General features: G+C 41.9%; 13 protein-coding genes and 2 long non-coding RNA genes across 40 annotated transcripts; 7 read left to right on the top strand and 8 right to left on the bottom strand.

The window, feature by feature from the left end:
* Positions 1–23,143: 23,143 nt before the first annotated feature.
* Positions 23,144–203,047, bottom strand: SAMD12 (sterile alpha motif domain containing 12). Of its 4 annotated transcripts, XR_015702228.1 has the most exons (7): positions 202,918–203,047; positions 183,097–183,275; positions 154,592–154,721; positions 115,672–115,812; positions 104,187–104,258; positions 52,384–52,581; positions 23,144–32,443 (listed from the first exon to the last, which is right to left on the bottom strand). XR_015702228.1 is itself a non-coding variant. In XM_087747194.1 (6 exons), exons 1-6 carry the CDS (start codon positions 202,928–202,930, stop codon positions 32,421–32,423), a joined length of 558 nt encoding a protein of 185 aa, XP_087603320.1. In that variant the 5' UTR covers positions 202,931–203,047; the 3' UTR covers positions 23,144–32,420. The 4 variants fall into 4 exon arrangements, 3 of the variants coding, with proteins under 3 accessions (XP_087603320.1, XP_087603335.1, XP_087603309.1); XM_087747194.1 differs by lacking the exon at positions 52,384–52,581; XM_087747183.1 differs by lacking the exons at positions 23,144–32,443; positions 52,384–52,581 and adding an exon at positions 76,948–77,033.
* Positions 203,048–230,932: 27,885 nt separating this feature from the next.
* Positions 230,933–233,659, top strand: LOC148057249 (uncharacterized). Its single transcript, XR_015707105.1, has 3 exons — positions 230,933–231,183; positions 231,385–231,559; positions 233,483–233,659. It is a non-coding gene; the product is annotated as an uncharacterized LOC148057249 (long non-coding RNA).
* A 68,127-nt stretch (positions 233,660–301,786) lies between these two features.
* On the bottom strand, positions 301,787–318,514 carry TNFRSF11B (TNF receptor superfamily member 11b). Its single transcript, XM_009471085.2, has 5 exons — positions 318,204–318,514; positions 308,460–308,829; positions 304,625–304,819; positions 304,073–304,297; positions 301,787–302,925 (listed from the first exon to the last, which is right to left on the bottom strand). Exons 1-5 carry the CDS (start codon positions 318,231–318,233, stop codon positions 302,537–302,539), a joined length of 1,209 nt encoding a protein of 402 aa, XP_009469360.2. The 5' UTR covers positions 318,234–318,514; the 3' UTR covers positions 301,787–302,536.
* Positions 318,515–329,928: 11,414 nt separating this feature from the next.
* LOC148057248 (uncharacterized) lies at positions 329,929–401,232 on the bottom strand. Its single transcript, XR_015702226.1, has 4 exons — positions 401,088–401,232; positions 358,881–359,127; positions 333,557–333,697; positions 329,929–331,782 (listed from the first exon to the last, which is right to left on the bottom strand). It is a non-coding gene; the product is annotated as an uncharacterized LOC148057248 (long non-coding RNA).
* Positions 364,334–389,702, top strand: COLEC10 (collectin subfamily member 10). Its single transcript, XM_009471083.2, has 6 exons — positions 364,334–364,908; positions 377,593–377,664; positions 378,808–378,879; positions 380,880–380,933; positions 382,213–382,308; positions 383,776–389,702. The coding sequence occupies exons 1-6, from the start codon at positions 364,761–364,763 to the stop codon at positions 384,165–384,167; spliced, it is 834 nt and encodes a 277-aa protein (XP_009469358.1). The 5' UTR covers positions 364,334–364,760; the 3' UTR covers positions 384,168–389,702.
* Positions 400,629–412,934, top strand: MAL2 (mal, T cell differentiation protein 2). The gene is made up of 4 exons (XM_087747162.1): positions 400,629–400,883; positions 403,232–403,402; positions 408,457–408,615; positions 411,039–412,934. Exons 1-4 carry the CDS (start codon positions 400,749–400,751, stop codon positions 411,108–411,110), a joined length of 537 nt encoding a protein of 178 aa, XP_087603288.1. The 5' UTR covers positions 400,629–400,748; the 3' UTR covers positions 411,111–412,934.
* Positions 412,935–462,318: 49,384 nt separating this feature from the next.
* On the top strand, positions 462,319–468,579 carry CCN3 (cellular communication network factor 3). 2 transcript variants are annotated; one of them, XM_087734781.1, is made up of 5 exons: positions 462,319–462,429; positions 462,514–462,748; positions 463,065–463,316; positions 465,168–465,376; positions 467,397–468,579. In XM_087734781.1, the coding sequence occupies exons 1-5, from the start codon at positions 462,364–462,366 to the stop codon at positions 467,691–467,693; spliced, it is 1,059 nt and encodes a 352-aa protein (XP_087590907.1). In that variant the 5' UTR covers positions 462,319–462,363; the 3' UTR covers positions 467,694–468,579. The 2 variants fall into 2 exon arrangements, with proteins under 2 accessions (XP_087590907.1, XP_087590897.1); XM_087734771.1 differs by having other exon boundaries at positions 462,364–462,748.
* A 41,452-nt stretch (positions 468,580–510,031) lies between these two features.
* ENPP2 (ectonucleotide pyrophosphatase/phosphodiesterase 2) lies at positions 510,032–580,230 on the bottom strand. 6 transcript variants are annotated; one of them, XM_087747139.1, is made up of 25 exons: positions 580,071–580,230; positions 564,211–564,313; positions 558,113–558,268; positions 555,847–555,972; positions 553,737–553,797; positions 552,390–552,487; positions 551,205–551,284; positions 549,882–550,001; positions 543,676–543,731; positions 541,380–541,445; positions 540,611–540,683; positions 531,989–532,100; positions 530,493–530,618; positions 528,076–528,107; positions 527,134–527,261; positions 524,824–524,911; positions 524,584–524,671; positions 523,485–523,657; positions 523,148–523,199; positions 520,495–520,631; positions 519,869–520,004; positions 518,601–518,678; positions 515,898–516,030; positions 515,121–515,277; positions 510,032–510,643 (listed from the first exon to the last, which is right to left on the bottom strand). In XM_087747139.1, the coding sequence occupies exons 1-25, from the start codon at positions 580,089–580,091 to the stop codon at positions 510,473–510,475; spliced, it is 2,571 nt and encodes an 856-aa protein (XP_087603265.1). In that variant the 5' UTR covers positions 580,092–580,230; the 3' UTR covers positions 510,032–510,472. The 6 variants fall into 6 exon arrangements, with proteins under 6 accessions (XP_087603265.1, XP_087603225.1, XP_087603229.1 ...); XM_087747099.1 differs by lacking the exon at positions 580,071–580,230 and adding an exon at positions 564,754–564,908; XM_087747103.1 differs by lacking the exon at positions 580,071–580,230 and adding an exon at positions 564,754–564,908 and having other exon boundaries at positions 523,148–523,196.
* A 24,894-nt stretch (positions 580,231–605,124) lies between these two features.
* On the bottom strand, positions 605,125–669,236 carry TAF2 (TATA-box binding protein associated factor 2). Of its 2 annotated transcripts, XM_009471079.2 has the most exons (26): positions 668,247–669,236; positions 666,678–666,732; positions 665,698–665,858; positions 656,760–656,878; positions 655,267–655,408; positions 654,689–654,920; positions 653,663–653,847; positions 652,979–653,092; positions 651,558–651,657; positions 649,799–649,884; positions 644,982–645,117; positions 643,363–643,517; positions 641,009–641,123; positions 640,799–640,908; positions 639,953–640,018; positions 637,698–637,950; positions 634,523–634,663; positions 633,144–633,254; positions 631,296–631,489; positions 630,550–630,689; positions 624,742–624,811; positions 623,082–623,191; positions 620,421–620,650; positions 617,557–617,709; positions 617,041–617,146; positions 605,125–606,769 (listed from the first exon to the last, which is right to left on the bottom strand). In XM_009471079.2, exons 1-26 carry the CDS (start codon positions 668,297–668,299, stop codon positions 606,504–606,506), a joined length of 3,603 nt encoding a protein of 1,200 aa, XP_009469354.1. In that variant the 5' UTR covers positions 668,300–669,236; the 3' UTR covers positions 605,125–606,503. The 2 variants fall into 2 exon arrangements, with proteins under 2 accessions (XP_009469354.1, XP_087603223.1); XM_087747097.1 differs by lacking the exon at positions 617,557–617,709.
* A 1,585-nt stretch (positions 669,237–670,821) lies between these two features.
* DSCC1 (DNA replication and sister chromatid cohesion 1) lies at positions 670,822–699,460 on the bottom strand. 6 transcript variants are annotated; one of them, XR_015702178.1, is made up of 10 exons: positions 684,862–685,134; positions 682,959–683,127; positions 680,387–680,521; positions 677,315–677,405; positions 675,860–675,998; positions 674,822–674,874; positions 673,452–673,609; positions 672,677–672,825; positions 672,253–672,429; positions 670,822–671,866 (listed from the first exon to the last, which is right to left on the bottom strand). XR_015702178.1 is itself a non-coding variant. In XM_087747077.1 (9 exons), the coding sequence occupies exons 2-9, from the start codon at positions 683,061–683,063 to the stop codon at positions 671,758–671,760; spliced, it is 939 nt and encodes a 312-aa protein (XP_087603203.1). In that variant the 5' UTR covers positions 683,064–683,127; positions 699,242–699,460; the 3' UTR covers positions 670,822–671,757. The 6 variants fall into 6 exon arrangements, 5 of the variants coding, with proteins under 5 accessions (XP_087603203.1, XP_087603199.1, XP_087603209.1 ...); XM_087747077.1 differs by lacking the exons at positions 672,253–672,429; positions 684,862–685,134 and adding an exon at positions 699,242–699,460; XM_087747073.1 differs by lacking the exons at positions 672,253–672,429; positions 684,862–685,134 and adding an exon at positions 686,686–687,570.
* DEPTOR (DEP domain containing MTOR interacting protein) lies at positions 698,539–773,961 on the top strand. Of its 4 annotated transcripts, none has more exons than XM_087747034.1 (10): positions 698,539–698,583; positions 698,740–698,835; positions 726,139–726,317; positions 728,243–728,366; positions 733,945–734,123; positions 747,950–748,135; positions 748,790–748,924; positions 751,783–751,853; positions 752,513–752,617; positions 772,797–773,961. In XM_087747034.1, the coding sequence occupies exons 1-10, from the start codon at positions 698,543–698,545 to the stop codon at positions 772,923–772,925; spliced, it is 1,245 nt and encodes a 414-aa protein (XP_087603160.1). In that variant the 5' UTR covers positions 698,539–698,542; the 3' UTR covers positions 772,926–773,961. The 4 variants fall into 4 exon arrangements, with proteins under 4 accessions (XP_087603160.1, XP_087603167.1, XP_087603175.1 ...); XM_087747041.1 differs by lacking the exon at positions 772,797–773,961 and adding an exon at positions 760,704–760,766; XM_087747049.1 differs by lacking the exon at positions 772,797–773,961 and adding an exon at positions 759,945–760,585.
* A 19,300-nt stretch (positions 773,962–793,261) lies between these two features.
* COL14A1 (collagen type XIV alpha 1 chain) lies at positions 793,262–923,129 on the top strand. Of its 7 annotated transcripts, none has more exons than XM_087747008.1 (50): positions 793,262–793,355; positions 793,581–793,697; positions 797,481–797,602; positions 803,298–803,414; positions 804,539–804,682; positions 807,915–808,001; positions 831,716–831,871; positions 832,574–832,693; positions 834,116–834,280; positions 834,679–834,840; positions 836,322–836,473; positions 837,484–837,613; positions 844,022–844,167; positions 845,487–845,616; positions 848,805–848,944; positions 850,460–850,586; positions 851,670–851,809; positions 854,846–854,978; positions 856,136–856,207; positions 857,033–857,175; positions 860,750–860,879; positions 861,923–862,045; positions 863,443–863,592; positions 864,253–864,369; positions 866,217–866,363; positions 868,648–868,722; positions 870,080–870,219; positions 872,724–872,847; positions 873,883–874,026; positions 876,032–876,196; positions 877,689–877,727; positions 877,943–878,081; positions 880,339–880,481; positions 881,426–881,535; positions 883,199–883,357; positions 887,376–887,453; positions 887,729–887,815; positions 894,211–894,264; positions 894,666–894,761; positions 896,021–896,074; positions 897,279–897,332; positions 905,748–905,801; positions 906,758–906,829; positions 908,797–908,832; positions 909,258–909,324; positions 909,831–910,019; positions 919,691–919,768; positions 920,663–920,818; positions 922,192–922,284; positions 922,378–923,129. In XM_087747008.1, the coding sequence occupies exons 3-50, from the start codon at positions 797,512–797,514 to the stop codon at positions 922,515–922,517; spliced, it is 5,568 nt and encodes a 1,855-aa protein (XP_087603134.1). In that variant the 5' UTR covers positions 793,262–793,355; positions 793,581–793,697; positions 797,481–797,511; the 3' UTR covers positions 922,518–923,129. The 7 variants fall into 7 exon arrangements, with proteins under 7 accessions (XP_087603134.1, XP_087603126.1, XP_087603148.1 ...); XM_087747000.1 differs by having other exon boundaries at positions 857,033–857,184; XM_087747022.1 differs by lacking the exon at positions 922,378–923,129 and adding an exon at positions 921,620–921,693 and having other exon boundaries at positions 857,033–857,184; positions 922,192–922,257.
* Positions 923,130–928,014: 4,885 nt separating this feature from the next.
* Positions 928,015–969,038, bottom strand: MRPL13 (mitochondrial ribosomal protein L13). The gene is made up of 7 exons (XM_087746972.1): positions 968,876–969,038; positions 968,072–968,195; positions 963,153–963,246; positions 961,456–961,516; positions 950,512–950,598; positions 950,059–950,180; positions 928,015–928,336 (listed from the first exon to the last, which is right to left on the bottom strand). Exons 1-7 carry the CDS (start codon positions 968,900–968,902, stop codon positions 928,312–928,314), a joined length of 540 nt encoding a protein of 179 aa, XP_087603098.1. The 5' UTR covers positions 968,903–969,038; the 3' UTR covers positions 928,015–928,311.
* On the top strand, positions 969,018–998,849 carry MTBP (MDM2 binding protein). 2 transcript variants are annotated; one of them, XM_087746965.1, is made up of 22 exons: positions 969,018–969,151; positions 969,611–969,691; positions 970,741–970,814; positions 970,934–971,079; positions 971,570–971,628; positions 972,536–972,680; positions 974,211–974,325; positions 974,914–975,048; positions 975,723–975,817; positions 976,608–976,680; positions 978,290–978,407; positions 981,064–981,237; positions 982,384–982,497; positions 983,855–984,019; positions 984,412–984,505; positions 985,862–986,017; positions 988,671–988,766; positions 992,158–992,424; positions 993,677–993,923; positions 994,709–994,822; positions 996,553–996,618; positions 998,175–998,849. In XM_087746965.1, the coding sequence occupies exons 1-22, from the start codon at positions 969,064–969,066 to the stop codon at positions 998,208–998,210; spliced, it is 2,658 nt and encodes an 885-aa protein (XP_087603091.1). In that variant the 5' UTR covers positions 969,018–969,063; the 3' UTR covers positions 998,211–998,849. The 2 variants fall into 2 exon arrangements, with proteins under 2 accessions (XP_087603091.1, XP_087603087.1); XM_087746961.1 differs by having other exon boundaries at positions 974,208–974,325.
* Positions 998,850–1,002,021: 3,172 nt separating this feature from the next.
* On the bottom strand, positions 1,002,022–1,119,497 carry SNTB1 (syntrophin beta 1). Its single transcript, XM_009471101.2, has 7 exons — positions 1,118,864–1,119,497; positions 1,059,835–1,060,051; positions 1,044,205–1,044,412; positions 1,016,646–1,016,785; positions 1,009,025–1,009,221; positions 1,007,058–1,007,248; positions 1,002,022–1,005,670 (listed from the first exon to the last, which is right to left on the bottom strand). The coding sequence occupies exons 1-7, from the start codon at positions 1,119,387–1,119,389 to the stop codon at positions 1,005,578–1,005,580; spliced, it is 1,572 nt and encodes a 523-aa protein (XP_009469376.2). The 5' UTR covers positions 1,119,390–1,119,497; the 3' UTR covers positions 1,002,022–1,005,577.
* Between the last annotated feature and the right edge of the window lie 33,771 nt (positions 1,119,498–1,153,268).

Raw genomic sequence — 1,153,268 nt, 5'->3', positions numbered from 1 at the left:
GGGGGCAGCCTGCTTCGGCCCGGCCCGGTTTCCCCCGGCTGTGCCGCCGCTGCTGCCCCCTGCCGAGCGCGGGGCCGCCGTGCTGCAGCCGCCCCGGGGCACGGCTGGGCTGGGGGCGTAGCGGGGGGAACAGACCCAGCCGCCCAGAAACGGGGTGACAGCCAGAAAGCCCCGTTACGAGGCGCCGGGGCAGAAGCGTCCTTCCTGGCGTGGGCAGGGCCGGGAGCCGTGGCCGCGGCCGCCCTCGCTGCCCTCCCGTCCCGCCGGTGGGGAAGGCAGGAGAGAGGAAAGGACGGGGCCCCGCTGCCTGCGCTGGGGCTGCTGTTCAGTCCTGGGGTGCCCAGTGCTCCCCGCCATCGACGGCTCCGGCCGGGGTGCGATGTGGTTGGCATCCCTCGGGAGCAGGCCCTGCGTGCCGCGGAGGTGGATACTCAGGGCTGGCAGACACCAAGAAAATGCTGATCAAATGAGTAGTCTGTAGGGAGCTGCCCAAGCACCTAACCATCCCTGCAGCTACACGTTTCTGCTTCATCTCATCCGCTCCTTGGCGTTTCATTCCATCACCGGCAGCCCGGGTTACTGGGGAGAGCCCTCGTCTCCCGCACAGGCTGGTCTGTATGGCAAACCCAGGCCTGGGCCTGGCTGGAGGGGGTGGTGGCAGCGCGGCTGGGAGCCCTGGCTTGCTCCGGCCCACGTGGCACTGGAAGGGGTGATTGCACCACGGATGGGTGTAGGTGTTTCAGTCCTGCTAGCTCAGCAAATAATAGCGGGGAAATTGAATGGGACAGGCTTCGAGCTGGTTGCACAAGACCCTGGATGTCAAGAAACTATCCCATGCTAAAGCCTGTGCCAGTGTGCTTTCCCTGACACTCGTATCCAGTGTTAAAGATCTAACGGATTCACCTTCCGCAGGCTGCGATCTCACCTCCCACCCTCCTGCTGCCAGGTCCAGAGGTGTCTGACACCAGCTGAGGGACAGAAACCCTGTCTTGGCAAAAAGCTTCCCCATCCCATTGCTCTTCCATGGCCATCCCACAGGTGAGCTGGGGTTCCTGTCATGTCCTCTCCTCTCCTCCCTCCGCTTCTGCAGAGTTGAGAAGGAGACATGTAAGGATAACACGTGTGAAGACAGCGTGCCTCCTGAACAGAAGACGTGACAGTCTACCGTGGAAAGGTGTGTTACTGATAGTAAATGAGGTTCAATCTTGTAGCTGGAGCCAAGAGAAGACAATTCCTTTCCAAAATAATTTGATTGTAGGGAGGACTGTTGGAGAAAGGAGGCCAGGGCTTGAGGCAGAAGAAAGGAGTTCGGCATAATAATAGGAAAAAGTCAGATTCTGAGAATAAAGTCATATTTATGGCCGGCATAGATTCGGGTCCAGGGGGCAGAAATTTTGGCCAACGACCTGATAGCGGAGAAGCAGGATTAAATATTAATGTGTTAATTAACCCTGTAATCCTTTCCTGAAACATTTGTCACAGCCCACATACCAAAACTGGGATGCTGTTCAAGAAAAAGAGGTCAGCTTCTTGAAAGGTGAACCAAGGCTGCTCGCAGAGGCACCTTCTGTCAGGCGCAGGAAGGTGGAATCCCATTACCGTCTGCAAATTAAGCCTCTGGGGACTGGTTTCAAGCAAAAAAGGAAGCCTGTGAGCTTTGCTGCCTGTGCCAAGGACGGTAGCTGTTGGAGCAGATTTTTGAGGATGGGGTGCTGGTGAGCCCCTGGCACGAAAGTGCTGCCCACCGCAATGGAGAAGTGTGGGAGGGAAGTGAAAGCTGTTGGGTTTCCAGCTGAACTGCCCTGCTTTGAGGTGCCCACGCTGCTGCCCGCTTCACATCAGCGGTGAATACTTCAGCTTTAAAATATTTGGATCTGGACAAAGGCAGTTAGGGTGTCATTTTAGAGCACAGAGAAATAAACCTCTGCAGATCACTGCTACCAGGCTTTATCCATAGGACTCCTGAGTTGCGGTACAATTGCTGCGGACTGATCTGGATCGTGTTGTGTCGGGCAAGACTCACCTAGGGAGATGTGTGCATGCCCCTAACTGGGGGAGAGGGGCTATGGTGATCGGTTGCCTTTTTGAAGACCGCCTTTGTAAACCAGCCATCACCTGCTGTTTATCATTTTCCTATGTAACAGAATGAAATCAGCCCGTCTCCAGCCCATTTCCTCGCTGCTGCTTGGGCCCTGTGGGCAGCACGGCAGCCGACAGGAATCACGCAGCCTGCCTTCAGCTGCCACCGGGGAGTTATCCGCAGCCCGGGCCGGCGCTGGAGGCAGAGCGCTCCAGAAATGGAAGCCTACCTTTCTCTGCGGTAATAAATCTGCCTGCATCTGCTACCAGGCAGGTGGACAGTGGAGCACAAACCAGCGCATAACAGAAATCCTGCCTGGAGGAAAGGAAGAATCAGTGGTGAAAGGGTATTTCAATGTATCTGCCCAGCAGATACGTGAGTCACAGCCCCCAGGTTTGCTCTGGCCACTGGTTCCTGCTAAGGGTCTGCAAGCTTGCAGGTGGCTTTTGACCCTGGTTCATTACCCTTTGCACTCTTCCAAATAATTTGTATCTTCATATGGCTGGCAGTTGTCTGGGAATCTGTCCAAGCCCTCAAATGAAAGGCCAGGAGATGGAATCGGTTTTCTATTTCTGGCTTTGCAACTTAACACCTGTCCAATCTGTGGCAAGTCACTTGGGGCCAGATTCTTAAAGAGGTGGATTAGTCTGGACTCCTCTTTTTGGGTATTTCTCTTGGTGTCCAGCTGCAGCTTTAGGTGCCTCTGAAACGTGCCTCAGAGCTCCCTGCTCAGCTGCCACCTAACTCTGGAGGAGCATGAAGTCCATGGTACCTTCCACCTTTTATATGGCAAAAATTCCTTATTGCTTTGCACATTCGGATGCACCTTAGTTTTGATGCTGTTGAGTAATGTCCTTGACTGACCCACTGGGCATTAGGTGTTCCTCTATCAATCAACTTTGCCTACAGGGTTCAATCCTGAACTTCAGAACATGCTCCCTGGATTGAAATCCACACAAAACATAAGAGAAAATGCTGTCACATGCTCACCAGTCCCTAACACCCCCCCTTTTTTTTTTAATCCAGTAACTCTGTCCTTACAGTGTTTGCCCACGTAGGAGACCTGGAAACATCCTTGTGCCTTCCAGGAGAGCATCCTCCCAGGGTGGGTGGGGTGGGACTCCCCTCCTGAGCCTGGCTTGTTACAGGTAACTACCTGGGGCAATCGCTCTATCAGATTACCTGTGGGCCTCACATTTCCAGCTAAATGGGGCTGATAATGCTTTCCTGGCTAATAGGACAGCACAAAAGCTGATTTATCACCATTGTCAAGTGTGTCGTGATCCTAGGGAGAAAAGCAGCATAAAAACGCAGTGCAGCTAAGATGTTTGGAAGGGCTCGGCGACAGGCACGTGTGCAGTTAAAAAATGTTACCTTGTTGTTTAATTAGCTCAAACCACTGTTCATGCCAGGGATGCACTTTTCCATGGCTAAATGCAGCAAGGATTTCCAAAGAATTAAGCAAAACCTTGCAGAGCCGGTGGCCTGGAGCTCCAGGCTTGGCTCTATATTTAGAAGCCTAAATGAAGGCAGCCCCGTTTCTGCAGATGCTGAGTACCTGCAGATCCCACTTTGATTTGGGTGATTATACGCAGTTGGAAGACTGGAGCCTTTAGCAGAAGTCCTCACTTGAGGGCTACGGGAGAGGAACTGACTCCTGTGTGATGTTTGCCCACCTTCTGGTGGGAGCCGAGAAGGTCCCCGGGCGGCAAAGTCAGTGCTCCCCTTTTATTCAGTAGTTGACAGTGCTGGGTTAAACTTTGGAAAGCATTTTTTGAAGTCCACTTCCCAATCTGGAAAGATATAAGGCTGGCTTACAGACTGTCTCTGCCTTCAAATAGTCCTTGCCCAGGGTTGTGTTGCTTTATCAAAAACGAAAGGAAGAGGGAAAAAAGGAGGGAAAGACAGAATAGACTTTCAAATAGTTGTTTGTGGAATGGTAATACTCTGTTAAAATTATTCCTCAGCTTGGAGCAAATTAAAGTGATCTTTGCTCCACAAATTAATGCTAATGCTATTGTTGTTTATCACGTCTTGGTAATATCACATGGGAATAAAAATATCAACTCTTATCCATTCGAATAGCAGAGGTGTAACTGTTGGAGCTTTGGCGTTGCAACAGCTGTTTCTCATGTCCTCGGAAATAATTGGTTGTTACAGAGGCTGTTTAAATGTGAGAAAATCACTGCGGTTTTATAATTAGTTTATTTTTAAGGAAAAACATAACTGCCCTTTGCTAAGAAGGTGAAGGTTCCAGGTGGGATGGAGGGATAGCAGTGTAGGCACCTGATTTACTATGACATTAAACAGATAGTAAAACCAGAGGCTTATAAATATTAAGATCTTAATCTCACAGTAGAGCTCCGCTGGGGGAAAGCCAGAGACGAATAAGGTTTTGCCTGAAACTTGCTGTAGGGTCGGGGCCCCGGCGTGCTGCGTTACGGAGCAGGATGACTGTGCTGAGAGGGTATAAATATGAGCAGCTGGCTCTGACAGTAGCATTGTATGAGATTCATGAGAGGACTTAGGCACTCTGCGGCTATTTTTAGTGCATAAATTCATAAAAGTCTCTCTTTGGGCACAGCCTAATTTGGAAACACCTAAAATCCACAAACATCTAATGGGGTGTGATCGGGAAAGCTCCCTGGCTATCTGAACCTCTGCTCTCAGGTGTGACCAGCGTTGCAGACAGCTTGGGAGCGACCAGCAGCGAGGTCCCTGGCTCCCCGTGCACAGAGCTGGTAGCCTGGTTCCCTGTCTGGGTTTAACTTTTCCCTCCCAACACCCCGGGAAGAGGCTTGGCCAGCGGCTGCTCTGGGGAAGGGCCTCCGCTGGTTTGCACCAGCCCGCGGAGCAGGAGGGTTAGCAAGGAGGGAGCGTGACATGGGGCATGGGCGGCCGAGAGAGCGGCCAGGCGGCGGGCAGCATCCCACTGCAGAGGTGCTGTGCCATGGGTTAAATCTCCACCACCGGTTTTGGGAAAGAGCTGGCGAACGCTGCTCACTTTGCGAATGAGTTCGTGGCAGGGAATCCGCAAGGAGGGGAAAGGGAGGCATTTAACGACTGCGCGCGGCACGACCCTATGCCCGGTATTTCGTAAGGGCTTTTTTAATTAGCGCTCTGCCGATTGCTTCGCCTTGCGTGTCCTTGGGTTTTGCCGGCCGTTCCCTCCCCTCCTGTGCTGGATGGGGAGTGCGTGGTGGCTTGTGCAGTCTGCAAGGCATCTGCACGTAGCCAGCTGGGCTTTGGCCCCTAGCTTCACTGGGACAAAGAGTCGGCTCGAAGGACTCCTCAGACACGAGCCGGAGGGCTCTTTCCCACAGCGTGTGCTTTCTCTGCGGGCTGCCTAATAAAAACTCGTTCACGGCAAAGGCAGGCTGGCGGAGGGAGCCGTAGCTCTTAGGCAGGTGCTATCCCCGAGAGCGCCGGCAGTCTTAGCAAAGCCTATTTATTGGTGCTTCTTCCTTCGAGGAGTAATAACTTCCAGATTTACTCCCTTTCTAACTGAGCATCTTTCAAAGTGGGTGTAGAACTATTTAAATAGCTTCTGTGGAGGTGGGATGAGAAATTGCTCTTATTCCGTAGTCTGCAATCAGCACCAAACAAGCACTTTTCTCCACTGCACACACAAACAGGCAAGCATCTGCCAACAGCCTCAGCACTTTAGATCTGATTTTCTGCTCTCTGGTGTAAGACGCGAGGAATTCCACTAACATCAACAGTTTCAACAGTGTAGTTTTTATTTTATTTTATTTTTAATCTGGTTAAATCTCCATATTTTTTTTACCCCAGGGACTCCTCAGTGACTGCGCTCCAGGAGGAGGCGAATCCCCACCATGGTGCACGGGCAGTGCAGACTCGCTGCAGCCTTTGCTGCCCAGCATAGCTGGGCCATGGCGTGGTTCTGCACAGCCCTTCACCTGGCTTTTGGAAGGGTCAAGGAGCAGCTCTGTGACCCGGTCCTTCGCGAACAGCCGAATGCATCCACCTGCACCAGAGAGCGGAGCTTGCAGCATCCCTGGAGGAGGTGGAGGCTGCGGGTGTCCTGGCGTGCCCGCCTGGGGCATCCGAAGTTGGGCTCTTTGCTTTGCCAGCTCACCTGTGGGAAGAGCCTCAAATCCGAGGGCTGATCACTTTGGCAGAACAAACACAGTGAAGGGTAAATGTAAAGAGTGCAAGGCCCCAGACTCATCCCTGCTTGGCTGGAGCAGAAAGGGGGGGGGGGCAAAGAGTACAAAGAAGCCCCAGGCCTTCAGAGGTGGTGGAGTCAGAGGAGAGCCAGCCTCTCCAGTGGCTTCCAGAGAGAGCCCCTGCCCGTACCAAATGCAAGTGTAGCCACTCACCCTGGCAAACCCCAACAAAAGTTTGGGTCCTTGCTGAGTCAGTTCTGTAGCTGGCAATGTGAGATATTTTTGTGCACTGTTTTTTTTTCCTTTTGGTGCAAACATGGGTGGCAATCTGATTAGCTTATGAGTCAGGATTTGGCTAATGTCCCTACTTCCCCCGGTCCCCACCTGTTCAAATAACTACTACTGTAATGCAGGCTGTTAACTTGAAATAACTTTTCCAGCCCCTTTTGTAAATGAGCTCTGGAAGCTGCCTTAAGTCTCATCCATGGGCAGAAGTTGTAATAATTTAACTTAAATGCTTCTAAAACCAACTCAACCTGGTGCGAAACTCTGTGTGGGCATTTAGGGAGAAACAAGTTCACTTCGAGCTGTTCCTAATCAACTCACGCCACGATCAGACATGCTGTTCTGGGAGAGCTTGGTTTCCAGCCCCTGCTGCTCGGTGCTACTTCTTGCCAAAGGCCACCCCCTCCCCAGCTCTGCCATGCAGAAATACTGCTCCTCACCCAGTCCCGACAGCAGGAGCCAGGTGAGCGAGCCCTCCCACTCCAGGAGTTGCAGCTGACCTGGAATATTGTGCCGGAGCGGGGTGAGGAGAGGCTGCTCCATGCAGTTTGACTGCCAGACATCAGCAGAGCCGAGGGAAAGCCTGCACGAGCCGCTGCGGTGGGTTCAGGCTGGTGACTTGGGCCAGCTCAGCTGCCATCACATCACCAAGCCTGACACTGCACCTTCGGTCACCAGGTCCCATGCCCCCACTCATCACTGCAGTTAAACCAAGCGGCGTGAGTTACACCCGTGGCTCCATATGCCCTTTGCGCCAATTTAAACAGATCAATCAGGCTCGGGGCAATTTCCCAAAAGACCTAAATTATGTAAGCGATATAGTGCAATCGAGAAAAAAAAAAAAAGGAAAAAAAGGAAATACTGGTACTGAACTCACCAGAGGACTGATTTATTCTATTCCCCAACTGGCTAAGATATTGCAACAGAAAGGTTAGATAATTTTGAAGCACACGTGTTTCAGCCTCTGTGCTTACACCCTCATGAAGACCATTAGGCAAATCCTGATTTTGCCCAGTCCTCTTCTGGCCACGCGTTCCTCCGCCCTCACCTGCCTGGTTCCCTGCACAGCCCTCCACTGCTGGCTCCGTGCGCTGTAGTGTGTTTAGCTCTCGCTTCCTCCATTCCTCCTCCTGCAAATTCACCCTTCCCCAGCAGCAGGTCAGCAGGCTGGGGTTTGCACGCAGTGCCCGGCGCCAGGGGCAGGATGCAGAGCCTCTGGACCTCCCAAAACCAGCACAAAGACAGCGGGGAGAGGAGCTGTTGTGTGACCGCGCTGCTGCAGCCAGGATCCAGGTTCTGCACCAGGGGAGGTAGATGCTTTGCCTCTGGGTAAAAGCAGTAGGTTCACCAAGGAAGTGCCTCTCCATAGGTGGTGTGCTAATTTCACCCCTGGCAAACAGCATTAATATAATACATCAAAGCTGGCTGCATTAACAGCAAACCAAGGGAAAGGATTTGCTATACATGCTAACTACTTTTCAAATGCAAATGTCTGTTTTAAATCAGATTAAGAGAGAAGGAAGCCTAGAGAATGCCAATAATTAATACATGATAAAGGAATAAACATCCAGGGCATCAAAAGGTAAAACGCAATCACAAAGATGAAAGTAATCCATCTTCTCCATGCAGCCTGCTCTGCTGGACAGAGTAAGTGGGTGTGAGCCCCCATTCCCATTTCCATAGGTGGGTGATGAGTGTAAACCCAAAGCAGCTGCTGAGGAAATAAGAATCCTTAAGCTCAGCTGGGGAAGTGGAGAACCCCCTGGGCTGGGCTCTGCTCTCCAGCCTCCCCAGATTTTGTGAGCCATGCTACTGCAGAGAGGAAGCTTTTAGCAGACACTTCTGTTCATTGGCAGGACCTCGGTCCCTTCAGGGTGTGCACGTCTAGCTTCTGTGGCTTCAAACCAGTGAGAAAGGGGGTGTTTGGGATCCCCGCTGAGCCATGAGTAGACCTCAGAAATATTTTGCCCTGGCTTCCTTGCCTCCTTTTCCACACGTGAAAAGCAGACCAGCCTCTCCCGCTCTCCCCTCGCTCCCCCAGACCTGCATGTTGAGCTACGGTTGAGGTTACAGCAGAACGTATCTCATCTACCTTGAATCTTAAAAGAAGAGAAATAGGAAACTTAAGGGAAAATGTTAACAGACTCTATCTGCCTTTCCTATTTCTTACAATTCACACAGTGCTGGCATCGGAGCCCTGGCAGCGCCCTCTGATTTTACTTCCTTCTTCAGCTGATACTGAAATAGCACTACTTACTCTGGCTTTATTAAGCTTGCCTAAGGTACCAATCTGTAGCAGGCCTTGCATATCAATTGTATCAAGAGATAAGCAGGCCTGACTTGCACACGGTCCATGCATGCGGGAAGCGAGCTTCTCTGAGGGCAGATAAACATCGCTGTTAATGTTTGAAGGCTGCTGCTCAGCTGTGAGCTCCATCAGAGAAGCCCTGTGGCTGCTGGTTTCGCTGACTGGTCTGTGTACCGGTCCCTAATTTGGAGGGTACTTATCTCACCAAGCGGTTCTTTATTTTCAGCCCTAGACACCAGAAAAGAAGCAGAATTTTCTTCCCAGACCTCTTAGGAGTTGTGTTGCTGACTTACAGATTCACAAAGTGCCTCCAAATCAGAATGCAGGGCTTAAAAGTCAAATCATAGAACCAGAGCGGTTTGGGTTGGAAAGGACCTTCAAAGATATCTAGTCCAACCCCCCACCCTGGGCAGGGACATCTTGCACTACATCAGGTTGCTCAAAAGCTCAAAGCCCCATCCAATCTGAACTTGAACATTTCCAGGGATGGGGCATCCACAGCTTCTCTGAGCAGCATCTTCCAGTGTCTCACCACCCTCATTGCAAAAAATTTCTTCCTTCTATCTAATCTAAATCTCCCCTCTTTTAGTTTAAAACCGTTACCCCTTGTCCTATCACAACAGGCCCTGCTAAAAAGTTTGTCCCCATCTTTCTTATAGGCCCCCTTTAAGTACTGAAAGGCCGCAACAAGGTCTCCCCGCAGCCTTCTCTTCTCCAGGCTGAACAACCCCAGCTCTCTCAGCCTTTCCTCATAGCAGAGGTGCTCCATCCCTCTGATCATCTTTGTGGCCCTCCTCTGGACCCGCTCCAACAGGTCCACGTCCTTCCCGTGCTGAGGGCCCCAGAGCTGGACGCAGCACTCCAGGGGGGGTCTTATGAGAGCAGAGTAGAGGAGGAGCATCACCTCCTGCATCACCTGCTGGCCACGCTTCTTATGAAGCCCAGGATACAACTGACTTTGGTGCACTTTGCCAGCTTCTAGTCATTGCAAATTATGATACAAACTGTAAGGATACTCTGGGCTCCTCTCTCCTGATTTATGATCATCTTGATATGGACAAAACCCTCTCACTGGCCCTTGGAAGCCCAGGAACACACTCTTTTAAAAATAAACTGAAAAAATCATACGATTCCCACAAGCCTCTTCTACATTTCTCTTTCTTTCAGATCTTCATTCAAACCCCATGTTGGGCTGAAGAGAGCCCCAGGCTCAGCCATGGTATGGACAGATGGACAGCGTGGGCAGCCGGCCCTTCCCACCTGACGTGGCAGGGATGGAGGTTGCTGCTTCTGTTGCCCGCTGATAAATCTGTGCTCGCTGCCGGCAGAAGCCAAGGCAGTTCCAGGCATTCTGGGAGAAAAGCCCGCTGCATCCCAAAGTGGCCATGCCATCATAGAATCACAGAATCATTTAGGTTGGAAAAGACCTTTAAGATCATCAAGTCCAACCGTTAACCTAGCACTGCCAAGTCCACCACTAAACCATGTCCCTAAGCACCACATCTACACGGCTTTTAAATACCTCCAGGGATGGGGACTCCACCACTTCCCTGGGCAGCCTGTTCCAGAGCCTGACTACCCTTTCCGTGAAGTTTTTCGTAATATCCAACCTAAACCTCCCCTGGCGCAGCTTGAGGCCGTTTCCTCTCGTCCTAGCACTTGTTACTTGGGAGAAGAGACCGACCCCCACCTCGCTACAACCTCCTGTCAGGTAGTTGTAGAGAGCGATAAGGTCTCCCCTCAGCCTCCTCTTCTGCAGACTAAACAACCCCAGCTCCCTCAGCTGCTCCCCATAAGACTTGTGCTCTAGGCCCTTCTCCAGCTTCGTTGCCCTTCTTTGGACACTCTCCAGCACCTCCATGTCCTTCTTGTAGTGAGGGGCCCAAAACTGAACACAGTACTCGAGGTGCGGCCTCACCAGTGCTGAGGACAGGGGCACTATCACCTCCCTGGTCCTGCTGGCCACAGTATTCCTGATACAAGCCAGGATGCCATTGGCCCTCTTGGCCACCTGGGCACACTGCTGGCTCATACTCAGCCAGCTGTTGAAGAGCATCCCCAGGTCCTTTTCCGTGAAGCAGCTCTCCAGCCACTCCTCCCCAAGCCTGTAGTGTTGCATGGGGTTGTTGTGACCCAAGTGCATCACCATGCTGCTGCAAGGGCCCATGCTTTCCTGCACTAGGTGTACGTCACCGTTACCATCCTCCTTCGGAGCATCCTCCGGGTCCTTCCTGGAGGATGCCCGTGCAACTGGAAAGCCTTACAGCACAGGCTGAGCCTGTCACAGGGGTGGAAGGAGCAGGTTCCCGAAGGTGAGGTCTCTCATTGACTGGGCTTTACATTCAGCTCTGTAAATTCAGGAATCATTGCTGGCATAAAAATCGAAGAATCACAGAATGGTTGAGGTTGGAAGGGACCTCCGGAAGGCATCTTGTCCCACCGTCCTGCTCAAGCAGGGTCACCTAGAGATGATAAAATAAGAGAGATGCAGTCAGTGCCTGTGGTGGTTGGGCTCTTAACCACACGTAATGACAAAAATCCAGCCAACCCTTGCTGGCTGATACTCTCCCAGCCAGCCCGAGGGATCAATCAGAGGGACTGAACGACAACCAACCAGTTCTTCTCCAGCCCTTCCTCACTGTGGAGGACCCTGGCAAGTGTGCAGATCCAGATGTGATGGTACCACCTGTGCTGTCCAGATTGCATGGAGAAGCGATGCCCGTGCCACCAGCAGCATTAATGTAACAGCATGTTACTGCCTTCCTGCCAGCACCTGTAGGTCTGCAGGGACCATTGCAGCAGCCAGTAATTCCTGCAATCAGCGGTTATCCTTCAGATGACAAGCTGGGCCAGCAGAGAGGACAGTCCTCTGGATCTTCTGAGGAAGGAGTACGTATCCTCTCAACCAGTGGTTATTTAGGCTTGACCGTACCCCTGTTGACAATATCAAAGCCTTCTGGCAGATTGCAGGCGTCAGCATGGACTCTGATCTTTGGCTGCTGCCCAGAGAAAATTATTAATCACTCCGACAAGCACTATCCTAAGCAAGTCTAAACAATTAGTGCTCCAGCATTCAGGATTTCAGGTAATATCAGTTATGAAAGGTCTGAATTTCCATCTTGTCCTTGGGACCCCTCCAGTTTGATCCTACTAATTAATGTAATCACCATGACCCAATACTGTAGAAGTGCTTACAAGCCTTGGTCAAGGGGATGTCTGATGTCTGAGACTGAAATGACCCAGGGGTGGTGTTGAAGCAAACACTGCTTCTAAGACCTGCATATAGTTACTTTACATATGAACCAGAAGAGGGTTGTGTCCACAAAAGATGTAGGTGATTACCATGTGCTGGACTAGATTAAACGCAAACCTTTATCTGTGGAGGGGGGGAGGGGAGAAAATGACCTTTTGAGATATATTGCAATTTTGCCCTTGATTTCAACAGGACTAAAATCCCACTTGGGCAAATCCCAAGGGCTGGGCCGCTGTAAGGAGCAGCCAAGCCCACTCCCTGCTGGCCTTACCATTGAAGCCTGTTTGGTTTCACAAGACGTTCTAGTCTTAAAAAGCAGCATTTATCAATTTTAATTCTATTAAGAAATTAGGGCTTTCAGTGGCGAAAGAAACCAGCAGATTCTGGTGGACTTGACTTCACAAGCAATTTGCTTTTTCTGTGTTTTTCTGTAATTTTCACGACTGGAGGGAGCAAGTGGAGTTTCACAATGTTTTAGGTTCTGGTTGGGCTTCCAGCACAGTCAAAGGTGATATTTGCAGGTTGAAGTACAGCCCTTATTTACCTTTGTGGCACATCTCCCAGCAACTTCAACCAGGAAAGAGTTTTGTCCGTGGTGTCTTTCACTGGCGGGGGTTTTGTTCCTACGGTCAAGTCGATAACCTTCCCGTTCAGCCCCGTCCCTGTGGCGTGACATCGGGCGGTATCCTTGCTCTTCTGCGGCCATCGCAGCTTTGCTCCCTCTCATAAACAACTGCTTGCTTTGTGTTGATTCCTGCCCTAAACAATATTTCTTCTTTTAACTTCATTTTTATTTATTGCCTAAAATTCTAGATTAAATGCCATCTCCTAGCAACTGGTATATTTTTGTCCCTAGTCTGCTAACTTTCAGTGCTTGGATATTGCTCTCCATTCATTTTGCTGTCTCAGACAGAAAAGAAAACACTACTTTCCAGATACCTAGTGGTATTTACATTTGTTAAATTTCTAAACAGTTGAGTCCGTTAAACAGCTAACTTCTTTGTATCCACCTGTTTGTTGCCTCTATAGATGGGCCTCAGAGAAACAAAAACACACAGTGTAGTCCTCCTGTTTGGTGCATCTTTAGAAGAGAGGAACATGGGCCAGGAGCTGCTGCGGTGGGGGCACCCTGCCTGAGATGTTTTGGGATGGGGCTCTTCTTCCCACTGTGCAAACCCTTGACATTTCTTGAAATGTCAAAGAAACATCAAGAAATGTGCTTACTACCTCTGAAGACTAAACCACGCATGTCCTCCCAGCAAGCCATGGCAGATGCACGTGATGAATCTCAAGAGGACGGGACTGAGTTATGCCCACAGTGAACCTTACGTGGTCGCGGGTGCCTGCCCTGTGAAATGGGCGCAGGAAAGACCTCACATGAAAAAAGAGCCATTTCTTTTTGGCTGTTCAGCTCAGATTCTGCAACGTGACTTTTAAACGTGTGTGTGGAGAGGTCTTTGCAGGTTTTATCTTCGTAGGTAGCACCGCAGGAGCTCAGCATACGGCAAAGAAGGGCTCGTGCATCAAACCAGGTATCTCATCTGAAATTCTCAAAATTATTAGGGACTTGTCTATGAATTTAGCTTCAAGGAGCATTAGCAAGTAGGGTTCATCTTACCTAACTTTAGTAAACCACAGTCTTTATCTGAGCTTCCTCTGATGGTCAACAGAGGGAAACGGCAGCTTTTAGGGTGCACTTCATCATTGTAGCTGCCTATTTTAGACTGGGATGGAGAATCCCCAAGCAGAGCCCATAACCAGACATTGCAGATCTTTACCAATGGTCAGGTGGATCCCACTAAAACAACGGGGCAGAATCCATCCTTAGACTCACAATTTCTTGTTCTCAAAGCCGTGTCAGTTTTCTATCCATGCAAACTTGACTTTAGCTATTTTTTCTATTTGTGACGGTTATAAATTGAATTTACGTGTAATAAAAGATGCTGTCCATGAGCATAAAAGAAAAACTGGTGATTCATGACTTTTCTTTCAGTAACTTCTCACTTCCAGAATATCTATTTGACAAACTGTGAATCATATACCTTAGGTTGGATGGATATAGCTTAGCTCTGATTTGCACAGTGAGATGTAAATAATCAGTTAATTAAATGAAAATTTTCTCTGTGAGTTGCTGCCTGCCCTCTGCCCTCCCTTCCCTCTGCTTTAACTCACCACTGTTCAAAGGCACGATCCCGCCACCTGACAGCCTGAAATCACGCCACACACCTCTTCCAGCAGCAGCATTTCATTCAGGACCGATGGCAGGTATGAAGGTTGAACCTGCCCATGACTTCCTGCAAAAACAACACGGTACCAGGACTAGTTGCAAGCAATGGGGCATTTAATTTTACATCTCTGCTTAAAAAAGTACCTCCCACCCCGTGCCTCAGCTGTGCTGGCTCAGAGAGAAGGACACTTGCGACATTCTTTAATACCACTTTGTTTTCCTGCACAAGCCCCTGCAAGGTACCGGCCAAAGCTCTGCTTTGACAGACGAGCTTGAAAGGGCAGATTTGCATCTTGCTAACTCTAAAATTCATAAAATATCTGTGTAAGGAAGGATGTCTGCGAGTGAGGCCTTGACAGCTGAGTGCAACTGTAGATAGCTGCGATCACCCGATGAGAACACGAATTTTGTCTGATCTTGCTGCGCTGGTTGGGTCTCGCCTGCTACATGCTATGGTCTCATTAACACCTACTGACAGATGTTTTCCTCTCGGTTTGGCCAGGGGTGCCTGCTTGTCAATAGGCAACGCTGAGGGGAGACGTGTGTCAGCTTTTGGCAATTTTATGCAGTTTGGCTCCAGAAGGATTAAACTCTGCTCATCACACAAAGTAAGCTAACTGTTGTGAATTCAGATGGAGACCTGTTGTGCGGTTCTCTACGGCAGTATTAAGTTAAAAAATTCTGAGCACTGAGGCTTTGTAAAAGAGGATATTTGTCATTTTTCACACAGCAGAAGCAGTGAAGGCAGTAGATTGCTTCTGTGCATCCTTTCTGCTCACCTCCTCTTACCGCAGACAGAGCGCTGCTGGCACGCAGAAGGCACGGCGCTCTCCTCTAGGAAGCAAAGTCTGGGATGGGCTTTTCCATGGCCTGACTTCTCCTCCTGCGCAGCCCACTCCCCTGGTGCGGGACCTCCTGCTCCTTGCCTCAGTTTACCCTTATTTACAAAGAGAGTCCTGCAGTACCAGTCTCCTGCACTCAAGCTTATCAAGCTGTGTTCTTTTAGAAAGATGAAGAGTCTTAAAATAAAGGCTTTGTCTAGATGCAAACTGTACCATGCTGTTGTATGTCTTGGAATGATACACAGGCATTTAATAATTCACATGAATGATTTCCCCCTGCACCAGAATCCAGGTCTGTCACTGGTGCATTGTATCGGGTTTGTGTGGCAAGGTTTGGTGGGGGGGGCTACAGGGGTGGCTTCTGTGAGAAGTCGCTAGAAGCTTCCCCTGTGTCCGATAGAGCCAATGCCAGCCGGCTCCAAGACAGACCCGCCGCTGGCCTAGGCCGAGCCCGTCAGCGACGGTGGTAGCGCCTCTGGGATAACATAGTTAAGAAGGGGGAAAAAAAACCTGTTCAACTGCAGCTGGAGAGAGGAGTGAGAATATGTGAGAGGCACAGCCCCGCAGACATCAAGGTCAGTGGAGAAGGACGGGGAGGAGGTGCTCCAGGCGCTGAAGCAGAGATTCCCTGCAGCCTGTGGTGAAGCCCGTGGTGAGGCAGGCTGTCCCCCTGCAGCCCATGGAGGTCCACGGTGGAGCAGATATCCACCTGCAGCCCATGGAGGACCCCACGCTGGAGCAGGTGGGTGCCCGAAGGAGGCTCTGACCCCGTGGGAAGCCCGCGCTGGAGCAAGCTCTGGGCAGGACCTGCGGCCCCGTGGAGAGAGGAGCCCAGGCTGGAGCAGGTTTGCTGGCAGGACTTGTGACCCCGTGGAAGGGACCCACGCTGGAGCAGTTCACGAAGAACTTCAGCCCGTGGGAAGGACTCACGTTGGAGAAGTTAGTGGAGGACTGTCTGCTGTGGGAGGGACCCCAGGCTGGAGCAGGGGACAAGTGTGAGGAGTCCTCCCCCGAGGAGGAAGGAGCGGCAGAGACAGTGTGGGATGAACTGACCCCAACCCCATTCCCCGTCCCCCTGTGCCGCTGGTGGGGAGGAGGCAGAGAAAATAGGGAGTAAAGTTGAGCCTGGGAAGAAGGGAGGGGTGGGGGGAAGGTGTTTTAAGATTTAGTTTTTATTTCTCATTATCCTACTCTGATTTGATTGGTAACAAACTAAACTAATTTCCCAAAGTTGAGTCTGTTTTGCCTGTGATGATAATTGCCGAGTGATCTCTCCCTGCCCTTATCTCAACCCATGAGCCTTTCATTCTGTTTTCTCTCCCCTGTCCAGCTGAGGAGGGGAGTGACAGAGCGGCTTTGGTGGGCACCTGGCATCCAGGCAGGGTCAGCCCACCACATACACCTTGGCAGCGTTCCCTTGATCTTGATGCACCAATCAAGGATTTGGTCTCAAACAGCTGAAGGCTGGAGGTGATGTCCCAGCAGTAAACTGGACAAGCATGAGTAAATGTCTCACACGTCTATGGCTCTATCACTTTTTAATGCTCCATCTCCCTAGGATTTACCTTTGTACTCATAAATTCTGTGACAGTCTTGAAGGCCAAACCAAGCTGCCAGGAAGATATGGTGTGCCACGATCTCCCCTCCCAATTCCTCTCTCTCCTCCCAGAAGGTGGATTTTCTGGCCACATTTTTCCTGCCATCAACCTTAAGCCACAGAGCCAGTGGCATGAAATGGCCACAGCTTAGAAGCATATGTGGCTGACCCTGGTCTGGTGGGTGCAGATGCTCCCAGCATCTTTTAATTTACCAGCTCGGATGTGTCTTAGGGGCCCTCCCCATGGACTGTTGGGGGCTCACATGAGGCTTGTTCAGAAAAAAAGAGGGGGATAAAAGGAAAAAGTGAGCAAAGTGGACCATGAGAGGCAGGAGTGAGCTGGTACCAAATGCGACGAAGAGGCAGAGGTAGGGCCCAGGCTGTGAGGGGCAGGAGATATGTTGATGGAAAGGCAGAAGGGAGACCCAGTGAGGCAGGCAAGGAGACTCAGGAATGGCAAATGATCTTGGCAGCAGCAATTTGAATGGACATGTGCCAGGGAAGATTTCATTTGTCAGGGGCGGAAGGAAGGATGTTGCGGTGAGATGTGAGACGATGTGACGTTTAGCTGTGTGGATGGAGGGGAAAGGCTGTATCTCGGCTATGGTATGAAGGAAGAGTCTGGAAAGCTTCAGCATAGCCTGGAAGTAATTGAGGGAAGCCCTGTGGCCTCCGTTATGCACAAGGCCAGATTAGATAATCACAGTGGTCCCTTCTGAGTTTAGCATCTATAAATCAGTGAAATAGGAGCTTTAAACCATGATGAAGGGCTGAGTCCTTGGAGCATCACATTGAAAGCTCTGAGTATCCTGAGATATTGGTCTTTAATACTGGGATTTGGGCATATAGGAAATCTATTTCAGGAGATCTTTTTTTTTTTTTAAGGTTTATTTCATCTACCTGGTTTTACAGGCAGAGTCTATCAAAAAAACTCTAATAAAATATTTAAAGCCCTCTAAATATCCCTAAAAGAGTCTTTTCATAACATGTGTTGCATAAACAGGCTAGATGCTGCTGGGATGTGGTATACAGATGTCATCGCTTTGATGGTTTCATAGATTTCACAGCCAGAAGGCACCACCATGGTGGTTTCCCCTGCCCTCCTGCATAATGCAGACCGTGGAGCTTTGCCCAGCAATTCCCACACCGATACATGAGCTACATCATGTAGAAAGACATCCACGCTTAATTTAAAGATCTTTTTGGGTGATGGAGAACCTACCATATCCCATGTCAGCTCCTCCAGTGGTTAATTACAAGGCTATTAAGGAGAAAAATGTGCCTCGTTTTCAACTTGATTTTTTTTTTTTTAGCTCCAGTCTTCCTGGCTTATAGGCCTTTGATAGATTAACTAATCCTCTGATACTGCATTCCTCCTCCATGTATAGATACTTATAGATCTTGATCAATTAATCTCTTTTATTCCTCTTTGATAATATAAATGGATTGTGCTCCTTTGGGTCATTGTAAGATAGGCTTTCAGTGAGTCTTATAGCTCCTCTCCCAACCTTTCTCGGTTTTTCAACATGACTTTTAGGTGTTGACAGCTGAACGGGACTATTTTCGCCTCATTAATGTCAGGTATAGAGCTAATACGTTTCCCCTACCACTCAATATTCCCATTTATACATCCTAGGGTCATATTAGCCCCTTTAGCAAGAGCATCACATGGGGAGCTTGTATTCCATGGTTTATCCATCGTGACCTCTAAAGTAAACAGCCAAGAACAGCTTCCTGAATATTCCCTCTATAAAAACTCCCATGGGATCACTCTTCATTTGCAACTCCTCTTTGGAGACCTGCCATTTTACTGCCTCATAATCCATTTAAAATGCACCATATTGATTTTTTACAGTGCTACCATTCAAAATGAAACAAATGGCAGAACGTAACCCCCAGAATCGCTCAGATGCTTCCCAAGTACCCATTTCCATGGAGATGCACGCCCCCATTTTGCGTTTCACCAAGGTGTAACCCAGGCAGCTCTGTGCCTTGGCTGGGAGCACCTGAACGTGCAGCCACCCCGGCTCCTGTTTCTGATGAAGGTCTGCTGTTTCTCCAAGTCTATAATGAGAAGTAAAGGAAATTGGAGCAAAAATATCAGCCATGAGCTTCAAAACAACCAGAGAGGGTAAAACTGGTTTAAAGCTAACACTTTCAGAGACGGTAGAGCTGTTATTTTTGTGCTTGGATACCAATGCCTCTTGATGGCTTTCAGGGAATATTTTGAGACAATATCCTACACTCCGGGGGTCCCAACTGGCCTGTGGAGAAGTATCAGTCTGAAAATCCCATATAAATGCCCTGCTGCTAGTGCTTGAAACCACACTGCTTTTAGAGTGGTTTTAATTTAAGTTTAACGGGGAGGGGGTGTGACTGGTGACCCAAGGGAAGCACTGAAGGCTGAGGGTGGTCCTTGGTCCAATGCGTTTGGATAATATTCCAGACAGTCTTGGTTTTCCTGTTGGTTGCCACGTCCCTGATGGGATTAGCAGAACGCTGTCCAAAAGGTCCATATTTTGGGATTAAGAGGCAGCCTACTATGGGACTAATAACACCGAGAAAGAGTGGAATCATGAAGAAAGCCTCATTTTCACAAGCTAATATTATACAATCATTTACATAAAATGAGCAGCTGTTGTCTCCACATGGAATTAGGCACTGGGAGCCCCAGGCGCCCGCAATTCCTCACGTTTCTGACAAACTTTTACCTCCCAAGAACTGGCAAATCTGGGCTGAGTCTGGGACACGAGGGACATGTACAAAACCAGTTAGCATAACAGTATCCTTCATGCTCTGAGTTAAAGCTTAAACAAAGGCAGAAATAACCATGCGTTTTCCCCAAAGTACTAAAATTTCTTGCTGTACCGATGACAGGCAGGGGCTTACCTGGCCGTCCGGCATGTGGGAGCATTTCTGCTGTGCAAACGCTTGCAGCTGCACTTTTCATGTGGGGGCAACTTTTGCAGCTAAATAAAATTGTTAAAATGAGTTAATCGGCTTAGTACAATGGTTCCCAATATTTTCCATAAAACAATTTGCCTCCCACATAGTCTGCATCTCCATCCCATTTCGCGGCACGGAGGAGAGCCGAAGCACCCCTCGGGCTGAGCATCCGGCGCTCAGCACCAACCACGCTCTCCCTTCTCGCCCTGGAAGGTGCCAGAGCAGAGTGTTCAAGCTGAGACTTGTGATGTGCCCTGGAGTGCTTCATTTCTCTGCAGCAAAACTCCCCAGTGAAGGGAAAGCATTTTTCCTAACCAGCCTACAGCTTTTGGGGAGGCCGGGGATGACCACGGACACCCTTTCAGCCTGCCCTCTGCAATGGATGGCTGAAGCTCTCAAGGCTTTGGTCCTCTGGCTATAAAATGTTGCCTCTCTTCAGCTTATGAGTGGGCTCAAAATATTTTTTTTCTTTTTTTTTTTTTTTTAACCCCCTTATCCCAAGCCTCTTCCCCACCTGTGCCTAATCCCCTGATCGTGCCCAGTAAAGCCTGGATGTCGGAGGTGGGCTGAAGTGTGATCCTCACAGTGACCCTGAAGGGTGCCACCCTTTTTGTGTTCCTAGTCTCACTAATTGCTGCTATTTGTCACCGTATAGCACAGGAATTGGACTCTCGGTAAGCGTGGTGATCTTCGGTGAGAAGGTGAGCCCGGTCCCTGCTGTCACCCCTGGACCGGCCGCGGCAGTGGATGTGTCTCAGTTCCTCAGCCGACAACCTGACATACTGACTTAAATGAGTCTGGAATTACTCATAGCTACACAGAAGTAGGTTTTTACCTCAAGAGGTAGAAAAAAAAAGAGCTAAATTCAGTTCCAGATGAAATGTAAAGTAATGATAATTAACAAAGTTAACTCTTTGCTTCCTGTTCAAGTCTTACCTGAAGAAAAACTGGACTAAAAAGAGATTTTGGTAGACAACCTGGTCCATCCTCCTGCCCTGCCACAGGGTCAGGATTGCTGATGGATCCATGTCGAAGCTGTTCTCCATCTCTTTAAGCAGTCACTACTGCTTCAACATCCCTGTTCCTAGAAAGCTTTTCCTAGTGTCCAGTGTTCATCCTTCTTTCTGCCATTTCAGCTTGTTGCTCCAACACGGACATGAAGAGGAGGTTAATCCCCATGTTGCCCTAGAACAAATCTGTAGCGATTTGTCCTCCACTTTATCTCCTCCTAAGGCCAGTGTCTTGGTGCCATTTAATTAAAGAAAAGCTGCTTCTCTTGAAAGTGTGTTTCTCATGTGCAGTAACTCAGTGTATTTCCCACTTGATGTTAAAACCAGTAGAAGGCAAGAAATCAGGTCAGGTGCAGAAAAGCAAGGAGAAGGCAATGACAAGGCAGTGACATGAATGAGATGAAGAGGAATAAACCTCAGACAAGCCGTGTCCGGGCTGATCCGACACCTCACGCCACGCGCCAAGCCTCTGACAGATCAGTGCCTGGCTGCAGCGAGAGCGGGACGTCGGATAAGCACGAGCTGCAGATGGCAACTTCTTGGCTCCCAAATAGTGTGTTTCTTTTGTGCCAAGATGCCTGCTCTGCTCAAATCAATCCCACTTGCAACACAATCTTCTTGGAAGACTCTCAGTTTCTCTGCTGAGTTTCAAGGTTTAACAGTGACAGGTAAATGTAGTTCCCGTTTTACAGATAAGTAGGTGGGACATGAAGAGACAATGTGAGGGAGCTTGTTCTTTCACATATAGCAGGTCAGTGGTGGGACTGGGAACATCACTTGGGTTTTCTAGGGTTGTACTTCATTCACTGGACTTCATTATGGAGTAAGGACACTTGCTCACATTACAAGGCTTTGCTCAAAGGAGCACAGATCTGCTCAGCTAGTAAGGTCCCAGTTCAGGAATCCAATTTTGGGCCATGGCATTGGAGCCCAAGGGTTCAAGCAGCACAACCTGGGCCTGTAACCCGTGATAGCTGCTCAGGGTAAGGCAAGCTCTGATGGAGATGCAGGACGCACACGGATTAACATACGATCCTGCGAGCTGCATCAAGGACTAATTGTCACTGGAAGGAAAAGAACCAAAAAACCAAATTGCACAACTGGTTGCTCCACTGGTGACTTCTGAGTAACAAACTGCAACCCCATTGGGGAGATTTATAACGCGAAACCCGTACGCATGAACATGGAAACTCCGTCTTCCACAGCATCGTAGCTATTTTCTGTCTCCAGGGAGTCGTATTTCATTATCATGGTAGCTGCTGTTTCATCATAAGACAGATCTGATTTAGGTGGCATAGTGCTTATAATGGAAATAATCTTAGTGTGCAGCACCCAGAGCAGTAATAATATGGTGCCACTGTAACCCCTATGGAGACCCCGATGGTGGACAGGAGACGTGACACAGGAACGGTTGTCTTTCCTTGTATGACTGGTCTAATTTCCCTCAGCCCAAGATGCAATGTGCACAGATTTGTACTAAGCCGGAGTTTCCCCTGTTAACATATTCTTCTCACTGGTAAAGTTTATGGAGTAGAAAGCTTTTAAAGGTATAAACAGAATTTAGTAAATTGCAGCCCAATCACGAGATGCTACAATAAAAAACATGATTTATGATTTTTTTAGATGACAATTTATCTTGACTTTGTCAGTTATACTGCACACTATATAATTTCATTCTATTATTTTGTATTAAGCCCAGTATTTTGTGTTCGACCAAAACATGTCATCAGTCTCTACCTTACAAATGCGAGAACATTCAGTATTATGGCTGAAAAGAAAAAAACACATATACGGGAGAGCATAGCATCATGCTGTATTTTCAGCATTAGTTTTTCTGAAAACTACCTTATCTACTGACTTTTAAATTACTTTCAGGCCATAAATGCAGAGAATAAATGGGGGGGTGGGATGGGAGTGAAATGCCATGCACCATAAACAGTCTAGGACCTGCTCCTTTTGCGGTTTGGTCCCCTCAGAGGATGCTTCACTGCTTGCAAGGGCATCCCCCAAGTCTTGAGAAATAAAGGCAATGAAAGCAGAAGGCTTCCTCACAGCGTGCAGCGTCTGCTTGCACTTGCATCGCACTAAATCTGGGGTAAATCACGCCAAGTCAGCGCAGTCGGTCTGGATTTACACCCAAACCCTGCCGAGCAAAAAGAGCCCTCTGCTCGGTTAACACCTTCTCTTACTTCTATGACTACGGTGTGTTTACGTAGCACCTGTACTGCCGTACAGCAAACCCACAACAAACTGCGCAGCCCCGAAGGGCCGCAGCTGGGGAAGGAGAGGTGCGGGCGGGTGCAAAGCTTTGCCACCTTCAGGTGCTGGAACCTCCCTGAATGAGACCGGTCAGAGTGTCAAGTGAGAGTGGTTCCTGGCAAAAATCTCTTTTTTTTTTTTTTTCCTCTTCATGCAATGGATCAAGCCCTGACCTTGTTTAAATCAAACAAAATGCTTTTACTGTATAATAAAAATTCCATGTTTTAATACATCGCCATGCACAAATGAAGTCAAACAATGCAGAGTACAAAATTGTCAAATATACAAAATGATAAAGCAGATATCCAAAGCTTCCAGAGATCATGCCCAAAGATACCAAAAATTTGATATTGATTTTAATTTCATTGTTTAAAAGAATTCCTCCCTCCCACCCGGGTTTTATTTTTTTGTTCATTTTTGAAAACAGAAGGAATTAAAGAGTAAATATAAAAACTGTAGGGTGGAATTAACAGTGATGGCCACTTTGTATACTAAAAATTAGATTGCATGATAATTTCTGTCTTGGGAAAAAAAGCACTGCTGTACAGATGAACACCTTGGATGCCTGGGGAAATGCAGTGTACATCAAACAAAAAGGCACACTTTTGTCTTATGCCACCTCATTTGGGCTCCATCTTTAAAAAGTTCAGCCACAGGAATAACAGTGCGTCGCTTTTTAACCATGAGAGTGCTGGCATTTTCCTAGAGTTTCAACCAAGTTAACATTAAAAGGGGATCTCTGACTTAAGAGTATTTCCTCAGTGAACGCAAACCAGGACTGACTCCAAAGGCAGCTGGGCCAGACACAACTTGCTGGCTACAAGAGACCATTTTGACCACACAGCGTGGCCATGAGCTTGCAAGCAGCCTTTCTGCATCCAGCTCTGCTGCAACAGGCCACCAGATCCCTGGGACCTTGATCCCAGCCTCCCTCTCGCTCCCTGCGGCTCATGCCCATCATCAGCTGCCGGCGCCGAGGCGCAAGCGCAGCCTGGCATCCGATTCTGTACATGGGCCACTGATTTGGGGGCAACCTTTGGAGACAACTCAGGTGCGGCTATCATTCCAGCTGTCAGTTAGCTGCTCTTCCCAAAGTCAAGTTCAATCAACCTTAAATTTAGCTCCTCAAAATAGAGGACCCCAAACTTAGAGCCCCCTTTGCTGGTTTACATTGCGCAGTCAGGCAGGCATTACTCCCATCTCACCCTCACTGGTGAAAAAGAAATAATTTTGTGAGGCAGGTCCACACAGCTCCAGTCCCTACAAGAAACTGAAAACAAAGCCCAGCACGTCCCAAAGCATGTCTCTGCCACTTTCAGATTCTGCAATAACTGTGAGAAAGTTAAAAATATACCTCTTACGCTCGCCAAGTATCCCAGCAGCTTAGTGCAAAGCAAAGGATTCTTCTCAGAGCTGGCAGCCTCTTTGGGGAAATGCTGGTCATTCCCATTGCCAGAGCGTTGCCCGTGCAGTTCAGCTCTGTTTTAGGGGAAGCCCAGCAGACAGCAGCAACCCCAGCTGGTGCCCTGAAATGCAGGGTCCAATTCTGCAAGGTCATGTGTCTCCTGCAACAGCTTTAAGAGAGCGCTCAGCCCAGCACAGGACACCAGGCTCCACTTGAGGGTTGGCCCAGCACGGCCCCGTGCCTCCCCTCGGTCGGTGGCATTGGGCTCGGGGGGAGAAGGCTGAGATCTGGGTCTCACACTGAGATGCTCTGCATAGGCTGGAAGCACAAGTCCCTCTGTGCTTGTCTCAAAGAAAAGCAGAGAAGGAGCCTCTTGCATACAAGGGGTGCCAATGAAGTGGTAAGAGGACTCCAACCATTTCTTTATCTGGAGTAGTCTTGAGACCAAAGCCTGGCTCAGTAGGGAAAACCTCTGTCTAGATGTAAAACCGTGCTCTCAATAAACAAAACCAACAAACTAACCAAGTCCCCTACGCATCTGATAGGGCAGATTGTGGTTTGTGTTTTTTTTTTCTCTGCACAGCTTCTTATTGCTTACATGCAGTTTTGCTGCAATATCGATCTCCCCGCTTTAAAAAACACCCTGTGTATCGCTATTTAATTTGGTGACTTATGATATTAAATAGATGAATTCAAGGCAAGTGCTTAATAGAAGTAACGTGATTAGAGATGTAACAACAGCGACAGAGGATTTTTTTTTTTTTCTGAAAAAGTACTTAGATATATTTGGAATTAAAATCAGAAAGGAGCTTTTCATCTCATTCTCAGACTAAGCCTGGCTGTGTTACAATGATGCTGGCAATCCTACATTTATGGCAGAAGCTGACGTTATACAGTCATCTGCAAGTTCAGCTTCTGCTCCGTCCGGCCGGACCCCGGGCACGCCTGTTCAGGACCGCTCTCCTCCAGAGCTCCGAGGCATCCCGGCAGTGCCCGGACACTCGCAAGCCATCACGCACCGAAGCCAGTGACTCCGCAGAATTTATTTGACAGGCGGCTGGCATGTACCAATGTTCTTTAAACGATAAATCTAGACCAAACTCATTTTCTTAGGATTTCACACTGGATTAGAGCAAGAATCCCCAAAGATCTTTATCTTCTTAGCTATGGCCACAGCTAGCTCCCTTCTTGTTTCAGCTTCTTGATGTCGATTCAATACCAATTTGCAGTAAGTATTGCTTTTATAGTTTCTCTTGTCTGCGTGAACTGTTTACTCTTTCAGACGTCCATCCTAGTTTGTGCTGTACCCACCGCCCGATGGAGCGTGGTAGAAGGCGGCTCTGCCAGCTGGTACTTGGCTCGCACCTACCGACGGCAGTTTTGTGAAACCTGAATCGGACACCGAGCGCTCCTTTGCTTATTTCTAGGGTACAACATTCAAACCAGCCAATGGTAACAGGGCCCAATCTTGCAAAACCCCACTGCTGGGAGCAGCTCTCATTACTCTGGGTAGTCCCACTGCAGTCATTTCACTTCTAGGGCTTTATTAACCGGCTCCGATGGGGCTCGTCATGACAGCAGGAACAGTTTGCTGTCTTTGAAGCAAGAAACTCGTGTACCGTGTTCAGCTGCACAGCGATACAATATAATTCTCAGTCACCACTGCAGCTTCTCTGCTGGTTGTTGGAGGCAGGAAAATCTGCTGCTTGCCAGCAAGATGCTACCTCCTTAATTACGAGGCAAGCCCAGAGTTGTTAGTCCTTGCTCAAGCTACACTTCCACTTGGCCCCATCATCTGAGTGCATCATTTTGTCTCAGGCTGTTATCAATGAAAGACAACAGACTTTCTCTATATGTCCAAGGGTTTGTGTTTTCCTTTCTTGTCTGGCTTTCTCCCTTTATGCGCAGAAGGACCTTGCAACTGCAAGCAGAACTACTGATGCTCAGACCAAATGCTGGCAAGCACAGCTCTGTTCATATAAGCTGTTTAAATTGAGACCATTTTGTGTGAAAAAATGGATATAGGTTGCCCCGCCTTCCTGTAATATTGGAAACTTTACGATATTTTTAATTTAGAAGTTTACATCTGATGATCTAGTCTAATCCTTGCATAACACGCGCCTAATAACCTCATCCAGTAATTGCCACGCTGAGCCTGGATTTCAGTTTGAGGTAGAGCTTATTGACTTAGAAAAATACTCTGCATACATTTAAAGACTTTATGCGATGGAGAACATGCCAGGTAACTAAGTAAGTTGTCTCCACGGGTAATTATCCTCCCTGTCGAGAATTTGCACTTAATTTCCAGCCTGAAATCAGTTTCCAACCAGTAGAGCACATCATTCCCTTTTGGTCTAAATAAAAGAGCTACCTGCCTTCAGACAGCACTTCCCTGCCCAGGTAGAAGACTGTGATTGCAGACAGAGATCAAGTTACCTCTTCAAATTGCCTCTGATAAATTAATAGCTTGAGCTTCATTAATCTGACACGGTAATAAGACCTGTTTTCCTGCTCTTGAGTGACACTGGGAGCTATTGAAAACAATCTTTCCAAGTTGTCGATACCCTTTTTGAAAGTCGGGCAGTAACCGAACAAACTGGAACAGCGTTGCTATGGCCAAGGCCCACATCCCAGCTGGCAAGAGCACCTCAGGCTGACGCTGAAGGGGTTATTTCATACGCCTTCACAGACGCTCTGTTATTCCAGACGTGCTCCCCGAGTCGGACTTGCGGCCATCCCTCCCGGGTTTCCGACGCTGCCGTCCTCCGGGTTACTCTCTACCACTGACCTGCTCCATATCATTATTTACCGCACCCCTGGTTTTGTCATCTCTGGCTGTTGCCAGCAGTAATTTTCTCTTTCCCTGGGAGGAATATTGAAAATAGAGCATACCTTGAGAGGAGCTCATGTCCTTGCTGATAATTTCATATTTACAGCTATTTTTTGTGATCTAACCTGTAATCAGTTTTAATCCACTTAATATGGGTGATACTGATTTTACGTTGTGCTGTTTTGTTCTTTATCAGAATCAAATGATCTACAGGAGGCTAAGTATAGTATGCCAGCAGAGTTTCTTTTATCAACAAGCCTTTGATATCACAAAAAATGATAGTGAATTTATTTGGCATGATACATTTCTATAAAAATCATTTGGAGGGTTTTATCAATTTTTAATTGCTTTAACTATTGTGCCATATCAACCTTTCCATGATTTTGCCTAAGACTGATAGGAAGATAATGAGCCTATAGTTTTCAGGGTCAAATCACTCATTCTTTTGAATTATTAGAGTTTTGGTGTCATTTGAAGCTTCTTTTATGCTTTCCAGTTCTGAGGAGTCCTAGGCAACTTTTTCTTCACTTTCGGATTCAGTTAATGGTTCTACAAATTTAAAAATACGTTTGGATAGTTGCTGCTTAATATTACCCGTAATTACTGATGGAGTAGGAGGAATTACATTTTAATGTGCAATCTGACTCCCTCCTTCTACTGCTTTCAAATACAAAACAAGAATATTTGTTGGTTTTTGCACGTACGGTGAGTAATCAGTGTGCCGTGCCTGTCTAACATCAGACTTAGCTTTGCTACAACGGTATTTATTAGGATATACGTAAAGCCTTTGGTGTAACCAGCCCTAGCCTATTGGCCACTGACTTCCCATAGATTTTTTGGCTTCCCTCATCAAACGTCTACTTTTCTTACTTGCTGATTTATCCTCATGAGGCTGCCTAATCACCCATACGTTATCTTGGTGGGGTTTTCTGCATTCCAGGTAACTCTCCTGAATTTTACTATAGGAGGCTGCAGGTAATGCTGGTAGTCCTTTCCCCCTCACTCATCAATTTTAATTATACCAGAGGACCTTTTCTTTTTAAATTAAAATCTTATTGACCACAGTCTATATATACCAGGGTCAACTGCAGCACAGTCCTGCAGCGGGGCCGTTCAAGGAGACTCTGATGGCAGAGATGTGAGTTGTTAAAAGGGGACCAGTGGGAGAGATGCAGGATTTTACTTTGCTTGCCTGAGACAGTTTTGAATAACTGAGATCTTGTGGCTTTGTGGCAGGTGGAGGGAGGTTAGTTTTAGTGATGACAAAAAACCCACCCCAGGCCTGGCTCCATGGCTGGCATTAATCAATGCATCTCCGCAGACTTTGACGGAGTAGCGCCAATGTAAGGCTGACAGGGTCTGGCCTGGGGTCTTCTAAAAATTCAGGACAAAACAAAACCAGAATTTTGTCATTTTTGATAGTTTGATTTCCTCAGCGACGCTGCAGCTGCTGTTGAGTGACTGCACTTACCCCAAGGAACAGACAGGGAGCGATGAACCCACCGGTAGAGCATCGCCATGCAGCTGGGCGGGCAAAACCAAAGAGTTTGGGAGCTTTTTCAAACTCCCCTCCTGGAGGCTGCATTTCCCTTAACAGAATAAATGGTGGGTGTTCAGGCACGGAAAGCCACGCAGATGAAAAAAACAACGAACAAAACAGCGCAAAGAATGTTTTCAGTTGCAGTGTGTTTTCTGGGGTGAGCAATTCCTTCAGGTTTCTAGTGTAGGTCTTCTCAGGGTTTGAAGCACTTGGGATGGCTGAGTCTCTGTCGGCATTTCTTAGCAGGGTCTGATGCTTCAGCCTTTCTCAACACAAAGAAACCAGACGAGCGCGGCGGCAGGGAGAGGCGCTGGGCATGGGAGGGAGGCTGCAGGGCTGCACAGGGAGAACGGTGTCCTGATCGCAATACTGGTTTGTTTCAGAGATAATAACTAGTGATCGGTATAACGGCAGTACTGGCCTTTGCGAATTTATCTATCTCCACAGGGCTGATAATTGCTTTTTTATGAAAATAGCGTTTGTCTCCTACTCTTTTGCACCAAACTAATGGCTCTGAGCGTATTTAAATTCACTTCCTTTGCCGGAATAACTTATTCGCTCCCTTTCATGTTGACTTGGTCTTTGGCACTCTCGACATAAATGATTTATTGACTAGAGATAAAGCATTCTTTCCCCTGAACTGTTCCTGCGACCCAGGCAAAAGCGGATGTGTCTGCTATTAATAAGGTGTTCGGCATAAAAAATGCAATAGACTTGATTGTCTGCACTCAATAGCCTTTCCGAGAACACAGTACCTGCCCCCATTCATAATAACAAAAATCTCTCCCACATGTTTATTTATATTAAAAAGTTTTCAGAAGAATATGCTGGGATCCAGATAGTTGTTCGGTAGATGTAGAACAATTTCATAAATATCCCTGAGGAAGCATGGCCTACTTTGGGAGAATAACAGTGATTAAAAAATCCAAACACGATGAATAGTTAAATACAAGCCAAAAAGTACAGTTATATCCTTATGGCTCTTGCAGACAGTTACACACGTGAGAAGTGTCACGGGGCTCGGGGGAACTATGCTTGGAGTTATCCACATGCACGGGCTGGCTGTAGGATGGAGACCTACACCAGCTTCAAAGGAGATTTGTCCGATAGGCACCTACAGCAGACTTCTCACCGAGTCTGGCTACACAAGGGTTGGGACTTGATTTTCACATTTCTCAGGGCCTCTAACACTGCTTTTCTAGGTCACCATAGCTAAAATCCAGGGAAGCTTTTAAAACAAACTGTTTTACCAGGAGAAGTGCACACATCTAAATTCATGCCCATATACCGGAAGATGTTCAAAACTAACATTGATACAAAAAATGCTTCTAGTGGCTCTCTGCCTAACTCAACTTCTTCTCGTACGCCCTTTTAAGATAACGCTCTCTGATAAACTCTTCTTTTATCATTCAGATTATTCCGGATTTTTTCACTGGGTAGTAAAATAAGAGAATTCCTACTGCAGAAGTATAGCATTCTTCTTTTTAAAATAACTTATATCAAAGTGGGTTTTTTTAATTGCCGTACCAACATGAAATTCATGTCAGTTGCCAGAGCGCATTTTTAAAACCTGTAGCAGAAGGAGCTGTAAAATTTGCTGAAGCTTACAGTGGACCTGTGCCATGCGCACGGCCGGGTCTCTTGGTATCAGATTCCAACCTGCAACCCTATGAAAAGCTCTAAAAAGTGCAAATGTTGCCATTGGCAAAGATTCTAATGTCTTAAGGAGAATTTTTACACCAATTAATTTCAAATTAGGGACCAGGATTTTCAGAAAGAGAATGTAGATGCTTACTGCTTTGTAATTCTTGGGAGCTCTATTTGAAAACCATGGAAAGCCCCAAACCATTAGAAATCACTAGCGACTTCTGAAAATCTTGGTCATCAATAAAAATAATTTGCTTTTGGACTAAATACTACAGAAATATCCAACATGCTGAATCTGAGATGGGTGGAGTCTGAAACCTAAGCCCATACCCACCTGAAAAAAATTAAGTCCTAACGATATTTATCTGTTGGTTGTCCGGGCACCCTCAGTGGTTGACCTTCCATTCTCTAGCAATGAACTGTACAATAGTTTTTAAGAATTATAACACAGGAGCTTCGTCTAAAAAGGTCCCTTTGACTTGATGTAGCTGCACGTTCTCTCCATCGCTGCATCTTCACCCCAGTATGGCGTCTCACCCACAGTTTGGCATATATGCTAACGACGACTCTATAGTACCTGTCTATCAGACTGGAGAGAGTGATGGTCTTTAAATACACAAAAAGTTACCTTTGATATTAAAGAAAGAAGGAACAAATAGGTAAGTCCCCTCAGTATGTTGGTTGATGGCACCAGTTCATTATAAAGAGTGTGTCAAGAAGGTCCTGATGTGAGGGACAGACACTAATTCCACTGAGTCCCCATGGAAGAAACAGTACCACAGCCAGCTGTGATACAGCCAGAGATGAGGCCAGCCATTCAGAGACTGAACAAAAAACAACGCTCAGATTGAATGCAACAGTCTTGAGCCTGCTACAGTATATTGAAAGGCTTATTGGAACCATTGGCTTATTCCCAGTTCCTACCAAAATACTGTTTTGGGTAGAAAGTGGAAAAAGTTAATGAAGTCTGCCCTCTCTAAAGGGAGTGTCTTGCTCCTTAGAAGTGTAGTCTTACACTTTACCTTGTTCAGAGAGTTTGGTTTGGACTATGATTCCCCAGCCCTGCCCAAAACATAAATGGTGGCCAGCATAAAGAACCTGAATTCTTCCAGTTTACTCTGGTTTTATCATAGACCAAAACCAGGGTCACACACATCTCTGAGAAAGGCTCTCTCCCTTGCCTCTCCCTCGCTGAGTAAGAAAACACATTAGCACACTAGAAACGAGAACCTTTGATATTTGTCAGATGGGAGGGAGAGCAGACAGACACAGCGTCCTACAGCTCATTCAACCTACCCTGTTCTTGGCTACCTCTGTGACAGCTGTTCTCTAAGTCTCGATAAAAGAAGTCACACCTCTGCCACGTGCAAATCTATCTACACAATCTACTGTGAATCGGTGAAGGTATGCTAGTAGTGGACTTCAGTTTGGATGCAGTCTCAGCACAAATACTGAAACCTGTCCTCAGTATTTTAAAAAAAGACCATTATATATATATGGACTGTGCTAGTTCTGTGCAGGAAGCACGTATGAAGTGCTGATATTATTTAACAGAATACCATTAGACTGCAAAACTAACATATACAAGACGTTTACATTCCTATCAGAGTGTAATATTGTGAACATATCCACTGAGATTGGAGAATTGCTGTAAGTTTTTCCTAAAACATCATGCCATCTGCATACATAGTAAAAGAATCCAGTAGTTGCCATGCTAAAACAGGACTTCTAGTGAAGGGCATAGACAGTCCCCTAAAGGGAACTCAAAAGTTATGCACAGTGATGAAAACTGGAAGCAATTTTCCAGCTAAAGGTCTGTCAATGACCATTTTCAACAAATTAGCACTGGGTATTATGCACCACATTTTTACTCCACAGCAAACCAGGTCTTCCCAGAGTGCATCGTCTTCAGTGGGCTGATTTTACTTCAAGTTTGTCTTCAATCTTCCATGGTCACCTTTTGGCAGTGCCATTTATTATGGTTTGTTTTTTTTTTTTTCACAAAGGAAAGTTCACTTTCATATCAATTGGCAGGACAGCAGCTTTAGAGGCTGGAAATGTTTATGGAGAGCTCTCTGCTGGGGCTGTAAGAAGCAAAACAGAAAACCAAAACCAGACAGTGAGTATAGAACAGAGCAAAGGAATTACCATATATTTCAACTAAAATAAAAAAAGTCAGGTTTGAGCTGAATAAATATACTTCTGCTGTAAAGACAAACTACTGCTAGAATATATATTGTGATCCTGGTACTTTTTAAATCAGCTTTACTCATCAACCAAAAAACTCAGCGCTTAATCAATTCCTTAGATAAATATAAAGTGCAGACCAGCAATGGTTTGTATGATTTAATTAATCCTACTTGAATTTTATTGCCTCATGTGAAAGCACTGCTTACTCCTCCTCTAGTCTGAGTCCCAGAGAGCAGGCTCTTCGGTTTGGTTGGGCTTGCATTAACTACTGAAGGCTTGATAGTCAAATGCTGGAAAGGCTCTGCCAAATGCAGAAGTAGGGGCAGATGTTCCCTCACCATTTCTGCTGGCCAAGATGGCAAGAGTTGGCCATTGCTGCATAGGAGATGTGACAACAGCTCACCCACTTCTTTCCTCACTTCAGACCCCATAAGGTAGTTAGAGGGTTGCAAAGAGTTTATCTTCCCCTGCTAAAAGCAGTAAAGCGCACTCAATTTTGGTGGCTGCTATTCCTTGCCTGAAAGGCCTTGCAAAGCTGTAAGGTGATCACACCATAAAGGAGGAATATGTGGAGGTTTCTTGTAGTTTCTCCTCTCCTCCACCCTAACTCTTCTTTGAGATGCACAGCAAAAGGACAAGAGGTAATGGACACAAGATGCAACAAAAGAGATTCCAGTTAGATACAAGGAAAAAAAAATCTTCCTAGTGAGGCTGCTCAAATTTTGGAAAAAGTTACCTGATCAGCCTGTGTGATCTCCACCTACAGAGATATCCGCAACTCAGCCAGACAGGGCCTGAACAACTTAACTTGGCCCTGCTTTGAGTGGAATGGTCTCCAGAGGTCCCTCCCAACCTAAATTATGTTATGATTATACATTTTCTGATGGGGATTTGTGCTCCCTGTTCTGCCTTTCTGAACAGAAGACAAGTGCCCAGGCAGGACTGCTCACACTGAAGCACATTCAGTCATTTATTCAGTATGTAGCCATGAAAATACATGTAAACCCATCACAGGCTTACGCTAGCCTCTGGAGCCAAGTAGCCATGCAGAGGCAAGTTCACCGTGTTATTTCAATGTGTTTGGACACAGCTTTGTTTCTCACAGAGCCCTCGTCCATTACCAGTTTTACCGACCAGATCTCTGACCAGGGCAGGGCTGGGATGGGACTCACTGGGGTGGGCTCTGCACCCTTTCCAGCTGATGTCCTGCTTCTCGCATGAATGTACACGTCTGTATGTGTGGGAAGAGCTGGATCGTTGTTTTTTTTGGGCCAGATTCCAAATTGTGAAGCTAATGGGATACTGATGCTGCCAAGGCAGCATTCACATCAGCTGAAACTCAGGCTGGCAGTGGATTTCTGCTTCTCACTCCTTCAAAATCATGCCCAACAGGCTCTTCTCTGCGGGGTGCAAGCTGACTGGCTCTGCCAAGCTGTCAGTTTGTCCATATTTGCCTCTTCCAACCCCAAACTGTTGCAGAAATGGACATGAAGGTCTGATCAAGCAGGGAAAGGATGGGATGTTAAACCAGCAGGTGCTGGAAGAATGCTGAATAAGATTTAAAAAAAACCCACGCCCTGCTATGAGCACTTTATCCCTCAGTCTAAATACAGCCTATGAAATAGAGGAACAGTAACAACCAGTCTCCTTAGCTATTTCTTTCCTTACGTGGGCATATTCACCTGATTACGGTGCTACTTTTTGATTTTTGTTTTTACAACTGCCTTGCCTTTATTCTCAAGGTTCTTTAGTGCCATGATCCCACCACCACCTACCATCATCTACTACCTGAGATACCCACGTCAGTAGTGGCCCAAGAAAGATGCACATTTGGGACCCAGCAACTGTTTTATTCCTTGGAAGAATGGATGGGAAGGTTCTGAGCCTTCAGATGGTCTGGACAGATAACTGACCGCATCCCACAGGACAGAAGATAAAGCAATGGCGACGTTAAGCAGGTATGAAGATAAAGGGGAAATTTGGGGGAGGTTTTAAACTTGGAGAGAGGCAAACTGGTACCTCACTTCAAAAGTGTTTGATTCCAGGTGAACTGGAAGATACCTTCCATCTGTGTAGCATCAACAGAGACAGGCTTGCCTCACAAAGGAGAGGCAGGACTTTTTCTGAGGTTAAATAGCTCGTCCACCACAAAGAAGGGAAAACTGGAAGAGGTCTCTCAAGCAATGGAAAATACCTTGCCTAGCCACAGAGTTGCAGGACTAAAATAAAATGGGTAAACTGGCTAATTATATCAGGTCAGGCCTCAGGACTGCACATGTGCTGAAATTCCCCGGTCATCCACATTGTCTCAGCTATTGGCTTGTACTCATGCTGAAGTTTGAAATGAGCCAGCCGGCCCTTCAGAAAGAAACCCGTGAACAAGGAGAAATGGGGACTGGTCCCAACGTGAGCTCCATCCACATCACAGAGGGAGCGCAACCTCTTCGAGCCATGCAGGAGACTTAGCAGAGCCAGTCTGGACATAACTGGTGACATGAACCAAGGGAGAAATTGTAATTCTCTTAAGCTCTGCATTTAGAGCAAGTAAACTGAGGGTCTAGTGGTGATCTAGCCTGTTTCTTCTCTTCTCACTATTTCTTTTGACGCCAGGGTTTTAGAAGCACTTATTCTTCCTTGTTACGTGTATAATTTTTGGTGCTCAGCTGGAGACTTCTCTATGGACCCTGGTTTTCTAACAGTACCTACCCAGCACTTTCTGAAAGTAAGATCTTTTTAAAAGGTATCACAAATGAACCGTTGTCTTTGAAAACTTTGCCTGAGACTGTAAGCTCTTGGAACGAAGACCGCCCTTTGCAGGGGGTTCATATGCTTACCAACACAACGGTGTACAGATCTAATCTCACATGACATTTTCAAGAAGCTCTGTAGAAAGACAACAATCATTTCAAAGCCAGAGATGTATTTCATTTTTTGAGTACCTGTACTGTGTGGTTTTTTTCTAACTGGGAAAGGGACATATTTTTCATTCATTTTAAACATATGTTAATTCAGCTCAACCTAGCAGTATTATCTATTTATTTGTCACGTTTTCATAACTGAGGGATTCTGATAAAGGAAACAAGCATCTGTTACCTTTGCTAGGTTTCTTCTCCTGGAACTAATTTTATACTATATTTCTAAGGTCAGGACATTTCAAACATGGGATTATTATGAAAAATGCCTATTTCCAACATCCATCTACCAAGTGTTCCTTGGAATGTGGTGAAAAACTGCATTCAGCTACCTTAACTAGTATTTTTCCTGTGTCAGAAAGGCCACAGTATCTCACTTCATGCTTCTCATGTCACTTGAGACATTATAATATGCTGTACATTATTGCAGACTTGTTGCATCTTGCTACTTAGTAATTAGATATCACTACCTTTGAAGAATTTTGTACACTGACAAAAGGAAATGGCTGGCAGCCCTTTCGTAGATTTACCTTTTTCTTTATTGTGCATTGAATTACTGCCACTGAGGCATGACAGCATGAGGTGTCTCTGTGAGGTTCATGGAAGTTAATGTAAAAACAAAATATCTGCTTGGGGAGCTGCTGATCCCGGTCAGTCACCATGGTGGAAGGAGGGTTAGCAGGGGCTGGGAAATGCTGCCGCGGGGCAGCCTTGGCAGGGACAGGAATCGTTTGCCCCAGGTCAGATGAGACCGAAGTTGTACCAGAGTTTGGTTTCACTCTGTCACAAAACCATCCTATTACTGTTTTGGGTGGAGAACAGCACCAGTTCTTTTAACCTCTAGGTAAACGCAGCTATTGCTGCACATCCTTATTGCCCAACAGGTTGCTGATAAGCAGAGGCAACAGTGCCAGAGATCCAAGGTTACCTCAAATGTTTGCACACTTGTAGCTAGCTGGAGCCAGCACGGAGGAGGTGGCAAAGCAACGCTCGCCAGCCTGCTCCATCCACCTCCTTCATCCGCCTTCTCCCGTTGGAGCAGCCCCGGCTCGTACAGGCAGCCGGTCAAGCCTCAGGGCTGTGCAAAGACAGCAAGCTGCCTCCCTGCAAGCGTCACAGCCTAGCAGCCTGCGCTAAGCAGGGACACATTAATCAATGGACTGAACGCAACACCCAGCAGCCGAGAGAGAAAACGGAGATGAGGATGGTTTTTGATAAGACTGCCAATTTTGTTTTGATTCCCAACCAGTCATATCTTGGTCTGGCTTGCCTGATTTTCCCCTCATTACTAAGACCGGGTAGCTGATACAGTCTTGAGGGTTATTTAATGTTATTTGTCAAATGCAGTGTCAATACAGTAGAAAAATACTGAGGGGGAAAGGAAGGAAATCTCTTCTTGCTTTTCAGCTTTGAATTTGCTTGCCACGCAGGAAACCAAGATTTTTTAGTTTTGGAGTAGCTTGACAGAGAATGAGGATCTATAAGCACAACATCTAGAGCGTCAAACAGTAATCCCAATCCCAAGCATTCAATATTTCTGAATGAGGCCATGCAAAACAATTATAAAAGCTGAAAATACGTGGAATTAAAAATAAATGTTGCTTTCCCTTCAACCCTACTTTTTTTAGGATACAGTTAGGTCATATTTGTCATGAACTATGGAACCCAACCATGAAACAAGACATTTTTTGTTCAAATGATCAGGGACATTGAGGTTACATCACAAGACTTCAGAAGCAGAGTCTTTACAACAAACAGCAGCCGACACATGAATTGCTATTTGTGCAAAGATGAATTCAGGGTTTCTTGTTTTAAAGACACTTCTTCTGGACAACTTGCTCCCATAACCAGGTACTCTTAATCCTCCTGGATAGTTTTACTATCTGTTGATGCCACCACCGTAAATATGCTACTGAACACACACTCCCGTATGAGATCTATGGAAGAGAATGACTTTACATGCAATAAATGCCTTGCCGTTATTTATGTACTGCTACACTGCTCACGCCGAGTGGTCCCAGGTCCACCCAAGGGCTTTGAGGCAGCAGCTGGCGTACAGCTTGCGCACAGCCTGCTCGGGCACGGCACTGTGCGTGACGCTGCCTGACGCAGTGTGAAAGCCCTAATAAGCCATCGCGAGTACGTGGGTATGCGGGATCCTGGCTCGCTCGCAGATCCGCTGTCTGGATCAATGGCAAATCTCGTCTCAAGGAAGGCTTCAGGGTGGCCTTCAAAAGGCAGTTTAAACAGGATGCTCAGTGCTTCAAAACAGATGATGAACATTCAACAAGGTCGGGCAAATCTTTTCCCCTATATTCTGACTCACGAGAAAACTCACTTCTTGCCTGTGATGCTGGGCTCTACAGCCTGCATCAGGCAATTCTGAGATGAAACATTTCTGGGAGAATGGATATCATGGCAGATGCTCTCAGCAGGTAACCTTCTGAAAAGCCAATTAGTCAGAGGTTATCGCAGCTGCTCTGTGGAACACAGTTGGTTCACACAGAATGGGTTGAAAATGTAGTTGTCCAAAATGTGTTTCACTAAGCTATTCAATGCCCTCAAATAGTCAGATTAGCCAAGAGTCTCTTCATGAGTCACGCACAACTCCAGCTTCCCTACCAAAGGAAATCTCTTCGTAACTTTACTAGGTTAGACAAAATGAGGACACACGTCAATTCTGTGTTCAGATGATTTATGCAGGAATTTCGGTTCCTTGCTCCTTCCTTCAAAAATCAGAGTTCACGGTGGACAGCTCTCAAAAGGGCTTGAGCTCACACATCAGCCTTGTACTGAAAAATATCTTAAGAGCCTTTTAGCATCTTCTGAACTTGATTTTAGTGTTAATCTGGAAACCTCAGAATAAAAATCTGTCCCAAGAAATTATGTCCTTTTATATGCCTGAGCCTAACCAGCATGTGAAAATTTCCTGAGCTTAACAGTTTGGTTCAAAAACCAGGCAAAATCCTGGGAGAGACTCTTTCTTCTTTCAAAGTGGTTCACTCATCCCTACTCAAGTTGCTTCATACATCCCACCAGCTACCTGCTGCTGCAAACATACAAAGAAAAAAAGAAACATGCTTTTGCATTCAGCAGATCATAACGATTTCCTTGAACTAACAAGCAGTTAAAATATTGTGAACAAGTGCATGCAACCACTTCCTTAGTGTTTATAGCTTCTCTCAAAGAATTCTCTTGATCTGCTGCACACTTACCCATCACTGTGAACAGTGAACTGGCTGTCCACCAGCATCCTTCAATGAAAGAAGAGACTCAAATTATAGCAAACAGAAAGATCGAAAGGAATGTGATGCTAAGGAGTCCGACAGTCTCAGATGGTGCTGTCTGAAACTGAAAATGTGTATGAGATTGCTGACGATGCCTTATCATGCATATCTCTCACTGCCTGCCTGTAATCAGCCCTCCATCTCACAAGTCCTTGTGGGGTGCTGTGCAGGAAGTGAAAAAGGTTGTCACAGATGAATCGTTTTCCACACTCTGTGGCTCTGAATAGCCATTTGCACTACATTGCCAGCCTTTGCATATCTATTGCTTTCGTCTCGAGAGACTGGGTTTTAATATGAAGCACCAGGAACTGTGCACACTGAGTGAACTTAAAAAAGACATGGCCTTAAATGGTATCTTCAGCATGCACATAAGGTGCTTAACCACACAGTCCCCAGCGGCCTGCAGTGGTTTGGTGGCTGCTCTGATCACCACCTGGAACTTGTCCTTGCATTTCTTCTGCAGCTTCTGCAGGACACTTTCAAGCCTATCCTGTTCAGAAGCGTGCAGCAGCATTTGGGAAATAGTTCTGTCCATTATATCATCCTGTTACTTGCCTTGGGATCTTCAGCAAAATATGCATTAAGAAACATAATCAGATGAAACCAAAGACTTCACTAGAAAAATCAAAGTATTGTAGCGAAAGGGTTTGGAAACTCTCTGGAGCTACAACTCCCTCGCTGCTTATGCAGAGCTTATGCAGGATTAATAGGTGGAACAAACTACCCACCTTTAGGGAGATACTCACTGTGGCATTCCCTGAAATGAAAGTTTCCATTCTGTGAAGTGATTAACCAAGCGAAAAGGGAAATTATACCTACTAAAACCACCTAAACGACTGCACATGTGCACACACACATTTACCACAAAACAAAACAAAACAAAAGTACATCATGAAGCCTACAAAATCAGCCCCTTCCTCCCTCCTTAAGTAGTTGAAAAGGCAACCTTATTTAGCCCTTAGCCCTTTAGGAAGAATGAGTTATGATATACCCTTTACCTGTATTATCACATCGCGTTATCACTATGTTTTTCCCAGGATCCTTGCAAACACCAAACAACGCAGAGAAAGTACATTTCAGTACCATTTGGTACTTTGCTTTATCCTGGCAGTTCAGCATGTGGCCCAATACCTCATTTAATGCACAACATCCAACCCCGAACTGGAAAAGACATGGACACAGTGTCCAACCATTTCACAAACAAAATGCCTCAATTTCAAAATACGTCAAGTGAGAAGACATCACCTTGTTTTACAGTTCCTAGCTGAGCACAAAGAGAGTTACAAGGCTGCCCTGGTGCTGTCTGTCTAGCTCCTGGCTCCAGCACCAAGAGCTTCAGGCCCTCAGAGCTCTGCAGAGCTCCTGAGTTAGGTGAAAACCCTACAGAGGAGAGGGGGTTTGGGGAGGCTCCTGGAATATGTAGGCTGGGTCTGGAAGCTGCAGCTTCAAGGAGGGGTGCAAGTAGGACCCTAAAGATGGCAAAGTCTTGGTTTGACCATCTATGCAGACTTCTCAATATGCTTTTAGATGATGCCTTATCCTAATCTGCCCCAAAGTCTGATTTTATCTGGAAACTGACCCTTACTGATTGCCACCTGAAGGGAAAGTCGCTGGACTGTCAATGTAACAATCCAGCATGGCCCTCCACGGCCACTGGGATGTCTAGGAAAAAAGCAGTCACCATTTTATCCTCATCAATCTGGTTGTGACCAGATCGAGGAACTCTCCCTAGGCATCCTCAAAAAGGTCTACAGAAAAAATAGCACAGTGCATATCCCACTAGTGTTTTAAAAATCGGATCAAATCAAAGGCTCCTGGTCTAATTCTCCCAGCTGCAGGACCAAGGCAGAGGTCCCCTTCCACCCTAGGACTGATGCTGTGATGGAGCGGGCAGCTGAGAGTGCTCGCTGCTCTGCAAGTCAAGCTTCATGTCTCTGTCTGGGCAGCTGGAAAATGAACTACAGAGATCAAAATGAGTTACCACCTTTGAAGAGTTCCCTAGGTGATTATTAAGACTATATCTTGATGTATACACACCAGAGACCATAGATACCAGTAATGCTGCCTCTGCAAAAGGGCTTGATAAATGAAGGATGGGCTGATTGTATCAAAGAGGTTCTTAAGTCAGGCATGAAGCCCAAGGCCTGAAATTATGTGGGCTGTATTTACCACAGAGCCAAGCAAAGAAGTCATTCATGAAAACACAATAGGTATGAAACAAAGAATATCTAGCCAGTGTTCAGAAGGCATGAGATGTTCAGTCATTCAAGTTTTTAGGGAGTAATAACTAGTTCCGCACAGGAACTCTCAGATCAGTTGCAAAATCTGCTTTATTCTGATTTGCCCCTTTCCTATTATTTTAGTTTGGAGGCTATCCAAAGCACCTGCATATTTTTCTGTCTCCTTTTGCATCACACACGTGTTCCTGAAAATACAATTGCACAGAAATGTATAGAAACAGTTTCAGACCACAGTGGCTGTTCAGTATGCTTTGGAGATGATGCTATATTTGGGTTCTGCCATCCCAAGCAAAATGTTGTGTAATGATGTCCCCCTTTGCCCAGACTAAGTGATATGAACCATATCTGCAATGTGTTGCAGGTGGGCCCTGTGGGGCAGATTACAGGACCTGCTGGAGTACTCTGCATCGCCATGGCTGCCTGCAGACCCAGCTTTCCTTCCAAGGGAAGCCCATGCCTGGGAAGACGGCACGCTGCCCGTCCCCACACCCACACACAGTCATCGCCGGCCAGGCTGGGCAGCCGGCGCTCAGGGCTGGGACACGCTCTCAGGTGCTGCAGTGAAGGCATACTCAGTGTAAATCAAGGACAGGACCAATGTACTTAGTGGCAGAAAATAATTCAATACCAGGTAGAAATTGACCTTTAAAAGTCAGACAGAAGGGCATCGCCACACTTAAACAGAGGGGTTTTGGGCTAAATGTCATATCAGGAGAAAGACTTTCATTCATCATTCATATTCTTTGCTTGCAGAACATACCAGTATGGACTGACGGATGCAAGATAGTGAAATATGCAGCAGAGCAGCAACTCAGGGGTTAAGGTGAAGGCCTTATCTGTCATGTCATGGACCATGAGACTTCCCTTTGCTGTCTAGCTAAATAAATACATAATTGTTCTGCACAAAGTGGAACAGCATCAAAAAAAGATATATAGCCTATCTCCTTCCCACCTGGAAGCTTGTCTTTAAGGTTAGAGATGTAAATAAATAAGCTTGCATGGATTTCTGAGATGTTTCAGTTGAACTTCTACAGGTAGCTCGATTAAAGCTAGCTGACTATTTCCACGCATAACTGCAGACTGTAACCCCCGATAAATGCAAATCACAGATAGAAGTGGGATAGGAGAATGCATCCCTGTGTGTGCTGAGCTGTGAGCAGTAACTCCCTCTGCAGAGCACCAGCTCACTTGGCTCTGAAGTTTGCGTGGTGGTTGCACAGACAAACTCATTTCACCCATCCTAGACAGGCATCCTGTCTACGCTGGTTATCTTGGCTTCTTCGACAAGCAATGGAGAAAGACAGGGCCCTTGGAAGAGTGACCCACCCTACTTACTTGTCATATTGGATAAACGATTCTTTGGCAGTTCCTCTCTTTACTGATTATCAAGAAAGCTGAATGATGAGCTCAGAGTAGGTATCCAGCAATTAAATGGCAAACGAGAGGTGACAGGAATTGCAACTTAACACTTAATTTGATTGTTACAAATTCCAATTAGCATGTGAAATGTAGGTACCACAATGTTCAGGATTAGCGTGTTTAATGCTTACATTTCTACTGAAATCAAGAATGATATAGATTCCAGTAAGGGATAAAAGCCCTAAATTCCTTTGAGGCCTTGGATATTGGAATTTGACAAAGAAATTACACACTAAATAATCTTCTTAGAAATTTATACACACAACTGAGATAATGAGATGCTTCCTGCAAACAATCCAGAAAGTACTAAAGTTTTTTAGAGGAATTATTTACTCAGCACTATTGGTATCATTTTGCAGCTGGATAATTTACTGTGTCCATGCTGCCAAATTGTTTCGATTTGCCACTGATTTGCTTTTCATTTCCACTTGCAATATATGAACAAATCGACATCACACTCAAGAAATTCACATGGGTAAGTAAAGTTAGAGTAAACAAAAATAATGCTTTGTTTATTATTAAACACCTTTTATATTTTAGCTATGGCAGGCAACTAGGTTGGTAGGAATTTGCAACTGGAGAAGTTCTACCATTTTATCTCAGGCCAAATAGTTTCTTGCAATTCATGAGCAGACAAACTTCTGTGCTTCAAAAATCAGGGGGAAATATCTAATGGGATGTGGTATTTCTCTTCCAGTGCCAGAAAAGTACGGATCCCAATTAAATTTTTGCTTCAAGGAAGGAGGTAAGGAAAGAAGAATTTCTACCACTGGAGCATGAAACAGATTTTGGCTAGAAAGAAGATGGACAAGATTTTCAAAAAACCCCAAGTGATTTGCACACCAAAGTCTCATTAGAAGTCAACAAGACTTTGATTTCCAAGTTAGTTGTGAAAATTTTCTCTGATGATTCCTACAAGTCTTTTATTATTTATCCTAAACAAGTGCTGACATATCATTCAAAAGCAGATCCGGGGCTGCAACAAGTTCTGGTAACCCCTCAAGATATTTCTAAAGCCTCACCCACAAGAGATTCGAAACTTCTGGTATGTCCATATGTCTGAAATCTTCAGTCTGCATCATGCATTTGTCTATTTAGGATAATTAAGGGTATGGCTCCGTGAACACATTACTGCGAGGTAACCGGCGTCTGGATTTACCGCAGAACAGATGCTCTGCTGTAACTGTCCACGTGTATGCCCTTACCCTGTGGTAAACGCAAGGCAGCTCGGTGCACGGTCACTGAAGAAGAGCATGCAACACATACCATTCACACTCGATCTCCCAGTTGCCTCACTGTAACTTGCTCAGGTAGCCACACTGTCAGATTTGTTTTACAAACCCAGCCACTACCACAGATTGCCCAGGAATAAACACAGGCAGAATGTCTTTTGCTAAGCCATTTTTTAGCCTCTTCACTGCTACTTCCAACCTACCCTTCAAGGACTTTGCATTTGGTGCTCATCGCCACTTGGGCTGCACCAGGCTGGGTGCCTCATGAAGAAATGGATGCTGGCACAGGTCAGCTAGGAGGATCCGTGCCCTGGAATTTTATCAAGATGAACCTCTAGGTTCCTGGAGAGGCTGTATTGAAACACTGTACTGATAAAATGCCTAAATGGAAAAAAACAAAGCTATGACATTGCAGAGACTGCAAAACTAAACAGCATCCTTGTCAGAAAGGCAGTGTGAGACGTCTGAGGAACTGCCACTTAGTTCACCCCACTAACGAAGGGTTTTTCTCTGGAGGAGTCCCAGATTTCAGGATTCTGGAGTTTCAGTTCTGAGATTACAAAGAGAAATGATCTCACCTCACTAGGGCGTAACTACAACATGCTGCTACAGCTCAGGCCTCCCCGTTTTTTCCAACTTTCTCTTGTTAGAGGCTCCTGTGAGATCACTGTATCTGTGGCCCTAATGCAGCATCCTGGAGACATCTCTGTGATCACCGGAGTACAGCCCGCCAACAAGAACTTGTTTTCAACCTCTTGGCCCAGATTCCAGATCAGAAATTCATTCTAATGTCTCAGGAAATTATGTCTTCTGATACGGTTGAAAGGTATTTCTTCATTGCACATGCATATTGTTCATAGCTATTACACAGACCAGGCCACTCCAGTGAGCACTTCTAAATCCGCTGCTATAAATCCACCCTGACCGTCAGTTGGAAGTAATGGAAATCCATCCATTCCGGATTTTCATCTTGCAGATACTACTGGCTTTATGTAGAAAACAAACCAAAAAAAACCCCAGCTTTTTAAAAAAAAAAAAAACCTTTTTGTTTCTGATTCAGTGTCTCAAGAATTTAACCAGTAAATAACCTGTGATATCTCTGGTAAAAAACCTAAGACTTCTGAATCTGGTATATAAAAAAAGTGATTCCATAGTTCTGCACTTCTCTCCTGGAAAGCAAGCTTTTCTTTCTGTTCTAGCTTCTTATGCAAAAGTATATGGTTTATGCAACTCTGGGATTGGGAACATCCTTATCTATGCAAACTCCACATGGCATTTTGGGAATATCTACCTGCTTTTGGAGTATACACATTCTGTGTCCCTTCAGGATGCCTAACAGGAGTCATTCTGTTCACTGCCAAGCCAGCTTTTTCTTTGCACCTTTGTGCAATGCTAAGAGATTCCCCTTCTGCCCGTGAGCTGAAGACCATGGCTCTGCTCCCAGCATGCACACAATACCGGGAGCACGATTCCATGTGATGAATCACGCAACGGTGGAGACAGCGGTGGTCCTACAATCTTTCCTTCCCTTCCTCCACTGCCCTGCTGCCAGGCCAACCCTGCTGCACAGTACAATGGACATGAAATAAGCCCATGAGAAAAGCTAGACCAAAGCTTTACACCAATTCATTTCCCAGATCTGCTTTAGAGTTCCACCACAGCTAGAGCGGTCCTGGCAGGGAGCGGGGAGAAATGGCCACAGGCAGCAGCAGGAGCCCCTTCAGCCAGCTCTGCAATTGAAGTATTCATAAGGTGGAGTTGTGTCTTGTGTCTCCCCAAATGCTGACTATGGCCTCCCAAAGAACATTGATGTTTAACTCGATTTAGAAAGGTAATAAAGAATAAAGCCAGCAGCCTGCGAATGGATAGACTGCGCTGTAGATAACAGGCACAGCTAATTCTGGTTTTAAATAACAATAGGGACAGCAGACCCACTGGCAACAGCCAGAGCATTTCTTCAAATTATGCATTCTCCGACTTTTCTTTTGCTACTGGAGGGCCCAACTCCGCAAACTATTTTTAGTAGCATTACTTTGTCAGTGCCCAGCCATGAATCAGGGTCCCACTGTGCTATTCAAACACTTAACTAAAGGCTGGTTTCTGCCCAAAGACTTTGAAATCCAACTTACAGAAATCCCATAGGTTTAAATAGCAGAAAGAACTACATTAGCAGTACTTTCTTATTCTTGTCTTTTATTACTTATTTTACTAAATATTATTTACTTCATTTGCAGCAATCAGAGTAAAATAATGAAAAAAATGTTTCCAAGCAAAAGACTGGAACAACTCTGCAGTACTGCTGGTGAAATAACAAACCATTTCAATGAAAGAAACTATAAGCATTGAACAGCCCAAAATGGCTTCTGCAGAGCCACAGCAGTATTGTATGCAAATATGTAATTTAGTTGTTTTTATGTAACCTGGCTATTTTGTAATCACAGAAGTAGGGATTAGACAAATGGGGCATATGCCATTTGTAAAGAAACTACATGGGAAAAATATGCACTGCAGTTATAGTCCTGATATTTAAATTCAGATGCTCAATAAACACGTTGTCAGCTAACAGCAAATTACTCAGTTTCATTAATGATACTGATTTGGAGTGAAAGTAGAAGATACAGAAATGAAAGGCTATATATGTACATGATCTTTTAAAACAAATTTTAATGAATGGTGATTATCTTGCTTTTATCGAGTGCTGTTCATCCAAGCGTGCTTTACAAACCAACTGCACAATTGCATGCTCATTTGCCCATGAACAAAGGAGTTCACTGTGTCTATCACTAGACAGCCATCATCTCTGGTGTGACAACATGAGGTGCTCGTAAGCATGCACAACACTTTTTAAAACACTTTTTGCACAATAAATGCAAAAGGTAGACAGGATCTGCGTCTAGAATCTAGACAGGATATGTGTCTATGAGAACTCTGGCTAAAATGTCATGAGAAACCCATATATATATATATATATATCTCACAAAATCTATTGTGACTATATATAAAATAATCACAAGTGATTATGACCAAATACCTACATTCTGCAGATCCAGCAATTCATCCATACCCCCATGCTGAGATATCATTTGCAATGACCTTTAAAGAAAATGACCCCTATTCCCAGAGAGCAGACTGCCTGCAGGACAAGTGTCTAGGATACGAGCTCATGATTGAGTGGCTAATATCTTTACACAACTCCAGTTCACCTGATCTTACATGAAAAACAGTTCTGAGACCATGTTTTTGCCCTGTGTTGGAGATTCTGCTTCCAAAATCTTTGTAGCAGCCTCTAAGAGGTTTTTGGAAAGCTTGATAACCTTTTCCGTTAAAGCCAAGGCTAAAACACAGCCTTCTGTGCTCCTGACAGCCACAACTTAACTGGATTTCTCTCAATGGTCTTTAAAATCCATGGTAAGGATCTGGGTCCGTTCTGAAACCACACTGAGTCGTCTACCAAAGACTAGGACAAAAGTACCACTGAAGGTGACAGCAGGTAATTGTTTAAAATATCTGTCCCCCATCACACAGCATTAGCTACTTAGGTTATATAAAACATTCAACCCAAAGTCTACCTACCACGCTTGGTATTTTTGGGCTGCTGTACCAGCAAAGGTCTTGCAAGTGAAAATGTGGCCCAGATTCATCCAACTATTTTTAGACACCTACTGCTGTTACCTATATTACGTCTGCAGACTGTCTACACAGTCAGTGCAGAGACAGTCACCTGCCTCCTGTCCCCAGCCCCAAACTCAATCACCCTTGGGACATCCTTACTGCTGGCTACAGTGGGAACACAGAGAAACCTGGGAGGTACCTGCAGGTAGACGGGACCTCAAAATTTGATTTAGTAATGCGGAAGAGCAAGGTTTTCATTGACAGAATAGTTCAGTTGGATGGGACCTACAACAATCACCCAGTCCAACTGCCTGACCTGTCCAACCATTAACCTCAGTTAACAAGTGAGAAAACGAACTGCGAGCTGTACTGCATCTACAGAGCTAAGGGGAAAAAAAAGCAACAAAACTATTTTAGTTAACCAAGGCTGCACGCATGGATCTGAATATACACAGGGAACAGATTTTTTGAGTAAGGCGGTGCCATTTTTACATACTGATGAGTAATAACACACTCCAAAAATGTTTTATAGGATTTGATTGTGAGAGACAGAATTAGTTTGGGAACTTTGCCTTTTGAAGACCATGGCAACCACTAGCAAGGTGAAAAACAGTCTCCCTGGGTCATTTCTATGGAGGTTTCTGATAGTAGCTTGGCTGGTGCTCACTTCTCTGCATGGCAGCAGAATTACTGACTTTGTTGGGAACAGCCAAGACTCCTTGCTTAATACCAAGTTATGACAAATCACTGTTAATTCTAGTGCTGGCTATACATTGTGTTAAAATCTTTATTTGAGCTTTTAAGGACCAAACAAAGGATTTGGAGGACTGGAGTGGAAGTTGTGCCCTGTTGACCAGTTTCCCTGTTAATTCCATACAGGTGCCTTGATTCTTGGACTTCTCCTTTCTCTAAATAAAAATCTGTGAAGGTCTGATACCAGCTATCTGCCAGCTGCTAAATGTCCTTCTGTGACTGCACAGCAAATCAAATCACCTCAGTCTATTCTGACTGGCACTAATGGAGCTCTCATCACCCAGAAGCAACATCCATCCTAAATGGATAGTAGCTCCCAATCCTTTTAGTCTTTGGGACTCATAAAGTGGTGCCTCCACAGCCCATAGCAGTTGCCTGGTGTAAGAAAGGGCCAAAACGTATGCACAGAAATGTGTGTGTGCATATACATACACTATGAATGAGGAATTGGCAAATTCTGGTCCAGCACCTCTTGGGGACCTAAAAGCATCACCTGTAACCCTGCTGCATCAGGGGTTAGCCAGCAGCTGGTTTCTAGTGTCATCAGACACCCTTTCCCCACGTTACATTTTTGGAACAGTCTGCAAACTTTCAGCCTTTTAATATCGAATGTGAAATCCAATTATATAAACAATCAGTCTCTCGATCCATTAGAAACATTAAGTTCAATTTCAAGGTAGGATATTTAGATTGAGAAAGATCCCATTTGTACCTTTACATGAAAGGCTTGCTTTTGATGTTTATTCTCCAAAACAGAGGCCTTTTTAATGTTGATGAATTGCCCCAATTTGAGTCACTGATGGCCAAGACGAAAGGGCCAGAACCAGGACAAAAACATCTTTGCCGTTCTGAAGATGTCGTCTGGACCTATGGAATGAAGATTATCACTCGTATAGATAGTCAAATCTGCCCCGTGGGGATGGATCAGGAAAACACCCCTTATCAACATTATTTATCTATCTATCCATCTATCTGGATATCAGATTTTTGTCTTGTCTCTCTGTGTTGGCACTGATTACTGCATACACCCACATTGTCAGCAGCTCCAAACAAAAATAATTTTCACTATTCCAGTTAATCCTTTGTGTGTCACGATGCATGCCAGACTTACCCCTAAAAGTCTGCATTTAAGTGTTCCTGTTTTGTCTCTCCTTATTCTGAGTAACACTTATGGGAAAGTTGCTCTTTGATTTCAAGGCAAGACCAAAATGGACGCACAGTGCTACTTAACCAGGGATGATTTATTTGAAACCATACTGTCATCTCTATAACTAGCCCATGCAAGCCAAATGCTTTAAAAAAATACTTTGGTTATTACTAGTGCACCTGAAGCCTGCTGCCAATTTTTGTGGGTTTTCTGCCATGTTTTTTCTCTTTAAATAATCCCCGCTGAAACAAAACAAAAAACCATCAGAGGCACCCACAGAGTGGTAGGGAAAAATGACTTCACTTCTGATTTGCAGAGATGCTCAACGGTGGCAGCCTCCTTTAGCTACAAGAGAAAGGAAGTGAAAAAAGCAATCCTGGGTAACTATAAAGGAGACCAAGCACAGATGTATTTATATTAAAAAAAAGACCAACGGCAACGAAGTTCCATCACGTAATTTATAACCTAAACACAAGCAAGGAGACAAATTAAGCAGATGTATGCTCTGCGTATACATTAATGTTGGTACTAGACCTCTAAAAAAATAGCTTCCCATTATGCACTCCTTAAGCAGCTATAAATTTGGTTGGCACCTGCATGCCAATGGAAGGACTGAAGCAGCCAGTGATATGAATTGTTGTTAAACTCTATTTAAAACAATTATATGTTTATGCTAACTGAAATTCTTTACTGTTCATAATCAGCTTTCAGCTCTAAAATCCAAGTCACCAGGACACATACATAACTTACATTACACTGTAAGACCATGGCTGTAAAAGAATATTAAGGAGGAACCCTTGCCAAAATAATACTAAATAATTCCTTTCTAGTTAAGATTAAAATTATGGCTAAGAGAGTAGAGGCTTGCTAATTCACTTTAATGATTGGGAGATCCACTGCAAATTACTGCATTTTGCAACTAAGTGAGAAACACATTAAAAAAGCAAGTGTAATTTATCACAAAATGCACTTTGCTCATTTATTTTGACAACTGTTGTTTAAATTATTTATGCCCCTTCATCACGTACTAGTAAATGTACTGTAGTCTGTTTTGTAAAAATAGTCATCAGTAATATTAGAGTAACATAACATCCGTTATTACCCTTTGCTTGGAGGTGAGTAGAAATCAGCATTTTTTGCCTTGCCAATGCAAAACAGAGTTTTAGAAAAGGGCTGTGTTGGTGGTTCTTGGGTTTGGGGTTTTTTTTAAACAGTGCTGCACCTACAACAGCTTTCAACTATTTCAAACCTCTGTATTGAAACTTGACTGGAAGGAGCTGAGTGTTACCTTGAAAGTGGGGCCACTTATCTAAGTGCCTATTAAGGGCTTAAACATGTGGGTATTAGGATTCCCCCATGGAAATCTCCATCAGTGCTCATGAACGAGGTTCTGAACCTGAACTCAAAGTCAGTAGGAGCTTTGCTTTAATAGGCTGATGAACATTATTGAGCATCCGCTGCTTTGAATTCATGCCTCTTCTTCAAAGGTAGAGAAATTGTGCCTTCTCTCTGTTCCTATTTCAGGTCTACCTGGAGGAACAAAGGAGGAAGCCACACCTTCCTCTCCTGAGCTGTGGTTTGACTTTACAAACTTGGATTGCGGGCACAAAATTGAGGTGAATAAATGAGGAAGGAGACAAATTAAAGCAGATTTGGCTCTAGTCATTCCTGGAATCAAGTTATGTCAAGACTATGGGTGTTGGCTGGAGTTGCATCACAGTCAGCCTACGCTGATGAACACCATGTACTCAGGAAACAAAGCAGTTGGGCATCCCATGAGGATTAGCGCAGCAGGCTTGCCAGTGCATGTGCTTCCATCCGTTCTGTCAAGTATATTGCAACTCTGAAGAAGGAAAAAAAACCCCCAAAACCCAGCTCCCCCCACCTCCCCAGTAAGAGACGATCTTGTGAAAGATGCCGGACTGACAGCCTGAATTAGGGATGCGAGGGGTTTTGGCAGTGGTAGCTAAGCAAGGAGCATTACAGGAGATCTTTGGAAGGGAGCTGGAGGACTTCTTGAGACCTCCTTCCTCTGTTACATACAGAAATCGCATCAACCAGAGTCTGACCTTACAAATGCATTCACCCCCCCTAATTATACCTTAATTAATGATGATTATTAATTACCCTTAATTACTTTAGATCCTTAAATTAATGATGGTGCTTCTCAATTAGAAGTGCGGTTATCCTTGGTATTCAGTGCCTCAGCAGATGCTATGAATCCAGGCCCTACAGTACTACCTCCTCACTTAAACACTCACGACCGAAGGTACTGAATATCCTTTCTGTGCATAGCTAAAAAAATGCCCTTGAAAATGCTTATTGTGAAATCAAAGTTATTCTCTCCTGAACCTAACAATTAGCAAGTGAGCTTTAAAATATATTTGGGGCTTCAAAATCCCCCTCCCCAGCCCACGGGTGTGTGGCTCTGTGCCTTGGCGGCTGCAGGGGCAGAGAGCCGACCTCTCCGCAGGACAGACGGAAATTTCAGGCTCCAGGAAAGCAACAAGCTTTATCCTTAATTCACAGGGTGTTTTTTAAAAAGCAGAGTCATTAAACTGTAATTTAGGGGAAGAGGGGGAGAGGAAAAGTGGGAAAAAAGATTTACTGATAATCTCACCAGTCATGTGCATTGGCTTCCTGTATGCTGACTCACCTTTAGCTGTTTAAATGTGTTTCCTTCGATTTTTAACTCGTTCTTTTTTTTTTTTCAAATGGCATAAACTTTTCTTTACTTAATATGGTGAGATGCAGGCAAAGACACTGAGGCCTTCATCCTGCTCATTTTTTCCTCCTCTTTTCGTCTGCCTCCCTAGTCTATGGAAACTTAACCAGAGAGTTTCCTCTCGGATGTAGCCTGTCTGAAGGGCACCCGCAGGCAGACGAAGCAAGTCTGTACCAGGCCCTGCAAGTGTTACAGCTCGTCCAGCACGATCTTTTTGTCTGGAAAGACACTTTCAGGTAAACAGGTTTCCAAGCAGGAGAGTTAAATTTAACGGCGCGGCATCCCCACAGCCGGAGGATGGCTGCGGGAAAGCCCGTGATACAAACCAGTCGGATTTCCACGTCAAACCGAGAGCAGCCTCATGAATGTGCTGCTTAGGCGTGACTCACATTTCTGTGCCATTTACAGCAAAAAAACCCAACAGCTAATCCTTCCCCTGCCTCTTCCTCCGCTCTCTTCAGATGTGCAAATGAATGCAACTCAGTGACTACTTTTTAGATAACTTACATGTCTTTTGGACAGGGTGAGACAGCTGTGGATGTCTCGGAGCTGTCTGCTTCCCCAGATGGGACTCCTCCTGTAGCAGAGACCGAGTCTTCTCCGCAGGGCTGAAGGCAGGGCTGTTACTAGTGGGAGCGTTTGGATCACACTATCAGATTAGTCTCGGGCCGTGGACTGATGTTTCCCTCCAGATTCAGCTGGAAACTCCAAAACACATGCAGTTTTTCAGCCTGTGTCAGTTTGCAGCCCTCTAAGAACATCCATCCTCTGGAGGTGTGGGTCCTGCACGATGCCTGGAAGCCTGCTGACCACACTTGATCTTGTCTTAGTTACCTCTCACCAGCCCCTCGCAACAACCCCCGGCTCCCAGAGGCTGCAGCCACTTTCCAAATCCCCACTTTCAACAATAAAATGACCACATCGACATTTCTGGATCACGTGTGTGTGCATGGAGGGGGTATTGTTCTTTTAACTCCCGGCTGGATCTCATTAAGATTAGGGTAAGATCACAGTACAGCGTCTCTAAAACACCCCAGGAGAAAAAAGCAAAAATGCCATCAACTACCATTAGCTAAACCGGGATTGTAGTGGTAGTTTTGTGAACGTAACACAGCAAATCATAACACACTTCAACTATACATAATAATAAACTCAAAGAAGCAAATCTTCTTAAGGTCTGCAAAACCCAATCTTAAAATTTTAGGTGCCGTTCGCTAGTTAAATTACAAAGCATTAAACCTAAAATTAACTTGCTCTGGGCAATCTTAAAATAGTAGATTGCTGGATCTAAGCTTATGGGTATTCTCAGTTAACTGCTTCTGAAGAAATATAAAAGTGGTTTATTACATCTGTAATTACAGCAAAACTTTGCCCTGTACTTTTCTCCCCTGGCTGGAAGAGACGAGTTTGGGTGTATCATGTGAAACCGAGCACTGAATATCAAAAGGACAGGAATCCTAACTGCTTCTGAGCTATCACAGCTCTTGAGATAAACCTGATACAGCCTTATGCAGGATCGTGCAGATTTGTCTCTTCTTCTGCAAGACCACTTACAGGTGTGTACAAACACGCACCTATATGCATACATATATGTGCTTATATGTACACACACAGTTACATATATGCAGATAAATAATCCTGCAGAAAAGGAACTTTCAGGGCACATTTAAAAATAGATGCTCTTGCACACACACACAATTACTTTTCAAAGTATTCTCCTCTTTCCATATTTCTACCCTCATTTTGTCTATCAATAGCTTTATTTTTGTATAAAATTTGAGACCCTGATCTTGACAATAAAATATACTGCCAGAGATCACAGAATATTGACAATATTGTCAGTCTTGGCAGAAGATGAGAGTCAGACTCCCCTCCACAAAACCATAAGGCTGGGTGAAAAATCAATATGAGAGATTGATCTGCTTTCTGATTTTTCAGTTGTTAGAGTCACATTTCCAAGCTGTTGTCTCCAGACCATGAAGGGCCAGAAACTTCTTTTTTATTGCTTAATGAAAGCTGAAAACTCATAATTTCACATGACTTTAGAAGCAGTAGCTCATAGAGAAATACCAGATATTGTCACAGTCATGATAAACCATATGATTGGCCACAGTTTTAAGATTTTGAGAGCTGAAATGCTACCTTTGCCAGCAAGTCATGCAGACAGACTTTTAAGCAAGGTATGAGTTGCAATAAAATCTGGAAAATCATTTTTTTATGAGAGAAAAGACAGAATATTCTACAAATAACTCCAATACAGCGTGAATATTTTGCAAACTTTTCTGCAGGGATTGCAGAAATCACAATTTATCTTTAAATTCAGCTGCTTTAACCCAGTACATGTAGAAATATTTTCAGGTAGAAGATTTCTCTTGGAGGAAGTAATGCATCTGATATCGTGCGCTCTTCCGTGGAATCAGATGTAGTTCCTGGTTCTTGATTGCATTTGCTACTGTACTGCAACATTTTATGATTAAGTCAGTAAACTTAACAATATTTAAACTGCTGTTCTGATCAGAGAGCTTAAAATATGTGGAGAGTAGTGGGGTTACTTTCAAAAGCTCTTAGCTTAATTTTTCTTCCACTGTATTAAATGAAAATGACTGACTCAGAAAAGTATCACAGCAATATTGGGTATTTAGATCTAAAAAATTCCAAACCCTCCTATAATTCTATTTGCCCTCTGCAGCTTTTTCCACTCTATTCCAGCCTACTGCTTTTCTTGAACCTTTTCAAATTTCCTCTCATAAATTGACAACTTGTACAAAACATTGGCACTATGAGAAGAGAAAAAGCCATTCCCACAATTATGCAACCTCAAATTTACTAAAAATGTCAATACTTTTCAAAGATCAGCAGACACTTCCCTTAACAGAAGTGACTTTTATAGTCAATACTGACGACTGACCAGTTCTGGAAAAGTACCATGTTTCTCTTACAGGCTATTTTCATATAGAAGGCGAATCTTGAAATATTAACAAGGAAGTAAAACAATAACAAGCGAGACGTGTAAAGACTCCCCTTTCAAACTCTCATCTAGAGAATGAGTCATACGTTCATTTACAGCTAAACTTGGATTAAATTGCTAGCAGTGAATCTGCAAGCAGCAACATAAAAACAGAACTACTGTTCAAAGATGAACTTCCCATGTCAGAGAAAAAACCAAAAGGATTTCAATATATATTTCCTAGTGTTTGTTCTGGTAAGCAAACTGAATTAAGGAAAGAAAATGATGAAATTTTAGAAAACATGAAAAATCTAATTATTAAAAATTCTCTGCTAAAACGTGTTTTATGATGACACAAAGGCCCTCTGTTCCCTGTAACACACCAGCTGCTTTTCGTTATTTTACGTGCAAAAAAATGCATTCAATCACCTGTTCTACAAACTGCAATTTCAGGGAAAGTAAAAGACTGAAAAGCATTCAATACAGAAGTTCAGACCCATTCAGTACTCCGCAGCCTGTGCCAGGTCTGGCCAAAAAGGTCCAGCAATGTCTGAGTCATATTTAACTCAACCTAAGATAAATCTAAATTATCCCCTGCTTTTCAGCAAATGGAAATCAAGTTAAACAAAATGTTAAAAACCATGCAATTTCAAAACTTAAAGAAAATACATGGTTGCTTTTGCCTAGGGATTGTATAACTCATTTATTAAAAAATTCATGGGATAAAAAGAACTTGATCCAAATATGAGGTTGCACATTTGCACAAGAATATACTTTTTATAGTATCAAGATATTTTCCCTTTCTTCATTATCCTTTGACAAAATGACACTGGGCAGCATTTTACAGGCACTGCAGGTGAGATTATAACCCGTTTGCCGAACCCACTTGCACAAACTGCTCCCAGGGTTTCTTGTTTTCACCAGATGGTGTTAGGGTGGGATCGCTGGTGAGCATCAAACCTGCCTATTTCTGTGCTGATTCTTTCTGAAAGATTTGCTGACAGCAACATGTGAGAATCAGAGTTGTGAAGTCGTGCCTCCTGTGCGTGAACTTGGTTTTTCACAGCGTCAGTCAACTGTCTGGGAAAGATAGCCATCCCCCGTATGCTCCCCGTCTCCTTCCCCGAACCCCTTCCAAACAGTTAAAAACAAGTTCTGACTCCAGCCAACATTTTTTTTTTGAATATACATTATCATGCCAAGAAATCTTGATTCTTTGGGCTTTGTGTTACTCTTCAAAACAATATACAGAAACAGTGGTCCTAGGACAGTCAACAGCGGATATATTTTTTTCATTTACAGTAGCCTCGATACAGAAAGATTTATCATGGATTTTGTTTAAAGGAGACCCAACAGAAAACACAACTGGCTTGTCAACACTGCGATGGACTTGGTGTGTAATTTTGGGGGGTTTGTAAACAGAAGGTGACATAAGAAAGAAATCTGATTTTAACTGAAATTACTTGGGACAGGCAAAAGTAAATGCTTTGATGCATCATGTTCCTCCATCATCCGAGGCTAACTTTGAACTAAGATGAAGGCATACTCGGACTGTGAGACATTTTCAGCCATTTTATCATGAGAGCTTCCTTAAGTAACAAGCATTCCTTCATTACACTTTCAGATGACAAACTACTGAGTGCATTTGGACAGTCTGCAAAAGGGACCTCTTTTAGCGAATAGTTTTCTTGGAGAGCAGATATTCTCAGAAAAATGCGTGGCCCTACTATCATCTAACATCAATATTAAGCTCTTTAACAGCATACAATTTCTTGGTATCTTAATACCTTTAACAATAGTGATCTTAAATCTTGAACAGATGCTTGTTCATAACCTTTTTGACTCCTTTTCTCTTTCTTTTTTAGTCTTCTCCTCTACGTTGCAATTCAGTTCACCCGTTTTCAAACTTCAGTTAAGCTGAAAACACACAAAGGAAAACTTGCCCGCACTTGCTCAGTACTATTTCGCAGCTGACGTTAAGAACAACGAGAGGTCTTTCACTGTATGCACACCACCCTCGCTTGGACCGAACATGTCAGACTGCCTTCGAGCACTGGCTGTGAAAGCCAGGAAAGGTGGATCGTTCAGATTGCAGTTTTTGGAAAAGCCGCACTACGTTTGGGCCTATCTGGGTATGAACGTGTATCAGCCAGAAACTGCTCTTTAAGCTTTTTGAAAGAAAAAGCTTGCAGAAAAAGGAGGCTACAATCAGGACCCCAACCACATTATTTTTGCATCTAGAAATGACCCAACATTAACAAGTATGGGTGACCCCCAAATTCCACTTCATGGAATGGGACCCACAGACTTCAGTACTTCCAGGCTTTGGCTTCTTAATCAGAAACTCTCATCTGACAGTGGAAGCCTAACGTTAGCAGCTCAGCAAACTAGCTCCTGGTCTGCCAGTCTAGAGAATCACAAGGTTTAACCATACCATGGGAAACAAATGGATCCCTTAATTTTACTTAACATTCAAGATACTCTGTCCACTTCTCCTTAGGAAACAAGCTTGAGGTCCAGTGAGTCTCACAACCTGTTGTTTCAGTGTTGTTGTTCTCACGAGCCTCAGCAAAGGGAAGCACAAATTCCTGGCCCTCCGGAGGAATAACCCCAGGCACCAGTACACTCCTCGGCCAAACATCTGGAAAGCAGCTTTGCAGAAAAGACCTTGGGGGTCCTGGTGGACACCAAGCTGACCATGAGCTAGCAATGAGCCCTTGCAGCAAAGAAGGCCAACAGCCTGCTGGGCTGCATTTGGCAGAGTGTTGCCAGCAGGTCGACGGAGGTGATCCTTCCCTTCTGCTCAGCCCTGGTGAGACACATCAGGGGTGCTGCATCCAGTGCTGGGCCTCCCAGTACAAGAGAGACACGGACTTACTGGAGCAAGTCCAGCAAAGGGCCACGATGATGATTAAGGGACTGGAGCTTCTGTCATATGAGGGGCAGCTGAGAGCTGGGGCCGTTCAGCTCTGGAGAAGAGAAGGCTCAGGGGGATCTCGTGCATATGTGTAAACACATGATGGGGGAAGTAGAGAAGATGGAGCCAGGCTCTTTTAAGCAGTACCCAGTGACAGGTCAAGAGGTAATGGGCATGGATTTGACATACAGGAAATTCCATTTAAATACAAGAAGGCACTTTTTTACTGTGATGGTGGTCAAACACTGGAACAGTTTGCCTGAAGTGGTTATGGAGTCTGTATGCTTGGAGACATTCAAAACCTCACTATGCATGGCCCTGAGCACCCTGCTCTAGAGGACCTCACTTCAAGCAGAGGGCTTGAACTAGACAATCTCAAGAGGTCCCTTCGCACCTCATCTATTCTCTTCTGTGATTGCTTCTTCCAGCAATGGCAATTAATTTCAGATTTGTAGCTGTACTTTACTCAAAAGCCTCTTATTTTCTAAGTAAAACACTGTACTACTTCAGGAATAAAGCAGAAATGCGTTTAATGCTAACTCAACTCACACTGTGTCCTATTCCATGCTTATGATCAGAGAGTTTCCTCCTCAAATCCTTATTCTTTACAAATCATCCTTCAACTTCATCATCTAGGGTGTGTAGGCATCCAATTCAGCATCTTGTCCTCAATCTACAGATTTGAAACTGTTCAGCAATGTTCTCAGAAACAGAACTTACAGACCCTATGAGACCCATAGGAGCCTTAGGATGAGATCTGATGGTTTGAGAGAAAAGATGGCCAAGAGTCAGCACGCAAACATGGACTACAGTGACCAGAACTACAGCCTAGCCCCAGCCCCTGCAAAAGCTATGTTTACAAATTTGTCTTAGCCATTATCACACAGAGATACTGGCAAATATTACAGTTAAATGCTTTTTTTGTGTGTGTGAATGTGGCTCCTCAACCTTCTGCAGCATTATTCCTTTGTGCTCCAGGACCATCAAGTTTTGAAACAGTCTGCAATTGCAAAAATCAATGAAATCCCACCTTGACCAGTGCATTTAAACATCTTTTCATCTACAGTAGAACTGTGCTTTGGCTTAAATTCTGAGTGAACGTTCAATAAATGAACTATTTTTTTGAGCCTTGCCCTATTAATATTCAGGAAAAAGCATTTTTCATTTATAAATGCTTTTTTCTAATTTATTTGCTTTAATCAGCAAGTAAGCCATTTTGTATTTTTAATGTAAACTCTCAAAAACACAGATCTTTGCCACAGCACTGAAAGCAACTTTATAATTAAGTCCATCCCAAACTTTATCTCATATTTAGAAATTTGTCTTTATGAGAAATCATATTTAAACAGCAAATGGATTAAATTCCTACTGATTCCAATATTCAAATATCAGATGAGAAACTAACTTTAAAAAAGTAACCTTAGTCCTAGTATTTGTGGTTAAAATAAAAACTTTTACTCTACAAGTTAATGAATGTGGCTGAACAGCTGCTACAGCCACTGCTGGAGGAAAAGCAGCAATTTAATAAAGAGTAAAGTGATAATTATCCAGCATCCTGATTCATTTTAAGATATGGCATCTTCAAGCACCAGAACACACGTACTCCCTTTAATTGATAACTGAAAACATTTCCTTGGGCTAACTAAATATCTAGTTGACTGAATTTTCATTAAGAAAAATAGTGATATGATCCCCTGGGGAGAATGTTCTTCAATTATAAACACCCATGTTTCATTTTATAGTCTCCTTTTGTACCTTCTTGAGAAGCCCACATTAAGCTTGTGCCATAAATCTCTTTGGAAGCAGACAATATTTACTATCATTCTACTTTTTTCCAGATCAAGAATAAATAAAAGGGCCTTCTCCACATCTGGACAGCATCCCATGCTATGTATTTTCAGCACTACTACAGCACAACTCTTCCCTCAACCATTTTCCTCCACAAATGGTATCATCAGCCCCATTTCACACTCCTCCACAGTGAACACAGTTGTTCCTCACCTTCTGAAAAGCTGGTAGAGGGAATGCTCTCAGGAGATGACCTCCTGTTATGCCACTGGCATGGGGAAGAGAAAATTGGGCCAAGAGGACAGGATTTATGGTAAATTAGGGTCCTTGTTCTTGTTCTGGCCTCATCCCTCAGGATTTCTTTCTGCGTGTAGAGTGAATGTAGCAAAGGCAGAGGAACTAAGCTGAATGATCTCTCCTAGCCTCATTTTACCTGTGTGTGCTGCTCTGTCAGTCCTTTCCACTGCTGCAGCACTTCTTAAATTGCTGTTCAGTCATGCAGCTCTCTTAGTGACAGTATTTGGTCTCAGCTCTATCAATGCAGATCTATAGATTTGCATCTATATTACTAGATCCTGCTGATCTATTAATCCATATGGTGTCAACACTTTGACATTTATCCTCCAGTCTCTGACCACATCACACATTTTCTGCCTGCCAGCTGCTCCTCTTACACTCTTGCTGCCCACCGATTCCGTACTGCACTCAACATGTTGCTGTGGAGGCCATCATGTTCATATGCCTCTGACAGGTCTGCCCTTGTACTGTGGGCACCTCATCCCATCTCTGACTTTCTCGTGTGGAGAAGCCCTTCTGAGCTGTGAAATTTGCCCAGAAGAGATCTTTCAACTTAGACATCCTCCCTTTACCCTGGCTTCCTTGTTCCTTAGCAAGAGACTCCTGGTCTGAATGGAGAGAGCTCCAACAGTTACTCAGCTTCAGGTCTTTTTTGTAGCGTTAGCCGTAACACCTATTGATTGTTACCATTTGATAATGGATAGGTAGACAGTAACTGCAGTTTCTCTGGCTGCTGCTTCTGAGTAGGTCCCTGCGTGTGGCAACCCCATGCCCAGGGCACCACTCTCCCTTCTCCAGCCCTCATCCACGTGATTCCTTTCAGGCTGCAGACTCTCTTCAGCTGCCATTTACTACTGATTTGTCAGTCGTTGAAGCCAGGAGCCCCTGGTCTGGTGCTGCAAACACCTGTGTGGCAGCCAGCCCTACCGAAGAAGGGACAGGACAGCTGATGGGTACGTGGCACTTGTGCACGGTGGGCAGAATTGGACGTAGAGGACAAAGATGCAATATGGACCAGTTCAGAAGACGGACAAGAAATGGGAAGGTGAAGAAAATAAAGCAGGAAGAAAATCTATCATTGTCCTATATGATAACAAAATTTTTGCTGATTTGTTTTATAAACCTTTGAACAATGGACTTTGGGAACAAAGCCAAGCATTAAACTTGTAATACCCTCTGTGTTGATCTATGTCTGAGGTGAACTATATCACCATGGCTCAGTTTATAATGTAGGGCAGGAACGTGCTATAAAATGCACCTGACCCACAATTATCCTGTGTTCAGTTTTGGGCCCCTCACTACAAGAAGGACATGGAGGTGCTGGAGTGTGTCCAAAGAAGGGCAACGAAGCTGGTGAAGGGTCTAGAGCACAAGTCTTATGAGGAGCGGCGGAGGGAGCTGGGGTTGTTTAGTCTGCAGAAGAGGAGGCTGAGGGGAGACCTTATCACTCTCTACAACTACCTGAAAGGAGGTTGTAGCGAGGTGGGGGTCGGTCTCTTCTCCCAAGTAACAAGCGATAGGACGAGAGGAAACGGCCTCAAGTTGCGCCAGGGAAGGTTTAGATTGGATATAGGAAAAATTTCTTCACAGAAAGGGTTGTCAAGCATTGGAACAGGCTGTCCAGGGAAGTGGTGGAGTCCCCATTCCTGGAGGTATTTAAAAGCCATGTAGATGTGGTGCTTAGGGACATGGTTTAGTGGTGGACTTGGCAGTGTTAGGTTAACAGTTGGACTCGATGATCACAAGGGTCTTTTCCAACCTAAATGGTTCTATGATTCTATGATTATTCCCCTCCGATGGCCTGCGCCAGGGGCCCACTGGAGCATCCTGTGATGCTCTGCTACTTGGGCTTTCTCTGTATGTAAGCTGAGGTGTTAGGGTCTACTGAGAGGAGGCAACATGTGTGTCTTGCACCACTGTGGAGCTGAGAAGTAGCCAGACCCAGATGCTGGGAAGCAGCACTGGATTCCACAGTATGGATGCAGTATGGACACAACCATTATTAGTGGGCAGAGAGGTTCATATCAATGGATCAAATAGCAGTAGAGTAAGCAAAACAGTAATTAACAGACAACCCCTGTCTATTCCAAGCTGCTTGTGGAGTTTTCAGATGTGCTTTTGAGGATGGACTTGATTAAAAAAAAATCAGCCAAAATAAACCCACTAATATTTGCAAATCATATATTCAAACCATAAAACCATTTAAAATCTAACAGTAGTCTTTGTTCTTCCCATACACTTTGATATTCAGACGCTTTAATCTCTGTTATGAAGCCTCCTAGGACATCCCCTTACAGTTTTAATTTCAATACCATGAGCATAGTTATTTACTAAATGTTTTCAGGCCATCATTCAATCCCCTTAGGATAGGTTTCATCTAACCAACAGCAGATGTCTACAGAGCAGAACAGCCAAGAGGTCGATGGCTACACTCCTTTCTTCCACAATGGAGAGCAATAGACATTTCTGGTGTGCAGCGCATCTCATCTCATCTCATCTGGAGGTAGACATTTAAATTAGGCAAAAGGTAGGTCACATCATTAGGTCTACAGTTAGGAGAGAAGAGCCCAAACTTACTCTTCATCAGATCCAAGCTCAAACATCCCTCCCTCTCCCTGGGCCAAATATTCCCTATTGGGTAGGAGCTTCAAACCATCTACTAGGAAATACAGTGCATACAGGAAGAATTTAGGGTATCTCAGTCTGGGCTTTGGAAGTGTACCACATCACTAACCATGTAACACAAAAACTATAATAAAACACATCTCTTCAGCAAGTTTTTGTCAGAAATGTAGTGGCATTGTTGCAAACATTACAGTCACTGATGCTTGTAATAGGAAAAAAAAAAGTTATTTTTAACAAGATCCTGGACCTACCCAAATACCCTACTGTCATCCATTTTGCGTCAACCGATTGCAGAGATGTGATTGAGAAAAAAAGCAATAAACTTATGTCTCTGAAACACAAGAGAAGATCCTTTAACACACTTAAGGTGTCCTTCATCCGACCGAGGTATGGCTGCCACTCAGACCTGCTTGCTCAGCCACCCTGCCCCACAGCAGCTCGTACTCGGAGCCCCACAGGGCGTTGCAGCAAGTCCGCTGCTGGCACGGGGGAGCACGGGCTGCCTGTCCTCACCCTCCCTGCTCCAAGAGAATCCATCACCGTCAGGTCATGCTGCGTATCCCTTCTCCAAAGGCTTTTCTGAGTGTGGAGAAGGAAGCTCTTAGTTCTGGACATTGCCATTGATTTATATGCTGTAGGTGACTATTTTTATTATTAATCTTCTGCACCTGTGCCCAGCATGTTGGATGGGTGAATTTTAAATAAATTAAATTTTGCATACTCACTCCCTTTGTGATTTTATTATGCAAATAATGCTCATCTTTTCACCTCTGAAACCATACACATACCACAATTTCAAAGTCAGACTAATTTAGAAAAATGCTGAGAAAGGCAGATCTTTTTTAAGGACTCAATACAATGAGAACTGATTTCTGTTCCTTTGTAATCTGGAGGGTAAATGGGATAGCCCATTGTTTTCACATTTTTTTTCTTTTTTAGAAAGTAGAAGTTTAACTGCAATTTTTGTCTATGGTTATATTCTGTTGTCTCCAGATTTCTGCAGGTCATCTTAAATCCTGCCTGTTCAACTTGCTGTGGGTATTTTGTAACTTTCTGTGACACAGACTGCAACTCTGAAAGCAAAAACCACAATCATTTCTTGAGGTGGTTGGGGATGAATGAATTCCCAAGGTAAGGGGGGACAGGCAGGGGAGCAGGAGAGGCAGGACAATGCAGAGGACAACGAGAAGGAGAGCTTGCAGCTTTCAGAGCATGATTCAGATTGCTCTCTGGAGGCTTCCCTGGAAATCGGCAGAGTTCGCAGCAGGATGTATTGAAAAGATATTGAGCACATAATCGTCAGCTCCTTCATGAATGTTGATCCACAGCTGGGTCACATCAGCTGCTGCAGAGCAGGAGCAGTAGTAACAGATGCTACCGATACAGAAATATGTTGGCTTTGTTAAGCCTCAAGTTTTGCAGAGGCAGACAGAGGCTGGTCCCACACATCACGCTCATTTTTGACTCTGTGTGAGCTTTGAGTGCAGAGGGACTCCCCTGACCACCCATTTTATCCACCGGTTCAAACAGCAGAACCAGTTTCATCAGCATTTGGGGCCATATTGCTTAACTGAGGGCATTTATTAAAGGCTTTCAATGTATGCGTACTGATTATTTATCACTCAGAGCACGGGTCGGTCATTCTTGGCTAGAAAATGATGAATATTGCTCAGTGCTTTCTTGACCTTAGTCTCAAAGATTAAGTTAGTCAGCTGTCCTGGTGGACTGAATACAGTCCTGCTCTACTGGAGTTGGTCCAGTTCCAATTCTAGAAACTCTTGGAGGACATTTTTCTATTTTATTGGTTCCATGTACTTTTCCCTTTGAGCCTCTCTTTTCAGTCAACATTTCTGGTTAGGAGTCCTTTCTTCTTTATTGTCTTCAGTTAATACTCTATCTTATTTTCTTTAATGAGTGCCCTGTCACCTCTGTATTATGCAGGACTTGTTTGGCACATCCAAACCAACCAGTAACTACCAACCCCAAAGACACCCACTCTAATGATGAATCCAACAGATCAGATAGAGAAATAATTCAAAGGAATCATTAGCAATCTTAGCTTGCACAAGAAAAAGAATCAAACACAATAAAAAGTGTGCTTATTTGATCTGTTCACATTTATCATCAATTATAGAGATAGTGTGAAGTAGACAGATCTCAAATTTTAATTACCTTGAAATCTGCATAGTGGTTTACTAAATGCCTTTTTGTTTAAGTCTGTTTAATACAGTATTTAATTAAACCCCATTCTAGGTCAAAGTAATTTAATTAAAAAAACTTATTGCCTGTAGGTCCTACATAAACAGCGTTGAGCACACCCTGCGCTTGGAGATTGTATGATCACTGACCAAGTTGCTTCCTTGCTCAGGGACAAGCAGATTACTGAAAAACCTCTATTACTGGAAATGGGGAATCAGGGAAATGCTTTGTGACTAGTAAATCCCAACACAAAATATAGTCGTCCCACAGGAAAGTGCTTCTGTACAAGTGGCTGTCATGGTGTAAGTGGGATCCTGCACAGCAAGCCCAGCACACATCCTTCTCTGAGTTGGAACAGAAGGAGTGAGGGCATACAGTATTTTAAGTTACACTCCGAAGGATTTTTACTATAAAACACTGAAAAAGTCTCAAAGACAGACACATTCCTCTCCTGCCAGGACGCACCTAACACAAAACTGGCAGCTTTAGGATATCTTTAGGTACTTGTACCTTGTCCAAAGCATGTCAAATTTGATGCACAACAATCCAGTCACCATTTTAAAATGTGACAGTACAAACAGTGCTCCGCCAAGGACCTGGGCAATCTTGCACAGATTAAAAACATATTTAAGTCTTGGCAGTATTTCCCTCTTACCCTTATAGGATTTTTCATTTCCAAATGAACATTTGTCCAAGCTCGTGACTATCTTGAGAGCCAGGGTCCATCAGCTGTGGGCTGTAACACTTCACAAGCTCTCCTGGCCCTGCTTCCCCTCCATTCAAAATGCTGCCACGAAGACTATTTTCTAGTTTCCTTGCTTTGATGATAATGGATTCATATTTGCAACAGCAGACTCAGAAATGCCTGAAGACTTTCAAGGTCCCTCTGAGCAGAGCCTATCTTTACCCATCATTTCTTATTTGTTACTGAGCTATTGATCCTAACTCTGCCAGGGACACCAGCCTCTGCTACCCAGTCAAAAAAAATCTCCGAAGACAATTAGATTTTCTCCCAAGAGGCTCCCACTTCTGGGCAGAGTTTGTTCAAAACTCCTGCAAGACCAGACTTTACTACCTTCTTGAAAAATCCTAGAAGAAATTTAGAAAGATTTTCCTTTACCAGGATGTCTACAAAAATGTGACAGATTTGTTGGGATTGTGGCTTAAGTGAGCTACCGTCTTATTTTTCTCCCATACTTATTTGTTGCATTTACCTGCTGCTTTCGGATATATTTAGCATTCAATCTTTTGCAGTCTTTGCAGTCCATATCCATAAAGCACTGAGTGCAGTGAGGTGCTGGCCCACAAGGAGGGCTTCTGAAGTGCTGTCATAATACAAATAAGCACAAAGACATAACAACAGCATGTGGAAAGGATTAATTTTACCCTCTGCTTTTGACGAGTAAGAAAGAGGACTCGTAATATCCAGACAGAAAATAACTTGAGCATATTGCAGACAGACTACACATACCAGTTAATGTGCAAGGAAGAGATTTCACAGGATGCCTCGTGATTACCTTCACAGGGAATCAATCTGCATATCTGCAGATTACTTTTGTTCTTCATGATGACACTGTAAATGAGGGTCCAGGCTGAAGCACACTTAGGTACCTTCACGTCTGACTTGCCTCGTTCTTGGCTCCTTCACCGCTGTTCCCTGTGCTGGGGGAGGGCACACAGGTCGCCCAAAAAGCCACTCAGCTCCACATCTGGATTCACGCTCTTTGGTTCAAGACCGTTTAGCAGCATACACTAAGGATATTTTCATGAAGTAGCATGCACTATCACACAAACCATCTCTCTCCTCTGTTGATCCAAGTCTAAAACTACTTAAAATGCTTTAAAGAAGGGAACATATGCACTCCATAAGGCAGAATAGGAAGTTTTGAAGAAGCATGATTGCTGCTTGACTTTCAGAGGTGTGAAGCCCCCAGAAGCTCTATGCAGGCCCTGGCTCTCTCAAAATAAACCTTGAAGTATTCAATACAGATCATTTGACACCTGTGGGTACCTTGCAAAAATCAAGCTATCCCAGGGAACACGTGTACAAAAGCAGTCGATGTTTTTTGTCGGCTATGCGGCCACGTGCAGCTGCTTATTTAAGGCAAGCTTTGAACTCTGAATGAGATGCACTGATAGAAAATGTTGCAATGCTGTGGCAAATTATGTAAATATCACACACAAGGAAGCACCCTCAAACAGTGATCTTGTTTGTGTTCTCTCTAAATTTCCGTCAGTGTGGATTTTAACTAAACAAACACCGTTCATCTTGTGCTGTTGTTTGGAGAGAGAACCCAGTGGGAACTCTACTTCTTCTCTGAACCATGTCCTAGATCTTTCTAGCTTAAAACCTCCACCACCCACATCCCTGGACATTTCTACTTTCACCTGCAAAAATTAACCCTTAACTCTGCCGTATCTTTCCAGATCTCAAGGCAATTGGTTACTAGGCAACCATCCCCTATTTTCCTTGGCTTGCTTGTTTAATTGAAGCCTGTGCTAAATAACATTGCCAAAGAGGAAAGGCACTCTCAAACAGTGAATAGTTATTACTAAAGTCATGGTATGAGGAGGATGGGTACAGGAAAGCAGTCCCCTCCCTAAAATGTCCTCTCATCACCAGCAAACAACTGCTGACTATACAAGGAAAGACCTTTTGCCTCTTTGTCTTCTAACACCACAACAGGAGACCTGCATGGAGGCTACGTCTATACTATCTGGTGACCTGCCCCAGGGAGCATTCATGCTTCCATCTGCTCATCTCTCACCCACACCTCCGGATGGAGCCCTCCATGGGTGGAGGGAACCACCAAACTGCCCCGACCTTCCTCTGGGAAGAGACCTAGACCTGTTTCTCCATGGACAGGACCTGCAGCTGATCTACCCTGCCTGCCTCAGGAACGACTGGGGATACAGAGCACCCTTGGGGAGCAAATCGAATTGACAGCGCTCCCCGTGTCTATGGGAAAGCAACTCTACCAGTGGAATTTCTGTCCACCAGACCCAAAATGAGGTCAGTCCCACAGCAAATATTTTGGCACAGATTTTCAAGGAGGCCCAATCCAGCATGCACCATTCCCACACTGATACCCTCCAAGTGCAGCAGGTAGGTCTGGAAACAGAGCTGGAATTTTTGCACCAATTCCTGAAAGCCCAGATGCAAAAGATGTTACCTTTCAGATAGTACAGGCCCTTCTGCTTTCTGCAGTAATGCTGCTCAGAGGAGGGTGGAAACAGGGACCAGAAAGCCAGATCTTAGTAATACGCTACAGTTCCCTACTCCAAAATGGAAGATGAATGAGAATGTGTCCTTGTGTGCATGGAGAAGGTGAGAATGTATTTGCATGATGCAAAGTGTGCTAATGTGAACGACAAATGTCTCAGTGCACAAAAATCCTAGTGCTTTGGTAGTCGTTAGTCATTAAAAAGTGACTGGTTTCTGGCTAGACCGACTCAGTACATCAGTTCTCCACACTGCTGTATGAGTCCCAAGAGAGTAGTGAGGAACCTGCAAGAGGCTGGGGAGGAGAAGCTGCAGCAGCCTCCACCCAGATGGCCTTAAACTGCTACAGAAACAACTCAAAACTGGAGCCTATCTACTAAACATTCCCATTCCTGTGTTAGGTGGAAAGTTGTGACAGGGATCTCACTGCCTCCATAGACACATCTATGGTGCCAGGTGCAGAGCACTTGAAAGCAGTTGCTGACTAGACCTGCTCCAAGCCCGGCCTCCCAGATGAATTTACGTAACATTCATAGCAAAGGGAACAAAAAACAAATCTATGAGTTTCCTTATTTAATGCATGGAGAATGAAAGATGTACTTGATTTTTAAGAAGAGTGTTTAACCAGAGGAACAACTGACATAAGTCTTACGCAAAGGAGCAGCGGTATCAAACGTTTTCATAAAGTGAGAGCTGTGGAGCAAGGACTTCTTCTAAAGAGAGCTCTGCCTGGCTTCTCCACGTAACTCCTCACTCCCTGGAAGCCACATGCTTGTCCAAGCAAACTCTGCCAGGCTGCAGAGCCAGACCTTATAGGCTGGCTCCATCCCACCGAATTGAAAGCATTTAAATAATTCTAAGCCTTCATAAGCTTAGAACCTGATTGCTTTAGATTCAGAGGAGGAAGAATACTGCCTCAAATTTGAACTGCCCTCTGGAAGCCCATCTGAATCGGTGGCTTGAAAGGGGTTTCTCATCTCCCAACTCCAGGTGCATAATGCACGTTTGGTGGGAAAAACCCGGGCTGTACTATGCCACGGCTGCACACTTCCATCCCTGAGGAAAGAAACATCTCTCCATCGTGCCTCATTTTCTCCTCTGTGGCAAGAGAGATTTTTCCTAAGGGGTAAGAACGAAACATTTCACTCAAGGTCTTCAAGAACTCAGAAGTAGTTTGTGATACCTGAAATAGCACTACTGATACACTTGCTTTATATCTCATTCTGACTCATGACACTTATCTTCAAGATATCCCCTGCCAGCCAGCTGATAAGACTTGGTCTAGAAGATCCAAGTGACTAATTCGTAAGAATATATCTTAAAGAGAACACTTTTAATTATGTGTGTTTGACATCTTTATACATGTTTTGCGAGATGATAAATACATTTTCACCAGGTTTCCATTGATGCCATATGGCAGCTCACAAAAAGCTGAACAAATTAGGTGTAATGAGGCTCATTAAAAAAAAGGAAGATCTGCTATTAAAAGGACTTTTAGAATTCGCAAGATGATGTTCAGGTGGAGGAGATAACCTGTACCTCGCTCCACTGGTATTGCTGGTAGGTGGCCAGAAATGCCTCTGCCCCGTCAGAGGTATCAGCGGACTTGCAAAGAGAAGCAGCCTTGGGAACAGTTGAAATACGTACAGAAAGCAGAGCAGAAACACCTTTCACAAAATCAGATGCAAGCCAAATGTCCTTAAAAGTGGGGAAATTGAGAGCGATGCCAGCTGATGGACATGGTAATACTGACTTAGAATTAGGTAACAGCTTCAGATGGTCAGATGACTAGTACGTCAAAGGTACCAGGCCAAAAGTCCAGCTGCAGTAGGAGGGTGAAAGAGCTATGGGCAAGAAATGGGAAGAAGGTTCTAATAAAGATACAGATGGGATGGTCTCTGCCTGTCCTCTCTTCCCTTAAGAGCAAAGGCGGGGTCAGAACATGTCTTGATCCAACAGAAAAAAAACCAAAATACTGTGGTCCAGTATGAAATACTCACAAAGGGATCACCAGGCTGAGGGCAACAGTGAAAGCAGCACCAATGGTTGCTTGAAGAGGTTCTTCAGGGTTGGTTCGCACTCCACCAAACATGCAGCCACCTCGCTGCCAGACTGCGCACATCTTGGAGGGCAGGGGAAAGGGGGAATCTCTGAATAGGAGGTGAACCTCTGCCACAAAGCTGTTTCACAGTTCACTCTGGCAGTGTGACTGGGTATCCTCTGGAATCAGAAAGAGCAGCCGCTGGAGCCTACCAGAACTGCAGCAGTCCCTAAAAATGTAAAGCAATTCCTGCTGTGACCTTTGATACATGCAGACAACTAGACAGCGTTGTCCCCCTTCCATCAGCGATGCCTGGGTATTTACAGCAGCACCAAGGATGCTTTTGTGTGACCCCAGAAGTTATACGATGGGCACAAGCACCTCAGGTTTCATTTGCACTGTGGCCACTCTCACTTGAGCTATGCTAGTTAGAGAAGAGCATCTCGAGCTAATTCTGCAGTGAAAATCTGTCTAGAGCCTTAGAGAAAACCCCAGCTGGTATTACTGTGGGACACATCCATTGCTTAATTATTGTTAGAGCTGCAGCTCAGAAAGATTAGGTGGTTTATTACAGTTGCTGTCAGAACCAGCCTTCCTCCCCTCTGTTTTTCACATGTGAGTGCATGCTTCTTCCCTGACCTGGCTGGAGGACAAGCCCAACAGCAGTGACTCACCTGCTCCTGGGATCACTGGACTGAGAGCCTATGGGTTTTTTTTTAATTTTTTTTTTTTTTATGGTGAGATTATTCAAGTAAAGGGACCAAAATGGATCAGCAGATCAAAGGGAAAGACTCTATTGACAATTATTCCAAGGTAGCCTATAACATTGAATGGAACCCTACTCTTATCAGTATGACAGTAAAATTTGGTACCGGCATGGCACTTTTAGACTTTCTTCATGGCTTTCTATTTCCATTTCCCTCTAGTTTTAACAGATTTGCCAGTACCAACAACTATTGTATCTCTAACCTCTGGCCATTTCCTAAAGCTTACTCCCTTTACCTAAACCCATCACACCGCAAGAGTCCTCTGTAGGATCCCTGCTTTAGACATTAACATCTAAAATAATGAAGCAGCAGATGCACAAGGTAGAAATAAAGACATACAGAGCAGGAAAGAGGGAGGACAGCACTGATTAAGTTTTGCTGTGTTACAGCTTGTTCTTCCAGAAGGGCTTGCCATCAGCTGTTCCCTAGCACTGTGCATATGTCTCTTCTGACTGGAAAGCACTGCACTGTGTGTCAGATGCAGCACGATTTCTCCTGGCTATCGCTCGCTAATTGCAGACCCACTTCAGGGTCATTCAGCCTCTCCGCTCAACAGGATGCTGCATTTCGCCTTTATAAAATATCCTTCCTGGGGCATATTTTGCAGAAGACCCTACAATGAGAGGCACAATATACTAATCAAGTTACATCAGCTGTATATTTTCTCCCATCCCATGTAAAAGAGAGATGCACTTCTCTAAAACCTCTGAGAATGCAGACCAAAATGATACATAACCAGTGGGGGAAAAAAAAGGGCCCCACCTCTTCTGGCCATATGTCCTTAACAGGTCCTTTCACAAGGAAAGTGCTGTTAGCCTGGGAAATTGAAATAATGCATATTGGCTCAATCCGGTCCCGAACAGTCCAAAGGATTCACAATTGGGCAGATAGTAAGCAATAGTGTATCAGAAATTATCAAAATAAGGAAAAAGAGACAATTTCTGTACTTGTGTACACCCTGTTCAAGTATCCAGAGGGAGCCTTTGTAGCTCTTTTTTTAAATTCCCCAGGCTGCGGATACGTTTATAAGATTTCACTGCCTCGATTGTATTTACCCTATTTTATGTTACCACAAAGAGGACTTAAAGCTGATAAAATATACTTCCAAAGAGCACATTAGTCTCCTTTTGGAATGATGAGTTTCCATTAAGACTGACAGGTATTTTCCATAATTTCCCATGGGAGACTATCCCCAGACTCCTCTAAAAGGTTTTCAAACCCCACTGCTGCTGCCATTCACAAGGCACAAGCAAAACACCCTGCTCCTGCTGTCCAACTCAAAGCACTCTTCAAAAACAAATGACAAATTCTCCAACAAATTGCTACTAAATACAATTTGCCTGCCCTCCTTGATTTTGCTTACAAGGATGAGTGTTTTGTTCGCATTATTCTTCCTGCCAAAAGCATATTATCAGAAGCTAAAGGGGGAAATTACTTCGTGGGAGCCTTTAATTAAAAGAGGGTCGCATTTCATTGCCTTTTTTCCCTGTGATAGATATTGCTATCCCTCCCCTCTCCTTTCTCCATCTCCCCAAATCCAATCTGGAACAGGTTGGCATGATGGTCTTTTACAAATCTACATCATCACTGAATTTGCTCCTTTTATATGCTGGCAGAATGCAGCACTGCATAATGCTATAAATAACTGTTTTATTCGTCGAGGGCTTACCTGGCACTGGCCAGCACACTGCTCTTTCTAGCACTGTGCAATAATTACAAATTACAATTTTCTCACCAGTTTGTTTATTTAGCATTAAGAAATAATCGCAAGGAGCACAGTATCACAGTCTGGCTTTTTTTTTTTTTTATATATTTTCTTGTCCCATTAATTGCATCTAAATTGTTCAACTTTTAAATGTGTTGTTGAGAGCAAAAATTAATTAAGAGCATAATTTTCTATATTGTTAATTTTTCTCTGGACTAGGAAACTAGTTTTTTGCGCCTGCCATGACTCTAAGTGAACTGCTATGTTCTTTTTTTTCTCGGATGAGAGATACTGTATGTGTGAGTGTTTTTTGGATTATTAGACTCTTTACCTCTGCTTCACTTCTATCTTCACTTCTATCTCGCTGACTGAAATATCAGTCAGAAGCCTGTACCAGACATACCAGTGCTATTTGGGATCAGATATTTTTCTGGGATTTGCCGCCTGGCAGACCACTGCAAGATTTTAAGACCTTCTGCAGTAATTTCATTTTTTCCTGGAAACAGAATTTTCTCCTCTAAATGGATTCCCTCTTCCTTTTGGGGCTGATACACATCTATGAAGCATATCTTGCTTTCCTTGCTTAAAAACTCCTGGCTCAGCAGAAGTGTGTGCAACAGTAGGTACTGAGGGTTTCTCTGACAGCATAAGGCATTTGGATGGTATGCTCCTAAGCTCATTTCAAAAGAAACTACGGGGGTTTTATTTTCACTGTTATACAGCAGAAATTTATCACAATTGGAATAAAAGACTTAGCAAAAAACCGTAAGCACCTCCTTGTCAAGAAACCATTATCTAAATAGCCTCTGAGATGTATCACAAGCACAAAACCACATTCTTTCCTCAGGAGATGCCTTTCAAAGCCAAGAGGTAAAAAAGGCAGGATAAAATACAGGGTTCAGAAAAAGATGACCCAAGGTCTATACACTATAATTCAGCATATATGAGCTCCAATCCAAAACACGGAAACACTGAGGAAAATTAAGGTAAATCACCCTAAAGAATGAAGTCACTGTGTAGGAGGTTGTGTCCCTCAAACCTACAAGTGGATGCTTTCATTCAAGCATAAAGTAGTCATAACTCACAACATCGTAATTCTCCTTAAAGGATTTTATGTGCTCTATCACAGATGCATTGACTTAAAGCATTAGCAGATTTGGCTTATCTTTCCCTTATGTATTTGTGTATATATGGCCCTGCTTGGTGATGACTGATTCGAAAGTTGAGCTCAGATTTAACATGGCAATTTGCTCTATTGCTATAAATCTCTCTCACCCAAAAACAACTGCAGGAGAGGTGAGGAAAGGAGGGAAGTCCTGAGCACAGCCAATGCTATAAAAATATCTCCTGAACTCCACTTTGAACTGCATTTTAGAAATACTTGAATCATGTGACGCTTTAGTATCTCCACATCATCTCTCTCAGGTATTTCTGCGAACGGGCCAGGTTACAGACAGAGCACTGTGACATCTGGGTCCTCTTGGTAGGCGAGAATTGCCATTACAGGACAACAGAAGCTAAGGCTGTTTAAGAAACGACATTATAAAAGGCATTTTAAGAATCTGAGTTATAAAAGCGGCGGTTCTAGTCTAAAGAATGAGTCCATTAAAGAAAGTGTCACTAGATGTTTCCATGTTTATTATGTGCTAGTAACTCTGGGCTGAATGTGCTCAATTTGCGAGTACAAAGACATTTTTCTTGTAACAGCCAATCTTAAAAACTCAAGCTGGGATCTGAGAGGTGGGGTGGGTTTTTCATTCTCATACCTCATTACCAGTAAATGTCAATCAATATATACTTGCTTATGTAGCTGTAACTGATCCTTATTATTCTATTTTTTAATCTTGAAACTGGTTCGAATACAAGAGCCAAAAAATGCAAACCAGATGACACCAGAGTTTATACAACAATGACCCAGCGCCCATACACCGTAACTCAGCATACATGAGCACAAATCCAAAGCATCTGACTGAAGCCACAAATGTTGCAAAGCTATTAACCAAGATAAACGGTGAAGATACCACAGTTTAGAGCCAAACCCTCCCCAGACAACTGCATGGGTTGTTATTGTCCTCTGAACTCCTGCCAGTATCTTTTCAGGAACGAGCTGCTCGGGGCTCAATGCATTATCCTAGACACAGTCGCAAAAAGCCAGATGGGAAGGCTATTACCTCCCTATATGATCATATAGTATCTCTGTCATCACTTCCCTGGTGGCAAGCACACAGTACTGTGAATTTATATTTAACCTATAGCTTAAATGATAGAAGGGCAGGAATTTATTAAAATGGCTTTGAGCAACAACTTGTACTCCACCCACATGTGCTACAAGCCACCAGACCGGCTTAGATGAACCCAACTTGGAGCTGCTGCCTCTCCCTTGAATCAAGGCGGGAAGCAGTTTAAGTCAGTAGCCATTCTGTAATGAAATGAGGTTTTTAGAAGACTATCCTAAATTACAATTAGTTCATAATAATTAGAAAGGAACAACAACAACAACAAAAATAGCATTCATTCACTTAAAATGATTTTTAATGTTATAATGACTGGTACGTAATTATACCAGAGAAGGGCTATTTGAAAGAGGGGAAAAAAAGATAACTTCAAAAGAAGAGAATTCATTTGGTGTTTATTTGCTTCAGGGTTCTAATTACTCTGGAAACCAGCAACCCTCCTGATAGGATTACTGACACGAACGCAACTGCAGCTGCAAGGAATGCTGAGCACATCAGTTTTTTAGCACCATTAAAACAGTCCTCTATAAATACCAGATGCATCTATCTATCTATTACTCTCCCTTCTCAGCACTTATTAGCCGAGCAGCCGCAGAGCATATCACAAAAATGAAATGTGTAGCTGTGGCAGAACTGGCGCAGTAGAGCAAGTAATTTGTATCAGGCTGTATAAGAGTTTAAGTTTTATTATTAAGTATATGTCACAGATATACTAGCATCAGTTCATCTTTTTTCCCCTTATAGTTCAGATTTATACACTTATTAATAAACTGCAGACCATCATTTCAACATCCTCATTTAGCAGAATAAGCCGGTCAAATCTGGTCAGAGTCGTGTGGACTCCACGTGGCAAAGCAGAGAGCCTTGGCAACTTTAATTGTTGCCGTCCAGAGAAGATTTATGATGCTATCCATCCCAGTCCTAGCTAATAAATCACATCTTCCTCCACTCTTCAGCGGATAGGTCGGACGAAAAAGGCTGGTAAGTCTCATTAGCACTCCCAAAAGTGGTGCAGAGGTAGGAAGGGAGCCACGAGGCTCGGCATTGCTTTTGCTCACATGAATTCTCAGAGAACTGCTTTATCTGATGGGGTTTTGAAAACCAGTAAGAGGAGGATTTTTCCTCAGGACTAGAGGCTGGAGGGACTTGGAGCTGGTATTCAGTTCTGGTCCCAGCACAGATTTCCCACGCAACCTGAAGCGTGTGGTTTGGTGCCTGTGTGCATCATCCTCCAAGGAGCAACGCTCAGACGATGCTTCCTACCATTTGTCTTGGTTAGTAGGTGAGCTCTTCAGGACTATGCATATGCAGCCATTCTCACCAGGGGCTGGCAGGTACAACAGCAATACAAAACAACAGCTAAAAGAGCTGGAAAACATCTTCAAATGTCAAGTTTTTGCATTCTGTCCCTCCCCTTCGCTTTTCTAGAAAGCTAATAAGAAAAAGCAACGTCGCAGAGCAGTTAGGCATTTCTTAGGTCCAATCTGAACAGCATCAAGGAGAGAAAAGTAGAATTTTTCTGTAAAATAATACATCTATCAAAACACTCAGGAGACAGGGAAACGCCAAACTGGCAGTTTCATTAAGAGATCATCCTCTAACAGTGGAGAAATTAGAATTCTTACATTATACTCTTAATAACTGTATTATTTTAAGACCTGCAAGAGAGGGAGAGAGCCTACACTTACAACTACACTGCATGTGTCCTGAAGCCTGGCAAGGCAAACCAGATGGGGCACAAGCAGCACACCGGTGAAGAAAAGGTGAGTTCTAATGATTTTTTCTGTCATTATAAGGCAGCTCTGTAATGTATACAAATATATTGCTTGTCTAATTCATGTGAAAACATATTTACCTATTAGTAATGAAAACATTCCCCTACTCCTCATGCCAAGTGCATTCCCAACACAAAACAAAAAGAATGTCTGTGCGCTAGAGCGTAAGGTATGGTACAGTGATCCAAGTTTAAATGAGCTGGCTAAAGAAAAGGAGCCGCGGTAGCAGAGCACAAAGCTTTTCCTCCTACAGGCAGGCTTCTCTGAGCTCCCTGGCTGGATTACGTTGGCCACATCATGCTGCAGAAGGCAGTGCAGACGTACCCGAAGAGGGGACGAACACAGCAGATGCAGAGACACAAGGAAACATTGAGACATTGGTCGGCAAGATGGCAAGCAGTAGCACACTTCAGTAGCTCAAATGCTGGCCAGCTTTCAACCAGCAAGATACAGTCACCAGGTGGGATCTGAAGGAGACGGTGGGGTGACTTTGCGGTAGCTCTCAGGGAGCTCTTCCCAAGGAATAGCACAGGTGATACCATCATTTAGACACGGGTGATGGGAGGTGGAACTGCAGCAATGGGGAACAACCTCACCAGTCCATAAGAGCTGCCAGGGAAGGAGGGAACCTAAGAAGGTCTGGAACAAAAGAGAAGCAGCTTAGGTTTCATATGTACACCAGAGTCAGGCCTGAAAAGGATTCCCAGTCACTTTGTGGGGGACAGTTTCCTGAAGACTGCAGAAGTTCACTTTGTTTGTGCTTACAGGCATCACAGAGGCAGGTTCATAAAGACAGTAATACTGGCCTGGAAATACCTGAAGTCTTCACTTACCTGAGTTGCCTGTGTAACAGGAGGAAAAGACTGTTATCATATCTTTGTTAATGACTTCATTAATGAAAACGGAATGAGACTCAGTGCTGCAAACCCTAAGTGCTGGCTAATGCTTAAAACAGCAAATAGTACCTATTTCTTGAGCAGTCAGTCACATTAAGCACCAGGCTTATTCCTTCTTCACATTTCCGAGATGATGTTCAGCTTTCGAAGGGGAAGAGAGGGAATGAGAATTCTGCCTGCAGTCTCATAATAGCTTCAGTTGTGAAAAAGACACAGCTTCATGATTTCCAAAGTTGCTATTTTTGCACATGCTTGGAGAAAGCGCAGTTTAACAAAACTTCACAATCAGCGATCCTCACAAAACATTCAGCATGTATTTGCCAGTTCTTTACTAAGCTAATTCATTTTTTAAAAGCAGCTTAGCAGAGATAACCACTCAGATTTAGATTTGCATTCTTTTGTATGATATTCTTCAATAGAAATGAAATACTTTGGAGATAAAAACAATCATATTGTTCCATTAGCCTGAAATATCTCAGATGGGGACAGCAATAAAAATAGATAGCTTTTAGATATGAGCACAGCAGAAAAACTGTGTTTCATATTGAGAGTTCAGAATGACTCTGGTAAATAACCTACTCTTCTAACAGAAGTGTGAGTAAGGTCAGGTCAGCACGTGGACCGACTCGTTCAGCTGATGAAGGTCTTGCAGCTCTTTGAGCTCTGTGTGTTGTGCATCCTAATACACTGAGTTTCAGTGCTTCCCAGTGGTTGCTTTATCTCATAGGGAAAAGCAAACACAGAGGCAAATGTTCCATAAACTCTAAAGACGGAGCCAACCTTATGATCTACACACATTATTTTCCCTGAAGGCAAGTCAAGCAGGATGCCATTCACGTGTAGATGTCTCAGAGTGTTCTTCCTCCTTCAAACTTCTGATGAGCCATCAATCCCGATGGGAAACATGTATGAATGCCCCTTTCTCCAAGGCATCATAAGATTTAAGGAAGGTTGTGCAAATCAGTGAGAGCCCCAAACCAGATTTTAATCAATGCTTGCTTGACCTCCTAATGCATTCATTTCTTTGTAGAAAAGCTAAAAATTACTTTCATTAGAAAAAAAGGCATTCTAGAACCAAAGCACTATCGTATAAAGCAAGCAAGCAAGAAAACTCCAGACAAAATACTTCTTAATTCCTTTTCATCCTGGAAAGTTACTAAGACTTCACTAGAATATAACACCGCAACCTGGTAAAGCTTTTCAGCACGACCAGCAGAGTACCCTGTGGCAGCCTATAAAGTCAACTTGTTGGTATTAACACACGGGAGACAACTTAGAACTGAAAAAAGAACTAAAACAAAATAAATGACATACTGAACTCCAACAGCCTTTCAGATGTTATTGGTGTATGTTGCTGAGATTTAATTTTTAAATTTCTGAGGTACATCAGAAGTTATTTTGGGAAGAACTTAACTTAAGCTATGAGGCACAAGCTGACATTTTGAGGTATCATCAGAAAGATTACAATGAAATGTTAAAGAGAAGAGCTATTCCCTCTAGACCGACTGAAGCAGGAACGGCACATCCTCATCTCTCCAAGTCCACCACAAGCCCTAAATTGTACAACAGCACACTTCAATTATTCCCCTGCTTTCAGTGTGCTAAAAATAAGACTGACATCATAAACCAATTTTAACTAATATTATAAAGCTAAGTGCATGCCAGTGTCAGTAAATGAAACGTAAAATTAATTGTGCTGCAAAGGAGCAAAGCCTTGTGAAAGAATTCACTGTAGTAGTAAATGGTGAGCAGTTTATATGCCCTCAAGCTTTACAGAAGTCATTACTACTTAGATGTCATGAAGGCTAGTATTCACAAAGTCTTTTTCAACATGATGTTCATCATTTATTATCAGACAGACACAAAAACCAGCTAGCCAAACCCCAAGACTCACTGAAGTTAACTTCTCATGATTTCAAGGGGCATAACTGAAGTTTTGACAGAACACAAGATTGTCTCCTCTAGAAGAACAAAAGGTATCATTTTCTGAAATGAATACCAATGTCATGTTCTCAAAACGGGCGATCATTAACCCAGAGAGCTGAAACTTGAACATGAAAGTAAACAGATCAGGGGAACGTCTGAAAACTGGCACTCAACATATCAGCTTTCTATACCTCCTCAAATCACTACTGCTTACTTTCCTGGCCAAACAAAATTTGACTGCTGTTAGTAATGTACTCCCAGTGCAACTGTGGATGGGCGAACTGATTTCAATATGCTACCTTCATGCCTTAATTACAATACTGTCAGGTACAGTAAGTCTCTTTTGGTGGTGATTGCATTAAGAAACAGGAGGCAGGCAGGGAAGGCTGGCAGGACAGCACAGGGAAGGAGGAAGAAGGCACCTGGTGAATTGTGAAAACAAAAGAAAACAAAGAAGATGTTGAAATCCATAGGAGAGAACACATCCTTTTAGACTTCTTCCTCTTTAAAAGTCACTTTGTTCTCACAACTGCAGTTTTAAGTGGTTAATGAAGAAATAAGGAAGGACTGGAGTACTGCATCCAGCTCTGCAGCCCTCAGCACAGGAAGGACATGGACCTGTTGGAGTGGGTCCAGAGGAGGCCACAAAACTGATCAGAGGGATGGAGCACTTCCCCGTGAAGAAAGGCTGAGAGAGTTGAGGTTGTTCAGCCTGGAGAAGGGAAGGCTCTGCAGAGACCTTATTGCAGCCTTTCAGTACTTAAAGGGAGCCTATAAGAAAGATGGGGTCAAACCTTTTAGCAGGGCCTGTTGCGATAGGAAAAGGGGTAATGGTTTTAAACTAAAAGAGGGGAGATTTAGACTAGATAGAAGTAAGACATTTTTTACAATGAGAGCAGTGAAACACTGGAACGGGTTGCCCACAGAGGTGGTAGATGCCCCATCCCTGGAAACATTCAAGGTGAGGCTGGATGGGGCTCTGAGCAACCCGATGGAGTTGAAGATGTCCCTGCTCATTGCAGGGGGGTTGGTCTAGACGACCTGTAAAGTTCCTTTCCAACCCAAACTATTCTATTATGCTATGATTCTATGAATTTGACGTACAACAGTTTTAGGACCAGAAGCTGAAAGTACAGAGATAACTGCTTCCATGGTCCCCGAGGGCGTGCAAAATGCAGGTCTGAGTGAGTCACCGGACAGGCAGGGGAGTTCTGGGACACAAATGGCCAATTTAACAAGCATGCTAATGTCTGCTGAAGGGAATGACAATTAGAAGTGCAAACTGTGTCTTAGGGATGAGATGAAGAGACAATGAGGAGATGCAGCTGTTTGGAAGGAAATGTGTTGAGCCGGGACCACTTTGTATCTCTTATCTGTGCTCTCTACCACAGAGATCCCGACTCTTCTACAAAAATATTGACCATACTTTCAAAATATTGACCATTGGTTTCAAACCAATCTAAATATCACATTAATACATTTTTATATATAAAACGTGGTCTTTGAACTCACTATGTCTTGGTCCTATTCTGCGGAGGGGAATACTGCCCAATACACAGGGATGAACACTAATGAGCATTAGTAAGATGCTGTGACTAGCTGGTGCTGGAGAACAAAGAAGCGTTAACAGCTTTGTTCCAAACACTGCTTGATCAAAGGAGGTTACACTAAATATGTGTAACTATAGCAGAGTTATAATGGGTAAGTAAGTAAGTGTAAGAAAAATAATTTTCACAACATGTGCGGCCACGCTAAGACCATCAGCTCCTCAAACACTTAGACAGTAACTTTGCTCTTATAAGGTCACACTTACTTTGTGGTGTTTATGTGTCAAGGCTTTTGCATATGCAATCACGTTTGAAGAACTGGTTCCTAACACCATACCACAGAACTCCATCATCATACATAATTTAACATGGCCATGTGAAATTTAGTTTAATATGCAAAGCAAAGATCACATGAAGTGATAAACATTTAATGTTAGTGGAGTTGAAGGTGACACGCTACCATAAAACGAAAACATATAAAGCAGTATTTGTTCTTCTTGTCATCCTCTGCTAGACAACTTGATAACAAAATGACACACATGTATTTCCAGACTTAATCTGGATGCACAACAAAGCCTAAAATTTAAACTAACAGGCCCCAAGGATTTGGATCCAAGAATAGACTATGCCAAGAGAAAACAGTGAAATCTGATGATTACACTTTTCAGAAGAATGATCCCTCAAATGTGTCATGCCAAGATTATAAATGTAACCGAATATCCACAGAACCTACAGGCAAAATTTAAAATAGAAACCAGCCTTTAAATACAAGAATTTCAACCTGAATCAAAGCTGAGTATATTTTTCTTTAAAAACAATTTTTGGTAGTTTTTTATTTTCAGTGTATTAGTCATTAATGTGACACTGTCCAGTAGCTTCTTCTTTCTTACACCCAATTTAAAAGAAATAATAATAATAATAATAATAATAATAATAATAATAATAATAGTCATACCTACTGGAAAACCAACTTTCTTTCCCTACCAATTTTGACCTTTTCTGTTTGGGAGACATTGATTTTTTTTTACCGCCTGTGTTTCTAATGGAGCTTGAAATTAACACGGCTTTTTGTTTACCTCCTAATTTGTGCACCGCCATCATCAGTGCTGTCAGCACAGCTCTGGGAATAGGGCTTGTTTACTGCTTCTGCATAACCAGCAGAAGGAGCATAGGAGCAGAAAATAGGTTTGGTTTAGAGTTTTTCCTTTATTTATTCTTTTTGCCCAGGTCCTTTTATAGGTTATATATTAATGACTTGAGTGATAATGTGGCCCATTTTGTCAATATTTCTTAAATGGAACATAGAAAGACTTGAGCTAGCTCAGGGATACGTTGAATTCCTCTGGCACGTGTATCATAAGAAGTTGGTATTATTGTTGTGTCAGTCCAAAGCATCTGTCAGCCTTTTGCACAATGGGAGCTCCAGCGAGACCTAGCACCGCCTGTCGAACGTGGAATACCAGCTAGAGAAGTCCCACAGCAACTCATTCTCCGAGTAGCTACTTTGGCATAATGTCCCACTCTCTGCAATAAGACAGCCTCCAGTATCAGAGCCCCCGAAGTGGTACAGGAACAACACCATCTCCTCTTCTCGGAGATGAATCAAATACTTGGGATCGGTACACAGGCTTGTATTCTTGCAGATCTGCAGCCTTACCATCCCTGTAAGAATAAGCTTATTTCTCTTGGTCACCACCAATGTGCATGGGCCAGGGGCTGGTGACATACTAATTAATTTGAGTAAGTTACCATCCCATTATCATGTCCTTCAGCAACTGTATGGTTGCTACATGATATGTCCAATTAATATTATAATAGGTCACTGTATAATTGACATTTCTGATATGCTATCAGACCATTAATATTGCCAACTAAAAATAACTCTATCCATTTTCCAGATATGACTACAAAGTCTATGCACTGATTTTGTTTCAGTGCAAAGGGATGGACTACATGATCTGTGAAACCCCGTAATCTGTTTTTCATTAGTATTCAACCTAGACTTTTTTTCCCAAGAAACTTTGTGGGCCAAGGTGAGAGAGAACAATTCTGTTCCCAAACGTCCCCATGCCATGCTGTCATTCACTCTTGTATGAATGCTGGCATAATCTGTACATGTAAGAAAACTACTCATTCATAAAAATATTCTAAACAGTTGCTTTGTTTTGTTTTTTAAACCAGATCCACCTCTTCAAATATTATACCTACAAAACCATACAAGTCTGACGATTTTCCTCAGCATAATCTCAATAACGTGAGTTTCTTGTTGATCTTGTCAGAAACATACACCTCTTCCCCAAATTCAGTATAACCTCCTGCTACGCTCCCCAGTTTCCTCCTGCTTATAATATACCATTTGATGATTCTCAGAATTTAATGCTGCATTGATTCAGTGGCTTTGATGATGTGCAACATATCTAACCATTAGGTATTCCTTAATAAAAATCCTGCTTCATTCCTTGTGAAGGATCAAGAGCTGTGTTTTAAATACAGTGATGCGGTATGTTGAAAATCATACTTTACCTGCTCTGTCAACTGTGCTTCTATGTCGAAAAAATACCTTTTAGTTAACTCAAACATACAGTGTATTCCAGTTGTTTCTTTGTCTGTATTCTCTGCACTCCCCAGATGACAATCTTGTTGATTTCTCCTTGTATCTTCATGCCTAAAGCCTTTTTCCCCTACAGAAGGTCATTAAGTTTCAGAGGGGTTTTTTTCTGCATGAAGCTACCAAAATCAGTTTGTCTCTCAGCACCGCCCTGTTAGCATCCCAGAGACTAAACAATTCTGCTTCCTCCGGAGACAGGAACTCAGAAAGGTCATCTCTTGACCCAACCAGACAGTGCATATGCACTCTGTGGGCTCAGTAGAAATCATTATCAAGTAGTAGAAAGACGAAAGCTAATCTGATTTTTAATACACATCTTCCGGGGAAAAAAAAACCCAAAACAACAAAACACCACAACAAAACAAAGCCTGGGGACTTATTTATTTTTCAGCTGAAAAAACCTGTAAGGTATGAGCAAGAAAGAAACCCCAAGCGATGCAATTCCCAGCCTCCTAAACTGACCCTAAGAGGAAGCATCATATCCAAGGAGGAGGAGAGGCTGCCTAGCCTTGCAAAGTGAGTTACTTGGCCTTTGGAGGAGAGCGGATGCCCTGGTGGCGGGTTTGTGATGGGGAGACTTGTCCATTAGTGGGCATGTTAGAAAAGCATATTCATTTCCTAAGCCACCCAATCTGATTCCAATCATCTGTTTACTTCTGGCCTCAGCTACATGGAAGCAAATGATAACAGAGACCACTACGAGCAATACAGACTCGGTGGATTTTCTCAAAAACAGTTTAAATAAAAGATACTTGGACTGCACCACAAGCACAGTAGGTCAATTTGGGACCTAACAGTGTCTCAGAGGAGAAATTTGCCGGCAGAAGATTAGGAAGGGATTCTCACCTCTTCCTCTGTAATCATATAGTGGGAATCATTAATAGTAAACATTTGTCATCTCTTTGCAAATGAAATAAAAGGGCATCTATTCTAACAACTCTGTGGTTAACACAGATGCCTGGAGTGATGGGATGTGGTGCTTTTCATTGTAATTGCTGTAGCATTGTACATCTGGTTAACCAGCTCATTCGGGCCACTGCCAAAGGCTGAATGTTGGTCGAAACGGACCATGGTCTGACTGGGAAAACCAATCTCGCACATAGTTTATCCCTGAAGTTCAAAAGCAGATCTCTAAGCAGATCCCTGATCTTATGCTCATAAGATTCAGATAAAGTTAGAAGTATGCGGGAAGGACTTCCACAAGTGTTTAGTAAAGGTTTATTAAACTAAGTTGGTTTGCAATAGCATGTGAGTATTTACCGGGGCACAAAATCAAAGGCTCTTAAAGGCATAACCTTAAAATAAGTAAAATTATTTAAGTTTGTATTCTTATCCACCACTATTACAATAATTGTCTTATAAATAGATTCATGCATTTGTCTGTTTTCATTTCAATTTTTGTCAAAGACTGATGTACCAGAATGTTAATGCTATATAATTATGTATTCTGTAAATTAAAGCAGCATGGCATACTGGTTGGGAACAGCACATTTCACACTTCATTACTTTTGCTGCAACTCAACCAATGCTAAGCTCTGAATTTTCTGTTTCCAGTAGTCAAGGTTTCTTTGGTTGTTACTTTTTTAAAAAAACATGTTTGTTCCATAGTTCTTTGTTGCTTATCCACAAGCTGTACAGACAACAGACATGTGGATGCGATGGTGGAAACCTGATGGTTTCTTCAGTAATGACCAGAGATAACAGAGGAGGTGAACCGTAGGTTTGGGAAGCGTACATGGGTACCACAGTGAGCACCGGAGAAGGGACAGAACCGTCACCAGTGGCCCAACGTTCAGACTACCATGGAAATTTTACAGCCAATGGACCCAAAAGCCCGACTACTCTATTTTAAACCACAGCATGTGTCCCAAATTCACCAGATTAGTATAAATATCATGTTGCCAGGTTGCTGTCAGGTTGTGAAATTGTTAGGTGAATTTTTAAATACAGAAGATCGTTCAAACTGATCTGCAGAAACATAGGCAAAGAACATGCTTGGTGAATTAAGAGTCCTGAAATACTATTAAAAACTATCCCCTACTTTGACACTTCTGAAAACGTAATTTGTACTGGCCCTTCAAAAACACAATAACTACGAAGGAATGTGCCTTTTTGCTAATATAGCTATAAAAGGATTAAACTAAGATGCCACCAAAATCCGCATCTTACTTTACCTCTTAGCACATTTCCATGCTGATTTGGAGACAGTTTTGATACCAGTAGTGAGAACAAGAGAGAATAACTTTGATTTATTTTGATTTGTACTGCAGAAGGAAGTCACAGTGCATTATAGACTTTTCATTTTTCTCACAAAATCCAGATTTGCTGAGTGCAAATCGGTAATGTTGTCAGAGTGGCTGAGGTATTCAACTGTAAACATAAAAGGGAGTTTAAATAGTTGTGGGTCACCTTTAAAAGATAAAAATCTTTGAATTTATTCATATGGGTTTAAGAATTTATGAATGATGGAACTAGCCATCTGTAAAGCACCAGCTCTAACTATATCATAAATGGGAGTGTCGGTAGGTTGCAATGCTTATTTAGTAGCTTAAAGCTAATGTGGATTTTCCAGGCAGCAGCAGGAGTGCCCTACTCTCCCACAGATCACATCGTGCAGCCTGTGAGCTGCTGCTTATAGGTCACAGCAGAAGCAACCTCAGAGATGTGAACCTTCCCCCCATCCAGATCACAGACAGCTCAACTCAGAGCCTTCGGTTTCAGTTCGGCTTCCAACTAGCAAGCAGATCGCATGTAACAGAACCTACTGCTTTTCAGGTCACGCGCAACCCGCACGGACGGCATCAGCAGGCAGACCACAAGGTCCTTCTCGATGAAGCTCTCCATGAAGCACTCTTCTTTTATTTTACCTTCTAACTCATTCTGAAGCAGGCTCCCTTACTGAAGCTGCAGGTTACACTGTGCTAACAACAAACAGATTCCCCAGGGATACAGTTATACACAGTTTCACAATGCTTCTAATATTTTAAAAGATATGAACTCTTTTCAATATAATAAGCAAAAAGCTGCCATCAATGCAATGCCACAGCAGCTTCTATTTAAATAACTTCTATCATCTCCTTGTGCTTACAAGCACCATGAAATACTGAGACTCACAATACCACCAAATTTTACAGATGGACCATCAAGGCAAATAAGGGTTAAGTTTCTGGTCTGGTATCACCCAGGAAGCCCAGAGCAGAAATAGAGCCAAGATGTCCTGAATGGCCGTCCTACACTGTAACCCCAAGCACATCCTTCCATAAAGGTACTTTATTTCAAGATGCACATTTTTCTTTCCAATTTGGCAGTCTGGCTTCTTTTTAAGACCTTTAATTATAGCTCAAATTATGTTCAATTTATTTTTCCATGGCTGTTTTTTCCTGTCTAGGGCTCCACTGTTTTTTCCTCTCTCCAGAAACACCAAAAGCTTTAAAATCTCTTTTGTTCTTAGCAAGCAGGAAAAAGGAGAACTTCTTGATAATGTCTCTCTCTTTCTCCATTGAGGAAACAAAACAGATGTTGCGCTCTTCTCAGGGAGAAGGATCCCATCACACAGCAAGTGTGAGCAAAGGCTGCTTTGCATGTGGAGAGGAAAGGAGCAGCATTAAAGGACCTTGCTGGAAAAGCAGCACCAATGGCAAAGGCACTTGTTTTTTGAGCAAGAAAGAGAAGTTCATCCACCTAAAGAAAAGAAGGGGTATGGGGAAAGCAGTAGGGAAAATAACACCCTGCTTTGCATTGGCAGGAGGAGTAAGGGCTACTGCCAACTTTCCCAATATTGATCTAGCGTTTCCCTTAAAGCAACAGCTCCACAAACAAGGGAATGGCATGAAAATGTCTACTTTGTTTTTTTAAAAAGGTTTAATGCTTCAGCCTGAAAACAAGAATAGCCTAAAGACTCAAATTCCCAAAACATCCAGAGCAAAATGTGGGTTCCTTTTAAACCTCATTATTTCTGAAGGGAGTCAACGCTAGATTTTTTAATACTTTAGGTTGACGTTACTGGGTAACTTTTGCAACCTGAAAGATTTCCTAAACCCTTCATTGCAACCTCAAAAAGATAATTCAAAAAAATTTCCAGCATAATAAGAAGCAATTACTTAAATATAATTTCACCTTTTGAAACACTCCCTTTGTGTATATGTGAATATGCAGTTAAGAAATAATCCTGTTTGTGTTAACAGCAGTAAATCTTAGACAACTCAGAGTCACTATAGAAGTATTTGCAGAAAACACAGCCCACTGCATATGGCAATAATTACGCCGAAACCGGCATAGTTAGTTCCAACCATTGATTTGATACTGGCCTCACTCATGATGAAAGAGTCACGCTCAGTCTGTATCACACAGGGAAAGAAAGGTCAGAGCAGCTTCCTCCATCTCCATGAAGACTGGTCTACTAATGTAAAGAAAAGAAAAATGGATTCCTTTGGAGTTTCATGGAGTTTTATTTTTTGTCCTCTCACAGATCAAAGAGTATCTTTTCCTGCATGAACTAAGTTCTGTTTGCAGAAATGTCAGCTCACTTTTAAGGACAGCCTTGCACTACAGGCAGCCAGTTTTATCTGCAGAGCTCATTTAAAAAACGAGACATCAAATGAGCTTGTCCCAATGCTGCTTCCAAGATCAAATTTAAGAAGGGACAGGTGTTCATAGGCATTATTTATACTCAAACGCAGACCCAGATGCATCCCTAGATCCTCCAAACTTCTTCTGTCACCCTCCCCTGGCATCTTTTTTCTTTTATGTGGGAATAATGCCACAGCAAACAAAACCCTGTTCGCTTGGGAATGAAAGAGCTATGGTATTCAGGTACAATTTCACTTGTTCAGGTCATCTGTTTAATTTTGATGGATGCATTTTTGACAAGTCCTCAGTGAGCAAAACCGGCTGTTTACACGGGGGGCTAAGGGCGCTGGAGGACAGGCAAGACTGCTGTATACCTGCATTTATAAATAGGCAACAGGTACATTCTGCTCAACATTGCCGAGAAGCATTACCATATTGTATTGTGAAACATCATAGCTGTATAAATGTGTGATATCACCACTGAGTGCAGCAGGAAAGCAGTGGAGTGCAGCACCAGAGGTGCAGAAGGAGAAAACAAAGCCAAAGCTACAGCAGTAGGCCTCTTCAGAAACACCCAAACCCGTGCTCCCGGGAACTGTATGCCTTGGTGCCGACACCACAGGATGATAATCCATCAGATCATATGCTGATGCACAACAGAGCACAGACTTCTGTTCTTTGGGTTAATTATGGCAGAGCTGCACAAGAATACCTCAGGCCAGGGCACTGTCACATCTGCACAAACGTTTTACCACAGGTAACAGTGTCAGAGTACGGCAAACAAACCCCTCTTCCCCCAAGGACTGGAAAAAGTAAAAAGATAGATCTCTTTGGTTTGCATTGCTTTTGACTGAGAAGTGAGGCCAGCCAGAGTTTGGAAGCGGAAACGTTGCCTGGAATAACTACCAGCAATATTGTAAGAATGCAGTTCAGTTTTTCACAGGAACACTATTCTAAAGCAACGGAAAGTTAAAAACTTGATTGTTTTCTTTTTCTGGCATCATGTTCTAACTGCAAATAGCAATCGTGGCCCCAGTGCCACCTTTCTGACCCAGCAGCAAAGGGACAAGGGCACAGTCTGTGCACAGTGCCAGTATTGCTGCTCCGCAGTGGCCAGGAGGGCAGTGGTTCGCTTTCCGCGTGTCAGTGGCAGGCCGTGAAATCTCAGGAAAGCAGGTGACTTTGTCAGATCCCATAGAGCTGTGCTTGGTAAGAACAGAAAAAGGATCCCACATCCACCACTGTCTTTACCTTTTTACTTTCTTCGCAGTGGAATGAAACCTGTTCTGCTGCATGCATGAACCTCTGCAAACACTGAGGACCCAGGCTGAGTTTGTCTCCATTACCCAAATGCACTCTGTATTTTCTACTCTTGAGAAATAAACAGAGTAATAAGTTTGGTCCATCAAACAATAAATAATTTGTGTGCACAAACAGATTTGATTCACAACAGCCCAATGGTGCATGCTACCAATGCGGCAAGCTGCCTGCTGTAAATGCAATGCGTTATCCAACTATAGGAAAGCAAAGGGATACAGCTGCTGAAGGGTGATGTGAAATTAAAGAGGGAATGAAACGTGTGATCTTATTTAATCACACCTGGTGCTTCAATTTTTCAATAACAGCACCCTGCTAGACTGTGGCAAATCGCTTCTACAAAGCAAAAAATTATGGATGGAAAATGAATTAACTCTTTCATCCCTGCTGTTAATACATTATACCAGTCAGAAACATCTTTAGCAGTGGCTGTTAAGAATTCTTTTTTCTCAGATGAAAGGTGCTCAGCACCTGGCTAAACGGAACTCAGTGGATGATAGTGCTGCTGTGCCAGCGGGTGAGCATGTGCCCTCCACACCGACAGAAGCGCAAGTCTTGAGTGTGTGCATAACCTATTATTATACACAAGAAATCTTCCTGGCCAGAACCAGCTCGAAGGATTGAAGTGCCACGCTGGGGCCAGGCGTTTCTGTTTGTTTCCTTAGGTGGGTGGCACATATATGCAGAGAGACAGACAGAGTAAGCAGGACAGCTGGGGACGGCAGAATGCGAAAGGGCAGAAAGCGGCTCTTCCCTTGCCTTGGACACTCTGCTCAGCACAGATTTCCTGTACGAAGAAAATTTATCCCAGCAGTTACCTGGTTTCGGTTTTCTTTTGGGCTTTCCTCTTTTGAGAATTTTTTTTTTTTTTATGTTTTAAGTCTTACTTTGCAGTTTGGGTTTATATTAAACATCAAACATAATATGATTCTGCAGGCATTGCGTTGTGTGATTACTATGTCCCATTGGCTAGTCAGCCACTGTTTCTCAGTGTGCCCTATATACTAATAAATCACTTGTGGTAATAGACAGCAAGGTGCTCTATCTAATGTAAAAAATGGTAATTGTGGTCAAACGTTCCATTCTTCAGGGAAAAGGGAAAAAATAATCCTTCTACATGATTTCACTCAGCAGCAGAAAATAAAAAGCCAAGGTATAATTAGCTTAACATAACCATCTTTATATTAAATTCATAGAGAAGAAAATCAAACATGAAAAATAACTAGCGGGCTCCCATTCTGGTCTCCTCATTGAATTAATGTCACCAGTACAGCACTGGTGTAAGTAAGATATACAAGGCTACTGTCTGGATGAGTTGTGTGTTTGGAGAGTAGTTCATTTTTAGAGGGGAGAAATTTCTTTATGCAAGTGCTACCTATCTAAGAAATTGGTATTTATTAGGACAATATTGTCTCAAGAGATGTTTAGTTTTTACAGTATGGATTCAGCCAATTTACTGAAAAACTAAGGCATTAATGCAAATATCTCAGAACAGTTTTAAGAACATGTTAGTCTCTCCATCATTACTTGTATAACTCATACTCAAAGAGATTATCACACCAAGGAACATTTTTTTTTAATAAATAAAAAGGCATTGTAAAAGACCTCCAGAAATAGAAGATGCTAACACTGCAACATAAGGGATTAATTTAAACCAGGGTTATTTTAAATGCCGAATATAATCACAGTTCAAATTAACAAAAAGGAACGCTTGGTTTAAATCAGTTTTATTCTTGTTTTGCATTTTTAATTTGTGTTTTCTTTGGTAGACAGAACCATAGATAGAACTGGACTTCAAAAAGATTATGTAGTCTACCCCTTCACTTGAAGCATAGACAAATATCCTCACAGGTGACTTTTGCCTATTCCTCACACCTGCAACCCTCCTCTACTCTCATTCCCCCAAATACTCCACTCTAATATGCTTACACTAAGTTTCTAATACCCAAAGTAAACCTCCTTAGGTGCAAACCGAACCAATTACTTTCCCTCTTACCTTTGGGTAGGTAGGGAGGGCATGGGTAAACACCACTATGATTTTATATTACAAATCCTTTAATATACCTGAAAGATTGTGTCTCTTTCCAACTTTGCCCTTGCATCCTGGACGTAACTCTTTCAATATTTCCTCACTGGTCTTTTCTAAATCTCTGCTCACTCCTACAGCTCTCTTCCCGGCTTTCTCCAGTTTGTCTATACTGTTTCATGGTGTGAAGCTGGCTCTGGACACTATCCCAGCGGAGTGACAGAGAGCCAACAGAAAAGAGTTAAGGATATCCCATGGCTCACATGCAAGACTCCCACTTATACTAGAGTCTGGTCTCTTCCCCATTTTCTCCCCCAGCCATATCACAGTGCTGACTAATGTTCAGCTTGTGATATCCCAACACCACATGCTCTCTCACAGTACTGTTACTTACTCAGACATCCCTTGTCTGCATACATACACTTGTTTTCCCTTCCTCACTGCAGACCTTCTTATTTACATTTGCTGAATTCCCATCTTACTCATTTAAACCATTTCTGCATTTTATCAAGATCACTTTGGACTCTAAACCTGTCCTCCACAACATCCAAAGCCTACTGGAGCTTACAGTCCCTCGCACACCGCACTCCCCAGTCCATCGTCCAAGACACTAACGAAACCCACGAGCAGCACACGACCCGGGGCAGAACCTAACAGCACTGCACTCCAGGCTCCCTCCCCATCTGCCAAGCGAACCGTAACTATTCCTAGAACACAGTACTTCAACCAGTCCTTCACCTGCTTCACAGTAATCCCACCTAGATGATTTTTCCCGTTTACTCGTAAGAAGGCTATGTGGCTTTCCTCAACACTGCCAAAAGCTTTACCAAAGACATACCTACTACTACTACTACCTGCTACACCTCTTATTGCACTAGGAAAGGAAATTAGAGAGGTTTGACACATTTTTTTTCTCAACAAATCCACACTGGCTGTTTTTCTATCAGCTTATTATCCTCTAGGCATTTACAAATCGATTAATAATTTTCTGGAGCATTTCACCATGTATCAAAGTTAAGCTGACAGGCTTCCTCATTTTGGTGTTTAAGTTTGCCCTTCCTCATCCTTCACAAGTTATTAAAGATAAAAGCTAAAGTTCAGGGATGGTCTCATCTGACTCCCAGGTATTCGGGTGACAATCTCAAGAGACCCCGATGACTTGACTGCGTCCAGCTTCCCTCCATATATTTCACCTCTGTCCCCCATTCCAGCTTGTGTTCTTTTCCCTCTATTTAAGTTAACTGTTCCAAGCACCCTGTCACAATTAACCTGTTTGGGAAAACTGAATTCAAGAAAGGCTGGTATTCATCCTCCTCTTTGTGACCAGCTTTCCCCTCCTTGTCCACAAAGTCACAGAACTCTAATTTCCTTCATCTTTCCCTTATTTCTATAGTCTTGAAAAACCTGAATTTTAATACCCCTTGTAGTTGCAACTCATTAAACTAGGTGTTTGTGCTACTTTTTAAACTTTTCCCTTAGCAATGCATTCTCCTGTTCCCATTAGTTGTAGTATTCCTGATTTTCAAGTAACTGCAGAGGGCCTGAAGTACTTGGGATATTTTGTGTCTTCCTCCTTCAGTGGGACAGTCTGCTGCCATGTCTGTAGTACCCTGTCTTCCAAAAAACTGCCAGTTCCCTTGAATTTTCTTTTCCCTCCCTTCCCAACCCTTACCTATCTATTCCAAAGTTCAAAGAAACCAGCTCTTTTAAAAGTCCTTCAACGTTATTCAGCTGCTTTTACTCATCCCTTCCTCTCCTTCAGATCAGAAACTCTTTTGTGATCATTTTCACCCACATTGCCTTCTGTCTTAAATTCTCAACCAATTCCTTCTGATGACTCAGAATAAAGCACGAAGTAAATTCCTTGACTAATTTCCTTTGCCCTCAGAAACAAAAGTAACTCTCTTTAGTTTTTAATTCTTATTAGACAGCCTAGACAAGATTCACTTGACCAAGGGCAGGCATCTATTCAGCTTGTCACTCCAGAGAAGAGATCAGGATCTCCCAGAGTGAGATTCAACTTACACCTAAAGCAAATCACATAAAACACCTCTAATGGTTCCTGTTTTTCCTAGAGTGACCCACAAAGAGAAGCTCTGACAATTAGCTCACAAACTGGCATCTATCAGTCACAGAACTGTGCAGGATGGAAGGTACCTCTGGAGGTCTCTAGTCCAACCTCCTGCTCAGAGCAGGATGAGTGTTAGAGCAGGTTGCCCTGGGCCGCTTCCAGTCGAGTTTGGAACATCTACAGGGATGGAGATCCACACCTTCTCTGAGCCTGTTCCACTGTTCGACCACCCTTTTCCCCCCCTGCTTATATTTAGGTAGAATTTTCTATACTACAACTTGTGCCCGTTGCCTCTTGTTCTGGCCCCGTGCACATCTGAGAAGAATCTGGTTCTGTCTTTTCTGCGCCCTCCCAACAGGCAGTTGCAGACAGCAGTAAGACCCCCTGAACCTTGTCTTCAGGCTGAACAAACCCAGCCCTCACCCTCTTTTCCTACATGATGTGCTCCAGCCCCTGACCGTCTTGGTGACCTATCCATTGACTTGCTCCAGTCTGTCAATGTCTTTCTTGTACTGAGTGCAAAACTGCACAGACTGTTCAAGATGTCTTCTCATTGGTGCCAAACGCAAGGGAACGATTAGTTCCCCTGACCTGCTGGCTACACTGCTGCTTGTACAGCCCAGGATGTTGTTGTCCTCCTTCACAGCAAGGGCACACTGCTTGTTCGTATTCAAATTGTTGTTCACCAAGACTCCGAGGTATTTTTCAGCAAAGTGCTCACTGGCCAGTCAGCCCCCAGCCAAGGGGTTATTCCATCCCAGATGCAGGACCCTGTCTTTGCTGAACTTCCTACGGTCTCTGTCAGCCCACTTCTCCAGTCTGTCCAGATCCCTCTGACTGATAGTGCTGCCCTCCAGCACATCAAGTACCCTCCCCAAATTGGCAGCAACCCACAAACTTGCTGAGGGTGCACCCTGTCACATCATCATGGTCACTAACAAAGGTATTTGGACAGTGTTGCCTCCTGTATCAATCCATTAGGGATGCCACTAGATCCTCCATTCACTTGTTGTCTACTTATCCAGTGCATAAGTCAGCAATTTGGCTACAAGGACACTGGGAGACCATGTCAAAGGCCTTTGTAAAGTCGAGGTATAAAACATGCATTGCTCCTCCCTTGCCCACACAGCCCATTGTCTCAATGTAGAAGGCAACCAGGCTGTTTTGCCCTTAGTAAATCCAGGTTGGCTCCTCCTAGCTACCTCCTCGTCCTTCGTGTGCCTGGACCTCTAAACCAGAAAGGTTTGCTTGCTTTACTGTGTCCTCCATACAACTGCTTCCTGTCAATATTTCTTGACACTACTTGTCCTAAGCTTGTGGGCAGTAGACTCCAGATGTAATACTGATCTTGTCAGCATGTTGACCTAAATCTAAATATAGCATGTATCAATCATAGAATCATAGAATGGTTTGGGTTGGAAGGGTTGCTCTTCCCTTATCCACCAACGCTGTAACCCCATCGTAGAAGGCCACCAGATTTGTCAGGCACAATTTGCCCTTAGTGAAGCCATGCTGGCTGTCACCAATCACCTCCTTATTTTCCACGTGCCTTAGTATAGTTTCCAGGAGAATCTGCTCCATGAACTTGCCGGGCACAGAGGTACAACTGACTGGCCTGTAGTTCCCTGGGTCTTCCTTTTTTCCCTTTTTAAAAATGGGGGTTATGTTTCCCCTTTTCCAGTCAGTGGAAACTTCACTGGACTGCCATGACTTCTCAAATATGATGGATAGTGGTTCAGCAACTTCATTCACCAGTTCCCTCAGGACCCGCAGATGCATCTCATCAGGTCCCATGGACTTGTGCACCTTCAGGTTCCTTAGATGGTCTTGAACCAGATCTTCTCTTACAGTGGGCGGTTCTTCATTCTCCCAGTCCCTGCCTTTGCCTTCTGTTACTTGGATGATGTGGCTTGAGCACTTGCCAGCAAAGACTGCAGCAAAAAAGTCACTGAGTACCTCAGCCTTCTCCATATCCCAGGTAACCAGGTCTCTCATTTCCTTCTGGAGAGGGCCCTCATTTTCCCTAGTCTTCCTTTTATTACCGATGTACCTATAGAAGCTTTTCTTGTTGCCCTTGATGTCCATGGCCAGATTTAATTCTATCAGGGCTTTAGCTTTCCTAACCTGATCCCTGGCTGCTCGGACAATTTCTCTGTATTCCTCCCAGGTGACCTGTCCTTGCTTCCACCCTCTGTAGGCTTCCTTTTTGTGTTTGAGTTTCTCCAGGAGCTCATTGTTTATCCATGCAGGCCTCCTGGCGTTTTTGCCTGAATTCCTATTTGTTGGGATGCATCGCTCCTGAGCTTGGAGGAGGTGATCCTTGAATATTAACCAGCTTTCTTGGGCCCCTCTTCCCTCCAGGGCTTTATCCCATGGTACTTTACCAAGCAGATCCCTGAAGAGGCCCTGAAGATCCCTTTCTGTGGGGCTGCTCTCCAGCCACTCCTCTCCCCATTTATACTTGTGCCTGGCATTACTCTGTCCTAGGTGAAGAATCCAGCATTTCAACTTGTTAAATTTCATCCCATTAATCATAGCCCAATGCCTCCATCTATCTAGATCCCTCTGCAAGACCTCTTGTCCCTCAAGAGAGTCAACAGCACCTCCCAGTCTGGTACCATTAGCAAACTTGCTAATGGTGCATTCAGCTCCTGCATCCAGATCGCTGATAAATGTAGTGAACAGAACTGGCCCTAGAATTGAGCCCTGAGGAACACTGCTGGTGACCGGTCGTCAGCCAGATGTAGCGCCATTCACTACAACCCTTTGAGCCCTGCCCTTCAGCCAGTTCTTCACCCAGTGCACCATGAACCTGCTCAGCCCACAGTTGGACAACTTGTCCAGAAGGACGCTGTGAGGGATTTTCATTCTTTACATTCTCATTATACCTGGGCGTGAGTAATGATAAGTTTTTTTGACTAGGGTCGACTAGTTTTTTTTTCTTTGGAATTCATGTGAAGTTCTAGTTGTAAAATAGATCTTACTGTGTAAAAGTGAAATGCAATAAAAATCTTGAAGAACAGCACTTTCTAAATAAGCTACATAATCAAGGCAAAAATAAGCTTATCATTATACTTTTTAAGTAATCAGTCTCATTAAGCAAAGAAGCATTACCTTCACATGATGAACTGAATGTCTAAGTTCTGGTTACTAAATTTCTCAAGATCTCAGAACTCGTAGACCTTATTCTCTAATGCACAGATTTTGTTTATAGATTAAAAGAGGAAAACAAGCTTTTCAGCTTTTTTTTCTCCCAACTGGTTTCTTACTTTTGAATGAACTAGTCACTGAATTGAAATAGCTGAACAAACATGAAAAAGATATTATCTCTGCACCTGCAGAAGTCAAAAAAGAGTTTAGCTCTTCAACAACAGGTGTTTAACCAGTGACTTTCACCAATTCTGTTGTCTGACTTTCTTTGCATTTCTGCAGCAAATACTCACTGCTATACATTGAAAAATATGAATTTAAGTAATTACAAGAACCTGCAAGATCTAACTTTACTATGCTGTACGAAGTTCAAATAAATCCAATGTATCCAATGTTTTCTTTTAAAAAGTAAATAGGTAGCACAGTTTTAATTTAAAATCACATTAAATATTTCATACCCACTTGGCACTGCACAGTTTGCAACTGTTGGAAATACTGCAGTACATTAACACAATTTTTATTTCTTTGATTTTTTTAAAGAGAAAAAAAAAAAACATGACAGAGACCTTGCTGTGAAAAAAGACGCAGAAGCACTTGCTGCCTCACCCCCCATAGAATCCAAGCGTGTGCTGGGGGGAAGAAACAGGAATGGGGTAGATGTGAATAAAATCAGCTTTTGATATTCAGAACTGTGTTGCAATAACTTTTGAGCAAACATGTTGCTGGCTTCAAAAAGCTTTTATTTCATGCTTTTGCAATTGTAACACAGGTTTTAAAATTTCAAGCTGTTCAAGTTGTAACATGTATAAAATCTTGCTTCACTACTGCCAGTATGGTTCAACCCGGCCTCTTTGCATTGTGTTTGACATTTTTCCTATCTATCTCAGACACAGGTCTGAACCAAAAACCTGAAGATGCCAAACAATGCTTTTAAAGGTCACAAGATTGGTTTGCACTTGTAAAAGTTTATTTGTCTCTATCTTCCCTTAACTTTACATGAAAATACCTCCTCATTTATACACAGGCTAAGTTGGACAATAAAGAGAATAGTTCTAAATAGGAACTAGAGATGCTAAAACCCATACAACTGGGCATGGATGAATTTTATTTTCTGTTTGGCACATCTGTCAAGCACCTAGATCTGATGTGCTGATAAAACAAGACAGCTTAAGGCAATAAACATGTCAGATCCATCTGTTCTTCAGGACATCAAGAAGAAAAGGAATTGCTCCCTGTGGTATTCTGTACACTTGAGACCATTTTGGAGAGGTTTCCCTCTGCTGCTGACAGCAATTCAGCTCTACCAGCCTAAGCCAGTGGGTTTCCAACCTGGTTCCCTGTGTTCCGCCTGGGCACGCTGTGAACCCTTGGCTTCTTCCCTTCTCTCCACGGTCTGAGAATTGGTGGCTGGGATAGGGATGCAACTATATTGGAAAGGCTTTGGCAAAGCCAGGAAACAAAGCACAGAAAGCAAGAGTGAAGCCCATACGGAGTCCACCAGGATCCTGGCTCCAGCAGTGGCTCTCAGCAGCCGCAGGCTCCCTGCTCTGCATCTCACACCAGGTTCACACCCATTATGTCCTCCACTGCTTTCTTAGCACTATGGTATCCTTTCTCATACTATTCCCCTGCTACATCCAGAAACTCCCACCGTGAATATCCCTATCAGGACAGCCTTCATACTCCTCACAACACAAATCAGTGGTCTGAGTGACTGAAGGGAACCCCGAACGGACAACAGCTGCTCCGGTATTTGCCACTCGTTTGTCCAGCTCCCCAAAGCGTGGCTGCAGCCAATGGTGAACTACAACGCTAGCAGCTACCAAAGAGCCATCCACTGTATGGCTCCAAATACGGACCGCACCAACTGGAGCAGAACAAGCACAGAAACAGTTGACAGGGCTGAGGTGTTCACGACAGAAATCATCTTCCAGCTGTGTTTTAACAAAAACCACGTTTGAGCCACCTGCAGCCACATTCAAGGAGTCTGGCAGCCATTCAGGGGACGTGCTACTTTCTCACAGGAAGGTAGAAATAAAGTTTTTTTTTTTACAGGGTATATACAACTCACTGATATTGGGCTGGCTATAGATCTTTAACTCAAGTAACACCCACTCATTTCTCGCTTTTGACTGGCAGGAGAAAAGAGGGAAGGAGGTCCCAGCCTAAATGAACATGGGAGACCCAGATAACAAGCGCAAAGCTCAGCTGCTTTCTGCAGTGAGCGGCACTCAGTTTTGGCCACACGAAGGCGGGAAACAAGTTTGCAAAAGCTCCTTTGTACCATATACTGGTCACGTATCCATATTATCCGACCCACCTGAAAAGCAAACATCGAAGAAGACAGAGCTCACTGGAAAAGATCATGCTTTGCTTAGCCCTGCCAGATTCGCCCCAATTTTGAGAGGCTTTTAACCTTGTTTCAACTTCCCCCTAAACATTTACAGCTAACATTGAGCTGCCGGTGTTGAATCCAGGCCGTAGCAGTTCTGCTGAGAACGACTGGCTGTAGCTCAAAACCACACTGACTCTGACTCTGAAGCAAGATGGCCAAACATCTTGTCCTCTGATACGCAGGCCTCCGCATGCAGGTCACGCAAGAGAGCAGGGCACGAATGTTATGAGAGGGGATGGGAAGGGACCACGGAGCTGGGGGGTGCCCTTTCCAGAACCTGCAGCCCCTGCCAAGCAGTGCCAGATGGAGCTGGTCTGCAGATCACAGGTGTGCGTGTGTGGATGTGGCACTTGGATGGGCAGGTGAATATGTATAAATCAGCTTTGCCCTTCAGCTTATCCTGCAGCACGTACATAAACAAACAGCCAGCAAGGTGGGTCACAGAATGGATAGGGGCTCTGGTGAAGCCCTGCAGAAAAAGGGGATGGAGATGAGGGGCACATTGTAGAAGTCTCACACTGCATGAGATAGGACAAAGCCGGGTCAGACCCCTACTGTCTCATTCTTGCTAAGCACCAGAGGTGAAGGATTAAGCATATCCCCCACTATAGTTCAAGAAAGTCATGCATATTATCAGTTACTTAAAAAGGCTGGCAAAAATTGTGAAGGAACAAAACAAGCAATCAGAGCTGAGGGTCTGATTACTGAAACCCAGAAATATCCTTTCGGAAAGCTGGCCTTATTTGCTGCAAATCAGCCAATTTGAAGCTATCATACCAGCATGCCGTTATATGTAAGTTAATAAGCACTTACTATCGATGGTTTCTGCAGTCACTGTTTAATTTTTAATCATATCCTTACTTTACTGTTTACGTTTTTATCCAGTTACAGTGTGTGCATGTGTGCGCATCTGTGTGACACAGAGAACATGGAAAACTGTTTATTCGGAAGTACAATGCCTTGCTTTCTAAATGAGGAGATACATGTGTCTCCTGCTTGAATTTTTTTGACACAGCCCTCTTATTTTTCAGGAGAATGCCATCTCAGGCTGCTGTGTTATGTTGCACCATTCTGCTGTTAGAAATGGGCACCACTGACCTCTCTCTGCAATGCTGTACTTGGGAGTTTGGAATTGAATGTCATTAAAATATCCAGTGCTAAGAAATGGGCAGTTTTACCGGCACTTTCCTGAACAGAAATCCCGGCATCCCTTTTCATCTGTAGATCCGATATTTAGGTAACACCCTGGGACACCCTCATCCTCCTCATCCCCATTTCAACCCTTCATTAGATTCCTATAATCATAAAAACTAGATGCACTGAAGGGATGGAAGATGGATCATTTATTTTTAAGCACTGCCAATTTTTCATGGCGATCAACAATAAAGTTCTCAATTACAGAGGGAGAGTAAATAAACCAAAGAGGGATAGAGCTTCAAAGAGAGCTGGGTGATGATGGAGGAATAGAGATTAGAACATCTCAGAGTCCAAGAGATGAGCTAATCACAAATAAAATAATATTACATTCCTATTACTACCTGACATGCTGGTTGGTGTAATGCCAGTTGATTTAAAAAAAAATCAAACAAGGAAAGCCAGAAATGCACTCAGCAGAGGCATAATGTGGTTGATATGGATCCTGGCAGAGCTCTCAGGAGGTGATCTGATGCCCAACACAGCTCCCTGTGCCTGTGCCCTCCACATTCGGACTGCCTCCGGTCACAGGCTCAGCTGTACAGCAAATTAGGACAGGCAGTAACAGGACTGCACGCCCCTCAGACAGAGACCGCTCTCTCTCTCAGCAAGCAGAGGCTGAAGGGAAAAGGCAGGACCGTTTGTTTCCCCCACGTAGCATCTACTCTGAGGAGAGATGATGGCAGGTACCTGAAGAGCTCCACAGCAAAGATTTAAATGGAGGTGCCTGACCGAGACTCTCAGCCTCCTCCTGCCATGTTCATGGCTTGGCACCTGGATACTCACATCCCACTGCAGCTGTATTCCCTGCATCCTTGAGAACTATGCTGAAAAACCCAGACTGGCACCCACTTTATTTTGCTCTCTGGAAAAAAAAAAAAAAATTGCAATTCTATCCCTCTGCAAATATAACACCTCCAATTTCACTTCTTTTTCTCTACAGCACAAGAAAGGTAAAGATAGGAAATCAATATCTTCATAGAAAAAATAAACATCTAAAATTTCCCATAAAAGGAAGAAACTAAAGAGCTATAGCTACAGATGTCTTAACAGTGGCAGAACAGATTGGATTAATGTACTGAGGTAGAAAACTAACAAATAGAGAGGAGTAAACTGCTTTTACACTAAACACTACAGGTTACAGCACCCGTTTTCAGAAGCCCATTGCACTCTGTAGCCAAAGCACTGCGCAGTTACGTGCACCTCGACGCAGGAACCGTTCCTAAAAACACCCACTCCGGGGAATGTTTCTGCTGAGTGCGCGCAGCCCTGCACTCCAGGAACTGGGCTCCTGTGTTGAAAACAAAAGCCGTCTGCATCAGCCAGGCAGCTCAAAAAGGCAGCTTCAGTTCTTGTTTTCTTCTTTGCCCCCGGGAGCAGGAACTTGCAGCAAGGAAGGAGGAGACTGTGTAATACAAGGGAGACAGGAAGGTCTCCAGTAGGCTCTGAGTCCTAAAGATAGCAATGAAACTAGCACGAAGGGAAGGAGGAAACCACCCTCCCACATAAGAGGAAACCCCAAAATAAAATCTTTTGGCAGATGGTAAAAGGCTTTAGCATTCAATAAAATGAACAAGCTGCATGAGAATGCAAGGGAACTTTAAGGGAGACGCAGAAACCAAACAAAAGACATATGAAGAAGCTTGCCTTTTCAGTCACTCTTCTGCGTTATTATTTCAAGTCATTTTTGGATAGGTGTTGCCAGCTTTTCTATTTAATTGAAACTATGCAGTTCATGGTTTTCAAGAGACTTACACCTTCATTGCCTGTACTAATTAATTATATGAAAGGGAAGAAGTTTTCAGTAAGTTTTCTGAATTATAAAGCAAAAGTTTAGTTCCCAATGAGCATTTCGTCTGGGGCTCTCAGCCTGGTCCCGGCCTTCCTGTGTAAGAGTGGACCCAGCTCCACAGAGGCAATAAAAGCCACAATCATAACATAATAAAAATGGTTTAATATTTGTATCAGGCTCAACCACATCCAGATGAAAGGCAGAACTCAGAGGACTAGGATCTGTCTAACTGCAGTTATTAAAGCACTCATGTCTGACAAAAATTGCCAAAGCACAGGTAAGTTATAACCCTATCCCAAGACAATATATAAAATGAGTCCTTGTCTGCTTCAGACTAAAGGACCATCTAAATTACAAGTAAGAAAACAACCCCAAAACCTCTTAATCCAGAACCTATAACTCATTAATTTTAGTCTTTTTGGTTGGTGCTTTAATTCTACTACCAGTGAGCAGCAGTTAGCTCAGTTAAAAAAATGTTCATAGAAAGTAGTAGATTATGAAAGACGATGTTATCAATTGTAGCAAAAAAAGGCATAGCGTAACCAAATTTTGCTACAGGTACAGATAAAGACAATAAAATTAATATACTAAGGCAGTGGAAGATTGGTGGCACATTGAAAGTGGGTAATGTCACTTGTTATATGCGTCATGCTGAGAAGAAAAAATGGGAAAAGCTACTGCCTACTTTTCCTCTATTTAATTTTAGCTATCCCAAATTAGATGTCAAGTCCTCCAGCTGAGAGAGGCAGGAACCTCCAGAGGGCAATGCGTTGCACCTATCATGGGCATCTGTTTTAGAAGGGCACAGATTATCTCTGGAGGTGGCTGTCGTTCTTCATTGATTATTTGAGGAATGTGAGCAATGAGTTCAACCAGACACCTAACTTTTAGCTGGCTCATGTAAGATGCGACAAAGACATTTCAAACTGCTCTAGCTAAAAGACAGTAAGTATACTTGGTTTTATCTTTGATTATGCCATTTTAGTAAAGAGCATGAATCAAAAGACTAAGATAAAAGCCAGTTTTGTGAGTTTCATTTTCAACAGTGATCATGAAATTAGGATTGCAAATAACATAGGCAGTGCACATCATCAAAAGAGATTTTGAGACCAAGTGAAAAATAGGCTTTATACAGTTAAGAAAAAAGTTCTAAAGAGAATATAATATCAAAATTGTATTTTTGATACAATAAAATTGGCAAAGGGTCATATTTTTCAGTTTTAGAAAGACCTATGTTGGGTTAGAGAACAGAACACTTATGTTTCTGTATTTGTGGTTTTAATTAAGTTACTAAAAAGGTTTATGGATTTGATCCAAAGGTCAGCAAAGTCATTGGTACCCTTCATTGATTTGAATGGGCTTTATAGTCTCATGCTGTAGAGGAAAAATGGGGTTGATCCTGTTCTCATTTTAACTAGTTTCACATTTCGCTGAAATCAATGGAGCATTACTCCTTCATTTGCCCTCATGGAACCAAGAGCAAAGTTGAGGTCTCAGATTTTCAAAGGGAAATAATTGGGATAAAACCAGCCCATAGCTGGTGGTAGACATAAATTCACATTCTTCTTAGCAGAGTAGCTACTCTTGCTATTTGCTCACTGTGCTAGAATTGATACAGAATGTGTGCGTGAAGAGTACGGATCAAGTTTTAAGTCAGCTAAAGATTTTCCCAAAGACTCTAGCCAAATTAATTATAATCAGCAGAAACTTAAAGAAGAAAGTAGCTTTAGGTGCTCTTAATTCCTAGATATGTACTTGATAAAAGGTTTCCTCTCTTCTGGTCCCAGCATCTGTTTATATTCCTCCCCGAAATACCCTGGGTTCTGATCAACCGGATCAAGAGAAAACACTAAAGAAATCAGTAAAACATGTATTCTTATACCAGAATTATCCTGTGATCAGCTAAGCCATGTAGAAGTACAGTAAAATTCCCACAGTGACATTCCAATTACTAGAGGGAACCAGAGAGATCTCGAGAATAGCAGTAATGGTATAATAAAGGAAAACATGAGTTGCTGACAAAGCGATGGTCACACATTTTAGTGCTTATCACAGCAGCTGATATTTAAGAAGTGAGAAAGAAAACTTATCAACAAACAATTCTAACAAGCAAGTATCAGTAAACAATAATAATTCACTCAGAAAGAGCTTATTAGGATTTGAAGAAAATAAACCACTATTTTCACGACAATGGCTGAAAAAACCTCTACACCTAAAGGAAACATTTCTAGAAAAAGACAAACAATGCTCATAGATGTCTCATTTTATGAAGACACACCCCAGCAAAAAGACATTCATTACCTTGATGAGCTGTAAGGACTGGCTGCTTTTCTATGACCCTCAAAAAACCATGCTCCAGGTTTAAGCAGAGATCTACAAAAGTCAACAATATCAGTGGTTAGTGTCACAGTCAACAGCTGTAACAGAATGGATGGCAGCCGCACTGCTGGACACATTAACGCAACTCCTGAGTCTAGAGAAAGACGCATTCAGAAATGACACAGGTGACAACTGATTTGTCAGTGGAGCTTTAGAGGTAGGGCTATCCCTCCCTTCCTCTTTCCTGTCCCTTTCATCTGAAATATGGTTTGTTTGCTTCAAAGTCTTTAAAGTTTGGACTGAGAATTATAACTGCTGTGACACCATGGGAGTGATCGGCGTAGGGAATTTTCAAAGGTCTATCTGCATCCTTAATTGCCTGACACTTTTAAAAGCCGGTCCGTTGTCTAAGATGATGCTGATTGCTCCTTCCGGCATCCAAGATTCTTTAAATATGGCTGGACCGTCTTGGCACCTTATGACATAAAATCACAAGGAACGGCTGAGAAGTGTTTCACATAGCTACACTCTCTGGAAGAAGCTAAAGAAATCCCTCCCCAGACAACTGTAGTCTAATCAGCCCTTTAAACACTCAGGCTAAAGGAGAACCAACAAAAGAAAACTAGAGCAGGAGATATTCATCTCTTGGCCCAACTTTAACCACAGTCCTTAGTTACTCAGGAGTTCTTAAAGGAATGAAAGAAAAAAAGAAATAGAGTAAGAAAGAAGGCTTTCCTCTCTATTTCTCCAGAAGACTGGAATGACCTAACACTTTAAAGAAAGAAGGAAATGTGATTACCATTCCCTCTCCATGTCTACCTCCAACAAACACAGACCAGAAAAGAAAACCAAACCCATACAGCTTAGAGGACTTCGGAGAATAAATTTTAACAACAGAAGCTTTGCTTGTTACTGCTCCCTGAACAAAGGCATAATCAGTTAGTAAGAACTCCCGCTTTTTCACATGCAGGACCTTTTTTTTCTTTCAGGTCTTTCTCTAAAAACCCAGCTCCTTAAAGTCCTACACAACAATGCTCTTTCAACACAACAAACAAGAACTTAACTTCAGAGTCTGCTGCCTGACATTAATGACAGTAAGCCTCCAACTGGTCTCAGTAAAGAATGAAAGAATATGGCAAAACCACTAGTTTCAAGGCCCAGGTGCTGGAATTGCTTCAACTCCTTCTCACATCATCAAATGCCAGCTGATGGCAGCTGGGTGTCCCAGATGAACTGACTGGGAAGTTCTGAATCCTGTTTCTCATGGAGAGGACTCAAAACTCTAAGACCATGTCAATGTATATGCCTCAGACTGCTCTCAGGGTTGAAGGGGAACCTCGACATGCCTTTTTGTTCACATGCAAAAGTCTCTAACTTGCTTATCCCTACAGTTCCTGAGGATAAGCTCCGGCCCTCTTGTATAGTTGAATGAGTATGCCAGATTAGAGTCCTGACATTTTATACCAGGCTGTCTGGATACAAAACGATGTGCACGTTCCTGAGTCCGGCTATTTTCTAATCAGGTTGTCTTCAGGTTGAAGTCATTGTACAAGCCCAATGTATGTAAAACAACTACTTTTCCAACTATGTGGATAAGCATACCTGAGAATAAGCTCTAGGATGTGGATGAAACCTTAGTGTGGTTGAGGAGCTTCGGAACAGTGTGGTATTGCCATGTACACACTGCCTAAAACTCAACCCGTCACTCTTGCGCTGAGAAAAACAGACAAAGACTGACTCCATGCCCTTACAGGTGATACCTTTGGCAATACACTGAGGTTCTTACGGAGCTACTCATTGCGGATTTTCTCAATGCATCCTTTCTTTGTACAGGTAACTTTTAATGTCAGGTGACTGGGAGGTATTTTTACTGATAAAAACGTTGACGGTAACACTATGCATAACAGTATATATTTAAATGTTAGGATCACACAATACTGCTGTAGCTGAACTGCAAACAAAAAAATTTTAAAGACAATAATTCCCTGCCACATTTCCATTCACATTCATGTTGCAAATCAAGGCTGCTGTATTTATGCTGTCATTTGTTGGAATTAGCACTTAAATAAAAAAACCTGCAGGTGCTTTATGAGTACTTAGGCTGCACAGAGGAAAATCGGGTATTTTTTGAAAACTGTTCAGAATTTTGTTAGAATTCAGAACTCCTTAACATCAAGGACCACAAGATCATTGTTAATACACTTCAATTTATTATTTTATAGGGAATCAATTTCAATTAAAATCCATTCAAATAGTGACTGGAAAAATTCTATAATATTGATCTAAAGGGGGAACCAGCATAGTTAAATTATTAATCATACTTGAGCATGTCATAAAACACTGGGCTAGTACCCGTGCTTTATGGCCATGTCAAATAAAGAGTTTAAAAAACCCACCCTTTCCTTTGTGGAAGATGCCAGAGATCTGCACACTGCTTAGTAATAAAGAAACAGTTCATAACACTGCTGACTGCCTATGTATAACTAAGTAAATGAAGGTGCTCTATCATATGAAGCATAAAAGCCATTAAGAGTAAACTTTTATTTGAATAGAACCACATTCATTTTTAAAATTACATTACAGAAAGCCTTTTAAAGAATGTGAATGAAAAAAGAGCAGCTTTTAAATAGAACACGTTCTTTTTACACAACTTAGAAAAGCAACTTTACAAAGGCATAAAAGGAGAGGGTTTTTCTCCCGCCTCCCTTGAATCTTTCCAATAATTATAAATCTTTATTGCACAGGCCATAAATGCTAGTAACAACAGGAAGAAAATGCTTTTGAACTGTTTGGCAACATTCACCTTCAGGGATTCAAAACAACAAAACTTTATTTTATATTTTCAAAAAGGCTTTTAAGTGACTTCCGTGTTTGTTAAAAGTGCCAATATGGTGAAACACTTTGCAAACAGAACGCATTCATGCAGGCGTCAGCAACACCAGTTTCATGAAATCAGAAAGATGGCGTTACCAAAACTCATCTGAGTGAAGAGGGCAATTCATTCAGCTTTCAGACCAACTTTTTTCAGCATGGGAGTTTACACCTAGGCATAGCCAGTGGGAATCGATCTCACCTAAGTTTAGTTGTCTATCATGTAGACAAATACGTCTGGCAGTCATCCTGAGCTTCTGTAATAATCAATGGAGAGCAACAGGCACAATTCATCTGATGTGTCTGAGGTGTGACTGGTGTATCTGAAACACAGAGGATGTGTAGCTACAACTGCACACACATGACAGTAGGATGGCTTAGAGTCTCTGCGGAAGGCCGAAGATACAAACGCGACTGAAGGCACGCCAAGTCAGGCGCTGGCGCTTTCGGCACCACTGAGGCTGCCAGTGACTATATTCTAGTTTGCAAAAAAACTTGTCGGGAACAACTTGTTTCATGACACTCAATGGATACTACATGAATTAGGCAGGGAAGTACTCTTCCTAATGCAGCAATTCTGGATGCTGGGGAGCCCAAGCGGATGGGACCACAGAGAGGGGCCAGGGTTCTAGGCTCTGCCTAAACAGCATCTGCCACCTTCAGAGGCAGAGTACTGGGACAGAGGGATACCGGATCCGACGGAGAACGGCTTTTCTTATCCTCCTATCTCCAACGCCATCCACTCAGTTTGACCACAAAGTCGACGAAGACAGTCAGGTTTTGAACCAGAAGCCCAGCAGTGAAAATTTCTATGTATGTACTTTCTAAGGGTCAGAAGTATAGTTAGGGCTCCGATTTCCTCAATTCTTTTATAAAAACAATTATCAACCCTAATTATATTCTATGTCTGATTTCTGGAAAATAACTCAATAGAAATGACAAATACGTTACATTGTAAATGGCACCATCTTAAAATATGTAGACTTGATTTATTTAAACTCTGTGTGAAAGACTGTACCTATTCCTGGAATCCCTTTTACCATCCTGTTCTTTTCGGCTGGGTGAAAACAAGTGATTTCTACTGGCACTGATCACAAACAGCTGTTGTTAAATCACAGCCTCTGACTGCTCAAAACTTTCCTATTTAGTTGAAAGTCTTTCATGACTGGCTGCAGCACAAACAGCAATATTTTAATTTTTTTTCTTAAACCTTGAGCAAAATTGTTTTTTCTCTTTCCAATTTACACATGAGTGGGGAAATACGTATATATATGTGTGTGTGTGTATATGTATATATATGTAATATCTATTCATCAAACATGTAAGACAGTTTTGGGTATGCATTAGCTCAGAAGGACTAAACTTTCCAGACCAAATTTTCCAGTAGACTGACTTCTGAGAAATTTGGAAAGCAGGAATGAAAAAAAATCAACATTAATAAAATAATAAGAAAACCAGACAACTGCAATTATGTCCTTGCAATCATACAAAACAGCTAATACTACATTCCCAGTAGACTGAGTTGCAATATTATTTATAGAAACACATAAAAATGCAAGCACATCATAATATTATACAGCTAAAATCTTGCCATATAAGTTCATCAATACAAATTTCATAGTTGCATACATGTTTTCTTATTCATACTCCAAACTAATATGCTACGCATATTGAAGGACAGTTCTGTGCTAAACCTACCCAGAGTGCATTATAATGTATTGTCCAGTGTATTGGAACTTATTTTACCTGTCAGCTGAATCACTTGGTTGTTTGATATGAATATGTATTAGCATCACAGCAATAGCTAAAAGGTAACTAACAGAACCATAGTAATTCAATGGTCTACCAGGGACCATTGATTGCACTGCAAACTATATTCTTCAGGTTAGAAACCAGCCACATGAAATTCAAATAACGGATGCCAAAGATGGAATTTGATATTTATCGTCACTGATGCATGTATTTTAAACATTTTATCTGCGCTCAGATACACACTCCACATACAATGTTCTGCTTCAGCTAAAACAAATGAAAACCATAGAGAACCCCTCAGTGCATACTTGTAACCTGAAAAAATTGATTTTCAGAAGTCTTAACAGTGTCTAAAGTCTGAAAAACCTCTGAGGAACAACCACGGCTTCTGACTCCAGAGCCTACGTCCTCTGTAAGTGCTGCAAATGTCCTTGACTGGGATGGGAAAAATACAACAAAGACTGCTCTTTTGTATGCTAATGGATGGTGGCAAAGTTGTTTTACAGTCTTGGAAGAGCAGTGTTAAGTAAAAGTGCTATGATTACTACAGCCGTACAGGAAAAAAGGACATACAATGGAAAGGAGTAAAAGATCATAGAATCATAGATCATAGAATAGTTTGGGTTGGAAAGGACCTTTAAAGGTCATCTAGTCCAACCCCCCTGCAGGGGGGGGCATCTTCATGATGCCTGCATGAGCAGGGACATCTTCAACTCAATCACGTTGCTCATCCCATCCAACCTGACCTTGAATGTTTCCAAGGATGGGGCAGCTGCCACCCCTCTGGGCAACCCGTTCCAGTGCTTCACCACCCTCATCGTAAAAAAATTCTTCCTTATATCTATTCTAAATCTACCCTCTTTTAGCTTAAAACCATCACCCCTTGTCCTATCACAACAGGCCCTGCTAAAAAAGTTTGACCCCATCTTTCTTATAGGCCCCCTTTAAGTACTGAAAGGCTGCAATAAGGTCTCCCCACAGCCTTCTCTTCTCCAGGCTGAACAACCCCAGCTCTCTCAGCCTTTCCTCATAGCAGAGGTGTGCCATCCCTCCGATCAGTTTTGTGGCCTCCTCTGGACCCACTCCAACAGGTCCGTGTCTTTCCTGTGCTGAGGACCCCAGAGCTGTACACAGCACTCCAGGGGGTGTCTCACCAGAGCAGAGGGGCAGAATCACCTCACTCGACCTGCCGGCCACACTGCTTTTGATGCAGCCCAGGAGATGGTTGGCCTTCTGGGCTGCTAGCACACATTGCCAGCTCATGTTCACCAGTACCCCCAAGTCCTTCTCCACAGGGCTGCTCTCAATCCCTTCATCCCCCAGCCTGTACTGATACTGGGGATTGCCCTGACCCAGGTGCAGGACCTTGCACTTGGCCTTGTTTGAACCTCATGAGGTTCACATGGGCCCACTACTCGAGCTTCTCAAGGGATATGGACATATTGTGAAAATAAACCTGTATCGAGAAGGTTAAGATTTCTTTATCCATAATCAGGCAATTTAGCATATTCAGTCCTGGAACATAGTTTTGATGCTATGATAAGGGATAAACTACTACTTTTGGGTAATTTCTGACAGTGTTTCCATGCTATACTCCATCTTCAACTCACAAGGTCTCTCAAGAGATTTTGGAGCATAAAAGGAGCACAGAGCAAAGGAAATCAGCTGGGAATTAAGTTTGCTAGAGCTCTTCTGAAATATCAAGTGTTTTCTTCTGTGCCTTGGATAGATGCCATGTATGCAGCATATGCAAGAAACATTTGCATAGCAATTTGTGCTATAAGAAGAAAGGCCCTTCCTGACTAGCTGGAAGTTTCAGGGTTAGGGAAAAGAAAAAGGTGAGGTCAAGATAATGAAAACAAAAGAAACGGGTGCCTGGTAAGAGGACAGTCAACATTGCAAATGCCGCACGCCTCTGAACACCACCACAGGGACATGAAACCGAGATTCCTCAAGTGTTACACACTTCCCCCGCCAGCTGCCTGAGAAGGCGAACACACTGCCTACCTGGAGCGCTCACAGAGGCAACATCTGCTGTTTTTTACAGAGAAGAAAAAGAGTATTTCTGGCGGAAGGAACTCATGATTCCTCGGGTGCCAAATCCTTGAGCCCAGAACATACCCAGGAAAGAAAACAGTACATCCTGGAAGTGTAACAGGATGACTCTCTATCACAAACCTCAGTTGTTCTGACTTCTTTACAGGGATGACACAGAAATGTGCTGATCTGAAGCAACGCTTCTTCAAGGGACACGAAAGACAGTAGGCAACGGCAGTTCAGATACTACTGTATCCACAAAGCCTACACAGCAGGGGGAGAGCAAGCTGCAATCGTCGTCTCTTAACTCCAAACGACCTTCCAGTTCTGCGCTTGGCAAGGTCCCATGTTCTCAAATTTTCTGACTACTCACAGCCCTGTTTAGGCAGGTGTGTAACTCCCAATCATTCATGCTGTATACTGGAGCCACCACAACAGGGAAGGTCTTCATATGTGGGAATTCAGAAGGTGCGAGTGAGCCTAGTACTTCAAGTCTTTGATTATGGAAAATGACAACAAATCTCATCAGACGTGGTGATGCAACCTGGAACGGCAGTGCTCAGGTTCCTCCCGCATTCAGTGTTCACAAGGAAGAAGCAGATAAGGTGAACATGAACTAGCATCATGCTTCTGACAGCCTGGGAGGGTTCAGCGCCAAACAGCTCAAATTTTGATCGAGCCTGCCTTTACTCTAGTATTAACAGGCTGATAATAGTGTAAAAATCCTTGTAACACGTTTCAGCTGGGAGGGTTTCACAGTCCTGGTTTACTCACTGCATGGACCATGAATACAATGTTTCTGTTAGAAGGCTCCTCTAAAACCCAATGAATTATCCATCACTAGGAAGAATACATGGCTCCTACTTCATCTTTCCTCAGAAGATGAGATGCATCTTTGAAGGCTCTCTGGTTCCTTTCCTGGAAGAATACAGTGCTAGGGTACTATAACAGTGTTTGAATGGCACTATTTTGGAAACTGAAGGAAGGAAAAAAATCAATCTTATTGTGGTTATCATTGACACATATGTTTTTCAGTAGCTGAGCACCAGTGCAGGATGAGCAGAAAGCTTATTGAAGAAATCAGTTCAACAGGTATCAACAGCTGTGATGATTTTCAATGAAGCATAAAGTCTTATTCTAATACATTTTGCTAGCAGGAGAAATTTTTTTTTGAAGAAAATTTGGCACATTCTGTGGCCTGGCAGAATGTTCAAGTAGCACTTTGTCCTATATGAAACTCACAGAGGAGCTTAGGAGGGGGCCCAACGTCATCTTAAATGCAGGTATCATTTAATCCAGATCCAAAAATGCTTCTTAAGCTCAGCCCTGTTTAGCAGATTGCTGTCTATGGATACTTTGCTCAGAATCACACATAGCACTGTTGTACCACTTTGAGGACAGTCTCTTCTATGCTAGCCAAAAGCAGGACTCACATTGAAAAATCTCAGAATAACTTATTCTTTGTGTAGTTATGTAAGGCTTTTTTTAAAAAACTGATCTTTCAACTCAGACTTACAGTGGTAACAGTACAATAATGGTGTTTCCAACAGTGTGCAGCTCTCCCCAGGAGACATTGGAAGATATTTTGTCAAATTAGTTCCTCAACATCACTAAGTCTGGGAAAAAAGCACAGATCAGTAGTTGGGCCTGTGCCCTTCTATCCTAGTGGAGGCTGGAATAGTGTTTCTGCTGATAATAGCTTCAATCAGGCAGTTCTTAGTCCAAAGAAAAGTCTTCCTAAAACTCAAGACAAGCCTTCAATTACACAATCATGTACTATTCTGGCTTTAAGATCCCCAGAACAGACTGGATGGTGTATCCTGAATGAAGAAGAACGAAACAGTTTTAAGTCATTTTCTGAAACAGTAGAAAAGAATGCTAGTTCTCTCCTGAGTTTTTAAAATTGAGGTTAACTTTCTCTGCAGACAACAGAACGCAAAAACATTTAAAATATCTGATCAGTATTACATAACGCTTTTTTATAACTTTCCCCGTTTGCTCCAGCTTCAACCGGGGTGTGAACTAAAGTCAGTGGAAGACTTTTCGCTGACATCAGTGCGCTCTGAATTAGGACCTCATTGCTCGCAACCCAGCTCGTGTGCTAAATGAATTGGGAAAGGGGGTTTAATGGCTTCTTTCACCTAACGATCTCCTGAGCTGTGCACTGAGAGACAGAGGGCTTTTTTCCCTCTCTTTTTGGAGGACATTTTGGAGGACAGCAAAGGACAGTGTAGCAATAGCTACCCTGTGACCTGCATTTTGCAAGTGGAATTTCCAAAAGGCAGAAACTGCTGGCATGCGAATGTGTTACTTCTCAGAGAAGAAATGTTCTCCAAATGTTCTCCAAACCCGGAAAGCACTTACAGAAAGCTATTCCAGTAACAACCTGGATTAGGAACATATAAACCATAATAAGAATACGTGTGGACACAGTTTGAAGAAACTGGGCAAGGGGACAGAACCAGTTTCGGAGAACAACTGACATACACAGCTTTACAGACTGCACTGTAGTTGAGAAAATATATCTTAACTGTAGTACTTGCAAACAAGCACTTTCAACAGACACACACTCCAATTTGCTGTCAAAGAGGTGATAAGGGATAGGAACACTGCTGTCATCCTATCACCCACCATCACCCCACTATGGGATCATAGGATTAACACAGCTCTGCTGCACAGGGGAATGTTTTATGGACTGTTGTGCTGCCCCATAACTTCAGCTCTATTCAAGAAGGCTGGAGTGGAGCTGAAGTGCAGTGCAATGGCCAGCGCCATTATGGGGGAAGACCCAGGAGCTGCAGACTGCCAGTTTTTCGTAAGCTTGTGCTAGCTTTCATAAAGCACATGATGGCATGCCTTTATATGATCAGACTAAGTAACAATGTTCTCTCTACATGGCAGAGAGAGACTACATTAAACACACATCAGTACATTTACCACTAAACTGTCCTTCATAGTGCAGCATGTGTTTATTCATGCTCTTACCAAAGTCCAAAATTGTATCCTCAGCTGTATGGGCAAGGAATAAATCTCAGAGGATGCTGCCTTGAATTCCTTGAAATGGCAGTCGCCACTGTCTGCCTGATCATGACTCATACACCAGTTGATGTGTCCAGAGGGGAACCAGAGAGAAACAATGGAGGAGAAGCCTGGAAGCACAGTCCTCAATGCCAAATACAGGTTTATGGAGAAATCTATCTGGACTGCAGTGATCAACTGACCTAAATTTATAGCTAGTGGGTCTTCATTGTCCCATATCAATAAAGTCCCAACTTCCATAAGCAGACCTAACACAGTGATGGTTGGTGACCAGAACTTCACAGTCCAGCAAACTCTCAAGTAACACTTGGGGAAGAGAGTAAGGGAAGAGAGAACCCAGCCGACACTGGAGAAAAGGATGTAGGAATAATGGATGAAAGGATGAATGGATCATAGAATCATAGAATCGTTAAGGTTGGAAAAGACCCTTAAGATCATCGAGTCCAACTGTTAACCTATCACTGCCAAGTCCACCGCTAAACCATGTCCTCAAGCACCATGTTTACACGTCTTTTAAATACCTCCAGGGATGGAGACTCAACCACTTCCCTGGGCAGCCTGTTCCAGTACCTGACCACCCTTTCGGTGAATGAAGGGAAAAGGAAGAGCTCTAAACACCTGGGGAAGGCACTGATGCTTCAGCATGTGCACTGCTTTTGACATGACACAAGACAAGGTGAGGTCATATTCACAGGTTATGGTGACATGAAGGAGCCCTAACACTCCTCATCACAATCCACATGACACCAAGCCTGAAGGGACAATTCAGTTGAGACATCAGCTCTTTCAGATAAAATGCAGCTTACTCAACTAATCAGAGAGTTTTTCCCCAAACACAGTGAGCAAGGCTTAATCAGGAACATAATGTCATGTGTGAAGGACATTTTGTTAAAAATACACTGCATGTACTGAGGAACTCTATTTTTTCATATGATGTGACACAGACCAGGCACTGAACCAAAACACCACAGAAGTATGTGGTTTATGCTATCTCACTGGACTACCAAACAACATTTAACATCGAGAAAGTATTGCAGATATACAGTAGAGGATGTCTAAATGTTCCTTTACACTGTTACCACAATGATTGCTTTTCTTCCATGTTACCACAGCTGTTAAAAACCCTTAATAGAGAGGGAATAACACAGGTCATTATAAAACATCTTAACCTCATTTGGAAAATATGTATGAGCTTTTTTGTTACTCCTCCTTCCCTGTCTTCTAATCAAGACCTCCATATTGAGCCCAGTTTTGTGTTTTCTTAGCAGCATAAACTAGAAGCAACTCTATTCAAGTCAATGAAATTACTCCAACATGGAAAAGGAATCAGCCATCTGCAAAAAACAGAGTCTAACAGGTAATTTTCCACTGACAGCTCTTACCGTTAAACAGGTTACAGAGATTACTCTTTTATCTAACACTGAAAGTAGACAATTAATGCAAAATGTACAATGTCTGTAAAGACAGCATGTTCACTGCTTGTGCCCTTTGTATTTAATTATTTTCTTCTTAGTAAGCAGACAGTTAAGTAAAACTACCATCAAGCTGTAGATGGAGGTTATTCATCATGCAAAGCAGGCAGCTGAACATCTCTATTTATTTATGCATTATTTTACCTTTTGTTCCCAACTTGGAAAGCATGTGGAATCTATGAGACATTTTCACGCATCATTTCTTGAGGGAGCACATCAAGTCACCTTTTATGCCCTCAGGCAAACTTCTCCTACCTGATCTCAATAACTGTCCATATCAAAATTATTTTTCGTACCTTGTGTAAGCAGCTGGAGGTTTCGGACTTCTTCTCTCACCTTCAGCTGAAGGACTTGCTGCAGAATGTGCTGTCGCAGGCTTTCCTGGGCAATGCCCATTCGTTCAAGCTTTTTGTCAGTAAGTCGCAGCAAAGCACGGCCTGGATACAAAAGGCAAAAAGAAAAATCACCCAAGGATTTCCATTAATGCAATATTCTCACTCTGAGAGGATAATTTGCTGCAGAAAAAATTCTCAGCCCTGAAATACCTCAGTCTGAGAGGTTATTGTTTTCATCAGTTAGCTACTTCCTTACTCTCAGAGATCTATGTTCCACTCCTCCCTTTTCTTTTGATTTTCTGTATTTTTTTGGTGCTTTGTGAGACATTTAAGCATGTAAGATAGGTATCTTGTGCCATTTTAGACAACCAGTTGCCATTAAGTGCCAGCTGGTCTGCCACAGGTCGGATATCCCCTATAAGACTTCAATTGGTCCAGGTGCCTAAATAGACCCTCACCTATTTTCAAGCATCTACATTACTGTCAAGAAATCACCAGTGAAAGTGAATTTTGCCGATTTAATTCATTTAAGATATACTGAGGATGAATACTGTGGCAATTCAGATATGTTTACAGTGTAATAGCACCGTTTCTCAGGAGGGGCCTGTACTTTGTGGTCCAGCCTTCCAAATCCCTCTCAACAGTAACATATCATAGCAAAATATAAAAAAGAGCCAGAGATTTCCCTTCACACTATCAGTTATATCTAAATCATTCCTGAAAAAGATGTTTGCCCAACTATAAAAAGACATTTGCCCAACTATAAGGAGCCTATGGTCTTTGCAGGCAATCACTCCCAGTTCGTGATTTATCTTCACTATTATGGTAATGTTGAACCACGGTCCCATGCAGATTGCAGACGTTAAAAAAATCAAACAATCCACGCTTCCCAGATTCTGCTAGTGGAACTCTGACTCCATCTTTTGGACATCACTATGCTATAAGTAAACAGGAGGAATGCAGCACACTGGCTGAGCCAACACTAAGGAAGTATTTGGGCCAAGCAGAGAACCAAAGCATCAAGCAATGCTTTACCGTAGGAAGAAAACCAAAACTTACTTTCTTTGGTCTTCACCACTGCTGTGAGCTAGTACAGGGAGGAGTGCCCTGCAGCCCTCTATTGACCCTTGATTCCCAGTATATACATTTGCTATCCAAAGATGCCCTGGCCAATCAATACCGGCAAATCACACTGGAGCTACACTGATACTGCCTTAGAAAATGGCATGTTGTTTGGTTCACTTTTTTAAACAGACTCAACATTTTACCTCCTCTAGTTTGGAGTGTAAGCACTTTTTAATTATTAAAAATCCCTTCTTTGATTTCTCAGGCTTTATTCTGAAACCAGAAGAAGACAGCGAAGAGCAAGTTACTCCCTCTGCAACACAGCAGCCTCTGTGCTACCATTACTGTGGCTTTCGGATGAATGGTACAATTTAGCTCATCATAAAGTGTTACTCAAAACAGCAAGATAAGGCCCTTATTCAATCTCTTTCCTTACAAAACAGCAATGAGTTCAGAATTTTTGTGATTATTTTAATTAAAAAATTTAAGATAAATGCCAAGAATTTAAAGGGGCGCAAAATATTTGCCCCAAACCAAGCAGTTAGCAGTATATCCTTCACCAACTGCTAGATTTCACTCACAAGTGGTTCTGTGAAGCCGTTAGTGGGATCTTGATACGATGCAACGTAAAATACTGGGATATTACTATTAACAAAGCAAGATGTTATTGATCAGATAAAAAATGACAGGGTTCATACATTTTCTGCCCTTCCATGTCTCTCAAGCACTACCTGCTACAGAAGATGACCTTTTCATTAGGAAAACTTTCTTTGAAATCATAAACAAGAAGAATTCTATGGGTTAATGTAATAACATAATATGGAAATTAGTCTCTTACAGATCAATGCCAGCTGTCCAATTCCCCTGGTGATACAGACAGTAATAGTGACTTCAATTTTTATACCATCTTATCACACTAAAACATCTTAAAGCAATTTATAAAGGATGTACAGCAGTCCAAGAGTATGGTCTGTAATGCCAATCTAGCAACTGAAAGCATACAAAAAATAAACAAGTCATCAGTTTAAAGAGTGCCAACACGCATGTCATCTTAGGGCTGGGAGTCAGCAACAGTAATATGAAAGGACAGACAGAGGCCATGCATCTCATCCAGTGCCCTCCGCCTCTTTTTGGCCATGGATATAGTCATTACTCTTCACTTCCTCTGGGCAACTCTTTATTTCATATTCAAATCGGTTTTCTACCCCAGTCACCGCCTTTGGAAGTTGTGTGCACAGAACAGAGACGTCTCTTTTCAACTCCCGGGATGCGAGTTCCTCTGAGGCTTAGGGTCAAAGCACAATGCCATTGGAAAAAATTGTCTTTGGCTCATATTATCTGCAGCAGCTTGCACAAGTTACCTTAAATTAACTCTTTCTTGCACCAAATCCAGTGTGACATGTGGAGGCAGTGATGAGGCAAGAAGGCAAACATCCAAGTGTGGCATTTCAAGAATGCAGTAAGTGACCTGAACTAAGAAAATTCAATCCTCCCCATACTTTCTTTCCCCTCAACACTCAGAACAACAACATCCAAGTCAGAACTGGAATAATTTTTTTATTCTGGTACTAAATCATGCCTTCAAAAAGATATTGCTAATGCCTGGATCAGTCACCAAAGCCAATCAGTTACTAAGGTCAAGGTCCCGACAATCAGCTAATGATTTTGGATGCTTCACTGCCTGGCTTCCTGTACTGTACATATCTGAAAGAGTTATCATTTGGTGCTAAGAACTCTGTAAGGGTTATTGAACATTGAAACCAGTTGTCCAGAGAGGTTGTGGAGTCTCCGTCTTTGGAAGGACTCAAAACCTGACTAACAAGGTCCTGAGCAACCTGCTGTAGTTGTCCCTGCTTTGAGTAGGGGGTCAGACTAGATGATCGCCAGAGGTGTCTTCCAACATCAGCTGTTCTGTGATTCTGTGAAATAACCTGCATGAAGGATCCCAAGATAAAGATCTATTTTCTTTGAAAAAGAGAAGATTGATGAAGGAAGTGAATAAGCATACACAAAAGATGGTCATTTTGGCAAGCATCACAGTTAAAACAGAGAGACAGCTATACAGTAAAAATTGGGGATAGATTTTTAATTTTCAGAGAGTGCTGGATAGAATATATTATCAAGATCAGAACATGGAACAAACGTAACATTTTCTAAGAGTGTACACTGATCTTTGCTAGGACACAAGTAAAGGAAATTTACCCACATCTCAGAAAAATTTCCCAACACTACAGAACTGATGCTACCTCTTAGATGTAGCAGCTACATGCATAAAAGAGACCAGGAGATTTTTTTCAAAAGCACCTTGACCAACAGAACCATAAAGATTGCAGTCACAAACACCTAGGCCTTGGCTCTAGCTAATCGCAAGGCTGGAAATCAAGCGCTTTAAAAAAAAACATAACTCCCTCAGTATCTGTATGCATCTTTTAGCACCTAAACCCCAGCCCTCTCATACCCAGGACAGATCAGCTGTGGAACGTTCTGAGACACCCCGAGGGCAGACACAGAATATAAAATACTTTCCAGCTTAATAATGGATTGATGGCCTAATTTTTTCTAATATGACTTAGCTGCTGCATATCTCATATGATCAAGCTGGGATTAGATGAAAATTTGAACGGAGGGAGAAACATTGCATGCCACAGAACATTAATATGAGTATAAGCATTGGTCCAGTGAGGCTGGCATTAGCCCTAGAGCAAGGAATGTGGCACAGTCTGCTGGGCCGAATCAGAAATGCCCATACCCCCCTGCACTGGTATAGCCTACCGCTTTTCTCCCCGAGCCTGTGGAGCTGCACCAACTGCCAGTTCACAGACATGTGAGGGACGCCACACGAGAAGCCTTGAAAGTACACTTGTAATGAAGGTGAATTAATAGGTAAGAAAGGACTTATTAAATGTGTAGAAAGAGCTGAAGAAATACAGGGAAATGAGAGCAGATTGTTAGTAAGAGGTTGGTCCCACGCATAATCCTGAAGAAAACTATGACTAATTTAAAGTTGATGAAAATGATAAACCACTAGTGGGAACAAATGATGTGTGCAAAATATGGCCAAGAAAGGTGATCTTGTCTCCTGAGCACAATATGATAGGTATACCTGAATATCAAGACAAGATATTCAGTTTACTTACCCTGGGGCACAGAATCTAGGAAAGAACGAACAGGGCAGAGAACACAAGGACATTAAAAAATGCCCTAATGCCAGACCAACAGCTCACCCAGCCCTGTATTCAGAGTGGCAGTAGGAGATATATTTCAGGAGAGCTACTGGGAGGGCTGCTTCCTGCAGTCATTCCCTTTGTACGGTGCCAGCACCCAGAACTGTTATACTAGCATTATTAGAGTACGGCATTTTTAGCACCTGCTTATTGTCCTGATGCCCATAAATTTGTCTTTTTGTTCTTCCTGATACCGTCTGCCTCTGCAGCCTCCTGGGGTAGCAAATTCCAGAAGCTCACTGCCCATTTTTTTCTGTTTTATATTGATTTCTTACTTTTATATTGATTTCTTACTAATTGCTTCAAGTGTTCTCTAGTTCTTGCATTGCAGTATTTGGTTAACAGTTCAACATTCAGCTTATCTGTTGCTTCTATGATTTGTAAACTTCAGTCATATGCCTTTTGATCGTATTTCTGGATGGAGCCAGCTGACAAACCTAGAAAAACAGGAACATGGGATTCACTAAGCCCCTAAATTATGCAAGATGAAAACTTTCTCAAGTTCATACTTAAATGCTGCAAACAGCATTTTAAATTGTTGACACAACAGGATATTCTTACTTAATTGATAATAATGTGCTTCTCCAGTTTTGGGCTAGAACAATTTCAAACACATTGCTTTTGTATTTACCTCTTTAGTTCCACAAACATATTCATAAATCTAGTTCACTGGTTTTTTTCTACTTGAAATAGTCTGATCACAGCTTTCCTCTTGCTTAGATAGGCTGATCGTTGGCTTCTCTTCACTTCAGTGCTTAAAAACAAGCCTCCTAGGACTTATCAAGTAAGAATTTCCATGACAGAGACACAGACATTAATATCATTGTTCAGGTGCTGGTGAGACACAGGTATAAAATTCTCATCATATAGTCAGGGAAAAAGAATTCAAACAAGAATAGGCAGAGAGAGAGGCTATGACTTCATAGTGAGGAATGGTGAAATTGTGAGAGGAGGCAAGAAAAAAATAGTCACCGACAGAATGAAAACTGCCTCATGATGGCAGTGGAGGGAGATGAACATCGGCCAAAGAGAATAATTACTAAACTAAGGAACTAAGTTGAAAAGAGAACAAATGGATATGAATACAATTGAGGACACTGGGTTCAGAAACATCTTGTAAAAGAAGAAGCACAAACCAGAAATTAATCGAATTTTCAGAGCAAACTTGACATGACTCCATGGCGCTCTTCTTGATAACCCATCAGATCTTCTACAGTCCTAGATTTTCTGTTTTCCACATGAGAATTTAAGAGCACATCTCTCCTTCTCATTCCAGTCTCATCACTAGCCAACCAGACACATCAGCCACTTTGTCATCAATCCCTTGTGGCAAATCTATAGCTTTTCTTGCAAAAGCAGTTAGATCTGGCTTGTCTTACTAATCGTTTTAGCCCTAAGACTGCTGCAGACTCTTGGTAAACTGCAGCTTGCATTATCACCCTCTTTGCCCCACTTCAGCTATCTAATATCTCACTAATCAGGGAAGACTCACTTGCTTCAAAAGTTACAATGGATTCATTTTTCATCAGACTTACCATAGCAGCAAACACTTTCTTGATCTACCTACTAGCATAATGGCAGCTGCCAGCCTAGGCGAAGGAGAAGTAGCTCCCAAAATTGCTATTGGTAGCTGCCTGGTACTCCTGACACGATGAACAACTCTCAACTGGGGACCAGCTTAGACAGATGGGAGACACAAGGGATACTGGTACAGAAATAAAGCAGAGGAACAATAGTTTCTAATGATATGGACCAGAAGGAGCAAAGAAGACTATTTAACCTTGATGAATATCAGAGATCTCCAGCTGAGGAAGTTCTCCAACATTAGAGCCAGCATTCTTGTGCTTTCTCATCCTGTTAACAAATGCAGCAAACCTCTATGGAGCTGTAGAAATTACTTTCTGGTATGCCACAGGAATGGGAGAGGCCCATGACTCCAGTACGGCTCCAGTGGAAGCGCCGGAAAGCACAGGAAGGCATTTGCTCATGTATCAAATCAGCTTTGGACACGCCTTTATTTGTTAACATCATCAAAGATGATTTTAATAAAAAAATCATCATAAGATGATTTTCTGGCACTTTCTCATTCATTATTAGCTGGATCTGGATGAGGCCAGCCCTACAGTAAAGTTTCTCAAAGAATACACTGTCATACTGGTCAATTAATGTCTGATCAAACTCAAAAAAGCAGCTATGTAAACAAAGGCACTTTCTGAATATAATCTGCATCCTTTGTTTTCACATCATGTCTGTTTATAGTTCTGACAAGAGGAAGTGATGACTATTGTTACTGCTGCCAATAAATCTACAATAAAACAGTTTATTTCCATAAAACCCCTCTCAGGTCGCAGTTCTCTTGCACCTTTCTGCCCTTCCTCCACACTTCTGAACCGCAAGCGTGAACAGGATATGAAAGAAAAGTAACTCAACACAATCTTTAACTTAGCTGCATTTTCAAATACAAAATTAGCAACAACCAAGACATGACTTTGTTTCTAAATTTGTCTGCTTCTGACAAACTTATTAAGTGGTCAGTAATATATCTGTGAAGCTATTTAACTCAGATTATTTAGTTTGGCATAACTTCCTCCCACCTTAGCACTGCCTTTCCCAACTCCCTCCATATTCCATCAAATAATGCTGCCATTTTCTATTCTCTTAATTCTGGCACAGTCCTTTGAGCTATATACCTCCTGCTCGACAATGGTCTCCGAAAATGCAGTAAGTTAGAAGATGTCTTTCTGGCACTCAGTTTTTCCCTGGCTCTTCCCAAGGACCTCTCCCAGCTAGCTACCCCCAGCTGCTTCCCCCCAGCCACCACTACCTTGGGGCTCCTATGCCCTGCTACAGAGGCTCAAGCATGTCCATCTGCTCAGTCACAACGATGTTGGATTTATGCCATTGAAAGAAAACAACAAACCTGCAGTAATGGTGAAGTCATGTAAAAATACTAAAGGATGCTGAGTTAACAGAACATGGATCTTGAACATTCATTTTAGGGACTGCATTTTAAAAGTACTCTTATTGTCTCCCTGGTAGATACCTTCTTCGAGCCAAGCAGCTCAACGCAGTCCAGGTATTTTGAAAAGTCATGCTAAAGACAAAAATCCCCCTCCAGAAGTGAGAGTCTCCTGACTCCCAACTCCTCCAATAAATAAAGCAAGCAATTCCTGCTCCTTGACTCATCCACACATTTTCAAGAAAGTATTTAATTGTATACTTTAACTGTGTGGGAGCACAACACATCCTTATATCATAGAATCATAGAATCATAGAATCGTTTAGGTTGGAAAAGACCTTTACGATCATCAAATCCAACCCTTAAGCTAGCACTGCCAAGTCCACCACTAAACCATGTCCCTAAGCACCACATCTACATGGCTTTTAAACACCTCCAGGAATGGGGACTCAACCACTTCCCTGGGCAGCCTCTTCCAATGCCTGACTACCCCTTCCGTGACAAGTTTTTCCTAATATCCAATCTAAACCTCCCCTGGCACAACTTGAGGCCGTTTCCTCTCATCCTATCGCTTGTTACTTGGGAGAAGAGACCGACCCCCACCTCGCTACAACCTCCTTGCAGGTAGTTGTAGAGAGTGGTAAGGTCTCCCCTCAGCCTCCTCTTCTCCAGGCTAAACAACCCCAGCTCCCTCAGCCGCTCCCCATAAGACTTGTGCTCTAGGCCCTTCGTTGCCCTTCTCTGGACACGCTCCAGCACCTCGATGTCCTTCTTGTAGTGAGGGGCCCAAAACTGAACACAGGATTCGAGATGTGGCCTCATCAGTGCCAAGTACAGGGGCACAATCACTCCCCTAGTCCTGCTGGCCACACTATTCCTGATACAAGCCAGGATGCTGTTGGCCTTCTTGGCCACCTGGGCACACTGCTGGCTCATATTCAGCCGGCTGTTGACCAACACCCGCAGGTCCTTTTCCGCCAGGCAGTTCTAAACAGAGAAGGGAAGGGGTTAATGAGAAATTGTGCATCGTGATTACTGGAAGTGGTTCAGTAAGTAATTTACTGTACTGATGGGAACTATATTGATTCCTTACAAGTCTTGAGTAAAAGACTGTTAGACAGTCCTGTTTTTCAGCTGAACATATTCAGAACCTGATGATTTTAATAGGAGGAAATATTCCCCTCTGAAATATAAATTCAGGCACAAATCATATTACACCACTTTTCAAATGTACTGTTAAAATGTGAGACAACCATTTTTAGTGCTCTCAGGAAGGACCCAATAGGACCCACAAAATAAATTAAGGATAAATGTAAACCTTTAGCAGGCAGTCTATAAATCCACATTGTTTGTTATATATACATTTGCCAACTTACTTCCTGGCCATACAAAATTATATATTATCTACAGCTATATATAAAGATACAAAGACATATAATAATGGACTTCTATTATATTGCACATCGTATTTTTTAAGAAACAAAATCCAGGACTATTGTTTGCTGGTATTTTGGTATTTGTGTGCTAGATCTATGGTGCCCCTATTCAAATAAGCAACCTCAAAGTCTTTTTTGTTTGTGATGGAGCGAGTGAATCTGTCCACACCTTTAATTTTGTCCACCATCAGCAGGACTCACAGTTCTTCAATTCCTAGTTAAGCTAATGTTGCTCAGTGTGCAAACCATTATGCATTACATATCCCATTTCTTTATTAATTAAAAAAAAATCACATTAGATCATGCCTGCTGGCAAAACTCCTGTTAATTTATTCAGGAGTAAACACACATTCATACATTATAATGCACAGCTTCTACACAGAACAGATTAGAAAAGGGAAAACCAATTTTGAAAGCATTAGAATTGACTGAACTCTTTACAGCAAACTCAAACAAGAGCCTTTCCTGTGACTCCTAACGGTGGACCTTACAAAAATCAGTCTTCTTCCAGAAAAGAGGGATCATTTATTACCACAAGAAAAATAACCACACACACACATGCACACAAAAAAAAACAACACTCATTCCTGAAGTCCCCAACCGAACTGGAACTTGGAAATCCTTGAAATCACACAGAAGGCTGTCTTATGTTCTGACATTTCTAAAGCAAAAGTGGTTCTGCAGTTCTGCCTAGACATAGGACTGGTGTGTGCATGCGGCAAAGGGGGCAAGCCCTGTGAAGAACACGTGAATTCAAAAAAAGCTGCCATTTAATTAAGTGAGGAAGAACACCTTCTCCTATCCCAGCGAAACGTACCCACTGAGCTCTTTGAACTGCACTAGTATCAAATGCTCATGTGGCTGAAGACCAGGCTCCGGGAGCCTGCCTCCCCCATCCAAGGGACAGAAATTGTCAGTAAATATTGCTGCTTGCTCTAATTTGCTACTAATCAATCCAATCAATAACCCAAAGGTGCTATGCCACAAAATACACACCAAGGACACAGTTCTTCAGTATGCAATATATGGAAGGATGAGGAAAGACAATCCATTTATATGCAATAACTTTCATGCTTTGGTAATGCCTTGGAAGGCAGTCTTGGGGGTCATCTCACTCATTCTGCAATGCTGGGGAAAGCCACCCCCTTCTTCTGCCTGATTAGTCTAACCACTATTCAGCATTCAGGCAAAAACCTACACAAAGTAGTAGTATTTGGAACATGTTTAATTCATTTTTTGAGTTTCTTTTAATACCAAACTTGTGGGAAGCAAGGAGGACCTACATAATGTGACCAGACAGCTTACTGTACCACATTACAAAAGCTCTGTGGGCCATCACAGGTTCCAGTGGACCAGAATTTGAGAACTTACATTTTCTAGTAAGATTTTCCAATCACTGCTTTGTTTTAAAAAAAAAAAAAAGAGCAAAATTACAATTTCATTAAATATTAAAATAAGCTTTCATATCCCAATGCTGAGGTACACGCAGTATTACAACATTTCCCAATTTGTACTCCTAGCTCCCTCCTGCTCCACGTTGTTATCTCCAAGCAGCTTCCAGTGGTGCTTTCTTCCATGCCTGTACCAGCTTTACCCTTCATTTTTTAATAAAAAATGAAATTGAGAAAGGTTTTGTGTTAATATTCATGATGTTAATAATTAATGTTAATAAAAATGGAAAATTAAAAGCAGCATGCTCATAGGTTAAGCACTGCAGACTGCTTCAACTCTCCTAACCTGAAGGAAGAATCAGCCACATCTCTCCCGATGCACTTTTTGCTCTACCATTTCTCTTTGCAGGCTTTAACTAGAAGCCTGGCACCTGTCAAGCTGCACACACCAACTCTGATGGGCCCTTAACTTACAGTTTATGCTGCCCGTTTTATAACCTAGGGGAAGACAATTCTATTCTGAGTCACCTCTACTCAAGTATATGCACGGTCTTACAAACAGACACTAAACTGTTGCTACGTTGCTGGTTCAGTAGCACAACAAACTTTGCAGGGCTCCTTTGCATTTCTTCCAGCCCTTATTGCTGTAGCTGTGAGGAGCATCAGGACATAAGGATTTTATTCTGCTGGCCTATTCCTCCTATTTAATACTTACACTTGACCTGTAGAAGACTGTGAGACCACAGTCATTTTGGATCAGAAATAAAACAGACAGAATCATAGAATCCTAGAATAGTTGGGGTTGGAAAGGACCTTTAAAGGTTGCCTAGTCCAACCCCCCTGCAATGAGCAGGGACATCTTCAACTCAATCGGTTGCTCAGAGCCCCGTCCAACCTGACCTGGAATGTTTCCAGGGATGGGGCATCCCCACCAGGGTCCAGTGTTTCACCATCCTCATTGTAAAAAATTTCTTCCTTATATCTATTCTAAGTCTACCTTCTTTTGGCTTAAAACCGTTACCCTTTGTCCTATCACAACAGGCCCTGCTAAAAACTCTGTCCCCATCTTTCTTATAAGTCGCCTTAAGTATTGAAAGGCTGCAATAAGGTCTCTGTGGAGCCTTCTCTTCTCCAGGCTGAACAATCCCAGCTCTCTCAGCCTTTCCTCATAGCAGAGGTGCTCCATCCCTCTGATCATCTTTGTGGCCTCCTCTGGACCCGCTCCAACAGGCCCATGTCCTTCCCATGCTGAGGACCCCAGAGCTGGATGCAGTGCTCCAGGTGGGGTCTCACCAGACCAGACCAGAGGGGCAGAATCACCTCACTCGACCTGCCGGCCACACTGCTTTTGATGCAGCCCAGGAGGCGGTTGGCCTTCTGCGCTGCAAGTGTACATTGCCAGCTCATGTCCAGCTTTTCATCCACCAGTACCCCCAAGTCCTTCTCCACAGGGCTGCTCTCAATCCCTTCATCCTAAGCAATGACTTATTGTACCTAATTTGTACGCAACTGGTCCCTGTAACAGAATTCAGAACCTATTTTTGGAAATTCTGCCTCCTGTACCCCATGCATTTGACTCAGCACGAGATTCCACCGTCTATATAGAAGCTGGACCAATAATAATAAAATAATAATAATAATAATAATAATAATAATAATAATAATAATAATAATAATAGTAATAGTAATAATAGTAATAATAATACAACATTAATGTCCAGGAGCCTTACCAGAGGCTGCAGCCTGGCACTGCAGTCCAAATGGAACATGCAGCCCAGACCCCTGCTCTGGCTTTGGGTCTCACTCTCCCAAGAAAAAATAAAAGCTCATTTTTCCTCTACAAGGTGCAGGAAGGCAGGAAGACGTTGTGTGAACTTTTTAATAAAAATAACTACTATAGCTAGGAGCAAGGGAGCTCCCCCAAAAAGAGGGAGACGCCTCATCTCTGAACTGCCAGGGGAACGTGCCAAAGCCCAGCTCCTCCTCCAAGCCAGGGGCCCCAAGACTCCTGAGGAAAGGCTGCACTGACCTTGCTGCAGTGCACTTGGGAACCTGTACGCGAGATGCAAGGGCACAAACCTCTGCCAACTCCCAGCCTTTTTCCAAGACCAGAACCCACTCCAGCCCTTGGGGGAGCGTCCTGGCAGCAGCGTTATGCAGCCCTCCCTGCGTAACTGCCCAGGCAGGTTGTTAGCTTGGAGGCAGGATCTGAAAGCCCTTAGACTGAGGGAGAAGACAGACTTATTTTCCCTTCTGCTCAGATTGGTACAATTTTGGGCATACATAAAGAAGCAACCCCAGGCACCAAGGTAAATTCACGGCTGAAATAAAAAGGGAAACAGGATGTTCAGGCACCTGCAGGCTCTTTCAGCAACCACACAAGGGACTGTTCTGGATGATAGTCCAGGCATTCGGATGCAATCCAGAGCATCCCACCTAGGTCCTGCGTTAGGCGTAATGGGATCTGCCCATGTCGCTCGCTCTCTGGCTGCTCAGCAGCAGATGCCTAGAAAGGAGCTTGGGAGCAAAGCAAGAATAGAACAACACTTTCCCAAAATACTCTCTCAGCCTCCAAAAGCTTGTAGTTTAGGGACTAATTAACAAAAATAGAGTTGGCTAATTTGAGCTACAGCTGAGCCTAAGGTCAGTTGATGGCTTCCAGTGACTATAGCAATACTTAGAGCTGCTTGTGAGAGGAACCTCACCAACGTCTTAAAATGGCAGAACAATTTTCCCATTCCCAATGTGATTTGATCTAGGAGGAAGGGACAAAACAAGAAACAAGTGCTGCAAGGTAAACCTAAACTAATTACAATGGGAAATGAGTTCAATAATGAGGCTAATTCACAATCAGAGCCATCTAGCAGTGAAACGGGTGATTCCCAGGTTCTTGCCGTCTTCAAATGAAGTTTTTTGGAAGAGACAGTTCAGAAAAGCTCAGGTTATCAGGGTCTGCACAAGAGGGAGGCAGCAGTACTGGGGGGCTGTTTACCTCTGCATGAGATCCAGCATTCCAAAAGGCATTGGAAAAAAGTGTGGGAAAGAGGAAGAGGAAGAAAAAGAAATGTATATAAACCAAACAAGTACTAGTAAACTCCCAAACCTCAGGAAATAGGGTTTTTTTTGCTTTATATTATATTGTCTTTCTGATAGCTTCAGTGGGTTTTCTTTCTACTATAAATTAAATTTTTTCTCTTTCAGAGAGTCTGCATCACTTCAGAACAGCAAACATTAAAGCACTGTATTATGTATGAATCTTCAGTTACACCTTGTTTTTAAAAAAGAATATACTGAGAGGACACATTTGAACACATGACATGATCCACCTTGAAGTCTTTTTGTTGAAGAGGCACTGAGTTGAACAAACACTAATCAACCAATAAAATCAGATTAGAGAAAAAGCAACAACTGTGGTTAGTGAATGTATTATAACCCTTATCGACAATTTGCATATAATAATTTATACAGAGGAAGAAGACTGGAAACTATCATCACAGACATTTGCTATGGTAATAGCGAACACTAGCTCTCTAAGTGGACCAAAAGAGCAGATGACACACTGTTCAAGCACAGTGCTCTTACTGGCAGAATATGCATTAGGTATCAGTGACACACTGGTTAAGTCTAGGGCCAGATACTTCCCCAGTGCAAAGAGTGACTATTCTGACAGGTTCAATGAAGATGCATCCACTCATATCACAGCTCATACACAAATATGCAAAAACATTTTTCCACTGTTTTACACACACACAGAACAAAGAAAAGAAATACATCGTTTTCAGCCTGGCGAAACTTTCCTGAACCACAAGAGTCTAGCGAATGTTTTCTGAGTACTAACACTGAGCCACAAATTTAATCCTTAGTCACGTACTAAATGGTTTATCATCATCTCCATTCATTAGCTTGCACTCAGCCTTCAATACAAAAGCCAAATCATTTTAGGGTTAGTTTCAAACGTAGTTTTGGTTATGCATGAAATATAACTTCTTGTTGCTACATAACAAATAAACATTTAGGCTTAACACCCTTTCCTGGGTTGTAGACGCATGTCTTGTGAAACTCCAGCAAGTAACAATATTCACGTAGCAAGATCTGAATAGCAGCAATACAAACCCAACAAGCAACAACAGATACTAAGAAATTATTTACTTCATCTTCCAGTGTATAATAAAAATTCTAACCCAAATATCCTGATCTATAAATACCCTTTGCTCAATTCACTTATATTTCTTCTGTAATGTTCTACTTTGAGTCCTCTTTGCGATAACATTGTGCTTGGTTCTCCTCACCAGTGCTTTTCTGTTTTCTTCCCGCTGGAACAAGTTATTTTCTGCAGTTTTCTCAGACTGCAAAGCTTCCCTGGTTAAGGAATATGCTGTGCACCACGTGAGCACTGACAGTGTGAAATCCTGTCAATACCGCAGAAGTAAATCAGCTGGATGGTAAGTAGGATCACAGCTGTCTATAGATTGAAGTATCAACTACAAATCCTTCGGCACAGTTGCATAAGAAGCTGATCTAAATCAAGTTATTTCTAGCCTGCTCCCAAGCAATTTGCTGATGACCTTTGAAGACGGGCAGGCCAAGATTCTGTCTGCAACACACAGCAAGCCATGGGCATTCCCAGTCATGTCCTCAAGACCTTATATCTGCTCTCAGCAGCCCGTTGCTACTTAAACGATACGGAGGAGATCGCATAAGGTCCATTCATACTGGTGTCGGAAACATTTTTGTTATTCAGCTAGCAAGAAAAGGACCTGAGGTGCTGGTGGATACCGAGTTGAACATAAGCCAGTAATGTGCCCTTGCAGCAAAGAAGGCCAACAGCCTCCTGGGCTGCAGCAGGGCAGAGCATTTCCAGCAGGTCGAGGGAGGTGATCCTTCCCCTCCACTTGACCCTGGTGAGGCCACATCTGGAGTACTGTGCCCAGTTCTGGGATCCTCAGTACAAGAGAGACGTGGACATACTGGAGCAAGTTCAGCAAAGGGCCGTGCAGGTGATTTAAGGAAGGGCTGAGAGAGCCGAGACTGCTCAGCCGGGAGAAGAGAGGGCTTAGGGGGGAACTTTTCAATGTGTGTAAATACCTGATGGGAGGAGTAAGGAGACAATGGCCGCAAACTGAAACACAGGAACTTCCATGTAAATTTAAAGAACCTTTTTTATTATGAGTGTGCTTGAACACTAGAACACATGTTCAGAAAAGTTGTGGACTTTTCATTCTTGAAGATACTGAAAACTGATGGGACACAGCCCTGGACAACCGGCTCTAGCTGACCCTGCTTTGAGCAGGGGGCTGGACAAGATGACCTGCCTTCCAACCTCAAGGACTCTCTGATTCTATTCCATGAAGGTACGGATCTGCAAATCTGGCTGCCTGAACTTCAATAGAGTTAGCAAGGTCACAATTAGCAGCTACTGAATAGAAGAGTCTTACATAATTTGTATATCAATATATTCAATTGAAATGTGCAAACCACAGAGACAGGTGAAAAAATACCTAGCTGCGTGGAACCTCCCTCAAAATTGTTCCTATACTAGTGTACAGCACCTGCAGTATCCCTCAGTAGGAGCATCCAGACATTGGATTTCTCTAAAGGAAATGCTGTAACTAGCACGGTTAGAAAGGCAGAAGGATGAGGGCTATTAAGCATGTAAAACATGGGTTTTTTCAGCCCTTTAAAGCTCACCTGATGTCGCACGCTCTGAAAACAGGGCTGTGGCTTGTTCCAAGGATGTGCATTCTCCACCGCTGTCCATTCCAGTAAATTAACCAGTGCCACCGTTGTCCAGGCACTGGAACTCAGTCGTTTCTGCTATCAAACCACCCCAACAGTTCCCGGGATGATTCCGGCCTGGGCCTCTTAACACTTCCCCAGAAACTCCCAGGTATGGTTCAGGAACGAGCAGAGACTGGGGGCTGTTCCCCATAGCTGGTGTGAACACAGCCATCCAGTCCTGAAGAGTAAAAGCCCTTAGCAGCATGGGCACAAGCCATTCCTTAGTAATCAGCCTCAGTGCCAAAAGATGTTTGATGAAACATCACTGACATCAACATGGCAACATTACAGAGCCACAGGTTCTGTTGGCAAAACCCAACCAGCTCTACTAACATAGTACACCTGCTACATAAGGGTCTGTTCAATCTCAAAAAACAATCTCAAAAAACTTCCAGGATTAATGAATCTCTTCCTGAAAAGTAAAAGCATAAATTGGTTTCTCAGAAATCAGAGATTCAGAGGTGAGACAAAATTATTTCCTCCCTTGTGAATTCCATGTGTCCATTGGCACAAGTCAGAGCAGTTGGAAAGGATTTCCTCTGCTCTTTCTTACCTGTTCTAAACTATTAAATAACTTCATTCTGTCAACAGAGGAAATGAGGAAAAGCAATGGGAAAGAGATGTTTGGTTAAGTTTTTAATGACTATGGCAATTTTACTTAGATTTAATTTTCACTTCTAGGCATTTGGAGGATTCTGCTGTTTTCAGATCAGTCTCAGCTCTTACTTATGCCACATGAGAAAGGTGGTCCAACATTTCCAAACGCTGGCAATGAAAAGGAGAAAGAGAAGAGGTGTAAATGACTGGGATACTGTGTTTGAGGAAAGCAACAACACGTTTCTTCAAGGAATGGTGTTTCCATGAAGTCCTGTAAGAGACAATGTGTGAAAAAGAGCCCCAAAAGCAGTAATCTCAAGTCCAATTTTGGATTACTCCTGAAGGGCAACATGCTGCATATCACAGTGCACAAGTCAGAAGAGCTGTCAGGGATTTTTACACATATATTCTGCCTGATTCACAGGGACCATTAATTATAGTCGTAGGGTACGTCTGCATCAGTTCACTTGCATTTCTTGGGCACATCCTTAATGTCTTCTGCAATCCTGACCTCTAAGCCAGTACTGCTTCTGAAGCACTGTCAGGTCACACAGACAAAATGCTAACGAATATTGGTCTCCTCCCACCTGCAAGTACAATTAGACTGCTGGCCCAGACTCCACAGATACAGCTTTAAAGCAAGGGCAATAAGAGCATCTGAGAAAGAAAGGAAGACTGACAAAAATCTGATACTTCTAAAGATAGTTACCAGGTTTTGGTCTTTACCTAAGCACAATAATTAACGGGATAAAATATCATTCCAGACTTGAGATAAACACCACGTGATAAAAGCAAATCACACCTCCCTACAACTCTGCAGACTGAACACCTTCTGCAAAGTAGCTTCCCCAGTATGGGAAAGCACCTGCTTGTTGCTAGCCAGGAGCCTCCTCCTGCTGCAGAGTGGCTGGGTAGCAGCAGAGCTGCTACAGGACTGCTGCAACAGAAGCATGCACAGATAACCAGAAAACTACTCTGCTGCCACAAAGGTGGTCGATATGAAGACAGTTACTAATGGTGTGTACTGGTAGGGTTCCTGAATGGTACAAAGCTGTTAATAAGAAACATTCTTATTGCCACTTCCCACTCCAAGTTTTGAGATTCACCATAGATATCTTCATCGGGCTTTAAAGCACTGTACTGACCACTGGAGAGGTGATGGAAGAGGTTAGAAAGAACCACAATGCCAGGATTTTAGAAAGGTCCTGACTTACACCCACACACGTGCTTATAACAGGAACATTTGCATCTACAGACAGAGGAGCATCTCCTGAGATGAGTCCTGACTTGCAGCATTTTGGAATTGACAGCCATTCAATGCACTCCCCAAGCCTGCAAAACCTTTCACTAAACATTTGCCTAGAAAACAGAATCAATTCGAGTCTGCCTTAAGAAGTCTCAGAATGATTGGGCAAAATGGCTTTTAGAGAGCTGAAGGATAGATCAGCACCCAGCTAACCAGGCTCTTAACATGTAAATGTTTCTTGCTACGACTGACTTCTGCAATGCAATCACGGGTTTTCGGAAAGCAGGAGAGACCTGCACTTCAATATGGAGTATCAAATAACCTCAGTTACATGAAACAGCCTCTCTGAAATGAAGTGATTTAAGAGAGAGAGAGAGACTCTTATTTCAAATCCAGGAGCAGTTTGTGGGAAATCCATGTTCTTAGATAAGAAATTTTACTTGTGTGATAAAGTAAAATATTGTCCCATATACACTTACCTACTTGAGTGTGAACTCATGCAAAGTGTTACTCATAACCGAGACATTCACACACTCATTCATATTTTATACCTTCAATTTTAATAAGCTGTTTATTACAACATTATTTTCACATAGTCCTTGTTCTGAATTTGTTATAAGGCCTGTCTGAATGTTATGGCAGTAGTGCTTCAAAACAGAAAGCGAGGAGTATAAAGCCATCAAATGACAAATGCAAAGAAATTTCAGGATATTATTTATTATTTTTAATAATAAAAATGCAGTACTATACCAAGATGAAAGTTGTTCACATTAAAGCATTTTTATTGTAGGGTCATAAGGCTGTGCAAAGCTAGAACAGCATTTGCTTAAGGAGGCTAAATTGCTTCTCTACCAGCTAAGTTTCTCTCTATCTTCTCAAACTGATACTACAATGAAAATAAAGCACACAAGTTATCTCCGGTGCCTTTCTTAAAACTCTTTTAGTCAGGTGATATTGTTATTTTTTATTGTTTATTATTATTTTTGGATTGTGGTAAAAACCCACACAAGTGGAAAGACAAATAAGTATATTTTTTCCTGAGCTTTCTTATCACCCAAAAAGAGGAATAAAGAATTTGCATCATCTCTAACTGCTACATTCAGTCTAGCGGTGGTGTGGCAGGAAAGCAGTAAGTACATTATTTCTCCTTCCATTAAGTTCTATTTCTATATAGTGTTAAATACTTCCAGGAATTAGAAACATGATAGGTTGAGGTGGAGATCTATGGTCCAGATTTCTGCTCTTGTTCTAACTTGGACTCACTGAAGATTTCTATGGCTCCACCTGGGTTAGCAGCACCTGGGTTTGGGTATGAGTTATATTATTCATACCACCACAAGCTTTGAAAGCAATGCAGCCCATCTAAGATATGCAAAGATTTTTAAGTTATAGCATCAAACCTCTTTTCATATTGTTGAGAGGCAATAGTCAATACAATATAGTTTGACCACAGCAATTCCATTTTACAAAGGCACTGGAGAGCACTCTGGTTGTCCCCTTACTTGGAACCTGCCCTGACTCCTGCTTTTATACCTCTGTTAAGCTACTGCCTGACAGCTGGCAAAGATAAAGCTCCCCTCTCCAGGGGTCAATTACACTGAGCACTGTACATGACCACAATACAGTTGCCTGAGGCATGACCGGGGAGTAATCGGGACAAAGATATGTGATCTCCCCACAAACTAAAATTTCACAGGATGGCAACAGCTGCACACCAATATTTAAAACTGGAGATGAAATCCTGCCCGGGTGTCCCTGGAGCAGGAGAGGACACATCGCTCCACACAGAGATACTGCTTTACTGGCTGTATGAGTTATAAGGAACTACTTCGAAAACCTAGTACACTTGCAAGAATTGCAAGAGGACACAAAGGCATCCACGCCGACTTTGTTGAGGGCAAATCCAACCCACTTCTAAGTTAACCCACTTCCAATGTGCTTTCACAACCAGATGACATACAAAGTTTATGGACACCAGGCATGTTAGTGCAAAACAATTTGAAGCTGAGTCAAACTAATTTGTAGTCCATGTTGGGCCACTGCAGTTGCAATCCGTTTCAGTGCTTTTCAATAACCTCCTGCAGAGGACAATGACATGACTGGTCACTGTGGTTTACATAAAACAAAAGAAGTTCAATATTCCAGCTATGATTCTGGTCCAAGGTCAAATTTGGCAACATCGCTTTTCTTCACTCAGAGAAAGCCATTAATTATTGAAAAACAGCAAGCTGCATATTTTTTTTTTTTTAAAACTCACCTATCAGTCTAGAATTAGCAAGTCCTCAAATTCTTTGGGAAAGCTGTTTAATCATTTTGATATATTTTTGAGAGATACTATCAAAAGATACTGCTTCCCACAGTCTCTCCCTACCAATTATAATTGCAGGTTTGTACGAGTGTTTCAGACTACGGTTGTTTATACTGTTCTTTTACTGTGGGTAATTCATTGAGGTACAGAATGGATCCAGCACATCAGAGCTTCTGCCATACAAAAGTGCTAATGGCACTGCAGTTTACAGTGTTTTTTTCTGCCAGATGGATGATCATATTGGTGTAACAGTTCCCAGCAATTTTTGCAAGTCAGCAATAGACTATACAAGATTTAGTGGCTGCTCTTTAGCTAGAGCTTGCTTACATAAAGAGTATGCAAATACTTGCTTACTACTGAAGGATTCACTCAGATGGGATGTAAAAAAACATATTCTGCTTTGCCTTAAATTTTCAAGACTACTGTGACTAAGAAGAGATGAAGTTTCCATCTTTCCCTGGAGGTTGTATTCTGACATCTGGCATTCTGGAACAAGCAATAAATGCTCAGATACTGTAATTGTTATTTTACTGACAACTAACTACCTCTCTAATAAAGGGGAAAAACAAACAAAGAGTCAGTACTGAAGCACACCTGGTGAAAATAAACAGTCTGTCAGGGAAATGAAAGCCAGGCATCATTTATCAAATTCAACAAAATAAAAAGGCTCTGTGAGTTCTTCAGAAGTGGTGTCTCTGAAGGTCAGAACTGTATTGCAACAGTAGGGATCTGTAAGTAAACACTGCAAGTTTTTCAAAGCAGACTTCCACCAATGTTGACAGAAATATCTCAAACTGGGGTTGTTCAGCCTGGAGAAGAGAAGGCTCCAGGGAGATCTTATTGCAGTCTTTCAGTACTTAAAGGGAGCCTATAAGAAAGATGGGGACAGACTTTTTAGCAGGACCTGTTGCGATAGGACAAGGGGCAATGGTTTTAAACTAAAAGAGGGGAGATTTAGACCAGATATAAGGAAGAAATTTATTACAATGAGGGTGGTGAAACACTGTCACAGGTTGCCCAGAGAGGATGCCCCATCCTGGAAACATTCCAGGTCAGGCTGGACGGGGTTCTGAGCAACGTGATGGAGTTGAAGATGTCCCTGCCGACTGCAGGGGCGTTGCACTGGATGACCTTTAAAGGTCCCTTCCAACCCGAAGCGTTCTATAATCCTGTGACTCAAACACCACAAATCTGGATCATGTATGAAAACTGAAACAGACTCACATGGCCATACATTGTGCTCATTTAGGTTGCATTTTCTGGACATAAAAGTATTTGTGCCACCAAATAACCCAGAGACTCTTATTTTTTAACTAAACTATTAACTAAGTATCAGTAAAAACTACAAGCACACACAGTTCAAAACTACAAGCACTTCATCAGCCCGGTGGTTTTTGTATGTGTGTTTTGTGGGGTTTTTTTAAATACCCTTATTTCTCCCTCTCACCTTAAAATGTTCATCTCTTCTAGTACAAAACGCAACACCATCGCTGAGCGCATGAAAAGTCAATATTAAAGCTGCACTGCTCAGATCTCAGAAATCAGGAAATGTGAGCTTTCAGATTGCATGAGCACTCTTATCTCTGTCCTTTACTCATACATATTACCGCAGCGACTTCGGCTATGTGTTGATATAGTGGCTGCTCAAACACATGAGTTATCCTACCTTGCGGAAGACTGCGAACAACAAACTGTTGGAAGGCAGGAGGGTATTAGGAGGAAATATGCTCGTCCTGTACTCACACTCTTCCTTAAGCACTACTTTTGGACAAAGGGAGGATTCCAGGCTAGATGCATCACACTCATAACCACAGCTACTGCACTGCTTTAAAGATGCATATAGAATATATTTGAAAAACATGTGCACTGAGGTTTGAGAGAAAATCTATGAAAATTGTCACAACACATGGAAACTGCACATACAACATATTATTTGTAAGAAATGAAGCTTACTGATAATTATGTTCTATATAAGGAATGAGAGTGTACTTCTAGTTTGAAAAATTCATTTTTAAATAAAGCAATAACAGAAGAAAATGAAAGCTTCCATAAAAGTATACTCTTGATTCACAGAATAGCAGCAGCCCTTCTAAACCACCATTCCCTTTACACAAAGAAATGTGCAATGCAGCCAATAGAGAGACTCGTAACAGTTAGGCATTGCATATATTCCTAACAAAGGAGACCAAATACATGTTTCTGTACACACATACAGCACAGGTGTTGATGACTATGATTATAGCCGCTGGACACCTTTCATAATCAAGTGTTGCTGAACCACAACCACTGAGGCTGAAAATTTCCATGTCAGTTATTTTGCATCAGACTAATTTTTGGTAGACTTAATTGTTGTTGCCAAAATTTCAATGGTTTTCAATTCAAGGTCAGGGAAAATACTTGCAGTTCAGTTAAAAGAATTAAATAACTGTTGGGAGGAAGAAAATAACCCCGCAGTTTCTAGTTGGAAAGCACAACTTCAGAGTAAGCTGTCGTGCCAACATGCTGCCTTCATGAAGATCAACCTGAGTTTCTTCGTGTTAGAACCTTTAAAGAATTTCAGTCTGCAACCACGCAACAGACCCACTCAGAAAGTAATTTCAAGAGACTGTGTGTGCTCCAACCCCAGGCTAAGGGACAGAGTCATCCGAGCCAGGTAGTGCCTTTGTGGAGCCAGATACAATAAGAGAAGAAAACTGTCCCTCCTGTACTTCTAAAGGTTTCCACTACCAGAAAAGAAGACTGTTCAACAGAAGGACCAAAAATCTGAAAACAGAAGAAAAAAATTCTAAAAAAGACTAAGACTAGGACAAGAAAATGATGGAAGGCCCCAGTTAGATATGACCAAAACAGAGACTGAATTTGCAGTCTTTTGAATGGACATTCACCACTACCTGAAACAGAAGACTCTCAAGACTTCCTCTGTGGTCAGCCAGCTGCTGTGAAATTCACTGGCAAAATGAAGCCCCCGTTGTCTTCCGGTGACTGGTCCCTGTAGAAGATTAGAAACGATCACATACATCTGTAATCGCCATAAGCAGTCAGGGACAGCTCTATTGAATTCCGCTCTGGTGATGAGCAATGCGGGAATCAATGCAGTTCAACACTGTGAGTTAAAGCTGCAGTCTGCGGGTGCATATGCATTGAAATATGCATTCCTCCATTGCAGTACCACAGACCCTTCCCTCATAAGGCTCCACCTCGCCCATGGCCTGGAGAGAAGACTGCTCATGAATACTCCGTGTGATCCTTCATATAGCCTGACGGCTGTGCTCAAGCAAAGCTGTGTCATGCTGCAACAGTGCAGATCTACAAATAACGACAGCAATATTAAAAGTGCAGGAAATTAGACTCGGACGACCCAGTGTCGGTGTTTCTCCTTGAACCATTCACACAGTAGTTTAAGATTTATCCTTGTCAAAAAAAAAAAGTCTTGTACAGTTCTATAGCCAATGTATTCTTTCGCCCTGAGTAGGTAACTGTTTCTGCTTTTGTTAAAGAAAATTCATGCACCAAGATAAAATCTCCTGGAAGCCTACTGTCCTTGAATTACTTTTCTTAATGGACACCAGAGAACACCTGAACTTCACAATCCAAACCCCTCAAGAGCTTCTGCAAAATCTCAAACCCTGAGAGTAGGTAATCTATTTAAACCCAAAGAAGCCATAAGCCCAGGAAAAAAAGAAGCAATGGCATTTGCACAAGTAGAATATACTCTTGCCTAAAAATGGGACAAATGCAGCCAGTGTGAACCCTGCTTTCCTTTAGATTGATTTGACGTCCGCACTTTGCAGCTTTAAGTCCCATCCCAGCAACACAGCATTAGATCAGGAAACCTTATGGCACTACTTTATGTAGAGTATAGAGGACAAAGATAGCTCCATGATTAAAATCCTTCTATTGATCTGATCCAGGCTACATCAGTTGATGGCCACACATTTCTGAATGGGAAAAAATACTTGAAGTGTTATGCCTTCGGAATAAATGGTCTTCAAATAGTTATTTTCATTACCATTTTTATGACAGTGCAAGAGCCACTTCTGATGTTGCAAATGTAAGAAAATGCATAGCATGACAGAAGAACTAGATATCTGCCCTACAGTGCTTTTTACAGCAATTTCCAGGCAACTGCTCTAGAAGTCAGAGGCTCCTACCAGGCAGCAGGTTCTGGTACCTGTCCCGGCAACAGAGCATCACATGCAGCTTCAGCAACAAACGTTCATCTGATCTAGAAAGAATGTGTAAATAGCCATGGAAAACAGAGGGTATTAATAGGCTATGTGGGGAATCTTGTACAGAAACGATGCCTAAGAAGAGAATTAAAGGAATGGCAGGTATGTGAGCATGCATCAGCATCCCACTGGACTCATGAGAAACGTGTACTAGATTGTTCACAGACGTCATCTTTGCATATGTGAGATTCGGTACATTTGCAAAATTCAAGTCACACGGGAATTCTAAAAGAAGACAGAGCAGGTATTTAAGTCTCAGAGTTAGACTTTCTATATTACTTGAATCTAGCCTAACATGCTCTCTGGTCAAACATGGGAAAATATAATAGATTCAAACCCTAGGAGGGCTGTCGGGAAAATACACATTACACATATAAATTACTAACTGGTTTTATCATGTAGTTTCTTAAGTGCAAGTACTTACCCCAAATGTGATGTTTACAACAGGGCTACATCTAGTAGCATGCAGGACTGCTCGCATACAGCTTGAAGTGGAAAGACAAAGACAAGTTGCCCTTATATCAAAACTTTTACCCTAGAGCTAGTCTGACATACTGACTGAACAAGTAGGAAAAACCACGTGCAGAGCACAGGAAGAACAGCTGGGTAACTGGCAGATTATTTTATCTGTAGTTTTGCTAATTAGTTTCTCTTGCTATGTAGGGTGCCTAGTTCAAGGCTCATTTGAGCTTCCCAGGGGCCTTTGCTTCTGAAAGCCTACACTCTCAAGAAGCAGAAAACCAAAACTGCAAATACAAATCACCCCCTACCCAAATTGACACAACGAGGTTGTAGAGTATATTGGAATCCAGAGACTGCGGATATTTCTGCTAAAGGACTGCTGTGACCATGCAGCCTGGGTGCTGCACGTACACATGCTTACCATATATTTTTCCACCGACCTTTCTCACCTTTTAAAAACTTGATTCTGTCAGCGTCTACCCTTTTTCCAAGTAAGCACTTCCACTGTTGAATGACCTGCAAAGCCAGGATTCATTTTCTGATTACTGAACCACTCAAGCTTCCAATTTCAGCTTTTGAACGCACGCTGTTGTCCTGCTAAGTCCCTATACCCAGTTATCAAGTCACCTATCAACCTTCCTTTCAGCAGCTTCATCTCCTGTAACATGACAACACAAGGCTCATCTTCCAGGCCTGGGAAAAGGCTGGGCTCTGCCTTCCATCTACTTCCATGCCATTCTTAGAACTAAAACCTCAGAACTGGACGCAGTATCCTAGTAGGAGACTTAAGCGACCTGACCTGTGTATGTTACAACAGTCCCTGCTATTCAATACAACCTTTGTAACAAGAGATTACATTAGGCCCATTAGCTTTGCGTTTAGAGTACACGTAGCGTGGCTACCTACAGTAACTCCCAGATCATTTTCTTCTTTGACAGCCTGCTTACCAAAGGAGAAGAGCCCATACCTGCGGGATGAAGGGATTTCTCATATATTGCACAACATTTGGCTACAATAAAACAAATTTTGTCAGAACTATTTAGCTAGATTATTTATACCACACTTGTACCATTAACCTGTCCTGCTAATTGTTTGCTAGCACATCAGCCACAACACCGAGGCAACCAACACAGAAAGTCTGAGCGATGCTGCGCAACCAGCTAAACCAGGGACACCAATAAAGGCCCTTTTCATTAGCGTCTCCCTACTGCGTACGGGCATCTGTCGGCGAACCAGCCTGACTCCAGCATGCAGCATACGGAATTAAAAGGCACATGTTTAATTAAGATGTCATGTGACCCTAAGCTGTATGCTTTGCGGGCAAAAAACGATACTGTATTCCGTGTGGTAGCTGTTAACCACTAAACTTGTACCCTTGCCAACGGAAAAGAAAAAAGAAAAAAGTACCAGGTTAGTTTGACAGGCTGGGCATCAAGATGACAGGTATTAACTATACAATGCCATTCTTTGTGGACAGAAACCCATATTAACCGTTCCATTATTTTGGCAGAATTGGCAAGAAGCTAACAGGTCTGTAGCAACTTGTGTTGAGTTTAATACAAAGAAAAAAATCCCAGAACATCATTTTTTAACAGAAAGAAGCTTTCTCCATGAGACAGACTTGGAATGAGTCAATATGACATGGGTCTGAATATGGCTTAATGGGACATAAAAAAGGACGGTACACATCTGAGAATGGCAAATTCAGAAGTAGATTAGCTTAGGATAATGGTCACAGGTGACATTCATCACGATCAAGCTGTCTTTTGTTTGTTTTTGATAAGCCAATATATGACAAGCTTTATCTACATGTATATAACATCCCTAAACCAATGGACGCAACCACTTTAGCATTGCAATTTAACTAGCGCTTGACAGCGGATTGGATTGCGGTACTTCATAGATTTGATATGCTCGTAACAGATTGTCACATTCCTGGCATTTCTCCAGACAGTGTTTATACTTAACCACAGCAACAAAAAATTAGAACACGTAACAAACATTTCCTTATAGGCCATTTGAGATTATTTCACATTTAGCACTGCTTTTTTTGAACAACCTTATTAATCCATCTTCAGGTTCTGAGCTGTTATATTTAGATCAAGAACACATACTGCAAGATAAAATCTACATAACCTATGCAAAACAAACATTAAAAAGTGTACATTCAAAATCATACGCAAGGAAAACCTTGGCTAAATAGAACATCTGTGCCAATATTCAAAATCCAACTGGACACAGTCCTGGACAGTCTGTTCTAGCTGACCCTGCTTGAGCAGGGCGGTTGGACTACATGATCTCAAAAGGACCCTTCCAACCTAAATAACTCCAGGATCTGGTGATTTTGACCTGTGAACAGGTAAGTAATCTCAATTTTGCAATCCACTGCACCCAACAGAACCTGCAGAGAAAGTGACTGGGGTTTGCGCACATAACGTTTGGGGGACCAAACGCCTCTGTAAGAGACCTCCCTCTAAGCACAGCACAACGTCCCTGTGCCCCGTGCAGTGCAGGTGCCCTGTCAGTACAGCTGACAGGACTGGGATTACATTGACGGCTTGTCTCAAATACACGGCACACTGACAAAAGATACATATTTCCTCGAGGGTATCATTGTTCAGCATTTCACAAAACAGAGCAAAACCTCAAATGCCCCTTGGGGGAGCATTTGGGTTTTTTAGTCAGTGACTAAGAAGCAACATTTTTGTCTGTGGAACTTGGAGGCCTCTCTTACCAACCTGGTGGGCAGGAATTCTGCTGTGCTTCAAGCAGAGCTATCGGGGAACGGGGTGAGGTCTGCACGGCCTGATGGCTTGCAGGCTCTTGAGGTTCTGAAGACTTCTGTGGGATAGCTCACGCTCTGACACGGGTTTTGGGCTTCTTTTGGGTTTTTTTTATTTCAGTTTGTTTGGGTTTTTTTCATCCTTTAACCCTGCTTCTGCTGTAAATATGCAGCAATGTAGTCCTGAAAGACTAAAATCCACAGCGGACTGTCATAGCAGCCACTGAAGTTCAGTAAGAACAGAGCGCCTGATTTTCAGCAGCAACACAGCCCTCAAATGTATGCGTTCACATATTGGATTATGTTAGATTGTAGCTGTAGTTAATAATAAGCCCTTAGAACAGGAGTCCCCCAAGTTTTATCTGAGGTTAACCACTTAATGTTGATTGCTGTATAACAGAGTTTGCCTCTGATAAGTACTCTGGGGCTCAGTAAGGTTAATGAAACCTCAGGGGAGGGAAGACTATATTTTGCTGCGTTTTTTTAAGGAGTCATGCCTTTAGTGCACCTTGTTAAGAAGGTTCATGGATTAATCTACATGTCCATGTTTCAGATCAAAATGGCTTATTAAGATCCTACTTTTTTTGTGTGTCTAGGCTCACACTTATAAGCGTGGGGTTTCTGTTCACAGATAACAAAATCCATTAAAAGACGCAAGTTTCTCACAGTGGATTCCTCTTTCTGAGTAGCAAGCAGTTCTTCTGACTGCACACAGAAGGACAGAAAGCCTTCTCTTGCCTCAGTTACGTGTTGATCACCACTCGGGTCTGAGGAATCAGACAAACACTTCACAGGGTGTGCAGATCCTCGTCGGGTGAAGGGCTGAAGATCAATTCCTGAATGCAATAAAGCCTTGGACAGAATCCAGCCTTTTTTTTTTTTTTTTTTTTTTTTTTTTTTTTTGTACCAAGAGCTCCTTCCACTGAATTCAGAGGAAAATGCTGGAGCTGGGTCCATATAACTTTACTAAAAGAGCCAGGTATTTGTGACCTCCCTCCGCTGTGCATTCTACAATAACAAGGATAAAGCTCAGTGTCAAGTGCACTGTACCGGACCCTGTCAGACTTTCAACCCGTTCAATTAACTATATCACATCAAACGATAATTTTCACTGGAGCACTGGGAGGCACTTCTTTTTTACTGAAAGCTATTCCCTTGGCAAATCTTGACTTTCAGAGGCCAGCTGTTTCAGCACTTGAGCGGTTCAAAAAAAAAGCAGCTTTGGATTTTATTTTTATTATTATACAGGGGAGGTAGGGAAGAGAGGAGTGCTTTTTCCTCCAGTCTCTTTGCTCTCTGTAAAAGGCTCAGCTGGCTGGGCTGGTATTTCCCAAAACAGAATCATTTTCAAAGAGGGACGTAAAAAAGCTAGGAACTGACAAGCTAATCAGAAGAGGCTGAAAGCTAGGGGTAAGGCCTGGCTTGTTTACACCCTCCTGAGCGCGGTCGCCACCGATTGCACAAGATGAGAGAAACGCCGATACTCTGTTGGGATGACACCTCCCGCAGCAGCTCACCGCGGCGGCTGCAAGCCCGCCTCACCCCGGCCGCGGGGCGGGCAGCGGCGGCGGCGGCGGCGGCGGCGGGGGCGGGGGCGGGTGCGGGTGCGGGGCGGCAGCTCCCCCCCGAGGAGCCGAGCGGCGCTGCACCCCGCACCCGCCCCCAGCCGCGCCCGCCGGCTGCCAAAGCGAGAGGGAGAAACCCGCTGTTCTCCCACTTCTTCCCAAACGCCAACGCGGAGGCAGCGGGGAAGCAGCGGGGGCTGCAGGCGGCTCTCCGCCCTCGCTCCGCCACAGCGGGGGAACGGCGGGCGCGGGCAGCGCACAGGGCCGGCCCGGTGCCGGGCGGCGGAGTCCTGGCGAAGGGTCCGGGGGGCAGCGGAAAGCAGCTGGGAACACGGAGCCACGACAGAGGGCAAAATTTAGGATATGAGTTAATCCATTTGTCAGAGATTTGGTGCAAGAGTGGATTTGCTGGCTACATATATATATATATATATATAAATACACAGAGACAGCGGAGAAGCTGGAAATCACAGCATGATCTGCATGATTCTGGCTTGAGAAGAGTCGCAGGGGATTAGACAACGGTGAGGGCTGGAGGTGAGAGAAGGAACATGATGAATTGCAGACCGATCGGATGAGAGAGATTAAATATGCACTCGCTCGCGTGTGTCACGAAACAGCAGTCAAACTCTCGGCCGTGGCTTCCCCCAGGTTCGGATTTCAGGAGAGCTTCCTTCTGCGTTTCATCATTAGGTTAGCTGTGTTGTTAGACCGGGGAACACTGCCAAATAATTATAAGATTACACTAAGACTAAATCCCCATATCATGAATAGCACATGCTGGCAAGCAACAAGCTGAAATAAAAAGAATCAGCTCTAGCTGCTCACTGATATCACAAACACACACCCACTAAGCAGAAAATTAATTCACTTCTTCAACATGAAGAATTGTAAGGTCCTATAACAACTCCTCCACTTAATCACTGAACTTTTCCCCATCTAAGTTTTCCTTACCTACAACTGAGCCATAGAATTGACTTTGTGTCTGCACGACAAATACTCCTTCCCCGACAATCGCACAAGTAGGAGGCCCTCCAGTACCTCCCGTTTTCGCCCTGGCTCCCAGCAGAACAGGAGCCAGAACTTCGGAAGCGCTGCAGGAAAGCCTGACTTGGTGGGAAACGAGAGCCCAGCAGCACTAACCAGCAGTTTAACCCAGCTGAAAAAGTAAGTTCCAGACTCAACAGACACAGCAGAAGTTTTAAAAAAGCAACACAGAATCACAGCTTAATGAGACTTTGGTCAGGGCACAACACTTGGAATCAGCACAATTCATAGGAAGGGCTAAATATTCAACGGCCAGTTCTAAACTAAGAAGGACCCCGTCCTTTGAGTGGAAAGACTCCAGGCTGTTAGGCACCATATTGAAGTAGTTCATCAGTATTAATCAAGTGGGGAAATAAAGAAGTGCCATCAGGGTCCACTAAATTAATTTGTTTCGAGGCATCCCTAGCCTCTCCATTGACTACTTCAGCAATTTACTCTTTTACCCTTAGTCTTATGAATCCCACTTAGGTTGGATGCCTGAGTCACCTCAGACAGATAGGGTAAGCACCCAAAGGCTAAATCAGTAGCTCCTAAGCTTTTTGGCTCTGACAGTGGATCACAATCAGTGTTCAGTTCTTCTTGCAGACACATTGCACAGCCTTATCAGCAAACTAGGAAATATCACAAAGCTTTACAATATGGTTTGAGAATTCCTGAAATAGGCTTTGCTAAGACATTTCGTACAGTTTTCCATATCTTACCCTAATTCACATTTTTAGCTCCCCTCTGAGTAAGAAACAGAAATTGATTTTGAAACTGGCTGCCACGGTGAGAGGTTCTGGGGGCGAGTTTTACACGATACTGATGTGAATCAGTGCTTGTAGAGAATCCAGTGGATCAGGTTTACGAAGACTGTACAACAAAGATCTTTTCAAGGAGAAGGGTAAAAGATGATACGATCTCTGGTTAGCAAAAGTTGACTAAAATAAATAGAACAAGATGAAATTAAAAATGCAAAAACCCCTTGTGTTAGAAGGAAGGAATAATCCAATTATCATTGCATATAATTATGAAACATTAATTCCTCAACATCTGACAGCACTTGAGGAATAAGTACTGAGGAGCAAGTAAACACTGCTTCAAATGAAGAGCAATATACCTTTTTCTCCTGTCACCTACATACTCACACTCTAAGGGTACAGACGAACTTATCTAAGCTAAGTTGACAAGGAATTTCAAATCTGAAGCTAAAGGACAGGAATTATACTTTTCAGTTCAAAGACGATTTGGATTCTGTGTTATACATCAGGTAGGAGTAAAAGCTACAGCAAATCTGGCTACCACGGCTCTTACTGAATTCTTCTATAGCGCCAGAGTAAAGAAAAAGAGGCAGCTAGAGTGCAATTCACTTCTGAGTATGCTGTAGAGCAACCGTTTATTGAAACCATGAGAGATCTTCCCAGGTTGTTACAAGGAGAGAGCATACCAAGGAAAAGCAACCGGACCCAAGAAACATCCAGTAAGATAGGAAACGGTGTAAAACGTTCATCAGGTACTTGCACAGCAGATCTCACAGCTGATAACGGAGCAGGAGCGTGGAAACTATTCATTCTGAATTTAGTAGATATAGAAGCAATAACATCAGTATGTTGTTGGCAAGCAAGGCCAAAAATGCCTCCATTGCCCTTCAGCAAGTTCCCTTTCCTATTAAACAGAACAGATGATAATATCACTTCTTCCACACAGGATTTTATGTAACAAATAATGGCATTAAACACTCCCCACTGGTTTGCACACGAAGAGAAGATAGCTTCACTTCATGACTAATTGACTCCATTTCTTCTTATGCATATAGGGCCTAGTTCTGCTATGCGCAAGCAGCAAGTTGGTTTAGCAATGAAGACTTTGTCATGGCAGCTGGTTAGAAAATGTTCTCCTGTTCCAGATTAAAAAAAAACCACCTCATGAAAATGATAACTTTCTGCCATAATACTGGACAGATTATTTTCACAAAAAAGCCAATTTATCAGAAAATAGTCAACCATGTTAATACTTAAGTTACAGCTTCCATGAAGTGTTTGAGTGCCTCATTGTCCCCTTCTCAACTGCAGATGAGCCTTCCTGGTCACACCAGATCTCTCATGAGCCACTAACAGTTTTGCCTCCTGTTGTGGGAGTTTGCTATATATTGCATGAGCTGTGATCTGACTGGAAAGCCAGACCCAGGAACCATTGCTGAGACATGAGAGAAGATTACCTTCATGCAAAATTTTCTTTATCGGTAAGAGGTTGAATAATGAAAAAAAGATTTCCACTTTCCAACTACTTGGCTCATGCAACTTCTTTCAATTCTACGCTATATAAACACGGGGTTACATTAATATATTTCTGATATTATTTTCCGTGCGAAAAGAACAGTTGCCACATATTATGCAAACAGGAGCCTTATCCCAACGCCCGTCACTCTCTGATGTGTTCCACATGTTAAAAATTTGAGAGCAGCCAAGTATAAAACAGGGAAAACTCTTTAGTCCCTCACATTTTCCAACATGAGCATCATAGCTCCACAAAGAATGCTGCAAATAAGTCTGACCTTATCCAGGCAGCAGAATAAAAGCTCTCTCCAGGGTGAAGCAGTGATTTTATTTTATTTTTTAAACTGCAGATGGATGTAGTCAGGATTGATCTGACAGCCCACCAAACCAACATTGCTGTTAAGACCTCACAGAAAGAGCAGGGAAAAGTAGCATAAATGAGGACCGTGGGTGAGGCTGGCTTAAGCTTTGCACCATGGAGAAGGGAAGGGCTTCACAGAGATGGCTGGAGATGGAAGTTGCTTCTACAGCACCACTGTCAGATGAGCACTGCTTGGGAGGAGAGATCTATTGTGCTGAAGAGCACTGTCACATGCAAAACAAGGAAGATATAACCAATATTTTATTGGAAATACCCTCCATTTGGACATAATGAAGGTTCTTTTTGTTTCTACTAAAAAGCTCTTTTCATCTTCTGTGAATAAAGGAGGTGCTTTCTGAGATACATGACAGCGCTGCAGAATGCTCTAAACTTGCTACAGGTTTGGGACCAAACAGAGAAAAATGTGGTAAGCAAAACTTTAATAACACTTTAAAGGAGGCTAAAGTACTTCCTACAACACCCTGCCCTGGCCCAGGACCTTCTTCACCTGGTACCAGTCCTACATTTGATCATAAAAACAGTCCTCTACCAATAACAACCTAGAGGGTAGGCTGTGACCAGTTTATAAAGGGACAATAAAACAATGTCCAATAAAATAAGCTAAGAAAAGGTGCCGGTTTGTGTAGTCTTCTGCACTGTAACTCCAGTAGGGTTTGTGAGAAGACTCTGGAGGGCCAGGTATCAGGTAACGCAGATGGGGAAGCATCGGGGTGAACACCTATTGAGGTCACCTTCCAGAAGACCTCATTTTGCCTCTTGCATCAGGCCTCACGTTAGGTGTGCTGTGTCACTGGCACGAGAGATATTCTGGGTCAATGTGATACTCATCAATAATGAAAGGATGAAGGATAACAAAGTTGGAATCACTTGCCAAGGGAGGGATCGGGAAGTTCTTCCAAATGAAACAGACCTGTTAACAGGAACACTCACCTGGCTCAATGTCTTTTATACACATATCACAACACATTTAAGAACACTGGTATCTTTATCTCTGTTGTACAAAACATATACGGGGAGGATGAACACGATCAGGAGGTCACAACATGGTGAATAAACCCACCTGGTTTTGGTCACCCTTCCTGCCCCAGAGTTAGGAATGAAACCCAGGCCCCTTGCACCCCACTGCACACCCTTCATCCCCAAGTCACTGCACCGGTTGCAGCACAGAACTCAGCCGATTTCCGTGAAACAAAGGGCATAGTTAAACTATATATGTTCCGGGAATCGGAAAGATATCTGGCAACACTTTGATAAGAAAAAGAAGTTTTTTCTCTTTATGGAGAGAGTAACTTAGACCCTGAGGATTCAGTGTGCTTCCTAAGAATATCAGAGTCACCTGAAACGGAGCCAAGATTTCTCCAAATTCCAGTGCAGTATATTAAACCACAAGACCATCCCTTCACCAACATGCTAAATAAATTGAGCATTTCAGCTGATATGATAAACCGCTAACATTTGCAAAGATATTATTGAAGTGACAAAGACAAATCAATTCAGATTCTAAAAGCAAGATTTTATATGAATTTCATAAAAATATATGTCAACATAGCTGATTTAATGCAAGCATCTTTAGAGGTTATAGAATTAGCCAGATTTTAAGGCTATTTGCAGCATGTTTTCAGTAGCAGTTCATATTTCATTTTCCGAGGTGCCATTTGATATTAAATGAATATTCATAAGTTATGGTCCCTTCTAAAACTAAAAAGAGGTTTTCTTGAGTCCTGTTCCTTTCCTCCTTAAAAGTTTAATTTAAAAAGGCTTGAGTCCTTTCAAGTACCTCCTATCAAATTCCTTCACTTGGACCAAGGTACCTCTTGGGTATTACTTTGACAGAATGAGGTTTGTTTAATGATCATAGCATTAAAACCTCATGCTCTGAAGACATGCATTAGCACACTGGGGAACATGGCGTAAAAACAAGAGGTGAAGCAGGGTTTCTTTCCTTCCTTCCTTTCAACAAATCACACATCAATAAGCAGTTACTTAGACATCTTCTTTATTACTTTGTCAATGGACTATTTTCCCCAAAATGGTTATTCCTTAGCCATTCTGTGCCCAGTCTTGCTCCTGTTAATGCTGAGACATTGCAAAAATCTTAATTTGTTTCAATGGTACAGGATAAGACTGTCAAAGAACAACTCATCTCTCAAGAACTCCCTAGTCATTTAAAAGTATTGCTGCCTGGCAAATTCAAAGCCACAAATTCACACTGAAAGCAAGGCCCATTTCTAAGGTTTGCCACCTGGATTATACTGGTATAAAATGAGTGCAAAAAGCTGGCCGGTCAGAACAACTTTTTATGTCCCCTCACACTGGTGTAAATGCCAACACCAGTTGTAGAGCCTCCAGTGACATGGCCCTACCATTACATTGCTTTCCTGGTTGTACAGGCCACTGTCGTCTTTGTTCTCCCCTTTTCATTGTCTTATTTTTCCTACCATTGCTAATTCCTATCAGGTGCCCTTAGATCTCGCTCAGTATTAGTCCTTCAGATTCTTTTGGTTCTGGCTCTGGGTCCAACACCATGAAAATGACCACTGACCTGTTGCTGAATAAGTCAACTGAACCAAATGCTCCACTCCCTGAACTCAAGGATATTGCGTATAAAAAAAAAAGTCTCCCAATTTCTTATTAGACCTTTCCAAATTTAATTCTCCCTAACTGGCTGCAAAATGCATTTCACTGGTTCTGAGGTACTCAGTAAGTACTCAGCGAAATACAGGACCACAGAAGAATTCAGGTTGGAAGGGACCCCAGCAGATTTCTAGCCCAACCTCCTGCTCAAAGCAGCATCAGCTATGAGATCAGGTCAGGTTTCTCAAGGTTTTATCTAGCTGGGGCTTGAAACCTTCCCAGGACAGAGACTGCACAACCTCTGTGAGCAACCTGTTCCAATGCCCAACTGTCCTCATGGGGAAAAAGTTTCTCCTTATGTTCAGCCTCAGCCTCTTGTTTCAGCTCAAGTCTGGTGTCTCTCATACATCACTGTGAAGAGTCTGGTTCCATCTTTTTGATAACATCCTTCTGCACACTGGGGGCTGCTGCTAGTCCCCCCATCCCACCCTGGCAAGCTGCCTCTTCCCCAGGCTGAACAAGCCCAGCTCCCTCAATCCCCTGCTCACAGGGCAACTGCTCCAGCCCGGAGCATCCTGGTGGCCCTCACCTGAACCTGCACTGGAGTGCAGGTTCCAGCACTGGAGATCCAAGAACTGGAGTCTAAAAAGTGCAGAGTAAAGGGGAATAATGACTATCCTTGATCAGCTCACAATGTTCCTGTTAATACTGCCCCGATTCTGTTAGCATTCTTTGCTGCCAAGGCACAACACTGGTTCATTTCATCTTCCTGACTATCAGGACCGCAGGTACTTTTCACCAAAGCCGCTCCCCAGCCAGGGAGCCCCAGGCTGAATGGGGTGCAAGGGGCTCGGCCTTCCCAGCTGCAGAACTCTGCATTCGTCGTTTGTCCTTGTTGGATTTCATAAGGTTCCAGCTGATACATTCCTCCAGCTTATGTCTGGTCCCTACAAATGGCAGCCCTACTCTTGAGTCTCTTGACTGTTACCACCAGTTTGGTGTCATCTGCAAATCTGATGAGAGTACACTCTGTCCCACGGCATCCTCAACATCACTGTTAACGTGAAGATCTTTTTTCTTACTAGGTAAACCACCAGATCAAGCATTTTTTTCTTATACATCTGCAGCTACTCTTTGTCAGGAGTAGTAAAAAGGTATAAAATCTCCACAAAGGAAGGGACATTTTGGGTTGTGTTTTTGCCCCCAACTCAATAAACTGTAATCAGCAGCTAACAGTCTCAAGTAAAATGCCACACTTTTCAACACCTATGGTTAACAACTGCTAGATATGTTTGACCAAGACTATTTTCCTGGCTCACAACCATGCCTTAGATTTTATCTTCAAATAAAGTTTAAATACCCTTTTCATGTCACTTTCTTCAAGTTCTTTTCCATCATATTTTTCCATATCAAAGCAGCCTGTAAAGTCACTTTAATTCCTGAGAAATTTTCAACAATCACATCACTTTTCCATAGCCATATCTGGAAACAGTTACACTACCTTGGCTTAATCTTCACATTAGTTTCCATGCTCCTTTCATGCTCTACTTTTTTTGAGCCACAAATCCACTGTTCTGTCCCCTTATTAGATTTCAAATAATCGGAGTCACGGGGACCAACAGCACTGGAAATATCCTCCTGAGTTATTGATTTCACTCATAATATTATCACAATATACTTTTATAAAGTCCGTACAAACATTGATCGTGTTTCTTCTTTTCTTTGGTAGTTACTGAATTGAAGTTATTTTCTTTCCTGCAGACTTACTTTCTAACACTCGTACTAATATTTTCCTTATACCTCTTTTCTGTAAAGTAAGAAAAATTGATCTTGATTCTTCTTTTCATAGAGGTCTATAAAGTTTGAAGTTTTGCACATCTGCAATGAAACGACAAAGTTTCCATCTATGTTTATGTTGAAATGAAAACAACTTTTTCTTCTTTTCAACTTCATCTCACAGTGCCTTAATTCTAAAAAGAGATAATATGATAGTAAAACAGTACTAGAAGAAATTATAAAATAGCTTCAGTTTTTTCTGGTAGCGCTCTGGATGCAGTCAGCTCTGTACACATGGGTGGAGACACAGACTACATTCCTATGGACTGCATTCAACAGATGATGACTTAGAGGAAATGAGCACAATGGTTATGTACTAACACTCCACACTTACCAAACCAATACAAACCACCTCTCACATGCAAGTGTGTATGCGTATTCATGACTACACAGTAAACAAATACTGGTAGTTTAGTCTGCCATGTTTGCAGTCATTCATATAGTATCAGAAAGGAGAGAATAGCAGCAGGAATCGATGGAAAATTTGAAACACCACAAGTATACATATACAAACAGACGATGATTGAACCATGCATTAGTTAACAATACATCATTGTTAAGACTGAGATTTGTATGTGAAACTCAAATCTCTGCTTGATATGAAATGGCTGCATGCCAATTCCCAGTTTTGTATACCACCACTTCAGAGAACAAAATAGTGTTCCACATTAAACTTTTTACAGATTAATTACTGACTGGGATATGAGTAAAAGTGCTATTTAACTCTCAAGTTACATCTGTATTTATATTAATCCAGTTACTCTGCTAAACTAATGTCAGTTTAAAGTGGTCAGCTAAAATACCACTACAGCAAACTGAGAAGGAGTTAACAAGTCAAGCAGATCAACAAAATCAATATCAACTTCTAAAGTAAATAGGAAAATAAAATACAATGATGCTTTTCAATATATTCTTCTAAGACAAGACACCAAGTGTTGAAGGTTTGGATGTCCTGCGGGTATTTGGGGGACAAACCATGACAGAACAAACAAATAATTTTCAGACTAGACAAGGAAAGTATGAGCAAGTGGGAAGCCCCTATCGAATAAAGGAAAGACTGCAAGAAAGAACGATTGTTTGTATACAAGCTACGCTTGGGACGGAAATCAGTTTCATTGGCTGGAAATAATAGGTTAGATTGATGCTAGGAAAATACCAACTTTAGGACCAGAAAATACTGGAATAGAGAGATGTAAAAATCTTCTCAATTGCACATTTTCCAGAACAAAGTTAGACAAACATCTGTCAGAAATGAACTTGCTCTATTGATCCTGCTACAGCCCTAGGGAGGGGCTCCGTCAGGCTTGCTTCCCATCCAACATGTTAAGGATTCTAAGTTTAATTTAAAACAAAAAAAAAGGGCAAAAAAGAACATGAACTCAAGGTAGAAACACCTCAATGACAAAAACATTTACATTTTTCCTCATAGGTCATTCCTTAATGTTTGGGGTTTTTATAAATTTATTTGGCACGAACAGGGTGTGGCGCTTACGCACATACAGACTGACTTCTTTCCTCATTATATTAACATTGAATAATCTGACATTTATCTTTTAGAGAGATGGGGAAATCAATTAGCACATCCTATGAAAGCTGCTGTATTCCCCCTGCTCTAAACCTTCCAACTCCCTAGTCATACAATCAACAAAAAGCCCTCAGTGCACAGTCACAATCTATTAACAACAAAGTAAAACAATTTGCCACATGTTAAGTAAGTAAAATATTTCTAATAGTGCATACTTTACCAGTTATGTCATGCTGTTTGAATGACTCACTGTAGATTTGATACTGATTAGGACAATGTTTCTTCAGCCATTTGCAGACATCCTGCTGGGTCCATAACGCCACAGGCTTGGTCAGCTTCACAGTCCCGGACTAGAAATAGAGAAAGAAGAACAGGAATAATGTTTAGTCCGCATACAAGTTTCAGAAATATTAATCTGTGACATCCATATATGATATTAAAATAATAAATGCAAGAAAGGACCTGCTCTGACTGGCAGATATCCAGTAATCACCAGCACGGTACACAAGACCCAGCTATTCAAATACATCATGCAGGAATCACACACAGTGAAAGGTTCTTTAACATTATTTTGCATTGCATACGTGTTCCTTGCATCACAGAAACATACTGCACCATGTCTTACTTGAATAACAGTTTAAAGAGTGACCGACTCTGCACCCAAAGGGCAACAGTTGCAGCCTCTGAAGCCTTCAAATTCACAAGAGGGATGTATGTTTGTGTCCCAGTTTGGATATGACCATGGAAGACCAGGAGTATCCTCAGCCAGGCACGGAACTTATTCTGGCTACTACCATAAAAGACAACAAAAAATGTTTCTACAAATACATTAGCAACAAAAGAAGGGCTAAGGAGAATCTCCATCCTTTATTGGATATGGGGGGGAAACACAGTGACAAAGGACAAGGAAAAGGCTGAGGTACTTAATGTCTTCTTTGCCTCAGTCTTTAATAGTCAGACCAGTTGTCCTCGGGGTACCCAGCCCCCTGTGCTGGAAAACAGGGACGGGGAGCAGAATGAAGCCCCCATAATCCAAGGGGAAATGGTCAGCGACCTGCTACGCCACTTAGACACACACAAGTCTATGGGGCCAGAAGATCCGCTCAAGGGTACTGAGGGAGCTGGCGGAGGTGCTCACCAAGCCACTTTCCATCATCCATCAACAGTCCTGGCTATCCGGGGAGGTCCCAGTGGACTGGAGGTTAGCAAATGTGACGCCCATCTACAAGAAGGGCTGGAAGGAGGATCCGGGGAACTACAGGCCTGTCAGCCTGACCTCCATGCTGGGGAAGGTTATGGAGCAGATCATCCTGAGTGCCATCACACAGCACGTACAGAACAACCAGGGCATCAGGCCCAGCCTGCATGGGTTTATGAAAGGCCAGTCCTGCTTGACTAACCTGATCTCCTTCTGTGACAAGGTGACCCGCTTACTGCATGAGGGGAAGGCTGTGGATGTTGTCTACCTGGACTTTAGTAAAGCCTTTGACACTGTTTCTCACAGCATTCTCCTGGAGAAACTGGCTGCTCATGGCTTGGACGGGCATACACTTCACTGGGTAAAAAACTGGCTGGATGGTTGGGCCCAAAGAGTGGTGGTAAATGGAGTTCAATGCAGCTGGCAGCCAGTCACAAGTGGTGTTCCCCAGGGCTCAGTATTGGGGCCAGTCCTGTTTAATATCTTTATCAACGATCTGGACGAGGGGATCGTTTGCACCCTCAGTAAGTGTGCAGACGACACCAAGTTGAGCGGGAGCGTTGATCTGCTGGAGGGTAGGAAGGCTCTAGAGAGGGATCTGGACAGGCTGGATTGATGGGTCGAGGCCAACTGTATGAGGTTGAACAAGGCTCAGTGCCGGGTCCTGCACTTGGGTCACAACAACCCCATGCAACGCTACAGGCTTGGGGAAGAGTGGCTGGAGAGCTGCTTCACGGAAAAGGACCTGGGTGTGTTGGTTGACAGCCATCTGAACATGAGCCAGTGGTGTGCCCAGGTGGCCAAGAAGGCCAACAGCATCCTGGCTTGTATCAGAAATAGCGTGGCCAGCAGGACTAGGGAAGTAAGTCCCCATCCCTGGAGGTATTTAAAAGACGTGTAGACATGGCGCGCAGGGACATGGTTTAGAGGTGGACTTGATGATCTGAAAGGTCTTTTCCAACCTAAATGATTCTATGATTCTATGTTCCTCAACTACAGTTAGATAAGATCTTGCAACAAAGCCCTTTAGTGCAAACAAGCTTAAAGACTGGTTCTGCCTGGGAAAAGGAGACTACACACCCCTGGAGGTAGAGCTGGTGATAGTGGATCATACTGAGCATTTCAGCTGACATCATTTCTAGTTTGAGTGATGTTTACAAGCACTTTTAGTATTTCTGCTTCCTTTTTACCTTTAACCCTTCTACAATCACCATTATGTGAAGTATGACTTCTGCTTAAAACAGTCACTTCCTTATAAATAAATAACCACTGTGCAATACTTTCCTGAAAATTCATTGTTATAATAGATTATCTGAACAAATTGATGAACAGTTTATACAAAAAGCACTCATAAATTAAGTCAATTGCATTATCATATGTATAAAGTCACATTTCATTTAATCAAACAATTCACATTTGCATATATGATGTTTTCAACCATATAAAAATGCTGAGTTCTAGACGACCTGAACTGCAGGGATTTAAAGCTTCTTGTCAAAGTAGGCAAAACAACAACAGAAAAAAAGAAAATCTATTCAAAGTGATTTCATCTTTTTTTTTTTTTTTTTGCAACACAGTCTGCCCAGGAGACTAAGAAAATCTTAAATAGATGGGTGGTTATTACCAACAATAAACGTTTAACATTGCACATCGCTGATGTAAGTGGGTGTGAACACCAAGGTATCCATTTACTTCATGATTTTGTCAAAGAACTGAGCCTACGGAATAAAATCAAAGTATCTTTGTTCCCATGCTGTCCATGCAGAACACCTGTCCTCTAGCTCCTTGGTGGTGTAGAAGGTTCAAGAGAAGTTTTTCTGCACAAATTTGAGGTGAAGGGGAATGTCATCTCAACCATTCTTCTCCATTAAGACTCATGGCGGATTTCCCTCTATATTGCCAGCCAGGGTTTATCCCAGCATTTACGCAGATGTACTTTGTCAAACAGACCTTTTCAGAGTTGCTTTGAAATTTTTCATTACTAGAAGCCCAAAGGACCATGGCAGTTTTAAGCTAGTGCTTTGCATGTCCTGTTAAGTCCATAAAGTACATCATGCAAAGACATTAAGTTAGAGCCAGGGAATATGGCAGAGCTAAAATTCCAGTGGGCAAACACGTCTTTGAATTTCTCATGTCCAGTTTTCCCTATCTCTTTTTCATTGCCTGGGTAGAAGTTAAATAAACAGCAAGAAAATTATAGTTGACTATATAATACAATGCACATCCCTTAGCTCAGCCTTTTGTGTTTTGAACAAAAATACACTCATGAGAAACATGAATCCTGTTTCGAACACACAAACAGGCACCATCCACATTTAGAGGTATCACAACAATGCACAAAACCACCCCAAATAATTTATTCTCATCTTTTGCTGCCACCCACCAATGTGCAGCAGGCAGAAGCCTGACTGACAGACTTGGCATCCACAAAAAAAGAAACTTCCAGAGGTGTTGATGGTGCACGATAAGCAGGACAGCACTTGCTCTACCACTGTCTTTTCTGAGAAGCTCATCAGTCTTCTGCACATACAGGTTTCTACCTGCTCTGGACACTCCACAGGTCTGGAGAAGGGGCAACCTCTGTAGGAAGAGCAAGTGCCCAGTAACTGTTCTCGTGCAACTAAGAAAACCAAAGGCTCCTCTTTGAACTTCTCTAGCCTACGCGGTACTGTTATTTGAGTCAAAGAAGAAACTGCATTTCAATGAAGAGCCCAGCATTATGGTATCAGTTAGCTGATTTTTGTTGCATGCATATATATAAACGCGTGTCCTTCACAAATACATCAAAGAAAAAAAACAAGTAAAAATAGCCAGATAACACAAGCAGCCTCTGATTCCATAGAAATCTCCAAACAACAGGGTCAAGACTTCAATGTGTATCTTTATCGGAGCTACGGCTTAAATTTAAAGATATTTCTTGAGCATTGGAATTTTTGAAGACTAGAGGAAAGTCTGTGAACCCTTGAAAAATAAATTGTTAATGCCTTTTCTTGTACATCATAAAAATACATAAAATTACAAATATTTGTATACAAATATATATAGCTAGCTATAGATTTACAAGCTATTTATTCTTACCTGAAAGTACACAAGTAGTGCCAATGTTTGTTTTAACTAAGAGGTTGCTCTTTTCAGTTCAGCAACTATTCTCCTCTTAAAAGGTTTAAGCACCATCATGTTAAATATCTGAAGAACAAGTTTATCAGCAATTACAGTACAAATTTAACATTTTCCTCGGTGCTTGCAGAACTCAAAGATGGTTTTAAATTTAGCTATTAAGCCATACAATATACAGACCACTGCACAACAAACATACATGCTGATTTTTTACTGTCCAGCGTTCAGAATTATGATTGAAACGTTTGACTTAAACTTACAACTGCAGTCCAAAGAGGACATTTTTACACTGACACCATCAAGCATTGCGTTTAATTTTCTAATTTATAAGGACTTGATGAGTTAGAGGAATACAGGGTTTTTAAAGCAACGGTTATAAAAAGTATATTGTTGTTGCTTTCGTTTTTGGAACATCATACCCAAAATATTTTCCAACCAGATGCTCTAAATGAAAGGCTATTTAAAAATGTGCTTCCCTCGCACAAAATTCATTTGTTAGTTTCTTCCCTGCTCTAAATCTATATCTTTTACTAAAAAAATTGCCAGTAAACCAAGGAAAATTACCCTTACCATAAACATCCCTAACAAATGAGCCCCCTGCAACTAACTATAGGTAAACTATCTAGACGGGTACAAAACATATTATGTTTTACTTTATTTCTGTTCATTAGCTCAGTCAAACAATAGGTCATACTGATTAAACTAAAGTAATATACATTAAAAAAAAGAAAATTGTTGGTCTGGCCTTCCCTTACATTTTCCTGACACAAACTCATCCTAAGATCACCCTTTGCTGGCAACACTTTAATAGTTTTAATCCTGCCAAACTCTATGGCAACTCATGTGCCAGATATAGATCTAATGAGAATAAAAGTCTTCAGTATTCTGCTCTTTTCTTGTATACTTGAAGGAAAACCTGTTTCTTCAGGATTTTATGTCAAACTCTTTCTTCTAAATTGCCTAACCCCCATTTTTGCTATGTGTAACTCAAACTATAAAAAAATTACTCCCAAGAAGAAAAAAAAATTAGCATATTTAATATGTGACACAATTTCATGCTCTCTTTGTTCCATGGAGCAGAGAAGGCAGTGCTTAAAATCATCAACTCAAGAATAAATAAATAAACGAATCAAACTTACAGCCTGCACACTACTACAGAGTGTATTTCAGTATTCAGAATAGCACCAGCAACCAAGCCCTGCTCTTCCTAAGCAACAACACACAACTTATCTCTTCAGCCTTCCAGGTGTGGTTTACCAAGCCTGCCAATTTTGAAGGTCAATTTATTCACCAGAATTTCTTTGTCTGTATTTATTGTGTTTTACTCCAGAAAAGAAAGAAAGGCTTCTGTGTTTTTGAGTGACGGAGGATTCAATCCCATTATTAAAACTTTACATACTATGAGCCAAGTTATTTAAAAGAGCTCCTTCAACCCAAACATTTTGTGCATTTACAGATCTACTCAGATTAAAAAATCCAGGGATTGGAGATCAGGGTCCTCAGTCAAACAGGGCTGTAGGTCTGCTGGAAGAAGGCTGCCTGATACCATTTGTACATCTAATTTGCCAACATACTGATCCTGACATACAAGCAAAGTCAATGCATATTTACATTCAAATTCATCCAAAGTCAGATCCTACAGTTTCTGCCTGAAAAACTGCTTGTATGAAACAGAGATGGATAAAAGAGGCGCTGCTCAAAGCATTAAGGCAGATTCTGCTCCAACACACATCACGAGAGACTCCGCTCTGGAGTTCACAGTTTAACTACAAAAAGACAAAGCAGGACCCATTTTGTTATAGCTGTGTTGGTCAAAGCACATAAGCAAGGCAAGGCTGCAAGGAGAAGCACCATCATGTGTTAGACCACCAGTGTGGAGCTCTGCCAGCTGTGTTTCAGACAAGAAGAAATCTTCGCATGGAGTAGATGTGGAGTATAACTGCTCAATGTTGAACCATTATGTTAACCCAGGTAGGCAGTTCAAGAGAAAAGGGGGCTGATAGCTGTGAGGGGAGGTATGGGAAGAGCAAAGGGAAGAAGTAATAATGTCATTGCCACCTACTAGGGACAGAGAGAGAGATGGGTGGCTGTCACCCCTAGAATAATGCAGAGTCAGCTGGGGCAGGAAACATTAAAATGTGTCAGAAAACCATTGATGTGTGTGATCAGAGAGAGAGACTGGGAGGAAATAAATGGGATCACTTCATGCGTGAAGTTGAGAAGGAAATATTTGTTACATCAAAACATAATGTCTTCTACAAGCAAACTATAAAGGGCCAATGATATATCTAAAAATTAGAAAAATAAAATTTTATGTGTATCTGATATAAATACATATAGCAGAGAACTTAAACTACACAGCTCCAAAAGCTATCTAAGTTATTGTCAAATCTTCCAGGCTGCTCCGGCAGCAAGACTAGCAGCATCATCTTCATCGTTTATGACAAGAAGCAGCAGGAGCAGCAATGCCCAGGAAGAATTTCAAAAGCATGATTTTTTTTAAGCATGCTCGGGTTATATTTCTAAAACTGAGAAAATAAGAATCTTTTTCATATATTCCAAATTACTTCTCCAACATCAAACTGCCTATATAGAATTCAGAATCAATGACTAACATAAAAGCTGGTTTCAGTTCTCGAAAGAACAGAAGAAATGAGGCAGGCTTGTGAATGTGTTTTTATATGATATCTTAAAATACCAAAGAATCTGGAAAGGACACATTTTGGTTTAGAAATACAGTTTCTCAGATAGTCAGATAGTCATACTTACAGATTTTCCCAGCAAAGACTGAAGAAAATTACAGTAATAAGCAGACACCCCATAAAACCACTGAAACCTCCATTGTGTTGTGTTCCCATCTGTGTTATTGAGAATTTTAATACTAAGAAGAGATGAAAGCAACCAGAGGAAATCTGTTTATTTAAAAAAAAAAAAAAAAAAAAAAAAAACACAAGGAAAATATTGCAAGACACCTTCCATTTTATGTTGATAAAAGATTTAATGTTTAAAACTTTAATTGGATCAGAAATTCAGTCACATTCTGATTTACTACTTATGCCATTGTGAAAAATAAAAAATCAGTATGGTAAATAAAATATATTTTTAAAAAATCATAGTGGTTTAGTTTAAAGCACACTTTAAAGGCCAACTTTGGTTTAGCCAAGACATAAACCCTAATGCCCCCCAGGAAGGATTAAGACAGAGATACTACAGCAGCTATCATGCAAGTCATACACCTATGACTGATCAACACACAACGTCCACTTTGAATGAAAACTGCAGAGACACAGGAGACCTACCAAGACTCCCAAATTGTGCTGGAAGCGTGGTCAGCTAGCCCTTTGCATTCCCTGAGTTGCAAGCTTGTGTCTCACGTTTGCAGCCCCAAACTTACTTGCTCCACATGGCAAGATGCAAAATGCAACTAATCTGTGACCCCCTGAGCATGGCAGAGTGTCATATAATGATGCCATGAGCAAGACCTGGAGGCTGTGCAGCTCCCAGGGTGCTCGCATCTATTAACGAAGCCTGATGCTCAAAGCATGCTGCCAAAAGTGGCGCCCAGCCTGCACCTCAGCCCTTCCCTTACCACTCCCATGCTTGTTGTCCTACACGTACATCCCCTTCCCTGGTCCAGTCCGCTGGGACGTGGCCCCACCATGCTGCCTGACATCAGAGTCCACATACGGGATCCCACAAAAGACAAGATCAGTTACAAGTACATGCAAGAGGGAGTTATTTCCCACCACTGGTCAGCAGAAGGATCAGAGTAGAGCTATAATACCTTCTGGTTCACCTAAATCCACATTCTCAGAATATATTGGCTTTTTAAGAGAAGCAACTCAATGCAGCCAGCTCACTGTGTCTCGCAAGACCACAAATGAAGTCCAGACAAGGTACCCAAGGCCCTAGAAGAACCACGTCCTCACTGACTCTGAGCTAGTTCAAACACACATGAAGTCTAAGGAGAAGACACAAACCGGACCCGCAGAGAGATCACTGCCACCTCGATCCAGCCACTGCACAGATGGGGACGGTCCTCTGACATCGTGGGGGAGAGAGACCAGCGTTAAGGAGGGAGATGAGGACACCTGAGGAGCACCAGCACAAGGTGAACAGAGCTGAGCCAGCCCTCTCCAGGAAGGACCAGGTAGGGGAAAGACTGGAGACTGGCAGGGAAGCCATGGAAGGTGCGGGAGAAGTGGAAAAGGTCCTGTAAAGTAGATTTGCTATTCCTATCCTCCCACTTTCTGGAGGAAAGGAGAGCAACAAATGCCACTTCTATGAGGGCCTCCCTCCTGTATTAGCAGCAGTGGTGCACAGCCTCCCGCCTCTCTCACTTACAGAGTCTCTTCACCTTTTCGCAACCCCAAGGGCCAAGTCAGCCCCTGGCTTCTTTTTGCTGCCTCCAGCGGACTGCTGTTAATTGCTGTTCCTACCAAGAGACTGCTCTGGCAGTGCTTAAAGCCAGCTCTGCACGAGCAGAAGCTTCTACCCCAGGGTCCCAAATCAGTGTAGCACCACCACTTCTTCAAAGACCGACGAACGAAGAGGGAGGTTCTACCCAGCTTTCAAGCAACACCGGGACTGACCCAATCCGATACCTTCTGTACCAGTGCCACAAGCTTAGGTGTACTACAACCAGACTGCAAAGGGGAAAAAAGGAAACAAATTATGAAAAAGAATGAGATTGATCTGGAAAGTAAAAAGTTGTTAGAGGGAGTTAACTCCCTCTTAAGGCTGTCACAAGTATAACCATCAGCAGGAAAGGATAGAGTTGTCCAGAAAATATCACGGAGCATTATCCTGATCGGGATAAAGACAGTATCGAAATAACAAGCAAGGATAAATAAGGCGACATATTTCCCATGAGACTACTCTCTTTCAATGAGATATCGCACTCTGAAAGCAAGAATCATGACTGGCAGATGCCAGCGCTGAGATAAATGGCAGTGGCACTATCAGCAAACTGTGAAGAACTGAGGTGTCAGGACGAGAAAGGAGAAGACAGAGCACTCCTCAGCACTGTCAAGGAGCTTGCCTGACATCATTCTAATTGCTATCAAAAATCCTGAAAGCCACAACAGGGACAGACAGGCCAACAATGCTTAAAAGAAAATCACAAGTAGGACCAGGAGCACAATCAGTTTTAGGTTTTGACAGCCAAATCCAAATCAAAGAGTGTACTGTTTTAAAATTCACTTCATCTAAAAAGACTGGATTTTTAGTCTTGCCAAACTAAAGATCCATTTCACTCAGTGCAGAAGATTCCTTCCGGTCCAAAAATTAAATATTTGCTTTTGGATATTTGCAGAGAAAACGCAGAGAGGAAGAGTTGCTCTGTCAGTGTGAGGGTTCCTACTTCACAAGATACGTCAATTGTTTGATATTTCTTCATTGATGTGGCTTTGATTTCCCTTCTCTGCCTGAGACAATTCAAACCTGTCCAAGTCTAGGCTCTAACCGTCACTACCTTATATCACAGATTACAGTCGTCACAAGTAAAGACAAATCCTCCCGCTTTTACAAACAGACACTTACTCTGTTCTCCTGTAGATCTGGAGAACGGACAATTTCTGTTCACACAGCAGGTGCCCTACTAGCATGCCTTGTGCAGCTATGAAGATAAAAGGTTCCTCCTTGAACTTCTCTAGCCTGCTTGTTACCACTATTGAGTCAAAGAAGAAACGGAATTAATTTCAATTAACAGCCCTGTATTAACAGCAACTTACAAGTAATTAACTAAACTTTTTTACAAGTACATGTTCTTTATTGCACTTAACCATCCACTACAGCAAGAATAAAAATTCAAGACATTCACCCTCGACACGGCACACGGAGTTTGCAGCTTAGCTCATCTTTTATTCTGTCTTCAGGACTAAGTACTACACCCACTGCAAAAAAGATTCATGGCATGAGTCTTCATTACAGAATACTCTATTCAGTCTGGTAGTAGGCACAGGAGAGTGTCCCATCTTGGTGAAAGCTTTAAGTTCAAATCTGTTCAGGTACATGTAGGAAAGCAAACAGGAATATCTAGTAACTATGACAGTGACGGAATGTAGCTCCTCCTTTTCCAACAGGTTGTCCTTGAACTCAGAAATACCGTCAGAGCAACTGAAATTCCACTTTTGAGCAAGTTCAGTATTTGTCACAAATATTTTCTCCAGGTCTACATTAAAATAAAAAAAAAAAAAAACCACCACCACCCCAAACCTACCTATACTACAAAACTGACAGTTACAAAGGAGTCTCCATTCCCACTTTTTCTTTTTTTTTAAACTGATCCTGGCACCTCTGTGAGTTGCATCTTAGGCAGTTATATCTACAGCTGAACTAAACCGGGACTGCTTATCAGGAATTCCATTAAAATAAATACAAACCAGGCTTAAGTAGGTCCACTGATTTTTCTTGGAATTTCTCACACACTTAAAGATGGTCGCATAGAAGAATTTAGCTAAAATACAGCCTGTAGCAGCAACAAAATCCACTGGCCAAACTAGACTGGAAAAATGTTTAATTTGCACAAAAATACCAATAATACACTGAAATCTTGTTGCTCTTTCATTACAGAACAATAAACAGCAAAAAATGGGAGCTAAAAATGTAAAGATCTGAAGGACAGCACAAAGTTTCAATTTTATACCTTTGAATTCAATAGTAGGAGTTAAAGGAAGTTGGTCAGCCTGTATTTGTTTTATGGATCATGAGAATGCTTCTGACTCATAAGCACATATATTTGGTGATGCCTTATCTGCAATTCTTCAGTCACTTAATTGGATTCTTTCAAAAAACAGCTCAATTATCAATATTTAGCAATAAGAATCACACAACAGGCTGCCTTGAAATGAGAAGAAGTAGACAGGACCATGACTGTTTGAAATGTATCTGTTTCATATTCACATTATCCATACTAACATGGATATGAACTGAAATGTGGCAAATTAAAAATTATGATGTGTAGCTTAACAGTAGAATTTTCTAAGGCTTATAAAAATTAATTTTCTTTACTAGGAATACTGCTATAATACAAATAGGCCTTTATTTAATGGGAAAAATAAAAGAGGTTGTAGAGAGCAGTAATCTGGTCTTTCCAGAGATTTTAGGTAACACTTGTAACAAAACATAGATGTATATGTAAAATCTCAAGTCCTTCTCCTTACAAATTCAACGTTAAAAAAAAAAAAAAATCTTTCCTATGTTTCTAAATGTTCAGGATATTCTAATAAAAAGGTTATTCAAATACAGGCTAAGCCTCATCTCAGAAACATGTACCTACCAGTGTCAGTGGGGGTTATGTGCTTTTTGGTGACATGCTTTTTAAAGAAAAACACATCTATAGCATAATACTGCGTTTGCCAAGGCAGTGTACCTTCCTCTGGGGTCATTAAGGATACTGGCAGAATTTTTTTATTCTTGGGATTTACTAGTGGAGTTACCCTCACAAAATAAATCTGTCCAGCACAGACCACGCCTCAATCCTTCCATTTCTAATTACAGTATTCTGTCGATAAGATACTCAACATGTCACAACCTAGGGTTTGAGAAGTAGCTGTGTATTTTTTTTAATAGCTGCTATATGTCAGAGGTGAAGAGTACAGTCCGTTTTTTGATCTTAAAGACACAGACAGTGAAGCACGTCTAGATGAGAAGAGTTATAAAAGAAATTGTTACTTCAGCATTAGCAGGTAGGAAGGTTAATTCCGCCATTAGCTCAACAACAGTACATTTGTACAAGGAGAACATTAACATCCTGAGAGGATCTTAATCCCTGTTAAATAATGACAGGTTGCTTTCTTACCAGGTTTACTCCTTCCGAGTGAATCACATTTTTGGCACCTTTGTTTCCAGCAGATGTGCCAATTAAGAGGCTTGTACTGTAAGAAGTAGTATAACCTTTCCATGCCAACTTTCAGTCTTTATGGATAGGCTCATTCATATGCAGAAGGCAAGTGCAGCAGCCAAGGCATTTTATACCCCAACAGCAATCAAAGTTTTCTAGATATCTTTGCCAGTTGACTCTTAACTATGTTCTCTTGAGCCAAATACATTTTGAGGAGAACAAATTTATAGGCCAGACGTGTACATGAGTATGAATAAGAAAAGGTCTCTGAGCCTCAGCTGATGGATCAACCTCTTGCTTCCCAACAAGACATCGCTTCCACTTCCAGCAAAGGCAGGAGAAAAAAGGCAAATGTTGACAGAAGAGGTAGATTAGCCCAGCCATCCGATTCATGCAATAGCATTGCAATGCCTGTGTAGGTGGTCATAATGGATTTCTCAAATAAATATCCAGAAGGCAGATACACTACTTATTTTTCAAAACAAGCAGGGCACTTCTGATGTCAGTGTAATTTCTTGCTAATTACTTTTGAGAAACTAGTCTTCTCTCCCTAATAAGGGAACTCCTGTATTCTCTTATCATCCCTATGAAGTCCTATATTCATAAAAAGAGCTTAAGCGCTACAATGCCCTTTTATCCCCTTTATTAGAGAAAGCAAAAAGCCTCAGACTAAGATTCATGAAGGCCAGCCCCTCCTGGCTAGGAAGCAGCCTAAGTTAGCCAACAAGAAGATACAGAAAAAGCCACAGAGCACAGGTCCCATATTCACATCAAGGCCAGCCCAGGCCAAAGGGAGACATGCCTCCTCACTCGCAGGAAGCATCTCTTCTTGTAGTGCAGCAAATAAACTCAAAAGCAAAAGAAAGGTCAGAAGCTTGTGCTTATTTTAAAGGGAAACAGAAGGATGTGGCAGCAGCGCTGCCTCTGCTTGAAAACCTGAAGATTTGGAGCTATAAAGCCCACATAGATAGGATTTGGCAGACCAGATTTGGCCGGGGGGGGGGGCGGGGGGGGGGCAGAGGTTAATATTGTTGCCATTCTCTGAACATATCTCCTAGATCAGGCCATTCATGGGAAAATCAGACTTTCCCAGGAACATCCCGGCAGGCACCACGGGCAGGCTAAGCAGGGCAGGAATGCCAGCCAAGTGAAGATTTCCATCTTTGGTTCCAGGCACCATTTGTAAATCCAGCCCAAAATGTCCCAGCAACATCTTCTCAGGGAAGGCAGCTGTCAGATGTCCCTAGAAACGTGCAGTTGAGATTTTTCAACAAAAATATTATGCCCACCTGACCTCAACATAAGGAACTTGGGTCATAAGGAGATGAATGTGAAAGAAGGGCTGAGAGAAGGTAAATTAAGCATTGTGAAGGAGTGATATTCATCTGCTGTAATGATATATACAATATATATCCTTTCTGGAGAGAGATCTGTGAAGGGATATCTAAATCAGTGTGCTGGGAAGACAAACTGGCCCTGAATAATAACTAGAAATATTTTAATTACAGTTCTGAAAGGAACTCAGTTCCCTTCTCATTCTTGGATCATTTGCTTGCAGTTTAAGATTACATGAAAAATTCACGCTAATCCTTCAGTTTCTGTTTGCAGAAAGACCAGTAGCGTCAGGCAGAGAACAGCAGGCAGTTCTCAAGATTCACTCCAGGCACAAATTCATCTCACAAGCCAAAATTTAACTCTTGGTGAAGTAGCTGATGTTCTACACACAGACCACTGCAAAAAGATACACGTAACTTTGAGCGTCTCAAATTCTCCATTAGGTCTGCCATGCTATTCTGCTGCCCAGATCAGGCCTTTCGTCTCAACAGCAGCCTTTGGCAACTGGTATTTTTACACAATTAACACATTTAACTTTTTTCCTCCAGAGCTGGCATATTTTCTGAATAATAAAAAATGCAGGCAGGTCCAGTAATACTTCAATCACATTAATAAGGAAATCTTCATTTTTATGCAGCTTTTTATATCCATCCAACTACCGATGAATAAATGACTCCAGGTAAAACTCACAATTGCATTGATTCATTTAAGTCCTTTCTAAGAAGCATTACATTTAAAAATAAACTCATTCCTATCTATCCAGAAACAGCAGGTAAAACTACAAAGTTAATACGCAAAAGAAAACTTTAGAACCACAAATGACTTGCCAAATCTGCTTTGCAGTTTTATTTTAGACCACGTTATTGCAGTGTCTTACAGGTCAGTTGCCAAACTGAATTAGTCTGCTATATATTCTCCAGTCCACAATGTTTGTTCAAGGTTTTTATGCTGGAAGCTTCTGAATTTGTCCAAAGTTCAAAACAATACACGTTCACAAGCACAAGAAGTTGTTGAAAAAATTCAAGGATGGAGGATGTTTCAAAGGAACCTAGTCAACGCTTTTTTTTTTTTTGGCAGTCCCTCAAAAGCCTCCGTTTTCTAATCTCCCAGACATCAGAATTCAGAGAAATGAACTGTTAAGGAATGTTACCAGACCTTTTACATGAAAACACAGCCAAACACAGGCAGCATGACTAAATAGCTGATATAAAGAGCACCATCTACTGACAGACTGCATTTTGACAGACCCAGACAGTTTTGCAAGGCACTGCATGGGGCTTCCAGGTAATCCAGCTTTTAAGGAATTCAGCTTTCTCTTGGAGACGCATAGTACTTTTCACATTTTCTTTCTCACCTGCGCTGTCTCTTCCATGCCATTTAAGCTGTTCTCCTGCTCGCGGCTCACGAGGCAGCCCACTCGCTCCAAGAGACAGCAGCGCAGTGCTAGCGGTCAGGCCCCCCATCTTCCCATTTCTCTCCCATTTCACTTTGTCATTGAAGCTTCCCACATGGAGCTGCTCACCATACATAGCTGCTATACCACCATTTTACAATTATAAGTTAACATTTTATTACCAGCTGTTTATGAGGACATGTTTCCAAAACCTTCTTAGTCAACAAGGATTTTCCACTGAAGTCTAATGCTTTTGCACTGTCGTTAGATGAGATGCAATGACCTCATCATTACTGAAAGATTCAAGGTTTATTTCATGAGATGAAATATCTTCCTATGTTCTCATGGAAGAGATTACAAGGAAGTGGAGGTTTCTTCCTCACTTTTATCCTACTGCTGTTTTATTTCTTTGAACACAATACTATACCCTTTTATTATTTTACTACACAAAATTATTAGCAGATGCACATAAGAAAAGGCCGTTTCCTGATAGACAAGAAAATATTATCAATATCCACTAATGGTTCCAATGCTATTCTCTTGGCTAGTATAATCAGAAATAACTTTCAGGAACACTATTTAACATCTTGATTACTTCTAAACCCGGGCATAATACACAGTAGAAATGCACTGAACTATTATGACACATTGTTTGAAAGTACTTGCTACCACTATCGTAATTATTTACCGTGTAAGATTTGTGTTGCAACACAGTGAGAGCTAGATTCTTTTTTTACATATGTTTGAAGAGAATAAAAATAGTAAATTAGAATAACTTTTCTAACAAATTGGTCAAAATTCACTGGTCCTAAAGGTCTTCACTAACAAACATAAGAACCACTTGTGATAATCTCGAAAGTGAAAGTAGAAAAGAAACATTCACATATAGTTTTTGCTTTGTGTTTCTTCACTGATTAAAACATCAATAACATATCTAAAGCTCATCACTTATATTTTTATATTTCATGCAGATTCCAAAGATCAATGAAACTCAATTTACTGTTTTTATACAATAATCCTTGTCAATCTATTTCAAACAGGATTAAAAGAGAAACAACCAACACAAGCTTTGCTAAGGGAGAGGTTGTAGTCAATCTGTTTATACATGTGGCAGATTAATACCCATTAAGAAAATTATGAGAAGAACTTTCTAATAGGTAGGAAAGTTTCAAGTTCTACTGTGTTTTATAGTCCTACTTGCTTGTGTCAGCACAGAAGTTTTATTCTTCTAGTCTATTTGCATGCAGCAGCAACAATTTTCTGTTTTTACTCCTTCCTCAATTCTAAGATTTATAAATACAGTGGGATATTCAGATTCATCCTAGAAATTATTCTTCCTTTGTACTATATTTCATCCTCTGCAGTCACATTCCCTTTTGCTGCACATGTTCTACTACTTTGCCTGATCTCCATCATCCAGCTACTATCCCTGCAGCCTATGCCATCCTCTGCTTTTTCTTTTGATCCTTTGAGCTCAATCAGACATCCCAGGCTACGAGATGGATACTTTCACTGCTCCCTGTCCTATTGTTCCTGTAATTATAGCACTGGACACAGAGGGCTGCTACATTTCTCTGAACAAAAAAATGTTTGCAATCTCCTGTTTCACTGTAAGATCACTCAATTCTCGCCTCTTACACATTAGGACAAACTCAAGCGTTTGGTAAAGCTGGTGAAATGGTGTAAAATCAAAACATATTTGGTTATTAAGGTTACTCTCTTTTAGATTGATATCTCCTGTTCCTCCTCCTAATCTGATTCAGTCTCCCCCTAGCTCTACTTAGACTGCACTGCCACAGATTTTTCTCTCAGCAGCACAAGCAGCAAAGCAATACTCCGCCTAACTACTGCCCGCATGGCAAAGTGATTAAAATAAGCCAAATTAACAAGGAAATACTGCCAAAGGGGACAGTTCTCACTGGTTGCTCTGACCAACTAGTACAGAGCATGCTATAACTAATAAAAACCAGAGTGAGATAATTCAGGTGGGTGATAAATTGATCATCAACTCACTGAAGTCAAAGAACTGAGCAGTCAACTCAATAAAATGAGAGAAAGTAGGGGCTGGGGACTGACACGCGCTGCAGGAAATACACCGCTAAATGGGGTGCTCCATCCTCAGCTCAGTTCAGCTAGGGCACCCTTGCACTTCCACTCCACCCTGGTAGAAGCCTTTCTAAGATCCTGAAGAGAACCAGGTTTGTCAAAAAAACAAACAAACAAATGAACAAAAGGGGGGGGGGGGGGCTTTTATCAGCATTTTTGTGTCCTTTGGAACCTGGAAACCAGGGTAGGGGAGAAAAAGTCAACAGCAGGGGTACAAAAAAAAAAAAGAAAAGAAAGGTAATATACTGTTTTCATCCCAGCAAAAGACAGAAGGGGCAATGTGTACTAATGGACACATACAACTAATTGAATTTCATCTGAATTTGAGAGTTTAATCAACATGCTGAACACTTACCTGATCTGAGCATTTCCTTTGGCACTCTATTTTTTTCTCCCCTTCAAAAACACGGTTTAAAAATGTAACCCTTCCAATACTAAATTATTTCAACAGAGAATAAAGGAACGTGAAACAACAGCTATGGAAAACAAAGCTGATAATTATTCAGGCAAAAAAACTTTTCCAAAATAATCTGCTCCTAGTTACTATGGACAATTAATTATAGCTTGCAAGCCATAAAGTAGCCTTCCCTGCAGAAGAAGAAAACAGTAGTGACAATTTAATAAGCATGAACCTTAACAAGCACTTCAGATTCTTCTTCTACAGTCAACAATAAAGGTTTCAGAAAAGCTTAGTACACGGACTAACACTCTCGGTTTTCCTCATCAACTTCACAAATCAGCATCCAATGCTGAAATGTTGACAATTAAGCTTTTTGTTCTTTAGGACAAACCTGAAAAAAAGGCAAAAATTCTGAGTCACCAAAAGAGAAGTTTGAGAGTCTTATATCTGAAGGAGAACTTATGATACTGATAGTCTTTAACTCCAGAAAAAGTTTTTATATTTAATCAGCAAGGATATTGATTATTTAAAAATACATCTTCAAACCTATACACAAGCTTTATTTAGATGAAAGACTGTGTTATCAGCATAGGTATGCTGAAGTTCAGTCACATCTACCTTTTCATAATGAAACCACATTCACAAAATCCTTCGCAGTCTGAAGTGTACTGCTAAGATTGAAAGCAAATCAGCCTTGAATGAAAGATGAATTAATAGCAGTTCTAAAAGCATTAGATACAGACTCTATTGTCATGCTTTTGTTTAAAGCAAGGAAAAAAAGGCAAAAAAAAATAGAGGGTGTCTAGGTCAGCAAAGTCATCAGTAGTTGATGGATGCACTTACAGACATTAGAGAAAAAAGGAAAATAGGCAGAACATAATACCCACTTATGAGATTCTCTATGTTAAGGATAGAAAAAAGGCCTCAAGATATGCAGTAACTCTACCTTGTTCAGAGCTGAAGGTTTTCTGTTTTTAGATATGCATGTCAAGGACACATTTAACCCTAGAAGTGCAGCTTGATGCATCATCACAATATTCATTACTAGACATTGCTAAAATTAGAAATACTCATTCTACCAAGTACATCTTCTGAGAACAGCCCCTACCGGAATAACTACGATCTCTGGGTGAGGAACTAGGAGGCAAGGGAGATGGAAGACTTGATGCTCCAGACCACGTTAATGACGGCTAGCAGTTGTGTGGTGACCTCCAGGTAGGCATGAAACGCAACGTTTGTGTTGTAAGAAACGGCCAATTTAACAGCTTCCTATGACACAAAACGGTGGCCTTGCTCCCTCTCCCCCACAGCGCAGGCTGCACGCTCCAGCTGCTTCTACTGTTGCAGCTCTTGAGGTTGCAAGGAGAAGGGTCACATCTGCGAGCTGCTGTGCGACTTAAGATGGGCATGGCTGCCTCCTGAAACCCACATTGAGCTTCTCCTGCTGCACACTCGCAGTCAGACTGGTGGGAAGCCCGAAGCAGATTCTGCTGGTTATTCAGTCTGAACCAGGCATAGGTGGGCTTTAGCAGCACTGCACCACAGAGATCAGGATCAGCATCTCCCGTTTCAGGGAAGAGTTGGCAAAGGAAGATTGAATACTACATCAGTCTGAACTGGTCATAGCTACCTCTCTGACTTTAGTGACTCTTTGCTCTCCATAGCGGGGTTGATGAAGAGAAAAGATACAGGCTCTAAGGGGTAACAAGATCAGTTTGGCAGGTGAAGACTGAACTGGTGGGCAGAAGATGGCTATGTGTCGGTCTGCAGGGTCTCACAGGGCTGGCAGACCAAAGATGACAGCTGGTATACTTAAAGAATAGGAAAACATCACAAGTTTCCATGAACAGAACAAGAGACAGTTCAAAAGCTAAAATAAGTAAATAGCCTAAAAACAGAAGGTAATCTCTCTTTTCTTCTTAAACTGTGGATTTGTTGAAGGAATTGGATTAATATTCCCTAATGTCTTAAAGGGAAATTACTTGTGATGTTTGATGCCGCCATCACCAACAGCATTTGCCTTTTCCAAGTGCCAAAGGCCTCAGCTGCACATTAACACTGACACCTCCCAAATTCAAAGAAACATACTGTTGTACTGCTTCCTCCCTCCTTCTGCTCTCCCATTACAACTTACAACACTTCTTTTAGTTTAAGAGTCTGTCATACTTGGATATCGTACTTAGTTTTGAACTAACCCTGCAAATGCCCAGAGTGGTTAATGACAATATAAAAGCACCCCATCAACATATCCAGAAGCACGAAGTACTAGAAGTAGGACCCAGGCACTTAAAGGCATCCCCAGGCTGAATCATTATATCAAAGTTGCACTTAATGGCATCAGAGCCAAGGAAACCCCACGCTACTCACAAATCAGTTGGTCAAAAAAAATTAAAGAGGGAAAGGGAAGAATTGTCTCTCATTAAGCACGATATTCTCCTTACCTTCTGCTGGCCCCACTGATAATACACAGCATCATAGAAAATGACTGCTTTAACATTTGGGACATGTTTCCCTGCTCCCTGCAGTGGCACATCAGCTACACGCTAATCTGCAGCTGACTGTGGAATAGAGATAAAACAGAAACACTTCTGACTGAAGTCCACATTCAGAAAGAGCTAAAAAGAACTAGTATTTGCAAAGTGTGACATGAAAGCATACTGAAAAGCCTCCTTGATTTCAGAGTTCATTATTGTTGGCATTTTTGCAGTGCCTAGAGGCCCCAAATGAGACAAGATATCGCTCAGAGCCAAACGCCATGCACACTCTAGTCCCTATCCACCAAATACTTCCAGTCAAAACCAGAGGCATGACACAGACAAAGCACCAGTGGAGGCCTTCACCACTACCCACCATGGAAAACAGCTGGAGAATCCGTCCCATGGAGAGGAACGGGAACAGGCAGCAAACGTGCTGCTGCATTTGTTATTCTCGGGCAGCCTGACCAAGCCAATGTTTTCCAGTTTTCAGGGACACATTGCAGAGCTTTTGGACAATCAGTTTTACATACATACACAAGCAAAAGACAAAATTTTGGTAGCAAATTTATTCCAAATCTCAGTTTTCTACTGAAACACCACTTTTAACTGGTACTAATTATCATAATTCTTCTACAATTGGAAAAACTGAGCCACAGAGCAAGAACTTCACTTCTAGTAAAGAACAACAGGCTTCTAAAATCCAAGACCAATTAAAAGAAAGGGAAAAAACAAAACACACACACACTCCAATCGCTTCCTTTTAATCCAAAAGACAGACTTGTTTTCAGAAGAAGCCATATTTGCTTGCCAGAAGATCATCTGGAACATAGATGTATACATGGGAGTAGTCTATCCTGTTCCAAGTATGATTTTTGAGGTAAATGCAGCTTCTGAAACGCTGAAACATCTCCTAACGCAAGGTTTTACCTCCATCAGACATTAATAACCATTTCAACATCAAACGCAAAGGCTGGTTAGCTAGTAAGGCAGAGGACAGAGCTGAGTTTGAGATCCAAGTACCTAAACTCAAGCGTCAGTGCAGTCCCCAAAGCGCAGACAGATTCAGCTGAGCGGTGCTCGCTGCAGATGGACTCTGATCCCTCTCTATGCTCCTCTGAGCATGCTGACTAGATCTCCACCAAATGTAATAGGAGTTTAGGCACCTAGCTTACACAGACACTTAATTTAAGTTGCCCTCATCAGCAAGCTCAATTCCACCCACAGTAACTGAGGGGAAGACATACTCCACTCTGCCCCAGGCCACCCTTTTCCAGACTCTCCTAACAAAATCCCTTCCCTCCTTAGCACACCTCTGTGCTGAGGGAAAGCTTGACAGGTTGATAACACCAGAAATGCCCTTCAGACGTTATCAAGGCTATTGCCGTCCCACACCCCTTCTGCGATTGTGACACATTTCACTCCCGTTGCTCAGCAATTATGTCATTTTTCAAAATGGAAAAGAAAAAAAGAAGTTCCCACTTGTACAGAGAAAGGCGGACTACAGCAACTGCTGATCAGTTTTGTCAGAAGTGTCCAGCAAACACATGTGGCAGATTAATGAAATAATTGTTATAACTCAGATGAGATGCATTATTTGCAGAACCTGCAATGCCAGCAGTGGGGCATTAAACTGCTTTCCCATTTTAAATGCTAAATTGGTTCTATACTACATTTTGTAATCCCTCTAATCACAATGCTATTATTTTCTTTACCAGGCGATTCTATACTTTTCCTTCCCCATCAAGGCAGCTGTGCCGTTAAAATACTGCTTTATTTTTGAAACAATCTCTGTGAAGCCCTTAAAGTACCTTCAAAGTGAAAGCAGAGGGTTTGGATGGCTTTGTAGAGCAGCTTCACAATGAGGCAAGCAGCAGAACTGGCGCTATAAGTACATTATGCATCCGCACGCTGTATGGAATTGCTTTTTCCTCTAAAAGCCACTCCATCTTTTTATCTATATTTCTTTTCCCCTGAAGAGAAGTTCTTTTAAATAATGTGTCTGTGTCTAAATGTATCTATAGTATTAGACATCCCACTTATTTCTAGAGTACTACCACAGCTTTTTACTGCTTATGTTTGCTAATACATACTGCAATTGCTGCTCCTTTTCACACTAGCGTAATGGGAAAGAACACAAATTTCACATTGATAGCTTTCACGGGATAACAGGAGCCAGATCAGACGACGTTTCCCTCCTTATGCTCCCTCAGCTGCCTCTTTGTAACCATCTGCTGTCTCCTGCCCTATATGAGGGCTGCGTTCACTCCCTGCGGCAGAAACCACTACTTCGCTGTGCGTTTGTGCAGCCCCTAGCACACTGCAGGGTCACAGACTGCACCGTTTCCCACGGGCTAACACCTTGCCATCCTTCACATTCACGCACTGTGCGCATGCAACCACTGAAAACGTTTGCATCGTTGATTTTTTGGTGAAAGTCCAACTGTAAAAAGCCTGACAAACAGAATTGTCTCTTCCTATTATCACCTGATGGACCGAAGCCATAGATAGAGCATGCTTGTACAGATGAATTTCATAAAGGATCCCTTTAAATAGTTTGGAAGGTCAATCAATAGTGGTCTTTGTGATTAAACATCATCTGTTCTACTTATACCCATCTAAAGAGCTAAGTATTAGTCTGAGCTAATTATTTTGACTTCCTATGGGCAGAAAGAAGAGAAGCAATAGGAAAATAATCCTACGTTGTGGTGGGCAGTGAAGGAGAAGGAAATGAATAATGGTCCTTTGCAGATGCCCTTCCTTTCCCCTCTGTCCTGGGCAGAGCACAACAAACTAACTCAGGCAAGATCTCCCACTTACACGCGGCTGCTGTCAGGGCAGATGGTGTTTCAGAATCCGCAGGCACGCAGTCAGGGCGAACAGGATGAACAGGAGAAGGCAGATCTTTTATGCTGAATGTAGAAACCTCGCTGCAAAAATGCAGGCCTTCATATTACACTATTTATAACAAGAATGGATGATACAGCAATGGGGAAAAAACATGCTACAGCAAGAATACACTTGGATTCTGAATCAGACATTTGTCCTCCTACGATAAGCTGGCTTACAGGACCCCAAAAGAGAGACATGCTTCTTGTTTTCCTGGCTCGTGACAACGTAAGTTCTGAACCAAGCAGCTATATTCTGCACTACAGGTAGGGTTACTCCAGCACTTCATTCACACCAGTAAAACGCCAGAGCGATAAACGAAACATCAGCCTCAGCTGCTTGAAATGCACAGGGTCACCCAGCGCTCGTGTTTCGCCGCTCAGGACAGAAGGTTTGTTCGCTGCACGGTTCTGAAACTTCAGAGGTCACAGTCACGAGTGACAGGCTGAGAGAGGAAGAGACACGGACACAGCAAACATTTCAGCCCCCCATTTAGACCTGAAAGCAAGACAACATGCATACTTCTAACTATGCAAGACATGAAAGAAAAGGTCTATTGAAAATGAAGATAGAAGCGAGCACACTAATTATTGTCTATTACTAATAATCACAGAATGAGACATTAGAAGGCACGTTGCCCTGAAGTGTAATTATTTCAGCTATGTGGTATTAACATTTACCAAATATTTTTAAATCCACTTCAGACATACTGTACACTCAGATTCTGTACCTATTTTTGCTAGTCGTAAAAAAGACCCAATGCAATAAGTGGTGTTTTGTCACTATTGCAAAGAGTGGGGAAAGAAGAAAGAGAATTTAAAAATTTAAAAAAATTCACACTCACACCATATCTATCAGCTTTCACTGTGGTGATCTGATGTGGGCATTGGTAATGTTAACTACCTCTCCAAACATCAACTAAGAAAAGCAAACTTTCTGTCATTAAAGTAACATTTCACCATCCAGGGTCTGCACCTCCGCTGGGGTACACGTCGAGGTCTGCAATTCAGACACCCTCCCACCCTGCCACACCATGTTAAAGCAAAACACGGAGGAATGGAGCAGCCCAGCTGGGGTCATACTGAACCTTCACTTCAACAGGCCAAATGTTTGTTAACTTCAGCCAGTCCAACCTGGGCTCTTGTTCCCAATCCGGTGGCCACCAGAAGTTTCACAAGAGGGGGACAGTTGGAAGACAATGCAAAATGGTAAAACTTCATTGCCCCAGTTCAGTGGCCACTGGTGTTTCTCAACCAATTGCAAAAAAAGAAAAAAAAAAAAAGGGGGCAGGGGGGGAAGGCAAGGAATAAGATGGTCTTAGCAAACCAAGCGCCTATGCTGATGAATGCGTATGTTCCATTATACTCATCACCAGGACCACTGCTTGGCAAATACTGTCTTTCTCCTCCAACTCATTTTATAAGTTTGAGCAAAAAGGATAAAGACTGTGAAGCAGAAGCCACTGATTAAAAAACCTGGAGAATTCTTCTAGAAAATTACTTTTTCTGTTCTCTCGTTAGAGAACAGTACCAGGATTTTTTTTTTTTTTTTTTTTTTTTTAAATAACTGACAAAACACTTTTCTATTTCTAAGAAGAATTTTGTAACACCCTTATTACTCAGGAGCCTCACTCTTTTGTGCTTGGACATTTCATCACACACTTGACACACACACACCAAATACCCCTGAGCAGAGCAGAGCTCCCCCGGAAGGCAGGGGAGCTGCTGCCACCCCCATCAGTCCTGAACTGGGCCCAGTAAGCAGAGATAAATTCTCATCCTCTTGTTATTGAGTTCAGTCAGCCCTTCAGTGTTGTTCAATATCATTTTGAAAAAAGTTTGTTGTTTTTTTTTTTTAAGAAAGCAAAAGCAACCAAAAGAATTAATGAGCTACACTACGACAAAAAGTATAGTCTACTGGTGTCTATATAGCACTTATCAACAGAAGGCAAAATAAAAAAAAAAAAAAAACTCTCACTTCATTTACCAGTTTCTTTTCATAGTTTTCATGAACATTTTAGAGGACTGTTAATTTGTCTCCGAGTCAGATAAAAAACCTGCCATTGCTAACACAAGATAAAAAGTCTAACTGTAGTGGTTGCCACTAAAAAGCCTTTATTATTTGCTACTGCTGCTACCACATAATGAGACAAAGTATGTCACCAGATATGCACACCTTACGTAGGAATCAAAACTCCCTGAATAAATAATCTTCTTCTAATAACTGACAGACCAAATTTGGGTCTCACATTCACAATAAACAGGGCATTACGAGTGCAACATGTGGGAAGCCTTGATAAAAGTTAATGCTTTTGTAAGAGATGATTTTCTGAATCTTGTTAGGAAAGACCTTCTGTTAAAGCCTATACTCAGAGAAGCACAGGACTTGACAAGTATAGTAAAAATTTTAATTTTTTTTTTAACAGAACTCTACTCTGTCACTCCAAATGTCCTGACTCATTGTGTTTATCTAGAGATAACTATGATATTAAAACCAAACAGACCAGACATAAGATCCAGAAGTAGCATTTTAATGAAAAAATATAAGAATTCCAGAAAACACAGAGGTTAGACATCGAAGGTGTCAGTTAAAAAAACAATATATATAAAAATATGCATATTAAAAACCATCCTTCTTTCTCCAATGAAGTTCTCTGCTCTGTAAAAGTGTCCACTCAACTGCCTGAATTTTTTTTATATACCATGAATACTGAAAAGTCAATTAGAAAGTGTGCATATTTATATACATAAATACACACTTTAAAATAAATATATGAAACAAAAAAGCTAAGTATTTTTACACTTCATAAAATTTCCTTAATTTGTATTATATCCTGTACATTATCAGAGTCTCACTGAATTATGCACATTGGTTTGGATAGGAATAATCTTGGTCTTTTCTGGACTTACTCACATCTGTAACAAGGTGGTTCCTTAGGGAACCAGCTGAGGGAGACTAAGATCATTGTTCCTTTTTCCATGAAAATCCTACCTCAGCCTATAAAAATTATATTCCATACTCACCAGGAACTTCTAAATGAGTGATCCTTCACTCACACTACACTTTCTGCTGTCTGCATCCCAAATATAGAAACAAACATTTGTACTCCCCTATTTACACTACGGTAGCTGCAGAAAAAGGAACTTTAAATCTGTCTGTGGCCCATGAGTTACTACTGTTCTTTTTCTGTCTTCAGCTATGGACTTGCAGAAGGACACACGTCATTAGAAAACAGATTTTGTTTGTTTCTTTGGACAGCACAACCTCAAAGCAGCCAGGGGTTTAAAGTGCTGGAATTGGTCCCAATGAAGACAAATTAGAAAGCTGAAAGCAGAGATGGTCTATAAGGCATCTTAAATTGCATTCAATACATTGCATTGCTTTGTGCGACAGAAGTCTCACTACTGTGGATATGAGGTACGTGTTAATATTATTTGAATACATAGGATTGCAAAGAAACCTTTTTAAAAACAACTGAGCAATGAGAAAATATAAGACAAATGGATCTGCCCACAATGTTTTATTTACAATACTTTCCTCTATTCCCGCTCATCTTTCCACTGTACAGATATGATTGCATGGATGAAGTTTCATAATGACAGCTTAATTCAACTCCTAAAGCCACACAAGTTACAAACCCAACTCTATATTCACATTTTAGAGGATAAAGCAACAAGATTTTTAAATTTAAGGCAGAACAAGCCAGAAAAGACAGGCCACCTCAGGCTATAACATATGAATCCAGATGAAAAACATCACTAAGTTAATACCACATATAAAAACCAAAGTTACTAACAAGACAGCAATACATTCAGAAAAAGCCCACTTCATTAGCTTGATACTATTATGCCATGCTTATTCCATCAAGCAAAATGTTCAGTTTTGTTTGTTGTTTTTGTTTTTAAATCTGAAGCATGTCCAACCTTCTAAATAAAGCTACTGCAATCAGATGTAGAAAACCAACAGTTGATTTCACTACTTTGAGAGCACTACGCTTCCCCTCTTCCCCAGCTATCTCCAGTAGGGACAGCCTTGGAAATGGTTTTCTGTTCATCAACCCAACAAGTACAGCTCAGACAGTGGAAACAGGCTCCATTACATTAAATCACCGATATATTTCATCCTGATTTTCCACTAGGATGAGTCTCTTGCAAGCAAAGACAAGCTTGATCTGACTGTGTTCCGTGTCAACTACACATGAGCCCATTCTCAATCTGAAGCCCCATTGCGTCATTTAGCTTCTTCACGTCCAAGCTTGTAAGATCTCCTCTGAGCTTAACATACCTCCTTATAGCTTTTACTACAGGGCAGATTTTCATCTGGTGATGTTGAAACATGGGCAGGGTTAGCTTGCCTTTGTGTGCGAAAAGCTGGGTACATGCGTTATTAGCTGAGCTTTGTCTCAAAGCCCATCCAAAACCTGGCGGTCTTGCTACTAAACGGATGATTCAAAGCAATAATCATAGAACCACAGAATGGTTTGGGTTGGAAGGGACCTTCAAAAGATCATCTAGTCCAACCGCCCTGCCATAGGCAGGGACATCTTTCACTAGATCAGGTTGCTCAAAGGCCCATCCAACCTGGCCTTGAACACTTCCACAGAGGCAGCATCCACAACTTCTCTGGACAACCTGTTATAGTGCCTCGCCACCCTCACAGTAAAAAATTTCTTCCTAATATCTAATCTAAACCTACTCTCTTTCAGTTTAAAACCATTACTCTTCGTCCTATCACTAAAGCACAAACCTGTTCTCCAAGGGTTCAAGAGAAATCGGCAACATGCTTGATAACTGGCCACAAAACAGACTGCAAGTAGCAGTGATTTTTATCAGTGCCAACCTGTACTGGATCGAGTTCAATGACTTAAGACAGAAGGAAATGAGTTTAAATTGTACTCATTTAAGACTAGATATTTTAGATAAAAATCAGAATGGAGAATTCATACCAAGCCTTTATTGTCAAGGCAACTGCTTAAAATGTTTAATGCTATTTTATTCTAAAAGTGAAATACATCACAGCTGTATGCATATTATTTGTTAGATTTGCTGTATTGATGACAGTAGGAAATACTCTTATTTGTTCAGTCACTGCATTAATTGTTATTGCCTTTTTTTGACATTTAAAAAAGAAAAATAAGGACATTTTATTTGCTCTATTAACTCCCTAAGTGTCAGATTCAGTAAAAACTTCAGTTTTCCACTGTGTAGAAATCACCCCCAAAACCCTGATTTTATGCCTTTAAAGATCAAAAAGACTGATAAGACTTTTAAAGAACCTCTCCCAATTTTATTTTTTTTAACATTCTCTTATTTTTTATTCTAGTTAAAAACATATCTAATATGACAAATTATTGTCCTATACCCAAAGCGTCTGGAGCACACACATTCACCTGCACACAAACAAGAAACAGCAGCTTATGAATGAGAGCAGACACTTCATTTGTCTTTAGGAATTCACCTCTGAAGTATGTTTATTCACTGATGTACCAGACATGGAAGAACTGACCTGCTATTTTATCTAAAATTAGTTAACAGTTTGTTAAACTCAGTCACCCATATAAAAATCCATATATTCATATATCCATAGAACCTTTCTCTTCCTTTTCCTGCCCTGGGAACAAATAAACAAGCAAATAAAAAACACTCAAGAAAAACGTATCTATTCCCATTCTGGTTGTTACCCAAGTCATTTGGAAAAAAAGTCTCCACAGTGCCTGAAAAAGAGAGTTTCCATTATTTTAATTATCTTTATCTAGAAAAAAATAACATAGTGCAATGTCCAGGATGTGTGTCGGCTAAAACTCCATGGCAATACCTTGCTTCTGTAACACCCACTTCCTCAGACTGTTATGTTTGCACCTTTGTATGTCTTTAACAGGATGATAAATGCTTTTTAAGCAGTAGCCAGGACTTCAAGGAGCCTGGATTCTTTAAGACTCACCAAAATAAATAAGAACGCAGTCCTACCTACCTTAGATATTTCTGGCTCCACTTGTTGTCTCTTGGGTGTCTCTTTTGACTCAGACCCTTTTGGAGTGCTAGTGTTCTTAACAGAGGGCGATTCAACTCCTTCACCTTCAAGTTGCAGATTAATACCTTCTGTGGGGACAGGGTGATCAATACCATTCGGATTCAGATTGCAATGGATAGCTGGGAAAAAAAATATGAGACAGAGAAAACACTGCTTAGGAAAGAAGAACCCAATGTTACGAACATTTATCACAAAGTACTAAGAAGTGCCATGTGGTAACCAGAGCTACGCCTGATCATGGCAAAAGAACGGTCTGTAGCTTGACATGGATTCAGGATTTGAGAAAGAAAATCAGAGGCAATGCAGCACTGTATAAGGCTATTTAGTGCAGGCTACTGTGTTGAACTGTGCTCTACTGGATTCACTACAGCATCCAAGACCCTCAACTTACAGCTTTCACTAGGGTAGGACAATATATCCCATGTATTCATCATTCAGCCATACCTTTTTTTCTTTTCTAGGCAAGCAAGTTAAAGTTTTTCTACTACATTTTCAATTACTACAACATTCTAGGTCCTAAACAACGTGAGATAAGTAAGCTGTGCACAGCAAGTCAGCAAGTCAGTCTCTGCACAGAGTAATGACTTACCCAGCTGATTATCTCTCCTTCAGCACTTTGTACCACTGCAAATTACCACCTACACCATCCTAACAACAAGAGGGATGTACTCTCTAGGAGCATATAATGAGGTGTGGACTAATGACAGCAGAATAAGGAAAGCAGCTGGTGGAAAAAATAAAACAAATGCAAACCATACCACAGAAATGCACGTTTAGATCTATGGCAGTAGTTTAACTGTTTTCTGTCCGAAATTTCACAGTTCCAGCACTCACATAGAGAGCAGCCTTAACAACCTTCCTGGCACATGCAGCAATTTTAAAATGTGTGGATCCTGAGGCAACTTCCCCTTCATGCGAGTATCTGATTTTTGCATTCATGTTCCTGGGTAACTGTGCTACTTTTAGCACTACTCATAATTAGCGGTCCCAACTTCCCCTGTATGCAAAAGATCTTTGCTCAGATACTGTGGTGCAATGTTTGACAGGCCTGAATAGAAACCCAAAACACAATGTAAAGCCAAAATAAAAGCTGCCCTTTTACTCTGGCTTGGCTTCGAAGCAAAGGGTGGGGAGCAGGGGAAGGAATGAGAACTGCCAGTTTCTACCAGCTACGGATCAGCCCTTGAAAGCCTCTCACAGGAAACAGGCTCAAGCAGCTGGAGAAGGCAAAGGGTCCTTCAACTACAGCATCTTTAGAAAATCCATTCACCTGAAATCCCAGAGTCTTAATTGAAAACTTTGAGCCTAAATTACAGCAATTCCTTGGTGCAGGATTAAAGCAAAGGCCAAAAAGTTGGCCTTTTCTCCTTGGGATTTTTAAAAACATCCAAATATTTGTAAAAGATAAGTGATCTGTCCAAGTACTACAATGCCCACATCTGCAAGCTAGGGATGGAAACATCTCCTATCTTCAAGTCAAAGGCACAATATGAAAGATAATTCATTAACAACACTGAGTGATGGAAAGCAGTAAAGAATTGCAACATGTTTTATTACAAATTGCAGCCATTCTGTATAGAAGAATAGAAAAATACATCACTGGCCCACAGAAAACTAATAAATGAAACTAAAAATGGGAAGGAAACTAAATTTCAGGCTCACTGTGAGTAGCTGTAGGGGATTAGTCCTGAACTTCTTTTACAAGTATGTAAAAGAGACAGAGATCCCTCTCCAAATAGTCAATTTAGCAGACAGCACGAGATGAAGAGGAGGAAGAATCCCTAGACTACATCACGTCCGGAGCTGAGCCCTGCAGAGACCTCCTTCTGGGGAAAGAAACAGAAGAGGTGAACAATACAGAGCTTCTGAAGGTGAAGCACGGGGTCTACTGGCTACCCCACGGACCACCACAAAAGGATTTCCAGCTAAAAATCCCTTCTTTCTCAAAAGTGATCCTCCATCTGCTTAGGCCTTGCATACAGAGCTGTGGTTTTGCTTTAAAAGCACTGAAAACCCTCTGACAAGTTTTTTGGGAACTCCCGGGTTTCCCCTTCAGGCACCAATTTCTGAAAAACAAGAGTATTTTTTTATTTTAATAGGGAAAAAAGCACATAAGGAAAAGGGGTCTACAGCAGTCTGTGTGGCTGTTGTTCTTGTCTGTCATCTTTCTGTCTCATTTTAGTAGGGCAGGCATCTGCAATTTCTTCCTGACACCTAGAGGGCTGCTACAGAGCCTTGTTTCCCAAGCCAACTCTAAGGAGCTCTTCCCTGAGTCTAGCTGCAGCTCTTCTACTTGCAAGTCGCTTTCTTCCGTGGTTCAAACCAATTCTATAGGTTGGCTGAAGGCAATGCAAAACCAAATCCCATCATTCTGGCATTACCTCTCACTGGTGAGGAGGGAAAAATAGATGACTGTCTTCAAGTCACTCCTTTCCTCCTACTGGTTTTCCCAGCCACACCTCTGAGTCAATCCAAAACATAAATACTTAAACCTTAATAATGTTAGTAGAGGCACTTCCTAACTTTTGAGTCGTTTATTTCTAGGTACCTACTCCTTCCTGGATTTTGGTTTTATCATGGCTACAAGACTACAATGGAACTGAACTTGAACACAGCTGCTGCTTGATTTTTTCCCCTGCAGGACCTCTTTCTGTGTCAGAGAAAATGCAAAATCCTTTTTACTTCTGCAGTGAAGCTAACAGCCTTCACCCGCTCTGGCTGTATGGCCATTATGGGCAGGTATCCAGAACCTGCCGAGCTGTTATGATGGAGTCTTTGGGGCTTTTAAGCTCCCATGGGAGGTTTCACGGAGATGATATTTTGTGGTTTATATTTACATCAGTGTGTCTTAAGACACCAAAAAATTATCCCTCTCTCCCCTAGATCATATCCACCTATCATTATCTATCTCCTCTAGATCATATTTACCTACCTGAAAGAAACAAGTAATTACTAATGACTACTTTACTTATCCTCCGGACCACAGAAGAGATAGATGTGATCCACCAAGACAGACTTTTTTGCAGCCCAATGAGGATGGAAACTGTTCTGTTAGTAGCCAAACTAATTCCCTTCTTCACAAAAAAATGGGATATATACTAACCAACCTGTTAAAGTACTCCCAGCACACCCTGCTCCAGCAAGGGCTGGAAATTAGCAGTGAAAGACACTTGGTATGGAATGCGGCCCATAAAAATCCCTCCAGCTGTCTTCTGCAAGGATCTTACCTAGCTGAATAGGAAGACTCCTGCATACACCTTTGAAACGCTAACACACCTCAGTAGCATCCAGAAACAGGCAGTTTTTGGCTGCTGGCCCCCTTCCAGTGCTCACTAGGGAGAAATTACAAAGCACAGTGGGACTTAACAGTGCCTGGAAGAACATTGCCAACAGCAAGCTTCCTGTGGATTGCAACTCCTCCCTTCCCAGTGCCCCCAAACACCACAGATTAGGGAGGAGAGTGGTAGGAGATGGACAAGGAAAGCCTTCTGGGTTACAGCATTGATTTACCGTGCATTACAGGGAGCAAATGATCCAGATTGCTGATAACGTGGTAGCATAAGCATCACCTGGATGGCTTAAAAAAGAATAAATCACATGGCAAGATGCTGCTTGACTCTTAGCCCATCATTCTTTCAAGAGTAATGAATGTTAGTGCTGTTTCAGCAATGCTTTATATTGGGCTCCTTCAGTATACAAGAGAGAAAAAATTGGAGAGGCTGCTAGTGATTACATGTATGCCCATTACCTTTTATTGAAAAGAAGTGACTGGTTAAAAGAAACACAGGCTGCCTCAGGAAAGACTTTTCCAAAGTTGCTGATATTGGAGCAGGTGGGGGAGGAAGACAACATTTTTATTTCCTAGGTATAGAGGAAGAAGGAAAGAGTTCATCTCTCTCCTTCACCTCCGTCACAGTCTTGGCTTACCATACACCTGGACTGAATCTGTTCCTTAAGGAAGACTCACCTAGAACAAGAGCCTCAGTATGGGGAGAAGGCAGATTGAAGGGCAGGAGGGAAAAAAGCAGAGATGAGGATAAGTATCTCACCCACTTGGCAAAGCTAATCTCTCTTTGTCATGGGCCATCTTCAGGTAGCCAGCTCTACCGTTTTCCCCTAGCGCTGCCTCCGACTCTCAGCTACACAGAGGGTAAGAAGGAAAGAACATTTGCTTGCATGGCTCTGTTATTTCCTGGTACCACACAGACATACGTATTTCCATCTCTGTGGCAGACAGAGGTGGAGCTCTTGCCTCCTTTTAAATGTCAATTTGTATTGACCATAATGGCTCCCTTTCAAGATTTGTTAAAAGCAGGGAAAGAGGTCAAGGTTTGGTCAATAATAACATATTCTCTTCTTAAATCAGCACCTTATATAATTTTAGCTAGATAAGACCAGCTTTAAACTCAGGATCCACTAGGCAAAACTAAAGGGGCTGGGGGGCTGACAGCACCCAGGGTTACCATCCTGTAGAACTGAGTTTAAGCAGCTCTTAGAAAAGAATCACAAATGACCAACTTTACCACAACCCAGCTGCTCTGACCCTCTTAGCTGACTTCTTAAATCTCTTTCAGAACTTAATGGCATTTTTCTGGAAAAGATTCTACCTACAGACAAAGCAGTTTTTTGCTAAAATACTTGTCCAGGCTCTTACTTCTCATTACCCTGGTATTAGCTAATGCCAGCTCACCTCACCCTCTGCATTCAGACCATTCTCTCACATTGCTGCTTTGACAATACCCCTACTGTCTCAGCACCTCTTCACTCTACCAAATTAAATCCACCTCATCATTCACAGACTTTAAAAGTCCATCAAGACACCAAACCCTACCTCCAAATCAGCTGATACTATCAGCCTAATACCACTAGATATCAGCATTATCATTAGATTTTGAAACAGAACCTCTTTCGATATTCTTCCATACAATCTCATTATTCATGTATCATCCATATGTCTCAGTAATACAACTCTTCATCCAGTTTGAGCACTTAAATTCTCCATTCCCTGCTGAAAACCCCACCTAACAGTTGATTAATGCTGTGTCTCCACACTTCCCAACAGTTGTCACTTAATTTGGATTGAAAGCTTTCTGTGGTGGGAACTTGTTTTCTTTTGGGGAGGGAGGGTGGATGTTCTGTACAGCTCCAACTGCACAGCAACAAGTACATGACGAATGGTGCTGGCAGACACAATAGCACAGATCCACAGATTACATTTATGAAACAAACTATTATTTAAAACAAAGGTACTTAAGTGCTCTTGTATGCCTAGCTCCATGGTAGAGCTCAATCTACAGGGAAAAAATCCACTTTTCCAGAACTTTAAAGACTGCTGAGATCTGCCAAGCTATGAGAGTCAAAAACTCTGTGAGAAAATAGTAAGTGGAGCACCTAAAATGGAAAAATGACCACATCCGTCCAAAAAAACTAGGGAAGGAACAAAACTAATGCAATACACAGTGTATTTTTTCCACATGCTAGAACACAAACCCAAGTCCTTTCCATATATACAGAGCAAGACAATTTGTTGCCCTGCAGAAGCTGACAGATGTGAGCCGAGCTCTGTGCCCACGCAGATCCCTTGCGGCATGCGTGTGCGGTTCGAGAGGGGAGCTCGCAGGGCACCGTGAATGCTCCGCTCCCCTCGCTACCTCCCCCCCCATAGACGCCTGCCTCCCGGATGGCAGGCAGCCACCAAACAGCTTGTCTGAGCACGCTTGATGGTACACAAAGTCACCGAGAGCCACAGTAAGCGACTGGCATCTGGGGGCAAGCCTTGCATTTTACTAGAGGGTGCTCTATGAATCCTGTCTTGAGAAAAGCCTGAAGGCACTCTTCAAAACGCACCCTTGATATATCCAAAGTTTTGCATGGGCAGATGGAAAGTCTTTGTCTCTCCATCTGTAGGCTCAAGGCTCAGCAGAACAAACCTATGTTCAATCACTACCTCTGTGCTCTCTGCTGCCTACAGCGTCAAACGTTTCATAACTACTTGTTTCAGTGGGAATACTGCTGGCTGCTTAAAATTTTAAGCAGATCAATTAAGGCTACATTAAAGCATATTTGGCAAGTACTTGAGTTACATGCAATAACAATTGCTCTATTCTGAAAAGCGATCGAGTAAAAATAGCATCTTCTTACTCATCTGCCCTGTTCTGTGTGCATCACAGTCATATGCTAGCTTTTGCTATTCAGAGACAAAAAGCAGGCACAGGAGATACCCATCCAACCTCTAACAATCCTTAGAAAACTTTCATGTATCAAATACTGGCAAACATGCAAGCTCCATTTTATGTATTCATGCCGCAGACTTAGCTGCACAATGCTAAGAGGTAAGTCCATACAATCCACCTGCTACTCCCACCATAAAATGCCACGTTGTTGAAAAAGACAGACAGAAGTTAGTCCGTACAGCTGGAACATTAACAAACTCAGGTTGGACATAGCAGAAACCTTACAAAAAGGATCCAAATATCTTTTCAGTCATCTCAAGTCTTCATGAAGGTCATGAAGATTTAACAGGTATTTCCAGGAAAGGAGATCCTACAAGACGGTTGGACAGCAGCTCCCACTGGCCCTGCTCCTTCCACCTCTGCCCAGTTCTTTGTCAAAAGCAAATCAAACCTCCAACCACATCAAATTCTGCAGTCAGCGCTTTCAGTCAGACTTCTATACACCTCCAGATGCTGCATTTCAATACCAAGTAGTCAAACAACATCCCTAGGGCTTTTTGCTTGCCATCATGCACAACCCACTTTAACTGGGTTGATCAGAGAGGAGACATTCACATTGACAACACTGAGATTTCATAGAATCATAGAATCGTTAAGGTTGGAAAAGACCCTTAAGATCATTGAGTCCAACCGTCAACCTAGCACTGCCAAGTCCATCACTATACCATGTCCTCGAGCACCACGTCTATCCGTTCTTTAAATACCTCTAGGGATGGAGACTCAACCACTTCCCTGGGCAGCCTCTTCCAATGCTTGACCACCCTTTCGGTGAAGAAGTTTTTCCTAATACCTAACCTAAACCTCCCCTGGCGCAGCTTGAGGCTGTTTCCTCTCATCCTATCACTTGTTACTAGGGAGAAGAGGCCGACCCCCATCTCGCTACAACCTCCTTTCAGGTAGTTGTACAGAGCAATAAGGTCTCCCCTCAGCCTCCTCTTCTCCAGGCTAAACAACCCCAGCTCCCTCAGCCGCTCCCCATAAGACTTGTGCTCTAGACCCTTCACCAGCTTCGTTGCCCTTCTCTGGACACGCTCCAGCACCTCCATGTCCTTCTTGTAGTGAGGGGCCCAAAACTGACCACAGTACTCGAGGTGCGGCCTCACCAGTGCTGAGTACAGGGGCACTATCACCTCCCTGGTCCTGCTGGCCACACTAGTCCTGATACAAGCCAGGATGCCATTGGCCCTCTTGGCCACCTGAGCACACTGCTGGCTCATGTTCAGCCGGCTGTCAACCAACACCCCCAGGTCATTTTCTGCCAGGCAGCTCTCCAGCCACTCCTCCCCCAGCCTGTAGCGTTGCATGGGGTTGTTGTGACCGAACTGCAGGACTCGGCCCTGAGCCTTGTTGAATCTCATGCAGTTGGCCCCGGCCCAACAATCCAGCCTGTCCAGGTCCCTCTGCAGGGCCTTCCTACCCTCCAGCAGATCGACACCTCCACCCAACCTGGCACCATCTGCAAACTTACTGAGGGTGCACTCAATCCCCTCATCCAGATCATCAATGAAGATGTTGAAAAGGACCGGCCCCAGTACTGAGCCCTGGGGAACACCACTCGTGACCGGCCAACAACTGGATTTGACTCCATTTACCACCACTCTCTGGGCTCGGCCGTCCAGCCAGTTTTTAACCCAGCGTAGAGTGCACCCATCCAAGCCGTGAGCAGCCAGCTTCTCCAGGAGAATGCTGTGGGAATTTAATTCCAGATTGAGATGGCTGCTCATGCTGACCTAACGAGCAAGAAGGATCCACACTGCAAAGCCCTTCCCCTCTTTCCAGAAGCTTGTACTTCATTAGTAACTCTGAATACCCCTAGAAAACATGGGATTATTTCAAAGATTATGTCTGACCTGATCAGTTAGTACTACCTTCTACAATACTAAAAAACAAGATTAAAAACAGCTAATAAATATGACTTTAATTCGTACTGTAAAATTTAGGATTATTTTGACGACTTTATTTGGCAGAAAGTCTTTCCACAGTAATCAGTTTCTGTAACTCCTATGGGTGGTCCATCTGCCTCATCAATCATCAGTTTCTAGTTTTGAGAAACTGTCTGGCTTTTGCCTATAGGAATTACTTCTCCATACAGCCCTGTCTCCAACTAATGTAAATTGGCACAGTTCCCCCAACCCATCACTTTGGACCAGCTAAAACTGCAAGGTTTCACAGGAATACAACCTGCTGCTTGTGTTGCCACCTAGTAAATACTGCTGGCAACCTGCTGAGGGAGTAGCTTCAAGATTTTGCCTACTCTGTTTCTCGAATCTGCCTGTCTAATGGCCACCAAATCAGTCAGGACCTTTTCTACTTCAGTAGAGAGAACATGAATTTATCAGAAACCTCCTCTAAAGCTGAAGTCTCAAAGTACTTAGCTGAAGTAATATTGGTGTCTAGCTACCTGCCCTTCTGTTAGTTAGCATCAAAAATCAGCATTAAGCAGTTACAAATAAGCTGTGCCAAAAGCCAGGCCAGTGCTGAGTTGTGGGGTGCTTTGTAAACTGCTGCTACTGATGAGCTGTACCCATAGGTTTGAGTTCAAAGCTCAGACAGACATAGACAGCAAGGCCTGGCAGACACAGCAGCACACTGCTGTACCATCAGGTCCATGCAGAGTTGCTTGTCTTTCTAGCCTCTCTTTATCATGACTATTAATCATCTACTGGATTAATCAATTTAACAAATTATAAACTTCTTACAACATATGAATTTTACAACCAAGAGTCTGTCCAAGCGGTGGGACATGCCCTCCAGCAGGGAGGTATCTTGAAGGGCAAGAGAAGAGACAGCTCTGCAGCAAGGAAGCGGACATGGAACCAGGTCAAGATGGGCAGGGAGGGCAGAGCAAAGGGGAGAGAAGTGCAGCAAGAGGACAGAGGCAGAAGGGGATAAAGCATTCAGAGGAGGGGTGTTCATTTTAGCTTGTCACTGTAAATTATGGGGCTTTTGCCTTTTTTACCCCTTTAGAATTACCATCAGCAAGACAAAATTTAAAGTAACTGCACTCCTGATGCAGCAATCTCTAGATGGGCCACTGGGTAGTCATCCAACGGTACCAACCCAATTACTGCTACAAGCCATTCGCTCACTCCAGAAACAATGAAAAAGTGCCCAAAACTAAAGCCAGAGGCAAACACAGAAAGAGAAAAAATGTGCAACAACCTACTAGACTCCACATACGTTTCTTACACACACCTCAGCTCTAAGAGGCAGCTGATGGCAGCGAGTCTTGTATAGCATCAGACATATATCAAGAAACCAGCATAAGTAATTTAGGAGTTTCATCCAGAATCAAACTAAACTCATAATTTGGTTGACGGCCATGCAAATCTTCAGTGTATAAAGAGAAAAAAAAAGACTCCTTAGTTGTCTACGGAACAGAAACACTAAGCCCAGAATAAGAAATCCTCTTCTTGTATGCGTTAAGTTTGCCTTTTAAGACCCTCATCCTACCAGGATATGTAGGCACTTAAGTTTACTCAGCTAAGAAATTTACTTGTGCATTTTTGACAATTTTCCTACTGGAAACTACTTATTTTATGTGTGGCAATATCCACTTGCCGTCCCTTATCTCATAGACTTTAGCAAATGCTGTAAACATAAAAGACAGTTTCTATTACACCTGCTCGTCAGGAGACAGACTGCACATTATCACTATGCTAGATAGACCCTGGAGCCTCAGCAATGCAAGTTCCGCCTTTGTAACAGCAACAGGATTTCATGATAAAAAGCAGGCACAATGACTGGACAGCCAAATTATTTCTGAAGCATTTTCTCGTTCCATTTTAATAACTGTACAGTTGGTACAAGCAGCTCTTGAACTCACACTGGCAAAAGAGAGGCCTATTGAAAAATGGAGCAATTCAGTGAATAAGTAAGGCAAGTCTCCCACAAATCCTGCACAGGTATAGAGAAAGTGCAGAATACTGGCAAACTTGGGGACTAGGGAGCTATGCACTTAGCTCAGAGCAAAATGGATCTTAGTGAACAAAGTAATAAAGGTCAGTAACATCCATCATACGTATACAGGAACATAATTTCAGCAATGGATTACAGTACAAAATAGATAGTAATTTGTTTTGCAAACTAATTTCATCCTCTGTTAATAAGAAGGCTTGTGAGAGCATCTACAAAGCTTCTCCTGAAAAGTGAAACAACTCCACTGGATTTCAAGTTTGTGAGATGCACAGACTTGCAATCGAAGAGGGTGCTACAGGAGATAAGCATAAGTATGAAAAACAAAAAAATCAATGGGTAGATAGAAAGGAAGAGACGTAAAATAATGCTCTCTCTGAAGGAAAAGTACCCACCATACATTGCAATTGTCAGTCACCAACTGACTTAGGCAAACTGCAGACTAGGTACCACTGTTGCCCTCTGAGGATTTCACAGTGAATATGGAGAGGAAGTAGACAGAAAAGATAAAGAACACACCTGGGTAAGAAACAAGGCTTCATTAGTTCCACTATTCCTGGAAGAAACTTGTCTTGCAATCACTGCTTACGAGATTAGCTAGTCACACTCCACCGCAAATTATATTTCTAAGAATGCCTCATCTCAAGTCCTAATAGCACTACTATTCAATTCTATGATCAGCCAGCATTACATCAGAAACCTTTTCTAAACACTAGTGAGCCTACCCAGCACACAAAGAACAGCTGAGACACAGACAGGTTACGTCTTTATTACGGCATCAGCGGTGCACCAGACACGCATCACAGATCTCTGCCTTTGCCCTACTCGTGAAAGCTGGTGTCTGCTGAACATGCGGCACAGAAACGGCTGCAATTCAGCTGTGGATCCAGGCTTTATTTCTTGTCCCATGAATGATTCACAAAGTCATAAAAATGGAAAGGAAATTATATTTATTCATTCTCACTAGCATAACTAGTTTGCAATCTGGCAGTTGACTTCTGTTTTCGGTCCTGGCTTTCTCTCAACTGCCTAAAAGTTACCTCCTTTATCATTGTTCGAGGCTACCCCTTCCCTTGCACATTTAACTGAAGGGTCTGGAAATGCCTTCTTTCCTTCCCCCAGTAAAATTCTTCACCTCCTACTGCTTACTCATACCACCGTATCCTACTCACTCTAGTACCCCAGCTGATTTGTGTAGCGACAAACCATTAGCTGAGAGTATGCAATTATTTTGCTAGAGGAAAATCCAGGAGAAAGCTTCTATTTACACACATTACAATTCTTCTTTCTTTATGTTTCTGAAACAGCATTATTAAAAGTCTCTTTCTTGCTTTTACTAGGTTATTCGCAGAGAGGCAAATCAACTGAACTAAAATCCCTTCTGGCGGGAAAAAGAAAAAAAAGAAACCACAGAAACAGGGCAGAGGAGAGCAAATGAGTGGGGGAATGGAGAGAAGTAATTATCTGAGTGTTCAGCTGAAGAGTATGAGCTAGCAAGGTTCCACGTTACACAGAGATGGATAGGACTGCACTAAAGACAGGCTACAATCCACTCCAGCTGTTTTCCCCCCGCCCTTTTCCTGTTCAGTCACATACTCCCTGCAAGCATATTAGATCCTGTAATTAACTGAATGCAGAGTTCACTTCAGTCCCCCTGCCCACCTGCTTGCTTCATCCAGGAGCATCACATATTAGGGCAAATTCTTGCTGTTCCAAGTAATGAACCTGCTCTTTAATGCCAAGTTTAGCTCATGCTGCATGGAGAGCATGCAGCTACTGACAGCAACTCCCTCATCATTCTCTTTGTAGCCCTTCTGCCACAGGACGCTTCTGGAGGGAGAAAGAGGACGCTATGCAAAGGTGAGGGAACACACAACCTACCCAAGGCAGAAGCCACTAAGGGTGAGATCTGTAAATCTCATCTGCTCCAGGCTCTCTGGAAGGTCTCTCTCAGACGATGTTTCACCTCATTTATGCAGGGCAGTACAGCAGTTTCCAGCCCTACCTGCTGTGGGGAACTTGTGTTTTCCAGGACGGCGTTTCTACAGCTGCAGCCTCATGCAGGGCCCCTCCTTCCCGCCCAATCCCATTGACCAGACACAGCAGACAGTTCCTCTTACATCAGTTATTACATATTGGGGAAAAAGAGAGTTACATATCTTATACATCACGACCCTGTCTGTTAACGTTTTTATAGCTCAGTGCCCAATTCCCCATCTCCTCTCTGTGTTTCTAGGTTGCCCTGGCCAAATTCCCCTCTCACTTACTTGATGCAAATCAAGCGGTGAGTGGAATTGTTCTGGATGTACACAAGACGAGCTAGACTTTGTCATAAAAGCGATCCGTCTGGGTCAGACTAAAAGTCTAGCCCTTTATGCCGCTGCTTAAGGAAACAGTGTGACAGCAGGGCATACAGGAATTGATCCTCCCTTGGCAGGCCAGGAACGACCCAAGGTTGAAAGCTGCACCCGGGGAACCGTGTGTTACACAAAAAAATATTTCCTTTTTTTATTTTAAGCACAAAACCCTACAGCTTCATTGTTCTGCCTTGTGAACTAGTTCCTTTTTCACCTTCTCCAAACCATTCATCAATGTCGAAGGATTCTCTCCATGGTCACCTCTTTTCCAAGCTAAAGAATCTGAATCTTTGTAACCTGCCCTCAGAGAACATACCACGTCTCTGACCGGCCGACGGGCCTTTCCTGTGCGCAGTCCAGTCCTGTGCCTCTTCTGGGGCATGGCAAGCAAAACTGCAGGGAGCATTCAAAATAGAAGAGCAGTATGCAATCATACAGAAACAAAGATGTTTCTTGCCTTGGTCTGAGCTCTTCCTCACAGTTCCTGAAATCCTATTTGCTATTTTGACTACCACCAACCAGACAGTTTCAGAAGACTTCGAAATTACTCAATTTTCTGGCCATTTTCTCCACCTTTGCCTTTGGCACCTTCCAGAACTACTCCCTCTACATTCTCTGCATGCTTTGAGCAAATAATTGAGGGCTGAGTTGTTCAACTGTTAATCTGCAAGGGTAAATACCTGTATCCGTTCAAAGGCAGCAGCTTTCATGAGAAATAACCCACAATAGGATTGCTCAGTCCCAACCTCCGAGTACCTCCTGTGCACAGAAAGTGGAGTCCTTGCCTCTGAGATCATATCATTTGGACAAAAAGAGAGACACCAGAGAGATGGGACAGAGCACGAGAGGGTGAAGGTGTCTCAGCAAGGACAGCAGAGAAAGTTGGCACCAGAACCAGACACAGTATCCCTAACAAATCCAGAAACTCAATACTCGGTGCACTGAGCAGTAGCCCTCCGACAGCTCTACTATCGCTGCAAGCTAGCTGTAGCACTTCCAGAGTCCAGTGAGCAAAATAAACACTTACGGTGCTACCCAGACACGTAGGTCTGCACTCACTAGCAAGCCTCCACAGATGATGTTGTGGACAGAAACCTCTCCACGGTTATCAGCTGAACAACCAGCGCCAATCTGCAACTCTGACACCAGCTGGCTACAGTGCCTTACTCTGAGCTTCCCCTGCTGCTCTCCTGCTGTAACCCTTGCGACACAGCAATCCTGGGAAGCACGAGAGCCTGGCTCCAAACTTGCCCTGGCCTCATACACTGAGTTGTAAATGAGAGGAACAAAGCTACACAACCCCCTTGGACGTTACCTGCCATGCTTGGACATCTCAGGGGAAAAAAGGAAAAAAAAAAAAAACAACAAACAAAAAACCCCAAAAACCCACCTCTCAGGAAGAATTCTATTTTATAATTTCCACTTAAGCGGCAAACATGGCATCTTACAACGTCACTACAGACTTTGTCAGTACTTTCCAATAGTATGTTAGGAAATGCATCTAATGTTTTCAACTCTTGTCATTTGCTCACTTCCCTTCTCTTCTTGGTGGTGAAAGCACATGAACTTTCAAAGCACCATTCCTTCTCTTTGCCCATACATCACCACCACCTGACAAGTTTTATGCTTATGATGGGATTCAGTTGCATTGAAACAGCCAGTTTATATTAATCAATGTCCTCCTGGAACTTCTGAGTCTTCCAAGTATTTTTAAAGGATGAGGCCAAACACTCATGGAATTGTATCTAAATTGGTTGACCTGAAAGCATTTCCGAGTCTCCAGGTACACTCTTATCCTACAACCAAATTTCATCCAAGGGAAATGCAGTGACACACCAAGTCTATACTGTATCTTGATTCCTGCCTAATATGGGTTCATTTCTAAAAGCAGGGAGGGGAAGATGACCATATAACCTGCAATCATATCCACTCCCCACTCAGTCTAAATACACCCAAGGAGACTTCAGCGGGGTGACATTCTTCGTTGCCACAGCTTCATTTTGTGGTCTCCAGTTCCCACAACGGATTGCACCTTCTGAACTTCAGCTCACAGTCTCCCTATACGATGCCTGAGGAGCATAGTGTACCTATTCAAAATGATAACTTGCTGTCCAAAACAGACTCCTGGCCTTAGATAGCTACGTTACTCCTTTGGAGAGGGATCATTGACTATCTGTCTTGTTAAAGACAGATGCAATGAATTGTGACTTTTTCAAATGTAGTAACCCAGATAGGAAAGCTCTAGGCAGTAGTTCAAAGCAGAGGAACACAGACTGCCACCAAGCTGGATGCACACTGGGGGCGTGGGGGGAGACCATGGTGGCATGTCAAGAAGGGAAGCCCCATCTTCTGAAGTTGTGAGCAAGAAAGAAGGGTATAATGTTACGGAAGGCTGCCACATGAATGTGGATGGGAGAAGACCCAAGTTCCAGTCCGGAATCCCATAACTGCTGATGCACTTTCGCAATAAACAGTAACTAAATAGCATAACAGAACTGGTACCAAGACCAAAGGCTGGAGTTCAGGTCTTCCTCTCCCCTGTCTTCTGTGCACCTCCACCACTGGTCTTATCCATCTCCTCTGCTATGATGTGATGTGACAGTGTCAACTGGAGAGGCAGACACGTATCTCAGCCCTGCGTCCAACTGGCAGCTCTTTCTGAGCCACGTGTCTGAGTCCCTCAGGCTAAGGAGTGGTTGGAAACTATTGAGGAAAACAAGAGCATTGATGGAGGCACAGGGTATTTTTGAATGACAGGGGTTATTACTTCTTTGCTCCACAGGCAATTAAATGTGCTGAAAACCCATCTTTTAGATCAGATTCTCTGGAAATTTAGATGTGGAGACACCTAGTCTGAGCCTGGAGCGGCTGTAGGAATAAGGCAAAGTTGAATAACTGAATATTTGTCAAGAGAGTTGCGCTTTTGGGCACACCCTGAAATAGCATGATAGGTACCTACGCTGAAACCTGCTTCAAAGCTGTCCTTCGGATGGTCCTGAACTCGCTTTAACATTCCTGGCAGAGTTGGCATAGCAAGTTTATGAGCTCACCATTTCTCACGTCTCTGAGGACAAACACATGGCAGCATTCAGTATCTGTTGGAGTTGGCTAGGCACTGAAGGCTTTCCACCCAGGCATATCACATTGCTGCAATTCAGAGGATCACTTTGATAGAAGTTGGTTACAGGCTGCAAGTAATTTCAGTCTTGCAGCAGTTAACCTTGATGCCACACCCCAGAATGCCCTAACCTCCTTTGAGTCTCTAATCCCCTTGAGGATTACCAAGGGTAAGGCCAGAGTCATTGTAATTTTATGTCAGCAAGACTCCATTTATTCGTAAAAAATATTCTCCCGTAGGTAGATCCAGGGTCTCAACAGCACGAGGTCACTACAGAAGAGCCATAGGACGGCAGAAGTTTACATAAACTTTCAGGAGGACACCAGCAACAAATATATGTATGCACTTGCCAAAGCCTATGCACAGCAGGAAAGGCATTAGACCAAACTTCATTAAACGCTTACTATGAAAGAATTCCATGATATAATTAGCACTTTTTTGCTCAGGAATCTCAAAGACACCACAGGTCAGGGCTGCAGGGGATCCATGAGAACTGTGCGGGATTACCTGCATGTATACGTTATCTGGTGGGTGCTGTCAGTCTCTCACTTTCCTGTGCAATAAGCACTGGGAGGGAAGAAATCACCATTTCTCTCTTCCCTTTTACCTCTGCTGCACAAGAGCAAAAAAAAAAAATTTTTTTTGAGAACACTGTTGCAGAGATCAAAAGCCTTTTTCTACTGGCTCTGACCTAGTTCTTTCATTCTTACTAGAGGGAAAAAAACCCACTTAAAGGAACATTGTCAAAACTGTTAGGTCTAAAAATAGACTTACCTTGGCAATGCTCCCATCTAGATGGGCTCATATTAAGGAGTGCAAACTCACTTTCCCCATACACACACCAATTCTTTCATCAATCAGGAAGCACTGGTACTATGCAGCCCAAAGGACCTCCCAAGTCCACATCATCTCTTTTGGGACACTCAGGTATGTATTATATATAACTAGCAAGGAACTGTAGTATCCTCCAAATTCCTATTTCATATTTGCAAATCCATCACTGTCAGCTATCCCAGTAATAAATTTGGGATATTTTCCTTAAATAAACTGCTGGACATTTGTTGCCATAACTAAACTCCAGCACTCCATGCTAAGACAGCATTAAAATAACCAAATTGGAGGACGATTTCAACAGTTTGTTAGATAAAATGAAATCAGAATTCTTCAAGTATCCTCCACAAACTAGAACTTACAAAATATTTTCACTTCAGCCACACAGAGCATTTCTGAAAGCAGAAACAAAGAGTCTCTGGGTTCGTGGCCGAGGCTGACAAACGGGCGGTTTCCACAGAACAATAGCCGTGGCAGAGCTGGTGGGGCAGCGGATGTTGGCTCCGGCCAGGAACTCCCATGCTCCAGGATCCGTGGTTCCCTTGTGCCCCAGGGACCTCTCCACTCCCTGCTAGTTGCATCCCAGAGCCAGCCACTTGTGAGTTCGCACAACAAGCCAGTTGGCCCAGCCATCCAGAAGCCTTGCTACACTCTATAAAAAGGTCTGAAGACCCAGGACGCCCATCCCAGCCAAGAACCCAGCCAACTACTGCAGAGACTGCAAGGCCAGACAACCTCAGCTTAAACCAGGTTTTCAGGGCTTTCCTTATTTCCAAGCTTGCAGAGCTGATGAACAGCAGGTTATGCTCTCGAGATCCCAAGCAGCAAACCAGGAAAATGTTTTTCCAATGAAAACAAACAAATCAAACAGCTAGGAAAAAAAAGCAGTCTGTGTTTCCTGAGTCCAAGACATTCTGAGTTTAGAAAATTGGCATTTTTCTACAAAACTATCAATTTAGAAGATTTGATGGCAACTTTACTTTTTACTAGAGTAGGATCCACACACTGTGGTGATCAGAGCCATAAGGGACAAGTAGCCTCTCAGCTTCCCAAACAGAAGCTGTAATGACACGTTACCTGCCAAAAGTCACAGTTCATGAAAAGAACACGGCTCGCACCCAGGGCTCCAACACAGCAGACGATGCATTAAGATAAAAGCATGCCTTTAAGCACAGTCACACAAAGAAAGATAGCTCCAACAGAAAACGATGGCTAATAAGAGGCCTTAAATATGCATGCACTACGTTCACACAAAGTCGTCACAGCCACACAGCTACTTGTGCTGAAAAAGTATTCATCTTGCTGTGCTAGTGTGAGGGTAATACAATTATGCAAAGGCAAGAAAGTTGAGAGAGAGAAACTCAAAAATGGGAGGAAAGCAGAACATACAGCCAAGAAAACCTGTTCTGAGAGACCACAGCAGGATTGCATCCTGAGGGAAGGAAATGGGAAGAAGGAGTTAAAGAAAAAATTCCCATCTCAGGAGAAGTGAAAGGCACTGCTTCCCAACGCTTTAGCAGAGCTTTCCTTCATTAATATTTACAAAGCTTTTAGAGGTTCTCAGATGGAAGGCACTGCAGATATGACAGGAATTATTACAGACCTGAAAAGATCTAGCACACAGACTGAGAAGGACTTCAAGTGAATAAAGGAGGATGACATTAGAGAGCACACTGAAACAGGGGATGCTGCTGGCATACGAACCATCTGGTGCATGGCAGTCCATTTCATTTACTTACTTACCCACTACCGGGCACGCATGCCCAATTCATGTTGCTAAGTTTCTGCCACCGAAGAAGCAATGCTTTTATTCAAGACCACTACCTTTCCTCTTTATATCATTACAGTCTTCAAAACTGCCATTCAGTAAAGCAGCCTGTGCGTAAGAAATTTGTTTGACTCACGGAGAGGCTCATAGCTTAGGATGGACAACTTTGGATGTACACAGACACCTTTTGACATATAGCGGTTTTGTTTACCTTTATTTGAGTTTGCCTAGGAAGCTGGTTTTCAGGGATGTTAAGCTGCCCACTGCCTTTCGTAAGCCCAAGTTTTTGCTGGACTATCATTTGCGCTGCTCACTTGGGTACTCAGCAAAAGACAGCTTCAGCATGATTTTCAGCAATAAAGCAAGTGGTCTGTGATGGAACTGTAGATCTCAGCATATCTGAGAAACACAGCTCAAGGCGGTCTCAAGATGAGCACATCAAAAAAACCCAACATACCCCAAATTAAGCATAGGAGAGGGGTCAGATGGCTGGTTTTCACACCGTGGGCTTCTGAAACTTTCCCAAGGGCACAGGAGAAAGCAAGATGGGACACAAACCCCAGGATTCTCAATGCCTCGCTCTAAAGCGCTAGAAAACCAAGTTAATTTTGGAAGCGGACAGCAGGAAAGTGGATTTGCCTTTTCCCATACACCCAGTCACACCTCTCCTCCAACTTCTGAAAGCCCCAGGGAAAGGGAAGGCTGCCGCAGGAGCCCAGCATCTGTTGGAAGACCTCAGCAAAGCGTCCACCTTTCCAGCTCCTGGTAGGCACCACCTCAGCGCCCGGGTGCCTCCCCCAGAGCCGGGCACCTCACGAACGCCTGACAGCTCCCGGCTCCCCGGGAGCCGGGCACCGCGGCCCCTGGGGGTCTGCATCTCCTGCGGGGGGAAGGAGGGGCCGAGCACAGCCCGGCGCCGACAGCTCCGCGCCCACGCGTGAGGAGGGCCGGGGGCTGCCTGCGCCTCGCGGGTGTCACGGCCTCAGGCCACTTCGGGCATCTGGGCGGCACCGGGGGACGGCGGCGCCTGGGCTCCGGCGGGAGATCGGCGGCGCGGCGGGGAGGGCGCCCGGGCAGCTGCGCGGGGCCGCCGGGGCCGCTTGGGAGGGAGGCGGCGCAGGTCTGCCGCCCCCGCCGGGAGAGGCGGCACCTCCGGGCCCGCCGGGAAGTTGCCGGACTGAAGCCTCCGGCTGCCGCAGGCTGCGCGGGCAGCCCCCGCCGCCGACAGCCCCCACGGCCCGGCGCCTCTCCCGCGGGCCGCCGCGGCCCGACCCCGCTCCACCTGGCCGGGGGGCAGGCGCGGCGCTGGGGGCGGCCGAGCGCCCCGCGGGCGAGGCCAGTGCAGCGGGCGGCACAGCGGCATAGCGGCCCCGCCGCCGCCGCCGCCGCCGCCACAGGCCCCACCTGCGGGCACAGCCCCCCCCCCTTCCTACCCCCGCGCCGAGCCGGGCCGGCCCCGCCGCGGCGCAGGTGAGTGCCCGGGGGAGGAGACAGGGGAGGGACCCCGGGGGCGGCGGGCAGGGGACGCGGCACCCTTACCTTCCACCGCCATCCTCCCGGCCTCGCATAGTGCGCCGGCCGCCGACCCGGCCCCGGCGGCGCTGCCCCGGCCGCCCCCCCGCCCGCGCGCGGGCTCCGCTCATCTGCAGCCGCGGCGATCAACCTGCAGCGCTCCCGCTGACAGGCGGGCGGGGCCGCGCGCCCGCCCCGCGGCACCCTGGGAAATGTAGTCCCGGCCGGGGCGGCCGGCCTGCCCCGGCCCCGCCGGCCCCGCCAGCCCCGCGGAGCCGCTGGGCGCCGCCTTCCCCTGCGGCCGGGGGGGGGGGCCGCAGCCCTCGGCGCGGGGCTCGGCGGCGGCGGCCGCCTCCGCGCGTACCTGCCGAGGGCGGGGGGCAGGCGGGGGCGCCGGGTGGGCTGTGGGAGGCGGGAGGGACGTGACCGCAGCAGGTGTGCGAAGAAGGGGCTGAGCAGGTACCCGCCGACAGAAGAGGCCATTGCACAGGTGCAGGGGACATTTCCCTCCCTGCGACTTCAGCCTGGCGGCTCCGGGGGCGTCAGCCCGCCCGCTGCTCTCCCTAGGCGGCCGCCGGTTTCCCCCAGGGAAGGAGAAAGGCGCACAAGGAGCATCGGGGGCTTCCCATCAGCGCCTGGGCCCGCAGTGAGGCCCTCGGACTTTCTCCATTCACCATCTCTGTCCTGTCCCGCTCTGACAGACTGTCCAAAAAATCCAGAAGAGGAAGGCAATTAGGGACACGGCAACTGAGCTTTTACTTCAGCTCCTCACAAGTCTTAACCAAACAACCGGGCACCCTCAAGACCTGTCCTAAAATATTTGCTGTCCAAAAAACAGCGGTGGGTTTGTACCCTTTTCAGTTCAATTTTGAGATATCAAAGAAGTTTTGAAGATTTTTCCCCTTCAGAAATACCCATTTTTTATTTTAAATGTATCAACAAATACATTTAAAACATTTATCAGCAACCTACCCAGAAAGAGTCTGTCAGTTCCTTCACTCACCAAAGTTAAGTCATTACTAAAACCGAGAGGAGCAGCAGACAGAGTATACAAGGGCAAATACAGATAGGGCATGAAAACATTTTCACGTGTTCTTTTTGTTTGTTAGCAGTGGTTATTGCAGTTAATAAGTGTTATTCAGGACAGGTCATTTTTGCAGAACAAACCTTCATGAGTTCAAATTAGAGTGCAAATTAGAGTGAAAATGAACAAGGTCTTCGTAAACCCCAGGAATTTTGACATTCTTGAAATATCTAAAGCAACTAAAATAAAATGGGGTCTTCATTATTTATTTTATGACAAAAAAAAACAGAGCCTATACAGAACGGCCTTAAAGCCCAACTCTCTCCTGAAGCCTTCTGTTACCAACTTTGCCCTGAAGACCTCACTTGTTCTGTGCTCTCATATGCATTTGAACTATTAGCCTTTGTGTTGTATATGAGTCAAGATACAAGCTCCCTGGAGCAGCAGCCGTGTCTTTCACATGTTTGCAAAGTGGTAGGCATACTCACAGTGCATTATAAGTAATAACGATTGAGAGGATATACTGGTATTCCCAAGCACAATACAATCACACACCTGATCCCATACGCTGGGTGAAATGGGCTGATATTCACCTACTTTCTGTCAAGAAAATAGGGTGTTCCTAGATTTCACAGTTTTCAAATATATGTAATACACACATACAACCTTCAGCAGTTTCTTCTCAACATCACTATGTAAACTTTTGTGATTTTGATGACATTTTGTATTAATCATTAATCATTTATTTAATCATGACGATATTTGGAGGTATGTTAGAGTAATTACCTGGTTAATGCATATGTGAAGCAGTGCTTTCTTGGTTAGAATGAGTTAGAAGCCATAGAGTGAACAAATCTAGGCTCAGAGTTCAAGCGGCATGGATGTGGAGAGCTGGAGTCCTATCCCCATTAGTATGCTGAATTTCTGACTGGTAACTATGTTTCAGCTGTGGGCCCTGAGGACATCCCCAGTGAGTACAATTTTACTAAGCCCTTTAAACAGCCCTGTAGTGTTTAATTACGACTTTGTGGCTGCTGAAGAACAGCAAAATTATGGCTGTGACTAGATAGCAAATAGGGCATGACAGATGTTAAAAGGTGTAGTGTTTGATACCTAATGTTACATGATAGCTAGTGAAACCTAGTATTTAACAGTATCTAAAAACATCAGAAACTTCTCAAATTCTGGTCAAGACTAGGCAAATTGTAATTTAAGGTATGTCACTCATTAGAGAAAAGAGGCTGTAAATTGATTCAATTAATCTAGGGTAAAGTACAATCTGTTTTGAGAAGAGCTTTCAAAAACATCAGTGAGAGCGAGCTAACTTTCTAAAAACACCCTGCTAAATTACAGAGTAGAAAAAGACCAGCTTTCTCTGCTCAGAAAGAGCTATCTATCTCATCAAGCTTCCTTGCTTTCTTGCTTCTCTTTTTACCTTGCCTCTCTCCAGACAGGTTTCTTCTAAACTTTCTCTTAAAAGTGTAGCCAACTTCCTTTAGACAGACTCGGTTTGTCACAGCCAGAGTCAATTTGCTGTGTACTTTGCTCTAGGTCACCGGCTGAAATAAGCAATACTGACCAGAGGCACCTTAGCCATTCGAATTATTCCGAGGTAGGACTTCTGCCAGCTAACATTAGATGAAAGTACAGCCATCAACAGCATGGCTCTACTAGAAGAGTTCTGAAGTCTAAACAGGATGTTAGGCTTGTATACCTCCCTCCATTATCATCTGTCATCATTTTTCCCTTTTTATCCCCCTTTAACCTTACAGAAATTCAAGAGTCATTAAGCTTTAAGCATCCCTTTGTGCTCTTAAGTCCTTTCTGTAAAACATAGTGAAATTGTCACTCATCTTCATCTAACGACCTTGTTGGTGAGGTACTTCTGCCATATCATTGTGACTGAGGATTTTCAAACATGATTAATTATTCTGGGTGCCCAAACACATGCACAGAGCCATCTTTCAGGGACAGTAGAAGAAACATCTGAAAATCATTGACCTCAAGTCAGGCACCAAGTGTCTCCGGTGGCGAACAGCATCACAGCCATGACTGAACATTTTTGGCTGGGATTTGCTTAGCTGAATGGGCCTAGGCTGTGGTGGTGAGATTAAAACCATTCAAGGTTTGTCATCAAACTCAAGTGTGACAGAAATAGCCCTATCACAGGACCATCCCACCTGCCGAACAACTCAGTATCTGGACTCTCGCATTGCCTTGTGTCTTGCTGGGAATCAGTACATGGAAATGCGTGGGTTTTTTCAAAGGTAACCAGTGATTAGTGCATTTAGATTGGGGGAAGGTGTGGGGGGAATGTGCGTAGGACTGTACTGATTTGATATTGATGGCGAATAAGAGTGGGGTTTCCCATTTCAGTACCTCTGCCAGTACTGAGAGCTGGAAGAGGCAGAGGGAAGGGCTGCACAGGCACACTCTCAGCACACACCCTAGGCCACGAGCTGCACTGGTTTAGTAATGAAAAACAAGGAAGTTTCAGCAGAAATTTTACGGACACTACAGTGTAGGAGGTAGCTGGAAGTTCAGGTGTGAAAGCAGTGAGTAGAGAATTCCCGTGCAATTCCCCTCCCTTTGTCAGAGCCCGCCACATGGCTGGAAAAACAGCCTCAGGGATACTGGGTGCCAGATGTGGAGTGAGAGGAGGAGGGCGGGGAGTTTCTCTGCGTTCGCTTCTTTGCTGTAGGAGGTGGTGTTTCCTGAGAAGACCTGCGGAGTCTCATGCAAATATCTGAAAGGCACAGGGAGAAAACACTGGGTACATTGCTGATTTTTTTTCAGTATCCAACTTCATGTTATTAATGTTCTGTGGGGTTTTGATTTTAAGAGAAAAAGGTGCTCTGTAACTCAACTAAGCATATACTGAGAAAAAGGGGAGAAACCGAGTTTAGACTTAAGTCCCATGCACTGATCCATGGAAACAGGTTCTTATTCTTGCGTGGATGCAATCCCACCATCACAGAACGAACCAAGGTATGCTACATGTTAAAGTGTAAATACTAATATTCAGAAGCAGTTTTCTGGGGTCTGAGAATGACTTCAGAAGAGCTGTTAGGCTGTAGTCTGCCCAAAACTATAATAAACATGTTTAAAATATATGTAATATGATTTCAACAGTATGCCATTAAGGCACTGAAAAGCAGGTTTTAATAGTGTAGTAGTGTAATTGTATAATTAATATTCTTTGTCTATACTATTGCTGAAGTCTACTTTGAGTATTGTTTATCTTACACACCTGTATTCCCTTATTTTCAAAAATATCTTGCATGATAATCCATGATACTACAGGAGGTGCATTTGGGGGTCTGTAGGACACTCAGAAAAGATCATAGGATGTCTTCAAGTTGTATTTTATCATTACTGTTGCAATTTCTGGTGTTTTCTCTTATTCTGTCTGTTCAGTAATCGATTTTTTTTTTTTAATAAAAAAATATATTCTTAAATAGCCAATGTCTTCTGCTCTTAGTTGCAAGGAAAAAAAATGGAATGTGGGTGTTAAAATACTCAGAAGATCCATAGAATTTATTATGTTTTATTTCATATGATAGAAAACTGGGGAAGGGAAGCAGATGGGTTAATATGATCTGTACATGTCTGGGGTGGACAGCAGTATATACAAATGTCTATCCTGTTACAAGAGTGAGGTTAATTCCACTCTCTGGTAACCCTTATGTCTTATGTCATGCACAGAAAATGGTACTGACTTTTGCCATCATCAAATGATCTCATGAGTTGTATATTTTAATCATTGCTTAGTGGTAAACTAAAGAGAAATTTTATGCAAATGTGGAAACATGCCACACGTTTTCCTCCCGAAGCAAGTTTGTGACAACTTGCCCAGGAGGACAATCCAAAATCAGCAGTGGGGCTGTGTGCATAGACCACAGCTGTGGCTGCCTTGGATGACAGCTTTTTGAGTCAGGCTTTTCACAGCGGTGTGTGGTGCGAGGTTGGGAGAAATCAGGCATAAACTGAAAAAAGAGAGGTTCAGGCTGGCTACAAGGAAAACCTTTTTCATCAGGTGAACAGTCATAGATTGGAGCAGGTTGGTTGCTCAGAGAGGTTTTGCAGTCACCATCCTTGGAGATTTCCAAGCCCAAACTGGAGGAAGCCCTGAGCAACCTGCTCTTATCTCACACCTGACCCTTGCTTGGAGCAGGAGGTTGGGCTAGAGACCTCCTGAGGTCCCTTCCACCCTGAATCATCCTGTGATCTGGTCAACACTTTTAGCTACCCTGGGCTAGCACTGCTCTATAAAGCAGTAGTTTATGTTCCTGCTCTCTACTGCTATCATTAGCCTCAAACAGCCTTCCTTTGCACTGAAAACTAACCTGGCACAAAGCCTATGAAGTGTTACCCCCATCAGTTACCTGTTCTCATTCACCAGTGACTGCCCAAAAGCATGTGGTAGCACAAGGAATTGGGCAGTATGAGGTGGGAACAAGCAAGCAAGGGTAGTGTCACCAATGCAGAACTTGGCTGTTTCAGTGGTAGCCTCAGATGAGTTTGGACTGGAGATCTGAGAGCAGTGAATGGGATTTATAGTTTCCTGAAAAATGCTTGGGTCCCTTTTCTTCAGAGAAAAGTAAAACATTGAGCCTTACCCCATAAGCTTTCCTCATAGAAAATGAACGAACCATACCTAATAGAGGATGTATTTGTAAACAGAGCTAGAGAAACAGTCTACCATAGCAGGTCCAGAAAGAATCTACCGTAGCAGGCCCATGTGACCAGTTGGTAAACAGTTGGGTAACTTGTTTAAACAATCCTGATTTCTGCTATTATTTGCTGAACTGCAACTTGATGTAGGCTGGAACAATTCACTGCTCTCAGTAACCCACAAGCACAGAATCACAGAGTCATTGGGGCTGGAAGGCAGCTCTGGAGATCATCTAGTCCAAGCCTCTGCTCAGAGCAGGTTGCTCAGGGTCATGTCCAGTCAGGTCTGAATATTGCCAAGGGTGGAGACTCCACAGCCTCTCTGGGCAACCTGCACCAGTGCCTGATCATTCCTCACAGTTTCTTCTTCTATCTAAATGGAATTCCCTGTATTTTGGTTTGTGGCCATTGCCTCATTTCTTTTCACTGGGCACTGCTGAGAAGAGTCTGGCTCCATCTTCTTTACTCCCCCTCATCAGGTATTTATACACATTGATGAGATCCCCTCAAGCCTTTTCTTCTGCAAGCTGAACAGGCCTGGCTCTCTCAGCCTCTCCTTTTATGAGAGACACTCCAATCCCTTAATCATCTTCATGGCCCTTTGATGGACATACTCCAGTATCTCCATGTTCTCCAGCCTGTCCAGGTTCCTCTGAATGGCAGCACAACCACCCAGTATATCAGCCACTCCTCCCAGTTTTGTATTATCAGCACACTTGCTGAGGGTGCACACTGTCCCATCATCCCAGCAGATCATTAATGAAGATGACAGAACAGGATCGGCCCCAGTATCGACCCTTGGAGTGTACCACTAGTGTCTGGTTTCCAAATGGACTTTGTGCTGCTGATCACAACTCTTTGAGCCCAGCATATCAGCCAGTTTTCAGTCCACCTCACCAACCACTTATCTAGTCTGCATGTCATCAGTTTTTCTAAGAAGGTGTTACGGGACACAGCATTGAAAGCCTTACTTGTCCATCAAGCTAGTCATTTCATCATAGAAGCCCCTCAGGTTAGTCAGGCATGATTTCCCCTGTGCAAATCCATTTTGAACATGGATTCCATCCTAATGGCATTCCCATCCTAAATATTGTACATGGTTTCCAGGATTAATTGCTCCATCACCTTCACAAGGCTCAAGGCAAGGATGACTGGCCTGTAGTTCTCCAGATCCTCCTTGCCCTTCTTGAAGATGGGAGTGGCATTTGCTCTGTTCCAACCATCAAGAATCTTCCCAAATTACCATGAGCTTTCAAAGGTAACTGAGAGTCGTCTTGCAACAATGTCAGCCAGCTCCCTCAGCACTTGCTGGGTGCAACCCATCAGGTCCTGTGCGCTTATATATGTCCAGTTTGTTTAAATGCTCCCTAACCTCATCCTTATCCACTAAGGGTATGTCTTCCTTGCTCCAGACTTTTCCACTGCTCTCAGGGGCCTGAGATTCCTGAAGGCTGGTCTTACCAGTAAAGATGAAGTGAAGAAGGCATTTAGTACCCTGGCTTTTTCCATTTCCTTTGTCACTAGGTCCCCCGCCCCATTCAGCAGCGGGCCCATGTTTTCCCTAGTCTTCCATTTGCTGCCGACGTAACTGTAGAAGCTCTTCTTGTTGCCCATCATGTCCTTCACCAGATACATCTCCAGGTGGGCTTTGGTTTTCCTAACACCATCCCTGTGCGCTTGGACAGTGTCTCTGTATTTCTCGTGGTTATAACAATTTTCTTCTTCGCTGTTTTGAGGATCCCGGATCTCTGGATCTTGGTTTGCTGTGGAGCTAAGTCAATTCTGCTTCTGTAAGGTCCTTATTTTGGCAATTCTACGCTGATTTTCACTGGCTGGGCATTCAGACCACTCCTACTACACTCACACATTAGACATTGATTGGTGTGTGCACTGATGTGTGTATTGTGGAGCCTCAGTGTTCTCAGGTTTGGGTAACACACACATGCAGCTCTTCCTGATGGGCAGCTAGAAACATTTACACTTATGCAAAATAGATTTTAAATTCATATTGGTAGCTTTTGTCACAGGTGTAAATAACATCTGAGAAACAAAGCCTTAGCATTATCATAGCTCTTCTGGGTCTCCCCAGAGAGAAAGACACGAACCTGTGCAGTGTGGGACATGTGCATCTGTACAGAGCTCGTCTAGAACACGATCTGTGTATGCACAGGAGGGCTGCTGCACGCTGAGCACAGTGCACTTACAACCAGAATATTTCATTTGAACAATCACAGTGGCCCTATCACACTTGGGCAAAATTCCTGGGCAAATAGAAAAAAGGACATATCTGGGGAATTCCCGATGTACAGAAGCTCCAGCCATGGGGAATCTGGAGCATAGAGCTTGGGATTTGACCTTTAACAACAGTAATGTTTGTCACTTATCTCAGTGCCGGTAGGATGAAGCTATAAGTAATAATCAATACTGCATGGACTTCAGTGCAATAACATACCTAGTGTGATCCTCTGAAGGTCACAGCTAAAAAAATAACCTGTCTCTTTCTTTAAAAATCTTTTATATGTGCTGGATTTTGATGGGAGCAGTTGTGTTATTGCAGATAATAACAACTTAATAATGATCAGAGTTGATAATGTCTTAGCATGATGACCTTTACCTGCTTATGAATGACTCAGAACAGTGTTGAAAAATTCAAGTGGTTGGCGGTGATTTGTGAGCATTTATTAAGGCAAATCAGGTAATTGCATTTAACATCACAGATGGCTTGTATTTTCTAAAGTGCTTTTATTTCAGTGCAATAAGATGACTCAGAAACTCAGTGGGATATTATGACCCTGATTTTTCATTGCCTTACACCTCATATAGTGAAAATTCCCAGTGCAGAGGACATGTAGGTCCAGTATTGAAGGATTTGACGCTGTTACTATGCAAACATCAACTGTTATCAGCAATGTAAAGCATCACAGCCCTATCCCCTTATGTTACTTTTCCTCATCCGTGTTATATTTTGAGATCATTCATACAGCGTTACTTTATGTTTTCCATTTGTACTTTGCATGCTTTTACTACCCAGAGAGACAAGAGAATTCATAGTGACCCAACAGAACATTAAATTGTCCCTGGCATCCAGGAAAGAACACCTACTCCACATTCCTAAAAGCCTTCCACTTATTTCTGAGCAGGTTGTTTTGTTTTGCTTTTTAATAGCAAGGGAATTCCACATGTATTCCAAGCACAAGAATTCAGAGCGCTGCCTCCATATGGGCAAACATAACGTCTGCTATTTCTTGGCAGAGAAGCAGCAGCATAGGTCTGCTTCCTCTTGGCAGGGAGCAGGAAGGGTAGCACTCATCTCACTGAACTTTTATCTATCAAAGCATCAAGCACTCAATAAGACGACATTTCCTAGAAGTCACCAAGGGGAGGAAAAGCAGCATTCATTGAAGGTGCTTGTCATCCTCTCTCCTGACAGCAGCAGTAGCACAGATGACCAGTGAGCTTAAACACGTAACTCAGAGAGGACCAAGTTTACAAAGCGAAATCCTACTCTCGCTGCCTACTTGCTTTATTTTCATTTGTCCTTGAACAGAAATGCTCACAAATAGCAAGTGGGCACCCACCTCTCTGGAGCTTCAGCCTTAAAACTAGGGTTATTTCCTAGGAAGCGTGTTTTGCCACAATGTGGAACTCAAGAGAGCTTAAGAGACAGTGAAAACTACTGCTATTTGCAACAGCATTACAAAACTATAGTATTTCTGCCATGAGGCACTGTTGTATGCCAAGAAACACCACTCCAGAAACAGCATTACCCAGAGAATCTGACGTACATCTCTGCTGGAGTTATGACAAAGAACCAATAGTTTCTCTCACTGACATTTTCAGCACCATACAATGATCTCCAGTACAGGCTAACAACAGAGCTTACAGCCTAGCACAGACCTCTACCGTGTAAGCTAAGGGACTAGAAGCACTGACAGGAGGCAAGATTGTAAATTACACAAAAACAACGGGATATAAACATGCACAGGTTTTATCTATGCAATTGCATAGCTCAAGCTGCTGGTGCAGTGGGGATACATCAGCTGGAATGACAACAAGTAATTAACAGCTCTGTCCAGCCACTCTGCTAATCTAATCACTCAGCACTGCTAATCAAATCACTCCAGTAGCTGGAGTGGTGTTTCCCTGAATGCCAGCGCTTGCTAAAACTAAGCTAAGCACAAATGAAGTCATTCAGGTGTATTAACTTAAACTAATGATTGCAAATGAAGACAAGCTTTGGGAGTGCCAAGTCCTCAATTCCTACTTTCTCGCACCCACAAGCATCGTTCCAGGAAAGTGAATGGCATTTTTTTGGATTTGGTTGGGGTAGAAGCAAGGAGAAGATCCAACTGCAATATGGTTCAGTTGACCCACAACTCAGGAAAACAGAAATCTCTGTTCACACTGGCTGAAGTGGCTGTGCATGGGTCTTGCTGTCAAGGCCAAGGGTAGGTAACAGACTGCTGAGGGTAGTTAAATAACCCTAATAATGCCCTGTGATACTTATTTGCCTGTCCTAGCAGGGAAAAAGACCAGTTTGGGGAACAGCACATAGCTACATGCCCAGCTTAGGCACTACCACTGCATGGGCAGGAATGGGGATGTGAGAGGTGTTGGTTTCTGGGGAAAGTTCACCTTTTCCACTGTCACCCAACAGCAGAAGCAACAAGCCCAGCTCACCAAGGCTCTTTGAGCTGTCACTCCAGCTCTCTGGCCCTTTTTCATGCTTCCCTGTGGCCAAAGCAGCCTGCTGTCTCCGTCCCCATGGTTATGTGGAAGTGAACACGGTCTATTTGGGGACAGGGGGAGGAGGTTTCTCCAGTGCAGAATTGATAGTCAGATGGAGGAATGTTAGTGAGAGAAGAACATGAAATTTTTCAATTTCCATCTGTATGACTGTAAAACCTCCCACAATCCCTTGACATTTTGCTTCCTTAACCCAGCATTTTACGGTAACCCCAAAATCCCATTCCATTGCAAAGTTGGATTTTGCCACCCCAAAGATAAGCACAAAATAAGCTGTAAGTTATTTTGTGCTCATCTTTGCAAGTGGCTTTGCCTGAGCTGGAAATTTTGGAAGACAGCAGTGCCAGACAGCATTGCAGCCTCAGTGCGTTACTTAAGTGCCCTCGCAGACATTACAGGGCTGTACCAAACTGGGTGAAGGTGTCCCCAGGTGCCCTACTCTGACACGTTCCAATGGAGAAGCTCTGAAACATGCGGTGAGCCCAGAAATGCAAGTGGTGTTTGTGCCTCTGGTGCGCTGATGTTCCAGCATCAATTCAGCTGTCTAAACACAAGTGTCTGGTGCCCTTTGAGATTCTTTCAGTGACATCTCTGACAATCCTTGTGGTGGACTTCTCCATCATAGTCTGGCTTCCTACCGACCAGCAGGAGCTGGTGTGACTGTCCTCTTGGGCTCTGGGACGGAGACTACAACCAGCAGTTGTGTACTTACTGTTTGTTGTCCCAGGTGCATGGAAATGCCTGCCAGGAATAACAGACCGGGGAATGGCTCAGTCCTCTCCTCCTCAGCCCCGCGTGGAAGGTGCTGGTAGCCTTCGTCCTTGTCAGCCTGCACTCTACCCCGCGTGCATCACGGAGCAGCCGGAGGCCATCCTAATCCCCAACGCCGGGGCAGCACGGTGCCTTCAGTGTGGTCATTCACCAGCAAAACCTGCTGGAGGTCACGGTGCACAGGGGCACGGTTCTGAGCCATGCTAAGCCCCGATGAATACGTCCTGAGCGCAGGTGTGCAGACCAGGAATGAACTGCGGTCAGCCATGGGGATGCTATTGGTTCAACCCACGCGACGCAAAGAACTATAGCCTGACTGGCGTGACTACTGAGGGCAGTAAGCAACCGAGCACTGAGCTTCATGGCTTTCATAGCATTTTTTCTCCAAGATAACAGGCAAAAGTATTCTTTTACTGTGTGTCTTACAGGTAAGAAATCTGTGCTTTCTCCTAAGATTCCTACTGTAGGTTATTTTTAAGAATGTAAGTTGTAATGAGTTCATTATTTTTAACACACAGGAAGAAAACAAAGCACAATGTTTTATTTACGCTTTTATTTTTCTATTTTATTCCTTTTTTTCTACTAGTTTGAACACATCTTTTGCATGCTTATAGCATCAGAAATCTGAGTTATTACGTGACAGAACTACAGATTCCAAATATGACTTTTTTACCCCTTTCCCAAAGAACAACAAAAGAAAAGATTTTGTAATACACAACAGCCTTGTAAGGGTTTTAATGCTTCTCCTTTTTCCTCTCTACTGCTCCAAAAGATCTTGTTGAAGAGTTTTCTTTTAATTGAGTCTGGAAACCATCCACTTTTAATGAGAACTTACCGACACCTAATTGCCATCTGCCTCCTTCAGTTTCTCTCATAAGACTGCTTCATTTTTCCTTTGTGCTCTGAACTGCTCCTCCGTTGCTGCTGCTCTTTGTACTCCAAGTGAATTCTTAAGTCTTCTTAGCCTAAGTTTTAAGCCCTTTATTCTGTATTTTACCTCTGCCTATTCCAGAACTACGCTAAAAAGCCTTTAGAGCTAAATACTTATTAGCTGCAGAATGTAGACACAAGCTTCCTACCATAACATGGATGATGTTTGCTGGTGTGCGTGTTTTACAACAGTGTCTTTTCTTAGCTGATGACACCATATCAGAAAGGCAAAGCAGTACACGGCAATACGGTGTGAGAAAAGTACTGCAAATCTCACGAACACAGAAAGACGCGATATCTTCCGCAACATGAAATCTACCCTTTTGCTGAGAGCCTGCACAAGAACGTGCCTTTAATAAGGCCTCCAAACGAGCTATCAATACTGCTTTGTGGTGGCCTTCTGCCCTGTGGTGAGTTCACCCCATGTCAGAAGCAAGGAATCTTTCGCTGACTGAGGGCTGAATAGGTCTTTCAAAAATGTTTGGCAAGCCACATCTGAACATGCTCTTACTGTTATGCCATAAAAGGGTTTATAGAAAGTCTCCAGTGAAGATTTTCCTGCTTTCCTTCAGTAAACAGTTTCTTTCAAAATTCTACTGATGTTTTCAGGTTCTCTGGTTTGCCTGAAGGTAAGCTTCCAGTGATGCCCCTGCATCGTGCTTTGCTCCCTTAAGAAGAAGTTCAAATCCTAAGACAGTGAATTGTGATCCTTGGTCAGATATTGATTCTCTGAGATTTTCTTCCTGGCTGAAAACAGTAGAGAGAAAAGTGAGCTATAGTAGCAGGTGCAATTTGTGGCATTAGTGCTATTTCTGGGCATTTCCTAGCAGGAGGAGAGCAGAGCAGCAGTTAAATGGTGCATCAGCTCATGGGCCTGCCATGTCAACCGTGCCGTGCTGAGCCGTGTAAGTCAGGCTGGAAGGGCAGCGTATTGGTCACTGTTATCTTCTTAGGAATTCTGTAAGTAATTAAATATTTCATATTAATTCGAACTAGAGCATCCAATACACACTCCACTGTCAGGTCTTTCTTCTGAAAATGCGTTTTGGCATGAGGCAATTGTACATATTTTGCCTGTCATTTTAATGGAATAACAAGATAGTGAGTAACTTACACTGCACAACTGCATTTGGGGAAAATTCCTTTGCGATCTCAAATTAAGGTGCTTAGGATTGTTAGGCCATCTTGTTGCCAGAAAGCCCCTTAACTTTCATTGAATCAGATGCGATGAGAAATTTCTTTCAAGTAATTGCACTAACCATTCCAGTACTCCCAACAATTACTTGTCATTGTGCAAACACCTAGTAAAGATAAAGACCTGTGAAACATCTGTCCTGTGTTCAGTTTCTGATCTGCTTTTTATGTCAGTAAAGACCTGAATTTATGCCTGTAAATTCAAGCTATCTCACTGACCATTAGGCATTTTATATCTCTGTTCATTTGAATCCTTCTGTTGTTCACAGAACAAAATAATCTGTATGCTGTTTGCATCTATGGCTTGAAGGGTAGTTTCTCTATTTTTATGTACAAGAGTCTTTCAACAGCAATATACTCTCTCTTGGTTTTATTAAGTGTTCTTGCCTCAAATATAGTGGCCTTACTATTATCCCAAAGGGCTTAAGTAAGCAGAGCTCTGACTTCATCGTCTGGGGCATCAGGAATCAGTAGCACAAGATGAAATAAGGCAGGTGTCGGGCTACTTATGATCCAGGATTTCGCTGTTTCTGCGGATTTCTGCAAGGTCTGCCCAGGGCGGGCTTGAGATTCTCTGAAGTGGTGCTGATCTATACCTCAAGCAGACATAAGGATGAAGTTTCTTTAACAAAATGCAAGAAATAAGCCTATGAAATAAACAGCATGCCTGTCATTTTTCTGGCAGTTCTAAACATCGATACCTGCAAGCTTTTTCTTTGTAATGTCAAGATTAGATTCTGATCCTGCTGGAAAAATTATATTCCTAAGAAAAGATTACTTTCTCCATCTGAAGTGTCATCTGACAAAGTTCAGCTTCTGTCCTGCTGAGCTGATGCAGTATAAGATGATCTGTGCCTCTACTGCTTATGCTTCTGTATTCTTTTCAAATAAAATAAAAATCATCCAAGCAATACTGAATTTTGGACTAGTTATTCAAAAACATGGACACCATTTCCAAGAAGCATTCAAACAGTTGTCCAAAAAGGCTGTGCAATTAGTTAGATTCAAAATCTAGGACAAAGAGGACAAAGAGGAAACACATCTTATACGTAAAGCCAAGAATTTATTGTTTTTACAATTGAAATCTTAGTAGATTCATCCAAGAATCACTATTGGCCCAGATCTAAGTATTGCAGAAAAAGAAAGAAATAATAATAAGAAAATGAATATTTTATACAGAAAGGAAGTGTTAATAATAATAATACAGTTAAAATTGTTATATACACATTTCCCAGTTCCTACCCTTTCTCCTGGTGTTATGCTTACCCTTCCACTGTCCCTCTGGGTCCTCAGATCCCTGGATTCAGTCTGGTGCTTGTGGGGGTGTTATGGTGAAGCATCAGCACCTGGAGTCCTTTGCCAGGAGTATTATGTTGATGGATTTTTCTTCTTCACTCTAGGATCTCCTAGGACATCATCTTTGTATGTTTTCTAACACATTTTTATATCTTGCTCTTTCTTCATTGGTCTGCAAGTCTATGTTACATCCAAGTTTACTTATATGTGGTGTGTTTTACATATGTTAAATACTTGTTCTTTTTTCCCTTGTTACCCCCCAAAACTGGTTTTATCCAGCTCCTGGTCTGCATTTCTTTAAGTGATGGTGGGTGAGCTGTTATAGCTGCTGAGTCTCCAGTTCCAGCCTCTGCCCCATCCCTTATCATCCCCCACCTGTATCCACTTCACAGCATCCTGTATCCCCACTTCTCAAGTCCTCTGCTGTCATACCAGGCCTGTATTTCTTTGTGCTACATCTTTATGTTAGAAATATAAATATCTTGTTCTACACAGACTAACTACTTGTTACAACCGTCTATATAAAACCATTGCTGTACCACACAGAGATAAGCAAAAGTAAAACAAATAAGGCGTAGCCACCTGGTCAGAACAATTGCTGTTGCAGCTAAACCAGGTGATAACAAAGCTCCAGGCAGCACCAGGCAAGCTCTGACAGAGCCAGTCGGACAAGCCCTTCTCCTGAATGACAATACTGTATTACTGCCCTATAGAGTTGCAAAGTGCCATCCTTGGAGGTCTTCAAGACCCAACAAGGCCCTGAACAACCCAGTCTGAATTCAGTGTTGACCCTGCTTTGAGCAGGAGGTTGGAACAGAAGCCCCTGAGATCTCTTCCAGCCCACATGGTTCTGTGAGTCTGTACTGAGGCAAGCTCATATAGACATATTTAAAATTTAAAAGTTTACCCCCTGTAATAAATGCTGGGAGGGGGTCTGTTATGCCCAGGTAATATATCTTGGTGTTACTCATTCAATCTGGAGTATATTTTTGTACCGTGGAGTTTCACAAATACCCCTCTAACTCTAGTTTCACAAATACCCTGCTAGCTCTATACAAACTTGAATCCTCTTGGTCACAAAGGCCTCATCTGATGCTCTATGACTTTGTTTTCATTGACTTTGTTGTCATTGCAGATCATATTTTGTCACTCACAAGGTTCAGTTTCTCCTAAAACTTTACACAATTTTCTGTGATTGATCATCTCTTGCTGTAAATGATAGTTGAAGTAACTTCTGTTACGTGGGATCAGAATAAGCTGAATTTTAACTCTGTGAACAAATCCTTCAGCAGAATTTCCTTCATCAGTGACTTTCATAATAAATGAATGCAATCTGCACTGCATTAACATCTGATGGTAACGAAGCCCAGTTGCCATTACGTATTTGCATATTTATTGTAGCAGTACTGGACCTGTGTGCCTTTCTGGTAGAGAATTCAGCAGGTACACAATTCATACCCATAGTCACACCTACATGCAAACAACCACTCTCAAGAATTTCATCTTCACGTAACAAACTACACATAAGCTGGGCAAGTCTTAAAACATTGCAAGTAAATAGTCTTATGATATGGAAACACAACAGAAACACTGACAGTCAATGGTGTTGTGTCTTCATTGTATTTGAGATTGCTTCTGTCCAAATGCCAAAGAGTAACCACAGGCACTTCAGGGAACTATCACTTGGGTGGTGCACACTGATGTGTGTCACCCAAACATGTCACCACTGTTTTTTTGCAGTGTTCCCATCAAACTTTCCTCACAAGAACATGAAGCTATATAAAGAGGATTTTGCGGGACGCCAGCAGCACCCTCGTTCCTGCTGTGCCTTTGCCTTTCCCAGAGCTTGGGGGTTGTGTCTGCAGTACCGTAATTTTCTCTTGGCCGTACTTTAAGCCATGTTTGTACTGCTCCTACAGCTTGAACAACATGACCTGTGCATCGCCTGCTCACTCACTTCTGCTGTCACCAGCTCAGTCTGACTGGCAATGACTTTACGCTTCTTTAATGTCAGAACTCGTTCAAGCAGTATGAGCTCTCTGCAGCAAGATCGAGATGTTCTTCTACAAGCAGGTCTCTCAGGGTTTCACCTGCCATGTTTGCAAACTCACCTGTGACCACCACTTGCCATAAAGCAGCAATGCACAAAGCAGCAGGTTCTCTAACAGCAGCAATGCAGTACCACATTTATGAGCAAAAGGGCTCGGAGCCTCTTTCCTGCATTCCAGCTTAGTTCATAAGCTGAATGGGTCTTTTTCTCTATTGAAAGATTAATGTTATCTATTGTAACTATCTATTTTTCAAATGTCCAGGAATTCAAGGTTTTCTCAGACTTTGGAGAAATGGTGCAGATGGATTTAAGATTTGCACTGATGTTCTTTTTGCTAAATCATTGGGCACCTTGACAGAAGGTAAATCCAGGTTTTACAGTGCTTATTCTAGAAGCATAAAAGTACTGACATAACATTGCTGCAGCAATTGCACGACAGAAGGAGTCTGACACCAAGCACACAGAGGGAGGGCAGCTAGGAGAAAAGGGTCTGTGCTTCCCTCCCTGCCCAGGAGTGCCTGATCAGTGCCCTTCGCAGCAGGGCAACACCAACTGCACCTTTTCAAGGGATACTAAGTGAGTATCTTCCACCATGTAAAACAGGAACTGCTGGGCTGTCTTTTCCTTATAGATTATCTGATTTATACGTCCAATGGCAGCTATTAGAAAGCTACAGTAAAACATGAAGTAACGTAGGCTTTGCTCCTCCTGCAAGAGGAGACTTGGCTCTCTGCAAGAAGCTGGATGAGCCTAGATGACGTTTCCTTCCATCCTTTAGATCTGAAGGACACTGCTCGTTAGTGAAGACAGCTTTTCCTAATTACACTGAAGGGCTCTCGTTTGCTGTTCTTTCACATTCACACTCTTCCTCCAGAAAGGAGGAGAGGATGGAAATACCAGGCGTGTAAGAACTGCAAAGCACTTACTGGGCTGCAGTATCTGTAGGAGGCATTTGCCAACAGGGGTGATTGATAGAGCATCTTTTCATCTTGCTGCTTGGAGAATGAGGGAGAAGTAGAAAAGAGGGAAGCATTTCTATGAGTCTCCTTGAACAATTATATGGGAGGGTGCAGACATCGCTTACTTATTGCTTAGCAGAGAGATGACAAGGGTCAAGAAATGCAGGGGTAGGACTGTAGGATTAAAGAACGGGTATGGTTGACTGGACAAAATTGGCTGGGGAACAGGAAAATATAAATCCCCTGTTTGACCTCTGGCAATGCTTTTTGCTAATGTCTACATTTACATTTACTGCTGGATTGCCTCCAGTCCCTCAGTGAGTTGCCATCGAGGAGCTGTATGACATCACTCTGCATCAATATATGGTATTTTTAGTATGTTTGGATATAGTTTACTCTTTCAGCTATGCATCAAAAATCTAAGCCTGTTGGCCTTATCTAGAAATGACAGAGTTGGCTTTTTTGTTTTGTTTTTTAAAGACAGCCATCTGTCTAGCTCAAACCTATACAGAGTTCCCACAGGCAAAGTGTTTTTAACTATTTCAATTATAGTTGTATCAACTGTTCTGTAATTATTGCCTTGTAGCTCTTCCCTGCTGTATCAGCATCCCCTTTTCTAGTCTCTCTTTAGAGAAACCATGATCTTGTTCCTGTCACCCAGAGGAAGAACTCTCCATGTATTTTTTGCTGAGGAGCAAAACTAAGTGTTTGTAAAGGTATATTTTCAAGTGGTACTTCTACCTACTGCTGTCTAAATATCCTGCCCAAGTAATAGTTATAAGCACACTTCTTCCTCAGCAAACTCTCTCCTTCGTTATAACTCAGCGAAAAGCACATGTTTTGTATTCACAGTCCCTGTGAATCTATTTAACTAATTCTCATTTTCTCTGAACATTTAAATTCAGAAAATAAAATGTAAATGAATTAAAGATAAGTCAGATAAGATGACCTGCTGCTGATGGACCTGATTCCACATAATAAAGTATTCTCAGTTAGGTAAGTAACCTGAGGATTTTATTTAGTGTTCATCACTTTTTATGTCTATATTTCTTTGTATCCTACACAGTGTTTTCCACAAATGTTTAATAACCTCATTTAATACCATATAATTGCACTCTGAAGTCACATGTGATTAAGTCTTCCATCTCTGCCTCAGCAAATACTACGTTTTCCTACCTAGACCATATAAATTTGAAGACTGAAAGTCATCTGACACAATCTAGCATCTAATTTCCATTCTTCTTTCACTCAGAGCAGTGCATACACTATCTTATTCAAGATAACACGGTTTTCAGGAAGGCTAATATCTCTTTCTCTAACTCTGAATAAAAATTGCATTGGGAATGCTCCGTGGCAACATTTGTAATGAGAAGTGAATTTTTGGAGTAGAAATAATTTTAATTACATTTGCTTTTCTCCAGAGACTCAGGTTGTCCTGTCTTTGAAATAATCTAATATATTTTGCACCATGGGGCTCTGAATATATTTCACTATGTTATTAAGACTGTTATTTAGTTTAATACTGCAGTAACTATGAGTTGGATTGGCCCATTGCCTGCAGAAGCTAATAAGATACAGAACCAGGGAAGTATTGCAAAGTTGCTTTCACAGACTTCTCCGTAAATCTCCCCCTTTAGGCTTATAGATTTACATGAATATGGGGTTGGCAGAGCATTTGACTTCCTGCTGATAAAAGGAATGTAAGATTCAGAGCTACTCTATGCTCCTGAATTCTCCAGCAAAAATCTGCATGGACTCCTAGGGAAACAGAAGTTCACCTCCTTCTACTGTGGGTAGAAGAAGACCTATTCTATAGAATGGGTGTTTGTAAAACCCAAGCATTCATTTACTGGAATAACTATTTATGAGTATAAAATATTACAGGAGGGCAAAGATACTGAATTTTGTCCAGCTGGTTGGTCCTGAAATACTGCCAATGTATATTAGCAATTTCTAAGATAAGTAGGACTGGGACATCTGTCCTCTCAATTGTCCACCTCAATAATAATGCCATGAGCATTGTGACCAGTTTTGTTAACCTTTCTAATATTGTTTCTCTCACTAATCATACCAGCAAGTATCTGCATGGATATAGCCTACAGTAGTAATTAAAGCTGTGAAGCTGCTTGGCATGCAACTAGCCTAACTGGTACCCATCTCACAGCACCCATCTGGCATATGACTGTGGGGTCCATGCTAAGAACATTGATAATTACAGGTCTGGGGACAAAGAACAACTGGAGTGTATCCAAAAATACAGACTGGAAGGTGCCTAGTGTGGCACGCGCTTCTGCTAGATCCCCTTATGATGCACTATAACCTTCTTTGCTATTCTTGATGTATCCTTGTAGCATAGCAAAGGCTGACTTCCATCCACCAAGAAAAACCTTCTGCATTAAAATATCGGTAGCTTTCCAGGATACACAAGCCATCTGCATAATTTTAGGAGGCTGCCCAGCCTCTTCTTTTGCCATGTTCCAGTAAGAGAGGAGTTCGAATGCAGTATCTGAGCTTCTTATTTTGCCACATCTGATTTTTCTGAGAATTGGGAGCTACTACAGCTTTAGGATGTATTCTTTATCCTATGGATTTTCAAAGTCCTTGAGGCTTGGAAAATCTAAACTTAATGGCATTTCTACAGTCCAGCACTTCCACACAGAGAATGCTTCTCCTAAAAAAACCAGTCTTGTCATTGCTAGTGTCTCTCATCCCCCCAAAACAGGTGCCAACGATACCTACACATTTATGTGTGGTGTCTGTAAAATTGGATGGGGATTGTGCTCTTTTTAAGGAAAGAGGCTTCTTCTGTCAGTACACAGTTCTTCCATGCTACCTATGGCACCTTTCTGGGGAATCTTCGAGAAGATGGGCCCTCCCTAAAGGTTGCCTTGGTTAGTGAGATCAGTCATCTTCTGAGCTTAGGACACATATCAAATGTCTTTTGTACAATGTCTTTAGAAGCCATAACTGTCAAATGGCTCTTGAACATCGTTATGTGAAAAGAACAGATATTACAGGAACACAACTTAAGCAATTTCTGGGGTGGCAGCCAACCCACCCACCCATTCCCCTTGCTACTGACTGAACATCTGTACGATTGCAGAATTGAGGGACAAAGGAACAAAGAATAGTAAAGACCCACATGGGTCGCTCAGTTCTGTTTTGTCCAGTTGTGAAAAGCATGCAACAGCTGTTAATTTGTAAAGTTTCTAATCTACATGAGGCTATACCCTAAAGTATAGGAATGCATCCCGGTGTTTTAAAACAAACTTCAAGTCTATATTAGATGAATGAAAAGTTCCATTATAATGGGCCATAGGAAAAACAGAAGAATTCAAGGACCTCATCAATGTCCCTAGAAGGAAAATATTAAATAAAACTCTTAGGTTATGCTAGGAAGTGGTCTACTACCTTGTGTTACAGAGAGGACAGAAGAAAGAGCAACGCTCTAATTTCCCCAGACCACCAGTGTGACCCCAAAACTGGTAGTTGTTTTACTGTGGGGGATGGGAACAGGATATACCAATCAATCATCTAAGAATTTAATGACACTAGAACAACCACTGTCTTCCATTTACATTCTCTTGGGTTCAGCAACATCTAGAATGTCATAAAAATATGAAATATTATTCTTTCTCACCCATTCCACCTCAGAAGTTGAATTATATTTATCAAGGATAACAACATTTTCCTTTCTCCTACTAAGAATGATCTTCATAAATAAATCTAAATATGATATATACAATGTCATGTATGTCATGTACAATTATACAATATAAGTATGATGCAAACAAACAGCAACACATACTTCATAGTTTCTTGAAGATACCAAAATATCAAGTACCAAAGACTAATATCACAGGCTTCATTTTCCATCTTGAGGCATTTTCAGTTGCCAAACAACTGTTTCCTGAACTTACCAGGTTCCATCTGAAAATGAGTTCAGACTCTGGGTCTCATCACTTTTTTTGGAAAACTCTTCCTGAATATAATTCCTGAGATGTTTAAAAGTATTTTTCTAAATTTTTACGCTAGTAAATACTCATTATTGATTCATAGCATTTGGTCTTAGGCCAGTATTATCATTTCACCTAAATGGTTCTTCTCCCTTTTTAACAATTTCATCTGAAGATGAGGAATTGTCAATCCCTTCTGAACCTTCATTTGCCTAAGTGAAGTAAACCATGATCTTTTCATTTTTACTCAGGACATGGATATTCCATTTTCCAAAGCCTTCTGTGTTCTTATTCCAACTTAGGTTTGTTTTTCTTGAACGTAAGTGAGTAGAACAGAACACGATCTTCCAAACAAAGTATTTCAGTGTCTTATACAAAAAGTTGTTCTTGTGACCCTCTGCTTTCTTGGTGTTGATGATATCTCTCAATTTGGTGTCATCTGTAAATTTCTTTAGCAAATCATTTGATTCTGCCTCCTTGGCCACCAATACATTAAGCAGCATAGGTCCCAATACTGATCATTGAGGCAGTAACCTCTGCCATCCTCATAACTCATTTTTAAGTATGACTTAGGGCAAATTTTTCCTTAAACAGCTCTCTATCCACCTCACATTAATCCCTAATATCATCAACTTAAATAACAATTTCCTATAAAGTGTTGTAAGAAATGCTTAGCTTAAATCTATCTAGATTATATCTGCTGCAGTACCTTTGTGTCAGAAATCACTGATTTTATAAAAAATATATATTAGTCTGCATTGAGCTATCTTTGATAAAACCATGCCACAATTGAGTCTACTTTCTATTGCCTCTCCGCTCTTACTTATGCATTCCTCCAAAATCTGTTCTAAAATTTTGCAGAGAGTCAAAGTCCCATTAAAAGGCCTAGTGTTGCTAAGAATCATGTTTTCCCCCTTCTCTCAAGTTAGGCACTGCATTTACAGCCTTCCAGACAACACTTACATTTTCACTAAGTCCCTCCTACTGGACTTGCCATTTCACATTCCAGTTCTTTTAATGGTCTGGGCTAGGAATTTCCTACATCCTGGATTGGTTGACAGCCACCTGAACATGAGCCAGCAGTGTGCTCAGGTGGCCAAGAGGGCCAATGGCATCCTGGCCTGTATCAGGAATAGTGTGGCCAGCAGGACCAGGGAGGTGATAGTGCCCCTGTACTCGGCACTGGTGAGGCTGCACCTCGAGTACTGTGTTCAGTTTTGGACCCCTCACTACAAGAAGGACATCGAGGTGCTGGAGCGTGTCCAGAGGAGGGCAACGAAGTTGGAGAAAGGCCTAGAGCACAAGTCTTCTGAGGAGCGGCTGAGGGAGCTGGTGTTCTTTAGTCTGGAGAAGAGGAGGCTGAGGGGAGACCTTATTGCTCTGTGCAACTGCCTGAAAGGAGGTTGTAGCGAGATGGGGGTCGGCCTCTTCTCCCTAATAACGAGTGTTAGGATGAGAGGAAACGGCCTCAAGTTGTGCCAGGGGAGGTTTATGTTGGGTATTAGGAAAAACTTCTTCACGGAAGGGGTAATCAGGCATTGGAAGAGGCTGCCCAGGGAAGTGGTTGAGTCTCCATCCCTAGAGGTATTTAAGGGAAGGGTAGACATGGTGCTCGAGGACATGGTATAGTGATGGACTTGGCAGTGCTAGGTTAATGGTTGGACTCAATGATCTTAAGGGTCTTTTCCAACCTTAACGATTCTATGATTCTATGATTTTATGACATTAAATGGTCTAAGTTTTGTTTCCATCATGGAAATTGGAAGCCCTAATGCTCTAATTACAGATTTACATTTGTTCATATTGCAATTTAATATGAAGAACTCAACCTCTCCATAGTTATTTTTCTAGCCATTTTTTCTGCAAGAGCTTCACACCCACTGAAAGAGAGTCCAAATCACCACCGCTTCCTGTTACCATTTAGTAAATAAATCACTATTCCACCCTGTTCAGACCTTTACTGCTAGCAGTTTCCAATCAATTGATGTTGGGAAATTCAAGAATTATACAATCATATAGAATTTGCACTATTAGTTATTTCACCTGTTGTTCTGTACAGAGGGTAATCCACATTGCTGTCAAAAGCTGCATTTTCATAAGAAGTCCCTTATACTACACTTGTAGTGCTTCCTTTACCATAGTGATTTTCCCAAAGACATTCTGGTTTAACCATAGCATTGCACCTTTTATGTTTTTACAGTCAAAATTTCTACTAATTTTACAGAACTTTCATAGCCCTGCAGCTGCTACAAGCCTGTTTTAGGCTGCTGTACATAGTCAGTCTCCAATTTAAAATATTTCAATAATATTTTGTAGCACATATGACAAAAGGAAATTGGGCACTGATTGCTTACTAAGTCCTCATTTTCTCAGGCTTTAACGTAAAAGTTGCATTTTGTTTGGCATTAAATGCCATCGTCTAGGATTTTTATGATAAAATACCATGTATTTTCTATTAGAATCTCCCTAGAAGTTTTATAAACTCTATTCATTTTTCATTCTCACACTGTTTTTTTTTTTTCTATTTTGGGATCTATAACCTTCTCTAGTGACAAATGGTTTCAGATGGAGTAGTCATTTTAATTCATACTCATGTAGCGCTGAGCAAATCAAAGGATCAACTTTGATCGTGGTTTTTGTGTTATATAGATACAAACCTAGTAAAAAATGGCCTGAATCCATCTCACGTTTCCTGCATGTTGGCAGTGAGTCCTTACGCAGGAAGCACATTTAGACGTATTCTCGTCTAGCATTAACTTAGGTGCCTAATGAAGCTTTCTGAGAAAAACTTTATTTCAAGCACCCAACAAAGTGACTTGATTTTCAGAAGGGCTTCACTCTCGGCAGCTCACTGAAGGGCCAGCATGGGTGCAGCAGGGAGAGTCTTTACCCATGAACTGTGCCTTCTCAAATCTTCATTTTGGGTGTTCAATAATTTTCATTGTTGGCTTAAACTGCATTAAAGAATCCATTTAATAAAACCCCAAAGATAAGAAATGACGATTCAGCCCCTCCCTGGGAGCAGCAACAGTGGATTTGACATAGATGACATACAGAAGATACACATTTAGCTATAGATAGTTCTCTGATCTCTCCACATATCTCTGCTGTTCTAAACGTGCTTGTCATTGAATGTTTCCATGTAAAAGTGGGAAACATGATTTCAGGTACTACTCACCTTTCCCACAGCAATTCATCGAGTTTTTTCCCCTTTGCCATCTCTTTTGCTTACCTGAGTGCTGAACTGTGCATCACGTCCACTTGCCCAGCTGCAAAACACCCTGCACCTCCTGGCCTCTCAACCACATACGTGGCTTTTCTCTCTCAAGGAAACAGGGAAGGACAATGTTGACCTCTGGAAGCACAAGAATTGCCCAAAGGCTGGAACTACTGATCACAGGATTAGCTCTAGCCTAAAACTACATCATCCAGGGTGGTTGGTATTCCTGAAGATGCCTCATGGTGTGGACATCTGCAACATTCCCAGATTCGTACAACTATGTCAATATTGATTCTTCATCCCACTAAAACAATTATTTCATTTAATTAGAGCTCACCAGAAAAAGATTTCTCTCCAAATGAAAATACTGACTTTATGGAAAGTAAAACGGAAAGGAATAACAAAAATGGTTTTGGTCAAGAATCAATTTTCAACTTCAAATTCCTTAAGAAAAAAATAGGGTATGGCATGAAAACACAGTGACCCAAGGACCTATATTCTAGATGTCTTCTTTCTGATGCTTCCCTGTGAACCAGTCTCCTTGGCTGAACTTTGACTCTCCAGCACTGGTCTTCCTGCTGAGCCCCATAGTGCCTACGAGGAGACTGGCAGGCTGGAGTACTCATCCCAGGGTGGCCCAGGGTGGCCCCAAGGTGCTCAGCCTGTCTCCCGGGACAACTCCAAATATAGCCTGCGTGTTGGGCCACAAACCAAAACCTTTTCAGTCCTTGGAGATTAGGATGCAGGAGTGAGTGTTTGTGTGTGTTTCTGTACGTGTGAGGGTTAGATCTGTTGTTTGTTGATTATTTTTCAGCTGAGTATTAGAAATACTTGAGATTAATTTGTTTATGATTGGAGCAAGATTGAGATTACTTATTATTAAACAACATTGCTGGATGTCCACAAGAATCCTGTATTGTCTATCTTTCCTACATAAATAATAATAGCTATTTTCTCTGGCACTGAATATTACATGTCAAAGCTAATCTTCAGTCCCCTTTGCTTATTTTTTCAATATTTTTTGCTGATCCTTTAAAATAATACAGAAATACTTTTCAGCATGCTAAGTGTCTGCTACCTCTTGCAGGCAGAGTTAATGTCTCCTTGGTGTTTTCCATTAATCCCACAGTAGTAGAGTTTCATTCCGTTCATTTGTAAAATTTTCTTTCTTTCTGCACAACTATGTGAACAGTCTGCATTGCAAATCATTATTTCTACATTATGCATCTTCTACTGTAAGAAATTATCTTCTGCAAGTGTCCTTCTAGTGGCTGGTTTGTTTAAAAACGTTTCCTGAGCTTTCTCCTCCAGCTCCCCCCACATGTCATCCTCAATCAGAAATATCTCAGGGAAGGTGGAAGGACATTAGCCAAAGGGAAAATCCCTCTTATCATTAACCATAATAGCTCCATGGCTACGAGATTCAACAACAGGAGCTTGGCTTTTGGGGCACAGGCTCTCGTTCAGTTACCCCCTCGTGAAAAGCGTCAGATAAGCATCCCTGCGGCTGCACATTGCTCTCGTTGGCAGCACTTGCAAGACCCAGACCACCCTGATCATGGCTCTGTCATGTGCACACCCTTCAAAGTAGGGGGTGGCCTCATCTTAGCCTTTTGGTTTGCCAATGTATAGCCAATTACAGGATCAGGAAACTATATTAGCATCTAAGTATGATTTTAGGAGGCCTTAAAAATTAGCCTTAATTTTATATGCCTTAAAAAAACCATTGAGGCACTATCTTCAATAGCAGTGGCACAGCTAGAATCAGGAACCCATTGATGCTACCCCAAATTGACATGTCCTACCGAAAAAGTGTTAAGAGAGCAAGTAAAGTCAAAAAGAAACAAAAAAATATTACTTTCCCTTGAGAGAACAAGCAAGCGACAACATCTCTAGTCTATTTTAATGAGCATGTGTTACCATTACTATTGAGCCAGTGTGACATAGGCACTGAGCTGGTGACAGGTCACAGACCTGGAGTACAGTCGTCTCAGGCACCATGAGAGAAGAACTGAGCATGCCCACACGTCTTCCCATGCGATGTCTTAGTGTGTGATCTAACTCCATCAGAGCTCAGTGACAGTTTTTGACAACCAGGAATGGGGAAGAAGGTCCTAATGGCTTATCAGAACCATTAAGAAAATTGGATAGGTGGAACTAGTGCCTCAGAGCAAAATGATGTATCACTGTATGACTCCTGAAATTGCCAACACTACTCATTTATTAAAGATGCAGCATTCCTGTTACAGCCCATGAAGCACTTGCTAGCACTGTCCATTTCAGGCAAATCATCACTAAATTCCTTAATTCTCATTCTGTTCTGCTAATGAGGATCCTGTGTGTTTCTACATCTGGGGTCCCTAATTAATCAAACACTTAAACCACCTAAGGGCAAATTATCTTCTTTGAGAGGGAAAGATGCAATCAAGGACAAAAAGGTCCAATCATTTTGGCTATCTTCTTCCTTAAGTGATAATAGAAGAGAAAACAGAATATAAATGGAATGTCATTTTGCTTTAATTAAGAAAAATGAAAATAATTGTGTATTCTATTTCCACTTGTGACACTTTGTTGGATGCTTAAAGTACAATTAAATGGGGGTCAGACAATTTCAGAAGTGCAGATTCTTGGCACCTGTGCTGAAGAGAAGACAGCTGTCTATAATAATGATCATCTGATATTCTTTCATTTACAATCTTTGCATTCTGTTCTTGTTCACTTCTTTTTCAGCTTGAATTTTTGCTTATTTATCCTATTTTTAATTCAGGTTAATATTCATATAGTTACCTTTTTTTTTTCTCCTTCCATTCCCCTTGTTTTCTATAGACTCTTTTCCTTCTTTGCCTGCTCCACCTCTCTTTTTGCCTCTCTTACATGCATCTGTGAAAGACCACAGGGGAGACCTTGTGAATAATCAGATCTAATTTTCATAAAAATATTTGGATGCAATGTTAGGTGATGCTGGATAATGATCGCGCTCCTTTTTGCATGGCCTTTGGAAGAGCTCAAGCAATGCAAAGGATTTGACCTTGACCTTGCTACCTGAATGGTAATGAGTACATATAGATATTGCTTGTTCCAAGTCATGCAAAATACATGTGCCAGACTCTATTCACACTCGCTGTTCAGTAGCTGCTTGGGTATAATTTATTCTTGAGATGACAGAATGCAGTTTACAACTTGTATCCTGTATACCTAATGAGACAATTATTCCAGCAGAGTCTGAGCTATTCAGCAAAATTGACACAGAGCAAACAGAAAGACTGCGCTGGAAACGAAGACCGAGTTTGTTTAACCGGAGGGGCTCCCGGTTAGGCTGTCGTTTGCCTGCACGCAACTTCCATTGGTGGAAAATGAGGTGTCACACGTTTGCCCTGAAAGATGATTCAAGCCAGTTTCCCAAGGCTGTCTGCAAAATATTTGGACTTTCAGAAGATGTTACTCTCCTCTGAATATTAACTAGGAAAGTAACGGTGAGTAAACTGAGGAGGGGTGAGGGGAGAGAGATGGGTCTTTCCAGCTGGCACAGTGGGAGTGCTGTGTACCAAAGGAGGGAGACAGCCAAGAGACAACACTGAAGTTGTAAGCAGAGATGGCTCAATGTCTTCCAAAGCACTGTAATAGAGTATGTATATTTAACACATTATTTTTAGTTTACAAATGTTTGTTGACAGGAGTGACAAATATAATGTGCGTATGAGAATGAGGAGCAGGAATGAAACATTCTGTCTTCACTTGAAATAGTCTCCTTGTAATCCAAACAAACACACACCTGCAAATTCCTCGCAAGTCAGCCAGCTGAAGCTCAGAAGATGACTCACGTTGCGCTTGGCTGGAACACTCGCTAAGGTAGGCCTGTGTGGACACGACGTTTCGTGCAATGCCACGGGATGTTGAATAGCTGGGAGTAGCGATGTTGCAGCAATTTTAAGCATGAACTTTCTTCTTTCCAAGCAACTGAAAAAGATCTGCCAGCAGAGTTATTCTTAAAATATAACGTGGTTCAACATGGGCTGGGGAGGAGAGAGAATTTAAACATAACTGCAGGTCTGGATGTGATGTTTACTGCTTTGATTGAACTTCTCAGGGTCTCTTTAGTAATTCTGTGGGTCACATTCTGGGTGGCAGCCCTTACTCACTCCTAATGAGGTCAGCACAGGTTTTGACCATAAAGCATAAGTATCATGTGTTAATAATATCAAATAATGTCTATTAGCCTTTAGACAGCCAGCTTCCAAGATGTGCCTAGCTGGCATTTCTGCATGGAAGTGGGAGTGGAGAAGAAACCACAATATATGATACCACAAATCGCTACTGGGTGCAGAACCCAAAGCATGGGGAAATGTATAGCTCAAAAACACAGCGGTAAAGACTAAGAAGGGGCTCATAGTTCTACATCTTTGTCCTTTTTCATTATAATTTGAATATACTTACTCAGTTTCAAAGGATAATAGTAGTCTGTAATTATTCTTTAAAATGACATATATTTTTAGTAGGTTTGAATTATTCAGAACATCAGAATGGGTTGAGGACACGTTGTTCAGTGAGCGGGCATGTCAGCGCTGGGTGTTTGGGTAAGAGCGGGGTGGAAGGTACCTTTGTCACCGCGCTCTGTGGGGTGCAGAGCTGGACCGGGACAGGCGGGCACAGCCATATCGCAAAGCAGGAACCAACATCAGTCTGTCATCGAGACTTTAGGGGGGCCACAAAATCCCGACCATCACAAGTCTGGTCCTCAGACTAATAGTTCTGTCTGGATGGCCGGCAGTCACAAAGTACTTACTTCATGTCCAAGTGTTGGAGAGCATGTTGAACCTGCATTTCACTTAAAAAAAGAAAAAGATTTAACTCCATGCTAATTTTTGCATTGACTCAATGAGGACTAGGATTTTACCATGCTTTTTATCAGAATGACACTATGTAGACCAAGACATAGTCATTACCTTCTCAAATATGTTCTTTGATTTCTTTGACGGTTTTGTGCTCTTCAAAGAAAGGGAGGAGGGAAGATGGTGTTGGCATTGGTACTTTTTGCTGGAGAAGAACTCAAACCTAGACTGAAGTTTGGAGCTGGTGCTCTACTCAGTCCTTCTTTTTCTTCAGAAGCATACATAAGAGTAGAGAATACTTCTTTTCCTTTGCTTTTCTGATGTTTAATTTTGTTCCCATGGTGACAGGTGCTTTGTAAATATCTGAGAGAGACACTCTGTGCTGTGAGGAGAAACAGTTTCAAAATGCACAAAATTCAGAAAGGAGTCCTGCTCTTTTTGTCCCTTCTGCACAGACACACTATATCTCAGAAACTGAGTCCAAGGTTATAAAGAACATATACCTGTCAATCTTAATTGCATTTTTTGTGTTATCTTTGACTGGATTTGAATGTCCTAATCAGAGGATTGTATTAAAGAAAACAAGATCTAGCTAAGCAAAACTGAGGTTCCAAATTTGATCTTGTCTGCATGGTGAAAAAAAAAAAAAAAAAAAAAGGGATAAGATTCTAACAAAAAAGAAATCCAGTACCTTTTCCCTAAATGAAATGTTACATCTGTATTTTTTGGAAGTGGAATAAAAATGTTATCCTTCACTTCTGGTTCTGCAACAAGGGTGCACAAGACATGGGGACAAAAAGCAAATCCGCTCCAGTTGTCTAATTGGCCAGAGCTGTAGCTGAATGCCAGCCTGACCTAAATGGAACTGAAGGATTTTCACCAACCTTTCATCCTTTTGTATTTTCTAAGGTTAATCTTCCTTCCTTTGTGTTGCTCTCACTAGGCTGCAGCTGAGGGAACAAGAGGTACAGCTGAACTCGGAGCATCCTTCCATGTCCAGCTGATAAGGAGGTGGTTTGCTTGAGGCTACAACTAAATGACCTATTCATAATAGATGCTTTTCAATTAATTTACTCTTTTCTCTTGAACATCAGTTTGTCATGAAGAGGCTAGATTTTATAAATAAATTCCTTGTCTAATGTCATTTGATGAATGCTTCAAGAGAAAATAAAGTAACCGCCTTTGTATTGCTTGAAAACTCACTTCAAGGCTATTTGCTACTCGTTATGGCATCACTGCTGCAAATACGAATAAGCAGATGGGCTTGTCAGGACCACTCTGATGTTGTCACCTGAAGGGGACAGAGCAGCAAGTAGCATCTACTTTGGAAGGAAGCTTGTGAGTTTCTGTCACTACAGCCAAGTTGGTCCAAGTTTTCTTTACAACTCCAAACTCATGACAGATGATGCACCCATCCTGTTGTATTTTACCTCTGTATGTTAGCATGCAATACAGCTAGTGCAAAAGTTAGAGCAGGGCTGTGTTCTGCCTCTCCCTTTCCCTGGGATGGCCACCCTTCTCCCTTTTCCCAACAACTGCCAAAGTGGAGATGTTAAAGGTGTAAGTTGGAGGGATAAAATGCTCTAGCCCACCAGTACAATCAGATCTGCTGCAGAGAGGCAGATCGTCAAGAGAAGAGAGATCTGAGGATCCTCAACCCTCATCCAAAAGATCTGTGTGATATATGAAAGGTTGAAGGAGGGGGCTGTAGCATTCACAAAATAGTCAGAGTATCATTTAGCAGTGGGCTCGATTTATGTGCAATAAGTTGTTTTATACCAGTTGAACAGATATAATAACAAATAGCAACAGAAGAGCAAAAAGCCTGGAAACATGATGCAGCGAGTCCTGGTTTGCTATGTTGGCCCATGAATTTCCCCCGGTACCCACTCAGTTCCGTGGATGAGAGGTTTTGCTGCTTCCTCCCAGTCGCCACTCCTCGGATTAAACGCCTGAGCTCTGCGACATATGGCTGCTCCGATCGCAGTGGATCTCGGCTTGTTTCCAACGTGCTGTAACTCCAATTTACCAGAATGGCACTTACAGATGTCCAGTTAAAATGTCCTGTTTTATCAGGGAAAATGCTTTCCCAACGGTACTCTTTGCCACTGAATAGAATTCAAGAATCATTTTGTCTGTTATGACTTTTATTTTCATAAAGAATGCAGACATGAAATACTTAATGCGATGTCCTAATTAATGCAAATATGCCAAAAACCTTTATTTTCCAGAGAAAATTATATTACACTGTTGCATTTCCACATTTCGTGGCTGCATATTTTATATACTGTAACCATGGTTACCGTGTCATTAAAGTCTATTCAGAGGGAGTTGGGCATAGCATAGAGCTATCACAGAGAATGATTGCTTTTGTAAATTTAAAAGAAGCTCTGCAGCTAATTACTGTGTGTTTGTGTAAATTGGACCAATGGAGAGCACAAAATTTGGAACAAATTATTGTAGAGTCTCAAGCAAATGGAGGACATTTTTATTTGATTTAGGAACTTGCCTTCTGCATCACAAGCCTCTTAAACTTTTAATTGTGTAAGGCTGAAGGCACACACTGGCATACTGCTGATAGCAAGAACGCAGACAGCCCTGGCTGAGAAGGGAGGTGAACGGTCTTAAATGGGAAGTACTGGTGACGGGCAGAAAGCTGGGGAAAGGGTGAAGCATGCCTGGGCTGTTCTGATTTTGCATCTTTTGGAAATTTTAGAAGCAAATTCAGCTGCTTGGGAATTTTTCAAGCTGTCTCTTGCATACAAATGAAGTATAAGTTTCCTCCACGCAGTGCACTCTGTACGTGGAGAGTGGGGCTCTCTCTTCTGCCCTTTACTGCCCAGCACTGTAGCAGCAGATGCAAAGTAGGGTCTTGCATTCACACTGTTCCTTAATCTTTTTTCAAACACTGATATCCTCGTCGGAAAACATCATATCCACAGCCACATCGATGCCTAGCAGTCTTTATATCGTATAGGAAGCTGAATATGACAGCTGATTATCTTCCTACTTCGGATGTTACAAGTCACTTTTCAGCATGCCCCCCAACTTTTCAAGAGTTGCATGATTTGTGGCATCCTTATATGTTAATAAGAATTTCCCCTTCATCCCCATACCTCTGGGCTGAGCAAATACAGTTTTGTGTTTTGTTTCACCAGCCTTTGAAACATCTGCATGGGCCACTGCCAGCAGCCGGTTTGAGTGACTGTACAGAAGTGAGGGTACGTGGGGTGACAGCTTCCAGCAGCGAAGCAGTTAATGGCCTGTCCTTGTCCTGTCTCTGCCCCTGTACTGCCACACACCCTCCATCTGCCAACAGCCAGGGGCAGCGATTGACAACTCTGCTTTTGGCAAATTTTCTGATTTTCATCTCTTATAATATTTGGCAGATATTAACAACTACGAGCTAACTGCTCCTCATGGACTCAGAAAATCTAACACTGTCCTGATCCGAGCTGATGCTTGTTTTGTGTTGCCTTGTGTTGTTTGTGTAATGCTGGGGTACAGCGGGCATTTTACCTTCTCCAGGGTCTCAGACAATAAGCAGAAAATCAACAGCATCTTTTCCAGGTGCTGGTAAGCATGAACTACACCAAGCCCAGCAGAAACCTCTTCACTCACCTTCCCCATGTTTTGAATTCTAATACAGGAGCTGTGGAAGGAACCACCCTGGCCCCAGCAGCTTCAGGGAACATACTTCGACAAATGAATGAAGCAAAAAACTTAATATAAAATCCTGAGCAGTCACTAACCATCCTTGTCTCTTCACCATTAGCCAATCTGATCCTTAAAAGCAGCTCTGCACAGCCTGGCTATCAGTACGCAGTGTGGGTAGCCCTGGCCAGAGAAGATGCAAAATCTGGGTTTCCCATTGACCACTGCTCATTTGGCCAGTCCCAGTCCGGGGCAAGCAGCCCTCAGACAAACAGCCGCTAAAGTAGGGGGAAAAAAACCCTGCCAGTGCTAAAAGCCACTTAGTCTTGCATAATCTCTTTGTACAAGCACATCTGTAACAAATAATTAGGCTGTTTTGATTGCAGGGCTGTTAATTGCATAAGACCAGTAACACGGCACAGACTGTGTGCGTGTGTCCGTCCTCGCTGACCTGATCACCAACAGAGCTGCAATTTTGAGGTTCAGGCTCTCTGCCAACCTTTTCTCCACTAAGTGTTCCTGCTTTTTTTGCCTGCATCTGTTAACTTATAAAATTTATCTGCAGAATACCTGAACCCTTACCTAGGATAATACCCTGTCAGAAGGTAGGTAATGGCATGGTGTAGTATAACATCATTATGTAGCAATGCTATGATGAAATATCTAGGCAGCGTGTCAGGAACATTGTATTTATCTTTCTGTGGTGTTTTTGCATCATTTTGGGAAAGGCCAAGTATGGCTGGGATGATGTGATGTTATCAGAGGACATTTCAACACCTATTTTGCACTCAGAGAGTTAATGCTGGGAGAGACAAGCACTTTAACTCCAACCTCACCAGCAGCAGGTGATCCTGCACCTCCTCATCTGTGATAGTTCAAGCAAAACCAGTCTCCAGCCTCGTTTGGAAAGTGTGGGCATCACCAATATGCTTAGGCTGAGCTCCGGTTCCCTCTCTTGTATCGCTCCCTGGCAGGGTATTAAATACTCACTGGTAATTCAGCATGGAAACACACTACATCTCAGTTAAAAGCCTTAGAAGCATACACGAGACACACATTTCTGTGGGGAAAAAGAGGAAAACTGCCCTCCTGGCAAATGCAGTAAGCACATAATCCTCCACGTGATGGTGGCTTGCAGCAAGCACAACGCAACAAAACTCCGGAGCACTCCACTTGCTACCCCAGTCTGCTGCTTTTGTTCATGGCTTCTGCTAATCCATGTCACGTTTCCCATTAAGTTAATAAATGCTCATTTCAGAGAAGCCCTTGCATTTTTTTTTAACGTTTCCAAAAATGAAGCATAACCAGAGGGTTCCTGTTATGTAACATAAATATTTTATTATCTTCCACATTACTGATTTGCAGAAAAAAAATCTAGACTCACTTTTGGCCTCTTCCATTAGATAGCCTTGAAAAACATGATGCCATATTGCACAAGTTGTGCTTCTGTATAACCATGGAATATTGCATTACGTATACCTAACCCTTTGCCAAGCTGATGCTTGAAAAGACAGGAAAAATGAAAGTCTACATCTTACAATGACTCCTACTGCTTTTTATCTAAAACTAATTGTGCCTGGCAATGTATTCTTTCTGCATCACAGGCACTATTTTTTGATATTTCAACAAAACAAAATTGTAATTTTTGCTAGATTCATCTATTCCGTATCACAGAGCTGTAAAAATTAAATTACAAATCCTGTGGGTCTTGGTCTACCCGGGCTAAGCGCTGTGGCATGGAGAGCTCTGCTGGGGTTTGCCCGGTTGCTGCACAGACGCAGCTGCTCGCATGGGGCTCCCAGTGTAGGAGTGTATGCAATTAGCTTTGTTGCCACAGTCACTGGACTGAGTGGGCATCTCCACGCTTTTATTAATTTGATGGGTCTCAGTCCCAGACTCGCCACGTAATTTGTGTACAAGCATGCTTGTGCTTAAGGCACAGACATAGGGTAATCTGGGAGGGCTGAGGAGAGGAGAAGGAGGAGGAACCCAGGCACACACGGTGCTTTAGCATGGACCCAAGCTCTTGTTCATGCAGTTCAGACAGGTTTGGTGCTGAGGAGGGCATACACATCACAGCCCAGCCTGCCAGCAGCCAGCAGCTTTTCTGGTTTTCCTCCCCGCTGCATGGAAGCTTCGGGAAGCAGCCGCCAAACAGTGTTTTGCAGCTTGTTCTTAACCTCAAATGAGAGAAATGACCTGTACGTTAGTGGGTAAACTGCCATCTTTGCGAACATACCAGGCTTAATCAATACAAGCAAGGGTAACAAGCAGGACACCCATACCTTTGGCTGCAAGAGACACATTTTCCGGGAATCAGAAACAGATAAGGCTAACGGATAGCCAGTTTCTCCCAGCATCATCTTCCTCAAATCTTCTCCAAGTGTACTTTGGGCAACTGCTTTATTTCCATAGGATTTCCAATTGCATGGTAGTCCTCTCCTGAGTGTCTGGGTCTCTACCTGTGCATTGGGCAGTCGCACAAAGTGCTCACACAACAGTCTGGATGCATCCATCAAGGGCCACCGCGCATTCAGAAACCCTCAATGCATCCACAGCATCAGCCTTCAGCGCATGTGCTGCAAGGCTGACCTCCAAAGGGAACAGCATATCTGGCATATGTGCTGTTTGGTGATATGCAAAAGGCTCAGGAGGTCTCAAACATCAGGGACCAGACTGAGGAAAACCTAACTAGGTTATGCAGCAGTCCAGCCTGGGGCTTGCTGCAGAAAGAGCCAGAGGGGAGCGGGTTATCACTGCAGAGTCAGCACCATCAAAGAAAAGGTACCAAGTTGTATAAGAAAACATGCCTCTTATTAAAACACTTCATGTACATAACAGGGAATCACCCAACACAGTCCTCGTTGTTCAAGCACTACTTCAGGTTATGTCAGCCTGACATAATGAAGCTCTCCATTTAGTAGATATCAGGACTATTTAAAGTTTGTGATAACATTTACAGTTGACTTCATTTTTATTTGAATTATGTGCCAGAGATACCAGTAATATTTTGGTATTCTTGCCAAAGAAAAGCTTTTAATATTTACAGACAGACTTTGAACATGCCAGCTGGCTGATGCGAAGAGTTTGAGTTCTCTTCAAAACAAAATTATTAGAGTCATTTACGTAAGTCTCATTGACAGTTTACTTTAGCTTTTATTTCCCAGACATCAACATTAGCATCTATGATTTATTTTGCAGTCTTCTGTGGGGAAAAGGAAAGCCCTCACCTCTGTATTCATATTAACATTTATATAAATCAGCCAGTAATCATTTGGATCTAAGAGCCGCATGCCACATTTTAAACAAGATGCAGTTGAACTCCCAGGCACAGAGCCAGTAGATTGGGCCATCCAGGAACCGCACACGACAGGCCACCAACCACAAGCCAATACTCCAAAAACTTTTGGTGCATGGGTTAGGCAACGCTAGGTCCCCTGAAACATTTTTATTGGGAAATTTCATCTGTTGATATTAGATCCCTGCTTCTTTTCACTAAAAGATTAAATGACATGGCATAGCTTCTTTTCTCCTGCTCCTTTTTGCCAGCTTTTAGCCCCAAATCTTGCTCCTTCTTTAGGCTTTTCACAAAACCAAGCACTTAGCCCTGACTCTGCCTGGGCTTCCTCACCTGTGCTGTGTCACTTTCTGCTTTTTTTCTCCTACCCCTCACTTCAGACAATTCTCCTGCAAAACCACCAACACAGACGTTGCTCATATTTTGAGTGGACCTAGGTTTTGAGTGGTGGCACAAGCTTGTGTGGATTCTGCTAATGCTGGTCAAAAAACCTGCCTGTCATTTAAGACAGCTCTAAGAAAAGAAGCTGCTGTTTTGCTCTACCTGCAATATTGTCACATTCAACTCAATTGTTACACATTAGAATGAAAGAATTATCATCTGGCTTATTTGTTTGCAAACTACCATGTATGATGCTGCTTTAAGAAGGGAGTCATGGGCAGGCAGGAGGTTGTTCCTTGTGCCTGGCAGCTGCCCAGAGGTGAAGCCAACCCTCTACGATGGGGAGATGGTGCCTCCACAGTGAATGATGGATATGGTCCAGTGGGAGAAGCTTCCACACCACACAGTCTTTTGGTGGATTTCCTTCTCTGGATCTTCATGGTGCTCGAAATGATTAGTTCCCGCTGTAGTGCTGCAGCAGGACTATATATTTTGCACAGCAAACATCGTGCCATGAGGTCCAGCTGACGCCACAGGAGTCTGGCCAAGCGCTCCCTCCCAGTCGGGACCCTGTTCATGCTGCCAGCTGAGCTGGGGTGTCCACACTGCCGTTAGCAACTGCTCAGCCGCAGCTGGGCATAAGGAGGCTTTAACTCCTTTTCCCCAGGAAGTGAAGGATTGTGTAAGAGGTGGTGGTGAGCTCACGCTTAGGATGACAGGGCTGCTTCCAACAGAGCACAAACAACTGACCCCACCACCAAGAACAGCACAGTGATATAGGCAGGTTGCATCTTTCTTGGGGGTTGTGAAGAGGCTAATGCTGGTTAGAGTAGCCCAGAAGCAACACTAAGTCACATCTGTCCCATAGCATATGCTTAACCCTTTGCAGGGTACAACACAACCAGGGTACATCTGTACAACAACCTGCTCTGCAGCAGCCTCTGCTCCTTGAGCTCCTGCAAATGTGGGTCTGAGCTGGCAGACCCTCAGTCCCCAAAATAGGGAGAAACCCCTCAATCACTACAGTGGAGAGATACTCCTATCTTTAGAGAGGGGAAGGGCGTTGGTGGACAAAGTAATACAAAGAGAACGGAACAGTTACACCAGGCTGTGTCCACAGACAGCGGCAGAACAAGGCTCAGGAGAGCCATGTGCTTCATATCTTGGAGCCTACAGCCTACCCAATCCCACTGATGACCACCTCTGACAGTCTCGGCTCTGGCACCAAATGCACATTAGCCCCTTGGGCTCCCTGATGCATGCAGACAATTTTGAGTTACAACTCTTTTCTGAACAGCCATGCCACAGTGGAGTCCTAGCTAACTCTTTTCTTCCTCATCTTCCTCAAGAAAAGAAGTGGGTCTGAAGACTCCTTGCATTCCCACATGGAGGAGGCCTCTGAGAGCTGCTGTAATTCTGGTGACAGCTTTTAGGACCTTTCTCTACAAAGAGTACTCCCTACTCCATATATCGCTGAAAGTTCGGGGCACTGTGTACCTTAGTAGCACTGCTGAAAGATCAGATCTCTTCAAATACAAAGGCATACATTTAGGGCATTAATTCATATTTCTTCATTCTGGTTTGCACTGGCAACTCCTAAAAGAAATGCTGATTGAACCCTGACTTAGTAAGTGAAAAAAATAGCCGTGTTCCTTTAGCATCAAAACCCCTTTTGAATGTGTGTCTAGAATGACTTGTAAAGACTAAACAGAGTTTCTTCTCCATTTAGCAACTAATATTGTCGATGCCTTGTGGAAATATCTGGAAATTGTATTAAAGGAAGAAAAGAAAAGGTGGAGGAGGAAGCTGTATGTGAAAACATTCTTTCCGTGATCCATATCTGAATGTTCCCAGTCAACAAGCTCTCAAGTCTGCACTTGAACTGTGCATCAAAAGAAGCAGCCAATGTGTATTCTCTTGTCAAGCTCATTCCAAACTGATGCATAACAGCCGTGTACTAGCCAAGGTCATTTCAAAGGTGTTTACTTTGACTGCAAACTAAATTTGTCTCTCTTCACTCAGAGATAAAGTCAGTAACATTTGTAAACCAAACATCATAATGCAAAGGTCTGACTTGAAGCTGATGCTCATGTTGGAGATGGGATCATGAAACAGCTGCATAACAGTGATATTTCCCTGGAGATGCTGACCATGAGTATGAGATGAAGGCCAAGTTCAGAGGCAAAGACTTGGGAAATGTCTCTGCGGCAAGCTAGTGATACCTCCCAGGGAAATACTAGAGCCTCTTCAAGGGCTGCCCTGCCTGCCCATGGGTGGGACTCAGTGCCTGGCCTGACGCCCTTACCTGTCTCTTCTGGCCTGGCTTCATGTCACTGCCCATGAGCAGACCCATCAATGGCCCCTTCCTAGAAGAGAGAGCCCTGACACAGCCTGTTGCCAAGGCACGTAAGATCTGAAGCAGCCTGAAATCAGTCTTGAACATAGTCTTTCTTAAGCTGGGTCTGAGAAAGCCCTCAGCTTTGTCAGCCCCTGAGAGCAGCCAGCTTCAGGTCCGGCAGGTCCTAGCTAAAGCACCTCAGTTTCTTAGGAGACGCAGGCTTGTTCTGTGCTTCTGATACACCGTTTGCAAAAGGTGTCTTACAATCCATGGTGGCTATTAGGCAGCCAAAGGATATGCACCATGTCCCTACAGGCTGGAAAGACTCAGGTGTATGAAAATGAGAGGGTACAGAGACCGGCACAGGCAGCTGGCTAGACAGGAGACCAACTTCTGCCAGTACCAGTGTGTATTACGCACCTAATCAGGGGCAAACACAACACTGCTGTTTCATCTGAACCTGTCTTGGTCCTGTGTATTTGGTTTATCTTCTTTGTCCTTGTGTGACACATAATATGAATTTTACTTTGTCCAATCCGGTTGAATTTTTAGCATGCGTTTACAGTGTTACCAGGACAGTGTGCATGGCTACTTTAGCAGGCAAATAATTTTCCAAATTGCTTGAACTTTCATTTATTGTTCCTGTGATGATAGTGACAATGAATTAACAACAGAGTAGCACAGCCTGTGTAAATAAGGACAGTCATCTTCAAATCATCGCATATGTCCCACATCATGGCATTTTTATGTTTTGCAACACGAAAATAAAAGAGCATCTAACTTACCTTAATGCTGCTAATGGAAGACGAAATGAGTTCATTGTAGTTAACTACCAGGTTCTTGACATTTCTGACCAAATGCAGTACAGGATTTCATTTCCACTGTGGTACTGCAGCTGCTAGCATTTGCCTGTGTCTAATCAAGCAAGAAGTTAACCTTGAATACCAAACACAAAATCTATAAACTAAAAGCTAGAACTAACTTGATTCCCTGAAGGTCACAGAATTTAAATAGAATGGAGCAAACCCATCTGAAAATAAAACATTCCGCATTATTCCAGGCGTATAGCCATATGTCTTTGATACAGGATTTTCAAACTGTTTATTAACCCTTTCCAGAAAATTGTTTTAAGTAGTAAAAGCTTTGAGTCAAATCTGGCTGTGCTTATTCAGGGTTTAATCAAGCCAGGCCAGCTCCCCGGGGCGAGGATGTCATTGGACCTGTGTAGCAGGCAAGAAGAGAAATGAGAGTCTTTCCTCCTCCCTTGCATGAGCGCAGAGGTTAACGTAATCCAATTCCTTGTGCTCCAGTAAATGGCAAAGAGAAGGCAGAAAAGAACAGGCTCTGCAGCACGGGGAAGCGAGAGCAGATTCCCCTTGACCGAAGGGAGCACAGAGGCCTGGCTCATTGCATAGACGGAGTGTTGTGCTCGCTGGGCTTGCTCCATGCCTATGGGAAGAGCTCACCGCCCCTCCTTCCCACTCTGCCCACCACGGTACTTACAGCCACGGTCCATCATCCCATGTACAGGAGTGGGAATTCTGACTGAGAAAAGACTGCTGACTCAGGTCTTCTGAGATTCACAGGATAAGATTCAAAGGATATATTTAGCCGCACTGCCATTTCTTTTTCCAGAATCTCATCTACAGACCAAATATTTACTGTTCCTCTTCATAAAAATTTGAGGACATTTGAGATCCTGCACTCTGGTTTGCAAGGACTTACTATGTTACCAGCATATATCCTTTAGTTACAGAGCAGGTAACCCTCAGCCACTGATAACACATTACAAGGTCCAGGTTAGGCTCTAGACAATGACATCTGCATCTAAATTTGGGTGTCTGAGCTCCCATTTTGGTCAACGGAGCTCTGGGGCTCAGTCCGGGTGCCTGAACATCAGGGTCCAGAGGTGTTCAGTGGAGCAGCTGAGACATCTGCATGGGGCTGGTGGATGTGACCCAAAACCTGCGCACCCTGAAGAGGCAGCCGGGTTTTCTCTGGGCTTCAGAAATGGCACTGGACACTGCAGCGAGCCTCCCCCTGCCCCTCTCACAGGCTGTGCCGCAGGCTTCAGAGAACAGCGCCGTCTTTGTCAGGCAGCTGCTTCAGTCTTCCACCTCTGCCATGCTGAATGGGAGAGGGGAATTTCTCCTTAACCCACTTAGCAATCAATTTAACACCCTCAAATATAATGTTTTGTGGCCCATTGAATTTCCTCCTTGGAGCCGTAACTGCTGTCCTTGCTTTTATTCTCAGGTGGAGTGTCTCATCTTTCACTGAAGGTTCCTGCGCTACTTGTCGCAATTTCATCTTCCAGGCAGCTCCACAGTGAGCCTTGTGCTAAAAACGTAATCCATGGGATTTAGTATAATGCCGCTATCATAGGGGAAATATGAAAACGGAGTCCAAGTTAATTAGAAGTGCAATAGGATCCTGGGCATCGGCAAGGAGCTGTGTCCATGTGTGAAGTCAACGGATCAACAGTTAGTTACAAACGAGACCAGGTCTCACAGACTGACTCGATGCCTCCCATTCAGCATGTTCTTCTGTTTGTAATCTTCATTATCAGCCCCTCTACCTGGGAGCATAATTGTACACAGAGCTAATGGAAATATTTCACTGGAATTTTCCATTTTAAAATTGGTTTCATTTTTTATGCCTGATGATACTATGTTTTGGTCAATTATTTTGGTTTTCAGAAGAAAATGCTTTTAACTAAAACAAGATTTTATTTATTTAGACTGTTTTCATCTCCTCCGTGTGCTTCTTTTTGTTAGAGTCCACCTCCACGCAGTTCTTTCTGTATGTAAAATTCCTCAGATAATTGCTTTAATTTTTATTCCCATAGAAAGAAATCATATTTTATGACAACCCGGAAGCATAACATCATCTTTTCTGATGACCTTGAATTTCTTACGGGCAACAGTGGAAGAAGCTAAATTAAAATGTGTCTCTCCACGTGTGTCAGTTACTACTTCAGAGACCCAAATACTCTGTGTCTTTATCTGTGCTAGCCACCTTATACAGGCAGGATCCCCCGCATTCTTTGTTCCACCCCCTACCAGTGGTTACCTGCCTGGTTTGTCCCTTTTCAGAGAAAAAATGTCAATCTTTCAGACAAAATGGGCCGTGCAAGAATGGGAGATAATTTCCCAGTCATGCTTGAGACCGTATTTTTCACTTAAAGTCACCGTAATTCTGATGGGCATTTCTCTGGGTGATATCATTTCAAGAAGTACGCTGCGAACCGGGAGCATGCTGGTGGCTTGCTGGCGTGGTCATCATCTCAGGGAGTTTGTTCCTGGCAGAGGGAGGGAGCATCAGGAAACCCAGTGGTGAATACCTACAGCATAACCTGCCAAGGGAAAAATTCATCTTATTATTAATTAAGAATTGTCTATGCGTGCAGCAGGGAGGTTGCGTATTACCTGCAATTTTTTTCCACCCCATTTGATTTAGTATTATCCTTATAATACGTACTCTTTCCTTAAATGCCGCTAAACTCTTGACCTCAATATTGTGTAAAAATGAGTTTCACAGCTTGATTATACATTGTGAAAGACAAGACATTAATTTTTACTCTTTTTCTTTTGGTTAAGAGTGTTCCTTGCTGGCCTGAGTGTGCATGAACATTAGAAAATAATCTCCTGAGCAACCATTTCTCAGAATTTATGACAACACTTGTTACTTGCTACCCTCCAAATTTCACCTCTGTCTTCATTAGAAAGTGTTCAGACACTGTTGTGTTGCAGCTGAAACAAGGTACCACCTCCCCATGTAGCATTGCTCTGCATCTGTTAAGATTTTTGAAATTATGTCTTCAGACAGCCTTGACTGAAGTGTTAATTGCTCAGACCCTGACTTCCTCAAATCTAGTTAAAATTATTCTTCCCCTAACCTTCCCACGACTATTGTAACATTTATTCAGATTTTTAAAAAGAGGTTAGAGCAAAGATATGAAGTTAAACCAAAACCAAACAAGAACATTGATAAATTGGTTTGTCAGTGGCACTTTCTGTCCTTTACCATCTGAGTTCCACGTGGTTTGTAGCATAAACAAGTTTTAATTGAGTGACAGATTGTTATTTCAGTACTGAAAAATCCTCTCCCAATTTGGGAGAGAAAATGCTCTGGTAATTCTTATTAAAATCAGTCCACAAACCATCAAGGCCAGAGGCCTTTTTTGATTGCGTTTTCAGAATAGCCATCTGGACCTCCTCTGGAGATTTGAGCTTGAGCATGGTCTCTATTTTTTATAGTCACTTTGCAGAAGCACACCCTGTCCAGAAAACCCAAGACCTCAGGTGCAGCTGAGCTAATGAATTACATGCAGTGATGTGCTTTGAGGGGTCTCTTAGGAACCCCTTGTTAAAATTCTACCACCAGCCCAGAGGCGGGAGGGATAATATTCCTCCTCTACTGAGGTCCACTGGATTCCTGCTAAATCAGCCCTGTCACAGTTGACTTATTCCTCATGCTCCTGAAAACCATCTGAAGGAGAAATTGTTTTCCTCTGTAATTACTTGCTCTACTTAGACTGGACCTGGATCTTACCACATGCAAATATCATTTATTTATTTTGTGATATTCTGTTATTGACCAGTATCGGCAGCGCAGTGCTTGCAGAGCAGAAGTGTGCAGAAGTCATTTAGTGATATTATTAATCATGTTAGCATCTGAAGCAGTCTCCCATCCCAGTGATTTCGTATTTGGAATGGGAAGATAATAAGTATTTTGGCAAGGGGATAATTAGCCAGAAGGTGGCCTCTTTTGTCATTACAAGACTGATTCCAAGGACCACTCACATCAAGGAAAAAAATCCCATCAGGTCTAGAAAGCCTGGACCAGGTGCCTGTAGACCCACAGAAAGACAGCAAGTGCACCGCGGAAATGGCATACCATGGGTAACGCACTCCATGTCATCCTCATCACAGCAGCCGCGGGTGCATTTTAACCCAGCGCAAATGCAAAACAATTGGAACTCGGTTAGCCTCGATGCAGAGGGTTAAACTAGCTTAATTTTTTTTACACATTTGCTGCAGGCTGACAGTCCATATGCTGACATTACTTGTGGGTATGAGATATTATTTTGGCAACAGTGACTTTGTCCGAGCCCAGAAAGATCTTCAGAAACTGCCAATGCCTTCCTAAACTGGGGAGTCTCAAGCTGATTAAAGAGGTGTCACCACAGTAGGAAATGTCTCACCATTTTGATCCTCTGCGTCAGGGAAGCTGGAAGGTTAAGCCTGTATTATTTTTTTATTTTAGGTTTTCATGCCACAGTATCAAAGTCAGTTTGAAACCACTGATTCTCTCACTCTTGTTTTTCCATTTTTTCTCCCCTGTATTTTCAAGAGATGTTTTAGTTCTCCAGTGTTTCCCTTTCTGCTGTTGTCAGCTCTCTCCTCAAGAGCCTTCTGTCCTTTAAGTTCTGACAGGCTGAATCCCAGCTTTGGTTCCCCAGGGATTAGTATTGCTAGCTAGACCGTCTCCATTGCGTACTGATGACCTGGAAGAAGGCATGTGCGTACAGGGAATAAAGCTTTCCGACGGTACAAAGCTGGCTGCAGGACTGTCAATACAAATGAGGAAATAACTATGCCCAGAAGGCACTGAAGAGAGGACCAGCCAAGGGCAGAGCAGAAGTACAAGCAGGAAATTGAGCAAGAGCAAAAATGATAGGTTAAAACCTGGGGTAAGTAAACAGGGTGGAAAGATCGGGAGATTTGGATGCAGATTGGCAAGGAAAGCCCCATTCGGAGGGAGGAATTCAGAAAGCCAAGTGAGTTGCTTGGGCACTGGACGTTTGGGCTGGGAAGAGCCCAGGAGCCCAGAATAGGATTGACAGCATTGGACAGAGGAGGAAAGAGGTGGACAGACCACAAGCTAGCCAACAGGAACAACAGCAAGAACACCATGTCCGACACCACGCTTCCTCTGTGGAATTAAACACCTCCCTTCTGCCCTGGGACAGAGTGCTGGCATCCACGGCCAGAACTGCTGCCTGCACGTCGGCAGCTGTGGGCCCAGGGCATGGGTGCTGGAACACGCTGTTGGTTAACAAAACAATTTTGTCCAAGCCAACCTGAAACCCAATATTTCATTTTCATTTTTGCTCAGTAGAAAAACAATTCTGTTTTTTAAGGAAGTTTGTATTTTCACCATAAAATGCTTCTGTTTTGCCAAGAAAATATTTGTTATTAGATCATTCCAACTTGAAGTTCCCACCCTGCTAGGGCCCAAGTTGTTATAACAAACTTCTATCTGCCAGGTCATAGATTTGTTAGGTCACAGTTACAAATAAATACAGATTTCAACTCAGTATTTTTCTTGAGAATCAAATCATCTATCACAGTCCTTTCCTACAGTGCTTGACAATTTTCAGGTGGTGTATAAGAGTGAGTCATAACTCAGCTCTCGCTTGCATGACAGATACCTAGTTTTGAATATCTAGGTTAACCCAGATTAGGATGGACAACAAAGTACAACATACATTACTATAGCCTGGCTGGCTTTGCATTCCTTGAATGTCCAGGTGCATTATCTGTTGAGACACACTAGGATTTTCCCAGTAAGCTGAGAAGGTCTATAATACTATATTACCAGGTTCTTCATTGTGGGAAATCCATCTTGAATTAAAGCATATCCAAACTGGGGTCAGCAGGCTTTGTATGCTTGACTGAAGAAAATTAATGGCTGAGGCCAACACAGGTGAGAGCCCAGATTCAGTGAGCAGTGAAAGGTGTGCCTGCGTGTTTCAAGAAATCTATTCCCCAAATTTCATAACACTAAAGGAACATTTGATCTAGTTGCATGAGTCTTTACAGTAAAATGTTGCAAATAATCTGCAGGTCACAGTTATTTTTCAGGTCTGTAGGTGAATATAGTGCTGCACAGCTCTGGGGGGCTCTGCGCACATTGCAGTTCACCATGTTTCCTGGGCCTTAGTTGCTGCTGGTTTTAATCAGTGCCCCCCATGCTTGGCTGATGTGTCACACTCTATACATGCTGATTTAAAGCTATGTCATATCAAATAAAGGACAAATAACTTGTTCAAGATCATGTTTAATCAAACAAAAGAAATTAGCTATAGGTTGGCTATTTTGGATAGGTAATAATATCACTGACTTTTTTCCTTCACTATGGACATTAAAAGGAATTCTATTTTTAAAGAATTTCCAGCAAACTGCTGCATTCATTATTGATTTTCTTTCTACAATTGTTTAAACATCAATATGTTTCTAACCAACCACTTCATGAAAATGCAATCTACCAGAAGTTATTTTTATCTTACTATTCTTAAGTAATTTATTTTATATCTCAATCGCATGGGAAAGGTAAAGAGTTCAGGGAGCAGAAAAGGAAAATATCTGTGTTCTTGAATGTCTAACCTTTAAGATTTGAATTAGTTAAGATGTCTTTTGCCTCTCTCTTTCGTTTTCTCTTTTCTATTGATATGAACAACACCGACTCAGATTTACTGCAGGATATTTTGAAATGAAGAACAAATAATGAGTGTTTGTTCAAGAGAAGACAATGTCCCAAATTCATTCTACAATAGCCAAATGTTAACAAAGGTATTTCTAAAATGGTTGGTTCCTGCCTTTCCACTGGCTTCAGACTAACCTTTTGCATAAATGTTTTGCTGTGTGTTCTTCTGTACAGCAAAGACATTATTCCTGAAGAGCTTTTTACTCTATGCTCTGCAGTTACATATTGACATTTAGACTCACGAGTCCTAATTAGCACAACTGATTTTCCTCTGGGAGTTAATATAAATGATAGCAGCAAAAAAAAGTGCTGCTGCATCTCAGCGTTGCAGTTGCTCTGTCACAAAGCTATCTTAATAAACCTTTTAATTATGGACAAGCTGCCAGGTTGCTTAATGCTTCCAAGTAGTCAAAAATGCAGTGTTCAGCATCAGGACGGCTCCTTTCTCCTGGATCACCCCCTCACCCTGGTAGGAGTTACCACCCAAAGCTGCCCCACCTCTGGCAGCTCCAGGCATGGTCCACAACAGCTTGTGGTCAGCTTTATCAAAAGGTACTGAAAGATGCAATACATCCAATTTAGATTAAACTCTTCGGGTCAATGTATGTGCTATCTGCATACAGGGACTCCTGGGAATCAGGATTAAGACAATCAGAAAGGTTCAAACACTGCTATTTATAGCCATTCACAATAAACTTGGTAGACTACCCCAACACATACACAAAAGGGAAGAAAGGGAAGAGACAGAGAAATGATTTCTTGAGGAAAAGTGCAAGCAGGATATAAAGCAGAAATATGCTTGTCCCCACAGGACAATATTAAAAGGTCCTCAGTAATGAAGAAATTTGAATTAGTTGATGGCAGATGGCACCAGTGTTGAGAAACAAGAAGACTCGGTTTCCCAGAGGTCAGTGGCAGTTTTGTTACTTTCTTAAGTGATGGCTAGAGTGGCGTTTTCTCCTCAAAATTGGTCTCACACGTAGCTATAGAGAGTCTTCTTGTACCTAGCAATGAAGTCAGGGCGCACTCAACTGAAGAAAGCAACGCGTTGCTGCCCCTACCCTCATCTATGCCCATAGCCTTGGGCCGACTGTAGCAAAGTTGACAAAAATGCCAAGCAGCTGGACTAATGTAACAAGAAATTCTATTCATAACAAGAAATAATTGATCTAGTTCTCTCCAAGGAGAAAGCTTTTATGTGCCAGCTTTAATTTCTACTACTGGGAAGGAATGTCCTACCAAGCCGAGCGCCAGAGTGCATCCTTTGCCTCAAGCTCTCAGTTTCACCTCTGCTGCCTTATTTTATTTACAAGTGATTTGCAACACACTTTTATCTCAAAGTATGGTGGAAGGATGCATATGGGGACTCTGATGAAGAGCAAGATCATTACAGATGGTCTGAAACCACCATTCATATATTTTCCAAAAGGTGCTTGGAGGGAACATTAATAAAAAGAGGGGATTGAAAGTGGAGGTTTGGGTACTTGTCTTCTGTATGGAGAAGGATCTGTAGGGTAAAGTCTCAGAAGTGAGTAGTTAAGTGGTTTTAAGATAGCAGTTAATCACTGTTAAGAGTCTTTAAAATCTCAGTGGGATATTTTAGCACTCATCTACATATTTTTTTTTTTTGTGCAGCTTTAATTAATTTAATCTGAAATCAACCTAATTAAAAGAGTGCAATTCCCAGGAGTGTGCACCATTATTCCAATAAAGTGAATCACCTCTGCTGGCATAGGGCAGTTTTATATACCCCTCTTGGAAATAGTTAAACTTTGTCACAAAAACTCAGCATGTAAATAACTGGAGAAAACTGGCTTGAAAAGCCGAAGCAGCCTCTGTGGATAGCACAGATTTGAAAAGGAGGATCTCTGGCCACAACACAGAGATTGTCTCTGCCTAGATAACAGGAGTTATTGGCAGACCTGACAAAAAAAATGGCCAAAGAGGCAGATGTAAGCAATTCACTGCTCTTGAAATGTGGATGTGGATGTTATTCAAATCTTCTGTGTTACCTCTTCTCAAATACATTTTCTCTCTATTTTTAATAACTCTTGTGATATTTGGTTATTTCACATTGGTGGTTCCAGAGAAAATAGAGTCCTGGAGATGTACTAAGGGAAGAGCTGCTGAGACCACATCCCTAACTCAGGACTCAGACAAGTAAGTGACTTCTCATGGGCTAAGGAATTACTGAATGAATTCCCAGTGGTTTAAAAGTACACATGCAAAGTGACGTGCACATCTGCTACTGAGGTTTAAGTTGAAATGCTCTATCTCATGTTTGCTATGGGCTAAGGACATGCACACAGCTAGCCATCAAAGCTCATCATGCCCTAAATTGTTAGACCACTCCTGTGCCTCAGGCCTCAGCCTCTAACAATGAGGACAGAAAATATGCTCATGTCTACCTGAAATGTACACATATTAACTTCACATATTACCACCACAAATCTCGTAAAGGAGCTGTCATTGGGAATTACCATCAAATGGGGCGTCTCTTGTAGTAAAAAGTAATGTTTATAGGGCAAAAAACATCATTTCTTAAGCCGTGCCTTTTGAAATCAATTGACTTTTATTAAAACCAAGTGAAAGCAGTATGTCAAGAAGAAATGTAGGCAATGGTTGCAGAAAATACAGCAAGAATGCTGGAAAGCAGGAAAAGAGAGAAGTGTTGTAAGTTTTCAGTGTGAATCTTCAAGAAAGGGGCCAATATGGTCATAGATATGTCTAAATATGTCAACAGAGGAGCCATGGGTCTTGGGATTTTCTTCCGTTCATAGTCTTACTGATCAGACTGAAACTGGAACATACTTGTACAGATTTCAGAATGGATGTTGAAAAGTTGGAGAATATATTGGAAGGAATAAAAATCGCCAGAGCCCTAGAGATATTCCTTACAGTGACAACTGTTAATAGGCTCAGCCAGTTTAGCTAATCAGAAAGAAGACTGAGAAAATACGTGGTTGACTTTCTACCAACTAGTAGAAAAGAGTAAAAAAAAGACAGAACTGTAGATAAAGCCAGACAAATGCAAATTAGAAATCAGTAATAAAAATTTAACTGAGAGGGTAATTAGTCCTTGGAACAAATTGCCAAGGGAAGTCATGGATTCTTCACCTCTTGATCCTTCTTGAAGGGCTTCCTTTTCTCAGTGAACTCAGTATGAAGATAATGGTGAAATCCATCAGGAAATAATCTGAATCTTTTTCCCCTGAAACTTTATGAATGTGTGATGGAGAGAAGCTGAAAGTGTGAGCCAAATACAAGCATTTGCAGCAAAGCAGGTCACACCAGGCCACTGGCACTGGAACGATGGTATTATTTCTCCAGTTTTCCAATGCGAACAAACAGCTGAGATTATCTCATGCTGCTCCATCCCCTCCAATGATCCACGCTCACCTCGGCCAGCCACTCGGGTCCCAGATGCTGATTGCTGTAGGAGGGAATATTTATGCCCCACAGAGACAGCTTTGTGGAGCTAGCGGGAGACAGCATGCTCTCAGCCCAGGTCCAGGGACTGACAAATGACTTTTTGGGGAAGATGAGCCCCTTCACTGCCTCTGGAGAGGAGGCTTAAGCTTTTGGAAGAACGCATCTTCCTGCCAAAGATGATAAACCCAACAGAGAGCAAGGGATGCTTTCTGCAGGGAGAGGCAAGCTGCGGTGTCCGCTATGGATGTCTCGCTCAGATCTAAATTACTGGTGCTTAAGACGCTGCAGGTTTGCAGGCAAAGCTCGGAAATCAGCTTGAAGCCACCTGCAAGAGCTAACAAGAGCTGAGCAGCATACACCGTGGGCACGCCAGCGGGTGTGAAGACGGTGCTGAGCTCGGCCTGAGGGCACGGGCAGAGGGACCAGAGTGGCTCACGCCACAGAGGACTCACGGCAAGGAAGGCTCGGCACCCCTTTCTCCCAGCACCTCGCAGGGACCGGAGCTGGGATGCCAGAGACGGCTGTGCCGGCGTCATGCTTGGCGCAAGACCTCCACCGCCATTGCCCCCCGGATAACGTGCCGTTCCCACGCCTTGTGCGCAGGGAGAGGCCTGGCACCCCGTTTCCCGTAGCCCATGCGGGCCGCGGGCCTGCGGGCAAGGGGAGATCCGCTGCCCACCCGTGCCGCGGGAGGCGTGGGGAGACGGCGGGCGGCGGCGGGCGGCGGCGGGCGGCGGCGGGCGGCGGCGGGCGGCGGCGGGCGGCGGCGGGCGGCGGCGGGCGGCGGCGGCGCAGGCCTCCTCGGCGCGGCTCCGCGGCCCAGCAGATGGCGCTCGCACCGCACGCTGCCGCCGCGCAGCGCCCCACGCCGCGGGCGCGGCCCCGAGGGGCCCCCGCCGCCCGGCCGGGCGCTGCCCACCGAGCACCCCCGCCGCCCGGGCGGCAAGGCAGCCAGGCCGCTGCCCAGGGCTTCCCCCCCACAGCGGTGTTGGGAGCCACGGCTTTACACAGGTGGTCGGCTTTTCCTGCAAGGCATATACGTACAGAGCCCCACAGCTCTACTACAGCTGTACTCACAGCTGCAGCTCCTGGGGTGCAGGTAGGGCCAACCTGGCTCGACAACCTCGAGGTCGGTTGCCTGAAGGGAAGCCCCCTCCATCGGCGTTGAAACCATGGATTTCTCCCTGCTGTTTTGCAATCGTCTTTCTGGGAAAGGGGAAGAAACCTTCACAGCCCTGAACACCCACCCGTCTGCACGGAACAGCCCGGGGCTGCCGCCGCCTCCTGAGCTGCAGAGGAGGAGGCTGGAGGGCGTCATTAAGGCTGAGGGAGAGTTTCAGGCTTTGAAATCAAGCTGATAAAGTCACTTTTATCCCACACCCAAAAAAATCCCCCACTTTAATTAGAGCGATCTATGACTTTTATTTTACCTCCAACCAATCTCTCTTGAGGGACAAAGAAATAGGGTCTTCAGAAAATAATCACCCTTGCCATGCACACAACAGCGAAGCAGGCGATCTGTGTTCCCTCCTTTTTGTGGTGCCAAGAAGGTGAAAAGAAAGGGGAATAACGGTCCTGAAGTCACACAGTCCCCTCTTTGCACAGAGATGGGCACATGCCACAATCCCAATAATTAGGGTAACAGCCTAGGTGCCCTCCTTGGCTCCAGCTTGCTTTCCAGTCCGCTCTCCCTCTGCTTATCAGCCCTTTCTCACTGCATGGCATCTGCCCAGAGGTCCACAGCATGGCTGATTCATTTCGCTTAAATTCCTCCATCCTCCACCCTGACCCCATGCCTATGTGAGCATCTGCAAAACTACCTCATCATCTCCTGATCAATTCTGATTTCCCTTAAAAGCTCTTATATTTCCAAAGACCTATGAAAAGCTTGACAATACGTAGACTAATGGTACCTGGAGATGATTTTCCAGTCACACTGACCAGTATTTTCTTATTGTTTCTTTGTACTCCCCGTATGTCTGGATCCATCTGCTTTCTGTTGTCTAAAATTTGAGTTATAAGCTCTTTGTGACAACAATATTGTAGACATATCCCTGTTCCATGTTTGTACACATTTAACCCAGTGGAGCTGTGGTCCCTGAGCAGCATTTTTGGGTCTACAGTAATAAAAATGGTTGTTATCGATACTATGCTGCCCAATACTATAAATTTGCCTGATGCTTCTAATTTTAAATCCCTATCCTGGTTATTTATAACTTTGTGGATTTTTATGCTGGGTGTCTGCCTCTGCTTAGATTTTTTTTGGAGGGTTTCAGCAAAAATGGTTATGCTATTTCCCAGAAAAAAGATTAGGAAAAAAGACATTGTTTTGCCAATGTTAATGAATTGGTTGTAAGAATTCTTTTTTGGAAATGCTAGCTTCTCCATGCTTTGACTTGAAGGCTGGCAGGCTGGAGGCATCCTGGTGCCAGACACATAAGCATTTGCCCATATTTGGCTGGATTGTAAACCCTATTCATTAGTAATATGGTAGAGTTTGGCAGATAAATTCCTCAAAATTCCTGTCTGTCCTGAGCATGTGCTCCCTCTTTTGCATGCCAACTGCATTATCTCCACAGAATGACTTGAGCCTTCTGCATCCTTACCAACCCAGGATTTCCTTGCAGATGCTTTTAAAAGTAGCAGCAAGCTGGCACATGACTTGTGCCTCCTGTGCCCACCCACTGCCAGATCAACAGAGAGCAAGAAACCATCTAACTTAAGTCCAGGCAAGAAAAGACGAAGATCTCGGATATGTGGCTCGAGACAACCAAGACTTTGAACTGGAAAAGCATGGTAGCTGGTGGGTTTTGTCAAAAAGAAAATAAAAGGAGAAACTGCTTGGACAAGGAGACCAGAATCTAAAATCAGTAAGGAAGAACAGGGGTAATATGAAAAACTGTGAGACTGGCAAGATCAGAACAGAACAAAGGCAGGGATGAAAACACTCATGCTGGCTAGATGAAAAACCACAAGGAAGGATGAGTGCAAGGACATAGGTCACCTTTAGACTCTGTTGGGATGAGGAGGTAGGTGGTTACAAAAGAGAGCAGATCAGATGAAAAGCCAGTCTAGACGAAGAGAGACTGAGGAGGGAGAAGTGATTGAGCAACCTAAGGAGAGAGTTAGGAATGGGAATTAGTGAGAACTGATTTGAAGAGGGGAAAGATTGAAACAAAGACCCCAAGTGGGAAGGGTGATGGGAAGCAGGCTCACTAGATACAGGACTGATTTGGAGAGGCTGGGCATGGAGCCAGGATTGTGTCCATGGAAGAAAAGAAGAACAAGGAAATTGGGGATGAAAAGCAGAAACGGGAGATCGCGGATGGGAACAGAAAGTTTAGTGTTATGTTGAATAACGTTTGAGTATGGGACTTCCTATGCAGACAGACAGGAAAGAGAAGCTTTGAGATAAGAAAGGACTAGAGGGAATAAAGCAAAAAAGGTCATGAATGTGTCAAGGGAGAAAAGAAAAATAAGAAAAGAAAGACTTGTGAATCAGCACACATGATCTGTGACCATCAAGACTTGAAATTATACCCAGTTGCTCAGACTTCCCGTTTGTCTGCATCTAAAGATTATCTGCAAAATTTACTTTCAGACTGTCTCATGTTCCCTTAGAAGCTGGTCCACCCAGAAGGTGACAGTCTGGTTTTACTTTCTCTGGGTGGAAATTCCAGCCCTGTCAATGACCCCTCCACGCTGTCAGTACGATTCCACATAGAGGAATTGCTGAGAGGATTTTGTTGGCTTTTCAAAGAATCTTAAAAATTGCAAACAAACCCCCCTTCATATAAAGAAAGCTAGCTGCAAGACAGGCTCTCAAATGTTAAGAAGCATCAAAATTACAGATGCTGACTGTAATCTTAATTTAATGTCCTTCTGCATAGCTGCACGCTGAATGGCTCTATTTGGCATTCATTTTCTTACCTTCATTTCCAACACTCAACCGCATACAGATGTATACATACAGGTCGGACTATAAAAAGTGAATAAGCATGATAGAATAGTTTTACTCAGCTCTAGTTTATACTGTCGATTATAGAACACAGTAGTGTGTGGTATTGCACCTGTATTTAGAAGTTCACATAGAAGTACTGTGTCTGTCTCTAAGAGTGAGGAAATCTTAGGAAAGTACCTGTGATAACAGTTTGCAGTTCTAGTGTTTCTTTTGGGAGAGGACATTAACAAGGACCTATAGTCTAGAATCAATTTGTATTCCTCTATTAATTTATATCCCCTTGAATCTGGCTTAGCTTTTATATGAAGACACTGGAAATATTAGGCAGGAGCATTGACTTTGATGCATCAAATTCACTGATTACTTTCAGCTTCTACATCACTGTCATTTCTGATATGGATGATGAGTGATGGACCGCTTTGATGAGCTTAAGCCCTGGCTGAGATCTCACCACTCATGTCAGGCAGGATGAATTGGGTGGGGAAGGCAGCCAGAAGAGCTGGCAGAATTTATACCAACATTCCTCCTTGAGAAAGCGTGACTGACACTTGTAGGATGGAGTAACACAGCATTCAGCACATTCCAGTTGTCTACCTAGACTCTCCAGGAGCAGCTCTGGCCAAGAGCAATTTTTATGCTTATGTCAAGGCAACTATGACCTTTTCTGCCAGATGCAAACAGTCATCAACATTTTGGCCACCCAAAATGAGGTTGCTGTAACACTCCCCTGATGTGGAATCATAAATAAGATGAAGGTTATGAAGAATGCTGAGGCCTGTTGAAAGGAGCTATATATTAAAGGCTTATGAACTAAGTGCTGAACCAGAGTGTAGGTCCACCCTTAACTGTATTTCTCTACACTCTGCATTTTTCTTGCTTTTTCTTTCTACATCTTCCATTTACAGACTTTTCGCATGACTCTGCCAAGCTGAGGAACTCTACAGATTCCTTAGTGAGGGACCAGGACATGCACATGGATGTGCTTGCTTCTTAAATTCATGAACATAGACCTTTTTATATTCTGAGATGTTTCTTTCATGCCTCACAGACATCTTTAGTCGCCTGCTGTTTGTGGACTACAGTTCCCAAAAGAGGCATTTCAGAATGGGAGAAAGGAGGATCTAGCACAGGCCTTGCTTCTAGCAATGATATCACGTTCTTCATTGCAGTGTAGGAAGAAGTATTTCTGGTTTCTCACTGGATGTGAAAGCAAAACACACAGCCTCATGTTGCTCTGATTGGCCTTCCTGAAAGATTTGAGGATTCTTGTCCTAAAAGAAGCAGGAATGATCTGTGTAGTAGGGAGATAAGCTTTGTGAGCAACTGTGTGGTAGAAAGGAAATTTAACAAGCATATAACCATGATGTGGAAAAGTGGTGGAGACGTGGGCTAAGGGTTTCAAGTGCTATATGGAAATATGAACTGCAAACTCAGCTTGCTCAGCAAAGACTGGGCCTGCTTTTGCTTTGCCATATGGGGACCAGGTTAGATGGCTACCAGAGCCTCAACAAACCTCCCCAGTTTCTCTTCCAGTGTTCACAAGAATTCCACAGCCTGGATGCAGGGGATGCCACCAGTACATGGACTCCATGTCACAGGAGGGATAATGGTGGCAACCTGCAGCCAGAAATGTGCTGCTCAGTGGGCACAAAGACACTGGAGGTGTTGTTAGAGCCAGTAGCTGCTGGGCAGCACTGCCACCACCTCACTGCTCCCTACATGCCCCTGCATGCTGCTCAACAGCTTACAGGACCAGAGACCAGCTGTAGTTGGTGACACCTGGAAGAGGCTGCAGCTCCTTATCCCGTGTCTCTGGCTGCTGCGTCTCACAGGTGATAGTTGTGAGATGCGGTGAGAAAAACCAAGTGAGACTGGCTGTGCATCTTAGGTTAGAGTCTATTTTCAAAGGCACCTCAGTGACAAACTCATTACTGTGGTCCCAGAGCAAAAACCTTTCAGAAGGGTTTAGGCAAAAGAATTCCTCTCAAAGTGCTTTGCAACATATAATACATGAAAAATGGAAGTTTGATAATTTTGGTGGTGTAACAAGAAGTTACGACAAGAATGGTGACAGGAGATGTAGCTGAAGGTGTCTGTCCTTTTTGACTTGCTTGAGATGTGATGATTGCTTGGATGCCAGCCACTGTAAGTGATATGGCAGCAACCCCATCCTCACCAGCATTTTTTTGTCATTCCACCAGAAGATGGTGATTGGTTGTTTTCTTCCCATGTGGACTTTGTAATAATGATCTGTCTTTTTCCTCGGAAAGCTGGATTACTGGCCTGAGATTTTTCTGTAAATTCTTTGGGGCCACATTGAAAGACCCATATACTTATCTGAGAGAGCGTGGGATGTCCTAGCGGTTGCAACACAGGACAGAGAAGGGTCCCTAAGGGGACAAATGGGTATGGGACAGCATGCATCAGCAGCATCTGGACAGTTTTAGACATTCAAAAATTAAAATAAAGATTAAAAGGTGGTTTAGCTGATGAAAACTAGCCTGTCAGTAATCGCAAGCTTTTTTTCCCTGTATTTGAGTGACAAACAATGTAATCAGACCACAGGAAACCAGAGGATTTAAAATGCAAGAGTTAAAAGCAGAAACAAATGACACAAGGCTCATGTTTACATGGTGCAAGACAATATTGATGCCTCATGGATTCTGAGGTAACTCTGTCCATGAAAAATACAGCAGGCCAGGGGCTTTTATTTTTCTATGGGAGGGTACAGACCTATTCGTTATGCAACTTAGACCTAGGAAGTGGTATGGGGTTGGTTTTGGCTTCTTTGACATGGTTTTGGATAAGATTTTGGTATGTGAGCTTAAACGGAGCTCAGATTGCAAGCTTCAAGAATTCATCATTTTTAGTGGCTTGCAAAAGTGGTCCAAAAATGAGATCCTGTGGGACAACTGATGTTTGAAGAAACGCCGCAATTAAAAATGAAATAGGGAACATGAAGTAGCTATTGGAAAATGTGGTTCATTTTATAATATGATTGAATAATAGAACAAACACTTATGAACCCGCAACTAAGCCTGAAAGTGTGGGACACGGTTTTAGATAGAAATAATATGCAGCCGACTGTTTCAGAAATAAGTGAAGTGGTGTAATTGGTGAGGTCTTGAAACGTGTGTGCTGCCAGTTTTTAAATGCACTAGGCAAGCTTGAATTTGTATTTGTTTTGACTCAATCCCCTGAAATAAATTTGGATCAGATATTTAAAATCCAATTATGCTATCTGCCATATTTCAAATGCTAAAATAAACCCCCCAAAAGGAAATAAGGTCTCCTTACTGCTTTCAAGTGGGTATTAGTGCTGGGAACAACCGAAGAACACTATCATCTTGGTATCCTCTCGGTTAACACGATGGTTTCACTTCACTTTTGACTCCCACTAAAGCAATGGTATATTGGAAAAAAAACACAGGAACTTCTTTCTCCCCAGTAAAAATATACATGATGCTCATTAAAACCCAAATGGGTTGCCAACGCACCCACATGCTTTACGGTTTGTGTTGTGTTTTCAGAGTAAAAACTTTTCAAACATTTGAAATTGAAAAAACAAATTCCAATTTTTGTTTTTTCTTTTTTGGTAGTGGAACTCAAGAAAAAACAAGGGACTGGGGCAAATTTTCCACAGCCTAAAGTGTCCTAGCTTGAAGTAGAACAAAATTTATCAGGTACATTGCTGCTTCTTTGGGACCACTGGTTCTCGTATACTTTGATAATACTGGAACTAGAAAAACATGGAAAAAAAAGGCAGGTGTTTCCTCCCTTTCCTTTCTTTTTTTTTTTTAGCTTTGCTCTCAGAGGAATTCAGTGAAGGTCCTCAGGATCTTTTAAGCATGGGCGTTAAGAGGACAGTAAGGAATGCACACTAAAACCAGCCAGATACACAACTGAAGTGCAACTCCCAAAGGAGAGTCACATCCGTTGCACTCTGCCAGCTTGGCAGGAAGACCTGGAAGAGCTCTGGGGTGTGAGACCATAAGCTATTCTGTTTATCCTTCCCAGTGTACTTGGGAGTATTTTGCTGTTGTGTGAGCATTCATCTCACCATTTGTGGGTGATGTGATGCTTGGAGGCCATCTTGGGGATAGGGATCACGAAACGATAGAGTTTTTGATTCTTAGAGAAGTAAGGAGGGGAGTCAGCAGAACTGCTACCTTGGATGTTTGGAGGGCAGACTTTGGCCTGTTTAGGAGCCTGGTTGACAGAGTCCCTTGAGAGGCAGTCCTGAAGGGCAAAGGGGTCCAGGAAGGCTGGACATTCTTAAAGAAGGAAATCTTAAAAGAGCAAGAGCAGGCCGTCCCCATGTGCCGAAAGATGAGCCAGTGGGGAAGAAGACTGGCCTGGCTGAACAGAGAGCTTTGGCTGGAAATCAGGAAAAAAAAAAAGAGTTTAGGACCTTTGGAAGAAGGGGCAGGCAACTCAGGAGGACTACAAGAATGTCGTGAGGTTACGCAGGGAGAAGATTAGAAGGGCCAAAGACCAACTGAAACTTAATCTGGCTACTGCCATAAAAGACAACAAAAAATGTTTCTACAAATACATTAGCAACAAAAGAAGGGCTAAGGAGAATCTCCATCCTTTATTGGATATGGGGGGGAAACACAGTGACAAAGGACAAGGAAAAGGCTGAGGTACTTAATGTCTTCTTTGCCTCAGTCTTTAATAGTCAGACCAGTTGTCCTAGGGGTACCCAGCCCCCTGTGCTGGAAAACAGGGACGGGGAGCAGAATGAAGCCCCCATAATCCAAGGGGAAATGGTCAGCGACCTGCTACGCCACTTAGACACACACAAGTCTATGGGGCCAGAAGATCCGCTCAAGGGTACTGAGGGAGCTGGCGGAGGTGCTCACCAAGCCACTTTCCATCATCCATCAACAGTCCTGGCTACCCGGGGAGGTCCCAGTGGACTGGAGGTTAGCAAATGTGACGCCCATCTACAAGAAGGGCTGGAAGGAGGATCCGGGGAACTACAGGCCTGTCAGCCTGACCTCCATGCTGGGGAAGGTTATGGAGCAGATCATCCTGAGTGCCATCACACAGCACGTACAGAACAACCAGGGCATCAGGCCCAGCCTGCATGGGTTTATGAAAGGCCAGTCCTGCTTGACTAACCTGATCTCCTTCTGTGACAAGGTGACCCGCTTACTGCATGAGGGGAAGGCTGTGGATGTTGTCTACCTGGACTTTAGTAAAGCCTTTGACACTGTTTCTCACAGCATTCTCCTGGAGAAACTGGCTGCTCATGGCTTGGACGGGCATACACTTCGCTGGGTAAAAAACTAGCTGGATGGTTGGGCCCAAAGAGTGGCGGTGAATGGAGTTCAATGCAGCTGGCAGCCAGTCACAAGCGGTGTTCCCCAGGGCTCAGTATTGGGGCCAGTCCTGTTTAATATCTTTATCAACGATCTGGACGAGGGGATCGAGTGCACCCTCAGTAAGTGTGCAGACAACACCAAGTTGGGCGGGAGCGTTGATCTGCTGGAGGGTAGGAAGGCTCTGGAGAGGGATCTGGACGGGCTGGATTGATGGGTCGAGGCCAACTGTATGAGGCTGAACAAGGCTCAGTGCCGGGTCCTGCACTTGGGTCACAACAACGCCATGTTGTTGTAGGCTTGGGGAGGAGTGGCTGGAGAGCTGCCTGGCGGAAAAGGACCTGGGTGTGTTGGTTGACAGCCATCTGAACATGAGCCAGTGGTGTGCTCAGGTGGCCAAGAGGGCCAGTAGCATCCTGGCTTGTATCAGAAATAGCGTGGCCAGTAGGACTAGGGAAGTGATCGTCCCCCTGTACTCGGCCCTGGTGAGGCTGCACCTTGAGTACTGTGTTCAGTTTTGGGCTCCTCACTACAAGAAGGACATCAAGGTGCTGGAGCGTGGCCAGAGAAGGGCAACAAAGCTGGTGAAGGGTCTAGAGCACAAGTCTTCTGAGGAGCGGCTGAGGGAGCTGGGGTTGTTTAGCCTGGAGAAGAGGAGGCTGAGGGGAGACCTTATCGCTCTCTACAACTACCTGAAAGGAGGTTGTAGTGAGGTGGGGGTCAGTCTCTTCTCCCAAGTAGCAAGTGACAGGAGAAGAGGGAATGGCCTCAAGTTGCACCAGGGAGGTTTAGATTCGGTATTAGGAAAAATTTCTTCACCAGGTTAAGGGTTGGACTTGATGATCTGAAAGGTCTTTTCCAACCTAAATGATTCTATGATTCTATGATCTCATATGAAAATCTCATATGAAAAATTATTTTCCTCGTGATGAAAAAATAGCGATAGCTAATTCAGTGTATGAATTGTAGAGGTTTCACTCAGACTAAGAGGAGCTCCTGACATTGTACTGCATTGAATTGATTGCTTCAGCTTTCCCTTAATTCTGTACCGTGAGTGGAACAAACTATTTTCCAAAATTTTTAATTTTTAATCAATTTTTAATTTAATTGCTTTAACTTGGGCTCAGCGGGAACATCATCTCATAGCAGCACTTTTCCAGTTCTCACAATCCTCTCCATAATAGCATTGATGGAAGTCTGGAAAAATGTGAGGTATCTCTGGATTTAAGTATTTGTATCAGATTTGGACCTGTCTGGCCTCAGTTCTGCTGCTGTTTGCTTTCCGCGCTTGGCTTTGTGGTGATCTTTCTGTGGATGGAGCCCCAAGCTGAGAGCACCCTGCTTGGTTGAGGTCCTACCCCACCCTCTAGGTAAATAATCATCTCACTCCAAGGTCTCCTATGATTTATTTGGCGGAGGTGAAATTCTCCCACCTTCTTTGGACTAACAGTCTGAAATGTTTTCTGTCACGTATCCACTTGCACTGTCAAATTCATTCCTAGCTCCTGCATCCTGCCTGCTCCAGTCTGGCCCACATCTGCAAGCCATACTCCGTGTCTGGGCTGTAAAATTTCCTTTCTTTCCTGGCATTTCTAATCAGGCGCTTCCTCAGCTCCAAGAAATCCACTTACCGTGTCCCAGACTTGAAGAGACCAACGGCCCCAGCTTCCCTTTGGCTGCCAGTCTTGCTGCTGGAGCTCTTCCTGCTTTCCTCTTTCTTTTTTGCCCCTATGACCTGTGGAGCTTTTAAGTCTTGTACTATTCAGCTAGGGTCTTAGATGTCAAACAACAGGCCATTGCTAGTATTGCGTTATACCTAAAACATCATCATACCCTTTATTTGCCCTTTTCTGACCACTGTGAGCTGTAGGGTGGAAAGTGGCAGTGCTAGGTTAATGGTTGGACTTGATGATCTTAAGGGTCTTTTCCAACCTTAACGATTCTACGATTCTACGATTCTATGGTTCTATGAAAATATTTTTCCTTATATTTCTAAACATTGAAATAAATAATGAAAACAAGGTTGGAAAGGTTGTCATCCTCTACCAGACTTTCCACTCTGGAATGATTAATTGTTTCTTGTGTTTATTCCATAAGAAATCTGGGCAGAGATTTTCTGCAGCCTTCTTCCAACACCTCACAATCAAATGCTTCAGCCATGTCATCTAAGATCTGTGCCACCCACACCACTGTCCCAGCTGCCCCAACACCGCTTTCATGTCATCTTCTTTCCTATACCATAGTCTTTCTCCTAAAGAAATGATTCTCCTGCAAACTCGGTGATAGTCCCCCTGAAAGCCAATGACTCCAGAACTACATTTATTTGAACCTTTTGTACATGCATAAGGATCAACCTTATGACATCTTTTTTTTGCTGTGTCTTTTAATTCTGAATGAACAGGCAACAAAAACACAGCACCAGTGCTGGCAGCCTATAATCCCAGATAGCCCCCTTGATGTTAGCACTTCCTTCCAGATTTTTGTCATTGTTGGACCCAGGCGCAAGGAGCGGGTTGTCTCATCGTTTGACCTTCCACATCTAAACATGTGGGTTGGCATCCAGCTAATTTTATGCAAAATTTGAAAATTCCTCAAAGTAATTTCATTTTCTTTGGAGCCAAGCCAATACAGCCTTTCCCTCTGTTTGTCATGCTCATCTTGAGTGCTCAGATCATTTTTTTGCCATTTCCAGAATGGAAGGAAGGAAGGAAGGAAGGAAGGAAGGAAGGAAGGAAGGAAGGAAGGAAGGAAGGAAAGGAGGGAGGAATGGAAGAAGGGAGGAAGAAAGAGGGTTTGATCAAACTGTACAGTAACATAATGCATGCAATAACTCTTCAAGGGTATTGATCCACTTCTGGCAATTTACACTGAGCAAGAGTCAGACCCTGCTAGCTGGCTGCACTCAAATATTTTGAAGTGATGTTGAAGGTTGAAACTTTTTATGAAGGGTGAAGGAGTTTTCTACAGTGACTTGACCAGGCTTATCTGCCCAGATGGTGTTGAGAGTGAACATGCCTGATTTTAAAGGTAGGGCTTAAGTGGTCATGGATTTAAGAACCTCACAGCTTTGATGAAGCCTGCTGCATAGAAGTACCTACATCATACACATGTATTTCATACCTTCCTATTTTTTAAACTTACTTTACTTCAAATACCTAGCAGGAACAATTCCCATGTTCCCAAACTTATTTTAATATTGATACTATTTTTTACCCAGATAAAAGTGAAGGGTCTTTCTGATCATTAAGAAGAATAAAAAATATTGGCACACATTTAAAACCTTGGAGCTTTCAAGTAATTTTAAATCATGCCTTTAATAAACGTGTGATTTCTCCCAGCTGACTTCATTATCTGAGGACTGCCTTACCTGAGCAACTAACCAGAAGCATTATAAAAAAAAAATCAGAGTTTCTGCACTTCTGACTCACCTTTTTCTGAAGTTCTGAGGATGTGCCACAAATGTGAACATCCACAACACTATCACATCATCACCCAGGCATTTTACTGCACCCATTTCACAAAAGGGCACTGACACAGAGAAAGTGAAAGTGACTTGCCTGGTAACAGTGAAATCTTTTTGGGGGGGGTGATAAAAGTACAGTTAATCTTAATTTATTTCACTGTCAGTAAAATAATTAATCACATTCTTTATCTTAAAGCCGTTACTGATTTTAAAGGGACTACTTTTATCTTTGCACTCGAGCAGCCTCCTGAGTTGTTAGCAGGATCAGGCTTCCGCAGTATAAATCCCTTAGGAGAGGGTCCTGTACCGTTCTTGCCTTGCACTCGCTTGGCATGGCAGAAACAATAGCTGGGCCCTGGCCAAAGGCTCCTGGCTTCCCATTTTTGGCTGTGTGTGAGACCTCACCCTCTCCACAGGGACCGGGAACACTATGGAAGTGAGCAGCGAGGGATCTATCAGGAATGCTGTGTGTCGTAAACACGGCCAGCGCTCCCGGCAGGGCTCACAGCCCTCATTCTAGGGATTGAAACAAAATATTTCTTCATCACTTCTGAATTTTAGAGCAAATACAGAACAAGCACATGGTCTCTCCAAACCTCAGACAATTTACTTTGGCTACCAATACACCCACAGAAAGAGTTTTGCGATTTATATATTTATCCTTTCCTTACTTAGTATTGATTCTAAATAAAGAAGAAACCATGGTTGACGGGAAACCTATGAGTAAGGACATATGAATTAAAGAGTTTGTTTTATCTACCCACTTTCCTTTTACTGCTGCCAAAGAAAAAGTTTTCTTCTTTGTAGTAAAAGTAATGGTGCTCTGCATATAATCACTGTGATATAGGTGAAGTAGAAGCTTCTTTTTCAGATATTGAGTACTGAAAAACTATTAAATTATTATTCCTACTCCATTATTCATATTTCATTAATCTTATCCAATCTTCCCAACAAGGAACATGTACTGACAAGCATTCATAAAATTCACCTTTCTTATTTGCCTATCACTACAACCTGTCATGTTATACATCTAATGTATTTAGTTTAAATTTGTCAGATTTTATGTCTGCAGCAGAAACAAAAAGGAGACGCTTCTGTGACAGAAAGTTTCATGGAGGAAATTCATCTGAACAGACAACACTCATGTTTCTAAAGTTCTAATAATTTTATTTTACATCCATATGCTTCTATCAGTGGTAAAATGCAGCCATTTTTCCTCAATGGATAAGTTTAAAACAATATTTTTGTTATGTCTGTGGAGAACTATAATAACCTTGAACCAGCACTCCAGATGCAGGTTGCACTATATAATTAGGTACTCTAGATAAACATTACTGTAGAAGTTAGAACTGAATGAACTTTTAAGGAATGGAAAGAAAGGGAATTATGATCCAGTGGTAAGAATACACTTCGGGCGATGGTCATGTAACAATGTTTTCCTGATGATAGTTTTACCCATTTGTTTTAGTAAATAAGAAAATATGCTTGGAAAAAGAATTAGGACCTATTTTTTATGCATGCTTACTCCTTGTTTTCAAGTTTCAACATGATACGTATTACTGCAAGATGGGAAGAAAAAGCAGTCCAGCCCATAAGCACTTGTATGCACCTAGTTTTCAGCTTCCTTAGAAATTGCATAGTTGTTTAGTTTCACTGATATAATTTCAACATTTGCCACTATTTTACTTTATAGAAATGGCCGTCAGGCATATGTGATGCCACAGGAAGATGCTAGCGGGAGGCAGAACCAGCAGTACTTTTTATATGTGCCAAGTTCTCTGTTCTCCATCCAGGGGTATGAAATATGGGTAGCTGCTTCTGTGCCACTGTGGCTTTGGGGTGCAGGTGATAAACTTGCTCAGTTGGGAAATGGGGATGATGTTGTGGTTTAACCCCAGCCAGCCACTAAGCACCACACAGCCGCTCGCTCACTCCCTGCCGGTGGGATGGGGGAGAGAATCAGAAGGGTAAAAGTGAGAAAACTCATGGGTTGAGATAAAGACAGTTTAATAGGTAAAGCAAAAGCCATGCACGCAAGCAAAGCAAACCAATTCACTCACTCCTTCCCATCGGCAGGCAGGTGTTCAGCCATCTCCAGGAAAGCAGGGCTCCGTCATGCCTAACAGTTACTTGGGAAGACAAATGCCACCACTCTCAACGTCCCCCCCCTTCCTTCTTCTTCCCCCAGCTTTCTATGCTGAGCATGAATTCATATGGTATGGAATACCCCTTTGATCAGTCGGGGTCAGCTGTCCCAGCTGTGTCGCCTCCCAACTTCTTGTGCACCCCCAGCCTACTCGCTAGTGGGGTGGGGTGAGAAGCAGAAAAGGCCTTGACTGTGTGTAAGCACTGCTCAGCAGTAACAAAAACACCTCTGTATTATCAACACTGTTTCCAACACAAATCCAAAACATAGCCCCGTACCAGCTACTATGAAGAAAATTAACGCTATCCCAGCCAAAACCAGCACAGATTAATTTAATGTTATATTGCTCCATGCAAGTAAAAAGGGTTAGAACTCTTGCTGTGGCATTGCCAGTCGCATGGGCACACTTACGTTGAGGCCAAACCCCCCGCTGAAGTCAATCCTGCTGATTTCCAGAGGTTTTGGAGGAGGCCTCATGGTTAAACAAGGCTCTGTGAGAGATCTATGGTACGCAGATGAACGGTCCTTCCGTGTGTCCAGACCAAATAAATAAAGAGGTAATTTTTTACTACTTGGTGTGAGTCTATAAAGTTGAAACTCAGTTTAAAAAGTGATTGATTATTTCCTCCTACGCCAAAATAAAGCTGCCTTAATGGCAGCTCCAAACTGGCTCATCGTGTTGATAATAAGGTGGTAATGGAGGGCATCTGCTCCTCACCAGTGCTCATACTCTGCATACCATTTTCCTTACTCATGCCTTCATTTTAGTTCTGGGAAAGTGGCCCATACCTAAATTGGACATGAAGGAAATGGGTGCCTGCAACCAAAATAAGACTGTAAAAGGAGAGAAACTTGAAAGTTAAAAAAAAAAAAGGAAAAAAAAAAGGACAATGCTTGTGGATTAGACAGTGCCAGAGGTATTGTCACTAAACTTGCACAGCCAACGTAAGAGGATTTCTGAAGTGGATATGAAACTTCCAGTTTAACTTCTGTGAACTCTCAGGGGAGAGCTGGTCCATGACATAGATCTAGGACTGACACATACTCAGTTCAGTTTTGGTGGATGTTTAAGGATGGATGTCTTATTTGAATCCAGTGTGTTAACTTGTACTAGTTCCACCAAGAAATTGAATGGCCTATAAACTACCTCAAGTCCCCAAATTAATGGAATCAAAAGGATATGTTTACGGCTGAGTGCCATTCCAAGATCTTTTTCCAGGAGAAGAGCGGTGAAGTTGGGGGCACAGCACACAGCTGGGAGCGACCACCTGTCTGTCACAAAAACTTGAATAACTTACCCAGCCAACCTCAGACAGATACACACAAAAGCAGGAACATTAGCTGTAGAAATTATTATAGCAATCACCAAAGCTGCGTTGGTGCTTTCCTCTTCTTGTACAGTAGGTGGCCTGGATAATCTAACATCTCCCAGGTGCCCCACAGTGCTGGCTTTCTTGCTTTCTTCTTTTTTTTCCCTCTTTTTCTATTTTTTCTAGTCAGATTACTTGGAAATGGATCCCTGAACCTTGATGTATGTGGTCCTTGATTGATGATATATAAAGGCTTTCTGAAATCATCTCTTCTATTTTTTCCTTCGGAGCAGCAATTGTCATCTGCCAGGGCCCAAATTTGCTTTAAATCCTATCACACCACTGCCAGGAGAAACAGCAAAAAATATCATAGGTTTGGAGTCTCTGAAAATCTTTTTCAGATTCTTGCTGCAGTGACAGGAGCCTGTAATGTTCATTCCACCCTTAACCCTGTCCTTCTCTGAGTCATGATTCCCTTCAAAGGAGGTGATAAAAAGAAAAGTATAGAAATTGCCTTTAGATCAAAAAGCAACTTGAGAATCTTTATTTCTCCTGTGGGAAATCCTGTATTTTCAAGACAGGCTCATCTGTCAAACTAAACTATGGTGGGATTTAAATACTCTTCCTTAGTAATTACATTTCACTTTCTGCAGTTTTGTAATTAGTTGTTATTTCTAATATGCAGTGGCTGCAAAACTCTACATGCTCATAACTCAGGGTTGAGGTCCTGAGACAGGACATTTCTTTGTGTGGAAGGGAATCACAAGTGTTTCTGTCTTTCTAAATCATAGGTTTGGTGAGCGGGGAGCAGCAATTTGTCAGTGACTGGAACAGTACAGCCTGAAGGTGAGTTGCAGAAAAGGTGATCTGGAAAACGCAATTTACATTAGTGTTCAAAAAAGCCCTTCATAATTTTTTAATAGACACTCCAAATATCCACAGTACAAATGGTTGGAGCATAAGTAACCATAGGGCAAGAAGCAAAGTCTTGGCAAAGACTTAGAAGTGGTTACACAGGGGGAAGTCTGTTCCTTAGGACAGAAAAGAAATGAATTGCAGTGTAAAGCCAGGGATCATTTCTGGGACCAGGGGTACCTCGGGCACTGACGATCTGCGGGAGGAAGCAGCCAGCTAATTAAAGTCTGCTGATGACTAAGTTGTTTTCAGTAACAAAAACTATGGAGGCTTGTGAGATGCTAGATGGATTTATACCCATTGGACATTTCCCACATGATTAACTTGTGCAAATATATTGATGTCAATGTGCTTTAAACGGAAACACCTTCTCCAGTACATATAGGACCCAGAAACTGCCAGAATTTTTTACAGAAAAGCTCAAGGACTTTGTGACATCCTCCTTGATGATCTGACAAGGAGACCTGTGCCTTTGCTGCAGATCAAAACCAACACTGAATGCCCGTGTGCCTGAAAGAGCGGGAGCACACCTGGGTCTCTTGCACAAGAGTACATCCCCAGCCGCAGAGCTGGAAGGAAATGCCTGGTGGGGCAGAGGGATACCCTGGGCTGGTGGCTGCCGGCGCGCACCGCACCGCCTGGGCTTACCCACGGCATCCCCGCAATGGCACCAAAAGTGGAATCATCATAGCAAACAGAGAAACCCAAAGAGCCACAATGTTTGCCTGCAACTTCACTGTGCAGGTTGTGACGCCACGGTAAGGTCAAGCGAACTAGCCGTCCGTTTGGCTGCCTGCCCACTCACTCAGGTAAAGACCCATCACCTCAACCTCAGACTTCAATACCACATTTAGCTGGTGTCAACGGGAAACAGCCTCTGACTGTGAGGTGGTGTTGCAGAAGGAGGCTATATATAGGTGTGTACTCAGAAATGGTGTGTACTTTTGGAAGGCAAGTTCAAGGAACTGGGATAAAAGTTTCCACCAAGCTAGGAGGAAATGGGGAAGCCTGCAAACTGGTCTGAGTCAGGCCTTCAGGGAAGCCTTGGGGATGCAGCCCGCCTGGATGCTCACCTCATTTTTCTTGCTCCTTTGTTGTTGTCAGAAGAAGGTTTTTCTCCACAAGAGGTGGCCCTGGAGCAGATGGCTCTGCCCGAGCCCTGGCAGGGCCGCCCCTGCCAGCGGGGATCCCAGGGTGGCCGCAGGGCTCTGCTGCCCATGGCGTCCTCCAAAGAGTCTCGCTTCCAGTGCTCCTCCTTTCCCCACAGCCCTCTGACTACCAGCCCTTTTGGTATGACCACCCATCTCCTTTCCACTGCTCAATGATCGATTTCACAGGAGTTTCCATTTCACAGATTTCCAGTTTGTATTGCGTCGCTTGTATCTGGAGTTTCACTCAACTGGCGATGCAGCCTATGCAGGGCACTTATTAAAGAAATCTTTACTAACTCCTTCCCTGCTGTTCTCACAAAAAATAGCAGAATGTGAAATATAAACCCCTGTTTAGGCTTCATAAGTATAATGCTTAAGCAGTGGTAAAGCATCAAGAACATCTGAAATCGCTGAAGAAGCTAAAGAAAACAGACAGGACTTGTTTTCCTTCATAGATACCAATACATTTTCATTTACTTCTTTCTATTAACTGGGTTTCCTTGACTGTGTCCACAGCGATCTCAATTGTAATTATGTAGCAGTTAACCTGTTCCCCATGCCTAACATAACCCATAATTAGTTGTCTCGTGTCCACAGTTTATGACTCAACTCCATGTGGTTTTTCTATATCAAAGGCTTGGTTACCAGATTTTTTTTTTCTTTACCACAGTACTTGTGCCTGCACTGACAGAGGGCAGCAAAACCTGAGCACATCTGTTTTGTTTGAGGACAAAACCACCAGAAAACCAGACAGTTTTATGAAGATCTTACTTGGGTGCTTTCCAAATACTACACAATCTTGTAGGAGACACTGTTTTCTTGAGGAATGGCCCGTATATTTATATATTCAAGTCGTCACTTGGACATAGAAGTAAAACCTTCTCAAACCAAATACTATCTATGTGCCTTATCTGGAGACAAGGGAGACAGAAACACACAACCTGGGATGGGGATGAGCCATTTTTCTCCATTGAAAGGCAAGAATTTTATATAAAGAATTCATAAACCTCTACATTAATTATGTTTCACTGTCTCTTAGGGCTCCTCATGTGGATGGATAAGATCATTCCGTACGAGAAAATAGATTACTTTGATAAATAGATAGCTTTGCTGAATAAGAATGAACGTTTTAATAAATGTTTAGGCAAGTTTTCCATTTGATTAATTTTGCAGTGACAAATGGGCAGAAGAGGTGTGCATAAAACAAACAGGCCATTTAGAGTAATACAAGAATACAGCCAACCACTATTCACGAATGGTTAGATGAGAGCAATTAAATGAACTGACCCTAAATGTTAGCTCTATGGTCTGTGTAGGAAGGCAAGCTTTCTGACCACCCTGGACACTGCATGCTCAGCTCAGCTGCTGCATCCGAGAGGTGGCTGCAGCAGAAGAGCGGTGTGATCGGCACTGAACTATGTCCTTTCCACCAGACTGGAACAGATACTGCTGGGAAAGTTTCACGTTGTTTATCTTTGTAGGAGGGATGTATTTTCCCTCGTTAAATCGCAGCTGGGGACGTTATCTCAAAGCTGTGATGTAGCCATTGCCGAGTAGTCCTCATTAACGAGTCATGTGGTTAAAGGAACAGAGAAGTTATAAAGCTCTGACATCAGATAAGAAAGAAAAGTGCCCTGGGAGGGACTTCTTTTTTTCCAAATGAGTTGGCGGTGTATATGAGATTTGTTTGTTGAAGTCTCCCATTTGATCATCAAGGCTGTGTGGTTTTGTTCAAGAAGATGATAAGCAAAGTCTGATGTATGCCTTCGATGCTTTTACAGAATGGGCAGTCTGTCTTTCCCTGATTTTCCGTTTCTTGAGTGGAGTTCTTCTGGCAAGGCAGCAATGAATACAAAGTCCCTTGTATAATTTTCCTGGCAGCAAGGAATAAATGATGTACTAATGCTTTGGCTCTTGAAGGATTATTAATTAGCACACATGAATAACTGAATTGTACTTCAGTAGAAGGGGAAAATACCATGGCAGATGATTCAGTTAACGTGGCCCAAATTATCTTACCCCAAAATATTTATAAAAAGTTTAACCCTGGTGAACTTTATGTGAGTTTAACAAGATCAGAGCCAGGACCATAGACCTCCAATTCTTCCAGCTTCTAGCTACACTTCAGTAGGACCAACTCAGAAGCAGTGGTCCAGAGGGGAGGAATTATTCAGGTGCAAAATCTGCTGCACATTTCGGATCCCTTTGCAATGAGGGAGGGAGATGGCAAGCTGACCAGACTTGCATCGAAGTTAATAGTAACCAGAAGGACGGACCCTTTGAGTTTGACCTATGGCCAGGTTCTGACAGAAACCTACAGGCAAATTCCTGAGAGCTGCATGTAACTGAGCAACAGTAAAATCAGCCATGATTCTAATTTCTCTGGAAGAAGCTACTTCTATTTTTCAGTTAGTTTTAGTATCTGTTTTAATAAAGCAACCACACAGTTGCTTTTATATTTAAAATCTGAAGTGAGGGATTGCTGGTGCTCCAACTTTTCCCATCTCCACAAAAGGAATGTTTACTGTCATCCTCTCTCATAATATGGCAGTGCAAGGCATCCATGTATGCATAAAGGACAGTGTACATTCTCACAAATAACAATAGAAAAAGGACTTCCTTATGTAGAAATTTTGCAATTGTGGCTTTTAAAGAAGTATCTAGTTCTGCCTGTTTCCTGGTTAACAAAACTGAAAGTAGGACTTTCCATTAAAGTAATGACAGCAGGGGTTCAAATGTCATTATATAGTTTTACATCAGCCCTCTAATATCTGCTGTATTGACTCCTACTGGCTAAAATAAATTTTATTTATATCCAGGAGAAAACCTATGACAAATTAGACATGACTTTTAGAACTTCTTTCCAAGGGAAGATTTTTCTTGTAAGGTTTCCTGTTTGTTAGATCATCACATCACAGAAGCACAGAAGCACAGAATCACAGAATGGTTGGGGCTGGAAAGCACCTCTGGAGATCGTGTAGTCCAACCCCTCCGGTGAAGCAGGTTCACCTAGAGCAGGTTGCACAGGATCACATCCAGGTGGGTTTTGAATATCTCCAGAGAAGGAAACTCTACAGCATCTCCAGGCAGCCTGTTCCAGTGCTCTGTCACTTCAAAACAAAGAAGTTTTTCCTCATGTTCAGATGGAACTTCCTATGTTTCAGTTTGTGCCTGTTGCTCCTTATCCTGTCCCAGAGCACCACCACTGAAAAGAGTCTGGCCCCATCCTCCTGACACCCACCCTTAAGATATTTGTAAGCGTTTATAAGATCCCCTCTCAGTCTCCTCTTCTCCAGGCTAAACAGACCCAGCTCTCTCAGCCTTTCCTCATAAGAGAGATGCTCCAGTCCCCTAATCATCTTCATAGCCCTCCGCTGGACTCTCTCCAGTACTTCCTTGTCTTTCTTGAACTGGGGAGCCCAGAACTGGACACAGTACTCCAGATGTGGCCTCACCAGGGCAGAGTAGAGGGGGAGGATAACCTCCCTTAACCTGCTGGCCACACCCTTCCTAATGCACTCCAGGATACCATTGGCCTTCTTGGCCACAAGGGAATGTTACTGGCTCATGGTTAACTTCTTGTCTGCCAGGATTCCCAGGTTCTCCGCAGAGCTGCTTTCCAGCAGGTCAGCCCCTAACCTGTACTGGTGCATGGTGTTATTCCTCCCTAGGTGCAGGACCCTACACTTGCCTTTGTTGAACTTCATTAAGTTCCTCTCCACCCAGCTCTCTAGCCTGTCCAGGTCTTGGTGAATGGCAGCACAGCCTTCTGGTGTATCAGCCACTCCTCCCAGTTTGTGTCATCAGCAAACTTGCTGAGGGTACACTCTGTCCCTTCATCTAAGTCATTGATGAATAAGTTGAACAAGACCGGACCCAGTACTGACCCCTGGGGAACATCGCTAGCTACAGGCCTCCAACTAGACTCTGAGCCACTGTCACAACCCTCTGAGGTCTGCCATTCAGCCAGTTCTCAAGCCATCTCACTGTCCACTCATCTAACCCACATTTTCTGAGCTTACCTATGAGGATGTTATGGGAGACAGTATCAAAAACCTTGATGAAGTCAAGGCAGACAATATCCACTGCTCTCCCATCATCTACCCATCCAGTCATGCCATCATAGAAGGTTATCAGATTGGTCAAGCATGATTTCCCCTTGGTGAATCCATGTTGACTACTATGGATAACCTTCTTTTTTTCCATATGCTTAGAGATGACATCCAGAATGAGATGTTCCATCACCTTTCCAGGGATGGAGGTGAGACTCACTGGCCTGTAGTTTCCTGGGTCCTCCTTACCCTTTTTGAAGATTGGAGTGACATTGGCTTTCCTCCAGTCCTCTGGCACAGATATTTTACAAACAAAACCAAACCAAACAAAAACCAGGACCCATAATTTTTCAATTGGAAAAGGCTAAGAAATCAAACCAGCCAAGAAATAGTAAGAAAACATTTCAGACATAAAGGCAACCAGAAGGCAGAAATTACTGGTAGTTCATGAATTTTTACATAAAGTAGTGGAACATGAATAAGACTATAAATTAAAAAGACACATTAACATGAAAGATTGTGGGCAGTAGAACTTAGGCTCTAGGAGATACTTTTTCACTAAAATAGAGTTTGATGTGAGCTTGGAGGATGTATTTTAGCAGTTGTGTTTTCAGCATTTGCAGATGGCATTTGACCATGGGTGTGGATTTTATTCCTTTGCGGTCCTGGAAATGAAGGACAAGGTACAACTGAAGTTCATAAGTACGCATTGCATACCTAACCTAAGTCATTTTGTCCCTTTTCTGTGGGTCAGTTTTCTTATAGGGAAATGGAAATAATGTTTGCTTTCCTCACAGGAGTGTGGTGCATCTTTCTCTATAAAAACACCTTTATGGTCTTCATATAGAGGGCACTTGAGAGTAAAAGTGTACATAGAAAGAGTTCATGAGTTGGATCCAGCTCTCCTAACTTAAGCAACTAATCTGTGGCTAAATTTTGGAATCTAATACCTTTTAGGTGACAACATTCCCTGTAGAGTAAATGGAGAGAAGCAGATTTCTGAAGGCCCCTTGGATGGAGATTTTCCTTGCTTAACATTATACATCTAGATTAGACAGAAGAATTTTCTTCTGAAAACCTTCCAAGGCATCTCCTTTACTTCATGGACAACTTAGGCACTTAAGGAATAGCTTTTTTAGATGCTAAAATTGTAGCACAATTTCAAGGTTTACTGGGTGTGCAGGATGGATCTTACCTAGTGTTTTCACACTTAGAAAGAGAACTGCTAAGTCTTTGAATATTTGTCTGTGAGTTGGGTTGATCACAGCAGAGAAATGAGAAGCAATAATACCTGGGGTATTTTTTTCTGTATTCAAAGCCCTGAAGTGAAAACCTTTCATTTGAATATTCAAAGAAAAGCTTGAAAAAAGAGCAGCTTGTTTTATTTGATCATTGAACTCTTCATTTCATAGGTGGCTGCTGCAATAAGCAAACTCTCCCTGTAATTGTGGTAGTGCACAGTCACTGCTCTCTCAAGCTGGTTGGCTCATTTGAGATGCGAGTCAAAGCATGATGCCTGTTTTAGCATTTAATCCCAATAGTTTAGAACAACCACAGTCTTATAAGCATATCATCTCAGTTCCCTATGAAAGTTTTAAGGATTTTCATGGTCATCCCAGTTTTCAAAAATGAACTTTTCAGGCCACCAGAAGCTTATATGAACACCTCTTTGTACATCTCCTCTCCATATTTTCCACCTCCCAGATTAGATACTTCCTGCTGTGCTGCCTGTTGTAGAGGTCAATACCATCCAACTTCTCACTTAGCCCTCTACTTAGAGGTCTCTGTTGGCAAGTCTGGCTTTCAGCAGTGACGCAACTTTATTATAATAATGCATTTTAATTTATGGGCATCCACGCCTGAAGGATACTGGGCGTCTTAACAAAAGCAACTAAAAATTAAATGACGATAAACAAAGGCAAAAGGCCTATAAAAAGAGAGCTTGGAAACAAGAGCTTAAAATCCCTGCACAACAAAACAGGAAAGGAAATGAGAAAGTCAGAAGCCTTGCCTGCAAATGTGTTCTGGCATATGCGGGAGACAGTGCGTTTCCGAGGCGAGGGAGGAGACCATCTCTTTTGACCTTCCAAGTGGCATGGATGGTGACCAACACCATCAGCCTGAATTGCTGAGAAAGGACACAGAGGTGCTGGAAGTGGCTTCCTCTTACCTCAGAACAAGGAACTTCACGGGAAAAGCCACGCTATTCTTGAAGTTATGTTGTCTCTCTTCACTTCCATGAAAAGCTTCATTGAAAAAGCCTCTTCTCCTCTGGGTTTCCTTCCATTTGTTTGAAGAGATGGCACCTGATCTCTCACATGGCTGCAATGGTCCTACAGCATCTGAGTTTAAATTGGCTAATTTTGGAGAATAACTAGCTATACTGTATATGCATACACATAACTAACTACACTATGCATATATAACTAACTACATTGTATATACACTAACTACATCAGAACCCAAAGGATTTATAGTTTTAAGAAAAATGCAGAAGGCATGTTAACTTAGCTTTATTTTTGTCTCTTCAGCAGCCTTTTTTAATCAGTCATTATTTCTGTGCCTCAAGTGGCCGATTTGTGAAGTGAGGATACTGATCTGGCCTGATGGAAAATACCATAGACATGCTAAATCTCCTCTTGTTTGCTTACCTCTGCCTGCAGCAAATCCTAGTCTCGGCATGGATATCTGCCTTGTGGCACGCTAACCACTGCTGGTCTGCCAGGGTCCCCTCCAGCACCTTTTGGGGTACATCACTGCTCTTCCTCGTTCTATTCAAATTTCAACAAAGCCCTTGACTGGAGGTTTTGTTCCCGCTTTGGAGGAGCTAATAGCCATTAAAGAAAAAGTCCGCTGAAAGAACTTTAAAAAATGGGGCTTTTGGTATTTCAGTCTGTAATTACAGCATCAGTTCCCTTTTATGCTTCTGAATTACAGAGAAGTAAGCTGCCCTGTTTTCTGATGTTTTATTATTTTAAATTACTCAGTGGCTTTGTGGGGAAAGAGTAACTGAATATTTTCGTTTGTGTTACATAGGCGACGCCTTCCCCATTAGCTCTTGTGATTCTTCCTCACTCCCTAAGGTTTGCTTCAGGGGGAATGGAAATTAATTTGCTGCAAGAGAAGTGGTAATAAAGAATGTCCCCTTTTCGTGGTTTAGTCAGCTTGAAACAAACTCTTAAAAATGTGCACATCATTTTTAACAGAGGCTTTGCATTAACCAGGATTAAGCAGGCTCTATTCTTGCTTCAAAACATAATTTTCTGGGTAGTCTTGCAGCATGATTGGCATGGACCTTGGCACAAGGAATTAAATGGGGCCCTCAGGCCAGCCAGCCACAAATGTCACCCCCACCTACCCCTACCGGCTCGTCCAAGCTTGGCACCCAGACACCCCTGCACATGGGCCTCGGTCCAGCTGCGTCACTCATGCAGACACTGCCGACTCTGCTGGAACCAGCTGCAGCCTGAGGCAAGATGTTGGGATGTTTTTAGATGTTATAGGGATCACTGATCTGTCTTTCAGCAAAGGTCGGCTGCATTTTAACTTTCCCTGGAGCTCTTGCCTTCTGCTATTATTTTCCCTCCATCTCTCCAGTTTGAGAGTGTCTGCCTTTCAGGTTTTTGCCTTTACACTAAGGACGTGGATTTCAGCTGATTGCCCATGACAGACCATCTCACAGTTTGCACCAGCGCTCATCCCTCCAAGTCATTGCACCACCACAGAAGGTCTGGGTGGCAGAAGCTGGCTTGGCAATGAGACAGTGAAAAAAATTCACAGTGCCTTCATGTTTAAATACTTAATCACTGCAGCCAGAAAATGTCCCACCTGGGGATCTGCACACTGCTGGTAGAGCACATGGCAGGTTTCCTGAGCATCCATCCTACCGGTTCACCAGACTGGGTAGAATAGACTAGAATAGGCTATTTCAGTTGGAAGGGACCTACAATGATCATGTAGTCCAGCTGCCTGACCACTTCAGGGCTCACCAAGTTAAAGCATGTTGTTAAGGGCATTGTCCAAATGCCTCTTAAACACTGACAGGCTTGGGCCATCGACCACCTCTCTAGGAAGCCTGTTCCACTGTTTGACCACCCTCTCGGTACAGAAATGCTTCCTAATGTCCAGTCTAAACCTCCCTGGCACAGTTTTGAACCATTCCCATGCATCCTATCACTGGATCCCTGGGAGAAGAGATCAGCACCTCCCTCTCCACTTCACCACCTCAGGAAGCTGTAGAGGTGGTGCAATGAGGTCACCCGTCAGCCTCCTTTTCTCCAAACTAGACAAGCCCAAAGTCCTTAGCCGCTCCTCATAGCACATGCCTTCCAGCCCTGCCACCAGCTTTGTTGCCCTCCTCTGGATGCATTCAAGGACCTTCACACCCTTCTTAAATTGTGGGGCACACAGTACTCAAGGTGAGGCCGCACCAACATTGAATACAGTGGGATGATCATCTCTTGACCAGCTGGTTATTATGCTGTGTTTGATGCACCCCAGGATGTGGTTTCCCCTCTTGGTTACCAGGGCACACTACTGACCCATATTGAGCCTGCTGTTGACCAGCACCCTCAGATCCCTTTCTGTGGGGCTGCTCTGCAGCCACTCCTCTCTCCACATTTATACTTGTGCTCAGCATTACTCCATCCTATGTGCAGAGTCCGGCATTTGGACTTCTTAAATTTCATCTGATTAATTGTATCCCAGTGCTCCAATCTATCTAGATCCCTCTGCAAGGCCTCTTGTCTCTCAAAAGAGTCAACAGCACCTCCCAGTTTGGTATCGTCAGCAAACTTGCTAGTGGTGCATTCAACTGTGCTAATGGTGCATAGAACTAGACATTAAACACAAATCTGCTCAAACATCGTGCTGTCTGCCCATCTTATTGAACCACTGTTCTCCACCATGCATTTCCTAATTTTCAAAGCCAGTCCTCTACAGGCCTTTGTAACCAACAGGTCATATATGGTGTTGCTCAAATGCAATCATGGGCCCGTAGCCATGAAATTGTGCCTATTCATGATTTTTTTGCCAGCACGGGAAATGAGCAGCATAGACTTGTCAAGTAAAGAGTTGTCTCAATTTTCTGCTTCGTTCAAAGAAAACATGAAGCGTTTCAGAGATTCTAATTTCTAAAGAATTTGTATAATAACTCATGGATTAATATTTATTTATGGATCTGTAACTGTTTTGATTCATTTCTGCTGTTTTTTACCCAAGCTGTTCTGTTGTACCTGGAAGATGATCCAGCCAGACCACTGACTTTAATAAGGTCTAGGATTGTCTTTGGACCCCAGACTTGCCAGATGGCAAAAATGAACATTTTCCACCACTTTCAGATTTTAATTTTGTTGGGCTATAACACACATTTGAATTTACGAAAACTACTAACTCGCTTATTTACGGTCAGGCCTCCTTATTCTGTTAATTTTTTTTTTATTCTAAATTTTCTTCAGTTTATTGTACTCAGCTTACTGCAGTAAGTGTAGATATAGAGACACGTACTCTAAGTCCCACTTCCTCCCAGAACTAACTTAATATTGCTTTGTTTCAGCCTCATAGAAACAATGCTGGATGAAAGCTAATCCAATTGTTGTTACACACAGGTCAAGAAAATCTCATAGGCTGTGGAATTCCATTTTTTCTGGGATTATTAGAATTGTATTATGAATGGTATTTCACTGTGTTGAATCATATATTATCTGTAATGTGCTTTTGATTGCCTTTGTATGACTAGATATGTGGTTGGGCTAGTTTCATATATTTTGTTGTTGTGGAGTGGAGCAATAAAATGTGAAAGAAGCAATCATTCTCTATGGTATCTTCAATAAAATTTGATTTTTCCTTTGAGATCCTCAAGGAAAAAATCACTATTCTCTGTCCATCTGGCTTGCTACAGCAAAAAACAAATCCAAAACACCTTCAGGTCATTATGGTCCATTGTTGAAACACTGGGATTAAATTTTGGCCCAAATAGCAATTGTTCAGTCCCTTGTAGAAAACAAGAAACAAGAGAGAGGTTTCACAGCTGTAGGTAGGGGGAACATTTGAATTTTGGCCTACAGAGTCTGTAGAGGTGAGCATTCCCCCATGGTGATCAGTGCCTCCATAACCAGCACTCTGCAGAAAGGGGTGATTTTGGCTGCCCAGCCCAAATGTTCGTTCACGCTGGGCCTGTATTCACCCTGATCACATGTTCACGCACCCAGGCTCATCCCTAAGATGGGCACGGTGGGATGCAGACCTGCTGCACACTGGGGAGAGCAGACACAAGCAGGGCCAAACAGCAGCCCTGTCCTGTGGTGGCCCCACCGAGCACGGTGCTCACTGTGGGCTGTTTTGGCTGAATTGAGAAATAAATGTTGAAAAGGCTATTTGCTTGGGTGGTGCTTCACTACTCATCCTCATATTGATGCCAGGGGAGGTTGCATGGGTGGGCAGGATCTCCAGTGGTGATGCAGAGTGCAGCCCGCTCTCTGGTGCAGGGTGAGAGCCAGTGGTAGAGGAGGCAGCTGGGAGATAAGAAATGTTGCAGAAAGACAGATTTTGGGGGGAAATTCGGGTTAGTTTATCTGATTTACCACTATTACCACAAACTCAGATTAGTTTGTTTAGATTTTTGGGCCTGGGGATTTGGTTGACAACAAGCATGTATGGAGGGAAAAATGAAGAGGAGAGGCATGAGGTGTGGGGGGTTCATCTGGGCTTGGGGATCGATTCTGCAAGTAAGTACCTGGGCTACAGACCCAGGGAAATTGGTAGGGCTTGGACACCAGTATGTGGTTGTTCCCACTGCTCATGGTGTCCCCAGCATGGGGTTAGCCAGGGCTAGCTGGCACCAGCTAGCTGGCACCAGCTAGCCGAGGCCAGGGCAAAACTCAGGCCAGCAGTGCCAGAAACCATGCCCGTACAGGGCTGGGACACATGTTGGCACCTGCCTGAGTGGAGCCCAGGGGCTGAGGCTGGGCCACTGGCAGCAGCAACAGCAGGAGGGCTGAGCATGGCCCAGAAGTGCAGGGTATGCACTTTGATTTCTGAGTGTGTGTTCTTCATTGTTCTGGATGTTTTCATTGCTTCTGCTTTTCCTCTGGGCTTTTGCTGTTGAATTTGTGTCAAAGGGACGTGGGAGTGAAGGGGAAATGCAGCAGGCACTGGCAGAGAAAAATACCTCTGAAGAATGGCCAGCCTTCTTGGGTCTGATGTGGAGCCATGTCTGCTTCTACTGCCGCCTGGAAATGTACATTATCAGGCAAAAAATAAGTCCCTTTAGTGACCTTTTTTGAGCTCACAGAAAAGGAAGTCCTTGCTATTCTTTCATGGTGCCCTGGACAATGAATCATCCTCCATTTAACAGGTGACCTCCCCTTCTGTCCATGCAAGTATTTTACCGTTTAGCTTTATTAGACATGAACAGTTGCAGTTTTGATGCAGGGACTCTATACAACGGTTCTTGCCTGTACATGGTGCTCTACAAGGTGGTGACACCTGCATGACTGCTAGTGGGGATGTGGGTTCTTGCCATTTTCCCCAGCTGAGTTAGGAACCAGATGATTTAAGTATGACATCATGGTGGGAAACAGGGCAGAAATTATGAACTTCCTGTACTTCACATCTCTACAGCTTTAATCTTGCTAGGTCAGGTCCAGGCATTGCAGTTAGAGGTATCAGCTGAGGTGTCACCTTCAATCTAGCTTCTTAGACTGAGTTACCACCTGGATTATGAGGTTCTTCAGGACCAACCCAGGTAGCCCCAGATACAGTTGGGGAGCAATTGCTTGACAAGGGATGGTGCGAAGGACTGGTCATAGATTAGACACCATTTCCATAGACAATACAAATTTTTGGATCTGATGAGAAGCTGAATAAGATGTGGAAAGGTGAGAAACAATACCTGTGAGAGGGCATTTGTCTAAGGGGGATTCACACAATCCAGTGAGGGGGGGAAAAAAAAAGCCAGCTGACAAAGATGCTGGAGGATGGGAATGTACAAACCATAAAAAACCCCTGTTTATCACCACTCTATTTTCCCAAATTAATTCTGGGTTCCTTTTTCTCCTCAATAGCATTTCTTCTGTTTATAGGCAGGCATAGAGCTTGTGAGAGGGGAAGTATAGCCTGTTATGATGTCTGGGGAAAATATCTAATTTTCCCATGTGTTTGGGTGGAGTCTTAGGGTGTTTGTTAATTTTCACAGAAACCCTTTGGTATTTGCACCTGTCTGTGGTTATTCCCAATGGACTGAACATATAAAGCTCTTGAGAAACATTCAGTCCCTTCAGCCCCTCTGGTAGAGAGAGGAAGTGTGGAGCTGGGAGCCATGCTATGCTGCTACCTGGAACATGGAAAACCACGAAAATAACTTCCCTTTCTGGGGTATTTTACTCCATCAGTTGCATTCAGAGTTACTGTACAACACACAAATATGTCTTTGCGTAGTCCTCAGTTAACGGGCAAGCTGCGTAACTCAGTGTTTCAATGTCAGTCTCATGTTAGGTTCATTAAGGTTAAAAGCTTGCCATATCCTCTTCCACCGTTGTTAAGTCCAGGCATACTGCAATGCAAGAAAAGGGAATGATATGAGGAGGGGACTATGCTATTATAGGGGTTTTAATTTACAAAGGAGGGCTTTCTGAAAAAAGGATGAGACAGGTCACATATACATTATTAACACAGCACCTCCTCCTCCTTTAGCATCTTATCCCAATGATTTCAGCAGTGCTGCTGGTGACTTACAGTGAAAGCGTAACTGAGCCCATTTGTATTTCAGGACATACAGTGAAACAGGGCATTTAGTCATGTTTGGGGGGTGCAGCTTCAAGAAATATCATTCAGTCTTCTTGCAATATGATACTTAGTAATAGGTGAGTATGACATGCCATTAAGAAAACCAGCATTACTCTCCATTATAGTTTCAAAATACAGTTTAAATTGATGTTCAGAGCAGTCTCTCATCACTGATGGAAGCCACAGAGTGGGAGAAATTGTCTGGTGCCAGGAGCGTATCTTGATTCCAGTGTGGTGCAAGTGTTGCCAGAAAGATGCACCTTCTCCGTCTTTTCAAAGAGAAGATTTTGGCACGATATGACATCGAGAGAGAGAGAATCAGATGGAAGAAATAAATACTTTCTTCCTGGGAGAAGGGTGATTTGTTTTGCAGGATGGCTCAAACCTTTATGCAGTAGTAATTGGCATAGTCTGTGACCACAAGTTTTGGCTATCAAGAGGACAAAGAAGGAATAGGCAGATAGCTTGATTCTTCCAGGTCCACAGAAGTAACAGAGCTGTCAGCAGCTCAGAAAATGGTTTTATTCGTTTTCTTCTTGCTGTAGCAGTTCTGTTCTTTCAAAGAGTCAGACAAAGGGGATGAGATAAACAGAAGTGGCAAAGGGAGCATGGGAGAAATGAGCAAAAGCAGGGAATTGCAAAAGACTCCAAGTCATTGTTTGGGATCTTCTCAGGAAACAAAGCCTGATGTCTGTCTTCAGCTTAATAGTGGCTGCAGGACCCACTTGCTTCTCCGAGCATTCAGGTATGGATATTTTAAGGAGATAATGCAGTGGACAGTATGGTGGAGTCAACAGATTGTGTAGCCCTTCATGTTAAAGGAAAATTTTGTGATGGTGAGTAGGTGGATTATAATTTGCATGTGAAGAAAATTTAATAGACTTCTGTTTTGCTGTTGTAATAAATGGCTCTGCGACAAGCTATTTGTGTCTCTGTGCAGGCATGTGGCGCTTTGACAACAGTAATCAGTTCTTTACTGGCAGCTGATTACAATAGTACAAGTGTGAAAGGTAGCATCATGGCCTCTGGATGGTTTGGTTGTTGGAAGAGCGGACTGAATTATCTTTTGGAAGGAGCTGAGAAACATGCAGACACAACCAACTCAGACTGAGACGGGCACAATAAATTAAGCAATGCTACGTTTCTTGAGGGCATCTCAATAGAAACTAAATGAACATCACTACTAATTGGCAGCTATGCCATTCAGTTCAATTAAATTTAAATCAGTTCTTTGTGAAACACACTGTTTAAGGATTTCCTAACTAAAAGGACGATGTTAGTAACATCAAGGCTGACATAAAAGCTTTGTCATCACAAATACATCTAGCTCTTGGCTCTCGGCGTATGCCGTTTCTGAAGTCTTGCCTTCTCAGGCAGGAGTAATTTCAACTGTAGTCTGTTTTGTTGCTCACTTGAGTTCTATTCTTGCATAGAAAAGACATTAAATCACAAAGCGGTAGTGCATGGTGGGCACTATCAAAGAATATTGGGGAAGGTTATATTGATAGTGTAGAGATGTGTTAATACCATCACTTTGCACAGCTCAAACTCTATTTTGCATGCTAGTCATGCCCACAGAGGTCAGTTCATGCAGAATTATAGGGGCTGTTGAAGTTTTTTTAATGTTCTTTGCTGAAATGGTCTACCATAATTCAACACCTTGAAGCCTAGGGAGCACACATGAGATGGGGCAGACTTCAGTGAAGTCTGTATTTTGTATTCAGACCACGGACTTGAAGCTTGTTCTTCCCCATTGTAAGTGCCTTCATGCCACATTATTGTCTTTCTTCAGTTAGGGCTCTGTCGGTCTCTGCTTTCAGAGCTATTTTGCTTTGTATCACCAGTGGTATCTTTCTTGGAGCCAAGAACTGGACTCTGGATCTCTCACACCCCAGGCGTGTGCCTTGACAAACAGGCTGTCGTGGAGACTGAGCAGGCTGTTTTCACTGGAAATTCCAGGTAGGCGCTGTGAAATTCTTCCTGAGGAAGCTGGCATGTGTGCTCCCACTGAAATTGGCTGATTTTGACAAATACACACTTTCTAACAAAATGGAAAATTCCATGCCTGTCCTGTGCTTGCAGAGATGCCATTTAAGTGCAGTTTGCTTCAGTAGACAGTGCAGTAGTGCCCAGCACCTCAAGAAAATGAGAAGAAAAAACAAAAAACAAAAACCAAAATGAAAGTGCAATGCAGATGCAGCATTCATAACACACAGAGCCAAGAGCATTGTGGTCAACCAGCCAGACAAGGCGACAAGGCACACCTTTGTCTGAACTTCATGCTCACTTCTGATGAAGAAAATCACATAGTGTTGGTCTGTTCCCACCCTTATTTGTCAGGGGTCCCTTTGCAACTGTTTGGTGACCAGATCCTTAGATCTTTCTGCACCAGGCAGGCAGCAGATCCTTCTGCCCTCCCTTTTTGTTTTCCCAGTTTTCTAATTTCTGATCCAGTTTTCTTTGCTCTGCTTCTCTGTCCCCCTCACCGGAGGCTAGCTGCTGCTTGGGTTGGGGGGCATCCATGCACTGACACCTGGAAACCAATTTTATGTCAAAAGAACACGTGGGGAAAAACAGTTTCAACAGACAGTCATAGCCTTTCTCCTCCATACTCCATCTCTCTCCCGTCCATTTTCCTCTTCTCCTGCCTGACTTCACTGCTCTAATCTGCAAATTATCTTCACGGGCTATTCAAAGCACTACAGCATAAGAGCAAATAATCAGAGGACTGTTTAATTTGGAAACAAATAAGAACGGACAGTCAGGTAAAGGACACCTTATTTGCTTTCTTGCAAGAACAAGGAGATATTCAATCATATTTAAAGCAGTGTAGTGTAAATCTTACCAGAGGGAAATGATTTTATATTATGCAGAAGCACTAATGCACAGCCACAGGATTTAAGTAAAGCCAAGGTCAATAGGAATAATGAGGGGAATTCAACATTTGTATGAGTAATAAGACCATAAAATTATGTCTGATGGGAATTTGTGTTTTGTTAAAGAAACATTAAAACAGCATGTTTTTAAAAACCGTCCAGGGGTGTTATTAAGTACAAGTCATAAAAAGAGCTGGTGAGAAATGAAGAAAAGACTAATAGACAGAGGGGAAAGGGGGAAGTGATCTAACTTTCTTCCAATATCTGAGCCTGTAGGCAGGACAGGACAGAGCTCCAGACTCCTCGCATCCCCCCGGTCTGCGTGTGCCGACCGAAGAGCTGGCCCGAGCTGCGTGGTTGCTCTGCGCTGTCCCATGGCTGTTGCGGAGGGCTTCGGTCTGGTCAAGGTCACACTTGCCACGGCTGGTGGAGTGGGAGAAATCCCTACCACCAGATCAGAGCCCTTGGGATTTGGGGTCACTTTGCCAGACAACAGGATTTGTCACATCTTAATAAACAGAAATTTCAACAAAAGCTCCACGGTGTTGCTTTCTGTAACATCTTACAGAGCTGTTTCAATTGAATTCTTAAACCATCTTAATTCTTGTATTTAATTTATTCTCTGTGTAAACAGATTGGCAAGACTTAGCTGCCTAATGAGGTAGAATCCTTTCATCGTAAATCTCTGGAAGCTTCTACTGTCTGGAAAAAAGGCTTTTGTGGGGAATTATTTAATTCTTAATTCATTTTTATCACTACTTTATCTTAATAAAATAAAGAAAACATGAAAGTAGTTTAAAGATATTTACTGAAGTCTGTTTTATGTAAGTAAATGAGGGATTTTCTTGTAAATTATGCTCACCAAAACTGAAAATTTGAGGGTTATTTAATAGCAGAATCAAGACAAACAGCAGTGTAATTCTGAATATACCTAAGTGTGTACTTCTGAGTGTTGAGCTGAACGCGTTAGATCTACATTAGAATTGCAGCATTTGAACTGGAGAGTTATGGACTGCAAAGTTTAGTGATCACTCCAACTGAGCTGAAATTTCACATTAGTAAAAAAGTGAAAAGCTTAAAATACAGCCAGGCTGTATTTATCTGTCTGCTTTAAAGCAGCTTTTGCGCATGCGTTAACGAAGTAGACAGTGCCGTCAGAATAACAATCATTGTGAATTCTGGGTGTGTAACAGGAAGGAAATAAAAATTTTTTTGTCCAATGGAGAAAATAGAAAGATTTGCCCACCCTGATGCTAAAAATACAGAATAATTATCAGCTGAGGCAAGTGCACTTCTGACCTAAGCATACATGCACACCATCTATTTTCAAGTCTGCTTTGTTATAATAAACAGAAGAATTTTTCCTGAAGTACAGACTTTAAAAGCAAATGCAAGTGGCTTTCCTGAAGAAGAGAAAACCAGTCCCAGAGAGGTAGAGGAAAAGGGATTCCAGCCGCCTTCAACACCGTGTTGTACTATTGCTTCCACAGCAGGACGAGGGCTCTGAAACATGTGCCACAACCTCTGTGGAGATGGTTCCAGGTGATATGGGCCTCGGTGACATAGCCCTACACCATTTACAGCCTCTGCTCCTTCTGGCCAAGGTTCAACAGGTTTCATCGCACGGACATACCATGTGGCATTCACAGAATCGCAGAATCACAGGATGGTTGACAATGGAAGGGACCTCTGGAGGTCACCTGGTCCAACCCCCCTGCTCAAGCAGGACCACCTAGAGCCGGTCGTCCTGGACCGTGTCCAGACACGTTTCAAATATCTCCAAGGCTGGGGACTCCACAACCTGTTCCAGGGCTCAGTCACCCTCACAGTAACCAAAGTGTTTCCTGGTGTTCAGAGGGAACCTCCTGTGTTTCAGGTTGTGCCCATTGGGACAGTCTGTCTGGTATTCTGCTATTGTGAAGGCTTTGAGTAATATCTCAGCTATTAATGGAAGGTGATTCATGATTTTTGACACACTGTAGGGCAATAAACAGCTTTTCTGATTTCCTGAGTGGATGCTAAACCTTCAGAAAACCAGGAGTCGTATCATAAATTAGTAGGTATAAAGTCAATGCATATTTATCTTGTGTATTTTTGGTGAAAGAAGGTGAAACTTGCTGCTTTCTTCATTCTGCTTGGATTCTGGTTCAGTTTGTCAGTATGTGTCACTTCTGCTTTCTTCCAGATTTTCCTTCTCAGGGTGCAGTCGTGGTCTTCACCTTTTAGCATGAAGGTCACCAACAGCCCCCTTAGGAACAGCTCTTTTATGACCAACATAAAACCAGACACAGAAGTGCAGAGCATCTAACACGCATGAGATGTGCCTTGTGAGAGCTAGGACACAGCATACTACACCAAACCGCTTCTTTAATTATACTGTTTTCTATTTTATATTACTTACTCCTTCACCATTGCCTACTCCTCTTTCTGAATCCCTCTTTTTGTGGTCCTGCTCTCCCCTACTTCCCTCAGACCTCTTTTGCTTCTCAGCCATTTTATAACGGGAGATTGTTTAGCCCTGGAGCTGCTGCTCAACATGCGCAGTTGGATCCACTGCCTGCAGAAGACACATCTCACACTGCTTCTTCTCCCTGTCCATGAATTCAATGAGGCTTCAGACTAGAAATATGGATTTTGTTCTTTTGCCACACTGAGGAGCGGATGGGCGGGAGAGAAAAGGGAGAGGGTCTGATGTACTCGGTCATAGGCACTGGGGTAGAGCTGAAAGCTTGGACCCTAATCAGTGTTGTTCCAGAATCAAAAGGTTGCTCAGATCCAGTATAGAGGGCTGGGCTCAACTCTCTTTAGTGTGTTGGCTCTTCTGAAGCCTTTCCTCTTTACATCATTCCTCATCATCTCTTCCAGTGCCACAGGAACAAGGGCAAGTTACAGTCCCCCAGTGTAAAGGCCCTATTTGATTTAGGGCCATATGAATGCTAAAGCAGGAACATCAGCAATTATTAAGAAATTAAGGGCCTTTCTTCCAGAAAGGGCTAAATAACTGATTTCCTCTTTGCATGCTCTTTCCAGAATTTCCACAGAAGTCACAATTACTCATTCGTGCCATGAAGGGAGCTACACTTCTGAGTAACAGACAATCTTATACAATGTCAAATAAAAGTCGCTTTCACTGTTTGTTGAACACGAATCAAGTAATTTTTGTCTGAAAAAAAGTAATGGATAACCCAGGTGAAAAAAAGCCAAGTAAGCATGTCTGTCTGTGAGCTGTTTTGAAGGTAATCACTTCAACACCCGGTTGTTGCTCTTGCTTCATGAGAAAAGCTCCTTTTAATACCTTCTGCCAACTCTCTTAAAAGTTTGGCTTCTCTTCTGAAGAGATGCAGGAGTGCAGGCAAAATCCTTCTTACTTTGCAACTTGGGGCCCTATTTGTTTTGGATGTGATGATTAGTGGGTTTGATTTACTAATCTGACTTTATTAAGGGGCCGTATCCCACAAAGAACAGTCTGCAAGGCAGCGAAAGACAGGGACGTGCCAGGGCAGAAAGTGGGACAGGGGATCTATACAGGTTGAATGTACCATAATGTAATAAATTGGGGCCTTTTTAAAAAAAGTGATCTAAGCCAAGGGGAAAACAAGATTCGTTTTGTTCCCTACCATCCTCTCAGGCAGAAGATGGAGGCAACCGATAGAAGAGGGCTGCTGCAGTCAGGAGTTTAGAGATGCTTTCAGTTCCCATTTTCTCTAGTCCATCGTCATAGCAGGCACTTTTAGGCCAGTATTTTTTGTCCTTTTTACACAGAGGAATTAAGTAGTTCTGTCCCTGCCCCACAAATTGTTTGTGACAGTGCCTGCTAAAGGAAATGTTTTCTGCATCTGTTTAATCTCAGAAAATATATTCACAATATATATATATACAGTGTAAGATGACACTTTATTTTCTGTCCCCCAGCCTTCTAAGCAATCAGATCTAACTATTTGTTGTATAACCATAAACACATGATTTAATTATTTCTGAAGGTTTAAATACATCTTTTTCCCTGATTTTACAGGCATATACAGCTTTTGTGTGAACTGGAGCCATCCCACTTACTGCAGTCAAGTGGGGTTGACATCCATGTTAGCTCAGCTCAGCTCAGCTCTTTTAAGCTTAGAAAATAAAAACAGGATTATGAAAAGAATTGATTTTTTTTCTTTTTTGTTTTAATTTAAAATGCTTTAAGTTGAGCATATTACATTTGCTTTTGTTTGATTTGGGAGGGGGAGAGACAGAATCGCCTGCTTGACTTCAAATACATGAGTCTCTTCAGAAGGAAAAGCTTAGTTTAACCTCTGGCTTTGAATTCGAGAGTGCTTTCAAATTTTCCCATGTGAATGACCTAAACCCTTTGACTTTCGCAGCTGGGGTTCCCTCAGCCCTTCCTGGCAGAGTAAGGGGAAGTTTCACGTCGAGTGAAATGCGTCAGCCCCTCTGGGCTCTGCCCGTCCATGGCTGCAGTGGGCTCTGTAAGGGAGGTCGCTTTGTGGCCGTGGGAGAGGAACAGAGCATCGTGCCGGACAGATGCCGTTAGCGAATAACCAAGCCAAAGCTCGCTCTCTTGCCATGTTCAGGCAGACCACGGTGTCAAATCTTTCTGAGCACAAAGGCATTGCACTGAGCAGCAAAATGTGAAGTGTCAACCATGGTTGACAGAGACAATATGAAATACTTTGCTTCTCCTCTTGTAGCCTACTGGTATTATTTTAATCAAGCATTTAAAAGGAAACTAAAGGTCTCAAGGTAACACTGGAGAAGTGACCCATGGACTTAATTTGAGAATTAATTTTTTTTCCCTTGGCATTTGCCGTCAGCAAGCAGGCACTAACCATTTCCCTTGAGCTTCCTGCTGTTTCCAGTAGCAAGTGAGCCTTGGTAATAGGAGTTCCCAGATTGCTGCTCCTAGTGGTAACCCCTGTTTTCTCCTCTAGCTGGAAATGCATCTCCAGGAACTAGATAGCTCATTTGCTCCTCTTTCATATTGTCCGTGGCCCCTTTCTGCTGGTGGAGCTGCAGCAGTGTGAAGAGAGAGGTTGGTTGGGGATAGGCTGCAGACCCCAGTCATTCGCTTATGCTTTCAGTAAGTAAAATAAAACTCCAAATCAAAATACACAGCCGTGCACCACCAGTCCAAGCACGACCAGAATCAGGCATCCACTGAAGAATTAAATTTCTCTTCACAGAGAAATTCTCAAGAAAAGAGGAACCGAAACAGGGTTTGCAGAAAATCTGCAGAGACCAGACTGAAACCAGACAGATTAGCATAACCCAGAAAGTCTTTGCGCTATCAGGTGCCTGTCTCTGCGGGCTCAAAATTCCCCTTCAGCACAACCAGCAAACGCTTGCCTGGGAGGGAGAAGTGAAAGGCCAGTAGATCTGAAATCTGAGCTTCCACAAGAATTTCTCTGGTTGGTGCTCAGCATTGCATTCGGGGGATTAAAATGGCTGCGAGACAGGCTGCCGGGTGGCTGGGCTGGCTCCCAGGGGCTGCGGTTATTGCTCGGGTAATCCCGCACAGTATAGCTGAACTAAAACTAAGTTGTATTCATTTCTCCTCAGACCATCTTTCCAGAAGCAAGAAAATTTTCTTACTCTGCATGAACACCAAAATAGCGTTTTTCCTTATAATTCTTTGTCTGAAGACTGTAGCTGTCATACTGAAAGTATTTCCTTTTGCAGCAATGACTATCTATGCTGGCAGTGGCGCAGACTGGCTCTATTTCACTTGCCTGTGGCAACTTAATTTTTCAGTAGCTCTTTTCTTTAAAGCATTTACAAATCCAACAGAAACAATAAGCCTTGGACATGTGAAGAATACCAGACATAAACCTTAAATCATAATTAAAAAGAAATGTAATAAGTAAGACACAACTTTTCTTGTCTGACATGGGGCTGAAGATTGCCTTATACTTTGGGGCATAAGCTGTTTCAGTGTAGTCACGAGTGACACCACACCATAAATCAGATGCCCTCCCACAAAGGGCAGTTCTAAAATGTCCATTATAAATAAATGTTTAGTCATCCTTTTCAGGTTTTACTCAGAGAAAGGAGGATTACATGGTTTTCAAAGTCTGGTGGAAAGAAAAGGAAGACTTTCTTCATGGCTTGGGCTAAGAACAGAGCTAGATGCCCCACAATTTAAAATCTAATATTGAATTTGTATTCCTTAGGCACAACACAGAGAACCTGAATAAAACACATTCATGCAGCTCAGCTAAACTTATGTATGACAAATGAGTCTACACTCGCCCTTCTTACAGTATGTCTTCAATCATAATAAAGCATAAAATTATTTTTTCCTCCTTCTTGCTTTCTCAATTCTATAGTTTTCTTCTTCCTGCCTGAAAAATGCAGCTGTCCTACTTCTTTGTATCAGAGCTCAGTATTGAGCCATCAGTATCAGTGAGTCAGCATCTGTTTCCACAAGATTCAGTACTTGGGATTTTTCAGGGAAACACTGCCAATTTGTTATGCCTCTGTGGCAATTTTTTTGGAAAACACCTTACACTTGCAACACAAAAAACCACTTGTCCTGGTTTCAGCTGGGATAGAGTTAGTTTTCTTCTTAGTAGCTGGTAGAGCGCTGTGTTTTGGATTTAGGATGAGAATAATGTTGATAACACACTGATGGTTTGGTTCTTGCTGAGCAGTGTTTACACTAGTCAAGGACTTTTCAGCTTCTTGTGCTCTGCCAGGTGCATAAGAAGCTGGGAGGGAGCATAGCTAGGACAGCTGACCCAGAGTGGCCAAAGGGCTATTCCATACCATATGACATCATGCTCAGTATATAAGCTGGGGGAAGAAGAAGGAAGGGGGGGACATTGGGCGTGATGGCGTTTGTCTTCCCAAGTAACCGTTACGCGTGATGGAGCCCTGCTTTCCTGAGGATGGCTGAACACCTGCCTGCCCATGGGAAGTAGTGAATTAATTCCTTGCTTTGCTTTGCTTGCATGTGTGGCTTTTGCTTTACCTATTAAACTGTCTTTATCTCAACCCATGAGCTTTCTCACTTTTACTCTTCCGATTCTCTCCCCCATCCCACCGGCAGGGAGTGAGCGAGCGGCTGTGTGGTGCTTAGTTGCTGGCTGGGGTTAAACCACGACACCACTGCTGAGCATTGTGTAGATGATGGCCACGGACCCATTATCTCCCCAAAGGATACCTTACCAAGAAGGTAGGAAACTGCTCAGGAGGTGGGGAAATTACTCGAAGCCCTCCTCCAGTGTTGGCAGGAGGTTCCTTCCAGGCATCTCTGAAATGAACATTAACTTACTCTGGAGCAAGGGTAAATAATATCTCCAGGACTGAATTTGAAATCCAGTGTTCTCCTACAAAAGAGAAACACAGGCGGTTATTAAAGAATTGTAGAAATTTTTATTCTTATTATTGTAATTATTTTAATTTACTGTTTAATTAGCCAACTCTGGAAGTATACATTTATTTCTACAGTTAAACTTTCCATGGGAATGGTATCTCTGGGGCATGAGAGCAAACCCAGGAAACTGCTGATTAAGTACTTCCCGTGCTGAATGGGCTCGTAGGTATTTCAGCCTTAAGCACGGCTAACCAAGCAACAGGACTGATGCTTTTTTTTGTATGTGTCAGATTTATTGTTGCTCCAGCAAAACTGGAGCATGTGTCTTATAATACCTGCACCGTGGGAGCAATGATGATTCTTCACAGGACTGTATTTTCCTAGCTTAAGGGTTTTCCTAGTCATTACCCTTCATATAACCCAGGCTTTTTGGTTGTCAGAGTCCTTTTATTCTGTATTCTGTGGGTGTTTGAGTTTGTCCTATATCCTTCAGGATTACATTGCGGGATGTCGCAGTAACCACCCTCTGACTGTGGTGTCAGAGGGAGGAGGGAGATTTGTGTGGGAATAGGTGCAATTTCTGCACTTCCAAAGCAGCTTGTAAATACAGCGTAGCACAGAGCAATAGCATGGTGCTTTGCCGTCCCGTTCACCGCTGATGGAGACTTTGCACTGACCAAATTTTTTTTGTAGGGTCAGTTATTTAAGGTGGGGTGACTCTGGGGCTAATGCTGCTCCTTGCAGTCTCAGTTTGTGCCTTGCAGGTTTTCTGCATGGCAACAGGAGGATGACAGCATGGCTGGATGGGAAAGGGGTAAAATGCAGTGTAACAGAAGAGCCATTTACTCCACCAGAGCGGAGGAGGGAATTGCATCAATAAACTGTGAACAGCAAGAAAGCAGAAACAGCAGTGACAGGGCTATTGTGTGATCGGAATGGTTTTAAGGGAACAAGGATGATGGGACACGAACAGTCAGACCTGTGCGTGTCTTACCCAATGTTGTTCTTTTTGAAATGCCTCTCTTTGTGCACGTAGAAACCCTCTACAATCAGTTTAACTGAAGAGAATCCTAAATTAACAGTAGCTGACTCGGAGTTTGAATTCACAGTGCTGTACAGAGGGGTTTTGATACTTCCTTGGGCAGAACTACAATTAAACCTGGGGCCTCCTTACAGACTCTCCCAGTAGTGCACACTTAGTCCTTCAGACAACTCCCTGAAGGTTGTGCTGATTGCCAACAGGATTGCAGGGAAAGATTCGCTTCTTCTAAGAACTTTCTGCAGTTATTCTGAGGTTATTATGCTTAAAATAAAAGATTTTTTTTTCCTTCATCTTTGAAAGAAAAAGGGCAAACTTGTAGGCCTTAAAATCCTTCCAGATTTGTGCAGTTGGGTAAAATATAGCATTTGCCCCCCTGCTGTAAACCCCTAAGTTAGGATAGAAGAACTCCTCTGTGTGTTGAGTAAAACTTCACAGGGTCCCTGGAAAAGGATATGCTGTATGCCAGGGAATTATTAATAAAAACTGAATATGTGGGGTAGTTTCAGGTTTACTGTCACATTAGGGTTACAAAATTAGCTACAGAATCAACTGTTTACTCTGGCTGATAAATGAATCCACCCCTCCTTGAGTGAAAGATATCTTTCCTGCCTCTGAAGAATGGCTGGCTGCCTGGGCTCTCCGGGATAAGATTTCTGCTTGACGTGTTTTCCTTTTTCCATTGACTTCTGTGGAGTCACTCCAGATTTGTGCAGACACAAACCACGGGGGAACCAGGCCCGTGGCCTCTGGTGGCACCCAGGGGGTGAGCAACGCTGCTGTGGAGATGCAAAGCGTTTTGGGTGAGCCCATGTCGCCCCTTGCATCCACCGTCCCCGCACGGGCTCGCTCTGCACCCACCACCCCCATGGCTCCAGTCCATCCTTGGGCTGCAGGGATAGAAAACTGCGTCCTCACCACGGGGTCAGTGGCCAAAGCCCTCCAGCCCTTTTTTTTGGAGGCTGAGCCACTGTACAGGTGGTAAATGCCCGAGTGGTGGGTTATGTGGGGAGGAACATCTCATAGCCTGCAGATGCAGCTGCTTTCCTCAGAGACTGGGGAACAGGAGAGAGAACATTGTGGGTCCAGGCCATAACTTTCTGTCTGAGCAGGCACTTTTTTCTCTGCCTGTTTAATGCAAATGCAGTCCCTGCCTGCCCATTTTTCTATGACTGTTTAATACGCGCTCGGCCACTGGCGTGGCCCTGTTCCAGGCTGGAGGCTGGTGCATCCTGCCCTGTCTCCAGGCTGAGTCAGGGCCCCTTCCCGGCAGCCGCTGGGTAGGAGCCCCTGAGGCTGGGGAGGAGGGAGTCCACCCCTGCCGCCACCTCCCTGCCCATGTGTGTGCTGTTGGGCAAGGAGAGGTGGGCACCAGCGGCTCCAGGTGCGGCAGGAAAGTGAAGCAATTGTCTGCACCCAAAGGGATTACTTGGGTGGATTGCACCATGAGGGAGAGCCAGGCTACGAGAACATGTTTCAGAGAGACACCTAAGCCAGTGATGGGGTGGGGAGGGAGGGACCCAGTTTCAGCACACAGACCTTTGCAGCAGTTTCCTTGGTGGTGCTGAGTTTAAAATGTCCAAGTTCCTGCAGGGTACAGAGAGAGCCTGGGAGCATCACTGGGTCACCACTTCTGCAGCTGGGCATTGAATTGCTTTGGTGCTGACATCGCTTGCCTGTGAGCATCCTCTGTCAACACAAAATCACCCAAATACTGCTACGGGGTCTTCGTCATTAGCTGCCAAAGAAATCTCTTATTTCCTGAGTACTTGGGTTTTGTGATTGTTTCAAGGGAGAAAGTCTGATTTTGAGGCACAAAGTGTAATTTTCCTTCATCGTTCCTCTGGCTTCTTGAGGTTTCAGCATGTCAGTCTTCTTAGACTTTCAAAAACACGTCTCAAGAGCAGTAACTACCCATTCCTTGTATCTCTGTACTGGCTCCCAACCCACGCGGTGTAAAACCAAGCTGCTCTTCTCTACCTCTTGGAGCCGGGAATAGCCCAGTTTCCCGCCGGCTTCACTGGCCTGCCAGCCACTCTCAGCTTATTTTGTTGCAATCCAAAAAACACACCCTTCTTCAAGCATTGACACATCTCCGGAGTGTGGACACCCTTCCCGAAAACGTGAGTCTATGTTAGTCTTCCCTAACTCCAGCCAGGAGAGAGAGGTTCCTGCAAGCCTGCTGATATTTAGGCACCGAGGTCTTTGACAGCTCTGTCTCTCCCCTTCAAAGAACGCAAAGACCTGATCCATCTCTTACTGAGTTTCCGTTGCATTACATGGGACTAATCATCCTTTAGGATGTATCATTTCACTCATCTTAAGTGCCATAAGCAGAGCTGAAGCGCAACACAAACACCAAACCATCAACACTATCAATAGACAGATATCTTTTTTTGTGTGCTGACAAAGTTCTGCACATCCAGAATGATGTATGTCCTAGTTGCCAGAAAGTTTATTTATTTATTTAAAAGTGGATGGAGACTTTCCTTCTTCGATAAATAAAAAAAGGAGAAAAATGTTCTCCTGAAAGTTCTGTCCTCACCGTTATTGAACCACGCCCTGTCCTCTTCATATAAGAAATATTGCCAAAGCCACAATCTTTCATCATGTGGTTCCTTTTAAATAACCTCCTAGGTACTAAAGGTCAGGATGATTTTAAAAAAATAGCCTGGTAGTATGAAAGAACTTTTTTTAAATGCGAAAAGACAAACAGAGGAATCCTACGCAAACTTGCCATAAATACAAGGGATGAGGATGATGATGAGTGGAATAAACTACGTTCGCATTGCGTTCACCTGCTTTACTTTGTCTCAAGTTTTGTTCAGTTCAAAACTCTAATATAAAAATAGAGTTACTCAATACATTGCAATTCTGGGTCCATTCTTCTAGCCCTTTCCCATAGATTTGTCCTTCGACTCCGCTGGGAATAGTCACTTACACAACAGCTACAACCTTAGCTTTGTACATATTTTTATCCCTCCTCACTACTGAGCTTATTGCCAATATTGGTTCTACCATCTAATTAAGGTGAAGGAAGAAAAACGTAAAACTCTTTTTTTTCAGTTATTTTTGTCCTTTTTTTTTGCTTCTTCACATTATTTCAAAAAAGAAATATTTTGGAGGGTAGGTATTTCCTATATTTGACATTTGTCCAAAATTGAATAGTTTCTGATAGTCTGCAGAAACTGCTGGTTCTTTTTTTCTATAAATATTTGCTTGTTTCTGAGCCACAGTTTCGAATTATTTTAAGGCTGAAAATTTGGGCACTTTGGAGGTGATTCACAAGCAAACCTGTGCCTTGGAGGTGGCAATGTTGACCCGTGCCAGGACGGGCAGGATGGGTGTCTGAGGGCGATGAAGGGTTTGGTTGAATTGAGTTCATCACCACAGCCTGTCGAAGCTCCCAGCACAAGTTGTATTCAGGGTGTGTGGGGGGTGTGAGTGTGAGCGTGTGCAAGAGTGTGTGCGTGTGGTGTTCGGTTACAGACGTGCGCATTCCTAATCTATTCTTTGAACATTCGTTATCCAGCTCTCAAAACTTTTAAAAAGCTATCTAGTACCTGGCTTTATTTTTAAAATGTTCTGTCTATAGCAGACTATACTATTGATTGGTAATTTTACTATGAGAGCATCCATGAGTGACAGTCAGGGACCAGGAATCTATTTTGCTTGGTGACGTGCACAGAGTAAAAAAAGATGATTAAAGAGCTTAATATCTAGTTTCTTCCTTAATTCTCTCCTACTCCAAAACATGGTGTATTTTCTGGGACCCAAGAGACTGCCTCACTGGAGGACAAGTGCGTATTAAAAAACGTCTAAAAACCAGAGTCGTAGAAGATTTTGAAATCGTAAGGTTCTGCTTTAAACCCCTGGTAGTTTTTGATAACTGAGGGTTGTTTCCACTCTTTGAGAGCACGGCTGGACAGACGACAGCTGAAGAACCTGCCTTAAAGCCCATCTCACTGGCTCCCTCAAATATTTCTGCAACTGCTTTTCCTTTTTCTCAGCGAAGGAGAAGCCAAGACGGCAGGACAGACCCTGCCCCTGCCCAGGGGCAGCAGAGGCAGCGCAGGCAGCGCGCTCCTCTCTCCTCCCCGTTCCTCTCCTCCTTTCCACCCCAGGGCAGGGGCGGCCTCACCGCTAGCCGGGGGCTGGCAAAACGTTTGCCTTCCCCTGGGTCTGGTCCACAGCCAGGCCGGGAGGAGGGCAGGCGCTGGTACCCCGGCAGGTCAGGGTACCCCGGGCACGGCATCCCTCTTGGGGTCACCCCCAAGGCCCGGCTCTGGCTGGTTGTCCCCAGCCCTCACGCCTCCCTCCTTCCCCCACCTCTGCCCCTCCCCAGACACGGGGACCCCTCTCCCACCTGCTGCCCGCCACACAACTCCTCTTTCCTCTGCAGCCTTCCCTGAAAAACAAACTACCACCCCAAACCCACATTTTTTCCAAGCAATCCTCCCACTTTCTGTTTGCCTCACCCTCTCCCTCATTATCCTGGGTCTCGCTTTTGTTTGTCTTGGCTATTTTGGGCTGGAGGCTCTTTGGGGAAGGGAATACGGTTTAAGTGTCGCCTGCTCAGGACATGAAGTGTTCGATTCCTTCCAGCTGAGCAAAGCTGAATTGATAAATGAGGCATAAACTGGCTGAGAAGCGTCTGCCTGAGCGTGGGCACCTGGTTAGCTGAAACAGCTTTAACAGGTATAATTCATTAAACAGGTGTAACCTTATGTTTAGGAAACAAAAAAATCCTATTTTAAAAGGCACAGGTAATAATAGTTTAATGCTAAAGTTTCCCAGGAAATGCAGTCAAGGCTATACCCTCCTGTAGGGAAGTATAGCATGTTCACATGGTAGCTATAGCATAAACTACACTCTGTGGCTCTGAGCACCTTCTTCAGTGGTGTCATTCATGAAGGACCACAAACACTTAGTATTATTTACAATGGGAGTTACATATAATTAGTTGGAATGTGGAAGTATAAATGTATAAATTAAAAACAGTACCAGGTACCAAGAAGCAACTGTGCTTTTCTCCAGCCAATAGCTCTGTTAAAGTGATTCCACTGCTGCATTTTTAAACTATATTACTACTTGATACTATAACTATACTACCAGTTGCTAAATCCTTGTATTAAACAGAGCTAACGTCGAAAGGATTAAGGTGGGAAATCACCCCAAACCTCCACACCTGGCAGAGTCATGGAAACATCTGGTCTCTTCTGCAAATTTGAGACTCGGTTGTTATGATCTTTTAATTACAGGTGAAAACAGTTCCTGTTGTAAAAGTATGTAAATTATTTCAAATTAATCACCACAAATCTAGGGATTTTTTGTGTGTGTTCAGCACCATTTCCCAGCTACACTGATAAATGAGATGCTAATACATAGCATGTGAAATATAAAAGGGAGTTTATTCCTTTTGATATAAAAAGTGATGTGAGAATTCAGTGAAAAATGAAACTCAAAGATTTTAAAGCAATATGTCTCATTTGTACTCTCTGTAAGGACAGCACTTCTGATGAGCACCTATCATATCTACCAGGAATCTCTTTCTCATTCTTTGCTTAAGATCCTCTCATCTGTAATAGAGGAATATTTGTCATACAAAGTTAAATGCTGATGGCTTTTCCTTCCTTTACACAAGGGAAAAGAGTACGTTGAATACTCAAGCTCTGTTCGCATGATTTAAAGAAAAAAACGAGTACAGTTTCTCTCTGCAGCCACCGAAGCCTCTGGCTTGCGCTGTGAATGATCCCTGGTCCTTAAAATTATGTGTGCTTTTGATAGCAGCACTCATACACTCCCTGTTCCCTTTTTTGGGGGCCCATCTCTTCGCAGGTGCCTCATTCGGTAGCTGAGGGCAATGGTAAATGATTGGCTTTTTTTTTTATGTGACCTCTCCGTGCTCCCTTCCTTTAAACACAGTGGCAATATGTGAGGCTTTCCAAGCGCGTCAGGGCCATGCATCATCTTTCCTCCATGAAATTACAAGCTGTGGTTAGGGCAAAGGTTGTGAGCTCTCCAAGAATGACACCGGGCCAAGAGCGATGCTGGGCCAAATGCGTCTATGGAGTTGTAATCGGTCGTATGGCAACCGCCTGGGCCCTCTGAAGAAGAACCTTTAATGCTTTTTACCTTCTTTTACACCTGTGCAGTGACCATGAAAATCCAGTGCTGGTCAATATTTACTTGGCTCATGTATTAACTACCAGACCAGACAGGGAGTAGCAGGGAGCCAAGCCCAAGATAAGGTGCAAAATCCATATGGTCTGTCTTTGTTATTAGTTCCTACTTCAGAGTCAGGAGTAAAACACCAGTCAAAAAGTAAACTGAAAAATTTAATTGTTTTATAAAATAAGATTATGAAATTCTATATAAAAATCCAGCTTCTTAAATATGGTACATTCACTTCCTCACAGAATATTTAAATATTCAGGTCACTTACGCTATATTTTCACCGTATTTGAGTTAAAATCATTGGATAAATTAAAACATCCCTACCAAAAGATACCACAACTTATACAAATAAAACTAAGCAATAATACTTTTTTAAATACAAAATGTAAAGAAATTAATAACTCTTGGAGCATGCTACAAAATTTTACCAGAAAAATATATGGGATCATTTTTGTTTAACTAGAAAATATACAGTGTGCTTTTCATTTCTCTTCCTAAAATTCAGTCTCATACAATTTCCATTTAACTTAATAAATATGTACAACAAAAATGTTTATTCCTCAAAGAATATAAATAGCAAATACTGTAGTAGAGCCTGGTCCGGCATTCTTTTCTCATTTAGTGACTATAGTGGGGCTTTTCAACTCCGAATGTGCAAAAATGCAGAATCAGGCTCTTAGTGTTACCAACAGGTTAATAGCTTTTACAAAAGTGATTTTATTAAAAAAAAAAAAAAACAACTCCAAAAACACTGCAAAAGACTTAGAGCTATTCCAGTCAGGCATTTCTATAAATAGTAAGACATAACGTAGGGAAACAACGTTCCAGTTTAATTACTGCTGGCAGTAATTAGGGAAAAATAGTCAGTGGAGAATGAAAAATATCTTGAATTAGACACATCGTACTTTCACTAATTTAAGTTGGTTCCCTATCATTTCTAAAAGAAGTTTCTGGTGTAATCTATACATTGTAAATCTGTGAAGAAACTTAATCACCTTCTTCAGACTGTGGATGGTTCGTTTCGGAAAGTGGTATGTTTTCAAGTGCTTCAGTCCATACATTAAACCTTTAATGGTGTCTTGGTCACCATTCTTTATTCTCCACAGATTGAGAAGCTTCAGAACTTGCTGTGTAGGTTGACATAGTTTCATTGTGCTCTCGATATCTTCTTTTCCCACTTTCTTGCCTGGTAAGCTTGCCATCAGTGTGTTGAGATGTTCAAAGGTGAGGTTCAGGTGGCCGACGTGCTTTAAGACATTATTTTCGCAAAAGTCGATATCTATAGAAAGTGAAAAGAGAGGTAAGTACAATGCATTACAACTTTACCATGGCCTGCAAAAAAACTTCCAGAATTTCAAGGTGAATATTCCTTCCCCATTTTTTTTTTTTTACTTCATTTCAAATAATCCTCTCAGCGATGCTTTTTTTTAGGCTCCAATTATGAAATGCACTTAAGAATTTAATTAACTTTGCAAATACAAACAGCCCCAAATTACAAACAAACTTCATAGCAAGTATTTATTGCTATATGCTTGTTTCATCTGTCCTGTAAAATGTTCTGTGTATGTGACAGGACACCTATCACTGGTTCCAATGAATGAAAATTTTGCTCTTCTACAGAAATGTCTGGGCAAGCTTTGCTAAAACAGTCATTTTGGTTTTTGAAGTATTCTGGATACTTCACAGTCTGACATAAGCATACATACTAAAAAGGAGAGGGGAAAAAATATTTCTGCAGCATTTTTCAAATCTATTCTGAGTGGACCAAAGGTTGTTGGAATGTGGCGGTTGTTGATGGTGGCTTACATGAAAAGAGTTGGCCTGACTCTCATAAAAACCTTGGTGTTAACATTGCAGCACTGTTTCACCTTTGACATTTGTCTTGGCAGATTCGGCACAAAGTGGTGAATTGGCATGACAAATAGGTACCGTAAGGGAAAAAGAAGGGAAAGCCTATCTGTGTGTTCCTCACTCCCATGCGTCCCTATTCCGTGAACAGATGTCCTAGTCTGAGCTGTCAGTCTCCACTTTATAGAAAACTAATTGCACTCTCAGTTGCAGGCATCCAGCTCCTTCTAACCTCAACAGCCACTGCTCAGATATAACAGTGGGAAACATTTTCCCCACTTGATCAAAATTCTTCATATGTTGTGCAGTCTCAAAAGGGGATCTTGGCTGTGACACCACACACGCTCCCCGGGGGGCTGCAAGTCTGGGAAGAATTCAGTCCTCAACTGAGCAGGAGAAGCCGAATTCTCTTCCTGCTTCCCCTCGACTTCACTCTGCTTACTGCATCAACAAATCTGTTAAGCTCTCAGATCCTCCTGAGAGCATAACACATCACCAGGAGGCATTTGATTCCAAGCGATTTTTAAAATGCCATTTAGAAGGTTGCTTTTAATACATGTGCTATCAAAATAAGGTACCTTGAATAATCTTCTTGACCATATCCTGTTCTTTGTTTTGCTGCTTCCATAATTTCATAAGCTGGAAGGTCTGCTCTTGAGTACCGTGCCTTTGTTTGATCCTTTCGATATTTTCTGTGCTAACCCTCGTCCCAGGCAAACTCTCTGCTATCATGTTCAGCCAGTTAGGTGTGAGGAAAGTAGGAACGGCAAACTTGAAGAAAGCCTCCTCGCACAGGGTGACATCTGAAATAAGAAAGAGAAAAAGAATATGTCAATTGTTCTGATCCCTGTTACCCTGCTTGTCTCTGGAAAAAAAAAAAAAAGCAAGAAGCAAGGGTGATAAAAAAATGCTTAAAAACCAAACTAAGAAGTGGTCTTTATAGTGCTGTTGCTCTCTGTGCTTGAGTTCCATTTGGTCTCACCTACATTAATTAAAACTCTACTGTGGCCATCACCATAGCAGGCAAATGGCTAACAAGCTAGATATTTTTATCATAACTGCTGATAGATTAATTTTAACTGTAATTAAAGGTATGTTTCCAGAACACTCTTCCTTAATATGATACATACCTATTCCACATTTTTGAGGCGCCGTATCTGTATTTTCCTGACAGACGTTGTCACGAACTGCATTTCCCTTCAATGCTATTTTGAAACCCAGCGCACTACAGTTTGTGTGCTTTAGACAGGCTGCTTTGGATGATGTTTCATTTGAGAAAAATCCTTCTGGACATCTCTTACATACAGTGTCACTCTCAGGGGTACCTGTGGAAACAGGAAAACAATGCCTCCAATTACATATAACCTCAACTGGGAAAAAAACGCTAGAATACAAAAATAAAAGAAAATATTCCTCCCAAAATTGTCATGCTTCTGCTTTTCACATTTCTGATCTATGAAGGAATCACATTTAGAAAAAAAAACCCAAACCACTTTAATTTTTAAAAACAAAAATGATTCTTTAAGAGAATGATGTTCCTGCTGGAGTAATAGAGTAAATAGTACTCTTACATACACCTGTTACCAACTTTAAAATCAGTAATTACTGATTAAATCAGTAATTTCATAAAGTAATATCTTTAAATCAGTAACTACTTGAGTCTATTCAGACATTAAATGATGTCTGACCTTCATCCGCCGACTATACAAATATTTTGTAAAATAATTAAATGGCACAAGAAACTGCTCTAAATTGTAATATCTGCCCAGAACCTTACTCGAATGGGTTACTTTAGTTGTAGCTAAAAATATAACCCAAGAAAATATCAACTAAAGACCCTCTGAAAAGTACTTTCCTTGATCAAATATTAAATTATACAGGAAAATAGAATTTCAGTAACATTTTTGAAGTTTTTTCTGGGCTTGAATAAAATATTCTTTAAAGCAAAGAAAGTAGATCATCCAATATAGCAAAAATATTTAATATACCTACATATGTTTTGCTTGGTGTTTTACTTTTATAAAGAACAGTTTTACTTTAGAATCAAATATATGATACAACGAGAGAATGACAATATGTGGTTCTATCACATTGACAAGGAGGAAGAAAATTAGTGCATGGAATCTGAAACAATGCAAACAGTCTAACCACCAGTGGCAGGAAAATAACAGCACCAATAAATGCTTTATATTCACTCTTAATTCATCTTTATTCAGCCAACGTTTAAGCAAGTGCCTAAAGTCTACTATCTAATATCGCATTATTGAACATGAACTTCAGCACATGCTTAAAATTCCTTGGAAATAATTGGCAATTATATTTGAATAAGAAAATGCCTCCATCTAGTGTATTTTGGAAGTATTTACATGTGGATGCTTATTTTAATGCTAGCTTTTAAGTAAATTTTATTTATTTTAGGCATTTCCTTAGAGAAAAAGAGTACGAATCTCCAGTTTTCAACCAGCCGTGAAATAAAGAACAATACTTGCATACACCCAACCTAGCACTTCTTTCATCAGACAGCAATGAAAACAAAGGAGATTTTTTTAGTTGTGCATCTGAAAATCAGAGACCCTGTATATTGCCAAACCCCCCAAATCCTCCGCTTTCCCAGCCAGCGCCCAACCCGCAGCAGCAGCGTCCGCCCTTGCGTTTTCTTGCACAATGTGTGCTGCCTGGGCCGTACGAAACTCCAGCCAACACCCGCACCTGAGCGGGCAGCAATTAGCTTTGCTGAGAAGTCTGAATTTCTAGCAGCTTCTCCTGCTACAGACACGCTGCTGCTGTGTTCCAGCAGCGAGGAAGGGGAAGAAAGGAGAGTCCCTGCAAACGGTACGTCGTTCTGCTCAGATCTTCCCGTATAACTTTTGTGGCGCAAGAGGGAAATACACCGGGTAATCCATCAGCGTTCTCAGGGTTCAGCATAAAGTCACCTCCAAGCTTTCCCAGCTTCTTCTTCTCTGCTTATCTGGCCTCTCTTGTTCGGGGCACAAACGGCCGCAGCCCGGCTGCCCGTCTGCCGCTCCCTCCAATTCACCTGGAATCCCCCGTTCTCCCCGGGGAAGCCGCAGCCGCCGCCGGGGAGATAGTGCAGCCTCGGAGCCGCGCTGCTTCCCCAGCCCGTTGCTGCTAAAAACTCTGCCACGTACAGGGCCAGCTGCAGCAGAAAGGAACAAAATCTTAATCTACACTCACAAAAGGGGACTACCAGAGTAAAGTGATCTGCCCAACAAAATCATGAGCAACCGGCATTGGGAAACAGATTTCTAATGCTTTAAGCTTTGAATGAGACACTGGACCACACCATCTCCCTGTGTGGCAGTGGAAGTGTATTTTTCTACACTTAGGTTTTATTTCACCTGAATTTACACAGTTACAAAGTTCAAGGCTATCATATGGCAGAAAGCGGGAAGACAGTATGGTCCACGCTTATTAAGTTCTTAGTCGATGCCCCACCTCAAAACCTGACTATTGACACAGGGGGACGCAATTATTTTTACAATGTTTTCATTCCTTGTTTGAGGTCTGCTTGGGTTTAGCTGGTTCATTCTGATGGTCTTCTGGAAACCAACTTTCCAATAAATTACACGATTCAACAATTTATCTTCTTCCAAAGTTTGTTTCATTCTGAACTGAGGGATTCGAATTTGTCTGCTAGAGTTTCCCTGTGCTCACAGGGATGCAGCAGGCTGGTTGCTCACAGAATTTATACTTCTTTTTTTACTTCCCAAATAGGCTTTCTGAGAACTTTGTTTCTGTCCCCTTTTGACTTGCTGCTGAGGTACGGTGGAACCTCATTAACCCAAGCCCCTGGATATAATGATTTAGGTTAATGAAGGTTTATAATATGGAAATGCAGTAGCTGCCAGTGGAAATGCTTAGCAGTGGCAAGCGCATCGGGGTAGTGCTTAGTTAACCAATTACTAGGGGAATAGTGAGCAGCTACAGCAGTGACATTACTCCTTACATCAAAGTCATTCTCCAATGAGATGTTCATAACACGAGAAAGGACTCCCGACCTGTCATTCAGCATAGCTCTAAAATGTACGGGCCAGCCCTAGTGTGTCTCACTGTGTATCAGTAATTCCTAGGGAAGTAATGCTGTAGTCTGGAGATTGGTTGCCTACGGGTATGTGTTTGAGATGCTTTGATTTTCTGTATTCCCCTCCTCAGTGCTCTTCTCCAAGCAGTTATCAATCTCTGGTACAATGACAGTTTACAATTCTTTCAGGCTGTATTAAATACTGGAGCTAAACTGGGCCATGACATTTGCCAAATGATAATTGATGTATTTTGTTTTGAGAGTAGAACTTATTATTGGTTTAACCATTTATGTTGTCTTCAATGAAGAATACACTCTACTGATAAGCGTCGCTTCGCTCTAAATCCCTACCAGACATACAGCACAATGCCGGCCTGCTTGACAAAGAAACGATTGTTTGTTTGATAATAGTAACAGTTTCCCTAAGAGTTCCACTTAGGATGCTGGTAATTAATTATTACCACATATTGCTGTGATGCTAGAGCTATATTAATATTGTTATAATTACACACTTGGTGTCAAACACGTAGTGTTCCTGGTGTTTGTCAAGACATATAGTTGCTTGAAACAGCAGATTTCAAAATGAAAAACATTATTATTTATCACACACACAAATACTACATTCCAGATAATGTTCCTTTAAAAGAGGCAATCCGTCATGTTTCTCATTAGAGTGCAATTTGCTACATTTGCTACTGCCATTAAGTTATATATTACAGTAGGAGCAGGGTATTCCACTGAGAAATGTTCCTTTGGCTACAGTCCAAATGATGCAGACTAGGAACAGGTTCAATTGGCTTTACAATTTACTGTCCTGTAATTTCATTTGGACGAGCCTCTTTCCTAATCTTGTAACTGCCACGAGTTGTCGACGTGCGGTAGAGCTCTAATTAAGTCTGTGCGTATTGACAAGTGATACCTACCTGGCTGTGCAACGCCAAATCCAGGAGGACACTCCGTGTGCTTTAAACAAAACTCAAGCTCCAGGTATCTGCCTTCGACGCACTCGCAGACGCGGTTCTTCGTGCTGGTGCACTCCTGCTTGACGTACTGCAGCTCTTTGCAAACGGCGCTGCAGTACTGGCACTCGTCGTTGCTGTTCCACTCGTCGGCGTAGTACTGATCCGGGCACGGGGCACACTGCGTCGGGCTGGTGGCTGTGCAGTGCTGCTTTACGTAGCTCCCAGGAGGGCACTGGTCACACAGCAGCTGACGAGATGTCCCTGGGTCGTAATGGGGATACTTGGGGGGCGAGTCATCCTGGATGGTCCACTTAACAGAAATGTCCAAGAGCTAGCAACAGGAAAATAAAACATCGCTCGCTTTAGTTCTGGGGAGCACCGTGGTCACAAAGAAATGTACATTTTAATGAGTTTATGAGTCTAATCATGTCGCTATCTTCAAAAAAATATTTGCGTTAGAAATTTGTAAAATATTAGCCAGCTTCTGGACTCTCCCATGTCTATCTGAGAATGGGAAAATTTTAGGATATTGTCAAGCAAATCTTCCCGACGTAAGTACTTCCTTGTTCTTCCAGAGATGTAGATCCTATTCTTCTCTCATTTACACCCTTTTAGCATCACTGGGCAATGACCTTTTACCGCCCGGCACCAGAGAACCCGGCCCATCGTTTCACTGGCAACACGCTCGATGCACAGCAAGGGGGGGATTATGCACTCCTGTGTTCTTAAGTATCAAGTACATCAGATGCAAAAGAAGTAGTATCTGAGCATACAAATCTGACCAGCGTGCTGCACCATCACCACAGATACCTTTAAAGGTGATTCCTTACAATATTTCTTTTTACCAGCAACGAATGACTAGAACAATATAGGTTACTTTTTAATGCCTTCTATTTGATCTTGCACTGAAATGCAGAATCTCTGGGGATAAAACGTGGCAGCTATGTCAAGTATGAAGATGCAGCTTCAGACAGAGGTAAAGAATGCTGCTGTTTATGAGGGGTACATTAAGGACTTAATTGCATGAGCTGGAAGAAGCCAGGGTAATGCTTTCGCTTCCTATCTAAAACCCAGGCTAAGGGCTGTCGTGAGGACCCAGTTCAGTACCGGCAGTCAGTTCATGACTGCTACACACCTTCCTGCAGCAGTCTGCTTTGCTGGTGCGACTGGGGTAACTGAAAACTGGGTTCTGTGATTCCACCAGCCTATCAAAAAAAAAAAAACCTCGTGGGTTTACTCCCTACGTACCACGCCGAGCCCCACGGGGTCTGCTGGCAGCTCCCCACTGCGAACCCGGCTCTGGCCCAGCGCTGCATGACCAACATGCCACTTCTCTTGTAAAACTTGTACGTTTTATAAAGATGAAGTAAACTGACTCTGAATGAAGATTTTTTTCTATGTATCCATTCAAATTATAAATCCAACTGACTTGCCTTTGTTGCTATTTTAATCCCAGTCAGCTAATACAGAGTTGCCAATTCAATTTCAAGAATGTATTTTCCTCTTTTCCAATGCAGATGTCCCCAAAGTGTAAGTGGAATTAACTCTTTTTATTCATTCAGACTCTATATTTCCTAAAGAGGCTTCATCTAAGTGCCTCACTTCTGCCACAGCACGGCACTTCTTAAGCGATAGTCTTACTAAGGCTGGAAGGGACAATTTAATCATTCATTAACACAAGTCACAGCATCTGCACCACGTAATATTAGGTGCCTAAATTAGGAACTCTTACTGCTTAAGAAAATGTTCTTAAGTGCATTCTCCTGCTGCCTGTCTATGAATCCACTTTTTATACAGCTATACTTAGCCTGAAGAATGAAATGCAGGTAGTATGGGTATTCCCCACAGCCTCTTCTAGTTACCCTTGACTAAGCCCTGTAACTTCTCTGATCTGGGATTTCTACAGGTGGAGATCCCACTTTTTCTTGTGGTCTCAATGCATAATCTGTTCCGTTGTGAGAAATTCCTTATTACTCATTGAAGTTTGATGTACTGCTCCATTTTTCTTAACTGACTGGATCTTTTTCATTGACCTATTTAACAAGAGGGTGCAGCACATTTTTTAATAGTGAATGGCTTTCCATTGATGAAAAATGCACCCACCCTTGGTAAATCTACAGCTATTACTCTAGTAATAAGGAAGTCATGGTAATTCCATTAATTGTTGATGTGAACAGTCAGGTTTTCTTCTATGTTTTTTATTCAGTAATAGATAATACAGCATTCCAGAGTCCAAGACTCGCATGGGCACACGCATTCCCTTCACAGAACGTAACAGACTGCAACATGCGGCACAGATGCTACAAAGACAAGCATCAACCCACATTTCATGCAGATGCCTGTGGAAACCCGAGACAATACCCAATGCAGATGAAGATCTTGAACGCTGATGAATACTTGAACAAGACGTGTGTGAAAATGATTAGGGACAGCAACCAGACATGCGGGCAGCACGTCCTCCTGCAGAAACGCCAGTTTTCCTTCTCTGCAATGCATGGCTCACAAGAATCCCCAAGCCGTCACTGCAGCAGAATCTGCTCCTCTGGGTTGTGCCTCTGCCCTTGGTGACACATTTTCAGGTGCTGAATGGTTACATGGACCATTTCATGACTGCTCAACTCCCCTCTGCAACATGCAGGATCAAGAACAACAAGATTTTCTCTATTTTCCCTACTCAACCATTTACATTGGAAACCATATATGAGGCAAGTGAGAAGTTTTCCTGCAGGGGATGATTCAGGATTTAAAATAATTCAAGTTCAATAATCAGGGTATGAGAGCATGGGGTTTCGTTGGGAAATATGGAGGCACTTGCTTCCTGAAGAACCTACAGCTATGTGAAGCAAGCCAATAAAAATAGAAAACAATTGAACACAATTTGAGAGGGATTGAGTTAAAAAAATGAGCAAAAAAATACTTGAACAATACGTGCATGAGACCATGTGAAGTTTAGCCTTTGGAAGTACCAATAGCTATGAAATACTAACGGCAACCAGAATACTATTAATCTAAATGAGCATAACCAATAACCATAATAATAGGATTAATAAATCAGCATCAGTAAAAGGATGATCAGTCTTTGCATTTGATTTTTTCATTGTGTTTTCAAAAGAAAAGCACGTCACACCTGTCTTCCCTTCTTTCCCAGAAACACACAGTGTAGCTGCAGTAATCCATCCATCCATCAGTGGCTGAGCCATACGTATGCAGGATCCAACTCCTTTATTTAGCTTTTTTTTTTTTTTTTTAGCATTTATAAAGCTATAAATGCAATCAGTATTTCAGTATTTTACCAGAACATTTTATACATTATTTTCAACATAGAGCTAGATTACCATTACTATTACTGCTTGACTGCTATAATCCTATTAGTACAGTGAGCTGTGCAACTTATTGCCACTGGACGTTGTAAATGGTTGAGTTCAAACTGTTACTTGACATAGTAATGAAGGAAAATAATAAAGGGCTATTAAACATAAACATCACCTTTTGATCAGGAAATCCCAAACCACAAATTGCTTGAGTCTGGAGGAGTGTTTTGGAAAAATATCACTATTTTTCTGCCTTTTTCTTCCATCTCCTCTATGCATCAGTTATCAGCCCCTGCCATAGACAGCATATGGGGCTTTTTAGGGCATTTTTTTCTGGATTTTTTTTTTCTTAGACCCAGTACAGCCATTGGTAGGTTTTGAAGTACATTTCTAGACTCGAATCCCCAATACCACACTTCTTCATACGACTACAGTAGGTCCCTTAATAAAATTTAAGAGAATAGATCTGCAAGATCGTCTTCTGTGCAGACTGAAAACACCTAGCACACGCGAGTATTCTGAATATTAACATGCAACCTGAAAATCAGAAGTTATCCTTGAACCTACATCAAGTGCCAAAGTGAAAGCAATCTATTTTTCAGATGTTTTGCAAAAATGCAGGAAGAATGGTGGAAGGTAATTAAGTATAATTTTCACTAGTTTTACTGCAGTAACTTGGCACAAACAGAATTAAAAGACTCTTCTTGTCCCACAGCTCACAGAATAAGCTAGAGGGGAACGCCATTAAATTGTCCTTTCTCCTGGCCTAAGACACACTGAATTTGTGCTTACGTTAGCAAGTTGGATCACCTGTTACAGCAGATTTGTAGAGCAAAACAGATGGTGCCGAGCACCTGACATCCACATTATGCATGATTCAGAGGGGGTATTTTGGACTAACTTCAGTCTTCTCTCATGGACTGAGCATGCATTAGTGGTTACAGTACATCTGGCGTGTCTCTGGAGTCCGTCTCTGGATTTACTTTCATCAATCCAGTTTACTTTTGTAAATCCACTTTGTGCACTCCAAGTCTGCTCTGATGTGCAAACAAAATACAGTAAATAAGGATGATCAGGAGATGCCCTTCAAAAGCATGTTCCCAAATCAAATTAAAATGGTAATTAAATGCATTTTATGTCATTCCTGACATTTCTCCTCCTGAACTATGCTATGACCAACTTGGTAGCAGATTCTCAGCCACATAAAACCTCTGATTGACCTGAATGCCCATACTTAAAGGTGGGCTATGTATAAACACTTGAATCTCTGCTGTAAGAATTAGCACTATTCGAGCACATGAAAATGCCATAATCAGAACTTACTAGTATTGAACATTGGTCTTCCCAAAAGCTTCAGAGAAAGCAGAATTTCTCCTATAATCATGCTGGCACTGGCCTGTTTTGTTCTTGCTGGAGAAGAAGGCACTTTCCAGTTTGTAAGGAGGAAGAAACTAGAAATCTGGCTTCAGTTTACTGGAATCAGAAGTGGGGGCAATGAGCATGTTCACCCTTTAACCCTTAAGAAACCAAAGCTGGAGTCTATCAGTGCTACACTCGGCCAAAGTCATGGATTTGTCATTCAGAAGATTGCATAAAATTCTGTTCATCCTTATTTAGGAAAGGTTAATTCAGCCTGGAAGAGGTACAGAGAAAGTTTAGAAGGAAATGGAGAGCTTCATCTTGAAGAGGATCTTGACTCGTTCAATAGCTTGGCAAGTCAAAACAGTACCTATAGATTCAGTACAGGTAGACAGTGAACACACGGAGACAGAAGAACTTTCTCCATTAAAGGATAATGCTGGCAAATGAAAAGGGGATTCTCTTGTCAGAGGAAGTTTGGGAACAGCCTTTTACTGAGAAGCAGGTGCAAGAAACCCAAGTAGTTAAATATAGCTCTCGATGCATTTCTGAAAGCAAATATGCCATTTGGTTTCCTGGAAGAGCTGGGGAACGGACTGAAAAGATCTAGGCTGTTTCTTTCAGTTTTAAACCCTAAGCAAATCCTTTATATTCCACCACCAATGGAAGCCAATGATGATACTCAATATCTTGTTCATCTCAACAAATTAACTGTTAGTCTGATTCAGAGTGCACTCAGTTGCAAACAGTTTTCCTAGGGGTAGTGAAATGCAAGGCTCAATTTGAAAAAACAATCCCAAAGGTTGGGTTTTTTTGTTCTTTGAGTTTGAAATGCTATCAGTAACAAAATAATTACAACAAAACAAGAACAAAACAAAATCCAGTATCACAAACTACATCTATCAACCTATTGGGTGAAATTCAGTTCTAGTGTCATGGGCTCAAGTTCTGAAAGGACTGAAAAATTCAGTCCTCATCCACCTCCCTGGGCACCTCTCAGGACAGCTGTCTCTATGGGAGGAACTGGGATGAACTGGAAATACTGAAATACAAGTCTAGTGTAAGTCAGTCTCATGCACGTAAATATTGAGAACTTATTCAAAATGAGTTACCCAAGGTTAAAAAGCAATTCTTTGATTGTGTCACTCAACACATTAGGCCTGAAGCTGTATTTTTCCATACCACCTTTATGCCAGCATACACAATGCTAACATGAAAGGCTTGTGCAGTCCATTTATTTGAGCCCTTAGAAGATGCTTTTGAAAGAGAAATAATGTGATTGTAAAATTTCATTTCAGATCTTAGGCATGAAAAAAGTACACGCCCTTTTCTTTCATCTTTAAATGTAAGGCAAAGAGCTGCTTGCTTTTTCTTGTTGAATTAAAATGAACTAGAAGACAAAGCACATGAAGCAAAAATCCTTCAAGCATCATCCCCTTAAATCACTGCTTTGCGAGAGAAAAGAAAGTGGCTTTTCAGCATATGAAAATATTATATAGCTTGGCTTTGTGGTTTTGGGTTGTAGACCAAAGGAGAATGTTTAATTTGCTGAGAAAGATAAATCTGTTTCTGTTTTGCATTCCACAACTATTCCGAAGCATATTTTCCTGTGTGATAAATAATCATTCAAGGCATCTGTCAGATTGCTCCTAGTGTTTGCCTTGGGTTCAAAGTTAAACCTCACAACTCTCGTACTTTGCTTTCTACACAAAGTATTTGGACAAAGCTAAGACAGGAGAATGCCTCACTGAAGTCACGCACAGAACCCAGAGAAATCCCAGTGGCAAAATACAGCACTGAGTGATATTAACGAGGTCCTCCTAATCAATTGCTTCTCAAATCAACACAGTATCTCTAGATCCAGTACATGACATGTCATGCTGGATCAGATCCACAGCCATCTATCACAAATAACCATTGTAAAATATTTGTCATCTAGGGAGAAACGACTCCCATCCATCTGGGAGATACTCAGCTCTCGTCATCCTCACCTTGCTGTTCTGGGGGGCCCCATGCAATCACCGAATGTAACCTCTGGGCCAACAGCCACGCAGCACTGCTTACCCCGGGAGTTGCTGCAGGCTCACTTAAGAGCACAGCCCAGACAAAGCACCTTTCGGCAGACCGCAACTGAGCATCGAGAACACAACAAAGCTAAAATGGAGTCGTTTTTGCTGGTTTGAGCTCAGTTTATAAAGCTGTTCCACCATTCTGCCAACTACTTCAATGCAATCCACTCACTGCGGACATAACGGGACCTACTTCTGTATGGAAGATGCTTTATAAAGCGGAGGCTGCTCTTTTACATAAGGAATATAACTAGTGACTCTCCTGAGCCACCTGCATTCGAAACTGAGGCTATCAACCACTGTCTTCATTTCTCTGTCAGTAAAGCAATATGTCAACAATTCAAATCTCGTAGAGACTTTGTAAGGCACCATTAGTTGTCATTCACAATGCAATTTAGGGGTCTAAACTATTGTTTCATTTTCAGTGGTAGGAAAATGACATTCAGCTGAAGCAGTTTTGTATCTTATCAAAGAAGTGCTAAATTGAAAGTCTTCGTTTATATGACTTACATTTGCCTGGAAGCTTGTGGAGGGAGAAAGCAGAAACAACTAACTAGCTGCTCACCCAAAGATGTGTCTTATCCATAACTCATATTTTGGGACATTATTCACCAGAGTGACAGTAAGATTCAGAGGTAACCCAAACCTGGGACGTTACCACCATGGCTACAGTCTGCCTTTGCACTGCACAGAATTACTAACAACTGACCATCTAGCTAGAGAAACAGTATGTCCAGTATTATGTGCAAACAGGTGTTTTTCTCCAGGAAGACCATCAGAGTAGCAAATCTACTAGCATAGAAGTTAAATACAGAAGGAACAGAATTAAAGTTTTTGTAAGATTTGAAAAGTTGGTGTTATTTAAATTGTGACAATATCTTTTAAAAATTCTTCTGGTGACCTTGGTGTTTTATTTTTAACCAACACACATGCAGACAGACAGAAAGTAAGTCAGACAGAAAGATAACTCCTACCCTCGCGGGTTGCAAAGCCACTGCTGCCTACACACAGCAAACCCAACAGGCCGGCCAGAAAAAGCATGTCACATGCACCCAGAGATCCAAAATAGAGAAAGGTCAAGTTTAAGGGTCAAGATAGTTACGTGACAAGTAATGAGATCCAGCTCTGGGGAATTTCTTTCAATTCAGTCCGATTTCATAACGCTTGTCTGTTTGTAAGCAGTTTTAGTGTTCCAGCAAACAACACGTACATGCATGCACCACCACGGCAGGTCCCCTTTCTGAAACCTTAGCAAAGAGGCCAAGGCTGAAAGTACATCATGTCCAAAGAGTCTTTTTTAGGTATGGTGTCTCCAAACTAGGTTTAAGGTATGCGAGCCAAACACACACAACTTTGAACTGCTGTTGTGCCTCTTACAAGTGCTCTTATAAAACAGATACTAAAGCTACTTTTCTGAGCTCTAGCACATCTGACAGTACTTAAACTTCACTGACAGTACTTAAACTTCACAATAACTTTAAATAAATTGCATTTAAATAACAAAAAAAAAAAAAAAGAGTTGAATGATGAAGCTCTCTGGTATGTACTCCTTCCACTGACTTATTTCAGCTCAGGGACTCATCTGCCAGAGGATTACGCTGAACATCCCCAAACACTATTACTTTATGAAAGAACGTGAACAGGCACATTACATTTAATCAAAATACTGATGTGATTATTTTATGACAGCCACAGATAAGACGCCAAGCTGGTAACAGGCTATTGCTGAAATTCCCAGATTAACTTCCCATGCTTTCCTACAGACAAAGAAGGTACATCACCATACATGAGATGAAGAAGTTGTCCTGCGTTTCAATTTGCTGACCACAAGACTGACAATTTTTGCTTCCCTTGCACCATTAATTACTTTGGTTTGTTTCTCAAAAAGCTCTTTCAGAAAGTTGCACAGAGAGTAATAAACATGCATTACTCATCGGATCCTGGAAATCTCGTTGCATTTATAAAAAGCTTTCAAAATAAATGGATCTCAGTTCTAACGCTCTGCCACAACATTAATGCCACTGTACTCACCAAAACAACCCAGGAACAAGCTACCACGCAAGCACGCATAACAGCCTGCTCTGAATATTATTTTTTAATGTTTTTCTTTGAATGTTTTCTTATCCAAAAGATGAATAGCCTCCAAATAGACGTTACACAGTATCTGTCTGTATGAAGGTTTTAATTAATCTGACATCATATACAATTCCCTACGGCTAAATGGATTAAATGACATTTTGAAAGATTTACTGCACTGCTAACATCTCTAAATTTGCATCTGTAAGTAACTTGCTAAATCACCAAGTAAACAAAAACTTATTAAAGCAGGGGCTTATACCAGATTTAATAACACAACTTTTTCTGTAATAGCTACTGACACAGCTACTAATCCATCACTTTCTTGCACATGAAGCTGAGTTTTCTAAGCCAAAACAAGCACCACACGCTTGTACTTTTTTTGGAGTTCACAGTGGTTTTCCCGGGAAAGAGAGCCAGCCCAATATCTGAGATACTGACCAGTGCCACTGTAGCAACGATTACAGAGGCAGGCAGGGATGGAGCTTTTGTAAATCAAAACCAAACATCCCAGCCTACAGTTTCTAAATTCATTCCTAGATACAGTGTTTTGTGTCAGCCCGGTATGATGAAGCCTTACAAAAGGAGAGAGGAAGATAGGAAAAAATGCAAAAGAAAAGCAGATCATGCCACTACCTTAAGAATGGGATGAAAATCCCTGCTGCCTCCCTGGAGCTGGACATGTCCGTCGCACTCCAAACCTCACCAGGAAAGCTCAGCGTGATGAAACGAAACGGATTTACCAAGAAAATGGAGAGAGGCAAAAAAAAAAAACCAACCAAAAACAAACAAACAAACAAAAACCCGAAGAAAAACTGTATGTCTTTACAGCCTGATCTCTGAAGCTGTAATGCATCTTAAAGCCTATCTACCTCTCTGAAGGGACTTACCACAAGCGTGCAGCACAGGAACTTGTTCATTGTGGTCGGTGGAAGAAACCTCAGCGAGCTGGGAAATCAGGCAGAGAGTCAGCTCCCGCTCCAGTCTCCTAGCAGCCTGCTTACATCCCCCAACATTAAAGACACGATATATATATAGTCCCGGTGTAACAGGAAGCTTTGGCTCAGCTTTGATCACTCATTCCCTACCATGACCAAACTTTTCTCTCTCGCTCGCTCTCTCCCCCTCTTTTTTTTTTTTTTTAAAGGAACCTGTAAAACTTGATGACTTAATGGAACCCTTTGAATGCTCTAACCACAGACTGGAAAATGCAGGAGGGAGTGTCAGGGGCTGGCCAGGGGAGGGTTTAATTGGGCTCTGTCTGGCTGTCTGTCTGTCCCCCCCTCCTCTCCCCTGAGCAGCTGGCTTGCCCGGGGAGGACAGCAGCTCCCTCGGGGCCCCAGGCTCATGGAGACACGGTTAAAAATCACTGCTGGAGGCTCTGGAGGCTGAGCCCTGCAGCAACACGGCCGCCCACTCACAGGGCCCTCGAGCACACGCAGGGCTGCCATTTCCCGGGGAGGAAGGGGGCTCCTTTTGGCTAGGCTCCCCAGGGGTTTCCAGGAACGGGGCTGGCTGGGAAGCAAAGGACATGGATGGGGTGGCTGAGGGGAAAGAGGATCCCCGCCAGTTTCCCTTCCCTGCTGTGGCAGGAATGGGAAGAATGGCCCCGCTGCCCCTGCCGCCTGCCAAGGCAGGCTGGTGCGACGTGGCGGGTGTCCAGCTGCCTGGGCCGCCCGCCGGCCAGCACCAGCCCCAAGGGGCTTTGGGAGGAGGAGAGACCTGAGGGAACCATACGGGGCTTTTGCACCTGCGGTTGTGATTTTCCAGTGACATTCAGTGTCCGAAAAAAGGGAAGGCTTAGTGTTTTCAGCAAGCCCTTGTCCACAGGAAAGGCCCCACTCAGAGGCCTGTTCCTCCTTCCCCCGCTTGCCATGCGGTGCTTTTGGTTAGAAAAGGGCATTTTTCTAAAACCGTAACGATTAAACCCTGCTGGTCTTGCCTCCCTGGATTTCTCAGAGGGCTCCCTGGAAGCCCCGGGGAACCTGCGTGTACCAGGCACAGAGCTGAGCACTGCTTCCCAAGCAAAGGTGCGGAGAAAGGATTTCTTTTCCTAACCTGCAGATATTCAGAAAGTGATGATGGGAGGCTGTGGGATCCTGGGGTAGAAGCCAAACCCAGATGTACGTCCAGTTTTCACAGATGGTTTTCTCTCCCTTTTCGCAGGCCAGACCAAAACCTCAGCTCTGGATATTCCAGCTCTCGAGCACTTGAAATCTGGGGCCCACGTTGGCTCTGGGTTGTATAGTTTTGCCCTTTTGAGTCACAAGGCTGCGCGGGATTGGCAAAAGAGTGAGGTGGAAAAAGCCTGCATATTTTTTCGCAAAAGTTCAGCTACGCTAAGTCAGGAAACCATCGTCTTCAAGAAGGACAGCCTTGCGCATTCCTCCTTACACATCTGTAACCGTTTGAACATCCATCAAGTATAACCTAGGATTGAAACAGATGCTCATTACACTCATCAAGATGATAAGAATTCAAGACACTTGAATTAGTGATGAGTTCTTTGTAAGAGGTGATGTGAAAACTGGCACGGAAACCTTAACACCCGAGGGAGTATTGCTGGCATCTGTTGGGTAGTAGTCACCACTCAATTACTATTGCATCTTGAATGGATGCTGTAACTGTTCCTGTAATCTTTTCACAGCCTTTTAGTACTTCAGCATCTATTCGTAGATACATTTATGGACATACTGCCCAGACAGACGGACAGTAGTGCTAATAAGCAGGATCTACCTCTACATTTCTGCTTTTTCATTGAGGGGTAGGGGGAAGGACTGCTTTTTGAAATGGCCATCTTTGACCATGTAAGGGTAGCTATGCGTGAGCACAGTATTCTCCATATAGGGACCAACTTTAAGTGTCAACCAGAATGCTATAGCAACTCCATCAGCAGAAGTTATTGAAGCCAAACTAGCTTATTCCCTCAGAGGCCAAGAGCTGGACATGACAATGTGTCCCTTCTCCTGACTGGGAACAGCAGGCTCCGGTGTCAGCCCAGAGGTCCCTGGGAGATGGGTGAGGCTGCTTGCTTCCCACTCAGATACAGCAGAAGGAAAAGCATCAAACCTATAGCAGGCTCCCTGTGGTTAATTAAATTTCAGTGGGCTTTGGATTGGGCTGTGTCTTCTCATTGCTGGTGCCAGCCATAAATACACAACAGCTGGCTCTCTAGAGAAATAAAAATGTAGCTCATAAGCCTGTGTTTAAACAGGTTAATGTATATAGAGAATATTGTTCATACCAGAATTTTCTAGAGATTGAAATATTTTATGCTGTGAAACAGACCAGAAAACAAATTAAAAAGCCATTAAAATTCTTTAGCTGAAAATGTGGCTATGGTTAAGAAGTGGCGTCTTCTTCAACACATCTGTTTTCAGTATATTTGTGTTCAGAGTCAGATTTGCCCACCTGCCTGAAAAGACGTTTTACTCCCATAAGCAGTGAAAAAAAATGACACAGGTTAGTGAGAAGAAAACAGATCCTCCTTGAGCTCATTCAGCTAAATGGAAGGGGGCCAAGGTGTATCTGTTTCAGTGAGGACAGCAGGTTTGGACAGGTGCTAAGGAGACCATCATCTTAATGATACATGAACATGAAAGTTTCAACTATCTAATCTCATTGGAGTCTGTGGGGCTGGCTGTGGATGTTAGGAGGGAACTATATAGTTGTACTTAGCATGTTTGATCTGAAAATCACAAATAGACAATAAATACAGGATCCCACACTGCCACTTTTAGTGTCACTTCTCAGAGAAGAACTGTGCTTTAACAAGGTTTAAACTGCAGTTTGAATGTTTTCACAAGTGCTTTACAGCGTTGCCACTTTGCCTTTGGGAATTAGTTAAGATATGCTTTGCAGAGCATGGAATCATAGGACAAGGCAGTAAACCCTGTAATAAACACTTGTCCATGCTACAACCAAGCTGTTCGCAGCAGTGTTTAAAAGAACCACGTTTGTGACTACATGCCATAACAGGGAAGGGACACAGCTTGAAATTGTTTTTTAACGTGTCCCTTTAATTATTCATTATCCATAGTGTAGTTTACAAGATGTAATAGGAAAAGAAACTAGAAAAAAAAAAAAACCATCAGGATTCCTTCTTTTGCTAACAAACCTAAAGTGGTGAATATAGGCATTAAGCAGTCCGTTCCATGTTACAGGAATATGACTAGCTTGTTTAAAAATCATTAGTTAAAACTGATGCAGAAACAGCCCTCTAGTTAACAGAAATGGTTCATTGCAACTTGTAACAGTACATAAAACTGGAGAAAAAGGACCACTTTCATTGGGCAGACCGAAAGTTACTGATACCACATTGCTTTCAATTGGTAATGACATGCTTTTGGTAGGACATCAGCTTATTGATTCAGTAGCAGTCATATTTCCAGACAGGTATTTATCTTTCCCTGGTTTTCATCCTCACTATTTGTATTGCTGTCCTGGATGTTATGATTGTTATAAATCTATTTTTGTTCCCATGCATCATTATAATCACCAGGTCTATAAATGGCTTTGCTTTTTCAGCCTGTCTGCTATCTGGAAAAACTCACAAGTCCAGACCAGTGAGTTGGTGCTGGCAGGTGAACACTGCGTAGCTGAGTCATCTCAATATATCAGTGTGATGTTTATTGAGCCCAAGCAACAAACAGTGGGAAGACTGTGGCTTCAGGCTTGGGACTCAAAGTTCACCACACAGTGCATTTAGAGAACACTCAGAGCTTCGTCATTAACAGATTTCTGTCAAACTAAGGGGAAGAGGGATCTCAAAAAGATCGATTGCCTCTGAAAGCAAACATATTAGTAGCTGCAAGAATGAACAAATCTGGCATTCTACCATGCTGTTACAGCAGTCCTTAGAAATTAATCTCTCTATTTAAATTGTAAATGCTGATGACCTGAACTACCCTGGGAAAACTTTGAAAATGGAGGCTTAAGGAAACCTGATAATCTGCGGACAGTGCAGTGGTTCAGGAAGCAGGAAAGTATGTTTCAGATTTTACCGAAGCAGGTGAAACCCCGCTGTGATATTTCCCCATCCCTTTTCTCTCATCTAACTCAGAAACCCTGGGGAACAGATTTCATGCCAACATATGCTGAAGGAAGAAAAAAGGTATTTAGCTAATAATGTTATCAAAAGAAAACTTACACCTAAGTGGTTATCTTTGTTTTAGCTGTGTGGCTTGTTTTATCTTGTAAATGGTTTTGCCTCATTTTTTTTGATTGAGACCTTGGCTCATTTTGTAAATCTGAGGCAGATACGAGGTGCTAATATACCAAAAGGAAAACCTCACTTGTCAAACTATGTATCCAGAGAAGGAAAGACGGAGCTTGTCCTATCAAAACAGAACTTGATTTGGATTGTAGGATTTGAAGGTTGCAACGATGGAACTGAAAAACTAGAGTCACAGAATGTGTATAAAGTTACCAGCCATAAACAATTAAATACAAACATCTCCAACTTCAAAGTGAAGAAAGCCATATATTCTTTGCTGTTTGGGCTTGCCTACCTAGGGAATTAAGTCAGCTTGTGAATCTGAAAAGTGCTGGTTCCCTACGTGGACACTCTTAGCTTGCAGGTAACATTATATTCTCTAATCCCCTTTCAAAGTGAATCCATACCACATCGCTCATCTGGATTTGTGAATTTTTCAGGTTGTGTAAGCAACGTGAACCAAGTAGGATCAAGACTCCTACCTTTCAGATGGCAGTAACTGAGAGTAAGCCCTGTACCTCTGTATGGGGGCCACCAAACTGCTGCACTGTAAATTTGCATCCCAGCCTGCTTCACAGTCACTCCGACCTACAGGCAAACAACCTCAAGCATAAGGGATGCTGGAGGGCTGGGAACTGAGAAATAGCGGCTTCATTTAGTCATTCCCACCTTGGCTTTTTTGGCCTTCAATTTCGTCCTGAAATTTTCTTCTTTTCTCTGTGGCATCAGGAGGCTTCTTGCATTGATTCAGACCCTTCAAGCACTCAGAAAGTTTAAGGTCTTCTGAAAAACTCAGTCGTAAACCCCAACCATTTGATAAGAAGGAATTCATTGTTCCCAGAATGAACATTTCCAGTTAACACCAGTACTCCAAAAGAGACAGCACACACTTTACCGAAAGCTATGGAAACTGGAACTGAAACAAGACAAGCTTTAGCCAGTAAGATTTTCTGGCTAACAGGTTTTTCTTTTTTGTCTCTACTAATTTGCTTGCTACTCTGTAATTGAAGGTCACTGGTTAAGGAAAATGGTCCCGTTAGCTCATGAGGAGCGGCTGTAATTTCATTGCTCTCAGTCTGACTTCATTGTGTATATTTGGGTGGTATTAACATAGCACCAATTTTCCCTCCTTCTGGTTTTCCACATACGCAAGGATGTCAGGCCAGCAATGATGCCGTGCTCGGCCTTCAATGAATTTTGCATGGACATCTGAGGTTTTTTTGCTACATGATCAGAATGTAAATCTCTCAGACACTGTGTTCAACTGTGAACCAGCTATTGGCTTGTGCAGCTTGATGGACAGCCTGTATCATTTACATCCAAATGGTTTCACCACCTGTGGGTTGCTAGGCTCTCCCCTTCCAATCAGGAAAGCAGTGAAAGGCAGTTATCATCTACGAGAAGAAGCTGGCTGCTCCTTGGCACAGGACCTTGGCTGCTTCTTGTGGCAGTAAACCTCTACAGTACAGCAGGGACTTGGAATGCTGAAGAATCTGAAACACAGGTGAGAGAAGAGACTGGAACCTCAAGTGCAGACTTTACTGAGATTGGACAGAAAAAGCACTGTGGGAGAGTGCAGCCTTTTAAGGAAATCAACCAAAGTAAGAATATTGGGGATAAAAGCAGTATTTTCCAGCTGCAAATATCAAGCCATCTGTATGTCAGTGCTGTGAAGTATGTAGATAACATTACAAATCCAGTAATTTCAGACACATATAGCATCGCTTTTGCCCTTATTTCTAAGAAGTTTCTGACCTTGCCCTCTGGCATACCATGCTCCTTTGAACTTCTCCAACAGCCTCTCCTTTTCCCACTGAACTGAGTTAAAGCATCTTGTCCACACCTTTGAGAGAGACATGGCCCTTTCCCTTCCTAATTATCTTCACATTTCTTTTCATGTGGTTTCTGTTTCCTTCGCCATGCCACTGAGGCCAGCCTCAGCTTGCCCATTTTCCCACAACCATCTCTATGTCTTCATGAGTGCTGTCCTATGCTCATAGGTCACCCTTCCTGAATGAAGTTTGAAGACTCTTTACTTTCTAGTCCATCCACACTCTTGGGGAGCAACCCAGAGCCTGTGAGAAATGAGCGTCTGAGGGGCAGGCCAGGCTAATATAAAGGAAGATTTTTTTTCAAATGTATGTAATATATGTGTGTATACATATTATAAAAATTGAAGGTACTTCTCTGCCGTCTACTTGCTGTATTTTTAAAAACATTTTAAAGTTTCTTAAGAAAGTATGCTGCCTTCCTCGGACTTTGTGCAGCACCACCCACAAAAAGCCCCGCTTATGACCATACACAGAAACAATCACAATAAAGTAACGAAATGAATAATGAACACCCGATGTTTCCTCCCCAAAACGGCTATCAGAATTTATTTGAAATTCCTTGTACCATGTCAGCTCCGCAGCTTTTGGCTTCAAAGGAAGCGCAGTGGTGCAAGCCAAGAGAAAAAGGAGGGACCTTCGTGAAGTAGCAGAGAAAGAATATGCAATTTGTGGATGATGGCAAAAGTCACTCGGAAAGCTTGCCACGTCCCTGCAGAAATAGCACACGCTCATGTACTAAATGCTCTGAAGCACCTTTTAGGTACTTTTGCTTGTGGCCAAACTTCAGGCATAATAAAGCTTTTGTCCTTTTCTTGGCAGAGAAGGTTGAAAACCAAAAAAAGGAGGGGGGAGAAGGTGGAAGGAATTTCAGCCTCCTCAGGAGATGCATTCCAGCCGGCGTGGACGGCGCTACATCCTCCCTGGATGTTCCAGCGCATTCCTTTGTTCCCTCTGACCAGACATTTTCTTTTGTTTAGTCCATCAGTGCCCTGCAAAGTACGTTTTACCTCCTCGACAATGTGGAGTGCATTGCACAGTCCTTGTCTCCTAGCACTGAAGTTTCCCCAGATTTAGCATTTTTATCACATGATGCTCTTTACTCACTGTGTTAAAAGAACTATTAATTCTTGTTATTAATTTCTCTTATTCTGCTCTGACAAGTGAGCTAAATTAAGCTTTGGTGGAAGCCAAACTAACTGTCAACTTCATGCATATTTATTCTCCATCACCATATGCACAGCAGGGTGGCACCCTGAGAGCAACGGCACAAATTCCAGCGCTTCCCCCAGCAGGGACCAGGGCTTTTAAAGGGATTGCCCAGAGACAAGTGACTATTGTCCACAAGGGAATGCTGTTGATTTAAAGGTTTTGCATCTACCATACCGTGCCTCAGTTAGCACCATGGGTTTCCTGTATTTCATGCAATGTGCATTTTAAGCATTGGATGCTTGACTTCTCTGTACGTATGTGTGTGTGCAAGATGCACCTCTTACTTGAATCCACCTGTATTCACCCTTCTGAAAAATTCTAAGCTTCCCTCTCAGCTTTCTTCTAAGCTTGTCTGCCCTCAGTGTTCAGGAGATTTTGCCTTTGATGCTCCCCCTCAACTTTATAGCCTCTGCTCCTTTTTATTGCATGGGGATCTTCATATACTTTCATATTTCTAGAGTTACTGGAAATCTTCTGGCCTGCTATCGAAGCAGGCAATACCGCTTTGTGCTGTGAGATGAGTTTGCATATTACCATGTTCCTTTTGAATCCGGATTCAAGAATCTTACTACTAGGACAAATATTACGGAAGGAGCCTAGTGTCAGTGGTGGTAGGCCATGAACCAGGCTTGTCTCAGTGAACAACAAATTAAAGGCTCCTCCCTCTGAGATTTTTTTAGCAGGAGCAAAGCAGAACTTGCTTGGTAACGCGACGTATTGCGGGCGATCCTGCCCACTTGATCTTTCATGAAATTTTGCAGTAAGTGTTCCTGCAGCTATGGTTTCAACTTGGGGAACCAGAAGCATGGCTCCTTGGCTAGGTCTGCTCTTGGACTGGCTTAGGACTCAAGAGTCTAGGGAAGCAAAAAAATAAAAAGAGAGGAAGTGAATGTTCACCCTGTCAAAAAGGATTAACAGAGAAGAGGTGAACATACTTTTTCCTATGTATAGGCAGATACTGCAAACAAGAAAGAATAATAGTAACTTTAAAGTGCCCTTTCATTAAAGAATTCAGCGCTGCTGCTTTAAATTGTTGATGCTGACTACACAAGGACAGCTAACAGTGCTCTGATTTGTTGCGAGAACTTCTCTCTACAATGTAAAAGCCTTTCCCTTCTCTGCTTCTGCCATCTTTTTTCATATTGCTATAAAAAGGCTAACAGTAAATGTCAATGAAAATGAAGGCAATGTGGAAATACATAGAAACTGCTGCTCTGTTTTTTTTTTCCCTGTGAATTCTTTTAAATCATTTTGATCTGCATCCAGAGGAGTTTATGGAGGCACAAAACAGTGCACGTGGAACAGCAGGCAAGAATGTGGAGTGAATACTAATGCACTCAAACACCCTCCCCCAAGCTCTCTAAGCCTGAAAAATCCTTCTGCAGCATAGCCACCAGTTCCTGTAGGGCTTGCTTATATCCTCATGGAGGAAAGTCCTTTAGTATTTAATAGAAAATTATTATCTTTTTATACACTTTTTGAGCTGTTAGATTTTAATACAAAATTATAACCTTGCCATATAGTAGTTTGGGAAAAAAAGCCCTACAGACTATCATGAATAAATTCTAAAAGGTTTTTAGGGCAGATTTTGCTGGAGAATAATACTTTTTTATAGTACCTGCCTGAATACCTCTTGTTAAATACAATGGGATTTCTTCACAATAGCAGAATCTTGAACTAAATAGATTTCTACATATAAATTTACCAGGACAAATTTTGGCCTGTTAGTGCAAGAGGAGAACAGAAAGGGGCCACCTGTGAAAAACAGAAGAAAACTGAGAAAATAGAAAATTGACTTTTTCCCCCCTGAAATATAACATCAGTTCTGGAAGCCTAAATACTTAAATTATTTAAACCTATTCTGCACAAAATGCCACAAAAGGCCTTTCTTTTTCTTCTAATTTCAAAGGCCTAATTGCAATCTGACAAACAACCCAGAGATGCCAACTGAAGTCAGTGAGGTGCACAGGACCCAGTTTGGGGCCAGGCTGGTATCAGAACATTTTTTTTCCACTAAAGCATTAATTTTGTGAAAGGGACCATGTGATGTCTGGCCTGCAATAGCAGAAGACTGCAATCAGTTACATCCCCTTTTCTGCTACCCTCCGCCTCAATATTTCTTATAAATTGGGGGTTCATTTTTCCTCCCATTTTGCCTATAAAATGATTTTACATTTTCAGAGTGGAAATACATTTAGGTAGCCGCCCAGAAGGACAGACATAAAATTTCAGCATAAATGCACGTTGGATGCCTCTCTTCCGCATAGACTTGAGCAACTCCAAGGACAAAGCGGCTGCTGTTCCTACTCACACGCGGAGTTTGAAGTTGCAAAGGGATGAAAAGCATCATAGTTCCATAACTAAACGCAACAAATTTACTATTTATAAACCTTGCATGTGGGTGGCATGGTCTGTTTGCAAATGTTTGCTAAATTGAATGTTCGGCCTTGTGCCCACGGGGACTGGGACTGCCTGGGAGGATGGACGTAAAAGGAGAAGGGAGAAATTGCACATTACTTCCCCAAGGCCATTTCTCCACAAAAGGACGGGGGGCCCAGTGTAAGGCTCTTGAAAGAGCTGACTTCAGTTCTCCGGCGTGGCACTGCCTCACTCACGCACTCCCAGCAAGGCATCCACAGTGATCTCCAAGTTATTTTGGCTCTGCAAGCAGAGATGGGATCTGACTATCTTGCAAGATGGAGCCTGTCATTTATTTTTGCCTTGTTTTTTTATTGTGTTTGGGTAAAAAGCCATAAACTGGGATTGCTAACAGATTAATACCTCAAATTGGGATGCAGTTGGATTCTCCAGCGAGAAGAGCTATATAATTACCTTGGGTAGGTAACTAAGAAGTGGTGCTGACAGGCCTTGGCATTTAGTGCGCTGACTGTGACAATGGAAAGATTTATTCAAAACTACTGCGCCAATTAGAGTCCGTATTTTATTTCACTGCAATATGCTTCTTGGTGTTTTGCTTTGTAGCTTATTTAGCAAAATAAGCTCCCTGTTGAATACATCAGCTGACTGTTAAAATGAGTCAAAATCCATGGCCTTCCACAACAGCACTGCACAGAAAAGAGAAAAGCAAACTGAAGCCAGACATGCAGACGAGAAAGGTGGCGAAGGAGATTCATCAGCCACTCTGGCAACAGCAAAAGCCAGACAGTGGCGGTGATCTCTCCATCTCCTCTCTCCCTACCATGTGGTGGTAGGGGCTGGATTCAACGAGAAGGGGAGGGTGAATCCGTGCATTTGGAGCAGAACCCAGATCAAGGACCTCTGAGCACTCTTGACTGGATTTCCAGTGCCCCACACTGAAGAGCTGGTTTTTTTCTACGCCTTATCTCCACCTCATCTTCAAGCAGCCTTCCTGCCTTTCCCTCCCCTCACCCCTCCCTCCCCAACATTACCCCATCTTCCACCCAAAAAGGAAGAGGCACAAAGTTATTGTGTTGCTTGCTGCTACTACCTTATTCATTTTCCTTGCATGTTGTGACATTTCTTTTGGGGCCTGTCTTGACTATTTGCATGTTATATTTCCCTGTTTTACACTGCTCACAATGGGACTGTGGCCTCTTGAATGTTACCCAAATAAACAAGAATAAGATAAGGTCAAGCATGAGGCAGTGGCATCCCACACAGCAATTAAGAGCAGCAGGCGTTATCTCAGACATCAAATCAAAAGAGGTGAGACTCAAATAATGTGCGGGCCCCCCCACACCAGCTAGTTTCATTGTATGCCAGGCCCTCGTTCCTGAGATATGTAAGCACATGTTGAGCCCTAAGTGTGTCAGGAGCCCACTGCTTTGAACAGGGTTACTCACACTATGAAGTACCTTCTTGAACTGGAGCTTCAGTATTGAACTGAACAGCAGAGAAAAAAGCTTTTAAGATCCATTGAAAAAGTGCTAATTCAAACCCCATGTAAAATGTGGGCTAGTCTGAACCAACTACATCATTTCTCAAAAAAAATATACAGCTGTCTTGGCAAAGCTCACTTGTTATTGAATTCATTTTTATACTGCAAGTTACGGGAAATTAAATAATACCTCACATTTTTCTTTGTTATGGAAACAATGTGAAAATATTTCAAGTTAACAACTGCTAACACCCTTTAGTAGTCTTCAAAACATAACTAGCAAATTAACATTTTTATTTATGATGGTCCTAATTAAAAATCACAGATAGACACAACTTCTTTCTCCCGCCAAAAATGGGAAACCTTTTTAAGTAGTGCATATCAATGAAAGAAAATACAACTAGATATAGATCAAATAACATCTATATGCAAGCAGATATGGATCAAATAACATTTTTATTTCTTTTACAGCCAACCCTCGTGGAGGTCCTTTGCTTTCTCACATGCTGGATGGTTGCTTGGGGCATGTCACTCTTTCTGAGCCGTGTACGTTTGTCCACCGTTGCATTTGTCCCAATGACTTTTCTGTGAAATCACGGTTTGTGGTACCTCCTAAGGGTATTCACAGTGAAAACTTTGTGCATCATTTTAAGGGTGTTGAAATGACTGAAATACAGTGAATAAGAGACATACAGGAATTTCCCTCACCAGCAGGAGATGAAGTAAACAAATAAGAAAACACAATTTCATCACAAACCCGCGGAGGTCGGAGTTGGGTCACCATGTCAAGCAGTATAGAAAGAATAGCTTGGTTTCCATGTTCATTAAATACTCCTCTCTGCTGAAACTGCAAGCAAGAATGCTAATTAGCACTTGCCACTACATTGGACTGACATTGTGAGATGTCTACATATTCATCTGGCTAAAAATCTGTAGTTTCTTGTGACCTAAGTTATTTCTGAAGCAATTATTTGGAGGTAAACAATTCTGCTTCCTCTTTTCAAAACCTCTTTCTCCATCTTAAGCTGTTCTAATTTTGCAAAAAATGCACAGATAATTCTTCTAAAAACCCAGGTCATTTATTGCTACAATAATGTATTGCATGTTGCTCAAAGGATCACATGAGAGCTGTAAAATTTTGCACTGGAGCTATTGTATTGGCTAGATTAATCGCATCGGCCAGACTAAAGGACTCCAGAGCCAGAGAGGTCGTTTTGCTTAGCAAACCTGTCCGCTTGTGTAATACAGATGATGCAAATGCTCTGAGCTGACTTAGAGAAGATCATGTGGAAATACATCCCATTTTGATTGTAAAATCACGCCCTGAAACCTTAAGGTGTTGTTCCACTGATTAATTACTAACAGCATAAAAAAGAGTGTGTCTTATCTTGTTTGCATAAATACAGCATCAACTTCTCTTTTATGCCATGCAGTTCACAGAACTGCGCTACCTCAGTATTGAACCCAGCAGCTTTTGTCCGCTTTTTCCAAAAAGACATCTAGTCTGTATTCAAAAACATCAAGAAGTGGAGAATACACCAGTATTCTTGGTATTTTGTTCCAATGGTTAACCACCACCAAAATTATTTCCTGACTGTTTATTTTCAGTATCTTCTGATTTAAATTATGCAGGCAGTTCTTCCTGATGTCATTTTGAACAACTGAAGCCTCAGTCCAACACCTATTTAAATCAAGGGAAACATTCCTATTGATTACAAAGAATATTGAACCAAGCTCTGAATTATATATAACACTTCTCTGTGGTTTATGAGATGAATGTTAAAGAAAGTCTCTCTTAATTTTCTAGCAGAAAGAGAGCATGAATGATAGAGAGAATGCTGCCCTCTCATGGTTTTATGGATGTGTTCTCATAACATATTAAAAATACAAAAATAATATTTTTAGGCTGCTACATGCTGATCTGTTCTCTTTTACATATTGCATTGAAAGGCAAACTTGTAACAGGCATCACTCCTGCCACGATAAATGATATAAAAGCACTGAAAACACAGCCCATTAATGGCAGACATGGAGGTAATGAAGCACAAGGAGGAAGGGACAAGCTTAGAATCACTGTTTCCAACCAGCTTTGTAAGCTGAAGCTGACAGGGATGCAGCTGGGTACTCATTTTGTTCCCCCTGCCTGAAACTGTAGAACCTCACATGTTCCCAGGACGAGGAGGCATCCGTTCTCCAGGTGAACTGTTTCACACGCCATGCTTTCCCTGCTGGAGAAGTCCCGGGCGCCACTGAGCAGGAGGTACAGGAAGAACTTCTCTAGTTTAAGAGCAAGTCAGTTCAGCAGTGTGCACCCAAATTAATGGAATCTTTTTCCCCTCCAAATGAGTAATTGCCTGTGCATGCATAAAGGAACAGAAAAAGGTACAAAATGACTGCAAGCAAATCAGGCTTTCCTACACATCCTTGGTAGCTGTGGAGCAGTATGGAACGTACCCAGCGTCATACCCACTGTATGCAGGGCCCAGGGCAGCCACATACTAACCACAAGATCAGAGCTGACATTGGCCTTCTGTGCCCTCCATGTGCACTCTCTGCCCAGTTGATAATTTGACCTTTATTGTCTTCATGACCAGTTAAAATTTTACAATGAAAAACATGACATCAAAGGAGAAGACCCCATGTGGTGATCTCCCTGGAAAAGGATTCCTGCAGCCTATTCAAAGAAGCCTTCTATTTTTTGGTAAGAGCTGGATATCATACCGTATAACCTCAGACCATGAGCTCAGTCATGTCCCACATTCTGCAGAGTCCTTCATGTGCAAAACCATGAAAGAAACCACATCAAGATGTGCAGACCATTGAAATCTTCAAGTAAACATTACCCACATTTATCTATCACTTCCTTAGTAGGAATAACCAAATTCTATCTTGACTAACCGCTAAAATATGTTGAATTAGAAAAAAAATGCATAAAATAACTAGTTATATTTAAACAATTCATAGGCCAGAATAGACCATTAGGTCATGTAGTCTTGTCTTCTGCATAACACGAGTCATTGAATTTCACCTCATTACTGCCAATAAGTTATGTTTGACTATAACATAATCCTCCAGGAAAGCACTGGTGTGAAAATGTCAAGAAAGAGAATTTCTCTCTTCCTTTGGCAGTTTGTGAAGGTTAAATCTCTCTCATTCTTAAGTGTTTGCATATTTCTCCTTCACTTCTCACTGGAAGGTATCTGTCTGTCTGTCAGTCATCATTTTATAGCCTCGTTGACAAAGTAGATCTTAATTTTACAGATGGATCTTCCCAACAGGTGTTACTCAGAGGATTTTTTTTTTAATGGAGACTTTCCAAAGAAAATAATGGCTTCATCTCCACAATGGTATTTCTTAATAGTTATGGGTGTAGTCACGACAACGTAATGTAAAATAAGCTTCTGTTCCAATGTGGGGTGGTACACTCCTGAAATTATCGTACTGAAAGGGGAACTTCACCCTTAACACATTGTGAATTATATGACTTGACTTACCCATTTTCTCAAAAGAGCACTGGGAAGTTTCAGTCTGGCCATACGAAGGCTAAAAAATGTCTTGGATACCAAATGTGAGTATTCAACACATTCCAAAGTACTTTATTTCGGGGCAGGTTATAACGCTGTAATGGGGTGAATGGCAGCAGAGTAATTCTGGTTTCCACTTGGTCTCAGGGAGGAAAACCTTCTATTGCTTCTCTCACAGTCAACCAGATACATCCGTCTGAGCACAGATTGGATTTTACTGTTCTTGAGTGTCCTAGAGAAAGTGAGAGTCCAGGCTTCCCCAGTTACTTGTCTCTGTCTCTCCCTGGTGCCAGCATCGTATGTTATGCTAAGCAATTTTAAAATGTCAGAATAAAGGTAGATTAAAAATATACTGTAAATGTTTTTTTCTCCTCCATTTCTCTGTAACAGTTTTCTGAGCTTCAAGAGTCAACTCACACATAAAACCATATTCAAAAGATCATTTGGACATATCCTTGTGTCCCTTCTCAAATCAATTGCATCAGAAAAAAACAGGACAAGAAAAGCTTATGACTCTTAATATTGCTGTATAGACCAAAACAGGGTAAATATCTGCTTGGTACATGTCTACACAAGAAGATTCAGACTGGCTAAGCAAGCTTACCTCTTTAATCCCTCTCAAGAGACTCAAGTGGAATAGGTGTCTGGCAAAGTTATCAGATAAGGCCCACTTCGGGGAAGATCACAGACCTCAAATGTCCGTTCCATGAAGAGATCTGATGGTGGCAAATGGAAAGAGATGCACCTGTAGAAAATCCACAAATCCAAAGGGAAGTCTTCACAGATTTGCATCCTCTCTGATCCGTATGATGGTGTAAGAGGCTTGTGACTCATTCAGACACGCAGCTTGCTAACAAGGCTATCTGGTTACCCATGTACTCCGGGTTGAAATTATAAATCTTTCCCTAATAGAGGGTTACACTGAAATATGACCAGTTTGCATTTCTCATACTACATTGAAAATGCATATTTGATGATGCAAGTTAAATAATGTTTGTCAAAAACTACCCTGGCATTTTGATTTACCCAGTCTGCTGGTAAATGTTCTTTCTTCCTCTCCACAGCTATGCTAAATACAGCATGGCACATTTTATATATTCAGGCTTGGAAAGCATTTAATTCTTTACATCATGCATCTTCAGAGTCTTAACCAGAAATATACCTTATCAAATACCTATATTTATGCCAGTGGCTAAACCTAATGTTACAGGGAGCTGCTTCAGAAGATCGTGCAATCCTAGCAAATGATACGCAAGCTCTGTAGCCTGAAGCTTTAGAGAAGTGTCTGACGGGCAATATTACAGACTCTCCAACTTCCAGCATTATGTGTAGCTAGGCACGACTGCTATTACCAAAACCCAAGCTGATAAGGAGAATAAATGATGTTGCTCCAGAACATATTTTCAGTCAGTATCATCACAGGCCAATAAAGTTTTGGGTCTGTTGCTCTGGAGGACACACAGCTACCCCTGAAGGGGCTGAAGGGTAGGTGCCATGGAGCGATCCACCGCTGTACACGAACGTAAGCTCTGCGCTAAAAGGAATGAAGAATGGGAAATGGCATTTACTCGTAGTTATCTTTGGGTGCACTGAGCCCCACTTTTCCCTCACTCTTGAGCATGGTTAGGTGCCAGATAGCCCGCGGTGGAGCCTGCATGCCAGTTGTACTAGACTCAGGTCCTCTCACTGTATTTCAGAGTTGCTGCTTTTTTCTGTGGAAATCTGTTTACTAAAAGAGCTGTGCAGCTAAAACAGCTCCAGAGCTGCAAACTAGAGACTTACCATCTCCTTTACATCTGTTTTGTATTATCTGTGCCTTGGGCTTGTTTTTCACCCATACCTCATCCTGCCTTGCTAGTATGGATAAAGAAGATGATGACTACAGAGATTACAAGATTTTTATTGAGAATCCCTCAAGGGTCATTTTGAGCATTTTTGTAGCTATTTATCTACTCAAAACAAAAACCAAATGGACAAATGAAAGAGAGAGGAGTGAAACATTATGTAAAGAAAGGACTGAAAGAACTGAGATGACTTGGTCTGGAGAAGGGGACAAGTCTTCTAAAAAAAGTTAAAAGTAACAGCAAAATTAGTCGTTCTCTACCCCTATTGAGCAGAGAAGAGGAAGAAATCGAGTTAAAAGACAGCAAGAGAGATGTAGGCTCCATTCTGGAAAAATACTTTCTGCTTGGAAGACAGTTAAACACTGGAAGAGATTGTGTGCAGAAGCTTTGGCTTCAGTGTCATTAGGGTTGTATAAGGAGAGGTTAGATAAACCTTTGTCAGCTACAGCTGATTTTATCTGGAGACAGCAGAAGGTCTCCACTGGCTTCTCAGGGTCCTTTCTAGGGAGCAGCTGCAGTCCTGCACAAACTCTGTCAACTTCTGCTCCCCATCAACTGACGCTGAAATCACAAGAGCTGCAGTAGGTATGAAAGCCTCAGCAAAGACCCAAGGCAACATTTCCGAAAGGTTGAGGGAGAGGCTTTCCAAGTACACCTGAAGACTTTAGGCCTATTATACCCACTGCCACCACACTGGGAGAGAGGGTTCGCAGAGGTGGAAGGATGAAGTCATGTGGTTAGAGGACATTTGCTGTTCGATGTTTACACCAGCAGGCAGGAAACCAAGTTAATGACCTCTTGGCAGAGTTACCAGGGGAGAGCTTTTTATTTATCATTCATATAGACATATTGCTGTTTTCTCCTGCTGAGACTGTGTGCCTTTTCCTCCGAATACAGTTCCACCAGTCTCCTATAAATTCTTGTACTGGGCGGCAAAGATGTGTTGTGTGTTAGGGGCACATCAGGAGAGCACGCAGTCTGCAAGAGAACTTGAGCTGGGGATGTTGGTTTCAAAAGGAGATCCACCCAGGAGCTATTTAAACCTGTCTCTTGTTTTTGCCAGTAACACCAGGAAGAAGGCTTACACATATAAAATCACTTTCTGCTAATACTGGCCAGAGGCCTTTTTCAGGAAACAGAGAAGAAAAATCTCTCCTAGTAGAGCTTCTTTTCCTGTCTCCCTGATAGTGCTTGCCTAGCAGGCCTAAGAAGCAGTAAGCAGGCGCAGAACGGATTTGAAATGCTTGATTAGATATGGGGGAAGTAGCAAGGCTCAGATTTTCAAGGAGCTCAAAGTGCAGGGCTGAGTTTGGGGTCTGTTCTCCACAAGAAAGTGGGGGAGGTATTAATGCCAACCAGGTGAGGAAGCGCAGGGGAACACCCCTATGGACTCTTATCACTATAAAATTAATGTATATTCACTTAAATCCTTTCAGCAGCTTTGCAATGGCAGGGGAGCATCTTCTAATAGACCATTTGTTCAGGGGAGGCCTTGAGAGGCTGAGAGAAACCCAGGTGCGCATCTGGAACAATAATCTTGCCCCTGGCTACACCAATCCCTTCTGGGGAACCAGGAAGCAAGTTCAAGGATGGCTGATGCTCCTAAATACACCAGAGTGCTTTTACCTAAGCAAGGGGCATGCTCTGCCCGTCCCAGGGGCAGTATCAGGTACGAAACTTCCCAGCAGTCCTGTAGCGTCTGTCATTCTTAGCCGCCAGTCAATTTTTCTAGTGGGCCTTTTCATCTTTTCCAAGTGCTTTAAAGCAAGACTCAGCCTTTTGTTGAAGTCAGACGTCCCTTCCAACCATTTCTAGGATTTATCTCATGTGCGCTGCAGACGTGCTGTAGGCTCTGCTCCAAATCATGTTTCAAGGACCATTTGTTTTAGTCATTTCTGGGTTAGTCTGTACCTCCCAGCACAGCCTAGTCCAGGCACTTGCTCTCCCAACACAAAAGCGACTCACTGTGCCAAGACACTGTCGTCTCCACCCCTTCTCTCCTGGGTGAACTCACTGTCCCCAAATCATTTAATCTTCCCACTTGGCTGCAGGATAGCAGCTGCCTCTTCCAATGAAACTAAAGCCACTGGCAACCAAACCTTCATTCCTGGGAGAAACACCAAGAACAGTCCATCCGTCTGTTTCTTGATCTTTTGAGGCTGTTTCTACCAAACAGTCAGAGATGGGAGATGGAAGGAAATGTCCTCTTCAGTCACAGGAAATTTAGGGGGCAGGCTTGAGGAGAGAAGTAACTCAGGGAGGGAAACAATTAAACATAAAACAATTGAATGAAATGACACGAAATCAAATCAAATCAAATCAAATCAGACGTTCAGTGCTAGAATCTGAGTGGCATTTATGAGTGTACAGGAAAATACTAGTGTCCGTGTGGTCTCAATGTTTTGTGATTGCAGTAAAGCTAATATGGATTCAGTCCGATCTCTAAAATCCTGCCACGGCATGTTATTGCTAATTCTTGAAGATTAAAGCAGCCTCTGGCTCTCTCTCAGTGGCCCAGTATGTATTGCAGGCTGCCAGAAAATAAACAAGCAGTATTAATTGCCCTCTGCAGTGGTGTTTCTTCCAAGAATGGCTGGCAGTATCGCTGTAGCCATTGCAAGTTCTCGCCAATGGCCACAACTAAGAAGTGGATGGGTAATTGTGGCCCCTTTTTTCTTGTTTCCTACATTTGCCATAGGTATATCATACCACAGTGAATTTGGTATTAAAGATATTAAGACTGCACCATGTCAAATGTTCCTCTTCAGACATTCATCATCTACAAGAGAAGTATTGAACAAGGTACCCAAGGTTAAACTTTGCAGTAACTGGCAGGGATTTAAATTCATTAAACAGTGGAATTCACACTGGAATCACAACAGCCTTCTCCTTTCTTGGGCAAAGTTCTGACTGATGACAGAGTTTTCCAGTAAAGAAACTCAATGGCCCTTCAATCTTTCCAGTTGAAGACTCTCTTAATTGCGAATCAGCGTAGAGCTGCATTCCATGGAACTGGAGAAACAAATAAATACAAATGATGCATTCCACTCCATTTTAAGAGGGTTTTTTTTTCCTTTTTGTTTGTGTTTTTTTTTTCCTTTTAAATCAGTGTAGATATCAGCTCAGATACAAGTTCTCCGCTTTCCCAGTATTCTCCATAATACATTCCTTACAGGAAAACCCTAAGTGTGGTCTTGGATTCAGACTTTTTTATGCTTGTGCTCTTTCCAATACTCAGGGGAAATAACACATTTCCAAAGCTCCTTCAATATTTATATTTTAGAGGTAATAACTTCTGTATGAGATCATTGCACACACACAGCCTTTTCGCTTTGAGGCTATTCATGTAAGTTATAATAAAGACGACATGGTTTGCAAACTGCATTGTTTCCAGACCCAATGGTTATAATTGCTCACGCTTTGGTTAGTACTTTACATATGCTTTCTCTGATCTTTAGATGAAGCGGCAAGAGGATGCATCAGGTGGTGTTGACATAATTTTATGATGACAGAAGAAGGGAGGCTTGCAAATGAGATCTGACAGCTCTGAGAAGTTATGTGGGCAGAAGGAAGAATATGGATCAGAGTATTGCATTTCCATTGCATTTTATTTAAAATGTAAGGAAGAAAAAAGAAACTGCTGAGACACCTAAGCTGTTAATCATTGCCGACTACAGCACATGCAAAAGTATAAAAACACTACTTTGCATTAGATTAAAAAAAAAGGTGCAGCATTTCTGCAATGTAACTGATCAGGCTGAGTAAATAACTCATACGTACAATATACTTAAGAAACTAGTGTTCAGTACGTTCTGTGAGAAGGAACAGCATTACCTTATTATATTCTGCTTACGAGATACCTGTATATTCTGGAAAAATGTTTGCAGGCCCTGTTCCTGCGAATTTGAGCCTAATGATATTTAATAGCTGCCTGAGGGGGACAACAGGGGACAACAGACGCTGCAGATCTGATCAGCTCATTTCCTGGTCCTTAGGCTCTGGGTTTGCCTGTGCTAGTTTCTTGTCATTACCACTGGAGCTAGGATTTGAGCCGAGGGAATTTCTGGAATTCCGTGTTCATGAGTTATGTACACACTCTCTTTGCTTTTCGGTAGTATGTCCTTTTCCTGATTCATGGCTTAAGACCAGTGGTCTAAGTAGAGAGAGGAAAAAAAGGAGGGTGTCAGTCCAGCCTCAGGAGGAGCTGCTGCCTCATACAAACATAGCAAGGCAATGGCTCCCAGCTCTGACCATATTCCTCTCATAGCTGAGCATGTTCTGGCTTTGGAGAAGAGGATGGAGATCCAGCACACTGGACATCACTGGCGGGACCGCAGAAGCACTGCTTTGCTCAGCCATACCCTGCCTCTGTGCAGAGCGGCCAGCCCGGCTGAGCCCGCGCCGGTGCTCAGAGCGCAGCCTGGAAGCCTTTGACGGCCATGCCATTCATTCAAGCAACGGCAGCATGCCATGCTTCTACGGACTTGGAGCACTGCTTGGGAAGATTATTCACTGCAGGAGTGGCATGAGGATATTTGTGGCAGCAACTGCTTTAAGCACTTGTTATTTATAATGAGGGCACTGCAGGAGGGCAGCCTCGGGCTTCCTTGCAGCTGGAGTTTTCTCCAACAGGAGAAATGAATCTCCTAAGTCAGAGGAAATGGTTTCTGGTTTCTGTTAGTTTGAATCTCAAACTCGAGTTTTTAAAGAGAGTTACCTAAAATGTTCTGCTGTGAAGAGTCAAGTTCTCATACAGATGTTCACCCTTTTCCTTTCCCCACTAATTTTTGTAGATAAACCATTGCTTACAAGAGCAGGCAACCAGAAGGTATGTTACAAGTCCTGCCTTGTCTAGATTGTTTATCATAATGGAGTCAGTAGGTACTGGCAGATCCTCAGATGCCCCAAGGCTCTTCTTCTCTTAGAATTGTTAGGTTTTTTCCCTTTTCCCTCCCAGTGATACAATGGTTGTATTATCGGACGAGGACTCAAAGGTTTCTTGCTGCAACATTTTCTCTATATGACCTTGGGGAACGTAAGGAAGCGCTGAGTCACCAAATAACTCTTCTATTACTATTGAGGAAAAAACCAAAGACAAATCCAAACTTTCCTTCTCCCAGATTTAATGAAATTAGGCAAAGGACGACTTTATTCAGGTTCTTATCAGGTCAAGAAAGACTTTTGGTTGGCCTGGTTTGGGAATGGAGCTAAAGGGATTAAAGTAGAATGCTGTTGTGGGGAATTTTAAAAGGTTAAAACTGTAATATATTTATTTTAAAATTATAAAGGTATACATAGGCTCAAACACACAGTGTCTAGCAAGAAATTCTTATGATTTAAAAAGAAAGCCTTTGAACTAAACCCAAATCTCTTGCAGCAAAAGTGAGAAGAATTTTTGTGTTCAGCAAAGGAAATACTTTGTGCGTTTTTCCTTTGTGGAAGCAGCACAAAGAACAATTCGTACTGAATTGAAGTTTTGTGGTGTCTCAACTTTGTTTAAAACATTTTGGAGAGTCCAACTTTATACTGTCTGGTAAAAAATCTATTTTTTCCATCATTTAGCTGACACAGTGTGGGCTCCTTTGAAGGATGCAGAGCAGCCAGAGCAGTCAAAGAGCAATTGCCTTTAAGACAAGAAAAGGCTTGATTCTTTCTCAAAAGGCCTCATCCCTTGTTTATTGAAATACAGAACATTTCTTACTCCCTTAGATGAATTCTGGGCCTCAGAAGTCCGGTAAATAGTTTTGTGTTTTAATATCTAAACAAGGTGAATGAATACAATTCACACATTTAGTGACAAGCCTCCTTTGCAATGAAAGACTCCTAAAATGCAATTAAATGCATGATTTTGACTCCAAGTGATGCAGGAAAGCTGCATTTAATCCATATATGCACCTGTGGCTGGATGGGCACCTCCAGTTATTACTTCTGCTCACAAAAACCACTACCTTGGCTGAGCTCAGCATTCAGAAGCCATTCTCCTGCCTAGGGCTGTTCAGGATTCATACAAAAAGAAACTGCAGCCATAAATTGCTTGATTTATTGGGTGTGCTCACAACACAAGCGAAGTGCGCCGAGACCTGCAGCCACAGCCACCTTCATTTAAAGAGTGGGAAGAGGCGAGCTACACGGTAACAGGGAGGTTATGGTACTTGCTCTAGTAGGACAGTTAGCTTGTGGACCTTCTAGGATGATAGACCCTGAGTCCATGGCTCTTGCTTCGCAGGAGAGAGCTTAACCATCAAGTCACAGGACACTCTGAGTAAGGAGTACACTATCCCTTCTCGTTGAAATTGGGACACTCTGCAACCTGAATTTGTGATCCATGAGTCCAGAGAGACAGCAATGAGGAGACCTGCAGTTGGTAACTCAGCAGTGCGGGAGCTCTGCTTCTGAAGCAGGGATTAGCTTTCAGGTGTTCAGTATCAAAACACTCCAACTTTTTTGGTCTTTTGACCCTTTTACCTCATGAAAGAGAGTGAATCTTCCAGTAGTGCTGCTTCTTTGTAACAGAGACCAAAGTGTGCACTGCGTGGAACTGGATTGAAGTGAAGAGCCATTGCAAAACTTGAAATGAAACATAGTTAGGCTCATAAAATTATCCTTTACCCCCCAAAAAGTTTCCTTTCCACCTCCGCCCACAAAAAGATTTACTTTTGTTGGGCATACTTACAAAAGTCTTAGCAACGGCTGCAGACCACCTATGTGATTTCCCTGCACTGGGTAATTTAAAACTAGCCACAGATATAAGTCATCATGAAGTGTCTAAGAATATAAGCACATAAAATTCACAGATGCATTGTTCACTTACCATACAACATAGTCAAGCATTCCTCCCTGTTATTGCCATCTTATTATTGGGAAAATGCCCAATCCTGCTTATTCTTACAACTCAGCAGTTTCATTTAAGCCAAAAGAGTGTTTCAATGAGAGATGAGCTGCCAAATTCACTTTTAAGTTTTTGTTAACTAATTTCATGTGACCTTGGCAACAAAATACCTGTTAAATAATTTCATATGACTATGATGATCAACGCAGAACCAAGATTTGCAGACAGTGAGCTGGTAGAAATTGCTGGATGTAAGGCTGAAACAAAGACGCTCATTCTTCCAGGGGAAAAAAAGGGATACTACTTTGCCATCCCTCTGGTTTTGCAATAAACTTTTCCATTTGTGCTGTGCTGTTTGCGTCTTCTGCACTGGTGATGAGTTAAATTCAACAGACAACAACAACAACATCCTGAACATATCAAGCAATATTTTATTTTGGTCTAAGTCTATTGAAGTAGATAGTATTAAAGGTGAATGGATGGAAACAAGCGTAATACGCTGAAGAATCAACTCCTTTGAAAGCAGTGAAGAAACAGAAATTGCCATTAGAAGTACTTTAGTAGCAGGCTGGAAGGAGCATTACAGAGACACACAGAACAAATGGAGAACTCATTAGAGACTGACAGCAGTGAGCCAAGCAGATAGGCTGGTTGGGTATTTCCAGCTCCAGCTCCTGAACTTTAGTCATTCAGGGTACCAGAAGAGTGACTTTTCTGAAGTTGTGTCTAAAATAGACACAGCAAGCTGAGCCAAACTAGCAGATCTCAGTAGGCAGAAAGTCCCCATTATATTCGCTCAACCAACGAACCACTTGATACAAACTGCCTTCACAAAGAAGTGACACCACTTCTGCTATACAGCTCTGACCAGAACAATTATGACCACTTAATTTGACTTTGCATCAGTAGTTTCTCATTGTGTCTATGTTCACAGCCACCCACACATTGCAACTTCCACCAAGACAGTAACGACAGAGAAGTTCTTTCTAGTCTTGGGGCTGTTTCAAAGACCGGAGTAGCGAGGAACTGATCTGCATTGCCTAGACAGAATTTGGCTTGGGATCTTGGCAATGAGAAATATCATAAACCCACAATACATGTTTCGGTGATCTGTAAGTAAAAAATTTGCATTTTGGCATCCAGTTTATTCGCTTTACTGGTCATTCAGGAAAGGGCATAGATTAGAATCACTAACTCGTTCCTCAGTTAGTTCCTCTTAACAGAAGCTGTTGTTTCTCAGCTTGTGTATAAAGTAAGCTTGCAGGCTAGAACGGATATGCCTTGTTTCAGTTTCACCCTGCTACATTTCTCAGGGCTAAGCTAGGGACTGCAGGGAGTCCAGCAATAGCTCTCCTTCAGCGGCGAGAATAAGAGAAGCCTTGGCACTGAAACATCCATCAAAACAGAATTCAGTGATGACAAACATAAAGGGATCCATTATCTGCTTTCCTGTATGTATTACAGACCTTGGACCTCCCTGGTTTTCAAGATCAGAGAGACTAAAATGTGTGGCAGGATATGAGGCCGTAAGTACTACTCAAATTCTCCATGTAGCACTGAAGTAGGGCTGAGGCAGTACCGAATTTTACACCAGCTTCCTGGGCAGGTGTGCTTTTCACCCTGGCTAAAGGACATAACATTTGCTTAACTCCTGACAGTTGTGGAATGCATTGCTAACCTCACCACAGCCCGCCACAAATGCGAACGGCAACCTACGGCAGCATGACAAACCTTCCTCCGTGTCTAGCTTACAGCCTTCTTCTCCTTCCAGCCACACGCAGCCTGGCAATCATTCAGTCCCTTACTGTCCCTCACCTGCTTTTTGTGAAAACAATATAATTTCCATTACTGGCATCCAAACCCCAATGTTATAAATATAAAAATCAGACGGCTATTCCCTCTTTCTTTATGGGATTTTCCAAGATTGTCTTGGATATATTTAGTATTCATGTGTAATGAGTCAGAGTGTCCACCTGTGGTCTCCATAAACCGATTTTGTAAATAGCATTGACTGATGTGACTCAAAAAAAAAAAAAAATGGCCAGTTTCTGTTTTCCAGTTTTAGTCTGAATTCAAACACTGTTTGCAGTTCCAAGAACTCTGTGGGTTTCATGCTCTGGGTCAGTGGGTGGGGAATACTGGAAAAGGCACACTCCATCCTGTCCCCTCGTTCCGGTGGGCTGTAGGTCTGCAGAAAGATGACCTTATTTTATAGCACAGCAAACCACCTTTTCATTTAGAAACTGTTTAATATGCAACCTGTAGATGAGGCCCTGGCATACATACTTTCCTGTGTCCATTCCTCACTTGGAGGTTGCTATTGAAAAACATTGAATTTTGATCCAGCGCAAATGAATGCACAAAATGAGCTGTGGTCTGGTTTTTATAGGTATCAAAAACCATGGAAGGATGTAAGTCTCACTGACTTTTCAGTAACACTTTGAAGAATACGGGAGAACAACTTGACTTCAGTGTTATGGTATCTAAGCTCAATTTAGCCTCATGCTAATGGAGGTGGCGATGCTCTGAAGTGACACCTGAACTGCTTAGCGTGGACTGGAGTCACCTGTGCATGGTTCGAAGCTCTTTAGGGCTTTGGTACTCGTCCTCAGTCTTCGGACAGCTGAACTGTGGGTCTGAAATGCTCCTGTGTGAATGGAGGGGGAACTTCCAGGGAAAGGGAGAGGTTTGGGGCAGACAGTAGAACACTAGCAGCAAAGAAGAGGAGGCAGCTTGTGTCCTGTTAATAACTGAAGAGTGGTGTTAACTGAAGCTTAGATTAACCTCTAGGATTTCAGGATAACTGAAATCAGCTCTGCAATGTGGGCAAGACCCATCTCCAGAAAAAATATACCTGAAACAGGAACTCAGGTTCCATTTTAATATTTGGCATTTCTTAAGCCATTCTTAAGGATTAAGTTCCTGCCTTAAGATCTAGTTTCATCTGCATCCTTTGTAATCCTTGCACAAAATGAGCAACTAGACAGCTGTCCTATAGTTGCCAAGGGACAGTATAAAACGAGTTCAGATGAAGGTATTAAAAGGACACATATAAGTGTATACATGTATACATGCATTTGAAGGCTGTAAATGTTCAAAAATAACCAAGGAAATAAAGCAAGAGGATATGCTTGCTGAGTGCTTAACAGAGGCAGACTGGCATGTTACTAAAGAGAAGTGAATGAAATAATTGCTAATTATGGCAATATCAGCTGGGTTTCTTTTAGGTTTCACATGAAGTGTGCTGTGTTTGGGGCTTAGAAAGAGACCCCTAACTCACAGCACGTGTATGAAAAGGTTCGTTAAGACTCACAGAGCTTTTCAACCTGCTCTGAGTTGCAACGTTAATAAAACTGCTTCATTTTCCTTCACCAAAATTTTATGAAATTTACAGTTAGCACGTTTTCATTATGAAAGTCAGGTAATGTGATACTGTGAAGGATTTTTTCATTAATGCTTCAGAAACACTTGAATCTGGAGCTCAAAGCAAACTTCAAGGCTTGCAAAACCACTTAGGTTGCAATGTATAATACAATAAAAGGCAATAGTCTGCATGTCTCTTTGCCAACTGAAACCACCAAGCACCACACAGATCGATTAGGACATGATTCTGCCAGGTGCCAATGTGTCTTGTGAGTCACTGTGTACTCCCAGCTCTTTGAAATCAACAGAACCAACTCAAAAGACACTCAGTACTTACCGAGATCAGGTTTCTAAAAGATCAGTAAAAGAGTGTTTTCTGCTGTATGCTTTGAATAGAAGAAGAAACTCAAAACACCAACTCTCAGACATCAAAAGTAATAAAATTACCAAGGAACCAGCATTTTTCATATTGTAATGAATGCAAAGCAAGCAGCTGAGCTAGCAGATAACACGAGGCATGTTAATTTGGAATTACAGCAGCATTTGATAGCAAGGCAATGGCTGAAGTTCTATCAGCTTTTCCATTATAAGCCACCATAAAAACCTACTGAAAGCAGATATTTGGTGTGTGGTTTCTGAGCCTCAGAGTCATTCTAAAATTTGCATTTGATTAAGTAGTTTCCACTGAAAAGAAATCAAATCAGTTATTATTATGGCATTCTAGATAAAAATTCAACTGAAGTTTAGGAGAATTAAGTTTATTTCTGCTTTTATTACCTAGCAAACTTTGGTCCTTAACATTAATTGCAATGCTTATTATTCCATAACTATAAGAAAGAGCTTCCTTATTTTAAAAATAACCTGCAAAGGAGTAGAGTAATTGCTCATTCTTTATGAGTATGTGCTAAGTGCTCCTGATGTAGATACATGTGGCTGACAATTTGCTGGTAGTGTTAAAATATGCACTAGAAATAAAACATAATAACTGACTCAAGCCAAGTATGTCTTCTATGTGGGAATGGCATCTTCTGCCTATTGTACTTTGTGCTTTTTGGTGCCTGTGACGCTATGTAAATATTATTTTTATTTACTGGCATAGCAAAAATTTCCAGTGTTCCTCAGGCTAGCAGTATTCTTACTTGGATACAAACCCCAGTAAGTTGGGCACTTTCCAAACAGGAAAGGCAGTTCAGCTTTTGTTTCAGTGGTGTCACAAGCTAAAAAGGCACAACACAGAAGCAGCAACTCAGAAATCACTGAAATGTGGCCAGGTCCCTTTGGGCATCAAGCAAAGCCAGTCACCCCTAGAAACACAGCAGCTATTGTAACAGTGCCAGCAACATGACACAGACCAAGGGGAAGGAAGTACAGAAGAAAGAACCATAGGCAATTAAAGTAACTAGAACTTTAATGTAATTACCCAGTTTGTAATATAGCCAAAAGCCAGGATAGATGCTGCTATTCTTGTGAAAAGTGTCATCCAATATTTTATGGCGTGGAGCGGTCAGGACTCAGAGCCTCAGTGCTGGGATTCACCTGCAGGAGAGCACCCCAGCAGGGCATGAGTGACTCAGGGTGAAGAATGTCATCTTCTGAATCACAATGCCACTTCCTCGGGCACTTCGTTTTTCCTTCCAGGATTCCCCCCCGGCTGCCTGATACTAGGTAGATTGTAAGATCTTTGGAGAGCTGAACATATCTAAGGTCTCGGACCAAGTTTGTGCCTGGTGCAATACAGTCAGCATTGCTGGCTTTGACTCCAGGTTGAAGCTGAACCATTTAATTCCCTCTAGTCCTCATAAAGGTAGGAATGGTAGGTCTAATTTTAAAATATGCCCTTGTTTTTGTTAAGTGTTGCCTAGCCTTCCGGTTCCATAGTCATTTAAGGAGCAGTCAGTGTTTCCATTACAAACTCCTCTTTCAGGGATTTATCATTGCAATAAAAACATATTCTTATGGCAGAAATATACTCTCTGCACAAATTCTCTGGTGAAGGAAGGTGAGTTTAAGTGTCAAAGATTGCTATACCAGAGCAGGACACAAGGAAAAGTACTAAGGACTTGATTCTGAAAAGAATTTCAAATGCTTGGTTTTAAGCACCTGAGGAATTCCGTTGAGTTCCAGACCTTTGTTTACATTTTTAATAAGCAAGCACAGGGACCAGAGTAACTAATAGTTGTTAAAAACAATTAATAAACAAAATAAATAGATAAACAGACACCATACATATGCCTAGCATTCATGCAAGTAAGAGCCACATCTGCCCATAGAAGAAAGGATGAAGATCACAATCCTAATACAGAAAATAGTGCCATCACAGTTGTGTAATGAATTTCAGGTGTGCTTTGTACCCTCAGCTCTTGTTCAATTCAACTGTAAGAAACTCAAGCTGTTAAGAAAGAGGATTGTCTCCTACCCTCTGAAGGAGATAGGTTTGATAATGCAATAAATCTTATGCATCTTCCCTCTACCTGCTCATAATATCTATCTTACATAGATACAATAGGAAAAATTAACATATATTACAGTTATTGGAAGAAGACTAATGTGTGACAGAGAAAAACTGAATGATGTTTCTGTAGATAACCAATTCTTCCGCTGAGGCTAGAACTCTAATCCAGCATTGCAACAGTAGAAATTGTTCCATCTCTCGTTAACTTGCTCACAAAATGGTATCTCTTTTGTCAAACGTATTTCCCTACACAAATCTAACAGAACTGCATCTGCACCATCCTGTGATGCAGGCAGAGGCAGACTTAAAATAAAGTCCGAAACTATTGTCTTCTGATACACAGAGCTACGTACTAGCACAAATTTTACTGTGCATATAGTATGTTAAAGGAAGAGCTGAAACTTTTACTTATTAAGAGGATAGTTGCAATCCTAATTATATATCTAATGGATATAATAAAATATTGATTTTGTCTACCGTAGATACAAAAATTGTATAAGACATACTACAAAAATTTAAGCATAACAGATGCACAATATTACTTCAAGATGAAAATAAGAGACGGAATATAGAACAGACAGTGGAAAAATATTTCCTGAATTTTAACATCATAACTATAGACCTTGCAAGAAGTAGAGATCAAGAGACATTGATAGAAAAGCAAAGGGAAGCCAATGAAGAAAGAAAGATCCATAGCCATTTTAAACATATTTGTAGAGTTTATGTCTCTTAATTAAACTCTCTACTGCAGTTACCACAAACCCACATCAAATATTCAAAGAAACTGCCATACCCAACAGATTTAGTGAGCTGCAGGCCAAAAGCATATGCCTGTGGAAATCAAAGAAAAAGGTTTTTGACAAGGAAGTGTACCAACATTTTATCATCTCCTCTCCTATTGAATTGAGCTGTAAGTACTGATAAACAATAGCAATCATAACTAAACCCAAAATCCCACTTTCAACAGCATCCATTAAACCACATTTTGAGAATTATTTTCTTTTTTTTCTGTGCCGTCCATCTTGTCTATAGAAATACCAGAATAAGAACACCCCTGGCATATTAAAATACTACAGCACACTTTAATTACCCGTACTTCCTGAGTGAAATGAGGTGAAGTGACTGCAGACAGACCTGCTCCTGTCAGCCCTCCTCATAACACTGCATCTATCAGCTCTCGTGCTTCAATCTCATTCCATGAATTATTTATAAAAGTGCTCATTTTTAGTGTAAAACCACTATATAATGTGGCAAAACTGTTACGTAATATGGCACACCAAAACTTACCTTTCTTTTCTTCTTGTTTTTTTGTTTTTTTTCCCAAGAGAGACAATCCAGTTCTTCATATACTGGAATGGCAGCCTTCTGGGAAAAGTACAGAGTTTTCTCCAACTCAGCTCCTGACTAAACTGCTCTACAAATTCAATTTTAGCAGGCTTTGATCAAACTTACAGAGACCTTACTGAAACAATTTTTTTCATATGCTTGGCCTGCAAGGTTTGAATTACCACAGAAGTTAGTCGTAGTAGTTACTGGCAAATAATTTTGAATAAACTTATAAAAGACCCATAGTATTTTAAAAAAAAAAAAAAAAAAAAAAAAGAAAAGGAAAGAATATGCTGCAAATAACAAAAGTAGCTCCACAAGTAGAAGTATTGGAGACAGGGTATGAAGCTGGCCGGGCGCACAGACTATGGTGCCGTGTTTTAACTGTATTGGGACTGAGTCGTATTTTTTGTTTCACCTACAAACTTGAGAGGCTGAAGAGTATAAAATTGAAAACAAATTTATCTAAACCTGCTCCTGTTTCCAATCGGACTTCTAGTTCACTGGACAGTCTACTAGAGGTGTTCAGGGAACTGAGAGTCACCTAAGAAATTTTTATAGGAGCTCTCCAGGATAGAAAGAGATGCCTTAATAACTGATCATTTTTTTCAGCTCATCTTCTTTTTAGCTATGGGAACACTGAAAGTAAGAGCAAAACAGATAATAAAGCTGACCAGGAAGGATTGTTCAATGCTGACCACATCAACCCATCCTTGACAGTCTGTGGAATCAGCCAGCTGTGATACTGAACTGACGATTAAAGGGTTTTATTTCCCTCAATTAGGTAGAATAAAGGTGTCTCAGGCTTTCCACCTGCACTTCCTAAGGGGACTTCACTTTAAACGCTGGCTTAGTAAAAGTCATGCAGAGATTTTATGCATGTGGTACCTATTACATGCACTGGAAGCCGTGCTGCTTCTCTTGCCATGGTATATGTTGCTCCAAGTAAGGAAACTACCTACTTTCATCTTGTACCAAACATGCCTGCTGAAGGGACTAAAGACACAATTTGTAAGAGTTGCTTTGAAGCATAAGGTAAGAATTTGGGTAAAGCCTCATCCCTTTTACACAGCAAAAGTGCAATAGCCTGAGTGCTTTGTGCATGTTCTGCACCCAGTCCCAGGAGTGGATGTGCACTCATTTTGCTGAAATAACAAATAAACCAGCTGAAGATACTGTGGTGAACAAAAAACCTTCTAAAAATTGTCCCTATGGAGGTACTAAGCTGTTTCTTTAATACTCGAATATATCAAAATGGTGCTTAGGCACATTTAGTCTGAAAATGTTGTCAAGTGCCATGCTGCTTCAGACAAAGAGATATTTTACAGTAAATATCTTCTCAAAACTCAAGTCACTTTTAACCAGTAGTTTCTAGTTACAAACACTGGGAACTCACATGCCTTTGGGCACTTGCGTCAAAAAGCTTTTACTGAGAAGGGGTCAACACACTCAGACCCAGCGAAGCACTGCTGATGCAGAAAACTTTGTCATATTTAGTCAGCGTGTTACAATGAACAAGAGCCATTTGGGAAGGGCTCTGTCTTAACAATTCAACTACATCTTGGGGAAGGACTCTGTCTTAACAATTCAACTACATCTGTTCACTTCCACTGGCACCACAATACACAAAACGTCAGAAACAAATTCTTTGTGGAAAAGGAAAATAAACTAGAGCTGAAAACTTGTAATATATTGTTATTATTGGATTAATCTTAGGGGTAGGCATCCACATGAAGGAAAATTCATAGGAAAGGGACAATCTGCCATAAAAGCCTACTTGGTAAACAAGCAAAATGCTGAATGTCTGGGTCTGCTTGTGTTATGCAACAGCTCAGTGACAAAACCAAAACCAGGGTGTAGGTTCGCCAAGCCTCAGCTCAGCAGCCTGGTGTAAGACCCAAAATAAAAAAAGTGTCTTTGATATTTGGTCTTCTTTTTGGCTGAAGCTGCTTTTTAAAACTTCTTCATAATTTGTTTTGGGGGCTGGAGGGGTTATATTCCTATTGATTTTAAAAAATCTGCCAGTTTTCTTATAATTCTGCTCTACTGTTAAGTACAAAGGCTGAATTTCTGCTTACAGCCCACAGGTTACTTGCTTTTCTCTTTCTTGTGCCTTGGAGTTTATACCAGCCTTTGATTTAGATACTTGAAAAGTGACAGCTACGTATGAATGGGTGAACTGATCTATTAAGTGCAGTAATGCCGTATTGGTAGCCCACAGTCCATTCACATCACTGATCCTTTCAGATTACTGGATTCAATGGGAGTTTTTCTGCACTGTTTATTACTTACCAAAGAAAGAGCATTAAGAGATTGCAACATTGGCAAAATTAAACTTTTAGAAGTGGGGAAATAACACATTTGCATTTGCCCAGATAGATAGCCTTAATTTTAACACTTTGTGTGAAGGGCAGGCATGCAAAGTTGCAGAATGAAGGATACTTGGGAAACCCCAGGTTTGGTACTTCCTAATTTCAAAGTGTTGATTTTGAAACCAGGCCGAACTTCATATGAATCAGGGCCCTGGGGAAGAAAGAGTCCATGACGAAGGCAACTGAAGATCATAGCAGAACACACAAACACGAGGCTAAATTTGGGTTGACCAGACAGACAAATATCTGGCATTTCCCAACTTCAGAGGACTTGATTTTCCACCTAAAAAAAAGAAGTGTGAGTTTCAAGTGTGCATTGCTAATTTATTTTTTCAAGAAAGCCTACTCTGTTCACATGCAGCCACCTCATCATCATCAATGGGACGTCAACGCTGGCTGCTTATGATAGCTACACAGAAGCCAGCTGCTGGAGAAACCAGATGAACAGTCTCAGCTACCAACCACACACACCTTATTGCAGGTGGAGAGAACTGGTGGAAGAGGGGGTGGAGAGGGCTCCTAGAGTGGGGCAGAGGAGGGAGCCTCTCCCAGCCCCCTTTCCCCAGAGAGCAGCTCCAGCATCCCTGTAACCTCTCCTGCTGTGCTGGCTGTGGTGGAGCTACAGGCACAGCAGTGTTGGCTTGTGGTGCTGGCAAGCTGCTACAACTTCCCTGAGCTTTGGTAGGGAGAGGTGGGAAATATCTCTGGAAAAGCAATTTTGTGGGACAAAAGAAATGTATTTTTTTCTACACTAAGAGCTCCCTCCTTCTTGTCCTGCCACATATGTATGTGCACACTCCTCACATAGCCATACTTCAAAGCCCTTTTGGAAGCTCCAAAGATTTTAAAACTTACTTCTCAAGATGAAGTAACATGAACCTTTTATGCTGAAATGGGTCAGGGCTCCCAGGCGTGCAGGTAGGCCAGCTGCCACCCCGATGATTAAAGCAATATAAGATACAGCCTAACACAGTGCATCAGGTTGGAGAAAAATTTCCTCCTGCATTTCCTCCTTTCCTCCAATGCACACCCATGTATGGGGTGCCCATTGATGGTCCAGATTATCCCAATAGAAGTGCTACCACTGACTTCAGGATGAGAGCAACCCTCAGCAGGTTTCTTATCTGGTCTCCCTGAATGAATCAGAATTTCAAAGCAAATGCTGAATCTCTGCCACAGCTATTACAGGAAGAAAAAAAGAATAATGTCACGTAATAGCACACTTCTCTCTCAAGAAGCTTTGATGACAGGAAACAAAATACCCAAGTACAACTATTTTTCTAACTTGTTCATCTTTGGGGGTTGCCAGAGGAAGGTCTTTTTTGCCTCCTGATCACCACAAAGTTGAGGCACAGAGAACAAGTGATCGTCCACATGACTCTTCTGTGAAAGTTCTGGATTTTCCAAATGGCCATTTACAGTTACATGTTTATTCATTTTTCCGGTCAGTGAACATTACAAAAATAAAGGACAGAAAAACAGAGGTTATGCTAATAGTTCCCAAGTGACTATCAAGAGCATGCAGTTTCAGACTCTGATAGTAGATTTTCTCAGGAAGCCACGGGAAGACACAGACTAACTTTGTGTAATTGCATAGAAGATAGTAATTTGTAAAATTTGTGTCTATAAAGCCCTATCAACAATTGATTTTTAGATGATTCTTTGAATTATTGGTAACATTCATCACATGCTCCAAAAAACACCAACTGTAATAGTTGTGGTGAGATAGTGAGGAATTTTCCATCAGAGCTGTAAAGCCCTTAGGTGAGCAAAAAGACATCTATGATTTTAAAAAAATTCTTTCAGTTAAAGAAACAATACCAAATTTCTGATCTTCTGACACTCAGACATATTCTGTAGTCGAGATCTGGCATTTAGACTGTTTTTTATTGGATTTTCTGTCTTAAGAAAAAATCACGTCAAATTAGTAAAATTCTGTGTACTTGACTAAATACTGAGAATGATGGCCCATTTTACTGCTCTTCAACATGACTCACTGAATAATCCAATATGTAGCCTTGCTCCAGCAGTGGTGGAATAAATTATTCCTTGCTTCCTCGTTGGGATGTTGACAGTAAATAAGCTGTTCATCAACGTTAAATGTAACAACCCTCCTTTGTGATTTTGCCTTTTTGCAAACCTCAGAAACTTCTGAACCAAACTTAATACAGATTGATGAGCCATGCCAAAATGAAAGCACTCATGGACACAAAATTGTATTGTTGGGCAAAAGCACAGAATTGTCTTCAATAGAAACCTTTCTGTATAAGTCTCACTATCTTTATCATATTATTTGTCATGTGAATTCACCCTGTATTTTTTCTGCTTTCCAAAGCAAGTGAAAAACAATCACTTGGAATGGAAGGACCTTTGATATGTCCATTCTTATGTTCTTCTACATATACCTGCTTGAATTGTGAGCTTATGTCATCCTGTTGAAGTGAACCTGGTGAAGAGGTGGACTGGGCTCTTCATATTTAAACACTTGATTTTCCATGCTATATAATTCACAAAGGATTTGGTACAAAACTCAGGGAAGTTAATGTGAGGTCTTCTATTTCTCCATCACAAATCGTTAAATCTTAATTGTCTTCCTGAATGTTCACCTGCAAAACTGCTTCCTTGGAGTCATGCTTTTTAATTCATTTGCATTCAAAGACCCACTGCAGAAGCTCACTCCAGTCCTGTAGCTTCCCTGTATCTTTCTCTTTACCCTATTTCCTCCTTTCCACAGAAAGGTAGCTTGGGATATTCTCTGTTCCTCCTATCTCTTTCCCAATTGCTTCATGCATCCTTCCCAAACTCTTGTCACGTGCCTCTCCAGTATAACATGGTGGGACTCAAAGAGCTACCTGGCTTTCTTATTATCATTCAAGGTGAATTTTTTTTTCCCCACACATATAGGTACAAAGTCAAATGGTTTGAAGAAATCTATGAGAATCAACTCTCCACAGTTATGAGATACCGCAGCCAAAGGAAAAATACGGGCACAACTCCTTCTGGACTTGAACTGTTCTTAGGAACAACTGCATAAGCAAGATTGTGGCATTGTGCCTAAACTCCTTAGTTTTGCCAGGCCCAAACTGACTCACAAAGGATCATCTTAGCTCTCTCTGTAACCACTGCACTGGTTGATCTGCAAACCGAATCATCTTCCCAGGCATAACGGAGAGATGACTCTTTGCTTTATCAAGCAAATTGGCTGTCTCATCTAAAAGGTTATTCAGGCAAAATGTTGAGGTTTTGTTGCAAATATCTTAACTCAGTTTTTTCTCAAGAAGGACATTAAGGAGCATCAAATGAGAACAATGAAGGTCACTAAGGACAGCCAGGCAACATCTCACCCACCTCCCTACATGAAACACAGTGGTATGACTAAAGCCTCCAACCTAAATAGCTGTGGAGTTTGTCAAGAACACTATATGCTGCAACAAGCTGAAAACAGGGGGACCTCAGGACTGTTACCTAATGGAAAGCAAACCAAGAAACATGTATTGCTGTGTGCTGAAAAATTTCACTGGTAAGAAGCGTAACACTTCAGGATGAGAGATACTCTCTAACTGTGATACACCGTGTCATAAATCAGCTTTTAGGATATAGGATGTAGAACTATTTGGCATTTGGGCCCAAAAATGATAGAAAGTTATAAATACTTCAAATGCAATGGTTTATTTAAACAGGGACACATATTAAATACACTTCACTAAATATGCATTGCAGAAGATCCAGCAGGTTACAAGAGGAGGGTAACTAGCCACTGGAACGGGGTAGTTCTGTTTCACTCACTTGAAGTAGTTAAATAGAGATAATACATCTTCCCATCACCACCAGCAGCTGTGAGCAGGAATCGTTCAGTGAAATTCCAAGGCCTATGTTATGTAGGAGGCCAGCCGGGATCATCGTAATGATCCCTTCTGGTTTTAAAAGCTCTGAATACTATATGTAATCCCTGTAATTAATCTAGCTCCATAGGCTTCTGTTTACGAGTCAGTTATTTTGGCTGTCTGTATCAGGAGAAATAACTAGTTGCAGCCAGTCAGGGTTTATTGAAAGTAGGGAATTACTATTTGGAGCGAAGTCTGTTTCTAAAAAGCCTGCTGTATAAGCCTATGCTCTTTGGAAACACCGAAGTTGATCTCTATGACACATCCTATTTGCCGAAAGTTTACGGTAGATTGACTCATGCAGTTTTATGTTGTGCTCTGTTTAAAATACTATTTTTTTTTGGTTGAGTGGTAGCTGTTTCAGTGGTTACCTTTTGGTTTGATGGTTTGTTTTTATAGGGCAGAGAAAGTTTACCCAAATTACGAGCAGTTGCCAGTACTGCCTGAAGAAAAATGTCATCCTGACATTGATTTCTTTGGGGAATGAATCATGCAGCCATATAACTTTTAGCAGTGCTGTCTGTCTAGATTTGTGATCTTTTTCCTTTCTTTTAGTACAAAGTTTGTCACTTGAAACAATGCGTGATGTCTCGTCTTAAGCATATTTATAGTTTTCCCTCTGTTTACTAACAGTTCTGTTCTGTGTGTCACTCGTGTCTGGCATATGCATCATCAGTAGTTCCATTTCAGTATAGAAACCCATAATTTCACTTTATATTTTGTCCATATGCATCATTTTTGTGGCTGTGTTTTATCCATGATGGGGCATTACAAGCAGGCCTTCTTAATGATAGAAACCATAATGTGTCCCAAACATAGCACAGCATGGATAATTGTAGACAGGAGTTTAGGGGTATTTTTGGTTTTGACAATTAATGACTGCCTGCATGAAAGTTTTAATGCATTGCATCACATAAAAAACCACCAACAGAAAACCAATGGCACATTCCTTTGGAGAGTTCCCTTGAGCTCAGCTAATCCAAAGAAAATCAAAACGGCCAAATCTTTAAATCAGCACAAACAGAAAACCTAAGTAATGAATACAGCTTTATGGATTTCTTCAGGCCAGATCCTGCTCACTTGAAATGTTCCACTCAGGAGGAAAGCAGTGAGGAATCCCAGGCACAGCAAAATCAAAGCAGCAGATGTTTCTAGTCTGGTTCTAATCCCATGTAATTAGAATAACAGATAAAACATAACTTCTCATTTTCTCATCCCTGCTTTCTTTTTAAGATCACTCAATTCCTTTGTTTCCTTGCTCTATTACTGCGTGTCCTTGTTACTTGCTATTTATTAAGTGCTGGGTGATGCAAATCTTTGGAGGTATAAAGCCATCATGCCTTTGTCATGATGTTTAGGGGCTGTAGTCAATACATCTCAGCTCTTGCCTGTTGTCTCCTTGAAAAAGGGCAGCTCAGCGTTCAGTTTGTGCCTCCATTGCCCTCCCCACCACAGCATGGAGAGACACCCACTGAACACGTGCCTGTCCGTATGGCATAGCATGACAGCGGGTATGGTCATCACATCTGAGGGAGTCGGCACTGAGGACACACTGGCACCCCCACACAGGGAAAGACTCGCAGTTACTGACTCATTCTCTGCCACAGATCTGCCTTAAAGAAAAACACGTGCTGTCTGTGAATCTCTTCCTATTGCTACCAGACAGTAATTCATTTCCAGATCGATTAAGTCTAGAAATTAAAAAAAAAAAAAAGTTATAATTGAAAAGAGGCCAGTTCCAGCTGGGGAACTGGCATAGGCAGCATCGAGCAGGATGCCAGTCTAAATCCAATTCCAGTGCTCATCTGTACCCTTGTGAAATTGGCTTCCCACCTCTGTGAGCAGGCACCGTGCCAACCTACTGCATGGGTACTAGGGTAGGCAGCCAAGCGATCATGCGCACGCACTGACTGTGGGCAAGAAGGGCACGAATCCAAGTCCAGGAATGTGGATGCAACAGCATGGCTGGAGCCTCTGCACAGATTCAACAGTTAATGGACCGTGTCAACAGCATGAAGCTGGAATCACCTCCGAGATCCGCCAAACAGCCTCCTCCACTGTGTGAAGTCATTTTTGTCGACAAGGGATCAGGACATATATTGCACAGGAAGAGGAGAGGGAGGAGAGGAAAGAGAAGATCAATTGGAGATTTCTTAATGATGGGTTGGGCATTCAAGTGCCTGCCCTTTGCATAGTCCTTATTCTTTTGATTAGGTCATTGGTCTTTGGAAAGAAAACATCAGATCAGTGATGCAACACTGTGGATGCTTTGCATGGCAAATGTCTTCTGTGCTATAAAGCCAAGGGCCAGTTAATATTAGAGGTAATCTCTTACCATTAACCCAGCTCCTCACAAGTTCAAGTTTATTCTTAACTGCTTCTGGCTGGTTATGGCCCAAGGGGTAAGACCTCTCCACCACAGCGTAGGACAAAAGCCTGCTGGGATCTACCGTTTCCTCGCAGCACATGGTGCTCTGACTGAACTGCAAGCACCTATCAGATTGTGGCAATGTCTTGTCCCTTAGCCTGAAAATTACTGTGAATCCCATAATAAAGTTGGAATCTCCAAAACCCTTGGAGAAATGACAATGCTACATAATGTTTAACTGGCAGTGTTGGACATAGTCCGATGCTGTCCTTGGAACTGATTTAATGTTACTTCTAAACTCATAAATTCTTTTGAACGCTGTCATAAAAGCCCACACATTAAACAAAACCATGCACCAGTTTTTGGTGATGAGAAATACTGTGCTGATTTATGAGTCTTTCTTCTATATCTATACTTATATTGCTGCAGCCAGAGAACAGGTAGATTAAAAAGCAAAGTACCCAAGCAGGTGTCACTTCCTATGTGGGGATGAGACAAACAAAATCTTGACGTTTGGGGGAATCCTGCCTTGAGGGAAAAATGCTCAGAACTCAGTGGTTCCCAACAGTTCTCATCAATCTCAAAATAATTACTATTCAGAAATCTTTTTATAAGCCCTGTAGCTCAACTTTTTCCTTGCCAGGGGTGGCTCGGCAGTAGTTTCAAGTGATGTGAATTACTCTAAATGGTACAAGTCACAGCAGTCCTTTTATCCAGTCTGTTAGTGCTGTACTTTATATGTTAAACTACTGTTAAACTAAAACCCAGCCATAATGACACTACATTTTATCCCTAAGCAAGTATCCACAATTCAGAGACATGCATATGAAGTGGGGACTGGAATCCAGCCTTCCAGTTTCCAGATCACAGGTCAAAAGCTCCAGAGGTACTGGCATTAATCAGAATTGAGCAGAAAAATAACTTCATTTTTTTAATCTTTCTTCATTACACAAAACTTGAAGTTGTAAAAAGTCTAATTCATTGGCAGGTTAAAAAAACACAAACCAAACAGCTTTCTGAGTATGGACTGAGCGAAGGGTTTTTTTCCCTTTGTTTTTTTTAGGCTGTCAAGCAGAAAATATGCCACCACCATCACCCTCCCTCCCCTTCGCTAGCAAACAGTCTGGCAGACAATAACTAGGAAGGTGGGACAATGAGGTTCAAAACTTTCTCTTTCTTGCCAGAAAGACACCCACGCAGACATGAAACCAACAAACATTACGATACACATTACACAACACTGTGCGTCCCCAAACACCAGGGAAGCAACTCAGGAGGTAAGACAGAGTTGACGGAGCAGGGCAGATGTCTTGAGACACATTTGGTAGCAGGGTTCAGGCAGTGACCAAGGCCAGGAGCTCTGAGAGCAGCAAGTCAGCCCCATCAAAGCAGTGAGCAGTCACTGTCGCCACTGATGTTGTTGAACAACACAGAAAAAAAAAAAAAAGTCTGGAATGCCTGTTTTAGACTATGCACATATCATCACATACCTATGGGCTAGGAGGGAGGTCTTCAAGCTTTCTCTGGTTTCCTGTGGATCCTTCCTTGTTCACTGTGTTTTCCTCTCTCTCATCTTCCTCGCACCCTTGCCTTTCCTTTTCACTGGATGAGCTCATAATCTTCCAGGGCAGGTAGCTGCCTCCTGGTTTGTTGGGATTTCTTTTGCAAAGTGCTGAAGAAAGTGCTAAAAGCTGTTTGGCTCTGGCACTGTTTTGAAAGTGTGCAGCAGAGTCTGAACTGAAAAAGAAGAAAAAAAAGAGAAACTAAAAAATTATAAATCTATATAATCTATAAATACGAGTGTTCAACAAGAAGGTCAAACGGGTAATGCAGGGCACAGCAGCTGAATGCTAGGACCAGGAGACTAAGATCCTGTAGGACTGACAGAGCTTGTGCTTTGAAGTTTTGTCATTGCTCTGCACGATAAACAGGTTTCATACAAAATCCACAGGTCAGCACATCACCTAGGTACCACTTACTCATTTGCGCATTTTATCCTGGGCACAAGCTTAGCGTCTGCCATCTCTTGTGACTGTGTCTTCCACCCATCACATGGCTTTCTCCAGAGCACCCCACGAAGTTCACCATTTCATGGAAGGTTTGTGAGCATGTTGGCAAGCAAAGCTCAGCTTTGCACTAATACAAGGCTTCGTACAAGGATCTGTCAGTCCATACTTCAAGGTCAGTGACTTTTCTGTTCTCTTAAAAAATGTTAAAAGAGAGCAGGATCAACCTTTTTCGGTTTGTTGTGGTGGGGACTATACCCGTTCTCTTGGGGCAACTTGTGCACAACTTTGAAACTAATCCTTACCATAAACTCAGAAAGCAAACTCAAAAGACTGCACTCCAGTTCTATTTCAGTTCACAGCAGCGTGTTTAGGTTTGTTTCTAAATATAAATACTTTCATTAACCATGTAATCCTCTGTTTAATTGCTTACATGATCTTTTTTTTTTTTTTTTAAGAGAAGCACTTCAAACCAGAATGGGCATAACTGGGCAGGACAGAAGTGTGATTCCAAGCAGAACATTACGTTTGGTCCCTATTTCTGCAGCCCAGAATAACAGCACTCCAAAGAGCATTGGGGATGTTCAAATTCCAGAGCCAGAACTAAGCTCCGTGGCTCAAGACATGATGCTATCTCTAGGAGGAGAGCGAAGGAGAACTCTAAAAGACAGAATTGCCTGAGATAAGAATGTAAAAATCCAAGGCTGGGTACATGCCCGTAATCTCTGATGTGTAAACAAACAGTTAAATTTGTGTCAGGGAGCAGCATGTTCATTTTTCTGAAGAAGACATGTTTCCCAGAAGGAATTACATAAATATTTATGAAAATGAAGCAGGAAATATTTTCCCAGGGTAGGACACTGTTCAGCACTGCATCAGGTCAGCAAAAGCCGGGGTTTATTTTGTCAGTCTTCCCCTGGAACTGAATCATTGCCCTCTTGTTTGCAAAAATCTGTTCTGACACAGGAAGAGGCTGCACTTAGATAAACACAATTACAAACCACACTGAGTATTTCACTTTCTATCACATCTCTGAATGCATATGTGAATGCCTTACTTTTTTGGACAGCTTCTCCAAGCGATTGCATGGAACACAATAGCCATAGGTATCTGTCTCAGGCCTCTCGGGAAGGCTGATGCCATATGAGTAAAGTCAAAGGCATCTTCAGTAGAACTGAAACCCTACAGGCTAACTGTCAGAGAAGTATTCTCAATGAAAGTGGTCACAATAAAAGTGCTTATAACACATTCACTGTGAGCTGGTAAATTCTTGCAAAGTGCAAAAGTTAGAAATGCAAAGTTGTAATGCAGTGCCACCTGAGTGAGCAGAAGTTACACACAATTGAGGTCTGTTTAAAAAACGGGGACAGGGTTCAATACTGCACCTCATAAAGCGTCCAGCAGCTCTCTGACTCTGTGGTCTGCAGCCCAAGCTCCTTCTGAGATTTTGGAGCCGTTCTGCTCCCTGGGCACCAGCTGTCTCCAAATCCCTCCTGCCTCGCAGCAGACACTTCCAGCTGGAATCTGGGTCAGCTCTTCTGTTTAAGCACTAAAAGCTGAGAGGCTAGGAGTAGGAAAGGAGAGGTAGGAGTATGCCAAGAAGGGGTTGTAAGCTCTAAAGGAGACCTAAGGTTCTCCTAGAGTGCCATCCCTGTGTCAGACCAGGGAATGCTCACGCCCATCCCTCAAGGTACCCAGCTCAACAGAGAGTCAAACTCACTAGCAGGAAACCAGGGAGATCATAGTTGATAGGGGAACATATATTTCTACACTGCTGAGGCTGATGAAGTCCCTCAAATATCCAACAAGAATTACCTAAAATCATTAGTCCTACAAGCTCTGTTTACTGAACATAGAAGCAAGGAGATTTTTGAGAATTTTGACCTTAGCTTAGTTCTTTTTGTCAGTTACTCAGGCATATCAAGGTCTAGTCATTGTTTATATCTTACTCAGAGGAACAAAAACTGATGGAGACTGTGTTTACAGGCTCAAGTAGTCGTTGCGTGGTGACCAAAACAAAAATGATGTTTTACAAAATAGCCCTAGAGTTACTTTCTTCTCTACACTTGGCAAACCACATTACTGCTTTTCCTCTTCCATTCTCTCTAAGCTTTGCCACCACGATTGATGTATCCAGTACGAAAGGCTGAAACACTCCAAATCGTCATGACCTCTGATACCAGGAGAACTGAAACCATCCAGGATCCCAAAGCAGAGATATATTGTACTTTTTTTCTTTTACATCAGATGCCCCCAGGTTTATTCAGTATAGTAAGGTACAGAAGAGGAAAGTTCTCCTTAATACTAAATTTGGGTTAGAAAGGATGTCAGCGGACTCTCAGTCCTTGTGGCTGAATCAGCCCATGGTAATAGGCAGGATGTATTAGCTTGGAGTCCAACCACAGGATCTGGGACTCTACAAATTATTAAAATTGGCTGTAGATCTGGCCACCTTTTGACAAGCACTATTTCAGGATGTTGTCTGTACTCCTTATAGTCTATTGACATTTAACTACTAACATCTGAAGAATAAGGAAGTGAAGGTAATACAAATTACCAAGGAAGTACTTGGACTCCACAGAGGCAATGCACTACACAAAGGTTACCTGACTACTGCTCAACTCAAAGCAACAGAATCTTTCAGGATTTTCTTTTGTGTCTTCTCAGGGTTTCCTTGTAATAGCAAATGCTTGCTTTATTACTTTTACGTCTGGACAATACTGCTTAGTTTGTTTTTTCTCTCTTGCCTACAGACATTTCTCTAAGCCTGATTCAATAAGAATTAACATGCACAACAGGCAATGTGCCTCATTAAATCTCCATCACCAATGAAGCTGCTTGAAGATATTTCAATGAAACTGGTTTGATAAATACCTAATTGCCAAAACCCAAGCTTTTCATGCTAGTATATCAGTTTTGATGGACTGCCTGTTAAGGCCGGTTTCCTAGCTCCAGGACAGGATTTCTGGTCCAACATACGGGAAGACATAACTGATTAGCAAACAGCCTTGTAATAAGGCAATATAATCTTAAGGCTCTAGTGCAAACACTGGTTTGAATTAGGCAGAGAAAGAATTTGAATCTGGATCTCCTACATTTTAAGTAAGTGCCTTCATTACCAAGCTCTTGGATATATTAAGCTTCATTTCTCTCGGTGTGTTTAGGGGTTTTGTGACTTTCATGGAGGAAAAAAGAAAAAGTAGGGTCTTGATTCCTTTTCTAATGTGGAATGAGAACATTTGAAAATGATCACAGCAATTGTAGCATCAGAAAAATGTTCCCTGCTTAGTCCTGGTCAGTGACTGAACTGGTTAAACTGTTTCCTCTCTCACTTAGACTTATCCCTCTTTATCCCTGATAAATAACAAAGAAGTCACTGTAAGTCTCTCAGTACTGTGGAACAGATAGCATCATTCACGTCAGTTTGGCAACATTTCCCAAAATGCCTCCTCCAAAGCTAAGTACACTAGCTTCCCACTCCTACGCTCGCTATTCTTGCTCTTACGTTGACCTTCTGCTCACAAAATGGAAAGTGAAGAGAAGAAAAAGATAAATAAAACAGATTTACAGTGTACAAGTCAGAGGCACAGTGCCCAACGCAAATCACAGAGGAACAAGTTTATTCCTGGTACAACTCTATCCATCTATAATCCTGGCTTTCTCTTTCCTCCCCCTCTAGCTGTGGTGTATCTGTTATTAAGGCCACATTTGAGGGTGTTTGTTACATGACATTCTTTAGGACAGAGACCACTATTTATTTCTGAAAACTACTGCATATAGTTTAACAAAAAAGAAAAGTGTTTTGAAAAGTGGGACAGTCTGTGACCAGGATAGAAAGAAAGAGGGAGAGGACTGTATTGACCCCTCTTGGGACTTTGGCCAACATTTCATCCTACATGAAAGCTTGAAATCAAAGCCTTCCTTCAGCCTTTAAGAAAAGGTACTCATTTTTACATCAGCGTTGCTACATTTTCTGTCTACCAAAAGGCTGAAACGTTGTAGGGCTAAGGAACTAGAACTCTCTTAAATAATGAGGAAAGCATCTCAAAATCTATTATCATAGGAAATACATTTTTTGCCTAGAATGGAAAGCAAATGTGCTCTCACACACTAGGCAGTTCAAAAGCATAGTTTAGCTTTTTGAGTAGCTGTGTCCTTCATTGTGTAAGAAACCGGAAGTTAACAAAATTCCTGGAAAGATTACAAATGCTCATGTTCCCTTTCTTTGCTGCCAGGCTACCTCTAACAGTCTGCTGTCCCTGGTTACAGTGTCCTCCCTAAGAAAAAGCTAGAGGTTTTTTTCTAGGAAAGGATTGCACATGGACAGATTGTCACAGCTCCATCCAAAAGGACATATAGTGGTTTTGCATGCTATCTCTTCCCCCATCCAGGAGGTCTCCTACACCTGGTGTCAAAGTCCCAACACCCAGTTGAAAATCTGACAGCTACCTCATGTGGATTTGAACGAGCAGCAGCTTCCTGGACAACCGAAAGATGACGTTCTGCTGGGACCTGTGCTATACCACTGTCCTGATACATGGTCTCTCTCAGTTAGCAAGTAGAGGAGAAAGGTGGTATGGGAGGAGGTACCGCAGTCATTCAAACTCATTCTACTCTGTGGCTTTGGTCCTGAAGTCTGTCCTGTACTGCGTCTGCCAACATAATCTGGGCTTGGAGGAACCATTCTGGAACAATCTGTAAGCATAAAACCATCATTTGTGGGTTTCTGGCTCAAACACCCATTGATAACATCAACTTTTCATTTGCTACTCTGGGGGCTATGGGTACATGGCACCCAAAAGGTGTGAAATAGCACCAGTGACTTCCACCCACAGCAGACCTGCAGCTTTGTGCATTGTCACTAATGGTCTCCTTGGAGGAAAACTTTTGTGGAAAAAAGTCTCCCTACACGTTACATGGAGTCTGCGTTACTCTTTCAGCACAAAACCAGCCACAAGTGTCCTATAACTAATTAGTACTCACTTGGATACAATACCGAAGTCTTTTGTCTCTTGAGTAAGTGAAAAGCTGGGCATGAAGAGTCAGTGTCAAAAGGAAGAAAAAAATTACAAAAGAGATATCCCCATATACTGAAGAAATTTTCCATGGCAAAAGCAGCTAAACATCTCACAGATAAGAGATAAATTGGAATAAACAGCTGTCAGTGTTAAATAAATATCCTGGATAATGTGCAGGACAGAAATAACTACAGCATCGTCAAACTCCTTTCTTCACTTTATTTAGCTGTTCTTGCATGTAGCTCCCAATCTTTGCACTGCTTCAGTTAGTGGAGCATTTATTTTTGAATCAGCTGCATTTGTTAAGACTGTAACAACGAAAGGCATTTCCTGAGAAGCTGTAAGGATGAGCAGCAAGAAAGAACAACAGCTAAGGAAATACGGGACCCTAGTAGTGCTTTTCATCTTCCAAGTTCAGATTTTTGGTTTTGATGTTGACAATCGACCTACGACAGATGTCTGCTCGACACACACAATTTTACCTGGACCAAAAGGTGAGGAATATCAGGTTGCTAATGCTGAGACCAGTACTGATAAAGGATGATTTTTAAAAATAGAGACATGTGGCACGGCTTGCGGCGTGGGCTGGGAATGAAAGATGTGAATTATCGCGGACTGTACAAATATCCAGAAGCGTGGAACTGTGATGGGGGAAAGTGATGAAGCAAGGAGATTTTAATTTGCCTTTCTTTAGTTTCAGGAACGGTGCCACATAGTCTCATTTAAGTTAGAGGTGTACTTTTGCATCTTTCTCCAGCTACATGAATCTTCTCTTACTTCTTGTGTTCATCACACAACCAGTACAGCTAGCAGCCATAAATTGAGTGACTTTGTTTAAAAGTAGGCACCTATCATGAACTGTTAATGGTTCACTTTGCACGTATAGGTAGGGAGAGATATGAAATATTTAAAATTACTGAACTGTCATTATTTCCAAATGCTTACTTGTAAACACAGCTCTGCTGCATTCATCAGACCTGATCCAGCAGCTCCTGTTGCATTAAACAGGACCTTCACTACAGATTTCAACAAGAAGTAGATCAGCTCTGGCATGTGCAGTTCTTTTATCTTCAAAACACTCTGCAAACATCTGAAACCAAATTTTCTGCATTAACTTACTTTTTGTGTAACACAACTAACATCAATGGAATTGCCTGGAGGGTATCTCAGCCAAAAATTAGGTCCATGATGTACAAATCTATCTTGTGGTGACAGATCTAAAATATATATTCCACACCATGGCTATTGCGGTTCGAACTATTGCTTTCTTTTTAGTAATTCATTGTATTTTTCTATAGGCTACAGACTGAGAGAAAAAAATGCAACTGATTTAAATTTTAAGCAGAAAAAAGATTATCAAGTCAAAAGCACTGCTACAGACTCATTTGTTTTTATGATGGATTATTCAAATGCGTGTTGCTTAAAGGACCATTTTTAATCAGGAAGTTAATTTCTTTATGATTACAATCCAAGCCTAAACTTTTGCTGCCACAGCATAAATGCAGAGAGATGTAATGATCCCCAAGGGAGCTAGTGGGAGTTTGTTTAGTTAGTATCCGAACAATGGCAGGCTGGAGAACAAAGTTTGACAGAATTGTGTTTAACAAGTCACAAGGCTAATGAGGTGGTCTGGAGATAACATGAGAGTAGCTGGAACTCCAGCTGGTTTCTGTGGTCTAGCTTGTATATGGAGCATTTAAAGGTTAGATATTACAGTTCTTTGCAAGTGTGATACTGAGAAAGTCAGGATTTAGTCATTACCAGTCCTACTGCCTCCTGGCTGACACCAAGACACAAGAGGAGCGAAGCAGTATATTGGCACAGTCCTCACTACTACTTTAAAATTAGATTACGATGCCCAAGACCCATGATTGGTAAAAGGAATACCAAGTAAATTACCTCCAAATTACTCGCTCACATCCATCGAAAGTCATCAAATACATTTTGCAGTCTATGTGGTATGAACTTATAGACTAATTTTAGTTCCTACCAGATCTGAGCCCATCCAGGACAGTCACAAGCAGCTCTCAATGGCACTGGTTGTTTTGACTGCCAGTCAGCTGGGCAATTAAAGACTGAGCAGGCTGGGTGTGTGAACTATCCTGTTACTCCTCAGGCATCCTTTGTAGTCAAGGATGAAGCATGCTGACCTAATATGGCAGAAGAAAGTCTGTCCTGCTGCCAGTTTTCCTCTATCCATCTTATGTCTACAGACTCGGAGCACGTAATCCCCAGCCTACGACCACACCACAGCCACAGGCAACATTTTGCTGCTCAAACTTTAACCCTGACAATCGACAAGCCTCTGGCTTTTGTTGCTGTAAGTTCTGTTTTCTGTGCTACATCTGTTGTGCCCCTTTGTCTGCCATTCTCCCAAAAATGGGTTTTGACCCACCCTGCACAAGTTTCACCCCCATCTGCTCAGCATCTTTGGCTATGGTCAAACACAGTGGTGCTGTGTGGTGCACCCACAAGACGGAGGTGCTGAACTTGCACAGTATGTTGGCCAGCTTTTTCTACCACCACAGGCCAGATTCCTGTTGTGGCAACTTCCTCCTTCCACATGAACATGGGAGTGTCTAATGGGCCAAAGCACCTAGAAGCACAAGGAATTAAAAGGTATTCAATAGCTATAAGACTTCCTACACTGTCCCACCTCACCTATCCCTGTGCAAGGCACAAATTGTCCTGTAGGCCAGATCCAGTCTGTGGGCTACAAGTGGGATGGTCCCTGGTGCTTTGCAGCAGCAATACTGCCATTCCCATCACACAGCACAATGGAGAGGAGAAAGCTGAGGGAGAAGTGAGGTTGTCTGGAGAGGCTCAGAATTTACAACCCTTTATTTCTTGCACTGTTGGAGGCTGCGTTACTCACTTCATCATCTAGGCATTCACAGTTCTACAGGAGCAAGCACCTAACCTCTCTGCAGGCTTGCCCTGAAAATCACCTGTTGAAAGAGGGTCATTAGTGTTGTGAAAATTGGCCAGTTCTTGTCCAAGCCACATGTAACTTGTCCGAGTTAATTTGTGCAAGCCAAATTCTTCCCCTTCAAAAATATACTCTTTGTTATGCTCATACTTGAGATGTCACAAGAGATATATGATTTGAGTGATGAGATGAAAAGAAAGGGTAATTCCAGGCTGATTATCAGGAAAGCCTTCAAACCATTTGTGACAGTCCCATCAGCTCCCAAAAAGCATGAGGCAAAACCAGAGGCCTTTGTGTATAACACAAAGAGCTAGAACATACTCTGGAAGAATGCAGTTTCCCAGGAACAGAAGGAATGCAGTAAATGTCCTGTAAGCCTTTTGCACTTTCTGTTCCAATGATAGAAGTCAGCGTGAATTAAACTGCTCAGCGTTAGAAAGGAATAGGAGTTTAAGTCTGACCTCTGGTGGTTCTGCATGATGCAAACCAGGCGCCTTGCAATCCCCTCCATCTATCTGCTGCTTTTCCATCGCTGGTGCAAGCAAATGAAAGTTGAAGTCTGTTTGTAAAGAATTATGCAAAGAAATTTTCTAAATAGACACTCCAGAATAAGGGAAAAAAGAAAGAGTAAGAGAAAAGCAAAAGCTGGCACTCCTCTCCCAGTTTCCTTTTCTAGGCAATGCTCAGGTCTCTTCTCAAAAAGAGGGGATTCTTCTTAACGACATAGTCCTGGTGCAATGGCTGTCTTGTTCTGCCTTCCTGAAAAAGTTTTTGAGGAACACAGCAAGCTGGCTTATGTAGCAGTTAAAAATACAAATGTGTGAGGCATTTTCTAGGACCCTTACTGAAATACTCTAGGAAAGCAACAAAGGAAAAAATACGTGCTTTGGACAAAAACAGATTTTCAGTATTCATAACTAGTGATTTTTGGTGTTTGACCTGAGATGTTTAGGAACAACTTGGTCTTAGCTGGACTGCTTTGGCACAGGACGCCTGAAAACTTAGATTAGGTAATGCTGAACCACAGCTGAGTAACTAGGGCAATAAAGGCCAAGTTCCGTACTCCATCGACTTCTTGCGTCCAAACAGAACGAGATCAAGCATAAACAAAACGATGAATTTCCCAGAGCAGCCAAGTGCTTGGCCTAGCAAAATTAGTCACAGCCCTGTTGTCTACTTTCCACCCTTCCAAACCTGGAAGCAGGCTGGCTGTTGCTGCTGCTGAGAGAGCGATGGGGTCTGTGGGGAGGCAGCAGCTAGTGCGGTGAGAACAAAAGCACCAGTTGTTGGTCCATGCTGTGGCAGCAGCAGCAACAACAGGCTCTGCTCCCCTGGGCTCTGCCTTCGACCGGTGTCCCAGCCCTGTCCTTTCTTCTAGCCTGTTTTCACCTGGAGACTGCAAGCACAGTTTTGTCGAACCTGCAAAGGACGTTTTAAGTGGGCTGTTGACATAGATGAGATGGGATCTGACCTGGTCTGGGTAAATCAATAAGCAACAACATGAGGGCAGAAATAAGCAGAGGGCCCAAAACTTTGACTCCTAAACTCCCATTAAAAGCACGAGCAGGGGGAGAAGAAGACTGGGGCGGGGGCTGGCTCTGCAGAAGCTGATTTCACAGGGATTTGTGGGAGCTCGGTGTTTCAGAAGACTGGCTCTAGATCTTGCTATCTGTCCCAGGTCCCAGCTCATTTCCTTTGAAATACAGACACAGGAACTTCAAAGGTCTTGAATCAGGTCCAGGTTGAGAAACTGTTAGGAGATGAAATCTGAAGAATACTGGGAGTTTCCCATAGCAATTTAGATGTAAAGCGTTTCCTTATTATTATTTCTGACAGGCGACGCTTATAAACTCTATGACATTGGCTGGCGCCTCAAAATAGCATCTACTGTGGTCTCCAGTGTAGCTGTCCGTCTCTCAGCTTTCATTGTGCTTACGCAATTCCACTCCTGGAAAATCTCAAGCTCTCTCAGAAACCAGATATGCTGCTATCCACATTTCCTTCCGAAAATATAAAATGCCTTACCACATCCTATAGGCTGTTCAAACCTATAACTAAACTTCCCTCTTAGCGCCTCATGGTTGATCTGAAGAGCCCTTTAATTTCCACACATAATTCTATTTTTCATGTTTTTTAGACTTCCTCATTTTAGCGTACGTTAAGTTTCTGAAGTTTATCAGCCTGAGCTACAAACCATGTATGTGGGGACTTAAGATACAAAAATTCAAAAGATATTGGGTCTGTATTTCTTACCAATGTCTGTTTGATTCCTCACTGAAGCCACCATAATCCATGAGTCTCTGAGATCATGTCAGAACGGCAGGGGAACAGGCTGGGAAAATTAAATTGAGCAGAGCAAGTGAAAAGAGAATGAGGAATAATTTAAATTATTTCTGTGCTATTAAAAAAATAATGTATGTCCCAGTCATGCACAAAGGCCCACATTTTCAAATAATACAAGTCAGCAGAGCTTCATTGAGCTTACTGAAGGCTTGGGCCTGGCTCATGCAATGTAATGGGAGAAGAGGGTATTTCTACTGAAGTCAATGGATGTTTTTAAGTGGAAAGTGGAAAAGTTAGCAGAGAATCCAGTTTATTCTTGCAGATTCTTTCCATTTCACCAGGGAAGGTGACTGGGCCCCTGTTGTCTAATTTGGAGCTGGGTGAAAAAAGACAATGTGTCCAAGAACTTGTGAGCAAAATGCTTTATTTCTCACAGTGCAAACTGGGGAGTCCTGCATGTTCCTGCAGGACACCTGGGAGAGTGGCTATGGGTGCAGTTGCACACTACGGCTGCACTCGTCTGTCAGGTTTTTTGCCAAAAGGCAAGGGCCAACATCTTTTTCATCTCCCACTCTGACCATGTGGTCCTACCTTCACCTTGTGCTGGCTCGGCTGTTTACTCATCAGACTTTTCACGAAGCTGATTCAGCTCACTCATTCAAAACGGGTATTATTTGCCTTATTGATATTCCTCTGTTTAGTGAGTTGAATTCCTTCAACACAGGGTCAGAAGAGTGCTCAACATGGGGCAGAGGGGAGGGAGGTGTGTGGGAGGGAGGTGTGCAGGTCAGTGCTGGGGGATGGAAGCAGGAGGAGCGACAGGGAAGAGGACATCGTGTCAGATAGGCAGAAGATGTCAAGAAATCCTGTCCTCACTAGCCATATATAGCTTGAAAGCAAGAATCCCCACTGCTATGGGAAATTTGTTAAGGATCCAAAAGACACTGAAAGTGAAATTAGAGGAAATCTTGAGGCTTTCCATTGACGTAGCTGTGACGTGCTCATACACTAGAAAGACAAACAGGGCTGTATTTGCTTATTTCTTGGAGTCTGCGACTCCCTCTGGTGACAAAAACCTCTCAATAGAGACTGGGCATGTGCAAGTGCTGCAAAGGTTCACTGTGCTCAGGGTCACTCAGTGTCCACAGGCTGCAGAGCTCATCCTGTGGCTATCTCCAAGGCTCTTCCAGGAGGGCACGGCATTCAGTTGCTCCTGGAGGAGTCTCAAAGCTTCAGAATTATGCACATGTCCTTATCCCTTTAGTTTAACACCCAGGACAGGCAGAATCACCTGTACTCTTCACGCTCTTGTGTGTGGAGGTGGGGAGGGTCCCTACACCACTTCAGGTGGAACTAAGAGCGTGAAACATGGTGCCCAGCAGAACTGTGTCATGCATGATCAGCGGGTAAAACTGCACAACAGATTCCAACAAAGCCTTTGTGGTGGGACATTGGCTATGCCTAGGAATGCTAAATACATCCAAGGCAAGCAGTGCAAAGCATCCATGTGCACACTAATCACGATTAACCATCCTTCTCCCCACCTCACAGCAAATCAGTCATGCCCCCAAGGTTTCTCAAGGACTTTTTGGCTGGTGGTGGGCTTTTTTCAATTCAGAGTATCTGATGTAGAAAGGCAACTGTGCTGTAGCCCAGCACAAGTGGTGTTTCTATCATTGGAAAGGGTGGGTAGGCCCTGGAGTGTGGAAGAAGGTACATGTGGCTGTGGTGTGTGCCAAGCCCACAGGGGTACTGGTAAAGTCTGGAATACAGGGAGCTAAACTTGGGACAGTCCCAACCATACTGCCTGTTGGGAGGGCCACCACAGTCAAGGGTCTTTGCCCTTCTTTTGCTTCAGAGGAAACAACTTAATTGATTCACTGCAAAAGAGAGGCTTAGAGAGCATTAACGTTTCTGCAGTATTTTTGGTCAGGAGACAGGCATTGGAGCTTGCCAGCACACCTGGTGAAGTGTCTCAGTAAAACCCTGCGTTTTACTGAGACCCAGGGAGTCTCTCAGCAGAGCTCTGAGTGAAAAGGCTGGACACTGCATGCTCCCAGAGAAACACATCCATAAGCCCAGCCAGGAGTCTCAACCCAGCTTTAGCCTTTAGGCATCCTGCAGACACCCTCTCACCCCGATGCAGGGCAGCCTCTATAGATAAGTGTGGGCTCCGTAATCCCCAGAGATTACACCCTGATTCTCCATGAACCAGGGTCAGCCCTTGATCACAAGACTTGGAGAGTCTCTAAACATACATTAACAATTTAACTTGAAAACTTCCTCCATTTGTGAATACAAACCAGATAAATTGCCTACAAAAGATTCAGCAGGGAAATCTAAGTCACTTGAAGGTCAGTAAATTCTTACTAATTAAATTCTTACCAATGTAACCTCTCAACATTGTGTTATTTAGTGAAACTCCTAAAAAGGCAGAGCCCCTTTCAACTGCCTAAAAATCCTGCTGATTATTAGACCTTCAGCATTTTCCTGAGCTTGTTTATAGGAGAAGGAAGGACTGGGGTTCCCTCTCAATTACAATTAAAATTTTCTAATGGCTGCAAAAGTCATTTACTGCTTATGGCTTCTGCTTTCCTTCTGTCTCGCACAGTCCCAAGCTAGAAGAGCCTGGTAATTTATTGTTCCATGTGTTCACTTTAATAGTCTGGTATTTTAAATCTGTGACACAGAAGAAGTGAATCAGCTTGAGGGAATACTAACAAGGTTGACAAATGGTCTTACTTCAGCTACTGGCTGTAAGTGCTTCACCCATGCTTCAAATGCCAGCGCAGTGCATTATCTGACATTCTTGCAACCACAGTTTTAAGGTGACAATCTGCTAATTAGGATAAAACTTATCCTGACACTCCCCCAAGTGTAAAGCAACACAAAGGAGAGATTAACCTCTAGGTATAGACTACAAGCATATGAGGTTAGGGATCAGAGGGTTTTCTTCTGTACGAAAACTCATGTTGCACAAAGCACAATAGTACAAAATTCAAAAACCCAGTCCAGAGTACTGGCAAGGTTTAGATTTTTTTTCTGGCAGATTACAAAAAAGTGGCTAATACAGTGTGATGGCCTGTCCACATGAAGTCCCAGAGGAAAGGAAGGGATACTTATTATAAATTAGAGACGAAGCCAACTCAACCCCTGCCCAAAACAAAGTCAACCCACCGCTCACAATCCCTCCTACCTGGTTGCAAATCATAGTGAGACCACAAGGGGGGAGCATAACCCAAGAGATCACGTTTCTTGCCAAAACTGGCGATCACTACACACAACAGCTAAAGGGGGACAATGCATTTATAATTAGAACACCACCTTATCAAGCACTGAGCTTAATCTAGTCTTAAATTAACAATAAGGTGGTACCACTAATTAATACTGTAATTTGCTTCTACCCTTGCTTTGTAATTGCCTACCCATTCTCAGATGCAATATGGGGAGCAAAACAGGATTTCCCTCCCTTACAGATAGGCGAATTGTTATTCTTCCCATTTTCCTAGGTAGGGAAACTAAGGCAGAGTGTGGCAGGCTGCTCTATGCCAAGATGAAACAGGTGATAGACCTTATTTCCCTCTCCCTTGGGCTTTTAGAGGGCTTGAGCAAAAATTGGGCCTACACAAGGTGTTAGCAACAAAAGCTGAGACACTCCCTAATCTCTCAAAATCTCCAGAACAAACTTTCCCACAACTTTTACCCCTTTCATCTGTCAGCTCTCAGTCTGATGGCCCATACAGGGCAACCTAGCTTCATCTCCAGCAGCTTGCTCCAAAGTCTCTCAGAAAAAAACATAGCAGCTTTTAGTGGCTCAAAATGTTGAAACTGAGATTGGAAGAAAACACCTTCAGTAAGTAATCAGAGCTTCTCCACTGGTGTATTGACTTTCTTTCCTGGGCTCTATTTCTAAGATTAACTGTCTAAGCAATGCTTCTTGCCAAAAAAAAAAGCGTCTTTCTCACACGGAGGTCTTCTGCAGCAAACAACCGCCTCTCTAGAGCCTTTAACCCAACAGAGCAGTCCGCAAGCCACAGGGAATGTAACTAGCTGGCCTGAGAGAGGTGATGAGGACTGCCAGGGGGACAAGCCCTGGTTTGGAAGGCCAGCAGGAATCTGGTTTGCTCTCCTGCGTGACACAGGCCAAAGAAACTCCCTCAGCAGCTTCTACACCAGACCCAGAGTTACAACATATCTTACACAAAGGAATTCATTGCACGGGGAAAGGCTGGACACGAAAAGCCTCCTACGTCTCCCTCCCCTGCCAGAGAGCATGGTTCACTTGTTAAATATCCCCATGTTGTGTTTTTAGTCAGGACTCATCCAGCTTTTCCAGCTTTCAAATCACACCCTGCTTCCTTTCTATTATCACACATTTCTCCCCCTGTACAGGTTTGCAGACTGTGATCAGATCAGCTCTTAACCTTCTCCGGGAATTTAATTTCACAAGCCCTTTGTCAGCCTCTGGGAATCTTTTCTGAATTTCTGAGCTACTGAGAAGTGACTTTTAGACTTTTCTCAAGGGTTTCATAGATGGGTTTGGAAAGGACAATTTTTTGGTTTCTCAGTTGTAAATGTTGTTAGCACTGAGGTCAACAGCAAAATTAAACCGTACATTCTCTGGCTCTGCTGTTTGATGATCGGTAGACAAGAACCCAGTACAAGCGGGCATCCTTCCATCAGCTCCAGGCTCAGACCCATGGCTTCAGCTGCATATTTAAGGAGCTTGGCTTTTGGAAATATATACTGACACTTCCAGTATTTTTAAGAACCAGTGAAAATAGAGATGTTTAAATAGAGATGTTTAAAATTTCTGTTGCTGACAGCTTATAGCCTTTCCCCTTCCTACTTTGTCCTGTAGCATCTGGCATTAAAAACAAACAAAGCGCTTGAGTGAGCGAGCACACACACCACATCATGCTTCCTCCTTGTCCATCCCTCTGGCAAATGGTTCCTCCCTCCAATGTGGACTGAAGTTCAGCCCTTTATCTTCCTCAGCTTGGACCACTGACCAAAGGATGCCCCCAAAGGGCATCCTGACCAACGGGGTGAGTTTGCCCTCCACAAGAGAGTCCCAACACTGAAGTTTTTTTGGCATACAGGGGCAGACTCAGCCCCGTCCACGTAACTGACATGGAAAGGAGCCAAACAGCTAATGCTACATTTTATTTGCTGCAATTAATATGCACCACTTCTTATGTGTCGTCACCCCACAGTACAGCCCACAATATGCTACCTATGGCTACAGAAGTAGAAGGTAAATCAGGAATGAGTGGGCAGTACTTTTCAGAAAATAAGAATGAGATCCAATGAAACAATCAGTCTGAAAGCAACCATGGGAAGCTAGTTTCTTCTTCAGCACATAATTAATTCATTGACCTCTTTGCCACAGGATATTACAGGGGCCAAAACTATAAATGGGTTTAAAAGGCACAGGACTAATCTGTGCAGGGAAGAATCACTAGTGGCTGTTCACGAGTGGTCTGGCTGCAGTGCTTGGCTCAGGCAAGCCCTTTAAACCACTGCTCGAGGGAGGCTGGAAGCGGCTGCCTGGGTGACAGTCACCCTCAGCACACCCAGTTCCCTGAACACCTTCTGCCAGGGCTGGAGGCACCATCCTCAGTCAGACAGGCTATTGGTCTTGTCACGTAATGCTGTTCTGTCCTCACTTCTCTTTTGGTGACATCCAGACGGACTTCCCTCCCTTGCGTACTCCGTGTGCTGAACTGCATGCTCCCTTGGGTACGTATGCTGAACTGCAGCCTCTTCTCCCCTTCTGGGCTGCAGGCACAGACACAGCTGGCTGCCACTCACACCTGAGATCCTGGCGTGGCCAAGAGACTGTGGCACGGCTTCCCACCACACAGCAAGGCTTCCTGCAGACAAGGGTAGGGGATGGGGGGAGAGGCTTTGGAAGGCTGCCTGTATTCAGTGCTGGTCATTTAGTGCAAAGGGGAGCAGGGGTCGTCACCCCTCAGCATTTGTCTCAAAAAAAAAAAGAGGAAAGATGTTCTTGGGATTTGGCTCAAAACCAAGAAGTAGAAGATAAGAAAATCCATTCCAGTTGTGCCTCTAATTTCCTGCATAATGTGAAGCAAAATTGTATGCTGCATAAGGAAGGAGATAACATTTCTTTCCTACTAATTGCTGTCTTGCTTCTTTAGACTGTAAGCTGCTCAGTGAGAGACTGTCTCTTGCAATAGTAAGAGTACTTACACAGTACTATACAGGAACCTGTGTGATAGGGTCTTGATCTCATTTGGAGAAATCTCTGCACTACTGTAATAAATGCAATGATTTTACCTCTTACAGATACTCCGTGTATGACATTTTAAAAATAAAGCATTGGAGTAATTGCAAAATGCATTTGTTATATCAGCATATAAATGTCAGCAGTCAAAAACTAAAGGCAAGACTTCTGCCATACTACGTGCTAAAGTCTATGTTAAGATCAATTTCAACATATTTACATTCCTCCCATTTCAAAAGCATCTGCATACCTTGAACACAGAGTCACTATGAACAGAGTCACTAGGAACAATTAATAAATTCCTATTGCCGCCCCTGGCAGTTCTTCCGTGTACAGGTTTCCCAATAGAGAAAGACTGGCTTATTTATCAGCTTTATAGCTAATAGGGCTTAAACAGTACGACTAGACATTAGTGTTCTATAATTCTCGTGTTGGAATAGCCTCTCCAAAAGGGAGAGGATTTCCTAATCATAGAATCATTTAGGTTGGAAAAGAACTTCCAGATCATCAAGTCCAACCGTTAACCTGGTGCAACCAAGCCCACCACTAAACCACATCCCTAAGCACCACATCTACACGGCTTTTAAATACATGCAGGGACGGAGACTCAACCACTTCCCTGGGCAGCCTGTTCCAGTGCCTGACTATCCTTTCGATGAAGAAGTTTTTCCTAGTATCCAACCTAAACCTCCCCCGGCGCAACTTGAAGCTGTTTCCTCTTGTCTTATCACTCGTTACTAGGGAGAAGAGACCGACCCCCACCTTGCTACAACCTCCTGTCAGGTAGTTGTACAGAGCGATAAGGTCTCCCCTCAGCCTCCTCTTCTCCAGGCTAAACAACCCCAGCTCCCTCAGCCGCTCCTCAGAAGACTTGTCCTCCAGACCCTTCACCAACTTCGTTGCCCTTCTTTGGACACACTCCAGCACCTCGATGTCCTTCTTGTAGTGAGGGGTCCAAAACTGAAAACAGTACTCGAGGTGTGGCCTCACCAGTGCTGAGGACAGGGGAACCATTACTCCCCTAGTCCTGCTGGCCACGCTATTTCTGATCTAAGCCAGGATGCTACTGGCCTTCTTGGCTACCTGGGCACACTGCTGGCTCATGTTCAGTCGGCTGTTGACCAACACCCCCAGGTCCTTTTCCGCCAGGCAGCTCTCCAGCCACTCCTCCCCAAGCCTGTAGCCTTGCATGGGGTTGTTGTGACCCAAGTGCAGGACCCGGCACTGAGCCTTGTTCAACCTCATACAGTTGGCCTCGACCCATCAATCCAGCCTGTCCAGATCCCTCTCTAGAGCCTTCCTACCCTCCAGCAGATCAACGCTCGCACTCAACTTGGTGTCGTCTGCACACTTACTGAGGGTGCACTCGATCCCCTCGTCCAGATCGTTGATAAAGATATTAAACAGGACTGGCCCCAATACTGAGCCCTGGGGAACACCGCTTGTGACTGGCTGCCAACTGGATTTAACTCCATTCACCACCACTCTTTGGGCCCAACCATCTAGCCAGTTTTATACCCAGCAAAGAGTAATGATGGTCAGATTCATCAGCTCCTCTATGGAAATTTATCCCATGGCTACTGTGCCTTCAATGTGCAATAAAAAGAAAGTAGTAGAAATAAAAAACTGTGAACTTTACTTTCTGAGGACATATAGTTGCACTTACTGCACTGAGAGAAACGTACCATGATGCTTTATTTTCTGTTTTTTTGGAAGGGGATGGAGGTGAAAAAGGAGATAGAGGAGAAGTGGGCAAACAAGGAAAGGTTGGACCAAAAGGACCAAAAGGTATTTATGACAGTTTGTTGGCTATTACTGGTATATGAATATCATTATACACAACCGTACTGGTGCATATGATCAGCGATGTTTAATGCTTTTCATTCCTGTTGCACCAGTGGATTTCACAATCCTGTCAAACATTAATCGGTGAACCTAACAATACTCGGAGAGCTTGGTACATTTCCTACCGATACGTAAGACAGCTATATATGGCAGAAAATTTAGAGTCATGTAATAAACCAGTACATTTACTGCTGCTCTCCCAAGTGGCTGTCATGAGTGTGATCCAGAAGACCCAGATCATATGTATAATCATTATGCAGATCATGTGTATAGTCAGAAAGATTACTGTTCTTTTACTGAAATGATCCTTTAGTTGAAACTGAATTTTGAGAGTTATTTCCTAGTAATACATCAGGATGCTCAACTAAATTCTGTCTCAGTTGTCCCTATTTTGCAGAAAAGCAAACAGGGGCATACACTGAGAAACAAAGTTCCTCTGATCAAACAGCATCTGAGCTGAGAACAAGGAGTCACAGATGTCTCTGGACTCGGCCCTATTAAACATATCCCATATCCACAGTGTGAGCTGGGCAGAGCATTTGGAGACACCAGATGTGATGGTGTCAGCCTTGTTTGCATACTCTAATTCAAAAGCTCAATTTATCATTAGATTTTAATGATAATGCAAATCCATGGGCTTTCTTCCTTTACAGTCATTTAAGACTAATCAGGAAAGCTTTGACTTTTATAGAAATTTTAAAATTATAATTAAAAAAATTTTCAATTTATAAATGCATTCATATGACTTTGCTCCTTACCTTAAAAAGAAGATCAGGTAAGATACAAAGGAATCGGGTAACCAGCCATTTAGGAAGCATCTTAGTGATGTTAAATTCAGTGTGCAAACTGAGAAGGATTCCCAGCAAAGCCACGAGGACTTTACCTCAAGGAAGAAAGAAAGGCTTTTGTCTGGGGTGGAGAAAAAGAAACCCCAGATAAAACCTGCTGTTGGACTGGTATGGCTGTGAAGTAAAATCAATATTTGAAATGCTCAGGAAAAATAGCAGCAGTAGAGACTAAATAGTGCCTTGGGAAAGAAATGACAGAAACCATCCATACTCTTTTCCTCTTTATTTCTTCTCTTAGGAAACAAAGGACCTGTGGGGGATGTTGGTGACCAGGGAATGCTTGGGAAAATTGGTCCAATTGGTGGAAAGGGTAAGCTCTGGTCTGGGAATTTTCTTGTTCTTTTCCCTCAAGGTAAATATGTGTTTTGTGAGAGTTCCAGGTATGGAGTAATATCAAATAACAGCTGTGACCGGTGCTCTCCAAATAAAGTTATGCATAAATATTGGTGACGAGAGCTAACTGAGATATTCTTGTTTTACTTCCCATGTGCAACATATCTAACTTATTGGCTAAAATAATTTGCTTTATGAGTTAAGAAATCAATCCTCTTTGATGCTAAAAGAGGAAGGGAGAAATCTGGCCCTTGTGAAGTAAATCCTCTGAACGCTCTAAAAGAGAAAGACAAATTTATGCCTCTGCTTTGGACGCTGAAGGCCTAAGTCAATATTTCGCTGCTGCTCAGGATGCCACACCTTGCCACCGGCACTGCTGTGGGACACGTGAGCAAGCAATGCACAGGACAGCTTGGTAAGGGAAGGATTTTAGGAGTTTTAAGAAAGAACTCACGTAACGAGGGACAACAACTACTTGCATACCAAGGTAGACTCCAAGTCTACCTGGACAATAATTTCATGAAATTATGGTCTAGTCATCTGAGAAGAGGCTCAGGCGTTCCTTTCCAGTATTCCTAAAGAGCTACTTAAGAAGGAATATTACTTCTGCCACAAGGAGACCTGCCTCGAAAGCTGAGCAGGGACTCCACCATCCCCAGGGGAACTCTGTGGTCTCTAACCAGCACATCAACCCAGGCATGCAGGTGAGTGGGTGGAACAACGTCTCCAGGGAGCTTCTCAAGCCAATGTTTTTAATAAACCTTTGGTGGCCTCTAGCCAGCCTCAGTATCAGAGAAGAACAAAAGAATTTGGCTTAAGGGACTAATTTTCAGAAGTACCTAGACAACTGAAAACACAGATAGTTATCTCCTAAGATGTCTTCAATCACCAAAGGAGACTAGAATGTAAGAATCCCACAAATTGCTTATCTTTATCTGTAAGTAAACCAATGCTCTGAGCCTTTAAATCAAGCGCTCTCTCAACCTGAATGTACAGTTTATTGTCCCCTTCTAGTTTTTCTCATTTTCTTTATTTGCAGAACCAAAGGTCACTAAGTCACTGTTTAAATCTACCATTAAACATTCAAGTTCTTAATAAAGCAACCCTGAAATTTCAGCTTGTAAGTGTGCAGTGTCAAGCAATGCTAATTAAAATGACAGCCAACCCCTAATTTCTTTAAAAAAACACAACCACATAAAGGAAAAAGCACATCAAAACACGGCCATCAACAAGGCAGAACAAGCATTAGTATTTTTTGACCTCTGAAGGTTTTAATTCATAAAAGAAGAGCTGACATGAATTTCAGACAAAGTCCAGCTGTTCCTGGACCAAATTACAGCTGAGATTTTTTTAAAAAGCTAGTCACCTCCACTTATATAGTAGCACAGCATTTGGAGAAGTATTTCTATCATTTTTATGATTTACAGAATAAGAGGAAAGCAGTTGGATGAAAATAAACCACATGAACTATATCCGAAATGAAATGCTGCTCCTTACTGACCTCATTTCGTGCAGGTGCTAACTGCTGCCCGCACACGTAATCTGTTGCACACATGAATTCAGTGGCTTAGTGCACATCAGCCTCATCTGGTGCCTCATCCCATCATGGAGCCACTGAACCCAGGGAAGGGCTCTGTCCTGCAAGGCAATGACAGGTCTCACCTCTCACAGATTTCTTGAGTGCTTTCAGCCTCTCAGGATCATTTTGCAGTTTATATTTAAAGTAAGTGGTACCAGGAACCAGCAGCACACAAGATGCCTGTGTTATCAGTGAGTTAGCTATTAAAAGGTTTTTCTTATTTCCATACACCAGAATTAATTCATGGTTTGTTTGACTTGGCACATCTGCAAGTACAGTACATCAGGGCTTCCTATGAGGAGCACACTGTTAATATATTATTAAAGAGGTTTTTCAAATACGCTCCCCTGACATGTGCACTGTCTGAGATCTGAGAATATATTTTCCTCTTTATTCAGGTGACAAAGGAGCCAAAGGCTTATCGGGAGTTTCTGGAAAAAAGGGAAAAGCAGGTATGCTACGCATCCTTCTCTGCAGAATGGTCAAGTCTGCTGGGTCTTTGATTTCAGGGTTGGTTTGTCTGGAGTTTCATAAAATTTTAAGGCCCATGGAAAAACTTGAAAATAGATTAAATGAACAGGAAGAGATTGAAAGTTTTGTTTAGCAAAATGAAGGCTCGTGTAGGGACATGACTGATGCCTATGAATATACCAACATACACAAAATATGGAGAAGAGTTACCTAAATTAATGGGCAATGTTTAATATCATAAAAACTAACACATAGACAGGCCAGTAGTACATTTATACTGGAAACTAGAAGGAAGTTTCTGAATACCAAAGGAATTAAGTCCTTTAAGAATTTCCTAATAGGACTGTGGGGACAAAAAAGTAAGTGATTTTGGATACAGCATAATCAGTTGTCAAATGAATGCAATGCATTTGCTTACAGGAGGAGAATTTGGATCTGATGACCCAGAAAGTTCTTCTCAGTCCTACTGACCTTGAATGTTTTCCCACCTGAAATGTACAGCTGTGTTCATTTTTAAGATATTTCATATGCAATACCAGTTTGGTTCTTAATAGGAAACAATCAGCAACTTATTTTCTTCCTGAGAATAACAGAGGAACAAACAAAACCTATACCAAGCCAAATTTCAGTTTACCAACAAAAATATAACTGAGACTTCAGTGCTTGAAAGTTATTATTTGAGTTGGTATCAACTATTACTGCTGTACCACAGCTGCATGCAGCAATTCACTGACATAGTCCTTCTACCAAAGTTTCACAAATCCTCTCTCTATGCGTACTCACAAAACTCCTTCACTGAGAAAGCAGTGGTTCCCTGGTTCATGGATGCTGTTGTTTCTATTAGAAGGCTGGGGAACATGTGCTGTTTAGGGATACAAAGGTAGACCTGTGGCATTCAGATGTAACGCTGTAGTGATCACCATGGCAAGCCACATCTCTGCAGCTACATGGCATCAATAATGAGAGGGGCAGAGGATGTGCAAATCCCACACTGATATGGGTGGAAAGAAGATGGGAAACTCTTCTATCCACGTTTTTAAAAGTAGGGATTCTTAAGCCAATTAGCAAGGGAGTGTACAGAGCCAAAATATTAAGTGCTTTGATCAACAAAAGTATGGCCAGCAGGGCAGGGGAAGACTGGCTCTCCACAAGTGGAGGCCAAGTCTTCAGAAGGTTTGGAAGTGGGCTACAGACATCCCTCCATGCACACACACAAATGCTTCTAAACAGATAAATCCTTTATTCTTTGTATTGCATCAGGCACGGTCTGTGACTGTGGAAGATATCGCAGAGTTGTGGGACAACTGAATATCAATGTTGCTCGTCTTAACACGTCCATCAAGTTTGTAAAGAACGGTAAGGACCCTTATGTATTTGATGTGATTTCTTTGGCTCCTACAACATTTATCATTGCTATTCTTCTACTGTTGCTGCTCCATGGCAGCATCCATAGGTGACGCAGAGAGAGGGTCCCACTGTGCAAGGCACTCCGAAAACATACAGAAAAGAGACAGTCTTACAGCTGTAGGGATATAAGCAGCAGATAACAAAAAACAATACAAAAATTATCAACAGCACAACAGAAAGAATCATGAAAAGCACAAAGCACGGCTTGCTAACCGCCTCTGCACTGTCACTCTGCTCAGGCTCAGCAGCCACTCAGGCAATGAAAGGAAAAGGTTTGTGCCGATCTGCTCCAGAGAGGCAGGAAAAGCAATAGGAACCTCTTGATCTTTCTGCTGCACAGGAAGGCTGCAGACATGGTACTCCTAGCGCTCCCCTCACTGCAAGCATCATTTTCCTGTAACAAGGGACCAGCACTCAAAGACATGGGTTTTAAGAAGCCACGCTTGCAGGCAGTGCTGTCAGGTGGACAGTGCAAACTGCCCCCACTGAAAGGAAGGAAGAGCTTTCCCTGGCATAGCAGAGATTTTGAGAAGGCTCCACTGCTGCTTCTAGGACTAGGTCTGTATCAGTAAATTAAATGTGTTTGAGACTGTTCTCTGGCACCACGGGCAACCAGCACTGAACAGCACTCATCTATATTATTAAATCCTACAAAACTGAATGCCATATTATCAGGAGTGTCCCTCTACTAACTCCTAAACTGTGCCCGGGGTAACTCCTGAATTGCTTGGGAGAGCGTTAGTTGCCCCCGGCCAAAGCTCTGCTCAGGACCATTCCAGCAATCCATCAGCAGGGATAATCAACTTCCAGCTGCCCAGACACGCTCCTTGGCACTGCTTAATTCACTAGGATATACGCTGGTTGAGAAGTTTGCCTTTTAAAGCTGCTGACCAGCCACAGTTTTCTCCCTACTCAATGCCACTTAGTGGTTACAGCAGCTCTGAATATCAGGCTGTATTTAAAATGTCTCATTTTAGCAGTCACATTGATTTTCCTCTGCACACCCTGACAAGCTATCTATACCCTTGCGTGTGTTTCTATCTTCCACAATCTGTATTCAAAAACATGCAATGCAACAGGGGTGATCCAGAGTTAGACATCGCTGTTTGACCATTTAGCATGCCTTAATTTGATCAGTACTAGATATCTGTGAAATAAAACTTGTCACGGGAGACACATGCCAATCGGGACTGAACAGTTCTTGTCCTAATGTGTGCAAGGTGCTTGTCAGTCCTGTTAGTAGCATCAGTCTCTAATCATGTCCTCATCATTCATCACAAATTCAGTGGTGGGAATACTTTTCCTCTCTCCCTTTTATTAATTCTAATGTAAAAATCATCTCATTGTCATATTGGAACAGAAGAACGTGCAATATCCATTAACATGCCATTAAGCAATCTTTTTTCCCCTTTAAAGTTATAGCAGGTATCAGGGAGACAGATGAAAAATTCTACTACATTGTGAAAGAAGAGAAGAATTACAGAGAAGCCTTGATCCACTGCAGAGACAGAGGAGGAACACTGGCCATGCCTAAAGATGAGGCAACCAATGCCCTGATTGCTGACTACATCTCCAACAGCGGCCTCTTCCGAGCCTTCATTGGGCTGAACGACCTGGAAAAAGAAGGACAGTTTCTGTATGCAGACAACAGCCCACTGCAGAACTACAGTAACTGGAAGGACGGGGAGCCTCACGACCCAGCTGGCCGTGAGGACTGTGTGGAAATGCTCAGCACCGGAGAGTGGAACGACTCCGAGTGCCAAGTCACCATCTACTTCGTCTGTGAATTCCTCAAGAAGAGGAAATAAAAGTGCCGCAGAACGTGCCTGGCACCTGCTGTACATACAATAACCCCTCCTCATTCATCCACTGTAGGGACAGCAGACAACCAGCGATAGGGTTCAATCCAGCCTTCACCTCACTGGGTTAAGCAAGGGCAACTATCATTAATCATAGAATCACAGAACCGTTTAGGTTGGAAAAGGCCTTTAAGATCATCAAGTCCAACCGTTAACCTAGCACTGCCAAGTCCACCACTAAACCATGTCCCTAAGCACCACATCTACACATCTTTTAAATGTCTCCAGGGATGGGGACTCAACCACTTCCCTGGGCAGCCTGTTCCAGTGCCTGACTACCGTTTCCGTGAAGAAGTTTTTCCTAATACCCAACATAAACCTCTCCTGGTGCAACTTGAAGCTGTTTCCTCACATCCTATTGCTTGTTACTTGGGAAAAGAGACTGACCCCCACCTCACTACAACCTCCTGTCAGGTAGTTGTACAGAGCGATAAGGTCTCCCCTCAGCCTCCTCTTCTCCAGGCTAAACAACCCCAGCTCCCTCAGCCGCTCCTCAGAAGACTTGTCCTCCAGACCCTTCACCAACTTCGTTGCCCTTCTTTGGACACACTCCAGCACCTCGATGTCCTTCTTGTAGTGAGGGGTCCAAAACTGAAAACAGTACTCGAGGTGTGGCCTCACCAGTGCTGAGGACAGGGGAACCATTGCTCCCCTAGTCCTGCTGGCCACGCTATTTCTGGTACAAGCCAGGATGCTACTGGCCTTCTTGGCTACCTGGGCACACTGCTGGCTCATGTTCAGTCGGCTGTTGACTAACACCCCCAGGTCCTTTTCCGCCAGGCAGCTCTCCAGCCACTCTTCCCCAAGCCTGTAGCCTTGCATGGGGTTGTTGTGACCCAAGTGCAGGACCCGGCACTGAGCCTTGTTCAACCTCATACAGTTGGCCTCGACCCATCAATCCAGCCTGTCCAGATCCCTCTCTAGAGCCTTCCTACCCTCCAGCAGATCAATGCTCGCACTCAACTTGGTGTCGTCTGCACACTTACTGAGGGTGCACTCGATCCCCTCATCCAGATCGTTGATAAAGATATTAAACAGGACTGGCCCCAATACTGAGCCCTGGGGAACACCACTTGTGACCGGCCGTCAACTGGATTTAACTCCATTTACCACAACTCTTTGGGCCCAACCATCCAGCTAGTTTTATACCCAGCAAAGAGTAATGATGGTCAGATTCATTAGCTCTTCTCTGGTGGTTCTTCTGTGGTTCACCTCTCCTCACAGCAGGAGATGTCAAGAGAAACCCCAGGGCCCCTGCAGTGAAGGTCTATGAATTTTCTTTCCCATTTGACACTAAAAATGAAGGAACAATATCTGGAGGCTAAGGAGAATGCTAGACACTAGGCACAGTGCAGCAACGTACCCTGCAGGTCACTCTGAGCACCAGTTGCACATAGTCTTCCTCTGCGTATATGAAAAGCCAGACATGCCATGAGGTAGTAATGCAGAGGATCAGCTCCAAGTCTCCCTTCCATTGCTGCATACAGCACTGCAAAGGCAACTAGACAACAGTCATACTTCCTCAACCTCACCCTCAACAAGAAAATCCTCCAAACCATTTAGCTGGTTGTTAGTTTGACTCCAAGCTCATCTCTGAGCAATGACCAACGCAGGAACATCCCAGGAGACTCTGTGACTCAGAACCACTCTTGAAATCCAGTTTCTCTGCCACTCGTTCTTCCAGAAAACCAGCTGTTGCTACCAGCAGTAAATTATCTGTGTTGCTACACACACTCCAGGGAGCTATTCAGACCTGTGAATGAAGCAGTGGGACCACATTTCTTTTGATTCCTCCCCTACTATGCTATAAGAGTATCTGGGCAAACAGGTTCACTTAGCACAACATAACTCATCCTGAATTGTTCCCTTCCTGGGAATTGATATTCCCCAAAATTAAGCAGAATTACACCTTTTTGGATCTATAGTAATAAACTCATTAAACTAAACACTTTGGTTTTAGAATCATTAATGGGTAATGATAAAGAATTAATGACTAATTCAAGGCAAAACTTCTTGAGGAAAAGTAATGCCTTTTAGAAGTTCAAGCCCAGGGTTGCTAGCCTCACTCACAGGTCAGTTCTTACTAGTCATGCAGAAGTAACATCCCTGTGGGTAGGCACAATCATGCTGATACCTTCTCCACACCTCATCTTTACTTCTGACCTAAAAAGTGACCAAAACATGCTTGCCAGACTGGGGGTCCAAACTCTGGAACCCTCTGGCCATACGGAGACCGCTGGCTGACAAAATCCAGAGATGTCCTTAATGCTACAATCATCACGAACAGGCCATTTTCCTGTTCTTTAGGATGAGAGTCAGAGCTGGGAGAAGGTGAAAGAGAAGCAATACTTCACTGCAGGATCAAGCTCTGCCTGAAATTGGACCAGGCACTCTCCTTCACGTACAAAATCAGGGAATACATGTCTAAATTGAAACTCTGGTCTTTTTTAGGAGACCTGGAGCATGCTCCATGTAATGACTGTTGCAGTCTCTGGCTGCATGGCTGAGGGAAGCGAGTGAGGAACTTGTGCTGGGTTTCTGCAATGGAAAGGCTGGAACTGCCCAGTTCCTCCATCCTCCTCCTCTCCTACCACACCAGCTTCATCCTTTCTTAAACAGAAAAAATAAACAAAACCAACTTTTACCCACTGTGTATTCATGTAACATTGGCCAACCCTTTGCTAACTACAGAAGAGGGACAGTAGAGGAGCACAGATGTTCAAGCTAGCCAGGCATAAGTGTCATCAGGTGCTTGTGCAGCCCATTCCTGCAGCACTAGGTCCCAGTTAATAAATCTTGCCAAGAAGCCTAACTCATAGGCCAAGCCAAATAAAAAAGGCTATCCCACACAGGAAACCTGGCAGGTAGGTCCATACACCTCTGCACCGTGCCATGCGGACACAAGCTTGAGCCTGCACTAACTCAAATATTATAGCTGTGTTTTGCAGAAAAAATATTCTTGTTATAATTAAGAATTTGGGCTATATCACAGGTTTCACTGCTAGCCAATGAAAATTTACTGTGGTGGGTAAAGTACCTTAGGTTTCTACATGAAGTGGATGGAGCCAGGAGCTCAGGAAATGGTGTCTGACTATTCAGGATTTATGGTCTGTTAGAGCTCGGCACCTAAACCATTTTACCCAACCCCAATATTATGTTTTTCCCATGTTTTTCTTTTCATTATTCCCAGTCTGAACCTTTCTTGTTTCAATTTATGCCCGCTGTTTCTTGTCCACCCACTTATCACCACTGTGAAGAGCCTGGCTTCGTCTTCTTGAAGACCTCCTCATAGGTCCTGGCAGGCTGCTATGACATCCACCTGAAGCCACCTCTTCTCCAGGCTGAACAAATCAGGTTCCCTTGGCTCCTCCTCACACGGCTCCGGCTCCAATTATCTTGGGGGCCCTCAGCTGAACTTGGCTCCAATTTTTTAATGCCTTTCCTGTACTGGGGGACTCAAAAAGACAGTGTCTAGATGTGGTCTAACAGGTGCTGAGCAGGAGGATAATCCCTTCCCTCAAGCTCCTGGCTGCGCTCCCTCTAGCACAGTCAGGATGCTGTTAGCTTTCTTTGCTGCCAGGGCACACTCCTGACGCACAGGCAGCGTGCTGTCTGCCAGGACTCCCCAGGGCCTTCTCAGTAAAGCCAGTCAGCTCCAGCCTGCATCAGTGCAAGGACTTGGCATTCCCAGACGAAGGAAACTTTGCATTTGTCCTTGCTGAATTTCGTAAGATTCCTGTTGGGCCATTCCTCCAGCCTGCCCTGCCCGCCAGCGTATCCTCTGTTCCCTCCAATTTGGCATCATCTGCAAACCTGATGAAAGTGGACTTCATCATCTCCTCCAGGTAACTGATAAAGAAGTTAAACTGGATGGTCCCAGACCCCTGTAGCACTTTATTTGTCCTCTAGGGAGAGTACAACCCATTAACCACTCTGCTCTGAGCCCAATCATCCAACCAATTTTTACCCATCTGGCTGTCCGTCCATCCAGACTATAACATCCTAACTCAGATGCAAGAATGTTGTTGAAGACAGTGTCAAAAGCCTTGCTAAAGTTGAGATAAGTGACGTCCACTGCTCTCCCCTTATCCACAAATCCAGTCATTTTATCATAGAACACAATGAGGCTGGTCAGGCATGATTTACCCATGGCAGATACACGTTAATTGTTCCCAGTCAGCTTCTCCTCCTTCACATGCTCGCACGTTAATTGTTCCCAGTCAGCTTCTCCTCCTTCACATGCTCAGAAATGTGCTCCAAGAGGACTCGCGCCACTAAGCTCCATGGGGACCAAAGTGATGCTGATCAGTTTATAGTTCCCGAGATTGTCTTTTTGGCCTTTTTGAAGGCTGCAACATTCACTTATTTCCAGTCATTAGGAACCTTCCATGATCTCCATAACCTTTCAAAGGTGATAGAGTGGCCTTGCAGAGACATCAACCAGTTTTCTCAGCACCTTGGATGTGGTCTGTCTGGTCCCATGGAGCTTTCCAATCAAACTTTCTCAAGTAATGCCTGACTCAACCCTCAGCTACTGCTGGTAGTTCTCTCTGAACCCTTGCCCTAAGCAGAGAGGAATGGGATAGCTTGTGGTTAAAGAAGGCAAAGAAACCTTTGAATACTTCAGCTTTATCTGTCTGCTGTCACTACATCACCTCCTTTATTCAGCAATGGTCCCACGTTTTCCTTGCACAGTCTTTTTATACTAAGATACCAGTGGAAGCTCTTCTTGTTACGCTTCCCATGCAAGTCTCAACTGCATTTAAGCTTTGGATTTCCTGAGGCTAACCCTGCATACTCAGGCAATGTTTCTAAATTCTTCCACTGTAGCCTGTCCCTGCTTCATCTCCTCTATACTGCCCTTTTGCCTTCGAGCTCCCCCAAGCTCCCTGTTTAGCCACACCAGCCTACTGATACCATCTGCTTGGAGAGGTACAGTGAACACAAGACAGCTGCCTAAGATCTTGCTACTTCATCACAGGAATACTACAGTGTTCTTCCTGCTCCTGGAGAGCCAGGATTTTATGATCTCCTATATTCTGAAGATTTTCATCTCACTCAGTGCAAGCATTGACTCCTGTTCTCCCCAGGTTCAGAATGCAGAAAAGATACAGATACCCATGGTTAATATAATGTTTTTAAAGCTAATTCTAATAAAAATGATCACAGAATCAATATCCCATTAAGAATATATCTTCCTCAAACTTTTCAAACAATCTCACATGGGCATTAAGCAAATCCACTTCTTTCACTGCCTTTAATCTGTTCAATCACTTAAAAAAAAAAATAAAACTAGCCCCTAGAGCAACGGAGTGCCACATTCTTGACCACAGCTACTAGAATATACAGGCATCTCTATTTAGTTTCACATACAGTCTTAAATAGTGCATTGTCGTTGTAGTTCAACTGGCTGAAATGGTTATTAAGAGATGTAATTTGACACTGTGTATGATGATAAAAACAGTAAATGTGTCACAAAGAGAGGGATAAGCTTATGGTTATTTGGAAAGCATTGCTCTAGGTTGTCTTGCTTGAGTATTATTGCACAGGTACAAAAGCCATGAATTGCCATTTCTTTTTTTCCTCTCTCTTTTGTTATTTATTGAAGTCATACGTAACCTACTCAACGTGTGTAAGAAAGAATGAGCAAGATCAAAGCCACAGCTTAATCTGGGTTGCTTTTCTGCTTGTGTGGTAAGGGAGAACAGCAAACGGTAGAAGAATTCTCTGCCTACCTGCTGCGTGCAGCGCCGCCGACTGCAGCCCCACGGCCCCACCCGCTCCTGGCCTGGAAAGGTTTCTCCATGCAGATGTTTCAACGGGGAGGAAAAGTTTCACTTGATTTCCATTAGGTGGGTGGGACCAGCAACTTGCATCGCCCTGTTTTGCAGGCGGAAGTAGCAGCCTACCGCAGCATAGTCGCTAACTACACAAAAATCTCCATGGCTGGGAAGTGTGCGTGATCATGTGCATTTCTCAGTTCTGAATCCCTAAGACCCTTAACATCCCCAGTGCTATACCTATGCTTAAATCCCATGGAAGTCCTGTGCCTAATCAAGTGCAGATGTTGGGGCAGTAAAGGGGCAGTAGCTCCTCGTTGGGATGACGCAGTACAGCAGGGGCACATCTGCAGAGCCGTGACCTTCTCATACAATGTAATTTCATTATGTATCTTCCCTTTCCACCCAGATAAGAGCTGCATTTGTCTTCGCTTATGTGTTTTACAAAACGGGCATAACTTTTAAAAAGTAGCCAGATGTCAATTATTACTTTGGTCTTATTGTTTCTGACATAGTTTAATCCTTAAAGAGTACACGAATATAAAAAGTACAACAAATATAAGTAACGTTTCTGGAAACAGAGTTCAGTCATTAATCCTCTGTTCATCTTTTCCCCTTCCTAGATATTTCAAGCCTTTGCTATCTCATTAACCTCTCAGCAGTGAATTGTCTAGCAAGAGATGCTAATTTTCCCAACTTCATACAATAGAAGTCTTTCTGTCAGTTGCCCCACAACATTCCCTGAGCACGTGGGGCACTCTACCATGCGGAGGGTGGAGGGAGCAACAATGATGATCAGTCAGTCCGTAGAAGATTACGTAAAACTGTGCAGAAAAACACGAATACAGAGTTGGCGGATGCTTAGCATGTGAACTGAGGAATTTATTTCCCACTGTGAGCCAGTTGCTAGGCCTTGAAAAATGAGTTAAAGCTTGACAGAGGAAATCTAAAAGGTTGTCAGTAGATCCAAAAAGAAATCTCAGTTCAATAGCTCAGGAACCCCAGAGCTTTCTGTAAGTTCACATAGGCAAGAGAGTTTTCTCAGGACCTGAAGAAGCAGAAATATGTTTTCTGCAAAACCAAGAAAAATTACAAGCCTTTCCTTGCGAAAGGCACACTTTTTCCATTCCTACTTTCTCAGATATGAACATTTTCCAGTGTAGGCACATACCAGTGGACCCATTAAAGTTTAAGCAAGGAATGTATATGACTGCACTGCACTGTTTTCTGCTTGGACAGGATACTGTGTGACAGATGGTAGTGAGCGTGCATGCCATGCCACTAAAAGACTCTCATAAAAGAGAAAATAAGAGCATAATAATAATAAAAATAGCAGAAGAACTCTACATCAAAACTATCTAAGTAGCCATGAGAGTTTTGAGAAGCAGAGGAGGGCGGTTACAGAATAAAGATAGGCATCCTTGCTTATCCTCCTCAGTTCTTCTAATTACACATAGCTCATTAACTTCTGAGGATTCAGGCCATGGTTTCTCCCAACACACAAGGATCTGATTCGTATCTTAGAGATGCCACACTGCATATTCTATCATCAGTTCCTATATTCATCCCCTTTTGGTCGTTGCAGACAGGTAATTTTCTCTGTGCACAGAGAAGGGTATTAGCCTCACCAACGGAGGTGAGGCTTACTAGAAAAGCTGGAAATGAGGGCTAGCTGCTGGTTTTGGTCAGCAAAAAATGGAAAGTAGAGGAGAGATTTGGAAAAGGTTGAAGAGGGCCCCTCAGAAGCACAGCCCTGCGTTGGTCCACCCAGAAGAGCAATTCCGGGGGAAGGAACTGGAGAAAGCCTTGCAGGAACACAAGACAATCCTAAACTCAGAAAGATGTTTTCATTTTTTTGCTAATAAGGTTAGCAAAAACTTGAAAATAAAGATTTTCTAGAGAAGAGCCAGACTGAGACATGCAAAGATGTTCCTGGAAGGAAAGAGGTTGTTTAGGTTTAAGGTAAAGTGTGCCATTCAGTATTGGGTACCGAAAATGTGGGCAGATGTAGATTCCACTGATCCCCTGAACAACTGCTTCTGTGGGGCTGGAAGGCCTCTCAGCAGAAGACAATCAGTTTAGCATGGTGGAGGCTGGAGAGAGCTTTGTGTCTGCCACACATCCAAGAAGGAAGGAAGGTCTTATATTTGCTTTGTGTTTACCTTACCACGGACCATGTGAGACTGTGACTCAGCTTCAGAGATACCACCCACACCACTGACCGGCACAAGAGGCTGAGAAGCTCAGAAGTCTTTAGAAGGAAGCTAGGGCAGGCTGATACAGCCTCAAGCCTGGATGGGTTTGCTCTAGAAACTGATCCTCCTAGGCTTTGACAGAAAGAAAAACACAGGCTTGGAGGGCAAAGAAAAAGAGCATAACAACATTTTTTCATTCACTGTGTCAAACATGCTTGGAACCGAATACACATGTATACGGCATACAGCGTCTCTTCAAGTTACATTGAGTCAGTCCCTTCAGTCAACCAGCCCAGACTGCTATATGACTCATTTTAAGCAGCCTTTACATTTACTTCCAAATCACTGCAGAAAACACTGAACTCGTCTGGTCCAGGGATTTCTCTCACTTAGTTTAATTATCTGCAAGGTAGATGTCCACGTGATGTCCACATCAGGCCCAGCCACCATAAACTTCCTTTGCAGTTGAGAAACAGGCACAAATGATTCATATGATCTGTTTTCAGATACCCACTTTAGTATGAAACAAATTGTTCCTCAAATGTGGCTATTTCTTTCCTGTTTGTAGTGGGGGGTCTAGCCAGGTAGCTCAGAGATACACATAGACACTTGGTCAGCCAAATGCCACACTGGTTTCTTTCACCGTGCACAAGAAACCCAAAAGGATTTCATGCAAGGTCAATTACTTCTTTCTGAGTATAGCTAGATATAGAAGTGTATGAACACATTAGTCCTGTACAACAAGCTACATCTTCAAAGTACCATATAAACAATAACTACACATCAATTAGGTGATCCTATTAGTAAAATAATGCACAGAATACTGACCTATTTATTCTTTTGCTATTATGTAAAATTAATGAGCTGTGGTTTTTGACCACTGATTCATCCTTCTTCCAAGTACCTGTGGGTTAAAATTTAAGCTACTTAAATAGCTCCACAAAATTACTGGTAGGCAGAAAATAGCAAGGCAAGTATTTGAAATGCACTGCTACATACTGTAAACACTCAGAAGGATATGTGAACATAACGTCCCATCCCAATTCAGACTCCAGAGTAGAAGAATAATTTTGTTAAAAGTTGCAGGGAGGCTGTTGTTTTTAAGTTTGTTTGGTTTTATTTTTTAATTACTGCCTTGTAAATAAACTACAAAATTTTTCTGGTAGCTAATTCATCGTCCTTTCTCCACCCCTCATCCAGCATCTCTGAGAACAACATGCAAGTCCACTGTGAGGAGTTATTTACTGTAGAGGATGAAAACACTCAATACATAAGAGGAGCATGTACAAGAACTGGAAAGATGTCAGGAAACAAAGCACAGAGTCAGACACTAATGAACACAAGAAACTATGAGCAGCTGTAAGTGAATTAAAATATTCATTAGCATTATCTGTGTGAGTAAATTCTGTGGTTGTCACGTTGAAAATCATAAAGGGAAAATGAGATAGTTGGTCTTTAACTTATTTTTCATACTCTAAACCACATCTTAGCAGAGCGCCTCAGTGTGAGGACACCACGAACCACTTCAGCTTCCGTAATGATTCATAAGTTAAAGGATGCTAGTAGAACCATTGTTTTCTATCCAGAAATTGCACACATACTGTGTGTAATACTTATTTCTTCACGAAGGATGCCAGGCTAACAGGAATGCAGTTTAGCTGGTTTAGGATTTACGAAAGAAAGGAAAAAAAACTCAAGTCTGTTTGCTTTCCTATGAATCAAAACCTACTTGATCAAATGCTTAAACTTACCAAAACATTGTGAAGGAACCTGAGGCTGGGTTCAGTAGGAACTGAGTAGTTGAGATAGGCCTGAAGAAATATATTCACAGTAATTCCCTGTTTATAAATACTTGTCAGTTCATTGCATTTGCAGCTGAGATTCCTCCAGCCTCTTGCCCAGAACGGGAACCCCTTATGCAGGTGGGAGAAACCACAGATGTTCTAAAACTCACAGTCTTCTGAAATAAAGATACTGTTCTCACGTGTTATACTAACTTCTGATGTTGCTTCAGCACTTGGTGAATCAGAAACAGTTACTATTTGGAACTTCGCACCAGTATCAGGGCTGGTTTTCAGAGGATGTAAGCACATCAGCGGGCAGCATTTCTCAATCTGACATCAGAAAATCGTGCATTAGAAATAGAGTTCGTGTTCTCTAAGGGGCATCCAGCTCCTGCAAACACCTGAGTGCCCTACGGGAGTTTATCATTGCAGAGGACACACAAGCTCATAATCTAAAGTTCAAGGTTACAGAACATGTGCTTACAAAAAATGAGACAAATGCTAATATATTGCGACCCATTCATGTCTATTGAGACTCCTGGAGTCAGGCAGGACATAAACCACTGTAAACTTGACTCAATAAAATACATTCCAGATACTAATTTCCCTAAAATCACCTATACATAAGAACATTCAAACACCTCTTTATGAACTAATTGAATTTCATAATGAAATCAATATCCTTTCAGTATAAATAGATCACTGTGATGATCTGATTTTTCCCTTTACTTAATATGGACATAGCAGCACACAGTGTCTAGAGGTGTAGAAGCATGGCTCAGACCATGTGAAGGCTTCTATAGGCTGCATCAGCATTTCTTATCTAAAAGAAAAATCATAATAATGGTTTTCCATCTATCATCTTAAAAGAGAAAAAAAGCCCATATACTGTACATTCCACAAAGAAGATAGAACATGACAGCTCATAAGTTTTGAGTTTATTTTTAAACTGATCTGTTAGTACTGGAAATTAATTAATTTCAGCACAAGCCTAACCAATCAAAGAGAAAAAAGGAACAGTTTTGCCTTGGCCTAGCCCACTCTGCACCCTCACTTTTGCTAGCTCCAATGCAAAGGAGGCAGAGGGAAACCACAGCTGGGGGAACAGGATCACTTCATTTGGCAGCAGCGCAGTTACGCTGGCTTATGCGCAGCTTGAACCACCATGCGAAAGTTCGTAAACACCAGAGGCATAGGATTCTCAGAGGCCAGGGTCAAAGACAGTTTTAAGATGAAGCATAGTCAGTAAAAGGATTACAGGTCTGCCAGTGATGCGGTTGTTGAAGAGCTCCCTCTCAGCCTTATAACTCCAGTAGTTACTGCTAAGTAGCAACAGATGACAGTAGAATAAGACCTTGCAATTTTAAGCAAACTGAAACTAACTACAAATATAGAGGTTCCTATGATTCACTTAATGATGGCCATACTTACATTCAAATAGCTCTTTACCACCTTACTAATAGCCATCAGATAAGGCCTAATTATGTGTATATATTCTAACACTAAGATAAATCCTTTTCATTTACAACTGAATAAATTCAGAGTGCTTTGAAACCTATAGGCTCACTCCTTTTGCAGCAGTGTTTTTATGCTATTTCAAACCATTACAGAGCTTTTTTTATACAAGCATATTTTAATATGTCTACCTGCTTCTCCTTCCTGAATTCATTCATCACAAAATGAAGCCACTGTTGCCTTTTGCTTAATTATCCTTTGCCTTCTATTGGATTTTTAGCCAGAAATTCGCTCAATAAAACAAACAGTCCCCAAAAAGCAAACAAACTGCAACTGAGGAAAAAAAATTACTCCCTGTCAGCAGTGATAGTTCACCAAAACACTAGATACATACTCCTGACCAGCGAGAGGTACGACCAGAGGCCAACATGTTGTCATTAAAGATTAGTATGTCAAGCCCTGACTGATGACACAGTGAGAAGAGCCCCATGCCAGCAGCAGCCCTAACGGCACGGTGCTGTGCTGCATCCTGCGCTGGCAGCACTTGGATGGCATGCCCGCCTGCCCGTTTGGGTTCCTCTGCAACCAGCTGAACTGCTCCTCTTTTACACCACGGAGCAGGAGGGGGACAGGGCAGCAAAACCAGCAAGTATTGCTGCTGTGCAGTCTGTCTACTGGTTTCCCTGAGCAATTCTGTCTTAAACAACCAGTGCCACTTACTCATCCCTCACCTACAAGAATGCTGGAATGTTGGAATGCATTCTAGCCTGTATTTCCGAGACTTTCATGTTCCCCGGTGGGGTCGATCCATGAAACCCATTTTCCCTGCTGGCTCACCTATGCCAAGAGCAGCACATTGACTTCTTGCAACATTTTCCCACTTGGTAACTTTGCTCTGTGATGTCCCTCCCTACCCAGCCTCCCGCACCATGTGAGTTCAGGATCCTCCTCTCTGCTACGATGAGATTTTGCGTCTAAGAGGAATTTCTCAGTGTAAACGAAAGGAGAATTGGCCCTTTGACTGCACATTATACTATACCGCTAGAGAACTACAGTGCCACCAAGTCAAACAAATTAAGTGTTGGCATCCTTAGGCACATGGAAACGATGTTGTCGGAACAGGTCAGAGACCTCATTCTGGTCTCAGTAACACCAGCCTACTCCGGCAAGGAGGGTCTCTGGCTCGACGCCAGCCTCTCAGCTGTGTGGTGCCTGTGTGAAAGGACCCTTAAACTCCCTTAACCAGCCAGCTAAGGATTCCCTGCTTTAAAAAGCATCCTGGGACCATGGAGAGCTAAAGTAGCCAGGTCAACACCTTTCCTCTCACAGCTCTGGGCACAGAAGACACTCTGCGGGAAGCGGCCATATCCAGAGTACCACCGCAGCCTCAAGCGCCAGCCAGAAATCACTCCTTAGAGCAGCTCTGAGACCGCTTTAAGCTACTCCGGGGACTGATTTGGTAACCAGCCATCCCTGGGACTGGTGGACCAAACAGGTGGCACATTTATCTTCATCTCCTCCTTCCGGCAGGCATCCCAAGCTCAGTTTAACTAGATCAAGCGAGTGATTTCAACAGCTATTTTTCCCTTCGTTTGATGATGCAAAAAGGGGTAGCATGCAATCAAAAGCCTGGCCCTTCCTGTTAAAATAAAAACTGCCACACTGCCTCCCAAGAAACCGCAACGATGTGGTGGTATTTGCACACTAATTCATAATATGCACCGGTCCAACCATGACACTAAAGTGCTGTTACTACTGAGTAAATACACTACACAAATGACGCTAAAAGGTGTCCTTATCATTCATCTTATGCAAACCAGTTTTATGCCTATTTAATTTCAGTGGCTAAGGGGGAATGACTGCTGAATTTGCACCAGTATGAGATCAGAATCCTGCATGCAATTTCCAGGAGCATGTTAAATTAATTCATTCATAAACAAAACAGACTGCATTTTATACAATCAGCTTCGGGTTTTCTATTTTTGATATATAACTAACTACGGGATTAAGAGAGTCTGCGTTCTTTCTTAAGAAAGAGGAGCTTTGCAATTCTAAAAGAAACACAGAGGGCTTTTGAGGGCAACTTTCTCCAGATCAAGAAAGTAACTGGAAGAAAGCAGCAGGTCCTGACACTATCAGAAAAACCTTGCTCAGCTCTGCTCTGGCTTAGGGAGATCTGTTTGTGCAGATCTGCCTGTGGGTAACCAAAGCCACATAGGTAGAGAATAAGGTTACTGTCATTTATTTTAAACTTTCCACCACTTTGGCCATTTTGGCAGACCACCGTTGTGCACTGCAACACAAGACATGAGATTAGCAGAGTTACATCTGCTTCCAGAGGAGGTTCTGATAACACACTCAGGTAAGGTGTTAAGGACCACGAATTCTCATATTGACATTACTTTCACCTATTACTCTACTATCCTTAAAAATATTCAGCTCTTCCAGAAGAGTTATACCATACATCACAAAAGGTAGTCTGAATCTTGCTACATAGGACCGCTGTACAAGTAATTTTCATATCCAACACAATGTATGTCTGTATTTTTTTCAAAATACCAATTTCTCTCTCCTAATCCCTAGAGTTTATATGTGACGGTTAATCGCTGACTACAGATTTCCATAATTTAATGCATTTTTCTAATGATTGGTCACTTGGGGGAAGGGGAGAATTACAACATTCAGAACCAGATATTTTAATTTCAATATATATTAAAGATATGCACATATTACATCACTATAGTTGGATTTTAAATCATCAATAATTTTCATCATCTAAAAATGACAGCAACTGTTTCTGCAGTTCTGTGACAATGCCAACCTTATGTTAGGCTGCCATGAGCATAAGAACACGAAAGGGAAAAAGTTTGAACTTTATGTAACAGTTATTTAAGAGAGGTTTTTAGTCCTTCTGGTTGTATAGACAGACCTTTCTATGTACAGTGAATCAATATACTTCTGTCTGCTTGTTGACTGCGGTGGACTTGAAGCAGCACCAGTAGTTTACTCTGTAACATGCCAAGATGCAATTATTTTCATTAAAATGCTATTGAAAAGCAGTCCAACACAAACATGGTCTTTTGCCATGGAAACTTAAAAATGCAATTCTGCTACTAATCTCTTAAAGAATCTAGATTTTTAAAGATCCAAACAGTATATGAATCAATATACGAGGAATCCCCACATGGCATCGAAGCAAATCCTACCAGTAAAAATAATTTAAACAGCTAGTTTCATTTAAATTATTAGGATTTAGGAAAAAGTATCGCCATAAATCTACTTTAAGGCTATTTGTGTATATGTACATCTAACAGTGAAACTTAGACTTCAGTGTGAAAACCTCCTAAAATTCAAGAAAATCAGTGTTAAAAGGAATGTACAGGTTAAAATGAATGGTATTTACAAGGAAGAAAAAAACGACTGCACATGGTATGTAATCATCAGTAAAATCCACTGCTGATGGAATTCACACAGATTAATTGTGCGGCTGGATAATAAAACTGGAAATGTTTATGACCAAGTGTTATATGTACTTCCTCTGTGTAAGATAAGGATAATCACATTTCTTGTTCCGAATCATAAACGGATCTACCCAGTTTTCCACCCACTCTGATTTCTCCCTCTGCAGGGCAGTCTCAACAGATTGAGGGCCAGACTGTGGAGTTAATTGGACATACGGTCTCCAGAATGCAACCCCAAGAACGAACCGCCTACACCTCATCGCTTAGGCACAAGTCTGAATCCCATTCCCTTCCAAAACATACCTAAGGTGGGACCTGTAGGCATGCGCCTCTAGAGCCTGGAGCCCTTCCCTGAAGATAAATGGATGGGACACAAGGTTCACTTCTAAAATAAGTCTAGAGGAGGAATAAGAGGTATCCGTCTTCTTATCTGATAACTGACAGGGTAAAGCACTCAGAAAAGAGGGGAGGCCAGGCTCAGTGCCTGCCTTAGCCTAACTGGGGATTCAATCCCACACCTCCCACTTCTTAAGAGTGCAAGAGGCATCCAGCTACAAGGGGTGCAGGGATGAGGAAAGAGCACAAGAAAGAATACTAACTGTTGCTTCTTCCTCCTTCTGCAGCCATGATTTCAAAGCTAAGCAGCTATTACTTCAGAAGTGCACCAAACCTATTTATGTACTGGGTATGCTGGAAGCACGGATGAGTTGTGTTTAGAGGAGCTGACTGCTCCCCACCTAGAGTTTGGATTGGGGTGGGGAAGACTGGCATCTCCAGCTGAGGCATTTCTTCTCATCACAAAAGCACAACTGAGAAACATCACACATCTAAAAATAAAGGAGCACAGTGTTAACGCCCTAGCTGGTTTAACCTCCAGAGCAGATGCATACACTTGCATGAACCCTTCTTAAAATGTTGTCTTTAAAATTGCAGCTGTACACATTGAGGATAAACACCCAGAAACACTGCACGGGATAAGACTGGCTGAAACCGTGCCTAGTCATCCCAGTGACAGGACACCCCAGCCTAAGCCACACAAGGAGAAATAACAAAACTGCTGATGATGCCACATCCTTCATCTGGGGAAGACACGGATACAAAGACACATGAGAAAATGCATTATAAGTGGTCTGATGAACACGTACCTGCCTAGACTCTCACCTAACCAGAACTTTTACATCAGACGTTTTCTACTACTTTTAAGTAGTTGCGCACAGTTGAGTCAGAGTGAACGAAAAGCAGGTACTCATGAAATGTTTTTAGTATTTTGAATGGGCAACCCAGTTGGAGTCTTTAAAAAAAAAAAAAAGTGCAACCTCGTAATTTTGAAGCCTGAAATATCTGTAACCAGAAGGTAAATAACAACCTTTTGCACGCTGGCGTTAGGAAATAACGCTTGGTTAAGTCTGGCTGGATCTGACTCAGGACTCGCGAATGAGAAGCTCCGCACCCCGGGGAAGCCGAAAGCCCCGGCGGGGCACGGCACGGCTCCTCGGGGGCGCCGGGCGGCCCGGGCCGGGGCGCAGCGCCCGGCAGCCCGCCCCGGCACCGCGCACGGCGCTCGGCCGGCGGAATCTGCCCCTGCCCCCCGCACGGCCGCCGCCTCCCCCCAGGGCGGCCCGGGGGCCGGGCCGGCGCGGTGCAGCGGGGCAGGCCCGCTCGCCAGCCCCCCGGGGACGCCCGCCCAGGCCCGGGCGAGGCGAGGCGGCGGGGCGGGCCCGGCGGTGGGGCGGGCCGGAGGGAGGCAGCCGGGGCGGCGCGCACAGCCTGCCCGCACCTGCTCCCTCCTCCTCCTCGCCCACCTGGCCGCGGCTTGGCCGTCCCCGCCGCGCTCGGCAGCCGCCGCCACAGCAAGATGCTACCCAGGGGATCCTCGTCCATGCCGCCGCCTCCCAACCCCGCTGCCTACTTCCCGCCCCCCCGGGTCACTCTGCCCTCCGGCCTGGAGATCCTGCGCACCTACTCGGGAGCCGTCATCTTCCTGGAGATCGTGAGTGCGGAGGGGGGGGGAGCGGGCGGGCGGCCGCCGGCCTTCCCGCGCTTTTCCCTCCCCTCAGCGCCCCGCCGCGGCTCCGCGCCCCGCCGCCTGCTGCCCGTCTCCTTCCCGCGTAGGCGGCGGTGCCCGAAGCCGGGGGGGCCGTGCCTCCGCCCGGGGACGGCCGAGCGGCAGCCCCGCGTCGCCCGCGCTCCTCACCTGCCATTTTGTGAGTGGGAAAGGTGCGGGCGGCCGAGGCTGCGGCAGGGGGGAGCCCCTGGGCTGCCCCGCTCCGGCACCGGGGCCGGGGTCTGGGATGCGGGGTTATGCCGGGAAGGGCAGCGGGACCCGTCCCCGCTCCCTCCGGCCTGCCCCGGCGTGTTTGCTTACCCCGGGCCGGGCCGGGCCGGGCGGTGGCGGGGCGCCTCCCCCCCCCCCCCGCCCTGGGCGGCACCGGGAGGCCCGTGGGGATGCGAAGAGCCAGAGTCCCAGACCCCAAAATCCGCCATGGAGAGTTACACTGGGTTTTGCCTGCGTGCGTGCGTTACCGGTCCTGTGCAAACTCCTACAAGTGTCTTTAATGTCATGTGCGTGTGAGACCTCTCTGGGCTGAGGACCTTTGAGCTAAGGCTGAGTATGAGGCTCTGCAGAACTGTGGCACTAATTAGTAGGAGAAAAAAAACCAAACTTGGCAGAACTCATCTAATTTTATTAATTTTTTTTTTTCTTGGGGTCAGAGCTGAAACTGCTTGGGTCCCAGTCAGTGAGATGGATCCTACCTTGCAAGCTGTAAAACTGCAGCCGAGCAAAGAGCTCAGAGCACAAGTCCAGGCACTAAATCAGGCCCTTAGTCAGTAGAGACAAAAGGTTAATTAGGTTGGCCAACACACCTGGCAGCCAAGCTGAAGTGGACAGGCGTAATATGAGGGAAATGGCAGTGAGGGAATGACAGTGGGCACTGAGATTAGCCATCTACGGTAAATTTCTACATTTATTTTTAAAGAAGCCTACAAGGTTGCACATTCAAAATACTGAAAGCATTTCGTATGTCTCTGCTTTTTGTTTAACAGACGCTTTCTGCTATTCCTTCTGCTTCCTCACTGCCCATCACTATCTGGTCTCTGAGTAACAGACTTGCACCTGCAGTCTTGTGAAACTAGAGAAAGTTTGGTTCTTCACAGCAGCTAAAAAAGGAACCCTAGAGGACAACTTGAAGGCTAATACATAAACCCTTGGGAGTTTTGAATTGAGACTAGCAGTGCATCTTTACATATGTGCTGCTGCAATGTAACACGGGAGAGGAACTAACTAATTTTATAGCAGGCATCTTTTAAAAGGTATCTCTCATCCAACCTTGATTCATAAGAAAGTTCTCTGAATCTGAAAATGTAGCCTCTGACTCTGTAGTTGTAAATCTGTAGGATTTAAACAGGAAAGTAGTAACTTGCTTGGAAATTGATTGTAGCTGTCACTACACAGCAGGTTGGATTATGAAGTTAAGTCTTTCCACAATAAATGAACATACTTCAGATGGCAATTATGATTTTCTCCAGTTATCATTTTTTATAAAGAGGCAGGATGGCAAGGAGAGATAGTACCCTTCATTAGGCCAAGAGTTGAATAAACCAGGCAAGCCTTAGAGTATGTAAATTCTCCATCAGCCCATCATAGAACAGCATCCCCACCACTCAGTCGTTGCGATCAGTATGCTGAAAAGAAAATTGGCGGTGCTGAATTCTTCCCTGGGTTATGATAATTCTGGAAAACTGTATGTTTATCTAGTCGTTACAACATAATTTATAACTCACCTTATTCTGTATTCTAGTTTTCTCTTTCATTTTATTCCTTAATATGTTATCTTTCAGCATTTTGTTACAAATGCATTGAAAAAGAAGATGCAGTTTCATCTCATTTTTGTATCTCATCTGATTAGGACTACAAAACTAAACACTATGAGATTGAATCCAAATCTGACGTACATCCTTGTCATGCTAACTTTAGTGTATATATAGAGAGAGGTTGTGTATTTGTGAACCATGTTTTCACATTTCTTATATTTCCCTCAAAATGAGAGCAAGGGTAAAATTTTCAGCAGCAGCATGCAAGTCACCTGGGTTTGTAAATCCCATTTTCAAGGCTATTTTAAGAGCTTCTAAGAATTTCAGAGTGGCTTTGTCTTACTGCCACGTAGCACCTGTCATTTCTGAGAATGGCACTTAGGCTCTCTGAGTGCTTTTGAAGTGTTTCCTCTTGGTTCCTAAAAGTAATCTGAGGACACGTTGATGTGGGGTATTAGTCCTTAGGCAGAAAGGACTGAATAAAAGTTATCTCTCAGTTCATCGTCTGTATTCCTTTCCTTGCAGCTGTTTGGAACGATAGTCTGGATTTTGGTAGCTTCTACCCGAGTTCCACTGCCGCTGCTGCAGGGATGGGTAATGTTTGTAGCAGTGACTGCGTGGTTCCTGTCCATTGTGTTCCTGTGTGTGTTCCTCTTCGGTTATGCAAATAGAATTGCTGTCAACTGGAACCAGACGGTAAGATTTTTTTCTTTATTTAAGGATTCCCTTTGTTTTATAAACTGAAAATCATTTAATGAGAAGTACTGATCCTAAGTCTTAAAGCCTGGCCTTCTGTTTTAGCGGAAAGTTTTTCAAAACAGAGGAATTCAAAACTGGAAAAAGAAAGAGTAGGGCTACAAGGATGACGGAGAAAATACAGGACCTGTTTTATGATGGAGGTTGAAAGAGCCCAGCTTTTGAAACTGATTGAAGGAGTATACTTGTCTTCTATGAGCACGTGAAATGCATGAGTAGCAGGAAGAGGACTAGTTTAACAAGGCATGACAACAAATTGGTTTAAATGGCCAGAAATAATTATGGACTGGAATCGGAAAATATTTTCTGACGATTAGAGAAGTGGTAGTAACACCCTGTGAATAATGGGGGGTAGAAAGTTACATCTAATATTGTAAAGGAAGCGATACACTTGTGAACACATTGTGTGGTGTGGTTGTCTGAGATAGCATGGACTGGACTAAAGCACCCGGGAAGTCTCCAGTTCCTAAGAAAGTCTTTTGCTGACTTTTGGGTCAATTCCTTAAAGCTGGGGCAGCTTTAAGGAATTATATCACACACATATCAGCACAACCTGCTGATATAGTTTAACATCTTTTTAGAAGACGTAACATTTATCTTTCTTAGAGGAAGCCTGGTGAGACTACAGATATTATTATACTCTGCTCAGCTTTTCTTCGTTGTGAAGACAAGACTTGATTCTTGCTGTAATGGATTGTTACGGCTTGTGCCGGTAGTTCTCACAGACTGTACCTTCCTATTAAAAAAAGGGAAGCTGTTGGCTCCAGTTTTTACCAACCACATGGATTCCTCAGGTTATTGACTGCTAATTTATGTACTCCTTTGTTGTCATGAACTGTTTTTTACTTTGAGGTTTTAGTGCTTAAGTAGTTGAGCATGAGATAGTATCACACTTTTGTGTTACTGGAAGTGAATAATAAGAGGTGGCAAAACTGTGATCAGAATGGGAATTTCCAAAAAATCTTCCCAAAAGACCAAAACTTCTAAAATATTAAAGTATGGCTGTTTCTAACTGCTGATCACCTTCACCTTGCGTGCTTCAGTATCACCATCTGTGGTTATTTATCTGTTCAAGTTATTCATGGACAGTCCCTTAAAACAAAGCAAATCATAGAGCTTCATGAGTTTGGGGCTCTAACTGATAACTTCAAAGCCCATCAGGGGTAACACACTGGGTTCTATTAAAACAAACTTTAGCACTTTGATAGCGAACACACATACATACAGTCTCAGCTTTCCAGCACAATACAGGCAGTAATTAGGCTAATAATGAGTTACAAGTACAGAGACCTTTACAGGGATTTATGCTGCGACATCCTCACAAGTTATGGTGCAACAAAGCCCTTGAGCATGTGCATAACTTAAGTAAATTAATAGTGTCCTGGGTTTCATTGAAACTGTTTGCCAATTTACAATCATGCATCTATTTAAGAGTTGCTGGGTGAGGGCATAGCCTTTTATAGATTGAAAATGCTATACAAATGTTCATCTTATAACAGTTGTGTAAGTGTGCCTTACACATTGGCTACTTGATGCTGGCAGTGATTTGTTGTACTGTTAATTTTGTCCCCTTGTATATGATAAACTACTGAAAAACTTTCTATTTCAGGAAATTGCTACATGACTTGTATACAAGCTGCATCTGTGGGACTCTGTAACTTAATCTAAAAATCTGTCATAACTAAGTCAACATCTTAAATAAATGCAGAGTGAATCGTTTTATCTCTAACATGGTAGCTGAAATCCAGCCCCTTCCAGCTGTCACCAAAATAACACTAGGTAGATCTTTTGATCACTATTTTCAGGTACCCAAATGTTCTGTAACTTGTTGGCACTAAACTCTTTAGCAATACTGCACAAAGACTTTTTTACCTTCTGTTGCAAATAAATAATTTCTAGAAACACTAAAACTATTTTTATTACTATAAAATAAAAAGGTGTACCTGTTTGTTTTAGGTTGGCATGTATTTAGATAAATACGTGGGGTTTGCTATTTCATAAATTAAATTTACAATAGAACTCAGAAGCTACAGGTCATTAGATTAGGTCAAAAATAGGAAGAGTCATGGCTTAGTTACATTGGAGTACTATAGCTTCATGTAGAGATTAAAATGTGGTTGATGTAGAGATAAATGTGGTTTAAGACTCCAGGATTTTAAATGTCAGTTTGAAAAACAGCATGGGATTCTGACAGCCCTGCATTTAATAATACCTTACATCATAAGTAGCTCCATTGGTACTAATACAGATACTTAAAAAATAAGATGCCACACAGTGAAAAGGTGGGGGAAAATACGGACCTTATGGAGGTACATTGCTCTGTACATCTCTTTATTAAACCAGATGGCATGACAAATACTGTCCTTAACAGCCTGACTCACAATACACTCATTTACAAAATTAGATGTGAACTAACATATCATGCAGATGTGGTAGTGTTTTACATACACTTTGTATGAGGTTTCAATGATTATACAAGTGTGGAGGCCAGGGAGAGTTAGGCACCATGCTAACAATTACTAAAAAACAAAAAAAACCTCCCTCGTAAGGTCTTGGGTTTTTTAGTCACAGAAACCATAACCATACGAACGTGAAACCTTACCGATGTTACATAGCTTCACGGTAATTGCTGCCAGGAGAAGGAAATTAGAGGGTTTGGCAGGAGAATGAAGGAAATGAAAGAGGTTGTCTCCTGAAAATACCTCCCCTGTATGCAGTCAGCACTGTCTTCCTCATGGAGCTATTTGTCCTCCTTCACGAGCAGTGGTGCCAAAAGCTGGTAACACTGACGTAGTTGCACGCTAGGTATTTAGCAGCCCAATAATAATGGACGTCCTTGATTACCCATGGGTTTACGCAGACCTTTCAAGTTGACGGAATCCTGTGCTATGAATGGGTCTGTCAGGCCGTGGTACGGGGTCCAGTATGTGTCACACAGTGAACACACACCTGCATGCAGTCTGACGTGGTAGGCGGTAGCATGGAAGATGTGCATGTCTGTCTGCCAGCTCGAGCGAGCCTGGGGAAGCCAAACGGTAAGCATCTGGTGGGGAGAAGTGCCTCCCCCAGCTGTAGCAGAGCACTGCAGCTTCTCCGATGCTTCAGCACTCTCACGCTGGAGTAGGTCCTTACTATTTTTTTCTATGAGGTACAGACGTTACAGCAGAGCTGGAGACTGAGGGAATGTGTCGTATGCCCAAAGCTTGAGATCTGGCAAGCCTAGCACAAAAAGGCTATCAGGCTATCCAGCTGGGTCAGGAAGCCACCCCCTGCCCCTTTCTCAGTTCTGTTGATGTCAGTGGGGCCTCCTGGTGATACTCCAAGAGGAAGTAATTGTTTTTAAAAAATGGGGAAAAAAAACCCAACAACCCAGCCAGGGTGGAAAACCAGAAGTTGGGAATTACTGTAGCTGTTTTGCCAAAACTTGGATTCCCGGTAATTAGCAGTCATTAAGAAAAGCAGTACACTCTATGATCTAACCTCAAATGATCAAATGATTCTTAATTAAGAGAAAATTATTTCCTGATCTAAGCAGAATGGGAAACTGTAGTAGCAGCTTATATTGTGACTTATCAAAACTGACTAGGGTATGATTTAAGTAACTTTAGCTGCTATCAAATATGGAACAACTGATGAGTTTGAAAAGAAAATTCTTTCGATAAAAGTAAAATCTCACATCTACGAAAAAACAATTCTCTAAACAGGGAAATGCAGCACGTTCTCACTCTGATATGAGACAGTAAGGATGTTGCACCATAACCTCTAGTGCACGTGAATGCTGTCTGCTGTTGTGACCGACTTGCACATGGTGCACCCTGGGTTCTTACTGCTGACATACTGGTAGTCCATTGCACTCAAGTGAATTAAAAGTGCATAAAGAATTCATTAGTGCTGGAGATAGGCTATATAACGTGGATATCATCAAAAAGCGTACATATACCTGTCTATAATTTTAAAAATTGTGTCTATGGCTTTTGCAGACCTGCATAGGTATAGGCACAAAGTATATGTTGTATAGACTCAGGAACTGAGTGCAGTGCAAATGTCAGCTTTGCAGACTCAACAACAGAAGGGGATGTTGGAAGAATATTTTAGACATTTTAAAACTGTACTGGAACATGTCTTGGATCTTAATGCATGGAACACTGGACTCTGAAATACAACCCGCAAAGAGATTTAGGCACCAGAGCTGCTTTTTCGTGTGCTCCAGTAGTAGAATCCAGAAATGAGAATTAGATGTTTAAACCTTGTGTTCAGCTAGCATTCACCACAGAGGAGGGAATCGCCTAGAGAAGGCCAGGAGAGATGCATATTTAAAGTAAATCCTAACTCCTGTCCTCTCAAGTCTCAGGCATTTTATTCCACAGTGTCATAGAGTACATCCAAATTACTGTATTTTGCGTAGAGCCAAGTCAGAGTGAGTTGAGGAAATGCCTCAGTTCTTGGATTCTGATTGTATCAGGAAGTAAACTTCAGCTGTGTCAAGGCTGAGGTGTTTCTGGGCATTTACAGAAGCAAAATTTAAGCGTCGAGGGGGGACTTCTGGAGCTCAGGTTATAGCTGAGAAGGGATTTGGGGGACTGCAAGTTTGTATTGTACTGCTGAAATTGTGATAAAGTTGGCCTGTATGTCCCTTCTTTTTTATCTAAGCCGTATGAAGGAAGACTTCTGTAAGCTCTAATAGCTTTAAAGTGATCTAAAAGGTCAGCATGTATACATATAGATGAGCATGTGCCTCTTAATTTGAAAGAATATAGGGCTTGGGGAAAGGGAGAGTTGCCCTTTATCACTAATTATGTTCGTGAGTTGCTTGAAATTGCAAGCAGCTGTGAAAACATGTCCAGGTTAAGCTCTTGGATGGCTTTAACACTGTTATCTAAAGTTACTGTTATCAGTGCTCGTTTCATGGTTCAGTGTTGGGTTTCATTTGTACTGAGACTAGAAGAATTAGATATGTATTGCAGCCCAGACTGATTCTGTTATTTGCTTTTCAGGATTTTCTTTTCCATGGGGCTACTTTTGTCTTTTATTTTGGAGCTTTTCTACTGCAAGCAGCAACTACATCTCTGCATCACTTTCCCCGCAAATTCAATTCCACCACACAAGAGAAGATTCTAGCTGATCATGAATATAACATAAGCATAGCAGCCTCGGTATGTATTTCACATATTTGTATGTGGGGAACAGAAGTCTGTTGTAAGCCCTTGTAGCCAACCATTCAACTTGGGAACTTCACAGCAAGCTGGAATAGAAGGAGGAGCTGTGAGAGAAAGGATTGTCTTTGAGAGCAGCGAATAGTGTCTAACAGTGACATGCAAAAAATATTGGAATAAGCTAATGCTAATGTGATAGGTGCTCAGTTGCTAGTCTTCACGATAGTGTTTTAAATATATGATTACTACAGCTTATAATTTTTAGATGAGATATTTTGTAAAGGCAATGTTGGTTATTAGAATAGCAGAAAAAGATAACAACTGAGCCTTCATCAAAGCATCAGTTGTGAATTTCATGCCTGTGCTCAAACTTTCAGTTCCTTTTTTATACCAGTTAGATAGTCCTGAACATGCCGTGGGGAAAAAACCTTGGACTAGCTCCTTGTGAAGCTCCAGATACGTACTTACTACGTCAGGCATAAAAGTTATCTGTAAGGGCCCTGCTGTCTCTTATGGCAAGGATTAGAGTGCTTTTATTGCTAGCCTAAGCTCAGGCTGCATTTTTCTCACTGTGGTTGCATCATCACTGAATCACTGTATCTAGTGATGTGGGTGTGCATAGCTGAGTCAGAATATGTACCAGGCTCTAGCTTTCTCCCTGGCTGGACTCCTGAAGGGCAAGTAGAGGTGTGCCAGGCTTAACTTAGGCTTAACTTAAAGAACTGAAACTACTGCTCTTATTTTTTTGTACCATCCAGAGGGTCTTGCATACCTCGGGGAACTGCATATATTTATTAAGCTTCTAAAACACCCTGTGGGTATCTGTTGTCCTTAAAACTAAATACACCATAAATTTTGCACAGTAAACACCTTCAGTTCATCTTAAGATAAAAACAGATGAATGTAAGGTGTAAGGTTCACAGTCTTTCTGCAAGAGGAGAATAAAAAGGAAAGGCCTTTTGCTTTGGCAAGCCAGTCTCTGAAGGGGTGAGGTGGGCACGTCAGTCTCCCAGTCCAGAGTGCCTCACCATTACCCACTTGGCAGTAACACGCTCGAGCACACACGAGCACATCTGATCCCTGAACGGCCAGATGGCACAAGGACAGAGGTGGTGTCTCAGAGCTGTGCCTGAACTAAGGGAGGGCTTTATACTACGCAGGTATCTCAGATTCTACCCTTAGGTGTAGCTCTTCAATCCTTGTTCAGTGTGTTCAGATCCCCCTCAATATATGGTCACTTCAGTCATTTTGTCTGACAACAGCATACCGGGGACTCTGAGAGACCCTTTCCCCCTTCCATACTAATTTTCCAAGGGAGAATTCAGTTCTTCAAGCCCCTCAAATCCCTTTCAAGATAGGGGAGGAGGAGACTCTTTTGTAACTTTCCTCAGTATTTTTAATTAAGAGATGCTGGGAAATGGTGACTCAGATAACTGTAGTCTTTAGTGTCTTTGCATTTTTTCCAAAAGTATATAATTAGAAAGTCAGGACACACAGAAAAAAATTGTAATCCTTTGAAACACTTCATTAAAACAGTCTCGTGATCTACATGGAAAAAAATAAAAGGTTGCTAATATTTTGTCTTTTAACATTACTTTTGTATACTATGATTAAAAATATATATGTTCATTTTATATGGGTGTTAGATGCTACACCGTAGAACTATTCAAAACTTTAATTGTCAAATTAACACTTGTATGGAAAGCAAGGGATAGGTTGTTATGACATGATTGAGTTTGTATGTTCTGAGAGACACAATCCACCATTAGCACTGGACAGTATGAGAAACTATTTTTTTCAGCAATCAGTTTCTCATTTCTTCCTTCTGGTTTACATTATATAGTCAAGTTTGCTGTGGCATGACCTTCAGTTCAAATCTGTTCAATTCAGTTGTGGAGCAATAGCAACTTCCTGGCATTTCTCAGGAAGTTGTTCTAGTGGCTGGTAATCTGGTCAAGGAGGCCAGATTTGAAGCCGTTTCTGTATTTCTGCAAGTAAAAGAGTTCTGCTGTTGAGAGGGATGTCGTCTTAGTTGTTTGCTGGTAAAGGCATTCACTTGGACACAAAGCTGAGATTAATGTTTGATCAGTCTAGATAAGAGAAAATTGAAATACACAATGTACATACACACGTGATTACTTTGTACCATAACTTACGCAGACATTCTGTTTCATATTCTACTTCAAAATGTCTTCTGAAGCAAGCAAGGTAAAAGCAGTAACATGGGGTTATTACAGAGAGGTTTGTGAGAAAACTTCAGAGGATCCCAAACCTATCTTTACCTTAAGCATTTTGGCTGGGGGAGGTAACTTTTGAATCATTTGTGTTCCTGTATTCATTTAGAATAGAAAAAAATGTAGAACAATATAATGTGTGATTCACTTTTTTCTTTTTTCTTCTTTTTTTCCTTGCTCCTCCTCTAGATTTTTGCCTTTGCAACAGCTGTTTGTTATGGTTGCAGCACAGCCCTGGCATTAAGGAGATGGAGGCTATAGCAGCTGAAGAGAGGTTAATGCCTGAGTGTTCCACTTCAGATCACATTAAGTGCTACTTGTCTGTTTTACTGTAATGTAATTCCAAAAAGACTTTTTTTGCTTAAAATCTGTTTTAAAGTGCTGAAATACAACTAACCCCCTAATCAGGATTTCCTTAACGGAAAACAAGTTTCCATCTCTTCCCTTTCTAATTTTTACTTTTATTGTGTACTCATTAGAAGCTATTCTAATGAACAGTGCTAATTCTAGTGCTAAATTCTCATGCTAAATCAGAAGAGGAAGAAAATGGAAACTAAACTAACCTGTTAACTGCACAGGCAGCTACAAAGCTCCCCCCTTGTTAAGTCCTGGGATTGGGCCTTAAGCGTTCTGCAGCGTTACATTGCGTTCCACACAGGGAGGGCCTTGAGGCTCCTTGTAGAGTCATGGGTTTTCTGTGTGCTGCTCCCTGCGTGATCAGAGCCCAAGCTGACTTTGTGATGGCAACTTAGTATATATATTATTAACTTCGATGTACAGAGAAAATATTTTAAATATCCATCCAGTGAAATCTTTTGATACTCTTTTATAGCCATATCCACCTATGGTCATCTGATCCTTAAAGCTCACTGTATTCCTTAGTAGATGGAAACTGTTTGGGACTGTCAGTCAGTAGTTTATTAGTTTTAGAAATTTAGCTTAATCGGGTCTATTTATACTGCAAAACAAAACAGTGCATTTGTGTTGCGTGTGTATATACATGGTATATTTTTGTTTAATATTTGCACTGTTTTACTTTGTTGGAGTACAGCTTTGTTTTTGTTACTTCAAGTGCTGCATTTGTTAATTATGTGAGTCAATGTCATTTGAATGGAATGTTACCAAATGGTGAATAATGTCTGACCTCAATTCTTACAGCGTGTTATTTGTTGCATTCTAAACCTGCAGTGTTGTAAAGGTGTTTTTATTTGGACAGACGCCTATGCAGCATCTTACTGAAAGCAGTGGAATGCAAAGCAGTCCACCCACTATGGAGTTTGCTTTTGGCACGAATGAAGTTTAATTGAGCCTCTCTTGAATACCCCTGTTGTATAATGACATGCGATATTATATATAGAAAATTAATTTAACAAAACTAAACGATAGCATTGCGCTCTGCTCCCTAACACTCATGCCGTTTTGCAGACGGTGAAACTTCTTTTTTTTAATAATGCTAGTAAATAATTTTTGCTCTGGTGAATAGTGCCAAATTGATAACCTGGGAGAATAGAGGCTCCCTGTCACTTGTAAAACAACTTGCTCGCCACATCTTGCCGGCACACCTGAATCTTCTGCAGAGACCAGCAGTGGTTGTGTAAGGGAAGACAGGACTTTGTTCGTTCCCAGGCCTACTCATTCTCCTTGAGCCAACAAGGGTGTCTGCTATGAAGGTTACTTTATCAAACGTGTCAGGTACAAGGTTCTCTGAGAACCAGCCACCCTCGGTAGTGCCCTGCAGTCCCTGCTGACCCAGGACAGGATCTTGTGGATTACACAGCAGTGAGGGCCAGCCCTTCTGACTACTGGAACCTCTCAGTCATCCTGAATTACTGCAGTGGGATGTTTTCGTATATCTTGTTTTCTGAAATTTTTATCTTCCAAAGATTTTGTACTCTGGCTGATTTTTTTTTTTTTTTTCTAATTCTCTACTTGCATTGCAACTTGTTTTGTGAACGTTTTATCTAGAGCCATATACTTTTAAAAAAAACTTCATATTGTATAGAATACATTTACACTGGAGTATATGGATGAAAGTATCTAACAAAAACTTATGCTAAGCAGCATTAAAGTTACTTGGTATATTTATGGCAGTAGCCTGGTTATTAATTCTGTCTTTGGAAAGTATCAAAAAACTACCTTGCAACTTTGACCTGATGCTAGACATTCAAAATGAAGGCTAAGATTTCTTGAGAAGGCACAATTACATTGGTGCTGGTTTTGTGTAGCGGTTCACCACGTGACACAGCGTGAATATTAGTGAGGGGAAGAGTAAGGTCAGCTACAACAACATTGCAAATGGGCAGTGGTCTTTGGTGTGGTTTCTGCTTAATCCTGCAGCCTGGATGTGCGCTGCACACCACAGCCTATGCATGCCGCAGCTACAGTCCCTGCAGCCAGCTGGGATGATGGGGGAAAGATCTTAACTCGTTGCCTATTTAAACCTACAGAGTCTGAATCCCACGCCTGGTGTCAATTAAAAAGCTGTCCCAGTTTAGTTGGCATTTGTGTCTAACCTCTGAGTTCAAACCTGAGGTGTAAAGATGATTGATGGGTGCTACTCAAGTCTCTTAAGCTACCTGTAGAGGTCCAGAGAGCAGAGTGTAGTTAGCATAGCATGGAAACTGTTTGTACAGTGAGGAAAGGCTGAACTTTCCCTCTTAAGTATCAAAGAGAAATAAAGGGCAGAGAAGAGATAAAGGTAAAAACTACAGTAACGAAGAACGGCTTTCATAGCTACAAAGGAATGAAAGAATGGAAATTTTCTGTTAGTATGCAAGGAGTTTTGCTGTACTTTGAGGAAGATCTAAGTAAGGACACACAAGAACAAGCAGTTACATTCTTTCAAAAAAAAAAAAAAAAGAAAAAAAGCCAGTAGTTCATTTCGTATTGCTTTATACAGAGGGCTAAAAAGATAGGTGTGACTCAGAAATGGTATGTGTGTGCTGGGATGTCTGTATGCAAATACCGATATGAGAATAACATGTAATCCTTATAGGTGATATATGCAAGCTGGTCTAATAAATCTCGCTCTTCCCTGTACAAAAATTCCCCCAAGCCTATGACCTTGAAGAACACAAGCTTAGACCTCTCCGAAGAATGGAAAGAGTAGGGGAGGACATAAGGAGATAATTTATCTCAATGAATTTAAGGTGAAAGGAATGAGACCACAGATGCCAAATAGTGTTTTCATCCAACATCTCTGTTTGATGTGAGGCTGCAGTGCAGGAATATCTAAGATACCATGCAGGTCCCTACTCTTAGAATATGTTTCATGGTATTTTGGATACCACTGTGTAGTAGCTGCTGGTAAATAAGCTCTCTCTAAGGAGGCTTTCTTTCAAAGGGTGCAGAGAGAAGCAACAGTTTGTTGCTTATTGCTAAAGAGAAATGAAACTACACGTTTTAGAAAGCTAAAACTTTGTTAGAACTTGCTTGGAAAATGTGCACAAGTGCTTCACAGAATTCCTGACTCTGCTTCCATCTCGCTGAATGCCTAGGAATAACCCACGGTGACACAGGTCCTGCAGTGATTGTTGGTATGTAGGGGATCAGTCTGTTCAGATGCTCGTGGTGTCTCTGGCTGTGTACGTTAGTTATACCTCCTGACGTGAGTAAAGTTACGCCACTGTAAAATGCGGCCTTAAAACACAGCTGTAAAACAGCTGTAAAAGGTGAGAGAGGCAGAGCCAGTGATCACACAAATCTGTGCCCTTCATAGAAGGTTAAAGAAAAAACACTGGAAAATCACTAGACCAGTGTCATCTTTGTCTTTAGCTTCCAAAACCAGTGAAACCTCTCTTTAGCTTCCAAAATGCTGACTCCCGTTGCACTTCCTCTAATCATTGTGTTTTTGCATTTCCTTTATAACTTTAAAAAATGTTGACATTGATCATTTTCCCATCTGAACTTGAAAAAAAATAATGTTAAGAGAGCTTAAAACTCTGATAGCTCGTTTGTTCCATTTTTATCTGTATACTGTGAACTGGTCTCTGAACGCTGGTATCCTGATGCGTCTCGCGCTCCGTTGCCAGGCTGTCCAGGTTGTACAAGAAAGGCTTCCTGGGTCTTGTCTGTGGACCACGAGTTCTCAAACTGAGACGCAAATAAGACATTGCTCTGTTCAATCTTACAAAAAGAAAAATTTGAAAGTGAGAGCATGTTGTAGTTCTTTCTTAGCTGTATTTTGTACAGCTGGTCATGACACGTTGGTCTTTGTTGAGACACAATGAAAACCATCAGAAGAAAAAGCAAGTCTGATGTATTAAAATCAGTAAACAGCAATGGAAAGTATTTACATTTTTTTTTAGAAGTTGAGTTCAGCACGACGGTTCCCCTTTCTCCCACTGGGTTAAGTTTCTTTTGGTCCATTATGGTGCTTATCTAAACCCCCTTCTACCCTGAGCAGCTCAGAATTTACTGTGTTTCCAGGTGCTCCTGCAAAGAGGAGAGATGCTATTCTGATTTCACAGGTGGGAAACTCGGACACAGAGACCCGAAGCAACTTGTTTGGCAAAGGCCTCGCACGGGAGATCTGTCGTGGAGCAGGAGGAAGAAACCAGGTTCTCAAGTGAGAGGTCAGTGCCCATCCTGCTCCCCGCTGTGGGCAGGAGGGAAGCAGTACAGCGCCTGTTGGGTGTGACCCATCCCTCTTGTGTCTCTGTCATGGTGGTATTACCCTGGCAATTAGTTACACGGGGTTAAAAGGTAGAATGACTGTTTGTGAAGGATTATGAGTCAAAGGGAGGCTTAACGTGCCAAACTGGCATTTCTAGATCAAACATCTTAGTTTCTGGGTGTTCTGACCTTAAATTTTGATTATCCAATTGTAAATAGGCTGCATAGAGTTCCTGTCTGAGGTGTTGATCTCTCTCCTGCATCTTAAGAGAGGAAAGAGGTCCTCAGGAATCTGCAGGTTTCAGCTGCTTCCTGCTATACAACATGTTTGAACCCTAAATTCTTGGCGTTAGCAAAATATTACCTGCCTTAAGCCTGCCGGGACACAGCACCTTTCAGTTCAGAAACCTGAGCTAAGTTTTGGCAACTAACTTGTCAAGCTACCTTTCAAGGGAACACAATGATCAAGTCAGATTATGTCTAGGTGTGGTTTTAACACCTTTCTTGCTGTGGGATTATTGCAAATATCTAGAAGGATTCTGGAGACTGTGGACAAAATATTTATATGCTTATTTCGAGCACATCCAGTGTCAGACCTCTTGTGCTGGGTCCAGAGAGGTTCTTGTGCAAGGACTGAGGCCGGTGGATCCATACATGATTGCAGCATTACCAGGAATGTTAAAAGAATTACTGGAGATGTTAATCTCATCCAAGCACCTTTTCCTGGTCATCTCAGCAAAATGTGGCCTATGTCACTGGACCAGTGGTGTGGCACAACAAACAGCAGATCAGAACAAGCCCTGAGGGATTCCTTGCAGAGAAAAGGATCCTTCTGCCCTCCCCTTGCTGCAGAGCTGGGACCTCACACAGCCCCGTTGCCCTGTACAAAGGCTGGGCCTTCCTAGTGATCTGATTACATGCTTGGGCAGTTCTGCTTGCAGTGCCCACGAATGATTGGCTTTTAGGTGGTGTTTTAGGTTCAATAAGCTTTACGAGACAAACTAATGAGGCAAAAAGTATGTTGTTTCTGTGATCACTTTGCTGCCTCTTTTTTGTCCCACACAAGGACCCCAGCCTGGTTTTCTTGTTACTTTTCAAGTGGAAAACATAGTTTAGCATAAATTAATAATGTAATGAATGATATCATAGGTCTTACTATTCCCAAATTGCAGGACCTGGAAGTCTTTCCAGAGTCCTGGGTCCAGGTGAACACCCCAGCTAGGTCACAGCCCTATGCCACGGTAAAACCTAAACAAGCATCTTCTCCCTGCCTCTTCCCTGTTTTTGGAAAGAAAGCAGGGAGCTGCAGCATGATCTGGACAGGCTGGACAACTCAGAAACCAATGTGGTGTATTGGGATATGGTTCACTGTTCGGTAGCACTAAAGGGCACAGATGGTCTCAAGATGGTTCCACCAAGAAAACGTACAAAGTTATGGCAAATCAGGAAACGGAGTGGGAGGCCTACTGATTGATTAGAAAAGGAGATTAAGACCTTAGTATTCAGCTACATTTGTCCCCTGTATAAAATCTGGCGTTGAATCCAGCACTTGACTCCTTAGTATACCTGTTTTTCAAACTGTAAATACCTTGGCCTGGGATCTGAAGCCCTGGGGAACCTGTAGGGCCAGCTTAGAGCCTTGGGCTGGTGGAATAAGAGGCAAGGTGAATCATCACCAGATGCTTTAACCCAAAATTCAGGAGCAGAGGAGAAGGGGGAATGTTCTCCACTTCCCAGGTCCACTTCCCAACTTGGTACCAGCTCTAAGAGCTGGAAGAAGGGCAGGAGTAGTTCTCCTCTTCCTCGCCATTCCCTGGCTCCAGTCGCCAAGCTGGGGGACAGAAGGGAGGAGGATTTGGACAGAGGTGTCATCTAAGACATGCCTGACCTGCCCACAGCAGTGACAGCTGTTCCTGGGCCAAGTCCAAGGTTCAGTCCCTGACCTACAATAAAAAGTAAATATATCCAATAATGAAATTGTCAAACAACAAGCCTGAGTCTTCGCTGGAACAAATGTTCTTAGAAAAAGACAGGGCTACTTCAGGGAGAAATTTCATGATGAACAAGAGGCCAAATTTTTCCTTTAGTTATATAAATGCAACTTCTTTTGAGGTCCAGTCACCAGCGAGGAATTTCAGTAATGGAAGTAAGAACAGAATTTTCCCTCAGCACTAAATAGAGCTGACCTTTGAAACAAATGGTATTACAAATTCCTTGGCCTTGTGTCATTTGCTTTTCTTCTTAAGGATCCTGCTGCTGGGATAAGTTACTGCTGGAAGAGCTGCTGCCATCAAGGGAAAAATAGCTTTTGTGGCCATGGCAGACTTAGAAAGTGCGAAGACTCCAAGATAAAAACCCAGCACTTACAGAATCTCATTACTTTGGGGGACCTGACGCATGGGTTGTGAGTGGTTTGGGGTTGGCAATGTTGGACGGGGTATATGAAGTGCAACGTCACATAAAACTCTTAAGATGAAGAACTGCTACAATATCACCAAGTTACAGGGGTCTCTGGCTGAAAGGATATCAGGAGAGATTCATGGTGAATTTACTTCCTCCCTATATACGATAATTTTTTTCATTAAAGAAGACCTCCAAAGAGAACAAGTTACTTGTAGCCCGTGACTGGAAGGTGGCGACCAGGCCAACAGCACCAGCAGATGGAGCTACAACCACAGAAAGCCCTGCCCTGTCTGCACACCGCTGTTAGGGACATCCTTCGCCAGTCACACCTCAGGGCTTCTGTATGCCCTCATCTCTAAATAAGCAAAGCTCTCAGGAGCGCAATCAGGAATACTCGCTATAACTTATGGGATTCATCTGAAAGGACTGGGCTTACATTTTCATCTTTTTATTATCAGCAGACGTAGCAACAACTTGGCACCATACACTACTTCATACTTAGAATCATAGAATGGTTTGGGATGGAAGGGACCTTTAAAGGTCATCTAGTCCAACCCCCCTGCAATGAGCAGGGACATCTACAACTCGATCAGGTTGCTCAGAGCCCCATCCAGCCTGGCCTTGAATGTTTCCAGGGATGGGGCATCTACCGCCTCTCTGGGCAACCTGTGCCAGTGTTTCACCATCCTCATTGTGAAAAATTTTTTCCTTGTGTTCAGTCTAAATCAAGCCTCCTTTAGTTTAAAACCATTGCCCCTTGTTCTGTTGCAGCAGGTCTTGCTAAAAAGACTGCCCCCATCTTTCTTGTAGGCCCCCTTTAAGTATTGAAAGGCTGCAATAAGGTCTCCCCGCAGCCTTCTCTTCTGCCAGTATGGTTATATTACAAATTTCATATCTACCAAGAACAATCCCAAGGCACTAATATAAAGCAAAGTCCCTTTTCTGAGGGAAGAGGGCAGCTAGAGACAATATCTTTCATTATTCTTCCTATAGGACACAATTGGCTTTATTGACATCTGTAAATCATTTGTGATCGAAATCCATGGAGCTCCACTAGGTTAGAGAAGTGGAAACTAGCCTTCAAACCTTAAGGGGATTTTGGAGGGATTTCTTTTTCCTAGGGAGTTATGAAAGTTAACCAAGTCAACTAATTTAAAATGGCAACTGAACCAGCTCATACCTTGGGAGTCACTGCTATTGCAGCGTTGCAGATGATACTAAGTTCTTTCAGGCAGTCAAGTTCTGAAGGCCATGAGGACTTCACCAAACTGAGCTGGCTCAAAGGTGGCAGATGAACTTTAATAGAGATAAATCCAGGGCAATGCATCTAGGAAAAATCTATCTCAGACTTGGAACTGAGAGTTACAAGTTAGGAAAGAGATCTCTGAGCCATTGCTGATGGCTCTCTGAAATCATCAGCTCAGTATGCAAGGGCAAACAAAATCCAGTAAAATGTTGGAACTCGTAAGAAAGTTATTAGGAACAGGAAAGAGGGTGTAATGTTGGCAGCTACATAAAAACCTGGTGCGTTCTTGTAGTAGAGTTAAAGGGCAGCAAAAATGGTCGAGGGGTTGAAGCTGCTGCCTTACAAAGACTGAAAGTACTGGGGCTCCGCTCTGGAGTGAAGTAATCAGGATTTACAGAATGACGAACGTGCAGGTTAAACCAAACACATAACTTGTTTACAAGAACCTGGTATGGGATCTAGGGGACACTTGAGGCAACTAGCAAAAGATCAGTTTAAAAGAGATAAAAGAAAGTACTTGCTTACACAGCGGGTAGTGAACCTCTGGAGGCTGCCAACACAGGAGCTTGTGGAGGCGGACAGTATTAGCGTGTTCAAAAAGAGACCAGACAAATTAATGGGTCTTTATGCTAAAGGGATGAGGCAGGAACATACCCCCCAGTATCCCTAATCCAGCAGTTGTGGGTGCTGTGTACTAGGGGAAAGGGCTGCACGTAACAACCAGCCTCACATGGTCTTCCTAAACAGCATCTCCTCTTTGCCACCGTTGGAAACAGAGCAGTGGGCTACATGGCTCACTGGTGTGACCCAGGGCTATCTCATATGCAGCTTGTGACTTCTTCCAAATGGCAAAGTTCCCCTGCGGGGTACAGCCTCACCTACACACTCAGTCCTTGCTACAACACCAAAATGCTGAGTTCATCCTCAGGCTGAGGCCTGAGGCCAGCTGATAGTTTAAAATCAAGCCAGTGAAATCAAGATTTTTAGGAAAAGGTACAACTTGTATGTCCCAGCATAAACAGAGATGCTTGATTTGGTACAAATGAATAACAGTGTTGGCTCCTGATCCTTCACAAGGCAACGGAAGAACAAGAAGTAAAATCAGGTCATGCTCTCATACACAGTTTTGGGAACAGTAAAGGAATACAATACAAGATGCCCACGTCAGCTGAGTAAGTTCTACCTTACCCTTTAGTACTGCTCTTCAGACTTTCCCCAAACACATTTTTCAGCAGTGATAAGCTGAAAGCTAATTGTCCAAACTAAGTATATGTACAAGGTTATAGAAAAAGAAGATTCACAAATTTTTCTTGTTATCTCCTAGATGCTTTCTCTCCTGTTTTTTTCTCCCCCAGTTCGTTACCTTTTCTTTTACAATCCTGCAAGGGCTGGGCTGCCTGTACGTACATGCTCATGCAGGCAAACACACAGACGCACACACACTTCCTCATCCCACTCACAGTTTTCACCATCTAATTCCCATCCCAGTCTCCCATAGCATCCTGGTTCAGCCATTCCCTCTGCTCCAACTTTTTTTTTTTTTTTTTTTAATACAGCCCCAGTTTCCTCTGTGTAGTGTTTTCCCAGTATGCCTTGCTGATGTTTCATCCCTGCCTCTTCTCACAGTCCTCGTGTTATTTTTTAACCTTCCTTCCCAGCCTTAACCGACTGGTCACTTGTGTTAGACGCAAGACAGGGACGTAGAGGACTACATCCCAAGCGACTTGAGCAGGGCTGTGGGACTTCAGGTAACCACGGAGTCACACACTGCTGCTGGGCAAGCCACTGGTGCCGAGTGCTGAGTGAGGGGCCTCGGAGGTGGTCAAGTGCCTGCCTTTCCCTTGCAAAACACGCAGCTGGTAGTAATACAGTTACAGGATTATTTTTTCACTATAGGCAAAGCAGTTTTTCCCAGTTGCTTTTTTAGAAAGGATTGAATGACTTCTGATGAAACCTTTCCCAGACAGTTCAGCAGGAAATAAGCAACCAGCATGGAGAATTTCAGCCTAATTGGTTTAAAATCTGGCAAATCATGAGCAATTGAAAAAGTCTTTCAAAGGAAAGTGTTACGTTTCCTTACTGACAGGCAACGCTTCCTGCTCTAGCCATCGCATCCTTAACCCTTCATGCCAAACATCCCCCCTTGACACCAAAGGAACGCTGCCTTTTTTGGACAAAATTTCAGCTGTATGATCATCACTGAAAAAATGCTTGTATTGTTACGACCAAATTTTCTCAATTACAATCTAAATGGCATTTTTCTGAAGTAAATGAGAATGCGGTTTGCTTTTCAGACTGTCTAAGAGAAGTATTTGCCACTTTGAAAGTCCCCCCCATTCCCTCAGCATGTGTACCGCTTTCCCGGAGGTCTGGAGCTGAGGACCTCTCCTCCTGTGGCCATGGGGCAGCTCTCTTGGCTTGGCCAGCTGTGCCAGCTCACATCATCTGAGCATCCAACCTGCTCTTTAACTAAAGTTCTTTTTTAACCTTTATGCTTTGTTTTTCTTTACTCAGCAGCCACCGTGATGGCGAGGGACAACTCTGATGATGACAGCAATGGCTCTCTGAGAGAGATACGAGCATATGGGGGAAGGTAGAGGGAACAGACTTCCAGCACCAGTGTTTCAGAGGTTCACAACAACACGCTTCCCTCCGAGAGTATCTTTTATTTGAATACGTATTAAAGGGTAGCAAGTAGCCATGGGATTCAGTATAGCTCTGGGTATTCAGCAGAGAGGCTGCACAGCTTCCTGGATTGTCTTTAACAGGAGACGAGGCAGACCTGGAAAGCTTTCCATTTTCCAGCCTGCTGGCTTTAGCAATAATGTCATGTAAATCCAAGGGGAGACAAGTGACCTTCTAGCTCATGCTATTGTGCTGGTAACACACATAAACAAAGCCTGTCGCTAGAGAGGGGAGAATTTCACCGAAAACAAGGTCTAAGGAGGAGTCCTTTTCACCTTTTCATATAACACTCTTGTGATAAAAGCTCTCCCCTGAGTGACTGGTGTTTTTGTCCGCCTTTCACCTAAGGGGTTTAAACTCACCTCTCCCACTGTCAAAAGAGATCCTTAAACACCACACTCTCATCATCGCGGCTGAAATGGCTCACAGCACACGCACACACACACATGCACACGCTGCAGTTGCACTGTAGTGAATAAAGGGCTGTTGCATTCACATGGCGACAGCCATCAATAACCTTCAGGTGATGACCATTTTCCCATCGCGTCCGTGTCTCCCATTACCAAATGGCTATAGAATATCCCGGACAGGCTACAGGTTAAAATTTTAATAGCTGTAGAACATGGTCAAATTCTTGGACTATGATATCGTTACTAGCGCCCATAGCCACTATCAGCCTGGATGAATTTTCCTCTCTTCCACAGCACAGGGTGTGCTGAGATCTGTCCCCCGATACAGTCTCAGGTGAGCCTGCCTCCAACAGCAATTTTGGACATCCCCACTGCTGCTCTCGTCCCAAGGATGCTGCTGCTTGCCCCGTCCTGGCCTGCCAGCCCCTCGGAGGGTACCTGTCCCAAAGGGAGCTGGCAGCTCTCTCCACGGACATGGGCAGGGTGTACTGAGCACCACATCCAGCAGAAAGGGGAAAAAAGGATTTAAAATATTTCCTATCATCTTTAGCATTTGAAAAATATTGACTGTTCCAGTGTACTAGTGTGCCCCTTGTGGCTTACGCTACAGCTCAGTCCAGCTCTCCCCTTTGATGTTTTGCCCACAGTATAATAAACTTCACCAAAGAAAAGAAAAACAGCTCGTCTCTTTGAGAGCCACGAACAAATGAACTGGAAATGTGAACTGAAGCTGTACCATGGTTTTTGCAGCAGCAGATCCTTTTATGTTAAGTGACCTGAAAGGATATTGTAAAATTCAACCAAACAGAATGATGGTCAAACTTGCTGGAATTTGCCTGGGTAGAAATTGTGTTTCTGAGCAGCTTCAGTAAATTACTAAATTTTGGTATGTGCAGAAAAGGGAAAAAGACTTCCTTCAAAGCTAGGTGTCGTAGTTTCTTCTTCTCTTCAGACTCCTGGTTTCAGCTAGTTCAGTATCAAAGAAACCAAACAGAAATATGAAAAATGTGACTTCTGGGAAATCATCAGTTGTGGGAAGAGCAGAACTCGGGTCTGAGAATTGTAATTGGAAAATAATAATTTCTCTAAGACTCACTAAAATGTATGGCCAAAGCCCCGGTGCGCTTTAAGTTAAAAGGGAAATGTTCTGTCTAATCTAGCCTGAACAGTGGGAGATTTTTTCCTCTCACTGTATTCATTTCTGTTTGTGTCATTCCTGGAAAGGGACTTCTTTTTTAGATATCTTCTAATTTTGTGGTGGGGATTGTGGATTTTGGCAAAGTGCCAAAGTTTAGACTTTCAACACTGAAAGTTTCTAAGAAAGAAATTATGTCAGATAGACTCTCTTACCTCATATGACACTTGGCCTGAGATTTAGTGCTGCTTTTTTCTAGGATGCTGGAAAAAAGCTACACTGCCACTAGGAGAGCAGACAGGAGCTCATCTTTCAGGTAGTCCTTCACAGGTTTTATCCACAGAGGAACAGAAAACGTTACCAAGAAAATGCAGTGCATCAGCAGTAGCAACATGCCACGTGAGTTAAATTGGGGGCATATTTTTAAAACCTCGTATGTGACGTGAAAGCCTAAAAATCCCATTGCTTTTTTAAGTCATGAAGGGCCAGCTCCTCAGAGGCCTGAATCATGACCGCTGTGGATGTTGCCATACCTAAATATGGGTGCTCAGCACCCAAACTGGAGTTTCCTGACTGGATTCAGAGTGAGAGGGCAAGTAAGGTGTCCCAGTGCATGGCCAGGAGACGCTGCTGTGCTTATAGCTAATTTCCACTTCATTTTAAAGGTACCATGTGACAAAATACACTGGAAAAGGGTCCAAGAGACGAGTGCTTCACCCTCATCACACCGTTGTTTGCAAGCAAGGACAGTGCATATATAACCATGCCCAGAGCAATGGTCCCTGCACCCTCACCGACACCCGGCAGTGATGCTGAGGTGCAGCGCAGTAGGCAATGCCCTATTTTGCTCTCTCTGTTGGCATCCATTACAGCTTTTCAATTTCACAAGGTTTTGAGCAATATTGGAAGACCTGGAGCGGAGACCAGTGCTAAATGAGGTGAATTCTTCCCTCAAGCTTTTGCAGAGCTCACCGGCAGAGAATCACGTCATGATGAGGGACGATGTGTGGGACGTACCCACAGACAGCCCTTGCGGGGAACAATTCTTTCAAGGCAAACAAGACCCCATCTCAGAGGCTACCTGCAGTGAGTTGTGAGACTTGCTCTGAGGTGTCCTGCACTCTCATGAAAGGCAGAAGCTACTTATTCACTTTCTTCCATTAATAAAGAGATGCTATCCTATGTACTGAGCTTTTGCCCGCCCTCTTGCTCTGCAGATGGGCTCTATTTGTTGACTCAGTGGGAAGCAGACCATGAAATCCCCAAGGACTGTCTCGGAGGATGTCTGCATGCTCTCTGACAGCCACAGGACCTCATGGGGATGAGAAGAAGCTCTCTCCACAGTGTGCCACATTCCGTCCCCTGACACCTCATTGCTCTTTTGCAGAGCATTCAGTGATGACCCCAGTAGCGAACCTTTTGTGATTTTTAGTTAAGCAAAATTCATTGTACAGTCAGCCTTTAGACATTTCAGGGATTTTTTTTTTTTATTATTAGGGACAGAAATTAGGCATGCAAATCCATTCATTAATATGCTCTGGCTTTTCCAAAGCATCTCCCCATCTAGGTTAATCAGAAGCCATGAGAGGGAAAGAGGGTTAGAGAAGTGCGTTTCCACAAGGAGTTTCTTTATGATTTTTCTGCTCTAAGCCTCAGCTCTTGTAAGATGTAAACCCCTGCAATATCACATTGCTCTGGAATGCCAGAAAGACATTTTTGATGATCCCTTTGACTCTGTGATGCTCCAAGGCACTAAGTGTCCCAGAATGAAAAGCAGAACTGTGATGCCAATGGCAAAGGCACAGGCGTCTCTGCAAGGAGTCTTCCCGATGAAGTGCCGAATACAGGGCGGCTTGGACAGCAGGTGTGAAATTTCACCACAGAAATGTATACAGGCATAAACTGCAAGCCTCTGGCAAGTCATTTTCATACAATTTCCCTGCCAATGGCTCACGTTGGGGCTTACACCGACAGCTCTGCACGCAAGTCAGAACAAAACCGACTCCCAGTTCCAACATTATTCAGTCCCCATGTGCCTTTTCCTGAAATCACCTTGCATTTCACAGCTCCTTATTATTAAGCACAGTAGTTACAGCTGAAAAGGCCTAAAAATTAGAGGCCATAAGGTAACACACGAGACCAGGTTTACACAAATTGAGCCAGTTCTGCGCGGGAGCGGTGACTCTCCTGTCACATCATTACAGCGTGTGTGGGTGCCCTCCTTGCCAGGTGGGTCCGACACCTGTGACTGGAAGAGCTAATGCTCTCCCACCTCCTGCAAAATGAAGGTCAGGATTTGCTATTTGGTCAGGAGCAATATTCCAGAGGGCCAGTGAGAAAGGTGCCAGATAACCTGCTTCCTACATGGATGGTGTGGCAGAGGACTTCCAAGCCAAGCGACAGCAGGACACAGTGTCCAATAACTGCAGATGAAGTCCTTGGTGTTCCCTAATGTCTTTAGAGGATACTGTAAAGAAAATCATCTGGGGAAGTAGATTTATGTCAAGAGGCTATCGTTTACAGTTTATTTTTCAGTAAGGTTTCATCCTCCATCCTATTCGTTTTCCTAAACAGGTTAAACCATTTTTTTTGTCTGAGTGTTTAGCCAATATTTGGAGCCACAAAGGGTCATTTCCCTTAGAATGAAAGACTGTTAATAAGAGTCAAGTATGGACTCAGAAAAAAAGTGTATTTATAAAAAATAGTTTAAAAAAAAAAAACTTATTTTCACTAAACTCACAACTGAAATAAATAGCAGCAGTCAACTGCCCTCCACCAAAATCTGCCCTCCAGCAAGCTCTGGGCGCAAAAGCCTGCACCTCTGCCTCTCTCCTCCTCTCCCTGCCTTTACTTTCAGTGTCCCAGTGACTGGCTGCCTGTCTCCAACGTCAGCTACATTTCTACTGCCTTGAAAATGCAACATCTCAAAAAGTCTCTCTGACACACACAAGGTGCAGCTCTCCATCTCCTCTACTGCTGGTCATCACCACAGGGCCCTGGGGTCCTGCTTGGGTTCACTCTGCCCTGCCATTTGCAGCATCACTCAAGGTGGACCCAGCACTGTGGGTGTATTTCTTTGAGGGGTACACTGCTCCTACTGTCAACCCTGAGCATACTGGGGCGAGCTAAGGCTACTGGTCCCCCTGCAAGAGAGTCTGGAGACTTCTGTCAAGGAGCCTGTGAAGTGTTATTTGATCCCTAGAGTCGCAGATTATGGATGCACGTCCTAAGCGTCTCTCCTCCAGACTGATCGTTTTTGAAAAAAATCACAGCTTGGTAGGATTTTTAACATCTTCATTAATGACCTACCAGTATGATGGGACAGAGTGTGCCCTCAACAAGTTTGCAGATGATACAAAACTGGGAGGAGTGGCTGATACACCAGAGGGTTGTGCTACCCTTCAGAGTGTCCTCAGCACGCTGGAGAAATGAAATTCAGCAAAGGGAAGTGCAAGCTCCCACCCTTGGGGAGGAATAACCCCAGGTACCAGTACACTCTGGTGGCCAACCGGCTGGAAAGCAGCTTTGCACAAAAGGCCCTGGGGTCCTTGTGGACACTAAGTTGACCATGAATGCCCCATCACTGGAAACATTCAAGCTCAGGTCGTATGGAGCTTTGAGCAACCTGATCTAGTGAAAAATGTCCCTGTCCATGGCAGGGGGGTTGGACTAGATGATCTTAAAAGCTACCTTCCAACCCATTCTATGAGCCAACAATGATGTGCCCTTGCAGCAAAGAAGGCCAACAGCCTCCTGGGCTGCATTAGGAAGAGTGTTGCCAGCAGGCTGAGGGAAGTGATCCTTCCCCTCGACTCAGCCCTGGTGAAACACATCTTGGTACTGTTTCCAGTGCTGGGCTCTCCAGTACAAGAGGACATGAACATACTAAAGTGAGTCCCAGTGACGGGACATGAAGATGATTAAGGGCTTGGAGCATTTGACACATGGAGAGGCTGAGAAAGCTGGGACTCTTTAGCCAGGAGAAGAGAAAATGTAGGGGGATTTCATTGATGTGTATAAATACGTGACAAGGAAAGTAAAAAAGACAGAGTCACGCTCTTCTCAGTGGTGCCCAGTGACAGGACAAGAGGCAATGGACACAAATTGAAATACAGGAATTCCATTTAAACATAAAAAGCCCCACTTTTTTAATGTGAGTGTGGTCAAACACAGGAACAGGTTGCCCAGAGAGGCTGTGGAGTCTCCATCCTTGGAGATATCCAAAACCCAACTAGATAGAGCCCTGAGCATCCTGCTCCAGCTGACCCTGCTTTGAGCAGGGTGGTTGGACCACAGATCCATCGCTCCCTTCCAACCTCAACTGTTCCATGATGCTATGACTTTGGCAACACGGGCAAAGCAAACCTCAACAACAGAAAGGCCCAAATGAAACTTGACTTACACTTATATGGACTTCCTTCAGGCATCTAAGCAGCAGAGCACGTTGCTTTGTCAACTCAGGTGATTCTCCAGCAGCAAATCATCTTCTTAACAGCAGGACCCATGTAGCACTGTCTCAAGGTAGGCCCAATTGGATGGGAAGCTGCTGCTCATTGCTACAATGCAGAAATTTCAGACTTGCTGAAGAAACCATAAATCACAAAAATACAGAATAGTTGAGGTTGGAAGGAACCTCCTGAGATCATCTAAAGAATCCCTTTTCTCTGCACACTTGTAGCCAGTTCAACATGTTAGATGGACCATGTATGTGCTGGCACAGGCAGCGAGACTTGTCTCACTCATCACAGCAAGATCCTTCTCTGCAAAGCCTAGGGACCGTTGCGTGCAGCTTTGGGCCTGGATGCTAATGGAAATCTCCCACCCATATATCCTACTGTTGCCCTCAGAGTGCTTTGCAAGGCATATTCATTCCAACTGATTCATCTTTCTTTGAGTATTTTTGGGGGTTCTTTCTCTTAGTTTTTCCAAATTTCTACCATGGAGGGTTTTTCCTTTTTTTTGTCAGGTTGGGATTATATCACTGATACTATTTTTCTCTCCTGGTCTTTGACCAGATGGCTTTTCTTCAGGTGTAAGGATTTAATCTCTTGCATTAACTACGAAGTACTCAGAGGCTTTGCACTAGATGTCTAATAAAGAAGTGAAATTTAACCAAAGAAAAACACTGAACCACATTTTCTGTATTCCTGACATCCAGTGAGTTCGGGCAACAGAAATGTTTAACCTCTTTCTTTAATCATATGGAGCCTGATCCAATTCTCCCTGAGGAACATCATAGTCTTTCCACTGACTTTCATGTGTCTGGAGCACATACACAGTGTATGTAGTGTATCTCCACCACATCAATAACTCATGGAATGTTCTCCTAACCTTTAAAGAGTATATTTTATGTGTATATATATATACACATATATAAAAGGAGTATGATTTTACTGCCATGGCTAGGCATAAAAGTAATCATTAGGAAGTCTTACCTTGTACCTTGTGCCTACTCCAATACTGAAGTCTACAGCAAAATCCGAATCTGGAGGAATGAAGGGAAGCCATTATTACTTTTTCTATGAAAACGCTATTTTTATTAAAAGCAGAAGGTGAGCTGAAGGCACCAATCCTCTTTAAAATAACTTGGGTTTTAGCATCAATAATGGAAACATATACACTGTGGCTGGGATATGTCTAGCACCTCTCCCATCTTTTCTGACTGTCCATAAATAAAAAGTTTAAGGCCAATGAATATAATCAATGAATGATCTTAATGTTCTGCTCTCAAATTGTTTCCATTTCACAGGAAGTTCAAGTTTCCTTCAGTAAATGGTTTATACTTTCCCATGCATTCTTACATTCTATTAAAATCTATTTTATATGGATTAAGGCTTAGTTTATTTATTGGGGAAGAACAGGAATGCCACAGAATAATCAAGAATGTGATATTTTTAAGGTTAAATTTCTTTAAAATAGTTAGCAACTCCTTTTCCCCTGCCATTTTGAATAGGGTATGTGCATCACTGCTTTCAGTTTCTTGGGTAGATAGTGCTAATTTCCTAAACAACAGCCTTACACGGGTTTAGACTATCTGAAATGCAAGTCTGAGATCAGAGTGATGACAAACCTTTGCAACCGCAGGGTTCCCCGCTGCTTTCCATGGAGCTCTGGAAGGGGCAGCAAGTCCCTGTGCAAGGATCAGACCCTGGGACTGGATCCTTGATTGCTCAAGGCAGGGGGAATTTACCAGCTGCTATCCCAAACAGTGGAAGTGTGGCACATTTTCCTGCTCTGTGATAGTGTCAAGACCTGGAACCTCAAGAACTGAAAAACATGGTGGGAAAATAGGACATGTCAACTGCTCCTAACGAATCTGATTTACTAGGTGTAAAGAAAAACATAGCTTTTTTTTTTATAAAACCATGTAGTTGTTTTCTGAGAACAAATTTTCTCAACAAATTAAACACTTTCTACTTTACAAGGAAAACAAACCTCTGTTGGTTGTAAATACAGTATATCCTGCTAAAGTGCTGAAGGAGATAAAAACCTAAGCATTCCTGCAGGAGTGAACTCTAAAAATTAAAGAGCTGGAATTTTCCACGTTCATGTTATTAAAATTTCTCCAGTATCCACAATAAGCCCTTTATCACTAATTTACTTCAACACTTGCTGTATATTTGGTACTGGCTCTAGGAAAATCCTCCACTCACCCTTGCCATTTTCTTTCCACTGGGCTAGAGGAAGGTTTGTTAACAGTCCTTCCTCGCCTACTTTTATATTCATTTGCCATGTATCGCAAATATTTAATACTTTATCCTGGTGAAGTGCTCAGTACACAAACTCCAAGCCATAAGCCAGGTGCTTGACAGGGCTGGAAGAGGAAACAAATTGCTCCCACCTATGGGTCCAGGGATTTAGAGCGGAGGCAGGACGGGTGGTGGAGCTGTTACTAGCTCTCCCCGGGGTCCTGCCCTGGAGGAAGGATCTGCTGGCAAAAACCACTGGGAGAGGCAGCTATGGAAAAGTGCTTAAATTCATGTGTTGCACAGGTTCCCTGGCCATGGACTTGTCATGGAGGAGACAGGAAGATGGAACTAGTTACCAGAAAGTCTTTAAAAAACGCAGCAGGTGGAATACTTATTTTATATATACACACACACACGCATATAACCCCAATGCTGTAGAAGCCTACATCTTCAACAAGGGAATTCCCAGTAACAATCCATCTGTTTTTACCCAGGATGTCTGGGAGACTGGGGAGTCTATTCAGCCTTCCACATCATCTGAATGTTGTCTCACTCCTGTCCTCAAGCAGGGAGGTGATCTTACCTGCACACACCACATCACTTCATGTTTTGTTCCTGGAAAACAGACGAGCGATATGGGTGAAGGAAAGCCATGCTTGGCTTGCTTACCATAAACCTGGGGCAGAAGAGACTTTGGGGCAAAAAGAGGAGTATTCTTGGCATCCACTTCTGGGAATTTTCTTTAAAATTCCTCCCATTTTTTGTGACCTGGTCTAGGCCAAGAATAAGAAAGAAGAAATGTGCTCCTTGGGAGTATTTCAGTAATACCTAGTGATAAGTTGTCTCTGGCAGAGACTATTTCAGCAGGATCCAGAGAGGATTTAAAATCCAAACAGAGACAGGAAAGCAGCCCAGCACTCCATTTGAATTGGTGGCAGAATTAAGTCAAGTGTCTCAGCAGCACCCGAGAGCTCTCGCCAAATATCTCTAAGATGGCATTTTTACCTGGAATTATATTGTGGCTGCTCCTTTTGAGAGCCTGCTGGGACATAAAGGGGCATAAGCTACACAGACACTTTCCTGTACTGTGTCTCCAAATCTCAGCAGTACGCAATGAATGAGGAGAGAGCAGGGAGGCATAACCAGTCCTCTCAGTCCTCTCAGCTCCTTGTTTGCTGATAAAAGATAGGTGCAGTAGGTAGTAGGTGCAGTCTCGACCCTGCTTCCAGGGTTTTGGCCATGAAGGTAAGTCAGCATGACAGCAGAATAAGCTTGCTACATACCCATAAGAGCTTGAGAAATGGCTCCTCTTGTCAGATCCTCAGGGAAAGTGAAGTTATGGGCCATCTCATAGCCTATGCCTAAAGACAGAACCTGGCTTTGCAGAGTTTTCTGTCTTCATCTTTTCAGAATCTGGCTCCTATTTTCATGGGCGGCCTGAGAACATACCAGGTAACACATTTTGCAATTCCATCAACCTGTGCTGTGAAAGACAGATGTAGGTGTGGTTGTACATGTGGATTTCTGCAGGTACAGCTGAAGTCATGCTGTCAGTTCTGACATTTTGCCCCCAGCACTGGCAGAATTCCTCCCAGCTACAGCTCATGTAATTGGAGGCACAAAAAACTGAGTCTCTAATTAAGAAGGCACTGAAAACACAGGTGTCTAGATTGGATGCTTATCAGGTATACGCCAGACTCCCTCTACCAGCAGAATCATGTTGCTAATCTATTTGTAGAACTTGATTTATGAAGATTAATAAGACAGCCAAATTATGTCAACTTATGGCAAAAACCATGTATTTTTCTTTCAGTTCAGATTCCAAAAGGTTATTTTCTTTCTCATAAGGCTATTTTTAATGGCAGAACATATGTGTACCCTACCCAGCCCTGCATGGAATGCCAGGACAGCTGAAAGTACTGTGATTATGTGACCCACCAAAAGGTCAAGCAAAAAAATATATGGTGCTCACTGATATTTATTAGTCATTTCTAAATGTGGACAGAGCCAGGGTATCATAGTGATTTCTCTTCTTTCTTAGCACGTTGTACAGAAATCCTTGTTTCCTAGTCCATCTGCGTCTTCATATCTGCCTCAGTGTTAGCTGGAAGATCCTGGTGTCATCTGCTAGTAAACCAAATTCTGTTAAAGCTCTACAAATATTAAACAGCATGAATCTTGACAGTCTACATTCTCACTGTTTCTTCTACCATTTCCTTAAACACGAAGCACTTAAGGTTGTGAGTAGCCACAGACCTATTGGTTACATCTATTCTGTTGTGCAAGAGGAGTCATAAGGCTGGGCTTTAGGCCAAACTCAACACCCATCCGCATTATTTGCCTTCAGGAGTATTTCAGAGTTCTTTCTGAGATAATTCATTGGATTCTTTTAAGTGGGACAGTCCCTGGCTGTTTGCTCTGCTTTCAGGTATATTGAAGGTAATGGGCATCAGCCTTTGGTGCACCCTTCCTCTATGCTTTTCCCCCTGCAGTGATACCACATGGCTGACAGCAGACAGAAAAGTCACCCACCGAAGAGGATAAGCAGGGAAATCTTAGGACATCTCCCTGACACCCAGCGCTAAGATACATAGATTGCTGAACCCTCGATTCAGGTTTCCTATGTCTCATAAATCCAGATTAAATCAAAAGCAGTGTATATAGATATAAATATATATACACACACATAAATATATAAGAAGTTGTAGTTCTTGGAAGCACAGTGGGCTACAGGCTTGTTTCAAGACTGGATAGCTTAGAAATAATGTTGACATAGGCATGATAGGAACTCTTCTAAAATATCCTTCATCTGACCTTTTGGACCAAGGGAGATGTTACCAGAAAATCCATTTACAACAGACATTGGGAAGGGGAGGGACTCTAAGCTCTGTAATGTGCGTTAATTAAAAATCCCAAGACACTCTCCAATAGTAAAGAAACAAGATCAGTGATGGCACTTGTGCATTTATTATTTTAGCTGCATATGTACATTTCTTTTGCTAGTCAAAGTAGTCATTTTGCTAAATTCATTTGGTTCCGCTGTCCTATTCCTCTACACAGTTAGACATTGCTCCTGAAAATGGTTTAACCTTGGGCTCTCCATCCTCAGAAGTAAGACAGAGAGGTTCTGCAACCCAACAGCAACCACAAACTAGAGCCAGTGCCTGGTTCTGCTACTCGAAGAAGTTTAAAACATAAGGAATGTAACTGTGTGCCCAAAACAGATTAATAAATGCCCAGGGCAAAGACAGGAGCAAAGGAAGCTCACCCAGGGCTGTGACTGACTACAAGAACCCAGGGCCTTGCTATCTATCAGCAGAATAAAGGCTCAGTGATTGCAAAACTACTGTTCTAGAAAGCTTCATTTAGCTACCAGTTTCACGTGGCTCTTGTCACTGATCAGGCTTGAAAGCAAAGATAGGTAGAGAAAAAACAAGATGTATTTCATGTTATGGCCAAGTGTTTTTATATTTTGGTGAGTAACATTTTCTTCCCAAATCCAGGAATTAATTACCAAATAAACATACGTTCTGAATTTCAGAGTCTAAGAACCACAGATTCCTCCAAACCAATGAAATCTGCTTGCCTAGAGACTTAGAGCTTTCTATTTGAAAAGCTGGATTTTACAGACCAAAACTTGAAAATTTGGTGTGCTCATATTAATCTATCATGTGTATCACACTGCAAATTTAAGCATGAACTTGTCTCTGAAAAGACTGAAGAAATTCTTATAATAGTTCTCCGTATTATAATAGTTCTCCATATTCCTGCTTCTCCTCCTGCCACAAGTATTGGCTAACAAACTGTGTATACAGCAGTCCTCAGAAAAATACAGTAGCTAACTATAAACCTCCAGGAGTTGAATAGTTTTAACGTTTAAACTTCTCTGTATTATTCAAATTTCAACATTATTTTCACTCCAATTTCTTTCTCACTTTGATCTTCAGTATCTGATCCCACTGAAGTGACTTTGACATTTTTGACACATTGGCATGATAGAAGAAAGAGAAATGAAAGCCTATTGTCTTCTGGAGGAAGAAGTAGAAGTACTGATTTATTTTTTTTTATTGCAGCAAATAGCTAGAGGGGGATAGACACAATTCATCAGCACTTGCTTTAAATTGCTGTATCTTCATTTTCTATGTGAACCAGGACGTGCTTATTCCTGTAGGTATGCAGACTGCATACTTATCACCAAAAACTTCAGAAATATGTGGGCGTAGTCAACATCTGGGATTGCTTTTGCTGAATGTTCTGGGCTGTTGCAATCTTCTGATAGTATAGGCAAAGAGAAACACCTTTCACTATGTATGTAAGACAAGAAATGCACGGTTATAATAAATGCAATTTGTGCTTGTTTCATCTTTTCCATTTTTTAAATCCTAAATAAATATTAACTGTTTCATCCTACCAGTGCTTCCTTGAAGAAAGAAAGTAGATAGCTTTACCTCCATTGCACAGATGGGGAGACTGAAGCAGAAATATAACGTATCACAAAACATACCTCTAATTCAACAGTCAGGAACCTCTATCACTTAATCCTGAATACTCAGCAGAGTGGTCAAAATGGACAAGTATATTTTAGGAATGCCATAATGACTCTTCATAGAGATGTACCAGCATTTTTCATGCACAGCAAATAGAATGGAATAAAAGTACATCACGGCTCATTACCACATATATTAACATTTCTGAATATTAAATATATTATACGCTGCTTCTGAACTCCATATCAACTCTGGCTTATGCAGAGTCAGTTTGCAGTTCTGATTAAATCATCCTGCAGTCCACTTTTATTTGTGACGTGACATGGAAATATTCTTTGCTCTATTTGTGAGCTACCTGTGGAGTGCTATTTCAACTAGTCTGGCCTAGATGATACTTTATCCAACAAAGAACAAGGTTATGCCCAGCCTGGGGCTACTCCTTATGTCTCACTTTTTAGAACATTATTGACATGGATACAGAAGCAAGAGGTGGATTACTTTGCCCTCTACACCCCTGTATGATATTGCTTAATATACTTTGAGATGTGGACTTCTAAGAAACAAGGAGTTGGTTGCATAGGACAGGTGAGTCCCTTGTGTGCGCTCCCTTTGCATGCCCAAGCTCTTCTGTGGTTTGTACATCTCTGCCGGTGCCTCTGATGAGGGCATCACCCCAAACTGGATATGCTGAATAATTTACCAGTCAGGAGAGTGCTGTCTGTTCCAACTGCTGTACAACTAATTACGAACAGATGACATGCACAGGTGCTCAGCTACCAGCAGCAGAGGTCTTTTAAGTACAGGGAAGGATCTGTGAACTCATAAATTCATAATGGCCAGCAGAGAGTGTTACGATCACTGTCTGGCCCAGCCTCCTGTATGTTGCAAGCACAGAGTTTCTCCAAACATTATTTACATTGTGCCTAAGTGCTGGTAGACCAAGTAAAGGTGAAGCTAACCCTTTTGCTCCCCCCATCCTCATTTGGCTGAGATCCACCATCCCCAGAGTACTCAAGGAACAATTAACAGTGAGAGGTGTCCCTGGGTCTCCATGAATCCTTCTGCTCCACTCAGGAATGGGCTTGAGCTGGGACTCTGCTTGTATCCCAGGGCAAACTGAAGATATTGTACCTGCAGTCCCCATAGCCTGAGTCTGTCCACAGCCTGATTCAGACAACCACACTGACTACACACCCAGGAACCACGCATGGCTAAAATGTCACAGGCTGGCAATCCCTGGCTACCACCACGGCTTTGAAGAAGGTGGTGCAGGACTAGCCCCAAACTCTCGTTGCCTCTCTTTGCTGTTTCCTGGCCTCTGTCACCTGCCCCCAACGCTCATCCATTTCCATAGTGGTTTCACTCCAGAGGCAGAAACACTGAACTGTGACAAAAACGACTGAATTAATTGATCATTTATTTCTTGCCACATATTTTTCCTTACAAATGAAACTAATAGGCAGTGTGGGAGGGGAGGTCCATCTCCTACTTAAATTCCTGGGTGAAGTTTGCTAACCTTGAGTCAGATATAGTGAGACCTGTCACATTTCCTCCTAGAAGGAGACAAAAACCCCAAAGAGTTTGAAGTCTGATGCTACAAATATGGCCAGAGTGAGATTTTGAAACTCTGTCAGCTTCATTTCAAGCAGTTAAGATCTAGTGTTATTGTGGTTTGAAGGTAAACTTCATGGTGAACATCCTTAAATTAATTTGGATAAGAATTTAGACATACAGTTACACACACCTATTTTTAAGGACAAGGATATTGATCTTGGCAGGGCAATAAATTCCAGTAATATCTCTCGGCAGAATAAAGCCAAGACAATTCAAACCCGTTTATTTTTTGTCTTCACAACATTTTGCCAAAACCATCATTTAGTTGGCCACATAATTCTGATTTATATTCAACAAGAGTAGTAAAAAGCTTTTATAGAGGAGAAAGCCAGAGTGACATTTTCCTATAAATCACAATGATTTTTACTGCCACAAGATCCCGCGGCTCGACTTCAAATACAACTCTGCTGTAAACTGCGTGGATGAAGCTGCATTCCTTCTGAATGAGAACCATGTTTCCTTTTCTCAGTGAGTGACTCCACATTCCTGTCAGTCTCTAGCAGATAATAACAATATCCAAACAAAAGCAGTTTTCAGAGCTGGTAGAGCAGCGATGGGAAAACATGTTCAAAGTGCGTGCCACTCTATAGCATATCATTCTTTAAAAAAAAAATAAAAATAAAAGGAGATAGGCAAAGCATACTGGACAGTAAGTTCTTTTTCTCATGTTTCTGTTGGTTGCAATTTGGGGGGGTAAATTTTCCTGCTGGTAGAATGTGGAAGAATATAATTAGAACCAGAGCAATATTTAACTACTGACCTGGAACATAGTAGTCCTGAGATTCTATGTAATCCTCAAGGCACTTTAATCAGGTAAAGGGAATTGGGAAATACTTATATTCACTTCTTAAACTAACAAAGGAAAATCCAACAAGGACTGTTGAAATTAAAATAATGCTAACCTGTTATATGCTCTTAGGCATTTAATTCCCAAGAAGGGCTGACATTTCTGTTCTACGGCCCTTCCATTTTCTCATTTGGGAACCGTCCCCGCCAAAGCCAGGTGTATGGAGCAGGGTCAAGGATGCAGTGCTCTGATCTGACCCTAGACTAGATTTAGTCAAAGGTCCAAAGGTCCATCCGCTCAGCTCAGGATATCATAGAATCATAGAATCGTTAAGGTTGGAAAAGACCCTTAAGATCATCGAGTCCAACCGTTAACCTAGCACTGCCAAGTCCATCTATACCATGTCTTCAAGCACTGTATCTATCCGTTCTTTAAATACCTCCAGGGATGGAGACTCAACCACTTCCCTGGGCAGCCTGTTCCAATGCTTGACCACCCTTTTGGTGAAGAAGTTTTTCCTAATATCCAACCTAAACTTCCCCTGGCGCAGCTTGAGGCCGTTTCCTCTCCTCCTATCACTCGTTACTAGGGAGAAGAGACCCACCCCCACCTCGCTACAACCTCCTTTCAGGTAGTTGTACAGAGCAATAAGGTCTCCCCTCAGCCTCCTCTTCTCTAGACTAAACATATGCTCCTACTGTGCCAAAATCTCACTGAGAGCTGTGATGAGCCTGCAGCCATATCCAAAACAGAACTTGAAAATGATTTTATTGCAGTTCATCACGTAACCTTTATTTCCTAACTCTATACACATCACCTGAACTCAGGTGACAAGGGTTCCTGCTCCTAGATTACGTTTTTCTCAGGACTCCAACTCACTTCTGAGGCCACACGTTCAGCCTGGCCATGACTCCATTCTGTGCCAGGTATGTGTGTCCATCCCCCCACCTCACTTCCAGGATGCGGAAGCCAAAGTGCCCAGGCTGGAAGAGAGGCAGCAGCTTCGCCCTCCCTCCGCGCCAGGAGCCCAGGACCGCACAAACAGCAGCCTCGCTCCAGAGCTGCAGGTGAACGCAGTCTTATCACTGATCTCCTCCACTTGCTTCTTTCCCCCAAAGGCACAGCTTCTGGGCCAGCTGGGTTCATGGGATCACACAAATGGGATCATTTGCTAACTGGTATGATAAGTGAAAATGTGAATTTAAAAGACACAAGTATAAGAAGGCAATGAAGAACCACATTTTCTAGTGACAGTTCAAAAGCCACTTAAATGCCTGATGGTGCATGGATTGTGATTATTTTTAATTTAAGTCTACAGGATGGCAGTCCTTAATCTCCTCTTCAACACAGCACACTCTTCACCCCAGCCTCTCTCTGGCACACAGTGTCAAATGGAAATGGGAATTGTGTGGGAATCCAAGCTCAGGATCCTCCAAAAAACTCTGTGTGAATGGAAGAAGGTTCAGATTTAAATCTCTAGTTGTAGACAATTTTGGGGTGGGGAAGAAATGCACTTATACCAGAGTGATAATAAAAATATAACAGCTGTAAACTGCTGGCATGTGTAGAAAGTTGTTCTTCCACAGCTCTTTAAAAATAAGAGCCATTTTTCCTGCTCATGCAAAGATTATCATCTCTCTATATAAGCAGAGATAGGAGGCTTTTTATGATACGCACCTCGGTATGAAATAATACTCTCCCTTCCCTTTTCAAATAATTTCTTTTCCACTTCTATGACTATAAATGCATCAAAATCATTAAAACCTGCAGGCTAAACCACCCTTGTGGGGGCCAAGAAAAGAAACCTCTCTGCTGTAGAGCTACAGACAGTGGGCTGGCAGCATGGCCAGATGGAAAAAGTGCAGCTACCTCACTTGCTGGAGGAGCATACACTGAGCTTTCCACGCAGCACTTCTATTTCTAGTTGCTTTTAAAAAAATAGCAAGTTACAAAATATTGATTATGGAAGTCATGGAGGAATGCGAAAAGGTTCGGGTTCAGCTTGCGTAGACCTGTGGAAGAGTGGTCGCTTCTCACCCCTCAGACTAGTGTCGCACTGTTTTCAGTCAGCTTTTCTCCCTCATGGCTATTCAGGAGGCCAGACCAGAAGATAATAATGCTCCTCTGTACCTTAAAAAGACAGCAGGAAAACCAGTGGATTAGATCACATTGCCTTTGCCTCCACTTAGTAAAATCAACCCTTCTTGAGGGCCCTTCTGTAATCCAGAGGGCCAAATTAGGATGGCTTAAGACAGCATGGCAGGGGTCAGAGCTATGACAGAGCCTTGTGGTGTACCCAGCCCCTTCCCTCACAGGTGAAATTTTGGCTTCCCTCAAGTCCTATTGATTTCAGAGAGGTTTTCTTTCCTCGGCTCCCTTTCCCACAACACCCAGCACAAGCTGCTTGCCTTTTTCTGCTCAGAGCTTGGGATCTGCCCTCACTCCTACAGCTTTTTGACGGTGCATCTCCTCCCTTCACATGGGCTGGGCAAGCAAGTCCAGGCAGCACGTGCCAAGGCACGTCAGCTGGTCAGGGACAGGTTTGGCCTGGCCGGCTACAGAAACTCAGTGTGCTCTCCATTGCACGGAGACAGCCAATGCAACTAGCAACTTTACATAGTTGTTTTGGTTTTATTCTGACATTGAAACACTGAGAAGTAAAGAATGACTCTGAAATAAGCATGTTTTGGAGGCACAGCGCCTAAAAAGCGGACAAATGTGGACTGCTTTTATTTTGAAACAGTCAGTGTTACTTCTACTGACTTTTTCTTAACATCCTGAAGTAGTTCTGATTAAATAAGTCTTGCTCAAATTCATTTTCTTTCCTTCCACCCTGCACTACCTGTAAAGACAGCAAAAGTCAGGCCAGCATTAGGATACTGAACACTGAGTTCTGGCAGCAAAATAAAGGTCCCGTTCTCCCGCAGACAGTCTGGAAGTAAAGCAATATTGTTTAGCTATTGCTGTATCTCCTGTTCTCAAGGTTAGTTGATGCAGAGCAAGACTTATATTTGGATCAGAGGTGCAGGTTAATGAAAAGAGAATTGAAAATGGACATTTTATCATACAGGTCTGGGGAAAAAAGCAGCGTGAGTGTAAGAACTGGAAAAGAAACATCAATGTAGGAATAAAAGAAATCGTTACTCTAGACCTAGAATCAAAGCCTGTGGTACCCTACCTGGGACCTGATTTGCTTTATGAAAGGTTCAGAGGGTGACCTCATGAGCTGCTCTTCTACAGTGGGGAAGATGAAGACAGAAATCATTTTCTGAGTTTGAGATATATACTGAGACCTAATTTGGGGGCCCCCAACACAAGAAAGACATCGGCAAACCGGAGTGTGTTCACTTGAGAGCCACTGAGATGTTTGAGGCAGGAGCACTTGTCCTTGAGGAGGGGTTGAGGGAGCTGGGCTAGTTCAGTCCGGAGAAGGGATGGCTTTGGGGGGACCTAACAGCAGCCCCCAGCCAGTGCCCATCAGGAGGCCATCAAGAACACAGGGAGCTCTTCACAGCCGTGCCTGGTGGGTGGATGAGAGACTCTGGGCATAAGCTGAAGGAGAAGAGGTTCAGACCTCCGGACTTTTCCCCGCTGAGGGCAGTCAGGCACTGGAGCAGGTTATCCAGAGGCTGGGCAGTCTCTGTCCTGGGCGGGGAGGTGTTCAACCCCAACTGGGCTTGCTCAAAGCCTTGAGCAATCTGGTCTGACCTCAGAGCTGACCCTGCTTTGAGCAGGAGGTTGGGCTAGGGACCTCCTGAGTTCCCTTCCAACGTGAATTTTCCTATGATCCTGTGATTTATTACATTTTTCCCAAACTATATGTTTGAGAGAGCAGATAATAGTTACGCCTAATCTTTTTAATATGCCTAATCTTTCCAGAAACAAATTTCACCTACTGTGTCCAGCAAATTCCTTCCTCTGACTGCTGAAATTTGCTGATAAGTGTGTCATTTATTACGGTGATTTTTATGATTTGGCACCACTTTCACAAAAACCGTTCAGGAGCCATTTCATATCAAAGTGGGCAATCACACCCAGTCATTTCAAATGGAAACCACAGGTCATGATGAGCTTGGCTATTCTCTGATTTTTGTGAATGAGAAATGAAAATTTAAATAGTCACCACCAAGTATTTAGTCTCCACATCCAATTGAACAGCATTTCTGTTTTATTGAGTATAGCTTACTTGACTATATTAAAGAGTTTTAAACTAACTTTTCAAGGACTAGTGCACAATTTATCACTAGAAATATGGGCAAGCACACTGATGCCAAGAAATGCTCCCAAAGTATTAAGCTGTTCTGAATAATATTTCAATACAATTGAAGCTGCTGTTTTCATGTCCCTGAAACAGCAAAACCAGAAATATTTGCAAGCTGTTTTGACATTCTTGAACACACCATTAAGCAACAATAAAAGAGGTTGTCATAGCTGCTGTGTCATAACGGAATGAGTTTGTCTCTCTTCAAACTGGTAGTGGCATTTTGCTAGTCAGAACATCAGGAAAAAATGTTAAAGTCAGAGCCAGAAAAAAAAAAAAGACTCACAAGACAGTACAAATAATCTTTTGTTTTATCTTAGTTCAAGATTTATTCCCTTTTTCTTTCATTCTTTTAATCAATCTTTGAAATAAAAAGCAGGGAAATGAAATCTAAACGAACCAAGATTGGTCACATAACTAAAAGAAAATGATTGTAGCCATTATTTCTCCATCTTGCATAGCTTGTCAAGAGAAAGTTGGTAAAGCAAAGTTTTCGTTCAGTACTTTGCCATTGAATTTCCATCCTGTACATTGCCTGCCTTTGTTTTTGGACCCCGCCAGAAGCACCAGTGCATTGGCCACTATGGCTTTAAATTGCAAGTACCTTGTGCCCCCTTCACTTTATGGATTACGCATATCTAGAGATCAAATACTCAGCACTAAAATATAAACATATAGCAGGGAGTGACTTAGATTAAATTATTGACGCAGTGTTGTTTAGCACTGGATTTCTCACTAGAATTCGCTAAACAGTAAATTGTATTAAATAAAAAGTTAATCCCAAGAACAAGGTTATGTCTGATATTAATAAACAGTGATATGGAAGCAGCTAAAAATATGCATCCTTAGCATCTTTAATGACACATATCTTCATCACTAAGATTCTTACTTCACTGTCATGATTTCTGTTATCGTAATTCTATAACCAACATGGAATTAAATTGTTTTGCAGAAGTTACTATGCACTGAAGGTAATATCCTTCCACAAATAGATTTCTCAGGAAAATAACATCTTCTACTGATAATATTTATGCAGTAACGTTAGCATTTTTTCATCAGCAGCACACCTATAAGCATAGCTGTTGCTAGAGAGACGTCTGGCAGGCAGGGCAGAAAAAGGTACAAGATTTATTTTTTGGTTCTATCAGAAGGCAGGTTCTAATACATTAAGTATAAAACAAGTGAGAAAATCCTACCTTAGAAACTGAGTTTGAGGTACTAGGCTTTTAAAGTTATTAGTTATGTATGAAATATAATGTATGCATGCTCAGAGTTGTACAAACACGGAAGAAATTGTCCCTGTCTTGCTCCTTCCAGCTTGTCGATGGATCATAAGAAGCGGCAAGGAGAAACATCCTTTGAATTCAATTGCCATATTGATGTGATGAGAATTCTCATAAATATGCCCTCAAATGAGCATTGGCTCCACCATCTATCACAATACAGATAACAGACAAGCCGAGCATGAAATTCTTCAAGAGAATACACTCTCTTTGCTTTCATCCAACACTGAATAAGATCAACAGCATTTACAGCATTCAGGATGAAAGTTATTCAACAGGCAGCATTTGGGCCAAAACTGGGGAGAGAAGCAGGCCTGCAAAAGTTGAGAGCACAGATCAGTGCTCTGAGCAAGAGGCAGACGTAGTGATTGCAGGTACGACAACTCAAGGCTTAGTACTTAGAAGCAGTGCCATGTCCTCTTGAGACAACGTCAACAAGTATAAGATTTCCTAGCTTCATCTTGTGTTTCCAAGTATCTCTGCCACAGAACACAACATTTGTGGACAAATATCTGTTGCTTACACCTCAGTCAGAATAAAAAATCTCCCTCTCTCAAGTCCCTTTCTTTTCCTGGACTCTCACTTCAGTGATGTTACAGATCCTCTCTCCTTTAGTCTTTCATGCTTTGGCCATTAAAGGTGTCAGAAAAATATGCAACAACCTAATATTTATCCTCATTTGATTTTCCTGTATTTCCCCACTTTATATTTTATTTCTGCACTTAACCTGCCACAACTGTTTAAGAATTTATTGCAGTGAATGAGAAATTCTTTCTCTGGTTGCAACTTCAAAAATATGATCAAGCTGTAAGGAAAGCAATGGCTGCACACAAGGAGGAAAGGGCTGAGGAGATAAATGCCTATTATGGCTTGTTTCTAAAGACCACCACTGACTGCAATTTCACAGTTTGCTCAAGCAATCTGTCCTGATGCTTCACAATCCTTCCTGTTAAAAATTTTATGTGATTTAGACTGACCATTTCTTGCCCTATTCACTAGAGATACCACCTTAGTCTTCGGAACTAACTTTTACATACTTGGAAGACTGTTAACCTACCTCCACTCTCAGCCTTGTCTGTCTTCGGTTAAAGAATCCCAAATAAGTCATCCTATAGTCATGCTTTTTTGTTTCTAGCCCTCTGATAAATCCTTGCTGCTCTGAACTTCCTGCAGTTATCTATACATGTCTTCAAAGGCAGTGCCCAGCACTAGACACTGTATGCCCCTTGCTGAACAGAGTACCTGGATTATTATATTTTGGATGCCACACCCTTGTTTGTACATCTTGGAATGAGGTTTGTCTTCTTCCCAACATCATGGCACTTTTGGGTCATGTTCATTTTGAACCTCTGTTCCTTTTTTAAAGATCAGTCACCTATCCAGCTGTTCCTATCTCAGTTTCATGAAATTGGTTGTTCCTGGTGATGATTCCATTACACGGATTCCATTAAATTTCAGACCATCGTTTTGATGATTTCTCTGATTTTTCACAATTTCTTTGAATCTACATCCTGTCCTCCAGCATTCCTGAAGTCTCTCCCAGCTGCTTATCTTTGGCAAGCTTAATACTACAGTTCCCTGCTCCATCACTCAAGTCTTTTATTCCAGTATTGAAGATTTCACTCAACATATCGATACCTTCTCTTTGGGTTCCAATTCTGTCCTGTATATGGGCATAACAGTTTCAGCGAGATTTCATCTTCCTAGCTTGCTTGTCATTAATACAATTCAAATTGTCTGAGTTAGCCTGTTATCTTTTGCTTCACTCATCTAGAATGACTTCTTCGTTGTAGTAAATTTGATGAGCTTGATATGAACCTTCCTTGAAAAAACACATTGCTCATCTTCTTGTCATCTTCCAAAAGCCTACAGATGGTTTCTTTAATTATCTATTTGTTCTAGAACACTTCAGCTTAACTAGAATTTCCCAGCTCTTTACTTTCTAGGATAACTCCTGTATTTGCTGTTTTCACATATCCAGTATTAAACTTGATCTCCACAGGTTCTCAAAGATAACTGCTAATTGTTTCTGAACTTACTTCAGCAAGCTCTTTAGGCACCCATGGATGAATTTTGTCAAGTTCAGGTGATTTCAAAACACCCAGCTCACCTAAGGATTCTCTAATTTGTTTTATGTTTGTTCTAGACTGAGACCTTACTCAGTATTGGATTAGTTACCAGCTGATCTTTTAAATTATACTAGATGTTGAAAACATTTGAATCTTCTTGGTATCATCTTTTGCTAGCTCTCCTTCTCTCTAATGAACAGCAAACTGAAAGTGCCATTGTGCTTCCTGTTAGTATTAGTGTATACATATATAAATTAATATTAATGTATAATATAATATGAATAATATTAGCTTATAATAGAATGTTTTCTTGTTACTCTGCTGTCCCTAGCCAAGTATATTGGGTTTTGCACTTTGGCTAGGGCTACTGATTTATAATTCATTTATATCCAATTCAAGTTATATTCCATTTCCTACGTGCTTCCTTCTAGAGTTAGATGTCAGTGAAGAGCTAAACATGCAACCAGAACTTCGTTAAACTTTTTCCCTTTTGCCTGTGGATATCATAATGTTAAAGTTCCACTCTTTTCTATAGAACCCTTACTGGGAATGTCTAGTCTAGTTAACTATCCACTCCATGTGCATGTACTAAAATGTCAGACAACAGACATAACAGCAAAAGGTGACATTCCGATATAGCTGTAATTGTATAGGTATTGTATTTATACCCTAATGTTCGGGATTGCTTCCCTGTTCTTGCATTTTTTTGAACAACTGCATTAAAACAACATAATATCTGTTTTATCTGTCTAATCAAAGCCTCCTATCAAGCTTTGATACTTCCTTTGAAAGTTTTTTAAGGGACCACTTTTAACAAAGTGGAGCCAGTTCTCATCTCTTTTAATCTTTTGCCAAAAGTGGTGCTTCTACTGTCTTTATACCAGGTAAGTTTGTAAAGAAAAAGACCTAGGACAAACAAAGTAAAGACTTGATAGGAAAATTCCTACAGGAAAAGCCATACTAAAACCCCCCAACCTCTATACAGGCTGGCATAAGCATATGCTGGACTTCAACAGCAACATCCCAAAAGTGAAGACTACATCTTCAGCCTCACTAACTACAGTTATCCTCATCTTCAGTGGCTTCCAATTTCTCGCTTCCATCAGGTTCAAGCTCTTCCTCTTCCCCCACCACTAAAGTCGGTTTGTCAGTGCTGGGGTCAGACTGGTGAAGAAGGGGAAGAGCACAGTCAATAGAGAGGTCACCTAAGAGGCTAGAGAGATAGGAGAGGTAGAAAAGGTATTTCTGGTCTTCTCTCCCTGAAAGGAGAGTTAGCATTAACCTCATAGTCTTTGTCTAAATTGCAGCTCAGGTGAATACTACAGGGTAGATCAGGTCTCCTGCCCATTCAAGCCAAGGGGTTAGCTGGAGCCCAATAAGCTTCTGGCACAGAAGCCTGGATTTTCTCCCACTAGAAACAAAAGAAAAGGGGAGAAAAGTGTCATTCCTACGTGTAGCCAAGGCATAGCTGAGATGTGTACACAAACCAAAGCAGGTGAGTAGCACCACCCAGGCCCACAGCCTAGGTTTGGCAACGAGGGAAGCAATAAGAGAAACACATCTCCCTCCTCCTATTAGTACACTGGCTTATTTATATTCTTAACCTCTTTATCAAACAGGTCTCTGCAAACCTGTTCCACCTAAAAGGAAACCAGTAACCCTATGCTGCCTTCACTCTGCTATCCACATAATATAGCTTGAGCTTGAAAAACCCCCAAAATTCTCAATTAGATCCACTAAAAAGCTGAGGTAGGAGGAAAGGTCTTCTAAAACTTCGGTTTTGAATTAACACAGAGGTTAATGAATCTAGTACCGTTTCAGGCACCTGAAAGTCTTTTTTCAACTGACAGTAGCAACTTGAAGGAAAAATAGATAAATGCTATAGGCAGATGCCAAAATAGTTTTAAATGCAACTTGCAATGGATTTCCTGAAAGGGATTATTTAGCAGAAAAAGAGGCAGGATTTCATCCCTGCCTTTTTTTATGGTCCTATTCTAAAGGTTTCCATAAAAATACTATAATCTAGTTCTTCAGGCCTGAGAAAGGGTTTTATATCTGCACTGTCTGACTTTCAGAGGCCTTTTAAATATTTTGGCAATTGGAGGCATCATTACAGATTGGAAGTCTGTTGAAAAGATACCTTAGAGACTTTTGGCTTTACTTTGCATTCTTACAGAAAGAAACCATTCTGAAGAAAAAAGGGAAAGAAAATAAAAAGAACTTTACTGTCCTGCTGAGAGTCACTTTGCCTATTTTTCCCCTGACCAGGCATCCTATTGGAAAAGCATTGCAATGGATACCTGGACTCCAATGACAACTCTTGAGCAGCAAATGGATTTTGGCATTTTCTTGTCAAAGTCTTGCTTTTTTCTTTTGCCACCTTCTGATAACGTCATTACAGAATGGTCCCTTGCTCTGAACAACTGGACACCCATGAGAGTCCATGAGGGGCTTTCTCATTGAACTGAGATCGTTCTGCTGGGGAAAACAAGGAGCTGGTGCTAGGTTTACATGGAAGCTCCAGCAGACTGAAAAGTGGATTGATCCAGAGATCAACTCCTTTCAGCTCCAGAGCTATCTTGGGGAGGTCTGTGCAGCCCTGTAAGCTGTGGTGTGATACACCTCTATACCACCATCACCTCCACAGGGAAAAGATTGATTTCTTACCCGAAGTTGCTGCATAACTTGCCTCTAAACCACTAACAATCTTTTTTTTTTGTCTTCATGTTCTGCCTAATTTGCTATCTGATATTACCCTGGGACATCTGTCAGCATTACTGCTCACTCCCTTCCACTCACTGATATCAGACTGCCTTCTCCTAGAGCAGAGGCTCTTGGAGTTTTGGAAGGCCACCAACTTGGACTTCAGCTAAGTATTGTATAATGACTAATCTGAAAAGCAATACAGTGCACCAACTTTTAAAAAAATCTTCTGTGGTCCACATAAGAGTTGAGAAACTTCCAGTTTCTGAGGCCATGCTATGGGACTACCCTTAGGAGGAATAATATTGCCCACAAGTTGTATAACTCTTTTTATTTGTAAGTTCTTAATTGCTTTATATTGGTGAGTATCATCATTAACATGAGAGATGGAGGAGCTCAGGGTGCCAAGATTTTAAGTGATTCACTCAGGATCACAGGAAGTCTGGAAAAGTCAGGATCTTTGCCTTGGTCTAATAGTTGTGCTCCACACATGTGCCTCCTACCTGCTGTTATTTAATGCTCTAGAGAATGAGCCTGCCCCAAATCTGCTGATTTTGATGGAATTTTTTTCTATGAACATCAACAGGTACTGGATGAGACTCAGAGTGGGAGGGAAGACAGGACTGCTATAAAGCAGAAAAAGCAGAAAGTCAAAGAATTCAGGAAAGCAATATTTTTGAATGAAATATGAAGTGACTGAAATGTCAGTCAGGAAAGAGAAAAAAAAAACATGAAGAGAGGTCATGAAGTTAATCAAAGAATTACAAAACGACTGAATCCTGAGAAGTAAAGAAACTAATGAAGAGATTTCTAGGCTTAATTACCTTAAAGTAGTTAATTAAGAAACATGGTTAAAGAGTATGAACTATACTCTCCACTGTTGGCGGGGAGAGAGCCTGATTTTCCCCAGAGCAGCAAATGTGCTGGGCTCGCCATCTGTCAGGTAAGAAAGAACCTCAAAGCCCAATTCAGTCATTATTTGTAAATGCTTTGGGATGTTTTTGTTTCAATTCCATGACCTTCTTTTGGAGACTGGATTTTTACAAAATATGTAGATCTCTATTTTGCTGACTTTTATATGGAAAACTCAGACAGCTGCATCCCAATATTTGGCATCTCCATCTCTTTCCCTCATCTACACTTCAGTGGTTTGGCTCACAGAGAAGCAAGTCAGCCAGACGAGGGACATGCTCGATGGAGCCCTGTGCTGGAGTTAGTTTTCATGCTGACTCCAGGAAAGGACTTCCCAGCTGCACCCAAGTATTTGCATATAAGCAAAACAACTGATGAACTAGGTTAATTCTCCCCACTGCCCTTCTTTTTGTCCTCCCTTATTTTTAACCTCCTTTTCCTTACTTTCCTCCTCCTCCTTCCTCTAGGCTCACATATCTCATCCTTTCATTTTCAAAAAAGCCTGTCTCTCCCTCTGATGCAGAGATCTCCTTGTTAATGTGGGTGACCAAGGTGTTAAGCTCCGCAGGCTGGGCTAATTCTGGATGTATTGGCTTGAGCACTCACAGTGAAATTGGGAACAGGACCAGTACTGACTTCATTGGGAGCAGTGTTAAATCCACAGGACAGCTATAGAGGATTTCCATATCTAAATTTTTCCAGCAGCTTTGAAACTTACAGTGAGATTTGGATAACCAAAACATTCACAGTAAGATATAATAATACTTTATCCATTCTTCCCCTATGAAACTATTTGAATGGAAGTACTCTGAGAAAAATGTCTATTTGGGTAATATTAAAATCTGAAAAGTAGAAAGAACAAAATAGGTTGTGAAAAATTTTAGTTAATTTGGAAACCTACAGTGTGAGGACCTTAAAACCACTGGTCTTTAAACCGGAGTATTCTGGGATTTGGAAATCATATGGGAAAAAGTAGATATTATTATCATTAAAAAGAAAAATATTTCCCCAATAATTACATGCTACAGAAGCAATTTCAAGCATGGTGTATTTATATTTTTGCTGTTGGGACTGTTAAAAACTGGCAGTTATTATAAAACAGGATACTTTTTAAAGCTAGCTCAATTTTAAGTTAATACAGATTCATCAAGATCCTGCTACTTGAAAAGCAGGTTCTTTAATTTCACAGAAAGATTTTCTCTTGTATGAAATCAAGCACTGGAAGTTGAAAAAGCTATTAAAATATTCAAGCCATCACATTGTGTGAGAAAAAAGCATATTTTTACTTGGAGGAAAAAAAACCCAACAATATTTTTGGGCTCTACTCAATGCAGAATCAGAAGCTGAGCTGACAGAATAGAACTAAGACACTGATCACAGAATTGCTCAACATTATCATATAAAAATTCCCTGAATAAAAGAATATTTATGGGAAATTTTGTCTCTTGTTCCTGGAATTCCTAGGCAGCTGGGCAGCCAGGGCATTACCACCTCTGGGGCAGTGAAAATCCTCAGATGGATCTAGTTTTGGATCACTGCATAGGTTTAAAGAAAGCCACGCGACATCAGTGTCCTGACCCATTCTGCTAGATTTGGGGAGATGGAGACAGGTTACCAAGGCTTCTGCCCTAAAACCTAGCCCAAATTTACCACTCCAGGCCTCGCCCTTCACCATATTATAGCAAAATGAAGCAAAATGAGATGTCTTTCTTTTTGATGGTATGTTAATGCAGAAAAATCACCTAAAGTACAAGAGATATGAGAGTACACTTTGAAGTAGATTTGTGACACCATCCTCAATCTAAGGAAGGCTTTTATTCAATAAATTATATGAACTTTACATAAAAACCTTATACTGCACTGAGTATATATTAGGACTAGAAATCTATATCCTCCAGTATCTTCTCTTTGTCTCCAAGTGCAAGTTCACTTTGTTTCGGTGATGAAACAAGGTGTCTTTACTAACCAAAAGGCATCTTTTCAGTATAGTGAACTGCTGAAATCTAGACAGGCATTTTCAGGCTTTGCCTGCACTGGTTTCATCTCCTCTAATTGTTTCTTTAACATATCCAAAGCTTGCTTTCTAGGTACTAAAGACCAAGAAAACCAAGAAGGACTATATTCAGCAAAATCTGATAGGAATTAAAATCTCCCCAAGGAGATCAAGTGGTGTTACAGCAGGTTAATGCTTCAGCTAGTGGGTTGCTGATATTAAGCTGTGCATCTTTGAAGCCTCATGGGCCTTATCAACTTTCCACCCATACCACAGTACAGAAACATCTGGGTGAAACAGCACTGAGCTTACTCACTATGAAAATACACAGCTGAACACTCACATACCTCCTTTCTCATGTCCATGGCTGAAAGTTGAGCTGAAGTGCGAAACAGATTAAGCAAGCCACTGGTTTTCAAGCACTCTTGGGAGCTGTTTTTCACTCTTCTGCAAGACAAACTCCTTATTGGTTGACAATGAGATGTTTCTCCATTCATACTTAACACGTTCATAAATGTTTTAATACCTCATTTTTAAAGATTTTAATACCTTGCATTAAAAAACAAGAGTACACAGAGAATCCACGAGAGGAGCTTCTCTCCCTTCCTTTATTATAAATCATAATTTACATGTTCCTGAATAATCACTGTATCGGAGACAGCACAGTTTTCACTGCTACTCAGCCCACAGACTTAGCTCCTTCAGCTGCCTCCCACTCCTTTGATCCCTGGTCTCTGTTCTGACACTGCTAGTCGTGATACCAGTTATTGTAATGGTATCTGTGATATCGTTACTTATTCTGTGGATGCGGAACTAGAGGTTTGTCTGCATTACAAATTCCTTCACAATCATCATAATCAGCTAAGCAAGACCATCAGACATGACGAAAACTTAGTTTTGAATTATATCTGATAATCATACATAAAATCGTTAATGGTTTTCTGTTAAACATTAACATTAAACATTAGCAGCGAAAAATGACTACACATTTTTCTTAGAAACTGCTGCTCCATTAAGCCTTTTTACAAGTAATATCTGTTTAATTGCCAGTAGAATCCTTATTGACTAAAGAAGACATTTTAGTTATTAATTGGCTACTAATTTTGATACAACCTGACACTACCTTTCCACTTATTCCCTGGAACTAGTGCTCTCTCTTCATTAAATGTTTTAGAGCCTAGTTTGACTGTTTTTGACAAAAATGTTTTTGAGAAAAAGTATCGTCTTCTTAAAATGCTGCCAGTTTCTTTCTGGTCACAAGAAAGGTTTTAAAGGTTTAATTTAGACTTTACATTACAAACTATCACTCTTACACGTATATTAAATGTCCTGAATTACATTAACAGGAGGTGTAATCAAATTACTCAGATTAAAATATTTTAAATCACAAAAACTGAATCAGAGTAGAAAAGCAAGAAGTCATGTTACACAGGGAAGAGGGCATATAGTTTTGTCAAAAAGAGGAAAAGAAAATAGATAATTTACACAACAGAGAACTCACAATTTTTTAAAACAAGCTGATATTGCTGAGACAATGTTTGGATGAACAATATTTGGATGGTGCAGTACACACATTTTTTTCTCTTATGCTATGAAACCTGGAGTGATGAATACATTAGTTGAAGAACGCCTTGCAGAAAATATTTGGCATGATCACAGACACTATAAATTCTGCTTTCAGCTTCCACTAATATCCATACATCCTTATGATGAAATAAGCTTAATTTTACTTAGGTTCAAAGCTGTCAGGATCAGGGATTGTGCCTACCTCTGTATCTATATTGTGCCTACGAAGTAGTATTCTAGGAATCTACAATAATATCTATTAAAAACATATAATATAGTTATTAATTAATAATTATCATATGCACCATATCAGTTAATTACTTCTGCAAAGCACAAAGTTTCAAAATTTGTTTTACTGAACTCTCCAAGTTCCCAATATTAGCCTCTAGTTTTGTCATGACTATTTTTGGAGAGGTTTTGAATGCCATCACAGCTGATTAAAAAGTTGCAGTATTCTTTTTATTCAATCTCTGTTTCTTTTTCTGCCTGTATTTCTAGAGCTTCCCTTTTCCTTTCTCCTGGTTTGTCCCCAACCTCCTTTTATTTCTGTTTCCAGTTTATAGAAATTTTCCTCTCTTCTTGGCAAGAGGAACAAACTTGCGGCCTAGAGACTTTAAAGCATACTTCTGTAGCCATGGATTTCACATACCTAGCCTGCTGTCTGCACAACATTTCAACTGAAAAGTTATACTGAAGCAAATATTTCTGGAAATTTTTATGAACTAAAAGAACTTTACAGCCATTTAGAATTGCCTGGCATTGGTACTGAAGGACGAACGGGTGTCAGTAGGCAGGACACACCAACGGCCTCTGCCAGTCTTGTTAACACCTGTATGAGCTGCTGCAGAGATTAAAGAGCAGAGCAATGAAACGAAAGGGAACGGGTCAGAGCACAGCTCTGCTTTGCTTCACTGTCCTCCCTTCCTCTCTCCCCCTTTTTTTTTGTAGACTGCCGCACAGGAAAATCCAGTTGTGCACAGACGGCAAGCAGCCTGGAAGAAGGTGCTTTTCCATTCGTTAAACAAACAAGTGAATGGGTATTTGTTGACCAAACGTTTCAGTCTTCCTCACTAGGCAGAGGTTTCTTAACTCCTGGCCAGCTGTGTTCACAGCATGCTGGTGCTACGTTACAGTAATTATGCAGCTACGCTTGCTCCACGTAAAGACTTCGCGTATTGAAGCCTGAGTATCAGTTGTGAACGTATTGTCTTCTCTGCTGCATCCAACTACAACTCCTTCCCATCGCCATCTCTCACTTTTCACCCTTGCAGCTGTTGTAATATTTTGGCTTTCATCTAGATTTATGTTTGTTGAAGAACCATCATTCATCAAAGCCAATAGCTATTAAGGACAAACAGTATCATCCATTAGCAGATCTGAAGTTCCACATTTTTCTAAAGGTAAGGAAATCTACATTCAGATCACTGTAACGATGACTACATCCCTACTGATCGAGTTCTGAATTACTATTTCATTGTGGCAGCGGGATGGTACAGAAAGCAGTTGCTGACCATCTGGTTTGATATATAGGGTATGATCTTCCATTCTTGGACCTTGTGACACCATCTACACTTCAGAGTCCCTAATTTCTTTCAGCAAAACTGCCACAGGATGCCCAATACCATACTTGTCATGGGTCTAAGATCTTCAACCCAATCTCACCTATTACAGATGTATGAATTCCTCAAATTACTGTCTTGCTAATACTTATTTGGAGATTTCCTCCTTTTTTTTTGCTTGCAATCTAAATTTATTCATAATCCGGACATTAAACAGCCAGTCACTGCAACTCACAATGGGACTCCTGCAGTTTTCTAAGCATTGTTTGCACATCACCATAGAAGTTCGAGCTGCTTTGTACACTACTTGAATAGTCACGAGACCTTTTCAATGTGGCAGAAAGATATGATTATAGTGCAAACACCCATGAATTCAAATGTATATGAATACTAATGCAGGGTGCTCCAGCTTTCTGTAAATTTTCTTGTCAATACTTCACACAAACTTTCAAAAATCGTGAAACAGGAGGGAATGTGTCAGTAATAAAAATCAATGCACATCATTTTCTACAATATCAGGAGTGCTTTTCAATCTGCGTCCTCAGCTGTGGGGACTCTCAGAAGATAATGGCTGGTAACACTTCCAGCACATCACAAAATTTGCCTCCATATGCAGTAATAATCTAGAAAACTTCACATTCGTATTTGCTTAACATTTGCTTTTAGTTATAGCTATCTGTTAACAAACTCATTAAGCAAATGGGATGATGTTAGATTTTAGAAGTGTCATATCTTACGCCATGTGCCTCTGCAAAAATGTTGAGGTTGTAGTGTTCCAAAACAGATGGTTTTGGAACTTAGCACTAGTCTAAGTGCTGAGCACTTAGTCTAGCACTTAGTCTGTTGGGATACCAGTTTTTTCAAGGCTAGAAGAAGTTGCTAAATTCTCACAAGACCCAGCATTATGTGCCAGATCAGGTGGCTACCACCTGTACCGTCCTTTCACCTTGGTAAATTCCCTCCAGTACGCTCTCCAGCTTTGGCAGAAGCAGCAGTTTGAAGTTCGAAACACTGCCCTGGAGCTTCTTGTCATGCTGCCTCTAGAACTGAACTTATAAAATAACCAGCTGGGTTAGAATTTTTCCCTGGTAGCTACACCATCCTTTTTGCAAACGCTCCCCAGCTGCACAAGCCGTAGCGGTGTATGTACATACTATGAGGTTGAGCCCTGCCCAGGAATGGAGCTTCCCTTTCCTATGGGGCAGGACCGCTTCTCTTCCAGGACCTCCTGCATCCCTACCAAATCTTTTCTGTGAAGAGAAGACTAAAAAGTAATCCCAAATAGATTTCTGCATCTTCTGTCCATTCCTCAAATTTGGGAATGTTTACAGAGCAAATGAATGTCCTGCTATCCTCGGTGAATATTTGCACTGAGTTCATTTTGAATTTAAAAACATATGTATCAGCCAGCACGGGTGTCCTAAGGAAAAAGCACGTGGAAAAAAAAAGTTATTTCAATTCACATCCAGCTTCCATTTCCACAAAAGGGGAAACAGAGGGAGTCTGTCCTGGAAGCTTTCAGAGGGACCAAAGAAAGGAAAATGGGAAAAGGGAATGAACTGTGCTAAAGCGCTCTCTATAAACAATCCCCTGAGTTTGATTTAGAAAAAATGGCATGTTGGTCTGAATAGATTTTTTCTGCTCTATGGATTTCAGTAGGAAAACCTGGATAGAATTTAGAGAAACACAGAAAAAAGCCTGAATGGATCATTTACAAGGAATATTGAAAGTATTAAATTATTTGAGCTTGGCTAAACAATGACACAATAACATTTTCAATCCACAAGTATTTTTAAACTTTATTTTTAAGTGCTGTTTTTACAATGAGGCAGCTTATAAGTGAAGTGAATATGTGGACCACTCCTTTTAATACAGTATCCCCCTGGCAACCAGACCAGCAAAAACAGAAAAAGAGATTAGACGACCAATCGTTTCTTCCATCTCTCATATCTTCGATTTCTTTGCTGGATGGCTGATAAAGTGCTCGGACTCTGTGACTCCTCTGGGTGGGGAAGCTCAATGCAGTATGTTTCCTTTGGCCAGAACCAGTACATGCAGTTAGATGGTATGTTATGCTGATATCATATGGCCGTCTAAAGGAGAAAAAATCTCTTTGGAGTGCCAGCAGTAAAGGCTTGGCTATCACAACAAGACCAAAATTTCAGTATTTCCTTATGAGTATTTTTAAGCCCTAACTTACGGAAACAGCAAGGAAATTTTGGGAAGATCAGACAATTGGTCCAGGAGCCATGGCTGGGAACGGTTCCCTGGAAGGGCATCCAGCCTGCCAGTCCAAACTGTGTTACTCACGGACAAGGCAGGAACTCAGAACAGCTGAGGAAGAAAACGCAGACATATTTGATAAATGATATGAGATAAATGAGAGATGCTCATATCTGAACTGAAATGTATTGTCTTCAAAATTATTCCAGCTAGAAGAAAGGAACCCCTCATGCCAGGTACGTCCCCGATACAGCCCTCTTTATGGGTACTCAGTGCCCCTGCCCTTCTCACTCCGAGACAGGACGGCTGCCATGCCCTCTTAAGACCCCTCACAGCGTGCAGCTGCCACACAACGGGTCAGACAGCTTGTTATGGGGTATTCCTCTGGAGGGAGCGCATTATTCTTGTACTTCTCTGTCTCTCCTGGCTAGTCAGTTGCTCTATGAGCAAAAGCCAGTTTTAACCTTAAAAACCTGAAATGGTAAGAATTACTTCTGAGACTGCCCCTACACCCATAGCATAAAGCAAGAACAGAGATTATAAAAAGTGCTCAGGCTAAGGAGGTCCAGTTTAATTGTACTTCATTTGTTTTCCTTTCCTCACATTCTCAGTAGTTTGCAGTTTCTAATTCAGAGCTCTCCCAATTCAAAACCTCTGGAACTGCTCATTCCCAGGACACACTAAGTTTTTTTTAATTCTCCCAAGCTTTTTATTTTTCAGTTATTGCCACAAAAGAATATGACAAAAGCATATTGGAAAATGAAATGCAAACTATAAAATATGTTTTCATTACTTATGGCCAGATTATTCAGCACTTGGCAGAGACCAGTGAAGATATGGGAAACAGGCACAAAGGACAGCCCTAAATCACGCCAGTTGGTAACAACACTTCGTTGGAAATGTCAGGAACTGCCAATTAGCTGAATTAGGATCTGATTAGCCATACCCCTTTCTCTCAGACATGCCCTGAGAAACAGCTATTCTTTAGAGAGGAAAAAAAGATGGGGAAACCCCACTCCACTGAACTAACTTTCTGATTGCAGAACACCCATTTTACCACCATTAAGTTCTTCAAACTGCTAGCCTCTTCTTCCAGCACTTACTCATGTAAGTATTCTTATTCTCAAAAGCAATCCGAGAGGCAACCATGTAATAGCTCTTTCATGCATGGAAGAGCCAAACCCCCCCCCCATATGTTCCACATGACCTGTTCATGTACCTCTTACGAAGGTCTTGAAATAGAAATTAGGTGATACGTTCCTCAAGGATCTTACTGGCTCTCTTCACCAAAATGAGTTTCACTCAGTGAAGAAAGGAAAATTTCCCTAATTCTGTTTATCCATTATCATCTCATGCGGTAAAAGGGACCCAACTTAGATTCTCAGTAATGTCAGCCTGGTAATTTCAGATACAAAGCGTAATTATACATTTAGGGTTAATAAACTTTAAAATCAAATTAAATAAGCAAATAAAGACTATCTATCTCACTTATTTTGAGAGCAAATATTAAAGACCCTTTTCTGGCACAAGTCCCATCCCTTTGCTTCCCAACATAGTAGAAAACAGCACTACAGAACGTGAGTTACTGAATACACACACCTACGGCCATCCTAACAGGAGCAGGCAGGCATGCCAAATCCCATGGCATGCAACACCTACCCTCAGGTTCCTTGTATGAAGACATCACTCTGGTGGGCTGCAGCATCGCCCTTACGTTACTTCAGGCACTTTGTTCGCTCATCCCACCCTCCCCCAAATAATAGTGACGTTTTATGCCCGTAAGGGAACAGAGAATCCCAGGGGGTGAAAAATTAAAAGCTAGTTAGTGTGTACAAAGAGCATCTGCTGTAAAGAATGCCAGCCCTAAGCAGTGTGGACATGAGCCATTCCTTCCCTACTATTTGTACTATTATTTGTGACAGTATGGATACCAGGTTTGTGCTTCTTGGCTCTGTTTTCTAAAAATCTCAGCCCAGGTGAAACCACAGCAAACACTTCCACCTGCACTCTTCTGAGCAAGCGTTCTTGCTGCTCACCATAGCTTTTTAGACATTAGAACCAATTATAAATGAGCAAATAGTAATAGAAGCTTTCTTAAAAAGCTACAACTCCTCTTATGATCCCCAAAATAACAAAGCCATAGGTAGTAACTTCACCTGGTGACTTGTGCTATACGTATTCCCAGCAGGCTCTACAGCTGAAATAGGTCTGGAGGAAAGAAACTGATGGAACTTTTTTGGTGGAACATGCAGATGGGAGTAAACTGGAACATTTTGTGAATTTCTTTTGAGCGCATGGAACTGTCTGAGTCAAAGGTCATGATGCAACTCCCCATCCGCACATAATTCATTTTGACATTTTCTAAATGATGTTTCAATTTGAAATGAAATGTTATTTCATTCTGAAGTTTTCTTCAATTGTATGTAAAATTATTTAAAAAAAAACAACTCTAAAATATTTTGCTTCCAACACATTTTTTCCAAATTTCTGTTTTGCTAAAACTGTTCTTTTTTGGATGACACAGGAGGCATATCTCAAAAAAAAAAAAATAAAAATCATTGTCACTTGCACAACTCTCAAGTATTGCAAAACTAATGGTATCATTGCATAGGCTCAGTGGAATTGTAAAATACCACACGAAACACGGTACAAAATAAAAAGTAGCAGAATTCTTCTATAGGCAAAAAGATAATTCATTTTTAGTCTCAACTCAAAAACACAACCATGATTAAGTCTGGGGTATTGATTCTGATATTATTGCCATTAAAAAATAATTACACCTTAAATCCTACTTAAAATAATGATACAGTTAATTTTGTTTATCATTGAAGAAATCAGCTGCTTTCCTGGAATATCCATCTTACAGCTGAAGCAGCGTGTCTTTTGAGGAGAAAAGTCGTTGGGTTCAGTGCATGCACTAGTGGGGAAAATTCACTGGCCTGGTTTCCTTGCCAAGAGCACACATGACCATATTGATCTCCAATGGCCAGCAACATCTTCATCATCCCTGTCGTGGTATATGCAACAGGATTACCAGTAAACTGTCTCAGCATGAACAGATCTTTTCAGAAACAAATTGTCTTACTCATGGTGAACTACTGTTGCTCCTTTGATAATTTTCAAGTAGACTAGTCTTTTTTGGTTCAGGACCATTTTCCTTCTCAGAATCTTTCTGTGGGGTACTCAGGGTATCTTCTGGGCATTGATGCTATCCACTTCATCCTGCTGAAAAGGATATATAGATCAAAATACAGAACCTCTTCTATGAACACAGTTCTGCTGCCTGATGGGAACAGGCGTCCTACTCTGAATAGGAAACACTGAGTCTTGATTCAAAGCTGCCGGGACCATTCATGAATTTGCATAGATCTTCATAGGAAACATCTTCTTTTCTCAGTAGCTCGATGAGAAATAAAACAGTTCATTAACACTGACATCAGAAGTAATGTTGCCAGCATCTGAGTCTCATATTTGTAGTTCAGGTACCATTTTCAAGATTAATCACACCATTCATCAATATTAAAGCTCTAAATGTTGAGGATGAACTCAAAACCCCAGGTAACCATTTGTGTCTGGATTAGCTCTTCTTGTAGCACGTACAGAAGTCAAGGAGGCAGAAGGCTAAAACCTCATGAAGTCAAACAGCAGCTTCAAAACTCCACAGTACTTATAGACCAGTCATGTAAGCAGAGACAAATGTAGGAGAGTCCACTTGAACCTTGGACGGGTCTCTTCCGAACCACAATGAGTGTGGTACATACCTCAAAGCAGGCTGTAGTCAGGGAGGGCTGATTTGAACGGCTCAGGCTAGATGAGAATGACCATCAGGATGACCCTAAGTATTAGTTGAGGTACCCAGTCATCTAAGTGAGCAACACGATTCACACTTCACAAACCTTCTTCCAGCATCTCTACCAGCTCAGACAGATAGGACTGTTTTAGTTATAGCCATTTCATCTGCGGCTGAAGAACCTCTTATGCTGCTACCGTATGTTGATGGAGGAACCAACGCAGTTTGTTACCAAGTCTCATGGCTTGCTATTGATATATCAATGTGTATGGAAAGCTGATAATATCACTGATAAGTATGAATTTACTGGAGCATTTATATAATTTTTGTTTGGTCCATATTTAGGTCATGTGCAACATTAAGAGCCCCAAAAGATGTTAGGAATTTACAGCTGTCATCTAGGCTGAGAAGGGCTAGCTAAAATCCAAAATGACAGTATTTTCAAGAAAAATATTGTGATTTGTGTGGTAGACTACTAGAGAGGGCATAAAATTATAAGACAGTGTAGGGCAAGGGATGAATCATCCACCTTACACTTGTATCAGCCGTGTCTTCCTGTAGAGTGAAGAGCAGAGGTTCATTTCATTACATATTAGGAGGAATTACTCTTTGCAACAGCTAGAGCCAAGGTGGCGACCCAAATATTAACTCACTTAAATACAGTTCTTTAAAAAAACAAACCCAGAGAAATGAAGACGTTTATTTGTACCTACTAATTTTATATCACGACTAAGCACTATTCATTGCCAGCTGAGCCAGAAAGAAACCCCTCCACCCGATCATTATTTTACTCTGTGAGGAGTAACAAAGGGTACGGTACGTTCATATGATAAGAAAAGTATGTCACCCTTAAAAAAGTTGCAAAACTAGTACAGACAAAAAAATTGACTGTTAGGAAGATGAAGCAGCATCCTAGAACTGGTAGTTCCAATGGATTCCAAACTATGCATGCTTTGGGGACTGCAATGTCTGGGAAAAGGTACTTGGCCCTACGGTACTGAACTGCAGCATCATCTTATTTTCATAACTGGTATTTCATAAACAAATGGGGACTTAAGAAATTTATTAAATGCATGTAAAATGGTTATTTTTTTCCAAATTAAGTATTCCAGTAAATATTCTTTTCATTTATTTGATTCCCTCTGCAGGTTTATGTGGCGAAACCTTTTTTATAGACCAGAAGATACTTAAGAGTGGTGTGAAGTAATCTCATTGAAAGGGAAGGTAACTTTCAGGGGCTGCGAATGATTATTGGCACTGAAAACCTCATCAGATTCACATACAGAGGGACAGGCAAAAACAGATCTTGTATGTGCCCCTCCGGCTTACAGTCCTGCTTCTGGGAAAACTACAGGATCAGTCTTGCTTCTCTTTAGCAAATCTTAACGCTTGGCCAAAAGCATTGGTCGTTCTGTTCACAAGCAAGGTGCCATAAAAAGTGGCTTTGTGCTGACTGCCTAAATCAGAGGCAAGAGGCAAAGAAGCAAGGGGAAAAAAAAAAAAGAAAAAGGAGATAAGGAAGGTGAAATGACCTGTAAGTCAGTGGATGACTGAAATAACCTCAAACCCATGCCCAAGCTGCTAATAAGGTTTGAACAACCTAATGTTCCCCTTGGCTGGTCCTGCTGTTTGTGAATGAGAAAATGAAGGGCCAATATGTGACCGGAGATGATGTGTTTCTGTGCCGGTGAAGTCTGCTTTGCCCAGAAAGAGGCTTCTCCAGAAACCCTGCTTTTGTCACTCAGCATCAAGAAAGAAATGGTGATTTTTATCCAAAACAAAACTTGTGTCTGGTGATTTCTGGTTTTGTGCTGAGTATTGCTTTGGCTTAGAGCTACAGCAGCCTTGTAAATTCGTAAGTACCACTTGTGTCATGTCTTAAGCTTAAAAGACATCTTGTTTTCACTAGTCTGTCTATGACTTTTGTTTATTTTTCAAATATTTTCTCTTTAACAAGCCACAACAGAATCCAGTGCATATTATCTGCCCCAGACAACTGGGGATAGAGAATATCTGTATCCTAGCAAGACCCAAGAAGGCCTGCCTTGGGCAGAAGGCAATTCCTGACAAGTAAAACCCGTTAACAGATTTAGTCTCCCTTATGCTTGGCCTAAATCCGTCCTGCACACGCTAAAATAACTGCATGGCACAGAGCACTGGAGCTACTTCTCCAAAGCATTCCTGAGGCCTGACATGTCGGCTCAGCATCTCCCGTGGTTGCACACGCCATGCGAGCCCTGGGGAGCCTGGTACCTTTTCAGCTCATCACAAGAGCTTCATGGCGCACAGAGCTCAAAGAGCTGCCTGCACAACTTCTGTTTCCTACCAGCCGATACGCTCGCACCCCTCTGGTAATCAACAGTGCCCATAACTTGAAACTGAAGAATTTACTGCGGAGCACACATCACCACACAGCCCCTAACCTTCACGGGCCCGTTCCCGCCTCAGTAACGCCCGCGAAGCCCAAGAGGCCTCAGGCAAGGGCCAGAAGCAGCGCGGCCCCGAGAGGTGCTTGCGTTTGGGGTGGCCGGTCTCCAACGCCAAGCGCTGCCCAACCAGTTGGCCATGCCGCAGACCATGGCGTGGCCCCCCAACAGCAGAGAGGCAGCATCGCGCTTCCCTACAATGTGTAACCGCCGGTGGGAGACGCCTGCAGGCGAACAGGGCGGGCTGGGGGGCCGCCGGGCCGGGCTGAGGGAGGCAGCCCGGGGAAGCCCCTCGCCTCAGGGGCTCGGCCGGCTCGGCCCCCGGGAAGGGGCCGGTTTCTGCCCTCGGTGCTACGGCCCACGCCTCTGGGGAGAGGGCTGCCGCCTGTGCCGCCCGGCGCCGGGCCGGGCAGGGTCGTGCGGGCCCGGCGGGGCTGCGGCAGCGGCTCGGCGGCGGCGGGGCAGGTGGCGGGAGGAGCGGGGGGAGCGGAGCGCCCGGCCCGGCTCCGGCTCCGGCTCCAGCTCCCCGCCTCCGGCCCGCGCTGCGCTCTGCGGGGGAGTGGTGGTGGAGGGGGGTCCCCGACGGCCTCTATATAAGCGGCTGCAATGGCTCTGCCGGCAGAGCCGAGCGGCGCGGCGGGGAGGCAGCGGCCGGGACCATGGCGACGGGCGGCGGGCAGGGCCTGCCCGCCCTGCTGCTCCTGCTCCTCCTCCGGCTGTGCGAGGCAAGTGCGGGGCCGGCGGGTGGGGGGAGCCCGCGGCCGGGCCGGCCCCGTGACCCGGCCCTCGGGGCCGCTTTGTCCCCGCAGGTGAGCGGCCGGGAGCCGGCGTGTCCCCGGCCCTGCGGCGGGCGCTGTCCGGCCGAGCCGCCGCGCTGCGCCCCGGGGGTGCCCGCCGTGCTGGACGGCTGCTCCTGCTGCCTGGTGTGCGCCCGGCAGCGCGGCGAGAGCTGCTCCCCGCTCCTGCCCTGCGACGAGAGCAGCGGCCTCTACTGCGACCGCGGCCCCGAGGACGGCGGCGGCGGGGCCACCGGCATCTGCATGGGTAGGTGGCGGCGGGCCGGCGGCGCCGGGGCTGGGGGCCGGCACGGCGTCCCCCGCCTGCGGCAGCCCTCCCCGGGCCGGCGGGGGGACCCTCCCCGGGCCGGGGCCCGCCGCGGCGTCCGCCGGGTGCTGTCGCTGTCCCGCTCTTCCCCCGCCGTCCCTCAGGCCGAGCGGCCCTGCCTCAGGACGGCCGGCGCCGCGGCGGGCCGAGGGCTGCTGGGGGACGGTGTGGAGCGGGGCCCGCTCTGGGACGGGAGGGACGGGGAGGGAGCCGAGTGCCCTCCGTCTCAGTGAAGTGCGTTCGCTGCTCTCACTAGTGCTGGAGGGGGACAACTGCGTGTTTGACGGGATGATCTATCGCAACGGGGAGACGTTCCAGCCCAGCTGCAAGTACCAGTGCACCTGCCGGGACGGACAGATCGGCTGCCTGCCCCGCTGCAACCTGGACCTGCTGCTCCCCGGCCCCGACTGCCCTTTCCCCAGAAAAATCGAAGTCCCGGGAGAGTGCTGTGAGAAGTGGATCTGTGACCCTAAAGATGAAGTGATTTTGGGAGGTTTTGCTATGGCTGGTGAGGAAACTAAAACTATATCACGGTCATTGTGAGGAGGAGGTGATATCATACTGGAAATATCCATGGGGTTGCCAAATCTAACACACATTGCTTTGTGCGGTCGGTTTCTTCTGATCTTTTTTCTCATCTAGAGTCACTAGTAAGTATACCAGTGGTTATGACAAAGGCAGAGCTTGATAGGTAAAAGAAAAGATATTCAGATGATGAACGTGCATAGCAGTTTTAAAAGGTAGTTAGCTTGAGTTAGTTCCCAATTCTGAAATTGCTGTTTATCTGGTACAGGGTAGTTCTGTGAGTGGAATGAAACAGGGGCAAGCTCATAATCCTCCAAACATTCCCCCCTCCCAAAAAATCAAAGCTGCAGTCTTGCTAGTTGCTCTGCAAGAATGTTACATCATAAATACTATTCTAACAGTTTAGTCTACAAGAGATTTTTTTCCCCTAAATTCCCCAGCTATTACAAGTGGTCAGCACGGTAGCTAAAATGCCAACAAATTCCTGCCTGTCTGTGCTAGAGCTCTCATCATTATTGTTGGCATTAAAAGCATTACAAAGTACTTGGAAAAGCAGTGGGTCTAAACACAGTGAGTGGATCTGAAAAAAAAAAAAATCCCATTCCGTAACACAGAACTCATAAAGTGCTTTTCTAATTGAAAAAAAAGGTACATAATATTTTCCCCCTGTTTTCTTCCTGAATTATGTCTCCATCCCCTTTAAATTAGACTATTAGTTCAACATGAATAATAAGCTACTTTTACTGAGAGTTGAGGGCACTGCATTCTGTTCAGTCACTGCTCTTTGTGGTCTTAAGCAGTTAGTTATGCTGAAACTCACCTAATCCATTTGAAAAACAAGTAAGGAAGGATCCAGGAAGAAAAGCTCTAAAAACTTTTCAGAGTGCTATGAAGTGTCGGTTGTAAGGCACATAAGGTATAAACAAAAAGCTTGCCACCTTTCTACTATCTTCCCTTTTCTTTGATTTGTCTGACAGTGACAGGCTAATCTGTAAAATGCCTACAGATGGATTATCTGCATTCTTTCTAGCAATGGCCATCCTTCTTGGGAGGCCACCTTTTTTGGAGCTTTACCATGCAAAAGGCAAAAATGCTGTTGTAGAGGAGCTTAACAGCAAGACCTGTGCCTGACAGCTCGGTTGTGTTGCCTCATCGTGTTTACTCCCATGATAATCACTGAACCAAACTATACAGCTACCAATATTTGCATAATACAGTTTAACACCGTCATGAGGGCAGGACAATGATCAGAGAAGGCTATGCCTTTGAGTAGCTGTGATAACTCCTGGGAATTACTTCCTTCCTCCCTCCCCACCATCACCCTGGCTATAATCTGTCAATAATTGACAAGATCGGGTGACTTTATGACTCTTGGAGAAAGGACTTTACTTCCATGCTGTTTATTAGTTTAGATAAATCATTCGGCCTATCTCAAATCATATCTAATATAAATATTTTTATGACGTAGCTTTAGAACAGATTTGTGATGTATTTCCATTGGAAAGAGTGAGGAATAAAGAATTGTTAGAGTAGAGTTCTAAACTGGTTAAAAATTTGCAGTAATTCTTCCAGCTGTGGACTTGAGTGAACTGAATCTAAATGCTTTGCTGATTACACTGATATGCACCTTCTGTTATTTTTAGATGTAGGAAGTTGCCATCCAGGGCTCCTAAAAAGGCAGTGTTTAAAATTCCTAAATCCTGTCAAAAGCATGGATTTTGGACCTTTTTTTTTGTCTCACGTGTTTCTTCCCAGATGTGGTAGAGCTCAATTAGATACTGGGTTTTCACATGAATTTTTCTTGTAATAAAATTCTGTGAGGTTTTGTCTCCAGCCTACAGACAAGAGGCCACACTGGGGATCGATGTGTCGGATTCAAGTGCCAATTGTATTGAGCAGACAACAGAATGGAGTGCTTGTTCCAAAAGCTGTGGAATGGGCTTTTCCACCCGTGTTACCAACAGAAATCAGCAGTGTGAGATGGTGAAGCAGACACGGCTTTGCATGATAAGACCTTGTGAAAATGAAGAGCCATCTGATAAGGTATGCTGCAAAGAGTGGCAGGGGAGCAGTCTCTTCAGCTGTAATTCCAAGGTTGCAATATTATGGTCTAGAATGCTCCAGATGCAAGTGTACATAAATACACCTTTTAACATATGTGCAGCAAGTTTTTTTGGTAGGCATTAGATTTGCCGTGTTTGCTCAGTAGCTTTGTGCTGCACCTCCACCAGGTCGAGGGATGTGATTCTGCCCCTGTATGGCACTCTCATGAGACCCCCCCTGGAGTGCTGCGTCCAGCTCTGGAGCCCTCAGCACAGGAAAGACATGGACCTGTTGGAGTGGGTCCAGAGGAGGGCCACAAAAATGATCAGAGGGATGGAGGACCTCTGGTATGAGGAAAGGCTGAGAGAGCTGGGGTTGTTCAGCCTGGAGAAGAGAAGGCTCCAGGGAGACCTTATTGCAGCCTTTCAGTACTTAAAGGGGGCTTATAAGAAAGCCAGACTTCTTAGCAGGGCCTGTAGCGATAGGACAAGGGATAATGGTTTTAAACTAAAAGAGGGGAGATTTAGACTAAATATAAGGAAGAATTTTTTTTTTATGATGAGGGTGGTGAAACACTGGCACAGGTGGCCCAGAGAGGTGGTAGATGCCCCATCCCTGGAAACATTCAAGGCCAGGTTGGACGGGGCTCTGAGCAACCTGATTGAGTTGAAGATGTCCCTGCCCATTGCAGGGGGGTTGGACTAGATGACCTTTAAAGGTCCCTTCCAACCCAAACCATTCTATGATTCTATGATAATTTGAGCCGTCCCAAACAGATCAGGTGAATTCCATGTGCAGACTACTTTTTGACAGCTCGTGCAGTCTAACTTCTCCCACAAATGCAATTGTACTACCTCTATGTATACTTCAGAGCTGCTCCAGTCATGCAGACGGATATGTCAGATTTCTAGTCTGTTGAGCATCTGGAACTGCAGAGAAATGTGTGAAATCTTGCAAAATCTGCTTGGGTAAATTAAACCTTATCTTAATCCTTATGATGCTCTTTCCAAAAGCAAATCCAACACTGACACTTCAGGTGCAATAAATGTGTATCTAAGGGAGCTGACTTTTTTGCTGCTTCTACGCATTATACAAGTGCTTCTGTCAGGGAGAGTAACATGTAGGTAGGTAAAAGGACCATCACTTTATGTAATGTTCTGAGTGTTGGAAAGCATTGCTAAGGCCTTTGCTGAATACTCTGTGCAGTTTTAAATACTGTGTTTTGAAAAGGATATGAAACATTTGGGAAGAGTTGGGGAGACTAACAAGAATGAGCAATGGTCTAGAAAACATGTTCTGCTAGGGAAAAATTGATTGAGCTGAACTTTTTCTGAATGCAAGAGAACGGAGATGCGTTCTCATAACCATGTTCGGATATTGCAGCCTGTTCTGAGTCCATGGGGGATACAACAAGAAATGGTGAGTTTAGACTGCATAAAAATTAAGACAGGAGTGAAAACCTTCCAAGCAGTCAGAAGAGTGAACTGTTAGGATTGTCTGGCGTAGATGTGGAGTCTCTGTCACTGAAGACTCCCAAGGACAAGTTAGACAGCCATCTGTTAAGAATAACATGGCTAAAGCTGATTCTGCCTTGGGTCACAGGAATTGGCAATGACTTTTGAGGTTCGTTTTAACCCACTTTTTTTCCCCCCTGAATCCAGTCCTGTAACTTGCTCATTTGGCTTCCTGATTCTCTGATGGAACTACACTAGCCTGAAAAGTTCTCCAGTAGAGTATAGTTTCATAATGAATTTTGCTTTGGCTTGTCTCAGATGACAAGAGTGGGCTTTAATTATTTGTCCTTTGTTACTGGCCCAATAACACACTGGTGTCAAAGGGCAGATCTTGCAGGAGTTACCTGTAAGTAACTACTGAAGTAGCTGCAGAGTCTTACTGCTGGTGAGCAAGCAAAGACAACAAATTTAAGTTTTCAGAGTACACCTATATCCTTGCCTGTCAATTTTAACTGCTTTCTGTCTTACGCAATGATGTAGCTAATGTCTCTTCATGTTTCTCTTAGAAAGGGAAGAAATGTATCCGAACAAAGAAGTCCCTGAAAGCTGTTCGCTTTGAATACAAGAACTGCACTAGCATGCAGACATACAAACCTCGTTACTGTGGCCTCTGCAATGATGGGCGATGCTGTACCCCACACAACACCAAAACGATTCAAGTTGAGTTCCGCTGTCCTCAGGGCAAAGTCCTAAAAAAGCCAATGATGTTGATCAACACCTGTGTCTGTCATAATAACTGTCCTCAGAGTAACAATGCTTTCTTCCAGCCGTTAGACCCAACGTCTAGTGAAGCAAAAATATGAAAAGCATAAATTAGGTAGCGCAAAGGGTATAAATAGTTTATACAAAACTTGACCCACAATCAGGTGAATGTAACAATTGCATATGTAAAATATCTAAGATGTTTTCAAAACAGTCTAGGTGCTTTCTTTTTTCCTGTAGTTTATTAAATACCTCAGTTTACATTTTCTCCCTCCAAATTTGTTTTATTCACTTGAAGGAAATTTTGTACCTTGGACAGAGCCTTCTTTGTTTCTTGGCGGTGGCATAAAGATTACAAAGCAAACAGCTAGTCTTTCTCCTTGAGCTAAGGGGATCATGCCACGAGCTTCAGTAGCTGTAAGATGGGGCTCTGTAAGAGTAAATGGATTCCTTGGGGAATGCATGATACCATATCACATAAGCTTTCAGGTTCTTAACTTCACTTTGCATAATGCATATAAACACTTAAGCAGTGTTCTTTTTCCGTTCTAATGAAACTCTGTTTCTGATGACAGTAAAAATCTTACTGATGAAAGTGTTGTATTTTTGTGTCTTATAAAATACCTTCTATCTGTACCTCCAACTTTCTCTGAGGATTCAGTTTGCACATAGCCCCTGACATGGCATAGCTAAGATCTCTTATCCTGAAGCATAGCAGACTGATAGCTGACAGCAATTAAATTCCTCTTTGGTAACTTCACTAGCAGTCTAATCCAAAACCCACTGAAGTCAGCGTCTTAGGAGAACTTGGTTCTAACCAATGTGTAGATATAACTATTTGGATGCAACAATAAAGTTTCTGTAAATTCCTCTAAAATACTAACTGTATCATATGGTGCTTCATTTCTTAGGTGTATATGTAAATAGAAGCTGTATATATTGTAATATAACTTTACTAAGTAAATAAACTTTATGTGATTCAAAATATTTTTTCCTAAAGTTTTTTTTCTTAAACTACCAACTTTTAACAGCTAAAAGGAATGGGAAGAAAAAGGGTCCGCAAACTCCTAAAATCAGAAGATCCTATCTTGTGATGTTTTTAGCGTACCTCATCCTAATCGCTGCTGTAACAGGTATGCAGTGTCAGTGCAGGAAAGGATGAATAATTTGTGAGGCACACTTTGGAAGGGAGATTTCTTTCAGAGTAAGTTAGCCTGGGAGATAGGATGATGTAAATAAAGTTAGGTTTGGATGCAATGTGCCCTGAAACATAGTGGTGGTGGAGAAGAATAATTATGTGATCTGGAGTTTGGGTTTGGGTCTGAAGTACTAATAAAGTATTTAATTGTGTCTTGCAGCATTTCTGCCTCATAAAAGCAGCCTGTGAGCCTGCCTGTGCTAGATATCGTATGACAATATCCCTAGGGAATATAGAGCCTGAGGGTGGCAGCTTCACATATGTTACATCATGTACGTAGCAGGATTGGGCCAACAGGTCATAAGTACCATTGCGTAGGCATTCAGCTGCCTAGACTGTGGGCCCAAGCTTAGCTCGGTGTGTGTCTCTCTGTTAGAGATACCAGAGTAGTACTTATGTCACAACCGTTCTATAACCGTGTGGTAGGAAAGAGCTCTCTTGTGAGAAAAAAAGGCAGAAGGCCAAATCTCAGCATATTTGGCCCAGTGTCCTCCTTCTCTGGAGGAGCTAGCAACCTCCAGTTCGGCAATTCCTAAGATACACACAGGGTGGAATTCAGCTCTACGTTAAGTCTCCTAAATTTGGTGTCTACATGTTGACATCTAATTGCCTGTTTTAGCCAATGAAGCCTAAAGTAAAGCTAACTGTGAGCAAGCATCAACAGCTGAAGTTTTTTAGTAACTTTTAAGTCATCCTTGAAAGCATGAGGCCCTGGTGCTAAAACCCGTACTGGTTCAGTTAAGGTTAGATAGATATTGGGTCCTCACCTATGTTCTTGCATGGCTTTCCCCACTAACTGTGCCAATGATACATTTCTGTGTAGTCACTGCCGGTGTTACAGACACATCCCTGCCTGCAGGGACATCTACAACTCGATCAGGTTGCTCAGAGCCCCATCCAGCCTGGCCTTGAATGTTTCCAGGGATGGGGCATCTACCACCCCTCTGGGCCACCTGTGCCAGTGTTTCACCACCCTCATCATAAAAAATTTCTTCCTTATATCTAGTCTGAATCTACCCCCTTTTAGATTAAAACCATTGCCCCTTGTCCTATCGCAACAGGCCCTGCTAAAAAGTTTGTCCCCATCTTTCTTATAAGTTGCCTTTAAGTACTGAAAGGCCGCAATAAGGTCGCCCCAGAGCCTTCTCTTCTCCAGGCTGAACAACCCCAGCTCTCTCAGCCTTTCCTCATAGCAGAGGTGCTCCATCCCTCTGACCATTTTTGTGGCCCTCCTCTGGACCAGCTCCAACAGGTCCATGTCTCTCGAATGTAAAGAGTTTGTAAAGTTCTTCCTGATTTTGCAACCCAGCAACCTGATGTGCTAGGAAATGCTGAGTGCTAGAGAGCACGAGGCCCAGACTCCTCTTGGTGGCTCAGGATTGGTTAAGGACAAGGTTAGAATCTAGGGGAGAGGGAAGAAGGATTATTTAAAACCACTTTCACCCCACATCTTTATCTGCGCCGCCCCCAAGAAACAGTCTGTTTTGTGCAATGCTTTTCTAATATAACGCAAGCTATTAAGTATTTCTCAGGATCATCTTGCAAATTATGTGCATCTTGATTTGCAAGAGATGCATCAGCTACCGAGCAATGGAGCATTTCACTGTCCGGACAAAGTTAAACAGTCTGGATTAATCCTGAGTCAGGTGTAATTAGAGAGGAATGCAGTCAACCACTGATTTCCTAAGAAGCAAAATAGTTCACTCAGTCACTTTATTTTGACAATTCATCTACTCCTTTCACACCCAAAATCATTTGTACTTATGCATCAGCTTATCATTGTTGCATTGCTTCTCCTTTATCCCTCTGTTTTCCCTTCATGTTATGGATTTTCACATAATTCCTCGTTTTCCTTTTTTTGGATCTTACAAGAAAAGCACAGGCACCAGGGGGAAGCTCTTCAATAGGTAGCTTCCCCTTTGCAGACAAGTTGAAGAGTTTATCTGGGATATGAACCTGCAACCCCTTGTACATTAAGATCATCCACTACACTTTAAGTTTGTGGTTTTTTCCCCTCCAAAGGCAGGAGTTTAATTTACGATATTTTCGAAGAGACATAAACCCAGCTTCCTGCTGAGACACTTTTTGTGGCTTGTCCATCACTTCCTTTGAAAAGAGGACTATGCACACTACGGCATATGAGTTCAATTCTAACTCGAGTAACTCATTTATAGACATTTCCCCAGCACTTTAAACTATGGTCTCCACTTCAGTACATCCAGTGCCAAAATGCCCCCAATAACCTTCCTTAGTGCTGCTCTACGTGATCTCCACGTCTTCAACCCATGTTGTGAGAATGGAGTTGCATTGTTATGAGCACTACAACCTTCACGAAAGGAAAGTGCTACAGTGTTCAAATCCTTACTAGCTATTTTTATTAGCACCAGAACTATTGCAATCTCAATGTCTTCTTACAATGCTGTAGCATTTCAGCAGGAAAAGTATCTTTTGGAAAGGAACACAAATGTTTCCTCTGGAAAAAGAGAGCCAAAGTTCTTCACTGTCTTTTAGACTATATACATAATACCAATTCAGTGGCTATTTTTACCTCAACTCAGTTGATGCAACTTTTCATCCAGTATCAGTTTTGCTATATTCATTTAGGTTAGATTACTAGCTTAGACTTTGGGCCGATTCCAGCGTGTTCCTGCAAAAGTTCATGATGACGATTTAATTAAAACACAACAGTGGTTTGTCAAACCTGTGACATTTGCATAAGTAAACTCCAATGATAAAATCCTGAACTTTCCTGGTTTAGAGCTGTGATGTTCCCAAACAAAATTAAATTATTCAGATTAAGCAAAATTAAATTATTCAAATGTCAGCAGTTCATTTTCATATCTCCCAGGATTCCCATGTGAGCATTTCAGGGGATATCACTTGATATTCAATGTATGGGTCCATACAGTGACATGTACTGAGCATGATATGTTGACGGAACAAGCGCAAAATATACTGGTTGACTTGTTCATCCCATACTCTCTGAACAAATTTACCTTTCCTTTGCTAGTACCAGTCAAGGACTGTCCCAATAATAAGCTGGTTAGAAACCTTTTACTTATTTATTTATTCATTTAATTTAACAGCTTTTGGTGTTAGCAACTGGTAGGCTAAGTGCACCTTCAGTAAGTGGTGTTGATGGTAGCCAGTGTTACCCCCTACAGCACATATACCCAGTAGGGAGGTTTGTAGCTACTTCCAGGACTGTTTCATCTCCAGGACTTCATTAAAGCAACATGCTTCTTGCATTTAATCTGCTTCAAATTTGTCTAATGCAGCAGTCAAAGACATATTGCAAATATGTCTTTTTTTTGCCTTCACTGACTGTGTAAGGAGACCAGCTGTCAGCCTCCTCAACTGATGCCTGACGCTAGAGTGAGAACCTCACAGTGAGCAAAATTCTACAATTGATTTCAGTAAGATCATGGCTTCACCCTTTCTGTTTCCCAGTATAATTCCAGGAGTACTACAATAAAAACTTCAGGAAAAACAGAATGTTGCTATTTTTTTTCTTTCTAGTTCAAGCTATAATTTGTCTTCACTCTATTTTTATTAATTTATAGCTGTGTGGGGACATGGACGAAAAAGAAATTTAGTTACTGTTTCTAGTCCTAGTATTTATACTTTACAACAAATCTGAACTTCATGAAATAGGATTGTATTTCTCTCCTCTGACAGCTTACTACATTGGAATTTATTTTTCTTCTTAATTTTTTTAAGCAATAGTAAAATAATTCTTTTGTACCAAAGCTTTCTGCATTAACTCTTGTTTCAAAAAGCCATTCTAGTTATGTCTACCATGCTAAATTTTGTAATATGAGCCATCTAGTGCAGGCATGAAATTTAGTGTGACCTGAGGGAAAATTCTGCTCTAATTTTCCCATTAATAATCCCGGTTTATGCATTACACAGGTATGAACAACTGTTCTATGACCAGAGATACTACGCTGACATCAGTCAAAAGACCTACCATGCAGCTGTGAGAGGAACAGTTTACTTGCAAATATCTGGTAAGTATGTTTTCTATTTGTTTAAATCCCTGCAGTTAACACTGTTATTCCTATAAATGTGTAAAGTTAGAGCTAACAGCCCGTTTCTTTATGATTAAGCACATCTTCAAAATCTGATGTTCCCTCCATGGACTGTAGAGGGAGCCCAGAAGGTTGCCTGCCAGTGAACTTGCTGGACTAACATGAAATTAATCTCACACTAAGCCTCTCCACTCAGAGAAACAGTAGGCAATAGCCATTGCTGATCAACTGATTTAATTTAACGATTTGTAGATTAGAAACAGGAAAAAATACTTATTTATATTCCAAGAAGTAGATTTATCTGCCCTGGACATGCAAATGGTCACATTAAAATACTGAAGAAAAGTGCCCCACTGACCTAAAATGCTTCAGTATTCATGGATGTTAACTTGGTTGTTGTTATTCTCAACGTTAGAATAAAATATTGCCCCCAAAATATTGCATTTCAGTTCATACAGGGAGACCCGTGTTTCTGGTCTCCTAGGTTGTCTCTCCTCTTCTTCAGTCTCTCATTCTATCAGCATGTGCTGAATCTGTTTTCCACCCTCTTCCGTATTTTTTCCATGCTTTCTTCCACAAAACGCTCTTTTTATCCCAGTTCTCAAAGCCCACTCCTTACTATTCACTTCTACAGTGCCCTCAAGTGGTAAATTAAACATGCAGGTGCCATTGCCAGAGGCCTTCCGCATGCACCCCATGCGCCCTGTGCACCCGGCCTTCTCCCTTTCTCCATGAGTCTTGCAGCCCTCAGGGTACGTGTTATGTCCATTGTGGCTGCAAAAACATTTGCTTGGAGCTAATCAGAGTTTTTTGAAGCATATCAAATTTAATTTTGCTGAAGGTAAAGGTTAAAGGATACTTCAAAGGATACAATAAAGGATATTCTAAAGAGGAACAGATGTGTTAAGGGAGGGAGATTTGCTCTCCTGCACCACTGAGTCTGGCTCATTAGAAACACAGGCTCAGCACCTCATGTTGCCTGATTCAGAGAAATTCAGAAAGAATCTATCCATTAGGCCAAACAAAGACTTGAGCCTGCACATAACCCAGGACTGTGTGTGCTCTGACAATTAGGACATGAAAATAAGCATGTTATCCCCTGTGGGAGGATTGCTAGTTTGGGTTGGTTTGCCTTTTTCCCCCCTCTGTTTTTAATTAAAGAATTTGACTTCAATAGAAAGCTGGGGGTTTTTTGTGCAAAAAGAAGCAAACCCCAGAAATCCTTGCATAGATTGAGGCAGAACTAAATCCTCTGAACTGCCTTCATAAACAACTACAATCATTGAAATGCTTGAAAAGTTGTACCCTCACCATTTTGCAAAAACTGTATCTTCAGACTGTAACATGTTAGGCTGTCTGCTTCAGAAACAAAATGCACCTCTTTGGGGAAAAGAATCAGACTTTCAGAACATTTTGAAAGTATATACCTTTAGCACTCTGCAGCTAATGTTCTTACTCTGTGGGATATGAGTTTGTGACTGTACCTTAAACTCTGTCGTTCTCATACCAGGACCATGCTAAGGGCCATCCTAAGGGCTGCCTTTGCCACCACCACATTGCTTAGAGGGAAGACAAAAGAGCTCATCACTTGGGGCCAGAATTACAAGCAGCATTTCACGTCAAAGTTATGATTGGGATGGCCCAGTTCAGTGGGATGGCCCAGTTCTCCTCCAAACCATGGAGAAGGGGGACACCTGGTGGCTACAGGCCATTTTGTCTTGTCAATGATAATACTCTTTCTTTGGGCCTGCTCCTGAAAGTAGGGATGCATCCAGAAGGATGAGGCCAACGCATGTTACTTATGACAACTGTCAGTGGTTATGGGGACATCAACAGTGAGGGAGGACAGAAGCCTGGATAGCTGTCCCATTTTTAAATGTATCCAAATTATTATTAGCATTATGGCAGGCCCCAGCCCCATCGGGGACCTGTTTTGCTTGGTGTAGATATACAGTGCAGAAGAAAGTTTCTCATCCCAGACACGTTCCAGTTAAGTGGGAAAGACACAAAGGATGAAGGGAAGGAGAGGCCCTTTTCTCTGGTTAGCACACAAGGCACTAAAAGCTCAGAATATCTGAGCAGCTTCCTCCCCATCACACACAATTTGTGGTAAAACCAGGAAATGAGCCCATTTCTCTTAAGTCACCATCTACAGCCTTAACCACAAAGGCTGTCCTCCTCCTCTTAGCTTTACCCTTTCAAGTCCATCCTGCGCTTCAGAGGATCATGTTGCAGAGGAAAAGATGCAATATGCTTTCTTTTTAGAGAACCAGCGGGGTCTCAGTCACCACATGAGACCTTTACAGGCTCGAAGGACAATGAGCTCAGGGAAAATGATGATCTCAGGAATGGTGACTGTTCACTCCATCGTGAAGAGGCTGCTCTCTGTGTATGTTCTTAAGAGAGTCTTACTGCATTTGATTGCAAACCACCATGGTTTGGGTTACATACTGCTTGGTGGAATATGGCTTTGCATCTCTCTTCCTTGGGATGCTTGTGGAGGAAATGTTAATCTCTCACTTACACTGACCATTAAGCAAAGTGGTTGCTAAATCTTTTCTCTTCCAAGCTGTAATGAATATTTTAGTTTCCATATCAGTGTGAAAAACCCACAAAGCCTAGGGATCAGTATTTGCAGCCCATGTACAGCAGCAGAACCACGACTCTGGAGAGAGGCAAGAAGACCAGGAGCCCTGGGGCTGGGGAGTGAGTCCCTGCCTTCCTTCCCAGGCACTTGGCACACAAAAAAAACCAAGAGAGAAGTTTCTGCTGCAACCTTCAGGCCTGCCTGAAGCGGGAGGGGAGAGGGAAGGACAAGAGCATAGTTTTGAAAGATAGAAAAAGCCTCAAGCCAGTTGCAGCTTTTACACCAAGTTCTTTGAGGTGTCTGTGCTTTTTTATTTAAGCTGACTTGGGCTTTTGATTCCTGGAAAGAGCTGATATGTTCTTGCCTTAATTCACATCTGTTCAGCATTTTAAAGCTCTCTCCTCAAAAAAAAAAAAAAAAAAAAAAAAAAAAAGAATGAAAGGCAAGTGCTGAGCTTTACCTAGCTTTTCAATATTTCCATGAAAAGAGGTTTTTCAGATTTACCACGAGGGGGAGGCAGCTGAAAAATTATCAGATGCACAGTCTTGGAACTCATTTTTTTTTTGTGAAAAACACAGGGACATCCACAAAACGAGTGCAAGCAAATATGTCTTCAGGCTTAGAGAAAATGTTAACCTTTTCATGGCTGTTATCAATTCATATCCTTTTAAGTAAGGCTTATTTTTTTAAATCTTATTAATTGCAGTTAGAATAAAATTCGGCATTTCCCAGAGGAAAGAAATATGCTAATGGACATGATGGTTTTGCTTCTATATATGGAATGGAAATAATAGAAATAGTTTCTCCATGTTTTAAATCAACTAGCAAACACATGCTGCATGTTTAATATGAAGTAGCTCAGAGAAAAATTCTTTCTAAATTTCAGGTATATTATACTACACATTGCATCAAAAAATACATACTTGTACTAAAAAAGCAGCTGTTTTCTCTTTCTAATAGAGTATGCCACACACTCCAAATCTGTTCCCAAATCTAATTAATTTGCTGTGTGTCTGAAACAGAATTTTTAAGGACATAACTACCAAAACCTAAGAACATGAAAGGTCTTAGAGTGATAACTAAGGTCACCAAAAACCTTCCACTGCCCACAGCACCAGCAGACAAGGCAGAGAAAAAAGCCAGAAGAGGCAGAAAGAGGTCAACTCCCTTCCCCGTGATCTCCAGCAGATCAGTGGCAGACCCAAAAATACGAGGTACTAGCAAGGTATCTCTTGGATGACTTTTCTTTTTTAAGTGATGAAAATAAAAGGACATTTCTCTCTCAGTCTCTCTCTCTGATGACTGTACTTCAACAAGCCATGAAGCATTCAAAGTCCAAGGTCAACGTGAGTGTAGACCTATGAAAAGCAGCTGGGAAACCCTTTGGGACCACTAATTATGAGCGTATGAGAAATGGTCTTCTCCCCCGTGTGAGACACCAGTCTATCAAAGATTGGCATTCAATAGCAATCCTGCAGAATAGGCCACCTTTGAAAGCTATAATGAATAACCTCAAAAGGAACCCTTATAAAATCTTAAACATGCACAAGATACTAGCCAAGGGCTTAATAAAATACACAAGCCCCACACGCAAAAAAACAGGCAAAACAAACAGAAACCTATGGCAACTCCAAACATAACAAGATGGACCTCATAAGAAGGAATTAACAGTAAATCTCTCAATAACTTGCCTTTCGTGGCCAGAGGTCTGCTATCTCCCCAGGGTACAGAGCACAGAGAAACCAAATTAAACTGTGGTTATCTGATGTCTCTGGTGAGATTCACTTCGTCCCACGTCAGAGCTCAGTGGGTAGCTAAAGCCCAGGACCGGGAGTCAGAAAGTCTGCGTTCAGTTCCCAGCTCTGCCACAGACTTGCTGTGTAGCACTGGTCTACTTACTCAGCGTTTGTTTGCCTCAGTTTCCACAGCGTAAAAAGTCAGGGTTTGCAACAGCGCTGCAGCACAGGACAATGCCGCAAAGCCCAGAGCAGGGCTGCTTGCACACCCGCCAGGTCAAGGAGGGTAACCACTGTCAAAAGTGCTAGTTTCTAGATGTTCACCATCACATATTTTTGAGTTCCTAGGATTCCTGGAAGGGAAGGATGGCTTTAAAACCAGCCTCGCTCTATGGATGGTGGATTAAGTGATTGCTGGAAGATGTGGCACTTCTTAATTGCAGGAGGTTGGCGTGCCTGCATGCCGAGCGATGTGGTGAGGGGAGACCGCACAGCGGCACCCAGGCCCAGGAGCCCAAGGTAACGTTGCACAACATGGCACTAACAGGGTTGGATGAGGGGCTGTGGTCCCTCAGTACCCTGCTGAGCTGCCTGACTGTGTTTTCCGTGTATTAGTGACCGTGAGTAGCTCAAGCCACAGCTGTAGGAGCAGCCTGCTCAGCCGCAGAGAACTGGGACCATATCATATGGCAGCTATGATGGGGAACAACTGTATAACCTTTGTAATATGTTACCACTGAAAAGGTATCTTCACCCCCGCAGTTATGTGACACGGTCCGCAGCAAAGCCAACCCCAGACAATGCATATTTTGTGCCCCCTGTGATCCGTGCAGTTTACAGATGGTGTCTCATGGCCTGGGGTAAACACAGTTTCATAGAAAAGAAATCTTGGAAGAAATTCTCAGACCCTAGTGCAGATCTATAATGTCACTTGGCAAGGTCTCATCCCATTAGGCGCAGTCATTTCCCATATTACCACGAAATGAAAATCCCACATCCAGCCCAATTTCTGATGGAGGTATACATAACCACATAGAGAGGAATTTGCAGGAAGCCTGTGGGGAAGAGCAGCCAAGGGCAAAGGGCATGCAGATGGCATGTAGGAACATGGGACAACAGTGGGCTAGATCCTGGCACAACACTGGGGCTTATCCCGATTGAACTTTACTTCAAATCACATGAAGGAAAATCAGCAGAGCCTCTCCAATGCACAGGAGATCAGGCAGTCAGCCTGCAAAAATGACTGCTACAGAAGGAAATATCTGTATTAAAAAATAAATCCATTTTAAAAGAGAACAATTAACATCATTGCAAATTCAAGCCCTCCCAATCTAGGAATGTCACCAATAAAGCTGTCTGTGTGAGGTGTGATTCAAACAAGTTCCCTCATCAGTCTCACCTTTTATTTGCTTTAAGAGATGAATCTTGATGTTACAATCCCCATAGCAGAACGTAACCAGGAACTCACATCTTACCTGGGATCTGTGGTCAAAGCAACTACTGTGAACCCCAGGAGCCCCCCTCTGAAGATACTGGGTGTACTGGGTATAACAGATGTGACCTAAAGCAGCTGGAGGAGGCTCCATGATGATCAACTAAGATGAAAGGGGCTGAGACAGTAGGAGCTGGTTTTCCCTTGCAGACAGACAGGGAAGCAAAATGTGAAATAAGGTGAAATAAGGTGAAATAAGGTGAAATAAGGTGAAATCAGCCAGACAGGAGATGACATGGCTGTAGTGGAGATGTCCTTCTTGATGACAGACCAAATATGGAAAGGTCAGTGGATGCCTTTGAGTGCTCATAGGAACACCATCCTGATTCCTCTGGGCATTTTCTCTCTGCCAGATCCATATTTTGTACCATCTCCAAGGTCTTCACTTCCTACTAACCCCAGCAGAGAGAAGTTAAAGGAAGCAAGCGAGTAACTCATTTACAATATACTCCTCATCATCCTCAACATGGGACTCATACATGGACCTTACCTGCTTCAAAGCACTTCTAGTTTCTACAGCTTTGGGACATATATTCTCTCATGGAAGTATGAATTAAGGCTTGAATTTGTCCCTTTGGAAAAATGAATGAATTAAGTAACTTCAGACAGTTTTATTGCATTTAAATAGCCAATGATTGCAATGGCTTGCAATGATTGACAATCATTAAAGTAGGCAGTGGTTATACGGATTGTAATCCCACACCTTATGTCACAGGAGTGCTTTCCGTTACTTGTAACGGCAGTCACATCTTAGCTCCTATGATCCCTCATAGCCTCTTTTTACCCTCTTACTTTTTTTGACATGAGCTCTTCATAGGGCCTGCCTGGGACCTTTGCTTTTACAAGGTCATTTTTAGATGTTTCTATGTTTCAGATGAAGATATCATTTACATTTCACTTCTAGGAATACAACAGGACAGCATAAGACAAGAACAGGGGGCTTGGAAGCTAGAAGTGATAGAAATGTCTTAATAAGTATCCGGGTCATCACCCAGTAGAAAGGACCCCAAGGACCACAGGAATCTTCACAAATCGTCCTGTATGCATAGAGGAGTTCTGTACAGGGGACACTCCCCGTAAATGACTTTGGCAGCTGAGATGCAAGTAGTGAGGACCAGTCCTCCAGCCTTCAGGGCTCTCTCTGTTGTATGCCATTTGCAGGTCTGTTTTCCACTGTTTGAGTTCATGCTTTTGAAGTTGTTTGATATTTGCATCCAGAAAATCATTACAAGAGAATTGTATCAAGATGTGTTTTAATACACTTTATTTTTCCAGGCAGTCCTTCTACCCGCCTCCCAAGTCCCAGAATCATACTGCATACATGAATGAGAAACAGGGTTGTGAAATCACCTCCAACATGATGTAGCCCAGGCCCAGCCTCTAAAGACTGTGTTATTCAGTCTGACTGACATCAAAAGGCAGCGTAAAACTTGATTCATGATGCCCACACAGGGTTGTGGGTAGCGAGCCAGCCTGAGCACAACCCTGCCACTGCATCTTAGAGCAGTAGCTGCACAGAGCAGGACTGTTTTTATCTGCTTCCCGTAGGTCTCAAGAGCTCTGAAGAAAAGCCAGTTGTACAAAAAAAAATTTGTTTCTTCATAGAACACGTCAGTATTTTAATTGTGGTAGAGATAAAGATAACAGCATGGAAAAAACCCAACAATATTCTGTGTTCTGCTAAAATATACCTGTAGAGATTTAGCCAAAATAAAGATCCATAGCATCTCACAGACTGCAATGAAGTTGTCACCAGAAGAAAACTGCCCCTAACATGACCATGTTGTAGACACTTCTAAACTTTGAACCAATTTGGCTCTGAGTTTTACTGTTTCAGTTTCCAGTTTTATTGTTTCTGCTCTGAGTTTTACTGTTTCAGCCCCCCCTCTGTTAAGAACCAGTATCAAGCAGCACACACAAAGCAGGTGCTTCCCTGAAACAGAAATTGTAAGACTCAGGGAAAACACCTTCTGAGTAAGAGAGAGATGAAAATCTCACCATAAACTTTCTCCAGGTATTTTTCAAATATCTATATCACCGCTTGGAAACAAACCTAATTACCTGTGCCTAGCATGATGGTGCTTGTAGTTATAGCTCTGATATAGGTGACTTGCAGCCTCATGGAGCAATATAGGTCATGATAAATTATAATAATAATAGATCAAATGTGGAATTAACCTCCACACAAACACCTGGAGCTCTTGTAACTGGGATAGTACTTGTGCCTAACCAAAAACTGAAACCATCCAACCTCTGGGAGTTTGAAAGTTGCAAAGCCATTCAGATCCAGCAAGAAAACCACTGTGTTTTGGCCAACCCTTCATCTTCTTGGCTAACCAAAGAGCATTCTGGTTTGGGCCAAACTAAAACAGGATATTGGTCTGCATGGGGAGTCCCTATAAAGTGATTTCATACTGCTTTGCTTTACCATCCCCAAATGTTAGGACATGCCACTCTTTTTATCACAGTAAGGTGCAGATGCCCAGGGCATCTGGCCCTGGCTCACACCAGCGTGAGCCTGGCTGATGGCTCAGAGGTAACAGTCCTGCTCAGCCTACGGAAACAGCAAAGCAGTACCAAGGGAGGCTTGGATGAACCTGAGGGCTGGAGGAGCAGAAACAGGATGAAGCTTTATGGTATATAATGCAAAGCTGTGCCTTTTGGGAACTAAGAAGAATATTTAGTAGAAAACAAGGGACTGTGATTTGAGAACATCAGAGGAGAATGACCGACATGTATCCTAGCTGCCACAGCGACGCAGCCAGGGATGTGTCATGGCATATACGAGGAGAGATATTTCTGTAAGTACAGAATATACCTGCTGTTCCAGGATTTACCTGGAACAGGTAAAGGATTTTTTTGTGAGGAACAGTATTTGATATGCATTTTTTTTCTTAAATACCCATTTTCAGTAAAGGTGAATTTAAGCTAGAGTAGCTAGTGAGAAAACAGGGGAGGGGCATGCCTGCCTTACAAGAGACTATTAGAAGAGTCTGGGTTAGCCTGAAGCAAACACTCATGGAGAAAAGTTGTGATTACTTTCTGTAAACACAGAAAAGCAGAGAAGGAAAAGAGCTAATAAAGTAAACTAGAAAAGCTCGTCCAAGAACACATGGGCACAGAGTAGCAATGAAGAAGTTTAAGCTGGGAATTTAAAAAGGGCTCCTAACAGAGAAAGTCAGCAGCATATTCCAGTAGGAAGGGAAAAAGCACAAAACCCAGCTTATTTCTAGGACAATGCTTGTTAAATTCATTTGAACCATCTGTTTTACTGCAGTGGCAAAGGACTTGAGTTTGAGGTTGGATTACTTTACAGAGACATTGCACAGTCCTGGCTATGAACAGTTTTACCAGAGGAAGAAGCTGGGCACTTCACTGACACCTGAACTTAACTGGGACGCCAAAACTGGTCTTTGGCTCTTCCTAAACCAGTTCAGAGGTTCAGGCTGAGGTACCAGCTTTGCTCTGGGACCGCCAGCCAGCAGTATCAGCCACCTATACACACACAATTGCAATTCTGCTTGCTTTGAGGTGACAACAACGGGGGTGCTGCTCTCCGATGTGTTACACCTTAGCAGTGAAAGTATTTGTCTGGGAAACAGGATATATGGACCTGGTGGGAACTCACCCTGATCCGCGTTCAGCAGGGGATAAGGACCACATGGCTCAGCAAGACAGAGAAGGCAAGAGGAGGTCAGAAGTCTGTGGGCAGAAGGAACCGTAGGTCCTGTCTCTGCTCCCAGGAGTCTCTCTGTAATGTTACCAGACTTTGGATAAGATATGAAAACAGCTCTGGGAGCAGAGAGGAGAAGCCAGGCCACTTCCTTCCCAGCTAAATGCCCTGTGCCCTGACCTAAAAGGTCATGTTTGTGTTCTTCCTCTCCTCCAATGCATCCTGAATTCTTCCCTGCAGTTTCCCCAAGAGCAATGCAGCTTGCCCAGTCCAGAACAGTCTAGAGCTGGTGACTAAGAGACTTCTGTTTGAGGGGAGCCATGGTTTTGAATGATGGACAACTGTTGTAACCACCAAAAGCAAGCATGGCTATACTGCCTCCCCGCCTTTCTTTATCAGCAGATGTATGCCATGGGACATGTGGTGCAGTCAGGCCATGTCCTGCAGCATCTCTGCGGTCATATCGCAGCCATCCCCACCTGGGTGGAGGTGAGCTACACTCATCTCAGAGAAAACAGTCTTTGTGAGGGTTTTTAGGCTGAGGATCACAAATGAGCTAGAAAGTTTTCCAGGATAATCCTCAGGGAGGAGTGGGATTTCTGACATGCCCCTGTTCTCAGCACATCCTACTGGTTGCCATGGATGGGATGTACTCATCTGAAGTGACACTAATCCATGAGGCTGAAAGTCACCGTTCCTTGGACTACACAGGGAACTCAACAGGACTTTCTGCTGCAGTAGCATTCAGAACCCAATGTGGAAGGGCCAAGCAGTGAGGCAGCCTGTCCCACCTAAATCCAGCTCTGATGGCTAAAGCATGGCCACAGGTATATTCTCCATAACGCTCCTGTGGTGCTCCTGGAGCTTGCCTCCAGGTATGGGAGGGGAACCGGTCTTTATATGGCCTTGGGCTGCTCCTACTTGCTAGCTGACAAATCCGTAAACAGCTTTATTTAAAAGATGCAAGCTAAGCCTCTAGCCAGAGCTTATAAAGATCAAACAAACATTGTGAACAAACTCTTTCCTTTGCCTAATCCTAAATATTCAGCCTAAACTGAGGTACTTTCCCTTTTAGAGAATTTCCCAGTTTTTAACCTAAGGAAGCAATAAAAGTACCAACAGAACTTCCCAAAGAAAATAAAGTTCATCTCCTTATTTACTCATCTCAGCTTAATCTCTGGGAACAGACTGCAATGACTGTCTCCCGAAGTCTCTCTGCTACTCAGCTCTACTCCCACATCTGCCCAACTCCTACTTTAGTGAATGAAACATGAAAAACACCCGTTTTGTTTTCCTCCCAAAATACTGCAAGTTTTGGGGGGAAATACTTCTGATACCTGACTACAGTAAAATATATGAAATGATGAGCTAAATAAATCATAAACTGGAAAGACCAGACCACTAAGTATTATTTGTCACTACTTCATGATATTTTTATTTTTAAAACTGACAAGCAGAGCAGGCAATGCAGCTTCTAACACATGAAAGAGGAGGGCATGCTGTAACATTTAACTTCAAACAACATAACACAAATAGACTGTTGATCTGCATGATTATTTAAGTCAGCAGTTCCAAACTTTTAGGGTAACGGGACCACCATTAATGCTAAGACCCTCTTGTGGACCACCATGTACCCTATATCATCAAATTTTTAATTGAAAACATGACTGAAAGCTGTTCACTTTGGTTCTGCAGCCCAGCTGTGGACCACTTACCATAAGCTCGTGGACCACCAGTGGTCTGCAAACCACAATTTGGTAACTATTGGTCCAAGTGACTCAAGGCTAGAAATGTGCCAGAAAAAGCAATGGTGGGGTACTAATGTCATTACAGAGATATTACACATAACTAACCATATGGATACAGAACTCTTTATACCACCCGCAGCTTTCCATGTGGGAACACAATTCCAGCTCCTGATTGTCTTCTTGCTAATGCCTCCCATACAGTGTATTTCTTGCAGCACATCCTGGGACTTGTTTATATGCATGAGCTCTGTGCCACAGCCAGTAGCTACAATTAAGGCATAATTATATGTGGTAGGGCAGGGAGGAAAACTTGGCTACCAGTAAATTTCACAACCGATGGTTCTCCTACATCTAATAAAATAGTTTAATTGGGATCCTTCTTGTTTGCCTCATTCTTTAACTAGTTAGGGGCCTGAGCTGCTTTTTCAAGGTCCCTGAGTCTTGTGGGTCTGTATTTTAAGGCCTGGTTCTCCTCTTCACATAGAGGAGGTGGAGCAGTGCAAACCAGAGATCTCTAGCCACAAATGACTACTTCGAGTCTTGCCCAAATACAGTTTTCTTATATGTTTTGGGCATTCTTGAATTCTTGGTTTATGTTTTTAGGTCCATCCAAATTCTAAATACACATTGATCTTTGAATAGCAGATACTTGTTTAATCTGCTGTAATATACGTGTACACACACGTACACACATACACAGAGGGTTTATCTACGGGACACAGTGAGGTGCTGTGCAGAAATGCCTTAACTATCTCTAAATGACCTTGCTGAGGACTGCACAGCACTGCATAGAGCCATGCTCAGAAACCCGGAGGACCTTAAAGGCCTTTTCGTTTCTGGTGTCAGTGGATACCACAAGGTAGAGAAGCCCAAGTTGTCTCTAAACCAGCTTGCTCAGATACTACAAATAGTGTAGCCATGACCTCATGGAGCAGTGAAGATATATTGTAAGTGACATATTCTTTGCTACTAACAAGCTTACAGGTTTTCATGGTACCTTTGGAAAGGAAAATTCACATTCAGTCCTCACTCCCTCATAGAGAGGTAAATAAGCACTGTGAAGCTGCACAGTCCCCAGGTAGCAACAGGCTTGTTACAATATGCAAAATCCAAGAAAGCATGAAGGGAGGATTTCAATCTGCCAGAAGGAATAAGTGAGCCTCTTTAGAGCTCCTTGACCATTCCTAAGGTGAACCCCTGCAAATGCGTTTAAAGGCTCAGAAGACATTTTTATGCAAAATTCATCTTTGGCACTTTCTGATTTGGACTTGGTAAGGCTTTTCGGACAGTATTTATGGCTGCTTGGGAAGCAAATGGCACGTTATCATTTGAATACAGAAAGGTTGGGTCAGTTGCTCTAAACTGCACAGCAAATCAGCGGCAGGGCCAAAAACCAAGGCGAGGATTGCTGATTACATGTTCTGTTCTCTTGACCCTATGCCTGCATCCCACTGCTACAAAAGGCATCTCTCACTTAGGCAAACACAGAAGAGGGAGGGAGTAAAAGAAGAGTAAGATTAAAAAATCTGGAAAAGAGATTTCAGAGAGGAAGATGTTGCATACCACCCCTAAAAAGCTGTTTGTCACATGGAAACAGCAGCAGTTCTCCCAGGCCAAGCCTGTGGAGACAAATTTATCTCTTGTGCAACATTAGTGAAGCAAAGAGACAAAGTTACTTCAAGAATGGACTTGAGCCAGTAAACCAATTCAGTTTTGTTTGGTTGTAACAGAAACTTGCCTTATTCTTCTTTATCCCTGAGCTTTTATTGGGAAAAAAATGAAAGTAGAGCTGGGCAAAGCTGTATTCTGGGAAAAAAATATACCAGCAGCACATGGCTTCATGAGATGGAAGAGCCATAGAGATTTGGTTTTTTATACAAGGAAGATAATGCAGATGTTCTCGGTTCACATCAACACTATGCTGATGCTAATGCTTGCCATTGCCCATGGCACCCCACCACGATGTGCTGTTCCAGTGCTGCTCAGCCTCTGTGACTGAGAAATTACTGTGACATCTAATGAAGCAATCCTAAGTCCCTCTGGAAAAAAAAAGAGAATTTCTCGTTTTTTGCTTCCAGTGTAAGCACACGTGAACCTACGATGCTCAGAGGGATGCACAAGCCCCACTTCCCGCACTCGGAGCCAGCCTGTGGCGAGCTGCTCGTGCGGACGTGGAGCTGCGTTAGGACATGGCACAGCGCAGCAGCACGAGCCTCGCCGCTCGCCAGCTGCCGCACGCTGGGCTAGCACACGGCCGCCGGGGAGCTGAGCAGCTCAGCTTCCAGGGAGGCAATTACTTTGTGTCCTTCTGCAGCTTCGCAGTTCTCCGGGAGGAGATAGCCAGCTCTTTGCTTCCTGACAGGGGTATACAAGTGAACTAGCATTTATACATATATTTTTTTCATGGTTTTCACAGACTGTTTTTGGAATCTGGGAGCTTATGGATCTGAAATAACCCGCGGTCTGTTTTTCTCATGATACCTCAGATCCTGCTTGGAGGAAGTACGGCAAGAAGACCAGACCTAATCTCATCTTATTTCATCCTGGAAGCTCCTTGAGGAATTTGAAAAGCCTGTGAAAAAACAAAAACAAGCAGAGAAAGAAAAGAGAAGAAACCCACAGAGAAAGAAATAAAGCTTTATTTGGGTTTCCCCTAAACACATGTTTCTCAACTTCATAGCACTGCACACTGAGATGATATTTCCTCAGATGTCTTATGACTCACAGAGCTACATAAACTATGTTTGCCATTCGTTAGGGCACTAAGTGGTGCATATTTAGTTCATCTCTATCCCTTTGCATTCTTCTCCTTACTTACTTTTTCCAACTGCCTGACCAGTAACTCCTTCCATCTCTGACTATCCCCATTGTGACCTTTCAGGATAAGGAGACTTACAAACTAGTTTTTTGCTCTGAGTTAATCTCCTTGTTTCAAGGCATGTTTTGGATGCAAGTGTTCTCTCTATTTTCCAAAAGAAAGTACAGGTTTCCATTCCCTTATTTTTCAAATTACCAAAGTCAAGTAAAAGGTACTGATGTTGTTCTTGACAATGCAAAACAAATGATCCCACTGTTGTTTTCATCCTTCCACTAAGCCTGTTATCACTACCCGCTTTCTAATGCAAACTTCTCATGTTCCAGTGCATTTAATGGGCATGTCTGAAGCTGCATTATTAGTGCATTAGAAAGTCATATGCCCATAAAACAGCAGTGGCATCACCCAGTCACAGCACGTCTGGAGGTTCAGCTGCTGGAAAAGGGACTATTTAGAGGGACTCAGATTAAGAAGTGGTCTGCAAATGCAGATACTTTCACAGGAAAAAACGAGGTTTTTTTCCTCCAACCCATCCCAGCAGCTGATTTAGTGTACGGTGGGGTCTTCCCGCACTTTCTCCCCCATGAACGGTGCCTCTGAGGCCTGCCACAAATTTTCACAGTGGTTTTCTCTTGAATTAATTTTAATCCAGAAAAAGAAAAAAATGAATTTCAGAAGAAGAAAGGGCTTGAACTCCCAAGGTGCAGTTAGTTTTCATTCCACCGGGGAGCTAACAAAGAACTTTTTTATTTTTGAAGTCCCTCTGTGGGACTTATCTGTCCACATCAGTGTAGACAGGGGTCTTCAGACACACCTCCTGCCCCTAACACTAGAACAGTACCAAGGAGATGCTCATATAGGGGACAGCATATCGTCCTGAGTCCCCACCTCTCTCTGCTCCCTGTGGCACAGCATGCCTGTGAGGTAGGGAAATACCGATCCCCACTCCATAGGACAACTGAAAAGCAAAGGCCATCTTTGAGACTCCTCATAGAAGTCTCTCATCTAGGTGGAGAGACTTCTGTCCTTAAGTCCAAAATCCCAATTTGAGTAACTCCTTGAATCAGCAGCTTTCCTGTTTGGTGAGGGAGCAGCCCAGGCTCTGCCACTTGGCACCTCAGAGTTCTGCTTGCTCAACACCAAGTCACCAAGCTCCTACGTAAACCCTACTTGGAAAGAAAAATCACATTCACCTGGATGGGACAGCTCTTTCTGAGGCCCCTTCAGCAGGAACATCTGGGTTCTGATGCACACCAGCAGGATTAGGCCTTTCACAAAATGCAGCTACAGCCACTTCTTCTGAAGAAGCAGCTGGAGCACGGGGTGCAACCACAACCCACCTTCTCTGTCTCGAGGACAAAGGCATATGTAGGAAGTGGGAGCTGAGGCTGGAGACCTTCCTCAACCTGAAGTGATGCAAACCCAGAGCTCCTACTAAAAAGCCTTTCTTTCACTTTTAGGTCACGGGACATCAGCCTAAAAACTAAGGCAACTTCTTGAGGTCACCTCTGTTCACCATCAGCATGTTAGTTTTGAATGGACAGAAAGACCAATCATGCAAGTCTTAGTTCAGGAGACAGGCCTCATCCAGTATCAGACCCAGAATGGTGCTCCGCTCTTCAAGGGCTGGCTCAAGGCTGCTCCCCACTCCACCCATCGTTTGGACTGAGCTCCTGAGGTGATTTGCTCTCTCCCTCCACTGACGAGGGAGCCTGAACATCCGTCTGGGTTTTCCTTGTCACTCTTGGGGAAGTTGCTTGGCCTTGCCACAGCTTGCTGTAACCTCAGCAGATGGGCTGAGGGTCACACATAAGGTCTGTGAAAGAGCAGGAGGCTGAAGATGGGCTGCAATGTGGTCTTCTTCACCAGGCTACGGCCCTCACACCCACAGTCCTGTGAAGTGCAATGGCACGCAGTGACGCCTGTGACTAGAGACCAGACCAGAACGTATTATCATACGTTATGATGTATGGCAGGCTATGACATGCTACGTGGGCTGGGCACCTAGCTCAGATAAGTGAGACATCATGAGTCTTCATTTAATTGACTCGGAACTGAGGGCAGTCTGTTCTTTGCAGGATCTGAACCAGTGACCTAAAAGTGAAAGGCTCTTTTTCCCATGTTAAAATTACTACTTTTTCCCATCCATGATTTTTCATATTGGCTTCAAATCAACTGCTGCTTCAAAAAACCAACATTTTGTCTGAATATTTTGAGGTTTAAAGAGGAGGGGTTCGGCTAAATGTACTAAAAAATAAAAGCCCCAAACAATTAATTGCTGAGAAATAACAGTAAGATTCAGCTGAATTTTTTCTAGTAAAAAAGGAAAGAATCCTGAGGAGGATGGAATCAAAACAATGCACTACTGTCTTGCCATTTCTCTTATGAAAACAAGTTATGGCAAATATGAAAAAACAGCCTGATACTAAAAAAATTGAAAAGAATTGGTGTAAACTTTAATGTACAGCCATGTAAAGTCAAGAAGTGCCTAGTCCAAGGAATGTTTTGACATCTGGAAATCAATTTTCTTTCTGTATTATTTAAAAAAATAGTCAATATTTATGGGAAAGAACATTTTAAAAAAATCATTCTGGAACCATAAGATATTTCTTTTCAACAAAATCACCTTGCTTCATTTGATTAATAATGGCATACCACATTTTAAAAACATGGTATCAACCTTAAAGCAGTCCTTTTTAAACTAAAAAGTGAAACATTCCCTTCCAAATAGGTCAAGAAACACATTTCAAGCTTTATCTAAATGGCTTAATTTACATTTCCCCAAAACAAAACTTTTTCAAAACGGTCACGTTCTTGGGAAAGAGATTTGATTTTGAAATTTGGAAAAATGATAAAAGTCTTTCACTGGAAAGGTTTCAACCCATTCTCCTGATTTACTTAAGGCAGACTGAGGCACACTACCCATGCAAAACAGCCAAGTAAACCTACTGAGGTTAAAACACTTTGCCACATGTACTGTTTGGGCCTTCCTTACACTAACCTCCTCCTGTGTATTAAATTGCATAAATACCCTTCAACCCATGTGTCCAGGAGAGAAGCTGCAGCTGAACAACCGCCCTGAGGAGTTGACATCCCTTGGGCTGGGCCCAGCAGGCAAAGCTGTGGGCAGCAGCTCCAGGGTAGGTTGCCCCCAGGCGGCCCCCATTGTCTTGCATTTGTCCTCACCTTGCGTCTCATCTTGGGCCTGTGGCAGCCCAAGGCAGCAGGGGAGGACCTTGGGTACCACCAAGGACCCATCCCTCCATTCCTTCTCCAGAAATAGCCGTGGTGACCCACCTCTCCAGGCTGGGCAGAAGAGTTCAGCAGCTCCTGCTACTGCCAGGGTGGCTTGGTGGCTGGTCAGGGTCTCGAAAGCCACCATTTAGCCCCTGCAGCTGCTGTGGTTAAACCATCGTCTTAATTACGCAGGAAAATGTGCTTGAAACCACAATTTACATTGGTTCAGCTCACCCCTGCCTGAAACCAGGGTAAACTGGGCAAGAGGAAATCACAGCTCATAGCAGCTTTTGCCTATCTGCACCAGCCTTATCAGGACGCGGGGACATTTGGTGACTGGGAACCAAAGGCTTTTTCTGAAACAGAGACAGTCATAACTGAGATGCTTCTTAAACCACACAGATTTTTTTACATAGTTCGCTTTATCATGGTTCATATTAGCTGTTGCTTATCTAACCCACTTTCTAAGAAGCTACTGCCACCAATATTTGTGTTTAGCAAGCACTGAAGGTTTCCCTAGCATGTTCTCGAATTATTATTTATATATTTTTACTTGTCACAGGCAGCTATGTCCAGAAACTTGAAACCAAGAACAAATTCTGAGACAGATCAACTTGCAACTATTACGACAATTGCCCTCGCTGTGTAATGATGTTTAAATCATACAAATTCATCTTTGCAAATGTAGGATAGATTGCTTCAGCAGCTGTGCTTTTAAAGACATTGTGGACTTCTTACTCCAAGCAGACTGAAAATTACTTTCATCATACAGTTTGGAAAAAATAGCCAAACCTCAGGGATTACTAATGATGGGTAAATAACCCAAAGTTAGCATTCTGGGGAAGGAGTAAACAGTAGCAGTGCTTGAGATCCGACGTGGTGACCCAGGCAATGATACTGATCAATGCCTTCCCGGAGGAGGAAAAATTAGAGAGTGTGGAATTAGAGACACCATTCAGTTTAAAATGAATAGAGCCTTAAGCAAAACAGAAGGGAACAACCTTATAATGTTATAAAAGGGCTTTTTTTTCGCCCTGTACCATACCTCCTTTCATTGTGCAAGGCTGTTATCATCTTTCATTAGTGGCCCTTTTGGCATGAAATTTTTCTCCCATGAAACATTCAGATTTTTATGGACCAAATTAGGACCATTAAATTAAATCCTGGATGCTTGGCAATGAAATATGGCTGAGGAGAGAAGTTTAAAAGCACACAAGAAACAGTCGAATCACTTGGCAAAAAAAAATAAGCAAATAAATGCTTTGTGGCTAGGTAAATGTTATGTTGTGTTAGCCTTCAGGAACATCCAGGGACATAAGCCCAAGATGGGCATAGGAAAAGCAATTTAAATTCCCTTCTAACTCAGAGGCAACCACATGGAGCTCTAGAATGGGGTCTCATCTTTTCTTTAAAAACACATCAATTTATTTTACTGAAATATTCACTACATCTGGAACCCAAGTAACCACAACTACTAAGCTGGGGAATGACTATTGCTTCATCTCACTGCAGCAATCCTGTGGGATTACCTGCAGTGGAAGCCAGCATCAGCAGGAGCACAGGGGACATCCCGGAGTGGTCTGCCCATACCACGAGGGCTGGTGCATGTCCGTGGAGAGAGGCACCTAAACAGAGGAGGTACGGACCTCCTCAAGTGGAAGAGTGAACTGAATATGGGTCCTCACAACCTCTACAGGTGTCCCTACTGCCAATCCATGGGGACAGGCTCCCGTACTGACCCCTTTCCTGACTCATGTGGGGTGTGTGTCCTTCCAGACCATACTTTTTGTGGTTCCTCTTTGTGACAGATGCTCAAAATGGGGGTGGGGAGAAGGTTCAGCCCCAAAATCAAACCAGGTTAGTGGATTAAAGAATAATGATAATAATCACTTTTGGTGACTCTCATGGCAGGCCCTGCTCTCCTGCAGCAAAGGGCTGTGCAAAACTGGAGCTCTCTTATGTAAAGCAGCGAGTCACAAATTCACAATTCCTCTTCTATTTTGACCACAGTAAGGCAAGGAGAGACATTAATTTGGCTTTCACCACAGATTATCCATTCTTCCCGCAATGCTCCTTACCAGCTGTGGAAAAAAGGCAGGAGAAAGGGTATTTCTTACCCACTTGAGCATGGTAGAGATCATCAAGAAATACCTTCAGCTTGAGAAGGAAGAAGGGGAATCCCCAAGGACAAGTAGGAAAATGTGATGTGAAGGACTAGAGAGCACACAGGTTTTACAGGAATGGACATGTAACAACACCTACAGAAATTCTTACGTAAGAAATATGGCACCCAACTCGAGGTAGTACTAGTATTAGATTTGTCTTGACAGTTACAAAGGAAAGAATCGGAGAGGCTGGTTTACATTAATTGCATGCAACCAGCATGAAATCCAAACCAGCAATTCTATATACTTAGTGCTTTCAAAAAGTCAAATTACACAAAGCTGAAAACAATTATGAGCCAAAGTATTTCAGAGAAAGAATTTAAACAGGAAAAATGTGAGTGATAATTGGGAACTATTTAAACACAATTTACTAAGTGCCCCAAAAGGCACATTCTCACATTGCACAAAAGAGGTCAAGTGGAGCTAAAAACAAAAGCAAAACAAAACAAAAGCACAAGCTGGCTTAGAGAGGAAATTAAATCAGCTTTTGTAAAAACCTCCACAAACAATCCCCCTCCACCATTCTCCCAGAAACAAAATATTAAACAAACCAAAACCACATATATCATAATGAATAAGGAAGGAACTGCTGATAACAACTGTGTGTCAGACACCAGCAAAGGTAGATGACGGGGATGGGAAGCAGCGGGATACAAAGGGGGGTGTATGGCCATCGGAATGAAGTGAGAAGGGACTTTTTCTCAGAAGTGTAGCAGAGGAAAAAGGCCTCCTAAGAGCAGTAATTATTCACTGTTAGATGGTAAAAGTGGAAGAACTGTGAATTATAGTTTTAGGATTTTTTTTTCCTTTTTTTTTCTCATTTGCAGGAAAAAAAATTCTTAGTTTAACTCTGTACTGTGCTGACTGGGGTGCTGGTGAAACGCAATAACAACAAGGTTATGAAAAATAGATCTAAATAAAGTGGTAAGCCCACATCACTTCCAATCAAGTGTCTCACCCAGGAGCTAAGTTTTTAAATAGTGATTTTCAGTTTGTTAAGAGTATCAGGAAACATACAGGACAGTAAGAAAGTCAAAGTTTGGCCAACTTTCAGAGGAGGTGACCAAGGGCAACTGAAGGAATTGCAGACTTACCTGCCTGGCACTGAGCACCAGGCAAAATAACAGAACAGCTGTGATGGGGCTGAGTTAGCAAAGAACTGGGAGTGAAGGGGAGGCAGAAAACACAGTTGATGGTAATAGATACATGAGAAATAGATCTTTTCAGACAAACACACATCTTCTCTCTGTTGAGGTTACAAATGCTGTTGATAAAGGTCATAACGTTGTCACTACGTACTTAAATCTCCATAAGGAGATTTTGATTTAGAACTGCAGAACAGGGAAAAAATAACGCAACAGTAGAAATTCAATTCGGTGCACATTAAATATGTTCAAAAAAGCCTACCCAAAGTAGAACCCCAAGAGTTCAGTGCCTCTGAGACAGGCAGCAGGATCCAGGGGACAGTCCACAGCAGGGAAGGTGTGAAGATGGACCTTTTCTGGCTGCGAGCACAGCCCTGTCCCACCACAGCTCCCAAGTCAGGCACGCAGTGCCCCTGGGGTCTCAGAGGATGCGTTAGGAGGAAACGGCCACACTACTCAGCTTCACAAGCTGACAGAGATGTTCTGCAGGAGATCCCTCTCCCATGCTTCAGATTTGTTCACCTTTATGCACCATACCCACAGCACCACACACTGTGCTTAGTTACAAAACTGGTCTGTGAGTACCTCAGGAGCCCAAAAAGCAACCTAAGTATGATCTGCCCAAGGCTGTACATGTTAAACACTGAATCCAGGCCTCTGAATTGCATACTAATGCCTGGTCCCCACAGTCAGTAGCAGCAGACTGGGCAGAGGTGGACAGCATGATTGGGGCCAGCACAAAGCGTCCTTCGCCCTCCATGTCCAGCTCCCACAGTCTCCAACTTGGCGGGGCCTGGGACCTTACACAGGCACACAATCTCTTGGGTTTTGTAGGCTTTCTGCCAGTTCATTTAGCCTCTAATGCAGCCTGACACCTCACCCTTGAAAGATTATTGACGTCAGTGCTAGTGCTCACTGGAAATATGCTCATCTGCCCTACAAGAAGCATCCTTAAAGTGACTGCAAAGTCCAGACTCCTATGCTAACTTGATCCATGGCATTTATGATGACTTCCAAGAAGTCAGGCCATGAGAACAGTGGTTTTAAATTGCTGTGACAGATGGTATGTGTTTTGCTCACAGCTGGTTGTATGTGAATACGTTACGTTCTTTTGAAAGGATTTGGCTGAGCAACAGAGAGAAATGCTACCAGTTTGCCTTGTCCTGGCTGCTGCACTGCGGTTCAGGCAGAGTTGTCCTTGGGGAAGGGAGATGGCGTCTTCCCTGAAAATCCTGGCAAGGGGAGAAAACTGTCAGGCAGGGGGATGCTGTGAGCAGCAGGAATGTCCCTCCTTTGGCAAAGGGGGAGCCCTTTGAAGGAGCAGAAAGTGGGACATGGAGCGAGGCGCTTCTCTCAGGTATCCGGAGGGGACTGGGAGGGCTGGATGCAATTGGAGAAGACGGTACGAGGTGGCAGGGCCAAGCCCAGGTTTGAAGGAAAGGACCTGTCTGTAAGGACACAATGAGAAGGAGCAAGATTTGTTTACAAACCTTCTTAATTTAATCCCAAATTTCCTTGAAGCTTTCTTGCTGTAATTTCACTTCCAGTAAAGCCTGGCCATGGAGTTCACAAGCTCCTCCGGTGTCTGGGCATGCTTGCTCTCAGGAAGAGGCACAGACCCTCCTGAGAGCGCTGGGTATCACCTGCTCTGCTCACAGCCAAGGTCACCTGGAGCCAAGGCTCAAACCCAGACAAGACACTGAGGGCTTTTAGCCCTTTGCTGCAATTCCACTCTCCCCAGACAAGTTTTTTTTTGCATAGAGTAGGACTCAAAAAAGAAAAAAAAATCAAAAAATAAATAATGCTTAGTTCTATGAGAAGCCTTAAAATAATATTTTCATGGCCCATCCTCCTCAGGAACAAAAAAAAAAAAAAAAGATGAACAACTGAAGGAGTATTGAGATAGTTGCTGGCTAGAAAAGGAAGGCATGCGACTACAGACACATTTCTGCAAAACAGGGCTTTGTTGCCTGTTTCTGCCACATTTAAGGGACAGCTCAGAGAGGAAAGAGCTACTGGGAAATGACCAGTATGTTGGACTCAATGATTTTAAAAAGTCTTTTCTAACCTAAATAATTCTATGATTCTATGACGCTGCGATGCCAGGCTGAGGCTGCGGCTGGCTGGAGCCTCTGCCCTGGCGCTCCACCACAGAAATGCCCTCAGGCAGTGCAGCCAGGAATTGAGATTTCTTACAGGTCAGACATGAGGTCCTTTTTTTTCTTTTGCCTATTCCCAAACTGTGGTGCAAGTACCTGTAGAAATAAACTGCAAGCAAATATGTGAGCATAGCTTGATCTGCCTCCTCCCTGCCTTGGTGCCCAGCTGGTCAGGGAGCTGGGACTGCTCCCGCCGCTGCCACCCCAGTGGGGACGCTCAGAGGGCAGTGGGGCAAACACTCAGAGGGGCACGCAAGCCCTGGAAACAAGGGTGACTGGAAATAGAACCCTATTTCTATGTATTTCTACATGGAAATAGAGACTGGAGAAAAAGCTCACCGAGCTTTTATTTGCAACCACTGTGTTGCTTCAAGAAGAAATGCTGATGGTGGGGTCCGCTGCAGGGGCTTCCCTCACCTCTTGGGATTTTCTTAGCTTATTTGGTGACCAGTCTCTTCTGTGAGCTCTCTCATCTTACCCTCTTACCTTGCCAAGATGGCTGCAACAGCATTTCCCAGAGAAAGACAATGTGATGGGCGAGCAAAGTAGTTGGGCACCTCTTTGGAAATTGTTCAGACATGCTCCCAGATTTAAGTCCTATTTAGGCATACAATTATCTCTCACTCTAGCAGTTATTTCAAGGAATGTCGCTCAATGAAAATTTACTACCTTAATTATGCCCTGCATTGCTTAAGAAAATTTTAGCTGGAAGACTTGCTTTACTAAAAAGTTTAGAAAAACTAAGCGTTTTTTGTATTCTAAATTAATCTTTTAACCTGGGGGAAAAATTGGACTTGATTTGAGCCTCCCCATTAAGAAAAAAGAACCCATGAGCTGCTGCTTGATTTTTCATGTTTTGAGGTCATCTTGTTTTCTTAACACACTAGCTTTACTGATACATTTGAACAGATTTAAGACAACAGGTGAAAAATAGACTGTATATGTAAAATAGGTTAATTGGTGTATGAAAAGATGCTAGCTAGATATTTATATCTTTGGCCTGGATGCTACTTAACATTTTGCAACTTTAATACGTTACACATGTATTTTATCTTTTTTGCCTCATTGTAAACAGAGATTTTAATTCAACATTTAAAGATTATTTAAGAACTATTTTGAGTGTTAAGTGCTTACAAATCTTCCATGGTTCAATATTTAAAATTTCATCTATCCTGAGAAGAAATCAGTTGAGATGAATGTACCACTGAAAAATACAGGGAAAAAAACAGATTTTGAAGGGCATTTTCAAGTTAAGTGTACGTTTTTAGAAAAGTTATAGAGATTCTTTATTAAGCTTTGAAACTTCTGTGCTAAACTAGCACCAGCACAAACACTACAGGGTACACAACATCCCCTACCAAGCTAGTAGTCAAAATGCCGAAATCTATTTTGTTTTTCCCTCCTCCCCTCAAACTTTGCAGAAACACCTTTCTCAACTTCCTGGACAACCTCAGGTCAAGGCAATTTATCTAGCCAAAATAAAAGGCAATTTTTACATCTTTCGATAATTTATAATACCAAACATCTCATCAACAGACAAAGATTGCTTGCTTTGTTTGTTTTTACTGAAATCTCACTACCTGGTAGGCCATGAAATACTAAGCTCACTGCACACTAATCAGCCTTTTAATCACTGCTGATTTGCAGGCCCTCTTAGAGAGACATAATTATTTTCTCATTTTCTTCTATATGCTATTTTGCATAATCAATGAATGTAAGCATTTACCACAGTTCAGCATACTTAAAGAACAACAAAATAAACAAACAAGAAGCCCTCCAAGCCCATGCATTTTGGAATAATCTCAAGCTAATGGAGCAAACAATTACTATTCCGGCATGCAGAAGTTATACAGAAATGCAATGGGCAAGTAAGTTTATACATATAATTTGTAGATGACAGACATACTTATAAAGATCAAGGTTGTTTTCAACCATACATTGCCATTTCTGGAAAATCAATCTACATTATTTTTAGTACAGGTTAGGAACTGGAGTAATGATTGAGTGATTTGCCAAGGACATGGTTAGACAGGCTTGGAAAACTGGAAACTGTGATTTCTTTCCAAAGGGAACATGTGTCATAGTCACCGTCGGTATCACTATGTAGAAGAGTTCAGTCCTATAATTCATGGTGTAAGAGACCAAACATATTTTAATACAAAGCCTCCTATTACCATGGTAACAGGAATTATCCTTGAGCAGACTTTAGTTTAGTCTGGGACCTACACGAGGACCGCAGTAGGACATAGCATTCTACACTTAGAAAGTGCAGTGTAGCACTGTCTAATCCTCACAATTCTCTAGCAAATAAGACTATTACTCTGCTTTGCAGAGGGGAAGGCAGACACAGCCCACAAGCCAAAAGATAGGAAAGGATTCGCAGTTTATAAATATTTTTTCTGACACCCCGATGCACTTCTCCCTCAAAGTAAAATCCAATGTAGAAAAACGCTTTACAGCTTTAAACACATGCTCAAGTGTCCTCAAAACTCAAAGGGATTTAAATATACAGATGTGAGCTAAGCACACTTAAGCATACTGCTGGATTACACACTGACACAGACTTGATATGACTGAGCGAATCCACAGTCCAGAAACAGGCACGTGCTGAAAGCCAAGGCAGTTGCATGGTACAACATATCCATTGTACAATACCCCAGTATTTTGCCCAGGTGTTGTTCTGTGAAGGGGCAGGTGTTCATACGAAAGAGTTAGGAAAAGTAGAGACACTGAGAAGAGTTTTCTCCTTTGCTAGCATCCCGCTTTATCTAGAAAAACACAACTTTTTAATTTCAGTTTAATCAGAGCTACCCTAAGGCTGTGTTTTCTGCAGCACCTCTTCTTTTTCCAGCTGGGAAGTTTGTCCAGGCAGCTTCCATACTGAAGACTTGGTCACTGCTGCCTCTCAGTCATGGCTTTCAGAGGCTCTGGATGCAGCTCTGGTCCCAGCAGGTGGTAGATGTGGCATGCTTGTCCTGTGCATCTGATCTGGGGCCCTGGGATGTACCGGGCTTCTGCGCTGATGGCTTCAGCATGTTCAGAGCATCCAGGAGTCCCGGCAGGCTCTGGGTGCATCATAGACAGTCTGACCCTCACTGCACCCATCTTCTTAAACCCCAGGCTAAATTATAGGAAATAAACAGTATCAGAGGAACGATGTTACTGGTTCTTCCTCTTAACTTAACCAGCCTTCGAGACTCCAGAGTTTTGAATAACTGGCCAGGCCAGGAAGAAGTAACTGATATTTAACATGATTTGATCTATTTTGCTGTAACAGTCCGTGTTCATCTATGCTCGCAAAAAATTATGTTGTGCAGCATGAAATACTCTTCTTTCCTAGAAAGGTCTGGAGCACTGGAATTCCTTTTGGTTGGAAAGGAGATTCATGGAGCCGTTTTACACTTATAAATTTACTAATTTGAACAGCCTGGGTAATCAGGAGAATTCCAAGTTTTAACCACATGTAGGACCCGATGTAAAATTAATCTCCTTGTTCCCTCAATAAATGTGGTTAGTAAATGGCTTGGCAATGCTCTACCTGGGCAGGGAAGAATAAAAAATAATTCACAGTGGAGAGCTGTGATCTAAAGATAATTCAGCATAAGACCAGGATGAAAGGCAGAAAGAGATTAAGCACCTTTCAGAGGGAAATACTGCTCTTCACATTGCAAATAGAAGCTATCAAAGAAAACACACATTAGGATAGGAGCTTTTTCATTCAAGTGTTGAACACATTTTGAAGAAGAGATCCTGCATACACTGATGCTTGCAGTGAAGTGCTGCAAAAACGGCTTCTCCTCTTCTTTCAGCCTTGCAGATATATCCACTGAAAAGGTAAAAAAGTGAACAGAAAAAAATGGCATTGCCTAAAAGGGGCTTGGGAGGGTTCAGTGAGAGGATCTTCAGGTGGAATCAAGGTGTGAAACAGTGAAGAAAATGTTGGGTGCAGGAAAAAAGTCCCAACAAGGAGACCTGTGGGGAAGGGCAACAGACTGCCAGTGAAGTGGTTAAAGCCCAGCCCTTGGGTCATTTGAAGTGAAACAAGAACACACTGCAGGAAACATCTGCACAGGCAAGAATAAGATCATCTAACAGGGGTTTTCCAGGAATAGCGTCTGGTACAGTGGAACAGGCTGAAATTGCATCCTATCGGACCCATCTCTCCTCATGGCTGGTTGTTTCCTCTCAGAAAAGTGGCAGATACAGGATACATACAAAAATGTATAGATGCCAAAACATACCCCCAGTGTTTGCATCTTCTGATTCCTCCTGAGTAGCAGGTCTGTGATCCGCCAGTTTATGCGTGTTAATTTGCAAAGGTCCTCTCCCAAGGAGAGCTCTGGGAGGACCATCACACATATTTATGACACTTGTTGGACCCAGATTTTTCAGACCTTTACCCAATGGTTATATGGGTTGAAATAGGTCCATGGAGACGAAGGCTGTTGAAGGGAGGAGATCGCACAAATGGGATGATCACATTACCAGGCCAGAAATGCTTGGCACTCTGGAGAGGAGTATATTTTTCACAGACAAAGCATTCCCAGCAGTTGCATCGAACACTGACACATACCTGGACTTAGGCAGCTCCTGAAATGCTTTGCTGAACAGAGAGCTCAGCAAAGTCAGGGCCTTATTTTCAGGGCTTATGAGCAAGTAAGGAATCCTACTGGAGTCAATGGAAACTGCCAGCACCATTAAAAATCAAGTTATATGTGGCTAATTGAGCAAATAGGTAGTCAGACAGCTGCCTTAAAACTCTGTAAAATAATGACTTCAGCACATGGAAAGTCCTCATGCTTTGGGCTGAAGTTCTCTTAAGCAAGAGATAGTTAAAATCATAGAATCATAGAATGGTTTGGGTTGGAAGGGACCTTTAAAGGTCACCCAGTCCTACCCCCCCCACCCCCCACCCTGTAATGAGCAGGGACATAGCTAGTTAGAAGAAAGCATAGCAAAAAAAGTTGCTTAACTCTGCCCCACTGCAGCTAAGGACATACTCTTTGATACATGGATATACTCTACAGACATACATACTCATTTTACTTTTCATGACCAGCAGTAGCGTTTTACTTTGTTAACACCCGACAGCCCCTCAGCTGAGCCCCCAGTTATTGCTTTTAAGAGCAGCCCCAGCACAAAGTGCCAGGAGATGGGCTGAGCTGAGAGCGCGCAGAAGCTTAAGGTCGGTAAGGCCATACCTTTGGGTAGCAATGCACAACAGGCTCAGCTGCCTCATAGCACTACAGGACAAGCCTGCACCAACATGGGTAACTGCATTAGTTTCAATCATTAGTAAAGGTGATTTAAAATAATCAGGCTGCTTTATGTCTGAAGCAGACAAGGGCCATGGAGGATCATCTCTCCTAATTCCAGCTGTCCCAGATGCAAATATCTATAGTCCCCACTAGATCAACTCAGTTCCTCCATCACTAATTATCACTCTTTTTGTTTTTTTAACTAGGAATATCCTGTGCTGCTTCTCAACCCATTTGCAAGTAAAATGAGCCACATGAGTACATCTCTAGCTTTTAAACTGTTCAGAAATAATCCGTTACTCCAACTGGAGTGGTTTAGTGGAGAGCAGTTCTGCAGGCAATGAGGAAACAATAACCCTTGCAGGGAGAGGAGGCAATAATTTCTTCAGCCAACTTAGTGCAGCTGAAAGAGTCCATGTCCAAAGCCCAGGAACATCACACGATCTGCTTCTGCAACACCAAGAAATTTAACAAATTTAACCTTCTGCTGGAGGTGGTGACTTGTTAAACCATTCCAGAAAGTCCCACAAGAATATACCCTTAGGCAAAAAACTACATTAAACTATGTGGGGATGGACTAAGTGGCTGCTGGACAATTATTATCTTTGTGCAAGCTTTATTTGCTGGTGTACATTTAATTACGAGAATGGAAAATATAATCCTTTTTTATGACATCCATGCTGTAAAACTAGAATTAAGCAAAGGTACCCAGGGCATAAAATGTAGGCATGTACTCCCATAAATCTAAATCCATAAAATAAATACAAAAATTAAACAAACCTCTTTTCCAGGAACCAGTTGCAACAGTTTCTTTTCTTATTCAGAAGAGATGTGCTTGCAGCTTAAAACAAACCAAAACAAAAAAAATATTTTGGGGAAGGAGTGGGTGGATTATTTAAATACCAATGAGGAAGGCAAGCTTGTTAAGATAAGAATGATGTTGACACAAAAGGGATAAGAAGATATAATCTGACCATGAACACATTTAGGCTTGTCATTTTTTATCATTACAGTTCTTGATCTAGCTTCCAGTGAGAGCAGTGAGGCCAACAGCTTAACTCCGCTGGAGCTACAGTTTGTTGCAGTTTTTACTAGTGGTTTCCTAGACCAGTTGCCTTCAGTGTCAAGTTGGGATGCAACGACCTGAAAAAGTCTCACTACTGAAAGTATTTGTGCACTCTTTTGGGTGAAATTCAGAAGTGCAGACTCTAAGACTGTGGAGTTTTGGATACTTCCTTCTCTGTCAGGTAATGCTTATAACACAAGCAAAGCTCCAAACTCTGTCCCATCCTAATCTAGCCTTGTGAGACTTACTCAATTCATACTTGATGCTGCAATTTTACATGAGATTTTCCATGCTCCTCTATATCTTCAAAAGTTCTAACAGTTGTACAGGCTAGAAGCTTCAAACCTTTTTCAAGCCCTTGTGGTATGTGCTGTAATATGTTACAAATGACAAGCCTTGAAGTATTTACCCTCATGAACGCCCATCTGCCTTCATGTATTCCAGGGCAGAGAGGGTACTGGGAAGAGCTGGGGATCTCAGCCCTTTTCTGCCAGTCGCTCTGTGTAGTGAAACCAACATCTCTGATGGACCATCCTGGGATCTGGGATGTAGACCACAAACAGCCATGACGTCACGACTGTTAGATAGCCCAACTGTGTGGCTGGTCCCCTCTTCAGTTATACAGCAGGGAAGAAACATACAGCATCAGCCCCATTAAAGGCAAACGCAAAGGGGCTATTACTCCTCTTGCCCTTCCCCATTTTCACCTCACTCTTTCCTACTCCCTCATAAACCCACTCCAGATAACTGACAGTTTTCTTCTCATGTACAATGAAACACTGTTAAAAAGCAAGCAATTGCCCATGCGGAAACAGAATTTTCCTGGGAGGCTGGACAAGGCCACAAAGTTAACTCCCCGAGGAACCATAAAACCTTTTCTCCAATTTCAGCACAACATGAAAATTAAGTACACCAAAGCCCTCCGAATCACATACTTCTCCAACTTGGAAGACAATGCAACAATAAACATGGAACATATCTTAATTACATTATTTAATACACAACTGGAAGGTCCTTATACAGACTGGTGGAGAGAACCTGGCTAGATAGAGCAAAACAGGAGAAGCCTATGCAGGACAGCGGACAGGGAGGAGGAGACAAGAAAGATGAAGTATCAGGCAGATTGTCAGGCAATCCCCCCAACCGTGGAAAAGAGATATGGACAGCATTAGATAAGGGCCAAGGGGAGTGAGATGTAACAAGGTCATCCCCCAAAGACCCAGGAAACCAGGTAAACTCTTTTATTTTTAATTGATTGACGTTTTTCCCAATGAATATTCCAAGGATAAAGTTTAAAACTGAATTAGGAACTACATCATATTTGGGGTAACAACCAGATTAGCTCATGATTTTGACCACAGGAGGGCTCCCAGGTTTCATGAATGCATATGGAAACCTTTTCACAAAGGCTAGAAACAGATCATGAGGCATGGAAGATGAAAGCCATGGAGTTGCACCCTTAGTTCAAACTGGACACCTGCTAGGCCAGCTGAGCATGCTACATATAATGGCTTTCTTCTTCAACAGAACAGAGAAACAAAAGGAACTATTTTTCTGCAAACTTCTTTTTCTCTGTTGCCATACAAGAATCATTATGAAAATGTCAGTTGTTAGATCCCTGAGGCAGCAGTGTTTCTTCTACTGTTACCGGTAAGGAGAACTTTTTAAATTAAACGGGGTTTTGCTAGTGAATAATGTTTGAGGATTCACTTTTTCTCACACGGGAAAGGACTATCAACATCTGACCAGCTTGCAGCCTACACAGATGAGATGCAGCCTGCCAGAAGATAACACATCAGCTGTGACCTGCTTCCTACTGTCTTTTTCTCTAGACTCTGCAGATGTGGCCAGTAAGTGGACTACAGACCATAAGTTCAGCCAGGGGCCCTTGGGCACGGAAAGGCAATGGTGGTCAAGGTCAATCTGATTAACTGAGGTGGGTAGGGACAGCTGTTCATATGGTCATACAATGGAGGAGGAAGAGGAGGGTGCAGTTGCTGTTGACCCAGAACACCATGTCCACACATTCTAAAACACATCCCAAGAGCCAGCTAAAAACACAGAAAAGACTAAAAGTGCAAATGACACTGTGTATCAGGAAGAAAGCAGGTGAAATTACAGCCATCACCAACATCCTAGGGACATTGTTAGATGAAAAGGGGCAGATGTGTGGCGAAGATGGTCTGCCACCATTCCCACTGAAGTCAATGCTGAAACAGATCCTGACCTCTCACGTGTCTGGACTGGGTCTGAACTTCTCGTCCCAGAGGAGAAAATACTGACATTAGCAACAGTTAATTTTCTCAGTTGTTAGTAACAGTCTAGTCAGTCATGGCCTGTGTGGAAAATTTCTGGTCGATACATCAGATCTTTGATGTCCTACCCTCAATGACATTAAATGCCTTCATACAACGCCATGTACATAAGTAAAGGTTGCCATCTCAAATACTCTAAAGAGGGTTTTTACCTGCAAAAGCTGGCCCTGAGGTTTTAACTGTACTAGAGAAGAAACTGGGAATATATCAGTATCTTCCACGTCCTCCCTTCTGCAGGAGAAGTGTGTAAGACCTGACAGAGCTAAGAGCTGGCAGAGCTGGTGGCAGCACACGCTGTAGAGATATGTAGGCGCACAGAAATTGCACTGGCTAGGCTAACATCAGAGCTATTTGGAAATGATGAACAGATCAAAGCTGGAAGAAAACAGGGAGGCCAGCAAAAACCAAAACAGCAGCGATAAAGAGATAAGAGAGGAAGTTTCCCACTTCATGAGACAGAAGAGGCTGAACAGGTTGAAGGTCCAAGAGATGCTGCCAGCAGGGAACCAGGGCTGGAGAAGATTTATTTGACAGGTTTATTAAATCCTTGTTTCCCCTGCATCCAGCCTCTTCCGATAGATCAGTCCTTCATGTACAACAGATGAAATAGCTCCCTACTTTCAGCATACAGCCAGGAAACAGAAAACTTCTCAGGAAAATATCCCCTGAGGAGGATTTCATCCTCTTCCGTTGAGGGTTTATGATGACAAATAATCCCACCTCTTTTCTAGTAAATTCCAGTTTTAGGGTCAATCAGTTACAGCTGTGCTAATCCACAATTACTAACTTTGCCTGCTGATCTCTCCATGGTAAAACCTGCAGATGAAACCAGCGTGACCTCCATCTGCCTTTCCGTACCATATTTAGAAAACACCAGGTAAGGTAAGGCTCCAGAACAACTGTGCACATGCTGTGGATGCTAGAGCAGGGCAGGGATTTTTCTTTCCAAGGGTAGGTCTGAATAGGTTACATCCCAAACTTGACTTGTAAAGGCAAAGAAACCTGTGGTTTTGTTTACCGCGGTTGACTGCAGCAATGCTGCTTTTTATGTCAACATACATTTTAGTAAATGTTAGCTTGTACTCTGTAGTGATGAGCTGTTTGCAGTAACCTTGGGAATACTGCTCTTATCTTATATTTACACAACAAGTGCAAAGAAAGGAGATTAGGTATTTTTCCACAATGTTTAAAATGCCTTTTTTTTCTCCTGTCTTGAACAAGGGCTGAACTTTAAACATTTCAAACACATATGGCCCTACTTGGAAGATGTACAGTTAACACGGTACTAATCATTTGCTGGCAGGTCTATCCTGATCAGAGTATACTTGCATTACTATGATTACACCACGTATCTCAGGTCAAGTACAACTGGTTTCTGGGACTGCAGTGAGGGAAATGGAAGCTAGAGTCACAAAACTGAGCTGGAATAGGACTACAGACAGGGTGGACAGACACGTAGTGTGGCACCCCTCTGGAGACAGGGGAGGACTCTGGTAAGGAACCAGACTTATCACAAGCATTTTGATGGATGGGATTGATAGAAAACTAATTCAGCATGATTTATTGTCCCCAAAGGAGGGCAGGTTTGCTTCTGTAGCCCTGTATTCAAATTTTATTTCAGACGTGATTCTGAGGCTTCTGCTTTACAAAACTTATCTTCTGCCCTCCCACCAGTGGTAGCACTACCAGAAGCATTTTAAAAATACCACATATCCAACCCCATGCTGGAGTGCTGTGACCAGCTTTACTGGGCTTACCGTACACATGTCCTTAAACATATTATTCAACCTCTCCATGCCACAGTTTCATCCATGCCTGTGACAACAGCTGCTTCCCAGGAAGGCTGGGAAGTTTTGTTTGTCCTCTGTGCCAAAGCAGCAGAATAAACTCCACTGCCATAAGTGTGAAATGTGTTTGAAGAGCAGCGTATGGGAGAGGAGGGGAGGTGGCAGGTCTGCAGCACCCACACACTCCCCTGCCCTGGGAAAGCCTGGTTTTCTCCCATCTCTCTCGCAGGGCAGAACAAGTGCATTTGCCCTCCTGTGCGTAGTAGGCTTCCAGTTTTGAAAAAAAAAAAAAAGGGAATTTTCTCATGCTGCTTAGCACCACAAGCAATATCTTCTCTGTCTCCTGCAGAGAGAAGCTGAGGTAAGCTGCACAGCTCTGGAATGTGAATTTAAAGTTAATTCAAAATGTTTGGGACGGACGTGAGACTGAAGGGAAGGATTGCTGGAACATCAGCTTCCGCTGCTACAAATTTATTTCTTTTAGGTCAGATCCTGCACTCTGTCCTCACTGTAGCGACTCCAACACTTGCAGAGTTCACGTGCTGATCCTGCAACCAGCAACACCTTCAGAGGAGAACTCCTTCAACTTTCCTGAGAAGTTTTCTGCTTCCTGGCTGTGTGCAGAAAGTAGGGAGCTATTTCATCTGTTGCACGTGAAGGACTGATCTATCGGAAGAAGCTGGATGCAGGGGGAACAGGGACTTCATAAACCTGTCAAATAAATCTTCTCCAGCCCTGGTTCCCTTCTGCAACATCTCTTGGACCTTCAACCTGTTCAGCATCTTCTGTCTCCTGAAGTGGGAAACTTCCTCTCTTACCTCTTTATCACTGCTTTTTTTTTTCTGGCCTCTCCTACAAGAAGTGCGTGTTTTCATTTGTTAAAATCATCGCACAATCAGTTGACCGACTGCTTGCATATAAAGCACTGAGAAGCTGGGGACTATGGCAGGATTGTTTCGGAGCAGCCCCCAGGGACGCATCAAGACTGGCCTAATTAAACACAGGTATTTAAATTTATCCACGTGATACCCCTGTGAATACTGGAAAACCTTCAGAAGACAGCACAGACCTGACAATTATATGTTTTAATTTTCTTGTTTTCTGGAGCTGAAAGTGCTTTATAACAAACACAATACAAACTGATCTACTGTTACCAAAACAGTGCCGGTGTCCAAGCGAGTGCAGAAACTGGAACGCTGCACCTAATGCCATAAAGGGACTAAAGGCTGGAAACGAAGAACAGGGATGTACCAGCAAGCAGAAAGTATCAATCTAATCAAAATGTTAGCTGACCAGGACAGAATATAATGAGTGGTAATTAAGTATGTCAGTACTGCCGGTATAGGATGGTGACTTTTGCTATAATTCTGCTATCATAAGCATGCTGTTGGTCAGGTTACTTGACCTGCTTTCAGTGCTTATCTATTAAAGATATGTGACTGTGAAAAAAGGGTTAAAAAAAAGTAACAGTTTCCCATAACAGGGATATTCCCGTTGCATAACTACCTCTGGAGGATTTTTCCCAGAGCAAAAGGACTCTGTTAGGTGTGCAGGACACCTACGGCTTTTGTTGCCTTGACAGTTGCTCAACTGAACTGCCTCTAACTCATTAAACATGCCTCAAATTCACATCACCAATTGCAAACAGTAATTACCCAAACCCTCAAAACTAGTGTTTGCTTGACAGAAAAATTCAGTGCTTGTTCTCCTCAACGGACCTCTTGCAGAAGCCAGAGTAATATCAAGAAAAGGAAACATGTAACAGAAGCAAGTGGTATTTCATATTTTCAAAATGGTCTAACAGGAATGGAAAGCAGAGGGGTTCCTTCCTACACGCTGCCCTAAGCTAACATTCACCCTGATGAATACCAAAGGGAAATTACAAGTTTCCTTTTAAATGTCTGTTGTTCCTGCAGAGTTCATGTTGCTTAGAGGGATTTACAAGGCTTTAGCTTTGCACTGGAGCTTTTGTGTTGATAAGGCATCTTTCAACACAAAAAAAAACCCATGCAATTCACAGAAGTCACCACAAACATTCCCCAGCACAGCTACTTCTGCCAGCATGGTAAAATAAAACAGCAATACCATAGAAGAGCACAAGGCCGAGGGCTGAAGAGAAGTAGAACAGAAGTAAATTACTAGTATTTATTCTCACAGCAAGCAACTGAGTAAAAAAATCATATTTCCCTACACACTAATCATTATTCTTTAGTGAAACCAAGACAGAATTAAACCATCTCTCCCAACAATCATCACTTACTGTATTTCAAAAGCAAACTTCTCTGAACACAAGAAGAGGAGCATCTTTCAGAGCTTAAATGTTCCTTTGGTATAAATGTCATCTTATTTTGGAAGAAAATAAAATAATTATATCATTTGTTAGATTGCATTAAAGCAAACAAAGAAAGCAACAGATGAATGGCAAAGCAATACAGTAGTGGTGGTCTTTAGTTTAGTTTATGAACAATCATATTGTATTATCACTAAAGTTGGTGCTGGAGGGATTAGGTCTTAACTGAAAACTGTTTTAAATCCAGAGGAAATACCCTTTGTAGCACATGTAAGAATGTGAAGTTTATCATGGCAGGAAGCCCTGCCAAAAGCTTACAGAAAAATATTTCTCTGCTACCAGACAACCGCAAGAGACAATTTTTAAGTTGCAAGAATAAGATGTTTCCCAGAGCTTTGTGCAGTTATTAGAATTTCCATCCTAACGTTTTGGGGGGCTTTTAAAGCATTCAAGTTTTGTGCTCTTCTAATTTAAACAGAATTTGGCACCTAGAATAATAAAATTTTGTGTACTGGTCACAAGAACTTTATCATCAGTGTTAACATGATTAATTCCAGTTTACTACTTTCTCTTAGATGGATGCTACAGGGATGCAAATTGCTAAAATTGTGACAGATTAATTTTACTTAGGAGATCTGGCTATTTGTCTGTGTACATGGCTGAGATGCTTTCCAGCCCTTCCCGCTTCCCTCCAGCATTTGCAACCCTCGAAGAGAAAATAGACAGAAACCACTTTGGTAGAGAGAGGGAAATGTGTAACCCTAAACGATGGCTTTGTAATAGTGCCACTAGTGGGTTCAGCTTCAAGAGGCATTCTAAACAATAATCTATCTTTTACATCATCTACCTACACTAACACTAATGCTCCATACCATATGCCTTCTATAAAAGCTGTCCAAGCCAAATCAGGCCGTTACCTAGACAACAGTATACAACAGTGTCTCATCCATTGGCTTAGGACTGTGCCATCAGTGTCACTCGTAGGGACTTGCCAGGATTATGAGACTGTGACTGCACAGATGTAGCCAGCAGAGACTCAATCCACTTCACCAGGTAGGTGATCATGCACTGTATGGGGTTCACAGTACCAGGAGTTACATAGTGCAATCAGGCCAAGGGTCTTCCTCTGAGAACGAGGGCTGGTGTTAAGCCTCAGACTCAGCCTCAGATTAGAGGAAAAATCTGCAAATTCTGGCCATTAGGACAAGATGACGAAAATCAGTTTTTCTCCTCCCAAGTAAAAGCCCACTGCTGGGTGTTTAGCAATGTCACCTCCATCAACATCTGCCTTACCTCAGCTTCCCTCAAAGTCAAAGCAAAAGACGATGGAACAGGCATTCCCAGGTACCAGCCCAGAGCAGTGGCAGTGGAGAAGGGATGCAACACAGCCCGACCAGTGACAGTGGATGTCGTCACCTCACATCCTCCCCACGGCTCCAGAGCAGGGCCAAGTGGCCTTAAGCATGGGGTACCCTTGGTAGCTTATGGCACCAACCCTCCTCTCCCAGCTTTGCCCCTATGGCAAAACCTAACCAGTAATGACTACTGTGGGTGTCTGTTTTATGGTCTCACTGCTGAGTACCAGGGCAGGGCACCTGGGCTCCTGGCAGCCCTCTTACCAGCAAACCTAAGCTCTTGAGAAGGGCTCTGCCCGGTGAATAAGAGAGATCTGGCAGCACTCAGCTGCCCGCAAGTCCCTCTGAATGTCCCTGTGAAAGGAAATCAAAACACATTAAAAAAACTGAATGTGTGGTTTATTATACTTAAGATGCTATTTGTCTATAGGATTTAAATATGTCTGTCACACAGTTAACAGTAAATGAATGTAATTTTACATGTTCAGTATTTTGATACACAGTACAGGACTACAAGTGTGGTAAAGGAGCATGGGAAATTAATATTTCCTTGATGCATGTATCAAATCCTGCAGCACCACTTAAAAGCTCGGAGTAAGGACTCAAGCTGCAGTATTACAAGCGCTACTAAATAAACCAAGAGACATATCTATATTAAACATTAGAGAAACAAAACAAATGACACAAGGGTTTAATAGTTAAGATTTGATACAGGATTAAAATACTAATATTTTTAATGTCCTGGTTTCAAATTAATAAATATAAAAACAATATAAAAATATACACCAGTTGATAAAAGGATGCACTGAGTAAGGTTAGAAAGCTAAATTTCACTTTCAAACGTATGCAGGTATGTCTTTAGGGAGAGAATTTCTGTATAGCTGCGACTTGTCTTTCGGAAGAAGTCCAAGCTTGTGAGCTGTTCGATGTCACGCACACGCGCAGTGTGCATCTTAAGAAGATCTTCAACCCACTTTGATTCATCCTCCAAGCTCTGAAATGTTTAAAAAAAAAAAAAAAAGTTTCATAACATGGCATGTCAAAAGTCAGCTCCGAAAGCAAATGCAACTTTTCTGAAGATCGGGTCCATTTGAACAGTCTCTGCGCCCTGTTCAAGAATGACTAAGGTAAACAAGTTCCAAGAAAACAGATTAGAAACTTCACATGCAAGATGATTCCTACAGCTTTATTTTGGGGCCCATTTTAAGATGGGCTTGAGACAATGACCATAGTCATCTGGGAAAAGCTGGCCCTGTGTTGCAGGTGTTTCAGAAGAACAGCTATATGCTTTCAGAAGATCCATTGGTCACTGCGTATTTTTTTATCTCACAGAAAGAGCTCCATATTAATCAGTTGTATATTACCAAAGGCCAAACTCTAGGCTGTTTAGCTTTGAACCCTACCCCTACACATTATTCTCATCTGACCAGCACCTCCCATAACACAGTATTATTTTAATCTTTCCACTTTACTGTTAGGAGACCATTCGATTCATTTCACAGTTGGGACTATGGTTTATGTTGGTAGCTGTAAAGTCCAGTTATTAGAACATATATATTATTCACTGATAGAAAAAAGACACTCACTAAGCATTTCCCAATACAAAAAAAAAAAAAAAAATCAGGAAGGTGATGCTGCCAGAGTGATCAGGGTCAGGTTGCGTGGGTGCAATCTCTCTTAGGGGGCTGCTCCTACTGCCTGTCTTGTGCCAGCTCCGGCGCTTGTTGGAGCCATCCACAAACTAATGTAATTCACTAACACATCAGAAAAATCAGCTTTGCAAAATACTGCAGTTACTGGCTGTTTCAGTGCATTAACCAGCCCAGCGACGTGTCCCATGAGCATTGCAGCCAGCCCCGGGGAGACTGCACAGCAGGGAGTAGATGTGGGAAAAGGACAGAGCAAACAGAACTTTTCACCCTTTGGCCTCTCAGGCTGGTACGTCTACACCAATGTCAGGGAAGCAAGTTAGGCAAGGAGGGTTCTGCCTCTGGACATTTGGACCCCATGTGTCTTGGAAATCTTGCTGATAAAACTCTATTTCTGGGCTTACTCATGAAAACGAGCCCCTTTCTGACTGTCTCAGCCAGGTCCTCCTACGAAGTGGTCGTCTCACCGTTCAAGACTAAGCCTGAGCAATGCCAGAGCCTACCCAATGCAGTAGATGTGCCACAGACCGGGCTGTGGGTCACCCCGCAAAGGCCAGCAGGGTGAGCGTGATCGTTTGCACAGAGGGGACATGAAGTACCAGCTAGGTCACAGCTGGCTGCTCTAAAGCAAACATCCTTGACCCAGTCAGCACTTGTCTGTTTTGAAGCTTTTCAGCTCCAAACCAACTTTCCTCTCCATGTCGCTAGCAACCTGAGGCCCAAAACCAGCTCTGGAGCATGAAAAGAGAAACGCAGCTTAAGAGGGAAAAGAAGGGAGCGTGCCCTGCTTGCTCCCCTTTGCCTGCAGTGCCATGCCCAGGAATGCCGCCTGGCAGCACATGGCTGCAGGAAGACCCCTGCTCAGCCTCCAGCCTGGCGATCAGGTTGCTAGTCTGCAAATGGGCCTCAACAGGGTTAGTACTGCAAATGTAACCACTGTATTATGTTACTGCAGAACAACTAATGAAGTGTAAACATTTAAAATGACAGTTTTATCTATCTGGGTTGGTTAGTCTCACCTCAATAGTACACTGAGTCTTAGAAGGAAAAAATAACAACTGAAAACATGCAGGTAAATAGAAATAGGCAATTAGGAGGCTAACCTAAAATCCACTGGAAAAGATACCAGATATTCTGGACAAAAGAACCTCTCTGGATATCAAATTATTAGCTGGAAAGCTGAACATGATCAGAGTGTAGACAGGTGGGTGAGGAACTCGCTTATTCAAAGAGAAATTTAAAGGTTTTGCTGAAAGGGAAAATAACGGCCTGGAGGAAGTTTCTAGTAGGGTTCCTCCAGCTTTGGTCTTGGAAAGGATTTTGTGTGATGTTTTCATACATGCTTTTTGTGCCAAGGTCATTAGTGTGCTAGTGAAAAAAACAAAACAAAACAATTGGGAGTTCCTGTCAATGCAGAGGAAGACTGGAATAGCATACTGGAGGATGCAGATGAGGGAGTCCCTGGTATAGTATCAAATAGGGTTATCCACATTGATGGCAAAAATTTCTGCTAAGCTGGGAGCTCCTCAGGTGAAACAGCAGATAGAAGAGAAGGAGCTGGGTGTACTGGTTGTGCATGATTATGAGCCACCATTATAACACAGCTATGGAAAAAGCAAATCCTAGATAGTATCAGAGGAGTTGTGTTCAGTGGAACCATTTTCATTCAAAGAAAACCATTTTCATTTTGAGATCTCAGCTGGAGTACTTTATGTTCCAGAAAAAAAAAAAAAAAAAAAAAAATCAGACTGGCATAAATGCATAGGGGGGCTACCAAAATGCTCATCCTCTCTTACAAGATGAGCAAAAAAGATCCTGGGTCTCCCATGAATGGAGAGAAGTATATGCCTTGAGAATCATCATAAATCATCACTAGGGTAAATCCCAAAGAAGTCCAGTGAAGGGCTATTTAAGCCATAGAAAAATGTTGACACAAGAATAAATGGGTATAACCTCACCGTGAATAAACACAGTTTGGAAATGGAACAAATTCAAATGAGAAGAGCAGTGGTGTTCTCCAACAGCCGTGTGAACAGAAAGCGCGTGCAACAAGAGCAAAGCAGAGGCAAAGCTAATATTTCTTCAGATCTTAAAAGAAAGCTGTGGAGAGGTTAAGGAAAAATTCTTATATTATCCCATGCATTTCATCCATGAAGTATGTGAGGTTTTATACAATCACTTCTTTGAACAAATCAGATGGAACACCATGTGCAAAAGTAAGACTGACGCTGTATTTGAATGGCAAAACTTTGCCTAACTGTATTTTCATTCAAGAGCTACATTTAAATATTTTTGGAGTGGTTCTTTGCTATGTAAAAAGCATAGACCAATATCTGCTAATGAGCTTTCAGTAGCACTGAAGTTCCTCCCAGAACTGTAAATATATATGCCATAAGTAGCATGACCTACAGAGAAAAGAAGCCTGCGTTGGAATATAAGAAATCAAAGAGTAAAATAGGCCATTATTCTAAGTAGTTCATAAAAAAAGATTTCAACTGTTTAAGAGGACCATGACACGCAATGTAGGGAGGAAAAAAGATTGACTTTGTCATAAAATTACATATGGGCAGAGATACAAGGACAGAGGCACTAATAACTGACAGATTTGTAACTTCCAGATCACCAACTGGAGCTTGATTCAGGGGAAAGCAGTCCAGAGAAAAACCACGATGAAATACATGTAGGACTTTCCGAGACTTCTTGTGGAAGACATCTCTGCCCAAAGCAGTTAAGAGTCTAAACAGGGGGAAGCCAGACCTGCTCAAGAGAGAGGGATACTGCTCCAAAAGCATGGTTTAAAAGGACCTGAAAGCAGGCGATGTTTGATGAATGAGAAAGAGACAGTGTTCCAGGTGAATTCTGTACAGAGTTGGAATGACTATTTCTGCCTGTAGCTGGAATAGGGAGTCTTAACTTTTTGTGCCAATACAAAATTCGTAACATTAATGCGTTCATTCAGGAAACGGTCTCCTGGCAGCCTATAGTGAAGCGTCTGTGTGCAGGAATCCACACAGCTGTGTAATGGGAGAACAAGTTCAGGCGGAAGGACAAGTCTAAATACAGCTGCCTGGGAGGACTGCTGTCCTCGCAGAGCACCGGAGCCTGTGGGGACCCGACTGCTCTCCTGCCGCACGATCAGCTGCCGAGTGCGTGTGTTACTTTCTACAGTGCTGAGCAGACTGAAGCCTTTGTACTTCACCAAGATTCTTACACTGTAGGATCTTTCATCCTAAAGGAAGATAGGAAAGGAACCAAGAGGGTGTCTGGTCACCTCTGGTAATGAGAATCCAAACTTTTCCCTTGAATCAGGACATGTTCTGGCAACAGCAAGAACTGGCACTTTACCCTCGTCAGGTTTTAGCATATAGTTTTAATACTGTGTGGGTTGGACGTAATCATTCTGTCTGATGCTCCCAGACTGCCATAGCAGACAGACTATATTGTACCTGCATATGGAAACAGACCTTAATAAAAACATCAGGCTGGCTGCCAGCACAATACATCTATGCACACAGCCTCCCCCCAATCCGCTCTGAGGTTACACTGACAGTGTCTGCCAAAACGTAGAAGCCCACAGGTTGTTTACTGCCAACCTACTGTAAGTCAGCTCTTCCAGACAATTTTAGATGCAGTAGTAGTTCCACATTTTCTCTGATATCATGGAGAAGTGCTTTTGTCTAATGAGTTGAACATGACACTTAGGAGTCCTACCCTGTACTTTCATTCAAGGCACCACTGAGCACTAGTATGTAACTGTAATGGGGTTTCACATGTCCCAGCAACATATTTACCATGGGGCTACAGCAGTGCAGCAGAACTTACATTGCAGCTCTCGTCATTGTCAGGCCGGTGGGGAAGGATGTACGAGAGAACGGAGAGCGGTCCATCACATTTGTCGGCTGGTTGAGTGAAATCTAAGCAGCTGGTTATGATGGTGTAGTAATGAGTAGGAACGGGGATGGCGCTGCCTTCCACAAACCTGGGGGAATAAAGCAAACATTTATCCACAAAGGATAAACCTGTTTGGAAGAAGGTTACACAAACAGCATAGAGTTTCCTCCTCTACATGTGAGGAGACACATACGTTGTTGAGTTGTGTTTGATTCCTAGACACTGTCTGAAAATGAGCATTCAATTAGTTCATGTTTTGATACTGTGTTATAGAAATACCACACGCCAGTGCTGAAAGGCTTCTTCAGTTCAGGGACACAGAGAGAAAGTATTACTGAATTAATGAACCACTTGAGTAACTCAAAAGCACTGCTATGGTTTGCTCTGGTATCCAGTTGTCAGCTCCTATGTTCTGGAGAATTTTAGAGAAAATAGATTATTTGGAACATAAGTCAGCTTTATCTCAAGGATGAATGAACACTTAATTTCACAGTCAAGGTGAACAGTTACCTGCTGAATTGCCAGTTCCTTATTTTTACCACTGTCCTACCTACAGAGGCATTCAATCCTAATGAACAATAATTTTAGAAAGAGCTAGAACATTATATCTCCTCCCAAAAATCAAATAATGTGCAGATAATGAATTGTTTAATATAAAGCCACCATCAAGAGAAGCAACAGCAAACCAATTTAATGACAAACGCTTACTGTTTTATTTTATCAGGTGTGTCATGTAAACCATCGTAGTCATAGTCAAAGATTGGTCCACTTATAACATTGACTCCATTTCGTTCAGTGGCATATCTCTTCACCAAAACCCTTTGGAAATAGTTCCATACCTCTGTGAGGGGGAAAAAAAAAAAACAACAAACCAAAAACCAACAACAAAAAATAAAACACACCAAAATTTGGGTAAGCCAAACCATGTCAAAATTCTAAACAATTTTTTTTTCCTGAAAATAAAAATCCAGTGGACATCATTCACACCATGGCAGGGGAAATCAAAGATTAAGCATTACAGATTTACTGCAGCTTCATTCAGTTTGGTCAATAAAGCCTATTCAGACTTCTTTGTTCTCTGTCGATTTTTTTCCCCAACCAGTGATGAAGGAAATGCACGGTACCACTCCCAGGCTGGCATTGCCACAGACATTGCACAAAGACCTTGCTGTTCCTTCACGGAACAGTAGAAACAGCTATTCACATGCTTTTGATGTCCCTGTAAACACATCCTTTGTCTTTCTTATCTAGTTACAGGGAATAGTGCTGTGGGTTTTTTTAATTCTAGAAAGGAAACAGCACCGTGATTAAAAGCAAAACACAAACATTTTCCAAGAAAGGGAAGTACAAAGGCCATATGCTTCCAGTTAAATTTTCCTTGGATACAAAATGTCTAACTTTTAAATTAGGTGCCGTCAAGGATGACCACATTATGGCATGGCATCTCATTACAGCAACTTTTGGGAAGAGTGTGATACTCTTTCTCCCACCACACCCACTTCAACCTTAACAAGTTAAGATGCTTGCATAGGCGGGAAACACACTGGAATCTCCAGTTACGTAATTCTTTTCCTTACTTTTTTCCTTTTTATTTTAACATTAATAGAAGTGTGTGTAAACAAAGCATCTCAAACTTGTAAAAGTTTAACTTTTGCCTTGCCAGCTCAGACCATTAGGTCAATGGTTCCCCAGTGTTGATGGCAACACCAGCCTCAGCAGGTTCCCCAGTATGCCTTGTCCTAAGGCTGCTCAGTGCTACGTGAACTCCCTGCTCGGGCTGATGCAGAGGGCTCCACAAGCGATGGTCTAACAAGAACCTCAGCTGCAGTAACCACTTGGCAGTACCACTCCTCCAGCTGCTCGCTCCTTCAATGCATCAGCCTTAACAATCAAAACAGCCCAAAAAGGAAAGCTTTCCCCGCCCCCTTGAGTTTTCCAGCTGAATCAGTTCCCTACTTGGGTTCCCACTGCAGCCACATAGACAGCAACACCAGTGCAATGGGGGGGCCAGCCCAGGGGCATCATCCTGCAGCTCCAGCAAAGTGGGAGCTGCTTAAGCCAGACTCACTACGGAGAAGATGGATACAGAATTATTGCCTGGGGGGACGGGATGGGACAGTGAATTAAAAAAAACAAAAGCGGAGAAGGGGGCCTCTGCAGCCAGCACTGCCACCAAAGCCAGCACAGCATAAAACTGCCACCTCTTATTTTCCCTGTTGTGGAAAAATCTCCATGTAATGAGCTTATAATCAGCTCTCTACATTGCAACCTGCACACATGTGGTGGTTCATAGCTCCCCAGGAATGATACCAGTTCCAGCACTTGTTCTCAGGGAATCCTTCACCCACTTGTGATGAAGGCAGCGGCCACTAGACAAAATGAGCTGCTGCTGGTGGGGTGTTCTCCTGTGATTAGCATCGCAGCTAATTTGCTTAGACTAACATTAGCATAAAGAGCATTTTTATGAAGTGACTTGAGAGCGGGAAATCCCCAATAATTTTGCACTCTGTAATCAGTCAAGTGCCTTTGCTCAAATTTCCAGCAAACATCACCACTTGTTCCCACTCCGAGGTTTTTCAGTTAAAAACACTCTTTTCTGGTTAAAAAAAAAAAAGCCTCCCATAGGCTTTGATGTTTATCCAAACCTCTCTGGCCTAAAATCTGAATTGGAAATCTCACAAGAACAGGCTCTTGAGATTCTTCCAAGGCTTCTCAATTCCTGCCAAGCCAAAAATGCCACCAGAATAGTCTGATGGTTTTCCTACCTCTTGGCAAAACTAGAGAGAAAAGGGATGTGCAGACAAAAGAAACGTTAATATTATATTCCTGCAGCACTGAAAGTTTCAGCCAGGTTTAAGTCATTCCTCATTTTCCATAAATTGGTTTCCTCTTCCTTTTTCTTTAGAAGTAATAAATATGTTTGGTCTCCCTCTAAGGGCATGAATAGAAAATAAAAAATAACCACTTGTCCCTGAACTACAACAACATGCTAAGTACACAATCCCAGGCTTGTGCACACTCCCAGATGGCTCCAGTTGAGAAGTAAAAACACGTTGCCTAAGTATGTTCTGCACTAGCTTGGGCTATAGACAAGAAAATCTGAATGGTCGTGCACAAACTGAATTACTGTGGCATGAAGCAAAATTGCTGAACTACAGCATGTCTGTGCTCTTATCTTAGCCCAGCACCAAGGAAAATAAACCTTTCTTAAAGCTTAAACCTTTCTTATGGTATTTTGCCTGCCCATACCTAGACCTATACAGGTGCCCACATGTATTATCTGCTGGCTACAGGTAACTGAACGTTATGTTCTAAACTTCTCCCGTCAATTCACTCCATAGTCCAACACACATATCATTAAAAGAATAAAATGTTGAGAAAGACAAGTAAAGCCATGGAAAGGACACTTACTTTTGAAAGCTGGATACATTGGAATGATATTTGTTATTAGAAAAGCATCATATTTTGCTTCTGCAGAGGAACTTAATTCTGAAAACAATAAACCAGAAAAATATAAGATGAAATATCAGAAATTTCAAGGAACATAAATATATTTTCAAAAATAGCTTCAGAGATCAACCAAAGGGAAAACTGTCATCTAAACAGCGATCTGAATGCCGTATTCAGAAGTGCATATTATATGCGTAAAATTTTTCTTTAATGTGACAGCTGGACATGGAAAGTAAGGGGTTTATCTTTGCTTCAACTGTCAACCATTTAAAAATATTTTTATAGCTTATATATTTTTGCAGTCTCAAAAGTCAGAGAGCTGCTCTGCAGGCTTTTACAAAAGAGGCACAAAATTTGCGGGGAGAGGAGTGCGGGATTATCTTCTAGTTGGGAGCAAGCCTCTGCACCAACAATTCCATATCCACCACAAAATATTTCAGCCACTGAGTGAGGAAGGCAGAGCAATGAAGTTCACAGCTGTGAGACAGTTGTGTCCCTTGAAGATTTACTAATCCCAGAAGATCATTGCTCCAAGACTGAACCTATGTAACTGCAACAGGAGAATCCAGGACACTCATTTACACAGGTTTTCTATCAGCACTGTTTCTAGAGGGTGGTAGAAATTTTTACAGTATGTAAGAGTCTAATATGGATTTATAAATTAAATATTTGTTTATCTTTCTGCTGTTTGAATTCAAAATTTAAAACTCTGACTAGATTCCTAGTTCATATAAGCTGGTATCTATCCACTGACTTTAAAGGGCCAGCTTTTGAAGATTGTCTTCTACTTGTACTCCTACTCTGTGCAATTCTTCATTCACCTTTATTTTTATTAACTGAACTGGGACACTTCACGCTTGGTGCATGAAGCTGGGCACCAGTGTGAAGCATCTCTCTCGGAGCTGAGGGACCACAGATGTGATGGCCACTTGTGGCATTGGGCCCTTGGTCCTCAGCAAATGCAGCAAGAATAATGTATCCTTCCCATTTAGCCCCATATGTGACACTGGTGCAGAAGCAACTCCTCTGAGGAAAAGACACCTACGAGGAAGAAACCACCCCAGACTGGGGAAAATTAAACCATTCCTACCTATATTCTTTCCCAACAATCTCAAAAAAAACCTTAGTCTGTTTATACCTGATGGGAGGTTTTTTTCATACCTAAGGTTTTCCCTAACAAAAAAGAAAATTACAAAACCGCTAGGTATTAAAATGTTATCTGAACTTACGGGGAGGGAAAAGGAAGCCATAGGACAGCTGTTTGTCGCCTCTGTAGGCTGCGCAGCTCTGGCTGTTTCCTGGAGAAATGCGGAGGTCGGGCCTCACACAGCTGGCCAGGTGCTCTGGGACACCTGATACCTCTGCCTGCATTGAGGAACATACACAGAAATGACAAGAAAGGTAATTCCAGCATTTACAGCCAAAAGAAAACAATTTCATATAGTCAACAGATTAGATGGAAGGCCTCGTGTGGAGTAAAATAAACCACCCAGCTGTACAATGAAGTCCTGCTCCTGTACCTGCCACAAAGCCCCTCCTTCAGGTAGCAGAAGTCGCCATGGAAAATAATTCAAATGAAGTCACTGATTATGCTATCATAATAAAAAAAAAAAAAATCCATGGGACAAAAGTTAAAAAGAAAACAGGAACAGAAATATACAGCCCTTCTTCCTTAAAAGTCTTTTGTCCTGAAGGAAAAAAGGGATTTTGGCATTGTTTTCAATGGTGTTTGACATAATTTCTGATGGGAAACTCTATGTGGGAAAGAGGAATTTTAGGACTTCAAGAATAAAGGTACTGAACAGATTTCCCCCGGATTTTTTAAGCACTTTCCAAGAGCAAAGACAGCACTGACCTGTTTGGAAATAGTGTAGGATGTCCAGAGCGGCATCAGGAATGTTTCGCTGTAGCCACTTTCAAAGTCATGGTGATGCAAGATATTGTATTTTGTGCGGTACAGTACTGCAGGGCGCCCATATAGGAGATGCTTCTCTACAGATCAGAAGAAATTAAATTTATTACTGAAAGCCTTAAAGATGGAAAAAAAAAAAGGAGTTGTCTTTCCAACACTTGCTGATTTTACAGTGATCCTTAATGGGATACTGACCCTGCATAACTGCTAGGGAAATCTTGTAACAGAGAGAGCAGCAGTTCTTCAGTATTTTTGGTTGGGATCCCCGTTCCAGGCTCACAACCCACGTTGAGGTTAAAAGTCCCTTCTGCACTTGAAAGCTTGTTGGGGTCATGGCCTGGAGAGGGTGTTTCTCCAAACACAGGAGACTCCACAAAGATCTTTGTGTCCACATTTCAGTCACACATGAGGTGAAAAGCACTTTTTTGTACCTTTAAATCTTATTAAACCCCACTCCTGCCACTTTTCTCCAGACTTTCTCTCCTTCCTATGTTTTTTGTAAAGTCCCTCGCAAAAGGGAGGCAAAGGTGCTCACTGATTAAAAGAGTATTTTTTTCCACTTGGCTGATGTTCTGAAGACTGATGTGATATTTTCTGTCAGTAATATCAAAGAAAAACAAACAAACAAAAACCCCTTTTACTATCTTTGGCTACAAAAAGACACCTCCAACTCTGCAAAACTTGTTTTTATTCTGTCTTGGTGATATGTTATGGTTAAACATCACTAGGTACCTCTGATAAGCTTGCTTATAAAAAGACGAAAACATCATTGAAAGACACAGACGAAAAATAAATTTCCTGGGTAATCTTGCATTGTGCTGCATGGTTCATTGACTTTGATAACCATTTGGCAAACAGCCTTAGCTAGGTTTTGGAAATCAAAACATAGAAACAAGGAAGGCAGCCTAACACTTCACAGATAGGCATTTAACCTGAAAGAAAAGGGCATGTTTTATTAGTGTTTGGTCCAAATAGAGGGTATGTTTATAGGACACAAGAAAGGAAAGTAGGAAAAGCCTTATCTAAGGACAAAGATGATAAACTTGCTTTATTCAAGAGAAGCTGAACGGATCTTTTTCTTCTGCGTGTGTATAACATCAGCTGAATATGCATGGTGGACCGTGCGAGAGAAGGGAATTGCCAACTAAACACAGAAAGATCCCTGAACAGGTGCTACAGCCTGTCATAAAATACAACAAAATAACTTGCATGTAGCCGAACTGCTTGTTGTTTAAATAAGGGGCACTTCATTCCACTTAACAGGCAACTTACAAATAAATGAGCAAGTGAAACTGGTTTAAATGCTTATATCTTAAAATACATCAAACATACTATTTTTATACTACTGAAGTGAAGAAGCATCAAGACCTTAAATCAAAATAAAGAGGTTGAGATATCTAGGAGTACAATGGTGAGGGTGTTTTTTCCTGATGCCAGAAATTGCCACAGCAGGGAGTAGCTCTTCACTAATTGGAAAGATCAGTTTCACAAGATGAAAGCTGTAGAAAGGCAGTTTAACTCACAAATAAAAGGAATAATTTCACCTCTAGAAACTAAAGGATAGGCTGCATTGCCTGTTCACAACAGAAAAACTGAAGAAGTATCTTCAGAAGGGAATTAAAAAATATCTCCTTAGTCATCTGAGCAATACGATTTGAAGTATCTCAAAGGTCCGTGTCTACACTCGAAGCTTCAGAATTTGCTAATTGGGCCAATTGTTACGGTGAGGGGAATACTGTGAATTGTTTTCCTGAACCAGATCACAGCTGTGAGAAGGAAAGCTCTGCTTTGGTGTGCCTTTCAGTCAGTATTGCTGCTCAGAAAAGCAGTTCCCATCCCCTCCCCTCCGGTCCTCTTGCTACGTTTTAACCTGGACCACAGCCCTGATGTGTCTGAGAGCACAGCCACACAGAAGTCAGTGCTGGCCTACAGCAGGGAGGGTGCAGGAGCTAGTGTCCAGGAGAGCAGGGGATACTTTCTCCCAGGAGTAATGCTGACTTGAATGCTGATGAGGGACAGAATTGTGCTCATCACCCCTGAACCAGCAGAGCATTTCTGCACTTGTTTCAGTGGATAATCTGCATCCTAAAAACCAAGCATTGAAGACCCAGTCAGGGACTGTCAAAGCAGCTGTACCATCCTTTCTAACACTGACCTGGTGAAACCTAAGCCTGAACAATACTGGTAAAACACAGTGTGCAGCTGTGGTCTATGGTTTTTACCCCATTTATCGCTTGTCGTTGAGTGGAGCACTGCCTCATGCTCCCTCTCCTTTCCTCATCTCTCTGCTTCCACAGCAGAGATTAAACCTCCTAACAGTGATGGAAAGGAAGAGCTAAAACTCCTATCACTTTGAGCGATACTTAGTCCTGCTTACAGCAAAACATAGTGTGCACTTCCTCACATGAGCAGCATTGAATCTCGTCCACAGATCTCATGTATGTCTATGTGCTATTTTGATGCTTGAAAAGACCGTTTACTACACATTAACTAAACCAAAACAGGAATTTGTCTGGTATCAATGATGCAAACTAATTTGCAAAAAAAAAAACCAACCCCAAAATAGCTTTTATTAACTGAGGCACCAGACTCTTACCTTCTGTTCCCTTGACATGAAAGCGCTTGTTGAGTTCATCCAACTTGTTCTTCTCAAGAATAGAAAAAAGGAACAAGATTAGGATCACTGGAGCATTCTGTCATCTCGTTTTACTAGTCATCTAGCAAAACAAAACTAGCGCTATAAAACACTAAAACATTTTTTGGTTTCTTGTTTTACAAAAAGCCATAATTGTTCCGAAAGGGCACATACACTTCACAAGAAGGATCTGGGAAATTCTTATAGATCAAACCCTCTCAAAACAGACAAAATGGCTACAACTTTACTAGGCAACTACTGCTAATAGGGGAAGCATCAGCAGATCCTAAACACCTACCTTATCATCACATGTACATCCTATATCAAAATCTGATGCAGAAGGTGGAACGACAGGATAGAGTGGTTTAGCAACTTCATCTGGCACAGTTGGTTTATAAACATTGGCTCTCAGCAGGTGATTTAAACTTCCATGGGTGCCATTATTGGGAGCAGGCTTTAATCCAAGCAGATCTATGAAAACACCAAAGATAGATAAATGAATGATGGTTAGATTGTAAACATGTATGCAGCAGCATCTTTACTGAACTAAGACATTTATTTGCAATACTGTTTACATCCATGACATGTTAATGAATGCTTTTAATGTAATAAAAATACTAACCTTTTGTCTAAATCATAAAATTGCAAATGCTGTCTGAATAGTATGGTGGCCTTTATGGCAAAAAGGTTAATTTGCATCAAGACACTGGAAAACAGTTTTATTATAACTACTCCTGCAGCTTCCAGTGCAAACCTACAGTCAATATGTTGACCTTACACCAACCACCTGGAACAGAGTGTTATTAGTCACCTGCTTTAGAGATAAGGGATAATTACCTTTTTGGTATTTCATGTTTGAAAAAAGAAATTAAATAAGTGAATTACACCTTCAGCTAGAAAGATTTTTACCCTGGAAAATTAGTATTAAAGAAAAGATCATAATGAATACTTGTATACATTGTCAGATTCTGCTTCATGGCTACAGTAGGAGCGTAGGAAACATAATCATACCAGGAGATGCCATAGAAGCTAAGTGATGCCCCTGAGCTGCTCCATGAGACATGCAGGTGCAGAAGCACTCTCTGAACAGAAACCTCCTTCCTAGACTGTTGAGGTGTGGACACCACACACTGTAGTGGTGTGTATTCGATCTCTGCCAAGCTGCATGCAGCAAAACAATGGTAACACCCTTTATTGGCCAGTTGCTAGAGTAGAGCAAACTGAGGCCCCTGAGAAATGTCTGCAGCCCTCCTGGCCAAAAGGCAAGCATTTGAGAAGGGGGGATTGGGAAAGGGACACTGGGAGGGAGTCAGGGCATGAGTTCATGGGTGCCTATGTAAAGCCCTGTTAGCTAAAATAGCACGTTTCTCTTGCAATTTCTCAAGCAGGTAGCTTACCACACATGACGTTGTAAAGTTCAATATTTTCAAAAGGAGGTACTTTGGTCTTGTATTTGAATGTAGGACCATAACCTATAAAGACAGTCTTAAAAAAAAAAAAAAAAGAGAGAGAGAAGAATACAAAAGAAGAGCATTAAAAGGTAGGGAGTTTTTTTCAGTGAATATTCACATTTTAGAGACCTCTAAATTCTTCTGCCTTCAATCACCCTCCCACAAAGGTTACTGCATTGCTCATACCTGCATGCTGTTTATCTTGTTGTCATAGCCATGGTCTCCATGGAAGAAACATTTTCCTGTGGGTTTCTTGTAAACATCCATAGCTTTCCTAAATTGAAAAATTAATAGAAAATTTCCTCAAGGTGCAGGTATGACGGCTGACCTGAGAATGTGCTTTGGGGGTAGGAGGGATAAGGTTACAAGGCAGTGCATGGCTCATCTTTCTTGAATAGCAGTAGTGGGGACTGCAGACTCATCCAACAACCCCAAGGTTTCTCCCTCTGGTCCCACATTCCCCAGATAATGGAGTTTACAGCTATCACACAATAGCAATGGGGAATGTGCTGGGATGTATCATTTCAAATGATTTCAAATGTAATTATAATACTTTTCTGTGGCCTACATTAAAAGTTGTGGAATTTGCAAGAAGAGCCATGATCAAGATGGTGCAATCCTAAGAGCTAACTCTTACTCAATGATAAGAACCTTAGCATCTATTTACTTATTTTCTCAGACTTGCTCATATCACATCATCTCTTACAGACTGGAGGTGTTTTGCACCATACTCTTCCAGTCCTCAAAAGGCCAACAGAGGCTTACAAGAAAGCATCTTTGTGATGTGACAGTGCTGCAAATGACATATAATGCTGTAAAGTGCTTTAACCTGTTTGCCTTCCACCCAATAAACAAAAATGGGGAGCAGAAACAAAGCTGGAGGAAAAAGAGAAAGATTGTAATGAAGACAAATAGCTGAGAAAATAAGTGCTGCATCATAGAGAAGGTAATTATCAGCTTGTTACTGAGTGTTTTTTTACAAAATATGCGGAAAAAAGTATTGTGTCATAGGAATTATAATTACCAACTTGTTCCAGAGTACTTTTTTACAGTTTTATGAGGGCCATATGCAGGCAATACATGCAGTGGACCAGATTATCCTACAAGTTAATTTCTTCATCTGCAATAAAATGATGCTCAACCAAAGTTTGATTTTGGCCTTGTAAATTACTGGAGTTACAGCAATCAGGTCTGTAACTACCATTTTCCTGGCTGTGAATATACAATATGAATTACAGTTACGTTAACAAATGAATCATTGGTGAATGAGATTTCAGAAAATCTAGTGAACAAATAAGGCAAAGTCTGATGTAATTAATAGGAAATTACTAAATGTAAATCAACTTGGGCCATCCCATCAGTTCCAGTAAAATTCTTAAAACTAAAACTTTTATAGGCCTAATGCTCAGAGTGTGATTCTTTGAAATGTACGTGAACCCTAGCCACAGAAACTGTATGGGGCAACCAGCCAGCCAGCTAGTGGAGTTATGCAAGAAAGCAATTGGGGTTTCTCATTCACTGCTTCAGCAGAGTGATCCTTGCATAATTCGCAGAAAGATAAGCACAGATGTCAAAAGGCACTTACAACACACTGTGTGTTTGCCTGGCAGCTATACGGGTAAAAAACCCTACCATAATTTAAAGCTCATAACAGACTACCATGAGCCAAAAGCTGTGTCATCTTCCAAGAACCACCGAGTCAGCTTTATGTGTAAAGACCCAGCCATTCTCATACTGTAATACATAACATGTGTCAAAAGATCAAAGGAAGGAAAAGAATATGTATTAAACCAGAAAGGGGTGCACAGTTCATAAACACAGGCTATTCCTGTTCACTCTATACATATATGTGCCAACTTGGTTTTCCTCACTCAGTTTTTAGCTAAGAATATTAAAAATTGTCCATATTTTATAACTTAAAATTCAGAGGCGTATGGGGAGGAACAACCCCAAACAGGGTTTTCTCTGAGCTAAAGCATCCTGATTTTCTGTGGATTTGTTTTGCAACACAATACCCTGCCGACACTTTGATGGCCACCCTGTCATACCCTCCCATGTGTTCTCAAGCATTCACCCACTCTGCCAATATCTCCATTTTCTTTCCATTCACCCATTACATCCACTCAGCCTTTTGTTCCGTAACATCCCCTGGTCACATATGCCTTCCCCTTCTTCCAATATTCCCTGCTTCCTGGCTGGATTAAGCTTACACGTCATTAAAAAAAGCTTATCAGCTCCTATACTTGAGCTGATCAGTCAAAAACCACACAGCTGCTTGAGGAAACCAATCTGGGTTTCTACCCTCTATCCAGCTACCGATTTTCCCAAATTTTAAAACAATTTTGTGTTCTGAGCCACATCCCACTGTACCAAATGTACATGGTACAGGCTCATGGGGTGCAGGAGCAAGATGCTGACATGCAGGGCATGCCCAAGTGTCTCGTTTCCTCAGAAAAAGGGCTGAAAATCAGGATGGAAGCAAAAGCAAGAGTTTACCTTGCCACATGCCATTTGCGATCCACCAGTAAATGGACATCTTCAATTCTTCGGTTGTAAGCATAGTGCAAGCGTTTAGGCAGGTGCTGTTTCAAGTAAGGCTTGAAGTGCTGGTCTGGCTTTCTACACTGAAAAATAAATGGTTACAAACGACACTGCTGTCAGTTAGCTTAGACGTGCATAAAACCTTGAACTAGAGAAATTAAGCTGTTAAGGTCATTATTGATGATGTCTTGAAAACAAAATGTACATCTAGAGTACGTGGTCCAGCCCTTTCTGTGCAGTATTTACGTAAGACCAGGGCCCAGGGAGTCATTCAAAGATATATTTGGAAAGCTTCATTCTCATGACAGTCTTTTTGAAATCATCATGCAAAACATCGCACTTACTTAGCTCACAGATGAAGAATTTTATTCTAACTGGACCAAAGCTTAAGTTTCAGAGGAAAGCTGAATGCTGAAAATCCATCTTGTCTGCAGATATATTTAAAGCCATCTGGTTACAAAATTTGGTATTTTTTTTCAATCAGCTTTTATTTTAAGCCCTTTTTTTCCATTAAAAGCAAGGTTATAGTTGAAGACTATCAAATGAATTTTTTCAGCGTCTTCAAAGTGCTAGTAAAATATTTACCCTAAAAGATTACTTTCCATTTCTGAAGGAATGAATAAATAGACTCAATTCAGGGAGTCAAGATGGTCAGGGAGATTCTGGCTCTGCACTGCCCAGAAAGGTTATAAAAGCTACTACAGCAGCAAACAGTGGAATTTATGACAAACATTAATCTGTACTCATGAAGGGCACCATTTAACACTCTTTATTCATGTTAATGGTTGGATTTCCTGCCTAAAGAGTGAGGAGAGAATGCTGAATAATGCCCCAAATTAAGATGTGAAGTGAGCAGTGCAGTATAGACAGAGATACCTCCCAGTCCTAAATACTTACTGTAAGGTTGGCAACAATCACTTTAGGGTCATCTGTTAAGCAAAGAAAAAAAAAAAAGACAGAAACATGAAAGATGAACAATTTTCAGATGAAAACACAAGGTAATAATGTAGTTTTACAGAAGTATTCTTCCTAAAAGTTGGCTGATCTTTACTAAAAGTACACTGTATATATCAGATAAGATATCCTGAATATGAACTAAAGTTTACCTGTATACTCTCTCCTTAGTGATATTTTAGTTGCTTAGGTAATGTTGCTCACTGTTTTATGATTTGGGCCTTAGTTTAATATTTATTCTCTTTTCTGAAAACATATAATTTCGAGTCTTTTGATTGCTTTCCTTTAAAATAAAAAATCATCCCCAAACACAAAGAGTTTCTTTGAAAAATTTTGAAAGCACATTTGAATGCAACGATGCACTTCCTTAAAAGCAGTAAGATAAATATGTAGCATTTTTTGTCTCTTTTAACATTTTACATATTTCATAGGTTACTACAAAGTAAGTGAAAAGCCACAGTAAAATATTCTAGGTATGTGTTTGGACTATTAAAGGGACATGCAAGATGTAGAAAGCCCAAAACAAGCAACAGTCCACACTAACTCTGTCTTCTACCAGAGCTGGGCGGGAGGGGGGAAGCATTTTTCAGTCCTGAGAGAAAAAACATGCTAAGAGAAAATCTTAGGAAGTGAAAATCTCTTGCTTAACTATTATTGTTTTGGTTGCTTAAGGCACAATCTTGCTGAGCTTGAAATGAGCTCTGTTGAATCTCAAAACACAAGCTACAGGCTTATCCATTGCTAAGGTGTATCTGCAGGCCTTAAGGCAGTGTTATCAACAGGAAAATGAAAGAGAAATAAAAAAGCTGGTCATTTGCCGTTTAAGGGGGCAAACCCCAGTTCTAAAACTAAGAAATATGCTTCTTTGTCCTATGTTCAAGCTGCTGATGTATAAGCAATCACAAATATTCAAACGAGGAAGCTGTGGACAGAGGCCAAAAGTGGAAAATGGTATTGCGGGAACACCAGTAGCATGACTCAGAGGTCAGTCAGACTAGCTGATCTTTTTGGAAGATATTGCCATTCATCCTCCAAAGAAAACTAATTTTTCTCAGCAATTTGGGAATTCAAGGGTTGAAAGATCTTTTAAAAAATCTTCTCAGAACTGAAACACAAGTTTTCAGTAGACTGTGAGGTGCAGAAATTCAGTCTTTATGCTTGTCGAGTAAGCTATATCAACACACACACACTATTTTCAACAGATCTTTACACATTCATCCCATATTCCTAGAGCATAAGTACCCTAGATAAATTAGTTTATAGTAAAATAAATACATACATAAATCAGTATCTAAGAAAATTTTACCACATTCATATGATTTCTGCTACTATTCTGGAAATCTTTAATCTTCAAAGATCAATTTTTTGTGAAATGTGTCCTCAACCAAAGTATACCTGAAGTGTTATGAGGACTGTCCCAGCTATCTGATCTTCCCCTCTACCAGAAGTTATCAACCTTGTAGCATACATTGCAAAAACATAGGTCCTTATGGTTAGTTTATGAGCTTCAGAGTTTGCATGGTAGCTTAAACTGCTGGCGAAGCCAGGTTTGCCCTGGTACGCTGAACCAGAGCAGCCACGGTGCTGGCAAAAGCCCCGTCCTGGTACTGCTGCTCTGGAGGTGGTAGTCCTCAGTGGAGCAGCAGTGGGGCAGGTGGGTCTGTAATGCTTTAAATCACAGAGTTACCTTCACCAGAGGACTCCTGCCTGAGCCCTAAGTGCTCTCATTGAAGATCAGCTAATCTCAAACACCAAGTCAGGGTCAGTTTCTAACAGCATGGTACAAAAAAAGCAGCAAGTTTTACTGTCACCATTGGCCCTGAATGCATGCTCTACAGCTCCCTTATATCCTTCAACACCTCCAGCCTGTTGCTATTTAGCAACCTACACTGCTTCTCATCTGTGCCAAAAGTATGAAGAAGCTACTGAATTCAAAATTAACAATTAACTTTTTTTTTTTGCATTAGCTCAGCAGAGGTACCAGACACTTTTTTTACATCCAATACGTGCGGTGCTGAGCTCCCTCAAGTCTCGTTTTCATTGACAGAGGGGAGAAGTGTGTGAATAAACTCATGACGTACACTGCCATGTGAAACTAGCTTCAAGAGTTCCCACTTCTCCTTGCCCTAAAAGAGTGGGTTTCAACCCAGAACTTTTCTGCCATCCACTGGACACAGCTCTGCCGCTGTGGGATCTGTGAGCTACAGATTGGGAAGGGAGCGAGCAGCTGGTCTTTAGCAGGCTTCCCTCTGAATGTCCCGCCGACACACTGCGAACTTACACCCTTCGTACAATGTCAGCCCAAGGAAGGGATGGAGTGTAGTTCTCAGGACATAAGGGGTACAATTAAATTAACTTACATTTTAGGTTATTGCTAGACCTAGGGCGAATTCGCCCTAAAGATCCAGGAAGCAAAATTATATCTTCCACATTAGTCAGATAGTTGCTTAAAAATTCAGTTCTTTCACAAGTAGTGTCTTCCATCCCTGCAGAAGGAAAATGCCAAATTAATCCAGCTTGAAAATAAACATGTTTTCCAAAACAGCACAGAAAGACACCCCAAACAGCTTATGCATTCTTTTCTTTTGGATGACTAATCTTATTCTTGTTCTTTACAGTCACCTAATTCCAACATCAGACACTGGTAGAAGCCAAACTAGGGGTGATATTAGCACTTGCCTACACAAGAGAAATGCCAGTCTCAACGTCATAGAAACAGTCACCACATATACCATGTGTGCACTGACACATCTCCAAACTAAGCTCATGGAAAAATAGAAGTCTGTTTCTAGTTTAGTGTACTACTTTGGGTTTTGGGTTTTTTTTAAACAAAGGATTTTAAGAGAAGTTGCACACAAAAGGTATTGTCTGTTGGTGGTCTGTTCTAAGGCAGCTGCAGATAAACAATTCTCTCCTACAGCCATTTGTGGTAGGGAGGAATGTATTGCCAGTCACAGGCAGTTCTCAGCACAAAACTGCCTCCCCTGGAAATCCTTCCTGCCCTCTACCCATCTCTCCCCACAGCCAGAAAGGAAGCATATTCCATTTTATTGCTAATGTAGCAATTCTTGTGAGACTTTTATAAACAAAGATCTAAACAGAACAGGACCTTTGGCAGCATCGCTAAGAAGTTATGCAAAAACAGGTTTCTCTCAAACATGGTCACATTTTTCGTTAGTAAAACTTTCTTTTTCTTTTTGTCTTTGCTAGTATTTACTATTTCTTCTATTGTAAAGTTTCTTCTGACATCTGAACAAATGAGACCTACCAAATGGTATCTCTGCTTTTGGGTGACTCTCCATCTGACCCTGAAATATCTTTTTATCGTTTTCCTCCTTCCTCCATTATTTTGATGACTTTTTCTGACCAAGCTGGACACAGTCCCTCATAGATATTCCACTCTTTCTCCTAGTAGCATAACTTGACCCACTAATTGCCATGGAAATGTCTCTAAAGTCATACTCCTCTCCTCATGAAAAGGAGAACAGTGCTACTAAATTGTTTCCTTCCATAAAAACTGCCAAAAAGATTACTCTAGGCACATTACAGCCTTCCAATACATGCAAGGACAGATGAACTTGGATGTGATATAAAAAAATGGCAAGCTTTGAAAAACTCTAAGCGGAGATGTAAATACCTTGATCACTGTTAGGAAAGAGAAGTGTCCTCCAATGACAATTAACAGGCAAGCTGAGTGGCCAGTCTACACCGACTGCTTGGTTTTGGGGATTTAAACTACCAGAAAAAAATCAGCACAAAAATATCTTAAATGGAACTTCCATTTAAGCCACCTATTATAAGTACAGCTACATTGCTCAAGCATTTATATACTGTTAAAGAATATTGTTTATTTTACCATGATCACCAACAAAGATGACATTGACACATCGATGTAGTTTCAACTGTTTCAGTCCATCCATTAGTTGTCCTACTGTCTTGTCAATCTCTCTCAGGGGATTCACCATCATCTGTATAAATATGCAGAAAGGAAAAAAGCTAATTCTGTCATTGCAATGTTCCCCCTTGTTCTACAAATGGAGGTCCTTTGGCAAAACTCTGATAGGATAACCATCCAGGTCAAGAGGCAAAGCCTTGGCTGAGCTGTTACACCTACAATTATTGTACCATTTCCTTTCCTATATCCACACTGTGATTTCATCATGAGAAAGCCCTGCTGAGATGCTGACACAAGACAGCAAAAGATCTTTATGGCTGATCCTAGGCCTTCCATTGATACGTGTACATTTGGTAAAACAGAGTATGGATAGTAGAAAAATGCATGTGACTTTGGGGATCCATTTCTTTCTTATAGATAAATAGCAGTACTTTTACAAGGCTATTGTATGCGAGTGGTTTAGTCAAAACATGAACATGAAATGAAGCTTTGGACTTGGGATTCATATGCCAAGTCACTTAATGAAATTCACTTCAAAGGACATCTGATACTACGACGACAACATGCAAGTCACTTGAATAGCACATGGGGCTTGGAGGGAGCGTTCTTCAGCTTCAAAGCCAAGAGTTTCCAACATCTCAAATGACAGTTTTGGCAAAATTGGCAGCAGGCCCCAGAGGACATGGATACAGTACTGTGAGTTCTTCATTTAAGTTTCCTTTTCCTTTTCATTAAGAAACAGAAAACACGGAGACATGTTCACACAATTGTGTTTTCAGCTATAAGAAAATGAAACACTTTTTACCAGATGGCACAGAGAAGGGAAACATTTTAAAGCAAGATTTTAACCAGAGGACTGAGATTTTGTTTTGGTTTTGAGAAGAAAACATTTCTTGTCACTATATGCCAACTTCCTCCTCGCTTGTCTGTTTGATTTGGCTGGTCCAAGCATCCACAACAAAACATCCTCCCAGTGAGAAACAGAATGCTAACAAATTTTGCATGAGAAAAAACTAGATTTTGGCAGAATTTTCTGAGAAGAAAAGATAAACACCACATTAGTGTGACCCAGAAAGAGACGGTTCAGAAATTCTCTCTCTGCCTGAGGCGTTAAGCGATGGATATTAAATGAGCCTGATTGATAGGTTATAAGATGAGACAGGAAATATCGTCTCCCATGTGGCACTATAAATACACGGAGAAGTGCTCATGAGAGATGGAATCACGGTGGGGAGGAATAGGAGGTAATAGTTTCTGCAACATAGGGAAGTAGTTCAGGCAAAGGGTGAAATTTTGAAATATTTTAATTCAGGAAAGCCCAAGTAGTCAGTTTAGTTAAAACTTTGAAACATTTTGAGTTTAGAAAAAAACAAAATTGTCTGTTTCAGCATTCTTCCACTCTAAAATATGAAGAATTCCTTCAACAAATGGGAATTCCATTTTTATGAAACTATTTGTATAACATCAATCATATAAGGAAATAAATATTGTACTCAGAATCCAAAGCTTATTCAAGGAAGCTGGAAATCCAGATGGATTTGCCATTAATGTTTATTTTTGTCAGAAGGCTTGAGGCTTCTTTAAAAAATAAAAAAAAAAAAAAGAAAAAAGAGCAACAATACTTCCAGAGATTTCAAGGATTCATGGGTGATGGTAATTTTTTTTTAGCTACTCTTTCACCAATTTAATCTATAAACCTGTAGAGACATTTCTGAAACTGAAAGAAAGTCAATATAAATGAAAAAATCTATTTTTAAAAGAAACACAAGCTCACACAGAAAACCACAAAAAAAACCCCTTCAACTTCACAGTTTTCACTACTTGACTGTGTTCAAAGCAGCTCTTAGAAAGGCCCTCACCAGTATTTCTTCATCTCATTGCATTCTGTCTCTCTTCAATTTTTAAATTCGGCTATCTTTTATTATTCTATATGACACTCAAATTTTTCCCCAAACGGTCTCCAAAGTCTAAGGCTGGCTGTAGGTGGCCTATTCATGCAAGGATTTTTTGTGTGGACATACTGCTCTTACAGCTCATGTGCTTTCCCAGATGCAACTTCCAAAGCGGTACTAGTAGTCAAATAAAATTCTCGCATATGCGTTTTTCCACCTAACAGATTGATATCAAGACTTTGGAAGGCTGTACAGAACCATTTTCTCTTTCAAGATATATGGATCTCTAAGATGGTGCTACAATAAAGAGTTGGTACTATTGTAAAAGCAATGGGTATGGGATCTGAGACATACAGACAACAACTGGATTCTCTCCTGACTTTTTCCTTGGAAGAAGCTTGATTAGAAGGAAGAAAGAATTTCACTTTATCCGCTTTCACTATATTCCACTGCTCTCAAACAGAACCAAAAGATTAACTTGCAGATACGATGGGAACTACTATGTGATATCAGGATGTCTTTTTCTGAAATAACAGTGACAAATGTTCACAGTTGACTTATCAGGAAGAGTTCTTTAGGGATAAGTTTGGGATAAGTTTAGGGATAAGTTTGACCTTTTCATCCAGAAAAAAAAAGGAGGGGGGAAAAAAAAAAAAAGAGTCACATATGCTCACATCAGTAGGAATGTTATAAGCTATCTGCTGTACTTCATGCCAGAAGGGTATAACTTGGAATGGCAAATTAATGAGTAATAGCAATATCATCCATAGCAGTTATCAGTTTTCTTCTCAGGTAAATCTGTGATATCTCTGGAAAATTCCTGTTTTCTTATACCTGATAATTCTTTTTACATGTCCCTGTCTGCCATGTCTTTGCACTTAAAGAATCAGTCTCAAAAGAACTGTTTTAAGTTGACTCATGCAACAAGTCAAAAAACACCTCCACAAAAAAGCTATTGAGAAATGTTTGTGGCCTCTTGTAGGATACAGCAGAGTGTCAAGGCTTTTGTTTAAAGCCTAAAGGAAAAATATTTACGTTGCTTATTTGAAGAGTTTTTGAATTATTTAGTTAGATTTCCGAAATGAAAATAACACTGACATGGTCTATAACCCCTCCCAGTGTGTTAGTTAGTGCCAGGTGGAGAAAGACAGTACACTAAGGAATACCCTTTTCCTCCACTTGCACCTTTTCCTAATAAAGCAATTTTTATTTGACCTTTTTCTTGTGAAAACAGACTGCACCACTTCTATTGCAAATACAGCATTCAGAAATCATGTAATCAAGAATCCTCTACTCTCCAAAGTCACAAACTGGCTTTAAAATATATATTTTTACAAGAACTTTTTGAAGTTCTTTCCCTTTTAGATTTTATGAGTCACATTTTCAGGACTTTTCCACAACCACGATGACTAGACACAGAATCTCAAATATCACCAGGCTCCCAAGAGCTGGGGAGTTAAGGAGGCTACAACATATTGCAGAATTTGTAATAGCTCAGAAGGGTTAGCAACACTGGTAGTGTCTTCCCAGGGATTTATCTGACATTGCCTCCAGCTGATGGCTGGATTTAAAAATATAAAGAGATTATAAAGATGACTTTCCCTAATGCAAACAGAGTCTGAAACAAGAAAAACATAGCTCCCAGAAGACTTGGTCTGGTTTGGCTGCTTTCCTTTGGGTCCTTCAGTATATTTATAGAAGTTTTGTCTGCAAAATCCCAACCTGAAGCATAGAGTGAACTCCAAAGTTGAAAAAATAAAGCTAGAGAAGTGCCTAAAAAGTGGCACTTCCATCATAAAATTTTGGAACATATGTAAACTTACTTTCTTCCGACGAGCTTCCGCAGCATATTGATCCACTCTATGTACTTTTCTTCTTCCTTTCTTTGGAGCTGCAACTGGTCTTTCCTGTCTCCTCTTAGGAGGAAGCTTTCTCTTAGGTCTCTTGGGCGGAGTAAGAGGGGAGCCATAACTACTCTCCTGTACTGGCGGGGAGAGATGTCTGGACTCAGAAAAAAAAGCCTCTCTTGACTCGCATCAGATAGTAAAGTACCTGTGCCAGCTCATTCTGAAGCATAAAGCCTTTTCAAAAATTTAGGCATTTGGACAATTTAGGATCTGTCTCTCTTTAAGGAGGAATCCACCAAATTGTACTGAAAGCAGAACAGCAGTTACGAGAGCAAACAGCATAAAAGCAAATGAAATCGGTGTTTCGGAAGATAGGTGGGGCTTCTGGTTTTTAAAATATAGAATTATGTGGGGATTTTTATTGATCAAATATTAATCCATTAATATTATCAAAATTTAAGTAAACTTAATTTCAATTTACATAAAATTCATTGCATACAATTTAATGAATGTCCAGGGTAGAGTGCTGGTGGAAATGCAACATCTCACTTGGATGATGGTTCAGGAATGAGTACTAAAGCCTGTCCAGTCCAAATGGCTTTCCGCAACGTGTCCCACACCCACTTTTTGGCTGAATCAGTGACATCAGGGACCCTCATCAGTATAATTAGCAGGTGCCACCACTGTGTGCCAGGCCACGCACCCCACTGAAATCACCAGAACCCCATTAGTCACTATCTGGGGACTGCAGGTCTGCAGGACAGAGCTACAAAGGTGAGACTCGGTTAGCATGGAGCTTGTATCCTTCAAATCAGCGAGGCAGGGCATATTTATTAGTGGCAGTGCATCAGAAATCTGCACTGCAACCTGCCTTATTACTAGCTTTATGGGCAATTTGAGAACTTAATTTCCTAGCACTTTCAGTATGGTGTCGTTTTGGGTAATATTATTGTTCATAAATGCACAAATATTACCTGAGAAAGGATTACAGAAGGGCAAAAATTTTTTAAGACGTAACTGGAAAAACTACTATCCCGTTAATCAACTTGCTCATAATTTTAAACTGTACTGCTTTCACTACTTTAACACAAGTTGCAGGCTCTTGGCACTGCTCGGGATTGCGCGTGAAGTGCTGATAGATGACGCCTACCGGGAGATAGTAACTACAATATGCTGCGTATAACGGAGCACGCTGAGTGGGCTTGAGAAGAGTTGGAGATTTATGATGATATTTAACTTCTGTGTACTTAGGCAGCTTCTCACAGTTGTTCAGTTACAGAGCTATGTAAATAGGGAAGGGAAGGAGGGGGATGTTACCATCTGCCATGCTGTTTCATTGCTTCCAAGGCAAGCAGCTGGAAAGGAGATTCTAGTCCAGTCTCATTCGTCTCTCTCCAGAAAGGCATTTTAATAAAGCAGCACCAGAGTTTTCTGTTTTTAAAACGCTTCAAGCTTTGTGCAGTCCTGATGAGAGGAGCGGCAGGGAAAGGAAGGATTCTTGTTTTACTGTCTCTGAATCGGCTCAGACAGAGCTCCACAATGCAAGAAACACGCCAGCCCAGGAGACCCAGGTCTGAACACTGAAAATGGCCGTCTCAAGACAGCATGTTAGAGGAGCAGCAGGAACGGCTTAGCAGTGCCAGATTTCGATGTGTTTTAGAGCTCTTATGGTAGCATATTTCTAGATTTTATTTTTTTTAAAGATAGCTTCGAGGGAAAAAAAAAAAAAAAGCCAAGTTCTTATTAACCAGCCACATCTTAGTCTTGCTTGAGAAGAGTCAGAACAGAGTTATGGAGGAGGGAAATGAATCCCTCCCCGCTTACAGAAGGGAACTGTAACATCACAAGGGTAACTAGCCAGCCAAAGCTCTGCTTCTTGACCCGGACGGACCAACCTACCAGAGTTCAACTGCAGAAGCACAGAGGGAAAGAAAAAAAATATGCAGAAGTAAATCAAGAGCAAGCACATATTTGATAACTCCCGTAACTACTCCTGGAAATGTAATGGAACTCACTAAAATACTTCCTAAGAAGTTTATTCAAGTCCCACAAAAAAAGACCAAACCCAAAGCTAAAAAAAACCCCAAAACTGAGACAACCAACTCATTTACACGGAAATTCGTAATGTTAGAGGACATGCAAAGTTACACTAGTGGACACTGGCCATAATCTGTACTCCATTTATATCAACAACACTGGCAATTTACCAATGAAGTTTAAGTGCATCTAAATCCCTTTATTTCTAGCTTTTAAGATACATTGGCTGTTTCCGCTGAAGTCTAGAAGCTGAAAATTATCAGTCATGGATGCAGTTAGTTAGACCTTAAAGGCAATGTATTTAAAATACATTTAGAACACTATGTGGCATAAGAAGATCTAGTAAACACCCACTTTACTCTAATGGACATTTGTAGGATTTGGAGGTTTTCAAGGTGTATTCCTCAAGCTACAAAATATAGCAAGAAAAATGGCATAAAATCTTCACTCTTCAAAAGAAGAAATAAGAAGCTCATCTTAAATATAACACAGAATTGTTAAGAGCTTGTTTTCAAACGTTATTTTTTGGCTGATCTGTCTTTGCATGAAGAAAAATGAAGTGGTCAGAACTACTCCAACTGTCTAACTGCTGCCAACTGTATACAAGAAAAGAATGATTTCATGGGGAGGTCATACTCTCGATATCAAGGAAGCAGCTGAAACAGATCCCTTTGAGGACTTTCTTCCCAGCTGATTTATGTACATTTCATAGCTCCTAAAAATTATATTGAAAACAGCGTCAAGAGAAACAATATAAAATACTTTCTAGCTTTTCTATCCCGAAACCAGACCCCTAACAAATTTCAGCATCTGCATACTTACACAGCTGTATTCATTTATTTAAATTTCCACTCGCAAAGTTATGGCCACTGTTTGAACTGCAAACCCATACATGCTCATCTGCTAACTTGTCTGTTCTCAATTTGCTAAAAATCAGTTTCATGCTCTTCTTGTGTTTAACACAAATGGCATAAATCAATTTATTTGTAAAACTTTCATAAGCTATTAATTCACACTTATTAAGAGCTTAAGCTTTGCCTTGCAATTAGAGGTCAACCTTCAGATAACCATCCAGAAGAACTGCCAAACAATAAGAGCCTTTGGGGGCTTTTTGCTTTTATAATGACTTTTCCTATGATGATACAATTACACTTCACTTTTTAGACACTTATAATTAATCTGCAACTAGATTACCACATTAGATACTAAATTGGTTTCTTAAAGACTAAAATTTAAAGAACAAATGCAATGTCATCATCTTCATATTCTCCTTTAAGTCCATGGAAAGAGCCCCACAACTTTGTTCAGAAGGAAGTGGTTGTCTACAGATAAATAAAATTAGAGTTGTCAGTCATAAGCCACATATAATATTTGTAACACTTCAATAAGAGGAGCTATAAAGCATCATTGAGTAACATATCCTTGAATCAGAGAGCTCTCATTACCGATACCTCACTTGACTGAGTCAGATCTCTCTCCTGTTCTGAGCCAAATGACAACATGGAGACATATCAATGCCTGTCAATTTAGCAAGAGTGTTGACAGATTTTAACCACCACTTATCCAGAAAAAGGACTACTTCTTCCTATCCAGTATGATGTTTCAAGTGCTGGTTTGGAATAATTCCTCACACCCGCTGCTCTGGGACCACGGCTCAAACTGCTTCAACAGGGATGCTACCCACAAGTTCATAACCGCTGCAAGCTTATTTAAACAGCGCAAATAACTCAAGTGTATTAAAAAAGATTAATGCTGCTTCTCTTTGCTTTCTCGTCCACTAGAGAACAGCTATCAGATGTATACCAAACAAGTAAGAAACTACTGCTGGGTACCTGGCTGCTTGGGGAGATTTGTATTACCTTCCAAAGGGTAGGCATCTGATACACTCGTCAGTTTTCAAAGATTTGCAAACATTTATTTACTCTTTAAACATGTATAAAAACTCCTAAGGTCTTGTGATCTTGCAATCTGCAAGCATACATTTGCACTGAAACTAGGGGACCTTTGCCAGATGTCAGAGATCATCGGAGATGCCGGATCCCCGCCACCCGAAGTAGTAGGATAGTTGGGTGCAGAATTTACTTTCCCTCCCCACAAATCCCAGACAAGTGCATAGTCTTTAAATTCTTGTCACCTGGACAGTGTTGGCAGGGAAGCAGTACTCATCAGTCCCAGCCAGCTACCCAAAGCTCAAACAAGGGGTTAACTACTGTAGTGTTTTGCACATAATGTTTCATTAAGATACCTTACTGTGCTTCAAAACTTTTTTCGAACTCGGCAGTCTAGTCCTGAGGGAACAGTACTGGCAGAGCTTTCTGAACCCCTGTAGGGCCTATATGAAACTGGAAATAGCAGCTTTTTACAGTTCACGACAGACTGGAATTATTACTTTGGCTACTGCAGGCTGTCAGCTTTAAAGAAAGCTTTTTCTTCTCTGCATTTTTCCTCAATATTTTCTGCATTATATTTTTATTACTTTTAAGAAGGATAAATTGTTTGCGGAAAGTTAAATTATGCTGTTGCACCCAAATATACTCTTGTCTTTGCCCAGTAAATCTGTTCATTTGCATTATCATATCACACAGAGAAACAGCCTCCTGAAAGGCACGGGCAGTTCCTTCTCTCAGAAGTGAATCTCACGTGATAAATCCTTAAGACAATAACTTTGCTTTCTCTGGCAGCGGGGAAGCATTCTGCAGAAATGGGTGAAAAAAAGTTGCTAAAAATCTTACTCCTGAGCAGTGGCAATTATTCCAAAAATGTATTTAAGCCACATGCTTTTTCTACAGAAGAAAATCTATACTAACCTCTGAGTTGAAAGGACCATATCTGTGGCCAGCAGCATCTGGTTGTTCAGAGTAGAAAGCATAAACATAAGGCCTGAAAGAAAGAAAGGTCTTGTTCAGAATAGCTTCCCTTCAACAACAACAAAAAAACCCAGGCCTGTTAGGTCAAGTCAAATCAAGTCAACCTTCCAATAAGAGTTGGCTTTATGGAAAAAGAACTGTTTCTCAGTCGTGTTTCCATGGAATGATTAAGCAATTAGTTGTTCCACAGTTTTATTAAATCTGAGAACACATGCAGGGAGGCACATGGGGTACCATCTGAGGACACACGCTCTTTCTAAGTTTTGTAGGAGAGATCACAACAGCAGCTCGCCTGAGCTTTGCAGCAAGCAGCATGTGGGAACTTGTGTACTAAAAAATACTCATAATTAAAATCTTAACATTTTCCCAGTCCTCAGGGTCCGGTTCTGCAACTGCCATTGCCTGTAAAGTTGTTAAACTATATTAGACTCAGTAGGATAAGAAGAATCCAAGTTAATCCATGTAATTAAATGCTTCTTGATAAGAAATAAATTCATATCATACATTTATTTATTAAAAGCTGAGATTAAAAAAACAAAAACAAAAACAAAAAAACAAACACAAACCCCCAACCAATCCTTAAATCAGTGATAGTGTGTAACAGAGAAAAATAAGTTTTAGAATTCAATTTCCCTTTGCTCTTCCAGCTACTTTTAGGGAGAAGACAAGTTAGCAGTTATCCAACAGCAGATGACAATAAGTGAATTACCTTTCATTGTCTGGAAGTGTTAGCCACTGCAGTATTGTTAATATTCTGCGCTCATGAGGGATGACACTGGACCACAAAATACAAAAACATATCATGTTATCATAGAATACAAAATGCATCAACAAAGCCTTGCAATGAACTGATTCTAACATGATTAAAATCAATTATAATAACATCATTTGCTTTTAGTATGCCATATCTTCTTTCTTGCTTGATACGGATTCTTATTTTGCAAACAGAATCGCTTCAGATCTCCTGGATGTCCACATACTCCAAAAGAAAGATGATTAAAAGTTTGTAACTGGAGTCAGAACTCAAAGCAATAAATCTAACTGTTCTAAACAGGAGTCAATAAAGATCCATTCTGGTAGTTTAACTCAGATGAACCTTTTTTATGCACAATGGTGCCGCCATTGGATAGCTGGAGTGAGTAAAAACCATTAAATTGTTCACATCAGTACAGGCTTAAATGACCATCCTGCTCTGGTAGTCTTGAAGACACTGGAAAAGTTCCCACTGACTTAATAGTAACCAAACTGAGGGCTAGGCTGCTGTAACTCAAAACAGAGCCATCTGAAACACCAGGCCATCAGCACAGTGACTTGCACAACTTTGACAGCTTCTCACTCTGCATAACAGACTCATCCTGTTTCACTGTTTGTATCCTGAGACTTCTCACTTGGCTGCTGAGGCCAAGTTCATGCTATGGGAATGACTGACCTTATAAACAGCTGTTAAACTTCCAAATATCTCATCTTAGGAAAGCTCTGCAGGTCAGTGACCATGCAGTTATTTTAATACAATAGCATAGTCAGTCCAGATTCCATTAGATCAATAGCAGAATCCCAGGGTAGGAATCAAATACAACTGTCTTGGATTTCCCATGCTGAATTGAATTCAGCACCCTTTGGAAACGTCTGACAGAGAAATAGAGATGCCAACAGCCATTTTGAAATAAATTTGGGTTTAATGCCTTGTAGAACAACAGTGATCCTCAGTCTACCATCACACAGAGAACTTTCGGTTGTAAAACAACTATAAAAATGAGAATTTATGCTAAAATTTGCAAACAAGGCAATATTATAAGGTGGAATAGCAATCTTGGGTATTGCCCAGTTTTGAAATTTTTATTAATTGTGCAAGATGAAAAAAAATACGTTATTTCAATTAAGTCATTTGTGACTAAGATGTTTTTAACACTTCTGTTTTCCTAAAAGAGTTTGCCTGAATTCTCCCAAAAACCACTCTGTATCCCAAATTAAATAATACAGTTTTAAGGCATATATATTTCATTCACACATGAAGTGGTGGTCTCACTCCCTTACTATTGCCATTCATATGATATATCCTTGGTTACCTTCCATAATATTTTATATCCCCAAGCATGCATTGGCCAGGGTGTTTATGGTGACTATGTAGTTATAGGGCTTAGGAATCACATTAATTTCTTTGTTTTGTAGAGCGCCAGACCAGAGCTCTGTCAGATAACTGTCTTGCAAGCCTAAACATATCATCAGCTTTGTACGTGGTACATTTTATTATTGTCTCCATATGCTGTATAATATTTAGAGTAGCAAAGAGCATTATTCCTAATGGAATCAGAAAAAAAAATAGGCAAACCCCCTTAGTACTTCAGTCTTGACAGTTTGCCCATTTTCTTTGCTGCTGCAGTCCTGCCACTAAAATGAAATAGAAAGACTGATCCACATGAATTCCTCAGAACTCAGAAATGATCAAAATTCATTCATTTTCGGTTAGGAAGATAAGTCTTAGTTGGGACAAGGGAAAATAATTTGGAAGCATTAAACAAAAGAATAAACGTCAAAGATCCTCAAGGCTGTCTTTTAGGAAAGGGAAACTGGATATCTTACTCAAAGGTCAGACTGGATTGTAAAATGAGTGAGTCAGGCTTTTGAGTCAATTAGGCTGTTGATGTCAGATGACATAAGAGGACAATAAAAGAGTCTTCCACAAACACTCAGAGGACTAGGAAACATTGCTAGCAATACTAAGGAGGCAAAACAACACACCATGAAATGAAAGAAAGTAATTTTTTGCATAGGCACACATCTTTTCTTCAGATGACTGCTAAAAATCAGTGTATGAACTTAAAGCAGCAAAGTGTAGCATTAGCTTTAGTTATCAGAAACATTGCACAAATGAAGCAATGGAGGGTTACAGGTATGGTCTCCAAGCTACCAAATGCTTAGAGTAAGGAAAACAACTTAATAAACACTTTCATCAAATTAATTCTGAATTATTAGTTACAAATCTCCAGAAAACAGGGGGCACTTACACAGACCAGAAGAACGTGCCAGCTTTCACCCCTTGCTTGGCTGCAGTAATCCAAATCTAATGAGGAAAATATAAGAGGATTAGAATGTGTTCAGATCTTTAACGACTCCCTGAAATCAAAAGAAAGTTTTTTCAAGACACATTCTTCTACCCTGAGCCTAGAAGTGAAAATTGCAGTCTTCAGCCTGCTTCCCTAATTCGAACACGTGGAGTGACAAACCTATGCAAATTCTGTAGCAGTAGATCAGCTGCTGTGCTGCAGAATTTCACCCCTAAATCTCTGTGTTGCTTTTAATGCAATGTATTAAGATTCATGGCCAGGAATTTCTCCAGTATTCCATTTAATTTTCAAAAACCAGCCATTAGTCACTTGAGCCTTTCGGTGTTCAAATTTCGGAGGATACTCAGTTAGGAAAGAACACGGCTTAACTCTAATCAACGTCTGCATAAACGTTCCTCTTTCCCATATTCTACCATCAGTACTCATCAACAGAAAACACATTAGGAAAGAGTACCCAAAAAAGGGAGCAGGGGTATAAAGAAAGCAGGGAAGCACACCTTCCTCCATAGACGTTTAAGAACCTTTTGAGCTCACCTGAAGTGATTGATGGAAATGACAGAAACAATCTCCATGAATTTTTCAAATCCTTTTTTCAATCCTTCAAATCCCATACATTTTTCTGGCTATAAATCAGTTTGTAGCAGCAAGTTCCGCAATGTGGTCACATACTGCATGAGTGCATTTTGCTTTTTGTTTGGTTTAAACCTGCCAGTTTCACTACAAGTCATGCCTCTCCCAGGCTAACATGAGTCTACACTGTCAGTCAATGTAGAACAGAAAAAAAAGGTAGCTGATGCCCTCAACCTTGTCCTTCCAAAACAATTGAAATTAAGAAGGGAATAAGGGTTATTGTTCCATTTCCTCTTTGTTGGTTAGAGTCACAGTCTTAAAGTTAATTAAACCTAGATGTTCCAGTACTGAGCATGTAAATGCAATGTGTTATATACAGTCTCTGGCTGGTCACATCTGTTCAGGTCACTTATCATAAAGTTTGCTGTGTTAGGTGTTGCAAGGTCAGTACCATTTGTGAGCTTATGTAATTTACTTGCCATATGTAAATATGTTGGTTTTAACTGTTAATATGTTAGAATTTTATAGTCAGCTGTCTCACTATGTCAGATGTGCACCCCTGGTTTGCATATGGGACAAACTTTACTGTATTGCAAGCTATGTAAAGGCCATATTTCTGAATTAATTTGCTTAAGCAGAGAGGAGAGGAATAAATAATAATAAATAAAAAAAAAATTCAAAGATTAACCACTCTGTCTTCATACCATGCTACAAGAATTAGAGAATATCTAACTTTTCCAATGCAGAAAGACCTGTTAAATCATGGACCTACAGATTCAACCCTAGTACACCGCAAATGTCCCAAGAAATAATATACCTGCTTTTCTAGATGTATATGATCCATATCCTGTAAGTTGAATTACTGTCATTTTTATATCCTCTGTGTTGAATGACTACAATTCTTCTCCTTTATTTACAGATAAAAAAAGACAGGCTAAGCAATAGTTTAGGTGGCAATGCCATATGGAATATGGAAGTCCCAAGTTCTCCCTTTTTCTAACTGCTAGACACATTTGCACACAGATACTACATACAGAGTTATTCAAGGTAGCTGTTGAATTGTCTTTGAAAACCTGCACAGAAAGTGGGGCACCTCCCTACTTTTAATCTTCCATGAATAAATAGAAGCCATAACTTTGCAAAGGCTGCCCCATATTTGTTGCACTATGAAAGGACTGGCAGCAGCACATCTCAGGTCAGGGCTGACGGGAGGGACGGCTCTGAAGTCCGGCCCTTGGGCCAAGTTGCACAAACTCGCTCACCAACCAGGAAAGGAGATTCATGGCAGGAGCAGAGGAAGCACATACACCCACTGCAGTGGAGAGTTGGTAATACATGAATGGGAAATCCCTTCCATGTCCAGGCAAAGGTGGGAAGGGGGAAATCATAGCATTTCCCAGATAAAGAAACATGTACAAGATTAATGCAAACATGCAGAATTAATACCAGGGTGGTGCCAAATGTTACACTCCTGCACCATTTGTCATTTGTCCTTCCAACAAGGTAAAATGTGGAGTAGCCACTTCCACGCTCCTCACTCTTTAACAGGACACAAATGATCTCACAGCCTTGACAACTAAGCATTGCCTTCCTTCCCAGACAGAAGATTTTGGTACAAGAAGCCTATTAAATAATTAGACTCAAAGAGCCTTGTTGCTTGTTCATGGCTGCAGCTAGACAAAAAGAAATATGTATAAAAAGACAATTATAGACATGTCTCCTTCTGCTTCCCCCACCAATCAACAAAGTGAATGCAAAATGTGTTCAGGACAAAAAGGCAGATGACAGCTTTCTGCAGAGCCTGGGCTCCTTAGATGTAACTACCCTGCCAATGTTCACTCTGACCAGGCAAAAAAAATGAAAATAAGTTCTTTCTGTAATCATTAGATAGTCAAACCAAACAACATTCCAATAAACAGGAGAGCAAAATGCTTTTATCCCAAAGATTGATATAAAATGTGAAAATCAGATAAAATCAGGAATATCCAGTTAAGATGTGTGGTGATGATGCCTAGTGTCTACAGACATACCTTGCAGACTGTAAAGACAGCTTCACGACATGCTGTCGCTTATCTAGGAACATCATGGCCCTTTTTAAGGATTATCTCAGGATCTCAAACTGGGCCCTTTTTGAGGGTTGTATTCTCTTTAAAAGGTTAATAGTGAAAATAAAGCTTCATACAAGGTGCCCTAAACAACCTTCAATACTTTTATAATTAAGATATTTCTGAAGAGAGAGGCATCTTTGGAGCCAAACTCAGATCCAAGCTGGGTTACCTTCTGACTGAGCCTCTCTGTCCCTATCAACCACAGACAGGCAGTTTTATACCTGTCATCTTCTGACCTTGGGGAGGCCAATGGATTATTTCCAAGGATCATGAAAGATCACTAAAAAAAAGCAATGTATTGTCTGTAGTGTAAGCTTAAGCTCACTACATCAAATCAAGACATGGAAAACTACTGCTTAACAGAAGCCAAAGGCAGCTGGGGCCTAATTTAGTGCTTAAAGTTACTTGGGATGAAAACAGAGTCTCAGTGCCATGAAAAATGAGCAGTAAACTTAGTCCCCTTCGGAGCACGAGCCTTGATGCTCACCATTTCTGTGAGATGCTGTAGCAATACGAGGAGTGGTTTTGCGGCTGTTTCCTGTCAAAAACTTTTGTTTTGAAAACAGGGTGGTTTTAAGCTTCTGTAATAAATCAAGGTCATATACTGAATCAGAAGACTGGATTTCAGGAAGTCCCACAACCGGCTAGAGCACCTCGAAACACTTCCAAGCTACCTTCTCCCCCCTTCTCCTTTTCCTAATGCTCTTAAAATTAATTTCTCAAAATTCCTGGTGCAGAAATATTCAGCTACTCATCTGCCAAATCCCACTGATGTCCATGGTAATCTGGCTGTTTCCCAGCAAGATGCTGAGTATTAGAACAAGTAATTAAAAAAAAAAGAAAAGAAAAAGCACCAAACAACCCCATTTTTTAACAAAGCCATATACAATAGGCCAAATTCCAGGAGCAAGAAAGTATTTCAGAAATTATCAACATTAAATGATGTTCTTTTCTAGGCAGTTTTAGCCATAATACGAGGCTGGGGGTCCCAGGCACTTTTCCTGCCTTCCTGGGCAGAAAAATATTAATTCTGAATTCTGTGCAAACCAAGTACCACTCTGCAGTTGTTTAAGTACTCCAGTTTGAGACCCAAGACCTAAAAAGAACCAGATGAATATGTGATATGACAGACAAGATTTCTGTGATATGCAGACCAGATTTCCGTTCCTCCCCCCTTAATTCTACTGCCTTGTCTTTCAATACCCAGCTATTTTTGGCAGTCTATGTCAATGTGATATTTAGAGAACATTATAAAAAGGAGTTAGAAAGGGACTGTATCTAATCCATATATATATGGAGATAATTTTTTCTCTTATCAAAATCTGCAATTCTCTTATCAAGACCTTTCTTAAAGGTCTTTTCCAACCTAAATGATTCTATGATTCTATGAAACGTGCAACTCTTCCATGTGCAGAGAGAGTATGATTTATATCATACTTCTGCAAGAGATCTACCACCTCCTTACCCAACCACTATGGCCACTCTCTCAGGTTTGCCAAACTTACAGGTTTCCCTCATATTAAGTGTGTAGGGATTGAATTATAGCCCTTCCTCTATGCACTTCTTTCCAATTCTCCAAAGACATTTCCAGTTTATTACATTATTTGTGTGCTTTTCATTTTTAACACCTCTTCAGATCAGCTGGTTTATTTTATCGTCCTTGCTTGTGTATGCAACACTCCCCCTGTCCTCTGAGGATTTCATCCAGTGTATGGTCATCCACTGTTGTGTAACTGTCTTGAACTCTTCTCAGTTGACATTTTTCATGACTCTTGTTTACAATCCAGAGTGACGTTTATTCTCTGGAGCAGCATAGGTGTTTCTAATGGGTGGGTGTGGGAATTATCAATATTCTCCAGTCAACACAGCAGGTGATGAAGTTTTTATAGACTTATATTTTACTTTAAAAAATATTGTAGTTTAAAAATAGACACACTTGTACAGTCCTCAGAAGTTAGTTCCCCACTAACTCCTACCTTATTGTAATTAAGGCAAGATGCACCATTAAATTTGTAATGCATAATTAAATTACAGCTGCTTAACAAGTTGTCATACAGCAGCTGAGCCCCAATATTGTCTATGAGCTCAACACCTGATTGCAGCAGGCATGGTTTGTTAGCTGTGTGGCTCTGGCTGTAGCTGAGATGGAGGAAGAAGCCACCCACTGCTGCCCTTTCCCTGCTCCTAGTTTTGATCCTGCTTCTTTGCTCACACCTAGGGGGATAATATCCAGGCGTGTTCCTCACCCTCTCCTCTCCACACAACCCATGCTAAAAGCTAATCCGGGTCATAGCTGGGCAAAGGAGTGACTACGCTCGCTGTTATCCTGACAAACTTTACAGGAGCACAAGTACCTCATTCTGGCTCAGCTACAGTCAGACACATCTGCCTGTCACACATCTGCCTGCAGCTCTAAATTGTCTTGTCTCGCATTTGTTGTGGACTAAAACCACATGCATACAAATAACACACATACCTGCTAAGCCGAAAATCATCTGAGTAACTTACTTTAGTCTCTTGGGATAATGCTGTCTTAAGAGATTTGGGGGATGACACTGATCACTTTAGCAAACAGCAATGACAGATTATGGTGTTCCCAAACCCCTTCCAATTTCCCCACCTCTATCATCCCACTCTTTTGTGGGGTTAGCTGGTCAGGGAGCTTTTAAACTACAGTTCCCTAAGCAATCAATGCAATGAAATGTGTGTGCACCTTGGCTGCTTGCACGTAAAACTTATTAGTTTAATTTAAACCTACTTCTGTTGGCAAAGCAAGCTACCACAGCATGCACTAGCAGGGGAAAGTACAGCAGAAGCAAGGGGACCTTCTAAGCTGCAGTAAAGCAGAAAACTTTGACGGAGGCCATTTCCTTGCCCAGAATAAGGATTCAGAGCTAGAGAAACTACCAAGTCCAACACTAATCTAAGAGAGAGGGCCTAGCTCAGCCACTGCTGCTGTGCTCCAGGCAGAAATTAATTCACGAACTTCTACAGCCTTTGCAGCAAGTCAGGTAACAGCGATCGCTTGTGAACTTAACAAATAATAATTATGAAGTTGTGCCATGCTATGCTGACAGAACATTAATACTAAAACTGCCACAAGAACATTACTAGGACGAAAACCTGAGAAACCCATAATGAAAAGGAAACATTATGCCACGGTGACAAAAATATAGTAATTCGTGTTAAACTGCTGCCTAAAGTGAGTTTTTTTTCCTAGCCACATCTAATTTATACTTATCAACACAAGCACCTTTCCATAATCAATGGCTTTATTATTCTGAAAAGCACAAGTCAACTCAAAATGTTACATTAAATTGATAGACACAGGGCCAGCCGGGGGGGGAGATTAGGTACAAATTGTTCACAGATGTATTTTTTTAATTATTATTATTGGCTATGTTCCACAGCACAGAGGGAGGGGAGGAGAGGGAGGAGGGAAGGAGGAGGAGGGAATCTGAAACTTACTGGTTGACCTCCCCACCATCTGTGATTGAATTTCTCTCGCCCTCGAAGACTGAAGCTGGCATCAAACACTGGGTCATACATCGAATTGCCAACGATTCCATGTGATTCAGGATAGAGTCCCTTTGTGCAGAAGTAGATTAATTAGTAAAACCCTAATGCACACGAATCCAGTTCTTCATAGCTATCTGCAAATACCACTAAATTATTTTAAATTAGGTACCTTTGTAACTGCACACCAGAAAAGTTTGTAACTTTAAGATAAGCACATTTAAAACTGGCTGTAGCAATGAAAGCAGTAGGAGATGGTTGAATTGTGCTAAAAAAGCACAAAACCTCCTGTTACTCGATACCTTAAAGTATTTTCACACTGGTTAAAAGTTAGTTCAAGGCCATCTAAGTAAGCAAAAATTTATGAAAAGAAGATTGATTTGAACTTTCAGTTCCTCTTCATGAATTCCCTTTCTGGAAACAGTTATTCATTCTCTGGTTGCAAGAGTAACACTTAGTGTTTCCAGTTTATAATGTTTTATCTTCACCAGAGCCTCTGTGAGATAAGAGTTATTTCCAAGAAAAAAACAAGGCAAGTGACCCAAAGCCATGGCTTTATATCACAATTTGTCCAGCGGTAAAGGCAATTTAAGAGGTTTCTGCACTTCTCCCTTTCTCTTGGCCCTCTCCCATCCCCAGCTATTCGTTTCTCCATCCCCTCCTTTCTCTTCCCATTTAACATTTGTGCAGAGGCTGCAGGAAAAAAGGAAGGGTGAAAAAAAAATGCAGCCGCAGGTAGGAAGTCCCTGAGGCCAGCTTTGGGAGCACCGTCACTGTCACACAGGAGCGTTTGCACCCCAGGGTGGGGACAGCCTGGCCACCAGCTGTGCCACCGGAGTGCAGAAGTGATGGTTCGGTTTACTGCAGGGCCAACGCAGCATCCAGACACACTCAGCAGCTGTAAATTGCAAGTCGGCTGCTAAGTCAGCCCCGCTGACTTCAGCTACTCCAATGAAGGAACAACTGCTGGTTGTATTCTGGGTAGGGTTTCAGGGGTGGTTTTTTCCCCCTAGAAAAACTGTGACCTCTAATTACACAGCAGTACAAATAACTGCAAAAGCAGCCATAAGAAAGCACAGGAAAGCTGTAACACAGTGTATAATGGTGAGATAAAGTGTATCTCAGAACTTCAAAATACTGAAGAAAATACTTAACATAACTGAAGGCCGAAAAGGACAGTTTTATTAAAAAAAAAAAAAAATCTTGCTTCCCACAACCCACATTTCTACTGCAATGCAACATCTCATCATCAAAAAGTTCTTCCCAGGGACTTACAGTAGCAAGCGTGTACAAGTTGGGGAAGGTTTTTGTAGGGTAGACAGGTCTCATGTAAGGAGAATGTGTTCCACAAGATCCTGAAAAATCAATAGGGAATGCAAACATTAGGAAGTGAAGCTCTCAGACATGGAAAACAAAAACAGAGGAAGTCATTTGCTGTGACTCAAAATACTGCAGAAACTGGTTAAATTTTAACCTATATAAATGAACATTCTGCTGCTTAACATTGGCACGTCTTCCCTCAAGACACTAGTAAAGCCACTCATGCACTCTTTGCACTTCACAAAGAACAACTGCAATAATGCAGCTGGAGGACTACAGAACCAACTACATTTCCATAGAGTGTTTTCCTTTCTGAGCTAGCCTCCTTCCAGAGTCCAGAGTCATTGGAAGTATCTTGCTAAGTAAAACAACATGAGAAAATGCAGGCTAATTTCAAGTGACAAATATACTAAAGCTGCAGTTTTACAATGGGCTTTGGCCACAGCTCCCCAGAGGGCTACGCAAATACGAGGGCCAGCACACACACAGGGGAAAAAAAAAACCAAACCACACACCTTTCAAGGGTACGGGCACACACACAAACTACCATGCTATATGGAGAAGCTCAAATATGCATCGCGTCCAGTACTCCACAAACCCAGGTGGATACCTGCTCCCCCCGAGGTGAGCGCAGGGCTGCTCATCCCTGGGGCATGTCCCCAGCCAGTTATCACACATTCACTGCAGCTCCTGCGCCCACTTACCCATATCTTCAACATTTCTGAATCAAGTGGGAAATTTTGTGGGCACCTCCCAACTAGCCCGTAAGAGTGCATGATACATATCATGTACTGAAGAGGCATTTCTTTCCTGACAAAACCATACGAAGGTCACCGATTCTGAGCAGCGTTCCCAAAGCAGCAGCTCTCTTCCCACTCTCTGATTGCTGCGTGCTGCTTTAGCCAGGGTGCTTTCAAGCCACCAGTTGACGCCATCTAAAGCAAAGGGGACTTCTGCCATTTCTCTTTCATGGAAAAATACTTAATCTTTGTTAGACCTTCCAGTCAGAGGAGCCCTGTGTTTGGTGCAGCCCTTCTACCCGCCAGCTCCACACTGACTTCTGTTGCTCAATGAACAGTGAAAATAACTGAGCTGAAAGAGATTGTCTTTTGTTTATTGTAAGAAAACAGATGTACTCACTCAGTTTTTCAATATTGGGCATGACCTTGTTCCCTTTCTTCATATATGATGCACGGAAACCGTCAACAGAGAAGATGATCAAAGGGGGACGAACAAAGCTAAAAACAAAAGCAGCGGGAGTGTAAGGCAGCATTTCATTTTTTATTTTTTTTTTATTTCCACTTGCTCACTGAGACTCCAGAGAATCTAAAGTACAGTTACTGCATATGCTATATGTCTATAGTTTTTTTGCTTACTTAACAGATCAGCACAAACTGGTGATCTTCACACTTAGTAACATCCAGTGTTAGCTCACAGTCAGTGAAAGGGCTGAGCTCCAACATAAAAGATATCTTCCCTGAGCAGCTAAAAGCATATAGCCCAAAAAGGCAAGTGCTTATAGAAGGAGACAGAGAAGGAAAAAAAATAGTATGCATGAGTACCCACCCTAGCATACAATCTGTAGTTAAAAACCACAGGTCTCATGACAGCTGATCTTCTCTCTTAACAAACAAAAGTCCATGTGGCATTTTGAGTGACCTCTGTGAGGCAGAGCTCATTCTCACATACTAAAGATGACAGTATTTCATGTTATTTTATTACATTTTTATTTACTGCTGCTACTGGGACTTGACCCTAGGCAGGCAGAGATGTGTCCTGGATGGACACATCTGGGCTTTTAATGTTAGTCACCTACTGCGTGGGTAAGCAGCCATCACTGTCACCAGGAGAAGCAGGGGCTCCTATCTCCTCCAAACTATCCTCCTACTAGCACAGGCTGAGCTGCCGCCCAGCACAGCACCTGAGTGGACATTTAACTTTAAGGGTAATAGTGAGCCAACCAGTTTCAAAAGTGCTTACTTTCTCAGTTATTCATGTGCTCAAATACCTCACTAAGTCAAGCCTGTATCCAATTGAAATTTAGAAATCCTTTCATTTAGGAAGATAACGCTAAAAGTACAAAATTCAATTAAAAAAAAATGGCCTGAACTGTGTTCACATATGGCTCAACCTGAACTTTATTGAAATCAGGACAACCTAAACCTTTCCACTGCCTTCAAGGGAGTTTGGTTACCTTCCCTGTGCAGGTAAGTGAAGCAGGCAAACCCCTCAGCAGGTGATCAAAGACCCAGAGTTCAAGCCCACATATCATGCAGCACTACTGATCCAGCAGCTCAAAGGCAAATGCGTTACAATGTTATCAGCCTAATTGTAGAAATGGTGAAGCTCAGAAAAGCATCCAACCCACAGCCATTTAGTCTGCGTGACAGGGCCAGTGCAGAAATGCAGTGTTCAAAGGCCCAGCGCAGAGCCGGGGACCATCGGTCTTGCTGCATTTGACTTTGCAGTTGCATGCAAAACACTTACCCTGCTGGACATTCAGGAGCCTTTATCTCTTCACAGTCATCATCCACCCAGTGGGTTTCTCCTACCAGAAAAGTCACATTGGAATTTCAAAAAAAAAAAAAAAGCCTTTGGACACAGCTACAGGTTTCAGAGAAAATATCAAAAAAATAAAGTCTAGCTCCAGGTAATGGACTGTCTTGTCATAATTCCCATGAATAACGAGCAGGTCTTTTCACAAAGCTGAACAAATGATCTGGTTGTATTCTATTCAACAAGATCATCCAAACTAGCACTCCTAGAAGTAGCTGTTAAAACTGGAGTTAAAAGTGTCCTTTTGACCGCAGGAGACAGTGGTAACGCTTTAGGCACAGTGGTCATCTGTTCTAATTTTTTATTTTTGATCTGTCAAAAACAGGTAGTGCTGCTTCTGGCTGTGAATTCCCACCCTCCTCCCCACCAGCTCTGATGTCTCCATGAGCTGATTCAGCTGGCTAAAGACACAAAACAAAATTCATTCTGGGGAAGAAAAACAACCCTAAATAGTTTCCAGCTGGTTTAGAGAGCTGATCAGCTCATGGATGAGGTGAGACTCAGACACAGCTAAAAAAAGCATTAATACTCTTTCAGAGCTAGATTAGTTAAAGTTACTTTATGTAATCAACTATTTTCTTAAGGTTTTCACTGCTGAATGCTGACTATAGAGTGGCTCATGACTTGCATTTTCACAGGTCAATTGAAAAACAAATTATTAGCTAATGAGGCTCACTTCCTGAACCTGGCACTATTAAAGGAACTGCAGTTCAATTAAATGACCAGAACAAAAAGCACTATAGAAAAGATCTGCAGGAAATGTGTCCTGCAGCAATTCCAACTGACCATGACAGGAGGTGGAGGGACAATTTCCAAGACAGAAAAAAACCAACACACTATCCTCAGATAGGCAAAGGCACGAATAAAGAGGAAACACTGTTCTCACATAAAGCTTACTCCTGTCAGAGTGCCAGGGTCATTGAGATCATTTGTTATTAGCCAATTAAACAAAGATTATGTACATTAAAGCTGGAGACATGTAAATTCCTCTGTCTTGACCCTTGTAAGAGGGAGCTTACAAAAAAGGCAGGAACTGAAAACTATACCAGTATTTAAGTGGTCTCAGCCTTGGGTTTCTTTGGGAAGGGGAAGAACGTAATCTCGGGGGGCTTGCTGGAAGATATGTATTTCATTTGGATTCCCAACACCAAAACTCAAGTAAAGAAGAAAAGAAGTAAAGAACATATGGATCTGGTCTATTATCATTTTCTGAACATATGCAGTTGGCCAGAATGGTGTGGAAAAAAAAAATTTCAAACTGTAACACTTCCACCTGTAAAGTTAATGAATGAAAAATCTGAGAACTAGCCAAGATACAAAAGTGAGAACCTGTAAAGCTCATTACCAAGGATAAGAAGACCTGCTCTGAATGGGAGACACATTACACAAGGCAGGACATGCTCCAAGAGATCGGGGCAGAGGATGAAAATTAAGCCTTCACAGCCCATCCACCCACCAGCCAGTGCAGGCCATAACTGCAGCAATGGTGCGTCTAGAAGGTGGTACGGTCATTCCCAACATGTCATCTGAAGCCCGTGCCACCCATCTGCAAAATACAGACCTTGTATTCTTGCAACCAGTTCTCTCTCACAAGAAACAAAGCCTACAGGTGTTAGGCCAAGTAGTTTAAGCAGGAGCTTTTGTGGTGGGGAGAGGTCTTTGACATGGAGATAACATATCTAGGAATGCTCCATTCCTTCTGAGACCATCAGATATCCCTGCTTTCCCTGTGATGCAGACAAATGCATCTGAACACTTTTGTGTTTTGCTTTAAACTCTTCTTCATCCAGCCACACCTCTTCTCTTTCTATCAGTATCTCTACAGGCAAAGACAAGGTCCTTCCACTATCAACAAATTAGAAGTATTCACCTCTGCTAGTACCCAAAAAATCACAAATGTAATTCCCCATTCTTCCCCCCTCCTCCCAAAAATCAGAACTAAACAAGCGGAGGGTTCCTTCTTAAGAAGAAAATTCTATACCCACAGGGCTGTCTTCTATCAGGTTTGGAAAGATAAGAGGTAGAAAGACCGAAGTCGTACCTTTGCAAATTACTTGGTAATTAGTACAACAATCTCCTCTACTTAAGCAGTCTTCAGAGCAGTGACAAGCATTGTCATCATTCCTGGTTTCTCCACAGCGATCTTTGGTACATTCCCAGCCCCGAGCTAAAATATTCACAAGGTAAGCAAGAATGAGAGATTATAATCAAAACAAAAAGTACTCACTCAAGCCATAATGACAACACTTTAGTCGTTAAAGTTGGATGTAAAGTTTATGGCCTTATTTTAGTGATTTCAAGACCTCTGAAGTAGACATGTCAACCAGAAACAAAAAGGACCCTTGTGTCCTGCAGGTGCAGGAGCCCTCCTCCACCCACACACAAGTGCTTCTGCTACCCTCAGGTGTTGTACTCCAAGCTTTGAACAACCTGAATGCCAGAAAATGTGTGGAAGGGAGAAGACAAGAAAGGATCTTGAAAGATAAATGGTGGGGCCTGGAGCACAAACTAAGAATTCTGGTGTTTCTTGGGAAATCCATTCTTTTTCTCCCAACTATTCGAGTCCCCAGTTCAATCCACGGGCAATAAGAGAGAGTTGAAAAGAGGCTATGTAGATACCAGTTGATGCTTTACTCCCATCAGTTCCTCACCCACAGGGGGAGATTAAGTACCAACTGCAAAGTTATGAGAACAAGAGCTGCTCTTCAAGGAAAAGCATGGCACAGCTGCTGTAAAACACTCCAGCTCTTCTCATCTTGCAAATGACATTAGGACTTAAGGGCCTCTCTAAATTAGGGTGCTCTCTCAAGGCCGGTACATTGCTACACTTTGGAATAGGGCCTAAGGATGTAAGCATATCGTTTTCCATGTCCTGGCTCAATCAACAAGAAACTTTAAAAATCACTTCAGACAACATTCACCCAGTAAAAAACACACCACATCAGAAAAATATCTTTTACCCCCTTTTCTCCTTCATTTGGGGCTTTTTTCTATAAATAAGCAATATTTACAGATTGTACATGTGATAATTGCCTTAATAAATGCCTATGGGAGTATATGACAATTCACCCAACAGTTCCAAGGGCTATGCAGGTATCCATACACATATGTGGACATGGTTTGCTGCGGACAGGAGGCTGAGGAACTGAAAATCTGCCCTTTGGTAGCAAATATCTTGTACTGTGCTGAAAGTCTTCAAAAAAAGCCTCTCATTCTGCAGTCATTTATACCAGGAACAAAACAGCATCAGCCTAAAATTCAGAAGTTTTTGGCCTGGAACTAAAGTAGTTTTTCATACTGGATTAGCTCACCATTTTTTGGTACCAAGCTATTAAAATGATACTATTATAAACAGAACTGAGGAAGTCAGGACTCTCAAGCATGGCACATCCATGGGCAATCATATTTTTCATCATTAGACTTCTCTTCTGGCTGCTTAGTAAGTGTAATTCTTTAATAAAGCAAGAAAATGTTTAATGGCAAAAGTAGAAGGCACCTGTGTCAACTCTGACCACTGTGCAAACACTCAAAGAGATGGGTACAACGAATAATTTAAATGCACTATGCTAAGAAGTAAAACATAAGTCATAGCTCTCTTTGAAGTGTTTCTTGCCTATGACTCATGAAAAAAAACAAAAAGAAAATGAACTCAGTGCTGTATTTCCATCCCCCAGGGTCCAATGAATTGAAGTCAAACGTTTTTACCAGTGCGTTACATGCATCCTGACATCTGGAAATTGGAGTCCGGGGCAAGGATAACAAGCCCAGCCTGTCACCTGCAGCTCACTCCGAGAGGATCTGCACCGCTTCAACGCCCTCAGCGTCAGAGGCACCTTCATGAGTAACCATAATGCACAGTCCACAAGCAAGCATGAATTGCTCCAATATTAAGTTATCACTTAGGAGAAAAAAGGACGGCTGACACAAAATGACCAACCTCCAGCCTTTACCATGTCTCTTTTCGCTGTAACCTGGAGGTCAGACTAGTGCCTGAATGCTGATTATTGCTTTTAATTGAGTATCAGAAGATCTACTTTTCATGTAGTATGAATAGTACCCTGCTTTTTTTGCCCTGGAAACCATGGATGAAGCCCAGTAGCGAGGAGCAATAGGTGCGCATCCCTACAGCTCCTTGCAAGGAAACATGGGCTGGATCTTGGGCTGAGCCAAGCCTGCCTGGCAAGGTGAGGTGCAGAGGAGATGCGGGTTATGGCAGGGAGCTCTGGTTTGTCGTGGCAGGTTCCGACCACTGGCATAAGCCAGGCATCAGCAGCGCCCGGCGGTGCGGGACAGGAGACCCATCGTACCTGTCTTTAAGCATAGCTCATCAAAGTCGAAGCAGCAGCTGTTGTAGCTCTTGCACAGGTTGTCACAGCGGCAGCCAGGAGGCTCTGCCTCTTGAAGTTCAAAGCATCTGTTTTTGCAGGAGCCAGAGGTACTGATCCAGGGGGAATCTGACAGGACTGTGTGGAACAAGAAACAGGGCAACATCTGTCAGGCTGGCAGTGGTGGGATGGGTGGCTCAGTCCTGAGCCACTGGGATGAGCAAAACCTCAGCTGCCTGCTCTGGGGAAGGGAGCAGGGAGAGGAGAAGGGTTACTTGAAGAAACAAACAAACAAACAAAAAAACAAAAAAAGAAAAAATTGCAAAAAGGTTGCCTGGGGGGGGGGGGGGGGCTGGGGGGGGGAAGGTGGGGGTGAAAGAGGAAGCAGCATGCTGTGATAATGTCCTGCAAAGAAACAGCCCTGGCTTTACCTCTGTAACAATCAAGAGATCATTAGCAGAAATGTATTGAAGTCTCCAAGGCCCCATTCCAGGAGCTGCAGCTATTCCTCAGAAGCAGGGCTTTGTTTTCAGAAACCAAGTGACATTTTCATGGCTGGCTGGGCAGTTTGCATAGGAAAGGACTGCAATTAATCTACATGCAGTCAGCAGGACTCGGTTTGCTATACTGGAAGGCGCCAAATCAATGTCAAGCATGAAAGAAAACTGTAAGATGCTCTATAAATTAATGGAGAGACAAAGCAAGGCTTTTTGGTGGGCTTCTGCAAAGCATTAAATTATAAAAACTTAATAAAATACAAAAGTACGTAAGAAATCAATATATTTGATGTGTATAACTAAATGCAGGACTGCCAGTCTGAAAACCATGAATAATGTATTAGACTTCAATAATCTATTTATTAGTAAGGGCCCTTGCTGTCAAAGCTGATATGTACTTGTCTGCTCTTTTCTCAAAACTTAGTATTTTATACACTTTATATATTTTATACATTTTATACATTTTTCCTATAAGAAAATCCTACATAGCAGCTTATATGAAGCAGGGAAATTGTGTGCTACTCTCCAGGATTAATCATATTTTATGAAATAAAATAATGAATGTATGTTATTCTTTAAAAACAGAGGTGTTCCAAGGAAAATTTCACAATGCCTTTTGTTCCTTGAGAGACCTATTAAATTAAGTCTTTGAAACTGTCTTGGGGTTTGTTTTCTTTTAGACCACGGTTTGGTTTTGGTTTTGGCAAACCTCACCATGATTAGCAGTATGATTTTGGGAGGACTGATGCAATGGCACTTTTGAGAAACAGTTGCTCTGATCTTTTCTTATAGATCTTTCCCCTACTCTTTTACATAGCTGAAAGTTCAGTCTCCACATAAACTGAGGGAAAATCGATTCCCAAACAAGATGGGATTATCCCAGCACCGTGAGAATGAATGGAAAAGAAGATGAAGGGGGAGTTTGGAGGTGACATTGTATTGGCTGATGTCCCACCAGCTCCCATCCCCCCAGCACTACTGCTGCACCGCTTCCCTTGGACGGGCACTGGCACCAGTTAGACACCAGCATAAACCATTTCAGGGAGCGAACCTGGCAGCAAATCAACCCTACAGCAAGATAATGGGTAAGAAAACCAAACCTACCATGGCTGTAGTCATGGATCATGGCAGTGGCAAGGCACATTCATACAACTGCTGGAAAAGGTAGTGGTAGACAGCTATGTCTCTGCTTTCCTGCTTTTTTCAATCAGGTCAGTAACATCATACCCACAGTGAAGCTTCACTCTATAGGTACGTACCCTGCAAGCATGCTCATAATGAGCCATCAATATTTTGGCCATCTGGAGTTCCAAGGAGCTAAAGGTCATGTATCTATGCTGGCAACACACAGATCAGTATTTTCTTTGCTCACATTCATAGGCCACAAAGCTATGTTAGAAATGAATCACATGAGAATTGTTTCAAAGCATGCTAACACTCAGATTTTCAGAGATATGAAGTCTTGTTCCTTATTCTTAATGACAGCTGCTTCCTGCCAAATGCTGCTGAAAATCTGTTACTAAGGAATATTTCCATATTATTTAACCCCTTCTACTACTTTTCGTTTTGGAAGCTCGGTAACATATAATCACAGATCCAGTAAGCTGCAAATCAAAGGTATTACAGACTCCAAGGTATTACATAGTAGCATACACTGTATATCCCTTACACTGGCTTTGCCCTCTTCATTTGAAAGGGATGAGAGGGAGATCATTTCAGAAGGTCAAAAAACAGATGCCAGCATGCATTTAGGAAAGAGAAGGTGTAAATCTGACTGCAGATTACATAAGGGACAGAGTCAACTGCAGCTCAAGGAATGTCTCGCTGTTGTAAAGAGCAGCTCATTTATCAGGAAACCACTGGAACAAATTGCCCACAGAGGCTATGCAATCTCTGATCTTGGAGGTTTTGAAGAACAGGTTAGACCAAGATCTGTCAGGAGCACTTCAGTAATAACTGACCATGTGTTGGGATATAGAGAAGGTCTACATAGCTGTTCAAGGTCCCCTCTAGCTCCATCTTCTATAACTGCAAGTAGGGTTGGTTTCCATTTCACATAAGAAAGGTTTAGTCCAGCTGCCTTGTCTGTTATTTTTTCGCATCTATTGACAACCGCTTTATTACTGATGTGACAAATTATCCCAAATTACTTAGCAAATTCAAGTCACACCTTCTGAGTCAGTGTAGGACACTTTCCATATCACAACACAAAAGAGGACTTGGTTTAATTCCTCTGATCTCTGAATACATTAAGATCGTTCCTTTGTTTATCATGCTTGACCTTGCCTTTGCAGCCAGACCGTGATTTTCAGGTCGTGCACAATGCCATGGCATGGGTACTGGTGCATGCAGAATAGTTTGAAAATATATCATGAGGAGCTCCATCGCTGGTGAGCATTTTCAAATTAACAGAAGCCCCTGTACAGAACAAACTTACACAATTTCAAAATCCTTTTCAAAATTCCTGCATCCCTCCATAGCTCCTGCAATCAGACTGTGCAGCAGGGGGACCCCAACATAAAGATCATCCCCTCCTTATTTAAAACATAAAGCTTTTCACATCTTTTTCCATGTGTTCTTATTTTTGGCCAGCTAAGCTCAAAACAACCACCTAAGAATTGTCTCTTATGTCGTAGGTTAGAGAGAGAACTTATACAGAGCAATAGTGCTTTCCTGGTTCAGTCCGTGGAGGTTATTACATTTCCATTGTAAATGTGTTATATTTATCTTGGAAAGTGCTGTATCAAACTACTTGGTCTGATTCTATCTGATTACAATATTTAAAAAAAAAAAAATCAAATCCATTTACTTCCAGTAGTATTTCAATCATAGGACTACACAATATAGATGTGTACACAGTCATTACAGGAATGACAGGAATTACAGGAATGACAGCTTACACAGTCATTACAGGAAGGAGACCACCTGGTAAGAATTTGCCATTTTGGGTCCTGTGGATCCTATATGGAACCTATATGGATCAACCAAATACTTACATAAAACTTCTGGAACAGCAGTTTTGCTAGATAATATTCATATTATGAACTTGCATTTCATTTAGCAGAATGCCATTGCAATGAGTAAAATTTCAATGAAAAGTCATATAAAGCAAAAAATACCTCCTAACTGTTCCAATACAAGAAAGACATGACTCCGTTTTTAACGACATGCTTAAAAATCCAGTGAGAAGGGATAGAAAAACTTCAATGTTTCTCCTCCCAAAATTTAAGATATCATCCTGTCATGACCAAGGAACATGCTTCAAGAGACTACTAAGGCCATTTTCCCTGAAAGTGCTTACAAAGATGTCTAGAAAGTTCATAAAGCAAATAACTCACAAAGGCAAAGTTATGAAAAAAATGGGAGCCTTGGTTCTCTACTGTCTTTTAGAAATTTTAAGTCAAAAAATTATTTTAATGAAATAATTTGTTGGGTACAAATATTAAACATCTCAAATGTATAAAGGCATATACATCTGTACAATGTAAAAAGAAAACAAGAAGGGGGTTGTAGGCGTTATGGTGCTTCTTTGACATGCATTTATAAGGGAAAAAAAATGTTTTTGACTCATAGATGAATTCTATGCTAGGTGAAAACTGAAATTTCCTTGCAATCATGGCATACCCCTGGAGAAATAACAAATTGGTCATATACAGTAATGGCTGGTAAAGAGACAGTGTTTTGTCAATGCAAAATAATTAATTCTAAACACTAAGAAACCTGGAAATAAATAAGCCAAAGCAGAGTGGAGTTGAAGAAGAATTTATAACAATCTCTTATTCTGGATATTTCATTGCCCTGGGCTTCTGCAGAAGTACAACTGGAAGTCATGCAACTACAAGAGCCTAAATAGGTTCTTTCATCACAGTGCTTTAATTTCGTTAAGCACCTCTCCAGTGTAACCTTTTACTTTCTGCTTTAGACAGATGTGACTACAATACTTTATTCTTTGCTATCACATACTTTTTTTTTTACTGCAATAAAAGTAACCAAGCTGCGTAAACACAGAAGGGACAAAACCCTCCATTACTTTTCTGTCTCTCATTGTTGCACCCTGGACTGGGCTACTTCAATGCCTGGTGCTGGTCCAATCCCACCTGTAAGCAAATTCTCAACAGACTGCCAAAAGTAGCCCACCTCCTGCCCTTTTGCAAGAGATCCTGTATTTCTTCGTATTTTCCTAGAATGCTGAGCTAAACCTCCTGCTATGGGAAACAGCCCGCAGCTACGGATCCCAGCCCTGGCGGTGTTGAACAGTGCTGGTTGGCTCAGCAGGGTTGGCACTGAGGAGCTGCAATGGGTCCCCAATATCAGGCCTTTGGGACTTCAGTGCAAATCAACTGCCCTAAAGCCTAGAGGGTCACCAGCGAAAGCAAAGCAACTGGCAGTCAGGTGTTGAAGACATGAAATGCAAATCCTACACGTCACTATTACACACATTACGCAACTGCTCTACAGTTAACTTACTAGAAGTTAAAAATAGAAATAAATTTGTTTTTCAAGTAATTTTTTTTTACTGTCATATAAAGATCAAAAGCAACAGCTGCTGTCTTTTTGGTTACTTAAAATGCCTCTGCTCAGTGATCAGCAGCCCTGATTGTGGCTGTGAGTAGGCACCAATTCCTGTGAAAGAGCGGGGAGGGAGGGACACAGATTCGTTACCAGGAACACAACAAACTCAGGCCACGGTAAACTATTTATAATTAAAATTCACAAGCTATCATTACAGACGTATATTGCAAATGAATCCCTTTCACTTCAATTGTGTTAACCAGCTCTAAGTCAATGACCACAGGTTTCCTTTCTCCTGCCAAAGGAAGGAACAGAGACACAAGTCAAGCCTACTTTTTTTTCTTAAAAGAAAAAAGACTAGTTTTCCATTTTATATATTTTTCCACTTGGACTGTGCCTGAGCTCACAAAACCCTGTACTGCCCCAGAACACAAACAACAGTCCCTTCTGTGGCATGTTCTTGCTTTCCTCCAAAGAAAAAAGTAGGAGGCGAAAGAAAACCAGACGCCTCGGTGACAGCACATCTGCGCGAACACCTGCTCTCCTCTCCCCGGCCCTCTCCGCCGTCAGATGTCTGCCGTCTACTGTTCACAAACCAGCATGACCTCAGGAGCCACAGAAATCCCAAAAGCTTTTCTCACCCAGCGCCTCTTGAAAGCATTAATCAAGTTTCTAGAAACGGCTTCAATAGCTACCAAAATAAAACCAGTACCCTTAAACCCATCGGGGTGTTTCTCTTAGCTCTAAAAGGAAACTGTGTGGAGCACAAAACATGGCAAATGCTACGTAGGAGCTGATGAGACCGGTCTCTGTGAGACTGACAGTGCTCAGTCCTAAAATAAGCTAGATTTTCTATAGTCACATGCACACAGAGCAAAAGTTTAAGTAAATAGGAGACCTATAGGTGAGTCCCAAAGGTCAACTGACTCAGGCTCGTTGAGTTATTTATTCTTCTCTATATCCCAGAGGGAAAAGGAACAAGCAAACTACTGTTTCGGAATAGGAGTGGTTTCCAACCACAGTATAGAACATAAGGGTATTGTGATGCACAATTTATGTCCGTTACTGTACCTGAGACGGGGCCCTCATCCCATTCTTCAGATCTCCTAAATCGATGTGTTGTAAATCCCATGCAGACATTTACTCCAAAGGCAAAAGCAAATAAAGATATAACCTGCAAAAGTAAAACAGCAAAGTGAGCAAACTGTGCAAAAAGCAGGACTTTGGAGCTAAGAGCATTACGATTAAAGCAGCAGAGATGGTCCTCTATACATTCGAGCTCCCCGGCACTGCAGTTCCCATCACTGGAGCAGCAGCTGACAGCGTCACCGTTGGAGAGTAACACAAACCAGAAGGGGTTTATGAATAAAACATCTCTGTCCGAAGCTGAAACGCTCCTTTTTGTAGGAACTTATTCAGGAGAGACGGGCTACTCCTCCTCTAAAAGCAAACACGTTCCTCTCCTCCCCTACCTGGTGCGAGTGGACGCAGCCCTTCTGAGCCATACTAGAGAATTCTTGAAAAGCCTGCACTGCACCGTCGCCTTTTCTTTATAGTGAGCGCAGAGCTCTGTTTGCTCTGGGAGTTCGGGCTATTAGCTACAAGTAATCCCACCTGGTGAGGTTGACAGGCTCGTGTGATTTGTCCAGGGGGTGATTTCATCATGTTTCACTCACAAATCGCAGCTCCGAGTGCAAGAAGCTCCAGGCATCATCCCTCGCTGCGCCCTCCCCCCAAACACACACACGCACGCTTTTATGTGGTTTCCTCTGGCAAAGCAGGGCTTTCTTATGTTGCTGCGGCCAATAGTGTTCCTGCTCATTTTATTCCCCTCACAAAAGTAACATGGTTAAAAGAGAAACCAAATGCGTCTCCATCTGGCTCAGAGAAGAAGGGGGGGAAGCTCACTCAGGGCTGCGAAATGAAAATATCCCGATGCCACCCTCAAATGTCACCCAACGTTGCAGGCGTTGCTGCGCGGTGGGCTCGGCGCACGGGGCAAGCACGCAGCCGCAGCTGCCGACCTTGCGACGGCCGGGTGGGTTTTGGGAGCTCGAGCACCCGTCTCATTCTCCAAGGGTGCTCCTGAAGTTTCTAAGTGGGTTGCAGAGCAGAGTCCCCCCAAAACTGGGGACACCTTCAGAGGCGGGACGGGGGGGGGGGGGGGGGTTCAATGCTGTTCTGCGCTGCTGTGGTGGTGCAAGGCTTGCATCGATGGAAACGCAAGCAGTTTTATCTGAATAGCTGGAAACCGCAGACTTCCAGAAAGGAAGGGAAGTCACACGTTCCCTCTGCCCCACATTTTCCCATTTTCATCAACAACAACAGAAAACTTGGCTGTTTGGATAAGGACTTCTATTTACAAAGCAAATGATAATGCTGAGCAGAATTACGGTTCAAATCAGTGGCTTAAATATTATTTGCCAAGGCAAATTATTTACCAGTGTAGTTCGCCACTTTTTGCTCTGATGAAAGCTTCTTTCATTGAAGTGTTTACCAACAATTACATTTAAAGGGACAGAGTCAAGGTTCGTAAGCCCTCGGATGGACTGAGCTTCCCTTGGGACCTGTCCCATATTCTATACTGGCATTAAGAAACATAGTACAGTTTTCTTTAAACTCTCTTGCAATATTAAACACATACAATTTTGAGCTTTGTTTAGAGGTACCTTTTATCTGCTGCAACATCCGTCCTTCCCCACCATGTAGCTTTACAGGGCAGTGGCTAAAAAGCCCTCCTCTTTGCTACCCACACCTTATCAGCCTGCCAGCCTTTGCTAGGAGCTGATCCTTTTTTATGCAATTTCTTAACCAAAAGTGGCTCCATTGTGCAGCTGCATCTTTGTACTGCAAGCCTCAGGGAAATGCAATTAGCCTGAGAAGACCTACATCTTAGCTACACCAGGACATTGTATTCCTCTCCCTTGCACAGACCAAGACTATGAAGTCAAGACCCATCTTCTAATGATCACTTCATTACTAGCTGGGTTGAAAATGAAATAGGTTGCAACAGGCAATATTTTTCTGGTAAAAAAACTGCACAGGGATCTAGAGAAAAGTAATCACCAAAATTTTTATTAGCTGTTCCTATAAAATTCTTCACCCTTAGCCGCTGGTATATCCTGTGGTTAAATAACTTCACCCCCAAGCACTAGGTAAGTACCGCAGTGTGTGATTGCAGCAGAAGGGAAACCAAAGACGTCACAAATAAAATCGCTTAGTGGTGTTGCCTGTCTATCCCAGCTAATGAAGTTCACGATTTCATGGGCAAAACATGGGAATCAGCAGCCCCAAGCTCTCCTCCAGCCTAGGACCCTCAGACCCAGGCAAAACACGACTGAATTTTCAAATTCTGAGTGCCCAAGCCAATATGTGTAGCCCCATTTTCAGAGATGCTGACCCTTTGCTATTCCTGCATACCTTCCTAACACACAGGTGCCCAGGTCTTTTGAAAGAAGGTTCCTACATAAGTTAAAAATGGCCACCGAGAAAAATAAAGCAAGAAACAAAACAAAAAAATACAACATCATGGATGACTGCTACTGATTTGAAAATACATATTTCATTTTTCCGCTCATGTAACCTCTCTGGAGCTTGTAAACTGCACAGTTTCACATAAATGGAGGAGCGCATTTTATGTTTCCTGGTCCCTGCTACAAGTATATTAAATTAATTAACCTCCTTTGTAATATTCTTTAGAACTATAGATGATGATGACGACTCTGAAACTGTTAATCTTTTTCATATGTGTTATGTAAGACACATTTTCCAGTAGCTCTGAACTGACCGCATACTCAGATGCACAATCATCTTTTTGTCACAAGGATTCTGCCTGAAGCCACCCCACAGATGCACAAGGAACTTATTAACATAAACAAGCTCTAATGATTTTGTTCAGGCAAAATTTCACTGCTGGGATCACTGGCAATTAACTTTTTTAGCAATTAATTGGCATTTTACTCATCAGAATAGGGAAAAGTAAAGCTGAAATAATGTATTCCTGGCCCAAGAATGCAGTGGTTCAGTGCAAGTTTTAGGGCTTAAATGAAACACATGAAAAAGGAATTCTGACAAGATCAACAGAATATGGAATGTCTCTTCATCAATTATTGTGCGTAAGAATTGGCCTTTGGCTTTTATGATCATGATTAACTCGGGATGCAAAACTTCCAACCAGCCACTAGGTGACACTTTAAATGAGAAATTCACACTGTAACATTTCCACAGTTAGAAGCATTCCTGTTCTGCTATTGCACAGAGTTAATATAAGAAAGGCAATATTTACAGCCTTATATAAAACTGATTTTTCTTGAGCGTTTTTTTTAATGAGAAAAGAAAATGCAGAGAAATCAAGTATGTTGGCTGAGTCAGAGGTTGGGGATGGAGTGGGCTCTAGAGAAATGAGCCTTTTTAGCTACTCATCTCCACTTTGCGCTGCTGGGTGCAGCCACATCGCGTGAGCGGGGGGCCAGGATGAAAGCTTCCAGTGTGCTTAACAGCAGCATGAAAGGCAGAAAGGTGATGGACTTCTCCAAATTGTCCCAGAGCTCGCACCCCCCCAAACACAGCTGCCCCATATAGTTGTGGCCAAGAAAAACAGTTAGTCATGTACATGAAATAGCAATTTCACAGAACAAAATCTTTTGATAAACTATGGAAGTTCAAGCAGTGTCCATATCGAGTCTCCTCAGATACAAGCACTGTGAAAACAAATAAGCTTCCAGCAGCCGAAGTGAGCATGGGAAGATGTGGGTACCTCGCTGAAAACACCCTGAGGCTTTTCAGCAAAACCAAAGAGGCACAACATAACAAGAAGAGCTGATTCTGGCATATAAAGGACTTTATATTTTTATAGGACTTTATAGATCAAAACCAAATATCTTTGGCACTCAGCCAGCACAGTGAGTGATAAATGAGGAAGGAAGGGAAGGCGAGTGTGTGAGGGCAAGGACAGCAGAAGGACAGCAAAGCCAGCCAGGGTCAGCAGTCTCATCACAAAAAGAGAGGCGAGAAGAGTAAGAGTCAGTGCAGGAGGGTGATGACCTGCAATGAGCAGTCCCTCAGCTGGGATCAGCCCAGGATCCAGGCTACAGCCACATACAGGAGCCCAGAAACATGATTGCACAGCCTGGGTATGCAGGAAGAAATACACAGGAGCTGCTGAAGGACGAGGGACCTGTATCTGCTCGGCTTGTAAGAGTACCACTGAAGCCCCAAAAATAGGGTCACTGAGAAGTCCTCTTTACCTGATGGAGGCAAAAAACTCCAGCAAGTGGTAGATTTCAAATGGCTGGCAAGCTGGCTTGGAAACAAAAAATTACAATCTGATCATAAAGGGTAGGAGAGGACACAGATGTTCACATGGATGCATTAAGGGGGCAGGCAGGGTATAGAGGAAAAGAAGCTATTAGCAGAGACAAGGGTCAGACCGTCCCTTCCTTGGGCTTTAGGACATGTTGTGAGAGTTGCAGAAGCTTCTGCAAGTATCTTTTTTTCTTACAGATGAAAAAGCTGCATTTTGTCAAGGAGGTGACTTCCCTGGCAGAGGGCACAGGACTGACTGCCACGGAGCCGCACCACCATGCCCGCTGCTACCCCATGAGACTGGGAAAACCCACAGACCAGGCTGTGCTCACGAAAGTACAGACTCCTCACCACAGTACCTCACAGCACCGCCTGACAGCACCTGGCAGCTTGACGAACAGTCACTAGTTATCTGTCTGCTCATCACCACCCTGAGGGGAAAGGTATGCAAACCATAGTGCCTGGTGCACCAGAGGAGCACGCTGAGAACAACTTTCTCAACCAGAGAGATCCATAAAGGGATGCCAGACCCTCAGGGATGATCACGAACAAATTAAAGTCTTTAAAATTGCAGTTTGCTGCAGCCCAACCCCTGAGGCACCAAGTGCCTTAGGCACCTATAGGCCCATCAACATTTCTCAGCACCCTACATAACGCCTGCAGGGTTCACAGGGCTGGGAGCTGAGCGTCTGAATCTGGCCTGAATCTCACTGAGGACGACCAGCAAAGCACGTCGCATTCCTCCTTGTCTTGCCTTCCAGCAAGTGCCCTCCCAGGACAGCTCCCAAATCACCTTCTGCACAAAACACAGGTGTATTGGGTGCACACCCATCCAAAACTGAGCCTACACGCTCTGCTTACCCAGAGAGAGAAGAGGAACCGCTGGCCAAGGGAGGACCTGAGTCCCAGTCTCTCTGCTTTACTCATATAAAACACCTATATACTCACTGGAACAAGGACTGAAACCCCGGTGGGTAGCCAGGTGAAAAAAGAAGGGCATGATGCAGCATGGGAGTAAATTCTCCCACACCCCACATCCGATACGGCAGCTTCAGTGGCTGAACGAGGGCTGTGGACTTGCAAGAGCACTGCAGCTCATGGAGCTGCCCCTGATGCCTGTGGAGGGGCCTTAGCTCAAGTGCATCCCACACATGCAATCACCATTTGTGACCACACACAAGCAAAGCAAGGTTTATAAGCGAGGTCATGTCTTTTATCAGAGCAGCTAGGTTAGCTGAAAAAAGAAGACAAGTTTTCAGTGATCTGAAGAAAGCTTTGCGTGCCTGAATGCCTGTCTCTCTCCTCCCAGCAGTACTACAGCTAATAGACCAGCCACTCCAATACAGGGTATTACACCTCTCCCTGTGAACTGCACGCATGACAGCAACAGCATTAACACTAGTCCAACACACATACATTCGTCATCTTCAAAGAAACTAAACATTTTCCCACTTCAGTTTCTGGACAACATTATTATTATCAAGCAGCACAAGTACTTCACTAAAACGCACTGAGTTCAGAACTATATTTCTTAAGATAATTGTATATAAAAAATCTAGCATGCTGCAGAATAAAAACTGTTCTGTGATGAAAAATCACCTCTTCATGGAGGGGATGAATGAGTTAAACGCGGAGCCAAAGAGCCCATATGTGTTTTTAATGCAGTCCATGGGAGGCTAAGTATGTCTTCATGTCCTCATCCTTGCTTTCCACTATTTGAGATGGTGACGAGTATCACAGGTGCCCATCGACAGCTTTCTGTCCATCTTTTTAAAAGAGCTGTAGGCTTCAGTGGTGTGAAAATCGCCCACCTACTCCCTGATAATAGTCTGGCAGTCTCAAGGGCCTTGCTTGGTACCTTGTATGTGCCACACACAATCACTGTTAATTTATTTGAATTTTACAAGTGATACAAGCTATTCTGTCCCACAAAAAACATAACCCTTTAGAAACAATGAGTTAAAGCTAAAAAAGAAGAGAAAAAAAAACAAAACAAAGATGGGAAAGCTACTTAAAGATGCAATAAAGAAGGTTTTCTAGACTTCAAATCATGTTCCTAGTTTCTTTGTGCAACTTGTATGTGTGTCCTTTACCGTGTTCAAACCTTTCTCCATAGAATATTAGCTTTGAATTTCCTGGGTATATAAGACTTCTTGTGGGGACTTCTGCAATAATCCTGTAACATATCTCTCCTACTTAATCATATTTACCCTCGGCCCAAACTCTATTTTGGCACACTTTTCAAGCTCAAGGCTTGGTTATGATTAAAAAATTTCCAAGTGCTAATCTCTTCCCTACGAGAAAAATGTGGATATAATTAATACTGTTTTGTTTACTTTGAGTTTGTTTTCTTTGCCAAACAAGAGTTTCTGTTTGTTTGTTTTAAATCTCTCTTTTTTAATGTTTTTGGCACTTGGATCAAAAAAGTATTTTAATTAATATTTTTCTTCTTGTTAATCTAAAAAACCCGCTGGTATTTTCTAAATAGCAAAACCCCATTTGATTTCAGTTTAAAGAGATATGTCACTAGGAATATTGTTCTCTAACTTGACTGCAATTGAGGCTTTGGACACCGATGCTCTGTAGCACTGATATTTCTGGGGAAAAAGCAAAGTGGGATCAGGCTGGAAGCAGCAGCTTTCCCCACAACAAACAGGGACATGCCCTCACATGGGCACATTTTCCTCCTGTTCCTATGTGCAAGGAGTCACCTCAAGACTGAAGAATTGGCTGCTGTTATAGTGACCTCTAAGTGTCTATCCCTATGAAAGCTTTTTGGGCACAGTAAATGAATGCATGAACATAGGACAGGCTGTGGCAGTGGTGTAGTTAAGGCAAAAAAAGGCTGTGGGCCTTCTGAGCCTTGAAGCTACTTCACATGAATACAAGTCCAGCTCAAGTTCAGAGCTGTTTTATTTGCATAGGGACTGCAAGACTGCACCACTAAATGCAATCAGTCCAGCATAAAGAGAAGGAAATCCTCTATTAAAAAAAATCCTGAAGAAATTAGGACAGCTGAAGAAGAGATGACCTCTGAAAAAGAAAAATAACAATTATTAAAAGCTGGCTAAACTCCCTGATCTGATTCACGGAGCAGCCCCGTGAACACTTAGGTGGAAGAGGATACAACAGGAACTGCACAGCTTTCTGCCCAAAGAAGAATGCATGAAACGAGGACCCAGCTAACACTGTCACAGGCTTAGCCCCATCTGCAACCTCTTTTTGGGGGTACTGATTTATCTCATAGTCGAAAGACACATCTTTATAACTTACACAAGCTTAATCTATCCCCAGCTGTTGAGAGGGGTTAGAGTATTTGATTAACTTGGAAATAACTGGATTTTCTGCCCTTTTCCTTCAGAACAGAAATAAAACCAGCAGGTAGAGTCCAGATACCAAGAGTCTGCCAGCAGCCTTGGCAGACTGGCTAATCCTTGCCATCACTTCCATCCCTCTCACCCCCAACAACCGTTCCTAGGACCATGCTGCGAGTCAAAACAGGTTAAAAAATTCCCTTCTTCTGACAGGTTTTGCAGTTCGATGGGTTCCCTGCTCTGGTCCTCAGCCCTGAAAGCAGCGTGTCTGTGAGATACAGTGAGCTGCGAGCTGCTCTTGCCTCTGAACCCCAAGCCGGGTGCTGTAAATAAGCAGCATCCCATGGCCAGCGGAGCGGGGGGCAGAGCGCAGGCAAGCTCTTCTCTGGCCCCCGACTCGCTGCTGCTCCCAGGGGAGCAGTGTCGCCGCAGCATACGCTCGGCTCTCCGCATTTCTTAACATGCATCTCCTGCTGCCGGTTTTAACGACAAAGCACAAAAGCGTAAAACAACTGCATATTACTTTTTAGGTCATTTCGGACAGATGGGCTACTTTCCAAGCATCACAAATTTTCCTAAGCTGAACCGTGTCACCACCACTTGAGTCAAACGCCAGCTTTTTTTTCTGATTACAGCCAAGTGCAAAGATGACAAATGGAAGTACAAAGGGAAAAACATCCTGTTGGAACAGTACTCCCTGTTTTCTCCGGGTGAGAAAAGTATAAGCAACATTTCAACAACAAAACAATGTGATCCACTGCTGGATTATTTTTTTTTTTAAACCCGTATCATAATGTGTAACTTGTAACATTCAAGCTCTGCAGGAATGGAATAGAAAAAAATGAATGAAAGTGTTAGAAATCAAAAATATACAACTCTGTGCTAGCATGAGTTTGCATAAAGATTATCGGGGGGGCGATGTAAATACTTTTTTCACCTTTTCAGCATAAAACTTTGGAAAGGAATAAAGAATAATTTTTTAAATGGATTAAACAAGTAGACTACTGTAGGGAAACTCTGGTCACTTAAATATTAATAAATTTCTTCAATATTTTAAAGCAAATAATCTTACTGAGTTAAGTGTTGTTTAACTCATCTATTTTTTCACCTAGCAATACAAGAATTTCAGAAAGAATCAGTTCCTCAGTTTAATGATTGCTGACTGCTGTAAAACAAAAGCAGTTCTGCTTCGCTCAGCTTTCACAGAAGGCTCCCCACCCCAGTAAATCTCTTTTTAGAGACAAGACTAAAGCCAGCTTGAAATTATATTTGTTGAAGTTTCTCAGGGCAGGGACAGATGTTCCTGGGCATCCACAGAGAGCCTGCAAAACAGCTGGGACTATTTAATTTAGCATCCTTTCACTGCCCAATGCTACCCATTCTCCAAGACGCTGCAACCAAACACCTTTGAAGGCAACGTCAGATCCAACTCACATAAAAAGGACTTGAGTAAACTAGGTGAGGAGAGTGGAGACGCCTCCTTTTCCAGCAATAGCTTTGCCAGTTGAAGGTAAGGCCTCCAAGTGCCTGCTGTCCCTGCTCAGGTGTGCAAACTCAACATTTCATCCTTTTGGGTGAGGAGTTGCCCAGCCCAGCTGCTTCTCCCCTGTCTCTGCACCACACTGACCGTGGGAGTTTCACTGCTTGGGTGATCTTCCTCCCACCTGGTGCTGAGGAACACTATGCTTAAATCACCTTTAAAAAAAAAAAAAAATCAAAACAACACACTTCGGGTAAAGAAGCCAGGATGGATGATGGAAACAGACAAGGAGCAGCAATATCTTCAGGTGACAGCTGAAGTCAGCAGAGGAGGAGCACCCCTAGCCCGAGGGTGAACTGGGTTCTCTTTGCACTGCGAGGGAGCAGGAGCACATACGAGCTTCCTCTGTGGTAGCTTAAGCCACGACAGCTGTTTTGAACATGAGTATCTGACTATAACCTCATGTTCATACCCCTGCTTGTAGGCAGCCTAAGCCTGCTGAAACATCTGCTTGATTCTGCAGATAATTCAGCATGGTTTTGGAAGGTATCAGATTAAAAAAATGACACTAGGAAAGCTTCTGCTTTCATTGCTTCCTACTCTGACGCATTATAAGTAAAACAAATAAGCCAACCCGAAAGCCCCGTTGTACCAGGGCAGGTGGAAGTGCAGTCAGACAGCAGTGCTGTGTTGAGCAGCCAGGACAGAGGGCACAGGGCAGAGGCATGGGAGGCTTTTGGAGAGGTGTCAGCTTCAGCAAATAAGCCAGGCCTGACGCTGCCAGCAGCAACTGCCAGGACAGCATGGTAGATGAAGAGCACCCAATATCCCATGACTGTCACAGCCATCTCCTACCATCAGTGGGGCAATGCTGGGTTGGGTAGGCAGGGCAATGGAAGGGCAGAAAAAGACATCTTAGTGTTGAGGGCGAAAAGAGACAAAATAAATTAGGAGAACAGAGCTCTGGAGATTCCAAAAGGGAATCTTTCCTTCTTTTTCCCTCTGTTGTGGGGCTTGGGGGAAGGAAACCATCCTTGTGATCTCTGCTCTATTGTTAATGCTCTGTTTCAGTTGTACTCTACTGCGCAAGTCCAATATACGTTAAGGGACATCAAAAAACTAGAGCCTATTTAGGTGCATTGAATTTATGTGGTCAAGCACAAATGACCTGAGTAATGAATCCTTTTGGACTTGGCAGCCAGCTGAGATTGGGACCCCTTAGGTTGTTTCCTTTAAGAGAGGACTTGGATTGTGGCATCAAGTGATTCTTTGGTACAATCCTGTCGTTTACAAAGAATGTACAAAAAAATGCTGTTTCCCTGAGCTGGGAAAGGAATCCTATTGTTTTGGATATCCAAGAGGCACTTCAGGGTTTCTTACATTTATCGTGAATGAAGGTCCATCAACTCCAAGGGAATTTCACCGAATTTTATAGCAGGGATCCCTTCCCTCTGTCCCACTCTAAAGGGATGACCTTGTCTAGGTTTTGCCTGTTGTCTTCACTGCCACTTTAGCTGTGCAGCCTCAGCATGGAAAGAAAGGAAAGCAAGCATTTACGAGTGATAGCAACTTAATTATTTACAAAGTGATGTTTCATCAGGACATTTTCTCCTCACTCCCTCATAGTGGCCATATTTTCATCCACAGGATGTTTTTGACTGTCTCAGCCAAAATTCCTTTTGGAGGTGCAAAGAGAGGCTTTGAGGAATGCCCAGAATGACTGAGGAAGCCATAACTCTCCTGGGCTAAGCCACGCACTTCCAATGTCACCTGTTCCAGGTACAAGACCACAGCCACAAACTCATACTCTTCTTTCTCCAAAGATGGCTGAACCAGGCTGTATTTTCTCTTTATACAGCCTATGAAGTCTTTAAGTATTGCATCCAACATCCTTCTTTGAGCCTGATACAGATGAGGGCTTGGCCACTGTTGGCCTGTTCCCACCATTCCACTCGCATCTGAGGCTGAGGCTGAGGCTGATGCTGACATACCAAACCACGGACTGGGGCAGCCGGAGGGGCAGCCATTTGTTACAGTCCCTGCAGTGGAAATCAGAGTTTCTTTGTCCCGGCTTTGGTAGCTCCAACACTGAATTTGGTGCAGGGCTGATCCCCCAGTCCCTCTGCTGCTGCCACAATACGAGTTTCTCACCACCATCCTGTCCCAGCTCCAGTAACCCACACCAGCCCTTGGCCCATTCCCCCGTTTGCGTGCCATGGCCAGAAAAGGTTTTCAAGCTGTCACATTCATCAACAGCACCGGGGACATACAGCTAATATGACTGAAAAGGTTTTTTTGCAAGGGGAAATATACAGCAATAGGTGAGCAAATATTGTGTAGATAGTAACTTCTACCTTGAAACTCACATTATTGTCTTTGCCCTTTTTCCTGATATTTGTCAAGAGTGCTGGTGCATCCTACTGCACCATAATCTCCCTGAGGCAGGACTGAACTTAAATAGGGCAGTTTGGAGCAATTCTGCAGAGCTGAGCTGCTGGAGTCAAGTCACTGAAACACAGGGCTGGGATGAGGTGTCCCTAGGCTGTATTCCTCCCCTCTGCTTTGTTATGCTGTTTGCTGAGGGAAGTGTTCAAATCCTGTCCCAGGTTTGCATAGGGCTCTCCATAAAACCTGGTGTGATTCCCTGTGGAGCCCGTTTGGAAATGTCCTGCCTGCACTGACCCTGACAACTTTTGCTACAGCACGGACAGAGCAGTAAAACCACCCTTTCTTCAGGTCCACATATTTTCCCCTTGCAAATTATCCGGGTCTGGGAAAAGAATGACCTGGTGGTTTGTATGTAAACACAAGTGTATGGACCTGTCTGGGAACATCTCATGGGTCAGTCCTGGCTAAGCTCACGTGTGGCCCGGCAGCCCAGGAAGCATGCCCTGCCTTGCCCCTACAGCTACCTGCATTTCGACACACGCCAATACAAACCAGAAGCTTGAAATTTGGCATTCAAGCATAAAGCTTGTATGAACAAAGTGGTATTACCTGGGACAGTTAATATATCCTAAGTTCTTTGAGCACCACAGGGATGAGAGGAAGGACCTTGGCTGAACATGCTATTTAACAACAAGCAGCAAGAAATAAAGAGCTGAGAAGAACGGCAGGAGCAACTCTGGCCATGTTCCACAAAGGATGTGCAGGTTTCTCCACCAGATGACATGGGAGGAAAAAATAAGGTTATGTTCAAGGATGAGTTCCCAAGAACTCCTAAAAAAAAAAAAAAGAGAGAAAGCCAGTGAAGAGGCAAGCGATAGCAAAGCCAAAGATGTCTTCCAAAACTAGAAGGCTTTCAGGTTAAAATCTTTAAATAGCTAAAAAGTACAATGGAAACAGGAGATCAGAGAGAGAGAGTCCAGAAGCATGTAAAGTTGAGCATTATTTTTGTAAATATGAGGTCAAGATTTAAGGCTTCTGTATTGGGTGTCCATGCCCAGGCGCTGGCAGCAGGGGCTGCAGGGCGGCCTCTGTGACAAGAGGCCGGGGCTGCCCCGTGCCGGACACAGCTGGCTCCAATGGACCCACTGCAGGGCACAACTGAGCCCCTCAGCCAAGATGGTGGCGCCTCTGGGAAAAAATATGGAAGAAAGGGTAAAAAACGCTGTGCAGGTAGTGAGGAGTGAGGGAAAAAGTGTGAGAAACAGCCCTGCAGACACCATGGTCATGAAGAAGGAGGGGAGGAGGTGCTCCAGGCGCCGAAGCAGAGATTCCCTGTCGGCCCGTGGAAAATACCTCAGTGAAGTGGGTTTATGCTGAAGGACTGTGGCCCGTGGAAAGGGCCCACAGTGGGGCAGGGAGATGTGTGAGGAGGAAGGAGCAGCAGCAAGGGGCTGTTACGGACTGCTCATAACCCCCCATGCCGCCTGGGGTGGGGGGGGAGGAGGTGGAGGAATCAGGAATGAAGGACTGAATTGAGTCTGGGAAAAAGGGAAAGAAAGGTGCTGTTTTAATTTTTGTCTTTGCTTCTCACTGTCTGAATCTATTTTAATTGGCAATAAATTGAATTAATTTTCCCCAAGTCGAGTCTGTTTTGCCCATGACGCTAGTTGGTAAGTGATCTCCCTGTCTTTATCTCAATCCGTGAGCTTTTCCGTCTTATTTCCCGCCCTGTCCTGTTGAGGGGGGGGAGGGGGGAAGAGCAGCTGGGTGGGCATCTGGCAGCCAGCCAAGGTCAACCCACCACAGCTTCCCATTAAAAATCTCTATAAGATATTATGAAATTAGATAAACAAAGGAGAAAGCTTATAGATTAAACTTCTGAGGTACTTCACCATAAAAAGAGTGGAAGGAGGGCATGAAGTCTCCCACAGAAATGCAAAGAGAGTGGCTGGACAGGAATTGTATTAGAAGAGGAGACTTCTGGGGACACAATTTCTGTCCCAGTTATGGATGTAAGGAAGATCCACCTGCAACAGGAGAAAAGCTCTGTTTGATTCAAACAGGGTGAGGAGACAGGACCTGAGCATACCTGCTACTATTTTGTATTTTTAATCTTTTAATCCAATTTTTCATGTACAGCACTAGCAACTGGAACTTCCAAGCAATTCCTCACTTCAATACTTTGAAATATGTAGCCTGCTAGGACAAAAGACCATTTACCATGAATCTTTCTCATGGAATTTAAAGAGTACACAACAGCAAAATATTTCTCCAATGCTGATAGAGTCCATATGTATGTATTTCTATATTTACTTCTTTGTGTACCGAAGTGACAGCGACCCTGTTCTCCTTTACTTTAAATGCGTGGAGTGCACACAGTTTCACGGGTTTTGAGACAAAGAGAGCCTGTGAGATCATTTGGCCTAACACCCTGCAAACAGTCATCATTTCACTGGGCGGAGAGTCCAAGGGAGGGTGCATCCCAGCTGGGCTGGCGCGGGCAGCATGGGGAGAGTGGTGCTGGGAGGTTCAAAAGCCCCCATCCAGCAAGGTGCAGCAGAGGACAAGGACTCCTCCAGCTTTGCAAGCACATGAAAATCATTTTGCATTATTGGTGTGTCAGCAATAACAGGTTTTGCTCCATTTCCGTAAGTGACCCATTAATTTGGTGAAGGACCATAAATGAGCACTTATAATAGCGCATGGGAATTCGGACAAGGTGGTGCTAGCCCCAGTGCTGCCAGGAGTAGTCTCATGCCACCACATTTCATTCATCTCTCAGAAATATTCGTTACCTTCACTTCCAGTTCAACTAATGTCAAAGGATTATGTTTGCTGTCCTTGGGTAAAGGCTGCTTGTGAGCGCTGTTACTAACAGCTACAGCTTTCAAGAATGATGCTAACATATCTCTAGCTATCTGGCATTCAAACTCAGCTGGCATCCTTGATGAATAATTGGAAACCTCCCCACTGCAGTGACTTTAAACTCATAGTTTCACCATCATATGACATCCTCCGAAATAAGACAAGATTCTGTAGAATAAATATTGCTACACAAATGGAGCACTGTTTGTTTTTTTTAACATCCTATACAGGCCTTCTAGGAAATATTTCTACAGACTTGGACTTCATGAGACGCTCTTTCTTAATCTAAAAATGTCCATAGCCATCCCTGAACAGTTCAGCAGGTCACCTGTGGGCAGCCACTGTTAGGGGCAGAGTCAGCCCCTCTTTTCTTTGAGGTACAGGCAGCCCCCACTACCTCTCCCTACCCACCCAGCCCTACTCTGCCAGCCCCCAGCCCACCTCCCCACAGCACGTCCAGCGGGGAGAGCTGGAGCTCCAGGTAAGGTGCAGCCAGAGCCTCGACACCGCTCCAGTAATGCAGTCTTTCATACAAGGGGAGCAATACCTGCTTTGCCACGGAAATGCTCTATTTTTGAATCTGACAAGTCAGCGGTCTGCTTCGACTTGCCGAGTTCAGCATTTCCATCACAGATGTGGTGGCAATAAGGAGCAGCCTGCACAGCACTGACGCATGCTGACAGGAAGCTTGCATAGATCAGTAGTAATTAGAAGCAAATCACAATTAAAATCTAAGCAAATCAGAAGCAAAAGAGACTCAAAAGAGGGACCCAATGATTCAAAATCAGAGTAATCAAAACCATTATGAGTCCAACCATACGAAGGGGAACTACAAGGCGTGCACTGCTTTATTAACTCCTTGTCAACTTGCCTCTCTAATCAGCACTTTACATTTATGGCATAGAGAGTTATGAAAAAATTACAGATCCTTGAGGTGTTACTGCCCTGATTAAAGAAATTCATATATTTCCTTTGGGGAAAAAGGCTCAGGTAGAGGTGCTTGTAATAGGAACCCTTATTTAAACAGATTGCCTTTAAGCCCAGGACTTTGCCAGTGAAGCTCCAGACACTGCAAATTTTAATATAAATCAAAAGTCAAGTGATGTGGGAGTTTTAAACTCATAATTACATATTTGCATAATATTAATATTGTAGGAGGTAAATACAAACAAAAACCAAGATACTTTTCTTGAGTCTGTGGTGGGTGCCAATTTTAACATTGCTATAAGGTAACATATATGAAAGGCAGTTTATATTAAAAAGGTTAAGAGAGAAGACATCTTCAGAAGGCAAAACAAGCTATAGGAGATCATCTATGATTTTTAAAATACATTTTCTTCTCTGTGCATTAAATAATACTTTCTACTTTACTTATGAATCAGAGCACTTCCAACATCACCCCTGAATGCACATTGAAAGGACTTCCAACTTGCCAAATCCCAATCCAAGTTGCACTTGGCAAAAACACATTCATGCTACTTCATAGCCTGACTTTGCTTGTAATTATATTTGTTTAAGACTACTTCAGCAAGCCAGAAAAACACACAGGGTGGAAGGGAGGGAAGATGCTCCTACCGTACCAGAGGGTCTTTTTTCTCCATGGCTGAAGCTTGACGTGGAAACTTCACTTCGCCCTGGCCCCGGCAGCGGCTGCTTGCCCGGGGAGGTCGTGGGCTGCCTTGGCCTCAGGCTGGCTCCCGCGGGGCTGCTTGGCTGCCCTGGGCCTGGGATCCCAATGACGTGCGGCTGAAGTCAGGGTGCCAGCTGCCCCGGCGGGACAATGGCTCCATTGGGAGATAGCTGGGGGACAAAGGCGCTGCTTTCAGGAGGGATTTTATATGCACACATGTGACCTTTGCCTGAAATGACTCTATGGAAAGCATCCCTGTCCTGAAGATCTGCTTTCAAATGCAGTGGTCTGAGGCACTTGCTAAACTTTTTTTTTTCTTTTCTTTTTTTATTTTTGGCCTCAGATGCCTCAGGAGAGGTCATGTGCAGATAACAAGGTGGTGCCAAGCTCTTTCTGATCATTTAATAGAGCTATTCAGTAATGGATAGGATTATTTTCTTCACTTTTCAAAGTCCTTCACCAGAATCTACTAACTGGAGTGCTTTTATCTGCTTTTAGGAATTCAACTACAAAACCAGTGTACCCTAAATTCCAATCCTGTGTCCTGAGCCAGCCTACAAGCTGCTTCCAAGCTCAGGCCACTTTTGCTAGAGTGCATATAGGTTTAAATTTATGCATCCAGATAAGAACAGCAGAGCTTTTGGATTTTTAATGGATTGGAGTGCCTTATTTATTTATTTATTATAAATTCATTTATTGTAACTGTGATTTTTAAGTATTTTGAAGGCTTCCTACTTGACTGGATATAAAATAAAAGCTGTCAATACATAGCACAGATAAAATCCAAATATCGCTATAGCTAGGCTGGAGGTGGGGGGCTGAAGATGGAGTTTATCATCCTTACATTGGGATACCGCACTGAACACTGCGGCTATGGCAGGTCAAAGGAAGGTCCCTCAGAGAGATTCTTTGTTAGGTTATAGGGGAGGTTAATAGCAGTGTGCCTTTTTAAGGCTAGCCAACATTTACCTTTGTAAGATCTTGATTTTTGCTGTTTATTGCCCTGATAAACTAACATTTACACTGACCCTTTTTGTGCTGGAAAGAGTGGGGTTTTTTAATCTATTTTTAATTTAAGGCAAAATGTGCCAAACATTTTTGAGATTAAAACAAAAGATGTACACTTTGCTATACTGATGTTAAACAAAATTCTCTGTCCTGTCTATAAGCAGACCGCAGGCTTACATACCTTAGACCAACATTGGATTCTGGGGGCTGGGGAAGAATGGCCTTTGTTAAGTGAATACGTTCATCCATCCCTACCAAATTCCAGCCAGATTTGGTCAAGTTATAAGTCTCTGAGATCTTTGTGTATGCTCAGCACTGTGTGCTACTAGGTCACACTTAACAGATGAGCTCTCTGAAGATCATCTTGTCCGGGCATCTTTGAGCCCCTTACAGACCGCGGGTCATGGTGCAGGTTTATTTCAAGGAAGAGGAGTTTTAAAAGGTGCTCACAGTCACAACGGGATCCAGGAGTGGGGTCATGTCCGTCCGTCCATCATACACACACCCCCGCCCCCCAGCACAGCTGCTTGCAGAGCCCACATCCCTCCAGTGAGAAGAGTGTGCTTGTGCATGCTGGGGAAGGGGATTCCTTGTCCTGAAATAAATCCTGCCCCATCCCCCAGACAAAAATCAAACCCCACTGTGAAATCTCCCCATGGATCCCCCCCATCCATCCTCCCTGCTCCCAACAGCCCCTTCCCTCACCATCAGTCCTTCAAGAGAAGGAATGTTGAAAAGGAGGATAAAATCAAAGCTTTGAGGAGCTGCTGAATAGGTGCCGGGTCCTGAATTGTAAATGAAACAAGGCTGCTGTTGGAAAGACAGCACGGAGTATGTTAGGATGCACAGAGACCATAGAAGCAGACAGATTTCAAGTGTTTGATTTAGAAATCTTAAAATATGATGCCAATATTTTTGCATGTCAGATCAAATCTTTTTAGATAAAAATTCAGTTAGAGTTACATAAGTACTAAGTGCAAGTAATTTTTTTAAGAAAATAAATATCCTGCAATGTCTAGAAGCAAAATATCTGAGCATCTTAACACAAGGGAACAAAAAAAGTACAGAAGAAGAAGAAACAAATTAGCAAACTCACAGATGTCCCCACCTCATAGCAGGCTGTTCCCAGCATTGTGCTCCCTAATACTTGTTTGAATTCCATTTAAAAGAAGATGCCTCTTACTTCCCTTAGAAGCCAATGTGCAGCCTGCAGTGCTGTTGACAATGTTTTTATCCTTTGATCCCCATCTGACTTTAATATAATTTTTCATTTTTTTAATTTCAGCTTATCACTTCTAATTATTTGTTGCCCCAGAAAAATACATCAGTTCTAGAGCAGAGGGGCTTAAACTCATCATTACAAGTGCTCTGCTGAATAAAGACATGTTTACATAACAAACTCAACAATTTCTCCACATTTACAGAGTTTATGTATTATCATGTTGGGAGACAAGCACAAGCTTCCCCACTTAGTCTCCTTTCAGCACAGTTAACAGGAACTAGCATGATTTAGTATTTCCCAATAAATTCATTGCAATCTAAAAATATTTTGGTAGATATTTACCCCTATTTAACACCACAGCGCTCTTAGTCATATGGCTATCGACTTCTTTGAGTCACGCTCAGTTAAAATAAATCTTTGTAAACTCTCTCTCATTCCATATAAACAAACTCAGGCTATTTGGCAAAACAGACGCTGCTGTCTCTAAATGTCATGGGGAGCAGTGGCTCTTGCTTTAGATAATGCTTCTTCAGAATTAACGCACAGCAACTAGCACGGTTCAAGTGAGGGCAGTGGCCCAGGGCAGGGCACGGCCAGAGGAGCACACAACACTGCAGGTGGAAGCCAGTGCCCACCCTTAAGGGCCCAAAAGGCACAGGAAGGGCTTTAGGGATGGATTTCTACCCATAAACACATCCTTTTTCCACATATGCATCTGAAGTGGTAGACCCCTAAGGGGGGGGTCTGTGCAGTGCCACCACCACTCTTTTCCAGGCTGTGGCCATCCCTGCCTTTTATCAAACATCCTCTCCCTGCGGTGTATCCCCGGCAAGCTACGGCCAGAGCTGTGGGATCTGCTTTCTGGACTTGGCTTTAGGCAGCAGCGAGGCACAAGCTGCTCGGATCGGGGCAGGGCTGGACATGCACAGGGACACAGCTGCTGCACTTCGGAAACTGCCAGGCGTGGCAGGCACCTACTGCCCATTGGAAGGAGCAGCTCAGCTGGACAGACTGTGGATTGCAAATCTTGGATAAGGAATTAAAAATCCACCAAAGTCCTATTTTGATCATGCAAAACATCCAGTCTAATGAAAACCAAAACAACAAGTTTCCAGACATGCTAGGTTCAGAAATCAGTATTCAGGAATCTGATTTTACAACAAATGCACTGAGGAGAAGAGTTCCTGAGGGGCATGGTTTCATGCTTTCACATGTAGTGCAGGCCACGCTGTACTGGAAGGTTCATGAAAACAATAAAATACATTCTTTCTTTTTCAATATTCAGAATTTAAGGAGATGATAGTGGGTAAGACTGAACCTCTGCAGCCACATAGGAGAAAAGATTATACAGGCTCAGCTTTAAAGCAGCTGTTCTCCTTGTCAGAATCAGATATCTGAACATCTCTTGATCTTGTGCAATCAGAGGCACTAGCTATATACTTAAAGCAGGCCACACATTGAGCACCTATATATGGATTTCCAGAGCTAACATTAAGATCCTATATTTTTAAAAGCTGTTTACAGATGCCTCAGCCTGATAGAAATAAAGACTTTTTGAACATTACTCCTTTTAATCCCTTAATTTTCTGCATTCATTTTTAAACAGTATTGTTGCAAATAAACTAATCAGAAAGTTATACTGGCAGTTAAGTATGCTATGGGTAGTACAGCAGTAAAATCAACCAAGAAAACCCAGTGCTTCAAAAAAAATTGCACTGTAGATACTCACGAATAAAAGAAGATTGTGACTTACAAGAAATATACAACCCCTCCTCCTGTTAATCTGTTCCATATTTGATGATTGAGCGTGAATTACAGTTGAAAAATATCCTGGGGGATTACTTAATATACCGCCTAATCCAACCATCCGCCCCCTGCAAAGTACAACCTCAATGCGGTTTTGCTTCATTAGGAGTTTCTCTGCAGCTCCAATGTCCCGGCTCAGTTTCACCTCCTGTAAACAGGTCTGAGCATGAAGAAATGGCTTCTGTGGCCAGAACTGTGTAGAAATATGTAATTCTGTACAAGCATAATTGCACGAGCTGAGCTAATGGAAAAAACATACTTTGTCCGGCTACCTTCTAGGCATGGCTGGAGTTACCCCTTCTGCAATCTGAATGGATGATGTGGTCTTGTATCTCTGGCTTTGCTTTGACATATTTTCCTTTTCTTAACCCTTAGTTTACGGTATTTGGGATGGATAACAGTTTTGCTCAAACTCTGAAGGTTTACCACTTTTTCTCTTCAACAACATTTTTCCTGCCGTGAAATGTTATTTCCACTAGACTTTGCCCACCAACCAGGATGTTATGGTATCCTTTATCCTCAGTTTATGCAAAAACGTATCTTCACTTTGAAAAGTCATCAGATCCGGAGCTTCTAAATATCCTCCATCAAAAGATTAATCCTCCCTTCTTGAGCTCTGTTAACCACAGCATACCAGGCTATGAGCAGCTATGAGATAGCACAGCTTTACAAACCTGCACCAGCAAGATCCAATTCCTCAAGGGTATCTGCCATGGGGAGCTTGGGATGGAAGAGAAATGGCCATAAACTGGAGTTGTGGGTAAACGTGTGCGGGGAGACAAAGCGCGGATAAGTGAAGAATCGTAAAGTTCTTAACTGAAGTTCAATTCTCCCTGATCAGCATGAAAAGGCTTTGCATGGGCTGAAGTTTTCTTCTGAGAGCATGAACTTGGTGAGATAGCTTAAAGCTTTATCACCCAGGCCATCGTGCAGGGCACTCCAGATCCTGGATAAGGCCAGAAAAGGGCCATAGGGGAGAGCAGCGTATTGCCAGCATCAGACAAGATTGTGCTCCTTGACTCGAGGGCTGACATCACAACTCCTTTATCTACTTTCCATATCACGGGAACATTGCTTTCTACACCTCCTCTCCTTCTCTTCTCCTACTGGTTTTCTTGCCCTAAGCCAATCCCTATGCCCTATCCCAAACAACATCTCTGTAATCTAACGCAGATACAGCTCCACCTCATTTTGAAGTTCCCGGTCTTGTACAATATGTAGAAGTTATACCAAATTCCACATTCTGAACAAGATGTACAAATTTCTTAAGGGAAACAGTAACTCACAAATTGTAACTAGGGACCAAGTTAATAAAACCCTTCAAGAAATTTGACATACATATGCCCCAAAAGGGAACATCACAAATTTCAAGGCTGCTCTTATCTGCTACAGAAAATACAGTGTTGAAAGCTGGGTGTAAAGGTTTGAAAAGAGATATTTCACTAGGAATAAGGGATATGTACATAAAATTTAAAAAACTGATGAACCGATAGCGTAGCTAGAAACTCCCCACAAACCGTAACCTTTTCACCAAAGAGCAATGCACCAGAAAACACCGATCCATAGGTGAGGGTAGCCAACAAACACAGCCACAGATACAGCCAACATACTCTAGAGAACTGAGAAGTCAGGAAACTCCAGAAAAGGCTTACAGAGGAAGGGGTGATGACTTCCAAGGGGTCCCACTGTAGGACAGGGTTTGGACAGACAGGTGGATTTGCAAGTGATACAATAAGACCAGCCTTTGAAGCGTGGTGAGGAATTTTGACCACCCACCAAGCTGCTGTGCCAGCAAGAAGCTGTTGGTCCAACAGCCGTGGCATGACTTGGGTTGTTCATGCAGTGTTTGTAAATCAAGACCAGCAGGTTGGCCACCATTACTATAGTGCCTGGATTTTCATCTTCCTGAAAAGAAAGTTATAACCTGGAGAGAACATAAACATTTCAATCTTTTGGGGGTTGGGGAAATCGGTTCATTTTTTTAAAAGAAAAAATAATAATAATTTCTTACTTCTTATTGCCTACGATTGCAGTATAAAAGATACTTCAAGTGAATGAACAACTCATCCTCGCATTTCCAAGCATTTTGAGTGAAGCCTATAGAAAATCCATAGTGAAAGGAAGCCACAAGTCCAACTGCAACATGGATTAGGGCCTTCCAAGTGCTAAACTGAGCAGGTAACGATCACGGTGAGAGCTGTTCCTGCATCGAAATGCACTCAATTCTGGGGAAAAAACTGAGAACAAACTGGCCTGTTCGGTTTTGGACACTGCAGAGAGGAGCCGTTGCGCAGTGAAGGTTTTGGGGCTACACAAATGATCTCTGACTTGAATTTTACATATAACTATTCGAGACTTCTAAAATGACTCCAGTTTGTTCGCAAAGCTTGGTTTATATTCCTGCTTATAATTTATCTTCTGCTTTTGATTCCTCACAACATCTGTGTCCTTTTTCCAGACCCCCCTGCATGGTTTTATTCACTAAAGCTTTCAGAGTTTTGTTTTTGTTCTAACAATTTTGCCTTCTAAGTTGTTTTTATTATGATGTACACCACACTGAGTGCTCTGGCAGCCTGCGAGGGGTGTTTTCTAAGAAGAATAAATTATGGGCATTAATAAAACAAAGCACACAGCTTTTGAACATTTGGTTTCAACGTGGAAGGATTCTCTTTCATATGAGAATCATGTTGAGGATTTATTTCTAGGGGGACTTTTTCTGTTATTAAGATCTAACAGAGCAGTATTTTACTGAAGGCTTTTTGTTTTTTCCATGCCCACTCTGTCATGGTTATTGCGAAGCTCTTCTGCTGTTTCTCATTTCACTGCAAGGTACCTATGTGCATATGAAAGGTAACTGTGCAGCATTTGCTTTCAAGTTTTCAGTGAAGTGGGGGAGGGAGGTTTTGGAGGTTTTGTTTGAGCTTCTTTTGTGGAGAGGGATTAAGGTAAGGATAGGGAAACCAGGGGCAAAGTAGTTCTTGAAAATATATCCAGATCTCCCCTCTGTAAACAGATGCCAACCAAATACACAAATTATGGCAAATTGGTTGGCTGTGTTCACAACTGGGTTAGTGCTAAAAAACAAGAGCACTATAAGCATGAGTTAGTTACAACATTTATTTGGACCTCCTTGAAAAGTTTTCCTTTCAGTAGGCTCAATCCTGCAACATAAGCAATTTAACTCTCATGAGTAGTCCCATTGACTAAAAGCAGGGCCTGGATTTACAGGGTCACCTAAACCAACAGAAGAGTTTTGAATGCAACATTTTCCCATAAGTCACTTCCCATTATACCCTTTTGCCACCTGGACTCCATCTCCTTAAATCTGCTTTATTGGTCCCATATGCCTTTATTCAGCAAAGTGCTTGAGCTTTGATGGAATGGAAGGGATGTAAGCGAGCACCGAACGGCTTTCCTGAACTGGCGCTGCAGCCGCACTCCCGATTAATGCCTCCTTTCATATAGCTGCGTCCCCGCACTACACACAGGGAACAGCCTCCCACTTGTAGTTCCCAAACACGCTGGCTTTCTCTTCCAAACCCTCTCGCAAAATCCACTGCGTCCCAGCTGCCTCCAGCTCACAGCTTTGTGCTGTTGGCCTTTACATGATGGAGGTGCCTTTTCCTAAGTACCATTGAGTGCTCAATGCCACCAAGTGCTTAAGCTTCCACGGGGTTCGGTCCCCGCTGGTTCCCAGGAGTGGGGTCTCACCTGCAGGCCAGCAGGTCCAGGGGCTGGCAGCTCCCAGCTGGCACCTCTGTCCCCTCCTTGTACTGCCTCTGGCCCTCACTTGGGCCCCAGGGGATTTAATTTAGGTCCCCACAAGGCACAAAACACTTTTCCCCCCCTGATTTGCTTGGATTTGGTTTCTGGCTATTTAGCAAGCTGACTCGCCCCATCAAGGTGAGCCTCCGGGCTGATGCACAGGAATCCCCAGAAGTGGAGTGGGAGGAGGACAGGACCACCACATTCAGCAGTGCTGGATTAACTAATTGTAGAATCACACCCTAATTAGGAAAGTGACAGCAGCAGCTCCATATATCCTTCCCGCAGTGTATCTCCATGCACCTTCTCCTTTTTGTCTGCATTTTACAATATAAAAATATGAAAAAATATTTTAGTGTAGATTTCTCAAAGACAATGGCAATTTTTGCACCTGGACAGACTTTTAGCAGCATCTAAACATATTTCAAAGCTGGTATATGTTAGCTATACACCTACTTTTAAGTTAAAGATGAAAACAGTTTGGTTACATCATGCTCCAGATCACAAAGAGGGGGGTGGGAACCATAAACTTTGCAATGTTTGACTTGAACTCAAGTGAAAACATCTGAAGGCTTTTATGGGTGTTTGTATTTCTCAGTGACAGGAATCAAGGTAAAAGCATCTTGATTGTTTCTTTTTATCACTTTCCAGCCGTGGTACAAAAACAGGAATCCGTTAATTACTTCAGACACTGATGGGGTCGGATTGGCAGCAACAAGGAGCTCTGAGCCTTTCCCTTGTAACTGCTGTCATGAAAAACTCCCCTGTGTTTCCTTCCTCGCCACATGTCTCACGAAGAGATTTACGGCTGTGTTTTAACCACGCATCAATGAGCCATTCAAGATTTACAGCAGCAAATTTGGAGACTTATCTGCAACAGAATTTTCCCACTGATAGGCCATAATTTATAATAAGTGCTTGCATATTTAATTATGATGAGATGAAATACTACAGAACAGTGGCCTAAATGAAGGAAGCAAGACGATGGCACCATATCCCTTCCTAGGAGGGTGAAGAGTAAGCAGGACCTGAGGAATGAGATCAGATTTCTTAGATGCACCATGCTGCTCACAAGCAGCAGCAAATAAGTGTATGGGAATACCAAGAAATGGATGTTTATTTGCATGTCCTGAGGTTTTGCTTTAGTTCTTGCAGGTTCTCTTACCATCAATGCTACTTCTGTCAATTCGTTTTTAACCGGACTCCCAAACTTCCCAGCAGAGACAAGGACCTATACAGTGAATTTAAGCTGGTGATCATGTTGACTTGTTTAGCCACCTTCTACTAAACAAAGGGTTTGAAAGCCATTTCTTCAGGCATTTTGGGGTTTTTTTTGAGGGGTGGGGGTGGTGTTTGCAGTCCACGTGCACAGGACAGGGCTCTGTGAGGCTGGAACAGAGAGATGCAATGGGCTTGCAAGGGGATGCCAAGGAAGAGGCCTGGGGCAGGTGACACCTGAACACCCATATTTTCTTTACATGCCATCTCTTGTCTCTTGTCACTGTGTCTCTTGACAGCTCTCAGCCGCTTTCGTGATGTGCATGCTGGGCAGGGACAGCACAGCAAAGCCTCCCTGTAGAAGGTCTAAGCGATACCCTGTTACCAGAGATGCACTTTTTTCTCAGGTCTTCTCCCAGCTTATTACTGAGCCAACGAAAGCTCAAATCCAGCTAAGGTGGTGTCAGCTCCCGCCTCTCATTTTTTGGCATGTGCCCAGAGCATAATCTTCCTCCATGCCTCAAATATCAAAACTTTCATTAGGGCTTTGAGCATTTCCAGTTTAAGTCGTTGTAAACTCTTCTGCAACATATCCACATAACCAAAACAGCATATACAACTCAGACACCACAGCAGCTTGCCAAGTTGTGTTCAGCTGAGTTTCTAACTTCCGTTTCGAGTTTGCTGTTATGGATCAGAATTTTGAAATAGGCATACATCAGACTTCATTAATTAAGAGCCATTGAGCTGACTCAGAAAACTCCAAAAAGCTTTCCATCACAGCTTAATTTCAGGTTAGATTTCTTTGGTTCATCTCTAAGGTTCAGTAACTGCATTCCTCCACATCTGTTATTCTTAGTACCAGTGTTGATATTCCAATCACCCCTTTTGGCTCAAAAGGTGAAAACACCTCCGGGCTTGGCCTCCTATGCCTCTTATTATCATCCCACCCGTAAATTCATTACTTCAGAGAGAGAGAAGCATTTAATCGAACAAGTCTAGGGAAGCCTGACCCAAATTAACAGGTGACAGCACCCGTCCTTCTTCCACTTTCTCTTCTTGCCCCACTGACAGTCATTTCCATATAATGTTTAGCATATAAACACCTTGGTGCAAAAACCACATTTTACCTTTTACAAAGTGCTCATGGCACCTTCAGAAAACATGCAATTGCTACCAAAGTAGAATTTTGCTGTTTGAACTATCAGTCCTCACACATCTTCCAGGGGACAATTATGAATTTCAAAAGTAAAATTAAGCACAAAATATACTTTAAAAGACAATTTTTCAAGATGCCTTCCTACATTTTGAAGGATTTACATAGCACAATCCCATCTTGTTTCTTTCTCAAGTTACCTGCAAGACACTCAGGAATTCTTGAAGCACAACAAAAAGCCAACTTGGGTATAAAGGCAACACATGCATAGCAGAAATAAAACCAGTAATCCATTTTTAAAACTAATTATTGGAGCATGTAGTCTCCAGCAGAGTTTCAGCCCTCTGTTAATTCAGGTCATTCTTTACTAATAGGTAGAAACAGCAGGATCAATGTGGAACTGTGCAAATAAATAAGAGCAGCAATAATATAACTTGCAAAGGGTTCCAAGAAGGTGTTGCCTCTCTCTTGCAAAGCAACAGTCCTCCCTCTCTGATCCCTTATGCTTTCGCCATTCATCTAAGGTTGGAAGTAAGACGAAATTGTTAAATCAGAGGCTGGGGAGTACGCCAGGCTTCCAAGCCCAGGCTGTGAAAGGCCCCCTCTGTCCATTGCAGAGTTTTACAGGGGCTGCAGACAGCAGATCTGAGACAGCCTTTCAGGCTTGTCTTTATCAGTCAAATCTCCTCTTGCGCTCCGGAGGAGCCCCCCGGAGAGGCTTCAGCCCCCCTGGTTGTGCCGGCGCGGGGGGGCTCGGCGGGGTGCACCCCCAGCCAGCCGGACCTCCAGGCTGCCAAACTTTCCCTTCGCGCAGCCAGTTGGCTCTCAGGCAGCAGCGGCCTCCCTCTGCTTGCAGGACTTCTCTTTCTTACACCAGATTCGATGTATGGAAAAATAAGATACCTGTCAGGAGAAGAAATTAAGCCCCTTTCAGTTTTATTACATTCCTTCCATTTTATAGGTAGGCTGTTTCTTTCTCATTTGCTTTGCAAAATACATTATAATACTAATTAACCAGTAGAAAGGGTTTGCTTTTTATTCCTTTGGATGAATTGCCTTAGAGAGACTGTCTGAAGTAGAAGAGATTAGTACTGTATTTACTAACACGCCACAGGCTCAGTGAGAGAAGGGGGGAGTAATCCCTCAAAAAGAGCTGTTTGTTATAAAACCCACCGCAAGTAATCAATATACCCCAAAAGAGCAAAGGCAGTGATGGAGCAAACCCTTAATGTGAACCAGACCAAATAAAATGAAACAATCAGCTTGATGGGTGAAGTAGTGATTTGGCAAACGTTCTGACGCTCCTTGCCATGGGATTTCCGGACAGTCATGGTGAAAGTAAGTAAACACGCCTCATCAGAAATAACATTAGCAACAGGCACAGCAGTAACGCACAGCTGGGCCGTTCATTCAGAAAAGGGATTCCTTCCTCTACCTGACACGAAATCTTACCCTCTGCATGGTACCACAAAGCAACTTGGATAGGAACTCCATGTGGGGTTCACTTCCATCAAAATACTTCTGAGCTGGAGGTGCAACAATGTGATGGCAGAGTTCACACTTCGTGACAAAACCGAGAGGTTGCCTGAATGAATCCATATCCATTATGAATGTTTGAGGAAACAATCCGAGAGCTGACACTTTCTGGCTCCCAAACTCATGCTCTATCCGTTACACAAAGAAATTCTGTGTTTCAGTGACAGGATTACCCAGGCCTTTCTGGGGAGTTTTAAGCCAAATCTATTTCCTCACCTGGAAAACAAGAATAAGTGGGTTAAAACATGTAAAGGGTTTTAAACATTCACAGTGAAAATGCTAACGGCTATTCTCCATGTATCAACTGTATCTTGATTTTTTTGTTTATATTTCATTCAAGGAACTCCTCCCATCCCTGGGGAGCGTGAACTGTGCAGAATGGAGAGAAGCAGAAAAGGGATGTCTCATTTTGTCAAGAGACAGATTCGGTCCCTCCAGGAAAAGGAATATAATACATAAAATCACTTTATAAATCTTCAGCTCCAGAGCTACTAATCCAGGATTCCTTCAATGTCTTCAAACTCAGATGATCTCCTGATGCCTAGCCCTTCTCTCTGATCAGCTGCAAAGAGATGTGAGCTTTTTTGGTGACACTAAACTTGAGGGGAATTTGAGACAATCCCCTAGCCTGGAAGTCAACAGCAACAATTGTATACAAAGGTTTGGATTTTTGGATAAAACATCAGGGCCCATGGGGAACATTCATGCATTAAAGTCAGCATTTGATTCCAAAATTTGACATCTCCAAGATGCTAGAGAGCTTTCCAGAAAACAAGACCATCACTCAAAGTGTGACAGGGGCTTCTAACTGTTACAACATCATCTCCAACAGGCATTAACACTAAGCTTTAAACACTGAACACTGGGGTTTGATGCAGCTCCAGGAAAGTGCTTTGCTAAGCTTCGGAGAGGATGTGCTAAATTTGGAATGTTGTCCAAAGAGAAAACCAATTATTTTCACCAGAAGTCCATCTAATGTTTTGCAATGACCTTAAAGCAGGCAGATATAACAAGGGATGGCAAGTAGCCACTGACATGAATTATATTTCATCCCAGCTCCAAGGTCGCTTGTCAAATACAAATAGTGACCAAATACTGAGAAGACACATGGTGTTCAACATGCAGCACAAGGCTGAAGGGAGCTTGCAGTATGGCTGAGGGACAGCCTCCTGCCTTCTACAGAAGGAGCTCTCTGTTGGTTGTGTTTTTCTCTGCTGCTGAGGACCTGATCAAGACCAATTTTGTGTTGCAGAAGATGCCAATGTAGGCTAACATTTCTCCTGCACTTTTTAGTATATTCATATCTCTGCAACTTTAGCATGCTCTCAGAGGTATCAGCATGGTCACCTGAATGCAAAATACATCACCCAAAATGTACTCCAAGTCACTGAAACCAGGGTAGATTCCCACTCCCACTGAAGCATGTCCTCTGGCAAGACACTGATTCATGGCTCTGCTGCTCTGACTCCAGTGTGTCCTGTTTATTCATGTGCTTTCTGCACAGGTCTTGGTGCTGTAGACCCTTGTTTCAAACTACATCATCCACAGCAAAAAGCAGATGGTCTTACAGCGCCCTTGCTCCATCTGCTTCCCCACATCAACACCATACTGCAAACCAAGTCAGGGAGCTGTTTCAGATCAGAAGTTTTGAGCCAGCTTGCTCTCAGTCAGATCCATTTTGCATTGCTAAATGCTGCCAAGAAGAAAGAGGCACAGTACCACACCCCGGCCGTTCGTACGCTGCATAGCTGCACACTGGGGCTGCAGGACCAGCTGAATCTTCCAGGTACTGCCAGTGGTACCAAGAGCAAGACAGAGCAGCCCAGCACGGTCACTGCATACGAATTCCTGACTTCTTTATTTATGGAGCACCATTCAAAACTGTTCTCTGGACAAGAAGATCAAGAGATGTCCTTGCAGTAGTGTCCCGGCAGTTTCCAAAATATTGTAACAACACTCCTTTGAGGTAAAGGCAGCATTATCACTATTTTCAGATGAGACATTAACAAACTATTTCCACTAATTTTTAGAGCCTGCCTTAAGACTTCAAGAATCCTCATTTCTAGAATTCATAGCATTATATATCACTACTCCTACAGTCTGTAGTAGGCACTACCAGAGACTTGCTGTACTGAATGTGTGCAGCACAGGCTCCTGTTATTTCCAGCTGAAGCCATCAAGACTCAGCAGTTCTCCTAATCAGAGCTGTGCGTCTCACGCTGAGTGCTGAACGGAGAAGTTAAAAATTACCTTTTCTGAAAATTATAGCTGAAATGACCTGGCAGCATCCCATAATAATTCTGTCTATGGAGACACAGAAACAGGATTCAGCCCTCCAGATGAAGACTGAGTTGGTCAGACCATGACCTGATTCGTCCTGCAGTCTCATTCCCTACTTAAGACACTGCTTTGAGATCGTCTCATCATACTTTGATGCCAAGGAGCTGAGCAAAGTCGCCCAGATGGTCTTATGTCCACTTCAATTGCAACCTTAATCATATTCTCCAAAGAGAATTCTTTGAGGTTTGTTTTTTTTTTTTTTTGAAGAATGAATTTGAAGAAGAGAAATTTCTAGTGTGTCGATGATGTGATGCATGTTGACTCTTTCGTGGTTCAACAGCAGCACTGGAAAACATCGGGCTTGGACAAGGTAAGAGACAGGTAACTAAGAGCTGTTGTAGATTGCCATCCTTTTGGTAACGGGTATCTACAGAGGAATAAAGCATGCATTTTAGCAAACAGCTATGAAACCTGTTGCCCAGGAGCACTGAGACTCCTGAACCTCTGGTTACAACCCAACTTCTGGAGGGGATTGTGGTTCAAAGGAATTTTGTCTTGTCATTTTTGCCCATTGTCCCTCAATGCCCAGCTTCTCCTCCTTGTTGCTGTTCCCTCTCAGATCTTCCTTTGCCTTTATTCTCTGTCACTGGTTCCTTGTTCTTGATCCATTCATTTAGTTTCCTCACTCCCTGGACTAGCTTAACTTTCTATTTCATGTTTGACACACCTTCATCAGGGATCAGTCTAAACAACCAGACTCTGGAACAGCTGAGCCTGAAGTGCCCATTCCCTGCTGCTGCCTCTGCCCTGGGGGCAGCGATTTTGTGAAATGCTTCAGCCATGTATCGAAGTGATAAGTCTCACAGAAATTCACAGGGCTTCGATTTCGCCATGCTGGAGCCTCTTCTGGAAATTGGGCAAAGGCTTTTAAATCACGTGGATGGTTTGGCCAATTCTACCTCTCACGTCCACTGAAAACTGCCAGTCATTTCATTATTTCAGGCAGATGTTAGTGGATGATTCAGGGAGCAGATACACATAGTTGCCAGCCACTGAGCTGAAGAAGTCCCGTAGAGAGTCCAAGAGATGATAAAGTTGAGCAGAACTGAGAGTTATCCAAAACTTGTAGCTTGCTCTCAGCTCCCCTAGGAACACACAACACACACTGAGCAATGGATTCCAAAATATTAAGAAATAAGCTAGCGTGTGAGAAAAATAAGGATCTCCTGTTGAATTAAGGAGTTAGGTCATTAATGCTTGTTCATATTACATTACTCACACTTGAGAGACAAATAACTATCTGTTGCCTCACTAACCCACATATTTATTTGAATAAATATTTCCCAAGAAGTAGGGAGAGAGAACCATTTCAACAGAAAAGTTCTATATTATGGTCTTATCATAACAAGCCACTTCACAGTACGCTGATGTGTATCATACACAAGCATCCATTGTAAAAAGCTATTAAGTGTATCTCATTTTATGGTGCTGACATATTCGTTCATTCACAGAGGTCATTAGCTCACAACGGGGCTTCTCGTTTCCATATGCCCTACTGAGGTTTTGCTATATTTCAGAATCAAACCTTAATATGAGCATTATTAACTCCAAAGGACATGAACGGTGCCATATAAAGTCAATTTATATAAAAATCATGCAATCATTCAGAACAAATTTTATATAAAAAGATCTACAGTCTCTGAAAGGACATAGTACATGATTAGCTCCACTTCACATGCTTAATATGTTTAACAGAAGGCTAGCCTTTAAAAAGAAAAAGAAAAAATTAGCCAATCCTGAACAAAACTACCTATTTTCCTCTAAGTTGAAAACGCTGCTCAGCTGCCTGTTTACATCCTGGCCTGTAAACACGGTGCTGGATGCGAGCTGTGTGTGGAGGTGAATCGCTGCTTACGTTTTGATCAAACAAGGTGGTTACTGCTGCTGGAGTGCCAGCGTGACCCTCAGCCCAGCAAGCAGAGCCGTGCCCGGCAACAGCGGCTGCCCCCTCTCCCCGATCGGCTCCACCGCACCGGAGCTGTGCCGGGCAGCCAAGGGCGGAACGCTATCCACCCGAGCAGCAGGAAGCACACAGGAGAAAGTCAAAACCTCTGAAAAAGTAAAACAACATCTTATGGGAGTAGGCAGCAGCTAATTAGCAGACTGCCCTCACCCGCACACATGCACATACAGTTTTAACCATCTCTGTAATTGTCTCAAGGGCATGAAAGACTATTTGGTGGCATGTAATGATACCTTCTGCATGAATATACTTCCATGAGGTCCTGCTCCTCATCCCAGTGGGGTTTGAAACCTCAACATCCTGAGCAGCTCACGTCTGAGGCTGTAGAAAAGAAAACAAACAGTAGAGGAAAAGAAAATGGGGGGAAGGAAGAGGGGAGACACAAAAGAAAGGGGAGCGGGGTGCCGAGAAGAGAAGGAGGCTGAGAACTGATGGGGTGCGAGGTGGCCCTTGTCCATGCAGTGAATTCAGCTCGTGAGAGCTACACAACAGTTCACCTTCCAGTCTCTCCCCTTTCCCCAGCCTGGCAAGGTGCTGGTACAGCATGAGCAGGCGCACAAAATGTCCTAAAGAACTCACCTAAACAGCAGATGCAGCTGATGAACAGATTGGTCATCATGCAGAAGAGGGGGTTGGAGAAAAACTCCTGGTGGTTATGACTGCAGCTCAGGTCAGCTCAAGTATTTCTTGTCTATTTTATCCTGCCTCCCCTAAAGGGCAGAGGAGTCATTTGCATGCAAAGAGAGAACTTGAGCTGTAATTTGAAGGAAGAGAGGGATGTTACTTTGACAGAGAGGAACTCTGCAGGTGCAAAAAAAACCCCCAGCCTGAATGATACCGGGATCCAAAAAGCTGGGATACTCATGTCCCTCCAATGAATGTCAAAGCCCCAAGAATATTAGGTAATAGCTATGCAACAACTCACCACCTGGAGCTTCTTTTAACTTGAAATTCAAGTTAAATGGAGCTTCATTTTTACTTGAAATAAGAGTTTCAAAAAAATGCCCTAAGATTTACAGCTTCCCTCTTTTTCTCTAGTAGACAGGAGCCCAGTGTGTGGAGCAGGATTGTCCCAGCCCGAAAGTCTGCCCAGACTGAATCTTCCTGTCATCCTTGGGTGAAGCCTCCATCATATCTAAGTACAAGAAAGGTAGATGAATGAGAAAAAACAGCACTCAAACTGGGGAAGCTGGAAGGGCTCTCAATGGCCTGGTAATATGTACTCCAACTCGTGACACTGATTACCTAAAACTGGCCCAAACTCTAGGGACAGGTATGAGTCCATCCAAGGGTATAGAGGGACCTGGCAGAGGTGCTCACCAAGCCACTTTCCATCATCTGCCTGCAGTCCTGGCTGACCGGGGAGGTCCCAGTTGACTGGAGGTTAGCAAATGTGATGCCCATCTACAAGAAGGGTCAGAAGGAGGATCTGGAGAACTACAGACCTGGCAGCCTGACCTCAGTGCCAGGGAAAGTTATGGAGCAGATCATCCTGAGTGCCATCATGCAGCACATATGGGACAACCAGGGGATCGGGCCCAGTCAGCATGGGTTTATGAAAGGCAGGTCCGGCTTGACTGACCTGATCTCCTTCTATGACAAGGTGACCCGCCTAGTGGATGAGGGGAAGGCTGTGAATGTTGTCTACCTGGACTTTAGTAAAGCCTTTGACACCGTTTCCCACAGCATTCTCCTGGAGAAGCTGGCTGCTCACAGCTTGGACAGGCATATGCTTCGCTGGGTAAAAAATTGGCTGCATGGCCGGGCCCAAAGAGTGGTGGTAAATAGAGTTAAATCCAGTTGGCAGCCGGTCACAAGCGGTGTTCGCCAGGGCTCAGTATTGGGGCCAGTTCTGTTTAATATCTTTGTCAACGATCTGGACGAGGGGATCGAGTGCACCCTCAGTAAGTCTGCAGATGACACCAAGTTGGGCGGGAGCGTTGATCTGCTGGAGGGTAGGAAGATTCTAGAGAGGGATCTGCACAGGCTGGATTGATGGGCTGAGGCCAACTGTATAAGGTTTAAAAAGGTCAAGTGCCAGGTCCTGCACTTGGGTCACAACAACCCCATGCAACGCTACAGGCTTGGGGAAGAGTGGCTGGAGAGCTGTCTGGCAGAAAAGGACCTGGGGGTGCTGGCTGACAGCCGCCTGAACATGAGCCAGCAGTGTGCTCAGGTGGCCAAGAGGGCCAATAGCATCCTGGCTTGCATCAGCAATAGTGTGCCCAGCAGGACTAGGGAAGCAATCGTCCCCCTGTCCTCAGCACTGGTGAGGCCGCACCTCGAGTACTGTGTTCAGTTTTGGGCCCCTCACTACAAGAAGGACATCGAGGTGCTGGAGCGTGTCCAAAGAAGGGCAACAAAGCTGGAGAAGGGTCTAGAGCACAAATCTTATGGGGAGCGGCTGAGGGAGCTGGGGTTGTTTAGTCTGGAGAAGAGGAGGCTGAGGGGAGACCTTATCGCTCTCTACAACTACCTGACAGGAGGTTGTAGCAAGGTGGGGGTCAGTCCTTCTCCCAAATAACAAGCAATAGGACGAGAGGAAATGGCCTCAAGTTGCGCCAGGGGAGGTTTAGGTTGGATATTAGGAAAAACTTCTTCACTGAAAGGGTGGTCAGGCACTGGAACAGGCTGCCCAGGGAAGTGGTGGAGTCCCCATCCCCAGAGATATTTAAAAGACATGTCAATGTGGTGCTTAGGGACATGTTTTAGTGGTGGACTTGGCAGTGCTAGGTTAACAGTTGGACTTGATGATCTTAAAGGTCCTTTCCAACCTAAACAATTCTATGATTCTATTCTATGAGTCACTGGCTCAACTCAGAACCATGACCAGAAATACCTATTGATAAAAACATAGCTCCTCTGTGCACAAAGGCCAATTCCCAATTGTATTTCTGTGCAGCCCAAGTACACATTACATATGTAATTATAGAGCAGGTAAATCAGGTTCAAAGTATATTTGATTTTTGCAAAACAACTGTAAATCACATATTTAGAAGCTTTCCCTATTCTTAATAACATAAATCATTAAAGGAAAATTAAAAGAGAAAACCCAAGCTCTTAGTTTCAGGTAGATGACAGGTATTCAGTCACGATAAATTGCTTGACTCAGGAAAGAAATGGAGCTCTTGCTACGTTCTCAATTAACACTAAGGAATACATCACTCAAGGACAACAGTCAAAAATTAAGCAGCTGTTATATGTTACACACATTCTCAGCGTCTTGTTTTCATTTTATAAATGCATTTTTCTCCAATCCAGTTGTTGAACTTTTATTGAAAAAGAGTACTGTATTCAACTGCCCTCTCCATGCTATTTTATTTAGATTTTCATATCTCCTACATTACAGCAGTAGTCAACAAACAATTCCTTGAAGTCCTTTATCAGTTCTCTTATAACTTAATTGCACTTCTGTCTTCCATGAAGAGACATACAAAAAAGCTTTGCTCTCTCTCCTCCTTGGTGTCTTGTCCTAGCTTGTAAGTGCTGAGTGTTTTATTAAGTACCTGGAAGATTTTCAGTGCTGTAAAAACTAACATCTATTTTTAAAAATCTGAGTCTTAAAATTAAAGCAACTGAAAGTGTTCATTATTTTGAAATTAGACAAGTACTCAATAAGAAACATATGAATTCCAACATTTTAAAATGACTGCATCCTTTGGTAAAAGCATTTGAGATAGAGAAACATTTTCTATACATACTGCTCCAAACACAAGAAAAAGAAAGAAAGATGCTCGCGCAGACTCTGGAACTGTAAGATGTCCATAAGGGACAAGGAACATCTATGCCTGGAGGAGAAATAAGCTGTAGTAGCCTGCTGGCCACAGAGCTGGGAACAGACCATGAAAAACCAAGACAAGAGACCCAAACCCCCAGCGCAGGGCATCATCCCGCTCCAAAGCAGCTGAAACCCTCTGCTTTGGTGGATGTCTTTGAGTGATCTGCCTTTCTTGAAGCTTGGCCATCTCTCAGATGACTATTACAGCAATAAGCTGGAATAAGAATTGAAGGTAAAGAAATACTGGAGGAAAAGAAGTGAAGATGGCAGCAGTCTAAAATACCTAACAGCAGTAGAAACTGCCTTAGGAAGATGAGTGACAGAACTGATGCAACACCTTCAGTCTCTCCAAGCCTCTCTTCACTGTGGTGACAGATCATCTCAGGCCCTCCTCTTCCTTCTTCCCTACCTCCAGTTTTTCAGTGTACTGAAAAATCAGGAATTAAGTGACTAAAACTAGCAAAACAATGATGTACTGTCAATAACTTTCATATCAACTTGAAAAGCTGTACTCAAATATTTATTTCCAAAACTGCTAAAAAACCTTCTTCCCACATATACTTCAATTCGACTCCTGGGTGGGAGATGAGCTACCAAAAGACTGAAGTCTTTTCTATAATGCCAAAGTTTAAGGCATTAAAAAACATGAAAGATTTAGCAAAATAAGTGACTAGAAGCTCAGCAGAACCAGTTGTGTAAGGTAAAACGGGTCCAAGCCTGCTCCTACATATGCTGTAGCTGGGTGCTGAAGGAAGGCCGTGGCCACCTCTCCGTTGCTCTCAAGGTGTCCCCTCGGGTCCGGCGCCGAAACCCACACCCAGGCAGACACAGCAAGGCTTGGCAGGAGCCCTTCCAGCACCCACGAGAAACAGAGGGTTACTCACACGAATTCAAACAGCTTTTAAACCATGAGTGAGTTTGAGTCATCCCTCCTTTTCCTGGAAAGGTGAGGAACAGATAACTTCCAGAAGAGGCTTTTTTTCCCTGAAATAAGTTATTGAGAAAGGGAAGAGTCAATGAGGTCTTGACATGTGCTTTCACTGCTAATGTGCTTTCAAACTTTTTCCTTCTTTTTAGGGCAATTTTTCATTTAGATGTTTTATCAGTTACTTATATTTTACAGTATGATTTATTTACAAAATATAGGAACATTTAGAAAATGAAAAGTGCATTTTCAGAATGAAATGCTTCATATTAACACTATTCTGAAATTCAGTTCTCTGGATAAGAGTAAAATACAAAAGAATAAAATAGAATAAACAAAAAAAGAATAAAAATAATTTTAAAAACCCTATTTGACCTGAAATGACCTTTGGAGTAAATTTTGAAGAGTTTCTTTTGGCCTTTATTGTTGAGACCATTCCTTTTTTATTTTTAACACAGCAAAGACAAAAAATAACTGGCAGTGACATAAGCTCATCTCACTCCAGCCTTCCAAAATTTCCAAAATGAATCCCATTCAAAACATTCACGCAACCAATTCACAGCAAAATTAAGACTCCCAAAGAGGCGCAGATGTAAAAACTTGAATTCACCCTATCACATTGTTTTCTCGGCGTGAAGTGGCGAGGAGCCGCGGAGCCAAACGCACCGGCGGCTGCTGCCAAGGAGGGTTTTGTTCCTGCTCGCGCCTCCCTCCCTCCTCTCCCCACTCCACCCTCGGCTCCACAAGCCGTGCATCAGCCTCGCTGCCTCCTCAGCCTCTGCCCAAAAGTTTCAGCTCACTAACGCAGCAAGAATGAGCCCGATTTTATTCACAGGTCGGAGAATTGTACAGGGCCCCAGAAGAGCCCGGTTAGCACCCAGAAAATCCAAGGTGGGACTGGGGGGTCAGAAACAGCTCCTTGCCGCAGCGGTGGCGAGCTGTTAGATCAGCCCAAAGCATACCCACGCAGTTTCACTTTTACTCAGAAATGAAAAAAAGCTAGCTAAATATGTTTTCAATTTTTGCTGTCACTTCATGATGCTTACCACAAAAATATTCATGCTTTTCTTCCTAAGCACCATACTAGGTGAACTACACTTCAAAAAAATACAAAGTCTTTCTAATGAAATCATGAGTTGTCTACATCAAGAAAGGTCACTAACATTGTAGATTTATCTGGACAAAAATAGTAATAAAAGAAAACCTTGGAAATGTGTTTAGCAAAACTGTATTTAGGATATCAGCTGACTATGGAATAACACAGAATTTATATATTAGTTGCCATGGCTTAATGCGTATGCATACACTCATATTATTATTGCCATTTAAATTATAAAAGCAGGAAACAAATATATATTTTATGAATAATACATATTTTTATACATGTATATAAACATAAGTATATAAGAGTAAATAAATCTCATGCAAAACTGTTACATTTACCGTGTGTATTTTAAGGGCCCCGGTGCAATACTGATGGTGCATTAACAATCAGGTTCCTAATTGTCTGTGACATAACTGTCTTAAGGAACTAAAAATATTGACATGACTAAAAATTCCTTGTATTAAAATTTACACAGATGATCAGATTTCTGCGAGTATGAAATCAACTCAAACTAAACAGTTTTTATATCCTAAAAAGCTCCACAGTGTAAGGATACCTTGTGATCACTGACACGAACCCTCAAGCCAGCTGGAGTACTGTATGGAGCTGCACAATTTACGATAGAAAGACGGTACCTGCTCGCCCAAGAACTCAAAGGAGCTGGATCCTGCTGTCCTTCCTCCACAGCAGCAGGACAGACTGACAGGGCCTGGCAGCGCACCGATCAAAGCTGAAACGCGTGCTTACTAGGACACCTAAGGAAAGAAGCTATGTCCTAATTAGAGACCTGAGCATGTCTACAAATCTAAGAGATGCAGCAGGTACTTCATGGACATCTTATTCTGTAACTATATGAGAAATAAAGAAAAAAACTAAGATAAATGAGTCTGCGTTAAAAATGCATATAGGTCTTTTAACATTACATATTTTCCCTATGCTTATGTGCATTATCATGTTTATAACGAACAAAACAAAGGAATTCATGTTAAAAAGTGAGATGTCAAAATAAATTCTCCAGGCTTTGACCTCTGCGCATTTATAGAAACATATGCATTTCTACTTTATATGCGTAGTATGTATTCTTCTAGTATTTGGATACTACCCCACCTAAATCAAGTATTTCTCCATTTGTTTCAAGGAGAGTGCACTAGAAACCAGAAGTTTTAACTGAACAATCAGAACCCAGACCAAAATCAACTGCATAGGTTACAGCCAGCTACGAGGTTTGAAGGTGGCGAGGATAAAGAGCTTAGTCCACCATCCAAATACAAAGTTTTAACTTGAATTGATGTCAGGTTATAACTTTGAAATAGTCATCGATTTTTCAGTAGAAGAAAAACCCAAGCTAAACTGCAATCGGTGAGATCTTTGGCAGGCAAGGAGCTCTGTGTCCTGCGCCTCCCACAAGTGCCCATCCCGTCCAGGGAGCCACTGCAGTAATTTCATCGACAAAAACGAAGATCAAAGAATCCATGAAAATGAACTACAGCAGGGCCAAGCATCCCATAAACATCCCCTGCAGATGGTTGCCAATCTGCTGCTTAAAAACCTACAAGAAAAGAGCTTTCACATCATCATTAGGTGCCTGTTAGACTGTTTTCCATCTTAACATTCAACAAAAATATTTTTTTCTTGCAAATAAAGCTAATCCCTTCCTTCCCACAGGAAATATCAAGAACAACTGATAAACATTTTTTGTTGCAGCAATATTTTAGGTATTAGAAGGGAGAGTTCCTTCCTCAGACTTCTTTTATTCTAGTCCAGGAATACTCAATTCCCTTTATTTTTTTCTTAAATGCAATGTTATCTATTGTTTCCATTTAGGGGAATTTGCCGACCTATTTCTTAAAATGTGTTGCCCGAAATCACTGGCACTTGATAGAAGAATTATTTTCACATCTTGTATAAAAAATTCCTGCTAACCGTTACGTGTGTTTTGCTTTTTGCAATAGTATCAAGTTGCTCACCTCTGTGCAATCAGATGCTTTTTTCCCTCACGCATCTTGCACGATGGGGGGAACGGCTTGCTTTCACACACTTCGCTTCCCCTCATGTTCAGGATTTCACATTCCTTCCTACTGAATTTTAGCTTGCTGCTTTTGGATCACCTGTGCGACCTGCCTAATTACTGACTTCCGAGCACAGCTACCCGTTTGCGAGCACTGCCTGCCCATGCAGTAACCCCCGCAGGCCTCCGACTTCCCTGGTGTTCCCTCAAACACGTTAATGGATATTCTGAACCAGGACCGTGACATAACCTCAGGTATTGCACTGGAAAAGCCTTTTTAGATTTTTTCCCTCCAATTTTTTAGTAAGGGTGCCTTCACCCTATTTCCTTAGCATGTATTCAATTATTCACTTAAAGTCATAGAGCCAAATACGACGCTAGAATTACCGTGTTAGAGCTCTGCCTCCGTTCTGTGCCCGAATCACTAAACAACACGTTCCCCCTCAGCGTAAGAGCGTAAATCCATGTCTCCAAAAGTAGAAACTACACCAGCCTAAATTATCCATGACCTCATTTTTGAAACATAAACGCATCTGCCTTCGCTCTCCCAAACAATGCCAGCTTTCATTGCTTATTAGCCCAGGTCTCCCACAAACACTTTTGGCACTGTTACCTCACTCCTTAGCCAAGGGAAAAACACCTAAAAATATTTCCATCGAGCTGTTACTATAGCCTCCCAACCTCTCCCTGTGATTCGCCGTGCATGATGCTAACATAACAGCTTGCTGGCTCAAGAGAGGCGGCAAGCTGAGCTGTACGCATGGCCAGTCTACCCAAAACACGCTCAGCACCTCCTTCTGCCCACACTTGGGTGTTCTCCTGTTGCACCTTTAGCTCAGCTAAGCTGTAAGAGCTTGCAGTTATTGCTAGAGAGGAAACAAATCACACCGAGGTGGGCTTCACCCAACGCAAAGAGCGGCTGGTGTGGTAGCAGACGGGCACCGCATCCCACGAGGAGTGAGGCAGCGCTGCTGCCCAGGTCCATCACGCCTGAATCCAGCCCAAACCTATCTTAACATGCGTTCTGAGTATGATCAGCACAACTATCCACGCAGTACTGAAGGGATATGGTGTTTGAATAACAAAATAACTATACGTGTATTACAAAATACCTATAATCTTTCCATTCTACAGATAATTTGGTATTAGAAAAACTACAGGATTCAACAGCAGGTATATAATATAAAAGTATTTATTAACTTTCATGAAACAGAATATGGCTAAAAAAAAATCTTCTTGGGTCCCTGTTGAACTTTCTCTCTTTGCCCTAAGGAGGAGAATCAGTCTCTCACAGGAATTTGGGAAAAATTAAAAAAAAAATATTTAACCCAAACACAACCATCTTCTAGAAAGCCAAATGTGAAGTGAACTCTGAGCAACAGAAGTCAACCAGTGCATGGAAATAAAACCCCTGCCTCTACGTACAAATAAAAATACATAAAAAGTGGCAGAGATGATTTATTTCTATTATCAAAACTTCTAAAAACTTCAGTTTTTAAATAAAACATTTGCTGGGTGTAAATAGCACACTGCATAAAACACAGCTAAAGAAATTTAAATGTATCCATCATTTGAAGTCCCAAACCTAGCTTAGCCTACTAATGTATTTCTCCTGTGGATTCATGAGCTGATTGTATAGAATGCTTCCAAAAAAACCACCCTTCAGCAGGAGGAAATATGTATTTTTCTATTTTTAAGCTTTTAAAAAATATTTTTTTAATTTTAGCAAGGCCATCTTTCAAAAGCATATCCAACGTCAAGCTTGAAGAAAAAATTCTGCCTCTTTCAAAATAATTTGCAAACTTTATTGGATTTTTAAAAGCCTGATTACAGGACAAAACATGCATTAAGCATTTTGCTAAAATTCCAAAAACATAATTGCAGGATGTCATTATATTCAAAGGGTCATGTCCATAAATACCTGCAGCTTAAAAGCAGCCTGGCATTTTTTAAGAGCTTTAGTATCTGAAAAAGGCAAATGTTCCATACACTGTTCTTAAAATTCTGACATTACATTGCAATGGTTAAAGCAAGAAACAGCTCAACTGAAGACTACAGAAAATCCCTGTCTTCTCAGGAGGTCTACATTTGGTTATACAATACTACTCTGGAAACAGCACTTCACCAAAGGTCTGGCAATTGGCTTCTGCTTAAAACATACCCTGCCTCATAACATTCTTCAAAGGATTAAAACATAATTGATTCTGGCAGTACACATGGTCAGCATGATGTGCAGGGGGTTGCCAGTGGACATGGGGCCCTTACATAAAGGGCTGTTTTCTTTGTTTAAAATGGAAAAAAGAGTGGGAGGTGTGGAGAACAGTGAAACACAAAATGACTCAGAATCATAAAACATATTTTTTGAATCAGATTATTTCAACAACCGCATATGCAAATAGAAGGCTTCAAACGAGGACGGTGGCAGAGCTTCTGAATTGCTAAGGCAATTCACATATTCTTATTTCCATAAAAAAAGATAGAAGCTATAGTTATATACATCCTTCTAAGTATTCAGAGAATATTGCAAGTTGAACTCCAGAGAAGTGATCGGTATCAGTCTGAAAGTGACGGGGAACGGATTGATCGTGCACTGGCTGGACTATTAGAGAAAGCAAAGGGATCCTTTTCCTTTTCTTTATTATCATGTTTATGTTTATGCTTATGCTTATGCTTGTGTTTCTTCTTCTTTTTCTTGTGCTCATGGTGGTGATGGTGATGGTGATCACTATGTTTTGAGGAGTTTGATTCCTTGCTAAACACAGACAGTGGAGCTGCTGAGACAGGGTGCATGTTCACCTCTCCCAAAGATTGTTCTTTACCTAAAAAAAAAAAAAAATGGATATAGTGGGATTAATAAATGCTTAACTTGCATTGTTTTCAAACATAAGAAATTCCGAAAGATTAGATCAAACCTACATTATCATTTAAACATGCAAACACAGAATCTGCTGCTATACTTGTACCATTAGCTTTTTGTTTTTGTCAGAAAAGACTCTGAACACGCCATTAATGCTCCCGTACTACTGACAATTTTTACAGAGGAACTCCTTCCTCCCTCAAAAGTATAAATGTGTCCCAGGCAATTAGGAATTGTAAAGAGCTAAGAAGCTGCAAGTTATACTAGCTTCCAGAAATTCATTTTTAAACAGAGTAGGAAGGCCACTATACCATGAATAATGAAAATATAACTGCTTATGAAAACTAGGATATAAAGTGCAGGACTGGCACACGTTAAAGTGCAGTTTTGGGATGTGAACTCCTTTTAGTCAGGATCTAAAGCTCCCTGCAAGAACACACATTTTATGATATTGAACAGAAAATTAAATTGCTTTTTCCAAAAATTGCATCTTACAACCAATTTAGCCTATTTGAAAGATCATACAAACTTTTGTTCTTAAACAAAAAGCAAATCCCAATTACACCATCTTTATTAGTATATATTTCACAAATACACTAGAACTACTTATATATTGAGTAAGCCTGGTATCTGAATCTGAGGAGAGAAAACCTGATCCATGACCTCTCAATTCCTGAACCACTTTCTCATTCTCTCTTCGGCTCATTTAATAGTTCATTATTTCACACAAACTGCAATAGCTTCGATAGTAGGGATTAAAGGGCAATAATCTAATAACAACATTGTTAACGAGGGGAAACACTTGGAAGGTAGGAAAGCTCGAATTCCTTTAGGGAGAAATGGAATCAAATCACTCACGTTGCAAGAATGTGCTTTAACTACTAGACAAATATAGAAGAGCACCATCAGATTTCTGAAGGCAACTACTCCGTTAAGTTTTACTTAAAGTGGATTTTCTTCACAGCTGCTTAAAATGTTGGGTTCCCCCCCACCCCCCCTAGTTTTTGGTGAAAATATCCCTGTTAAATAACAGGGAATTATGTTATATACTTTGCAATTATCTTTTTCTGTATATTTGAAAGCAGATTTTTTTTTTTCCCCAGTACATCTTTCTGTTTGTTTGTTAGGTTTTGTATCTTTAAAGGCAAGAATGATTTGTCTATGGTCATGGATTCTTGGGAGTCTGAAGAGCCTGTGACAAACAAGCATTGAGAAAGATTTCCATGCAATCTTTCTAGCCTTATCCAAAAGATTAAGAACTGACTCAATCAAGCACATATATAGGAAAGTTTCTATACAGTACAGCTGTTCTGGTTTTTGTTTGTTTGTTTTTAAATATGGCTGGAAAAAAAAACCAAAATTACATCTGTAAGCAGTGTTTATAAGTCAGAATAGAGATACAAAACATTTCTACAATGAGGATAATCAATAACTTACTATGGGACATGGTGGAATTGATTGCTTAAAGTCTTAAACAGTAAAAGTGATGTCTTTCTAGAAAACATGTTTGGGCTTGACCACAAGATGTGAATATGGTGCAATATAAAATTCTGCTAATGTTACAATGGAGGCTAGACTAGAGTACAATAGATTCCTATAGACTTAAAACCTCTAGTATGCCAGTATTTCAAAAAATTTTAATTTTTATTTCATCAGAACTATGCAGTAGTAATCTCATGTTATCAATGCAAACATTTATTGTTGGAACTCACAATGACTTTACTTTTTTATGTATATTACGGCAAATAGAAGATATGCACACAAATTCAAACTTCCACTTGCTGACTTCAATGGACAGTTACTACAACTTTTTTACATTGTTACCTGAAGCAGTTCTCAACAATGCAGACAGCATGCAAGTATACTGAATTTGATGCAAAAAGATAAGAGATTGCTTCACAATTTAACAATTTCTAATTATATTTCTCTTAAGGAACTCCTACCTGTACTTAAACCTAACCCCATAACCTGAGCTCATTCCTCTAAAGCATACAGCTTTTAAACAAATAAGAAAAATTTCCTTAGCAGCTGCAAGCATGCAAAGCCAGCCATGAAACACAAGAGAGAATGGTGGAAAAAGGAGCATCTCTGACTTGGGCCATTAGAAAAGGAATGGTTGGAGGCTGTACCTCAGAAAACCGAAGCACACAATATTTGACACCATTGAAACAGGCTGCAGTAGTTAAAGGTGAACTGTTGCAGTGACACAAGCACAGCTTCTAGTAACACAGAAACAACGGTTGTGGCAAAAAGCCTGAAGACCACCGATCAGCGTTCGTCCATAAAAGATGTACAAAAGATTACCCAAGGTATGGAACACATTCGCACATGTTCTCAAGCTACAGGCACATGATGCATTAAAATATACAAGGCAAACTAAAGTCAACTTAAAAGAAAACAAAAAACCCACACACGTAACAGAAACCCTTAAAACCTCACAGCTCCGTTAGTTCCAAATTGTGAAGTTATTTATATGGAAACTGAATCTGTGAGTCTAGACACTGCATTTGTAACAACCTCAAACCAAAGCTAAGACTCCTAGCTTTAATAATTTTAACCCAGTATAACTGGTATAAGGGCATGGGCTTAAATCCGCAGGGATGATGTAGCAGCAGTGCCAAGAGCCAGTGAAGACCAAGGATGCAACCAAACAAACCCTCTTGACACTGCTGCACTACCTGCCACTTGTGCAAATTGCCTGCTGTTTACTGAACTACCAGCTCTGCTAAGGCAACAGTCTGCATTATCACTTCTTTACTTATTTCAGGTGGGTTATTAAAAAAATCTATTATTTAAAGCAGTGAAACACCATTGACTGGAGGAAGTTAGGAAGCAAATACAACAGTAGTTTAAGCCAACAGGACTGAAGGGGCGGTGATGAGCACCTGGAAACTGAAAAAGGCAGGAATATCTTCAGGAAGGGGAGAAATGGGATCCAACTGCGACCCAAGGGCTACTGACACTTAAGGAGACAGTCCACATTGGTAACAGGGCACAAATGTCAATAAAAAACGAAAGAATGTCATTACAAAAATCTACTTTTACTGAGCCGGTATTAAGAGCAGACATACACTTTCTTCATAGCCATCAATGATAGCTATAATCTGTTGTTTTTTTAAATGCAAAAATAACAACTATCCAGAAAATTTCTTCCTACTTTTAAAGAGTGCTTTGAAATCAGGAATCAAATATATTGATCCTGGACAATGGCTCAGAAAGGATGTACGCAGACTACCGAACTCAGTTGTCTGTAAAATGGACAGAGCTGTAAAAGCTCTATAAAAAAATCTTACAGATTTGTACCTGTAAAATTCACCGTTGAACTTGCAGAACACTTTTCTTCATTTTAGTTTCTTTTTAATTAGTATCTACTTAAAGCCCATGCCAGGAACCTGCCAAACTAGGAAAGCAAGGCTAAATACGAATTGCTTTACAGGGCATTAATATCATCGTCATATCAACGGGGGTAGCCGGACTGCTGCAAGGAGGCACGGAGCACTCCCTCTTCCTGCAGGGAACCCACTTCCTCCTGGCAGAGAGCGCAGGACTGGAGCCCGGGCTTCTCGAATCACAGAAACACACAGCAAGTGGAGGGCGAGCCCAGGAGCTCGCTTCTGAAGTGGTTAGTAGCATTCCTTGGAAGAAAATGCACATGCATGTCTCTATCCACTTGGATCTCCTTCTGTTTGGGATGTGGAGATTCCAATGTAATTATTGGCTTTGTGGTGTTCCAGCTAGCTGGGTAGGTGTTTAAAATTAGCCAGGATTACTATCCCATGGGAGAAAGATCAGAAACTCTGTGCATACCTTGTCACAGGGACCGACACAAATGCTGTAGATATTGTGAGAGAGAATAAAACGTGAAAACACAGATCTTGTAGCTTAGTTTTAGAATGAAAGGGGTTTAGATCGTGATAAGCTATGACATAACATTTTCTGTTGTAACAAAAATCGCTGTCAGATAATTACAACATCCTGTTCATCAATTATCTAGGGTAAGTTTTTTTCTTTTTAAGAATCATTGGTGCATGAACATCGAACAATGTTGTTGGTTACAGTGTTTTACCTATTTTACTCTTATCTTGTTACTGAACCTTTACAATTTGGGAACGTGTAGCTTGAGACTTTAACATGCCAACAAGCTTTCCTAAGATCTTGCATATGGTGTCTCCTATATTTCTGATTTTGTGTAAAGAGGGTGGGACACCACAGACTTAGAGTCCCTGTTTCTTTGCATGTATAATCAATTTAAAACAGCTGGCTTATGTAGGACTTTTCCAAATTGACATTTGTTAAAAATGACCCCATTTGCACCCTGATTTATTCAAACGTCAGAGAGGGAGACACCAACTTCACAAATCACAGCAAAGGGTAAGGCCCATGGGTCCAGTGTTTTGGCTGAGGACAGGCTGGTGCTCCAGAACCCGACACTGACCACCTCTGGGAAGAAGGGGACATCAACACAAACATGTGAGCACTTAATATGTTTCTCTGAGAACCCAAAGAAAGCTTGCTAATGAGAAAAATAACGCACTCTCTTTGCCTAGCAGTTGAATCACAGCTCTGGGTAGCATTTTCTGCAAGGAGAGAACACAAAAAAAGCTGAAAAGATCTTAAAAACTGTTTCGACAAAGCTGAAAAGATCTTAAAAACTGTTTCGACAATTACCCTGTTTTTCCTTATTTCTACTTTTCTTTTTTAGTATTACCCTGCAAACATCCAAGATACACCATTTTTTATTTTAATGCTGTGTTTATGCATCTGTTGAACCATCAACAAAGCACATATGGAAAGTTACCAAGCATAAATGATTCGAAGCTTCCAGAATGCAAGTGTCTTGTCATTTGTCTCAAGAAGCAGATTTTTCAAATTATATATCTCTGAAAATAAGTTATAGTTTTCTGTCTAGTAGAGTGTTAAGGACCATATGACAAAATTTAAGGCTTGAGAGTGAGAAGTAAAGGTCTAGTTAAAAAAAAACAAACACAAAAACACCCAAAAGTTTTCTGAGGATATGCTAAACAAATCAGTTAATGTGGCTCCAACATAAAAAAACTTAACTAGTTCCAACTGACAGATTCATTTGACTTCATATTTTTTAGTGGGACTTATATCCAGATAGATAATTCCTTCTACCTGTACCAAAGGATAGCCTCTGCTAATGTACTGCATAGACGAGCTGGTGATTTAACTAAAATGTACTTCCAATTGGTAACCATTTTATTAATTTTCTCATTTGACTTCCAAAAGAAGACTTTGCTTTGTCCTTACATTAAAATAACAGCTTAACTGTGGTGTTATTTTTACTACATTTACTTTAATATTCTAGAAAATTACTTTAATATTCTAGAAAATCCCTACTCTAGAGAAAAAAAAAAACATTTAAATCAGTAAGTCAATTCAGGCTACTTTGTGCCTCTAACAGTTCCAGGCAGTTCACTTGAAAATTTAGTTGCTAGCCTTATCCATCTTCTAGGTTTGAGAGTGATCAGTTGTTTTCTCAGAGACAGTCACAGCTACAATATTATGTTGTTTTTATTAAATCGTGTAGTTGACACACTGCTGCAATTCTCATTTATGTCGTCACTTTACCTGCAGGGCTTATGTTTCTATTAAAGCTGTTTTCATGCACTTCAGGATAAAGCACTTGAAAACACCCTTTCTTGTGAAGTGTACAATTAACCACGGACAATTTCAGTGAGGCAAAATTATCTACAGAACCTCAAAGCCTGTAAGTTACCAGTTTGGAAACAGTTATATTTTAGGTAATAAAGTCAACATACGTGTAACGGATACTATCAAACAGATAATATATTAATATTATATGTTATTCAAGGGTAGTCTAACAGAACAGTTGTAACAGCTTTTCCCTCCTTAAAAAGTAAAGTAGAAATCTATCATTGTCAGTGGTGTCCTCATATCCAAAAAGTGTTCATTTATATATTTGTCTGTGTGCTGATGTTTCAGTAACCCTTTTTGGCAGCCGGCCACTAACTAATGGCTGAACTCTGAGGCACTGGTGCTCTTACAGCTAACCCGGGTAATGCCGCTGAGCTGCAGAGGACCGGGCTTTTTATGCAGTTCAGACTGAATTCCTATTAACTACTGTATCCACACTTGAAACGCAGTGATTTGCACCACGAGCTCAAATCTACTGTTGTAAATGTACTGTTTAAACATAATGACTAGAGTAGTTTCCCTCTACACCTCACTGCAGTATGTGCTGTATCCAGTTTCAAATCGTTCCAGAAACAATTCAACCCAGCTAAATCATTATTTCCTGAAACTGCAGACAGCAACTGTGGTAAGACCATAATCCAATCAACACGTATGACTGTGGCCTAGACCTTCGAAGTTTCATGTATATCTACACTGTAAACAGAGTGACCTACAAGGTCAGCAGTGGAAATTTCCAGTTTGATTATCCTGGAAAACAGCAAAAGGATTAATCGAATGGCCAAAGGATTTTTCTGATCTGAATCTGAATGCTCAGATGTGTCCTCAAAGCCCACTGCTCCTGAATGTGATCAGAAAAAGGACAAAGAGAACATCACTGTACTTACTTTTTTTTTCCTTTTGTAGAAATAAAGAAAAGAGAATTGGATACTGCTTTGTATCAACCATCAAACTACCACAAATAGTTGGGAAAATTCTCATTAAATGTTTATCAGTGATGGCCTGTTGAGCCATAACGATGTGTAACTTCACTGGTAGATCATGCAGGCTACAGCCAGGCATTTATTTTGGAAGCAGAAAAGAACAAGCCAATCAATAACCACTGACACATACAGCAGAACTTTTTTCAAGGTTAATTTTCAAGTATTGTACTTTCAGATGAATGAAATATTAAAGTAAATAAAGACACGTATCTTAATCTGATTTCACTGAAGTCAACGCTGCATGACAAGTCACCTTACAGTCTGAAATGAGAGTTTAAATCTACTGTTTACACAAAATCTGATCTTGAAATTCTTTTGATCTTAAGAGTAGGGAGCGTTACTACTATTCTTGCTGATTTAGTAGCAAACAAAAATCTGTTCTTGCATTAGAAACGTGACCTTGCACAGCTTTAGAGGCTCAAAGGAGGCTACCCATGTTTCCAGTCCTTAGGGCAGATGAATAATCAACACAACAGCATTCTTCAGACAGTTCACAACTGATATTTTGTTTGTTTTAACAACTTGTGAAAAATGCTCAGAATCTTTTATAACTACCAGAGCCCACAGTTGTATTATCATAGACAGGATGCTTTAGTAGAATTTAAAACTTTTTCTACATGAACAACTACAAAAGCTGCTGTAACTATGGTACTGAAACCTGTAATCCTGCAAGAGTTGTAGTACAAGGCTTCTTTTATTGCCCTTGCAGCATGTCTCAACCCTAACCTTTCACATCCATGAGCAGAAGCATACAGAAAAAAAAAGCTTTTAAAGGAAAATAATATTTTCCTGGCTTTATGGGGGTTACATCAACTTGAACAAATCCAAATTATCATTCAGGGTGGTGTGGGGAGTGTTAAAAAAAAAAGAATACACAGATACTGCAGGATTTAGACCCAACATGAACTTCCTCCTGGCAGCTGCTGTTCGCAGGCGGTGTTTGGCTGATGACCTAACACTTCATGTGACATGTGGGGACATAACCCACAGCTGTGAGAGAACCGAGCATGGACTAAGAGCTCGCTGCCTTCCAAGTAAGAGTCACAGAACTGAGGCAGATACAAGATCTTACAGATGTACTGACAAGGTACTGAGACCATTTCAGAACCTGTTGTCAATCTGTTTCACAATAATCACTCACTGAAGTGCACCCATCCTCCATCATTGCTGCAAAGACTCAAAGGCCCTCAGGAAATATTATCTGCAATTCCTTTGTAAAACAGAACACTCCTGTGTGTGAACAATTTTATTTACGTTTTTATTTTTCCCCATCTGTTTGGCATTTCTTCTCAGAAGTATGCCATTTCCTAAAGATTGAACTGTCTTTATTTACGCAGTCTGAAATTCATACATCTCTGGTTCTAAGAAAAATGCTATGAATAAGAAACAGGTGAAATTTTAGAAGCAAAAAATATCTGACATGGAACTGTTTCTAACTGCACAAACCAAAGAAAATGAAATTAATCTGAAATGTTTCAAAATGCTGCTTTTCAAAGGCTTATTATTTAAAATGAATCCTGTGGCAAAACCCAGCACTTGTCTCATTTATTACTTAGGAAAGAAAATGTATTCCAGTGTGCTGAATGCCTAAACAGCAGAGGTGAGAAGGTCATTCAGCACACAAGTGAAATTCGAAGTAGCTTTTGTCTGCTGTAGGTCTACAAAAGCAGCAGTCAACGAGCCATTACTCCATTCCTGATCAGACCTTACCCTTTCTGAACTCTAGTGCAAACTTAATACGCAACAGTCCTGGAGCACAGAGCTGGCGTTCAGAGGGTCCCGTAAGTCCTATTTGTGAAGCATTTGGCAGAGTTTTGTTTATGACTTTATACTCCGCAGAGTGTGTAAATCTAGTAAAAAAAATTGTTGCAAAATATCACGTAAGAGTTATAAATACTAATCCTCAGCAGATCAACTTTGCACTCGCGTGCCCTGGATGTGTCATTCTTTGCTGTAACAGAAAATGTGATGGCTGACCATAACACTGAGGACAAAATTCAAAGCAGCTCCGAGAAGTTTAAAGTAAAGGTTGTGCAGAATTAGGCTCCTAAGTTCATGAGAGCAACCTATAAGCAGCCTTCCCCTTTACTCTGCTGAAATGCCCATGATTTAGGCAAAAAGTTGTGAGTTTTGCTACTCTACATATCTAACAGCAAACCCATCCTGGTGGAGCTGGCTTTACAGGCACATGTCATTAACCAAAGGCCATCTGGAATCCAGAAACTAGACCTCCCTGTGTTTTATGACCCCATATGAACTTAATTTGTTAGCTGAGCAATGACAGCAGTTACCTTTTATAAAAAAAAAAAAAAAACACAACACAAAAAAAAAACCCAAAACCCCCAACCAAAATCCCTTAGTGGGTAGAGCATCTGCCAAGGAAGTAAAAACGTAAGTCCTAGGCCCTAAGGGAGTATGAGCCTACAGCCCCGGCCAGCACCAAGGCACCAACCTCAGCAGGATACTCAGAGCAGCAACATCCACCAGCCCTTCTCTTAAATAGGGCCGCTAGATTGCCAGGTCACAGGGAAAGCAGATGAGGTCGCCTGTCAGTGTAGCTCAGGACCTAGGACACTCAAGACGGAACCAACGTTCCAGATCCTGCTGCTAAGGTCTACTTGTGTTTTACATTAGGCAACCACTGGATAAAAACAGAAAAACCAGCAAGAGGGTAATTACTCTGAATCCTACTTCTAAGGCCAAGTACTTCCCTTCTACACACTGCAGTACTGCAACCTTAAAACCTTGTTTTGGATGTGTACCGAAGCTCTCTCAAAATGCTTGTTGCATAGTCACACTACCTCAGCTTAGCTCCACTGGCACATTCTGGAACTAAACTTAAGAAATGTGGTTAAAATACTTTGAGAAAATGAGACTAACCACTGAATTTCTTTGCTAGTGACAGAGAAGCAAAGAAGGTGGAAGTTCATCAGTGAAGTTCAGCCTCCTTTAAGGTTTTTAAGAAACACTATTCCTTGAGAAGTAATTTTGCCAAATATTTTATGAAAAAGATACTAAGAGAAGTAGTAAAAGAAAAGAAGCACTTGAAATGAAACCATTTTACTCATGGATGCAATCTTTTCAACTTTGAAAAGCTCTTCTAAGCACCTTTGAGGCTTGCATGTTTTTTAACTACCGATGTTAAGTTATAAATCATTAAGATTAGAGATTTTCTTTTTACCTGAATAGTCTTGCTATTTTTTTGAAGTTCATCTTCAGAATTATTATTTTTTTAAATGACAACTATGGCAAAATAAGTTTTACCTAATCGCTTATGGGGTTCTATTTCAGCTTTATGTTATTTTATTCATTCTTTAATTTTTCACTTTTATAAGCACGATACATACTTGCCTTATTTAGATATGTATGAAAATACACATGGTCACAGTTATGCATAAATATACTGGAAGCTAAAGAAATGTTCTTATGCACCCTTTACACACTTCCTTGAATTCAGTTAACATTTAACACTTACCAGCACTGTATGTATGGGAATAAGCAGGAGCAAAAAAAACCCACAACTGAAATAGTTGAAAAATCCATACTATCATTTTGCCAATAAATTTACTCATACCTGGTGTGGATGGTCTCTCCAACATATTCAAATGATGGTAAATGAAGGCTTGACTGTCATGAACTGTATCCATATCAATTTCCTCCTCTTCTTGAGAGTTTGAGAACTAAGATATCAGGAAAAAAAATAAGCAGATGCTAATAATTCATAGGAATATCACTAAATAGAACTTAAAATATTTTATTTTTGAGGTAAACTGAGGGTGAGAGGGAAAGGAAGTGATATCTACCACTGCAAAAGAATAAAAATCAAAAAAATTAAAAAGGGTCAGTGTCTTTTCTTCTTTCTAATTTACCGTGAAGCTGTGTGAACAAGAGCGTTAACTGTCAACTTTAGTTCTTGCCAGCCAATAGAATCTGATGGGAAATGATTTTGCCAAAGTAAGTGTAACAACTACTGCACACACATACACAACATGTCTTTTGTTTGAACACAGCTTTAAGGGAAGTCAGCAGAAGCCACTGCTGTTATTCTGAATACCCTACATATTGTGCAAGTTGAATTTCCATTTCTTACTCTGATTTTGAGTTTGACTTTACTGTCTTCATTCTTCTCTAGTATTTGCCCTGGCTCCAATGGAGACCCGAGTGGCATATCAGCCTTCCTCTTCACCCCCTGCTGATGACCAGAAATGCTGGATGCTGTTTCCTTAATAAGATGATCATCCTCCTGAAGCAGCATTAAAAGACCAAAATTAGAAGATAGCAAGAGCCATGTTTCAGCCTAAAAGAGACCTGATAGCTGAAAACACTTCTGAGTAAAGTGGGTGATTTGAACAAAGTTTTCCCTGTAGTTCTGGCAAAAAGTATTTTCTAAAACCCTGTATGGATTTGTGCCAACCTCTCCTACAAACATAGTTTCTCTTTACTTCTATCCCTGCTCCCTCTGCATATCTAGCATTGGCATCTTTTCTGTCCCTTCTCACAATCATGGTACTGTTGGTGTGCAACAACATTTGCTGCCTCTGAATAGCCTTTCTATAAATCTGTGCCTCCCAGACTCTCCTCGGTCCAAATCTCAGTTAAACTGTGATAGCCTCTGATCTACACATGGGATTTAGCTAAATCTTCTTTTAGTTAGCTTTAAAAGCTAACGCTTACTTTGTCGAATACAAATCATAACAAGTGCTTATACCTTGGGTTTTTTTTTTTGATTTCACAACAATATTTATTAAAAAGAGTTAAACTGCTTTGTAAATTACTGCCTAGATTATTTAAAAAAACAAGGTCAAAGGAATATAAAAACAGCAGGAGGGTCTACTAAGTTACACATATAGTCATTAAAACAGGACACAGGTGTTCCAACAAGTCCAATACACAAAATATAGAAGGAAAAATAAAGTACCCACAGAAGCAAACATAATTAAAAGCCCACTGAAAACTAGATAAAAGCCATATAGACTCTCAAGAGCATATGCTGCTCCACTGAACTGCTCCTCCTCTATCCTACAAAGGGCACTCCAGCCCCACAAACTCTTGCCCTGAACAATTCAAATTCAATTTTATGAAGTGGGCAACTTTTACCATCCTCAGCAAATTCAGTGTCACAAGTCTATTAATACTGATTTTAATGTGTTTATGCTCTCAGAATATACAGTCTGCTTTAAAGAATTGAGTTAATCTGATGTATTCTATCACCTGTTAATTCTTTTTTCCCCTCAAATACATATTTCCCTTTTTTCATCCGTATTATTTAATCCAACACATTGCTGTTGTGAAACGCTTTTGGATAACTTTGGCCAATGTGAGAGGCAGCCTTTGTTTTATATTACTGGTTTGGTTTGTTTTTTTTTTTTTTTTTTTTAACAAGGAAAACCAGTTCCCTGAATTTTGGGGGAGTTACAGTGAAAATGGTAACTTTTAGCAAAGTAAGGGGTAGGAGAATGGAGATGAGGCATAGGAGAAGATACAAGGGATGAAGTGTGAATCGAGGTTTATACTAATGCTGTATTTTCAGACTAGTGTGAGCCAGTACTGCTGCTAAAAGAAGCAGCCTCGTCCCCTTTCTCGTGTATTTCTGTCTTGGGCCGCCACAAGCATTTGTATAATTTCATGATGAACCGGACCAGGAAGCTGACCCAGCAGGAAATATCTGTCCATAAAAAAAGATATTTTTCAACCAGATCCTACCCGGATCCGGCTCACTATGCAGCAATAACAACTGTGCTAGTACAAGGGAGAGGACAGTATAGGAAAAAGAAGAGCTAAGAGGAATTTTTTTGATTAAGATAGTCTGGCTGCTAAAAAATTTGGATGTTCACTGAACTGCAGCCTAAAAATCTGCCAACAAAATGTCTCCTGCTATTTAATTCTGATGTCTGTGCACAGCAAATTAGGACTTATTACATGTTCGGTAAATATGTAGGATAGCTCTAATGATATTTGACTCCATCATCATTTTCTCCCCCTACTGGAAATAGCCTGCAAGGTACTGGGATAATCTGCCCTCTCAGTATACTTCTGAATAAAAATGATTTAGAAATTAACTATGGGACTGATAAAGTAACAGTAAACCATCCCATTCAAAAGGGTGGAAAGAGTTTCAAACGTGCTAACCACGTGTTCACATTCTCTTTCAGGATTTACTCCTAAGCGGTTTCAAACAAATGTAGTTTTTGAAACTGTTACAAAAATTACTCATTATTTCCATGTTTATTATGTTTTTTCCCCCCATAATTAAATTTGTCCAACAAAAAGACTTAGTCTTGCAGCAGTGGCAGTTATTCTTAAGAAAAGGATGACTTGAATAGCTTGTAAGATCCATTTGCTAACTATGCAATGGATTCTGTATTAGGACTGAAGCCTCCAAAGCCAGAAAGATATTAAACTTAACGTATGCGATTTTTCAGAAGTTGTTACAAATCCTTCAGAGCACAGTACTAAATAGTCAGATTCAAGTGTTCAGTGAAGATGTGTTAAAATTTCAACTTTCACATCTCTTTACGTTGTTTAAGAGGTCTGCCTATGTATTTTAAGATGTAATAAATTTATTGATAAAAGGTTTTGTTTTGGGAAATTGCATAACTTGCCTATAAGCAATATTCTTAGTCTAATAAAAAAGTTTTCATCACAGCATCAAACATTTCTGTGAATCACTTCATGTCTCATAAGCAATATCGAGAAAGTTTTATAAAGAACAGAAATTATGAGACTAGAAAAAACAAGTAAAAAGCTTGCATACACTACGCAAAACAGTTAAAGAAGTCAAAAAAAGTGATGGTATATACCAGCATTTCAAGTGGAAGGAACAAAGAGTAACAAGGTATAAAGGTAGCTTAGGTAAAGCATGAGAAGCTTGAACACAATACAAAATCAAATCAGCAACCAACGCAAGGACTCAGAGCCAGCTGAATGGGATGTATGCAGATGGTTTGTGCTTACGGTGTTCTGAAATCCTACTGACTGTCCGTGATTGTTAGTACTATTCACAGGTTCCTGATTATTTGCAACTGATTCAGGGATAATCGTTGGATTAAGTACAGCCTTCTTTTCTTTCAGATTAAGAACAAGTCCAAGCTCTGGTAATGGTAAACAAGAAGGTCTGCTGAGGCCAAAAAGTGTGAAATAAAGGTCCACAGCACCACATCGTAATCTCCAGTCATGCGAAGTTCCTAAAATCCAAAAGAGATTATTGTTAATACAGAGATACAATCTTCTCTGGCCCCACAAATAAAACAGTTTAAGCGATCTGGATCCACCAGAGTATGACATTTTCTGTACTTAAGACACAGTTCCCTCATTATTCCTGCCTCTTATTGAGTCAAACTCACCTGCCACAACCTGTTTAACAGGATGGCTTTAAATTGTTTGGGTTGTAAGCTGAATGTGTTTAGCAGAACAAGACTGGGAAACTAAGTGCTATAATAATATAATGAAAAATAAAAGGAAAATAATCACACCCATATGCTTTTATTTTTAAAGCTTCACTTTAGATTTTACTATCACACAATTAAATAGAACATTTTGTTACCAAACTGGCTTCTTGTATCAGTGGATTTGGTCACACTTGCCTATGTATTCCATGAAATGTAGTAGGAGCCTTAAGCATGACTGAGATCTGTACCCTCTGGAAACCGCACTGATAGAGAACACAAATCAGCAATGCATAAACATGCTTTTTGATGACACTGCTGCGTCACATACTTCATTGGATACTCAATACTTTAATTTGTATTCATACTGGAGAAATGTATTCTAACTGCACAAAGCAACGCTTCATTGATTTTATTTTTCACTGCAAGCTGTGTACTGCTTTTATATCTTCATACACAAATGGTCAAAGCGCGTTTGGCACCAATCACAACAGAAAGACATCTAACATCTGGTGCAATGCTGCATATACAGAGATTCTGGTGTTAACTCAACCCAGCTCTTGACCGATTGCAAGTTTATTGAACATATTGTTCCACAGCAGGAATAGAACTATATCTGATAAACAAGACACAGATGTGCCAATTGCCAAGTTAATGTGGCTGTGCAAGACTTAGCACAAAATAAAATTACAAGATCTTTCCCTGTAAATACTAGTTTCATGAGGCTAAATACTGTTTTGAGTAAGCTTAGCTGTATATACTCTTACCCAGTTACAAGTAACTCTGATGAGTTTCATGAACAGCTGGGTAAGGAGAAAACGATATGAATATTAATCTGGACATTTCTAACATTAAAATACTCTCCAGAGAATGACACATTCACAAATATTAATTTTAAAACTATTCTAATATTTTAACAATAAATAATTTACTCAACTTCTTAAACTAGTACATCTTAAAATGATATGATGAATTCCCATTCAGTATCTCTCTCTTTTTCCAGCGGAACAGCTAAGCTTAAATACAATTGGTTGCTGAATTTCTCTGCAATCTTTGGAACTTGTGAGCATTATCAATTTAATGCAGATTAACACAGAAGAAAAAAAAAGATTACATATATCAATCAGAGTCTGTTTGCTATTGCATGTGCTTATGTTAAATGAAAGCAACTCATGATTCTAGAATGATGCAGCTTTAAACCTGGCTACTACCTTGTCTCACATTAACAAACATTTTTCAAGGCATCCTGGAATGCTACAGTTATCCCTTACAGAAAATAAATTGAAACATTATGACATCTTGATGCATAGAAATTTAAGTACTTAAAGCCCCATGAATCATAATAAGAATGTATACCCTATTTGTTACTTGCAAAAAGAAGTAATAGTTGTAAGTAACACCGCACACACTCTTCTCTCAAGAAAAAGGAAAAACAAACTGATAGGAACATCAAAACTGTTTATTTTCTGTGCCTGACACTTGGCAAATCCTACAAAACTGAACTACTAGTAGTCTCCCCACTTCAACCCCTGGAGCATAGCTGTTAACTTTTAAGCACTAAAAATGATATACAGAGAACAGGCAGCCTTCTTCAATGACCTAAAAAAGCTATATAAATGTTTATATGTAATCTATGTAGCAATGTGCCAGATGTTAAAGGGCAGTTCGTCAGGACTGGATAAAACTACTTCAGTAATGAAAAACAGGTCAATGGTAAAGATACAAGCTCTTCTCTCATTAGGATCTTTCCTAATCACACAAGGCAAATTGAGTCTTAGGTTTATAATACACTTACAGAAATCTCATTTAAATTATCTATACAAATGTTATCCTCTCATATTCTCTCAGAAGTTAGTAAAAGAGGACAAAGAGAGACTATCTAATCTAAAGCAAACTATAAAGAAAAAGGTAACACAGACACCATCACTTGAGGAAACATTTGCTTTGAACATCTGGGTCTAAGAATCATTTTGTGCCAAAGTACATCAAAGCACACTACAGTAGTACACAAAATAATGAAAAACAAGGATGTTTGGTACCCTGTGTCACTGAGAAAGTTCTGGAGGTACGCACGTGACACTGAACTTCTGAGACTGAATTTTCCATTTCTAATTATTGAAACTAAGACAGCTCTTGTCATATTCTGAAGCAAGTCTTTAACACTTATTTAAAAAAAAACTTACAATAAAAAAACAAAACCAACCAAACAACAAACAAACAAAAAAACAACCTGAATTCATCAGTTTCCAAAGTTGATCTACCAAAGCTTCGTTACATAAAGGGGACTCCATGTTCTTTGTAAAAGGTGGATTTTTAGTCAGCATATCCAGAATCTTATGCCTGAAAAAGAAATAGAAAAAACCATCTTTATTAAATCCAAATGAATACACTAAGAATACAAAGTCTGTTCAGTTTTCTTAAACTTATGCAAATACAGGATTCTTCTAAAATTTTAACCGATGTTTTACACTTTCAGCTTTTCCTTCTGTCCACAATATGCATAGACACAGATTTACCATCAGCAATATAACTTAAAGTTAAAAAGTAAGGTGCAAAGCAGCAGGATGTTATTAGACATCATTTTTAACAGGTACAAAACTGTAAGCTACATTATGCTCTTCGGTTTAGTAACAATCTTTTTTGCACACTGACATGGTAATTACAAAGAAGCAGCAAGATTGGCTAACAAACTCCTTACATACTGACACCAAATAGTTTTTAAATAACTTTAATTGTTTATGACTGATACAAACTGACAGGACCAAAACCAGTGACTTGCACATCCTTCTGGAAAGGAACACCGTCACCTCTTAAGTTACACTGGTGTATAAAAATTCTGCACTTACCATGCTTGCTTACAAGTTACACACTGAGCTGAAAGCAGATACTTTTGTCCCTGCCTTCCTTCTTTAAACTTGGCCTTGAAAACATTTTATGAATGAGGATAATTACTTGTTCCATTACTTATTATTTTAACTATATTCCCTGTATAGCCAGCTTTCCCCTTGCTGTCTTACATACTTGGGACAAGAAAACTCTTACAGATTTTTTTTTTCCTTTTCTTTAAGAAGAGGCTTGCATATAGCACTCAATTCAAAATTTAAACTCCTCTTTAAAAAGATACAAATCAAATGAAATCTGCTTCCCAGACTGAAGCTAAACCTCCTCTAGTGAGTCTAACTGTATCTACTTTCATTAACAAGAATGACAGAAATAGCATAGAGAACAATCTTGCAGCTATGAATTTTGTAAGAAATCACCTATAGAGAGAGAGTAAAAGTAATATTATTAATCTTTGAAACTCAGTATTTTAATGGTGGCCATAAGAAGAACATGTTGGGGAAAAACAATGATTATGAACCTCGGTGTTCAAGGGTTTATAATGAATGTGCTAAAATATCCAGTCACTCATTGGTGAAACCAAAGTTGAAACAGGCAATACTAGAAATTACACCATATTTTCACATGTTATCCTTTCACTCCATCTACAGTCTAACAACTGCTTTACACTCCTTGCTGGCAAAACATTGTGTAGACTACGTCTCAACCTTTGTCTTTACTAAATATCACAAAGTCTTTTTGCCATATGCAACATCAGATTTTTATACTTTATTTATGATCAGCAAATGACCTCCAACTTAAGACTTCTGCCACAGAACATAAAAGACAAAAATAATGGAGAATAAGAACCGAGTATATTAATTTGAGATGTGAACTGTTGAAACATCAAAACACGTTTCAATTTATATAAAATAACAAGAAGAAAACACAGTTTTGTGAAGAAGTATTAAGCAGTTAAGCATTTGATCTATTCTAGTGATTCCAGGTCAAGAATTTACTTAGTAGTTCCAGCATTAGTAAAAATACTGGCTCTTTATTAACTCACTAACCTTATGTAGGGTACAGGATCATTCTGAACCATAGTAAGCAGCCACTGTAGTTCTTCATAGCTCCTATCAACTGCAAAGAAAAATAAAATAAAATTCCTATAAAGATATATAAACTGGAAGGATTTTGATCAAGACTATCACAAGTTCCTGAATTAGAACACAAAGAGCTTGAATCACTGCAACTAAAGAGGAATGTCATTAATTATAGTGCAAATTCAAAGTAAAAGGTGGTTTATTTTACACTGAAATAGAAACATTCATGAAACTCCTTCATGCCTCAATTGTTCAATAACCGCCAATTGACTATTAGCAGGTAACTCTGTCACTCGTGAGCGTTGATTGGGAAGATCACAAAGTAAATGATCATCTTGATATTGTGTGCTTCCTAAAATGAACACATTCAAATATCCTTTCAACAATCAGAAGTATAATATTTTCTATAAGGAATAGTGAATACACAATTCTCATACACAGGAATCTGTGAAAGATTATTATCTATAAATAGAATAGAAAGAAAAAGACTACAGGCTTATACAAAACTACAAACATACTCCTCTTAGTAGCCTGCCTTAGTTTTTTAAATCAGTATACTTTGAAATTGAAATGTATCCCGAAACTTATCAGCACATGCTTCTAGAAAATTGCTGCCTGACATTGTTGGAAACAAAATTAGCTTGTTAGTTTAAAATTTAAATTACATTACAAAATTTCTTTGACGATCAGCATAACATTGCAAAATACAGAACAACACAGGATATCATCACCAATTACATAAAAAAAGAAAGCATTTTTATGTAATCTTTTTCTCAGGTGCATAACTGTAAGATTTTACAGCAGTATTCTTATTTCCTCAAAACAATGAAGAGCTTGCTTAGGCTTTGCTTTACTTCAGAATTTGGGGTGTATTAATCATTCCTGTATAGACAGCTCCAAAAACAGTTCTATTGCTTTCCATTTTGTGGTCCTAGCAATGTATTTCTTTCTTCCCCAAGCCTCATGTATTTTCAGTTCTAAATAGCTCAGTTCAACTTTCCTTCCTGATCTCAGTCAGTTTTCAGTCAACAATTTTTAAATACAACTTTTCTAGTCCAACCAATTCTAATACTTATTATTCCCTTGTTATTTCACTAGAGTAAGTTGCTTTTAAAGGAAGAGGCAATTATTTGAATTACGTTATGAGAATCAGCACTTCAGTTCTATTAGAAGCTCTTTAAATACTTTGGACAACTAGAACATAAGATCTCTTCTTTGGTTGGGAGGAGGCAGTCAAGCAATCAAAAACTACATTATGATATTGCTTACAAGATGGCTGAATAGTCTTTTGCAGGTCACTTGCAAGTCAGCTCTGCTCTTCCTACAATCCAACCGGAACAGAACTGGTTATACTGGTGAGGCACTGAACTGGGCTGATAAGCCTTGTTTAGAGGCAGAATGTATTAGCTCACATTCTGCACCACTTAGACCACAGCTACACAGTTCTGGATGATGCCAGAGCAAATTTTATCCATACAGACCAGAGCCGCAATCTCAGGTTTGCCTTAAAAATCAGAGAAATCTTTGAAAAGCTATGCCTAGGACATACTTTTCAGGGATTAGTCACTGCCTGTGCTCAACTCCGTGCACAGCTGCTTTTCCTGGCAGCTACCTTGCTGCTACCCTTACCAAAAGGGATTTTAAAATGGTTTTTGATTAGAAAATGAGAAGTCTAGGAGATGAATCCTTTAGGCCGATCATTCTGGATAACAGAACCAAGAAACACCATGCTTTTGTGGTTAAAAAAAACCCAACCCAAACCAAAAAGGTCTTTTTTGCTTCTTAAACTTATTTGTGCTTGAAATAAAGTGAGTTTTCCCTGCTATTTGCCTTACAGTGTAAGCTAGGCCTGCCAGACTTCCAAAGCTTTGCCACTAATGTATTTAACCTGCTCTTCAAATTTATATAGCAACTACGAAACATTTTGGGGAGCAATGACAAAGTAAACCTGACCTTGGGCAGAACAAATCTTATTAGACAGAAGAATCACACAACAGCCCAGTTTGGAAGGGACCTCAAAAGATCATCTGGTCCAGCCTTTCATGGAAGAGGGAACGTAGATGAGTTTATCTAGCACCCTGTCCAAATGCATCTTGAAAACCTCCAGTGATAGGGACTACACCACATCCCCAGGGAGGCTGTTCCACTGATTGATTGTTCTCACTGTAAAAAAATTTCTTTCTTATATCAAGATGGAACCTCTCCTGATGCAATTTGTACCTGTTTCCCCTTATCCTCTCCATGTGGCTACTTGTGAAGAGAGAGCCTCCATCCTCTTTGTAGCTGCCCTTTAAGTACTGGAGTATTGCAATGAGTTCCCCCCCAAACCTTCTCTTCTCCAGGGTGAAAACACCTAACGCCTTCAGTTTTCCCTCCCAGGGCAGGTTCTCCAGCCCTCTGATCATCCTCATGGCCCTCCTTTGGACCCTTCTCCAGTCTGCCCACATGTTTCTTGAATTGTGGGGGCCAGAACTGGATGCAGTACTCCAGGTGTGGCCTGACAAGTGCTGAGTAGATTGGGATGATCGCATCTCTATCACTGCTAGTAATGCCCCTGCAGATACAGCCCAGGGTCCAATTTGCCTTCGCTGCTGCAGGGGTGCACTGCTGACTCACGGTCAGCTGCTCGTCCACCAGGACCCCTAGGTCCCTTTCAGCGATGCTGCTCCCCAGCCACACAGATCCTAGCCTGTCCTGGGCTCTTTGGTTATGTTGTCTCAGGTGCAGGACCCTGCACTTGTCCTTCTTGAACTGCATACAGTTTTTGCTTTCCCGCTCTTCCAGCCCATCCAGGTCTCTCTGTAAGATGGCGCTCTCTTCTGATGTGTCCACCTCACCACCCAGTTTGGTGTCATCAGCAAACTTGGTCAGGCTGCTTTCAATGCTGTTGCCCAGGTAATTTATAAAGATGTTCCCTGGGGGACCCCACTTGTGCCAGGCTGCCAGTCTGAGTGAAAACCATTGATCACCATCCTCTGAGTGCGGCCCATGATCCAATTTCCTACCCCTCTCACAGACCACCCATCCTGTCTCTATCTTGCCAGTTTGTCTAGGAGAAAGCTGTGGCAAAAGAAAGGTGTGTAGATTTTCATACTTCTGGTAGACATAAAAACAAGTGATTGCTTTCTGAAGTAAAAATCCTCTTGAGATTTTTTCAAATTACAAGAGATGGTGTTATCAGTTCTCAATTACAGCAGAGCATCTCTGAGACCCTAAACTTCAACATTCATGAGATCAGATAATCATGGATATTTATTTAGAATGGTTTGTTGTTACCTCTTATAAATATGCAACTGCTTTGTTGTATACATATAACTACTAATAGTCGTATAACTATCAGAAACTAACTTAAAAAAGTTAATAAACTCTGTTCACTTCAAGCCAGTTTAGATCAACTGTCCAAGTCCTTGTATGCTGCCTCAAGCATTTTACAGAGTTACCGTGTCTCAAAAAAAGCCTTACTATTAACAGCAAAGAAAACAACTTATTCAGTTCCATGGAGAAATGATTTCTTTTAAAGTAACTTAAAAAAAGGCAGTGCTATTCCTACCCTGAGAGCTGATACAAAAACAAGGGAGTTCCACACTGCCCCAGAAAATACAGACTTTCCTTTTTATGAAAATTACAAAATCTGTCAGCTTCCTTTACAAGAACTGTTTAAAAGCCAGCTCTGGCACAAGGAACAGGCATTTGATAGCTGCTGGTTAACATCCAGTATGAACTGGAAACCAGGTAACCAGCAATAATGAGAATCAGACCTCTTGGCAATAGGCGGCCAATCCTTTCTCCTTCCAAAGCCAGGTTGAGGGCTCTGCAAGACAAGCGCTGCTAACTTCTATATGGGTAGCTGAAGAAGTCAGTTACCACACTGAGCTTCTGGATTTACCCCTCCACCAAAAACTTACCAGTCTTACAGCAGGAACAGAAGCTACTGTGTTCAGTCCTGGAAAGTTGTATTTGAGACTTGATACTGATGACCAGTTAAATAGTAGGCTGTGTTGTGAATTGTAGTGACTTTATAGCAGACAGATATTTGCATCTGCTACCTCTGCATCAGAGAAAAAGTCATTCGCAAGGGCAAGGCAGTTAGGTACAGTAATGCTCTAATCCATCATTTCCAGATCTCACAGTGAGCTCAGTCAAAAATTACATTCAGCTCAATCACTGATTTCTTCAAGTAATCTTTCTGCTACTTTTTACCGTTCAAGTTTTACCTTCCTGTGGGGTATTTTGAGCAATTTACCCTATCTTGCTTATACAGCAACCCATTTGATCATCTGTTTTAAAGATGTACTATATTACTTCACAGTACAAACACTTTCTTATCCAAGTCAGTTATTAACTATAAACATCATCCATAAAAGGTCAAGAATTTAATGACAAAACATTATTTCTATCAGTTTGTCTTTCCAAAGGGTGGGATGAATTAGTGAGGAGATTATTCTAAAGGAAGCAGGCTGGTGAGTAAGCTTTCCATTCTCCAGCAAGTCTTTCCACTAACACTCTATGAAAGGAGGAACAAAACGAGCAGCCTAACAGACAGATGCACAGCACCAGCAGAGTTCTGAATTCTAGCTGGGTATCACTCACAGGGTTACCAACTGGTACATGTGCAGTGGGTTGTGGATCCAGAATGCCTGGTGAACTACAAGACTGAGGACTGAACCTGAGAGTGACTCTCTGTGCACAGCCTCCTTTGAAGTTATCAGTTTTTCTGTATGACAGTCTGGTTTCAGTCTGTAAGCGTACATCTGAATTCCACCAGATGCATTCACTCAAAGACTCCAATTGCCTTAAAACCTCCCATTGCCTACCTAGTTTGAGAAGTCTTTGAACAGAATGACAGCAGTAAGATCAAAGTAATAAAGCCTTTACAAAAAAGAGAAAACAATTATTCATGCAAAAAACCAAAGGAAACTCTCCATTACCCTGCAAATGAAAACATGAAATTGGAGGTAGAATAATTAGAAGTTTAGAATCACCAGTCTGCTCACAGAGGAAAAACTGAAAGATTTGGCCACTTTGATAAGGATAACCCTTCAAACACAAGAACTGTCACAAATCTGCTGAACAGAGGAAGACTAACCCAAATAAATGAACAGGTCAATGTAGTACTAAATGCATTTTATAAAATGGAAATCATTAAAGCTATAATTTCTAACTGCCTCTAGAAAACCTGTCAGGATTGAATTTCATCTTCAAATGGCATTTAAGAAAGAACCTGCATCAGTCAACTAAGATAAAGACAATATTAAAAGAATGGAAAAATCTCACAAACATAAGCTATGTATAAGGAACGGCAAAGCAGAATCAACGAATAACCATTAAAATAATCTAAGTTTCTAAAATTTATAACCATAAGATGCATGCAAAAAGCAAAATAAAGAGATTAGCAAGAAGGTAAAGCAAAACCAAGAACTTTGACTAGCAAGCATGGTTGAACTCAACTGAATCAAAATCACTGAAAATGAAGTGTTAAAAGAAATTACCAAAACCCCTTACCACTACTCATTGTGCTGTCTAGTCATTATTTCAAAACTTAGGTATCTGATTCCATTTGCAAGACACTGAGAAACAATGCTCGCAACATCTTCATAAAACTTGCATTCTCTAGGACAAAGCATTAATAGCAATCTCAGCTTCTTATCAATACATTTGTCATCACACAAGCTCTTCTGGTGGACAGTATTTCAACCTAATATTAATGAGGCAAGTATTACACTTTTCTACTGTATCAAAAGTGTTACAAAGTGTCAAAATACTTGAAAAAAGTACCTTTTGTGTAATCAACGACAGCCTCCAATGCTGCTATTCGGACATCTATGAAGTGCCCATATTCTGCATATGACTTGAAGAGAGCAGGATCACTTGGGACATGACCATTCTTCTGAAGTACTCGAATAGCTTTTAAACAGCTAGATGTGGTATAAAGAGGAAATTTACATTAGGTTTCTGGAACGCCAACCAAGAAGAACAAAATTAACAAAATTACTTTCTTCAAAATGAAGTACTGCAATTTTTCTAGAATTATATTATCCAAATTAACACATTACAATTACTTTCACAGCATTAACACATAGTCTCATTAACTCTGAATTAGGCGGAAACACAAACAAAATTCCCCACCGTGTTAAATCTATTGTTTGGTTTCAGAAGAACTGTACTAACTTACAGAGAAAACACAGCTCAGATTATGTTGTGTACTCTACAGATATTGTTACAAGGCTACCTTTTGCAAAACTTTCACAAATGCTCTTCTTAAAGAGGTACAAGCATGATCAACTTATGCCTGCTATGAAAGTCTACATTGATAGAAATTAATGTTGAAAAATAAAACAAAATAAAAAAATAATAAAAAAAAATAAACCAAACTTGCACTATCAGCTTTTGGAAATTGGAAGGAATTTGACATTTAAGGCACACAAGCTAAAATCTCAAATGCTAACTACAGAAGGGTACGCAAAAAACAAAAAAGTAGCGTTAATGTGTCTGCTCTCTTGATGTCAATTATTAAACCACACCTGACTGTAATGGTATGCCTGTAACTGGGAAGAAGCTTCTCCATGTTTAGGAAACGGGTAATTTCCTCAAGAATAAGTCGAACATCAGGATTTAAGTTATCCAATGTTCGAACTTCATTGTTCACACTGACTGCAGGAGTTACAGAGTTGGCTAGGGCATCAATCAGCTCAGCACGATAGTAGTTGTCTGAAAACTAGATAAAAACAGCATTTAAACACAAGCAAATATAACAATACATATTCTTTAAAAGCTAAGAAATGTTGAGCACTGTTACAGAACAAGATCTTCAAACAAAAACCATGTGAGAAACTGCATGAGACAGCAAAACAGGAATAAATTTGTTCTGAAAATGGATGAGAGTGATTGAGCAAGCAGACATACCATCAATCATTAATCTTCACTTTGTAATAAGAGCATATTAATAGTAATACATTGTTTTATAAAAATGGAAAAAATTAGGCACTGAACTTTTTTAAGATATGGGAAATAAAAGCCATTATTTCTAACTGTGAGCATCTAAAACTACCTGTCTGTTTCTATATTCAGTACCAAGGTTACCAAGGTTAACGGGTGCTTAGCACCTCAGAAAATCAGATAGTTGAGCTAGATAGCAACTTCACAAGCTTCTGAGGTGAACTAACAGGCTCACTGCTGCTTAGTGAGGAAAATCTTGTTTCTTCATTTGCTCCTTTTACCTGGGTTCACAGTTTCACCCCCTCCATTGTGCTGGCTGTTGCATTTGTTGGTCGTGTTAATTTAGTAAGCAGCAAAAAGTATAAAAATTAAATTTAAAAAGTAGAAAAAAGTACCAGATTTAAGTATTAGTTAATTTAATCTAAACAAATCCAATATCTGTCAGATCCAGCAGAAGATGTCAAATACATGCGTGGAAGGGACGTGTGGAAAAGTCAGGCGGGATCTCTCCTCTGGTGATGGGGAGATGTTAGCACAACTCACCACATTCTGTGACTACTGGTAGTTGCATTCACGTGTCTAACTCTCTGCCTCTCCACCTTCTAGTGTTCTCTCATTTCAGTAATCTTGCAATAAGCAACTTGTTACAGTATTTGTTTCTACACACAAGAAAGCGAGGCTTAAGAGGCTTCAGGTTTGTTCCACTTAACTTTGGGTACTTAATTGGGAAGATTATGCTAGGCTCCCAGCTGTTGTAGACTTTCTCTGTAGCTAGGGAGATGGAATTTTGTATCATCTCAGGATCTTAAAGGTCCTCTAATCATCCTTCAGAGGTGGTCTGTGTGGGAAGGAACTTTAGATGACAACACTTCCAAACTCAGATGCTTTAATTCAGTGATGGAACAATATGAACCTGGGTTTCAGCTGTTATTTAACTAGATGAAGACAATCCAGTTCTGTGAGCTAGAGCTGACATTCAGAACCCAGAATCCCAGAGTCCTGTATATCGTTAAAAAAATGATTATTTCCTTTCCTTGCTCTTTCAAATACTCTTCTCAAGGTGAAAAAAAAAAACAAACAACAAACCAGTGCTTAACTTTGCATACTACATGTTAGCCTCATGCACATTTTCTTGAAACACATGGATCTTTTGGATGAAAAAGAGTAAAGCAAGAAAAGTGTGTGCAAATGAAGACAGGCAGGTCCTTAGTAAGTCAACAAGCACAAAGAGCTTTGAAACATCCAAGAAATGCTGCCATAGAAATGTCAGCGACGGAACATTCTGTAACATTTACTGTTTAGTTTAGTGTATTACCTTTTCATCCACTCTCCTAGCCAGATATTTACATTAGTGGCAAAAAATATCATGCAGTATATGAACTAAGACTTTTTTCAACAAAAAAGTGAGAGATCAAAATAAACACATTCTTTACCTTATTCTTCCTGTTATCATTATACTTGATCAAATCCAAAATAAACATTAAAACCTCCTTAGGACAGAGGTTGTGAACATCTCTCAGAAGGGCCATGGCAACAGGCATAGTCTGTGTAATAAAATTAATACCAAGATCATTCTTACATTAATGAAATGATAGTTACACCCTGAAAAGAGCTACATCCTGAAAATGAGCAATTTTACAATAGCAAATCTCTGAAAAGTTGTAAATACTTTTTGAAAGACATACCACATGCTATGTAATTTTCAGATCAAATAAACTATGTAATTATTGCTCAATAATTAGTCATAGTGCAGACATTTGAAAAAACTGTATATCCAAGAAAAGACTCTCAAGTCAAGGCACTACTAAAAAGATAACAAATGAAAAATAATGAAACACAGAAAATGATGATGGAACTAATTCTGAGACAGACATTGAATTTGGGTGTTTTCATGTGAACATGATGTCTAAGCTTCCATTACCATTGAGAGCTATAGATCCAAAACAGTCAGTGAAGTCTAAAGAATAATTAGCCAGACAGGTATTAGTCCGATTAGGTATTTATTTTAGAATGAACTAAGCAGCTCTCTTCGGTTCCACTCACATAGATTTAGGAGTCTTACTCTAGATCTATAAACCTGGGACATGGGATTAAAAGGGAGAAAAGTGTAAGATTTAGTGGGAAAGAATGAACAACGACAAAAAGAGCAGAAAAATACAAAAGAAGGTCCAAGAAAGAGATTGGTGGGGACAAGGATGAAGCAGTTTTGGAAAGAGTAAGAAAACAAAATTTGAGTTTTCTCCATAACCAGGAATATGAAATCTGTGAAATAAGAACTCGATCATCCAATAATTATAAAGTGAACCTTGAGAGGGAACAATTATCATCCATTTTATTATCCACTGTACAACTAACAACTGTAGGTCCCAGTAAAAAAAACCTGCATTAACATCAAAATAAGCTGCAGCAATACATGATATTGACAACTAATAGAAAGGAGAGGGCAAGAAGGATTATGCAGTGCCTTGAACTAAAAAGCCCACCAATTAAAGGCAAGATTTATGAGATTTTATTTGGAGTATATCATTGTCATTAACGAATGAAGACAGCTGCTGAATTCACCTAAAAGATAAAACTAGTAGCTTTGTTACTGTGCAATAAATTTTATTTGAAAATTGCTAAAATTTTGTTAACTGTTTTTTGACTAAGATGGAAGAAACAGATGCCATATAAGAAAGAACTAGTTATTTTGGATTTTATGAAGGGGAAAAGCAGAACTGTGCTATCCATGTTTCTGTAGTTGTCAACTGTAGGAACATTTTTGTATTTTGACATTTCTTTTAAAACATTCAGTGAAAAAAATAAATTTTACCTTTTGCAGAAAGTAGCTTTGAAAGTTCATGAAGTTGTTGGTCTTCACGATGTTTGGACAAGTCTTACAACAAAACATTCGGGTAAAGAGTGACTTCATGGCTGGTGGCCCTGTCCACGTACTTACCATGGAATTTGCAATCTGTATAATTAGGGGGGAAGGGAAATCGTATTAACATCACCACTGCAAGTTTAGTTTGGCTGTAGAAAAATACACATTTCCCAAAATCAAAAAGGATAATTGCCAAGAACGTACTGTCCTTCAAATAGATACATATTTTCATCAATGTATTATCTTATATTAGCTAGGTTTTTACTGCCAAAAAAAGGGCTTTTGTGCCTTCCCAGCATCCTGGGTTTCATATATTTGCTGTATGGAGCAATGAAAGCCTGCAGACAAGAACACCTATGCCTGATGATGGATTAAGCCTGATGACAGACTGCGTGCGTGTGTGCGTGCAAACAAATGGGGCCAAAGCACCCTACAATGTATCAGGAGTTTCCATTGTTATAGACCCCCCCAAACTAAGGAAAAATCTGGTTTCACACAGAAGAAAACGAATTTGATGAATTCCTTCTAAATTATTTAGCTTGTTTCAAAGGGTATTATATATGCAATAAGAGAAAGAAGCAAGAGGCTATCTGAAGATGGGTAGCAATCCATTTCACCATTGCTCTTACTTAAGATGGGTCCTTTATTACTGAAAACCATTTTCCCACTAACTCAGGCTTCAAAGGAGAGTCAGGGGGAGAAAATACTGAAGTCAGACCAGACGTTCCCTTTGCAATAACTGAAGTCTTTGAACTAAAGATGCAGGTATAGTTTTTTCTGTAAGCTACACAATGACTCTTCCTGCAGAGGAAGCTTAATCCCAAAGACTGCTTAGAAACCACGATGATGAAGTTAAAACTGCAAATGTGAACTTTATGTAGCACTGTAAAATAAAATCCAACCCCAAAAATATTATCAAAGGTTACTATATTTACAAGACATTCACTGTTCTATTAATATTGGGGTGTAATTTTTTTAATATTTTTTAACTTCTACTTATTTTAAGCATTTAATTTTGCAAAATCTATAGGTAAACAACAGTATTTTCAAATTAAATCAACAGTAGTTAAATCATCATCTTTTCAGTATAATGGGTTTTGACTCATTTGAATTTCTCTTTAAATGCTGACAGAATCCAAGTTTTCTATTTGTTCTACTGATACACTATACACTCTGAATCAAATGCATTTGCACATTCCCCACACCGTAACAGAAGTAGCCTGTCTTGAACAATTTCTACTAAAAAGACAGCAGGTACACTCTATTTCTGCATCCATCAATTCAGCATAGCATAAAAAACTGGCCTAAGATGTAACTGTCATGCACAGCTATGAAACTCCTCAGTGTTGGGGGGGCGGGGGCAGTTTGTGGTGGTGGTTTTTTAAACCTTATAGCACATCACCGACACTGCAATGGATCCGAATGGAAAAATCAGCCTGCATGCTCTCGGTAATTAATATTGTGACATTGTTTTCTCCTTTTTCTGTAGAGTTATTTGTTATGAACTACTCAGCAAAGTGTGTGTGTGCACACACATCTATTAACTTCTTTATCAATGAGGATTTAATGTCACCTGGATATTTCATGCCTGAGAGACTGAACTGCTGTTTTACAATGAAGTATGCTGTACATTTAGGAAGTGTAGCAAATTCAGTTTTATAATTGCATTATCACCTATCATTTCTTTGTATCAACTTGAGTAAGCCAAGAACGTTTTATAATAGTAACCACAATCCAGCCAGAAGTTGCAAATAAACAAAAAACAACCCTCCCCCTAATAAACACGAGGGGCTTGGCTTTTTTTCAATAAAGAATACAAATGCTCAATATTTACAAGCTGTGAAATTAAACTGAGCTAATGACAACAAGAATTTATTCTTACTAACATCCTGATGTTGGTAGTAATAGAACATATTACAACTTTCCTCCTAGGTAACTTACATAAATATATCTACAACTCTGTCCTGCCATGCTCCTTCACCTTGATTCAATGTCACAACCATACCTTTTGCTTAGCTTTATAATCTTTTTTTTGAAAGGCAACAACCTTATCTGTAGACCCAAGATTTTTCATACAATTAAAACTGAGCAAAACTGGTTCTGATTCTGTGCAGCCCAATTGTCTGAGAATTCAAAGTAAAGACAGAAAAAACCTATTGTATTTAAACATTGTAACAACAGCTCTTTTAATATTTACCTGTTGAATATACACTTTTAAATATCCCAAGTGAATTCATTATGAAACGTGCATATTTTAAGTCAGATACTGGCAGTACCAATACTAGCACATACACTGGCAGTATTACATCAGTGTTTCATAATATTAAAATACTTTGTCACAAACATTTCTTGGAATTTGATTTTCAAAATATGGCCAAAGGATTTATTTCTGTACAGGTACTGAATTATTCTCGACAGGTATACAGCAGAAAGCAAGCTATATGCCAATAATCTGAACTCTACAAATTGTCAATAAGTACGACTTTATGTCCATAAAAGTATGTCATTAACATGCCTTTTCAGAAATTCTTATTCTTCTGTGTTTCCACCTAGCTGTTTTATAGGGTTCTCTAATTTTCATCCTTAATGCTAATTTTGTGTCTAAACAAAAAAGATCTGCCCTTTTCAAGGCAATTATTTGGGTTTTTAATATTTAATTGCAGACCTACATGATGTTTATGTTGTGCCCCTATTCAACCTGAAACAATATTGAGCAGCAATCTGAATTCACATTAGACATACAGATGAATTTCAGCACTTCAGAGTTCTTAACAGAAAGGCCAAGGAATTTCCCAGTAAAATAAAAAAAATACATTTTGGCTCTGAAAAAGATTAAACAAAAGTCTTTTATTTCTGCCACTTAATGAAATCTGGAAAAATCCCTTGTGGTTTTCATGTCTGACATCTCAATTTTGACAATTATGAAAGCCTTCTGCAGTCTCCATTTACAGACTAAAATAATACAGCTTTCCTTTCAAATCAGTCATGTTAAAAATACTTGGCAAACACTTTTAAGAGGCTAAATATCAAGCCAGTTTAAGAACTGTGATGAGTTTTGACCCATTTTCAAACATTTACCATGACTAGCATATTTCTTCCCTTACTTCCATTCACACAACCTCACCTTTGCAAGGCAGAAGCAGGCCAGCATCCTCACTCGATAGAAACATTGTTCTTGTTCTAGTATATCAGTCAGTGCAAGCCGTGATGCTGGAGTAGGGAACTTTTCCAATGCCAGAATGGCTTCTTCTTGTGCAACCACATCTCTCTCGTATCGAAGCTGGTACTGCCACATGAAATCAGATTGTTCAAATTCTACTTTCCTCAGTACTGACATATCAGGGTCTATTCTTATCCAGAGCAAAGGGGAATCAGCACTAAGACAAACATGAAAAACATTAATAGCTTCCAACATTTCAAGACTATAGAAATTCAAAAGACGTTCTAACTTGTTACGAGTTATTTTTAAGGTATTTAGCGTCAAAGAACCATAAAAGAATCAAAGTTAGAGGTGACTTTTGAAAGTCAGCTGATCCAATCTCCTGCTTCTAGGATGGCAATTCTATAGCCTCCCAGGGCGGTCTGTCCAAACCTTCAATATGTCGAAGTGAATACAGTGTTTTAGTATTTTTAACCTACAGACCTGAGTTCATGGTAAACTACTGTATAATCTCAATATATTTACTTCTACTTCCTCAGACACCCTAACTTTCATAGGTGAAGAGCACTTTATCACCTTCTACAGTTTAAGACTACCAAAGAAAAATCCAGCAAAAGAAAAGCTGGTAAACATCCAGTTTTTTATATACTGTTTTTTGTTAATAGATGTGAAAGTGCTTTACAAACACACACATGCTATGACATTGAAAGCTGACAAGGGTAACCATGCAAATGCACAGAATTGTCAAGCCAAATAATGATAAAAGTGAGAGTACCAACAGACAGGATTAAAGTTTTAGTCCTACAGATAATATTACTCAGTTGCATTCCACCCAAAGAAGCATTTTACTTTAGTATTCACACAGCACCATGACTGCAGAAGTAATTTATGGGAGCAACAAGCACAAACTATATAATAAAATCTCTTATTCAGTTTTCCACATAAAACTGATAACAGCAAAATACAGACATGGAATCAGGAGAGAGTTTGGAATGACAAAAAGAGCATCATTATAAATATGATGCGTATTTCTATATACATTTGTAGAATATCTAGAATTACTGTCAAGATAGTAGCTACAGAAGAAAGGATAGTGAAAAGAAGAGTACATACACAGGATTTAGAAGAATAGAAAAGAACGAACATTATCATATATGCTTGGAGCAGGAGTCCAAACTGGACAAAAGAATGACAGCATCGCAGATGAGAAGGTTAGCAGATAAACAAAGCATAAGTGACTTGCATAAAATCATATGCCATTTCAAAGGCAGTTCTAAGATGATCATTATGGTCTCAGCTAGTGTAACACAATAGCTACCTGAACATAACTGATCACAACTGCTCACAAATATTTATCCTAATTGCTCTTAAATACAATTTAAAAACTATTTATTCATATGTTAACTATGATATAGAAATGATAACAATTACTTGCTCAATTAAAATACCCCTTATAAAATTATTTCTCATCATATTTTTAGATGAGGTTGAATTTACAAGAATCTTCAACACTTCTAAGGTGACAAGCAATCAATCCTTCTTTGAAGAGACACCATCAGTTTTCAAGAGCAGATTATTTACCTCCCTCAGCCAGCACAAGGTATCAATACCTTCAGTATTTCTGAGAGCACCACTGGCTCCAACTCAAGGAGGGTAAAGCAGATATTTACACTGAGCAAGAATTTGCTTCCAAAGAGCTAAACAGTTCCAACTGAAATTGATGCCAGTATGAATTTCAGTATGAAGCATTTCATCACTTATTTTCAATCTACAAAGATTCTTTCAGAATTAACCACACTTTTCAGGAACTTGTCTATCTCAGTGCTAGTCAAATGGTCTTCATTGAGGTCCAACAAAAATTGCTCTTACTTTGTTTCAAGCAAATTCTTGTTTACATTTTACCTATAAACTCACCGGAAAGATATCATTAGAAGTGTGTAAGAATGAATCAAGTAATTTATTCTATCACCTTATCATGCCTAAGATTTTTTTTTTAAAACTGATTATAGCAGTTAACTCATGCATTTTACACTTCACTAGCATTTTCCCAGCTACAGAAGAAAAGTCTCAAAGAAGGCAAAGAAATGTGGTATAGTCTTGAAATCTGCCAGTCATATAGTGAAGTACAACATTACTATCAAATCCTTCAAAATAGCACGCTTCAGACAAGGGGAACAGGGCTCAGTCTCTAACTGAGTAACTCCAACAAGCTAACTTACTCCATAGCAGAAAGGTCCATGTCCACCTCTTCTCCATTCATCAGTGGAATCTTTTTCTTCTTATTTCTAAAGAGAAAATAGAAAAAAAATAGGTATTTAAAAAATTACCATACTGGCAAAGATATGTTTATAAATGGAGCGTAAGCCTGAAAAAGTACTTGGTGTATTTCACCACAACGAAAAATAACACTCTCCAGCAAAAAAATATTCACAAAGTCGAGCTGTGCATTAGTTTTGTTCAAATAATAATCACCACTACTTTACATTGGTTTAAACTTGACTCCCACCATTTTTACAATTACACATAGGCATACAACTTTGAGAAGCAGAGATCAAAGTAGTTATTAAAACGCATTAGGAAACCGAGAGAACGTATTTGGGAAGTATGTTACTTTTCTTGCTCATTAGGTTTAGTGAACAGCCCTGGCATTCTTAACAGAAAAGGAAAACTGTGCAAGTGCTTCATTCATATATCTTCACTTGAGGTACTCCTCTGGCCTACATTTGTCTTCCCTCTAATTTGTCTTTCCCATTCAAAGGTATTTTGAATAATTTGATATTAGAGTCTTCATTCAACTAATTCTATATAAGTAAGCTCTTTATAAAGCATTTATAAAATTTAAGACCTTTACTTATAATTAAGATACTGCATATAAAATGTAACGTTTCTTGCTGTCTATAAACAGTGAATTGTATTTTCTCTCCTTACATTGCAGGTAAATCTTATTCAGTAAGATTAACAAAATATAAACATAAAATTTAAAAAGCATATATTTATCATCAACACACTGTATGTTTTCATATATCCATACTAAAAATACTTGCAGTTTGTATTTTAATTCTTACCTTCTACTTTTAGAATGGCAAGGTATATCATGTTTAAGACTGTTTTCTTCAATCTGCAATGTATGGTTGAATGATCCATCAAGTTCTTGCACCGTCACTTTAAGAGGACCCTTCAAGTTCACAAGATTTTGTTATTAACATTAAAATTATGCTTATTAATGTATACACCATACTTGCACACGTATGTAAAATATGGAAAATTGACCTTACCACGTATTTCTGAGTCCCAGGAGACGTGTAGTCTTGTTTTATTTCCAATTCCAATACATTCCGTTTTCTATTAAATGCAAAGCTACCATAAAATTTTACCACTCCACTCTGATCCCTAATAAGCAGTATAGGAATTCTAGTGCACAATGCAGTAGTTATAAACAAACATACTTCTCAATGTTTTCACTCTTTACGCTGCTTTATGCTTCTTCATTCCTAGAATCTCCTATCCCAAGAAAATCAGGAAGTGAAAACACTTACATTTGTTCATGAACCTTTTAACTTTTTTTTTTCTTTAAACAATTTTTAACGTACAATCAGGTACCTTACGTAGAAAAACTGAAGTACAAGGCAAAGTATCTAGTAAGAAAAAAGTCATTATGACAAAGTATATCGGACCCCAGCACATCCAATGTCCTTGACATGCTCTCAGAGAAAGTAATTGAGTAAGACTTCAGTAATTTCAATATGATTTGTTTTACTACATATTTCAGTTAAATAAGACTCAGGGTAAAATGTAGAAATTAGCTTCTGTTTTCTACCCACACTACATTTAACTCAATTATTTTATTGCCGTTTTCCAAACTGGGCCATTGTGAGCACTCACATATATGCGTGTGTATGTATATGAGTTCACATATACATGAGAGTATACAATATGACTCATAAAAAGTAATGATCTCACTCTGTATTTTTATCCCAGGCAACGATTTCTTCAAGTCAACTGTTCCTGTGAATAACTTCATCACTCATTATTTGCATGACAGCCATTACTACACTTTATTTCTAGTACTACTAAAACACTAGAATGAAGTATTTTAGTCTAGTGCATGCTCCCAAGAAGTCTCTGACAACATCAGACAAAAGCAGGGAAGGAAAACCTGTTCTTTCATGTCCTGACATTTAAGGGAGGAACTGCCAGATTCAAAGAGGCTTCTTATCGTACATGTATTATTAACTTTTCTCCTAAAATATGGTCATTTGGCTAGATACCTCAGACTGGTTCTGTTCACAGTGGCTGCCTTCATAAAGGTCTGTGACTTTGTCAGCAGGTACAGCTTAAGACATTTCTAGTGGTTTCTTCAGCACAAGGTTTAAACTCAGCATCAACACAACACTCGTTAATAGCATAAGATAGCGCTAGGTAGCAGTAATAAGATACCCCCCCAAACAATATAAAGACCCGCTACACTCTTACAAGGTGGAAAATCTAGTATCGCAGGTGCAACAGTGTTCGAAGCATGGTAGGGAGGTTGCAACTGTAGGATTAAACAGAAGTTACAGTTGACAGGATCAGCCTTGGGGGCAAATTCCAGAGAAGCTGAAAAATCCCCAAATCTGAGAGTTACAGTTCTTCTCGCTTACAGAACAGACGTAGTTAAGATTCACCCAGCTCAGATAGTAACACTGACATTTAGGTATAGCTGCAGTGTTAATACATGTACACATAGAACCCCTATTTTCCTCAAGTGCTTAGCACAGGTAAGTATAGAAATTAGAATAATGTGTATTCATACGTTATGAATACTTTTGATGCAGATAAAATACTAACTTCTCATGTTGCTCTATACATATTAATTACACAGCATTTTTTAGTTAGATATTGAGATGCACAAACATTATTAAGTCAGCTCAAATAAATAATGTCTAAATATAAATATCTACTTTTGTTTTCTGTTAGAACAGTATGGTATGGTTTTGCTGCAGACATGCATGACTTTAGCCTGCAGTCACGTTAATTAAAACTACCAATCAAACCTGTTAAATGAAGGAAATTCAAATTTACCCTCATATCAATCCAAAATGAGAAATCCTATTTCTTGACTAATATCACTGAAATTTGAAGAATCAACATACAAAGGTCTATTTTACCTGAAATTATAATACTAACACAAGCTCCCAAGCTATTAAATATTGGTGTATTTTAAACTATCAATCTGAGCTTTAGGTTACTTAATTCACGGTGATTTACTGGAAATCACATCTTAAAATGCACCAGACTATAGCATTTTCCATGTCAGACTTCAGCATATTTCTATGGGCAGTGTCCTCTGGAATCCCTTTAGTATAATTTGGCCTTAAATTCCAGCAGAGTTCTTGTGCTTCTTTCAAAGTAAAACTTAAAATCATGAAATGCCTTCTAGTAAAGCACACCCAAAAAAGCTAACATACTTTAAATGACTATGAAAGGAGTGTGGCTGTGGCTTACATCTATTTCTAATTTAAAGAATAATGTACTGAACTTTTTTAAGCAAAGATATTTCATACCTTTCTTCACATTCCTTTAATAGTGCCAATTAAAAAACAAATTCATTCTCCATATTAACAATCCAGACCAAGAATAAAAAGGATACACCCACTGCTTTATTAAAGGTTGGATGTCTTTGCCAGAGACATTTGAGATAGATTTCAAAAACCCAGATGTGGAAACCAACATCTGACTCCACATGTGTGACTGGAACTTCTGAGATGAAGCAGTGCTGGCCAGACTCAGCAACTTGTTGAAAACCTAAAATGATAAAAAGTTATTACTTTCACTAAATACTTCAATATATAAAATAAGCTCTTCTGTTTAGCTTCAGCTGAATTGCAACTAAAGGCCAATAAAATCATTATCTGATAACCGACCTCAAAAAAAGTCTTTCAAAACAAAGACATTTCAGAAAATTGTTTGCTTGTCCATATCAGAAATTATGATTTGCAGACACAAATGTATTTTTACTTAAGGCAAACCATCCACGATGCTGAGAAAAGCACTGAACCCTCCACTTCTTAATATAAGAAATGTTTAACAGTAACAAAATTAAACTAAAAATGCCTTCTTTGCTCATCACTGCTACAGGTACAACTTATCATGCAGGTTTTTAACAGAGTTGAATTCAAAGTGGAATATAGAAACATTTTTTGGCATCCATTTTCTAGTTGTAAGCACCTCTATGCTTCAAAACCATGTAATTTGTGAGGTTAGTCACTGCAAGTAGGTGTGGCCTTTATTTACCAAATTATAATGCAGAGGGGAAGAGGTGTGTTTTTAATCAATTCCTTCCACCCGTGCTTTTTCAAAGAACCAGCTTCCTCGGTTACATATATTCATACACAAAATCCATTAAAAGACCATCAGCTTTCAAAAATTATCTACAGTAAAACTGACTATATCTGCTTTTTAGAAATAAAACAGCCATCAAGCTCTCTGGTTTGCTATTCCTTTTTAAAAACTGCGAAGAATAATTAAAATTTATGTAAGGAAAGCTTTAAAAAAGGTGCATCTGCTGTATTTTTGACCTGACAACTGCTTATAATAGCTCTAGCACAAGCACATACGTGTTATCCTTCACAAAAGAAACCAACCAACCAAACCGAAAAAACATCCAAAAACCTGAAGTTGATAGGAAAAGGAATCACTCAGTTTGTAACTGGGTGTTTGTTTATAGCACCCTATCTTTTTTAAGGCATGTCACAAAACATTTAGTAAAGAAGAAGAACTACAACTCTGTAGAAGTTTAGCATTTCAGAATAAAATGACAATCTTCTATTCAACTGCTTCTTCTAATATAAAGATCTATGCTCCCTCTAGCACTGAAATTTTTTTACAGTGGAGAGAGCAGAAGCTGGATTCTCATTAATTTCCTTATTTATAATTTGACTAGATTAGCTCACAGCAAGACCAGTTATGGTAAGTAAAACAGGTCCTCAGTGTTAACAACCAGTCACAATAACCCAAAGCAATGGAATACCTTAACATTAAAGAGAACATGCAATATACAGAAAGTATTACAAATTATGTATAAGAATAACAGCTAACCTTATCCTAAATGACGTATATTTTACGTTTGTTCTACCCTGCTAAAACTGAAAATACAAATGGAATCCTATGATAACCTATTTTGTTCTTTCTTAAATGCCATTTAATGAACAGAAAAGCAACTAAAGACAAAAAGTTGTCTATATTCCACATAATCATTTAAATACCTACCTGTAACATGAACTCCATGCTAATCCTGTTCTCAATCAGTCTCATAACAAGATGTGCTTTACACTGGAACATAGTGTAATATTCCCAGGACAGCGTATGAGGGTGTTTGATAGAAAAATGTAAATGTGATGCAGGGCTGAAAAATAAAAATAAAAACAGCTCTCTATTTTGCATTTTATGGAATGAAACTTAAAATATACCTTAGCAACCAAGATTATAGCTGCACCAACAATTATTTAGGATCTCTTCCACTGCTTTAAAGTTATAAACTACGACATGCTTAAATGACGGCACGCTTGTACGGAAAGGCAACACGTACCTGACATACAGCAAGTGCTGTATAGAGAATAATGACAGGTAATACATGCTGTGTATTACTGTAAAGACAGTGCTAGCAGTAGCAACCAGAGCAAGGAATCTGTGACTCGAGTCTGGAAATTAGTCATGAATTGACATTCCCCCTGCTCCACTTCCATTTCAAAGTGACTGTATATAGTGAATATGTTATATTTAAACTAATAATTGTTGCAATTAAAGAAAAGTAAGATTTTTAAAATTCACAGTAGAACTTCATGTGATGAACCAAAGGAATTGCTTGGTTTTTTATTTTAGTTCGCAACTTTATGCTTTCAATACTTTGGCAAACTGATGCCTTCTAAATCAGATAACATGCCAAGGAAGACTAGGCAGAGCATCATGTTACCACTGCCGCACTGTTTCCATAACTTGAACTATCTGTGGTGGTGCTTCTTCACACATACCCTTCATGTCTATAAGCAAAATATTTTAAATGGTTTAATTTCATTCCATATCAGAAGACAAACAAATGGTGAAACCCTGAAACTTTTAAAAACAGGACTGATTTCTGGATAGCCTTCGTGGCTGTACAGCAATAAAACACCAGAAGACTTCACTCTGACGAGCTTTAAAATTAATTTTCTCCACCAAGGTTTACATTTCAGAACACAAACATTCTGACCTATAGCCCAGTTTCAAAGAAGAAAAGTAGCTGTAATACTGTAATTCTTAAGAAAAATAGGACCTTTTTGCCCCCTTTCAATTATTTGAAAAGTGGAGATAATTAGAAGTCTGACTTTATTTTACTGATGAACCAAGTCTGTGCCAACTGCATTTTGTTGTGCTATGTTTTTCTCTTTTAGTTCTTTTCACACGGTATTAGAGTTTTCCATGAATGAATAACAAACATCTTAAGAAACTGGACCCACACAATGTCAGGCCAACTTCTTAAGAAGTGGGAATCCAGACCTATTTTATGCTGGTTGGTGGAGAATCACAAATTGGCCATTGCGACACAGAAAATGCCAGCTACTTAAAATTTCTGGACTCAAAATAGGATTCTCCCCCTGTGATTCTTGCTTATAGATAATCTAATGAAACCATTTCCAGACCAACCAGGCACCTGATTTGTCCAAAGACTTTAGAAGAAGACACTGCAAGACAGAATGAAATAATTAATGAATTGTAACGATCTAAGATAAGTGCTATAAGCCTGATCTTTCATGCCAGCTACCTCAGGAAAAGACTGGTCTTCCAGAATCTTCAAAGACCTAGTAAAAAAACCCTTTTAACTTTGACCAATTTTTCCATGCAGTTGAAAGACGTATGCCAGCAAGAAGTGTTCTACCAGGACAGGACCAGCACTTAGCTCCTTATCTGCAGCTTTGAAGATTTCAGGAGATGGCAAGAACCAAGGTAGCTGCAAAATCTTAGTATTTTTTTTCCATCCTTCTACTTACTGGAAGACTCCCTTGACTTTACTCATGAATGTCTGTTTAAACATCTTAAGAAGATACAAAAAGAAAAGTATTTCTAAATTTAAGCAAGTACTACCCTTCTTAGGTATCCTGAATATATGAATAAGAAGGTACTTAGGTTTACTACTTGCTGTTTCCAGTTGACAGGCAATTGCTAAAGTTCTCCTTATCAAAACTGTCCTGTTATTTTGGATACTTCTCTATTCCGAGGCAGGGAAGGGTTAGCAATCATGAAAGAATTGAAATGCAAGGAGGAAACTGAGGTTGTGGCTCAGACATTATATAATAATTTGGTCTCAATATAAAACTATTTATCCAGCTTCAAATTATACAGTTGATTGACTTTGGTAAAATTCTTTTCTTGAAAATTACAACCAAGCCAGGACCCACATTCTTGGCCTTCTTAAATTTACTAAGTGTTGATTGATCTTGGTACTGGTTACATTACTTAACTGCAAATCAAAACCGAGACAAGTTTGCTTTTGACAGTTACGTCTTGTAGTTCATTCAATATTAATACATTTCTTCCAATTATATTTTTCTTCAATCATTATACTTCTGAAACTTTTATTGAATTGGGACCAAATGTGAATTAAAATTAGCAATATGGACCTAGAAACTTTGTCAAAGTGAAAATTTAACTAGCTCTTCCATGGAAATTTGTAATGCTCATGCTCTCGAACACACCCCTGTCATTCAACATAAACCTGTCAATATGCTTCTTCCATTTGAAATATACCTATACAAATTTCTTAAGGTTTTTAAATTTTACTGAAGGGTGGTACCAGCACAACCAAAGACTTGAGAGAACCAAAATCTGAAAGGGGAGAACACAAAATGAAAACATAACACACGAGGCTTTGCTTTGAAGCTTTCATCCATACAGCAGTTAACCTGCAGTTTCCTTTCTTTCATTTTCTCAAGCTCTGGGATTTTTTCTTTTAAAATAAATGCTCTGGAGAGCAGTGTTTGTGTTTCACCAGATATAAACAGGAAGAACCTGAGACCTGTGTTTTGCACAGAAATTAATTCATGTGTCTGAAAAGTTTTTTTTTTTTCCCCAATGATTTCTTTGCATATTCTACTTCTAATTTAGTTGATTAAAAAATGAGATTATTAACTAACCTAATTTTTTCTTCATATTATTATTAATTGGACTGCTGTAACACAAATACGCTTGGCAGGAAACCATATAAGAACAACCAGAATGAAGAAATGCAAAAAATATATTGGAGAGCAATGTTCTAGACATCATTATGAAAATACCTCCCTAAATACAAATCATTTCCCAGAGACAGGAACATATACTTAATTTTCATACAAGGGAACTTTGCAATCTACAAGAAACAGCAAGTCGTAATTTATATTTAAGTGATGTTATGATTATTATTATTAACAAGCTGTAATACGATGAAGTAGTGAAATAGTAGTAGAAACATAGAGCGTGTAACAGTGACACATCACGTAGAGGAAACAGATATTTAAGAGCATTAGAACAGGATTCTGTCAATTATTTGTGTCCAAATCCAGAATAAATACAATAAAACTAATAAAATTAACAGTTACAAAGATACTTTAATTGTAGTGAATTTCCTTTTTTAAAAATGTGCCCTTTTTCTCTAGGCTGATCCTATTAATCTGAATTTAGTCTCTCTGTATAGGAGAGTATGTTGCCAAATTGTAATGCTGCCAATTAAAAAGTCCGCCAAGACCTAATTCAGTACCCCAAATTTACCTTCAAAAAAGACATCATCACCAACGGGATGCCTAAAATGACTGCAGCTAGCTGTAACTTGCTTTTCAGAGATATACGTAACAAAAATATCTAGGTACTTGTTCTGCTTCACTACTTGAAAGAACAGGACAATGAACTAAATCAAAATCCATCATGACCAGGCAAGCAAAACTGAGTAATGGCTTGGCACACATACACATACACAAACTGCATCTGTGATTGTCAACATCCAGAAAACACAGTAGTTGTTGAGGATTCACCTGGCTGGGAAACTAGCCAATATGTCCTATTCTTGATTTCAGAAAACACTTTCTTCTTTTTTCATCTCTCAAAAAATGATCACTGTTATTTTAAATGGATTATTTATATACCTCATTCAGTTCTAAATCCAGAGTTTTAATTTTAAATGAACAAAACCTGGATTTGCACACACTCAAAAGCAAGAGAACCACTGCTGGAGACAATTTAGGTTGTATTTTCATAATACAGGGGCTTCTGATGCAGTAAAGACTTAAGAAATTCACATATTCTCCCGCTCCACCTGCACATGCTCAGCCTCACAGTTTTGCACATGCTGCTCATGAGTTTCCAAAGAGCAACTCTTTGTGAGGCTATGTCACAACTAGATTCATTTATCCAAGAAAAGAAAAACCCAGCAAAAGGTTGTCATTGAAACTTGGATCAACTTACTGATCTGGCTTCTAGTAATACTTTTCTAACTGTAGTGGTTAGCACTACTCAGTGGGTAGTACAGGAGTATCACAAAAGAGGTACAGGGAAAAATCCTAAGCTAGCAATACTGAAGCTACAGTTATTAGGAAAATACAAACCCAGCCAGTTCACAGTTAACAATGGTACTTCACAGATGACTGATCTAATATTTTTTTTTTCCAATTGATAGGAAATCTCAGTATAAGATTGCAAGGTGGTAACTGAGAGTGGAAAGAAAAAGAGCAAAGAAAAAGAAAACTGATGATACTGTAAAAAGCCAAAAGATTACTAACCACTCCAGAAATAGCTCAAGTCAGAATTCTGGATCCCTATTCTCTCTTATCCTCTTACTACAAAGTAGTTTCATAACAGCATTAAAAACATTCATTATACTTAATTCCCTTCAAGATTTAAAGAAAAATAAAACAACAGTGATACAATATACTCAAGATGTCCTTTATGAGACTGGTAATACATGGCTTGGGCAGCTGAAGTTCTTCAGCCTTTAGCTTTGTGCTACACAACACACCCAAGGCATATATTAACGGCCCCATAAAAACATACCCTGTAATGACTTGCGGCTTAAATAAACATACTTGTCTTTCTCTTTTCCTCCTCCGAATATCGGATGCAGTAAAACTCCACCAGTCTTCAGTTCGTATGCCACTATTTGATCTAACTCCTAAAAAGTACAACATATGTAAGCAAGCGTAATTTTGAAAAGCAGAGAAATTATTTAAAGACGTCAGGAAAGCTTTTCATATCGTTGTTCAAGCCATACCTCCTAATTAAACTTGTTTACAAACACAAAGAGCATTTTAAAATCAGGGATGTTCCTCAGCATAGCAAGCAATAACAAACCAGTAGAAATTAGCAGTTAATACTTGTTCTAGGTCTGGATTGTGGGTCAAGCCACAATAATATTTAACTACAATATATCTAAAGAGTCTTATTGTTTAATAAATAAGTTGTCTATGACCAAAAGAAATAAAGGTGATCACCATTTCCTTGCAGTGGAAAGTAATACTGGGTATACCTACAGAGCAGACTGCAGCATACAGAAGCTCACCTTGACCCATGCCCAAGCCAGGCAGAAGCTGGCTCTGAACTGGAACATGAGTTTTGAATTTGTGTGGTGCTGTGCCCATGTTAACAAGCACACTTCAAGGCAGGATGTGTGCATGGGCTTACTATCACCCAACAGTCAACATGGCTTTTGAATCAAATCAGGTCAGCTTGGGCACAGGGAGAGTGAGTTGATGTCTGTCTGCAACCCAATGTTAGTCAAGGAATTTCCAAATGTTGATATGTATTGGTATTTATTGATTTATATCAACTTACACACTTTCATATATTGATAATACATTCAAAGCAGTAAGGGCAGAACCGGAGGCTGTGACAGCAGCACCTCTTAGTTCTACGTGGAAGCGCTTAACTCATAGCAAAGAACATGAGTGACTAATATCCAGAAGCAACTTCTGCTGCACGCAGCAGTGAACTCTCAGGTAGCTCTTAATCCAGTTCTGCTGTTCTCTACAGCACCCAGACCTTCAGCACAGACAGCACGCAACTGGTGAGCTGAATGTACATTAGGCAGATAAGGAAATGGTATTGGGTCCCCATGTCAGTAAGGGATGTAAACGGAGCCCATGGCGTTAGTAATCTAGTTCTTGGTAGAGGAAGGGTAAGAGAATGTGATGAGAGGAAGAGGAAGACGATATACATCTTTCTGTGAATGAATGTTACCGGCAAAGAATGTCACTGCTGCTATCACGAGCAAGTACCTGTCTCAGAGCATTACATTCGGAAACGTAAGGTATAGGCAGAAATTTCCTTTCCAAGAAAGGATATCCCTTCAACAGGAATTTTTTTACTGTTTCATTATTTCATTTAGTACTTAAATCATACTAAAAGATACCTGATCCACTACTGATCCAAGCTAACCCTGGAGCCCTTCTGCACTATATGGATGGCCGTCACAGCATGACAAATTCACCAAATGTATCTCCTTATGAATCCCATATTCTATTCTAAGTGTTTAAAAAAAGTACAATCTTTTTTGACTTTTTCTTTCTGCTTTTGTGCAAAAGCCCAAACAAAAAGAGGAAAACTAATTGCACAGAGAAACAATGAAAATTATTATTCATAAGGCAGTCACAGAAACATATTTTGGTTAATGTGTTTGGTGTTTTTCCTTGCAGCAAGTGGTAAAAATATTTTAGCTTTAAGTTTTGTCACTACTAAACATTTCTTCAGATTGCAGTGCAAAACTATATTATATTCTTGTTTTATATTGCATCATCTTTGATGTAAAATGTCTGAAAGATATAGAAAATACTACCATTATGTTGTTACCTGTTTAATCCAGTGACGATACTCATTAACACCGAAGGTTTTTTTCATCCAAAGGCCATAAATATAACCAGAGATTCCCTTTAGCACCCATTCATCTGACCTATAATAAGAAAGAAGCATGAATTATAGTACTTCAGAAGGTATTTTGTAAGCAGTGGTATTTTTGACCAGCTCAAAATAGCCACAAATTTCAGCAGGTTATATAACTTCTCTAAGTCAATAGGAGTCTGATGAGCTGTGAACCAATTTATGTAACTTGGCACCTGGACGGGACCAATGAAACTGAAAAGCCAGGGAAAACTGAACTTTTACCACAGAAGCCCAGATTAAAATATAAAACCAAACTATTTTAGCTGAAACAGTAACAATAAAAACAAAGGAAATGGATACTAAAGTTAAAACAACTGCTAATCTACATGATCTTAATTTCTTGATAAACATCTCAATGCAACACAAAAGAGTTGGACAGCAAGTAGACAAAATACCTATCTCACAACTTGGTGGGCACCCATTTAAACACTTCTTCTGAAAGTTATGTTCCAAGAGAGAAAAATACGGACAAAAACTACAAAATTATCATGAAACAGAATTCTAAACATAAGAATGACATACAGAGTATGATGAAGTGAATAAAATAAAGGCACGAACAAAGGGAGTCATTATGAGGGAGGAAAAAATTGTCTTCACAGTGGAAGTAGACTAGAAATAAGGAAGAAAGCAAGAGAAATTATAATAGTACAAACATCAATTTAAAAACATGCTGGTTTCTTTTTTTTTTTTTTTTTTTTTTTTACACCAAGGGTACTCTGGGACATACACTTCTGCCATGAAAAAAGTAATGGGCTCCTTCTCCCTCATATATAAAGTACATGCAAAAAGCTTTAAAATAAACACTGATCAGAACTGCAAGAGCCCATTGGGGGGGGATTTTCTGAGGGATGGAGTTATAGGCAGTGTACCACCCCAATGAATTTGCCCATTTGACAGTAATTTCTGCATTCCCCTCCCTGAATTTCTTTGTAATTTATTAGTTCTGTGCTCCACAAGTAATTCCCATGAAGGATACAGGTCGTCATCCAAAATATCTGACAGGAATTTACTGATGATACAAAAGAGTCTCCCCTCTGAATACCCAGATGCCAAAGCACACTACAACATTCAATTTCTGAGAGAAGACATTTCAATCTCTAAGTCTTTGGAACCTTTATATCTCACATTCTCCTCTCAAAAAAAAACAAAAAAACCCCAAAATCTCATGGATTTTCATTTATTGAGCTGGTTTTATTATTTTTCCTTTTTTGTTTCTTTCTTTTACAGTTACTGTTTCACTTATTATTCTGATAAAATGCAACAGGCAAATTAAAATTTGAGTTTCCTAGATTCTCCCCATTTTCTGGAGAGTACAATGGTAAAATACTTACCAGGACATTCGGGATATAAAACATCCAAAGAACTGCTGGGCCAGGGCCTGTGCTAAGCACCTCCTGGTCAGTGGAGTTTCATCTATAATCATCGCGCTGTGTAAGAGATTTGTGCTGGACCCCCATAAAAAGAAAATAACACAGTATGAGCACAAGCTCCAGAGAAACAAAATAGAGACCTTGCTTTAAAAGCCAAAACAAATAAAACAAATAATTCCTTCACTGGTTTGCCAATGAGATAGTAACATTTTTTTTTTAATACACTTAATCCAGGCAGATCTCCTGCTATCTACAGCATTCTGTGTAGAGCCAAAGTAGTTTCTTTTAACTGCTGAAACTCTTTTGGATTCCTGGTACCCTATCCCAGCTGAAGAAAAATAAAACATAATCAAACTTCTGCAATTAACTTTATCTTAAATATTTCATCCATGGTGTTTCTAATTCGGAAAGAAAACCACTGCCAATTTTTTCTTAAAGAAGATACAAATCCAACATCTTTATAACAGATAAAATTGGAAATGCTGTTAAAAGCCTGTAATGTCAACAAAAGCCAGCCTTTTCAAACTAGAGAGCCCAAAACTCAGGCTATAAAAATAATAAGAGCTTCATGTATTTCTCAATAGTCTTGGATCTAGACCTTCTAAGCCTGTGCATTTAGAAGGTGTAATTTTCTCAAATACTAACCTGAAAATACTCATGGATGCATAAGCAGCTACTTCAACATAAGCTTCATCTATAAAAACAGTCTTGAAACAGGAGTACGGATAGCGGCAGGTAAGAATCTCCTCATAAAATTCAAACACCTCATGAAGGTATGACGTGGTATGTTTGAGCAATGGCAGAAGTTGTGGTAAGCAAAAGTGAGTCACCTGTAAACAAAGGAAAATTTGGTACAAGACCAATGAATATTTATTCATGATGCAGCCAACAACACTGACTTCAGCAGTGACACAGGAACCAAGCTGAGAATAATATATAACCTCAAGTTGGCTCTACAGAAGTCAAACTCTACAGAAATTTATCAGTTTGGGTTTTTCAAATATCAATAACTGATTTTTTTTTTTTTTTTAACAATTATTTATTAGCTTTCACAAGTAAGTATGTCCCAACAGTAAAAGTCAACAGAATACCATTGCTGAGGACTAAAATCTGATGTTTGCCTTTATATCAAGTAAAACATAGCTATTTCCCAGTATTTTCCTATCATGCTTTCAAAAGAAGAATATACAGGCCAGTCTTTATGCTGAACTGGTAACTTAATCTGCGTATCAAGTCCATCCTTACCCAATCTGAAACTACAGATGTAAATATAAACTGGTGGACTTCAACATTATGACAACAATCTGTTAAGAATGAAAACTCAATGTCAAATTTAGTTCAGAAGACTACTCAATTGTGTAGCAACAATTTTCATCTACTACCAGCAACAGGATGGGTTTAAAGCTGTTTTGAGAAATATGCTGTTACTAACTCCAACTAAATTAGCCCCATAAATTCAGGCACGATTAGAATTATTGCTCATTCAAAGGCTTTACTTTGGAGATAAATTTAAATACAGGCATTACTAGACAAGATTTATCATACAACTGTACTAATGGAGGTCATATCTAGACATACCCACATACGACCAATATATACTGATTGCAACATAAAAATAGTCACTAGTTCTTTACAGAAAAAAAAAAAGGAGGCCTCTATGAAAATTATTACCTCATGCATGTATGGATCAACAAGGATTTCAAAAGGTCCTATCGCCAAGGAGATGTTAGAAGCCGCAGTCGGAATAGTCAGCATGTAATGAAAAGTCTTCTTTCTCATATCGTGGGTATATACAGTTTCCACCAAATCTCCGTTTGAAACAGCCACCATTGCAGCATCTACAGTATACTCAAGTTTCCAGGTACACAACTCAGAATATGAATCAACGCAAGGAAACCAAAACCTAGGGAAGTTAGGATAGGGGGGAAAATGGTTAAAAATTATACTTCTCTCTTTCACAGATGATTTTTCTCTTAAGTTCCAAACTATATTCTTAAATACTTCGCATGTTGACATACTGACTCCTACTATAACAAGTTTCTTTGCCACTACCTCCTGCTGAGCTATAAAGACTAGAAATCCTAATTACTCATCATTAGATACTACTTCACATCAGTAAGCTCCTTTCAAGCACAAATTAAGTTTTAGAATTTTTCAAAATGACAAGAATTCAAAGAAATTATTTGTATTTCCTACACTTTGAGATTAAATAGGAAATACAGTCTAACATTCAAAGATAGTTTTCTTACCTTGTAGAATTTTGATAACCACATGAAAAGACATGAGCCCCTCTTTCTGCCATGCTGCCCTCCATGTTGGGTACCACAAAATGAAGACCTCCTTTTGGCTGGTCCAGAGAAAAGTTTATATGCACCTTCAGGACTTTTAACTCTGCCGTACCAAGACCGAAATTAGAGTAAATACATACAACTGACACAAAAGTTATTTCAGAATAGTCATTCCATTTTGAACTCTTGGTCTTTCGAGATTATGTGTTTACTTCATTCTCATGGACCTCCAGGTCCACTTAAAAAGCACAGCTCAAAAGTTTACAAAACTAAGACCTCTTAAGCTTAACTTACAGGATGTGAATTTATAACAACCGTTATTAATTAATAATAATTGCAATTGGAGTTACATTTCATCTTCCAACTCCCTAGTAGTAAAGCATCTTTATACAGGGATTGTAATCTAACCATGATCTCCTTTGTACTTTGCCGAAATAATTTTCTACAAAACTGCATGTAACAGGCACATTCTTAAAAGACACGTTATTGTCATTTGCAGTTTCTTAAAACCTCTTATTATAGTTAAAGCTTTTCCTGTAACTGAAATGTCTTTGCTTTGGTTTAGTTTCACAGAAATCTCACCTATGAATAGGCTGGCAAGAAAAGAAATTCAGGCATACGGTGAAATTTATCCAACAAGTCTCACCATATTTTGGCATTCCAACTTTGAAAAGAAAAATTATACCTGTCTGAATATTTTCCCTTCTAGGCTTGCAAGTAACACAACAGGAACTTAAACAAAAAATAAAATAAAGAAAAGTGTCTTTCCCATTAAGGTGTATCTGACAACACTGTGTGAGTCAGTTTCATGATACAGTTGTTTGCTCTCTCACAGGTCTCACAAATCCACAGGAAAAACTGATAAAACCATGTAAGAAAATCAGTACAAGAAACTAATAAAATCCATGTAAGAAAATAATCAATGTTGGAGGGTAATTTATTAAATTTATTAAAAATATTAATTTATTTATTACTTGTTCCAGGATCTAGTATACCAGTTTATAAAGTAGTCTACTTTTCACTATTGGATCAGTTTTAAACTAACCATTCTTCAAAGCGAGATGCGAAAAAAATTAACATAGCTTTTTAAACAATACATATATAGGCATATCCTTGTAAATGGTTTTCTTTGTTGGCTCATGTATATTGTAAGCCACTTCAAATAGTTATAATTTAGCACCCAAATACTTCTGGGCTCATGACCACCCAAGAGTTTGTTTGTAAAGGCTGTTGAGAAACCTTGCAACCACTTCTCCATATTACCAAGAAGCATGCAGGTATTTTTCAGACTTCAGCTGGAACGATATAGGTGAGGAGAAAGGAAACAGTAACCACCATTTCATAATGTAATGCTATTTCTATTTATTTAAATCTATTACGTTCCTATGCAAAGTCGTAGCTAACAACTCTATGGCACCTTAAATTAAGCTTTCAGCATAGTCTCTTTACATTACCATCAACATGTTTCCACAGCTCCGAGGGAACCTTAATGCAGAGTTCTCCATTTCCAGCATCTGGGTCCACAGCACTGACTGCGGCAGCATAGGCATTGGAAAAATAGTTGAGATTCCTCCTGTCAGAAATACCCAGTTAATTCTTAAAGTACATGCTGAACTACAAAAAACAGCTTCTGAAGTTATAGGATTTATATACTGAATTTCACGGTGCATGTTCAACCAAATATTTTGTTGTGTTTTTAAAAGAGTGAAGGGAAAAAGGAAGAGTGAAGATTAGATTTCAAAAAACAGAACTTAAAACTAGGCTCTTAGAGAAATGATCCATGATCAAAAAGACTTAAGCAGTAATAATCCCCAGTAAACTAAATGAAAAATGCTCAGTGCTGTTTACTTCCCAGTAAGAGTAATATTTATGCTTATTGGAATAACAATTAAAAATTCTTGTTTTGGAAAATTTTGGATTAAGTTTGTATGTTTATTCTAGAGATCTGTCTTGAAGATCTGCCTCCTCATATATTGCAGTTTTGCTTTTCTGTTGCTTTTCCAAATTTAGTAAGATTTTAGCTTGGCAATGGTATTTTTCCCCCTCTTAGCTTGATGGATAGGAATAGTTTTATTTTATGCTTTTCTAAATATCACATAAAATACTAGATGCTAGAGTTTTGGCTTTAATATGCTAAATCACAGAAATACATATTGTACATTTTAGTCCCTAGAAACTTTTTTTTTTTTTTAAATGTTACCATCATTCGTTTATTCAGGATGCAGACACAAATCTTTGTAATCAGGTTTGAGCTGTTCAAGCTACTACACATTAGCTGCTAATTGACTGCACATTTCATTCCAAAGTAACACCATTACTTCAGTTATGGTTTAGATTAACTGCTTTCTACTGAAATGCGCAGGAACATGCATGTGTCTGCTATTACAGCGGTTATGAGCAGGCCATTATCATCTTCTTATTTAATGTGAGTATGTTCAGACACTGGAGGACTGACCAGTCAAGTTCAAAAATAAGCTTGGTTTTGCATCTTTACACTACAGCTTTACGCTTTTTCAAAATGGATTTTTAAACTCTGTAAAACACAGAAGCAACACCTTTCTTAATTCTAGTCCTCTAGTACACAGAGTTCTTCAAAAGCTTGCACAATTCTATACCTGACGAGAAAGTGTTTGAATTACTGATCACCTTTTTTCCAGAATTTCGAGCATTTAGGTGTCTACCACTGATGAACCCAACCACTGTGGGGGCAGAGCCGCAATCAAGCATAAAGCTATCTGCAGCGTTACTGCACCACAATGGAGTAAATTAATTTTTGGCTGTGGACTCCACTCTTCCATGGAATCTGAAGTCCACACAAAGCAGACATGATCTCATTTCAGGATTTTACTTTCATCTAACTGTTCTCTATTCACCACCCACATAGAAAACAGCATTCAACTCAAATTACAGTACCTTACTTGGAAGAATAAAGGGTAATTAACCATGCCAGGATCATCCTGTAAGTCTAGGTATGTCAAACACCATTCTTATATTCCTAGCCTTCAACATCTAAAAAACTTTGCTAAAACACTGAAATATATTGAGGACATATTTTCATGCAGTTCTTGATCTTTGGCAATAATAGCGCACAAATTCCCTGGCACCATTACCAAGACTGAGAATGTTAGGAGCAGTAAACTCGTCTACTTTGCTTGGAAGCTTCTGAAAATAGGATGTGAATAGTAAATGGGAGCATACGAGCATAGAAACACCCAAATCCCAAGTTTTAATACATAATCATTTTTTCCTTGTTCATAGCTGAAGTGTACCTAAAGATAGGATATAATGCCAACAAGTTTTAAAAGAACAATGTTGAATTTGTATACTGGAATACACTATAACTTCAGCTATGGTTCCAGAACAATTTAAACCAACTTAAACCCCAGCTGATGTGCCGTCTCCTAGTCTCAGCCACACATTCCTACTCCCTCACTAAGGAGACTACTGTTCATCCGACCCTGTGGTGATGCAGCTGAAAGTGCCACATGGAAAAAAAAGTCTTTTTTTTTTTTTTTTTTCCTCCAGACAGCTCTCAGTTGGTTTAGCTCCCTGATCGGACATACTGAGGGGTCAAAGAAGTGCTACTACTGAGGCATGGGAGACTGTTAATGGGATCATAACCACCCCAACCAATGTTGCTTTAGGCGGTCTTCAAATGGCATCCTAGGAAGGCAAGCAAATACCATTGGAAAAACTCTTTTTAAAAAAAAGGACTGCATGACTAAAAATATCTTAGTAATTAAAGAAACTAGCAACAGAAAACAACAGTAACATTCTGTTAGATCATGAAGTCTCGAAGTTTTTCATTTTAACCTAAACTGATTCTGAAAATTCACAATTATTGACAGGGGATCCCTTTCCAATACATCAGTGAGAATTTGTTCCAAGTTTGAGGATCGTGATGAGCTTGTGGTTACATTTTAAACATCAATGGGTTCATAGACAGGAAAAGGTTATGATTTTATAGCAAGAAAGGTAGACTCCACAGGGCTTAACGTTTTATGGAAAACCGTCTATTCTGATATTTCTATTTTTGTGAAGTGTTCCAATTCAAATGGGTGACTCATCGTAAAAGGAATCCATTAAAGGCTTAGTACCACAGATTAATTTTTTCATAGGTTGACCTATTCTCAATAAACTGGATATGGCCATTTTAACAAAAACAGAGCAAAAGCCAAAAGTTACAGCCCAAGGAACAAAGATAAATTTTCCTAATGGTAAGTGTAGATTGACAATGAAAAAGTAATATGCATTCATGTTTTTTCCTGGCAGAGATACATTTTATTATCAGAATTCACCCAGAACACTTAATTACAGCCCAAGTGCATGCTTACTGACTGACTAGAAAAAAACAATCCTGTAGAGACTTATTTTTTAAAGCTACTCATTGATTCCAAATACCTCCATGTCAACTTTCTGTAGCATCTCTCACTACTAGCTGCAGTGGTGCTACTTACCTGTTACACAGCCCAAACACATCGTCTATAAACCACTTTCTTCCTACAGTATTTAACATCAACTTGGCAAAATAAGTTCTTTGATCCACATGTAATTCATTACTCTTCATTACCTGTAATTCATTTACTATTCTACTTTGCTTCCCAGATACAATCAGTACTTGCTTTTGGACTCCAACCCCAAAATATACAATATAGAACATATTACACAAAGCATATTTTACATATGTATACATATTTATAAAATATGTACACATATAGGTAATTTATTAATAAGGCAACAATCTGAATCTTTGGCACACTGAAAAACCTGATTTTCATTCTTGCTCAAGGTTAAGGGCTTTGCCACCTCTTTCTTCAAAAGTTCTCTAGACTTCTGTTTATTTTTATCAAAGTCTATCATGAATTTACAACTAGATAACCATCATACCAGTGGAAATGAAGGCTATTTATTGCAGCAAAACAACACATGCGCAGTCCACCAGTAATTTTTCTACTTTGTGCATAGACTAAAGGCTTGATCACTAACTTCTCAAAAGAAAGAATATTGCAAGACACGCCCTGAAGGCTACCATGTTGCTCTCTCTCACAGCTTACTGCTGCTTGTAACTAAAGCAACAGTGAAGTTGGAGGATATCAAGACATCTTCATATTTTTAATGTTTAAAAACTACAGGCTTCAATTTAAAAAAAAAAAAAAAAAAAAGCTGAACTAGTGAATGAACAGGTATACACTGCCGAAGGTTAAAATTATGCTGAAGAGCACCGATGCACAGAAAAGCATTATGTGCACATTAGCTAGCTATACAAAAAACATATCTTCCTTTACACAGAAGTAATACTAAAATGCAACAGCTTCGCAACCCTGCACCATGGTTATCACACAAACATGTGAAGCACATAACCAGCAGGATCATCACAAACTTCACTTACCACAGCTCAAACCACTGCACCAAAACTCCAAACTTTTCCTGCGGCTATTTAAGTTTACAATCCTACCCATAGGATTAAGAAAACAGAGATCTCCTTTGACCAATTTAACATAAAAAGGGCTGAGATACAAGCAGTTGTCTCAGCAGTCAGAATACATGCTGTGGGATTTCTGCATACTATAGCCCAGAAAAATAAATCCCACTTCCCTTATATTGACAGAATCGAGAAAGCAACAATTTACAAGGAAAAGAGGGAAGATGAGGAGGACAGAGGCAGCTGTAACACTCAACAACATCCCTAAGACAAGACTCAAACAGACATTCTCCAACACTATTGGCAGTCTTTGCAAGGTTTCAAGCTCTTCCTTAAAAGTATGAGCAAAACGGGATTCTCTGCCACCTTGTGTACGCATGGTGAACTATGCGAATTGTGTTACACCTTACAGCACTGCGCAGATGTTTGCTCAGTCAGGGAGGAAGCGACTGCCTTACGGAAGTTCATCTGTCTGTTCTGACAGGAAATAGCTATCATGTCCTGAAGCCTCAAGAGAAAATTACAAGATGGAAGACCGACTTTATTTCTCGATAAAACTTTAAAAATTCTCTCAGTTGTTACCCCTGAAATTATGGTTTGGGACTGATGGATAAATTCGCAATGGCATCAAAGCTGAAAATATATTTAATGTACAAACTAAAGGTTTCTAACATTTCCTACAAAATTCATCAATTTTTAATTACCTTTTTAGTGAGGGGTTTTTTTGTCATTCAGAAGTGACAAGACAAAAAAAATTGTTTCACCTTCTGCAACACTGAAAATATGAAATGACAGAGACCACGTCAATGATTTTTGCATCAACAGATGCTAAAACCCAAAACAAGTTGAATGTCCAAATTCAGAACACAAAGAGCTGATCTGACAGAAGATCTCACCCAAGAAGTAGCAGAGAACAGCGTGGTGAGACAGAAACAATTTCAGCTGGCACCGCTTGTATTTCATAGATAAAGCTCTCTTTAATTTTGACTTTCTCAACCCTCTGTTGACTATGTTTTCTTGCATGTCAAAACTTGCACAAGATAAACAAGAAACAATTAACCACTTCACTTGACCTTCACCTCCAATCAGTGAACATAACCTCTCAAGTCACAGATGCTGTAGCAAGTCTTCCCAAAGAAATAATTAGTAGCTTTAAATACAGAATTCTCAATTTTTAATTGAATTTTTTTGCTAACTGAGGAAGTCTTTAAAATTTTTTAACTTTGATATCAAAGGTAGGAAACAGTCCACTAAATTAACAACTTTTTCTACATACTTTATGTATTCTTTAAGAAATCAACATTTAAGAAAACCAAAAGCAGTATCAAAAGCAAGAAAATGTTTGTATATAAAACCTTAGACCTTGAACTAATTTTTTATTTGCTAAACACAAAAGAGTAAAGATATAAACCAATTATTTTAAGTAAACAGTTTTCCAAGAACTATCTTAATTTCACATTTACTAGTTCAATAGACTACTGAAGAAAACCATCCAAAAGGTAACTATCCCTGTAACACTAGAAACAAAAATCCGATGACTAATCTGTGTCCTGTTCAAAATAATTGATATACCTAGTTCAGCTGCAAGGGTACAACGGACATCATCACTAAACATGCCATAACACGAGAATTTGGAAGAGATGATCAGCAGAGCAAGCACTGATTAGATATAAAGTCTAATACAAACCACTGCTGTTTCTAGCAGTTCTTTGTAAAGAAGGGCAAAGGAAACCCACTTAAGAATTGTTTTTGAGGTACTAATTCTAGAGTTTTTAGATTTCTATCATTTCTGTTTGTAATCCTGCCTCAAGAGCAGAGACGTTGTATTTAATCAAAATTTAGCTGCCATCATGCTCAATACCCAATTGTGACCAGGTATTTCAATGGAAAAAATACACATCTCCTGTAATACTTCGTAACCCATGCAGCCTTTGACTTCTGAGATAAAGAAAAGGGGCATAATAGTTTTTCGTTAAGAATATTTAATGACCTCTGTCTTTCGTAACTATGAATAACACAGGAGTGATGAAATACAGAGACTTTCTATTAAGTTCAAATAGCAATGTGAAAACCTGCCGCAGTGAAAAACATAGGCCACTGTAGCCCTGTGTGAGACAGGATTTCACTTCGCACGCACTGTCCCCAAATTTTGTTCACTGCTCTTAAACAGGATAATATGAAAGAAAAGATGATGTTCCACTGAACAAAGAAATTGATGTAATGTTCCATGCTAAACAAAGTGTGATGTTCCACACTAAACAAAGAAACTCACTTTCTCCACAAAATTATAGTTATCTCTCCTGATCCCTTTCTTAACAGAGTGCTTGCTCTGATCGTTTTAAGTGCTGTTCCTTTCTCACATCTTCTGTAAGTTATTCAGGATTCACTTCCTACAGGACCATGGAACGGTTGAGGTTGGATGGGACCTCTGGAGGTTAACTGGTCCAACCCCTCTGCTCAAGAAGGGACACCTAGAGTCGGTTGCCCAGGACCATGCCCAGACAGCTTTTGAGTATCTCCAAGGTTGGAGATGCCACAACCTCTCTGGGCAAATTGTCCCAGTGCTCAGTCACCCTCACAGTAAAAAAGTGTTTCTTGATGTTCAGAGGGAACTTCCAGTGTTTCAGTTTGTGCCCATTGCCTCTGCTCCTGTCAGTGGACACAAGTTAAAATACATGAAATTCCACCTGAATACAAGAAAATGCTTTTCTGCTGTCAGAGTCATCAAACACTGGAGCAGGTTGCCCAGAGAGACTGCAGTTTCCATCCTTGGAGATACTTAAAACCGAACTTGACAGAGCCCTGTGCAACCTGCTCTAGCTGACCCTGCTTGAGCAGGGGGGTTGGACCAGGTGATCTCAATAGGTCCTTTCCAACCTAAAGGACTCTGTGATTTCATATCAGTCGCTGTTAAACACATGTAGCACTTTCATTAGAAGTTCCTTAACAATTCAGCAAACTGTAAATTCAACCAAGCCACCAGTAAAATCAAAAGAGAATACTTAGTGAAAACATTTGCCCATGGTGCTTCGTTTACCAAAAAACAAAAAGGTGAGAGATTTTTATCAAAGTTTCTTCCCGTATCATTTCCCAAAAACATGTGGGAAGCTACATGTTTTTAAACTTGCTCTTCAATATCAGATGGTGAATAAATTTGAAGCTTTTCCTTTCAAATTTCAAAATGAGTTTAGATAACATTCTAGGACTTATACCCTAATCTATGATGCTAATAAATAATGCAAGTTTGATTCCTTAGAAAAGACAAAAAGGTTTACTTTCTAGCTCTTCAGAACAATTAGAATCCCCCTGATGAGGATTCTGAATGTTTGACTTAGCGAGCAATAGCAACAAGAACAAAAAAATCAAGTCACAAAACAGATAGGAATTACCGAATTAATAGATTCAAGTGGTTCAGTATCAGGACTCAAACAGAATTTCAGAACTCTGATATCCAGTTCAGTGTCCTATATAAATGAACGTTGTATTTGCAAACTGAGTTATTGAAACTCTTGCATAAGTGATGAATAAAGGAATATAGAGTGTCTTCCGTAAATAAACAGTTCAAATCCAGTGATGTGTAACTTCGGGTAAGAAGTAGCACTTGAATCTCAGTAACTGAACAACAGAAGTTCTCTTTAATACTCTAGTTTTCAGACAATAGTCAGAGAAGTCAAGTCAGGTTTAACCTGAAAACTGAGATAGGCTAAGAAACATCTCAAAGGCTCTAGTCATTAAGGCAATGGGTAGAAAACCTCTTATAGATCTAGCGACATCATTTGAGAATGCCACTGCTCTCACAAATCTAACTAGCAGGACTGTATGAACTCTCTGCAGTTTGCTTCAGAGTAAGTCTAGCGAGTTCCTATCTGCCTTCATCAGCTATATGAGCAAATCAAGGCAATATCACTTCTGAAGCTGCTTACTGAGCCCTCTCCATCTTTTCAGCTAGCAAATCTCTCAGCAATCACTGTCCAAGGGGACACAACAAACAGCTGAAGGACAGTAATAAGCATCTTAGTTTAGCAGTCCAATAGCTAACCTGATACAGTCACATGATTTGCCTTATTCCTATTATTCTTTTCAAAGTAATAAGTTAATTATATATATGGCTATCTAGACATATTTAAGAAAATCAGAAACAATTCTTACAAAATCTTATGAGGAAAATGGGAAATATTCCCCAGAACTTTGATACCATATGAATATTTTTAGGTTTAAAAATAGGAAAGAACAAAAATGACCATCCAATCCGACATTACGCATCATAAAAATCAGGACAATTTTTGCAGGACAAATTATCAGAACATAATAGTTTTGGTCTACATAATATTATACTGATGCAACAAAACTGATGTAACCAAGTATGCTGGAGCAAAAAAACAAACAAAAAAGAAACCACAAAAAAAACCACAAAACCCAAAACTAAGGGCAATCCTCTCAAGCGGAACTCTCAAATGAATGTAGTTGCATCACTCTAAAATGTTCCCTACAAGAATATAAACAAAATGCTATTGCCACAATAATGTAACCAAATTTTCTTCAAATAAATGAGCGTAAAAGTTGGGCATAGATAAACCTGAAGTCCATCAAAGAAAAAACATTATAGCCAAAGATATTCTCTTACCAGGCAAAATACACATGAAAAGGACAGTTTCCTAAAACACTGAGAACACTACTGGCATCCACCACTTTTTTCACCATGAAGTACTTTTAAAAAAGTTTCTGATACTTTTACAAAGCAATACAAAGAAATGTTAGTAAAAGAAATTCTAAAGAATAGCATGAGTCAAAATTATTGCCAAAATACTTTCCCAAAATTAAGTCACCATACCAAAAATTAATTGTTTCTGCCTGAAACTTATATTACCATTAGGAAAACACCAGGTAAAACTTGCCAGTACAATAAACAGGTTCATGCTTAACAGCAACAGAAGACACTACATCTGTAGAGTTTTAAACACATCACTTACTGCTTTGAGTCATGGTGACAAACCTCCAGCGTTGGATCGTTATAAATGAAAGCTGCTTCTAAATCATTGATTCTTACTCTGTAAATCCGGCACTGTTTACTGTTCAGTTTGATTCTATTCAGGTTTGCAACTGTGGGAAATATTGTCAGTTCCACATAACCCTAGGAAAACACAAATCAAAACCTTCTGTAAAATCTTTACCAATTCACAAAGTAGAGATACATACAGAAAATTCTTATTAATGCCTTTCAAAGGAAAATCTTGGATAAAAAAATGTTAATTTTTTATTTAAAAAGGAAATTGGTTTGCCCTTTTAAATGTCTAGAATACATTTTCTTTCTTATTATTTAATAGGTGAATTTTCCCAGCTGTGAAACAAAACATAACAAAAAACTTCAAAATGACCGACGATCATGCTTGTTTTACTGGAAATGATCTGCCTCTATTGACCAGATTTCAAGTTACTAGCATGACTATGTTTTTCATCACTATGTTCTAGGTTTTGGTATCTGAGCTTGAGACAATGATTTTTAGAATCTAAGCCGAATTCCTTTAGGTAGATATCTAAATTCACAAAAAGCCTCAATGACTTCAGGCCTGAAATCATGAAAGTCTCTTCACAGCCCCCGTGAACTCACATATAAGCTAGAAAACTCTATAACCCTATCCCTAACATCAGCTAACACTGTGTTGAAGGTCAATTGCAAATTGCAAATTGCTTTGTAATATTATTTACAATGCAGTGACTTTCTTTTAGAAAGCTTTTACTTACAGAGATTAAAGTGTTCACAATTAGAAAGTATTTTATTTGACGCATCTCAAGGAATGACAGAATTATGAGAGGCATCAGATTAGAAAGTATAAAATATAAAGAAGCTGAAGAACATAATTAGTTTGTGTATGCAGTTGTTTCCTCTAAAAGCATGAAGAAAACCCAGACTTTTAATTTCTACTTTCACATTTTATTAAAAAATACTTACTACAACAGACTTTCTCTGAAAATTTATGTTGTTGATACAAACTACCTGGTGCGTTGTGCTGAAAAAAAAAATAATAATTTAAAATAAGTAAGGTTTTGCACAAATGCCAGCATTTAAAATAATATTTTAACCTATTTTTAAAAAAATAGAGAGCTCATACAGGATGTACGTACATATAGATAAATACTGCATATAGCATATATTTATATAAGGAGAATTCATAATGGTCTAAATCTCTTACATGGTCCAAAACAAATAATGAATAGAATTTGCACACAAGGTCAGAAAAGTTCCAATAAAATTGAAGTGTAGTATCATACCAGTATGAATATTACTAGTAACACAGGAAGATAACAACATCACTTTTGAACATCACGTAACAGGATGTAAAAATATAGTGTTACTAATGGCACAGAATCAAGTTCTAACACGTTAGTGATGTGCAGTATTAGAAACAGCACGCAGCTGTAATACTTGCAATCTGAGACCTGTGGAAAATTTACCTGCTGAGCTGATGCTCGTATATAATTTATGTAAGCAGGTACTATATGTGAAAAAAGATACAGTCTGTACTTTTACAATTCATATGTTGTAAGAATTTATTATTTTAAATAGTGGTTATATATCAGTCAAGATAGGTATTTTAAACAAGTCAAATGCATTTGCTTAAATTTTGAATGATACATTAGAACTCTTGGTAAATAAAACTGATTTAAAAAATGAAAGAAAAAATTATTCCAACTTTTTTAAAACTTTAGAAGTTATTTCTATGTTTTTTCTGTAGTAGGTGGCATCTTCACCACACTTGACAGTAGTGCTATTCACAACTCAAGATACAACCTTGTAATAATTCAACTTTTATGCCACATCACACATTATATGCACATCCTCACGTACTCTGTGCATTAAGAAGTGACTTTGCTTCAGTTGAGCAAGTTCAATAAAAATTCCTACAAGAGAATGACAACATCTAATATCCAATGATGGATTCAAACATTACCTATACATTAAAAAGTATAAGGTAACAAGAGTGTTTCTATTTAGAACTACATTTGCGTTACAGATTTAGCAAGAAATCAAGGAGGTATAAACAGAAATCCATAAAGATCCACTGAAATCCACAGCCAACTGCTTTACAGCTTCGTTACAACCAAAATAATGAATGTGTAAAAATGACAATTTGCTTAACAAAGGTGCTTGCTGCAAAAGCAAGCATTTTTCTGTATATAAAAGAGCCCTTAGCTCAAAAGGGTTTGACACAGCAGTAAGAATGAAACATGGCAGCATGGTCTGTAGTGCTGATACTGTGTGGAGAGATCTCCAAGGTTTGAAGAGCACAATGTGAATATCTTTACAAGATGAGACTGCATGGTTGACAAACTCACTCTCCGTGAGCGAGTCCGTTTACACAATAAAACATACACCTACAACACACATTTCCTGAGTGCAAGCTACACCATAAGCAATAGTTCCAACCTTCTCAGGTAAATAATTACTGATCAGCCAGTGGTCTGTTTCAAGTGTGCATTGGTCTCAAGCATAGCAACTTTAAAAAAAATGGATACTTATAATTTATATGGTCTTGGGCTCTCAAATCCTTTGTCTCCTTTCTTCCTATTCATCCTGAACAGCAGCACTAAACACACACTGCTGACCGTCAGACTGGCATCAACATCATCCTCGCTTGATGGGTCCTTCGATTTTTCCCTGTGTCAGGTCGTATCTGATCACTCATCTCCCCAGTGGATCTGTGACTCCCAACAGTCAGGCATCTTCAGCTCGAATAAGCACCATAGTTATAACACAAACAACATTCAGTCTTTCTACAGAACCTTTTATGAGCGCAGCACACAACCCCTCTCTCCACTGGGGGTACGGTACCAGTTCAGAGGCGCTGCTCGCTTCTTTTCCGCAGAAACCACTACATCAACCGGCTCAACCGGCAGCGGCGGTGGCAGCTACTGAATCAGGAAGGCCGCGGCTGGGCAGGCGCGGCCGAGGGTCCCCGCTCCCGGGACAGCCGGCTGGGGCAGCACCTCCGCTGACAGCGGGAGAGGCGCTGCCGGGGGGCGAGTGGGCCGGGAGGAGGGGGAGCGCGGGCGGCGCCGCAGAGCCCCCCGCGGCCCGGCCTTATCGTCGCTGCGGACGCGGGCGCTGCTCCGGGCGGCGGCTGGGCTGGGGGCTCCCGCGGCTCCTTCTCGTCCGGGGCGGTCGGCTGGGGCCGGCCGGCATGGAGGGCAGGGGCGGCCCTCCGGCACGGCGCGAGGCTCCCTCAGAAGCGCGGCCGCCGGGCCCCGCCAACGTTCACTCCCTGGGCAGCGGCCGCCATTTCGTTGGCAACCTTTCACCCCCGGCGGTTGAAAGGTCACGGCCCGTTTAAGGGAGCCGTATTCCTTTACGGATGGAAAGTCTTTTGGAACCTTGTTTGTCAGAAGGGTGGCGTACTGATGTCAGAGGCAGCCATGGGTTAAAAAAAATGAAGAAAATAAAACCCCCAAAATAATCCAAAAGCCGGCTCGTCTCCTCGTGCGCAGGCGCCCCGCGGGCCGCCAGCGCCGGGGCGGGCGGGCGCGCGGAGGCCGCGACACGCGCAGGCGCACGCCTCGCCCGGGGCGGGGGCGGGGCCTCGGGGCGGCGGGAAGGCGGCGGGGCCCCGCCCCTGCGCGCGCGGGGGAGGCTGCGCCTCCGCGGCCGCCCCGCGGCCCGGGAGTCCGCGGCCGCGCGGCGTCTGCAGCGCGGGGGCGCCCTCGGCTGCCGCCGGCCGGGGCTCGCGGCGGGCGGGCAGCACCGCGCCCGGCGCAGGCTGCAGCTCCCGCCTCGCAGGGCGGGGCAGCCGCCGCGGCGGTGGCTGTGCCTCAGCGAGCTGGAGCCAGCGCGGGGCCCTGAAGCCGCTGCGCAGGGGACGGTAACGCGCCCGGCTGCCGCTGCTAAACCGACCCGGGGCCGTCCGTCAGCTCCCCGGCCGTGCCCGCCGCCTGCATTCGCACTAGGAACGCTCCGGTGAGCGACCAGGGCTCCGGTCTGCTCGAAGGCACAGACCAAGCGCACCTGAACTCACCGGGGGGCCAGGCGCAAGGGCAGGCCCGAGGCAGGCTCACAGGCAGACACTGAGGCACGCCCGCCCCCGCTTCCGAATGGGAGAAGGATTTAAGGCAATAACAACGCTGCTGGAAACACGGCACGGAGCCGCAAACTGACTCTGGGTCCAGCACCTCCTCCCTCCCGCCCCCCGCGTGCTGTGGAGCGGCGGTAGTTACGGTCTCGGCAGGACACGATACGAGGTTTCCTCGTAACCTAGATTTGGTCTATTAAAAGCAAGTTTTGATTCATCTATTTGATGTTAAAGCAGCATGGAGTTAGCCCTTTCGGCATCAGCAGTTCACAAAATTTCACAAGCCGTATCTCCTTTTGAATGCCTGACAGAACAAAGCAGCAGCACCGTGAACATGTAGAATGATGACACGTGCAAAAATCATTTAGATAAACCTGAATTGTGACCTCGGCATTATGATACGGCTCTATTCATGTAATACTTAAATTCTTACTGGTTTCACAAACAAAACCCAATGGAAATATAGTCTTGCAGTCTGTGATACACGTGTATTAATAGTATAGTATAATATATTTCAACTAAGGAACCTTACACGATGCCATGGAAGTTATTCCCAAGGCTTTCACATTCATATTCCCGTTGAGCTCTCCGAGGGGGAAGCTGCTGGTGCTATCACAAGGAAGGACCACAGCCAGGGGAAGAAGGCAGCTCTTCCCGGCAGAGAGCCCTTACGGTCGGAGCCAGCCGAGTCTCCACCCAGCTGGTCAACCACCACGCTTGGACGCTGCGGAAACGCGGAGCACGGGGAATTGATCTTGCCGCGGGGGGCAAGAACAAGCAGAGCTCAGGAAGCAGTTTTTATTCAGCTTTTTATCTATAACAAAATTCTAAGGATTCACACATCCACCTTGAGTTACGTTTGATTTATAGTTTCTTTCCTCTCCCCGCCCACCCTGCATTTGGCACGCTAGCAATTCCAAGTTTCTCGTACCTTACATCCGAGTTTGATGCAGCAAATGCTTTTTGTGTTAAAAACCCTACAACTGTTAAGTTTAAAAAAAAATCTGAAAAATGTCTAATATTAAACTCCGGTTCACTGACATGCAAACAATCCTTTTTAATGATTACAAAATTTCAATTTCAGGCACTCCATGACAATATCATAAAAAAATCCTGTTTCATTGCTCTACACAAAATAATATTCCACCCTAAGTTTTCAAGACGCAATTTCTATGTGCAGTTATTTGCCATAATAAAGTTTAAAAAAAATTAATTGTATTACCAAGTTTTATATGCTCTCTTTAAAAAGCAACGGTAGTCTTCTGTAAAAAATTATTTACATTCTAAGGACAGTTTATAGGAAGTTCATAACACAATGTGCAACTATTCCCTCATATCATCACACTTGATTGCAATTTGATTTTTTGTACTATTTAAAGGGCAGTTCTGCCAAGCGTTAAAGCGTCAAGAGCTTGTGCCAATGTTATTCACAGACATAAGCACAAAAAGAACCGCCTTCCAAAATTAAGACTTGTGTAGTCTCAGTCAGGAATAATTTGTTCATGAGCTTGTCAAGGTCTGCAGTATTCAAAATGTCAACACTGCAAGGAAGTCTTAATCTTTAGGAATGCTCACTAATGGGCAAAAGACTAAGCATTCCATTTTGCTGTTGAAATACATTCAATTGATTCAATTATTATCAAGGAGGTTTTAATTTTTAATGTCAAACCCCAGTTTATGGACAGACAGCTAAAGTGTATTCAAGTAGCTTGACTCCCGGTGTAACTACAGACGCGAAGGGCAAAGGAAGACGGGCAAGGGCTGCTGACGCTGGAGGTTCTTAGAAGAGGCACGTGCCCTCACATTCTACTCAGCCGAGCAGAACACAGAACTCGTTCAAGCAGCTTGGCTGCTTAACCTCAAGAACGCTGTGTAATACCGGTTGACAACTCCTTTCCTCAGAAGGCAGCCACAAGCAACGTTCACTGTTACTCCGTTCAGTATTCTCCGTTCTTAAAACAAGACTTGTTATGAGATGGGTCTTCTAGAATTATAAACTTTAACACCATTCTGCATTGAGGAGCGAGCATATTTTGTCAGAAGAGCGCCAACCGTCTGCTTCTCTGCACACAAGTCTCTGTAGAGGAAATAAAGCAGAGGACGTTGGCATTAGATATTCTCATACAAAATGAATCCGTGAAATACTTGTAAATATAGCAATAAACTGGATTAGGGTATTGAGAGAAAAAAAAAAAAAACACACCACTACTGTAACTGTCACATAATGCTTTAAATTACCTAAAGTTTAGAACTTGGCTTGACATTTAAGAAACAGGCAAAACTACGTTATTTACTTCAGAAACAAGGATTTTGTTTTTTTTTAGGGGAGTTGCTTGGGTTTTATTATTACTGTTCTCTTTAGCGTTTTCAATCTAGCAAAACAGTTAGCTTTGAACTACTGAATTATATTACAGTAAATTTAGAGCCACTCATAAAGGTTTGATGCAGTTACTTCTGGGTTACCATCGATATCTGCTCACGCGTATCCTGGCTGGGCCCTTCCCGATAGCACTGCAGCGTACGTGTTAACCACCAAGGGAACGAGGGACGCAGTACAGAAGCGCTATTGCTCTCTAGTTCTTCTCTTGTAAATACGGAGACTGATTATAAAAGTCAGGAGGTTTATCCTTTGAGTTCAGTCTGCCTCAATCAAATAAGACAGTTACCATCTATTTAAATTCAGTAGGATCAGCTTTTTACACAAGTTTAAATGCAACAAGTACAGCTACAGTTCCCCGGGGTGGGGATTCTATTCATATAGAATTCGTATTCATTTAAAATTGAAAGTATGGCATTTGAGGCGATCATAGCTGAGAAGTAGTCAGCTATGCAGAAAGTGAAGAATATAACACTAATTATATTTCAATAAAAAGCAATATATCCTTACTCTATATAAGGGGTAATATCCACTTCTGTCCACTTTTCCCGTATGCTGAATAAGCTGTTGAATCTTTCCTGATTGTCTTCAGGTAAGTCTTCTACTTTTAGCAGAAAGATGGTCTCTGGTCTTGAGGTTTTATCCACAAGAGCCAAGCCCTGTAGATCAGCATCAGAGAGCAAGCGTTAAGTAAAGACAACACAGTTCAACCTCTTTCTTTCTGGCAATTATCCATGCAAGTTGCCCTTTGCACCTCCAAAGCCGCCTAAAACTGCACTACTAGAGGCAAAGTGAAAAAGTATCATAAAGGTGCTGTTTTACAGGCAGTATTTATCATTTCCTTTATGACAAGAAGGGAGGGGGAAATCCATCAAGTCCCAACATCTCTCTGCCTCCTTTGAGCAGAAGGGTTTCCATAGTGCTTGCTGGCTGTCATAGAATCGTTAAGGTTGGAAAAGACTCTTAAGATCATTGAGTCCAACCGTTAACCTAGCACAACACTCTGCTTGACAATAGCTTCAGCTTCTGTTCTGGTTACATTTACAAGCAGTAACTGCACAGCTGCAACTTTTCTTCAAACAGTGGAACACGCCAGACTTACAGAAATATGAATTGTCATGATTCCAGACTACTGATGCTCACAGAGGATGTCATAAGATGTACTTTAACTCCAGAGCTGACAGAAACAACACAATCAATCCCAGTTAATCGATAAAATCTACATGTGACACAAGCGAGTTAACAGCCTACTCAGGAAAGAATCCATACTTCTTTATGTTTTTACCTTCAGCTGATCGAGCCTTGATGTCATCCCTTCAGGGACACTTTGTTGCCAGACTTCTTGAAACTCTGATAGATTGAATTTAACTGCATTCTGCAAAAGCATTTGTGCTATAGCTCTGCATATTTTATCTTCATGCATTTCAAAGTAAACCTCCCCTGCTGAGAAACAAAAAACAGGTTATCTTGGGTTCTTGCTTTCTGGTAAAATAACAGAGAACAGCCTCGTATTTCCATTCTGTTCTACAGTCTTACGCAAACCAAGTATCCTGTTTTTTTCTTTTCCTCAGGGAATAACCTAATTTGGTATTACCTTGGATAAACGACGGTATCTTCTTATTCTCAAGAACGAATTAAGCAGAGTACTGTGTGTGTGTGCAGCGCTGTCTGAGCTACAGTATTCATTCATATCAATAAATGTATTTGCCTCTCATCTTTTCCCCTTTCAGAGTAACACTACACCTACAGCTTTCATTCCTATTTTTGAATGGCTTATATTAAAGTGTTTGCTGTCTGTGGTTGAACAATTACACAAAACTTTCACTTCCTTAATATATTATATAGTATATTCCTTATAATATGAGATGATGAAGGGAATAATGAGAACGTATTTTCTTTCACATTGACTTGGCTAACATTCTCTGAACAAGGTCAGGCACAAACACTTCCTTCCACTTTTCAGCCCTTGGGACTTTCTGCAATTCAAACTTGTTCCTTATGCAACCTGCCTAAATATACTAAGACGACAACCTGTGTCACCCCAACTACTTTCCTATGTCCTTTAAGGTTGAGTGCAACTCCTTCAGCCAAAGGTGAAATGAAAGCAACTGTGGGGAAGAATTCAGATTGAGATTAAGGCACTGAAATATTACGTCTGTACGTGAGATGGGCAATGGAGATTTAATCAATACAATCAAAGGGTCTTGTGGCGCAATTTAAGGGACCAAAGGTAGATGTCTACTTCAGGCAAGCTGAATTCAGGGAGATCTACATGCCGCTGAATATTCACAGTAGCACAATTCATTGCTTACACATCGGAGGCCTCCTAGGGTATCTAAAGAGAGATTCCACCTAAATTTTACTAGTGGTCTGTCTTTAGTCACAAAATTATGGCTTGTAGACACCTAATAAATCACTTCAGGTACCTCTGAGAGTTCCCGCTTTTTCCCTAGTGTCTTGTACAGTTTAATAGTCCTTTTTCCTATGAAACTCTCTCTAACAATTTTACTGATTTTTAGCTCAATTTGCTCCCTCCTTTTACTGGCATTGTAGCAAATTCATTTGTTTGGGCCATCCTCAAAAAAATCTACATTCATTCATGAGTAACTCTTTCCTTTATGCAAAATTGAAGTATGCATGCTTTCCCAAACTTACCATTATCAGTGTATTTCCTTCCATAGCTTAAAAGAATGTGTTCTATCATCTCTCTGGAAAAAAAAAAAAAAAAAAAAAACAGAAATCAAGGTTTAAAACTGTTCATCAGGACATTACAGAAACAGTTACCAAGAAGATGATGAAGGTAAAGTAAAAAAATCAAGGAGACTGAAGGATGGGACACGTCTTCATGGCCGAAATGAACAGATTGATAAAAACGTAGACGTAACTTAAAAGAGGGCAAAAGGGGACAAAAAGGACAGATGGGAGTTAATTCAGCATGTCATCCCCAAAAGTCTTTTCCACTTTCTAGTTATAACTAGCAAAGACTAAAAGGCGTAAGGAGAATAAGGAAAAGGCACTCTTACAGTTGCTTCTTTCCAATGAGAAGTGACGCAAGTCACAGATTTGGCAGTTAATTATCCCTTGCTGAATAGCAGGCATTTTTCTAAACCTCTGGCATAAAATTACAACCTAACTGCAGACACCAATACTAAAGCAAGATTTCTTTTTGAGCCAAAAGCCAAATAAGTTTACAATATATGGCATTTTCCATTTAAGACGTTGTTTGAATGGTAATGTTAAATTATTTCATGACTCCAAACGGCAGTACAATCAACTCGACTCTTAAGATCTGAATTCAGTATTATACCAGAAAATATACCACCATCTCGGACATTACGCAAGAGGTAAACCAAACATTTTTGGCTAGCTTCAGAACAAGTATTTCAAGATGGTCAACAATTTATGGCTTAAGTACGTGCTACTACCATCATTTACAACTCAGCAGTAACGTTTCTACTACTGAATCAATGGAAATATTACCAATAGACACTAAAATCAGTTTATTAACCTGCCTGTCTAAACTACTAATGCCCTTGTATATTTTAGAGCCAAAGAAAATATATCATCAACACCACGGTAACTGGAATCTAGAGTTATAAGACTATAATTCTAATAAATAATTAATAATGATTGCAATTAGTAGTAGTTAATAATGATTGTAGACAATTTTAAGTACTAAAAGTAATTGCTTACTTGGGCTCTAAAGATCCAAGTTCCTCAAGGCAGGTACGTAAAGGAACCTTACTTAAAGGCCAGGACTCTGAGTCTATTAGCTGAGTCACGTGATTCAGGAGTTTCATCTCATAGTCAAACTCCAGAACTCTCCAATATCCTGCCAAACAGAAAACCACAAAGCAGTGTTAGAAGGAAAACATTAACACCTTAATGCTATTCCCCTGAAGACAGGAGCCTGGACATTTGGGTCACACCTTTACAAAGTACAGCAACAGCATTCTGTCCTTTTCAGGATTAAAATTGAGAAAAAGAACAGAATAGTAAGAGCAAATGTAAAGGAGAAACAAATAAAATTATCTCAATTATTGATAACTGTTTATGTAGATTAACTGCCACAGATACAAAGACACTACAAATCCCATTCCAAGATGAATCAGACCTGTGAAAACTAGTAATTAATTCAGGCACGGAACTGCGTAAACAGAACTGGCTGCACCAGCCCTGCAGAGTGGCAGTTCAGGTCCAGCCAAGTTCAGAAATCCGGACGTGACACAGCACAGATCTGGTGCTGTGCAGCTGTAAGTGACAAGGGAAGTAATTTGTGACATTGTCCTCACCTACCTAATGGGATGGTATAGAGAAGACGGAGCGGAAGTCTTCCCAGTGGAGCTCAGCGATGGAACAGAAGGCAACAAGCACAAGTTGCAACAAGGGAAATCCCAGCTGGTTATTAGGAGAATTTTTTCCCCTTGCAGACAGTCAAGCACTGGAACAGCCTGGACAGAGGCTGTGCAATCTCCATCCTTGGCAATGCTCAGAACTCGACCAGCCGAGGCCCTGAGCAGCCAGCTCCACGTTGGCCCTGCTTTGGATCTGATAACCTCCAGAGCTCAGTTCTGCCCTATATTATTCTATGACTCTAGGACTGCTGTCACCTGGCATCCAGGTGAGGGTTTGGGCTTGGCCAAGTACAGGATGAGTAGGAGCTGTCCCAAGGTGAGGCACTTGCTCTATACGCCTCACATGGCAGGAAAACTTCCGAGATAAACCCGGTCTGGGAGGAAGAAAGGACTATGAAAGGGTTGAGGTTACCTAAGGATCAGCTATTTTTCCCTCTAGAACTGCAGAAACCAGAACTCACTCATCCATCAAGAGGGCAACCAGCCAAAAAATATTCATGCTATGGGTGGAATACTCCGATGCCAGTGTTTGTAGAAGCAAAGAAGGGATTACCCTGGAAAGAGCCAGACTGGTCGATGCCTGCTCAGTTTTATCTTTTTGATCAGCTTCACAGCAGCAGAGGATATAGGAAATATGGAAGCAGATCTTAGTACTTTGAAGTAACTTGCACCTTGAAAGATGAGGATGTGGAATGGGCCTTAAGAAAAGGAGACACAGATATTTTGGGGGAAAAAAAAAAAAAAAAGCAGGGTTATTTCCTCATAGGCAATAATATTCTTTAGAAATCAATACCTTCAATTTTGCAGGCATCTATAACCTGCAATTGGTGCAGTATTTCTTCTTCACTTGCTTGAATCAGACTTAACAAATCTTCTGTTGTATACTGCAACAAGGGGAAAAAAAAAGAAGAAAGTAACAGGTTATCCTTACTCCTCCTTTGCTGCAGCAAGCATGCTAACTGCATTATAAGATACAATGAAAGAAAGACTTAGATGATGGATGTTTTTTTCCCCAGACTCTTCATTTTCTAAGGTTTACCACACTCTCTGAAACTTTTCCTGTAACTTACAACATTTTCTCAAATCATTATTCAACATAAAAACCAGTCTAACTACAGGGAAGTCTTTGTGCCATGCATAAGTAATATACCTGCATTCCCAGGATGTCAAACTAGCCCAAGTGGGCATCGTAAGTGAAGTGTCACAGCAAGAATGAAAAGTGAATGTGTTCTGTCTTTCCTAAATCACATATTTTAATCTGTGAGATTGAAAGAAAAGGCAAAACAAAACTCACTTATCACTTTTGGATAGAATCAGAACTCCAACTTAGTACCTCCACTGAGGGAAAGCCTCCTCCAGCACGACCTCAACAGTTGTGTGTTGTGTTTTGGTGTCTGCTAACCAATTAGCAGACACACAGCACAGACCCAGCCACAGTACATACAGCTCCTTGCAGAACAGTTACTTGGTGAGATGCAAGGGTGCTGTGGATACTGTGGTAAAGAATTAGGAGACATGGGAGGAACAGAAGGTATCATGAGGAGTGAAGTATAGAGAAGGAACACCAGACTTAAATTCATAGGAAACAGGGCTTCATCAAGTCCTTTATTCACCATACAGCCTTTTTAATCAACTCTAATATTAGAGTTTTGTTGATTATAGCGTAAGAATATTTCCCATCAAAAAAGAAAAAAAATTGGATTAAGTACTTGACATCTATTAGACTATGGGAACACAAATGGAACAACACTAAGTTTAGAACATTCACATGTTAAAAAAAAAATAAAAATAAATACAGAAAGGTCTCCTCTTCCTGCTGTGCCATTCCGATTAGACAGGAAGTTGAAACATCATCAGACTAAGCAGCACTGAACTCACATCAGTATTTCAGGTAGGGATGACCATATTATACAGTATTTTAAAAAAACACTGCTAGCAATTGAGAGCAAAAATATCCCCAGATCAGTATGCAAGTGTGTTTGAGAGTTACATACTGCCATTCAGATAAGACCCTGCACAGGAGCGCTTGGCATTTGTTCCCCCTCTGAGGCCTGGCTAGCAGTCCAACAGCTTTTTTAAGAAATCACTGCTCTCACCTATGATGCTTTTATCAGCTGTATCACCCTTGCAAACATGAAATGGAATGGGTTGACTTGCATCACATCCATACCAGCAACTTCCAGATAAGGATAAGAAACATATTAAATACATTAACTCAGGCGCATTCAATCATTTGAATATGCCTTGCCATCTCATTGTAAACCCCAGGATTTTAATTTGGTGCATCCTGAGCAAGCCGCATACTAGCCTGTTTCTAAGTTTTCCTGTAGTTTGCTAAATCACATCACTATGCATCAGGCTTCCTTATAGTAATGCCCGATAGTGCTATAGTTCCTTATGGTTCCTTTCCTGTAGTTCTGTGTATGACACAGTACGAACAATTGAAAACCATGAGAAGTTTACAGTAAGCCACCAAAACACAGTGATTTGTTTTCAAAGGGATTAAAGATGGCTTATTTGTTGCCAGCACCCAATAAATATTAAGTGTAAGCAAACAACACAGCAAAAATTTTTCCTACACACGTATTGTTTGGAATTCTAGTGAGAATTAGTTCCATAGGAAAGAGAGCTTTCCCATGGAGAGCTTTCAGATTAAAGTTCCACCAGTGGCATAGCTAAGATTCATCTACATTTATCAGATATATCTAGTTGTTCTTTAGTAAGCCGATGCATGAAACGTTCTCCTTCAAAACAAACGGAGAGGATCAGCTCTCAAACCAGGCACTAATGTTTGGGGAGACGTTGATATGTTTTTACAAAATTAATTTAATATTATCAGTAAATACTATTGCTTATGACATCTTTTTGTGTTGCTAGCCTTTGTCAACGCTTACCATTTCTGGACAGTTTAAGCCCTTTTCCCTTTGCTATCCCTTATTTGCTGCTATGTCCTTCTATGCCTAGGCCAGAGTAGGCAGGAAAAATGAAAGAGGGAAAAGGCAATGCTGGGGGAAAGATTCTGAAACTTATCAGAAATTAGACTGTTAATCATCCAGAGAGAGGCAGCATTTCTCTCCAGGGGAGAAAAGCAACATCTATGTTTGTACACACCAGCGCATACAGATGGTTTGTTAGTATCAGTTTCAACCAAGCTTCAGTGTAAAATACTTTGGAGCAACCATTTCTGGTTTTTAAAGTCAAAAGAAAAACCAACCAAACTAACAGAACTCCAGGATTTTTATAAGCCTTTTATTTGAGATCATATGCTGCACAGTCCTGGTCTCTCCATTACTATTTAGATCCTAAATCAGATCTCCTGGAAACATAAAAGGGCAGCAGGACAGGATTTTATTTGTGTTTTCCCTTCTTGTAGTGTCAGTCTTATTCTCTGCCTTATATCATCCTTGTCATTCTCTGCGACTCCCTGCTTCTCCTTGTCGTCATGAATTACTGATTGGCAAGTGACTTGTACGTGGGTGTCCTGTGACCTCACACTTAGCTCATACACGACAGCCCCAAAGAAGGAGGAAAAGCTGCATTATACCTTAGTAGTCATATAACTCTCAAGGAGTTTACAAAAGGTTCTGAAGACTGTCTTCAAGAAACTCCCCACATAAAAAGGGAAATCCCCAGTCTCTTTCGGTGTCCTTTCTTTTCCTCTTTTTACTAAAAAAAAGGTTGCTTACCTGCTCCTCAGTGGAAGAGCTAATAACTACCAACTTGTTTAGAACAGTATGCTTAAAAAATTAAATCAAAGAAGCACTGTGAAGCATGGGAGCAAAGGTATTTTTCTAATTAAGAATGTATCTTCACTTTAATTTGCCCATTACCAATTACAAGAAAGTAATTTACATAGCTGATTTACCTTTGAAAATGTCAAAGTCCGATCTTTCTGACTATCTGGCCCTTCATATGGATCTTCCATTAAAAGCTTCCTCAGTTTCTTCAGTTTAGGTCGACATCTCCTTAATTCCCAATAGTTATTGGAAAAGCCAGCAATCTACAGGAAAAAACAGCGACTCTTAAAACATTTTAATCTACTATTTGGATTCAAAGAAGCTTACCAAAAATTATCAGCAAGAAATATTAATCTAGTCACTGAGAACAAGAATTTATTAATAGGGTAATTACTTTAAAGCTGAAACAATCATTGTAGTATTTTTAATAAACAAAATTACTACAGGCAATGAAGAATAAAAATCCACTGATGGTTGATAAAAATATGTTCACAGTGCATATGACAAAGGGAACAACTCATCTCTACATGCAAATGGTAGCATATCATCATGGGATATATTCCTGCACAGTCCTCATCAACATTTCTTTTCCTCTTAATACTAAGTCATATTACTGCCATAAAACCCCTCCTGTGTTATCCTGTTTCCATTTCCCCACTTCTTTCCATGCTTGGGATCTACCTCATGGTCTTTTTACACCTTAACAAATCATCATATCACTAAGCTCAAGTAAAATGGACATTAACGAGACAGTAAGCTACACTTGCACACAACTAACAAGACATCTCTGTTCCTTACTCTGATTCAACACACAAATTTAAAGTGTGCAACAGGAATCTCAGATGTAATCAATTCAACAACATTAATCTAATAAAACTTTACCTCAGGATTACTCTGAAGGCGTTTCATGGGGTACAGCTCGGACTCCCTAGAAGATTCTTTGAAGAGGACAGAGCATTGAAGGCCTTTGAGCATTGTTTCTGCTACTTACCGAACCAACAGAAGTGGGCACAGAATAGCAGAGGCAGAAAAGGCTCCAGGTTTGTGACTCCTGACCCAACCACTAGCCCCTTGGAAAAAAGCCTCCATGAAAAAGCCTCCAGAGAGTACTTTAAAATACCCTAAATGCTTTACCAGACCACTTTTTTTAAACATCATCTATTAAAAAACAAAACCAAACTTTGATGTTCCATTTAAATCAACTATAAGCAAACCACCTATACGTAGCAGTCCTATCCAAATTCTAAAACAGAGAAAGCTCCCAGTTTTTAATCTAACTATTCCATAGCTTGCTTGGCACAAAATTCAGGTAAACACCAATTTCCTGATAAACTTCTAAGCTTTTTTTTCCTCCATGTCAAATAGCATTTACCTAAGCATTAGATTTTTTTTTCCCGCCAAGTTCTTCTCTGAGCAATTTGGTAATGAGCAAGAAGGTATTCTGCATAGCAAAGAAAATAAATAATTCTGATTTATAATCCAAAGCTCATAACTGGAGCTGGTCTGTGTGAGGTGAATAAAGTGTCAGACGCTTTGGCCATGAGTATTAGCCTTGCAAGTGGTACAAAGAGCAGCACCGAGACTGCAGGAGAAGGGCAGTGAAGCCCCAAAACACTGAGTAAATATAGTGTCTTTCACTGTGTTCCACAATTTGCAGTGTCAATACACCACTTAACATTTTTAAAAACATTAAGAGACCTCTTAGAAATAAAACTCTAAAAATAATTCCTAAGCAAATCACATTTATATTATGTTGACATGTGTGACTTCAGAGGGCTAGTGAGATCATTAAACACAGCAAAAAAAAGAATATGGAGGAATATTACTTTCTCATTAATCTACTTTAGTTTGAATTAACTTTTTCCATTAGCTGAAGTACTGACTTCACAGAAGAAATGATGACGTTTTGATGATTATGTTCATCTAAGGACAAGCAGGATTACTCCTCAATGATGTCATTATATCCATTACAGCAAATAATGACCTAGTAATAATATTTGCCTAACTATTTTAGTAGAATTTTACTAACTATGCTTCAGAAGAGCAGAGAACGACGAATTCTTTAAACTGAGAACTCTAAAATCATTCACTCCAACAAATTTTTTCAGACACTAGTTGAAAGAGAGTCACTTTTGAATATATTTCTGTATTGGAAAAATAATATTCAGGCATGACAAGGTATAATCTGCCTTTTGGGGAAAGCACTCCTAAGAAACAATTTGCAAACATCTTATTTTAAAAATAGCTGCTAACACTGAGCAATTAGATTTTCTTTGAAAGCTTTTAATACTTACCACGAGTAATTACTATCCACTGAAAATAAACCAAAGTTTTAACTTCTTAGAAACAATAATTATCATAAATTACGGATAAAGTTCAGTTGCCTAAAGAAGGGCCCTAGAGCCATTTCGGACACCCTAAGGTATAGCATGCCCCCTGTGTATAAAGCGTATTTATAAAGACACCCTCCTGGGGCTGTTCAATATACAAAGAACCTACAGGAGACTCACATCTTTCTGGAGCGGCAGCTTGTAGCTAGACCAATACCACAAGGCATCTAAAATGGTATTAGAAGCCTATGTTTAGGCAACTGAATCCCAGCCGGGTTTCACATACGCATCTTGCATAAAATACAAGAAATTACAGAGAATAAGAAAGTAGAGAATTAAAGCAAACAAACAAAAACCCAGGAAGACATACCTGTGAATGAATAATATTACAAGACGCTTGATCTGCATTCAGCTGTTCTGGAGTTTTGCAACCAGGAATAAACAGCAGCATATTTGAGGTATCTGCTATTTTCATGTCATAAGTTTTATCTTTGCTGCACAACACTGCTTGTTCATCCTTTTCACCACGGATTACTAGGCTGGAAAAAAAACAGCACAAAAATAAAGATGTATTTTTACCTCTATTTCAGGATGAACACCTATTAAACTTGTCTGATATTTTTCCACATTTATACATTAGTAAAGAAGTTATAAACTGCAGTTCTGTTTGGTAGCAGCAGTCACAGTATACCAAAAAATAAAGATGCAACCGACGATTAATCTAAAATATCTTAATGCTATGTTTTTTCCTCACGTTTTTGAGTTTACCCACTCTGAAAGACAAGTATTCAAGGTTTTTAATGCAGATCACAGTCGAACCTCCTCACCTGCCTTTGCACACAAAACTGCCCAAAACACTGATTAGGTGATGCTTAAAGCCTGAACTAGTTCACTAATCCTAGAAATGAGATTACAACTAGAATTGTTCTTTAGTGAGGACTGAAAGCGGCTCACCGTGGAACAAGAAAGCAAACAGAAATTGTGTCTATTATGCACCATCCTTCAGATAATTCCCTCTCAAAAACATACACATTTTCTTGCAAGTAATTCCAAGCAGGAAAGAAAACCTTCTAGAGCATTGCAGTACAAAGAATCCATGCAACTCCTCCTCTTTAGCTCACGTACTTGATTAAACAGAGATTCTTAGCGAGGACATGATAACAGCGAAGCAGGACCACGACAGGGGAACATTCAGTTCCTCCCAGGCTACACTAAATTAAGTGCTCAGATTCAATTTAATCAAGCCGCTCATCTTGCTTCCAAAAGCTTGCATGCATGAGCAAAGCTCAGCCGTGCCCCAAGCGGTTCTCAGCGTGATTCAGGCCTCTAACCAATGACAGTTTATCAATATTGCACTATGGACAGGCTTCATAACATACATCTCTGAGGACTATTTTCTTTCAAGGGAGTTCTCATGTTGCATAATTTTAAACATTTTTATTATGTCACTAGCATTGCAGCAAAAGAAGAAACTTTAGAACAGCATCAAAAGCTTATCTAGGATCTGTTCTTGGTCCAGAGCAAGATGTCACATAACCATTCTACCAAATGCCTATGTTAATGCTGTGCATCCTTCGCTGTCCTGTCCTGTTTGTCTCACTTGTAGGCACCCTGCCATCCATCCGACCTCACGAGTTCCAGTCAGAAAATCTCAGAAGCCAGAGGGATTCTTTTAAAGACATAATCTCCTTTCCTGAACACACATTTTTAGGCATCTATTTTTATATGCCCAAAAAGAAACTCTCCTCACGTTTGGCTAGAAGTCTCCTCAGATGCAATTTTTCCATGTGGAAAAAAAAAAGCAAACAACCAAACAAATCTTCCTGCAGGTGTTACTAGTTTTCAGTTTCCAACATAACTGAGGCTTAAGGGGCAGTTACGTTTTCATGCAAACCGTATTAAAAGAATAAGAGTCTGGAAAAAGCCACGTTTAAGAGCCATGTCAGTTACTTAACACTAAAGACGGCACAGCGCAGGCCTGAGAGCAGGCCTGAGGCCCGACAGCAGGCCTGAGGCCCTGCCTGATCTCCATCCCGCCCCGCCGCTGCTCCGACTCCCTCACGCACGGCGGGCGGGAAAACTCCAGCCTCCCGCCGCATGCCGGGCCTGTCCCGCTCCCTCGGGTCGCCGTCCCGGCCACCACGGCCACCAAGCGGCGAAAGAGCCCGGGGGGGGGAGGGTGTCGCCGCGGGCCGGGACGCGCCTCGCCCCAGGGGGCCGCGTCCCGGCCCGCGGCGACACCCCCCACCCTGCAGGGGGCGCCCCTCCCGTACCTGCGTCCCGCCTCCAGCTCGGCGCAGAGGCCCGGCTCCAGCTGCAGCAGGCAGCACTCGCCGGCGCCGGCCTGCGGACCGAAGCTGAGGCAGTGGACGACCGGCAGCAGCTCCGCCGGGTTCAGTTTGGCCGTCTGCAGCGTAGCTTCTACCTCCGCCCGGCTCCGCATGGCGACCGCTGGGCTCGAACCGCTGCGAAAACCGCGCCGCGCGATCCCCCGCCCCCGCCGAGGCGGCGCCGGTCGCGGCGAAGGGGCGGGCGTCTGGGTTGATTCTCTGGTTGCCTGCGATGCGCCCGGCCGTAGCCGGCGGGGCGGGCGGCAACGCCTCGGGGTTACACTGAAGGGAATCCCGCAGGGGTGCCGCTCCACCGCCGGGTCTGATCCGGGACAAACCTCCCGTTTTCTGTCCGGCTGCACTAGAGCCAGGCTGGGCTGCAATAAAATATCTCTATGCTAATAAAATGTCATAACAATCCACAAAATGCCCTCAATAAATCTATAAAAATACAATAAAAACAGGCCCACTAGGGGAGTCCCTGCCCGGCTCTGACTGAGGCAGCACCCTCCGGGTATTTCCTTGACACCAGAGCATGAAAGCAAGGGTGGTGAGAGGGAGAACGGCTGCCCCAGCCGCCATGGCGGGGCCTGGCTGTGGGTGGGAAGACGCCAGCAGCACCCACCCCTGCTCCTGTCACGACAGCCGTGGGGATTGTCTGACAGAGGGCAAGTGCCCGCCGGCTCTCCTCGCCCCATGATCCCTTAGGAAAGGGATTACACAGCCCCCACAGAGGGGTTTGTCTCCCCGTGGCTCAGGGCCCAGCTGGGCTTCGCGCTGTGGCCGGACCTGGGCTCCATCTGCTTGAGGAAGCTGTGAGGAAGTGCTTGAGCTAAGGCCCTGACAGAGATGAGTAAAACCCACAGGCAAGCGCGCCGATTGCAATGGAAATAGTCAGCAGCTCAGAGATTCAAGAGGAAGTCTATTGACATACTTAAACCATAAGAAAAAAACGAAAGCGGAGGCTCAGAAGACAGGGGCTCAGCACCGCTGGGATCAGTCCTCTGCACAGAGCAGCACAGGATGCCTCTTCCCTGCCTCGTCCAGGACAGCTGGCTCCCCAAACGCTCACTGTGTTCTTGCTGCGGGGCATATTAACACTCAGCTTAGTAGCATGTTAGTCCGCTGTCTGCTGTGTGCCTTAGCTAACAAATAATTACTTTGTGCTCCCAGGTTGCGTATATCTGCTTGCAGAGTCCCTCTGTGCTTGGTAAAGCCTGCACCAGATGATGAAGACAAAGAGGTTGTGCCACATTCGTGTTGGAACCAGAAGCAGGAGTTGGTGGGATGGAGCTGGCTCGGTTCGGTACCCAGCACGGCAGAGGGCAACTGTTGTTATATGTGACTGAGTCAGGCATCTTCTGTCTTCAGAAGGTCCTTTGCCTGAGTGGTGCCAGCGAGGCAATTGGCCTTGGAGAAAACTTGGCCTGCAGTAATGAGGCAGTTACCTCTATCACATGCGCAGTGGCTTGTTCAAAGACTCAGCCATTTATCATGTTTTCATGTTTTATTTCACTTACTGGAAGGTGGAAATACAATCATTGTGTACACAGGAAACCTGAGGCACTCTGACTTGTTTCTACTAATGTGTAGGTGCAAACTGATACGTGTACAGCCTTATCTGAGACTGTTACATTTTGCTTTAATGTAAATCTGTTCCTGTACAACTCTAAGGTAAACCAGAAAATCAGTGTTCTACCAAGTAAATGCTCACACAGTTACTAAGTGTTTAAATAGAAGCTTAATTATGCTGGTTTTAATTCATACCTTAATTTGTGCAACTTCCCAATGACCTTGCATGCCACCTTCTTCCTTCTCCTTTTCATTCCGTGGAATAAAAGAAGAGATTTTGATACAGCCAAGGAACTGAATCCAAGGCATGAATTCATGGAGTTTGTATCTTAAGAACTCTGCTACGTAACAGAAACCCAATGGGAAGAAAATCACTGAATGTTATTCAAGAGTTGGCACTGATCTGGTGGTCAGAAACATTTGTACTAGTTATTAATTTTTCCAACCAGTTTTGTTTATCCTAGTAATTCTGGTTGTAGACGCTTTTTATCTCGTTTCCTAAGGAGCTGAAACGTATGTGCTGTGCTGTCTGCCATCTTTCTCTGCCTGTCCCTCACTTACCACTCTGGAAGTTGCTGTTCAAGTTCAGGCAATTTTGGCAGGTAAAGTTCCTAGAAGTTTTGTGGACATCAGTGGCTGGACAATATATTGGAGCCCCTGCTTAGGGAAAAGCAGCTCTGATCCGTTCTGAGAGGCAACAGCCAACTGGCCTATCAGCAAAAACATTGACATAAATCTATAGGAAACATGGCTCATTTCTCAGGAAACAACTTGTATTATGCTTCTGTTCTCACTGGGACTGCTTTAGAGCAGTGACCTAACTGACAAAAACTGTTTTGTGTAGGAACTCATGAAGTTAGTTTCTTGAAACACAGATGAATCATTTAATGAATTTGGATTGGAGAGAAAATGAGGAGATGCTGAACTATCAATGTTGCTGTCAATTTATAAGGAAATGCATGCTGTGGTTAAGGGAGCTTGGTAGGATCCTGAAATTATTTTATAATGATGCTGTGGGATTATTTATTTGCTCTGGAGCTGCTGTAGCATAAATGAGTCCTGTTTTCACTTTGAGCTGCTATGGTGGGCTGAAACTCGGGATTCAGGAGCATGTAACATCATGGTACAAGCAGGGGTGAAACTCTCCTGTAGCAGAATGGAAGAGAGAGTTGAGGAAGCAATTAATTCAGCCATCCCAACTTCACTGATCACCAGCTGAAGTCAGTCGCCCAAGGTGCACATTTGAGGCTTTGAGTGACTGCTGTGAGCGTACAGCGGAGAGGTACACCTCTTGTAACAGGTCCCAGTATAAGGGAGAAGCAGCCTGAACTGCTAAATAGCCTGCATCCTCAGCTGGGCTGGGGAGGGGAGGCAGGAATGAGGGCAAGTCTCAAGCAAGATAAGCTTTCGTGTAGTTTTTCAATTGACTAATGTTAATGGAAATTAGTGCTAATGGAATCTGGTTGACTAACGTTGAGTGAAGTTAGCAAAACAGAAAACGGATTGCTGAAGATTATTATAGTCTTGCCTTTGAAGTTCCTGGCCCTGTATGATGTTTCCCAGGACTCAAACATCAAGGATGTGAACAGCAAAATAAATGAAGGGCAGCTGTGACAAATCAAAGAAAGGAAGTTCAAATAACTCCAAAGCTCCACAACTAAGACATAAAACAATGAACCGCGAGATAACATGACATAACATATGTTAGAACAGTGCACATTACCAGCGTCAGGCTCTAGTCATCAGGCAGCACGTTAGGAGGATGACTTCCCAGGTGTGATTTCAATTCAAGTGCTTGGGAGTGCTACAGTAAAACGTAGTGAGAAAATTGGGCTACGTGAAATGGGGTGTTTAAATGTCAAAGAAGGATGTACACACTAGAAACTTCTCAATGTCTTTCAAAGCACAAGGTAGGTAGCTGTGAAAATAAAAAGATAATAAAGGCAGCACTGGAAAAGCTGGCACAGTGCCAAAGTTGAATACCATAATGCATTATCAGCCTGGTGATAATTGCACAATTCAGTTACGGTTCTTGGAGATTATTCCACAAGAGAGGCTCAGTTTGATTAAAGCCTCACAAAACTTAGTTCAAGGATTTCTTTTTTTCACCAGAAGGTGACCGTGGCAGCTGGACCTCTAGGTGTGACTGGAGTTAGAGCACAAGAGCTCTGAATGCCATTTCAGCGTGTCGCAGGCTCCTGTGAGACACTGGGAGAATAACTGTCTACAATGAATGTGCTACATTGCCTTCCTAGCAAAACAAGAAAGAGAAAAAAACCCAAACAAACCAGAAAATATAATTATGCCATTGTATAAATCCCTGGTGCACATGTATCTTGAATAATGATTGTCTAGTCTGTCTCAAATGTAAGAACTGGGGAATACTGCTGAAATGAACAGAAAGTAAATTACGGATAATGGGAGAGAAGACCTTTCTATGCAACACATTGTGGAACCTGTGATACGTGCTAGAGGTCAAAATGAGTGCGATCCACAAAAGAGTTAGACAAATTCACAGAGGTTAGATGTGCTTGTCTCTGTTAATCACAATGTTCAGGTTTTAGTCATAACTCAGGACCCTAAATAAACTCAGACCCCCTAAATCACCAGAGCACACGCTCTTCTGCTCTCCATTGTGGTTGGTTATTGAGTTAAGACATATTTTTACTTTTCTTTCTTTATACTTTTTTTTAATGAATAGCTAAAATAGCAAAGCAGTGGCTTGCATATTCTTTGTTCCGGGCATTGATTAATTTGTATTATCATGTCCCAGTAAAACCGTCATACCTGATGATGTCAGCTAGCAAAGCACCACAAAGCAGGAGATAATGAGTCCAAGACTCAAACAGGGAAAATTTCAGCCAATTAGTAGAATAACCAGATAGCTCATTGCTACCTCAGATAAGTGCTGTCTTGTTACTCTTAATAGGCCAACAGGGAGGTGCAAAACAGGTATATTCAAATTAGGAGAAAATAAACAGTTGTAACCAAACGTAAATATTTGTGTAAACTATACAATAGCTTGGAGTATCTCAGTGACATAAAATTGTTTCTGTGCTGGAAACAGTGGAGAAGAAACACTCAAGCACAAAGCTGGAGCATACATTCAAACTAGCGAGGGCACAAACACTACCAACACAGTTAGGAAATGATTTTGAGAATTTCACACTGCACGGCTGTGACAAACAAGAACCGAGATGTCCAATGCTTGTGAGACAACTAGTGCTTAGATACCTGTTTTGTTGTTACGTCATTTCTCTGCAAAGACAGCATATGGAATTGCAGACAAAGCCAGAGGATCAGTCCTGCCACACTGACGCCATTGATGATAAGGTGGGGTAAACCCGAACAAGCTGGTACCCAGCCTACAGTCAGAGCTTCTCCCAGTCTCAGCCAGTCAGCCAGCACATTCTTCGCTGCAGAGCCCATCCTCACAGTGTAAGCACTGGTGCGACGGGTGGGAAGGTGCTATGATTTCTGTTAACATTGGCATGAAAGAGCAGGACATTTTTTCAAGAATGTATTAATTATAGGGACAGAGTCCCCTTTAGATTTAGAGTATATGACAGGCGTGCACGTCATTTAATTGCATGAGTACACCATGAAAGTCTTTTGCTCCATCTACATTTTCTGGATAGATCTTCAGGGTGCTTCTACCACAGCAAAAATTGTAATTCAGACTCAGCTGATTTTGCTAGTTGGCAAAATTAACAGCAATACTTTGCCGCAGGCCCTAAAATTTAATCACATAGTACACCTGCTGCTAAAATGATTTGAAACAGTGTTATCATTAGTATCTAGGAGATAAATGTCTATAGATAAGTGGAATTAAATGTAATTTTTTTAAAAATACTGTGTAGTGTTTTGTGGCTAATTTCAAGGCTCAGTTTGGAGACCTTATTAATAGTGACATACTAAACATCGGTGTATGTCATCTGGCAAGTTATCATATCGTCTCACTTCTTGATTAACTAGTATCTGCATAGTAGTAACCTCAGAAAGTTTTTTTGCAGTTAGTGTATTATTATTTTTTGAGACATTGCTAGGGCTAAGCGTTACAAGTATATCCCAGCAAACTACATACTTATAATATCTGTATGAATCTAAAATAAATAAACAGATTAATTAATTAGCATGAAAACCATAGCCATATTAGGCAAAATATAAACAAAACCAGGAAGATGCATCAAATATTCTATTTGTGAAGAATATACCATGGAGGAGTACAGCGGTGCAGGAAAATGACAGTGAAAAATAGCAGGGCGAGAACTCGAATGAGGACCATGAAGAAGCCAATATAGAAAAAGCTCATGTAACAAAAGGAGCAGAAGCCTAACACAGGGAAAAATGAAAACAACAATACAAATGAGAACACGATAAAAATTCTGTGCAAAAAACCCAGTGTTGGTGTGATCTATAAACTGCAGAACAAAGATCTGATTCTGTTAAATTCTAGTTGTTTCTCTTGTTTCTGCTTGTAGGGCCTTCTGGTCTCACCCTCAGTCATGTTGAATAATGAGATTGAGCCAGCTAGCTCAATTTTTGTCATTCTCCACTTTCCTCCTGGTGCTGAAATGTAAGATGAGCAGGCTATCCCCTTCCTATCCTGCTCCCCAATACACCTAGGAGTCCTTCTAGTCCCATGTCCTTTTTAGCCCCAAACCATCTGCTTGGCGTGAAAATGCAAAAAACTCTGCAGAGATCTCTGCAAGAAGCACTTCATCCTGAAGATTTCCATCTACTCCCTTCATCAGGTATTACTAAGGCCTATGCCTAAAGCATGAATGCTCCTCTATCAATTATATTTTTGATTTTTTTTTCCTGTGTAGATCCTAACCATCTGTGGTTTTCTTTTCTCCTGCTGCTGAATACTAGAGCCTGTCATGAGGCCAAACATTTTTCCTTTGTAATCACTGTGTCAATGAGTAGCTGGAATCTTTTTCTTACAACTCTGTGAGTAATGATCAGTAGTGAGTGTATCACACGGGATACCAGTGTCTTGAGATGCTGAACAATTTGACATCATGTGGTAAGCTATAACCAGGACAACAGAAGTAACTTTCCATTCATCAGATGTTTTGGCCTCTCAGATCTGCAATGACTCTCAACTCGGAAAATAACTTCATTGCCTGTACAGTTAGGAGAGATCCTTGTCCTCTCAGCTTCTCCCCTCCCGGTGTCAGAAGCTGGGTCACCAGTTTTGGTGTGGACCTTACCTGACAGAATTGCCTTTCCCCTGGAAATTGTTCGGTAAGTGGATGGTGAGGCTGCTCTCATCATGAACCGCTCGAGAAGAGATGCTGTGTGAGGCTTGAGGGCAGATGCTGCCCTTCAAGCCCTCTTTGGAGAGCTAAATGAGTTTTCCCCCCAAATTTAACAATTTGAATGAAAGAAACATCACAGGCAATTAAGAAAGTTAGAAATCTTTAATTAAAAATTCTATGCAAGTACCATTCCTGGGGGGTGGGCGCTGGAGTCTGTCAAATTGGGTTATAGGAAAAGCACAGACGTAGCCAATCCTATTCCATGGTGGGGACATGCAGTAAGCAAGTCTCCTGAGATGCTTCCAGGCCAGTTTTCTATACTGACATCTTTAAGAGTGACAATTTGGAGGGCTCCTCTCCAGAGAAAGGAGTCAATGCAGACAAGGAGGAAAGGTCTCGTCTCTCTGCTGGTTACTGTGGAGACCGGCAGCATCCCACTGTGAAGACAGCGTAATACACAGGGGAAAAGCTCTGAGGGACATCACAAAGACAATTTATTCCTTCCACCTCCTACCTTAGCCTGGCTCTGTTGCTGCTGCCTCCCTGTGAGCTTCTTCTCTTCCCTTCCTGATTCTCTCCTGCTCTTTTTTTCGGCTCAAGTCCCACTTCTGTTCTTAGTGGGACTCTCTTCTCCCCATTCCTTTTCACAGCTCTTTCCTGTACCTTTTTCTCCTCATTTCACCCCACTTCCCTGGGTGAACTCACCTCAGTGAAGTTCTTCCCAGACACAACTACAGACTGATTTTCGGATGCTTTTTTTTCTGCTGGGACATTGAGAGCAGGACAGTGTTCCCAGTACAGTTCATCCTTGGCCATATTATTACCAGGTTCTGTATTTCAAGAGACCTGAATTTGTTCTTACGAGATAACCTTGCTATGCTTCTGCTTCATCCCAGTTGTGTCTGTTGGTGCCTCCTTCCACCAGTTCCTTTGGCACCCAATTTCCCTGACGCAGAGCTGCAGCAAAGAATTCCGGCTTTCTGTAGCACCAAAAATACCTTCTCTGGTTCAATAAAGGGACTGGTCATATCCGATCATTTTGATATACCTCAGTGCAACGTGGTATCTGATTTATTTTAGAAACATGTTCTACTGAGTTTATCTCATTGCTTCAGCACTCCAAGAGACCTGTAAATATTTTGAGAACCCAGGGGGTCCCAGACAAACACTTCCTTGTGAGGTGCTTTTGTAAAAGAGAATACTGACTTATCTAGCATTTTACAGGTTTTAATTTTTCATTTTGACTAGATTGGGTAGTTATTTCGGTGTTCATTGTGGAGGGAAATTAATGATGGACTCAAGTATGCTTGTGTTTGTAATCCTGTGCAAAAATTATATTGTCTAAAGATTGTTCCCTTATAAAATTACCATTAGCTTCATTTAACAGTCTTTTTCTTTTGTCGAGCATCAATTCACCATGATTTTCTAATGATTTCCTGAAAGGACCACAGGGTGGCAGAGTGATTAAAACATGTCTACTGGAAACAGTTTATTGCACAGATGAAAACAGACGGGAGTTAGGTGACCCAGCGTAGCTGCTGGTGGTGATTATCCCAGTGGAGCTGAGCGATGCCATCGGTTTGCCACGTTTCTGACGTCTCGCAGCAATGGTGGCATAATTGCCATGTGCCGTGCCTGCCGGCTGTGCCCCCGAGAGGCCTGTCAGCCCGAGGAGCAGCTTCGCTGGCGGGTGTTCCTCCGCCGCGGGATGTCTCTGTGTGCCGCACAGCCTCACCTAACGACAGGATGTAATGTGGTTAAGGATGGAGACAATGCCGAAACCTCTGCTTTGTAGACTGCTGCTTGACAAAGACTGTTTTTCTTTATTAAAAACCTCATCAGTCGTAAGGGAGTATGATTCTGTATCTCATGGCAGCAGCTGTTTGGCATCCTGTCAAACTGTTTGCATCTGTTCCTGCCACCAGAACCACATATCCACAGATACATGCGCACTGCAGGCTTGCACCCACCACCCACCCCAAACCCTGGCTGAGGTGCTCACGCTAGGGCACAGAAGAGCCAGATCGCCTAAGGCAGAGTGTGCTTCATCACGGGCAGTGTGGAAAGAGCAACAGTCAACAGAAACTCGGGCTGAGAAGCAGGAATAGATAGCAAAGGACTAGTAAGGAACAGCGTCTTAGGCTGAATCTCAGCTCTGAGGTGTTGCCTCCCAAAGGAGGAAAAAAAAAAGTGCCTGAGCATTCAGGGCTGGTTGCAGTGCAGAGTCAAAACGTCAGTTCAAGCCACAGCGGTTTAAGCAAACCTTTTTGATCTTGCAGCCAGACATCCGAGTACGTTAACAGATAGAGCTGGGGGACAGCTTAAGAAGCTGGCTTTTGCCACTTAGCTAGTAGGTGTTGTCTTCACACTTGAGATGTGGGTTAGAAAGCAGTTCCTTTTCAGCTCTTAGTCACCCTTCTCAACTGACTCACACCTCCCAGCCCGTGCACCAAGGTGGATACTACAAAAGCCCTGGACTACAACCTGGGCTAAACGTTCGATGTAGACACAGCTCAGGCTGAATGGGTTCATAACTGCTATCAGTTAAATGCAGAATGAAATAAAGAGAAAACAAACCAAAAAAGAACTACTGGAAATACATATGAAATCTTCAAAGATTAAGGTTTCAGCCAGTTTTACAGGTGCTTTTTGACAGGTAAATATTTTTGTGATGCTCAAAATTAGAAATTATTGCAAAGCTACTGAATATATGAAATAAGAGGAATTAGAAAATATTCCATGTGTAATAGATAAGTAGAGGGACTCGAGTGTCTAGAACAACTGGCATCACTGGCATTGGGTGGTGCAAAATGCTGGTTTAGCAGACCATGCTGTCAACCTCAGTTATTGGGTCTACTGGTCTGATGTGAATTTATGATCTTTTATCTTATTGAAGCTGTTTGTTTCCGTAAAATATTTAACTGTTCACCAGGAGCAAGCACTAAAACATGTACCCATCTCTTGGTCGTGCTTTAGCCGTCAGTCTGCACAGGAATCTTGCTGTCTCTGTCTGGCCCAGTGAGTGTTTGAACATTTAATACAAAATGGAAAAGCTGAGTAAGGACAGGTTTAGAAAGCCCCTCTCAGATTGTCTCTGCATATCTCAGGATCAAAATGCCTTTTTTTCTGCACTTCAGGTCACTATTATAACAATTACCAGGTCAGTGACGCAAGAAATGTAAGAATCTAAACAGATATGAGTCTCACTCTAGTGCTGAAATGTCGGACCGATTGTAATAAATTCCTCCTGTTATCTCACCATGGTGGCTTCTGCAGGAACTTGGATATTATAATAGAAAAAGAGAAGTTTAAAACATACCATTTTTTTTTTTCTGAAAACTTACTAACTTTTCCTGTGGTTTATCACAAGACTAAAATTAGCTTGGCCAGATGCATTCAGCCTGTTGAATCACACAAGCACTGATTCTTCTGACCGGTTCCTAGCAGACAACTTAAATTGTTCGAACTTAAGGCAGCAAATGAGCAGCAATGAATGTAATCTGTGCACTGCCAAGAATGGGAAACACTATTGTACGTAGCCTGAAAAGAGGAGGGGAGACTGGACAATACCTGGTAGTTCCTCTGGTTCCCCTTGCCAGGCCCCTACTGCTAAGGAAGTGAACCAGTTGAAACACAAAGACAAGTGAGCTCTCTTTGCAAATAAGCATGGGAATATAGAAAAAAACCAAACACTAATTTGTCGTGTCACAAGACCTACTTAAATGAAAGGCCAACTTAAAAGCCAAAAATCTATTTTGTACTTGTCTTCCTCAGTAAGAGAAGGACCAAGTATTTTTAAATTTGATGTTTACATAATGCTGGCTCTTATACAAAAGGTGTTCAGAAAAACAAAACTGTTACCTCATCGAACAGCTCACCTGCTAATGCCTTTTCTCCCTCAAGTGTTTCACCATCTTTTGCATGAGGGGATCAATGCCTTAATGATTTGTCTGTCATTTTCCTGTTTAAAAAGCTCTAGCCAGCACAGCAAGGGAAAGACAACCTTACGCGAGACTCAGGAACGATGCTGCAGGAGAAATGAAAAGTACACACATGAATATTGGTAATTTTTTCATGTGAACGCCTCATGCTAAAATAAGCTTGCAGAAAAATAATTAGTGAAACTAAAGAATTGATTTATCAAATCTCAGGTTTATTTATGAAGTCAAAATGTAGGCCGCTGATGCAATATTCTTTAAAGCAGTGAAAGCAATGTTCTTATTTCACTATGTAAACATTTAGCGTTTCACCACTTGGGCATTTACTCTGTGAGATAAGAAAGTTTATACAAATTAGTCGAATGTTTTCTAAAACCAGTACTCTAATACAATGTCCCTATTCATGCATGATGTTCCAAGGCATGACCTTGAGGGTTCAAATGTGTCTCCCAATACCTTACTGCATGCCAGAGAGCCTCCAGCGTCATCAGAAGTCACTGGAAGACACTTGAGCTTCCCCTCATGCCTGCGGTACCAACTCTGTACATTAAAAGCAAACAAGCTACAAACATGTTATTTTATGTACCTCATTGCTGCCTTTTGGCTGAAACGAGACCCTTTGGGGGTATGTTAATTAACCGGTTTTGGGTGACAGCAGGCTTGGAGTGACCGATACCCAATTCCCTCCTCTTAGGCACACTGTAACTGAAAGAAATGTCAGTGTGAGCATGTGGAACAAATTACAAATGGGATATCAGTGTGCAAAGGCAAACATGGCCATGTATAATCATTAAATAATTCAGTACAGGAAATTGCACTGGCCTGCGTTTTCCAAGTTGCAAGACTATGCAAGGAAAGATATGCATTTCAGGCTGCAGTTCCACAAGCACCCCGAGTCAAGCCGATAGCTTGTCGCTGCCCAAAAAGAGCTTCTTCCCCCCTTTTCTCTCCCTCTTCCTCCTCTTTTGTTCCTGCTCCAAGCTGCCCAGGCCCACTGCACCTCGGTGCCAGCTCTGGCGCTCGTTGGACCCTACAGCCATCTGCACAGCTCTGCTCACTGGCCCAAAAGAAACTCTCCACTTTCTGGTAGTCTTCTGCCTGCTTAGTGAATTGAATTGCAGCAAGCAGAGGTCCTAAAAGTGGGAAAACTCGCATAAGACACATTGCAGATTGTGCTGTCGGAGCCGAGAAGAACGGTGTATCCCCTTTTAGCAGCGGTGAACAGCTGAATCAGCCAAAGCCAGGTGATGGAGCCGAGGGCTTACCCAGAAATGGTCTGCAATGTACAATAACAGTCTCTTGAAATTGTCTTTCCTTCAATCATGTGATAAAGTGCTTGATAAAAATTGCTGTGTAAATTCTTTGCCCTGAAGATAAGGTCAGATGAGATGGTTGTTTCAATTCCCTTTTTGTTTCCAGCTCTGTGAATCTGTACTTTGTATGTTTGCAGTATGAGTGGAATTAGAGGGTGTTTGCAAGTATTCAGATTACGTGCATGTCTTCCAAATTTACAGCAAGCAAGCTCAAGCTACAGTGTTCACAGTCCTAAGGTGTCCTCTTTCCCTGGCCCATTCCACGAATGAAATGAAGGCAGATTCTGTTTTTTTCCCTTTGCCATGCATGGATCTCTAGTGCTCTTTGAGACCTGCGAAGGTGCTCATTACAACAGCTATACTGGGTTGAAACAATTTCTAGAACAGAGAATTTCCTGAGCTGGATGTGGCTGCTGTCTGCTTAGACTGTAGATTTCTTTTCCAAGTACTTGTCCTTTTTTTCCTTGATTCTGAGTCCATTCTTTTACATCCAGAGCCTCCTTTGGTAATAAATAGCGCAAGGCTACTATGGGCCATGCAAAGAATCACCTCCTTCCCGTTGTCTGCAGCCTGGTTACTAACAGATTCACTTGACTCCGTCTTAGTTCTTCTCTTGGTTCTGAAACCGTCACCTTGGTCCTGAATCGATGACAATATTGCAGACACTTAAGCACATGCAATTTCCATGCATGCAGAGTATGTGCGGGCAGAAATAAAGGCAATGAGTAGGCAATCAAGGTATATCTTAATTGCATGTGTTTCTAAATGAAAACCATGGTTGGACCACTGCAGAAGATGCCTCCGGGACTTTTTTTAAAAAAGGCTGGAGGTTTTTTCCCCCATCAAAAATGTTGACAAACAGTGCTCATGACCTTGCACTTTACTTGCCATTGCCAAGACTAAATGCTGAGAGAAGTGCTCCTGTGCCCTCGCAGGAATTCTGCATCCGCGGTCCCCTGCAGACAACGAGGTGGGGTGGGCAGGGGACCGATGTCTGAAAACAACCCCCGGGTAGCAGGTGAGCAGAAATCAGGACGGTGCGAGAGCAGCAGCGGGTTTGAGGGTGAAGATCCGGAGCGGTGGCTCCCTCTCTGCCCCCCGGCCCCGCGTCGCAGAGGACACCGGCCAGGGCACCCGGGCGGGCGGCAGCAGCGCCCACCCCGCCCGCCAGCCCGGCGCCCACCCGAGCCTTCCCCTGCCCGCAGCCCCGTCCTGCCGCCCCCCGCGGCGAAGGGAGGCGGCGGGGACCTTGCACCCGCGGGAGGGGAGTCCCGGGCGGGGAGTCCCGGGCACGGAGCCCGGCGCTCCCCCGTGCGCGGCCGCCTTCTGCCCCCTTCCCCGCCCCGGGGCCGGCGGCGAGGGGAGCGGCGGAACCGCGGCCCCTTCCCGCGGGGGCAGGCAGCGCCGACCCTGCCGTGTGACAGCCGGGGGGGGACGCTGCTGCCTCGGCTGCGGCGGCGGCTGCAGGCATGTGTTTCTCCGCCTGCCTGTGACACAATAACACGGGAAGCGGCGGGGGGGGGGGGGGGGGGGGGGGATGCGGGCCTGCCGAGGGGAGAAGTGCCCTGCCCCGCTCAGGTGAGCCGAGGCGGCGGGGGGAGGCTGCCGCTGCCCGCCCCTGCCTCCCGGTGCCAAGCTCTGCAGCCGCCGGGGCCGGGCGGGAGGCGGCCGCGGAGCTGCCGGGGGAGGCGGCGGGTCCCCGGTCCCCCCTCACCCGCGGTGCCGTGCCCGCAGGCCGGCGGCGATGGAGGAGGGCATGAGCAGCATGCAGCAGAAAGCGGCGGAGCTGGAGCACATGGCCGAGGTCCTGCTCACCGGCGAGCAGCTCCGGTAAGCGGTGCCTGCCCCCGAGCCTTGCCGGGGACGCGTAGCCGGGGGTCCGCAGCAGCTCCCCTGAAAGCGGGAGGGGGGGTCTGCGGGGCGGAGGGCGAGGGTCTCTCCCCTCGGGCTTTCCCTTGCACCGGAGCACCTGCCCTGCTTCCAGCGCGTCCCCGGGCTCCGGCCCCGCTTTCCGCAGCGAGGAGGAGGAGGAGGAGGAGGGGAGATGGCAGCCGGCGCTGCGAGCCCGGGGAGGTAAGCGACCCCCTCGGGGCTCTTCTGCCCTGGGCACCTTTGCTGCCCTGCGTGGGATAGGAGGCGTCCGGGGGAAAGGCTGCTGGATCCCTAAAGGGATCAGGCGATGCAGAAGGAGAGTTGCATCTTTACAGATGAAAAAAAAAAACAAACCCAAACAAACCTTGAGCAATAGCGTTTCAGCACTCCAGCGAGGAATCAGCAGAGCGCAGGGAGCCGCTCCTGCACCAGCCCGGTGTGCGCTCGGCTCCCGCAGCGGTGCGGGCGGTCACCCCGCAGAGGTGCTCCTTGTCCTGAGGGCTTGGGTTTGCTCTGCATCAGCTGGTCCCAGCAGATGGAAGGGGATCCCCGCTGTCAGCGCCAGTGGTAATTAACAGTGCGGTGTGACTGGAGTTGTGTGCAGCGCAGAAATCGTTAACAAAAATGCCTGACTCACTCAGTTAATTTTTAATTTCTGTGATGTATTTAGTGTGCCATCTGTACCCGTACACTACAGAGGAGGAAAAGAAATTTTAAGGCTTTCGTTTTGTTGATGGAACATCTTGGAATTCAGGAAGAAAAATCCTATCATTATTATGTGTTATATGTATAACTAGAATGAGATTGTGAAAAGATTTTCCCAGTAGTTTTTGCTTGAATTTTCTTTGAACTTTTTGCTCAAATGCCAGACAAACACTGAAAAATGGTAGAAATGTTGCTTGATTTGGGAGGTGCCGTCATTGCTGCTAGTGCAGACACTGACACTGTTACTGGTCGCGTTCACATGGTGAGCACCATTGACACCTTGTGATGCACACCAGTGATATCCATGTTTGGGGATTAAACGTTGCTTTGATGGTCTGGCTCCGGTACGCACCGGTGTCTGCTCCAAGCTTGAGATTCCTCCTCAAAGTAGCCTGAAGTGACACCTAGGGTGACAGGGCGCACTGGCATGCATGTTCTGCATGGTGGACTTAGTGCTGAGTTGTTCATCCAAGTCCCTGATAAGAATCCTGCTGTTCCTAATTTATCTCACTAGAAGTTGAAGATTCAAGGCTCATACAAAATTCTATTAAAATCACGTTAAGTCTTCCTGTGTACCTCATAGTTAAATATAAAAGCACAAGCTCTGCAACCTTTCCCTAAGGAGAAGATGGAGGAAACTTTAACAAATCTGGCTCCTAGAATCAGCTCACTAGTCTCACAATCAAGGATGACATTTGTCCTCTCATTTATTAAGGTAATGAAACACGATGCTATTTTTGGGCAGGGTGATCTACAGATACAAAAGAATTATTCCCCATCCCGTGAAGTTACCTATGGGCATTCCTTTGCAAATCTGTAGGAAGTGGCCTAGATCTCCTTGGACTGTGGTTTCATGAACAGCCCAGCCTGCACGATGTCTAGCTACTGCTGAGCGGGGAGATCGGCTCTCCCCAACCCTGTTCCTCCTCCCCACTCCCACTATGTAATCCCATCCACCCCCTCGTGCCTGCTCCTCTACTTCTCGCACTTCTCTGGAGCAGATCCAACGTGGCGATCCGGCGGGTAGGTTAGTTTTCTGATCTGCTGACTGCCAGAACCCACAGAAGATAAGTGGTGGGAACGTGGAGCCAGGAGCAAGAAGAGGAGGTAGTGGAGAAGTGAGATTTCCCATTTTGGCAGCAGGGAGCTGTTGGGTCAGCTGGAGCTGTCTTGTGAAACTGCACCCAAAATTGTCTCTTTTCCCCCAGTTATTTGTTCTGTTTCTCTGTCAGGATACTCTATGCAAAGGGTTAGTTTTCTTCAGTTTTCTGGACAATAAAAGCCACAAAATATGTGATAGAAAACTGGCTGGTAGACAAGTTTTAGCCAACCCTGCGTTTAAAGTTTCCCTTTTCCTGTCCAAGATCAATGTATAATTGTTAAGGCTAAATGAAAACGTGGAGGGTTTTCAGGATCAAAGACAGGCTATCTCAGCAGCCTTTGGGGCAGGCGAACAGATGATAGAGAAGGAGCACACACATGCACTCAAGGAACCGTACTGTACTCTATTCTTAGTGATGCTTACAGATGCAAGCTGAGCCCTCGGCGGGAGTGATGCAGTCGGACAGGTGACGACGTGTGGATCTGGGTGAAAGTGCATCTCAGCAAGTGTTGCATACTGCGAGATGAACACATAACTTCGGAGTAAAAGTGTAAAATGAAACTGTGAGCATGGTGTTGCTTGCACAGAACCAACCAAATGTAGGTATTTAAAGCACTCTTGTACTAGACTAAACAGCACGTGTGTCTAAACTCAGATACTTATGAGAGCTGCTTGATTTAAATTCCTTACGAAGTTCCTGTTGCCCGTCTCGCCTCAGCCTCACGTGTTGCCACGTAGCCCCCGTTCCTGTGGCCTGTTTGCTGCACATCCCTCCCTCTCTGGCAGGGGCCTCCTCATGCAGTGAGGGCTGAAGTCATCTGAGCAGTGCCTTGGTGAGCCTGGCTTTGCGCCCTGGCGGTGCCGGCGGTGGGGATGGAAGCCCTGTGCCCCCTTCCCAGGCAGGTGCACGCTGGCTAGAGGAGGGAAAGGAGGAGGCCAAAGAGTTTTTTGCTCCTCCTTGTTGCTGTGTCTCAGTTGCTTGTGGTCCGTGTTTCTCCTTTGCGAGGTGTGTGCTGTGTCTGCTGGCACCCGGGGAGCCGGCTGCTGGCACATGCTGGTGCTGGGCTTGCACCCACCGGCTTCGGTCATGAGCAGTTTGTGGGAGATGAGGCCATGATGTAAATCCTGGTCCAGAGGTGGGGTGATTTATGGAAAAAGAAACAGGACCTTGAGCTATATTTTAGCTAACATGGTAAATTTTTACATCCAGCAGTGTCCTCTGACTCTAACCCCAGTAACTGGCTGAGCGAATACCTAACTAACTCTTACTTTTGGTTAATGGGAACATACTTTTTAAAGTGAGGACTTCTGAAATTTTGCTCTTGATAGGCCTTTTAATTATCAAGCTGACAGCCATGAAACAAAGCAGAAGATCTCAGCAGTGTGGCACTTCAGGACAGACCTTTGGCAGCTTCTCGCTGCCATGCAGAAGACTAGGAAGAGCACAGCAAGAGCTGGGGTGGGCACGATCCAGCTGCGGGCTTTCCAGGCACCGACAGCCCTGCAAGGACAGGCTGCTTGGGCTCTGGCTGCCTGACAGCTCCAACCACCCAAAACCCCAGCTCTTCCCTCTGTTCTGCTGCAGCTTCAGAGACCCTATAGCTGTTTAGTGGTGAGCTCTTTATTTTGAGAATGACTGCAACAGAGCTGCCTTTAAAAGGCTCCACAAGTTACAAGTGATGACTATGGACCTGTCTCCTGTAGAAACTGCGAGCTGTGCTCGGGAGGATCACGGGGCCTTCAGCTCCCTCGGGACTGGGAGAGCCCTTCGCAGCCTCCACCCCGCTACGTCCCTGCCTGCAAACACCTGCCTGGGGCAGCCCCAGGGAAGCGAAGGTCCCTGAGCTCCCTCCATCTTGCTGGGTGTGCCTGAAGGAAGGTGTCACAGCCTTAGTGCTTTGGATAGTCATCGTTGGAAGCCTAATGATGGGGACATATAATGGCACTACCCAAGTCAGTAAGAGTTTTATTGGAAGCAGAGCAATTCCAAGCTCATTTCCCTCCTGGTCGAAGGCAACGGGTTGTGCCCATTTCAGCACTGTTTGGCAGAAGGTTTAAAATATCTCTGTCTGGGTTTGAGCATTAACTTAGAGCTGATCTTGCCTCTGGCAACTAAAAGCAGTTTCAATGGGCATGTTTTGATATACATGCTGGCTGTCTGTCTTACAAGTCAGGGGTGTCTGAAACCTTCCTTGTCTGCTAATTGTTTCTTGATGCCAGATTGTCACTGAAATCTGGTGTCTCTTCCAAGAGATCCTCATTTCTTGCAGAAAATGTGCCTAGTCTTTCAGGGTGTCTTCAGGCTTCAGTTGACCAAAAAATATCAAAAGAGCACTTATTTTTAATTTTTTTTTTTAAATCAGAAATTGCCAGGTGCAGTTCTCTCTAGTAGGTGTGACTTGAATGACATTTAATGTCTCTTCAGACTTTTGGATGCCTCTTTATCACCAGCCTTTACAAGAAGCAACACCTTTTGCGATTCACACTTCTGTTAAATACTTGAGTGAACAATTAGGAAACTTGTTGGTTGAGCCAGTGATTTTGATAGGATAGTTCTTATAATTCAGCATCGTCTTTCTTTCTGCTTAGGGAAATATGAAGCATGTTTCTTAGAGATTTTTCTTTCTTTCAGAAGAGACAAAATGCAAGATATGGTTCAACAGAAATTTGTTTGCCTTTTTATCAGAGTTTGTACGTGAGTTTCATTTACGTGGTAAACAGCTATACATTTTGAAGCTGCAAGAGAAAAGTCAAAACCAGTTTTCACTGGTCTTCCAAAGGTCTCACTTCAGGAAGATTATCCCTTTAAGAAAACTTCTTAATATATTGGAGTGCATAACTTTCAGAGTCATTAACTTCTGAAGGATGATAACAGCTACAGGTCCATAAATATTTTTCTTATTCTGAGCAATAAATAGTCAACCTTTTTCACAGTGGTAGGGTTCAAAAGTTCATTGGCATTCTAAGGTGCAAAGAACCCAGGGCACCGTAACAGTTTCTAGGGAAATTTTCTAGAGAAATGTAATCAAGAGAGCCTTAGCATTAATGTATTTCTATAATATAGAAATATATTAACCATATAGTTACATAATTTATTAAATGCTATCACTACATTTGAATGCATATTAACACTGTAGTGATGCACTACTACAGCTGTGTAAGTTTATACACTGAAAGGAAGGTAAGGATTTAAGATATAGAATTGTCTAGAGGTCAGTTCCGCTCAAGTCAGGTCCTGACTGATCTTCGGATATTAAACAAACGTATAGGCTGTTTTTAGAGACGGAATTCATTAAGATGAGATTTTGTAATCTGCCTAAGCCAATCCAATGTTGTACTTCCACCTCAAGGGATGATGTGTTTTTCTACCGCCTCCACCTTGTTCTTGCAACCTCCTGAGTTCCCCTCCAGTGGTTGCATTTCCCTTAGCCAAGAGCTACTGATTGGGCTCAAAACTAACCCTGAAAAAAATAGTTTTCAGTTGTCTCACTTGAGAAGGCTCTTGTCTGGTGACCTCTTCAGGGCAGATAGGACACAGGAGATTATATCATAGAATCATAGAACCATAGAATACCAGGTTGGAAGGGACCTCAAGGATCATCTGGTCCAACCTTTCTAGCACAATCTAGATGAGATGCGCCAGCACCATGTCCAGCTGAGTCTTAAACGTGTTCAGCGTAGAGGAGTCAACCACTTCCCTGGGGAGATTGTTCCAATGATTGACTGTTCTCATCATTGTGAAAAATTTACCTCTCGTGTCCAATCGGAATCTCCCTGGGAGGAACTTGTACCCGTTACCCCTTGTCCTCACCATGTGACTCCTTGTAAAAAGGGAGTCTCCATCTTCTTTGTAGCTCCCCTTTAAGCACTGGTACATGGTGATGAGATCACCTCTAAGCCTCCTTTTCTCAAGGCTGAACAAACCCAGCTCTCTCAGCCTAGCCTCACATGGCAGGCTTCCCAGACCCTTGATCATCTTGGTGGCCCTTCTCTGGACCCCTCCAGCCTGTCCACATCTTTTTTGTGTAACGGGAACCAGAACTGTACACGGTATTCCAGGGGTGGCCTGACAAGCACTGAGTAGAGTGGGATAATGACTTCTTTATCTCTGATGGTGATGCCCTTTTGGATGCAACCCAGCATCCTATTGGCCTTCTTGGCCGCAGCAGCACACTGTTCACTCGTGTTGAGCTTCCTGCCCACCAGGACCCCCAGGTCCCTTTCCACGGAGCTGCTCTCCGGCCAGGTGGATCCCAGTCTGAGCTGCACTCCTGGATTATGTTTTCCCAGGTGCAAGACCTTACACTTGTCCTTGTTAAACTTCCTAAGGTTCTTGTTAGCCCACTCTTCCAGCCTATCCAGATCTTCCTGCAGGGTGGCTCTCCCTTCCAGAGTGTCTACTTCCCTGCTCTATTTGGTGTCATCTGCAAACTTCATTAGCGTACACTCGATCCCATTATCCAGATGGCTTATGAAGGTATTGAATAGCGTTGGGCCCAATATCGATCCCTGGGGGATCCCACTTGTGACGGGTTGCCAGTTTGAAAAAGAGCCATTTACCCTTTGGGTGCAGCCTGTCAGCCAATTCCTCACCCACTGCACAGACCACTTGTCCAGGCCATAACGCATCAGTTTCTCCAGGAGGAGGCCACGGGGAACCGTACTGAAAGCCTTGGAGAAGTCCAAGTAGACAAATGTCAACTGTTCGCCCCATGTCAGCCGAGCAGGTCACTTTATCATAGAAGGCCACCAGATTTGTCAGGCACGATCATCAGATATCATCCGATCTCTGTGGAACAGAGTGCTCCGGAACTCTCTGTCCAAATAATTTCACTTTCATTGATTTGTTTTCCAAAATCAAGCAACGAAAAAATTGGCAATATCTTCTCTGTGAGGTTCCACCAGAGTAATACACTGAAAGAAAAGGTTTCAAAGTAAAGGTTGGTAAAGGTGCAAAATGAAGTGCTCTGAAATCAAGAAGTTCCCTGCTAACTCTACCCTACCACAACACTTTCAATTATGTATTTTAATTAATATAAATTATTTTAATTTTATAAAAAGCATGTGTTTCTCAAAGGTATATGTTCATTTTTTCTAGAATCTTTGGTACCTGATGCACCTTCTCATGTGTTTCAATCTTGCCCGTTTGTACTAATTTTAATGACATCAATTCCCATATATGTGTATAAAATATATGCATGCATAGATGATACATATATATATGTGTGTGTGTGTATATTTATATGATTCCTGGGCCAGGAATCTCAATTTCTCATGTCCTTCAGTAAAATTTGTGGCTATTCAACATTTCTAGAAACCAAGACGTAAGGCTTTTGTTTGCTCTGTTCTTTCCTTTAACCTATGCCTTTCAATAATTCAGTCATTCCCGTCAGCAGCTTTCCTCAAGCACAACTCAGAGATCAAGTAGTTAACAACGCATGTGCAAATAGCGATCGCTCTCTCGTTGTGTACACAAGAAGGTGGATGTTGTACGAGTGGTTTGTGCTGTATATTTTATGTATTCCATTCCGGGTGGAGTCAATCATTAACTTTTGTCTCAGGCTAGCAGAGATCAGCAGGCAAGCAAAGGATCCTGGATGTGTGTAGCATGTGCAAGAATATTTTTTATTTTACATTAGAGGAGCTGCCTGTGAACAGGTGAAGAAAACTGTTTTGATGATGATGCTCGTGCAGGGAAGGCAGAATTAATGTGCCAAAAGCAATCTAGCTTTGCATTTACTACACGATCCCTGCTCCTGGGGGGGCAGTGGCCATAGGCTGGCACCATGACAGAGAAGTCCTCCTACCACTTGTCATTATTATTTACTATTTGTGTAGCGATAGCGCCTAGGAATTTGAGCTATTTGTCAAGTCCCGGCAGGGGTAGGCACTTTATGCTCTGAAGAAAAATAAAGCCCTTGCAACACAAATCTTGGCTGCAATTGGTAGCGGTTTCTTGCAGCAGTAGTGGGCTCTGACCAGCGAGGGAGGGTCTGTGTGAAGCCGCCAAACTTGGGGAACTGAAGTGGGACTCTGTCGGGATTGGGATTTCTCATTTGGGAGGTCAGACACCAAGCCCAAAAGTGGCATCCGAAAAGCGCAGAGAAAAATACCACCGAAGTGTGGAGATGTGGAGGTGATACTGTGTGTGCCGCGGTGGGTGGGGAGCTCTGGGTACCGTGTTCAGGAAAGGATCTGCTCTTTTCTCTCTCCAAAGTCACATCTGTAGAGTGAGAGACCTGAAGCCACGAGGGAGGTCAACCAGCTTTCACTATGGAATAAATGGACAAGGACTAGGAAGGAATCTCTGCATCTCATTTTAATTGAAGTACTTCTTATATTTGTAGACTCTTGTACTTTCTGAAGTGTAAAACTTGAAGAATTTCAGTGCTTTCTGTGATGTAAAACTTAAGAAAGTGAAGAATAGTGTCACAGCAGCAAACATGAGCCTCTCTGCAGTCTGGACTTCTTCATCCCCATCACTAAGTGTCCAGGCACTGAGTGCTGGCTTGCGTGGTAGCTCTTGGCTTAGGGTCTGCTCTCAGAAACAGACATTCCCTCCTGAGGCTTTGGGCCCTTCTACCTTTCTTGCCACTTATTCTACTTTTTATTTTCGTAACCCTTGTATTGTGGTTGTGTTAACTCTTTTGCCTCTTTCTTCCTGGCAGAGCAGGCTTATGTGAGTCCTTTTGCTAACTGAAAGAGAGTTTTTTCCTGTGTTCAAGGCCAGGGCTGAATACAGTCATCTCCTCAACGTAAGCTTTTGTGAGAAGAGATTAAACTGATGAAGAACTGGCAAAGAGGATGAAAGGCTGGGTAAGACGCAAGAGCTAAGCAGGTTTGGTTCGTGTACCTGGTCCCTGAAGAAAAGCTGCATCGAGGTTCTAAAGGTTAATAAAGGCAGAAACTGCAAAGCTTCAGGTCTCAGCAGAACCACTGGCATTTGTTGAGTGAAGGATCCACTTCACATGTTAGTCATGGGTTGTTTTTTTTTTTTTTCTTAAGCAAGAGCAGGACATATGAATCATATACTTTAAACAATTTTGGTGTATAAACCACTGGAATTAAATCCAGCTTAAACCTGTTGGAACACAGGCTCACAAGGATCCTTAGTTACACTGATTCGACTAAGACTATTATAATAGAATGGAGAGACAGATTTACAAAGGCAGTTTGCCTCCAGTAGCTAGCAGAAGGAAAGCTGAGCAGGGATTTTTAATCAATTTCATGAATATCAAAAACAGTCATGACTTTTAATTTTTAAAATTTTTTTTAACTGTTTGGAGATTTGACCTTTCCCTTGAATCCCACATTTTTCCTGTGGCCTTAAGGAGAAATGACTGTATGGTGAATATGCTTTTGTTCCTTGCAGCAGAAAGAATAAAACTGAACTCAGAGTTAAAGAAAAAGAAAATATTTAAACCTACACTGCCAGGAGAGTGCTATATAGCAGGAGCGGAAATAAAATAATGTGTAATCTTGCTCCTTTATTGTTTGAAAACTCTGAAGCATTGAGTTGCGTGGAAGCATGGAGAAAGGGAAAAGATAACCCACAGACTGTGTCACAGGCTCACTCAGCTCTAGAGAAACTTGTGAAGCCAAAGGAGCCTGCTCAGGCAGTGATCATCAGCAGGCCTGCTTCTGTTACATCTAGTTCTTTGCCTCTCAGCTGGGCTCTTCCTCATGGTACAGCTACACAGGGATCCGGGTATGCCTGGAGCTAGAGAAGTGGAGAGGGGCTAATAGTTTGGATGGCTAAAACTTCGAGCTGGTACTGCCACTGAAAGCAATGGTCCTCTCTATTGTACACACACTGACATAGGGGTTTCTGCCTCCTGGTTCCCTCCTCTGTGCTTCCCCTTCTCTGGACTGGCTTAAGCATCTCTGGACCATCACCATAAGGTGACCTGCACTGGAGAAGTGATCAGCAGGGCTTTTGGATGATTGCTATTTCAGTTGGGTCAGTTTTACAAACCAATTTACCGCATGACCACATAAAAGCTTTCTCTGAAGAAGTACTGCGGGTGAAATGGGTACTGGCTTACCCCATGTCACTGAACTGCAGTTTAAGGCTGTGGTTTCCTGATCGAGCGGCTCTAACTGCAGGCTGCTACTGCCCTGCTCTTATTGCTTCCCTTGCACTTTGCACTGGTGTTCGTCTGGGATCAGAAGTTCAGGGAGCTAAAGCAGCTGAAGCCAAATAAGAAAAAATTAACTTTCTAAACAGGCTCAGCATGAGGTCAGACCAGTGCCAGCGCTGGGGTGAGGGAGCCGGCAGAAATGCATGGTCAGGGATGGAGAGAGGGACCGGTGGCAGCAGCCACTGCTGGGTTTGCTTGACCACCCCCTCAGCGCTTAATCTGCATAAATTCAACTTGGGTCAAACATTTGCTGGATTCTCATTAAAAAATTTCAGACTCCAGTAGAGGACAGACTATAAAAATATTTTTGAGTTTAAATGCCCAATGCACATGTTGGTACCAGATAGGAACAGAAACTATGTTTGCCATTTGCCTAGATGATTTCTCTTTCAAGGCTTTTACCTTTACTTGGGCACTCTTGTCAGGGTATTGTGCATGAACAGAGACAAATATTGACACTTCATATGTTTTGAAATTTGTACTATGTAATTTATATGACCAGCACATCACAGTGCTCCCAATGTGACAGCACAACTTCAGAATGCAACCCCGTACCTTAATGATCAGCCCTATAATTTTACAGTCTTCATAGTTTGGCTCTTAACAGTGCCTCAATGCAGTACATGCATCAGATCTCAAAGGTGCATTTACAAGTAATTAAAAAATATGCCTGATTGGGCTTGCTAATTCAGAGCAAATATAGAAGTTGGTTTTCACATAGCAAGGCCATAATTCTCCATTTCCTTGCAATTGCGTGGGTGATTACATGGGCTACCACAGCTGTGTCACAGGGATTTGCAGGCAGATGAGAGTTTTCTGGTTTCTGTGCAGAACCAGGGGACTGCAGGTCATGCCGTGGGTTTTACAGCAGCGTTGAGCCGATGTGTCTAGCTGCTGCTGCAGAAAAGAGCCACCCAGCTCCTCTGGACCAGGGCTCCTGCTGCTTGGCCTAGTGTACCTGCGGTGGTGTGTGTCTGGCCCCATGATGAGCAGTCTGGGGAGCTCAGCCAGGTTACTGTCGTGTCAAACTAGCACCGATGACAGTGCAAGGGATAAGGTCAGCTGGCCTTAGGGTCAGGAGATGAGGAGCTCCACAGACCCCCCCTTTTACTGGGGGACCCCACAGTGAGGTTGGCTTCTCATGGAGTCAAGCCCTGATGTTAAAGTACAGCTGTGCCAGTCCAGGAGCCCCTTCTCGCCCCTTTCATCCGTTCTTCCCCTGCCCAACCCCTGTTTAGATGTCAAATTTTTGATAGAGATCGTAGCAGTGCTGGACAGGATTTGGGGGACTACATCCAGACAGCTCTGTGGCTGTTTGGGTGAGGGTGCCTCATGTATATTAAGACACCAAGCACAAAGATGCTCGCTTGAAGATTTAAAACCAAATGGCAAAACTGGAACTAAATGCCTGGTCAGAGCAAAAGCCAACACCACCTGGGAGACACTGATAGCAAAGGTGGGAGCCTGAAAGTGAAGATAAAAGCATGGTAATACTGTGTTTGATGTGACAGGAGAGGAGGAGGTGGTGGAAGGAATCGGGGAGATGGGCAACGTTGTTGAGATCAAGAGCTGTGGGAACTGTCTTTCCAAGAGCATTCCAGCTAGATAAGAGCCAGACAAGACAATGTTTGTCAAGAACAGTGCATAGAAGAAGCCTTGAGGTGTTAAATAATAGAGAAGGAGAACTTGGAACAGAACTTGAACTTTCTGGAGGAGAGGTATAGCTGTCCTGGAGGGGCATTGCACAAGGAATCTGCGGAGACCAAAGTTCTGCTGATAAGCAGCACTAACACTACCATATTTATCCTTTATGGAGCTTTTATAATCTACTCACTTTGGGAAGATTCTCCCACCCCCCAGTAGCACAGCTGCCATCTAGCAGTGGCCTTTGACTTGGAGTTGTGGAGGTTTATGTGGGTTTGTTTCATTGCTTCTCACACTACGGGCCATGGCCAAAACGGGTATATTGCCATGATGTTTGCATTAGTGTTCAGCTGAACTGTTGTACAATCTGCTGGCTCTGTGTTTGCACCACTTTCCTGGGTATACGGCCAAATGAGTTTATAGGCGGGAGTTAAAAAGAAGGTTCGTATGTTGTATCTGTTGCGCTTCACATTGTACTCGTGTCTTCAAAGCGTTGGGGCTGCTTGAAGCAAGCCTGTGTATTCCTTCGTGTTTTTGCAAGCCATTCTCAGCTCTGATTTAAGAGACAAACCAAATGCAAGGCATAATTACAATATGGTTTGTAAAAACAATGATTTTTAATTTAATTCCAATGAGTATTGCAGAAGTTGTGAGCGCTTGTCTGAGGAATCAGAGTCCAGCACTTATGCTCATCCTCTTCGGGAGGAGAATCTGACAGCATATAGCCAAAATGTCACTCAAAGTTAGGATTGCAAATAATGGAAATGACTTCTGAAAATATATTAGCTAAGCATTATTTATAGCGCTGATTGCCAGCGGTGGAACAATTTCCTTTCATTTTCTGCAGAAAAGATCCTTCTCTTGATAGTAACACATCCTTTTCTGCAGTAGCATGTAATCGTATAGCTTAGAAATCAGGGTGATATAATAGAAAGCTGTTAATTGTTTCCTGATGCTCAGGATGTAATTAACTTATACTTTCCTCTAGCTGAAATTAATTTATTTTTACTAAGATGTAGAAAGAGTAACTCCTAGCTTAAACTGCTATTTGGCTGCTTGGTCAGTGCAAACAGAGGGAGATTGTGATGTGAAGAAGCTCAAAGTAGCATTACCATGTACAAATCCCAAAAGAGATTGTACAAACACCATTTTGAGAATTATTTGGGGCTAGAAGCTTAAAGACTTGTCTTGGACAATTAAAGTATTGTCAAAACCAATAGCATGTGGACAAACTCAGACCTTTCAAGTCTTTTGGGAAATGGTAGAAATAGATGAGGTTAAATTAATAAGTAGATCTCTGTGACGAGAAAAATGGCTCTGTAATAGGAGCCATTGGTATTATACTGCTGCTTGTCTTATTAGATGAGGCAATGAAAGTAGGTTCTTAAAAGCACACTGAACAAAAGAAATAAACCAAGGTTTATTAAAAGTTTATTATCTTGACCTTAATTTGTGCAAAATCATGAAATTATCTAAAATAGACAGCAAAAAGGTGTCTTCGTACAAGAAATGCATTGACAGACTGGCGCAAGCCCCAGGGAGGTCTGGGTCTCAGGGTGGGGGTGGGCTGGAGCACATGATGTACAAGGAGATGCCGAGGGCTGGGTCTGCTCAGCCTAGAGAAGAGAAGGCTCAGAGGGATCTTACTGCTGGCTGCAGCCACTTAAACGAGAAGGTGTAGGTAAACAGGGAGGGAGTCGTCTCTAAGATGCACAGGGATAGGACAAGAGGCAGTAGGCAAAATTTGCAAGTGAATTTCTAATTAGATGTTTGGAAAGAATTATTCACCGTGAGAGTAAGTGAAAAAATCAGAATAGGGGCCCAGAGAAGCTTGGAAATATTAAAATCTTGCCTGGACACAACCCTGAGCAACTTCTACTAACTGGACATGCTTTCAGTGTAGGTTGGACCGGATAACCTCCAGAGGTCCCTTCCAACCTGAATTACTCTATATTTCAAGAAGGGATAGTGTGATGTCTTCTTTAAACTGTGGTGGCTGATATTATCCACATTTCGTTACTGGCTGGTAACCAGAGATTATTATCCACTTAGTTGCAGTGGTGGGAGGGCTTGTGGGAATACTTCCTAACCTACTGCAGTGCAAAATCAGCTGGGTTAGTTTGTACAACGCATGCAGTGGTTGACAGTACCACTCCTTTCAGATCGTCCAGCTTTTCAAGCAAATTTAAGGATGAGAAATGTATCAATTTCCAAATGAAATGGATAGTTTCCAAGAACTTTTGAAATCTCTCAGTTTCAACTGAGATTTTTATGATGATGTGAAGGTGAGAACCTGGTTCCTTTGACCACACTGTCTTAAGTTAGGGCAGGATTTTACCCCAGATCATGCGAGATTCATGAGACACCAACATTGCAACTCTTCCCACCACCAAGAGAGCTTTTCAAGGTGTCTCTGAGGTTATCTGTAGATCCATTTCTTAAGAACTTGGGGGACAGAAACCAAAGTGCACATACTTAGGACATACTGGTTTTATATCAGTCCTTGAAGAATGAGAATAGAGAAAAGACTGGGGGCAGTGTACGGAGTAATACATGCTGGAAGGCCAGTAGATCACCTCAGTGCCAGAAATCCTGCTGGCTATGTCGTGTTGGCATTACACAAGGAACAGTAATCTCAGGGCAAACCACCTGCTCCTCTGTTCCCACTGCCTGCACGACGATGCAACGAACGAACTGAGCGCTGTCAGATCCTCTCATGCTGTGCACAAAGGGCCCAGTTTGGGAGTTTATTTGTGTGCGGAAATGCCTGGTTTTCCATAGTCCCCCAGCTCCAACTTTGCTTGTGGAAAGTGGATTTTCAGTCCCATGTTGAGGGAAGAAGGTATTGGAACTGTTAACATTTTCTTCCCTTGCAGGGGCACGTCTCACCCGATAATCCATTTGGAAGCTAACGAGATATATTCCCTTGCCTTTACAGACGTGATCAAAGATGTGATTAAATCAGGCATGTGCCCAACCATTATCCCGCCTTTTTGAAAATAATAGTATTTCTTTCAACACACAAAGCAATCAGATTTGTTGCATTCTCTGTATGCCGTTGTGCTTTATCACAATGCTGCAAGGCCTAGATCCTTCAAAAATATTTCATAACAGGGGAAAATCCAATCATTTTAGTTTTCTATAAAGTGGTGGTTTTTCCAAGTGCTATACTTTGGTCCTACTGTAATGAATCAAACAGTGATGGTTCAAAGATAATTGCTTGCCTTCACTTTGTTTGGCTACAGAGGGGCTTAGAGCTGCTCCAAACTAATATATTAAGAACTTCATATGACTTTTTTTTTTTGTTAAATCTGTAAATCAACACCAGCTGAAACAGCATATCCTACATAATTTCACATGAAATATGTTTGTTCTCTGTGTTGATTTCTTTTCTGATGAATATGGAACATCTGAGTTTGTATGAGGCCAGTAATAGCAGTACTCTTGGGAAACACATTACTGGGGCAAAGGAGGAAGAAAAAAGGATTGCGTAAACTGTTTAGGAGAAGCACAATAAACATGCAGAGAAGAATTTATTTAAACATATAGTGGCTAAGGAAAAGTTCCAGTGGACTGGAAATTGTGACATTTTGCTTACAGGCTGAAGACTGTACACAGCATATCCTTTCATGTAAAATATCAGTATTCCACCTCAGAAAAAGATAGAGCTGGGGAAAAAGGCACAGAAAGGTGTTGGTCACTTGATCAACCATTTCATGTGTTCAGTGGCCATGAACCTTTTGCAGTTTCAGCAGTTCATATATGCACAGCCTCCTTACATATGGACTGAAATCTTGTATAGTTCAGCATTCAGAAAACTCACTGTAGTTACGTTCTAATTAAGACCTAATTGGCACTGTTTGTATTGTGCTTTGATAACCAGGGCAAGTAATGGACTAAACCTTGGCATGGTCCTTAGCATGCCTCCACGTATCTGGGTAGCTACAAGAAGAAGTGCCCATGGTCCATGTGCCCAACTGTGGTCATTGACACCATCTGAGGAGCAACCATACCCAGGCTCCTACAGATCCTGCCTTTCTTCAGGACAGGTGACATCAAGGCTCATCTTGAGTAAATGAATTGGGTTTAGGATTAACACACAGCATTGGGCCATTTACAGCGATGATGGGGCGCAGTGTAGGCCCTAACCTCTTACCTCCTGTTATCCTGTTGCCCATCTAAAGCCTATCCCTAGCTGTCTGTGCAACATATGTTTTGGATTTAAGTTCAGGCCTGACCCAGAGTTTGGAGCATGTTGTAAACATAACCATATTGTTGTAATCTAAGTCTACCAGTATTCAGCTGAGGCTGATAGCGTGTGTAAAGCTGATGCCGTTACTTGGCGAATAAGGATCAGGGTGCATGTTCCCAGTTATTAAAGTAGTAAGAAGTCATGGTTTGAATTTATTGTCAACGCACATAAATACCTGTTCACTGAGCTTTCTGCATGTGTGGAGAGAGAATTTTGCCTAGAATGAGAAGTGGCAAACACATGGCCCAGCAATGGGAGGAAGCTGTTCACTAGAGCAGCAGAACTTCTCTGGGCTCCTTATTGATTTATTTATTATTTTAAAGGAAAATTTCCATTTAATCTTAAAAGCAGAGGAAGAATGCTTCTGTAATATTTATCTTTTCAAAGCTCATCTACTTGTGAACATTTAACAAGGCCTAATCAAACAAGACAAGATCCTTGATAGCATCCTGACGGAAGGAACTATTCATGAAGAGTGGTTATGCAGCAGCTGTGTATCTGTTCATGTCATATATCAGATGTAGAAAAATGCTGAGCTGATCCAAAGAAGCCATCTCCAGGCTAGATTTTTGCAAAAGTAAACTCCTTTAAATAGAATTAGTCTTTAACTAGGATTTTTATTAATACGTTCTCCTTGACGATAAAGTTCTTCATTAGCCTGCCAGAATTTAAGCAGTGAGTAACTTTATGCCATTGAGTAATCCCCTTAAATTCATATACCATAATTCTCCATGTTACCTATTTGTATGGCCTAGATAAAGAAAGAGATTTAAAGCAGATAGGACAGTTCTTTATCATTAAAACATTTGTGTCAGAGAGCAATCCTTTCTATGTTTAAAAAATGAATACAGTAGCGTTAAGTTGCAGAATTGTTGAGTAAAATCATTGTTACCATTTGGCATAGATGCATTTGGAACTCATTCTGTGTAGTTTGGGGCAATCAATAGCTTTCTGAGACATTTTTCATTTTCTCTCTGTAGATGGTGATTCATTTATTTTTTTTCATTTGGCACTCACAGTGAAACCTCATTGGATGTTACAGGTTTCTCTTTAAGAAAAACATATATAAATGAGCAGAGTGTTAATTAGGATTACACTGATTTGTTGCCTCCAGCTGTCTGTGAAGGTCATACTGGCTTACATTTTACACTCAGAGCAATGTTTTTCTTAAGCAAACATGACGACTTAAGGGAACTGAAAAAGGCTGTAACGTGAGTCTATTTAAGCTTCTATCCTATTTTGATTTATTTACTTTAATAATTACATACTCTATATTATTTTGAGAAATAAAATAAAATAAAAAAAATCATGTGCCACTATATAAAATTAGACAAATTCCAGGCTTAAAAAGACCAGGGTGACTATGACGGTATAGTCAGGTTCTTCGTGGTAGCTTCACAAGGTCTCAGGTGGGGGGCTGGAGGTTCCTGCAAACGTGGTGATTTGGGTGTCTGCGGGATGAGTGGGTGTTGCATGTGGAGGCAGGAAAGCCAGCTGAGTACAGACATGTAGAGGCTTCACCCAAGGGTCAGATGCAAAGCTGGGACGTGGAGCTGGTAGAAGGATCCTCTGCCATTGCAGCTTCTCCTGGCTTCTACGCTTTGATTTAGCGCAGAAGCAGACCAGACCCTTGGCCTCTATGCATGCTGCTTGCCAACTGATGGGGTTTCCTCACAGCAGATCCCCAGCTGTTTTTCGACACAGTTGTATGTCACAAAGGTTGTAGGATTTCCCTCAGACGTTGGGGGAAAACTTGCCACTAGTTTGGTATACAATATTGACAGGCCAGTTAGTTATCCTTCCAATCAGCCACATAAGGACTATTGTATGCTTGCACAGTAAAAATGAGAAACAAGTAATACCCTGTTGCAAAAGCAAAGAAGCATGCTCACAGATACCGAAGTCTCTCGTCATACAGCTCCTGTGCTTTGGCAAGCACATGAAAAATGTCTGTATATCTGCATACCCACTTCTAATAAAAGCCTTAATATAAACTGCAAATGTCTTAATATAGGCAGTACTTGAACTTTTCTTTTTTGCAGCTGACATGAAACAAGACTTTAGAAAGGTTGTGAGTCCTGGTCTAGTGCATTCAAAGGCCAGCCTCTGATATTCTTCCTCCCTGTAGTATTCCCAAGGTTGTTCATAGATATCAGTGTAAATCATGTAATTATAAAACACGGGACTGGAAGGTCTTCTGCAGAATATTATAGCACATAATCCTTTCGTATATTTATTATAGTTCTCTAAAAGTTATTTAAGTTCTTGCCTCAAGTAACAGTTAGAAAATTTTGCTCCAAAACTTCCTCTTAATTTTTACCTGAGGATCCCTCAGCATCACTTAAATAGCTTTTCTTGCACTCTGCTTTTAACTCACCTGGAAGATTATAGACAACAATTCTGTTTCTCTCCCTTTTTGTTTAGATGAGGCTAGACTCCCAAGCTAGTATCTTTTTCTTTCTGCTCATGAGACTGGCTCATCATTTCTCATACCAGCATAGCACTGCTTCATTGCGTCTCTTTGAGCTGCTTGTTCTTGAATGAGGATGGCATGAACCATACACAAGAGTTAGATGATGTCCTGTAGTATCATATACAATGACATGAACAACTGGATTTCCCATCATTTCTGGAAACATCTCAGTTAGTACAACCTAGGATTGCCTTTGGTTTTTGTATCATCTCAGCCTGTTGATAGCCTGTAGTCAGTGCAAGTTTAGCTACTGCATATTCAGCTATTTCTTACTCTCTGTTGCTTTCTGCCTCCAAGTTCTCAGTTTTCAGCAGAGCGTTTTGTTGTTAGTGCACAGCCTTGCATTTTGTAGTCTTACCTGTTCCTCCATTTCTATTTTTGCACTGTGAAGGTCATCCACTAACAATTTAATCACCTCTAGGTGATCCAGTCAAATGGATCATTACTTTCAGTGTTTAAAAATTTGCATCAGTTCCAGTTTTATTTTATAGGTTAGTGGTCAACCACTGGATTTCAATAGAATTCTGGAAGACAGTGGAAAGAACTCCCCTGAATCGTGTCTTCTGTCAGTGTAATATCCTGCATATTGCAGTATTGTCAGCCATAGGAGGTAAAAAAAAGCATGAATCAGTGCCAAAATATGGTATGATTATTTTTTTATTTAAGGAAATTCAATACAGAGTGCCTTTTCTAGTCAGTATTTTTTCACTTAATGCTTTCACAGCTTCCTTCAAAATAAAGCCCAGTAATGCGGTTATACTAAACATTAAAAAAAGGAAGCTACTCATTTAGAATAGGAAGAGATAAACAAAGTGTGATGGTTTTAACACAACATACTGTGTATTGAAAGAGTATTGCATCTATACTCATTTTAAGATGAACCTACGTATTTGTTGGAAGTAAGTAAAAAGTCTCAAATCATAGCCTCAATATAAAATTGGGTTTGTTAACAATAGTACTTAGCATTGAGTATTTTATTAGTCATTTTATTACCTGTCAGGTACTGGCTATTTGTGCTTAATGATGCTTATGATTACGCAGCACAGTAATTGGTTAAGAGTTTTGTTGGTTAAGAGATGGAAAACAATTGCTAAAAGCAATTGAGATATTACTGCAGTATGACGTATTATTAATGATGAAGGCAGAAAATTTTTTTTCTTGCTGTCAGCAGGGTTGCCAAGGACCGCTGGAAGGAATGGAAACAGTTGGTACCCCTCTGAGGAGCATAAAATATCAGGGAGAAGATCTGCAGGTCTGTGGTGCTCAGGCTGAGAGCAGCCATGCCGGGAAGGACTTTGAGATCAGGGGTTACCCAAAGCCATAAAATGTCTCAGCAAAACTGTGTCACTCATTGACAGGGTGGGAGAAATATCACAGCTGCACCTGAGATAAGGCACTTGGCTAATTTCAGTGCTTCCGTGGATTTCTTGGGTTCCCTCGGGCAGATAACGACACCTTTTACTGTTTGCAGTGCAAGCCTGTTCAGTACTGCGGTGCTTTCTGGGTGTTACGGATCTGCTCTTCCCCAGATGCGCTGGGAGATGGGTGGGTGGAAGGACCTCTTGGTTTCTCAGGAGGTCTGAAACTTGCTGCACGCAGTGCAAGAGGGTAGCAAGGTCATACTCAGCTTTTCCCTGCGCGTAAGTGTAAAAGAGATGTCAACCTTGGTGCATAAAGGACGTCAGCCAGTATCTTTTTTTGGCTCCGCTGCCCCCTTGGGATACAACATGCATCCAAGAGAGTGGTTGTCACACAGCAAGGCTTTCTGGCACCCGCAGCCCCTTGTGTCCTTGCTGCAGCCCCTCTTCTTGACTCCGGTGGTGCAGACCTGCAGTCCATCATCCTATTCCCCAGTTCCCACTCTGTCTCTCCAGGTTCCTGAATGGCAGTGCTGGCAGGAATAGCTGTAGCAGTAGGGCTTGGGCTGTTTGACCCGTATTTGCCCAGTTTAGCATTTCAAAGGAACATTCACTTCTCCCAGCCATGTTACTGAGGGCTGTGTTCCCTGATACAAATTTAGTTGATTTTCCCTGGCCTCCCAGGACACCTACACTGCTCCTTCCTCAGTTTTCTATCTGTAAAATACTTCCTTTATTGAGAGCGATTTTCAGCCTAAGTCCATGAGAGCTGGTGGGCCTTTGGCTACTGTGTTAATCCAGTCAAGGGATGTCTGTAACAACAGTTGTCCTATGGTTTCTGGTCTGCACTTTGAAATTTCAGTGGTTTATGGTAGAAGTCTTCAGTTTAGATTTGGGAAGACATCACCAAGAAAATGAGTCCCCACAGTATTTACTGATTTAGTAAGCCTAAGAATATCCTTGCAATGGAGACATAGAAAAATAATGTGAATAAAACCTAGTTGATGGACACAAGCAAAGAGGGCTTGTTTTTCAGTGAAAAGTACCGCAGTTCTTTTGGGGATCCACAAAGTAGTATTACATAGACCTTGACCTGCATGCATTTGTCCCATGTGTGCATCCCAGCTCATCCATACATGAGTGAGAAGCACGATGATATTGGACTTCCTTATAGAGAACTGTGAGTTCCTGAGTTCTGACAGCTTCAGCCCAGAACACAGGCAGCCGGAGCGAGACAGGCAGACTTCCACTTTCCTTATGACTAGGGGCAGGTGAAATAATAACTTGCCTCAATTTTGTGTTTTCATCTTTGTAAAACCCAGTTTTATGCTTTGCAGCAAGACAGAAGCTCTCAAGGTTCAAGTGCACAGGCAGTTGGAAGTATTATTCATGTTTGTACGCATTTTGATTAAAAGTGAAAGGAGAGTGAAATGGCTTGGCAGGCAGGGAGATTAGCCACGTCACGGCTTCATGTGGACACGAGGAGAAAGTGTCATTAGATATCTAACCTTGCAAGATACCGAGTTTTCCTGCTTCTTGAAAAAGGGAGGTGGACAAATATTGTTCTGATTTGGTGATGCTGTTAGACTAGCCTCACACGTGGGTGTATCACAGCCCAAAGAGAAAAGTGGAGGGGAGTCAGCAGTCCACTGAACACCTTCCTTTCCCTTACAGGGTCAAACCCAAGCAAAATGGCAACATAAACATTCCAATGCTTGATATAAAAGTTATCTAAAGATCATATTCACATTCAGTGTTTTACCAGATCGACAAAGTTATGCTGTGTTGTTTTAAATAAAGACCAGATACAGGCTCAGATTATACACCTTTGAGGTTTAAAAATCCAAACTTTGGTTTTGCAAGTGGTCTCTAGTTTTATGACAGATCGATACAAACACACAGATCTGATTTTCTCTGCAGTCTAGAGTGCTCACAAGGGAGGCTGTGGGTCTGAATTTCTGGCATGAATTTGTGGGCTGAAGGAGTGTCTCCAAGAGACATCATTTTCGATTTCATCCTAGACCCTGAGCCATGCCTGTGTCTGTTCCCTTGAGCTTGCTTTGACCCCTGCCAGTGTTAGGAAGGTGTTACGAGTACTGGGGATGTCCCTGTGCACGCTTGGTTGCAGGCTCGGTGACCTTATTACTTTCTGAATTTATAAAAAAGGATTTCATAAAAGAGGCAGCCCCAATGTTTTACTTAAAGCCACAGGGGCACTGGTGAACCACCACTTCATTGGAAGCTTTAGGCTTTCCTCTGCAGTGCACCGAGAGATGGGTTATCTGAAATGTCTCTGTCTGGCTCTGTGTTCTGTCATCTCCTCATGTTGACTACATGGTTGTGGGCAAAAACGTGGAGATAAACAACACAGTGATGAGAACTGATATCAGGAGCTACTCTGAAGACACCCTCTCTAACCCTATTTCAGATGGTAGCATTCCTTCCCTGCCACAGCTACCAATACAGAAATATCTTCATCCTATTTCCAGTATGACCCCATGTTTTAAAGGGTATTTTAGCTCCTGTGAATATCAAGTAACAGAACTAAGTGATTGCAGAGCTGAAGCATAAATAGAAAGAGGAACAGGCAGCAGCAAACCGCTGACACTTCAGCTGAGACTTGGCAAGCCCGGCTGGAAACGCTTGTCCCAGCAATACACATCGCATTTGCAAAGTACCTTCATGTTCGCCCCTGTGTACAAAGTTTATATCGTCACTGACCTATTTTATTTTTTTGCTGACAATGCAAAGGCAAAAGTTTAGCATAAAGGACATTTCATGTAGTTCTGTATTTTCCTGGGTGCGTGTATATACACAAACGCTGCCATATGGTCACTTGTTTTGCAATGAATTGGGTCTGCAGCTGATCTGTGAGTTTTAACTTTCGGTGGGAATTATGCTTCTAAGCCACTGAGGCACTTTGGTAGATGCTATCTTTTAGTAAGATGTCTGTCTATCATGCTGTAGAGGGGTCGTACGCTTATGTTCAGAAAACAGCCAAACTTTATGACCTCTAGGAGGATACAAAGCTGTTCTGTTTCCAACAGAAAAGGGCAATTCTACCTGCCAGTGGAGCACCTATGATATCCCTTGAGAAGAGGTGTGGAAAACCCATGCTCTTTAGCCACCATGAATTGTCCTCATCTTTGGCAAGATATTTTTTTCTGTTCATATATTTTTGTTGCAAAGGACATTGTGTCTTGCTTTACTTGGAAATAAGTAAATCCTTCTTTGACAGAAGTTCCAAATATATGCAACTTGTGAATGAATTTGAAGATGGCAGAAACCACCTGCAATGCTTTTCCCCTCTGCATAGCACTGTTAATTTTCAAGGGATCTAATATGGTTTTGTTGAGAGTTTACCTTAAGGTGATACAAAACTGGAGTAGTTCAATGCATGCTGACTGGCAGTGCTCAAGCTGGGATAGTCACTGAAACCAAGGGTATATGCTAAAGCGAGGTGTAACGCAGCAGTAACCCGTGCGCATGCTGGAACTCATTAGTGGTGGCTGAGCACTCTGGGGCAGGACATGCTTCGTGCCATGACTAATTACATCATCAGTGTATATTGTTCGGTAATTAGTAAATTCTGCTAAGAATCTCCATTTTAAATGGTCTCTTCACTGCCGTTTTGTTCTTCCCTTAAAAAAAAAGTCGTTCTATAATGATGTATTCTCTGATATATATGATATATATGCATATATATAACATATATGATATATGTAATGATCTATGATATATACAAATATATCAAACATATAATACAAATGATATATATTGTTTGTATATATATTTGCATATTCATATATATACAAATATGTATGCACATATATATATGCACACATATATCATATATATATGTATGCATATGTGTGTGTGTGTATGAGCGCTTCAGGAAGGTAACTCAGTAGTTAAAAGAGGTGAATGAGTGGAGCACAACATGAAAGTCTTCATACCATGTCATCTGTCGAGTGTCAGGAACCAACCTGTTCCCTGCACATTTTTACTGAGCCTTGCTAGGATAAACATAGGGACTATATAGGATGTACTACAGAATAGTAAATGAATTATTCAGAAAATTACCAAGAAGAGCAGGAGGCTTTTTGTCTTTTCATGCATAGAAATCAGGACTTGATGGTGTTCTGTAAGATCTACGTTAGCCAAGCACAAACTACTAGACTTAATAGAGGGAAATAGCTGGGTGAGATATTTGGACTGTGGTCCAGTTAGTGACATCATTGCCATCTTCAGCCAGCATGCTGGCCTTTTCTGGGGCTTAAAGGAAAGCTAGACTCTTGTGCAGGCACTGCCTTTGCAAAATCTTTACCCATTGGTTCAGAAAAAGATGCAGGAAACTTCAAAACACGTAATTTCCCTGGTGGAAAACAAAATGCAAGTTTCATATAGCTGCGAGAGCAATTTCTCCCCAAGTTAGTGCCTGATTCTTCTTTTCTAGGCCAAGGTTTTGATTTTTCCATTATCGTGACTTTTCTGACAGTTGGCAAAGAAAATGCCTAATGGTCTCTCAACACATAACATTGTTCCTGATTGAATGCATTTACTGCAAAACAGGAGCAGAGTGTTCCAGGTTAGCCCAGTCCATGCTACGCAGGGGGAAGGCACTTCTATTTGGAGCTAGAGTCCCTACATGTTGTTAATTAGGAGCAACTCTTGTTTAGACAAGCCCCCAAGAAAACTGTTCTGGCATGCATGCACGCAAATACAGACCGTCTTTATTTGTTGTAAGCATGAATAGGAGCCATGGATATCAATTTGTAAATACTAAAGCGTTGCATATGCCTGTTACAGTTCACAGGCAATTGCTCAAATGCTTTAGTTCTCATGTTGTTTTCTGCAGGTAGGGGAGACTGTGGCCCCAAGTGCCAAATCTGGCAGGTAATCTTGAATAATATATGGAATTACATATGGATGATGTACTGGTGTACACAAGACTGTTTTCTGGTGTTAAGCTATTAAGTCGTAGAAAGCGGGACAACTTTTGAAAGGCTTGTTGAATCAAAGTGTCCCCCATCACCCCTTGTTGTTTGCCCTCTCTCTTCTCCCCCTTCTCCCCTCAAACTGGTCAGGCTTTGTCAGTGAGCTAATTCTCCTAAGCAGCTCTTGAGAAAAACTTCTTCTAGCAAGAGAAATGTGACTGGTGTCAAGTTAGGTCTTTTTCAGTCATCTCTCAGACTAGCTGACGAAAAATGATTAGCATTACTTAAAGGGAGAACATCAAGGTCTTTTGGTGAGAAGCCTGTTTCCCAATGCCGAAGGATAAAGGATTTACCACTTCACTTGAGCGTTGGTTCCAGTGTATAATTGCATTCACAGCTACATTTTCTTCCTTTTTATCCCATTTGATTTGGCTCCTGATAAATATCTCTGAACACAGACACATTTTGAGAATTCCTGCCTAAACTTTTGATTTGCATACTGCAATAGATGCTTAATAACTTTACCTGAGGCATTGATATTTGTAGTTTACACTAGGTACAATTTCAATTTATTGAGCTACTTCTCCTCCATACAGTTTGATTTTTAGCAGGTTTGTAGAGGTGAGGGAGCCCTGACAGAGAGAACAGTATACACCACCAGGGAGAAAATCTGAATTTCTTTATTCCAAATAAATTAGCCTGGACATAATTCAGTATGGATATAGTTGCTATAGACTGCAGAAAAAGTTCCCACTTCCATTTGGAAATTGTGGATAAATTTGGTTTTTCAGGTTTCTTGAGGCTTTTGTGGTCATGCTCTGTTTGACTTAATGATTTCGTAACCTCTTAGCAAATTTGGATCCACTTTAGCATGTGGGTGGAGATAATTAAGATAATTAAATTTCTATGAGTTTTATGAATATAGGCAAAAAAGTATATAGAAAGACCCTATAAATGCTCTGAGTGAGGAAGAAGGATGCAGTGGGAACCCGTGTCTTCTGACATGACAGAGAACTTGAAATGTTTATAAGCCCACCAACTGCAGGAAAGCCTTCTGTCAGCATTTAAAGCATAAATACTCATTTCTGGGGCTCTTGGCTACTGGCTTGGTTGTGGAATGCCAGACCAGTCCCGGCACACTCCTACACGACGTTTGGACAAAGAATTTTGTAGAAGGGAGTTTCCCTCTTGTATCAGATGAACTCCATCCATGTAGACTTACACTGATAACTGAAAGCTGGGTTGAGCTGTCTGCGTATGTATTATACGCCCTTTCCCTAGTTTTGTTCTTGCAGATTTTTGTGTGATGTAAGACTGGATGAACATTAACAGAACCTGGAATATATTTTAAATTTAAAGCTCCATCAGACATACCAACAATTGCATGTTCTATAATTAAAACTGTGTAGGCTTTTCTTTCTAAGTATGGCAACAGCTGTTAGAGCACATCTGGAAAATATGCTTTAAGCAAAGGTATTTTAGCTCAGAGAAGTTCACAATGCATGCGGTATTTACCAGCACTTCTTTCCAGAATACTAATCTGATTTATCAGTATTTTTAATGTAAAATCTTCATTTTTTATGATATTTGCAAAGCTGGTTTTGAATTCATATCAAAGATTGGCTGTTCCAGTGTAGTTCAAGGCTAAATGCTGCAAAACAAAACCATTGCTTTGCTACTATTTTTAGGTAGAAGCCTACGTAAGCCTTGTCTAATGCCCTAATAATATTTTCTTCACTGATTTCAGCAAAATATTTTCCCTTTCTTTGATACTAAAGAGAAGTAATTGTTTCATACTGGAATTACATTGAGAGGAAAATTGGTTGGACTCCTGCTCTGTGCTTCTTGACGCTCATGTTAATGCCTTTCTGTGCTATCATCCTCGCTAGAAAATAGAGATAGTTGTGCCCCCTACAATTATTATAGCATTACTCAGAACTTCTTTGAAGTCAGTGAGAGGTAGGATCCTGGCCACTTGGAAATGAACAGCAATATTTCTGTTTGTGATAGGAGCCCAAGTGTTGTGGTTTTTATGCTTCCTTCAGAACTGTTGCATAGACAGTTCTCATTTATTTGGAGTAGGAGGCAACTTTTGTATGCTAGATAACATTGTGCTGGAACAGCTTTGCACCTGAATTTTGAATCATAAAGGCTATGCTTGTTGTGCAGCTGGAGGCAAAATGCAGTTACCCAACGAAGGAAGAAACTAGAGCTAAAAAAATGAATGAGATGAACAAAAAAAAAATAATCTACGGCAGTGATACCACAATGTAAAAGAGTAACATGGAATGTATTAGTGGTAATGTGGGAAGATTAATTCCAAATTATTGACAGTTTAATTGACCTACAGGAAGTATTTTAATGGGCTTAGTATGCTGTGCTGGTCTTCGTTATTTAATCTTTTCCACTGGGCAGAAAACCAGTTTTTCCAAATATGGGGTTTAAATTTGTAACAAATGGTTGCTGTGGATTGCCTGGTGGTCAGACGCCACTGCCGAAGGTGTGACTGAGTCTCTTCCTCTTCCGTCCAACACCTGCAAAGCCCATCCCGTGAGCAGGGCTTGGGTGCCTCTGCTCCACTCTTGCCCCAATCTTGCTAGTTATAGAGGCTGTTTGCAAATAATATTCACAAGGTGATTTGACCCCCAGGCTCCGACTGCATGAAGAAAAGGTCATTAAAGATCGGCGTCACCACCTCAAGACATACCCCAACTGCTTTGTTGCCAAAGAGTTGATCGATTGGCTGATTGACCATAAAGAGGCCTCCGACCGGGAGACAGCAATTAAACTGGTGCAGAAATTATTGGATCACAGCATTATCCACCATGGTAAGTGTGATATCAGCTGCTAAAAAGTTATAGGCTAAATTTTATTGACTGCTGTGAAGCAAAGGGAAATCCCACTCCTGCTCTTCAACCAAGTATAGGACAGGTAGGATCCTTTCCCTGCCACAAAGGGAGCATCTCCCTTGAACTGTGCTGCTGCTTCTCTGCCTGCAGAACAGCCCCAGATGGATCCTGTCCCCTCTCTCCCCTCTGCCCTCACCTCCCTGCTCCCCAGAGCACAGTTTTCCAGCTGAAAAACCCATCTGAAAAATCAGCCGGCAAAAAAAGATCATTTTTCTCACGTGGATTAGTTCTCTGGCCCTGGCCCTCACACCAGCTGCACAAACATTAGTGCTGGTACAGCTGCAAGAAAGTTAGTGGTCCGACTGTGCCCTGATTAATTGTCTCCTAAACTTGTTGTCTATTTGAGATCTGTTCCTTTCAGCTTCTTGAATAACAGTTTATGCTGTTAAAAGGAGACTTCCAATTCAGTGGTAGCATTTAGTTGCCTTTTAGTGCACAAAAAGGCTAGGAAGCACATGAACAAAGAACATCCAAGGCCTTGATTTCAAGTGTATAGTATTACCCATTTTGAAAAGGCAAAATGTACCATTTGTTTCTTTTTTAAGAGAAAGCAGAGCAACTACGAACAGACGAATGTTGACTTTATGCAGGGGTCACTGTATGTGCAGCAATACTGCCGCTATCTGCAATGCATTAACAACATCTTAATTAAAGGAAGAAATGCACATATTGAATGAATGCCACTTCTACAGCTTCTGCTCAGCTATTAAATTAAAATTCTGGGTTGTTATGGAAACTGGGACTCACGGTAGATAGTTAAAGAATAAAGTAATTATAGGGTATTCAAATCTGGCTGCTTAATCCTCTATTGAGAAAATGTCAGTGAAGAGTTGCATGGATGCCTGAGTGACTTAATTTAATTGAGCAATAGATGTTTTATTGCTGAATGCTTGTTTAAAGCTTTAACAACCTTCAGATGTTTTCTACCTCAGGATCCAATTGCACGCTGTAACTTCCATACAAATTTTATATATGTGTGTGTATATATTACACATAGAGCAGGTGTTTCTTAAAAAAATTCGCATATTGCACTCAAATTTAATAAATTTGCTTATGAAGTGAGCTAGGGCAAATTCGGAGAAGTTCAGCCAGGTTCTGCAGGATGCTCAGAGCATCCTTTCAACTCCCGTGTCCAGTGAAAGGGGTACCAGTTCCTGCTCCTCTGGGGCAGAAGGTGAGCCCATGTGTGTGGGCTGACAACTCTGCTAGGAGCAGCTTGGTTGGGCTGTCTTTCCCGTTAATTTATGTCCTTGCTGGACCTCTGTTCTGCATTTACAGGAGCCCATCGTCAGCTTCTCTCTTATAAACCTTATTTAGCATTTTGCATTGTGCTCCTGCTGTACCTGCCATTTGCTAGGTGGCATGGCAGAGCAATTGAGACAATTTTAAGAGGGCAGAAGGCTCTGATTTTAACTGTTCCTGCAGCGAGTCTCAACTTTCCTACAGCATCACTCAACTGATACAAGTAACTTCAAGAAGGTTGCCAGTCCTTAAATTATTCGGTGTTCTACACTGGTGGCCTTTTAAACAAATAAGCTAACAGACTGTTTTCGTCAAAAGGTTTTCTGGGTATATAGCAGATGGTTGCTTTTTTGCTCTTTATGTTTGCAGTAATACTCACAAAACTGATGAACACCTATCCCCCTCACCTAGAAATTTCATTGCCTATCTGAAAGTTTTCTCCAGCCTTTCATCATTTATTAGAACTGAATAAAGTTGTATGCTCAGAAATACGGGGGGTTAGGCTCCATGCGTGCTTGCTTTGAAGTTCAGCAGCGATACCTGCTAAATGGATGCTGAACTCCTTAACATCCCTGTGATTTTTTTTTTATTTTACCTTTCAGTCTGTGATGAGCATAAGGAATTCAAGGACGCCAAACTGTTCTACCGCTTCAGAAAAGACGACGGGACGTTTCCGCTGGACAATGAGGTGAAGGTCTTCATGAGAGGACAAAGACTCTATGAGAAGTATGTTGCATTCAGTACCCATAATGTGTTGCTAATAGGACGACCGGAAGCAAACGATACTTCTTAATCTATTTTTGAATAGTCAGAGTCCTTCAAATCATGCAGGAATGGGTCTGGGTAATCCCGTGACTTTATTTGGTAACCTTTCTGTCTCCCATTTCCCTTTCGCTTTTCTACCATGTTCACTTGTAGCACTTTATTTAAAATGAAATTGCTTTTTCTTATGTTCCGGGTTGTAAATACATCCTATATGAGAACCCAATGTGAATTTAAGCCCTTGAACTCTATTCTGTAAAAATAATTACTAATGGATGATTTGTCATGTAAAATTGTAATCACAAGACCTAAACCTTTGGTACATCAACATGTACTGAACAAGTGGCTACATATCTGTTGAGACTCCATATCTTATCTATTTTAAATAATAGGTGAAATTAATCTTCAGTGTTCCAGTCTGCAAAGCTTCTACATCAGAAAGGTTATATTAAGTGTAGTTTCAAAAAAATCCCAGCCAAGAACATTTAATTAAGATTTGAAACAGATGATTATGCTGAGATACTGAATATCCCACTGGATTACTTCCATCAAATAACGAGGCAGCTTAACCATACTTCCCAATCTATAATTAATGACATTTTTATTGAGGATGTAGAGATTGTGACGCGGTACTTTCAAGCAGAGTGAATAAAAAGCATGTTGGCATGTGCTACAAACTAATGGAAAAGTTGTTATATGTTATTTACCAAAAAGCTTGAAGTATTGCTGCAGACTGAATCCCCCCCACTCGCCTGCATGGTTAGAGCAGAAGCATGAAGCAGCCAGGAGAGACGCTGTGTCTTCTGGCTGGAGTAATTTTGTTTCCCTCTTAGAATAAAGCACTCAGGACAATCCCAAGTTTAAAAGCTGATGATAAATACTGTTTTCAGGGTTAGAAGGCTCTGAAGGTCAGTTTGGTGAAAAAAGCATTAAACTGAAATATAAACCAAGAATTGTAAATGCCACCTCTTTTGTTGCACCGATCATATAAAATTCCCTGAGACTCAGTGACTCTGACTATTTGAAGTAAAAAAAAAAAAAAAAGTATAATACACAAGAAAATACACCACTGGAAAAAATCCTTCACTGGATGCACTGGGACAGATGAATTGAATCACTCACCTCCAAAATCTCCTGTGCCTTATTAAGCATAGTGTTTGCTCCTTTAGACTCTGTAACACGCAGTGCCTCCAAGCCTGGCCCATGCTATGAAAAGCCAATTGGTGTGTCTACGGTAGCAAACCTTTTTTTCTATTTGTTTTCTATATTTCTATTTCAGTTCTTCTGTGAGCAAAATCATTTTTTGTTGGTGAGGCTGATAACAGTCCTCTGCATGAAAGGAGCCATGGGGGGAAGAACTCTGTTCTGCCAGTGTCTGCTTCCATCCCCATTTCTCTGTGTGAAGGACTGTCTCCAAACCAGTATCTAGTGTCCAGTTTGTCCAACATTATACCAGCAGAAAATTTTTCATAACAGTATGGATTGTTCCCATCTTGGAAAAGGAGTTAATGCCAAAAGCAGCACCTATATCTAAATATAACTGCATCCTCATGAGGTGGTTGCTCCTAGGCAACGTATGTAAAGGGTTCACAAACTTTAAAAACTAGCCCTGAATGCTAAATATAGTATAGTTTAAAAATACATGGCATTTCGAAACGCGTCTGTGACAGTCAAAGCTAGTCAAAATTCTCCATGGATCATTGGAAATATTTCATACTCATGGGAGATAAGAATGCGTACCTGGGCTATCTGGGCTTCCCTTTGTTTATTGTAGCAAATCCAGTGTGCAGAGCACTCAGATTTTGTTGGGTCCCTTGTCCATGCATGCTTATCAGCAACACCTTCACAGTTTCATTGGATGCATTTTAAACTCAAAATCTAATACTGAAAGTCAGACTACTACAGAAAGAGTTCTGCAGTGAAATGTCTGTATGTGTAATGTATCTGTTGTATCAGTTTGCTTATAGTTTTGAGAAAGAAAACATTAATTCAGTGCAATTAAAATAGTTATTAAATGGCAACAACTGGAGAAAAGTATTCATGCACAGACGTAAAGTCACCAGCATATTCGAATTGTTTATCAAAATGCCTGAAGGCTTAATTTAAAAAAAAATCACAACTACGCCAAAGGAAATCTATCTGAATCCAACATATTTTGAAAATCTGTGTCTAATTTTGTAGGTGTTGCTGATCTTCACTAGGCTTTGCTAGTTTGAGATAGACATTATAATACTATTTCCTGCTCTTCTCCACCCACTGCATTAGGGCTGGAGTACCGTTACGTTCAGGAGCCAGGGGTAGTTTGTGCTTGCCAAAAATTGCAGACGTTATCCAACATCGGTCCACGCAGATTGGTACCCTCAACGGGTAAACCGAGCAAAATGCTTTAGGAGGATCAGTAGGCTGTTGCACAGGCAGAGGAATGGATGCGTTAGGCAGGTTCCCTGCATTCAGACATCTGTTTCGGGTAAATGGCCGGTGCTCTGCCCTGGGTGGGACACAGGAACATTCGGTCTGTCCCCATGGTGAGGAGCTCCCTTTCCCTGTCTCCTTTCTGTGTGACCACAAAGCTTCTTGTACCCTGGATTCTCTTCTCTTGTGGCATTACCTCCTTCACCTACTGTGGACAGCTTCGGTGGCTGTACTTGTGCCTTTAGAAGATTTAAAATCAGTCTCTGACTGTATTCTCCCGTCATTTGCACTAAAAAATCATAAATCAGCTCAGATTCCCTGCACATCATTGCAAACTTTGGTAATCCTTTCTGTGAACATGCTTTGAGTTTCGAGTTTATAACTAGAGATGAAACCTACTGGTTTTCCTACAGCTTTGTCTGAAAATTGTTGAATAGTTTATTAGGTCCAAAGATGGTATCGGTTTTCATACTCTACAGGACTGACCAAACAGATCGAATGAGATAAACATGTTCTGTTGAACAAAGCCCTCCCTGCAAATCTTAAACAAATCCAGCACAGACCTTTCATAGCTTTAAAAAAAAAAAAATCAAGTTGTGCAGGCACCCTATTTTTATGATGTTTGTAATTCTCAGTAGGTTTTGGTCAGGCACACAGGATTGTTGTGTTTCTGGTGCAGTCGGGCTTAGGAGCTGTAAGTCATCTCATGATGTTGACTTCAACTGAGATTTTTCAACCAGATTTCACAGTGAAAGAAGGCAGATTTATGGTTTTAATTTCAGGAAATCATTCAGATAATTTTGAGACTGCATTCTTTAAATCACTTTCATTTTAACTCATCAGTGGTTAATTCAAATTTGTCCTCTGGTGCAGTTATTTAGATAAAACAAGGTTAAAGTGTTCTTTTGCATTTCAGTGTTTGGCTAAATACATTCCCTTAATGCAGGATAACACCAGTATTAGCAAATAATATGTTTTGACATGAATGGCCTCATGTTTTTTTGAAACAAGGAGAAAACAGAAGAGAGGGAGGCAGTTTCCAATTCTGGCTAATGAAAGGCCAGGTTTTTGGCTGATGTAAATTGGTACAGCTTTGTTGACAGCCGTGGAGTTACAGTGATTTACTTCAGTTAACGATATAAGTCTATGGATTGCTGTTTCTGGGTTTGTTAAACTGTTGATTTGTCGTGTCTGTTTGTTCACAAGTCCAAATCCTTTGCAGTGCTATTCTGGGCACACGCAGAAGGGTGTGAAATGTCAAGCTGAGTGTTTTTCCACTTGATATTTTTCCAAATTTCTTTTGTGTCTCTGTAAAAATCTAACGATTAGCATCTCTTTTCAAGGACCTCTCTATCTGCAACTTCAATGAGCTGGTCAACTAATTATAGACTCATCAAAGAACAATTAACACAATCCTAAGGATTTTTTATTTGGTGCCTGCAGAGCCTGGGTAACCAATTCTAGGTAACCATGCAGCAGATGGTACAAAAAGACACGAGCTTTGGGTTTGCTGTTTTTCTGGGGGGAAAAAGCCTGGTGAACGAGACACATTTAAAGATGGTCCCTTGGAGCTCTGTCTGTATTAGATGTGGTTAGTGTGGGACAAAATGTTGCCTTGCATGCAGATGCTTGTAAATCAAAACATGAAAAAGAATAAAGTCTTTGCAAGAGTTCTGGAGTTAATACCTTGTCCCCTGTGGCACATATTCTTGCTTTTGGCCTCATCCCTGACTTCAGCTAATTTTGACTTTCTTAGCTCTTACTCAGAGGTGCTGGCAATGATGCACCAACATCTAAACGAGCAGTTCATTCTGTCTGCCACTAAGATACAGCTGTGGTTGAGCAGCCTTTGCCTGGTTTGATGATCTGCTGCCTGGTGGTCAGATCCAGTCAGTTCAGGCTTCCAGTTAGCTCTCGTTAAAGTCAAGGGAATAAATCTTTCAGGTGAAACAACAGGGGCTGGATCCTGTCAAACCTCTTCATTATAATTTCAAATGAAACTTCTCTCTGTGTTCTTATGGCACAGATTTTTCTGATGCCTCCCAAAGGAGGTGAAGTTATATTCCATGAACTCCGGACATGCTGGCAGTTTAAGAAGGAGATGGCCCATGTATGGATTTACATGAAATTCAAATTTTTGATCAGAAGGGCAAAGATTAAGCACTTCCAGAATATTCCTGTTGTAGTTCAGTTGTGCCCTTAATTTCAAAATAGTTAGTGAAGGGAGGGGACTTACTTATTAGTCTTACATGGAAAAAATAGCCATGCCATTCTTGAGCTGTTATTCTGAGCGCCTTACCACTAGTCCTATTATTAGCCTATAATAAATAAAATAATTATGAAGAAAAAAGAAATTAGTAAATAAGGAGGCTATGGTGCTCAGTCTCCCAACAAAACAAAAGAAAAGGGATTCTGTATTAAAAGGGAGCGATTCTTGTTTCTTCTTTCAAACTGTCTTCTTTTTCAAACTTGTCAACCTTTTGCATTAACAAAATAGTGAGGCTTTTTTCGTTTTTTTTAATACTGTGTCATTTGCATAGGTTACTTGAATGGAGAAGAATTTTATTAGTATCTTTAAGCTAGGTACATGCCAATTGCTAGGAGATTTAGAGACACCTCAGGATGTTCCTCTGAACTCTGGTGTTACACAGAGCCAGCTGAGGCACAGATGTTCAAATGTGTTCAGGTGTGTAACTCACTGTTTGCAGCTGCATCGCTAAGTGTTGGACGCTAAATATTTATCAACCACCCAAACCACAGAACTACATTTTTTTCTTCCTCTTGAATTTTTCTGCAGCTGGTTTAGAGCTTATGGGGAGAATTTTCAAAACCATCTAAATGACTTTGGGAAATGTGAAACTGAAAAGCCTTGTTTTCTTTTAGGGAAAAAAACAAGAAAGCATTAACGTCACACAGGGATATAAAGCCTAAATTTCTTGACTAAACAGTTAAAATTCACATCCTAAATTTAGATTGATAGCTTGAGGAAAGATTTAGTAAGTCAGTGAAAGGTTCACATATGCTTGCTTAGTATCGGTGAGATTTGCCAGAATGGATCTGGAGTTGCTTTTCTGAAGAACCGTTTTCCCTAGCAGTATTTTTCCGCACCAATTTTTTCCCCCCATACCAGGCTGATGAGTTCTGAAAATACCCTTCTGCAAGCCAGGGAAGAGGAAGGAGTCAAGTACGAACGGACCTTCGTGGCATCGGAGTTCATTGACTGGCTCATCCAGGAAGGAGAGGCCACGACACGGACTGAAGCAGAGCAGCTCGGCCGCAGACTTTTGGAGCATGGGATTATACAGCACGGTGAGAAATTTACTACCAGGTAACAAAAGCTACACTTTTGTAGCACTTTCTTCAGGTCAAATCATGTGGAGAGGCTCTTGTCTTCTTAGTCATAATATGTCCAAGTTCTAAATAATTTCAGATAGGAGTCTAGGTAACTTTATTTAAAAAAATGGTGGCTTTTTCAAAAGCTCCTTGTACGAGCTCTGAAAATTCTGCCTCAAATGCACAGTACAGCTAGAATTCGGGATTGTATAACAACAACATGAGGGTGTGGATGAAAATCAATGCTCCTGCACTTGTGGTAATTAACTTGTAGAACTTGTTATCAACAATATGTATAATTGAGGTAAATAATAACTTTGTAAGGCTCACGTAGGGATTAGAGCCACAAATAAGCTAAATTCTCTATGTAGAATAAAAATGACAGGTTCTGTGTATCTTCCTACTTGAGGACAGGAGCAGAGCACAATCTGATGCCAGAAGAGCAGCTTTCCCTCTTGATCATGTTGCAGAGTTGTTCTAGTATGTTTGGGCAAGAAGGAGGGTATCGCTTTCAGCTGAAGTGTTATTATATTTGTCATGGTGGTGTAACTTCTTTGAGGCTGGAATCAAATATTTCATCATGGTCCAGCACAACGTGTCTGGCAGATGCACCTTCGCCAAGAAGCTCCGTCTGTTAAGGGTGGAAAAGACAGAGTTTTCTCTCCGTACTGCCCCGAGGGTGAAGTGAACACGCCTGGCACTAAAACCCATTTTACATGTTGTCATCATCTACTCTCAGTGCAAGTTGCCCTTCTGTGACCAGGCGTTTTCCACCGTAAACGCGTTGCAGTGCCTCTGGGAGTGATGAATGGGTGCCAGGAGATGACAGAACAGGCTGGCAGAAGCTGTTAGCTACGTTGCTTAATGCACAACAGGGAAGTAATCAGATCCCGGTGATCCGAATGTTGTCACATCAACACTAATTCTGACGGAGAACAAACAATTCACAATATTAACAGGTTGTTAATATACAAGGTGCTAGATTGACTAGGTTGCTTGTTGCTTTGTGAGAAAATCTAGTTTTAAGGCGTAGAGGAAAATGGGGGTGTAAAAGTGACCTGCACAGTTCCTTCATGGTTGTAATCATGCTCATGTTATCTTTAGCTTCCCATTACTAGGAGCTACTCCTGAATGTTTACAGTAATCAGCTTCCAGTTCTATAATTACCCCTGCACTTCCTATGATTTATAGGGTGCCAACTGCTTGGAGCTTGATGGGCAGGGAAGGTATGCCACCCCTCCTCTTTACAGCAGCAATGATTTCATTCCTATTTTTACCCAAGCATTTTCTGTGTATTATATACAAGGTAAACTTTCCTTAAAAAAAAAAAAAAAAAAAAAAAGAAAGAAAAAGACAGGAGTGAGATTTACTCTGTTATTGGTGTTTTTGCAGAGGAAATAAAGTCAGGACTTGACATATGGTGCAAAGCTGGATTTACTTTGCTATTGAAATCTTTGCAGAGCTCAGAAAGTCAGGATGTGGCTTTTATTGCAGACCAAGCATTGTTTCATTCACTAAGGCAAATCCTCAGCACTGCACCTTGGCAGGGAAATAATTTTGCTCCCCTTAAGCCAGGTTTCTGGGGGCATTCCTGAGCGAGGCTGGCGCTGCTCACCTTCATGGATTGCCCTGGCCAGTTTTGCAGATTTATCCCCTGCCCATCCTCTTCTAGCAGCCAAGAGCACATGCAAAGCGCCCTGTTAGAAAGAGATTTGAAACTCATGAAGTGACCGCGGACGGGGCGCTGGGAGTTGGTTGACTGCTGAGGAAGAGGCCTTCTCACGCCAAGATACCGTCATCTTCCTCACTCGGCTTTTATTGGGGCAAAGGTAAGTCAGTGGGGATTTCACACTGACTTGATGGGGAAGCTGGAAGTAAAATAAAACTGAATGATGTCCTTGAGATTTATCTGTACGAGTGGATGTGCTTTGTGCACGCTCCTAAACAGGAGATTTCATTCTCCTCTGGATTTCACTGAAACAATTTGTCTAGATAGTGTTAGGGATATTGATGAAAGTACTAGCAGAACTAACACAGAGCTGGTGTGGGGTTCACCTTAGCAAGTGGATACAACCTGTGCATTTGGAAGCTTTATGTAATGCTGGCTTCCTCTAAGAAGGGAGCTTGAAATGAGAACTCCCAGTACAGAACTGGGGATATAAACTGTAAAATGGCAGGAGTGGCATTCTCTTTTTTCTCCCCGTCTCGCTGAATTCTAGGTCCAATTACCAAAAAAAAAAAAAAGGTGTTTTTCTACCTCCTAGTACAGTAAATTAATTTCGCCATACTATGCTGCCTTTGTTTTGTATCTCATCATCAGTACCAAAATGTTACTTGACACTAATTGGCATCCTTGTTGGCAGAACCAGCAGAAAGACTCTCGACTGTGCAGGAGTGGGGAATAAAACATTTTCCTGCCCTAAAGGCAATCTTTTGCTAGGAATATTGTTTGATATCCACAACATGGAATAAAATAAAGCTTGCTCTACTATTCTTATGAAGTATTTATTACCTTGCCTAATGCAATAGAAAGTAATAGAAATAGTTGCATCAAGTTGCCAATCTCAGTAGTAATTTTCCAGCCACAACTGCATTGTGCAATTTATTTTTCCTGATGCTGACTTTCATTTCATGTCAATTACTGAGAGAAGCTGTATTCTGCAGCTGAGGGACTGTACTCAAAACAGCTTCCTGTCACATTTGTCTGCACTTTAATTGCTCAGACACAAACCAGGTTTCACACAGGAAACAAACACTGATGCTCATTTTAAAAACGAAAACAGCGGTTTAAGAGGAATTGTATAAATGCTCTAAAAACATCAAATGTTTCAGCTTAAAAATAATCTTCCTGAGCTCTTTGGGCATATATAAGTATACATATTTCCCCTGCCATACATGAAAATGAAACGTGCTTAAGTGCTGAATTGCTTCCTTCCAAAATCCCACTGGCGCGTATAAACTGTAACCCACAAACCACCATTTTCACAAATAGGAGCCAGATGTCCTTTCCTATGAACTGGTACCCCTAGGTACTATGGAATAAAAAAAAATATAAGTAGCAGGGTATTATGCTATAAGTAGCAGGGTATTATGCACTGTACATTTCTTGAAGGCTTGTGCTGGCAGTGTAATTGCCAGTAGTTATTCTGCACTTGTGAAAACTGATGGTCTTCGCCAGAATATAGGAATAAAGATTGTGCGAAGAACGATAAGCACGGTGATGCACATTCAATAAGGGCAGGGACAAAAGGCGCGCGGAACACAATTCTCAGCTGTAGAAAAGCCCATTTCGAGTACAGTGAGGCATGTAGAGCTTTGTAATATTAACAGATAAGACCTTCTTCCAGGAGACTGAATCTTTCCTAGTTCTTCTTCGTACGGAAATGGTGAGACAGATTAGCTACTGTGGTCAAAATTCACGTGCAGCAAGAGAAGAAGGAAGTTCTCTGCCAGCTCCAGGGTAGATCAGACTGAAGCAAGGATGGGCTGGGGGGAAGGCAGAGGAGAGCATGAACATCCATGCACAGTCACAGCCCTTGCTCAGCTGGAAAACAGAGATACTGAGATGTCCAAGGAGGAAAGAGGGTATCCACAGAGCTCTTTCCGGCATCATTTTTTGGTTCATACTTGGTTATGGCACTTGCTGCAGCACTTACCCTGCGCCTGCAGCCCCAGCAGCAGAGCACCACTGACGTGACAGGCTAAGTCCTCCTGTCCTCCTCTGAGGACTCGTTGGGTATGGAGGCTGGGGGGATGGCGAAACATCTGCCTGCCTCGCAGAAAGGTTTAAGGTCTGGAATTGCACGTGATAAATACTTTCCATTTTAAAATCTGGTTAATACTGTTAAGAGGAACCTATGCCTTCTTAAGATAGCACCTGCACTTTGCAAGATGAATATTTGCATTTCCTTTGTGGCAGTGACCAAACCATAGCACATTTAGAAATACTTTTCAACATCTTGTGGAGTGTAAACACGTAGCGATTGCCCTGCACTGCCGACAGTACGGCGTGTGCCGCTCTCCCGCTCGAGCCCGCAAGAAGTCCAGGTCTGAGCCGCAGCACTCGTCTTCCCGTGCCAGATGACATTCTCTCTCTTTTGCCGTTGCTGTTTTTCCAAGCTGCTGCTTACCTTGAAGAGCATGCGCCGGGTGTTATTTCATCTCTGACACACAGGATCTGACATCCCTCCAGCACCTTCCCCAGGCAGCGACTGCAGCACGGTTCAGCACGAAGCGGTTTGCATGGCTCTCCACTCCAGGGGAGCGGGATGCAGATTCCCAGCCTTAGACCAGCAAAGGAACATGTGCGGTGGGTTTGGGAAGGCCATAGACTTTGCTTTCCTGAATGAATGAGGGGTGGAAACATCTCTTGTGGAGATGACTAGTTAGCAGGTATCTTCTTTGAAACATTTTATCAGTGCTAGGATTTTATAATAATAGTAAATATGTGGTAACCTGTCTTAGGCATAAGAGTCTTCTGTCCCCAGCCCCCTTTAGAATAGCTTCCAGCTTTAAAAAGTTTTGTTGAGTTAATTGCACTTGGCCAGACCTGGTGTGTTCAAGGCACACATGTGTTCTTCTGGCTTAGCCCAGAGGCAGGTGCTGACCACCTCTCAAAGGGTTAATCTTTTATCAGCAAAACTCCACTGTGCAAATTACTTTCAGAGATGAAAACAAACATTTTATAGTGACTTAGTGAGAACAGTAAATATTGACATACGCTATCTCCCTGTCTCTGCAGAAAAGTCTTAAAACATGTATTTAATTTTCCCTATTCTTTGCAAGGACTCTGTACCTTTATACAGCAAAATTTCCTTTAACAAGATGATCAGTGCATTTAGTTTCAAGCGTCAAGATACATGATGCAGTTGTAAATTTGTTATAATTGTGGAGTAGATTAAATATCTAAGAAAGTATTATTTCTTTTGCTTTTGTTGAAAAGCTTTTCCTCTCTCATCTAAAATTTCTGTAAAGTGTAAAGTATGTGTTGCTACATTTACTTTAGATGCCCAGTTGCTTATGATTAGCTGACATTTCTTATTTTGTAAGTGAAAACTTGCCATATATGCGAAATATACACTTTTTCCTTAATTTGAGATTTCTCTTTGGAACCCCTTTTCTTGGAAATATCAACCACAGGTAGCAGGTTATAAGTGCCATTGAAGCGTTCCATAAATCTTTGACTTAAATGGTCATACGTTTTCTCCTCCAAAATTAACGCATAGATGTTTTATATAATTTTTCTAGTTGGTTAACACCTGGATCACATCAGCTGTTGGATATATCCAAGCATTCATTGTGTATACTCCATGCTAAAAATTATAAAACATCACATTTTTACAGGTGGCGCTTTGATTTATCTCAGTAAAACACAAACCTTCAGTTAGTCTTTGAAGTCCTGCAACACAGCTTTGTTTTTATTATAAGCCCGGTTCCCCCTGAGACGATGCCATGCAGAGGCACTCAGTTGTTTATTTGTGTGGGAGTTCTTCCCCGACAGTTCGCACACATAGGGACGGTAACCTCACCCACAGTAATTCGACTGCTTATGCTAAATCTGGAGACCACTTTGCATATTTTTCATGGTTTTGCCCTGGTAGGAAAGTCGGAGAAGAAGAACTTCGTATGTAATTGTATAATCTTCCAGCTCCTATTCTGCTGGCTTCTCATTGTGCTCTTCTTGCAGTTGTCTTTATGTAAAGCAGGAATGGGTTTGGTTTTTGAAAGAGCCACACGCTCTATGCATTATGTAAATAACACATGAAGACTTCTTCTCATATTAACTCCCAAATTCTATTTTTCTGACAGAGAATGGGTTTCAGTTTTTAACAGCTGCAACAGAAAAAAGATACCCAGATGGGCCTTTTCATCTTCTGCTTCCCTTGCCACAGACTGTACTTTCCATACTTTATTTGGAAGCAAAGAAAAGCAGTTGGCTATGTTCTGTAAACTTGCTAAATTAAAGACGATAAATCCTCATATACAAACTGAAAAGACTGCTGAAATGAGTGTGATTCAACACTGGCTTTTCATGCTAGAGTAAGTCGTGTGTATTTGAAAATAGACTGCACATAGATGGCAAACCTACTGGAAAGACAAAATGTATATAGGAACACTTATCTGCATACCTATTTTAAGACAGCTGAAATAAAATGTTAATGCACTGAGCAGAACATACCACTTTAATAAGAGCAGGATACTCTCTATTTCAGTTCCCAAGGAACTTTTGACAGTTGTCTATCGTAAGCTTTAAAGGCAGTATAAAAGTTGTCTAGACTTTTTTTGTACTACATGAATATACCACAGTTCATTGAAACAGCTCAGGAGACATGGTTCTCTAATTATACCACAGCTTTTTTTCTGGAACTACTTACAGGTCCAGGATCTACTTCTGGACACGCTTACTGGCTTCACCCTTAGCTACAATGAGCTGGAACAGCTCTCTGGACGTTGTATTTCAGTGCCAGCATCTGCCCTGCAGTTTTATACGAGAGGGTCGGTGGAAATGAGAGCAGGTCAAGCTTAGATCCATTGTCCATTCAAAGCGAATTCCTTGTAATCCAAATGAGAAAACAATACCGTTCAGTACAGCTGCACTGCCAGGAGTTTAACATGCTGGTTGAGTACATTCACAGGTGGGCTTACCTACAGTCTGCGTAGCATATATACATTCATAAAAGGTGGAGATGCAAGCGTCATGTTTATATGGTGCAGGGAATCGAAGACTCAAGACCTTGTGCTCGCTGAACATCTGTAGTCTCTCGTCCTTGATTTGAGGGAGCTCCAAGCAGGTGGAATTCATCAATGTGTAAAAGGAAACTAATCTGAATAGGTGCCATTATTAAAATGCATTTGCAGATGCCAGATTAGCTTTAGAAAAACAGGAAGGCTTTGAGAGGAGTGGAAAAGCATTGTCCAATGCAGAAGAAAGTGTTGGTTATTCTCCTCCGGCCGCACGTGCGTCGGTGCAAGGCAGGGGTGGCAGAGGGAGGGGGCAGGAGTGGGGGGGCCGTGTGGCAGAGGTGGGCAGCGTGGGGCCAGCTGAAAGCCCAGCAGCCGCGCTGTGCGGGTCTCAGCTGCTGGTCGGTGTTTTCCAAGCTCTTGGGCTCACCCCCGCTCTGTGCAAGCCAAAGTGGACAGACACGCTTCCACTGCTTCTCTGGCAAGGGACTGAAACCCAGCTGGCAAAAGGCCTGAGGCACAGAGGAGAGGGGCTCAGCAAGCTGTGTGCTGTCCACGGAGAGAGGCATTTTTTTAAGGAACCATTATTTTACAGTGTTGATTTATTTCCTTCCCTTTTAAATACTGGTTCTGCTTAGGAGACAGGACCGAGGAAGCAAAAAGACACAGGGCTGGAGCCAGACCCTTCCCAGGGCACGCTTTGGGAGCTGGCGGGAGCCGTGCTCTCCTTCAGGTAAACCAGCAGCCCCCCGGACCGCTCCCTGCAGCCCGCCAACGTGTGTCTCATCATCCTGCATACGTCAGCAACTTTGGGGCAATGTCCTGCCACTTCAGAGGTGAAAACCGTTATGGTCATCTGTGCCTTGCTATATGAAGGCACAGACCATTGCAGCCGGTAATGTGAAGGTCCAGAATGATCTCCTGCAGCTTCGAACTGCGTTTAACGTCATTTTAATGGAGGAAACTACCTCAGTAAAAAGATAAAGTATACTTGCGAATAGACTGGGGCTGCTGCCTCATGCAGTGGAAGGCTTGGAAATGTGTTGTGCACCACTGGAAAGAGTTCAGTGCTGCTTTTGTCTTTAAGTGAGGAAAGACATGTGTGCTAGTTCTGGCTGAAATATCAGCGCTGAAAACTCCATATACTCTGCAAATGCTTTTATAACCTCTTCCTCTTAACCCTAGCCCAAGCACACACTCACACAAACAAACAAGCGCACACTTCAACATGTCCTCTGCTCTCTTGAGAAAAGCTGCTCCTCCGCCTCCTCGGGGAACTTTGATCTCTTTCCCACCGCTCCCTCCACACGGAGCAGCCGTTCCCCGGCTCCAGCCACGGGCTCGCTTGGTGACAGCGTCGTGTTTCTGGGGATGTGACGAGCAGCTGGAGTGCATCGCTGGATGTGGCCTACTGGGAACCGCAGCTTTCGGCTGGTAGAAAGCATTAATCACCGCGGTGGAGATGTACGCAGATTATCAGAGTGAAAAATCGTGGGGAACTGAAGTTGTGGGATGGATTTGGGGAAAAAGCCAGTTATGAAAATGGCCTGATTTTTAAGGCATGAGTCACACCATTTATTAAAATAGGCTTTTGTACTTTCTGAAGCCTCCTCAGTTCTATGAAATCAATGTAAAGCTAATATTCCTATCTCTGCTGTGCATCAGCCTCCTTGCAAAAGAAGAAATGAAAAGGCTGCTTGAGCCCCGTGCAGATCCCAGGATTTTATGATGTCAGAATCAGAAGCTGAAAGAAGATTTGCATGGACGTTGCAATTTATGTTTTATGTATCTGGACAGAAACTGTGAAGCAGCCAGGCACAGGAACCACTAAAGCTGCAACATTAGGTGCTCCCACTCAGAGAAATGCCAAAATAAATAATCTGTTTTTTCTCTTCTTAACAGCAGTGTAAATGGGCACTAACCATCTAAAATCCTTGTCGATGACGTTTGCAAACTCTGGGGATAGATCAGACAGTAAACAAATAATTGAACTTTATTAATTAAATGGTCATTACCCAAAGAGAGGTGTGTTTTTGTATAACTAATGGTATAACTAGAAAGCAATACATCTAGGAAATGAGAATACAGGCTCCGCTCGTTGGTGTGAAGCAATGCTGTGCAGGGAAAGGAGGATGTACAGGGCACAAATTGTTCCCAGCTTATGCTTTTCCTGCAGTACGATTGTATTAACTGTTACTGTGAGCCTGAGATGTACAAAAAGGAGGACAGCAAGTAACAGAAGGGGCATGAGGTTGTAACTGTGAGCATGCAATTCTGATAGCCGGATTTTAGGAAGGATAAAGAAAGTCTGAAGAGACCTCAAGGAGGGCTAAAAAATGAGTATTTAAGGGGTGTTATTTATTCAGCTGGTCAAAGATATGTTTGAGAGTTGGTTTCATCACGTCACAGACTTCTTTACAAAGATTTCTGACCAAGTCTGATGTAACTTTCTGTTGAAGGTGTGACAAAGTCCAGGGGTTAGCAGCTAAAGTTAAACAAATTCAGCCTTGAGTTAAATCTTTATTGCCTGGCAGGGAAAGTAACTGAAGGCTTGAACAGCTTGCAAGGGGAAGAGTAAAGTGGTCATTGCAGGCTGCTTTAAAGTAAGATTAAACTATAGTTTTGTGAGATTAAAAGATAGTTTTTTAATTCTGATTCTGGGAGAAATTTTGTGGCCTGTGTATGTGGGAGATTAGATTGGCGGGTTGTAACTGTACCTCCAAAGTCTGACATCGATGACTGTGAATTACTGTTGGTGCCTTTCCCTCCAGGACCACAAATGCTCTTGTGCACTTTTATGATTTTGGAGGTTGCAAGTCACCATACATTTTCTTTACTCTCTTTGGTACAGTTTCCTTCTGTTTTGTAAGGTGCACACTGTAACATGAACATGTTGCCACATGAGCGCTGGTGAATTAAGTTGGAATGAAAAACCCATGAAGTCACCCCACCTTGCTCTTTACATTACCCTCATCATGTACAAATACAGGTCCTGATCCTCGTCAGCCATGGCCTGGCAATGTAAGACAAACTGAAATGGGTGTCAGTTTGCTTTTCCATGCTGCGTTATGAAGGGCAATGAACTAATTCAGGAGTAGTTAAGTCAATCCTTATCCGGAGGCAACTTCCAGGAGAGGGACAGATACCTGGGGCAGGAGCCTTGTTGGGCACCACGAGTTTATCATCTGCTGCTGCCTCTGAGTCAACACTCCACGTTAGCTCGAGGTAACAGCCTCTAAATTACCTTTAAAGAAATCCCTCCTGAGCAAGTCTGGGCAGTCCTCTCAGCATTCTGCAATCAGCTTGGAAAAGTTTTTCACTCCCACTTTTCTCTGCTGATTGCAGCAAAACACAGACTGTTAAAGCGGCTGAGCTGAGCACCCATGCCTGCGCTGGGACCTCTCCCCTGCATGTACCAAGCATAACAAAAACAACCTTCTGTGTGTGCTCTGCATCCGACATACGCATAGCAGGGATTTATCAAGGACAGAGGCATGCGTAGCTCCTCCTGGTTAATGCTGAAAGGCAGCCACTGCACCTGAGGAGAGCTTCAGAGCCAGCCTGCACCCGTGTCTGCTTCCCCCTCTTCAACCTCTTCCTTCTGAGCCATGGTGTGGAAATCCCTTTTTTCCACAGCATGCCAGATACACTCACCCTTAGGCAGAGTCCCGGCATGGACACTTCATCCCAAATCACAAATATGTCAGAAAGTTGATGATTGAAAAAAAAAAGCCCCATGGGGCACACCAATAATTTTGGTGAGATATTTTATTTGATGATGTATGTACAAGGAGGCCGTTTGAACTAACTACTCCTGTTTATTTTTGGAACTTCTCCTTAAACGTACATACATATTCCCTTTCAGTTAAGGAATATGCAAAAAGTTACATGGTGCTACAAATACGTTATTTGCTCAGACTGAGGGTGCGCGCTGTTATTCTAATACTTTTGTATGAAATGTGACCTATCAGTAGAAATGAGGAATTAAATTATGAAAATCAATGAGCGCTCTAGATTCTGTGCTAATACTACTTGCCATAAACATTCTGGCTACAAACCCTTTGTTATATAAATCATATACAAATATTCTACAGCATACAGTCATTGGTCTTACCTTTTCCACTTGTATTCATTTATTGTATAGAAATTCACCCCTCCATGGACTAAAATAATTACAGCAGGGATGAATTACTTCAATGTAAGACCTAAACTTCACTATTTTAAGTATATAATGCTACAATATTTCAGTCAAAAAAAGTATTGTGAGTCTAAAATATGTTCAGTATTTTGGCATTAAAAAGTTTATATTCTGTAGTTTCATGGTCAATGATTATTTTAGAATTTCAGAGTGCTTTACAATATCTGCAGCATGAGTGCGTGTTGATCTCTGATTATCATAATTTCTGAAGACTGGCAGAGCACTTCAGTTAATGACACAAACAGAACAGAGTAGTTTTACTTAAGAAATGTAGTGCCATAATATTTAACTTGCATCAGAAACCATACTGATATTTCTTATACGGCAAACGGTTGGCAACAGTAATTCTACTTCCAAGGGAGTATTTGTGGTGCCCTCTTTCACTTAACATTGTGAATCCCAGTAGTGTGCTGCCTAAGTAGAGCTTCTCTTTTTAAGTTTCAGGGAACTCTTTAAGATGTCATGAAACAGAAAAGGAAGTTTTTATATTTGCATCAGGTTATTCTAATAACATGGTAGGATATTGCTAGATATTGCTACTTTTACTTAATGTGTCAGTGGTCTGAAAATGAGACGGGTAGCTGTGAACACCTACGTATTAACTCTGCCTCTGATAGCAAATCCTTTTGTGGATGTGGGCAAGTCTCCAAATCTCTCCTCCTCTATTTCCATTTTTCAAAAATAGTGATCGTTAGTAAGTCTTGTTTAATACTATTGCATACTGTATGTGTCCAAAATGATGAGCACAGCATGTGCCTGCAGTAATTAACATGTCAGAACTCAGTAACGAATTGCTTGCAATGCTAAATTTGACTTAGCAAAGCCATTTTGCTCATGGAGGATGCATACAGCTGATTTCAGGAAACAACAGGTTCAGAACCAAAATGAAGCGGAGAAAAGCCAAGTGGCGCTGGCTCTTCCGAAGCTCTTCAGCAGAACCAGGCAATCTAGGTAATGGGGGTCTTTTGTGTAGATGGTACTTGAAACATTGAAGTTTGGCTGACTGGCGTGACCTTTCTGCTTTATTCATGAAAAAAGGTAGAGTTTCAAGAGTTTTCTTAGAGTTTTTTCAAAACTCTAAGAAATGTCCTACAGCCTCTGCCACGCTGCAGGCCTCTGGGGCAGACAGTCTCCATGGCAGCGTGGGCAGAAGCATGTGCAGTTCAGAAAGCTGCTGTGTCCTGATTCTTCTTGTGTTCCAAAGGCAAAAGTCCGTTTGTACAGGCAGTGTCCCTTCACTGACAGTGGTCCAGGCAGGCAAGAGACGTGCTTCTTTGCAAGACGGACATATGGTCTGACCCCATATGGCAGTTTCTGTATCCATATGGAGGGCTGTGCCCTGAGGACCATGGCTAGGACTGGTGTCTTCTTTATTGTCTGGATGACTTGACATCCCTGGCATGAATATTCTCTCTGAGACCACCAGCTGCTGGAGAAGGTGACTGGGCTTTTTCCTCTTTGAGGCTATTCCTTCAGCTTACAAGCATCAAATGACATATTGCAAGTTCATGTCTAAATACAGCCTTTTTTTGCAAGGCTACCATATATGTGGTGTACTTCCATGGGGCTCATGGAGAGCAGACTGAGACACGTGGAGGTGTTAAGAAGGGATGCGAGCAAGAAAGAGTGTGTTGGGGATGAGGACGAAGGGAGAGGGGGCCAGCAGGGCTCCAGGCTCTGGATCTGGTGTAGCACCTTGGGCTCTGCTGCTTTTGGACCCCACGTGCTGGGCAGAGCTAAGAGCAAAGCAAAAGTTCGGTGTCTGTGGTAGGAGGTTGAGGCCAAATGAAGCACAAGACTTGGCTGATGTCTTGAGTGCATATCTATGTTGTTGTTTACACTTTACATATAAATATGTATAACTCACCAGTTGTTATGATCCAATATTGGAAGAAATGCAATTTATAAACTAGGTAAATCCGGAATCTAGATCCTTCTTGGAAAAGGTCAACTGTGGGAAATCTTTTCTGTGGAATATGATCACAGGAGCTAGGTGAAGAGGGAGAAAACGGAGCCAAAACATCCACTGCAGCTATTTAAGACGCTGCAGTACAAATGCAGGGAGTACTCCAGAGGGCTTTTCTGCGATCAAGCCCTGAAGGAGTCAGAGCACTTTCAGGACTCGTCCAACGGCTGCTTTTTTCATCGCTATTAAGATGCAGCATCAGTGGCAGTGAACACACAGAGGTTACGGTGATGCTGCAGTCTGCGGGTAGGCTCGGTGCTCTTGCTCTGACTTCAGCAACCTGGGATTTGCTCTCAGTGTCAAAACAGGTTGTAATTAAGACTTCTGTTCATTATGTAAGAAATGATTTTTGGCCGGGTGCCTGTTCCCAAACCTTGCGTATCCGCGCGAAGGGGAGGAAGTGGCCTGCAGGAAGCGTCTGGGACACGGTGTCTGTGGTGAACACGACAGAGGAAACACACAGGTCTTGATTCGCTGCTGCCCTGTAGCTCCGAGGGAGGTAATCAGCCAGAGCTCCCAGGGGCTGCCCTAGACGGGTGAATTTACAAAGACCTTGATGTGAGGAGCTAAGTCTGGTCTGTAGTGACCGGCAGCACCACACAGCATGCAGAGGGAGCATGCGTGGAGATGGACCGTTATGCAACCTGTCACGGAAAGATAAAGTACTTCCATTTCCACTTGACAATAAAGAGTGCTTGTCATTAATCAAGGTACTGTAAAAGATTCCTCTCAGCAACGACCACTAAAGTCCCTACTTTGTTATTGACACTATAAAAGTGTGTATATTGAAGCTACCCACGTGAAGCTGACCACCTTCCTCCTTTTTCTGAGTCTGCAGAGGGGAGGGCGCCGGGTGTTGCTTCCTTACACCAAGGTGTGCAGTGCACACAGTGCAAATACGTGTACTCTGATTTCAGTCCTACCAGGCATAGACTTTCTATCCATTTCTTTTTCCAGTGTCCAACAAGCACCATTTTATGGACAGCAACTTGCTTTACCAGTGCAGAATGAATTTCCGCCGGCGGCGGCGATTAATGGAGCTCCTCACTGAGAAATCTCGCTTGATGCCAGAAAGTCATGACAGCCCGTTTTGCCTGCGCAAGCAGAACCATGACAACAGAAAACACACCAGTTTTCTCTCAGGTGACTCATCAACTATACTGCTGTCTGTAGGGCGACTCCATGGGATGTTAAACAGCCCTTTTTGGCCAAGGGCTTTTGGTGTTTATCTGAAAAAACCAGGGCAGGGTATCATGTATCCCTGTTCATGGGATTGTCCATTCACTTGATTTACCAAATCTTTAGCTCCCTGGGGTGGTTTTGCACCTGTATCAATAGCATGTCAGATGCTGATCAAAAATCAGTGTCCATGAACAAACAGAACTTGTTAAAATCCCTCCAAGCAAAGTTATTAGTTATATATTCTATGTGGAGTTTTCATGAAGAGTAAAAGTGAGGGGAAAGGATCCTGCAGCATTTGCTGTACAGCAAGATCTAGCAAGAACTGAAAGAATAAATGGGAAGTAGAAGGAAAAATGGAAGAAATTATTTCCCTATATTGAAATGCCCCCTAGAAGACACTGCAATGGGAGCGGTTCACCCATCGTGTTAGCTACAGTATACATGAGTATATCATACTCATGCAGTGACTCTTCTAACTGTGTAAAACACAGTAACCCCTTCCCAGTGTTGTCAGCGAAAGCATGGCTTTTTGCTATTGCTTTAAAGAAACCAAGGAAATGGGTTTAATAATTGATACTGGTTCCCTTTCTCTCTGTATTTTCTCTCTGTTTGTAGTGAGTCCCACCAAGGAGATAAAGATCGTGTCGGCAGTACGGAGGAGCAGCATGAGTAGTTGTGGCAGCAGCGGGTACTTCAGCAGTAGCCCAACGCTCAGCAGCAGTCCCCCCGTGCTCTGCAACCCCAAATCTGGTGAGCACCAGCATTGCTTACGATGCACAGGAGACAGGTCGCAGACATCTGTTGGGGGAGAAGGTGACGTGAAGAATGCCTAGCATCGTGTCCAAGTTCATCTTTTCAAGGAGAGATTAAAAGTTGACAGCGTCACAGGTTTTATAGGCCAGAGGGGACTATTATCATCCCCTAGCCTGAAGTCCTGCTGAACATGCGCCAGACGTCTGCCTCCAATAATCTCTGCATCAAGCCCATAATTGTAGTTCGAGCTGCAGTTTATCTCTTAGGAGGACATGCAGTCAGAGACCCAGATTTGCCTCTTCATTGCCAAGCTCTGAACCGATTCAAATCTCCTCCTAGAGACATTCCTTTGGTGCAAGTCAGAGGAGAGTTTAACTATCTGGTGGCCACTCGAGTTGCTATGAAATAACACAACTCAGAAAACAGCAGCCTCTCAAAAAAGAGGCAGCATTGTTTCAGCCTGTCAGGGATCATTTCAACATTTTCATTTGTTTTGGTCTTACACTGGTCTGTTTAGGAAGGTAAAAGTAGTGTTGAAACTTATTTTCCTTTTGAAAGGATTTCCTATCCCACGCCGGAAGGTTAAACACAGCCATTCTTCCACAGTTCACTTAAACTTGTTTCTTACTGTACATCTGGGAAGGGGAAAAGAGACCAGGATAGATATTGTTTCAACCTCCGTGTTTTTCTTAGAAACAACGCTGAATTTCAAAGCAGGGTCCCTGCTGCCGTTTGTGCTCCTTATTATTTCAAATGTACCAGGTCTCTGCCGACAGTGTGGGGAGCATTGTGCAACAGGGGAAGGCTTGAGTGGATACGTGTAAGTTTTGCTTTCAAAGGCATGCTGGCGTTTGAAATGATTACTAGAGAGTGCCTCAAGCACTGTATGAATCCTGTTCAAAACATTGACAGTTTACTCTGGAGATGAGTGAGCTAAAGTGCATTTCGTTCCTGCTGTGCAGACTGGCCATCAGAAAGAAAGGCATAGTTATGGGGACATTTTCTTTCTTTCTCCTTTTAGCACATTTCCTTCCCTCTCCTTAGGCTCTGCTGGGAATTCAGTATGAGGTTCGGAATGAAAATAGTGTGAAGGACTCAGTACATCATTAATTACATCCTGGAAAATTTTCTGGGACAGATAAAGCAGCATTCATGCACTGTCCATAAATATGTGTGTTATCTGAAGTATGCCAACTATGCCATTCATTTATGATTCTGATTATATACAAAGTGGCAATCCGTGAGTAGTGAGAACAAGTTTATTTTAATGCAGCTGATTACACAGCACTGGAAGAAAAAGGATAGGCTGATGTTGCCCTTGCATAAATTCTTAATTTAGTCCCTTAGGACTGGTTTTCAAACTCTGAATAGCTTTAACAGACTCATATTTGAAAGAAGACAGCACCAGACTTATAAACAGTCTTATTTTTAAGAATCATACAATTACAGGCAATGTAGGGTAATTTCTCCTGTAGCGCAAGTACAGATCCACACGTCATCTCACAGAGGTTAACATAAGGCTTTCAGATGTAAACGTTATGGAGGAATTCTTAATCCTCTGCTGGACTATAAAGTGATTTTTTTCACAAATAGTTTCCGGCTATCCAGAACCAGAGCATGTCGCTGAACTGCGTGCTAATAAACGCAAGGCAGAGGCGTATTGTCAGATGAGTTCTCTTGCAGGCAAACACCTAAAGAAAACCCAGGTCATGACTTACCAGTCATGTAGAAAAACAATCATCAAACAAAAAAATATTTCTGGAGGTATAATGAAGGGAGGCACGCAAGGGAGTCCTGCGTGGATGATTACCTGATTCTGACTTGTCGAATGAGCATAATCATTCAGGTTTTTTACGTTGACCAGGCATGCTCTGCAAAGTGTAATGCTGGCTAAATGACAGTTTGTCAAAATCCATGGGAAAGAAAAAAAAAGCATAGGTTTGTATGCTAGAATTCTCCCTACTCCCATGAATGTCATTAAGAAACTCATGAACATCTTCAAATAGCATCTGTGGGAAATTTTATCATCCACCTGTGACTGAAAAGGCAGACATCATCAAAATTATTTATCACTAAAAGAAAAGCAGCCGTAATTTTAGAGGTGAAGCAGGCAATATGGTGAACAACATATATCTTCCCATTGTCCTCCATCTTGTGAAGCATTTATAGACAGATGAAAACTGGTATGCAGAATGGTATCGATTTGGTTTGGCAGAACTTCACATTTACTTTGTTCAGGGGAAAATTACCCCATTACATAGCAAGGCAGTGAGGAATCGCTTGCAGAAACTCACTGGTATTTTCTTTCATGTAAAATCCCAGCCAGCTATAGATTACATAGGCTGTCCCTGGATAAGATGGGGTTACATGTCTGTGCCTACAATTGCAGGAATCTCTTTGTTGGGATATTTCCTGACTCAAGCAGAATTTTCTTATTACTTAATTCTGTGATTCAAACCCATCTCAGATGAAATAGCAGAGAGTACCCAACATGCACAGAGCGAGCCGGGAAGAAAAGCTGCTCCAGGCCAGGAAGATCGGTCACTCGTTTCAACACTGGACACAGGAACAGCCACCTCTGATGTTTGTGATAGTGTTTAGTGGATCTTGATTGCAGACAACAAAGTCTGTTGGCTAAATGCCCTGATTTTCCAAAGATTTCATCATTTGTACTCACAGTTATTCTGCTGTATTTTCCTTGTCTCTTTTACTGCTTTCAAGCAAATCTGCAAGAACGGAAAGAGTGTATGGGAAGTGGGACCAAAAAGATGTTGTATCCCAACACTGTATCTTATTTATTAGGAAAAACTCTAGAGGAAGGCTTATATTGAATATTCATTTATGTACCTCCACAGTATTAAAGAGACCTGTGACTGCTGATGAGCTCTTGATGCCTGGAGCCCCATATGTAAGAAAAACTTTTACGGTATGTCTCAAGTATTTTTCTTTATTTTCTGCATGTTGTATGCATAAAGTAATCCAAACAGACATTTTCTGATGGGATAATTAGAGCTTATTTGCATTTGCTAAGGTTTGTACTTTAAAATCCCAAACTCTGTTATCAGTACTTCCACACATTTCAGGTCTGATTCTGCACTTGTTTATCCTGTCTTTATGCCAATGTAGTACTGCTGACTTAAATGGAGTGTAAAATTACATAAAGCCAATAACATTTGTTTTATACAAAGTCATCTAGACTTTGTGCTCCTGGTAATACTTGCAGTGCAGGAGTGGATTTCCTACCCAAACTGAAGTCTTCTCCTTAGGTCTTTCTGGACTATGATGGGCAGAAATTTTGATTCATATTCACTATTAGAGAAAGCCTTTCTGCAAAGACATTTTTGAACCTAGTCATTGGAAGCATTGCTTTTTACAGCCTTCTAGTTCAATAAAAAAAGTTTGTTAAGAGCAAGAGGAATCATTTGGATAGAGCCTTTCCCATGAGTGATATAGCAGCCTGTACACGTCCTTTACTATGTCTTGGAAGTATAGAGCTGTTGAAATTATGTCTTGAACCATTTAGGTGTTACCCCCTTGAATTTCACCAAGCTGCCCGAAGGTGATCACGTCCTTTTCTCTTTCCAGATTGTCGGCGACGCAGTGGGCTGGGGCTTTGTGGTGCGGGGGAGCAAGCCCTGCCACATCCAGGCTGTGGACCCCAGCGGGCCGGCAGCCGCGGCTGGGATGAAGGTGCGTCTTCAAAATGGGATGATTTACCAGGGGTATTTGTGCTGCTCAGTGAAAGTCTTGGGCTGCCTGTACTTGGGGAGGGAGAGGTGCTTTTGTTTCCAGGGTTGAGGATCATTGTCTCAGTTTCAGGCATTTGTACACAGTGAGTTCTGCTGCCTTTCACCCCTTTTTTCCTTCTGTCTTTGAGATTCTTCAAGTCCCTTTTTCACATGAAACTCATTTATCCTCATTTATCAAGTTGCTTTCTTGATCTTTTCCCTTTTTTGGGTATTTTTTTTTTGGTTGGTTGGTTGGCTAGTTTTGGTGATTGGGGTTTTTTTGTGGGTTTTGGGGGAGGTGTTGTTATTTTCACCTTTTTCCAACTCTGCACAATTTTAGCCTCCCTCCTCTTGACTTTGCAATTTGTGTGGTTGTTGGTATGCAGCTTCTGGACTTTGCCTATAGTCATAGAAGTCATAGAATTGTTTAGGTTGGAAAAGACCTTTAAGATCATTGAGTCCAACCATTAACCTAACACTGCCAAATCTGCCAAAGAGAACTTGGAAGGACAAGAGGAAGAGGCAAAGTTGGACATACCTATGCGAAGTGAAGCTAGCATGACCTGTTGTTCACTGTAAAGCAGTTAAGACATTTTGGAAAGAGGAATGTATGATACTTTCGTATTTCATAAAGAGTTTAAATACTTTCATACAAGATTTAAGAATAAATAAATACAAATTCCATGTGAAGGCTTTTGTACTGCTAATGCAGAGCCCATTGACTTACCTGCAGGTTTGGATCACTTTCTGCATGTATCTGTGAATTACTCACTCTCTCGTACAGTGGGAAAAGAAAGCAAAGCATTATGCCAAGTATAGATAAAAGCAAGAAACGGAAACTTAACTGCTACATCTACTCCAGTGTCCAGGCTGGGCCAGACACAAAAATTAGCTGCTCAGTTGATGTCATGTTTTATTGTATGGTAACAACACAGAGGAAGGTTTCAGATGTATTCCACATGCAGCCCAGTTTGCTGCGAATTTTGTCCTGCCTTCTAATTTATTTCCCTTTCCCATCACACTCACCCCAGCTGTCTCTCACACATATTTTCACACACACCAAGCTGGAGGCAACGTGCGCTGCCATGACTCGAGAGGTGAGCGTCCTGCCCATCGCACGGTGCCAGGCCTGCCATGGCACCCTCTTTAGCAAATGTGCTACAGGAGTTTCTTCTCTCTGGCTTCTGGCTTTTTTTCCATGAAACTTGTAAGAATGTACTGTCTTTGAAACATTTACTTATTTCTGAGTACGGGCAGGCAAACCCCTGGGAAGGGGAATGGCAGCTGCCAAACCTGTTGGTGCAGGCAGCACCCTGACACATCCTGCTGGCAAATGGCTTGATTCCTGAGGGAGCTGGAATTTTTTATATGTTTTATACAATACATAAATTCAATATACAGTTACAGTTTTCATATGAAGAGTATCATTTTTGAAAAGTAATCCTGCCTAAAATTTAAAGTACTTAAATGTAAAAATAACGAATTTATTCATGTGTATGTTCTAGATGCTGAACTTTGGAGTTTAGTACTTTACAGCATCTTTTGTTCTCTGAATATAGCAGCTAGCCATAAAGTGGGTCTATTCTGAAACCTGACTTGTAAAAATAACACTGTGGAGTCACATGTATAATCCCAGAGATTTCACTTCTGAACACAGCAGCTTAGGGCTGAATATAGTGGGCCTTTGGTTTGTTTTTACTTTTGGCTTCATGCTGACAGCCCTGCAACTACACACTAGGACATTTCAGTTAAGCTGGGTTCTTCCATATTTCACCTCTGAAACTGGTTTTATGTACCAAATTATGTCCTCGTGTCTTCCATTCATGCTCTCCATGCACTTACGTAATCTGATGGGGTTACAGAGGTTTACCTGAACCATTCAAGACATAAGAATGTAAAATAGTCCACTGTCCTGAGGGGAGCAAGCAGTATTTTACACAATAAAACTGGGATATATTGCACTGAAATTGCACAAAGGACAGATCTGTTTATTTGCAAAGGTGCTATCTTTATATAAAATTGCTTTTCAGAGCAGAATTGCACATAAAACATTATGGCCATATATTAGTGGAGTCCCTGTTTAGACATCAAAATTGGCACTCCGTTTTCAGAAACACTGAATACCTTTAGCCTCTGGTGAAGAAATGCCAGTTTTCTTTGAAAATAAGGGGGTTTGTTGAGGTGTTCCCATGGCAATAGGTATGTAAATTGTAGTGCAGTATTTGAAATTTTAAAAAATCTATGTCACTTAATCCATCTGTTTACAGAACTCTTCAATCTGGCAAATTTAAAGGACTCGTATGGCAGGCTTTAGATGACAGCTCCTTGAAAATAAACCTTCCCCTGTGTGGAAGCTGCGGCACTTTGAAAATAGACTATTGGGCACAGTAACTTCTGGTGGGCTGGTGCAAGAGGCTTTTGTCTGCCAGTGTTGCTCTGAGCACTACACCAAAGAAGTGCTAACAAGGAAAGTTGGCTATGATGAAAAGGGCAAGAATTTGAAGAAGAGCCAAGACTTGGCATTGCAGTTTGTAGAAAAGTTCTTGGCAGTAGCAGCAGGGTTTTTCCTCCTAAGGAGATGTATCCAGTGTAATCGTTTTTGGAAGTGTCTTTATTTGTAAAGCTTGTGATTTTGCATTTATCTCTCTTGGAGAGCACTATATTCCTGTCTTTGCATTACGCTGGACAAATTATTGAGAGAGGACTGCTGCCTACAATCTCATTGTAGGACCTCACTTTGTGCACTTAAAACTCTACCGTGGATTATATAAAGCAGTAAACATTACAGGCTCAATGTACCTGAAGGACTTTGTGGTGTCTTGCTTTCAGTCTGACCTTGGCTGGGTTCCTGGCCTGCTCCAAAGCGCTGTGAACTGGGAGTCTCGGTAGAAATCTCAATGAGCTTGGGATGGAACTCTGACCACACACAGCAGCTGCGTGGTGGGCACGGCTCTGGGTGCTGGGATGCAGGGGTCTCCGTCACCCGTATGCACAGGGCCAATGGCATCCTGGTTTGTATCAGGAATAGCCTGGCCAGCAGGACTAGGGAAGTGATCATCCTCCTGTACTCAGCATTGAAGAGGCCGCACCTCAAATACTGTGTTCAGTTTTGGGCCCCTCACTACAAGAAGGACATGGAGGTGCTGGAGCGTGTCCAGAGAAGGGCAATGAAGCTGGTGAAGGGTCTGGAGCACAAGTCTTATGGGGAGCGGCTGAGGGAACTGGGGTTGTTTAGTCTGGAGAAGAGGAGGCTGAGGGGAGACCTTATTGCTCTCTACAACTACCTGAAAGGAGGTTGTAGCGAGGTGGGGGTCGGTCTCTTCTCCCTAGTAGCAAGTGATAAGACAAGAGGAAGCGGCTTCAAGTTGTGCCAGGAGAGGTTTATGTTGGATATTAGGAAAAACTTCTTCACCAAGAGGGTGGTCAAGCATTGGAACAGGCTGCCCAGGGAAGTGGTTGAGTCTCCATCCCTGGAGGTATTTAAAGGACGGATAGACGTGGTGCTCGAGGACATGGTTTAGTGGTGGACTTGGCAGTGATAGGTTAACGGTTGGACTCGATGATCTTAAGGGTCTTTTCCAACCTATATGATTCTATGATTCTACCTCTGCATGGCAGCACTTGCCATCTCATTATAGAATCATAGAATCATCAAGGTTGGAAAAGACCCTTAAGATCATTGAGTCCAACCGTCAACCTATCACTGCCAAGTCCATCTATACCATATCTTCAAGCACCGTATCTATCCGTTCTTTAAACACCTCCAGGGACATCCTCTTCTGGAGGAGTTTTCAGACAATTTAATTCTGAGAAGATCCCTACTAGCATGGTCTGCCAAAGAGGTCTGAGAGGGTGTAATGGTTTTGGCTTTCATTCTTGGTACCTCTTCTGGGCCTGGTAAATAGGATTATCATTTACAATCCGAGGTTTCAAGTATGAAGCTGAGCAAATAATTTAATACTATCTTGTCAATTAGCTTTATTAAAGTATTTTTAGACCTGGTTTGTTGAAGTGCGGTTGTCTGTGACAGCATTGTGAAGAGCGTGGTTGCTGTAAGCACATTAACAAGTGGGAACTGAAGGCGACGCGAGGCTATGAAAGGAGTCAGTGTTGCAATGCATACTTGTAAGTTATTTGCAGCTCTGTTTTGCTGTCTGCTGTCGTCAGCAGTGGAAGACAGGAACAGCAGGATTTTGATTTAGGTAGCAGGTAGCTTTAATATTCAGTATTGACTGGCTGCAAAATTCAGGTCTCTGCATTTGACACTGCTAAATATTGCCAGTTGTTAGGAAAACTCTTTCCCCCCCTTTTTTCAGTGTTTTATTCTGTAAGTTAATTTCTGTTTTTAGGGTACAAGTATTCTTTGAAAAGTTACACAACTTGACTTCAAACTAGTGACTTAAATTATACATCACGCGGTCTTATTTAGTATGACATCACTGCAGCAGAGTGAGACAAAACGAGCAGACCTAGCTTAGTGTGAGGCTTGTGAAAGAGACAAATTAATCACTCATTTTGCTGATTATCTGTTCTTCCTTTTGGCTGGAGAAATCAGTGCCCAGCTCTAACCCTTGCAGAATGCTAAAGAGTATCTGTCTTTTTAAACTGATTATGAGCAAATTAGTATTTATAGCTGTTACACCTAAGGCCTTTGTATCGTACAAATTGCCAGTGGCCACTAAAGCTTTTCTACCCTATTCTAGTTCTTCTTCATTTCAGTTAGTAGCAGGGAGTTTGGGGGACCACATATGGTCACTGGTACCAACCCCTTCTGTTTTGAGCGCTGCTTAGGGATTACGGTACACAGCCAGGATCACTTCATTGAGGTTCTGCTCTCCTTCTGATCTTTAAAAGCTGGTGCAGGGAGGAGGTCAGCCTCATAAATTTTCTGCCTGTGCCATCGTCTTCTGCATTCACAAATGATTATTTCAGGTCCGTGTTCTCAAGTGATTTCACTAGCAGAATAAGAGCCAAATCTCAAGTGTAACTGAGCAGCCACTGTTTTGTGCAGATTGCTGCCAGGTCCATCGAGGCCATCAAGCCCAGTCTCCCTGCAATCAAGGAACATTGGTACTATCTGATTAGTCCACAGAGTCCAAATACTGCCACAGTCACAAAATATTACAGGCTTGTAACATAAAGGACTGAAAGCTATGCATTATAAGGTGTCAGGTGGGGAGAAAACTAACCCAAAAGCGTGTGATACCAGAGGAATTGCCAATGCCTTCGATTCCTGCAACAGGAAGAAATTTGAACTGTGAAATTCTCAGGAGGTTGAACGTACCCCATGCTGCAGAGAAACGCAAAACCCACTCCATGGTCCTTGCCAGTCTGACCTCAAAACTGGTGATTGCTTAACTGTTTGACAAGCAAGATAAACCAGTCTAAAAATCTTAAAAAAAAATTATTCCCCCAAGAAAAAATATCCCATTTATGGCTGTGGCCAATCTCCAGTGTTTTACAGGATAGTGGGAAAAGTAGAGAAGCTTGGACATTGTTAGTAAGAAACTTATTAACTCCTAAAGGCAGCCTAGTGAGAGCTTGAAGACTGGGATTTATGTTGTATAAATAAGGCACAACGAACATGCCTCCACTTAAGCCTCTCCATGAAGCTTAGGAAAGGGAAGATCCCTCAGTGTTTGGTGCTGGGACTCTAACCTTTCAATGCACTGGGGTGATGCTTCAGTGCTAATTGAAGGTATCTGAAGGGTACTTTCACTATCTCATGTGACTGAGCTTTAAATGAGAAGATGGAGTAGGTTTGGATAAATATTTATACTGTACACTAGCATATGGTGTTGTTGAAGCAGATGCAATTCAGTCTTAGAATTCTTATCTTATACCAACATGTTAGTGATTGTAGAAAAGCATAAATTACACGAGTTACCATCTGTTTTCAATTACAGCATGAAAACACTGAGGCAGGTTGGTATTTTCCTTTAGCTGTGTTATCAGCTCGCTGCTGAATTTGATAATTACATTAGAATGAATTCAGAATGAGTGTATTTGGTAATGTGAACACTCAAAAAAAGTTGCTGACACAGTGCTTTCATAGCTTGTCCATAAATAGAGAAGCAGCAGAGCTAAATGCGCATAGCACTGTGTGCGATGAATGCTGCTACTGTAGGGCTTGAATATAGATGGATATATAAGTTTCAAGCATGTCTCCGTAAATGAGTGCCTCATTTTCTGATAGTATTTAATTATAAACTATAACATAAAGGTCCATTCTCCCCCATAGAAATGTGGAAGCTGTTTTCAAGCACCTATGGCATTAGAGAAATCTAATTTTAATAAATCAGATTTGATATTTTACCATAAAATCAACTCTGGTTTTGCAAAACCAAAGAAAATTCAAACAAGTTGTAGCTCTGTCTTTCACTTTATGCAGCTGTAACCAGAACCTCAGATTTTATGTGCTGCTACCCATCACAGAGATTGGAGAGAGTGAGCTGAGAAGAGTAGCTGTTAGCCTTGAACATCTCGTAAGTCATGCTCAAGAAGAGTGGTTGTCACATTAGGACGTGTTAAGAGCATAGTAAGAACATAATGGTCAACAGTGTGGATGCTATTTTTTTTTCATTTGATCTTTAGTAGTAGAAATCTTTCTAAAAGACTGAAGAAAAAATTAGTAAGGCAGCTGTGTTAGTCAGTAGCATGATGATTCAATAGAAGTTGGAAGAGATCAAATATTTGTGAATGTGAAAATACTAATTTCTGCCATTGACATGAAAAATGGATTAGTGGCTGGTTGTCCTTGACAACTGTTTAACAGCATGTATAGCAGTCACCGTATTTTCCCGATCAATGCATGAATCTGTGCCTGGGTGTTTCTACTCTGTACCTGCCTCCTCTTTTTGGTCTGTGGTCATCATTTGCTCAAGGAATTTGCTGGTGAGCTGTGGTGATGCCTCTGTAACTGTCCCAAAGTTTCCAGTGGGTGTGTTTAATTAACCTCAATGAGTAGTTCCCATTTTTTTTACAGTGAGTCCTGTTACCACTTTTCAGTAGGTTGGACCTACACTAAAACCCTGGTAGTCTAACTATACTGGGATTATTGCCATCGAAATTATGATAGTAACATAGTTCTGTGAGTGCTGGGCAGCAGGCTCCATCACACCCATCTCCTCTTGTCTGAGAGTTTTGTGAATTCAGCTCTCTCACCAACTAGGGACTTTTCTTACTGAAGGAAAACATGATTTTGGGAGGGGCATTGTGTGTCACTGCCAAAACTTTGGTTGCCAAAAGGAGACAAAGTTTGGCAAATCACTCCTTTGCTTTCATTACAGAATACTACTAGTGCAACAACAGAGTCCTTATGGCCTTGATCATCCTTTGCATTAGCACAGTGTCTCTAGGTTGATGGAAATCATGAAATGTTTTCTCAGCAGTCCCCCTTTCCCTTTCGTCATTGGGAATCCCAGTGCAGCACTGGATGAGCTGCAAATCTCTTCTGCCCCTTTGCTGCACCAGCTACTCAGTCTGCTTTATTCCTCTTCCGTGGTGGAAGCCCTGTCATTGTTGGACCTCTCTGGGTGACAGGAGACTATCTTAGAGACACTGTACCACTGGCCTGCTGGTGGAACCTGCCCCGTGGTGGCCACATGGAAGACAATTTGGATTTGGATTCTCTTCTTTACCCTGTCACAGACTCTGTGCAACTATGCTGACTGTTTTCGTACCAGAATACATAGATATTCTTGTAAAGTACTGTGGGATTAGACAGATGGAAAATGCCAACAAATCTGACATAATAAAAAATTTTGATGAGTAGATCCATTTTCATACCAGTACAAATTAATAAAACTCCAGGTTTGTAAAGTTTCCTTGTGTTTCCTGGGGCTGTGGTTCACAGTGTATGGTTTCGGTTTCCCATTCTCAGAGCAACACGTAGATTCAAATTTACAGGCTGGACCTACCGACTCCTGCGCAGCAATGTTATGTTGGCACAGGCTCTGCTGAGATTCAAAATTCAGTCTGTACAACTGTTCTCTTGCTAAGCCACCCTCCTCCTCCTGACGAGGAATTTGTGTTTGCATCAACTCCAGATACTTTCTTTGCGACATACCACCCTGACATCCCTGCCCAGGTTGTAACTGTTGGGGGTGAGTAGAGGCTTTCTACTTCCAATGCCACTGTATTCCAGTCTCTGCTAGTCTTTACCAAAATTCTCCTCTGTTTTGCTCTGTTTTCCACTAACAAGCCATTAGACTCTAAGTATGACATTCTGGTTCTTTTAAAGCCATGATAAAGCTCTATTGGTCTTCAGACATGTCAAAATTTCATCCTACATTCCTACTTTTTTTGGTGGGTCTCCATTTCTCTGCTTGTTTCCTTGGTTTGCCTTGCTTCTTTCCCCACAGAACTGTTTAAGGATCAGTTTGTTTTGAAGGCATCTCTTCCGAGGCCCCAGTACTTCTGTTGAAGTTGTTTTGGATGGTTAAGTGAACTCCACCCTTGTGCAGATGTCTCTGAGTGCACAGTCACCACCAAGGAGACGGGTTGCAGGACTGCACTCGCTTCGATGGACCGTGGGCTTCTGTTCTTCTGAGTCAGTGGACATAAAATCACCTAAAAAAATCAGCCAGCTTTATATTGGACTAGAGACTAGGTGTTTGCTGTGGCTATCAGGGACTGTTATATGACAAAGAAATCAAAACTCTGCGTGTAAAGAGTCACCCCCCTGAAGGATAGAAAATATGGGAAAGACCCATTCCCGTGCAGATGGGCAGCGCAATGCTCAAACATCACTCCAGCAGGGTGTAAACCGCAAACTACACACACAAAATACAACAGAGAAAAAATCTTTTTATGATTTTCAGTCCTGTTTTTGAACAACAGGACCCATGTTAGTCACTATGGAAAAAGGAATTAAGGTAGCAGGAATTCCTGTGTAAAATATAAAAGGAGTAGGTTTAGCTTTTTGAGCATAAATTTCACCTTTAATAGTGAACTTCCTTTTTTTCCCCCCTAAACTTATAGGACACAGGTTTAGCAAGGTTTTACTTGCTTATCCTAAACCTGAATTTTGGCCTGCAGAACAGTACTACATGTCCAGTAACTCTGTGTGATTTTTTCTAAAGACTCTTTTAACAGAGAGAGTTTTACTGGGCAATAAAATGGCTTTTTTTTTTTCTTTACAACAACTGAAACCTTATGCAAATGCAGAAAGTTTCATAATACCTCAGAGCTCTTTCTTCTGCATTTACAGCAGTGTAGTTGACATTAGAATTGAACTTGTTTGTAGGCCCATCACCTAAAATGCTGTTGGGCAACAAGTGACCTACTGTGCTTGTGTCTGTACATTGGCTCCTTCTCATCAACAGCAAATACAAATCAGAAAAAAAAATTGTCTGCAGGCTTGTACTTGGACATCAGTGTGTTTTTTTAAATTTAGTCACATTATTTTAATAAAAAGTAGGTTTAAAAATCCTTTTTGGGTAAGTGGTGTTTTATGGCAGGATAATCCAGATATCCGAACACCCTGCATTTATGAAAGTGTTTTCTTGATTGTTTCTGAAGTCTTACAGCTGTAGCCATTCAGAAAGAGAGAAAGCAGTCTTGGTTTCAGCTGCACTGTAAAACAGGGCTGTGCTTGTGTTTTGATACAGCTTCCAAATTCCAGCATGGTCTATAGCCCATTGAACGGCGAGATTTAGTGCCAGCCAGAACAGCTGGGACCTTACCCTTGCTTGAGCTTTCTTAGGCTATTGCAGGTCACTCTTAGGTAGTCCAGACTCTCTAAAGAGAGGACTGTAATCTGAAAAACTTATCCCACTGCTGGATTGCTGCAGAATGGCTGAAACCTTAAAAAGAATATCCTAAGTGTCTATAAAAAAGGCATAAAATTAGAGGCCAGTACAGCAAAATGCTGGCATTTTGAATTGCTTTTACTCTCAATTGAGGATGAAAAACATTTTGTATTATTAGGTTTAGTTGCAGTATCCATTTCACTTGAAGCCTTGAAGGGTTCCTCAGATGCTGTTGGGTTTACAGCATCGTGGCTATCGCGGGTCTCTGCCCCGAGCGCTTCGGGGATGCTGCTGCTCCCCGGCTGCCTACCTTACAGACCCTTCCCCGCACTTCTCCCTGTCTTTTCTTGTTGCTGCTCAAGACACAAGCTGGCTTCCTTTCATGATATAAGTGAATGATTCGGCAAACATGTTGCATTAAAGCCAAGGCTCTGTTTGGCTACTCAAACACATGGAAAAACAATTGCACTTTTGTCTGTGCAAACAGAGAGCAGCTGTTTGTCTCAAATGGCGCAGACCATTCCTGCTCATTACGGTCTTGGTAACGGAGGGTGCTGAGGGTGCCCTGCATGGATCTGACTGCCCTTGTAACGCCCTTGTTTGGGCTGGTTTGGGCACTATTTTTAACTAATATGGGCCCTAAACAAACTGCATTTAGTTAGTTTATATTTGACCTTGTAAGTAAAGTGATATATAGTTTTTAAGTTCTTTATTCATTATGTGTGTTTTTCTTTTAGCAACTCTAGTTTAGGTATAGATATACCAGAAAAAAAAAAGAACACTGAAAGGCCAACCCAAGCATAAAAAGAAGTTATTTTTAAGTGAAGACTCCCATGTTCTGTCTGCTACTGATGCAGTGTTTCACCCAGAGCCACCTTTAGCCATTCGAGTTATTTAACATTTTCATTTTGTAGTAGGTATCAAATTGCAGTATACAATAAAAGTGCTTATAAAGTTAAGCATGCAGTCACTGGTTTGCTTTCCTGACATGGCCCAGCCCAGCTCGGCTTTACCTGTGGGTATTTCTCACTGGGACTCAGATTAAGTCAGTCATTTTACACACCAATTCCCAATTAGGGCCATGAAAAGCAGTGACCTATATTTCCCTATTCCCTATTTATGGAAGGTTTGCATTTCAGGGTATTAGGTCCTTACTGTTATTTTGCATTTCAGGGTATTAGGTCCTTACTGTTATTACCCTCCAGGTATCTACAGATAGCTTTAATTTACCTACGTGAGTATTTCCCGGTTGCTGTATCAGCATTTGTCTGGCTGCTCAGTCAATCCGCTGGGGAAACTCTGCCGCTGCAGAGCCGAGACTTGCGTGCAGACCGAAAGCCGCCCACCCCAAAAGAAGACTTGTTCTCATGGCTATTAGGTCAGCTCTTCTCCCCCTCTAATTTGTCCACTCTGTTTGTGGGGTTTGCGCAGCAATGGTTTCATTCTATTCCTGGTGAAAAAGAGAGACTGAAATTCCCATTGATTCTCATCAGTGGGGAGGGAGGGGGAGACTATCTGAATCAATGATGAGGCCCTTTGAGAATATATGACTTTATTTTATATTATGTGACTTATTACATTATAAGATATATTTTATTTCATTACATGTATTTATTGATTTTTTATATTATGTAGTTTTTATATTATGTTCTTTAATTTCTGGTTTTTTTTCAGTTAGAGACCCGTGAGTTTGGAATACTATAAAAAATTCAGCTCCTTTTAAAAAAAAAAAAAAAAAAAAGTATGTAACAAATGTATGCAATGAAAGTATGTAATGAAGCCTTGCTCAGGCAAACCAACCGCGTACCAGACCACAGCCACAGATCAAGATGGAGAGCCAGAATTACACACTTACATTTGTAATTCTGTAAATGGAGTTGGTTTTCTCTGGTATGCATCGTACCGTGCTCTGCTGGGACGCAGCTTCTAGCCCGCTGATGGGACAGCGAGCCAGCTTAACACCGGTGTAAACATTGAACAAGAAATGCATCCCTCTAGAGAGAAAATCCTGTGTTTATGCAAGACCTGGATACTTGCCTACTCCCACACCACCCACTCTACAGCCAGTTACACATTTGCTAGAGGTATTTACAGAGCTGAACGCACAGCTGCAATTTATTCTGTTTCATCCAGTAACCTCAATTATGTAGAAAAGGACATTGCATGATTTTTTAACCTTCCGGTGACATGCAGTAGGTTTTGAATTGTTAGATTCCAGCTTTGATTTACTAATCCTAGCAAGATTGCATGAATTCTTTAAAAAAAAAAAAAAAAAATCTAACTAGAAACATAACTTTTAGGACCTCTGATTTTCATCTCTTTTCCTCATTCCAGCGTGACAATGTAAAGCTTAGCAGAGTGGGAGCAAATACTTCAGTGCTGCCTGTGTTTGCTTTTATTTAGAAGGTTAGTCTTGTGTCTTAGGCTCTTCTGTGGCAGCACGATCAGCATCTCTGTGGCCTGGGCTCTTTGCTGAGCACGAGGATTCCTCTGCTTTATGGCTATGGGTTACCTATTAAAGCAGAAGAGCCCCTGTATCAGCGTAAGTGCAGGTTGTGAGTGTAAGGGTCTAAAAGAAGAAGTCGAGCCCTGTGCCCTCTTTCCTCCACCAAGTGTTGTTCTCTCGCCTCAGATTTCTCTGCACTTGTTCCTTCTACCCTAACATCCATCTTGCCATTGATTTCACTGGGACTTTAAGTTATCTGAAAACTTAAGCTGCAGTTTACTGATCTCAGTGTAAGGTGCTGCCAGAAAGGTTGATCCTATCTTCACCTCCTTTTCATCTCCCTCTTTGCCTCCAACCAGATACGTATCTATTCCCTTCTTCCTCCAAGCATGTCAGGCACATCAGGGAACTTATTTTGCCTGGAGACAAGTCCTTTCATTTATTTATTTTTGCTGGCACAAGATGAAAAGGGAGCGGTGCCTGGCTTTGGCGCATTGCTCCCCAGAGCCAGTGCAAAGGGACAGGAGCAGCTCTTGGGAGTGCAGGCACCAAGCCCTGCGACGAACCCTCCTCCCCTTTGGAAGCGGTTTGATGTCTGGATCCACAGAGTCCTTGGCAATTCAGGCTGAGCGTATCCCTTTCTGCCGGCAGAGAGGGTTGTGGGGTCCCAGATCAGGTTACTGCTCCAGCTTTTAATAAACAAACCTTTTTCCCACCTTTCTTTTTGAAAAGTAAGATTCGTTCTTTGCACCCTAAGGAGAGGGAAACCTCGTTCCCTGGTGTTGTCACTGAGGGTTTTGTGTACAAACCCGTGGCGTGGTGTGTGAGGCAGAAGGTGATGATGTGGTAATGAGCTCGGAAGATTTATTCAGGAGATCTAACAACCAGCAGGGCAAACCTGTGTGGTTACCCGCTTGTAAATAGCTCCTTTTTAAATGGTAACTGCAATAAAAAGCAGAAACAGCGTAATTTTTTGTTCCTCTGTGACACAGTAACAGTCTTAGATAGGAGTAAGGGTTTACTTTCACTCATTTCTCAAGTCCTTCATATTTCATATTTCAATTAGACTTAATGATGCCTTGATTTCCATCTGTTTGCTTGAGAGCACAGCGGTGCTCGGGAGGCGGGAATGGGAGCCGCGTTCCCAGCATCCCCAGAGGAGCAAGGGGAATGTGTGTGGGGGAAATCCCATTGGAAGCATAACTCTTCTTTTAAAATGCTGGAAGCTTGGCTGTCCCCTTCCTCCTTGCTGAAGGCTGGAAGGCTGTGTTTCAGATGTTACGTTCTTGTAGCACCTGAGCCTTCTCCAAATTTTGCTGAAATCTGTCAGCAAGACAAGAAAAGCCAAAGCAGATATATCGCCTTTTTAAACAAGTGATGGCAAAGAATATCTTTCCTTTTTTTGCTTTGCTTTCTCCTTCTCAGTTTCAGCAGTTCAGTAACCTTCACAGGTGAGAGCTGTGGCCATACCACAGGAATCAACCAGTAAGTTTTCTATCTTAGAACTGGCCCAGAGTTCTAAAAAGTATCTATAGAAGAGCTTGATTTTTTGGGTGTTCTGCTTCAGACATCTCCAGGTCACTGGCAATTGCAAAATGTTAATCCTTCAGCCCCAATTCGCATGAGCACCTGTAAGGAAGGGTTCTTACTGACAGCATGGCCTGATATTGAATAGAAATGAGGATCTCACAGGTCTCTCATGCAGATTACACATAAAAAAATAGATGGTTTTGCTAACCACATGTGAAGAACCTTTCCTCCAGAAGATCGCAGTGAGTTTCAGAATACCATAATGAAATGATTATAAGCTTGAGCTACTCAAACTGGCCAGCTGATCCTTGTCCCTGTAGGATTAGTAGGACATAAAAAAAGCATTTATTTATAATTATTGTAACAGAAATGTAAGCAGGCTGCTTCTGTAATGGATTTCATTTTAATTGTCATTAGCAAGAAGAAAAGCAAAACCACTAACATTGGACTATTCTTTTCTTTTTGAAATAGTTATATTGTCAATTCTGGTATCATTTTTATTCTGTAAAATTGTCAAAATACACTTTTCTTTAGACAGCTCTGAAAGAAGTTATACTTAGAAGCTTTTATTTTAGTTCTTAGGAAAATTGCAGAAGAACTTTCCAGGGTTGAAAATAACTCCTACATTTGCCTGAATTCATCCTTTCTATTTGATGCTAATAAGGTTTTAAAAAAAAGACCAAAAAGAAACCAATACATTTTTCCATGTATTTTGAGAATGGCTTGTCTTAAAGTAAAAATTATCTGTGTGACTTTGGCATCACATCAGATGATAAGAAGAAATAATAGTCAAGAGAGCGTGTCCTAAATTATCCGATGTACAAATTACTAACAGAGCAAAGGGTTAAATGCAGTCTGTCTCATGGTGGATGATTGAGCCAGCCCTGATTTGCACACAGCTCTCCCGACAACTGCGTGTTTCTGTGCGATGTGCTGATAACTTTTGAAGTCCCTTGGTTTCAAAGGGATCTGCTTTGCAGCAGGATGTGGCCCTGGTTTGAGCTGCCAGCTGCTAGAAATCTGTTTCAGATCTGTGCAGAGTCCAGGGGTGAAATCCTGGCTGCTCCGCAGCAAAAGATGAGTGTAAGGGTGGATTTCACTCTCTCTCTCCATTGCTTTGTAAGATTTTCCTTCATGCAGTTGCCACATGCACAGTAATATTCGCACCTTCAATGGAAATGAATTGGTGGCAATGTTTTCAGCATCTTCTTACACTAACAGCTGATGCCAGAGCAGCTATCAGTGTCAAACAGCCTGTGAAAACCTTGACGTTTGGTTGACCTTGGTGCTGTTGGAGGAGAAAACTCAAGTGTACTGGTAGAGACTTTGTGCTTTGCAGTCTTAGACCCTGAATGGTCGCATTACTGCTCAGGTAGCTGGGTAAAATATCAGTACTGCTGAAAAACAGTATTTTTGCCACTATCTTTAATGTGTCATTGCATAATCTAGCTTCGTATTCAAGAATTTCAAGCCTACATTGTGTTTGGCAGCATTGACTTCTTTGGTACCTATTCAATCTGTATTTGTAATAGTGTTTATACTCTCTTTCTTAAAGAGAAGTTAGCAAAAAAAAAAAAAAGCAGAGTAGATTCCAGACACTGATCCTGACACCGAAATGTGAATGATAAATCCATTGAGAATTAGAGCCTTAACCCACTGAGATGGGGCGCACGCGTTTGCTGCTGTGGAGAAGGGCAGGCCTGCAGCCACCCCAGCCACGCTGCCTCCTGCATGCTGGTGCCGGCATTTGTGTTCCTCTTCATCTCACGCTTTTTTTAAAATGTATGCCAAAATAAAGTGACTGGGTAATCATGGTCTTACTCTACTGTTTTGAAATACATTATCTGTTGACTCTGCGTAGCTGTTTTACTTGCTTTGTGAGCAATGGTGAATGGTTGCGCTCACTGCATCTGTAAATTTAAATGCTTTTTTAGGGCTGTCTCAAAGAACTTTGCAATCATCACTTAAGCCAAATTCTGCCGTGGGAATTTCCAGCTCTTTGTGATCTTTCACAGCACCCTTCTAAAAAGTGTGCCTAGAAAAAGAAAGGAAATTTTTAAAGGATTTTTTTTATATATATTAAATTGAAAAAAGTCCGAGAAGCAAGACCTGGCTCCACAAGGACAAGTGACTAAAGCCTACAGTGCAAAAAGCGTCTGAATATCTGAGGATCCAGGCTAACTGCCTATGCTCAAATATTATTCCTGCAGCATTCATAAACATTAAGGTCATCCTGAGGCAGAATGCTAAGTAAGAATTAGTGACAGATATGCAATATTTTTATTCAATAATTGGCTTTAAGGCAGTTGTGCAATTCCACGCCCATGCCTGCAGCCGGTCTCTGACATCCCTCGCAAGCATCCTGCAGTCATCCTCACCGCAGCTCCCGATCGGCACGCGCTCAGCCGCCCGGCCCCGGTGCAGGCAGCCCCCTGCGAGGGAGCGGGGCTTTGGCTTGGCCGGCGGCCAGTTCTCCTGGCAGGAAAATCCGGGTGTGTGGATGTACACCTCCAGGGCAGCTTGGCAAGACCAAGGCAGGGCTGGCAGCGAAAGCTTGCCGTAGAGGAAAGAGCAATAACCAGTGAGGGGGAGGAAGGGTTGTACAGCTCCAAGAACAGCACAATCCTGATATTGGCCATTAAACCTTATGGTAAGTAATTATAATTCCTCTTCTCGCCATCTTCAGTTTGATGCTACATGGCATGACAAATCTTTGCTAACTTCTTTAAGCGATAGGTTCCCAGATCCTTTCTGTTCAAATATAAGTCCAAAGTTGAAGTTTTCCTTTTCCTGGGAACACCTGGATTTGGTTAAATCTTCTGTATGTGCCAGTGAAAGCCCGCAGAAAGACGGAGGTGCCTTTTCTGCTATCCCTGCTTCTGTGAGCTGCTGTATGCTAGGGTGGGAAATTAAACTACTTAACAATAAATGTTTATTACAGTAACATTTAAATATTTGAAATTAATTAAGGGAGTCTTTTCATTTCAGCGTTACTTTATTTAACTGTTATTGTTTCTGTGGTTTTTAGATCGCCACATCCTGACCAACAAAATGGTTGGAATTTATTCTGGGCATTGTCATTTCTTGAAGTCTGAGGGATAAAAATGGATGCTTATCTCCTGTGAAGCTCCTTGGAGAGCTATGAGGAAATGAGCAATAAAAGGCTCTTTGAGGCTCTTTTAACTTTAGTTTATTATCTATTATAGTTACTGATGCGTGGAAACCAACAGAGAAATTTTACATGTTTATAGTTACAAAGCCCTTAACAGCTGTATCTATGAGCTGAGCACTTACAGCTTTTTGAAATGTGTTTTTATAAATGTAACATTAAATTGTCAGGATTTTGTAAACCAGTCTCCTTAAGCAAAATTCCTGAAATAATAACATGTGGGTTGATGCACTCAGTCAGGGCTGGTTTGTGGCTACTCATTTGCTCTCACTCCTTTTGTAACTAACTCCACCAAGAGAGCAACGCACGATGTTGGCTTGTTTGGGGCAGGGTTGATGATGGCCAAACTGCATGAAGCAGTGCTGCGTTTCGTTTCCCCTTCCTGGACGCTGCTCTGGATGGAAAACTGGGCTGGGGAGAGCAAAACAGGGTGAGTTGAGGGCACTCAGCGCACTGAAGGGCCCAGGACTGTGAAAACCTCTCTCCCCTCATCACGACTGGAGGACGCAGTGAATGGCTCCACATTTCTTTATCCCTGAGGGAGCCGGGTCTGGAATTTGCAGAGACTCAGCCCTTGGGGGCACTGGCCAAGCAATGGCCATGGAGAAAGCTTTCTGCCCCCAGGGTGACTGGCTCTTTATTATCATATCCTGTTCCTCACAGGTCTTTTCATGTAATTTTAGGACAGAAGTACTCCATTCTGTGCCTTGTTCTCCTCTCTACATTTCTCTTCTCATCTGGCTCGGGTGGACTTTTTGCATCTAATCCTACCCACTGGAAATGGTGAAACTAATAAGCCATTTGGATCCAGTGCAAAGGCCGGCACACAGGGGACTGCTCTCAGCCTGTACGCATTGCTGATTAATAACACTGCCAAGGGCATACATTAAAACAAACAGATCGAGAACGCAGACGTGTCAACTCTTGTCTTTTGCGTAAGAAATTCACTCTTTGGCATCCAGATTGCTGTTCACTGCTGCGGTGCCTGTGCCATCCGCATTTACACCATTGCAGCCCTGGTACGAGTGGCTGGCCGCTCTGGAAAGTCTGTTCTTCTGCCAGGGACGTTCCCCGGAGGCCCCTGAATGCCCCTGATGTGATCCAGCATGCAGATTTATCCATCACACACTTGCATGCCTATCCCTGGCCAAACACGAGTCCCATGCACTGGGATTCCAGTAACTCAAGAGGTCTGAGAATATGCAGCAGTAAAACAAGGGTCAGCCATTCAACTTCCAAAAATTGCATTAAGCCAGAAGAGACAATGTTATTTCTGCAGGTCTGTTTTAAATCAACCCAAATATTATTCTGGAGCCAGAGCTATAATTCAGTAAAACTTGATACAATCTTGGAAAGCCATAGAAAGCATTAGGAAATACCACTGGGAGTTGAGAGACCTATAGATACTGCAAAAATCTGCATTTTAAACTAAATAGACCTGCCTTTTAAATACTAATCAAAGCACACTGCAGAGGATGATGGGTTACCTTTTCAACCAAAATCCTTAAAATTCAGAAGGTTTTGTCTGCATGTAAAAGCTGAGCTGTTTTCCTAATGCTACTTGCAGCTGAAATATAGCATATGAATGTATAGGAAAGATACATCCGTACTGCTATGGAAGTTGGCTAAGTGGTATTGCTGATTGCCATACTTTGGTGATCGTTTAAGCTACTGGTAAGGCTGATGTCCAGGATCTTCAGCTGTGCAGAGGAGTTTGAAGCGGTAAGGTGCAAGAGAGGGGTCTGCCCTCCCTTCAGGGGCTGCTGCTGCCGCTGTTTCTGCGCAGAGGCTCTAAGGAGCAAAGATTAAAACCATCGGTTGCATTTTTGACGAAATGTTACATTTTTGGATTGGCTTTGCTTCCTCTTTGCTTTCCTTAAATGGAACATCGATAGCTACAGTCTGTACATTTTGCACAAATATGAATTGAGTTTCACCACACGTTTTACTTGAGAAGGAAGGTAGCTGATGCACAAAAGTTAAATGACTTGGCTTGTGAGAAAATCTGTTTTAGAGCTAGCAGTGGAAGACACCAGAGCTGTTTCCCACCTCTTCTGCATACATTTCTGTGTTGTGTTTCTGCCTAAATAGGAAAGGTAAAAATATAAAATGAAGCGTGAAAATTTCTAGTGATACTCACTTCCTAGCTTCTTTCATACAGACTCAAGATCACTTATGAGTAAGACAGCCTTCTGGTGAATGTATTGTTTTCACTGAAACATCAGGATGATATTATTGTTGCTTTAGGCTCCATACTTTTATCATTAAAAGCACAGATCTAGACACTACACATTTTTGGCCTTTTTACCAAATACTGTAATATTATGATTAGATACAGAGAAGGCTTAATGTTTTTGAGGAATCAGTATTGTTATATTTCTTTCCCTCGTCAGTTTTTCACAATGTTGATGTGACTTTTTCTCTGGTTAACTCTTTTAAGATATGCAGTGGCGTTAGTCAGAATATTTCCATCAAGACTTTTTGGACAGAAAATGGCCTCTGATGATACAAGACTTCGAATTTGTTATGGCTTTTAAAAACAAAATAGTAGCATATTTGAAATTAATTAATGAGCCATACTTGCTGAAGAAAACCAAAAACTGTTCACATGAAAAGTAAAAAAAACCCTCAATCTGTGTAGGAGTATCTCCTGGAAATGGCAGTGACGTTTTTATCTGTCCTAGTACTGACTTCAACTTCCATGATATTATTTCCTAGAATTTGGATCCTTTGGGTTCATGTTGTACCAGTGGAGGTTCTGGCACTGAATCTAGTGAAGTCATCATCCAGACATTGCCCTGAGCCGGGAAACATGATGTGTATTTTTACTGTGACTACCAAGAGCTGTCTAAAATGGTTTCTATGGAAGTGTTTAAGACTGACTAAGGATAACAGACTTTTTGCAATGGCCGGAGCTGTCTTGTCCCATGTTATTTGCAAAGCACCACTGATATCAGAAAATATCATTGTTATAAGAGAAATGTCATTGTTATGAGAAAAATTATTGATGTAGGACTTCATATTTCCACAGATTTGAAAGTTGAAGTGATATTTCAAAAAAAATTATGGAAAATTAACTTACCGGATTAATTCTAAGAAATGTGTTTTTCTTAAGAGTGCTGAATGAGATGGTATGAAGAGTTCTGGAGGTTTTGCATGCCCAGGAGTTGATAGTACATCTGTGTAAATAACCTTACCAAAAAAAGTCTAATGCGTAACTTTCTCTGCTTGCCTTTCTCCTCAGGTTTGCCAATTTGTCGTGTCTGTCAATGGCCTCAACGTTCTCCATGTGGATTACAGGACAGTGAGCAACCTCATCCTGACCGGCCCTCGAACGATTGTAATGGAAGTGATGGAAGAAATAGAGTCCTGAGAAGGAAAAAAACTCTTACTGGACATTTTTAGGAGGGAAATATTGATGACAGTTGGAGCGGCATGACACAAGGAGGCAGAACGTTGCTGTGTCCAAATAGATGATTTTGCTTTTAGGGGAGGGGGGCTCTCTTTCATTTAACAATAATAGCACTGGTGATTATGCTAAGAAGTGAACAATAGATACCAGCATATTTTCACTAAGGACTTTTCTTTGCCTGACGGAGACAAGGTTAAGACCTTTAGGTTGTCTGTCCAGCCATGTCTGCATCAGTCAGAATGGTTTCCTACCTAAGAGGCCGTGCAGACTTCCTCACAGTCCACCACTGGATCAAAGCACTTCAGGAGATGAAAGAACCAAATACTGTGGGGTCAGGATGTCACAGATGGTTTGCATGACATATTTACGTTGGTAAACATCCTCCTGGTGTCCAGCTTTGTCCCAGGAGCATGTGCTGCTGCAGTTGCTCTCTCCTTGGGCCGAGGGAGAGCTGACTAAATGCTGGCTTGATTGCAATCAAACACAAATGAACTGCAAATGCATGAAAAACAGTGTTCTGGTATGAATGTTTGGGTTTGACCGAATACATGGATTATTCTAGAAAGAAAAATATAAGAACATGCAAATGGAAAAGCATGCGGTACTTTCGTAAAATCTGGCCTTTGAAAATTTGTTTAGATGCCTATGCACTGGTTTAGGTGCTCAAGTATAAAATCTTGATTTTTTTCCTTTTCTGTAAAGGAAAGGTGTCTTAGTCTTGTCGTTTGTCACTTTGGAGAAATCTTGGACACCTTTATTCCTAGAAGAAGAATATTTGGCAGGTTGAAGTGGGAAATGCACAGTATTTTAGCATTAGCAATGATACATCCAGATCCTCCAGTAGAGAAAGTACACTTCAAATTGAAGCAATGTACTTGAATGTACATTAAGCTTATTAGCACTTTCCAATCATCAAATGTTTTGCAAACTACAGACTTGCCACATGAGTTGCATTTGACACTATTACTAATAAAACATTGTATTTAACTGACTCTTACTCTTTTTCAAACAATAGGATTTCTTCGTTGATAAATTCATGAAACATCTTTTTTAAAAATGTATATACAAATGCCATATTCTGCTGAGTTAGGTGACTCCTCAGCTTGATGGTAATTGGACTGCATGGGTTTTCTTTGATCTTTGAACTGAATACATACATCCTTGTCCACAAAATTATAAATATATATTGCAGACTTTCTCTGCTGTCTAAATTTTACAATTAAAGCTTGACTTTCTATGTGAGCATACCACAAATCCTTCAATTACAGGGTGGGGAAAGTGTTTTTTCCTCAAATAATTTTGAAATATGTTTTATATTAAAAATTGTTCTCACTAAATACATTGCTCTTGCAGTATGTTTTTCACTCCCTCGAACACTTTTACATCAGAGATACAGCAAGTCTTCAAAATCACATATGCCTGCAGCTTTTTAGGTAGAAGTCCATGTGCTTTTTGTTTCTGATATAGTATATCTGTAGTTGATTTTTCACCATGAAAACTTTGCATATTCCACTAGCGTGGAGCAGTGCAGGGATGTATAAAACTGCAACCACTAACTTGATACTAACCAGGCACCAAAGTGTTTGGAAGATTCTTCCAAAGTGTCATTTAGTATGACAGTTGTTTATCCCTATCGTACCCCCAAAAATTTTGGTACACATATATAACCCATAGCAGATTATATTCTAGAGTCCATCTAAAATAAATAGTTCAGCACATGATGTTATATGAGATTGCAACAACTGTCAATGGTATCCAGTAAGAACGGCTGGAAAAAATCCTGTTTTCCCAGAAATGTGTCAGTATGCTACAGGTTTTTGATTTTGTGAATCCAGGAACGCTTCCCCAAATATTTCTGTTTTCTTTTCTTTTTTTTTTGCCTGGGTTGTTTTGCTGGTTTGGTTGGCTTGTACCGCTTTAAAATATAAATTCTACATGTTAGGCTAGGTTAAATATTAAAATGTGAAGGATTTTCTTAGCAAAATGCTAATGATTCTCTCTAGTGCCATCGTGGATTCTTCTGTCTTACATCTCTTGCCTTAGTTAATATTCTGCTACAAGTTCCCCGTAGCTTACAGATAATTAAGAAACTGGGTCAGAATTTAGCTTAATAATGCATTACAGAGTGCACTTTAGACTTGAGCAAAAAGAGTGGGGATGGGGGCAGGGAGAAATCTGTGCATATCATTATGTTACAGATTGGAGATGGCATTTTCATTTGCAAGATATATTAGTCTCTATCACAATTTGAGCACCATTACTTGCCTGCTGTTTAATGGGGATTTCCATATTGTGTTCTCAACTTGATTGGCAATCCAGAATTTAATTAATTCTTTCCCTCTTCAATGTGACAAAGGTATTCAAATTATGTCTGCAGTGAAATTTTGTATTTTGAAAAAAAGGATGCAAAGTTAACAATTAAGCTATGAAATGTATCATTTCCAATTAAATTGCAGTTTGTCTGCACGTAGTGATGCATACCCTCCAGACATCCCATAGGAGCCAGTGTCAAACTCTCCTGCACTTCAGAGGGCACAGAATTTTGAATGTAATAGAGCACCTTGCTTCCTGCAAAGTACTGGGGGAAATGTAAGATTATTCACAGAAGTGAGGCATTTCAAGAGATGCATGAATATCACAGTGTGGACTGAAGCAAGAAATGAAAAAAACCCTGGCATCAGCAGTAATAACTTCATTAAAAAGACAGGCATTTTTGTAAGACTTACTCTCTTACGTGATCACATTTTTGGTTACTATAGATCTTGTGAGATCCTCTAATACATCTTTATGCCTTAATAACACAGATTAGTGCCACTCCTCTGCATATGTACATTTGCAAGTCATTTATAGAATATCTTCAAGCAATATAATAGTTAATTAAATTCAAGTAGCAGTTAAGCTAATTGGAGTATTAATTCAATGCCATATTTCTCCTATTTTCCTTCTGTCATATTTCCTACATGATACATAATTTTGATTACTTTTATCAAGGACAGATACCACGTGTATACTATTGAACCCAACTGGTTCCACAGCTAGTCCCGTGGAAGGCATTTCACTCATGAAATAATGCAATAATCCATTCCAAGTCTATCAGAATTTGATTGTCTGCATTTCAGGTCTCTATAGAAGCTGAAAATAAAATTGTCAGCATCAAAAAGACATAGTGGTGTCATAGCAGCATCTGCAATACCAGTGGGTCTGTCCTACTACCCTCTTCTATGAGATTAGCTTCAGGAAGGGGTTTGGGAGGAAAAAGTCATGCAGGAGGAATGTTTGGCTCAATATTTTCTTCCTTTTCTGGCTATATCCTCACTAATAACTACAGAGTGCTAGGGATGTGTCAAACACTGTCCCACAGTTGCTGGTTTAATGGTCAGCGTGTCCCCTTAGCATGGTCTCGACCTCTGAGAAAATTGCCCAAGTGTAGTTCAGAGAATAACATGAGGCTAGAATTCGGGCATAGGGGTGCAGGCTGTCTTGTGCCACTTGGCCTTAGGACCAGAGAACGGTGCCTGTGCTGATCTGATGTACTGACATAGATGTAGCCGAAGAGAGTAGTCTCAGGATTAGGAAGAAGAAGCAGGAGTGACTGACTTATTTCTTCATCTGCGCTGACAGCTATGATGCACGGAGGTTTCCTTTTCCCTGTGGGTGGAGACAGAATGATCAGATTATGGGGTAATGCTCTAATAATTTCAGATAACATCGGGAATTAAATACTAATTTTTAATGTTAATTTTGCTAAATAAGAATTATTCTAATTTTAGAGACAGGAAAAACTGAGGCAATATGGTTTGCAAAAATGCTTGCCTAATGCAAGACAGACTGAGAAATCAATTGTTGCAATTATGAGTATTTTCTTCCCAGTGTATAATTAGAACTAGACCGCTTGTATAAGTGAAAAAACATGTGTATGTCACATGTATAAGTAAAGCTAGACCACGCCACTCTTCAAACAAAGTGAGAGAACTTCTAACCTTTTGCAATAAAATTACCATTAAAGCTTTCCATGAAACACACTTTAAAAATTTGTCTTTCTTTATCTGGTGAGTGATGTGGCTTATATTTTTCACTTCCATGTGTTATCTATAAAAACAGAAATAGTAACTGCCAATGTAATAATTCCTTTTGTATTCACACAGTGCAGATAAAAATATCATTGATGCTCCAGAGAAGCTGAGTGATTTTAAATCATTAGATTTCTATACAAACTTGTACATAAATAAATATTTACACGTTCATTTTTAAACTGAGCCATTAATGCAAGAGATAATCTGTCAAAGAATGTCCCAGGACTCAATGATACAATGAATTTATACTATAAAGACAGTGTTTCACATATAGATACTTAGTCTTTATACGTGCAATTCCTCAGGAAAATTTAGAAATATTCAGAAGGGAATAGCTATAACTGTCAAACTGAATGTCCTCTAGAAAAATGGCTGTAGTTGTGCAGTTAGATATCCTTTTTCATATTGTCCACGGGAGCCGTGAATTTCCAGTACTGTTGAAACTCAAGTTGCATAAGCACACACTGAAAATTAAATGCTTTGCTTCGAGAGCACACATTTGAAGCAGGGACTGTATGCTAGGTAGCACAAATCATTGTAGTGCCTTTTGTATAAAAATGCTGCCATACACACATAGCTTTCCCATCCTGTGCCACCAATTTGCAGGTGATTCAAGCCATAGGAAATTCTCTTCTTTTTACATGCAACTTCTTGCTTCTGTTCCTAAGGTGCTTCTACCCAGAGACTTTTACAAAATGGTCTCTCGATTATTTTATGGGCACAGCTAGTGGCATGCAGGCCACTTCAAAGATGCGTTTACCTTGTGCCTGGGCAGTTGAACTCTGCTGGGAAATGCCCCTGCTGCTGCTGCTGCTGCATGCACCCAAGCAGGCCAAGCTGGGGAACACTGGTCTAGAGGACAGCCCGTGCCCACCGGACTGTTTAGCCTCTACCAGTGATTTATGGACATATTTCATTTTCTTTCCTATTCTTCTACTCCTTTTGCCACATAGTTAACAAGGGTCCTACTTTCTGCTTCCAGCTTAAAAATTGATTCTTGAAGGTCTTGATGGCCCTGCTTTCTTTGTCATTGTTATTAGTCTGGTTTTGAGTGGCTCTTCATCACGATCATCATCACTAGCTTTTCATAAATTAGCAGTGCTTATTTATCAAGCCTGATATTTCAGGCAAACGGGTGAACTGGCTGCTGCTTTACTATCAAATGATAACTAACAGAAACAAAGCCTTGAGGTAAGAGAGCAGTATAAGACAAAGTTACTGTAATGATGGAATAAAATTCATTTGAGGTGTAAAATACCACCACACCTACTCTTAACAAAGCTTCATATAGTTGATAACACTATGGGCCATAGCTTTCATGGACTTTCTCAGATTATGGAGAGAAAAGATGAGAGACCTCCAAAGAGTGTTGTTTTCCTCCTGTCCTCTGGAGGAGCTACCACAGCCCCTCTGCTCCTTCCCTCCATCACGTCCCGGCTGGAGCACAGCCTCAGCCGTAGTGGGCCTTACAATCACATAAACTCATGTCTTCGCTGCAAACTGTAAATGGCTGCAGAATTTAATCATTAGGATTTATGTTTTCCTCTTCAGGTTTTAGAGCTTCTTGTATCAAACAGAATTTTTTTTTTCTTCCTCTATTCTACGCTTTTCCCATTAGGAAATGCTCCTTTTTCCCCCCGTCAGGTTTGCCGTGGAACTTGTGATGAACAGAAATCATACTTTCCTCTTTGTACCCAAGTATAACTCAGGGAATACTAGTTTTTATCTGCACTTCTCAGGCAAACATCCACTGGGTCTCCCTGGGAAAGTTTTACCTGAGCAAAACCTAAAATATGATGCCTATTACTAGATTGTAGCTGGAAAATACATAGCATGTACAAACCATTAGTTTTTGCAAAAAAAAAAAAAAATCAAGTTAGCTTGTTTTAAAATTCTTGTTGAGGGTTTTAAATTAGGAGCAGAATGAGTGTTGAACCCATAAGCATCCATCAGGCAGGTGCCGTGATTGGGTGCAGTATGGAGAGGTTCTGTCCCGTTGTGTTTCTTAGCAGCAGCCCAGAGAAGAAAAATATTGTAGTTTTATGACTAAATATCCAATTTACATTCTTAACCCTGTTTTCTCAATAAGAACAAAGTTGTAATTAATACTTTTGCATTTAAGAACATTCAAGCATAAAATGCACTCGATAAGAATATAGCAAAGATATGTTTGTGAAATATTTCAGTTTCAAATGTAACAAGCTACCCAAACAAAACATTTCCTTTAAAGAAAAAATTCTAATTTACATTGTGAAGTAATTAAAACTTTTTTTTCATATCTTCAGTTTCTAAAATCTTTATAAAATATCGACATATACGTGCAAACACTGCATGTATCGACTAAAAAGAAATACACATGCAGCTAAGCAGGCTTGACTGAACGACTGCTTTGTCAATGGAGTCCAGCAATGGGGCTAAACTGAGGTCTAAAGGTTTATTAGCAAAAGCTGAATTAAGCATGAGGTTGAACAAAGCCTGGGAAATATTAAGTGATTCCACTCGGAAGAAATGCTCAGTAGTTTGTAGGATCAGGAATCCATTTAATTTCTGTTCTCAAAGTGCCCTAACAGCCTTGCTTTACCTGCAAAGTATTTCTAGAAACAAGACAAGATTTTCTTAAAACTCATTTAAATATTGCAGACGGAACCGGCTAGCTTTTACGGGTTAACTTGGAAAGGATGAAACATGAAAGTATTTAAGATCTTAATGTTACACTTTCCTGTTGCCTGTTTTGTTTTATAAGCGTTGTCGGCTCAGCTGCTTTTTGAAGATAACTTACTGCACCCTTTTGTTTGTTGCTGCAGTTTGGGATGTGTGTGTGCTTTGTTTCTTTTGCCAGAATCAACAAGATGCAAATCATCGATTACAAAATATGCTTAAAAGAAGCATTTACAAAAATGTGCTGAGTTACCCTCTTAAATGTTCAATTTCATGATAAAATATGTATTACACTTTTAAAAATTTTGTTTCATTATGCAGTATACATGTATCTGCATGATTGTGGTGTTGTTTATTCTCCGAAGAGATTATTTTCTGAGGGTTATTAATTCACCTTCCTTATAGCAGCAGCAGTATTCCATTCCAGAGACCATTTAAATATAAATCCCCCTGACTTCATCTCCTACATAGTCACAGAAAAAAAATCTTTTCTTCTGATTCAGTTGGAAATTGTATTTGGAAGATGAAGGCACGAAGACATTTACCTTAACTCTGGCTGATCACTGTTTCTTTTGCAAAAAACAGACAATGCTGCCTTAAAGTGCAGAGCTTCAGGAAGCCACGCAATACAGAAATAAAAATTTTATAATTAAGGTCGAATTGTCCACATTTCAAAGGCTCTTTGATGATACCCTTTTCCAGCAGTTGTCATGATTAACTCCTAACAATGGGCTTGTAATTGCAAAGATGACCTTTGGCACGTGGGCTAACGTAGTGCCCTTTCCCCGATCTGCAGATAATCTGAAAAAGCATCACAGCAGGGTGATGGCATCTCCTTCTACTTATCTAATTGGAATCTGAACTCAGAAACCAGGGGCTTGCTTCTGTCGCATACACGTAAATGCTGAGTGCCATCAAAGGTGCTTTAGGGTATTTGAGACATTCTTATGGGATGGAGAGGACCTATGGGGAAGCCCGTGCCCCTTGAAAGCACACCTAGAGACTAAAAGTCCCAGAGGATGTCTTAAATACTGTAGGACACTTCAAATGGCACTAGACACCTATGTGTGAACAACTGAATGACATCCCTAATAATATGCCCACTTAATATCAGCTAATTCAACTGTCTTACAGCTAGTAATTTTATTGGAGTTACCCAGCTGTATATTTAATTAGCGCTGTTGATGGGAAAGAACTTCCTGGCTCTCCAGCCAGTTCTCTGCGAAGTCGTTGCACGATTGTGTCATGCAGAACTGACTGTGATGATGTGCTATTATTAAATGTCCCGAGAAATGCGTCTCCCTTTCCTTTCCTCTTATGCTTTTTGTCAAGATGCAAAGTGGCCTCTCAGCCGAGGACAGCTTTGTTTCTGAATTGTCTGTCACCAGTCAAGGGGACCAGAGCCATTTGTCAGTTGAGCTGTAATCTGTATGTATAGATGATCGTACATAATTACTCTCTGCATGTTCTAGCAGACTCTTCCTGCTTTTTGGGTGTTATTGTCCTGAAAAGTACTAATTTCACCCAAGGAGTCACAGCAAGGCAGCAACCTGCTCCCATTAGGGAAATGAGATCAGAAGAAGGAGTAGCAGCTACTGCAGCCACAGCAGGTGAGAACAGAGGCAGCAGCAGCTCAGTATTTCCACTTAAATCTGAGTTTTATTCCACTGCTTGGAATATGACAGGTATCGTAACTCTCAGGTGTCCTGAAGTATTTATATACCTCCCATACGCTTCAGTGATGGCTCTCGCTACTATGGCCTTTGCACCACAGTCAGTCATCACAGTACAGACATCTCAGTACAATGGTAGCTTCTGCTCACCCCCTGTAGCAGAAGGGGGACTGAGGCAGTGTCCAAAACCAAATGAGGAATTCAAAGTGAAATTTATAGAGAATTTAGGTGTTGACATTAAAAAAAAGTCCATCAAAAATACCTGTTAACCCACACAGGTGTTTAGAGGGCCAACAGTATTGAAGATCTCACCAGTAGTTACCTAACGTGCTGTGACTGTATGCCTTACTAGCTGGCTCATACACCTTCATGTTCAATAGGTTTTACAACTGCCAGCACATCCTCAAGCCCCCCACTCCCACATCCACCATTCTCCAAGTGTCACCAGACGAGTTCCTAGATCCACAGCAGAGAAGGTAAAACCCACACAGGCAACCAGGATAACTAAAGTCATCCAGGAAGCCTGTGGAGAAGCAGAGCTGAAATTTGCTCTCTCAAGACCTTGGCCATTTTGCTGCCTGCTGGACAACCCTTCTACTCCACAGACTTCAGGGGGCAAGCAAGGCACACACCCTCTAACGCAGAAAGACAGCAGTCCCCTGTATTGACTGCAACCCATGGGCTCCATGGCTGTAGAAAAATATTACCCTTTATGTATGTGGTGGGCTGACCCTGCCTGGATGCCAGGTGCCCACCAAAGCTGCTCTATCACTCCCTTCCTCAGCTGGACAGGGGAGAGAATATATAACGAAAGGCTCCTGTGTCGAGATAAGGGCAGGGAGATCATAGAATAGAATCATAGAATCACAGAATGCTTTGGGATGGAAGGGACCTTTAAAGGCCATCTCGTCCATCCCCCCTGCCATGGGCAGAGACATCTACAACTCGATCAGGTTGCTCAGAGCCCCGTCCAACCTCACCTTGAATATATCCAGGGATGGGGCATCTACCACCACTCTGGGCAACCTGTGCCAGTGTCTCACCACCCTCATTGTAAAAAATTTCTTCCTTATATCTAGTGTGAATCTACCCTCTTTTAGTTTAGTTTAAAACCATTACCCCTTGTCCTATCGCAACAGGCCCTGCTAAAAACTCTGTCCCCATCTTTATTATAAACCCCCTTTAAGTACTTGCAATAAGGTCTCTCCAGAGCCTTCTCTTCTCCAGGCTGAACAACCCCAGCTCTTTCAGTCTTTCTTCACAGGAGAGGTGTTCCATCTCTCTGATCATTTTTGTGGCCCTCCTCTGGACCCGCTCCAACAGGTCCATGTCTTTCCTGTGCTGAGGGCCCCAGAGCTGAATGCAGTATTCCAGGGGGGGGTCTCACCAGAGCAGAGCAGAGGGGCAGAATCACCTCCCTCAACCTGCTGGCCACACTGCTTTTGATGCAGCCCAGGATACGGCTGGCCTTCTGGGCTGCAAGAGCACATTGCCGGCTCATGTCCAGCTTTTCGTCTATCAGTATCCCCAAGTCCTTCTTGGCAGGGCTGCGCTCAATCCCTTCATCCCCCAGCCTGTACTGATACCGGGGATTGCCCCGACCCAGGTGCAGGACCTTGCACTTGTCCTTGTTGAACCTCATGAGGTTCACACAGGCCCACCTCTCCAGCCTGTCCAGGTCCCTCTGGATGGCATCCCATCCCTCAGGTGTGTCAACTGCACTGCTCAGCTTGGTGTCATCTGCAAACTTGCTGAGGGTGCACTTGATCCCGCTGTCTATTTCATTGAAGATATTGAACAGGACTGGCCCCAGTACGGACCCCTGAGGGACACCACTCATCACTGTTCTCCATCTGGACATTGAGCCATTGTCCACTACCCTCTGGATGTGACCATCCAGCCAATCACTCCAGCCATCCAGATCACTCAGCAATTACCATCACAGGCAAAACAGACTCGACTTGGGGAAAATTCATTTAATTTATTACCAATAAAATCAGAGTAGGATAACGAGAAATAAAACCTAAATCTTAAACCACCTTCCCCCTACCCCTCCCTTCTTCCCGGGCTCAACTTCACTCCTGATTTTCTCTGCCTCCTCCCCACCAGCGGCACAGGGGGACGGGGAATGGGGGTTGCGGTCAGTTCATCCCACACTGTCTCTGCCGCTCCTTCCTCCCCAGGGGGAGGACTCCTCACACTCTTCCCCTGCTCCAGCCTGGGGTCCCTCCCATGGCAGACAGTCCTCCATGAACTTCTCCAACGTGAATCCTTCCCATGGGCTGCAGTTCTTCATGAACTGCTCCAGCGTGGGTCCCTTCCACGGGGTACAGTCCTTCAGGAACAGACTGCTCCAGCGTGGGTCCCCCGTGGGGTCACAAGTCCTGCCAGCAAACCTGCTCCAGCCTGGGCTCCTCTCTCCATGGGGCCACAGGTCCTGCCAGGGGCCTGCTCCAGTGTGGGCTTCCCATGGGGTCACAGCCTCCTTCGGGCACCCCCCTGCTCTGGTGTGGGGTCCTCCATGGGCTGCAGGTGGATATCTGCTCCACCGTGGACCTCCACGGGCTGCCTCACCATGGTCTTCCCCAGGGGCTGCAGGGGAATCTCTGCTCCTCCTCTCAACCTTTCCGAGGGAGAGGCTCCCTCTGCAGCAAGCCTCAGCGCCAAACTCCGCAGGCTGCCAGCTGAGCTTGCTGAGGGCTGGATCGGGCCCTGGTCCCCAGGCGTGTGGGAGGATGTGGAGGCCAAACGGCATGCCGCCTTGCGCAACCGGCCCCGCGCCGTGCGGCGAGAGCCATGTTTACCCAAGCAAAGCCACAAAAACAGCCTGTGGGTCGTAGAGAAGCCAGTGGTACAAAACACCCTCAATAGCACATTCAGTTCAGGGCTTGATTTGTCCGGCACATTCCTGCCTGTCGCTGAAAAGCAAGCATCGGGAAGCCCACAGGCTTTTCAAAGGAATAATGTCATAGCTGAATAATGAGTATTGCTACAGATTATATAGCATGTTTAGTAAAATAACATAAGTGGGAATTTGTCAGTAAATATAACAGGTTAACATCCTTTGAACTACAACTGTAATATGTGGGGTTTGCTCATGTAAAAAGACTGAATTATGAAGAGTTCAGATGTTTAATTTTACCTCCATCAATGATTCTAATTTTATTACTGACATTAATCACATCTAGAAAGACATATAAATCTTACACGGTCGCTAGGCAAGTGAAGAAAATTAATAGTAGTTTAACAAATAATGTTGAATATTCTTTGAGAACGCAGTTAGGCAAATAACAATAGTGAATATAAGTATTTATGATGAGCTTCTGTTTTATTTACCCACTCGAAAATCAGGAATAATTCCATTAACTGTACAAAAATGATGCTTGACTATAAGAGTAGAAGCAAAATCACAGTCTGACCTTTTAGTGGCAGGTTGATTTTAACAGCAGAAAGATAAAAGACGACTCACATTTAGGAAATTATTTTGTAAATCTGAACTGGACTTGCCCACCAAATGCAGCCCTGGTTTAATATGTGATATAACCCAATGTGAGAAGCATGGATTTGGCTATGATGATTCTCAAAATCACTCTCGGGAAAAAAAAAACAACAAAAAAAGAGAGCAGATGCTCATTGTGACTACTGCCAATACAGAACTATGCTGTTCCACTGATATACAAGGTGGCTGTTCAGCATCACCAAGTCTTGTTCAGGCACTTATTTTAACAGGCTACTTTAAGCGTGACACACTAGGCTCTCACCTAATCCTGTGAACCCAGAAATAAATCACGGCACTACAGTCTTGTGGTGTTCATCTGTTTGTTCCTCTGTTCAGAAAATTTTATCTACCATGAAATATTTTATAAGTTTTATGAGGAAAATAAAATAATAAAAAGGCCATGGGTGGAATTTTTTTTAAAAGATAAAATATATAAAGAATGTAGCACACTGGAGAAACAAAGCTGTTCTTCACTTTCTCCCGTTCTTTCTTTTTTTCTTTAGAGTGCAGGCAATAACTACCCAAGTTTTTATGACTATCAGCAGATATAACGCAAAGAAAATGAACTTCAGACTGTAAAGAAGGGCAGAAACGTGATTTTAGGAAATGTACCTTTATGCTTAACAGTTGATGTCAGTAACAAAATGCATCATTACTGCCTGTTCCTCTTTTACAGATACAGTACGGAAGCAGGTAATGGACAGCCATCCGGATGGCTCCGCATGCCCTGGTGGAGAACTGCTCAGGGCGAGCCACTCCATGTGAGGGCAGAGCCTGAAGCTTACTGAATTTCAAAGGTGCTTATAGCTCTCTTTGAAATAAGTTGATCCTGTCCTGCCTCTTCCCTCCCAATGAGTTTCGCTCTTGATTTTAAGGGATACAGTCAAATCCCAATCAAGTTGCTTTTATCATCACATAGATTCAAGTCCTCATTGTACACTCCTGAAGTTTGCATGCCTTGGGTCCTGTGAAGAATTACTTTACTGAGGAAGGCTCATTGCCCCCAACCCCCCCTCTCCTCCTCTTCAGCTTCCCAGGTAGGCTTTCCAGGCTGGCAGTCTGAACAATGATGGAGAGCAGGGAAGATGGGAGGGGGAGCTTTCCAAAGATTGTCAGTCAAAGTCTGACTTCCCCATGGAGGGTTACCTGTGCTATATGTGAGACAGGGAGGCAAGTTAGTCCTTCGGCTGGCATCGGGAAAAAAGAATTGAACAGGATAGAACAGGAACATGATCCATCGTGATTTAATTCATCTGCTGTCTAATTGTCTGTATTCTCAGTCTCTTACACAGGCCAATATTAGCTCTAACGAACCAGCATATGCAGAAGCAATACGAACATACAGTTTGTTACTACACGGATTCACATGCTCGCTTCTCAGTGCAAAAGCATTCAGAGCTTCCAGATTTTACGGACTGATTCTCCAAGTCAAACCTTGCTAACATTTGAAGGGACAGACTGGCTGACATCCCAAACAGCAGTAACTCCTTTCCATGTGCTGAATCATTGTTGTTATTATTATTATTATCAACATTCTGAAATGCCCTGTGGCCTAAAGCAGATGTTTTGGCTATTCTTCCAAGACTGCAAACCTTGGGACAGAGATTGTGCTTGTGCTAGATAGTGAAGAACATCTACTGTTCCACCAGTGCCTCTGAAGACTGCGCTGTCAGAAACATTGCGGTCTTCAAGGCTTTATTTTCCTCAGGGCCCTGTTGTAATCTGACTTACCTTAAGCACTGTGCCGATTTAAACAGGCCCTGGACAAGCTTTTTTTCTGTGAAGCGTAAGATAAAGAACCTTATTGCGGCCAGTGCCAATATTACAAGAACATTTAAACTAGCATTTATGAAAGATGCCACCAGTAAATTAAAGATTACAACAGGGCCCAAACAGTGATAATCTAAAGGAAAAAGCAAAAAAAGAGATGACATGCAGATTACAGTACTTTGTCAAAAAGCCCGAGATGAAAAGTCAGTCACTACAGTTAAATGAACAAATACTGGAAAACGGAGTAGCATCATGGATGGAGTGTTGCTGAGCGTCCTATTTTTACCTGGGTTTTGTGAAGAACATGGATTGAGGTGTTGTTCAGTGCAAGATCCAGATGCTGCAAAAACTTGCACAACTGCATAAAATACAGTCTCCGAGTGTTGAGAGTGGCGGGGGGAAGCTAACCCAAAAGCTTTAGAGATGCTATCTGCTTTTTGTGGTTGTAGACTACTGCCTCTCCTTTTTACAGCTTTTACACTCTTTGTCACAATACCCTATAAATCTTTAAGTCATCAGATCAATCGCTTTGGAGCATAATTACTGCCGGCTATTTGTTTAAAGCTAGTATATACACTTGCTTTCCTCCTGTGTAATTTCCTGTTATTTTTGACTTTATATTTAAGGCACTTAAGTCATGTTCAGTGGGAAGTGTCCGAGCACTTCCTGGGTGCACATGCGACACAGAGAGCTAGCTCTGCGACGCACGCAGAGCAGAACCAAAACTTTGCCTCCTCCTTCTCTTTATCCTAACAATTCTTGCCAAATCTTGAGACAGCAAATGGCCGTCTCAGTCTTAGGGACAGCTCACTGACAACAGTCACACATACTCTCGCAGTGTAGGTACCGCCCTACGACTTTAGCAGTAATTCTGAGCAGCACTGCAGTCCATCCCGTGGTAGCACCTTCTTCTCCGTAGAGGAGCTCTATATGAGTTGGCTTTGGCTGAGTGGAACCCTTCTGCACGGAAGCTGAGTAATGCAGGTCTTTACAGCTGATCATTTCTCAGCTCTTACAATGCAGATCAAAGCAGGGGACTATTAAAGTGGGGGGGGTTAGCAGACACAGTACTTGAATTTGGATACACTGAACCTGGAAAGGCAGCGGTTTGTTAACACACAAGAGATTTTTGTCCAAGACTGCCCCCCTCTGTTATTGCTTCACAACTGGAAAAAATGTTTAAAATTGCTGTAAATTCTTCTTCTCGTACCTGATAAAGTGAGATTTCCAGTATACTGATTTTTAGTATTGATATTTATTGGAAAAATTAACAGACAGTTATTTCAGCTGCTTAAATGCCCCTGAAATATAAAAATGGAAGGCATACTGAATTTCTTCAGTGAGTATTTGAGTTGGGGGTAATTTTATTGAGCTGTTTGCAACAAATAAAATATTCATATTTCTCTTGGCTTTCTCCATTCACATTTTATATAAAATTACTCAGAAACACAGGCTACAATTTTTCACAATAATAGCTTTTTCTTTGGCAAATACGAATCACAGTACCATTTATCTTTTGTAAAATTTCTGCTAAGGTCAATTCAGTATTTTATTTGGGGAAAGCTAACTTTATATGTTTAACATATGCTTAAATAAATATTGGAAAACTTTTAGTCTGTTATTGAAAGTTTCAATTGTAATGCTTAAAAATGTGTAGGGGAACAAAGCACCCATCTCTGAATCTCATCCTCCACTTCAAATCCCTTAAAACAAAAGCAGCAAAGAGAACAAGGCTGTTTAAAACTGAGCAAAGGAAACAGTTTAGATGAATAAAATTTGTGAGCAATATAAACTGCTCTTAAAGGAGAGTTTTGTTCAGGTGTTCATTCAGTGGCAAAAAAACCCTCGTGTGTTGTAATGCAATATTATTCTAGCATACAACTCTCATTATTTTTCAGTCTGATGAACAGACATGCTTTTCTAAAAATTAGAAAAACTAAAAATTCATAGTTTTGCATTAATCGACAAGCTGGAAAAATCAATCATTGGACAGTATTTAACAAATCTTGCTCCTCTTGTCAAGAATTTTACTGTCATGGACACGTGTACTAGAAAAGTGCTTAAAGTAGATGGAGGCAGACCAGAGCTGTGTAATTATAGCATTCAAGATTATATAGGGGAGGAGCTCAGACAAGAAGCTCAGTATGAGACAAACAAGAAGCTCTGCTGCTTTTAGGTAATAGCTTAAGATACATGGAAAGGAATTCTTCCTTGTTCCAGACTTCTCTTGTATTCGTTACTCAAGGTATGTATTACAGAGACCACCACAGTATTGCTTCCAGCTCTTACAGGGTTTAAATATTCATTTCAGCCTGGATTTCATTCTGAAGAAAATTACTTCTGGCACAGCCAGCCAGAATCTGTTGGTCTTCTGTTTATTCAGTAAAAAACGGGGGGAACCCTTCCCTCACTGCATTATATTGTACCATTGGTGGGCTGCAACTTAATCTGCACCGCAGCGCAATCCAGTGAAGAAGTCTGTGCTCACTTTTGCCAGCCTAATGCCATATTTGTGCCCACCTATTTCCAGCTGCTGGTAGATCTAAACATCATAAAGTCTGGTCTTTCCTCTTTCCTGAGGTCGCCCCTGCCTCCGTGCTAGCAGCCGCACAGGATTTGCCCATCAATTGCAGCGCTCTCTCGGGCCGGCTGATGAAGTCTCAGCATGCCGTCTGGGAGCAAGAGGGAACAGTGATTACGGATTTTGCATTTTGACTGCAATGTTGTTTATCTTAACTTCAGTAACGCTTTCTCCCATAACTTCCTCATAGACACACTGATGAAGCATGGGCTAGGTAAGTGGACAGTGACAGGAATTGAAAACTGGCTGAATTGCTGGGCTCAAGGGGTTGTGATCAGCAGCATGAAGTCCAACGGGAGGTCAGTCACTAGCGATGTACCCCAGGGGTTGATCGGAGCCAATACTGTTTAACCTCTTCATTAATGAACTGGTCGATGGTGGAGAGTGCACCTTGAAAAAGTTTGCAGATGGTAAAAAAACAGGAGGAGTGGTTGATACACCAGAGGGTTGTGCTACCATTCAGAGTGTCCTCAGCAGGCTGGAGAAATGGCGAAACAGGAACCTCATGAAGTTCAGCAAAGGGAAGTGCAAGGTCCAGCCCTTGGACCCCAGGCACCAGTACACACTGGTGGCTGACTGGCTGGAAAGCAGCTTTGCAGAAAAGGCCCTGGGGGTCCTGGTGGACAAGCTGACCATGAGCCAGCAATGTGCCCCTGCAGCAAAGATGGCCAACAGCCTCCCAGCCTGCATAGGGAAGAGCATTGCCAGCAGGCTGAGGGAGGTGATCCTTCCCCTCTACTCCGCCCTGGTGAGGCCCCATCTGGATGCTGGGTCAAGTGCTGGACTCCTCAGTACAAGAGAGACATGAACTCATTGGAGTGAGTCCAGTGAAGGGCCATGAAGATGATTAAGGGCCTGGAGTGTCTTTCATAAAGAGGAGAGGCTGAGAGAGCTGGGACTGTTCAGCCTAGGAAAGAGAAGGCTCAAGGTCATCTTATCCATATGGACAAATACCTGACGGGAGGGAATGAAGAAGAGGGAGCCAGACTCTTCTCATGGGTGCCAAGCAACAGGGTGAAAGGAAATGGACACAAATAGAAACACAAGAAATTCCTTCTGAACACAAGAAAATGTTGGGTGCTTGTTGTTTTTTGTTACTGTGAAGGTGGTCAAACACTGGAGTAGGTTGGCCAGAGAGGTTGTGTAGTCTCCATTCTTGGAGATACTCATAACTCAACTTGACATGGCCCTGGCCAACCTGCTCTAGCTGACCCTCCTTGAATAGGGGGGGTGTGGACTACATGATCTCCAGAGGTGCCTTCCAAGCTCAGTGATTCTGTGATCCTGTGTAATGCTCATGGGTCCAGAACATTGTCCAGCAGGAGACCAGGAAACTCCTCCTGCTCCTCGCAGCCTGAGGGAGAATGAGCACACATGAGCCCTCCCCGTCCAGTGAGGTAAGGTGGGCTCCTACCGTGTGAGCACATATGCACATCAGAGAGGATAACGTCACTTCTCTGGTGGACTGCCTTTTCACTGCAGCTGTGAGGAGGCTGTGGGTACAGGAATTAGCAGCTGGGTCTCCAGTTTCTCAGCAGGCTGAACTCAGCCTCCCTGATGCTCAAGGAGTGTAACGTGTGGCTGAACTCCCTCCCTAAATGGATCTGGATAAGCTACACTTGTCAGAGGCTAAGAGGGAGCTTAGCTCCTGGCCGTGTCTCCAGGCTTGTACAGCTACGTCTGTTCCTCAGCATTGGCCAGAAAAGGGCTCAGCAACTGGCTCAGTTGTTGAAGTGTAAACCCAGGATAGATGAATCTCACCTCACAAATCTGAAGGGATCTAATTTGACTGCAGAATGAAAACCTAACTTTATGAAACACTAAACTTGTTATTCTTCCCATTACCTTTTGGAACCCTCATACTGAGAGATGAACAGAAAAATACATGACTGAGAAATATTTATATTTTTCCATCTCCTTATGCTCCCTTTGCCCAGTTTTTCTCCCTTTCCTGCATGTTTAGAGGAGCAGGACCAACCCTAAACATGAACAGTTACACTTCAGTGGCCATGGCATCAATCTGGCTTCCTATGTACCCCTTTCACTTACCTCATTACGTGTAATAAACTTCAGATGAATAAACCTAGCAGCTCACTAAAGTGCTGACAGCACTGAAATCTTCTAAAACCTATCAAGGAAATGAAAATGACTCATCAGACATGCCAACCGATAACAAAGCAAAGCTGGACTACTCTGGCAGTTCCTGCCTAAAAATAGAGCTGTAAAAAGCCACATTTGTGGGGCTGATAACAGAGAAACAGCTGTAGCACAAAGAAAGTCACTAGAAAAAAATATTTCACAAAAAATAGCTACCATTTTCAGAAGTCATTTCACTGCATATTCATATCACAAAATAACTGTGAAATTGTTTTAACTACTGAAGACAAGAAACTTTAAAAAGCAAGCATGGCTAATATGTTAAAGATGGTGTATCACAATTGCATTTTTAATTGAAATATTTTTTCTGTATTTTTAATTTGGGAAGAACATAGTCCTAAGTCCTTCTCCAATCTCTCAGCACATGACTTCATAAATCACTTAATTATCGCAAGTGTTGACAGACTGATCTTGGCAAAGAGCACTGTATGTACCATCATATTTAACAAGAATTACAAAATTTAAAGCAAAAGTCAGTTAGCTTGAACTTTTGGACAACATGAGCTCTTCTTTGTAATTATGCAAGGAGATCTACTGTGCTTTCCAGAGGAAGCTGAATAAAGCTCAATGGTAGCAGGCACGATTCACTCTAAAATGTGGACAAATAGTGTAAAAATAGCATTGTAAGTCAGGAAAATAAATTGATATTAATAAAATCAGCTGAGTTACCTTTGAAAGCATATACTTTGCATAAACTTAAAATATTAGTTTCAGAATCTATTTATCGGTCAGTGGGATCCTCAAGACTTTTTACTGTGAGTCCCAGTACTCTGACTAGATGCAGCCACAGGATGGTGCTCGTGGACTTTGCATACTATATTATCATTTCGGGGGGGGGAGAGAGAGAGAGGGAGCCAGACTCTCCCTTTGGCAGGCTGTTCCTTGTCCTGCCCTGAAATACATGAGCCAGCAAGCAGTCATGGATTAGGCTGATTTATCTCTCTACATTTACTGAGTCTTCAAGGGCATTGCAAATAGACCTATCCATTTGCTTCCTTGTCTTCTGGACATTATTGTTTAGCTAAATACATAAATTAGGTACCTGAAAAGGTATAAAATGTATCACATTTAGCATCGATAAGCTGAGCATCTTACTGCTTCAGAGGAATTGTCAGTCTTGCAAGCTACTCTCTTCTTGAGCGGTACGAAGTGTTGGCCATTGCACACAGCTGGCAGTACCGTAGAATAACTGCAGAGGACAGGATCTCCCAGATTCCTAGAGCTGGGAGAAGCTTTTTAGATCTAGGAATGCTTTTTAACCTTTGCTGCAGAAAACAACTGGACTTAAAGAGTTCCTCTAAAGCTCAAACGCTTCTGCAGTTTCAGTGGAAAGATATCTGTGCACTGTGACTTTGGACAAGAGTCTGCAGGACTGGGAATCCCACTCAGCAAAAGCAGGTCCCGCTTTACAGAGTTTAGTCACAGTCATCCCCCTGAGACTTGCTGCCTTCCCCTTCCCTAGAAAGGGCTCCTACTTACACTGAGAAAGGGATGCACATCTCTGTTTCACCTACGCCTGTTGCTCCTTAACTGCGGTCCTTCAGTGATTTCATTCGTAATTTTATACAGATGACCAGACACGTTGTAATGAATATTTTCATTCACCTCTTAAATTCTTGGGACTTACAAACTTGACGAGTAGCAGCCTTAATTGTAAACTCAGTCGGGAATACCATAGGGTAACTCATACTTCTATATGAGTCTAGATTCCGCAATTTCATGTCCCCATTGCAGCGTCTATGCATATGGCAAAAATGTACATACGTACCACGATGCTTTTAATCAAGGTTTATACTAAGCCAGACAAGTGCTGGAACACTTTAATATAAATATTTCCCCGATGAATCATTAATCCACACATCGCAATACCCGGCACCGGCGGATACTTGCATTCCAAGCCGTACTGCGGAGTAGGCACCTTCTAAATCACTTAAAACGAAGTGAACGAGGAATTTCGGGGAGAGGAAAATGAGTTAAAAGGTAGCAAAACCAGGAGAAAGAGGAGACCGAGCAGCACGGCACCTGCGGAGCCCCGGCCCTGCCTCCCCGCGCACCTGGCCGCGCCCCCGCCGCCGAGGTCGGGCTCGGGGGCGGAGGGCTGGCTCTCAGGCACCGCTCATGCCTCTTTTTTTTTTTTTCCCCCCTTCTTTCCACCTTCTGCTCTATAATTGCCCGCCTCCTTTTGCTACCCTTTCGCCTTATCAGATGCGGCGCGGCGAGGGGAAGAGCGGCCAGAGGGGAGGGAAGCGCCTCTCCCGCAGCCCCGCGTGAAAACCAGCGGCCGCAGCCCCGCCGGCGGCTCCGCCGCTGATGCCCGCGCAGGTCGGTGTGAGCTCCGCTGCGTCTCCCCCGGGGCTGGGGCCCGGCGGGAGGGGGGCTGGCGGGCTCCGGGGGGTTAAAGCCCGCGGGGCTCAGGGGCCGCAGCGGGAGCGCTTTCCCCCACCTGCCCCGGCACCCCCGCGGCGGCCGGAGCGGAGCCCCGGAGGGGGAGCGGGAGGAGGAGATGGAGGGGTGGGAAGGGACGAGCTTGAGGCGGGGAGGGGGAGCCCCTCAGAAACTCTCGCAAGCGCTTTACTTTTTAAAAGAATCATAATTAAAAAATAACCAGTCACGCTTTTAAACGGAGGGTCTGGCTGCCGCCCGCGTCCCCCCGCGGGTGCATCCTCCCTCCCGCGGCGCGCCGAGGCGGATCGCTTCGCCCCGGCTCCTGACGCCCGGCGCCGGCAGGGTGTTACCTCAGCGGGTGGTTGCCCGGGCAGGCGAGCCCGCTGCCGGCGGCGGGGGGTTCCCGGCGGGCGGCCCCTGGGTCTCACAGGGCCTGTTCCTCCCCTCAGCGCGGCGGAGGCAACGAACTCCCCGCCGTCCCTTTCTTAACTTGGGGCGGGAACTGGCTTTCAAACGGGAGGCCGGTGGGTGCTGGGGTCGGGGAGCGCCCCGAAGAGGAGCCGGGGGGTCAGGCGCGGCGCCGGGCTTGTGAGACGCGGCCCGTCCGGCCAGGCTGGAGCCGCGTTGCGGGGGCTGCGGCGAGGCGCGAACGAACCTGCCTCCGCCTCGCCGCCGGCCCCCTCTGCCGCCTTCCCGCCTTTCCCGTGTGGGGGCGGCGGCCGTGGCGGCGGGCCCGGCGGCTCCCTCGAGGCCGCGGCGGAGCCGGGGCAGGTCGCACTCTGCCTTTCGCCCAGCGGGACGCCGACCCGCGGAACGCGTGCCTGTCCCCAGGCCGCGGGTGGACGCGGGGTCACGCCGCTCCATAACGAGGCGCCGCGACCGGAGAAATAAACCCCGGGCTGCCATTCAGGAGGGCAGCGCTGACCTGCCCGCCTTGGGGAAGGGTGCCAGGGCTGTGCCGCGGCGGCTCTGCCTCCTCGCCTGGGCTGGGCGCGCCTCCGCGGCCAGGGCGGTACGGAGCACACGGCTGTGTGTCGCGTTTCCCCCGGCCGGGGGGTCTCAAAGGCAGGTTGTTCCCTCGGGAGACGGTGCCCTGTCGGCAGGCCGGGGCAGACCCCCCTCCCCGGGCAGGCGGGCGGCCTGGAGCCCACCCGGGCGAGGAGCCGTGAGCCCACAGGGAGCGGGGCTCACCTCATGGGCAGGGCTCTTGGCTTGGGAGAGTTTGGTCTCTGCTGCCAGGGCTGTTCCGTCAGATTGTTGGTTTACCAAATAGCTAACAAAAGGTGAAATATATAAAAAGCAGGAGGAATAGGATATTTTTTTTTATTCCCAGATGATATCAGCCACAAGGTGGCTGCAGGCTGGTGGTTGGCTTTCCTAGTTACGTGAAACTTGAACTGCGGGCCCTTGCAGGGGTGAGCTTGTGCCTAGTTTATCCAGCGCCAGTTGTATGTATCCCAATAAATCTTATTTCTCTGTGCGATGGCTTTTCTCTAAAAGCAGCAGTAGAAAGTGTTTCTACACAGGGTTCCTGTCAGTTAGGATTTATAGCCCTTATTTGGGAGGAGGGTTTATATCAAATCTAGCAGATGGGGAATTGAGCCACCACTGTGAGTGAATATTTTAACGTCTGGGTTATTACATGCAAAGAAATCTGCGTGTTGTCAGTGGTGACTGTATTGAAGAATGAGTTGTATGCTGTTCTTTGAAGAGTCTACACTTACTTGGTTGTATTCCTGAGTGAGGGGAGAGGCACTGATACCCATTGCGAGATACACAAGGGATGTATTTCAGACTGTTGAAGACATAACTCTCTTCGTTCTTCTTATTGCCTGTCATTAGGCAACTGTCTGCTGACTGTGCTGACTCGTCTGGATCCAGTCCTTGGGTGTCTGACTCTTTGTGTTCGTGTAGTAGGAAGCCTGGGCACTTTGCTCGGGTTTCTGAATTCCATCTGGAGGACGTGTCCTAAGAACCGGGCATAGCAATACCGAAGTTGCTGGTGCATGTCTTTGTTATTGGATCTAGCTATTTGCCTCTGTCTTGAGAGATTTGTACTGTAAGAGATGGATTAAAATATATATTTAAGTAGTGTGAAATTTGTTGATAATTTGGCTAAAGCTTAGGTAACCTCCTGTGGATGGAATTGACAACGGTTAAGCCCCCTATATATTTCCAGGTGGCAGAGCAAGCATTCATAACTGGGATTTGCAACAGTAGACCTACCAAGTCCTGGGATAACTATAGCAAATTGTAAATACTTGAAGAGAGAAGGAGATGTAGGTCTTATCCTCTTATCTGTTTAATAATGTTTGAGGTACTTCAGCCTACCTTTTATATTAGACAGTGGTTGAACCACTTGCTTTATGCCTTCCTCAGAAGACAATGAAAACATGAAAGCAAATTCAGTGATGGTAGGTAGGGAATATTAGAGAAAATGACACAGGAGGTAAATGGGAGGGACCTGCAACACAGAAATACATAAAGCAAAATTCACCAGAGTAAACCTTCAAATGCTGACCCTTTGTGGACAGCAAGAGACCTGTTATTAATTATCTTAATTTAATTCTCCCATAAAATACTAACAGGAGAGGGCGGCAAAAATTCTTCTTCTTCCTGGCCCAGAAAATTAACTACAACTAGTGCAGTAAAGTTGAGTGGTAGATAAACAGTTATAAGCACCATGTTATGAGCGTGTTGATGTGTCTTGAGAGGTGCTTCTATATATGTCGAATAACTGTGCTGGAAAGTGTTAAAGGCCAGGTTCAGGCAATGAAATTTGTACTGTTCTTAACCTTGCTTCTGTGGGCAGATAAATTACCCCTTCTGGAACTTGTTCTTTGGCACAAGAATTGCTTCCTGTAACCCAGCTAGTTCGCCTAGGACTACCTTGAGTGTTCATACAGTGCTGCACTCTAAAGTGTTGATGTTTCTAACTGATTAAGTTAGAGTAAATATTTTTGACCATGGTGTTACCTACAAATAGAATTAGTGCTTACTCAGCTGATACCCTGTATGCCTTCTGAGCTGTGTCTGCTTTAGTCAGTGTAAGTGCTAGGTAGTGCAACAGGGAACACAGAATAAGTTGAATAAGACAGAAAGAGGAAAAATAGAGTAGGCTGTAGAGGTCAGTGAGAAGAAGACTTGTTTTTCCTCAGAACAAAGTTCTGCCTTTTTTTGACAACTGATGTGCAAAATTGCTCAGTTGAACTGATCAATGATTATTTCACTGGGGTTATTGAGTACACGCATTTGCTATTTTATGGTAGGCTTGCAGGGCCATTCTCATCTCTTTTTATTACAGAATCCTGAAATACATAATTTAACATCGCTTTCTGGATATAAAGTAGATAACAGTTTTAGTATCTTGATAAGGTGCTTACAACACTGGATTGTATAGGGATACTCATTTTACCTTGTTATGCGTAGCAAACTGTACTTCCAATACTCATGTATGCTTAGCAAAGAATATCAGTTTTCTCTTTACATGGGCTGAATTTTCAGAACTGTTAGGTGGCCCAAATGGGCTTCTTTGTCCCTTTCAGCTAAAATATGCTTTGGTTATAAAACCGCTGTCAGGATGAAATCTTGGCTCCGCTGATGTCTGTGGCAAATTCCTAATTTTTTTTAATGGAATCCAGATTTTGCTTACACTTTTCATTAAAGTGGATGCCTTATCTTTGCAGGTTTAATAAGTCTTTTTGTTCTATGTGTTTTCAGACCTGCTGATACTGTGCATATTGAGGGGAAGATGATGTTTTGTCGGTATGAGATACAGAGCTGTTTCTTCTTGGCTTTTTTAGCTGTCACCACTTTCTTCATCAGTAATGCCCAGGGCCAAGGTGAGTCATAAATAAGAAGATGCAGCTTTTCACTCTGATGTGCAGAAATAGGCTTTATTATTCCAAATGCAAGTGTTATTTCCCTCTTAGTAGGATGTGGATCCAGTACTACTGAAATGAAGCAGGAGTTTTGCTGCTGATCTCGGGGAGGAGGGAGTAGAATTATGTGTTCATGTGTGCTCCTTGAAGCTAGTATCTCAAATAGCATGAATCTTTTTGCTAATTCAGGTGTCTCAAAATGAGTTATATGGAGCATTTTTTTTTTTTTTACTCTTATTTATGTGTGAGTACTGATCAGAGATTGCTGTAGCTGTCCTCTACATAATCAAGTAAGTTTGACGGGCCAGCTATGATGCTAAGCTTGTATGGAATATATGTTTTTTTTTTTTTTTTTTCTTTGTTGGAACAGTAGCTATTGTAACACTTACATCATACACTATTGCACAGGACTGTTAAATGTCACAGACTACTTCTGCAGCTTTTTTTAAAATCTCCTTTGTGGGTATTAAAAGATACTGCTGAGATTGTTAGGCTTAAATACTTGTTGGATTGTACTGACAGTGGTTTGACTTCTAGAGGAAAGTTATCTTATTTCTTGAGGAAGAAGGTAGGAAGAATGCCAATGAGTTTTTGTGACTTCTAAAGATGTTTCTCTCAACTTTTATGTAATCCCTTTCATATGAGAGTGCATAGGCATAACTGGGAACAGAATTTGATCCTGGGTCTCTTCTAAAGTGTCTTGTATAATGCATTATTCATGAGCACATTCAGAGAATAGCAGCAATCTGAGGCTTTCCAAGTTCTGATAAATGCAAGTAGCAGTGCTGTCCAGTCTGCGTGGCACTCAAGTGCTGGGGAAGCATACCATCTTGGATGTTTGGGAATCTGGGAGTGTTTTACAAGCCTCTCCTAGAACTTAGGGACACGTGTAAGCAGTAATATTTAATGTGGGCAATGTGAGGTGAATGAAGAAATAGATGTTCCCAATGTTCAACACATCAATTCTGGTCAGAAATGAGGTCCAGAATGTTTGTGACTTAATGAGCCAATAAAGCAAAGCATATGTTTAGTCCTCTCTGTGTGTATTTCAGTCCTAATACATATGGTTAAGATTTGCAAAACAGGATTGGGGATTGAGATCCATCTCCAGAAAGTTTTGCAAAATTCCTTGAGCTTGGAAAACCATATTCTCCCCCCAGCTCTTTTTCTTTTTTTTTAAACGTTAATTTAATCGGTTATACGTAAGGGAGAAAACTCTCAAACTATTAATACAATGAAATGAAGGTCAGAGAGAGTTTTTTCCACAATCATCACACCAGCAGAAGCTAGAGTTGGTGTACTTGATGAATAAAGAACAATACTTCCCTTGTTCTTATACTCTTTCAGCAAGCATCAGCTGGTGAATGCTGTGAGCAGTGATACTAAGCTAAGTGGATTATTGCCTTGGCCCAAAATGACTGTTATGTTATTGAATGAGGTGATATGAAGTCTCTATTCCACATTCACAGAATAAAAATATCTCTTGCTATACTTAAAGTAATAAGATGTTTCTCAAATCCTTTCTTTTCTCAAGGTTGCCACCCCTTGCAGTAAACTCTTCATGCAGCTGGCTAACTATTTACAATTTAATACAGCACTAACAGTATGTTTGTCTGTTTTAAGAAAATATACATTTTGCCAAGGTGTAGGAGTAGCTGGTATTAGTTCCAGCTTGTGTTTCCTTCCTTTGGCAAAGATGCTCAGGTAAAGGTGCGTAATGTGACTTCTTGGAAAGGAGAATATGTTTGGGAGACTGAAGTCAACATGCCTGAAGCTACAACTTATTCCTTCAACTGAGGAGTTATCTGCGTTGAGCTACATGGCTTTATCTCATTTATTGCCTGATTGCCTTATAAACCACATAGTGCCATTCAGTTTTTACTCAACTCAATTAGTCTTTCATCACTGCTATTTATTCCTCATTCAGCATAATGTCACTTAAACAACAGCATCAAAAAAATCCAGCTTTGGCCTACTTATGTTCTTATATAGTACACAACAATAGTGCTGGGCAAGAAAAATACTTCGGAGTTTTCCATTTATTCATAAAGTAACTTGCTTTAAGAATTTTCCTTCTGTATTTAAAAATGGAAACTTTTCTTTGTGTAGCAATAATTTCCATGTGTTACTAATGTAATTGCTAAGTAATTGCAGTGCATGTTAACTTGTTCAATTCTTATGACAAAAGTAAATTGGAAGCCACAAGGTTTAGTTAGTGTCCAGTCCTAGACTATTGGATGTCTTAGAGCTGCACATATGCAATTTATGGTATTTTTCCTTTCCATTAAGATACTGAATAGTTCAAAACACTCTTTCCCTGGTTGTCCACAACAGTCGTGTTTGGAGTGCTAATATATCTGGCAGCAGAAAGCAAAGCCATGAACTTGTCTGTAGTTTTCTTTTGGGTGACTGCTCTAATGTTGCTGACGGCCATTCACTTTTGCCTTCTCGTAAAACCAGTTAACAAGCTCTAGCTACTGATTTTTATCAGTTAACTGACTCAGCTTGGATTAATTTTTTTCCCTTTCTGCAAGAAGTGAGATTTTGTTCCACAGACAATAAAGGTCCAAAGAAATAAAGATATCCTCTTCAGGTTGGTGAATGTGTAGTAATTCCCATCAATATTTTGTTGTCTGTTCAAGTGTTAGACTTTTAACTTCCTTAGCTATATGTACTCTTCTATGCCAGCATGTTAGTCTTTGCACAACTAAGACACAGTTGAGTATCTGTCTGGTGAATAATTCTTTTCTTCCTTATGGTTAATTGCTGTGTGGGAATGTCCATTCCCCTGCACTGCCACCTTTGATGCAAAAAGTGCCCAGTGAAAATTGACTAGTTATGTAAAGACTATTCTGGCACAACGTTTCTAGTCTTTCACATTGTAACTCCGTAGTAAACAGAAAAACTTCTGGTGATTGTGTCCTTCTTTGCTTGTAAGATCTGTGATTGTTCTTTAGGGGCTCCCAAAATTTACCTGGTTTGGTGATGGCTAATAGTAATTAGGCCAGAACTATGCTTCTTTGTTAGAAGGTGCTTTCATAAACTGTTAAGTTGGAAGTAGGACAGAAAGGAATGACAGGGGAAGGAAGGAGATGGCAGAGAAAATGAACTCTGAAATTCTAAGACATGATTTTTTTTTTTGTGTGAATCCTTGGTGTTACTTTGTTGCTCTCTGCTCTGCCTCTTAATCCCCATACAAATTTACCACTTAATCCTGGTAAAATGTGCAGCATTTTTACACTTGGATATTGTCATTGTTCAAAAGTTTATTTGTTATTCCTTAGACGAAATAAATAATAAAAGGAATTTAATATTTTGAAAACTTCTAGGTATGATTTGTTACTCTTGGTTCATTCAGCCCCAATTATTGTGATTTATGTATAGCTCAAAGACAGAATGAATCTTGAGAATGAATTAAAAGCTGTAATCCATAACTACAGTCTGCTTGGCTTTCAAAACTTTTTGCCATAGTCTCTGTAATTTTATTACAATTATAGCATGCTGAATGTTCTTGCAGAAACCTGCCCAGCAAAACATTTTGCAGTACAAGGGCCAAATTTTCAAAGAACTGATTTTGTATTTGCAGCGATTCCTGCGCACACTCTTGCTTGCAGCCTCTCTTTCTCTAAGCTTCAGGGAGGTGACAGGTGGTCTGAAGGCGAGGTCTGACACGATTGCGCCCAGCAACTGGGGAAATGCACTGTTTGGGTGTAAGCCCAGTGCTGTGAATCGGAACAGTTTCGAGTGTCTGGAACTGGTGTGCTACCTGCTGTTTCTGTCCCCTTGCCTCTCTTCTTGAGCTTGTTCTCTGAAGTCTTTGAGAAGGTGGAGGTTCTTGGTGCTTATGTACTCTCTTTTCTGTGTTCTGGTGTTAAGTTCCTCAAGGCAGAGAACTGCAGAACCTGCCTTTGGTCTGGCAAAACTGTCCCTTATGGATTGAGAGGCTGGATGCAAGGGAATACATCTCTTGTATTAAACCTCCAGATTTTTACTTCTAAGATCCAAAAGGTTTTTAATGGTAGATGACATGAAAAAAACCACCACCCCAAATTTCAAAAAAACTACAGCCTGCCTCTTTGCTTTTTCTTTCTTCCCCTAAGCTTTTGGAAAAAGAAGCACGTAGGAAAAAGTAATCAGTTCAGGACAAGTCTTTGGCTGCTGCTAGTGCCAGAGCTGCATTGACTGTAGCAGGTCAAATGGAGAGGCCAGAGACTGTTGGCTAGCACATTCTGCCTGTTGACTCAGATGCTCCGTATGCTGTAATCCTTAAATCTCAGAAATATCATGAGAACCATTGGTTTATTTTATCTAGTGGACCACCAAACTGTGGGCATGAGCCTAGCCAATTAAGAGCTGTCTTGGGCCCTGGGGAAAAGAAATTACCTCTTCCCCCCTTCAGATAATTTCTGTTATTTCTTAGACTTACTAACAGAAACCTTAAGGGTGATAGTGGCAGAGACACCAAGGGTTTGGAAAACGAAGGAGGAAGTTCAGGGGGCTGTGGAGGTAGTGCGAAGAGGAGGGTAAGGTTGATGGAGAAGTTTAAGCTTTTCTGGCCCTTTCTATTGTTCAGCCTCTGGGTAGCTTCCCTGGCTGCCTTTCCTTCTAATCAGTTAGTTCTGTGAGCCAAACTCTATTCAAATATATAAAGACTTCCCCCTTATTGACAGCCTTGGATACCACAGGCTGCACAACTAGCAGCTCTGCTTCAATTGCTTGCTGTGAAGGAGGGATGTGGCTCCCTGAAGCAGAGCAGAAATGCTATGCAGAGCGTTGTCCAACATCAGTGGAGCTTGCCTGAGCAGAGGGATGCAAAGTTGTGAAAAACTAGTTTATGCGCATAGACACAAATTTGCTGATATTGCAGCAACAGTGCAGGGTGGATTTTCCATTCGTTCCTCTCTGTATTGCTTCACTATCACCTCTTTCTCAATCATTTCATGCTTTTATTCATTTCACCTGCTGATTCCATTTGAAACCTAGGTGATGGCACAATATAAACAGAATCCAGATTTGCTTACCATCCAGATTGCCCCTGTCTAAATCTTGACTAGCCTGTGCATGCCTGCTAGTCTTGATGAGACTGAAGCAGTACTTGCAGCTGGGCAAGTCTGTGTGCTGCTTAGGCCAGTTTTGCAAATTGGGCAGCTGAAGTTCCCTCTGCCTTGTGCATGCCTGTCTTTCCTCTTGGTTATTGTGTCTTCAGAAGCTTTGAAAATTTGGCCCTGAGTGACCTTAAGTGTGGGGAAACACCCACAGTAATGCGAGGTAAAGGAGGCTAGGGAATGCATATTGTTAGTGTAAGCAAGGAGAGCAATTTTAATTCCCATATATTAACAAAGAGCATTTTTATTACCAGCTTTGCCTGCTAAACTAGAGTCTTAACATCTAACACTGTTTGTCTTTCTGTCCTCTGCTGTTAGATTGTTAGTTTGTTTTTATAAAGAGATAAATAAAAGGTATGTCTGAGGGAAGTAGTGCACCTGGGGATGTCATTTTACAAACTAATAAACTGATGTATGTGACATTTTGAATAACTTGCATCCTTTACCATTAAAATTTTGTGTTGTCTTCCTATATGTGTTTATTTTTGTTTAAAATTGGTGGTTGCTTTTTATTTGAATTTAAAACTGTTGTTTTCTTTCCCCACTTGCAGTGTCCCCACCAACAAGACTAAGATATAATGTAGTCAGTCCTGACAGTGTACAGATCTCTTGGAAAGCCCCCAAAGGGCAATTTACTGGATATAAGCTTCTTGTCACTCCAAGTTCAGGTAAAACAAAAGTCTGTATGTTCTCTTTTTAAGGTGAAAGGACTGTCTTCCTAATGCTGAACAGCTTTTCAGAAGCTAATGCATCCTTCAGGACTAAGGAACTGAGCTAGCTGAGGATAATGGAGTATTGGCTGGTCAACAGAAGAGAGAAATCCATCTCACCAGAGGGTGGTCATAGGCACAGAATATGGGAATTGAATGCTTAAGATAGTAGAAGTGGGGGGATGCTAGTTATGCTTCCTATGTAGTCCTTGGGAATTGTCACTGATCATCTGTCTTTACCTTTCTTCCAGTGGGGTGTAAGGAAATCTTTGAAGTGTTCAAGGGAGAGCATAGGAACCCTATTTCAGTCAAAGCTGTGAGGTGTATCTCCCTGGGCCTTCTCCCTTAGTGAGGTCCCCAGAAAAGACCAAAAAGATTTTAGACCAAACTTTAAAAACAAAACAAACCAAACCTTTCAAAATTTTTTTGAATGAAAACTTGAAATGTAAAGATAGGCAACAAAGTGGCTATATCAGGCTACCTGTGTAGAGGTACTAATTCTGTACACATTTAAATTTAGATATAGATACACTTAACATACAGCTAAAAACCATATTTGTACATATTTGTATAGATCGTTATTTATATATATATGCATAGAAATGTTCAATATTTTTATTTATACATGAGAATTTCCTTGCCCAAAGGAAGTGGGCAAAGAGGGTATTCAGAGATGATGTGGGTACAATGGGGTCAGAACTGGCAGCCAATCACAGAGCAGTGTGAAAGCCTGTGGGTATGATGTTACCAAACTTGACAGCTTTTTGTCAAATGTTTCTTTTTTTTCTTAATTAATAGCTTTGCTGGACACCGTGGCTGTTCCATGAGGCCCAGAATCAAAGGCTCATTGATTGATCTTAGAGTGTTTCTATTTAAGAAAACTGCTCTGTGTCTTTGGTCAGGCTGCCTGACTTCTTGCTTTTCTGGGGTGCCCTCTGGCCTGGCTGTGTGGATAGTCCCAAGAGTGGGAACACTTGGGTCATTGTAGAGCTTGAGATAGTCTTAAGTCATTACATTTACTGTGCTATAAGAAAAGCAAACAAAGTGATGTATTTGTGGGTTTTTTGTCATTTCTCTTACAGGTGGAAAAACCAATCAATTAATTCTTCAAAACACTGCGACCAAAGCAATTATTCAAGGTCTTATTCCAGATCAAAACTATGCCCTTCAGATCATTGCATTCAGTGAAGATGAGGAGAGTAAGCCAGCACAAGGCCAGTTCAGAAGTATGTGTCTTTTTATGCCTGACATGCAGAATTTATCAGATATTTAATGTAATTTATGAAATTGTAACAAAGTCTGACACAAAGGGGGACAATAGAAAAACAGTTTCTTTGTGGTGAGAGACTAATCGGAGCCACAGATTTCAACTGGTACATATACAGCTGGAGGCCTGAATTGATCCAGTTGCTCTTGCACAGGGGATCCTTGCTTTGGGCTATCTTTGTTTCCATTGGTTTGGAACCCCTTTCTTCCCCATTCCGTTATGAAATTAGCCAGTATCTCATGGAAAAGAATCTTCAGTGAGCGGAAACAAGAAAGGAAGTGCTATATTCTGATACTTAAAAAATTTCCTTCCCTTTGTCCAACTTTTTATTAAAACATTCTTCTAGCTATGCCAACTGGCAACTAGTTGCTAGTTCAATGATACTATGAAAGGCTAAATTCTTACTGGTCTTCAGCTGTCAAATACATTTACAAATTATGCTTAAGACTTTATCTGACCTATACATACTCTTAATGTCTGTATAATGGTGATATATATGTCTTAGCTGATTTGTCTTGATCTGCATCTTAAACAGTTCAGTTAAATATAATCAGTGGAGATTTGGTCAATAAAGACAAAAATGTGACAGTCTGGGAGTACAGTTGAAAGCGTACTGAATTCCCTTGACACTGAAAATTTCTCACTGTCATTGCAAAACCCCCTTTCTCTTAGAACCAGCGCAAGATAAAATATGCTGACTGCTTGATGTGGTGTGTGTCGAAGCCTTTCTAGCTTTTCGTCGCTGCAACTGTGTGTTTACTACTTTAAGTTCTATCCTGGTTAGGAAACCCACAAAACCACACATTACTTTATCATTAAAGAGCAGCTCACAGAAAGCTACAACAACTTCTATAATATTAGGTGTGGCTGCTTTTTAAACTACCTCTATTCTTCAGGAAAAGTAGAGCTGGCAACTTGATTTAAGAATATGGGGGTTATGTTCTGTTTAGTATACTCTTTCTTTGCTGCGGGTGAAAACATGTAGTACTTAATGAGACTGGAGTTTCATTTGACAACATGATGCCTTGCATGAGTAAAACCAGATACAGCATGTATACAAATCCTTCTTTTTTGCTATCCTGTATTCTATGTTTTATTCCCCTTCTCTGACAAGTGGTCACTAATTCTTGAGATGAAAAAAGGTCAAACATATACAAAGCTTTGAGAATATCCTCTAGTTTAGTGCATTGGAAGTATGTTTTTAATGCTGCTGAGTTGTAACTGATGTGCAAAGAATTCTCAAGCTTACAATAAGGTTTTATTGTTAAAAGAGTATTCCTCTCTATATAGCCAGGTATGCTTTCTTATTATAGTGCTGCTTGTAAGTTATTGTACATAGTACGTAATTAACAAAGATAACTGGGGAATTTTTTCCTTTTAAAATGCAGCTGTAAAAGCATGCACTAGATAAGTTGTTCGTCTGTGTAAATATGTGAGTAAAACTGGTGTCTTCTTGTCTGTTCTTTCTGTGTGGTTGGAATTTTGACAGTTAGAAACGGCTTTCCCAAATCCAGAAATCTCTGTCAGGATGTGACCAACTTGTCTCCTTTGAGCATTTTCAGACTGTTTCTCTGGAGACTCGCTGCTCAACAGCACTAGCATTAGAGGAGGCCATCAAGGAGCTCCTTAGCCTTTTCTCAAAGGAATGTTCTTAGAAGGCTAAGCAATGGCATCCTTTTTGACTAGTATAATTCTGGTAATTTCACCTCTTTTGTTTTAGCTGGAGACTTGTTTAGGTAAGGATTAAACCTAGACTTCTGAGTAAGACCTGGTGTCATCGTGGTTTTATCTGTAACCCAGCTAATAGCTTTTACCAAGGTAGATCTTGGTTGACTCCTCAGCAAGCTTGTGGACCTGAATTTGCTTCTGAATCAGTGCCACAACCGTTTGCTAAAGGTAGAGGTGATATACAGGTACACATGCTGTGTTAGTAAGAAGAGGAGTCAAAACTTCAGTTATTTTTTCACCAGGTTTCCTACCTCTATAACTGGAGTGCGAGGGCTGTAGGCTCTGCAGAGGGTTATCGCACTGAGAAGGTCACACTTAGATGTTTGACAATGGCTTGTTGTCTTCCTAAGACCTTAGGATGGTCTTGTGATTGTATTTTGAATTGAAAGTTAGAGCCCTCTTGGCTATTACAGATATTCCATATACACTATTAGGTAAATTACTGAAATCCATTTGACTTTGGTTCCACTTCTGCAAAACAGAATACTTGTCTATTTTATATCATATGTTTCAAGGGACAGATAACTTTCTTTCACCCTCTCAGTGTTTTTTGAACGATTAGCACAGAGAGACTCTGATCCTGGCTAAGACTCAGTGCCTGCTTGGATGATCCAACTCTACATAAACTAAAGATTTTAATTGGAGTAGAATTTTCTTTTCTATGAAAGATATTCTCTGTTTCATTCTTTTAAGCTGTTCCTGGCCACTGTAGACAGCTGGGGCGTTGACACCAATTAGCATTCAAAGGAAATTATGAAAGGATTTTTTTTTTTCCTAATATGTGACTTTAGCAATGATTTTGCCAGAATCTTTCAGACTATGAGTAGAGTGGTACTGGCTACTAATGTAATATTAGGAATTGCTAATCAAGCTGGGTTCTGTTTGGCTGTTATGAGAGATTTGGGACATAATAAGGGAGGTATTCCACCCACTTGTGGGACAGGAAACTGTTGAAGTATGAGCTTTGGAGCAACTTTGCTCTCATGGGACTATTTGGTGCCCTGAACACAGATTTGGGCATGGGATCTAAGCTGATTCTTTAAAAAGGATAATGTAACAGCTGGCTTATGTGCTTTTGTGTTGAATGACTTAGAGTGGAACTCTGCAATGCTGGACTTTCACCAGCTAGCTTTGCCAATTTTCTGGACTATATTTCCAGTGCTGGATCTTGTCAGCGTGGGCTTAGGTGCTGATGTCACTGTATTTGGACTCTCCTATGTGAGGAGAGTCACTCTTGAGAACTTTAATGATGATAGGATGGGGAAAGATTCATAAAAAGAATAAACCCAGAGGGAGGAAGGGGAAAACCCAGTAAGCATACCTATGCTAACCATACATATGTTACCTAAGCATATCACAAGATGTTGCGTGCGACTTCTTTATCTGGAAGAAGAAAACTACATGCTTCTGACTGTGCTGTTTCTAGTTTGACTGATTATTTTTTTTCCCTCCTTACTTTTCAGTTAAAGATATAGAGAGAAGAAAAGAAACAAGTAAATCCAAGGTGAAGGATCCAGAAAAAACAAATGCGAGTAAACCAGCTCCAGAAGGTCAGATCATAACACGTGACTTCTGTGATATGCTGAAAATAATTAATTTTTTTATTGAACTTGGTCATTGTATAGATTTTCTTTAAGTCAGTACTTTAAATCTGGTTCCCACGGTTAAGTTAAACAGAAGGGGAAAAAAAAAAATCAGTATTCTCAGGAATATTGGAGAGTTGCTTCAACAGAGGTACTGCTTTTAGTTCTGTGGTTTTGCTTTCCCACTTCATACAGTAAGCACTAGAATCATAGAATGATTAAGGTTGGGAAAGACCTTTAGGTTAACGGTTGGACTTGACGATCCTAACACTGCTAAGTCCACCACTAATCCATGTCCCTAAGGACCACATCTACATGTCTTTTAAATACCTTCAGGGATGGAGACTCAGCCACTTCCCTGGGCAGCCTGTGCCTGTGCCTGGTGAAGTCAGTCCCTTTTGGTGAAGAAGTTTTTCCTAATATCCAACCTAAATCTCCCCTGGCGCAACTTGAGGCCGCTTCCTCTTGTCTTATCACTTGCTACTAGGGAGAAGAGACCGACCCCCACCTTGCTACAGCCTCCTTTCAGGTAGTTGTAGAGAGCAATAAGGTCTCCCCTCAGCCTCCTCTTCTCCAAACTAAACAACCCCAGCTCCCTCAGCCGCTCCTCATAAGACTTGTGCTCCAGACCCTTCACCAGCTTTGTTGCCCTTCTCTGGACACTCTCCAGCACCTTGATGTCCTTCTTGTAGTGAGGGGCCCAAAACTGAACACAGGATTTGAAGTGCGGCCTCACCAGTGCCGAGTACAGGGGCACTATCACCTCCCTGGTCCTTCTGGCCACACTATTCCTGATACAGGTCAGGATTCCGTTGGCCCTCTTGGCCACCTGAGCACACTGCTGGCTCGTGTTCAGCTGGCTGTCAACCAGCACCCCCAGGTCCTTTTCTGCCAGACAGCTCTCCAGCCACTCTTCCCCAAGCCTGTAGCGTTGCATGAGGTTGTTGTGACCCAAGTGCAGGACTCGGCACTGAGCCTTGTTGAATCTCATACAGTTGGCCTCGGCCCAATGGTCCCGCCTGTCCAAAATAATAAACTACATACCAGCATGAATAGCACAAAAGCAGTCTTTGAACCTGCATTAAAAAATCATGTTGCCTGTACTTCCCCACTGGGTGAACTTTGAGTAGGGAAAGAATTGAGCGTGCATGTGTGTGTGTACATAATAACTTCGTATCATCTTGGCTGCAAGACAGACTTGCAGTATTAATTGCCACCTAAGGTCAAATTGGTATTATTGTATAATTAGACATGTGATAACTTGATAACTCTGTCCTAATGTAGGTCATATATATGAAAACATTTGAAATATTTTGAGGGACAAAAAAGGAGTTCATTTTGTCTGGTTGCAAGGAGCCAGTCTTCTGGTGAAATGTGGTATTGCTTGTCATGAGAAGCTTGTCTAGTATGGACAGTAAAATCTATTTCAAGCTTAATATAGAACTCTATTTCCTGATATTCTGAAATTCAAATAGCATCTTCTTTATGAAGTAACCCCAACAGTAATTATTCCCTTCGTGGTTATTTATGATGTACAGAACAAGCACAGACGAGAACAGCTTGATATGACCTTAAATAGTTCCTCTGCAAATAAATCAGATAGTTTCAAGAATCCCATTTCTCCCGTCCCTTTTAGCTCTGTCTCCTACTAATGCAAGTATCAAAGACCTCACCCAAAGCTCCTTGAAACCCATGCAAATTTTTCTCACTTCAGTGGGTTTTTCTTCTTACTATACATACTTGTGCCATGTTGTATTTATTAACACTATGCAAGTTTGTTTCCATACAGCATTTCTCAAGCCAAAGCACCTTTGAATTCATCACATTGGGTACACTGGGGGAAGTGTTAGCTAGTATTGACAACACTTAAAGAAGCAAGTTGTACCTGCTAGTGCCTGATGGGGTAGTGGATAGGTGAACTTTATTTCATGTCTAGAGGAAGACTGAGTTGGAAGAAATGAGAGAACTAAAGAAGGAAAATGTGATTTGTTTTCTTAATGAAGGACAAGTGATAAAAGTTGAAGGAGGGAAAACTGGGCCTGTAATAGGAAAATGTTGATTAAATGCAGACAGAGGAAAGTGTCTGCCAGACTGTGGGAGAGGATTTATGCTTTTTCATGGAGTAGGGGCAAAAATACAGTTGGCAAGAGGACATTGGATCTGCACTCTCTCCCTTTTTAGGCTTCTTGTTTACTTGTAAAGGCTTTAGCTCAATTGCTTTCTCCCTCCTGCACAACTTTTTACTCATCTAAACTTCTTCAGTTGTATCAGGGCAGTTTGTATCAGGGCAAAATACACTTCCATCCAGCACTTGTGGAAAGCTATTGCCTTACACTTAACTGTAGCAGGTCTTACTAGAAAACTGGGGTATATATTTGAAAGAAAGGCAAAACTTACAAAGTTCTTGATCAGCAAAACTGACCAAAAAGAAAAAAACATTATGCTAATTTTTATGAATTCTTGATTTTGTTTAGCCCTATTCCCAACCCAGCTATATTTTAATGTAAAGTAATAGACTTTTTTTCCTACTGTCTAGCTATTGCATATTTCTTCCCTTTGCGCAGTATAATGATTATTCAAAGTAATGGAGATTCCAACTGAATGACTTCAGTGGGAGTAGGGTGAGAGTCCAAGCAAAAACGTTGTGCAGAAATAACAGCATCAGCAAAAAATGCGTAGCTGGGATAGAAGTGAATTCAGAACTGATACACAAAGAGTAATGGTATCAAAACTTTCCTAGTTTAATATATAAAGACCGTTCCACCTCAAATTGAAATTGGATCAAAAAGAATAAGGAAGAGTCTGTGAAAGAAATGGGTTAAAGAAATAAGGGCAAAATTTTATGGCAAAACCATGAAGAATAACTTGATCCTCTGCAGGTGTTTGACAGGAGGTGATTTGAGTATGACCAAATTAATTCAGGCCAGCAGTTAATTGGTTTCATAACAATTTAGTATATGGCTAAATTTGATGGATTTAGTAGCAACCCTGATACATTCTGTGGCTGTGTTATATCCTTGATCAAGTTGGTAAGACCTTAGGAGTTAACAGTACAAAAGAAATTATTAGATAGTATAATCTCTTATCTGAAAACAAGAACAATCTTTGCTCACAAAATAAATTGAAAACAATCATTGGCCAGATTGGTATTGTCAGTGGTTGTGGCTTCTGCTCTTGTCTTGACTGAAAGAATAGCAAAAGCCTGTTTCACCATTTCTGCAAGTATGAGAATCAAGTTTAGATGTAAGGAGGTGCCTTCTGTGAATGTTTGCCCCACGTGTTACAGAAGGATGTTTATATACCAAGAAACTAGAGTGTCTTTGCAAGCCTTAGGAAGGCAAAGGTCATCAGTTGTTCTCCTGCGTATGGAGAATTGCCTGGCAGAATTCTCCAGTGTGAATATTAGGACAGGTTTGGCATTTAGTAGGCCAGAAAATCCAAAATCAATGTTCTGGGACAAAAATGATAAAGCACGGCAATACACTTGTCAATGTGTGTGAAAAAGCATGTGGACTCTGTCAATAATGCAAGGTCCAGTTTGTGCATTATAACAATTCATGTATCCTGCTGATTTTCCTGAAAGGCACAAAAGGCACATAATCACTGAAATTTGTTGTTTATAAATACTTAGCTAATATACTTTCTTCAGGGTCACCTAATAAAATCTAGAAATTTGACTTTCAATGTCAGTGGGACAAAGATTTCACCATAAGCCTTCTACTCATAGCTACCAGCTCTTCACTAAGAAATACAAGAGGGATATCTATATTAATGATTCCAGATGGTGTCAAAGCTTCTCACTCTTATTTTCGTCTGTGGTTTGGAGGACTGATTCTGCAGTGCTGTCTGCTATTTGATTACCAAGTGTCTGAGGCTCTAGTGCTGGCAGGTGTGGATGCTTTCTCCTAAACTCCCAAATCTACCTTTTTCTTCTGTCCTTAAATTAGATGATTGTATTTGAGTTTTGCTCTGTCTTTGTGGAACTCTCAGTGGCTTGTGTGGCTTGCTAGTAATTTTTCCAGCAGCTTCACTAACCTAGATTAAAATTTTCCATCTATTGTGTCCTGCCCATTCAAGTAGTTTGAAAAGATTTACTCCTTTCTTTCCTGCTCTAAATACTACTCTCTTATCTCAAACAAACCTCCAGTGTATATCCAATAATGTCATTGTGCCAAATTAATTCAAGTTTAATGTCTAGCACTCATCCATCAAATGTTCACTTTATATTTGATTTCCAGAAACCTCCTCTAGTTCTTCTGCACAACCACTTTCAAGTCTTGAATCTTCTTTCTATACTTTTCAGAACCTGTCAGTTTTCAGCTTAGTGATTCATCACTGCTGTGCACGCTTGTATTAATAATGTCAGAAGCCTTTTCTCTTTCACTCTGTTGAGATAAAGCTCACAGACTCAGCTTCTTTCAGCACACACTGATATTTGAGTACTTGTACCCTGGCGCTTCTCCAGCTCCCTCATGTACAAAGCTCCTTTCTGTACAGCGACGGGGGTTAATACATTCTGTGCCTTCTCAGATGTTTTACAGTTTCTCAGAGTGCTTCTACAAGTGATTCTCTAATCAGATCCCTTTGGGGAGGGGAGAATGACAGTGTTTTGACTATATCCTGTGGCAAATACGTGACTATATCCTTTCTCTGTGTGCCTGAAATGTTTTCAGCCACCCATTTCAATAAAAACAACAAAACACTGAGGGCCAGTTTTATTTTCTTGCTTGTGGACTTTATTTTGGGTTTTTTTAGTTGAGAGGTGTGGTGCCTTCGCCTAAGCTAGCAGCCAAACTCCCACCTAGCTGCTTGCTCACTCCCCTCCCAGCAGGACAGGAGAAAAAAGAGGAAGAACAGGAATGAAAAAGCTCATGGGTTGAGATAAAGACAGGGAGACTGCTTACCAATTACTATGGTAGGCAAACAGAGTCAAAGTTATTGCCAATTAAAATAATTAAAAAAAAAATGCTAATGCGGGTAGTAGGAAACAAGACAAACATTAAAACAACAGCTTTCCTCCGTGCTTTTCCAGGCTCAACTTGACCTCCTCCCTCCTCCCAGACTCCTCTCTTCCTCCCTTGTTATCACTGCAAGTTACACTCGGTCCAAGTCCCTTCAGAGAGGAAGCAAGTGGTGCAGAAGGGGTGTTGAGGGGTTCTGATCAGGACATGGTGGTTTCTCTCTGCCATTCCTTTCTTCTCACACCTTTCTTGTCCTCCACAGACTGCAGGGAATATCTGCTTCACCATGAAGCACCTCCTCCTCTGACCTTGGGGGGGTCTCTCTGCTGTTTCTCGCTTTTTTTTTTTTTTTTCCTTTTCCCTTCCTCCTCTCTCTGCCTGCCATTTTCTGCCCTTTCTTAAATATGTTTTCCCAGAGGTGCCACCAGCTGTGCACAGGCACAGGGTGGCCCCTGGCCTCTTCTCGAAAAGGCCACGCCTGCTGCCAAACCTGGGCACAGACACCTAATACAAGAGATGCTCTTATTAATGCTCTACTAGAGTAAAGCGTTTACACAGTCTTAAACCTGTCCTGTTCAGAAATTCCTGTATGCAAATCTCAAATCGTGATGATTTAGGACAGCATAGAGCATGCATGGACCAGATTTCTCTTCTGAATCAAGTTTTTGCACGGTAAGCCTTCTACAGACTGTAGGCTATTAAAGCGATGAGAAATAAGCTCCCCTAAAAGATTGTGATTTATGTATGATGCAATTTAACAGTTACTTTCTCATCGTAAAGTACATGTAATATAGTCATATAGTAAGTATGACTTGTTAGGGAGGTCAGAGATCTTCACTGCACAGCACAGAACATGCTGGTTAGTTCAACCTTCTCAAATGAAAATTGCATTTCATCCCTGGACCAAGTCAATTAGGGGCAGGTGTGGTTATTTTACCAATTCCTATGAAAATCTAGTGATGTGTGGCCTAGTTAAAAAGCCTGGGAGAACTGCAGCTTTTTAAATCCCTTAGATGCTTCTTTCTGATGGAGTCACCTTTAGCACACGCCAGGAACCAAACTGGCAGAACATTAGCCAAGCTGTCTGGGCTGCTGTGGGGCCAGCTGCATAACTTGAGAAAAGGGGTATTGCCCCTCAGTTCTGTGGCCAAACAGAGTATACAGGAGGAAGCTCTAGCATAAATCAACTGACAATAAAAGCTAGATCTGAGTTTCTCATTGTGGAAGACTGAGACCAGCAGGGAGAAGTTAAGGAAAAAAGATTTATAGCTAATCTGTTGGGTCATGGGTATAGAAAGGACAGCTTGGGAATGGAAAATTAGACATTGGGTGAGTAAAAAATAATGCAGAAATCATAGTGGGCCTCGGAGAGAGATAGGAAAAAAACTGCAGCAGCTCTTTTTAATGAGCTGTGTAATGCCATACCTTGTCTGCCACAAAGTATAACAAAGGTGCAGATGCCAGGTTATATTATCTGTGTGTAGGTAATATAATGTGAACTAATGTTAAAAACATTGAATAGTGACTTCATGTGTTTTGATTGATATTCCTGCATTTGTATATTAATTTAAGTATAAAAGTTTTTGAGGAAGAGGTAAAAATGATCTGTAAGGATAAGCAAGTATTTCCTTTGAAAGGATTTAATATTATTATTAGTGACCTTTACTAGTGACCGTTAGTGAATTTAATATTATTAGTGATATTATCATTATTATTATGCATACAGATATATGTAAATACAAGTTATAAATATCACGGAGAATGGCTGGTCACTCAGAGTTCTTGCTGACACATGCTGGTCCCACTCTCCTCTTTGTTTTCTTTACTACTCAGTGCTGCACAGAGAAAAGATTTTGGTTGTATTGTACTAAATTTCAAGTTTTTAGTACTTTCAGAGTTCAGTATCATAAAGTCTCCTAGAAAGACACCTGAAACCATCTTTCATGTGATAATTACTTGCTAAGTATTAATAGGAGTAAGTATGCCTGCAGTTTCTTTCAGGTGAATGTGCTCTGCCGGTGCTCTGAATCATGGAGAAACAATATCTCTCTGGTGCTGGATCTTTTGTAGTTTTTCTTGTGAACATAACTTTTAGCTTCTTGGTCCATGTCTAGAAAACGGGTGGAGTTCTCAGCTGCCTGCGAAATCTGTGAAGATGTATCCAAAGTTACTCTGTTTTGCAGTGAGATGGTTTTTCATTTTTTTTGTCTTCCCAACGTATTTTACATTATTAGTGATATTATTATTTACATTATTTCTACAATCTTTCAACGTAAATGTTTCGGAATGATTTTTTTTCCATAATACTTTTTCTTCCAGTGCTATGCACACTATCAGATAATGCAAAAGGCATATCATTCCTCAAAATGACATGGTATACGTATCTGAGGTTTCTGTTTTAACAGCTCTTGCAGTGAGGTCATATCAGTCTTCGGATACTGATAGAAATGAGAGGTATAATAAACTTGAACAATACACTGATTTGCTTTCTTCTTGCAATACTGCTACCACCTTTGATGCAAATAAGCTTTGACATGCACTCTGTAGCAGTTGAGTGCACTGTTTAGGCAGAGTAGGAAAAAATCCACAGAGAGGTATATTAAGATACTATTCAGCAGAAGAAACTAATTATCTAATTTATTAACTTGTCTGTTTAGTTAATGTCAGATGCTTCAGTAAGTATTACTAGACAGTATGAAATGAGTGCTATGAGGTATTTGACTAAGCCACAGGAATGAATACCTTCTGAACTTCTGCTCCGTTGGACGTGTTTCATAGTTTTACTCACTTCATCCTGGCTAATGGAACTGCAAATGTTGATTTCAGTCATGACATTTTTCTATTTTTTTATTACTGAACTCCTAGGCTATGGAACTCATCAACTATGTCTTTATGCAACCTATAATTGGCCTTACTAACTTCCCTCAGTTTTCTGGAGTGCACTTTAGGTCTTGTATTGTGAGCAAGCAGAAGAAAGAGATGGTAACTATGTTGTGTGAGCATTTTTCCTCAGTGCCATTCTGTTCTTCCTAAGCCGTCCTTGTCTTCCCAGCCGTTGCACATTAATCTGCTTCTGCAATCTGAGGGTAAAAGCAAAGTTTATTGGAAAGTACTTGACTCTTCCACTGTCGATATGATTTCTCTTTTGTCTTGTGTTGAGGATCACTGAATGGTGTAGCCCTGTAGAAGCAGGCAGGGTGGCCCTAGCTCCATGCCCCCAGATCCAACCAGTAGCAAGACTGAGCATGTAGTCCCAATAGGTGTGGGGTGATCAAGCAAAAGGCTTGGCCAAAGAAGTACTAACCAGCCACCTGTGTAGATGTTACTAGCCCCCTTTGTCTTTCTGTTTTCCCATGCTTGTTCCTCCCCAAACTACCTTGATCCCTCCCTTTCGTTGCCTTTTGTTCCTACCCTAAACATATCATACTAAATCTTGTACAATCCCCAGATACTCTTTCTCATAAGTGTCATTACCCCCTAAGCAGTAACCCCCACCAGTCTGAACCATGAATAGACCATGTTATGAAGGAAGTACAAGTTATAAAAATCTGAGTGCAAGTTATAAATATGTGTTGCTGATCTTGGAAGATACCAGCAAGATGAGACCCCTGTAATTAATGTTTAGTTTCTGGGTCTGTGCTGTACTTAAACAAGAGGCAAACACCAACCTACTTGGCCTGAGGCTGCATAATAGGTAAAGCACAAGGTCACCAGGGGGGTATCTTGTGACTTTTGATAATTCCATGATTAGTATTTGCTGATCGGTGGGGTTTTTTTAATTAAAGTTTCTGCTTACCTTTTTTTTTCCTTCCAATGCAGTGCAGTATAATATCAAAGGGTTGCTTGAACTAGATGCCACCAAGTTTGCTACAAAACTGATAGCAGTGCAGCTATATTGTCCAGTACAGCACTCTCCCTGGTGAATGCGCTAGCATGCTCAGAACTAGCTAGCTCAAGGACTTCTACCTTGTCCTCCATTACAAAGTGTAGACATAACCCTGGCCATTAGTCTTTAGCATCAGTTTCTTAGATGCTGCAGAATAGGGACAGATGCCTTTCCTACTTTGGAGATATGATAAGTTCTTTAAACATTGTGGAGTACTTCAGTATGATAGGGTTCATTTTTGGACATGTGTAAGTTAAAGTCTGCATCAAAAAATATAGTGAAGTTTAGAACTAGTGATTGCATTTGTCTAAATGGTAGGCTACTGTCTACATTTCCCTAAAAGATGTATATGCATCCTACTGAGACTTGAACGTTTTATCTTTGCAGTGTCTGTAGGGGGTATGTGGATGCATTACCTTGTCATGCATGAAACAGGATGCACATTTTAGTAGTCTTTACCAAAAATCCTTTCTTTTCAGAGCTATGTGGCATGCAGTGACATGCAGTCCTTTGACCTGATTGTGAATAGCTCTTGTGTGTGTGGTGTATACCTGCCTGTTCTAGCATTTGCTAATCAATTAAAGATAATATGAACATAAAAATGCATCTATTATCTATGCTTCTTTGGGCAGTGGCCTCAGATGCCCATGCCTCCCTTGAGAAGACTGGGGAATGCTTGGACCATGCTGCAGCATTCTGACAAGATTTTGGACCACCACAAAGCTTTGGCAGCATTTATAATTGTGCTCCCCTCACCACTCTGTTCTGACCACTCTGAAGCTGCTTAGCCCAGGAATAATTTTATAGACCTATTTTGGTTTCAGACTCTGTCACTTTGGCTTTGGACTCATTTGGCTTTGTTCTGCCCAACCTTAGCCCAAGCAGAGGATCCATGATGCATCCTATCTCAGCTTTCACTAGTGAAAGCCGCACCTGACCATCTGATCTTTGCCAATAGGACTCTCAGTTAAATGTCTGCATCCAGTCTCGTTTCACTGCTGGTCAGATCACCATCCTGATGTGGTGCTAAAAGATCTCTGCTCTGGACTTTACTTAGAACCTGCCTAGCAATGCTGTTAGCAGGCCCCCCTCCATGCTAGGTTGGTGGATCATGGCTTTTTTTGACAGTGACTGCTTTTTAACTTGTGCCATGCGAGTGATGGCTTTCCATTTGTCTTCTGTGTGACTCCTCATGGACATCTTCTTCTTTCTCAACTTCAGGTGATGCAAATATCTGTTTAAGAGCAGGAGATGAAGTAAACTTGTCAGAATATACCATTGCTTTCTTTGACATATGAATTCAGGATACCCCATCCAAGCCATATTGGTTTCTGTGCTTCTCAGAAGGTAGAATCTGATGAGAGGCATCCATTAAGTTTCCAAGCCGGTCTATAAACCTGTGAGCCACCATGCAGAGCTTTGTACATTAGAAATTCCTTGTTAGTCACTGGAGGACTTACAGGAGGACTCTGTTGCAAGGAAACTCTTGGGTAAACTCCCCTTTAGTGTCCGGAAAGTTTAGCTGATTGTGCTGTGGATGATCAATGCTTGTTCCAGGAGTTCATCAGATGAATTCCTCTGGAGGACATAGCTAAGCTTTTGTATCCTTCGACTACTACTTGCAACTTGGATTTCCTTTTGCAATGGCAATACTTTTATGGACTGGCCAGGATCCTTTGGCAAACTCCTGCTTCCTGCCTCCCACGACTGGAAAACCTGATAGGAAGTATCAGCACTGACATGGACAGAATTCTTAAATGCTTTTCCTTTGCCATCATTTTGGTAGTTGCTTTGGAGAAAACCAAATTTGGAGATTGCAGCATTTACAATTGCCATCTGGCCGAACTAAATAGCCGTTAGTTTACTTGCAAGTGTGTTGAAATCATCTGAATAAGAGAGAAATATGTTCTTGAGAGAAAGCAAGCTTGAAACTGAAGGCCCAGAAGTGGCCATGAAGGCTGGAATTGGGAAGGGGTTCACTTTGAGCAGTGTGCTTTGATCCTGACAGAAGGAATCCCTGACTGAAGTGAGATCAGGGAAGGCAGAGCAACAGAGAGAAAGAGAGAGAGATTGGGGAGGGAGGAAGAGCAACAGAGAGAAAGAGAGAGAGATTGGGGAGGGAGGAGTTGATCTTCACGTAAGAAGGGTCTCATATATATTTTGTAACAACTGCCTTGTCTGTTTTGGCTATCTGTAAAATTGTGAATACTTTTATTTACCTTAGCCTAGTTTGAGATTGAGTATTAACACGGAGGTTGCTGGATACCTTTTTCAATTTGTGTATGCCAGACAAACTCCTGCTTTGTTCAGAAAACAAAAAGCTTGGCATTAGAAATTACGGCCAGTCTCCATTCCTACCCAGGGATTCCACTTATCTCCTGGCTCCTCCTTTCTGTAGGAGGAACTGCTTTTCTTCCATCTGTCAGTAAGTTAACATCATATAAATGGTCGTGGTTGTGCATTACCTCTCGTGCAGTGTTCCAGGCCAGGCAGAAGCTGGAGATTGGACAGACTGCCTTTCTGTTATCCACAGTCTCCCTCCTTGTCTCTCTTTAGGAACTCTCCTTGAATGCATCTGCTTCATTGAAAAGTAGACACAGGTTTGACAACAGATATCTAGAGAATCTGTAGCGCGGGGGGGGGGGACGGGGAGGGGAAGCTTTATAGGTCTCTTTCTACTCTCTCAGAGAAGAAAAAGAGACTTAGCCCATCTTGGACCTAAATGTAAGTTTCAGTTTTGTCATAAAATGATCCAGCTTCTAATATCAGAACTACTCAGGTTCGTAACCCTTGAGTTACAAGATGCTTATCCTCAGGTTCATAACTGTCGTGGTTTAACCCCAGCTGGCAACTAAGCCCCACGTAGCTGCTTGTTCACTCCCCCCCAGTGGGATGGGGGAGAGAATCGGAACACTAAAAGTGAGAAAACTCATGGAGCGAGACAAAGACAGTTTAGTAGGTAAAGCAAAAGCCGCAGGCGCAAGCAAAGCAAAACAAGGAATTCATTCACTACTCCCCATCTGCAGGCAGGTGTTCAGCCATCTCCAGGAAAGCAGGGTTCCATGACTTGGGAAGACAAATGCCATAACTCTGAACGTGTGTGTCCCCCCCCGCCTTCCTTCTTCTTCCCCCAGCTTTATATACTGAGCATGATGTCATATGGTATGCAATAGCCCTTTGGCCTCTCTGGGTCACCTGTCCCAGCTGTGCTCCCTCCCAATTTCTTGTGCACTTGGCAGAGCATGGGAAGCTGAAAAGTCCTTGACTAGTATAAACACTACTTAGTAACAGCTAAAATATCAGTGTGTTATCAACATTATTCTCATCCTAAATCCAAAACACAGCACTAGACCAGCTACTAGGAAGAAAATCAACTCTATCCCAGCCGAAACCAGGACAATAACCCTTGAGTTATAAGATGTTTGTCCTCATATCTCTGCACAGTAAATACGTATAATGCTTGGTGAGTCTGAACCGTTACCAACTGAAACCCTCCTGTCTGGGCTCTTTTTTTCTTTGGTGGCTTTCCCTAAGGCACTGACCTTTTTTTGTACAATCTATTCTTAGTTGAAGTGGGAGACTGCTATTCACATTCTTGAATGACTGATTAATAGAAGCTCAGCTGAATGAATGGTCTTTCATTCTCTTCAGACTGCTTTTCATCTCTTCAAGTCATTAGCTCTTGAGCATCCATCCAATCCACAGTGTGCTGGCGCGGCTGGATTCTGCTGGCAGCAAGAGGCTGTTACCTTAAGTCAGATTCAGGGTCTGTGTTGACATGTTTCATTATTGAAATACTTTCATTACTACCATGCTGAGACACTCCTTAACAGTTTTTCATCATCTGGCAACATGAATTCTCATAATTTGAAGTCTGTAGGCTTGCTCATGCCTATGTATATTCTAGGTAAATATCTCTGCATATTATGAGTGATGGTTGTCTGTGATATGAGACGCTATCTAGTCTTTGAAACTGAAGTTATGCAGTAACAAGTTGAAACTCCGGGCAGTTGTTAAAATTTGCGTGGCAGCCTTGAAGGGAGAGTCAAAAAAGCTTTGGTGATGTGATAGCTGACTGCATCAGCACCCTCTCCTGCATGAATAAACACTGAAATGCAAGACCAAGACCTTCTCGTAAGAAAGCTACGATCGTGAAGGACTGGTGCATTCATCAGCAAACTCGTCTGTCATGGGTTTGTATTTCGGTTGTATTGAACACCCTGATGAACAAGCTGCATTGCTTTGTGCTCTGGACAACAAAAAGGGAGATTAAGGTTAACTTTTTGTTATCTCTTTTTAGGGACTGTGATCCTTAAGATGGCCTTGTCTTGAATGCAGCCAGAAGGTGCTGAATCTTTTCTTTTGAGCTGTCTGCTGTTCCCTTTCAAGGCTGTTCCTTACGCTTTAAGAGGCGGGGAGCCTTGTTTCAGTGTCTGTCTCATTCATCTGATACTAACGCTGTTGATCAACATTAAGCAGGAGCTTGTAGCAAGGAGAGAGGATTTCAGGGTCTTTTCCACCCTCACTGCGTAATCTGAGGGTCTTTTTGTTCTTTCTGGACCTGTTGATGCAGGACTCTGATTCTGGGCTGTCTCGTGGTCAGCACCCTTTGCCTGGTGCCCTGTGTGCTGAGTAAGCCTTGGCGTTGCAACTGAGCTATGCCCCTTGGTTAAAAAGGTGATGGTTAGTAGCTGAAACAGAACTTACTTACTTGGCTGAGTGGTCCATGTTTTCCACCTCAAAGGTGTTCTCGCCTGTCTGGTTAGCTGTACTGATTGTACTAGTCTGTCTGCAGGTAACGAGGGAGTCCTGTTTCCTTATCTGACTGCTGGCTTTCGTGTGTGTGTCTTTGGCTCATAAAGTGTTTGGCTCTTTATTCCCCAGTAAGTGGAGGGGTGGTATTCTTGTACTAGGCTCGCCTGGAATCCTTAAGGGAGCTTCTCTGGAGCACCAGCTTGATGCTTGAGCATATTTAGTTTCCTTGTATGCAGGAAAGTTAGCAGAATTAGGGCTGCATAGTGGTGCAGACAGCTGTTTCAGAAGTAAATGTTAGTCTCAGCAGGGTCTTTACTTGGGTTTGGTTTGTTTATGTAGTTAAAAATGTGTGGTAAAACTTCTGGTGTTTTGCACTGAACTTACTAGTAAGTATGATAGAGGAAGGAAAAATGTAAATTGTGAGCACAGGGATGGTCGCTCATTCAGAAAGACTAAGTTGGCTGTGGCCTGTGAAATACCACTCATATCTCATCTCTCCTCTCCCCACCCTCAAGACCTTTCAAATTCAACATCCAAATTCAGCTCAATACCTAGGGGGGAGGGAGGTGGTGTCAAACTGCGGCAGATGTTTCTGCCTTAAGAGCTTCATAATGTTTAGTGGGTTTTTTTGTTCTCTAAGAAGTAGTAATAAAGCATCAGTTGCAAGCAATAATGATGTATCTGTTAGAGGCTGGTTGAGATACTTTTATGACTTTGATGGGGCAGTTCTGTTTAGCTGTACCTTAAAAAAAGAAAATGACACTCAGAAGCTCGTGCTTTGTGTCAACAGAATCACAGGTCCTTTGCCAGCCTTGCGACTGTATTTTATTAATCTGAGAATAGGAAACAGATGGCAGGAGGGAAACCCTAAAACTGATCTAATAGAATGTAGTTATGCAACACTTAGTATTTATTGGAAAAAATTGAGCATGAACAACTGAAAAATTATTTATTGAATATTGAATAATTATTTATTGAATATTGAAAATTTTTTCATTGGGAAAAAATGAAAAAATCCTCTGTTGAGCTCCATAGGACTATTCTAATAAATTTCTATATGGTTGCCCTCACTCTGCTTTTCAGGCATCAGGGTGGTTTAACTGTATGTGTGCATATTGAAGTACATGGTTTTAGTTAAGCGCCAGCAGTTTCATTTTGATTATGGCTATTGTAAATTGCTAAGTAGCTACTGGCCAATCTAAAAATAAACCCAGATGTCTAAGCATAGTCTGTAGCTTCTGACAGGACTCTCCTTTGGTTTTGACAGCTGCCATAACAGTTGTGTACTTTGGGTAGCAGCCAATAATTTGTCTAGATTAATTAAAATAATTGCCTTTTCCTCACTGTAAATTTTAAATTCACTCTTGCAGATTTAGAATTTGCCATTGTTTCTGGAAGACGTTTTAAAAAATATCATATACAATGTAATCATTGGAGTCCTATTACTTGCTATGCAGATCTTTTCTGTAAAATCAGATTAATATTTTTCTCATATATGTGTAAATTAAAGATTAAAAAAAATGCCTTCCTCTGTAGAGTGAAATTGTTAAGAAAATCCCTGTACTCCAGTCTTTAGGATAAGGTTCTACATTAGATTTTTGGTTTTATTTCTTAAAAATGCAGTTGGATTTGGAGATAAGACTTGTCATTTTGTTTTAAAGCCTTTGAAACACTATGAAGAAAAGTAGCTATAAATGGCATTGAATGATATTCAGTAAATTATTTTGAGATTTATTATTCGTACTTCTGTAGTTTAGAAATTTAACTATCCACCATACATGATAGTGCATAACTGATGTGCCTATATGCATTGTTTATCTGTCTAGCTGGATGGTACGGTAAGTGCAAGATCAAAGAAATAATAAGTGAATGGAAGAGACTGGAATCTTGGACAGAAAGAAATGTTGCAGGCTCGAAGACATCCATCGGTGTAATCTGCCTGAGGGGAAAAATATGCAACATGGCTATTTAGTAATTTGTTTATGGTAGGGAATAATTACTTTAGTGGATGAGAGAAATTCGAAAGTCTGTGAACTAGAGGAAAAGAAAATCAAAGGTTATCTTAAATGCTCACTTAGGAAAAGATACCTGTGGTGTGTTTATTGCTGCTTAGTCCACTGATCAGGACTTCAATACAGTGCACTGGCAGAGACTTTTGGGGTTCTTTGGTTAAATACTCATTGAGATGTAACCAACCAACCACAGAATCAAATCCTCCGAGGAAGATTTTTTGTTTTAATATTTGTCTGCTTTTGCTTAATAGCACATATTTTAAGAGATCGGGAACTAAATATGTGGAAACTAATTATGGTAATCCTGTTGCCAGGGTCTCTTTGCATTGGGTGACGAACTATCAACTACATGGCTCTGGGGGCAATGGTCAAGGACATGGGGGTTCAGGTGGCCTTCTCCTTGATCCCACTTATGAGGGGAAAGGGCCTGAGGAGGACTGGGCAGATCCTATAGGTCAACAACTGGTTTTGCAGCTGCTGTTGGCAACAGGGTTTAGGTTTCTGTGATGATGGGACCCTCTTTGAGGCTCGGTAGCTGCTTGGAAGAGATGTGATCTATCTGACTAAGTGAGGCAAAACCCTCTTTGCTAACAGGCTGGGCAGCCTGATGAGAAGAGCTTTAATATAGGTGTGATGTGGGAGAGAGATGAGAACCTACAGTCACGTGCGGACTGGGATGATGGGAAAGAGCATCCCCTCAGCAAGTTTGCAGATGATAGAGTACACATTGGAAGGAGTAAAGAAGGCAGAGCCAGACTCTTCACAGTGGTGTCCAGTCAAAGGACAAGAGGCAGTGGACACAAACGGAAATAACTGTAAATTCCGTTTAATCAAAGAAAGCGCTTTGTTTTTACTGTGAAGATGGCCAAACGCTGGAGCAGGTTACTCAGGTTGTGCAGTCTCCGTCCTTGGAGACTCTTTAACTTGACTGGACATGGCCCGAAGCAATCTGCTGTAGTTGCCCCTGCTTTGAGCAGGGCAGTTTGATGGGACAGTCTCACGAGGTCCCTTCCTACCTGCGCTACCCTGTGATTCTGGGAGTCAGAGATTTTTCAGAATAGGGTGTTCACTCAGACATCTCTGCTGATTAGACAACGGATGAATTGTTACATTTGATTTGAGAGGGCCTGAATTTCATCCCACACTTCTGTGGATTGACACATGACATCCAAAATCAGTGATGCTTCTGAAGATTACTGCATATTTATATTTATACAAGCATATACATTGGTTATATTATGGTAACATCATTTCAAGAAATGCTTGAAGGTAAAATAGGGACTTGAATCTGAAAGTCTTCTGCACTGTCACTGTACTGCACTGTCTTTTTTTTTTTCTGGCCACAGTGGCCGCAGCATCTTATGTACCTGGATCTGTAATGCTGGGCTCTAATCTAACAGTGTTGTAGCAGTTTGCTTCAACTGATTTTTAATTAGTTCTGTGTTACTGACTTTCATAGATACACAGCTTGTTCTCTCAGGCAGGCTCTTTTCTGTTAACTTTACCTGTTGTGTTAAAACTGTAACTTAGTTACAAGCTCAGGCACAGACCAGCTCTTTATCATAGTTAGAGGGATTTATACATACAGCTTAATTAATGTTGAGGATTTCTGAGTGCCGATTTTGTCTGCAGCCCCCGATTAACTGCCTTCTAGATGGCCGGAGAAAACTGTCTCAGGGATTTCATACTTCACTAAAGCAAAGGGAAAAATAACTCTCTTAAATCCTGGTGTATTTGTTACATAGGAATGGTGGATAAATATGACCATATTAATAAAAAATTATAGTCCTCTGCCTTGAAAAGTCATTTAGACTTTGAGACAGCTGTTTCATTTAAAACATTCATGCACTCAGGTGCAGAACTGAGAGCAAGGAGAAGTAGAGAATTATCACTGTAATCTGCAGAAGGGTTTCTTAGGTTTCATGTACTTTACAGGAGGGTTGTGGACCATCTTCAGTGTAAATCATTATGGCTAAATGGACACAGTATCTTGCCATGTTGAACTTCAGTTTCAGGAAAGATTTCAGCAGTGTGCTTTGTTCTGTGTTGACATGTTGCCTGTTGGAAGAGAAATTAAAAGAAATGTTTTGAACTCTCAGTTGAAATGCAGGGGGATTTTTAAACATATTTTTCTATCTAGGTACACAGACCAAGAGAGTTTAGTGTTGCTGTTCGGGAAGCTGCTGCAGAGATCAGGTGCTTCAGTGCTATCAATCAGCAATGGTCTGCCAGAAAACATCAGCACTTTCTTTCATGGTTACCCTTTATATTTATTCTGTCTCTCAAGTAAATTAAAAAGTTAAGATGTAGGAAGAAAGTTCTAGAACTTTTTCTAAGCTAGTGATTGCTTACTGCAGAAGTACAATTATCAATGAGCGTGTACGGAAAGGTGCATAGAAAATGGCTGTATGCTTCCTTCTCGCACGCTTAAGAATTATCACTAGTATATGTAGGCAATTAATATATTTTATTAGCTACTGCTTTAATTGGTTTTGTGGCTTTAAATTCAAAAGGTATGCTTTAAATAATAACATTTATTTATTGCTGTGTACTTTTTGAAAGAAGCAAAATTATTGAACTACAGCATTCACAGTCAAATGTGACATGATTAGACGCAACAGGTTCAGTAAATCTTAATATTCCAACTCCCCCAAATAAAAAATTTGTAGGCCTGCCAGCTGGGCTATATTAGTTTCCTGGAACAGAACAAGGTGCATGGGAAAGGGCTGGCTGCTTTGTTTTGTTTTGTTTTGTTTTTTTCTAGGGAGCAGGGACAAACTTCTAACCTCTTTGGGCTGCTCTTTCAACCTAATGATGTTCCAACATTTGAGTCCTTCAAATTCAAGCTATGGTTGGATCTAGTTCAAAGAAAAGCAGTTATGTTGTATGCATTTGTCTGGTTCGTAGCCTGACATATGGCATGTGTTAAACTGAGGTCTAAGAGCAATGATGATATCACCAGCACAGTGCAATAATATCAATGTCAGAAGTGTGGACTAGTGAGTTGCTGAATTTTGGAGCTGAACACTGCCTCACGTCCTTGTATTTTTTTAACCCTTTTTTTTAAAAGAAGTGACATTTTGCTGATGTAGATTTATATTGCCCTTGTCCTCAGTGGTGCTTCTGCTCGACTGTGGTGCTGTCAGTCACTGTGGAGGACTGACTTTTCTCTGTCATCTGTGCTTTATTCACACGGTATTTTTCAATCACTTCTGTCATCAAGCTTCTTGCCTTTTGTGCTTTGTTACCCCATGAACGAGTCTTCCATTCATACTGTATTATTACTGACCTCTACTTGAACTTTCTTCCTCTCCTTCCACATATATTATTCGACTTTTCCACTGTGACAGGGAGTAAGAAAGGAAACGACATATTGCAGACTCAGAAAGAATTATGGTCTTAACTTCTTCTAGCAGAAGTGGTGTGTGTTTTGGCTCTTGACAATGAGAACAGAGTTTCATACCAAGGAGAGGCAAAATATCAAATGTGTTTCTGCAAAATGTATCATAACTGCATGCAAATTGAACTGGTTCTTCTAAGGCATTGAGTCCTCCCGTGTGGCAGTGCCTGTATTTGCTGCTTCTCCCTTTGCCTTTCAAAGAAATTTCAGAGTAGTAGTATTAACGCCAAGAGTCAAACAGTCACTACTCTAGTCTAAAAATCATAGTTTTGTATTTGTCTCTAAGTAAGGCTTGCAGTTTTTTTGGTCAAACTTCTATTTTTTAACATTGCTCACTTGCTCGCTGAATGCATGTGTGAAAGAATAGCAACAAGTTGAAAATGCAGCCTCGGAGAGGTGGTCAGTGTTTACAGAAGCTTGTAGACCCTGCTTTGTTCTCCGCATCCCCTGTACTGCCAGAGCCCCTCCCAGTCCTCACTCTGCACTCCATTCCCTTCAACAGGACGTCTCAGGGGTCACATTTTGCAGGCTCCAATAACTCTTCCTCTGCCCCAGAAAGTTCTAGCTGGATCTTTTTTTCAACGTTGCCATCATTGGCTTCACTCTCAGCCAAACTCTGACATGGGTCTTGATAGTGCTATAGCACTTGCATATTGGAATGGCAAGCCAATGCGTCACCTTTAATGTCTGGGGCCTTGAGGGATCAAAGGCAGGAAACTTCATTTGGTAGATGCAAAATTCCTTCAATGCTGGTTATTCTTTGCAAGATTTCCCTGAAACAAAGGAGCTGAAATTCTTGATGGTGATATGACTGTTGGGAACACTGAAGCAGGTTTTCTGCAAATACCTTGTCCTAATACATTGCTGGTAGCCTTTAGTTGTATGCTGGTGTCTTTGGAGGTGAAATTTTGAGCCTATGCCTTCATTTGTGGCATGCAAAAATGAGCAGACCAGGCCCCTTCCTCCTCAGTTAGCTTCCTGGCAGAGTGGCAAGTTCCTTTTGTCAAATAATGCTAGGAAGATTGTTAATTTGTTATAGAAAGTCCATTAATTTTTTTGCTTTCTCCCCATCAGACTCCTCCACCCATTCTAGGTGGATGCGCTGAAGTAAGTTACTGGTGTAAAATACATAAGCTCTTTTTCTGACTTTAGGATGTTTGCAACTCTGTCATTTTCTCTAACCTAAAAATCGCAGGCTCTGTTGTTTGTTGTGGAATGCAGCCCTTGAAGTAGAATAATGGTATCTACATAACGTTAGGAAACATTATACAAAATTAGGTAACTGGTCTCCTCCCTACTCTCCTGGTCTTGAAACTGGTGAGTATTGTATAACTCAGGGGAGGGCTGTACCTTCTCTCTCACTACTGTTTTCTTGATAACTGAATAAAAGGGAAATATGCACAACTCGATCACGGTATTGTAGGGGGCTAAAACACTGAGTTTTGGAAGACTTTTTTATATGGAATTATATGCTCCTTTAAGAAATGTTTTTGAGAAAATTGCCTGTTAAAGTTACGTTTAGATAGCTGAAATGTTCAAAATTATCCTCAAACCCTATAGGAATTCATGACCATGTATGGTTGTATGGAAAGATTATTGAAAAAGATATTTGCTAGAACTGGTAATGGAAACTGGCTGATCTCTGTGGGGTGTGTAAATTGTTTGCTACACACTGTGTCTTTTAGACTAACTTTATAAACTAGGATGATATGGTGTTTGTATTCCTATCAGGTTTTAAAGATTTCTGTACAGGATGTTATTCTGTTTAATATCTCACTGTTGTTTATTCCGTTTTAGGGAACTTTCTACAATTCTATTAAGTACAACAAGGAGAAAGCCTAAGCAAATAGTGCGTGTACAGAAGTAACAAAACCTAAATGTTTTATGCAGAAAAGATTCAACACGTATCTCCTATCTACGAAGAACGAATCAAATTTTCACATTCTGTGCCATTGCAGTACAATCTTGGATCAAACCACACATGCTATTTTAACAAAAAAATAATTGAATGATACTATTTGCACTGATCTGATGATGTGGAAATAAAATATTGAAAGGAATGCCGTTATTGTTTTCTTTATTCTTCAGGTTTTGCTGCACTGAATGGATTTACTAAAACCAATAGAAGGTTTTATTCACAAAGCCATCGCTACAGGATTACAGAAACCTTATAGGCAAAACTTGTTGATATGAAATGAGTAAGACCTGGGGTACTAACTGGGTTTCATAGTAAGCATAAGATTTTAGAAGTAGAGAAGGGAAATAACAGCCATGCAAATCCTGTTATCCTCATTGGGCTATATGATTAAACTGCTGGGATCATACTGAAAAGGTACATCTGTGCTACAGTACAGCTGCTTGGCTGTGAATCAGGGGTCCAGTTCTATCATTCTTACTGGTGTTGAGTAGCGTTTTACTTTGCCAGTAGTTCTTTTGAAGCTTAAGCAGCTAATCGTGGCCAGTGTCAGACTGGCACAACTGAACTGCGTGCTAATGGAGGACAAATACTGAGAGTAACGCAGGCTGATGAACAGGAAGTTCATTTGGCAAAGATATTTAAAACATGAATTTTGCCATGACCGGTAAGTTCCTATTAAATCACAAAACAGATTCCAGTCCCGCTGAAATCAAGGGAAGTTTTCCTGTTGACTTCAGTGACATAAAGATTTGGACCTCCTTTGGATTTATCTTCCAATTTAAGATCATTTTTCTGATGCTTACTAAATGTTCCCTAGTGTTTATACATTAAAATATGTTGCCAATTCAAATAGCGTTGTCTTGTACTGTAAAAATTAAAATAAAATATTTGTTTTGGCATCTTTGTTAGTGGAATTTTTGTCATGTGTTTAGAACTTATTCTACCCTGCTAGCTGCACGTAGGAAATGTTCCCTGCTCTTCTAAAAACATTTTTAGTACACGTTTAAGACATTAACCGTAACTTTATGGATTGGGTTTCTTGCTCAGTGGATTTACACTACAGTATGAATCTAGCTCTTAATTAAACAATTAATTAACCAATTGTTTGAAGGCCTTCTGCACATCAGATTGTTTTTGCCTGTGAGACTACAATTTTGTCTTTAATGAAAAGATTGTCATTAATAACACGGTGTTAAAGTTTTAAGTTACTAACTGTGTGGTTTATTCCCTCTCTGTAACAGGAAAGCTGCTTGTGAGCTAATGCAAACACCTTTTTGATTATTTCTTACTGAATTACTTCTTTTATTTGCTGAGCATCTCTGCTCAAGATCAGTTCATTTCTAACAATGTACTTGGTGATTCCTGTCAGTACCACCGTAGGTGTTAGTATTGTTTGTTAACTAATTTATGTAGTGGATCCTGAAAAAATTGATGGTAAAGTTGGGCTGCAGCTTACTTCACTAATCTGCAGGGTTTTTCTACTGTGTTCAGGGACATGATTTTCATCCCTAAGTGGTTTGTGATGATGATACCTTTTCTACTAATATGCTTTGCTTTGACTTTCCTACTTCCATCCCTATTCTATAGTCAATCTGGTGGGGAGTTTGCTATTGTTGTACTTCAAACATAAGCTCTTGTTTGGTATATCTGTGTAACATCACTCATTTGTTTTCCCTCCCTACAATATGGATCCACTATTTCAGCAGCCTTACTTTTACAGGCGTGCAGCCACTTCTGTGGGATGTGCCGATTCTTTCTGAGGTTATGGAAACCTCTTCTTTTCTCTTACTTCCCTTCCTGTCATTTTCTCAAACTGAATGTGGCACTTGTGTTTAGGCTTCTCAATTTCTTAAGGATCTGTATCCCTAAAAACCTTGTTGGCTTATCTTGCAATTTGGGTCTGATCTCTACTCCCATTTCTTCTGACTTCCCCATTGGTTAGCTAAACCGGAGAGACTACTGGTGTGCAGCTCTGCTAATTCGCATCAGGTCTTTTCTGTTGCTTTTTAAATGCTCTTTTATTTTTGTGTACTTTTCCATATATCTGTAAGAGTAAATCTTCATGTGGTGCTAGTTCTCATAGAGATTGTGCATTTGAATCTGAGGTCTTTGCATTTTACCTTTGCTGTTTTGAGTGCCTCCTACTTAGGTTTAATACAGCATATTCAATTGACCTTCAGTTTTACTCTAGTCTCCCAGGGTGAGATTCACTTCTAACTTTAGAAGTCTACAATGGCAGCTAAAGAAGTTTTTCTACTGAGTTGTTGAGATGTATAGAAACACCTGCTTTTCTATGTTGACAATAAAAGGGGTCACGATAACTCTTTTGGATGTCTGCATCTCTAGGTAGCTCTGTCTGCGTTGTCTACACCTAAGGTTAAGTGTCATGAACTGTATACTGTGTATGTATATTCTTGAGAATGAAAACGAACTGCTGGTTTGATTGTGTTATACGACAGTTAATTTTTTCTTTCTGAAGGTTTGTATTTTTAGAAGCAGCATTTCTTTTTCATGGGTCTCCCAACAGTAATTTTGAACAGCTTAATGAAAGAACTGAAGTAGATAATGGCCAAACTGTTCTATTACTGAATTTAGAACAAATACGTTTAGTGATTTTGCTTATTTCTCACTTTGCCCATGGAAGAAAGCTTTAAGTATTAAGCTTAGTGGGAGGAGGAAGGTATAAATTGGTTGAGTTACAAATTTATTGTTGAATTAACAATATTGTTTTCATTTTAATGATTTACAGGAAGCCTGTTTACCTGTAAAACTCCAGCAATTGCAGATATTGTGATACTGGTAGATGGTTCTTGGAGTATTGGCAGATTCAATTTCAGACTTGTTCGACTGTTCCTGGAAAATCTGGTTTCTGCTTTCAATGTGGGATCTGAGAAAACAAGAGTAGGTAAGGTGCCGTATTTTTTCTTAATATTTCTGTAGGAATGTAAAAATTTTATGATTTCAGGATAGTTAACAGCTTAATGCTACTTATTTGTGCAAGATTCATCCTCACCTGGAACTAGAACTTCTATCATAAGAAAGTAATGCTGCTGGAGTGTTTGTAGTATTAATTCCTGACAGTTTACTGTGATACTCAGCTTAAGTAAACTCTAATGCAATGTCAGTGGAAAAGAAAAAACAGTGGAAACAGTGTTACTGAGTTCAGTCAGCATTAGATCAAACCCTTGCAGTTTAATTTTCAGAAGAAGAACGCCAGTGGATGGCTTTTATCATGGTTTAAACTGGCTCAAATGTTATATTTCTGTTCTGCTACTTGTATTTTAGTCTGTTCAAAAGCATATTAAATAAAATTGTTCTTTGTCAAAAAACAAGTTCTTGGAATCTTACTAAACTCGTGTACTCCTCCTCATTTACTTTCCTTAACACTTGTAAGAAAGGCTTTGAAAATACATTGAGGAGTTGCCACTAAGAACAACTTTATACTGTCTTTTTGCCATCAAGCAATGCAGTTTTTCTAGTATGGTAGCAAAGCTACTTGTGGTAAGCTTACTGTGGTAAGCTGTTGGTAACCAAGTACATAAAACATGGACACTTGAAAAAAAATGCTTTATTGTCTAATAGATTACCTTAAATTCTGGTTCTTTAGGTCTTGCACAGTACAGCGGTGATCCCCGAATTGAATGGCATTTGAATGCCTATGGCACAAAAGATGCTGTTTTGGATGCAGTCCGTAATCTACCGTATAAGGGAGGGAATACATTAACAGGTACAGTGTATGTTTTAGCTTTTGCCTTTTATTAAAGAACATATTCTGCTGTACAGATTAAGAAGTGTTAGTGTTTATTATGAAGGGTAGAAAGGATAGGGTTTTTGCAGTGTGCTAATAGCTTTATCCAATGTTAGTGAAGTCTTTTCTGAAGTGCTTGTCTCATTGGCTTCACTGGGGATCTTTCTGGTCAGGACAGGGTCTCATAAAACAAAGTGTACATGAACTCTCAGTGCTGGAAGTAAAATCTTTTACCTGCTAGGAAGAAAATGCAAAATCCATTCATAATGTTCATGCACAGAGTTTATTCTGGGGAAGGAAAGAATGTTGTTTTAATATCTGACAACTGGCAATAGTAACTTTTCAAATGGTCACCTGGGGCTTTTAGATTTCCATTGACCTTTTAGTAGTTAGAGCACTGAAGCCTCAGAAGACACTTATTGATGGATAAAGGGGGGATGCCTGTCAACCTTGGAAAAATACAGTCTCTGAATACAACTGCAGTATCATCAAAGCAGCAGTTAGTAATATTTGCTTTCTTGCCAGGAGAATGATATATCCAAAGACCCAGACATGGCTTTAAGTAAATTGCTGCCTTCCTTTTGGGTTTTTTTTTTGTTTTCTTTTTGGCATAGAGGGAAGGGCAGAAAGACTGTGAAAGATTCTCCTTCTCTTCTGCAACAGCTTTTACTTTGGTAGAAGGAGTGATTGGTGTGGGACAAAGGACAGAATGACTCAAGTATGATTCCAGGAATGAGATTACTGTGAGGTAGCAAGTAGTAAATTATCATTATTATTTTATATGGATGTTAGAAGAAGGTGAGTTAGGAACCTTTGCTGTGGGGGACTTAAGAGAGTTTTCAGATGGGTTCTCATTGTGACATATACGTTTGTCCTGAAGAGTTGTTGTTCTTCCTTCACTTTAAATAATTAGCAGTTTTAAAATCAGATTCTCCCTCAGCTTTATTTAAGCTTTTTTTTTTCCCAGCTTCTAAAGTGGAAAGAACAAACAAACAAATTAAAGTCAGATTGTATGTAGTATGGGGATTTACTAAGCTATCCAGAGCATGTGCTTTCATATCAGCAAGGCAGGTAGAAGGAGAGGGGACTTCCTATTCTAAGTCTGTAGAATAAGAAAGAAAAGATGATGTGTGCACAGGAAGATCAATTTAGGTTTCCATAGCTGGTTTAAAATACATTGATTGATCAAAAGGCTGCTAAAGATTAATGTCACCTTCTCTGTGGTTCAGGTTGCTTGTTGGAATCTAACCTTTCAGTAAATAAATTCGTCTTTTATACTTACTGCTCATTAAAAGTTTTCTCAGGATTTTTAAACTGAGTGGAAAGACAAGCACTGTGATATTAGCAAAATTAATGGACATTTTTCCCTCTTAAAGTCTTTTAAAATGTTTCCCTCTTCAGGTCTTGCCTTAACTTACATTTTGGAAAACAGCTTTAAGCCTGAAGCAGGTGCAAGACCTGGAGTATCTAAAATCGGTATACTGATCACTGATGGGAAGTCCCAAGATGATGTTATCCCTCCTGCTAAAAACCTACGAGATGCTGGCATTGAGCTGTTTGCTATTGGTGTGTATTCTGCCATATCCATATATTGCGTCCCATTATACTCTGGTGTATTTGTATCTGTTGCCCTCTATATTAAGGAAGTGCTCTTTTCTGTCTGTATCAGTAAGTAGCATCATTAATTTAAATCTTCTTTAATATGTTCTCCAATTCATTGCTGCTATAACTGGAATTTAGCAGTATACATGGATGCTACTTTATCAGGAGACAGCTGAAAAAATGGAGTTATGCTGGCAGAAAATAATGTCTTGAAGTAACATCTTAACGACAGAGCAATCTGTAGTTGCTCATTAAAACAAATAGAAAGAATTGGATTTTAGTGATTTTATCAATCCCTGCACATACAAGATTTTTGTTCTTTTTATTGCAAATGTTTTCTTTGTTTTTCTTTCCAATGAAAGGTGTAAAGAATGCAGATATAAATGAACTCAAAGAGATTGCCTCTGAACCTGACAGCACACACGTCTACAACGTTGCAGACTTTAACTTCATGCATACCATTGTTGAAGGTCTTACCAGAACAGTGTGCTCACGAGTAGAGGAACAGGAAAAGGAAATCAAAGGTGAATAAGAAACAAGATCTAATGGTACCTTAATATGAACTTAGAGCTACAAATCCTATTGCAAATACCTGCAGTTCTAAGCTGGCTTCTGGCACTTGACTTATGCTGTATATTCTTTTGCTCACAAGAAAGTACATTGTCAGGGAAGTTATCTTTCTAGGTATGTTTTATTCTTGCTTTGGTATCTTTGATCTTTTGCTCTCTGTCTTTGATAGTGGTAAATATTGTGGTATTTGGTAGTACCAAAAATACAAAAATGTACATTCGTTCTGCTGTAACTATTTCCAAGTGGTGGGTAAGGAAAAATTTTTAAAAATACACAGGTTTGGGGATGAATTACTTTAACAGCTGCACATGGAATTGTTATGTTTGTGCTGTGATTTCCATCTCCTAACTTACTGTTTTCATTGTCTCATAAGTTTTCAAAATTTTCAACTATTAAGGTTGTTTTGTCCCTTTCCGATGATGGAATTTTTTTTTCTCTTTCTTATTTAATACACAAAAAATATATTTCAGAGCATAAGAAAAGATGGCGGTGAAGAAAATTGTTCGTATATAAAAAAGCCTTCTCTGACTACAATATTTTTTTTCTTTTCTGAACAAAAGAAATGGCTATGAAAAAACATTGCAATTTGTCAGAGAAACAGTCCTACCTGAGGAAATTCTTTCTGAAAGGCTTCAGCGGATTTTGTTTGTATTGCTTTGTTTGTGATTCTGTAACATCACAGAAATGCTGAGTGAATTTTCAATAAGCTTGTAATATATATCAGTAAGGCTGTCTCTACACATATTTCTACCTGTACAATGAAAAACTGTGTATTAGTAAGGCCTCATTCCATTTTTTTCCTCTTTTATTCACTTGGAAACTGGAAGAAATACAGAATATTAGCTGTGTCTTTGGGGGGGGGGGGGGGCGGGAGTAAGCAGTCAATTGGGAAATTGAGAGGGAGAGGATGGAAAAACCATAAAGATGAGACATCTTTGTGGAAAGGAATGATTGCCAGAGAAGATGACCATTCACTACATCTCTTCAATCTGCTGACAGGCAGCATATCAGTTTCCAACCTCCAGAGGAGCACAGGAGATCACAGCTGTAGATGTACTTGCATGTTGTTTTTCATGACTGGGAGGAAGGCAACCTGAAAAAAAAAAAAACAAAAAAAACCAAAAAACCAAACAAACCAGAAAGAAAGGGCTTGAAAGAGTGGTAGGAGGAAGGACAGGGAAGGCTTAGTTTTGTATTTTTGTCTCTTTTGTAGAAAGGTTTATGAAAGAACAGGGAAGCTTAGTCCCAGTGAAAACTCCATGTGCAGTACTCATTATTAGTTCTTTGTTTCCATTGAAAATGACCTAAATAAATGTGGAGTAGCCAATTATTTGATTTTCTGATAAGGAGCGATCTTCGGAGCTTCAGCAAATACAACAAACCAAATAATTATTTTGCAGAGGGGAATAAAAAAACTGTGTTGTCTCTAACCTAGGAACAATTGTTGCTTCACTTGGGGCTCCTTCGGATTTGGTCACATCTGAGGTAACAGCTAGAGGATTCCGGGTTAGCTGGACCCATGCACCAGGCGAAGTGGAAAAATACAGGGTTGTGTACTATCCCACTCGAGGAGGACAACCAGAAGAGGTAATAGGAAGAAAAGCTTCCCAGAAATTTTTAATACAATGGCAAGAACTAACCAGACAGAAAATCCATGATCTTATTTAAATCTACCCTGAAATTCCCTATGTGGGCTCAGAAGCCCACTACAGAAAGGAGATATGGTCACGTTGGATGGTGGTGAAGGTTAGGTAGTAGCCAGGCTGCTTTTCTGACACATAATTTAAGGTAAATGTGCTATAACAATGAGCACTTTTGGGGGGTGGGGTGAACTGTCTGCATTTTTGCTTACACATATGGTTACTTGAACCAATTCTATAGACTTCCCCTGCACCATTCTGTTTACAAGAACAGAAGAGGTAGGAGCTGATGGGAAGCCTGATTTTCAGTTCTAAGGAAAAATAATTCATAAAAGGAAGATGACACAGCTGTATATTTTGGGACGTCTAAAACTGGTCATTGAAAATTTGAAGAGAGGTGTTTATTTGAATAGGATTTAGGCATTTTAGAGACAGGAAAAAATGCAGTAGAACAAGCTTTTGACTTCAGCTGACAACTTACAAAATTGAAGGGAAAGGCAGAAGAGCAAAAGGATTTAACTAAGGATATATTTTATTTCTTTTTGTACTAGGAGCTTGTTTAGCATGGGTATGTATTAATGTCAATTTGAAGTATTGTGTGTGTACATATGTAGTACTAAAGGAATATTTATGATGATGTAGTAATTATATCAAAAAGTGCCCAATATACACTCTTAAACTGTATTCCATACACTTTATTTATCTAAGCAATTCCTTTGTTCTAAATGGCTACTTACATCAGCTAAACATTTTGATTATGTATGTGGTTGCTGTTCTTTTTTCAGGTGCCTTACTGTACATAAAGGTAGCAAAAGCAAATTTGATTTATGAATTGAACTTTAGTACATTGGTTCCTAGATGCCAGAGTAAAAATGGGCTGAAAGAAGGATTGATTGATTTGATGGTAGTATAGTTAGTTTGCTTTATGTGTATTTAGTTGAATTTTCTTCTAAACAGGTTGTGGTAGATGGAAGCTTATCAACAGCAGTTCTGAAAAACCTGATGTCTTTAACTGAATACCAGATAGCTGTATTTGCTATATACTCAAATGCTGCTAGTGAGGGCCTCCGTGGAACTGAAACTACACGTAAGTATCCTTATCTTGTTTGTTATGGATTTGACTGTCTGCATTTAATCAGACTGTGTAAGCACTAGTCTTTGTGAAAAAGAAATGCAGAAGGGAGTCTTTTTCAATTTAGCTTCTTTTAATGCATTTGCCTTAAATTAATTTCTGTTTGAATTAATTCTGGGCTAAGCTCCTAAGTCCAAATGCTCTGTGGATATTTAAACACTGAGAAAGGTTTTATCTCTGGGCTGAACTTTGAAGTTGGTTTATTGAACCCTAAATTAGAACATTCCTACACTTTGGGTGTGAAGTTAAGCTTTATAAATTAGGTTTGTGGCTGAAGATGATCTCATGAGTGCAGGATTAGGTGGGACCAGAAATACCGGCACGTAATTCCCACTAGGGCCAAAGATTTCAAGGTAACTTCTGTAAGTTCCTGTCTTAATGATTCAGTTATTTTCTGTCTGTAAAATGATGACTTGGGATATTGTTAGAAAGACTACGTTTATGGTTTTGGGTTCTATAATGAAAACTATGCTAGTACCTGAGATAATGTGCTGCTATTGATCATATCAATTTTATGCATTTTTATACAAAATACAGTTACTTTTTTAGTAAATATGACAGATATTAGGAATGGAGGTAAAGAGTAATTTTTTAGTTCAAACTAGGAACCAGGAAGTCAATATGTGATATATCAGTAGCTGATATCTGCTGGAAGAACAACAGAGCAGGGCTCAAGCAATCTAGATTTCTACAGTGCTTTGACAACAGCTTCCTGATGCAAGTGATTGAGGAGCCAGCAAGAGAAGGTGCTGTGCTGTAGCTGATACTTAAAACCAAGGAAGAACTGATGAGGGAGTTCAAAGTCACAGGTAGCCTTGGCTGCAGTGACCATGAGGTGGTGGAATTCAGGATTCTAAGAGGAGGGAGGAGTGCAAAAAGCAGGACCAGAACTCTGGATTTCAGGATAGCAGTCTTCAGTCTCTTCAGAGACGTGCTTGGAAGAATCCCAAGGGATATGGCCCTGGAGAGAAGAGGGATCCAGAAGAGCAGCTTGATACGCAAAGATCACATCCTACAAGCTCAAGAAAGGTCCATACTGACAAGTAGGCAATCAAGCAAAGGTGACAGGAGGCTGACATGGATAAGCAAGGAACTCCTAACAGAACTCAGACATAAAAAGGAAGTGTATAAGAGATGGAAGAAGAGGCAGATGACCTAGGAGAAACATAGAATTCCTGTCTGATCTTGGAGGGGTAAGTTTAGGAAAGCCAAGGCCAACCTGGAGCTGAGTCTGACAAAGGATGTGAAGAGCAACAAGAACAGATTCTACAAGTGCCTAAACAGTAAAAGAAAGAGTGAGGAAAACATGGGCCCGCTCCTGAATGGGACAGGGGACCTGGTGACAAAGTGGAAAACACTGAGGTACTCAATGCCTTCTTTGACTCAGCCTTTACTGGTTAAAATGGCGTTCAGAAATCCCAGGCTGCTGACATCGCTGGGAGAGTCTGGAGAAAGGAAGACTTACCCTCATTTGAGGAGCACCAGTATAGGGAGCTCTTAAGCAAACTGGACACACAGAGGTCCGTGGAACAGGATGGGCTGTGCCTGTGAGTGCTGAGGGAGCTGGCTTATGTCACTGTGAGGACAGTCTCGATTATCCTTGATAGGTCATGATGACTGCGAGAAGTTCCTGAACACTGGAAGAAAGCAAACGTCAGTCCTTTGTGAAGCAGGATCTGGGGAACTACAGGCAGGTTCATTGTCACCTCAATCCCTGGGAAGGTGATAGAGCAACTAATCCTTGAAACCTTTTTCTAAACACATGAAGGACAAGGAGGTGATTTGAATTAGTCAGCATGGATATATGAAGGGGAAAACATGTTTGACCTCATGCAGTTCAACAAAGGGAAGTGCAGAGTCCTGCCCCTGGGGAGAAATACCCCATGTGTCAGTACACACTGGGGGTGACCATCTGGAAGGCAGCTCTGCGGAGAAGGACGTGGGGGTCTTGATAAACAGCAAGCTGACTGTGAACCAGGAATGGTTCCTTTCTCCTGGATTGCATTAGAAAAGGATTGCCAGCAGGTTGAGGGAGGTGGTTCTTGCCCTCTGCTCAGCACTGATGAGACCACACCTGGATGCTTGGTCAACTGCTGGGCTCCCCAGTACAAGAGACATGTGGACTTACTGGAGTGAGTCCAGTGAAAGGCCACAAAGATGATTAAGGGCTTGGAGCATCTTTCGTAAGAGGGGAGGCTGAGACAGCTATGGCCGTTCAGCCTGGAGGAGAGAGGGCTCAGGGTGATCTTATCGATGTGTAAAAATCCCTGATGGGAGGAAATAAAAAAGAGGGAGCCAGACCCTTCTCAGTGGTGCCCACTGACAGGACAAGAGTCAATGGACACAAATTAAAAACCCATGAAATTAAATCTGAACAGAAGAAGGCACAATTTTATCGTGATGGTGGTCAAACACGGGAGTAGGTTGTCCACAGAGGTTGTGGAGTCTGCATCTCTGGAGATATTTAAAACCCAGCTGGACATGGTTCTGAGTAACCTGCTCTAGCTGACCCTGACTGAACAGCAAAGTTGGTTCGACTAGATGATTTCAAGAGGTGCCTTTCATCCTCAATGCTTCTTTGATTCTGTGTCAGTGCTAATCTTCCCAATCTGAAAAGAATATAATATATCATATAAATTTATTTGAGACTTCTGTTTTAGTCTCAGTCTCCCAAAATGTCATCTCCAGCCATGTTATACCCCATAACAGGGTGTTAGGACCTGTTTAATTTCTTGAGGCAGAAAGAACAGAGTCACATACTGAGCCAACAGGATTGTTTCATATTACACCTGGTATTCCTTTGAAGTCACCTAGTCAAGTTCTGACAGAGCCCTGCCCTGCTGGCTTTCTGAGATCTGATCAGATCGCACCCCAAGGTCATGCAGCATCAAGCATTTTATCCGGCTGTCTTTGATAGTGTCTTGGAAGTAGTAGTCTGACATGTGCAAGTATTAATCACTCCACATGATAAAATACCTGCAGTTTGAAAGTATTTTTTACTATCCTAATGGCGAACTATGGAAAATTGTAGTTTGCATTCCTGCCTTTGGGTGAGATACTGACAGATTAAAATAGCCACCAATCTCATTTGTTCATATAGAACACTGAAAATAGCTTACAGGTATGTGAAATCTAAATAGACACATTCAATATGCATAACATACAGAAAATTAGAAAGATTTCTGATTTAATAGTTACTTCTAACTTGGAATAAATATGAAATGCATTCACATTTTAATTTGCTGCAAATATATTTTTACCTGTTTTAGTTTATTCCAGTTGTTTTTTAGTAGGCTTAATTTATCCCTATGTTACCAGAGTATTAGGATACTCTGGTAACTGTCCAAGATGCAAGATGCAAATCAGCGTTATCTCCTGGATATTTATATTTGAGATTCTGAGCTCTTCAGTTGAAAATTCCAGTAGAAAGCACCACTGGTTTAATTGCTAGTCACCTCTTTGTTAATTATTATTTATATTGCCAGGATATCTAGGAGTTCCTGTTGAGAGTTAAAATACGAGTCATAAGTTAGACTCAGAGGATACTTTTGCTGTAGATTTTTAGAATCAAAATAAGGAAAAGGACAGGTAATGGATACTCTCTCTGTGATCCTGGGGCAGTTTGAATAGGAATGAGACAATGTGGTAGAAAGTGCCTTCAGAATATCTTAACACGTAGTTTCTTTCTGTAGGGATCAGAGGTCTGAGTGGACATCTGAGGGAGGGGACTGAAGTACATTTGAAATTGTTTATGGGTAGTTTCTCCCTTTAATTAGAGGAAGCATGGAAATTCATGGGAATGTAAGTCAACAAATCAACAAGGGTTTAAATAGGATGGAGGTAGGCTGTGAAACGTTTGGAAGTGAAGATAGATGGGTAACCTGGAAGTGGAAACCTAAAGGGAGGCCTGGGTTGCAGTTTTGCCCATGTTTACAGACCTGAACAGCAGACTGAGTGAACAGCCTCAATGAGCAAGAAAGGACGAGGCTGGCATGTTTTTATGTGGGAAGTTAAGAGCTCTGTTAGAGCTCATTGAACATAATGTGATAGATATACTGATCCTTGGAGATGGCAGCTAGACAGGCTGCAATTTTTGTTTGGACAAGGAAAGTAGAGAAGCTCTGTGAATTGTTAGCATTGTCATTAGAATTGGTTGCTGAATCTGTGTTTGCAGATCAGATTCTTCAGAAACATCCAAAGCAGAGCTTTGTAGAGGCTTAACAGTCTCTCTGAGTTCCTAATAGGAAAGGTTTGATATCAGTTACTAATTGCCTTCTGTTTTTTTCAGACTCTTAGAGTCATTTTAGGGACTATTCTCAGTGTAGGAGTTCCAAAGGAGCAGCCAAAATTCCCTTACATCTCTCCAGTGACTGGATATTTTGGTGGGATCCGTCAGTGATGTAGCAGCAGTGGAGAGGCCTTGGGATGTTATTCTCTGAGAGGAAGAAAGTGAGGACAATCAGAGAAGTGCAAAATGCTACTCTAAGGAGTTACAGAAATACAAAGAAATATTCAGGAACCCAGATTCATAGAATCATAGAATCGTTAAGGTTGGAAAAGACCCTTAAGATCATCGAGTCCAACCGTCAACCTAGCACGGTCAAGTCCACCACTAAACCATGTCCTCGAGCACCACGTCTATCCGTCCTTTAAATACCTCCAGGGATGGAGACTCAACCACTTCCCTGGGCAGCCTTTTCCAATGCTTGACCACCCTTTCAGTGAAGAAGCTTTTCCTAATATCTAACCTAAACTTCCCCTGGCGCAGCTTGAGGCCATTTCCTCTTGTCCTATCACTTATTACGAGGGAGAAGAGGCCGACCCCCACCTCGCTACAACCTCCTGTCAGGTAGTTGTAGAGAGCAATAAGGTCTCCCCTCAGCCTCCTCTTCTCCAGACTAAACAACCCCAGCTCCCTCAGCCGCTCCCCATAAGACTTGTGCTCCAGACCCTTCACCAGCTTCGTTGCCCTTCTCTGGACACGCTCCAGCACCTCCATGTCCTTCTTGTAGTGAGGGGCCCAAAACTGAACACAGGATTTGAGGTGCGGCCTCACCAGTGCCGAGTACAGGGGCACTATCACCGCCCTGGTCCTGCTGGCCACACTATTCCTGGCACAAGCCAGGATGCCATTGGCCCTCTTGGCCACCTGAGCACACTGCTGGCTCATGTTCAGCCGGCTGTTGACCAACACCCCCAGGTCCTTTTCTGCCAGGCAGCTCTCCAACCGCTCCTCCCCCAGCCTGTAGCATTGCATGGGGTTGTTGTGACCCAAGTGCAGGACCCAGCACTGAGCCTTGTTGAACCTCATAGAGTTGGCCCCGCCCCAACGATCCAGCCTGTCCAGGTCCCTCTGCAGGGCCTTCCTACCCTCCAGCAGATCGACACCTCCACCCAACCTGGCACCATCTGCAAACCCACCAAGGGTGCACTCGATCCCCTCATCCACATCATCAATGAAGATGTTGAACAGGACCGGCCCCAACACTGAGCCCTGGGGAACACCACTCGTGACCGGCCGCCAACTGGATTTGACTCCATTTACCACCACTTGGATGGCTTGGCCGTCCAGCCAGTTTTTAACCCAGCGCAGAGTGCACCCATCCAAGCCGTGATAGGTGCTATGTTCTGGTATCAGTGCCTTAAATTCACAAGTAAACCTCCTAATAATGTTTGAATTTCACTCGGCCTGCTTTAGTTGTACTCACCAGATTAGCATTTGCCATGATTTGCAATGGATGATCTTGCCTACATTTGCATAATCCCACTGACATAGGCCTAGGAGCCAATTTGCACAGTCCAGGCCTTAAACACACAACAGTTTGTAGTCAAAATATTTTGACGTGCACAACACGCTCATTCAGGGTTTCCTCCAGGGTGTCCTACCTCATGGCTGTCTCTCCCATGCTCTCGCTTGGGAGCTATTGCCAGAAAGAGCCACGTCTGGGGACTACTGCTTGTTCTTGGTAGCAACCGTACCCATTCTTCGATAGCGAGTGGTCATCCTCCTGCAGATTAGGGAGAAGGAAGGGTGAGACCTGAACAGAGTGATTTGGTGCTTAAAGAGCAGAAATCCTCCCACTTGAAATGTTCAAAGCCATTTAGGACAAAGAGCTGAAATGCTTTGTACGGGATAACCCTGCCCTGGCGTTAGAATCGGTTAGGTGATCATTTCCCTGCTTCTCTAATTCTGCGCTCTTTTATGTACTAATCAGTTCTTCGTAGTTGTGGCATACAGACAGCACTTCCATGCCTGGAGGTAGCTATATTCCTTTGTGTTTCCTGGGGTAAAATAAACTGTTTGAAAAACAGCTGGTTGTTCAAGTGAGACAACTGAAGTGTCTGTCTCTTGTTCCACTGTAGTTGCCTTGCCAATGGCATCGGATCTGCAATTGTATGATGTGTCACAGAGCAGCATGAGAGCGAAGTGGAATGGAGTAGCGGGTGCCACAGGCTACATGATCCTGTATGCTCCCCTCACGGAAGGACTGGCAGCGGACGAGAAAGAGGTGATGTATTGAGCTTTCATTTGAATAGCAGTTATTCAAAAAATAAATCTTTTAAAGAATAAACTAGTACATGGCCTTTAACCTCCCACTTGATCAGCAAACACCTTTTTTTTTCCATGACTGCCTCAAGTATTGTATGTGTTACAGACTATGAATAAAGTGCAAGTACCAGTTAATTATTTTTATATGTCATTGCCATAAAAATGCAACAATTTCAGCTGTATTAAAGTGACTCTTTTGAAATGATATATGAGATGATACTGTGTCATCATATAAAACTAACACTCAGGAAGAAAAAATAGAGTAAAACTAAGATATTTTCTAAGTGTATTATCAGAAGAATATGAAGTTTAGCCTTTGTTCTCATCAGGACCTTTAAAGTAAATAAAATTTGCAGATGTGATATTTATTGGTTTTCTTTTAGTTCTGTTCAACTTTTATTTTTAAATTTTAAAAGAAAAGTGATTTTTAGAAGGTATTTTTAGAAGGAAAAGAAGGTGGGACAAGGTAAAATCCAGTCTTCTGTCACTAAAATAGTAAAAACAGTAGACTTTTCTAAAGTTGCTAGCATAGTTCCAATGGAACTTCCGGTCTGGGATTTAAAAGTTTTGAGGCTCAAGTTTCTATATGTATAATTAAGATTATGCACAACATCTCTGTTCAAGCAAGCACATTAAAAAGCATGCAGGGGCATGCGAACTTGTGGAGAGTGTAGGAAGCTACTGAAAGCTCTCATAGACTTGTGCTCTCTGCTAAATGAGTGTCTGTCAGCACATAATTCTGTTAAAAATGGGGCCTCCCTGAAACCTAGCTGATTCGGGAGGACTGAGCTTTACCCTGAAGAAAGACTTTTTTTCAATACATAAGTCAGTCCATGTTCATGTGGCTCTAAGTGAAGAGGTGGAGAAGGAAAACGATACACACCTTAAATAACAAATCTGAACGTCAGTGTGCACGGAAATCAATTTCTCCTATGAAATTTCAGTCCTGTGACCAAAGACGAAATAAGGTGTAGCTGGGAATGAAAAGATCTAGTAGCTGCACATTCTAGAGAGGTCTATTTTGTCATTGCTAATGTGACTAGTTACTTTTAAAGTCCTCTTACCTGTATGTTGGCTTTTGGCTTTTTGACAATTTTGTTCTTTTGATTATTGTGCAAAATCCCAAAATCTTGGGCCAAACACTGCAGGCACAGTATCAGACAAATGCTCGGCAGAGCATTTGGTCACATATCTAATTTCAAGTATGTAAATAGTATTCTTTCCCATTGTGAGCTAATTCGGAAATAATGTGTCTTTTTTTATTCGTGGTGTTTTTAGATAAAAATTGGGGAGGCCTCAACAGATCTTGAGCTGGATGGACTATTGCCAAACACAGAATATACAGTCACAGTTTATGCCATGTTTGGAGAAGAAGCTAGTGATCCCCTTACAGGACAAGAAACTACATGTAGGTAGCACATATCTATATTCACTTCAGTGTTAATAAAACTTCAGAATAGTCTTTGCACATATTAGAGCACACATCTAATTTTAAAATCTGATTTGAATAGTCCGTAGGGCAAGATCTTAACTGTACTTGATTCTCAGTGCGAATTCTTAATTTATAGAGGCTGAGGATGTGAGTTTCTACAAAACTGCTTGTTTTTGGAATAGAATTGTGAACTCTTCTCTCTTGTTGGTAGTGGTGCTATCAATATCCCTGGTGATCTTGGTGGAATCACTGACAGTTTTCTGAACTTGAATGAAGGTCACCACGTAGAACTAAATTGAGACTGCTCTGTTTAGCCTCCTGTAGCCAGAGAACCAGGTGTGTGTGGGAGCCTGCTCAGATGCAGAAGTTCATTCCTCTGGCTCAGTAGTAGTACAGACAGAAAAGAAGCAAAGAGAAGGTTTCTGTCCAACCCCTGCTGCCTAACATCTGGTAAACGAAGGGTTGGAACGCGCCTGTGCACTCATGATAGATGGTGTGTTTTTAATAAGCAGCAAGAGTTTTGCCAGCTAAATTCTGTCCTCTGCTAACTGTACACAGCACTGAATGTCAGCTCTCTAAATAGCCTCGCCTCAGCATTTGGAAGACAAAGGAATTGAAAATAAGTGATTGTGCTGCTGGGATATATCTGGGACTGTATTCAGTGACATCTCTATTGCTCCCAGCAGTGGAGTGATTGCTTCCTCTTGTTTTGTGCTCCTGGCGCGAGTAAGCCAGTGTGCAAGTGACTTACATTTAATAGGTGAGAGAAGTTCAGGCATGCGAGTGCTAAGAAAAAGGAGGGCCAGACCAATTGCTTGTAAGGTCAGCAAGTAATGGTGGAAGAAGCTCTAGGAATGCTGTTTGAACTGGCTCATCTCTGAGAGGACAGTTGTAGACAGACAAGCACCAATAGCAAACTACTGCAATCTGGGCATGTTTGTGGACTTGAAATGAGAGTAGGAGATTCTTAACACTTGGAGAATCAAATCTTTGGCTCTTTGTCCCTCTGTCCCTTTCTCCCTCTCTTTGTCTCTTACTCCTTCTCCGCCCCCCCTCAGCTTTTGGTCGATATCTGCCCAATATCTGGTTTTCATTTATCCTAAACAGTAGTTTATGTAGCTTATGACTGTGCCAGCTTGAATTCACTTCACGTCGTATGATCTTGGAGGCTGCACAGCTCTAAACCTGGCTAACACATTGGATGGAAGATCACATGCAAATTCCAGATACATTGGCACAAGCTGAGGATTCATGACTGCAGTGTTTGATCACAGAAGCTAGTAACATATGTTAGTCAGCCCATCATCACTGCTGTTACCAGACCAGAATAAAAAAAAAAACCCACCTAACTACCCTGCAACCTTCATTTATTTTTAGGGTGACTCAATGCAACCAACTCTGACTGGTCTTTAGCACTGTAATATGAAAGAAGATTGATTCCAACCTTCCATATGCAGCTATTCAAATAAGCCCTCTTCTAACAGGCTTTGATTGATCAGGCAGTGGGGCAGTCTGGGAGGAAAGCAAGCTCTTGATGAGCACACCTGTCCCACATGGTCAGTGTTCAATGGTACTGTCTTCCCTGTCCTGATTCAGATTTAAGCTACTTTTTTTTTTTTTTTCAGTGTGATTATTTCTGGCTTCCAACTAATGAATAGGCTACCTCATATTTTTTTTCCTGGAGCATATATCTGCCTGGAGAGTGATCTGCCTATTTTGCAGTAGTATTATGTGTAGTATCTGGTATTCTGTATTTAGTAAATAATATTATTCTACACACTGTATTGTCTCAGTTGCTGTAGCAAAACCTTTCTCTGTGCCAAACAGAGGCATGATCAGCAAGCTCATTCTGTGGTGGGGTTTCTTTTTGGGGCCAGGATTTATCCAAGACTCACTGTAAATGTCACGTAACTCTGGCAGCAGGACTGCCTGTCTGGTTGAGAGCAACGTTGTCAGGAGGTTGGTTCCGAAAGGAAAGAGCTGAGACTGAAGCATTTTGTGGTATGGCCTGGATGGTGAAATGAAGTGCATTCCACGACTGACAGAAAATAGAAGGGAAAGCCAGCACGTGATAGACTTCACTAGACTCTGAGGAACATATTGAGTGCCAGAAAGTGTGGCAAACCCATCTAATACAATTCCAATATGTTCCTGTCTTCTCTTTCCTCATAGCCAAGTTAACTTGACTGTTCCTAAGCTGGTTAGGTGTTTGCTTGCAGATTCTGAGTCAATAAATGGCCCGACTAAAGATCCCACATAATATAAGGGGGTTTTTATCTTTTGCTTTTTCCCATGTGCTCTTGTGTGAGGGAGGCAGCTTCTGAAGTGCTGATATTTATCCGTCCACATGGATTGGTGATGAGTGTGTGTGTGAAGGCAGGATGCATAGAGAAAGGTTTCACAATTCAGAGGAAATTAGCAGATGTTGGGCTAATGCAGAACTTACTGCTGCGAGTAACAGACAGCACAAATTGCTTTCTCTGGCGTGAAAGAAAAGCGGATACAGTCTGAGACTCTCTCTTGCACGACCTCGTTTTCCTTCAGCTCATGACAGTCAAGGAATATATAGTATATAAATATGGCTTTAACTGCAGTTGCTGTTAGGAAACAGCTTCTTTGTGTAATAAAAGAGGAAAGGTTAAGCAGAGGTGAAAAAAAATAGCATCTTTGGAGATCTTCTGAGCTAGTATGCTTTTGGACAAACTTACCCTTATGTCAGGGACTTTCAGGATTCAGAATGTTTTTTTGCCAAAATACTACTGTCATGAAATATTTTGCTGGGATAGTCATAGAAAACAAATGCATATAGGATAAAGATCTAGTTGAATTAAATTACTTTACAAATACAAACACAAATTTATTGCAAGTATTGTGTAGGTTAGATCTTGCTATGATATCTGCTATGAACAATAATGTAATTTCTTTCTTTTTCAGTATTAGTTGAGGTGTACTTAGCAAGACTGAAAGTTCTGTTTCAGCAAACAGCTGAGCCACTTTACCTGCCTTTTAGTACTTGTGTAGCTCTATTGATCTAGGTCTTTTAATATAAATATTGGTGATATAACTTTTTGAATGGAAAATGTGCTGTTTATTTTCAAGACATGAAAAAATTCACAGCTAAAACCTGGAATCACTGTCATGATTTTCTCTCTTTCCTTTTCAAGTGCCTCTAAGTCCACCAGTGAACTTGAAATTTTCTGATGTTGGACACAGTAGTGCAAAGCTAACATGGGATCCTGCTTCCAAAAATGTAAATGGCTATCGCATCATGTATGTTAAAACAGATGGAACAGAAACCAATGAGGTAAATTATTAGCATCTCCCTTCCCTTAACCAACCTCAGACCTCCCTGAGGAAGAGGTTACGTGCTGCCGCACATAAACTGAAGGAAACTACTCAAGTGAACAATGGTTTGTAGGTGCAGGTTCTTGACTAAATGTATGATATGGAAATATTTATTCTCGATTCAGTCCAGATAACAGGTCTTTCAATACATCGTACATCATGGACTCAAGCTCATTCAACAAGACTATCTGAAGGCTTTGCCACATTTTCTTAACATTTATTGCTTTAATTATATATTGAATACTTGTTTCCTAGAAACAGGATTTGGCTTGAACAGAATGATGAGATGATACCAAGATGTTCTAACTTAGACTCTTGCATTTAGTAATTCATTTATGCAATATTTAGTTATGCCTTGTTACTAAAGGTGCTTTATAATAGCTTTTAGCAGCATGAATTCTGTGATAGCATGAAAAATGCGACGGAATTATATGAAATAGAAATCTGAAAAAATACAGAAAAAGTTTTAAAAAAATAATTGCAGTAAATAGGTCCAATTATTAAAACAGGCCAGATGCCTTATAAAATAAGTTGTCATGGATAACTTAGGGCTTCAAAAAAGTCTTTAATTGTAGTAATGTGTAATTATGTTTCTTCTGGGACATATCTGGCCTTTCATCCATACAAGATGGAATATCTGTATTAAACCCAAAGAAACTGTCCCTGAATTTAGAAAAGAGCATACCCATGCAATGTTTTGTGTCTTTTCTTTCTGCTAGGTCTTGTAAAATTTAAATTAGAAATTACTTGACCTCTTCATGTTGATTACCCTTAATATAGACAATGTGTCTCTCTGTACTCATCACAATGGTATTTGAACATCTCAGGCTTGTGGTAATATACTTTATAGTGCGAGTGAATTGTTCAGCAGGTTTTTATCTACCTCTTAACTTTTCCTTTATGTCTGTTTAAAGAGCAGGTGGCACTTTTTTGTTTGCTTTGCATCAGTAGCATTTCCCCTGTGGTGCTGAGCTAACATGACACTGAACAGTTGGACTGATAAACTGTCAGTTTATACAGCTTTGAGTTTTATATCCCTACAAAGTCATGTTAACCGCAGCCTGGGTAGAGACCAGATGAAATTGTCATCTTTTCTCTTGACAAATGTTAAACATAATGGTTAATGCAATGATTATCCATGATAAGGGGCTGGATTCAATAGCCCAAAAAGTGGCTTCCCCTTCTGGGTTCCTGACCATGCAGTGCCAGTATGTTAGCTAGTGAATTAGGCTTACTAAGGTTGAATTCTCCTTTTCTCTAGCTTCTCATAAACAAAATTTTCCTTTTCTCTAGTTTGTCTATGTTAATTGATTTTGTCAGCTTTTATGGCCCTGAATTAATACTTGTTCATGGTTTCAGAGATTTTCTCTACTAATTACATGACATTCTCTTTCTCTATCATTATTGCCCAGCAGAATGTCAGACACTGATAAAGTATATGATCAATATCTATTGCAAATTATTCTTTCTCTAGGTGGAAGTTGGTCGTGTTTCAACCCATACTCTAAAAAGTCTGACATCCCTTACAGAGTATACTGTTGCTATTTTCTCCCTGTATGATGAAGGACAATCTGAGCCACTTACTGGCAGCTTTACCACAAGTAAGTATTGCTGAACTTTTGAAGGCTTTCCAAGAAGAATTTTTATACTCTCTTACTTTACTGGAAAGTAAGACCAGTAACAGCAAGTGTCTCTGGTTGTGAATTCAGATATGTGGAATGCTTTCTGTTATTTTCATTGCAGTTTTCGGCTTCTTTGCTCCCTTATTATGGAGCCAATTGCATCCTTACTCATGGGAGTGATCTCTTGACATCATGAAAACATCTGTGTGAATAAGGTTCATTTCTTAAGTCTTTCCACAATCAGCCTTTTTAAAGCATCTTTTATTCCAATTAGCTAGTAAAGCATTTGTCTCCCCAGCTTTCTGAAGCATCATTCAGTATGATGGCTTTTGTCTCTCCAGCTGAAGTGTGATGAGTTTTGAATCATACATCTAACCAGTGAACTATCTAGGCAATAAAGGGTAGAACCTTATATACATACAAAGAAACGGGAACACCAAAAGGAGAAAATATAAGACATTTAAGGCTCCTGTAGGTCCGTTTAGCACAGTTACAGTTTCTGTAACTGTAGTTCTCCATTAAACAAATGGCTGATGACACTTAGTAATGCTTTCAACATAACAATGGGAAGAGAAGGACTTTGAGGGAGGAAAGAGAAACATGAGGTAGAAGAGGAAGGAGAAAATGCATGTATGGAACAAGAGGTTGATAATTACATGCAAACTGCAAATGGAAATGCACAATGAGTCTCTGGAAGGAGAAGAGACTGGGACTTGGCTTTGAGGCAGAGGATAAGAAAAAAGGATGGTGCACAGAGCTCTGAGCAAAGGAGAGGGAGTGAGGGTTGCATGGAGTTCCTTCAGTGGAGAGAGGACAAGGAGGCTTGTCCAGTTAGAATAGATAAAGAGCATGTATTGTGCATATTCCCCTCCCCCAACTACAAAACCACTTCCCTAAGTACAAATAAGTGTGCAAAGAATCTGTAGTGCCTTTGTTATCTACCTCCCATGTTATACTTTTTGTAACAAACTCCAAGTAAAATGGTACATGCTTGACGTTGCCATCTATGCAAGTCTCAGTGAATAATTTACTCTCACTTTTCTTTTGCATAATATTTTGCAGAAAGAGTTCCAGCTCCCCAGCATTTGGAAATCGATGAAGCATCGACAGATAGTTTTAGGGTCAGCTGGAAGCCCACCTCCTCAGATATTGCTTTTTACAGATTGGCATGGATTCCTTTGGATGGGGGGGAATCTGAGGAGGTGAGTTGCTTTGACTTTCTGAGAGTGTGAAACGGAAGAGAGAATTCCATTCTTCATAGGATACCTATGCTGCAACTTTTGCCAATTAAATATGGCCAACTGACTTACAGAAAAATCTGCCTCATTGCAAAACTCTCTAAACCAAAATCAAATGCATATTGCAGTTTGTTTTTGAAGAGGAAGTGAGGAAAGAAGAGATCTTTTGTGGATAATGAACCTAATATATAATGTGCCGACTGCCATAGAACTAGCATTGCTCTTTGATGCTACTTCAGTTTTTAGAAGTTCATGTTCTGCACTTTGCTGTGAAGATGATGACGGTAGCTGAGCCAGAGCAGCGATATCCTCACATAAAGCTCCACATTTGTGTAATGTGCTGGCCACAGTAAAATTGCCTGTGAAGCCTTAGATGTAATGTTACAAAAGGAAAATTTTACACATAGTTAATTTATTAGATTGTTCCTTTATTCCTCTTTACAGTTCTTTCTCTTTTTCCCCCTCATGCTGTACTTTTTGCTCTAGGCCCTTGTGCGTCTTCTCCATAGTGCCATTTTCATCAGTCTGAATTTTTAAATGATTTTTCATCTCTTTAGCTTTTCCTGTTTTATTCTCTTTTTCCGAGTAGAAAAACACAGACACTTTCTCTCCCAAATTTTCTTCTTTCGTAGTCTGTTTCTTTTCCTCTTTCACTTTCTTTCTTTCTTTCTTTACTCTTTCTTTTGGCTTGTTTTGTACTCCTCAGTCTTTAATGACTCTCTCAAACATCTTGTTCTCTTGGCATCAGAACTGTGAAGAGAGGCCACATCCACAAACTGTTTAGCTGGGTGCAGAACTCAGTGGGGAAGATGACATTTCCCACTTGGCCCTAGGTTTCATGCATCGTTTTTTCATCCATCAGGGCAGAAAGCAGTCGTTCCAGCCTAGGTTATGTGGCATTTTTTCTGTAAATTTAGCTTAGACTGACTCTTTTCTCCCTTTCACCTAGCAAGAGGCAGTCAGGCAAGAAAGAAGGAAATTACAGGAGTGACCAGGGAAAAGAAGGAGTTGGCAGATGAGTGAGTGGACACAGGTTGTCCGCTAGCATTTTCTCCTGCAGTAGCTGAACAGATTTGTTTCTGCTTAAGTTCTAGTGAGTAGCTGTCAGTGAATCCCTTTAAGCCATGTGCATTTTTAAGTAAGATTTATGATATCTGTGTTCTTTGAGTGTGAGAATAAATGATCAAGAAATATTTGAACTGTTAAGGTTCCACTTGTTCATTGTATTCACTAAGAACTGCTGGAGGCCCTAATATTTTAGTATGTTAAAATATTAAAAATACCCGAGCTGCTTTCTTGTTCTCCTTGCATGACCTCTCTAATGGGGTCAGGCCTAGGATAGCACAATACCTCCAGGCTGTTGCCTCTTTAAGCTTCTTTCCCAGCTAAGTGATCAGTCATGCAGAGAAATGACATGCACTCCCTCTCTCTTTCTCCCAAGACCCAACTTGCCAATTAGCTGAGTGGGGTCAGGAGGTGCTGGTGAGAATTACACACCTCTCGGCTCACTTCATCCACACTGCTGATGGGTGAGGAGCATTTAGTGGGGCCTTAGTGCTAAAGAGCCAGAATAAATTTAAGCGTGACCTTTTATTTCTAGGTTACAGTAGAGAATGCGTGCTCTTGTACTCATGCGCTTGTTACTATTCTTGCTTCTGTTATTTGTCCTCTCCACTTGAAAGTTCAGCACTTTGTGTTCTTCTTTTTTTGTGGTCTTCTCTGTGGGCTAAATTAGCAGGGAGCGGAGGGTGATGGAAGTTATGCTTCAGAAAGTATGCCAAAGTTATGTGTAAGATAGTAACTATGTATAGACACTTTATAATGATCTGATATACAACTAGAGGCTCTGGGGAATTGGAAGGGAAGGTATTACTTACACCTACTTAGTATACAGCTAGATTCACTCAAGCTTGTTTCTGAAATTTTCCCAAGAAAATCTGTGCCAGAAAGTGTGCAGCGTGGGGTGCCTAATTCATTATTTGATAGTTGTAAAAGGCATGGCCCCAACTCATTTCTTTCTGCTTTTGTTTTCTGTATCTGAGTTCAGAAGGTCTGTGATTATTTTATGGGTGCCTCTTCCCCAGGACCAACTCAGGAAATCTCCTGTGGTAATTAAAAGAACAAAGTGCGATTCACTGTTTCTGCTAACTGCTGTAGTAGATTTTATGCAGCATATATCTGTTGTTTGATTTTCATTGTAAGTCTTACTTTGATTCTGTGTATACAGTGGCCACCTTTAAAAACTTGCCAATGTTATCCTAGAGAAGGGTTGTTTTATTGTAGTATCTGTGTGCGTAACCTAAAAACTATTCCCCAAACCAGTCAGCCCATTTCACCAGAATTACTGCTCAGGCTCCTTGCATTCTGCTGTGAATCTGTGAATCTGCTGCTGCTGTCATGGGTAGAAATAAGGAAAATTGCTGTTTGAAACGTCACACCATATAGCAAACTTCTCATCAGCACATCTCCCCTAATCCCCAAGTCTGCAGCAAATGTTCTTTCAAGTTGCATTCAGATGTGTGGAACCGTAACTTGGATTATAATTCTGGTATAAAAACAGCATTTTGTAAGGCTGTGGAGATGCTGAATACATTTGTCATAAGAGTGCTTGAATGAGAGAAATATGAATGAAGGTTAATCTACCCTGTTATGTTGCTTTCACTGATGAATGTTTTGAATTTTAGTGATTTTGAAATGAAATGCATACGGTCAGCTTTAGCAGTTAAGTAGCTGTGGGTGAAAGTATAAGAGTACACATTAGAATAATCAAACTAGCCACAAAATAATAAATACATTTTAAGTATTCTTTACAGTGTTTTTTTCCAGACGTAGTCTGTGATACTTTTTATTTCAACATAGCTAATAAATTCTTTGGGCAGATCTGAGTGTAGATTTAATTTATTTTAAAGGAGAATCCATTTTCCTTCTTTCATTTCAGTCAATTCATATAAATTAATCAAATGCAGAACTGATTTTCTTTAATCTTGCTGTGCTACTTAGGTTGTCATAAATGGAGACACAGACAGTCATGTTATTGAGGGTTTGTTGCCCAACACAGAATATGAAGTTTCTTTGCTGGCAGTTTTTGATGATGAAAGTGAAAGTGAAGTTGTTGCTGTTCTTGGAGTTACATGTAAGACAAACTCTTGATTGTAATTTTTAGAGATGTTTACGTGACTTAAATTTAATGCATGTATCTTCTATTTAAAATATAGCCCATCTTTGGGTAGCTGTAATATTGAAAAATGTGGTGGTTTAGCAGCAGGGCTTTGATGACTGTATTTTTTGCCTTTTTTTTCAATATTATGTGGTAGATGGCATTGAATCAAAATGATGGTTTGGCTGCCTATCTGAGCTGTGGTATTAATAACCGTTGGATCTGGGTAGATATTCTTCCATCCTACATTTCAATATTCAGTCTTTGAACAGGGTTCCTTAGGAGAAGATATATTAGATTTTGGGGTGGGTTAAATGTCTTGAATTAAATAATTTACAAGAATTTCATTTAAGATGCTTGGCATTTGCAGTATACCCTTTTCTTTCTTATTTATGTAATTTATACTCACTAGAGGTGAATTCACTCTTGGCTGAAATAGTGGGCCAGAAAGCTTACACAGGCATCCTGTGACATTAACATGGAAGTAACAAAGATAAAACTTGAAAGTCACATACAGTGTATTTTATAGTTTATAATTGAAACAGTGGCTAACATTTGAGGTAGATTGCTCTGTCCGTTCTCTTCTTATGGATAGTGACTTGGTTAAGTAAACAACTATATTTTTCATGTGTAAATTCAAAAGTTTATTTCATTCTTAGTTTAATTGCAGGCTTAATCTTGAATCTTCTATTAAGACAAGAAGCCCCTACCCATCCAAATGATGCTGATGCTGCCTAGTGTTGCTGAGCGTACTTTCTGTTTTTCACATGGACAGAAATGAAGCACCCTTAAAAAGCTTTCAGTTTAATTAATTTGACAACCTTAACAAATGGTCAAAGTGGAAGTCATTATGCATAGTTCAGCCAGAAATGTGGGAAACTATATGTGTTCTTATTTAATTGTACAGTTTATAATTATGTCTTATCTGTAGATCTAAGTGCTAATCCTGCAAATATATGTGCCTAAAGTAAAGTAGATGAATAGTTCCCTTGTAGTCTCTGAAATGCCTGAAGTGTGTGGGATACTTGTAGGTGTGAGCACATAGTTTCATTTGTCATAGTTAGAAATAAAAGATAAACACTGCGACTTCCATGTCTTGTTGAATCGTTAGTGAGCTGAGTATTGTTTTTCAGTTGCAAGGACTACCACAATACCAACCACGGTGACTACTACCAGTACCACAACTTCTAAGCCCACCACAGCAGGTAAACAGAGCAAATGTCAACAGTTTAAATGCTGAACGCAAAGAGCTAAGGCTCCCCGCAAGCACACCCAGATGTAGGGGCAGACAGCTGTGATATTACTGAGCTGATAACCCCAGTTCCTGATGGTCCATGCAGTCAGCACACTGCCATGGTAGGTCTGGTGGAGGTGTAGGCCCCAGGCAAGGGACATCACCGGTGAAAGGTGCACATTATCGCGCTCCTGCATGCGTGCGCTTCTTCATGCTCCTGCTCCTTCCACGCGTGGCCAGCTTCCTGCACGTGCCATGTGTGGATGAGGAGCCAACCTATAACGCAGCGTAGGGACTCTGAATGATACCAGCGATAGATATTACGTAGAAATACAGAGACTAATTTGGAAAATTCAGCTCTGTTTTCTCTTTCCCTTTATAAACATGAGCTTGGAAACTCTTCAGAATTTTGTTTAGTTTTGAGTGTTCTGTTTGTTTTCCCTGGAATTAGAAAACTGACTTTTAAGGCACAACAGTTCTGGATTATTTCTCTTCTGTACCATTGTAGCTGCTGTGGAGTTTTGATTATTCTAAAGCTCCATAAGCCAAGTAATATAAACAAAGCAGATGGGGTAATATATGTTAATGGCAGTATAGGATAACTATTATTTTAGTAAATGGTTAAAGTTTGTAGGTTATTACGCCGAAGTATGACTGAACTATCTGGGTTTGCCCCACCATGGCTCTGCAGACCGACCGTGACCAGTAGAGCTTGCAGCTATTTGGTGATATTTAGCACAATTTTAAATCTAAAAACAGAGTTGAGAAAATAGTAATTAAATATTTTTGGCTTTAGTTTTTCGAACAGGAATCAGAAACCTTGTTATAGATGATGAGACAACCTCAAGTCTGAGGGTGATATGGGACATTTCAGATTATAATGTTCAGCAGTTCAGAGTGACCTATCTCACTGCGAAAGGTGACCGTGCTGAGGAAGCGGTAAGAATGGTCTGTATGGGTTTTGTGAATGGCTTCATAAACTTGAAAAGTTTGTTTAATAATTGCTAAGGCATGGTCTCTCCTTATATGATGCTCCTGTTGCAATTAGTAAAAGATCCATGTTTGACATTACTGTGAGATTGAACTTCAAAGTTTTAATCATATAGCACCTGCTGCACTGCAGGCAACAACAGTCAAATGTAAGATCAAGACCCAGTCACACAGATGTGTGACTATTTGTTATTTTTCTAATACCATGTAATGATCAAAATTAAAATTGTCTTACACAAAAAAAGTTTCTGGTGATCAAGATTTTGGACAATATTTGAAGGAATGAAGAGTACTACATGTACTCTTTTGTGTGTGTAGCAAATAATAAAAAAAAGAAGCCCTAACTCTATTATTTTTAAAATTTCACAATTTTTGAGATAATTTCAGAATTCTGGGAGGCCAAGTGCTTTTTTTTTTTTTTTTTTTTTTTTTTAATTGGGGAAATCTTACTATTATGGTGCTTGGTTTCCACAAAAACTAAGCTATAAAATTTTGAGCTAGACCTATGTAGGTATGTTTAAGAGATTAAATTGTATAGTTCAAGGTTATTTTCTTAGTAAATAGCTCAGAATGAAAAAATATTCCCCATGTCATCCTCCTTCTGTCACGTGACTCACTTCTGCTCATAGAACAGTTATATTGAAAATATGGGATATTCTTTTTGATGTCTAGCGTCTGACATTTTAAGCCCTATATCAGACTATATCAATAAAAAATATTAAAAGGAATTAGTTCAATATATTTTTCCTAGACAACTATCAGTCTTTTTTTCATTTTAGTTTCATTCACCTTTTATGAGACCTTGGTAGAAAATTACTTTTTAGCCATCTCTTTCAACTATAGTCTGAAAATGAACTTTCAATGTAGTGGTTTCCTTTTGGACTGGAAAATGTGCTTTGTGAATTTGCCTTGACTATATGATAATATAGTATATAATACAGTGGCAAACTTGCACAGCATAATGGCACAAACTGTGCTGTTCTTCTGACAACAACACAAAGTTTCTGAAATTCAGATCTCAGATTTACTGTTTCAGCTCTGGGAAGCTTAATCAAATTCAGTTGGGTGATATAAATGTAGTTCTGTTTTAGTGTTCAACAACTATTATTTTAAAAGGAAATTAAAATTGTAGGAAAGGTATTCAGATTCTGGCTATCAGAAGGATATTAGATTTGACTCAAAAGCTTATTAAAGAAAATTATAAAATTGTAAGATTAGGTAGGTTTCTTGGCTCTACTCCCGCAAATTATTTAATTTTAAGAACTCTCTCAAGTCTTATTATCTTTGGTCACAATTCAGCAAGCAGATTAACCACGTTTCATCTTTGAAATTAATCACGTGCATAAATACTTTACTGAATAAGGAATGATGTAAGTTTATACTTAAAATTCAGCACATTTTAAACAGAAGGAAAGTATTTTATCATGTGGCTTCAAGCACCTGAGAGGTGCAACACAGATGTCAATAAAACGATGCAGACATTCAATTTTTAGGAGAGTATTTATACATTTAAGTACATTTCTTAAGCAGCACTCAAAAGCTTTGTGGAATTTGGGCTTAAATATACTATAGCAGGACAATTCTGTGGTGGATGCTTAAGTTTTTTGGCTCTGATTTCAGTGATATAAATTTCAGTTACTCCTCCCTTTCCGTAAAAATATTAAGAAGCTTTCTAATCCTTGATGCAATTGGCTGAAAATCAGGGACTAGAAAAAGTAATAGAATGCTTTTCACTACAGAAGAGTCAAGCCCTAAATTCCATGTATGTTCTTGGGTATGCTGTATATACTGGAAGGATCACATTTTTTTTCTTCCTTAAAGCCAAGAATGTTTCTCACTGCTGAAAACCGTATTGTTCTGTAGATCTCTGATGTGCACATGTGGAAAAGAGAGAGTTCTCAATGCTTGCATCCCCTCTCCTAAAAAACAAAAAAAGTTGGTTGCTTTTTTTTCAGAAACTTGGTTTGTGTGTTTTGAGTATATGTATGGAAGAATTTAGCATGGAAATCTTTCATGCACATCTATTTAGATGGTTTTGTCCAGTTTTGATCAATGAATGAAGTACTTTTTTGACAAGTCTCAACACCTAGGTGTACTAGATTAATTTCCCTCTTTGTATCACTTGCCAAAATTAGAAGTAGCTTGAATGTATCCTGGAGCATTAAAACTGGTGAGAGCTTTCTTGTCTGAGTATATGCTTCAGAAAGTGTTTGCTCTGCCATCATCATATGCATCAGTCTTCTTTGAAAGAGCAAAACACTTTTAGGCTCAGTTTCTACTTTTTCCCCTTGAGTTTAAAGGGCTTATAGGTCTCTCAACTTCTTGCCAGATATGTGCGGTTGCTGGCTGAGGTGACTGCTTGGCAGTGCTAGGTTAACGGTTGGACTCGATGATCTTAAGGGTCTTTTCCAACCTTGACGATTCTATGATTCTATGATAGATTCCCACAATGTACATGGGCCAGGGAGGGTCCAAACCACCAGGTTGGACATTGAAACTGTTGCTTCCAACAACATCACTTCAGAGCATAAGTTTGGTGCAGGAAACATAGGATCGGTTTCTCTTTTTACCGTGTCCACTCCATGTGCTAGGTAGCTCCCATTCAGGCTTTGGAGGCTCTCTGAGATTAAAATTTTACTGACAAGATAAAAGATTGCAAGGCTTTACTTGGGCACCTCTGCCACCACTGTTGTGATACTAGTATTTGGGGCTCTGGCTAAAATATAGTAATCTATTGAAGAGTTTCAGAAATAGCTGCTTATGGGGAAACCTTGTACTGTATTAAAAGAAGCAGTGCTTAATTCAGCGGTTTGAAACATTTGCTCTAGCACACCCAAAACTGCCTGGAGGGATTTCTACAGCTTCTCTACTTCCACCAAATTGCCTGGTTGGACTTCTGCTGCAGATCTTCCAGGTTTCATGGCAGTTTGGGATCTGCTGCTATTTGTGGGATGTACTCCTACTTCTTCTCCTAAATAGCTACCTTCATTTTCTTGTCCCCAGACTAGATGCAGACGGGACAAACATGTTTTATTCTTGCTTGCTCAGTTTGTGCTTCCCGATCTCTTGAATTTTCCTTCCTCCCAGGGAAAGAGGATTTTCTGTCCCCAAAGAACATAACAATCAACCTTTATTAATGGGCATAGCTTTGGACGATCATATTCATGTCAAGAATAAATACAATTGGAGGATTTATTTTGTCTGTACAGTAAAATTGTTTAAGTACTAACCATCCATATAGTACCAGTGGTTAATGGAGCTATAGCGGTTCATAGGTTTAATATAAAACTGTGTTATCCCACAGGCACATTCTCCTTTTTATTTTACTCAGGTATGACTAGTAGATCTGTTAAAAGGGTGGATAATTTAATTATGTTATTTTACCATAGAGCATCAGAAATATTTAAAAATGCAAGCTATACAGCAATACTAGTGGAAAGTGGTGTCAGAGATCATGTAAGATATAAAAAGGTTTTGGCCTTACTCATTAAGCTTGATTGTTTCTGTTTTTCTGACCATCCAGGTAATGGTGCCTGGGAGACAAAACACTCTTCTGCTTCAGCCTCTGCTGTCTGATACAGAATATAAAGTTACCATCACTCCCATCTATTCTGATGGGGAAGGAGTCAGTGTCTCAGCTCCTGGCAAAACTCGTAAGTACAAAGTTTCTGCTTGTCTTTGACCAGGATATGCATGAAGAAAGGCTTACTCTTTTGGCTTTTTTTTCCTTGGCTGTAGTAATATATTTTAGTATAAATGTGGGCTTATTTTGCATGACTTATATGACTCAAGCTTTATATTAATCTCAGTTCATTGATTTATAAACAATGGGTTGCTTCTAATTGACAAATTGCATTTTATGTTCAAATACTGTGAGTTTGCAGAAACTTGTTGAGTAATAAAGCTGGTAAGTCCTTGACAGATAGACCACCAAGGACAAGCTAAGTAATGCAGAAAATAAAGTAAACAATGCCTGCTGGGATAGTATCAAACCAACCATTGTACTGTTGGATTTTCTTTTGTGTGAGATCATTACTTCCTAAAGGTCATTAGAAATGCTGCTGAACTTTTTATAAAAGTGATTGCATTATCTCTAGAGTTTTGACCAAGTACCAAAAGATTACTCAGCTGTAGCTTAAGTTCCCTCAGTACTGTATATTGATAAAAAATCATCTCATTGTTCACTGCTAGTCATGATAGTGTAATTTTTTTGAATTATTCTCCTAATTTACATATTTTCTACCTAAATTGAAGTGCTATTTGTGCAGATACTTAAATCACTTGTAAAAGCATTCCGTTTGAAAGCATTAAGTGTTCACAAGAGCATGATTTATACATTAAAAACTTTAGTGCGCTTGGATTGAAAGAAACTGTGTAAATAAAAGATAATTATCTCTGAATTGTCTTAGGTTTTTAAAACAATGTAAGGACAAAGTTGGGAATTAATTTGACGATTCATTGTTTGTTGAACAAAGTCCGTAATTAATCCTTGGTATAAGTTGGTATAACTTTCTTAAATATGCCAACCTTAATTCCCTGACATAATGCCAAGGCTGAACTTGATTAAAGGCTTTCATCCTGGCAATTTTACCTGTAAATTACTGGGTATCGCACTATTTTCATGTGCATGTCTTGAGTTTTATGCATGTGCTTGTATGAGATAAACTTGTAAAAGCTCAGTTTGGTTTCCTTTTAGTACCCCTGTCTGCTCCTAGAAATTTACGTGTCTCAGATGAGTGGTACAACAGATTGCGTATCAGTTGGGATGCCCCGCCATCACCAACAATGGGTTACAGGATTGTCTACAAACCTATCAACAGTGAGTTTTTAAACTGGTTTTTTTGTCATTTGTTTTTCACTGTACAGTGTCTTAACATCATCTTTTTCTGAATTTTGTATTTAAATCTAACAGTTGCAGTTACAGCCTTGAAAGTGCTATCAACTTAGGTGTCTCAGGTTTTGAATATGAAAGTTTCATAGTCACAGAATGATGCAGGTTGGAAGGGATCTCTGGAGATCATCTGGTCCAACTCCCTGATCAAAACAGGGCCAGCTTGGAACAGGTTTCGCTGGACCTTGTTCAGCCGAGTTTGTAATATCTCCAAGGATGGAGATTTCAAAACCTCTCTAGGCATCTGTTCCAGCTTTTGACTACCCTCACCGTGAAATCGTCTTTCCTAATATCTAATCAAAATTTCCCATGTTGCAAATTTTGTCTGTTTTCTCTTACTATCATCCTGTTTGCCTCAGAAGCGATTCTGTCTCTGTCTTCTCTACCCCCTCCCAATAGGTAGGTGTAAGCAGCAGTAAGATTGCTCCTTAGACTTCCCATCCTAAGGCTCATGAAACGCAACTCTTTCAGTCTGTTCTTTTATGTCGCTTTACCATGACTCTTTCTATTTATTTCAGAGACTACCTTTGCTCTCTTCCTGTTCCTCTCTTCTGTGTTCTCCTGTTCTTCAACTTCCTTCTCCTCACAATACAAACAAAGTTTGAGTTTCCTTGACTTTTACTCCCGCTCTACACATCCCAGATACTGGACATTTTATTCATTGCCCATTTTGTCCGTGCTGCATCCTTTGCCCACCTGCTCATTGCGGCTAGACAAGGCAAATTTCTTTAGAAAAACATGTTCCTCTATTGAGAGTGAAACACAAATGTGTGACCATTAAGGGACTAAAATGCTGTTCAAAGACAATACTGTTGCCTGGTTTCTGAAATCTATCCAGAACAACTAAGAGAGGTGACAAAGGAGCTGTTTGCAGTTCTGATTTGGGAGTTTTATTCTTTTCTATTTTCATTATCATTTTTGCACAGTGTTAAATAATGCTGTTGTATAAGAACCCCTTAGGGACTGTATTGCTGGCTAGCATCTGCTGTCCCCCCCTGTTGGTCCTGGCACACTATCAAACTGAAGAGATCTTTGGCTGCCTATTTAGGGCAGTAGTAAGTCACTGAAGCAGAACAAAAGGGTCTTAACAGATGCCAGTGTCTAGCCCTGCCCTAATGAATCCCACTGCTGAATTTCCCAAGTGTGTTGTGGCTTCTATCCATGCAAGGACTGAGCAGAGTGTCTTTGTTTTTGTGTATGGTAAAAAAAAAACCAGCAAAAACTTTAGGAGCACATGTAATGTTGGATGTGTCTTAAGATTTGTTTTAACTACCTGCTAATTCAATGGATGAAAATGATTTTCTAATTTATTTTGTTTTTTGCAGTTCCTGGTCCTGCGTTGGAGACCTTTGTAGGGGATGATATCAATACTATTCTCATTCTAAATCTCTTCAGTGGAACAGAGTACAGTGTTAAAGTATTTGCTTCGTACTCAACAGGCTTCAGTGATGCCCTAACAGGCGTAGCCAAAACCTGTAAGAATGATTTCATGCTGTTCAGATCTCTACAGGCTGTTTTTCGCTATAACTATGGCTTTGTGCAGCTCCCTGAATAAATTTTCACGAGGAAGACTTTCTCAGTTGTGTGCAAATTGTTTTCCTGAAATGAAAGTCTCTTTTTTTATCAAGACTATATCAGGCTTTAAAATAATCCGCTGGACGTTAGCAAGACAGAGGTCATAAAGCAGATGTTGTTATTTATCAGCCAAACATATTTGCCTGGTAGTAAATATAAATCTCCTTAATGGAAAGTCTATTTAGTCTTTTTTTTCTAGCTCCATATATATAATATGATTTAGTCTTTATTTATCTAAAGCTCAATTTTAAATTAGATTTGGACAGAAATATTGCTGTTACAACGATATTTTTATACTTATTTGTAGTAACTGAATTTTTAGGAGTGTTCGTTATTTAGTCTTAACTAAATTGACCTAAGTTCCAAACTTTTGGTCTAAAGATTCACTTTTTTTTTTTTCCTTCCTGTTTTGGATTTTCTTGACATCATTTTTTAAGCAGCTTTTGAAATTATTTGTTAAAAATGAATTGGCACAAGTGTTTCACTATGATTCTTTTGTCATTTTTTCTTGTATGTCATATTAGAGGTGTAAATCTAATTTTTTGGTATTAAATTTTCAGTGTACCTGGGTGTGACAGATTTGGATTCCTATCAAGTCCGCATGACTAGTCTCTGTGCTCAGTGGCAGCTTCACAGACATGCTACTGCATATAGGGTAGTTATAGAATCGCTTGTGGGTAAGTTACTAAATCATTCAATATGCAGCTACAGCCTAACCCAGAGAATTGAATTGTATAAGTTAAGAAATTGTATGCAGTCAGACCTGTAGACTGACTCCTGAAATACTGGAAATGATGGACAGAAGAGAGTTGTGTACACACTGAAAGTTTCAGGAGTAGAAGTAGCATTCCTGTCCTTTTATATCAAACAAATGTTGATAATTTGTCCTTTTCATGGGAGGGAGTTTTGTCTATCAGTAGAAGGTAGGCGCTACCTGAGTTTTCCACTGGTGTGAGGCACAGAAGATGGATGAAGGATGAACTGAATACATCTGAGATTGTTAATAAACCATCAGTGATAACTCTGTAGAATTAGGATGGACATGAGGGGTAGGGAAAGCTCTGATTGAATCCAGACCATGCTCACAGGGTCAGAACAGCATCCAGTTTTGTCTGTTCTCATTCTGTTGATTGTTAATTATAGCTTGTAGTAATGTTGCTCATCTGGATAAACATGAGATATTTTTATGTGGAAACACATGGTGTCTTGATGCTTTTAATACTGACTGTGTAGAAGGTGAACTACAGCCTCTTCCATGTTGCTGATTCTCAGGTGTAGCCCAAAGAGGTTATGGAGAAGTCACTATTTGTGCAGACTAACTCTCTTATCCCCAGTAGACAGCAGTGATCTTTTGAATGGTGACAAATTAAAAGCTTCGATAACTTGAGAGAAGTGCAGTTAATAACGTTTAATGGGATCTATCAAAGGTATCATGAAAAATAATACTAATTTGGTTGCAAAAAAGTAATGACCTTTCTGTCGAATGGCAAATGGATGGTGATACAGTTTATCTGAAGCCCTGGAATACAGACAAGATGTTCAGAAAGCAGAGATCTTGCCTGGCACAAGACAGCACAGATTTTCTTCTCATCTGGGAGCTAGCCAACATTCTGCTTTCATCATATAGAACTGCCAGAATTGTTTTAACTGAGCCAAGAGTCTGAATGTGAGCAGAAGAGCTAAAGTGTGAACAATTGGTTCTTATTAACATCTATCATGAAGAGTTTTGATTGTCAGATTGGGTGTGTGTCTCGTTCAGGCAGTGATTCATTATTTTTATACTAATGTAACACCTCCTGATAAGCATCAGGTGTTTTTTCCTTGGCACTGAATGACTGTTTGGCATTTTTTGTTGATACTCTGTAAAATGTGTGATTAGTTGCTTTATTTCACTTCTTTCTGCTACAGATTATGAATTGTGCTGAAGGTTTTCTTATTATTATTAAAATATGCCTTATGCTGTTTCTAGTACCTGGACTTTTCCATTGTTGACATGTTTTCCAATTCAGAATTTAGCAGAATTAATTTCAGAACCCTGTAAATACTATTTCTTAACCAACTTGTTAAGTGGTTACTAGTGGAAGCTGGAATACAATATCTAGTTCAGTCTCTCTTGCAATTATGAAGCACATCACAGAGAACCAGAGGCATAGACAGAGGATGCCGTAGAATTACATAATGAAACAATTCCTCATTAGACTCTGATAATTTAGGACCAGATCCAAAGCCCACTGATGACAGTGTTTGTGATTTTTATTAACTTCAGTGCGTGGGGTGAAATTCATCTTTTTTCCTGGAGATGTCTGACACATTCCTCAGCTCCTACTTAATATGAAGGATGAGATGTTACAGAGACCTCTGCACAGAGGTGAATTTCCAGAAATAAGGCAACATGCAGTTTATTAATTTATGTCAACCGCTTGTCCTTCATCTGCTGTCATGTCCCCTTCTTGTTTCAGACTTAAATTACATTATTGAATAAACCAGTAAAGAAATGTTTTGATGGTTTCTTTTATAATTCCAGATGGGAAAAAGCGAGAAGTAAATCTTGGTGGAGGAACGCCTAGACATTGTTTCTTTGAGCTGATGCCTGGAACTGAATATAAAATCAGTGTTCATACACAGCTTCAGGAGATAGAGGGCCCTGCTGTAAGCATCATGGAGACAACATGTGAGTAAAATAGATCAGAGTTCAGCCAGCAGCGATAATATTTGATTGCTTCTTGTGTTTTGCCCTTTGCCCACAGATGTGCTATTCCTACGTAGTTTCCTTTAGCTGAGTTTTTAGTTTTTCAACCACATTGCGACTCCTCCACAGAGGTGCAGAATTCTTACACCACTGCTGTGTATTACTTGTGAAGTCACATTCACCTACTGTATTGGACTTCCTAATGAGAATGAAACAGGGAGGATAGTTTAGCTTTCTTCATAAAAAGTCCCACCAGGGGATACTCTGAAAAATCTGTGACTTTGGGGGGGGAAAAAAAATCCAGAAAAATGACGCAGAGAAACATAGAAAGTTTTGTATCCTGCAGCTCTTGTTATCCAGGAAAATTTCACCAGTGTCTGAGTAATTTACAGTTAAATGGGACCTTGATACCCAATCTACTTATGTATTTTGAAGCAAACCAACCAACCAACCTTTTTATGATTATTCTCAATAACACAAGACAGGCAAAAAAAGCCCTCACAGCTGTTTATGAAGGCAATATCCTGCTCTCATGAGTTCAAAATACTGCAAAACAACATACAGGATGAACAGAGTGAATATTTTAACATTATCTTTCTTTCTTCATGCCCATTTTCAATCGCAGTGATACCCTTCTTCTCATACTATATTCACTATACACCACAGTGCTGTTACCCTTCTCTCAGGGTAGATAATAATTTTCCTGTTCAAGTGAACCCTCCCACACTTATGGTTTCACATAGGAAAAACTTGCACAGGTGCATGACTCCACTTCTCAGTTGTACAGGGCTCATTCTCAGAGCAGTGAGGAACAAGCTAAGCTTCTCCTTTTTGGCAGAATGCATTTTGTGTGCTCTGCAGTTCAGGGAGTTAGGAGACATAAGGAAGAACACACCTTGGCCTACATGTCCATTTGAGAAAGACGGTTTGTGATGCAGACAAATTATTGTATCACCTCAGAAGAAAACACTCTTCAGGGTGGCCTGTACCTCTCTGGTGCTTAGAGAGCAGCCTTTCAAGTCACCTTACTGCAGTTGTGACCCTTTTGAAATGGGTATGGTCCTGGTCCGTCTGTGGCCATAGAGGTCCTGGGCTTCAGTTTCTTGTAGGTGTTTCAGAGTCTTGGCCCTTTCACTTGTTGAAGCCAATGGGAAAACCCACATCAGTTGCAGTGGGAGTCAACTTGGATGTGGACATGAGGCTTGTAATGAATCCTGTTTGCACTAATCTTTCCCAAAGATAGGTGCCTTTTGTCATATCTAAGTCTATCCATTGTCTGTAAATGTAACACATATTATAGCAAATAACAAGTAGAGTCTTTCTTGAAGGACTGATGTTCTGTCACCCGTGGCTTCTTATGCTGATTACATTGAAAAAAAATTGGAAAAAATGCCCTTGAACGAAAGCAGAAGCTTTTTCTCAGATACAGTTGTGGGAGTCAACACACGTGCATGTTATCTCTCAGAATTCAGCCAAGACTGTACTGAAAGGCACTAAATACAGCTCTTGCATTCAGCAAAACTGTCAATCAGTGATCATGTATTCAGATAGGTTTCTGAGAGGTTGTCATTCCAAACCTTATTTTCAGGAGAAGGATGAGACACTTTTCAGAAACTATGTAGTAACCTTAGTAGAAGTTGCTCCGGGCAACAATGCCACAGTGCTGTACAGTTGTGGTCGGAACTGCATTTCTAGCTGGAAACATAACAAGGTGTCTCCCACCGAATTCAGGAAGATCTTCGTCAGGGCAGGCTGTGATTTGCTCTGAGTGCAGGCACTGGCTTGCTTTTGCACTGTCTTTTTGTATTTTGGATTGCAGGACTAATATCTTCTTCCTTCCAGGGTGGGTAGAGACCTACTTTCTGTGACTAAGGACTGGTTCTGGTCAGAAAAGAAAGGGATGCTGACCTTGTACAAAATGAATTACGGATACTAGGTCAAGAATAGGCATGTCACATGGTCTACTACGCTGGGGAAACCCAAAAAGGGGCAGTTCCAGTAGTAGTTCAGCTGTACCATTGTTATTATTCACACTGAAATGCAGCCATTAATTGCTCTGTAATAGTACTATCCTTTTTCAGGTGGTCAATAGAGGAGGACATTACATGCACACACTCACCTACATTTCTCTCCAATTGCATGACTAGTTGATTAGAGACAATGAATTTTAAATGTGGACATGAGTAGAAAAATGCTGTGTTTAATATAGATAAAGTATATTGGGCTTTTAAGCGTTTTTTTAATATTTCTGCCTTTTATTCTCCAGTACCATTTCCAACTCAACCGCCAACAACACCTTCAACACCACCTCCACCACCTACAATCCCTCCTGCAAAAGAGGGTAAGTGCTGCATATGTGGGTTTCTAATAATTTTAAGGTGTTGATGCAATGTTTTTCTGCTTCTGACACTATTTTAGACCTGTGGGGATCAGATTTCAAAATGCATTTGCTACAGCAACACTGTTAAGGCAGCTGGCTTAACTTTAATGAGCCAAAAATCTGACATCGTTATTGTATTGTTGAAATTTGCAGAAAGGAGGGTTAGTATGTGTGAGATTTTCTTTTTCCAGAACTCCTAAACCATACATATTTAGCAACTGAAGCAGATATCCTAGGGTTATTAAAGTTCTAAACCAGCATGATTTTTAAAAATAGGTCTACTTTAGGTTATGAGAAAAGTGTTGGCCATGTTCAGTCTCTTCTCTCTTTAAATGTAGACTTCCTTCTGTTTCTCATTTGAACATGTAGTGTTTTGTACAGAGTCACATAAATATTTCTGTGAGGGGAGCATTATTGTTGGAGAGTGAGGGTCAAATCTGTCAGCGTGAAGTCAGTGGACCAAACCGACATATAGTAATTGAGAATTTAATTCATAAATGCAGAAAAAAAAGACCTTGTATGTATGTTTTAGAGCTGCATAGCAGCAGATTTTCTTTTTTTTTTTAATCCAAGGAGTAATCAGAAAATGAGAAATATGGGTACATATCTTCCTGTCCCATTCTCTGGATTTAGATGAACATTTTTCTTCAAGATGAAATATGTTGAAAAACCTAACTTTGCTTTGAGACTGACTGTTTCTGACCCCAAGCGATAGACTTGGATTCTGTAGAGTGTTGAAGGTTCCCAGTTCCCATGAAAGAGAGAGCAATTTGTGTGAGCAGATGTACAGCTCTGCAGGCCATTTTGCATAAGAACATCCCGGAATAAGATGAGATGGGGGAAACCTGCGTTGCTCCTAAATCGCGCAGTTAAAGGGGTGCGCATTGGGCACTACAGAGCTTAGGGTAACTTTTTTGAATGGACTAGTTTCCCACTGGGAACCTCCACAGTCAAGATTCTCTCATCTTGCTTACTGTGTCATACTAGGAGTCTGGGATTGTATAAGTTCATGTGTGACTTTACTTAACAACCTAAATAAAAATAAAAAATGGTTAGCCAGATTTTAAATAACTGTTATAACCTTGAAGTGCATTCTGTGATAGGATCTGTCTGTGCAGACCATTCACCCCTTGCAGAGCTCAGTTGGTTCTACACCTGCACTGAAGTCAATGCCAGCAGGTCTGTTTGCTAAAGCATTATTAACTAACATTGAACAAGGGCTTTTCATGACAATTGCATTTTCTTAAGTGATTTATGAGATTTCATGAGGAGCTGAGACATTGCTCTAATTCCAAAATACTTGCTTTTCTTTTCTCAGTGTGCAAAGCAGCCAAAGCTGACCTAGCGTTCCTGGTGGATGGGTCATGGAGTATTGGAGATGACAATTTCAATAAAATAATTAGCTTTCTCTATAGCACTGTTGGAGCTTTGGATAAGATTGGTCCTGATGGAACACAGGTAATCAACATGTAGAGAGACGGAGGATGCGTGGATTTGACAGGGTGTTTTAGACTAGCACCAGAAGTGAAATGAATCAAAAAGTAATTGACATAATTTCACAGTTCTTTTGAAAATATAAACTGCTTTAGGACAGCATTTTTTTTCAGTATATTCTTTTATACACACCATATGGTGAATATGCCGTGCAACTGTTCAGGGAAGGTTTCACTTGCCGATGGTCCATGAATAAGCAGCATGGGAAGCTGTGCACTGATGCTCGCTAGGGCCATGGTGCCCGGCTGCCCGAAGGGTAAGGGCAGCCACTAATTCGCCTCCCCCAGCCTGGCTTTTACCTGCTAAGATCTGCAAGTGTGCACAGCCCTGGGAGGTCAGCAATGCCTGGCCCTTCCTAAAAGCCCCCAACGGGGAGGGTCTCCCCGGCTCTCACTGCAGCTGGCTCCTGGCTCTGCTGCTTGGCTGGAGGCTGCAGGTGAACCGAGCTGGGCCTGGGGGCTTGTCCTCACCTGTGTCATGCCTCTGCTGTGCATGGAGGCCCTCGGCCGCCCGCGCTGGCTCTGTGTCACCTTCAGCAGTGCCAAATGCAGGCAGTGAATGAAGGAGAGGTGTGATGAGAAGGTGCTGCCCCCCAGGCTGCCCTACTGCCAGCCGACACGGTGGGTGCGTTTGTGGGGCTCTCCAGGGTGGAGTGCCCTGGTCGAGGCCCTGTACAGCACAAATGGGAGCATGTGCTTGTCTTTAAGCATATGAGCAATTCCACCTGCATTCACATGCTTAAAGTTAAACCACATGTTTAAGTGGTTTAAGGCTTAACATGTTAAGAGTGCCAGCAGTGTGCTCAGGTGGCCAAGAGGGCCAATGGCATCCTGGCTTGTGCCAGGAATAGTGTGGCCAGCAGGACCAGGGAGGTGATAGTGCCCCTCTACTCAGCACTGGTGAGGCCGCACCTCGAGTACTGTGTTCAGTTTTGGGCCCCTCACTACAAGAAGGACATGGAGGTGCTGGAGCGTGTCCAGAGAAGGGCAAGGAAGCTGGTGAAGGGCCTAGAGCACAAGTCTTATGGGGAGCGGCTGAGGGAGCTGGGGTTGTTTAGTCTGGAGAAGAGGAGGCTGAGGGGAGACCTTATTGCTCTCTACAACTACCTGACAGGAGGTTGTAGCGAGGTGGGGTTGGTCTCTTTTCGCTAGTAACAAGTGATAGGACGAGGGAGGTTTAGATTGGATATTAGGAAAAACTTCTTCACTGAAAGGGTAGTCAGGCACTGGAACAGGCTGCCCAGGGAAGTGGTTGAGTCTCCATCCCTGGAGGTATTTAAAGGACGGATAGACGTGGTGCTCGAGGACATGGTTTAGTGGTGGACTTGGCAGTGCTAGGTTAACGGTTGGACTCAATGATCTTAAGGGTCTTTTCCAACCTTAACAGTTCTATGATAATATGATTCTATAAATTAATGATATGAATTTTGCTAGCATGAAGGCTAAGTATCATTTCAGTCTCCTGTAATCATTCTAATGAGATTTAAGTTGTGTTAATGTTTTTGGTATTGGTACTCACTGTGGTGTTTATTTCTAAATAAGCTAAAAATGGCATCGATAAGGAAAATTAAAGGTTCATTTATTTAAAATCACATGCTCTACAGAATCTACAGTGCTCAAAATAAAATATAGTATTTACAATGATTGTTCTATTTACGTATTTGTTTAGAGAGATGCTTGAATCTGCTCCAGAAAAGATTATTGAGAAATATATTACTCTTTTAAGTGTTACCTGTATAATATGCAGTTTGGGATAGCATTAAAAATTATTTTTAACTTGTCCAATCCCTGAAGAATGCTCAGTTTTTACTGTTTCTTGCTGTACAGCTATTTTCCCAGAATATAGTCCATGGTGTTTCAGAAACTTATGCACAAGCTTAGGCTTAAGCATGTGAATAGCTCCTTTCAAATCAGCAATGCCACTTACAGAATATGAAGTTCAATATATGTTTTGTGAGTTGTAGGGGTTTAGTGTATAGCATTGAAATACAGGGTCTGGACTCATGTAGTATCATATTTGGGAGGGATGATATTTCAGAATATGTTCTTGCATCTTTCTATTACTTGCATCAGTATTGCTCCCTAACTTAAGTTACTTATGCTAGCTATTAATTCCTGGAGACTGAATAAAGTCCTTGCAGTTCTGTGTATGAGTAACTGTACACTTGTGAGCAGCTGTAACTAGGATTTTGCTTTTGGGCTCAATTGAGAGTGCTTTTGCTAAAGTGGGTATTACTTTTCTCATCCTGTTTGCTGCAGAATGAAACCAGAAAGTGTTAGGTGGCTGCAGAGAGTAAAACTAAGCTTTATTTAGTGAAAGCTTCTTCAGGAAAAAAAAAATTCTGGCTTCAATTTAAGGGTGAAGCAAAGTTACAAGATAAATCCTTGTTTTAAATGTGCTGATTCACTTACTTTTTGCTTATACACTGGGTGGTGCTTTAGTAGTGAACACATCTTCTGTGTGCACAGGTGGCAATAATTCAGTTCAGTGATGATCCCAGGACAGAATTTAAATTGAATGCATACAAAACAAAAGAGACTCTTCTTGAAGCTATTCAGCAAATAGCCTACAAAGGAGGAAATACAAAAACAGGTGAGAAAGGTCATGATTACGATGCAGATTTTCTCCCTCCTACTCTCTAGTATTTCTTTCCCATTTGCTAAGTGGTTTAATGTATCAGTGCAAAAACAGAGAGAACATGATGCCTTCACACTGGAGGTGAAAGGTTGGGCTTTGAAGTTAGAAAGTCTTCGTAATCTGCAGTTTACACCCTTCACCCCCTACTGCTGGGTATTCAGCCCTCTGACCAACAGTGATGTCAAGGACCAGGGAGGAAGGGAGAGAGGCAGCTAGGCAGAAGGGAATGACTTTGGGGACTGTGGAGGGTGGAATGAAATACGAAATCAGCTTGGCAAGTGGGAAAGGGGGAGGGGAGAGAAGGTGGGAGGGAGCTTGCAGAGCATGTAGAAAACAGTGGACAGAGTGGAGAGTCTGTTTGGTAATAAGCCAGGACAGTTAAGCCTCAGTGGTATGTTTAAGACCGGGCTGGGGGAAGATGTCTGTTAACTGAACGTAGTTACATTTTAATTAATCCCTTAAGATAGCTCTCTGATGTGAAGAAATTAAAGATAAGTGCTGAAAGGGTTAAAATCTGTTTTAGTTGGAAACCATATGTTTTATCATTCTCAGACTGCATAGAAATTTCTTGCAGCTGTTGCACTGCATCCAATCTCAGTAGTATCAAAATAACACATTTTCCATTTACTCAAGAAAATGTCGAAATGGCACTTTCAGTTGTTACCTGGACTGTGCCCTACAGTCCAATAAGGGAAGATTTTTGTTATCTTTAACCTGCACAGAATAGCCTTTCCCACACATGCCACGTTCTTGAACTTCACCTTTTGGATTGAAGAAACAAATGGCTGAAGCCATCAAATTTTCAAAGGCTAGGGTCAAAATTACACTTTTCTAAATCTCTATTTTAATAACTATAGAATGCACTAATTTACAGACTACTCAAGACCTAACAGATTTCTCTTTTTATCAATGTCTAACATAATATGAGAAGCCAATAGAAATTGGATCTATCTCACAGTGAAAGTATGTTGTCGATTTTTTCTGTTTCAGGCAAAGCCATTAAACATGCAAGAGAAGTCTTGTTTACGGGAGAGGCAGGCATGAGAAGGGGCATTCCAAAGGTTTTGGTTGTCATTACTGATGGGCGATCACAGGATGATGTGAACAAAGTCTCCAGAGAAATGCAACTAGATGGTAAAATACGTAATTTTAAGAACTATTCACATTTTCCTTTTTCTCATTAATTACAACTACATAAGTGTGGGCATGAGATAACGGTGACATTTGCTCCAGGAAGATTTCCAAGTTTAAAGAAAGCAGACAGCAAACGCTGAGAAACTCAGAATATCACTAGGATATGGTTAGATTCTGGATATTTTTTTTTTTGTGATTAATGCTATTTTTCATTTTGGTGGCAGTGCTAAAATCATGTAGTGGTCAATGGAATTGCTCCCATGATGAAGAATTTAGAGGACATGATCCTGAGAATCTGGACTGTCATCTATGAAGTATAGTCTTATGGTTACCAGCAAACCAAACTGCTTTGTGTTCTATACAAGAGGTCCTTTGAAAATTCTTTCATATGTTCTTTTACTGGTTCTGATCTGCTCTCATGTTACACTAATTACCTTTAGGAATTTTTTTTTAAACCACCAATTTTAGAGCTTTAAGCCGCCGCAGTGTTGTGAGTCTATAAGCATAAGAACTGGATTAGTTGTTGTAGAAATGTCTGATACTGAGGTTTGTATCAAAACCCAAAGGGCACAGTGTGCCATGTGGAACAAAACTAAAGGATGGAAGAAAAAAGCTATCCTTTTAATGTGAGGAGATCTAAGAAGAAATTACATTTGCGCTTTTTTATTTGCCTTTAAAGTTTGGCAGCTATGAAGTTACCAATGTATATTACTGATTCCTGAAACCCAATGCAATTGTTGAGCTTGGCTGCCTGCTTGTATTATTGCTAGATGCTGAGTGCAATGCCTTCATAAATAAAATCATATCACAAAATAGTAGAGCATGCATAACTTGTTTTAAGTGGCAATCAAGAAAATCCCATATTTGTGATTAAATTGGAGTATATGTCTAAGAGGAACAAAAAATGTTCAACTGTCAGGTAAGACTTGCAGTTGCCTTATTAAGTATTAGACTGACAGCGGCCTCGAGAGGAGACGGCATACGGTGGGGGCTCAGTTGCTGACACAAGGGATGTGTCACCTTGGACAAATGTCTTCGTCCTTCCCGTTCCCTTTCGTGCGTGCTGTATGCTTAGGCTGCAGATAAGTTGGAGCAGGTACTGACTTGCATCTGCTAGAGACTGGCATGAAGAGATGCTGATCTTGGATGAGAAATGAAGATGTTGTTATATGTTAAGTCAAAGTTTTGTTACGCTAAAAGCTCCACGGAAGGTGATAAATGCCCTCGGGCCTCATTCAAACTTAAAGGCAGTATTGCTTGACTAGAGTAAATTTGGGACTGAGCCACGCAAGAACAGTATGTCCATTAACAATATTCAGCCTGATGTAGACAGGTTTTTTTCTTTATCTTTTATGGAAAGGAAAATTTTGAAAAACTTCTAGCTAGTTTGCTGCTCCTCAAACATATAGGATACAATTCCCATTTCATGTAAATCTTTGAAGTCAGGCTCAAATTTTGAAAGATATTAATGCAGAATATATAGAACTGACTCAACCAGTGCAGTTAAGTTGCTGATGAAGTGAGAATGCATTTATTTCAGCGTTCACTCATGAGGCAGCAGTGGCTTGAAAACTCTGATTAATATATGGCACAGGAAAAAAAATCTGTAAAAGACCTACAGGAAATTAATTTCTGTGCTTTGTATTTATGATATACTTGATACATGGATATTTTTGTGTGTAATACAGTATAGCATTAAATTAGAAAAGCATTTAAACATATGCTAAATCTTTAAACTACTGAGTAGTCTTATATGTCTTCAAGAAAACACTTAAGCTTTAACTTTAATTAACTGATTAAGCATAAATAGCCAAAAGAAATATCTCACAGAGAATGTATTACCTTTTAGATTACACGCATGAATTTTCTTGTGTTGTTGGATAATAATAAAATTTCCACCTTTGTATTTAATCAGGAAAGGAGCCAGTGCAAATACAGTTGTGTTCATATTGTATTTCTACTCTCTAATGAATGACTCACAAGAGTGCTCTTTTTTCTTTTACAGGTTTCAGCTTTTTTGCTATTGGAGTAGCTGATGCTGACTATTCAGAGTTAGTTAATATTGGCAGCAAGCCCAGTGAAAGACATGTCTTCTTTGTGGATGACTTTGATGCCTTTGCAAAGATTGAAGATGAGCTGATCACTTTTGTTTGTGAAACTGCATCAGCAAGTTAGCCATTTTGACTTATACTTGCTTCTAAAATAAGTGCTAAATACTGGGGGGTTTGTAACTATTAATTTTCTATTAAGAGGTATTCTTAATCTTCTTAACATAATTTACTGCAGATATTATAACTCTGATGTTATTTCCATAAAAGATGAAGGAAATGAAGCTGTTGTGACTTCAAAATAATCAATGGTTCCTTGCTATAAACCCAGAATACAGCCATTAGTTGTCAAAAGCTTATTTAAGATGTGAAACATTGTTAATGGTTCAGAATTTAGTCATAAAAAGTTAATTATATTTTATTTTATTTTCTAGGCTACTTTAACCGTCTTTAAGCTACATTCATTATTACTCAAATCACATGGTTAATTTATTAATGGAGAACTAATCATTAATGTTTGTATTACCAGAGAAAGTAGAAGAGTTGTAGCCTAAGGAAATGCTTAAAACATGCCCAAACTCTTTGAAATCTGTGAAAATGCCACACTTCAGACTCTTTAGGAAAATGAAAGGAAAGACATTCTGGAACAACACCTAATGGTTAGAGGTCAATAATTCACATGCTTTTAGGTGTGCACCCTCAATATGTTTCCTTATATATAAGCCAGGGAGTAGGCAGTGTATAGCTGATGTGAGTCATTTGTGATTGTAAGGAGCACTTGTGCATAGGACTATGGGTTATCAAGGGACCAGAGCTGGTGAACATAAATATGTTGCTTGTGTCCCATCAGTTCTTTGGTTTTGCCCATAAACTCTACTTTCAATGGTAGAGAGAATTTTTAATATTGAGAATGCTCAACAGTAGCATTTATTGGTCACTTGTGCTTGTATTCCAAAAGTGATCTCCAAATATGAGTATCCTGGGGTGCCATATTTCACACCCTGCCTCTAGGCTTATTGATTTCCCAGGGCACCTTTTCTGGAAGAGATTAGTGTGCTTTCTTCCCTGCCAGAAGAAAAATATAAACCAGATTTACAGCTATTCAAAATGTGTGCACGCTACTTAAGGACTGCGTGCAATTCTGGTCTCTGTTGCTCATGAAAGCTATTGTGGAGTTTGAAAAGGTACAGCTGAAGTAATTGAACTTGAAATGGAGTTAGGCTGGAGAAGCTCACAAATGGAGAACGAGGGAGCACTTGGTTAAAATCCAGTATGAGGCATACTTTTTTATGCAGCAGGCAGTGCCTTTGTTGCCACAAGAGGTTGTGAAGGCAGGTTCATAGAAGGATTAGACAAATTCATGGACAACAGATCCATAAAAGGATATTATATGGAACACACAGGGAGGTACCCTTTAACATCTTTGCCACAACCCTTGTGGATCCTGAGGAGCATCAACTGAATGGAGTAGAAAGTGGCCAGGTTTCCATGCCCTTTCTAAACAGCAGCTCCTTTTGCTACTGTTGGGGATAGAGTACTGGGCTGAGTGGATCATTGTTCTGACCCAGTGGGACATCTCTTGTATCCTTAAATATATCTATCTTTCTTTTCCAGCCTGCCCATTGGTAGTTAAAGACGGCAACAATTTTGCAGGTACAGTATTTTTGAGTTAATTTTTGTTCCTGATTTATGGAATGATTTTCATTACCTGGTTTTCACAGTATTAGGCAATAAATTTCCCGTTATGCTAACAGCTGTTAAACAGATGGTGATATGAGACTCTTTGATGCTACTGGCTTTGTCCTTTTTTTTTCCTGTAATGTGGTATTAATTTAAATTAATAGAATGTATATTTTGATACCTTCCAGGATTTAAAATGATGGAGATGTTTGGTTTGGTTGAAAAGGAGTTTTCAGCTGTGGAAGGAGTTTCAATGGAACCTGGTACATTTAATGTTTACCCATGTTACAGACTGCACAAGGATGCCCTGGTATCCCAGCCTACCAAGTATGTATTAACATATAAATATTCATAACACACATGAAGATGATTGTCCAGTGCAGGCAATTATTCATTTCAGGGACCAGTATTTTCATGTCAGAAGAGCAGAGATGCTAGTGTGTATCTACATTATACTAAGTTTCATTCAAAAATAGAAGTTGTGGGTAAGCCCAGTGGCTATTTTGGGTTTCCCACATGAGCCAGTTTCAGGCTTGTGCCAGTTTAGCACCTAGCAATTTCATGCAGACATATGTTTGGGCAGATTCCAGTGTGTAGTACTTTGTGAAAGGTGCTTCTGGAATGCAGGTTGAAGTCTCATAGAGTGCAGCATGTCTTTGAAGCGGGGGTCAGAATGAGAACCTGCTTTAGCTGTCCTCAGTCACTTTTACTTCACTCTATGTCCATTCATTGATTACAAAGGAAGATTATCTCCTCATGCTGAAATGAGTCTGTGTGAACACCATCTAGTACCTTCCTGGGAGGCAGGACATCGTTCAGTCACAAGGACTGTGTCCTGGGAGAGATATGGAGGAGGTGATGAAGAAACCTTCCATCGAACTTTTACAGTCATTCCTCAGAGAGGAAGTGATGGAAACTTTCCATTTCTTCTATGAACAGTGTGTATGTTGTGTTTGGTTCCTCTCAGTCCAGTCCCCCACTTTGTATTAAGTGGCACTAGAGAAAAGCAGTGGCCCTGCTGGATTAAACATGGGAAGATGTAACAAAAAGTATTCTTTAGCTGAGATAAATAAGAAAGAAAACCAGTGGGAAATTACTTTTAAAGTTTAGATTAGATGTCATCTCAGTCTTTTTGTGTGATTATCCTGTTGTGTCCCAGTTGGAGCTATACGTCTTGGAGCTGTTTCACATTCTCTGTGTTTAGTTTCCTCCGAGTCTAGATGGACTGAAATTTCCAGGGATTAGCATTTCTCACTGCTTTTTCCCTTTCTGCTTCTTTCTAATCGGATCTGCTGCATTTATATGCTCTTCTCGAGCTGCCACCCCAGCCCAATCTTACTGCTTCATTAGGCTTTCACTCCCTTTCATGGTTGAGAGAATACCTTTCTCTTGATGATCTACAGGTACGTCTGAATAATACCACTTGTTTTTGTAATCTCCTCTGTGCACTGAATGCCATTAATGTTATTCTTCTTTTTAAGCTCTGTATCCCCAAACCTTGTGTTTGCATCACCCTGCTTATTGAATTTTCTTTCGTTCATTGTATAGCAGGCATACTGTAAGGCTTTTTTCTTATACCTATTGAGTTCCCTCTCTCTTTCCTCTATGGGAAATGTGCAGTGTAAATTCACGTTTGATCATCTACAGACACTGTGCAGAATATATTGATTATATATCACATTTAACTCCTTTTCCAGCATGATTCATATCTATACGTCTTATATGTGCCAGAAACACTTTAGAAGGAATGAATCATAGTTGGGGAAAAACAAATCGATTGAATAACTTCTTCAGATCCCTTTACTATGATTTTAGGGAATCGGGCTAATTAACATTTTCAAAATACAGTCAGTCATTTCAAACACTTGTCCAAATGTCCCACTTTGGGATTTGACAACGAAAGGTTAAATTACATTGGAACTACCAAATAACAAATTTTAGGAAATGGCATGAGATAACATACTTCTTCTATATCATAAACTTCCTCCCTCTTCTGCAAAAATTCTGGGAGAACAGATTGTATTTCTGTATGTGTGATCTGTTTTGACTTCATTTTCTTATATATTGGCTTTGAAATGTATAAACTACATTCCCTATAATTTATAAAGCTTCCTGTGACAGTCTCTGTCACTCCTAATTTTAATCCATTAGTAATGGTTTAATGACAAAGGACATGTCTATTGAGATTGGTCTTCCAAGCAACTTCTATTTTCATTGTCTGTTAAACCAGACAATAGCAAAGGTCTTGCAAGTGGCTACTGTTTTTTAAAAGCTTTTAATATAATTAATTTCAGCTTTACTTCAAATTGACCTCCGATTTGATCTTCAGATTAAAAAAAAAATTAATAGTTAAGGGCAATTTTGTAAATTTCAAGGGAAAAGATAACTTCTCCATTCTTCATAAATATTCTTTTGATAGTTATCAAGTTGAGTAGATTTTGCAAACGCTTATTCATATTAGTTCTCAGTCTTGATTTCCGGAGAAACATGCAGAGTAATAGAAAGCGCGTTAAGTGAACATCTGGTGAGTAAATCACCAGATTTAATGTTTGTTTCAGTTTAAAAGACATTGTTTCTCTTACAGGTATTTGCATCCTGAAGGTCTCCCATCTGATTACACCATTACATTTCTCTTTCGTATACTCCCCGACACACCTCAGGAGCCATTTGCTCTTTGGGAGATTTTGAATGAAGGATATGAACCACTGGTTGGAGTTATTTTAGATAGTATGTATTTTGTGTTTTATCAGTGACTTTTTCTTTAACTGTATGAAAGATTCATTCTGTGTCTAGATTTATTATTGCCAATGTTTTAATCTGCTGCCAGAACAACTACCTGAATCTGGAAGGTGATAGTCTCTAATGGATGTTTTTTTAGATTTAATTTAACTGAGTTTAATGTGGAGTTAGAGTTGAATTTTGAGTACATTGCTCTAAACTGGGAGGAATGATACTGAAATCCGAAGAGCTGTACTAGATGTAAATTGATGTGAGGGAGGTACTCATTCGCTTTTAAAATTTCCACTGCCCTGAATCTGGTTCTAATAGAATCTATCTTGATATATGCCAGTGGTACTGACAGTACAGTATACATAGAGGCAATGCAGTCTGGTGGAGAGCAGACTTAGAGCTAGAGACACAAACTCTTGATGACTCTCTTCATTTCCGCTTGATTTGACTTCCACAACTGTAAAACAGGGTTTATAATTTAGAAAGTTTCCATATTTACTCTTGAAAAGATGTAGATACTATGATAACTGTTCTTCATAGCTGCCAATTTTAAAAGAGATATATTAGTACTATCTTTCTGTCTTTCCTAGAATTTTTTAGATACGTCACCTTGAAATGGGTGGGAATTAGGCATTTAGTTAGTTTGTGGATCCGTGCCTCCTTTTATTGTCCAAGTCCCACAGAGAACTAGTGGGAGAGTGGGATCAGGTAGACGTGGGTGAGGTAGACTCCCAACTATTGGCCCATCCTTCCTGCCGAACCAGGAAAGAGCATTTCCCTGAGATAACTTGTTATTTCTGGTAAACTTCAGTATATCACTTATGAATGTGTTTTAATGACATCTTTGGTCTTCTTTATTAAACACAAAATTGACCCTTTCAAAGAGTGTGTCAGGCCTTTTCTTCCTCTAACACAGAGCCCTTATTTTTATTCTCACACAGATGGTGGTAAAACTCTGACTTTCTTTAACTACGACTACAAAGGAGATTTTCAAACCGTGACTTTTGAAGGTCCTGAAATAAGGAAGATATTTTATGGGAGTTTTCATAAGGTTAGTAATGGTAATAGGAAAAAAAAAAAAAGCACTCTGAATACAGTTTTGGGAATTTTTCATGTTTTGAAAGCTTCTTTTATGTGGTCAACCGCTGCCAGAAGAAATGTATTTTGCATATTCAGAATCATCTACCAAACTGTCTTAAGTCTCTTTGCAATATTGAATTAACATTGAACAAATCATAGTTTTTACGATGAAGCTGATGTGTTCAATTTTCATCTCATGCTTTGTGCCTGTATTTTAGAGTTGATTAAAAATACTTGCCTTGAAAAGTAATTTAGAAATACATTGGCTTTTCCTTCTAAGGTTTGGATTGGCAATGTCACTCAAAACGAAAAGTCCAGCAAAAAAAAATTATCCCCCTTTTGACCAGAGTTGTTATTTTTAAACATATTTTAAGGGCTATGCCATGTCGAACTTTTCTTGGCTGTTAGAGAACTCGTAACATTCTTTCCGAAAGCAGATGAAGTAGTGCTGGGATTGTAGCACATATTTGTTGTGGAAGGTGCTTTTGTTGTTCACTTTTATTCCTGATGTTTGTAACTTTCCTAAACAAAAAAAGGAGACTGTGGATTGAGAGACAGTATTTACAGAGCTTCACTTTTCTGTACTTCCTGTTTAATCGATGGAGCGGGAAGGGGAAGGTAGGTCAGAACTGGGGTCTAATTCTGACTCTCGAGTTGCGCTTTGGAGGAATACATGAGGCTTTAGCAAATTCTCCTCTAAAGCATTTTTTGGCGTTTTGAATGATGATCCTTGCTATATATGTGTTTGAAAGGTGTGGGAGACCAAATTCATAGCAGCTTTTCAGTTATTTAGGTCCAGCTGAGCCCGGAGCCAAGCAGCTACAGGACCCCTTCCTGGCATTCTCTCACCTTGGGCTCCCATCTCCACGTAGTGTACTGGTACAGAGCAGATACTGCATTTTTACCAGTTCTTCATCAGGTTTCCCCTTCACCTCCCCAAATTGCTGTTTTCTTTGCTTAACTGAGAGTTTGCTCATGAGAGGACGGTTGTGGCTAGGATTGTCCTCTCTGCTGGGAATGTCTTTGCTGCATTAGTGATGGACAGCAGAAGGGAGCAACTTTGTTATTGTGCTCTGCTTTTCTGTACTGTGTTTGATGTGATTTGATTTTTTTCAGTGTGAAAACTTCACTATGAAAGGTTTTGCTGTGTGCTTAATGTGTAATTTACAGACTAAATTTTACTGCTTATTTTTGGCTTTTGCAAGTAGCTATAAAGGATGTACTGGTGAAATCCAATGCTATATAGCAGGATCATACAAGGCCCAGGAATTATTAGTGACCACATAAATCAAGGGCTCTTTGGGATCTGGGTGGTATATGAACATTGTGTAGAACTTTTGTCAGGGATAAATTATTTTCTTACTGAATAAATTATGTAAGGTGCCAATTTGTATGCAAATGTTCCATAAGCAGAAAAATTAAGCTAAATTAATTAAACAGATTAGAATCATAGAATAATTCAGGTTGGAAGGGACCTCTAGAGGTCACCTAGATTATTTACTATGGATTATTCTCTGAGTTTTGTTAGCAAACATGGAGTTAGGAGCTCATTTCAAAAAATGCCCCCTTTTCCTGGGTTATTAGTATATCCTATGGGCTCCTTTGTATGTTAAAGCGTCTTTTCTTTTGTCTAGTTGCATGTTGTTATCAGCAAGACTACGGCCAAAATAATTATTGACTGCAAGCAAGTAGGTGAGAAGACCATTAATGCAGCAGGGAATATTAGTTCTGATGGCATAGAAGTGCTGGGAAGAATGGTCAGATCCAGAGGACCAAGAGACAACTCTGCACCAGTGAGTAGAACAAGAACAATTCTTTAAACCATTTAAAATATCCTAAAAACAAGCATTTGGGATCTTTGCAGTTAGTTTTAAGTTGAAGCAGAGTGAACTGGTATATTGAAACAGTAAAGTTCCAGCATTTCAGAAATTCTGCAAAAGACTGCAATAGTTCTCAACTTGCGCAAATTCTATTTTTGATTATTTTAATCAATGAAATCACTAGATTATCATTGTTCAAATGTTATTCTCAAACACACATGTGAACACAGTCGATACACTCAGATATGATTTGTGTTCGAAACTTCATTACACAGAATAATACCATGTATAACTCCTTTGCCTGGAGTCATTTAAACTTTGTTTTGAGTGGTAATTATTACCCGTGTCTCTTGCTCCTTTCCTCTCTTTGTTTGTCCCCAAGCTCACTGTCTGTTCATTAAATAATTGAACTAGTTTGACACAGATGGCCCCCCAAAACCCCTGTATATGTATATGTATATGTAGTTCTTTTATAATACAAAATATTTTAAACGTGAAAGATCCTCCCCAAGATTAAGTCCTCTTTCGTTCCTCTGAAATTATTCTCCTAGAAGCAGTAATTGATCATTCTGTTTGCATGGCAACCTATGGGAGTCTTTCCATTTTGTTTCAGATGTCATTAAGAAGGTTTGTTTGGGTTTTTCAGGTATATTTAGTTGTTGAAGAAGAATTGACAGTCTGACGATGATCTTGGGAAGGCTTCTTTGCTGTGCTGTTTGCTAATTTTATTTGAACTTTCTTGACCCTAGAATGAGGTTAGCAGAGAATGTGAACCTTGAACTCAAGGCTTGATTTGAATAAGAATGAGGTTTCAAAAATGTATTTATTTGCTACTATATGGAAATAGTCTTGTTTAGTAAAAAATAAGCCCTCAGAATATATCTCTGTGTACAAAAAGGAGCCTTTGGGCCTTAAACTTATGGATAATAATTATATCAAGCCTGTAAAGATAATTACACAGAGAAATCTTTGTGGTCACATTCCAATAGAAACAGAAAAAGGCAAACTTAGGAAATCTTGGAATTAGAGACAGCTTTGTAAAGAAGTGGAAAGAAATGGTGTCTTTTGTTAGAACCCAGGAATCTATAAAAGACAAGTCAGACTGCCCACTCACTGAAAAATTTGGTTTTGTTCAAATGAAATGTAAAACTGATGTAAGACTACAAATGTGTAGCTGAAGATGAAAATTCTTTACTCTGTAGTACTGTTTAGCTGCCTTCAGATATTACCACGTATACCAAATTACAAGCAGGTCAAGAAAGCACCCAAATACCATTCTTTAAAGTCTCCATTCTGCACATTTTATTCATGTTGAGTAGAACTTGTGTGAATAGTCACATTTGAGGCATGAATGAGTTGCTTTCTGCTACTCCAAAAATTAGAGGACATCAAAGGAAGCTAGTAGGAGGCAGGATAGTGGTTCTTCTCACAACAGGTAGTAGATAAGTGCAGCTCCTTGCTGTAGAATTTTGTGGGTGCTAAATATTTACATAGATTGTAGGGAAGCCTGGACAAATGAATGAAAGGAAAATATTGGTTGTTAATAAATCTGGGGCAGGAAATCCCTGATCTGAAAGTCATTGGAAGGTAGTAGACTGTAAGGTAGAAGTATGACTACACCCTTGTGCTTCATTAAATATCACTTGTGCCACCATTGGAAATAGAATACTGGGATTTAGCCCATTCCAGTATCTTCACAGTTTTGAGAGGTTCATGAAGGCAGGCATACAAGAAAAATTCCTTTTTGTAAAACATTTTGAAAATGGGGGTTTGTTGATAGTTCCGAAAATTTCTTTTTTTCATCAGCTGCATTTTCATGAAATGCTTTAATCTTAGTTTGAGAGATGCTTATTACATAAAATAAAAACAGGCAGGCAGTTATTTTGGAATAAAATTGTGGATGTTTTGTTCTTACTGTATTCAAATGGAACAGTTTAACATTGTCAGAACGTTTTTAGTGTGGTTTTTTAATAAATGAATCCAGTGCAATCACCTGCATTTTGCAAAATGTTTCAATTTTAAGGGAATATAATTATATCAGAGGGTTTTTTGTTTTTTTTTTTTTTCCCATCAATGCATGTGGTGTACAACAGTTCAAGGAACAGGCAGAAACAGAGATCAAAAGGGCAAAAAGGGGATTAGGCTAAAGGTGCCTAGACCTTTTAACATCCCTTAATAGCGAGGCATCTCTGGATTAGACACTCCAGCCACCTAGAGCAATGAAACCTGACCATGACATGCAGCACATAATGTTCTTTATTCCTTCAGTGGAATTTAATGAAAAGTCCAGCTTTAAAACATTGTTTATTTACAATTCACAATCCTTCTCTTTATTGATATTTCCTTTTCTTTTAAATTTAACTTGTTTACCACCGTGAATACATACTGTCAAAAAAAGTAGTGTGTGATGTGGTCCGGTCTTGAGAAATCTTTGCAGAACTGTAGCCTAATCAGATGAGGATGGGCAGACTTTTACGTCTTACTGGTTCTCCTTGCAGGGCTGGATATTTAGAAAGCAAAATCACTGTGAATATAAAGAATTATGAATAAATGTTTAACAGTAGCAAAGAAAGCTTTGTTTAGTTATTTAGCTTGAGTCAGAGCAACCCACATAGTATTTTAAAATAAGAATACTGAGTCATTCAATCTTTGGATGGTGAATGCAGCAATTCAGGGAATGTCTATTTGCTCTTTATTTTACACCAACATGCTTTATCACTATGTATCTCTAGATTGTTTAATCCAGAGAAAATGAATGCATATAGATGTCTATGTAGGACTGCAGAAATTTAGCCAATACTGTCAACCTTCTGTTGTTGAGGATAACAGAATAGCTTGGGATGGACTGTTATGGAAAAAGTGGCAATGCTACGTACTTCTGAACCTAACCTTCACAACCATCTCAGGTGTTTCTGCACTCCTTTTCTGGGATGTCTTATTTGGTTAAGTGTAATATCATGCAAATGCCCAGTGTCATTCTGAGTCCCAGAGCAGTATGTTCATGCATGTTCATGTGCTACTGTGCTCAAGCTAATGAGTCTTCCCCTAATTAGTAGCTTTGGGATGTGTAGCAAACAGGCATCTAAGTGGCTTCACATGGAGCCAGCTTGCATTTGACATAGCCAGGGACACAGACTTGTTGGACTCAGGATAGACCTTTGTGGAGCCAAACTAATGGTCCAAAAGCTGCCTTCGTGCTGCGCTTCAGCTGTCTAAGGTATTTAGCATGGAGCCAGCTCACACGTGTCTGCACCTGTAGTACAGCATATCCACAAACGAGCTGATCTGCTGGCAGATAAGAATTTCTATGTGTATGAATGTATTCTTTTGTTTAAAATATAACATTTGACTTATATAAGAAAAAAAATGAGGCAAAACCAAAGGTGCACATATGTAGTTCATTTTAAGAGATTTAAAAGCAGTTTTAAGAAAGTCTTTAAATTCACTCCTCTGTTCTAGTGTTAAACTAATGCCACTGAAAATAATAATGGGAGCAAAACCAAAGAGAGTTCTATCTCTAGCAGTTCCTCACATTTTTTAACATGTGGGGTTAATTTAATGGGATGTTCTGTTCCATTCCCGTCTATTCAGTATGCACATAAATGAGGCATGGAAAAAGAATAGAAATAGTAACAGAAGAAAGCTTCATCTCTCTAGACCCCTTTGTTCAGTTCAAGGCTGTAAATGAGACAATTGGTTTTACCATTGAGTCCTATTTAGTATATTGTTTCTGAGTATCTAACAGCCATTATTTTTACCAAATGCGTGTGTTCTTGTAGATTAAATTTTTGTCCAAACCATGTTCCCAGACCTGTGGTGGGAATTTTATTTTCTGCCCGATGTTGTCATGTGTTGAGCAAGCTTTTCACCATCCTTAAACTTTCGTTGCCTGGGGATAATATGGATAAGAGAGGGCATATTGTAAAGGCTCCATTTTGCACTGATCTTAAAACTAACAGTCATTTTGTACATCACCCTTGTTTTGAAACAGTTGCAGTTACAGATGTTTGACATTGTTTGTGCTACCTCATGGGCTAATCGGGACAAATGCTGTGAGCTTCCTGGCTTGGTAAGAAACCTCCTTCAATAACTGTAGAATTTACCTTTTACTTTCCCCTTTATTGAGACAAATGTTTGAATGGAAAAGGATGGTTAAGAGTTTTTAAAAAAGCTCAAGCCTGTTTGGATTACTTGCCCTATTGAAAGTCAATGTGATGCATGTTTCTAAATCAATTAGGTGCTTTTGAGGCATCCACATAATACTGTGTCTTAGAGTCATAAAATTCTTAACTTCTGAATCGAAGTTTTGGACATCATTCTCTTCCTGTCTTGATCTTTCCTTAGAGAGATGAGGAAAATTGCCCTGCCCTTCCTCATTCTTGTTCCTGTTCAGAAGCTAATAAGGGTCCCCTTGGACCTCCTGGACCACCGGTAAGGTTTTATTCAGGTTTGTAGTCAACTGTACCAAATAGTCCACTGGCCACCTTTATTCCAAGACATGTGAATATACTGCCATTGTATAACTAGTAAGGTTAAATTAGGGTTTTAAGTGTGGGCCAAGAGATAAAATTACATTCAATTTACAGCAAAGATGCCAAGTAATATGCTGTAAAAAAAACCTTCTCACCCAATAAGTCAAATTTTTAATGGTTTAATCAAGACTTGAAACAGTTAGGGTAATCTTTAGACCTTGAACCCTGTTACCTGTCTGTAGCATTAGTAGATATATCATAGTTAGTGCCATTTATTTTCAAATTTTTAATTGCCTGCTATCTGTCTACTCTAGCACATGTGTATTAAATGTAGCTTGTAGTTTAGCTTTCTGAAATGCTCAGCTTACAGTATTCTTATGAATTAAAGATACAGGGTATGACAATGCCACTTGTGTGATAAATGATGAAAGACTTTTCTGTCCTAAAAGCACTACCTAAGTACAATACTTATTGGAAAGCAGAACTGGAAAGTGCTGGTTCTTCTGAGAGCTCCTGAGGCTCCCAGAGGCACCCAAAAGCCATGAAGGGAAGAGAGGATGAAATGAACTGTCTTTGGTGAAAGCTGAATTGAAACTTTTTCCAGCTTGCCAGTGAATGATGAAATACACCCTGTCACAACCTTTAACTATACTTTGTGGTGTTACTTTGATAGCACTCATCTAAGTTTTACTGTGTAAATGTTAAGTAAGTGCATATCTAAGTTCCTTGCTTAACCAGCGGAACTAGATAGTCTCTTCTAAGAAGAATGATGAAGGAGTTAGTATGTGAATTATTACAGGAGCCTGACCCCTACAAATCAATGGGCCCTGATGCCAACCACCCGAGGGTGTTGAGAGCGCTGGCTGATGTCATTGCGGGGCCACTCTCTATAATCTTTGAGAAGTCGTGGAGATCAGGGGATGTCCCAGAGGACTGGAGGAAGGCAAATGTTACCCCTATCTGTAAGAAGGGCTCAAGGGAGGATCCGGGTAATTATAGGCCCATCAGTCTTACTTCAATCCCTGGGAAAGTCGTGGAATGGATCCTTCTGGGGGCCATCATGAGTCAAATGAAGCATGCGATTGGGAAAAGCCAACACGGCTTCACCAAGGGCAGATTGTGCCTGACAAATCTGGTGGCCTTCTATGATAAAGTGACCTGCTCGGTTGACATGAGGCAAGCGGTCGACGTTGTCTACTTGGACTTCTCCAAAGCTTTTGATACGCTTCCCCACGGCCTCCTCCTGGAGAAACTGATGCATTATGGCCTGGACAAGTGGTCTGTGCAGTGGGTGAGGAACTGGCTGATGGGCCACACCAAAAGGGTGGTGGTAAATGGCTCTTTTTCAAACTGGCAACCCGTCACAAGTGGGGGTCCCCCAGGGATTGATATTGGGCCCAACGCTATTCAATACCTTCATAAGCCATCTGGATAACGGGATCAAGTGTAGCCTGATGAAGTTTGCAGATGACACCAAATAGAGCAGGGAAGTAGACACTCTGGAACGGAGAGCCATCCTGCAGGAAGAGCTGGATAGGCTGGAAGAGTGGGCTAACAGGAACCTTAGGAAGTTTAACAAGGACAAGTGTAAGGTCTTGCACCTGGGAAAACATAATCCAGGAGTGCAGCTCAGACTGGGATCCACCTGGCCGGAGAGCAGCTCCGTGGAAAGGGACCTGGGGGTCCTGGTGGGCAGGAAGCTCAACATGAGTGAACAGTGTGCTGCTGCAGCCAAGAAGGCCAATAGGATGCTGGGTTGCATCAAAAAGGGCATCACCAGCAGAGATAAAGAAATCATTATCCCACTCTACTTGGCGCTTGTCAGGCCACCCCTGGAATACTGTGTACAGTTCTGGTCCCCGTTATACAAAAAAGATGTGGACAGGCTGGAGGGGTCCAGAGAAGGGCCACCAAGATGATCAAGGGTCTGGGAAGCCTGCAGTATGAGGCTAGGCTGAGAGAGCTGGGCTTGTTCAGCCTTGAGAAAAGGAGGCTAAGAGGTGATCTCATCACCATGTACCAGTGCTTAAAGGGGAGCTACAAAGAAGATGGAGACTCCCTTTTTACAAGGAGTCACATGGTGAGGACAAGGGGTAACGGGTACAAGTTACTCCTGGGGAGATTCCGATTGGACATGAGAGGTAAGTTTTTCACAATGAGAACAATCATTGGAATAATCTCCCCAGGGAAGTGGTTGACTCTGCTACGCTGAACACGTTTAAGACTCAGCTGGACATGGTGCTGGCGCATCTTGTCTAGACGGTGCTAGAAAGGTTGGACCAGATGATCCTTGAGGTCCCTTCCAACCTGGTATTCTATGATTAATTATTTAACTTTCCGTCCATCTCAGCGTAGTATCTTAGAAAGATGGAATATATCTCCTTCCTCTTTACTGGCTTGTGGAATAACTCAGACAATGGAACAGACCAGACAACGGAGATGCAGGTCACTAAAGTTAGATAACTCAGTCTCACATCCCAAGGCTGATTTTTAGCAGTGTAGAAAAGCTGTAGGCTCTATTTGCAATGGTCTATTATTGGTTTGGTTTAATGAGAATCCTAACTGGGATGTTTGTAGAATGGTCATGTGTTTTTTCTTTTACAACTAGATTGATAACTCTTAAGGCTGCTTGCTAAGTTAGCTTGAGATGAGGCCCTCTTGTGAAGAAGTTTGAACTGCATGTTTCTCTGCTCATACTGTGTTCTGGATGCTCCAAGAGCATGTTTTGAAGAGAAAGAGCCAGTGAAGAATGCGAAGGAAAATAAGTTTCTGAAAATGTTAAAGTACGCAAATTACATGAGATACATGTTCAACAACAAAATTAACTTACACATAAGACATTCACATAGTAGATCCTAGCAGACATTTATCCTACTAACAACTCAGAGGTTAGTCTTTCTGCAAGAACTGTTCTTCAAGCTCTGGTACAAAAACTTGAAAAGGAACTCAGGAGAAAATTCACTGAAGACATGTATCTTGAACAAGGAAAAGTTATTCTCTTCTCCTGTTTGAATGTAGGTTATAAATCAAATATGGATTAAGGTTTTAATTTCTGTGAATAGATGTCCAATTTGTGTACTGTGAAAAAGACAATGGGATAATTCACACAAAAATGCAACTGAAATTGAGTAGTTTGACCACATTTCACAGTAAAATGAAAAATGTTTAAAAATAATTTGACTGGAGGGTTGTGTGTTACTATAGTTCAAAAAGCATGTACAGATGAGGAATTGCTAAAGCTTAACCCAGCAGTAAAATGATGTGCTTCTATTTATTACATTTAGGTTTAACAGTATTTTGAGTAGCACAGTGCCATGCAAGAGGAGGCTTAAAATCAAGCAGAAAAATCACTGCCTAGGCAGGCGAGTATGCGATTCTGGAACTCAGCTTCTTTATAAGTGATACTTCTTGCCAGACAGTTAGATGGCATAGCTCTGGAAAAAAGTAAGAGGCCTAGGAAAAAGCAGAGCAAAAGAATAAAGTCAGCGTTCGTCTCTGCGCCAACCAAAAGTCAGAAAGTCACATGTGCTATGTCTGGTCAGTACTGCTCCAAGTCGTTAAAATGTCATGTGACTTTTCTCTAAGCCAAGGATTTTTCTGTTTAAGGGATCAGGATTCTACCATGTAGCCAGTTTTAGACATTAGACTAAAAAGACTCCAAATAAAAGGCTTCCATTTGTTTGGGATAGTAACTCTGGAAATATTTTTTAAGCTTTTTTAGGAAGTGGGTCATTTTGGGTAAGACAAAGTATCATTTAGAGTTAAGATTATCTGTCAGTTTTCATTATGGGATGCTGTTTTTATGGCTTCATCTTTGCCAGAAATTGGTCATGCTGTCTGAAGTTCCCCATGCAAAGTAAAAGTAAGATATCACACAAACCTGTTGCCTGCATTTGAAAGGAGTGCCACAGAACTGGAGAAGGAGACAAAAAATATTGGAGGACTGGAGAAGTTTAATTGCAAAGAAAAGCTTTCAGTGCTTCATAGGTTTTAACTATTAAAAAGAGTTAAGGAGGTGAATTGATAACAGTTGATTAAGAACTGTTTCTGGGGAAAGTACTGGCTATTAAGAAGTAATTTAAAGTAAGAGAAAAAGGCATAAAAGGAATTTTTGGGTAGAAGTAGAAGCCAAAGAAATTAGTCACAGAAGCTTAGCAGTGCTGGGGAATAACCACCAAAACAAGTTTATGAGAAAAATGAGGGAGGCTCTTGTATGTTTTCATCTTAAATCAATGCTTTTCTGGAACTTGTGCTTTTACCAAGCAAAGGTTACTGGGTTCAAAACATCAATAAGTGTACCAAATTGAGTGTGAATCTTAAAGCATATGATTTAATGGCTCAACATCAGACTATTTTTAAGTATATATTATTACTCAGTAAAAATGTAATCTGTTTCTGAGAACAAAGTGGGAGAAAACTGTGTGATTTTGTTTATGTTAAAAAGTTGCAGCTATTTTGCTGAGTATTTCCATAGGAATTTTTAATCTGAGAGAGAAGCAGGAGAAAGGGCAGAGGGAACTACTGGGCTGGAATGCAGAAATGTGAGGATCTGGAATTTGGGAACTGGCAACTGGAACATGGTTCTGTGGAGAGCGTGGGATGAGATTTTAGGGTCAGAGCTGACCATGATGGAATGGGTCGTGGCCATAGACCTGTGGGATGGAAGTGAGAAGACTGAAGGAGCTGGGACAAGGAGTAAAAAACTGCTCTGTAATCACACATATGAAAACTATTATCATGATACCTTCATTGAAGAGCAAGAGTACTCTGGTACTTCCAAAAATTTCTCTTATTGGTATTTCTATTTAAAGTCTCATAGATACTACATATGCATTTAATCTGATAAGCATATTTTGTATTTTTATGTCTTTTATGTAACTGCTATTATTTTTATAAGTACTTATTGTAGCCTCTAAAGAACACTTATTCAGTTATGGTGCCTAGTTGTACAGGGTCCTTTTTGAGTACAAAGAAGGGCAGAACCCCTGTAAAGCTCATATCCCAAGAGATTAAGCAATATACTCAGGTGGGGGAAGAGGGAAAGTGATCTGAAAAAAGTGAAAAAAAATCTTTATTTATGCTGTCCTAGAGGACAAAGCACATGCAGCATGTGTATGCAAAACACGTTCAATGGCAGCCATCCATAGATCTGTGCAACTCCAGTGTCTCAGATGATACTAATAAAAAAAACAACAGTTGGTTAATAAATGATTAACAGATGTAGGCACCACTGAAGAAAGCAAAAAAGAGAAAAATGGGCAAAAAAGTATTTTACATAAGAGTAGCTCTACATTAAACCATTGTAAGTCTAGTAGATCCTTTAGTTGTCCTTGCTGAAAAATAGTCCCAAGTCATTGGAATCATAGAATCATAGAATCATTTAGGTTGGAAAAGACCTTTAAGATCGAGTCCAACTGTTAACCTAGCACTGCCAAGTCCACCACTAAACCATGTCCCCAGGCGCCACATCTACATGTCTTTTAAATGCTTCCAGGGGTAGGGACTCCACTACTTCCCTGGGCAGCCTGTTCCAGTGCCTGACAACTCTTTCACTGAAGAAGTTTTTCCTAATATCCAATCTAAACCTCTCCTGGCACAAGTTGAGGCCGTTTCTCTCATCCTGTTCCTTATTACTTGGGAGAAGAGACCGACCCCCACCTCGCTACAACCTCCTGTCAGGTAGTTGTAGAGAGCGATAAAGTCTCCCCTCAGCCTCCTTCTCCAGACTAAACAACCCCAGCTCCCTCAGCCGCTCCCCATAAGACTTGTGCTCTAGACCCTTCACCAGCTTCACTGCCCTTCTCTGGATGCGCTCCAGCACCTCGATGTCCTTCTTGTAGTGAGGAGCCCAAAACTGAACACAGTACTCGAGGTGCGGCCTCACCAGTGCTCAGGACAGGGGAACGATCACCTCCCTGGTCCTGCTGGCCACACTATTGCTGATGCAAGCCAGGATGCTCTTGGCCTTCTTGGAAACTCAGCCTTTAACAATGTGGTGATTTTGGTGAGAACAGACAGATGTGCAGGAGGTTTCAGCAACTGGAAGGGAACCCATCACCACATGTATACATTTCCATCCCTACTGTAGCTTTCAGTGTTATTTTGATGCTTACGTAGTGTGCATTCTTGGCGCTAGAAAGTAGTCACATCTGTGTTTAAGTCTGTTCCTGTGTATGGCCACACTTAAGTATGATCTAAGTTTAATTACTCCATTGGAAGGATATGGACAGGATATTCTCCGATTCCTGAACACTGATTCAGGAACAAGAAAAAACTGTTTGGGCTTCTCTGGATTTTGTTCTTGTTTATTTGAGAGTTTTGGTTTTCAGCAAATCCTGTTCTTGTGCTTCACAGGGTGGTCCAGGTGTCAGAGGTGCCAAAGGTCATCGTGGTGATCCAGGTCCAAAGGTACTTTGTACAGCACTTTACAGTTGATAGATGCACAGGTTTTTGGTTTCTCTCTGCTGCATGTAAACCTTGAAATGAATTCCAGATTGTCTCTGATGTCACTGAGGAAAAAGCACAGTGAAATGCCATTGGCGTTTGGCGTGTCTCTTTTCATAACAGTTGCTTGTCCTGTTTGTTCCTTGATAAAAGATATAAAATTCAGAATGCTGCTTTCACAGCATAAATCTTCATTTTTTTATGTTTATAAAGGAACAAGGCAGTTTTAAATTGAACCCTAACTGCTCAATCTAATGTTAACTCATATTTCAGATGTTTTTGAGTCTATTGGTATTTAATTCTTCAAACAGAAGCTGCCTTTGTCCATATGATAACAGTTTAACTTATGTCCTGTGCTACTTTAGGGACCAGATGGACCTCGAGGTGAAATTGGTGTTCCTGGACCGCAAGGACCTCCAGGACCACAAGGACCCAGTGGGCTTTCTATTCAAGGGCTTCCAGTGAGACTTACAAAATCGATAGGGTTCTTTCCTGTGATGTTTTGAACAGAACGTATCTTAGACTAGACTGAGATATCTTTTGGTGTTCTGATCAGAATCTCAATTTCAATATCTGAGGTGAAATCACGGATTTGGGTTTAACCTATAGTGGATGTGGGTGCAATGCCAACATTTCTGGTTTTATTTGGATCTGAACTTTTAGTTAGCTGAAGGGATTTGATTGCAGGTTGAATATGCCCCAGGTATTTGCATCCAAGCCTGGAGACTAGTGAAAAAAATTGCAGTGAGGGTTGTAACATGGCCCCAAACCAAAATGTTAATATTTTATCTTTTTCTGGTTGTGGTATTGCTCATCGCAGATCAGTTCTGACTTGAAAGGTATACCCAAGAAACAGCACCATATTTGCTGCCAAAATTAGGCAATAGTATTCACTAGACTTACAGAATCTATCATCAGAGGAGATGATGAGGCCTGGAGTTTGCAATGCTGTTGTGAAATAAGTCTCAGAATTTCATCATAAAGAGTCATTAGTAGAATAATGAACCAGCAGCACTAATCTTGTTTCATATACATCTCTGGTAGATGGGTACACACAAGCCTTGAAAGATAGCAGATGCCTATCTTTTTCTGCTAGACTTCTTTTCAAAATTTACTACAGTATAATACACTTTCTTCTTTCTACCCCATCTATATGATACTGCTGTACAATATAATGAAGTGATTTACCAAAACTGTATGTTCTTGATGATGCTGTCATCAGAGAACAAAAAATACATTCATTATAAGAATAGTTATTTGATAGAGAAATTGCATTTCTGCATAAAATTTAATTAAAATTAGTTTATTATCTAGAAAAGTATATCTTTGTCATGCATATGTACTATAGAAACACGTCTAGTTTCCATAGAAATCCATTGGCTTCATCATTATAGGAAATACTTCTGAGGGCTGAAGAAAACAGATTCCTTTGAGGAGAAAAGAAAGTAAATACCTTTTTTGTAACATAAGGGTTATAATTTTGTCAGGTTAATTCTGAAGTCTTTTAAAATGAGGGGTTTTTTTTCTTTATTTTCTATATTTGTAAATTCTTCATGTACAGTTTTGCAAACAGAGTCTTCAGGTTTGCTTTAAGCAGGAAAAATAGTCTGTTTTCTTATTAGTTGCTTGGTTGTTTTTTTCTGCAGAAGCTGAAAGGAACTATTAAAAAAAGGAAAGTACCCATGTATTTGGTTTACTATGTGTGATTCTTGATTTGCAGGGGCCACCAGGTGAAAAGGGAGAGAAGGGAGATCTTGGTTTTCCTGGCCTGCAGGTATTCCCTAAGTTATTGTTTAACCTGTCACTTACTAACTATGTTTGAATGTTGAATAGACATCATTGCGAATTTATATTCAAAACTGCTGAGAAGCATGTTGTTGGGGTGAATTTGAACAGGGGTTTAGAATCAGGAATCTAGGGTATGCTGTTTTGCAGTGACCAAATCATTCAGGGCCTGAAGAACCTGTTACTTTCTTGACCTTGTTTGACACTGAAATTGGGTCTCTATAGACTCAAAACCTATCCACTCTTAGATTTCTGCTTACACTGTGAATAATTAGCTTCTATTTGTTTTCACTTTAAACCCATTAAATTCCTCCTGAAGTTATCTAGAAGGACAGATCAGGCACTTAATCTTTTTGATGCCATCTTTCACAAGATCAGCATCTTAAAAAGCTGTAGTATTCAGTGAATGTTACTCAGTTTGGTGTCTGGAGATTGCATTCCAATTTATTGCTGCTTTCCAGGATCATTTGCTCTTCCCTTTTCAGATGCTCCTCTTCTGCTGATTATATCCCTCCAGTATTTGTTGGTTGTTACCAGGTTCCCCACTCTTGTTCATATGTGCTAGGGATATAAACTCATACAGCCTTTCCTCGTAAATCAGTTTTGTTAGCCTTCTGGACCACTGCAGTAATAGTTGCAGACTGCTGCTCTGCAGCCTTCATGAGCCAGAGTGACATTTCATCTGAACAATGGGGAGCTGCTGGATGTAACTTGTAATCCTGCTCAGGCAGGATTTCCCCTTTGATATTGACTGACTTCAAACAATATAGTAAGATACTCCATTTTAGCAATGAGAGAGAGAAATAGCAGTCATATTTTTAGGTTAAGGTACTGGTGTCATGCAGTGGAGTTACACTGACACGACACTGGAATGATGTAGGAAATCAAGCTCTCTTCTCAGCTTAGTGGCACAGGAAGCCTGACTTGACAAAATTGTCAGTGTTCTTAAGAGAGGATTGTAGTGAGGGGTTACAAAGCCTGTGCATTTTAACAATGTGTGTTTAATTGTCTCTCATTTCACAGAAATACCTTCTTTACTGAATCTCTTCTATGGCCCCACCCATTACTGAACTCCCTAGTTCCATTTATCCAAAACATTTTCCAAAAGCATGTCATACAGTTTCGCTGGAAAGTGATTTAGTCAGAGTCTGTTAACTTGATGTCATCATTTGTCCTCCCTTTATACTGCTTAGGGTGTCCCAGGAGCATCAGGTTCACCTGGAAGAGATGGAGCTCAAGGTCAAAGGGTAAGGTAAAATGAACATGCTTTGCCTTTGTTTTAAGAGTTTCCATTCCATAATGGATATGTTTGCCAGCATGGTTGATTTATTATAGTTTATGTCACTTGTATTCTGTCATTTCTGGAGACCCATATCTCTGTGCCAATCAGCAGAGAAGACAGAGATAGGGTGGAGTATCCTTCCATCTGCTAGATAAGTGTTGAGAAATACTAGACGAGTAACGGGGAGCCGTGCAATATGTTTGTGTTTAATGCATTTGATGGGAGTAGATGTCACTACTGTCCAGCACTGCCAATTAGACCATTTGCTTATACATTTAAAATTAGATGGTGGCTAAGTGGTACGTAATTGGCATGCAATCCAATGCAATGATCTAAATTTGCTTTCTAGCTAATTAATGAATAACAGAGACAACTACAAGGGAATTTAATATTGAATGTAAAACAATACCTGTAGAAACTGCTGACAAAAGGAAAAGGTGAAGTATAATATCAAAATTTAGTCAACCTTATTCTGCTTCTGGTAGAACAAATGAAGATACTTACAGTCTGTCTAGGAATTGGTAAAAAAATCTCCATATTCACGTGTACAGTTAAACCTCTAAGTCCTCCTCCCTGTCTCCTTGGGGAAACTTTTGCATCATTATTAGACAGGCGCTGGAAAGTTATTGTTAGCATAATACTAGGTTACTGTCTACAGCAAAAGTTCATTATTAAAGATGACTTTTCAGTTTCACTTGAACAAGATTTACATATTCATGATCCTTTTTTGGATATATTAATGTAACTTGAACTTTAGAGAAATCTGGACCTTCTCTGGATTTCTGGCATTAACCTGAGACCTTGTTATAAAAAAAATCCTTGTAGCAAAATGTGTATTTGAGCTCACTATTATGAATTTAAGCACTGGCATATCTTTATGTATAGATGTAATTCCACTGAAGTTACTGTAGAATTTGGGCAATTTTTCTCTAAAATCAAGAAAAGAAAGTAATTTTATTACGATAAAGTTTTACACGACATTATCATCAGATGAATAACCGTCTAATCAGATTAACAGCCTTCTAATTTTCAATTAAGTTGTGGTGAAATATGAAGGTAAATGTCCTCCTACTTTAAAATACTGTGATGCCTTCTTCTGTATGGAAGGTCATTTTTGCATGTTTTCAATGTCTTCTTTTTGACTATATTGTAATTTTTTCCCCCTAAATTCCCCAAGCTTGGTGTCACCTGCTCAGCTCCAGGTTAATAAAGACCTGGAGCCTGATGGACATTTGGATTTTTGCCACCACGCTGTGTAATCTTGGTCATAGCCAGGTTGAGGTGTCTTGGTGCTAGACACTGTACATGTGAGTGGTATGTGCCTCCTCTTTCTGCATTCCTGATCATGAGGGGCAGTGAGCGTTCTGCATTTCAGGGAGAAGAGAACTCTGTGTTTTTACTTTATTCTGTAGCTAACTTTATATTTAGCAGTGGAGGCCCTCAGCCATGTCTTGGTCAGCCAGAAGTTCAGAAGTGGTCTAGTTTTCCCACATGTGGAAGTCAGCAGGTTGTTGCAGAGACATGGTATTTCTGAGAAAAGCCAGCAGGAAGACTAGTGCAGCAAAGGCTTCTGGTGCAGCCTGGAAAGGTCATGCAGTGCTTATTCTGCAGAAGACCTCAATGTTGTCTATAATAAAGTAGGGCAATTACATAAATTGCCAGTTTTTATAGATATGGTAATAATGCTTTGTTCATGTGTTCACTTTCTTCTGGTGTTAATCAAAGGAGCTGGATAAATATCCTAGTTCTTATAAAATTAGGTCTGTTAGCCTGTTATTGTCTCTGTGCGACCCTTATGCAATATTGTCCAGCAGTAATTATTTCTATGGCAACAAATAATTACGTTACACTAATTTTATGGTGTTGTAACTCATTTGATTCCTGTGAAGTTATGACAACATAAAATTGCTTTTAATGGGTGAAGATTCAAACCAATGATTTCACTTCAGTGTCTCTGAAGGCCAAGCACTTGAGAAAGGCATAATTCTAAAGGGCATAACTGCAGCAACAGCAAAGGGGAACCGGAAAATTCCTGAGAAGTAAATTGCCTTTTTGTATAATGTTCCCTTTGTTGGGCTTCCTCGTGTTCGCCAAGATGCCAAACTGTTTTGCAGCTATTATACTACTAGAACTGAGATTTTCTATGTTATTCTTAGCTTAGCTATCATTTCCTCTTTAGTATTTATTGTTCATTGAAATATTTTAATTATAGTGGTACCAGTGCTGTAAAGTACTTAAACAGATGACTAAATCAGACTGATTTTAATGGGAGGTAAGCACAGGATGGATATTTATTGGGAGATCTCTGAGAGCTTTGCTGAACTGAGGATAATGTGATATTAGACTCAAGACGTCATGGAATGGAGATTTTTTTTTTCCTTCCAGTTGCTGGTAGTTGGAATCACTTCACTTTTACAGTTCTTTTTCCTTCCTTTTTGTTTTGATTTCTAGTGTTCATAATTTCTGGTTTTATTTTTTAAATCAGTTGAGAAAAGGTCTTTTTGTTCCTCTTAATGTTTTAATTCAATAATTAGCCTATAAAGGTTCTTTTTGTATTTCTGAACTTCTGCTTTTTAGTCCCTGGTTTATTTGTTTTTCTTGGTTTTTAGTACCCCATTAAGAAATAGAGCATCTCCCCGTCTGCTGTGTGAATTCATGCAAAGATCATTTTCATAGTGAAATACCCTCCCTATGAAAAAGAGTGGGATGTAATAAAAATACTGTGTGAAGGTTGAATTAGAGTAAAAGATACCTTCTCTGATAATAAAAAAAACTTTCTGAATATGTATGATAATATTTTATACCTGTCTGGTAACTGGTTTAAATTTACATGTCAGACTCCACACAAGGAACAGTCCCCTCCCTTCTCATCAGCTTCCAGTTATAAAAGAGTGTCATAAAAGATTTTATAAAATAGAAAATGGTTTCTTTTTATTTTATGGCTGGAGCTGTGGTTGTTTGGTGTCCTCTCGTGCTGTCCCATATTTGTGGCTGGCAATATAGAGAGGTTTTACTAAAGGGAACAGATTGTGTTTCTCCACCAACTCCCCCAAGTATATCATGTTGAAAGATATAGCTTGAATTGCACATGCGAGAGAATCCAAACCGACATCATGCTTCTGGTGAGTACGTAGACAGTAATTAGACTCTTGTGCTTTTGCTTCATCTCTTTCAGCCAAGAGTATAAAGTTTAGAAGCAGACTGAGACTGACCCTTGTTGAGATGTGTAGGTAGAGGGAGGGAAAAGTCTTCGCTTTCCCATGCCGCCATGGCTACTATCCAAGGTCAGGTCACAATTGCAATCCCAGTTCTTGCTTGCAAAGTGCAGGCCGCCTGAGGGGACGGATCTACACAGCTGCAACAGGAGAAGCCTAATATATCATCCTGAGTGGCCAGCATGCTCTGCTTGATGACACAATGTACGGAGGGATTTCTATTGTTCTGACTCCCAAGTTTGTATCTCTTGTGCCCATGACGTTGTTACTGCTTGCTGTCGCCTGATGGTTTCCTCAGGGGTGTCTTCTCCTGGACAAGCTTCTCCTTGGCGAAGAGGCATGGTTATTCCTTCACAGGTTAAAAAGTTCTGGAGGAAGCTCTGTTAGATGTGCTTCCCTATATGTCTGTTAGGGGTGGGACCACAGAGTTAAACTGTCAAGTGATTGATTTCTCTTGCTGAGCTGCTGCAGCTAGTTTGGAGTCCAGAAGCATTGACCAATGCTGTCTTATCCTGCTTGAAGATGTTGGTCTGCAGTAAGATACCTCTTAACTGATGGAGAGGATGATTCAGTCTCTTAAACATTTCTTCCGCTTCTAATGACTCCTGTTTGGCTCACTCTGAGAGCAGGAGGGCAAAGAGACCAGCTGTGAGACACAAAGCATTTCTCTATAGACTAGTAAATTAGATATTGCCAGAACATGATTCTGAGCATTGGCTAGTGACCTCTGCAGTCTAATGCTTGTCATTCCTCTTGGCAGCGTTGGTCTGGGCCAGCTCTTTAAGGACGTTGTTCAGGGGATAGCATAGATCAGAAGCCATTTCCAGTAGGGAGTTTAGATGCATGCTGTTTTAGTGGGATTTATAGAATCATAAAATTAAGATTGGAAGGGACCTTCAGAGGTCATCTAGTCCAACAGGCTGCTCAAAACAGGTCTGATCAGATCAGGTTGCTCAGGTCCATGTTGAGTTGGTCTTGAACACTTCCAAGTATGAAGATTCCACAACCTCTCTGGGCAGCCCATGACAGTATTAATTTAACTACCTTCATTCTAATGTCTTTTTTCCTGACGTCTAATCATAATTTCCCCTGTTTCCTGTGTCTATTGCCTCTTGTCCTATCACTATGCACCTCTGAGAAGAATCTGGTTACATCTCTTTTGCCTCTGGTCAGGTAGTTTAGACAGCAATAAGGTTAGCAACGCACTTCTTTCAACCTTTCTTCATAAGTCCTGTGCTCCAGCCCTGAACATCTTCGTGGCCGTCCACTGGGCCTGCTCCAGTACGTCAGTCTGTCTTGTACTGGGGAGACCAAAACTGGACACAGCACTCCAGAGGTAGTCTTAAAAGCGCTCAGTAGAGGGGAAGGAGCACTTCCCTGAACCTGCAGCTGAACCTGCTGGCTGTGCTCCTACAGCCAGAATGTGGCTGGCTGCCTTTGCTGCAGGGGCATGCTGATGACTCTTGTTGGACCTGTTGTCCCCTGGGAACCCCCGGTTCTTTTCCACAGAGCCACAGAGATGCAGATATGTATGTTGATATGAGTGCTGTCACATCTTTTTCTCTAAGAACTTGTTTAATTTACAAGCAAAGGCATAGTCAAAGGGACACATACACAAGGAAAGGAGTATTATCTTTCAGATGTTAATCTTAATAGCACACTGCAAATACTGGAGGAGAAATATGACTGATTAACAAAAGATATGCAAGAAATAGGTTTTAAATTATGAAGAATTAATAGTAAAATAATTTCAGACTATCAGCTTGTAGATGGCACTGGTAGTTTCACAAAGAAGAGAGGAAATGCTAACTCAGCATTATTGTGTGTTAAGACAGAGCTAGCCTATTTTGATTAAATAAAGACTGTGTGTTCTGAGCAACATTTCAAAAAAACGCCCACATTTCTGCTTTCTTATTGGGTTAGCTTTGACTTAAAATAGCTCATGTTGGTGCAAAATCTTTTGCGAGCTACAGCTTAGGCTAATACACTGAGATAGTGTTTAGTAATATTTCTCTGGTCACAGTGGTTTATCTTGAGAGGATGAACATTTGTTTTTTTACTTTTTCATCAGAAAAAGGGAAAAAAAAAAAAAAAAAAAAGATGAGGCAGTCATGGGTCCCAGGCTGCAGTGTTTCTTTTAAAGGCTGTACATGAAAGTCTTTCAAGGCTGGGCTCAGTAGCTTCAGTTAAGGTTTTGCCACTATCTAGTCCTACTTGAAAAATCACCTCTCCACAAGTACCCCAAACAAATTCCAGGCTACCGCAAGCTAAAGAGTTTATAGTGAGGTCAGCAGCAGTCCTGACTTCAGCAGACATGAGATTTTTACAGGGATTTAGGTGGTGCCTACATTCTGTGATGCCAATTCTGGCAAATAAAATCCCTTATAAAAAATTCTGTTGTAGCTACACTGCTTCTCCGTAACTGTTTTTCATGCCATTAGCAAAATATGTCCTGATTTAAGTTAACCTTCCAAAATAAAATACATCTTGATCCTAAATCGCCCTGCATCTGAGGTCACACATCAAAATCTGTCCCATCCTGCTCTTGGACATGCAGCTCCATGGAGGAGATTCAGTGGCTCTGTACAGAGTCATTCCTATCCTGGATGTGACTGCATCAGAGAGAAGATGCTGTTGTGCTATGTAATTTCCCCAGTCATTCTGGAGACGGTTAAGCAAAGAGAAGAGTTCAATAAACGGGAGAGTAAACAACATCTTCAAGGCTTCAGTGCTCAGAATAGAGCTTTGTGAATTCTCACAGTGCTCTATTTTCTTCTACATTACACAGACCAAAAATAATGGGAGAAGGAGCCAGAAGATATACATTCCTAGTCTTCCTGCCAATTTCCTGGTACCTTCTAATCTCCTGTGCTCCGAAGTTCAGAATGAGTATCAGATCCATTCTGGCCATCAGATGGTCTGAGTAACATCATCTTCAAACCCTGTTGGCAGCACAAGCAAATATCTTTGGTCGTTTACCTGCATGAGAGAATAAGTAGTGCCATACTCCTTCTTGAACCAAACCTCTCTTTGACTTCATTTATAAAGAGCAATTTTCACATCTAAAAAAATACAGTAGGAGGTGATTTTTTGTGGCCAAGTGATACAGACACAGTGCCAAGAGAAACGAATCCTAGGAGAATAGACAGGAGATGATTCTTGAGCAGCCAAGAGTAAGAATACTGCTCAGAAGAAAGAAATTGTGAAATATATTCAAAGAAAATGTAATTCTGATCGTATGGCTACTTCTGCTCTTTGACTGGGATGGGAGAAGCGAGGGACACACAGCATTATTTTTCTTTAGAAGTTTGTGTGAATCCACACTAGATCCTAGAAGTCAGTGGAAAGCTCTACATTTCCCTCCTCCTAGTTAAATTAAGCCCTTAAGAGGGTCCAAGCAGTTTTCATCCTGCTTTAGGACTGATCAAAAATAAATGCAGATTTGAAATCTTTGCTCTAAAAAGCAAAACATACTTGTAAATATGAAGGTATCAGTCTTTCTGCAGGTTTTATTGTTACAAAAACAAGTCTAGTTTGCGTTATCTTTTAGGGACTTCCATGTTGTTATAAAACTATTAATAGCTGTCATTGAATTTTTCAAAACATTGTTCACAGCTAAATGCTTCTTCCAGAGAATATCGGAAACCATATTTTATAACTTCTAATGCATTTCAAAATTCCTTATACCATTCTCTGTTTCCTGTAGAAACACCAATTTTGAAGACTGAACACACTTCCCTTTGCAAATTTATTTAATTGAGCTAGGCTTGCAGTCTTTTCTCTGCATATGTCTTAAAACTACTGTGATAGAGACACTACTAGTATCTTTATTTCAATGCCACCTAGCTGCCACATTTGCTTTAAAACTTAGTGTGATAGGGGAGCTGTTTTGGTCCTTGAAGCTTCAGGAACCATCTGGCTACACTGTGAAATAGGAAAGTATTTCCTTATCAGGTCTAAGGATGCATAGATGACATAATATGAGTTGACTATGTGGCTTATTTTATCATCGAAACACCCTTCTGGTAGAATTTTAAAAAGTCCTTTCCAGGTACATGGCAGATAATATTCTCCAGCCAGTTTTTTATGCCATATGATAACAGGTTTGAATCATAGTTTCCAAATTATGTAAAGCATAAGACTAGTAGTTCATGCTATATTCATTACTAAAATGGTGTCAGAAATACAGTTTCAGAAAAAAAGTACAAAATGAGAAAGACATGATTTTTTTTTTCTGAAGCTCTATGAGATCCCCAGGCCTAGAATGTTCTTTAGTGTGTGTGTCAGCATGAACACTTTTAAACCCTCTCTTTCCTTCTACTCTCACCTCCATATTCTGGTCTTGAGCCAGAGATAAGATCATATTTCTCTTTTTTAGGCTGTGTTGTAATTAAAGAATTGACTTATTACCAGGCTGTTCAGAGACCTATGCTTTATAGCATGTGGATACAAAATGTGCATCTTGGTTAATTTGCAAGAATACTTTATTAATGGTGTATTTTCTTCTACATCTGGTCAGTCTTTTTTCTATGATTTGCTTGCTTTCCAGTTTCCAAGTTATCTTTAGTTTTTGGCTCTCATTTCTGGAAGCTCTGAAGCACGTTCATAATGCAAACCACATGAGCATTCCTGCTGCTTCCTGAATCAGGACCTCAGTGATAGCTAGTACATACGTACAGTATTGCTGGGCAGAGAGATAGACTCTCAATCGCCATCTTTCAGCACTTAATCAGTAAGACTGTGAATAGTTGCAACCAGTGAGAACAGATGTAGAAGCGTGACCCATCTTGTGGTAGAGAAGTCTGACAGCAAACGCTCTCATTTACCTCACTAGGGCAGTGCTGTAAGTAAAATTCACTCAGAGGTGAAAATTGCAAGTACAAAGAGTTTTGCATTGCTTCTTCTTACTTTAAAAGTATTGTGAGACTAGTTGGATTTTTTTTTTTTTTTTTTAATATAGGGGACACTATAGCTCCTTTTCAGAAATAAGCCCTCCCCAGGGCAAATAAGGGAATTTTCTTCTAAGAAACCACTAGCACCGGTTATTAATTTAAGAAAAAACAAAGAACAAAAAGAAGAAAAAAAAAGTCTTCTAGATGAAATGGAACAGATTCATGAAGTACATATAAGAAGCTGATAAAATTGCTGATATTTCTCTTTTATAGGGCCTTCCTGGCAAAGATGGACCCACAGGCCCACAAGGACCTCCTGGCCCAATGGTGAGTATTGCCCATGGAATTCGTTACTGTAAAAGTCAGCAGTGTTTTGGGGGATTGTAGGTCACTCTGTTATCTAGGCTTCAGTGGATAGACCAAGGCCAAGGGTTCTCCTTGGAAGTGAAAATTCTCATGACGCACGGGGTTGGCAGAGAGCTGCTTATCCAGTGTCGTTTCTTTCCACTTTTACTTAGCTCAAGAAAAAATGTCTCCCATGGGAAAGGGAGACAGTTGTTCCATCAGCAGATTGATAGCTTGTTCTTAGTCAAGTAACTGCACTATATAAAGGAAACTTAATATATAAAGGAAATCTTAACATTTGAAACAAGACTTTCTTTTTGTAAGAAATTCCAATTAGGATCGTTAGTTGAAGTGAACCACCAAGTTTTGCTTGGTCTGGAGGCTGGAGGTGAGTGCAGGTATTGAAATGCTCTCATAGAGTAATCAAGCAAGACAGTAGAGGCCACATTCAGCCATCAAAGCAAGACGTGTGTTGCCTCCAGAATCAGTCTCATCCTTCTCAGCTAGGGCAGCTAGGCAAAGTTAATGCCTTCTTGATAGATTTAAGACGTTAGGTAAAACCACTGATGGTATTGAGTATTCTCCAAGCAATCCTGTTCTTATAAAGAATGTTCTGAGTCATCCCCCCTGAACGTTGTAGTAGCAACACAGGATTTAGTCTTGCAGTTCAGCAATCTGTGCCTGTTTCAGAAAGCAAGCAACACAAGTCCATTTTTCTCGAGTGCTTTTCTCAGAGCTGTGCTTTCGGTGCTCTTTTTCCTGCAACATGTACTTCCTAGTCCTCTCTCCCAGCATCTCCAGTCTTTGACTTGCAGAACTGTCTGTGTACTGTCTGCGTTGTGAACTTCCTCTCCATCACACAGTTATTTCTTCCATCAGGATTCATGGATGTTGATTGTCATCACCACTAAGTATTTTCTTTCTCTTCGTCCATGTAGGGCATACCTGGTGCTCCAGGTGTTCCAGGTGTTACTGGAAGCCAGGGGCCACAAGGTGATGTTGGAGCTCCTGTGAGTAAAATTAATTAATATTGCTATATTTGCTGTTGTGGATTAATTGGTTTCTGATTCTGGCTTCACTGCTTTACAGACCTCCTCAATATTTATAGCTTATGATCTGTTTGCAGTTCGTGGCCAAGCGAAACATCATATTGGTCTTTGTTCATTCTCCATAATTAAATTTATTTGTTGATCTTACATACAGTGTTTGGAATATAGGGATTAGAGAGTCAAAACACAAGATTAAAACACAGAATTTAAAAACATAACAGTATGTGAATTTGTAGTCTGTGTGTAATTACTTTCTCCTTTTTTTCCTTTGCACTTCAAGCAACTGTCAGGAAATTAAAGTATGCCATTTATTAACCTGAATATTTCCAAAATATTATTCTGATTTTTAAACTGTGAAAATATTGCATGAATAAAAAACTGGCTTTCATGATTACTCTGAGTTTACATCAGGCAACTGACTGACGATCAGGGATTTTTCTAGAATGTTATTATAAATTTGACCGTCAGTTTCACTGAGTGGAAAATTACACCCTCTATGCCGAAAATAAGTGTTAGGAACCTCTAATACTAAGTTTGTCTTTCAGATATTATTTTCTTTATAATAAAAAAAAACCCCAACAGTTTATCTAGAAGAAAGGAATACAACTATAAAATGGGTGTGTAAATTACATAAAAGAGAAGATTTACAGTGAATCTCTTTTTCTCTGTAACAGTTCAGATAATATTGTGTATTCACATTTTAACATTTCACCACTTGGTTAATTATAAAGCCTGCTCAATTTTTTTCCAGTGAATGTTCTGTTTCATTTTTAAAGGCATCAGAATGTGACAGTGTACTTCTGACTCAATTTTTAGAATAGATTTTTTTTTTCAAAATCCAGTTTGCTTTGGAGATTTAGCCCAATGCAAGCATTTTTATTTGGTTAAGTGGAAATGAAATGACTGATAATATATTAGCAAAGATAATAACCTAATGCCCAGTTCTGCATAGTTTCTAACTGTAATCATGACATCTACTAAGGAGATTTGATGAGCTATGGAACTTATTACTGTCAATGTATAACATGCTGACTATTCAATTCCTGTCCAAACACATGTTCCAGATATTGAACTAGATTTCCTAGAGTGTAGATATTCCTGTGAGTCATGTAAGACCTCTGCTGTGAATGTTTAGACTCTAGTAGTTCTGATAAAACAGCTAGGTGGGTAAAAAAATATTGAGTTTCAATAACTGTCTTTCCCGAAAGGTAGAGTAATAGAAAAGAGGCCTAGAAATAATCTTGCAGTCTTTGTAGGAGTTTCTTCTTTCCCAGGATAGAACAAGCTGTGCTTTAACCATGCATCAGTCAGCTGGTTACCTCTTCATGCAGACCTTCCCTTGCTTCAGGAGTTTCTGAGAGATGTCTAGCCTACCCCAGAAACCTCCATTGGTGAAGCTGTAGCTGCCCTCGACAACTTGTTCCAATCCATAATGATCCTTACCATCATTACAGTATTATGTTACCTTAAATGCCATACTTAATTTTCTGTGCAGTTTAATCCCATTGCTGACTCTGTTCATAGCGGATGCAGAGTCTCGGTGTGGCCGATGCTACAAATTTCAGACTGATATTTTGTCTCCCATCAGCCTTCTCTTTCTTATACTCAGTGATGATTAGACCCATTTCAGCCATGTGAAACGCATCATCTGGTGGCCTGCCCTTCCTGGCATTTTAAACAAGAGAATTCAGTATGTGACACACCCCCGAGAAAGTCACTGTCGCCATGTAATTGCCAAAGGTGAACATTTTGTTGAGTACTGAAATGGAAAACGTATATTCATTATTGTCACATAGCCTCCTGAAACCATGTTCCTTGTTTGGTTTTTCTCCTTTTACTGCAATGCTGCAAGGGAGGCAACATTTAGGTGTTAAAATTTTTGAACAAGAACAAAATGAGAATTAATTTTGTCTTGGATCTTTTTATAGGGTCCTCCTGGAGCTAAGGGTGAAAGGGGTGAGCGGGTAAGTCTATGTTCACGTTAGCCACCATTTTTTTCCTGTCTGGCCTTCTGTCTCATAAAAAGCTTTCTCCAACAATTTATGTTTCTTTGTGTTTACAGGCACAGTAGTTTTCTCTGTGCAATCAGGCAAACTTTCCTTCTTTTCCATTGTCTTATATACAGCTACAGTAATGTTTTCAGCGTGAGAAGTATATGGTATTAATCATGTCCCCAAGTCTCTCGTTAGGGTTATCTTCTCTGACCTCTGTTTGCTGGCTAAAAACAGTAATGGGAACCAGGGAAATCCCAAAACGTTTTTTGGCTTTTTTCTCATCTGCGAGGATATAATCTCTCAGGGATACTAAATGTCTTTTATTGCTCTAAGCATTTTCAAGACAGCAATGATGCAAAAAATTGTGTTATGACACTGTTGCTGCTGTTATCCAGGGTGATCTCCAGTCCCAAGCAATGGTGCGTGCTGTTGCTCGGCAAGTGTGTGAACAACTCATCCAGGGTAAGTACATCGATAGTTCATATGCTTCTGTTTCTAGAGTGGCTTTTTTCCTACCACAATTACTTATGAATATGATGCTTTTCAGAGCATCCAAGGGGATCTGTTCATTTTAGGCTAGGCAGTCAGGATTTATGTTCTGACCAGATTTATGTTCAAATGGATTTATGTCCAGTTAGAGCTGATTAGCATCAGGCATCTAAAAAAAAGTCTGAATTGTCTCCAATCTATTATATTATACAGATGCTTCTATAACAATTTTAAATTTTTATAGACATAAAATACAAAAAAAACCCCACCTCATCAAAGCAAGGAAATAAAATTCTACACAATAGTTCTTCCCCTTCTCTGTGTACTCCCTAAACCACTGTTTCTCCACCAAGTGCACAACTTCGTATTATCAAAGCACAACAGACCACAGCCTTGAGGACCTGCCAGTGCTCTGTTCAAACTTTGCTGAACCAGATTCTCCACTACAACTTGAAAATGAGGACGTTTTTTCCTGACAGGTCATATGGCAAGATATAACTCAATTCTGAACCAGATTCCAAGCCAGTCTGTCTCAACACGAACCATCGCAGGACCTCCTGGTGAGCCAGGTCGGCCAGGGGCTCCAGGGCCACAGGGTGAACAAGGATCACCAGGCATGCAAGGATTTCCAGGAAGTCCTGGTCAACCAGGAAGACCAGGAGAAAGAGGTAGGCTTCATACTTCACATACGAAAAAATATACCTCCCTTTCCTGATACATTCTGATGGCTTTTGTCTCCTATCTAAATGTGAGAACAGTTTTCTTGCTAGTTGATTGGTGAGCTCAACACAGACCATAATGAAAGCCCTGGAGACTCTCAAGTCATGAAGGTAATGCAGGCTTTGCCAGGTGTGATTTGGCAGGATCAGACAGAGGTTAAATGCCTAAACTGCTGAAGATTGGTGGCATCTAATTGGGCACATCACATCATACTGTCATCTTAGTAGGACTCTGAAGTAAGCTGGAGCTGTAAACGTATAAGCAAAGGAGCTTTTGGAAAACGCAGCTGCAAAACCAATAGATTTGTATTGGGGAAAGCTTGAGCTCTTCTGCTAAATTTGAAATGTGTCAGTCTCAAGATTTCTAAGTTGTGATAGTCTGAAAGGAGTAAGGTTGATAAGAAGAGGGAAAAAAATCCTAGTTTATGAGGGGCTGAGAGGATCAAGGAGAGGAAATGGTGAGGTCAGAGAGAAGTAATACAATTAACTGTTCATTTACAGTAATTCTCCTCTGTATTCTTATGTGTATGCTAGATCCCTTTCTCCTTTCCTCCTCTAGCATTGTCTAATAAAGAAACAAGCTCCATGTTTTGATTTGCTCTCTCTCTGTGCAACCCTGGCAATCTTTGGTGTACCAGAGTAGCACTAACAGAGGTAGTACTGAGCAGATCTGTGATTGTGAAAGTGCTTTCAAGACCATCACATGAGGAAGTGACCAAAAACCCAAGAGATAAATGTGATATTCAAGAGCTGTTGCAACATCTAAAATGGGATTTTAAAAATGAATTGCTATGAAGTCTGTTCAGTTCAGGAGCTTAATAGTTCCAGTTCACAGCAGCCATGATGAAAGCCTTTAAGTGAACCTGTGAGTCTGTGTGGGTCCTTTCTTCCCCTCAAGACTGTAATTCTAATTACCTTCTTGAAAAAAGAGGCAAGATTTAGGGTACTAGCCTCTCAGTCATGCTGCTGCCTGCTCCAGCTGTGCAAAGACCAGACACTGTCCAGAAAAAAGGAGGAATGAGGGGGTGGGAGGCAAGTAGGAAAGAAAATTGGAAGAGACAGCAAGTGAGGAACTGACTTTAAAAGTGGTGACCTGGAGAGACTGAATGCAGATTTCAGGGTAGTTGCTTAAAATACTTGTGTATTTTAACTGGCTTCTCAGGCAGGAACTGTTTAAGTACACAGAATATTTTGCTGAGCCTTCAGGAATGGAGGAACCAAAATGCCAGGCTACAAAAAAGGACACCCGTCCAGCATTTAGCATGTATTTTCCATTGTATTTGCTGTGCTGAGGCCCAGACCCCGATGTTGTACTACTGTGAAATCAGAGTGATTAGATATAGTCATTTAAATGAAACATGATGTGTGTTAGCTCACTGCTGATAATATCTGGGAAACAGCATTGGTAATAGATTGAGTACAGAAAAGGTAAAAGCACATTAAAAAAAGAATATGATTCTTTTCCTGTCTCTACAGATAACTGATGTTAGAAGGGACTGATTTTGGCAGGTAGTGCTTGTGGGGAGTTTCATACTTGGTAGGGAGCAAGCACTTATCGAGCATACTTCGAGAACTATAATCAGTCAGCCAGAGCCCTCTGCAGAGTTTCATAAAATGTGATGCCAAATGTTGGGAGCGTTTTACAGTATTTATAGCTTAAAATGAGATTGTTTTAAGAAAAAAGAATCTATGTGTAAACTTAAAGACAAAATAATTGGCTTTATTTGAGTGAAAAAGGTTTTTAGGACATTCACATAACTGGAGCCTTGCACAGAACCTGGAAGGAAGAGGAAGGAGCTCATTCAGAACCTAGGAAAAAATATAGAATAATTTATTAGTCCTTGAGCATTTCATTTCTTCAGAAGCAACTGAAATTTTAGATTGATAGTGTGTCTGATGTAGTAGCAGTTTATTTAACAGAAAGATACCTTTTGAGTTGTACAGACCCTCGGGATATTTCAGAATCTATTTCTAAGGAGTTGCTCTAAGCTAACCCCAAAATGCAGCAGTGAAAAGTAAAAAAATATTTTTACCAGCTTCATGCTTGTGGAGATTGTTTGGAAGTTTCTTGTGCATTCCCAATTCTCACTTGATTCCTAACTACATATCATACAGTGAAGTGGTGGACTAAAATTCCTCTGCTTCTGGATGGAAGGGTTTTTAGTTTCCAGCGAATACAGAGAGGAGGGTAAATGGACTCAGACCCCATCCCTTGCTGTGTTCTGAAGCATTGCTTGTATTTAACTTGTTCAGCAAGTCACCATGTATAGTCCTGTCCTGAAGATCTCCGGCCAGCCACTTGGAAATCTTTATGAACAATGTGTTTCATTTCGCTGATGTCATCAGCATTTTGGTTGTATATCAACTCAGTTTAATGTTCAAAACCGGTGCCAGATTAGCAACTCTGAAAGTCAGCCTCCACCTTTAGGTACACTGCAACAGTGACAGCAGTGTCCATAGGGTGTACTAAAAAGTAATAGACGTTAGAAGGGAAAAAAGACCGGTTGGTTTGTTTAGTAGAATATTGCTTTTTTTCCCTCAGAGTTCAAACCATTGGGGTTGCTGCAAGAACCTGTTGCTGGCTCTGAGCTGAGTGGCAAGGTGCTGGTAGAGTGGGAAGAGAAAAGGTGGGGGAGGCTAGACATTTCCTCCTGCTCACCTCTCTCGCCCACCACCCATTCAATCCCAGGCTGTGAGAAGGGGGAACTTCTGAAAGCAGCGTCTGGAGCTGGTTAGAAATCATGCACCAAAGAGAGCTTAACTGGAAAATATCAGCAGTGAGAGATCTTGACATCAGTGAACTTCCCTGCTAACTTGCCTGGCCAATAACTTCTCTTCCCTTGTTTACCTTGTCACTCTGCCAAGCGTCAATCAGATGTTTTGGAAGGAGGCTTGAATTGAGAGAGTGTCTTGGAGTTTTGTTAGAAACCTCCACTTGCACTTCTAGGTCCAGGGTGTCCCATTCCTGGATGTATTCTCTCACTACTGAGACGCACTGAGCTGGTCCTTCCAAGAAGGACCACCTCGGTGAGAAAGGGTAAGTCATTCTCTTGACAGATTGAGTTCTCGGTGTCTGTTGCCAGCTGAGATCTATTTTTTCCAGTGTAGACAAAAGTGAATGGATTAGGATCACACTAAGACGTTTGTTATTTAGTCTCCCCAGTTGATTATTGTTTTAGCCGTACACTGTGGGGTCTTATCTGTTGTATTTTTCTAATGATGTGAAAAGAAATGACTCTGGCAATCTCAATATCTGTTAGCAATATTAACATTTTATTGGTGCCCCAGCAGGCCATTTGAATTAGACCTGTGGTTTAAAGATTAAGGAGGCCACATTGTGTTATCAGTCCCCTATAGTACATAATCCCAGATAAATTACTAGAATTTTGCACTCTTACATATTTGCATAAATATAGGAGTTTGGAAAAAACCAAACCCAAACACTGATTATTCACAGCATTCAGCACTCATCTCTATTTTTATTTTAATTAGTGCACAGCAGTGGTTTCTATTTTTATTTCAGTTAGTTCAAACATCTTTTGTTTTGATTTTATGTTTATGAACTGGGACTTATATAACAAGTGTCTGGCTTCTGAGTGCTCAGGAAGCAGCTGGACTTCTGCAAGATAATATAAAAAGCAAAGATTCAGCGTGGGTTTTTCTTTTTTTTTTTTTTTTTTTTTAGTTATTTTTAGAATACATGGGTAGTTTCCTCAACTTTGAGGAAAAGGTAAAACCTGTAGTGAAAATTATGCTAAGGCACTGCTAGCTTTCAGATGCTGTGACAATGCAGTTGTTCTTCTACTGCTGGGTTGACTTCTGCTCTTATGATGTGCCTTGAAGTGATGCACAAAACTTACGGCTATTCACTCCACCTCACTACGATTAAAAGAGAATAAATATCTAAGCTGTCACTGGGAAAGTCGCTATTCTCAAGTACAGCTTCATCCATATTTGCTTTCTGGCTTCATATGAAAGAGTTAGTTAAACGTGTTATCAAAAGCCACATGTTTACAGCTCTGATGGCAAAATTTCAACGGGATTAAATGGAACTTTTGCCAGTTGAGTCAATTAAATATTTTTATTTCCAATTTTAGCTTCATCTGGATAAAAAAAAAAAATATCACCCTGTGTTATTATACATTATGGTTACAACTGAACATCTTTGAAAGAGGACATTTTTGGTAGCAGTTTAGTTTTTCTCAGTTGCAATACGCAGTTCTCCTCAAAGGACAGTATTCTCTTAAAGACATAGATAAGCAATACCTAAGATTTCCTTTCTTGCAGAAACCATGGACATTTAATTTTCTTTGCTAGAGAATGTGTTCATGATCTTGGTTTTGTTTTTAATAAGTGATGCTATCAGAGGTATCTTTAGCAGAGCACTGGAAATAATTGATTTCAGTTGCTTGTGATCTCCTTGGGGCTGAACCCAAGCCATTGCTTATTTTGGATGGGGACAAGAGATAAAAAATGTGGTTAGCGGGAAGGGGGAGAGACAGTTTGATGGTATTGCTGAAGTACGTCCAGAGCACTAATATGAAAACAGTTACTGGCATTTGAAGCCACTCTAACTCAAATGACAGTTTCCAATCCACACTTTTATCCCTGGGAGTGATTAACCATCGCAGTAACTTACATGGGGAGCGATGTCTTGTCTGCTTGACTTTCTGTAAGCTATGCTCTAATGAAATGCAAAGATGACCTTGATAGAAAGTGAAATAGGTGAATTTTGAATGTTCCGTCATTTATAGGAGGGAGACATTAACTGTGACCCAGAGGCCAGTGAATCTGTTAACTTACGCTCATTAAAGAGCTTTGGTGGAAAGTCCATTAGGGAAGCCCACGGAGTGCTCGATTTTAACTCACGTGAGTTTTGCCTTAGGAACAGGGTATTCTTGCTTCAGTGTTGATGTTCTCTTTCACTTGGGTAAACTTTACGGGAAGTTAGACTAAAAGAAACCTGAAGCAGACTTGTATCTTGGCCTTCAGTATGTTTGCTTTAGGAACTTGATATCCACGTGATTTCAAAGAAGGTTTGCCCTGCGCAAGAGCTTCATAACTTGTTCCAGAATGAACATTTTATTCTTAGCCTGAGTAGATTTGTTCCATATTTATCATTTCTTACTGCAGTTTATTCTGTGAACATCACACATGGCTGTGTGTTCTTGTGTGTGTAAAGAATAACAACTGAGCGCAGGGAAGGCTGTGATTTGAAAACATTGTGGCAATTGTCTTTGAAGTCACCATGTAATGTTATTGTACAGGAGGATAAGCAATGGTCCTTGTGCTAAATATCTGTGTAGATTCCAGACGGTTATCATGGGCCAGTCTTCTTACGATCAAAGCAATCCACACATACAGACTTTGCCTTTTGCAAACGGCAAGCATTTCCTTGCAGGGCATGTACGGTAAGAGACATTTAAATGAGTTTACCTTGTTAAAAGGCCTGCAGTAGAAGTAGTGAATTGCAACAGAGTCGTCTCTCCGTGTCTTTGAAGCAAGCCAGGGCTAAGCAAATTTTAGGTATCTGGAAACTGCATTTGGAATGCAGGACAAGAGGTTTGCCTGAGGAATTTGTCTTGAAAACGGATGGAGTTCAGTTGTTCATCACAGATGACGTGTTTTTTTGGCAGGTTCCCCCAGGAATATGAATGTAGGTTAGAGCATATATCTGCCACCTAGGATTGCTTCTCACACACACTACACAATGCAGTCATTCCTCAGAGGTTCTGGATAGCACTTCTGACTGAAACTGCAATCTCTGCTAACCAAATGCTGGATTGCAAACAGGACGTTCAGACTGGACTGGGAAGACAGTCTCTGATGGCAGGAATCCCATGTATTATGTTGCTAAGAATCCTAGAAGAAAAGATGTTAGCAAATTTCAAGATGCCTGAGTAATTTAAACACTTAAGACCCATTGACCTTCAGTGAGATTTAGGAGCTAGGGCTACCAAAGGCTGTGGATATAAAATTCCTGAAACTTACCTCTTGGACACTTTATAATCTGAAAAACTAAAACAGCCTGGGCAAGACCAATAGCTACCTCGTACAACCACGAGGCAAGGTAGGTGTACTGCAGTACGTTAGCGCACAGCAGTCAGACACAAGTTTGCTCTGCTGTTGTTCTGAGATCACCAAAGCGGTTGTATTGACGCGCTGCTGAGCCCTTCCTTAGCAACAAGGTTGTATTAGCTCCAGGCTGCACCTTCACCAACCTGGTCACACTGCTTGTAGTAATCTCATAGTTTGGCCAGAGGTTGCTCATTATCTGCCTGCAAAAGGCTGGTAGGAACTAACTGAGTTGTAAGATGAAGCTGTGGTGTACAAGCAAGATAGCAAATAGGAAGATTAGATGTGAAGGAGGCTTGATAGAAGAGATGGCGGTCCTAGTTCCTCTCCAGCTCTTCTGCAGTGGTTAAATGGTTAGAGCACAATTTCAGGAAATTTGAAGCTGCATTCTTTTCCTACCTACTACCACAACTGGGAGAAAGTCTTGTGGTCCAGTTTGATGAATATATTTGTCTGTGTTTTGGATATTAGATATTAGGTCTGAAAAAAGGCCTCCCTCTCCCTGAGAAGTTTTTGAGCAGTTAGGCTAGAGAGCCATTCTTAATCTTTGTGGCCTAATGCATCCTGAGGTGGTAGTCACTGTGAAGCGTCCCTGGAAGTCAGCGTGAAGTGCCAGTCATGGGATAACAAGCTATGCGATCAGAAATCTGGCTACTGAGCATGACAGAAGCAAGAATTTGCCAGGAAGCTTGGCAGGTGATTCGGGAAATGAAGAATTATGGTAATCAAATCAATGTGTTTGTATTGGGTCGAGCTGGGATGGAGATAACTTCAGAGGCATGTGTTAGAGTCTCCAGGTCAGAGCATATTCTGGGGTGCACGCTGGCACTTGGGTTCCTACACTGGTCAAAGGAACATTTGGTAACACTTCTAACGTGCTGACGTAGACAGGGAGTAATGTTAGACGCAGAAGATACTGATGCAGCATTGCAGTCATCAAATGACTAAACAGCCAGGACAACCAAACACAAAGATTTCACTTTTAAAAATAGTTTTATAAATATTTTGTTATCCATAAATTCAGGGATGATATGTACAAGACCTTGCTCTGTCTTGCTGTCGTGGTTTAACCCCATCAGCAACTAAGCACCACACAGACACTTGCTCACTCCCCCCTGATGGGATGGGGGAGAGAATCAGAAAAGTGAGAAAACTCGTGGAGTGACACAAAGACAGTTCAATAGGTAAAACAAAAGCCGCAGACACAAGCAAAGCAAACCAAGGAATTCATTCACTACTTCCCATTGGCAGGCAGGTGTTCAGCCATCTCCAGGAAAGCAGGGCTCTGTCACGTGTAATGGTGACTTGGGAAGACAAATGCCATCGCTCTGAACGTCCCCCCATTCCTTCTTCTTCCCCCAGCTTTATATGCTGAGCATGACGTCATATGGTGTGGAATATCCCTGTGGTCAGTTGGGGTCAGCTGTCCTGGCTGTGTCCCCTCCCAACTTCTCGAGCACCCCCAGCCTCCTCGCTGCTGGGGTGGTGTGAGAAGCAGAAGAGGCCTTGACTCTGTGTAAGCACTGCTCAGCAATAACTAAAACATCCCTGTGTTAGCAACACTGTTTCCAGCACAAATCCAAAACACAGCCCCATACCAGCTACTATGAAAAAAAATTAACTCTATCCCAGCCACAACCAGCGCACTTGTCCAATATCCTCTAGAAGCAAGAAGGAAATACCTGCTATTTGCAAAGTAATGGTGTAAACATCACCCGGATGATCACACCTGCTCTCTTTCGCCACTTCCTGCTGATTCAGTTTGGCCATGGTACTTCTTTTGGTGGCCAAGTCTCTCCTGTAAAAAACAGCGTTACTAGAGTCACTTGGAAAGCCCTGGAGACCCGCTAAGGGAAAATGCTGTGGGTTATAGTTGTATCATTTCTCTATGATAAAATAACGGGTCACCAAAAGACATGTTCTTTTAACTCAGCAACAAAATTGTGCAACCAAAGGAAATAAAAGGTGCAAAATGGAAACGGGACATACTTAAACTATGCCAGAACAGTGGCAAAAAGCCCTGTAGAGGTAAGACAAAGAGCTCATCATGCTTTGGTTAAAAATGATGTGCTCAGTGTGGAGTTACTGATTGCAGTGGTGTGGCCTGTGTTTCCCAGGTCATTGGGCTACATGATATATTGCCCTGGAAGCCACCTGTTCTGTAGAAGACCTAGAACTCCTCAGCAAATACCGAATCCCCTGTAATTCAGTAGACTCTTATTTTCTAAACGCAATGTGAGCAATTTTTTGTCAGTGATGCGTTTTAATTACTTTTTCCCTCCCCCCCCACAGTTAAGAACTTGTTCTTATTTATTTGCTTCCATCAGAAATTAGCTTAGGAAGGAAAAAAAAAAATCTTCTGTGGCTCCTTGCAAAAATGAGGTGTCCTTCAGATGTTTTTCCCTAAGAGGTAATAGTTACCTGAGCAGAAGGGAAGGAAGGAGGCCAGTCAGTTGAAATTGTAGATACTGCCTCATCAAGGGCAGCAGCTGTTCTCTTTCTGCTTTGTTTTTGTGAAGGTGCTCTATATTGGCTTTGATTCTGTGAAAGTGTGGGAGCTGCGAAGCAGTGCGAGCAATTACTAGTGCTGGGAGGTCTGGAAAATGGGGGGAAAGTCCCACAAACCAGCCTGGATTTGGTGTCTTTGAACCATCCAAATCAAACACAGACTTTATGAGAGTTTCCAAGACGCCGGTGGAAACTCAGGGTCTGGAATTTGCAGTTTTGACACCTACTTTAGTTCGACACCGTTCATTGTGATCGCTGCACATAGAAAGTGTTTTTATAGGATGCCATAGTGGTAGTGGAGAAGGAGGTGGAAAGCTGGAAGAAGGTAGTGCCTTCTCTGGATTACTAGATCTTTGATCTCCATGGATCAGACCCAACAATAAAAATTTAGGGCCATGAGCAAGTGCAGGAACACAACTGGATGATGCTGGAACATCAGAATTTCGTGACTGGGAAACTCTTAGATCGGGCTTCATTTGGGGGGACAGATTTTGACTGTGCTGAAACTCCTTTCTTGCGTTTTAGCAAGACCCTGCAATAACCCACGATAACTCTCCCCATTTATGCATAGAACCATCTTCTGCTGAACCACCGTTTGGTGGGTGAATGTTTGAACGAAAATTGGCTGTAGCATTAAAAACTTGACTTTTCTGGGCCGCACAGTAACTTACAGACAGCGTTGTGGTGCTCTGAGGATTCTTCTGACTTACAGTAGTTGTACCTCGGTATAGTCCAGAGGCAGCTTTCCAGCAGGCAGTGCAGCCTGGAGCCTGGCCGATGCCTCTGCATACCACCTCGATGAAACCTCCATGGCAGCGGGAATGTTTAAGACCCCAGGAATGCCATGTTTCCCTTGAGAGGCTGTCAGGGAAGGAAGGGAAAAAGAACCAAATAATTCTTTATTTTTACCTCCTTCCTTCTCTGCCATCTGTTTTTAGATGAAAAATAACATATGGAACCATAATCCTGGTTAAATAATAAACACTGCACACAGTTTTGTTCAAACTGTGACGCTGATCAGAGTACTATTTCTTCAGGTTTACCAGGCGAGAAAGGAGAAAAAGGCAATCCAGGTGTTGGAACACAAGGACCCCGAGGCCCACCAGGATCTACAGGTAAAGTTGTTACTTTTGGGACACCTGCATTAGACCACTCTGAACTGGGTGGAAAGCAGCTACGACCTGCATGGCTCTGTCCTCCACTTCTCAGGCTTAAGCAGCAGCAAAGTCAGTACTTACGAACTGTCATAATTTTATTACTATGTAGTATGACCTTGTGACGTGTCACGTGATGGTGTCATCAGTCACAAGTATTTTCCTTTTCCCTGCGATAAACTGCTTTTCCAAAACCACATTTTTTAATGTTTAATGATTTTTTTTCAGAGATGGAGTCTGGAAGGGAAAAAATTAATCTGGATTAATTGCATTTGTTTTCCCATTGACTCAAGGTCATACCTAACTGTAACTTGACAGAGAAATGTATATTAATTAAGCACATTAATCACAGGGATTTATATTTAGCTCCTGAAAAAGCACCGTAAAATTGCATTGCCTCCGTTAGGATTTTCTGGCCATTAGAGCACTGGTATCCAGGCACAGCATTACCCAGAAACTGTATCAAAAGGGAGCGGGTGAATCAGGAGCTGCACAGGCATCCAGGGCTCTCTTCCCCCCATGAAACTGCCTTTCCGAACGTCTGACGCTTGGTGAAACATTTGCTCTAGTATAAATTTCTGGAAAGCTGTCTCTGGCATGGAAGAAGAAGCAGTGGCCAGAGAGGAGGCTCGTCGGGAGCGGGTTCCTTGCCAGAGGAAGGCTGCAGCCTTTCCCTCGGCTTGCCCGGGGGAGTCGGAGCCAGGATGCCCAGCTCCTCTGCTCAGCCCATCTCCTGGAAGTGTTTGTAGCACGCTCAGTGCCGTGGTTTCCAAGCACCCGGCCTGCCAAGGTGGCCTCAACTCGCTGCTTTATGAAAGGCGCTGCTCAGATGTTTCATCTCCCCCTTCTACGCAGGACCTCCAGGAGAAAGTCGAACTGGCAGCCCGGGACCACCAGGTTCTCCAGGCCCGCGAGGTCCCGCCGGTCACATGGGGCCCCCGGGCTCGCAGGGGCCTTCTGGCTCGCCAGGCTACTGCGATCCGTCCTCCTGCGCTGGTTACGGCATGGGAGGTGAGTAGTCAGGGGTCGGGGCGGCTGCCGTTTGCAGAGGCGGGGGTGATGTTTTCTAACAGCCAAAGTAAGATGGAGGCTACCGGTGAACCTTGCGCTAAAACGTGGTAGCTCCCTAAAACGTGTGTGTCCAGTGCTGCCGTACCTTGTGGGGCTGCAGCACGAAGAGAAGGTGACCCCAGCAGAGTGAGCAAAGGAAGCCGCCATCTGACCCCGGCCTGTGAAACAGGTCCCGCGTAGTGGGTTTTTGCCCTGTGCGTGTTTGTGTAGTTGTACGAGCCTGCTCCACCTCAGCTGAACAGTCTGTGCGTTCCACCCCCACCTCCTCACGTTCCTGACAGCAGAGTTTTTACGTTTGTAGTTTTTCAAACGTGTTGCTCGACTTCCTCTCCCGTGTGCCTCCGAATGGCATGAGAGCATGACCCTTACTAAACCCCTGGTAGCGTAACCTGACACAGGGATGCACGTGTCCGTCATTAACCAGCGAAGCAATCTGGAGAAAATGATCCTTTCTACATCTTCTCTGTGTCTTACTTTCCCGTCTCGTTATAGCACGGAGAGGCCATGGGAGGAAGTTAACACAGTTACCAAAAACTATGTCGCCCAACCTAAAATCAAAATTCATTGGTAAAGCGCTAGTTACGACAAATGTTACACATAAGGCATATTTGTTTGATGTTGACGGTTTAATCTGCCCGTGAGCCGATTTGTATGTTTTACTTACCTGAATGTTTTTGTTGTCGTCTCTTCCTATCCTTTTCTCCTCACTTCCCCTGCCCGTCGTTCCTCTCCTGTTCGAAGGCCCAATCCCTTACAATGGCTACCAATCCAGAAGGTGAAAGGCTCATTCTGGTTCAGGTCTCATTTGGCTGAAGGTCAGAGATGGATGCTGAACTGCTCTCTGCTTTCCATCAGCGATATTCACTACCACTAATGAACTCCCTAGCTGCTGTACATGCACTTAGCTTCCTTGCACTGCTAAAAAATCTCGCCTGACCCATTTTGCCCGTTAATCGTGTATTCTAGCCCATAACTGGAATAAGCTAAAGCAGGCAGATTGTGCGGTGTATAATACGCACAGTGTTACAACTGGACGTTTGACAAATTCTGGTGGTGGTTTCCAACTAACTTGGCTGTCTGTTGGTGGGCTTCCAATCGCTCCAGCTTATTAATTTTGTTAAATGTTTTCACTGTTCCTTTATGTGAATAAAAGATGTGTATTTAAAGATTATATATATATATATATATACTCACACGCATTATATATAAATATATCTATATCTAAAATGTCAATTTCCTAATGAGTGCTTTAATTTTCTGCCCCCCTTCTCCTGTGTTAACCGTATGCGTACTCTTGGTGGTGGTGGGTTAAGGTGGATACGGTGAGCCAACCGATCAAGACATCCCCGTAGTGCAGTTGCCACATAACTCCTACCAAATCTATGACCCCGAGGACCTTTACGATGGTGAGCAACAGCCGTACGTAGTTCACGGGTCCTACCCCTTACCGTCCCCATACTCCCAGTCCTCCTATCCATCACCTCATCTTGCTCAACCAGAGTTTACTCCTGTTCGAGAAGAGATGGAAGCCGTTGAACTGAGATCCCCAGGAATCAGTCGCTTCACAAGGAAGATAGCCAAAAGGAGCATCAAGACTCCAGCACGCAAAAGGGCGAACGGAAAAAAACCCTCTCAATGAACTGTTTAAAAAAGGGAAACATTTGATCCGCATCCGTGCTTGGCCTTTTGTCCAGGTGCCTAACCTGTCACGGAAGATGTTTACAGGCTCTTATATTAAAGGAGAAAAAAACCGTACATGGCCAGGTGACACGACAAATAATGGTAATTATCTTGCATGCCAGAAGCTTAGTATGTTAGTGGGTCGGTGCTAGATGATGATGAAGGGTCACTTGTAGATCTTTCTCTGGAGTACTGTTCCGTATGCTCTGCAACCTGTCTCTCAAAACCCGCAGCAGGCTGTTGGCGTACGTAGAACCATTCCGAAAAGTTAATGTGTTGGTTTTTTTTTTTTTTTTTAATCCATGTTTTTCCAGTTGATTATGTTCTGGTAGTTTTGGATGAATTGCTTGACTAGCAGAGTAACCCTACTAAATTCACCGGAGAACAATGCATAATCTGGTTGCCCTGAACCCAGCTATTACTTTTGCAAAGAAATCTTATGTTAATGGAGTATTTTTTTAACCCACATTATATAAATACACAAGAATGTTGCGTGGGAGCACACTGATAATTTATTGTGAACCTCTCTCATTTCTGTTTTGTATGCAAATAAAAGTGGCAAGCTTTTATACGTTAATTCCGTATTTGATTGATTGATTTTTTTAACTTGGAACAATTGTATGGATCTTTGGGGAAGAGAATGTAAAGAGAAGAAAAAACATTTTCCTTTTTCAACACTTTGGGCAACAGTTTTATTTTGAAGGCTATAGGCACTTAGTATGAACAGCATTTAGCCTTAGTTTTAAAATTATATATGAATAAGTGTAGAGTAACTCTGAGATGAGGTGGTCGTACCGTCTACGGAGGTGAGATTTTGCACGTTGACGCGCCGAAGCCGACCGACGGGCAGGTACCGGCGCGAAGGCAGCTTGGGTCAGCCGCCGACCAGAGGAGGGAAAAGCCCCGACCCCGCCACCGAGGAGCACACAGCGACTCAGTACGTTACAACAAACCAGGGAAACTGCAAAGTGCCTCGATACGAACAGCTTTGAACAGCGCTATGGAGACTGAGCACCAAGCAGGATTTGAAGTAGAAGCTCAGAAATGTTCACTGAAGTTGAAAGCGTAGCTTTGGAACACTTGTAATCCAGCCCGAAAAAGGTGGAGCGAGGATGGCCTGCGGATGCCAGGGCTGTGTTCTGCTCGCCCCTGGCCGGGGTCGGGCTGGTCGTGCTCAGCAAGGGGAGCCCTGGCAGCTTTCGCTTCTGGCCACTGCCAGGTGCTCTCTTAGCTCAGCAGGACGAAGCCAAACTGGTGCCTTTGCTGCCTAACCTCAAATTATCCGGGCTAGAATTCAGCCTCGTTAGTAACACAAACCATTTATACGCCCACAGCTGTCGATATCCCAGGGCAAGTTCGGGCTAGGCGGCTCTGCAACTTCCTGGGCTGTCTTTCTCTTTTCCCATTACTTCTCTCCCCCCTAACTCCCACCACTTCCTTGGAGAAAGGTGAGCAAAGCTGATGGAAATGTGAGTTGAATGTCATTTCTTTCCCTGGACTTGCATTTAAAGTAGAAGAAGGTAGAAAAGCATCGCGTAACTCACGGACTTGAGCTGTAAGCCGCTTAACCCCAGTTTACAGAATACTGAGCACGGCTGTGTGTGCACGCATGTACGTAGCACAGCCTGGCAGACACGGCTGACGGAGAGACTACTAAAACTAGATACAGGTTAGGGGCGCATCACATGATTAATCTACCTGCTTGCACTTGGCTGTGTGAACTTACCCCAGCTGGTACTCTGTACCGCGTCCAGCTCTGGGGCCCTCAGCACGGGAAGGACACGGACCTGTTGGAGCGGGTCCAGAGGAGGGCCACAAAGATGATCAGAGGGATGGAGCACCTCTGCTATGAGGAAAGGCTGAGAGAGCTGGGGTTGTTCAGCCTGGAGAAGAGAAGGCTGCGGGGATACCACATTGCAGCCTTTCAGTACTTAAAGGGGGTCTATAAGAAATATGGAGAAAGACTTTTTAGCAGGGCCTGTTGCGACAGGACGAGGGGTGATGGTTTTAAACTAAAAGAGGATAGATTCAGACTAGAGAGAAGGAAGACATGTTTTACAATGAGGGTGGTGAAACAGTGGCACAGGTTGCCCAGAGAGGCGGTAGATGCCCCATCCCTGGAAACATTCAAGGCCAGGCTGGACGGGGCTCTGAGCAACCTGATCGAGTTGTAGATGTCCCTGCCCATGGCAGGGGGGGATGGACGAGATGGCCTTTAAAGGTCCCTTCTGTGATTCTATGACTGTGATTCTATGACTGATTCTATGAACCCCTGCCCCCTTCCCCACGTGTTGTGCCAACACCTTCTGGAGTCCTCCCCGTGACGTGCCAAAGCGTAGGGCCTGTGGGAGCGACCCGAGAAGGTCACTGATGGAAAATCAGCGTTCAGGCGCTTCTGCCTGTGTTGCCTCAGCCAGGCTTTGAGCCTGCCGTTACCGTTCATAGCTAATCTGCACCCCCGGCTGGCTGCCCAGCAACGCTACAGCCAACCCTCAGGTTCCTGCGGGCCCAGGCAGAGCGGCGGGGCAAAACCAGGGACGCAGGGAAGACAGCACAGCCGCAGTCAAGCGCTGCAAAACAAGGCAATTGGTGTTACTTGCCCCGCATTTGAAATAAATGAACAGCACCGGCCTGAGCAAACCCCCGAGGCTGCCCGTGCTGCGCCGCCGGCGCCCCTCCGACAGCCCCTGCACGGGCTGGGGGGCGGCTGGAAGCAGCGCGGCTCCCTTCTGCCGGCGGGGAGCCCGGTGCCCCCGGCTGCGGGACAGGCACCCGACCGGCTGCCGCCGCCGCCATCTGCCCCTCGTGCCGTACGGGGCCTACATGCACCGAATCAGAGAGATTACTTGGGGCTATTAAAGTAGGCATACTCACCACAATGTTGTTATAACTTAATTTATGTACTAAAGCACAACCTTTAATGGCACTAGTTAACGTGCTTTAACTTTCTATCTATACTGACGTTTACTGGCACCCCGCTAACCGGAGTGCTGCCTGTATCGCTGGTCATACGTTCACTTGCTGGGTATACCTTGGTAACAAAAAGTAACTGGTGGGCACTACCAAGTTACACAAATATTATTCAGGATTTGTATGTTCGCCAAAAAAAGTAAGACACAGACACATATGGTCAACGTTTTCTCCAAAATCCAGTCTCCGAATAATCAGGAGTGTCTTGTATTTTTCCAGACGGCCCAAGAAACTGAAGTTGCTGACTGTGAAGTATTTAACACATGATGAACAGCTGATGCCACCCAGATCTTGCCAATAAAGTATATGTACTGAGTCCTTACACAAAAAAGAGCATTTACTTTAACCTACTGCTTTTAAAAATACTTTTACTAGTTAATTAAATGTGGTTACTGACTTGGAAATGAAGTCTGCACGTTCACTGGATAGGAACGTTTCCTGGGGTAAGCGCATCGGAATGCCAAAGAAATGCCCGCTACCAAATCGTTATTTCATATAGTGAAATATGATTATAAATAAAACGTTTTTCCTCCTATATGATGCTTGTATACAATGGATACAGGAAACACAAATTTTCCTCACCGAACATTGTAGCACTTGGCAGACAAGGTACCAGCTCCTTCTCCTATACAGAAAACAACAGGTGCTTCATTTATTTACACAACAGCTTTGGCTTGAAGGTTGTGCAGAAAAGCAGTAATGAACTTCAGCGAAGTAATTTGCAGAAGGAAAATAATTTTTAAAACTTATTTTGCATCATTCAACACCTCAGTTTAGTTCCCTCATTTGGTTTCTATAAGAAAAATGTTGCTGCTTCATTCTTTAATACATTCTTTAAGTAAGGCAGGCGCGTTCCTGTGACTTGAATCAAAATCAGACTTGGGCTTAAGAGGAGGAAAAAAGGAAGAGCATCTCCATATGATCTGCCTTCCCTGTCTGTTATTTCAGTAAGCTCTTTAACAAAATCCACGCTGTGTGGGGCTGTCAGCAGACCTGCTCCTGTAGAAGAAGAGCCACTTAAGAAAATACGCTGCGCAGCCCCGAACGGACGCTCTCGTTGGTAAACAGCACTGCGAGTCCCAAGCGTGCCGCCTTCAAAGCTGTGCCCAGGCGGAGAGGCGTTCTGCTTGCCTGCTTGCTTAGGCAGACAGAGCGTTACAGATATCAGCTCTCCTGCTGACAACCACGTAACGTCTCCATATGAAGAATGAAATAGTATTAGGAATATATTTAATACCATTCAGCATCTAGAAAGTAGAGGAGAGTCAACCCTGATGTTGTCATTCAGCACACTAGAAATTTAAGTGCAGAGCAGACTAACAGAAGTCTGAAAAACAGTAAGATTACTAAAAAAAGAAATTAGTTCTCATTCTGTTCATTACTTGCCTACGTTCCTTACGCCGCTCCTGGAGGTACACCTTTCCCACCAACACGGCTTGCTGTTTGGATGCAATCTAGCAGCCAGTATCGCCTCTGAAATGCACGCTGTCCTTGCTGCTCTGCAGTATTCCAGCAATATGTTCTGTTGGAACGGAAACGTCACTGCTCCAGCATCCAAGAGATTCCAGACGCTGTAAAATGCCACAATCTTCTTCCCTGTAGCAAACAGGCCCTCAGGAAGCACAGACTGATTTCTCCTCAGCTTCATTTTTGGTGTTCCAAGCACACCATGTGGCATTCCATATCAAAAGATGGCCAAAGCTTCAGGGTGAAAAATTATGGTCAGTGACCAACTACTTCTTCGTTCATAATGAACAGGCTAAACTACAGGCAAAGCATGTTGTGCAGAAGAAGAAGGTCTTTCGAGAAGGTCGATGAAGACTGCGAGATAGATAAACTCCCACAGGACATAAAAAATGACCATCAGAACTCTCACCACCTCCTCATTCCTCCAAGATGCATCTTCTATCAATCAATATTTTTCTTATCTCTAACAGGACTACAGTATGCATGCACACATATTTGGTACCTGCACTCCTTCCTCTGAAGAGTTATGTTTTTCTAATGTCATTTGGCTCTGGAATAAGTTTGATTTTGCTTACCACCACCACGGTAATTCAGTGGGTATATTCACCTAAAAAGACAAGGAAACTGCAGGCCTGCATAGACCTGCATTCAGCAAACCCTAACCATTAATTTCATACAGCGTACACATTCCGCAGTCTAGAAAAGGCTTTCAGAAGAACCGCACAGTATATTACAGAAGGAATAAACCGCTCAAACCATTGGTTTTTTACATCCCCCAAAGAGAGAACGAGTTCTGCATGAACAATTCCCTTTTTCTGAACTAGGACTGGCATTCTCTCATTGATCAGGGTGTGTGTGTAAGGATGGCTCACCTGCTTCAGCAGAAAAGCAACTCAGAACATTTACCGACAGTGTGCCGTTCGTGGCAGCTCTGCGACTGCAATTATTCTCTGCTCTTATTGCATGGAAATCAAGCTTTGCTACTTCTAGAGTGAGAGACTTCATTTCAGTAAACAATGTACTGTTTCCATGAGATGGAAAAAATGTATCAATTCTTTAATAACAGTATTAAAGCAAATGTAATTTACAAATACCAGCTCATATAACCCGGAGTACAGGTGGCATTAACAACATAATATCTATTCTTAGCTGTTTCAAATACAATAATTTTATAATCTTTCTAAATAAAGTTTGCTAACACCTGTCAAAAACATTCTGTATAGAAGGGTTGACTGAGATCCACAGAGGCTTCCGTGTCAGAAGAAGTTTTTTCAAGGAGGAGAGACATTCCTGGTGGCAGTTCTTCTTTATTGTTATTACTTCCTTCGAAAATCTTTAGGTCTGGGGGGAAAAAAAAAGGTGCTTTAAGAAATGTATGGGAACTACAGCGGCTTTGCTTTAAGGATGAAATAACAGCCATATCTATTTTTATTTACTTATTCTGGTGTTTGAAGTTTTTTGGTGATAAGTATTTTCTGGATTACATTAAAAGGACAGACAATTCAAAGCAGTTTACTAGGACCTCTAAGAATTTACAGACATCAGGACTGGTTGGTCAAGGTGTTTCTTACGAGCCACTCCTACTTTCCTAAGCAAAACAAAAAGCATCTCAATGCAGTCTCACAATGACTTTAAACACTAGTATTAATTTGTCTCTACTTTTAAAAAATTAATAACCCACGCATAAGATGGCAAGTTTTCAGTTAACAGCATAGCCCACCACAACACTACTAAAATAATTAAAACCGATGATTTAAAAGAAAAACCTACTTTGAATCTTAAAGGTTCTGCAATCTCTTCTGCTTGGATGGCAAATGTGGAAAACATTAAGACAACACACTGCTGTTTGCAGTCCTCTGCCGTTTCCTACGCAAGCACATGTCACTCACTCTGCCTGCCACACACAGAATCATAGAATCATAGAATCGTCAAGGTTGGAAAAGACCCTTAAGATCATTGAGTCCAACCGTTAACCTAGCACTGCCAAGTCCATCACTATACCATGTCCTCGAGCACCACGTCTATCCGTTCTTTAAATACCTCCAGGGATGGAGACTCAACCACTTCCCTGGACAGCCTGTTCCAATGCTTGACAGCCCTTTCGGTGAAGAAATTTTTCCTAATGTCTAACCTAAACCTCCCCTGGTGCAGCTTGAGGCCGTTTCCTCTTGTCCTATCACTTGTTTCTAGGGAAAAGAGACCAACCCCACCTCGCTACAACCTCCTGTCAGGTAGTTGTAGAGAGCAATAAGGTCTCCCCTCAGCCTCCTCTTCTCCAGACTAAACAACCCCAGCTCCCTCAGCCGCTCCCCATAAGACTTGTGCTCTAGGCCCTTCACCAGCTTCATTGCCCTTCTCTGGACACGCTCCAGCACCTCCATGTCCTTCTTGTAGTGAGGGGCCCAAAACTGAACACAGGATTTGAGGTGCGGCCTCACCAGTGCCGAGTACAGGGGCACTATCACCACCCTGGTCCTGCTGGCCACACTATTCCTGGTACAAGCCAGGATGCCATTGGCCCTCTTGGCCACCTGAGCACACTGCTGGCTCATGTTCAGGCGGCTGTCAGCCAGCACCCCCAGGTCCTTTTCTGCCAGGCAGCTCTCCAGCCACTCTTCCCCAAGGCTGTAGCGTTGCATGGGGTTGTTGTGACCCAAGTGCAGGACCCGGCACTGAGCCTTGTTGAACCTCATACAGTTGGCCCCGGCCCAACGATCCAGCCTGTCCAGGTCCCACTTCAGGGCCTTCGTACCCTCCAGCAGATCGACACTCCCACCCAACTTGGTGTCGTCTGCAAACTTACTGAGGGTGCACTCGATCCCCTCATCCAGATCATCAATGAAGATATTGAACAAGGCCGGCCCCAACACTGAGCCCTGGGGAACACCACTCGTGACCGGCCGCCAACTTGATTTGGCTCCATTCACCACCACTCTCTGGGCTCGGCCGTCCAGCCAGTTTTTAACCCAGCATAGAGTGCACCCATCCAAGCCGTGTGCAGCCAGCTTCTCCAGGAGAATGCTGTGGGAGACAGTGTCAAAGGCCTTACTAAAGTCCAAGCAGACAACATCCACAGCCTTTCCCAACATCCACTGGCCGCAGAAACCACGTTCTCCCTGAACCTACAAGGCACAGGATCAGACTAGATCATGGGTTTTAGAAGAATGCTAAGTTTGAGGGCAGGCTGCAAGCCTACGTCCCAAACAGATCCTGCATGCCCAGCACGAACGGGCTGCTCGTCACAGCGCACTGCGCCCACACGCGAACACACCGCCTGCAACGGTACGACCTGTTATAAATACAGCAGCCCTTTATTCCCGACTCTTCTTGACCACTTCTCTCATATACAGATCAAAACAGGTAATGTGAACTGTGTCTCACTAGAACGGAACAAGAGATGTAGTTACAAAGGTTTTGTGAACATGTAATGGGATACGAGGTCAGTGGATTTGCCGTGAAGTTGAATGAAAACCAAGTCTGGAATACAGAAAAAGCTGCAATCCACAACAGTAAACCAAGCTGAATTTACAACGGTGGTAAATTTTATCGTTGGTTTTGTTCATCAATGCAAATTAAAAGCAGATAGCAATGGATGCAGGGAACTTACTTTGGAGACAGAGAGTTTAGATGGCTGCAGAGATCTAATACTTAATTAGTCATTAAAATCACACATTGCAGATCTAGCCTTTTTCAACCAACAGCACTGCAAAGTGAAGTCATTCATGCAATTCTTGTACAAGCTTGTAGGATCTTATGTGAAAGCAACTCTGGAATTCAGTCTGTGCTATTTCAAGTGTATCATACAAAATTTGACGATTATATGAATTTTAAAGAACAACTATAAAAACAAGCTAGTGTTCATGCTGTACTGAATCACAAAGCTTCTTTGTTTTCCATTTAAATGATATTTTCTGCATTAACCTTTGGACTTGTACCTTTAGTGCATGAAAGAACTGCCATAAGCACCATAGCCATTGTTTACATACTTGCTTAATGTTGGACTTGAACATACTCAACGTTTGATGGCAAGTATGCACTGGAAAGTCAAGTAACCTAGAATCCTGGATTTCAGTCCTCAAAAATGTTCCACATTTTGTTACTCAGATCTCACCCCTGCATACCAGAATATATATTTCATTATATCAGGCTGTTTGTGGTGTATTAAGAAAGCAGGATTTTGAAAAATTCTCAGCAGTGATTTAGCAGAAGTTTTATCACTGCATCCATCCTAGACGGGTGGACCAATGCTGAAGGATTTCAGAGATGCAGCATGGTAACGACCTCATTGTCTTGCAGCTTACAGTTATTACTCTTTTTTTACAGGCCAATTCATCCACTTGCACATCGCTCAAAGGATTTTGCATTCTTTGAATGGCACATTTAAAACTTCAATCTAGGGTTACACTGGAGTGCTGCAGAGCTAGGGATCTGACAGTACTTTGTTCTTGGCTGAAAATCCGATTTTTATATATTTTTTTTTTCTTGCTAGAAATCTGTATTTCAACCTTAATGCTTGTTGTCTTAAAGCTAAATGCATAAAACACTGGACTCTCAGTTTGCAGCCTTACAAAGTTAATGAAGCTTAAAGGCAGAATTTTCTACGCTGAAAACACTTGTGTGAACAAATATAAAAGTTTTTAAAGCCTTTTGTATTGCCACAGTAGGCTTTTATACCTACTAGTACTTGGCTTTTGGAGGCCACAATCTCTGCTTTTAAAGAGTCTTTGGCACTAGGAAAGCTAAGCCTTGAAAAACACTGCCTTTGGCAAAAGCGTTATAAATATTTTGTGAGACGAAGGATATGAACCCACAAAAAACCTTGTCTACTCAGAGAGAATTATGAACTACTTGTGAACACCAATGGATAACTGCTCATTGAGAAGTGACATCAATCCAGGCAAAAGTGTTCTTCTTCGATGGCAGCGCTTCTGCCCCTCCTCAGCAAAGCACTGAGATTACGCATTTGGAACAAAGGAAATGGTATCTTCTGGAAGAGATGGGTCAGAAATTTACCCAAAGGCAAGACTTCACATAGCTGCTTCTCTCTCTCTCTTTTTTTTTTTTAAGTCAGCATTCTTGGGGAAAAAAAATTTTGCTGTATGTTGACAGCAGGCTTCCAAGACAAGGGGAAGACAGGAGGCAGAACGTGGGACCTAGCGTCTCTGAAATCCGTACTGAAAGGCAAAGTATTACAGGTTTGTTGAAAATATGCAACTTTAGTCTGTGCAGCAGATTCTGACACCAAAGCCCGTAAAAAAATATTTGTCCCACTAACATTTTATACTGCACATAAAAAGCATTAAGACACAGTCCACTGAATTCTAGGCAAAATACTCAACAAATTAAATTAACATCCAATTACGCCGCGGCTCTCAGTGCTTCTCTCTCTTAACAAATACTTTACCATTGAATAAAAGAAACTGAAGAGCTGGTCCTAAGGTCCGATTACAGATTTGAAATAAATCTCTTCAATTCTCCCAACTTTTTTTCATACTCACAGCTGTCAGAAGAGGAATACAGGTGATGCAAAATTCTGACAATCCACAGTTGTTGAACCTTACAAAACAGGTAAACCTGCACATAGGTACAAGTTCACAGGATCAGTTTTTACTACGGAAAACAAAAGGTTCTTAGTGGTCCCCACTGTAACTGGTAGCACTGTCTTCTTCCAGAAACTCTGCAGAATTGAGGTATTCCACATAAACGTTGTCTTTTGGTACGGTTGCCAGCCCTACACTCTTGAATGCTGAAGAAATCAAATGGACCAAGAGAGTTTTCCCATTTACAGGGAAGCTGTAACTTTTTAGCTCTCTACCCATTTCAAGAAATAAGACTGAGGTCAAACTAAACCCCAGAACATGGGCTAAGAGTTTCTCTAGAGGCACAACAGGTCTGGTTCAGTCTGTTTTACAATCTGATTCCTCTCACACATATACCTGAGCATTCCTCTTTGTAAACCAATACTCTACAAAGCTTTTCTACTCAGATATGTCAAATTCCTAAATAGCCTTGAATTTGCCTTTGTTTTGAAAAGAACTGCTATTCTGATCTCTTGATCAATGACAGCTGTTAACGGTAATAATTTCAGCAACTGTTAATCCAGTCTACAATATAGAGAAACTGTACAATATCAAGAATGAATATGCACGCATTTAAAAAACAATTTCTGAAACGAAGTCCCATTATGTAACAAAATAAGCCAAATGCCTCCTTAAAACATCAAAATCACAGCTATATGCACCTACAGTTTGTGTCTTTTTAGCCTCCACCATAACTCCCACATCAGAGAAGCTTCATCACTAACAGCAGTAACACTACTGTTGCATATGCTGTATTATAAATCCTACAGTTAAAAATACCGCGGTCCTGTGACATTGCAGGTTTACGATTCTGTAGAAAGCAGAAAAAAACCACTGCATAATATTTACTCAGGAAACGAGTTATTCAGAGCGTATGAGAAAACAGAACTGAAGGCAGATTAACAAGACTGAACTGTTAGTGTTAATTTCAAAATGGAAAGTGAGATAATAAAGACAATCTTCACTCAAAAATCCTTTAATACATTATATCATTCTCTCAAAAAGATGTCGAAATTAGAAAACACAAGTTCTCAACCTCCTGATCTGACTGTTTAGAATTTATTCAAGATATCTACAGATCCTGAATAAAAATCCGAAGAGGAAAATGGTGGGAATTCTGCCAATTCTGCCTCGCTCACTACTACAAACTACTTTCAGCATGCTAGTTAGCAAATACAGAGCGACCTCCAAGAAAGGGATCTGTGACCTACCCGTGGCCTGTGAAGACCCTATATGCAGCCTGCAGAACTACACGCTCAGCAGAGCGGAGAAAGGAATAGGACAACTGGTTTATAAAATTAGGAGGAGTTTGTTTCATATTCTAAAGATAAAGGACCTGAACATCCTATAAGGCTTTGTAAATCCAGATATTCTTTTCCTATCTATTATCTGCATGCAATGAAAGTCAAGGGCTATTGTGCATTGTGCACAAAGGATGAAGTCCACTTGTGAACTAACTGCTAAAGGTTGGATCTACAACACTCAATGGAATAGTCAAAATGTTGGTGGAATTAAGGATCAAATGGAACAGTGTGCTATGCTTAAGGGATTCTGAAGACACCCTATACATTAAGGTTATTTTTAGTGATTAAAAAATCAGAGGAATTTGTGAAATCTCACTGAAACACAAAGCTGACTTATTCTTTCTAGAAATTAGAGCCAAGCAGATATATTAGCAAACTCAAAGATTAGTTGGAGGGGCTAATTCAGATGTCCAAATGCTTCAGATGCCATTCACCTACCAATGTTTTGGGGGTCCTGGTGGACAGAAAGTTGAACATGAGCCAGCAATGTGCCCTTGCTGCAAAGAAGGCAAATGGTGCCTTGGGCTGCATTAGGCAAAGTATTGCCAGCAGGTTGAGGGAGGTGATCCTTCCCCTCTACTCAGCGATGGTGAGGCCACACCTGGAGCACTGTGTCCAGTTCTGGGCTTGCCCGTACAAGACAGACATAGACAGAGTGGAAAGTCCAATGAAGGGCTACAAAGATGATTGTGGGACTGGAGCACCTCACATATGAGAAAAGCCTGACAGAGCTGTGACTTCAGCCTGGAGAAGAGAAGGCGCAGGGGGATCTCATCAAAGTATATAAATACCTGAAGGGAGGGTGCAAAGAGGATGGAGCCAGGCTCTTTTCAGTGGAGCCCACTGACAGGACCAGAGGCAATGGGCACAAACTGAAACACAGGACGTACCATCTGAACATCAGGAAACGCTTTTTTACTACGAGGGTGACCGAGCACTGGAGCAGGTTGCCCAGAAAGGTGGTGGAGTCTCCATCCTTGGTGATACTCAAAAGCTGTCTGGACACAGTCCTGGGATATTGGCTCTAAGGGGCCCTGCTTGAGTTGAGGGGTCGGACCAGATGACCCCCAGAGGTCCTTTCCAACCAATTCGTCTGTTGTAATACAATGATGCAGTCAGAATTGCTTTTCAGACTAATCTGTAACTGTGTGAAATCTGCACAGACACTGAAGACAGAATTCACAATGGCAAGCTTTAGCCTAAGGAGGTAAGTCTCTTCAAGTCATCTCTAAAGTCAGTGAAGAAAGGCAGGGCTTCCCCAGAGTACTTTAAGTAAACATCCATTTTATTTATTCTATATGGAGCTTAAACTACCTGTGCTAAATTAATATTCAAGTTTCGTGATCATACATGTTAGAAGAATAACTTAAGCAGCTTCCCTAACACCCCCCCCCCCCCGCCCAATGTACACTACTTTGTGCAGCTGCATAAAACAAGGTTATCTTTAATCTAGGTCAGTTCCCTGATTATCTTTATTTGTTGCTACACAAGCAGAATGGAAAGGCGGGAAAAGTGATGGATGATACTTTAAAACCAGCCTTTTTGCCAGAAGAAATGCTCATGAAGCTATAACCTCAGCCTCTGAATATCTCAGATGGCAAAGAGAAACTAACAGTGCAAAAAGACCTACCTGCAGAGTTGCAACTATGATGGGACCTCCCCTCCGCATAATATTCAATATTCTTTTTCAGTATGATGTGAAATGTGCTCTTCCTAGGGTATTTTTCCTGTCAAACTGGACAGAACAGAGACACTTTCCAAAAGTTAAATGAGTTCAATTTTCAACTCCTGGAGTGAATATTTCTTTCCATCAAGTCTGAACAGACTTGCTGCACAGTTCCATCTTTATTAAATTCTTGTCAGCACATTCCAGCAAAGGCTTTTCCCTTTGCCTAGCAATGTTTTGTGGAGGTAAAACAGCCTCACTAAAAATAAAACAAAATAAAGGGGGCTGTTACTCTGTGAAGGCCAAATCTAAGTAATGACCAGTCTGCGTTATACTGCAACTATCTTGATGTCAAAAATATATAGGCCAACCTCACCACCTTATTTCTAGGCAAGTGAAAGAACACCTTGTAATACAGTCCTCACAGCAGAGAGGTGAAAAATAGCATTACTTACCTCACACAAATAACAAGGTTAAAGCTCTAGAGTAATACATGACACTATTTCATATGTAAAGAAGTTATTTTACAGTCCTTTACAGCATTTTGATTTTCAGATAATCCTTTAAAAAATATTTTCTTTTCATTTTTAATAGCTCGGAATACTTCTTCAAAACTACATATTTTAGCCCAAATTATTTTATTTGTTAGAACTTCTAAATGCATTGGGATTAGCTATAACAATATAATTTATAATAGACAGTGCTCTTCCTTCTTCTTCCAAAAGAAGTTACGCACGTGCCTAGTTTTTTCAGCCACATGCTGCCGATAAAATAGCATTTGATAACATGACCTTATCTTCCTTCAAGCTCAAAAAAACTGGATAGTCATCTCTCCATGAGCAATCTCTACTGAGAATAGTTTTGTTGTTAGGTTGCATTGTCTGAGGCATTTCAAAAGAAGTTATACAAAGTCAAATTTCATGGAGTTTCTACAGTCATTTCTGCACTTGCAAGCATGTCTTCATGATTGCTAACTAAGGGTTTCAAAGGTGCCTCTGCTAAGGAATAAGACTGTCAGTGCTGCAGAAGAAGTGACCTGTCAATACCTGCTCTTGACTCAGCAATGCACACCTGGTTTGGAAGCTTTGAAGATCTCAAATTGCATTTTTCTCTTCACCTGCGGGCAATTATCTCACCATTGGAGAACGTGACCCAGAGAGCCAGAGTTCCCTCTACTTTCTGCACTCTCACCAGCAGTAACAATGCGTGTTCAGAAAGGATTTAACCTTGCATCGGCACTGTAAAAGGTCAGTGCCTTAGGCTAACTAGTGCTGCACACTAATAAACTGACAGATGAAGGCAGTGGTACAAGAGCAAAAGTTGAAAAGGACAGACTTAGAATTCTGTTAAGATTCCACTGCTTCCATGAATGAGAAAAAAACACTCCAGATGCATTAAAAACCCCATAAAAAATAATAACCATCCTATATGAAAGGCATATCCACCTCTTCCATTTACAGTCTGTGCAATGCTCCCTATTACTTGAAAAATGTCATGTCTGGTAGGATTCCCGTTTGCATGGGTTATCCATCAAAAAAAAAGCATCAGTCTTAACTCACAGTTATCAAAATATTTTAAGAGTAACTCATGCCAGAGGATTTTAGGTCTGTGGCTGCTATGATAGATTTTTTCCACAGGCTTTTTTTTTCCCTATTTGCTGCAGAACAGTAGAGAGTTCCCCAAACAGCTGAATGAATCTTCAGGATCACTGTGTAGTTTTACAGAAGCTCTGCGTGATTTTCCTACACAGATTTCAAGAATTCAAAGTGACAACAGGGATAAAATCTCTCCGATCTTGGCCGAAAAACTAAAACACACAAAGAAGTGTAGTTTAATTAGTGTTAAACTACTTCTAAACTACCCCCAAATTCGTTAAGTAGTTAACCAACGATATCCACTGGCTGATAAATGTGTCTTTTAGAAGAGTTTATAAACAACAGGGTTTCTAACAGAAGACAACAGGTAGAGGAAGACCAATTAGTGAAAAGATTTTGTGGATTGATCATGCCACTTAGTATCTAGCCCCCAGACACTCTTTGATCCAATTACTCTGAGGTAGCAGGCACACTAGATCTGTATTACTGTAATGCTCTTCTTCATATTTATGGAAATCACAATCACAGGAATGTGGGATTATTGCTAACTGATGACAGTTGGTTGCTTACACAGGATAATTCTATGGCTCATCTTTCATCTCTGCTTATTAATGACAACAGGCATTTTTTAGCATTTTCTTATAACAAAAGGTTCCAAATAATTTGGTTTTGTATAAAACTGTTGCACAATACACATAGCATGAAATCTGTGGTCTATCTGGCATACTTTTTAAGGCTAATTTATGAATACAACTATAAAATTTTGAGTATCTTAAGATTCATTTTAATAGCCAAACTTAACAGACAGACTTGAACACAGAGCCAAAATTTACTGTAAACTCCAAAACAAGAGGAATATATATATTTTTCAGGTACACTTCACAAGTTGTGCCAAAGTCAATAGCTATTAGGTAAGTGCACTATAGCTAAAGGGGATTTCTGAACACATTTCATCTGTTTGACTAATCACACTAGTAAATCAAAACCCAAGGATTAGACATGGCTATCATTCTCTGTAAAACCAAATTATGTGGTTACACTCAAATATCAACAGAGTTTGGAGCTGGGGGGAAGCTGAATCACTTTTCTACTCAGGATGTACCTACCATCCCAGGGTAGCTCTGTGCCTCTGGTAAAAGAATCAGTGAAACAGCTAATGATATTTAAACTATCATTAAATTTCCAATAACCACCTTGGCCTATTCTAAACCATGAACTTCTTGCTCTGCTTGGGGGCAAAAAACCTTTTCCGTACTGGCGTAGTTCTCATGCAGACTATCATCTCGGCTAAAAAGCATGTCTACAAGTATAACTTATGTCACTTGGAGAATAAACCACAGTAACAGAAGCTGCACTAAGTAACAAAACAGAGTACGAAGAGGTGGCTTTACTGATACTGTTATGCCAGTAGAGCTACAGCGACTAACCCCTTCCTGCACACACAACGGTCAAGATAAATCTTTTGATCGCAGCTTGGGTTTTTTTTTTTCGACATAAAACTAGCACTTGTTTTAATTTTTAAAAAGCATCCATAAATCAAGTTATCGAAACCAATGCTAATGTGCATTTAGGTACTCTTAGTGAAATTAAGAATGGTTTATTACAATTTAAAATAAACTGGTTACAACCCCAGTTTCCCCCCCAAAAATTAAGCAAAACTGACTTAAGGTGTTTAAAAGTTACTGTCAGTCCCAGATTTTGACCTGGATTATATGAATTCTATCTGAAAAATAATTTAAGTTAAATTAATGCAATGTACATGTAAACTTTATCTCGGCAAGATGATGCTTTTGCAAATGAAAGGGTTTTCTCTAAGTAATATATTCTGCTAAAAACTGTAAGACTGTCGAAAGAACAGCACTGTACACTTGGCTTTGTCCAAAGAATTACGTTATTCTTCAAATAAACAGAGAAGTGGGTAAAGGAATGGTGAAATGCTTTCCAGACTTACTGTCAGCACCAAAAGTGAAAAAAGCAAACCTAGACATTTATAAAAGAGCAATTAAAAATAATCTAATTCTAATTTCATCTGGGCAAGTAGTTCGAAAGTATCATATACAACTGGTCTCATATTGCTTGTCAAATTCCCACTAATTTAGTTTCTATTCTCGCATATGAGATCAACAGATTTTAGGGGAAGGGGAAAGCAGCTTTGGAACTTCCTTTGCGAGAGCCTCTTCAGACAGCTGAAGTAGAAGTGCCCAGTTACCCATTTATTAAATCTTTTACCTTCAACTCTAGTTTTCGATAAAACGGAAGCTGCCCCCAGGTAAAGCGTATGAGAATCAGTAGCACTGGTGTGTTTCACACATGCTAGAGAAAAGCCAGTAATTCATTTTAATAGGCTAAACAATCTAAACATGAATTTGTTGGATTTTTAAGATGATTAAGCTACTGACCCTTCTTGATTAGTGTCCAGTTGCTGCCTGCGGTTAAAATCTAATGTAGAGGAGAGCAATTTTCTTCTCAAATATCTGTGTGGCTTTTTGTCCATGGGAGTCTAGATCCAGCTCTGGTAGCCTGAAATGCGAGACTTAGTTACCTTCAAGTCTCCTGTTCAGCAAAATGCTACACAAAATCCTGAGATATTTTTATGCCCTTACTATAAAAAAAAGTTACCAGTGATAGTTCCCAGATTTTAATGGGGGTTAATGCTCCCAGTTAGTTACTGGAATTCCTACTGAGAACCAAAAAACCACAGAAAATGAACTTCCAGAGGGATTCCTCGAAGAGTACATTGGAACAGAAGTGGGCTCTACTGGCAGGATAGCTTTTTCCTGGTTTATACAGTTTGTTTTTAGGGAAAAGTAAGACCAGCTCCAGTCTTTCACAGAAGTTTGTGTTGGCGACCTCTTTTCTCAACACTGATATGTGCCAGCCCTGCTTTGCGAGAGAAGACGAGCACTCAAGTTAGAGGAGCAGTACTTATTCGAGTGCACCCTTGGTAAGTTTGCAGGCACCACCAAGTTGGGTGGAAGTGTTGGTCTGCTGGAGGATAGGAAGGTCCTACAGAGGGACGTGGACAGGCTGGATCAATGGGCCAAGGCCAACTGTATGAGGTTCAACAAGGCTAAGTGTCGAGTCCTGCACTTGGGTCACAACAACCCCATGCAATGCTACAGGCTGGGGGAGGAGTGGCTGGAGAGCTGTCTGGAGGAAAAGGACCTGGGGGTGTTGGCTGACAGCCGCCTGAATATGAGCGAGCAGTGTGCCCAGGTGGCCAAGAAGGCCAAGAGCATCCTAGCTCGTATCAGAAACAGTGTGGCCAGCAGGACTAGGGAAGTGATCGTCCCCTTGTACTCGGCATTGGTGAGGCTGCACCTCGAATCCTGTGTTCAGTTTTGGGCCCCTCACTACAAGAAGGACATCGCGGTGCTGGAGCATGTCTAAAGGGCAACGAAGGACATCGAGGTGCTGGAGCATGTCTAAAGGGCAACGAAGCTGGTGAAGGGTCTAGAGCATAAGTCTTCTGAGGAGCGGCTGAGGGAGCTGGGGTTGTTTAGTCTGGAGAAGAGGAGGCTGAGGGGAGACCTTATCGCTCTCTACAACTACCCGAAAGGAGGTTGTAGTGAGGTGGGGGTTGGTCTCTTCTCCCAAGTAACAAGCGATAGGACAAGAGGAAACAGCCTCAAGTTGCGCTAGGGCAGGTTTAGATTGGATATAGGAAAAATTTCTTCACAGAAAGGGTTGTCAAGCATTGGAACAGGCTGCCCAGGGAAGTGGTGGAGTCCCCATCCCTGGAGGTATTCGAAAGCCATGTAGATGTGGTGCCTAGGGACATGGTTTAGTGGTGGACTTGGCAGCGCTAGGTTAACGGTTGGACTCAATGATCTTAAAGGTCTTTTCCGACCTAAATGATTTTATGATTCTATTCCTATTACAGAAACACCCCATAGCCCAAGATAAGAACCAAACACTACCACATGAGGCACGCTACAAACACAATTCAAAACCCAAAAAGCTGCAGGCATACTCTGCAACTAAGCAGGAACTAAGGAAAAGGCTGGAGGAATGTGTTTATTTCAGTGGAGAATTTTTAAAGGCTCAGGAATAAACTCGAGATGGTTCCTATAAAAATAGCTCAAGACCTCACCATCTTTGGAGGTGATCTTTATGATTTTCTTTCTGAGCTTCTCCATATAGCTCCAGTAACCACTCCCACAATTTTTCATTTATTATACCTTATATTTCATTGTAGAGGAAAAAGCACTTTATAACCTTGGTATTAACTGCAAGTTATAATCTTTGTAACACAGCACATCACTGGAAATATGCCAAATATCATTTTGGTATCTAATATAATGCAAAGTGTCTTTTGATGTTGGCTCCTTGTGAAGTTATATAAAGAAATTAACAGACAAAAAAACTTCATAAAAAAACCTGCCAGCATCTTGTATTTATGAAAGTACTGTTTATAACATCATTTCAGCCACATATCCAGGATATCTGTGGCTTCTTCTTCAGCTCTGTTACTCCTACATCCCAGAGATGATTTGGGTAACTAAAAATAGGAACTTACACTAGAAATTGTAGAACTGTGCAAGACAACTAGTGTTGCAGTTAACTTGTAAGACAACAACCAGAAAGGGCAACTGTGGCTGAGAGGATCTCTTAATCCAGAAGTCTTTCTGTTTACCGACACCTACAAATTTGTTTGCTAGGAACATCAGCAGTAGGCTTCAGGTTGCCCAAGGCTGGCAAGGCTGGCTTTAAGGAACACAAAGCCAGGGAGGAACTGGAAGTGGAAGTTATCATTATACAGGGTGTACAAGAGGATTATAAGAGCCATCTGTGGTTCATAGGTGACAAATGTGCTTGTGGTTTATCACCTACAAACTTTTCTTTCTGAGAACATTGTGATTCTCTGCTTTCAAAGCCATGGAGCGTGCCAATGAACTACCGAGAATCTGCGTGCCATGCCACGGGGGTGACACGCAGTGTCAATACCGGGACCCTGAGCAGCCCATGCTGCTCAGCTGAAATAAAATTACGGCTTCAGACCAGTTTCTGCAACCTCCTGCCTCAAAGCAGGATGTACAGATGGGGGCCAGAAATCAGGCAAGTTACTCAGAAAAATAAACATTAAAAAGGTGTTTGGTTTTCTTAAACCAAATTTCAGGGTTTACAATACATCAAGTTTTAAAAACGTCAAAAGCGTTCAAGGACTTCTTTCCCAGAAAGACAAGTGTGAGGCTGTCTGGCCCACGCAGAGTTCCTATTAAGGCTGGCAGTGGAACAGCCACTCAGTATCCACACCAGCCCCAGCCCCAGTGCACTCCTGGAAATCAGGCGGCTTTGCTTTCTTAAGGGGAACTCTCAGGCGTACATCCACCTAACTGGAACAACACAGAGCTGCTGTTCTATATACATGGTAACATTCTTATTTAAATACTTCTTCAAAGACAATTTCCTGCCTTTAAAACTGTCTAAAAACATATATATCCAGACAGTTAAACAACTTTTAAAATGGTATATAACGGGAAAATTTACACATGAATCTGATGTATCCTTGCTTTTATGGAACAGAATTATTTGCTTAGTCATACATGACTGGTGAATTCTGTGATGATTTCTGTTTAAAACTCATTTAAAAGACATACAATCTGAAACTTCAAACACACTTGAAATAATGGTTTCATTCATGGTAAGAAGCTACATAATCAGACTCTGTCAAAGGAACTAGTTTTTGATCTTTCTCTCCTGTAAATGTGTCTGGAAAAGACACAGTTTAAATTTCCCGTATCTACACTGTTTTCTACCATACTTTTTTCAGACCTCTCCACCGAGGACCTAAGAGAGAAGCTCTGCACAATTCAGGAAGTCAGTTGGTTCAGGTTAGGAAAGAAATTCTCAAAGAAAATCTCTCTCACTGGAAATATTCTGGTATTTAATTCTCTGTTTTCATGGAGCAGGATCCCGCTTGATGTCCTATCACAAACTCTGCTGTGGTGGAAGGAGGGGTGCGGGAAGGATCTCCACTCTGAAAAACAAACTATTTGCTAGGTTTCCACACCGGACATGTGCTTTCCTTAAAAACCATTTCTCTGTTTTAGCATTCCACTTGGATATTGCATATTTGTCTATGGCATGTCAGTCTCCAATTACCAGCAAAATAGCCCTTAAAAAAACCATCTATAGCAAGACATTTTGATACAAAACATAGGTAAAAAGTCCAATGAGATCATTAGCAGCATTGAGCATGTTCTCTTCACATTCCGAATGAAAATAATTTACATTATTACTTCAGATTAAAGAGAAAAAGACTCTTTTCCTCCTAATACTAGTAACTTCTCATATAAATTCAGTAATTTATATTCATTTCCTATTATCTGTTTTATGGCTATTTTATATAGAGTGAGGTACATTTCTTGGCTGTAAGTTTTAATGTAAAACCTTAAAGATTAATTTTCTTGTCATAATTGTGTTTACCTGCATTTTATAGCCTTACATACCTTTAATCAAGCTATGCTTTTCATTTGATCTTTTCCATTAAAGGATACAGCTATTTTTAAAGGGCTAATATCAACTACATTATTCTTTTTCTGTGCCACGAAGAGTGTCTCCCTCTAACTCCTTTTTTTTTAATCACTCTCAGAGGAATTCAATTCCCTTTTGAACCTTTACCCTTTGTTAAACAGAGTGGTCACCAGGCTCAGAACTTCATGGAAGATAAATAATAGTTAAAAACAAAAGTCACGTTAAGGCAGGAAAACTTATTAAAACCATGTGAAGAAAAAAAAAAAAAGAGTTTATAGTTTTTCTGCATCCTTCATTTTCTGGTTTATTGTAGGGGCTACTCTTACTGCTTGGAAGCTATCTGTGGGTTCTGCAGAAGCTCACAGACCAAAGTACACAACAGTAAACATAGAGGCCTTCTATATCCCAAACACAGAACGCAGGATACAGAGGACAAGAAAAGGCTACTCATTTTAGCACCACATGCTCTCACCGAGACTTCTAAGACCCTAGTACAGAGTAACAAACAGTAGCTCAAGGGAAAGCCAAACAGGACTAACACTACTAGCAACCTATGCATTGGGGTTTTTAAACACAGTTTATTAAAATATTAATCTATTTTACTATCTATGTTTGTTTACTTTCATCATATATAAAGAACCATAGAACAATTTGCATTGGAAGGGACCACACTCAAAGTGGGACTAACTTCAGCATTACATCAGGTTGCTCAGGAACTTGTGCAGTCAAATTCTGAGCATCTCCAAGGCTGGTAATTCCACAGCCTCTCCGGGCAGCCTGTCAGCTGGAAAAGAATAAAATGACGAGGAACCTAAACACAAAATCAGTTTTGCATTCTGAGATACACATGTGTTCCTGCAGTATTTGGATTTAAAAAAAAAACAACCAACACCTGTTCTCTTTACATGTTGTCTTCTGAAACAATTTTGATGTCAGGTAGTTGTTTTTTTGGTACATCTCAAATTATAAAGAATATCAGATTTATACAATGATATTTTAACTAACTTCTCTTTGGTTTGTTGAATAAAGCTGTCACTATTTTCTCCCTTTTTTGACTCATTTTTGAAAGAACATTTTTGCTATACGCCTCTAAAAAGCTGACATCATTAAAGAATATGTAAATACTTAATTCTTTGTTACTTCTACAGTCTTTCAAAGGAATAATGCAAACACTTCTTCTTCCACGGGCTCACACACATTGAAAAAGTTCAGAACACAAGAGTCTATTACAGCTGGATATTCATACAGCCGTTCTTTTAGTGCCTTTGGTGCAAAGCTGTCTATTCTCAGACACTCCATCTGGCACTTTAATCAGAACAGTGACCGCTACAATTCACTTTGAGCCGCCTTTTACAGACTTCTGTGTTTTACTTATTACGTCCGAAAGTTATTGTACCAAATTTGCTCAATTCATCTCATCATCATTCAACTCATCTTTTATTTCACAAATAAGCCCTTCCCCCCATAGCAGTCTGAGTGCTAGAGAATCACAATAATACATTTGTTCCCTTAGTCAGGAAGAACAGCATTATTTTTCCCATTACTTCAAATTCCAACTCTTCGCAACATCAGAACTGCCAGAGAAGTGAGCTAAAGGTTAAATTAAAACTCATCTATCTGACACTAATATTGACATCCACAATGGTCTGGTGGCAGGCCAGGACAAGAAGCCGAAATTAAAACAGCAACTACAGCGATGAGCCCTGCGGCTAGTGGAGAAATGGTAGGCAACCACCTTCATTCTTGATCCTTCTGATAGGACTTTCCAGTTCCTGAGAGCAGAGAAGAAGGTAGGGCTAAAGCCCAGCACAGCAAAGGTATGGTAGCAGTGTTAGGTATGTCCTCCTGCCTTTAAAATTGGCTCTAGCTAGAGCAGCTGACTGAAAGGAAACTTCTGGCCCAGTCCCTCTGCTCAGTGTTACAAGTTCTCCGAAATGCCCCTTTGTTTTTCCCGACCCCACCCAGAGCCCACTAACTCCACTCCTCTCTAGCATTCTCTCACACTCATTTCAGACCCTCTATTCCATTCCTCTCAGGTCCATCTTTTCCCCTGGCTCTTCTCACCAGAATACCCACTTGAGTTACCCGCCCCTCCCATAGGAGAAGCACTATGACCCTCTCAGTTGAAAGCCTCGAAATCTGCTGCAGCTGCAGGGCTTCTAAGGCAGCAGCACTCCCCAGCCTCTGTAACTGGCATGGAGTAAAAAGACACAGATAGCACTTACCAAAAATCGATCAGGACGAGACTGCGGAGGAGAGAAATATAAAAAAGGGATTGCATATTTTCTTGTGTGCTTTGAATTCCTCTGGAGGGAGTTGTTCCAAGAAATGATGGGAAGGGAATTCTAGCTTCAAAATAGTGTTCTTACCTGCAAGTTTCCTCCAAGGATCAACACGTTCAAGTAGTTTTCTCAATGCTAACATGAAGCTATTAGGAAACTTAGTTGGACAGCAATGACTAAATTAGATGGCATCAAGTTTACTTGTCCTCTACCACACACCCCTACACGTCAACACAATTAAGGTGGCCTAGTGCTGAGGAGATGAACTCAAGCAAGACTATGGCAGTGCGTGGGGACAAAGAAAAGCATTTCAAAAGCTCTGGCAGCATAACACCGTTTCCTCCGACAAAAGGGACACTACCGATAAGTTAGTTAAAGCTAAGTGCCAGCTTTCAATTCAGTGCTAAATCACCATGTGAGAATCTTTATTAGTGTTAGTACTAAAGACAGTGATATGAGAGCGTAATACACCATACAGCATGAGAGGCTTATCAGCTTTGCTCTGATGTACTGTAGAATTCTGGTCATTGGTGCAGAGTCTAAATTTCTTCAGGGCTAATCCAACGAAACCTCATAGGAACGAGGAGATCTCAGCATTTTCAACTCCATCCAGTAGTGAGGATAAAAACAAACGTAGCAATTTGTATAACTGATATAGGTTAGAAAAAGTCAAAATCAGTTTACCTATTTCCACCCTGAAAAGGGCTTAAACCATTACTGGACTTCGTTCCCTTTCAGCGGAGGCTGTAATACTGAGGTGCCTCAGACTACGCAGAACTGGCACATAGATTTTATTTTAGTATCATTTAGGATCAGGAGCCTAAGTACAACTGATTTTTTAATAAGCTTTTGAAAGTATTACCCACATTCATGAGGGCATAGGAGATATATGACAAAACCCAAGTAATTCCCCAAATGCCGCTCTTTTTATGCTGTCAATGCCCTTCCCCTATTTTAGAACAAAGACCTAAGTCAACCCACATTAAGCAAGCACTATCACAAAGGAGTGTCTAGATCCTGATATATAAACCAACATGCTTTTTTTTTTTGTGTGCAGAACATTCTTTTAGGTGTTCTCCATGCAACATTCACCCGATATTTAAATTTTTCCTACCAAAACCCACATTAAATTCTACGTACTGAAAATGAGCAGAAGAGCACAAGTCGGTACTGATCCTGTGGAGAACTCCAGATCATACTCTACTGTACTCCCTTCATTCCCACAGCTCCTTGCCTTTGGCACTTAAAAGAAGCCCAGCTTTAGGAATTCAATAGATTTCAAATTTTATCATAAGACAGGCTGTTTAGCAACTGCTCATTCCTTTACTTTACACATGTAAGATCTGCCCTTCTAAGTCACATCAAAGTTCCATCATCTCAGTGGTAGATTCACAAAGAAAAAGTTAAAGAAACAAGATAAATATACAGCAATATTTACAACTCCCCACGCCATGAGTCACATCTGGGGAACCACATTTCATAGCCACCGATGGCCATACACTTCCCTTTTTGAATCTACTTAAAACTTTTACTCAGAACCTACGCGTTAACTGCAAGACAGGAAAAACACGCAAAAAGACAAAAGCAAAATGGCGTGCATCTTTAGTAGTCACGTGACACAGTCAACCCTCATGACATCACATGCTTCACGCAGTTCAATCACTAAAAGCAGCGGAAAGACACTCCACACAAAGGTCTCATCCCGTCTCTGACATGCAAAATCAGTGCAACTCTGTACGACTACTATGGGTGTGGATGTGCAAACACAAATCCACACTATGCATAAATACAAAGTTCTATGCAGGCTTTTTCATCTGACTTAAGACTAGGTAAATGTCACAGACTCCATTTCTCCTGTTATTACTAGGATTTGCAAGCAAAAGCCCACTAACATGAAGAAGTTTCACTAAAAAACTATTTTGGTTTCTCTTAAACATGTGACAGAACAATGGAACATTATTCAGTTTCCCCCCCAAAGGAATACAAATCCTATAAATATATGTGAAACGGATACAGACATTTGTCCTACATCTACTCCTGGGATTTCTTAATTGTATTGGTCTGGCTTGAGCAGCGAGAGCTGCTGTCCCATAGATGGAATTAGGAGCACACTCTGCTTTTCAATTGCAAGAAGGTCTTACTCAAGAGTTCATTTAAGTTATCTTATTACCAATTTTCTTCTGGAAAAGTTACATCTCTTGTCCACATATCTCTGCTGCCTATGAAGGGTAAATGCCCTTATTTGCATGTGCCTTATAAGGCAGAGAAAATACATGCTGTAATTTAAAAAGTTTAATTTACTTTAAAAAAAAAAAAAACACAAAAAATCCTTTAATATTTATTTTAGCAAGCAAAAAACATCAGGCCGCTTTTAAAGGTATACCAACAGTTTTGGCCATGCACTAAAAATTATTTGCTTTCTCTTTTTACTGACAGACCATTTAAGAACATTCTTCCTATGTGAGCTTCCCCTTTTCTTCATTAATTCAAATTCAGTTTTGCTCCTCCAGATTAACTTTACCTCCCTACATAAAACGCCTCCTCTCTTTGTATTTAAAGGCATCCTTTGTTTGAAAGAGGGTTACTGGTTTCACTATTGTACAATGATTTTTTTCTACTGTACAAGGCTTGCTACAATCTAGTTACTACTAGCTACAAATCTAAACCACGTAGTTGCTGCAGATCATTCTCTAATAGTGTTCTGCACTCAGCTGGACATGAAAATCTATGCTGAACCTATGAAATGCTCCTGTAAAAATAGGAAGTACTCAGTTCTGGCACTTTGAAGTCCTACTGATTTGAACAAGACTTAGTTAAACACAGGAGGTACTGTCTGAAGATCAGGAAACACTTTTTTTACTGTGAGGGTGACTGAGCACTGGAACAGGTTGCCCAGAAAGGCTGTGGAGTCTCCATCCTTGGAGATAATAACAAATGGCCTGGACACGGTCCTGGGCAACCAGCTCTAGATGGCCCTGCCTAAGCAGGGGGGTTGGACCACATGACCTCCAGAGGTCCCTTCCAACCTTGACCATTCTGTGACCAGCCAGCTATCAAGACACCTGAGAGATCATATCTTAAGCAGACTCATGAGAAATAAGCTGCTACTACCATTTCAGCAGCTGACCTCTGTCCACATGCAGCTAACATCTGGTTCAGTGGAACTACTCAATGGGATGACATACCATTTGAGACTCAGACCAAGTCTAATTTTTAGGATTAGTGTACGAGTAAGGACACAGGAACACTTTTTTACAGCACAAAGAGAAACATAACCTGTTAAAAAACTACTACAGAAATAGAAACACCAGTAGGCTAACTGGAGATACACCATCAAGTTGGTCCTGGTGTCAGCTTATTTATACCTTTCCCCATCTCCCCACTTGTTACATGTCTTCTTAAATTTCATTAGCATAATCGGGAAAGGGGCCATCTTTCAAAATTGATTTCTCTGTTGACTACCGCAATAGGACCTTGAGCCTAAACAGGACTCTCAACTGAACACAAGAAAAATCATACTGGTACTAATCAGAAAACGTCCCGAACGTAACGCATTATTTTCACTAGCAGGTTGACTCAGTGCTGCATGTGGTGGTACAAAGCAAACCACAAATACTCATTCATATGCCACACAACTACTGTGGAAGTGATTTTGTGCATGGAAAAGAAACTATTTATCAAAATGAACATGTGGTATGTTCCCTGCCAAAGATCCACTCTTCAAGGTCTAATTTAGGAGAATTCTTTCCCTTCCTCTGGAGAAAATCTGAAGGGTTCCCCCCTGCAATGAATCATTCCCTCACAGAGCCACGTGGTGTTTCTTTTGGCTAGGGCTAACACTTACGTATTACCGAGCACATACAACTCAAATAGGGTAATGAAGTTTTTTACTCATCATTTACTCAACTCATTTTGATGAAGTAAAGAGTTGAAAACATAATTTTATGCAAAGCTTTTCTCATTAAAAGCAAGGCCAGAAATACAAAAAACCTAGGAACCACTCCCTTCTAATATGACCGTTCTTTGCTTTAATGACCTCTTCTCTCCAAAAAAAGATGACATAAAGAGAAAAAACATTACTTTTCTTATTGATAATGTGGGAACCTATATAGAACATACTCAGTGAAAATGTCCTTTTAAAAAAAATCCAAGATACTTACGGAGTCCAAACCTTTGGAAAGGCAGCAATTTCTTCTGGTGTATATTCATCTAACCTCTTGGGGACTGCACGTGGCTGAGGAATCTCTTGTAGAAGATTCTTCTGTATATCTTCTGGAATAACCTGAGGCAGGTGAGAACAGTCTTAGCTATCTGATTGTTTAAAAAACAACACCACTTCCCCTCAAATCCAGACCAAAATTTGTCAACACTACTGCATTCTTCATGCTAAGTGTTTGACCTAAATACAGAAGACAATCTCATGCACGTCTTATATCTCACAATTTTGTGAAATAATAAAAAAGCATCAACATTTCAACTACATTTAGATACATAAATAAAAAGCAGCTTGATTTTTCTTAATTTACCTTCTTATGACAAGAGTTTTGCTATTGCTAACACTCCCTCTTCTCCAAATCACACAGGAATGAAAATGTAACTGCATGACTACTCACATCTTCTGGGAACAGGTGCAGCCTCTGCATCATAGTTCTTCTCTGAAGGTTTTTTGGAAGCATTCTATAAACAGCCAGTTTAACAATCTGAGGAAAGATAACATGGTAACAAATAATCAGACAGGCTACAAATAACATGAAAAAGGTAAGCTGTCCTTCCCTCTGCCCATTCCACTAGTCACTGAACCTCTTTTCAGTCAACTTCTTCCATGCTGAAGAACTCTGTCACCACATTCAGAAGGTGCTTGAGACTTATTGTTTTGGAAGAAGAAATACTTACTCCCCATCATGTAAACACTTACTCTAACAACCATATAGAAAATTTCAGCTCAGAAAGTTAAGAGCTATATTTAGCCATTGTGGATGGCTGCATATGATCACTCAACTTTGAAAAGAATTGAGAAGCTTGGGGTAACTCCATATTGTATTCCACATTTATAGACACACGTTATTGAGAAAAAAAAATAAAATAGGCTCTAACAAATTTACCGAGTGTTCCCAGCAACAAGTTTAACACTGTGATTTGCTGTGTTTGAAATTTCTATATAATTAATGCATCCTACCTTAAGCAAAGCTGACATACCAATACATTGCATTATGAACATACTATTTACATTTATAATTTATTCCCTTGCTGTTAGTCCCAGATGAACAATCTCACTTCTGAGCATCAGGAACAAATAGAATTTGTACATCTACACTAGATCATGCTTACTGAAAAGTAACAAAATTCAACAGGATTTCTCTTGGACTCTAACTATAGGTGCCTGTAATTTAAATGCAAAACACATTGTTACGGACTTCACCCAGAAGGGGAACATCTGGAAATGTAAAACTGTAGGAGACAAAAAGGGTTTTATAAGGGACAGCAAAGCATTTAGGGGTAGACCTACATGCAATTTTGCAAGCAGAAGGAAACCCACTCCGCCTGTGCTCCAAGCCACCCAGACACAAAGTAGCTCCGAGTCAGAAATTACCCAGGCACGCTTAGCGCAATGTTAAGCTGAAGTCAATAAGCTACGCTGAAATGCAGTGCACTAAGCACGAACAAATCTCCCAGGCATCCGGATACTTTGAAAAGTGTATTGAGAAAAGTTGCTTCCTTTTTATAAAATTAATTAAAGAAATTAAATTGAAGTTTTAGAGGCAATCACTAATACTGCTTTCCCAGCTGGAACCACGTAGTTAAGATGGAATGATTAATTGTTCCAAGGGAAATTAATGAGAAGTGCAGGTTCTTAAACTTGCAGGCATTTCTACTTGGCTTCTGAAGTTAGTAAACACTCCAGACAGTTTGGCCCCAATATTATTTTCATTTTGCCATGTAACAGACAGTAACGTTGTCTTAGGATCCTCATAAATATAGATACTATATGACTTGAGAAACGCTGAAAGCATTTTGAGAAGCCTCAACATCATGAACATTTTCAGATGTTATGCAGCCAGTACCACGGATCTGTGGACAAGTATAACAAATCAAGATGACAGAAGAAATACATCAGGTCGGGCAGAGTAATCTATAGTGTTGATACTTTGTCTAATAACAAATAATAAGCAACTATTAAAAAACAAAGATGAAAACTAATGCTTTTAGGGATAAAAACTATTCATGCTTGTACAGCAAACTACAGTTTATTTAGTCAGTATACCACGTGCTTAGACAAAGGCAAGATGAATACTGATATACTTCACTGAATACTGAAAATCAAGAGACACACCGTAACGATATAAGAAAATACATGGATATTAATAGCGGCTCATGTCAACAGCCCTTTTACCATTAGTAATTTTCTTTTCATACACTTATTTTCCTTTCTAACTAATATTTCTCCTTATAGCAAATGAAAGATCAAAATACATCAGATCTAAAACAACAGATCCAGAGACTTCACAACATACTGGCTAACTGTGGGGATTTTTTTCTTTATCTAAAAACTAGTTTTAACGCCAGATTTTGATAGAACCAGTGTTAATTCCTTAGATTAATGAACTGTACATACATATGGTCCAACATACGACCTGCAGATACACAGAGCTAGTTATTTAATGATTTTACTCCAATAAAAAGAGAGACTTTAAAGTGCTTTAATGAACATTGTTAAGTACTTTACTTCTTCCAACAACCAATGTTTGTGTCCGATTTTTCGTCTTCCTCTGCAGCATGTGGCACAGACATCTGTTGAAACAAATCAGTGAGCTAGACGAACAGCTGGTCTGTTCTGGTTGTAGATATTTCTGCCTGGTGAATCTGATCAGATTTTTTCAGCCACATTACAAAGAGAACAGTTCAGTTGTAAAAATGTGCCTATTAAAAAGTCACACTGGAAAAGAATGACTGATTTATATGCTCAAATTAAACAATAAAGAAATACTTTCAATGTCATCTACAGCCACTGCAGGACTGTCAACCTCAGGTGATGACAGACTAACAGGAAAGCAAGGTCTTGGAGAATGCTAATGGATAATGCATGATCATGGATAACTATACATTCAATAACAGTTTCTATAGATAAGTATGCTCAGTGCAATAAGGATAATCCAAGGTATGCTTTGGTACATCTGCCAATCTCCATGCTGTTCAAGAACTCATTTGGCTTTCCATGCCCTCTCACACATGCGAGTGCATTACCGCATCATCTGCACTAGAAAAACCACCCTCACATGAAGCACAAACCATTTTTTACTGCCAAGCAGACCACAGAACGGTTTGGGTTGGAAGGGAACTTTAAAGGTCATCTAATCCAATCCCCCTGCAATGGGCAGGGACATCTTCAACTCGATCAGGTTGCTCAAAGCCTCGACCAACCTCACCTTGAATGTCCCCAGGGATGGGGCATCTACCACCTCTCTGGGCAACCGCTTCCACTGTCTCACTACCCTCAAAATTAAAAATTTCTTCCTTATTCCTAGTCTAAATCTACCCTCTTTTAGTTTAAAATCCCTTGTCCTATCACTACAGCCCTTGATAAAAAGTCTTTCTTCATCTTTCTTATAAGTCCCCTTTATATACTGAAAGGACGCAATAAGGTCTCCCCAGAGCCTTCTCTTCTCCAGGCTGAACAACCCCAACTCGCTCAGCCTTTCTTCATAGAGAGGTGCTCCATCCCTCCCATCAGTTTTGTGGCCTCCTCTGGACCCGCTCCAACAGGTCCGTGTCTTTCCTGTACTGAGGGCCCCAGAGCTGGACGCAGCACTCCAGGGGGGGTCTCACCAGAGCAGAGCAGAGGGGCAGAATCACCTCCCTCGACCTGCCGGCCACACTGCTTTTGAGGCAGCCCAGGATACGTTTGGCCTTCTGGGCTACGAACACACACTGGCAGCTCACGTCCAGCTTTTCTTCCACCAGTACCCCCAAGTCCTTCTCCACGGGGCTGCGCTCATTCCTCTCATCCCCCAGCCTGTACTGATACTGGGGATTGCCCCGACCCAGGCGCAGGACCTTGCACTTGGCCTTGTAGAACCTCATGAGGTTCCCATGGGCCCACTGCTCGAGCTTGTCCAGGTCCCTCTGGATGGCATCCCGTCCCTCTAGTGAATCAGCTGCACCGTTCAGCTTGGTGCCATCCACAAACTTGCTGAGGGTGCATTTGATCCCACTGTCTACGTCACTGATTGAAGATATTAAGTCCTTTCCTGATCCAGAGCAGGAAACTGGACTTCACTGTTACAGTCTCGCCCATTCCAGAGCTTCAATGCAACTGAAAGAACTCTCAGAGGAAACAAACTTATAACTTACTAATTAGGCATTTCAAACAGCTCATTTTTTAATTGCATGTTTTTGTGGTTATCATAGAGCCTTTAATGTCTGAGTCACTTGAAAATATTGCCATCTACACATTACACCCATGCAGAGAAGAAGAGAGAGGAACAATAACCTGGGGTTTGAGCACGCATGTTCCCTGCCCCAGCAACTCACAGCAGGGGCGAAGAGGGAACAAAGCCTTGGCTTCTGCAGCAGATCATAATTTCCTCGCTGGAACAGGTCAAAGGCAGATTTATACCTCACACCCCTCAAGCACATTCACCTTCACCAAGAAGAAAAAAAAAGAAAAAATGGGAAAAAAAAAAAGAAGTAGGGGTGAGGTGGTGATGAACGATTATTTGAGACTTGTAAAAAGCCAAATAAGCGTATTACTAAGCAAGCTGGAATGTAAATTTAAAAGGTCCTGCTATTCTGTACTTTTATTATTGATTTACTGCAAGGTAGGTAGTCCAACTACAGAACAGAAGGCCATACAGGGAGCCAGGACAGAGCAGGTAGTGCTGGAACACCTCTAGCTTCGTTGTAACTTCTGCCTCAAAGACTTTTCTACAAGCCAAAGCAAATCCAAACCAAGGGCCTAGAAAGACCAAGTTTACACCCAGCTCCTTGCCCAAAATTCTGCCTACAGCCAGAACCTCACTCTAACTGGTGTGATGACAAGTCAAAGAAGTTAGTAACTAAGTACAGGCTTAACTGAATTTGTATGGCCTGCTTTTGCAACTTGAGTAAGGTTGTGTAACAGAAAAGGCAGATCCAACCAGCAATATTTACAGGGTCTTAAGGGCTCTCCTGTTACCTGAACATGCTCAAGTTTTACTAGAAGTACACCAACCCTAAATAAAAAGGTATGGAATTGCAAGAAAAAGTCTGCTACTGAGCTCATGCAAAACCCAAGCCCAGATTCAATGCTCCCTGAAAGCACAGATCAGAACATGCTGTTTCTTTAAGGAATTAACAACAACAATCTTTCTATATGCTTGTAATACAGTTCTAATAAAAGACAATTCTTATCGTTTTCTATGTGATTATGTTTACTTTGAACTACTAAAATAACAAGAGTTTAATTTTACATGAAAGGTATAAAACCCAGTTGATTTCTGTGGGATTTCAAACTGGCAAAGAGGTCTTCCTACCCACAGGTCTCACTGCAACCTCAATCTCAGTTTAAAACTAATTAGTACAGTTAACAGTTTATTCAGTTATTTATGGATTCCTATTGCCTCCTCTCCCCAGTCCTTTACTCTTGGTACTAGCAACCTGTAAAATCCCATACCCTCATAAATACTCACTCCTAAAGGCCATGATACTTTCTCCATCAGGTAAAGACATCCACCGTAAGATGTACGCAGCCACCAGAGAGTTAATATTTGGGGACTTTTAAAATACTGGAATGTTGTTTTCCCCAATTTCTTTTGAATTACAAACTTCCTATTGGCTGTAGTTACAAATGTCATCTTGAATATTGCAATACCTGCTTTCCAAGTTGGTTAATTTATATACTTACAGCATAGACATGCTCTTAATCACACAGTTATATGACACTACGTTTTTAGTTTCCAATTTAAAGGGCTCATTAGGAGGAAAGAAATCTGAAAGCAGCTCTAGTAAAACTCTTGCACTTTCAGTTCCTTACTACACGGTCTAACGTTTTATGAGTACAAATAAATTAAAAATATATTTATTTGAAACACTGTGTGAGGCCTGAACATTTCAATTTTTGTGATAGGCTTTGGCTCACGTGCAAGCTGCAGACTACGCTTGGTGGAGAGCAAGTTCTGAGAAAGATTCTTTGCCAAATAAAACATACTTTAAAGAAGGAAATCAACAGAGCAATACCACTCCTGGTCCTGAGAAACACAAAATAATTGGCTGAATTTCCAGAAGAAAAGTCTACCCTAACAGCTGAATTAAATCCAATAATCACCAGGAAGCAACTCTAGAACATGGGAAGGATACAGTGCTCCAGAGAAAACAAAGTGGTTAATTACAGGGCATACCAAAAAATCCTAGAAGAATTTCAGGATACACAGCAGTTTCTCGGAGGTACAGCTTGATATTATGTCTTCCTTTTACCAGTTCTTGGTTTTCTGTTCTGTATACGATATTGTTCTTTTCACCACATGCGTTATAAAAGCATACACAGAACTTCACCTTTCCACCTCTGAGAGTTGTAGGAGTAATACAGCAACAGTGAATGTACTTAATACTGCCATAAGAATCATTTGGTCACAGACAAATTAAACTTCCATTGCATGCCATTTTGCTTTCCACTACTGTTCAGCACTTAGAAGCTCAGGAGTTTAATGTGAAGGTAGAAGTTTAATGTGTTCTGTAAATTAATTTGCCTTGCAAATTCAAACAAGAAATGGATTAAGATTTTTTTAAACAAAGAAGTATTTGTCTACTATGAAGCAAAAGACGAAGCCGGCTCTAAGACTTATTTAAAGCACCTAGAAGTTTTAAAATAACAGGTTCCATAACAATATTCTCCTCCCCATGCCATACTAACTTCTGTGTACCTACTAATCCAGACTTTGAAGTTTTGCTCCACTTAATTAAAAAACATTACTCCACAGTAATAAAAGAAAACACTATTATATCTGGTGTTTCAGTAACTGACTTTTAGTATGTACATATTATTATATCAACTATCCCTTACTGATGCAAATAAAACAGGCTTTCAAACACCACAGCAAGATTTAACCATGTTTTCTGTCCCAGCTTTTCTTCAAAACATCATTACGATGCAGATATAATGGCAAGTCTATACATGCGAGCAGTTGCTAAAGAGCATTCAAAAGGAGAATTAGAACATTTTAAGCTCTTTCGTATCAGTGCCAGCAGCTGAACAAACGAGAACCCTGACACCCCCGGAGGCTTCCTCACAGCTCTATTCCCATAGAGCTACCCTGCCTCGCTTAATAATCTTTCCTAGCAGGTAATGTTCATTCTGAACAATTATTGCCCATTATTTCTTTTTCAGAGGCAATACAGCCTCTGAATACTGCAAAGGTCAATCCTCTCACTGAGCATTTGGTATTAGCCAAACACGAGTTCTTCTTTTTCTTTTTTGGGGGGGAGTTTGTGATGCAGCCAAAAAAAAAAAAAAAAAAAAAAAAGTAAGCCAAGTTTTTCTTACTTTTAAAATTAGAAATAGAATAAAAATTGCTTGAAAACTTTGTCCTGACAGGATTACTACCTGGTTCTACAGATTACATTGGTCAACATATTTTGCAGGCATTTTAATTAAAAGCCATAAGATTTTTCCAGAAAGTTTTTTCCAACTAATCTTTTCTCCCTCTCAAATCTGTGAGATTTAAGAGTACATCTTTCAGTCTTCCTGTATCAAGTACTTCGAAGCCTTATTTTGAAAGTGTTGGTCTCACGCCTAGCAGCATTTTTCCAGCTAAACAAAACTTCTGCAAATTCTATTAAAAACAAACAAGAAACCCCCAAACTTCTATGCATTCCAAACACTTGCATCTCAAATAAAAAGGTTTACCTGTTTCCTTTACTTTCAAAAGACTCTTTTAGCAAAGAAAACACACCAAACCTTAAAAACAGATTTTTCTTAGCAACCTACAATGGAAATTACTGTTGTCCACTAAGATATATCCTAAGGGAGTAGTAACACCATACAGAACATTAGTATTATATTAACCTGAAGAAGAGAGGCTGTTTCGAACTACAGCAACAAGCTGTTATGCTGAACCTGAAGAACATATTTAATACTCTCATCTATGGGTGGTCCAAGAATTTACACCAAACCTAAGTCAGAGAAAGAAAAGGCTGAAATGTGAAGAACCTATTTTTTTCTTCAATAAGCACTTCCTGAAGTAGCCTGGCCAAGTTCAATAGACAAGAGCTATTCTCTGCTGTGCTCCAGAAGAGCAGACAACTGAAAATATTAGAAACTTTAAACAGATTCACAGACACTCCCCTCCCCATGCCTTCCAAAGGTGCTAAAGGTAAAAATGTGCTAGACTAGTTGCTTTTGATATCTTTTTTGGCAACACACTGTAATTTTTACCCTTCCATACAAACAAATTTTTCCGAAATGCTGAAAAACTTGGCACGATGAGCATGGAACTTTAAGTTCTATACAAAACATGAACTATGCAGACCTCTTTTTATATTCACTGCCCCATATTAACATAAAAGATACTTAGACGTGGAAAAAATAGTAATATTTTGTCAATCTCGGGCATAAAATTATACATCTGCAATTAAACACTTATAGGCACAGGTTTTTTGTTGTTTTTTTTTTTTATTCTTTTCAACTAACAAGAAAAGTCAAGGATTGGAAATGGTTGCCATGGGAGGCTTTCAAGACCATTTTGGATAACCCCCCAGCAGCCTTATCTGACCTCACAGTTGGCACTGCTTTGCGTAGGAGGTTGGACTAGAGATCTCCCAAAGTTCTCTCCAACCTAAATCATGCTATGACCCTATGAAAAACTGCATATGCACATTCAAAATTCAGCACAAATCCTTCTGAAGCAGTGACTACTACCTGCAAGGAATATAAAGGTCCAAAGTTAGTAAGACAGATACAATGATGTCAGCCTCCATTAAGTGAGAATATCAGATCATCATCCATCCCTATCTTGGTACCTTATGAAGGAACTAGAAACGATCAAGGATGATATTGCAGTAAACATGTCTAAATTCTGACAACTAGACTTATGACTTTCAGCCCCCCACGTAGACATAAACTATACCATTTTGCATCACATTACGCATTATAACCTTTTTATTTAGCTATTAGCTGTGTACCAGTTTTTCCTGAAAACAGTCTCTCTGTATACTAGAAACTATGTTTAAACAAATCTGTAATGGAAAAAATATTTATCTTGGGGATTTGTATGTTTGAATTTAGACATATGTAAAGACAGTGCTAAGCAATACTGCAGTCCTACCATATACACACATTCACGGAATCTTAGAAGCTTTAATCTATTTCTTACATAAACTGAAAATAGTCATATCCATTGCAAAATCTCTACGTAACATCACACAAGTTTAGAAGGTGTTATGTCAACATCCTTTTCCTTGGAAGTAGTCTCTTCCATTAATTTAATGCCTTAATTTCTGTAACAGCACTATTTCCAAAAATAATGTTGACTCATCTAATGAAGCACTACCAGGATGAGCTAGCAGGAGGCAATAGGACCAAGGGCAGAGAAAAAGCAGTAGCCTGCAGGATGAAAACGCTTTACAGAATGAACACTTTGATTCCACAGAAAGATACAGTCTGCTTCCTACAACCTTCCTAATTCCACTGGCTTCACAGGAATTGAATTTAACTTGATTAAAAAAGAAAAGGTCTCTTTTTAATTCAAAGAAGTGAAATAAAGTGATTTATAAAAGTCTCCACAATAACTATGTGTCATTTAGATCACATTTTGAAGATCCAAATGCTACTTAGGCTAGGCACTGTTCTCTTTACAGTAATCCTTTTTCAGGTTTTAATAGCTATTTCTAAAAAATAAAACATGTTAATAAAACACCATCATAATTTCCGTCTTTGTCATATCCCAATGTATTTCACATGAAAACAATTCAACTAGTAAATAAGCGTTTCTAGCCATAAGATCACCGGTAACAGCTACACATACAGAATATATCATGCCAAATTACTATCCACTACTATTAAATCATGACAAAAATACATGAGAGATCGTTATGAGAGGGACATTCAAACGCTTCATCTTCAATAAAAAGAGTTAATTGCTGAGGGCTCTCCACAATCCTGTTTAAAAAAAAAGTTTCTCTCACTAAATTAGACCAAGCCTTGAGCCACATCACCATTTGCTGAGCCTCTGTCCAACATGCTTTAGTTATTGGCAATGCATTTAATCCTCCTCTGTTTGCACAGAAATTCATCTGAGTCTGGCAAGAAAAGAGGTATTTCAGAATGAATGCCAGAAGCTAATTTATAGAACATCCAATTCTCGGGCCCTAACAAACAAGTTGTGCTACACTGCCTCCCAGTGCACAGCATCTGCCTGAAGCTCAAATGAAAAAGGCTGAAGAATCTATTTTAGATGTGGAACTACCAATAATTCCCAAAGGAATTATAACTATCTTAGAGCCTGTTCTCAAAAGCATTTAAGTTGTTTTGAAAAATTCTAGACAGAAGATAATATTGAGCTGTGGGATTTCATTTCACCTTAAATAAAGAAAGAAACTGCAAAAGTAAAAACAAAAATCGGCAAATTCATACGGCAGACTGCTTTTTTATTGAGCGCTTGTACAAAATATTTTATAAGAGTGTCTTGGGACAAACCAGGATTTCTAAATCATAGATTAAAAATCACTGACAAAACCCAAGAATTTTACAGCAGATAAAATTTCTCTAGGAAAAGGAAGAAGCATTTTTATATTTTATATATAAGGTGACCCAAGACAAAGCATTTCAAAGTTAACATAAACATAGATATCTGTTAATCTCTGTGGGCTTCATATCATGTTCTGAAACGCTAGTACTTAAGAGAACTCAGTCCTCCGATGCTGACCATTCAAAACCCTAGCAGAAGTAATTTCATAAGTGGGTAAGTCAACATCCCAAAATGTTCATATCTAGCACCCTATTCTTTTAATCAGTAACAAACACATCAACACTGACGTTCAGAATTTATAATAGTCTAATACAGGCATTTAGTAAAGAGGCTTAAGTTCAATGTAATCACCATTTCTGATTCTTTCACAGACTATGAACACATAATATTGCAGAAAAGATTTTAAAAAATAATCATTTAACAAAACCTACAGTTGAATTTTACTGGGAGGCAGGTGTACTTGCTAACATTTTTAAGATTAGCATTATTCTTGCTGGCTCTTAAAAAAGCAGTAGGGTCGTTAAGTTGAAGTACAGCTTAGCCAAGTCTAACTTTAGGCAGTTCACTTATGAAAAAGGTCAGATCCCTGAAACTAAAAGCAAGTGAATCAATCAAAAACGAGTGAAGCATGGACAGCATGGAAGAATCACAAAAATGCATAACCTACAATCTAATCCTCAAAACGTGCTGTTTACAAAAACACCGTCACAAGTCAAGCTTCTAAGAGCCCTTAGCAGAATGTCTGTAATTTAGCTTTAGACATGCAGGTAACTGATTCCTTTTGTTTAGGGGAACTAATTAAATGAAAACAAATGAAAGGGAAGAAGGGGAAACACTTACAGCAGTTGGATCCTTCAAATGGAGCTGAGTTGCTGTCACTTGTTTGAAACCACCAGGATAGCTAGAAAAACAGAACAAGCACATAAGCTTAATGCTATATGCTCAAGCACGATGTTAACACAAATATCACTACATCTTGAACAACAGTGTAATAATATTATAAGCCTTCAAAAAAGGAAGTTGTTCGCACAAGGCCAACAACTAAATTTTATTAGAAAGATTCTATTCTGTCAAATATCTAAGTAACGCCATTTGTACTTTCTTATTTATTCACTTGAATATTAAAAAGTTTGTGTTTCACAACCAGATGGATATGTTTTTAAAACTGCTTATTAAATACACCATCACAGCTACAGAATACAATGGGAGTAAGATATGCAAAATTTGAAAATATTTCAAGATGATCAAGACTCACAACCAGCCTGTGGCTGACATACAAAACAACCATTTCGAACAGTATTTATTATTTTCTTACTATTTTAAATAAACCTTAGCATGATTTGGCATATCTACAGTAATAAAATTTGACTTTTACTGCAATGCATCCACCTTTTTAAAGCCTATGCGACGTGGTGAAGTTGCATTAATTCACATATATGCATATAGTTTAAATGAGTGATACAGTGGTGCAAGAAATTACACGGATGTCAGGTAAAGCTGGGTTTCATTCTGATTTAATTACAGTATTAGGTATCAACCTAAGTGAAATGAAAATAAACCCACCATCATTAAAACTTGTCCACTCAGGGAGCTGCACAGATTTAAGTATTTGTTTTAATTGTACCATTCTTTTCGCTCACTCAAAACCAACTTAAGTACTTACGCAAGTGCCTTAATTTAGTGATAATTTTTAAGAAGTCATAGTAGTGGGGGAGAGAAAAAAAAAGCACATTACTTTCCATCAACTCTGAAGAAGAACTTCTCAGCAATTCAGCAAAGGAATTTCAGGATTGATATATTAGTACTAGCAAAATTAGCCTTCTCAGTGTGATTTATTCATCTCCTGACTGGATACATTTTGACACTTAGAGATTATTATCTAGGGTTGTCATTGTATAAAAAACCGTTCTTATTTGACTAAACTAATAATTACCATACTGTCTGTAACCGATTATTGCACTTCCATCTGTAAATAAGTTATATCTTCCAGAATAATATATTGTACACTACTGTATACATCAGTACATCTTGAGAGCATTTAATTTCTTATTAGTTTTTCCAACTTCTTTTTTTTTTTCATCCTCTGATTCAATAATAGATCAATCTTGATATTTACTGTTAGGTAAATAGGTACTTCTAGGATAAAGTAATTGAAGTTGGCAATTGTATATATCCTAAACGTGCAGTGCCAATAGGAATGTCTTCTACTGCTTAGTAAATAGAATAGTCCTGATCATTGGGTTCATGGGTTCACACAAAACAACCTGCCTCACCAAATCTGTTAACTTACTCAATTGCTCTGACTACTTTTCAGTTAGATTATTTCCCTAACAACATATACTGGGGAAAAAAAAAAGACAGACAAGGAAAAAAAAAGGTTTGCATCATTTTAAACATCCTAACATATACAAACAAAAACCAAAACACGTAAGTAAGAATTCCTTTTGAACCAATATGCTAAAAAAGACTTTAACTATTAAGAAAATATGACATTAAATTTACCACTAGCTCATTTGAATATTGATTATAAAGCTTACCCAGTATGTGAAGAATATACTTTCTGTTCCCATTTGTTACCAGAGAAGGCAATATGTCTTGTATTTATTATGACAACATGATCTCCGCAGTCACCTACAAGGTAGAAATTAGTGGAATATATTAAGAAAACCATAGGGGCAATCAACGAAAATAACAACTATAAAGTGTGTGATACATACATGGTAGCACATAAATACATATTTTGTAAAGCCCAAATTTAAAAATCTGAGCTTTTTGAGTCACACCATCCAAATCTGCACTTAAATACCAACCTTAATTACTATTTTTGTTAGTACTGTCAGGTGAGAAGGCAGGTGAGCAAGTAAAATACCATCAGACTAGATAATTAAACCATTGCAATTATTCAGCTAAGATCTGGAAATCTGGCTTACAGGCAAGTGTATTATTTTATTCAACACGTTATGCTGCATATGCACCTATATTTCAAAATACCCAGAATAAAAAAAAAGGTTAGTTCTAAACAACAATCCTAAATATTTGTTTAATTTTAGTCTTCACATAAAAACAGCACCAATGTTTACTGGAGGACTGACTATTTTGGATAAGTAAAATAATTCTACTAAATAATTACAGCCTAGGGCTAAATATATAAAAGAAACAAAAAGATTGGGGGAGAGAAAAGCCCCACAAAAAACCTAAAACAGCTTTGTTGGGAAAAAAACCACATTTTCATCAATCAAGCAGGAGTGAATGTTACAGCACATTGAGATACGTTGAGTGTTGTATCAGCAACTTTCACATCAAAAGTTTTTAAAGTGTAAAGTCGAGAATCTACCACCTTGCCAGAAAGTTACTTTAATAGATCTTCTCTACTAATAAAGTGCTAGTAAAACCCACACTGTCTCAAAAATATGATGAAAATATGAAAAAAGACATAGTTTTTCATTTCAGAAGTAATCATCTTGGTCAGCTGTATAAGCTATAACCACCCATTCAATCAATTGGAAAATGATTTGTCCAAAGTTCACTCTCATACGCATTACCATATTAGAACAACATAAGTATTCAGAGAGTCTCATTTGATTAAAACATTTTTGAGTCGGTAACGAAGTAGCTACACTAAGGAGGACTTAAATTGAGCATACATTATTTTATGGGAGCATATAATTAATCAATGCAAGTTTCACACCCTGTTTAAGTTTTCTTCCACTTTTTAATCTTGTGTTCTTTTAAAGCTCTACTTTCAACTACAGCTAAAGTGCAAACGCAGTTTGAACATCCTTCTCGATGCAGCCTTTCACTGCTGACAGATCAGTTCTAAAAACGCTGTATGTCTAAATAAATGTCAGGGAACTGACATTGGACTTTGTACCTTTTTTGTTTGTTTGGGTTTTTTAGGTTGGGAAGAAGACAGAATAAGCTCATCTAAGGAAATTTTTGCCAACAGTTCTCCACTTTCATAAACACTGAATTAACAATTCCATACACCAATAGATCAATTACAAACAATTAAGAGCCAGGAGAAAAACTAACCTGGATACTTATGCGCTACCTCAATAATGACTGCAACCTGTTCTTTTTAAAGTAGACTGAATTTATGGATTGCCAATGTCTCCTTCAAAATTTCAAATTAATACATTATTTTCCACTGGTCTTTAAACAGTGTTGTTCCCATCACCTCAGGGACAGGTGCACTTAATAGGAAGAAAGCAAAAATATCTACCATCTCCAGAAACACAGCCAAATTTTATCCTACTTCTGAAAAATATTTACAGAACACCATGCAAGAAAACTCTTCCTTTAGGTTATTTTCATAGAATCATAGAATAGTTCGAGTTGGAAGGGACTTTTAAAGGCCATCTAGTCCAACCCTGCTGCAATGAGTGGGGACATCTTCAACTCGATCAGGTTACTCAAAGTCTAGACTAACCTCACCTTGAATGTCCCCAGGGATGGGGCATCTACCACCTCTCTGGGCAAACGGTTCCACTGTCTCACTACCCTCAAAATTAAAAATTTCTTCCTTATTCCCAGTCTAAATCTACCCTCTTTTAGTTTAAAATCCCTTGTCCTATCACTACAGCCCTTGATAAAAAGTCTTTCTCCATCTTTCTTATAAGTCCCCTTTATATACTGAAAGGACGCAATAAGGTCTCCCCAGAGCCTTCTCTTCTCCAGGCTGAACAACCCCAGCTCTCTCAGCCTTTCCTCATAGCACAGGTGTGCCATCCCTCCGATCAGTTTTGTGGCCTCCTCTGGACCCGCTCCAACAGGTCCATGTCTTTCCTGTACTGGAGGCCCCAGAGATGGACACAGCACTCCAGGGGGGGTCTCACCAGAGCGGAGTAGAGGCAGAATCAATCACCTCCCTCGACCTGCTGGCCACGCTGCTTTTGAGGCAGCCCAGGATACAGTTGGCCTTCTGGGCTGTGAGCGCACACTGGCAGCTCACGTCCAGCTTTTCTTCCACCAGTACCCCCAAGTCCTTCTCCACAGGGCTGCGCTCATTCCTCTCATCCCCCAGCCTGTACTGATACTGGGGATTACCCCGACCCAGGTGTAGGACCTTGCACTTGGCCTTGTAGAACCTCATGAGTTTCCCATGGGCCCACTGCTCGAGCTTGCCTAGGTCCCTCAGGCTTGTCAACAATTTTCACGCTACAATATCGAATTATTTTTTTATGAAGTAAGTATGTTTTCCTCAAGAAATACTCAAAATAAGGCCAGTATATTCTATTACATTATGGTATATGCACTTTGTTACATACAGCATATACATTGCACCTCTTCAGATAAAACTAAGCTGCCACAGTAAATCCATTTTATATCTGTGTGTTTATAACTTCAGTAATTCCTATCATGCAGGAAAAACACATGCTTCAGGTACATGCATTTTTCCTCCTACATTTTAACTACGGACTAAATGGTAATTAAAGGTACATATTGTCAACTGTTAGCTCACAAGACTAACAAACTACTTGCCAAATCTTTCATCAGAAGACAAGTCTTCGCTGCTTCTTCTAACTATTATAAACAAACATGGCAATCTAGAGTAACACCTGGGCCAGACTGGGTTTGCGGGATAATTCCATCTAGCCTAGACTTCTTCTTTGAGGATGCAGAGAACAGCAGCAAGTCCTACCCAAGCAACTGAAGTGGCTCATCTACACTGGCTCACAATCCAACATAAAGAACCAGATTGCCCAATTTTTGAAAAATCTGGCCCACTATTTTTGGTTCTGTATTGTGAAGCTGCTCACAAAGATAGGATGCAAGGGGATGAGTGTGGAGAGAAGGGGAGGTGCAGAAGAAACATAAAAATCCAGATTCAAACCTCCTGATCAAGGCTGTATCCCCTTATTTAAGGCATATGGTCTGACAGCACCTAAAAAGATGAGACTTTGGAGAATAATGAAAGATTATCCCTAAACCAGAAAATAAATATACTTTATGGAAGGGTATTTGGATACCAAATTAAAAACAAAACAAAAAATCCCCACGATGTTATTCTCTCTAAGGAACTGTTATCTCACAGACACTAAAATATTTCTTGTTAGCTCAGGAAAAATAAAAGAAGAAAAAAAAGAAGTGTTAAGTACACCAACCACAAATTCATGCATGCTTTGCTCTCTTAGAGACTATCAAATGTCTCTCAGTAGTTGTAACCTATCAATGCCAATCTCAGGTGTAATGCGTTTGGTACTGATTTGTAGAATACTTTAGACCAAATAAAGTTATCCTTGAAATGACTTTCCAGGATTTTATAACTTCATGGACATAAAAGTATCAAAGATCTTTCCCACAGGACAACCTAAAACATTTCCTCTCAGTGTCTGCTTTATTTTTCAGACAGCCTTAGTCTCCAGTGACATCTTGTGGGTAAGACCTAATTTGCAACAGCAGAACTCCTATTTAAAACATCTTTAGAACAGTACGAATACTACCTTCTGTTATGAAAAACAGATCAAGTATAATTTTAGTATGTACACTCCACATGTATGAGCAAAGTTTAATGCTTCCTTTATGTTTCAGTAATGTCTCTTGAAAAATTTGCATGAGTATTACAGAAAACACTGTACCATCAATGTGAGGGACCTCCTTTTTATTATCTATAAAATGCTTATCACCACGAGACAGGCACTGCAGTATTACAAGTAATGAACAAGATCACAGATAGATCTTTACTGCTGAATCTTCTCATCTGCAGAAAAGCAAAATGATTTTTTCATTTAAGCAAGTAGATATCTTTTAACAATAATTATGTCTCCCATTTAAGAATCACACAGGTTCCAGCCTCATCATCACAGAATGTCTGAGGTTGGAATGGACCTCTGGAGGGTATGTTATCCAACCCCTGCTCAAGCAGGACCAGCTTTTGAATATCTCCAAGGATGGAGACTCCACAACCTCTTGGGCAACCATTTCCAGTCACTCTCACAGTAAAACAATGTTTCCTGATGTTCAGAGGGAACCTCCTGTGTTTCAGTTTGTGCCCGTTGCCTCATGAAGACAGGACTTCTCTACACCTTATTCAGAATGAAGAAGCACTCCAACTTTGTGGTGTTGTGCAGCGACTGAAAGGTACCATTCAGAAAATCTAATCAAGAATTACATCAGTGTTTCATTACATGCACGTGAATTAAATCTTTATATCTAAAATCAGTGCAACGAAACACATTTCAAGGTTTTAAAAAAATGAAAGCACAACTCACTGTAATTCAGCTACTAAAAATAAATTATGAATTCATAATGAGCTTTACATGGATTGGTAAAAACAACAACATAAGGTTGTAGAGGGGTATGAAGGAAAAAGACAAGAAAGAAAACGAAGACATTTATAATTTACAAACAATTGAAAAACGTAACCTTATACATCAGGCTTGATTTTAAAACTGAAATCAGAAGAAAAATACAAGTGAAGGAAAGCAAATTTGCTTTCATCTACCGCAATACTCACTTAGTGCATGATAAATAGGTTTATGCCTGCCTTCAAGTCTGATTACAGTCGCAGCTGCTATTTTTCCTGGTGGCTGCATCTTCGCATCGAGGAGGTACCAGGCTCTGGCAAAAGTAGCCCATTGCTAAAGAGAAAGAGATGCAGTGCTTAAGATAGTAAAAGAACACACTACCGTACATAAATCTAGCTTTTCTAATTAGAAATCCAGCGTCTCTAATTAGATCAACACTATTTTTACAGTCCAAAATACTAGAATAAATAGTAATATTCAACAACACCCCCTCCAAATAACCTTTAAATGGATGGAGAACGCCACTACACACTGCCATACGCCCACTGCTGTACGGGCTTCCAAGGTATGTGGCTGCACCACCACTGAAAGGTTACCAGCTTTGAGGGTTTTGTTTCAAAAACAAAGATCTCTGGCTGCAAGCTTCCATTACTGCTAATTGAACTGTAAAACCGCTGTAGGCTATTTAATGCCCAACAGCTCTCTCCCTCTCAGTGAAGGGCACAACTCCCCCAAACGCGGTTTTATGAACAGGGACAGGCAGCGGGTAGCCTTGCCCCTCACAGTCACACACCCGCTGACCACTACCGGCCCCTCAGGGCGAACACCGGAGCGCAGGGGCGCACCGCGACGAGGGGAGGCCGCCGGCCACCCCGGCCCTCCCCTGGGGCCCTACCGCCCCTTCGCCCCGGCGCCTCACGGCCGCTCTCCGCCCCATGGCGGCCGTCGCCGCCGCCGCATGCCCTCGGAGGCAGCGGGACAGCCCGCACCGAGGGGGGGAGGGCCGCGCTCACCTGGGCCGCCTTGGTGTAACTAGCCATGGCCGCCCTCCCGCCGCGGCTGAGCGGAAGGGAAGGGGAAGGGAAGCGGAGCCCCTTGGCCGCCGCACCGGCGGGAAGCGGAAGCGCTGCCCTGCGAGGGGCGGTGCGAGGGCGGCAGAGCGGGCGCTTCGGAGCGGCGGGGGCTCCATTCCCGCCCGGCCATGGATCGCTACCTCCTGCTCCTGAGCTGGGGGGAGCGCAGGGGCGAGGGTGCTGCGGCGGGCGGCCCCGGCCCCGGGCCCGGAGCAGGTACCGCCGCGGGGGCGAGGGTCCGGCGAGGCCGGAGGCCGCGCCGTGTGGGGAGCCGCCTGCCGCGGGGCCCAGCCGGGCTGGCTTAGCGAGGGCTTTTCTCTACGGTCGCTGGTCTGCGATCTGCGCCCCTGCAGGCTTTTCTGGACCCCTACCTCGTTAAATCGCCCCCTTTTTTCAGGCTAAAAGTCTTTAATGACTTAAACCTTCAGAAACTTAGGGTTTTTGTGTTATATTGCGACACTGCAATGTAACTCTCTAGGGCGTTCCTGAGATGTGCACTGCTTTAGCGAGAATTTTACAAAATTTGTCTTTTTAAACTCCTACAAATCTGCAGTTGGCAGGTTTTTTTAAAACTAGACTTCTAATATTTAGCTGAACTTTATATTGTATTTGCAAGAAAGCAAGACACAACTTCTGTAATTCGGTAGTTTTAAGAAAAACTTTTGTTTTTTTCAGCTGGGACTGCTGCAGCTGTTTATCAGCTCCTGAAAGAAAGCTGTAACTCATCTATAAATGCAGATGTGAGCGCATTCCCAGGTAAATATAGTAGTGTACAGTAAGGTAAGGCAAATTTTATCAAGGAATTGGCCTAGGCACATTTTATGATCTAGGTGAAACAAGTCGGAAACTTAAGGAAACCCCATTTCTGCAGTGTGTGTAAACCTGCAGGTGGGACTGCTCCTGCTGCTACTGTTTGTGTAGAAAATTGATGTCATTTCAGCAGCTGAGGTGTTAGGAGATGATTAAATAGATTGGACACAAGAAATGAAAGAGAAGGGTTTTGAAAGGTTGACAAATTTTAATCCAGCTTAGCAAGGAAGAGTAGGAAAAGGCTTGTTTCTCATGTTAGTGGGCAGCGTGATATTTTCATTATTCCTATGATGTTTTCTAATTTTTTTCAGTGGAAGCAATATTTGTCTGTTGGGTATCAATTCAGAACCCTAATGCATGAATATTTATTAAATCATTTCATCAACTTAAAGTAGATTTCTGAAGATCTGCTTTAGTACTTTTAGGGGTTGGGTGTTTGAGTTTTTTTGTTAAAAATGCTTTCTTAGTTCTTTACTTGATTTGGATATCTAGTGTTGAGCTGTTAAGGTTCATCTTATCACAGCTATCATATAATTGTGATTCATGTGGGGAAACCACTATAAGCTGTTAAAATTCATGAAGATGGGAATGTTAAGCTGTTTTCAACTTCTGTGCGTTTTACTGCATAGAAATATTGAGAGAGCATGTCATTTTGTGAACTGCGTAAACCATATTTATGAAAGTTGTGATTTAGTTCAAGTATGATACAGCTTCTGCAAATGGAGAGCAATGTTGCCCAGAATGGAGAAGAGGTCAAAGATTTTCTTACTCATTAACAGTCAGGGGATCTGTAATAGTTAGACACTTGCCAAGACACTTACCTATACCTTAATATGTTTAGAACTTAATTGTAATGCCAAAGGAAAGTAGAACTCAAGTCATTGTGGCGCATTGAATGACTCGCATAGAGTCTTTCAACAGAGATGTTCATTGTAATAGGAAGACTAGATTGTAGTGGATTGATTATTTTAAGTAATTGTTTTATCTCTTTGCAGCATGTTCAGTGGCTGGTATTCCAGGTGTAAAGAAATGGTATTTTGCGAGTCATGTTATATGTGGTTCTTATCAGGTAAGACATATTTTTTTTTCAGAATAGAAGTTCCTCAACTGTCTGCCTGTCATTAGTGCAAGTTAGAATTGTGATGTTCAAAGTTCTTTTTGCTTAATTAATTCTTTTTGCTTGATCAGTTCTGCAGTTGTGACTGGGAGGAAATAAATTTTGACACACAGAAAAATGAAGACTCTCTCCAAACAAGTATTGATGAATGCCTGGGAGCCAGACAAAGTTTTGAGGAAGACGACAATAGCAGTCGAGAGTCACTGTCTATGACTGAGTATGCATATTATTATTTTTATTGAAAGTGTAGCGATCTGACATTTAACAGTAATAATCCAAGGGAATCAAGAAAATTTAACAAGTAAAAGTTATTACCAAAGCAACAGTTAACTATGAAGAATCCCCTACTACTACTGAAAATAATTCTGTTTCATTTACCATACTTTAATTTTGTTGGCCACAGATGATTGTTATAGAATAACTGAACAGTTTCCTAATAGCTGACGATTTTATATACAAAAAGAAGTTTCTTGCTAATCCGTCTTGAATCCTACTTCCAGTTTTACTGCAGATTGTTTTGAAGTCATTTAGCCTGCTTCTGCCTCAGTAAAAGGGGAGAAAAGTATATCTCATTCCCTAGTTATGTTTGTGCAGAATTTTAAAGATCTAAGATACTTATGTCAGGTAGTATTCATTAGTTGTAACTTTTTGTTTCTAAATGACTTTGTTCATATTTTGTTTCCCACCATGTTGCTCTTCATTTTCAGTATTTATGATGAAGCTGCAGAAAGTCTGCATCAGTTAGCTGATAAACTGCCTGCTCCAGGTAATCTCACTTAAAAAAGCAATCTCATGTGAGTTTATCTTTTTAGTTATTACTCTGAAAACTCAGCTGGTAAAACCATAGTCAAATGGAAAAATTCAGAGGATGTCAGTTTGATAGCTGAATTAACTTTTTTGCAGATCTTGGAAGTAGTTTAAGGAACTTGAGCATGATTGGCGTTGCAAATCAGCTTACAGAGTAGTTTGCTGCTTGTTTCTTTGGAAGGCCATATTTCAGTACAGTTTAAGGTAGCTATTTAAATAATTAATTTTTGCATCTGAAATGGCACCAAAGTAGTAATAGACAGTAAGCAATATGAAACTCAACGTGCAACCACAGGAAGTTTTTATGAAAAAAATGGAAGGTGTTGGCATCACTCTTATATCTGGTTTGCCAGCTGATTGCTTGTGGGTGGAGAGCTAAGAAGCTGTGAAGGAACATAGATCAGAACTATTGGATTCAGATTTTGTAAACTGGAGACACATTATCGTCTTGCATGTTAGGGTTACCTAATGTTGCAGTAGTTGATTTGGGATAGCAAAGGAACTGAATGCGGAAAGAATGAGAAATAGCAGTTTAGAGGTGTTAAAAGGAGGAAAATGACATAGTGTAGTTGTACTGGAGACAGCTCTGATCTGTCAAATACAATGCTGAGTGAGAGAGGAGAAAGGTATAGAGCCGCTGTAACTAAGCGAATGGCAAAATACTTTATTTTGTGTTAATCTAAGAGGAGCAGCGAGAGATGAGCTAAAATGTGTGAAAAGTGTTTTACATCTTGCTGAAGTTACTTGAAGTTGATCCTTAAGTCCATTTTAGTGCAGTCAATGATAATCAGTACTTTTCTATCTTTAAATGACTGAATCGTTTACTGAATAATGGTACTTTGAGTCATATGTAACTGTTTTTATAGGCAGAGCAATGGTTGATGTAATACTGCAGGCTGTTGAACGAGATGGACCCAAGTTAAAAGACTGCTTACCTGTTATCGGTGCCCTGAAACACCTGAGAGAATGGCACTCTGCGCAAATCACTATTGCAGCAAATGACTCTAAAGGGTATGCTGTTTATTTTAGGTCTATAAACAAGGTCATTCTTGTTTTGTGTTAGCATATGTCAGTGGTTTAAAATAAAAACAGTGTCTTGAGTACTTTACATGTACACTTTGAAAATACGTAGATTTGTCTTCTATTATTGTTTGAAGGGAGGAATTACTCATGCTGATTTATTGTAAATACATGCACTAACCAGAGGGGCAGGCAAAAAAGCAAGTCCTCTGAAGTTCCTGTTTCTATGAGAGCAGAAGGTTAAATATTTTCTCTTTCCTTTCTATCACTAGTGGCTTCAGTGTGCATACGATGTTTTGAAGTTGTACTATGCTACATAATAACTTGTACTGATTGTAGTTTTCCAGTTTTTGTAAAATGAGTACATAACTCTGCTGGTTTTACTTTAAATTTTATATTACCTTTGGTATTATATTTCAGGGAGAAAAAAAAAAGTCTCAGATTTGTCCCTTTTGAAAATGGAGTATAAATGCTAAATTACTTCCTGTATGCTTCTGAAGCGTCTTAACACTGAAACTATTAATTCAATTTGAAATTAAGTCCAGTAATTTCCTTACTGTCCTCCTCTAATTGACATAAGTGGGCCATTATATGTCTCAATGTAAACCACAGTGGTTTGTTTTTTTTTTTTTCCCATGCAGTGAATTATTGTGTGGATATTGAATAACTTGGCAAAGTCTCCTCCAGTTCCCCTCCCTTCCACGCCCAAAAAATTCAAGTTTGCTTAGTAGAATATGTGGTTAAGCTTAATCCTAAGTTAATAAAACTGTTTAAAATTAAAAAGTTGAATGCCCAGTCCTTGGATAGAATAAGCAATGTACCTACTATATAGTACTTCCTAAGGTACATGGAGGAAGATAAACTTATTGCAGTGACTTCCATGAGCGTTTCGTCTCAGCGCTCATTGAAATCTTCCTGTGCTGCCAGTTGTTGACTGAATAAATTTTTCTGCTGCCTTTTATGTAAAACGAGGCCATTTGGGCATACAGTTTCTCTGATGAAAGTTCTCTCATTTATTTTTCCTGTTCTGTTGATGGTGCTGATTTCTGTTAGAAGACAGACTGACAGTAGGACCCACAGATACTGGCTGTTCTCTCTCTCTGTTGTTGAATTTGGGTAATACTTGTGCTGCAGTCACATCTCTACTTACAAGGCTAACAACAAACCATCTAGGTGGGCCAGTGATAGCCCCAGTGATGGCTACCTGGCTTTGCTCCAGCTTCTAGCACCCAGCCTTACTATGGTATGCCTGCAGCTTGCCATTGCCAGTGTTACTTGATGTCTGACAAAGTTCTTTGCTGTTACGTTCATGGAGGATATGAACAACTTCCTTTACAGAGCCTGAACTAGCGATTCTATAGTATATTGTACTTTATGGAATATAAAGCTATATACGTTGTCTTAACACACGCAAGACTATTCAGTGCTAAGAGGTAATAGGTAAATTCAGTCAAATTGCACTGCATGTTAATTTGTAATACTAAATTCAGTAAGGTTAATTCTTCCTTATTTTTACAGTAGCTGGCAAAAGATTGCAGACTATCTGTCAGCAGACTTTGTATCTTCAGATAACATCATGAATATTATTGATTTAAAAGAACTTTGGAGAGGAAAGATTCAGATATGGGAAAGAAAGGTAAAATAACTTTTTTCAGTTATGGTTATTTTTTTAAAGCATCTGTGTACATCATTTAAAGCATGTATTTTACAGTGCATTTTATGCTTTAAGCCAAATTGGGTTTTGACAATGTAATTCAAAGAGGTATTGTGCAATGTATCTGGGTGGGTGGGGGAACACTTGGCTTTTTAGCATGATGAAAGGATAAATGAGATCAAGGCATCAAGATCTGAATTTCAGAAATCCAGATGCTCTTCTCTGAAATATTTGCCTTAGAACTTCTTGTTCAGACTTAGATTGTTTTGTGTCTATCACAAATCATTATCATGTAACTCTGTAAGTCATTGTTGCAAGGACTTGTCTAATGTTTCTGCAGACACTGATAGCTTTGTGGTTGTGAAAGACATTGATTACATTTTCAGTATTAAAGTTTTGGATACAGTAGTTTTTTATCTAAATCTAATGTTTTTGCTTAGTTTTACAGATCTGCTGGAAACAAATATAATACTAATTGTTTAAAATAGTAATACATGTAACTGGCTGAAGAGAAATAATTTTTCTCTCTTTGACATGTTTATTGTCTTTTTTTTTTTTTTTTCCCCCCAGTTTGGATCAGAAGTTAGGTTTCCAGAATTTTGTCTGAAGAGCACTTCAGCAAAGACATTCAGCACTTCACATTTAAGTTCTTGCTTTGCTGTTAAAAAAGAGCGACAATCAAGGAATACTGATGCTTTGCCAGAGGCAAGTATTCTTGATCTTTCTTTAAGCCACTAGAATTCATCTGTCTTACTTTCCTGAAAAAATTAGTAATTGGGGAAACCTTAGTCAGGATATAAAGCTGTATATGTCTGTCATAATTGAAAATTAAACATAACAGTAATGATTGCATAAGATTGAGGAGTACTTCTTTTGTTCATGTGTGTTCTCAAAACAGGTCCTTAAAATTTCAGCTGTTTGTTCTTAGGAATGTAATGTTTCATGTTTTCCACTGGAAGTAGTTATTTGATAGGAACTCCAGAATCATATTTGTTGATGAAAACAAAAATGGGTGTTTATGAAAACTGATATCAATTAAGAGATTATTATTTTCATTGTTAAAATATGTACATTTTGGGTTGCATTTGTCTGTTCCTGGTAGATCTTATTTTTCTTTGAATTTGGATAAGAGTTTCTTTCTAGAATGTCAACCATATCCATCAAATGGGTTGTAAGTTTTATTAAACAGAATTTAATACCTTCCTTGTTTTTTATATAATTATGTTTAATATGGTGTTGTCAAATGTTTTTCTCTATATTCCTTCATACCTTTCAGATGTACTTGTAAGGCAAATGCCTCCAGCAAAACACTTGAGGAAGTTCGACTGAGATAACATCGTATATAGTGTTACATAGTTTTTGATTTGATCTCTCTTCAGGTTTTTCATTACTATGGTCCTGCGCTAGAATTTTTACAGATGGTGGTGCTCTCTGATCTACCTTCCTTTTTTATATCAGATCTGGAATTCGAGGTGTATCCTTTTTTTAAGGTTCTAAACTACTACTGATAATGGTCCATAGCAGAAAGAAAACAATCGGGATCTACCCATGCAAGCAACAGACGAGGACTGGCAAGGGCTCATTCACATTCTAGCCTGCCAAAATAGTCATAGTGATTCTTCACAACTGGATTTTTTAATGTTGAAATGTAAATTACACTAACAATAACGAGCTATTTTTGATATTATTGCATATATACTTTGTCTGTTGATGTGTATGCTATTTGTGAGGAAAGAATAGAGAAACATTTACTGCTGTGTAAGTTTAAAAAAAAAAAAAAAAACAGCCTAACTCATTAGTGTATATAGTGTCCTTCACAATATAGAAACATTTTTCCACAAATCATGTTTTTATTGTGTAGGTGCAAAATCTGTGTCAAGGTATAGCAGAGGAGTTCTCTTGAGTTGTGTATGCTGCAGAGATCGCAAGGGGTATTCATATTGGTTTTAAATTTATGTACTTTTGGTACTAGTCTTGGTGTAACAATAGTAGCTTAGGCTGTATAAGCCTGTCAGGATTTTGAATATATAAGTATCTGTCTATGTCTGCCTATATTAAAGATGTCAGTGGTGCATATCGTCATATAACATTTCCAAGTGTACCACCTTGCCTGGAAAGGCGAGTTTCGTATGGTTTGTGGTACTGGAGTATCAAATATTAGACACTTGCAGTCCTTGTTTGAAATGGGATGGTAACATGATTTGTAAAATAGATATGCATGCAGTTCTTTGTGAAGATGAGGTTCCTTAAACTGTTCTGTTCAGGAGTCTGGCAAGAAAGAGTACCAAGGAGACATCTACGCTGCTTTTGGACCAGATTTCTTCTCTCTCTGGGAAGGTAAAAACCTCTTTTTATTTAGGTAAAGCAGAAAAATGAAGATATGTATATTGCTCATAAAAGATACAAGAAAAATATTTTTAAACCTAGTCTCTGTGTAAGCTCCTTCAATATTTAGTTCTAAAGCAAATTTAACTTTTAAAGGTGCATGCTATACAGGTCCTGACAATTTGTAAGCCCACTGAATATTTTTCTCTTTATCTTAGCTAAGTTGCGATCTCCTAGAACATTTTGTAACTTTTAATCCTATCCTGACAGATAATTTCTGTGCTATCATAATTCAACTATTTTTTTAGCAAAAGGCAGGCATGTGTGCAGCCTACAAAATGTATCAAGCTAGTGTGAACTGGTAAGCTTTTTTCTTTTGCATGTGCATATTCTGCTTTTCCATTCTGATTTTGGATAAGAAGAGATCTTGAGACATTTACAAGCCTAATTTTTTTTCCTCCCCCTCCCCCTCTTTGGAATGATAGTATGATTATTCATAGCCACAGCATTAGTTTGAAAATGTTTTTCCTGAATGTTTAAGGTGATGTATGCTTGTTTAGGAAAGTTTCTTTTTAGTGTTAAATCTATGCCAATCAAAACAGAGCCTGCAGTGAAAATGCTGTTACAATTATAATGAATAACTGATGTTCTTTTATTTACTGTGGAATTGGTATTCTGCTATCAGGCTGTATGTTTCATCTTGAGCTTGTTATTTAGGTTTTTAGAAACTTTTTTCCTCCCCTGCCACTCCATTCTCCATTATCCTTAGCCAGAAAAGAAAAGTCCTTTTTCTAATGCTGTACCAAAAATACCTTTCGGAATAGGTTTATATTGGTAAATATCGCAGGTAATTTTCATTTTGCATGAGGATACTGAACATTTGGTCAACTATCTTTTACACTCTAAGAGCTTGCCTTTCTACTAGTTCTTTTAAAGAAAAAAACAAAGCAGTTAAAACATGTTCTCAGGCTACTTTTTAGAGTCTGCACATGTTGAATTGAATATGTTTTCGAGATAACAATTTCTCGTAGGGATTTTTTTTCAGTCTACCACTGGAAATAGCACACATTTGTAGGCTTTTCTAATAGCTGTAAAAACATTGTTTTATTGCTTGAGTATTCAAATATTTGTGCATTTTTTTCTATTAGTGCTTATTGGCCTGAAATTTATGTACAGACATAAACCTAGTCCAGTATTGATTAATTGAAAAGGATAATATGTAGGGAGGAAAAAAGTTACATGTTTTTCAAAGGAATGCAGAGTTGCTGATGCCAACTATATCTTTTGAATTCTGTTTTCATTCTGGATACTACTCTACAGAAGTGTTTTTAGCCAGATTATTGAAAGACTTGTAATAGGTAACAAATACCTTTTTAGGTATGAAATTATAAATTCATCAGTTAATGATCTCTCAACTGGAGCAAAAAATAAGCACAATTTTTACAGCCTCTGTGTCAAATGCTGTTCCATCTCAATTGATGTGAATGACAGGATTGTTAAGTAAAGATGTTTTTCTTCAATTGAAGTACATTTGAAATAATGCCAAATCAGTAGCTCAAGAATGAAATGTAAAACAGGTTTCAGTAATATTGCACGTATTGTATTTGCTCTCATTATTTAGGTGGGAGCTTTATTTACATTGCCATGTAATGTAAGCAGTGTAGTAATCCCATCCCCTGCCCAGCTGAGTACCAAGAAATGGAAGGAATATATGGCTAGGAAACCCAAGGTCATTACTGGTAGGTAAAAAGATGATGACTACAGGTATATTTTGTTGTGGTTATATCTTTATGTGTATGTATATGTATAGATATGGTGGGGTTTTTCTGTACATTTGGGATGCCCTTTTTTTCTCTCCAATGAAATTAAGTCAGTGATTGTAATCTTCATTCACAGAAAAGGTTTTGGTGAATGTGAGTACAGCTGCACAGACTTGTAGAGGAAAATTGATAACAACATCATGGCAAGCTTTAGGGAAACAATGCATCTCCTTTAAGCCATTTCTGTGTCCGATCTGTCAGCTAAGATCCAGCTTCCACACACCTTTCTAAGGTGATTGTACAATCCATGAGCGAAGAGGTTTGCTTCTGCAGATGGAAATCAAGTGTGCTTCACTTAGGTGCTTCCTTTCTCTCTTAAGCATTTCCAGAGGTTCTTCAGTGCACTTGCATTTAATTTCAACCTCTTCCCGGGAAAATACAGAACATCAGGAAATGCTGGATGCCTCCATTCACCTGAGAGCCAGTGTGCTTAACTAGTGTTTGAGAATGTGCTCCTTCTTCCTTATGGGGCTGCGCTGATGGCAACTGACTCCTCTTACGCAGTGTGCCAATGCTTAGAAATTTGATTCAGAAAGAGAGAGAACAGAATCTGTGCAGACCAAGACTGGGTGGAGTTTCTCAGTCAGCCAGTATATATTCCCTGCAAGCAGAGGCACTGCACAACTAGCGACTGTGAGGTTTGTAGGCACTCGAAAACATCGGGCTAAAAGGAGCTTGGTGATAGCCCAGTGCTTAAAGTACTTATCTAGGACAGGATGAGATGTAGGATTCTGCCTTCCTATGTGATTTTGTTGTTTATACGGTGGTCTAATATATAATTCATGCAGATTCCAAGGAACAGTGACTTCTGTTGCCAACTGAAGATAGCGTTTGTGAACAAGTATGCTGATGAGGATGGCTGACAGACTGATATTCTTTCAGGTTTTGGGACAGGTGAAAAATTGAGAGGAATTAGGAACAGGGCAAGAAGCTTAATTCTATGGTGTGGGTGCTGGCAGTATATAGATTTAAAATGATCTCTGCGTGTTTGGATGTGGTAGAGCAGAGGGGGTGTGATTATAATGCTGATCACAGCAGCACCATTTATACTGTGTTGAAGAGATACTACTGATGCAGTCAAATGAGCACAAGATCCCCAGGGTCTGCAAGATCTTCTTTGTCCTGTGCTCCAGAGGAAGGGTTTTGTACAAGTATTAGCTATAATGTGATCAGTAATACGCATTAGGCCTCTTGAGCAAAATTTAGAATAGGAGGAAGAACGTGGCCATTTAAACATATTTGCTCGTTTAGTAGAAAACTATTTATTTTCTAGTGGCCACCACTAATCTGACCATATTAATGATTTGCAAATCCTTAATCTCTTCAATCTGTGGGAAGGTGTAATTCTTTGAATTGGTAGTTCTCAAATACTAATTAAGATTAAAATGAGAAATAAAAGCTGTCCCATGAGGAATCAGCTTTGAGATGCCAAGATAAACTGGAAAAGGAAAATATTTCAAATGACTAGGGGAACAGGGAACAAGACGGTAGTGAAAATGTGTCTGGAATCTTTTTTTTCTTTCTTGTTCTTTTCTTTCTTCTTTCCCTGGATTAACATATTGAGGTAGTGGGATTTCCCCTCTCTTCCCTTCCCCTTCCAACTTAAACTTTTCAAGAAACACTGGAATGCTTTATATTTGCTACTAACAAAAATTTATAATACTAATAAACGTCAAGCTCTTCTTATTTATTGAGACTGTGCTGCAAATATCTTATGAAATTAAGTGATTTGACTTTTAAAACTTAGTACATCAAGAAGTATTCATTCTCTTAATTTCTACATCTACCAAGGTGCTATAAAATGTTTTCTGTGTAAAAAGATAGCAAACCCATCTTTTCACTGTTACTATCAAGTCCTACGTTAATTTATTTTCAAAACTGCATACTGTATGCCAGTGTTTAAAAATAGAATGTGTTTATCTCTCACCCAGGCTATGCACAAGGGTAAAGCATTGAGTGAAACTCTTATTAATGAATAATGCAGCTTCCTTGGGAAGAGTGTGTACAGTATTTCCTTTTCCTCTACGGATATATGCTCTTCCAGTGAACACTTAACATTATTTCAATCCACATATGCGAAAATGTCTATTTTTGCCTAGCAGAGGAGACCCTTCTCTAATCATTACATATGTAGCCCACTGTTTGCCTAACTCTTCATTGTTTCATGGTAGAAATCTAACTTTGCCAGTTAAAGGCTTGCATTTTACTAAGACTGATCAAAGAAGTTCTCTTGGTTGGTGGTTGGAGTTTCCAGATGTACTTTGTAGCCTGCATTAGAAAGCTGGCTCTCACTACATTCACAGGAGTTCGGTGCTGGTAACATGCTAGCTTTAAGCCAGCAGCGTAGTCCAGCTCATCTTTGCTGCTGTAGCTCATTTATTTTGGACGATCTTCAGTTTGTAGCTTTTTAAGGGGTAAATAGCAGCTGTAGTTAGTGTGTCTCCTAAAAAGATGTTAGTAAGATTTCTCACAGAACAGAAGAGGCCAACTAAAATAATTTTGATGGCGGATTATAGCTTGCTTTAAAGCTGTTTTCCTGACGGTGTTTCACAGTTATGTCCTGATGTTTTTTAAGTTCCAGAAATTGAACTGAAAGGAGAATCTTGCCGATATTATTTCTTGCTACAAGGCAATGGCTCTGGAGGATGTAAAGCAACCTTGATTCATTCAGCTAGCCAGATCAATGGTACGGCCACTCTTGCTGCAGTAAATGGAAAGCTAAAGACAAAAGCAGAAGAAACGGAGTCAAGTAAGAGTTATTATTTATTCATTTAAGAGTATCTGAGTGCAGGAAAATGCTACTAAAATGTATGTGTTCCTTTTATTCATTCCAGTCTGTGTTAAAAGGGAGAAAACAAGGAGGAACATTACATTTTGACGAATAACTCTTCTTTCAGCAATGTTTTTTCAAATTGATAAAAAATATAGTAACAGCTTATTTATTCACACAATTTACTCTTACCATATTTTTTAAATCGACTACGTATAGTTGTAGTCAGTCATTTCTCATAACTGTGATTAGTTGTAAATGTTTTAATGTACGGGGACGTCCAGGTAATATTAATGCAAATCAAATTTGCAGAAACTTAAAAGTTTAAAAAGGATGTATAGTTGGTATAAAGACTGAGCAGCCCATGCCTAAGATCTAGTCAATCACCTGTTGACAAGCCTGTTTCACTGATGATTTAAAACAAAAGCCGCAAGGCAGGCGGGCAAGTTGAATTTCATGATCATGTCTTCAGTTACTTGGCAGATGTCCATATTACTGCAGAGTGGTTAGGATATGGGCTAGCAGATGATCAGCTGCTCCACTAGGTAAGAGCATGTATGTAGACATTTATCTTAGAGTAGTTGTCCTGTAACAACTACACATAGTAGATAACTCTGCCAACTCATGTATTTGCTCTCAATAACACTGACAAAGAGCAGAGTGACCTGCATCTTATCCTCTTATTTCCTTATTATTGAAATAAATCCGTGTGCAATATGACTGACTGCTTACCATTTGTCCTAATTAAAATCCCATTAGTATGGTGTCAGAAGACTGAAAGTCCTTGACCATGTGTTGGGAGAAAACTTTTCTTTCCTGGTGTCAAACTTAGGATCTTTTTACCTTCTTTAAATGTCAGTCATGTTAATTGTGTTGTCATGATACTGCTTTTGTACAGAAATTCAAAAATACTGGTCAGATATCTATTCCAAGTTATCGCCCTGGTGTCTTAATTAATTTGTAATTGACTTTATATATTAGCCATATTTGAAAGTCTGGTTCTTTCCTTTGAATATGAAATTTGTATGTCTGCTGTGTTTATGTCGTCTTTTAAGAAGTAATGAATTGGTGTCTCCAAAGTCATAGGAGAGAATCTTAATAACAGATTTCTCCTCATCTGTGCAGGCTTTCATATTGCTGACTTTATCAAGTCTCTGCCGCATTTTTGTGGAGAGGAGATTGTACAGAGAGAAAAGAAACTGTCTTGTCTTCAAGTGTTTGCCTTGAAGGAATATCTCAGTAAGTAATGGAGAGCACTGGTAGTTCTCAAACTAGTATTTAAATGGTCTTTATTTCTGACTGAATGCAATGGCTCACCTTACAGGTGAGTTGGTCACTTTGTGAAAAAAAAAGTGGAGCTTTAAAGAGAAACTTTTTGTAGTATATCCATGATTGTATGTCAGGTAATGACTTTTAAATATTGAAGAAAAGAGAATGCTGAACTTACAATAAAGTTGGAGGGTGTTTGTTAGACTAATACTCTGAAAGTTTGAGCATAGCTTTGGAATAATTCTATGGTAATTAACTTTTTCTCTGCTCTTTTTTTTTTAATGCTTTTTTTCCCCAAAAAACTTTACTGCTGTATGTGCCTTCTACAAAAATAAGAATTCTGTTTTATGGTTTTAATTTTTTTTGGTTTATTTTGTTATTTCTTGCAAAAGTCTTAAACAGCAGATGAGAAGTATTCATTGGAGATTTGCTAAATTTATCATGATACATCATTCATAATAATAACTGAGAGGTCATCCTCTGTAGATTTTCATGACTTTGCAGAGAAGTACGTTTGTCTGTCCTGAGTGTTTCTGTCTTAAATCCATTGCTCAAAGAGACTCAATTAAAACAAAAAATGCTTCTGAGAGATTGGCTAGATTATTGAAAATGGCATACTGTGAAAATAATTTAAGTGTATTATCATTAGTAGAATACCAGCTTAAGGAAAATAAGATTTCTGCTAACAGTCTTGTCTTCCACCCTCCACCCCCATCAACTTGCAGTCATTCCCAGATTCCTGTCTACTTTAACCCTGAGCTTGGGGCTGCCTTAGAGCTTGTGTTTTAGTTTGTTTTGAGTGGGTCACCCATTTCCATTAGGATGAAGACTGAATAGGAGCAGTCGGGATTTGCTAGTCATCCTAAATCATACCAGAATTACCTGGCCCTTGATATTCTGACCAAAGAGACTGGAACAGGCTATCAGTTATATTGGAGCCACACTTCCACAACAGCACGAAAAGTAGGTGGGTAGGAGGCTCTGTAGACTGGAGCTTTTTATGTTTAGGCTCAGCAAGTCCAGATGTTTGTCTCTGGGGGATTCAAACCTGGATATACTCAGAAATGTGCATACACAGAAATTAAAGGACTGTAAAAACGTGATTCACGTGTGATTTCAGCTATTCTCACTGCTAAGTTTTTTTCACTTGCCTATGGAGTAAACCACCCATGCCTTGCCTAAGGGTACAATAGTAAGTGTCAAGTTAACTTGTGATATTGTTTTGGGGTGGGGATTTTTTTGTTTGGTTGTTTTTTAGCAGGCTCCAGTTATTCATTGTTACTTAGCAGGTGCAGTAGCTTCTCTTTCTTTCTCTTTCCTTTTATAGAGAGAAAAGAATTGATGGAGCAGCCTCCAGTTATTTCTACTGATGAGTTCAAAAACTTGTTAGAACTTACAAGAGAACGTATTTTGGACCTGTGCAGCACTAGTTTTCCTAAACCTGTTCTACAGAAGGTTGCCAATAGAACTAGGTCATGCACTGTGACTTCGGGTAAGTATCATTATTTAGAAAATACACTGCTAATTCTCTTTTGATATAGTTTCATACCTGTTGTCAATTTTTTACTAAAAGAAAGTGAATCTTTTACCAAAAGAGGGAAAAAGAGAATGAAAAGTAAAGTAGCTTTCTAGGCTTTTTTGCAAACTGAAATTACCCTCGCATTAACTATTTTGTTTCTTTTCCTCAACAAAAAAAATTATGCAGAAAACATTTCTGATCACAGCACAAGGCAGATTTTCCTTATGTTTATATACTTTTAAATATATATATATATGAAAGAATATATATATGTATATAAAGGAGTGTATGTACATATATATATTTCTTTAAAGAATAAGATTCTTTACTTCTATTAAGGGTTATCCACCATATATTTGTTGCAGAATCTGATTTAATGGAGCCAAATCCATTGGAGTGGCCAGAAAGACATGTTCTTCAGAATTTGGAGAACTTTGAAAAAAACAAACAAAAAACGAGGTAATGGTTAAATACTGGACATTTTCTTTGTAGTGGCCGTTGAACATCACTCTAGAGGAACTGTATATGTTGATAGCCATTTTTTAACAGTATTTCAGAGGAAACACTTCTTAAAGCTAAAACTACGTTTGTGTCAATTTCCAAAGGTGTATTTTCTTGGTATTTAAAGTAGTATTGTTTTATTTTTATTGACAAAATACAACTGAAAGTTAGCTAAAAGTAACATAGTTCCAAAACTAAATTACCAAAACGGCACTACTAGAAAGTAGTAGCCATAGTAGAAAACCATATTGTTTTTTTCTCCCAGCATGCCCTGGGGCATAAATAATAAAGATAGTACAGTGGTTTTTGTCAGCATGTACACTGTGTTTCTAATCTCATATTTCCTAAATAGTCAGGACTTAGTATCAGGTCTCACTTAATTTTAATGTAGAAGACCGTATTGGTTTTATGTTTTAAATTTGTATTTATTTTTTTCCTTCAGTGCTGATTAAGTGAAACCTGTAGATCTTTGTGTCACTTAATACAGCCTACTGATTTCAGTTTAGCTTTCACTTTTATATCTTAATGATATGACTTAATGATCTTTGCTGACAGACCTTTAGAGCCAGGTGTTTATCTGCCTTTTTCTTAGTTACTTCCATCCCATTTCTGTCTTTCAAATACCATAGCTGGCCATGGCCTAATTGGAGTTCTGCATGTCAGAAATTCTCACATTAGATATCTGCTTTCTCATGGGTAGTATTATTACTATTGGCATTTTTCTCAAACAGGTAAAGTTCTTCCTTCTAATTAGCTTTTGAAAAGCTTCTTGAAGGACCTTTTGTTTCATAGGCAGTTAATGTTTGTTTCATTATATTCTGAACTGGTTGTCTTCTGTTTATCCTGAATCAGTGTACAGCATGTTGCTTAACAGTAGAAAAGAGGGAGCTTTGCTATACTTGATTGAGGACACTAAAAAAATAAAAAATAGAGTGGAGAGTTGCATGCAGTAGTGGCTTTATTGTTCCTTTGCAGCATATTGTATGTCTCTTTTTTATGGGAATTAATTTTTGATGTTACAGGTCCATAAATGGAAAAAAGGGATGAATAATGTTCTTCCCATGTTGTATTTCATAACTGAGCTATAAAATCTGGAAGAAATTACGTTCTTCAGTAGGATGGTAGAGAATTTGCATGATCGTGAACTTTCATGTAAATTTGCTCAAGGAGCAACCTTGTTCATTTTACTTTGGAAATATGTTTAATTGCTCCAGACTAGCAGTGTTTTTTTTTTTAATACAACGAGATTACTACATTCAAAAGAAGAAAAAATATTCTTAGATTGGTCTTTTTTTTTTCTTTTCCTTTTTTTAGAGTTTCTATGTTTGCACATTCATCTGAGCAATTGCTGGGGCATAAAGATAGCCAACGGGAGTCATTGACGTTGCTTGATGCTAAAGAATTACTGAAATATTTTACACCAGAAGGGCTACCAGTTGGTGATCTTCAGCCACTACAAATTCCCAAACGGTATGAATCCAGCTTATTGAAATCACTGAAGGCCATACTCAGAACTGATGTAAGGGAATGTGAATAATGCCCAAATGAGAGTCTGAGAGTGGCCTAACTGGATTTGAGTTTTTAACTTGCAGCATCCTTGCATCGCATGCCTACCAGTGAAATCAACTGTTAAGGTCCTCCAGTCGGTCTTGCTATTTAGTTCTTTCAGAAGCTGAAGTGGCTGGAGATGACGATGTTGGTCCTATGCATTTAAATAACAAAATAATTACCTGATGCGCAAAAGCATGCCAGTTGACCCTTGCCATGGCTATGCTGCAAGCTGCCACCACCATACATGTCCATTTCCAAAAGAGTATTTGTAGCAAAGCAGAAGTTACTGTAGCAGAACTTTAATTTTATTGGTGTGATTTCTTTCATTCAGTGGAGGGGAGACTAGATGGGAAGACAATTAAAGTGTATAAAGGGCAATAGCCGAGCCTATTTAACTGTGTTTGTCTCATGTCATGCTGGCCTAGCATTCCTATCAGCAGTCTTATGTGGTAAAGTGCTCCTTAAAGGAAGCTTGTCTACTCTGACTTCTTTGCTAGTATTCATCCTTAGCGTGTCTACTGGTAAGTATTAGTGTATTAACCACTTCCTTTTCAGCAGGAAGATTGATACAAGGAGTTAATGGAGTAATTTTCAGGATCTGAACATCTGTTAGACTAAGGCCAACCTATGCAACAGTCAGCTAGTGTTTGTAGAAGCAGAGCCTATACTATTTGTGCAGTGTGTCATAGACTGCTAGGTAAGCAAGACAATCTTTGCAGTCACTGGAGTTATGTTTGTTGACTTTTTTAATGTTGAATAGTAGAATGTATAATGGAATTATTGGATACAGCCCTCGATCCTTTTTTAAACTTCATTATATGTAATTAAGAGGGCTTGTGAGAGGGAAAGATTCTGTAGGATTTTGGAGACTTCTGTAAAATACTTACTGGAGATTTGAAATGAACTTAAAGATGTTCTGAGCGGAGAATTCAAGCAAGTTAGAGAATATGCAGTGAAGATTGAGAGTCTCCTGCAGAGTTGTTAGTTAATGAGTGCCAATGATTTAGGATTTTGGCTATAATGTAAAATATTTTCATTCCAATTAGTTGTGTGGGAAAAAAGTGAATAATTTGTTCACTACAAAAATGTTTTTTTTAGTCCCTGATTTTTCAAAAGCTTCTGGAGAAGGTTTATAGCATAGAATACTTTGATTCTCTTGTATGATTTGCTTTGAACTATAGCTGAGTGAGGCCTGAATTTGAGGGGGTTTGCTTGGATTTGTGCCAATTATTATGAGAAAGTATGATGATTAAACCTTTGCTTTGTAGTACATTACTGTAATGTGAGTCTCTCTCATAACAGTTAGAGATCTTGGATATCTAAGGGAAGTATAAAGCCAAAATCGAGATACTAGATAATAAAGCAGACTAAATGTTTTTGCTTGAAGGCTAGAAGGTCTGCCAATGACTTATACCGTACATGTGTATTCCACTTCATCCGAAAAGAAAACAGAAAACCTATGAAAATCCATAGCTAGACTGTTGTCTGGGAGATGGTGAACCATTCCCTTTCTGACATACCTGGTTGCTGTTACTGTTGTGTCCAGCAGAACTCTGTACTCCTAGCCTGCTCGCCCCCCTAGCCGCTGCTCTGACCGGATTCTCTGGGATAATTAGCAGCTTTGCACAGTAGATGTTCAAGCACAGTGACTACAGACCCAAAGATTTTCCTGACCAACAGAAAGAAAGACGAGATTTTATGAGAGACTGGTGAATTAAAGGAGTTTTCACTTTTTTTTCATGTTTGAGCTTAAACAGAAGTTTGATAGATTAGAGTTTTGGCTGATAGTCTTTCTAAATGACCATCTTGCTAGATTCGGTATCACATCTTTCCTGGATGTTCTTCCCAGATAATTTTTCCAGCGGTAATGGTGCAGAGACAGTCTATGTGAATAAAACTTGAAGCTATGTGTAAGTTTCAGATACTGCTACGCCTTGCCTTTCATCTCTTCCCGTCTTTAGAGATAATTGGGATGGGACTTTACAGGGAATGCTAGGATCTGGCAGCAAGCTCTTCCTGTCTGTCTTGCTGTGGCTTACTCTGTTGAAATACTTTCAAATACATTCATATGATTTAGTTGCAGAGAGTTACTAGCTGGAATTCAAATATTGCAGGAGACAAGTGGTTAGTTATGAAGCCTGGGAAAGGTGACTGTTAGGTGAGATGACAACGTGAAGCTAAAGGGAGGGAATTCACTGATCATAGCACTGGATTGAGAAACGGGAGATCAGCTCCTGGTTCCCCTCAGTTCATTCTACTATTCAGGTGCCCCATTGTGAAATGGGGTTATAGTTGCCTGGTTTTATTGATAAATTATTTCGATCAGTGACCTCTAAACTCGTTGTAATGTCTATGAGCTTCTGTAATAATAATAGCTCAGTAGGTATTAGTTGCACTTAAATTCTCATTTCAGTAAAGATTTAGTTTTCCATTGATGCTGTACCCCAGAGGCTTAGCTACAAGACATGCTGTTTTGGTCTTGCTGTGTCAACGCATTTACTTCTGACTTCTGGAAGTATAATTTATCCTGACCATAACTAGTTAAAAAAGATCTGTATTTTTTTCCTTTCAGTGAAAATGCATTCCTTTTGACGCCAGAGCTTACTCCTCGGAAACTCAGAGGTTTGCCTTTTGAGAAAGCAGCTGGATGCCATTATCATGGAGTTGAGTAAGTTTTCTGGCTGCTTTTCCCAAAATTATTTTTCAGCTTCTGGTCGAGGTATAATTAGAAACATTTCAAGCAACAGGAACATTACTTATGGAAAACTTTATGTATCCTTTTCCTTTGTTGGAACAACTTTGCACATGCCACCTCTCCCTTTCTTACCTTTATTTTATTCACTGGCTTAAATTGCAACACTCCTGCTCTAATGGTAATGTAAAAACATTTAAGGTGGTTTTTTTCCTAAGTGATACTGCTGTAGCTATTCTCAGTGTCTCTGAAAATTTTAATTCAGAATTAGAAGTGGCAAGGGGAAGAGGGTTCATTAGTGCATATCAAGTCCCTGGAGCAGCACGTGAGTGAATGACATATGTAGTTTCTACTTTGATATTAAATTGTAGGCACTTTCAGACTTATAGTCCTAAGGTTTATGAGACCTGCTGTGAAGCTACGTGTATGTTCAGGGAACCTGAAAACACCACCAGCAGGGAAGTGTTAGTAGTAAGAATCTTCAAAAGAATCGATGTGTTTAGAACTGTATTTAGTCACAGACAGCCAGCGTTATTATTTGTCAAAGCTTCAGATGGGCAAACATCATATAATGTAGCTGTATAAAAATTGTTTAGAAAAATACAAATATTGTCATTGAGGAGAAGAGGAAAAGGACATACACAGATGCTAGAGTAGATAATTCAGCATAACTCTTCCATGTAGACAGACTCAGTCTTAACACAGTATATATTAAAAAATGCAGTGCATACCAAGCGTAGGCAGTTCGGTCTTCATGCAAATTTCCGTCCTAAAAATGCATTTTCAGATTATCAGAATGTGACTAATGATACTGCTGGTGTTTTTTTCCTATCAACTGCACAAATAGTTTGGTTAAGCCTATGTTTAATATCTGGTAATTTTAGCCACGTTCTCTAGGGAAGCGAAGCAGTCATTCTATCTGTTCAGCTATCTGTTTCTTATTCTAAGTGGTAACTCATGAGCCTGTTAGCCTTTTTAGATTTGTAACAAAAGGCACAGACAGGCAACTGGATAGATAGGAGAAATGCAGATTTGTCCTCCCTGGTGTGGAAAGAAAGGACTTGGCCATGGTCTGGTGGTATGTGGTAGCTTGCTGACCTGCCTGACCTCAGCAGGGAGTGTGCGTGGGGATTCAAATTAGGCACAGCACAGCTTGTGCTGCCTCTTCTCATAGCAAAATATGACAGGTACAGACCACAGGGAGGCCTGGGTATTGTGGAGAGGAGGGAGACCCTGGCATATTAATGTTACAAGGGGAATCTGCTAGCAGTAAGGGAGGGAAGCAGTAGAGTGAGATGGTAGAAACTAGTGTGAAAGAGAGGAACCTACATCTGTACAACCAGAATATATTGTAGCAAGAGTGTCATATGGTCTTTTGGAGCAGATGTGTTTTGTACCATGCAGTTGTGATTGCAGTTTCCATCTGCATAGCTGCTGTATTTACATTTGGAAGTAAAGTCATGTCAACAAAACCAGGAGTAGCAGTTTATGATTAAATCAAGTTTCTCGTGTAATGAACCTGTGCCAAACATTTGGATCCTCTGTTGCAAAGAGAAGGTAATTGCCGTTAAAGCAGAGTGAGTAAAATGGCAATTTAACTTATAAAGATAAAAATGTTTTTATCTTTGTAGGGGATGTGATTACTCAGGGAACTGAGAATATAAATAAGGAAAATTAAATACCTTGAAATTTGTAACTTAAGAGAACTTACTCTTATCAGATAATGAATTTATTTCTAGTGGGAAGTCTTACTCAGCTGTAGAAATGGATTCCTCGGACTGTTACTAGAAAAGTGAATTTCTCCCTGAATATGAAAACACTGAAGAAAGTGGAAAAATCAGATCTAACAATTTAATATGACTCCGTGTTAAGAGATAAAAGTAAAGAATATGTCTAGAGTTCCTAAGAATCAGAAACATTGCTAAGTAGTTTGGAGGGTGGGCTGAGAGATAGCTCACGTTGTTCAGAATGCTTGTTAAGAAAAGGACGGAATAATATTGGATAATTCTGTTGTCTTTCCCTGCAGTAGAGGTAATGTAAGTTACTGGGCAATGAAACATTGGTCTCTTGCAAGGAATCTTGAAAATCATTTATGCAAGAGAAAAGTTAGTTAAGATGCACTTTGTATTGTTGTAATCTCATGAGTATGTTTCACTGAGTTAGCACTGTTCATTTGTTCTCTTTCAGCCCCACCGTATTTAATACAGTTTCTTCTTTTGATTGGTTGATTAAACCACTTATTCTTTGTAATCAATAGGAAGCTGGGAAGCTTGTGCTTGTTCAGTGACACTTTTGTATTTTTAGCATTTAAAAAATGTGAATCTCTCATATAGCAGTGCTTATCTTGGACAAAGCTAAAGGTTGCGTTTCCAAAGACTGCAGTTAGCAAAGAACGTGTACTAAATAGCATTTAAAACATTTACCACGCCCTATCTTCCTCATACTTACACTCAATTAATACAGTATCGCAGCAACCTAGTTTTTGGCACAACCTGGCTCTTCCTAAAATTATGTCAGTATCGTTGCATTTTGGGATTCCTGAAGTACTCATAACTTGCAAATTAAGTATATTGTACTTGGGATGTTTTCTTCAGGCATTTCCTATGTGATTCTCTTATGGCATACGCTCTGAAGAAATCTTGGGTTGCTGTTTGGTTTGGTTGGGGTTTTTTTGACTAGGAAAGTTGCATTCTCCCAGGAAGAAATGGAGGCATATTGTATGATCATATTATCACATTAGAGTGTATCATTTTATATATAATAACCTGATATTTTCTAGGTCTCAAAGTTTTGGTCGATGCTTGCAAGGTCTGAGGTCTGAAGATACTGTATCCATTATGGTGTGCTGGGTTCATCATGTATTTGGGTTCAGAACTATCTTCACTGCTGTTTTATTGGAGTTGCACACTGGTTAGCATGTTAACAGGGGTAACATCTGTTAAGTATGGACTGAATATGAAAAACAGTAAAATCTAAAATAGAGAGACTGATGATACCAATGGAACACAGAGCTGACTATAAGGCGCAAAAAAATCCATTGTCAGCATCCTCATCCATCGCTCATTGTTCAAGGAAAAAACTCTGCTAATGTCCATGGAAATCTTATTTGTAAGACCACGGGGTAAAGACTTACAAATAGCATATGATTCAGCTTCTTCATTGGAGTTAGACTTAAATGTAGCTAAATCCATCAGGCATGTGTTAATTTACTGGGCTGTTTTAAGGTATCTTTCAGAACAATACACGGATCCAAACAAAAAAGTTTTGGAGATGATATGATAGTCAAAAGTAAGTTGTTCTGGTTTTTTTCTGATTGTAATAAAGCAGAGACTTTCTCTCACAGATTTCTCACCAATTTCAATTTTAGATATTGCCTAGATAACAGAAGAGCCTTAGAGAGAGATGTGGGCTATGCTGAACTTCAAACTCGTCTTATTCGCTATGAAACTCAGACTACTTGCACCAAAGAGTGCTGCCCTGTGCCATTTGTCCTGAGCCCTCTCCCATCTCCCGCAATCTTGTCAGAGCCTGGAAGTGTCCCTGATGGAGAGTCTTTACAAAGTGAATTCAAAATAGAGGCATCAAGGCTAAAACGCAGATCAAAAGACTTGGATTGCTTTTATCCCAAGAAAAGGTAATGCACTGAGTAAAATAAATCTTTAGCATGAAATATTTCAGTAGTCTCTTGTGAAATGCATCTTTTCTTTCATCTTGAAATGTTTTTAGTGAAGCTACCTAGACAAATGTTCTAGTTGTTTAATCCTCTTCTGTAGGTTCTTTTTTTTTTTTTTTCTCAAGTGTGACCTTTCATTGATAGCATTAGATTAATCAAAACCATGCAGCACAGGCAACTTTTATTTAAGAGATTAGGGCTTGTATCTTGCAAAGTCTCAAGTGCCTTTGAAAAGATGACAGATAGCCTCATCTAGGAGCGAAATTGTCAGTGCTGTACAGTACAAATGAACAACTAAAGGTTTAGAAAGCCAAGCACTGTACAAACAGAATAATCGAATTCCTAATCCAAAGGACTGCTGGTGTAAGACGACCTACCAAAATTCAAACTTACTGTCAGCCTTGTTTATTAAAATCTTTTCTGAAAGTCTAGTTTTTAAGACTTCCCTTTGTACCTTGTCCTCACTCTGAAGATGCAAACTCTTTGCATCAATAGAAAATAACTGCTATGTAACACTACTTCTGAATTCACTTTTTACTGCAGTACTTTACTTCCTTCTTTCCAGTTTGATACCCTTTGCAATCTAATCCCAGTAAGCTTTTAACAGAGGTATGGTTTTAGGAATATCCATATCTTTTGCAGCTTATTGAATAGTTAGAAAAGAAGATGTGATTGTACTTAGCACTTCATAAATTGGAGTTTCAGAATTACTAATGCTCTTACAGTTGAAGGATCAAGCATTACAATGTTCCAGTAGAATTGTAATGCCCAGCTTGCCATAGTTAAAGATGAGTTGCGACATTCCTGTAGGGCCAAAAGGCATTAGATAGTTTCAGGAAGTTTTGTCTTATCCTGAGGCTGGAGGCCAGGAAACCCTCTTCTTCCTAGCTATCTAGATGAAGTGCCCATATGCAAAGCTACCCCTTCTTCCAAAGAGTTTCTCTTCTTAGTTATCTCGTTTCTTCAGTTTGTTTCTAGACTTTTTGAATCAGAGGTGCAATAGGTGTGCCTATCAGAGACCAAATCAGTCAGTATAGTGTTCTTCTAATACAAAAAATGTTACAGAATAGAATACTGTCTGCTGTTTTCAGATGCTGTTTGTAAGAATGTACAGTACTTAATACTCTCAGCAGCAGCCTCTGTAGCAGAAACAAAGACACCAAAGAGTCAGTACAAAATCTAGACGTTCTTTTTATTTTTTTTTTCTTTCCAGGCTAACCAAATCTGAGAGTACAGATTCCCTCCTCTCTCAGGCAAGCGGAAGTAGTGGGAGTCACTATACAGTTGCTGTAACGAGGAAGCGCTCTGAAAGATCAGTTTCTTTAGCTTCGATGCCATTGAAACAGCCTGGTCAACCCCACAAAGCAAGCACTAAGGTTGACTCAGCAAGTCGCATAAGTGCAACCGAATCTGGGACTTCAAAGCCAGCTAAGGAATCGAGATCCCAGAAACATACCAGGGTAAAGGTCTATGTTGTTTGCTTAGTGAAAAAGCATCTGCTTAACTTCTTTCCATGTGACTTGATTGTTTTAATTTTTTAACTCCAAGTCAACTGTCTTCATCTCTATTTGTTACTGTTAAATTTCATTCTGTTCACTTCTGTAAGTGAATCCTGAAGGCACTGAGGAAAGTGCTGCAGAAGCAAGAAGTGACAAAGTTTGTAAGGAGCATTGTATCATGCCCGGGGAATTAAGGCTCAGAGAGGTAACAACTAGGAATGAAAAAGGTGCTAGAGAGGACGCTGCATGAATATTGACGTCGTACTGTCAAAGGCAAGTTGGGATGACCCAAGTAAGCGTAAATTGGTGTGAGTCATTCAGACCTACAGCAAAGTTTAAACATCTAATTATTTTTTTAATATGGATGTGTCAAACAAGGGAATATCAATATAAAGAAAAGGTTTACACACAGACACACACTATTTTGGAGAAGAGAAAACCCAAGCCATTATAAATTTTTTTCTGTCTTCCAAGCCCCTTGTGAATATTCTCTGATCCTTTACATTGCTTTGACATGTAATCATTTCCTTAATTTTTGAGATGAAGGAAATGGAAACAGGTTGTTAAATAACTCTGCCCAGATTTGGTCAGTGGGTTGATGGCATTTGGCCAATGAATTAAAGACAGAGGCAAGATCAAGAAATATCAGGTGTTCTATTTTTTTAATTTTTTTTTTCCTTCCCTTGGACAATTTTCCATGCCAATAATTGGGATGAACTTTTGAGTGTGTTTCTATTGTTTCCAAGATGCTGAAGGAGGTGGTTGCTAAGACTCTTCAAAAACATGGAATTGCAGAGGATCACAAGTGCTTTGCGTCATGCAGCCAGCGTCTATTTGAGATATCGAAGTTCTACTTAAAGGTAACTAGAAGACACGCTCTTACAGTTGTTTGGTCATAGTTAAGTGAATCCATTCCTGAATAAAACTTGAGATGGACCATGGGATATTCAGATTTGATTAAGCTAATATTTCCTAGTGGTGTGTTAGTAGTGTGTAGAGTGTGTGGATGAACCTTTGGACTTGTCAAATGCAGAACCTGGTTTTATGGTATATTTTGGTGGTTATGTGTTTGGTTTTTAAACCTTATAAAGCAATAGTCCTGTGCGTGAAGTAACATGTTAAAGCAGTGGTCTGTTAGGTAAGGTCATGCTTATACTATGTTGCTTCCATAGCTGTTGTAGCTATCTACCAGCCCCAGCTGTGCCAGCTCAGCTTCTCCCTTGTTCTAAGGCTATTGGCTCAACAGGTAGCTTGCACAACTGACTCAGAAATTCTAGTTCCCTGACACGCTCACAGAAGTCCGTGTAAATGCATTGTGAATGTGCACAACTGTCTAACACTTACTGACTTGGCAGCACTGTGTAGAATTGCATCAACCTCATTTTTAGGAGGAGATGAGAATTCTTTCCCCAATACCTAGGAGACTTTGTGAGTCAATGCTTGAGCCCATGTTACTTAGTCTGGGCACAAAATCAAGTTAAATTACAGTACAGGGTGTTTAAAAGCTATTGCTCACAAGCTGAGCTGCTGTTTCTGTTCATTTGCATGCGTTTAGCCTACCACTATTTGTGAACTAATTCAGTTTAGTCAACTTTAGTAAAGGTGATTTAAGCTAAATGAAGTTGCAATTGAAGAGGGCTGAATGCTTATACAGACAATTAGAACATCTTGCTGATCAGCACCAACTTCTTAAATAATTAGAACACAGTTGCACAGTCGTTCTGTAAGCACTCCCAAAATCTCCCTGAAATGTGCCCTGAAGGAAGATCTTCTAATCCGAAATCAGAAAGAGCTGCATGTAGGGATGAGTGAATAGGGCAAATCAGGAGGGTTCACAGTTTCATTCCAAGTAGAAGAGCAAAAGGAAAGGGTCCTCTCCTTCAGAAAGCTGATCTAGAGAGAGGTGTAGCAGGATTTTGTTCTCCTGAACTGTCTTGGAGCCCCAAGTCTGTAGGAGCCCTTTGAATCCTTTTCTGTGCTGCTTGCTTCAGAAGCACGATATCATAGGTATCATTTTCCTTTGGAGACAAGTAGTAAGTGAATTTTCTTAGTTTTCCTTTCTCTTTAGGCAAAGTTATGTGCTTGCTTTGTTTAAGAGACTGGATTAGGTTGGGTTAATTGGACTGCAAAACAGACAAGCCATTCTAGGTTTTTCCTTTCTTGCGCTGATTTTCTTTCTCCATGTCCTCTTTGCTGTTCTTTGGCAGAACTCTCTATTGCAGTCTATGCGCACAGTTGATTGCCATGTCTATACGGAAATAAGATTTCAGTCAAGACTGTAAGAACTTTGAATATCATTCAAGAAAAAAAAATACATTTCTGGAAGTGTGTGGAAGATTAGGAGAAGTGTGACTCAATCATACACTTGAGTACTAGGTTTGGACTGCTGTAGGGAAAGCTGCAACCCATTGGAATAGATTTAGATTATTTCTTTTTAAAAAAAAAAAAAATCTAAGACAAATAATTATTCTGTGGTTCTGAACAAGGTGATAAAAGGGTAACACCCCCCTGGCTATTAGGGCTCTTAAAATCCAAATTAGAGTGAGCGTGAGAATTTGTTAATTTCTGTGGCTTTGTGTTTCCTGTTTAGGATCTTAAAACTTCTAGAGGACTTCTTGATGAAATGAAGAAAACAGCAAATAACAATGCTAAGCAGGTGAGACCATTTGTTTATTTGTTCCTGTAACTGACCAAGGCTAAATGTAGCTGTAGCAGCTTGGCTGTAGGATGGTTTGGTCCACAGCTCTAAGAGATAAAGAGATGCATTCCTATGGCTGTGGGTCTCATGTCGCTATCTGATCTCACAAAAACTTTCTCTCAGTGAGTAGTCCCATGGCAAAATTTCCAGTTGCATATATTCAGGTTTTAGATGGTATTCTAGTTACAGCTGTCAATGTGATGGGCCACGGTGAGAAATGGAAGTGAAGGCAATAAATGTTTCTACATCACTGGGGAAAAAAAAAAAAGGAGAGATGAGATTTTTCTTCATTTGAGAGAAACCTGGACCATTAGGGAATTCTTCTTTCCTTGTGTTGAAGAAAATAACATTTCTTTTCAAAGGTTACAAAGCAATAAAGGGATCTATAAAAGGAAATAAATTTCTTAAAAGAAGCAATGAAAATTAGTAATTTAAAGCTTGGGAATAACTGTAGGCACAAGGGATATTAGATGAGCTTATTTGTGTGTAAGGTGGCACTTCCGTGAGCAGTAGCACAGAGCAAATGACAGGAGTCAGACTCTTGTCCTCCAGAAATTAAGTAACTGATTTAAATTCTGAAAAACATGCTGAAGTGACTCCATGATTTAAAAAAAAAAAAAAAAGTATTGTGTGTATCTACAGTACAGTTTTCAAAATCATAAATTAAATGGAAGGATTTGGACTGGGGTACTTAAATAAGAAAACCCAAACTCTTAAAGAAAACTGCTAGATCCCCATAGACTTTATTCTAGGAGAGCAGTATTTATTGTGTTCTGTGCTGTGTTCCCTTGTGAATTGCTTCCTACAGATCATAAAGTTTCAAAAACTACCTGGGTTGTGATGTTTGGTGTTGAATTGGGATATTGTGCTGATACACTGCTTCTCACCTCCATCGTTGGAGAGGCCAGTTGGTAGCTTTATGTATGTTTGCTGTTGGCAAAGATCAACAAATTATTGGCAAATATTATTATTGGCAAATAATAGGGGATCTCTTGAGCTGGCCACCTCTCCCTGTATTAGCGAATACTTTGAAACTACCTTATAAAAATATAATTGCACAGGACTAGTCAGTTGTCTGAACAACTGCCTCGTTGGGGAAACAGCAGTAATAATGGTGGCAGATACAGCAGTGTATCAATTATTCTGTGTCCTTTCTTTAACAGCTTGAGGAATTTTTTGTGCTGGAAACACTAGCTGTTGCGCATTGTGTGTGCACCGTGTTGCTAGTACGCGGAGAGAGTGGGGTGAAGGAGCTCAGTTCAGGGGATCTAAAAATGCCTTTTTCTAAAGACAAGGCATTCTGTAAAATTAAATACAATTCTTGGGTAAGGCTGTATCCTCTCAGTTTATTAACAACTCTTTCTCCTTTTGAATGAATTACTTTTAAATCCTGTTCAGAAAACACCACACAGGTGGTGGCAAAGAAAGAATTGATCAAGTGTATGAGATGTTCTTAAGTTGCTTTCAAGAACTGGAGTTATCGAAATCGTTTGTTTTCTCATGTATTTTCCCAGGTGATTGAATGGGTTTTGGAGAAGACTGGCAAGTAGAGGTACTAACTGGATGCTGGTCGCTCCTTCCTAGAAACTGCGGGGAGCGAGCGCTTCTGACTGTAAGAAAAGCGTTATAGTGCCTAACGCACGCACGCACATATCTGCACACCAGAAGGACTCTGGGCGGTTAATTGTATAGACACAATTCTCAAGCACAGTAGCATGTTTTGTAACTTTTTATACTGAAAGTTTTAATTTTTTAAAAAATGCAAATGAAAAAAGGTTTTATTTTATATGCATATTTATTATGTTTCATTGATAAAAGGAATATAGCTTGACTTGGTTTGGTGAAGCTTTGTATGTTTTTCAACCTGTATATTTATTTTTTTTATGTGAATAAAAAACCCACCAGATTTAGTTTTAATAACAAAACTACTTTGTTTTACCTTTTTGTGTGAAGACTTCTGTTCTATTTATTACTACTTGCTGTCGTATAAACAGGTGTTTACAGCATCAGCCGTTGACATTTTATGGAACAATTAAGAACAGTTCCTATTCTGCAGGTGAAAGCAAACATAATTAGAATTTGAGTCACAATGATCTCTATGTTGTAGTATAAGAAAAAAACCAAATAATGTCTTTTGAAACTTGATGCAAGGTCCCATTAAAGAAAGGATCATTGTTTTACAAGCTGAATTTCCGGTATAATTTCATGTGCGCTCGGTGTAACACTCCTTCAGAAACAATTCATAACAGAGTTCTGAGATTTCTTTTCATGGGGGAGGAGAAAATCAAAGTGATAGCAGTGATGATGATTGTGAGAGCTGTGAAAGAGCTGGCATGCTACGGTGAAATGTACTGGGAAGAAGAATTTCTACCTGAGGTGCAAGCACAGTAAAATCCTAAATTCGGCTTTGGTTTGCTTAAGTCTCAGGTACGTACCTGGCTTGTACTAGTGAATTATTCAAGTTAGTATTGTGTTGAGATGAGGAGTTCCTACCAAAGCAAGTATGTTTTACAGCTTTCAGCGTAAGGATTTGCTGTTCATCATATAAGCTAACGTGATTGAAATTGATAGAGATGCAGTGTTATTGTTTGCTATTTTCTCCTGGAAGAAAAATGGATTAAGCAACATTAATATGAACGAAATTTAATATTATGAAAAAGTAATTGAACTAATCCATGTGTAGGTTAGACTTAACACTGTAAAATCTACGCATTCTCTACAGAGCCGTCCTGATTTTGTGATGTTATTCTTTGCTTAATTCTATTTCGTGTAAAGCCAAGCCCTAAGGAGGTTTTTCGTGTCTAACAGGATCTTGCCTTTACCTCTTCTGTTCCTTTGTTCCAAGGTGTACTGTTCTCCTGAACTCTACAAGACCTTTTACATGTGGGGGTGTGCTTGGTTTAACTGCCCTCTGAGCGGCAGTAGGAAGGCTACCTAGCTGTTTTACTGTGACAATAGCCTCTAGTGAGTAGCACGTGCGTCTTAGCCCAGGAGAAACACAGCGACTTAGGAGTGGGATTACATTTGTCTGCAAAATACCACACATCCATAGCATCCAGGTTTTACTGATTGGATGAAATAGAAATGCAACGAAGGTAGATATTTAAATAATTATTTAATAAGTGCATGCACAAAATTGCTCCGATGTATTAATTATTGAGTATGGCTCACATTTCTTTGCATTCAAGACAGAAAACAAGAAATTAATCAAGACGTTAATCTTCCTTAACATCTAATATTGAATAAAGAAAGTCTCTACTTCCAAATAGAGAGAGGAAAGCTGTAAGTTATCATCTGGTATCTTCAGCCTGAATGCTGATACTTTTGTCCAAATAATGAAGCAAGCCACTGCAAGTTGTATTTCCAACTTAATTTGGGGGGCTTTTATATACTTGTAATTACAAAAGCTGTGCAGTTAATAAATTATGCATAAGTTGATAAGCAAAAGTACAGAAACTTTACATTTCATAAAATACTTGAGGGTAGGTGCCATGAGCAAAGAAAATCCCTTTCGGGAAAGTAATTGATACTCTTTAACTGGCTTTCTTGATGAAAAATTAGCTGCATGTATCTGTAGAAGGGCTTCTATAAAAAGGTGCTTTTTAAAATTATTTTTTATTATTTTCTCATTCCTCCCTCACCTCTCTATGGCGTCCATAGTGAGCCCTGGATTTAGATGCTAACTCTCTTACTTCAAGTAGAACCCAATGGTTATTGTTTTAATTAATTCTGTAGACCCAAAGGCTGGCCTGAAATAAGCAGCAGGAAAGCAGCTACGGAAACATAAGCATTTTTTGATGTATTGTTTGTCTGCGTGATTCCCGGTGCTGAACTAATACACTGCTGCCCCTGCCTCATTTGCTCTTTGTTATTATGTTGGGGTTTTTTAGGGTAAGTGATAGCTAGTGTGTTATCATGGCTTAGTAACACCACGCCCCATTTGAGCTGTGGTGACTGCCCTTGTCCATGCTTTTAACCCACAAAAAAGCATGCAAAATAATTTGACCTGGTCTACCGTAACAGCGCTAAACCAAATTATCTTATATCTGTCGTGGTTCAAAAACCCCACGCTGCGAGTTCCCACGGCTCAGCTAACATGGTGTGACTTAGGTGATGCAGAACGTAGCATCGCCCTTTGCCGCTGAACTTCCAATTATTTCCTTGTTTGCAGCTGCTGAACCCAAAATCCAGTCTGCCCTGTGCATGCTTTGGGTGCTTGCTGTCACGTTTCTGCAAGTCAGGATAGAAGTCACATTCACCAACACCCATTTATGGTTTACCCATAACCCGTCTGATGTGCTTAGACAAGATTGGGGTAAGACAACACTGATGTGGTTGCGATTACTTGGTGATACGATTACTTCTAATATTACAGCAATTGCGTGATGAGTATCGCTGGGCTACCACAGAACTGAACTTGGGTACAAATGCTTTTCCAGATTCACAAACTTGCTTTTCCCAGTTCACAGGTCTCCCTTGGGATTTGTTTTCTAATGCCTCTAATTATTTACACAAGCACCGAGACTCTGATGAAGGAAACAAACTGAAAAGCTAATCCTGTGTGGACAAAGTAGCTGGTGTGTTCACAAGAGGTTGTAACCTTGGTTACTTAAATATTTAATGTTCTTCCCCTCATGCTTTTAAACTGAACTTTTGCCCTGGTTAATCTAGGGGTTCGCTTATATCAGGCAGGCTGAGTTTCTCAAAATTTTGCTACTATATTATTAATATCTGCTCTTTAAAATCAGAGTCACCACAGAATTCAAAAGTGTCCATTTTAGATACAATTCCCAATTACTTTATAGTAATAGTATATACAGTAAGAGGGGGTGTGTGTATATATATATAGTAATATATAATATGTCCTATAGTAATAGTGTATATGTATATAGTAAAGAGCCCCATTAAACAGCTAGTTATAAACCTGCCAGTTTGACTCTTACGAAAAGTAAGATAAATTTCAAATCAGTGAAGGTATAACAACCTGGAGGACATCATTTATTTAGGCTCTGATTCTGCATCCACGGGAACCAAGGAAGCTCCAATTAACGTTTAAACACGGGTAAGAGGGCATTGAGGAGTCTTGCAGATGGAAATCAGATCAACCTCTGCTTCGAAGCAGCTGTGCTCCCGAACGCGAAGAGCTCGATAGAGCGTGATCCCCTCTCCTGTGGGAAGAAGGAATACTTACCTTCTGCAGAAAGAAAACACTTGTTTTCATTATTTGGAAAAGACCGATTCTAATGATGTTCACGGTAGCGATTTACTTGGTAGTGCATAAAGAGTTGTGTTCTGATTATAAAGTACCTTGAGATGCCAGTTCCACTTAAAGAGCAAGACTCTTAGGAAACACCCGCATGCTTCCCTGAACGCAATCAGATCAGCTTTATTTTCTTTTTTTTAACAAACATTAGATCACATTTTTCCAGTAACAGATATGTTCCAATATGTATCCAAGTCTTTGTAACGGTGAAGCTGCTATACAAACTTTCTGATCCGACCGTTCCGTTTACCGTCAGTATTTTGTGAAAAGATTGAACCCTTCTGAGGGTTTCCCCGAGGCTGGTCTGCCATACCTCGGGCCAGACTGAAAGAACAGCCTTAAATTCCCCCAGTTAGCTTTTCTGTTTGGGCCACTAAGGCAAGAATTAAAGTAGAAGGGAAGAAAGCCATCTTTTTTTCCATAACGGTTTGAAAGATAAGCAAGGCACGTGTGGGCCTCACTCCTTCAATGCGGAAACAGAAGTTTCTGCTCTTTTTCTTTTTGATGACTTCTGTGACCGCCCGGTTAAGTACAAGCAACAGAAAAAGCACGGTAACTTCAGCAGGTGGGTCCGCCCGGCCTGCCCCAGGCCGGCCCTGTCGCCTTCCCGTACATGCCAGCAGCAAAAAAAAAAAATGCCGTGTACTTATGCTGGCAGCCGCAGCGCCGCTGTCCCGTAACACCGAGCTTACTTAATAGAAAGCCCCAGTGCGCCACTGACAGTCCATTATTACTTTTTTTTTTATTTTAAATTTTTAGAAGTCGTTCCATCAATGCGATGAATAGTTCTCGCAAGTAACTGAATCCTTAACAGAATGACTGAGGCTGAAAATGTGTTTTTCCCCAGCCCAAGTCTAAAGGACAGCCTTCCAAACAGCTTCTTTGGGTACAAAGTAAGCTCACCTCACAAAAATCCAATAAATGACTTTATTAAATATATTCTTTTCCTCTAAAATATAAATATTCACTGTACTCTTATAAATGTGGAGTAGGTCCATATTTCATTTGTCTAGCCCATCCAAATATGAATCAGTCCAAAATCTGAAAATGAAGAAATAGCATCTGTAATTATCATTATTTTTTCTATAAATATATATAATATGAATTTTCTTTGCAAACCGTTTAGTTATTCACTTATACTTCATATAGTACTGAGCACCTTAGATTACATATTGTGTCATTTGATTGTTGGTACTAATATAAGAATTTGTAATATTTACAATGCGCATACATAGAATCATAGAATCACAGAATTGTTTAGGTTGGAAAAGACCTTTAAGATCATCGAGCCCAACCGATAACCTAGCACTGCCAAGTCCACCACTAAACCATGACCTAAGCACCACAGCTCCGTGTTAGGTGTAACATTCCAGGGATCTGTAAGTGTTAAAGGAATACAGAAATAGTGCAGTATCATTTACGTATGGATTTAAGCTGCCTCACAGCATGCAAGTTTTCACTTTAACTCTCGGGAACTTTTACAGGAGCCTGCGTCCAAATTTTTATGTGATACTTTGGCACAGCAACAACAATGATGTCCTGAATCGCTTTTTAAAATCTTCACACAGCGGTTTACTTGACGACGTGATGCTCAGAGACCCAGCCCCCCAGCGTACCGACTGCTCTCAGCTTCTCCGAAGATCTTCTAGAAGCTTCTGAGCCAAAGGAGACCCAAGTCACCGCCACGGAAAGTTACGTGACCGGCAGCGGTCGTGAAGTGAGAAATGTCCGTGTGGCAATCATTGCTAAGTTACGGAACGTGTTGTCTCCCACCTTGTGGATTTACACAAGGAATTAATTTTTAAATGCAAGTACCATGCCAGTAAAAACCAAGTTCGCAGCTAGGTGAATCCCCTCCCAGGCTCGCTTTTGTCTGGCGAGGTGCTGGGAGCGGGGCTGCTCTTCCCAATGGCGATTTAGCTGCTGTTCTTCAATGATTATTTTCTGTGTTTGTGAATTCAGCCCATCATCTTCTTAATTTTTTAATTAGTTTTGATGATTAAGATACCTATGGAAACCACCATGAACTAATTCCTATGCTGTGAATAAGCAACATGACTTATGCTTAACGCTCAACCAAACTGTGTTTTTAATTTTCCTCTTTGCCAGCCAAGTGATGCTAAGTTGATGTGCTTTCTCAAGAGTAACAGAAGTGGTGTAATATGACAAGTGAACTTCCACAAACTTTGGATTTATTACTTCCCAGACAGTTCCTGTCCTTCAAAGTGTGAATTTAGGGCAAAACTCTAAAAGCAAACAAAACCCCACCCCTATATGAAGCAGTTCTGTTACAAAGTAAGAGCCACATAAATGTCGTCCCTGTTCTGCTTCTCTCTGTTCTCCCCCAACCACATGAAGCCAATTTAGCAGTTCCAGGTGCAAGCCGTGTGTGTCATTTCTGATGGTGAAGGTCAGCGTTCCTGCCGGCTGCCTGCTTTGTGCCCAACCTAACCGTGAACAAGGCCGAAACTCAGGGATTCGCACGTTTCGAGTTAAAACAGCAAGCTGCGGTGCGAAACAGAACTAGTAGTTATGGGTAGCAAGGTGAATGTCTTATGTTTCAGCAGAAGGAATAAATGTGGACTTGCCAAGTCCTGCTCGTAGGAGCAGCTCCTTCCATATTAAGGCTTTTCTGGCACTGCAGCTCCTGTTCCTGCCCCGGTGCGGTTCCTCACTGTTGTGGAGCTGCTTGAATAACTTTTCTAATCTAATCTAGAAAACTCAAAAAAAAAAAAAAAAAAATCAAGTCTTTCTCTTTCCTCTCATTTGTTCTTCTCTCAAGACCACCCAACCAGCCTCGGCAGAGCTGAGGGGGTGACTCAGTTGGGGTAGGAGGACAGGAAGGTCAGCATGGCTTTCGGCTGGAGAACTCTGCTGGGGAAACGGGCTGGCAGAAGCTTCGGTCGCGCGTCAACATGGATTCAGGTAAGGTGAGGACGCTCCTACCTACACCCCGCTGACAGCTGGCTCTCCATACCTCACTACAGCTAGTCTTGCTTTGGGTCCGTCACTAGGAATGTACGCAGGATGTCTTTATCATTTAATTTGAAAGTGCCTCTCGGCAGGGACCCCCCAGCTGCTCGCTGACCACCGCTGTATTGCTTTAGAGCATCCTACTCAAAGGCGCATGTTTGCAATACTCTGGGCATTCAAGCAACAGGTTCTGACAGCGCTCCAAAAGAAAAATCTTCTGTAAGTGGTGCACAGGTTAGAGCAGAAAAAATGTTTTACTTTTGGGTGGTGGGACAATCTTGTTTGGAGAACTTCTACTCAACCAACCTTGAGCTTGCATCGCAACCAACCCCCTCTCTTGTCTGCTTAGCCCTTTACTTATTCTATATAAACAAGTACATTGAAATAGGCACAATTTATGATTCTGAAACATTTACACGTATGGTACTACATGCTTTTACTGTCTCACATGGGATTTTGAAATCCCATTATTTACAATGTAAGCCACTGTTTTACTTGTCATGCCACCTCTTTAGCTGATCAAAATGAAACCTGGGCCTTGGAAGATTGCAGAAATGACCAAGGCCCGGCCACTGAACCCCCGGCTGGTGTATGCTGCTAGCTGTACGGGTTGCTGCTGTTGACTGTATTCGGATTAGCACGGTCGCTCCATCTTTCTTTGAAGAAACAGATGTGTCCCACTTATGCCACCAAGCCAAGTCTTGTAATCTTTGCTGACAGGAAGGAATGAATGATGAACACAATTGGTTTTGGACAGGAATGAAGGTCCAGTTGCTGTAAGTACAGAAAGAAATCAAGTTGAGAATGATTAGATTAGATTACAGCTCAAATAAGCAATCATTTACAGAGTACTTGATTAACTGCTGCCTGGTATTTTCAACAGGCTTCTATTAATAACAACCCTTTATTACAACATGTTGTCTTTCCTTTGCATACAGCTGCAAATATTTAGGTTACTAAAAGTAAGTAATAAGCATCTTGAGAGCAGATGAGAGCCTGGTGCCTCTGGGCTTGCATCCACCTGGGTAAGCAGCTGAAAACAGAGTCAGATGCTGCAAGCAGTCTTCCAAGAGTTTCAACCCCTCCATCTTTTCAGGCTCTGTTTTTGACCAGGGATGGTGGTGGGACTGCTGTGTCCAACACCCAGTGCATCTGCCGGTGGTCACAGCTGAAGCCAGGATACTGCATCTGCAGCTGATGCTGCATGGTTGCTCCTCTGTTCCCGCAGCCGGCAGTGAGACTGAACTGAGATTTTTTTTTTTTCTGTAGTTTCGGTTCAGATGATCCCACCACGTGCTTGCTAAGGATGACAGACTTGTCAGTGGGGACGGCAGGTTCAGCTCTAGGTTCACATCAAAACAAACCAGATTTGCCATTCCACCAGTCATGCATCAACTTTATTGAGAGCTAGTAACAAATTCCCTCCTGAAAGCCTGACAATAAGCAGTTCGCCGAGTATATGTTATCAAAGGTGACGTGAAAAATTAAGCACCCAACGTGCCCAGGAACTGCTGAAAAATTTGACAGGAAAGACCATGTTCTCATGCATAATTTATGGTATCTAAACTGCCTGTAGGAATAAGCACCTTATTTTTAGGCATTGTGACAGCTAACTTAGAGGCCTAAGCAGACAGTTTGCACTACAGCTGTAGTCTTCAATTTTCTTCATCAAGTAGATGTTCAAAAATGTCTAAAGACATAGCTTGTTGTGATAACATAAAGTCCCTATGTGTACACTGGAATTAACAATATCTCATTCTCAAGTTCTTCCACCTGCAATCAATTAAAAAGTGAAATGGATACATATAAAAATTCCAACACCTGGCTATTTAGAGATACCATTTGTTCTTAAATGTAAGAAATCTTTCATCCCTCTTTGCATGGTTTTAGCATTTTGTCTCTCTTTTTAGTTTATCTCCTTCTAAAGCCACATTGTCATGCTGTACTAGAAAGCACGGCGTCTAAATACTGGTACTGGAACCTGGTACTGGCCAGCTGTCATTAGAATAGAACAGAACAGAACTGAATAGACTATTTCAGTTGGAAGGGACCTACAACGATCATCTAGTCCAACTTCCATTAGTGCTTCTCCACCCCCACAGCCTGAAGGACCACCGAAGAGATGGTAACATGAGGGATCTCTGCTAAACGCAGTACTTACAATTTCTCCGTCCTTTCCTCCAAAGTCTAAATAAAGCATCCTTATCCCATCATCTGAGGACATTTTCAGTTTTTCGTAGGGATATTGTGCAATTGTCTTAGAGAAGGCACCATCTTGCGGTTCAGTTGTAAGAGAGAATCCATGTTCGTAATGGATGGTCAAACGGCACTCCTGGCTTTTATATGTGCAAGCTGAAGAAGGAAACAAAATTTAGCCTGTAATGTTCTTAAAGGCAACAAATTCCATTTGGCTGCAGATATCTGTGTTTTACATTCGAGCTCAACACTGTCTCGCAGAAACTACCCTTTCCTCAAACTGGGCTAATCATGCTCTAACTGTAAACCTGCAGATCTGGAAAAACAACGTAAATCTTTCTGTTGTGCAAGGTCCAAGCAAGGTCTGTTAACTCTGGTGTAAACACACAGACTAAAATTGTGCTTGGCAGCAGCAGTACTGATGTCAGTCCTTTCAGTTATTCGCTGCGTTCTTCATGTTGCAGCGTACATCTACGTGCTGCCCAAAAACAATCTACTGAAGGTTAAGGCGGCTCAGGCTGACATTTCCTCCTTCCAAACCTCGACAAAGTCACAACGACTCTTCTTCTTACGTCTGACAGACATAGCCAAAATCAATAAACGCGGCACACAACACATGAAGCTGTAAAGGGTTTCCCTAAAGTTTTTTGACAAAGATGAAGACGCTCCTGAGTCCTCATTAGTGTCGTGGTAATTGAAAAAGGGCCCGGATAATCGTATATAATAGCTACTGCAGCAGAAAGTCTGCATCTTCCCCTCAGCTTGGAAACATAGGCCATGATCCAAATTAAAAAATGAATAGTTTAGGTGTTCACATCCCAAATGCTCTTTTCCACCACTTTCCTGTGAACAAGTCTGCCAAGAAGGGTCCTTGGCACTGGGATAAAAGCACCGCGATAAAAGAAGGGGCTGATGCCCTCCTGCTTTTGAAAAGAAAGGGATCCATGGCACTGGGCTGAGATGGCGTGCCCTCGAGGTGGTTCCCACTGAACACTCGGGTTGGTTTCCATGTCAGAGGCCCTCGCAAAGCCACCTGAGCCTCCCGCGAGGCACGGGGACTGGCAGCCTACGGGCAGGCGTCCCCGTGCTCAGCAGCACGGGGCTGTGCCTGACGGCTTCACGAAATCAGAGCTGCCCTTCGTCATGGAGTGGATTTGTGCTTTGGCTCTTGCTCTCACATTTTTAGGCAATGAGTGGAGATAACGTTCAACTTTAACAGCCTTGGCAACTGGACAACTAGTGGGGGAAGGACTCCCAGATTCTGGGGGTGCTCAAGGGAAAGACACAGCCTGAGAGCTCCAGAGCTAGCAGCTACCTGGCCAAACGGGACATCACTCCAGAGCACCTGCAGCCGATTCCTTTTATTCCAGTCGATTTTGCATGTACAGAAGGGCCGAGAAGCGACCCCCTGATGTTCAGGGAGGGAAATGACTAGCAACCAAAATGTGGCTATTGGACTGGTTTATATTTTTTTACTCTTCTCAGGTGTGCAGAGCTGGGTGAACAGATGACCAGTTCACGCTTCTGAATGTGCCGGTCCTCCTCTGCCCCCTCCCTCTGCAGGAGAAACTCCCACATGGCTGTCAGGAGTCTCCTGAATCTCAGAAAAATGCTCTTTTCTGTGGGTTTCTGGACAAACCTCTGACGATCACTCCTCCACGACACGCAGCCCTATATGGCTGACTACAGACTTGTGTCTGAAACAACACACCGAAAACAAGACCAAAAGTCAGAACGACAGTGACTGTGTCACTGGCCACGGGCACCACACCAGCTGGGACTGGCTCAGAAACCAAGGGGACAATATTTTAAATACATAGAACCCTAAATATGCACATTTTTTAAAATGAATCACCTCTAGCAGAAGGAGCTTGAACTACCCCCGTGTGTCACGAGGAGGCGTGGAGATGCGGCGCCGCAGGTGTTACTCACATGTGGTGATTTCCGTGATGAGCTCTGCAGAATTGTGGCAGCCCTGCACTACGCTCCTCGTCCACAGTGAGAGGTCTCGGCTAGTCTCCGTCCTGAACAGATGGGTTTCAATCCCTTGCCTTGTACCGGTACGGGTTGCGAAAGACAAATCCACCCCTGACTGCGGTGAGCCTTTTCCTGGTCCAGAATGGACCAACCTGCAATCGGATTTGAAAAAATGTCAGGGAATTATAACTGCGCCAAAATCGCCCTCGAGCACAGCTCTGCTCTGTACGTTCCTAAATGCATGTGGTTGGGAGCACGAGAACTCACATCTCCTCTGTAGTTGAGCCTAAAGTGACTCCTGGTGACGCGCAGGAGAGTGAAGGTTGAAAGCAGTGAGTACTGAAGCAGCTGGACATGCAGGTGATGAAGGGCATGTCCCAGAGGGCCCTAAATTCCTAATGAACAGTAGAAAACACCCCTTCGGATAAGGAATCGAGAAAAATCACCAACTGGTCCGTGGTGATGGGGTTTGGTGGACAGATACAAGTGCTCGCTCAGATGAGGCAGCTGAATCCAGCTTTCACTGTCAGGCTGCAGTTGCCATAAAGCTTAAATATCTGCAGACAAATTCAACAGTAAATGCTGTTGGATAAAAAGTAAGAAGTTCTGTGAAATACGCAGATGCCCAAGTACTGTCTTGTGCATACTTTACCCATAAGGAACCTGAAAAACGCAAAATGCTGCAGCTATTTGTAATCTGAAATTCTCTCACATTTTGCAGCAATTAACATTTTTTTGCCTGGCATCGACAGCTGATCTCCCATGACCAGGAAAGGTTTGTTCATCTGGGCAAACACTAATTGCAGGGAATCTTTTTGAGTGAGAAAATCAACACCTCATAATATTTAATTCTTCTTTAAGACTGCCCTTTTGGGTTTTTTTCCTGCAGAAGTGCAGACAAAGAATACAGAATTCGCTCAGGGACATGACACTGATTCAGACGACAACAGTAATCCAGAGGAGTTCATCGCACTTTGAGACCCAGGCACTAACCCTCCGAGGGAGGCACAAAATGAAACCACAGAAATTCTTCTGAAAAGCTTATTTATTTCCATTGTGTGTCTCCTGTTTCCCTTTCTATAGGCAAACAGTATACTTCATATGAGATTAGGACGTAAGTATGTAGCATCGTAGTAGAATACTTGCCCTGAAGCATAAAACATTGGATTACGCTAATCATCTACTGAATGCTAATTCACCCTCAAATTATTGTTTTGCATCTAGAAGAATAGTTGCCTGTTAGCTGACACTGTAGAAGTATGCCATTAGAGATGTTAAGAGGAAAAAAAGCAGAAAGGAAAGAAAAAAGCACAACTTTAGCTTTACAGTTATTGAAACACTAACCGTAGGGCACCTGAAATTTTCCCCAATTCCCTGGCAGTCCATGCTGACATTTGGGATGTGCCTTGTGCCGAACAGATGCGTCCCTCTTTCACACACCACTAGAAGGTTTGCAAGATTTGTTTATGCTCAGGTTTGTGGTGTCTTCCTTAGGATTTTGAGCATCCGCTTTAATTTTATGGTCCCAGGAGGTCCCAGAAGGCAAGGGGCAGAGTATCCCAGGCAGAGCTGCCCTGCCCTGTGTCTGGGCAGGAAAGCCTCTTCCGGAGAGGCACCACCACTCTCTCCAAACGCTTTTTTTGCCCGCAGAAGGGCTGTGTTAACGCCACACTCAGCTTTGATACTTGAGGCCTTTTGTATCAGAAACAGCGTGGCCAGCAGGACTGGGGCAGTGACCGTCCCCCTGTACTCGGCAGTGGTAAGGCCACACCTTGAATCCTGTGTTCAGTTTTGGGCCCCTCACTACAAGAAGGACATGGAGGTGCTGGAGCGTGTCCAGAGAAGGGCAACGAAGCTGGTGAAGGGTCTGGAGCACAAGTCTTATGGGGAGCGGCTGAGGGAGCTGGGGTTGTTTAGTCTGGAGAAAAGGAGGCTGAGGGGAGACCTTATCGCTCTCTACAACTACCTGACAGGAGGTTGTAGCGAGGTGGGGGTCGGTCTCTTCTCCCAAGTAACAAGCGATAGGATGAGAGGAAACGACCTCAAGCTGCGCCAGGGGAGGTTTAGGTTGGATATTAGGAAAAACTTCTTCACCGAAAGGGTTGTCAAGCATTGGAACAGGCTGCCCAGGGAAGTGGTTGAGTCCCCATCCCTGGAGGTATTTTTTAAATGTGTAGATGTGGTGCTTAGGGCCATGGTTTAGTGGTGGACTTGGCAGTGCTAGGTTTACAGTTGGGCTCGATGATCTTAAAGGTCCTTTCCAACCTAAATGATTCTATGATTCTATGATTGTAACTGCACCCCGGGCAGATTTTGCAGTCGGGGAGTCAGCGGCAAACAAACAGCCCAAAAACTTCTATTCACTGATTTGGCACGAGGAGGTGCAAACTCTGAGGAGAAGCTGCATCTTGAAAATTAAGGCAGGAGATCGGGAACTGAACTCTCCAGTGACTTCTGCTGCTGCCTGACCCTGTCCAGTCACTCAGGCGCAGGCACGGCCACCGCTCTCACGCTGCCTTTTGCTGCCCAGGGGGCAGAACGGAAGGATAACTGCAGGAAAGCAGCCTGGAAAATCACCTCAAGTTTGTCATTAAAAATAAAACTATCCCAGCTTCTCCCTGGGTCATCCCTTCTCTTTTATACAGTGCTCATCAGCTGTGCTAAAAATTGTTTTCTAATACTTGTGATACTGGATATGTGACAGCCAGGTGGTTCCAATGTTTTATTTCCTTTCAAATCCACCTCCCCGCTCCCCTACGTCTTCAGGCTTTATCCACAGCACTGGCATTGTAGGTTTTTTTAGCGTATGGATAGAATGAAGATGTACTTTACAAATTAAATTATGCGGACACATTCAACATGAACATTGTTTCTTGCCTACCTTCTCATTTGCATTATCCCCTCATTATTAAAAATTCATTCTCACTATTTAAAAATCCTTTTCTATCATGTAACTCCAGCCTGTGCTTTGGAAAATCATGCAGTTAAATATGAACTAGACAAATATGCAGGGGAACATTTGATAGTATTTAGCTATGAGCTGTCAGTACTGTTGTATTTGGGTACAGGTCAAAGGATTCTCAAGCTTTAATAAAGCTGCATTCACATGAGCTGTTTCATTTACATAAAAGAAAGATATTTGCTCCTAGAGACCACAAAAATACCTTAAAAGGCAAAAAATAGTCTTAGAAACTTCACAAAAGGCTTTCCCTCGCCCCCGCCTCCCGTCGCTCGACCGCAGCGGAGGGTGTGTGTGCTGCACGCTGCACCCCAGAGCCGAAAAGGCACCCCAGGGCCGGCTCTGGTAATATTCAGCCGCAGTCCCTGAAGGTTACTGGGCTCCGTGGAGGTTTCTGAGATGTCTGGGAGCAGGCAGGAGCCTGAGCACGCTTCCCTGGAGCAGCCAGAGCCGCAAGAGGGCAGGAGAAGTTTGGTCACGATCAAGTCTTTGCACAGGGTGTAGATAGCAGGCAGCGGCTGTAAAATACAACTCCTGGCATGCTCCAGGGAGCCACTTCTAATCTTCTCTAATTTCTCCCTTGTCTCTCTCTGTTTTGGGGACCTTTTTAGCATTATTCTTTGCAAACGTGTGATAGCAAGATGGGTACAGTTCAACTTGACATGCTGGTGCTGGGTGAGACTCACTGGGACCTGCTTCTCAGTCTAATGCTAAGAAAGGAATTTCAACCATTTACTGCAACAGCAAAATCTAACGGCCTCTTCAAAAAGGACAGCGAAACCAGCACTGACATTCAAAGCAAGTCTTCAGCTGCTCATTTGAGATTTATCTCAGAAGAGGCTGTGATACAAATGCATCAACAGTCACGCAGCTCTGCCCAGCAGAAAGCCACCATCATCTGACCTTTCTTATGTTGAAGCCACTCCTTGCCCCTGACTTAGCATTTGAAACCTGCTCTGGACCGGCTGGACTCTTTGGAAAGCTATGCACAGGCCCTCATTCATCCCAGCTCCGCATGGAGGGAGCCACAACCACCCCCACTGCCCTGGGAAGACGAGCGGAGAACTTGCACCACTTGCACGCCATCTCATACATCTTCCCTGGGGTGCTCAGGGACCCCAGTGCTCCCCGCCTGCCCCTCTCTCCGCTTGCACAGACGACTAATCAGTGCCCAAACTCCTTTCCCAACTTGCCATGGCATTAGCTATCAAACTGCTTTAATATTTTCTGGTTACAGACCTCAGCTTCGCACAAAAGCTACTTACCTGATCTTTAATCAGAGTCCAACATAGGCTGCTTCTTTTTTTTTTTTTTTTTTCATTTCATATCTGGCTACGATAGATAACACAATTTGATTGCAAACATTTAAGATGTAATTACTTAAGCCCCATTCCCATGCTAGAGGGAGGCACTGTTATTCAGGCATAAGGAAACACTGAAACAGAGATTATGACAAACAGGTCCTTGGAGTCAGGGCTCCGAGCCAGCTGCTGTGCCTCCCGGTGCAGAGATTTAAAGCAACAACTTAAATCTCCTGATCTCAGTTTTATTTGAGCTATTACTTATATTCCGCACAAAGCTGGGAAAGACTGACTGGAAAATATTTTTAGGTCTTAATAGCACCCATAGGTTGAAGGCAAACGTACCAACAAACAGAAAGGACATGTTGCAATTCTGCTGTTAAAATACTGTAGGAAGATTGTAATCCTTCTACCACTTTCCAATTTTCTCTGCTCATTATGTCTTGGGTAGATTAAGCATGACTCTGTACAGTATCTGGCACTGAAGTTTTCCAGTTTCAGCATCTTTTCAAATATGCATTAGCTAAGCAAAAATTTTTCCCAAGGACTCATAAAAATATGAAAGATGGGAGCAGCCAAGATTACAACATGTGGTCTGCAAACTTTCCAGGTGAAAAGTTCTAAATTGCACCGATCAATGCACAGAGGGGATTAAAAAAACCATCACGAGGAGAGTAATCACTGACCGAGCATGAACACAGCAGTCAATACCAACAGCAAATCCTGTGTATTTTTTTTGGTATAACTGTACTCCGTGTGACAGATCATAAAAGCAGAATCCTGCAGGGTTTTAATCAAAATCATCCAAAACAGTAGGTGTAATGATTTAGGAATCTGTCAATTTATGTAATCTGCTCACCTTGGGGATTCGTGTATTTATACGTATTTATCAGATTGCGAGTCCATTCTGAATATCATGTTTGGTATATCCGCTGCCTTTTTACGTGAGGGTTAAATTCACAGTGATCCTAGTAAGAAACCCAGGGGCTGAAATGGTCATCTCCCTTCCCAGAGCAGGGCTAACTGTGCCGACACACTCCTGAGGGTTACAGTGTCACCCGTCTTTCAAAGTCCCCAGTGATGAGGATTGTACACCTTTCCCAGAGAATCTAATCCAGTATCTCACCCACACACCAAGTTTTTCCCAGGACCTACCCTGAACCCCCCCACTAAATGCAGCCAACTATGTCCTGTTGTACCCAGCAGGGAACATGCTCTCCTGTCCTTGTGTCTCATCTTCATACCTGAAAACTATTGACATGTTTTCCATGCACTTCTCTAGATTAAACAACTAAGGTTTCTTAAGTATTCCCCTACTGATAGTGTTTTCTACATTTGCATTGCTTTCTTCTAGACCTTCCATAGTTAACTGGCATGTTTTTGGAAGTGCAATGCCTCACACGAAGGTGGTGTATCACCCGAGGCTTTTCTCATGCTCTGTAGTTCGGTTAGATTGCTACATCTGCCCAATGTGCAACACTTCTGTTATAACCCAAGATGATTGTCTTTGTTTTCTCAATAACATAACACCGTAGATTTAAGCAATTTCGCCACGCTGCCCAGATGCTTTCTGGCAGAGTAACTGCTTTGTCAGTTGTTCTCCACCCCAAACCAGCACAGCTGACCATTCCCCAGCACTGAACTTTCTGAACTTGTCCTTTCTGAACCGCATCCCATCTTTCTTACAGACCATCTTCCCAGTCCATAAAGACCCTTCAGCAGCTTGACACCTGTGTCAAGCAACTTCTCATTCCCTTCCAGCCTGAAGGCCGATGCTCCTCCACTCACATGGGAATCCCATTGGACAAGGAGATGACTATCCCCACCCAAGGCAAGCCAGTCTGCTCTCTAACCTGAACTCTTGAGAAAAAGTAATTAAGTAACAGGCCCTCCAAGATGAGGACTTAGATTGTTTGATCCAGTAAATCAGTGGTCACTGATGACGGGGCTGGTGATGCCCACCAAAGGGCTGTCTTCGCACGTGACCATGTGTGGGCAGGAAGGGGTAGGGTGTGCTACAGGATCCCCAGTCACCGTAAGGAGGAAGACTTAGGTCCATGTACAACTGACACCCCAAAACACTGCGGAGGAGACGCATCACCTTCTGCTGGGGTGCTCTTGCTTCACAAACTCTAAGGCCTCAGTGACACATCTGGACGCAGCCTCTGGCTCCAACACCTTACCCAGTTTTCATCAGGAATTGCCACATGGAATTGCCAACCTTCACCTCCATGCGATGCGGCAGGCTGCAGGCTGCAAAGCATGGGTCTCTCGCCTCCCGTTATGATAACAAAGGGTGAGTCAGAAGCCAGCTTCCCAGGAAGTCTGAAAGCTCCATCATGGGTAGGTAGACTGGGACAAAACAACCATCAGCATAATTCACTGAGTTCAACTTCATTTTTTTTTAATATAATGATTTAGCAGCAAAGCCTCAGTTCATTTGGGGAGAGAACTAAGAGACCAAGAACAAAAATTAACTAATGAGAGTGCAGTAAGAGACCCGCTGCTTTTGGCCATGTGCTACCAGCCCTTCTGAATGAGAACTCATTGAAAATGGTATAATAGAGGCTGGGTAGCAAGGCCAAAACAATGGAACGGCAGCTCTTTCTCAAGCCCTTTGACCATACTGGCAGAGAAATGTAATTAAGATTCACATCAAGAAGAACAGACAGTTTCCACTGCATAAAGACAACCATGGGAAAGCTCTCTCTGAATTAGTGTTGATGGATACCTTTGAAATAATGCAGATTTCCAACCTAGATTCAAGAATGTGTCTTCCAAGCTCACCATTTTAAGCTAAAAAAGCCAGGAATTAATTTGCTAGAGCAGGAACATGAGCTGTGCTGAAATTAAGTGTCTCCACCACATGTGCAAGCCCCCAGAAGCCCCAAACCGGTGGTGCAGAACTGCCACAGCAGCATGTCCAACTCAGGGCAGCAACTTCACGTTTTTCAGCCTGGAGGAGCAATTGGAAATCTGAGTGCTTCTGCCAAGCCCTCAGGTCTGTACGCTGAGATAGAAATCTCGGGAGATTGAGCTCTCGGCTTTTTCAGCACTCCTGCCTCTGGATCCAGGCCAAACGGCCGCATCCATAAATCCTTCTGGTGTCCTTCTGGCCATCAGCCTTGGCCAGAACTTGAAACAGAGGAGAAGTGAGGAGTTAAACTGAGAACATCAGCCCATTGAAGAACAATCTGCTTCTCAAACCACGACATTTCAAGTGTGATATAAAGCTACGAACCAGCTATACCTGTTCCCGGCTGACTCAGCCGTTCCCACCGCTCTTGAAGTGGTTGTAGTAAAAAAGCACAGGTACCTGGTGGCTAGCAGGGGGTAGGTATGCAGAGGGCTGAACCAAGCTTCCTTCATCCGCGGCATGCTCTCGTATATTAAGAGGTCTTTCTCCGTCAAGACCACTAATACTGGCTTCCAATGCTTCTCGTTGTCTCCTGGCACCTGAAAAAGAGTGAAGTCTCAGTGAAATAAAAAGAGACAAAGCTACCATCATGGAAAGCCTGACGATATGAACATGTTGAGTCCTGGGCGAGATAATGAACAAAAGAGACTTTTACTTCTTTGGCTTTTTGACATCTCCCACCTGAATTTATAACCAGCTGCAGCAGAAATGGAGTAAAGTGCAATGACATCTGCTGCTCTCATTAGCACTGCCATTTCCAGCTCTCCTTGCAGCCTTCCCTTACTCCAGGCTACTCTGTAAGTGCAGTAGTGGAAGAACACTGAGACAGAGCTGGCTGTTATTTAGCTGTGGTATGCGTGAAAGGACGTTAAATGTATATTTATAATGTGCACCATTCGTGTGTAACTGGCACATTAACCTGAGTGCTGGACCCTGTTGCTGCTGTTTCTATTTTCATGACTGAAAAAAGCTGCGACATCGTCGCTGTTAAAGAAGAGTGTCAGGTAGTAAAAAACAGTGGTTTGGGAGCAGATGCTTTTTTTCTCAGCAGTTCACATTTTCATTGCTTCTCCTTCCTTCATACCCTTCTTCCTTACCAACAGTTTTACAAGTGCCACTGTGTAAGGAGATCCAACCTAAACATGGGATGGACTCAGTGATGGATCTGCATCTACATTTCAAACCCATCTGTAGAAGATGCCTAAAAATTGGGACATCAGAGCCCTTTACTGGCTGCAGAATCCAGATGTGGAATTATAATTTGCAGGGTAGGCATGTGGTCATCCACATGGCTACACAATTAACATTATGGGGATCAAGTATGAATCCTGATTTTTACTTATTCTACATTGGCAGCATTAAAGTGTCTTAAAATATATGGGAATATGAAAGGGTCTTGGTTTCAAGTAAGAATGAAGCTCTTGGCTTTCACAGACAAATTCATGATTTTCCTTTTGGTGCACATAAAGAAAAAAAAAACACATTATGTAGCACACTCACAGCCATGCTTTCAAGCCCAAACTCCTCGGCAGGGTACTAAAGGGAATCGAACAAATTCTGAGATTCACTAGAGATTCACAGGTTGTCTACATGACTCCTCCATTAAAACCTTCTCCGGGAAAGAGAAGCAGTTGTCTATGGTGTTCTACGGTTGATGCCAGCCTACTTGCCATGGGTGTGCACCACTGGGCACATCACTGGGTCAAAAAACACATAAAAGGGATCAATCAAAGGTTGGCCAGGCTGAGGGTGGCACAGCCAGGAAGAGTGATTTAGATCCTTAAGTACGATGTGTCTTAAGTGATGGATTCAGATTGAGAACCGCATTTGAATTCATTTTATATGAAGAAATGGTCTAAACTTTTAAGGAATTTCAAGACAGTTGTAAGATAGCTTCTCACCAGAACACCAATGCCCAAAACAGATCTTAAACTTAAACTTAAACCAAAGATTTTTGGCTTACATCGTTTTTTAAGAGGTATTTTTCCTTCTGAATTAAACTTTTACAATAATTATATTCCTGTTTACAGCATTACTTGCTCATTGGTTTTTCATGTCTGTGTGTTAATCAACTTAAACTTGTAAAAGGTTCATCCTTTTAATTTCTTCAGAAGTGTCAATACTTATTTACAATTTTCTTGTGGTGACAGTTTCTTGAAATGCAACCTTTCATTTTCAAATAGGGCTGAATAGAGAAGCTGCGTAATTAACACACCTATTAATACACTCCAGAAAGAAGGCAAAATCCAGAGTTCTCACAGCCCATGTACCACGGAAATATTCACACAAGCAAAAAGCATCCTCAGCTTCTTAATACCACAGTTATTAACTACAGCTAACACCCCGGTTCCTAGCATGGGAATATAAAAATGAATGTTACAGTTAATGTTAGCAATTAATACATGTTACCGTTAATGTTAACATTTAACTTTTGAGCATCTGCCTGTGTTCTTTAATTCAAAGATTTTAGTACATACTTTTGAAGAACTCCAGAAGGGAAAAAGGAAGATAAACATGAAGTCTATCATAGAATGAAAAACTAGGATGTTCAGATCCATAATCTGGAGGAGTAAGCAGGCAGCGTACTGGGCTGTTACTTCTTATTTTCCTGTTCCGTGACCACAAGCAATCCAAATACTATGGGAAGCTGCTCACATCTTTTCTGCAGAACCATCCTGCCTGTGTAGCGTTTTCAATCACAAGCTTTGTTATTAGGTGGCTGGTCAGTCAACTGTGACTCCAGAAACTTTGGGAAACACTGTTCCCTGTAAAGCAACCACAAGAAAGGGAATAAAATTCATTTCATCAGCTGGTCCCAGAACTATTTGCTGGACAGGCATAAGCATCAGGAGCCAGAATTTCCAGCGCGGATCCTGCGGTTGCCACCTGCACAGTGAAGCCCACAGCTTTGCCTCAGTTCTTCCCAATAGCAGGCGACTATGGAGAAGATGTGGCTTGGTCATAAGGTATTGAAGACTTTTTCTCAAATATAAGTGACCTTATACTATCTCTCCGTGTAGGATGTATCTCCTGTTTGTAGGGTGTATACTGGGAAGGGGAGAGAGGAGAACGATGTTTGCCTGTCTCCTGCTAGGAAGCCATCCCCAGTAAGAAGGGCCATGCAATACACACACTTTTAATCACATTTTTTAAACCTTACTGGGACCATAGCTGTCTCACTGCTAAGGAATGCTGGTGTAAGCAATACTGCTGCTATTTCAGACCTGAAAAAGGATTTGTGTGCCTGAAAGCTTGTCTGGTTTTTTCCAACTGTAACAGTTGATCTAATAAAAGATATTGCCTTTCCTTAAAAACCTTAAATTGCATTACTGTTCCCTGATTTCGTTGGGGTTTGGATCAGGCTTTAGCAGCTGATGCCGTGCTGTTGGACAGGCAGTTGGCGCTTCTGGAAGGTGTCAAGGAGAACACTCTGTCCCGTAAATGGTAACAGCAAATTTTACAAAGGAAGAAGAGAGGCTGCAAATATACCATCAGTCTACAGGGCACATTCAGAACAAATCAGCATGGGAAATTAATCCAGATCAAGCAAGTATCATCATACCAAGCATGAGTACAATAGCAAATTTCAAAACAAATGCAAAAACCATGCTGCTCATGGGCAGCTAAATGAAGGATTTGTTCAAGTTTCAAAAGTTTTAAAACCTGACATATAAAGGTAACATGAAATACTTCTGTAAATTTAAGTATCATTTGAGATAGATTTCAGAGGCACCATTTTAGACGATGGTTAAGGCCAACTTCTGAGCCAGAATTTTGCAGAATTCTGGCACTTGCGCTACAGTTCCTTCACTCCAGCTCCCCCTTGCACATGTGCAATTCAAAGTGCATTGATCTGTGTTGCAGACACGGAGAACCACCATCTACTCCAAAAACCTTTTCAAACTCAACCCTTTTTCAAAGTCAAAAATGTTAGATGAAATCTAGATGAACTAGAGAAAAGAAAAAATCAGTACTTCTTAAATCTCCCACCACAATAAAATGAATCAGCAAATTTTTTGCTGGTCTTCTGGGCACTGTTCAGGTAACTCTTAGCAACAGGTACCCCCTCTCCATGCTCTGCTCATCTCAGCTGAGGTCACTGCTTATATTCCCAGGTGAAATTCCACTTCAAGTCAATGAAGCTGTAAATGTTTATACCAGAAGCAAACTTTTTTTCTTTTTTTCCCTAGACTCACCGTGCCTCTAGATCAAAGTCTTCAAATACAAACCTGAAAAGGGAGAACATATTCTAACAAAAAAACCCCAAGTGCGGTGAAGCATCCCTTTTGCTACTCGCAAACCTCTTTGCTCCTCATATACTCACCCTGTGAAGTGCAAACCCCACTTTTTCCCATATGCACCTCTCTGGTTTACCTTTCCAAATTCAGAAAATATTTCATGTACAGCAGGGATGAAACCTCATTTTTTTGCATATAACAACATGATGGCTGGGCCTGGAATGACACCAGAGGAAACCTGTGTTCACATCTCGCTCGGCCACTGGCTTCCTCTGCAAAGTCAGTCTAAACTCTCTGCGTTTCTGTATGGACATTGCGGTCTCTGCTGGGGTGGCAAGTGCTGCTGTAACACACACAGCAGGAACAGATGTCAATGTGAAGGCGGACGAAAAGTGCGTAAGAATGGCTGCTGTAGTCAGCAGCTACGTGGAGACTTGTCCATCAGCCTTTGGCTGACACAAGAGCAGAAGTGCTTCAATGTAGAAAGCAGACAGCTCACGCAGCGTTAGGACACACCAGACCCCACCGCACTGAGGATGCGCCTGAGCTCTGGCTGCTTCAGGATGCCTTTGCAGTGGTGGGGCAGCATTGCTCCAGGCTTTGCTTTAGGGACAGATCTGTGGTCTGAAGGACTGACTCTGCAAATAACGACGTAGCAAACTCAACACTACCTGTACGACCGCTCCTGCTGGTTTTCTGGCAACTGCTCACGTGCTTAACGCCACTGCTTGCAATGTACCCTTAAAGAGTAACTCCTCTGATATGCAGCAAACAATATTTCAAAGAAGAACCAGCTTGGTTTTCCTGCAGGCAATGGGAACCCCTGGCCCTTTTAATGGGTGTCACAGCTTCCAAATCCTTAATAGTTTTCACATATAATTAGTTGCCGTAAAGACAACGAGCATCTCAGTGGAGATAAATCCTTTTACAAATGGTTTGGCCCTTTGCTCTTTCATCTGCCAGGTCTCCTTTTCATAAGTTTTTTCTTTGAATTTCAGTTATTCATCTACTTCAGGCTGCCAGGAACGGATGAAAGAATACTTTTAATCTATGAGGCTCACAGATAATTAAATTAGAGGCGTCAGTCTACTCTAGAAAGCTGTTTTATATTTTCATTAACTCAAAAGGGACATTTCAATTACATTCCCTGTTTAGTAAACAAATAATATATTGCCAGCAGACTCCACTGCAGCAAGTATCCAAAATGTGGCCTTTCAGAGAACTGTTGTGAAGGTAGCAAGTTTATGCTTACAGTAAGTGGTTTAACCCCCTTTTCCATCACCCGCTCCCAAATTCCAGAGCTACACTATCCCCTCACACAGAGCACAGGAGGAGCAACTAAGAAAGAATTTTCTGAAACTTTTTTCTTGCTATTTTCCCTCCTCCCTCACTTAAAATCTCTCCATGCTGACAAGAACCAGCTTCCACACAGGCTGGGATATGTTCTGCTACATATTTCTTGCCTTTTCGTTGTCTTTTGACGAAGGGCTACGTCCATGTTCAGAATAAATTTGATTCATTTACAGAAACCTACTTGTCAGTTCCTGAAAATAACAGCTGGGACTGCAAAGGGTTTTTGCAAGATGAACAGCAGCAATGCAGAAATACATCACGCAAACCCCAGCATATGCAACAACACTGGCATTTCTGTAAGCTCGTTTGATGGGAGACAATTTGCAATGCGGGAGTGGGTGTCAGTGCGGGATACCCCCGCAGGCAGGGGCTATCAACACCTCCCACACCACACGCAGATGAGATGTGTTTTGCTGCTAAACTTTGTAGTTTTAAACAGGAAATAATGTGCACATTGTCTAGGGGAAAAAAAAAAACACTAATGAAAATGTGTCTGGTTTTGTTCTTCTCACCTCAGTGACAGCTCAAAGGTGGCTTATGCCATTATCAGATCTGGGTTACAGTCAGTGCGCACACAAAAATCCCTCAAAGGGCACAACATTGCCTCGTGTGAGCAGCGAGCAAGCAACGCATACGCTTGGCCGTGGTGCCGCGGCTGTGCGAGCAGCCAGAGCTGCGCAGGTCAGGCGGGAACCACAGCCGGGACCACGCTGATCCACCCCTCGTGCTACCCTGCGCGGAGCTCGGGGGCACACCGGCAGCTGCAGTTACAGGCACTGCTGAGGACAGACAGGACACCCATTCTCAAGACAGGTCTGTTCAAGTCTGAACTCCTTCTAAATACCCTGTAAAAATGAAAAGACACAAGCCAACCTTTGTCAAAAGTAGCACAGTCAACCACGTCAGCACGCCAACATGTTCGAGCCAATGTCCTGACTCTGGGCTAACAGGATTTTCAAACAGCTCTGGCTCATATCCAAATACCTCTAAACGTCAAGAGAAGCACCTCAGTCCTCTGTACCCACCCATGCAAGAATGGCAGGTGACCTGAGACCCTTCCTACAGCCAAACAAGAATGCCCAATCCCAGTTTTGTAGTGGAGGTCTGCTCCAGAGCTCGGTGAAGTTAACCGGAGTTTTTCTAATGACTCTTTAATTTTGGACTAGGCCCTTAGGAAACAAGTCTGGAGGGCTGTGTGTCTCCCACGCTACAGAGAAGACGGAGCCAAATTCTTGGAGGTGTGCAGTGAGAGGATGGGATTCAATACCCACAAGTTGAAACAAGGGCAATTCCGATTTGATACTCAGAGAAACTTTTTCATTATGTGACGGTGGTCAAACACTGGAACAAACTGTGAAATGTCTACCCATCGAGATACTCGCAATACAACTGGGTAAGGCCCTAAGCACGCTGGTCTAGCTGGCTCTGCTCAGAGCAGGGGGGTTCAACCACAAGAACTCCATTCCAACCTGTATTGTTCCGTGAGTCTAAGAAACACCAGAAAAAATGAAAGAAGCCATCCAGATTTGGATCAGAAAGTCATCATTTAGAATGCCCCCGAGTTAAAGTTTGTTGTATAATTATTCCATAAACATGGAGGTTTTCATGCACATGTATTGCATGAATGTTGCATCAATATGAATGCAGTAGTTGTATAAATTGGTTATTGTAGCTTAAGAGTTTGCAGGATGATTGGTAGTTACCTTGTACCTTAAATCGTTTAGAGCTGTATAAAATGTGGAATGTAAGGGAGTGGAAAACCCAGCATCACATAAATTTCATTCACTGTACAACATACCTTAACTAAAAATATATTTTTATATTTTTCTCAACTGGATGAGAAAAGTTTAAAAACCTGATGTGTTCTCTTTCTTCACCTGATCCATGGGTCCATAGAAATGGGTTAACTAAATACACAGAAATCCACCTCTGGGGGACTCAAAAAGGAAAAAAAAATGCTAATTCACGTATTTTAGAAACGTCTACCATGACCTAGGATCATATTGCTACACATGAAGTTGAGATTTGAATGTCTCTAAGAGCTCTTCTGCAGTGAGACATGAGTCTCTCACTTTCTGATAATGTCAGGAATCTTTCCAGGGAAGCGCAAAGAGGCAGAGAGCACCGGAGATGGTAAATGCCCCACACCATTTGTTACAGACACCGACTGCTTTTCATCTTAGAGAAGGTGCAAGGAACTCTATTGTGTTTCAAGAAGTATTCTGATGCTTTCTGAGTAAAACACATTTTCTTCTATAGCAGCTACTTCAGACCATGAGAGCACTGTCTAAAATTAAGTAGTGGCAATTTATGATAGCAAGGCTTTGCAAACAGCAAAGGTCCACTCCTGAAAAGATATAGTGTTGAGCTAAATGATTTCTGTAGAAAAACCTGCACTTTGCTATCTTTTTTTCTTTTTCCTTTTTATTGCTTCTCAGAAATTGCCAGGGGAGAGGAGGGAAGGGAAGAGGACATTTCATCACTCAAGGGCTGTGACAAGGAAGACCTGCCCAACCTGTAAGCCGCAAGGACAGAGAGGGAAGGCAAGTCAGACACGGGGGCAGGTCGCAACAGCCCAGTTGGCACTGGCAACTGAGGCTGATCAAGAGATAGTGGACAGGCCAGCTACAGTTCAACTGACCTTCTAAGCCAGTTTGTCTGGGAACAAACCTGTGCTGGAAGAGGTCACCTTTCAAGTATTGCTTACAAAAGCGGCACAAGGGAAGGAGGAAAAAAGGGAAGGAAAGACCATTAACCTCGGGCCTTTCTAATCAGTTCTACTGATTGAACAAATGAACGGAAAGCCTGAAGAGTGGAGGTGAGCACAAAGCTGCCACATAAAAGCAAAAACCTGTGCAAAAGTGGAGGCAATCACAGCAGTCTCTCTTCCAGCACACTCACACCACACATTCAGGATAAAAGTGAAGATGCTATTAGCAGACACCTTTGCATCTCTTGTGTGTTCATGCATTTTGAGTACGCATGGCTTATCTATGGGATATCTGGGCTCTTCAGACTGCCAGTGAGGGTGGCTGTAAACTTGCTTTCTGAAACACATCTCACGAAAATATCACGGAAAGGCTGGTGATAGCAACTGCCTGATGTTTAATAAATATTTAAATAAAAACCACAGAATTAAAATGTGGGATGAACTGTACTTCTAAGACACAGGTGACTTCTGGGAGAGATAAGCAGCTGTGCTGTCTCCAAAATAAACACTGGACCTCAAAGCACAATAATCCCGGTACTGAGGGAAAAACACTGAACTCCCCTATAAAATGGAACAGTCTCCTTCCTCCAGTAAGCCAAGCTTGCCCTAGGAAACACTAAGAAGGACCATGGCATGGTCTTCTGTCTTTATCTTCAGTTCATGGAGCCAGAACAAGGGGCAATGGTTTTAAACTAAAGGAGGGTAGATTTAGACCAAATACAAGGAAAAAATTTTTCATTATGAGGGTGGTGAGACACTGGCACAGGTTGCCCAGAGAGGTGGTAGATGCCCCATCCTTGGAAACATTCAAGGTCAGGTTGGATGGGGCTCTGAGCAACCTGATCGAGTTGAAGATGTCCCTGCTCATTGCAGGGGGGTTGGACTAGATGGCCTTTAAAGGTCCCTTCCATCCCAAACCATTCTATGATTCTGTGATTTTGCACATCAGGGTCAGCCCCAGAAGAAAAGGGATCATACCTGTGAGTTAGAGGCAAGAAAAGAGACAGGGAGCTTTGGAAACTCCACCACATCTCCTGTGCAACTGCTCAAGAACAGATACTGTTACTGAGTGGTCAGGAAAACCAGTTTCCCCCAGGTATGCTCCAGGATACCAAGAGCAACCACTATTCTCTGCTATGCCCTGCAGGTTGCTATATGCCGGAGTTTTGCTGTGAGCAGAGTTTTCTGTTCAAGCCAAGATGAAGCACTTTATGAGGGAGTTCATCATCATCAGTGGAGTATAATGGTAATTGTACAGGAGCAGAATCAATGTAAAGACACCGTAGTTTCAACTCACTGTCTCTAAAGAGTCTATAATTTACAACTGAATCTGACTTCAGCTGATCAAGTGGGTACCAGATTAGGATAAATGAGTAATAATACCCATTATCTCAAAAGATACACACATCTCATCTTTCAGTTCAGTAAAAGTGCATGGATTTCTAATCATGAGCTCAAGAACACTTGTCAACAGCACCCAATCAAACATGAATGCTGGAGGTGGAGTTTTGATTTGAAAGCAGCTTGCAGTTTTTAATGATGGCTCAAACATGTAAAATGCCATCTGAAATTGTTATGGTGTCTGTTTGGTGATGGACAGGTAATCATCTACGTCTACATTAAAACTATAGTGACTGAAACCTGTCCCAGAAGCCTTTCTCTATGACACTGTCTTTCCGAATATTCAGTCTCAGAAATGATGGCCCATCATGCTGGGTACCTTTTCAAGACTGACAGATTTGCTTACTTTACTCAAGGGTTATTATAAATCACAAGTGCTGGAAAAAAAAATAGTAGGGGAGTAATACAAAGAGAACAAGATGTTTCTTTGTCATTGTTATTATGTTGTCTCAAGGACAGTCCAGAATACTGTGTCATTTCAGTCTATTGTGTCATTGATCAATATTCAGTAATACTGATGGACTGCAATGCAACTAATGACCTCAAGCAAATGAGTGAATTCACTACATGCCTGGCACAAAAACGTATTCTCTTTAAAAAACACTGATAAAATCTATATGTTATGCTTCAATAACTGGAATTTTCAACATGCTGAGAAGTATTTGGAAGCCTTATTGAAAAGGCAAAAATTCAAGTAGAATCCTTGATAATTTGGCTTAATTTTGAAAAAATGTGGAGCAGCCACAGGTTTCTGAAAAGTCTGATGAAAATTAGTCACAATTTGGAATCCAAACCTACTTATTTAGATGCCTAAGTAAAATGTACCACAAAAAGTTCCTATATTTGTCTTTTTTATGATTTATTTATTTACCTGGTTGTCATTTTCAAAACCATTCAATTATCTGAGACCATATCTTTTTTTTTAAATGGAAAGACAGAAAGTCTGTATCTCCGCCAGCATGATGACAGACCTCCACAAGCTACCTAAGATACTCAAGGAATACACCTGCTTTCTTGCTGGGGAAAAAAGGGAACTTAAACATGTAATTTTCATTAGAATTTATCGAATTCAAAATTTTCTGATGGACAGGGTGATTTTTTTTTTTCCCCAGAAACCCAGCTGAGCTCCAAGAGACCTCTGCCCACCAAACAGGTTTCCAGTTTGCTATACCTTGGCAACCAGTATGGAGAGCTGAAGACCATCCAGTAGGTCTCATTTGGTGGATCTCAGTATTGGTGGATCCCAGGGTTCCAGTAAACGTAGGAAATGAACAGTTATGCCATTTAATATCCAATTCACTTTTTTTCACTCCTTAAATAGGACATGGTTGAATTTTAACACCTTTGCCCTTTGAGAGAGCTCTGTTTGATTTGGGATTTGTTAGTTTTCTAAGGAATGGGTAAAGAAGACAAATAGGATCTAATCAAAAAGTGCCACCTGCCCCACTGAAAAGCTGAGAATATCCTTTTTCTGCCTTCCAAGAAGGCTTAAGCCAGTCACTGGTTCAGAAATGTGAATGGTTAGATTCATAGAAAGAGGGCTGAAGATGGCTTGAAAGATCAACTCATTCAGCCTCTGCTCAGGAAAGGACAGACTTTGCTCCCAAGATTTGTTTAGCTTGTTCTGTAAAACTTTCCCTGATAGAAAACCCCAGCTACTCTATCGTAGTCCTTGGCCAGTTCCACCATTAGGAAATTGTTGCCCATGCTGGAGCACGTGCCACTGTAGTCCTGGGGATACTGTGAGGCCAAGTATCATTACATGCTTGGGAGACTAATAGAAAACTTGAATTTGTTTTTTTAGCTAAATGTTTTTTTAAGATGGTCATTATTCTAACCCTGCCAAAGTAATTTCAGGATAGTGATGGTCACAGAGGAAATGGGTAAGTGGGAAGAATGCAGGACAGAAAGTTCAGAGCTAGAAGATAACTGCAGTTTGTCACTGGTCCTGGGATTTGCTGGATAGCTGTCACCACTACCTATCTGGTACATGAAGAAACACACACACCTCCCTAACGTTGCGAAAATAAATGACAAGGCAGCTTTAATAGGAAACCAGTATTACCAACTCCAGCCAGCCAAAGCTCCCTTGGGGATGTCAAGTGGGGCTTGCTTGGTATTTAAAATACATTTTTAATTCTTGCTCATCCATCAAGCCTTTTTGCTTTGCTGACATTCCATAGTTTTGAGCTTTTCTCTGTGGCTAGGAACCTACAATAAGAATGAGAGCTCAGCTTTCATAAAACCTCTTTATTTCAGAAGATGGTAGTAGAAGAAATATCCCTACAGTAAAAGTATCAAGCTATGAGGTTTGGACCTATGGTCAGGATGTGAGCTGCCGCTTCTCGAGAGGCATCACTTTCCCAGACCCGATACTGCTTATATTATAAGATCTGACAAGATCACAGCCCAGGGGTTTATGGCAACAACTCTTTTAATTAATCTACTATCTACAAGAAAAACGCAGCAAATATTGAAGGGCATGTGTTAATAGAAACTATGAATATTCAACAGAGCCATACGAGGAAGAAAAACATAAAGAACCTTCTACTTGGCAGTTATCTGTGCTGAGCATTAAATGAGCTTGTCCATTTGAGGACAAATGGATTTAGTACTGTGCCATGTTATTTCATCTAGATTACTAAAAGACACAAAATTGGGACCATCAATCTACAGACCCAAATCCTACAAATATCAGCAAATTACATGCTATAAGCTAAGCAATTTTGAAAGCAAATGCTCTTTATCTGGTTCTAATTCTCAGTGTTTCATATTTTGCAATAATCATAGCATTTAACTACTCATAGAACAATTCTACTGAGAACTGAATATTCCTCTAGAAGAAAAACTTGGGAGCAATAAAGTTAATTTCCAAAGCTAGTATAAACAGATTGCATGCTACAGGTCATCTCCCTGGGGCCAGGACGGGAAACTAAGGTTTCAGATTTAAGAATTATCCCTGAAATACATCATTTAATAAAATAAAGAACTTCCTGGTAACGGCATTAGACTTTTACATCTCTTAACAAACACATCACATATCCAAAGGGAAATGATTTTTGGCACGAGAGATATACGATCTCATGAACCAACTGATTTCATCAATGGAAGACTCTTGCCTGCTGCGGGCTCATAAATCACCCCAGCCAGCAAGTGCCAGCCACTTACAGTGAGAACCGGCTGAGGGTAACAGGAACAGCCTAGAGCTGCTATTACTTCTGCAGCTACAACAAAGTGAAAGCCCCAAGAGGAAAAACACATATGAATATTACCAAGTGACTACACCTAATTCTACCCTTGGTGTTAGAAATGTATTTGCACTGAAGTCACTGGGAAATTTTACAGATTATTTCTTCCAGTTTTATTCCTACGATGAAGATAAATATGTGTCTTTTCCTTGAGATCTCTTTTGTAGTTTGTACTGGCCTAAACATCTTACATATACTGGTATAAAATATCTGAAGTAACTCAGCTGAGTAACACCAATATAAAACTGCATAAAGAAAACTGGAAACCATGTACTTCGTTAATATTGTCATATGCTAATATTCACATAACCCATTTTAGAAGTATAGCAAATGAGATTGGATTGGATATCATACCAGCAGTTTCATACCAAAATTTTGGGATTTTTAAATACCATGTCCTCATTGGCTTTTTTATTTCCTTAGCCATATGGAAAACAGTCAGGCACAATTAACTATTTGTCAGAAAACAATCTATTAATTAACACCATTCTGTGCGAATGAGCTGAAAATCATGTTCTTTGCTTGCCAAAAAGCTTCCATTTCTGCCTCATGTTTGCGCTCAGCACTAAACATAGCTACAGATACGCTGCTTGACATAACTGACCAAGGGAAAAAAGAACAACTGCTGCCGAGGTTTTTCAGAACCAGCAGCCAGCAAGCTTTTCTAAAGATAGGTAGGGGGTCAGCAGGGCTTCGCCTCTGCATCTCCTAAAATTCTTTACTGACAGATCTTTGATTAAACTGGGCAGAAATAGACTAAATCCCAATTAAGACATTCATATTTGTGGCAGGGCTTGAAAGAGAAAAGAAAGTGATGGGGGGAGAGTAAGTTACAGCATTTTCTAGACTTAACCTTAAAAATACAGGATCTGATTTCAATTATATTTATATCCATTCAATTCTACTGACGTCAATGGATTTACTCCTAAATTTTTCCAGATGGAAATCAGGCTAGCTATTACCACATTTTCATGCATATAAACAGCACCCCTTTAAAAGCACCATTTATTCAAAAGTATGTCCTCAAACAGCATGCATCCTCAGATAAGCCAGCTAAAATCAGAGGAAGAGATAATCGGTGATCGGGAATGCCAGGGGAGAACTGCAGAGTGACAGAAGGGAAAGAAGAGATCTAGAGCAAACTTCCTTTGCTGTTATCCACACGTGCACATAACCTTCATAACCTGCTGCTGAATCCTGCACACTAAAACGATAACCTCTGGGGCTGACACAAGAGAACATGGTGGCTATTCGCTTTCCTAGCAGAAAAGCAGTCTGATCTATGTTACCTCTGAGACCGGTATTCCTGTATTTCATTTTTCAGCAGCGCAGCCTGCCACACTGTTGTTTCCAAAACTCTGAAGTTGGAAACTTCAAAACTCTGTAGTCCATGCAGGGCTACAGGTGCGTAACCATTATCAGTTAGTGGTTGGCTCCTCGTAACCGTTTTACAGAATTGTTCACTGGCTTGGATGCGATCCTATAACCACAACCCATTCCTTCTGCTTGTGCTTGCAAATATCCAGCAGCTGTTTCAAGTTATTTGAAGGGGCTAGAGACTGAAGTTTTACTTGACATGTCCAGGGTAATAGAAACTGATGATGTACACGACCTTTGATGAGTGCAAACAGCCCCTCTGTCCAATCTGAAGTGAAAGAAGACAGAGAAACCAAAATTCCTCTCGTTGAGGCCTCCTTGCAGCTGTGAAGAATTAATCTTATAGGGTTATGAAAGGTTCAGGGAAGGCTGGTCTTATTCTTGCCCATAGAGGATATTTCAACACCTTCCAGCCCACCCAACAATGTGCCCAACAGTCTCTGCAGCTCATCAGTGGGCTGCTCCTTCCACTGTCACCTTCCCACACACTCCCGTAGCTCAGCTTCATCTCTCAACCTCTTCCAGTGCTGTCCCACTCTTCCCTTCTCCCAGAATCTATTCGTCTTTCTGCACTTGTCCATTTGGCATATGTCCCACAGGAACAAAAATCACAGCAGAGACACAATGTCTGATGTGTGGTTCCATATTTTCTCTTTCCTCTACCTTGCCTACTCAGGTAGTTAGAGTTTGGAGCAGGGTCTGCTCCTATTGGTACTGTTTATGCTGCAATCTTGCACCATGGCATTCCAGGTTTACCTAGTCCCTAGGCCCTCTCATACTAACATAATTTTTAATATTATTAACCTCAACAATCACCACCAGAATCAGTGCTGCTCTCTTCCTCATTTCAAACTCTTGTAACAACAAAGCAAGAATCCAACAGTAAGTCAGCTCGTGCTCAATAGACAGCTTTCCCAAAAAACACAAAAGCAGGGGGCCTCAAGACAAAAACATCACATAAACGGTTCTCACATTACCCCATGCAGCTGTGCAGTCCCTCTCCACGCTTCTCCTCTTTGCAATACCTCCAGCATTCTTCCATGTCTTCCAGTTGCCTTTGCCTTGTTAACATCTGCCTGCAGTTTTGGGCATGCAGATTTAAACTTCTGTTTTGAAATTTTAGGTGGGAGAAGATTAATGTATTCTTTAACCCTATGATTCAGGGATCCAAAGAACATAGCAAGACTAAGCATTTTTTAAGTGGAATGAACACGTGTGTGTTAAACCTGAAGTTTTAATGTATTGCCCCCTGAAGGGCCCCTGCAGAAAGCCTCACAGGATGAGATGAGGCCAGAGACGACACCATAAAACACTTCATAATAATGTACAAGCTTTACATTTCATAAACAAATAGGTAAGCTTTATTTCCATAGCAGGCTTCTCCTCGAAGTGAACTTTTTAGAGCCATTGCCATAAACATCACTGACATTTCCAGTACGAAGCACAAAAAAGCAGCTATATCCATACTACACATCAGCAGCCTACTCTGGCCGATGTCTGCAACTATTTTCAGCACAAGATCAACAAATGAATGTTTGCACAGCAGCATCTGCTCAGCAGAAATGTATAAATAAAAAAAGGCCCAACAATAACATGATGTGTTCACACAGTTTCAGGAATCTTCACTGCGGCTAACAGTCATTAGTGTCTAGTGATTAAAACCCAGGTGCTTCCTTCCAGCAGGGCTACTGTTACTGTAGAGCACCTGAAACTCAGGGAATCCAAATAACATCCAAGAAAACCTTTGGTAAGTCCATTTGTCTTCAACAGCAACGTCACTACGTTGGGAGCAGTAGGTCCAAACCCTCCCACAGAGTCTCCTTCTGATGTACACCCAAAGAAAGAGCCGCTTTGGCTCCAGGGCCCCTTTTTGCACCCTGACTATTGAACAGGTGCACTGTACAAGCCGATACGCTCTTCCAAAGGAAGGGGTGGAAATCCCTGTACTTAAAAAATATGTTCCATGGTATCCATCTAGATCTCCGAGATGGTCCTCAACAGTCTTGCAGCTGGAGCTGGTAAGAATGGGTGTGCTTTTGCTGAAGTTGCTGAAGTAGCTGGCAAGATGGCTCACTCTTCATGACAGCATGCCATCTCAGTGCCACTATTTCTTAGCAACTTCTTCTGACTCTTCTGATCCCTATCTCCAATAAGTTTAACTTCTATCACTTCCTTATATCTATGACTCTACTGCCGCTGCCTGACTTTTCTGAAAAAAGCCTAAGCTGTTAGAAGAGAAAAATACTTAACGTCACTATTAGACCAGAAAAAAAATGTGACTCCATGGGACATTTCAGCAAGAGCAGCCCTAAAATGGACTGCAGAGTTTTCCATGGATCCTATTGTGTGGTTATTACTAAGGATGGTGCACCACATCTGTGCTGAAATTGCATTATTTCTGTGTGCTGTGCTAGTGCTGGAAAAAATCCAATGTCATTCCAACAGGCTCTGCCATGAGGTCAGGTGTGATACAACAGTACCTAACTTCTCTACCCCTATGGTATGTCTGATAGGATAAGTCCCCAATGCCTCATTTGAGTGTGAGGCCACTTCACTTCTTTCATGTCCAACCTCTCCAGGCCTTGGTAATGCTGCATGTATGGGGAACTCTACCAGGAATGATGCAAGGATGGGGCAGTTTCTCATACATCTAGAGAACTTTGCTGTTCCAGAAGATCCTATTTTGTATTCTCCTACCCACTGACCCCCCCTTCTCACCCTGTCCCTTTCAGGCTGTTTTTGCTATCTTGCATCCAAAGTCTAATGTGAACACAAAAGATTGCATCTCTATGTACTTTGTGTTTTCCCATTTGATTTCACTAGATTTTCTGTTTGAAGCAGTAACGGTTCTTCAGCCCTACTGATCAGTTTTCATTGCACCAAGAAGGGGACATAAAACTGTGTGTGACCTGTAGAAATCACATTTATTCTGTCTCTATTTCTCTGTCCCCTGCAGCTGGTTGTTTAGGGCTTACATTAAAACTGGAAATGTTGCTTTCTTATGTAGTCATTGTGCAACTCCTCCTTCCTGCCCTAATCCTTCAAGTGAGGAAAACAGCCAGGAGAAGGACATTGTGCATGTTGGGATTTTTGTCCATCTCTTCATGGGGATGATTAGCAAAATACTGTCTCTCCCTAGATTTCCAATTGTAAAATGAGACAAAATCTGGCCCTTCGAGGGAAGTGTTACTTTTGAAAGTGATCAGAAACAGCTGCTTTCAAAACCAGTGATGCTGGCTGTTCGTGGTAATTCAACAATTGCTCTTAGGAATTTTACTTGTGAGGACAGGAGAACTTTGCTAAAGTATTGCTAAATAGGGTATCTACTACTCAAAAAAATACAGCAATGCTCCCAAATTCCTTGCAAAGCCATGATAATCATTAGATGGTAATCTCTGACAAGGTTAAATCTAATGTTATTCAATGGCTGTTCCCCAAAGTAGATTCCCTTTTGGTAGTAAAATCATTATCTTACTGTTTAAACATTCAGGCTTTCCTCTCTATTTCACAGTTCATAAAGCACCTTTATGGCGTTGAGATTTTTTTTTTTTTCCAAACAGGCAGAAGACAGTTTGTTTTTTCTGCTTTGATTAAATCCTACATCCCACAAGCAGTGAACCTGTGATACTGCTCTACTGTTTTTAATTGCCTCCTTCTATTAAGATGCCAGCACTGTATGTCTTTCCTGCAGCCCCAGCACGATTTTGCTATGTGCCTGGCGTTACCGCTGTCGGGTCCGAGGTTAATGTGTACACCGTACAACTCATTAGCCACACATTACTATCAGAGCCAAAAATCAACATGATTGATCCAACAATATGTTTGGGCTCGGGACCGAGACTCAAATGAGGTCTCACCAAAAGCAAAGGTCAGCAACTTGGCACAAATTTTGCTGTGCACAGAGAACGCTTTTCTTCCAAACTATTCATCAGGGAAGGTACAAATGACAACTAATATGGGCCTCATTAAAAACGAGAAGAGGAAACCCCTTGGAGAGGGCAAGGAGGCTCCCTCACTATCATTTTTTTTTTTTAGTCCTTTCCTAAAGCTTTTATTTACGTTACGGTAAAGACACTGTGGAGCTTAAAGGTAGCTGTGGGGCTTGGGGTTTAGGAGACTTGTTAGACTAATTATCTTGATGCACACTATCAATTACTGTCCAGTTAAGCAGAGAGGATAACTCTGCAGGCAGAAATAAATCTTCAGAACTGAAGGATGTGGGGGAAGGGAATAAAAAGATTTTTTTTTTTATCAGCACTATTATTTCTTTTAGTTAAAACTCCAGTGTCAAAACATTTCCCATCTTAAAATAACTAAAATAAAACAGACACTAGTTTAAGAGTGAGAGAGAGAAGAGGAACGATACAAGAAACGTTTTCAACCATGGATTTGTTCCAAGTACAGTTCTTATGCGGATTTCACTCATAACTCAAGCACTCTTGCCACAGTCAGGCCCTGAAATCAGTACTTCGAAATACGCTATTTTACATATGGTATCATCATGTTCTTTCTTCCTCCGTAACCAAGGGTGTTGAAAATGGTATTGATACAACAATTAGGCTGTACAAGAAATACTTCCCTGCAGTCTCCAGAGTTGCTGTGTTGCAATATAATTGTCTAATGGCACATTTTTGTAAGGGCTGTCATGGTATTATGGGTATAATTTTATTTTTACAGGATACGATAATAAGGTAAAAGGCTGGCGTTAATAGCCTTAGGAACCTATTACATAAACAGAGGTTGAGGATTAAAATTGAACTGGATTTGTAGAGGCTGCATTGAGTAAATGTCTTGCCACACTGAAAATTATAATGCATGTAACTTGTCCCTCTCCACTATTTTTTTTTAAACTCTCCTATTCTTCTAAAGGTCAATCCCTCTTTCCAACAGAGAACACAGCTTCTTCTCAAGGTATTTTTAGAAAATCTGTTTATTTTTCTCTGTTAACAGTTATTTGGCAAAACAGGATACAAGGCATATATTGCTTCTGCTTGTACCAGCAGCGATACTCTGCTCTTCTGCAATGCCCCTCAAACATTAACCAGCTCATCTGTCCTAAAAGCGCTTGTGGGTAGAGACAACGCACCTCTGATCGCAAGCTGAGTGGGTGAGCAGGATGGGGCAACGTTATTCAAAAACACAGGGGAAAAAACAAAATGTTTTCCTCTAAATTAGGGCATTTTTACTAGGAATGGCTCTGCTTTTGCCAGGAGTTTCCTCCATGGGGATCAGCTGAGGGTCCTGAGGGGAGAAGGGCTGCAGGGCAGAGAGAAGAGGGGTTTTTTTATGGCCTATTCTGCTGCTTTCTAATCTATTTATTCATGCCATTAATCAAAAAGCTGAAATGGGAGTATTGTGCTAGAAAAAAAATCCCCAATGACTGGGGTGAGAGGAATTCATACTGGGCAGAGCCTGAAGGTCAACACACCCCTAAGGGCCCCTCCATTCCCTTGAAGGTGATTTTTAACTTCAGGAGACAAAACCAGCAAATGAGAACAACGTAATGCAGCTCGACGGGAACTTAATGTTTGGAAAATCTGGGATTTCCTAAGATAGACAATCCCTTTCCTTTCAAACTTCTTACACGCAGCCAGTAAGCAGAAAAATGCAGACAGACGAGCAAACAGACAGCGCAAGGGCGTAGCTCTTGCAAAACACTGTCTTTCTCAGCACCCATCATGTCGCAGTGATGTGTAATCAGGGTATGTCAGCCCCAGGGATGTGAAAATAAATCTGTTTGTCCTGTACAACCAAAGTGAGATCTAGGAGCTGGAGGGTGAGCTGGGTGTCCACAGAGCTGCTTGGGTCAGCACAGTTAATGGGGGAGATGCTCAGGGCTTTGCTATTGCTCAGTCTGCATTTGCCTTGCTCTTTGTTTCAGCTGACTTTGCCCTGAAGCATTGCCTTAATACCAGCCTCCCCACCCTAGATAACTCCAAATGCCCAGGATGAGCTCCACACCTTCCCCAACCCATGTACCGTTCTGCAGGTTATCCTTCTCCCACCCTGCAGCCCACAGCTGGGCAAGAACAGGTGCTCCCCTTTCCTACCCTGCCACTGCTGACACCCTACTTGCACCAGTGGAAGGAGGCAGAAACACATTGGGGCAGAAGACCAGTCGTGTTGACACTTAAGTGCTTAAAATAATTGGGAAGGGCGCCCTCCGCTCCCCACTGACGGCAGGGCTGGATATGGGTTCAGTAGAGGTCTCTGCTTCCTTAACGCAACACGTGTTTTATTAAGGAGAGGCTCATGTTGCATTTAAATCGCATTGGAAAACCAAGGAGCATCACTGTCTCCAATTCCTTCACTGTCTTTCTTGCAATATTTACTGTCAGAGGCTGAGAGCAAAAAGGAGGCCTTTAACCTGCTTCCAAAAGAGGATCAAAGCCTTCCTTCACATCATACCTGTATCTTTGCTGCTTTTTTTTTCCAACTCAACTTGACTGCAACTATGTTCAAACAGGCTTTCAAACCTGCGAAGCCCCTAAAGGTGAGCTGACCCGGCATGTGCGCGAGGTGAGGCGGACCCTTTTGGACAGATCCAACTGCAGCTGCCAAGGTGAAAGATGGAGAGGCCCAACATCCTGAAAATTTAGCAAGACCTTGGAAGAAAATCCCTCATCTACCAAAATCTAGAAAGTCTCTTGTCCAGCAAAATCCAGCCCAGCCCAACCAAGCAGCTGTTCAGGTTTGGGTTGCGTAGAAGAAAGAGTTAAGCATCCACACCGTGGCAGCCACACTGTGCAAAGTGGCCAGTGCTCAGGACCACGCTGGGACATACTCCCACAGCCACCACCCCGCCATGTTGGAGGAACCAAGAGAAACAGCTCCCACACCCCAGGGAGGCAGCAAACCCCCCCTTGTTTCCCTTCGGCATCCTCTCCTCCTTCCAAGCTACGGCCCGTCATTTCCCCTCTCAAACCCTTCCCCAGGTTCGTCGGCGGGACATCTGCAGAAGTCCCTCTCTCAGCAGAGCCACGGGCCACCACATGGATCCCACCTGTGCTCCTTGTCCCCGCTGCCCGCACAGGCACAGCTGCCAGAGCAGGAGTCACATCTCCGGGCTCACAATTCCTCCTGATGCAGGAAGAGAGAAGTTAAATAAAGCATGGCGGGATGATATTAAAAAGGAACTTTCTCGTTGTTCCTGGGGCTCATAGGAACAGCAATAGCAATATGTTGTATTTTATGGAAAACTTAAGTCAGTTTTTAGGATTGTTAGAGAAAAACTGAGGGAGAGCAGGCAGGGTGTGATTACCTCTGCTGGGATCCAGCCAGAACTAACGCAACCTTTGTGGGAAGGGTGAGAGGACGTGCAGGGCCCCAGTTTACACTTCAGCTCCATTTCTGCAAGAATAATTTAACATCTGAAAGCTACGGCAAGCACAACAGCGCTCACTCACTATTTAACTGTGCTCCGTAATTACCTGATAGAGGGGTTTTTCTTCACTATAACAAACAAACTGTACTGCAGAAGTATAGACTTTCAAGCTCAGGTCCTTCATGCCTTCCATTTACCATCATATTCCTGTAATTTTTCATTATTTATTTAAACTTACTCTTCTTTCCAGTCCCCTTGTACTGAGCACTTCTGCCTGACTTAGATTTATCATTTGCTCGTCTCTCATTGGCATGGGAAGAAATAGCACGTGTGTTACGGATAAAGACTGGCAAAGTCTTTAACACAGTATGGTGAATGAAATGGCTGTTTTCAGCCTGAGTTTTCCTTAATATATCCATTTACTGAATGCACCTAAAGCAACAAGAGAACGATGTTAACTGCTGATAAAAGGGGCCTGTGGAGGAACCTTGCTGAAGCTGGGAGAGGAAATTACTCTTCATGCTATTTCAGGTTTACGTCTTTCCTAAGAACAGGCTGATTGTTATCCCAGATAATGAAGACTGTTAATGTAATTAAGTGCTCTGTTGTGGTGTTTTACAAAGCAAACAAATAAGTTCCAGAATTAATAAGCTGCATGGTTAAATGACACAGGGCAAAAGCAGGACTCTTCATTTAGATGTAAGTGCTCCACAGCAAGCAATTAGCTGGGATTTAGAAGTACAATTTCTAATTTAGGACACACAGAAGATTTTCTGATTTGAGGTATGTGTAATCTCCAAAAGGTCAGGTCAATTTTAAGATTATGACCAGCTGTATATTATCAATATGAGAAATCAGGTCCTTCTCTTAACTACTCAAAACAGGAGGCCAGGACCAACTTGCCTTGCTCGTCTTCCTGGGCATTACAGATGGGTAGTATTTCCAAACATGCCTAGATAATCAGTAAAGAAAGCAGAGACTGAAAGAAAAGAACAAAAAAACCCTGTAGAGACTAGAAATTGCAAAGGAGACCACACTACAGGAATGTAATTTCATTGCAAAGAAATTAGGCATTTGAGTGATAGTTTTCTCAGCAAACGCCCATGTTTCTAGCAGGTTATTTGTCCGGTTAAACCATACACTGATTTGCACTGGGGGTTAAGACACAGTACAACCCAAAACTCACTGCAGTTTCAGCCTAAACACACACAGGTACTTTCTGGGGCCAGAACACAGACCTGGGGATTAGCACAACCCGAATTTTAGTCCTGAACATGCCTCTGGTTCAGTCTGTGCAGCCTGATGAGGCAGCTAGCCCAGAGGAAGAGTTATGCACTGCCTAACCAGGCAGCCCTGTTTCCCAGTCCCCGCCTCTCTGCTACAGGCCCTCACTACTTCTCTTGCACTGGGATTTGCATTTGTCCTAAAACCTGCAGAAAGCTAATGCTACTCGACCGAAAGTAATGAGTTTTCTACCAGTGTAACTATCTGATCTGGCTCAGGGTCAGACAAGCACGGCCACTGCTGCGATGGAAGAGCTGGGAGAGCTAAGGGGGATGGCAGCAGCCCCAACCACAGACATGGCCATGCCAGGGTTTTTAAAATGCTGCCTAGCAGCTGCTGTGCTTCCTGGGAAGGTGGTTAAAAACAGATATTCATGATGTTAAATAAAGGCAAAATGTTTTAACTGTGATGTACTGGTAGTTTTCTCATGCAAAGACATTTTAAGCTTGCTTTTACAATTTGGAAATTATATAAAATTTTAAGACTGAAGCTTCTCTCCCATTCTTTGAAACTCATTTATCTGTGATGAGAATAACAACGTGGCTCTGTTGCCGTCTACTTGTTTTGCTAACCAGTATTTCCTTTCCAAAGGAAATGGTAAAACAGAAACATTTTCATTTCATACTGGGAAAAAAAAAAACCAACCTCAAATACACTCTTATTTCATTTGCCTAAATCTTGTTTGGACAGCTTGCACAGCTCACAATCTTACTGTTATCACTCCCTCCTCTGAATTAGAGCGAGAGCAGGAAGATAAATATAATACTGCAATATACGGCTTGATACCGAAGATCACTCTGCTGTGACATGCCTCGCACTTCAGCTCTAACACGACGATATGCTTATCTAAGGTTTGAGGAGACTGAACAGCCTGTAATATATTAACACACCCTTCATTTCGGAGATAGTGTCAGGAGCTGAAAACCAGCTCCAATTCACCGTGCCGCTTCGGTTATTTCCCCTCCAGGATCAGGTGTTTTCTCCCCTCTGATCCCACGCCAGATCTGAGAGAGCAGCCGCATGCTTGCCCTCCTGTGAACAGGAACCAAACGCCGGGGTTAAGATCTAGTGAGAAAAGCCCATAAGGGCACTTTTTTCTGCAGCTTCAAATATTAACATTCTAAAAGACAACTTGCAGCAACTCCTGTTTTTAAGTTTCTCAAAGGAGCCTTGAGACCATTTTAAGAAGCCCATTGCCTGTAAGCATTTGACATTCAGAAAGGAGAATGGTCTCTGGCTGCAGAAGCGCTTTTTCTTTCCTCCAAGCCTACATTTCAAGTGTCACTGGCACAGTGAGGACAGGGAGAGACAAGCTCGGGGTTTCATTTAGGTTGTTTTTTTTAACTGACCCAGCTACAAGCCTGGCGCCTGGCTACAGCTTCAGCTTCCCCTGAAACCAGTCATGCTTTTGCTTGTGTGGCCGACTGCTGAATTGGCAAAAGCTACCTTTGCAAAACCACTTTTGCCAGAACTCCTTTTTGTGTTTGCACTAAAGAGGCAAAAAATGTAGATAAAGCTTTTGCCAACGATATCTTGGTCTATTGGAACAGATGTTACAAAGTATAAAATAAACTACCATTTCCTCAGTGTTTTAGCTCTCCAGTACCAGAGCCACGTTTGCTCCTCACGAAGGAACTGAACGGTCGGTGGATAAGCGTGAGGAGAAAAGCAGCGATGCCTGTTTCAGCTCCTCTGTAAGCCACAGGATGTGCAGAACTATAAAAAAGTGGGGAAAAAGAGAGGTGGAAAAGACATGTCTACAAGGATTGAAAGGATTCCTGGAAAGAAGACGGGCAATTAACACACACATGGAAAAGCTCCTCAGTTAGGATGACATTACTAACTTCTTTTTTTGTCTTTGGTCACTAAAAGTATCTTTACAGGGAGCATTAAAAAAAGGAAAGACTTGGAAAGATTAAAACCCAGACGTAGCTGTTCCCTCCCGCTTAGCACGCTTGTTAATCCCACAGGTCTTGCTGAAGTGAAAAGACAAATACAAGCAAGAAAAGGCGATGGGGAGCACACACGCTTCATTACAAACCGGTACTTGACATTTCTCTTAGGTACAGAAAAATTTTAGGATGCTGGTGACTAATATAACTCCCTAATCCTTGGCTGGCTTCAGAAACCCTTGCCATAAGGTCAAGGTCAGGACAAGGTTAGTGCCTTAATAAAAGAGGAAATATGGCATCTTTAATGATTGCTTCTGGCTGTTTTTCTCCTTACCTATAATAATGCCACAGTGAGTGTTTGCTTTCTTAAAGTGTTGCAGAGCTCTTTGCTTTACCTGCTGACAGACCCTCATTGCCCACCCCGGGGCACAGCCAGGGACCTGATGGTAGACCTGCAAGATGATGTTTCGTGCTGAAGATCACAAATTTAGGGCTGTCTTCACAGGGAAGTTCAGTGAAGGTGGAAGAACCCTGTTAGCATGCAATTGCACAGTACCTTAGATAACCTACTATTTATTTTAATGTTACCCACCTGAGGGAGGCTCCGCTAATGAATCTATTTTTGTAGTACCATAAAGGTTGAAGTTTAGAGCTAAGTTTAGAGCAGAGACATATAAAAAATGTCAAACCAGGAAACAGCTTAATGAAAGCAGAGAGTAATCACAGCAAATTACAGTGAAATTTCTATGGGATTACGTTTTGCATTCCCCAAACAAGCAGAGGAATTCATCTCACTTAGCTTAATTCCATTTTGCTGAGAATTCACTGTAAGGATATGCTATGTAAGTAACATAATGCGATGCCATAAAAGCTGTCTTAAGATACTTTTCAAAACAGAGTTCAGATTTCTTCCCACTGCAGTCTATGGAAAAATAGCAATATATGCCACAAATTATCACAGAGAAAAAAATTAATATTAGGAGGAATACAAGGCACATTTTATTTTGTGGCTACTAATAATGAAGTCCCTTTCTAAACTCCAACGTTTAGAAACCAACCAGCAGTGGATATGATAGGGAGGGTCACCCCAGGAGAAGAAAGCTGGTATTCCTGGGATGCTTCCAAGAATCACTGCAGAATTTAATCTCTCCCCACTGGGAAACCCAGGTTTGCATCTAGGAAATGCCCTGTGGTCAGCACCTCACCTAGCAGCCTTGAACACCTCCTCTGAAACAGTATACATACAGCTTGCATATATATGTACTGTATATATACCTTCCTCTCCCACCCTGCAGGTTATCTTTCTTTCACCCAGGCTTTACAGCCCACAGTCCAGGAACAAATAAAAGCAATTTCACATTGCTTTTTACCATATGTAGTGATTTTCTCTACTTTTCAACAGGTCTCCAATATGAGAAGAAACTGGGAACTTTTAATCTTACTCCGTTACTATTGCACAGCTCTGGATGGTTAGTTTAGTGGAAAAAACATGTTGACTTTTGGGTAACAATGTCACTGCAAATCTCTCAAGGCTAATTCTTGATGACAGCCACTGTAAATACACTGGAACGTGCACAGAGCCGCAGCTTGGCCCTATTAAAGGCAACACAAGTTTCACCACTAAATTCAGCAGGACCTTGAGCTGGTCCATAATGAAATGGACATAATATCTCATAATGAAATAACAACTCAGTCCATAAGGCAAAAAAAAAAGAGGAGGAGAAAGAAGCGTGTGAATGGGATATTGTGTATTAACTGCAAGGAGAGAAAATTCATAAACAGAAGGGTGCCATGTGTCTGCTTAAAATGACCTGTGAATATTTTACATGTAAGGTCTATATGATCTGCTACAGAGCAGTTACCCTTTCAGAGGAGAGGATTTTGCAACAGAAAAAGCCTCTTATATTCAGCTTTACATAAGTTTACAGAAAGGGATACAAAAGGGAAAACACGATTAAAGACCCCCATGGCTGTACAGTTTAATACTGTTAAAATTTACTTACCAGTGCTTTGGTGTTTTAACCCCAAATTATTCTCCCAAACTTTTACATTTTCTACAGCACTAAGCCACAGAGTTGTGCTGTCCTTCCCACTCTGCAAGCTTGGAGGGAGGGACAGGAAAACATAAAAAACCCACCTGACAGGTTTTGCAATCTTTGCCTCGCTACAAGTGGTGTGGACTGACCCACGTTTTGCTAAAAATTAATGGTGTGCCTTCTTAAAGGACAGACAGATAGAAATACGGCACCTGTGCCTGTGGCTCCCATATTTTCATCTACAAAATCCCTGATAGAGCTAAAATGTACAGTATTTTTTTTTTCAGGGCAATTGCAGTCAGCTTTCCACACCTGTGCTGGATGCACAGGTTGAAAGGGCAGTGTGTATATAGCGGCCATGTTTCCATGCACCCCAGCTGGAGAGGCAGAGATGTTCTGAACGGCCGTCCAGGCAATATCTGGACGGAAGGTATTTCTAGGCACAATCCTAATGCTGTTACCGTAGCAAATCCACACTTAACAGTTGGTCCAGTGCCTAAAACAAATTCTGAGACTACTGATTTAAAACCAGACCATCTCATACCGATACCGTCCCTGTGCATTCATGGGTTGACTTTCCACAGGTCAATAGATCCCAAACTACTTTCGAACTAAACACCAGCTTTCCCCTGTGGCGTAAAATATTTTGAGACTCAAACTGTGCAAGGCACAGCAGAAGGGTGGACCATGGACCAAGGAACTGGTTACTTCCCAGGCTGGGAGTAGGAAGGTGACATTTCGTATACATGAACAGGAGACATAACAGCAGGGGAGCTTGAGGCTGGTGTCAGTTTTTGTTACTCATGTCCCATGCCTGTACTTGACAGATCAAGAGGCTTCTGATCTCCCAGGGAAGTCTTTGCTAATTGTCATAAAGAAGCAAAGACTCAGGCGACCTTCTAGTTTTTTGGTGTTTTTTGGTGTTTTTTAAAAGCACAAAAATTGGCACATTAAGAGAAGAAAGGTCTTCATGGAAAGCTAAATCAAACCCCAGAACTTCATTTAGCATCTCCACTTCGACAAGGCTGAATTCAGGAACAGAGAGCGAGCAAGAAAGAGAGGGCTTAGAAATGAAAATAAGAATGTTTTCATTACCTTTTCTGCAAGCCAGCCTAGATGCCTGATCTCTCGACTTCCAGCAATCCCTGTTTTACCCAGCTGGTCTCTGACCTCTGCAATCACCTTGGGGATGAGCTCATTGACACTGGAGTGGATAGCATTGAACCAGGCCTGGGCTGTAGCCGAATCCTTACTCCTGAGCACCACGGTGTGCTTGGCATCAGGTGAATGAACTTCAATAAGTCTAGAAAAACAGGGGGGGAAAAACATTATGTTCACTCAGATACCATTAGGTGGCTAAATTTATTACCTTGCTTAGTGTTAGCAATAAGTTAAAAAGAAGGATACTAATATCAAGACCTAGCACTAAAAAACTTACCTTTACAACACCTGAACAGAGTAGGATCATCTTAACTGAAGCCAGGTCTGTACTGGCATTATGGTAAAATCCCTGAGAAGGGGATCATCCAGTGCTGACGCAATCCCACATCTACCATGTCAATAGGAGTTTCAAATATAAAGGCAAGAGGTGCATTCACCCATTAACATCCACTGACATGGCAACCACCCAGAACTGCACGGGAGATGACTGTGGAGAAGCCAGGGATAAGCTGCTGCCTTCTTTAGCTGAATATCACGGCGCAGCCAGAGTTTCCCAATGTGTTTATTTCACACATACAGAGCTAAATGAAAACCACCCTCATCCCAAATGGAGGGGTTTTCTTAGGATTGCGCTGTGGTTTCAGTGACACCACTAAGCATCAACCAGAAGCGTAGTGTAATTGGCCTTCTCCAGGAGTTACCGATGTTCTCAATGCTCCATTTAGATCCTGCTAACAGCGGCAGCAAGAAAGTGCTAACCACCACCATATGATTGCTGCTGGCAGACATCTTTTACAGTTTTCAAACTCTTGTGGAGAGAGATGTTTTCTTCCCTAAAAACATGTTTACTAGACCATCCTGTGGGCTTCCACCCCACCACTGTGGTTTGAAAAGCACAGGCAAACACAGTTTCCAGGAAAATGAATCCTGTCCATCATGGTTATGGGACCTGTGCCAACACCTTTGCTAACAACAACAACAACAAAAATGCTTTGAGAGGCAGCTGCAGCTATTTCAGCTCTGTTCTCAGTGAAGTTATTAGTTATTATTGGGGCTTTGTGTGCTCTTTATAGCTTTGTGGGCCACTTTTACTTGAACGTTTGTTACATAACCCACTAAGTAATAGTCCGGTTTATCTTTGCATAGTGATTATAAAACCAAGCCCTAGCCATTGCCCATCACTCAACTCCCTATCACATTTGTGCTTTTTCATTATGCACGTACGGTGACTGCCCCGGAACGTTACCCACACAAATTCAACCTGGGATCTGAACCTAAGCACGTACTTCTGTCCTGTGTATTGCTGCCCGGTCTCTGGGACACACAACGACTCCTTTCTGTAGCAGAGAAGTAATTAGTTCAGTGGAATTTATTCAGGTTGAGGTTCAAGACTGTACTGCAATGCAAATATTTGTTATGCAATTACAAAATCTTACAATTTGGAGCTTAACTAACAATTAAGACGTTTTAATTAATTGGTTAAACCAGAGCAGAATCCAAAATAGAGGGTGACTCGATCTGTGCAGCTCTCTGGGGCTGGGAGAGCGAGGACCGCTGGTCTCGTGTTTGTCCATTTTGGGAAGGGCAGGTCTCCACGTAGACACTGCTCTAAAGATAGAAAAGGTCATGATTTTCCAAACTCAGCAGCTGAACTGTTCAGGGTCCTAAATCACTGTTTGGATAGCTTAAAAATCGGGTTGATTTTTCAGAAAGTGCTGAGCCAACACAGTAATGTGTGTTTCCTCGGTAAAGCTGCTGGAGCTCAGCACTGTCTGAAAATAAAGGCTCTTATTTAGCCACTCCAGGATGCACCGAGGATTCAACCTCAGGTACCAAAAGGAAAATTCCTTATCAGAAGATGATGGTGAGTAAGAAAACTGTTTGTAGATTGGCATGTTCCCAATCACACTGATTTTTTCTAAACTACCAGAAAAAGCTGTTTCCCCAACAGTTATGATTTGTGTCCAATGATCATTACAATCATGCACGGCTACCACGCCCTGGTCTGTCTTTCCATCAGAAACACTGCTCTCCCACTGCCATATGAACTTGAGGTTGAACTTGTTCTTGTAGGCAGCTATCAATGGAAACAAACTATACAAGCTTGGATTTTCAAAGTACATTGTGGTCATCGGTGAAACATTGCTTATTACTTACAGAGAACTTCCTAGCATGAGATCTCATGGCATTTTACAAACGAGGTCAGTGATGGCATACTCATTTCACCACCCAAAAAGCAGAAAGGTACATAACCCAGATGAGGCAGAGAACAAGCCAGGAGCAGCACTCAGTATTTTCTGCACTCTAACTCCCATTTTAATACTTCTTTTAAGGAGAAAAAATATTTAGGCAGCACAGCAGTATTGTGCTGTTTCTGAAAAATGTTAATGCGCCGTACGGATTGTGTGAAACAATGCTCTTTACAAAGCCTGTGGTTTCTATAAGGGAACTCCCACCTCCAAAGTCACTGTGTATCGTGCGGTAAACAAAGTGCTGAACAAGGGCTATAAAGACACAGAACATGCTGCTTTTTCAGCTGTAAAGGAACAGCAGCAAACTTGTGTCATTTCTTTTTAAGTTAGAGTTGTAGCAGGCCTTGGTTTAAAAATTATCTAGAACTGAAAGACTTTCCAAATGGCAACTCTCTTCCCTCCGATTTAGAATACACTTAAATTCTTAGTTAAAGCAAGTGGATTAACAGCCAAACAAGTATTTTGCTACCTGGGCCTTCATCAAAGTGTATTTCCCTTGATGGTGGCTATTTAAGTATTTCTACAAGACTTCTGTCCCCTAAAATAATGAACATTTAGTTAGCTCGTAACAATTCTGTTTTAAGGGATTCTAAACTACGCATATTCTGATATATACACATTCTACTGTGATATCAATGTATATATTCTAGTATGCACACACATATACTGAGCCACGCTTGCAAAAATATTCTTAAAATATCATCCCTCAGTGACTTCTAATGGGGCTATTTTGGGGATTGCTTGTCAAGTCATCAAAGTTTGATGGTGATGCACTAACAACTGCAGAAAATCTGCCTCATTCCCTGAGCTGAGTGATGGGAAGATTGGACAATACTGCTACACTTCTCAAAAGTGAGTTCGGAATGGGAATAAATGCTGCATTGACAGCCCTGAAACTGAATCCTTTTATCCACGGCACTGGGCCAGCCTGAGGAATACATCTGCAAGCATCGTTCCTGTGCAAACTGCTAGGTAGGGTACCTTTTTTATTCATACCATAAGGACAGCAGTCTAAATCTTCAACTGCCTGAACTCTGCTACAGGCTATTTGCTCTAAGATCTGGGCACTAAACTACCTTTAAGAAACGGGGCTTACAGATTTCTGCTCAAGATCCAGGACTCCCATCTCCACAGCCAGTGAGGATGGAGATACTAACAGAAACTTATAATTTTCCCGGAAACCCATGGGCTCTGACTGCAATCAGATGCGGAAAGCACTGCGTCCCTAAAAACTCCCCTTTTCTGCCTTTCAGCCTACGCTGCTTTGATTCACCAGTCCATTTGGATGATGCTTTTTGTATAACAGCTGACTGATGGCATTTCCATATTTTTTGAAAAGCAAAAAAATACCCGTGACCTTAGTAAACTCCAACACTAAAGCACTTAAATGTTTCCAGCAGTCCAGCCATTGTAGCTTTGACTTGTTCCTTGGCTAAACTGACCACCGCTTACTGACTTCTGTTTATCTGCAGTTCAGTGATAAAGTTCCCTTAATTCCCCACTGAATTGAAATATTTAGGGCAATGCCACAGCTGTGTTTATTCTCACACTCCACCACAGTTATGTAAATACTGCATATGGAGCCGTTTCTGATAAAGCCCATACCAACCCAAAGGAATTATATGTTAGCTCTAGATGGCTGCCAAGATGCGCGGCATCTCTCCAGCTTGGCAATGCATATGAATGATATCACATTTTCTCAGAGATCATTTGGCAAAACTTATAATAAAAGAGTAATTTTCTCTCTCCTTCTCAAAGAGTGTCACTGAGCCAAGGAGTGTTTCCAGCATCCCCTTCTCCACCCATGGAACATGGGGGTGACAAGACCCAATGCCTCCAAATGCTGTAACCTTGCACATAAGACGCCAAAACTCCTTCCCTCGCTGCATCATCCAGAGCTTTTACTTTACAGAAGATCAGAAGAAGTTGAAAGCAAATGTTTGACAGACCATACTCATTCCACATTTGATAAGGCCTCTTTCTGTTGGAGTGTTCATTATCTAAGAAATACCTTTTATCAAATCTCTTGAAAGCAGTTCTCCCACCAGCATTGGCTCAGGACCAAATCAGGGACTGATTTACACTTTGTGCCTTTTCCCGGGTCAGATTATGTATTCAGTGACTGATTAAAGTGTGGAGTAAATCCCTTGAAGTTAATGATAAGCTGGAGCCAGAGTTATTCGAGTCCATCACGCTACTTTGATTTTGCACCGGCATAGCCAGGAATGAAACATTCTGCCACTGACTCTGCAGACTTAGAAAGGGGGTGAGGGCCAAACTGCTCAGTCCATCTCCTCCACGATTGTCTGCACATGAAACTGTGGTAAGTAATTTTGTTGATTTCTGAGTGTACAAATATGGGACGCTTTCCAGCATAAAGGGGGATTTAGAGGAATACAATCAGAGATGATATTTAAATAGTTGTTAAGTTTTGTTATAAAATAAAAAAAGAACTGTTAGGGTTCTTTTTCAGTTCTACATGCAGCATCAGGAGATGAGCCAGGAAGAAAATACATTAAAATTAAGCAATGGAAACTTTGGGTTTAGTCTGCAAGGAAAACATTCCTTAGAGAGACTGTTAGGCTTGCAGCGGATTCCCCAGCACACACTGAAGAAGCATCTTCATTTGATGCACCTAAACGGAGGTGAAAGCAATTTTACCAACTGAGCGCTATTTGGTAATCAAGTGGAATTTTTCTATGTAAAAGTCTCTTGATTCCCTCACCGTCACAAGGGTACCTGCTGTATTAAGTTACTTGCTGACTTTCAACTTACAGTGGTAAAAATGATGTAGTTACTTCTTTCTTTGGAGCTGGACTAGACTAATGTCCAAACAGAGGGTGTATATATCATTAATGAGCTGTCACAGTTGATTTCATTTCTATTTGCCGCCAGCTGGGATTCAATAAAAGGGATATCAGCGGAGCTGCGCCGCATTCAAGTAAGGAAAAGATTTGGTTCTCCAACGGACTTGCTCACACCGCTGCGTGCCAATGCTGACCGATCTGCAGAGCACATCACACGCTCCCTCGTCTACCCAGAACAACTACAGAAGTTATTTAATAGGTTTTAAATGTCTATGGATGTTAAGGAGAAGAACTCTTTCCCCACATTGTCCAAAAGACTGCTTATCTTTTTCTTTCTTGAATTTTTCTTTTATATTCTGGTTGTAATAGTGCTGAATATTGGCAAAGCAGGAATACACAGTCCAGCCTTCTTCACAGTGGATTCAGCACCAAAAAATGGCAAAAGTACTGTTTCAAGAAGCAGTGGGGTCAGTTACTTGGGGAAAAAAAAAATAATTATTTCAGAGGCATGGTAGGAATTTGATTTAACCTTTAAAAGATGCTGCCTGAAACTTTAAGATCAGAAGATGTTGTGATTGCTATGGTCAATACATTGACCACAGCTACCTGAAGCAACTTTTTCACAGCAAGAGGGAAAGTGTATTAATGCTAGGGAAAAAAAAATTGTTTTGGCCACAAAAGCTGCACCTCTAGCAAAGCCACAGCCAACCTCAGAAGACCTTCTGCAGCAAAGCAAGCCTTCAGCAGCTGGAGCTGCGTCTGGGGTAAGCAAAGCGCACCTGACTGTAGCTGGTAATAGCGGTAAATGACCCCTTCATATTGAGTCAAGGGTGGAAAGTCTCATGCTGCTGCATAAATAAGAGATCATGGGTTTGGAGAAGAATTAGATGTCTTCTGAGAAAGACCATCACTGTCACTGCTGCTGGTACGCAGCACTGTAGTAGGACCCAGGGGAAAGAAGGGGACATGATCCACGAGCCGGGACAAAAACTAATAGGGAAATGGGACAAATAAGCAGGGCTGCTGATAGATCAGCTCTGTCTTGCAGATGAATTGTCTCGCTGGAAGAGACAAACAGCAGGTCCACCTCACCTAGCAGGATGTGTTTCAATGTCTCATTATTTTATACACCTACTTTTTGGCTTCCATGATCAAGAAATCCCAGGGATCACTGATTAGTTGCTAAGTGAAGCAAAACAGAAGCCAGACTGTTCAACAACCACAACGATAAACCCACAACTTCCCCCTGGATCAATTATTGGCCTCTGAGTGCTGTGGAGAGAGCACCACCTGGGAGCCCGGCTCCTGGAGATATTGACGGCCTCTTCAGGGACGGCAGGCATGGGTCACCTCTCCGCATTTTCACTACTGGCTGTAAACTCATCTCCCATCGACTTGGAGGTCAACGGAAAAGCTCTATGTAGGCGATGAGAAGAAATAACAACTTCAGCGTAACTCTCCCTGATGCCTACTATGGGAAAAGAGGAATTTCCATCAGTAGAAATGCACGTGAAAGCTGGAAGTGACAACAGGGTATTAAAATAGCAATATCTGTGCATACAACTTAAGCACTAAAGCCCAGCCTCAGCACCTACCAACACTGAGCTGGGGCACCCACACGGGCAGCCCATCACCGGACGCTCCTGCTGTGTCTGTAATGTGCAATTTGTTGAGATACAAGTGACTACAGAAGGTGCTTCGAATACACCAGCTGAAAATCCTGCTCATTGATTAACAGCAGGTCAGGCCAGATCAGAGCTGTAAGACTGAAATCCAATTTGCAGACCCGCTGATAAGGGAGGAAAAGCCCAGCACTGAGCACAGCACAGCAGCCAGGCAGGAAAAAGGGTCTCGAGGTTGTCACTGCCTCCCAGCCATAACACAAAGACTGCAGGGACAAGAAGCATGGCAGGAAACTGAAACCCTTGCATATCAACTTTCTTTGTTTGGCAGATTTCAGGGGTGTTAATATTGCTCTCCAACATTTTTTAGCGGCAGCTTGGATGTCGGCACTTACATACCTTTACATACAGACACACATAAAACATGATTAACTGTTTGCCCTCCTCTGTCCTCCCCTGCAGCACTCGCACTGCTCTTCCTTTCCCTTTAGTCTGTGACACATTTCTTGGAGCATTTATCTTTCTCCGTCTTGTCAGTGCATTGATTTTTCCCCTTTTTGCAAAAATGTTCACTAAGTAAAGTCTGCTACAGTTTTCACTCTCTTGGTTTTTTGCTTTGCCTTGTTGGTTAGCTTCTTTCTCTATCACCTTTCCTTAATTTGTTCTTCTCCCTTCCCTCCATGCATTTCTCAAGGCAGTTTTTTCTTCTTGTCCCCCAAAAGAAAGACTTTGGTTAAAAGTTTGTTAATCAAAAATCCAGCTGAAAGCATTCTGCCAGCTTTGGTTACTGCCACCTCCACACCACACACATCCTTCCTCATCACCCACTCACTGTGACACATTTTATTCCTGTCAGGTCACATTCGGTCCCGTTCACACACAGACACACATACATACACAAAGTTTTATTTACACTCACAAATCTGCATGCATGCACAGACACTTTTTTTGAGTACCACCTGCAGAAGCTTTGCCCAATCCCTTTTGATTTGTGCTGGAGATGGGAAGGACACCAGGAGCTTGCCTTTCCAGCCCAGAAGGATGGAGAGGGGAGAAAGCCCCATGTCATTACGTCAGGGAAAAAGATACGAGTTGTTTTTCAAGCAAATGAGACATGACTAATCCCAGATTCACTAGGACCTGCACAGATTGAAGGTCAGTCACAACATGCCATAACTATCCAGTTCTACACTGGTATCTCAAATACCCTGCAGGAAAACTCAGTGGTTTCCACTGTGTCCCCAAATCCTGGCACATTCCCCCGGCAATTCACTTCTCAAACTGTCACCCAGATACTACAGCAAGTCCTCAGGACATTAGAAAGCTATTTAAATATGATTTAACAGAACAAAATTTAAACTTGAAGTAAATAAAAGTAAATGAACATCCAAAGTTCAGCCTAGCTTGTTAATGTTTTTGTGTAAATGAATACCCTTGAGGCTGCTTTGCAGAAAATGGCCTTTGAGTTCTTTGGTGTTTTTTTTGGTTTTTTTTTTTTTTCTTCCAAAAAGCTTAGCTGGTGATTTGACTCAAAAGAGACTAAAACACTCCTCTTTACAGAAGGGACAGTCCTACAGAGGTGTCTGATCTCAGTGACCTTCCAAGAAGGCTGAGAAGAAACTGAGGCTAAGATATAAGTTGGTATGACCAAAAGCAAAACCGATGACCTATTTGGCTGGCAGAGAGTTTCACAAAAATAACGATTCCTAATAATGAAAAAACAAAATAAAAAAATCATGCTTTCTGCCTAGGGGCTTCAGAGCTCCACAGGGAGCTCTACAGGGTTGGAAAACTGCCCCTTAGCAAGACAGATAATTGCAGCTTCCAAAATGCACCAGCAGTTGTAGAGCTGCCCAAAAAGCAGATGAAGTAGATGACAGAGGACTGTCAGGCAGCCCAGCCTGAACCAATTATTAACTCTAGTAGTTAATGATTTGCCCCAAAATTCTGTTAGACGAGAAGAAATGCAGTCTTAGGGGTCTCTCATCTGATACACCTAGCCCTGAATCCATTGACCCTAGCTACCAAGGAGGGTCCCACAGCCATGCCACTCTTTGAGAGGACATGTTAATGTATCAAGGAGGAGGAGGAGGCCTTCCCCATTGCCCAGACATTCATCCATCCCACCACTCCAATCCTCTTCCCTACATCTCAACTTCTTCCCTCTTCTAGGGCATTGACGGGGATGTTGTAAATGCCTTTTTAGCTTAATCACCTAACTTCTATCAGCTTGAAAAGAAAGAAGAGTACGTAAGTCTCAAGTGCGGCCTACTTGTTCATCCCTTCTAGTAAATAGCAGAACTGGGGGCACAGATTAGCAGCTACAGTACTATGCAAGAAACATCCAACTTTATACAAAAGGAGCATTTGGATCCATAACAGTAAAATAGTTGGGAGCTAAGGTTAAAAATCCACATTCGCCTTGATCTTAAATTCACTACGCTTTGTGGGCAAGGATGTAAAGGGCTTCACAGTGGTAGGTCATCCTTCTATAACAGACCGTGCACACTGCGATAGCCCAGCACAACAGGGTGGTTTAAGGGTGAGGGAAGAGTCAACCACAGTTTCACCCTGATTATCGTAATTTTTGTTCTTTTCTGGATTTGAATTACACCCTTTCAAGTTGCTTTACTTTAATGTTGGATTGTTGATTTCTTCCCTTGTTTAACAGTAATCTAAACAGATAATAAACACAGCTCACCAGGAAAAAAAAAAACAGTAACAAAAATTCTTGATATAAATCAGGACTTTGACTCTAGCAGGCTCAATGACTTCTTCAAAGGACTTACTGATATTCAAATAGCAAAACATGTCTGTACCAATAATGATAATTAAGTGCTACAAGCCTTTCATCCAAGGATCTCAAGCTGTAGCTCACAACAACACTGCAAATTAAGTACGGTCTCTCCGTTTCACAGAGGTTTTGTCTACAGCCAGTGAGCAGCTCAATAACAGCACAAGGAGCAAGGCACAAATTCCTTGGGGAGGTGTGGAGAGGGATTTTTTATACTGGTAATGCGCCCGTTATAGTATCTTTACCTTTGCTCTATCCCCCATGCATACATAAGTCCTTTCTCTTTCTTTTGCCCACCTACAACACATGGTAACAGAAAAAAGACCCAAGTTTCCTAAACCAGAGGCCAGTCCTGTTAAATCCGTACTGTCCATTAGGAGGGGAAGATTTCCACCTCCCCAGGAAGCCCCACAGAACCGCTGGTTCACCCAGGGCTGACACAGCTCCAGCTTACTGCAGCGGTGCCAGCACGGTGATGGAAACGGTCCATCATCTCCTTAGTCCCGGGATCAGCCTCTGCCCAGCACCTCACTCCATCCATGCTTCTACCAGTAGCCAGTGTTGTTGGCTGAGCCCAGTGTTATCAAACTTAAGATTTTTGTCTCTTAAGAGACAAGAGACAAAAAGCGTGATAAATGGGACCTATGCTCTACAAGAGCAGCTGTAACTCATTCTCGGTACCACGTTCACTCCCCATGGCAGCGCGCTGCCCTCTGCAAGCCCCACACCAGGTACGTGACTCGGGGGATCTGCTCCCTCATCAGCAGGGAAAAAACTGGGCTGCGAAGCTGCACACCTAAACCATGCTGCTCTTCGAGGAGAATCCAGCCTTTGCTTTGCATACCAGTGGCTGCTCGTGCCTGGCAACATCAAAGTATGGTCCTGTTTACCAAGCAGGGAACAGGCAGGGTGGAGGCATGAGCCAGCCCACGCTTTCATCAACAAGACGTCCAGACTCTTCTGCACTGCCTAATACTTGCCTCCCTGCCCCCTTGGTCGCTCTTAAATTATACCAGCATGAGCTTGAAGAGGTGCAGGAGTTAAATGTCTGTCACTCCTTCTTTAGAATAGAATAGAATAGAATAGAATAGAATAGAATAGAATAGAATAGAATAGAACAGAACAGAACAGAACAGAACAGAATAGAACAGAATAGAACAGAATAGAATAGAACAGAACAGAACAGAATAGAATAGAACAGAACAGAACAGAATAGAATAGAACAGAACAGAACAGAATAGAATAGAATAGAATAGAACAGAACAGAACAGAATAGAATAGAATAGAATAGAATAGAACAGAACAGAACAGAACAGAATAGAATAGAACAGAACAGAACAGAACAGAACAGAACAGAACAGAACAGAATAGAATAGAATAGAATAGAATAGAATAGAATAGAATAGAATAGAATAGAATAGAATAGAATATTCCAGTTGGAAGGGACCTACAACGATCATCTAGTCCAACTGCCTAACCAATTCAGGGCTGACCAAAAGTTAAAGCATGTCATTAAGAGCATTGTCCAAATGCCTCTTAAACACTGACAGGCTTGGGGCATCGACCACCTCTCTAGGAAGCCTGCTCCAGTGTTTGACTACCCTCTCGGTACAGAAATGCTTCCTAATGTCCAGCCTGAACATGTCAAGTCTTGTAGTCCTTTTAAAGAAAAATAGTTGTGCTTTCTACCAGCAGTGAAACTGGCAGTGCTGGCAGGTCCCAAACTACATTTTACTGAAAAGGCATGGCGTTTCTACTAGTATTCCAGACATCACCTATATAAATAATCCATCAGCCTCACAGCTGAAAATGCATTAGAAAAACATTCAAGAAGTCCATTTTTGGACAGTGCTGTCCTATACTAATGTCACAGCTCCCTGACTTCTACTTAAAGATGCTTGTCTTTTATTTCATCTTCACGCTCTTCTGCTAACTTCTTATGTTTGTTATCAGCATTCATGGCTCAAGTTTTTTGGCACAAGGACTGGTTTTTACTATGTCGTATTAAATCTGGTTGAAACTCACTTTGTATTTTAAAGAAGTTTCAACTTTTCTTTTCATGCCTTACTGTAACAAAAGCAAATACATCCAAATTCACCAGAATTTGTTTTATATTTAAGATTTTTAAATTTCATTTCGGAACCACACAGGGATATTTTATGCTTACATAAATTACATAAATGACAAGCTTATACACCAATTACAACTCAAAATGTTAAAACTCACTGACCTTGTTACCGTGCATTACTGACATATTATTAAATAACAGAAGAAAAATTTTTTAAAAAGAATGTGTGCAAAAGGAATCAATTTGGGCAGCGGAAGCTTTGCAATAAATCTTGCAAATATGTCTTTCAGTGAACCAGTGCTTCCCAATGCAGAAAAAAAAAATTATCTAAGCAATGAAGCAGCTTAAGTCTATAGCTGCCTTTGGAGTAAGCAGGTCTCAGTCTGTCTCGCACCTCCCTGTCATCTGGGGAAGCTCAGGTAATTCCCAGCGGCAGCTCAGTGCACAGAGCCCAGGATGAATGCATTCCAGCACAGTTCTTCTACCACCTTTAAAAGATACCTGCAGGATTTTATCTTCTGATCATAATTCTCAGTCCAACCCTGAAATGGACAACAGATAAGAAAAGTTCCTTATCTGCTTCTCCGCGTGTCCTCGATGTGAAGTCTGTGAACTGCACCTGTACTTGCTGCGGTGCTGCCGCTGCGTGCAGCTGGCAGCCAGGGCCACCCTTCTGGGAATCTGTCCTTGGCTCATTCTTCCTACCTTCAAAACCAAAGCAAACCTTTCCCATCAGAGGGCCAAATCCTGCCAACGAGTAACTCGATCCTTAAGACTGGATCCCTGCTGAAGATCCTGTAAGGATCGCACTGCTTTGGACACTGGAAAAACGTGACCTGTGCACACTAAGTGCTGGCAGGATCAGGCCCACGCTTCCTGGGTTTGGCTGAATGAAGTGCAAGCAGGATTTCAGGGTGATTTCAAAAGCAGAAGAAAAAACCTTTTCAGTCCATGCAGCACAGCCTCATTCCTACAGGGAATGTCATGTCTCCTGTGCTATGCAAGGAAGTACCTTTGTACCCAAGGCTTCAAAAGCACCAACAGAACAAATTTCACCTCAGACACCTATTTCCCTTTTTTTTTTCTCTCCTGTTCCTTAATATCATCACCAGAAATTGATGAAAAGCTTTTTGCACCGCAGTAAGATTTACTGCTTATTGGTATTACTAGCTGCGACCATTCCCACAGGTCCCTTCACCGGGAGGAGATGCTGCCCTGTGAGGCCTGACATGAACCTCTAGCACTGCCACCAAGAAGGACACTTATCAGTGAAAAAGCAGGCAAATGACAGATTTAAGTGGTAATCATTTTAATCTAGTTTCTTCCAGCCTAAAATATAACAATGGCCCCTGTGTCTAGAGGAGAATGACATAGATGCCACTAAGATGCTCTGCATCTTTTCTCCTGTTGCCATGCTTGTACTATTAAAAAATATTTTTCTACATACTGAGGCTTGGCATTGGTTTGTATTAAGAATTTTCTCCTTGGTATCATACAGCTTTTTTAATCAGGTAACAGGTAAGCCAATTCCCTACCTGCTTCAGAGTGAACCCACAGGCAGGTTAGGTGAAGGAGACATCTGAGAACCACTGGCTCTAAAAGCACCAAACTTCATTCCTGCTCTGAAATAACAGGCTCATCAAACTATCTGAGGGTAGACACAGACTTAGGAATCTCTTAACTTGGGCCAGTCTTCAAGGAGAAGCAGAAATCCTACGCAGGGCTATCAGCTCTTGTGGGAAAACCAGATGTGTAACTTCCTCTGTGCCCGTTAAACCCACATTTCACCCCAGCTTCCTAAGAACTGGAGATGATTCAGTGCCACCAAGCAGGTATTTCCTCCTGGGTCCTTTAACATGGGTATCTTGTCATGCTGAACGTCAAACCAGTTCAGCCTGGTCCCACAAAGCTGCTGTGACATGATCTCCAGCCTGCACTGGAGAAACATCTGCACTGGAAAACTCATGCTTTCTATGTCCACGCTTGGTCCTAGATGACAATTAGCTCAGCTGTAGTCCAAAGGAACCCTTTTATGGTCAGCATGTGCTTTGGTAGCCTGCCAGCGGTGCTCTTCTAAAGCCATCCAGCAAAGTGACACCATCAGTTATAAGATCTATGTGTGTCAGGTCACTGGGTTATAAAACAGAAGCGTCATAAGCATGTAAGGACATGGTTTGGGCTCTGCTGTGAACGAAGATCAAATTATTTTTGTGGAATCAGATTACTATCTTGGGATATATTCCAGTGGGAAAGTGTTGCTGCATTGTAATAGCATTTCTACTGGGAAATATCAGTTCCAGTATTCAGAATTGTCAAAAACCCTGAAATTGGTAAAGACCCAAATCGATGGGATGCTACTATTACACTGCAGCTAGCACGATCGTGACGTACTGTGAGCTTGGATGGAAAAATCCAGCTTAGACTGTACACTGCACTGTGTTGGACTACAGTAAAAATCAGAAGTCACTCTTTCCACAGGAAATGACAGTAACACAAAATGAAAACCATGATAATAAGCAACACGACTCTCCCACGCATTACTTCCTAGTAACACCTAAGAACACACGCACTTGTAGCACACTTCAAAAAAGTTAGCCTCATCACAGAATTATCGTGAGCAGTGCGTGTCTGTCCTTCTGAATCAGTCCTCCTGGCCTTCAAACAAAACTGAGGACCAGGAGAGTAACAGAAGCTGAGAACTACAATACGGTCAAAAAAAGAAGGGAAAAATGCTGAAAGAATGAAGCCAACATGTGCAAAGCATCGTTACATTGTGCTGATTGAAATAATGCAGCCTGCATGGGTATTTCATTTTTACTCCATGGCAGAGAGAACCACAAACTCTCAGGCTAGTGATACAGCTGTCAAACGTCAACATCTTAAACTACACAGATATATGTGAAAAAAGTGGCCCATATCAATATCCATCTTGATTTAAATTTGAAAAAGACTGCTAGGGTAATTGCTGTTTTACAATTGCACTTCTGTAGTGGTCAGTTATCACTGACGGTGGCGGTCACCACTTGGTGAGATGAAGAGCAGAAGCAAAGTAAAGCAATACTAAACAATAAAGCATAGGGGGGAAAAACCTTGAAAGAAGGTCAGACAAATATGAAAAAGAAAGAAGGAAAATTACACAGATACTGATAAAGTTTCTAAATTGCAGTGCAAGAGATTATAGGGGAACCCATCCTCCCCAAACCCCCTTCTGCTCTCCCCTCTGCTCCTTATCCTTCTCTGCAAATGAAAATGTAACTTTTATTTATGCCTATACGTAAGTGCTGAGAATCAAAGGCATTACACCCAGCTTCTGGGCAAGCCAGCACACTTCAGAAAAACCAAAAGGCCATTATTTGGATGGAAGAATCAGTCTGTATTACTGACTTGACTAGTCCCTTTTTTATTAGCAGCTGTTAGTGAAGGGATCAGAGAGTGTGCTGGTGTGGTGCAGCTGTTCCACATATGTTATAAATAAGGGCTGGTAAAAGCTCATCCTATTTTTAAAGTTATGAAAAAAACAAGAAGTCACAGAAATTCCCTACTAATGCCTTGCAAGCGGAACTTTTCTCCTAGTCTTGACTTTAATGCCCAGAACTGAATGGACAAACCAGGCCATTCTTAAAATAATGTTCATTAAAAAAGAAAAGAAAATGCAATTTAGTGGAATTAAATTAAGCCAGCCCGCAAGATGTAACCAATTAGTGTGTACAGTGTCTTTTCCTTCAAAAGCAGACACTTAATCAGGATGAAAACAAACCCCTGTGATTCTATTTCTAACAAAAACGTTGGATTACCGTGCTGAAGAGTTTCTCTAGCACAACCCAAACGCTGCACCCAGCGCCACGCGGCTCAGACATCACCACCCACCCTTCCCAAACCAGTGCTCACTTGCCCCTTGCTGGGTCGCTCTGTGTGGCCAGAGCCCATCACCAGCTCCTCCTCACCAACCCCAACGCTGAAAAGGTCAACTACGATTCAATGCGAAGGCAAAATCCCAGCCCCGGGCAAATCCTTCGCTCACCTGTTTTCGGGGTCCGACACCGTCATGTTGCGCGTCACGTAGCACATCTTGAGCGGTATTGTCTTCTTGTCTCTGTGGATGGAGAGTGAAAGCTGCGACAGGGGGTCAGCAGAGGCACAACCCAAGCGGGGAGATTCGGGAGGAGGCGTCTCCCACCCAATTTCTGAAACAGGAGAGCCTTTCTTCACATAGGGGGTTGCTTCTCTCATGTATTTCACTATGGAAAAAAAAAAAAAGAAAAAGGCAAGTAAAAATAAATGGATATTAAGTAGTTGCATCCCGAGTTCTTTGAACTGTTACCAACCCTCAGCACTGTTTATTATTTCTGCTCGTCCAGCATCATGGCATTGGAAGCTGTGCAAATACAGAAGATGGAGATCTGACTGCTGCCCATCTCAGTATGGTGCAATGAGTAAAATGAGAGAAAAGAACAGAATTGGCAAAATAAGGACATATAGCTAGTGTAAGGCCAGGAGAGCCATCCAACCTCTACTTGACAGGCTGTAAGTCCTCATGCAGCAATTCCTATGTACAGAAGCTGTGAGCTGGCTGAGGTATAGGGAATTTTTTAAGACATTCAACCAAGGGACAGTGAATTATTCCCCTATCTAAAATGTTGCAGTGATACTCCCAGTGCAGCAAACTCACATCTCGCTTCTGGTTCACACTTGTCAGTGTCCCGCCACTGATCTCAACAGCTATTTCTGCTTGCTAGGAAGCAGTTTTAGCTGATCTACTTGTGCATATATATATGGAGTAAACAAAACCCAATTCACCTCTTAGCCTTCTCTTGGGGAAGTAAAATGGAATTTGAGCCTTTTGTGAGAGTGAAGGTGTCAGATTAGATCTTTTCTCAGCCTCTTCCAATGCCTTCTTCCAGTATGGATAGCAAAAGTGAATGTAGGATTCCCAAATGATCTTAATGTACGCAAAAAATCAATACCTCTTTTACACTCATACTTCATATTCCCCTCTTTATGCAGGCAAATATTGCAACATTTTCCCTGTTTTTGAATTCTTTTGGCAGTTCAAGATCACTTTTGCTTTTGACGTGCTTGGCAAATCTGCCAGCCACAGTCGTCTTCTCCTTCACAAACCTCACAGAGCTCAACCAAGAAAAGACCTCACATTTAAGCACCCTGGTTAAACGTATATGTCCAATGTACACAGCTGTGGCTGCCTAACTGGCTACTGCCACTTGATCGTACCCATGACTCAAACAGCGACGACATGAACTGAAAGGGCAGGAGCACCGTGAACTTACTTGGGGAAGTTATTAAAATGCTGTGAGAGAAGATTTCAAGGAAATCGTGCAGATCATCATGTTAGCTTGGCTGAAGAAGCTGGGAATGATTGAATAACAAAAGAATAGGTAAATTACAAAGGGCCATTGGCATGAAGGAGGTTAAATTAGGGAAAGCAGACTGAAGTTTTTAAGTTCAAAGTGAAAGCAAGGGAAGTATTCAGAGGAGTGGAAAAGAACAGCAGTGTTTCTGTTAAAACCACAGATAAGGCGAGTAATTTCAGCAGCACTATTTTCAAGGCACTTCATAATAGCTTTATCAAGAGAGATACCCGTGCAACACCAGAGTCCAGGCTCTGTGAGCGTCTATTGCCGTCTTTCCTGTAAAACACCTTAGTGCACATCTTGCCATTGCTTGCTCTCTCCTTTTTAAAAAATCTGTTAACCTCAATATTAAGGACCTCTGTGTTTAGATATTTTACAGGATATTCCTCTGTGAGAAGGATCATTTGTGATTTATCAGAAATGCTGTCCTACCCAATGCTGCTCTTTTGAATCCTTTGCCCCACACTATTCCGAGTAATTTTTGAAATTAATTTCTTCCCTGCTCAGGGAAGAGCTGGCATGGGATTCTACCAGGCTTCCAGAAACTAATTAAGGTAAAGGGTGTTGACATTGATTTTTGATCTTTTTGTAGACATTTACCTGGAGTCCATTATCTAAAAACCTACGTCATCTAACTCTCAAAACCAGTGCTCATCCTTGGGCGCTCCATAAATTACCTGATTTTCAAAGGTGCTGAAAATGAGCAGTTTTAGCCAGTGCCATACAGATATTGGTTTTAGCAGTCAGCATCTCAGTTTGGATGTACTCATAGCCTCTGGGAAACAGAGAGACTGAACACATACAGATGTGGTCAATCTATTCCTGTTTACACTGAACGAATATGACTTTGTCATTCATTTAGATGGGAGGAACAGCTGAAGCTGTAAAAATCATGTTTGACTGCAAACAAAATTTAGTTCCCTTTAAAATTAGAGATTTTAATTAATCTGTTGAAAAAAGTAATCCAGTTGGCTTTTGAACTCCATTACAGTGACATGCCAGCAAATGTGATGCTAAATAAAGGTCCAGGTCTCAATAGTGTAGTTATTTCATCTGTGCTATTTTCATCCTTTTTCAGCTGCAGCTATATGCATTTGACCTGAGCATCTTTTAATTAAGGAGAGGAGAGAGGGGCAGGGGGAGGAAGGAAGCTGAAGTGAAAAATTTGGCTCTAAACCTAAGCAGGAACACAAAATGTGACTTTAATTCCCCAGAGACGGGGACAGAAGAAAACAGCCATCCCTTCCATGTGCCAAGAAGCCAAGTTTCCATGCGACGCACCGGTGAATTCAGGGCAGGCAGCTGCACCGTTTCAGAAACTCCTGTGAAAGAGGAAGCAGGAGCAGGAGGAGAGAGCAGAAACACAACCCTCTTTCCACAAACTGAGTCTCAAACACAGCAAAAGCCAAGAAAATTACCTTGAGGAAAAATGGCCTATGAAAACTCCTGCCAACTTCTGAACTCCCAGACATCTAGTTTCTAACTCTCAACAGGAGATGGTTGCTCAGCCCCAGAGACTTACATAAATAAAGACCCATTAATATACTGGTAAACTGCTGAACACCATCTTCCTACAAAATTCTACAGGAGAATTAAAAAATAAAGTGAATATAGGTTTTCTGTTAAAAAAAAAAAAAAAAGGATTTTAGTAGTTTTCTACTGATTACTTCCTACTTCCCACTAAATACAAGCACAGCTCTCTAGATTCATCACTGAATGCTGCTGGGTTTTACAAACCAGACTTTATGGCTCTTGCATATTCAAATGTGTTTCATATTTTAAAAGCCCCCAAATGGATACATATAAATGCACAAATGGAATATGGGAGTGGAACAGGTGGCAGAACTTGATCCATTTATATAATTTTTTGTATTATTTAAATTTCAGAGCCACTGTTTTCCATTTGCCCCATCAACATCCATAATTACATGTCCATAACCAAAGTCCAGTTTATGAATTTAGCTGAAGTAAGGCACATGCTGTTCAGATGATTCATAATTTTTATCAGCAGTTATTTCCTATTTATCTCTAAACTGTGGATGCAAATACTGCAGAACACTCAGCTTTATATCAATGCACCAGTAACCCTACTACACACACAGCAATTTATGGTGACCCGACACGTGTCTACATTTTGCAGTCTGTCCATTAACCAGTTCTTAATCCACCCAGTAGAAAACAAGTTGATACCAGTATGTATTATAGGCATATTCCTATTCCACACTGCACTATCTGAGAATCTTGAATGCAGCAATGTTAATGTGTAACTGGAGTTATACAATTCATTTCCACCATCAAGTTTTAAAACCAGAAAAAATACGATGCAGACTATAGGACATTAAAGTAATAATGTGGATAATATTCTGCTCTCAGGCCATTACACTCCAGAGCTAGATTTCCCTTTGGATACAGTAGCACAAATCCAGGTACCGACTGAAAAAGAAAGCGGCTGTAGAGAGCCCTGCTTTTATATATTGCCAATGAAACTACCTAATGGATTAAAACCCCAAAACACTTAATAAAATTAAATAAGGTATGTCACTGTATAACAACTCTGAGTTATGTATAACTATTCTATAGGCATGTATATATATGCCTTCAGAATAGATACATATGTGCAATATATATACAAACATTAAATATCTATTTATATAAAAATGCTACATTCTTTAAGATCACCAGCACATACCCTGCAAACATAGAAACCAACATGCAAGGACTGAGAAAAAAGTCTAATGGTTTCATTATTATAACTCAGTTTACTGATACACTGTAATTTCAGTCGAGAGTTGTCTAAACTCGTCCATTTGATGCTATAGCTGAACCTCAGAGATCCTTGTATTCAGTACTAATTAATGATCCATGCCCTTTTGGTGCACCACTAATTAGCAACTGCGGTCAAGCAATTAAAATTGCAATCTCCGGAGCGCCCCTCCCCACAAAGCGAAGAGGAAGGGAAGTGGCAATCAAATTAATTAATCCACTGATACACATTGAAATACTTTGCATTTATTTTTTGATCTGCAAGACAGCCAATGTTGGTTCCAAAAAAGCACTTCATTTACAGGCACTTCTGCCAAGTCCCAAGTCTCCACAATTAATCCTTTGTTACTGTTCACAGATGACTTTGGTTTTTGGCGGGGGGGGGGGGGAAGAAGCAGGCTTTTTTTAATGAGAGAAATACTACAGACCAACTCGGTCAGGTTCTTGGCCAGATGCAGTTCTGAGGAACTGGGACTCTTCTGGCACATTCAAACTGTTTCCTAGGAGGGAAGACAAAGACCACTGAAGAGAAGCCAGCACTCCCGAGCAAAGCTCTCTCGTTACTATAGGAATGAGGACAGGATGTGTAGGTTTACAATATGAAAGCAAAAGGAACAACATGCCCGAATCTGCTTGAGGAAAGATGATCAAGGAATTCCCCTTTGCAGGGGAAAAGCACAGAGTCTTCTCTTTATGCATTCATTCTCTCCTAAGTACTCAGAGACAACTACCAAAGGTAAGCACAAAACATCACCCAGAAACCTCTTGAGGCTGTTTTCAAAGGATGTGCTAATGCTGCTGATACCTATAACCAAAAAAGACAGGTTTTCCAAAGTTACCATAAATCCATCTTCATCTGGTCTGGTTTCTGCCAGGGTGAAAGGTGGCCCAGAGAAGAGGAGCTAAGCAAGTTCTCCACCATACTTAAGACGTTTTAAGACTGCATGTAGGGATCAACCTTTGGAGTTACTCAAGCCCACAAACTGAACACGATGAGATCAATTGCTTTTATCAGCTTATTAGGGATGAAGAGGCTGTTTGACTTGTCTGTGCTGAAGCGAGTACACCAGACCATCTGTGAGGGTATTGCAGGCAGCATGGCATACCAACGCTTTTCTTGCAAAAATGATTCTTGGTTAGTTTGAAAAGAGCTGCTAATGCAGAACTAGAGGAGGCCCAACCTGCAGGTACACAGTTCCCACCTGGAAAGGAGGAAACAAATTAAGACCAACACTTCTGAGGTTATAGATAGCATCACTACAAGTCCAAGTTAACAACTCAGAGCCACCTAACAGCTGCTGAAGTGATACTGTCCCAAGAAAAAAAAGTGGACGGTAGCAAAACCTAGAAGTAATCACTGCAGGTATGCGGCCTTCAGAAGGGCAAATCAGCCATGCAAGTCAATCACTCAGCATGGTTGTGTTGTTTTGCTTGATGAAACATTAAAACACAGAATTTGCAGTCTAGCAGTTTTGGTAAGGCACAAACCAAAATGCCCCAAATGGTTTCAAAGCTAGTTGTAACTGAAAGGAGAAGTTTTGCCATAAAATTCATAAACTGTGCCCAAGCAATGCCAACGTAAATGCAGAGTACTTTACACTATTGTGAATGGAACTGAGATTAACAGAGGTAGAGAAAAGTCTACTGTATTAAAATTAATTCAGTATCATGACACCAGAATTTGCCTGTTAGGTTTTATGTTAGAGATCAAATTTCCACTGAACTCAAGCAAACCACACGCCCTACAGTGAAGACACGTGTATAAAACTGAGATGAGAATCTGTCCAGCTGCTGATGCCATCATCAAAACTAAGACCCAAATACTTGAAGGAAAGAGTTTATGAATCAGGTCGCCTATGAAGATGTGTCGCATGACCCTTTCAACAGCTTTAATGTGGGTATAAACCAAAAACCAGTCAACAATACTGCTTGTGAGTGTTTCCACTCCATTTCCTACAGAAACAGCTGTTACTATGTTCAGACAAGTAACATCCATTAACATGATCTGCTTTCCCCTGTGCTGAAAGGGATTTGAAAGAGTAAACCTCCTGATCTGCCAAGAGCATCAGATCTCCACCTCTGGGAAATGATACAAATCAGTTAAAATAAACACCTTGTGAGAATACAAATCCTCTTTATGCTTTGGCCATTTCTCACACTGTAGTGAGACCAAGTTGAATTTACCATTTTCTGCTGTTTTTAAATTAATTCAGCTGAATTCAGTGTATGTTGCTTCATCCCTTAAAGAGACAGGCTCGGATCTAAAATGTAAGGTTTTTAAAATCCTTTTTAAAATACATTCAATGTATGCACTTATTATACTTTTTATTTGGAAGAGACGAATGAGTGTTTTGAAAGAGAAACTTCAGGAGACAAACACACCTTTAAGATAAAGTTTACCCGAAGAGAAGGCATTAGCAATTGGTGCCAAAAGGATGCTGGTAAGCAACCAGGCTTCAAGTAGGCTACAGGCTTTCAGTGAGCTACAAACAGGCTGGGTGAAAAAGATCAATGATTGCATTTTAAAAATATAAAGAATACTTCACTGTGTTCCTTTAAATTAGCAGCTGCTTCTATAAAAAAGGTAGAGCAACGTTAAGCAGTGCTGTAAGCACCATCACACGCTTGCACCCAAAACCAGTTCCTGTTCAAACCACCTTGCAATCAGCAATTTTGCATGGTTAAGAGAATTTCTTTGCAATGAGTAAAGGGACTTACAGTCCAGACAGCAGACCAAGGGATCAGAGTGTCCAGGCCCCCACCAAACAGAAGAAAATGGGCTGCTCTCAGGAAGCCATGCAAGGGTGCAGTGTGTGAAACCTCATGGTTTTGATAACCTGATAGGGCACAGTGACCAGCCATACTATGTTATCCATAGCAGGTCTCAAAAAATATAACTTACCACCAAAGATGTCTTAGAAGTCAAGAAACTGGGGAAACTCAGCAACGAGTTTTGGCAGGAGCCATGGGCAGCACCTGTGGAGGCCTTCTCCTTCCCACCTGCACCAGGGACCTCCCTTTTCAGCTCTGATTTCAGCACTTGTGGAGCTAGAGATTACATTCCCAGGCCATCCTATGCTTCTGTGTAAGACCAAAAATTCTTCAGAGAGTTACTTTTTCCTTGGTTTCTTTCCCTGAGACTTTGCCTATGATGTGGGCTGATTCAGCCACTGATTCCCCAGGCCTGATGTTCCCCTCTAGTAAACACTTCAACTCTGAATTTCCTCAGTGCAAACGTTTCTAGAAAGTGAAGGCTTTAAACGTTTTCTGATCTTATGCAGCATATCAATTTTGTCAACTGCAAAACCTAGTAAATATTAATCCATTTTCATTCCTCAACAAAGCCATGGTTTTATACTCCCCATAGAGCAATCATAAGCAAAACACACAACCGACTCCCCTCCAGTCTCTGTTAGACAGCCTGAAAGCTTCCCTTGCAGTCAGCATTTCCCACCCACTTCTCCCTGCTATCACCGGAGCTGGTCACTGCTAACCACCCCCTTTCAGCTCTTTCGTGAGTTACACGACCGGGTTCTAATAATAAAGTCCATGTTTGAGGCTAACAGCACACATGGTCAAAGAAGCAGGAGTAGTTTCAAAGCTGAGGTGAGATTTTCATGTTTCTGTTCAAAAATAACAGAAACTAAACAAACACAAAATTCTGTCACACAGAATCACAATGAAACGTGAGGCTGGATCACTGGCTTGGTTCAGAGCTCTAAATACATGACACTTAGCAGCACTTGAGCTGATGGAGTGACCAATAGCAGTCACAGGTTGTTCATAATCTGGTATACGAAAATTTCAAACTGGCAAATTAATAATAAACTAAAGACAGACTCCTTACAGTTGATGTTCCCCAATACTTTCCATTATAATTTCCATTACACGTATCTACTACACTGAATGTTTTACAGTTTCCTTCAAGTGATTTAGTTTATTTTAAATTTCAAAGTGTCTGTTTCAATAAATTGGATGTATTCAGTTCTGATTTTTCATATGTCACTAATGATAAATGCGTGAATTCTAGTAGCAAGGTCCCATAAGCTATTCATCTGTCTTCCAAAAATGTTACATACTTCTTCAAAACAAATGCAGGTATAATTTTTTCATAATCTGACAAACCAATTTTAGCTTGTAAATACTCTGTAATCCCCAGAAGTACAATGTTTGGTTAAAAAGGAGATACTTTCACTTGATCTAGGAGGAGACATGGCAGTTTCTTGAAGAGCTTGTACTCAAAAGAAACACTACTCAGTGGAGAACAGGCAGCAGCTACACTGCACAAGTGTCCCTTATCCAATAAACTAAAAAAATAAAAAAGACTACTGTCAAAACCTGCAAGCAGTAGCTATATAACTTACTACATTTTTATGTAAAATGTGACACAGCTCATTTGCTACATTGTTATGTGACATTATGAACTCTACAATTAGAACTATGCAAATCTTTCATAATGGAAGTGGAAAACATCTGAAACAGGCAATTTGGGACCTGAACATGGAAATTAGCAGTCACAGTTTGAGAAAAAGCATTGTGGGACCTGTGAGTCACTCACTGATAATCAAACTGGAGTTTCTGGTTGTCTCTAAGGCAGAATGTTTCATAAGTTAAAAAATAAAAAAAAGAAGTTTTAGTCACATGATATTAGGACTCAGTCACCATCCTCCTTGGGACTCTACTCAACGTACAACAGAAAAACATGGCTTCACATAAAGCAGGGAAATGGGGCAAAATACATTTCTTCAGTGGACTTGCAGGACTCAGATTCCTAAGGACCATCTCCTACCCAATACTGATGTATTGTATTTTAAAATCTTTTATCTAAACCTCAGGAATAAGTTGATTCAGAATTTCTCATGTGCCACTCATGCTTGTTGTTCCCCTCTCTGTTAGTATTTATAGATCCCTCTCCAATCACCCACACGCTCAGATGGAATTCAAGGTGTCTGGCATCGCCAGCATGCTATAATTTTTCTATTTACATGAGTAATCTCAAGTGTCAGAACAAATATTTCAACCACTAGTGATTATGTGAAAAATACATAAGGGCATTACGGTTTTAGAGCATGCTGTTATTTCAGCAGTCACACAAATCATTAAGTAGTACAGGATAGACTGAAAATGGCACTCACTGGCAGAAATTACCATGCTGTATATGATTGTACCTGTTTTGCAGATGGCTAAACTGACACAAGCAAGTTAAAATGCATTCCTCAAAGTCATGCAGTAAGTCAGTGACAGAGTTCTCAGCACTAAACTCAACTTCTACCCCTTTACGACTTTTCATTTTTAAACAACCCACCGGGATCCCAGTGCCAGTGAAAACTGGATTCACAATGGATTCACATTCTCCCTATGGGAAGACCTTGAACACCTTCCAAGATCCCCAGGGTTTATTTTGAAGAGCAGGGCTGCAATCACTTCCAGAATTTCAAAGTTCATCATTTTCATTCTTCACTGGACAACATCAAGGGCTTTGAAAATGAACAAACTCAGGGCACTCATTCACCTAACAACTTGCCATATCTCCTGTGGCTGGGCTATCCATCGAAAGGCAACAGATCACCATACAAGTCCTTATTTTTGGGAATCCTTTAATTTGCAACCTTTCCAACAGCAGAGACCAATGGCCATATCCAGAACACCCAAGTACCAGTGATTATAAATACTTATATCTATATGTATATATGCATGTAAATACGGACAGATACATAGATATATAGATAAATACAATGTGAACACTACTGAAGTTCAGCAACTTGGACTGCAAAATCCTATGAGGGCCCATGTGCCTGCCTACCTCTCTCTCCCTTTCTCATTTAAACTGGGAATAACAGAGTTAGGTAAACTTGGAAAAGCATCCAGTCAGTTCTACACTGCCAGCCCACAAGAATCTCCTCTCTCCATCAAACACCACCATCTCTGTGCTGCCACGCCATCAGCGTAGAGAAGCACAATGGCTTCTCTAACGAGACATAAGAGAGTCTGTACAATAGCCTTATGACTTCTATATAACTAAGAAAAAGAAAGGCAACACAAATCTAAGGAGGTCCTTAAATCTATCATTGGGAACTGGGATGACTTTTTGATCAGTGGTGGGCATAATGTAGAAACTATAGTTTTATTTATTTCAGTGTGGCGTAACAGTAGCTCAAGACCACCATTGCCTGGTTCTGAAGTCTAAGTACAGTCTCAGACTGCCTCTTCTCTGCCTGAACACATTTACAAGATGACCCACCGGGCAAGTGGCAGACCTGGAATGAGGTTTGGGTCCACACCTATCTCCTTGCTGATCTACAAAAAACCACCTGAAGCAGACAGATTGCTTGCTGAGGCACTGGAAGGGAGATGAGACCCCACATCACACCACCCCTTGTATTTCAAGAAGAAAAGGAAGCAGGACTGTATGTCTAGCGAGGGCGATAGAAAGAGAAGGCCAACGAAACATTAAGCCACATGCTCGTGCCTCAGTGCTTGGACTTCCATTTGAATGGAGCCCTTTCCTCCCAGGGATTATGGGTTTTCTCTAGGAATAAGCCACCAAAACCCTAACAACAAACTACAACAATTAAAGAATAAGCACATTAGTCATTAGCACCGGCTAAAAGGTATTCAGAAAGCACTCAGCACTTTGAACACAGGAAATTCTCAGAATTGCAGCACCCAAAGAGATCACAACTGAAACCCAGCTGTGCTACCACAGGACCATGGCATCATGTGCGGTTCTTTGCAGCTCAAAGTCTCTTACCGAGATGATCACTCTTCTGTTCTCATCGCTGAGAAGCTGTAGTTACTGTATCTTAAAAAAATGTCAATGATCCCTGATGGAATATGGTCCTCCTGGAACGCCAGTGCATAATGCTATTTGGGGTGAAAAGATTTTTTTTTTGGCAGGTTTATTGTTTTTACATAGCGTCATTTAAAATTATTCTGCAGATGGGATCTCAGAAATGAATTGGTGAACACAGGGAACAAAGGAAGCAGTGAAAATCCTCATAAAAGTCCTAAAGATCACAATACAGAGACTGAATTTTTTTCTGTGAAATGGTTTTGTGCTCTGAAAAATACATTCTCACCCAAATTCATTTCTTTCTCTGCAAACAAAATAGTACTTTGAATTGACATTTTGATTTAAAATGCCCTTTTAAGATCAAACTCCTTTTCTAATAAATATTGCATGGAGCGTCCCCCAGCATCCATTTTGTCAGATGGAAAATTCATATAGTTACGATTTCATTAGGTTTCTTGCAGTGGACTGGGCATTTAATCAATGAGAGCAAAGAGCATCTAAATAGGGTTAGGCTTCAAATTCCTTTCAGTGAGAAGTTAAATCCCCATTAGCTTTGAGCCATAAGCCCCTGTGGATTTAGCATGCAGCTTAAAAGATAACTCTGTGAGGGGTCACGGCTCTTTACTGTAGTACAGAAAGCCTATTTCACAGATGGCCCTGCAATAATAATGTAAATATAATCCTGTTTCAGTGGACACTTTATCCTTCCAGAAAACAAGCAATGTTTTCTGTCTCAGAAAAAATCACATTAATCTTCAATTTAAGGGCAAAGTAATTCCCTGTTTCATTCAGGCCCTATTACAGAGAATTACTGAGACTCGCCTGGTACCACGCCGATGCTGGGGCCAGCGTGGCCCCCCCCCACCCCTCCATAGGACAAGACAGACACAGGTTGCTCTCAGCAGCTGCTGAAGAGCAAGCACAGTTGACTCGGCACATCAAAACACATTTCCTCACTATGCCAAATGCCAGTTTTGACTGTTCCAGGTTAGGTCAAAGCCAGGTTAAAATAGTACAACCTATTGTTTTTCAGAGTCTGCTAACTGTCTGCCAAGTACTTTTTGGTCAACTAGTAGGGGAGGCTGATAACAGAGGTTGGAAAAGAAACTGGCAATTCCCAGCTGAGCTTCAAAGGGCTGTAATGAAATGCAACTCCGTTTCAAATCATCACAGAGAAAACCATTTCTTTAATCGGCGAGAAGAATGCTAATTTGTTTGCATCTCAAATTTATTTGCCACTTGTACTACTGGAGCACTTACTGGGATTAGCGAAGAACTGGCGCATGACAGCCTCAGATGCCGTGCAAACACAGAACAAAAAGCTGGTCCCCTCCCAAGAAGCTCTGAAATCAAGTACAAGTTAAAAGACAATAGGGACATGACAAGGAAATAAGCAGGCAGAAGAGCCTACGGTAAAAATCATGCATGTATCTCGCAGTGTTGTTACAGTTGTATTGTATTCCTCTGTAACAGAGACAGCGGTAGCAGGTGCTGTTTGTAAAAAACACTGGAAAAAACATGAGGAAGAAAAGGAAATATGAGTAGGGTGATACAGTTGCTAGGATGCATTTGTAATTAATAGTGGCAAGAATTTTCCCTGTGTTATCACTGCTGCTTCCCATGCAGGGACTCCATCAAGACTTAAACTTTCAGCACCATCTCAGGCATAGGAGGTTATTACACTGGAGTCATTGCTTGAATTCTGCTGATAGCTAGCTATAGCTGTAGATGTAGCTGTAGATGTAGATATAACACAGTTTGTCTGAAGCAACTGGGAGCACCTAGCCAGACAAGGAAGCCCACCAGAGCCTGTATGGACAGGGGGACTGGTCTCGAGACCACGTGTAATGCAAAGAGGAGTCCTCCATACGCGTGCAGATTAACTGCAGCTCTGCCGAACCTCACGCTTGCTGGCTTGGCCTCACATGTTCAGGCCGGTTCCCACAAAAGGGTAAAAATCTTCTCTATATGTCTGTCCTGTAAGTCCTAAGAATAATTCTCTTCCAAAAGTAAACAAGCTTGCAAGACAAAGGCAGACTGAAAGCAAAGAATGGTGTATGTGCAGGCTTGCCATTAGCATAACTGGTTTTCTTTATGCTCCAGTGTGGGAGTACCTTTGAAAAGAGGAGCTGAAAGCACAGCTTTCCCATCCACATCATCTATGCTTTTACAGAGGCTTGGGGATACACAACAGGGATAACTTATCTACTTGAGGCTTGTTTGCTTTATTTAGTTCAAGGGCAGGTCTGTCTTGCTACTTGCAGAGAGCACAATCAGATGATATTAGTTCTTTTTTTTTTTCTTTTTAACATCAGCACAGATGGGCACAGCAAAAAAAAAAAAAAAAAAATCAAGAACAATTTCTGCCTCAAAGAGCTTCTGATCTCAGGATCACTTACAACTTCTGCCAAAGTCACTGGGTTCATCTTCAGTGGGAATTAGCTCAGGTCCAATGGCCAAAGCTGAAGATGTGAATAGGCTATAAAGAGGGAAAGAATGGGAAGTGAGAGGAAAAGTAACTGCAGCAGGTAGATGCACGAGTAGCTATTGCACCCCAGTTCACCAAGAGATATCCCAAATGGAACCACTGGAAAAAAGTTTTACCTTCAGCCGAACAGGACCATGCCTCAGCACAGATCACAAACACCTGCCCATCTGTGTCCCCACCATCAGGGTGACTCTTCTCTCATCTTGCACACCAAAGGCCATCAGAATAGTATCGACGTATCTCTGAAGAGATCACTCACTTAAGTAAGCTGACCTTTGGGCTTACTGCCATAGTAGGTTTGTGCTCCAGTTTTTAAAGGACAACTTTTGAAACTCGAGATTTCAGCAAATGTCAGAAACTGATAAACAATTCAATATTTATACTGTGCTCATCTCCAACCCTTTAAAGACCACCTCTGCAGTTGTTCCCCTTGCAGAGCCCATAAGAGGCTGAAGTAAAGTTGGTGGCAGATTGAAAGCCTAAAACAAAACTTTTGAGGAACGCCAAGACCAGTCTGCCTGGTTGTTTACTGCATTTGAGAAAAGAAGATGGGAGCTGGGACAGGATTTTAAGCCAGCTGATGGCAGGGGTATGCTTGTGATATTTACACCTCTTCTACCATAGGAAGTATCAGAAACTTATTCCCTGGGTGGGTAAATAATGGCACACTAGTTACCAGAAGTTAGGAGCTGAGAATATTGGAGTGCTGTACACACTCTTTGTTTAACCAAGGGTTATTCTGTAACTCGTTTATTAAATGCGTGATAGATTAGAGAGTGTACAAGCCTATTAACTGCAAAGAGGGGAGACGAGTTCAGAAGTATGTGCCAGTACATAGAGTGCTTTTAGGTCACTTCAGCCTCCTCAAGACTGTTTTTCACACCATTTATATTGCACTGCCTTGTCTCAGCCCACCAAAGGGCCAAATCATTGTCTCTTTCAGAGGCAGGACTAGAAGACTCAGGGGATTCTTCCAGATTGACAGCGCAATCCCTGCACCTCAGTTTAGCTTACAACCACTAGACCCGGCTCATGCTCTGTGGCTTATAGGTTTTGTTCTTAGCAAGCAGTGACATTAATGATCAATGACCAGAAAGCTCTCTTTAACAAAAGTGTTAAGGAGATAATTTAGTAGCAACAGAGTAACTATATATACACAAATCAATATAGTAATGTATAGACCCTTGCAAATATATACACATATACATATGGGTCCTCAACATATGCCATGTCCTAGGATGCTGTTTTACAGCTAGGGATTTCTGGCTCCCCATTCCTCCAGAATCTGTTACCTGATCACAGCGGGCCTACCCCCTCAACCCCTGGGACCATATCTAGGTTTGTTCCTCTGCCAGGAACCGATCAGCAGCAGCCTCCCTTTCACACCAGCACCTGCCCCAGCCCTTTCCCTGCCTCCTTCTCACGGGCACACCCTGCACATCCCTCCCTCACCCACCTCAGCGAGTGCCAATCTCTCCCCTCCCTGCCCAAAACACCTCACCTTCCCTTTTACCCTTTCCCTCCCTCAGCAGCAGCCTCTAAACTCTGCTGGAAAGGAAGGGAAGGAGGGAAAAGAGGAGGCACAGAGATAACCACTGCTGCAGGGCCAGGCTGTCCTCACCCACTCCCCCTTTGCTCCATGGACAAGCGTGCACACATGGAGCAACAGCTGATGCCAGGCTCCAGCACCTCTCCCACCCCGGCAGCACCCTGTGCTGGGGCAGGTGCTGCAAAAAGCTCCTGAGCTGCATTTTGCAGCTTGCAGAGCTGTCCCCACGGGAAAGCACAGCAGCAAGGGCAGAAGCATCCCGTGAGCTACATGTTGAACTATGGCGAATGACAACACCACGTTCATGCCAGAAATTCTAACTATATGCCATTACATAGAAATATTGCCTCCCTGACAAAATCTCTTTACAGCATTCAGAGCATTCGCTTTGCGTCAGTATTTTCAGATCACTTCACAGCAGCTCAGCACCCACCACAGTCAGATCAAGTTGCGGCGGCAGGTCTGTGCCGCTCCATGTCCCCTCCACGCAAAGGGAGGCCTCTGATAAAATGGCAACGAGGTGCCCACAGCCCACCACCCCCCCCTCTGTCATGCACAGGGAGCTAGAAGAAAGTAAACGACAAAATATATGTAATTAGAATTAAGTTTTTAGAAAGGGATTGTGGATTTAATGGAAAAGAAAATTTTATCAAATGAAGGACATCATAGTATCTAAAACCAACCAAACAAAAAAAACCATAACAAAAACACCCAAACACAGAACAAACAGAATGGTTTTTGGGGCTGTTACTGAGATGTTACCTAATAGGATGAGCAAACTCATTACAGCCTGGGTGCCTGCTTGATATTCTCCACTTTCGTTTAGTCTACAGTACAATTCCAGAGAGTTAGCTACAATGGTGAATTCCAGTGATATTCCATACAGGCAGTAATTAAATGGTTATAACAATGTGAAGCTGGAATGCTGACAAGCTCTATGAGCAGCATTATCGGCAGTGATGGTTGGGGAGTCAATCTGCCGCACTTCTGCAACAGTTTAAATAATGTTTGCCAGGATCCCCCAGTCAACACTTTCTCCCCCCGTTTCTTTGCATCACGCCACAGTAATCGTCCAGATGCCTGCTGTGCTCAGAAGATGGAAAGCTCGAGAGAAGCTCGAGCTTCTCTTCAGGAGAAGAAAAAAAAACACAACAGAAAACCTCATGCAATTAAGCCACGATTCACCTTCCAGCAAGACTAACCCAATGGGCCACCAACAGCTCCTCTCCCAGCCATGCATCCCCCCCACCCCTATGACACCTCTAATTATCTTACTATTTCCTTCTTATGATCTGAAATAATCAGTTTTTTAAATATACACCACGAGTGTGTGGCTGACACCTGCCCATTAAGCTCAAGAACAAGCAGGTACATTTACCCCAAAATTTGTGACCAGGGTCTTCTTGGTAGACAAGATCCCCCTGAACAACAGGGCTGAGGGGGAAATGGGCTGTGCTACCACCTCGGCCCTACACTTCTGACTAAAAGCCATTTCCCAAATCTCCTGAAATGTTCTTGTAGCATCAGGGCCTCTTCTTCCCCCACAGGAGAGGTGAGGAAGGACAGCCCAACACACAGGGACCGGGTGGCCCTGCTCTGCCATCCCCGTCCCCGTCACCCCTCACCCCTGTGCTGTAATTACAGCTATCTGAAGTCAAGCATCTGAATCCACACTGTGATGAAAAGCAGGCCTCCTTTGGCATGGGCTATCGCATTTAGAAGCGTAATTGTTTTTCTTTAAACGCAATAGTTGCTCCTCAAGCGGGAGGAAACCTAGTTTGCACACACGGACGCCCTGCTTCCCGGGTCCGCTCAGGCCTTCCTGCTCACCGCCCTGGGCACGCACTGAGAAAAGCCCCGGCTACTCACACAATAGCAACGTGTTTGTTAACGTTGCATGTTCCAGTCATCTATCACATACAGAAATGTCAGATCAGAAATAGAGACACAAACATTGATTTTTTTCCTATTTATTCTCCTACACAATGCACTATTTAATACTCTACAGTCCTTCAGCAGCCTCAAACAAGCATTTGATTTAAATGTTCTTTTCCTACTGTCCTCTGCCTATGATGCCCTGACTATATTCTTTTTCAAGGACACTCCTTTGTGCCTTTACTCTGCTTCTACCACAAAACTACAGGGCTTTCCCAGCTGGTAACCATGAAGGTGGGGGAAGAGCAGAGATTAGCTCCGTTTTACTGTCTGATTTGTTTCCTATGATCAACCAATTAGGTAAGTCAGGGCTGAGTAATTCCACAAAACTAAGTCTGTGTAATTGCTTGCTCATTGTTTTCCACTATTATTCTTACCTTTCATCCCTATTTTATTCCCTTCAACAGTTACACACACTTGTCACACCACGTCTTTAAATGCTGATCTCTTCAAGCAAAGCACTGTCTTCCCTGGCTTCCTTCTGCATTGCCCAGCATTGCACAGATACAATCCTGATGTTTGCTAGGATGAAAAAAAGTCTGTCTTGCTTTTGGGTTGCAAGCACTACAGCCGTCCAAGCAACCCTGCCGAAAGCTGGAGAGGCAGGAGGAAGGAAAACACACCTCAAGCCTTGGACAATATATTGTACCTCCTTGGAAACAGCCATCAGGAGGCCTGATTTAACCGCAATGCACTGCACGGCAAACATAGCAGAGCGTCCAAACACGCTCCTCAAACCTTGGTTTTCTTCCCGTGTAAGTGCAGTACAGTCAGCCTGTTGCCAGGCAATGCTGATATAATATGATCTGGCCTCTAACGCAGCTGATAGAGACCATCGCTGTTATTCCTGGCCAGTTTCCTTCATGCTCTTCCTTGAGCATTTCCATGGGATACTATGTGTATCCCAGATAGCTGAGTAAAATAAAAATAAAGGAGAACAAGCAGAAGCTTCAGTAGTATGACATTAAATTCCCATTTCTGCATCATAAAGTCAACTGCCACATGGTCCATCACAAAATTCAGACTATTAATTTTAGGCTATCCGGTCTTCCTGTGATAAATATCAGAGGATAAAGTTTGCTCCTGGTGAAGGGGTCCAATTCCCACCACAATGAATGAAACCCTCTAAAACAGAACAATCCAGCCTAAATCTCATTAAATTTGGAGGGAGGAGCAGGGGAGGCCAGGGACGGGACGAGGAGACTTTTGTGAGTTTTTATGTTCTCAGCTTTGACCTAGTGAGGAACAAAAAAATGTCTGAATTCAAATTCTTCACAATATTAATGACAAAACCTGTTTCTCTGAGAAAAGCCCAATAAGGGAGCTAAGGTTTTAGGGACATGGTTTAGAGGTGGACCAGGCAGTCAGGTTAATGCTTGGACTCAATGATCTCAGAGGTCCTTTCCCACCTTAATGATTCTATGATTCTATGATTCTAAGCATACAGAGGCTCCAGATATTTTGCAGTATAAAAAGTTTAGCTCATTTCTTCTCAGTGTATGAGAGAAAAATTACACTACCAAATGCTGCCAGCATATCCCCACATGTGTATTTCTACTCATCATCAAAATAAATAAATCAGTATATCCATAATATTTAAAGACCTTAGACATAGTTTATAAACCTGGAATCTCAGGTGTAGAAAGCATGTTCTTTAGCTTTTACCCTGAGAATAACCAGATCAAAAAATTGAAAAGTCTATATGAAAATAATACTTTCTTGTAAATGCACTCCATTTTAGGAATAAGCTATTTCAAACTGTACCTCTACTTAAAGATGAGAAAGTACAGGATCGCAGCCTCTACACACAGCCAACACACACGGCTGCAAAGCAAACATTAAATGAAGCAAGCTGCAGAACTGTGACACACCATGAGACGGTGCGGACAGGACTTCAATTCCTATCTTGAAAGCTGAGACCTTTACCTTCATCTGAAAAACTTACCGCCCATTTATGAGGTTAGAAATGAAGCATGTTCTGTAAGGGGAATACTGGTACATGCAACATTTTATTGCTGTGGAAAGTTAGGAATTTCCAGGTTTAGGAAATGCCTGGAGACCACCCCTTCCCACCCAATTCCCCATACTACGTGGTTCGTTCCCCCTACCTATCAGGCATCTCTGTTATCTACACAAAGTGAAGCAGAAAACTGCCACCATGCTAAGGGAAGTATTTTAATTCTTCTCACTCTCCATGTACGCAAACTATTACACACAGTTCAAAGAAGTATATAAATATTATTGAAACTACTTTGTCAAGGAGACTTAATCTGAGACGCAAAACAGCATCGACTCTCTTACAATGCAGAGAGAGGTGCAGATTTTTAGTAATGGTTTAGGATTCAATCCTAAATTGCATTTGTATTCTCCATGCAAACACTCGGATTAAACAAAACTGTTATGTAATTTTAAAAAATATTTTCAAATATTTCAAAATAATTTTAGAATAATAAACTCTCCCAGGTTTAAAACAGAAAACAGTCTTGTAACTTGTTTATACTAAAAATAAAGATGCACAAACCTATATGGTCACCGAAAGTATGATTTGCAGTAAAAGCGAAGTCATGGCACGCAGTGCAAAGTCGAGTCCCAGCACAACACAAAGGCTTGTTTTAAGCTCAGCTTCAACGTCTTTCATCCCTTGCCCCCTCGGACAGAGCTCCTACTTCACCGATTACATCCACATAAATCCTGTGGGATGGTGGGAGTCACGGCATGGAAATCAAATCCAGTTCACTTCAGCCAGCTAGTAAGAACAAACCTCCATACCCTGCGCAAACAAGCACTAGCTTCTGCTCAGTTATATGGCTGCCATTGGATTTTTAAGAGTTAAAAATAAGACAGTTTGATGTGTCATTTGTGACAGTGACAGCAAAAGGGATATTGGAGATAAATCTTTCAAACACTGATGCTACTGAAACACTGCATTACCTGAGGCAGCTCAGGCCTTGCTCTGAAATTGTCTCTGAAATCAAGTCCTGTCTTGGGTACTCAGGATGCTGGGCAGTCTTAGGTGTACAACCCAAAATCCAGAGACTTACTGCAAAAAGACACTGCCATCAGTGTAAAAGTCAAACTTAAAAAAGTCCAACAGAGATGCAAGGTGCTGCTGGTGAAGATTTCCAAGCCTGGGGAAAGACAGAGAGGAGAAGCTGTAGTATTTTTAATGACATACTCTCTTGGGAGAACACTTGCCAGTGGGGAGATGGAATAAAACCCCTGAAACCACTTGGTCTCACAAGGAATCATGAGTTTTGTCTCACAAGTAGAACATAGGTGAGATGCTAGAGCAGTGATGACAGAGAAGCTGGAAACTTTCACATCCTGGCAGAGCACAGCAGGCTGTTCCCTCATCGGCCACCGAGCAGCCACACATGTGGCTACACTGCGTGACCCTGAACTTGCCAAGGTCATCTTCCCTTTTGTTTCTGGTACTATGCTGTCCATAACCAGCAGGTCCGCTCCCGCAGCAGAGAGCAGCAATGGAGCACCACAGGTGCCCCACTCCTTATTGAAGACAGCAAGCACTGTGGCCCCCATGGCAAGCAAAAGCTGTTGTTGCATGGCCAGGAAGGTCTATGGCAAGAAATTTGTGTTTATTTTAGCTGGTACCGCATGGAAGGAGGGTTTGCGCAGTCATGCTATATGAGCCCCTCCTAATAACAGCATTCATTGATCAATTTTGATCAAACATGACAGACTGGCAGATATATTCTCAAACATAGCAGGGCAGAGAGACTTTTATCAGTGGCCTGCTAAAGGAAATAACCACAGGCAAATCATCCTTAGACACCAGAAGATCTACAGAAGGGAAACGGTATGAAATATTTTCTCCCCTGTGCAGATTCTTTGATAAAGATATATAAAAGCTCAGTAAAACTCTTCCTGTGTTAGGATATTACGCATGTCACTTTTGCCCCTAGACTCTGATGTTTACAAGGCATGAGTTCCCACCACAGTCTTATAATATTCCTGGCTGATTAATTAGATTAGGAAGTCAACCACAAAACGGGATTCTCTGGAAACCAGGCTCCATTAATTCTGGAGCTGTCAGACTTCGTTTTTCTGGCAAATAACCAGGAAGTCCAATTACAAGAACAGCAAAAAAACAGAACATTGGATTCCTCAAAGAATTAACAGAGAGCACCCAAGCCCCAAATAACAGTTTGTCTGAGCAGGAATCTGTTCCCTCGCAATGGAAAGAGCCTGACTTGTATAAGACATGTGGCTGCCTTCAGCCTGTGTCAAGTCTTTGCCAGAAGTACCCATAAACAAAGAGTCATCCCCACTTAACAATGCTCCAGATTGGGCCAGATGGAGCTCTTGATGGAAGCTGAGTAGATAACTGAGACCTGAAGAGCCACAAAACCCCTTCTGTCTAGAAGTGCCCCTCAGTTCAGAGGCACGGCAATAGCTGGGCATCACAGACAGCCAGAGCAGCAGCTGACCCTAACACGCTACAGGATTCGAGTCACCAACATCATCAATCCCCACACTTAACCAAGCATGGTGACATTGGTCTTTTAAGGCGAAAAATACAAGGAAATCTTCTTGTAGAGCAGAAACCAGGCACTGGCTGAGGTCCCAAGACTTCAGGAGATGATTTAATTGTCTCTGCTGCTTTGGCACAGTTAGCTTTTGGTAGACACATGCTGCTGCTATTCCCCTGGTGATCAAGTTGGCAAAATCAAATGACTAAAAGTGAGAAGTCTGGGGGGAGAGGGAGGCCTTTAATGTGATCTAACACAACTTAAAATCTAAAATGAAGAGAACAGCCAACAATGTGGCATACAGGGAGGCATCCACTGCGTTTAAATTACTACCTTAGAAACTGGCAATCTCTATAGTTCACAGACATAAATAGACCTCTCAAGAGGGCAATTCATGCAGCAGTTATTGTAAAGTGGGAAGAAATCAGCTTTCAGAGCTGCCAGGTTTTCTCTTTTTCTCTGTTAACAACAGGGAAGAGTCAGTACCTCATCTCAGCTAGCTGTCAAGCACTTAGCTAAAGTTCAGAGGGATGAACTACACCCAGAAGACCAAGAGATTCCACTTGAGCAACTTGTATTTGATTTTGCATCAAATCCAGTATTTTAAATCCAAGGTCATACCATCCAATTGTAATTTGTAAATGCTGAAGTGGTGCTGCAAAGACTTGGGAGACAGGAAAGTGAGAGTAAATTAAATGCTCTGGAGTTTCCGTAAGGTTGTTTTTTTTTTTTTTTTATTACATTACCATACCCAAATCACATGCATATACATTATTCTTTTGACTGCAAACCATAATCAGAGATAGCAAGGTGGTTCATTATGTTTTGCAAGTCCCAGCTAAAGGATCTTAAAAAAAGGTATCTCAAACCCATCCATCCCTCCTTTTCCCATCCCTCCCCAAAGCTATTCCAAATCAAAGATACAGATTACCCTGTTTCCAACATGGAGCTTGGATGGCAGAGACAGGACAGAGACATTCAGGAATTCTCCTGGGCAGGTTTGTTTTGATGGCATCTTGCACAGACAATGAGGGATAAAAAAAAAAGACTTATTCTTACTTTTCTCAGCCAGTGTGAAATTGAATAAACTTTTAAAGTAACTACCCATGTGAGGCAAAACTAAATAGAAAGATAAATTTAAAAGATCATCACCATCAAAGAATAAACTATGTACTCTCCTTTTTCATACAGAGTTACACAACACTGTATCTCTATCACTAAGCAATATACTACACCACTCAATAGGCATCTAAATGGTCCAGGAACCACCATGTCACATACATCCCCTGCAGCATTGCCTTCTTTTCCTTGTAAATCTCTCATGGAAGCCTGAGGGTTTTCAAATGTCCTGCTTTTTGTTTTCACAAATCGAAGATCGTAAGTGAGGCACCAGCAATGTACTATTTAAACCTGAAAACCTGAGAGCCGAACAGGCAAAATACAACTGCTAGGCAAGTCTCACCAGTCCATGGGTGGATGTCAGGTTTTCAGCTTCTGACTGCCTTCACTCCACTGCTCTGCTCAGTGACACTGCCTAGCGAAATTACCAAGAATTAAAACTGAAGGCCGAGCTGCCAAAACACAGCGTAGTCAAACACAGTTCTGCAAATTTAGCTAAGTTAGCTTCTCTTATTATTGCCAGCAGTATTTATTGCAAAGAGCTTTACTGTTGAAACTAAAGAACTCATGGATTTGCACTGAACAGTGAGGATTCTCTTCAGGGAAGAATTAAACTCAGAATCTAATACTACCAAAAGAGAAAATTAAAAAAAGTTTACAGGAATTAGATAATGTGTTGTCTGCCTTTTAATTGACAAGTTCTTCTCTTTAAAAGAAAAGAGATTTTACTTATAAAACTAAAACCTGAACTACTCTGAACCCTCCTCCATCACTGTATCGGCTACCAACTTGTTCCATTTTTTATGGCAAAATGACAATAATTAGTCTTAACAGGACAGGAGAAACTGAATAGTCTTATTCCCTACTCAAAAATACTTCAGCTATTACAAATTAACTTTCCCTACTGCAAGCACTAGTCTGGAACACAATTATTTCAGAATTTAGTCTGAATTGGTATTCAGTCATAATGACTTGTACCCTCAAAGCAGGGTCAACTCACTTACCCTCTGAAAAACTCAAGTGTCCCCATGGGAACCTTGTTCTGAACAGCCACATTAGACAACTGGCACCTATGCCCAAGGTTTTCATCACATTAATTCCCCAGGCTCACATTGCTCCATGTTTTCCAGTCCAATATGCACAATTTCAAAGTACAAGTTAAAAGTTAAAGCTACGTGTTGAGGCCTTCCAGGACTTATTTTCTGCAGGCACGACACATTTATATGGATTGCAAACCAATAGTTATTTTGGGGCTCTTCATTTCCAAATGCGAAACAGTGTATGTAGAAAGGGAGGGCACAGAACTTGACTTTCCAAATGTCAGAGCTACAGATGGGTGTTCAACAAATTAAAAAATTGAAGTTACGAGAAAAATACACAGAAAATTTACCTTAAAGTAGGTAAGACATACATCAAACCACAAGAAAATCCAAGATTTTCCAACTCTATACTCCAAAACATATAGAGGTCTAAGCTGACTAGAGTATGAAGGAACATATTTTAGTTTGCATAGAAAACCTTTTTTATTTCTCAGCAATAAAAACAGGGCACTGACCTCTCTGTCACAGTCTCAGTCAAGGATGAGTGGTAAAAATAATGGTCAGAAACATAATGATCCAAGGTATTTATTTAGTAGCTGCAGGGGAGAGACGCAGGGGCCGAAAGTTGTTCCAACAATGAAGCAAATCTGCTCTGCACCCAGACAGCCCCTCTATTGAGACAGTCTCTTGGTTACAATAGAAACAAGATCACAGTTAATCTCCAACAGAGCTACATGCCTTGGCTAAATCAAAACGTACACCCCTTCCCAGTACTCTCTCCGAAAGCCCTGCTGACAACAGCAGAGCTGACCAAGCGACAGTTATGAGGACGCAGTAGGGCTGCTGAGGTTGAACCAAAATTACTTCATCCTCTCCGTTTCGCTTAGCCTTTTTGCTTGCAGATGCAGTGTCATTTTATAGGGACACGTTTATTTCTGCAGCTGTTAGGAGCTGGTTATGGACAGCCTGTGCTCTGCTGCCGGGTTCCCTTCCACCCTCTTCCAACTCCTATGGCCACCCAGAGTTACGCAGCTAATTAGCACGGTCATTTGAGCTGTCATTGATTATTGACTTGTCATTTGATGACTGATCAGTCAGCAGATGACTGCATTTTGCCCACTCCTCAGTTTAAGGGATTTAAGAGAGAACAAAAGGCCAAATTCAGTCCCAGAGTTAATGAAAACGACTTTAGCACCTTGTCCAGATGGAAGAAAGAAGGTACTATTGAACAGTAGAGGTAACTCTACAGCTTCAATACGGTCTGCTTTTGACTTCTTCCTTAAACACTTCAGATTAAGAAAGTCACTCTGAATCTATACAAAGGCAATAACATGAAACTGTTCTACACAGAGAAAGAAAAGCCACTAATCCCAGAGAAGGTCACAAAATAGCCGTATATGTTTCTAAAACAAAGAACCTTGTCATAGCCAGAGCTGAAAGGAGAACTCAGCTGAGTTGCCACAAACAAACGAGTCCGCAGGGAAATGCTACTGTTTCATGTAGGAATTCTTGGGCATGCATTTGTAAGCTACTTCTTTACAAGATTAAAAACTTTGCATATCCTCTTGATACAGGCTTTGCTAGCACATACAATGGGCAGGCTCCCGGCAGGCATGGGTTTGCTTACCAAAATCAGAGACGTAAAGAACGGTCTGGACATACAGAATCTAATTACATAAACACTTCCAATCCCAAGAAAAGACTGAATAAAACCAGCAAATACAAGTTCCTCTAGGAAGATAATTAGTCTTTTTCCCTGGCTTTGCACTATTTGCAGTAATATTCTGTGGTTACCAGCAAATAACCAGCAGAAAAAGTTTGCCTTCTACCAATTTCTGCCTTCTTCATGTTTCACGCATACTACTTTGAAAACATCCCCTCTGACTGTAAGATGCTTGATTTTTTTATAAAAATAATGATAAATGAATCCAAAGAATCTATGTTTACCTTCCTTACCCTGGACGCATTTCGCCAGCCTTCAGAAGATTTTAATTAATCACTGAACAAAAGCTTACAACGTTGTAGGTTGGAAGGGACCTCCAGAGGTTGCCTGGTCCAGACCCTGCTCAAAGTAGGGCCAGCTTCAAAGCCAAGAGCCAGCTGCTCAGGGCCTTGCCCAGGCAAGTTTTGAATTCCTCCGGGGACAGCGATTACACAGACTCTCCGGGCAACTTGTCCCAGTGTTTGACCTCACATTCTGAAGATTTTCTCCCTTATATTAAATTGGAATTTCCCTTGTTTCAACTTGCAAGATTAAAAAATATCAACTTCGGGCACTTTGAAGCCTTAAGAACTGCAAGTGTGGGCAAATCCGAACTTCTCAGCAGAGACAGGAAAATAGAACTGGGGAAAAAAAAGGACTTGGGTGAAGTCTACATCAACCAGCTACTAAGGTCAGTAGAGGAGACACATACACATGGTCATTCTCACTTTTCCCACAGCCAATCCGAGTATTTTGGCCAAGGGCACGGGGAGCTTTTGACCATGGCTCCAACTTGGAGCCTGGGTCAGTGCAGTGAGGAGCATCTGCTTTGTTTGCATTTGTATCAAATCTACCACTAATCCAATCCACTCTTTAGGAAATTTTTAAGTTTCACACGCTGTGGATTTTGAAGATTAAAGGCTCAAAACATGTTGCCTGGATACCATTGGTTAGATAAGATTTCTGAAGAGAAGATTATGCAAAGAATTACCAGACACAATGAAATAGCTCAGGAAATGCTTTTGCATTGCTTGCGCCATTAAATTTGTCCCCGATGTTTCTCTTTTCATCTGCAGAACTATTTCTTTTTACAAAAAGCCAAATTTAAAAGGAAAGCAAATAAACTCTGGTCAATAGCACGACAGACAGAAAAAATGTTTGAGTTGGTCTGAACATTTTCAAAAGTTTTGTTGAATTATGCAGGCTGCAAGCCAAGTGTTTCCTGGATATCAGAAGGTATCAGGTCTACAGCTTGCTGGTAATTTCTAATGTAATATTGACCTAGGTAAAATATGCCAGTATATTTTTATCTCAAGACAATGTCAGTTGACAATTCTACTTCTTCAAAAAATTAGAAGATTTTGTCTTCATCGCAATAAAGACAAGAATAAGCAAGACAACATTAAAAGCTATTTCCCAAAGCAGGATGAAGGTCAGATGTATAAACTGTATATACCAGTTTGTATAAGTCAGCTGTAGAAAGTTTGTTCCTTTCCTCATTTCCATCAGGAAGGTCTACTACAAGTCTTGTATCATACATTTACGTTGGATGTGATAGCTTTTTTTTTTTCTTTCAGTTGTCTCTCTTAGAGAGCAGTCAGACCAGACAGTCATTTTTAGAATAAACTTTAAATAAATCAGTCAGCTCAGTCACACTATTTGTTTTATTTGTTTACTGAAGCAAAAATGACAACTACATTCACCTACGAAACAAAAAAATCAAAACTCCAAAGCCTTCTATGCAGTACTTATTCAATTCAGTCTGATCAGGTTATTCTGACAGCTCAGTGGTGGCCACAGTCTCCTTTCCATAACAGCATAAGGATGTTTCCTCTTCCACAGGAAAGTCATTTGCTGCTTTGTGCAAGTCCTGCCATTTGTTTTATCAGGGGATTCCAACAATACCAGCACAACAGTACCAAGCGGCCTTTGGCCTGCAAAGGTGTCACTCCCTAAGTCTAGATTTCTTATTCTGGTTAAGATGTGTCTGTAAACAAATGTAATTTAAAATGCTGACAAGTCAATGAGGTCACCCTTAAGATGAAACTGAAGTACAGAAGGATGTGCAGAATAAACAGACATACTAAACACCTTCCTTGAAACTTTTGCAGCCAAGACATGAGTCTTCCAGAAAACTTCTCAGGTTTTTGATATAAGGCAAATATGAACAGCAAAATGCATTCCTTAGGATGAAAAACATGCCAAGTGTTGGCTTTTGGTGGTCTAACTCTTGAGATCTGCAACGCTACAGGCTGGGGGAGGAGTGGCTGGAGAGCTGTCTGGCGGAAAAGGACCTGGGGGTGTTGGTTGACAGCCGCCTGAACATGAGCCAGCAGTGTGCTCAGGTAGCCAAGGTGGCCAATGGCATCCTGGCTTGTATCAGGAATAGTGTGGCCAGCAGGACCAGGGAGGTGATCCTATCTCCCCTTAGGAGGCTAAGGGGAGACCTTATTACTCTCTACAACTACCTGACAGGAGGTTGTAGCGAAGTGGGGGTCGGTCTCTTCTCCCTAGTAACGAGTGATAGAACGAGAGGAAACAGCCTCAAGCTGTGCTGGGGGAGGCTTAGGTTAGATATTAGGAAAAACTTCTTCACCGAGAGGGTGGTCAAGCATTGGAACAGACTGCCCAAGCATTGGAACAGGCTGCCCAGGGAAGTGGTTGAGTCTCCATCCCTGGAGGTATTTAAAGAACGGATAGATGTGGTGCTTGAAGACATGGTATAGCTGGACTTGGCAGTGATAGGTTGACGGTTGGACTCGATGATCTTAAGGGTCTTTTCCAACCTTGACGATTCTATGATTCTATGATCTCTTGGACTGTTCTTCATGATATTAAACTTTATCACAGGTATCCTCAAGGCAGATGGACAAAGTAGATTACAAGGAGGCCAACTGAATAATTTGCGGTCACACAACAAGAGTGTTAGAGAACACGAAACATGGATCTGGGACTTGCTGTTCTAATCCTTATGAAGAATTCACCTCGGGATATTAGATTATTGAGGTACCCAAGGTTCAAAAAGGTTATGGTAGATCTGCAGCAACCATTAGGTGATAATATGACAAAAGTGCTAAATTTTATCAGCATTAAATTGCCAGAACACGCAGTGAATCTATTCAGATAAGGTTCTTCTCTCTGAACCTACATCTCATTATCATGAACAGAAAAGCAGGAAAGAGGGAGAAACAAGCACGCCCAAGCAATACAGGCAAAACATGACCTCCATGCAACACGACTCCTGGATTTCTTTCTCCCTCAATCACATTAACAACTGCATTTTGTCATCCACGAAGACCTACAAATTTGCATGGCACAACTGTGATTTTGAAAATCTATGGCAACCACAGACATTTTGATTTTGTGATTACTATTCATCATGCCCATCTGGCCTTGTACTGCTGACAAAATGATGCCTGGAATGTACCCTGCAGGAACTGGGCCATTTCAACAGATAGATTGATACTCTCTTATCAGGCCATAGGAAAACCCTTAGGACTATATATGAAATAGTGACAGAAGACCCCCAAATCCAACACAGTTTAATTTGCAGCCAAGGTGTGAGCAGAATCACCTGCTACTTGAGAAAGTAAGACTGTGCCTAAGAAATGAGTAAAACATTAAATACACAGCAGGTAATCAAATGACTAAAGCAGGTTTGAAGGGTATTATTATTATTATTATTATTATTATTATTATTAGGTACTGAAGTAGTCTATCTGCTCCTAAACTTGTGTGTCTCAGTTGGAAACATAACATGCAGTTCTTGTGCCGCAAGGCTGAATTAAACTACTTTTTAAATTCTATACCTAGGTAAAAAACTTCCTACTAAACTTTATGGGCAAAGGAGAAGAATACTTATATCTTATTAATTTTCATATTTCCATTTCTGCCTCAAAAAAGAAATGCTAAAAAGCCTATGATCTGTCAACCAATCCAGATCTAAGTGGTTCATGTCCAAGTTATCCAGCCCCTGTAATAGGACTGATCTCTGTTTTTTTTATGTGAAACCACTGATCAATGCAGCAGAAAGAGCTTGGCCACTCACCTTTTGGGAGGACAGAATGTAATGTTTACCAAGGATCCTACCTTTTTGTATATGAAAGGCCCTGACGGGAAAACCTGGCAAGCCTGGAATTTTTATCATTTTTTTAAACACTTGAAAGACAGACCTTAAATGCTAGAGGGTGTACTTTCAAAACACTTACATAACCTGTTACGCTTCGACAACAGGGCTTTTCTGTGCTCTGACTAATGCACCAAGCCGTCTAGGAGCAGGGAGCGGGTGCAGGCAGCAGACAGGCTGCAAACAGGGCTGGAAAAGGAACCGCACATCTGGTCGACTCCTGGGTTCAAAAAGACAGGAGAAAAGCTGCACGTCTGCAACTGGCAGGAAAAAGGGCATGAGAATCAAATCCCCAGTGTGGTCCTGTCCAAAAAAAAAAAAAAAAAAAAAAAGCCCTCTCTGTCTGCCACAGCCCACTGAGCTGCCTCTAAGCCAGCACAGCGTAATTGACCATAACTTTAATTAAACTCTTCTTCGCCTATAACTTGGGTTTTGGTACTGTCCCCCACTCTTCCTGTGCTCAGCAGGATGATATTTTTGCTGTCACATCTTTAATAAACACTTGCTCCTCCCTGCTAATGTAACCAGTACTTCAGCAAGACATCGCTGTGGCTCAGTGCATATAGAGAGGCCATTCCTAAAACTGGATTCAATAATCATTTCTCTCCAGAAGTACGAAACAGGTAAAATCCCTCAGGGAGGAGAAAGAAAACTGAAACACACACCCCAGTACCCCAAGACAAATCAGAAAAGTATCATAAATGAGCAGCTCCTGCAATGTAGGTATTTATCCACCGAGAACTATAAGGAAACCAAACAAGCTATTAATTTGCAAAGGTCACTCAGCAACCATCAAGATAACAGGATTCAGTAACTACTGACATGGACGGAATTTCAAACACCAGTGGAAGGCTTTATTTTTGTTTTCTTAATTTCATGATCAAACCACTAAATGCTCTCAAGGTTGCTGGCGTGCCGAGAACTGACCGGGGTATACATTTTGGGTTAGGGGACATGAGGTCTACAGCACATTAAGGGGAAAATCTAAAGCCTGTACCATAATAACATATCTTTTCTTGGGGTAAAAGTTTTCATCTTCTAGGGTTGCTAAATTAGCACAGTTTGGAAGCATAGATACTCAAGCACCCTTTAGTCCAAGTCCTCTACTCAACCAGGCTTTGCATTCACCCTCATAAGTCTTCTGGAAATGAGGTTGGGGCAATGCACCATCCTCATAACACTGAAATTTCTTTTTTTCACAAACCCTTCTGAAACAGTCATGGTCACCAGCACAGTAGGATTCACGTGAAGAAAAAACTAATTACCAGTTGTGAGTAAAAGCAAGATTAGATGGATTACTAGAGAAATATAAGTGGAATAGAGCTGTGAGTTTTACCTTATTCAGTGCCCAAGAGTGCATCTGAAGAGTATATTTACCTGCTGCAATTGCAGAAAGTCCTGCTTATGTCCCAGTTTCTCTCATTAGCATTTTTACACAGAAAAAGTTTGTTTTCAGGAGACGCAATTTTCAAACTATTACTCTGGAACCGCTAAAAATGAAAAAGAGGGGAGGAAAAGAACAACCCAGAGATCATTCCACCACTGGCATTCAGTCTGCCCAGTAATAAGCCCACATGCCTTGAACAGAAAAAGAAGCATCTGCTTCTTCTGCAAAGTCACGGGTGCTGCAAGCAGAGATGTGCTGTGTGCATCAGTCAAAGGGAAGAGTGCCTCTGCCTCCTGGTTTGCAGGCGCTGCACCACCTGTGGCCTTACCTACTCCCATAAAAGCTGCAGCTGGAGCGCCGGCTGCTATGTGGGCTCCTGCAGTCTGTTACTTCAAGGGCAAAGCCATAAAATGAGGATTAAAAAATTAAAATAAAACTTGTGGACCCAACACAGTGTTAGCACATACTGCTTCACTCGTGCATAGACTGTGTTCCTTCCCCTTCTCCCTCGCTGGTCGTGTTTATTTAGACTATGGGCGCTTTGAAGAAGGGACACTCCTCCTCCCCATATTTGGATGCCAGCACCCCAACCTTCACTATTTTTTTAGGCACATACCATAACCCAACCAGGACAAGCCACGCTCCCAAACAGGGTCAGAAGATAAGCTAGTGAGCCTCTCCAAAAGGCTGACTTGTTAATTAAGGGATGCTACTAAACAACAAAAACAAACTAGTCCAAGCCAGTGAGAGCTTGCAAATAAATAAGTATACAGTTTGTTTACAAGCTTAAAGATTATTACACTCAACTGGCTGAGAAGATGGGAAGAGGTTGGCATAGGCGCTGATGCAATGAAGGCAGTGGGAAGCCTTGATTTGAATGAACATCACATTTTTATCCCGTTTTGCATTTTTTCTCTTTCAAGTTTTAACTTTCTTTCTTAAAGAAAGGTATCTAACAGTGAGCATTGAATTATCAAAATATATTGATGTGCAGCTACATACTGTGACATTACATTTGATACATTTCTCCTTGTAAGAAGATAAGCAGATGTAGGATAAATATTCTATTAAAATTCATTATTTGTGTCACTCTTTGCTTGGATGACAATGAGGATCCAATGACAAATGGAAAAGCAGGGCTTTATATAGTGCAGCCACCCTAAACATGACCTGCTCTCAGCATCTGATTAACGTATGGTTTCTAAGCCAGCAACCGCCACCACTTATGCAGTTTGAGTTTCCCTAAAACTTCTGCAAAAAGCATACACTGCCAGTTTTGGGGAGTCCTATTTTAATTCCACGTTTTCAAAAGAAGCTCAATTAAAATAAGAAAAAAGTCCTGTTCCAATTAAACAAAGAGCAACTTCACACAACCAGCCTCCCTGCACACCTGGCCTCCACAGAGGCCGTCCTGCTCCTCCCCCTCAGCTCCTGGCCCTGTATCTCCTCCCCCTCCCTCCAGTTAGATTAAGAGAGTAATTAAAAAACTTAAGGTATAGGAGGCTTGAAGCAAACAGCCTTAAAGTCATTGAACTTGGGGTTATACTGGAAATCAGCTGGAAAGTCAAAGCAGCCAGCAGCCCTCACAACCTGGCCCCCATGTTTCCATGTGTCTGTTGAAGGACTTCACTTCGCCTCAGCTCAGATCCCTCTAACTCCATTCTTGTCCCCCATGAAATTCAGACACAGAAGGTGAAATTATACCGTGCAATTCAATGAATTCAAGAGCAGTTTCTTCTCGGTGTAATTTAGATGCTCTAATACAGCTGAAGGACAAACGCGCCGCCACATCACCGGGGAATGGGTCTGTGTCAGGGTTTAAGGATCTGGTCAGAGGCAGAAGGGCTGAGCTGGGAAATCACTGACAGAATTACATCACCGAGCCACAGAGGACTACAAAAACCTCCCTATGTGCCTTACATCGTGGCAACTGAAGTTATTCCAGGGTTGAAATGAAAAAATGTATTATTTCTAGCGTGTGTATCAAACAGAGCCAGCACCAGTTCTTCACAGGACAGTCAAATTCACTCATCGACTGCCAGGGTCTCTGGTGTTTCAGCTCTTCATGGAGATGCTATCTGCTTCCCAGTCCTATGCTGGACAGAAAGTCTTTCAAGGTTATTATTTAAGCAACCTGGACGGTCATCAAGATGGCCCCGTAAGGGATTACTGATGAGATTAACATTAGCTATTATAACTCAGTGGAGAAATCTAAATGTGGTAGTGGAAAAGGCTCAGAGAATATCAGCTCAATGCTCAGGGACTGCAAGGGAGAGAAACACATTGATAGTACGCTCACATCTCCAACACTGCATTCACTCTTGGTCACCCCATCTCAAGAAGGATTTGGAAAAACAAGAAAAGGCACCGAGAAGGATAAAAAGGATGCCTGTAAGTCTGTGCCAGCTTCCAGACATATCAGGAGACTAAATATACCAGGACATGTTGAAAAAATGTGTTTGATGATAGAAATGACAGAGAAAACAATGGGTATTCATCTTTTTTCCTACCAGAGAACTAATGAGCATGCTGGGAAATTATCAGCCAGACAGCTTAAAAGAGAAGCATTTTTTCCACATAATACATTTGCTTGCTGCAAGATATTGCAGGCATCATTTTGGGTATTCCTGGGCTTAAAAAAAGACTTCAAACAAATCCATGGGGGTTTGGTTGGTGGTGGCTAAGACATACAGTGGCTGGGGTACAATGCCTGGCTCCAGAAGTCCCGAGCTGCTGACTGCCCAGAGGCAGAAGGGGATACAAAGGGAAGGAGCAGATTTTTATACTCTCCCCCCTAAATATCAGGTTACTGGCCACTGTGAGAGAGAGGATCCTGGGGTAGCAGACATCCAGCCATATCTGTATGGATGTTTATATCCAGCACAGGAACAAACCTGCAACACGATTTATCTGTTGGTGATCCCAGCCCAGGGGGAGCTGCAGGAGGAGGGCACCTTCGCCACAGCTTTGGAAAGCAGCTAGCTCAGCAGCAGCAGCCTTGTAGGCTTCCTGCATGTTGCCAATACAAGTCCTTCAGAGAGTGCCCAGCGGCTGGAGGTGTGCTCACCACCCCATCCCAGGCCAGGGGTGAAGCCCTCACTCACTGATGTTCTCCAGGGATGCTTGCCAACTGCTGTGCCCCCAGAACAACATCATGCCAACAGCCAGCAAAGCTGCAGGAGGAGGTCTCCCTTCCCACAAGGACCTATGCTTTTGTAGTGGCCTGACCCAGCCACCATTTTCCGGATTGACACCAGGCAAGGTCCTGAACCTCCACCCGCCAGCTCCATGCAGCACAGCAGCAAAAGCAGCCTGGCACACAGCAGTCAAGTCCTCCTCCTTCCTAGGCAAAGTAGGAAGAAAAAGAGTTAAAGGCGGGAGGGCACGGTGGGAGGAAGGACTCAGGAAGCGAGGCTGGAAAAAGAGCGAAGACTTGCTGTGATAACTTGGGGAAACAGGATGTCGCAAGGAGGCCAAATGCCCACGCTGTTCCCACACCCTGATGCGATGCTGTCCGGGCTCCCGCGCCCCCCTGAGGTTTGTCTTTATTTTTAGCAAGTGCAAAAAAATCCCCAAGGCAACACTGTACTGACAAATATAAATGACTCCGCTGGAGATAGACTGGCTGAGTAAGTCCCAAGACTAATTTTCTCTCTTGCTCTGCCCCTCTCAGAGGTAATCTTATACCTTCACAATAACGAGATCAAGACAAAATACATCTCTGGTCTGTCTGCTGGGCTGGGCCAACAAAACACTTTGCATCTCCCAGCAGCATCGAAAACTATTGCAAGGCAGGACATTTTTCTGTTAGTCCACCTACAGCCTTAAATAAGCCTCTGTTACTTCAAGTAATGAAAAAGTACTGACAAAATCAATCAAACTGGTCCTGCAATTAGTATTCTCCTAGCCACCATAAAGATGATTGAAATATCAATACCCTTAGTAGCCCAACATAAAGATGGGCTACTTCCCAAAAAAAGCTTTTCTTGAGTAAACAGAGGAAGTTTGCAAAAGCCCAACTGTTCAAAACTTGCTTCAGTTTAAGAGCTGCACAAACAAAGAGTCTCACGAGGTCTTTCGATTAGAAGTTCAGAGCACTCAACCTGCCAAGGAACTGGGGTGTCACGTTCCCAACAGTCCATTAGGAGGCCACAACAAAAAAATGTACACAATCCTATTCACCAGCAAAGGCACCTACCTGAAGAGGGCACGTTTTCACACAATTAAAATCTTACCTATTTGTCTCCTAACCATCCAAACAAAAACCAAGATGTTTAAAAATCTATAGGCATAAATCCAATTCCATACATTACTTATGTTTTCATATTTGTAACAAGAACAAAATTGTTCAAATGATTTTTTCTTCTTAAGACTCATCCAAAGAAACCTGAAGTCAATGAAAAGACTCCTTTCTACTTATCAAATTAAGAAGGCTTTTGATTAGGTTCCAATACCTGAATGAGACTCAAGAAAATACGTATACACTCTTTTATTTTTCATCTCCTACAGTCTTAGTGCATTCAAAGGAATCTAATTGATCTTCTGCTAAAGATGCAACCAAAAAATCATTCTTAGAGCAAATGAAGTATGATAGCACTGATCATATTTAAAGATCCCATTGAACTGAACCATAATATTTGTTCCCTTGCAATCTAAGAAAGAATCAGTTTATTATTAAAAATCCAGTGGATGCAAAGCTTTGCCAGAACTTCTGCAGACTTCATTTCTTGCTTCCATTTTCCACCAGAGAACCCCAATGTGCTTTACTGCCATTAAAACCAACATGTTTGAAAGCAACTGCTGATTTTAAAAAGGGGCAAATTTCTGTTGCTCAGTTTCAAAGATGTTAAGCTGTGCACATAAATGCACAAACACCTGTATGCACAACTTTGGTCTTCAATTAATACTGTCTTTGTAATATGCTGCTTCGATGGAGGCATTCTCCCCATTTTTTTCAGCAACTGAACTACTGGGGGGGGGGGGGGAAAGAGTAGAAAATACCATTCCTCTGAATGCAAGGACAGTTTTCTTAGTCAGCTTGTAACAGACCCAGTCCTCAAACATGGGCATATATCCCTTAAACTGCACTTTTTGTATGTTTGTGAAAGGCAGAGATGACTACATGTTTAGTGTGAAGCAAATATGGAACAGAAATAGCAAGAAAAATCATGACTTAAAGTGTAAGGGCCCAAACAGCAGGTGCTTTAAGCAGTTCAACTTCTGAGTTAAAAAAAAAAAAAACAAACCCAAACAGCTCCATTGCATTTGTGCAAGCAACTTGCCCAAACTCCAGAGGCTGCTTAATCATGTCTGAGTGTCGAAGACGCGATGAGGGCTTGCTGTGATGAGGATGCTGCACCAGGCGGCACGTGGGAGAGGGAACCAGAAAAAAATACAATCAATGGTGACCCAGAAGACATGAAAGCAAAGAGAAGAGGCAAGCAGAGAATTGCTGGGCTCCTCTTGCATATGGATGAAGGCTTACTTCATAGATGCAGACAGACCAAATGAAGAAAATGGTGTGCTAGCCTGATCGCACACCCTTGCTGCCAAACTCTCTGGGCATCAGCTTCATACATTTCGCAAAGAACATGCTCTGGCTCCTTTTTTTTTCTACACTGTTTCCTGTTCACTCTCTCTACTGCTTTGGTTTGTGAAGCCAAAACCTCTGATCAAGCACCAGATTAAGAGAATACACATTAGAAAAGCATTCTTTATTCCTGCATTTGAACAAAGATGACATTTCACATACATTCATAATACTGATCAGCTAAAAGGGTTTACAGAGCAGATATGCTCCCCCTAGACTACCCGTATCCGTAATGGATTCTTTACTAAATCTATAAGCCAGGACAGGATGGATTGTAGATATTTAAACAGCAAAACTAATGAACTAAACATCACTACTTCCTTTGAAGCTTTAGTAGATGGTAAAAATTTCCATTTATCTATTTTTATGTGTGAATTGGAAACATTTGTGAAACTCGGTATTCTTCTGTCACGGAAATTAAGAACGGTATTTTAAAGCATAAATCATCAGAAATCCTGAACTGAGGTGAGGGCTGCTAGCTTCACCACTCTGCTCTGGCAGGTCCCCTGGATTAGATGGCAGATGACTCCTCATCTCTAATTTCTACTGGTTTTGAAGATGTGTTTTTTACTTTCTCAGGGATGCTTCTCTGTATAAAGAGTACATTTACCACCTCTCCACCTGCACCTTCATTTAAGGAGGTGATTTCTAGATTTATCAGCAGGAGTAAACATCAATATTTACAACTATTTCAATATCGGACACATTTATTAGTGTATCTGCTACGCTTGCTCACCCCAAAATTGAAAGATTCAAATTGCTACGGCACACGAAACCATACTTTCTGAGGTCCATGCTGTTCCTCCAGGAACATTACTGGTGTAAAGAGGGTTTACACTCTTGCTGAAATAACTCAAGACAGACTAATGCCTTAATTTCTTTCCAGATTCAGCTTGCTTAATTTCAAGATAAATTAAAAAAACATTTTGAGTCTCAAACTTACATTTTGCACCTCCTGCTGCCTTCATTGTGGAAAGAAAGATATCAAATCCTCCCACCTCCTCCGTCCTGTGCAAAACTGATAGGCTCCAAAGTGTTGAATTTTCAACAGCTTTATCCTCTCCGAGGAGCTGAGAAAGGTGTAGCTGAGACCTGGGTTTGCCCTCACTAAAATGGAGACCTGAGTTTGCCTCACCACTAAAACTGGGTGAGGAGTTTTTGTAACTAAAGCACAAAGTTCACAAGCCAAGAAGGGCTTTGCCAAAGAGCCGCTCCTGCTCCAGCAAAGGGCACAGACCCCAGTCAGACCAAGTCACTTTTCAGGGAGGGTGCAACTTCAGGAAAGCAAAGAAACCAAGATTTGTATCAAAAAGTGCTCCCTAGACACCAAGACCAGAGCTAGCTTAAAGAAGGGGAAAAAAAAGAAATAAAAAAATTAAAGTTTAAGGGAGAAAGAGGGATGACAGATAAATGCTTGTAAGGTCTAGAGAAATGAGCCAGGTAAAAGAGCTTGGAAGAGCAAGAACAACTACAGGAATACATGTAGAGATGCAGCATGAAAGATTTGATGCTCACATACAAAAGAAAAGGAAAGAAAAAAAACCAAAACATCCTTATGGGTGCATCAAGCACAACAATACAGCCTGGTCCTCTACCTTCGCCCTGTGCCATGCTCTCCATCCCGATGTCACCGGCACCACCCCACAGCATCTCTGAACAAAAGGGATGCTGGCGGCTCACACCAGCCACTGGGGACCAAGGAGAGGAGGAGAAGGCAAGGAGAGAGAGGAGGGGAAAACAAGGTGATTTTACTGTATCAAGTGTTAAGATAAACTGACACAGTGCCACCATTCATCTGCTCTACACCCAAAGCTCCCTGAAGGTTTTCTGACAGCCTCCACTGTGTACTTCCTCATGGGCACTTGGCCTGATGCTGTTTAGGGATATTTAAAAGGTAACCTGAAGCCCAGGAACTCATGTAGCCGTGCTGATCTCCAGGCTTGCTGCCTTCACCGCTGGCTTTGTCTTCACAGACGACCTCAATAAACAGCCAGTTCCTCTCTGAGGCTGTCTCTGAAAAGGGCTGATACAGTTCAGTCCTCTCCTGAAGGGGATGCTTTTGTGCATATTTCTCAAAAACCATGATAAAATAGCACGGAAAGGGACACGTGAGGTGTCACAGTCCATCTGCCCACACCATGAGATTGGAGAGATGCCATCTGGGCTAATGGCAGTGAGGGGTTTCCACAGCCTCCCCATTCTAGTGCTTTTTAGTCATGTCTATTAATTCAATAACCCCCCAAAAAGGAGTTAGTCACTGTTTCAGACACAACGGTTCTTATTTCTCATACTTTCCCAGAATTTGAAAGTTTCAGATAAACTGGTATTATGCTAAAACATATCAGTTAAGGGGAAAGAAAAAAACCACCAATGTATTTGTACGTGAAGGCTGCTGCCATCAAGAGCAAGGGCTTCAGTGGCTGCTCACAAACCATGTTTTCCAGCTGCAGGCTGAAACTGGTTAGTGTGTAATCATGCCTTCACCAGCAGGTTTAAGAAGTGCCAGGCCAACTTCTCGCTCCTATCCATGAATCACTGTTTGCCACCTCCTCTGCCATGCTGAGGGCACTATATTGGGTTAGAAACTATAAAAATGATCGTATGAACCAGCCCAAGTCTAAGAGACCCAGTCAGGTGCCACTCAGTAACTCTGACCACAAAGCAAGCGGGGCTGGAGCCAGCAAAGGGATCAGAAGAGATGCTCAGGTAGGGAATCTTTTTCACTCTGTTGATGAAACAACATGAAAACACATTCCTCATGTTCAGCTGTGTGAACCAACTCCCTGCCCGACTCCAACAACACCAGTTCGTGTAAGGGACAGCTCAGGGCTGCATGGCCACTGCAACGACCTCAGTTTATTGCTGGTTTAATTCTCTGAAGCTGGCCCCTAGAAACTTAGATAAATGCCTGAGCCATGCAAAGAAGAGTCAGGAACACACAGCTGGTGGTGGAAGGAGGTCAATGCCACAGCAGCAACTCTCTAGAAAAGTTTTAAGCATAAAGCAAACACACCCCAAGTTCTCCAAGGTGCATTAAACTCACCCCAGATCAACACACTGAAATCTCTAGGTCATGCAAAATTGCATTTCCATGCTGCAGCACTGAATCTCCTGGAAAAGCCAGAGCAAGAGTCTGGAAAGCAGCCTCACACTAAGAAATAAGTTTTAAATCCCAAACAAGAAAATATAAAGCCATCCTGCAGGCATGAGGCAGTCAGACTTGCAACCAAACCTAAGGGTCACTTTGCACCCTTTGCAAAATCTGAGATGTGAGTCGAGTTCCCAAGATTCTTTGAGCACTATCAGAGCCTGCTAATCCCAAATTTTTCTGTTTTTTTTTCCTCGTATCTTTGCAACACTTCATAATTTTCTAATTTAGCTAATGAAGATAAGCTTCTTCCAGTTCTGATTTTTTTGTGTTAAATAAAATATTTTTTCCAAGAAAGCAAGTCTTCAAGCATTCCAACACCTGGTAGTCTGAGTAGCTTGCAAGATTAATGAATATGTTGGAAGAGCATGCAACAGAGCAAAATACTGGTAGAGATGTAAACAACCAGCACATTTAGGTTGGAGTCACCAAGACTCGGAAGGAAGAAGGCATAAACAACAGAAGTGATAAGCAACAGGTTAAAAAATTAAATTGGTTACTAATAGGACAGGAACTGAATACATAAGGGAATAGTATATTAAAAAAAAAAACTTACATAAATAAACTACAGCATTTGGAAAGGCTGCAGAGCTCACAGACCAACTGAAACAGCTATAGCTCTGTGAAGTGGGTAGGAAAGTCAATGTAATTAATTGGCCTCAAGGCAGAGCAAATACAATGTGGCCGGGTTTAGCATAGAACAAGTCATCTAGATCTGAGACCCATGCAAGCCCTAGAAAAATCACAGGAGTCCCACACTTAATGTGTGATCAGCTGCACAGTATGGACCAAATTTACTCTTGAACGAGAGCTGCCGGCTCCTGACGCTTGAACTGTAAGATCATCCCTCCTGCTATCAAATCAACCCAGCCTTTGTTCAGGACAGGTACTTTTAACTTCTGCAGAATTTCCCACTCCCACACACAATCCAGGAGACAGCCTGTATGAAAGATTTATATCAATCCTTTATGCAGCAACACAAGGTTATATAAAAGCTGAGATATACAGAATACAAAGCAGGTAAGAAGCACACTTTAACTTGTAGGTGACACAATTAACACTGGAAATTCAAGATCGTCACATAGCAGTCTAGCGCTTTCTAAAAAAAAAAAGGGGTTGTTTATTTCTCAACTGTGGCACAATTTGCAACACTAAGAGACATCCTGGCTTTGCTCCATCACTGAGTGTTTGAAGTTGGTTTCACCAGGGCCAGATTTCATCCACTGCATGTTGACAATAACAAGACAAGCCTCAGCACGATGAGTGCAGTTTCACAACAGTTTTACATGGATCTTAAAGATAAGCTGTCCCCCAAAAGGGACCTCTAAATGACTCAAGCTTCCCCTGACCTTGCTGCCACCCAGGCAGAGGAGTTGGGGACCTGGAGCACCCCAACATGCGGCATGGCCACAGGGGAGCAATTATCAGAGCTCAGGTGGAGGAGAGGGAATGAGCCAACGAGGCCAGGAGGAGGGCAGGAAAGTCCCGCTCAGCTCAGGCTGAGGTTTCACAACACGTTGGCTTCAGCGACGAAACGACCTCACTGGGTTCCTCCTCTAGCCTCAGCACTTCTCCTGCCTCGTGCTGGAGTCCACAGCTCCCTTCTGCCAGCACAACCACTTTCGATTCTGCTCTGTAAACTCCATCACCAAAAAACCAAGCATTAGCGATGACAACTTTTCTGGATCATACCTTTAACTCATATCATTTTAAAATAATCTGCTTCTGGCATGGCATTGCATAGTTAAATCAGGGCAACCACAAAGAGGTGCACTGCAGCACAGGGATGGGCTTTTCTTATGCAAGTTTCTTGCCAAGGCCAACACACAATGCAATGACATGCTAATATTCTCAAACAGTATATACAGGTTTTTTGTATTACTTGCAACGAAGATATGTAGCACTTTCTGCTCTTCGGATTGTATCCTGCTCTGCACAAATTCTGTGTTTCCCTCAAAATCCCAATTCTGGAGAACCATGTAACTGAGTAAGAACTAAGAAATAAAAAACTGTCCTCGGGTTGCAAAGAAAAAGCTGGAAAAACATTACGAGGGAGGGATCTATGTCACATAACTTTAATCACCTAAGAGGTGTAACTGGAAGCCAAGCTAGTACCCCTGTAGTAAGTGAGGAGGGAGAGTGGCATCTCCCAAGGACCACTCAGCCTGTTTCTCTCTCTGCTGCCCATCCTGAAAGCAGGGATGCTCAGCCTCGCCTAAATGCCTAATGTAAGAGGAATCCTCTCTAAAGGTCTGAACACTCCCAAAAAAGGGGAAAACAAAAGAAAATTCACAAGCACCTTTCTCTGCCTATTACCTTCTAACGCTCAGAATTAGAAGTTAAGATTTTGGGGATGGCAAAGGTCACTACACGATCAGTAAAAAAGTACAGTATAAAGCCAGCAAAAGGAAGGACTCAAAGATACAAGCAAGTCCATTTTATTAAAAAAAAATAATTAAAAAAAGATGAAAAGGGAGAATTATTTGTCCTTTCAACCAAAAGCCCAAACCAATTAGATAATGTTCCTTTAAGAGCAAAGACTGTATCCCGTACATTACCCCTCAAAACAAAGTCAAATGCCTTTTTACAGCTTGACGGGAGCCTACATTAAGATTTCATTTCATGTGGCGTCTAGCTCTGCATCCTTGTTAAACCCCATTCCCTGTTAGCACATCTCACGATTACTCAAGAACGTCAAAGATTTAGGACGTAAAGGGCTCTCTTCTCTACTCTCTGAGTGCTAAAACAATGACACCCCCTTCATAGCTCCTTTAAAAAAAATTAAGCTATTACTATGATAGTTCTTGATAGCAAATTGAAGTCTACCTAGAAGCCCGGGCTGTGGTCTGGCTGCAGGATGCTCCTGGGGAGCCCAGCAAGTTCTGAAAATACTGAGGAGACAGATTTCCCTGGCAGTTGGGGATGGTATCAGCGGGGCATTTTCCCTCCTGCTCCACGGGATATAATAAATATCGGCGGGTGATGATAGCATGCCAGCCACAATCCAATCGCATGCTGTGCTGGCTCAGTGCTCCTCTACCCCGGAGGGAAGACCACAGCCAGGACCCCTCACAGCAAGGTGTCATGAGTGCATTTCCCCTCTGTTGTTACCTCTACAGCATGAACACCAAAAACCATGACCCAAAAGTGAACATGCCAGCCAACTAGGCCTGATACATGTTTAGCTTGGCTTTATTTGCTGAAGCCCAGCCCAGACCACAACCACTGAGAAGCAGAGAAGGATCAGTCTCTAACAAGTGAGCTAGAGGAACAAAGAAGGGACTTTGCCTCCAGCACAAGACTTCTTCAGCACTCGATTTCTAATCAGTATTATTAGACGTTTATAATACTGCCTTTCCTGGCAGCCAGCCGCTGGGCCCACCTCTCACAGCCCATCACCATTGCTGCAAACAAAAAGACAGAGAACATTTGGAGGTGATGTATATATCTCCTGTAGGCACCAGCTTCACGGCTGTTCATGTCCCAAGCCTGGCTCCATATCATTAACTGAAGTAGAAGGATCTGGAGCACAACTAGGAAACAGAAATCAGACCACACTCCCTACACGGTGGGTAGGGTGTGAAAAGCATTGGCCCTGGTGATGGAAACACTCCACGCTTTGCTACAGGTAGTTTCAGCCCAATTAACCTCTGCAGCTTACAACATGCCAGACTAAGCGGTGAAGACAGGCAATCCCAGCTGACACAGCAGGCGAGCAGTGCTCAGGACAGCAACAGCTTTTAAGTGTCTTCCTCTTCCTCCTCTGATGAGTAACTGAGATAAAGCCAAAGGAGCCATACCAACAACACTGGCAAAGCCCAAAACTACAGTCCCAGACATCCCACCTCTCTGCTGCTGAAGGTAAGAGGTGCTGCAAGCTACACCACGCTCAGGAAAAACTGTGAATAGCTCTTGGGCCCTGGGAAGTAACTTAAGTTGAACAGAGTTTACTTAGGACTAGTAAAAATACTAAGCACTTGAATAGTATTGGTGTAAGACATCATACAAAGGAAAAGGGCAGAATTAGACTCTTAACATCAACTGCAGGTCTCCTCCTAAATTTCACGAGGGCACATCTTCTGAAGGAACAAGTAATGGCAGAACTTATTACCATTTTTTGTCACAGAATCATAGAACCATTTAGATTGGAAAAGATCTTTTTAAGAGTCCAGCTGTAAACCTAACACTGCCAAGTCCACCACTAAACCACATCCCTGAGTGCCACGTCTACGTATCTTTTAAATACCTCCAGGGATGGTGACTCAACCACTTCCCTGGGGAGCCTGTTCCAGTGCTTGATAACCCTTTCGGTGAAGAAATTTTTCCTAATATCCAATCTAAACCTCACCTGGTGCAACTTGAGGCTGTTTCCTCTCATCCTACTAAGTCATTGCTAACTTGTTCCCACAAGAGGTATTCCTACCAAACACTTGAAGACTTAAGTTGCCAAAAAAAGAAACAACCAGCAGAGGCTTTGCTGGGCACCACTGCACCTCTGCACTGCTTGGTGCTCCAGGGCAGCGAAGCAGCTCTGAGCCTCTAACTGGAGGAGAAAACCCCTGCAGAGGAAGCAACTTGGGCAGTCTTGTGACACAGCTGAAATATCTTATGGCCGATGTTAAACTTTGGCTTATAAAGATTGGAACTGTTTAACTGCCTGCTCGATGCTTTGCTCTGCAGCAGGGGACACAGAGGAGGCACTTGTCTCTGTCCTGCTGACAGACAAGCCACAAACAGTTGGTCACGCTGGGTCAGAACCCGTTTTGCCCATTCCCTCTGAAAGAAGAGGGACGTTTGTGCTGGGGACACAAAGGCTGATCTGTTCGGAGCTGGCCACAGTCCTCCCGCCTGGCTCCCATTGCTGGCCTGACACGGGCTGGCGTCAAAGGGGGAAGGGTAAAAACGCAAGCACTGTCCCATTTCCCCAAAGACTGTTCCTAGCAAATGTCATTATTTCAAAATGTTGCACTTCGAGAATACTTGTATGAAGTGCTCGTGAAAATCTGAACTGTGTAAATTGGAGTTTAATTTGTATATTCAACATTGCCACTCTTTTAAAAGAAGTTAAACATGGCTACATTTTTTCCAGTGGAAAAAGCTATGATCTGCAAAATGATACTTCTTGGGAATTGCTACCATTTCCTTGTTTGTTTTGGTGCGGCATAGGTTGGGAGGGAGGAGTGATGATAAAAACACGAACGCTTTTTCTCCTCACCTTGAACAGTGACAGGTTTAACAGCAAGCAGCTTTATATAGTGCAATCAGTACTCGTATGCCCACAGGAGAGGAAAAACAAAATCATGGGTCTTAGTCTTGCATAGCCTTACCCAAACTTAGCTTCAATGAAATATATTAAGACATCTGATGTATGCAGAGGACATCTGGATCTATATAGTTACAGGATTGGGGCACAGAGAGAGAAGCCTGCACAGACTAAACTTCAGCCTACAGACACACACTGCAAAGAACTGGATAGGGCGTTCTGCCTGTCCTTGCTCCCTGTCCACCCCGCTTCAGCCTGCAAAGCGGAATATTTTCATATATTGTTATTTTCATATACTCTTATTATACAATATTTATTTAAAGGCTGAAGAGACAGCGTGACCTAATTTTGCTCTGCAAGCAATTTCAGGGAGTACCTGTGCGTAGGAGCCGTCGATCCAGTGAGGCAGCCGTGAGGAAGGCTGGCCCGAGGGGGCTGCCAGTGGCCCTCGCGGCTCAGTCCCCTCTGCCACCTCCCATACTGAACAGCGACATGGTAGGAGGTGGTTCTGGGACACAAGCAAACCTCTCCCCCAAGCAAGCTGAAGCTGACAGGCCCTTTTCAGCATCCTTGGCCACTGCAGCTCATACAAATCTTCAGCGGGACTATCCAGGGGACTTGGTCTGCACCACAGCGGGCCATTAGCCAGAACTGAACCCCAGAGAAGCTGATGCCAGGGGCACTGCAGCTGAAGTGCCTCTTGAATTAAACTCGCATTATTCTTTTCCTAGCATTTATCAGGAAATAACGTTCAAAAAGCATGAACTTATCACTGCAGACCTGCGTCCCACCTGACTTTTCCGAATCAGTTATTATACTTTAACTGGGTACTCTTCATGTAATACTGTAAGAGCCTTCTTTGCAACACTCTTCTAAAGCTACGATTACAGGTTTAAAATTAGGGGTTAGTTTCAACTCACTGTATGTTTCTAATGATACCTATATTTAAAAGGAGAAAAAAAACACAAGGTCATTGGGTTGTATTCCAGGCCTGGAGACCTCAGTGCTCCTGAGCTAACCCAAATTCTCCCAAGACCTCAGACACGAAATACAGCAGGCTTGCAGTTTATGTACCGTCTTGTGATGATACCAATTCCGTCACTTTTCAATCACTCTCAAACTGCAGTTGCAACTTTGCACCCCTTTAGAGATAAAGAAAACCACCAGGTTTGGCTGTTAGCCAGGTGACCATCAGCATCTGATGGAGCCTGCCCGGACACAGTGTTCAACCCCAGCAGGGATCTGCCAACGTTCAGATACACAAAGCAGTCAGCCGGGATAAAGTCAGCAAGCTAACATTTTGATTATGCAATTACTTGTTAAGCTACATCTGCAGGTTTTCCTGCATAATCAGGCTGATACACATCAAACTCTTTCTGATGTTGCCTCGCATCCTAAATGATGCGGTCAGAAGCCAGAAAGGAGGCAAATGATATCCAGAAAAATGAGAGGGGAGAAGAGCATTGCATTGTCGGGTCAGGGAAAGACACACAGAGGCTTTGGGCTTGGTGTACTCTGCACACCCAGAATATCTCTGATGACTGTCAGTCTGGCATTATACACTGCAATGGCACCAAGGTAGCAGCGAACTCTTAATTTCTCCTGGAGAACCATCTACACCTTGACAGTGCTACAGAGAGGGCGGGAGGGCACTTACAAACCTCCCGTTCAACAGGAAAGAAGTCAAATTTCTGCTGGGTGCAGCTTTCAGGAGAAAAACATAACTCTACAAACCAGCCTTCACCTGAAACTACATTTTCGTTGTCTCCAAAAACAATAACTGCTTCCTGCTCCCAGTTAAACATTATTTTTAGTGTGTCTCTCCTGTTGCAGAGGTCAGAGCTTTTAGCTCTGAACAAGAAAGAAAACCTGAAACATCCTTTGGAAAGCTGTTGATACAGTATCTGTCACCTTGGAATTTAAGAGAAACCTTGGAGGTTTGCAGAAGTTACATTTTTATGCTTTTCTAATTTGAGACAAAGACCAAAAGCTCAGGCACAGACCTGACTGCGCTTTATTATTCAACCTTTGTGATTAGCACTGAACAGTAGATTAAGAAATAACGATTGTTTAATTAATTATTATTGCACAACATGACTGAACTCAGAGATTCAGCTGCTGCCACGTCTATTTTACAATGGTTTCGCTCATTGGGCTTTGGGGGAGTGGGAAGGAAGGGGGGACAAGCCGAAAGGGTTGTGGAGTTGGGAGTATGGAATCAGGTTTGCTAAGCACAGTCAAGCAGCATGTTAACACAGAGCCTCAACTGAAATGCTTGCAAGCAGGTCTTTGCAGCCATGCAGGACCAAAGATCTGTCGGTATTATTTTAAGGGAGAATTAATGCAGTAGGTATCAGAGATGGGCTAAAGCTGCATCAGCATCTTTTTTTCCCCATCATTGATTTATGTCATTATTGCCTGCTAAAAAATATCCTAATCCTACTGAAATCAATGGGAAAATTCATGCCAACTTGAACAGGAGGCAGCTTTCACTCTCCCACCTTCTGCTCCACCTTCACTCTCCTTTCTCAGCACTCTCTAGCAGACGGCAATTCATCCCCACCAGCCTGGCCATCACCCGCTCACCGCTGGCAGCCAGACATGGATGGTGGGGTCCAGGTGGAGAACACAGACCCTGAGAAAAACCAAAATTGCAGGTGCAGCCTCCTGTGAAGCACTACAGCAAATGAATCAACCCAGAGACTCCTTCAGTGCAGGTACAATCAAGACTACTTATTTCCATTTTCATAGAACAATTAACCAAATCTACATAGCACTGACAACAAACAAATTCTGTCTCGGATACGAGCAAACACTTTTACAATACACATGTGAGCTCATGGCTTATGCTTTATGTGTGTACCCACTTGTACCTTCTGCCCATGTAATATTGCTGATAGACATTTATAGCTGTGCCCACACCAGGGCTAGGTCAGCTCTGGAATCAAACAGCTACATTTAAAGGCATTCCCAAACCAGCATCAGCCAACGCAATAGTGAACAGAAAGCAAGCAAAGGGAAAATAAAGAAACAAAATAATACATTGCATATTCCCCCATAGAAATAATTTCCCACCCTTTATGGTTTCACAAACACTTCTTGATTCCTTCATATACATACAGTTCTACACAAAGACTTTAACACAGCAAAAGCTGAAAAGGTACTGGGCCAATTTAATTTACAGCTGCATTGAGGAGGTATTAAAATTACACCTAGAAGAGCTATTTTAGGGAAGTTTTAGAGACTCAAGAAGTTTCTTCCTCATTTCCCTCTGTACAGCTTCTACTGTGAGTGTCACGGAAACAAGGGAGCATACCTCCAGAACTATGACTAACTGAAAAGATCAAACATAAATGCCTCACAGGAATTCATGTAATATATCACTTGTGACTTCTCCACTGGAAGCATATGTGTCTTGGCTCGTACCAAATATACATCCTTGTCCACTTTGTACAACGTGCATATTGATAGAAGAGTAAAAGAACAAAGTGATTAAGGGGAAGCGCGTCTAAAGTTTCCGAAGAACAGAATAAATACCTGCACTTATAGAAATGAACTACGTATTTTAACAAGATGGGAAAAAGCTACCGCATTGAGTTGGTCAAAACTTTTTGGCCATGAAAATTTCCTGTTGATAAATGTGACATGATTGCAAAGATTTTCCACGCGGAGAAGGTACACTGGGTAATTCTCTGCTGTTCCACATGGAAAATGATACTCAGAAAAGTTTTAAAATGCAAGTTCAAATAAGCCTTTTGAAAGCAAATTTCTTTCTTTTTAAATATAAAATGCCATTTCAAATTAAAACATCATAAATATTCCCATAGAAACTTGTGTGTTTTCAAGTCAACCCTTCCTTTCCTCCCTCAAAAACCAAAAGGTATTTGTTCCTCAATATTTTGTTAAGAGAGTGAACCTTGAAACCCTTCCAAGGTCTTAATACTATTTATGCACATAGAAAGAAAGCTCTGGCAGTACTTGAATGAAAACTCAAGCATTAAATACTAACATTTCAAGGTATGCCTAGCAGAAAAGTTCAATATATATACAAAACAAGATCAACGCCAAATGGTCTTAGCATAGCAGTCCTTACACAGCCAAAGCCCAGAATCAATTTAAGTTTATTTTTATTGGGTGAAATTTATAATATGCCCAGACTCGCTATTTATTTCCTCAAGGCTTCACAGACGAAGTGCTGCTCTTTTGATAGTCTATCCCACATGTTTATTAAAACAGATATAACACAGTGAAAGGAAAACATAAAACTGACAGAGGATCATTTTTAGTTTCAGGGATATTTTACACGCCACCTCTTAGAACTTTAATTTATGGCTTTCCTTAATGGAGCCTTTCAGGGTTGATTTTAATGTGTTAAGTAGAAATTCCACTAGTTTGTTACTGCTGTGTTTTCTTTATGACCTGCCCTCGTACATCACATAGGTCTGGCTTATTTATACAGACAGCTGTTCACTGAATGGACTAGGAACTTCTTAAAACTAGTTTCTTTCACTTGCATTCTTCCTGAATTAAAACGCTGTTTTCTTTTATTGCCTTTTTGGCAGGACACTTCTCCAGCATTTCACAAACATGAAGAAGACTGAAGTTACTATGAGCTTTTATTTACCTTTTTTAAGGCAGGAATAGAGATTTCCTCCCTAGGGCTAGACGAGAGCTGTGTCTACAAACATCCCGGCATCAGCCTGCAACCCAACCACTACCCCTGCAAAGAAGAGGGCGGCAAAAGCCATGAGAGCAACAGCGGCTTCAAGCAGATTAGCTGTGGCATCTGTAGCACCTTGAGGTTTGTCGGCAGGTTTGTGTTGCTTGTGTCTCTCCCCGCCAGCGTGCTCAGGACTTCCTCAGCTGTTTGAAGAATTTGAGCTATGTTAACACTTCGACCAGCCATTCACCTGAGCATCTACAATCTAGGTGGGTTTAATTTAGGCAAAGCACAGTAATAACATCTGGAGGTCTTCACGAAGAGCTTGCTGTCATTCCAGCTTGAAGCTGGCTCCCCTCTTCTTGACTTTATTCAACGGAGCTCACAACCAGCTACATCCCCTGCTCTGGAAGAGGCTTTCCAGGCGTGCGATATGTAAAGCCTCACCATGCAGTGCTGAGCCAGGACAGCCCGCCACATCGCCCTCGCAGTGGAGAGACCCGATCGGTAACACCGGCATCAGCTCAGCCTCTCCAGACCTGGCAAAACCCCAGCAGCCTAAAGTTAGTATAACCATGTTGGCCTCAAGCACATTTGAAGGTCAAGCCCCAAACAAGGAATGCCTGTTGATGGGGCTGTTCATTACAGAGCTATGTATATAAATACATCTTATGGTGTGTGTCTCTGTGCCTAGGTACATATTTATATGGTAGGTAATCCTACAAGAATCCTGCTGGTTCTCTGGAGACACCCCTCCATCCCAGCCACACATCGCTGATGGAGGCTGTGTACCAGGAGAGTCTGCCACTGCATGAGACAGGACAAATAAATCAAAAAGGGCAGGTATTTACCAAGGAGAATGTGTTCTTTGGGAAACAATGGTAATTCGGAAGCCTTTTTTTTCCGTCCATAGCATCCCGAACAAAAACAACAACCAAAAAACCCCAAAAAATATTCCAACAAAACAAAAATCAATCAAAAAAATTCCACAAAGAATTCAAGCAGCAAGTACTGAAAGTAAATTTTGCTCAGCTCATTCCTGGAAAATACTCCTGAACATCCAATAATTAAATCCCCCCTTTGGCTTCACATCAGCAAGAGAAGGATCCTGCTGGCTCCTGCCCGGCAAGAGTAAGAACAACGGCCTGCTATAAGGGAAATCACGTCTGCCACCACTGTCCTGCCTGCCCCACTACCAGCTCTGTCCTTCCAGGCTGTTTCACAGTGACTAAAGCCCAAACTCCAGGATAAACAGAATAACTCTCACCATCTGAGTTAAAACTATTAGCTTAAAGCAGCCTCATAAGCTACGTGCTGGATAACACTAAAACTCACCAGAATCTTTACCTTCACACAGCTGCCTCTTGCTCCCCTTGCAGAATCAGAGCCAATGGCAGGTAAAACACACGTTAGTAAAGCCTGGAAACAGCTATTATTGAAATAACTCAGACAAGAGCGGACATACGTTATTTCCATGGTATAGCTTTCAATACTCTCTCATTGATTATGCTAAAACACTACTTGATTATGCTAAAAGCCAAAATAGGTATTGCACCAGCAGAATATGCCTATGGCAAATGGAACATAAAGCTTAACTAATGGCTCTGTTTCCCTGAAAGTGCACGTGAGGCTGATAAATAGTCCCATGAGGTCATGTTATCTGTTGGAGCAAATCAGTTAAGTTGTGCCTCCTTTGCCAGCAGAGAATTTATATCCTGATACTGTTCCTTTAAAAAAAAAAAAAAAAGTTTTTTCATTTTATTTTGATGTTATGATATGTCTCTAACTTTCAGATTGTGGGGAAAAGGATCTTGTTTCTCTGATACTTATACCATAGCAGGAATTTACACTGATTCATGCCATTAACGTGAACAGAAGCTATTCACACACACAAGTTACTCACCTATGTGCTGCCTGCAGCAGACTCACTGCTCGAATACGTGTCATCTTTAGAAGGAAACATCCCTGAGCAGTGAAGAATAAACATAGCCACAGCCTTCGTTTCGACAACTTTTAGAGCTGTGCCAACAATTACGACTTCCAACAGTTCAGCAAAAAGCTGCACAACGTTTTTAGAAGGAGTGTGCTGTATGTTAATCATTTCTAATCAGAGACAGTTTCTCCACATCTACTGTTCTGGCTCATTTCCTTACAATTAAGAACTCCATTTTACCCAATTGCTACAATACAGATGTGCTGCTTTGGCAGTGGCCTGCTGTGTCGCGCCCTTAGTATACGCGCAGTGAAAGCCATAACCAGTTCACTAGTTCAAGTTCTAGACAGACAAAATTAAAGCCAGACCGTAATAGAAGTGTACAGTAGCAGCAGTCAGAAATTCAAGTCTGCCAAAGAGTTATGCAGAAATTATATTCCTTAATTTAATTTACATGAAGGAACAAATTTAACCAAACAGCAAGGCAATATCTAGTGGTGAAGCAATCTGAAGGACTAGTCACAGTTGATTAAACCTTTTGTAAGCCAGTTTCTTAACGTATGTTCTCAAGAACAGTATGTTTTGATAGCTGGTGGCCGATGGACAAACCAATTTTGTCTTTTCCCAGCTTCTCCTGCAAGAAGAGTTAGGTAAAAAACTTTTGTGTCCTAGTTCATTACTCAGTGTTGCTGGACTCTGAGACACACACAGGATGCTGGATGCCATAATTTCAATGATTCCTCTCTCTTCCAGAAGTGCAAGGCACAGAAGGCAGGGCCATTAGCCATCTTTTAAAGCATGGAGACCAAGCCTCATAGAGCAGCTTTCTTGGTCCTGCAAAACAGCAGCTGACAGTCGTCTATTTAAGAGCATAAAGGAGGCTCATAACTCACCTCCCAACACGTAGCATGAGCAACAAGTAGCATTCCAACACTTTCTACATACCTGGTAGTTTCTCACAAACTTCTCTAGCCCAAATCAGCCATGCCTCACCTCAAACTTCTAACGCCCTCCTTGCACTGATGCTCCTTAGGGCATGTACTGAATGCTGCCACTCCCCTGATGTTCCTTCCCATCTCTACAACTAGCTTTGTGCCCCTGCCAAAACAGACTATTTATTCCTACTATTCAGAATCCCAGCTCTTTCCCAATCCACCACAACAGTATGATGCTCTCCCTGATTGCTCTAAGTACAGATGTCCTGGCAAAGACCCTTAGCACAGACACAGCTTATGCTGACAGCGGTATTTTTTTCTGCTCGACATAGTTTAAGGTTTGGAGAGGTAACATAGCTGAGGCAAGCGAAGCTCACTTCACACCAGCCACCGTAGTGAGACCAGTGGGGGGTTGGGAGGGGGTAAGACAGATGAATCTCGCTCACCTCCACCCACCACATCAGGGCCAGCAAAACCGTGTTACGTAGGCTACTCACAAAGCCTATATGATATATAGTTAAAAGACTTTTTGCATGTTCTAGTAACTAACCACTACCATCCCTTCTTCACCAACTGTTTTTCTGAGATGCTCGAAGAATTTTTGCATACTTGGAAAGCCAGAGTCTCCCGTGCACTGCTGGGACAGCTTTGTTCCCATCATATTTTGTTCATTTACGTATGCTGTTGCTCTCTTGAACTACTGTTTCCTCCAATTTCCCTTCTACTGAAGTAGCTGTACCAATTCTAACAAGTAGCCATGGCAACATAATCTTGCAGAATAAAGTACAAAATAATCCTATGATCAGAAATCTAAATTAGAAAAATGGAATGGAAACAATGTGTTCTTAAAGCCTGGAAGTAAGTAACCACTGGAACAGATTACAAATAGATATGGTAAACTCTACAACACTTATGAACTCTGAATGCACTCAAATGGATGCTATACTTAAAGTCAAATTTACAGATAAATTACTACCAGGAGAAGCTCCACACCATATGTTATAAAAACAGTGAGATTAAGAAAGTAAAAAAAAAATTAAAAATCCTTCCCAACTTATGCCTGAAACCATCAACCTGTCATACTGGGCTGTTCCAAATACAAACTCTGGTTTGAATTACAGAGACTCCTCACCAGCTCCCTCGGGACAGCCATGCAGCGAGCATTTCTGACCCAACACCAGTGGGGAGCAGGGATGGGGAGAGGTCAGCGTCGTTGGTGATCACCTGTGTGAAAAAGCCTTCCTGGGAGGGTGGGACTGGCCCTCAGTGAAAAGGCAGCTGCCATGGCAAAATTAAGATACAAACACTGTTTCATTAACTATAGCAAAAGCCTTCAGCTTTCAGTTTTACTCTAATGGTTTAAAGATTCTTCAAAGAGTTATACCAAGTTTTCAATTTAATTTTCCACAAAGGAATTACTGCTGGGATTTTAAAAAATGCTTTTATTTCTAATGATACTTAACATGTAGACTCTCTATGTGCAATTGAATCCCAGATCCCTAGACATATTTAATCTTCTAAGCACCCTTAAGGAGCTGGTACTAAGTCCTAAGGAAGAATGATCTCCAAGGTGGGTGGGTTGAGGGGGAACCCTGCACTTGGTCCAGATAAATCCAGGAATGTGTTGCCCACAACTGCCTTATTTTCTTTCCAGTAACTGAGAAACAGGTCTTGTACCAGATTTACTGCAAAGAGGATGTACTGATTCTTATCTGTGAAAGGTGATACAGACTGTCTGGACTGCTAAATTAGCCTGTAATCTAATCTAATCAATGAAAGACACACCAAGTGTTCCCACTCAAGCTTCCCCATCAGCCGCAGGCAGCTGAAACAATCAAAACTGAGATTCTTGGGAACTGCTTAGACCTGGTATTCTTGTGAATAAGATTACCTGCTCCTTTCCCTTTCAATTTCACTTTCAAACTGATGTGTGCCAAGGGCAGCCACACAGGCTACGAAATGCGGTATAGCCTCTAAGTACAAAGCGTTTCCCTAACTGCATATTTGCTGGCACCAAAAAAAAAGGTGAAGTGTTTTCTCCATGCATTTACTGGAAGTATAAAGAATAACAATGCATAAAATTTGCAATCACCGAGATTTACAGCCCTGACTGTAGTAAGTAGTTATGTCACGTAGGCACTTATTAAGTGCCCTGTGCCTCATTTTTCCCCTATATATGCAAGAGACACACTTTCTTGGATAAATATTGTATTTTGTTAACCCCCAGAAATCTCCTGTTGTCCATACTTTACTGAAAGAGAGACAAAAACATAGATAAGAGAAAAATACAGCCAACAAGTAGCCTGTGCCTATTTTACACTATTTCAACATGTAATTCACCCAGGCAGAATTGCTTTGCTTCACCCAAAGAAAATTTTAAAAGGGTAGGAAGGGGAGAATCCTTACGATTCTTACAGAAATATTGTTTGGAAAATAATACATGTTACTATGGCATAGACTGCACCATGCTTACTCTTACAGTGCTTTAAAGTTGCGGATTACTCCCAAGAGGGCTACAGAAGATGACTATGGTCTACTGTCCATATGCTAAAATTCACTATGCAGAGGGCTGCCTCTCTGGGGGAAGTTTCTGCAAACCCAGAGAGGCTGCAAGAGCCACTTCTCAAGGGAGCCATAACCCCTACCTTGCAATTGTGTTAGCGTAACCGGGAATCACTCAAAATGAGTAAGAAACTAGCAACACTAAGAAGATGCTCCTTCTCCCACTACGTACCTGCCACTGTCATCATCAGAAGCTTGTCCACACACATTTAACAAGTTAGGAAGTGATGCAATCTAAAAAAATATCCTGAAGCCAGCTAGCAAAAAACCACATTGATGTGTTTTTATTTTCTCCACATCCAAATACAGCATCATGCTGAGGGATCCTGTCTGACGTGAATGCGTGCTACTTCAATTTTTCCTTTTTTCACCAAACGCATAGAGAATACGAATAAAGCACAACCACCTCGGTTACTGAGCATGCCAAGGGACTGCTCTCATCTAGGATGCTTCAATAAAAACAAACACCTTTTGTGTCTTGAGAGTCACTTGAATGTAATGTGCTTCACATGGCACAAGAGGGGCTGCTTGATTTTCCAAAGTGCTTATTTAAGAAGACCCAATTTAACAGAACAGCAGGGAAATTATATGTACAAACAATAGCTGTCATGATAATTTTAGCTGCCTTCCACGTCTGCAAATATGCACTGTACAAGGAGGCTGTCTCATCTCTCACATACGGAAATTGTTTGTGCTCCTGAACGCTGGCGAGAAGCTCCGTCCTGATATACTGAACACCTGAGAAGCCACCCAGCGCTGACAAGGCCAACGCTAGCACTTCCCCTGGCCCTGCTCACTGCCTGCTTCGCTCCCCTGCACCCATACCCAAGCTGTGATGGAAAGCTCACAGGCAATTAAAACCTGCAGGCAGAAGTCCATCCCTGTAGATGAGAGCAGGATTTCTTAGGGCTCGAGTCCTTCCTCACCATCAACTCCTTCTCTTGAACCTTCTGCCTCCTCCTATGGCAGTGTCGCCTGTTGCCTTATTTCCCTTCCATTTATCAAATCCTACGTGCTTTCAAGGCACCCTGGCCAACCCCACATATCAGAACTGTATGAAGGAACTGATTTATGCAACCTTAGTTTAGTAGCTGGACTGCGACAGATTCATGTCCTTCAGGGTGGAAAATGAGAGGAGAGAACAACCCAGGGTGCCTACTAAACTTGTTAGAATAGGACCTGTCCCACTGGGCTTTACAGCTGTGCCACCCCACACCAGCACAGCTACAGCAGCCATGCCACCCGGACCCTTCAGCAAATAATTTCCATTTCTACCAGCTCAGAAACGATGATCGATGCAGCAAAAGGGGCGAGTGTTAAAACAAAGCACTGCCCCATACCCTTCCCCTCTTCGCAGACCTTCCTCACCCCGCCACATACCCCAGCGCCAGCCCCGCTGCCCACAAATGGTGCAGAGGCTGGGGAGGGATTTTCCGCTCCCTTCCACCCCCGCACAGGAAAGCAGGAGAGACTACAGTTTAGTGCTGAGCTGGTAAATGCCTCATCTCACTGAGCAAACAATTTTAGGAAGGACACTATATAACAGACGGGCTGCAGCACTCTGATGTTGGGTGTATTGAGCCATACTGACCACATATTCGCTGCTGATAACCTCTAGGAAATACTCAACCATAAGACCCTTTCCAGGAACACACAATGCATTGGGCAATACCCAGAGCCCTGTTGTACCGTGAAATATGCCCCTCATGCTTCGCACCTTGCCGTGCCTTTGCAAATTCGTCTTTCGTGGTCTGGAAATCACAAGTCTCAGAATTTCCCTGAAAATGTAAATGTGACAGTTTGACCCTGGAAATACATGCTGGCATTGCTCTGTTAATTGGAGAAAGATCCTAGAGAGGCGCTGTGCAGGGGTCTTGCCCTGCCCTGGCGCAGGCTGCTTTTTGCAATACAGAACTCTCTAAGAAGCCAGGAAATGGCAAATTCCTATTGTCTGGAAGGAAAGGAAAATCAAGGCTCTCCCTCCTATACTTTCAAGGGAAAAAAAACTTGGATTTTCCTTCCTTTAGTAAAAAAAGACTGTTTTAGACTGTGCTACTGAAGAAAGAGCTTCAAAGTGGGAAACCGAATCTCAGAGAATTGTTTTAAACTGCCTGTTTACACAAGCCATTCACGGAGAGAGGTTCCCCGCTGAAGGAGTAGCAGCTCCCGGGGCAACACCGTGGCCAACTCATTTTGGATACTCTGCTGAAATAGCAAGAGAAAGGCAGGACAAAATACTGAGTTCAGTGTCAGAATATTTTAACTCTACACAGGGATGACTACTGAAGTGTGCTCTCCATTTACAAATTACAAATTCCATCGCAGAAACAACCACTGAGGCACATCAGCCTTCACGGAGCAAAGAAATGCAAGAAAATAGCTGCGACAATGAAAGGAGGGGAGAGACGGAGGGTGCTAAGAGTCCACGCTGAAACAGCTTCATCTTCGCTCCTAACAGGAAAAAAAGTGAGGGTTTTTTAAGACTCGTACAGCAGCAGCGTGTTCAGGTGCTGTTACTGCAGGCGCTACACAGAGGGAGGGAGACTGTTGCAAGCCCTATCTGTACACTACTTGCTAGATCACACCAAAGGTCAGCCGTTGCCTGGCCCATGCCCCAGGAAGCCCTTAAACTGCATAAACAAACCAGTGACAGAATTTAGATGCCACAGCCTCAACTCAGACCTCAATGAGAAGTTCGTATTAAGACTTGACAGGTATCTTCGTAAGCGGTTCGGCTGCAGCGAGGGAGGACAAGATGCACTTTGGTCCCGCGAGCAGCGCAGGGCACGCAGGGAGGGGAGACGCAATTGCCCTCAGCTTCTTAAATCTTCACGGGGCACTAACTCCTTCACAGTTTTCACTGTCATGTGGACAACACCAAACAGTTTCTCAGCATACGCTACTGCAGATGTCATTTTCTCACCTTCCCTCCTCTTCAAACTTTTTTCATAACTTTATGCCACAGTTGGTTGTTCACAGCTGATCCTCAGCTGCACCTCCTACCCGGCAGCAGCACCTCCTTTGCTTCTCAGAACAAGGACCAAAAACACACACATGAAAAAATGCGCGGTACCGAAAGGGCTACAGGCACAGCGAGGCAGGAGCGCCTGTGGCTCGCAGGAAGGCGATGGCACGGGGGAAGAAGGCGCAGCAGCATGCCTCAAATGCCACTGACCTCCAGTTAAATGAACTTCTGGGCAAATACATAATCACTTTATCAAACGCACATCACCGGCATTTGTGAAGCTGTTCATTCTCTCAGGTGGAGCAAGTAAACTAGTCCTTGTGAGAAGACAAGGATTAAATGCCTGTGAACGCCTCTCCTCATGAACTCGCTGTCCTGGGGAACTAGGCTCTGCTTCTGCTCACGTCCTCCCCAACACCTGACCCGCTCTGGGGGGACACCCTCCCTCCACGCCTCCTGCACGAACACCAACCTCGGCTCCTTACTCCGGGCTCGGTAGCCTTAGGGGCTGCCTCTTACAAAACTGTTTCAGTCACCCTTGGGAAAGGAAACGAAAGTCGCTGCTTTGCGGGGATGGTTAATGTGTCAGTGAGGCACCACCAGCTTCATTCAAGCCTTTTTCCCCCTCTCCTCTAGTCGGGAGTGGGGCGGTGGACGGAGGCAAGGAAGAGTCGGACAGCGGGAGGTCTCGGGCAGTTCGAGCTGGCGCGGGAAAGTCCCCCAGAGGGACTCCTTTCCTCCTTTAACCCCTCCTCTCCCGGCACCCAACTCCCCCCACCCTTCTTGAGCTGAAAAACCGCGAAAATGTCCAGGCGGCAGATCCTGAAGATCCCTCGCCCCGGCAGGGGTCGGCCAGGCTCCCACCGTGAGCCCTCAGCCTGCGAGCCGACCCGCCGCCGCGGCGAGACGGGGCTGGGGGGGCTCCGGCGGCCGCGCACGGACGGGGCTGGGGGGGCTCCGGCGGCTGAGGGGAGGAGGGAAAGTTCAAGCCCAGCTCCCCGGCAGCCCGCTCGTCCCTTCCCGAGGGGCTACGTCCTTAACGCACGCCGTCGGGGGTCCCGGCGCGGCTCGGGGTGGGGGGAATAAACTCTCTGCGAGGGCAGCTCTTCATCCCGCGGCTCGGCTCCGCCGCCTCTCCGGCAGCCGAGCCGACCTGCCCCAGAGCCTGCCGCCCCGGGGCGCGCTGGCGGCTGGGCTGCCCCCAGTCCCTCGCCCCCATCCCCCGGCCCCTACCTTCCAGCAGCACCTCCTTGCCGGCCCGCTTGAGCGCCTGCACCGCCTCGTCGTGGGTGGCATCCCGCAGGTCGGTGCCGTTGACGGCCAGGATGGCATCGCCCACGTAGAGGGCCTGGGTCTGGTCGGCCGCCAGCCCCTTGAAGATCTTGCTGATGAGGATGGGCATCTTGTTCTCCTTGCCCCCCTTGATGCTGATGCCCAGCCCGCCCAGCTCCTGCTTCAGCACCTTCACGCACCGCTTCTTGTTGGAGACGGCCTCGGGCACCTGCTCGGGGGGGTCGGTGAAGGCGGTGCGCACCGCCGCCGCCCCCCCGCCGCCCTCGGCCCCGCGGCACGCCGCCCCATCGCCGCCCAGGCCGTTGTGGGCCGCGCCGTCGGGGCGCTCCTCGCCGCTCAGCACCAGCGCCTCGCCGCCCAAGTTGGCCAGCACTTTGTGCCAGCGCTCCCGCACCAAAACTTCCAGCCAGCCGCTGCGCTGCGCCCGGCCGCCCCCGCCGCCGCCGCCCGCCGCCGCTACCGCCATCTTAGGAGCATGCTGGAAGCGCCGAGTGACGGCACCCCCGGCACGGCGCGGCACGGCGCGGCGGCACCGGACTTCAGCCGGGGGGCGGCGAGCTCCCGGCGCGGCGGGGTGGGGCGAGGAGCCGCGGCCGCCCCCCCGGGGCCGCGCCGGGGCGGGCGCACCTGGCGGCACCGCCCGCTGCCGCCGCCCGTGTGCGTGGGTGTCCGGGGGCGGGGGGGGTGCCTGTGTGGCCGGGGTGTCCCGCCCCTCCCACGGACACATCGCGGGGACACGGCCCCGCCGCGTCGCGGCTCCCTTCGAGCCGGGGGTGTGATGGCATTTAGCGCTGAAGGGACCCGCGGGGAGCGGCGGTGTCAGCCCCCGGCAGCTGCCGTCTGCTGTGGCAGGGAGGTGAAGGACATCGGCGGCAGAGCAGCGTAAACGAAAATGCAACTTTCTTTTTCCCAGAGACTTTCTTATAAAGCAGATTTAAACTAAAAGGTGGCACGAAGGTAGTTAAATTTCAACCGTATGAAAGTAGTATCCACGTTGTTTCACAGCTGTGTAGGATGAAGGTGGTGAGTGTCATGGATACTTTTGCACATTTTGAACCTGGTTTCTTTGCCTTTGATCACAAATTTTTAAGGCCCACGGAGGCCACGTTGCCCATTTTTCAGTTTTTCCCATGCTACTTTCCTCCTAGGAAGCAATTCGGTGCCTGATGAGAGGCTCGAGGCTCCAACTCAGGCACCAGAGAGGACAAAGCTTTCACACTGCTGTTTTGGAGATGCCACCAGTGGGCCTGGGGGTGCTCCTCCACAGCGATGTGACTCTACAGATACCAAGCACCTCCTGGACTGCCTTTGTTTCTGCTCCTTGCAGAGCAGCTCTGGCTCCTTCCTAAGCTGGGCTGAAAACTGCAGCAGTTCTGGACCATTTGGTGTATGTGGGAGCAACGCTTTGGGGAGGTTGGGGTGGCCAGTGAGGTTATTAGTCCCATTCATTTCGGCCACGTGAGTCATGTGGGTCCCTAAATACAGCATTCTGCTCCTCTTTCAAGAGATGCCATTCATTTCTGACACCAGGGTTTTGCTCCCAGGTATGCACAAGTGCCCCAGGTTAACGTGGGCTGGGCAACTTGGGACTCACCTTCTCAGTGTGGCTGGGACCTACCTACGGATTCGTCCCTGGACAAGCTTGCCTTGGTTTAGTAGGGTCTCTCAGACCATGCCCCTCACACCGGGGACACAAAACACATCCCCTACCCTCCAAAAGACAGCAGAAGGAGGCCTCAACCCTCCTTCGCCTGCGGCCTCACCCAGGCTGTGCGCGGGTCCCTCCTCCCCAGGAGGAATGCAACCCTGCGCCTAGGGAGAGTGGGAACCCACAGGCGATGGGTTATTCAAGGATAACAGGTGGGCGGAGAAAAACCAGACTGAAGAGAGGTCTCTTCATTTCTCATGTTAATTAATGCAAGGTGAAAAGCTATAATTAAGTTTTCAGGGCTGTGAATCCAGAGTGAAAAGAAGCATGTCCCGCTAAACCTGAACAAGGCACCCAAGCCCTAGACAAGGTTGTAACACACCCATTTCTCCAGCATTTCTCACTGGCTAATTTAGGTAGCTCATGTACAACACCCTCAATGTTTGTGTTGGTGGTTTTTTTAAATCCCATTCCCAGGTGCCAGGCATAGTGAATGAGTGTGCTTGTTCAGTTCCAGCAGCTTCAGGTAGGTGAGAGAAGGATGGGGAGGAAAGGGCCCACATGCAAAAATCAGGTGTTGCAATGCCGGCTGTCGTAGCACTCACATTCCTGTGTAGCTCCAAGCCCAAGTGACCAGGCCAAGTTATAAAATCAGGCATCTCTGTTTCCCAAGGGATCAGCTCTTACCAATTATTTCATATTTTTTCTCCATGAATTAGTAAAGAATCAGTGCTGCTGCTAATGGAAATGTGTCTCTAAGTATTTTTTTAAAGTCATTCCAGAACATTTACAAGGAAAAAATATTCAGATGGTTTCTGTCCTGTTGTGAAAAGGTAATAGAGAAAGGAAAGGAAATGTTTAATGCCTCACACTTCTCCTTCGGCACACTGTGCACTTGGCCGTGTTTGCTGAGTGTGTCTGGTTCTCCGGTGGGGTTCCCATGGAACGGCCTTGTATAGACAATTGCACTGCGTGTATCTGAGAGCTGTGCTTGTTCCAGCTATTTTCCTTTCCCATTCCAGCAGAGGTAAATAATAAAGTTTCCCAGGGCCAGCATCCGATATATTGGTCCCTGGTATGAAAAAGTCTTTATAGCAGTCTTCATTGCCTCTTCCTCCCCCCTCCTCCCCACCTTGGAGCTGTAAGAAAACAAAAGTGACGTTTTAATCTTGAAAATAAAAGTAAAAAGAAGATAGTGTAAGAAAAGCTAAGGCACAGGCTCAAGGCAAACAGTCTCCCAGGTCTTCTCCCTGCCCGGAGACAGAGTGATTGATACCTGATGTCTGTGCTTCCCTGTCCTAGGAGTGCAGGCTCGTAATTGTGTCTCTGTACCCTGAGTCTTTGTGTACCCCAAGAGCAACTTCTGGCTGCTGAACTAAGGACGAGAAAGAACAGGTGCCTTGAGACTTCTCCGCTGGTACCCCTGCCAACATTACTGTCCTCAGCCCTGCCTCAGGTCTGCTAATCACACCTGCAGGGGTAGTTTCTGAAATACAGGTTTATGCAGCAGCAGCAGGAACAGAAGATAGAAACGTGTGTTTAATCTGGTGTGCAGCTATTGAACACTCAGGTTTGCAACAGAGAGAACAGTTACTCCAAAGTCAGCTGCTGGTCCCTAGTGGTTTCCAGTGCATGGCAGAGTGCAAACTCCTAATTTCAGCTACAAGCTCCTGCCAGTGATGTTTCAGACATAGTCTGCAAATACCCACACTGCAATTGCAGCGTTCAGTGTGACTATTTGTGAGGAAGCCGGGATGTGCGGTGGGGTGGGCAGAGCACTCAGTACTTCCAAGCTCCTCTCTCCAGTCACTAAAAAGGCTTCCAGCGCAGACAAAGCTTAGCAAAAGTCTCTCCATCACTTGCCCTTCTGAAAGGGTCTGCTGTGAAAAGAGGACCCTTTCAAACAAGTAAAATAATCATCTTCTACCTTTTGTATTTTAGCAGTATGTAAAAGCCTGAACTAGATTAGGGCCCCTTTCACTCGTGCTGTATGAACAAATTGTTAGGCAAGATGATGCTAATAGCTGCTGTTGAATAAGTCTTTGATCTGTGGGGGACTGTGGGCTCAGCTAAAGTCAAGGGGCTAAATGGAAGAAGCAATTCAGTGAACTGGAAGAAGTGAGGGGTTTGGAAAACACAGAAACTGCCTCCTGGGACAAGGAGCACCGGGGCAGAAGCGCAGCAGTGATGTCTGAGGAACTGCCTGGGTGCCCAGGCAAGGGAAAGGACTTTGTGGTCTGTGTGTGTACGTGAGAACAAAAATATAGGAAAAGCAATGCAGAAAGGGTTGTGAGGGTGACGCTGAGGAGGTTCTTCAGGCTTGGCTTTACTAGAGGGGCTACTGGAGACAGAGTCAGGATACTGCCTATTCTTGGGGTTTTTCCTGCTGTTTTCAGGCAAAGAGGTCAGCGTTCACGTCTTATGTAAATAAACTGGCCTTCTGACAGCAAAACCATTGCAAAGCCACATGTGCAAGCTTGCCACTCAGACAGCAGTGCAGGGAACACAGCTCCCACCCCACTTCCAGGCGGAGAAGGTAAGGACACAAGAGAGCCTTTCTATAAATGTGGCTTCTTTACGACTGTCTGTGCTATTCTATAGCAGAGGTGTAATTTTTGAAGAACTTTTGGGAGACGCTTGAACCTGTCTAGTGCTTTTTTTCTTCCTTTTTGCATTATCAGTATAGCAGCAATAGCTCAAAGCCAGCTCATCCGAAATTCCTTTAAATTGGAAACAGGGTTGTGATCCTTGAACATGTTTCAGATGACGGAGGTTAGACAAAATCAGGTCTGGATAATGACGTCCCTGTTTTGTTACCCTGACACTGACCAGTTCAGCAGACGGATTTAGACAGGAAGGAAGTCCAGTGTCGGAAGACCAGTGCTGGAAACCTGACAAGTAATGAGAGAGCTGGAAGGGAGTCCAGTTCCTCCAGCGATCCCAAACACTGCAGCAGCCAAAGTTAAGTAAGTCTTTCTGAGGAACGTGCCTGAACTAACCCTACTCATTCCCCCATGGCAGCCCCTCCTATGTCTGCACATGCTGGGATGCATCAGAGCAGGCTCCAACCAGGATGCAGATGTCCCTGTTGCATGGTGGTGGGACCTCTCACTTGACCGGTGTCACACCTTGCAAAAGGCACTGCTGGTGGGGGGCTGGCACCCTGCCTAATCCCCCCGAGCAATCCACCCCTTCTTCAGTGTTGAGGGAGCCTGTTGGCTTTAAAGTCAGAATTCAGCAATCATTACTCATTGGCGCTGGTGGCGTTGTGAAGACGTCAAGAATGCCTGAAGATCTTCATAATCTGGAGGTTGCATTATGGCTTGTTTTCAAAACTATGAAAGCATTATTTTTCTTTTCCTAGTTTGAAGCTATCCAGGTTTTTACGCACATCATGGCATTTAAAAATAAAATTAATGCATAGCTGTTTGCCAGCAAATGCTTTATGCATTCAGCTTTTCAAAGCAGGAACCTACTTGTGTGTACATGAAAGAAGTATGTGTGTGAAATCTGTATGTGAACCTACCCGAGTCACATGTTAGCTAGGCAAACTGAGAAAATGTTCCCACAGGTGGGGAGTTATGAGCCAGGCTGCAAATGAACGTGTTTGCCTTCTGCAAATACAACCCTGGTACAAGTGAATGCAGAAGCGGGTGCCAGGAAGCATCAGGGTTTCTTGTGCACACAGATCTGGGGCTAATTCCTGCTACTCCTAAAGTGACTTTAAAATAGACAGGATCAAGCTCAGAACCCTAGAAACTTTTGCCTTGGCTTCAAGCAATCTTATGAAAGAACTAAAACCAACAAACTCTGAAAATTAAGGTTCATAACTACAGTGTTGACATTATAGCAGAGTTTTTCCTGTCGTGGTGTCCTTCACTTGCTCTGCAGATCTCTTTCAGTGCATTAGTTTCTTAATTTTTCCATTCCAAGTTACTTTGATCCTGTCACTTTGCAGTTTCTTGAATTAGTTTTTTCTCTCTTGCATACCGATCTCGCCCTACTCCCTAAGCTAAGCCCAAGATGTTTTAAATGCCAAGATCAGAGGTTTGCATTGCAGTTAATTCTTGAACATATAGTAAATAATGAGGAAAAAGGTGGTGGAACTCCAGATTTCATCCAACATGTTTCAGCCCTGGTTTTCCTTTTCATCAGAAACAGGTTAATCTGGTCAGGTGTCAAAGCAACCAAAGCATTTTTACCATCTTGTTCTTTCCTGGCCTTAACCTATTTTTTTTTTTAATGATGCGGGGTTTGATATGTCATGTGTTACCACCACGTGGTTCTGACCCCACAACCCAAAGACTTCATACCCATGTCCTCGACCTGTCAAATCCTGTACATTACTGCAAGACTCACTTGGAGGTGCCCTGCCTGTCACCCCATTCATGCTATGGCGCCTGTGAAGCACCTGGTCCCCGAGGTCTTTGGGCTTTTCCTGCCCTGGGGTCTGCTGTGGTATTTGCTGCTCATCTGTCCCCAGACATCTGTGCCTGCAGCCTGCTGGCCCACAGCAGGAGAGAGGCTGTGCTGCTTCGCAGGTGCCAGAAGCATTTGCTTTTCAGCTAGAAAAGCTAGTTTGCTCCTTCTGTAGCCTTGAGCTCCAGCTATACCCTGGCACAGGTGAACTAAGGTCATCTTCCACCTTTCCATGCCACTCCCAGAGCCATAAATCAATCTGTTAGAGTGGTGGGAAACAGAGACAGTCTGCTAGGACAGAAGGGAAATGAAGAGAGGAGTTTGTAGTTCGGAAACAGGTGATTCTCCAGTGCTGCTCCTGCAAAGATGATGCTGAGCTCACGCTATGACTTCAGCTCAAGTTTGTCTCCCAAGAGCAGCCCCCAGCCCAAGAGAAGGAAGTAGCATGGTCCTGCTGGTCGCCAGAGGAGGGAGAAGGGCTTCCTAGGAGGGACCTTAGCAAGCTCCCCTACCTACTCGTCCTCGTGGGAGCAGCAACTTGATACTCCAAGCAGGAGGGATGTCCTGATTCTCTGTGCTTCAGAAGCGCCTTGCTCCATCATTGCCATCACAAGAGTGGGCAAAGAGGTCAGGCAGCCCCTTTGAGCTCTGGTCTGTAGCAAAGCACATGAGCCACAAACCAGCAACTGGGATCTTGCTCCCACCCATCACACAGCAGGACCACATTGGAGGGGGTTAGTGGGTTTCCCCAGAAATGCCTCGTGCTGCACAGGCAATTTGTGGACAGGCAGAAAGCCTGCTCCACCGAGGAATGGGACAGTACAAAGCTATCACTGAAACACTGGAAATAATAGTGTTCACCTTCAAATCCTCTGTATTATTATATTTTTTGCATGTGTATATGGCAATGGCATATTCTTTTTGTTTCACTTTTGAGTTCTGCAAAGGCTTAGTTCCTCCTCTTGCTTCAGATGATATCTGCACTAGTTGTCTTCTCACGGCATTGTAAATCAGGTGTAAGTCCAGGGAGGGCAATGGAAGACTGATCTCAGCAAAAAGAGAACCAGCTTCAGTATATTTTTGTCTCTTGGTTGTTTCTCATGTGCTCCAGAAATAAGACACAATGTGCCTACAGTTAATTGAGATGGGAACTGTCACATTTGGGGGAATTATGACAATGTGCTTATTTGCCCAGATCAAATTATAAGAGAAGTCTAGGAGGGAAACATTGAAAACGTGTTCTTATTTTAGTGTAATCAGAGTTAGCTTTCCATGGACAGGAATCATCTGAAAGAAAAGTAGGGCCAGACCCAAGCAAGCCAAGGAAGGTGTGTGAGGCAGGGCAGGAGCAGATCCTTCACACACAGCCGATCTGTTCATCACTAAGATTGTAAAATGGACCTGCAGTTCTTTGTTAAATCAGAGATTTTATTGGAAGTAAACCCAACATATTTACAAATCACAGATGAAGTTGCTTTAAATGCCATTTTGAAAAACTGTGAAGGTATTTGACACTGAAACCTAAGTGACATTGGTTATGTGACCTTAAGGCACCCTTTGTTACTCCCACCTGTTTCATGATGAGTCCTAGGAGAGATGTTTTAGCACTTTTCCCATCTGATTGGATTATTCCTCAGGCAAATTTGCCCAGTGGAATAGTTGTTGCTACGTTTTTTTGGGGCTTTTTTTGTTGTGGTTTCGTGGTGGTTTTTGTTTGGTTTTTTGTTGTTTTTTTTCTTTATGTCAGTGTTTTCTTGTGTATAAGCCCTGGCCCGCAGGCTCTGCGAGCCACTGTCCAACTGCATGGCTGTGGACAAATCCTTGGTTTGTGTCCTAGTTCCCTGTCCATTAATGGGCACAATAATACTGACTTTCTTTATAAAGTACTTTGACTTTCTTTAATAGAAACCACCATGTGAGCTAGACAATGACATTTCACAATATTCAGGGCAGAATTAAAAGGTGAGAAAGTCACAGATGATGCAGGAACCTCTAGATGTAATCTCTTCCTCACCATCCAGCACTGCCAAACCGCATCGCCTTAGCTTTTCCATACTGTGCACACTCTTGGTTATGTGATAAGGAAACAGGCTGTCCTGTCCTGTCCTGTCCTGTCCTACCCTACCCTACCCTACCCTATCCATTCCATTCCATTCCATTCCATTCCATTCCATTCCATTCCATTCCATGCCATTCCATGCCATTCCATGCCATTCCATCCTATGTACCCCTCACTGCTGCCACTGTCACTGCTTCTACCCAAAGGGTCTACCTAGATTTGAAGCTCTTGGTTGTAGGAGCTTCCTGGTACATGACTAATGTATGTAGCATACTAACCAGGTGTATTTTTATATATTTAATGCTGCCCCGCCCCCCCCCCCCCCCCCGAAACAAAAATCATATTTAGCATGGAACATATTGAATAATTTTCTGGCAGGGTGGAATAGGCTGAATCCTTTTTAAAATTAGGGTCATAGTGAAGGTGAATTTCTTGCATCTTTGTGTGAGAAGTTTGGTCTTTCAGTAGGTGATATTGGTTAAACTGTGCTGAAACACACTGTTAATGGAAAATATTGTTTCAAAGGTTGGGTGGTTTTTGAAGTATTGGGTTTTTATTTAGTATTTATATAGTATAAATCAAAATTAGGTTGTTAAAATGACAGTAGTATTAGAAAACGCACAATGTGTTTAACAACTGGTGAGATAGTCACCACAGTTACTTAGCCAAGTACACTTCCTCTGGGAATCTGGTTCTACCACATGTAATGAAACAAAACACGATTTTAACAGAATATGCTCCTTCATGCTAATGCAAATACAGAATAACTTTCTTACTGGATTTGAACTGAGACAAATAAGCATGAGCCTCTGAAATCCAGCACCAAGAACACACAGGAGGGTAGCTCTGGACCACTTCCCACTACAGCAGTGTTTCTCATTTTTTTCTGTATGGCAATCCATTATTAAAACATAAACAATAAAAGCACAATTGTTCTTCATTTACTATAAGAGTGAAAACGCATTCAAGATAGCAGTGATAAGCTTGTATAACTGGAGTGTATCTTTGGCCAGAGAATACAAAATTCCTGAAGACAGCGCTGTTTTGAGCCTATGGGAATGAGGGTTTTTTTATCCAGACTCTTTAATGTTGTTTTAAGGCTGGGATAGGATAAAAGTAAGGAAGTGCGATGGGCAGAGCTGGGAGCAGTCCAGCAAAACAGCTCCAGCCCCATGGAGGGGCCCACGTGGTGCTCGGTACCACCGATCCGGAGCAGTGGAGGGTGAGTCCTGGAGCACAGTGTAGAGACCTGGAGAAGGTCTTGCATGGGGTCATGCACCACATGCTGCTGAATGAAGATCCAGATGTTAGACAGCAGTCAAAAGTCTGGCTCCTGCTAGTCTTTCACAGCTTTCCCCTGCCCTATACGAGGGTAGCAGCTACAGCTTACTGAAAAGCAACATTATTTGGTGGCAGGATAATTTTTTTTTTAACAGTTTGTTCATATAATACTGTATTCAAACTCCTTTCACTGCCAGGAAGCTCTCTGGGCCCACTGCTGGTAGTAGTAGTAAAATCAGCGTGAACATTTATAGATTTGAACAGCTGTAAATGGTCACCACGGTTTGTAACAACCAGACAGCCCCAGCCCCAAAAGACCCAAGACTTACAGACTTTTGTGTGCCTTTCTGCAGATAGTCTAGCAGCTTTGAGGGTTCATGCCTCACTGACATTTGCCGGGTTCCCACGATCCCTGGTGCAGTGCTGGACAAGAAGGTCTAGATGGAGATAACTGTAGAGCTCTAAGGTTTCAAGTCTTGCACATCTGCACAACAAATGTGCAACATCTGTTGTCTCACGGACAGTGTTTGTTTCTTTAAGAAAATCCCTAACTTATTGGGGTCTGGGCATAGGGTAATGGTCACATGGGAAATCAAATCTCTTGGATGGGATGTTTGGCTCACTACCCACATGGCAAATGGAGTCTCTATTGTGAGCGTCCTTGCAGCAGCGTCTTCTGCTGGATTAGGTGAGTCTCCCTGAATCGCTGTCCTGCTTGGTTCCTGTAGTCCATATGGGTTGGGGTCCTACATAACCTGCTATACACTATGTTAAACTGTAAGCAAAACTCCTAACTCTCCTTACTATCTTCACTATGTGAAAAAGCCTGTTCTACATGACCAGTTTGGCATTTGCAGGAACAATTTCTACTGAATATTTAGAAGTAGCTCATCAATGCATAGGATGGTGAGTTCTGCAGTAGGTACTGCCTGGGGAACTGTGCAGCACGGCCAGATGCTAACACACTGACACCAAATAGTGCCTATAAAATGGTCTAGGCACAGCAGGAACTGTCTGGTGAAATCTCTGGGACTGCCCAAAATTTCCACTTGGACACCTCCTGCAGGAGTTAGGCAAAGGCTTTGCTGTGAGGGTGTCTGGGAACTAAGGCAATCACCTTGTCTCAGATCAGTCCCTTGTGTCACCTCCGCAGAGACTAGTTGGGAGCTCTGGGACCACCCAGGGAACTAATGCCTAAGTGCACCACATGTGCACCAAGGCACAGCCCTGATACCAGCTATGCTGCAGCTGTAACTATAGGACAAACTTATATAATTTAATATTTTATATTTAAATTCCATAGCTCTTGCTACACAAGGCTTCTGGCTCCATTGCAGGAGGCCTGGAAGTCCTGGCATGGTAAACTGTTTTAGAGTCCCAAATGAAGCCCTGGGATGAGAGTCAAAGACCCTGGAAGCAATACACCACCTCTGCACTCTCTTTTAGATCAGTTTTAGTGGCAAACTCGAGACAACTTTTTCTGTCTACATCATTTTACTCCAGGAGTTCCTTGGGGATTGTTTTTAAGACAACCCATTCAGTGTGTTCAAAGGACAAGTTAGGGAAGGGAAGGAGACTATAAACTCATCTGTTAATCTCACCTTCCTTCAGCAGGATGAGCCCTGCCGTGTTGTGCTTAGTAGGCCTATTTCCATGTGCTTATCTGCCCTTGCAGCAATACCGGGAGACAAGATAGCACAAGGTCCTTCCTAAGAGGGCTCACGTGTTGCCTGTCACAGACAGTAGACATCTGTAGGTGGTCTGAGTTCAGGTTTCCTGCCTGTCTCAAGGCTGCAAATTTAAACCATGTCCTGGTCACTGTACCACTGTTGGATTCTGTTTGAAACCCAGCTTTGGATGCAGTGAACTGCCATTGCATTTGGGCTCAGTGCATTGACATGTTTGGATAAAGCATATCAGCTTTTGTTGAGACTCACTGTTTGAGAAAGACAGAGGATTCATGCTTCTCTTTTGATCCTTGGAATTATTCTCAGAAGGTTTTCCCGAATAGAAAAAGTAAATTCAAGGTTCATACTCATTTTCTTGAACTACTACTCTGGCTTCCTAGGCAGCTTTGAAGGGAACACCCCTGTCCAACAGATGGGTGTAGTAGAAAGGAATACAAGATTGTAAATAAAGCAAATTCCCTTTCTGTGCTTTCCTAGCTCGTTGTTTTCTCCCATACATCTTTGCAGACAGCAGGTTTCCCTGTGTTGCCCATGATCACCTTGTCACTAAAATCACCCATGTGGTCAGATACGGACTGGACGAGTGGATGACAAGGGGGGTGGAAAATTAAACTGTTGGTGATCCATGGGCTGGAGTAACTGGCAGCCAGTTACTAGTGGTGTATCTCAGGGATTGCTATTGGGGCCAATATTGTTTAATGTCTTTGTTAATGGGATGGTGGGATAAAGTGCACTCTCAGCAAGTTTGTGGTAAGCAGTCAATGACCTGGAGGGCAAGGCTGCTATTCAGAGGGACCTGGACAGGCTGGCAAAGTGAGCTGACAGGTACTCATGAAGTTCAGCAAATGTCAATGCAAATTCCTGCAACTGGACCAGAATAGCCCACTGCATCAGGCGGGGGCCAACTGATGAGGGCGAAGCTTTGCAGAAAAGACTTGGGGGTCTGGTTGAGCATTGTGTCCTTGCAGCGATGAGCAGTTGTATTACCAAAAATGTAGCTATCCGGAGGGAAGTGATTCTTCCCCCTTTGTTTAGTACCTCTGAGACTGTACCTGCAGCAGTGTGACCAGTTTCGGGCTCCCCAGTGTTAAGACATTAACAAACCAGAGCAAGGCCCATGGAGGGTCACAGAGATGGTCAGGGGCTGGAGCACATGTTGGAGGAGGAGAGGCTGAGACAGCTGAGCTTCTTCAGCCTGGAGAAGGCTTAGGGGGATCTTAATGCTGTTTACAGCTACCTAAAAGGAGGATGTAGAGAAGGCAGAGTCAGGTCCTCCTTAGGGTGCTCAGGGAAGCAATTTGAAATGTGGGAAATTGATATAAGGATATAAGAATTCCTTGATATAAGGGGGAAAAAAATCCCACAAGCGTGATCAAATATTAAAACAGGGGCCCAGAAAGTTTGTGGATCTCCATCCTCATAGATACTGCGATATCAACTGGACACAACCTTGAGCAACTTGTGCTAGCACTAACCCTGCTCTGAGCAGGAGGTTGGACTAGAGACCTCCAGACGTTCTGTGATTTTGTGACTCCGAGTTAGCCGAAGGGAAGATAGGGTCAGAAAAGATCTGTGCTTTCCTAGCCACATCAGTCAGCTTGTTCTTCGCAGACAGCAGGTCAGCAGAGCACACTCCACTGCACATATCAGTTGTGCCTTCTCTATTTTTAGCAAATGCTGGAAAATGAATAAGTGATAGATACAACCATGTTGACTGTCCATCAGCACCGTTTAGTGACCTGGATCTAATCCACCTCCTACTGAAGCCCATTGTAAGATTCTCATCCATATAATGGGATTTGATGCAGGTCCCATGAAAGCAGAAGGATTAAAAAAAGCTGGAGCATTAGAGGCAGAAGTCGTAGTAGCTCAGTACAGAATTATCCCCTGCCCTCTCCCAGCTCTCCATCACATACACACACACTCATCCCCACACATATGCAACCACCTTCGTGGTATCTGCAGTTCTGTACTGTAAATCCTACAGCGCTAAAATTAATTAAAATGGAGATGCATGTTTACTGTCAATAAGAGAATGATACTCTGTTCATTACAGATAAAACTGCTTTAAATCTGCAAGAGTGCCATGGGAAAGCAGGAAGGTTGAGGCTACAAAAGAAATGAAGTGCTCAAAGAATACTGTTTTCAGCAACTTATGTTGTTTCATGATACTCAATTCAGGACAGAGTGTAGCTAGTCAAGTGTGATTAACTTCTGGGATCTGACATCTTATTCTTTTTTGTAGCAAGAACCCGAGTACACAATGTTCACAGGAGAAAACTGATCAATGGACGCGTGCCATCACCTGAAAGAATATGTTCTTTTGATTCTCCACTGCTGCCGAACAAGTGTCTTTTGTTCCTCGAGTAGAAGAGCAATATAAAGGGCTTTGCACAGAATAACATAAAGAAGAAACAGGCCTCATATAACGTTCTCGGCAGGAAAACGACAATTGGGGGAGGGGGTTCGTTAATGCCCAAATCCCTGCTAGAAGCTCAGTGGGGAGGAAGGGAAGAGCAGCAAATATACAAACAATCAGACATTTGTTAGGTGATACGGGACCTACGAGCACATGAGAAGCTGCGCTTTCATTCAGATAGCGCAGTAGAATAAACAGAGTGTGACAGCGAAAGATGAATGGGAAGTTAATTCTATCCGCATTTACAATATTTCAATGGCAATATTTTCTGAACAATGGTCCCTATTGATGCTACAAGTGCTTGTACATTGTGCCTGCTACTTGCTGAACAGACATGACACTATTCGAGCAGCTGTATTCTCTAATTGGAAAAGAGAAGTTTCCAAAAATGATGAAAGGCTGTATCTCATCCGTGCCGAAACTCTTTGGAACCTAACTCATTTTGGTGCCTGATTTTTTTCCCTTGTTTTTTTTTTTTTTTCCCCTTCCTAATTGGGATCTCTGGGAAGATTTGTTCTCTCAAGTGGCAGAGCAACTAGAGGCCAAACCTTAATAACTTCAAGTCTAATACTTCAGTATTTTAATCACAGGCTAGTGCTTATCAGAATAACAAAATAAACAGTAGTTTTGTCTACATTAGAAGGAGTTCGCTGTTATGAGCAGGCCGTTTAGATATACATCTCCTTCGCCTTTATAAACTGTGTCTCCACTAAGAGGATTTGCATGTCTACATGGTACAACTCAACTGGCAAACTTCCCTTGGTGCATACAAGTGCCCTGTACACTTATTCTAAGAAAGCACTTAGCCATGATAAAGTACTTGGGAATTAAAGGGGGAGAAAAAGAAAAGAATTTCAGTTTCCAGTGAAATAACTTATTACTCCTGCTATTAGAGGTCTTTCTATACAGAGATGTGCTGGTTAGGGGTATGAATTCTTCATAGTCTCAAACAACATAGCTCTGCCAGCAAAAACTTTAACCATAGACAAGACAAACCTCTGTCCTGGACTCTGAGCCAAGTTTAACACCATCTGTCTCGCTTAAAGGCCAATGTTTGCATCATTTGGCTACAAAAGCAAATTTACATTAATGCTGCGGATCCTGCCCGTTTGCTTGCTAGCTGTTTGTACACCAAGCTGCTTGATTTTCTCAACCTCCTGTGCTAAAACTGTCCCCCTCCCTGGCCACAGGGACAGCAGGCTGCTCTAAGCAGGCCCAGGTGCCAGCTGACATCTGGAGAAGGTCTAGGTCATTTCTAGTTTGGGATCTAAAAGTCACTGATCAGAGCTCCAACCTCTTCCCTCATCCCTTCCTTTCAATGCAGCCCAGCCCTCCTTGATTTTGAAACCATTGCCTCTAATTTCTTGGGTCCCCAGCTGCTTACACAAGCTCCCTGGAATTCTGTCCCATCTGTGGAGTGCTGTGTTGGTGGTTTAACCCTTGAGGGGCACAGCAGGGAAGGGCAGGAAAGCTTAGGAAGGATTTTCCTAACTATGGAAACATTGTTCTTGAATTACGTCAGAGCAATAGAAAATCCTCTGACCATCCCTTCTGCTTGATCATATATGTTTCTTCTGCCTGTCTCTTAAAAATTTTCCTTGTTGTGGTGGTCCGTACCTTGCTCAGAATAACACTGCGTCTTTTAATCTCCTCTCCTTGGGCAGTGTCCACCTGTGTAGCTCCTCTGGAAAAGCACTATAGCAATAACAGAATGGGGGCTAAGGCATGTCACGTTGCTGCAGATGAAAACCTGAAAATTAAGAGGAATAACTGTCATTTTCCACCTTCACTGTGACTCTGTCATCATCTTTAATCAGTAATATATTTTATAATGCTTTAGATTTCCAACACAATGAATGGTGGATTCTCACAACAACCATAGGGATTAGTTACAGAGATATTATTATCTCTGAACTAGATGGAAAGAAATGATCTTGTAGCGAGAGGACACCTCTACAAACCAAAAAGATATTGCTTTGATTCAGAGAGGTCTGAGACTGTGGACTAGTAATTTAATTTCCATGCTTCAATTTCTCCATCTTATTGAAACAGGAACACCAGTATTCATCTGCCGTGGAGGGGCATTCTGATGAGGATGAGCAGGGTAGTGCAGGGCTTTTACAGCGGGAAGCACGAGCACAAAATAAAATTAAAATTTAAGAGATGAAGAAAAATGGCAGGTGCAGAAAGGCTGAGCAGCTCGCTGAGGTCTGTGCAGCAAACCATCTGCGGAGGCAGGATCAGAAAGTAAGAGCTGCCAGCTGCCGCTCCGAATGCAAGCAGCTTCTGGCTAAAACCACTTCGCAGAGCCTCTGGAGAATAAAAGTACAGATTTTTTTCCCCGGGTTTGTTATTTTGTAGATATTATTACAGATCACGCCCTACCTAGCAGTGCAACCCTGGGCCGTGTGGCTGGTGACATTTTGTAGTGGTGGATGCCATGGTTAGCGAAATGCCTCTTAGTGAAGTGAAAGGAATATCGCTGGTTGACCTTTTGGTTGAGACATCTGTCCCAGACTACTGCGTAAGTTGGTCAAAAGACAGTCACATGCTTTTCTTCCCCTTTTTCATACTTTTACAGGGCAGAAAATCCTGCAACCTCCAAGAGATTAAAAATATTGTATTAAATGCTTTGCAGGGGTCGTTTCTTGCATTATTAAGCCAGAACCAGGAAAGGCCCTAACTTTCACAAAGAGCTGAAGAAAGGGAGAAGACAAACTGAAAGACAGGACAGAGCAGGTTATTAGCGGTATCCCACAAGCAGATGTCCTGAGGGATTATGGAGGCGCTGGGCCGGAGTCAGCTGCCATGCCTCCACAGACTCCCCTTGCAGCCCAAGCTCCAAGGCTTGGTTTTGCAGCTGGGTTCAGTGTTAAATCTGGATAAGGCCAATCACTTCCACTGATCCCAGAGGCAGTGACCTCTGCTTCTGCTGCTTGCAACAGATGAAACTTTTTGGTGAAACTTCCCTTTTTTTTTTTTCCTTTTTCCTTTTTTTTTTTTTTTTCTCCCACTTCAGATCAGCGGCCGCTCTTTGGTTCAGCCATGTGTCCTTTTCTGTCTCTTTAAAAAAATAAAGGCATTGGGCTTATATATCTTCTATAATGAATTCAGGGGGTTGAAGGATATTGGCTCAGCTGGAGTTTTGCACAGAGTTCTGTACTGCAGTTTGTGCTGCGACAGCCTTAAACTGCTCCAGCGTCTGCCTTGGATATATTCTCATTTTTTGCTCAGAAATCCAAGTCAGCACTGAGATGAACTCGTGCACGTAAAAGGCAGGTATTTAAGTGCCATCCTGATTTCATGTCCAAGTTGTCTGTACAGGGATACAAATGTAATCACTGTAATTTTGGTGATTTCTAAGCAGGCTTTTGGAAGCCCGTCTTTGGCTGGGGTTAATCGGGAGGCTCCAGGTGGCTGCTGTCGCTCGGGCTGTGCACTTTTCATGGCCATTTCTGAAAAGAGACTTTTGTGTGTGGATGTGTGCATGAGAAAGACTGCAGCCTGAGTCTTAATTCATGTTGGTGACAAAATCAAACCTGTTTTGAATAGAAATAGTAAAAGTTTGCAGTCGTTAGGTTTTCCAATCAGGGAAGGAATCAATATCACGTATCTTAGGTGACCTAGGGCAGAGCTTGAAGACCAGAATAAATGTTCAGTCTGCAAGCAACTCACAGGCTCGAATGTGCTCAAACAAATTTGCTTAGACAAGCTATTTACATAGCCTTTGGTAGACAACAAACATAAACACTGCTGCCTGTTTGCAGAAAAGAAATGTGAGACTGTCCAGAGGAGAGCCATGAAGATGGTGAAGGGTTTAGAGGGGAAGCCACATGAGGAATGGCTGAAGTCACTTGGTCTGTTCAGCCTGGAGAAGAGGGCACTGAGGGGAAACCTCATTGTGATCTACAGCTTCCTCACAAGGGGAAGAGGAGGGCAGGCACTGATCTCTTTTCCCTGGCGACCAGTGATAGGACCCGAGGGAACAGCAGGAAGGTATGCCAGGGGAGGTTTAGGCTGGACGTTAGGAAAAGGTTCTTCACCCAGAGGGTGGTGGAGCACTGGAACAGGCTTCCCTGGGAGGCAGTCACGGCGCCAAGCCTGGCAATATTCAAGAAGCATTTGGACAACGCCCTCAGACATGTGGTGTGAATTTTGGGGTTGTCCTATGCAGGAACAGGAGTTGCGCTCGATGATCCTTGTGGGTCCTTTACAACTCAGGACATTCTATGATTCTATGATTCTAAATTCCCCTGCTGGTTTTTTTTTTACTGTGAGGTGTTCATCAGGAGATATTCCTTCATTTCCAGATTGTTTTCTTTATGAAAAATATATCCTCTGTGTGGTCACTTCAAATGTACATCAGACCAGAGATCATTCAAATGATCTTCTAATGCTTCTAGATGATATTCTGAGGATGTGATATGACAGCTAAGGAAGCTCATGTGTTCTGTGAAACATGGGAAATATAAATTCATTTTTCTCCCAAAGGCCTATACACAGCTGGTAGTGATTTTTCAAAGGTTGGCTCTGAACTTGTTTGAACTGTTTTTTCAGCCTGAAGAGTAGAAAGACAGTAATAGGAAAGAAGTGGCACTAATAACGCAACATCAGTTCTTTTCTTCTTTCTCCTTCGCTTCAATATGCAAAGTCTGATAGTTGCTGAAATATATTCAGTCCTGAAGGACAAAAATGGGGAGCTGGAAAAAAACAAGGATGTTGAGTGGCTGAATAGGAATATTGACAGTTGCTGTGAATTTTCTGAACTGTTTCCCATCTCAGAGTTTTCACTTCCAAAGCGAAGACAAATTATTCACTGCTTCACAGGTATTTCAATAGATCACTTCACTGATGAGTGGATATGCAACTAAGCTCATGCTAAAGCACTCATTAGCCATAACACCTATAGCTCTTTAATTATACGGATGGAACATGACAATCAACTATATGAGTTAATCATTGAAAACTGCCTGCCATTAATTCCTCACTGTTTGGGAGCTAAAGCTTGCAGGCTGAAAACCTGTAGTCTTTACTCAGCCAAAACTCTCAGTGAGAACAACGTGGACTTTGCCAGACAGGGTCAAGTCAAAGTGAATGGGTGTTTTGCCTGAGCTAAGAAATAAATGCATTTTGTCTTAGTTCAGACCTTTCCCTTCCCCTCAATGCTGTACAAAATCCCATCAGTCAGACTGGGCTGCTGCAGGGAGTTTTTGCAGTGGGGCCATTGAAATTGTCTGAACCAGCACTAAATTATAAGCCTACAGTGCATAGCAATTTCCATGGGTAGCATATCCCTTTTCATGCAGCATGCCTTTCTGAGTTTTCCCCTCCCCGGTGAAGATCCCCTCTGCATAGAAGATCCCAGGGTTGGAAAAGGGATTTGACTTTCAGCTGCCCCGTTCTGTTCTTCAGGCTGGAGAAGTCGTCTGCTTCCAGAGAAGATGCTTCTGTTGCCTAACTGCTCGTGGGTCTTACGAACAGAATGGCTGCTTGCTGCCCAGGTGCTTAATTAATAAATACATATGAATTTAGTACAAATTCAAGGTTTTTCTTCTGAAATGGCTACGCGTAGCGTCAGTCTGTATTGAAGTGGCTTCTCTTTGCCACATGCTCCTTGCACTTTCTTTTGCATCTGAGGCACCTTTCCCCATACAGTCCTGCCTGACAGCTTTGTCAAAATGTGAGCTGGTTTTGTGCAATGGGCAAATGTTTATGAAGAACAGGACTGGCAATTGAAATCATTTGTTCCATTTACCTAAACTAGTTTTTGAATCTTAAATTGCCAAGAATAAAAAAAAGCTCATACAATCAAATAAAAATAAAACCCAGGGTAAAACTAGTAGATTAGAACAGCAATAATTATCCTACAACAGTTAAAAAACCCCCACTATAAAAACCCTTTAAACTTGGATTTTTTTCATTAGCATCACTCACCAATGCTTTGTTCATTGCTGACATTATTTGAATTTGTATTCTGTACTGCAAGCAGCTTTTGTGTAGTTTTGTTTCTTTCTTGGTGCCATCTCAGCAGAACAAAACATTTCCATTAGCAAACTTGGGGATAAATGATATCCTGACATATAGCCATGGCCTTCTAAGAAGGAGGGAACAGCTTTCTCTGAAAAAGGGTGGAAGCCCAAAGAAGTCATAGAATCATAGAATACCTCCCATTGGAAGACACCCATAAGGATCATTGAGTCCAGCTCCCTGCTCCTCACAGGACTAAAATCAAACATCTAACAGTGTCGTCCAGGCACTCCTTGAACTCTGACAGGCTTGGGGCTGTGAGCTTCTGAGATGAGAAGCAAAGCGTTGCTGTACGTGACAGAGCTCAGCATTGTAAGGTGATGACTTAACTGGCTCTGGCCCAGCAAAGGTCCAGCATGTGTTGGGCTGTCAACACTGGAGGAGCTCTGACATCAGTTAGGTTGGTCCTCTACTGAGGGCTGAGTTGAGCTTGGGCGCATTTTCTGGTGGAGTGGACAAAGGCAGGGAACTGGAGCTGTTGGCTGAGTCATTGCATCACTTGTAGTTTTTACATTTTAGGACTTCATTTTCATACCTCCTTTCACATAAAATCAGCCCCATCACTGTCCTGAGCAGCCTGTTGAACTGGAGCTGGAACATCTCATTCTAGGGGGACTGAGCCCTTTTCTGCTTCTCTGATACTGCATGGGCTTGTTATTTTGCATGTTGGACTTGCTCAGGAGGTCAATTCAACCTGAGTTGAATTTCACATCAAACCACAGTTTTAGGTATTAAAACAATTGCTTTACTTGACACGGCTCTGGCTGAAAGCTGTAAGGGCTGCATTAATGCGCAAGTCGACATTGAACCTCAGCCTTATGATTCCTTCATTTGGTCCCCACCAGCCATGCCTCATCACCATCAAGGGGGCTGGTTGGTTATTATCTCCACACCATGAATTTGTTACAGCACTGACAGCCTAAAGTGGGGTTCCCCAAGGTGAGGGCGGTAAACCAAAACAGAAACCCAAGGAAGAAGGAGCTGAGGTAGGGCTGGAGCTGGTGCAGAGTTAGAGACCTGGACGAGGGCTGGAGCAGCAGCATGGAGCTGACCTATGAGGAGGTCTGGAGAAGATGACAAGAACGAAAGCAGAGCTAGAGCTGATGGCTGCTCTGGCTCAAAGAGAGGGATGAATCCTGAACAGGTGCCTTGCTGTGGTCAGGGCTGTGCATAGCAAGCCTGCAGGCAGCCTGATTCCTGACCGCACCTGACCGTGGATCCTCCTTGGTGGCCTGGGTGACAACGTGACTGTCACCAGCTGAGAGGGTGGAGGGCAGTGGAGAGAGGTGGTAGAGCTGCTTCCACAGTTCAACCACCCTGAAGAGACTACCCAAATTAATAGTAGGTTTTTCATAACTTCAGCAGGACTGGAATCAGGTTATTGTTTTCTAGCTCCTTGGAAGGCAGGTAAGCTGCTGAGAAAACATGGTGTGGGGACACATGGTAGTATTGCTGCTGGATAAGGATAGTGTGACTATTCATTCCTTTCTCACTAACACATGACAAGGCCATAATTATCTATTTCAAGGCAAACACGGCAGATGCTGTTATTATCACATCAGAGGATCGTTCGGTTATTACTGTTTGCATTGCAGTAGTGCCTGGAGGCCCAAACTGTGTTGAAACACCTATTTGCTATGCACGGGACATACTTTTAGGGAGACCGTCCCTGCCTGGAAGAGCTGCTTCTGCACACACAAAGCTGATCACACTGCACTGGAGCAGAGAGAAAATGCGTGGTTTACCCAAAGTTGTAACTCAGGAAGTCCTTGATGGAGCTGTAAATTGCTCTAAGGACAGACTTATCACTCAAGCAAGGTGGAGACACAGCAGATCTGATCAGCTGATATTTTGGTTTTGAGTCTAGGAAGAAAATGTGGTATATGCCCAGAACAAGCTACGTTAAATGGGGTGGTGGAAGTGTCAATTCCACTCGTTAAGAAAGCAGACTGATCATGGGAGGCTTAAGGATTTTTGCAGACTTCTTTGCTAATGATCGCTTTAATTACTTGCTGTAAGTCATCTGGAATGAAAATATCACCATACTCATTTCAAGAAGAAAGGTTTTGTAATGCTGTACAATATGTATAGATTTAGGGCTCTGTGGATTATATTTGGCAATTTCAGACATGCAAAGTTACTAATCCACACTTCGTCTATGAAAAATAAAAAGAAGCAGCGAGGCAGGCTGATGCCCTGGGGACGGCCGGGGAATTCCACACATGCCTGTCTTCTGCAACTTGTCCAGGGAGCAAACATTAACATCGGTGTTGCAAGAGTTACAGGCAGACCAAAGGGACACACTTGCAGCAAAGCATAGGTGGTTTCACCAGGTACTTCCCTATGTTTTCACCTCACGGTTATTTTTTTTTTTTTGCATTTCTGTTCTTTTAGTTTCCTGGTGTTTAAAAGTATGTATTTGTCACATTTAATTCTATTTTCCTGTAATAGCTTCATCCACAGAGAATTCTCTTGGAGAACAGCCCAGAGATTTTTCTGTTTCTTCTTATGTCTTTATTTTCCCTGCATCTGCTATTACATCATTTATATGGGTTACATCCATATAATTTTAGCTTTTATGTCAGACTTATAATGCCATAGTCAGGCTGTCAAAATGGCTAAGTCCTGAGGATTTTATTCAGGCAGAATTTGCACTGAATCATCTGTGATTGCTTCAATAAGTTGAATGTTGTAATATTTCTAGTAGGTAGGACAAACTAATATAGATATATTATATTATTATAGATATATTCCTGCAACTCAGTGATAGATCCTGGAATCTCGTATCAAATATTTAATTGGTTTAAGTTTCTTGTTTGTACTTCAGTTGCCTTTTCAAGGTCACTGGGCTCCACCCATATGTACTTTTTTTGTTTTTCTGTCTGTCCCCCCCATCCATCACCTGGGGCTTCTTTAGCCCTAAATCCCACCTGGGGCTCAGTGCTTGAAATTTGGTAAGATTGTGTAGCAAAACACAAAAAAGAGGCAGGAGGATTATACTAGATTTACAGAACCCTTGTAACTACTGTTGCATATTTGAAGATCCTGCCATTGAGTAGGAGTTGCTCGAGGGCAAGATCCTGCAGTGCCTACAGGTAACAAGTCACAGTTTCTGAAAACTGTGATTTTTTTCTCCACCCTTCCCTTGTCTTTCTCCCTGTCCTTCTTCCTCTTTCTGAATCTCTCTCTCAGTGGGAATTATTTGTTCAGCAAGTTGAGAAAAGATTAGGGATACTCATACCTCTACACCCCAAAATTAATTAAGCGGAATAAAGCCAATTACAGATTTAATATTTCTTGCTCAGTCTCCACCTATCCCCCTGTTTTCATGTGTGATTAACCTATTCAACTTTTCAATTTCTTTCTCAGCCCCCTCCTTCCCGACTTAACTGGAATTATTCGTAGCAAAGCATGAAGTTTGTCAGCGGATGAATTACATCAGTGTCGCTGCCAGACTGTTCACAGTACCTTTATTCAAAAGTCTCACTTCATAAAATAAGTGAGGTGTCATGTTGGGGTGTATCTGAAAACCAAGCCACAGGTAGGTTTTATGGATAACATGACTGTTGTGTGACATCCTGTCTTTCTGGTGAGCCCTCTGACCACCTGGCTGCTGTGTGTTACAGGGGACACCACCTCCTCCGGCATCCGTCTTCTTTTAAAAGAGAGCGGTGACCGTCAGCGCTATACGCATGCAGCCTGAGATATGGGAGAACAACACCCAGTAGGGCTTTTTAGGAGAAATGCCTGGTTGATGGACCATGGTGTCAGCAGGCTCTGGGCTGCCCAGGTTGGGGGGATCCCACCCACCTGCAGACTTAGGAAAAGTATCAGCTGGGCCTTTGGGATTAGTGCTCTGCATCCCACCTCTGAATTTCTCCCCACCTCTCATTCATGTAGCCTCAGTTAGTTATTGAACTTGGTCCTAGCAGTTTCCTGAGAAGATGGATTATTTGTAAAAGCAGTTGCAAATTACAGGAGATTAGAAAGGGATTAGGAACTCTGCTGGGCAAGTGCATCACGCAAATGGTATTTGAAGTGATGAAGAAATGAACATAGGCACTCTGGGTTGATTGGTTCCTTTTTCATGTCCCTACGCAAGTAGGTGTTAGTGACAATGTTAGAAGAGCCTGGCTGGGTCACAGATTTGATAGAACAGCAAATCCTTTAAGATGTAGGGTCAAATGCAGCTCAAATTGGCACACCAGGTGATTCCACTCCATGTCAATGATATGAAATAGCTGGATTTCATCCTTAATATATCTCAGCAGTGTTTGCTGCTAAGGGATATACGCTGTCAAATAACTTCTGGGAGGCACCCATCCTCTCAGAGACAGGAGCTGAGGAGGGCTCAAATTACAGATCTGCCCACCAGGAACAGTGTCTCCTTGAACACATATCCCACAGCAAGCAAATCTCCTGCTGCTGGGGTGGTGCAGTTCTAGTGGCTCCTTGGATAAAGCAAAGCAAAGGAACAGAAAAGGAGAAAGGAGAATAACACAAAAAGGCAGAAGCGGTACACCTTTTTCTGTCCTTTTTGGAGAGGAATTGTGAGACGACAGATAAGATTTGAAAGGAAGACTGTTGCCCACAGCGTCATTGCTCTTGGGGCATAGGCGCGTGATCCCTTGCAGCTAGATACCACTTCCCTGCTGGGCAGGGGACAAATTGCGGAACAGGACTAAGTGCTGCAAAGAGTTTTTCTGTCTGGCACTGCAATTAGTTGCGTAATTTGTAGCTGTTTGCACAGACACACTCTATCCACTGCTCTCTGCATGCTCATTTGTTAATGGGAATCATTGGGCAGGGTTATTTCCTATTACATGTCATCTTTGCTATCTCTCTGACTCATACTTGTTCCGCTGTGCCTGAATCCACTGTATGACACTAGAACACCAAGGGTGGTCATTTCCTTTGGTACCAGAGGAATCCATTCCAGCGAGTAGCCAGGTTGAGTTATCAGTCTGGATAGCTTCAAATGGATCGTAATCAAGTCTTCAAATTCCAGGGACCTCATTTCTCACACAGTTAGACTATTCTGATACTTATTCACATGGTCACGTCAGAGGGACACCTCTGATCATTTGAGTGAGAACAAGACTGTTACATCCACTTTATAGCAGTATATAAAATCCTTCATCAACAGGTGAGTGAGTTACAGAAGCAGATGATTAAATGCATGTCATTCTTATCCATATATGAAATTGAGACTTTGGTGCTTAAAATTATCATAGAATCATAGAACCATAGAATACCAAGTTGGAAGGGACCTCAAGGATCATCTGGTCCAACCTTTCTAGCACAATCTAGATGAGATGCGCCAGCACCATGTCCAGCTGAGTCTTAAAAGTGTTCAGCGTAGCAGAGTCAACCACTTCCCTGGGGAGATTGTTCCAATGATTGACTGTTCTCATTGTGAAAAATTTACCTCTCGTGTCCAATAGGAATCTCCCTCGCAATAACTTGTACCCGTTACCCCTTGTCCTCACCATGTCACTCCTTGTAAAAAGGGAGTCTCCATCTTCTTTGTAGCTCCCCTTTAAGCACTGGTACGTGGTGATGAGATCACCTCTTAGCCTCCTTTTCTCAAGGCTGAACAAACCCAGCTCTCTCAGCCTATCCTCATACAGCAGGCTTCCCAGACCCTTGATCATCTTGGTGGCCCTTCTCTGGACCCCTCCAGCCTGTCCACATCTTTTTTGTGTAACGGGGACCAGAACTGTACACAGTATTCCAGCGGTGGCCTGACAAGCACTGAGTAGAGAGGGATAATGACTTCTTTATCTCTGCTGGTGATGCCCTTTTTGATGCAACCCAGCATCCTATTGGCCTTCTTGGCTGCAGCAGCACACTGTTCACTCATGTTGAGCTTCTTGTCCACCAGGACCCCCAGGTCCCTTTCCATGGAGCTGCTCTCTAGCCAGGTGGATCCCAGTCTGAGCTGCACTCCTGGATTATGTTTTCCCAGGTGCAAGACCTTACACTTGTCCTTGTTAAGCTTCCTAAGGTTCTTAGCCCACTCTTCCAGCCTATCCAGCTCTTCCTGCAGGATGGCTCTCCCTTCCAGAATGTCTACTTCCCCACTCAATTTGGTGTCATCTGCAAACTTCATCAGGCTACACTTGATCCCGTTATCCAGATCGCTTATGAAGATATTGAATAGCGTTGGGCCCAATATCAATCCCTGGGGGACCCCCACTTGTGACGGGTTGCCAGTTTGAAAAAGAGTCATTTACCACCACCCTTTTGGTGTGGCCCATCAGCCAATTCCTCACCCACTGCACAGACCACTTGTCCAGGCCATAATGCATCAGTTTCTCCAGGAGGAGGCCGTGGGGAAGCGTATCAAAAGCTTTGGAGAAGTCCAAGTAGACAACGTCGACCGCTTGCCTCATGTCAACCGAGCAGGTCACTTTATCATAGAAGGCCACCAGATTTGTCAGGCACAATCTGCCCTTGGTGAAGCCGTGTTGGCTTTTCCCAATCGCATGCTTCATTTGACTCATGATGGCCCCCAGAAGGATCCATTCCACGACTTTCCCAGGGATTGAAGTAAGACTGATGGGCCTATAATTACCCGGATCCTCCCTTGAGCCCTTCTTACAGATAGGGGTAACATTTGCCTTCCTCCAGTCCTCTGGGACATCCCCTGATCTCCACGACTTCTCAAAGATTATAGAGAGTGGCCCTGCAATGACATCAGCCAGCTCTCTGAACACCCTCAGGTGGATGGCGTCAGGGCCCATTGATTTGTAGGGGTCAAGCTCCTGTAATAATTCACATACTAACTCCTTCATCACTGATGGTGGGACCCATTTAAATACTATGGTAATTTGGGGTCTAGGATTTTAGGGTATATTATTTTGCAGAGGGTGAGGCAAAATGAGGGCCAGGGTACCGTAAGCAGGGATAGACCCCATCAGGGTCTCGGGTTCAAATGCTGCTCCACATTAACATACACAAAACCACTTCTTCTGCTTCTTAAAGGTTTGTGCTTATGATTCCTGTCCCCTTTATTGGTGATAAATTATAACAAAAATAGCCTATGAGTTTATATTTAGGTGCTTCCATAAGGATCTGCTAGGCTAAATTTGTCTGTGGCAAATTACTTTATTTGGCCATTTGGCCCTGAGAGGCTCATCCCTCATGCTTTCCCACCAACTCTATTTTCTTAGTTCTTACAGGAAAGGAAAGAGTTAAAATCTCCTCCATATAGAAGAGGACAGAAAGAGAAGTAATTTGAATATTCACCTCAGTTTTCCTGGTAAGGAACAGGAAAGAGTAACAAGTTCTCTTTTAGCTGCAAGCACTTTGTTGCCCTTGCTAATACTTTCAGTCAATGAACCTTAAGACACTGTGTAACCAGGAACAGAACATGCCACCAGCAGATGCTTAACTTTTTTGCACCGAGTTAATAGCCAGGCAAACTGAAGCAGAGCCAGGGGGTGAAAGAGGACCAGCACCCAAGTTTCCTCACTCCTTCCTCATGCACTATCACTATGTTAGTGTTTTCATTGTCAAAAATGAATATAATCTCCATTTGAGGCACCTGACGCAATAGAGGATAGACAATTCTATAGTTGTAAAGGGTCATCTAGGTGAAAAATGAAAGGACATTTAAAAATGCAGATTGATATTAAGTAATACTAAAAAAATATCTATAGACATTCTTTCTCATTTTGAAGATTTGGTATCATTGTGCACATTGTTAAGATGTTCACAAAAACAAGTTTGAAATTAGTGGGCACAGGCTCCTTGAAAAATTCTTCTACCCCTAAAGTTTTAGAGAGAAAATGTCCAGCAATAGCCCTGCTGAGTGTAATGGCTGCCTGCTGCACAGCTGAGAAGAGACTGGTGCTGACAGCACAGAAACGACAGCACGTGGGTACCTGCTCCAGATGCTCTTCCTTCATCGTTCAGCCCCTGAGTCTTATGTACAGTGTCATATTCATTGGAGTGATTCTAAAACAGAGTGAACAACTGACATAACCAGCTGAATAAGCTCAGTAAAGACACTGGTACACACAAATTTAAATTTGCAGTGATTAAGCTGAATGTTAGTCTTAGATCCATGTGTTTCAAATAGGCTGAGCTGCTCTTCTTCCTATTGAAGTTGGTCGTGGAGTGGCTCTCGATGGACTGGGTAAATTCATGGCTAGGAGCCTCCTCGAGGTGCTTAGGGAAGGTCAGCTCTGGGGGCTTGGATATGCTGGGCTAATTTTTGATCACTGTAAATCAATGGGCTGGCACTGCTGTCGTTACAGAGAAGGAGCTTTGGATCCGGATTTTATTTCCTTTGCTAGCAGAGCCTTTTCTGGCTGCCTCAGCAAATGCCTATGATATAGCCAACAAGTGGGGCTTTATGGCAAAAGGGTGCTGCTTCCCTGTCTCTGAGATCACTGAGTTTCAAATGGCTGATTGCCCCTAGCACTATAGTTTTCATCCAGATCGTTTGTCCCTGCAAGAGGTTTAATTTATTGGAATTAATTTCATGCAGCTGCTGGAATACATCAAAGTGCAGCGAGCAGGACTTGAGCAAACTCAGCCCCCACAGTGCCTGTCAGGAGCAAAGCTGCCATCTGTCTCCCTGACGAGCTGCATTAAGTTTTTTTGCCCAAGAAATCTGTGCATTTTGTTTCAGTCTCAGATGCTGCTCCTCAAAGATGCTCTCTTTAAGCAGCTAATGTCCGACGACAGTAGGCCCTGGGGTAATCACTGCCGGTAAAAATACAGTAGAGCTGCAGCTTAGGTTTAAAGCTCACCTCTGCAGTAAGGTGGGAGGAAACCTGCTGTAGCTGATGGCAGAGCAGGTGGGATTATGTGGCTGCTTTAAAGGCTTCACACACTGCTGGGCCAAAACATTTTGAGGTCAGTTCTCCACTGAACCTTACACAGTCATTTTCTCCAGGGCAAGGTGGTATATAACATTGTCTGATGGGAGAAGGACAGTCTCCAGCCATACTGCAGAAATGAGAGCCACTCATACAAGGCAAAGGAGAATCTCACTTCCAGTGGTACTTTTGCCCTGTTCTCTCAGCATTTGAGTATTTGTTGATGATTTTGTGGTTTTTGATCTAACCAGAAATTAAAGTTGTGCTAGTTCAGTTCAAATCAGTGCAAAGGTATGTAACTGCAGCAGTGGGAGCCCTGTGCATGCACTAAGCTCTCAGGTACATGGTGCCTTAGCTCAGGAAGGCTCAAACATCTTCCTGCATCACTCAAATAGTGAGGCCAGACGAACAGTTTGGAAACATGTGGTGGTCCTGCCTCCGAGCTGTGCTCCACTGAGTGATGGCGTGACATTGCTAAGCCACTGCAGGACAACGTGTCTTTGCTTCACATCTGCTGAAGGCTTTGCTGGGAACCAGCAGCTTCGACGGTGGGAAACATGAGTTGTTCAGCACTTTACTGTAGGAGCAGAATTGGCTGCTTGGCCATACCACAATGAAATAGAAATATATATATTTCTCTTTTTACAGCTGCAGAGCTGTTTGCATGGATTGAGCTTTAACTGGTACAATGTTATGGATGGAAAATCCTATAGGCTTTAGACATTCTGGGGAGAGAGGGAAGGAATTGTCACTCATGCATTTGTGTAGAGCTCAGCCCATGGAGTCCTGACATAATGGGGACATCTAGATATCACTGCAGTATAAATGATAATAGAAATGCAATGTCCTACTAAGATTAACAGTAATGAGGTAGAAGGAAAATGACTACTTCAATGCTATGATAATAGCATTTCGTGATATACAGGCATTATAGTTTAACAAATAGGTAGTCAGTTGTAAAACAGAGTAATCAGGAATCAAAGTGCTCATTCTAGAATGTTTTTACAGCACACTCTGATTGTTACAATGTACACTGTGCACTGTGCTCCAGCCAGTGGGAGGAAGAGGTCCAGTACGTCCTTAGACTGAGACAACGCTTCTCTGTGCTTCTCCCCTTTCCTTGTTGAGATGCAAACCCCTGTCTGTGTGTTTTAGGGTATATGGTTAGCACTGAGATAAGAAAGAAGTTAGGAGCATATATGTTTAGTTTTTCCCTTCAAACTGGCATCAAGAGCATAAGAGCATAGGAAGGGGAGGGACCTTGTGTGCTTCTGCATCCAGTCCTCTCCAGCTGCAGGCTGTTGCTTTAGCTAGTTCCCTCCTTAATGGATGAAGTCCTGTCTTGGGATTTTTATCTGTCATCCCTTTTTGGGGTTGTTTCGGACCCCCACTTCCTTAATGAGTAGAATCCTTCATCTATTTTCCAGCCTAAATTTATTCATGGACAGATAGTTCATAACCATTTGCTCTTCTGCCAACATATTCTTTTCATTAAACAGTTCTTTCCCTCCTCTGGCAATTAACCTCCTGATGTATTTATACAGAGCAATCATATAATCTCTGTCTCTATTTGTCCAAGCTTTTCTAGGTCCCCTGGTACTGTTAACTTTCAGTTACCAAATATGTGAAATAATTGAAGGTCCTGTGGGGGAAGACATTGCCCAGCTCTCTGAGAGCCATATCATGGCACCTGATGAGCTGGGACATGGGAAGGAGGATACAGCTCACACACCCGTCTACTGAGCCTCCATGGGTACTCCAAAATGTGCCCCAAACTTGGGATTTGGGTTTGGAGACCAAAATCCATGTTTATCCAATGTCAGTGACTGGAAAGAAACTTCTACCCACTGGAGAAACAAGGACTTTTGCAAAGATCTCCCAGAAAATGTAGATTTTCCACTAGATGTTGCCTCCTGGAAATTTTGTTTACCTCATACTGCAGGTTTTTATTTGTCACTACGGAGCCTGTCTGAAGGAAGATATTCTTGTGTGGCATCCTGCCTTCCTGGGTCTGCATTCAATATGCCAAGACTTACTATATGGGTCTTTCTTGGACGGTGGCTTTTCCTGGATTGTGTGGTTGGCTGGTATGCACAGATAAGGTAATCGCCACTGCCATTGCAAGGAAAAACAAAACTGCTGCAAAGCAGGATGACTGGAAATCTACTTTCTATTCTTGCTCATTTTTGTTAGTTTAGCAGCTGATTCACTTTCTGCTGGCTGCCTTTGGGAGACAGCTCAGTGCTGGAACTGCTTGCTCCAAATCCCTCGGAGTTACTGGACTGCCCATCTGATTGGCCCAAATGCTGGAGCCAAACTAAACTCCGGCAAAAAAAACCCAAAATAATATCCAGCTGAGCAGGTTTTTCACAAGTAAATCCATCCACCTTTCCTTTTTCATAATCCTTTCCCTATCTGTAATCCATTATTTTTCAGAAATGAAACTGGTGGTTTGCTTGCTGAGGACAGTGCTTTGTGGAGGAAGGTCAGCTGAGCTGAGAAGGTGGTGCCACATACTGAATTTTGCACTGGGGAGTGTGCAGAACATGTCCCACTGTCCTGAAACACAGGCACAAACTTTTTCTGGTGCCATGGGGTCTTCAGGTTCCCAGTTGCACAGATGGGAAATTAATGAGCATTGCAGGAGAGTGAAGCAATAAGAAGGTGCCTTTATTCTGAAGTTTTCTCTGTCATTAAGGCTGCAGCTTCAAACAAATCACCATATTTTGGTCATGTTGTTTGTCTCTGTTGCTCTGCTGAGTCACACCAACCTTTCAGTTTCCTTCCCAAAGACTCCCATATACAAAGTCCTTCTGTGCCGCACCCACAAGGCATGACTTTTTCTGGCTAAGATGAGCTGTTGCTTTCCTACTCCAAATGCTTTGCACAGTCATCTGTGAAAAGAAATGTTGAAAACTGTGTGACCCTCAGGAGTTTCCATTTGTAGCTGGCTCCATCTTTAAACTGTTCCCTTTCTGCCTCACCATTGCACACGAAGCATCTGAGAAAATGTGGGAGCATTGGAGAGTTGTTCAGCTGCCTTGATACCAGTATCCAGTGCTTCTGGCTGTGGAGGAGGAGGCAGATGGTTCGCATGTGGTGTTTACAGCAGTCTTTCAGGGATGCAACCACTGCACACTGTGGAGGATGTGTTTTGGGATGCTCTGTATGGAAGCAAGTCATGGCAATGAGCACACCAAGGCATCACATAGTCAAAATACAGGCCATATCCTCATGCGAGCAGATATTCTCACATCAGGCTAAATTCTACTTTGAAATACTTTGCTTGGCTCCTAGTGGAGTTGCACCCAGGACCAGTTCAGTCTTCAGCAAAGGAAGCCCTGCCAAGAGGGATGGTAGCAGGCGTGACACAACGAACGCGGGAAGGAGCAGCTGTGCCACCACTGCCTCTACGTGGCAGGCAAAGAAGGCCAGGTTTGCTGGGAGCCAGTGAGGGTCAGCTCCTGATGGAGGGGCTGGATTCAGGAAGAGCTGGCTGGAGAGCAGGGAAAGATGGACTTATCCCAGTGGGCACCCAAAACATCCCCAGCTCTGAATACCCAGCAGAGCTACCTTCTCCACAGCCTCCCTTTCCCTTCACAGTCTGGGAATCAGCTCTGCTGTCACTAATAAAATAAATTTGGGGGCTCTCTTGAGGATAAGGACTGCATATATTTATCCTTATGGCTGGGAAAAATCAACTATTGCTACATGGCTGGAAAGCCTTGAGACAGCTCTGATTGTCCCAGAGCAGCCAGGAGTAGGATTTATCATGGGATCTTCTTTGAGAAAGGGTGGGATCCCTGGGAGAGAAGGTAAATGACATATCTTTACAATGAATGTGACATGGCTTTTCTGTTCTTTCGCTTTTGTGAGTCAAATCATTCAAATATCAGCATTTGCACAGCCAGATTGTCCCAAGAGCAGCAGAACTAATGGCAAACCATTTTCTAAGGGTTTGTGTTTTGAGGCTAAACTTCTGTGGGAATTGCCCAGTTTCTGAAAGGAGCCGAGATCACAGTATTGTCCTTCTCTCGGTGGGGCTATTAATGAGGTCTCTCCCCTCTCTCTGATTACTTAGTACTTCTACAGAACTTGCCAGAAGCTTAATAATGTTGAGACCTTTATCCCTCTACTAAATTTGGCTGCTGTGAGCCAAAAGATTCAAAAAATATTTGGGAGGAGCTGACTGTTCAACAAACACAAATCAATGACATAATTCAGCTGGAAATTGGGCCAAAAGAGCACTGAGGAATGGTGGGGAATTTAGCCAACTCACTAATGATGTTCACGATCACGGTTGGTCCCAGGTGAGAAAACACAGGTGGGATCTTTTACATGCAAATTGCCCCAGCAAGGCAGAAAAGACTTGAAAACCCTGTGCCTAAGTGTAAAAATGGTGCTTGCTGTTCGACCACCATTCCTGGCTCTGCTGCAGAATAAACTTCTTTCCCTCCCTGTGTCAATTTGCCTTTCCCAGCATGTGCCTGTTTTTTCTGCTCAGATCAGGAGCTCTCCGGGCAGGAGCTGTCTGTTGCTGTGTGCTTGTACAACACCTCTGATAATGAGAACTCCTTCTTGGTTCAAGCTGTTAAGCATTCCTATAACCCCAGTAATATATACTAATAAATAATGAAAGTAGGAGCAGAGAAACTATCAAGAGAGCTGAAGCTTGTTTAGCTGGATAAATGGCATTTGACTGCACTTCTAAGCATGTTTTGAAAGCGAACTAAAATTTTCATTACTTGCCAAGATCTGTGTCATGCCCATCACTAACACGTAAAGCAGTGCAGAGCCCTCTCACAGAGCCTGCGTAGCTACCTCAGCCAGTCTAATGAAGATATCATCTACTACGATTGATAGCCTTAGGTCCGATCTCTGATCATGGCAGATAAGCAAAGGAAAAAGTGATCTGAAATAAGATCATTTTAAAATATATTCCTGTTGGGATTTGCTAGTCTGCATGCTGTGTAGGATCAGAGAAGTTAGCCTGACTTCTCCTTGCCTGTGAAGATGACTTCCCCAATTTTGCTTCTCATTTTTTTGACCACTTTAGCTTCATTACCCCAGGTTACAAATGGTCCCACCACTCCTTTGTGGAAAATATTCTTCCATGCAGTCATCTGCCTGTCTGTCTTTTGTGTGTATGTGTTTGCTATTGTAAGCTTTCCCTTTTTTTCTGAGCACAAGCTCTGTAGGTTCCTGCTGTTAATGGAAGTTCTGTAATGCAAGAGGGATGACTGCATGTATGTGTGTGTGCGCAGGTGTATTGTAGGGGGAATATATGGCATGGCACACAAAGCCGGGTTCCTTGGGCTGAAGTACATAAGTCCTATAGAAGGGCAGGGAGTGTTTCTGCTACACTGAACTTCATGGCCCTGATCAGAGCAACAGCAGCTTGAACTGCTTCACTTCTCAGCTGGTCCGTGCCACAAATGCCCTCTTGCGTGGGCCGTCTCTGGCAAACTGGGGGTTAAACTGTAAGTGCTGCAAAGAAGCATTATAAAAAGTGTTTGGAAAAAAACTGTCTCATCTAAGGAGGGGCCCACCCTCCAAAGCTGGGGAACGCTGGGTCAGCAGCTCTCTCGAAGCAGGAGTAGCTCTGAGGCTTGAATAATTATGGCAGAAACTGGGCAGCTTTGAGATGTCATTTTACCTCTACAGATTGTCTGTGCCTAGTAACATCTGATGTCTTGTGTTTTTGCATGGCTACTTAAAATAACTGTATGGACTATTTAATAATCAACCTTTAAATATATCATATAATTAAGTGAAATATCTTTATTTTTCCTTAGTAGCTTTAAGCATTTTCATGCAGCTGTAAAATTGCCTATTTTTAAATAGCTGCAACTTTGCAAATCTTTTTCTCATGCAAAGATGCAATTTTATTACACATTTTCTAGTGGATTTTTTTACTTTCATTTAGTATCCCGTTGGTCTATTTTAAAACATTTCCTAAGCCTGAACGCAAGG

Source organism: Nipponia nippon, unplaced genomic scaffold (assembly GCF_047370975.1).
Source record: "Nipponia nippon isolate SJK-2023a ecotype South Korea unplaced genomic scaffold, ASM4737097v1 scaffold_1, whole genome shotgun sequence".
NCBI lineage: Eukaryota > Metazoa > Chordata > Aves > Pelecaniformes > Threskiornithidae > Nipponia > Nipponia nippon.
This window is presented reverse-complemented; position numbering and strand designations above follow the sequence as displayed.

Coding starts and splice junctions, on each gene's coding strand:
- TNFRSF11B (XM_009471085.2), bottom strand. CDS start 318,233: ATGAACAAGTTCCTGTGCTGCACGCTTGTG. Junction 304,820..308,459: donor ATTTGGCGTTGCACAGCCAG/GTAGGTATCACT, acceptor CTGTTTCCACAG/GTACCCCTGAGAGTGACACT. Junction 304,298..304,624: donor GCCTCAAAAATGTGGAATAG/GTATGTATCATA, acceptor TTCTTATTTCAG/ATGTCACCCTGTGCGAGGAG.
- DSCC1 (XM_087747083.1), bottom strand. CDS start 685,031: ATGCGGAGCCGGGCGGAGGTAGAAGCTACGCTGCAGACGGCCAAACTG. Junction 683,128..684,861: donor GAGCTGGAGGCGGGACGCAG/GTACGGGAGGGG, acceptor TTTTTTTTCCAG/CCTAGTAATCCGTGGTGAAA. Junction 680,522..682,958: donor GTAATATTATTCATTCACAG/GTATGTCTTCCT, acceptor TTTTTCCTGTAG/ATTGCTGGCTTTTCCAATAA.
- SNTB1 (XM_009471101.2), bottom strand. CDS start 1,119,389: ATGGCGGTAGCGGCGGCGGGCGGCGGCGGCGGGGGCGGCCGGGCGCAG. Junction 1,060,052..1,118,863: donor CAAGGAGGTGCTGCTGGAAG/GTAGGGGCCGGG, acceptor TTTTTTCCATAG/TGAAATACATGAGAGAAGCA. Junction 1,007,249..1,009,024: donor CATCACGGAAATCACCACAT/GTGAGTAACACC, acceptor TTCCTTCTTCAG/CTTGCACATATAAAAGCCAG.
- CCN3 (XM_087734771.1), top strand. CDS start 462,364: ATGGCGACGGGCGGCGGGCAGGGCCTGCCCGCCCTGCTGCTCCTGCTC. Junction 462,749..463,064: donor GGCCACCGGCATCTGCATGG/GTAGGTGGCGGC, acceptor TGCTCTCACTAG/TGCTGGAGGGGGACAACTGC. Junction 463,317..465,167: donor GGGAGGTTTTGCTATGGCTG/GTGAGGAAACTA, acceptor TTTTGTCTCCAG/CCTACAGACAAGAGGCCACA.
- MRPL13 (XM_087746972.1), bottom strand. CDS start 968,902: ATGGCTAGTTACACCAAGGCGGCCCAG. Junction 963,247..968,071: donor ACCTATTTATCATGCACTAA/GTGAGTATTGCG, acceptor TCTACCTTGTAG/GTGACTGCGGAGATCATGTT. Junction 928,337..950,058: donor TTTCCAAAGGTTTGGACTCC/GTAAGTATCTTG, acceptor TTTTCCCCCCAG/ACCTAAAGATTTTCGAAGGA.
- COL14A1 (XM_087746982.1), top strand. CDS start 797,512: ATGATGTTTTGTCGGTATGAGATACAGAGCTGTTTCTTCTTGGCTTTT. Junction 834,281..834,678: donor CATTGAGCTGTTTGCTATTG/GTGTGTATTCTG, acceptor TTCCAATGAAAG/GTGTAAAGAATGCAGATATA. Junction 845,617..848,804: donor TACAGGACAAGAAACTACAT/GTAGGTAGCACA, acceptor TTCCTTTTCAAG/TGCCTCTAAGTCCACCAGTG.
- MAL2 (XM_087747162.1), top strand. CDS start 400,749: ATGCTACCCAGGGGATCCTCGTCCATGCCGCCGCCTCCCAACCCCGCT. Junction 400,884..403,231: donor CCGTCATCTTCCTGGAGATC/GTGAGTGCGGAG, acceptor CTTTCCTTGCAG/CTGTTTGGAACGATAGTCTG. Junction 403,403..408,456: donor CTGTCAACTGGAACCAGACG/GTAAGATTTTTT, acceptor TTTGCTTTTCAG/GATTTTCTTTTCCATGGGGC.
- COLEC10 (XM_009471083.2), top strand. CDS start 364,761: ATGAGCAGCAAGAAAGAACAACAGCTAAGGAAATACGGGACCCTAGTA. Junction 377,665..378,807: donor TGGACCAAAAGGACCAAAAG/GTATTTATGACA, acceptor TTCTTCTCTTAG/GAAACAAAGGACCTGTGGGG. Junction 380,934..382,212: donor TGGAAAAAAGGGAAAAGCAG/GTATGCTACGCA, acceptor GTATTGCATCAG/GCACGGTCTGTGACTGTGGA.
- ENPP2 (XM_087747099.1), bottom strand. CDS start 564,804: ATGATGAAATCACCCCCTGGACAAATCACACGAGCCTGTCAACCTCAC. Junction 528,108..530,492: donor GTCTAGCAATAACCTAAAAT/GTAAGTTAATTT, acceptor TTTGCTTAACAG/ATGACCCTAAAGTGATTGTT. Junction 518,679..519,868: donor TGGCTTCCTTTTCCCTCCCC/GTAAGTTCAGAT, acceptor TATTGTTTTCAG/AATTAAGTTCCTCTGCAGAA.
- TAF2 (XM_009471079.2), bottom strand. CDS start 668,299: ATGAATAGGAAGAAAGGAGACAAAGGATTTGAGAGCCCAAGACCATAT. Junction 666,733..668,246: donor AGCCCAAGACCATATAAATT/ATAAGTATCCAT, acceptor TTTTTTCAGCAC/AACGCACCAGGTAGTTTGTA. Junction 649,885..651,557: donor ATCGTCACTGGATTAAACAG/GTAACAACATAA, acceptor TGTACTTTTTAG/GAGTTAGATCAAATAGTGGC.
- MTBP (XM_087746961.1), top strand. CDS start 969,064: ATGGATCGCTACCTCCTGCTCCTGAGCTGGGGGGAGCGCAGGGGCGAG. Junction 975,818..976,607: donor TCAGATCTGGAATTCGAGGT/GTATCCTTTTTT, acceptor TGTTCTGTTCAG/GAGTCTGGCAAGAAAGAGTA. Junction 996,619..998,174: donor CAAATAACAATGCTAAGCAG/GTGAGACCATTT, acceptor GTATTTTCCCAG/GTGATTGAATGGGTTTTGGA.
- DEPTOR (XM_087747034.1), top strand. CDS start 698,543: ATGCGGGCCTGCCGAGGGGAGAAGTGCCCTGCCCCGCTCAG. Junction 698,836..726,138: donor CTCACCGGCGAGCAGCTCCG/GTAAGCGGTGCC, acceptor TTTGACCCCCAG/GCTCCGACTGCATGAAGAAA. Junction 734,124..747,949: donor GCATGGGATTATACAGCACG/GTGAGAAATTTA, acceptor TTCTTTTTCCAG/TGTCCAACAAGCACCATTTT.
- SAMD12 (XM_087747183.1), bottom strand. Junction 104,259..115,671: donor CCTCCAGCTGCTTACACAAG/GTACGAAAAATA, acceptor TGACTTTTGTAG/ATCTCTGCTTAAACCTGGAG. Junction 77,034..104,186: donor AGTCCTTACAGCTCATCAAG/GTAATGAATGTC, acceptor CTTTTGTTCCAG/ACCTTCTTAGGTTCCCTCCT.